The sequence below is a fragment of the Dermacentor variabilis genome, chromosome 1 (genome assembly GCF_050947875.1).
Source record: "Dermacentor variabilis isolate Ectoservices chromosome 1, ASM5094787v1, whole genome shotgun sequence".
Lineage (NCBI taxonomy): Eukaryota > Metazoa > Arthropoda > Arachnida > Ixodida > Ixodidae > Dermacentor > Dermacentor variabilis.
In genome coordinates this window covers 180,750,762-181,620,761 of record NC_134568.1, presented here as the reverse complement: position 1 = coordinate 181,620,761, position 870,000 = coordinate 180,750,762, and the positions used below count along the sequence as shown (strand labels likewise).

Sequence of the window (870,000 nt, the reverse complement as noted above, 5' to 3'; positions counted from 1 at the left end):
ATTTTATTTTCGATGATGACGTTTCCGCATCAGTTAGTTTATAGTTGTTACGCTGGAAATAGCCGCGAAATGGCGTGAAGTAACGGCACACCATTTCGTCTTCTTTTTTACTATAACAACAATATTCAGGATATAGAGTATGCATATGCAGTATCCTGTCGTGTTCTTAGTATACAGTGAGGGTTCTTTTTTTAGTTTGCAGCAGATGTTGACTATATTCAGTTATCTCTATCTAAATCTTTATCTTTTTTAGCGCTTTTTTGTAGCTACAATTTTGGTATAACGAATTCTTCAGTATCCAAACAATCACTTCGTCGCAATCAACAAAAAATGCGGGCGACGCTTAGCTTTATTACATTAAAGGGTTTATACCAGTCATACGGGAGGCTGGCTTCAATTAGGCCTTGTAAACACCTTTTGTGTTAGAGCGTTTGTGTTAGTGAATGCGTTAGTGTGAATCATGTGCTTCGTTTTTGTTCTTATCGTACCAGCTTTCTTTCATCCCTCAGCACCTCATCTGGAGTAGTATGCCAGGTCTGACACTTGGCTAACCTCTCCAGATATATCATTTAACTTTCCCTTCCTCTCTCTTTGTACGTTGTTCCCAAACTACAGTTTTGAAAGTGTTCTCTGCCTTTGCCGGAGGCGTCATAACTGGGAGCGTCATAACGGTTGTTGAGCCCCGCCTCTTCGGTTCGTTTGTGTTGACCATTAGGCCCCGAGGTGGTCCCAGGGCTCCTTCTCCTCCGTCGCCAGCACCTGTATTGAGAGCACACTAACAAGGTTGCAGCACTCACGTTGTTTCGATGTGGTCTGTAGAAGCTCATTGCTGTAGGGGTTGGCGAATTTTCGCAGTTTCTAATATGAATCGAATATTAGATACTAACTAGTCGTATTCTTATTCGAAAAAAGAACTATTAGTTATTTTTGAATAATTAAAACTAACCAAATACTTGGTGACAAATGACTATTAAAGTCTGGCAGAAGGAGTACAGTCCGAAAGACTAGGGCACACACAAAAAAAATTTGCAACCATTCCACTCTGTGAAGATGGAATGGCAGCGAAAGCTGACGACAGTCAAAGCTCTCAAACAAAAAAGCAAAGTGCTTTCACTGCTATTCCACCTTCACAGGGTGGAATGGTTGCCCGGGCTCGCGCTTGTCATTTTCGTTCAGCATCGGGACAATGTTCTTCGTCGGTGGTCGTTACGCGCCGGTACCGTTTACATTCTCGTTGCTGTTTCCTCCGGCGCTCCTCGTACGCATGTTGTTCTTCGGGTGTACGAACTATACGTGTAGGCCCCGTCGATAACACAGCTGTTTTTACGCCGATGCCTCTCCTACTTATATATTGCGATAACCTTGACGTAAAGCTATTGTTCACGGCGAGCGTTCTGATCTGTTCCGCATTTTGACATCTGCGCCGCCGCACTGCACCCGTATGGGTTTGTTAGAAATCGCTAAGTCCGTTTCTGACGCCGGACGGCGGTCGACAGCGCCACAAGAAGTACTGGCCCGCCAAAAAGATTCGTCCCGACCTTATATGGTTCGGTCAGGGCCAGGCACCCTTCCCAGGACCTTCGCCCATACTGGGTGCAGCCCAACATGTCGACCTACCGAGCCACCCAGGGCCGGGTCGCTAGCCAGAGCTGTACGCACTGTTCCCATTTACGTTGGGTCATCGCCGGACCGAAGTCCTACCACTGAGCGTGACGGCTCACCCTACTACAGTCACCTCACTGGTCGTGTTGTGGGCAACCCATGTATTCGAGTTGGCGGGGGCGATAACTTCCGTAATGCCCCGCGTGAAAGGCACCTCTGCCGGGCGCCGTAGCGTCCTCGAGCTTGGTGATGCCCTTGTACACCAGACCTCTTGCTGGGCAGAAATCTCTCCCCTTATATTTATAATGGGTGGGTTGACCGCCGACCCTTTCCTCTGAGGACCTACCGAATCAATGACAGGAGGCCAGAGTCCTGACAATAAGAAGCTCCCGATAGTCACCTTACGGTATTACTACCAATCACAAAGGCTTGGTTTCACTTTCTCGCCCTCCTAGGCACTTTACAGTCTTGCCCGTGGCGGCCACGGAAAGTGAAGGGGGGGGGGCTCCGAGGTTCGACACAGGCAGCGCTTCCTTGATCCTAATCACCGGCTTGGATTAAACGAGAGCGCCCGTTCTCGCAGCGAAGTCACCTGTCACTTGTGTGAATCTCCTGCCCCTCGGTGAGGCACACACATGCAACCCTTCTCGATTTCACTCACGCAACTTCGAATATGCTGGATTACAGGGACTCGCAAGGTCCCCCAGCTTTAGATGGCAAGCTTGTCATGACACCTGGGATCTAGACGTACCTCGCCTCTCATCCCTAACCTACCTTTCGGATGGTTGTGTCGGCCTCTATGGTTGGATTACAAGGAGGCGCAACCATCCCCGGCCTTAGGCACCAGCTCTAGCATTGTGCTACTATCTGCCATTGAACGACGTGCACGGCCTCCTATAAGCTGGATTACAGAGGGTCGCCACACCCTCCGGCTTCAGCTGCCAAGACGCAAGTGTTCCTCCAGACTAGGCCACATGGTTTATGCACACACCGTGATGCCCCATCCATTTGGACGGGGGGAAATCCACCTGTGACTGGACCAACCACCCGAGCTGCGCTTGGATTACAGGACGACGCTGGACGTCCCACCCGTAGCATGGAACTACCAGCCACAGCGCCACCTGAAGAGTTGAATTAATGTTGATAGTTTTAATCCCCACTTAGACAACGGTGCTGGCAATCATCCAGGTGGTATTAGTATCGAAGAGAGTTGAACTGCACAATAGTAATGCGATAGCGTTAAAGTATAAACACCATGGAAGCGACCTTGAGCGCGACAGCGACAAGCGACGAAATGGAGATGGCTGTCGCGTTCGATCGTCCCCAGAAGTCAAACTCCAAGCGAGCGACCGCTTCGCGCGACGGCTCTCCAGTGTTGCCGGTATTAGGGATCGAGTTAGCGCCAAACCTGGCGAGGCACTTGCTATAATTATTTAAGTTGATTTGTTTGGCTGTACAAAGCAACATAAAGTATTTCTGAAGGGTCTTGCAGTAAGTTTCTTTTCGTTTACATATCAAAATTCGATAGTTCGCTCGTTCCGCTCGTTCCGTTTGTGTACTGAGAAGCGCGCACGTGAGGAACCCGGTAGTACGTCACTAATGTACATCCCGTTCCGGCTGCCTACTATTGGCTAGTCGCTCATAGCACTTCCGGGCGACGAGCGACGAATTCTAGATTTGCAGAACCGAGCGATCGCGCGACAAGACCGAGCGACCTGTTCGCGAGATGGCCCAATCCGTCGCTCGGAGCCGTTGCTCGTCGCTGTCGCGCACGAAATTGCGCTCATGGGGTTCTGTCTTAAGGGAGCCCTGTCACAGAAACTCCGGCGTCGATTTCCGGCGCACGGCGTCCAGCGTCGGACGTCGCTTCGGCAAAAAGAATCTCGGACCATGCATACCCAACCACGCAGGTCCTCCACGTGGCGCAAGGAAGTTACCGAATTATTTGAATTTCTCAAGGTAAAATACGCAGACAAGTCGTAAAGTACGACTTACACACAACCTACAGATATGAGAGCATCGGACTGTAATTTGAATATACGAGAAAACATAATTCTGTTACGCGGAAACGAGATAGCGTTTTCCAGCTGCCGCTCGAGGTCTGTCAGTAGGAATCGCACGGACCCCTCGGTTCCTTGCACACCATCAAAAAAGAACGACAAAGCTCGCCTTCGTGCATAGCGTTCGCCGCCGGTGCTTCCCGGTAAAGATTACGGTTACATAAGCTGCAGTTACCGGGAAGTGTGTGAAGCATTCGGGAATCATTGAATGCTATCGCGTACCATTCTTAATGGTGAAGCTTACGCGCCTTCCAACTTTTTTAAGCAGAGATTCGCTGGCAAGATTCGCGCAATGTGAAAACGTGTACATAAGTCTCTGTGAATGCAGGTACGAAGGTGTGTGTTGACAAATTTCTGAGGGGGCTGTATACCTTTACTTTCAGTGCGGCTTGAAAAAAAAAAGAATGTAATGCCACTAGGGAACACACAAAATCGATTTTCTATCTCGCGCCCGGCTGTCATGAAGTACAAAGTAAACCCCTGTGTCTAACAAATTCAAGCATTATACATCAGAATAGGAAGTCAGGAGAACACTATACGATAGACATTCCGAAAGTAAGCTTTATCATTTATTTTCACACGGAAACTTCATTGCCAATGAGATACACCATGGCATCATGGCAGTGTTTTTTCCACGTAGTCGCCACTGAAACATTTGTCGTAGCCTGCAATCAGTTTGAAGAAACCACTCAGGTAAAACCCGGTGCCCTGCGATGCAAGGAATTGTCGCACAGCCTGCTCCACATCAGCTTTGTTTTGGAAGTGACGTTCCGAGAGTGCGGCTTTCAATGCAGGGAACAGGTGCGCATTCATACCGGATAACAGCACGCACTTCCACTCGAGACTACGCGGTCAGCACAAGTCTGTCTGCCATTGTGATTTGTACTCGAATAACCTCGGGCACCGCCGGTCTGCTGCTACTCTCTCTACTTCGGCGCTCTGCGCATGCGTCGTTCGACCTCCGCTGGCGGTCTTTCCGAGTTAAACCAGCAACTGGCGTGGACTCTTGTGGCGACAATTTCACCTGCTGTACCATCTTCTCTTCAAAAAAATGACGAAACTTACTTTTGGAACGTCCCTCGTATATATACCATTACAACTGGCTCGCACTCTTTCCCAACCATCACTGTGATCTGTTAAAAAAAAACAAATTATGGACGTAGCACTAGCACAAACACCGATTATGCATATCGAATCCCGTTTTTTTATTCACTACAGCTGGAAAATACGCAAAAAAAAGAGAGATTGGCGCTGGAATGACGTATGGCAGCCATGACAACACCATGCTCCAGGAACCGACACTGCCTAAAAACACAGCCTTCGAGTTTGCCTAGATATCTTTGTTGTAGCAGTAATGATCTTTGGGTTTTCTAAAACCAGAGTTCTCTAATTTTGTGTCTTGACATGCTCCTCAGGACTCGGAAGTCCTAAAGACAAAAATAGCGCAAATATAGCCATGTGGCCAAATCGAAATTTTCTACGCCAACCCGCATAAATAGTAGCCCGATTTGGCTAATAATAGCCCCATCTGGCAACCCTGGTTCTCACAAACTTTTGATGTGAAAGGTGCATTGACATTTCTAAAGTCGTGCTTTAGGTTTTCGATTCCGGAACCTTGTGGATTTAATGTTCTTATAAACATTTGACATCAAAGTTGCATTGACATTTCTAAAGTAGTAAATCGGACCATACAACGAGATAGGCGAAATCAACACACTATCAGACAAGTTGACAAAGCACGAAACAAGGACCGATGGAACGAAGAGTTGTGGTGGGTGATTTGTGGCGTCATGTCACAGAAAAGAATATCAACATTTTTTTTTCACTTGCGCCAAAGCATCCATATCGAGAAAATGAAGCGAGCAAAGTTAACTATGTGCTTATGTATTTTTTCCTACTTTGACATTTATTCGCGAGGACTCATTCAGCCTCTCCAATTTTCTTGTGTTCGCTACCCGCGGGCTGCCAAAGCCAGCCAGAGCGCATGCGTTTTTCTCCTGTTGGCCCGACCGCCGCGTGGCGCGCTTTGGCCCTGGCCGAGTGGATTTTGGCCTCAGAGTTTTGGACGCTCTCTGGCCAGCAGACGAGAAAAAGAAGCGATGATCGCTCGCGGCCATCACTGTGGGTACTCGACGAATTGCAACGCCTTCGCTTGAGGGTATCACCGTCACTTCGATGTTATTGCAACTGCTCCGGAAAGTCTTCTGCCTCGCGGGTGTAGGATACCGAGTAGTATTAGTATGGTTATCTGTGGCCCAAGCGTCTCACCTTTTCGTCGATATTGATTAGATAGCCACATTAAGTGCCCAAAGTTGGCATTCAATTCTGGCCAAGGTGCTTTCCTTTGCGTTCTTTCATTTCGGTGCCTCCGCCCCACAAAAGAAAAGAAAAGACGTTGTGGCGCAGCAAATTGTTGATTGGTGAAAGTTCGTTTTAACACTGCATGTTTTTGTAACATGTACGTAACAAAATCGACCACTAAAGTATTGGTGTAAATGTGCTTGTGAGCCGATGCCTTTGTTCGCGCACTGACGGAAAGGTTTAGACAGCCGGAGATGAATTCTGTTAAGGTAAACGTGAGTTCGTCGTTTTCACTCCAGCGTGCATGGGATATCGTTTTTTTTTTTCGTTGTGACATTTCTCAGGTCACAAATTTGTCGCGCACACCACTGTATGCGTTATCGCGGAAACTTCGGACCATGTGCTCGTGGCGTACTATGTGATAATGGAGGTAGAGTATACTCCACTTTAAAATAATTAATTCCTGAGCGATATGAGCTACAACTTCACATAATAGGCACGACTAGTGCTGCAATCGTTTCTTGCACATTGCGGCTTATTTTGTTGCTATTTATGATTAAATTATGTTATCTGCTAGTCTCGTAGCGCTAAGTGTTAGACGTTCCGTATTAATTTATTTCATTGCGTAATTTCCGGCAGAGCAGTCAACGGCAAAAGTTTCGATTGTGCATATCGCCAAATCTGGATCAAGTTGAATGACACTCGTTATGCGTTAGATCTTTTTGAGATATCCTGATCACTCACTTTTGTTCGTGTTGTTCTAAAGAGAAATCGAGTTACCGATGTTAGAGGATAAATTAGACTAAATATCGCCATAACGTGAATTTCTATTGAACAATTAGCTTTAAGGAGGCTAATGTATGAATCCACAAGGTCATTTGAAAGCGTGAGAACGATGTTTGGGCAAATCATTGCATTGTTTGCCATTCCAATACTGGATGAACAGCCACATACTGGTGGCACGTGCAGACACTATAGTGCCAGATTTTCCCCTCGTATTTTCAGTACAACACTCTAGGAGTGGCCGGTCATTAGAAAATTATGAATAACGAGCCCAATCTAATTTTATTCGATTCGGTGCTGGAATCCAAGAGTTAATATTCAACGCATCAAATATTTATCGAATAGTTTTCAAATAATTGGGAAAAACTAAAACATAAGTGGCTCGTTTTTGTCGTTTACAGCCTTGGCGAACAGTGGTCTAACGCATAAGCCGAGCTTTAATAACACTTCCTGTACAGTGCTGATGTCGGTGCAATATTCCTGCTTATTGCTCTTGCGATATCGATGCTCACCTGCCACCAAACAGACATTATTATAAGAACGTTAGGAAATTGGTTTATGTGTCGTATTCTGTCAGCGGAGCTTTCTGTTGACCACACTCTCCGCAGTACAGTACTCTCGTTCTGCTCGTAAAGCTGAGATTTTGTTAAACATTCGAATTTTTCCCGCATTCAAAAGATAGTGACAAAACAGCACTTTGAATACTGTTGTCACTTTTATATAGGATCTCATTTTAGGGCATAGCGTTCTAACATTCCTTTTTTGTTGATTGAAATTTCACAGCGTTTCAAGTAAAACGTTGCGCAACTCGAGTAATAGTGCAATGAAAGAAGTTGTCTCACTATTCGAAGACTATTTCAATTCGCATTCGTATTCCCGATTCGGTATCATCATTATTCTATTCGTATTCGATTTGTTTTCACAAGTTATAATTCATACACCACAACGTTAAGCACATCTTGTACGGTGGAAAGAGCTAGTATGAACTATTTTCCACGGGTTACATTCGTGACAGTCGCGTTGAATTAAAATGGGCGCGTTGATTGAGACGCCAACACCATCTGGAAAGCCTTCCGCTTATTTATTACGGAAGCTCTTGTCTGAAATAATGAATCATGGTGTGTGCATCAAAGCAAGTAGTTTGCCTAATGAACGTGTCGATCATTGGTGCATGTCACATGATCCTTATAATGTTTCATAATTAGGCCGTGTCTTTGCAGAGGGATCGACGTTTGACTTCCGAATGAATGCAGACAGAGTCGGTATTCGCGTGGCTGATTTTCAAGGCAAGAATAAACGTTTACGCTGTGCGCCACTTGTGACAAAAAAAATGTTCAGTTTAGCACTCTGGCTGTGAGCTTAAGACCATCTCTCAATAAATGATGTGTCACTTATTTGCTTCTTTTATTCCAGAACTGCATTTCTAGAGAACATTTTTGAAGGCAAGTTTTCTGCCTTAGTCGTCATTGCGAATACGACTCCAGGTACATTGTCTTACGTGTTCCATAAAAATGTGCAAAAGTGTTTAATTTCAAGCTGGATGCTTTGAGATAATTCAATTTTACCGGTAGACTGTAATCATGAGATTCTACTATAATTGAAAACAACTAATCGAATTCTTCAATAATTATTTGTGGCAGATTGTAATCGGTGCATTTTAGCAGTACTGACATGGGGGTAGAAATATTTTAACAAAGAAACTACAGAAGAAGCTAAGGGCCATGCAAGAGCAACGGAACGAAGAGTGATAGCCGTAGCTTTAATAGACGGGAACAGAGCAGTGTGGATGAGAGAGCATACGGGGATAGCCGATATTCTAGTTGAAATTAAGACAAAAAATGGAGCTGGAGCCCTATAACGTAAAACTATTCCAATATGTTTTTATTCCAATCTCCTGACGTGAAATTTGCGTAACCGCTGACGCAAGCATCGGGCAGTCACCCGCAGGGTTGTTTGAACAGACGAATCAAACGCTCTCCTCGTTCATAGGAGGTCATTCTTGTTTTCTTCAAAATCGAATAACATAACCTACACTGAGCGGCTTGTCTTATCTAATTGGCTGACAAGGGGCGAGGAGCCCGCTCAAGTGGAGAGGGATTCAATGGGGCCGAGCCAATGCACTGAAAATTGATAACCTGATGAAGAGGGTGGTGCCGACGTCGGCGATTGGTCCGCCTTCCCTGACCTTAGCTTGCGGTTGCTCGTCGACAATCGCGGCGGCATGCAGCGGAAGCTTAAGAATGATGCTAAAACGGATCCTCAGCAAAGAAAAGTTGGCCGAACGAGGTCGCAAACGGGCCGAAAGTGCCCGAAAACGTTACACGGACATGCAAAAAGTTTTATTACACGCAAATAAACCCATGGTCTCTGGCAGGTGCGAGCAGCGAGTGCCTGAGCTATCGACGGTAGCCATCTTTTGTTCCTTTTGGAACGGGGCAGCTTGCGGCTATTAAGAAGAAAATTCAGTTTTGTTCGGCATATTAATGCATCTTTAATGCGGGCACGTCACTTTGACGCAGGGAGTTTTTGCGGTTTTATGACGTCGCGTGAGAGACAGGTTAAGTGAGTGCAGCCCAAAAACTTTTAACCAATAACCGAGGGCTAATGGCAAAAAGGCGTCAAAACCGAAATAACTATTTTCTCTTTTGTTCGGTAAAATCATGCATAATCAGTTTGTACACGTCATATCAGATGGGGACCTATCGCGGTTTCTTGACGTCGCGTGACAGACAGAGGAACTGGAGATGGTCCAAAAATGTTTTTGACCAATCGCGGAGGGCTGATTGCAGAATTGGAATAGAAAAGTTTGGAATAGTCTTACGTTATAGCGCGCCTGCGCAGGCTGCGTAATACGTGAAGAACATAACTGGTGGCCTGTTACTAAATGAATGGCAAGGGAATGAATTTAAGAAATTGACAGGCATAGGATGGCATTAGATGACGCCGCAAGACAGGAGTCATTCTAGATCATTGTGATAAGCATTCACGCGGCAGTGTGCATTTAATATGCTGCTGTCGATAATGATAATACTGATGACGACGATGATGATGAACCTCTACAACATCCGAGAATGTCTTGCTGTTTACGCAGTCAGCCCCTGCACAACCGTGTGATATGAATAGTCATCAATTAGTTGCACCTGAAAATTTGATTCGATGCAAAAGAACGGTAACTTTGCCGAATGCCAAATCAGTGCGAAGGACTTCACGTAATAGCAAGATTTGCTAACATGTAGAAACATGTAAACATTTCTTTCCTGTAAGTCACGTACTTAATTCAGAGAACACGTTATTCATTGTTTCAGTGACGACACAGAATAAATATTTGAGTAAAAGCTTGTGCTAGATCTACCTTGCGTCTTTCCCCAACTGTCGTAGTGGCTCAGAAACGAGTGCGATTCCAGTTCAGGCATTTCTTCAGCTGTGACACTTTTGCTTAGCCGTGCTTTCGACTACGCAGTGTAGGACTAAATGTCGCAGGGAAAGGGCCTCATTTCAACACTCCGTTGCTCGCTTTTAGCTCATCCTTATGTTGTTTGCTCTGTTATCTGACCATCAGAGCTTTACGCCACTTGTAATAGTGCCTGTTTTGCCTATACCGTCCATTATTTTTCGGGCGTATATTCTGGCGAAAAATTTCGAAGGAAGGCACATTTGTTTGATAGTTCTATGTTTCGTTGTAAAATAGTGTCGCGGTGGCTAACCGACGATTCAGTACTAGACTGAAGAAGGGTTATTGACTATGGAATCCGGATATCATCGCGAGAAAGCATACATTTCATACATATTCAAACTTCAGCATTCAGGTACTCTGTCGCAGCATACTCATCAAGTAGTGCGAATGTGACTTCTTTCATTTGCAAAGTGCATACTTCCTAACTGCTTGGAAGGCATAGCTGATATGTCATATGGGCCTCTATTTCATGTCAGCTGGTTTTTGTGAAATGTGCACTCCCAATTCCACGTCGGGAAACATTATTCGACGTAGTACAGACGAAGCGGCAATGTCGCGCCAGTGTCGCGATCGATGGCGTTCGAGACGGAGTTGACGTCACATTCAATACCAAGTCCATGCTGTTATCGCAACTGCCACTTCGCTAATGTCGGTTTCGAATATGAACTGGTGCGCTTGGAAATGCTCGAACTATGCTCTTGCAGGGCTGGTGCCATCGTGTGCCGGTACCAAAGGCGCTGCCGCGAACTTGGCGAAGAGCTTGCTTGGAGCAGCTCCCAGTGCTCACTCTGAGGAGCCGTCGCATGTCACCTGCTAGTAGCTTCACTTGCCCAAAATTAGGATGGTGTTAGGAAATACAGGGCACTTGCAATATCGGGATTGTTCATGACAATAAAATCAAATTGGCGCTGACTGGTCGCCGAGCCTCTTGATGAAAGTGGGCTCTGCGTCCGGTCTCCATCTCCTTCTCACGTGTAGCCACTACATGGCACACGCCACTGGACTCAGTTCTTTGCTTGAACTATGGCTTATTATATGGAGAGCGTCGCATGGTGGTGCTGACTCAAGCAAAGTGTTGGAAATTCCTACACATCCTTTGTGACCATACCTTTGGACTATCCAGTGTGCTCCTAATTCTTTCCTTAAAAGTCATTAGAATTCCATGCGAAAATCAATATCTGTTCCAGCATTGGGATCTGTTGCAGCATTGGCTTCACAGCAGGCGCTTATTTGGGAATATACGCAACGTTTTTCTTGTGCAATGCAAAGCAGATTTTTTTTGTGTGTGGCCTCACGGGTCAAGTTCGTGTGTTTCAGCATTATTTCCACAACAGGCACTCAACGCGCGAATACACATAAGGTTAGCGTGGTGAAACTGTACGAATGTTATTCCAGTGCCTTACGACTGCCATGAAGCGTCGTTGCATAATTAGACTTTACTAAATTGACCAAGCTTAGCATAGCATGGTTTGTATAGGTAACTAATGTAAGGGCTTTTAAATTATTTGTAGTTACAATATGGCGACGATATAATCATTACAACGGACGTTCGACCTCTGGCCGCTCCGTGCAAGAAATTTCCCCGCCATCAACCGAGCTGTGACAATGCTTACGCTCCTGTTTGTTTGATTTGGGCTCAAAATGAACATCAAAGCATTTCCGAAGTTCAAATGGTCTAACGAACCTTAGCCGGCCACCAGTCTAACTTAGAGCCAAAAATGTTTCGTTCGGCCGTAGATTAGACCTATCAAAACAGTTGAGTTCGTGAACGGCGCACTAGGGCTCAAGAATAAATTCCTACGAAAAAAAATTACCCTAAATTTAAGTTATGACCAAGGTGGCTTCAAGTAAAACGTTTCCTTCGTACGGTGTCTGTTCAATGCTCAAGAAGGAGCGAGTGTCGACAGCACTTTTCTCCGCTGTAAAGACGTATTATTGTACTTTTTAGTTGAGTATGAAGATTCACCTGCCTCTTGTCAATGAGCGGGATGCAAATACCAGCGTAGGCAGTGGTGGTTACTTTTCACAAGGTAAAATATCCAGCAACTGACGTGTTCAGGCGTGCTGTTGTGGTAAGGTACTCAGTTTGTGATTTAGTGCTCAGACTTTCATGTCTTAGTAGTGGTATGTCTCCAACCATTTTTGGTCTAATTCTTCTAAGTGCCTTTCTGCATATCTTTCATTTAAAATTTCTTTACAGAATTTTGGTGAATTCTCTTTTAAAACACATTATCCGCACAAAAGAAAATTCATCAACCATACTAAAAAGAAACATTTGTTTACAAATTGCAAACATGTTCGAAACACAATAGCAACTTGCACATCACATGCCATCAACAACAACAAAAAGAGAAACTGACAAATTTCCTTCGGAAAAACATAACTTACTCAGAAACCAGGCATTAAACACTCCAAAAATATTTCAGGACTAATGTGAAAGAGTGCTTACAAGTCATCAGGCGCACGGAATACATTTTCATAACGGACGGAAGCACAAAAGTGTCGTCACTGTCGATGTGATGCTGAGCATGCATCTGTGCAAAGAGAGGAAGCAGTAATCGTACAATGATGCTGAAATGTGCTAGCTTTAACGGTAAACGAATTTCACCCAAGCTTTTTATTTTCTCAACGTGGCCACTGAGAAGTTGCATGTGGTGAGCAAGACACACGTGTAAATTTGTAATACACCTGCAAAAATGTGATGGGTGGTAATTGAGCTACTGCTCGGCTGTAGATATCTCTTCGAAACTTGTTCTTATGGGTGTGATTGCAATCGGCCCAATTCCATTGATAATTTAATTTCGCTCCTGCAATAGTGTATCTCATACGACATTTTATTTCTCATTTATGCCAGTTGTGTTGCGTTCATATTTTTTGAAGCTGCCATCTTATATGATGTTCATTATTCTCCATAGGATTATTCAATGACGTCCTTAAAGTAATAGAGATTAGGGAAACTCAGCCACCAGTACTTTAGGGAATTCCTTCTATTCGAATTTATCAACGATTCAGAAATATAACGCCCTGAAATGGAGCAAGATCTGTCCGTGTGGCGGATGGTCAGCGCAGTGGATTTTGTTTTAAATTGGTTGTCTTAGCAGCTTTGGCAGCAGGCGCATTATGCTGTAAAAAGAAACCATGATGATTATGCTTCACGCAAGCTTTCCCCCTCAAGCATCGACACTAATTCACAGACGGGTACTGCAGTTATGTCTACACTGCGTCATATTAAAAAATTTTGATCATTATTTGTATGCCTTCCTCAACAAAAAAAAAGAGGTTTGGTGGGGGGGGGCGGAGGCTGAGGGGAGCCCCTTCTTTTTAAAGTTGCAGTCCTTTATCGTCCTCATCCAGACTCATGGGTGGCACATGTGCTCGCTGCCATATTCGCCTTAATGCTTAAGAGCAAGGTAACTCCGCACGTGCCTGCGCTATTGGTCTGAGTGCGGTTATCGTGTATCTTTTCGCGGAATTGAGCCCGAAAGTGGCGCAAGGCCCCCACATACTTGCTATAAATCAAGATAGATGCAAGCAGTGCAAAACAACTGAAAGTGGGAAGTGAACAGGGGGAAGAAACCGAGAGCCTCAGAAGACCTTATAATATTTCTTTCAAGCCTAGTTCATATGTTCAATTTAGATCTGTTAATCCGACTTACATTGTGGGTGTAAATGTGCTTTCGATGAAACGTTCATTTAAACGTATGGATTCTTGTCAATCTGCTTTGCCAGAGTACCGAAATATATGGCGATTAGCGCTTGTGTAGCCCTTATGAGACGTTTCGCCTCATGGTTTCTTCCATTAAAAGAAATCTTCCCTTCCTAAAGGGACACTAAAGGTTACCAGAAAGTCAAGTTAAAGCGATAAAGCAATGCTCTAGAATGTCTAAGGCGTCAATATAATTGCGAACAGAGCTTTAGTAACCGAGAAATTGAGGTAAATGCATGACATGATTTGAGACCCCCCCCGCGACATTCCGGTACTAGCCCGATGGCGAAAGCACTCCTCATCATAATTTGTCACTAGTACTCAACTACTCGTATTAAAAAGATAATTCTTTAGATTATAAGACGGAAGAAAATGCCACTTGTCTACTTCTATTCGATTCTCAGAAAAAAAAATAACATTTTGACGTTACCCTTGAGTAGTATGGATGATCGAAAGGTTTCGTTTTCGCTCGACTCTGCGCGCTCGACTTTGCGCCGCGCCCGCTTTGGAGTTTCAGTTGTTTATTTATCGCGTCGTGCTGCGGTGGTCCGGCTGGCTCGTGAAACTTGCATTTGGAACAAGCAGCGAGAATGCCGCGTCCATGTGATGTCGTGGGATGCGCGAACGGTCCGCGGAACTTGGCCAAGGGCAGTTTCAGCGGCGAATCCAACGTTACTTATCACTGTGTGCCAACGAGTGAACCTCTCCCTCCGAAGTGGTTAAGTGCCGTACCTCTGTCACAGCGCGCTGGCAAAGAGCCGAAAAATCACGTAGTGTGCTCGCTGCACTTTCGTCCAGAAGATTACGAGTTCAATGCCGACTTACTGAAGTCGCGTGAAGTGCCTTTCAAAACAGGCCATCTTCGTAGTAGTACGCAACGACGCCGGCAGCGCGAGCCCTCAACACCAGGTCACGTTCATCAGTGCTTAAATCGCTGAACTCGAGCCCAGCATCGCGAGCTAATGTGTCGTTGTCAGGGCCATCCATTGCAACGAGCGTCGAAGTTGGCGTCATAAAATAAAGAACCAGCTTATCGTGGTGCGCTTTCCTTTCCGCGAGCCACCATAGTTTTGCTTTCGCGCTGCTGTCGGCTCTGTCTTGGCTCTCTCTCTGGCCGCGCGTTTGCGTTTTGTGCAGAAAGCCGTAGCGCCGTCTGCGGGGGCCGTTTTACTCAGAGTAGAGGCACTCAAATCCCTACCTTGAATGGCAATCAGTATACGCAGTGATGCTACTCATTAGAATTGAATAAGTTTATGTTGATATTTCCTACTAAAAGGATGTTTTTTTCGCTAGAGATGAACTGTTCAGGACGGTCTCAACAGCTGATAAGAATTTGGCAAGTAATGACGAAGGAGTGCGACGAGATGCTAGCAAGAATTATATTCTTTCGGTTATGTGTGAAGTAAAGCTGCTCGATTTCGGCTTAAACCAATTCGAAATATGAAATGTGAATGGAAAGATCTAGTCTACGAGTGTAATTGATGTCAGGAGATATCAATATGGCTGAGCTTTCGTGAGCATCAGGTGCACGGTGACAGTACTCAGACTTGTATAACGGTAAACCGTATAGATAAGCACCGCCAAAAGAAAGTCAAGTTTCAGATACACATATGAATGATACAGAATGATTCGCTAAGCCAATAAATTCACTAATGCTATCAATATTCCATAGCAGGCTACGGGAATTGAAAGTATGTCGTGAAACAAAGACATGAACTCGACAGCAGAAAAACGCATCAGATCGAAGGTGCTCAGAAAACAAGAACCGGGGGGAAAAAGGCTGTTGGATGAGTGGCACGCGAATTTGTTTAAAACACATATGTCGTTTTCGGACTTCGTAAGAAACACTCTACTGTTGCTGAGCGAAACGAGAACAAGGTAAAAGCGGGAGCCAACGTTTCGACAAGGGGTCTTGTCGTTTCCAATTTGCTGCTAGTCTGACGAGCCTCAATCCGGCAATCGTACGTCCAGGGAAGCTACGAGCACTTACCTTTATAAAGAGCTAGTGCTCTTGAAAACGAACGTTCGTTATCAACAATCAGGTGGGCGTTGACGTACATTTCAGACCCAGAGTTACCGGAAAACCCAATTTGGCCAGTGCGTAGGAGGGTCTTGCGGGCTTTACGAACAAAGTCGCTCTTCTCGCGGCAGCAAAAGCTAGAGATAATATTCTTTTCTTTGGACTTCGTGGCTACTCGATGGACCACTTCCAAGTCAGAGGGAGAAACAGGGCAATCGATGGCATGGCTAATGGTCTTCAAAATTGCAAAGCAATCTTCATTTTGCGTGACAGGAACGCGTTTGATCTGAACATTATTCAGTCGAGAATAATGTCCCGTATCGGCGACTTTCTTTTCCAACGCCTCATGTATTGCGGTGAGGGCGCAGTTAATAGCCATCAACTCATCCTGCTTTGCCCTCATGTCATCAAAAATTCAGAGCCATTCCACTCTATGAAGGTGGATGACCATCGGATCTGTATATATGGCGATAAATATGTTGATAAAAATTATCTTGACTTCATGAAAATAAAAGACACATACCACAATCTATTTTCTTATTTTACGATTTTTATGTTGATTTATAATATTGCATAGTGAATCATTTTTTTTTAATTTTTAACAATATTTTGTGTGCTTCTTTATATTTATTATTTGGTCACCAAGGTGACTATCGCTTTATGGCAGCTTTTATATACGGCCAGTGGCTCCCTGGCGACCCTGGAAAGGTTCTTGGCCAATGTGAGGTCTATACACGAATATGCTTCTTCTACGAAAATGTAGACGAAGCACTTGTGCTGTTCTACAGCGAAGATTTAATAGCTACTCTCCGTCGGTGGTCGATGTACTACGTCCCTCTACGCGTCACGTCGACACGGAAACGTTATCGTCTCCAGTTTCTCGCGAATGCTCTGTAGCTCTCAACCCAATGTAGATCGTGGGAAAAAAATTATACTGAAATTGGCCGCTAAGACGACTCTATCATCATGCGGAGTTTCATTTGCTTGTCGTAATTATTTCACAGTGAAGTTGCAAACGTTCCAAAATTCCCATCTGCTGTCAACACATGGCCGTCTACGGAGGGAGTATGGATAAAGAAAACGGCTGTAACGCTTGTTTTCTCAAAACTATCCCGAAACGAATGAAACTGAAATTGGCCTCTAAGAGGACTGTATTGACACAGTACTTGTTTGTCTTTATCGGGCGACACGTTTCACAGCCTAACAATTGTTATCGCATAGCGCAGAACGCGCCTGCATGCATGTATCGGAAGTTTCTGGAATGTTATCGATGCTTCCATCCGCTGTCTGTGACCGAACCTTGTGTATTCTGATTGCATGTGTGCGCGATGCGAATAATGTAGAACTTTGTGGAAGGCCCGCGGGTCCCAGCAATTACTCTGGAACATTCGACGACTGATGTATAAAAGCCGACGCGCTTGACCCGCTGATCAGATTTTCGACGATCGCCGACCGCGTTCGCCGCTATCGTTGTGCCATAAGTGTAGCCTGTTTCTGTGGGCACCGGTTCGCCCAATAAAAGTTGGTTTTCTCTTTCACATTATTGCTACTGTGTTCTTCAACGTTACCACCACGTGACAGTATCATTACGTCGAGTTTCATTTACTTATCACATTTAGTTAGTTCTCAGTGAAGCTGTAAATATTGTCGAGTTCCCGTCCGCCATGCGGTGGTTCTTGCACACGTCACTGCTTCATAAACGAATAAGAATACCCGTGTCACACGCTCACCCACGAACTCCTTTAGAATTCCTAAGGGGAGTTCGACCTCAAGGAAGTTGCGGTCGTGCCACACGGCCAATAACCAGGTTTTAAAAGTAGTCGCCAGAGGCGCATTCAGCGGTGTTTGTTTTTTGTGCAAGTACAAGAATGTAACCTTTAATTACGCTCGTAGCTATTATAATTATCCTTCCATAGGAATATTATTCAATGTATTGGACGCGAAAGACATACACCTCATTAAGAATCAAAGTGCGCTCGCTAAACATAAGATTGCTGACAGCGACATTAGCCACCCTGTGCTTATGTGTGGTTTCCTTTGCGGCGCGGCTAGCCACCATAGCGTGACGAGCAGGCTCTGCGTTCTGCTACCCGAACTGCTGCAAACTATACTCAAAACACAACTTTTCGTACACGGTGATCTCGTGGGCTTTCCTTTCATTTTGTCTACTGTGCCGCGGTGTCAGTCATGAGTGACCACACCGACCACTGCCCGGCTATAGCACGACAAAGGTCACGTTTACACGAACCCGACGCGAGCGGGACGAGACGGTAATCGAGGTGACGGAGCCCGAAGTGACTGCGTCTACATGTACTCGCTTCTGACGAGTCCGGACAACGACGGCTCACAGCGTCGAGCCGAGACATCAACGCATTCGAACTGGGCTTGCGGTGCCCCGCTGCCATCTGCAACAGCTCTATTTCGTGGGTCCTGTCGCTACGATGAGGTTGCCCTGCACAGTGCCTTGTCTTGGCCGGACACGTGCGCGTTTACATGCATGCTGCAAACGGGTCGGGCTGGTTCAACCTACCCCGTGCAGTCGGGCTGACTCAGCTGGACTCGACGCTTGTTCAGTCCGACCGACTAGCGTTTGCGTTTACTCGTCAGGAATATTCCAGCTCGACAAGCCGACTCGACCCAATTCTGTAGGGTTCGTGTAAACGGCCTGAGAAACGACAAAAACATTACACGAAGCGGCCTAGGTAGAAGTATTGTGCAGCAGCAAGCATAACTGTCGCTGAATTATGCTTGAACTTTTATTTAATTCAAGAGAAACGTTCTAAACTCACGCAACATTAATTTAAAAGCAAACAATAATTAAATTATCAGCTTTACAGCAACAAGTATGGGCACGAGAGTACTCCCTTCAGCCGCCGAGGGAGATCGCCGACCTCCTTGGACTCCTCTCAACTCCCTCGGCGGAAGGGCGACCGCGAGACACCGAGTGCGTCTCCCTCGAGATAGAGACGACGGAGTTAAAAGGAGTTTGCGGGTGCCCCTGTGACAGGGGTATAAATCACTCCACAGTCGAAACATGCATTCGTTTTCTCTGTCCTTCAATAATAATAATAATAATAATAATAATAATAATAATAATAATAATAATAATAATAATAATAATAATAATAATAATAATAATAATACCTAAATATACATAGATGCGTCGATTGTCTAGAAGGATGAGCAGTGAAGCTGTGGTGTGTCTTACCTCAGACTGGAAGAAAAGACGGGGAATGCGGGAGATGGAAATTCAAGACGATGAGCAAAACGTGAACAAGGTGAATGCAGAAGCCATCGTTTCGACGAGTGTACTTGTCTTCTTCAAGGCTATGTCAAGACTTCAAGACTTCAAGACTTGTCTTCTTCAAGGCTGAAGAAGACAAGTCCACTTGCCGAAACATTGGCTCCTGCATTCACCTTGTTCGCGTTTTGCTCATCGTCTCAGACTGGAAGGTCTGATGAATTTTTTTAGTATGCTTGTGTGGACGGCACCATATATATATATGGGGAGATAATTTTTATGACTTACGGAATTTTTACAAATCGCCTATGGCAGATAACATAATTCTTGTTCTTGAGCTCGATTACTCGAAGAAGTGGACATTACCAGTACGAGAAATCGAAATGCATATATTATTTCCCAAAGTGTGAAGCCAAAATACATGGGCGTTCCAGTTATTCTTGTGGCTGCTCGGTTATGCCAGGTCCCACGAGAGTACGCTGAATGGCGTCAGACCCCGTCGATAAATTAATTAAAATTAAATTATGGGGTTTTATATGCCAAAACCACTTTCTGATTATGAGGCACGCCGTAGTGGAGGACTCCGGAAATTTTGACCACCTGGGGTTCTTTAACGTGCACCCAAATCTAAGTACACGGGTGTTTTCGCATTTCGCCCCCATCGAATGCAGCCGCCGTGGCCGGGATTCGATCCCGCGACCTTGTCGATAAAGCCAAGCAAATATTCAGACCGTCGTCGCCTAGATGAGCGGAATGCGCATACGCACCGGATTCCGTAAGACCACGCTGGAACGGAAGCACAGGCCACGCCAAGGCAAACGACGAAAATTCGCAGAAAATCTGCGCAAATAATGGGTAGCATTTAGAAGGACGTCGATCAGCCGCAACTGCTCCTTGCCATCTCTCCGCTTCGAAGATATGAGCCATCAAACTCGCCCTAGGAGCACTGTTGCCGCACTAAAAAATTTAACGAAACGCTCTTTTTGCAATGAAGCACAAGAATAACTGGAACACCCATGTATTTTGGCTTCACACTTTGGGAAATAATATATGCATTTCGATTTCTCGTACTGGTAATGTCCACTTCTTCGAGTAATCGAGCTCAAGAACAAGAATTATGTTATCTGCCATAGGCGATTTGTAAAAATTCCGTAAGTCATAAAAATTATCTCCCCATATATATATATATATATATATATATATATATATATATATATATATATATATATATATATATATATATATATATATATATATATATATATATATATATATATATATATAACAAACGTGTAGCTCTCACCAGGTGTTTTGGTAGATATCTATCAACTTAGTGTAACACCATTCTGAAGAACCATCATTACGCTTTTACTAAACGGATATCAGCTGTCCCAGTGTTCTTCTATATACCAAATTCATCAAAGTATCAGCGCCCGTATTCCCCTCAAAAGTCACAGTCCTGCTCGGCACACGCAGCAGGGTCACAGTGCAAGCTGTAGGAGCGCCTCCATAGAAGCTCCATTTTCGGCAGCACGTACTAGAGGGTCGAGTTACTGTCATGGCTTGTCACCCGTTCGCCGACGGCGCGAAGTCGTCGACGGGGTATACAAGCCGGTTGGTCGTCCTGTACTCAAGTGAACACAGCGAAGGAGTCGGAGTCAGGAGAAAGAAAGAAAAAATGCATTTATTGACTGACAATGACACAAAGATTAAAAGGAACACAAAAACTCAAGAACACTAACACACATGCACTTAATCTAGATCAATGATGAATGCGAAAGAAATACAACGAACAGTCAACTGTAAATATAGAAATTAACACTACCCAAAACACACTTAACGGTGGTCAACTGGACAGAATTCAATAGAAAGTAAATGATGGCATACGCATGACCGGGCAGCTGCAGCAAGTCCATAAAGCGTGGTGTCAACGGCAGAGCTTTCCCGAAGAACGCTGGCAAGCCGATCTCGTTGCGGTGGATGCGATTGCTGGGCTGTCTTTCCCGGGAGTCTAGGTCTGACGTCTTCCCTCGAGCAGGTTGAGCTAACTTCAGGGGAACTACTGCGAGCTTCGTTGCAGACGTTGGTTTGTCTCTCTTACGCCAACTAGTAACTCGGAGTTCAGACGCGGCTGGGCGGCCCAGGCGATACTGAGCGGCACTAGGTCCTTGACGCTTTTCAGCAGATTGTAGGCTCAGCTTCTACACTGCTTAGCTCGATCTAAAACCTGCGTTTAAATTACTTCTCCTACCCTAGTTCTCTGCGTTGGGGAACGGCAGATATTGGTGACGATCCAATCAATTTCATCCAATTGTACTCCGCTCCTCACGAGGTCTTGGCCGCGCCCACTTTAATTAGGGGCGAGGGAACGGGTGATCATCCCCTCCATTTAGAGGTCGCGCACTCGTATTGCACCACACACGCACACCCTTGAGTCCGTGGCGGGCCTCTATTGTTTGTTCACAAACACAGGAGAAACGACGGCGGCATGTCATACGGTGCTGTCGGCACACATACACTGTCCGCAATTCGTGGACACGGGATTGCACAGAGGCACCACATACACTGTCAGCACTTCGTTGACACAGGATTGCACAGACACACCACATATTTCAGAGTATTCGCACCCCCACCTTTTTAGCTGGCTTCTCAATGCACTTATAGTTAACAGGGAGAGGCGCGCTAGTTGGTGGTCGATATTGGAATGAATCATGTAGCCGCGCAAACGACAACAAACGAAGAAGGAAGCACACAGGACACAGGTCCGCGCCTGTCCTGTGTGTTTCCTTCTTCGTCCGTAGTCGTTTGCGCGGTTACATGATGATTCTCAATGCACGCGCGGGGCAGAGAATACGCAGGGGTTCCTACAAAAAGCTGTCCGGGCGTCATGGTTGCGTCGACGACAAAAAGTCAATAATCTCTAAACCTGCCTTCGACTTCTTTCAGCCGCTTGCCCGAGTGGCCGGCAATAACCGTCTTGCTCGCCGGCCCATATTTCCACGACATTTTGGCGCCCGTTGATCGGTGCTTCACCGAATCGAATAATGCCGCACCGTGACAGTTACCTGGACTAAGTGATTCCTCTAGACGGATCGTACTTTGCGAAGAGGCGCCATAACGTGTACCAAAGAGTAAACACAGGCATCGAGACTGCGCGGTGCACACGTCACATCCCTTGACCCGTGGTACGATACGATGCTGCTGCGATGATCATTAAGTCGATAGCCTTAAGTGGCTCATACCCCGATGGCCTTGAAAAAAAGAAATACAACGCGTCGTACGGTCCAATGGTACCAAAAACTATCAGCAGCAATGGCGCATTCCCAATCCAGAGGCCACAAGCAGTCAGCAAAGCGAAGCGTACAGTGCATATATTGATTGAAATCACGCATACAACGTAGAGAAACGCGGCGTCGAATGGTAAAAACACACAGGCACACAGACACGACTTTCTTAATGGCTCACACCCCCGTAAGCAAACAAAAAATGCAATGGCTCATACCCCTGGTAGGCTGAGCCTACAAGGGCTCAGCAAAGTGAAGCGAACAGCGCATACATTCATTGAAATCACCCATACAACACACAGAGCAGCATACGTTACAATCCCCTGCTGAGTGGATGCAACGTAAAGTCGCAGAAAAACGTCGTTGGCGCGAGTCTGACCCTGCTATACGAGTGGGCGAAGCCCAGCTGAGCGTCGAAAACAAGCTGAAAAGCCTAACTGCGAAAGCAGCAACGTGACTATGCGAGACGGCGCATTGCCAAGTGTGCAGCAGGCTTTTGCCTTCACATGTTACAGGAGTGTAACATGCTGCCGAATTTTTTCGCATCCCCTTTGAAAGGAGGCGAAGACACAGAGTCACCTATCCTGCTTGCGTTGACCAGGTTCAGCTACATGCAACATGCAACTGCTGCATGTCGGCACACTTGGTGGTATACAACGCAACCACACTGCAAAATTTGCACGTGCCAACGCTGCGTGTGGCGCATTTCAAGTTGAGACAAGTGGCACCGTATGGTTGTTATGCTACTACTACTGCTGCGCGGCTGCTACTCCTGCTGCTGCTGCTGATTTATTGGCTTCCCCTTTGAAACAGGACGGTGACAAACAGACGTCTAGGCTGTTTGATTTATTCAGGTAGGCTACACATATTTTTCATTCCAGCATTTATGTATACATCTCCTTAATCTTCTTTTTCTTCCTCAAAACATCTCTGTCTCCCTTGTACCCCTACCTATGCAACTGCTGCATGGCGTGCCACCTAGTGTAATCAACTGCATGCAACTGCAACGCGAAGTGTGCACGTATCGACGCTACGCGGCGCGCATCTTACATCTCATGTCTCCTGGCGCGCACTAGAACGCGTGCATATGGAATTCTTCCGCCACGAGCTCGCAAGCCCTGGCGTGGCTCAGCGGTAGCGCAGCTGACTCCCGCGCAGCAGGCCCGCGTTCGACCCCGGCAAGAAACTTTTTTTTTTTCTTTTTTGCCAGCGGCGGCGGCGGCAGCACACACCATCGCCAACCGAGACGGCCATTAGAATAAGCCCATGACAGCGCACGCTGTAAAAGCTCATTCGATGGAGTTGTTCGCAACAGAAAATTTAAGCCAGTCCTGATGCTGGACATATTATTAGCGAAGGCGGCTAGCCAATGGAAGAGAGCACCCACGAAAGAAAGTCTTTGTGAATTCAACTCCAGGGGCCGTATTCACAAAATATGTTACATAGAATTGCTCGTAAAAGCGAATTCCAGCCAATCTTGACATTGGACATATTATAAGCGAAGGAAGCTAACCAATGGCAAATAGCACTTACGAAGGAAAAGCTTTGTGAATTCGGCACTTGGGCCTGAATTCACAATTTTTTTTTGTTCATAAACGCTCTTTGTCATTTGGCTAGCATAAACAATGACTAAGGTTTCCTCTTATGAAGGATTATAGCATGCGAGAAAATTTCAAAGGAATTCATAGACCCGTACAGGGCGTACTTGCCCTCGCCCGGCTGTTTCGCACTTTAATTCTCGGATGGGTATCACGCGCTACAGATACGGCAATCATTCATCGTTAAAGTACTTTAGTTTGGCAGCTGAGCCTAACTTGTTAGCCTCCGCTTTAACCTTCTCCCAAAATAATCACTCATTTTCAAGCCAAGTAGAAATAGTACCGATTTGAGATCCGCCAGCACTATACTAGGCAGATTTTCCGCCTCGTCTAGGTTTTATACTGGCGTGCATTAACCTCTGATTTAGTCTGGTCTCGTTGTTCTTTTTATTCGTAAGAAAATTACATAAAAATTTAACTTTGTTCATTTGCGCCTGATCTGTAACGAAATAAAACAACGAAACGAACTGCGTCACGTAATGCCGCCGCAACTGTTGTCTTTCTCCGAACAACCGCTGTGCTGTAATACACTTCCATCGCCGTGTATTGAACCGAGCACTCATGTGTTTTGCGATCTGCGCACTCGCAATTAAAGCGTTTGCACGACCGCATTCTCATTGGGCTTGAATTTGCTTTAAAATACATTAGCTTATCTCGACGCGCAGGGAGCCTGCTCGGCGTTTCCTCGGTCGGTGGCATTTGCACTTAGCAGCTTGTTTGCGATTCGCTTCCTCGTTTTTCGTGCATACATTATCCCCGCATTAGCTTGGGCAGAAATAAAAGCCATTAGCGCAATCAGATTGCAGACAGTGCCTGCGTAGCCTCGAGCCACTTCCTGCTCCAACCATCCGGCTGCGAGCCCTTTTGTGAATCTCGAGCGAAAATTGGCTGACCTGCCATTCCAGGCGTCCATACAACGACTACTGCGTAACGCTCGAGGGTAATTTAATTTGGATGCTTGTCTAAGCCGCCACCAGGGAACAATGTCTGATGGTGCGCGCATTGCTGCGAAGCTTGGTGCCTCCATAATTTACATGGGGTCGCAGATACAAGAGGCGCAGAGAAACGAGCGTACGCTTGTCGTTCAAGGCGACTCAGCTTCAAGGACGCAAGTGAGACACCAGAAATAATCCGCAATACTTGCGTTATCCACGATCATCAAGTAGGAAACAGTTAAAGTGGTGTGTTTAAGTGAGTGAGAGAAGCCAGTCGGTCATGACTGCTTTGTCTTGTAATGGTATGAAAAACCCACACTACTCGCATTCCTTAACTTTCAGGTTGAGAAATACGTACTAAGATGTTTTTTTTTCTTATCCGGTTGTGTTAAACTGTGCTTCTTAACGATAATTTTGTCTTGGTGTCCACCATGCGTGCAGTGAGTGACATAAAGGCTACTTCGGGTGCCCATGTTCTCGGTGAGGTTCAAGACAGGGCGTTACAATATCCGGAATGCGCTGTTGAACATGTCTTTTATGGTTATTAAGTAAGCTTTAGTTTTCCGAGAGCAGGAAAAAGGACTGATAAAGAAAACCATGTGCGATAACGGAAGCCTGGTATGGCATTCTTGCGTGATAAGGCGTTGTTGAATGACAGCAAGTAAGCTAAGCACTTAAGATTATCAAATATATCGTAGCGCTGTCTTCGAGCCACCTCTTCTGTAAAAATACAGTCCCATGGTAGACATTCTTATTCCCAAAACCGCGTTATTTTATATTCAGGGTAAAAATTAGGGGGTTTACGTGCCAAAACCAACTTCTGATTATGAGGCACGCCGTAGTGGAGGACTCCGGAAATTTGGACCACCTGGGGTTCTTTAACGTGCACCTAAATCTAAGCACGCGGGTGTTTTCGCATTTCGCCTCCATCGAAATGCGGCCGCCGTGGCCGGGATTCGATCCCGCGACTTCGTGCTCAGCAGCCCAACACCGTAGCCACTGAACAACCACGGTGGGTAATATTCAGGGTAGACAGCACCCACCAGGTTTTCTTAAAAGTGACAAAAGTTCGAGATTACCACTGCAATTTGGGAGCTTACGGTCATAAAATTAAATCTACAGGACTCTGACATATCGCCAAGGCTTTTCTTAATTTTCTTTTTTCCATTGAAGTTTATTCTCTGTCTCTTCGAGGAGTTACTCAGTGCAGTACCGTTGGGTAATTTAATTGTCTCTACATTCGCTAGACGTGCCGTCATTGTCGGCCACAGCATAGCCCTCATCCTTGCCTCTAAATTTGCTTTCGACACGCAATAAACAACTTCGGTGCATCGCCTACTTCTGATGCGTCCGTAAAATAATGATCAGCGGACGAACAAGAGAAGGCTCAGGCCGCACTCTCAGCTTCCGGACTGGGGCTTCATTTGTTGGTCGACAGTTGACCATCAATGTCTGTGCTTGAGATCCGCGCTAACACGAGATTTAATTAAAGTATAACTTCTATATTTGACCTCCAAAATGTAGTCGGACGTGGATGTGAAAAATCTTCGTATCTGTAATTGTCGCAGAATGTTACATATGCTGACGGGATCCCCGAGATGCCGCCGATTGCTAATTTGAATGATGAATCAGCAGTAGCCCCGACGTGACCATGCTGCGTTGATGGCGGGCGCCGATAGGTCACATGACGTTCAGCGCATCTTGGGGCAAAGATGCTCAAGGTTTCATAGTCTGCCACTAAGAAGGTTTAGGGAGGAGACTGTTTCAGACCATCGCGGCAAGCGCGCGTGCGTGAGGCCATGCGTCCCACCGGTGCAAAGGCCAGTCAGGCAATGGTCTGTGACAACTATAGGGAGACTGGACAACTTTGTTTATTAGTCTTGAATTCGTTCGTTGTTCGCGCAGTCCCTTCCAGTTTGTTAAGTTTGTTTATTAAGTAGCTTTTGTTAACCTAGACCACGGGTTGTCGCTTCTTTGTGAGGGCTAACCCGGACACTGCAAAGAAGCCAAGTCGCTTCAATACCAACACGCAAGGTCTCTGACGACTTGTTTTGCCTCCCTCGAAACTGTGGCACATGTACTCACCTTGGGAAATTACCCAAGCAGCACGTAGTAGATACGGAGTAGCTACGCGTTATTGAGTTCCATTCCTTGGTCAGATTCATCGAACCAGCGAAGAGTAAGTGGTCATGATTATTCAAGGCTATGGCGATTAACTGATGTTATTGCATTTCATTCAAGGAATGTTTTTCTGTGATCGAAGCAAAGTATCTCTTACTGTGACTCCAGTCCTACGCGCAGCATTACTTTTTATTTTGCGAACTACAACACGACGACTTGAGCTTGTTTTTAACTTCGTAATTCTATCAACCAGAGAGACAAGGGCCACGAGGAGACTAAAGCTTATTAGCACGAAGCCCATATATTCTGGGGGCAATTGGTAAGTAGTATTGGGTGCGCTGAATTATTAGCTATCATGTTGCACATCGGCATAAGTTTCGTTTCCGCAACTGGAGATAATGTATGCTGCCATTCTTATCTAAAGTGCGCCGAAAATTATCTAGAAATTCTTATTCATTGCGTGGCGCCACGAAAACAACGAAAGGTGCTATTTTCTAATCAGCGCATGGAGATACAGCGGATACAGCGCATGGATACAGGTTGCAGCGGTGGCGTAGAGGTACAACACCCGCCTCGCGTGCAAGAGGACCGTGGTTCGAATCCCGGTGCCGCGCAATTTTCCACCGGATTACAAAAAATCCACTTGTTGATAAAATTGCATAAACAGGCCTGGAGTGTGGCCTGATCCCGGTGACCAGAACCGGTAAAGCACTCCCTCACCAGAGAAGGATTGGCCACCCTGGTGCAGTACTTGGCCACAACCTCCTATGTGAACACAACAATCAAACCCCGACCCTCAGTCCCCAGCAGCTGCGAAGCAACTGACCACGGCGGCGGTCAGATCTGTAACGCTGCAGAGGGTGCTAAGAATCCCTGGCTCCGGACAGGCCGCCATTCGAATATGAACCTGGCAAAGTTTAACGCTAAAACGTTATCTAGTGAGGCGAGTCTAGCAGTGCTATTGGAGGAATTAGAGGGCAGTAAATGGGATATAATAGGGCTCAGTGAAGTTAGGAGGCCAAAAGAAGCATATACAGTGCTAAAAAGCGGGCACGTCCTGTGCTACCGGGGCTTAGCGGAGAGACGAGAACTAGGAGTCGGATTCCTGATTAATAAGAACATAGCTGGTAACATACAGGAATTCTATAGCATTAACGCGAGGGTGGCAGGTCTTGTTGTGAAACTTAATAAGAGGTACCAAATTAAGGTTGGACAGGTCTACGCCCCTACATCCTGTCATGATGACCAGGAAGTCGAAAGCTTCTATGAAAACGTGGAATCGGCGATGGGTAAAGTCAAAACAATATACAGTACACTGATGGGCGACTTCAATGCCAAGGTAGGCAAGAAGCAGGCTGGAGACAAGGCACTGGGGGAACATGATATAGGCACTAGGAATAGCAGGGGAGAGTTATTAGTAGAGTTTGCGGAACAGAATAATATGCGGATAATGAATACCTTCTTCCGCAAGCGGGATAGCCGAAAGTGGACGTGGAGGAGCCCGAACGGCGAGACTAGAAATGAACTAGACTTCATACTCTGCGCTAACCCTGGCATCATACAAGATGTGGACGTGCTCATCAAAGTGCGCTGCAGTGACCATAGGATGGTAAGAACTCGGATTAGCCTAGACCTGAGGAGGGAACGGAAGAAACTGGTACATAAGAAGCCGATCAAGGAGTTAGCGGTAAGGGGGAAAATAGAGGAATTCCAGATCAAGCTACAGAACAGCTATTCGGCTTTAACTGAGGAAAAGTACCTTAGTGTTGAAGCAATTAACGACAGTCTTGTGGGCATCATTGAGGAGCGTGCAATAGAAGTCGGTGGTAACTCCGTTAGACAGGATACCAGTAAGCTATCGCAGGAGAGGAAAGATCTGATCAAGAAACTCCAATGTATGAAAGCCTCTAACCCTACAGCTAGAATAGAACTGGCAGAACTTTCCAAATTAATCAACAAGCGTCAGACAGCTGACATAAGGAAGTACAATATGGATAGAATTGAACATGCTCTCAGGAACGTAGGAAGCCTAAAAGCAGTGAAGAAGAAACTAGGAATTGGCAAGAATCAGATGTATGCGTTAAGAGACAAAGCCGGCAATATCATTACTAATATGGATGAGATAGTTCAAGTGCCTGAGGAGTTCTATAGAGATTTATAAAGTACCAGTGGCACCCACGACGATAATGGAAGAGAGAATAGTCTAGAAGAATTCGAAATCCCACAGGTAACGCCGGAAGAAGGAAAGAAAGCCTTGGGAGCTATGCAAAGGGGGAAGGCAGCTGGGGAGGATCAGGTAACAGCCGATTTGTTGAAGGACGGTGGGCAGATTGTTCTAGAGAAACTGGCCACCCTGTATACGCAATGCCTCATGACTTCGAGCATACCGGAATCTTGGGAAAACGCTAACATAATCCTAATTCATAAGAAAGGGGACGCCAAAGACTTGAAAAATTAAAGACCGATGAGTTTACTGTCCGTTGCCTACAAAGTAGTTACTAAGGTAATTGCAAATAGAATCAGGAACACCTTAGAATTCCGTCAACCAAAGGACCAGGCAGGATTCCGTAAAGGCTACTCAACAATAGACCATATTCACACTATCAATCAGGTGATAGAAAAATGTGCGGAATATAACCAACCTTTATATATAGCTTTCATTGATTATGAGAAAGCGTTTGATTCAGTCGAAACCTCAGCAGTCATGGAGGCATTGCGCAATCAGGGTGTAGACGAGCCGTATGTAAAGATACTGAAAGATATCTATAGTGGCTCCACAGCCACCGCAGTCCTCCATAAAGAAAGCAACAAAATCAGAAAGGTGTCAGGCAACAAATAAAGAAAGGCGTCAGGCAGGGGATACGATCTCTCCGATGCTATTCACAGCGTGTTTACAGGAGGTATTCAGAGACCTGGATTGGGAAGAATTGGGGATAAGAGTTAATGGAGAATACCTTCGTAACTTGCGATTCGCTGATGATATTGCCTTCCTTAGTAACTCAGGGGACGAACTGCAACGCATGCTCACTTACCTGGAGAGGCAAAGCCGAAGGGTGGATCTAAAAATTAATCTGCAGAAAGCTAAAGTAATGTTTAACAGTCTCGGAAGGGAACAGCAATTTACAATAGGTAGTGAGGCACTGGAAGTGGTAAGGGAATACATCTACTTAGGGCAGGTAGTGACTGCGGATCCGGATCATGAGACTGAAATAAGCAGAAGAATAAGAATGGACTGGGGTGCGTTTGGCAGGCATTCTCAGATCATGAACATCAGGTTGCCATTATCCCTCAAGAAAAAAGTTTATAACAGCTGTGTGTTACCAGTACTCACGTACGGGGCAGAAACCTGGAGGCTTACGAAAAGGGTTCTACTTAAATTGAGGACGACGCAACGAGCTATGGAAAGAAGAATGACAGGTGTAACGTTAAGGGATAAGAAAAGAGCATATTGGGTGAGGGAACAAACGCGAGTTAATGATATCTTAGTTGAAATCAAGAAAAAGAAATGGGGGGGCATGGGCAGGACACGTAATGAGGAGGGAAGACAACCGATCGTCATTAAGAGTTACGGAATGGATTCCAAGGGAAGGAAAGCGTAGCAGAGGGCGCAGGAAGTTAGGTGGGCGGATGAGATCAAGAAGTTTGCAGGGACAACATGGCCACAATTAGTACATGACCGGGGTTGTTGGAGAAGTATGGGAGAGGCCTTTGCCCCGCAGGGGGCATAACCAGGCTGATGATGATGATGATGATGATGATGATGATGATGATGATGATGATGATGATGATGATGATGATGATGCATGGGATACGTCTGGCTACAGGCATGTGTTTGCCTTGATGATCCGTGGTTCCCGATTGTATGCATCTCCCGGTACCAGTCATTGCCTTCACCAGATGAACAACCCTGGCGTAGTTCTGTAAAAGCACGTGTGCATGCACGCGCGGCAATGCATGACGGTTCCCCCATGCAGTCGTGCGGTGTTGGTTAGCCGTTACCCTTGCATCACGTCAATGGATGAGGAGAAGACGAAGTGCTTCTCTTGCGGAACACATCTCGCCCGTCTCTGTGCTTTTCTGAACTTCTCACTGCACCTGTGGGGTCTACCGCCCCCTCCATCGCGGTGATGGATATACAACACCCCGAGGATCCTCCCGGTTCCCGTTCACCCGCGGACTTCGGTTCGAGGAAGCGAGTAAATACGTGGAGTGGTAGTGAGGACACAAAGTTGTACACCGCATCAGGTGACGAGTCCTCGGAAAACAGCTTTCGACTTGTCTAGTACCGCAAGGCCAAACGAAGATTTATCAACTCATCTTCGGCGTCCAGGTCGAACACTGTGAAAACAGCTCCTCAACGATGGCCTCACTCCATCCTGTTTGTGCCACAGAACGCTACCGACAACCTGCGCGTCCTCAACAGACAAGCACTCTCCGTGTATCTAGAAAACACCGTGCAAAACGAAATCAAGGATGTTAGGATAAACACTAGGCGAAACATCCTGGCAATCGATGTGATGAACCCGAGCGCGCTGACCATACTACAACCTGTAATGCAGCTGGGAAACATCAAGGTCCTATCCATCGTGCCAACGAATGGTGCCACAATAACAGGAGTCATCTATGACATTGACAATGAAATATCTAATGCAGACCTCCCAATTCTCATAAAACCAGCAAGCGAACACAACGTCATTCTGCATGTTGGTCGCCTCGGCAACACACGTTGTGTGAGGATAACGTTCAAAGGCGACTGCCTTCCACCCTACCTGAAGGTCGGCCACTTTCGCCACCAGGTTCGACCATTTATTCCAAGACCAATGCAATGCTTCAATTGTCAGAAGATTGGACATGTGAAGGGTGTTTGCAGAAATTCGGCCGTGTGCCCTCGATGTGCCGAACCCCACTCAGAAGACAACTGCAGCGCAACCACGTTGAAGTGTCCTAATATTCAAGGTGATCACTGCGCCTCTTCCAAAGACTGTCCCCAGATCAAGAAAGAGATCACCATTCTTAAACAAATGGGGAGAGACAACTCTACCCACAAAGAGGCCGCTGTGAAAGTACGGCGAAGACGACGTCACCGACGAAGGTCTTCACGACGGAAAACATCAATCTTTCACGAAAAGTCAACTCGTCAAGCATCATCATCAGCGGAAGTTTCCAGCACCCCGAAAACCGATGTTGGAAGGGAGAAAAGTGCCAGATCCCTCCCCACAAAGGCTGCCTTCTGTGTGTCGCTAGATCCACGCGAGCCTTTATCTCAACTGTGGAGAACAGTGCGTGGTCTTCGGACACTTCCCGTACAGCGATTTCCATTCAAGGCGCTTGCCCTCTGTCAAAAGAGATCGGAGATTGACGTGGCAGAGGATTTCTGCGCCAGATTGTCCGGCCAACTCACAGCTACCAACATTCTATCACCTTCGAGCCACCACGTGATCACCGGTTGGATCTACCATTCTCAATCCACGAACTTAAGGCAGCATTAGCTTTGTGCAGCCGCACATCAGCGCCACGACCTGACTGAATTTCCTACCGAGCTCTGTGTCACCTGGGGGAGCGAGCGACAGGAGTTCTGCTTGAGGTGTACAGTGAATCTTGGAGAAATGGCACGCTACCAACAACCTGGAAGACAAGTCGCCTTGTTCCACTGCTGAAGCCTGGCAAATCGCCGTTGGAACTCTCATCATATCGCCCGATCGCTTTGGCGAGCTGTGTGGGCAAAGTAATGGAGAGGATGGTCCTAGGACGTCTGGAGTGGTACTTGGAGTGCCACAACACCTACCCAGATGCCATGGCGGGCTTCCGACGCGGTCGATCATCGATCGATAACGTCGTCGACCTGGTCACCTACAATAACATGAGAAATGCCGTAAGCGTCTCTGTGCTTCTTTATTCCTCGACGTTAAAGGGGCGTATGACAATGTTACGCATGAAGCCATCCTCTCAGCTTTCGCAGAGGTCGGAGTGGGTGGTCGGATGTTTCAATGGACACGGAGCTATCTATTCATGCGATCCTTCTTTGTAAGCACCGAGGAAGGCCATACTTCTCTACATTATAGCTACCGCGGCGTCCCCCAGGGCGGTGTACTTCGCCCTGTGTTATTTAATCTAACACTAATTGCTCTCCTTGAGCACGTGCCAGCCACAGTCAGGCTATCAATGTACGCGGATGACATCTGCCAGTGGCGTAGCAACAGGGGGGGGGGCCGGGTGCAAGGGGTCAGTGAGGGGGGGTGTCATATACGTCGGAAGACACCACTCTTTCCGCCGGCTACACCCGGGCGGGGGGTGTAGTAACGCGCCTACAGTTGCGAGCGAGAATTCAGAGAGCTGCCACACAAACTGCTATCTATCGTCCTAATCGAGGCCTGAAAATTTCCTCCGAGAAATGCGCACTGGTGCCATTTACGCGCAAACCCATGGAAAACTACAGCGTAATGATAAATGGTCAAATAATACAACGGGTCCGATCGTACAAGTTTCTAGGTGTCATAATCGACAGGGACTTGTCATGGAGCCCACACATATACGTGAAAAAACGGTTGACAGGCATCTGCCACCTGTTCAAGTTTTTCGCTGGCAAGACCTGGGGAATGTCGCCAAGTGCCATGTTACAACTGTACAGGGTGCTTTTTCTAGGATTTCTGCGATACAGCTTGCCAACAATAAACAACACAGGCAAAACGAATCTACGCACAATACAAAGTCTTCAGGGTCAAGTGCTCCGGATCTGTCTAGGCCTGCCTCAGAGTGCTTCAACAGTGGCTACGATAGCAATCGCTAGAGACGACCTTGTCAAGACCCACATTGAAATTGAAGTACTCAGGACCCATATAAGGCATCTAGCCAGGACTCCTCGTCACCATTTAGCCTCTCTATCAGCGGACATACCACACACGTCTTTCAGCCAAACGATAACTGCTTATGATGAATCATTGCCAGCTCGTTTCAATCCGGCTGCGAGACCTTCGATCCCTCCATGGTGCCTCGCTCAGCCAAAAATCAATCTTGCAATACCTGGTATCTCGAAAAAAGCTGATCTGTCATCACCAGCCCTTAGACAGCTCACGCTACTATATTTGTACGAAAACTACCGTGACTCTACGCATACTTACACTGATGGGTCCGTCCTTCCGAGCAGCTCCGCGGCGGCAATCGTCATACCAGGGAAACCTACAACAATCAAATATAAGACGACCCACGCGACAACATCGACGGCAGCAGAGCTCGCAGCGCTCTTTACTGGCCTTCATCACATTGGTGATGAACCGCCACACAAGTGGACAATATTCTGCGATTCGAAGGCGGCACTGCAGTCTCTACTGTCACCTTTACGACGCGGACCGCACGAACAAATAATATTCCATATTACAGAGACATTACACCGTATAAGTGATGCAGGCCATGAAATAACCTTCCAATGGCTTCCAAGTCACTGCGGGATTATCGGCAATGAACGGGCTGATCACGCTGCCCGCTCAGCCCATATACCGAGGAGCACCACGTCCCAATTCCTCTTTCTAGAACTGACGCGGCACAGAAGCTCCGCCTACTTGCTCGGCAGTGCACCGCGTCGCAATGGAATGAGCCACATTTAAGAAATACGCGACTGTACTCACTTGATCCCACACTAAGTCTTCGAGTGCCATCACAGCTTCGCCGTAGAGACGCCACGCTTTTATATCGACTTTGGTTGGGCATTGCCTTTACCAAAGCCTATGCATTCCGCATAGGGATGACCGACACCCCAACCTGTGACCACTGCGGCCATGAAGAATCAATTGGCCATATTTTGTGCGCCTGCCCGCAGTACAGTCCACAGAGAGCATGCCTTCGCCACGAACTTGACCTACTGGACGACCAACCGCTATCCTAAAAAAGAATTCTACACCATCGAAAGGACCTACCGTCACAGAAGACCGTGCAAGCGCTATTGCGCTTCTTGCGATCAACCGGCCTGTGTGAACGACTTTAACTGGAACGGCTTTTGTGTGTGTGTCTCCGTGTGTGCGCCTTCCTTTTTTTTCCTTTTTTTAGTGTTTTCCTCTCTGTCATCTTTCTAACCCCTATCCCCCATCCCCAGTGTAGGGTAGCAAACCGGAGACTCATATCTGGTTAACCTCCCTGCCTTTCCTCTTCATTCTCTCTCTCTCTCTAATGGCTGAGGGTACTTGAACAGTGAAATTTCCGAATCGAATCGAATGTGAAAATTTTAGAAGAAGGACCACCGAATATTGAATCAAATATTGATTATTTTCTCATTTGGAAAGCACCAAGAAATATGAAGTACATGCGGAGTCCGCTCAGTAAAAAGTAAAATCAGGCTTTTTTACTTGTACATTGACACATGCATGCAATACTGCTCACAGTTAGACGTCCGGAGAGCTGGGAAACTTGTAAATTATGAACAACTGCTTTCAATTATTTGGACAAACATGAAAATGACAGTAATGAAACAAGGGATAAATAATGCACCTGCCCCATAAGCGCCACTATCCTGCTGCAGTATCATTTAGAGCAGTCTTCAGGTGACTAAAAGGATTTTATCACTTATTCGGAAGGAAGGAATACTTGACAACTTCGAATAGTGAATCCTTGAATCAAATGCGAATCGAATAGCAGGGAATATTGGACTCGTATTCGAAATTTGGAATACCTTACATAGTTTTCGTCTTAAGAGGTCGCACAGTCGTCTACTGCTACAGTGAACGCATTCCATACAGAATTACAGTTGCATTGTCTCACCAATACTGCAGAAATCTCACCAAAATATGTCTGCCATACCTGGCGGGATTGTTCGCGCGGGTCCGAAAATATAATACAGCTGTCATATTGTTAAGTGATACATAGCGATAATTTAGATTCTTTATTCTACTATTTATTTTGTGAAACTGAACGAGTCGCCAGCTTTGAAGTCTGGCAGTACAGAGCCCCATCAGAAGCTATAATGCCCTATGTTTCTCCTGACGCGCCGGCAAAGTCAAGTATTCTCTAAACACAACACAGAGTGAAATCGCCCCCCCCCCAGAAAAAAATAATATAACAAAAATGCCTGACACACTGCTATCACATTTTGTAATTACGTTAGCTTTGTTTGAAACTGATAATCTACAAAAATATAAAAATATAAATTATGGGATTTTTTAAGACCTCATTATCTTAGAAGTGAGCTTGGGCCAGTAGGTATACGTGCTCCTGGTCGTGATGCCGTCGTGGTCGTTCCATAATAACAATTCTAGATTTGGGATCTGACTCTTGTGATCTCATCGAGCCTTCTACGCCGACCAAGTGGTCCAAATGATGTGACTGCAATAGGTCACTAGACATACTATGGCGGTCATGATGCCGTTGGGTTTGCTGCATTGTCGTAATTCTAGGTCTGTAATTCGACTCTCGTGGTGCCATCGTCGTCATGCCATCTACGCCGACACAGTGTCCCAAGTTGCTTATAATAGCTTGGCCCTTTAGCGATGTGATCGTGACGCCATCGTCGCCGTTGCATTGTCATCATTGCAGTTTTGTCATTCTACTCCCGTCATGCCGTCGCCGTCACGCCATCATCATCACCAGTCGCCGTGCATTCGTTTTCACACTGTTGTTGTGATGAAGTCGTGGTCACTTTTTCGTCGTCACTCCAGTTTCGTCATACGAGCCTCGTCATGCCGTTGTCGCCATGCCATCGTCATCACGCAGTCTTCGTGATACAGTCGTCCGCACTCTATTGTCGTCATACACCCGTCGTTGTCCCAACGTTCTCATAGCGTCGTGGTGCACACGTTGTCATACCATCGTCGTGTGCACACATTGCGGTCATTACATCATCGTCAGTCTAAATTCGTCGCTCTTGTCATGCCGTCGTCGTCGCACAGTAGATGTCGTACGACTGTCGTGAGGCATTAAAACTTCTTTCTGGGCGAGTTGGTGCATACTTGACATAAAAATTGTAACAGCGCAAACACATGCAACCATAAAGTATCAAGGACGAGGCACAAGCGCCGACTGTCAACTAAATTTTGTTGACGGAAGACGGATACCTTATGTAAGGGGAAAGGCAGAAGTGAAGGGGGAAGGGAGTGATATAATCGGGGGAAAAGACATTGCGCATTGCGAACGTGCCAGCAGTCAACGGAATCAGGCGCAGAAAAACAAGAAAACGAGAAAAAAACTAGAAAAAAACTAGAAAAAGGCGTGGGATATTGCTGTGTATGAGACCCTCCTTCAGAAGCTAAAACTGGCAACGCGAAGAAAAAATGACCGTCGGAAGACCGACAAGCCTTTGGTTGTGCCGTACCTGCACAAGACTTCGCACAGCCTCAAGAAGGTAGCCAACAGGTATGGAGTGTCCGTTGTTTTTCCGGCACCCAACAACCTGGCACAGTTATGCCAAGCATCTGCAACTCTAAAAAAAGTGGTTGTCAGCTAAAACATAAGAAGCCGTTCATCAGGTGTTCCACAGGAGTGGTCTATACGCCATTCCCTTGAAGTGTGGAAAGGCTTACGTCGGCCAAACCGGCCGCTGCATTAATGAACGCTTGGGGGAATATGCCCGAAATTTAAGTAACTTAAAGGACAAGTACGCGCACATAATTGAATGCACAGGATGTGAGGCTCAATAGGGAGAGACGAAGATTCTTGACAAGAGTGCCGACGCGAGGGCGCGCGTCAGTTTGGAAGCGTTTCACATAAAGAAGTATGGCAGCAAGTGCGTAAGCACCCCTTCTGTATCACTTTTTGCTGCAGAGCTTCAATTTTTGCAAGCGACTGCTTACTGATTTGATTGTACGTTAGTATCGCACGCCATTTTTCTAGTTTTTTCTAGTTTTTTTCTCGTTTTCTTGTTTTTCTGCGCCTGATTCCGTTGACTGCTGACAAGTTCGTTCATCGATGCGCAATGTCTTTTCCCCCGATTGCATCACTCCCTTCCCCCTTCACTTCTGCCTTTCCCCTTGTATAAGGTATCCGTCTTCCGTCAATAAAATTTAGTTGACAGTCAGCGCTTGTGTCTCGTCCTTCATACTTTGTGGTTGCATGTGTTTGCGCTGTTACAATGTTTATGTCATGTCGTGAGGCAGTTGTCCTCACGTAGTCGTTATCCCTTTGTCGTCATCTTCGTCAATCCTCCTTCGTCATTGTGTCGCAATCATGCTGTCGTCATTCAGTCGTGATTATGCTACCGTCGTCATGCTGTCATCGTCAGGTAATCGCTTTCATGCATGCGTTGTCAGACCGTCTTCGTCATGCCACCGTGGTCGTGCTATCGTCATCGCTCCACCTTCCTCATGCGACCCTCCTCGTGCAATCATTGTCACTCATTCGCCGTCACATCATCGTCGTCATGCCGGCTTCATTGTGCAGGCGTTGTCGCACCATTATCGTCATACCCTCGTTGCCAACCCATTGTCCTCATCTGTTGTGATGCCTTCGTCGTTATTGCGTCCTGGTCATGCAGGTGTAGTATACCGTGGTCGTGATGTCGTCGCGTTCGTTCCATCGTCGTCATTCTAACTTCGACTGTTGTCCTCTTCACGCCGTCGTCGTCATTCCTTGGTCCTCGTGCTCTTGTCGCCATACGACCTTCGTAGATCCATCGACGTCATTTGTTCTTCGCCATTCTATCGTAATCATGCTGTCATCATTCAATAGTGATTTGCGGCTTTTGTCATGCCGCTGTCGAAGTTTCGTCGTCGTCAGACAATCGCTGTCACGCATACGTTGTGATACCGCGGTTGTTACGCCGTCGTGATCACGCCATCCTGATCATTCCTGCTTCGTCATCCGGTTGTAGTCATGCCGCCGTCCTCACACCATCGTCGTCATGCGCTTGTCGTAATCCCAAGTGTCATCGTCATGCGCTCGTCGTTACACGATCGTCCTCGTTTCAGAATCGTCGTCTCATTGTCATCATGCCGTCGTCGTCGTACCATATTTGTTGTTCCCATCGACGTCACTATTCCTTCTTTCTAATTCTGTCGTCGTCACTGTGTCGGCGCTACACGGTCATTTTCATGTTGCCATGTTTTAAAACTAAATTATGGGGATTTACGTGCCGAAACCACTTTCTGATTATGAGGCACGCCGTAGTGGGGACTCCGGAAATTTCGACGACCTGGGGCTTTTTGACGTGCACCTAAATCTAAGTACACGGGTGTTTTCGCATTTAGCCCCAATCGAAATGCGGCCGCCGTGGCCGGGATTCGATCCCGTGACCTCGTGCTCAGTAGTCGAACACCATAGCCACTGAGCAACCATGGCGGGTATGTCGCCATGCTTATGGGCGACCTTGGTGAGCGAGTGCCATAGCAAAGTGGGAAACTACCTGAGTATTTCGCATGTTTACACGTGTGCTTGTTTATCTTTCTCCTGTGGCCGCTGTTCGCAGGCTAACAAATGTTAAACGTTATCGGTCAGCTGAAGACGCGCTTTCATGATGTGGAACTTACGCGAATGCTATCGTTCATTATATCTGTTCTGTATGTAGTCGCCAAACCTTGTATTATCAGGTTGCATGCGGAACACGAATTCAGTAGTAGTTTGTGGAAACCACCCGGACGCCAGTGATTACAGTAGAACCTTCGACGAGTGATGTATAAAAGCCGACGAACTTGACCCGCTGAACAGGTTTCGACGATCACCGACCGTGTTCGCCGCTATCGTTGTGGTTTGAGCGTAACTTTCTTTCATGGGCCAAAGTTCGCCCAATAAAAAGTTAGTTTCGTCATTTGCCGTTTTGCTGCTGTATTATTTGTTCTCCGTTACTACTACGAGACAACGGAATTAACAGAATTACCACTACAGATGGTAAATAAACGTGACGCCATAAACACAATGTGTCGCTGCATTGCTTAAATGCGAATCCCATCATCGTCGATCGTCATCGTCAAATAAGTTCTGCCGTAATTTTTTTTGTTCCAGAAAAAATTTCAGTGGCATACGCATTTCAGATTTCGCCCGTGTCTCTCTGCGCCTGAGCTATTGGAGCTGCGAGCAATAACAAGGTAAAAAGACATTAGACATATCATTTCATAACGAAGCGTTTATGGTCGTTGTTACAGTTGAGTGCACAGAGTGTGCTATATTGCCTTTTTATACTTCAGAGGTTACTTGAATGCCTTGGAAAGCCCACGGTTATAGACCCTTTTCATGCTTACAAACAGAGTTCCCAAAAGACTTCCGGTTAAGCCCTCAGTAGTGGTATATGTTACACTAGCCTATAAACTTATAGGACCCTCCAGCTGGCACCAGTTTTGCTGCAGAGTTGGAACGTTTGACAGGTGAATTGTAGTGTTAAGTGCAACAAAAAACGCCCCTACATGAGCTCGATGTTCAGCGCACGTTCCTTATCTGAAAACACCAAGAATATGTGCCTGGAGTATACTATGCGACAAAATACTTCTTTTTTCTTGGCTAACTGTACTGTCGAAAATGGTTGACCGGAAGTTCCCTGGGGTCATGAACGCACTGCTGCCACATCGCGGATGCAAAAGGTCTATATGCGATCTGCTTACATAATTCGAAAAAGAGTGGCCTGGACATCTTTCAGGCTGTAGGAGCATGAGCTCAAACAGAAAGCTGAAATGCCCAATGCCGAGAACACGGATAAAACTGACGCCTTCGCCGCTATTGCTTCTTATACACATTAATCATTAATAGCTTCCCCAAGCGCGTCAGTATTGAGCGTTTCATATTCGGTTAAGGTGTACCTTCTCAAGGAGAGCGATGTTTCAAACGGCACCATAGAGGTTTTGCTTAAGTGGTGGTTTTGGTTTTGCAAAGCCGCAAATGCGATTCTAATATAACAGTGAAAAATAGAAACCGTGTAAGAAGGGAAGTTAGCCAGATCAGAATATGTTGTTTGCTGCTGAGCGCTGGGGAAGCAGGGAACAGAGCAGGATTAAATGCAGAGAGAGATAGAAAGTGTAACGCCATAAAAAGAATACTGCACAGTCCACGAAATCAAAAGCGCACCGAAGAGTGTAGTCGTTCCTACAGGCCAGCTGTTCCAAGGAAGGGCACCCTCTCGTGTACTTAGCAATCAACGCGGCCGCTTTTGTTCTATCCATATTCTAGGCACAAGAAAGTGTTAGGTTGGGAAGCATCATCTATTCAAGAGACGCCAGCACTGCACTCAGTCTAACGAGTACATGCATAACACTTTCAGTCGACGGAGTGTGTTTGTTGTTTACGGGCAGATGGATAACGTCCATTAATGACCGTAGTACGAATATAACTTGCAGATTTGCAACGGTCACCTCATCAGCAGGGATGCTGCGTCGGAGTATAGGGGAGCACGCTTTGACTCCTTGCCAATTGATGTCTGTCCATGTCATTCCTTCGAAAAGTCATCGTTACGGCTTCTGTCCCCGACGGGCCCTCGACGTTGTCTGCTCACAGCACTAGTAATGTTGGCAACGCAATGGAAAGTGGCCTTCATAGCAGTCATAGTCTGTATGCAAGACCATCGGCGGCAGCATCGTCGACGCCGGCAAAATTAGTGGCTTCTGTGTGGAGTGCATTTGCTCGGACTAATTTATTTGAGCCTCGCTAGTACGAGAAATGCTTTTGCGGCAAATACTAGCGAACAGATATAAAATACTCTGCGTCCGGAATAGCCCTTAGTCTATGTCCGAATTTCCCCAAGAAAAAAGAGTCCACTTCGTTCGCGTAAGAGCAAGGGAGCCACCGACAAATGTATTTAAATGTCAAGAAATGCAAAGGCATTACACCCGCGGATTGGTGCTAACCCAGTCCCTTGATTTCCATCCTTATTGAGCTCCACGTGAGACGTAAATAAAGTTTACTTTCAAGATATGATAATTCTGTCTCAGTTACGAACTTTGTGGCACAGTCCCGCATCTTTACCTTACACCATCGCCATTTCTAGAGGACTCACCAAAAATCCTAGGGTGCCGACTATACTTTGGCCTCGATGCAGATGAACTTTGCTCAAGTGTAAAAGCTTTCCGAAGATGACACCCAAATCGATCCAAATCGAGCCATCGACGTAAATCGCTGGCTCGTCCACAGGTGCCTCGTCAATATCGGCGTTCATAGTCCCGAATTTTCAGAGTAACGCTTATTTTTTATACTTTGTCTTTAAATTGAATGTCATTGAAAAATAAATATGCCGAATTTGTAGCACGTGTGTCTTCCGTCACCTTTAGAGCAAAATCAGCTGCTTTTTAGTGGATTTAGGGACACGTCAGAATCCTGGGCGATTTGGGCGCTATGACTTAATGCGATTCCAAATGTTTCTATTCCAAGTTTGTAATCAGCCCTCGACGATTCGTGAAAAAATCTTCGCGCCACCTCCACTGCGCCTGTCTCTAACGCGACGTCACGAAATCCGCGAAAACGTCCATCTGATTTGATATGTGCTCACTGATTATGCATGATTAGACCGAACTAAAGAAAAATAATAATTTCTGATTCGACGCTTTTTTCGCTATCACAAAAAGAACGTCATTTGACCAATTGCTATCGGTCAAACGTTTTCGGGCTGTCCTCGCTTCACGTGTCTGTCCCGCGACGTCACAAAACCGTGAAAACTTACCGCGTGAAAGTGATGTATACGCGTTAAAGAAGCATTAGTGTCACAAATAAAAACGATTTCTTTTATTTTTTTTCGATTTCGATTTCTTTTATTTGTATCTAAAAACGATAGCCGGAGGCTGCCCCGTTCTGATAGGAATAGAAGATTGCTGCCGTCGATCACTCAGGCACTCGCTACTCGCACCTGCCGGAGAGTGTGGATTTATTTGCGTACAGTAAACTACAAAGCCATTGATAATGATGCCTTTTAAGAAGAGGTATCAAAATCAGCCTCCAAGCCCTTCCCACGACATCTTCGTGGTGTCTGTGGTCCATAAGGAGGCTCTGGGTTCGGATTCCACCGGTGGTATATAGTCTCTTGCAGTACTTTCATTTTGGTTTCGTTTTCTAGAGAATATAACGAAAGAATTATGTTCAGATCGAACTCAACGTTTGCTCAATTAACGTAAACTTCACCCCTCCCCCTACAATTTACTTGGTTAACGTGTTTGTCGCCGGTCAACTGCCAATATTTCAAGCTATGCGGACTCGGCTATGGCTGAAGGTTGTGACCCTTGTCTGCGTGCAAAATAGCCGCGACATGCGTCAACTTTGTTCACCCGCGATTACGATACATCCAATCCGAGGAGGGACTTTTCTCTTCGCAGCGCGTATAGGAAGTCCAGTGGCAGCGCATTCATATTTTCTTTTCCTTCTCGTTCGCGATAATCAATGTTTGGACAGATGAGTGACAGTGGTACTCAAGGGCCCGCTCCACAAGAATATCGGCGAGCGTGGTTTCGACGGGCGTGGCCGTCAGACCTAGCTGTCGTCTTTCTTACGAGGAGGGCGCCTTCGCCGTTCATCGTCGAACGTCATTCAGCCCCTGGCGTCTTTTCTTCGTTTTGTTTAACTCACTCGGCGCAACTACAGCTCTTGCGAGGTTTCGTCCCGAATGTGCGCGCTAGGCTTTTCTTTAACCTTCGAAAGAAAAAGGCAAAATGGGAGCAGCTCCCTTCCTGAGCTCAAGAAAAACTAGGCGGAAAAATATTGCAATGGATAAGGAAAACAAAAAACCTCAAATTCAAATTTTTGAAAGAAGCCTAACCTTACTGTATTTTTTTCTTGAAAGTTAGAGAAGAGCTAACAAGAACTACGCAGTCTTCACCAATAACTCGATATGTGACATATTGTATAGTCGTTCTTTTATTCTTATGTTGTTTTTAATTTCTAATTGATATATTAGTTTCCGAAGTGGATATTAATTGTCGAAAGGGAGTTTTCGTGCCAGAAAATAGAACAAGTGCTTGTATTCTAAAGTGCCAAATATTGTATTTGGGTGCGCATTTTTCGGGTACCGGTGATCAATGGGCATACCTTACGCGTATCTTCGAATGCTATTAGAAGCTCTGACTTCTGTGATAGTAGGTAATTCTTCATCCAAAGAAAACGTAAAAAAAATCAAGCCTGTCACATTGGAAATGTCTTCTCTGACGAGGGAGACATCGCCACTTTGATCGGCGTTTGTTTCGCGTTCGCCGAGTGCGACGCTTATTTCGGCAGACAAAGGCGAGCAATTAACCTTGCTTGTGCTATCAATCGTTCGTTTCTTTCTTTCTATCTTCCTTTTGAATTGCGCAAAACTGGAGCATTCCTAATCTCTGATTTTCTTATTAATTTTCAATCCAGCTAGTCTCTTTATCAAGACCACAGAAGGTGGGCATAGTGTACAACGTGAATATACAACTTGATGCAGCCCATTTTAAAATGAATAACGTAGATACTTTGAAATGCGAAATTCAGACACCTGTATCAAACAAAAAAAAATGTCAAATGCTAATTACGCATAGTTGAAAAGTACGGGCACTAAGAAAGAAATAATATTGCATTCACCTACAAAATATGGTGATAGGTGCTTTACAGTACAGCCTATACAGCATAATACAACTGAAGAAAATAATTACACATTTTATTAAGTATACTAAGGAAAACAATTGTACAAGTGAACAAAACATTGTAAATGCGGATTGTACTTGTCTTTTTTTTACTAACACCCGCCGTGGTGGCATACGGACTTCAGAGTTACGCTACTAAGCCCTATAGGACGCGGGTTTGAATCCCGGCAAAGGCAGCCGAATTTCGGTGGAGAGGGAACTTAAGAACGCCCGTGGGCCGTGCATTTGGTGCACGTTAAGGAAACCTAGGGGGTCAAAATTAATCCGAAGTCCCTCATTAGGTCGTGCCTCATAATCATGTCGTAGTTTTGGCATGTAAAACCCGAGAATTCTTTTTTTTCTATTATGGTACTAAACGTTGACCGTGAGATGTTGGGTATTGATGAATCAAGACCATTTCACTCCCTAATCTCCACCGGAAAAATAAGTATTTGAATAGATCAGTCATGCGAAACTATCTTATTGATGTTTTATTATGCTTATGACGGATAACCAGCACGCAGACTAGTTGATGTACTTTGAGGAGTCTACAGGGTGATAATTTTTAAGATTTCCAGAACTTTTAAAGATCGCCTGTGGCAGATTACATAATTGTAGTCCTTGAGCTTGAATATTCAGAGCGGCGGACATTACTTACGCGAGCAATCGATGCATATGCTCAACTAAGTGAAAAAATTAGTCTTTTCATAAATTACTTTATGCCACATATTGCAACTTGGGAAATGTAGCCCGTGAGTTGGCGAGTTGTAACACTTGCGATGAACTTCCAGATTGGCTCCAGTTTGGAGATACGCGCCATCAAACTCACCGTAAATATGCACTGTTGTTCTACTTAGTTTTTTTAACAAGCGGCTCCTTTATGCATTGATGCCCGAAAGGAACTGGAGTACCCGTGTATTTCGTCACACATTTTAGGAAATAATATCTCGAAGTTGGTGTCATCCTGGAGATTCATTTCACGAGGAGACGTCTTCTAACTGACTAGATAGAATTCTTAAATTGCAATATGTGCCATAAAGTACTGAATCAAGAAGTTAATTCGTGAATCTCGGGTAATTAGTTGGATGTGTGTTTGGATTTCTCGTGCCAACAATGTCTGTCTTTTCAAATAATTCAGCTCAAGGACAACAATTATGCTATCTGTCACAGATGATTTTTATATATTGCGGAAACTTAAAAATGATCACTTCGTACATCACCCCGTTGCGCAGAAATTTTAATCAAGTTTGATTTCCTCTGACAGATAGTGTAGCCCATATGATGCTTAGAGCGATCCGCACGCTTGTACTTATTATGAATAAACCGTCTATATTTTCTTTGAATTCCTCCCAGTTCTGTTGTGGGGAAACTTAACTTTGTGAGCGTATTCTATTACCTGTCTCAGAAACGTTTTATAACGCAGAAGTTTAATATGACTGGGAGAAGGCCTCGGGGACCGTTTAAGGAAGTGCAGCTTATACGTGGCGGTGCATGTGATGCTGGTATTATGTTTGCTCCACCTCAGGTCAGATATCAAGGTTATTCCAAGGTACTTATGCTGCCGGAGTTCAATGAGTTCATTGTCGTTAAGAAAATAAGCACAATCTGAGGTATTCTTCTTTGTTGTGACCAGCATGGGGGAGGGATAACGATTTGTTAGTGTTCAGGGACATTTGCCATTTGTTGCGCCAGCTTGCAATCAGGCTAAGGAATTTATTTAAGGGGAGGTGGGTCTCCGCAACCAATTATTTCTGTAAAAACTATGAAAACGGTTTTAGGTTGCATTGTACGTTGCTGGTGATGTAATTAATATAAATCAAATATAGCAGGGGCCCTAAGAACAAACCTTCAGGGACTCTAGAAGTGATGGAAATGGTTTTGTGGCGATGTGGGATCGTGGAAGACAAACTGAGATTGCTGAAATAAAAAAAAAATCTAATCCTACCTATAATGCTACCGCTTCTAATCAGGAAATATGATTTCGCGATCAATTTTTCGTGACAAACGCAATCGAACGCTTGCTGAAATGGCGCGGCATACTCTCATCACAAGACGAGGAGATTTGATGAAATCGGCGCAGAGATATGTCATGCAACTTCACTTCGAAAGGCTTTCTAGTGTAAAAAGAAGGAACGGCATGACTGAATCCTGTCATGTAAACGAGGGCAACTGCAATATGCCTTCGAACAGTAATGGTTTGACATAGCTCGCTCTAACACAAATATAGTATTCAGGTAAGCCTTACAGAATGACAACTACGGCTACTCGAAGTCTTAAACCCAAATAAGTCTAACAGTAAGTTTGCCCCGTTAGGTGTAAGATGTAAGGCGTAAAAATATGCGTTAATTTTAGTTTTTTCTTGTCACGCACCCCCTTCTTCAATTTAAAAGCCACGATTAAATTGCGACTCTCTTAATGATGTTGTCACTTGGTTACATACCACCTTTTACGGGACTCATATGAACGCTCCTTGGCCGGGGTAGTAGCACGGATAGCACCGCTTGTTGATGCGGCGTTGATGCCGGCCACAATGCAAAGGAATGGCGAGAAAATAAAGAAGCGAATAAGAAGCGAGAAACAACCTTTAAGCGACTATCCGCCGCTGCGCCGGTGGCTCATTATTCACGAACAAAACTAGCCTGCTGTTTTCCCTGCGACTGCTTTTGTGTCATTGAACTGAGGCGTGCGAAACGGCTGGTTCCTCGCGCCTCGACCCTGGGGGCTTAAAATTGTCGTGAACACATTGTAGTCGCAAGGGCTTCCACACTATAAAATGCTCGTTAACTTCCAGACTTGTGACATCCTTGTTTTTGTCGCCAGGAGCAGTGACACAATCCCATTTTGGAGATCCGATGCACGAGGATCGTCAAAACATCTAGTAGGAAGCCTTCAGTTAAACTGTCTGAAATTTGATCATTGTTTCTAGGTCGGATCGTTATAATTTATTGCTCAGTGCCTCTAGTAGTAATGCTAGGGAAGTTATGTTAACATCCACTACAGCAGCAGCAGCAGCAACAACAACAACACAATTTTCCCTTGGATAAGTTTGTTACTGCGGATTTACCACGCTCGTGCAGACGGCATCACTGCGAGCAAGCGAAGCCTCATGACGAATATTGGTGACGAAAGAACGATCCATGCGCGGACGCGCGGTGCTTGGGAGTTCAACACACGGTGTCATGGCCAGGTAAAAGAAAAAGATACCAAGTTTTCATTAGGGCGTAAGCAGGTACGCCTCCCTTTTGCCATGTTCACGACTAATCCCATAATGGAGCTCTCTATATCAACGACCAGAGGTCTGGAGGAAGAACTCTGCGCCGTAGTCTCTAATCCCTAAAGCGATCTAAGTTTCCCCGATGACGCCCTCGTAAGGAAAGTGCTTGCTATTACTGGACGCAAGTGCGCCGGGCGGGGGTGGCAGCAGACGTTCGCCTACGACTGCGTATAATAAGAGCATGCAGAGGCACGGCGGGTAGGGCACTTAGAGCGAGCCAAATGTGAGCCGAGTTCAGTGAGCTAGGGCACCCTTATTACAGGGCTCACAAGTGTGGGAAAAGAAATAGAAGGGATGGCAAGAAGCAGAACCATCTGAAGCCTATTGTGTATATACTTCGAGCACTACTTCTCCTAGTTCTATTGCGGCAGCTACATATAGAAAGCTGCTGAACGCAAAAAAAAGGAAAAAGAGCTTCGTACCACGACTATTTCCGGATTCGTAGTAAGAATGATTTTGAATAAGTAGCCTGCGACTATTGTTTATGCCGCAAAGAAAAAGAAAACAATAAATGCGAGCATAAATGCTCGTAAATATTGCACGTTCCAATGTGAAGTAGATCTTCGGTTGGTTGCCAATCCAGCAAGCAGATTGCGCAATGGCCATCTAACAACATCGTGAAAAAGTGCTACTCTCGCGCGAGCTCATTGAACTAGGTCAGATTTTGTTCCACACGATTTAATTTATTTTAAAGGAACTATCTGTTTAGTCCCATTTCATCACCGTCATCATCATCATCAGCAGCAGCAGCAGCAACAGCAGCAGCAGCAACAGCAGCAGCAGCAGCAGCAGGCTATATAATGTACACTACAAAACGAAGGCCTCTCCCTGCGATCTCCAACTACCCCAGTCTGGCGCCAACTGATTCCAACCTTGCGCCTGCGAATTTCCTAATTTCATCACCCCACCTAGTCTTCTGCCGACCTCGACTGCACTTCCTTTCTCTTGGCACCCATAATGTAACTCTAACGGTCCACCAGTTAGCTATCCTACGCTTTATATGGCCTGCCCAGCTCCATTTTTTTCTCTTAATGTCAATTTGAATATCGGCTATTCCCGTTTTCTTTCTGATCCACACGCTCTCTTCCTGTCTCTTAACTTTAGGCCCAACATTCTTTGTTCCATCGCTCTTTGCACGGTCCTTAAATTGTTCTCAAGCTCCTTTGTCAACCTCCAACTTTCTGCCCTATATGTTAGCACGGACAGAATGCACTATTTGCGCACCTTTCTTTTCATTGATAGTAGTAAGCTTCCTGTCAGGATCTGGTGAAGTCTGCCGTATGCACACCAACCCATTTTTATTCATCTGTAAATTTCGTTGTCATAATCAGGGTCCCCTGTGAATAATTGACCTAGGTAAGAGCACGCCTTCACAGACTCTAAATGGTGATCGGCGATCCTGAACTCTTGTTCCCTTGCCAGACTATTGAGTATTATCTTTGTCTCCTGCATATTAATCTTCAACCCCAATCTTACACCTTCTCTGTTAAGCTCATCAATGATTTGTTGCAATTTGTACCCAGTGCTGCTCAAAAAGACAATGTTTGAAAACCGAAGGTTGCTGACATATTCGCCGCTGATCCTCACCCCTAAGCCTTCCCAGTTTAACAGATGGAGCACTTCTTGCAAGCATGCAGTGAGTAACATTGGAGAGATTGCCTCCTTGCCTCGTCCCTTTTTTTATAAGTATCTTTCTACATTTCTTCTGTAGATTCAAGGTAGCTGTGAAATCTCAGCAGATATTTTCCAGGATATTCACATAAGCCTCTTGTACTCCTTGATTACGTATTCTCTCGATGACTGCTGGTGTTTCTATTGAATCAAATGCCTTTTCGTAATCTATGAAAGCCGTATACAGAGGTTGATTGTACTGTGCAGATTTCTCGATTACTTTATGATATGGATGTGATCCATTGTAGAATATCCCTTCCTGAAGCCTCTTTGTTGACTGAAGTCAAGTGTTGCTCTTATTCTATCTGAAATTATCTTCGTGAATATTTTATATAATACTAGAAGTAAGCTGAAGGACATATATTTTTTTTTATTCTTTAACGTGTCTCTTTTTGTGGATTAGTATAGTTTTGGCATTCTTACAGTTTTCTAGAACCCTTAAAGTCGTGAGACATTTTCTATAAAGCGCGCAAGCTGTACATATCTCCTCCATCTTTGATTAAATCGACTGTTATTCCATCTTCTCCTGCCGATTTTCTTTGTTTAATGTATTGCAAGGTCCTTCTAACTCCATCGCTAGTTATAGAAGGGACCTTTGCATCCTGTTCATTACTACTTCGAATGGAGATAGCGCGGCGGCTCTGGGTACTGCACAGGTCAGTATTAGCGGCGAGAATTCTTAGTGGCGCCCTCTCGCGAGTGACGTCACGGGCAGGACGCCACTCACTGCGGCTCGCTCGGCTGCCACGCGCGCTCATTTTCTTGGTGCGTGCTTGGGGTATTGGCGGCTTGAGCCGTACTTACAGAAGGTTATTTCGTATTATTTATGTTGCCATGCGTGGACCGCAGTTTCTTCTTTGAAACCAGGTGAGTCATGAATATTTGCGACTTGGACATCGCAAGCTATGTAGCGCTGGAGTGGTCTACTGGTCTTGCAGTGCATATATGCACCCTGTCTGTTCACGAGTTTTGCTTAGAAAGAACCTCTGCAAGTTCAGCTCGCGAAGTTATTTATGATGCTCCTCTTAACACTTAACATTTATGAGAGACGTAGCATTTTACATGGAAGAAATACCTTGATATTTGGTGTCAACATTATAAATCCGTGTGAGAAGGACACTATCCAGTGAAGCTTTCATCATAATTCTTATCACTCTGGTGAGTTGTTTTAGTCAAATGTGGCAACTGTATTAAGGCCTAAATGGAAGAGATAGGCGCGCATTTTGTGTGAAAACGTTTGGTACTACTATATATATATATGAAGTACATATATACTTCACGAACACCATAACAGCAATCACATGAAAGAAAATTTCGTGGTTAAGATCGAGAACCATGCAATCACCTGCAAGCGATGAAATGTGTCATAGTGGCCCTCACTAGCTTTTATCGACAATATGGCACACCCCTCCCGCAACGGAAGCAACCGACTGTCGTTATGGAGAGGCGCGCTTTGTTCGCGAAACCCACCATTTCACTACAACTTCGAATTGAAACCATGAAGTAGCTCGTTACAGCTCCAATTACAATGCCTATAGCATACTCGAGCCACTAGAGCGCAGCTTCATCATCATCATCATCAGCCTAGTTACGCCCACTGCAGGGCAAAGGCCTCTCCCATACTTCTCCAACTACCCCGGTCATGTACTAATTGTGGCCATGTTGTCCCTGCAAACGTCTTAATTTCATCCGCCCACCTAACTTTCTGCCGCCCCCTGCTACGCTTCCCTTCCCTTGGAATCCAGTCCGTAACCCTTAATGACCATCGGTTATCTTCCCTCCTCATTACATGTCCTGCCCATGCCCATTTCTTTTTCTTGATTTCAACTAAGATGTCGTTTACCCGCGTTTGTTGCCTCACCCAATCTGCTCTTTTCTTATCCCTTAACGTTACACCCATCATTCTTCTTTCCATAGCTCCTTGCGTCGTCCTCAATTTAAGGAAAACACTTTTCCTATGCCTCCAGGTTTCGGCCCCATACGTTAGTACTCGTAAGACACAGCTGTTATACACTTTTCCCTTGAGGGATAGTGGCAACCTGCTGTTCATGATCCGAGAATGCCTGCCAAACGCACACCAGCCCAGGCTTATTCTTCTGATTATTTCAGTCTCATGATCCGGATCTGTGGTCACTACCTGCCCTAAGTAGATGTATTCCCTTACCACTTCCAGTGCCTCGCTACCTATTGTAAACTGCTGTTCTCTTCCGAGACTGTTAAACATTACTTTAGTTTTCTGCAGATTAATTTTTAGACCCACCCTTCAACTTTGCCTCTCCAGGTCAGTGAGTATGCATTGCAATTGGTTTCCTGAGTTACTAAGCAAGGCAATATCATCAGCCAATCGCAAGTTACTAAGGTATTCTCCATCAACTTTTATCCCCAATTCTTCCAACTCCAGGTCTCTGAACACCTCCTGTAAACATGCTGTGAATAGCATTGGAGAGATCGTATCTCCCTGTCTGACGCCTTTCTTTATAGGGATTTTGTTGCTTTCTTTATGGAGGACTACGGTGATTGTGGAGCCGCTATAGATATCTTCCAGTATTTTTACATACGGCTCGTCTACACCCTGATTCCGTAATGCCTCCATGACTGCTGAGGTTTCGACTGAATCAAACGCTTTCTCGTAATCAATGAAAGCTATATATAAGGGTTGGTTATATTCTGCACATTTCTCTATCACTTGATTGACAGTGTGAATATGGTCTATTGTTGAGTAGCCTTTACGGAATCCTGCCTGGTCCTTTGGTTGACAGAAGTCTAAGGTGTTCCTGATTCTATTTGCGATTACTTTAGTAAATACTTTGTAGGCAACGGACAGTAAGCTGATCGGTCTATAATTTTTCAAGTCTTTGGCGTCCCCTTTCTTATGGATTAGGATTATGTTAGCGTTCTTCTAAGATTCCGGTACGCTCGAGGTTATGAGGCATTGCGTATACAGGGTGGCCAGTTTCTCTAGAACAATCTGACCACCATCCTTCAACAAATCTGCTGTTACCTGATCCTCCCCAGCTGCCTTCCCCCTTTGCATAGCTCCTAAGGCTTTCTTTACTTCTTCTGGCGTTACCTGTGGGATTTCGAATTCCTCTAGGCTATTCTCTCTTCCACTATCGTCGTGGGTGCTACTGGTACTGTATAAATCTCTATAGAACTCCTCAGCCACTTGAACTATCTCATCCATATTAGTAACGATATTGCCGGCTTTGTCTCTTAACGCACACATCTGATTCTTGCCTATTCCTAGTTTCTTCTTCACTCTTTTTAGGCTTCCTCCGTTCCTGAGAGCCTGTTCAATTCTATCCATATTATAGTTTCTGATGTCCGCTGTCTGACGCTTGTTGATTAACTTAGAAAGTTCTGCCAGTTCTATTCTAGCTGTAGGGTTAGAGGCTTTCATACATTGGCGTTTCTTGATCTGATATTTCGTCTCCTGCGATAGCTTACTGGTTTCCTGTATAACGGCGTTACCACCGACTTCTATTGCGCACTCCTTAATGATGCCCATGAGATTGTCGTTCATTGCTGCATCACTAAGGTCCTCTTCCTGAGTTAAAGCCGAGTACCTGTTCTGTAGCTTGATCCGCAATTCCTCTAGTTTCCCTCTTACCGCTAACTCATTGATTGGCTTCTTGTGTACCAGTTTCTTCCGTTCCCTCCTCAAGTCAAGGCTAATTCGAATTCTTACCATCCTATGGTCACTGCAGCGTACCTTGCCGAGCACGTCTACATCTTGTATGATGCCAGGGTTCGCGCAGAGTATGAAGTCGATTTCATTTCTAGTCTCACCATTCGGGCTCCTCCACGTCCACTTTCGACTAACCCGCTTGCGGAAAAAGGTGTTCATTATCCGCATATTATTCTGTTCTGCAAACTCTACTAATAATTCTCCTCTGCTATTCCTAGAGCCTATGCCATATTCCCCCACTGACTTGTCTCCAGCCTGCTTCTTGCCTACCCTGGCATTGAAGTCGCCCATCAGTATAGTGTATTTTGTTTTGACTTTACCCATCGCCGATTCCACGTCTTCATAAAAGCTTTCGACTTCCTGGTCATCATGACTGCATGTAGAGGCATAGACTTGTACCACCTTCAATTTGTACCTCTTATTAAGTTTCACAACAAGACCTGCCACCCTCTCGTTAATGCTATAGAATTCCTGTATGTTACCAGCTATTTCATTATTAATCAGGAATCCGACTCCTAGTTGTCGTCTCTCTGCTAAGCCCCGGTAACACAGTACATGCCCGCTTTTTAGCACTGTATATGTTTCTTTTGTCCTCCTAACCTCACTGAGCCCTATTATATCCCATTTACTACCCTCTAATTCCTCCAATAACACTGCTGGACTCGCCTCACTAGATAGCGTTCTAACCTTAAACGTTGCCAGGTTCAGATTCCAATGGCGGCCTGTCCGGAGCCAGGTATTCTTAGCACCCTCTGCAGCGTCACAGATCTGACCGCCGCCGTGGTCAGTTGCTTCGCAGCTGCTGGGGACTGAGGGCCGGGGTTTGATTGTTGTATTCATATAGGAGGTTGTGGTCAAGTACTGCACCAGGGTAGCCAATCCTGCTCTGGTGAGAGAGTGCGTTACCGGTTCTGGTCACCGGGATCAGGCCGCACTCTAGGCCTGTTTGTGCAATTTTCTCAACACACGTTTTTTTTGTATTTTCCGGTGGAGAATTGCGCGGCACCGGGATTTGAATCACGGTCCTCTTGCACTGGAGGCGGATACTCTACCGTCCCCGCAGGAGTTAAATTAAAAATTGGATTATGGGGTTTTGCGTGACAAAACCACTTTCTGATTATGCACGCCGTAGTGGAGGACTCCGAAAGTTTCGACCACCTGGGGTTCTTTAACGTGCACCAAATTCTAAGTACACGGGTGTTTTCGCATTTCGCCCCCATCGAAATGCGGCCGCCGTGGCCGGGGTCCGATCCCGCGACCTCGTGCTCAGCAGTCTAACACCATAACCACTGAGCAACCACGGCGGGTCCCGCAGGAGTTGTACGCCTCATTTAACCTACAGTGGTGCCCTATTTGATCAGTCAAGGTGGGCCAATCTAAGCTCGGTTATACCGCATGGATGGCACTCGGCTAGAGAACCTGGTATTTATGACCTGCACATGTGTGGCCACACATAATTGAGGATAAATATTTTTTTTAGGAGGGTTTCCGTACAGTGATAAAATGAAGGAAAAGACATTAAAAAGAAAGAAAAAAAGGGGGAAAAAAAGGAACATAACTTGTGATTTGAACTCGTGATCCTTCAATGTTGCCCGGAAAGGTAGCTCAGTCGGTTGGTTCGTCAAGCCAGCGGTTACTTTCAAGCGCCATAGCTCCTGCTCCGAGCATCATACTTATGTGGAAAGGGACTGGTGTTGTCCGCGACAGTCGATCTTTGGAGTCGGAAGGCATACTTTCTTGGAAAAATGGCCGCCAGAGGAGCAGCGTGAACTCGAGCGGCTTTAGAGACTAGGAAAACTGACTTAAAATATTTAGACTTGAGGGGAAGCTTCGTTAACAAACTATAACACGGCAATCAGCACTCGAATACGACGAGAGAAATTATTGAGAAGTGGAAAATTCCTTTGAAATAAATCAGGTTTGCGACACAAATGCTTGTATGTATTGAATCTCTTAAAAGATGAGGGGGGAAATATGCGCTCACCGAGAGGGCATCGTCAGCACGAGACCACCACGAGGCACCTTACTGAGATGTGGAGAGCTTCGCGGCCGGTACGAAGCCTCCCCTCTCCGCCGGCCAAGCGTGGAAAACGCGCTTTCCGATCGCTCAAGGTTGCGCAGGCATAGTGTAGCTCTAGCGTCTAGGAAAAGCTTAAACAGGTGCGAGGGCGGCACGCATAGCGTGGGAAGCTAGCCGCCGGAATAGCTATCTCAAGTACTGCCGCTGGCGAGGGCGAAATACCTTCGTGTAATTATAATAACCGTAATAGGACTTCTTTCAAAGAAAAAAAAAGAAAAAAAAGGAAACGGCTCAGAAGGCTATACTTCGAGAGCAATGACTGATGGTTTTCTTTATATATGTATTCATCTCATCTATGGGATCGCATGCGCGCGCTGTTACTTTGTCTCTGCGTGTAGTAGTTAAGAGAGCCAGTTTAAGGGCGGAGAAGAAGGAAGGAGAGGAAAGCAATATTGCAGCGCCGTGGTTTTAAAGCGCAACCGTGGTAGAGAAACGGAAAGGCGATATAAGCATGCGTGGCCATGATACGCACACGACAAACTGCCTTACAATATTTAGACTTGAGGGGTAGTTTCGTTAACGAACTATAACACGGCAATCAGCACTCGAATATAATTATAACCCTAATAATAATTGTAAATAGTCATCTCATGTATAGTATCTAAAGCGCGCGCTGTTTCTTTGTCTCTGCGTGTAGTAGTTAAGAGAGCGAGTTTAAGGGCGGAGAAGAGGGAAGGAAAGGAAAGTCTCTGAAGGTCGTTCTCGCGGCTAATAGAGCTCCTCTGCTGCTTTTACTATATCATCGAAATTGCTGATATTATATTACCCTGCTTGTCTTTCAATGCATACGTCTTGGCTTCTCCTATGGAAGTTTCCTGCTCACTGTTCTCACATTGCGTCCCATTGAGCTGCTGTTAAATATCAATATGTGATGATGAATCTCATGATGGCATTGTGCATTTCGGTCCTTCAATAAAAAAAAGAGCACCCAATACGGCTTTGGCGGATTCGACAGGTCTCGTGAGTACCAGCAGAAATTGTTCACCTGCACTTTACCATACTATATTGCGCACGTCAACTGCAGTAGGCTATGGAGTCCGAAAATTTTATGTAGAGACGGACGGGTAAAAAATTGTGTTCCTGGGCATAGAACTGCAAAGTATGTCGGTACTGTTTAAAAATAGTGCCCACGTTATGTCCTCTCACTATCTCCATTTGGGATGGCTGCCGCAAGAAAGCCTAATAGTGTCATCATTAACCTTTAAAACTTTCCCAACAAACGATTCATTAATATAAGTTGTGGCGAAATGCGGCGCACAACGATACTTTCTTACCGCCTACATTGTGCTCTACGACAGTCAAAACCTGTGTGAGCAGTAAGCAACGAATGTTGATATGACACTTGTGCGGATTTCACGATGTGGATGCCACATGTTGCATTAAGCAGGCTTATTTCAACGCTGCGAATTATGATACCCCATTCTTGAATAACGAAACGTGGCGCATCGTGCCAAGAGGAAGTGTCTGTAGCTAAATAGTTTGCAATAACCTAGTCGATATATGGATAAAATAGACGTCGAGGCCGACTGATGTGCTTGTCAGTATTGCAAAAATGTAAGTAGTTTAGCGAAATATTCTGAAATCGAACGTTTCCTGCTTACGGCTCCGCTCGTATCCTATCCCCCAACGATAAAAAAAAGCGATCAGATTTATCGTTCTTACAACAAAAGGACACAAAACGGCCGCTATAAGCCAGGGAAAAGTACTCTCGAACATTTTAAAAAACCGCAAGTAAAAAATTAGGCAAGTCAGTCATCGTCGTCATCATCATCATCAGTATTACTTGTTAACCCGTAAAAAATCCTGTTTGGTTATTACATAAACAGCGAGGATACATGAGAAAAATTTAACATGGAGACATAGTCATGTCATGTGAAGCAATCATGAAAAATACAACATCACACTAAATACAACAGAGTTTCAGTTTGAGTTTTTATTTTGTTATTTCTTAAATACAGTGAATGGGTTAGAGATAATATACGCAAGAGAGTCCCAAAGTAAGACTGCAACGGGACCCTCGTTTGATGATAAGAATCTAGAGACGCATCAAAGATGAGCAAGCTAGGTAAAACAAACAAACAATCGCGTAAAATACAGCATAGAACAATTAACAAATGAAATACAATTGTCAGTCTACAATCCTATAGCGCATAAAAATACTTTCAATGCATATAATGGCAATGCTAGTAACATTGTACGCAGGTGTAATACAGTGACATATAACTACAAAGAACAGTTTATGCTTCAACAGACAGACAGAGAGAGAGAGAGAGAAATGACGCATAGAAAGACAGCAAGGTAAAAAAGTCTTAGTTTCGCCCGAAAGGAGAAGCGCCGATTACAATAGCAACTTATTAGATAGCTATACGAAGTAAGGATAGTATTTTCACCGGCCATAGAAACTTGTAACCATTCGCTTACTAACTAAATTAACAATGATATAATATGTAAGCGGCACTGAACGAGGACGTAGAGAGAAAAGGACACCAAGAGAAAGAGACACACAGAGACAGCGCTGTCTCTGCGTGTCTGTTTCTTTCTACGTCCTCGTTCAGTCGCGCTTACATATTCTGTCATAGATTCAAACCGACTAGCCCGCCAACGTGTTTTAACGGAGTTTCCAAGCACGGTGTATCGCGCGCACAGGTAAACACGGATACATCTCACTCGATGAGGGCGCAAACTCGCTGTCAAAATGCTGGAGCGAGAAATCGAGGCAGCAGCATCGATCGAATTCATAGTCGTGCATTTCTCTCTTCAACGCGAACGAAAGGTGGAGCGCACTGCGCATACGAAGCTACCGGCACTACGCGCACTCTGCAAATATCGCAGATCGCTTTGAAGATGAGGCCCGCGCGGGCAAGCACTTTGGCCACGTTGCAGATCGCTTTCGAAACACGACCGCGTCGTAAGCAGCAGCCGCCGGAGAAGAACGCCCTCCTCCCCTCCCCCCGCCCCCTTCTTCGCCTCACTCCCGTGCCTCGGGCGCTACAGGCGAGGGCTTCCGGCCCGCCTTCCTCGCTTGCACGCCAGCTCACCCTCGCAAGCTTTCACTCGCACGCACAGCATACGGCGCGCGGCGACGATTTTAAAGGGAAGCTGAAACAATTTTCAATTTCCATGAATTACTGGGATTGGGAAGAACAGACCTAATAATTTACGGTTCCGAAATTTTTTTCTTCGTTTTTTTTAATATAAGGGGCGGAAATCGCTTTCTAAATCACCCCCGCGGACACGCCCCCATCGCTTCCCTGAGCGCCGGGTGAGGTGGTTGCCAGAGGAGAGAACCGGCGAGAGTGACGTCATTCGCGGGGACCGAGCTGCGGGACCGGCGTGCTGGCATGCGCATGGCATGCCTACTTCCGTCCTGCGCTTTACTGAACGACGCTACGAGAGATCTGCCGCCGCCGCCGCTCACGTTTGTTTTCTTTTGCGATTTTCGTAAAGTGTTCTTTCCTTCTATGCTGCGTGAGTGCCTACAGCCAAGGGCGCCCAACATGCCCTCGTTCTGTGCAGCATTCGGCTGCGCGAACACATGCGGGCGAGACGATGTGGTGTTTCACAGATTCCCGAAGGACAAGAAGCTTGCAGCGCAGTGGGTCCGTGCGGTGAGGAGAGATAAGTTCGTGCCGACGAAATCAACTGTGCTGCGCTCGGACCATTTCCGCGATAGCCGGCTTGCCTTACGACAAATGCGGAAACGCGTTGTTGCTAGCGTTGCTACACTCCGTTTCATACATCAGGTGCAACGCTGTGGAGGCTTGAGATACTTCTTGCAGTGGCTGAGTTCGCACTTCGAAAAAGTTCGGTGTTTCTTGACCCGATTTTTGAGAACATTTTCCATACATAAGCTCAGTTCTGAATGAAAAAAAAGAATTTACCCATAGAAACAATCCGTGTACTTATACGGCTGCTAACACGTTCTTTTAAATCTATTTTCTTTTCGGCATTTTTTAATTGCAGCCCGTAGCGGCAGCTTCACGTGCATGCTCGCGCGAGCAACCGCCGCTGGCACGCTGCGAAGCATAGACGGAAACGCGCGCAGTAATAAATTTTGGTGACCGGACCTCGTCCGTCGCTTCCACAGCGTTGCACCTGAGGTATGAAATGGAGTATAGGCTTGCCTAGTGACATTCGACGTACGGTTGCAGTTATCGTGTTTACCACACGGCGGTGCTAAAACTGCCTAATATCTTTATGTCAACACTAGCATGGAGCACGCATACCGATTCTTGATCGAGCCACAATCGCAAAGTCGTCGAACCATAGTGTGAATATTGCACATATAATACCTCTGGCCATCTCTGGATGTGTATGATAAGCAACTTCCATGACTGTACCTCGCAGCACTGCATGTGCGCGCTTTGAAACGCGGCACTTATGTTCGCGATCGTGTATCAACACTAAAAAAACCACGGGACTTTAGACAAGCAGCGGCAAGGTGCTTGACGTCGCGGAATTGCACCCGTGTTTACAATCTAATGAGAAGTTAGTGCTTCGGCATTCTTCCAGCAGCAAGTTCCCAGTGACACTTTAGCGTATTTTTCTCCCGTCATTGGAACGTGCAGCTACATGAAAAAAAAAATATACGTACCAGCTAAGATTTCCAACGCGCGAGAAGGTGCACACATCGCTGTCGCTGTTGGCACACTCTACGTCGTCGTTGCCGCCATCGTTTTCCGTATCGACTGTCGGTTCGAACATGTACGGCGAAAATACAAGCTGCTCGAGACAGCGAGAACGTTCCATAATGCTTACAACTCAGCTATGAAGCCAGAGCAGAACAGCGTGCTACGCTCTGAAACGGCGGCGCCGACCAGCGACTGCCGCGAATGACGTCACAGTGGCCCCGACCAATCACGGGCAACAGCGGCGTTCGCGCGATGCCCTGAGGCGCTGGTGCGCGTTTTCATAAAAAAAAAACAGCCGCTTGCGTTTGTTTCTGCGCTTTTTGAACCAGATATTCGTGTTCAGGGGACTCAAAACTGTAGAATGCCGCAGAGAACTCATTTTTTCGAAAAGTGTTTCAGCTTCCCTTTAACGCCCTTGAACTATATTGGCCTCGAGCTCCACCACTGGAAAAGCTGGCGCCACCGTCGGCGTGACGTGCTAGGAGGGATCATGTGGACATAGCGGCCGCGTCGGCTGCTTCGGGAGCGCCGCAGCTTGCTGAAAAAGAGTTTAAATTCCCCCGTACGCTGCGGTCCTCATTTAGTGGCGAGATTTTCCCGCTTCGAGTGTCTCCTTTACAACGCTTGAAAGCACTACATATAGGTAGTGGCTGCCTTTGAAGGCGCGCAACATGGTAGGCTACTGCTCGGTGCCGCAGGGCCGGACGCACGTAACGGAGGCCCGTGTCAGCCTTATTCACGCGTAGCCGCAGGACAAGAAGCTGCGTGAAGCTTGGCTCGCGAAAAATAAAACCGGCAAACAGTCATCGGCTACAACTCGGGTATGCAGCAAGCACAGACGCGAGGAAGATTTCTCCTACGGCGCCCGGTCTGCGATGTTCTGAAAACGCGCACTGAAACGCTCGCCCGAGTCCGCTGCCCGACTAATGTCATGACGGTTTGTTCTATGAACTTGTCGATGCTATAGATACTGGCAAGTTCAGTGGAGTGGAAAGGCAGCGGTAAGAAGCATATTTAAAAAAAAGCATGACATATGGTCATGTTTGTGTTATGAATTAATGCACTGGATTACAAAAAAGGAGCAGCGGGAAATTGTACGCTGGGAACACCGATAAACATACAGTGCGACGCAACTCGAGAAATAATATTGAAAGATCAAAGAACTTAGAAGAAAAAAAAGATTGAATCGTCGCGACGGCACATCACAGTCCCCGTAGGCGTCGAAGTCTCTACAATGAAATTATTTTTGAACAGCTCTGATAGCGCCCACGCAACAATGGTTGCTCGTATGCTGTCAAATGCTCATATTCTGCGGCCTAAAGCTCATGGCACGATGCGAGAACGCGCACGCGGCGAAAGCGAAAGAGTGCGCGGACAAGCATGCAGACGCGCAGTCGGTCGCTGCGAATCTGCACGATCGCTGCGTTGAGGCTTCGTTCTATTACGCTCCATTTAGTTATACAAACACTATAAGAACATATTTAACATAGTTCGCTCTCAGCGTTTACCTACCTTTCACGCAAGAAGCCGGTTCGGGAGACTCCATCACGGCGACTGCGCGCAGTGGCGTTCACTATACGTATTCGGTAAAGAGATAGCGTCTGTAAACGATTGTGTGCTTTCACTTTGTCCAAGATTATTATTTAGACAGTACAAAACTTCTCTCATTTCGAAAGTACTTACAAAAATGTCCGCGAGAGCTCACGCGTGGTGTTTTCAGTGAGCGCTGACATCAAAACCTATGAGGAGCGCGCCGCGTGATCCCTCATACTACACCAGCGAGGCGCTTCCGATGGATGGCGACTCCGTAACTCCTCGCCGCCAATAGAACCTTACGGCGACGCGGATGGCAGAAAGGTACCTGGAGTGTCCATACAATTGCTATCGCAATAAAATGGACACAGGCTGGTAGGGGAGAGAGAAAAAAAGGGAGTCGAGCATATAAATAGTAACGGCGTACACTATATACCGGCAGGAGGCGGTGCTCTTAAAGTCTGCAATGAAGGCCCGCAGACCACTAGAATCAGGGGCGCTAGAAGGTAAAGCTATTCCAAACTTACCATTCCTATTCTGCAATCAGCCCTACAAGGCTGGCCAAGAAATTTCCTGGCCACCCCCACTTCGCCTGTCTGTCATGCAACGTCATGAAAACCGCGATAGCTTCATTTCTGATATGACGGGTACACACTGATTATGCATGAATATACCGAGCAACAGAAAAATAATGATTTATGATTCGACGCCACTACGCCATTAGCCCTTTGCTATTGGTGAAACGTTCTTGGGCTGCGCCCACATCGCCTGTCTCACGGGACATCACAAAACCGCGAAAACTCACCGCGTCAAAATGAGGTGTACGCGTTAAAGATGCTTTATTATGCCGAACAAAATTGTATTTTTCTCTGAATAGCTGGAGACTTCTCCATTCCAAAAGGAATATAAGATGGCTGCCCGCCGATCGCTGAGGCACTGGCTACGCGCACCTGCCGGAGAGCATGGACTTATTTGCGTATAATAAAGCTTTTTATATTGCGTCGCAGTATTACATTATTGAGCCATTTCGGCACGTATACGACATCGCCCTGCCAGCTCTTCATGGCCGAGAATCCACTTTAGCAACACTCTGACCCTCCCGTTGCACACCGCCACGATTTTCGATCAGCCTGACCGCAATCTAGTAAGGCGAAGCGGACCAATCACACACGCCGGCACCACCCTCCTCATCCGAATATTGAGTTTCACTGCGCTGGCTCGGCCCCATCGCATTGCTTTCCGCTTGAGCGTGCTCGTCGCCTCTTGTCAGCCAATTTGGAAAGAAAAAGCGCTCAATGTAGGCAATGTTATTCATTTTGAAAGCAAACAAAAGGGACCTCCTATAAACGAGAAGAACGTTTGATTCGCCTGTTCAGACAACGCTGCGGGTTTCCGCCTGACGTTTGCGTCGGCGCTTATGTGAATTTGACGTCAGACGAGTGGAGTAAAAACGGATTGTAATATATTTTTGCGTTATAGGGCCCCCGAGTAGCGTGAATATGCCTTCCGCGCGGAGTTTCTTTAGTACCACTGGCCTAGAACTTTTTTTGTGCTACCAGATTGCAATCACAGCTTACGATGTGCGTTACCTGGCGAAGTTGTGTGCCAGGGACCCGTTCACTGCTGCACCATTGCTCAAGCCCTCACGCGCTTTCAGTGCTAGGTGTACAATGTTTTCGCTGAGCGCTCATTTTGCCGTAGCCATACGAGTACGAGGATGCCTTATTTTAGCTACTTTTTCTGCTTCCTATGGACTCTGTTGCGTCGTGCTTTATCTTCACATTTAACTACTTTCTTCCGTTCGAGTAAGCGCTTGCAAAAATGGGCCTGCGCAGCATATGACAAATGACGAACCAACTCGGATTACAAGCTTTGTTCAGAGGCGACTATGTTTGCTTGTTTTGTCGACGAGCGCGAAATTAATCAGCCTGTCACTGATCGGTGAACTAGCGCTCGTGATTTGAAAGACAACTTCTTGCGCCCAACAATGCACGCTTGCCGTCCTTTCATATTTTACGCGAGCGTAGCCGAGCGACCTGGTTTGTGTAATTGTTTCACGCTGTGAGTTGTGCGCTGAGCTGCTTGTTGTGTGGGAGGTGCCTGTTCATAGACACTACCTGTGGAGAGCGAGACGAGTGCTTCTGTTTGTCCTCAGGAACACTAGAACAGTCGCTAGAACACTTTGCGTTCGTGTGCGTTTCAGACGTGTCTGTTACATGTGTTCACGTGCCACTTCATACTTTATGCTTACGCGGATTATATTCAGTATGCGACAAGGTAAACATAACAATGCTCCGCTGAAGGCTCAGCTAATGATGTTGATGCATGGGGTTCCACTGTTTGAAAACTGCAAAGAGGTGCCTTTTGGTACGAATAAATTAAGGGTTGGCTACAAGACGATTTGAAAGCCTTGCGATGAAGCAACCTTCAGAGACTTGCACCAGCTGTCTGTCACGCCACTGGTTGCCACAAGGGCCGAGTGGAGCTTCTTGTTTGTTAAGAAAAGGATATTATCATGCAGGTTGTCCAGCAACGGGGAAAACCGGGAATTCTCGAGGATCTTGAAGAGTCTGGAAAAAATTAGGGAAAACTCAGGGAATTTGTGCTTCAATCAGGGAAAATTAGCTTTCATTTTATTGAAAGGGAACGAAAGTCGCCCTACTGCTGGCTCGAGTAAAATAGTGGAATCGTAACGAATTGTCTTCAATGCCATGTCGTCGGCTGGAGGAGTTGCCAGTGTACATACAGTCAACGACCGATAGTGCGGACGACCGATTTTGCGAAATGCCCGATAATGCGGACGATCTCGCGGGATCACCACGTGCCCCATAGAGTCAATATATAAGAACGTCTGTAATTTCAGATGCAAGAACCCTTCGCTATGCGATTTTCCGGAATTTTTGCCACGACCGCACGTCCGAAACGGCATTAATCAAACCCAACACCGCCGTTTTTATTATCTCGCCGTCTCGAGCCAACGCTCTTGCACGCAAATCCGCTGGCAACCGTAGCCACCACCGCGGCAAAGCTTGGCTTAGCTGCTTCGACGTTCGCTATTAAGGTTCTTGCCGTTCGGTGTCGTGTTTTTCATTTAAATAATCCGCCGCTGTCAGTAATGGCATCGACTCTGCCTCTGTAATCCTCGCGATTGGCTTCGAAGCTTAGAAAGCATGACGCGTTGCATAATGCCGGTTCCCGAAAGAAAGCTTCGCCTCAGCACAGAAATGTTACGCAATGAAGCGTATGCGAAGTATTGCGGTGAAGCTTAATCAGCATGGGAAGGGGCAATTGTCAAGGGACACAGTACGTATTCCATAATTATACATGCGTGCACCCGCCATTTCCTATCACAGTAGGATCCCAAGCCACTGTGGCATAATGGGCAATGAACATGCCGACGCATCAGCACGATCTGCACACGAGGAGGGCTTGCAAGACTCCATCCCATTCTCAAGAACAGACGCTGCAACGAAAATTCATGTGCTTGCAAATGAAGCCATCAAAACTTTATGGAACACACAAAGCTTAAAGCATACACGTCTACACCGACTGGACCCATCCCTTCGACTTCGACCCCCCTCTGGACTCTCTCGACTCGAAACAGCAGTACTTTGCCAACTGTGGCTTGGTGTCGCCTACACAAGATCCTTCGCCTTCCGAGTCGGTATGGACGACAGCGCGGCTTGCAGACACTGCGGCGGCGAGGAGGCTATCGAACGCGTGCTTTGCCACTATCCTCGATACAGCGCGCACCGGCTGTCAGTAGCGACCGCGTCGGCACGCCTTGACGACAGGCCACTTTCGGAACAGTAAGTTTTGGGATGCCGACGTGAACTGTCGTCGCAGCAAAAGTCGGTCAAGGCTTTGTTGAATTTTCTACGTGACAGCGGCCTATTAGAAAGACTATAATGACTCCATTTCGTCCCTTTTCATATTTTTTTTCTCACGCTTTTATTTTTGTCGCGCTCTTCTTTCCGTCTTTACTTGCCCTTTCCCTTCCCCTAGTGCAAGGTAGCAAACCGGACGTTTAAAGTCTAGTTAACCTCCGTGCCTTTCTCTCATTTGCATCTCTCTCTCGATATGCCTAATAAGTGTACTGGCGGGCCTTCAAAGTTTTTTCAGACGTGCCTGTGATGATTTGAGCCCTTAAGGTCAGTAAAAGACACGCATTCATTTTTTCTGACTGTCCGATTTTATTTTTCGGACGTTTTCGTGGCCCCTGGGAGTACGTAAAATCGGACGTTGACTGTACAACTGACCAAGAGGATGCTTCAAATGGTCCGTGGGGTAAACGCGCGGAGGAACGAGGACAAGAACACAAATGACCGTCGCATTGAGGAATGATCGGGAAAGGAATTGTGCCGCCTCTTCTTTTAAGGAGCTTGAGCTCAAAAAGCAAAGTGTTGGCTGAGGCAAAGATGCAGGTGACCCTCATCCAAACCAAAATGAACACTTGAAAGGAGTGAAACACAAAACAGAAGCATTATGTGTGGGCTAAGAGTATGTGAGGACAGTGGAGGCTGCCTTTCCAACTGCTGAGAAAATCTAACTTGTGGCACAGTTCGGGCCTAATACCCATCATCTTGCTATCACTTGATACAAATAGTTCATTTTCGAAAATATGTGGTTCCGTATACATCTCTTGTTATTCGTATTTGAAAATGTTCGACTCGATTTACAATGGACTTTATCATTTTTCTTTTTCGAACCTATTTTATTTGCTGTGCATTCTACTATCCCCTCCCTTCACTTTTCTATTTTGAATAAAATAACACTACTTCTTACTATTCAAATTGTATTAGGTTGTTTTGTTTTTATTTTTTATGTACTTACTTGAGAGTGACAGCATCGGGCGACATGGTGTCCCCCCCCCCCTCCCCAGTCTTTCTTGACATAAAATATAGTTCAGTGTCGCTCAGGAAAACCTGAAAAGCTCCGGGAAATTGAAAATGTCAACTTGGTAGACACCCTCTTATGGTACGATAATAACAAAAGACCGCAAAGTATGCATCTTATTGCTTGCACGTTGTAAAATCTGCAGCATTTTGTAAAATAAAAATAAACGCGATAGAAATACAGGAGGTGTGCAGAAGCTTCTTGTTTACGGTCGTCTTTTGTTTTCTGCGGCGCTGTGTGTACAGCAGAGATTACATCGCAATCCTTTTGACTCTAATAATTGAAGTGTAACCTTGTCTGTATAGAGGTGGGCGTATGAAAAAGGTAGGAAAAAAAAAGACCTGTTGCGACGCGCACTGTGCCACGGGGTCACTGTGTCTCATTTCTTCTTCTATTTTCCTATATCCATCGATAAGAAACACGGACAAACAACAACAACCTACGTGCACCATGTCAGTGTGCGCACGCGAGCTATTTATCAGCTTTTCTGGCGGCTACTAGATGGATTGCGTAGTGGAACAACTCTTAAGCTCAAATAAATGCTGCAACGCTTTCCAGCCAGTGCCGATGTTGGACATGTTATTAGCGAAGGCCGCCGACCAATAGCAAAGAGCACGTATCAATGAAAAGCTTTGTGTATTCGGCTCCATGTACGTTTGTCACCAGGGCAACGTCCCTACATATCATAGTCGATTATAGACTAATTTAAGTTAACATTCACCTCAATTCAGGCCCTCAGGTAGAGTGAAACATCGCTGGTACAGTATCCCTAAAGTTAAGAAAAACGTCGATATAAATAAATCTGCTGAAGACGACAGCCACTTACACCGAACAATGCCCTTACAGTTCGTGAAATAAACACGCACAAGCGCGCGCACATACGCACACACACACTTCCAACCTGGACACTATAATGGTAACCGTTGTATTAGTCCAAATTATTTCGCTATGTTTATCCGGTCAACCGTTGTTTTAGATTGAGAAAAAAATATCGGAGCGTGGAAGAGTAATGTTTAATGAGTTGTTCAGGGTTACACTAGTGGGCGGAAACTCCCTATCCTTCCTTTGGGACACTCGGTTCCATGTCGATACGCGGTTCCGGTTCCGGTTCCAATGGCGGTTCCGGATATCGAACTGGAAATAATTCACAAACAAAACAATGCCTCCATCAGGTGCCTGATGAGGTGAGAGAGTAGAGGGGTGCGCCGCCGAAAGGAGGAGGCTTGCTGCGAAGGCCTCCTTTCCCACTTCGCATGCAAACGGGCTCCGTTCGTGCTCTCTTGCATGTCCGCTGGCCGCGCGGAGCAGAACCCGCTGAAGTGTGCGGTGTTTATGAAGCGCTTTTTTTCTGCCGCATTTACATTGGAAGCTTCTATTCATTCTTTAAAGCACTGGGACAGCGCTCGTATACACCAGTGCCAAGCAATTATAATGAAAAGTATTTATATAGCGAACCGTCGTTCACTACCAATATTCGCAGGTAATATATTACATTTCGTCATTTCGTGAAAGTCCTCGCTTTGAAATTCCTAACTTGTGCTTAAGTTTAGGGCTGCAGTTCAACTAGTCCACACATATAGTGGGGGGGGGGGGGATAGTATGAAGAAAATAACTTCCTGGCACCATCAATCGTTAATTTTGTTAGCGAGCTGTGATGTGCGTCATCTAAATATAGCCGATTTCTCAGCCAGCCAAAACTATACACAAGCAAGAGTTGAACGTTTTTGTTTTTATTCACACATTCTGTACTGGAAAAAGACTGACCTCCACGCAGTGCGAAAGCGTAAATCTGCAGAAACAATTTTCATTCACAACTGAAATTTTTACATAATGAGCGAACACATATTCCAGAAGATTCAAACCAATATGACCCGCCATGGTTGCTTAGTGGCTATGGTGTTGGGCTATTAAACACGAGGTCGTGGGATCGAATCCCGGCCACGGCGGCCGCATTTCGATGGGGGCGAAATGCGAAAACACCCGTGTACTTAGATTTAAGTGCACGTTAGAGAACTCCAGGTGGTCTAAATTTCCGAAGTCCCCACTACGGCGTGCCTCATCATCAGGAAGTGGTTTGGGCACCTAAAACTCCATAATTTAATTTTAAACCAATGCGAAAATTGACCATCACGGCCTGCTGACACGGAACTTGACTATCACGTATACATGGTATAACGGCGACACATTTGGTGGCTTACTCAAAGAAGGTAGAGTACAATACGTGTACAGGTATTTCATTGACAGTATGAGAAGAAAGGACTAACAAAATTTTAAACTGGCTGCCTGCATCTGTATAAACAGGAAGTGGCCTATAGTTCCTCTAATTATTTGAACTACACACCGAATGAGGGAGCATATTTCTATAGCGTTTACAAGCACCTACAATCTGCCTGTCGTCATGGCAGATGCATACTTTACATCATATTCACATATACAGAAAAGCACGGCGAGTATTAGGACACAGTTCTGACACAACAGCAACGCAAGGAACCGACAATTCGCAAAAAGAAAACTACTAAATATTACTCTTCATCGCGAGGGAGATTACCAGTTCGCACTTAATTAGCATTAAATTCTCTATACTTGTATTACTTGTATTATTAAATGCATTTTCGGCGCAAAACCTTTGGCAAGGACCGACATTGCCACGGAGCTTCGTCTGCTTGCACGCAAAATGTCAAAAGCTTTCTGGAGTTCAAGTGCCGTCAATTACCGATAAGCTTGACCCCTTGCTACGGCTACAACTTCCGTCTAGCCTTTCCCGCGACAAAACAACCTTGCTGTGCCACTTGTGGCTGACAGTGGTGTTCACGGACGCTTACTCCTATCGTATGGGAATACCGAGAGCCCGATGCGCGACTCCTGTAGTTGAGAGGAAAACATCGAGCACCTATTGTATATGTCCTCACTACCACGTAGAACGCCCCTCTCTCAGGACAACTTAAAACAGACTGGAATCGGCACCGCTCTCTGAGTCAAAGATACTCGGACCGTGGCCACCCCCGTCACTGGCACAAAATGCGATTTGTACATTATTACACTACTCGAAGTGCGCCGATTTAAGAGACCGCTTATAGTGTCCGTGTGCATCCTCCCACGTACTCTCAGTGCTCACTCTCTCCCTCTTTCTATTCCCCTTCCTCTTACCCCTAGTGTGAAGTGGCAAATCGGACGCTCGTCCGGTTGGCCTCCCTATCTTAGCACTCCTTGCTCTCTCTGTCTCTTTTCATTTCTTTTGCGTATCTGTTCTTCCCGCTTCCCCTTTTCTAGTGTAGTCTAGCAAACCAGCTGCAGGCTGGTTAACCTCCCTGCCCTTTATTTCTCTTTATATCCCTCTCTCTACTTGTAACGTCTCAGAGCGTTATTATGACAATCTTTTTGGTTTGACACACGCACATCAACAGAGTGAAATGCATAGCTTCCTGGAAGCCTGTTTTATTTGCAAAAAACGCGTGTACGTGGAGAAGCTCGCTTTCTTGTTATATGTTTGGGCAAGTGCGCAAGCGTGGGCAGCTTTCAAAGCGCGTCGCTAGTGTCGCATTAGGGATGTTGGAATAGTTTTGTGAGTAGCAGACACTGAGATTGTCTCGAAGGCCGTACCAATATACTAACCAATATTCCGGTGCTGGGACGCAATCGGTTGCGCATTGTCCGACTCCTGCTACCCGTACAGAGAACGCTGCAAACAAACTGCGGGTATACATAAGGAACAGAGCGAGATACAGTAACAACTTGACTGAAGATAATATTGTTCTGTAAACATTGTCATTTGACTAAAATTCACAGAAACACTTCTGAAAACTATCTTTGAGCAAAAAAAGCAAGAATAATGAGCTTCTGAATATAGACAAGTACCAACAAAAAGAAGCGTTTCTTTGTTTTCTGTTTTTATTTTTGAAAAGAGAGGGTAATAGGTAGAGCATGCAAGGGTAGCGCCAACATCTAACTGGTGTATGACGTCGTTACACTTGCCCGCTATTGACCCAGACGCGCGAAATTGGTTTTCTGGATTGCGGTGAACTTTCCGCGTACGCGGTTCTCCCCCTTCTGGGTATGGCGCGCACTCCCATTCCGCTTTTCGTCATGCAGTAGTGGAATATTTCTTTTTTTGGAGGGAAGGGGGGTAGATCCATCGGGGAAAGGCCAAGGTAGTACGCGATTCGCGGACAGTGTCATGCTCGTGTCTGATTTACAAGCTATTGTCTGGAGAAGGCAGACGTTGGATTAAGAAAAAGACGGCCACATGGAGCGGAATAAATAGTTATATGAGAAAAATCTACATGAGCACGAGCAGTAGAGCCGCGTTTGTATTATGTTCTACATCATTAAGAACTCCGGGAATTTATTATTATTATTATTATTATTATTATTATTATTATTATTATTATTATTATTATTATTATTATTATTATTATTATTATTATTATTATTATTGTTGTTGTTGTTGTTGTTGTTGTTGTTGTTGTTAGTTGTTAGTTGTAGTAGTTGATTTTAAAACCTATATAGACATGGCACAAAGGGGAAAGAAAGAGCAAGATGGCGAATGTCAAAGAATTAGGCAGGACACACACGGCACAGGTCGCCCACAGTAGGGCCGGTCCACTGTAGGTCACGCCACTACAGAATGTTAAATTAGAATAGTGCCTGAGGTGTTGCTATTTGAAAAATAGAAATAGGCTACAAACGCGAACCTAAGTTCATTTCTTCTAGGAGAGTAAGAAGAGCGCGATGCGCCTGATCGCGTCGACAGGCAAAACCGCTGGGGTACAAACATTCGTCGAGTGTTGTGCACCGCACGCAGGCCAAGGAGGTGACCGTCCCACACTAGCGACGTGCGCGGCGCACTGAAAGCGGGACACTCCAATATAAGGTGCTGAAGTGTCTCGCAGCCACCGCAAGACGTACACGATGGTCTGTCCACACGTCCTTGTAGGTGTAAACGTTCGCACACGCTCACAGAGCCAACCCTTACGTTGAGTTCTATATTACCAATACACGCACACTAGAGTGGGCTTGTTCTCTCTTTCTGTGTTGCAATAAATACTTAATGAACGCGACTATGTGGACTAAGAACATCTAAGATGCAGGAGTAACAAAATATAAGATGCAGTTTGCTAAGTTTTACTTACAGAAAAGAAGAAACATGAAACGGAAGATAAAAGCTGCTAGCGTTTCATTTGAACATAGCGCAAGCAAAGTAACGAGAAACACTGAGGCGCGCTCGCACAGGGAAGGAAATGCACCTCCTCGCTCGACCAATGTGATTCAATTCCAAATGCTTACAGATTAATATAACTCCTAAACTAATTCAGTGCACTGGTGGGATTTACCGTCCCAAAACTACACAAGTGCGTTCAGAGAGCGTATGGCGGGGAACGCAAGGATAATTTAACCACGGGGGTTTCCTTAACGTGCGGCTGAATTTCAGTACAAGAGCGTTTTTGCATTCCTTGCGCATTGGAGGATTGGTGCTGTTGACACTTCGTGATTAGCTAGAGGGCCGCGTAGCCTGCTTCATCGCCCAGTGTCGGTCAACGAGCGTTCATTGTTCCTACTTTGGCATTTAAAAAGGTAGCACTTCGCTTATGTTAATTTATTGCTAAACGACAGATTGCATACAGTGTTTTCTTTTTCTTTCAAATACTTTCCAAAGGAAAGAAAAAGAACGCCTGCAAAATGCATTCCCAAAACGTCACTGCACGCGAATTATTTGTCCATGCAGACAGCTTTTGCAACAACTCAAGCAATTCATTTATTAATATAAACTAATTGTATCAATTACCTTGTCAATTACAACACTAGGGTACACCTTTACATTGTAAAGCTTAACGAAATCGGTAAAAAAATCTAGCTCCGAGTTTTTACATTTCACAACGCCTTTGTTGATAGAAATAATTGCCATCAAATTATTCGTTCCCTTCAGCTCAATATCCAGGAGGTACCGCTAAAAAATACGACTCGCTGTCCAACCTCTGGGTGGCGTAAAAGAAAGCTGTCTTTGCCCTTTCCGCGAGCTGATGTCGATTGTCCATTTTGCCGAGCTCCCGACTGACAACATGCATAGTCACTTCAGCAGCAGGGACGAGTCAGGCCTCATCTTTATTGATATTTATTTAACGCCAGTCTACCTCACACGTGTGTTGGACTGTGAGCAGCGCTTCACGGTCGCGCTTGCCTAATGGGTGAATTGAAAAAATAGATGCAAAGCTCCTAACTTTCCTCCTCTTTACCTGTGCATGTCATCAACATTGGGTGAGCCGGCGTCCTCCTTTTGGAAGGTTCTATAATAAAAGGCTGCCTCTCAAATTGTGGATGTGAGGGGTATTGTTTGTGGCCAAACCAGCCCGAGGTCCCAGAGTTTGAGGTGTGTTTCTCGGGAAAGTAGTGAAGTAGTTGTATCTGGTAGTTGTACTGCTCCTGCGAGCGTAGTCCACCGTAGACAACGCAGTCTTCGTAAACTCTCGCTCTGTCGTCGACCAGAACCTTACTTTCTTCCAGCAACTCCATTTTCAGGTTGAGGGGCAGAGTTTGCAGGACCTTCGGCAAAAAAGCTTAGGGTCCCTTGACTATTATGCACCGTTAACGGCACACTGCTTCAACAGACATGCAAGGTGTGCTTCTGTTGTTGGGGAAGTTTTTGATGACGCACACGGATATCGACTTCTCGGGCAGATTTTTGGATGACGAGCAGAAACTTGGTCTTATGCGGCACCATCACCTGGAGGTTTCCTTTGGAGCCCATGGTTTCGCACTCGAGTAACGCCTTGTCGCAGTACGCGCAGTTCCTGTCCAAGTATTAATGGGCGTCGACGTTGTACAGCGCGTTGGCGAGACCATTCAGATAATTGAAGAACTTGTCGTCGTTGCATACGGGCTCTGTTACCCACTACCCACTCTGTCCTCGTGGAATGCGATTTCACGTCGGGGTTAATTTGAATAACAGCTTCCACGGTCCTGGTCGACTGCACACTGCCAACGCCTTCGGGTCGAAACTGGAACTGCCGAATGAGATTTTACCACTCGATTACATATATGTCTGTCACGTGTACCAGGTTGCTGCTCCCCCCAATGCCTATCCTGGCGAAGGTATTGAGAAGGTCGCAGCAACGCCAACCACAATGTAGTTCTGAGCCATCAGCCAGTCCTGCGCATCAGTCTCGAAAACATGGCTGGTCGCAGTGTAGCGCATGTGCTTAATTGTGTTGCCGCCGGCTTCCGTCTACAATTTGCGGGAAGCTCTCCAAAGCGTCGAAACAGCACTACTGCCGGATTGGTCCAAACATCCCCCCGCACACTTTCGTCACTTCCTGTGCTACGATGTTTCATATCACCGCCTGCACGGAGCACATGGAGCCTCGCGATACGCAGGACTGCGTCGTTATCAGCTTCTCGTCTGCAAAAATTCCGATGGTGCGGCTAGCGTCACGTTTTTTGCATTGGCCAGTTGGACAACCTCCACCGTATCGCATCTGTTCCAAGGCCGGGAAAGACGTGAGTGCGGCTGCTCAAGCACATGAAGAACTCAGGTGAAGCAGCGCAGGACGCTCCATTTTAGCCAAGTCTGGCACGACGAAGTCTGGCGCAGCCATTAGCTCTTGGAAAGATTTGAACTTTTTTTTATTATTATGTCGTGCTTAAGAGATGCTGTCGCCTTTAATTGGTGCCGGTTACTCATATTTACATAGAGATGCGCAAATAATGGTGTTCCCACATATAAAGAATAAATCACTTAAAAGCCGCAAAACTGATAGTCAACTCTGATCCACAGTAACACAATGTCCAGTCATATAAGTACACTAAATCCACACGTGATAGTCTCAACAGCAACACAAAGTCGAGTGGCACATATACACTGAAGTCTACGCGATGACCGGTCACTTAACTACAGTAAGGTCAGGGCACATAATAAAACATGAAATAGATTTACACGAAGGGATATGAATCCAGGCATTGAATGAACCAAAGTCTGGTCAAATTAAACAGTGAGCTTATGACCTATAAATACTCTACTCAATAGTTCCTGAGAATATCACACGCTTCTAGAAATCTTTGGAGGGCCAGTAACGCTCACCTTTGCAATTAGATTTAATTTTATGACCTTTGACATTTTGATTTGCGCTGCAATGCTTCCTATATTGTGATTACCTAACTGCATTGCGTCGCTCACGGAGAATGTGCACGGACAGAGCTCCTTGAATTTCATTGGCGGGCATTTGTTTATCTCGGTCATGCCCTCGACTTCGGAAAATGGGGCGTAGTCTCTATTGTCGAAACCGTGTGGCACCTCGTCCAGGCGAATAACCGCGCCTTGCTTGCCCTTGGTGATAGAAGCGATCAATACCGATAGAGGCTGCTCGCCGTTTGGGTACTCGAATGTCATGACCGAAGTCGCAAAATATCTGCCCAGCAAGGCCCCGGGTATTAACCATGATGAGGGAAACGTTCTGGTTGGCAGAGGCCGCGATGGACTCTTGCTCTTGCAGCGGAGTACTTGGGAACAACACCCCGCTGCACCGCGTCAGAATCTTCGTGGTCACTGGCTCCGTATGGGCCTTCACGCGCACGTATTTCTCCAGACGTGCCAGCGATGCCTTGGAAGCCGAGGCTTGGTTCTCGCCCAGGTTGTCATCGCTCAGGAAATATTCTGATGAAAGATCGAGTCTGGTTCACACTGCCTCGTCGTGAATACTGACCGACTTGACGCCACCCAGAATTATATTTTCGACAATCTCCACGGGCAGACTCCGCACTTCAGATATCGGCACATCCACTTTCGCCATGCGTAACATGGCCCTCTCACTTCGAACAGAAACCGTTGGATTGTAACAGCCGTCGACCAGCTGAGGGGTTATGCGGAAGACCGCTCCTATGCAATCCGGCAGTCCATCGAAAGTTGCCGATTCCTTTCTGAGCAATACTTTGTTATGCCATGACGCTCTCCACGTCCTCTTTAGTGACCGCGGCAAAACCTTTCTTTCAAACACACTTATTGAAGTTCTTCATGCCTCTATCAGAGTTGACGAAATGGCTTCCACCTGCTCTCAGACCAACCGCTTCACAGAGCGATTTCACCTCACACTAACCGATAAGACTTCCAGCTACATCAAACCTGATTAGACGAACTGGGATGTCATAATTCCGTTTGTCACGTTTGCTTACAGCACCGTCATACATTGTACCACCGGTCCTCTGTTTTTTTTTTTGTATACAGAAGTCCCTTTTCCGCCCTCGATGGCAGTTAATACTACGTAGCGACATAATTAATGTGTAGTGATGTAATCTGACTAAAGTTGGTATAGGCTTTTAAAAAGAGCGTTCGAAGTAAAAAAATTACAGAAAAGAAACAAATGTGTATGTGGTCACACCAGCTATTTATTTTCGATAGTTTCGTATAAACGTGTGCACTGTAGCGAATGATATGGTAATGATTTCTTATCCAGCGAATCTCGGCGGCCTTGCACTGCTGCTTGCAAGGTACAAAGCGCATTATGGGAGTCACAGACAGTATACAGGGTGTTTCACGTAACTTGTGCCAAGGATATAAAAAAAAATGGTTAGCCGCAGCTGAATGAAACTAACGGCCTATGGTTTGCCGTCATATGGCGCTCCTTAGAGTATGTTCTTATATTCCGCTTGATTAGTTCATTAACTAAGATTAATTAAGCAAAACTTTTAATATTCACTTTAGGGCCAAGTGCGTTTCATTGCGTTGTAGAGGGGTTCAGAAACTACCGATCCAATTTTTGTGGCAACGTGCATGCTACGTGGGAATTTTTTCCGGCGTTTAAAGAAAGCCCGCGAAATATGAAATAAAACCACGTGACTGAGCTCGTCCGTTATCGCATTGCAGCCCTCTCAATCGCGGTTCGTGCGAAAGAACCGTGCGCGAGGACCATGGCGAAATCAGCGGCCGCGGCTCTAGGCATCGGCTTCACAGTGCGTCAGCATTTTGGCGGTCGTACACGGAAAGTAAGGGCCGTTGTCCCTGATAAGTGACAGGCTCGACGCATGGTTGAGCGCGCTGCAATACGATAGCGCACGAGCGCAGTCCCGTGGTTTTTGTTTGATATTTTGTGGGCTTTCCTTAAACTCCGAATAAGAACGTGCGCAGCTTCCACTAGTGGTGCAAGGCTGGAGTCAAAAGCGGAACTTGTCATCACCTAGCTTTTACGTGCTTTGCCTAAGTTATTTGTAGGTTTTGCAAGGTTTTGCTAGGTTTTGCCAAGTTGTTGGTAGGTTTGGCTAAGTCGTTTCTAGGTTTTGCGAGGTTATGGTAGGCTTGGGGGCTTTCTTTCTAGGTTTTGCGAGGTTATGCTAGGTTTTGTTAAGTTGTTGTCTTGGTGGGCTTGAGGCTGGACGTTTTCGAGCAGTCGCAGGCTGGGCTCGCTTTCTCAGCGACGTCGAGCGTTCAGGCGGCGACTCTCGCGTTCCCTGGACTGAAACTCGGAATCCTCGACTCAGCGTTGCCTCTTCTCAGCCGCAACTTCGGCACGGTGTTCCGGATCAGCTCGGCGGCGACGTATCGCTTCTCGCTTGGCAGCACGGCGCACTTCCGGGTAAGCCGCTCCTTCTTCGGGCGTCAGGACTTTCTTCGGTCTTCCCATGGCAGCAGCACGTACGCACGGAGTAGAGGAGGCGAGAGGTATGTCGCCGCGCCGGCTGTTCCGAGCTTTTACTCGCCTGTGACGTCACGACTCCACCCTCTACGCGTAACGTGCGAGGAGGTTACGTGGCTCGCTGCTCTCGCAGGTGTTTGCTAGGCAACGCGAGGCGGCGCACAGCTGGGCTAAGTTTTCTGGTAACGCTCCACGGCGGAACTAAAGCTTAAAGAGCTCCGCTCTTAAAACGCCACGCCGCATGTACGTTGCGTCAAAAAATTGGATCGGTTGTTTTTGAATCCCCTCTGCAACACAACGAAACGCAATTGACCCTAAAGCAAATATTAAAAATTTTGCATATTTCAACTTAGTTTTAGCTAATTAGGCGCAATATAAAAAATAATGCAAGGAGCACCATATGGCGGCAAACCATATGCCGTTTGGTTTCATGCAGCTGCGGCAAACCACTTTCTTTAAATCCTTGGCACAAGTTACGTGAAATACCCTGTATATGACGGATGGACCTGAAAGACACTTCTTTATTTATTGTGTCCTTCCTTCTTCTTTATTTTATTACGTTCTCTTTAATTAGCTGGGCATATGTGTAAGTTAATGTTGCCGAAATCAAAAGGTTCCAACTGCACCTAACAAGTAATATAACTGAAAATGAAGTAGAAAAGTAGGACGTTCGGTGTTGTGATGACAGCAATATTAAAATATCATTGGGAAAGCTAAAGGTAACGGCGGTTGCGAGAGAGCCGACGAAAACCGTGTGTCAGCTAAGCTGTGCGTTTCTGCCCATGAGACTTGGTAAACACGCATCGCGGCGCTTAAGTATTTATCCGTTTTTGTTATTAATTTAGAAAACCAAAATGTTCCACAGCTATGACCGGTCGAATAACGAAACTTTCATAACCTGTCTCGAGCAACGAGAACAGCGGTTGCAGAAGTTGCGAGATCGCTTCTTCACAAAGCAGCGTCTCCGTCGCGACGTGCCGCGGTACACTGGGGAATTAAAGGGGATAAGAGCGCGGGCGGACTTCAAAGGTGTCAGACTTGGTGACATAGGAAGCTGGCAAATATTATTGCTGTCAGAAGAAGAAAGTTGGGATGGCCCTACGCTGTAACAAACAAAAATGCGATCCAAGCGTGATCCAAAGCACACTAGCAAATTCCAAGCACTAAAGAAGCAGGCCGTCAAGAGGGCCTGCGCACACGCGCTCGCTCGCGCACACGTGGCCAAAACACTGTTTTACTCACTGCTCAGACCTTTGCTATTGCCACGAAGGGGAGTAACGTTTCGTTGGAAATGCGTCCTAAGAGCCGTGTGTCTGTCGTCCGCCACCAAAACCGGTATCTCGGCAGACGGTGCGCAGAGCCGCTGCTCAGGGACGAGCTCTTACGACACGTAGCGTGGCTGAGCGCGAGAACTCCGGCTTACGTTCCCCGCCGGGTGGGTTTCCCGTGGGATGCGGCAAAGGAATCGCTGGAAAACCAAAGTTACCGCGAAGTGGCAGGAGTGTTATTTAAGTGGATTTTTGTCCCAGCATGCTGTTCATCTTTCGTTGCAGCTCCGCTGCGAAGGGGTTTCCAGCTAAAATATGTAGATACCACAGGAAAGGAACGCAATCCGGACAAGGAGCGCGAAGGAGCGCACTCAGCTCAGAATAACTAGCGGCACTTACGTGATCTATCGTGCGAGAGAGAGAACCTGAAAGATTGCTAGTTCAACTCGTCCGGCACAGGTATGACTATTGCTGTCGGTTAGATTGCAACTGCCCAGTTTTCGCGAACCTGAACATTGGTTTTAGAAATGAATCAAAGAAAATAATTACTTATTTGGGCCAGTGCCACAAGGGTCCCTGCTAGTGGTCGTTTGCTATGTTGCTGCGTGGCAGCAACGTACCTTTAACAAACCATCATAACCACGATTTATTATCTCTTTTTTTCTTTTTTGGGGTGCGTGCTTTTCTGTGATGCTTTCTCGAATTGCGGACGATTGTGAAGTAGAAATCACCATCCCTTCGACTCCGTGAATTTGGTCGAACAGCGAAGCTGTGTTAGTTACACCGAGTGTTACAGCATGCAAGTAAAACTACCCAAGCAATCTATATAGTAAATCTTTTATTTCACAATCTTTTCACTTCCCGGCGCTGCCAATGTGCTTCCGCGTCTCGGGCACGCGCTTCGGTATCGTCCTCCCGACGCTGCCGTTTAAACTCGGCATCTCTGGCACGCATCTCGGGGTCGGCCCTACGAGGACGAGCCCGCTCACGAGCCAACTCTCGCTGACGCTCTCGTTAGGCAGCTTCTTCCTCAGGAGTACGCACTACTCATGGTCTGCCCATAGTTGTAGCTGGAATGGAATGTGCTGAACCACTAAGCCAAAGCTCCCTATATTGGGCGCAAGGCCCACCACTGGAGGTGCGGGCGCTGCAATCATTTTGACGATTGGTTGGATTGGTTTGGCGATTGACTTGGCTGCCGGCACTTCTTGCTGGCGCAAGAACTGCCGGCGCTACAACTGCCGGCAGCCACGCGCTTCTAGTATCGCGCTTGAATCGCTGGGCGCTGTTCGTTGGCCGCAAACCGCCAGCATAACATTTGTCTCTTTCGTGGCAGGGTGGAATTAATCGTCGATTAATTCTTACCGACGTATAATTTGCCAGATCGACTGAATCGTCAATCTGGCTTGATCGCCTAAAAATGCACCGTGTGACAACCGTATACGGTTATATAAGATTTGCGTATAAGACAGTGTTCTTACAGGTAGAAAGAATTTACTCCAACCCCTTTCCCCCTGTTGAGCTCTTCCTCTCCCGCAAGGCGCCTTGCGACACGTCGCGAATAAAAAAAACGAAAAAAAAATAAAGATCAAAATTATCTATAACAGCGCATTAGCAGCTGTATGCCACAACCTGTTCGTTTCTGACGATTAAAACTTGTTTCATTCAATGCTAAGCTTATATATAAAGAAACAATATTTGCGAACAATTGCGGTGAAAAAAATCGAACTGTATTCAAGTGCGAACGAAGCCACTGCAAGAAGTCTGTCTAGCCTCCACAGCATTGACTGCTATGTAGGAACGCAGTACACGCTTTTCTTCCCACGGCTCCGCTGCACCCTCCTCCTTCGCTTTCCCCCTCGCGCTCTCTCGGCTATCCCCGCCTTTTATTCCTCGCTGTTCACTCTTTCGTCCTTCGCTGTTGTGCTCGTTCGCTCGGTAACGCCGACGCTCGCCGCAGCAACGGGCGCCTAAGAGCTGTGCTCTAAAACTATGAACAGCAGTAACCATTGTGTCAACGATTTCGTGGGTTCAAGCATGATAAGCCATGTTGTAATCTCAACAGGCACGAATAATGTCACAAAACTAAAGCACTTTGAACTGTTCAGAAAACGTAGCTATTTATCCCTCAAATATAATATAATATATGGGGTTTTACGTGCCAAAACCACTTTCTGATTATGAGGCACGCCGTAGTGGGGGACTCCGGAAATTTTGACCACCTGGGGTTCTTTAACGTGCACCTAAATCTAAGTACACGGGTGTTTTCGCATTTCGCCCCCATCGAAATGCGGCCGCCGTGGCCGGGATTCGATCCCGCGACCTCGTGCTCAGCAGCCTAACACTCTCAAATGCACTAAGGCACACCGACGCAAGTCAGAAAATTTAGCAAATCCTGGAAGCTGGTCAGATTACCAACTAGCCCAACAGTGAACCGTGCTAAGCTATATTTAGGTAACGGCTGATTTCAAAATTTAAATCTAGCTCTCAACTGAGGCGTGTTACATACATGTTTGACTTTCGGACGTTAAAAATCACTCGATTTAAAGAGCTATTCCACAAACCCGCATGTGCTTTTGCCAGCGTGAGAAAAGCCAGGATCTCAGCGAAAAATACAGTACTGATTAACAAACTAAATACTAAAACTTCTAAACATTGGTGCATGTTCCACATGGCCTTTCACTTTTCCCTAGCTTTATTCTTGTTGACATTCAGCTTTACCTCTTGTACCATTTTAATTGTCATTTGTGACGAATCGTGGTGCGCGATTGCAAGTATGTTTTGTACGCATACAATAGTCCGGCTGGTGTTGTCCCTTTCATAATGTACTATAGTACATTATAGTACATTAGTACTATAATGTACGTTAGTACTATAGCAATAGCACAATAATTAAGCTACAGCTCACTCATCACTTAAATGAAGAAAACAATGAACAAAGCTCTTGTTGCACTTTTCTATTCTCAGTTAACTCCAAAGCTTCATTATCTGTAGTCGTACCAGGTATTAGCTTTCCTTTGTCTGCGGACCTCTTGTATACCCGTATACATAATAGAATATGCTCTAGCAGCTTTAAAGATTTACAGAACATTTGGAAAGGAGCGCTCACCTTACTGAATTGAATTATGGGGTTTTACGTGCTAAAACCACTTCCTGATTATGAGGCACGCCGTAGTGGGGGACTACGGAAATTTCGACCACCTGGGGTTCTTTAACGTGCACCTAAATCTAAGTACACTGGTGTTATCGCATTTCGCCCCTATCAAAATGCGGCCGCCGTGGCCGGGATTCGATCCCGCGACCTCGTGCTTAGCAGCCTAACACCATAGCCACTACGCAACCAGGGCGGGTCTCGCCTTACTCAAAGCGACGATAGTAGAATGTGGCTTGGCTGCTTCGCGACTTCTTCAATTAGCCGATTTTTACGCCGGCCACTTCAAACAGCACGCGAACACTTTAAAGCGTAACAATGCGCGCATCTCAGCTCTCCAAATCACCGAAGCGCCAGACAAGCATTCGTCCAGCGAAGCGCAGGTGCATTGTTTGGAAACTTCCGAATCCTTTGATGCTTGAGATTGCAGTGGAGATCCGCTCTTCCCCAGGCTCGGTGATCGCGCATCGCACAACGTGCGCGGCCAACTAATTAGTGTCCTTGCTCTCCTCCTCACCAGTGGACGGAGATGCAGGCGAAGAAGAGCCACAGCTGACCCTGGAGCTGCGGCGCCCTCTGTCGGGAACGGCAGGAGGCGCTAACACGAGCCGCGCCAGCAGCAGCGCCGCCTGGAGCAGAACCCAGTCGGGTCGGCGCTCCCTCTGGCTGCGCGGCCTGGCACCTGACTCGCCGCTCGAGCTGCTCGTGTTTGCCGACAGCCCCAGAGGGCGCAGTCAGCTCGCCGCACTCAGGGCTCAAACTTTGCCGGAGGCTTCGGCGGCTCCTGGAAGTAGTGGAAGAGGTAAAGGTGATTAGTGAGAATGCGAGGGCGTTAACGTGCGCCCAGTGATTTCCCTACACGTCCCTTTGTGTATCTGAAGGCGTCCCCTTAATTCGTAACGATTTTTTAGACACGACGGAGAATTTCATTTAATAGTGCTCGAAGAAGAGCATGTACGCAAGGGACACATCGTCCGTAGGTGGCTTGAGTTGGAAGAAACCATGACATGCACACGATTAGTAGAAAGTACATAGATGCTGACATCTTAGTTTATACTTCTTTTACTAGTTTAGTTATTGAGTGAATGTTCGGGATGTGCAAAGTGCCTGTGCTTGTACAAATTCAATTGTGTGTAGCAGCCGTAAATTCATATCTAGACATGTCAACTGCATGCAAGTCGGGGTGGCTGATATAAAAGTTCCGATATACACCTTCGGCGTGAGTGTACAGTTTCGAACATGCATTCAACTTCTTCGTGTTTATGTCGCAGACACATTTTACGTTGTACTTGTTCTTTAGTTTTCTCTGTTCATAAGTACGACGTTAGTACTTGTGTAAGTTGAGTAAATATTTCGGAATCTAAACTTTGGTAGCCCTACGGGACGCATCAATGGCACAAAAATATAAAAACTTCTCCACAGCTTCTCCTCAACCCTGCCGCCCTCCACCCAATAGAAATTTAGAAAAACCCCTAATCTAAATTTCGGGGGAAACCCGAGCTTGTGCAGTGTCTCGCAACGCAGCTTGTTACCTTTTCCGGCATACTGGGTTCCGTAGAGCTTTATGTAGAGTGTACTAGATATGATCAAGTAGGGGCCGAGCTGCTTTCTTCTTCTGATGCAACGGGCGTAACGAAAAGTAAGCCACGGGTGCTGTGTGCGAACACATGCAGAGGCACAACACGTGGCCGGTTGGCTTCTGCGGGCTTTTGTTTTTCTTTTATTGCGGTTGGTCTCCCGGGAAATAACAAAAAATATTGCCTGTGTGCGTGCTGCCGCATGCATTATCACACCTTACGTTTTTCCCGGATCGAGCTCACGCACATACACAGACACATACCGGGTGTTTCAGCTAACACTTTCAACACGTTGTTTAAGAATGCCTGTGGGAGATAGCATAATTCCAGTCCTTGAGCTGGTCTACTCGAAGAGCTGGACATTGATTGCGCAAAAAATTGAAACGCATAATCGCAAAATTAGCAAAAAATGACTAATTAGGTTTTAACTAATTACCGTATGGCACATATCGCAATTTAGGAATTCTAGGCGGGGAGTTCGCAAGACGGAAGTTCGAACTTGGAACGAATTTTCAGGATGACGCCAGTTTCGAGATATTAATTCCCCAAGATTGCGGAGAAATGCTTTGGCATTTCATTTACATTCGTGGTTCAATGCATAAAACGACATTTTGTTAAGAAAGTAAGCGGAACGACAGTACATTTTTGCCAGAAGTTTGACGGCCCGTATCTCGTAAATGGGATCATCCACAGAATTCTCTTCAAGTGCATATGCCTTGTAGTCTCACCCGCTAGAATTAGTAAGTTGCAATATGTGCCAAAAGGTAATTAGCTAAAAACTTAAATGATACATTTTTGTGAATTAGTCGATTACACATTTAATCTTTTGCGCAAGTAAAGTCCGTCTCGTCTAATAGACCAGCTCATGGACTAGAATTGCGCTATCTGGGCACAGGTAATGCTCAAAAAATTTTTAAAAGTGTTCGCTGAAACACCCTGCGATTGTAGACTTGAAGGAAACGAATCTGCTTGCTACAGGATGAAGAAAATGCAAGCAACTACACCAGCTTCGACGATGACGTGGAATAAGTTTGACCATATAAGCAATAGTTGAGCAAGTCCTTCAGGTTCATCTAGAGTTTTGGTATTTATTGTGAGAACACTGCCCATATAGCCGCAAGAACTAGTGTGGTTCCCGCATGATGCAGCTGCTTATTTTTTTTATATAAATCAAATGTTCAGAAAGTACAATACAGGGAGTGTTAGCCAACAATATGGCGGCGCGTGCGGAACATCCTTTCCGCCTCATATGTCACGTTGTACGTGAATTTAGGTGTAGACAACTCCTTTGTGCTCACAATAAGGATGACTTGGTGGGATAGTTGATAAAGCATCTTAAAGAGTTAAGAGCGCAAACGGACGGCGACAGAGAGAAGAACAACAGGACGCAGCGCTGAACTTACAACTGGTACTTTATTGGAAGAAGGAACACATATATAGGCAGAAACAGGCAATGGGGAAGGCCAACAAAGACAAACACCAAAAAATAAAAAGAAGAAATCGGACTCTCATTATATCGCCCTCTGCCCTTTACAAAGCGTCATTCAGATATTCGATTTCCCTTCTTGAGAGCGTCACTGATGGCATGCTTACGCAATTATGTTCATCACAATGGATTTCATATGCTTCGATCACTTCACGTGTCAGCTTGTCCTTCTCTTTCTTAATCAATGTGCACCAGCCATCTGTGATTACACTGTAGAAATTGTACTTCTAAACCGGTCTACGACGAGTGAGGGAGGCTTCGACACGATGAAGCGCATTTGATGCCGTAACACTCCGGTATTAGCGATTGGCCCATATCTAGGCCAACCCTCACCATCAATCCGCGTTGAACGCTCAGTAGTTTCTATAATGCTGACACTGAGAAGCTGCTCAAGGCGTGATGGCAGGAAAGAAGTAAAGCATACAGGTGCGAGGCATAGACAGGAAGAGGGGACTTCCATGTCTAGGCCCCTTCAATTGCAAGCTGCAAGAACATCGAATTTCGGGGATGTGCACGGATTCTGTTGCCATTTCCTACGAGCCCGTAGAGTAGCGGAAGTTTAGATTCAAGTGTTCAAGCTTGTTTCATTTGTCATACAACACCACCAGAATCTGAGCACGATTGGCTTGTATATCTTGATGTTTGTCGCCTCCTTTTGTAACACACCGGAAGTGGTCATTAAGGGAAAATAAATTATAATGATGAACAGTTGCTGGCAACATAGGTGGAAACTTGTTATTTTACTGCGGGTGGCCCGACGAGCCTTTCTGTCCCAATCTTTTTTCCGCCTACAAAATAATTGTTACGCTACAGCAACACCTTTCTTTGCGTTAGGTGACGGTTCGACATTTTGCAGCGAAGCTGTTAGCCTCTGAGTGGTAGGTATTTTTTGTGTCCGTCCGTGAACAAAAATGATCATCACCATCAATGGCTCGTTCCCCCCTAAGCACGCAAGAATGCAATGAGTCATCCCCCGTATTGCAGAGGGATGAGTCATGCGCTCAGCAAAGCGAAGCTAACAGTGCGCGCATTCATTGATATCACCCGCGCAGAACAGCCTACGTTTCAATAAAGAACAAGCTCAAAACGAGCATTTCAACCATCAGTAAAACATTGCATACCCCTTCAGAAGTTGTAGTGATGGGTTGTCTCAGCAACTTCGCTGGACATCCACTTTTACAGGGCCGGGAAGGCGAGTGACTGTGCAAAGAAACAAGGACGAAGGGAACCTGAGAAGACAGTAAGGATACAGTAAATCAGAGCTAGCAGAACGCCATCAACGAGTGGTACATATTTTTTTGATGCTTCTTCATTCTTAACACGAAGCACTGCGAGCGTATAAATGTTTAGTACAACGATTTTAGTAAACAACGAATTCAAATTTCCAATAGAAATAGGAAGCAGGTTTACTCAAGTGTGTGCGCCAACAGCAATAAATAAAATAACTGCCCAAGCACTCGGTACAGATGGTTTACCACCGAAGCTGAAGCGTGCGGCCCCGGTGTTTATCACTGGGTTAATCCCAACGGTTCATTAAACGACGGCTTGGTAGGCTGCCGGATCCTCGGTAGGCAGCTGCTTCTTGCGCTCGGCTGCACGAGCCTGTTCTTGTGCCTGGGCTGCAGCATCGGCACGGCGTAGACGAACTCATTCCCGGTTCTGCTTGCGGCTTTGCTGATCGAAAGCTGTCTGCTCTTGAGGAGTACGTATGACACGTGGCCTGCCCATTTCGGAGCCGGAGACAAACTGGTGCGCGCGCGCTCGGCTGCGGCGGAGAGCAACATCATTACTGGCGCAGCCAGTCGCGCGCCTCTCTTTCTTTTTTTTTCACGCTTGCGCATGGGGTTGCGCTTAAGTAGTTTTCGGCGAAGAGGCGACCGACGGACGAATTGGCTAGCCATATACAGCTTCGCTGTAGAAACAATAAAGGGTTTTCTTGCTCTGTCGAACCACACATTTAGCTGATTAAAAAATGTGACGTTTAGCGTCTTCAAAGTGCACAGTGGGTTACGCGGCACGTGGTAGTGCAGGGGCTGCGGATTAATTTTGACCTTGTAACCGAGAGAACGAGCACAGCGAAAGGTGAAAGAGCGAACGCGTAGCGCAGCGGAACATAAAGGCGACAATAGCGAAGAGAGCGCGAGGAGGAAAGCAAAGGAGGATGCTACAGCAAAGGCATGAGCCGGAAACGGAGGAAGAGAGTATGGCGAAAGACTGCGTAGTATGGCGTAGAGAGACTATGAGATGGCGCCCTAGTGTTTGTGATCTGGCTGTATGCGCGAGACGAATTGTGTAGTACTTTCTGGAAGCTACGTGGGCACCATCAATTACACCGGAACCTTCGACGAGTGATGTGTAAAAGCCGATGCGCTTGATCCGCAGATCAGATTTTCGACGATCCCCGACTATGCTCGCCGCTACCGTTGTGCTTGAGTGTTACTTGTTTTGCGAGGCACAAGTTCGCCCAATACAGAGCAAAACTTCTAAATCGCAGTTTTGACACTTTTTTGTTCTTCAATGTCACTACCACGTGACAATATAATCATAATACAGAATAGTATCAGCGAGTTATTTCTGAACAATGAGCGATGCAACAGGTGGAAATGCTTTGTCTGCCGCAGCTGCTAAACGAGCTGTCCGAGCAATGACTTATAACCGCCGCCGAGACGACCGTGTCGTTCACAAACGACTTCTTTGGCACAATATTTCGCGAATTCAAAACACTTAAACAGCTGCGCTCAAAATTCGCATTTGGGAGTATCGTAATCGTCGGTGAATTTTTTCCTCATATTATCGGCATTCACAGAAATTAAGCGACAGCCTGAGCACTATAAAGCGGAGCACGCCCACACCGACCATACTGTAACAAGCTTTTTGTCAATTGAAGGATTGACTGAGTACAAAGTTAAGGACATGTTAAAATAGACCTCGGATGTTGGTGGAAGAAGAGAGAGAGAGAAAACAAGGATAGGAAAGGCAGGGAGGTCAACCAGAACAGCATCCGGTTTGCTACCCTACACTGGGGGTGGGGGAAAGGGGAATAGAAAGAGGATGAAAGGGAGAGAGTAAGCACTGAGTAAGTATGGGAGGGACACCATACACAAGGACACAATAAACGGTCTCTTAAGCCGGTGCACTTCAAGTACTGCACTAGTGCACGAATCGCTTTTCGAGCCAGTGACGGGTGTGGCAACGGTCGGAGTATCTTTGACTCGGTGAACGGTCTCGAGTCCAGTCGGCGTAAAGTTGCCCGCAGAGAGAGGCGTTGGACATCGTAGTGAGTGCAGGTACACAACAGGTGCTCGATGGCCTTCTCGCACCCACAGGAGTCGCACATCGGGCTCTCGGCCATTCCCATACGGTAGGAGTATGCGTTCGTGAACGCCACTCCCAACCACATGCGACACAACAAGGTTGTTTCGCCGCGAGAAAGGCTAGATGGCAGTTGTAGCCGTAGCGTGGGGTCCAGTTTACGTAATCTGCAATTGAAGGCACTTGAAAACCAGAGATCTTGTGACTTCTTGCGTGAAAGTAGGCGAAGTTCTCTGGCAGCGTCCGACCTCGCCAAAGGTGTTGGACGCGTCTTGGTATCTTCGTGGGCACACCGGGCAGCCTTGTCAGCTAGGTTGTTGGCGACGATGCCACAGTGAGCAGGAATCCATTGAAATATAATGTGGTGTCCTCTTTCCAGAGCATGGTGGTGCACTTCCCTGATGTCAGATATCATCTGCTCGTAAGTTTTGTGACGTAATGCAGACTTGATGCTGTGAAGGGCTGCCTTAGAGTCACAAAATACCACCCATTTCTCTGTTGGCTCTTTGGTGAAGTACATCATAGCGGCATGAAGAGCTGCAAGTTCTCCCGATGTAGATGTAGTCGACTGCGACAATTTGAATTTAACAGAAACGTTCTTGTCTGTACATGACAAATTAGGCCACGGCGATAGGCCGGGGGGGGGGGGGGTGGCTGGGGGGTATGCTTCAGCATCACCGGGTGTTGCCTGAGCGAGCTCCGGGAAAGTTCGGGTGCATGGCGGGGAGTAGGCAGTTCGAGCCTCCGAACCTCTCTCGTAGTCGGCGCCTATGGCTGGATAGATAGCGCCGCGAGATCAGCACCACGCCTAACTATAAACTCTGGGTCGCATTAAGTAGCACGGGTTCTGCCCTGATGCTCGGTGTTGCAAAGCTATAGTCGCTTTCGTTTTCTTCCCCAGAAAGAAGGCGTAAGGAATAGGCAAGTGAAGCTTTGCGGAGAGTCTCGGCGCAGAGCGCACCCATGCAATTATTAATGCGAAAGCATTGTATGTTGCATGAGGCAGAAGCTCGGGCGTGATCAAGCGATGGTACTAAAAATGACCGACGGCGCAGAATAACACGTCAAGAAATGCTCGGATTGGCGTCAAGTTTCTCAGGGAGGTTCCTGTAAACAAAGTAAATTAATAGCTTGTAAAAGAAAATTTGGCACATTTGGGTCTTGTTGGGAATCAAGCCCGGGCAGTCCAGATGAGCACGCTTCCCCAATGCCACGCCGGCTCCACAGTTGTGCTCGACTAAAGCTGTGTCTAGTGCATGCGTCAGTGCACACGTCACGTCGCGGTCACGTTAGAGTAAGGTGACTTAAGGTGGAGCAAAATGAACTAAGGTGAAGTGAATGAAGGTGAATTAAAAGGGATCAGGATTACATAAAGTTGGTTAAGATTCATTAAGGTGTATTATTGTTCGTACAAATTAGAGCAAGGTGGAATAAGTTGGATTAAATTGGATTCAGGCTGGTACAAAGTAGAAAAAGATAAATTAGGGTGGATTGAGGTAGACTGAGGTTAGTACAAGTTTGTTGGGAATTGGGATTTTGTTGCTTTCTTTATGGAGGACTACGGTGGCTGTGGAGCCGCTATAGATGTCTTTCAGTATTTTTACATACGGCTCGTCTACACCCTGATTCCGTAATGCCTCCATGACTGCTGAGGTTTCGACTGAATCAAACGCTTTCTCGCAATCAATGAAAGCTATATATAAGGGTTGGTTGTATTCCGCACGTTTCTCTATCACCTGATTGATAGCGTGAATATGGTCTATTGTTGAGTAGCCTTTACGGAATCTTGCTTGGTCCTTTGGTTGACAGAAGTCTTAGGTGTTCCTGATTCTATTTGCGATTACCTTAGTAAATACTTTGTAGGCAACGGACCGTAAGCTGATCGGTCTATAATTTTTCAAGTCTTTGGCGTCCCCTTTCTTATGGATTAGGATTATGTTAGCGCTCTTCCATGATTCCGGTACGCTCGAAGTCATGAGGCATTGCATATAGAGGGTGGCGATTTTTTCTAGAGCAATCTGCCCACCATCCTTCAACAAATCTGCTGTTACCTGATCCTCCCCAGCTGCCTTCCCCCTTTGCATAGCTCCCAAGGCTTTCTTTACTTCTTCCGGCGTTACTTGTGGGATTTCAAATTCCTCTAGACTATTCTCTCTTCCATTATCGTCGTGGGTGCGACTGCTACTGAACAAATCTCTATAGAACTCCTCAGCCAATTAAAGGATCTCATCCATATTGTAATGATATTGCCGGCTTTGTCTCTTAACGCATACATCTGATTCTTGCCCATTCCTAGTTTCTTCTTCACTGTCTTTAGGCTTCCTCCGTTCCTGAGAGCATGTTCAATTTTATCCATATTATACTTCCTTATGTCAGCTGTCTTACGGTTGTTGATTAACTTCGAAAGTTCTGCCAGTTCTATTCTAGCTGTAGGGTTAGAGGCTTTCATACATTGGTGTTTCTTGATCAGATCTTTCGTCTCCTGCGATAGCTTACTGGCATCCTGTCTAACAGAGTTACCACCGACTTCTATTGCAGACTCCTTAATGATGCCCATAAAATTGTCGTTCATATCTTCAACATGAAGGTCATCTTCCTGAGTTGAAGCCGAATACCTGTTCTGTAGCTTGATTCGGAATTCCTCTATTTTCCCTCTTACCGCTAACTCGTTGATCGGCTTCTTATGCACCAGTTTCTTCCGTTCCCTCCTCCGGTTTAGGCTAATTCGAGTTCTTACCATCCCATGGTCACTGCAGCGCACCTTGCTGAGCACGTCCACATCTTGTATGATGCCAGGGTTAGCGCAGAGTATGAAGTCTAGTTCATTTCTAGTCTCGCCGTTCGGGCTCCTCCACGTCCACTTTCGGCTATCCCGCTTGCGGAAGAAGGTATTCATTATCCGCATATTATTCTGTTCCGCAAACTCTACTAATAACTCTCCCCTGCTATTCCTAGTGCCTATGCCATATTCCCCCACTGCCTTGTCTCCAGCCTGCTTCTTGCCTACCCTGGAATTGAAGTCACCCATCAGTATTGTGTATTTTGTTTTGACTTTACCCATTGCCGATTCCACGTCTTCATAGAAGCTTTTGACTTCCTGGTCATTATGACTGGATGTAGGGGCGTAGACCTGTGCAACGTTCATTTTGTACCTCTTATTAAGTTGCACAACAAGACCTGCCACCCTCCCGTTAATGCTTAGAGTTCCTGTATGTTACCAGCTATATCCTTATATTAATCAGGAATCCGGCTCCTAGTTCTCGTCTCTCAGCTAAGCCCCGGTACCACGGGACGTGCCCGCTTTTTAGCACTCTGCATGCTTCTTTTGGCCTCCTAACTTCACTGAGCCCTATTATATCCCATTTACTGCCCTCTAATTCCTCCAATAGCACTGCTAGACTCGCCTCACTAGATAACGTTCTAGCGTTAAACGCTGTCAGGTTCAGATTCCAATGGCACCCTGTCCGGAGCCAGTGATTCTTAGCACCCTCTGCTGCGTCGCAGGTCTGACCGCCGCCGTAGTCAGTTGCTTCGCAGCTGCTGGGGACGGAGGGCCGGGGTTTGATTGTTGTATTCATATAGGAGGTTGTGGCCAAGTACTGCACCAGGGTGGCCTACCTTGCTCTGGTGAGGGAGTGCGTTACCGGCTCTGGTCACCGGGATCAGGCCGCACTCCAGGCATGTTTATGAAATTTTATTAACACGCGATTTTTTTCTTTGTTTTTAATCCGGAGGAAAATTGCGTGGCGCCGGGATTCGAACCACGGTCCTCTTGCACGCGAGGCGGGCGCTCTACCTCTACGCCACCGCTACACCATCTCCCATTATAATTGAAGAATGATGTTGCTGCGCTCTGGAAAATCCTATAGTAATTTTTGCCAAATCCTCAGTGTGTTTGCCTTTACATATCAGTCTGACTGTGCTGACCTGTACGTCTTCTTTTGTAGTGCACGCAGAGGTCCAAACACTTAGGAGTAGGACGCTGTGTGAAGTATCGACCGGTTTATGCGGACACTTCCCTTTCTGACTTGTTTCAGCTCAAGAGAGGCGAACAAAGCAGCGTCCCTTGCTGCCCGACGATAACCAGAAGGAGGAACAGCTTCCGGATGACGACGACGCCAGCGAGGAGCAAAGGGGCTGCTGTCCACTGCTCGTGACCTTGGCGTGTGCTCTTTCTGCAGGCCTGCTAGTGATACTTCCTGCCGCTGTATTAATCGGTCTTCGACTAAGGAAGAAATATTACCGTACGTATACACTTATACCGCGTGTATTTCTTAACGCTGTTTTCGAAGTGCTTCTGTCATATTTTTGAAAATTTTTTGTAGTTTTTTGTTGATGTGGAGAAGCATGGAAATTAGCATAATGCTTATAGAGTTTGCAGACTTCACTTACAGCAGGGAACGCGTGCGCATTGAAATGACCGGTTGGTACGTTTCTGCTCATGTTTCGCGCAAACACTGGGGCCTGGCTTTTATTTCACGCATAATCGGAATAATGAGTTTGTTTCGTTCTTCAAGCGAAACAACGCTACCAGAGAGGAATGGGATCCATGTGAAATTACGAAAAAGTTGTTCAAGGTATTTCATCTCACACGAAGGAGTAATATGCTCTAAACATGCAGGCGAGACAAAGCAGCCTGTAGCGGTAAGCAGCAGGGTAAGCAGGCCAGGAGAAGCAGGCGGCACTGCCCTCGCCTGCTGCTGTTTACTTCGTCAAGGTAATTCGAGAACAGTGATGTCGTGTTCCCCTTTCTCGAGCAAGAATGCGGACAGCCTTCGCATGCACTTTCATTACTCACTAGCCATACAATGTGTTCGTCGAGTTGAGCACACAACGCACAATACAACACGAAGAATGAGTGTGGACAAGACGGCTGTTTGTTTTATCCCCAGTCGTTCTTCTTACGTCTTCTGCGCTGTATACACCAGACTAGGAGTCGCTTTGTGATTCCTCGTCCGGTGGCCAGCATCTTCTGACGCAGAAATATCGCGTCGTTTGCTGCATTTTCTGTCTGTGAAGTACCCAACTCACTGTTTAGGTGGCAGGAAGGTAGTGGTGCCCTCTTCGAGAGAAACCTGCTGGAAGCAGAGTTCACAGTAGGCAAATCTGTGTCGGCTATAGAATTAACATAACGTTTCCGTCTTCCATGCCGATCTTGTTTAATTGCAGCGATCACAACTTCCTATTCAAAAGCATCAACTTGTCATCCACTAAGCTTTGACATGTTTATTTCGAATGTTCCTTTACTTCTATCTGACTTATCTAGAACAACGGCGGGAAAGAATTCGGATGAGAATTCAAAGTGCAATGCCCTTCAGAGAAGGTCAATCGATCAATGTCCTTTATTTTATGAGTAGAAAAATATATCACTAAATTCACAAATGGAGCACCCAGAGCGCAAGGCTGTATGGGGTCTTCATGTCAGGAAGTTATAATAAATGCGGTCTACAACAATGACACCTTTAGAAAAGCAGAAGCTCAAGAAACACGAAATAAAAAAACAGTCAAGTCAGAATAATGTTTACAGTACAGAACAACAAATGTCTGGTAAGAATTCAAGGTATTAGGTATGGATGAGAAGTGATAGCAACTTGTTTTTGAAGATTACTGATGAGGAGGAATGCTTAATGTGTGTTGGCAGGCGATCTCATTATGAAAATGCAGTAAAGTAAGCGGTATGCATTTCATAGTTTAAGTGTACTATAGGCGACCAAAAATTCCTTTGAAAGACAAACGTGGTTGGGTTAGTACGTACGAGATCATCACCATAAATTTGTGATGAAATTAACTGATTTATGAAATTGAAGAGAATTGCGAGATTAAACTGAACTAATTATTGTACAGAGAGAATGCTGAAGCTTTGGAGTATACAGATATGAAACATTACAATGGCGTGCACGGAATGTTAGTGTTCGGATATGTTGGTTCTGCATGTACTGTATTGCCGTTAGGTGAGATTGATAGGTTGTTCGCCATGATTAGATATCATAATTAAGATGGCCAGTGAAGGTGAAGTATAAGGGATGTTAGACAATTCAGGATTACTACGAGCCGCTACACATAGAGTAGTTTCAATATGTTAAATAAAGTATGATGATGATGATGATGATCATTATGATGTGTTTCAACCCCTTCGAAACGGGGCGACTGAACAGGGTGGACCTCCTACTTTGCTTCACCCAATGGTTCTGTTGCACCCTTGATGTACAAAATCTTTAATAACAGGTGGCTGTTAAAAACCTTGTAGATTAGTTTCTGTCAAGATGTACATGTTATAGCATCATCATTCAGCTGCGTTTGAATTTTCAGCCACTCATCCTGCCATCGAGCACCCTGCATGTTTATGTGACAGATGGTACAGTCTCGACACTTATTCTTTCTGCGTCATTTTTTTACTTACTCCTAGCATTTTAATCGTGCTTCGTGGCTGTGTGTCACAACATTCAATACTCAGTTTACCTTCCTATTCGATCGGGGTCGCCTAAAAAAGCTACTGCCCATTACATGAATCAACGTCCAATCGGTGAAGTTACACGCTTGCTAAAATGTATCCCGTCACGCACAAAAGCATCGTCGTGATCTGCTCGGTGCACTTCCTAATTGATGCCACTGACAGTAAAATTGATTACTTGAGCTAGCGTCCAAATCTCCCTGCTTACTCCAAGTACCGACTTTCCATTTCACACCCCTACCTTTAAGCCTCTGGTGCCATGCGCATTTCGATCTGCACTTTGTCGGAAACGCTCCTGAGTTCGATAAGCCATTCAGCTACTTGCTTCACGATGCCTGCACCCCCCCCCCCCTAAAGTACGTAAATTACTTTCATCATTAGGGGCACCACTATACTCTGTTCCTTCATTGTTTCCCCCAAGTGTTCCTAGGACTTCGCTATCACTGACCTTATCGGTTTTTCGCAAGCGCGCTAATCTGCACTCGCTCGTCTGCGCCTACACTCTCTTATGACCGATTCTACCTGGGCTTGTTCGAATCTACACCAAAGACAACTCCGTACCCATTCTCGTCCTCGCTTTTGGAAGCTGTACCCGAAGCTGCTGATGACCTCCCTTCTATGCTATCATCACCCTCCCTCTGTTACCGACTTCATTTCCCACCCCTCCAATGGTAGTCCGTCCTTTCGTGAACATCACTAACGTGCCCGTCACTGCTTTCTGGCGTGGTTATTTTGGCGTTCTGCCCTTTTTCCGCTTTGGAGCCAGCCTTCTTCGCGGTGCCCGCATCGAAGCGTCCACCATTGCTTGGCGGAATGGCGGCCCACAACTTCTTTTTACCATTGCTACCATTTCTTCTACTACCTTTCGCTGCTTCTGCTCGTACTTGAATTCGTTTTCTAGCTTCCCGACCTGCTTCATAAGCTCATCCTAATCCTCGAGACGGTCTCGTTGCGACCCTAGTACACGCATCCTACAGACGAAATCCGCCCAATCTACCTCGCCTATCTACTCAAGCCGCGTTTCTTCTAACGGGTAGGGACGCTTGCACTCCGTAAAATACACACGCAGGGCTCCCCTTCTCACCCATTACGTTGTACTAACACCTTTGTATAATAATAACTAGTCGTGGAATAAACATCATTTACCAAGCGCTACCTAACAAAAAAAAAAGAACCTTAAAGTGCTAAAAAAACTAAAGAAAACTAGTCTAATCGCGTAGTCTAACCCCTCTAAAAACCAAGGGCGCTATAACTTAAAACTATTCCAAACTTTTCTATTTCAATTCTGCAACCAGCCCATTGCGATTGGTCAAAAACTTTTTTGGACCACCACCACTTCACCTGTCCGTCACGCGACGTCACGAAAACCGCGATAGCTCCTCATCTGATATGACGTGTACACACTGGTTATGCATAATTTGACTGAAAAAAACAAAAATAGTCATTTCTGATTCGACGCCTTCTTGCCATTATTTTATTTATTTATTTATTTATTTATTTATTTATTTATTTATACGATACTGCAGGCCCAAATGAGGGCCCAAGCAGGAGGGGCAGAAAATATATGTATTTACATATGTACGTATATATACACACGCACACATGAAAAAGAAATACAAAAGCAATGCAACATATGTAAATATCAGAAGAAAACTAAAATGAAAGCGACGACTAATAAGATTAAGAGAAGGTACACTGAAGGAAGACAACCCGACAGACATTAGAACAGTATCACACGCATCTATGAGCACTTGCAACCACTATCGAGAGAGGAAGAAAAAAAAACAAAAAACATCAGGAGTTGAGCGACCGACCATTGCAAAATACTGAAAATAATAGAACAAGGCAGATCAGGAAAGTATCAAACAAAATTCACGTGTAAAAAAAATGAAGAAGGAAGCAGTAACAAGGCTTGCCGACATGGCAATACCCATAGTATTAAAGACAAATGCGTTCAATAGAATCGGTGTTTATCAATTGTGATAATGGCAGGCTGTTCCAACCTGTTATAGTGCGTGGGAAGAAGGAAAACTTAAAGAGGTTAGTTCGGGTGTTAGAAGGTGTTAAAGAATCAGCGTGACGATGCCGTGTTCGGCGCGCTGTAAGTGGTTTAACATAAGCCTGTGGGTCGAGAGACAAATAGTTGTTTTTAAGCAAGAAAAGAAACTTCAGTCGTTGTATTTTCCTGCGTAGTTGTAGCGTTTGAATATTATGTTGATTCATTAGGCTAGTAGGAGAGTCACTCAGTCGATATTTAGAAAAAAATAAACCTGACAGCTTTACGTTGGACCATCTCTAAAGCGTTAATGTTAATTTTCTTATAGGGATCCCACACAATGCATGCATATTCTAGTTTCGGTCGGATGAGTGAAGGGTAAGCCAGTAATCTAGTACCAGAGGGAGCGTGCTTTAGTTTGTGCCTGAGGAGACAAAGCTTCCTGAAAGACGAGTTACATATACGTTAGAAATGTGGCTATTCCAGCTGAGGTCACTAGTTATTGTGATTCCAAGATATTTATACTGGCTGATTTTGGTCAGCGGTTCAGAGTCGAGGTTATAGACAAACGACATTTCATTTTTTTTTGTTACGGACATTTAAACAGTCTTTTCTCTGTTCAATTCCATGCCCCACCGACTGCACCAGGAAAGAATGTTTTGAAGGTCAGTTAAGCATTAATTGATCTTCGTGGCAAGTAACCTCGTTAAACAACACACAATCATCAGCAAATAGTCTAACTTGAACAGGATGAGAAATTTCGTTAGTGATGTCGTTTATGTATATTAGACATAGTAAGGGTCCTAGCACGCTACCTTGAGGTACTCCAGAGGTTACTGAAAGTTCGTTAGAAGAGTAATTATCAATTGAAACAAACTGGGCTTGTGATTAGAACGATAAGCCGCCACCCAGCTAATAATATAGGCTGGAAGGTCTATCGACTGTAGTTTTTCTATAAGTTTATTGTGAGGAGCAAGGTCAAACGCTTTCTTAAAGTCTAAAAATATTACGTCAATTTGGCTTGGCTTGTCAAGAGCACTTGCAAAGTTGTGAATAATTGTGGTTAATTGTGTTACAGTAGAGAAAACCTTGCGGAAACCATGCTGATGAAGGGACAGTAAGTTGTTGTCACTTAGGAATTTTATTATTTTATTGGCTATAATATATTCGATTAACTTGCAACATGATGAAGTTAATGATATCGGACGATAACTAGTTACTAGGGTTTTGTCGCCTTTTTTCGGTAGGGGAACGACACGTGCAGTTAGCCAGTCTGTAGGAAGATTAGCCATAGATAACGAGGAACGGAAGATAACAACAAGAAAAGGGGCGAACGCTTCAGCGTATCTGCGCAGAAAAGCGTTCGGTATGTTGTGTGGTCCTGGAAATGATTTAGCTTTGAGGTTCAGCAACATCGACACTACACCCGGTTGCGAAACAATATCAGAGGTCGAGTTACATGACATGCGGTTAAGGTTTATACCATCATCGAAATTTGAAAAAAGCAATCTGAAAATAATTATTGAAGTGCTCAGCGATAGGTTGTTTTTCGACAATGACATGGCCCTCGTGAACAATTTGGTCAATTGATTTGGTTTTTGCGCTTAGAAAAGCCCAAAATTTTTGGGGTGCCGTTTGAATAAAATTTGTCAATGTATGGTGAAAATACCAGCGCTTAGCTTGCCGTACTTCTTGGTTGAGTTTATTTTGGATTTCGTGAATTGAAACACGTGAGGCACATCGTCGTCTCAGGCGCTTAACTTTTCTATTAAGGTGCAAGATGCTTCTCGTTATCCAGGGAGTAGACTTGGAAGTTTTTTTAGTTTTATTAGAATAAAGTTGCTAAGGCAGTGAGTGAGAATTTCTTTAAATTTATGCCAAAGCACAGTAGCATTGTTACTGTGAAAGTTATCAAGGCATTGTTCAAGATAATCCAAGACACCTTCGTCTCTGGCACGAGAAAAATCTTTAACAGTGGTTGTTTTAATTTTTTTGGTGTGAAGCACATACAAAGAACAACAAAAATATACCAGACTATGATCAGAAATTCCAGGCTCAACTGAAACAATATAGTTTTCTAATGAACGACTTACAAAAACGAGGTCAAGTATGGTTGCTGATGTACCATAGGTGTGCGTTGACTGTCTCACAACCTGTTGTAGACTGTGAGACAGAATGATGTCATGCAAGTAACCTAAGTGTGAATTTATCCCGGTGCAGAGAAACCCGTTCTCGCAATCAATATCTGGTAGGTTAAAGTCGCCTATAAGTACTGTTTTATCGCTTGTGAATGAAACCATGTGTTCAAAAAGATCACGAAAAAATTCTGGCGGCGAGTCAGGTGCTCGATAAACTGCAAATAGCAAGAAAGATTTATCCCAGCAAGTAAGCTTTATTGTAACAGATTCCAAGTTACCGGCCCGACATAACAGAGTAGCGGATATCGTTTCTTTTACCAAAACCGCCACCCCGCCCCCTCTAGTACACCTTTCACGGCGATATGCTCGATAAGATGGAGGAAACACAACAGCATCTTAAATATTGTCATACAACCATGTTTCTGTTATAACAACCACATGGGGATTGTAACCCATGACAGTTGTCCCAAGGCTTTCCGATTTATTAGCGGCACTGTGGCCATTGATGTTTAAAATTCTCAGTTCTTTAGCGCCAGGGGAAGTGTAAGCGGAGGCAAGTCAGTCATTTTTCGAAGTATTTACATGGCCGTCAATTTTGATCCTGAAGTTCTTACTGGTACTAGGTTATTGGTCAAAAGTTTTCGGGCTGCACACACTTCACCTGCCTCTCACGCGACGTCACAATACCGCAAAAGCTTACCGCGTCAAAGTGACACGTACGTGTTAAAGATGCAATAATATGCCGAACAAAACTGAATTTTCTTCTGAATAGCCGCAGGCTGCCCCGTTCCGAAAGGAATAAATAATGGCTGCCGCCGATCGCTCCGGCACTGGATACTCGCCCCTGCCGGCGAGCATGTGCTTATTTGCGTGTAATAAAACTTTTTGCGTGGCCGTGTAACGTTTTCAAGAATTTTCGGCACATTTGCGACCTCCTTCTGCCAACTCTTCTTTGCTGAGGATCCGTTTTAGGGTCATTCTTAAGCTTACGTTGCATGCCGCCGCGATTGTCAACGAGCCACCGAAAGCTAAGTAAAAGAAAGCAGTCCCATCGCAGACGCCGCCACCACCCTCTTCATCCGGTTATCGATATTCAGTGCAGTGGCTCGGCCCCATCGAATCCCTCTCCACTTGAGCATGCTCCTCGCCTCTTGTGAGACAATTAGATAAGACAAGCCGCTCAGTGCAGGCAATGTTATTCGTTTTTCAAACCTGACTCGTATGAATGAGGGGAGCATTTGATTGGTTTGATAAGAGAACCCTGCGGGTGACTGCACGATGCTTGCGTCGGCGGGTACGCATATTTGACGTCAGGAGATTGGAATAAAAACATATTGAAACAGTTTTACGTTATACGGCCCCAAATGTGCAACAAAGTGTGTGACAAACTTATCGCTTTGGCGCGCTAGTCCTAAAAAATAAATAAATTATGGGGTTTTACGTGCCAAAACCACGATCTGATTCTGAGGCACGTCGTAGTGGGAGACTCCGGAAATTTGGGTCCCCTGGAGTTCTTTAACGCGCACCTGAATCCAAGTACAAGGGTGTTTTCGCATTCCGCCACCATCGAAATGCGGCCGCCGTGGCCGGGATTCGATCTCACGACTTCGTGCATAGCAGGACAACCGCGCTATTCCTGGTGCGCTCAGAAGGTATCGCTCGTTTTCCGAAGAAAGCATGTCGGATTTTTTCGACCTCACTCGAGAGAGTGGACATAAGCAAGCAGTGCCTCCGACTGCAGTGAGGGAGAGACGGGTGTGATTTGTGCGAAAGAAGCCATTCATTTCCAGAATATCAAACAACACGAGTAACGGACTAATAATTACTCATCGCAATAATTCGTGCACGCATCGCTACTCTTTGTTTTGCAGCCGGAACTTATTTCATCAAGAGCAGACTAACTTGAAACAATGGTAGTCACTCGGAAATCTCAAATTTTAGAGCACTGTTTTGTTATAAAAGGACCGTTAGCGAAGGAAAATGCTCCATATATCAGAAATCAGGGGTGGTTTCATACAGCTATAGAACAGGCCTTCGTGTCATACGGAAAAAGTGCCTCTAAAATGACTACCCTCCAAATGAAACACAAGCAGTGGCGGATCGCGCACACCCGTATGTCGTTGTCATCTGACCTTTTATGTGCACGTGTATGCGTGTCCTTTCATGGGCAAATTGGACACCGAACGGTAACTTTGATGCATCAAGCCATATAGTCAAGGATATATTCAAGGATCAAATTACAAACAATATATTTTTCCCGGACGTCTCACCTCCACCCTCGCACACGCACGCACGCGCTTCTTTGTTTTCGCTTTTATACTTCGGTTTTATTGGAGTCATCATCAGCGATCAAGACACAGTGCGCAGTGAATTTTCTGCCTCACTTTCTGTTTTGAGTATTTGGTGTTCTAGAGAGAGGGTGTGCGCATGGCGCGGCGTCGACTACGGGAAGCCTTCAAATGTCATCTGAACGAGGCTAAGGAATCCATAATATCTGTCACTCTAGAGGAATGTTCGTGGCTGTGCTTTCAGCCAGCTGCACACTGCTTCACTTGTGACCGTTTCACTTGTTTCCTGAAAAAACGTTTGTCAGCGCTTCATACGCACAGGGATCACAATGAAAAAGAAAAGCCGTTATTATCATACAGCGACAAGGACTCCTGCTTTGTCTTTTATTTCAGTAATAATAGAAACAGCTAGAACACTTAGAGCAGGTGTAAAGGATGTTGAAAGATCTTGGATATTGCATATGTAGTGTTGTTTCAAGTCCGTACGTTCGCCACACTAAATATGCTTAGACGTGTGCGCCCAGATCGCCAGCTGCACGTTAGTGCACCAACAGTGAGCATTTCTTGTAATTACTGATTACGGGGAAACGAAACGCGTCGAAGACATACTTACGTAAAAGTTTGCGTCACAGTCTACAAAAGTAGTGTGTTTGCTATGATTAATGATTGGGCCAGCGTGCCTCTTTCTCACAAGTACTTAGGGGGTTGGAAGCGCCGAACGTCAAAGAAGATGACTATGTACGACCATTTTTAAACGCGTCTAGGCACTTCTAGATGTAAGTCTTGACAACAAAACCACCTCCGCACGTACACATAATCCTTGCCTGAACTTCACGAGGTTTCATTTCCACCAGTTAAAGGAATCTGCTGGCTATTACATTAAAAAAAGTAGAAGAAAAAAGGTATCCACATGTTTCTTTCATTCATAGCTGCTCATTGCGTAATTGCAGCAAATATTTTGCGCGCTATTATAGGGTGCTTTAAGTACTTGAGCAAGTGGTCTTGCATATGTGAGACCTGGGTACTTGACTATATCTTTTTTCTGATGTTTTCCAGGGCGCAGACGGCGACCACCAGAAATATAGTAAGTGACGCTTTTGTTTCTTTTTGGTTCGTCACTTTCTGGTTTACGCAGCCAGCAAGAATTTGAAAGTACAGTTGTGCAATTCATTCACAAGGACACTCTAAAAACGATGAGGATTCACCAGAGCATGGCAGATCGCCAGACTAAAAGGGGGACTAAAAGTTTGATTTGGGGCTTGTTGTTTTATTCTTACACTGTAGACATGGCTACACTCTAAAAGGCTGACGACTAAGAACCAACCATGTCTACAAAGGACTAGTCAGTCATTGTGCATTGTGGTGCGTGTTCCGTTCTTCATCGTCCTTGTATAGTGCAGCCCTGTATGTATAGAAAGAGGGATGCGGCCGACGGGCGGATGGATTTCTCTCGCTCCATTCTCTCACATGTTGTTGTTGTTGTTGTTGTTTTATTTCTATTCTTGCCATACAAATTATCAGACACTGACTGAACCCATAGCCAGAGGCTAGTGTGGGGTTCAGATACAAAAATGCACGATGGCAATGACACAACACTTGTGTAAAATAGAAAGCCCAAAGTCACGGCGAAAGACCAGAGTACACTATACAATGAGGAGAAAATAATACAATATGCATTTTACAGGAGAATGAATAAAGATCTGTAATGAACAACACTGTACAACAAACGCAAACCGCGAACGACTGTCACATAGATCAAATAAGGCTCAAAAAGTATGTTCTTAATGCTTTATTAGTTTCGTGGGACTGTTTTATTTCTGGGGGTAAAGCATTCCAAACCTTGGCTCCTGAAAACTGCACCAATCTTTCACTGTAGATGTTATTATTCGGTGGCAGATTAAAGTTACTATGTGTGAGGTTTCTCGTGAGTCGAGAAGGAGAGCGAAACAGGGAGGCATTGAAAGGTTGGTTATATTTTACTATGTTGTTTACACACAGCGCTATCTTTAAAGACCGCAAAAGATCGAAAGGAAGGATATTTAATAACTGGAAAATTGGTTTACTTGGTTCAGTATACTTGCTTTGTGTTATAATTCGGACAGCCCGTTTTTGTAATCGCCGGATAGGATCAAGGTAAGTGTTGTATGTTAAACCCCATGATTCTACACAGTATGTTAGATGACTGTTAATAAGGGTAAAATAAAGGGTACGCAGTGTATGTGTGTTAAAATAATCACGGGCCTGTAATAAGGCATAACAGCCAGAAGCCAACTTTGAACAGACTGCGCTAATCTGTCCGCCTACTGATGTCTACAGTCCGCCTACTGATCTGCCTTTTCTACCACTGGACGAAGAAAAAAAATTAGTCACGATTGCCTCCCCACTGGCTGAACAGAAACCTTTATCTGTTTCACTCTCGAATGTGGACCGATTGCAACTCTAATCATACAAGCGCTTTCAATTTCGCCCCTTCTCTGGTGTCCTGTCCACGCAGCTCTGTCTTTCTATACATTATGTTACTCATTGACAAGAATTCCGACAGAAAACGTACGTGGTGACGGAAGTGAAGTGTGCCCGTATTCACACAAAAGACTTGCAGCGTATGTCTTCCTAAAAGCTGATGCCAGCTGATCTGGATCTTCGGCACATTAGCGAAGGCGGCCGACCAATCATAAAACGGCACTTACGAACAAGAATCTTAGTGAAATTGGTGCCAGATGTCCCCAGAAGTAGATATAACTATAGAATCATGCACCCTTTGGGGAAACACGTTTTATAATTATTCGCTCTAACGGTTACGGGTCCCAATGAAGCACTACAGATTAATTTTGCTATTAATCTGTAGTTAGACCTCTTAAAGGGAACAATTTTCCCATAAGGCAAAAGAAATGTTCTCATAATATAGTACGGAATGTAAATAATTTGTTTTCTTCAAAGGGCAGACGACCTTGTGTATTTTCGAGCCACCGGCAAACGTTGCGCCTGAAAGGTCATGCTTTGGTCGCATCCTGGTCTTATTATTACCACGTGACAGTGGATCCAGCAACAACAAATTTGTTGTGCTAAATAAGGGACACATACCTACTTGATTTTGTTCACTAGGAAAGAGAGGCGCGCAATAAAATGCTTGCAGCGTCACCTGCTATACAGGCATGGGGTATTAGGTTATGTTTTCGCTGATGCTAAGGCATTTTCAAGAATATGAGCTGTCACATGTAAATGTCGGTCGCTACTCACCTGACAACGTAAATAAACAAATCGAAAATGTTCCCTAAAACCAAAAATACAGTCTAGGGAGTTTCGTACTTTATATATACTTGTAGGACTGTGTTGTAGATGTAAGCATCGGTTTTATGTACAGACGTTTCTTTCCAGTATACATATCTAACGCCACTGAGAGTATTTCTGCCCATGAGCACCCGCCGGGGTTGCTTAGTGGCTATGGTGTTGGCCTGCTAAGCGCGTCGTCGCGGGATCGAATTCAAGCCACGGGGGCCGCATTTCGATGGGGGCGAAATGCGGAAACACCTGTGTACTTAGATTTATGGGCACGTTAAAGAACCCCAGGTCGTCGAAATCGCCGGAGTCCCCCACTACGGCATGCCTCATAATCAGAAAGTGGTTTTAGCACGTAAAACCCCATAATTTGATCTTTTTTTGCCCATGAGCGCAACAGAGTACGTACACTATGGGGAACCAGCGCTGTAGTTTCGAGCTTACACACAGCGCCCGCTTGCGCATGTGGCGCGCATGGTTTAGTCATGCAAACGGAAGTGAACAGACAGCGGCGGTACGGTGGGGGACGCTCAAAACGTGTGAAAGAAAGGGAGAAAAAAGAAAGCTCGGAAGCCGTCGTTATTCCTGCGTGGTTAATTGTCACAACTAGAAAGCCGTAATATTTCCCTCTCATTCTATTATTTTTTGTTAGAAATACTAGTAGAGAGGCCCCGACGTTGGAGTCTGGCACGCTCGGTCGCACACAGTTTTAACTATTTCTTCAACAGCTTCTCCGGCAAAATATCCGTGCGCGTTTGATTTTATTGAAAGCGAAAATGACAATGCTTCTATACTGAAAAAATATATACGTGTTTTTAGTACAAAAATATGTAGAACTGGCATTGTTTCGTGGGTGCTAAGAGTAATGTTAGTGCCAGGTGGCGTATAAATAGCCACTCGGTTTATAGCGGTGCGTGGTGTCTTTTACAGTGCCTGGTGACAAAATGAAAAGGAAGAAAATGAGAATGCTAGTCATGCAACCTCACAGCGGACACAGTGCGCCCAACGCATGAATATCCCATCGACGCTGCACCGGCGCATCGCCGTGACCGGTGACACGAACATTGGTTATGCAGCTTCTATTCCAGGCATAATGATGTCCGCTAGAGTAAAGTTTCGCATTATGTTTATTTTATATGAAAACCGCGTCCACGGTCGAATGTTTACAGCCCAACGAGAGTTCAGTTCAGCTGCAGTGCACGGCTACTGAAGGTGCTCAGCTAACCGGCTTGGCCGTGCTCGCATCGCAGCTGGCAGCACTGCAAATACTGGCATGTTTTCTTCTTTCGTGTGAAATTATTGCGAGGAGAGGGTGAAGCAGCAACAACGGTAACAAAACATTGCTGCTTGGGAGCCCGCCGTTGGCTACACATTCGAAGTGAACCGGAAAAGGCCGTGGTGGCGGTGAGGCTGTCGGCGACGCCAGAGCATAGCGGCGACCTCTCCTCTGTCGCTGAACGGCCACGTCGCTGGGCCGCTGGGAGACCTCGCAGGGAGATCCTCTGTGTGACAGGCGTACTGCAAACAGCGTGCAGCAGGCTGCCATAACGGGGCCACGGCTTCGATTCCGGCGCCGCACATCATAAGTGGCTCCAACAAAATCAACGCCACTCTGCTTACGAAGCGACTGTCACTATTTGCGCCTGGAATATGCAGAAATTGAACAAGTGGCCGGTTATTTGAAATGCGACGGCGGTTATAGCTTCTTTTCACTTGTAAATTGTATTTCGCTGAAACCCTGAACCACCGTTGTCAGGTATGGCTTTCTGAACCTAGAAATCAATTTACAGCATGTAATGCTGGCAGTTATTCTGCATCAAGGGGCTGTGGCAGTGAGTCGATCCTTTTGAAATCGTACCGCAGCAGGATCGACGATATACGCTTACAGCTGCTGGTGCGTGGCTCTCATGCAATTATCTGCGCAAGGCTCTTATAAGGGGTTTTTCACAACTAAATTCGTCCACTATGATCGTAGCCTCTTCTGTGTTTTCAATATTCACGTTGAAAGAAACGAAAAACAAAAACAGGCCAAACTCTCTAAAGTAACAGTTTCGTAAAACGTAAAAACAACGTGCCCCCTGGGGCCCCACGTTCGTTTGGGAGACAAAGTTGCCGCGCTTTCCCACTTACGGCGCTGAGGGCCGTTTTTCACGAGTGCTCCCCATGGGCATCGCTGGCGCCGCATAAGGCGCAGAATAAACGCAACGCTGTCGAGTAAAGTGCAGTCAGTGTAGAAAGTGTAGGGCGACTAGTCACTTCCTGGAAAAAAAAACAACGATTAGCACTTCCTTTCTTCTCAGAGTGCATATTTCTGAAAACCGGCTTGCCGAGTGTAGCGAGACCTACCACACTATAATACTTATTGTCATTTATGGGAAATGATGTTGAAATCTGATGTTATTTTATCGCTGCTGTCATTGCAACAAAAGAGACTATTATAATCGACTGAGCTCAGATGAAGCGTTTGGATCTGTTTCAGAAGCTACTGCTTACTCTCATATGAAGAGCAGCGGAAAACATGTACAGGAATGAAAGAAAACAGTAAAATATGCCAATTATAATTATTCGATACCTAGGTGCTTTACCTGGATATTGCTTGATCAATAACCGCAATCATCTCGGCGTCTTCGTCGGGATTCGCTAAGTCTGCCATGGTGTTTTATGACAATTTATTAGATTCATAACCAGCTCTATCCTAACCCCAATGTTGTATGAATAACCATCACTTCATTGCTTGTGTCAGCGTAACCTAAAATATTCGGACGATTGCCCTCAAGCTTTAACATAATGAATATGATGAGTCTGATGAAAAAAATAGAAGCTTTGAAGTTATACGCTATCCTAATTTTCTTTTCTTTAAAAGGAAGCTTTAGATCGGGCCCAACTCCGACGCGGCCTATTCAAATACATGTAAAACCCAAAAACGCTTTTCTGAGATAACCCCTAAACAGATTTTAATGAAAGTTAGTGCATTTGAGAGAGAAAGTTAAATTCTAATGACTTTTGGAAGCGGAATTGCAATTTAGGGCCTGAATTTTGTTAACGGAATATTAAAGAATTCGCAAGTATGAAAAACATAGAGGCACGAAGCTAATAAACTAATGGCTCTGCATGAAAAACAGATATCGCGGTTCTCTAAACGACACCACTACATCACTGAAAGCGGACAAATTCGACATATAAATTTATATCTTAATGAATTTGTTACGTTGTCTACAAGGGTTCTGCAAAAGCTGCATTTCCGGATTACATAATATTTTAGATTCATGTGTGACATATAAGTTTTGTATTCGTTAGATATACTCTCACATGCAATTACAGAATTATGATATCATTTTTCCTTGCCAAGTTATAGAGTTGTAAACTTGACAGTTCCGTTTTCTGAAAATTTTCAATCTTTGCCAATTTTTAATAAAAGATTAACCACCTGAGTCTAAAATTCGAAACAAACAATCACTAGGTTTAAGCTTTTCTTTTAAATGCAGCAAACCTTGTCAAATTTGGTCCAGTGGTTGCCGAGAAAATGAATTCTCCTTTTACAAGTATTTAGATAGGAGCACCACAGATAAAGCGTCCTCTTAATTCTTTGACTTTCTACATAGCTATTGTTAAGACAGAACATTCTTTTTTACATGTAGCAGAGCGGTGAGCGCAAGGTCATTTTGGTTTATCAAATGTGATTAAGTACAAATAGCACCAACATTTCTGCTATGAAAGAAGGGTTACTGTCGGCTAACATTTACTGGGTGCTAAAGTCATTTTACACTTGAATGCTCATTGCTTAACACCCGTGTAGCTTGCCTTACACGGTAAATCCTGGCTCCAAACCCATGCGTAACTGTGCCTTACTTTTTTCATCCCTCTCTTCTTTTCACTCGCCCGTGGTTCCCAGCAGCCTTCAAGAAATCAAGTGACAAACAGCCGACGAGGGTGAAACTGTGGAGCCAACTCCTGGCGTCGAGCGTCATTAATGTGTGTCTGCTAACTGAGCGACGCCTAAGACCAACTATCTGTGATGTAACAGTGATGTGACTGTGGACATTCTTCAAAATGAAGCGCGTGTGTGTGACTTCAGCAGTGCAGAAAGTGGGTGCAGCCGTCTGCTACAGGTCAAGCGATTGCCGCTTCTTTCCACAGCACTTCTTCAGACGTCGCGCTTGAACTGTCCCTGCAGCTAATGCAAAACCATTACAAGCCATTACGCACCATGGACTGTTGGGCACAACGCCTTTTTATTCTAAAAACCCTTCTGGGAAAACAGCCTCCCATTCGGCATGTCTGAACTTGCTTCGAAAGAGTAGTGTTCGGAGTACTTGGGAGCTGTTAATACGTCGCTCTAGAACAAAGTTTGTTTAGTGAGCCTTCAAGAGACCGCAATGGTGCCTGTTTGCCACAGTGGTCTGGGGTGCGGTCCCGGTCGGCTTGATTTTGACTTTCCTTCCACTATGACATTGCTCATGTCGCTTATACAGACAATGCTGGTGCCGTGTGTGTGAGCTCGAGGCTAAGACGCGGCGACCTGTAAATCGGGTGCCCAGTTTCTGAGCCTGTGCTGTGTTCACTAATATGAATCTGAGAGGCCGAATGTGAGAGAGGCCTGTTATATTTTCGTTGACATATTCAGACCTTCAACGTTGTTAAGCGCGTTGTCACGCGGACAACGCTCAAGTGGATCCATTTTGGGAGTGCGCTAGACGTCACAGTGAGCGAGCGAGTGAGTGAACGAATTATTATTTTAGCGTTGTAAATAATTATGTCACAGTGATCTCATTGACATACCAGCTTTTTGAAACATGTACGAAGTGTGCAGAATTAGCCGAGTGTGAAATGAATTTTGTACATAGGTGTTGATTTATTTAAGCGATAGCTAGACCGAGTTTGCTTCATGGTGTATGTATGCGACAAAAGCCTGACGTAAGCGGTCTCATGAGCTTGCGTTATTTGTTTTCTGTTGTTGGGCAGTGCTACATACGCTGTATTGAAGTGCGACTCGAAATGACTCATTGCCGGCTGCGCCGCTTAACTATCGAGTTGAAATAAATTAGGTCACGGCAGTTTTAGACAACTGTTCTGATTGGTTGAATATCCGAATCATTTATCTAAGTCTAAATAAACCCATCTGTAAATAAATACCTAAATACATAAACAATTGAAAACACATACAATAAGTATTGGAAGGCGTCTCTGCGTTTCTCCCAATTAGGATTATGGTGGCTGGCTAGGTGAGGGGGCGAGGGGGCGAGGAGGGCGAGGTACTCATGGTGTAGCGCAGTTTTAAGAATTATCCTGAAGGGCACCAAGTTCTTCATGTCTGCGAGAAAGTACCGAATAAAAGTTCGAAACAGGTTTATTGCCCTTTTAACATTAGCTGATCGCGTGGCTCGAGCGTACTTTCTGACAGAATGGTTCAGTCTAGTCCGTTATGTCGGTTGCTGTTCGTGTCACACGAAATGTGATTTTCAAACAAATGCGAAACTTTTCCTCAAGTATGTAGGTGACAATCTGCGGCGTTTCCTTTTTGTGGGCACTGTCTCGTCGGCGGCGGTAACAGTGTATTCCTCGCGTCACCTTTTCATTCGCAAAAAGCGCGCCATGCAGTATCCGCAGGCTGCAGGCTCTTGCAGTGCCTGCCTTCGGGCACTACAGCGTGAACCAAAACAGGTGCTCCGTGAGGCATTGCTCTTTTTAGGGAACGTGTTTTGTCGCTGTGGCAGTCGGGCACTTGACTAGCTTTTTGTGACTTTTGCTAGGTGAAAGTTTAACGCTCGATACCGGTTTTGGTGCCTTATTTACTTCAGATTTTCATGTTTATTTTATCGTCGTCATGACAACATCGGTGACAGCATAAAAAAATTGTTCTGGTGGGCAGGATATGGCTGGAGAGTTTGGGCTCATTGTGCTGCAATAACGGCTGTTCATAAATGAGTTTTTTTTTTTCACGAAGATTCGCTATTTTAGCATACATATACCATTGGATGCCAAAATTACTTCGTCAACGGAGAGCACTAGCGTCGCTCCTTCACATGACGGTTGCCGGCGGTCTTACTGGAATAAGTCCCGAATGTAAACCCCACCATTGTGACGTGATGCACCTCTCCTGGTGGATTTCGCGCAGCACAGAAGTCAGTGACCACGTCTATTCTTCCTTTTCGCTATGGCATGGCCGTGGCGCTGATTCCACTGCATGCAATTTGTTTCCGCAGTCTTGCTTTGGAGTTTGTTCACATTTTTGGGGCACTTAGACGACAGGCCTTTCACAGATTAGAGCTTGGGCCCGTGGCCTCGTGCGTCTGCTATTTGCGAGGCCACAAAGACGCTGGTGCGTTTCTTGAAATGCACCGGCCTGCATGACCGCCTGTGACTGCCTCAGTGATGAACGCTTGTGTGTGTAACAGTGCAAAGTGTGAACTTCTCTCTTCCTTCTCCTCTTTCAATCCCCTTTCCCATCCCCTAGTGCCAAGTAGCCTGCCGGACTCAGCCTAGGTAACCTCCTTGCCTTTCCCTTATGACTTTTCTCTCACTCTCCGTGCACATTTTACCCGTCTTGCTTAAAAAGGATTCAAATTAGGTTCTGGTAAAGTGACCCGCTTGCATCTAAAATAGATTGTGTTTACATAACGGGTGATCGCAAAAATCAAACTTACTTATTAGGTTGCTTGGGTCATGAGTAGGTCCTTGTGTTCTAATTTATTCAGTTTGTATTATTTGGTTGAATTGGTTGTTTGATATGTGTTTAATTGCAAAAAGTGGAGAATGTGCCTTCTTGTTGCTGTTTTTCGCTTGTTAACTGTTTAGGCACGTTCCCTAAATGTGCTTTATTGCCGTAACTTTATTTCATATCGCCCTCATGATATAACTATATTGATACAAGGCAAACACATATTTAAACAACGTGCGCAGGTTCATACGCCCCCTCAAGAGGCCAACGGCGTATTGGAGGAAAAGACGACGAAATAATGGCACGTGTTTTCGTCGCACGCACTCTCATCTTTGGTGGCCGTTGTCAGCGTCTACAAGAAGAAGAAGAGGTGAAGCGACGCTTGAGGGAGAAGAAGGCATTCCTGATCTCCTGTTTTGAACGTGGCAGTGCTTTTTATTTACCCCCAGGGCACAAGTTAGCTCACAATAAATAGTTGTGTCTGGACTCCCTTAACTGTTCATTACAATTCTGAAGTCGCCATCGTAGCTCACTGAATGCATCTTCTTGTCCACTTTGCCAGACGATAGGCATATCTTCCTTCGTTAATCGCGTTAACGGCTCGGCAATCTTCGAAAAAGTTTTGACGAAACGCCTGTAGTAGGCACAAAGTCCTAGGAATCGCCTGACGGCCTTTTTATCGGTTGGTCTAGGAAACTTTTCTACTGCTGCGCTCTTCTCAGGGTTAGGACGGATGCCTTCGGAGCTAATCACATGGCCGAGGGAAAGGTGCTCATGGAAGCCGAGGTGACATTTTTGGGACTTTATCGTCAGCCCTGCTGCACTAGTAGCTTTGAGCACAGTCTTTAGTCGTTGCACATGCTGAGCAAAGTTGGTAGAAAAAATCATGACATCATCAAGATAAACCAGATGGACTGCCACTTTCACCCGGAGAGCACAGTGTCCATCATCCGCTGAAAGGTAGTAGGTGCGGTACAGCGGCCGAAAGGAAGTACCTTGAATTCGTATAGTCCGTCTGGTGTGACAAATGCTGTCTTCTCACGATCGCGTTCGTCCACTTCTATTTGCCAGTATGCGCTTTTGAGGTCGAGAGAGGAAAAGAATTTCGCATCCCGTAGTCTATCGAGGGTGTCATCGATCCTCGGAAGTGGACAGACATCCCGCTTTGTGATGACGTTTAGCTTCCGATAAGCAACGCAGAAGCGCAAGGTCTGATCCTTTTTCTTTACCAGCACCACAGGTGAAGCCCACGGGCTGGTCGATGGTTGAATTACATCGTCTCTAAGCATTTCTTCGACTTGTTTGCTGATGATCTCTCTCTCCTTCGGTGACACTCGGTAGGGATGCTGGCAGATAGGCCTCACAGCTTCGTCGGCAATGATACGGTTTTTGTCGATGGATGTTCTCTGGACTTTCAATGTCGTTGAGAACCACGAGGCGAATTCTCGTACAAGGTCCGCTATTTGCTGCTTCTGGCTCGGTGATAGTGCTGCTCCTATGTTGACGGACGCGAGTATGGAGTCTACGTTGTCAGAATCCAGAAGTGCAGCGTCGAAAGGGCTCAAATCCGTAATCTGTTCATAGTCGTTAAGGCGGGCAATGACGGTTCCCTTCGCAACATGCTGGACTTCATTCCCAAAATTAGTCAGCAAGACATTTGAACGCCCGTCACGCAGCCGAACAACACCCCTTGCCATACAAATCCCTTTTTCGAGTAAGAGCCCAGTGTTACTGTCTGCTATTCCTTCATAGTCGCTGAACACGGTGCTTCTTAGGGCGACAGCTATGTTGGATCTTGGGGGTACCGTGACGTCGTCGTCTATAATCTGAAGCGCATCAAATTGTTCTTCACACTGGAACGTCGCGATGGCGTGCTTCGTTGAGAACGACACACAGGATTCCTGCAAGTTGATAACTGCACCGTTCGCCTGCAAAAAGTCCATTCCAATAATAAAATCCCTTGAGCACTCAGACAGGACAATGAAACTGGTGACGTATGTAAAGCCGCGTATTCCGATTGTAGAAGTGCACCTGCCCACCGGGTTGATAAGGTGTCCTCCGGCGGATCGAATTTGCGGTCCTCTCCAAGGAGTCAGCACTTTTTTTCATTCTTCTGGCAAGTACTTTACTCATAACGGAATGGTCTGCGCCTGTGTCTACTAAAGCAGTAATTTCGCAGCCGTGTATAAACAAACATAAATCGGAAGCAACGTCACTCTGTTCGCAACTGCTCTCGCGTCCGTCGTTATATTTCAGAATCAGCGCTGGAGGCTCTGTTCTTGCGTCGACAGCGGCCTCACCTCCACAGGTCGCCGGTATTAGTTTTCCCGACGTGGGCTTCGGAGGCGGCGCCTTGGGGAGCTTGACGATGGACGCGGGCTCGGTGATCGATACCTCAGCGGCACTGTTGACCGAGGTTGATGTTGCTGTGTAGTCTGCTGGCTTTGGCGCGTTGACAAATACTCCTGGATCTCGAAAGGGCGTTCACCGTTTCTTGGGCAAGGCGCGTTTACGGAAAGCCCCCGAAGTCCCGCTATGCGGTATTCGCACATCCTGTAGAGATGACCAGCTTCGCCGCAGTGGTAGCACAGTGGTATTCTGTCAGGAGTGCGCCATATGTCAGCTTCCCGGAATCTCGTGTCCCGCGGAGACGGCAACAAGCCAGTTTCGGGTACATGCGTAGTTGCCGCAACGGAAGTACGTCCTGGAGATCCTCTGAGTACCTCGGCGTACGACACCGTCAGCCGTACCGGTGACGACGCTTGTGGCTGTGTTGGTGGGTGCTGTTCACGGACTGCTTGTCTCACTCCTTCGCGAACCACTTCTGCTAACGAAGAGACCGCTGTGGGGCCGTTGTTCAGCTGTTGCCTCTGGAGCTCTTCTCGAACCACAGACCTTACGAGTTCTCGTAAGACCTCGACGCTGTTCCCGAACATTGCCGACATCGCATCCATAGAGGAGACGTTCATATCGCGGTTGTAGAGTCTCGCACGCTGTTGAAGAGTCCTTTCCATAATTGTCGCCTCGGAGCGGAATTCGGTGACGGTGCGTGCAGGGCTGCGAACCAAACAGGCAAAAAGCTCCTGCTTTACACCGCGCATCAGGTGCCGAAGCTTATTGTCCTCGCTCATGCTCGGACCGGCCCGGCGGAAGAAGCGGGACATATCTTCGAGATACATTGCCACGCTTTCGTTGTTTCGCTGACTTCTTGCTTGCAAAGCGGCTTCAGCTTTTTCCCGGCGGTCTGTGCTCGGATACGTGGCCAACAGCTCCCGTCGGAAGTCATCCCACGACCGGAGGACAGCTTCATGGTTTTCAAACCACGTTCACGCACAGTCTTGCAACGCGAAGTAAGCGTTGCGGAGCTTCCGGTTTTCGTCCCATCCATTGTAGTCAGTGACGCACTCGAAGCCTTCCAACCAGTCCTCGGCGTCTTCGAAAGTGTCGCCGTGAAAAGGCTCGGGCGTCCGCGGCTGATCAACAACGATACGGGTCGAGCCTGTCTGAGGTGTCATTTCAGTATTGTATGCTGCTGCTATTATAGTTTGCTCCGGCAAAAGAGGAAACTCAGGCGGCTCACCACGCAGGCGTTCGTGCGCTGGTGGGCAGGCGTGAGCTCGTTGGGTCCGAGATGGCGTGGTTCCAGGCTGCTTTTTCCAACTCCAGTTGGGCTGGAAATCACTACCTAGCAGCTCCACCAGAATTGTAATGAACAGTTAAGGGAGTCCAGACACTGCTATTTATTGTGGGATAACTTGTGCCCTGGGGGGGTAAATAAAAGGCACTGCTGCGTTCTAAACAGGAGATCAGGAATGCCTTCTTCTTCTTCTCCCTCGAGCGTCGCTTCACCTCTTCTTTTTTTTTGTAGAGGCCGACAACGGCCACCTACGATGCGAATGCGAGCGGCGAAAACAAGTGGCATTATTTCGTCGTCTTTACTTCCAAAACGCCGTTGTCCTCTTGAGGGGGCGGACGAACCTGCGCGCGTTGTTTAAATATGTTTTTGCCTTGTATCAATATGATCATGAAACAGGGGCGGTATAACGTAAAACTGTTCCAAACTTTTCTATTCCAATTCTGCTATCAGCCCACCACGATTGGTCAGAAACTTTTTTGGACCACCCCCACTTCACCTGTCTGTCACGCCATGTCGCGAGAACCGCGATAGCTCCCCTCCTGATATGATGTTACACACTGATTATGCATGATTGGACCGAACAAAAGAAAAATAGTTATTTCTGACTCGACGCCGTTTTGCCATTAGCCCTCGGCTATTGGTCAAAAGTTTTTGGGCTGTACCCACTTCACCTGCCTCTCACGCGACGTCACAATACCGCGAAAACTCACCGCGTCAAAATGACGTATACGCGTCAAAGATGCATCAATATGCCGAACAAAACTGAATTTTCTTCTGAATAGTCGCAGGCTGCCTCGTTCCGAAAGTAATAAAAGATGTCTGCCACCGATCGCTTCGGCACTGGCTACTCGCCCCTGCCGGAGAGCATGGGTTTATTTGCGTGTAATAAAGCTTTTTGCGTGGCCCTGTAACGTTTTTGAGAATTTTCGGCACCTTTGCGACCTCGTTCTGCCAACTCTTCTTTGCTGAGGATCCGTTTTAGCGTCATTCTTAAGCTTCCGTTGCATGCCGCCGCGATTGTCAACGAGCCACCGCAAGCTAAGTAAGTTAAAGCGGACCAATCGCATACGCCGGCACCAGCCTCTTCATCCGGTTATCGATATTCAGTGCAGTGGCTCGGCCCCATCGAATCCCTCTCCACTTGAGCATGGTCCTCACCTCTTGTTAACCAATCAGATAAGACAAGCCACTCAGCGCAGGCAATGTTATTCGTTCTTTGAGGGAACAAAAGTGGCCTCCTATGAAAGAGGGGAGCATTTGATTGGTTTGTTGAGACAACCCTGTGGGTGACCGCCCGATGCTTGCGTCGGTGGTTACGCAAATTTGACGCCAGGAGATTGGAATAAAAACATATTGGAATAGTTTTACGTTATACGGCCCCAGCTGTATTTGTGTAGAAGCTGGTGACACAACAGTTGCCACAATTTCCGGTTTATTTCAAGGTATTTGGCGCCACCGGCCTTTTCTGTTTGCCGCCAGGCCTTTTATGTTTGATTACTCTGATCAAGCAACGTATTCAGAAAAAAAAACAAATTTTTACAAAAAACAATAAAGTTTGACAATGGTATCAAAGTTTTCGTCTTGCGCCAAAAGCGAATGCAGTTTACCGCACAAGGTGCCAGGAGTCCGTGTTGACGGACACCGCGACAATTTGCGGCATGCGGACACAGGCTATGTTTCAGGGCCACGATTAAGATATCGGGTGGCGCCAGCGCAACTAAGCGAGCTCCGTGTATCGTGGGCAGTCCAGAAGCTTGCTACATTGGCACACGCCCCTCCCATAAGGCGAAGTTAAGCGAACAACAATTCTAAGCATCTCAAATCCCCCGTTGTGTATTCGACGACTCTATTCCAGGAAGCAATGAATATACAAGACGCCTACCCACGTTTGAGTGCCTCACACTATATATAGCAGTAAGACCGCTTAAATGCCAATTAGTGTGGTACAACTGTAAGTGCATCGCACAATCCCACAAGGTTTCGCGCGCCAAAGCACTGTGTTAATGCGCAGCTCCAGAAAGCGATCAGGTGCGCAGTGTCACACCATTCGATGAAACAAATCGCTCGCGTTAGTCTCCTTCTTTATATATATATATATATATATATATATATATAATTATAATTATAATCTGTTTAATTATAATCGCGTAAGCATGCTATTGTTTGTACACCACCAAGCGTAAATAACGCAAAAAGATGCAGAACAAATCTGCATTTATTTCAGCTCACGCGTCAATACGTCAATAAAAGCCGCGAGGAGGAACAGATTGAGCGAAACCGGGTGAAGTCACTTCGTCTTTTAGGAGACCAGTAATGTTTGAAGAGCGTGCTTACTAGCGCAATACAAGTACCCGATATAGCAGGCAAAAGGTGCAAAAGCTTTTTTTTTTTACCTGTCTTGAATTGAGAATGAAAGGTTTTGGCAGAGATATTCATTGAAGAGCTAATCTGCTGTGGCTCATGCCGTGTCCTCGTCTGCTGCGATGTTTCAAATAGTAACCACCACCCATTTTCTTTCCTTTCTTTGCCTCCCAACCCGCACTTCGAGACTGCCAGTTGCCACTATAGGAGCGTGACAGTTGCAAATACCCAACGTTGAGTTTTTTTTTTCCCGGAAGGTCATCGTCGTCGTAACAGCATGATGACCATTATTTCTTCATGTGGACATGTGGCTGTGGACGAGGATAATATGCGACAAATTTGGGGCGGAGGGCGCCATTAACGGCGATTCGCTATGAGAAGCATAAATGCTGTGTGACATTAAATTGATGGTGACAAGGTGCTTGCCCAACGCGAGTTTACTTCGAGAGATTGTTATCGGTATGAAGACAGCAACTATAGTGTCGCACAGATGAGCCGTGCCTCCCATAGAAGTTTATTTCGGCAGCAAAGGTTGCCCCAAAATACCTGAATTTCTATGAAAGTTTAGGCAGCTACTATTAGCTTATTTGCTTCACAACACGGAATATGTTCCCTTGGTATAACTTTTCAAGAAATTGGAAGCGAGGCGACGCTTCGGTGACTGCAGATGGCTAAAAATATTTTTTTTCATGATAACGCTGCCGTGAAAACAATCAAACGCAGAAGCATGAGTGCATAAAGCAGTTTTATATATCGCGAATGACAGCAAATATTTCAGAGACCCCCCCGCTTGCCCCCCACCCCCAAAAATGGAGGAAACGGACCTTGTAAACGTTATACACGAATGTAATTTTTGTGCTCATTGTTTTAGTAATCTTTCTATACAAAAGCGGTTTATTTCTTTTTGTTTCCATTTGACTGATATTTCGTCGTTTTCTGCGAAAGCAAAGGTGGCTTTAATTTAGAAAAGCTTGGCTTCGGATTCTTCCAAGCGCACCATCTATGTGCACTTTGTGATGAAAATTGAAAGCGCGAAGGGGTAGAATGCATGCACCTTCAAAGAAAAGTATGTCTAGAAATAGTTGAATACAAGCTTACATTTTTGGTGTTTTAGGAATATTTGTAGGTTGCAAGGAACGCATCTGCATGTTTTCTTTATTATTTGATATGAATGATTAAAATTACGATTGGAATGCATAGAGAGAGAGACAGAGAGAAATGTTTAATGAGCCGAAAGGTGGAGAGGCTGGCCGGAGGAGCGTGTCTCTTGTTTGCAACTCCATGTTGCATACATAGGGATGCAGGTATCTTTCAAACCTGTTAGCGCTTGAATATGTCTGGGCACGCTGCTTACTTTCACTGGAACAAAAAATCTGGAAATATATTTTTTTCATGTAGAGTCGAGTTAGCGCGCAATAAAACAAGGCGTTAAATACTTCACGGAAAAGAAAAAGGTTCCCTGCAGTTTGCGTCTGCGTTCGAGCAACTGAACAACAGCCTGTCAGTTTCTATCTCTGTCGGTTCCAGATACTGCAAGATATTTTTGTTCTGCGACACAGAAGTATGATGCCTTCTCCATGCCCCTTCCGTTCACCCGTTATAACATGTAACCACTGCTGGTGAATGAAAACTCAATTTGATCAAATGAACAAATCGTGTATTTTACGTGCTGCGTGGAGCTGCAATAAAGCAGCGCTTATTTTATTACATTGATGCGACTATATACTATAGTCCCCACTGAAGCTTTAATGTTAGTGATTTCACGGTTTCCGTGTTTTTTTTTGTTTTCTTGGTGTAATAAAACTATTCGAAGCCAATAAAGTCGAGGTGCCTGTTTGTTGAAGACTCATGTGAGATTATTAAGGCCTGTTTCTCACGTTGCTGTAATCTTGCTTCTTGGCTAATTTGACTCCAGTTTTCACTCACAAACCGAAGTGTGCTTTTGCTTGGTTTAAATGTATATTGTCCAACCTTGATACGTTTTGGTATGGCTGCCGAATAATGGGCGTTGCATTTACGTTATTTGGCTGTCTATGTGTGATCCCGTTCAAATGAAGATATCATGATGTAAGATGTAAAATGCTTTATCTCGGCTATTAGCATGCCTTTTAATTATGCTTTCATGGCACAGAATGATAGCAGCGACCGTGTTGAGTGCACTTGATTGCAGGGCAAAAATATTAAAGAAGAGGTGAGCTCAAGCGGCTGTGTATAAGGGCGACAAAGCGTGCAGTCTGTACACTACCCCTGGGTGTAGTTCGTTCTACTTCAGTGAATTTGTTGTACTTCAACTGCTTAACTGATCTCAATATTAAAGTTAAGTAAGATATTTATTAACATTGATAGGAGCAGCCACGTGCGGTAAATCTATTGGAACAGGCAGCCGTGCAGCCTTTGTTATGAGCTTGGATCGCTGACGATACGAACTTGTATTCTATATTATAGAACGTATGTATACCTGCGCCAAGAACCGTTGTCAAGGTCAGATACCGCTAGAGAACTTCGAGTGCCTGCACAATATATCATATTCTCCATGTCGAACACCCCGTGTTTTTGAAAACAGCTGGATCCACCATCTGCCTGGCCTGCTCGCTATGCCTTCGCATCCCAAATGGACTCTGCCGACGCCAGGTAAGCCTATTTTTTCGGCTATAGCTAAGAGTGGCTTTTACGAAGTCTTTTGCTTATTGCATCTAAATGGCCAACAACGTTATATGTGTTGATTTGAACACATTTCTGTGTGACTGTCCTCGGAACAACGTAGACGACCGCTCGCAACTGCGCTGGATCGCTTTGGTCAAATACCATCATCAGAGCAAAACATTTTGGGTTGTCGGCTTCACAGGCCATCACAGTGGAGGGCCATGAGAGCACTGCTGCACTTTTTATGGACATCAGAGCTTCGCGAGCGGTTGTAGCTTGAACTATAGGGTTCGTTGTGCTGTGCGCGACCCTGCGCTGCGATAGTATGCGGCCATCGTGACCAGTGGTGATCCTGTGTCTATGCTCCATATCTCTCTCGTCCTACTTTCTTATCTTTTTACCTCCCCCTTCCAAGTTCCCTAGCCTAGGGCAACAGACAGGATTTCGCGTTCTGGTTAACATCCCTGCCTTCCTCCTTTCTTGTGTGTCTCTCTCTACGAGAAGCACTGGGAGCCGCCAAAAACTTATTAAACCTGGACATAAATTTAAGCGTATTTCGGTCCGCGGCTCTGTCATTACTCCACGACCTTTCCTGTACCCAGCTGTTGTCTTTGCAAGAGATCTCAAATGTCGAGGCTCTTTTTGGCACATTGATTGTACGTAGCACGCAGGCGCACAACAGTTTAATAGCATTGTATACTCTCACGATGCGCCGACTAAAACAACATTAAAGGAACGATGAAAAAGCTCGATGCGTTTTGAGTTCTGTACACTTGCGCCATTGCAGCAGGAGGACTGCAACTACCAGAGTTCACCATGGCAGTGGCGGCGTGGCGCAACCTGCAGTGAGATCGCTCTTTTCGTGCTAGCGGAGGCACGTGAAAGTTATTCCACCGCAATCCACATAACTCCCCAAATCGGCATCGGAATGAGCAGAGGCTCTGCATCCGTTTCGTAAAAATCAATTCCAGGGTGAATATTGATGGGCTCGAAAGCTTGCGCCATGAAGAATTCACGTATTCTAGGCGAAGTCAGTGCAGCTTCTGAAAGTGTTATATTTGTTTTTGTTTCGAAAGTACGTCATTTATCAGCTCATTCAATACGAAGGAAAGAGACTCAGAAGTTATTATGAAGCGTGCACTTGCTCATCGCTTGCTTTTCCTTTGCTTATGTGGCCGTCCATTTGTAACGGCATCTAAAGAAATTTGATTAATGCCATCGTTTTAACTAATTGTCATTGCATTCTGACCGACCTCAAATCTGCCGCACAAATATATTTATCCCCTTTCGTGAGTAGCACTATGTTCCCGCTGTGGTCGGTATTATGTAGCTTAAAAACAGCTTGATTGTCCCCGTCTCTGACAGTGACCGTTTAGTCCTATGAATATGCGAGCTGACCTATATCTCTGCGCTGGACATACCGAGTAGTCAGAATCGAATTGTATTACTATATATAAAGTTTTTACGAAATGCAATACATACGAGGAGGCCCCGCAGTCGGAGAATAAATTCAGACCTCTTGGTCATGGTATTCACGAAAAGTGAATTGATTTATAGCAGCGACAGTAAAAAAAATTTGTGAAAAACAAATTAGGAGGGCAGCAATTATTAAAAAAAACATACTAGAACACGAAAAAAGAAAAGAATTATGCAACAAGCTTAATCAGCAACATATAGAAATATAAACAAATTAAAGAGAAAAGCGGTATGTTCTATTGATTTCACATATGATTAATAAACGAAATATAACATACTATAACATTTACCAATGACAACGCAACTGCATATAATATGGAGTATATGAAAAAAAATGTTATCTAGCTTCAAAATGAACTTTCTGGCTTCAAAATGAACTTTATAAATGCGCTAATCAAAGAATATAGTGTAATTCATTTTAAAACAAATAGCACTAAGCTCCATAACAAGAAAAATCGCTTAAATGAACAGTTTATTTGCCGTAGTTCGGACGTTGAGCCCTAGGAGGCTCTGGTTAGGGGCAAAGCTTGTGCTGCTGATGTTGTGTAGTGAAGAAGACGGAATGAAATAAAAAGGGGACCGATTGTTGATATGCTTAAATAAACAGATACCTGGATAATATTTAATTATGTCGGACACGGTAAGAATAACATTCACTTGTAATAATTGTTTGGCGTTATTGTAGTGATCGAGAGCTAAAAGTTATTATTTTTGATTGCTCTGTTCTGGACGATTTGTAGTGGCGCAAAATGAGTACTGTGTATTACCCCATGCATTTATACAACTGTTTATATGTTCTGTAAGGAATATGTATAAGGAAGAAGGTTGTAAGGAAATGGGGGCAAGACAGATGACGATTATCGTTGTTTGGCAAATATACACCCCAAAGGGTGTAACTGTTTTTAGAGTTAGGTGAAAGCTGTCAAGCGCTATAATCGGGCTCCCACTGCGTGTTTTCCATCATCTCATTTACTTAACTTTGTATGATATTTCCCGTTAATACATACATTTCGCTGAAAACGTTCCTGTATTGTAATTTGTAAACGTTCCTGTATGTAATTTTGTAATTCTTCATTTGGTAATATACAGGGTGATAATTTTTAAGGCTAATGGAATTTTTTAAAAATCGCTTCTTGCAGATAACATAATTCTAGTCCTTGAGCTGGATTATTCAGAGAAGCGGACATAACTTGCACGGGAAATCAAAACACATATCAAAATAATTAACAAAAATCCACTAATTACGTTGTCAATTAATTCATTTATGGCACATATTGCAATTTGCGAATTGTAGCAGGTGAGTTTGCAAGGTGTATCCACTTGGAATGAATTTACAGAATGACGCCAATATGGAGATAGGCGGCAGCAAACTCACCGTAAAAATGCACCGTTCTTCCACTTACATTTTAAACAAAATGCTCCTTTATGCATTGAAGCCCAAAAGTAACTCGAACGCCCATGTATTTCGTTCCACATACACTTTGGGAAATAACATGTTCAATCTGGTGTCATTGAGGAAATTAATTTCAAGTGAATACGTCATGCAAGCTGACCGACTGCAATTCGGAAATTGCAATGTCTGCCTGAAGCTTTAGCTCGGGTGCTCCCATGTAAATGAATGTGAGAGGAGAATTCGTCTTCCTGCGCAACCACTGCAACAAATTTGACGAGGTTTGTTGCATTTAAAAGAAAAACTTAAAATCTAGTCACCGTTGGGTTCGAATTTTTGACTTGTACGTCGTTAAACTTTGTATTAAAAATTGGCAAACATCGAAAATTTTCACTATACAGAACTATCACGTTTAGAACTCTATAACTCAGCAAGGAAAAATGATATCACAATTCTGTGAATTGCATCTAAGAGGACATCTAAAGGGGACAAAATTGGTATGTTACACATGAGTCTAAAAAAATTCAGTAATACGGAAATACAGCTTTTGCAGAACCCCTGTAAACAACATAGCGAGTTCACGTAAGATATAAATTGACATATCGAATTGAGTTATCTAATGGATGCCGTTTACAAAACCGCGGTATCTGTTCTCGATGCAGAGCTATTAAATTATGAACTTCGTGCGTCTATTCTTTCTTTAATTTGCGAATTCTTTCAAATCCTTTTAACAAAATTCAGGCCATAAATCTCCATTCCGCTTCCAGCAGCCACTAAAATTTTACTTTCGCTCTCAAATGCAAAAAAAAAAATCATGAAAATTGGTCCAGGGGTTACCTCAGAAAAACGTTTCTGCGTTTTACATGTATTTGAATAGCCTGTGTCGCAGTTGGGGCCGAACTAAAATTTCTTCTTAAGTAAACTAATAAGGAAGATAAACAGTGAGTTTTTAAAGTACTTCAATAGGTGTTTCCCTTTCTCGTGCTAGTAATGTCCGTCTCCTCGAATAATAAGGAGGGATGCTTAGAGCGGTTTTAGTTGTGTGCATTGCGATTACATCTCGTCGTCTTTCAACCTGTTTTGATATGTATAGTTACGTTCAAAAACAGGACTCGCAAATAAATGCCTTCTTGAGGCACCGAAATCATCATCATTCCTTTCTAGAGAGCGCCACACAATGTGTTCATATGCATCTGAAGTCGTCGATCCCCCCAACCGTGGCCCGTTGCCTGAGGCTCCTGCTTGAAAGCGGCTTTTTACAGCCCTCATTTCCGGACAAGTGCCATGATCCATCCGCTCGGATAGGTGCGCGCAGCTATATAACGAGGCAGCCATTCTCAGTTCGCCCTATAATAAGCCATCAGCGTTTGCCGTAACGGCTCTGCCGCAGCCCTTCGTTTGCCCATTCTATGGAGAATTACACTGATGGATCGGGAACGTAGTTTAGGCCATTGTCTATAGACAATGGCGTAGTTCACTAGGGTGAAAACATCATTCAATATAGCCGACGACGGGTGGTTTTTTGTCGTTTTCTGTCTTGCAGCCTTCTCGACATGATTTGGTATACGTAGGTCGTACACAAGGAAGATTGCAGTTTATATCGCCGGTTGTCAAACTTGAGGGAGGTGTTCCACCTGTAAGGCAGCGGGCAAATGTAAAGTAGGGTATAGATGCAGGCTACAGGCGCTACACATTTATTGCTTCGTTTTGTCTCCACCGTGCAAACCAAAAAGTTTACACTGTGCTCAAGGAATATCATAAGTGCTTCTATATATGGCCGGGTGATGCTGAGGCAGCGATTACCACTCAATGACATTTACTACATAAAGCTTCCGTTGACGATGTTCTACCCTTCAGTCTACCGGTGTTGCGGTGAATACCGTGAATACCAGCAAAAATAAACTTGAGGCAGCACGTAACAATTATCTACGCATATTACTTGGCCTACCAAAAAGACCTTCCTGCGTCGGAACGGTGGTGGGAGCAAAATGTCTACCTATGAACGCCTTATGCGCGCAAGAAATATTACGCATTCACCTTCGACATGTCCCTCAAATCGGTAAAACATTTTCTTGGCACATAGCTAAAACCTGCGCCAACTACAGCTTCAGGTAGGTCGTCCGAGGGATTTCTGACCCAATCCCTGCACAGACGAAGCAGCTCACGTCTTTATATTTTCAGCTTTGGAGTCTTCCTTCTATGCGAGTCGTATTGCACATTACTGGTTTGAGCACGAATAAAACCATGCGTCTTATCATGCTAAACCATACCTCAACATGCTAAACGGCGCGCAAATCGGCTTCGTAAGGCAAACAAGAATAATCCGAAACCATCTACAACCTTGAAGTTAAAATCTGCAGTTAAGCATTTTAAGCAGAAACTAAAAGATTCGGAACAATACTACTACAGTGTCACTCTTCCTAGCTTCCTAAAAAATAACCCACAAAGATTCTGGAAACATCTGCGCAGTACCTAGCAGATAACAACCAAACTAACAGACGAAGAAGAAAGTGCAACGGCAAATAAATATAACGATTTCTTCAAGTCAGTCTTCACGGAAGACAATGGCACACTGCCTCCTCTTCGTCCATCCTGTACCTCAGTGCTTGATCCCTTAATAATAACGGACGCCGGAATCCACAATCTTCTCCTCAACGTTGACCCTAAAAAAGCAAACGGCCCTGACTAAATTCCAAACGAATTCCTAAAAAATATGCTGAGTGGTGCAGTAGATATCTCGGACAGATTTTTCGTGAGTCACTAGCAACTACTAATCTACCACACGACTGGAAAAAGGCTAAATAATACCGATCCACAAGAACGGAGACAAAAATAATGTTGCCAATTTCAGACACATATCTCTCACCAGCACTCCATGCAAAATACTAGAACACATCACTCTAAAACACATGAGAGTGTTTCTAGAACGCGAAGACATCCTATCGCCTCACCAGCACGGTTTTCGGTCTGGCTTATCAACCATCACTCAACAAAAAGAGGTAGTTGTTACCTTGCTCTTAGTATTAATAATCATTCTCAAATGGACATGATTTTACTTGACTTGTCTAAAGCTTTTGACTGCATGAGTCACACTAAGCTAATTGCAAAAGAGGAGCAAGCCATCGGGAAGGGAGAAGTTTCTGCTTGGATAACAGCTTTTCTAACACACCGCACAGAATTTGTTATGTTTGACCATATGCCATCTGATGTCGTTCCTGTCACATCTGGAGTACCACAAGGCTTGGTACGCAGGCCGCTGTTATTTCTGATCTTTATTGACGATATAACCAATAATATAGCGTGCAAAATCAAAGTCTTCGCGGATGATTGCGTAATATATAAAGAAATTAACAGCCATAGCGACCATCTCGAGCTTTCTGATTCCCTTAACACGCTAGCCGAGTGGTGCTCCCAGTGGCAAATGTCTATTAACGTCAATAAATCAGTGGCAATGACAGTAACAAGAAAAAAGCAACCCTCTCATTTCACATATATCGTTAATGGCAAGCCTCAGTCGATTGTTGAGCAACAGAAATATTTAGGGATAACACTGACATCAAACCTCAATTGGGAAACACACATAACTAATATTACAACTACTGCACTGCGAAAGCTATTTTATCTAAAAAGACGCCTAAAGATCGCTGCAATGAACGTTAAGCTTCTGGCGTACAAAGCATTTGTGCGACCTATTTTAGAATACGCTTACACAATTTGATTTCCTTACACAGCTACTAACATAGCTAAACTTGAAGCCGTACAAAGAGAAGCCGCAATGATCATTCATAGCAAATATCGTTCTACGGACTCACCTTCACGTCTCTTAGCTTCCTCAGGCCTCAACACATTATCGACGAGAGCAAAACAAGGTCGACTAAAATTCCTGTTTCAAATTCTACACCGTCAGTATAAAATTGATATCACCCAGTACATTTCATATTCGCAATCAAGAATAACACGGCATCAACACGAGCATGCGCTAACCGAGTATTCCTTTTCTAATGGCGCATTCAGGTACTCCTTCTTTCCTCGGGTAATCAGAGAATGGAATGAACTGAACCTGTCATTAACCGCGACAAACTCTTTATCCCTGTTCGTTTTGCAGCTGGAGCTCATCACAAGAGATTATTAACGACTTCTAATGCTTGTTCCCTGTTCTCTTTATCTTAAACTGACAGTACTTAGAAAAAGAAATTGTATGCACTTGTTTGTTCCCAAATATTTCACGTTTTTGCTTTGTCCACGATATGCCCCGGTTGTTCACTTTATTCTGCGCTATTTAATGTTCAGTTGTATTCCTTATCTACCTTATCTTTTGTATTTTGTTGTTGCTTTTTCATTATTTGTGTAGCTCGCACGTGTATTTATGTACGGAAAGGAAATTGTTCATGCCTGTCTGCTAGGCTCTCGGCTGAGAGCGGCAGTATTGTAAAATAATAAATAATAATAATAGTAACAATGCCTCGAGCTGGAATTCTACCAACAGCCCGACACCACATCCCCGAATAATACTCGGTTTCGACCCATATCTTCACTAATGGGTCTTGCTTTTAAGAGAATTCATCGTGTGGTTTCTTTGTATCGGCTCCTTCTCAGCACATTTTTTACCGTAGTGAACGGTTAACATTGAGCGCGCTTACTGAACTTTATGGTATAAAATAAAGCGTTCATCATAGCCTTCGCCAACCACCAGGATGATTGGTTATCTTCATGGGCTCAAAAGCGGCCCTACAGCGCGTAACACTGTAATACTCCAGTGGAGTCCTGGACCCTGCAACATAGGCGGAAATAAAAAAAAACGTATCTAGCTGCCTGCAGAGGCCTACATTTAAGAAATTTCAGACAAATATACTTTAAAAGAGACGATACTTCACCAATGGCAAAGAAATACCGTCACGCGGAAAGAAATCGTCTGTGGAGTTTGTCGCTTAATCAAAATCACTTTATTCACTCATTTGAACCTGTCTTAATATCACGACTTCCGCATGAGCTTCCTCGTTACCCCGAAACAATGTATCATCAGCTTCATCTGGACGACACGTTTACCATTGCCTGTGCCTTCTTTGACTGACTACCAACCCTTCTTGTGAAACTGTGATACGTTAGAAACCGTGCTACGCATTTCTTGGGGATGTACAGGTGACAGACGCATACTAACACTTTTATTTGAGTAGAACGGGGTCTGCTTCCCAAAATTCGTTAGTTCTAGGAAGCGTACTAGGTCCTATTTCTTATCCTTCAGAACAGTTTTTTTTTCAAGCTTTATAGTACACATTTCTTTTTCTTTTATTCAAAGGATTGGCTCAACTGCACGCTCAAACCTGTTGCATCAACATCATCGCCATGACCACGATCACACGTGTACATACCGTGATAATATATTTTCTTCCATTTTTCCCCATCCTTCTCTCCCTAGAGCCTTTCTGTCCCCGACCTCCTTCCCTATGCTTTATAGCATGTAGGTGCTTACACATACGCCGGCAGCCTTTCCCGTATTTTATTAAACAGTTTTATCTTTTTCTTCTTCAGGGAACGTTAGATACGTGGAACTGCACAAATACATTAGAATCTGCAGAGTGCGGACTAAGTTTATGGAAGCCAATGCTTTGCTTATAAGGGGATGTTGAATGTTTCTTTTTAAAATTTGTTCGTTCAGCATTCACCTTTACAACGTCTACCGATGTATTGACTACATTACACCTTAGAACTGATTCCAAAGGTCCGCGTACTCCACACACGTAAGGAAAACACAAAAAACGCACTTCTACGACCGCTGGACCTTGTGTTTCTGCACTGACGTCGTATTTACACACTTTGCACAGGCTACGAGCTTCTTCACATTTACCCCGCAGGGAGAAGTCATGCAGGAAGAAGTTTAGGAGGTCGTACACATGTCCGAGACACTCAACGTTTCTTTTTTTCGTAAAACGTTACTCCTTGCCTCATGCAGCCCGTATCTGCGCCGAAAGATTGCTAGAGGACTGACTTCCATGTTCGGACGGCGGTGCTCCGTAAGTTTTTCATATGCCTAAGGTGGACCACCGAGAGAGCGAAACGGAGCATGTTGCGCAAATCTTTTTAGCAGAAAGGGCGCCACTTGCTATAGAGGAAGGCCATCTTTTCCCTTTTAAGCCTTTGGGCACTTTAGTGAAGATGCATCAGCAAGGCGCAGCTTCGCTCGTATATAAAAAAACTTTCTCAAGACTATGAGAACTTTGGAATAGCATCTGCTGCACCATCTGTTTTGCCTGTTTTTATTTCCAAGCACAGTAGTTAGGAGAACAGATATCCTAAGTAGGCAATCTACAGCTTTCACATCTTAATTTAATAGCGCGCAAGCTACCACAATTATAGTGGTGCAATGGACAAATATAATAAATTTCAGGAATTAATCCCTCTGACTTTGTATTTAGCTATCTTAAAGCTCATGACGGCAGTAAAGTGTTGAATCCCTCGCGTTTCCATGACTGTGCGATACTATGTCAATTTTAAGTAATCCAGGAAAGTTTATCATACAACCCAATGTGGAACCAATAGCTTTAGGGATGCCAGACTGTACACAAGCCACTCTCAGAATTCTATCGACCCTCTCGTGGCCGTCTGTCCTCGCTAGGACGACTAGCGTATCCTACACCACACCAATTTATATCGTCAGGAACCAAGGCCATTCTAGGCGGCAAAAATAATTGCTGCGGGATCACATGCGTCGCAACCCATGGAGAAAGTGATACGTGCATTACTGCGACTTCTGGTGCAGCGAACATCAGTGAAGGTCTCTAGCTTTATGTGTATCTGGGGATGAAGCGACACCCTCAATGATTTTTCTCCTTTCTTTCTTTCTTTCTTTCTTTCTTTCTTTCTTTCTTTCTTTCTTTCTTTCTTTCTTCCTTTCTTTCTTTCTTTCTTTCTTTCCTTCTTTCTTTCTTTCTTTCTTTCCTATTCATGCCTTAACCCGTGCCCCCCTGCGTATGATAGGAAATCAGGCTTGCATTGTCTGTTTGACGTACCTGCCCTTTTTCTACCTTTTTTCTTCTTTTATGTCTCTCTCTAAACGATTGCTTCAAAACTACTAGCTTAAAGTTTGCGTTCTCGCGATTTGGTTCGTCCTAAACAAAGCTCCCTAAAAGTGGCCGGCACAGTTTCATTTTGATAAGCTACAGTCTTGTAAAATTATTGCCATCAACAACGGCACGACTATGCCGTACTACGTTGCGACAGCTGTATAGCGCTTAAATACGTCACGACTGTGAAGAGGCACCTGGTGCCCTGTTCGCAAATGAAATCGCCCTTGTGATAAATTTCTACCACGCCACACGCACGTGCGACAAAAAATATGTGATAGCAGCTCGTTTTCTAGGACAAAGTCAGTAGGAAAAAAGAAAAAGCCAAATATGGTCATGCGTTCAAGTTACCTGTCTCTTTATTTCAGTTCCGGGAAATTTCAGTACAAAAGGGGTGTCGTTACCTGTTACACACTGTTCGCGAAATATATTGCCAGCATTAAAAATATAGTTCCAATAATCTCACGTCCGTAGGCTCTTAACGGGCATAGCGTGCGTTGCATTTGGTGCGCTTATAGTGCGCACACTCTACAAGCGGCGCAAACGCATGCACGCATAATGTCCATGTTGGAGCTGCGTTGTGGACATTGTTTGATACTGTATAAATTACGCTGAATACTGCGGGAATAATTGTTCCGAACACTGGTTTCCTACACGCTCATATGCGGTTAAGAATTCAGTAGTTCACAGTTTTTAAATTTTGATCGAGTAGCGAATGCTTCCCTTATGCAAAAAAACTGCAATTTCCATTGTAATTTTATAGCATAGCATGGCCTACTGTATATTTAGCACGCGAGTTTGTAGAGTGTAAAGGCGAATATTAACTCACAATGTACAAAAGCTTCTCTCACATTCGGCCCATTCACTCTACGGCAATCACGTTGGGAAAGGCGTAGGTACAGGTTTTACTTTGAGTGAGGCTAAACTTTCGCGGATTGTCGTGAAAAAAAGAAGAACCCCTCCATTGTTAGATTTCGAATTTTTCATAGAGATTCGTATTCCTTCAAGCTTCTCAACAGGAGCTAAAGTTGCATTCGCAATCGCTCTGAAAGGGCGTGGGCTCGCAAAGCCGCGAGCGTGCTTTGAAACACATTGGTCACCTCTGCCTTTCCTATACAACGAGAAAAGAGCCCTGAAAATGTGAAAATTGACACGGGCGACAATTCTTAGTTCTTCACGCTCATTCCAGTTACACACAAAGAACCTTCCCTCGCAAGCACCAATGTCGCGATGATTCGCCCACCAGCTATGCACCTTGACGCTTACGTTACGCTCGGACTGGAAAAAAAAGTTAAAACATATGCATTGATAAATCTTCGCAACGGTATGCTAAGTATCTCAAGTTCATCCCTCGACAATGCGCTCTGTGGTGCGGACAAAAATACTAAGATTTCATGCAATATGAGCTATGATTGTCCAAAATCCATTTAATTTTTTATAGGTAGAAAACTTTTATCCTACAAAAATAATGTGAGCGAAGAATTGTATTGCCCGCTTTGTTGTCTGATTTGGTGCGATCGAAAAAGCTGTTGAAACCTGTTGAAAAGCTGGTCTCTCCCATTAGTTCTTTTTCATACACTACCTAGAGACCGAATCGACTGAGACAAATGCTGTCAAAAATACGTTAAATTTGCATTTGCTATGCAATATATAATATCTTTCTGTTAACTTTGGCCAAACTTTAGAAATACGCAAAGGCTACGTAGCTGCACAGACCCAAGGTAATGTAGTTTGCCACCGCTTGGAAATATATTGTTTTTGCATTACGCGTAATTAGATGATATGTCCTAATTGATTAATCAACTTCCCAAGTATTATCGTAAGATGAAAAGCGTCAGCGAGAATATTGTACGGAAACATGATAAACTCCAGATACAGCTTTCTGTTGCTTAATACGTGCTACATAAAAGTATTTTTCCGAGCGTGAAAGAAGACCGCGAATGCAAGCAAAGTACCTCGAGTAGCAGCTCGCGGCAGACAACCTCCGCGAACGTCTGTGGATGCAATGGACCTCCCCTTCACCATGGAAGAACTTTCAGCCGCTATAGCTGATACCAAGAAAAAGCATTCTCCCGGCCTCGACGAAGTCAGCTAGCAAGCTATAGCGCACCTTTCCCGCGACAGCCGCCTCCGACTGCTGGAAATGTACAATACTTCGTGTAGAAGTGGTAAAGTGCCTTCCCAATGGAAATTCGCTAAAATTGTACCTGTTATCAAGCCTGGGAAACAGCGGACCAGCTACGCATCTTCCGGACCTATCGCCCTGCTCATCTATGTTGGGAAACTAATGGACAAAATTATTCATAGGCGAATGACATGGTTCCTTGAAACGCGAGGCATCTATCGCAAAAAATAAAGGTCTTTTTGCAGAATAGATCAGCACTGGACAATGTAATATCCATGATTTCCTCCGTAGAAGAGCATCTAACTAATGGACATATTCCGACCGTGATCTTCCTTGACATCAAAGCCGCCTTCGACTCCATTTTACATCACTCGGTTCTTGAGGCCCTTGAAGCTGTAGGCCTTGGAGGACGCCTTTATACATGGTAATCCAACTATCTCGTAGACGGCAGGTTTGTATGGTAACTTCAGGTCTGACATCTCGCTATGCTGTTGAAAAAGGAGTGCCACAAGAGGCAGTCCTTAGCCTTTACTATTCAACATCACTCTCGTTCACTTGAAAAAGAGTCTATCAGCTGGGATACAGATCACGCTGTACGCTGATGACATCTGTATCTGAAGTGTGTCACGATCTCGTCGGTTAACTCAGCAGCGACTACAGTGAGCGCTTTTCAACATGTCATCATATCTTACATTGCGGGGGTTACATCAATCACCAGACAAGAGCGTTGCTGTGGCTGTTACTCGCAAGCGCATGGATGGCTACTCACTATTACTTGGTGGCCGAGCCCTTCCCTACGTAGGGACACATCGCTTGTCTTGATCGATCGTAACCATTCCTGGACGTGCAAAGTGAAAATGTTACGGGGGAGAATCTCCGGCGTATCCCAAATTATTAGTTTTCTTGCGGGACCCCGGTGGGGTAGCGACTGCAGGTCAATGGTTATGCTTCATAATGCTTATGTTGATGGTCGGCTGCGCTATAGCCTTCCTATGCCGCAGCGACTGTCCCCAACTAATAAGAAAAGCTTGGAAGCGGCACGTAACAGCAGCCTCGGTGTTTGTCTCGGTCTTCCGAAGCGGTCTTGTACAGGGACAACAGCCGAGGTCCACTGTTTAAGTCTTGACCTGCTGGTAATTCAGGAAACTACCCGCATACACATGAGGTACGTGGTCCAAAACAAGAATCATTTCTTGAGCAATAAGACAATGGAAAATACTTCCGGATTCGGGCAAGCTGTTGGCGAAATTCGACTCACTATCCCCAAACAGGCACCACAGATCATGCTACTTCAGTTCCCTCAGTGGGTGCTGTCTACTCTACAAATTCGAAAGCACATCCCTGAAATAGAGGCCATTTCTTCTACATGAAAAAAAGAAGCATAGAGATGCCACAATAACGAATGAATGTTTTGGAAAGTGCAAACTCGTTATTTATAGTCCTAACCGCACTAATTATAAGAAAATTGGGCTTGGGCTTAGGAGACGCACATTTCCTGAACATAACGTTAAAGGTGCGTAGACAGAGAAATGAGCATTTTTCGTTTTGATTGAGAGTGCCTGCTCAACATTCAATGATCTTTGCGGTCTATTCCCTCTTTCTGAGTCCATAACTGGGCAGTTCTCTGGCTTGATAGAGGGTAGTTTGCAGTTTTGTTTTCCCACACACTTGTGAACGGGCCAGGGGGATGATAGGAAACAACTTCACGGAAAACGCCGGTTGACAGGCGGTAATGCTTGGCTACCTCCACCATGTGCACTGACGCATTGGCTAACACTTCTTCGAATGTCACCGGAACATCTGCGTTCTGTGTCCTGCCGCTCTGTGTATGTATTGGGTGATCCATTTTTAATTTATACGGCATTTCTAAAATTTTGTTACCGATAACAAAATTATACTCCTGGAGCTGGAATATTCAGAGACGGACATTGCTTGTAAGAGAAAGCAAAACCCATATTCAGCTAATTAACAAAAAATCTATAATAAACTTTTTCACGAATTACTTGATGGCACATATTGCAATTTACGAATTGTAGCCGGTGAGATTGCAAGGCGTATTCACTGAAATGAACTGCCAGAATGACACCAGTTTGGAGATATATGCGCCTTCGGACTCGCCGTAAAAATGCACTGTTATTCAACTTATTTTTTTTTAACCAAACACTGCTTTATGCATTGAAGCACAAGAGTAACTGAAACGCCCGCTATTTCGTCCCGCACTTTAGGAAATAATAGGTATATCGAGTCTGGTGTCCTCCTAGACATTCATTTCAAGCCAATACTGCACTCTTAAAATTTTAACACCCTTATGGGTGTAATGCGGGTCTATTCATCTTGTCACCCTTGTAAACACCCTTGAAACACCCTTTTTTAACGGGAAAGGGTGTTCAACAAGAAAACACCCTTGGAACACCCCAGTTTTTCTAATTTACACCCTAAGTATAAGGGAGTAAGTGAACAAGCTTACAGTATATGATATATGAACATTGCCAGTTAAGGCGTTGATATTGGCTATATATGAAACGCGCGCTACCTGCGCTTGAATTAGGTAGCTGGAATGATTAGATCGGGGCATCTAGGCAGCATCGCACTGGCTCCGAACAGTGGTCAAAAATGAAGTTTCTCACGAATGTTGATATCGAACGGATGACACTAACGCGCAGACTTTGCATAGCCAGATATCTGCAAAAGGCTTCATATGATCAATGGCAAAATATTTACAATGCTATCACTGAATACTTAAAGGTGTGCAACCAGCTAGACTGGGAATGGTTAGGAGTCAGGGCTAACGGTAAATAGCTCACCAACTTACGGTTTGTAGATGACATTGGCATACTCAGCAACGCTGCAGACTATTTGCAAGAAACGTTTGAGGACCTTGTCGAAGAAAGTGTAAGAGTCTGATTGAGAGTTAGTATGCAGAAGAGAAAAGTAATGTTCCGCAGACTGGCGAGAGAACGAATGTCATGGTCGGCAGTCAGCCTCTAAAACCTGCGCAGACATACGTTTATTGAGGTTAATTACTCGCAGGGGCCTCTGATCAAGGAAATTAAGAAAAATAAAAAATTAGCTGGAGAGCTTACGGCAGGCATTACTAAATCATGACCAGGGAGCTTACTGCTAACCATTGCTTTCTACCGTTACTAACGTATGGGGCCGAAACTTGGAAGTTACCAAAGAAGCTTGGGAAGACGTTGAGGACCGCGCAACGAGCGATGGAATGAAAATTATTAGGCATGACGATAATAGACTGGAAGACAGCGATGTGGATTAGAGAGCGAACGGGGATAGCTGATATTCTGGTTGACATTAAGAGGAAGAAGTCGTGCTGAGCAGACATTGCAATGCGTAAGGGAGAGAACTGCTGGTCTATTGGAGTTGCAGAATGGGTGCTAAGGGAAGGGAAGCACAGTCAAGGACGGCAGAGAATAATGTAGACGTAATGGAATTGAGAAACTTGAAGACACGTGGAATCAGTTAGCACAAGACAGGTGTATTGGAGATCGCTGGAGAAGCTTTCGTCCTGCGATGGACGTCAAAATAAGCTGATGATGATAATGATGATGATGTGACGACATCCATGCTAGCTTCGCGGCATGTCATTCATGTTATGTCATGCATGCGTGTCATGCACGTTCTGATAGGTCGATTTGCATCGATTGCGGAGGGGGGGGGGAGAGGGCTAGTAGCGGCGTGCCAAGTGGGGCACGCCGGGCACTTGTAACGCTCACTAACAGTAAAATTTTTGCTGCTTTGGCAATGGCCCCGCTCGTTCCCCCTCCACGGTCAATTGGGACCCGCCCCCCTCACACGAAAAAATTTTCTGGCTACGCCACTATGGGGAAGGGGGTGTAAGATTGCTCTAGACCCCTCCCCCTAACTTGTCAACGGAAACGGGGGAGGGGAGGGCAGCTTCCGCCGGGCCGCAAACCTCAGGCAGCCAAATTACCGGCTGCATTTCCCTTTGGACGTGAATACTGCTCTAATGTCATTACACTGTAGAATTCGTGGCGGTTCAAAGACATGCGACAATAAAAAAAGACACATACAGCCATCAGTAAGTCTTAGCTTGAGCAGATCTTTGGGAGCTGGGCAAGATTCTCACAGAAAAAAAAAAGCTTGGCACCCCTCTTACAGGCATTGTCAACTCTGGGTCCCACCGCTGACTGCACATTTTCGGTAAAAAAAATCACACAGGAACTCCTCTAGGATTTGTCTAAGTGTGCGTAAGCATTGTGACTCTTCCTCATCTACATGCAGTCCATGTCGTTATCAATGTTATGAGACTTGATCCGACAAGTATAAGCGACAGCGCTGCGGCGACACGAGCTGCTCTGGTCGGCGGCGCAAGCAAAGTACTGCAGGTGGCGGGGCCAGACGCGCTGGTGACGTTCCGCTCGTTTTGAGCCGTTATCGCTCTTTAGCCCTTCTCATCCGCGTCGAACCATTATCAACCGTTCTCCGGCGGCGGCTGCTTGTGGCACGGCCGCGCGAACCGTATCTTGAAAGCGAACTGCATTGTGGACAGAGTGTGCCCACTGCTGAAAACTTCACGCGCTGTGTTCTCACCGTTTACTTCGCTTTGAAAACAGACGCGCGTACACCTATCTTGAAAGTGATCTGCGAAAAGCGCATAGTGCGGCATAAGCTAAAAGCTTCGTGAGCGCAGTGTCCTCGCCGCTTCGGTCGCGTTGAAGCGAGAGCTAGCACGAAGGTGAATTCACTCGCTGCTGCGGGTTCTATTTTGAAAGATATCGTGCGGTACGGACTGACGGACGGATGGTTTTTCTTGTTGGGTAAGTATAGAAATGCTTACGTTATAAAAAAAAATCGCAGGGTTCGCGAATTTCGCGATAAGAACCAACACCAACCTACACCCCCGCCCCCCGCTGAGCGATGCCGTCTTGATCGCCCCCTCCCAACCCCGGGAAAAGGGACACTACCTCTCTATCTCAGTTGAAGAAACGATGATGAAACGTTAACAACGACAAGAACGGCATTTCCTAACGAGTTGTTTTATGGCCTCTGAGATTTGCGCGCGAAGCTGGCGCGCGCGAACCTGGGAGGCCATAATTGGCCGCTTAATAGCATAAAAAGACAAAGATAATGCCAAACGACACAGTTAAAAATTCAAACAATGAACTGATTTAGCTATACTGTTTGGGGAAAAGAAATAAAAAAATTAGACAGCCGCAACACACGCCACTAAAGCCACCACCGCCGGCACAACGCGGAACCAACAGTTGGCAACATTCATTCGCGCGTCATTGCTTCGTCCGCTTCGTCTCCGCAACGAGAGCCGCCATCTTCTCGCGCCTAACGTTTTGTATGGCTTTGTTCTCTGCAATCCGCGCACACAGCTCATCGGTGGATGCACGTATGCTCGGCGTGGCAATGCGGCCTGCGTCATTTTCTGGTGTTCGCGCAAGCGGTGTGAAACATGTCACATGTGAAATGTTTGATGGAAGTGCCTCTCGTCCGAGTCAAGCCGCCGTACGGGTGTATGGCTGTGCGCCCCGTTCTCGGAAGCGTCGACGGGTTTCCGGCATGCGGATTTCAGGTACGTGCAAATGCGTTTCGCCCTCCTATTGAGCTCCGGAGCAAAGCGTGCAATATTTCATGTGAAAGATGCAGTGCCTGTCATCATGGTGTGAATTTCGAGCGGCAAACGAGAACTTTAGCACTTAGAGCACACCGCGGCTGCTAAGTCAGCGTGGAAATTGTTTTACGTTACCGTAATATGTTGCTGTCAGTCTAATCTGCGGCTTGTGGACAGCTAGCCCATTGGCTTTTGCTGGTGGCAGCGATAGGTATATAAATGGAAGCGGTAATAATTTTCGAGAGCAGACAGTTGTTTCGCTCGATGTTTGGTCGTGTTCATGGCGTTATAAAAGCTAGAAAACTAACTGGCTTGGTCGTGCTTAGTTCCAACTCCAAGGGGCGTAACGTTGGCGCTGCATATGTTTGTTTTCGGTGTCACGAGTACCACTTTCATGCTTTTGTTGCATGAGAGTGGTAGCTGCTGCATGCCGTCTGGGCAGAATACAATAAAAGCAATTTCCTCACTTTCATACGTATGCAATGTGACGTAACAAAATTTCTAGCGTTTTATTCGGAGCGTAAATATCCAGTATAGTTTAGTAAGAAACTCAAATTCTGTCTTAGCTTAGTAGGCGTGAAACAAGTGAAACTCTCATTCCTTTTTGAATTGTTCGCCCAAACCGCACCGCCCGCAGATGCGTCATCGGGTAATTGACAGTAGCTTCGCTACGTGAGTTGTTTTATGCGCCAATATTGCCCGGTTAAGTATCCTGTTAATTTATGCCGACGCTCGTTTATCTTGATTTTAAGCGGTTACTGTCCCCGAGTACCGGACGATGCCAAACCTGTGAGGTGTAGCAAACGCGGGAAATTCAGTGGCGTGGCTGCAAGTTCCTGTTTTTACGTTTCTTGCATTCAAAGCCAACAGACACAGTATCACTGATTTATTTTCCATTTCTGCTGTACTTGATCAATCTAATGTGACAACTGCATTCGCTCTTTAATGTTCTCCATTTACCATGTATTCAGCTTGGCTGCCGTCATCTGTTCAGAGGATGCCGCTATGATAGCTCTTTCGTATAGCACATGCCTCTAGGCCCTTGTGTTTCAAGGGCTCTGGCGAGGCAGCAGTGCTCCAAGTAATTTTACCATCCTATATATTTTCTATTTTGCATCATTCTTCCACGATGGATTTTAATGTTCATAGTATTCGTCATTAGTCATCGCCATAATTTTATAGCACGTAGATTTTACGCACTTTACAGCGACAATTTTAGGCCAGTTTACAGCCAAGTCACATCTTCCATAATACGTCAACATTACCACTTGTCATGGCGCTCTTTGGCCAAACCTGGCCCTTGCGCCATAAAACACCACACATCATCATCATCAGCTTGGCTGCCAGAAAATGCTTGAATTTCTTTCAGTATCCAAGTGACGAAATATTTCACTGACGGCCGTGTGTGAAACGCACAAGATGTCAAAACTGATAGCAAAATGATGAGATATTTCTTTTATAGCGTTTGGACTCGACTTTTGGTGAGGATGTCGATCGACCTTGGACCTGGTGACAGCACACCCGACATCTCCAAAGTGCAGCCTATCAGTTGAGTGCCCCCGAATGGGCCATCAACATCGGAAAATGAAGCAGAGCCAGGTAGGGGCAATTTTTACTTTGGAACAGAATACTGACAGCTACCTCTTTCTTTAAGAACTAAATAACATATTTACAAACCAGTCCTTTCTCTTTGTGCAGCCTACATAGAATTGTTTTTTTGCTTGTTATACAGACCTTCAGAAAGCAGTTCTTCTGAACCCTTTTTGCATGCACAAATAAATAAAGAGGAGTGCACTTTCTGAAGAAATTGATGCACTGAAATGTGCGTTCGACACACAATGCGATGCAAAATAACCAACAACTTTAAAGCGGTTAAAAAATAACAAGTTTGAAACATGTTCTAACATCATAACCCGCCTTGGCATACGGATCTAAATATAACAGCAACAGAGGTGCATGCAGAGAAGTGTTTGTAAATGTTTGCAAGATATGTGCATTGACTCAGAATTTGTTTTTATTTACTTGGAGCTTCTTGGTGCCATGGCAGTGCAGTAAAAGCTCGAGGGTATGCCCCTGCTCCTAATAAAGCACCTTAAGATTTTACAATTAAATTATGGGCTTTGACATTCCAAAGTCACAACCTGAAGTTTTGGGAACCTGGCCTTCTTTAATGTACACCTGAATCTAAGTGCATAAGCGTTATTGCATTTTACCCTCATTGGAGGGCAGCTGCCATGGCCTAGATTGAAGCTGGGACCAGCATGACTGAGCAGCATGGCATCATAGTAAGTGGGCTATAACACCAGGTCAAAATGAGAAATACTGCTTAGAGCTACCAACTTCTTGGCTCACAAGCACTTTGCACTACCGTTTATGTACCAATTTCTTTTTAGGCTGACTCCATTATTAGGGTGCGAAGCTTCAATTAGTTAAAACCAGCCTAAATTACAGAACCAGCTCAAAACACGCACCATGTATAGCTGGATTTGGACATGAAAATGGAGTCAGTTCATGTCGCCGAAAATGGAGGTGGCAGTCACACTATTTCATGCATTTTGCCTAAAACATAGTCAATAATAATTTATTTCTAAAATATTCTTTTCATAAACTTTTTTCAAGCATGAAAGGAGGAGCCAAATGGTGTTCAGGTGCATGAGCGGTTAGTTGCACGGCACTACTTGCATGTGTTCACTGGCTTCTTTCAAGCTTGAAAAAAAATTTGTTGCACCTATTGAGCAGTAAAAAGCTGGATTGGGAATTTTTCAGGATGCTTTACAATTTTCGCACTGACACTTTTGCTTTGAATATAATATTTGAGCAGCTAAATAATCGTTAATGACTAATTACCTAATTAGGAAAAATGCAAGAATTGGTTTCACTTCCTCAAAAATGATGGCAAACGACATTACCTTGGTGCTGTCAAGCTACGTGGCACTTGTACATATTTAAAGCTTGCACATGTCATACAGACCACCTGGTAATTACAAGGCATATATAGAAGTGGCTAAATTGTGTGAGCCAGCCATGTGTAGCGAATCATGAGAAACAGCCATGTTCCTTTGACTTAAGGGCATGCTACGTAAACAATATTTCTCCACGTGTAAGCTCATATGCATCTTTCAAGTATATTGCCTCGTGTGTTCAAAATAAACCATCCTCGCGCTTCCTTCATTATGTCTTCATCTGTTGCTATGCTAAATTTTTAACATCATCATCATCATCATCATCATCATCATCATCAGCCTGGTTACGCCCACTGCAGGACAAAGGCCTCTCCCATACTTCTCCAACAACCCCGGTCATGTACTAATTGTGGCCATGCCGTCCCTGCAAACTTCTTAATCTCATCCGCCCACCTAACTTTCTGCCGCCCCCTGCTACGCTTCCCTTCCCTTGGGATCCAGTCCGTAACCCTTAATGACCATCGGTTATCTTCCCTCCTCATTACATGTCCTGCCCATGCCCATTTCTTTTTCTTGATTTCAACTAAGATGTCATTAACTCGCGTTTGTTCTCTCGCCCAATCTGCTCTTTTCTTATCCCTTAACGTTTTTTAACATGCAACTGCACAAATTTTCATCTAGTTTTCATATTTCCTCGTTGTTTGGTGGCTTTATTTCTGAACAAGTTGTTTTTGTTAAACCCTGTTGCACACAGCAGTACACAGCATTTCTGCCTAGAGTGGGAATTGTTTTTTTTTTCAGATTGACATTAATACACCTTGCCTGGGCAATGTAAGGCATTCTACATAACACGGCCCTGCAATAATGTTTTATATTGCATTCCAGCATCATGCAAAACTGTTTACTTATTCGATTAGAATATGTGTAAGTGTTGGAAGTAATAGAACTGAAAGAAGCCAGCAGATAATGAGGCCAAGGAAAGCACACAGGAACATGTTTTAAGTTTTTTATATGAAGTATAGAAATGATAAATTCTAGGTAAGTGAAAGTGGATTAAAAGATATCCACCTGTGGGTGGGGAATTGACCCATAACCTTCACATTACGCATGTGATATACTAACCACTGTGGTACTACGGCCGTGTTCGAGCGTCGACAATCTGAGGGGCCATTGTGGATGGTTGAATGCTGCCTCGGCGGCACAGTGGTTAGCGCATCGCATGCCTAATGCAAAGGCTGCAGGTTCGTTCTCCCCCCATGCCTAGTTGTTTTTTTTTACCATTTTCATTTCCCTTTATCATTTCTACATTTAAATAGAAAATTACAAATAAGTTTCCACGTGCCTTCCCTGGCATCTTGCAGCTGTGATTCAGAAAAATTTTGACACTCAGTATCCTTTCTTCTCGTTTGGAAGAACAGGAGCTTCACTTTAAAAATAATGAGTTCACCTTGTTCAGCATCTCAATGTGGTCTCAAATCTTATCACAGCATGTGTATTACTAAGTGAAGTTTTTGTTAAGATGATGATATAGCATGGGACGCATTAGTAGCCTTTGTGTACAGATATATGACTAGTCTAATAAACAGGAGGATCTTAAGAAGCACTTCTAACATGGTCTGAGCATGTGCTTAAAAACACTAATCTAGCATGATTTCAGGCATAACTGTTGCCCATGAAAAATATTTAGATCGTCTGCATTGGCATTGTTTTTAGAGAGCACCAATACTGCTTTGATAGAAGTAGCCTCGTGGAACATGAAGCATCGCTTCTTGCTGAGTCAAGGAAATATTATCTGCATATCTGAGGCGCATGCGTCATATGCTCGAATGCTGTTTAAAGGCTGCCAATAAGAAAATTACTTCACTTGCCTTCCAGAGATTGTTTCAGTAGTCTATGCTACTCGATCATAAACAGTTTACCAGAGTGAACATTCAACACAGTTGGCTTGGCAATGTTTATGCAAAATACCTTAATTGCCTACTAGACATGTGACTGCACTAAAACTTGGAATTAATGACCAGTAAGATTTATGGGACCAGCAAAACTTAGTTTTTACTCCATAACAAAACGCGAGGCACTTCGGTTATTTCTGCCATAGAGTTTCTTACAGTAATTACTAGAGGGAACTCTGGCGCTGCAGTCGTACCACCATGGGAATGATGGGAAGCACATGGATTTCTGATATTCGTGCTTGTGAATTCAGACGTTCTTGTGGCTTCGTGTATTATAGGCTATATAAATCTTATTGTCGTAAATTTGAGCGCAGTCTATACTCTTCTAAGTGCAGAAGACAGCGCCAACACGCACAATTTCTATTAATTGCAACGATTGAGCTTGTCCAGGTGGCCATGTTGGAAGGCGCCAAGCGTCTCAAGGCACTGGTATGCCCCCGATAAATTCATCAGGGCGTTGCGCTCGCTTGTCGTTACATGCCTCCGTGGCTTGATGGTTTCAATATCAGACTTCTGTTTTAGAGTTCCTGTGTTTGAATCCTGTCGTCGGACGATTTTAATGCTTATTTATTTATTACGCAGTATATTGTTGAAAATGACTAGTTTACAAAGTCACAAAGCCATTTGAAGCCAAACAGACGAAGTTTAGGCAAATCCATGTACTTCCTATAATTTCCATGCTGGTACAGCCGTTCTTGTTTGATCTCCTGTGGACACTAACGTCAGTGTTCCCTCTAGTAATTATTGCATGAAACTGATTTCTGCACCTCGCTCGTGCAGAAGCGGCACCACACCTGCTGCGTAAACATGCACTACCTTTCGGCCAAGTGCAGGGAATGCTGTGAACTCGCCCTGTACAAAGCCTGCACTAAGTAAAACAAATCACAACGTGCAGTTGCTGCCGCGTTGAACTGGTGGAATGAGTAGTGAAATGCAGCACGTCCTGAACTAGTTGAGAAAGTGCAGGTTAATCAAGTGTAGATTATATAATAACAGAAGTTGAGTGATTCTGCATTACATTCACGAAATATACTGCATGATAATTTTCCATTTATTTCCTCAGTTATTAAGAATCTCTTTTGCATTGTTGGACAAAACTATAGAATGCCAACATATTTTCTAGCATTCACTGGTAGCAAACATGTCAAAACTTGTAGTTTCTGGATCGCCGCTTTAGCCGTTAACCCCCAAGTTAATTCCGGAAAAATGTACCAAATTTTCCAAATTTTTTACGTACTCAAGTTTTCGGTGTCATTCTCATTCTAAAAATATATTTCATTGGTCTCTGGTTAGAAATAACACAAAAATAAGAGCTGCTCTTGAGGGCAGCTTTCCCTCAATGCCGACTGTAACTCATCTTTGACAATAAGAGCAGCATAACATCGGGCAGAAAGAGTGCGACTCGTCATTGGCGATATTGGTACTACCTCCAGTCACTAGTACAGCTTGGGATCAATGGTTAAAGGTTGCGACTTTGTTGCTGCCCAATTTTAATTCTGCAGCTGTTACACTTGGGTGTAGCGTGTGTATGTACGTGTGCATGCATTAAAATGACTTCACGCTAGAGCAAAGCAACTGTAGTGCAGAGAGGCGTTAGTCATCTTTATATATTTGCTTTGTAAAGATGCACTAAGTTTATCTTTTGCAGTATAGACTTGGCGATCATTGGCCAAAGATGCCATTGTGCTACTAAAACCTATCAATTAATTCGCTTTTTGCAGTAGCAGGTGCTTATTCCTTTCTCAGGATCGGTCTGTGAGTTTTAATTTGCTTTTCTTGAACTGTGCAATTCCCACTCACAGGACTGCATGTCATCTGAGGTGTTCCTTTTTCAATCATGAATGTTGGGGTTGTGTTTGTGAAACTCGATTTCTTGCCTCAAACGAGCTTGTACAAACTGACCAAGCTGATAATTCTACCTGCTTATATATTAAATATGTTGCGGTTATGAACCCTCATAATGAATGACACATAGTGTAAAAATTTTATCTAATGCAACAATTTAATGAAATTTTTCATGTTTTTCGCGTTCGTGTTCACTTCTCTACTTTCGTGTCCTGTCTGCATGCCTCACCTCTTTTTTGCATATTAAATATCGTATAAACTTAACCATGCTTTTTTACCACAATACAGGGGGAAAAGGTTCCGGTAACACCATGCATTCAATATGGTGGCCCAGAGGTGTATGCAAGCAACCTCCTTCATGTGGACCAAGAACTACTCTGCAGTGTCTCGCAGACTTGCATGCGAAGCCCTCAACGTTCTCGTCTCAGTGGAATGGCTGCTCATCTATCTGCGTGTCCATCACCAAGACGGCCAGTTGTAAAGCTCCTGTACCCGTTTAAGAAAGCTTAATGATTTTTTTTATTTAGTTTTCACGGTTGGCCGTAGAATCTTAACATTTTTGATGTTTCTAACATTTTTACCTGGCACAAAGTGGTGCAATAACTTTAAACCAGTGTAATGTATTTAAGTGATGCTCACTCTAATGCCTATCTGGTTTTGTTTGTGTTTAAGAAATTTGAATGTCTGATGAGGTAACAGCATTTGAATTTGTTATCGTGGCTCGTTTCAATGAGCTGCAAGGAAATAAGACGCAAAACTTGTCACACGCCAGTTGTAGCATTTTTGTTTTCATGACTAAAGTATACACGTTTCAAGAGATGGAAAGTGGGGAAAAAAGCCTCAAGAACATAATCGTCCTAGGATTGTCATGTCCGTACAACTCTGCAATAACTAATGCCTCATACATCTTGGGAGCACATTGGTCGCAATGCCTAGAGGTATACTTGATAACAGAATAGCTTGCACTCAGATTTGCCACGCAGTTGATGGCTGATGGCTTTTGTTTGTCGTCTTCATGTTACTACTATGTATTCAATATTCATTTAGATGCGCTGCGGTTTTTTGCAGTCACCTATATATATATATATATATATATATATATATATATATATATATATATATATATATATATATATATATATATATATAAATTTAGGTGAGAGTTAGTGCTCATCCTTTCTGCTTCTAGTCTGTGTCCGTGTCACTTCGCGCTACAATCCAAGATCATGTTACTGTACCAACTCGCCCAACTTTATATCCTTGTGTTAAAGACACACTCAGACTTGTTCTTACTTATGTGACCGGTTATTTTTGTGCTTTATAAGATGCAGTGCTTTTCGAATGAAAACATGTGATAGTTCATAGTGAGGTTATCTAAAAAAACTGTTCTGCTTAAAATTTAATTGAGCAAGCCTGTGCCATTATTCGGTGCTTATGTCATTGTATTGGTATGGTTTTACTCCTTATCTTCCTTTTTACTTTTAAAATGTGCAAACATTATTATGTAACCATTTCTCTTTAATGAAATAAATACTTTTCTTCTGATATTTCGTCACAAATTTTACAATAATTTTGTTCAATTAGGTAACCTTAGACGAGCTGATTGTTATTCTGGTAGCTTAACTTACAATACCTGTGGAATATTAAATGCAAGCACATGGTGAAAAATAAACTAAATTATTGGGTATAAGCAGGTCACTGGCAGTATATGGAGCATACATATATTTCAGGAAATAGTGCATGCTTATATATTGAACAGCATGCACACCTACGCATGCTGTTTTGTTCGTAAATGCTGAAACATTATTCGACGTGGAAGCACTTTGTTCTTTGGATTTCAGTGCTACCTTTAAGTCATGTGTGAAATTACTAGTAGAAGCATCCCGTGGGGATAATTGACAACTTTTATGAATAGAGGTATAAAATGTGTGCTTAAAACGGCAAAAAACTGCTTGGACAGGCAAACGTATGCTTCTGTAGTACTGCACTTGTTACCGTCGCCAATCCATGCATTGCTTGCGCTCTACTGCATTCAATATGAGCTACAACAACGAGCTGTGGTGTTTTTCCCTTCTGGTCGAGCTGGTGTTGCGAAAATTTTTGACCAAGGAAAGTGGAGGTTTTTAATTATTTCTGAAATGCATGTAACCATGCTTTTGGCTGTGTGCTGTTTCCATGGGGTTATAAGTACTGGTGCACCAAGGTGCGGGAGATCCTGTGTCCTTAGTGCAGCGCGCATTGTTATTGCGCTCTGCATCCTGCCGGCAGTGTACTATCACTGCAGAGGAAGATTACGAAAAGCATGGCGTGTGTACCTTGCTGCAATGGCGAAACCTTAAATTGTTTGCCTGAAAGGGTCGCACGTTATGCTACCACATGACGGACCAGAAGCGCAATATGACGACGCCTCACAGATTCTGGCTCATGCTGAACAAGGTAGTACCATAGCTAAGGCTAGGCAGCATTCACAACAGCTAGTTTGCCCATTAACTACATGGCTGTAGTGAACGCAAAAATACTTGCAGGGATAACACCCTTTTGGAAGGTTGCTGTCCATGCTACACCCATATTGAAAGGGTGGTGTCTGTATTACACCCCATATAAAGGGTGTTTGTTTTACACCCATAGATGAGGTGACGTCATATTAACACCCCTTCTTTTGTGGTGTGTTAATTTGCATCCCTTTGCTTGGGGTGTAGCAATACACCCAAAAGGGTGTCACCCATGGGACAAGTCATTTACACTCTTAAGGGTGTTAAAATTTTTAGAGTGTGCTTGCAAACTCGCCGGCTACAATTCGTAAATTGCAACATGTGCCCCAAAGTAATTAAGTAAGAAGTTTATTAGTGAAATTCTGTCCATTAAATAAATATGTGCTTCGATTCCTCGTGTTCATAATGCCCGCCGCTTCGGATAATCCAGCTCAAGCACAGCTGGACATCGAAAGCGAAAATGTTACGGCGGAGAATCTCCGGCGCATCCTAAATTATCAGTTTTCTTGCTGGACCCCGGTGGGGTAGCGACTGCCGGTCGATGGCGATGCTACATAATGCTCATGTTGATGGTCTCCTGCGCAATGTCCTTCCTATATCCTGCGGCGACTGTCTCCTACTAATAAGAAAAGCACTTATGCTATCTGCAACAAATAATTTTCTTTTTCAAATTCCATAAAACTTTAAAAAAATAAGGAAATCCTGTACATTGATCTTTAGAATGGACTTCTGGGAACAATTTATTTCTCTGTTGGCTTGGCCGCTTTCTGTTTAGACCCACCGTTTCACCGTGCGAAACGTTGGTTGAACTCCGCTTCTCAATCTGATACTGCTGCCGCTAAGACACCTGAATTTCCACAGCCACTGAATTTTCTACTGTCTGACCTTAGCAGGTAATTTGACAATACTTCATGCTTAAATTTCACAGCTATTAGTGGTGCTGCCTGTATCGTGTTTCTAGGTATTCACTGTGATTGTGTGATACGGAACCGTTTTTCTAATTTACTTAGATAGAGCTTAATTTTTTCTTAGCGCACCCTTACATTTCTGACTCTTACAAATCACCAGGTAATCGGAGCTATAAGTGGTGGTAGAATGGATAGCGGCGGTATCCTGAGACGCTTTGGGCCGTTACAGTACGTATGAAGCGTTTTTGGGCTGCACAAGGCTGCACAAAATCGTAAAAAATTACACGTCCAAGAATATGCCGCTAACGAACGCTGTACGCGAGCAGATAAATAAAAAAAGGAAAGGTTATTGCAGCTTTGTCTTCTCTCTGTACGCAGGTTGCGTCGAAAAAGAAAGTCGCTACCAGCGTTGTTGGTGCTGTGCACGTGTCGGGTGATCCGGCATTGTGCAAACGTTACTACGTTTACGGACAAGATGAAATTTTGCAGCGGTATTTACGGCATCGTGCAGAGGCTTCTTATTGACGCTCTTCTAATTAGCGACCCGCTTGCTGGTCGGCAAGCGGAGCAGCGACTCCCATGAATTATAAAAGTGACAAGCAAAAACCGCTGACAGCCCAGCGTATATGGAGCTTTCATGTTAAGCAGGTAAAGAAACCCCAATAAAGTGTTTGGGAATTAAAATATGATACTTTTAGAACGAAGGGCCAACATATTGTGATACTAACGCAGATTTCATTAAAATGAAACAAAGTTGGCCGGAGTCAACCAATTCCCAAGCAACAAATATTGTGCATACGCGTTTGCTGCTACGTTATATAGATCTATAATAAGAAATTTGCCATTGTATCGATTTATCTTTAGATACAAATGGAAAGTATCGTATCAGATAAAACAATTGCGGTAGAATCTTGTATCGGTATCTCAAATACGTGCTGCCCGAGTAACTTGTGACATGATACAACCGCAACGTGTCTTTGCCCAGCCCCGATAGTGTCAGCGGATACTTTAAACCCCCGCCCCCACCCCCGTCCCCAATGCGTGCATGAGCCAAACACTTTGCTAAAAAGAAAAGGAAATAAGAAATAAAAACGCATTTCAAGGGTGCGAAGAACTTGTGAGCAGGACGCCACTACGTGCTCCCTCTCAAGAGGGTCAAGAATATAGAAACAACCTTCACGGCATAGTGGCGCCATCTAGTGGCCCCGTGCACAAACTACGCACCTTTCAGGCGTTTGCTTGTCGCGCCAATGGGGCAGTTTTTATGTGCGGGAAGAATTGAATTCCCACCATCTCCACCATGAATCAAAAGCGCCACAACGGCATCCCCCCCCTTACCCTATTGATGCGCATGCATGATAGGTGGCAGAGCTAGGTTGCTCCTTTGGGCCTAAAAGCTTCAGTGAATACAAGGAAGCCACCCATTTAATAACCCGCGCACAAATTTTTTCTCTTCGGGTATTACGACTCAAAAGCGTATTTAATTAAATTCAGGGGCTGCATCTGCCAAAAGCACGACCTGATTATGAGCCAATTCGTAGCGAACTCCGAATTTATTTATGACCATCTGGGGTTCCTTAACGTGCACTTAAATGCAATTACACATGCGTTTCTTGCATTTCGGCGCTGAAATGCGGCCGCCACGGTCGGGATCAAACCCGCGAGCTCGAGCTCAGCTACCCAATGCCACAGGCAATACATTTATACGACGAGCAATATAATGGCGTGCTCAAAAGTATTTCGTGCGATATACTATGCTGATGGCAAGTGAACTCCCGCACGATAGGAACGCGCAACACGATAATTTCTTGTGTTGCAGCTTACTGCCCACCTCCCTCTCCGCCCCCTTTCTTTTTTACCCTGGAACTGTTTTGGCATTAACGCACGGAAGGAGAGTATCCCATGAGCAAGTGCTCGTTACCTAAGGGAGACATATCTTGCAAGGAATGATGCCTTCGAAATGATCAGTGGATCACCAACAATATTTTGCATGCCGGCGAATCCTTCGTAACGGGAGTGCATGAGACAGCGTTTATTCAAGGCGCTTTGAGAATCCCTAGAGAATGAACTGTTCGGACCAAAAAAAAAAGTGCAATCCTCTGCAAGCGAACACACCTGTATCGCAGTTCGACATGAGCGAAAAAGAACGCTGATCGTTCATTATTAATATTCATGTTAATTTTTATACTCATATAAGCACCACTGTTTAAGCTTTTCCTAGACGCTAGAGCTATACTATGCCCGCGCAACCTTGAGCGACCGGAAAGCGCGTTTTCCTCTCTTGGCCGGCGGAGAGGGGAGGCTTCGTTCCGGCCGCGAAGCTCTCCACATCTCAGTAAGGTGCCTGGTGGTGGTCTCGTGCTGACGATGCCCTCTCAGTGAGCGCATATTTCCCCCCTCATCTTTTAAGAGATTCAATACATACACGCATTTGTCTCGCAAACCAGATTTATCTCAAGGGAATTTTCCACGTCTCAATAATTTCTCTCGTCGTATTCGAGTGCTGATTGCCGTGTTATAATTTGTTAACGAAGCTTCCCCTAAAGTCTAAATATTTTAAGGCAGTTTTCCTAGTCTCTAAAGCCGCTCGAGTTCACGCTGCTCCTCTGGCGGCCATTTTTCCAAGAATTATGCCTTCCAACCACTCGCGGACAACATCAGTCCCTTTCCACATAAGTATGAGGCTCGGAGCAGGAGCTATGGCGCTTGATAGTAACCGTTGGCTTGACGAACCAACCGACTGAGCTACCTTTCCGGGCAACATTGAAGGATCACAAGTTCAAATCACATGTTATGTTCCTTTTTTTTCTTTCTTTTTAATGTCTTTTCCTTCATTTTATCACTGTACGGAAACCCTTTTAAAAAAATTATATATCCTCAATTATGTGTGGCCACACATGTGCAGGTCATAAATACCAGGTTATCTAGCCGAGTGCCATCCATGCGGTATAACCGAGCTCAGATTGGTCCACCTTGACTGATCAAATAGGGCACCACTGTAGGCTAAATGAGGCGTACAACTCCTGCGGGACCCGCCGTGGTTGCTCAGTGGTTATGGTGTTAGACTGCTGAGCACGAGGTCGCGGGATCGGACCCCGGCCACGGCGGCCGCATTTCGATGGGGGCGAAATGCGAAAACACCCGTGTACTTAGAATTAGGTGCACGTTAAAGAACCCCAGGTGGTCGAAATTTTCGGAGTCCTCCACTACGGCGTGCATAATCAGAAAGTGGTTTTGTCACGCAAAACCCCATAAATTAATTTTTAATTTAACTGCTGCGGGGACGGTAGAGTATCCGTCTCCAGTGCAAGAGGACCGTGATTCAAATCCCGGTGCCGCGCAATTCTGCACCGGAAAATACAAAAAAAACGTGTGTTGAGAAAATTGCACAAACAGGCCTGGAGTGCGGCCTGATCCCGGTGACCAGAACCGGTAACGCACTCTCTCACCAGAGCAGGATTGGCCACCCTGGTGCAGTACTTGGCCACAACCTCCTATATGAATACAACAATCAAACCCCGGCCCTCAGTCCCCAGCAGCCGCGAAGCAACTGACCACGGCGGCGGTCAGGTCTGTGACGCTGCAGAGGGTGCTAAGAATACCTGGCTCCGGACAGGCCGCCATTGGAATCTGAACCTGGCAACGTTTAACGTTAGAACGCTATCTAGTGACGCGAGTCTAGCAGTGTTATTGGAGGAATTAGAGGGTAGTAAATGGGATATAATAGGGCTCAGTGAGGTTAGGAGGACAAAAGAAGCATATACAGTGCTAAAAAGCGGGAATGTACTGTGTTACCGGGGCTTAGCGGAGAGACGAGAACTAGGAGTCGGATTCCTGATTAATAAGGAAATAGCTGGTAACATACAGGAATTCTATAGCATTAACGAGAGGGTGGCAGGTCTTGTTGTGAAACTTAATAAGAGGTACAAATTGAAGGTGGTACAAGTCTATGCCCCTACATGCAGTCATGATGACCAGGAAGTCGAAAGCTTTTATGCAGCCTTCCACAACTGGATGCAATGTGAAAGGAATAAAATCGACGCCCTGATACGCCGAGCTTACAAGGGGGCGCTCGGACTACTCGAGTGTACGAGCACCAACAAGCTCCTGAGCCTGGGGGTACACAATACCCTCGACGAAATTGCGGAAGCGCAACGGACCGCCCAGCTGGAGCGGCTCTCTGTGAGCGAAGCCGGCAGGCGCATACTTCAATACTTGGGCTTCACGCCCGGAGCGAAAGCGGCGAGTAGCGACGTTTCTGTCCCGGACGGAACCCGGCGCCGGATTCGGGTGGACCTCATCCCGAGAAACATGAACCCGGAGTACAACAAGGAGAGAAGAGCGGCGAGGGCCAAGGCCCTCATCGACTTTCACGCCAAGGACGAGCACGCAAGGTTCGTGGATGCGGCAGAATACCAGGGAGACTGCGCGGCGTTCGTAGCTACCGTCATCGAGGCGTCGTCCGGCGCGACGAGGGCAGCGGCGAGCTTACGTGTCCGCGAGGCGTGTCAGGCGGAGGAGGTGGCCATTGCCCTGGCCATTGCCGACCCCGGGTGCCAGACGGTGTTGTGCGATTCCCGAAGTGCAGTGCGGAATTATGCAAAGGGCAAAGTGTGTGGTGAGGCTGTGCGCGTTCTGTGCTCGGCTGACCTGCAACGACAGAATCGGTGTGTTAGAATCAAGTGGTTCCCGGCGCACGCGGGGAACGATGCGTCCGAGAAGCACGATAACCACAACGAGACGGCACACGCAGTGGCGCGAGCGCTAACCAACCGCGCCGCTGCAACCGACCGTCCAACGTGGTGTAGTGCCAAGGACCGCATTACGACGTTCAACGAACTTACCCAGTTCCACCGCCTGGCTCGAAGGACTTTCCCACCCCCGCACCCGGGGCTGAGCCGAGCGGAGGCGGTGCTGTTCAGACAATTGCAAACTGGTTCTTTACCCACCCCAGTATTAATGACTCATCTATACCCTAAATTATATGTGAGTGATGTGTGCCGCGTGTGCCAGCGGGAGAGGGCCACCCTGACGCACATCCTATGGGATTCCACCAAGTTCCCCAATGAGGCTTCGACAAGTACAACGATTCCTCCGCGACTCACGGCTGCGGCGGAATGCTACGACCACGAAAGCCAAACCTGGGCCGTCCAGCAGTTCTCGGCGGCTCTTGAAAGACAAAGGCCGAGCGAAACCGACGGAACGTTGCCCCACAGGGCGACCAACCGCGGGAGTAACACGCGCTGGAGTTGAGTAGAGACCAGCCGCTGAGAAGACGTCAGGGCCCGCGTCACGGCGCCATTTAGTCATGGTGTCGTTCTGCAGGCGACTACATGAAGTTCTCTCTCTCTCTCTCTCTCTCTCTCTCTCTCTCTCTCTCTCTCTCTCTATGAAGACGTGGAATCGGCGATGGGTAAAGTCAAAACAAAATACACTATACCGATGGGCGACTTCAATGCCAGGGTAGGCAAGAAGCAGGCTGGAGACAAGTCAGTGGGGGAATATGGCATAGGCTCTAGGAATAGCAGAGGAGAATTATTAGTAGAGTTTGCAGAACAGAATAATATGCGGATAATGAACACCTTTTTCCGCAAGCGGGTTAGTCGAAAGTGGACGTGGAGGAGCCCGAATGGTGAGACTAGAAATGAAATCGACTTCATACTCTGCGCGAACCCTGGCATCATACAAGATGTAGACGTGCTCGGCAAGGTACGCGGCAGTGACCATAGGATGGTAAGAACTCGAATTAGCCTAGACTTGAGGAGGGAACGGAAGAAACTGGTACACAAGAAGCCAATCAATGAGTTAGCGGTAAGAGGGAAACTAGAGGAATTTCGGATCAAGCTACAGAACAAGTATTCGGCTTTAACTCAGGAAGAGGACCTTAGTGTTGAAGCAATGAACGACTATCTCATGGGCATCATTAAGGAGTGCGCAATAGAAGTCGGTGGTAACGCCGTTAGAGAGGAAACCAGTAAGCTATCACAGGAGACGAAAGATCTGATCAAGAAACGCCAATGTATGAAAGCCTCTAACCCTACAGCTAGAATAGAACTGGCAGAACTTTCTAAGTTAATCAACAAGCGTAAGACAGCGGATATCAGGAACTATAATATGGATAGAATTGCACAGGCTCTCAGGAACGGAGGAAGCCTACAAACAGTGAAGAAGAAACTAGGAATAGGCAAGAATCAGATGTGTGCGTTAAGAGACAAAGCCGGCAATATCGTTACTAATATGGATGAGATAGTTCAAGTGGCTAAGGAGTTCTATAGAGATTTATACAGTACCAGTAGCACCCACGACGATAGTGGAAGAGAGAATAGCCTAGAGGAATTCGAAATCCCACAGGTAACGCCAGAAGAAGTAAAGAAAGCCTTCGGAGCTATGCAAAGGGGGAAGGCAGCTGGGGAGGATCAGGTAACAGCAGATTTGTTGAAGGATGGTGGTCAGATCTTTCCAGAGAAACTGGCCACCGTGTATACGCAATGCCTCATAACCTCGAGCGTACCGGAATCTTGGAAGAACGCTAACATAATCCTAATCCATAAGAAAGGGGACGCCAAAGACTTGAAAAATTATAGACCGATCAGCTTACCTACAAAGTATATACTAAGGTAATCGCAAATAGAATCAGGAACACCTTAGACTTCTGTCAACCAAAGGACCAGGCAGGATTCTGTAAAGGCTACTCAACAATAGACCATATTCACACTATCAATCAAGTGATAGAGAAATGTGCAGAATATAACCAACCCTTATATATAGCTTTCATTGATTACGAGAAAGCGTTTGATTCAGTCGAAACCTCAGCAGTCATGGAGGCATTACGGAATCAGGGTGTAGATGAGCCATATGTAAAGATACTGGAAGATATCTATAGCGGCTCGACAGCCACCGTAGTCCTCCACAAAGAAAGCAACAAAATCCCTATAAAGAAAGGTGTCAGACATGGAGATACGATATCTCCAATGCTATTCACAGCATGTTTACAGGAGGTATTCAGAGGCCTGGAGTGGGAAGAATTGGGGATAAAAGTTGATGGAGAATACCTTAGCAACTTGCGATTCGCTGATGATATTGCCTTGCTTAGTAACTCAGGAGACCAATTGCAATGCATGCTCACTGACCTGGAGAGGCAAAGCAGAAGGGTGGGTCTGAAAATTAATCTGCAGAAAACTAAAGTGTTGTTTAACAGTCTCGGAAGAGAACAGCAGTTTACGATAGGTAGCGAAGCACTGGAAGTGGTAAGGGAATACATCTACTTAGGGCAGGTAGTGACCACGGATCCGGATCCTGAGACTGAAATAACCAGAAGAATAAGAATGGGCTGGGGTGCGTTTGGCAGGCATTCTCATATCATGAACAGCAGGTTGCCACAATCCCTCAAAAGGAAAGTGTATAACAGCTGTGTGTTACCAGTACTCACATATGGGGCAGAAACCTGGAGGCTTACGAAAAGGGTTCTGCTGAAATTGAGGACGACGCAACGAGCTATGGAAAGAAGAATGATGGGTGTAACGTTAAGGAATAAGAAAAGAGCAGATTGGGTGAGGCAACAAACGCGAGTTAATGACATCTTAGTTGAAATCAAGAAAAAGAAATGGGGGCATGGGCCGGACATGTAATGAGCAGGAAAGATAACCGATGGTCACTAAGGGTTACGGACTGGATTCCAAGGGAAGGGATGCGTAGCAGGGGGCGGCAGAAAGTTAGGTGGGCGGATGACATTAAGACGTTTGCAGGGACAACATGGCCACAATTAGTACATGACCGGGGTAGGTGGAGAAGTATGGGAGAGGCCTTTGCCCTGCAGTGGGCGTAACTAGGCTGATGATGATGATGATGATAAGCACCACTAAGAGATAAACAAAAGCTGGCTATGAATTTTCTTCTGAAAGAGGCACCACGCTTACCCACTTGAAGAGTGGGCAATAAAGTCGCAGTTTCGCCCAAAACCCGAAGAATTGATAGCAATATCAATGTCTTAGAGAACCACACGAAGTAACGTTCGTAGTTTTATCGGCCGTAGAAATCGCAGTTAACATTCGCCTACTAACTAAATTAACAAGTGTGCTGTCACGCGGGCGCAGGCTAACAGAAACAGACCTCACTCGATCACTTCGAGCCCCCGCTGTCATAATTCTGGCGTTATGTATAGTGGCTGAAACGGGGATAGAACAATTCCTGCTCTCTCTCGCTCCACCGCGTCTTCGAAACTTCAGATTAAGCGATCTTTCACACTGGGCGCACGGGAAGACAGCGCACATGAAGCCTGCCGAAATTTAGCTCCAAAACGTGCGCTCTCCTCCCATAGCGCGCTTAATAGACCTCTCCTGGGGTACGTCACACCATACCGGTGACATCACAACGTGACGTCACCGACGCACGTGCAGTGACCCTGGTTGGCAAAACAGCGGCCGCGAGCTTTTTGCGTGCCGCAGTCGCGCAGTGCTTAGTGTAGGTGCGCGTTACGTGGACGCGTGTTTTTCTCTTTTTAGGTGAATCTCCACAATTCTCTTGCCAGCTAGATAAGCAGTATCGTGTCTCGGAGGATATCGGTGTTTGGCAAATTGCGTGATGAAAATCTGGCGACAGTGGCCCTTTTTTTACTTGCGAACGTGAACCACGTGATGGATTGCGCGATGAAAACTATCGTCTTTTCCCTGGAATCGGGCTACGTGCCTTGTGGTAAGGTGTTCGGCGAAAAACAGCGACGATAGCGGCTTACATTGCATGCGTGCGTGCGTGTGTGTGTGTCTGTGCGCGCGCGCGTGTGTGTGCGTGCGTGCGTGCGTGCGCGTGCGTGCGTGTGTGTGTGTTTGTGTGTGTTTGTGTGTGTGTGTTTGTGTTACTACGCGATTAGCAATACATCTCCTTTGCGAGACTGTGGGAACATGTTGCGTGGGATAAGGCGTCTTAGTGATCAGGCGCCGATAGAACTTCAGGAGCTGTAATTATTGGGCAGGGGAGAATTAATGAGACGCGATGATTAGTGAGCGCATGTACTTCGGTGCCATCTGCGCTGTGTGCAGAAAAGAGAAAAAAACTTGCATTTGAGTATAATCTATAGACTGAAAACTATGACTATAAATTAGCTCCTTGCATGTTTTGACCGCTGCTGAAACTGCGTCTGTACATTTCACCATGGGGAAGGCCCTGACGGAAACCACTTAAATTATCGTGCTTTAACGCAGACCTCACGAATCATAAGTAAAACTGAACTTCCTTTTTTTCTTTATTGTTATACTCACATTTATGTCACGGACTTGAAGCTGTGATGATGCACATCAATATGCAAAAGATGGACCTTGTAAAGTTAAGAACTGCAAAGGGAGGCAGCAGACACGGCGAAGTTTCAGTGCAACGGATTACGTACTTATGTAAGCTTTTGCTTTGTACATTCACATGGCTATGACTAATAACCAAAATTAAATAATGGTGTTTAAATACCTAAGCTGCACACCGGCTTATGGGGGGCGCTATAAGGAAAGGCTCCGGATTCATTTTGACCACCTGGGCTATCTTCCAGTGCTCCAAAGCACGGTAACAAATGTTTCTGCATTCCTCCTTCATCCGAATTTAGGCGGTATTACTTGGTGCGGCTCTAGTTGATAGTTGATCGTTGATAGTTGTAGCCGAAGTGGACCTCGTGTACCTTTTAACGCTATGCAGTGTAAATGGGCCTCAAATGAATACCTTCGCGACAATGCAGTACAAATTTTTGTCCAAAGACCTGCCATTTAGGCGAAGTATCATTTCGGCACCGTGGAAATGTGCATCATATGTGGCAAAATGTTCGCTTTCGAAGAGTAATACATTTTTGTGGCTGTTTGATATGCAGGGTGTCCCACATAACATGAGCCAAAGTTTTAAAAAAGACTGGCCCGCGACAGGGCGTTATGTCTGGTGTATAGTATCCGGGCGTGCGACTTTTATCGTATGACGCCGCAAATGCGTGCTGCTGGCCGAGCGAAGCCGAAGCGATAAAGCGTCTATGGAGACGAAAGGGAGCAAGAACATATAGCTTTAATTTTTGATGCTTGAAATGGGCAAGAACTGGCAGCCTGCCGGCGCAGTGTAATGTGGTTGGGTGGGGAAGCGGCGATAGGGCCGGAATGATTTTCCAGTGACCTTAGGTCCAAAAAAGCGCCCATTGAATGTAACGTGTGTTCTAAGAGGTCACCAACTGCTGCAATGCACAGTTGGCCTCTCATAGGCACATTTACCGAGGCGTTCTCGATCATAGTGTCAGGGATGTAGTTGCAGGCTTGTCTTATTTTTTCTTTTAGGTTCTCTGATGTTGTGGTTGGTGTCTGGTATACTTGATCCTTGAGCTAGCCCCAGAGAAAAAACATCGAGGGGAGTTAAATCTGGTGACGGTGCCGTCCAAGCAGCGGGCCCATGCCGTCCAATCTACTGCTGCGGGAATACTTCATGCAGCAATGCGCAAGCTTTGCTGCTGCCGTGCGCGGGAGCACCATCATGCTTATACCAAATATCCTTGACCGTAGCCAATGGCACTTCGCACAGAAAATTCTCAAGCGCCCCATCAAGGATGTCGTTGACGTATCTTTCGCCTATAAGCTTGTTATAAAAAAAATACGGGGCCAATGATAGTGCCACGGTAAATTTCACACCACACATTAACCGACCAATTATATTGGTGATGTGTCTTCAAAACCCAGAGACGGTTGTCGTCGCTCCAATAGTGAGCGTTGTGGATGTTGACTTGGGCATTACGTGAAAAGGCAGCTTCATCGGTCCACAGTATTTTGTTGACAAAGCCTGGGTCCTCTTCCGTCTTGATTATAATCTAATTTGCAAAGTCCTTTCTATTTTGGTAATCACGGGGCTCCAACATCTGGTGCAGCTGCATGTGGTACGGAAGAAGTTGGCTCTTCATAAGCACTCCCCACACTGAAGATTTTGACACTTCAGCATAAACCCCCACACTTCGAACACTTGAATGTGGGTCTGAAGAAAACTTTGACAGGACATCTGTCTCCACGTCCTCTACCAGGATTGAAGATTTATGTCGTTTCTTCGTAAAAGTCCCAGTCTGTCTCAGCGTTTCATATGCACGCACAATCGTCATTGAACTCGAACGCGTACCTGGATGCCAGCGCTGAAATAGCTCAACTGCGCGCCTTCTATGTCCACTTGACGTACCTAGATCCAAAAAACTGGAGGACGCTTAAGCTTCGCCTTCAAGAGTGGAACGCGACAGCGTTCCCATCGACCCGCCAAGGGGTGTAAGACAATGCGCTACGGCGCAGGGATCACTTACGAGGCGCCCCGCATCGGACTTTGCGCCCACCTATCACACGGAGAGCGTCGAGCAACGCAGCGTTCGGCGCGGCAACGAAACGTGCGCCTGAGCAAACGGAACGAACCAAAGAACTCGGTGTCTCGGAGGGGGAAACGATCTATGCCAGCCAAACGTCGTGATCGGCACGGGTAGAGAGATAGATAGATAGTAATCTAAAGAAAGGAACGGCGCTTGATTCTGCAACCCGCGTGGGAGCACGGCGAAGCGTCGTCAGGGGAGAGGGAGTCGGGGCCGCGACGCGCCTGGCACCGGTCCGCGCACAGCCCCAATGCGCGCATGGCGCGCCACCTGTCGGGGCAGCGCAGTACATTTAGAGGAGGGGGTCTTCTGTGTTTGCCGCAAGATGGCTCTGCGTGTGCGGTAAGCGCAGAAGAAATGTAGCGGAAACGTACTTCGCTACTCGTGTAAATGCGACTTCTGTAAGTTACATGCTCATAATTACCGATATACACCGCAGTATAACTTTCTACGGCACGTTTTGAAGGGAACACCGCGTTCACTAGAAGCGTGTTTGTACCTCTTTCAAGCACCGAACTCGTGGCTCAGTGGTAGCGTCTACGTCTCACACTCCGGAGACCCTGGTTCGGTTCCCACCCAGCCCATCTTGGAAGTTGCTTTTTATTTATGAAGTGCCTGCCGTGATTTATCGCTCACGGCCAACGCCGCGGACACCGACACCGACGCCGACGACACCGGCTTTTCTGCGACACGAGCTCCTTAACGCTATCGCGTTAAAACCATATCCGCTCTTTCCTCATTGTTGTAAACCATATCTGCTGCTCAACGTTGGTCACAGCCAAATAGCGTTGCTGTGGAGAACACGCAGGGATACGGGCGCCTGAGGAGCACTGGGTATATTGCAATTCACTGGGATTGGTTCAAACGAGGTACGTAAGGTATGATCTACATCAGGTATATTGGAACGGCCTGCGGGCACACTGTCTCAGGGGCGGAGGCGCCGGTCACGGTGCACATATGAAGCCAGACGCGGCCACCCGATAGTGCGACCACGAAGCGATGCGCACGTGCGGGGTTAGAGATCAAAAAGGAACATATGGTAGACAGTGTGAGAAGGCTAGCAGACGAGGCCAGTGCAAAAAGAGTCATCGTCTGAAGAAGACATGCGTAACCTTCCTTGAATACAGCCAATGTTTTTTTTTTTACCATTCGTTAGTTTTGGCCCCGTGTAATTTATCCGCTATTATTCGAGCCCTAAGGTTTAAAGTTGTAGGATCATCGTTCAATTAGAAAACTACTGCAAGGCAATTTGTGTACAAAGGCAAAATTGTAGCATCATCTTCCATCGTTCCCACGCGCTTGGCTCTTTCCTTCTTTCAAGCACAATCAACATGCTTTTGTCTTTTTTGTGGCTTTACACGCTTTATCGCTTCGGCAACGCTCGGCCAGCAGCAAACATTTGCACCGTCATGCGATAATAGCCGCATGCCCAGATACCTACACCAGGCATAACGCCCTGTCGCAGGCCAGCCTCGCTGCAGGAGACCTTGTTCATCCATCGCACGCTTGAGAGCAGCGCAAAAACAGTGCGCAAGCGCCCCGTCGCATGATATATTTTTTTATATCTCGCGGGCTTTCTTTGGAACGCTGAAAAGAGGACCACGTGAGATATATCGCGTTGGAAACAATTTATTGAGAGGTTTCTCGAGTTGCTCTACAACTTTGCATATCACACTTGGGGTCTGCAGCGAATACTTGAAAAGTTGATTAATTAAACACAACTAATCCGTTAGTTAAGGGGGAAATAATATATAGCCTGAGTAGCTCTAGGCCAGTGCCAACATTATGCCTTCGTTTCAACTCGCTTCCGGAGTGTCATTTGGCTTTGGCTTTGTGTGGCTTTGGCTCAAATTGTGTGGGACATCATGTCTATACGGAAGAGGCACACGCTTACGAAATCACTACAAACTGACTTAAAGGAACCATGCAGTCGGCAACAATCCTACTTTGTTGTGCCGGTAAAACGGCGACGATTACACTTTCTAAACACAGTTCGTAGATGCTAACACTTAAAAAATAGCAATACGCCGGAATTACGATCGCGGGAGCTGATGTACAAGCTGTGCCCTTATGCCTGAGATAATAGGTCGCATGAACGTTTTTTTCCAACCAACGCCCACTTCGAAGTTGCGGCAGATGCGAGTGGCACTCGCAGTGGTGTCACGCTGTCTGCAAACAGATATCTATGACGTCATCTCCCATTGAGCGCCCAGGAAGATGGCGCGCATCTATGCATCATCCTTCTGGGCTCACCCTCGTCGGCTTCCCCTTGCACGCACAACATACAGTGCGTTTCTACGAAGCCTTTATGTAATATTGAATAGTAATAATAATAATAATAATAATAATAATAATAATAATAATAATAATAATAATAATAATAATAATAATAATAATCTGTAACACCCGGTATATACCGTGCACGGCGTGATGTCCTGTCGCACTTGGACTTTATACGGAACAACATGGCAACGGCGACGGCGAAAATTTGCCTGCGGTGTCCATATAAATCCCATGGCGCACACACGCACGCACACACACAGACAGACAAAAAATCAGTGCCATTCCACTCTGTGAAGGTGGATGACCAGCGAAGCTCTCTGTGTGGGCCCCTTAGTGGCGAACTGTCCATTGTCGTGCGTCAAACGCCGTACGCACACAAATGGAAGGCGAGGTGCGACTAGTCGCTCCTCCACGACGTTGAGCCTCGGAAGGTGATGGGGCACCGGGGGGTATGCGTACCCATGTATTGTTTGAAAACGTGTCGCGACGCCTTTTATTAACGTATCCCTGCACGTAGAACAGACACGCACCTCACCGCACTCCGAGGGCACACGCTGCTTCACCGTAGCCAAGGCGATCGTGCGTTGGTCGACGTCACTCGACAAGCACAAGCGGTCACACACAACACAGGTCACACTGAATTTGTTCCCTACCAACTCCCTCATTGGGTTATATATATATATATATATATATATATATATATATATATATATATATATATATATATATATATATATATATTCGCGTGAACGACGGGACCGCCGCCCCGAGAGGAAACTATCCACGAGTGACGTTTCGATGGGACGGCCACCACGGGAGAGCGGAAGCGAAGGAAAGGCGATACGCAAGCGCTTGGAACGCAAAGAGAGGGCGGTGTGAACGTAGGCATGGCCGACGCGGGTCGAAATGTAGTATCTGTTTTTATCAGCCTAATATCTGGTACAGGTTGTATTTAGACCTAAGATATTAAACTTATTTTTGCAAGCTGGCGGAGTGCTTGAAGCCTGCTTCACCTCCGCCACCAGTCGGCCCGCTATAGCACTATCATTGGAATCGGTCCACGTTTTTGGGCTACGGTCATCGATCCACTTGGAATGTGGCCATACACAGCTTCTCTGTAAAAAGAAGGTTGCCCACGTCTCTACGTGCTTCGCTGCAGATGATGTCTAACCGCGTAAGCGTAGTTGTGGTACATCAGTGTATGGCATACACTCTTAGGCAAAGTTACACCCTTTGGCATGCCCCTTCTGCCACACAACAATAATCGTTATCTGCCTTGATGCGTTTCCTTTCTTTAACGCTGCGAGCCCGGTACTTTCCAGTAACGAACGGCACGCGCGTTATCAGCGTAGAACAGTTTACACCCTTTGGAGTGCCCCTTCTGATAACTTTGCCTAAGAGTGTAGACGTTACTGTCGGCCTCATAGCAATGGCCAGTTAGCTAAGCGCCGCTTACGGCCACAGTGTTTTCTACAAAAATTACTAGAGAGAACTTGGGCGCTATTGTGTACGGGAGCTGCAGGTAAGGCGCTTCAGCCAACGTGGGAATGATGGGTACTATACATGAATTTCTCTAAGATTCGTGCTTACAGTTTGAAACGGCTTTTTTTACTTTACAAATTAACAGATTATTTCCAACAAGATAGTGGGTTATAAATGGCGCAGTTTGCACGATTATGTATGTATTAAAGGCGTATAAAGTGTATTGCAAGCATATACACAAGAACGCCTGAAGGTACAGAAGCCCGAAGATCAGAGAAGTCCATCATTTCCATTGTAGTCAGACGATCGCCACACCTGAGTTCCTTCTCGTAATTTTAATATGAATCTCTAGGCTCACGGCTCATCCCGCTCTCTTTTCACGCGCTCCAACAAAACTGAGTACTGCGTTGGTGTCGCATCTTCAAAGGTCCGACTTGCAAATACGGAAGTGACGCGCAGAGAGTTCACCCACAAAATGACGATGACACCAAGTCGACGCGCACCGCCAGGCTCCGCTCAGTCGACTTGGTCGCGGAACCAGGGCTGCGCTCGGCGTCAATCCGCTGCCACGCTGAGCTGAGCGGCCGTGCAAGCGCTACTACGCTTCTCGAGATCGACCGGCCTGTGTGAACGCCTGTGATTGGAACGCCTTTTATGTTACCCGTTTCGCTATTTTCTTTTATTTTCTTTTTGCTTTTCCCCTTTCTTTTTCTTCTCGCTCTTTGTCCTCTTTACAACCCCTAGATCCCTCACCTTAGTAAAGGCTAGCAAACCGGAAACTCGCCTCTGGTTGACGTCTCTGCCTTTCCCCCCTCCCTCTCTCTCTGAGCTTAACGGTACTGTGCAATTTCTTAATATACATCTCAAATTGTCACCTAGAACTGTCTAATGCAATAGCAGTGTGGTTTTCATTAGACATTGCCGACGACAAAATTCACCGACACCGCGTAACCAGTATATGTTCCTTAACGCAGAACGGCAATTCTGAAGGAAGATAAATTTATACCAACTGTTTTAGACGGGTGTTGTGAAGTCTCACAGTCTTTTATTGTACAGACATATCTCGTCGACAACAATAAGATAATCTGAAATTTATATAGAATTACTGTTTGCAGTTCTCTGCTATGTGGAGTTTCTACACAAATAGTGAAGAAAGAAGGTAATATGGGTTGTCTTTTTACTACAGGAGCAATAGAAAGTCGCAATTAGGTTTATCTCGTGGTTTCTGAAAACTCGTTCTCCTGGCCAGCAAAACTTCGGCGGGCAGCCAAAGAAGCACTTACAAAATTAGTTCATTACAACAGTCGCCCGACTCTAATGTCACCATGAATAAGTCATTGCATCTGAGGCTGTCTAAGCAAGACAGCTAAAGAAATTACATTATTCAGCCTTTTTCACGAAGGCACACTATCGCTCTGGCAGACCACAATGATGTTGCGTGAACTCGTCAGAATGCTATTGCAGAATCGGAGGTCTTTTCCTCCCTTCCCCCCCTCATGACGCCCAAAGAAGTGTGATCGCATTTGCTAGATGTCTGTAAATGGTGTTGCGTGCGTACGACGGAAAACAATGGAAATTGAAGGACGTGTGTTTCGGTTTCCACCACGTCGATGACGTGCATAGCCTTGTCGCCGGTTTCGGCGGATTCCTGGCTTCAATGGGTGTTCAAATGCGCGCTTATTGGGACACAAGATATAAGGTGGGTCAGCGCCTCTTTGTTTTTCGTAACAAAACAATAAATCTCTTTATGACACCTGTAATAATATAGTCGACCCTTACGCACCTCAAAAGCACACAGACCTCTTAACGCATGACCGCATTATTTATTCAATGGTTTCACAAAAGACACGTAACGTTTGAGTTGTAAAAATAATAGGGGTTTCATAGAAAGTCGCTAAACTCGCTATACGATGTCCAAAAAAAAAACCGCATACGCGCTTGAAGAAAGAAAGAAAGACAGAAATGAAAAAGAGCACACCTTCCTGTGATACGACGTACGTGTAAGTAATTTATCGGGCAAACCTTATCTAATCGCTACCTTCTTAACCCGGTACTAGCTCCGAGCCTCTTAACTCACGGGAAAATGAAACTCCTTGCAATATTACGCATGATACGCTTCATTTGCTCGCTAGGAACCCGGGAAGCCTTTCCTCTTCATTTATCGTTACGCTCAGCGCGAGCACCCCACAGCGCTTCGAGCTCCTCTCTTGAGTTGCTGTTTTCTTTTTCCTTCATCATCGAGACGTGCGTGTACTACCGCACAGGGAACAGACGCGATCATTCCCCTGTATCAGCGTTTTAGTAAATGCGAAAGAGTCGGAAGAAGGCGAGAACACACAACAGTGGCTTAAAGCGCCATGCGCAGACATTGATGCTCATATAAATATGCTTATTTCTTAAAGTACTATAGGAAAGGAAATGACTGTTGCCTATGTATTGTGTGCAGGGTGATCTAAATTCGTGATAACGCTGGTGCTGATCCTTTAGAGCTACATTTAGTGCTACATTGTTGCACATGACGTCATTTGAAGAAGGGATGACGATTACACGGAGTGTGCAGAATTTCAGGCTTCCTTTCTTCTTGTAATTCTTCTCCAATGAACGGCTCATCAGAAAAAAAGAAAAATTACATTACCGGCAACTTTTATTTTTGTAGGTTCATAATTACAAATATTCGGTACTATTTGTTATGTCAATTAAAACTGTGCCACGAAATTGACGATTTTTTTTCATAAGTGAAGAACTAATCTTCAGAAAGCTTCATTGAGTTATGTTGGCTCATATCTGTTACAGGTGAAAAAGCTCTGCTCTTTGCGAACGATATATTAAATAAATTATAAGCACCCGCATACACTTCCGTGCGTCCAAGACAGAAACACTCGTGCTCTTAAATAGTAAAGTGAAATGCTAAGATCAAGTCCTTAGCACATTTAGCGAGCTCATCTTACGCACATCGGAAGCGATGAGCACTGTGTGGGGCCATGGTGCAGCAAAGTGTTCTCGGTCTCGCCGGCTAGATTGCCCTTTCGTCGCTGCCATCAACTTCCATTAGTAGATGGAGTATTGATCAAGAGCGAAACGAAATGGCCGAAGCATCCGCGTGCGATGCTTGATGGAATTTTAATGGACTGTTGTGCGAGTTTTCCGCGCGAGTGAAACAAACAGATGATGGCTACGAGTAGGCTCCTCAACCTGCTCTTAGTGACTTCAAGGTCGGGAGGAAAGTATGACGTGTGCTGAGAAAAATACCGCATGGTAAAATTTTAGCCCAATGACCCCGAATAATAAGACACAATTTTGCATAGCATCAACGGCGAAGCTACCTTGGAGGAAGCACACCTCATCAAGCAAAATTTCCCCCGTATCCCAGTCTTCCTTTCACTACATTCCGAAAAGTGTTCAGCTAGAGCCTTTCTACTCGTTTAGCGGCACCAGCGGCGCAGATAGCCAAATTACTCGCACCTCGTTTGTCATATACGAATTCATTAGTACGACAAGGATGGGTGCTTCCGCTACTCTCTCATCAGATAATGGCTATCATAACAGTGCATAACAATGAAGAAATGTAGGTTTAAGATAATTATGATTTACGACTAATCTCTTAAATTAAGCGCCCATCGGCACTAGTGTGACTGGTGCATCACGGTCAGTTTGATGGACGCATTTGCCGTGGTATCAACTTGCACGCCTGTACGTTGGGGAAGAAACATCGTGATTGATAGCGTCACATTGTCCCTAGGCGCCCGTTTGCAGACCCAGTCGGCCAGGCGCGTCGCTCGGTGTCTCGCTCAGGCTACCGCCATACAGTCAAGCGCCCCATACAGCTAATCCTTATAATTCGTTCAAAGTGAACATAGATAATAAAATATTGATAATAAGAGAAATTTTGTGTCAAGCGCCCCATACAGCTAATCCTTATAATTCGTTCATAGTGAACATAGATAATAAAATATCGATAATAAGAGAAATTTTGTTGATACGTGGATTACGAGTTTTACCTTCTTGTGCAAGTAATGTACGCCTTTTCGAGCAATCCAGTTCAAGGACTAGAGTTACGCTATTTCGCCCAGGCAACATTTAAACATCTTGTGTGGTCTAAAAGAAAAACGCCTTCTATAATCACTGAAATGAGGAAGTGCCCACAAGTTAGGCGTTTGCATTTCATCTCACTAGTACGTAAAGTGAAGTTGGTGTGATAGAAATGCGAAATTAATGTGAAGTGTGCTTCCACAGTGCGATCTTTATTGTAACAACACTTGCCCCATAAAGAACACCGAGCGTACTACATTTTTTTAGCCTCCCCATGCTTCTCAGGAGCAATTTGGCAGCAGTGCTCGCAGGATTCACGTCAGTAACAAGCATTCTCTCTCATCACATTGCTGGGATCTTTATCGCCGCGCGCTGCAACGGGTACCACCGACCGGAGCACTGAACGGACAGCCTAAGCGATACAGATCGTGTCGACACGCGGCGCAGTCCTACCCAATCGACACGTGGCTTGGTGCTGCGGAACGGGAGCGCCTGCGCAGATGACGGCGTTCTAGGCCACGGACAATATATAAGCCGGGATCATTCTGCTCTGACCACAGTTTGGCAGCAGTGCTCGCAGGATTCACGTCAGTAACAAGCATTCTCTGTACGCAGGTGAGGATTCATTCCTTCATCTTAATTATACCGTTGCTAGCACTGCTGCCAAACCGCTTTTTTTGTCTCGTTATTACTGTTTTGTTGAAAGATGACTAAGGAGCTAGAAGTCTTTCAGCGACAAATACGGAAGGAACTTCGCGACTTTAAGAAAAGTGTGGACTATTGCAGTTCAGTCAGTGAGGACATTAAGCCGCTTACGGATGAGATAAAGTCCTTGCGAAAAGAACTCGCAGAAGCACGGAAAGCTAACGATATTCTCGCGATGGAAACAAAGACATTACGCATGAAAGTTGAAGACTTGGAGGCGTATACCAGAGCAAACAACCTTGAAATCAAGGGTGTGCCTAATCAAGGTGATCCTTCTGAAGTAGTCCAGAAAATTTGCGCAGCAGTTGGGGAACCCATAACTTCCACAGATATTGATATTTGTCACAGAATAGGAACTAAGCACCCCGAGGTGAAGAATATCATTGTACGCTTTGTTCGCCGAGAAAAGCCAAATGCTATTTTCACCAAAGCCAAGAGAGCGCGTCTTTCTGCTAACCAAATTGGCTTCCAGTCCGCCGATCCTATATTTGTTAATGAAAACCTAACTCGGCTTGGGAAACAACTTCTGGGTACTGCGATAGCTAAGAAGCGTGATGTTGGATAGAAGTACGTATGGACAAATAATGGCAAAGTTCTTGCCAGGAAAACAGAATCATCGGAGGTGCTGCGAATCGCTGAACGCAACGATCTGGACCAAATGTGTCACTAAGTACCGAACTGACACTTTTAAATGGCTCAATCTGCTACGAAATGGCTCTATTTGACAGTTTTCATTACTATGATGCGGACAGTTTTAATAAAGCAGCCGAACATATTGGAAAGCATTTCAGTGCTTTTCATCTAAATGTGCGCAGTATTAAAAACAAAATTTCTGATCTCAGCACGTTCCTTGATTCCTTAGCTATAAAATTTGATGTTATACTGCTTTCCGAAACATGGCTCACTCCGAATGACACTCGTTCACAATTAGACTAATACACATACAATGGTGTTACCAGGACTACCAATCGTGGGGGAGGATTAGCCTTGTATGTGAAAGATTGTCTTACGCATGATGTCATTGATGAGCTAACGTTCGTGACCACTAGCCTCGAATGTATTACAATATGATTACCAAATATTGCAGTTATTGCAGTGTATCGGCCACCCGCGAGCAGAAAGTCTGAATTTCTTGATACCTTTGAAAGCCTTATATGTAAGTTAAACTTATTGCACGTGCCTTTTTTTCTGATGGGTGACACAAATGTCAACATGTTAGGCGATGACGCAGCCACCGTGCCGTTTGAAACTATTCTGTCCACATATCATTGTTCGAACACCATTAGGCTGCCCAGCCGAATCACTGATCATAGCGCCACACTGCTGGACGTTGGCATAAGAAACGCGCCAACAAATAAGATTGCTTCAGGCCTATTTTCACTCGACCTCAGTGACCACTTACCAGTCTTCGCTCTTTTCTCTACTGCACCTAACAAACCTAACTACACCGACAAAACAACGTATCGAGTCATAAACCAGCTAACACGTGATAAATTTCGCTCGGAACTAGCGCTTACGAACTGGACTTTCGTATACGCAGAGCAGGATTCTGATAGCGCATATAGCGTTTTTTTTCGCTATCTCAAAGCATATTACAATAGCAATTTTCCCATCTTATCGCACACATTAAACAAAAAGAAAATTCGAAAGCCATGGATCAGCACGAGCCTTCACAAAAGAATCAAAATAAAAAACAAAATGTATCATAAGTGTGTTCGAACACGTGACCTAGCCGCTCTAAAAGAATTCAAAACGTATCGCAATAAAGTAAATGCCGACATAGAAAAGCTAAGAAGATATACTATGAATGCCTATTCGCCAAGATTTATAATGATCCTCGCAAACTATGGAATGCAGTTAATAATCTGGGACAATTTGTGGAAAACAAAACGCGCTTCAACGTCAAAGCCCTCTCCCAAGACATGAGCGATGATGCGGCTATTATGGCTTTGAATGAATATTTTGCCCACTCCGGCGACTATTTGCCGCCTTCTGAACAGAGTACGCGGGAAAGAATCTGCCGTAGAGTAAGACAGCCTAACACAATTAGTTTAGCCTCAGTGACACCGTTTGATGTATTAAGCTCGATAAGTATACTACGTAACAATGTCGCAACAGGTTCTGATGAATTAAGTGCGGCGCCTATGAAGTATGTTGCGGATCTCATCTCGGAGCCCCTGCCTCATATCATTAATTGTATGTTCGTTTCTGGACTTTTCCCTTCCGATCTGAAGCTTGCGCGTGTATGCCTTGTGCATAAAGGCGGTGCTCTAAATGACATTTCGGATTACAGGCCAATCTCTGTTTTGCCCGTTCCTTCAAAAGTGTTTGAATCTGCCATAAATTGCAGACTGAGGAACTTTCTTAGTAAGCATAACATAATAAACAATGCTCAGCACGGATTCCAGAAAGGCAAGTCCACTGAATTAGCCCTGTTAAACGTAAAAGAACAGATACTAAACAATTTCGAAAAAAGGCTGTATACAGTTGGATTGTTTCTTGATCTGAAAAAGGCTTTTGATAGTATAAAACATGATATCCTAGAACAAAAATTATTCGACTGCGGAAAACGCGGTGTTGCTCTTCAACTTATTAAAAACTACTTATTTGCCAGAAAACAATATGTTAAAGTCGGAAGCTTAACGTCAGCAGAAATTGAACTTAAGCAAGGCGTCCCACAAGGTTCGATCTTAGGACCCTTATTATTCATAGTTTATATTAATGATATATGTAAGATCCCTTACACAGAAAAACTAGTTATGTATGCTGATGATACGAATGTCTTTTTTAGTGCTGATTCAATGAACAGTCTCCAAGTTACTGTAACAAATTATTTAAGGGATCTGGAAGTGTGGCTAAATGAAAACAAACTTGCATTAAACGCACGTAAAACAAAATGCGTTATTTTTAGGCCTACGAACAAACCATGTATTAATCTGAAATTCTCATTTCAAGGCACAACGTTAGAGTGCGTTCGCAAGCAAAAATTTCTGGGTGTTTGGTTCGAGGAAAACATGTCGTGGAATACCCATGTGTCCAGGCTTGCTTCTGAATTGGGCAAAACTGTAGGCTGTCTGTACAGGTTATCAAACCTAGTTCCATTATGGCTAAAGAAAGCTATATATTACGGGCACTTCTACTCTCGCTTGTCTTACTGCGCGCTAGTATGGGCAAGAACGACTGTTCAGAACCTAAACAGGCTCGAAGTGTTGCAGAAGAAGGTTCTCAGAATATTTGAAAATTTTTATGGGCACCCTCGCGAACTGCGTACTCATCAGCTGTTCATAAAGCACGATATTACTAGAGCAAGTGATCTTTATACATATAAACTACTACTTTATACAAAAAAGACAAGCTTTATGAGCATTCATTTGATAGCTCCCCCCGATACTCTCTCCGTAATCAATCCATACCAGTTCCTTTTTCCCGTACAAGCTACGGAGAATGTCTTCTTCAATACCAGATACCAGCAATACTGAACAAATTCTTAACTTGTACCAAATTCGAACTACCAGAATATCAATTCAAGAAACATGTGCGAAATATGCTTTTAAACATGTAAGAGCCATTCGAACAAGATCGTTATTTTGCTATCTTGATATATATTTCATTTTGATGTATAAAATTATTTTTTGCCTTTGCATAAGTGCTTATAAAGATTTTGCGACATCTGTATTATATGCAATTATGTTGTGCACTAAGAGTGTTGCGTTGCGTGTATTATATTTCATGCCTATATTTTTGTACAGCGCTTCAGATGATTATTTTTGCAATCTGTCTGCTGCTGTTTAATGGTTTCTTGGGCACTCTCAAGATGTCTGCGACATCTTTTCGCCCAAGAACCTCCGACTCGGTGTTGGAAATAAACTTCACTTCACTAATTCCACTGGTGAAGGCGAAAAAAAAATCGAGTATTGCAATAAATAAATTTATGCTGCTTTAACGGGTAACTGTTCTTAAGGTATTCAAATGAACATATACCGGTTGAAACGGGTTTGAATTAAGCCTCATTTTCTCGCACCGGAGTTGAACCGGAAGGGAAACAGGTACAAAAAAAATGTTTCGCTTCGACACTCTGATACCAATACGACTGGATAGGACGTTTGCTAACACGCTCCACCACTTCTTTATGAAAGATTTTCTCTAAATTGGAAAAGTGCGAAGTTCAGTAATGCTGCTTGATCAAATTGTGCAACTCCACAAAATGCACTAAACTGTGATTTGCGTCACAGAGTGCCCAAGAATGTGCTTTAAGTTGCGTCCGCATATAGCGCACTCAGATAGCTTCAAAATATCGCTAACGTCAGCTGGGACACCCTGTATATACGGTGCAGCAATTCTGCTTTATAAGTACGTGGGTTCCGGTCATAAGGAAGACGTGACGCAAAACATTCGTTAGGGTCAAATGGTCAAATAGCATTATGAATCAAACAGTTAACGTTCACCCGAAAGATATAAAAGGCATGACCACAGCACCATCGCTGTTAAGAACCAACCGCCCAGCCTTTCCCTAGAAAACTGCTGCAACTACTTCCTTTGTGCCACCTCGGTCCCGCAGCCCCCTGTCTCCCGAGTTCGCTCAGCGTTCGCTCCTTTAAAATGTCATTATTAATAAAGTGTCATATGTTAACATAGCAGAAAATCAATACTTCGTACAACAAAAGATAGCGTTTCGTGCAAGCAATCCCTACAACGGGTACAAGTACAATGCCGGCCTGCAGGCGCCGAATTCAGAAAGCTCTTCGTTCATAAGTACTATTTGCGATAGGCCGGCTTTTTGCACTAATATTATGTCCAGCATCAGGAATAGCTAGAATTTGTCGACAATTTTGCCGCAAGATATTTTGTAAATACAGGAGTAGAGGCCAAATTCATTATTTTCAAGACCGGATCAATAGTTCTTATATCAAACTTTGCATGTTTTAAGCTATTTTAGCTTTAACTGTCTAAGGGTGCTATGCAGGATGCGCCGAGTTTCTCGTTCACCCGAGTTTTACCCGAGTTTGCTCGACGGCAGTCAGTGAACGGAGATAGCGTGAAACGCGCCGAAGCTGCAGGCAAAAAAATATGTAGACAAAAAGCCGCGTATGACAACATGAGCGCACCCTGCGCGGCACACTGCTTCCAAGTTTCAAGCGCAGAAGGCTGCACAACGAAACGCGCCAGCGCCGCGTATTGTTATCAACGGATTATCGCAACTTAGCAATAGTGTGACTGTCCCGCTGTCTGTCTGCACACTTGCCGTGAGCCGCTTGCCACGCCTTTCCCGGGCGCGTCAAGGGCGTGCCTCCTCTTTCTGGTGCTATCTTTCTTTCCTCGGTCGAATGCGAACAGGGTACATGCGGTGCATTTTTGCACCTACACTTCCACTCAAACGAATACGTTAAAATACAACAAATAAAATAACGAACATTTCTATTTCTTTAGGTATCTGTTTTTCGTTTTCAATGCTAGAAATTTGTGATGACAAACGGAGATCGAGCTAATTATTAAATTTTGCACTTCTTGCCGCGAATGGCGACAGTGAGGCGAAAGCTTAGAAGCGGTACATTGAAGCGGGTCGCACGCACGAGGGCGTTCATACGGGGATAAGTCGCCTAGGGGCGCTGCAGTGCTATTCTCAATAAAGTCGGTCATGATCCATGGAGGGTCATGGTCACTCTTTCTCTATTAGGGGAATAGACACGCAGCGCCGCGGTGCGGCTGTTCATCGCAGGCGCTTCACTACGCTATTAAGGCCCTCGCTTTACCCACTAAAAACGACACAACGGCTGTCGCTGCAAAATGGCGGCATGTTATTTTAGAGTGCGTAGTGACGCAGTTCAGTGAAAATGTACCAGTTTATCTTTATGCGCGAAGCCTCTGCGATACTTTGCAAAAAGTGCGTGCTTCCCAGCGACACAATTCATCGCTTGTCATCGCTTGCCCAGTGAAGGTGCCTCTGAGCGCATGTACGCAGTATATGAGTGTGTTGTGCAGTCGAAGGTGCTTGCGGATTACCTCTGCTGGAGCCAGCAGCGATCGCAGATGGATATCGTAACGACACCGCAGCAGTCGCATTTTGGCAGGTGAGGGCTCTTGTGTGCAGTTATGAAATCAGACTTCGAACGGAGAAAGGTGTTGGAACTGTTGTGTGCGCAGTGCTTGTGATGAAGAAATGCCATTGCACTGGGTCTAGGGGAGCGAGTGATTCTCGGACGCTGATCGTGTTTACGACGCTGTGGCTCCGTTTCATCACCGATGACAGAGCAGCCATCTCAAACGACTGCTGCAATACGCACTCCTCAGCATCGTCGTCCCCCTCGGCGCATCGACGCCTTGCAAGCAGCTACAGTGACGTGCCGATAATTATTTAGTGTGTGCTACGCGCCACAATGCAGGCAATGAAACCGTGTTGTGGGGCCATCTCAGCCCGAGAAGATGTATGCATAAGCCAGCGACAGTCAACGCTTTGTTTTTGATAATGGTGCTCAGTACATCACCGATGACAATGCGTTGTGCGTGTTTTATGTCGGCGGTCAAGATTGTTGATGCCTCTCAGCTCGACACCGCGTCGCTGTTGCCGGAAGATAAGTTGGGCGTGGCCTAACTGTAGTGGGTGCGCGCACAAGAGTTACACGCCTCGCGCGGGGCGTGACCTCTGGTTTTGATTGACAGGCGAACTCGTGCTAAACTCATACATCGTGAAACCCCCACCGAGTTCAACTCGGGAACATGGCGGCGGCAGCAGCAGCCTGTTTCATTGCATCCAGCGGCAGCAAGCGGCAGTATGACCGTCCGGACCCGTTCACCTACATGACCGACGGGGAGTTTCAGCGTCATTTTCGCCTGTCGAAGACATCAGTGCGCTGGCTGTGTGACGAGCAAGGCGAAGACTCTCGTCTGCGGAGACAGCGTGGCGGGCTTCATTCGCTCACCGTCGTAGAGCAAGTCATCTGTGCCCTCCGTTTCTACGGGACTGGGAGTTATCAGGGAAGCGTCGGCGCCGAGCGTTGCATTGGACACCATCAAACTACTGTTAGCCACTGTGTCAGAGATGTGTCTGACGCGCTTATCGATGCGGCAGTGCGTAAGCGGTGGCTAGCTTTCCAGAATACTGCGGCTGAGCGGGCATATATAAAAGAATGCTCCCTACTTCGCGGGAACATTACGAACGTAGTCGGGTGTGTCGACGGAACGTACGTAGGAATTAAGGCGCCTTCAGTGTCAGCGTTACTGTGATTAACATGCAAGCAATGTTTAGACACGCCATATTGCCAAATTTGTCAGTTCTGTGTAGCCGACTTAAATTTTGTGTTAGCGACATCTCACATGCGGCTGCTTATGATATTAACTTTTTCGCTGGTGACATTTTGCCGATTGTACTACTTGTCTGTCAGGGTGCCTTCCAAATGGCTCATTTTCTTGGGAAAGAGGTTAATTAAGTACAAATAGATAAATGGATATCACAAATTGTGTGAAGTAACCTATGAATCCTAATTTCATAAAGAACTTGGGGTTCTTCATTGGTGAAATTACTTAGTATGCACAATGCTGAATTTTGGTTATGCGTAATCTATGAGCCGCACTATGAAACAACGAGGCATTGCACAATTTGTTGCAGCGCGAGAACAGGATGTTGCACCAAGCCGGTTGTGCCTATGCATGTGTGGCAAAATGAAAATGCATTGAGAATCTTAGTGTGTTGGCTTGCATGAAGAGAATACTTCAGATTGTTTGCTCTGTTCACTGTCGATGCATGTGCCAGAGGTTCAGTGTATCTTCTTTTTTTTGGGGGGGGCGGCGTTATTCTGGATGGACAAATTGTATATTTTCGTCTCATAATGGGGCTCTAATTCTTAAGCAGTAGAGCAACGCACATCCAATGCTCTGCAGAACTCTCGGTACGTGAAGATGTCATGAACCATCAAGGCAAAATTACATATCGGGAGAAATGTGGTGCAGATGCCAATGAAAAGTGGGTCTTTAACCCACCATGATAAAAATAAAAATTGCAGAGCAAATAGGCCATTTGTACAGCTTTAGAGCAATGATTACACAAAACGTGATATGCTCAAACGAGTAAATGCTCGCCGCAGTGCCACACTAGGATGAGCGACATGCAGCATATATTGGCATTGAACATGTCTCGTAACCGTTATTTTTGTTGTAAGCCCTCGCTGTCACACCTTTCCCTCCGACACTCCCTTTACTGAAACGTGGCACTGTCTTTCCATTGGTGTCATGATGATAATGGTAACGGCAGCAGCAAGGCTGGTTAATGCTTGCCCCTTTGATTCCTGTGAGTTTAGTGGTAAAGAATATGGCACGTGCGTACATACACCTGTGCTGCAAAATTTAACACTTGTGATTTTTTGGAGAGCTAATTTGTGTTAGGAAATTTCAAAGATGTGCACCATTGTGGCCTAATAACTAGAGCATTGGTGAGGTTGAAGACTGGGTGTATTGGTATGGAAGCTTGAAGTTTAATTGCACAACAATTCGATGGGACACAAAGAAGAAAAGTGCACAGCAGAATGCTCTGCTGTGTGTGTTACTCTTCTTTGTGTGCCGTTGAATTATTGTGCGATCGAACTTCAAATATAGCATTCGGCTTCTTTGGTGCAGGACCGAGGGAGTGCGAGCTATTCGACAACATGCCAGTGCCTTGCCACACAATTATGGAAGTCGGAAGGTTTGCAAACAAAGCTTTGCTTTCAAATCCACCTGCTCATGTAATACAAGCACTGATTGAAAGAACCATCATACAAAAATAATGGTGAAATCAATGGCCTGTGAAAAGTGTAATTTGTATATTGACGCTGTTGACATAATAGGTGCCATACCAGCCTCAAAACTGTACTGGACAGAGCAGTTTGTATCCTATGTGAAGCACAACCTCCCATTACATGCTGTGCAGATAACCAAGCTCAGTTTGTTTTGACGTGCTACACAACATTCACTGTAATCTGTTTTTGATTCTAAAGAAGTGCCAAACACCACCTCTTTTTCAATGACGTCATGGGAATATTTGGCGAGACCTTTTTACAGCCCCTCATAATGAAAGTGTGGCCAGCCAGCTTTGCTGGGATGCCTTTATAGATTTCTGCTCCTGATCATTGTGTGCTATCAAGTTGCAGAAGTCTATGCAACTGGTGCAAGGCATTACGTGTTTCTATAGTCGGATACAACTTTAGGAGGCTGCGGAATCTGCACTTTAAGGCAGGTGAACACAAGCTTGCACCAATGGGCACGCACTCTAGACTGACATCGTGCTGCCGGACAGACTAATACCTGCTCGTTGGAGAGGGACTATTTCTTTAGATATGGAGGCAATCAGCTGCTGCGCTTTGGTCATCTGGGCGGGGCCTCTCTTGTCTTCTGAAGTTTTATCTGACTGTAAAGGATGCTGCTTTTCATACAACACAAAAGGACAAAGTGTACAATTATTTGGCCTATGAAATGGATACATCAGAAGTGTGCTATGGAAGGGCTTAAGATGTGTGAAATATAGTACATGCAATTATAAGACAATGTTAAAGAATATGTGGTATCGAACATGCATGTAATGGCACATTTGAATCGGGGAGTGTTGCAGTCATATGCACAGTCTATAGGTGATAGCATTATTAAGCTCCTGCCGTTTCCTGGCTTCATTGTGAATTACACACACCGTTCATCTTGTGGCTAATCAACACACACTGTATTCTTGCACATAGAAAGAACAAACAGCACAATGTGTATGCTGCATTAGTGTATTTTTTATTTACATGGTCCAAGAGTGGCACAGGTTGTCTTACGTTTTTGCCTATTTTGAAGCGACACCAAGTGCATGTTACAAGTCTCCTAATATGCACAGCACAATGTTTACTGCAATAATTTTATTCTTGTTCTTGAATAATAAGCAAAATATTAAACTGAAAGCTCCTTTATAAGGTGCCTTTTGTGGTTTCAACAAGAGAGCAGTGAGGGCACCGATACTACTGTTGCAGAGCAGCCCTTTGGACCTCTGCCACACTCTCAAGAGCACGTGCCTGGCGCTCGCCTACTGCCACCAGGCAGTTGAGTGCCTCCAGCAGCAGAATGTTTTGCTGCAAAAAAAGTGTATTGGAATGAATCAGCCGCATACAAACCATTATTTACAAAGAAAAGTGCTCGTTGCACTATTAGTACTAAGTGCCCTTAACTGTGGAAACCTTTATGTAGTATTTATAATAAAACAATGTGTCGGGACAACGTTGCTTTATTTTTCATCACTGGGGTTTTCTTTTTCAGAGCCAATTGTCATGTTGATTAGTGTGCCAGCAGCTGAGGTGGCCCCGCACCTTCACGAGTCTCTGCTGTCGGCACCACAAACCTATTTTTGTTCGCTGCAGAACAAATGCCTCACCCTACAATCCCGTCTTATACGAGCTGATTGCATCCTATGCCTACAAACATCATATTTTTGTCCCAGTACGCAATTTTCTGCCATCCTCGGCTGTAGTTCTCTCTCCTTGACATCCATTCTGTCATGCTTATGTAATCATCTGTTATGAATTGGCAACAAGTGATCGAATACGTGCATGGCCTGCCTGCCGATTCCTTTTTTTTCTCCTTATCTCAGCTAGCATATCAGTTGCCACGGTTTAGTACACCACTGTCTTCCTGCCTTAATGCTATCTCCAACAATTTTTGTTACTTCGCTTTCTGCAGAGTCCTTGACATCTCAAGTTTCTTTGTTAACCTCCGGGTTTATGTCCCATATTGCATAACCGGTAGAATGCAATGATTCTAAACTTTTTTCAAGGATATCGGTAACGTGGCAATCACGATTTGTTTAAGTTTCCTGCTTTATATCATATTTCACCTGGATAAAGATGCTCTTCCATAAATTTTGCGGGCTTAATGTCACTCATGAATTTGTTTTCTCACCAAGTTAGTGAAGGTTACCTTCATCTTTTCCATATTTTCGCGGGCCCACCTGCATGTAAAAGCACGAACACTCAATGGTTCTCACTGCCTTCTTTAAACTGCTGGACATTCAGTTCGTTACTACGAAAGTGACTTAATCCGTGCACTCTTATTATGCTAAATATGAAACAGTAGAAATATACTTATCTGCAGTTTGTCGATGTCTCCTTCACTGTGTTGGTAGCGAGATCTATCGTCGCTACCACCTCCTTGTCGCATCGTAGCTATATAGGCTGTCTGCCTTTTGCCCACACTATGTAATGTTCGTGACGCTCGCAGTCACGCAGATTGGAGGAACTCGGCGCACTCGCAGAAGCAACACCGGACAAGTTGTTTCTTCAGCACTGCGTCGTGAACAGTAGGTGCGCGTTGCGATCTGTAAAATCGCCGAAGCTATTGGGAGTCTTACGGGGTGCACGGAAAGATTGCTGACGGAGGAACAGAACTATACAAGAAATAGTGGTCATCGTCGAGCCTGATCACTAAGTCGCGCACTGCAAGCTCGCTGTACGAGTTTGTTTACACTGGGCGTCTTCGATGTTTAGCCGCCATGCTCGCCCGGTGCATGGATGTGATGACGCCATCACAGCGTTCCCTCGCGGTATAATGCGAAGCGTACTAAATTACAAATTAGTCTAATGCACATTCAGTGTACATGTTGTAAGCTTTAAAATGCTTCTAAACCACGTTAAACTAACTAATAATATTGTACTAAATGCGTTTGTTTTATAACTCGCTTGTGCATGTAATGCACTCGGTGGAAGGACAAACAAGTGAAGGAAGGCAAGACCATGCACCGACGGTATGATCACGTGAGCCCCAGTTTGTCGACCGCCCAGAAGGCAACGCCCAAGGAATGATAGCCAGCCAGAGTGAATCTAGATAAACCAATGAAACTGGAGGCCTGTCGAAAGATAAAATGTGTCTCGGTACCATTCGTGCTTTCATCTTGGGGTGTCGCCAGAGCTCGTGAAGATCCCGAGTTTCGCCAAACTCGGCGCATCCTGCATAGCACCCTAAATGTTGAATCAAAAGTCGCATGACTACTACTGTGGGCCATTGGGCACAATATTAGGTCTGTATTTAGCAATTATTTGTCCCATCTTTGAAAATATTTTTACCATACAGGTAATTTTTATTCACTAATGGAATGCAAAAAAGGAAAAATACGTGAAGCGATATTCTTAAAAACCACAAGCATTTTATTATCCTGTACTAGTTTTGGTAGTGCAGCATTATCACTCTTCCGTCAATCATCTTGCATCACTCAATTCGTTCTTGAAAAGCGAAACCTAGCAGGAAGATGCTGCTCTCGCAAAATCTAGTCATCAAGTAGCGGCTACTAACATTTGTACTGAAACATTTGCTAAGATTGCTGTACAAAATTCGGGCATCTGAACGAAAATACGCATATATGTAAGTCCTATGGTAAACGAAACCGTTAATGTGAGCTGCTTTCCTGTCAATTTCTCGATTGATTACGAGAAGGTTGGCTTCAAGCTTCACTGCTTTTATTGATAGGCATACTACAACTTTTTCTTAGCACTTAGAAAACCGCAGCGTCCCCATTCCTCTCCCACGGAGAGAGACTGTGGGACAGCTTCGCATTCTAGCACTAAAACTCTCGTATCACTCACTCTCACCTTCTCGCCGCGCATACAAGGTGCACCAGACTGCACAGACTAAACCCTTCGCTGCAACACGGACATCCGGCCGGACTGCACCGACGTGAAGCGACTCTTCTGTGACGGCTGTGGTTGGGAGTTGCCTTCACGAAAGCTTCACGAAACTTGGCCTAGGACAAGCCAAGAAGATATATGCACTGAAAGATAAGCAGGGTAATATCATCCGCAATTTCGAAGATATAGTAATAGCAGCGGAAGAATTATGTACTCACCTGTACAGTACCGAGATCAGCAACGATATCGCTATTTGAAGAAGTAATGAACAGGTTACAGAGTCTCCTTCTGTAACTGGCGATGAAGTTAGAAGGGTGTTGCAAGAGATGGAAAGGGGAAAACCAGCAGGACAAGATGGAATAATTGTCGGTTTAATCAATCATGGAGGCGACATCATGCTTGAAAAGCTGGCGGCCCTCTATACGCATACTGTCTGTCGACTTCAGGGGTCCGAGAGAACTGGACGAATGCCAACATTATATTTATCCAGAAAAAGGGAGACGTTAAAGAATTGAACACTTATAGACCCATTAGCTTACTTCCAGTATTGTATAAAATATTTACCAAAATAATTTGCACTACAATAAGGGCAACTCTGGAATTCAGTCAAGCAAGTCTGTGAAGTCAGCAAAGAGTCTGTAAAACAGTCCGTTTATAAGATCAATTACTCACAGGGGAACCTGATCATGAGAAGGAAAATTATAGAGGAATAAGAACAGGTTGCAGCGCATGCGGCAGGCACTGTCAGCTCCGCACTGGAAGCTTACAATTTTCATTGAAAAGAAAGGTGTACAATCAGTGCATTCTACCGATGCTGATATATGGGGCAGAAATTTGGAGACTGAAAGAGAAGCTCGAGAACAAGTTAAGGACCGCGCAAAGAGCGATGGAGCGAAGAATGTTAGGCTTAACGTTAAGAAACAGGAAGAGTGCCTTGTGGATCAGAGAGCAAACGGGGATAGCCGACATTTTAATTGACATTAAAAGAAAGAAATGGAGCGGGGCAGGTCAAGTAAGGCTAGGCTAGATAACCGGTGGGCCATTAGGGTTACGGAATGGGTTCCAAGAGAAGGGAAGCGTAGTCGAGGACGGCAGAAGACTAGGTGGGTTGATGAAATTAAGAAATTCACAGGCGCTACTTCGAATCGGTTGGCACAGGACAGGGGTAATTGGAGATCGCAGGGAGAGGCCTTCATCCTGCAGTGGACGTAAAATAGGCTGATGATGATGATGATTCAACAGTAATTGGAATGGCTTACAGTCCTGCATGTGATGTCTGCGGCTGCGAGGAGAACATTGACCACCTATAGTGTCACCGTCTTCAGTTTGAAGCGTGAAGGCAATGTATGTCCAACGAATTCAGCAAACTAGGTGATCGACCTCTGAGCGAATAGACAATACTAGAACACCGTCCCCACAAATCATCGGCCGAGAAGGCAATGCAGGCACTTCTGTGCTCTCTGATAATGTCTGGCTTGTGCGAGCGACTTCGACTCTGTACTGCTGTCCGTGCACGACTCTCTACCCCCTTCTTTCTCTTCTCTTTCTCCTTTCCCAAAGCGCAGAGCAGCCAACCCCACTCTTGACTGATTAATATCCCTGCCTTCCTTTTATCGCTCACTTTCGCTCTTAGCACATTTCGCATTGTTGAAATATGAGTTTTACATTTTGGAGCTTAACAACTCATACAGCTTTACTTCTAAGGCAAACACTCAGTACTTATGAAACATTGTGAAAACCCAGCCCAATATCACCACCAAGTTGCATTATTATTATTATTATTATTATTATTATTATTATTATTATTATTGTTATTATTGTTATTATTATTGTTATTATTATTAAAATGGCCACAAAGAGGAGAGAGCTAATTGAAAACTGCCATGAGTGGGGACACACCTGCCATATATGTATATAGACTTGTAAAGGTACATAGAAATAGGGTAGTCAATTTGTACACAAAAAAGGAAACACTCCATCACTGCTGACGATCCCCACTTCTTTCCGGTTACACACAATCAAAATTTGCCATATGCGCTTCCTAAGAAGAAGCTTGGCACATCGCAACGCGTAACGTACAACGCAACGCAATGGCTGCCACGAGCTCTAAAGTCGGCGTGCTCGCCGAGAGCCCTGGGTGAAGATACAGCCGAGGAGCCGACAAACATGTCTTTTTTTTTCAGTAACACGAATTGACAGAGCATCGTGATATGGTGATGCGAACTCAGTGCTAAGGGTCAAGGTTAGTTGTTGGCTGTAAGGTAGCAAAGCAAATCTGGGGGAATTTTTTTACCTTATCATGACAACAGACTCCAGGTGCTGCCTACAGAAGTTACACCACTGCCAAAGATATTCTCCAAATAGTTTACGAAAAGCACTCGCGCACGCGGGTGAAATATATGCGACGTCTTTTGCGGCTTCAGCCAAAATAGTTATTCAGTGAGCTGTTCTTCATGTGAAAAAAAAAAACGACTAGGGGGCTTTTGTGGCCCACAATAAATGGTTTTACGTGGCAACGGAATAAAATGAATGTAGGATAAGTTTCGTAGAATTGAATTGTTCCAAGGATTGCCTTGGGTGCCAATATTTAAGCCTGCGCTCTATAGACATAAATATTTGGGAAAAAGAGAAAGGCCTAATTTAAAAATGGGGCAGCCTGAGCCTTTTGAAATCATAATGGTAAAGGCTCCCAAGTGCGCGTTGCCCCTTTGCTGGCTTTTCACACTCTTGTTTTGGAACATGCGCAGTTTTTGTCTGTTCCACGGCATCTGCAATCCTAGAATCTCGGTTTCTTCTGTATCAGCTTTAATGGCCTTCTGCTCGGGAATGGTCGTGTTGCAATCAGACGCGTAGTTCTGGCTAAATATTGATTGTAATATCCCTAAAATTCAAGAACCATTTGTGTGCGTTTTGAAAGAAACGTTCGCCTATTCGAATCATAAACCTGCTCTGCGCAACTTTTCTTTAATTCTCATAAGTGCAACCCTTGTTGTGCTTGATATACGTACATTCATTGCGCGCAGTTTCGTAATAAGTTCATCCATTGAAAGCCTAAAGGTTTCTCTGTGCATATTTGTTTTGCTGCAGGGTTTGTGGTGATGCATGTTTATATCGTAACGTGAAAATATCTGGTAGCGAACTACCCGTAATGTTTAACGTTGATATTCCACGTGCACACTAGTAGCCGCAACTGATGAGGATATTTAAACATATGTGTTTTATTGCTGTGAGAAATTTTAGGCGTGCTGGCACACTTGAAAACGCAATAGCAGTTAAGAAATTGTCCAGTTTATTCGTTAGAGGACTTCTGCCCTCTCCTTTCTATATTTGTAAATTTGCAGTGGTCTCCTCGCGTCCGCATGAACGCGTGGAAGGATAGAGATAAAAGGAGGGAAACAGTGATGTGAACCATTCGCGCGTCCGATTTGCCACATATCCTACACATGTGAAAGAGGATTAAGGATGAAACGAGAGAAAGAAAGTATATCCAAGACTAGCCATGCGCCCATACGGAGCTGCACGTCATGTCTATAGGGGGTACAACTATCTTTGTGTGCAACAGTGTTCTCCACTCCAACTGATCTAACTTGCTTCGCAGCAGAAGGCGCTGGTCGTCATATCGGAGCCATATGAAAAGACTTTGACAGACGGTAGTTACAGACACTACAGACATATGTAGTTATTACTAGAAGGTTTGTCGCCTATTCGAATGCGAAATGTGCAAGCTTTTGGGAAGGGAACTGTCACCCACAAATGACCCTAAAATGTTGCATAGTGGCGGGAGATGCCTTGCGGTATAACTGCAGCTTCAGGGAAGGATTGCGAATGCTCAAGTGAGATTTCAAGAGGTATGGGGGCCTGAGTTGATGTCGAAATGTACAAGACACAACCGGAACCCACATGTGGCTGGCGGGATGGTGCATGTTTCCTGGGGCCCTATAGCGTAAAACTATTCCAATCTGTTTTTATTCCAATTTCCTGACGTCACATTTGCGTAACCAACGACGCAAGCATCGGGAGTGCCCGCAGTGTTGTCTGAACAGTCCAATAAAACGCTCTCTTCGCTTATAGGAAATATTTTTTATTTGCTTTCAAGACGAATAACATTGCCTACATGGAACGGTTGTTCTTATCTAATTAGCTGGCATGAGGCGACGAGCACGCTCAAGTGAAGAGAGTTTCGATGGAGTCGAGCCAGCGCAGTGAAAATTGATGATCGGATGAGGAGGGTGGTGCTGACGTCTGCGACTGGTCCGTTTCCCCTTAGCTTGCGGTGGCTGGTCGAAAATAGCGGCGGCGTGCCACGTAATGTTAAAAATGCCGCTAAAACAGATCATAAGCAAAGAAGAGTTGGCAGACCGATGTCGTATATGTAGCGAAAGGGCTCGTCAGTGCTACACTGCCAAGGAAGAAGATTTATTATGCGCAGCAAATACATACTCTCCGGCAGGTGCGAGTAGCCAGTATCTGAGAGATCGACGAGCAGTCAGCTTCTATTCCTTTCAGAGTGGCGTAGACTCCAGGTATTCAGAAAAGAATTCAGTTTTCTTCGACATATTAATGCATTTATAACACGAACACGTCACTTTGCTGTGGTGAGTTTTTGTGGTTTTGTGACGTCGCGTGACAGAGACAGGCGAAGTGGGCACAGCCCCAAAACTTTTGACCAATAGCAGAGGGCTAATGGCGAAAAGGCATCGAATCAGAAACAATTATTTTTGTTTTGTTTGGTCTAATCATGCATATTCAGTGTGTGCACGTCATATCAGATGGGGAGCTATCGCGGTTTTCATGACGTTGCGTGACAGACAGGAAAAGTGAAGGTGGCCCGAAATTTTTTGAGCAATCGCGGAAGGCTGATTGTCGAATTGGAATAGAAAAGTGTTGTGTACGGCAGTACCACTGGATGGCAGCACAGCATCCACGACTCTATAAGGACAGAATAGACCCTGTTGGGCACTTGCCCGCCCGGAGAGTCGGCTGCTCTGTAATTCGCTCGCTCGACATGGTGTCTGGAGGGGGCGGGATCTGTCACCGCTGATCCCATGCTTGCGGCTTCGACAGACGGCCTGGCCCCGGCACCGCCGCTCTCCTTCGAAGAAGTCGCCTTCCCTCCGTCATGACCACCGGGGAATGCTCCGCTGGGATGTCTGCTGCTTCGTCGGCCGCTCTTTTCCTCCAAGGCATGGCCCAGCTCCGCCAACGCCAGCGTTTGACTTTGACAACCCCAGCTCCTGGCCCTCGTAGCTGCTGCAGTACGCGGACTACTATAGTTCGCCACCGAACCCTACGCCGCTCCGACGGAGCTCCAAGTGCGCTCCATGCTCTACTACATGGGCCCGCAAGCGAGGGTTGTCCTCGCGTCCACTGCGCTGCGAGAGGCGAACCTGAATGACGTCGCCGCTGTGAAGAAGGCATTCACTGACAACTTCGTCCACCCGCCTAATGCGCTGTATGAGTCAACGCGCTTTTACCGGCGCACGCAGCAACCGGGTTAGATGGCGGACGCGTTATTCGCTGAGCTCCGTATGATGGTCAAGCGCTGCAACTACTCCTCACGCGCCATCAAAGAGCGGCTCTTCCAAGACCGTTTTCTCATCGGCTTGCTTGACCATAAGCTCTCGGATAAGTTTTGTCGAAACCGGAGAATGATGCTGCACAAAGCGCTCACACACTTTCGCCGACACGAAGACGCTGATAACGAGCTGATTTATCATCGCTCTCCGTCGACGCCGCTCGCATCGCAAGGCAAAGCCAGCGCCAGCTGATAAGACAACCCACCAGGGGTGCGATCGGAGATGGTTGTCCGGCGCGTTCGTTCGGTTACCGGCGCGCGCGATTGGCCTACTCCGCGCCGACGTCGCCAGCCGCGGGGCGCGGCCACGTTTTTGGTGACGTCAAAATTACGACACGCTCCTGTCAATCATCCTCCCACCGAGCATTTCGTCTGCTAGGCGCCGAACCCGACGGGAGCTGAGAAGTTTGGAGCGATCATACGGCTTCGCATGGCGCGTCTGGTGGATTGGATTAGATCCAACAGGCGGCCTTTTCGGCTGCCGAATGGCACGTTTGAATCCAATCCATAGTTTAATTCGAGAAAATGGCGCTTCCTTTGGGAACTTAGGTTGTTGCGCTCGCGTTTCTAGAGGAAGGAGGAGAGCGGGTGGCGGTGCGAAACGCGTTTGAAGAAATGGCAGAAAGTGAATTCCGGCGTCGTTTTTGTTTCTCGAAACAAATAATTCGTTTGTTGTACAGAGAAATCGACCCCATCTTCGGTGCCAGCGAGCCACTGGAATGTTGTCTCTGCCTCTTGAAAAGTGCGCCACTCTTCCCGTCGTTTTCTTTTTCTTTTTTCTTCTCGCTCTGCGTGACAGCACCTACGGACGACGCAAAGAAACTAATAGTTATAAATTGCAGTATTCACACGTACTACTATTTGAAAACGTGCTTGGGCTTGAGAAGAAAAAATACATTTTTTAGATAAAGATTTCATCCATTTGGAAGACTAGAAACATTTCGTTTTGTTGTATACTGTCTGCAAGCAGACGACACACGACGGAAGTAAACTTCCGGGGAGGTCACCGCTTCCTGATTGGCTGCTCTCTCCGCCCCGCTGTCACAAATTTTGCATACTGCAACTATGTGACGTTGCAGCAACTGAACAGAACGCGTATCGAACAAAATATCTCCGATCGCGCCCCAGGGGTGCGATCGGAGATGGTTGTTCGGCGCTTTTGTTCGGTTACCGGCGCGCGATTGGCCTACTCCACGCCGACGTCGCCAGCCGCTAGGCGCGGCCACGTTTTTGGTGACGTCAAAATGACGACACGCTCCTGTCAATCATCCTCCCACCAAGCATTTCGTTTCCTAGGCACCGAACCCGGCGGGAGTTGGGGAGTTTGCAGCGATCATCGCTCGTTACGAGACCGGCTTCGCATGGCGCGTCTGGTGGATTGGATTGGATCCAAACGGTGGCTTCGGCAATTGATTAGCACGTTCGGATCCATTCTATAGTTTAATTAGAGAAAAATGGCGCTTGCGTTGGGAACTTCGGTGTTTGCGCTGGCGTTACTCGAGGTGGAAGGAGAGCGGGTGGCATTGCGAAACGAGTTTGCAGAAATGGCAAAAAGCGAATTCCGGCGTCGCTTTCGTTTCTCGAAACAAATAGTGCGTTCGTTGTACGGCGAAGTCGACCCCATCATCGGTGCCAGCGAGCCACTGAAATGTTGTTGCTGCCTGTTGAAAAGTGCGCCACTGCTCCCGTCGTTTCTTTTTCTTTCTTTGTTCTCGCTGTGCGCGACACCACCTAGGGACGACGCAGAGAAACTAATTGTTATAAATTGTAGTATTCACACTTACTACTATTTGAAAATGTGTTTAAGCTTGGGAAGACAGAATTGAGATAAAGATTTCATTCATTGGAAGACGAGAAACATTTCGTTTCGTAGTATACTGTCTGCAAGCAGGCGACAAACAAGGGAAGTAAACTTCCGGGGAGTTCACCGCTTGCCGATTGGCTGCTCTCTCCACCCCGTTCTGAGAAATTTTGCATACTGCCACTTTGTGACGTTTCAGCAACCGAACAGAACGCTTATCGAACAAAGATCTCCGATCGTGCCCCAGCTGTGCCTATTCTGCGGGCGCGCATCACACCCTCGCGCCGACTGTCCGGCTCGCAGAGCGTCCTGCGGCTTTTGCCGAAAGAGTGGCCACTTCGAGAACGTGTGCCTCAAGAAGAAGCCTTCCACCAGCTCCATCGAGCTACAAGCAGTTGAAGGAGAGTGCCCGAACGCGAAGTTCGTCGAGGCCCTCGCCAATGGTTGGCCCACTTTCCTTCAAGCGGGACTCTGGCGCCGAAATTACTGTCATAGCCAGTACGTTTCCTGGCGTCCCATTCAAGCTTCAAGACCCCAAGAGCGAGTTGAAAGACCCTGGCAACAACATCCTCCCGGTCATAGGCACTTACGTCACTACCCTGTCGTGGCATGGCATGTGCACCAAGCAGCTCTCTACGTCCTGGCAACGAAGACGGTCCTTCTGCTGGGCTTCATGGCAATCCAAGCTTTGGGCATCTGCACGTTTGTCGACCAAGTCTCAGGTACTCCACAGCCCACAGGCGACTTGTATCTCGATCTTAGCCTCTTCCGAAGATTTGGGACACTCCCCGGAGCGTACGCTATCACGCTCCAACCCAATGCTACGCCTTTCTCCTTGAACGTACCCCGGCGCCTTCCACTCCCTTTCCGCGATATCGTCAAGAGTGAGCTAGCGAAACTAAAAGCAGAGGGCGTGATTCGTCGGGTGGACACACCCACTGACTGGAGACGACAACCAGTCCAGCACACCAAAGTCTCGGGCGGCTATCGGCTCTGCATGCGTGGACCTGACTCGACTCAACAAGGTGATTCTTGGAGAACGTCACGTGCTTCCTACGGTGGAACAATGCCTCGGGTTGCTCGGAGAAGCCACAGTTTTTCTCCAAGTTATGCGGCACGCCGAGCTTCCACCAGGTGAAGCTGTCCTCCGAGTCCCAAAGAATACACCACTTTCCTAACCCCCTTTGGCCGCTGCTGATCCCTCCGGCTGTCGTTTGGGATCACGTCTGCACCGGAATACTTCCAGCGGCAGATGTCGCGGATCCTCGACGGCCAAGTGGGTGTTGTGAACATGATCGACGACACCCTCGTCTTTGGGAAGACAGGCTCCGAGCACTACTGCTGTCTCCGAGCCATGCATCGGCTAGCGAAGGCAGGAGTCACGCTCAACCGGGGGAATTGCTCGTTCGTCACTTCCAGCGTCCAGTTCCTTGGCGTCATGGTCAGTGCTCAAGGCATCTCTCCAGGCCCAGACAAGCTTGCGGCGATCCGAGCCATGCATGCACCCGAAGATGTCGGAGGGGTCCGTCGTCTGCTGGACCTCGTGATCACATCGGGCGCTTCTTACTCCACGTTTCGGAGGTGACTGAGCCGATCCGAGCCTTGCTGCTCCAGAACTCTGCCTGGACGTGGGACCCACACGCATCAATCTGCCTTCTCCCAATTCAAGAAACTGTTGTGCTCTGACCTCTCTATGGCTCTCTACAACACCCAAATACCGGACCACGGTCTCGGCAGACGCCAGCTCCTATGGCCTCGGAGCAGTACTTCTTCAGGAACAGCCGTCCGGTGAACGTCGGGCCGTTGCTATCGCATCGCAGTCCCTCCCACCCATGGAACACCAGTACAGCAAAACGGAGAAAGAAGCTTAGGCGGCCAGCTAGGAGGTGCAAAGGTTCGAGGAATAGCGTCTATGTACGTCGACCTGCTGCCACCACGATTCAGCGGTTTCGCTTGAAGCTGATGCGTTTCCAGTACCACGTACTTGGCGTAGCGGGAGGCTGTTGGCAACTGCCGATACGCTTTCGCGCGCACCGCTAGATTCCCCTGCATCCAACCGCGCGAATCAAGTCGAGATTTGTGCGCAACAGGTTGTCCGCTCCTTCCCATACATCGTCTCGTCGCAGCTCGAGCACCCGCCCAGGCCCAAGCCAACGACGGCGAGTGCAGTCTGCTGCTTCAGTACTACGAAAACAGCGGCCCCCGGCAGTCCCACTTGCCTCTACATGGGAAAAGTAGAAGCAGTACTAAGAGGACCTCAGCGTCTGTGAAGGACTGCTTCTGAAGGTGTCGTGCATCGTTGTGCCGTCCGCCCTCAGCGCATCATGCTCGAGCGCTTCCAGATGTCGGGCATCAAGGCATCCACCAGTGCAAAGCTCTGGCTCGGGAATCAGTCTGGTGGTCGGGTATCAACAATAAGATATACAAACAAGGTAGCTAACTGCCTCATGGGCGCCGAAACCAGGGTGAAGCACTTGGCGTCCATGCTGCCGCCAAACACTCCAACTTGGTCCTGGGAAGAGGTGGGTATCGATATTTTTCATCTGAAAGGCCAGGACTGCGTCCTTATGGTGGATTACCGGTCATGCTTCCCGGAAGCGATCAGCGTACGCTCGACGACAGCGTCTGCTGTCATCAACGCCATCAAGAGCGTCTTCGCGCACGACGGGATCCCGAGACTGGTGCACAACGATAACGATCCTCAGTTTGCTGCAAGAGTTGTCCACCTTCGCCGAGTTCTACGGCTTCCGCCACGTCACACGCAGCCCCCCTTTTCCACATATGAACGGGGAGGCGGAATGGATGACGAGGACGGTCAAGGACCTGCTGCGGAAGGCGGATGATCTCTACCTGGTGCTTCTGGCATACGGGGACACCCCTAGGTTAAACGGAGTGAGCCCTGCTCAGCTGCTCATGGGCAGGCGCTTACAGACCCGGGTACCGAAGACGTCGCACCAGCTGAAGCCAGCCTGGCCACCGTCGCCCCCATACCCTTGGCGTGACCAGGACAACCGGAGGTGCCAAACGGCAAACTTCAACCGAAGACACGCGGCACACACACTGCGGCCTCTTCATGCCGTCGAGCGGGTCTGGGTACTGGACGTCAACTCCTCTGCGACCGTCATGGGACCAGCTCAACGCTACATGGTATAGACTGCGATGGTGTACTCCAGTACAACCGCCTCTGCAACGCGAATTACAACTTGATCATACATTAATATTCTATCTCCAGTCCCTATCAGTCAGATCTATTAGGAATGATCAAACCGACAAGGTAACCCCGATTTCTGCGCACACCAATTGTTTAAGTTTTATTTTTTAAAAGAAAATCAATTAATGGAAACCCGCCGCGGTGGCTTAACGGCTATGGTGCTGCGCTTCTAAGCATGAGGTCGCGGGATTAAGGGTCCTATAACGTAAAGCTATTCCAGTATGATTTCATTCCGATCTCCTGACGTCAAATTTACGTAACCGCCGACGCAAGCATCTGGCGGTTCACCCGCAGGGTTGTCAGAACAGACCAATCAAACGCTCTCCTCGTTCGTAGGAGGTCACTTTTGCTTGCTTGAAAAACGAATAACATTGCCTACACTGAGCGGCTTGTTTATCTAATTGGCTGGAAAGAGGCGAGGAGCACGCTCAAGTGGAGAGAGACTCGGTAGCGCCGAGCCACTGCACTGAAAGTTGATAACCGCATGAAGGGGTGGTGCCGGCATCTGCGACTGGTCCGCTTTCCCTTATTTAGATGGCGGTGGCTGGACTAAAATCACGGCGGCATGCTACGGAAGCTTAAGAATGACGCTAAAACGGATCATCAGCAAAGAAGAGTTGGCAGAACGACGTCGTAAACGTGCCGAAAGTGCTCGGAAACGTTACACGGCAACGCAAGAAGTTTTCTTATACGCAAATAAACCCATGCTTTCCGGCAGGTACGAGTAGCCAGTGCCTGGGTAATAGGAGGCAGCCATATTTTATTCCTTTTGGAACGGGGCAGCCTGCGGCTATTCAGAAAAAAATATCAGTTTTGTTCGGCATATTAACGCATCTTTAAAGTGTACACGTCACTTTGACGCGGTGAGTTTTTGCGGTTTTGTGACGTCGCGTGATCGACAGGTGAAGTGGGTGCAGCCTGAAAGATTTTGACCAATAGCCGAGGGCTTATGGCGAAAAGGCGTCGAATCAGAAATAACTATTTTTCTTTTGTTCAGTCAAATCATGGATAATCATTGTGCATACATCATATTAGATGGGGAGCTATTGCGGATTTCGTGACGTCGCGTGACAGACAGGTAAAGTGGGGGTGTTCCAAAAAGTTTTTGACCAATCGCGGAGGGCTGATTGCAGAATTGGAATACAACAGTTTGGAATAGGTTTACATTATAGCGCCCCAAATGCCGGCCGCGGCGGCCGCATTTCGATGGAGACTAAACGCAAAAAGTCCGTGTCACGTGCTTTAGGGGCACGTTAAAGGGACAATAAAGCAAAGAAATAAATCAGTTTAGACTGATAAAGCGTTGTTTGAAAACTCTGCCGGTGGTCATTTCAAAATAATAGTTTGAATATTAGATGAAGAAATGAAGGTGAAAGTATCAGCATTTGAATTCCGCGCCGAAACCCCGACGCTGGTACGTCAGTGTGACGTCAGGGATTCCAAAGTATGTTTTTGTATTTGAGCCGCCTCGGCTCAGTAAAGGTTCCTTAAACTTGCCATTTTTAATGTTTGGTTCCTTTGGAACACAACGCAGTGAATCTGTACCGCTAAATAAGTAAATAGGCCCTAGAAGATGCTATCAAAATGCATGACCTCACAGCGACCTGGTGCGGGAACTTCAAGGAGTCGTCGCCACCTGTGTTTCGCTTTTTCTTGCTTACTAAACGTCTTATCCTGGTATGATTGGTGTTTTTGGTGTTCTAGAAGGGTAATTTAATGATGGAGAAGAAATAATTTTTCTCTTTAGTGTCCCTTTAAAGATCATCTGGTAGTCAGAATTAACCCAGAGTCCCGCACTACAACGTGCTTCATAATCAAATCGCTGTTTCGGCATGTCATCATCATCATCATCATCATCAGCCTGGTTAAGCCCACTGCAGGGCAAAGGCCTCTCCCATACTTCTCCAACTACCCCAGTCATGTACTAATTGTGGCCATGTCGTCCCTGCAAACTTCTTAATCTTATCCGCCCACCTAACTTTCTGCCGCCCCGTGCTACGCTTCCCTTCCCTTGGAATCCAGACCGTAATCCTTAATGACCATCGGTTATCTTCCCTCCTCATTACATGTCCTGCCCATGCCTATTTATTTTTGTTGATTTCAACTAAGATGTCATTAACTCGCGTTTGTTCCCTCACCCAATCTGTTCTTTTCTTATCCCTCAACGTTACACCCATCATTCTTCTTTCCATAGCTCGTTGCGTCGTCCTCAATTTAAGTAGAACCCTTTTCGTAAGCCTCCAGGTTTCTACTCCATACGTGAGTACTGGGGCATGTGCAACCCCAGAATTCTATGAATGGAACTCCCTGCCAGCCGATCTGTTCCTGTACAACAATGTAACATATGGTATGGTATGGTATAGTATGAAAAACTATTCAGGTCTCTCAGGTCGCGCTAGTTTCCTAGCCCGAAGCGGGCAGCTCCCATGTAGGGACAGAAAGGCCTAGCCTCTCGGCCGCATCGCGGGCTCGATGGACTGCCCATGTCTGTTCTTCTAGTTCGGGGCTACGGAGGGCCACTCCCAGCACTCTTTGGTAATAGACAGTTATAGTACTGCGCCATGATGATACGTACGCAGCACGCAAGCGCTTTGCGGAATGTAGGAGCGCGTGTCAGGTCAGGGCTTTTAGTACTGCGTAATTACTACGTACGTAAGCGGGCGAGCGTTGTTAGACGCTGGACGCGTCGGACTGCGTTCGCCGCGTCCGCCAGTACGTCGAACCATCGGTCGAACTATAGACGCTGTTGATCTCTGCAACGTTGTGTTACGTGTGGGCTCCTTCACGTAATGTTCAACTATATTTAGGCCTTTAAGAGACTCTGTCTTTAATACCGATCCAATACACGAATCATATCGAGAAAAATAAAAACCCAGTACTCACTTTCGGAGGCTTGCACGGTCATTTGCAATGAACTGCGCCAACAGATGGTCGAGAGTCTTTCGCGCGAACAGCGTACACTGAACACTTTCTCAAAAACAAAGTGCCTACTTTTTGCTATGGATTCGCCCCGTGCAGGATCCGGGAATGGCTTCGGTGCGCTCACTTCTCGCAGCAAAGCCAAATCGTAGGCCATTCAAAAGTACAGCCTTCCGTTGGTCGCCTTCACCACCGACATATTGCGAAACTTGTCGTGCTTGACGGAAGGACAGCGCAACGGTGGAGCGAAGACAATAAGGCTTTATTTAGCCGTCAACACAACAGCAGTCGTCGAGCTGCTCGGTTCTATGTTACAGGAATTAAAGCGCGCGCCAGCTTGAATGCCAGCGCTTTTAAGCACAACCAAAGAGTGATAACGCTTGCGCTGCTACCACGGCGCATGCCTAGCAGTGACGCCTTCTCGCCTAGGCGCGCGACATATCAAACTCTTTTGTCTCGTGTACTCCTGAACAAACGAGAACCATGAGAGCAGCACGCAAGGCTCCCCACGTACGCACGCAAGAATCGGATGCGTGTGTACGCAGCGACCACGTACGCATCACTCACCGTTCGTGTTGCGTTCTGCACATGCGCACTTTGCAGGACGTAGCGATCTTGCGTACGCAACGCCGTTACGTACGCATTGTTCGCAGTATTAAAACTGTCTATTCTCATTGTCGCTGCGTAAAGTGGAGCACCGCCAGAGCATACGTTCTAAGTCTGCCATGCTACCGCATCGGAGGAAAGTGTATGAAGCCAAGGCTTCGGGTAATAGTTTGCTTATTAATAGGGGATTGGGATAGGTCCCCTTGTGCAAGAGCCTCAGGGCGGGACCTTGAGGTCTGTTTAGCTTTCTGTGCGGAAGCGGATATGATCTGCACGCCAAGCAAAGTGTTTAGTGAGTTCGTTGCACGAGACAAGATGGTACCTGCAGCACGTAACATCCAAGCCTGGCTGCCCTGGCGCAACGTGGTGTGTAAGCCATCGCGAAGCATCGTGAGCCGACTTGTTGAGATTAGTCGGGGCTCAATGTGTGGGGGAAACCAGATGATCGGGTTCAGGCCAATTCCTTGCCACGGAGGATCGCCAGGGCCTGTCTGGAAACGATGCCCTTGGCAAAGGCTCTCATGGCCGCGCTCGAGTCACTGTGTATTCTGGTTTTCATGCCATCCACGAGTGCCAGGGCGATGGCTACCCGTCCGGCCGTCTCCGGATATGTTGTATATACACACGCGGAATTCGCGACGTTTCCTTTACCATCGAGGAAGACCGCAGTGAACGCTCGCCTGCTGGGTTCGAACGCCGCTCTACGAAAGTGCTTTCTTCTACTCGTTCCCTATCTTTCGCGAGCAGGGCTTTATCTGTAGCTCGCCTTCTGCCCACTTTGTATAATGGGTGTATGTTAAACGGAACGGGCATGACCGTGATGCAGTCACACAGCTTTCTCTGCATCGCACAGTGCTTATCTTCAACCGTGGTGGGCGAAATTGGTCTTCCGGACTGCGTGGTGGAGTGTGATGAATTGATCTCTCTCCTGCGCCTCGGTAATCTCTTCTAGAGTGTTGCGCATGCCCTACTGCATGAGCCTCTCGGTCTTCGTATATATGGGTAATCGCAGGGCTCTCTTAATCACCTTTCTCACGAGCGTGTTCAGTTTGTCCTTCTTCGTCTTCTGCCATACGTGCATTGCAGCGACGTAGGCAAAGTGACAGAGAACGAAGGCGTGCACCAACCGGACGTCGTTTTCTTCGCCGAGGCCTTGCTCTCGGTTGGTGACCCTCTAGATGAGTTTAAAGGCGTTGTCCGCCTACTTGGTGTAACGGACGATCATTTGGTTGTTGGAACCGTTGGCTTCGATCGTCATCCCGAGGACCCGGATAGAATCCACCCTGGGATGGTTTTGTCGTCCCTCATACGCAGGGTGATATCATTTTCCTCCAGAGGTTTCCAGCTCTTGGGTTTGGGTCCCCTTCTCTTTGGTCTGTACAGTAAGAGTTCCAATTTCTTCGGTGAGCACCTGAGCTTCATAGGGACAACATACTCCTCCGTGACGTTGATCGCCTCCTGCAGTCCGTGCTCTATGTCCCCATCGCTGCCGCCTGTGCATCAGATCGTTACATAGTCCGCGTAAATCGTGTGCCCGACGCCGTCAATCTCGGCGAGTCTCTTGGACAGCCCAATCATCGAGAGGTTGAAGAGGGTTAGGCGAGATAACCGTTCCCTGCGGCATGCCCCTGTTTTCTGAGCTTTGTCGTTTCTGCCGTCAGACTACCGGCGTTAAGCGTGGCTGTACTACCAGTCAGGAAATACTTGACGTAGCCTTAGATATGCTTTCCCAGATTGAGACCCGATATTGTTTTCAGCACGAAAGAGTGAATGATATTGTCGAGGGCCATTTCCATTTTTAAGTCCAGGACGGTCCTAGCGCCTCTCGTCTTGCAGTCGATTATCTGGTGCTTTAGGAGAATCATGGCGTCTAGTGTAGATAAGCCTGGCCTAAATCCGATCATCACCTCAGTGTAGATTGCGCGCTCTTCCAGGTAGCGGGAGAGGTGATTCAATATGGCATCCTCTGCGACCTTTCCCACGCACGAGAGAGATAGAGATAAGTCATAAGGGAAATGTAGGGATGTTAACCAGGCTGAGCCCGGTAGGCTACCTTGCACTGTTGAAAGGTGATTGAAAGAGCAGAAAAAGAAAGAAGTTCGCAGTTTCCACTGTTAAGCACACAAACGTTCATCACTGAGTCAGTCACAGGCCGGTGCATTTCAAGAAAACTAGCGTATTTGTGGCCTTGCACATAGCAGACGCATGAGGCCACTGACCCAAGATCTTGTCTTCCGTGAAAGAACGGTCGTTTAATTGCTCCAAAGCTGTACGAAGGACACTCTTCTCGTCTCCGTATGTCGGGCAGCAACACAGGAGATGTTTGGTAGTTTCTTCGACACCACATCTGCTGCAATCGGGACTGTCTGCCAGCCATTCCAATTAAGAATGAGTAGGTGCTTGTGAAAGAAACTCCTACTCGCAAACGGCACAGTAGTGTTTCTTCCCGTTGGTTATAACCAGGTGAAAATTGCAAAGCCATATGCGGGTCCATGGAATATAGGCGCCGCTTGGTGAACTCCGGTGTGCTCCATTTTCTTACAGTAATCATATGGGGAAGACCGCTGAGGTGCAGCCCACGCACGAGGTAAGCGAAATTGGGCCTAAATTTTCGAGGGTGGGTGTCTTGCCCGGCTTTGGGAAGAGTATGATGTTGGCCGCCTTGGACCGGTCTGGGACGTTGCCGCTTCTCCACGTCTCGTTTACAACTTAAGTCAAGTGCTCGTTCTAGTCGTCGCCCAGGTTTCGGAGTGTCCTGTTAGTGATCTTGCCTGGCCGGGGGGCCGAACTGCCGTTGAGGTTGTGCAGCAGAATTCTAATCCCCCCCCTTCCCAAAGTCGGCATCCAGGGTGAGATTCTCCGTTCCGCCGTACTCGGGTGGAGAGGCGGGGGGTGGCACTCGCTGTCCGCTCTCTACCGTCAGCTACTTCTCGACCAGTCTAGCCATCACCTCCTTTTCGGAGGACTCTATTTGGGCAGTGTGTAAAATTTTCTCCAGCGTGTGTCGCTGATTCGCGTTTTTGTTTATTTCATCTAACAGGTGCTTCAGGAGGTTCCAGGTGCCCCCTCTATGCATACGGCTATCTATCGAGTTGCAGACCTCGTCCCACTGTTGTTTGGCGAGTGTCGTGCTGTCCTTATAGATGGCACGGTTGACTTCCGCGATCTTACTTCTCAGTTGGCGGTTCAATCTTTGGCCCTTCCACATCTCTAGGAGGAATTGTTTCTCTTCTATGAGATGCGCCACGCGGCTGTCCATCTTCTCGACGGGAAAGTCCGTTAGCACCTCTTTGGTAACGGCGCTGACATCCTCTCACCTGCGCGATCCATTTTTCCAGACTCGGTTTGTTTTCTTCGTTAACCATTTCTTTTCTGATCATTCGGAAAGCGTCCGATTTGACAAAGTGGAACTTGCGCAGCTTGTTTTGTCTGACCTGCAGGCTCGTGGCTAATATGCAGCGATCACTTCCCAGGTATTGGGTAAGCTTGGACCAGTGCGGTTCGACCACGTTCTGCACGAAGGTCAAGTCCGGAGTCGTGTCTCGACTCCTCGACGTGCCGCACCTCGTGGGGAACGCCGGGTCAGGGATCAGCACCAGGTCCAAGTCAGCCGCCTCATGCCAGAGACTTTCCCTTTGTTTGTGTCATAGGGATAGCCACAGACATGTTGGTAGGCATTAAAGTATCTGGCTATCCCCAGGGGCGAGTCGCTGGCCAGCCGTACCGCCTTGGTTTTTTCCGAGCTATTTCCGAGCCCCCTTTCTTGAACTCTGCCACTTCTGCCATGATATTGTCTATTGTTAGCTTTTCGTTTTTCTGCTCTAGCTGATTTAGCCTGTCGTTGTTTACCTTATTGCGTATTTGCTCTGGTGGTTGCTCGCGTGTTACCGGATTAGATCGACCCAGGATCTCGAGGGCCTTGTAGAGGAGTCGAAGCGCACCTGCGGGCCCATTGACTCGGATCGCCCTCTGGACCGAGAGCATCCCCTGAAAAGGGAGCGGGCCCTAAAAGGGCTCCTGGTTCGGGAGCGCCCCCTGGAGCGGGAGCGCCCTCTTTCGCTGCGCACCGGCTCCTCTGCCTCGTTGATACATGGTGGTTGCCGAGCCGCCTCCTTGGCTCATTCCCTCCTCCTTCGTCTGAGGACGTACGGTTTCTTGCACTTCTGCTTATACGCCCTGTTCGCCGTCGTGTGTAGGCCGCCGCATAGCCCGCACTTTGGCGAACACTGATATGATACGTCACAAGCTCTGGGCTGTTGGCAAACCAAGAAAACGTAATGGTAAAGACAAGGTGTCCCTGGTTTAAGACAAACTAATTATAAATGGAGAGGCGTTCGTGTGGGATGAGGACACCCAATCAGTAAAAAAACTGAATAAGGAGTGACCAGTCTTAAGCAATAGGAAGCCCCAAAATTTGGAATGCTTTGTTCTCTTAGTTAACTGCCAAAGCATTAGAAACAAAGTTGATGAGTTTTATGCCCTACTCCAGATGACGAACCCAGATAGCGTTTTTGCTACTGAATCGTGGCTAGATGACTCAATAAGAGACAGTGAAGTGCTTCCTTCAACATATCAAGTCTTTAGAAAACACAGGAACTCTAGGGGCGGCGGAGTATTTATCTTAGCTAAGAAATTCTTGCAGTGTACCGCAATAGACGTGGAAACCAGCGATCATGAATCAGCTTGGTGTAGGCTCCTCACTCCTGTTAAAGGAACGATAGCGTTGGGCGTAGTTTATCGTCCACCCAGCGCACGACCGCAAGTTATCACATCACTGGATGACACACTGGCCTCACTTCCCGATAATTAAATTGTGCTAGCAGGTTACTTCAATTTTCCCAACTTAATCTGGGATAAGAGCATGCGTATAGACGAAACCTGTTCAGCATTTTTTTATATGGTTTGCAAATATGGGTTTGATCAATACGTGATGAACGGTACACATGGAAATAACATCCTTGACCTACTATTCTGCAATGATCCGAGCGTTGTTCATGATGTTTGTGTTTCACCTGGTATTAGTGACCACAAAATTGTCACTGCGATGCTTACTTTACCACAAATAATTCCTGCTACCCATGAAACTCGCAAAGTGTACGACTACTCTAGGGCAAATTTCAATGAAATCAGTCTTGGTTTGGAAGCAGCGTTTCAGGCTTTTACACAACATGCATCCGAAGGTGTGAACGTTCTGTGGAATTCTTTTAAAAGCGTGCTGTCATCATTGATTGAAAAGCATGTACCTTTCAAATACGTCTCAGACAAAGTAAAGGTAGACAAACCCTGGATGACTTATGAGGTTAAAAATCCAGAGAAAAGACGGGGAATGCGGGAGATGGAGATTCAAGACGATGAGCAAAACGTGAACAAGGTGAAGGCAGGAGCCAACGTTTCGACAAGTGGACTTGTCTTCTTCAAGGTGACGTATGCATTCACCTTGTTGACGTTTTGCTCATCGTTATGAGGTTAAAAGGAAATAAAGCGAAGGACTCATGCTTGTCAAAATATAAAAAGAACCCATCAAACGAACATGAGCGCCGTCTTTAAGAGTTACACATATAATATATCGAGGCTATCAATACCGCCAAGGACATGTACTTCTCCGGACTAGCTGATTCTATCAAAACAAATCCAAAAGCATTTTGGAGCTATCTAAGAAAGACGCGGAAGGAGAGTACAGGTATTCCAAGTATTCTTCATAACAGAAGCCAGATATGTGAAAGCAACGCTAAAGCGGACTGTTTTAACAACTACTTTAAATCGGCATTTCTAAAAACGAAACATAGAAATACTTTTCCCAACACTACATACAGTGTGCCAAACGTAACGCCTCCAATTACTATTACATTGGGGGTATCAGGACCTGTCTCAACTCCATTAATGAAGCCAAAGCAATTGGACCAGACGGAATCTCTCCGAGGATACTCAAAGCCTGTTCTTTCATTATATCTCAATACTTAAAAATAATATTCTGCAAAACCCCCGAAAGTGGCGCGCTCCCTAAAGATTGGAAAAAAAACCCATAAAGTTCCAGTGTTTAAAAGTGGTTTCAAGTCCTCCGTATCTAACTATAGGCCAATTTCACTTTGTTCCATATGTTATAAAGTCTTTGAGCACATTCTTTATAGCAATATAATAAGACACATAGAAGGAAACAATGCTTTCTTTCCAAATCAGCACGGTTTTCGCAAAGGCGTGAGCTGTACCACTCAGCTGATAGAGCTATTTCATGAGCTTGAAGATACTGCTGAAAAAAGAATGCGGACAGATGCAGCCTTTCTCGATTATCGCAAAGCCTTTGACTCCGTATCACATGACCTGTTAATACATAAAGTGAGCACTCTTAATTTGGATGCGAAAGTAATGAAGATTATTGAAGATTACGTGAACGACAGAATACAATGTGTTGTTATAGGAGGCAAGAATTCTAGTTTGGTCCAAGTCGCTTCTCGAGTGCCGCAAGGCTCGGTTCTGGGGCCGCTCCTGTTTTTAATTTACATCAATGACATCACTTCAAACATTTCCTCCCAAATTAGTCTTTTCGCAGATGACTGCGTTGTCTACATATCAATTCGCAATCAAGATGACATAGACGTACTCCAGCAGGACCTGAACAGCATAACCTCCTGGTGTCAAAGCTGGGAAGTTAGCCTGAATACTGATAAATGTTACCAGGTAACATTCACTAAATCTAAAATCACTAATGAACCTACATACAAGCTGGGAGATTCCATACTCAGGAAGGTTAACGAAATTAAATACTTAGGTGTTCATCTAACTGCTGATCTGTCCTTTTCCAGCCATATTGATATGACGGTCAGGAAAGCCGGAAAAATGTTCAGCCTACTTATACGAAACCTGAGAACACCCCCTCAAATTCTTAAAACCATAGCATATAAGTCGCTGGTAAGGCCGCAATTAGAATATGCCACCGCCTTGTGGGATCCCCAGGAGGGGTACCTGATTGCTAAGTTAGAAGGCATACAAAACTGCGCTGCCAGGTTTATATCAAGGCAATATTCCACACACACAAGCATAACAGCAATAAAGAAACACATCGGAGTAGAGCCGCTACAGATAACACGCCAGATGCACCGACTGAAACTTCTGCACACAATATACCCTGACGAGACAGGCATTGACAAGCTAAAATACCTTAAAGCACCCCACTATATCTCAAACAGAAGAGACCACAGTTTCAAAATACGTGAAATTTCCTGCAAAACGAACTATATGAAGTTTTCTTTTCTTCCCCGCAGTATTTCTGAATGGAATAAGTTGCCAGTTGAAGTTGTGAGTGCTCGTCGGGATGCATTTTTAAGACTAATCAATGATTTGTAATTGCCATTTTCTTCCAAACCAATGACTGCACGCTGAATGAACTTTTTTTCTTGTACTGTTACTCATGTACTTTTTTATCTTGATGCGTTGCTCCTTTGTCATCCCTCCCTTTTGTGTGATTATATTCTCGTGCTAGTCGCTTCATGTTGTACCCACTCCCCTGCTATAGTGCTTCGGCGCTGCGGGGTGTACTGTAAATAAAAATAAAATGATTCTTCTGGGTCGGAAGGAGGACGATGGAACTTTATTACTGCAGAAATCGTTGCGCGGTTTATTCCTGGGTGGTTTCCTCTGCAGGGCTCCACTGGCGATCGCGGCTCGCCGGGCCTCGTCGAGGGTCACCACTTGGCTTCCCAGGTCAAGTTCGGAGAGTCTCGCCTCCCAAGACCCCATAGTGAGTATGTGTGCTGTGACTCGTGGCAGAATTGCGTGGCCAGTACGGTCAGTGCATTCGTGTGTTATGTGCGCGAGTGTCGCTGTGTGGTTGATACACAAGGGACATGTCCGCGATGTATATCTGTCTAAGGAGATTGCGTGTAGACGAGACAAGTGTGGGTATGTGTTCGTTTGCAGGCGGCGCCAGTCCCTGGCCTGGAGTTTATTGAGAGCTTTGTGTGGGGAGCGTATTGTGTCCTTTCGAGACGTTTGTCCTTTAGTATTTGTTGACTTGTGGTTACTAACTCGGGGGTCACTCGTCAGCCTGTTGGGGGCTGAAGAACGGTGTGGTCTGCCGCTCGGCTAGTGAGACCTCGCGCTGCGCAGTCCGCCTCTTCGTTGCCCTGCAGGTCTTCGTGCCCGGGGCACCAGACGATACCGTGGCACACGTCGGCATGATGCCCTAGCCTAACGTAAGCGTAACAGACATCAACCTGCTTGCGGTAGAAAACACACTTCACTAGGGTCGGGCCGTATCTCACAAAGTTCGGCACATTGAGGGCGTCAAAGGCAATGATCACAGTTCCCGTGTCCTTGATTCTCTTCGCCGCTAAAGCCAGCGGGTTTCTGTCGTTAGCGATGTTTCTCTCCAGGTCCGCGAGACTGTCGTTGATGTCGATGTTCCTGATGACCCCATTACACGTTGTGTGCAGGGCGGGTTCGTACGCGCTGACCTTAAAGGGACACTAAAGGTTACTATTAAGTCAACGTGGACTGTTGAAATACCATCCCAGAAACCTCGAAACGCTTGTTTCGTGCCAAGGAGAGACTTATTTTAAGAGAAAATGCGTTCTGAAGCGTCCGCATTCCTCTAGCGCAGTTCAAATCGCCCGCCCTCCGATCGAGGAGTACTGACATCATGGTCTCATAGTGACGTTGCGCCATCGGTGAGTAGAACGGCGTCCGCAGACGGCGCTACGGCTTTTCTGCGCAAAACGCAAACGCGCGGCCAGAAACAGAGCCAAGAGAGAGCCGACAGCAGAGCGAAAGCGGGAGTATGGTGGCTAGCGGAAGGAGAAACGCGCGACCATAAGCTGGTACTTCATTCTTTGACGCAAACTTCGACGCTCATCGCAATGGACCCTGACAACGACAGATTGGCTCGCGATGGTGGGCTCAACTTCAGCGATTTGAGCACTGGCGAGCGCGACCTGCTGCTGAGGGCTCGCGCTGCCGGCGTCGTTGCGTACTACGACGGAGGCCTCGACATCGGCTCTCCGGAGCGGGAAAGCAACGAGGGCTTCCCGCGACATCACATGGACATGGCATTCTCGCTGCTTCTTCCAAATGAAAGTTTCGCGAGCCAGCAGAACCCACACAGCACGACGCGATAGCGAAACTACTGAAACTCCAAAGCGTGAGCGGCGCAGAGTCGAGCGCGCAGAGTCGAGCGAAAACGAAACCTTTCGACTACCCATATTACTGAAGGGTAACGTCAAAATGTTATTTTTTCTTAGAATCGAATAGACGTAGACAAGTAGGATTTTTTCCGTCTTATAATCGAATGAACTGATATTTTTAATACGAGTAGTTGAGTATTAGTAACACAAATTATGAGGAGTGCTTTCGTCATAGGGCTAGTACTGGAATGTCGCTGGGGGGTCTCAAATCGTGTCATGCATTTACCTCAATTTCTCGGTTACTAAAGCTCTGTTCTCAATTATATTGACGCCTTAGACGTTCTAGAACATTGCTCTACCACTTTAACTTGAGTTTCTGGTAACCTTTAGTGTCCCTTTGAAGTCTTTGCAGCAGGCTCGGATCAGCCGGATTCTCGAGTATCTATTTGCATTGCCATTTTCTGGCGTGCTGGCCACCACTATGTTTTGGTGAAAGTTGGCACAGATAACGTCCTTGTTCGTTTGCGGCGGACTGAGTCCTGCCGCTTCAACAATGGTCCTGCCGATTGTGATAGGACCGGTCTTGGCAATGTTGAGCCTTCCTCTGGGACAAATCACGATTTTGATGTGCTCCTTCGGCATCGGTGGCATGCGGGATGCCTTTGCTATGCAGTTCTTTATATTTTTGCCACTCACTCACCCTTCCTTTGAGCGGGCCGCCGTCGCTAGGGCCAGCCACCATTGTGTTGCCAACGTGGCGCTGGTTCATTGGTTCACTTTGGCACTCGCTCTCTCAGTAGTTGCCGTTTTCCAGCCAAAATCCTGAGAAAACTTCTCATCGAGTAAATATTCCCGTCTACGGTCATTTCCGCCTTCACTGACTTCACGGGAGTCGGCGCACGCACGTCCCACGGCGCCGCCGTGAGGCGCACCGCTTGACTAGGCCTGGCTTGCGTTGGACTGAGCGGTGTGGCGGCGTGGTCCGGTCGCCAAACTGTCCTAAAATGATAAAGTGTCCACCCGCCGTGATAATCCTGATATCGGAGTGATCCTCTGCACTTTATGCGTCGATTGGCACACTTTTATAAAGATTGGAGGTGAACTTCCGACCGAAAGCAAATCCCAGAATTCAGTCATTGGAGCTCCCTGCCAGCCGATTTATTCCTGTGCAACAATGTACCATGGCAAAATTAAATTTGTAATAAAAGTTCATGCGTGTGCGTGTTTTAATACGTGTAAGCCTGCCTGCAAGACGGATCATTTCTATCTTCGCTGCTTTAGGCTTCACAAGACTGGATTACTTGTATCGAAAATCTCTCCTCACACTTCTTTCTGCCGGAAAAAAATTCTTATTAATATTATTGAATCTTACGCAATACCTTCCATTGAACATCATTCTGTTTATTGTGAAGACGTTTTGTTTTCTTCTTCTTATATTGCTTCTATTTCTTATCAACACTGCATAAAAATGCACTCTTGTCTGGGCCTCCATGTTAGCCTCCACTATTCTGTAAATAAATAATAAATAGAAAGAGTTTACGATTGCAAAATAGACTCTCAGCCACAAGCTATACAATCGAGATACACCAGGCGGCAGTCGAAAGTGCAACGAAAGGTCAAGAGATCTTCTTCCATTACTGTTCTTTTATGAGGAACGATAGCCTTTATGTGCGTCCTTGCGTTCACAAAGGATTTTACGACTAAGGACTCGACTGCCATTCGCTCAGAAATCTACGAGAGCTCTGCTGCACCTTTTGGAACAGACTGAGCTCTGTGACCCCATTAGAATGCACAGTGAATGCTAATCTCTATTCACTCGCGCCCTTTCTTATCCCTCTCCCTCTTCTACGCACTTTCATCTCCCCCAGTGTAGGGTGTAATCCAGGCGCAACTTACTTATCCTCTCCACTTTCTCTCATTCTTGTTCCTCTCTCTCTCTCTCTCTCTTATTGCTGTATTTCTGTCCAAGAATAGTAGAAGGCTTACATAACTTAGCAATGATTGCCGGGAGTGCCTGGCCTTCCTTCTTTGCTGCGGCTGCACGCTTCCACAAATATCACTCGGAATTTCCACTTATCCGCACCCCTATTCATTTTTTTCTTTTTCTTTCAAAAAGGACGGTAAATGAGAAACTTTAGTTGCGGTTTGAGGGATCTTTCATCTTCTAAGGGAACAATGAAGTTCTCACGACTAAAGACTTCCTAAAACATGCTCGTTTCAGGCACTGGTGTTCACCCTATTATCTACCAAATTTTCTCAAGATAGCTGTAGTCCTTTGCGAAAAACAATAAAGAAATCGGCAATGAAGAAATTTGGTTTACGAGCAAAAGTCGTATTTTATTCTGCCTCTACACAACTGCAATATCTGAGTGACAAAGGAGACGAGACATCGCACTTAAACTGCCGCCCGACACTGCAAAAGTATTCAGAGTATGTGCTGCCTCTCGTCTTATTAGCCCATGTTTGTATGTCTCGGTGGTCGAGTTCGCTTTTTTCATAAAAGACTGCGGTAACGCAATGAAATTCCTGACGTGTTTCAACAAGAATTCTCGGAAAAAGGCTGTTTTCACGGAAGTATATTACTCTTCCGATGACACCAAAAGAGGCACGTCAGTTATATAGCAAAGCGTATTTTTGCAAAGGATAATATGAACGAGAGGGCCAGAAAGTTGCGTGTACATCCCGATTGTCGAGACCGAGGCACATGTCTTCAGGGTGTTTGCAATAACTTTTTGCGCCAAGAATTGTGCTTTGTGGGCCTTGTTAGGCTACTTTTCTTGAGTCAAGGAGGGAGTTTTTAGATGTTCTTCTCATGAGCATTACGTGTTCCTAAAAACAGTGACATTAAAACAGCAATGTGAAGGCGTTTAAGACAGGAAAGATTTAAGTTGTATAGAAGTTGCCTTAATAATGACGTGTACATATGTGTCGAAAAATTGATAATTTTTCAAGTTTACGACTCTCACGTTATCACGGGAACCTCACAAATATATCACATTTCGGGCTCCAGTTTCCGGGGGAGTACATTCGAAATCAGGGTTCCTTTGTAAGGGTAGAACGAAAATACCGCTGCCATTGGTGACTTCGGCGCTCGGTTTAAGCAGTTTAGCATGCTTAGTGGACTGGCTCTACCAACTGTCTAGTCGATCGTTCTTTCCATTACATTGCCAAGTTGTACTGACGGTTTCTCGCTTACCTTGTGGAAAAGAAGCATTACGAAGGGCAGAGCCACAGCAGCTCTGCAGAAAGGTGTCAAATCCAATTCACTCGGAATGCTGAACTCACTTGCCTAAGCACCAGGATCGCCGACAATGGTGCTTGCACTTCTGCCGTACTAACTTTCATTATTGACGCCATGTGTTCAGTTATGACAGATACAGTGGGACATGCGATATTGCGGGTTCGGGCATTAAAAAATTATGTAATTAAAATAATTTCAATTTATATCACAGGAGGGGAGCACAGCGTGAACACAGGCATGAAGAAACGCGCATGCGAGCTTATTTTACCCCTGTATGTCAGTGTTGGAGGAGCGCCACCAGCTGTCATTAACGTCAACTAACTGGTTTTAAAGCTGAGATATATACCATGCCACTTCATGGGTACGCGCTATTTCCATGAGATATTCACGTTTTCTTTTTTTTTTGGCGAAAGGAAACTGGTGGTGCAAAAGATCCTCATTAGAATATGTGCATGATATTTAAAGTACCTAGGGTAATGCGCTTACATCAGGTCGATTTCAATGACCCGCCTGACACAGACGGGACGTCTGTTTTGCGGAAATCATAAATAGGTGCACCTGCGTACGCATTAGGTGAAACATCTACATTTCGCCCGCTGGCAGCCAGACCGGGCCATTACGGCTGCCCGAACTACATAAAACCAGTCTATATGCTTACTCCAGCATAACTTTTTGTTGGGCTAGTTGGTGCATGTTACTAAAGTACTAATGATCCAAACAGACGACACGAGAAGAGGCACGGACGAGCGCTCGTCCGTGTCTCTTCTTGTGTGGTCTGTTTGGCGCTTTAGTACTTCAGTAACTATATACTTATACCGACATAACCATCACGTAATCCTATATACTTGACGTGAAAGAGGAATTTTGTAGAGTGGATTCCCGACAGCACCGGGAGCATTCCAAAGGGCTGAATGCAACAAACTGTCCCATACTTATAATTTAGGTTCTCGTCAAAGAGCCCTAGGTAGACAAAAATAACACGGAGCCCTTTACTATGGCGCGGTGGTGGGCTGTACCAACAGGCGGGTTTTGCCTCGCCACCAAGGCCGGCAATTGCTCCGCCTGAGCGTCTCTTCCAATGTTACTGCTGTATGTCACCACAAGTCCATGAAACCAGTCTCTCTTAGGAAAGCAAGAAGATGTTAAGCTTTTTTGAGTGCTTTCACCGACCTTTCTGGGAACACAGGGTGTTGCTGGAACACATGTGGAAGGTCCTTATTTTGCAGGTGCTCAAGAAGAGCGTCCCTTCCATCTCGCTATTTCGGGCCAGACCACGGAAATTGTTCATTGTATCCTGTCTCATCGCATGCAGGAAATTTAGGAGAATCGATGCGTCCCGTCCTAGATAACCTTGGTGGTGTGAACTGATCCAGTCATTATTCGACATAGATGTGGTGCTTCTTCTCGACGAACTAGTTTGGTTACGCAGGGCACATGTGGTGGAAACTAAAGCTACCAAAAGTGAGTACGGATGTAAGGTATTGTAACTTACTTACTTATAGGGACATGTAGAATGGACGCCGAACACAAAACATAAATAACCGCAAGAGGTTCGGCACCCGTACGGGACCCTTGTTCACAATCTGAATCTGGAGATTGTGAACAAAGCATTCCTATGGGTGCCAAAAGGTCTTGTGATTATTTATGTTTTTGGTCAGCATCTATTTTATCTTTGGCTATGAGTTATCCTCACGAGATGAGTTTTCGTGAAGCACTTGCCTTCAACTTGATTACTCTGTGGGGTCTTGAGTTTCAGAGTACGAAAGACTGCTGTGCATGCAAGAGGCATCAGATTTTTCAGTGCAGACGCATAATTTTGCTGTTCTGCTTGCCCAGGTCTCGTAAACGAGACCTCGGTGGTTTGACCATGATTTTACTGCTTTTGCCGGTCCACTGTGCGGTGGCACCACTGTCTCATGGATTGCTGAAGCATAGCTTTAGTCGTGGGAAATCAGTGTTCGTGTGGTCAAGACGAGGAGGATGTACTTTCCCTACTACTCGACTATACCAAGCACATCACACATAGACAGCTCCTTGAAGAAGAATTGCGTAAAATTGACTCCCATCGGCCTTTCTGACTTGCCAAGGTGTTAAGCCCATGGACTTAAAAAGAGCATCACAAAACTACGGAAGTACTTGAGCGCTTCTTTGAAGACTTCCGCATTAGTTACAATTATTGACTCTACTGTGCCCTGAGTTATTGTCTAATTCATGCATTTCAAAGATGTGTACACCAGACATCCGCGGACTTCATTGTGAATGATAACTTCTCGAAAGACGCTTGCACTCATAGTGTGCGCAAGCATTAATATTTACCTTAATATTCTGTCCTATCTATTTTTATCTCTAAAAGAAAGGAGGTGTCACGCTTTGAGGTTCCTGTGATGCCCTCTGACCCTTTGCAACTCTCCGTCTTTTCCTTAGCCATACTTGTCCATTTCAATGGGGCCTTTGGTGCCAAGATAAACGTCTTCTTTTGCTTCATTTCCACTGCGCATGTAGGACGCGTGTTGTAACTAGCTGGGAGGTCACCACCGAAATACGGAAAAAGGAAGCGCTCGTTGCGCGCTCACGTTATGAAATCGTATGGTGCTCCGCATTGCTTACACAGTTGCTGATCACTATGGTGTCTTTGATAGCGCCCCTTGCAGCTTCGGGATGTGAAACCTCACCATTTAATTTCATGGTTAAGACATCCGCCCACGTGCCATTGCGCTGACGTGCATGCGACTCGTGCGTATTTGACTAGTGTAACCATTTGTGGCTCTGGGCGCGTACTCACGAAAAATTTCTTACGTTACAATTGTTCGTAAGAGCTCGTAATTGTTCGTAAGAACCAATACCAGCCAGTCCTGATGCTGGACATATTATTAGCAAATGTGGCAAGCCAATGACACAGATCACTTACGAATGAAAAGCTTTGCGAATTTGGCCCCTGGTTATTTCGACATTCTGCCATACGCCGCATAGGCTGTCACTTATTTGCTCGTAATCTTCCAGTAATATCTGAACGTTCTAACGCATTTTTTTCTTTCCTTTATTGATTTTCCCCCTTTACTTTTGTCCGCTTGTATTTGCGTACGCGTAGCAGAGCAAAGGGTGCTACTGCGGTGGCTGTTAATGGTACGACGCTCCCTCTTAGTTTCACCATCACCATTACTATCACAACCGTTAATATTAGTACTACTACTACGACTTCTTAATGTACTACTACTTTGATATTTTAATGGTAATATAGTTAAACTTGAAAAGGAGTTTCAGACGTCATAGAAGACAATTGTGGTGATCGAAAAATTTTACAGGAGGTATAGGCTGGCACTTTAGTGTGGTGATAATTTGGAAGAGAGTGAACCTTCGCGCTTCCCCTACTGCTTGCATTTGGGTCCTGGCATTCCCTCACGAGAGAGACAGGTCGGGTCGAAACGGCGGAGCCGCTTCTTGGTAAGTCAGCCATGTGCCCCTAAAAAATGCAAAGCGAGCAAATGGACTCCTTCTCATTAGCGCTGATGGCTTTCTCGCATTCGAGCCTCGTTCTCGCATTTTCTTGTTGTTGCTGTATTTTCCACGACGCGCGTACGTCTACATTTCCAGGGCTGCTGATTGCAATATTCGTGCTAGTGCTAAAGGCGGAACTTGCGAGCCACAAGACTGAAGGCCTATTTATTTAATTTTTATTTTTGTTTTGGTTTTCAACAGAATTGCAGGCATTCACCAATGCGAGCGGCAATGTTACATGACACTTTTCTTTTCACAAGCGTTATCTTGTACGATTAAGTGCACCGCTAAATTAAAGAAAAAAAAAGCTTGTGTAGAGTATGGACAAAAGCAAAATGCAGTGCTTGGCTCTCACGTAAAATGAGCTCACCGGCCTTCCCCATTAAGTCGTCACCTGGCACGTTAAGTTGGAAATAGACTGGATGGCGAAAGAGCCTGGAAACATAAACACGACGACGTCCATGTTGCGTCTTCTATCGCCATAGTGCACGCTAAATATAATTGTTATATGCGTTTGGCGTGTGTCCCTTCTGGACAGAAGCCTAATGTTCTACGACTACGAGGGAATTTTGCCGTCTGACACTTGTGCAAATGACAGGCCAATCGGCATGAAAGGTTCTCTTTCTACTCTTCCTCAACTGCCGGGTTGACAGTTTCATAGTAGGAAGCAATTGTGCGCTATATAATGTTTTAGCTTAGGTCGAGCACCACTCAGGGTTCTACGGAATACATTTTCCTCTCTCACTCTCCTAGAGAATGAATTGCGCAAGACCCAAGGGACTTGTTTCTCGTTTTCTGCTTGTTTTCACTTCACACTTTTCTATTCTTATGCATTGATCTGCACCACCGAGCAGTGTTCTTTACGGGTTCGAAAAAACATGTTATTATACATGGCTATACCCTCCACAAGATTGCGGTAATATTACTGGCTACGACATGTCTCGATTGAGATGGACGGGAAGAAAAGTTGGCTCGCCATCCCGGCCCTACAAAAGTGGTTGTCCTGCGAAGCTCTTGAAAACCGCTACTGCAACTGCTGAGCGTGGTATGCAATGTTTGATTGCTTTAGAGTAATGGTAATTTAGAGTAATAGTGGTAGTGGGAGTAATGCTAATTTTGACAGCACACCGCCGCTGGTCGCATAGCCGTTTCTTTTCGCCTTTGTTGCTTCTCGTATTGACGCTGCTCCTCCAGAGTCCTAAGCATGCATCGCCTGGCATGGCCAGGCGACATAGCGATGCTGCAACAACAATGAAATCAGTTGCTAGGCTTGTTCTCATATATACTAAAGGCAAGTGACGTCACTGATCACGTCACAAGCTGCCGTCGCAGCCGACAGCTTGCGCGCAGTAATCTTTAGCGAGAAACGTATGCGAGCAGCACTACGTGCTTCGCATTGTTATCAGGAACGCCTTATCATCAATTATCGAGACGAAAGGGGGTTAACCGAGGGGCCCTACTTTTTTTAGTCATATTGTAAGAAGCCAACAAACACGTACACCGAGGACAACATAGGGGAAATTACTTGTGCTTAAGAAATGAAATAAAGAAACGATAAATTACTGGAAATTAAAGTGGATGAAGAAACAACTTGCCGCAGGTGGGGAACGAACCCACAACCTTCGCATTTCGCGTGCGATGCTCTACCAATTGAGCTACCGTGGCGGCGTTTCCCCGTCCATTTTCTTGGGTATTTATGTTTCCTAGTAGAACCCTGGGAGTGTTAGCCAGCGCCACCACTCACAGGTTGCCTTCATGCGAAAAAAAAGATCACGTTCTCGTGATGCCTGCGGCAGAAAGGATGTTCTACGTCCGCCGCCAAGGTCTGTGAGTGGTGGTGGCAAGAGCGTCGAGAATGGCCTCATGTAATACGTTATCGTATGCCCCTTTCACATCTAAGAATAAAGCGGGACGTTTCGTGCTGGACATATGAAACGAGATCAAGTATATTGTCGATGGAAGAGCGGTCACGTCGGAAACCAGCCATGGAATCCGGATAAATGCTGTAGTGTTCGAGGTACCATTCCAGGCGGCCAAGGATCATCCATTCCATTATCTTTCCTACACAGCTGGCCAGTGCTATCGGGCGGTGAGAGGTGAGCTCTAGTGGTGATTTGCGCTGCTTCAAGAGTGGCACCAGGCGGCTTACTTTCCGTTCGTCAGGAACATTTCCCTCTTGCCATGAGGAGTTGTAAAGACTCAACAATTCCATCCGTGCGGATTCTCCTAGATAGCACAAGGCTCGATATGATATATCATCTGAACCCGGAGATGATGAGCGCCTGCAGAGAGCTAGTGCCGCCTCGAGCTCCTCCATTTTTCAGACAACCCTGCGGGTTACCGCCCGAAGTTGACGTCAGGAGATTGGAATACAAACATATTGGAATAGTTTCACGTTATACGGCCCAAGGCGTTGCATTAGGGCGTCGTAAGGATGTGCAGCTTAGCGAAGAAGCTCAAAGGATCTATTTCATTACGTAATGATGGAGAGGAGAGGGCGCGCTTGCATTGCATGGTAGTCGCATTGGAGGTTCATACTTGTGAAGAACAGAGAAAGAGCCAATGATTTCCGACTAGCTGCACCATCATAATTGGTTTTTTTTATTGCCGTGTCATAAAGTGCTAACGTATATATGTTCTAGTTTGGAAACTGTTACTCTGAACATACAGCAATAAGTTTACCGGGTGTGCGGGTTATATCATGCTAATGGTTATCTATTTTGCGGGTGGAAATGTACACCGGCATATTGTGTCCAACATGTAATGTTCCGACTTACTTGTATTGCAGCTAATCGCAAGAATATGCCTAAAAGACGTCCGCCAACAATATGAGTATCTCCATCTATTTACATTTTAGCCAAAAGTGTCCAGTGATTTTTTTCCCATAAGCACAGTAAGAGCGACTGAATCTGTGCTCTTTCATGCCTGCAGCAGCGCTGCACACCTTTTGGCTGCACTACGAATCTGGTCGATCCTACGAACGTGTGTCATGTGAGAAATGTGTTTACAGATTCAGCTTGCTAAATAGACATTATTGCCCGCTGCAACACAGTTTCACGAGACCAGGGGATTCAAACATTAGTAAGCCAATACAGTGAACTCTCACTTCAGTGAACTTCAAGGGACTGAATGAAATAGTTCACATAACTTAAAGTTCACTAAACTGAATATTCACTAGACCAGCATAAGACATGGCATACAGAGTCAAAAGTTTGAAGTGCTATTCATGGAGCAAAAGACATGGCATCCATAGTGTTAGAAATGGTTGAAATGGAACTTGTACATATCAATGAAAAACACCCCACGTGGGTCGTTTGTGTGCACACGCGGAACCGACGAGACTGGAAAGAAAGAGACGACGACCATGCCATGACTAGCCGGTGGGGAAAAAACGCGCACCACGTGGTTTGGGTGTGACAGATCGCCGCTTTGCTCTGGCGGCGTTGTAAGTGCCAGCGATGTTACTTTGTTCATGACCACTGAGATTACATGCTCGCGCGTTTTGCGCGGGCGATCTCGTAGGCCACGCCTCGTTGCCTTTCGTTTTCCGCACCGCCGTTTTGCCCCAGGGGCGCTGTAGCGCCAGCGACGTTACATTGACGCTGGAGCGGTGGTTTGATGAGGGCGGGCATCGGTTGCGCCTGTAGTGCAGTGCAGAGCAAGCCTTGGTCCTCTGAGCGAGTTCGTTCAACTGAAATATTGACTGTTCCGAAATCCGTTTAGGTGAAACATTTTTGCATGAAATCTATAAGAAAGCTGCCGGGGATTTTAAAAAAGTTCATTATTATGAAATATTCGATAAACCGACATTCGTACAACTGAGAGTTTAGTGTATAACATTTGCTAGCTATTTCGGAAGTAGTTTTGCCAACCCTTACGGGCAAAGTAGATATTTAAGTATACGTTGCGACCTTGTTATCTTTATTAGTTGCATTTTACTCTTTGTTTCTTTCTTTATTTTATTATTATTATTTATTATTATTTTAATGTTTATTATTATTATTATTATTTATTATTATTTATTTATTTACTTTATCTTCCTGCATAACTATAGAAATGTAGTAGCCGAGGTACTCTATACCTCAGTCCATACACAGCAACTCTTGCATAGCAGAACAAAACCAGAAGTGCGATGTGCTACGTGATACTTTATTGAATAGCCATCTAAAAACAAGCGCCTCATTCCATATCGTAAGCTTTTTTTGCTTTGGCTTTTGTAAATTTCGCAAATCTTTCAATTCCAAGATCATAGGATCATTATCTGGCACAACACAAGTAACCAGTGAAGTTTACCGGATCCCGTATCCTGTAGTATCAGACATATGCTTCTTTCCGCCCCCCACCCCATTAACACGTGTTCATCATTTACATCGTTAACGTCGCAGAGTTTAAGAAGCCTTGTACGTGCTTCTTACGCCCACCATCATCTAGCTATCCATTCCGTGCATCCTGATGAAAGTTACTTAGAAGAAGCATGATAAACAACCCTATTGCTTTCAAGACCTGCAGCCATGTTGCTTTACTTCGCGCGTGAATTATTGTAATCTGCCAGGGAATAAGTTTCCGGACGCCGTGCAAACGACGCTTTGACTGAAACCAACGAATGAAATGCAGAGATAATCCAAATGCAGAGCACTTCCAAAGCATCGCGGTTGTGCGTATGAGCAGAGAGCTCCGCGTGTTTGTACTTCAAATCAAGACGATCGAACGCTTCAAGTTCATTCACCTTGCCTTGCGTAGCAGGTTCTTTCTTTGCGCCCCCTCGAGCAACGCCAGTTCCCTTTCTTCTTTAGATATTTTTGAAAAGTTGAGGGCTGCTTTATAGAACAACGTCCTGCGAACCATTGCTGCTAATCAGTCATGTAGACGGTACGACCGTAACGCTACAAATCCTACCGACAGACGACAATGCGAGATCTTTCGGAAAGTTCAGACTAGCAGAGTTCATACTTTGTCCTTACAATCATACACGGACGGTTTTTGGAAGTGTTTCTTGCAGTTAGCAGAAAAAGCTTCTGAAGTTTTTTTTTTTTTTTTGCACGCGTCATTCCTATATGTGAGGGTGCCCACTTCAAAGCCAATTATCACTCTTTGACGTAAGAACTAGTGGAGTTTGCAGAACAGAATAATATGCGCATAATGAATACCCTCTTCCGCAAGCGGCATAGCCGAAACTGGACGTGGAGGAGCCCGAATAGAGAGACTAGAAATGAAATAACTTTATACTCTGCGCTAACCCTGGCATCATACAAGATGTGGACGTGCTCGGTAATGTGCGCTGTGGTGACCATATGACGGTAAGAACTCTCATTAACCTAGACTTGAGGAGGGAACGGAAGAAACTGGTACGTAACAAGCTGACCAATGAGTTAGTGGTAAGAGCGAAAATAGAGGAATTCCGGGTCAAGCTACAGAACAGGTATTCGGCTTTAACTCAGGAAGAGGACCTTAGCGTTGAAGATATGAACGACACTATTAGGGGCATCATTAAGGAGTGTGCAATAAAAGTCGGTGGTAACTCCGTTAGACAGGATGCCAGTAAGCTATCGCAGGAGACGAAAGATCTGATCAAGAAACGCCAATGTATGAAAGCCTCTAACCCTGCAGCCAGGATAGAACTGGCAGAACTTTCGAAGTTAATCAACAAGCCTACGACAGCCGACATAAGGAAGTATAATATCGATAGAATTGAACATGCTCTCAGGAACGGAGGAGGCCTAAAAGCAGTAAAGAAGAAACTAGGAATAGGCAAGAATCAGATGTATGCGTTAGGAGACAAAGCCGGCAATATCATTACAATATGGATGAGATCCTTTAATTGGCTGAAGAGTTCTATAGAGATTTGTACAGTAGCAGTCGCACCCACGACGATAATGGAAGAGAGAATAGCCTAGAGGAATTCGAAATTCCACAGGTAACGCCAGAAGTAAAGAAAGCCTTAGGAGCTATGCAAAGGGGGAAGGCAGCTGGGGAGGATCAGGTAAAAGCAGATTTGTTGAAGGATGGTGGGCAGATTGCTCTAGAAAAAATCGCCACCCTCTATATGCAATGCCTCATGACTTCGAGCGTACCGGAATCATCGAAGAGCGCTAACATAATCCTAATCCATAAGAAAGGGGGTGCCAAAGACTTGAAAAATTATAGACCGATCAGCTTACGGTCCGTTGCCTACAAAGTATTTACTAAGGTAATCGCAAATAGAATCAGGAACACCTTAGACTTCTATCAACCAAAGGACCAGACAGGATTCCGTAAAGGCTGCTCAACAATAGACCATATTCACACTATCAATGAGGTGATAGAGAAATGTGCGAAATATAACCAACCCTTATATATAGCTCCCATTGATTACGAGAAAGCGTTTGATTCAGTCGAAACCTCAGCAGTCATGGAGGCATTACGGAATCAGAGTGTAGACAAGGCGTATGTAAAAATACTAAAAGACACCTATAGCGGCTCCGCCAGACACCGTAGTCCTCGATAAAGAAACAAAATCCCAATAAAGAAAGGCGTCAGGCTATTCACAGTGTGCTTACAGGAGGTATTCGGAGACCTGGATTGGAAAGAATTCGGGATAAGAGTTAATGGAGAATACCTTAGTAATTTGTGGTTCGCTGATGATATTGCCTTGCTTAGTAACTCAGGGTACCAATTGCAATGCATGCTCATTGACCTGGAGAGGCAAAGCAGAAGGGTGGGTTTGAAAGTTAATCTGCAGAAAACTAAAGTAATGTTTAACAGTCTCGGAAGAGAGCAGCAGTTTACGATAGGTAGCGAGGCACTGGAAGTGGTAAGTGAATACATCTACTTAGGGCAGGTAGTGACCGCGGATGCGGATCACGAGACTAATATAATCAGAAGAATAAGAATGCGCTGGGGTGCGTTTGGCAGGTATTCTCAGATCATGAACAGTAGGTTGTCATTATCCAACAAGAGAAAAGTGTATAACAGCTGTGTTTTACCAGTACTCACGTACGGAGCAGAAAGCTGGAGGCTTAAGAATAGGGTTCTACTTAAATTGAGGACGACGTAACGAGCTATGGAAAGAAGAATGAGGGATGTAAAGTTATGGGGGGTGGGATAAGAAGAGAGCATATTGGGTGAGGGAGGAAACGCGAGGTAATGCCATCTTAGTTGAAAGCAAGAAAACGAAAGGGGGGGGGGCATGGGCAGGGCATGTAATGAGGGAAGATAACCGATGGACATTAACGGTTACGGACTGGATTCCAAGGGAAGGGTAGCAGGGGACGGCAGAAAGTTAGGTGGGCGGATGAGATTAAGAAGTTTGCTGGGACAACATGGCCACAATTAGTAGAAGACCGGGGTATTTGGAGAAGTATGGGAGAGGCCTTTGCCCTGCTGTGGGCGTAACCAGGCTGATGATGATGATGATGACGATGACGTAAGAACAAATATAACCGAACTTTGGTGTGAACTCACTTAACTTCAGGACCACCTAAATATAGTTCTGGGCTTTACGTGCGAAAACTGCGTTCTGATAATTGGGTACGTCGTAATGCAGGGCTCCGGATTAGTTTTGACCATCTTGGGTTCTTTAACGTGCATGCAATGTACGGTACACGAGAGTCTTTGTATTTCGTCCCCCTCACACTGCGGCCGCCGCGGCTGACATCGAATCCGCAACCTCTTGCTAAGCCGCATAATGCGATAGCCACTGAGCTACCGCGGCGAGGTGTTATTGCGGCTGTTATGGGATAACTTCGTCGTGTGCGCATAAACTGCTTTACGGTTCGTTCTTCTAGGGAAACTATGCGCAGATAAGTACACATATAAGTGTCACTGTGCCACATATTCATTTAAGAGACAAGGAGTAGGCTGAGGTGTATTTCCCATAAACCTCTTTTTATGATGTCAATATATGTCGCAGTTTCACTCGAAAGGCGAAGCATCGATTGCGATAGCAAATGAGTAGACAGCTGTACGAAGTAAGGATAGTAGTTTTATTGGGTGTATATACTTGTAAACGTTCCCTTAGTAAATTAAGAAGCATGGAGTCACGCGGGCACAAGCAAACATGAACGAATTTCACTCGATGACTGCGGAAACGCACTTTCAAAACGTTGGAGTGAGGAAGCGCGGCAGCAGCAGCGAGTGAATTGACCTTAGTGCTGCCTCTTGCTTCAACGCAAATTAAAGGGCGAAAATACGGCGCACATCGCAGATGCCTTTCAAGATGGGCCAGTGCAGTCCCGCCATGCACTGCAGCTACCGGAGAAGAACGCCCCCCTCCTTCCCCTCACCTCGGTGCCTTGCGCGCGATAGAATCGACGGAAGACGTTATTGAGCCGTCATCGTCGGCTCACCCTCGCAAGCTATCACTGGCACATACAGCATACGACGTGCGGCTACGATATTATTTCCCACGGATTTATGCGAAGCGTCAAGGTGACGGTGATGGCAGAAATGCACCTGGAGTGTGGATTGAATTGCTATCTGAAAAAAAGAGTGTTGAATCGTAAGTGATATGATAGTTCAGAAGTCAACAGACGCGAATGAAGCAGCTAGTTTACTGTAGTTATTGCGCGTTCTTGTACAAGAAAATACATTGCCAATACAGGCAAGTCCACGTTAATAATAATAATAATAATAATAATAATAATAATAATAATATTATTATTATTATTATTATTATTATTATTATTATTATTATTATTATTATTATTATTATTATTATTATTATTATTATTATTATTATTATTATTATTATTATTATTATTATTATTATTATTATTACTAATAATAATAATAATAAATCATTGCTTTTAATCATTCTTGTTATTATTACTTTTACCATGTTTCTACGCAAGATGTCGCCTAGTACGGACGTTTGTATTCTGCAGTGCTCCAAGCCTTTTTACGGCAAACAGCAGTTTCAGTCCTGCATTTTCAGCGAAAAACGTGCACACATGAAGTGCATTGCATGACCGGTGAACACCTCGAGCTTCTGAATTCTGGTGAAAGTGCTTGCACGTGTAACTTGTGCCTGAACGACAACATTAAGCCGTCAGGCTTAGTGATGCCCCCACGCACACAACTTCCCCATCGGCGAGCCCTCCACGGGGCGTTCCTCTCGTTCGGAATGGTTTTCAGACGGTCGGTGTCAAGGCTTCCCTCCGTGGCCTTCTCCTTCAGGCGCTCGAGGGAATATTCTTCATAGTGATGAAGTGGCGCGGCTGCGGAGTGACAACGAGCGTCTGCGCAGGGAAAACGCTCTTGCATCCGCACATCAAGCGTAGGCCATAGGTGTGCTACGGGTCGAGGCACGTTCCGCGCGTGATGGGCTTGGCACTGAGCGAAAGACGCGCTTTCGCCAATTTCCCCTGCGTCGCTGCCACTCCACCTGTCCAAGACAGCGTGTGCTGCTTCCGTCCGGACTGCTTCGCCGAGAGCTGCCCTCGTTGGACGACACGGCCTGTCGACCTTGGAGTTGGGGACAGCAAGGAAACATCAGTGGTTAAATTTAAAAGCGCCCCACGACTGAAAGCCATTTTTGTCTCCAGGCACTCTCTTGAAGCCTCGTCTACCCCTCAAGCGTCGGAGCACCACCCATTGCCGGCAAAGGCCTCAGTACGAAGCGTGATTCGTATGCCTCGTTCCACGTCTGCACCGATGATAACCGACGATGATGAAGCTCTTAAACGCCTGAACGACCCGTCAATCTGGCCAATGGGATGCCTGTTGAAGCCGTACTTTGGGATACTTCATGCTTCCGACAGAACCCCCAAGATCGAAGGGTTGTTTAATTTCAACATCTTTTACCAAAACGCTCGTGGACCTAGCACCAAAGCACGCGAATTTTTCTCCCGTGTCATTTCGGCTTCTTTTCCTATTTTTTTTTAAATAATGAAACTTGGCTCTGCAGTGAAATTGTCCATGCCGACTTTTTTCCGCCCCACTCCAACTTTTCTACAGTGACCGGGACTTCAGTGTATCTAATCATAAAGGTAGCGGCGTACTTATCGCTGTATACAGTTCACTGAAATGTGTTTTGCGGAACGAAGAAGTGTACAGAAGTCGATTTTGCTATAAGTCAGCCTAGCGCGCTGTGGAAAATTGTTAACTGGATCTTTCTGTGCAACCCCTAATATTTCTCCTGTCTTATTTTATGAGGCTATCTCTTCTGTTGAAAGAGCAATATTTTCCACTACCAAGCACAAAGTAATTTGAAAGAGCGTAGGTTAGGGCGCGTTGGTTCATAACTGAGGTTTTTTTAGCGCACGAAAAGGGACGAAGGACAGTGGCAAGACGCGGACACAGCGGACATAGCGCTATGTCCGCGTCTTACCACTGTCCTTCGTCCCTTTTCGTGCGCTAAAGAACCTCACAAAGTAGTTGTTCTTGGCGATTTTTATATACCGGGAATTAATTGGAACATGCTTTGATATTCAATCATTACATAGAGAACACAGCTCCTGTTACTCTAGCATCATAAATTGATCGTCAATTCTGGTGCCAACGTTTATATCTTTGCATCTCGAATGCTCAAGTTTTAGATGCCTGAGGCAGAGCTCCTCAAGTGGCATAAATTGATCCTCTCGGTTTGTTGTCAAGCGTGATGATTATATTGGTTTATATGACCGCTTGTGCACCACCGATTGGTCACTGATTACAGGCAAAACTAATGCTGATGACAAACTAGATCAGTTTACGAAACTTGTTTTATACGTTTTCGGCTACAGACCCAAACGCTATTAGTATCCCCCATTGGTTCTCACCTGAATTATAACTGCCTCAAAGCATAATGATCGCGCGCACCGAAAATCCAGAAGTCCTGTGCCTAATGGACGAAGAGAAGCATTCCGCTTTATTTTTTTTAGGACTGTCTGCAAACACCTCGATAAGAGGGATCAAGACTCATATAACTGCATTCTTAGAAAAGGGCGCCGCTAACCGGCTGGCGGAATTTTCGAAGTATATCCTCAAGCGCTCTAGTAATTGTGGAGTGTTTTCGCCTGCTCGACTCCAGCGCAGCAGGATGCCAAGCAGTCGCGGAATGTTTTGCTGCCCATTTCTCATCCTTATATAAAGCCTCAGGTTTCCACGCCGGTAACAGTCAACAGCCCACGACGCTTACTACATCGCGCGTGTGCTGCGTTGTTTGATGAAAAGCTCATCAGCGAATGCTCTAAGCGCTTGAAGCCTTCCGTATTCTGCGGTCCTGATGGCACTTCTTCAGCAATTTTAAGAGCTTACGGAAGTATATTTGCCCCAGTATTGACATCTATATTTTGTAACTCTTTGAATACTTCCACCTTCCCTGACATGTGGAAAACTGCTCGTGTTTTTGCTGTATTTAGTTCTCGCTCTGTGACCGATGTCTCGAATTACCGCCCGAGTTTTCTTCTGTGTGCCACGTCTAAGGTGCTCGAGCTTGCTCTTCAGAACGGATTATTGTCTACTGTGAAGAACTGATTGATTCCGGATCAATATGTATCTCTCACCGGCCGCTCCACTATCTCAAATTTTGCGAGTTTCATGACCGCGATCTCCGCGTGGTTACTTCTAGTGAAGCAAGTTGACAACATTTACTCTGACCTCCAAACTTTTGATGTTGTCAGCCGCTCACGGCTCCTGATCAAGCGTGCGCACTTTGGCCTTGACTTGTCAATTCTCAGTCTCTTGCGCAGTTATCTCCTTGATAGATCAAGTTATGTTAACGTCAATGGCTAAACGTCTTCTTTTTACATGGCCACTAGCGGTGTCCCTCAAGCATCAGTATTAGGACCCTTCCTTTTACTAATCTTTAATAATGTCATTCTTCGCGTTATTTAGAATTCTTCTTTCCTTCTACATGCCGGTGACATCAAGATTTTAAAGGAACTTCATAAAGTGATGACTGTCGCATCCTGCAGTCGGATCTCTTTTCGTTTTCTGAATGTTGCAAAAATAACCTGCTAAGAGCAAAGTCATGTCTCTCGCAGGCAAAACAGCAAGCATTTCTTTTTCCTATTCTGAGGATTCTGTATCATTGGGTAAGGTCTGCGAGATAAACGATCTTGGTGCACTTTATGATGCGACTTTACGCTTTTCTGCTCACACTAAACGTGTTGAAATGCACACGGTCGGCTCTGTTTCAAGCCTATCGAGAGAATTGAATTCTCCTACATCATTCCCCAGTTCTACACAACAATTTGTCTTACTCAACTTGAATACGCACCGTTTGCGGGCAATGACATTTCTCAATCCAGCATTGACTTATAGATCGGGTCCAGAAAAAAGTTTCTAAGCATATATCATCACCGCTCTGCTGACCCGGACAGGGGACTTTGCTCTAGCACTGTTGGATTGTCATTGCCCGTATTTGGCTGGCGACGTAATCGCGCTGAGCTTCTGTTTCTTTTCGACCTCCTTCACGGTATCCTCGCCTGCCCCGAACTCATGAGTTGTATAATGCTTCGTATGCCACTAAAGATTACCAGAAAACATAGATGTTTCCATGTTTCTGCCTGTCAGGAACACTGAACCGTCCACAGAATGCAGAGTGTTCATAACGCATATGTTCGTGATCTCGATATTTTTATTTACTGGCTGTCATTGTTCTTTTTCGAGCTTTTGGCGTTGTTGTGTCATAGATTCACAAATTGTTCCACTGCCCTCCTCCTTCTTTCGCTTTTATATTCACCTTGCGCTTTATTACATGCCCACTCTTCTTTACAAAACTGCTTCTCATTGATTGCCTTTTTTTTTACTTACATTCTCCTGGAGTTTGTAAGTAAAAAAAAGCAATCAATGAAAAGCAAGGAGAAGCCCTTGTTCTTAATCAACTACAGCTGCCTTGATTTCGTATGTGTTCAATTAGTGACAAATCAGAAGGATAGGTACTGCCCCGAGATGATAGGTAATAGTGTATTTTAGAGAGCAAGTAGCATCCTCATATCAATCTCACTCTCGCCTCCCCCCCCCCCCATTTTTTCGAGGTACGAAGAAAAAATAATTATCTACAAGTCGCACCAGTCTATAAGACAGACCTAGTTTAACTCGGTCGACATGATGAAAAGCGATTGTGTACGCTTGTACACTCATAGCAAAATGCCATAATTACCCATTCCAGAACACTAAATTTCCGCCTACAATTTTTTATGAGCCGGAAATTCTTGCAGAAAAGAACTTCAACCAGCACTCCTCTTCGGCGCAGAAAACCATCATTTATTGCACTTACCTCGAACCCATCAAAAGGCTCCCTCCTCCGACGCAGTCAAAACGTTCAGCCACTTCGGCCGGCAGCATCGATGAGTCAGCATCATCGGTCTCTGAACATTTAGGAGACGTCGCTAGCATTACCTCTACGGCCTGGCGTGCTCGGGACGAACACGCCAACGGTCACAACATGCCTGCCTTAACCTCAACACACGCTTCGAAATGCTAAATGGCGACTGGAAACCGGAAGCACTGCAAATTTTCGTCCGGGCAACTGATGATGATGACAATCAAGTGTTTCTTTTCGTAACGGGTCAATCTCTGGCGCCTCAACGTTCAATAAAAAGTTGTCACACTTTTCGTATTTATTGCATAAGTTCCGCGGGTTTACCCTATTATTTAGGAGAAACTAAACTCTAACAACCAACTAGTACGTGTGACCTTCAATCACGCAGGGACCCATATATCAGGTAGGTCTGATTGGCTCTCACCGCGCTTCTTGCATGTTGAGTCCTAGTAGCTAGCATCCGTCGCCACGTTTGCTATACTCTTAATACAACATTTGATTTCTTTCACAATATTGCCGCTATTGGTTTCTTCTACTCGTGAAAAAAAAGACGCTTATATTGGTCGCGCCAGCGTGCATGGTTTTATGTACCATGTGTCCCAGCCAAAGTTAACCCAACTGTTCAAAAAAAAAAAAGGTAAAGAAAACACGGTGCAAGATAACATTAACACCAACGGTGTTCGTTCATCAAGGTCTGACGACCGAAAACTGTAGGGTTCTAAATCATATCCTGCAGCGTTATTTTATTATCTCCTTTTTTAACAGCTTGGCCAACGTACGTTAGTTGCGGCGCCCTGTATATGCATACATACAGGGTGTTTCACGTAACTTGAACCAAGGATTTAAAAAAAAGTGGTTGACCGCAACTGAATGAAACCAAGGACCTATGGTTTGCCGTCATGTGGCGCTCCTTAAGGTATTTTTATATTGCGCTTAATTAGTTAATCAACTAAGATCAATTATGCAATTTTTTTAATATTCCATTCAAGGCCAAGCGCGTTTCCTTACGTTCTACAGGGTATTCGAAAACGACTGATCCAATTTTTTTGTGGCAACGTTCATGCTGCGCGGAGATTTTTTCTGCCGTTTAGCAAAAGCCCGCGAAATATGAAATAAAACCACGTGACTGCGCTCACGCGCTACCGTATTGCAGCGCTCTCAATCGCGCTTCTTGCGAAAGAACCGTGCGCGCGACCGTGGCGAAGTGATCGGCCGCGGCTCTAGGCATCGGCCTCACGGTGCGTCAGCATCTTTGACGATGGCGTACGGAAAGGAAGCGCCGTCGTCTCTGATAAGCGGTGGGCTCGATGCATCGTTGAGAGGGCTGCAATGCGATAGCGCACGAGCGCAGTTACACTCTACGAAAAGTTTACACCATTTGAGTGGTATGTTGCCACGCAACGATAAACGTCATCTGCCTTGTCTGCATTTCCCTTCTTTAACGCTGCGAGCCTTGTACTTCCCAGTAACGAACGGCATGCGCGTTATCAGCATGACATAGCATTGCCGACAGGGAAGTAGCCGGCGCGGCGTTTTCAAGAAAGGAAACGCAAGCAAGGCAAATGACAATTATTGTTGTGTGGAAGATATACACCCCAAAGGGCGTAATTCTTTAAAGTGTACATGGTGTTAGTTCATATTTCGCGGACTTTCTTTAGACGTCCCCCCCTCAAAAAAAAAAAATCACGAAGCATGTCATCATCAGCAGCATCATCGTCAGCCTGGCTACACCCACTTCAGGGCAAAAGCCTCTCCAATACTTCTAAAACTACCCCAGTCATGTGCTAATTGTGGACATGTTGTCCCTGCAAACTTCTTCACCTCATCCGCCCGCCTAACTTTCTGCCGCCCCCTGCTACGCTTCCCTTCTCCTGGAATCCACTCCGTAACCCTTAATGACCATCGGTTATCTTCCCTCCTCATTACATGCCCTGCCCATGCCCCCCCCCCCCATTTCTATTTCTTGATTTCAACTAAGAGGGCATTACCTCGCGTTTCTTCCCTCACTCAACATGCTCTCTTTTATCCCCCCCCCCCTATAAAGTTACATCCCTCATTGTTCTTTCCATAGCTCGTTGCGTCGTCCTCAATTTAAATAGAACCTTATTCGTAAGCCTCCAGGTTTCTGCTCCGTACGTGAGTACTGGTAAGACACAGCTGTTATACACTTTACTCTTGGTGGATAATGACAACCTACTGTTCATGATCTGAGAATGCCTGCCAAACGCACCCCAGCCCATCCTCATTCTTCTGATTATTTTAGTCTCATGATCCGGATCCGCGGTCAATACCTGCCCTAAGTAGATGTATTCCCTTACCATTTCCAGTGCCTCGCTACCTATCGTAAACTGCTGCTCTCTTCCGAGACTGTTAAATATTACTTTAGTTTTCTACAGATTAATTTTTAGACCCTCCCTTCTGGGGGCTTTCCCTGTCCAGGTCAGTGAGGATGCATTGCAATTGGTCCCTTGAGTTACTAAGCAAGGCAATATCATGAGCGAATCACACGTTACTAAGGTAGTCTCCATAAACTCTTATTGCCGATTCTTTCCAATCCAAGTCTCTGAATACCTCCTGTAAACACGCTGCGAATAGAATTGGAGAGATCGTGTTTCCCTGCCTGACGCCCTCCTTTATAGGGATTTAAGGCAGAAAGCTGGGCTAGTGGTGGATATTCGTATAGGAGACATTGCACTAGCGCATAAAAAAAGACTCGGAAAGGAACATGAAAAAAGACTAGCGTTCGGTGTGTCTTTTTTCATGTTCCTGTCCCTGTCTTTTTTTTTTTTTACGCGCTAGTACAATGTCGCCTTATATATTTATTGGGATTTTGTTGTTTTCTTTATGGAGGACTACGGTGGCTGTGGAGCCGCTATATATATTTTTCAGTATTTTTACATATGGCTCGTCTACACCCTGATTCCATGATGCCTGCATGTTTGCTGAGTTTTCGACTGAATCAAACGCTTTTTCGTAATCAATGAAAGCTATATATAAGGGTTGGTTATATTCCGCACATTTCTCTATCACCTCATTGATAGTGTGAATATGGTATATTGTTGAGTAGCCTTTACGAAATCCTGCCTGGTTTTTTGGTTGACAGAAGTCTAATGTATTTCTGACTCTATTTGCGATTACCTTAATAAATACTTTGCAGGCAACGAACAGAAAGCTGATCGATCTATAACATTTCAAGTGAATTTTTTTCCCGAAGCATGTATACGTTCCCACAAAAAAATTAGATCGGTCGTTTTGAAATGGCCCTCTGCAACGTAACGAAACGCACGTGTCCCTAATTGGAATATTATTAAAATTGCCTAATTAATCTTGGTTAATTAGCTAATTAAGCGCAATGTTAAAAAATATCCTAAGGATGCCGTATCCTGTTAGTATGCAGTATGATATAACTGCGTGCTACTTGGTTACTATTCTAACGCTAAACGCTGCTTTTTACTTAAGGAGTGAAATATGCCCAGTGTATTTTAGGTTGAAATCAAGAATGACACCTAGAAAAGGGTAGTTTGAGTAACTTCCGAAACACAGCGACAGTTAAGGTTGATTGATGCGTTACAGAGTGCAAGGTTATATCACGAGTAAATTTTCTTTGCATTGGTTCCTACCACAAACTATTGTTCTAGCGCCACTGTACAATATCTGTAAGTTCCCGGCTAAGTTTTGAGTTACATAACCACTAGACTAGGTTTCTTCCAATCTGCGTATCGGCTATCTACGCGTTCACATTTGTGGCTCATTTGTGATTTGAAGCGAAAAGACCTCAGACACTATTTATTCTATTTTAACATTGCTTAATAGCGTGACCTGGAGTGACCGGCCCTATACTGCGTGAGCTCTGCTTTATTCTTTGAGATTTGTCATCTTTCCCTTTCCTTCTTCCTTCCTCGCCTCCTTCCTATCTTCCATTTCTATGTGTCTGTATGGTGGCTAGAAGGGGTCAGTGTGACGGGCGGCGCATCTGCGCCGGGCGAGGGAGACGCCTGATGAACGATGAAATTTCCCGGCGCCGCCAGGGGCGCTGAAGCTTTCTGGTGTGCAAAGACAAGCCGCAGCGCGGCCCTTGCCAGTGTAGCACCAGCGAGGTCTGCCGGGCAAACGTAGGCGCGTAGGCTGCGCTTGTTCTGACGTCGATAGTGATCAATTGGAAGCTGGGAACCGTTGCACATGTGCCACTGTGATTTTAAGGACCTAGTAACGCGTTGTGCTGTTCCTGTGTTATGTATTAGATAACGCGACGGGCACTTATGGTGTGGGAAGCGCGAATATATTTTGCACAGTTTAGTTCAGTGGCAAAATTTCTCACCAACGTTGTGCTTCTGGCCTCACAGTCACCAGAAAAGCAGCTGAATGCAATGCAGACAGCGTGTTCACGCAAGAAATTTGACGGGGAGGCCTGTTGTACCATGGACATGAGTTAGACATGCTCAATAAAGTGCTAGAGGATGCATTCACATTATTTTTTTAAACAGAGAAGATTTATGCTTTCAGTGTGCATGATTTTATGCAGTTCTTGAGCAGTTTAACACTCCGCCTAGTCGGATGCGAGCTCCATCGCAAAAAGCTCACTGCAAGAATGATCCAGTTTGTGGTGTTAACTAGGCTCCTATCTTTCACAGTACTCTTGAACAAGGACAAGGCTCTCCAAAAGGAGCGCCAGAAACATTTGCAGTTAGGGAAAAGGAAGTAGAGTCTACTGCTAAGCTCGGTCTGATGTGTGCATGTGGATTACTGTTCTATGTAATAAATTGTTTCCTCTCGTCTTGTGGGCGTGTAAAACAAAAGCAGTGATGGAAAATATTTAGTGCATGTTGAGGTTCGCCAAAGGGCCGACATACGTACGTAATTTTTTTTTACAAAGCTAAAGCTTTTTAAAGGGCATGTCGCTGGCGTATGCGGACGCGGAGAGCGATCTGAACGACGTGGTGATGTTATTCCCCGGTTTATTTCGCGCAGCCCCAGCGCTGTTTTTGTCGGTTTGCGTGTACAATTTTCTCTGCGCCCACTGGCGATATTTGCGGCAGATAACCGAATGACAAAAGTTGAAAGTCGGCGTTTCCGGTTTGTGTCCACGGTCCACGTTCGCTTGCGCTAACACTAACCGAACTCGTAAAAACCAACTCGTCCAGTGTGACCTTGAAATGCGATCTTCCTACTTTTTTAAAATCGGATGGTTAAACATTTGCTGCGCGTTACCGCGCTGCAGATAACGCATCTTTTCCTTCTCTGCTCTCCGAAGAAGTGCCACCCTTCTTAATAATGCATGCAAAAGGATAGAAAGTTGGGCGAGTTGGTACGGTAACATCATCTTGGGTTGTAGCGCGAAGTGACACAGACAGAGACTAGAAGCGCTCGTCCTGTCTGCTTCTAGCTTGCGTCTGTGTCACTTCGCGCTACAATCCAAGATCATGTTAACAATGCATCTCTGAGCTGCTAAAACTTCGTGACGTTTGCACCGCGCAATACATTCAAACGCGACGCAACGTGAACGCGACGCGCGTGCTAGCTGCCATGCGCCGTCCCCTTCAAAAGTCGCGAAAGCGGCATACCAGCTGCAAGCAGTGCCATCTACAATTTCATTGCTCCTCTGGACGCCCCACCGGCTCCCGCCCGTTACACTGCACCTTTCTATCCACCATACTTTCTGCCTCCTCCTCTATTCTGAAGAGTAGGCAGGCTTTGTGCTCCCTCCTGTGGCAGTTGTCAGCCTGCTCCTCGCTTTCCTTTTTCTGCCATGTCTATATATGTTTTCAAATATAATGATAATAATAATAATAATAATAATAATAATAATAATAATAATAATAATAATAATAATAATAATACGAGATCTGATCACAGCAATACCATATGCCGTACAGTGTAGAAAAAAATTGCGCAAGAAATGACGAAGCACTGCTGAGGCCTGGGCGAGACGTGAAAATAATATCTTGCATTTTAGAACTCAAGCAACCGAGCTTATTGCATTCATGATAGCCACAGGTAGCGAATTGTTAACTTGGTAATGAAAACAAAGTAGAATGTTCACCAGAAAGGCTGCGCAAATGCTGAGGTGCGCCGGTAACTCACGTGCTAAATAAGTAAATTTTTATTTTTTTTCGTGGCTGAGGTCATATTTCAGCCGTCTTGCCACTACACTCTTACATAAAATTAAACCCTTTTGGTCGTATCTTGCCACACAATAATACACTCTGAAAAAGTTTACACCCTTTGGGGTGTATATTTGCCACACAACGATAATCGTCGTCTGTCTTGACCGCATTTCCTTTCTTGAAAACGCTGCACTCGTTCGTTTCCTGTCGAGAACGCCCTGTAATACCGATAACGCGCATGCCATTCGTGACTTGGAAGTACCGTGCTCGCAGCGTTAAAGAAAGGAAATGCGGGCAAGACAGATGACGATTATTGTTGTGTGGCAAATATACACCCCAAAGGGTGTAACTGTTTTTAGAGTATAATCCTTATCTGTCTCGTCCGGATTTCGTTTCTTTAACGCTGCGAGCCCGGTACTTCCAAGTCACGAATGGCATGTACGTTATCAGCATGACAGCGCAGTCTCGACAGGAAAGTAGCGAGCGCAGTGTTTTGAAGAAAGGAAACGCAACCTAGACAGATGACCCTTATTGTTGTGTGGCAAGACACGACCCAAAGGGCGTACATTTAACAATGTAGATTCTAAACTACGAGCACACCGATATATTGCATTTGAGGTGTCAAGTATCGTGACTCTGAACTTTCTCAGCCACAGTAACTCCCGCAGTCTAGAATTTGATGACATTAATTAACATAATAGTAGCGAACGCCAGCTGCCTCAGTTGGAGCTCTGCATACATGCTTACATTGATGAATTGTGAGATAACCTCATGCCTCATAAATACACAGAGAGGTGTACAAAAATGGCCCTTTATTTGGCATTCTGCTATCTTTGTACATTTTCCTGCAAGCTGCGCTGAGAACATTAATAGTAGAAGGAGACAGAGTTTGAATAAGAAAAAGAACTCGGATATGTCCAATTTCATATACACGAATGTCGAAACAATCATGCAACGTCGCCGTAAGCGGTCATTTAGCGGTATTTTTGCATAACAGTTATGTGAACATGCGCGGTGGATATTTAGTTCTGTGGTATCCATGCGGAAAACTTGATAAACCTTTTTTTTTACCAAGTAGCTTTCTACTTTCTGGTCGTTGTTCAAGCTTCAGCACTGAACCATTTGCTGAGCTGCCTTTCCCAGTGAGCGGATGGACCTCCCAGTATATTGTCCGGATGTTCTAATTTTTTTTCGACTCAGATTCACACTTCTCTCTCATAATTATATCCCGAATTCTGCCTGATCACCATTCGAGGTAATTGGACAAAGAAATTTCGACACCGGCAATTTCATAACGCACTCTTGCTTCAAGCGCAAGTTTTTTTGGGAGCAGATAATAAGCTCGTTCTGGGAATCGAGATGGAGGGCCTTGAATAGATGGAAAGACTTAAAGCCTAAGAAACACAGAACATTCTGAAATCTTCAGAAGAAGAAAAAAAAAACCCCGCGATGCTGACAGAGCTCGCTGCCAGTATTGCTTGATGACTTTCGGTATTCACACGTGATGTTGGAAAAGTGTATAATGGACAGAAAAATTTGAAACACCATGCGTTCTCAGAGCATGGGACAGGCGAATAACGCCAGGATGATTACCAACTATAATTGCCTTCCTCATGCGTCGTATCATCACCAAATTCTTTGCTGGCTCTTTCTTCCTTGGCTTTCAAAGAAAACAGTCCAATTCGAGAACAGCCAGAACAAAGCATTCTCAGTAGTGAGGTTCACGGCCTTACTTTAATCTTTTCCTTAAACGTGCGTGTAGACTTTGCAGGGCGTAGTTAGAAATTCAAAGTGCTCAATCTTGTCAGGTTTAAAATATGCATGAACGCAATTAGTGAAAGAACCGTACTCCCGTCGTTCTATTGCAAAATCCTCTCGCGTGCTTTCTTCATTTCTGGCCTGCCTAATTTTGTGCGCTCACAATTTTTCTCCTGTAAAGTAATTCAAAAAGTTCCTGAAGACTGTGCAGAACTTTTTGTATTCTTACCAACGTGGCATTTTCTTTAGTTCACAAAGTGCGGCCTACTAGGTGCAGAACATTTTGTATTCGTACCAACGTGGCATTTTCTTTTGTTCAGGAAGGGCGGCCTTCTAGGTGCAGAACCTTTTGTATTCGCACCAACGTGGCATTTTCTTTTGTTCAGGAAGTGCGGCCTACTAGATGTATGAGAAGACGTAATGTTCACATTCACAACTTGCATTCAAGCAATATTTAGGAATCTTTGATATATGGAGCCTAACGTGCGCATTTTCTAGAACTCAGTGGTTATACTATAAAATCCTGTAAGGGCCTGTAAATCCTGTATCTTAACCTCACGCGAATAACGGCTGGGTGGACACAGTATGTCTTTTTATACATCCAAGTAAAATATTTTTACGCTAATCTCCACGACACACTTCGCTCCACCAAGGGCATACACGTAGACACTTTTACAAATTAGTACACACGAAATATCATTTTTAATAAGCTTTTCAGTGGTAACCTGACGTCCATTGTATCCATTATAGAAGCAGGAGAGCAAAAGCATCCTCTAAGTTTTGGGACGACTGAGAGAGAGAGAGAGAAAATGATAAATGAAAGGTAGGGAGGTTAACCAGGACTGAGCCCGGTTGGCTACCCTACACTGGGGAAAGGGAAAGGGGGACGGAAAGATTAAAAGAAGAGAAAGTCCACTGGAGATATCAGTCGGTCACTCAGTCCGGATCACCGACGCTGACTCAATCCGGTCGCTTTCAAATATCGCAGCAGCGCTTTTGTGGCCTTTTGTAGCTGCAATATGCGAGGCCATGGTCCCAAGATCTTGTTCAAGGTGAACGGCCTTCCATCTAGCTGATTGAGAGCTGTGCAGAGGTCTTGCCTTTTATTTTCAAAAGGTGGGCAGTAGCACAGTAGGTGTTCTATGGTTTCCTCGACACCGCAGGCATTGCACTCGGCGCTATCAGCCATTACAATCAGAAATGCATAAGCATTGGTGAATGCGACGCCCAAACGTAAGCGGCACAGCACTGTTTCCTCATTTCGCGGAAGACCTGGTAACAGCCGCAGTTGCATAGAGGGATCGAGGGAATGCAAGCGATGTTGAGTGAATTGAGGTGTGTGCCACTTCTCCAATGTCAAAGAGTGCGCTAGCTTGCCTAAGTGTTGGGCTGCGTCGGTCCGCGATAAAGGTATTGAAACAAGGGTTGCTCCTTCGTGTGCTTTTCTAGCAGCTTCGTCAGCGAGGTCGTTGCCGGAGATACCGCAATGACCAGGCAGCCACTGAAACACGACGTCGTGTCCTTTCGAGATCATGTGATGGTGCATTTCTCGTATCTCCGACACGAGTTGTTCACATGACCCGCGACGAATAGATGCCAGAAGACATTGTAAGGCCGCCTTCGAATCGCAGAATATAGCCTACCGATTAGCCGGTTGGTTATTAATATAATCAACGGCACCTCGGAGGGCTACAAGCTCCGAACCGGTCGATGTTGTCAAGTGAGAAATCTTGTATTGGATGCTTAGTGATCGTGATGGTATAACCACTGCGCTGGTGGAGCTGGTCTGAGTGGAAGTGCCATCCGTATATATGTGGACTCGATCAAACTAGAGAGTGTGCGAACAATCCAGAGCTGCTTGCTTCAAGGCCAAGGTAGGCAGGTCGGTCTTCTTTCTTATCCCTGGAACCGTAAGACGCACGACGACCACAGGCGTCCTTCTCCAACAAGGTCAGCATCCATCGTGCCTCCTTACCATCGGGTTTCACACCTTCGGCACGTTCAACCTCAGCTTTGTGGTGTTTGGAACGACTGAAAACCAAACAAGATGGCAAGGGTAGTTGCTGTTTGTACCTCTTTTTTCTTCCTCTTCTGCTCGTAGTTTCTGCGACTGCATTTTCCAACCATAAAGTATTTGTTAAACCTGAAAAATAAAGAAGCTATGGTCAAACATTTTCACCAACACTTCATTATCTTTCCGTTTCGTTCCGTTTCGTTCAAGCACCGTCCTTGGGTAGGATGCTCAACCTCCACATAATTATGGTTGCGCCGTTGAACAGCTCCGTTCTTCGAGTGTTCTTGAGATTTTGAGGCTCGGTTTTTAACTTCTATACTTTGGTGCGTACTTCCGCAGCTGCCATTTCCATAAAACCCTAGTTGTAATAATCGCTTCCTCGCTTTAGAGGCAATTTAGAGACGTTAGCGTGTATGTGCTTCCTAACGGCTCTGGCCAAATATGACGATGTGTTTTAAGTCAATAATGAAGATGCAGGGTTTCACAGGTTGCACAGTTCGATATGTCTGCGTCCACGCTGCTTAAAAAGCGTTCGAGGCGGTTTGTTTCTCCTTTTGATTATTATTATGTACCCATTGTCGTAGAGAAGAACCACGAACGGAATCACAGGTTAAACCACTTTCAGGCCATGTTGTCGGCATGCAACGATGTAGCCAAAAAGTCATTAATCGGAATGATACATGTTTGTGAGGAAAGAAAGAAAACATACTGGCAACGTACTTACGAATAGCGTTCCCCCAACATGCCTTAGCTAAAAGAGCCATGGATCTCTTGAATAGCTGCTGGGTGAGCATCTTCCGTCCAGTCGCATTCCTCCTGTCCAGATTCGCACCTGGATGGGGACAGGACTTGAAATTCCCCCTGAAGGGGTAATAACGGTCTTATGATTGTTAACTACCTATTATTAACCGCCTTATTAGTGAAATTTAAACACGAACGAAATCGTGTGAATGCCACGATTCTTCGTGATAAGCGCAACCGTTTTTCTTCTGAATTTAATGATGCACGTTTTAACATCAAGAAAACATGGTCGTTGTTAACTAATGTGAAACAAATGAATGCTGCCATTTATAATAATACCTATTTTATATCATATTTTCGTAAAGATTGACAGAGCATTGCAAAGGATTTTAACAACCTGTTTTCTCTTGTGTCTAGTGCACCTCGAACTCCGCCTTCCGGCTGTCCTATGCCCCACAGTTTGGTAGAATCTTTTTTCCTCTCTAATGTAACCGAAAATGTTCTAAAGTTTATTGTTTTTGGTATACGTAGTAAATCTTCCGGTGATTATAGCATCATGGTTTCAGACTTGTGCGGAAATATTGAATGGATTGAAGGTGTCCTGCTAGCTATTTCGAACAGTATAATCTTTACGGGCATAATACCGACTTCAATGAAAGCTGCTAAAGTTATACCATTGTATAAGGGAGGCTCCAGAAACGTTATCACTAATTATAGACCAATCTCAATCCTGCCATGCGTTGCAGAAATTTTCGAAAAGCATTTACTGCTTACTATGATATTTTTTTTTATGTTCGCAGTCTACTATCACCATGTCCGTACGGCATCATAACAAGAAAAGGAACAACAGTCATTCTTGAAGAATTCCCCCGTATGCTAAATTCAGCTTTTGAGGACAACCAAGTCGTGTGCACCCTTTTTCTTGACGTAAGCGAGGCCTTCGATAGCAAATGCAATTATACTTTTGCTTGACGAACTTGCAACAATGGGATCTCGTGCTTCATTTTTGCAAATGCTGAGTAACCATTTGTCTGACAAGCGTCAGTGTACGTCGATTTCCGTACTTCACAGCGATTTCACGGTAATTAAATCTGGTGTCCCACAAGGTCCTATATTGAGTCCTTTGTTATTTAACTTGTATGTTAATCACGCGCAACAAAAATAGATGTACTTACAGCATTACAAAAGGCAACTATTAAAGCTATGGGCTGGTTTAATTTTAACGTTACAAATGTTAATAAGCCTAAAACGCTGCTTATATCCTTTCATAACCCATTAAAACAAGTTGAATTGAGTTCTCCTCCTTATTTGCATACTTCCACGTGTTTTCAGTGCAACTGTGAACCAGTAAATTATGAGCAATCGAGTTAATATCTTGGCCTCATCTTTGATTGTGGGCTTCCTTGGAACTCTCACCTTTCTTTTGTATACCAGAGACTTCGTGCCGTATCGTGTGTGCTATATAAGATCAGACATTTTATGCTTTTTTCCGTCCGCAGTTGTTTCATACATGCTGTGGCGTATGGTGTGCTTAGGTATGGTATCACTGCTTATTGTCACTGTACGGTTCGTTGGCAACAAAGGGTGAATTTTCTTTTGCATGCCATTCTCAAGCATATTGCATACGATCTGTCAATTGCCAATTACACTGACATTTTTAAAAGGCTAATGTTTCCAAACTTTAATGCTCTGTTAATAGAAACAGTTGCATTAAAGCAATTTTGGTACAGTCAGTTCACTATTCCATATGTTCCTGCACGTGATTGGATGCCAAAATATCCCTGTAGCATTTCTCGATTTGTCAACACGGTATGGAAAACGAGCGCGTTAATACTGTGTACCTGTTTATTTGAAAAGCCCAGCACCTAATGTGGTCTGAAAAAAACTTTGCGATCCATTTCTACGCAGCTTCCTGCCCCATAACTGTTTTCATTTGCTGTTATTGCCTTCATTTCCAAAATGTTGTCATTCCTTTTGATTGAGTAGCTGTTTCGTCTCTGTGCATTTTTTTTTGTTGGGGGGTACAGGTTCTCTACAACATCTTTATTTTTTTCGTTTTTGTGTATTTCTGTCATTGATCGCTGTCGCCAGGCGCTGCCACTCAAGCCCTTTGAAGCTTTGGTAGGCATGATTATTATTCTATTCAAACTGACATGAATAAACGTGGTATCTATCTATCTGTCTGTCTGTCTGCCTGTCTGTCTGTCTGTCTGTCTGTCTGTCTGTCTGTCTGTCTGTCTGTCTGTCTGTCTGTCTGTCTGTCTGTCTGTGTCTGTCTGTCTGTCTGTCTGTCTGTCTGTCTGTCTGTCTGTCTGTCTGTCTGTCTGTCTGTCTGTCTGTCTGTCTGTCTGTCTGTCTGTCTGTCTGTCTGTCTGTCTGTCTAAAAGATACTGTAGTCTGATGTAGGTAATGCACGCGTTTTCTTCGCCGAATTATCTTCACGATTTACCTTTACAGGTATATACAGCGCTACACGGGTGACGGACATGTTCATAGATTAGTCTCGAGCGCTATGGCGTTACACACGCGCATTTAGCGGTAGAAACACAAAGGCGACTACTTTTCAAATTGCGCTTGAAGGCATGTTTGAAAGTAGTATGCCAGAGGGTTATGCAACACGAAATTATCTAAAGAGCTCGGCATAGCGATGAAAAGAGCATTTACAAGTGCGAATGTGCGAAGAATTTTAACCGTGGTATTGAAATTATTTGTCACTAAAAAAGGTGCCAGACCCCGTTGCACTCGATGACGCTTTATTGTAAAAACGCCAGAAGCGCCGTGCTGTTGCGTGGCGGGTAGTGTGAATGTGAGCAGTAATAGGTTGTTACTCGGGATTGCGACTGACAACTTTCAGTCCGTAACAGCACGTGAGGGAACTTTAGCTACCACCAGAAAGCAGGGGCGTAGCCGAGGGGGGGGGGGTGCTCATGGGACTTCTGCCCCTCCCCCAAATTTTTTCGTGCTGTCATGCACCGCCGACCAAAACAACCCCCGACGCCGGAAACCGTTCTGTATTTTGTCTAGAACGTCTATTTCACGCTCGAAAAGACATTTCAGCGCGAACATTGTGAACTCGGGCCGGATTACGCGGCAACGCCAATGCACCGGGAGTCACATGACGCAAGGAGCCCCATCCGAGCACAAAGTTTCAAGGGCGTTTCGAAGGCGAAACGGCTTGTCGCGGCATATCGCGGAGGCCGCGGAATATGCGGAGCGCATGAATTTCGTTTCCGAAACTTTGTGGGTATAAAGTTCTCATAAACTTCTGATGCGAAAGGTGCAGTGACATTTCCACAGTCGTTTCCATTTCCATTTCCATTTCGGGAACTTTGTGGGTTTAATGTTTATATAAACATTTGACGCCAAAGGTGCATTGACTTCTCTAAAGTCGTACATCGGACCATACAGCGAGACAAGCCAAATCAACAGACTATCAGACAAGTTGACAAAGCACGCAGCGAGGTCCGATGAGACGAAGCGTTGCGAGGGTTCATTTGTACCGTCATATCACATAAAAGAATATCAACATGTTTTTAACCTGTGCCAAAGCATCTGTGTCAAGACACTAAAGCCAGCAAAGGTAACTACGTTCTTATTTATTTTTCTAGTTTGACTTTTATTCGCGAGGACACATTGAGCCTGTTCAATTTTCTTGTTCTTGCCACCCACGGGCTGTCAGAGCCAGCCAAAGCGAATGCGTTTTTCTTGTGTTGGCCCGACCACCGCGCGGCGCAGTTCAGTGCGCGTTCGTTTTCCTCTGGCCGAGTGAATTTTCGGCTGACACAGTTTTGGACGCTTTCCGGCTAGCAGACGAGAGAAAGAAACAATGGTCGCTCGCCGGCATCACTGTGGGGACTCGACGGATTGCAATGAGTTCACTTGAGCGCGGAGCACTCCGGAAACTCTTGTCTCGCCGGTGTAGGATACCGAGCAGTATGCGTATGCTTCTCTGTAGGCCAAACGTCTCACGTTTTCTTCAATATTCCTTCGGTACGACCATTAGAGGTGCCCAAGGTAGGCGTTCGATTGTGGCCAACAATCTTTCCTTTGCGCTTTTTTTTTCATTTCGGTGCCCCCACCCCACAAAAGAAAGAAGAAAAAGACATTGTTGCGGCGAAGCGAATTGTCGTATGGTGAAACTTCTATTTTGTTACTTCTTCTTTTGGGGAAAGTAATTAATGGCCCACGGGGCGCTTCAGTTGCCGTATACTCTTACTATACCATTGCGATAGCAATTATATGGACACTGCAGGCGCATTCCTGCCATCGCCGTCGCCCTCATGTTCTGTATAAAGTCCTATGCGACAACATCGTGACGGCGCGCCGTATGCTATATGTGCGAGTGAAAGCGTAGGGGAGTGGTGGTGGCATAGGTGAGCTTACGATGGTGGCTCAGTGTTGTGTGCGCAAGCAGAAAAGGGGGCAGGAAGCACGCCGCCTTCCGTCGCGCGCGATACATCACGGCGAGTGGAGGGAGGGAGGGAGGGAGGGAGGGAGGGCTTAGTATTCTGTGATCTGTGATTGCGCAACATGTTTATTCGCCTTGCTTGACGCATTATATGCAGTGACTTTTTCTTATATACATAGATTTTTGGAGACTTATACGTATATTTAAATATTTTGTTGCGAGGTTTTCTGTATACGTGCAGTGAACTTTGTTTCCAGTGGTACTTTTTTGCCCTTTATCAAGCTGTATCTTCGCATTGGCATATTCCATTGTATCTTCGCATTTCTAATGCAGGGGGGCGAGTCAAAAGAAACTGCGCCAACCCATTCGTGAAATAATGGTTTGGTTGAATATCTGTGAGGCATGCGCATAGCACACAGGCATCTCTCATTTACAAAAGTGACACGCAGGTGTGAGGATAAATATTCTTTAATGCTCTCATACAATGGGTTGAACATGGTTGTAAGACATAATGAATGCTCCAAAAGTTGAACAGCGGGGTGCTGTGAGTTTTCTGATAGCTGAAGGTGCTTCCCAACAAGAAATTAGACGCCGTATGGCTGCCCTGTACGTTGAACATTGCATTTCATTGGCTACCGTGAACCGTTGGAGCAAACTGCTCAGAGAAGGACGTGAAAGTTGCAAAGCCAATCCAAGACCGGGCCGAAGCCACCGTGCAATCACCCCCAACACAATTGCAATGGTTAATGACCTGATTATACAAGAACGGGGGAAAAGTATCGATAAACGGCCAAGGCGTGTGAACATTAGTCACGGTTCAGTTCACACCATTATCCATGAACATTTCAGTTGTCGGTTCTTGTGTGCGCTATGGATGCCCAAGATTTTGAACCACCGCCAGAAGACGGAGAGGTTCGGTGTTGCCTTGACTCACCTGATCCGGCATCACAATGAGGGTGACAATCTCTTGTTTGCAATTGTGACCGCATCATAGTGCCACTACTACGAGCCGAAAATACGACGGCAAGGCTTACAGTGGAAACATTCGAATTAACCACCCCTAAAAAAAGCAAAGGCCGTCATTTCTGCCGGAAAGGTGATGTTGACTTTTCTTTCTATCTTCAGCGGCCATTACTGATCGAATTTACTAAACCTGGACATACTATCAGTCGTTTCCGGTGTTGTGAAACGCCGGATCAAGAACAAAGGACGTGCAAAATAGACGAATGGGGTCAACTGGCTCCACGACAATGCCCGTCCCCACGCCGCTGATGTGGTTGCATAAAACTGAAAAAGTTCAAGTGGGAAACACTGAAAAATCCGCCATACATCCCAAACCAAAATGTGGAAGCCTTGCAACTTCCACATTTTGGCGCAACTCAAAAAACAGCTCAAGGGAACCAGATTCACGTCGGACCATGATTTCAAAAAGTCAGTTACAGACTTTTTGAAGCAGAGACCCAAGGAGGTTTATGAAACGGGAATCACGCGACTCGTTAGTCAGTGGGACAAATGTCTAAATGCTAATGAAGACAACATTTAAATAAAGTACCCCGTTTGTCATATATTCGCATTTGCTCATTTTCATTTGTCTCGCCGTCGTATATTTTACTGAACTCCTGCTTTTTATATGTGCTCTCTGTTGCGACTATAACTTCAGTGCAATTACTCACACTACACTACCGGTGACAGCTGCTCCTGCGCAATGCATAGGAACAAATGACAGCGTCATTGAGATTTTTCTGTGACAGTTGCATCTGTACAAAAATGTGAACAAGGTTCCTGAATGGCAAAGCTTAAATAAAATATTTGTCTTGAACTTGTTAATTTCATGGCCTTTACATTTTTCATATCAGCGGCGTGCACTGCTTTGCTGGTTTCGAACTGATAGAGTTCTAACATTCGTGTGATATTTTCTTTATTTATTAAATAGACAAAAACATGGAAGCATTGATATCAGTTATTTCGGGCACAATTTTTGGGACATACGAGTATATTCTTGTATGAAAAAATACATATTTTACTTTTCTTGACAGTGCGTAGCGTTGAAGAATTCGTTTGCAGTATCTTTGGCAATGACAATACAGTTATTATTCATGTAGTTGATACCTTGACAAATTTCGGGAGGAGTAAGCCGAACTGCAACGTGAGCCCCCCCCTCCCCGCCCCCCGACACGAACTTTCTGGCTACGCTACTGCCAGAAAGCGACTAGGAAGAATGCGGCATCTTAAAGGTATATCATGTCCTTCGGCACAAGTTTATCCTTGAATAACCTTTAACCTTGAGGAGCCATCGTAAAAGTGACTTCTAGTGTCGCTCGGCACTATACGTCCCGATTTGGCAGGGATACAGCAGCAGTTATTCACGCGCTGTATATATATAAAGCGAACTCTCACTTGAGTGAACTTCAAGGGACCGAAGGAAATAGTTCACTTAACTGAAAGTTCACTAAACTGAATATTCACTAGACCAACATAAGACATGGCATACAGAGTCAAAAGATTGAAGTGCAATTCACGGAGCGAAAAACATGGCATATCCATTGTGTAAGAAATATGTGAAATGGAATTTCTACATATCAACAAGTACATGGTTCATAACAGTTATAATGCTGCCTTTCTCACTTAGAAAAAAATCTGTAATCTTCTTCTCCACTTGTACTTTTAAAGCACAGAAAGTAACAAAACTGTCCAAAGAGTCAATGTTTTTGTACACTTCTTCAGGCACAGCTTCCTGTTGAGACACAAAGTCTCCAAACTTTCCAATGTACCCTACAACCTCAGCTACAGCCTCATCCCTCCAGGTTCTCGCTGCCTCTTCGTCGGCATCCTTGCTTTCGCCGCAAATCGTTTTCCACGCGATCCCATGTCTATCCCGATATTGTGTAAGCCATCCACTGCTTGCTTCGAAGCCACGAACATCCAGAAGAAGAGCAAATTCCTTCGCTTTGCCCTGTATCATCGGGCCAGACACTGGAATGTTTTGAGATCGTAGGTCGCGAGGCCATACTGCAACAGCATCGTCCACTTCTTTGAAGTACCCCGTGCAGAGTCGTTTCCTGGCGGGATTCATCGAAGTTTCTCCTTCAAGCTTCTATTTTTGTTTCACAATCGTTGACAACGTCGACGGTGCAATTCCATAGTTCTTTGCAACGTCCACTTGCTTTTGACCGTTGTCCAGGCGCTGAAAGGTTTCCAGCTTGTCTGAGAGAGACAACCGCTTCCGTTTCGTCGCACTCATCTCGAAAGTGGGAACGCGAATTGCCGTTGTTACTTAAAACTGGAAAGCTGAACTGAGCCGATGTGAGACACGACGTGAGTCGTGAAAATAAGCCTTGGTCCTTTGAGCGAGTTCGTTAAACTGAAATATTGACTGTTCCGAACTTCGTTTATGTGAAACATTTTTGCATAGAATCTATAAGAAAACTGCCGGGTATTTTTAAGAAGGTCGTTATTCTGAAATATTCCATAAACCGACATTCATACAACTGCGAGTTTACTGTATATATATATATATATATATATATATATATATATATATATATATATATATATATATATATATATATATATATATATATATATATATATATATATATATATATATATATATATATATATATATATATATATATATACATATACATATATATATATAATGAAGCAGCGAGAGGTAGTGTAGCCGATCGAGCACCGAAAACACGGTTTTTACCTGTCGTCGTCGTTGTCACTCTCGTAGCCACAGCCCCAAAGCTCCCTATTTTACAGTACAGTTATCTCCCCGGCTAAAGAGGAAACCGTCCCGGCGACCTACGGGTAGGACAACACAGGCGGATCATAATAGGGCTTGAGACGCTGGACATGCACAATTTCGCGTCCTCGACGACGATGATCCAAAGGTAGCTCGAGGGGTTCCACCATATAGTTGACTGGAGACGTTTGGTTGATCACGCGATATGGGCCCTGGTACTTCGACGCGAGTTTCAGTGGCAGTACAGGGGTAGAGGCTGGAACCCAAAGCCACACTAGCAAGGCAGGGACATAGGATACAGGAACATCGGAAATTTCTCGATGGTGCGTCTGGCGTTGCTGGTCTTCTGACGTAAATATACGGGAAAGCTTGCGACACTCTTCTGGCTATGCAGCAGCTTCGGATAGGGTAGTTATTTCCGTGGTGTCACGGCGGTATGGAAGGATAGTATCCATTGTGGAAAAAGGTTCGCGTCCGTACAGGAGAAAGAAGGGCGAAAATCCCGTGGTAGTCTGCGTAGCGGTGTTGTAAGCGTAGGTCAGAAAAGGTAGAACATGGTCTCATTTGGGTTGGTCGGATGCAACGTACATGGCCATCATGTCACCAAGAGTGCGATTAAAGCGCTAGGTCATGCCATTAGTCTGCGGATGATACGCAGTAGTGGTGCGATGAAGGTGCAGCGGTGGCGTAGAGAAAGAACACCTGCCTCGCGCGCAAGAGGTCCATCGTTCAAATCCCGGTGCCGCGCAATTTTCCACCGGATAAAAAAAAATCCGCGTGTTCATAAAATTGCGTAAACAGGCCTGGAGTGTGGCCTGATCCCGGTGACCAGAACCGGTAACGCACTCCCTCACCAGAGTAGGATTGGCCACCCTGGTTAAGTACTTGGCCACAACCTCCTATATGAACACAACAATCAAACCCCGGCCCTCAGTCCCCAGAAGCTGCGAAGCAACTGACCCCGGCAGCGCTCAGACCTGCGACGCTGCAGAGGGTGCTAAGAATCCCTGGCTACGGACAGGCCGCCATTGGAACATGAACCTGGCAACGTTTACAGCTAGAACGTTATCTAGTGAGGCGAGTCTAGCAGTGCTATTGGAGGAATTAGAGGGCAGTAAATGGGATATAGTAGGGCTCAGTGAAGTCAGGAGGCCAAAAGAAGCATATACAGTGCTAAAAACGGGCACGTCCTGTGCTACCGGGGCTTAGTTGAGAGGCGAGAACTAGGAGTCGGATTGCTGATTAATAAGAATATAGCTGGTAACATACAGGAATTCTATAGCATTAACGGGAGGGTGGCAGGTCTTGTTGTGAAACTTAATAAGAGGTACAAAATGAAAGTTGCACAGGTCTACGCCCCTACATCCAGTCATGATGACCAGGAAGTCGAAAGCTTCTATGAAGACGTGGAATCGGCGATAGGTAAAGTCAAAACAAAATACACTATACTGATGGGCGACTTCCAAGCCAAGGTAGGCAAGAAGCAGGCTGGAGACAAGGCAGTGGGGGAATATGGCATAAACACTAGGAATAGCAGGGGAGAATTATTAGTAGAGTTTGCGGAACAGAATAATATGCGGATAATGAATACGTTCTTCCGCAAGCGGGAAAGCCGAAAGTGGACGTGGAGGAGCGCGAACGGCGAGACTAGAAATGAAATAGACTTCATACTCTGCGCTAACCCTCGCATCATACAAGATGTGGACGTGCTGAGCAAGGTGCGCTGCAGTGACCATAGGATGGTAAGAACTCGAATTAGCCAAGACCTGAGGAGGGAACGGAAGAAACTGGTACATAAGAAGCCGATCAATGAGTTAGCGGTAAGAGGGAAAATAGAGGAATTTCAGATCAAGCTACAGAACAGGTATTCCGGTTTAACTCAGGAGGAGGACTTTAGCGTTAAAGCAATGAACGAGAATCTTGTGGGCATCATTAAGGAGTGTGCAATAGAAGTCGGTGGTAACTCCGTTAGACAGGATACCAGTAAGCTATCGCAGGAGACGAAAGATATGATCAAGAAACGCCAATGTATGAAAGCCTCTAACCCTACAGCTAGAATAGAACTGGCAGAACTTTCGAAGTTAATCAACAAGCGTAAGACAGCTTACATAAGGAAGTATAATATGGATATAATTGAACATGCTCTCAGCAACGGAGTAAGCCTAAAAGCAGTGACGAAGAAACTACGATTTGGCAAGAATCAGATGTATGCGTTAAGAGACAAAGCCGGCAATATCATTACTAATATGGATGAGATAGTTCAAGTGGCTGAGGAGTTCTATAGAGATTTATACAACACCAGTAGCACCCACGACGATAATGGAAGAGAGAATAGTCTAGAGGAATTCGAAATCCCACAGGCAACGCCGGAAGAAGTAAAGAAAGCCTTGGGAGCTATGCAAACGGGGAAGGCAGCTGGGGAGGATCAGGTAACCGCAGATTTGTTGAAGGATGGTGGGCAGATCGCTCTAGAAAAAATCGCCACCCTCTATATGCAATGCCTCATGACTTCGAGCGTACCGGAATCATGGAAGAGCGCTAACATAATCCTAATCCATAAGAAAGGTGACGCCAAAGACTTGAAAAATTATAGACCGGTCAGCTTACGGTCCGTTGCCTACAAAGTATTTACTAAGGTAATCGCAAATAGAATCAGGAGCACCTTAGACTTCTATCAACCAAAGGACCAGACAGGATTCCGTAAAGGCTGCTCAACAATAGACCATATTCACACTATCAATCAGGTGATAGAGAAATGTGCGAAATATAACCAACCCTTATATTTAGCTCCCATTGATTACGAGAAAGCGTTTGATTCAGTCGAAACCTCAGCAGTCATGGAGGCATTACGGAATCAGAGTGTAGACAAGGCGTATGTAAAAATACTAAAAGATACCGATAGCGGCTCCGCCATACACCGAAGTCCTCGATAAAGAAAGAAAATTCCAATAAAGAAAGGCGTCAGGCTATTCACAGTGTGTTTACAGGAGGTATTCGGAGACCTGGATTGGAAAGAATTCGGGATAAGATTTAATGGAGAATACCTTAGTAACTTGCGATTCGCTGATGATATTGCCTTTCTTAGTAACTCAGCGGACCAACTGCTATGCATGCTCTCTGACCTGGAGAGGCAAAGCAGAAGGGTGGGTCTAAAAATTAACTTGCAGAAAACTAAAGTAATGTTTAACAGTCTCGGAAGAGAACAGCAGTTTACGATAGGTAGTGAGGCAGTGGAAGTGGTAAGGGAATAGATCTACTTAGGACAGGTAGTGACTGCGGATCCGGATCATGTGACTGAAATAATCAGAAGAATAAGAATGGGCTGGGGTGCGTTTGGCAGGCATTCTCAGATCATGAACAGCAGGTTGCCATTATCGCTCAAGAGAAAAGTTTATAACAGCTGTGTCTTACCAATACTCACGTACGGAGCAGAAACCTGGAGGCTTACGAAAAGGGTTCTACTTAAATTGAGGACGACGCAACGAGCTATGGAAAGAAGAATGATAGGTGTAACGTTAAGGGATAAGAAAAGAGCTGATTGGGTGAGGTAACAAACGTGAGTTAATGATATCTTAGTTGAAATCAAGAAAAAATTACCGACGATTACGTTACTTCCTAATGCGAAATTTGAGCGCAGCAAATAAGCTGTTTCACCTTTTCGATAGATTGAGGCAAAGAAATCGAGCAACACATGTATGCGCTATCACAGAATTTTTTTTTATTTTTCACACGTATTCCTTTAACAAAGGCTCCACTAGGTAAGCTTCTGCTTCGGCGGCACGCACTTCTGGATTCTGACGGCGACGGCGCTGGGCCTCTGGTCTGGCAGCTCGTTTAGCAGCAGCAGCAGCAGCAGCAGCAGACGGAGGACTTCCATCGGTCGTCTCGCTCATGGCTCAGAAAGAACTGGCAGATAATTTCGCAGTGGCGAACGGCAGCGGCAATTTCGGCTCGGGCGGTGCACATATACAGATCCGCCGCCACCGATCTGGCTCTCTGATTGCCACCGCACAGGGCGAACGGCAGCGGCAATTTCGGCTCGGGCGGTGCACATATACAGATCCGCCGCCACCGATCTGGCTCTCTGATTGCCACCGCACAGGGGTTGCATTGGAGGAGGAGCGAAGAAAGGAATTAAGTTCGAGCCGGCGCTTTGACAACCGGAGACTCGCAGGAAGAGGGGCGAGGGGGGCGGCGTGTACACCCAGCGGCAAACGAGGGGGGCAGAAGCGCGCGCAGCAAGCGGACAACACGATAAAGGGAGGAGGGAAGAGATAGCAGCGACTGACTGATGCCGCTGACGCCGATAGTGAGTCAACCCCAGCTGCGGAGTTGGTTTCAGGGACAACGCCGCCGATGCCGACACAAACAATATGATACCCTCGCTTCCGCAGCGCTAAGAACCAGGTCTAGCCGTGGGAAAGTGGTCACGTATTCGTCGACGTGCCGGGGCCTACGTGAAATCACCGGCGCGTCGGCAACTGAAGAGCACCCTATCCGCCACACAAGAACAGGGGGGGGGGGACCCTTTCCTCCTCTTTCTGCATGGCGGCGACGGTGTTCTATGCAGTCACGTTATCTTGACTCTCTAGCGGCGTCAGCGGCATACAGCGGTATCAGTCGGTCGCTGCTAGCGCTGGGGGGATGAAAGGGGGGCGGAGCTGGTTACGAGGCCGACGACAACGCCGACGACGACGCGAAACCCAGGAACGGACGCCAAAGAGCTGCGCTCTAAAAGAAATAGTCATGGGCAGGACACGTAATGAGAAGGGAAGATAACCGATGGTCATTAAGAGTTAAGGAATGGATTCCAAGGGAAGGGAAGCGCAGCAGAGGGCGGCAGAAAGTTGGGTGGGCGGATGAGATTAAGAAGTTTGCAGGGACAACATGGCCACAATTAGTACATGACCGGGGTAGTTGGAGAAGTATGGGAGAGGCCTTTGCCCTGCAGTGGGCGTAACCAGGCTAATGATGATGATGATGGTGAATGATGCGGCATTATTTGAGGAGAGCCTCGATGACGTCGGAGAGGAAGACGCGGCCTCTGTCACTGAGTCATTCCCGGGGAGCTCCGTGGCGAAGGATGATGTGGCCCAGCAGAGACCAGGCGACGTCACGTACAGAAGCGCTGGGCAAAGGGAAAGTTTCCGCATAGCGCGTAATATGGTCGATGACCACGATTACCCAGCGATTGCCTTCTGATGAGGTTGGCAGAGTTCCATAAATGTCGATGCCTACTCGATCAAAAACACGTGCTGGGCAAGGCAAAGGCTGCGATGGGGCGGTTGAACGACGAGGGGATCTTTACGGCGTTGGCAAACGAGACAGGAGTGGATATAATGATGGATGAATCGATACATCACCCGCCAGTAGTAACGAAGGCGTAGACGCGCGTATGTCTTCAGTACATCTGCATGCGCGCACTGGGGATTGTCGTGGAACGCTGCACAAATATTCGAACGCAAGTGCCGAGGGATGACAAGCAACCATTTGCGGCCGTCCGGGAGGTAGTTAGGACGGTACAAGAGCTCGTCGCGAATGGAGAAGTGATGTGCTTGGCGACGTAATGCGCGATTGGTAGTGGGTGTCGATGGGCTGGAGAAGAAGCGCAGCATGGACACAATCCATGGGTCTTTCTTCTGCTCGAGAGGAATGTTCGTGGCAGCAAGGGACGACTCGGACAATGAGGCCTTCGGGGAGCTAACCTCGTCTGTTAGTGGCGAAAGAGACAAGGCATCCGCATCCGAGTGTTTTTGGCCAGAACGGTACAGCACGCGAATGTCGTACTCCAGCAGTCGAAGGGCCCATCGAGCAAGACGACCGGATGGTTCTTTTAAGGACGACAACCAGCACAGCGAGTGGTGATCAGTTATGACGTCAAATGGGCGGCCATGAAGACATGGACGGAATATGGTTATGGCCGAAATTATAGCCAGGCATTCCTTTTCTGTTACAGAATAGTTCGATTCAATTTTAGTGAGTGCACGACTGGCGCAGGTAACGAAGGCAAGTCAGCGAACGCAAGCCAGCCATTCTCTGAGCGAGAACGGCACCAAGGCCAACGCCACTGGCATTCGTGTGTATTTCAGTTGGAGCACTTGCGTCGAAATTGCGCAGGATTGGTGGTGACGTCAAGAGACGACGCAGCTTTGTGAAGGCGGCATCGCAATCCGGTGACCAGGTTGAAAGGTTGTGGCCACCACGAAGAAGCTGTGTTGAAGGTGCTATTATGGTGGCAAAATTGCGGATGCAACGGTGAAAGTATGACACTAATCCATGAAGCTGCGCAGTTCTTTCAAGGTTGTTGGTCGCGGAAACTGGGCAACAGCTTGTAGTTTCGCTGGATCAGGGAGTACACCTTCTTTCGACACGACATGGCCGAGGATGACCAGCTGCCGGGCAGAGAAGCGACTCTTCTTCAAGTTAAGCTGAGAGGCCAGCATCGGCGATGCACTTTAGGACGCGTTCAAGTCGAAGTAAGTAGAAAGGAAAGTCCGGTGAAAAGATAACGATGTCGTCCTGTTAACACAGGCTGCCATTTGAGGCCGCGCAAGATGTTGTCCATCATTCTTTGAAATGTGGCAGGCGCGTTATACACAGGCCAAATGACATCACGGTGAATTCAAATAAACCATCAGGTTGGATGAAGGCCTTCTTTGGACGGTCTGACTCAGCCACTGGCACTTGCCAGTACCCGGATCGTAAGCCTAAGGTGAGTAGAATTCGGCGCCTTGGAGGCAGTCTAGCATGTCGTCAATACCGGGTAGAGGATAAACGTCCTTGCGGGTGTTCTTATTGAGTCGCCGGTAGTCCACGCAAAGGGGAATGTGCCATCTTTCTTTTTACCAGCACTACAGGAGAAGACCAGGGACTGTGCGAAGATTGCATGACGCCGCGTTGGAGCTTGTCTCCAACTTGCTCAGCGATGAAGCTACGCTCCGTGGCGAATACACGATACGGCCTGTGGCGTAAAGGCGCATGGCTGCCGGTGTCGATGTGATGGACAACAGTGGAAATACGACATAAGCGAGATTGTTGTAGGTCGAATGACGTGCGAAGGCGATCTAGAAGATGGATGATCTGGGCGTGCTGCGCTGGAATGAGGTTGGGATCATTGCACTGGTAAAATGTGGGCTCACACGGTGGCGTGGGAGGAGAAACTTGAAGGGCCAGAGCATCAACCGGAGGAGAAGCCGGATTCTCAGGCACATATTAAAGGAAGCTTGGTTCGATTTCATCGGCATAACCAAGACACTCATTGTGGAGCAGGCTAGCAAGGCAAGGAAACAGGTTCGATAGATAATGTGCGCTGGAACCTTGTCGAATGGCAAGAAGGGCAAAAGGAAGCAAGAAAGGATGACGGCGAGAAACAAGCTTAGACGGCGTGAAAAGAACTGTGGAGTCGGAAAACCCAACGCAGGAAACGGGTACAAGTGCAGCAGAGTATGGAGAGAGAGAGAGAAATAACGTTTATTTGCATCCGCAAAAACAGCCCCGATGAGTCAAGAGTCTTCCTGTTTTTTCGGCTTGCTCCTCCCCTTTCAGCTGGCTGATGCTCCTTGGAGCTCAGCGGTGTCGAGGGCCATGCGGATGACTTCTCTTTGATTTTGATCATCTTCCTTCGAGCTGGCCATTAAAGTGTCCCAGGATTGTCTATCCCTATCTGGTTTATTGTATCTAGGACATGTCCATATTATGTGGATCATGTCCGCCTTTGCCCCGCAGTGTTTGCAATTCGTGTTCTCAATGCTAGAGTGCCATCTCTTCAGAATGTAAGGGTTGCAGACAGGATACGCATACCACCACTCCCGGAGAATATGCATCCCAATCACCACCAGGACAGGAGGAAAGACAGGGTTAAAGCATCACAAAAATGACTAGATAAAAAGCAAGGAGTGTTCTACACGGATGCAACAGAATATGAAAGCAGACCAGGTTTTGTCTCAGTGACGACACAGGCTAACGGTGAGAACTCAAATAGCTGCAGTACTCCACTAAAACAGAGTGGAGGTTGCAGAGGAGGTGGCCACAGCCCTAGCTTTGACTCAGAAAGGGGTCGAAATCATAGTGTCAGATTCCAACACAGCTATCAGGAATTATACCGCAGGGAGAATCTCCAAAGAGGCGCTCAACATATTGGAGAAAGGTCCAATTCCAGAAGAATTAGTAAATCTTATATGGACTCCTGCCCACGAAGGCTTGCCCGGCAACGAGAAAGCGCACGCATTGGCCCGAGAGCTTATTTACCGGTACACCAATGCAGCCTCTACAGCCAGGGAACCCCTACAAAAAGCAGAGTATGGAGGAATCTCGGTGTCGGCGGTGACGAACACAAGACCGGAAGCGTCATCAGTATCTTCAAAAACGTCGGTGTCGAATGGCTACAGCGCGAGTTCAGCATGAGCACAATCTATAACGGCAAAATGAGAGGACAGAAAGACCCATCCTAAAATCATGGCATGGGAGTAGCGAGGCAGAACAACGAACTCAACATGGTATAAAGAGCCGCTTATAACAACACGGATGGTACAATTCCCTAAGTGTTCAATCGGCGCATCGCTTGCTGTACGTAATGAAATGGCTGAATATGTCGTCGCGACTTCTCTATGGGTAAGACGAAGCTGGTTCGAAATCACTGATATTGCTGCTCCCGTGTCTACAAGCGCATGAACGGCGATGTCTGCTGCATAAATTTCAAGGACGTTCGCAGAAAATAAATGAGGTCTTGAGGAGTTCATTGAGATCGCAGTTCTTGCCTACGGAACTGCGGTCCTTAGTTTTCCTCTTGGATAGCTTCAGGGCGACGGATAAGCGGCGACAGAGGACGCCGACGGGGAGGCGGAGGCCGACGGGTATTGAAAGGTCGGGAAGCAGGAGGCGAGGCTTCGAAGGGCTCAGCGGCAGTAGCCGAACGGGACGGAGAGTCGAAACCGTTGCTTTGGGGCCTCGGAGAATCCGAAAGATACCGTCCACGCCGGCGGCATAGCCGTGCTACATGCCCAGGTAGGCCGCACGAATAACAAATAAGCCGGTTGTCATGGGTGCGCCATGGATTGAGAACAGCGGGCGGAGACTCATGGAAATATTGGCGAGCTGGGCGCACGGGCTACTGGGGCGGCCAGTAGCTGCTTGTGGGGGTAGGTGCATATGTTGCAGCTGCTTGCGGAGATGAGGGAAAGGCGCTGGTTAGTCTGGATTGGGTACCTACAGACGGAGGCCTTGGATTCGCGACAACGGCAGCGTACGTAAGTGGTACAGGCGTAGGAGGTGGTTGATGAGCAAGTGCTACTGCGTTAGCGACTTGTTCTTGTATCACCTGAAGGAGATGGGGAGAAAAGCGCGACGCTGAGGGTGGACAGACTGGCAGAAGAGATAGTTGGCGTGCCACTTCTTCTCGTACAAATTGCTTGATTTGGTCAAAAATTGCTGAACTGCAAGCAGTAGAACTAACACCATCACTCAGAACTGAAAGCGCGACGTCCGGACCGAGAGCTCGGCGCGTAGAAAGCCGTTGTTTGAGCAGCTCCTCATAGATCTGGCAAAGCGTTATGAGGTCGTTGACTGTCTGAGGATTCTTTGCCAAGAGCATTTGGAAGGCGTCATTTTCTATGCCTTTCAAGATGTTCTTGACGTTGTGATCTTCGGACATATCTGGGTTGATACGCCGGCAAATGTCAACTACATATTCAAAGTAGCTCGTAAAAGTTTCGCCCTTTTGTTGGGCATGACAGAGAAGCTGTTGTTCAACCCGAAGTTTGCGCAGAGCAGGGCGACCAAAGACTTCTTGAAGTGCCGTTCGGAATGCTGTTCAGGTGGAAAAGTCAGCCTCATGGTTGCGGAACCAAAGATGGGCGACCCCGGAAAGGTAGAATTGTACGTAACCAAGCTTGTCAGCTTCAGACCATTTGTTGTGGGCACTCACTCGGTTGTACAATGACAGCCAGTCCTCTACGTCATGATCGTCAGTGCCATTGAATATGGGAGGCTCCTATTGGCGTGGCGCACCAGGACAGACGACCGGAGGCGCTGCCATGGGCGGCACGGTAGGACTAGTCTCCTCAGGCATGGGAGATGTGACAGGGATCGTCCGGCTTCGGAGTTGCAGGATTGCAAAAGGTCCAGCACCTTCCACCAAATGTCGCGAAGCACTTTGAGCAGTAAGCGTTCACGACTAGAACGATGGAGCAGCGAGAGGTAGTGTAGCCGATCGAGCACCGTAAACAAGGTTTTTCCCTCTCGTCGTCATTGTCTCTCTCATAACCACCAATATATATATATATATATATATATATATATATATATATATATATATATATATATAACATCGCAGTTCGCAACCCAAACCCTAGTGAAGCAGAGTTTTCCCGGTTCAAGGGGGCCGTGCCCGCTCCTTGTTATTTACTCGGAAAGTTTTACATGTAAAGGTGGCCTACCAGTCTTTGTGGATACTTTCCTCAAAACTTTTACTACACCCTCTCCACCACCATTTCCGGCCACGTCGAGCATCGAATGTAGCGGCGACGGTCTTGAAGGGGCGACCGCTTCAATTTATCGCTTTATAGCTAACATTTGTTCACGCAGAAACATACTTTCAACAGAAGTATACTGCTAAGCAGGTTTAGACATATGGTAAAAGTTTAACACAAATACTTGGCCTTTTACTTAACATAATCATACCTGAATTTCAATTACTGCTTCGAAGAAACGTTTTAAAGAATGTGGTGGAACTTTGGAAATTTTCCACTCTGCTGAAATGTACACGCAGCTCAATGTTACCAACACTATGAGAATTTCCCTAGATATATGAATTTTAGGCCTTGTTTCTAGAACAAGGTAAATTTATCCAAATGTTGGGAAATGTTACAGCAGCCGGCCTGCGACAGGTGTCCCATACTTTTCACCCTTAATTTGAGAACACAAATAAATTATAACGATGCCCTAATTTCCCCACACATATTCTAACTTGGAATACACGTTACCCTTGACGTGCCCTTCTCTTGTGAATTTGTTGCATTATTTCTATTTCTCAATGAACTTCCGTCTACATTTCGCGCAAGTGTTCTGCGTCGACGACCTTCAACAAACCTCTGGGGGGGAAGTGGAAGAGTGGACCCATCTTAGCGTCATTCTTAAGATTGCCTTGCATGCCGTCGTGATTTTTGACCAGCCACCGCGAGTTAAATAAGGGGAAGCGGACCAATCCCAGACGCCTGCTCCACCCTCTACGTCCGGTTATCGATTTTCAGTGCGGTGGCTCGGCCCCGTCGAATCCCTCTCCACTTGAGCGTGCTCCTCGCCTTTTGTCAGCCAATTAGATAAGACAAGCCGCTCACGTAGGCAATGTTATTCGTTTTTGAAGCAAACAAAAGTGACCTCCTATGAACGAGGAGAGCGTTTGATTGGTCCGTTCAGACAACCCTGCGGGTGACCGCCCGATGCTTGCGTCGGCGGTTACGCAAATTTGACGTCAGGAGATTGGAATAAAAACATTTTGGAATAATTTTACGTTATAGGGTCCCTGGTCTCCATAGACGCGCAGTGTGTTCGATGGCAAAAAAAAAGCGACACAACCAACTAAGCGCACCATCGCGCCCCTCTCAGTCGGCTCGGCCAGAGCAAGGTGAGCGTTCTGGGTTCCGCTGCTGGTATGAGTATTTGGTGCGCGCAGTTTAGCGTTCGTGCCGAGCATCGGTGCGCATACCACACTATGGTGCACACACCGGTGCGAACAGAACTAGCAGTACACGTCAAGCTAAACCCATCAGTCAGTCAGTCAAGAACGTTATTGAGGTCCTGAGGAGTTTTAAGCCGTTGGAGATCCCATGAGGGGAGCTCCTCGTGCCGAAACCGTAGGCGACGCCCAAGTCGGGACGGGAACGTGGTGACGCTCCGCCAGTTCTTAGGCCCTCTGGATGGCCTTGAGTTGGAGTTTGAGGTATGGGCTTTTGAGGGCTTCTTCCCATTCGGGCTTGCCGGAGAGATGGCCCTTTGGTAACGCGGTACATTGCCATAGCATGTGCGAGAGTGAGAAATAAAGTTCTGAGAAGTCTGGGTAATTTGCTGGGATGTCTGAGTTATAGTGACTTAGTAGGCCTCGTGACTGATATCAGTCCGTTTGTAGCATTCGAAACGCGGCCGCCCGCGCGCGTTCGAGTTTGGCGTGCGGGAACGGGTATTCTGCCTTTTCGATAGTGTGAGTTGATTTCTTGGTAAGGGAGTAGCGGGTCATTAAACTGAATGTCCAGTCCCTCGGAGGCCGTGGGACCGTCGCGGCGGGCAAGTTCTCGCGCATGGTTGTGGGCCGTATCCTTGAAGTTTGGTTTTTGCGGGTGAATGTCTTTCCCCATTTGAGCGAGGAACCCGGAGAGGCATGGTCTGGTCTCTTTTGAGCTCGCTAGTAGTATACGCTACCTCTTTAGACACGTTGCTGCTTTGGTAGGCCCGAATTGCGGCACGCGAGTCCGTGAGGACATTGGTAAATGTGGTTTCTGCCATGGCGATGGCTATGGCTATCTGTTCTGCTTTAGCACTGGTAGTCGTTTTAGTCGATGCAGATGATCGTAACCTTCTTTTGCCGTCCACGACTGCTATCACGAAAATGGATGTGTTGTCGTACTGGGCCGCGTCCACAAATGGGGTGGGTTCACGATCTGGGTCGGTGCGGTCGAGAATCGCGCGAGCGTGAGCCCGGCGCCTACCCACGTTGTGTTGTGGGTGGACCTTTCTGGGAAACGGTGAGACTTTGTAGTTCGTCTCTAATTTCGCTCGGTAGGGTAACCGCGTGCTCGAGATAGGAAGATGGGAGACATTAGCTTCGTTTAGGATTAGTCTACCGGCTTCGAAAGAGGATATGCGGAGTATTTGCGCCTGAGCCTCGATCACTTCATCAATGTTGTTGTGCATGCCTAGCTGATCAACCTTTGCTGTACGTGCGCTTTGTGGAATGCCCAAGACCTGTTTGTTGCTCTTGCACATGAGTGTGTTTAGTCTCGTCTTTTCTATTTTCGTCCAGTTGTGGGCAGAGGCGAGTTAACTAATGTGGCTCATAAGGAACGCGTGGTATACGCGAAGAAGGTTATCTTTGCAGAGTCTCTTCCTGCGCCCCGAGACTCTGTGGATGAGTCTGATTATGTTTTCGGTTTTGGCGGTTAAGTATTTTATCGTGTGTCCGTGGCATCCGGTGGTTTCGATCATCAGCCTAAGAATGCGTATACGTGGTTGACTAGCGGAAATTGTTGTCCGTGTCTTGTGTGTAGTGCGATCGGAAGTTCGTCTAGAGGACTTAGGTAGCAGACTCCTTGGCATGACTAGCGAAATAGTAAGAGTTCTGATTTCTTGGAGGGTGGTTTAATTCCTGTGTCTAGTAGGTACTCTTCTGTGGCATCTAGGGCAGACTTAATGCCTGCTCCATGTCTGCCAGGGAGCCTCCCGGGATCCAGATGATGTCATCTGCGTATAGAGCGCAGTTTACGTTCGGGATGTCTCGTAGTTTGTCTGCGAGTACCTTCATCACTATGTTAAATAGTAATGGAGAGATGACTGAGCCTTGCGGTGTTGCGACGGAGCCCAGCATGTAGGGGTCCGACTGAAGTTGCGAGACTCGCAGTCGGGCTTCTCTGTCTTTTAGGAAGGAGCGTACGTACTCCTTAAATCTCTGGCCGAGGCCGAGGCCTGCCACACACTCCAGTACGAAGCGGTGCGAGACGGTGCCGAATGCTTTCGTGAGATCTAGGCCGAGGATGCCTCGAACGTCTCTTGTTTTAACGTCGAAGATCTTTCTCTTTAGGAGTAACACGACATCTTGGGTGGATAGGTGGCGTCGAAACCTCACCATGTTGTGTGGTAGGATTTGATGTTCCTCAATATAGCGTGTCGCTCGGTTTTGAATGATGTTCTCGGCTATTTTACCCACGCAGGAAGTAAGGGAGATGGGGCGTAAATTGTCCAGGGTAAGTGGTTTGCCATGATTTGGGATGAGGACCACCGTGGCAGTGCGTCATTGCGTTGGTACCTTTCCTGTTTTCCACACGTGGTTGATATCTGTCGTGACTAATGTAATAGCTTGGTCGTCTAAGTTACGTAACATTCTGTTGGTTGCCCAGTCGGGTCCTGAGGCCGACCTGCTGTTTAGGTTGTGCAGCGCCTCTCGGACTTCTGCTTCCGTGAAGGCAGCGTCTAGTTGCGGAGTGGTTTTGCACTTTATGCTTGGGTAATCGTTGGGGTGAGCGTCGCCTAGCTGAAGGTATTGTTTGACAGTTTCTTCCAGAAAGGACTCTTCGGTTCCCCCCTTTTTTCATGAGAGTGTAGAAGTCGGTCTAGCGCGTGGCTTTGATTATCTAAACCCATGTGAACTTTTTTTTTTGTGTGGGGGGCGGGTGCCGACAAACGCCACCATCGAGGTGTGACGCCTCGATGGGGGCGTTTCTCATCCCGCCAGTGTCCCGAGGCGCATTCAGCTCAACGCTAAGCCATTCTATGCTTCGCCTTCGGACGAAACTGCCATTTTTGTATAGGCTTCGGCATACACGCCGAACATTATTGCCTACACAAGAGCAATGCTTATAGTGTGCTGTCACACTTACTGCGGAACTGCATTGCAATTTCATCATTAGAGGATGTGTGCACGATCAACGTGTACACCTGCTCGTGGCTTCCCCTCACATTTCCCCCCCAAAAAAGGAGGGAGGGCGTTTTGAGAATGCTCAAGTGTTTTGATTGCGCCAAGTATTCTTTAGCGGTGAGCACTAACATTCAATGTTGCCAGCAGGGAAAACGAAGCACATCGGTGTTTGCATGAGTAAAAACGTTGGTACGCTAGAAATGTTCAGCAGAGCCAATACCAACCACTCGTGATGTTAGACGTAATATTAGCAAAACAGGCTGGTCATTGGCAAACGGCACTTGCGAACCAAAAGTTTTTCGAATTCAGCCTCTGAGCGGTTAGAGTATTAGCAGCCGACTAAGATATTTCGAAGAATGTCAGCACAGCTAATAATGAATAAGTGTAAGATGAGTAAGTTGAATTCATCAACAAGGGAAAAGAACATAATGCAAGGCAGCGCCAACAAGCCTTTGTATTCTGAACGAGGCGGTCTGAATTTGAAGACAGTGAATATTCCTGAACGAGACAGTCTAACTGACGCAGTCTATTAAGCTGACAGAGAGTCGGTTCTGTTTTTCCGAAAGTCATACGATCGGCCATTTGTTTCTTGATCCCATTATATTTTTAAGGAAGTTTGGATGCATTTTATTTGGAGACAGTGCTGTTGTGATGGTGCTCAAGATATCACGCACAACTTTGCAGACCACACACTTTATTGACACTTAGCATGCGCAGATAACACAGTAAACAGTAAATGGCAACAGTTAGATGACAAAGGATCGCGTGACGTGGATTAAAGTTACGTTACGAAGTAGGTATATCTCTTCTCACTTTGCAGCCAAAACATTGCAACAACCCCCGCCCTCCCCGATTTTTAAAAGAATGATGTTAACCCTTTATCGACGAATGTTTCCTACAGGTGAACTTGTTTTCTTGCTGAATTTAGGAATTGAGTACAAAGTTTCTGGCTAAACTTCGACCAGAACTGAATGACAGGCAGCAATAATAATTTGTGGCTTTAAATCAGGAACACAGAACAAGGTAGAAGTTCGTCACGCCAACACGCCCTCTTTTGAAAGCATGGTCAGAGGAGACAGACCGCTGCAATATCTTCGCGTGTAGTGGTGTCACAAGCGTGTTGTAAAGCAAATGAAATGTAAACCTATTCTTCACATATGATGAGAGCTGTTAGTGCAATATCCAAACGAAGCGAGAAGTAGCTCGGGTAAAGCCGAATTCTGATTTTCTGCCTGGGTTTCTTTTTGTCCTATTGCTAAAAACGTTTCCGCAAGATATTTTTCTTCTTGCTTATTATGCTTTTTTTTAAAGTGGTTTGCACATTTAGATACAAAACAAACATCTTCTTGCGTATATATATGTGCCGTCATTAAAGGGTTAACGTTTTACACATTACATTACACACACTTTTCCCGCCTTCTTGACTAGAACGATTTGACGTGTCATTTCACTACAAAGGCTGTAAGTAATGACTTAAAACTCGAGTTATCTGCATGACCCGGATAAAAGAAACACAAATCACCTTCACTCCCGTATTCAACAACTAAGTGTCCTTATAATGATCATACATGATCCTTTTTACTTTCTTAAAGAACCTTCTTAAAAATTCTATATTATAGATGCTATTGGATACATGAGTTGCAGCACATAATGACATCTAGATTTGGTCTTTTTTCAGCAAAGAAATACTGCACGAACAAGCATCCCACTACACGATCACAGGTCCTTTTTATTGTGCATTTATGTCGAAATAACCTTAACACATGCCACTCACTGGCCTTTTATGGCACTAGAATAAAGACTTGGAATTAATCTGAAGCATTTTGCGCCCATATTACACTCTGAAAACAGGTGCACCCTTTGGGGTGTATATTTCCCACACAATAATCATCTGTCTTGCTTTCATTTCCTGTTTTGAAAATGCAGTGCTCGTTACTTTCCTGTCGAGAATGTGTCTGTCATGCTGATAGCGCGCATGCCGTTCGTGACTTGGAAGTACCGGGCCCGCAGCGTTAAAGAAAGGAAATGCGGGCAAGATAGATGACAATTACAGTTGTTTGGCAAATATACGCCCCAAAGGGTTCAACTGTTTATAGAGAGTACTCTTCAAATCGGCACGCTTTTCAGTTCCCTTCGTCTTTTAGAGCTGCGCACGAAACCAGTTTTGCGAACAGCAACGAGCACTGTTTGTTGCTCTTAACAATAACGAAGATAACGAACTTCTTATTGAAACGTTTGCCTAAACGTAAAATGTTCTAGAATAAGAAAAACAGCAGCTTTTGTTTTATGATTCTCGTAATGGGCTAAGCTCATATCGAACTAACGTACTGTCACAGAAAGAACTACAACTTCAACATTTTATCTCAGATCTCACTGTCAAGAACAGTGACAACTACAAGAAATTTTTTTATTAACAGGAAATCTACTTTGAAAATTTTCTAACGCCCCATATATGTGCGACGTTTACCAATATTACTCTTAACCACAAGCATTGCGGACCCTGACGGCAGAAACGAATGTTCTGAAACTTCATAGGAGCTCTACTGTGGCGCATTTCCGTCGCAGCCACAAGCATATTTTACACTTTAGGAAGCCGCCAGTTATTCAAGAATTATTGAATAAAGTTTTGCTCTCCTCAGGTGCTACATTTATACCATAAGCTGCACTGGAAACTCGCAGACAACAATTTGAAGGAAAAGCCATTTTGCAAATACAGTGGACAGATATGACAAATCGGTTCTTTCAGGGAAACACATTTCACTAAAACACGACATGCGGTACACGACAAGTAATAACAAGTCCTGTTATGTCTTACATGGTGATTTGCGACATTTAGCAAAACAGTCAACGAAGATAGCCGGGCACACCTGTGTCAGATTGCTTTGATTGCGCTCTACTGCAAGCTCCGCCGGTCAATTTCATACTTACGAAGTTAATGTTGTTGGAACATTTTTTGTCGGTGCCTGCTAGCCATATAAATATTCAGAATTACAAAATATATCAGTGACTAAGTTTGATAAGTAGTTGCATTTGAAGGTGTACTTCCACGCTTTTGGAGGATAACAGGTACGTTTGTGTTCTTGAAACAATACAATCTTGAAAACATCCGGTGCGTAGACAATTACGTTGTCAGTTATTAGGTTCAATGCTTTTTTTCTCTGGAAAAAATGTCGGATGTGTTGAAAGGTAGTCATTAGAAAAGACTGCGTCCAGCCTACGTGAGGTTCTTTATACGGGAATAGATATGTAGGGAAACAACTTTCCTAACGTTAAAAAAAACCGTGCTTTTTAAATTTACTGGTATAATCAAATACTGCCATACTGCTCGACTGCTCGACATAGATCAACAAGGTTATATCTAGAGACAGAACGTTACCCTGCACACAAATTTTGCTTTGTGTCGTTAAACACTTTCTAAAACAAACGCATGTACTTATGTAGCTATATAGAATAATTGTCTTTGCTAAAGTTGCAGAGTTGTTGAATGTTCTTTTTATATTTATCTCGGAGAGAAAATCGAACGGCTGTCTAAAGCTTGCGTATTCTATTTTTGCACCATAAAATGTGCGTATGTGTAAGTGTTCGATATATACATGGGGTACAACAGCAGGTTATATTATGTATATATATATATATATATATATATATATATATATATATATATATATATATATATATATATATATATATGTATATATATATATATGTGTGTATGTGTGGTGTGTTTGTGTATACACCTATATACTTAACTCTCACACAGGAAGAGATTACGAAGCACCTACATGCAATACGCAAATACATGGCAAAAACTATTAGTGAGCGCTGTCACGAGCTCTTCTTCTTCTTCATGGCAAGAATATGTCTCAGAAACGTGTGTTAGTGTCAGTGTGTCAGTGAAGGTATCCTCTACATCATCAATTCATCGTCGCCACAACACCAAGAATATGTTCAAAAGCACATAACAAGTTGACAGAGTGGTTCAACAATGCCACTGATATCTTTCACAGAGCACTGACCTTTGGAAACACGTAGCAGTTCACAAACACTACGGGATACATGTACAAAATATCTTCGCACTCCAGCAAGTTATTTCATGCACTCATGTGAAGCATCCTATCTACACGAAAAGAGAAACTTTTAAAATAAAAGAAATAGATTAATAGATTTGGGAGCACTGCAATTAAACTCAAGATTGCACATTCTAATTTACCCTGTCATTCAAGATTAATGAGCACTTTGTCATGTGGGGTGCCCACTATTATGTTGCCATAGGAGCATTCTGCATTCAAAAGCGCGCATAACATTTATGGCGTGAATACCAGACACAATTTTTTTTTGCCTTTTGGCATATCCTTTAGCAGGATTCGGGTTGCTGTCCCTGGTAAAACACAGATAGTCACACAGAAGCATGTGACTGAAATTATAACGCAAGTGGACCTTGCATTTTTTTTTGCTTCAAAATGACAAGTTATTGTAACAGCCACAGTAATGTGAAGCTTTAGGAAATCCACGTAAATCACTGCGTTAAACATGTTTTTAATATGGTTAATGATACACACACATCTTACAGTGAATAGACAACTATCTAAGAAACATCCAGTGCGTGATACCTGGGAGAATAAAATGACGGGAAGCGATTAACAAGCAGTTCTCTTAGTGATTTCCTGCATCTTGAGCAGCGTGCGCACAAGTAGCTGTCGTACACTGCACACAAGCGGCGTTATACTTCAACGCACAAAAGTAAAATGAGGATGAGCAGGAGTGGCTACTCGTGACAAATATGCACCCACAATTTGACGCATCCGACAGACAAGTCTGTGGACGACACACAGTTCTTGAGGCAACTTCTGAGCAATGTCATCGCTTGCAGAGCTGAAGCATTGGTGGCGTCCACATTGGGGGTCTGCAACTCGGAAGGATGACTTGGGAAGGGTGTTTCGAAGACACGGAAACTCAAGCAGATATTGCTGTGCCTGTCGGCCATTCTACCCGGTGACAGCTACAGATATCACGTCGCTGGCCCATCTACGATCATGTGCCAGTGCAACTATCTGGTGATTGTATAGAATGGTATATAAAAAAAAATTTTGCAGACTCCAGCTGCATGACATATACGGGGCTAAGCGTACCATATTCTATCAGCCTACATGCCCCTTATTCCTCTCTCTCTCTCTGTCTGTCTGCCTCTTCGCAGTAACTTCATTTCTGTACATGTGCCTGAGCGTTTTCTTTAAAATTGGGGTTTGAATGAGGGTGTGGGGGATCAGTGCGACGTGGTGCAGCAGGTGACACTCACGACACAATGCTTGTCGGTCGTACTTGGCGCCCACGGTGGGTGTTGGGTACACGAAGCGTTTGATGTCGCAGGAGAAGCAAACAATGAAGATAAATACATAGCTAAAAGTTCACTTACATGATTCTGCTCTCGTTAGGTGCGCTTTGCACCGTTTAGCTTATAATCACATTCCCTGTTTCATGAATGCTCTCCATACGGTTTCCAAGAAACAATGCGCAGCAAAGTAAATGACCTTCCTGATCCCTGCGCATTAACAAGAGCAACGTACGGATGTTAGGTCCTGTGTGAACACAGTCCTTAAAGCTCAAACTACCTGTGGTTCTGGAGCTGGGTCGGTAGCCAGACACTCGCGCGCACTCAAACACACGTTACACTTGTGTTGGAGAAACACGGAGCCTTGATTCCCGGTTCCTTGCGTCGCCCCAACTATTTCGTGTGGAAATGACTGAGTAGTTAATCCATTCTCGGTCGCTGTCCTGACTCTATTCAGTGGTGTATGCTGGAATGGCTTTTGTGGTGCCTGCAATTAACCTGCAGCCAACACAATCGGGCAAGAGCTCAAAATGAAACACAGGCCAACGGCCGCTGCTGTGCGTCTCTGAGAAGCTGGCGCAGCGGCTATTGTCAGACCACGCCCACGCCTTTTACACCAGCTGGTGACTGGTGTCGACCAGCGCGTTCTTGCTTGTGCTGCCCTTGCCAGCTGGCGCGACGAAAGTGCTGCGGTTGAGGCGCACGGAGCCACCTCCCACGACGCTCGAGTAGGTTCCTGCCACGGTGCGTTCGGTGCCGCCGCGGCTGTCTCGAGAGCCGCGGGCGGCGCCACAGCTGAGCATGCGCTTGAAGGCGCGCCGAAACTTGATGGACATGGCGTTGTACAGGATTGGGTTGATGGCGCTGTTGATGAATATCATGGTCTTGCAGAACATGAGGTACCACAGCTCCATGTAGCGTTTCTCGGCGAACGAGTTGTAAACCAAGAGCACCCGGTATGGCAGCCAGAGAGTCGCAAACACGGCCACCACCACGAACAGCATCTTTACCACCTGCGCGGTAGAGGAAAGAAAACACACGCAAATACGTCATCCGGGCGCTACAAAAAAAGAAGAAAGAATGTCATCAGGTTTAGAAAAGGGGCAAGACAGCACAGTGTCAGACTAAGGTTATTCACTAAGGTTATCGTCAGTTCAGTTGCTTTCCTGCACCAATTCAAGCTTAATATCTCATAACAATCGGGGATGCTACAATGATTTTCTTGCAATTATGCATTGATACCATGATATTCACACCTCTAATTTCTTGCGCCTGCACCATCAAATAAGGATAAGGAACACAGTAAGAAATTCAGTGTTCACAGCCCAAAGAAACGGCGTCAATGCAAAAGTTGTAGCTTTGGCTATCTATAAGTGAATTGTATATGAAGTCTGATACTCTTTGATCTTTACTGTATAAACTTGTCTACATGTACTTAGGGGAGCCCACGTCACATGCTCCCACATGTGCTACTGAACGGTACTCAATGAAGCGGAATGTTTATGGTCCGGCATAACAGCGTTTAGCGCGATATGCTACTGCTGCTGCGTAGAAACGACATGTGCTCGCCAACGGAAGGAAGCATAGACTATCGCCCTAAAGACCCCTAATGCGGCTTTAAAAAATTTCACCAGTCCTTCAGTAAGACCATTTGTGTCGCAACGGGGACGGAAATGCTCCCATTGCGACATTGGCCTTCTACCTGCAAGTATTATTTATTTATGAAAACTCTTCAAAGCTCAATAAAAAGACGGAAGGCAGAGGTACGACAGGTATTGTCAAGGTGAATGTGAATCCACTAGCCCACTTACCTACATTGCCGGAGTGTCATTTCGCTGAGAAGCTTACAAAATTAATGACCTACGTCTAGCATTGTTTGTGATTGACGTAGGACAATCTCAGACAACGTTATATGTGTTTCTTATAGCCAGCTGAATGAGGTATTAACCCATGTACTTCTTCTTCTTCTCCACGAGAGGTACGCGGACAGTGAACACATTTATACTGATGGTTCCACAAACATCCAGTGTTCGTGCGGTGCTGTGGTTGTCCCAGCAAAAGCTATTACCATCAGCTTTAGGACTGACCACCCTACAACATCGACATCTGCTGAACTAGCTGCTCTTCGCGCTGCACTTTGTTTCGTCAATCGGGAGCCACCTCGACAATAGCCAATCTTCAGCGACTCAAAGGCAGCCCTACAATCTGTACTATCAGCTCTGCTTCGCGGGCCATTCGAACAGCTCGTATTCGATATTAGATGCATACTCGATACATCACAGGAGAAAGGACACCACGTGACGTTTCAGTGGCTGCCAAGTCACTGCGGCGTCACTGGAAACGAAGACGCCGATAATGCCGCTCGGGCAGCTCTTGAAGACGCACAAGAAGAGGCCATACCGCTTTCACGATCCGACGCAGCTAGCAGACTTCGAGTGCTTACACAGGAGATCACGCTCTCTCTATGGTGCATACCAAACAGTCAGACCAACCAGAGCAACCGTCAATACTACCTGCCCTCTTTCATGCACCTCTATATGCCAACTGGACTCCGCCGAAGAGAGTCGACTCTGCTTTATCGCTTATGGCTAGGGGTGGCTTTCACGAAATCGTACTCATTTCGCATTGGAATGGCCGACAACGCTCTCTGCAATGCCTGTCTGCGAGGAGACGCTGGAACACATTCTGTGCGACTGTCCTGAATATAATGTTCAGCGACAGTCCCTGGCATCCGTTCTAGCGCACTTTGACACTCGACCATTGTCCCTCGATACGATTTTCACATGCCGCCGACAGAAGACATCGCAGGTGAAGGCGACGAAGGGACTACTTCGGTTTTTGAAAGAGACGGGATTGGACAAGCGGCTGTGTCAGTGATGTCACGTACCATGCCAGATTGATGGACTCTAACGGACGGTGTGTGTGTGCTGTGCTATGTGCTCTCTCTCTCTCTCTCTCTCTCGTTTCCCATCTTTCATCGCCCCCATCCCACTCCCCATGTGTAGGGTAGCAAACCGGTTAAGCTAAACTGGTTAACCTCCCTGTCTTTCCTACTCCACTTTTTCCTTCCTTCCTTCCTTGTATTTCTTGGTCAACATTGAAAATGGGTAACTAAAGGTTTTCAAGGAGAAAGAGCTCCTAAAGCACTTTTCAAGGAATACTTGCAGGTTGGCAGCTTCATTAAGTGGGACGCTTCCTTCCCCTTGTAATCGCCTCCACTGTTTTTTTTTATTGATATTTGCGAATGATGGGTCACGATCATGGACCCGTATTCACAAAAAACCGTCTTATGCTTAAACTGTTCGTAAGAGCATATTTTGACCAATTGTCACGTCGGACATATCATTAGCGAATGCGACCACCATGGCTTATGAACATAAAGCATTGTGAATTCGTCCCATAATTGCCAAGTTGACCTAGTTTGTCTCCGCTTTCTCAAAGCGCCTTCGTTATGATGCGCCCGCTTCGCTTCGAGAGAAGACTTGCAAGAGCAGGAAACAACTCTTTTATTAATATTAGTGTTTGGATTGAATCAAAGTCACAAGTTTCAATCCAGAACCTCACCCAAGACGTACAATTAAACGCTGTAACTTGAGCCAAACGTGCTTCCCAGTTGTTTCATGTTTTCCGCTGCGGGGAAGGTGCGGCCGCATTGTGTAGCTAGTGATTAGATGTTCGAGGAAGAGCTCGCGTACGGCTGACACAGGCTTAGTACTTCAGAAAAACAGAAATACAGTTTGATACATCTGAATTTGCTCCGTGTTTGTATTCTTGAATAGCGCGGCTTGAGTGTGTTCCAACGAATGCGGAACTGATACAGTGTTCATAGTACACCAATTGTAGCCCGGCAAGAAAGTGCAGCGATCAGCCGACCATTGGCGTTTAATCACAGTTGTCTCCAGTGACGGAAGAGAGAAATGCATAACACGATAATGCGCAGAAGCAACACATTGTCCTAAATGATAAAAGCAGGGTATCTTACATTATTTCTGAGCTGTGTTACAGGGTGCCACAAGTACTCCAGTATATTTTGTACGCCGAATGCAAGGTTTTATATGCCTTTATTTTAGCCTTTAAGCATTTGTGTACGTAAAACTGTGACTGGTTGAACAAGAACAAGATCAGACATCTGTTCTAAATAAAAAAAATCATTTTTTCAATTTTAAGCTAATTATTCAGTAAAACGTATCACATTAGGTCATCGGTTTGTGAACCACTCAGAACAGAAGTGATTTACGCACTTTCCACAGATTTAACCGCGTCAAGCAGAGGGAAACCATGTGGTATCGATAATAATCTCAAATAGAGCATCATCTATTCACAAGCCGCAAAGAAAGAAAAAAGGAGGAAAGAAAATAAATTTATCGACGACCTATTTCATATATTTGAGGTCCCTAGAGTCGCATCATATTGCGCCGAAAGCACAGTCTCTGAAGACATTCTGTGTCGTATATTGAAAACACAATATTACAGAATGTAAAAGAAGGTCCCAGGACACTTAAGCACTTCCTATGAGGTGTGAATGCGAAAGCATTAAAACTCACAAGAACGGCCCCAAATTATCGCGAAAAGGCTACCGTGCTATATTCATTACAAATGTCCTTTTAAAAAAAAATGGGCCACATAATTTAATCACAAATTATGAAATTTCTATTATCTGTAAATTTTTTTCACCCCTGCCACTAGGGCTCCCAAAAGATCGTTCGTGCTCTACCCAACTAGTCCTATTCATTCACGATATCAACACGAGCTTAGCCGTTAATGTACCTGTCGACGCACTCTTCTTAGATTTTGAAAAAGTTTTGGACAAAGTTGCTTACCAACACTTTCTACTGAAGCTCTCACATGTAAACCTTAACCCCCTTGCACTAAATTGGGTGCGTAACTTCCTGAATATTCGTCAACAGTTTGTCGGGGCTAATAACCATGCATCTCGTACACCGGCTGTCTCAGGCGTGCCCCAGGGCAAAGCTGGAAATTTCGGTGCAGATAGCATGATGGTCATAACACAGAGTGCACAGCTCTACTAGCTGGGAGACGCTGGTTTAGCACACTGGGTGAGACACTCGGCTTCTGAGCGCGGGATCGTAGCTTCGTAACTTCCTACCGCCAAATGTTTTTTCCTTTCGCATTTATTCTGTTTTTTAATACATTAATTTCTTGATAGCGATTGCCGAGGTGAAGTTGGAACATAGGCGAGAGCTCGCGCGGTCAAGGAACGCGCGAACAGGAGGCTTCAGAGAGCGACGGTGACGTGGCTTCGCGGCGATGCCCGCTCCCCTCACTCTGGCGCGCCAGCCCGGCACCAGGTCCGCTCTGCTTCGTCGAGGCGAGCACGTGACGTGGCGTTGCACCAAACGGGAGTTTAGGTGCCGTTCCGCAGCTACAGACGCCGGCTTTTTCGCTCAACGGGACATTTGATGCTTTCGCACCGAAACGTTGGCGGTAGTGAGTTTTGAACCTACGACCCTACGCTCAGAGGCCGTGTGTCTTACCCACTGGGCTAAACAAGCGCCTCCCAGATAGCGGGCCTGTGCACGCTACTTTATGACCTCGCGCTACTTGGACCAAGGTTTCTATTGCCAAGCCCGGCGTCACAAAAACACTGTCATTCTACCTTGCCCGACTGTCAGAGAAGCTGTGGCAGCCGGGCAAGTTAGCATGACGCCACGGATCGAAGCGCACCGGCCTTGTGATATCTAGTCAGCGTTGGCCAAGTGTCTCAACGCACTCGCTTGCCCTCTAGGAGTTCATAACTCGAAGGCCCACTCAGCGACGTTCAAATAGATATTAATACTTTTGCATTCGCAACTCATAAGAAGTGCTTACGTGTCCTCGGTTGTTTCTTTCTTTGTCACCTTCTTACAGAAAATCGACACTATGTATTGGGGTAAGAAAAGTTTGCTGTAAAGTATTGCTCTTGGGCATTCACATCAAATTATAATGAACAAATCTTAGTAATTTTTTAAATAATTGTTGGTCGCTTTGCCAAATGTTTGTGAAAATTTTTGAGGGTCTTAAAAGACCTTATGCCACTGAAGTTACCATTAAACAGCAGTATATATTAATAACAAACCTTTGTAGCTGCAACAGGTTAACTTGTGCAGCGTTACACACCAAACCAAATTTTAATAATTTTCTTGCAGAACTGTTTCCCGTAATTGACCAAACGTTAAAGACACTTCAGGTGCCCAGAAAAAATATACTGCGAAATGACTGTGAGCAAGGCAGTGAATTGCCATGATTGCTTTAAAAGAAAATCTGAGATGGTCGAGTCACACGGCTGCTACACATGGCGTGGAATGAACCATTTAAGAACCAAAACCTTTGCAAATGCTACCCCAAATGAAGTAGAGAAATGCGAGAATAGTGCCACTAAAGCATCGTAAGTCTTTTGCAAGCAGTAACATTGAAGAAAGTAAAAAGGTGCCACATGAAAATAGAATTGAACTGTTCCTCCAAATATTGGAAAATAAGAATTCAATAGAACATGTTTTTGTTGTTTTTTAGCGAGTGCGAGGGAGAGTTTGGTTAGTTTGAGTGCGAGACACACCAGAAACGCAGCTTTAATAGCCTTCATTCCCTGTTGTTGTGACGAAAGAGCAAAAGTTGGGTCAAAGAATGAATTGCAACTGTATACTGAAGTTGTTAACGCTACTCAGCTCGCGTAAGTTATACGTGACACCCTAATCTTGTAATCTGTCAAGAAAACTAAACGTCTTAAGCTCAACTCTATAGAGCGTCTGTTCTGTCCACATCATTTCCTCCCGCCCTTCTTCCGTGCATCGACACGACGTAAGCGCCACAATGTTGATTAGGTTTACGTATGTATGTATGTATGTATGTAATAATAATAATATTTGGGGTTTTACGTGCCAAAACCGCTTTCTGATTATGAGGCACGCCGTAGTGGAGGACTCCGCAAATTTTGACCACCTGGGGTTCTTTAACGTGCACCTAAATCTAAGCACACGGGTGTTTTCGCATTTCGCCCCCATCGAAATGCGGCCGCCGTGGCCGGGATTCGATCCCGCGACCTCGTGCTCAGCAGCCCAACACCATAGCCACTGAGCAACCACGGCGGGTCGTATGTATGTATGTATGTATGTATGTATGTATGTATGTATGTATGTATGTATGTATGTATGTATGTATGTATGTATGTATGTATGTATGTATGTATGTATGTATGTATGTATGTATGTATGTATGTATGTATGTATGTATGTATGTATGTATGTATGTATGTATGTATGTATGTATGTATGTATGTATGTATGTATGTATGTATGTATGTATGTATGTATGTATGTATGTATGTATGTATGTATGTATGTATGTATGTATGTATGTATGTATGTATGTATGTATGTATGTATGTATGTATGTATGTATGTATGTATGTATGTATGTATGTAGTATGTATGTATGTATGTATGTATGTATGTATGTATGTATGTATGTATGTATGTGGGATCGAATCCCGCCCACGGCGGCCGCATTTCGATGGGGGCGAAATGCGAAAACACCCTTGTGCTTAGATTTAGGTGCACGTTAAAGAACCCTAGGTGGTCGAAATTTTCGGAGTCCTCCACTACGCCGTGCCTCATAATCAGAAAGTGGTTTTGGCTCGTAAAACCCCATAATTTTTTATGTATGTATGTATGTATGTATGTATGTATGTATGTATGTATGTATGTATGTATGTATGTATGTATGTATGTATGTATGTATGTATGTATGTATGTATGTATGTATGTATGTATTTTGCACACATTGTCGCGGTGCGTGTCTTCTACCTAGAGTGTCTCCTCGAAGGAGAGTGGGTGCGATTGGATGCTAATATTGTTTCGGTGGGGTCTGAGTGTCTCTGCTAGAAAGCCAGAGATGGTCAAAGCAATTGCCGACCGTGGTGGCCGCATTTCCGGGGTGGCTACCGTGTAGCCACCGTGGTTGCTTAGTGGCTATGGTGTTGAGCTGCTTAGCACGAGGACGCGGGAAAAAATCCCGGCCATGGCATCCGCATTTCAATGGGGGCGAAACGCGAGAACAAACATGTACTTAGATTTAGGTGCACGTTAAAGAACCCCAGGCGGTCCAAAATATCCCGGAGTCCCTCACTACGGCGTGCTTCACAATCAGAACGTGGTTTTGGCATCTAAAACCCCATAATTAAGTTATTAGGCTACCGTGTGAGACATATACGCAGCGATGTTACAACGACCAAGACGATGCTTGACGCTTGTCGTGGGGAAAAATGGTCATCAAAGGCAAATGCGCACAGAAGTACAAAACATATAAACAAATAATAAACATTACCGTAAATCTGGGGCCGTACAACGCAAAACTATTCCAATATGTTTTTATTCCAATCTCCTGACGTAAAACTTGCGTAACCGTCGACGCAGGCATCGGGCGGTCACCCGCAGGGTTGTCTGAACAAACCAATTGGATTGGATTGGATTGGAGAAACATTATTTATGCCTGTAGTTGGGCGCTCCCGCGCCCCGACGAGAGCCTACGTCATCCTCGAAGGTGCCGTTACTCGGCGCGGGTCTCCGCTCGCCGTTGCCGGCTCGCTGGGTCCGTGCCTTTCGAGCGCCTCGAGGACCTGCTGGACGGCCCAGAGCTGATCGTCTAGGTCGTAGCTCTTCGCGGCTGCCTCGAGCCGCGGTGGGAGTGTTCTTGAGTTAGCGTCTTCTGGATATTTAATGCAGTCCCACAAGATGTGCGTGTAGTCTGCGGTCTCCCTCCGGCAGACTCTGCACATATCTGTCGGATATGTCTCGGGGTACATGCGATTCAACAGTTTCGGGCTCGGTAGCGATCCGGTCTGGAGCTGTCTCAGTACTACCGCCTCCGCTCGACTCAGTCTCGGGTGCGGGGGTGGAAGAGTCCTGCGAGCCAAGCGGTAGGCCTTCGTGATTTCATTGTAATCAAATGCTCCCCTCGTTCATAGGAGGCCACTTTTGTTTGCTTGAAAAAAGCGAATAACATTACCTGCACTGGGCGGCTTGTCTTATCTAATTGGCTCACAAGAGGCGAGGAGCATGCTGAAGTGGAGAGGGATTCGATGGGGCCGAGCCACTGCGCTGAATATCGATAACCGGATGAAGAGGGTGGTGCCGGAGTCTGTGATTGGTCCGCTTTCTCTTACTTAGCTTGCGGTGGCTCGTCGACAATCGCGGCGGCATGCAACGAAAGCTTAAGAATGACGATAAAACGGATCCTTAGCAAAGAAGACTTGGCAGAAGGAGGTCGCAAATGTGCCGAAAGTTCTTGAAAACGTTACACGGCCACGCAAAAAGTTTTATTACACTGAAATAAGCACATGCTCGCCGGCAGGGGCGAGTATCCATGCCGGAGCGATCGGCGGCAGCCATCATTTATTCCTTTCGGAACGGGGCAGCCTGCGGCTATTCGGAAGAAAATTCAGTTTTGTTCGGCATATTAATGCATCTTTAACGCGTACGTGTCACTTTGACGCGGTAAGCTTTTGCGGTTTTGTGACGTCGCGTGAGAGGCAGGTGAAGTGGGTGCAGCCCGAAAACTTTTGACCAATCAATAGCCGAGAGCTAATGGCAAAAGGGCGTCGAATCAGAAATAACTATTTTTGTTTTGTTCCGTCAAATTATGCATAATCAGTGTGTACACGTCATATCAGATGGGGAGTTATCGCGGTTTTCGTGACGTCGCGTGACAGAAAGGTGAAGTGGGGGTGGTCCAAAAATGTTTTTGACCAATCGCAGTGGGCTGTTTGCAGAATTGGAATAGAAAATTTTGGAATAGTTTTACGTTATAGCGCCCCTGGTGTTACAGTGGCACATACCAATTCTGGAGGATCTGCCTAGAACAGACACACAACAATTGTGGTACATATGAAAAGGCTAACTCAAAGAAAATCAAGTAAACAAAAATCCGAGGACACCTAAGCACTTAGAGTTGTGAATGCGAAAGCATTGATGTCCAATTGAACACCGCTGAACGGTCCTGCGAGTTATGAACTCCTCGCGGGCAAGCTAGCGCGTCGAGACGCTTGGCCAACGCCTCCTATAGATAGCACAAGGCCGCTGTACTTCGATCCGTGACGTCATACTACCTTGCCTGAGTGCCATAGCATCTAATGGGGACGCTCCAGAGAAAGCCCAGGGGATTTGGCGTCAGCGCATTCATCACGCCGGGCTTTGCAATGGAAATTTCGGTCCCAGTAGCATGATATCATAAAGCACAGTGCGCAAGATTGCTTTCCAGGAGGCGCTGGTTTAGGTCAGTTGGTAAGACGCTTGGCTTCTGAGCGTTGGGTCTTAGGTTCAAAACAAACTACCCTCAACATTTTTCCTTCCGAATTTATTCTGATGTTATTATACATTAATTTCTGTACAGCGATTGCCGAGCGAAGTTCGAACGCAGGTGAGAGATTGCGCGGTCAAGGAACGCGCGGATAGCAGAGGGTTGAGAGAGCGAGAGTGACGCGGGATCGCGGTGACGCCCTCTCTCCTCACCCAACACCTACCGCGCCAGAGCCGCACAGGTGTCCCCTTTCGCCCGCTCTACTCTGTCGAGGTGCACACGTGACCTGGCATCTCAGCCGAAGGGAACTTAGGTGACGTTTCTCTGCTAGAGACGCCGGCCTTTTCGTTGTATGGGCCATTTGATGTTTTCGCATAAAGAAAGAAGTATCGAATGTACTCGGCATTCCTTGAAATGATGAGTCTGCTTTGGAGATGCCTATGAGGCAAGAGTATATATACAGGTTTATTGTGGGATATTTCTTTAACGCAAAGGTGCTTTTAATGGCACTACAATGTCTGTCAGCATGCAAGGACTATAGCATACCTGCTCACTTCCTCGAATTTGTTGTAAAGTTTACAAATTTGGGTTGGTTCTACGGTTTTACGGATGTTGCGTCAAGCTTTACAAAAAGTAACGTGTTGAAAGACAAACTGATGTAAGATAGAAAAATAAAGCGTATTAAAAATTGTGATTGCTCGTGTGTCCGTTGTGCAAAAGATTGCTGCTTCTTGCGTGCTGTGTCATCGTTAATAAAGTGCATATGCATCAGGCGTACAGGGCAAACTTATCAAAAAGAATGCTTTCTATCTTCCCTCCCCCTCAGCCCCCCTCTCCTTGCGTGTCGTGCCTGTGAGGATTTTACGAATTTCAAGGTTCACTGGCAAGTATGCTTATAAAAGCCCATTTTCTGGTACTTACAGTCAGCGCTCAAGTAACCTTCGTAAATATATATCCACAATTATATTGAGGTACCGACCGAATAGGCATCCCACAGCAGCAGCCATGCCATAGCAAGCAGAGAACACCTCCCCCGCCCTCCTTCTACAAAGAGCGCTTCGCTTTTACAAACTCTTTCCTAAAACTTGAACATATAATATCGGCTCATAGGTGCATCGAAAGCACGCCGACCCCTTAATGCAATTGTGCATTATATTCAAGTGATTGTTTTGGCACTAAAACCCAATAATTTAATTTAATTTTATATTAATTCTACAGATTCGAAGATTTCCTCGATTTCCATTGTTTTAACTATTCCATATGTGCCACTGGATATGCGTCCATTCTTGGCTAATGCTCGAGAATCGCTATGTACCACTGTGATACAAGAAGTTAGAATCCTTAAATGTAGCTAGACAGGAGTCGTCGTATCTCTCTGTGCCCATACTTGCCATCACGAGTCATCACTGAACAAGTAGTGCTCATTGCATCCGTCCCCGTTGCTGGCTGCATTGACCTCTGACACTGTGTATCAGCCTGATTTGGTGTTTGTACTTCGGCATAGCTTGTGATTGTAGTTGTGAATAAGCATAAAAAAAGCATTAGATTAATGTTGTATCCATTTTGTGGATAAACATTAACATTTCATGATACTACACGCTGCGTAGGATGAAAGTAAACGTATCTGTAGGAATCACCATCAGTTTTATCGGATTTTATACTCCCCCCATACGCGTAGTACATTGTTTATCCACTCTTGAACTTTCTACGTGATACTGGTTTAGACGATCGCCTATAGAACCTGTGAGACGTGCCGACAGTGCGAAATGTGTTTGCGCGATAACTTTTTGCGTGGACAAGATTACTCTTGCGTGTATTGTGCCTGCAGCGCGCATCCGCCTATTGGACAACGTGTGTATAGCAGGTCATTGTACCATAACATAATCACCTGCCACCTGCCTTTACCTGTATTTCCCACTTCCCCTTAACCCAGTGAGAAGTAGCAGGCTAGAGACACGCTCTGCAGGCCGACCTCTCCAGCTTTCTATATATTAAAATCTACTCCTCCTTTTCCGGGGACCGTTTCTGAAAGGCTAAAAACAGGTAAGGTTATCACTCGCTGCATAACGCACCTTAATGTATCGGAACTTTCTCGAATGTTGTCGCCAATTCTACAGCATGATTATTTTTCTTTTATGTATTTTTAAAGACAGCCTGCTGCAGATGACATAATCCTAGTCCTTCAGCTTGATTATTCAGAGAGGCGGACATTACTCGCACGAGAAATTGAAACACATATTCAACTAATTAACAAAAATTCACCAATTATCTTTGGAATTATTTTACGGCACATAATGCAATTGATGAATTGCAGCCGGTGAGTTTGCAAGGCGTATCTACTTGGAATGAATTTCCAGAATGACGCCAGGTGGGAGATATGCACCTTCAAACTCGCTGTAAAAATGCACTGTTGTTGTTAACCTTACTTTTTTAACCAAACGCTCTTTTATTCATTGAAGCATAAAAGTAACTGGAACGCCCATGTATTTCGTTCCACACTTAGGGAAATAATATCTCGAAACGGGTGTCACCTTCACGTACAACGTAGGGTCCTTTATATGAAAACTTACGTAGTGGTCATTACATTATGGCTATGGCCCTACCACTCCGTAACTCACGCTGACTAGGGCGGAAGGTCCTCATGACACATCGGACGAAGTTCAGGAAAAAACGGTTAGAGCCAATCGAAGGCAAAGGATATGAGCAGAGGTTAGCCTCGCTAACATATGACCTAGAAGCGACCAGTCGAGAGATCACAGCCACCGTATCCAACTTCTATGTTGACCCGTATCTGTTACACTTATGCCACACTCGCTGAGGACTTAAGAAGCGTTGGAAGCACCAGCGTTTCAATCGTAAGTTCCGACGCCGCATGAAACAAATCACGCAAGAGGCGTAGAATTACGCTGAAGCATTAACTGGTTGCAACTGGCGCGGTTTTTGCGACCGCCTGTCAGGCACCCGAGTGCCGCTAATACGTGGTTTATTCTCAGGGCTTTCGTTGATCCTCCGGCGAGTAAGACGCATGCACATCATAGCTTGCGCATTGTCACCCACGCTTACCGCGAAGACCTCAATCATCTCTTCGGAGAGCTCGAGGCGAGACAGGTCCTAATACCGACGGATGTGCGGATCCTCATACCGATGATCCGCGCAACCCGCTTCGAATCGAATATCACGGTAGACGAGGTTAGGGTGGTCCTACAGGACCTCCACCGCAATACGGTCCCGGGAGCAGAGAGCGCGATTCGCCACCCTGCGCAACTTCAGCGATTCAGACATCGTTTACTTGACTAATATATTGAACGAACATTGACGTCAGGGGACGCTACCACAAGCGTGGCGCCATGCCGACATTTCCCTAATTCCGAAGCCAGGGGAAAATATCTCAATAAAGAACCTACGCCCAATATTTTTAACATCGTGCATCGCAAAACTGATAGAGTCTGTCCTCCTCCACCACCTGCAACCGTTCCTCCAACGTAAGTCGTTCTTTGCGGTCACGGAATTCGGCTTTGGCGCTCATTTATCGACGTAGGACCTGCAACTTCAGCTAAAGGAGGAGGTTCTTCGCCCTCCATCTCAGAGCCGAACGAGTCCAGTCCTCGCCCTAGGCCTGAAAAGCACGTTCGACAACGCCGAGCATAACTTCATCCTTATAGCAATATTGCCTCGTCGCGTTGCGCGCCATGGGTTTAAAACTGCGTCCGTACCCGCCGTGGTTCTTTAGTGGCTATGGTGTTGGGCTGCTGAACACGAGGTCGCGGATCGAATCCCGGCCACGGCACCCGCTTTTCGATAGGGGCGAAATGCGAAAGCACCCGTGTACTTAGATTTAGGTGCACGTTAAAGAGCCTCAGGTGGCCTAAATTTCCGGAGATCCCCACTACGGCGTGGCTCATAAGCAGAAAGATGTTTTCGCATGTGCAACCCCATAATATATATATATATATATATATATATATATATATATATATATATAACTCCGTCCATGCCTTTCTACGCGACCGCCCACCTCCATTGGGGTGACCCCCCACCACACGTATATTATCCGCTTAATGGGTCGCGCTACCCCTGATGGTTCGGTACTCTAGCTCCCCAACCCTTTTTAACATCGCTCTATCAGGAATACCGCGAGAACTAAAGATATACCTGGTCTTCGTCATACTCTGGTTCGTATGCTTTCTCAATGCTCTCTAGGTTGAGAGATACTCTGATGGTTGCTGGGGTTGCGGTGCTCGAGCCACGGCGTGTCACGTTAAAGCAGAGAGCACAACGGCCCCTATCCCACCCTTTCCCTCCTTCCTATGACCAATCCGACACCGAGAGCGATGGGATGACGTCCTTTATGATGGACCCCCGAGGTTCGCCGGCCCATGATTCGGAAAGCCCTTGAAATCATCGAAGTCGTCATTGGGGTCCTGGACTATCGGCACCACCCGGAATATTCTTTTGTAATAATAACCGTATTGCAAAAACCAGCGTCTCCCAGTGCCTTCCAGTGTGAAGCCAGTGCGTTTTTTCACACTAGATCGCACTGGGGACGCTGGTGCTCGCTGGCGCTCGCTGGGACTCACTAGGACACCAGTGAAAACGCCGGTTAAGAGCTGGGTCAGAATAGATGAGACACTGGTTCCACTGCCGTAACGCTGGGCCGCATTGGTTTGTGCTGTACAGGCGCTGATTCTCGCTGCAGTTCGCTGGTTCGCACTGGAAACTGCGCTGGTTCCAGTACGCGAGGGCGAGCGCTGCATAATATTAAATGCTTTATACAATTTCATCGCTTGATACTAGCCTCTTGTTCTAATTAACGCTATATCCTGGGGTCATAAAACTATTTCGTGTCGCAGCTTGGAATAAAGCGCACCTTTATTCTGCCCTGTTAATGCATGCACATTTGGCACTGAAGATCACTTTCGTTTTTTGCATTTTCCCTTTTGACTCGGCAGATAGCTAAATTCTTGAACGAAACCATGAAAACGCAGAGGGCGCCGCGTTTTTTGTAGTTTGCACGCAACATATGACTGAGAGTTGTCGCCGTTATCGCAGTGTTGTGGAGTGGACATGAAATCCAGAAGTCGTACAGACGCGCTCGAAAGGACCCCGAGTTCGAAGCCTACCGCTGATTGATATTACCGCACTGATAACAAAGCTGAGGCGATTCGTGCACTTCCACTCTCCCTATTGTACTAAAAAAAGGTTCTGAGGCTTAAATACACACATTTTAGCTTTCGCCAACTACCCGCGACGAGATCGGTCCCCACCGAAAGTTATAGGCCTAGCGTATCCGCCGAGTCCTTCTGTACGCTATCGGCGCGTCTGGGCTCAGGAATGAACAAGTCTAACAAGGATAAATCACTCTATATTTCAACTTTAGCATCCATGTTCTTAAATAAACCGTTTTGCCTTGTCTACAGTGCCAGCACAAGAAGCAATGAGCGCCGATGTGACACGTCATGAACACAGGTATATATGCTGTTGTCGAAGGCTGCCAGCACTAGCCTGCGCTTCCCTGACGAAGATATATGACTAGACAGACGTGTCGATTGAAACGCACATCTGAACTAAGAAAGCGTTGCATATACCTTGCGTGAAGAACAAAAAACGGCTATCTAAATCGGCAGTGACAACCCATACAGCGTCCCGGGTCGGCGGTTCATTTAGGACTTTTTTCGAAGTTCAAATACCTGTACCGCAAGTGAAAATCGATTTTCTGGCACTTCGAAGCTTACTACTGAATAAGGACAGTTACTTTTTTTTTCGTGGTACAGGCGTGAGCTTTAGTTGCTGGGCGATAGCGCATGTACCATGCTTGTCCGAGACATATCTCTGTGAAACTAAAACTGCTTCTCGATCTTGAGACAGCAAATTATCCATCCATGTCCATCTCCTGGCTTTGCGTAGCGATAAAGTACCGGGCTCGGGATCTGTAGGTCCGACCATCAAATCCTGGTCGAAGCATTTTTATTTGTACTTTCTTTATTTATATTGCACTGAAACGCTCTCTGTTGCTTTCTGTATTCAAAAAAATAGATACGGCGGCCAGGCACCGCGTATTTAACGCGCTAGAGCTGTTTTTCGCACCAGTACCCAACGCCTCTCAGTACGTCGCGCCTGCCCAGCGCAAGAGCATCAAGCGCGCGACACTGGGCCAATAATCCGGCGTGGCACTGGACACTGGGTACTGGGTACTGCGTTTTGCAATAGGGGGGAAATATGTTCCTATGAACATCGAGTCGGCCTCGGCGGGACAAGCGAGTTCTTGGCGACGCTTTCGATGTTCTCTCATCCGTTCACTCGCAGTAGCACCAAGCACTTCGGTCTTCGTAACACCAGCAAGCCGATATCAGGTACTTCACTCGGGGAGTTTATCGGGGCCTCACCTTTTTCGGCCTATTAAATAGATGTCGACGCTGTATCAGCTACGCTTAAATAGGAGCACAGCAGTTGGAAAAGGCGGACGTGAGTTGGACGACGCACTAGGAAGGAGATGCACGGTGAGATAAGACTTCCGATCCGGCCTACAATTGGTCGCATACAAACAGCCGCATCCGTCAAGTTTCCCACAGATACAAGTAGGTTTCAGCAAAGTCCACAACTCTGTGCAGCCATCTTCGATACGTGTCGCAAGTCGTATCGGATACCGCTTTAGATGATGTCACTCTTACTCTATTTGTCGTTGACGTCATCACCGCCAAGTGCGAACATCACCGCGTAGCCTTCCCCAACAGCCTAGCTTATTCACTGTCGTATTGTGTGCGATATCATCGTCACCACGCGCAAACACTACCGAGCGCAACGGACTTACCGCATCACGCAGACGGCGACCCGGTTTCTTACACCATATCTGAGGATAGCTTTTGATGAAAAGCAAGGGAATTTGCGTAGTTCACTACCGCGCGATTCACCTTTGATATTTGACTTGTACAGGCGATCGCCATAAAGGAACTTTTAAGATTAAAATGCGCTTCTAAGGGTCAATTTAGCCCCTCCACAGCACCCGTGATCGGCGCACTTGATCTCGCCGAAGTTCGCGCTTTGGGTCTCCTCTAAGGGTTCCTATACTCCATCTCACAAGCTGGTTGCAGCACTGTGGAAGCTACACGAATTCAAAGCCAATAGGAAGGCCGAATGCCCCTCGAGATATGATCATCCGCGCCGCGTCGTCGGCCCTGTGTCTCCTGTTGCGTGATCCTTGGTAAGTGGATTGACGCAAAAAATGTTTTGGCGCGGTTACCAGAAGCTGTGTTTACATGCATGCAACAGCAGGGCTTCCCTTTGCCTGTACGTTTTGCCTGCAGTTACCTTGCAGCTTACTTAGCAACTGGTACTGTCGAATGGCCTTACAAATATTCACCTGTGCCACAGCGTCTGCTTCGCGTCTACTTGGCGTTTGCTCGCTACGGTCATTACGTAGAATGCTAGAGTGGGGTAGTAAATTAATTATTCAGTGCACAATTAGGATTTTACAGCATTCCACATCGTCCATGCACCGATGCTAATGCTGTGGCGACATCTGCTAACTAGAAATCAAATCAGTTATACAGCGCGGATTCGTGTCTGTAGTCCTAGGAGCATGAAAACAAACAGCCGATCTCAATAATTACGATAAAACATACCTCATGATTTGACCTCAGCTGGAGATGAGACTTGCCGATGACGGATTTTGCCGGTTGTTGTTTGCTGACAAGGCGCAGAGCCAGTAACAAGCGCCCCCTCAAATCTAAGCGGGTGGTCGGCGCTGTATGGGCGCATTCATGTTGCAACGGATATGGTGGCTATTACGGTTACCGGTGGTAACTGCCGCAGTAATTCTCAGTATACGACGTGCATGCGCAAAGGTCCTAACACTGCCACGTATTGCTGTACTGTATCATTTAGCGAGCAAAAATAAAACTCTCTAATGCAGCAAATAATCTGCCAGTTACGCCCGGACCTATATATCGCTGCGCAAGGATATAGCCTGTGTACGCTTCGTACCTTCGGCAGTTCTGCAACCATCTTGTGAGATGTGCGGCAGAACGCTATAACTACTGAGTGTACTTTGCACTTTGGACACAACGGTGAATTTACTTGTCTGATCTTATCTGTAAAGTGTCAGATGTAAACCACCCGAGCTGCCCACTATGTCAGCAATAACGGTGTTGACAACCGATGCAGCTACAGCTATAGCGCCCGAACTTACACTGAAACAGTGGAGTTCGGCAGGATTTAGCGATATTCGTCCCCATAACTCGGATACGCGTATACGTACAGCGCCGTCTTCGTCGTAGGATGTCGCGAGCTGATGAAATACTCCTTTATCGCCTGTTGCTCGGTGTGGTATTCGCCCTTTCCTATTCATTAATCGGCACTATGACCCACGTCCTTCTATGCGGCCACTGCGGCTTCAAAGCGCTATTCAGTATCTCTTTTCGAGTGCCCTCGCTACTCGTGAGCCTAGAAAAGAACTCTCGAGCGTGATACACAGACTGCACAATCAATCATCCCTTGACGGAGGAGGTAATCCTCGGACACGAGCCATCAGCACAGAATGCCTTGAATGCGTTGTTCCACTTCTTGTCGACTTGCGGACTGAGTGACAGGCTTCACTAGTTGCGTGCTACACCGCGCTGTTGTGAGGTCCTACCCCCTTAGTTTATTTGTTTTATCTCCCTTCTTCTTCTATCACCTATATTGTCCGATATCCCTCTACTGCAGCAAAGGATTCACTCTAATCTTGGTAAACTATATAAGATAACCTCTAAACATCAGTAACGAATAAAATAACAGCTACATCGTGTGTCCTTTTAATGTTTTCATTACAATGATCATGCTAAGGGCTATAATGACAAAACTGAGTGCGACAGCAGCTGTTTATTGGTTACTTTGATCTGCTGCTGGCATGTATCCTCTATACTGTAACCTATAGAATTTTAGGTAACCTTTAACCAAGACTCCATGGAGACCTCAAAGAGGAAGTGGAAATTTGCAATTTACACACTAGCAAAGCGCAAAATAAGTTGCCTGCGTGCGCACATGATTGAGCCGCATGATAAGCACGTGTACGGCTGCTCAGTCACAAATTTTTCCTGAAGTCAAATTATTCATTGATCCTGCAGAGTCGCATATCGCAAGTAGCCCGCGAGAAAATAATATCCTGCAAGAATAATTACGATTCTTGCCTGAAGTACAATCATCGACTGAATGAATATTATACAATTAGTGCTCTTCACAGTCCCTACAAGTGTCGTGCAGAAAGCTACCTCGTTGTTCTACCGCATCATATTCGATTGCATGCGATTTGTTTACATCTAACATTTTAATTTATTAGATAAACCGACATATGCCACCACAAGCATGTTGTTGATGTTTGTTTTCATTCACACATTCACGGTTTAGGGACCGCTTTTGACTTATATACGTCTAGTTTATTTCGTGACAAAATAATGCTCCACTGGTACTTCTGGCTTGTTCATGAGGCGAGAAACAAAAGCACCATTACTATATTGGTTTATATGGTAGGAACCTGGAAGGCCCCGTTCCCATGTTTACTAAGTTCCAATTTGGTTGGGTGTATTCGTGGAACAAGCTAAGATCGCACACTGATGTGCCAACGTTTTCCTCATATTAAAACAAGTCGGCGCAATGCGTTGTTCCCTAAAAGGCGCACAAAGAACTTAATCATTGTTGCCCAAACGGAGCATGCACTGATTGAGCATTTTTAGCAAACAATCTCTGCAGCCGACGTGTGAAATCGGAGCAAGCAAAATGCAATCATTAACCAGTTTGGCACGTTTATCCCATTATTATTTGAGTACTCCCCAACGGTACAAGTAAACGTCTGCAACATGCCTTTTTTCGCTATATCGCACAACACGGTTGGTCCAACGCCCCAGTCCATGCCAGCGCGGAAACCCAGCACGGGAAAGCTGCACAGATCCGTTCCACTGCCGCGGAGCCATGTAGGCAGGTAAATATTGCAATTTTCTGAAGTTCTACCAACGTGATGGCAATAAAGAATGACTGTTTGAGGTGGCAACATTGCTTCCAAGAGCACACTCTGTCCACAAATTTGTGTTTTTGTTTTACTCTCGACGAACCTGTTTCTGTTTGAATATGTGCTACATGTCCTAATCGCACTTCAGTGCGGAAGCAGCGGCCATGTTTTTATGTCAGCTCTCCGCGTCTCTTTATATAGTTGCAGCTTTACATGATGGGATGGAGTTGCAAAGAGGGCATCATGAGAGGTGCCAAGGCGGTTAAGGAAAAACTGCTGGAGCGGAAGTCGCCTATACCGGCCTATGGGCTCGGGTGAAGCCGGCGGCGGCCATCTTGCGGCGGTCAAGAATCAGCCTGCCAAGAGCTTCGCAGCGCTGTTCGCAGACTTTTGCCGCGATTTTTAATTGCTTAACGGATTTTGAAGTTCTCATGCAACACTGTGTGCTATGAGGCGAGCCATATTGGAGGTCTCCGGATCGCAGATATGTGAGTACTGGGGCATTTTTTCCCATTTTATTGGTATGAATATGCAGCTGTCGCAAAGTAGAAAAACTCGCACAATGATTAGCGTTTGTGCACCTTCTTTAACGCAGTGTACAAATTGACCAATCATGAAAGCTGTCAGAACAAAAAGCAATTAAGAACTGAAACTGTAGCATCAGAAATAACAGTACATGCAACAAACATAAATATTCGTTATTATCTTCATGATCATCATGTGTTGCCGGTGCTTTAGCATCCTCATTGCATGGAGGGTCGGAACTTTGGTGGCAGCCATTTCCTTTTAGCCTGAAAAAATATAAAATGTCCTTTATTTTAGAGCAAGGCCCATTCCAATTTGCAACCTTACTTAAATAAGATAACGCTAACATATCAACTTCGTGGACACCTGAGCACCTGAGCGCGCTGGCACATTTTGGGATCCGTACGGCACCGCGCACGGCAAGATACGACGACCCGAACACAAACCGCGGCGACTGGCGTGCTTTTGCCCTCGCAAAATGGCGACGTGGCGGCTTCACTTGACGGGCGCTCCCTCCACTCCGGCGGTTTACTTTAACCTGCTTGAGCGGTGCATGTGTGTATCTGTTTTCTGGCTGGTTTCGCACCAATTTTGTGCCATTCGTATTACCCGTCGCGTCCGATCATGGCAGTGACGAACCGGGACTTGGTTGGAATACCGTGAGGCCGCTGCGAGGATTCATTTTGCGACTGTGAGCGCTACACAGTCATTAGTGCGGCAAACATTTGATGCGATTACTGCAACCATTTCCCCAGATCGCATACAAGAATAGACGAAATTTTTAAGTGTTTCTGCATTGTGCTGGTTTGTCTGTCTTGAGTATATATGGGCTTTTGTTTTTTGTTTGTTCTTTCTGCGATGCTCCCCATCGCTTGACTGTGCAAACGCTTCTCAGCTCGTATTCGTGCGTGAGTGCAATATACTATGTGCGCTTTAATGAGAAAATGGTCAATGTCCTGCAAGGACGGCTTACTCGGGCTTCTTTGCAGGCAGGGGAGGTTGAGAATCACTCTTCTTATAAGTCTTTGTAGCAACGAGATCTTTATATTACCCTAACACACACTGAAAATAGATTCGACTATACCGCTACTGCTTTCGCTAAGCGATGTTAGCTACGCTGCAGTTTGTATTTACTAGGGAAGAGGGAAGTGTAAAAAAAGAAGAGAAAGCAAAGGGGTGAGAAGCGATTCGCGCAGAAACGCGTCGGTGTTCCTGCCACGCTTAAAAAAGGTGAACTACTTGCTTCTACTCTCGCGCGGCGTGCACGCGGTGCTGCCGATAGCTGCCTGTGGCGTTCGCTTGTATTGCTCAAACATACTTCGGCTACTTCCCCAGCATATCTGTCCGTAACTTAACGCCTTTCCCATACAAATACATAAGGCTCCATAGCAAATACAAAGGACACAAATAGTGGTATATGGTTAATAACGACTCCAGCTTCGTGCAATTCGTCACCTTGCTGAGCTAAGATACAGGCGTACAAAGTCTGTACATGACTTGATGTTGGCCAGAAGAACTCAAAAGAAAATACAGCGTCGCATGGACAAACTTGCATCGCAACGATGGATATCACCCCGCGAGTCTTTGGATCCACGAAAACCTTTGCCTCACATATAGGACTTGAAATTTCATGCGGAAAGTGCGCAATGGTGGCATTCACGAGGAAGCCAATGTCTGGTTACGGCGTATCTATTAACTGACAACTTATACCATACAGCAGAAGTCACAGATTCTTGGGAGTCGTAATTGACAGAGACCTGTCTTGGACTCCGCACGTCAATTACGTGAAAAAGCGGCTGACTGCTATCTGTCACCTGTTCAGGTTCCTTGCAGGAAAAAGTTGGGGAGTATCTGTACACGCTATGTTACAGCTGTACATGGCGTTATTCGTTGGATTCCTGCGATACAGCCTGCCTGCAATATCCAACACCTGCAAGTCTAACCTGCGTACGATACAGAGTATTCAAGCCCAAGCCCTTAAGATATGTCTTGGCTTACCACGCAGTGCATCAACGGCTGAAACCATTGCCCTTGCGCAGGATTACCCAATCACGACGCACATTACCGTTGAGACAATGCGTATGCATCTCAGGCATTATGCTAGGAGCCCTTCCCACCACTTGGCGAGCCTCACTGCTGCAAGGCCCTGGTCGACATTTAGCGGCATTGTCAGTGCACATCGCGCATCGTTTACTTCAGGGTACGCACCTGCGGCCAAGCCAGCGTTTCCTCCGTGGTGTTTGAGCCGTCCACAAGTACATCTAATGATTCCAGGACTACAGAAGAAGACAGATCTACCGGCCTCTGCTCTAAAACAGTTGACCTTAGTTTTTTTGCATGAAAAGTACAGCAACCACGTGCACATCTATACCGATGGATCAACTACGTCGTGCAGTTCCGGTGGTGCCGTGGTGGTACCAACGCGAGGAATGACACTGCGCTTCAAGACATCGCATGTCACGACCTCAACGGCGGCAGAACTAACGGCCCTGCGTCGAGCACTGGAATTCATTGAATCTGAAAGAGCTAGAAAATGGGCTCTGTTCTGTGATTCAAAACCGGCATTACAGTGCACGCAGTCAGTTCTCCGACACGGATGCCATGACCAACTGACATACGAAATCGCGAAACTTTACCATCATGTCCAACAAAAAGGTCACGAGGTCGTTTTTCAATGGGTACCTGGCCATTGTGGAATCAGTGGCAATGATTCCGCCGATAACGCTGCTCGTACAGCACATCATGAAGAGCAGAGCATTCCAATTCCGCTTTCGAGGACAGACGCCGCTAGGCAGCTTCGACACCTGGCACGCAGTCTCACACTGACCGAGTGGAACTCGCCAAACTTACGACTTACACGACTGCATCGACTAAACCCCTCCCTACAACTCCGGCCCCCACTCGGACTTCCTCGACGTGAAGCTACGCTTCTCTGTCGCCTTTGGTTAGGAGTTGCCTTCACAAAGGCATACTCTACATTAATTGGAGTGACTGACAGTGGAGCATGCGAGGTCTGTGGCACGGAAGAAAACAACGACCACCTGCTGTGCCACTGTCCACGATACACCCCTGAGAGACAAGAACTTGCCAAAGCTTTTCAAAAACTGGACAATCGGCCACTTTCTGCGCAGGTGCTGCGGAACACCGCCGCCATCGCCCATCGGCCCATTAAGCGGTGAAGGCACTTTTGTGCTTCTTAAGGACGACGGGCTTGTGCGACCATTTGTGACTATTAATGCAATTTCTGTAAGGACACACACGTCAGCGAACTCACTGCAATTTCCTTCTTTCCTTCCCTCCTCTCTCTCCCTGTTATCTTTGTTTTCCCCTTTCCCATTCCCCCGGTGTAGGGTAGCCAACCGGACGTGACTCTGGTTAACCTCCCTGCCTTCTTCTTATCTCTTTCCCTCCTCCTACTTTGTCTCACATAGGTAGAACTGTTCGTGGTCTCCGTGGAAACCCTCAACAGCGCCACCCTTTCAAGTCTTTGGCCCTTCACCAACCATGCAGAGAGACTGACGTTGCTGACGATTTCTGCAGGACGATTGCTGGAGAAAATAGATCCGCTGGAATATCGACGCTCGACCACTCACCGATCTCACGCGACCCCCCGCATAGACAATCCTTTCACCGTGGACGTACTCGAAGATGCACTTGCCTTGTGCAAGCGTTCATTATCACCAGGACCCGACGATATAACCTAATGTGCCCTATGTAATCTTGGCGAAGAGGCTCGGAGAGTGCTGCTGCTCTTGTTCAACATCTCATGGCAGACAGGTATGGTTCCCCAGGAATTGAAGACCAGACGCCTAATTCCACTGCTCAAGCCTGGCAAGTCGCCTCTAGACATTGCATCATACCGACTATTTGCGCTAGCCACTTGCATCGGAAAACTAATGGAGAGGATGGTCCTAGCACGGCCAGAATGGTACCTCGAACATTACCAGGTATATCCACATGCAATGGCCGGTTTCAGGCGTGGTCGTTCCTCCTATTTGGATCGGACTGCTGGTACGATCTGTTGGGAACTCGGCGCTGACGCCCGTGGTTGTACCTGGGTCGCAAGCCCCAAGGGTAGCGTTGGCCTGGCGGCCTGGGGTACAACTGCAAGCATCCGAAGGTCCCGGCAAAGCATGAGTCGACAGGTAACAACGAAACAACTTGTTTATTTTAACATCGCAAAGAGTTGGCGGTCAGGTTTGACCGAAGTAGAGAGACGGGAGAGCACTTCACTCAACGGAAGAAATCGGAGCTCTCCTCTGGCGTCCGGGGGCAGCTGTTTTTATACTCTCGCAGTTGAGGGCAAGAAGGAACCCCTCAAAAGACGAGCACGTGAATGTACAATGGGCTAATGGTGACGCACACTGTCGTAGCGACGCCGTAGCACCATGTCGTGGCGCTGCGCACGATCTCGTAGCACCTGGTCGTGGCGCTGCGCAGCACACTGTCGTGGCGCTGCCGGTCGGACACAATGACTGTAACGAGAAGATGGTCCCTGCTTTGGCATCGCCTGTTTCGGGCACAATGACTGGAACGAGATCCCTGCTTTGGCATCGCCTGTTTCGGGCCCAATAACTGGAATGAGATCCCTGCTTTGGCATCGCCTGTTTCGGGCACAATGACTGGAACGAAATCCCTAGGCGGTCGCATCGCCGCAGACGCGCCTGGAAACACCTGGCGATGAGTGTTGCGGTGACGACGATCGGGCCAAAATGTCCGCCGCCCCGCCGCCGTCGCGCCGGCAAAACCACGTGTCGCAGGCGAAACGCAACAGACCGCCCCGCCGGGGAAAGGAGATCCCGATGGACAGGGGACTGCATCCGCTGTCCGGAGGGATGTCGCTCGATGATGCTCATAACCGAAGTCGGGCGTCCCTTGACGTTTCTTGAGCGCAGCGCACAGAGAAGGCCTCGTTCTCTCGTTCAGGTTCGCACTGGACACTGCAAAGTGACTTCGGGAGAGTTCACATTTTTGTTCTCGTTCCCGGCAAGCGTTAGAACTACGCTGAAAACTCAACCGCTCAGTCAGCAAGCACGGCACAACCCTCACTAAGCCCTGCCAGGCTCTTTCCCCTTTTTATACCACTGCCTAGTTCCTTACAGTAGTCTAGCATCACTCAGAACGCGTCCACAAATTGAAAAATTGCACTAGAAAGCATATCATCACTTTGAAACACTAAACAAAAGCAATATGTTAAAAAAAATCCTGCCTCAGGAAGAAAAACATCAGTAACAAACAATTTTGAGGCTGATTCCTACGTTAGGGGCTTCGACTTAAGCCATCGGCGTTACCGTTGAGACTCCCCTTTTTGTAACGCACCTCAAAGGAATATTGTTGTAAAGCGAGGCTCCAGCGCAGGAGGCGGCCATTTTTGGGAGAGATGGTCTGCAGCCATTGGAGAGGGCAGTGATCTGTCTCAATGATAAACCTCGAGCCGGCTAGATAGCATGACAATTTCTGAACGGCCCACACGAGACATGCACACTCTTTCTCGGTGGCGCTATACGCCTGCTCACGACTGGTCAGCTTACGACTAGCATACAGGACGGGGTGTTCTACTTCTCCATTTTCCCGTTGGCACAGTACAACGCCCATGCCTCGCTCACTAGCATCGCACTGAACAATGAACCCTTTTGTATAGTCTGGCGATCGTAGCACAGGCTGGCTTGTTAGGGCACTCTTTAGGGCGCTAAAAGCTCTTTCCTTTGTCTCGTCCCAGACGACTGTTTGAGGCTCTGTCTTTCTTAGAGCATCCGTCAGGGGAGCCGCGATATCAGAGTACCTAGGGATGTACCTCTGATAGTAGCCGGCGACACCTAAGAACGACCGAATATCGGTCTTTGTGCGCGGTTGCGGAAAGTCTCGCACAGCGGCCACTTTTATTTCAGAGGGGCGGCGACGACCCTGACCAATCACGTGACCGAGGTAGACAACCTCGGCCTGTGCTAACTGGCACTTAGGAGCCTTTACTGTCAAGCCTGCTTCGCGCAGGCGGGTTAGCACTGCCCGCAAGTGTGTCATATGCTCAGACCAGGATGCGGAGAATATCGCTACGTCGTCTAGATACGGTAAAGCGAATTCTTGCTGGCCCCGCAACACTTTATCCATGAGGCTTGAAAAACAGTATGGCGCGTTCTTCAAACCAAAACTCAACACTTTAGGACGGAATGTTCCCATTGGTGAAATGAACGCCGCATACCTACTAGCCTCTTCTGTAAGTGGAACCTGCCAATAACCCCTGACAAGATCTAGGGTGGAAATAAACTGAGCGCTACTAACTTTCTCAAGGCGCTCCTCGATGTTAGGGATCGGATAAATTTGATCCTTAGTGATGGAATTAAGCCTGCGGTAGTCGACGCAAGGACGAGGTTCCTTGCCCGGTACCTCAACTAAAATCAAAGGGGAGGTATAATCACTCTCACCTGCCTCAATAACACCGAGCTGTAGCATTTTCTTTACCTCAGCCTCCATAATATCGCTCTGGCGGGGTGACACCCGATACGCCTTGGATCGTACTGGCTCTGTGGAGGTAAGTTCTATATCATGAGTAAGTACAGAAGTCCTACCAGGCCTCTCAGAGAACAGACCTTGAAACTCTTGTAATAGCTGGTGTAGTTCGGTTTTCTGCTCAGGCGACAGCGGTGCTTTACTGATAAGGTCACTAATGACTTGACCGGTGTCTTCCCTGTTCGTCACTGAGCCTAGTCCCGGAAGCTCGACGGGAAGCTCTTCAGGAACGTTTACCATCATGCACACCACTGCTTCCCTTTGTCTATAAGGTTTGAGCAGATTACAGTGGTAAACTTGCTGTGCTTTCCGCTTTCCTGGCAGACTTACCACGTAGTTAACGTCCGACAGTTTCTGAACAATTCGTGCTGGGCCCTCCCACTGCACGTCTAGTTTGTTGTTTAGCGATGTGCGCAATATCATGACCTCATCGCCAACCTCAAAACGACGGGCCCTGGCTGTCCGATCATAATAAACCTTGGCCCTCTGCTGGGCCTTTGCCATTGCTTCACCTGACAACTCCTGTGCCCTTCTTAAGCGTTCGAGGAGCTTAAGCACGTACTCCACCACGACTGGGTCGTCGCCCCTACCTTCCCACGATTCTCGAAGCATGCGAAGCGGAGATCGAAGCGAGCGACCGTACACCAGTTCAGCTGGCGAAAACCCCGTAGCCGCATGCGGCGCGGTCCTTAAAGCAAACATCGCCCCAGGCAGACACAGCTCCCAGTCAGTTTGATGTTCAAAACACAAGGCTCTCAACACGCGCTTCATGACGGAGTGGAGCTTCTCAACGGAATTCGACTGTGGGTGGTACACTGAGCTGTGTAACAGCTTTACCCCACACCTTTCGAGAAAAGTTGTCGTCAAAGCGCTAGTAAACACTGTGCCCTGATCTGATTGAATTTCTGCAGGAAAACCAACTCGCGCAAATATGGACAGTAGTGCATTGACTATCTCAACTGAGCTGAGTTCTTTAAGCGGCACTGCTTCAGGGAACTTTGTCGCTGGGCAGATCACAGTCAAAATGTGTCTGTACCCCGTGGCTGTTACCGGCAGAGGTCCCACTGTATCAATAACGAGCCGTCTAAAAGGCTCCGTAATGATAGGTACCAATTTCAACGGCGCCCTCGATTTGTCCCCTGGTTTGCCCACCCGCTGACAAGTGTCACATGTCCTCACGAAATGGTCTGCGTCCCGAAAACACCCTGGCCAATAGTACTCTTGCAAGAGACGGTCCTTAGTTTTCTTAACTCCTAGGTGTCCGGACCACGAACCCCCATGTGACAAGCGCAACAGATCCTGACGATAGCATTGAGTCACGACCAGCTGATCGAACTCCACTCCTCGGCGGTCTAGATATTTCCGGTACAGGACTCCACCTCTTTCCACAAAACGCGCAGTTTTCCTGGCGATACCTTCTTTGACATTGCAGCGCACGTTTTCCAGGCTGCCATCCTTTTTTTGCTCGGCTATCAAAGCCGTCCGGCTGACTTTTAGCAACCTATCAAGTCCGTCTGACGTAGGCGCGATGAGCAAATCAGTAGATAGCTCTTCTAACTTTCCCGCGTCGGGATTTTCCTCTCCAGTATCTGGCGCCTTCAACGCTACAGACTCAATTTTATTCTGTTCGGGCGTGCTCTGAATATCAGCTTGCTGCGCCTCTGACCCTTTTTCGTTGTTTGATAACGTCGGCCCCGCAACTACCGCCTTTGCAGCGAGCTCCCGAACCTTCGATCTGGTTAAGGCCTGAACACTAGCTTCACCAAACAAAAGCCCCTTCTCGCGCAGGAGGTGATCGGACCTGTTTGAAAATAGGTACGGGTACTGGGTTGGCAGCATAGATGACACTGCCGCCTCCGTCTCAAGCGCTCCGAAAGGTCCTTCAATAAGCACTTTTGCTACCGGCAGACACACGCTATGAGCTTCCACGGCTTGCTTGATCCACGCGCACTCGCCCGTGAACATATGGGGTTCTACGTAAGACGGGTGAACTACATCCATCGTAGCTGCGGAATCGCGAAGCACTCGGCACTCTTTCCCGTTTACGAGGAGGTCTCGCATGTAAGGCTCGAGAAGCTTCATGTTCTCGTCAGTGCTGCCTATTGAAAAAAACACAACTTTTGGTGTTGTTTCCGGACACTGCGCCGAAAAGTGACCCGGCTTCTGGCACGTATAACAAACGCCCGCTCGCCTCATCTCGAACCGCTTTCTGCGTTCGGCTTCGGCTGCCGCCGTCTCCTTAGGTTCGGTCGCACTGCTTCCACTCGCATCCGCACTACGCGTGTTCCCCTTTGCTCTCATGGGTGTGAACTTCGGCCTCTCAAACTTCGAGCCAAATTCACCCTTTTGACCGTCCTTAGCTCCGCGAGCTCGACGCGTCACAAACTCCTCGGCTAGCTCAGCGGCTCTAGCCACCGTACTCACGTCTGGCCTATCCAAGACCCAGTATCGCACGTTCTCCGGTAACCGACTATAAAACTGTTCTAGCCCGAAACGCTGCAGAACTTTATCGTGGTCACCAAACGCTTTCTCTTCTTTGAGCCACTCCTGCATGTTCGACATAAGCCTATACGCAAACTCTGTATAAGACTCACTTTTGCCTTTCTCATTTTCCCGAAACTTCCGACGGAACGCCTCCGCAGACAGCCGGTACTTTTTTAGCAGACTCGATTTTACTTTGTCGAAATCCTCTGCCTCCTCTCTATCCAAGCGAGCGACTACGTCGGCCGCCTCGCCGGGTAACAAAGTGAGCAAGCGCTGTGGCCACGTTTCCCGAGAGAACCCCTGCTTCTCGCACGTTCGCTCAAAGTTAACCAGGAACAAACCAATGTCCTCTCCAAGCTTAAACGGCCGCATCAGGTCAGTCATTTTGAACAATACGCGTTCTCCTGCACCGTGTGCCTGACTTCCATTACGAGCGCGTTCCATCTCTACCTCAAGACGCTTCATTTCCAAAGCGTGTTGACGGTCACGCTCTTGTTTTTCTTTCTGTTCTTTAAGTTCGCGCTCTTCTTTTTCTTTTTGCTCTTTAAGTTCGCGCTCCTGTCTTTTTGCAGTCTCCCTCTCCTCCATGGTCTCAAGGCATTCCGACAGCTCGTCAACCTCAGCCTCTAACTCAAGAATAGCCTTTATCAGTTCTGGTTTTCTGAGTTTGTCCGAGACATCCAGACCCAACTCTCTTGCAAGCTCCAACAATTTCGGTTTGCGCAACGACTTCAAATCCATGGCTGCTCTGAATGCTGCTTTCTCTACTGCTTACTATTGTCTTGCCGCAACTAACCCGGCAGCAACGACAACCACAATTACCAGCTCTGTTTCTAACACTAACAAAAGCCTGGCAAAGCTCAGAAGAAGAAAGTCCCGCACTCACCAAACCTCGCAGGCAGGAATTCCGCGCAGTCGTTCCGCTGCAGGCAACCAGTCGACACACAGGGCTCGTTGCACTGCTCCCGGATCGTCGTTGAGCTGCTCAGCATACAGTCAACTGCATCCCTTTGCTGCTGGCCTCCGTTGTCGCGATCTCGCCGCTGGCAGACCGTTGTTTGAAGTCGTAGGCGATCCCACCGCTGCCACCAGATATTTGGATCGGACTGCTGGTACGATCTGTTGGGAACTCGGCGCTGACGCCCGTGGTTGTACCTGGGTCGCAAGCCCCAAGGGTAGCGTTGGCCTGGCGGCCTGGGGTACAACTGCAAGCATCCGAAGGTCCCGGCAAAGCATGAGTCGACAGGTAACAACGAAACAACTTGTTTATTTTAACATCGCAAAGAGTTGGCGGTCAGGTTTGACCGAAGTAGAGAGACGGGAGAGCACTTCACTCAACGGAAGAAATCGGAGCTCTCCTCTGGCGTCCGGGGGCAGCTGTTTTTATACTCTCGCAGTTGAGGGCAAGAAGGAACCCCTCAAAAGACGAGCACGTGAATGTACAATGGGCTAATGGTGACGCACACTGTCGTAGCGACGCCGTAGCACCATGTCGTGGCGCTGCGCACGATCTCGTAGCACCTGGTCGTGGCGCTGCGCAGCACACTGTCGTGGCGCTGCCGGTCGGACACAATGACTGTAACGAGAAGATGGTCCCTGCTTTGGCATCGCCTGTTTCGGGCACAATGACTGGAACGAGATCCCTGCTTTGGCATCGCCTGTTTCGGGCCCAATAACTGGAATGAGATCCCTGCTTTGGCATCGCCTGTTTCGGGCACAATGACTGGAACGAAATCCCTAGGCGGTCGCATCGCCGCAGACGCGCCTGGAAACACCTGGCGATGAGTGTTGCGGTGACGACGATCGGGCCAAAATGTCCGCCGCCCCGCCGCCGTCGCGCCGGCAAAACCACGTGTCGCAGGCGAAACGCAACACTCCATAGACAAAGTTATCGACTTGGTGACGTATGCCGAACAGCAGAAGTCCTGCAAAAGATTATCAGCTGCCTTGTTTCTTGATGTTAAAGGAGCATACGACAACGTAACGCACGAAGCAATTTTCAGCGCGTTAGATGCAGTAGGACTTTGCGGCAAAGTCTATTTCTGGATTACTAGCTATCTACATAAGAGATCCTTTTTCATGTTTACCGAGGAGGGCCCAACCTCCCAGCTTACAGTAACCGTAGGGTGTCTCAGGACGGAGTACTGGGCATAACGGTCTTTAATCTAACACTGATTGGACTCGCCAACATCCTTCCATGCACCGTTAGGCTGTCCAGCTATGCTGAAGACATTTGTATTTGGACGTCGGGTGTGACGCAATTGCAGCTTCGCGCGCTGCTTCAGAAGGTCGCCACTTCATCATCCTACCTACGAGAACAAGGACTTCATATATCATGTGAAAAGTGTGCAGTGGTCTCGTACAGCACAAGTCACAAATTTTTGGGTGTGGTCATTGACAGAAATCCTTAATAATATTTGGGGTTTTACGTGCCAAAACCACTTTCTGATTATGAGGCACGCCGTAGTGGAGGACTCCGGAAATTTCGACCACCTGGGGTTCTTTAACGTGCACCTAAATCTAAGCACACGTGTGTTTTCGCATTTCGCCCCCATCGAAATGCGGCCGCCGTGGCCGGGATTCGATCCCGCGACCTCGTGCTCAGCAGCCCAACACCATAGCCACTGAGCAACCGCGGCGGGTACAGAAATCCTTCCTGGAGCCCTCATGTGAATTATGCGAGAAAACGCCTGACAGTAATTTCTCATGTGTTTAAGTTCCTAGCAGGAAAGACCTGGGGAGTGCAAATACAATCTATGCTACAACTGTACAAGGTCCTCTTTACTGGATTCCTGCGGTACAGCCTACCGCTCATCTCCAACACCTGCAGAACTAACCTGAATATAATCCAAAGCATCCAAGCCCAAGCCCTCAAGATATGCCTTGGTCTACTGCAGAGTGCGTCAACGAGTGATGTTATTGCAGTCGCTCAAGATTAGACCATTAGAACGCACATTACCATTGAAACAATTTGTGTGCACATAAGACACTCAGCTCGGGCCCCTACCCACCACCTCGCACGGCTTCCAGTAGAAAAGCCGCACACGACATTCAGTACAACCGTCTTCGCGCACCGTGCCTCTCTCAGGTCAGCTTACGCACTTGCGGCAAGACCGTCAATTCATGCACGGTGTGTGAGCCGTACTCATGTAAACCTTACAATCCCAGAACTTCAGAAAAAAAAAAATCAGACTTGCCGTGATCAGCACTCAAGCAACTTACTTTGCTTCTGTTGTACGAGAAATACAGCGACTGCACACACGTCTATACTGATGGATGAACTACATCAAGCAGTTCCGGTGGCGCTGTAGTTCTACAAACAATGGCAATATCCCAGCGGTTCAAGACTTGCCCTATTACTACGTCTACAGCTGCAGAGCTCGCGGCTCTCCGCGACGCGCTTCATGTGATAAATGCTAAAAGTCCTCAAAAATGAGCAGTCTTCTGCGATTCAAGGCCGGCCTTGCAATGTGTGCAGTCGTTTCTCCGACATGGAACTCACGATCAGCTCACATGCGAAATCATGGAACCTGTCCATCACTTGAGAGAAAAAGGCCAAGATACCTCCTTTCAATGGATACCAGGTCATTGCGGTATCATTAGAAATGATGACGCAGAAAAGGTAGTTCGGCCGTCAAAGAAAGAAGACCGCACCGACGGTGTGAGACAACTTCGCATTCTAGCACGCACAATCTACTTAGCAGAGTGGAATACCACACCTACAAGGTGCACACGACTGCACAGACTAAACCCTTCACAGCAACTCAGACCTCCGGCTGGACTGCACCGACGCGAAGCCTCTCTACTGTCTCGGTTGTGGCTAGGAGTTGCCTTCACAAAAGCTTCTTCAGCACTACTTAGAATGGCTGACAGTCCTGCATGTGATGTCTGCGGATGTGAGGAGAACATTGATCACATATCTCGTCACTGTCGTCAATTTCAAGCACAAAGAGAATCCTTGTCGAACACAATGAGGAAACTAGATGATCGCCCTCTTAGGGAACAGACAGTACTAGAGCACCGTCCCCACTGATCACCGGCTCAGAAGGCAGTGAAGGCACTTTTGTGCTTTCTCAGAACGTCTGGTTTGCACGAGCGGCGTTGACGCAATGACTGTCTGTGCATGTCTCTGTGCCCTCTCTCTCTTCCCTCCCTCTTCCCTACGAATTATACAGGGACTAGAAACCAGAACTTCCCCAGCATGCTGGTTATCGAACCCTCGACCTCCGAAGTATACCGGGACTCGAACCCCGAACCCTCCAAGCATATACGGTGTCGAACGCTTGACCTCCGAACTATATAGGGACCCCGAACCTTCCAAGCATGTAGAGTATTGAACTCTCGACCTCCGAAGCATATAGCGATCCAACCCCGAACTTTCCAAGTGTGTATTATATTGAACCGATGTGTATTGTAGTGTGCGGGTTAAGATAAGCTCAAGTGATGGTCAGCACTACACAATGGAGATGAGGAAGTGGCACAATGCTTCCGAATATTTAAACAACTACAGTGAAGTTTCTGAGGAAATTGTTTTAGTTGAGTTATTCCGGTGCGCGTCGTTTTGCCAAACCACAATACGTCGCCTTTGTATTATCGTCGTTTATTTTTATTGCAAAAGAATAACTTTGTTTGCAGATGGTAGGTGTATACAAGATCAAAATGTCACATATTACAACGGGCATGCTACCGTACCTAAAAGGATTTGTTCAATTTAGGGGCTACTTCAGCTATTTATACAGATATTTTTATTTTGATTGCGCTATATTTTTATAGCTAACCTAGAGCATCCATCACAACGTCATGCTTGAAAATGTTCTGCATCTCGAACTGGGCCAATATCGTGATGCCTGGCAGTTGCCCCTGATTTCTCCTCACCACAGATTCTTATGTATAAGTTTGAATTATGGAACTGAAAGAAAAACACGTCTGGGTACAATACCAATTCGAGCAAATTACATGCTCCCTTGACATGTAATTTACATGTAATTTGACATGTAATTGACATGTAATTGACAAGGGAAGTCTCTTCTTTAGTCCCACAATTTAAACATCTGTATAACTATCTAAGGTGAGAACAAATCAGTCAACTGGTGGGCATGACAATATCAGCCCAATTTGAGATGCAAAATATCTTGAAGTGGGACATTCTAAGTTTCCTAGGTTGGCAATAAAAATAGAGTGCAATAAAAAAATAACGGCTACATTGAACACTTCATTTAGAGGTTACATTTGCTTTCAGAAAATAGGTTACTGCGTAATCTCTAGATTTTCAACTTTTGCAAGGGTAACAATGTACTTTATATTTTGTATTAGTTACAATGTACCATACAAATGCGAATTTGTGCACCTATACTAAGGGAGTAACCAGCAGGTTTACACGCTGTGTAGCTTCCCTGTCTTTTCCTGCATCTTTCCTTCTTCTTTTTCCTCTTTAGGGTGTACACTACGAGAAGTTGTAGGTATAAATAATCCTTTCAATTCACCTGTGTAATTCAATCAATCAATCAATCAATAAACAAATCGGCTTTATTAGCAGAGCACAGAAAAACGTGCTCATAATTGAACCGATAGCCGTCAGACTAGTTTCCGTCCATAGCAAACTTCGTCTGTAGTTAGGTTACAGGAACAAACTTAGAGACAGAAAAAAAACATGACATATATAAAAAGTGAATCATTCAGGATGCACTTGTAATTGGTCATTAACATTGAGTATACAACTACATATAAGCATACCGGCAGGTTACTCGGGAATATCTTGTTGATTTATGTAAAAAAGCTTATGTGATAGCTTGAAGTTCTTGGCCGTTTTATTGCAAATGGCAATCTATTCCAAACATTTGCATCATGAAACTGAACAAGTCTCTAGGCGTATACATTGTGGCATATGGGTAAAGTGCAGTTACTATTTTATGCTCGTCTCGTATTGCGAAGTGGCACTATGACAATGATAGAAGAAAAGGATTCTACTATAGGTGATGTCTTGCATTCGAACAAAACAGTGCACGGTGGACATGTCTCTGTTCTTATGCTCTGGTATATTTGACGCTGGAGGATGAGATGTGGTAGAGACAGGGGAAGTACGTAAAGCTGGTTGTAACAGTGAAAGTTACGGTGAACGAGAGTGAGCTCTGCAAACGCTGTACGCGGCCCCAAAGAAGGTCACGTTTCCTTGACTGATGTGCTGCAGTGTCATCAACGAAGTGTTACTGAACGGCAGCCTCAAGCCTTTTCAAAACGCAGTGGTGGAACAGTTGCTCCAATGGCGCCAAAGTGCGCCGAGGGCGCCCTTGCGCGATCCTGCGCCAAAACGGCATTTTAGCGCGAAATTGCCCCGAGCCTGCGCTAAAGCATGTATAGGAGCGAAGCTCTCCTTCCTAGCGATGCTTGGCAGCTAAGAAAACTTGAAATCAAAATCAACAGCACGCTATTACCATCGTAGAAGGAAGCACAACCCCACGTCCACTGAGTTTCTCACTATATTGAGAAAATTTATGGGCCGAAGTCGTCAGGTTTGTCTGTCGGGCATTTTTCTCTGATGGAAGTACAATGCACTGCCGCTGTACCGTCTTGCTGGCGCTTTATTTAGTTGTTCATCGAACCCGTCTGGGTGGTAGCGCGGAGTTTGCCGAAGGAGAAGGTCACATTTTAGGATTAAAAAGAAAGCTTTTTTGATGTTTGTGGGTGAGAGCGGAGCTTTGCAGAGCCGCTGCGATAAGAATAGCACGTGGTGCCTAGTTAAGAATAGTATCAGCAAATGAGGTCGAATGTAGTACACCGCGAGAAGCGGCACTTCGATGCGTGCCGCCATATTCGTTGACGCAAAACCCTATTTGAGTCTCGCGCATGTGCAGTGGCGCTGACGTTTTTTCTTGCAGCCCCTATTCGAAAACTCCCTAATGTGCATGACATGACATGAGTACATTGAATGAGGTCATGTTCAGTGCAGGCGTGCGTACTTGATCGGTCTTGGGGTGAGCCTTTTGCCCACAAGCTGTGACTGTTCCACTGTGTTGCATCCTGGCTTAATAAAGACGCGTTTCTTGAACTGTTTGTGACGCCTTCTCTGCGCAGTGTAGATGAACCCGGCTGTAACGTCCTTTGTGCGTCGCGGTGCGGAAGAGCATCGCGTCCTTTCCTGACCGCGTTTGCAGAGTAAGCCTCGCGCCAACCTGTCTCCACAACATATCGATTATATCAGCTAAAATTTGCATGGTATATGGTAAGCGCATGTGCGTTGGAACCTGCGCGATATTGCTTGCTGCTGCGCCAAATCGGCTTTTTGCCTGCGCCAGGACCTGCGCCGAAAAGTGAAATGGCTGTTCGATCAGTGTAAATGCTTTCATGGGTCGTTGCCACTGGGAGCATATGAGTCCGACTTGAAATCATTAGCATTTTTGCAAATCATTGAATAAATATAGATAATATGCATTTTTGCAAATGCAAATATTTTAGGTTTCTTGTTCGTAGAAAAAAAACGCTAAAAAATTTATTTTTGTGTTGAATATTGTACATAGCGCAATTTTTGAAAAAGGAAAGATATTTGCAAGGAAAAAGAAAGGAGGAAATATGTGGATCGGTTACAATGTTAGGTAGAATTGGTAACGTTACCAGAACAAAAAGGAATAAGTAAAAAAATTCAATGGTGATTTAGCGGTAAGTGCGGGAGAAATACGCTAGCATTACGTCGCACCTCTCTCAAGTCCCTTAAATTGATGGTGATGCGGAGCAGACCACCGTCACATATATGCACCATACACATACAGACATCATCATCTAAGCTCTCTCATGCGCTCTCTATCTTTTACCACGTGAACGGCTTCCCACACTTCACACAAGTACACTTCTTTTCCATTCAGACTCCACTCTTTCCACTCCACTAAAAAAAGGCGTAGACAATAAGCGCAAAATTCCGAAGAAAGAATTGTGGTCATTATGCCCGGTACATATACCTCGGAGTGAAAGAAATGAAGATCTCAGCCCCATAATGAAACTGAAAAGGCTTGCTCTTTTTCCTTAGCAGCGCTGAACATTATTTGAAATACATTTGTCGCAAATAGGACACACACGAAATGGAAGGCACATTTCCGATGACACGGTGGGCGGCCATTGTACGGTGGACGGCCGAGGACATTTGTCTATCATGCGAATGGTATAAAGTAAACGCTGCTGTCTCAAATGCCGAAGTAACACACTGCCTATTATTTCCTCGCGCATCTGCTTCCTCTGAAAGCACAGCATTTCCCAAAAACCGCTTTCACCTCTGCGAATGCCTACAAGATCGCAATATGCCTTTGAAACACTTAGCTTTTTCTTTTCTGCAACCTACTTTATCCAAACTGTCTCGCCATGCTATCCCACTTCCTCTTATTTCTTTCATTTCCCCATATGCCAGTGCACTGCAAGAAAGTGGGTACCTACTTCGAAAGGGGAAGGGGTGGGGTAACCTTACAGCGCTTAAGTTCTTTAACTCGCCTTTCGATGAGAAAACTGTGTCGAAGATATTGCCGCCACTCGTCCTTATGTGATGTTTATCGACTTTGTCATCAAGCACGCAATGTGTGGAGTTCCTTTGCAAGTGTTCTGCCCAGAAATGCAGTACGAAACACCAACTACAAAAACAAGAGCATTTCACCACGCTAAACAAGGAATTGTTGGGAAAATACTAACATAGAAAGCTGTCCGTCTTCTGTTGCAAATTGAGAGCTGCATTAAAAAAAATCGAAGATGAAAGGAAAGAAAATACTGGAACACGCAAACATACAAAACGCGCCTTCCGCGAAAAAAGCCCAACTATTGACCGCACGAGAGTCGTGGTTGAATGCGCCCACTGCAGCGCCGACTCAGCGAGCCTGCATTCGCGGCTCGCGAGCTTTCTGCGCGCTCTTCCTTTCTCAAGACGCTGCTGTGATTCCGGCTGTTCAGCTTTCTTAACTTTCCGTCAATTCGTATTCTTTCGCGAGACTGCTTCCTTCATTCTGCTGCGCGCGGAAGCTGTACGAGTGCGGATACATGGAGGCGCGTTCTCACTGCGGCAATGTAAATGGGATCGCGCCAAGCTGCTATCTGCCATGCGCCGATCACTTGGCACCACGAAGGAGCAATTTGCATTTTGGTTAACGGATCTCCGGAGTGCGGGCTCGGAGCCGAAAGGAGGGTGACGCTCGAACTGGTTGCTGCGCTTGGCAATTCTCAAAAGAAGAGAAAGCAGTTAAAATGAAGCCACCCATTTTGCATCAGAGAACTCCATTTGGATTGAGCATCCTCTCAGAAGTGGCCAGGGTAATGCTCGCGCAGCGATATTTTCCCCAGGCGGACTTCGCACTCCTGCACGAATCTCAAATTAATCTCAGGAGCGGTGGCTGACAAATGCGAAGGGAGATACGGAGCGCAAAGAAAACGTCGGCGCAATCGGCAACTCAAGCAGGGGTGGTTAATATGTGCATATAACGCGCATGGGTATCGTGCAAGTCTGAAATTTAATGGAATCTCAGACATGCGCGGATGGAGTTGCTTGTTGTATTTAAGGGACCGCCTAAATATTTATAACTGAAATCGACAAGGGGCAGCGCAGGCTCGTGAAGGCTTTGTTCTGGCAACTTGGGAAACGCGTTACCGAACGCCTCGAGCAAACATATTGACGGCAGCGGCGGTTCGCGAAAGGAGGCTTTGTCTCGCGGTGATGTGCGCTGCATTGATACGTACCCGGAACAAATGCTCTGATGGCATAAAATTTATCCACATGCACTTATGAAGACTGCTTTTGAATGATACCATCATTTATAGCATGAGCAGTTTCCTAGACGATGCGCCTGTGTGCGCGCACTGTTTTTCCCATGATTTTGCAAATAATCTCGCAGCGAAACGAATACGAAGCTTGGCAGAATTGCATGTCAACGAAGAGGTTAACAAACTGAAATTTTAATTTCAATCGAATTCACAGTGTTTTTCAGCGTAATTGGTCATTGCACTTGGCCGGCCGCATTCGCTAAGAATTTGTCCAGCATCAGGATTGGCTGAAATTTTCTCATACAAATTAGGGACACTTCTAGAGTAACAGTTTTTTCTAATACGGGCCCAGTTCTTTAGGTGCCATACGCTGATAAACGTAAAAGTCGTTGTTAATAGGTGAGGAACGTAGTTAAAAAGCGTTTAGGAAAGCATATTGAACACGCCCAACGACATCCATGCAGCATTAGCATTAGAGGTACAGATAGTAGGAACGTCTCTACTGGCTTTATGTAACGTTTTTTAGCAAGAAGGTGGATGGTGAGCATTCTCAGCGAAACAATTGTTCCATTGCTTGCAAACTATGAGGTAGATTTGTAAAATCATGCTTTATCACTTCGAAATCGCACCAACTGCAGCTGTAGCGTTTGATGTCCAGAAAGAATAAAGCAAACGTATGTTCACGCCCGAGTGGACGAATTCATGGGCGAATTCACAGACCTTTCTTTTTGTTGTTGTTTATGGCAAGTGAGATTTGATAGCAGTCAGCTGTCTTCGCTAATGATATGTCGGGCATCCCGATTGGCTGCGCCTGCTGTTACAAATAGTTTAAGAGTCGTAACACTGTGTAAATCGGGCCCGGCGTGGGCTCGAAGATTCTTCAAAATAATGCAGGAGTCACCGGATGCCCATGCTGCAATAAACGCCCACACGCCCACACACACACGCACACACACGCACACACACATACACCGGCTCACACATAGGCACACACACACGCATGCGCACACACGCACGCACAAGCACAGGCGTGTACATACACATATACACGAGCGCGCGCAGACACACATACACGCGCACGCGCACGCATACACGCACGCACACGCATACACATACATACACCCGCGCACACACACTACCACACGCCCGCACGCACACGCACGCACACACATACACACATACATGCACGCGCGCCCACACACGCACACACGCATATAGACGCGTACACACACGCGCACGCACACCCACACGCACACATACAGGCGCACACACAGGCACACGCACACACAGGCACACGCACACACACGAACGTGCACGCCTTTTTTAAAATGAGAGCCAACGTTGGCGCCAGATTCAGCCTTATAAGCCTAGTGCCAAGTAGTAAGCTTGTTTTATCCTGGTAATCAAACTACCCTGCGCGAAGGAAAAGAAAGAACGCTCAGATTTTGTAAATTCCGAACGTAAGACGATAACACGAAATGCTGAGCAACTAGACTAACACGTGTCGAGTTCCAATGACGCTTCTTTGCAGCGCCTTCCCTGAATGTCATTTTCCCCTTTTATTCTCGCCAGTTTCTTTTCTTGTGTTTCTATTGCATGTGTCCCACTTTCTCCGAGTCAACGGACGGCGTTGCTCCGAGGAGCTCAAGGCGAATGTAGGCGCATGCTGCGTGACTAATCTGCGTCCTTCCAATGCAGGGCGTAGCTGCAGAAGCAAGGGAAGAGCAGCGAATGAAGGAAGCAGAAGCAGGAACGCGTGGCCCAGCGACAGCTCCTACCGATCGCAAGAAGACTGGTGGCGAAAGGACGAGGAAAAGGGGCGAAAATAAGCTGACCCTATTTATACGCACATCGCCCGCAGGCTGCCTCGATATGAGATTAAAACCACCCAAGCGCGGCGCATCTCCAGCGCAGCGCTCCCACCCGCCTTTTATTGTATTTTGTCTTATGTACAATGTCCAGCGATGGTACCCAAGCTTCTCGCGCCCACATCCACTGCGCAAAGAGGAACTTCGCTCGGAAGACATGACTTTCAGGCTAGGTCACAATTGCGGTCGCATTTTTTTTCAACTTGCATAGTTGTGGTCGACCACGATGCTAGATAAGTTCACAGTGCTGAAATGTATGACAAAATGAGAGTGTCCCGGTGGACATCGTGTAAGTATATAAAATAACGAGCTTATAATTCCGTAAGCATTGCTATTTTTTGTTGTTATTTTTTAATCGTAGCCGTCAACGTGTTCGTTAAGCGAAGCAATAGCGCAGATGGACAGGTACATTCCGTTGAAGCATTAGTTCGTGAACGCAGAGGCGAAGGGAAAGTGCATTCCCTGATTAAGTGGAGGGTGGCCGTTTAGTGCGTACTACAGTAATCCAACCTGCAACTCTGAACAGTGACAAGTAGTGAAATGCCCCATATAAAAACATACGAAATTTTGAATGATAATGGTTCCTATCAGCAAGCAACAAGCATCTTCTATCGTTGACAATGCATGCGGGTGCTCCTAGAAATAAAGAGGCGACATGCGCATGTGCTCGAGTTTGCTTTGTGATCTCTGGCATTTGCGTCGGTGTTACCCACTGATAACGACCTAATAACATTCTTTTGCCGCTGTGATGACTTTGTCCTAAGCGAACGGCATGGACTGTGCCCATAAACCGCCATATCTTCCCTTCCATTCTGTTGGATCTGTGTCAGCCGATCTCGCACAGGCACGGTCGCTATGGTTGCGTTCGTGCCGACTTGTGCGAAGGGTGCTCTAGAACGCTTGAACTTTTAGCCGTTGATACAGCTAGTACCGCCATTTTCTTGGCCCGAGTCCGAAAATGGTATCAAATTAACTATAATTTCCCTATACTACAGCAAATTAAGAGTTTTTGCACTCTCTGAGAAAGCTGGTACACTTGGTAAAGGAAAAAAAAGAGAACACACACACACACTGCGCATAGGGGTTCGAAGCCTTTCTGTGAACTCTGCGTTAGCCATGGTGCCTACTGTACACTTTTTCTGCCCTAAGGATTGTAAAGGCTGTTTCACATGCTGCGATCATTGCAGGTGTTGCCGGCTCGTCATTTCAATTAGTGATATATTTACCACTACACGCTGCCCCATTCCAAACACCCGTGGTTGCCAGCAGCCAGGGAACACGCTCAGCAAACTTTCTAGATTAAGACGCCTAGAAGTCTATGTGGGTGGCAATAGCAATAAACAAGCGTTATGTGAGGTACGCCCGCCCCTAAGTAATGCCGTCGGTGCCCACTGCGTTGATGTACGCCTCGTCGGTTGATTGCTCAACGCAACGGTTCCCTTATTCACGCCACTTCTGCCGAGAATAAGAACAGGCTTATAAAAATCCTGTTGGGCTTTTACTTCAGAAAGTTTGCACCAACTTCTTTTAGCCTCACGAAGTCCGCAACTTTTAAGGTGATTTCGCAAGTTTCCGATAACGCCATTCTTTCTGGTACTTGAGATGAATATTTCGTAATAATTCCAGAGATTTCAGTGGTGTGGGCTTCGTGAAAGCCGACAACCTCTGCACAAGATGTGTAGTTTCGCTGTGGCTTACGGTCACTTCTTGTTTTTATATATTTTCTTATTGTGCCGCTATACTAGTGCATCAAATAAAAGAAAAGAATTGTGTAATACCAAGAAAGACCCGGGCCGTTGGCGACTTTACGTAACCGCGGTATGGCGTAAAAGTTACGATTTCATTAAGTTTCTCAAAGATATAGTGGCCAATTTTGTTTTTTTTTCCGCGTGATAGCCTGATACAGCTGCTCCCTCCGCCTGTGCAGAGTAGCCAACTGGACAAATAATCTGGTTAACCTCTTTGGCTTCCCCTTCAATTTTTCTCCCTCTCTCTCAGTGCTTTTCTTTGTACTAGTTCGCCTACATGCATTTTAACGTCACTAGACAGATTCCGAGAACACTCACAATTGATCCCACATACCAAGGCATGCATAAGACCGCCATGAGACCAGCCGAGACATTACAAAAAAGGCATATAGGGGAAAAACAATTAGGGCTGCTCAGTGACCCGCAGCTATGTTGCTAGGCGGTGCGCTGATTAGTACCAGGTCTCAGTTTCGATCCCAGCCGCGGCGGCAGCATTTTGATGAAGGCAGAATACAAAAAACGCTTGTGCGACATGTATTTAGCGCACGTTAATGAACTCCAGGTGGTTAAAATTATTCCGTAGTCAGCGCCCCGCTCTACTATAAATGATTATGTGTCGTGGTTTTAATTTACACATAAAATTCTGAAATGAAATTAAATTGGTGCTGCAAAACGAGCCTACTTTAAAGAGACGGCGAAATGTCATTACCAATGCGGTGGGAGATTCTTTTTTTCCTTCCTTTTTTAATTCTCGCATCAAAAGAAAAAGAGGCTCACACGACTATTATTACATGCTGTTTGAGGGTCCGAAGGATCCGAAGCTACACCAGGAATCCGTGCTCACCGGGATTGCACCATTATACAATACCAGTAACATGCGGTGGTCTTAAAGCTCAATTTCCTGGACTTGTATATGCCGCGAAATCTCATTTGCCTGATCTGAAGAACTAAGTGCAGATCACATAAAGCTGCTCTGATAGTTTCTCGGAAGAGAGCCGCGGCCTTCTGTGGGGAATCATCTTCCTCTGCTTTTATTCAGCATCACAGGAAAGTCGAACAAGGATGGGCCATTTAGACACTAATTAAGTAAGACAAAATGTTCTGTTCGTAAACACGACCCGATGGCGTTCACTTACCTTTCATGTACACCAGTCGCAAATTTGTGAAAATAACACAAAAAAGCAATAACATTACATATAATAGCATAAACGCACACATCTTAAGTGCACCGATCGGCGATGTTTTGGGGCCTGTCCGGCGGCCCTGTGTGAACAAATAAGCCGCTGCAGAAGGACTCGATCAGGCAGACAGGGAGGAGAAAGAGCGTGTCTGGGGCGGCAGTGCTAAGCTCGTCTTGTATAGGAGCGAAATTCCTGTGGGCCCACTCTCCGAAGCATCCTCGTCGCAGCTCGTTAGCAGTGCTCAGACGAGGAAACAATTATCCCCGGCTGAGAGGCGCCGGTGGCTGTGGATCGTTTATCGACGAGGTCCAACAAGCGGACTCCGCAACGGTGCTTTACGCCCCCCCCCCCCCTCTTCTTTTCCCATTTGCTCTGACTAAACTCCAAATAGAAAAGGGTCTCCTTTTCGCTGTGTTTTTTATGTTCGTGAATGAACCCGTGTCGTGTTGCGGTTGAAATTAATCCGCAGTCCTTGTTTTTCAGCAGCAAGCCTCACCACCTCGCTATTCCTAAAGGTGGAAAAAAGTCCTAAAGCACTGTTTCTCTTTTGGGATCCTTAGTTCTACAATTTGGGAGGCTGTTTGCTTCTTGACGCGAATGGCGAACTAAGCAGGAGGCTATGTATAGTGTGCCACGGTTCCTCCTTACCGGCACGGATTTAACCCTTATCCTTCTTGTGCCGAGGGTTAACCTAGGATGATTAGCCATCGGCTGACGTATACCGGCACTGCAATCGCGGATATTGCCATGCCGAAATAATTCTCCAGTAGCCTAAGCTCAATACGGCTCAACGTGAAGCGTGCAACGCTTCACGAAATATTAAGTGATAGCGCATGTACAAATAATGGCAAGTCAGACTTCGAATTATCTTAATTTAATGTAGAGCTGTACCTGGCGAACAAAACACACACACACACACACACACACACACATATATATATATATATATATATATATATATAATATGAGCATATGAGCCCATGCAAAAAAAAAAAGATGCCGGTGTGGAACCTATTAGTTTTTTGAAGGCCGGAAGCATTTACGAGGGATAAAACCCACATGTGTGAAGTCGTAGCTACAGTCTTTCTGAGGCAGTACAAGTTGCATAACGGCACAAAGTGTGAATACGTGGCAGGAGGAGTGTGCATGAAATAACTTTGTTTTGAGAGTCCTAAGTAGCTTTTGGATTGGCTTTTTCAATGGACGCGCGAGCAGGAAAGCCTAGGCGTGTTCACGCATCATATTAAAAGATACCTAACTTCAGAAAGTAATAGTTAACTATAGTGTTACCGAAAACATTTGTAGTTTTGCTCGAGCTAAGTTTTTCATTATGCCACATTATAGTGCCTCGCCCCTTCGGCAGCGCTTATTAAAATCTTGGTGGCCAATTCTGGCTGTACTTCTGCACAATTCTTTCTAAGCTCTTTCGTCATGACTATTGACGCTGTGCCAGCATTTCCCTCTATTAAGCTTCGTTACAACTGTTTGTCTTTGTAAAAACACGATGACGATGTTCAACGGGGAACGAAGTCATGCTCACAGAAGCAGCACTAAAGAAAACTCAGCTTAATCAAGTGCCAACTGTGCTGCTTGCTGACTGAGGGCTAGCACTGAACGCTTTGTTGCTCGTTTATTTTTCACAAAATTTGTCAATGAGAGAGAGAGAGAGAGAGAGAGGAAAGGCGAAAGGCAGGGAGGTTAACCAGAGAAAAAGATCCGGTTGGCTACCCTACACTGGGGAGAGAGGGGAGGGGGAGGTAAAGTGGTAACAAAGAAGAGATAAGGAAAGGAAGGAGCCTAGACACACAGTCACCATCGGTCACTGGCACCGAATACTGTCATCGCACAGCACAGTGACACTTGCCACACAATCAACATTTGTTCAGGCTACAGCCGCCTGTCCAATCCTGTCGCCCTCAAAAACCGCAACAGTGCCTTCGTCGCCCTCTGCTGCGATGGCTTGTGATGGCGGTATTGTAAAATAAGTTCCTCTGTGAGAGGTCTTTGGTCAAAGCGCGCTATCGCGGTTGCGAGTGATTGTCTCTGTAAATTATATTGAGGACAGTCACAAAGAAGGTGTTGAAAAGTCTCCTCGTTACCACAGTCCTCACACGTGGCGTCGTCGGCCCATCCAATTCGGTAAGCGAAAGACTTGGTGAAAGCCACCCCTAGCCATAGTCGACAAAGCAGGGTAGCTTCGCGACGGCAGAGTCCAGCTGGAATACAAAGGCGTAGAGAGTAGTCAAGATTGTGGAGTCGGTAGTCGTGAAAACTTCCAGCGTTCCACAAGGAGAACGTGATGTCACGGCTGATCATTCGAAGTTTTCGAGCGGCATCTGTCCTTGATAACGGTATCGGCTCCTCTTCGTCTCCTTGAAGAGCCGACCGAGCAGCGTTGTCAGCGTGTTCATTCCCTATGACTCCGCAGTGACTTGGAAGCCACTGAAATGTCACGTGGTGTCCTTTCTCAGTTAAGGTATGAATGAGTTCTCTAATCTCAAATACCAGTTGTTCGTGTGGTCCGCGCCGCAGGGCCGATAGCAAAGATTGCAGTGCAGCCTTCGAGTCACTGAATATTGACCACCTTCGAGGTTGCTCTTGGCTGACGAGACGAAGTGCAGCCAATGAGCATTGCACATATTGTAGTAGAAGCGAAAGTGATGCTTGATTGATTCGTTTAAGTGGACTTCCTCACATGTGCATGTGCTGGGAAACGAGGATGTTGACAGTATAGTAGGTTCAATATGCACATAGTTTCCAGCCACTCTTCCATAAGCTCTATTTGAACCACTTTGTGTTTTTCGTCGACCATACCTGCGTGCCCATTGACCTCTGTGAGCGGGATGCTGCCTTGTTGGAGGAATTCATACAGGATCACCATGAATTCCATCGTGAAAGTACAGGACTCCGTTTACCGTGCCAAGGTTGTGCCTGCCATTTCAGAGGAGTCAAATTTTCTTCGATTTGCTGAAGAGAACACATGTCTGTTGAACTAAATGAAGAATTAAACGGCAGCACAGTCCGTCAGCTTAGCGAACATGGCACTCACGCAAATGCGTAATATCCGTTCCAGGATTGCACTATGCCGGTTCCCTCAGAAATTTTAGTGACGCTCAGTTCAAGAGCCAATGGGGATTATCCATCTTGGTATGGACTAATTGGCCACTGCAGGTGCAATGGACTCTCCAGAGCAGTGAAAATGAATCTCTGGACGGCTTGTTGTAAGTTCTTTATTTGATGAAACGGTATTGCATGAGAATATCTGCCCTTATCCAGAGTACCACACTCGGACGTTGAGCCCGTGTGGGAGACAGAAGCTAGAAAGCGTGACTATACCAAAGAATGACTTGCAATTCTGTGTACACTGACTTCCCAAGAGTCGCAGCATGCTGCCCTTGCCTTGGCACACTAATTCGGCTGATGATGTGCATGTAACAAAAGGATCCGGCTGATCATGTGCATGTAACAAAAGGATCCCTGTGCGCTACGGCGCACAAGGATCATTTTGTTGCATGCACTCGCAATGTGGTGTATAAGATTCCACTTTCGTGTGGGAAGTACTACGTGGGCCAGACGGGCAGATGTTTCAACGTGCGTCTGGCGGAGCTTAGTAATAAAGTGGAGAGCATCGCAATAGATGGGCTTCTGGCTGCCCATTGTAGAAAATGTGACGCGAAGGCACCATGCTTCCCTCTCTTAAAACAAACTGTTGTTGTCTATCGCCACAGGAACAAGATAACGAGAAAAATTGTCGAAGCAGCTGAGAGAGCTAGAGCAGGTGACGATTGTGTTAGCACGCCGTCTATTCTTTTATCAAAGAAAGAGCTTGAATTTTTGGGCATAGTAGTCACATGATTGCTTTTCCCCCTTCCCTTCAGTGTGTCTGTTGCAGTGGCGTCCCAGTGAGTATATATATGCTCACCAGCTGCAATAAATCAATTGTTGAAAGTTAGCGCTCGTCCCGTGTTCCTGCTTCGTCTTTGTGTCATTGTTGCGGTATGTATCCAAGTTTGAATAGTAGCTCCCGCACTGCTAACCCTGATTGCTTTGTTTGGCACGGGGTTCCATATAGCATTCTACAGCTTTTTATAATCTATCTATCTATCTATCTATCTATCTATCTATCTATCTATCTATCTATCTATCTATCTATCTATCTATCTATCTATCTATCTATCTATCTATCTATCTATCTATCTATCTATCTATCTATCTATCTATCTATCTATCTATCTATCTATCTATCTATCTATCTATCTATCTATCTATCTCCGTGGCGGGCAACCAATCCAACTTCAGTCTCGTTAGCCTCTCTTCATTTCCCTTCCTTGCGTTTTCTTTTTTTCTCTTCGGCATTATCTGACTCACTGACTTGTAACATATGGCTGCCTTGGGCAGTGCGAAACCTCTGCGCAGTTTAACAGGGGTCGTCTTTTGATAGTTAAAAGCATTATCTAAAGCGTTTGTCTCCGAATGCTGGTGGATCACGCTCTGTCGCTAATCGTACTCAGGGAAAGCAGAAGCATTGTGAGGTTGTTGCTTGCTTTGAAAAGGCGTCCCTTCCCGGCCACGGAATGTGCGCACTCTTGTGAGGTTTTTTTCTTTTCAACCTCGCTGCATTTTTTCTCATATGTGGTATGAAGAGAGACATTCATGAGGAAGTATTATTTCCTCCCTGTTGTTCGCACTTTACGCTTCTCTCTTCTGCAAGAAAAGAGCAGCGTACGCCACGAACTTGCTTTTGCCGTTGTATCTGCCGAAAACGCTGCGCCCCATATTTCCATCTTTCTTTTGTTTTATACTGCGCAACCTAAGACGACTCATTCTAGCGTCCGGACGGATGCGTATTTGCGGTGAATGTGTGGCACTCTTTTTTTTTCTTCTTCTTCCCGCCTGTCTCCATTCGCGAAGAACTAAGATGGCCGCCCTTAATGTGGCCATAGTACGTGCTCCGTACGACAAACTTGCCTTAAACGGAACGCCTCGAAATGAGGCTGCGGGACGCGGCTGCTATTTTTCCTGTTATTTCTTTGTTTCTGAAAGAGTTGGCACGCCTTATAGCTTTCGAGATGGGCTCGGACAATGCTGGTTCTGTGTCCATAAAAGGCTCCTCTCTTTTTTGCGCGCGATCGGACGGCAGCAACAAAAGTTCGGACATTTCTATGCGTGTTTCCATTTTTTTTTCTTATCTTATTGCTGATAAAATACTAGGGTCTCTAGCGCACCTTTCGGCTCCCTCTTTCTAATGTTCATATCCAGGAGTAACGCTACGGAATACAAGCAAGCAAATTATTAAATCTCAGAAAGTTGTATGCGAAATTGCTGAGTGTTCCACATTGATGCTTTAGCGAGGACGTTGTAGCCTGTATGGCATGAAGCCATAAGCTTGCCTTTCGGAAAGCTTTAGAGCACTTATGTGGCCGCTCTTTTACCGAAGTTCTTGGCCTCGTGGCCTCGTGCGTCTGCGATGTGCAAAGCGACAAAAGCACTGGTGTGCTTCTTGATATGCATCAGCCCATTCGAGTGTTTTTCATAAACTGAACGATAAACGCTCGATTTCGTGTGTTTTGCTGCATACTGCGAACTTCTGTCCTACTTCCAAACTTTCAGTACCCTTTCTCCCTTCCACACTGCAGGATAGTCAACCGGACTCAGCATCATCAACTTCCCTGCATTTCTTGTATAAAGTTTCTCTCTTTCTCTTGTATAGTACGAATGGGCAATTATACCTGTTTATTCTTGTGTTAAAATACTTAATACAGGTGGGCGCAGTGCAGCGAGTGACTTCATAATGTCAAAAACAAATGAATAAAATTCTGGAGTTTTGCGTGCCAGAACCCCAACCTGATTAAGTGGTACGCCGTAGTGGGGGACTTCGGATTAATTTGTACCACCTGGGGTTCATTCACGTGCACATAAATCTATTTACGTGGATGTTTTATCATTTCGCCCTTATCAAAATGCGACCGCTGGGATAAAACCCGCGACTTCTAGCTCAGCTGTGCAGCGCCATCATGGCCGTTGTGATACTGCGGCGGGCTGCATAAGTTACTGTAACCACGACGTTGTGGGGTGTTTTCTGTAACGAAACAGGCTTGAAAAGCTGAGGAATACCGTGATTGGACGTAAGGTACTCTTTTTTAATAATGCAACTAACTTAATATATGCAACATGATAGAACTCATCACGATCTAACCGTATGCAAACAACCACAAGCAGAAGGCTGAGCTAGAATTTCTTGAAAAATCACGCGGGCGTTTCGTCATAAACATTCCAGTGCTCTTCTTGACAAGCTTGATACTGTGGTTTCTGAGAATGTACTCAAGCGAAATCAGACATTGTTCTCTGTAACCTTTTTCAGAAGAAAAAAAACGTTTTCGAGATTTTCTATCGTGCTGGGACTGTATGAATTACTTATTTCAGCTTTACGCCGTCATAGACTTTTGGCGCCTTACTGAAAATTGCGATTGAATAATCGCTTAAGAACGATGTATACACACAGCGGCCTCTTTACTGAGCAGTTTGTTTATTCTGCAGCTGTGAAGACCAGAATGGAGATCGTACCGCCAAAATAAAGCAGTCAAACGTGTCTCTAACGTTTTGTTAGCCGCACAATTATATTATAAATTTTCGTCATGCGGTGTCACCGCGCCGACTTCAACGACCGCAAGCGCTCTGCCAACGTCTCGGTGAAAGACGTATGGCCCACGCGTTCCGGAATAAAGTGCGTTTCTTCATTGGCTCCAGTGTGCGTCTGCCTTGATATATCACCTGGCGACGAGGATGGGACCGCGTCTGCGAGCAGCGCCTGTCTGGCTGCCATCGGCACCGAGCGAAACGGGGCCGGCGGCGTGGCTGAACATATCGAATTTTTGGGAATCCAATTCCTACGTTGAAAGCGGTAACGAATACTTCAGCTGGTATGTAGAGTGTTCTGACCACTACTGGAAAGTAATTCAAACTTAAGACGGCAACTTGAAGAAATCCGCTTTCACCACTGACCTTGGGAAACGTCCGTACAAAACCCTCAAGAACCTGCTGTCGCCTGCTACTCTGGAGGACAATTTCTTCGATGACGTGGTCAACGCTTTGAAGGAATACTAAGCACCGGGTAGCCAAGTGATAGCTGAGAGGTTCAAGTTCAATCACAGGCACCAGCTCGAAATGGAGTCCGTCTCAGCGTTTTTCATTGAACTAAGACACATGGCTTCCAAGTGTGCGCTCGGAACTTTTCTAGACGATGCGCTACGTGACAGTTTTGTTGTGAGGCTCCGAAACCTAGCCATTCAAGCGGCGTTGCTCAAGAGGAAAGAGCTCAACTTAGAAACAGCCCGCGACTGGGCGAAAGCAACGGAACTCGCCGAAAGAGAGTCGAAGAGCTTCCGACCGTCCAACCGAAATCCGCGAATGGACGAAGCCATCCACGCTGTCGGCAAGAAAGCCCACATACTAAAAAAACCTAGGTTAAGCACACCAACGGTTTCTCTCTTAGCGGAAATTGCTACAGATGCGGCGACAAGCGCGACGCAAGTGATTGCAAATATCTTAAGGCACGGTGTCTCTGGTTTGCATGAAGGAAAATGGTAAAGCGGTTTATGCGCTCGAAGTACAGACCGAGCCGGACCACTTGCACCTTTTCCAAGTTAAATTAAACAAGCAATTTAAGAAGCCCTATCTGTTAGCAGTAAAAATCGCGGGTCAACCTGTGAGCATGCATATAGTACTGGTGCAGCCGTATCTATTATCAAAGAATGGATCTATGCTTGACTGCCACGGAAACCAGGTCTGACAAAGTGCCTTCTCGGACGGAAAGGTTACAGCGGCACGCCGCTCGATACGGCAGGGCAGACACATGTAAGCGTGGAGTACGAATGTCAAAAGAAAACTTCGCCGATTCTTGTGATTCGCAGAAATCAACCATGCCTACTAGGGCGCGACGGGCTTGCGCAGCACAAACTGAGCTGAAATCACGTTTTCAACGGGGAAGCAGAGGAAAAAGTAAAACTCTTGCAGCAGAAGTATCCTGAAGGGTTCAGTCCGCAAGTTGGTTTGATAAAAGACTATGAAGCGCAAACTGTCTCGAAAGAAGAGGCTCGTCCGGTCTTCTGCAAAGCTCGTCCTGTTCCCTATGCAGTGAAATATGTCGTTGAACAGGAACCACTCGCACTCAAGGAACGAGGGATCTTGCAGCCAGTTAGGCAGAGGGACTGGGCAATACCACTTGTAGTCGTCCCCAAGCCTGATCACACGGTGAGACTATGCGGCGATTATAAAGTCGCGTGAAACCCTTTCATAAAGACCGTACACAACCCATTGCCACTCATCGATAATATTTTTGCAGTACTGGTTGGTGGGAAAAACTTTACTGTGCTTGATTTAACCACAGCACATCAGCAGCTTCCAGTGCATGAAGATTCATGGAAGTTGCTTACTATTAGCACCTTAGCTTGTTCAAGTGTCTGCGCATGGCATACGGTATTTCAAGCGCCCCGGCTATTTTTCACTCTGTTATGGACGAGATGCTGAAGGGACTGAAAGGAGTTGTGTGCTACCTGGATGACGGCCTCATAGCATCTATTGAGGAATGCCAGAATCGAGTGGAGGCTGCCCTCGCAATGTTTCTGTTCCACGGAGTTAGCATGAAGCAAGACAAATGTAAGTTTTGCCAAGCCTCTGTGAAGAATTTAGGCCGCGTTATTGAAGTTCAGGCGTGGGTCCTTGCATAGAGAAGGTTAATACTGTCAAAAGCACTCCAGCACCCACAGACCAGACAGAACTAAGAGCTAAAAATAAAAAGTAAGCATGCAGTCTTAGATTGCATGCTTACTTTTTATGCCAAATTCATTCCGAACTTTCTGCTAAGCTGAACCCATTGTATATATAACTGAAGAAGGATTAAAGCTGGCATTGGTCAGATAAGGAAGAATGCTGCTTCCAAGAAAGCAAGCGATGACTAACAAGGGACAATATTTTGACATTGTACGATCCCTCCAAACCACTATGATAGTGGCAGACGCGTCTACCTACGGAGTAGGAGCGGTTCTGCTTCATGTTGTGAACGGCCGCGAAAAGCCGATAGCATACGCTTCGCACACCGTGAGCGAAACAGAAAGAGGTTGTTTACACCGAGAAAAAGAGACATTAGCTGTTGTTTTGGGGATAAAACGCTTCCACAAGTGCATTTTCGGCCACAAATTTATAATCTTCTCGGAACATCTTCCTCTGAAAGCGTTGCTCGGGCATGATGAAGCAATATCTACCTCAGCTGCAGCCCGCTTACAAAGATCGATGCTTTTTCTCGCAGCCTATCGCAACACGTGGCAATACCGCAAAGGCGATGCAGTGGCGAACGCAGACGCATCGTCGCGCATGCCACTGAAAAATGATGAAGGACGTCATTGGCTACGTGCCACAAAGTTTGAAACTACTATAACTAGGGAGAAATCTGGCACTGCGATCGTTCAACTCTCATGCGAATGATGGGAAGCACAGGCTGCGAATTCGTATTCTGTTGACTGGCCAATCAGTCGACAGGTACTTTTTTGGCAGTTTCGGTTTCACTACAAGTGCGTTTGCTATAAACCAGAATGGGGCATTGCGGTGCGAAGCTCTCTTCCTTTGTTCCGGTGGTCGAAGTGTGGATAGCGCGCTGGGCCGCTGGTTGCGTCGCGGCGTGGTGACGAAGCCCTGGCAAGAAAGCAACGCCGTCGTAAACGGAGAGAGAACGCGTTTTGCCTGTTGCGCTAGGTTTGTGCCATCGCGTTAACGGCTTTATCAAACTTCAGAAGAGCAAAAAGAAGCTACGACTGATACAAGCGCGATACCTCGCACACGTTCTATGCTGAGAACCTTTAAAGAAAGCAGAGAGGGTGGCGTTCCTACTAATAAGCTTAAGTGGGGCGATGATTAAAATGCATCGCCGATTCTGCATTTACTGATTATTTCTTGTGAGAGGACTAACGGTCCACCGGTTATATGGCCTACGCACTGCATGGCTTGCCTAGCTCGAATATTTTGTCTTAATTTCAAATAAATATCGGCTTTCACCGTTTGCTCTCAGATCTACACTACTCTCTTCCTGTTTCTTACCGTTGCACTAACATCTTTCGTTCAGTCACTCTTTGCGTGGTCAGTATGTCAATTCAACTTGCTACTTTGCTGAGTTCTTGGGCTTCTTGTACATGCCTACATTTGCGATACGAGCCTTAAGCTGCAAAGTTGAGCTGCACACATGTGCTGGGTGTTTTAATAACCTGCCAGTAGCTTTTTTCCACTTGTGATTCAGAGCGCAATGGAAGACGGCTGACTGCTTGCATAACGCATTTTGTTTACTACATAGGCAGTTCTACTTCTAGTGGCTCGACAATAGGATTTGATTCAGGGCTTCATTACACATTGTTTGTTTAAGTGCTCATTCAATTGTGTGTTTCAGGACTTTTGAGAACACAAACTTACTTGTGGTAGGAATTGTTGCTGTTTTCTGGCTGTACTCGGCTGTCGCAAAATGGGTAAGCGCAAAGCCACCACATAACAGCTGCGGGCGTGCGCTTCAGAAGAAGCGCTACGTCAACATAAAATATTATGAAGCATACTCGTAAGAGGCCACAAGTGTCCCAGCTAACACTGCAGCAGATGTGCTTAAAAGGGCTTGAAGACGTTCAGCAATCCTGATCGCCGATGCAGTCTTTTGAAAGAGCGAGAAAGTTCGCAAGTGCCTGCGTTCTGCAAGAAAAGTTATTTTCTCGCGTTCAAAGCGAGCAGGCGACGTAGCAGACGACACTTCTAGCATTTCTCTCAGAGGTGCAACACATTACTCAGAATGCAAAATTTTTATTTACATAAATATTTGATAATTAGTTTGTTTTAATTTTTGTAATAATAATAATAATAATAATAATAATAATAATAATAATAATAATAATAATAATAATAATAATAATAATAATAATAATAATAATAATAATAACAGTAATAATAATATAACAATTATAATAAGTTTTATTGCTGTGAAAAAGTAAATAAATAATTATTCACTGGTGCTAAATGGGGAACGTAATTGCAGATCAATGCATACTCTGGTGTACCCTGGTAGCAAATCGTACTTCGATCTCAAAGTCAAAGAAACTTTATGCAGTGTGTTCTGTATTATAGAACATACTGCAGAAATAAAATTAGAATTTGCGCGAAAACATTTTCATACAGCTTCGTTTACTGCGTTGCAAGCAAACGCCACTAGTCTAAAGGTCAAAGTCAATCCGAAGCTTGTACTTCCCATCATTTCCATATAGGTTGAAACAACGCTCAGGAGAGCCTCCGTAGACACCAGCGCCACATTTCCCTCTAGCGTATTCATTTGGAAACTCTATGCTACGTCAAGTTCTTTTCGGTGACAAATGAGTTGCTGGTATCGGCTGATAAGATTCGCAAGGAAACCAGCCGGGACCTTGTCTTTTCGTAAGTATTGCTGTACACGCGGCACGGGTGGCCTTCAATATTAACTGAAGAAGCGTTCATGCCTTGCTTTGCAAAATGTTATATGAGTTGTCTATGGACAATGACTATCAGATGGCGCAACCAGGTGCTCATACCAAATTATTTGAAATGCTTGGTACTGAAATAATTGCACGAGGGGCACCTAGGAGAGACTTGCAGGAAAATGCTTGCCTTAAGTCACGTCCGGTGGCCAAAGAAAACTGAGGTCATTGAAACAACAGTAGGGGAATGTACAAGTTGCCAATTACTCAAAATGCCGCGCCACGCCTACCTATCACTTCGTGGCATTGGCCGACACGATGGTGGCATAGAGTTAATCTTGATGTTGCATACTGCAAACCTAATTGGTTGCTTGTTCTTGTTGGCACTTACTCGAGATGGGTAGAGGTAATCTGCATGTCTGTCACAACTGCAGCTAAAACGGAGAAAGAAACTACGAACTATTTTCTTGCTTAACGCAAGAGGTTGTCACCGACAACGGCACACAGTTCGTGTTGTCGGAGTTAGCAGCTTTCCTTTCATCAAACGGAATCCGCCGCAACAGGACACCACCTTACCATCCGGTGTATAATGGAGCCGATGAACGCCTTGTTCAGATCGTGAAAACGAACATGGAAAAACTGTTAACGAATAAAGAGCGAGAGGGAGTTTCCAACACTGTGTCGACCAGTTTCTTTTCCACTACAGGAATACCCCATGTGCAGCAACCGGACAAACCCTTGCCAAATTGTACCTATCATGAAGTGTACGGACACGGCTAACCATGCTGCACCCTGAGCTTCAAATCCGCCTGGAGAAAGACGAGAGATGGCACGTTCAGCAGCCTGTTACTCACTGGCGCGAGTTCAAAGAAGGTGACAAGGTGCGGGGGAAGGGAACTAGACAAGGTGAATCGGCACGAATTATTGCTATCATCGTCAGACGAATGAGTGCAGTGACTTCCGTTGTGAACGTACAAAACCAAGAGCGATTCGTTCACTCGTTCACGCAGATCATCTAGTAGAGGCAGCGTTACCTGTTCCTGTGTAGCCGGCGATCCCCCATCCCGCGCCATTACCCAGAACTCAGCAGATACGTTCTCCATCGTTATCTTACTCGCCCGCATGGGCTCCAGTCGAAGACAGACATTAGGAGCCAGCCACGCCACACACTCAAAAAAAGCCCTACTTTCCATACACCTGAAGCGACTCCATCTTAGTTCCCCGACCTCGGCCAACCAGGCGTGGACAACGCAGAATCACCCAGGCCCTTCCCTCACCAGAGAAGTACAAGAGAGCATCGGCAGCCAGATCGTTGGGTTTGTAATTCAAGAAAGAGGGGGAAAGAGTGCAGTGCCATCGCGCCCGACATCAACGACCACAGAAGCGCCGCCAGCGTCTCGGCGAAAGCTGTATAAGCGCGCGCGTTCTGGAATGACGAGCATTCCTTCGTTGGCTCCAGTGAGCGTCTGCCTAGCTGTATCCACGTTGCAGCTGTGGTAAAGGCAAGAAACAGAAACAGGTCACCTGTCGATATACATAAATTATTTAGGGGCTAAAAGAAAAATATTATAGGCCGAGAGAATACAAGATTTGGAGCTTTTATCGGCGTGCAATTTCTGTATATTATAACGTTTGTTGAACGCTACTTACAGATTATTCGTAAATGGATCATTAAAACCTCCGCTTTCGATAGGTTAGCTTTTAATTTTTTCTCACAACGTAAAAAAAGAAAAGAAGAAAAAAAAACGGCACCCTCATTACTCACTAAGAGCAACGCATGCTCCAGTCTCCCTTTCTTCAGTTTTGTCAGATGTTGTCGCACCCAGCCCAGCCATTCCCCTGCCAGGCGAAGAGCAATCGCAAAAGTTGCATATCTGCGAGCGTGGGCGTGTGGCACGAAAAAAAGCATCACGTGATACGACGTCCTTTCTGACTTTCTCAATGGTTTTCTTTTTTTATTATTTTGTTTAGTAAGAAAGAAAACGAGGTATTTTTAAAATTTTCTTGTTTCACTCATTGAACTATTTCGGAGGACTGTGTGCGCTTTGTCTGCGCTCGCTTGGATTCGTCACGAATGCGGCTCGCAGCCCCACTGTGTAGGCTTCAAACTGTTCGGCAGAGAAAAAAATAAAGAAAAGGAACGACTGGGCCATTGGCGCGAAACCTCCATTTGTGGGGTTATGTGCTTGCTTCTTTCTCCTCGTTTATTCTTTTTTTGAGGTAAGGGAGGGGGTGAGCGATGGGAGGCGGAATAATATATATATATATATATATATATATATATATATATATATATATATATCTGTGAGCGCTGCTCCTTCTTTTGTGTTCGGGTACAGTGACAGAACAAGACGGACGGCTTGGGTGGGGACTGCGCATAGCGGGCTTTGACATCTCCGTCGCTCGACAAGCGAAGGAAGCAAATGTCTGGCACTAATGTCAATGGCAGTGGTGCTTAGAGCTACTTAATTCGGGACCTGACAGTCGGCTATTGTAGCTGCGTGCCGTTTCGCGCCCTTCATTCAGCCGTTGCACAAAAGGAAAGGAAAATTCGCTGTCTTCTTTGTCCCATAAGCTAACTTTTACTCTGACTCTAATTGTTCTCATATAGGCAACCGAGGAATTAGACTGTCGGCGCAAGGAAACGCCTCAAGCAAAAGGCGCATCATTGTGCTTCGGGCGCTTTCTTTTCAAGGGTGCGCGATTTTGACTTAGGCGACTTGCGGTCATTGTATTCTCACGACGAGTCGCAAGGAAGGATGAAACTTTTGTTTGCAATAGGACACTAAAATTACATGGTTACAGTGTCCGGTTATATTGCTGGCACAATAATGTGAAGGCATATTTAACGCAGTTCCAGCCTTCTCCGTCATACCTAGCGGTGGGCATCACAGTAAAAACATTCTCAAGCATAAGGATGCTGGTTTGGTCCCGCGGCTAATACCCTCATCTTAATTCCGGAAACAAGGATATTGAACACGGCAGTGAGCTGAAACTATACTTCGATGAGAGAAGCCGTAGTTGAAAGCTCTGTGTTAATTCTGACCATGTGGCGCGCAACAAAATATCTTCCACCTGTCCTTTTCCTTCAAGCTCAAACCGAGTTGCGCTAAAGCAAGATAATAATCTGACACTCGAAATTTGCAGTGATTGGTATTAAAGCTTATTTCTTGCATTTTTCATCTCAAATGTCATACCTATCGTCATCTTTACTTGCCGCAAAAAGTCGAAAAAAGAAAAGCCACTTGTCCTTATCAACGATTCAATCTCAGCTCTTAAGTGGTAAGATCGAAGAGTAACATGTTAGCAATGCGGTGAAAACTATGTATCCGACTGTGTAAGCTTACATTTCACCCACCTGGATGACTTAAATAAACTGCGGTTTTATGCTACTGAACACAACATTGGGAGTTGATTTTCAGCTGCAGTGGTCGGCAGCTCACATGGCCCATTAGCTCCATATAACGATGGTCATTCGGAATACTGACGCAGCATGGAAGCACCGCCTGCTTGCTCGCCAGTGCACCACGTCAGAATGGAATGAGCCACATTTAAGAAATTCCTGACTATAGGCCCTTGATCCCACATTAAGCCTTCAAGTCCCACCAAACCTTCGCCGTGGAGACGCCACGCTTTTGTATTGACTGTGGTTGGGCGTTGCTTTTACCAAAGCCTAAGCGTTCCGCATAGGGATGGCCGACACCGCAACCTGTGACCACTGCACCCATGAAGAATCGATTGGCCATATTTTGCGTGACTGCCTGCAGTACAGTCCACAGATGGAATCCCTTCGCCACGAACTTAACCAGTTGGACGCCCGACCACTATCGGTAGAAGAAATTCTGTACCATCGACAAGACCTAACGTCACAGAAGAAGGCTGTGTTACTGCGCTTCTTGCGATCTACCGGCCTTTGTGAACGTCTCTAACTGGAACACCTTTCGTGTGTGTGTCTTTGTGTGTGCATTATTTTTCTTTTTTTAACCCTTTCCTCTTTGTCCTCTTCCTAACCCCTACTCCCAACCACAGTGTAGGGTAGCAAACCAGAGACTAATACCTGGTTAACCTCCCTGCCTTTCCTCTTCATCTCTCTCTCTCTCTCTCTCTCTCTCTCTCTTAGTTTGGAATCCTATATGTAAAGCTCCATGTTGCGTCACGTGACCCCATATCTTTATTGGTTCAAAGTATAAAGGTTAAGGCGTCGTGCTTACTAATTCAGGATGAGAAATTGTATACTGCAACTTCGGCGCAAATTGTGTAACTGCGGCTGGTCAGGATGAGGCCGAATCTTTCCAGTATAGAGCGTCGTTCATAAACACGGTGTATCGGTGAAACGTAGAAAGAATGAATCACCATAGATGTGGCTTGAAAAAAAGCAGAAAGAAAGGTGAAAAATCACAACTCTACGAGTATCGGTAGGTTTTACTACGATTACAGGAGCGACGGATTTAGCGAGTACATCTGCCTTAACATAGTGCACTTGGCTCACTAACACGTCAAGCAAGGCCGCATGTCTTCTATCACCATCACGACATGGTATAGGGAGCCTCATGTTCCCCTCTTATTCTTGAGAACTCTTCCAACCACATAGTCGCACTTATTGCTGCAGTAACTGATTTAACGTCTGTCATCATTTCAATTTTTCTTTTTTTCCTACAATGGGTCATCTTTGATCTTATTCGTCCGTCACAAGTTCATGCTACACTACTGACACTGTTACACATTGGGTGTCATCATCATCATCATCATCATCATCATCATCATCATCATCATCATCATCATCATCATCATCATCATCATCATCATCCTATTTTATATCCGTTGCAGGACGAAGGCCTCTCCCTGCGATCTTCAAGTACCCCTATCCTGCGCCAATCAATTCGACTAGCGCTTGCGAATTCCTTAGTTTCATCACCTCACCTAGTCTTCTGCCGTCCTCGACTGTGCTGCCCTTCTCTTGGCAATCATTCTGTAACCTTAATGGTCCACTGGTTATCTAACATGACCTGCCCAGCTCCATTTTTTCCTCGATATTCTAATTGTCAATTAGAATATCGGCTATCCCCGTTTGCTCTCTGATCCACACCGCTCTCTTCCTGTCTCTTAACGTTACGCCTAACATTCTTCGTTCGATCGCTCTTTGCGTGGTCCTTAACTTGTTATCTGGCTTCTTTGTTAGGCTGCAAGTTTCTGCTCCATATGTTAGCACCGGTAAAATGCATTCATTTTACACCTTTCTTTTCAATGATAATGGTAAACTTCACGTCAGAATCTGACAATGTTTGCCGTATGCGCTCCAACCCATTTTTATTCTTCTGTAGATTTCCTTCTCGTGATCAGGATCCCCTGTGAGTAATTGACCTAGGTAAACGTACTGCTTCACAGACTATAGAGACTGATTGGCAATTGGCGATCCTAAACTTTTGTTCCCTCGCCCGGCTAGCGATCATAATCTTTGTCTTCTGCATATTAATCTTCCAAGGCGCTCTTACTCTCTCTCTGCTAAGGTCCTCAATCTTTTGTTGTAACTCGTCCCTAGTGTTACTGAACAGGACAATGCCATCTGCAAATAAAGATTGCTGAGATATTCGCCGTTGATCCTCACTCCTAAGCCTTCCCAGTTTAGTAGCTTGAATACTTCCTCCAAGCACACAGTGAATAGCATTGGAGAGATTGTATCTCCATGTCCGACCCATTTCTTTATAGGGTTCTTCCTACTTTTATTGTGGAGAATTACGTTAGCTGTGCAAGCTCTGTAGATATTTTCCAAAATATTTACGTAAGCGTCCTGTACTCCTTGATTACGTAATGCCTCTGTGACCACTGGTATCTCTACTGAATCAAATGCCTTTTGGTATTCTATAAAAGCCGTATAGAGAGGCTGATTGTATTCTTGCGGATTTGTTGATTACCTGGTTGATGACATTGATGTGATCCACTGTAGACTATGTAACTATCAATCGTTAGTCACCTCCAATTTATCCCACATCTACTTCGCCCATGGAAACTTTGTCCCGCGCAATATGTAGCATCTACGCTTTCTACTGAATTAAATTTTCGCTCTAATAATCTCCACAGGATTGCAGCTATAACCGTCATAATTATTTGACGGCGAAAACAGTGCACCTGCATTGCGGCTCGTAATAGCTGGCTGAAATAAACTCTGGCTGCTTCGATATGCAGTGAGGAAATGGGATCGGACATGTTCATTAGAGACATCCAGCTACTTAGCGATGGCCGTAGTCAGTACCCTAGTCGACATTCACAAGAAAAAATGGAGCTGGGCCGGCCATGTAATGCATAGGGCAGATAACCGGTGGACCAATAGAGTCATAGAATGCGTGCCAAGGGAAGGGAAGTGCAGTCGAGGACGGCAAGAAATTAAGCCGGGCGATGAATTTGGGAATTTGCCGGAGCAAAAATAGGAATCAGCTAGCGCAAGACAGCGGTAATTGGAGAGCGCAGGGAGAGGCTTTCGTCCTGAAGTAGACATAATATAGTCTGATGATGAAGATGATGACTACTTGGCAGACTTCCCCTTTAAGAGGAAGCATTAGCTCAGAGCCAAATCTTATTTCCCTGTTAAAATATGTGTAAAGCGCAGAAATGCTTTTACAACACAACCACTGGACCGACTTGAATGTAGTTTGTTGAATGCAGGAAGGAGCACTTGGATTTAGTGCATGAAATTTCTTAAAACATAATGAACTGGTAAGCTAAAAGAAATCGGAGCATGAATTTTCCAACCCGTAACTCCGCCCCAGAAGCAGGCGTTGTAGTTCTGTACACTGCATTTGTTAAAGCATTTAAAGCGGACAAATTTTCTATGTCAGTTTACCACTTAAGTAAAATTCTTACAAGGTTTAAGAGGGTTTTGCATAAGTCCTAATAACAAATTAGTGTAGAAGGTGTTTTGGTAGTGCTAAAATTTCCCAGTGTGGCTGTGGTTTCTTTGCGAAGACGTATACCACCTTCTTCTAGAATACTTGCCCCATGACACACCAAGATGCCGACTTAGATTGTCATTATTGGCAATAGACTGTATACCTCTCAGTTTGAAGAAATTATTAGAGCGAAGATCAAGAAGAGTAATGCGAAAGTTCCCGTTAATCACATTTAATGAATTTGAGGGAGACAGCGGTGTTATTGGTTGTTACTGACGCACGAAACAAAATATATTCACGAAAGCATCAAAATGACTCTGACTTTTCACATGTTATAATACACACACATGGATGCGGGGGGGGGGTGAAAGGTTACATACCTTACACAGACGATTACGGCAAGAGAAAATGCCCTGTCTGCCGCTGGCACTCGCCTCTCTTTCAGAACAGCAGACCGCTGCACGAACCATACATGCGTGCCTAAGGGCTCGCACTCAAAAAGCAGTGCGCTGAACATACCAGTCCCTGCACTCGCTGTTCAGCGGGCTTCTCTGGCGGGCCCCCATGCTGATATATTCGCCTACTCAAGACGCCGAGCGTTATAGCCATTTGTTGGTCCGTTTTATTTCCCTATACTTACAAACACGGAATTCGGTTTTCGGTAGGGGGCATGTTTGGCGACCCGCTGAAGCCAAATGATCCCGGCAGAGGCGCGGTACGCGCTTGGCTCTAAGGGACGACACAGGCGCAGGAGAAATAAATGAAGACAGCGTGGAGGCAATCCCAGGAAACCAACTCGTCGCCGCCCCCGACCCGGTATTCCATTTGGCTCGGGCGCGACCTCCTCGGCGTCTACGTCGGCTCTGCGCCCTAATTCGTCTTTCTCAGCTTCCAACTTCGCGGCTGGACGAGCTCTCCGGATGCCTCCTAATCTGGACGCGCGCCGCTGGCTGGCACGATGTCGGTCAGGCCCTCGGCAGCGCGAGCCGGTCGCGCCGTCAGGGCTCACACACGAACACACAAGGACTCCATAGCGGGCGAGTGATGGGACTAGTGTTGGCGGTTCTGCAAGAGCCAGGCGACCGCAGCCAACAGAGAGGAAACAGAAAAATGTCGGAGGCCGTCGCTCAAGAAAGCGGACCATCGGGCAACGAAAGAATGGAACTCACGGTTCCGCTCCATCAAGCTTCTTAATGCTGTCGTTTACTGCGCTGAAAGCTGACTACGCTTGGGGATAGCTTTATTTCTGTGTATACCCTCACTTACGATTCGGTTTTATTAAGAGCAACGTTGAGAGCGAAGGGCTCAAGGATGTCGACGTTAGGCTCTGTCAGTGGCGTTAGGTGGGCTGCCGCCGTTTATACCCGCTGTTTATAAGATGTGATTTAGCGTACTTTGTTACTGTTGGCCCTATCTTGACTGTGCACGAAGGAAAAGAAAAAGGGAGGTGTGGCAGTTCTGACGAAGTTCTGAAGGGAACAAAGAAATAATATAAGTAGGCAAATACTCCGAAATCTCTTGCTGGAGCCTCGTCAACAGTTGAAAATATAACAAAAAGTGGTAGGGAAATGCCGAAAGCCAAATCGGAAAGAAAACAGTCAGGCCATTATGCAAGCTCACAAAAGAAAGAACGACAGAAGATAGCTCATTTCAACCAGCTTCCTGATTTCCTGATGCACCAAACAAGTTTGCGCTTCCGTAAACTTTTCACAATTTTCTTTCAAGTGTAGTTGCTTGTTTTATTACCGCTGTGTAAACAACTCGTTCGAGTTATGTAAACAGTGTTCATTTTTTTAAGTAAAAAAAGGGATATCCACTTAAGGGATGTTAAGAACAAAGATAATAACATCTTGGGACCCGAAATTCCTGTTCCTTGTAGTTTTACTAGGTCTTGAGAACATAGACGCTTTTGTGACCGATATTGTTGCCACGTGCACAGCGTAGCTTCTCATTCTTGTGAGCCGAATTCACAGAGCCTTTAGTTTGTATGTGTTTCTACAAACATGAGGCTTTCTTTTTGAGAAACCCGTACAGGTTTCCGGGTGAATCTCCATTTTTCTCTTTCATAGTTTGTATGTGGTGTTTGACATTGGTTCCGCTTTCGCGAACAGACGCTGCGGCTGGGCTGCGATTGATGTACCATGAATGTGCTTCGCCCCTGTGGGAATGGAACGTTTTCACCATGTGTCGTTTGCGTTCGTTGTCTCCGGATATACAGACCATGCTGTACCGTCTGTGGCTAAGCGTTGCATTTATAAACTCATATGATTTCCTTATTGGAATGGCCAACCAGCGCACGTGCGATACATGCAGCAGCGATGAGACGCTCGCACGCATTATCTGTGTGCGCCCGCTATATAGTGCCCAGACAGAACTGATGTGGAGAGTGCTGGACCAATTAGACAATTGTCCACTATCAGAACTAAAAGCTTTGGGTCCAAGTGCTCCCAAAGAATATCCGTGTTCAAGGCCTTACTAGCGTTACTAAGGTTCCTGCGGTCTAATGTGCTAAGAACACCACCCCATACCGCTCTATGGTGTACGCACGTGGTTTGTCTGTGCTAGTTTCTCTCTCTCTCTTTCTCTCTCTCTATGCCGCCCTCTCTCCCCTTCCAGTATGTTTCTCTTTTTATCCCCCTACTCCTTCCCCCCGTGCATTGTAGCCAACTGGAACTACCTCTGGTTAACCTGCCTGCCTTTGTATGCATCATTTCTCTTTGTCTCTCTCTTGACATTGGCCGGCGAGCTTCACTTATACTTGGCGGAATGCAAAAAAAAAAAAAAAAACGCTCATGGGGCGTGTATTGGATGCACATCCAGGAACTCCAGGTGGTCAAAATATCTATCCAGGGTCCTACTATACGGCGTTCCTCATGATCATATTGTGGTTTTGGCACGTAAAACTACGTAAATAAAATTGTTTTGCTAATAAGGTTGACACGTGTACTTGTTTATCCAGTGACCGCGTTTCATAGTGTAAGAAATGTTATCGCTCAGCGCAGGACGCGCCTGCATGTATCGGAAGTTTCTGAAATGTTATCGATGGTTTTACTCACTGTTGTCACCGCACCTTGCGTAGTCTGATTGCATGTATGCGCGACGCGAATCTTGTGGAACTTTATGGAAGACATGCGGGCACCAGCGATTACTCTGGAACATTCGATGGCTCGTGTATAAAAGGCGACGCGCTTGACACGCTGATAAGATTTCGGCGATCGCCGACCGTGTTTGCCGCTATTGCTGCACTATGAGCGTAACTTGCTTTTGTGGACACTAGTTCGCCCAATAAAAAGTTTGGTTCGTCATTTGTATTATTCACTGTCACAACTACGGGACAATATATCCGATGTCCCGATTGGCTGGCATTTGCTCTTATGGAACACTTTTAGGCTAATAACTTTTTCTGCGAATATGGGTTCTGGTACGCTCGACTTCGTGTAAAGCAAGCAGACGTTTACCAGCATAGACTTCAAGCTGCATGAATCGAAGTTCTTAAATGGAGAGGATGTGTCGCCACGTACATTCTATTTATACCAGCACTGTTATTGTCCTATGGATGTCAAGGTGTCTTGTGACAGTCGCACGAGCTAGTGTGGGTGGATCGGCGAGTTTGAATGATCTTATGAATCATGTTCTTATTGAGTCCTACAGGGAATAAACCCTCTCAAACGCGATCTGATCGCGGCACTTGTCCGTAGGTGCTCGTAACAAAGTTTCTCATTGTTTAGGCATGTCAGCCTTCACTGTTCAGAAAGTTTGCGGCGACATCCAGACAAAAACGACGTTGCTGCTATGCGCTTTTGCTTTCTCGTTCGCCTGGGCTACTGAGGTGAAAATCTTTCCCTGAAAATATTCGTCCTCCCTTGCTATGAATGATGATGGATGCATTTGATCGTGTCCAGGCTCTGCATATTTGTGGTTAGTGGCGCTTTTCGACAGCGAGTGGGACGACGAATAAAAAAATGAGACAAAAATGGCGTCACTCTTAGTCAATCGGTTTATCTGTGGCGTACTTATTTGTCTAAGGAGATCTTGCTGACCTCAGCGATCGATTTCGATGAGCTTCTGTGTTAAACTGCACATGTTCGCGCATTTGATGCATGGGTGCATCACCAGTTTGGTACCGCAGCGCGAGTTGTCAAAGCATGATTTGGCTTTTTAAAGTGAACGCCAATTTTGAGCCAGCAATTGGCCTGAACGTGTGAATTTCTCTCCTCGCTCCGCCACCCACCGCTTGGAGGTGAAGGGATGCGCGGAGGGGTGTGTGTATGTGGCTTTGAATGCAGAACATGGTGCAGAATGACGCACGCGGTGGAGAGAGATGGAGAGAGAGAGAGAGAGAGAGAGATGTAAATAAGAGAAAGGCAGGAAGGTTTACCAGATTTGAATCCTCCGGTTTGCTAACCTCCGGTTTGCTAACCGGTTTGCTAAGGGGAAGTAAAGACGGAAAGACGAGCCGGGACAAAAAGAAAGGCGCGTCTTATGCGTTCTGCTGTTAGTAAAATGGTGCGATCTTGTACGCGTTTCAAAAAAAGATTCCACCGAGCCGCACATGATTGGTCAATTTGAACCGTGACGAACGCCATGACGTCAATTGTGTCGTGATACCTGCTGCCAATCATTCCGTGCCGCCTGCTATCGGACGAACGCAACGGAACGGACCGCCTATTTCGTGACCTAAAGAACGGACCGCCTCCGTTCGATTTTGGAACGCGAACATAATCGCACCCCTAATCATGTTTAGCGACTGAAAGCAACTCAAGGGCTACAGGTGACGACCTAGTGGAGGGCTCTCGATTAATTTTGTTCACCTGGGGTTACTTACGGTGCACCCAAATAAAAATACAGCAGTGTTCTTGTATTCGTTATTATCGGAATTGCGATTGAACCCGCTACGTTGTGCTGAGCAGTAGAACGCAATACGCACTGCGCTGCCGTGGAGGGTGTTGCAAACACTAGACAAGGCGTAAAACATCAACAGTGTAGAAGAAATGAACATAAAATATCAGAGAAAGAAAAAAAGACATACAATAGAAAACACGAATACACGAGTGTGCATCATTCTGTCGAGACAAAAACGTTAAATGTATTTACTATTCTAATACTGCTTGACCATAGGGTTTACCTACAAAAAATCAGAAACGCATATGTTGTTCCGAAACCATATGTTGTTGGCCGTGGGCCCCTCTTATTTATTTTCATATGCCTCTGATCTAGCCTCATTTTTTAGACACCAGTAGGCATCTTTCATCATTGCGCTTTCGGCACTCTAAATCATAATTTACATGCTCACCTACATTGCCATGTTTGCATGGACGTATTGCAGCATGACCAGGGTGGTGTAAAATACTTGTTCTCGCGTTATTCTACCATCAGTCTAGGGAAGCAAACCGTATGCTCGTCTGCTTTATATCCGTTCCTTCCCTATCCTTGCTCTCTCTCCTTTTGCCTTGGCAAAACGCTCGACGAAGAGCTCTCGGAGAACACGGCCGACAAGACGGAAATGGTAAACATGCTGATAACTCTCGAAACGAGTTACTTGAAGAGGGACGGACACAGGTTCACAAGCACTCGCATATGTTATGTAAGAGAGAGAAACGCAACCTGACCCAGATTCGGGCGGCATTTCTGGTTCGGAGAAAAAGACCCCGTGTTCACTCGTCTGCCTTCAGTGTGCGATGCCGCCACGGAAGAACACATTTACTGACGTAACCTTCTATACTGAGAGCTGCAGTCGGGGTCTTCGCATCGTCTAATCCAAAGTTTAAACGACGTAAGTAGTCCGCAGCTCATATAGCCCACATACTCTTAGGTACTTTCAGAGTAATGGTCACACTAATTGAGTTAAGGGACTAAAAGAGTCGTGACTTTGTTATTCTCTATGGGTTTGAATTGAACTCAAGTACCTTATGTATGCTTCTTAGGAATTTATGTTCATTGGGAACAACCGAGAAACCGTTAATTCAAGTAGTTGAATGCGAAAACTGTGCGCTGAGAGTGTTGAGATTTTAGCCCCACAAACGAATCAATCAATAAATTTTTTTCACGAATTAATCCATGCTAATCATCAAGTGAAATTTTGACTTCTGCGATGATTACACGAAAAGCAATCATCAGGCGTCTGGCAATTTTCTCGATTTTAATGGATTGCATTGCAACGCTCCTATCTGTTTACTTCTCGTTGTCCGCAAAATGAGATGGATTAGCTTTTCCTCAAATAGATTATTCGCTGAAGCATACATTTAAGCAGCGTACTGACTACACTTCATATCGCATGAACTATAATAAGATGTATGAAGAGCAATAATTCACAGCGCGTTGTCGGCGTGGTCGAATAATAAATTTGCTGACTTCGAAATCAAAAGAAACTGGGTTCGAGGCTCACGGCTGCTGCGAAGCGGTTTCAGCGCTATCTTATAAATTGAATTATATGGGCATGCTTTCGGCTCACAGATTCTGTACAAAAGACTATCTATTCCCTGTAATCTATACGATCTACTTAGGAGACTTCAGCTCGCGCCTTCGTGCTATAACGATCAAGGCTCAGCTGATTGACGTGTTCTTTAGGAGTACATTCTCAAAAGGCTGGGGCCAAAGTTAATCCAATGCACCCAATCAACGCGTTTACATGTAGGTTAGACGGATCCGGAACTCCTTTTATGGAAGGACGTCCGACGTATCTAGTTGGTTCCGGCATGGTTCACGTTTATATGCGTCGGGCGAAAGCAGGTGGAACAGCTTAAAAAGAAAAACCGTTTCCCATGTGTCCACGTTCATACTGTGTGTGCTGCGGTGGAACACGCTTGAGTGACAACTGCAACAACTGTCGGATAACTGGCCGAAAGCGTAACAAATGGATACTACAACTGTCCATCTGCTTCCATAGCGTTAATGTGTACTTTCGGAGAAAGAGAAGTGCATTGCATTCTGTGCCTCGCGACACGATATTATGACAACGTGTGCTTCTCGCAAATGCACCAATGATGAAACTACGCTCCGCTGCCGATCTGCTGGAGTGATTGGTGGAAATGAGTCCGTGTTGAAACAGTTGTTCGTATATTTCACAATCACGAACATGTTGAAATCAAAACTGTGATCCACTAATTTGCAGAAAGGTTAATCAACCAAAAGCGGAGAAGTGCAACTCTTCACCGAACAGTTAGCTCCACTGAGCACTATTCAAGTCGCCTTTAAGTTTCTGTTCGCGAAGAGGCATGAGTGATCCTTGTCGTGCCGTTTAATTTGTCGCTCAGAAGCAAGTCCTTCTTGACACTTCTTTGAGAGAGAGTTCTTAAACCAAACCACTCTGCATGCCCCTAAAAAAAGAAGTTGGAAATAGGTAGCGCGTACTACGGCGTCGTAGGCGACGTCATTCTCTTGCATACGTTTTCAAGTATATACTAGGCCGTGTCGGTGCACACTTATACTTTGACGCTGCTTTGTCTACTTAATGCAGTGAATGATGTAGGGGGAAGGGTTCCAGTAAACCTGAGGGAGGATCTACGTGCGGTAGTTAACTTCGATGACAATCAATGCCAGTGCGGCTGAGGGTTCGCTTTCGTAAAGAAACAGAAGTTTAGAAGTGGCTGTAGGCGATGAATGTGTTAAAGATAAAACGTTATGGTACCATGTAGGTAACGCGCTCAAAAATTGGATTTCCGAAGCGCCGAACTGAAGAAACATTAGGCTGCGGTAACCTAAATAATTTGGCGTCAGTTCTTACTAGTACAAGTACACAAGTAATTGCAAATTTTGCGTTCTTAGCGTTGCGGTAAACGCTCCAATTTTCTACTCTCCATCACTTGTGTTCGACAGGTGGTTATAACAATTTCTAGAATTTTTTTTCGCTGTGACCGTTTGGCACACGTGGCGAAAAAAAAAAGTTGCATAAGACAAATCCAAGATGACAGCAACCAGTGCGTTCTCATACTGTCCGACAGCCACTTCCATCTCACCATCGGGTCATGCGTTAAGTTTATTGCGCTTTTTATACACGTGCTCATGGGCCATCGAGCACATGTAAAGACAAAAGAATAAATGTACCTTAAAAACAGCGCAATAAACGTACTTAGATGCATAAGTCCACGATCTAATACGTGTAGCTGTCGAGTGCTAGTGAGGACGCACTGTTTGCTGCCATCTTGCTATTGTCAGATATGCGTGGTGAAAAAGGACTTTTGCTACGTCAAACAGACTGCCGCAGAACGGAGAAAAAAAACAAGTATGTCATATGGTATGGGCAGCTCTTAACGTATTATAACCACTGTATAAGCTGAAGGTCGGGTAAATCTTCATAGGATGCGCTCTGCGGAAGAGCTTACTTCTTAGCGATCCGCCGTTCTTGAAGTAGATTAACTGAATAAGTCAAGTTGATCTTCAAAAACAAAACAATGTACATTTACGGCAGCTAGTTCCTCGTACCCTTACAAAAATGACTTTAGACTGTCTATAGAAAGTCTATAGACTTTTCATAGACGAAATTTCCTTTCTATAGATTTGGACTTTTGTTGATATAAAGTCTATAGACTGTCTATAGACGAAAGTCGATAAAGTTTCTATTTCTTTTTGTCTATTCGCAGTCTATAGACGGTCTATAGAAAAAAGTCGATAAGGTGTTTGTTTCCTTTTTGTCTGCTTCCCCTCTGTAGAATACCTACAGACGAAAGTCGACACAGTCTCTATCTATTTTTGTCCATACTTTGTCTTTAGACTTTCTATAGACGAAAGTCGATAGGGTTTCTATTTCTTTTTGTCTATTCGCAGTCTATAGACGGTCTATAGAAAAAAGTCGATAAGGTGTTTGTTTCTTTTTTATCTGCTTCCCCTCTATAGAATACCTACAGACGAAAGTGGATACAGTCTCTATCTATTTTTGTCCATACTTTGTCTATAGACTTTCTATAGACGAAAGTCGATAGGGTTTCTATTTCTTTTTGTCTACTCGCAGTCTATAGACGGTCTATAGGAAAAAGTCGATAAGGTGTTTGTTTCTTTTTTGTCTGCTTCCCCTCTATAGAATACCTACAGACGAAAGTCGACACAGTCTCTATCTATTCTTGTTCATACTTTGTCTATAGACTTTCTATAGACGAAAGTCGATAGGGTTTCTATTTATTTTTGTCTATTCGCAGTCTATAGACGGTCTATAGAAAAAAGTCGATAAGGTGTTTGTGTCTTTTTTGCCTACTTCCCCTCTATGGACTACCTATAGACGAAAGTGGATACAGTCTCTATCTATTTTTGTCCATACTTTGTCTATAGACTTTCTATAGACGAAAGCCGATAAGGTTTCTATTTCTTTTTGTCTACTCGCTGTCTATAGACGGTCTATAGAAAAAGTCGATAAGGTGTTTGTTTCTTTTTGTCTATTTCCCCTCTATGGACTACTTTTAGACGAACGTCGATACAGTGTCTATTTTTGTCCATATACTTTGTATATAGACTTTCTGTAGACGAAAGTCGATAAGATTTCTATTTCTTTTTGTCTACTCGCAGTCTATAGACGGTCTATAGAAAAAATTCGATAAGGAGTTTGTTTCTTCTTTGTCTACTTCCCCTCTATATGGACTACCTGTAGACGAAAGCCGATACAGTTTCTATTTATTTTTGTCCATACTTTGTCTGCTGACTCTCTATATTATGGACAATAGTCGACAAGGTTTCTATTTTTTTTTCTACTCCTGGTGTATTGAATGTCTATAGAAGAAAGTCGATAATATGTAATTCCGAGTTCTCATAACCCCCGCCCTCTGCGAACGCGATGATGTGGCACTGGTTCATGCACGACGGCACCGTAACCCCGGCGCGGCGGGCAAACCGTGCAGACTGCTAGTCTGCGTTCGGTGCATCTGCACCGAACGAGGATCGCGGCGGAGCAGACACCGTCCGAGTCACCAAGGTCTTCCAGGCACCCGAAGGCCCTAAACCTGGCTGCTTCCCGGACGTACACTTCGCGAAGACCAGGTGGTGAAGGTCAGATGGTGAAGATGTGGCAAAGGGGGTGAATAAGTGGCGAAAGCCCGCAGACCAGGTGGTGAATTCACCACATCTGAGTTGTCGTGATCTTGCATGTCTATAGATTAACAATAGACAAACATCGTTAATCTGGGCCCAACCCATGTACGCTGTAACCAAGCGCAGGTACCGGTGGATAATACATAGCTGCATTTGATATAAGCCACTAAAGTTGTATACTGCTGAGATTGCTGTAGAGCCTATTTGTAGACTTTAGTATACACATAGTGTATACCTCCGCATTTGTTGACCACATATGATCTACGTAGTCGCTCTCGGCAATCCCAAGACAGTCTTCACAGTTGTCGCATCACTTTTGCGGCAGTAGAATAACGGAAGCATTGTTTAAACGTAGCAGTATCTTTAAGGTTCCTGGCAACCAATCTAAATAATTTTGGGAAGTTACAGCAAGCAAAACACGAGACTTGAAGAAATATCTAGTAGAAATCTCTAGATTCACCCAATCTATATATATGCAACCACAAACGCTTTTGGAGCATGAAACCTGCGATAAGCTCAGTCACTTGCAGCTTCGCAACTTAGCCGAAAAAATTAGAGAACAATAAATTAGTCGCTCCGAGAACACCTTTACACGTTTCAAACTGAAGGCATTGCGTTTGACGGTAGTTGGAAGATTTGTTTTTTGTCTCTTTTTTAAACAATTTAGCAGCAGAAGTTATCTTTCGAGCTATATGAAAAGCGTTAAGCGGCTTCCGATGATTCGGCGTTCTGCAGTTTACGTGCTCTTAATCAGAAGGCAGCTTCGTGCATGGTATGAAGCCATTGTCGTGCGTAATAAGTGTTCCGGTTTTCATTACTGTTGCATGTAGTGCCGTCGTCTTGGACAGACTGCGTACAATATGTGCTGTACAAAAGAAAAAAGAGCCAGATTATCAATTTGGTGGTCTTTTCTAAGTTGATAACGCACAGATTATTCAAATAATTCAGTGGGCATTGCATTTGTTCTACCCTTATCAACACACCTAAGAGATCGTAACATGTTTTAGTTGATAAGTAACCTGATCAGTACGCCCCCATTCATGTGCATTCTACTGAAAGTGTGGCAAATGTATTCATCTCGAAGTATGAGAAAAGAGACATTGCAGACTGTTCTAAGCGGAAATAAATTGCAAATCTTAACGTGATTGTTCAAAACTGCAGTCAGTATGCTGCGCATGTTCGTTCGGCACGGGCATATTGCATTAACACCTGAAAAATGTGCACAGTCCAGCCGGGTATCTTTGTTTCAACAAGTATTATTATAGGAATCGTTTGGGATTCTCGCATTTCTTTTATTTTTATAAATACACTGTGTGTCACATGAACCTGTCTTAAAACGAAACGTACCGTTGCTGGCACCGGCGACCATTACGGTTGTCTAACTGCTTATCATACTGTAGTATAACGAAACATCATAATGGTACTGATTAATATTGCCATGTAGCCTTTAGTCAGAGGTAAACAAAGTTAACTAGAGGCATAAGTGATGAGAGCAAATTATATTGAAAACTACTATTGAACCGTAAAAATAACTAATTGTATAACTCATTGTATAGTTTTTCCTCACATTGTTGCATTTGCTTTACGTGTGTCTCTGTGTCTTCCGTGCTGTACTCGTGTGGCCATCAATTACGAACTTGCTGAAGCCCTTGTCAGCTTTATTAATCAAGGGATTCAAGTCAGTTGAATCTAATACTGCATGTCAAGTGACTGACGTGTTATTCGTTTTGTCTAAATATTATGGACTGGAAGTACTTAGCAAGCATTAAACCACAATATTTTTTTTTATTACACTCAAGCTGCAGGCCTCATAGATTGCCAGAAAATGTTCATGAAAACAGCCAGGGAAGGCTTGGAAAAAGATCGGGAAATTTTAAAATGACCACATAGGTATGCTGTCTTGTTATACGTCATACAAAGTTTCCAGAGAATCTCTGAGTTAAATATATTTTTAAAACGTTTCACCTGATAAAAATTGAAGGAAATTGGTTCCATTTATTGAAAAATAAAAGAAAGTCAAGCTTACTGCCAAGGCATTTCTTACTCAATATGTGTTTTTTTTTGCGTTAACTAAACGTCCTGAACCTCTATAGCCTAGAAAAAATTTTCATCTTTCAAAGCACCTTAAATAATTTACTGTAATAGAATTCATTCGAACTATACTATCAGTTCTGTTTCCTAAGAGGTGCATATCTGTCGTGCCATGACACAAAGTGCTCGTGTGGTGTTTCGGGTGCTCATGTGGTATACCTAACTTGGAAACCTGTTAGCACGCCCAAGAGGCTTCATTACCTGTAACAAATTAAGTGACCGTATCGATACAATCAGTCCATCTGCCTTCCGTTGAAGTTATGGCCAATCACCCATTCATTTAAAAGTATGAGAAAGACATTTAAATGTGTATTAAGCAAAATAAATTACAATCTTAGGCATGATACTGTGAATATTCCAGTCACGTCTTCTGAAAATATCCCTCTGCACGGGCATACTTAACTACCAGCCAAAAAAAATGTACAGACAGCCCAACTGGGTAACGTTTCAGCAATAAATATAGAGACCATTTGGGATAAGTACAATAATGCATCATATATGAACTAGTCATAAAAGGGAACATACTGTTGCTCGCACGAGCAGCAGTTGTGACTGTTTAATTGTTCACCATACCATGCAATAAAACATTGTATAAAGGTGCTGATTTGTATTGACAAGCAGCCATTAGTCATAGTTAAACCGCATTAAGTATTGACTTAGATGGTTTGAGCAAATATATTAAGCTGCTTAATGAACACACAAAGAATACACACTTGTTATTTTTGCCTCATATTGCTGCATCTACTTATTTGCAGCATACACCTGCAGCACCTTTGGGACTAATGACACAAAGGTCAAGGCCAGCCTGGCGACCATGCTTGCCAAGGAGTAGTGTAAATATTTAATCTGTTTCCATAATAGCATACGACATGAATTTAAGGCATTCATCTATTATATCGAGCAATAAAAACGGTGAATGCATTGCTGGTGCATTTGTTTTATTTTTCGCACTGCATGATTCAGCACTATATAAATTCTTTCTGTTTATGCAACATATATGAAAGTACAGCTGGTTCAGAAGCATTATTAATCTACTAACGGTAATGCATAAGTGCAGATGAAAAGGAACAGGTGCACATGCATAAATACATTCAAAACGTTTTGCTACCGCATGTAAACAAAAAAGTAAACTAACTTGTAGATAGCCGCTATGGAGTTATGGCCTTATACACTCTTTGTAGACTTGTCTATGTCTGTGTATATAGAGTGCCTATAGATTAAAAAAATTCATATTTGTTAACAAATGTCTGCAGAATGTCATAGAAAAAAAGTGTATCGGACTATAAAGTTCTGTTTTTGTAGACTGAAGTCTATAGAATGTCTATAGACTATCTATATACATTTGTATATAGACATTCCCTAGACTTCAGTCTACAAAAGTAGAACTGTATATATAGTTCTACTTTTGTAGACTGAAGTGTGTAAAATGTCTACGGACAAATCTCATCTGTAGACATTCTATAGACTTCAGTCTACAAAAGTAGAACTGTAAGCCTATACACTTGTCCATAGACAGTCTATAGACTCAGACTTCTTATAGACTAGTCTATAAAAAGTGTATGACCATAAGTCTCTAGACTGTCTATAGGCAGTGTATAGACAGTCTATAGACTCAGACTTTTTATAGACTAGTCTATAAAAAGTGTATGGCCATAAGTCTATAGACCGTCTATAGACAGTCTATAGACTCAGACTTCTTATAGACTAGTCTATAAAAAGTGTATGGCCATAAGTCTATAGACAGTCTATAGGCAATCTATAGACTCAGACTTTTTATAGACTGGTCTATAAAAAGTATGGCCATAAGTCTATAGACTGTCTATAGACTGTTGATAGACAGTCTATAGACTCAGACTTTTTATAGACTAGTCTATAAAAAGTGTATGGCCATAAGTCTATAGACTGTCTATAGACTAGTCTAAAGAAATGTCTATAGACAGTCTATAGACTTCATAGACAAATGTCTATAGACTGTCTATGGACTTTCTATAAAAATTTTTGTAAGGGGTCACATGACCAATCTTTAAAGCATTCGTCGCCATCCTTTATTTTCGCTTTGATGCTTTGCTACAGAGCAAGCTCAGAAATCATTCAGCGCAAGCCAGACTCTACTCTGCACCCCCAAACAACGTATAACTGTCATTTATACACCGGTGAAGTTTGTCTCAACAAAGCACGTGGAAGAAAACCCAGACCACGCAAGAAACAACGTTTACTACAATTGGCGCTGTCACTAAATAACAGCAAGGCGCTGGGAGACTCTGGTATGGCATTTCACATTATGCTGGTATCTTTCTTGACGGTACACGACTTCGTGGCGAAACGCGACATATTATGAGGCCAAACACAAATGGCACAAATTATGGAAGCTGAATCATAAGTAAAAATAAAGATCTACGCGTAATTTCTTGTGCGCACGTTGTAATATATCTAAAAGAAAATATTTTAATTTCACAGGAAGTTCATGCTCAAGTAGCTGGAAGTTCACTCACCAGCGATGGAGGACGGGACTAGGAGCATTTTTGTAAGTTTAAAATAAGAAAGAAAAGATAAACTCACTTCAGCGCCAATCGAGATAGTGTGTGCTTCTCCGCAAGAAAGGGATGAAGCTCGCCAGCCTCGAGAAAGACTTTTCTCCGACGTTCCCTTGGCTGACTAGTTGTTTTTCTTTATTATATATATCGACAACGCATGCGTTTCTGGGGGTACGCATTTCGCAAGTCACGGTTTTGCAATTAGGTTCTTTTCGGCCGGAAAGTTGGCAGACAGTTTGACCTCCTGGCGATATTTTGCGCGCATAAAGTGCGCGAGCGAAATTGCTCCTTAAAGTCGCCTTTCATTGCCGAGGTCATAAAAGCAAGACTTAAACAGGAAACCAACCCTTACGTGAAGGAGGTGAAGAGAAGGGAGCTCAACCAGATGGGAATTTTCGGCTCGCTACCCTGTGGGAAACGGGGACGATAAAAGACAGTGTGTGTGTGTGTGTGTGTGTGTGTGTGTGTGTGTGTGTGTGTGTGTGTGTGTGTGTGTGTGCGTGCGTGTCTGTGTGTGTTTGTGTGTGGGCCTAAAACGAAATCTAAAACAAGCTGAAATGTGTACTTATTCACACGGCTAGCCGTTTCAAGGAAACAGGCTTCCTTGTGCGCTCCGCAATCGACGACGCCGCTTTTCTGGCCCAACATTCTGTGCACAAAAGAAAGTTAAATGATGGAGAATTCCTTTGCTCGAGAGATTCCAGCACTCCCATCAGTGTATCGAGCACGCGTCTAGCAGTTTGAGCCGACGTTGTGCACTGGTTGGCTAAAAGAAAACCGATAACGTATATCATTGACCGAAGTATGGATATGACTACAGTGCTAATATAACTTGTGGATCTGCAACTGGCACCTCATGAGCAGAACTAGACTTGAGTGTACGGAAGAACGCGACATATTATGAGGCCGAACACAAATGGCACAAATTATGGACGCTGAGTCATAAGTAAAAAAAAAAGATCTACGCGTTATTTCTTGTGCGCACGTTGTAATATATCTAAAAGAAAATATTTTAATTTCAAAGGAAATTCATGCTCAAGTAGCAGGAAGTTTACTCACCAGCGATGGAGGTCGAGACTAGGAGTATTTTTGTAAGTTTAAAATAAGAAAGAATAGATGAACTCACTTCAGCGCCAATCGAGATAGTGTGTGCTTCTCCGCAAGAAAGGGATGAAGCTCGCCAGGAATCGGGATTCATGTCCCCGAAGCGCCCTCAACATCGTACGCGCAAGGCGCTGTTGTGATTGTCAATACGAACAAAGTAGAAGTGTTCATGATAGCATTTGTAGTATGTATAGAAGGACGTCGGCTGCGACGTCGTTGACACCGGCCAACTTTAGCGGCTTCTCGGTGGTTCAAGTTTCTCCTGACTATTTCTGTGAGAATATCGGGTCATATTTCATGTTCAGTCTTTGTTAGTAAATAGGAGGAGAGAAAGTATTAGAACGACAGAAAGCTGAGCTGGTTGTTAAGAATTCATAATGCAAAAAGGGGGGAATGCGTGCAAACACGGACACATGAGAAGAGAAGCGAAGGCAACACGAACGCCAAAGAAAGTATAAAAGAGAAAGTATAATTTGCATTCATTTCCAGCACTTTCACTACAAATTCTCAAAATTTATAGACCGGAACGCCATGTAAGATCTCTATAAACTTAATATTAAGGCACACTAAACGGTTAGAGGCTAGCGTATGTGCATACATATATTTGTGTGCTTATATATGCCTTTGTGTGCCACTGGTAGAAAAACCAAAGGAGTAACAGAGAAAAGCTGCGCACAAGGTGTTTTCAACGGTCATTTGAACTATAGTAGTGTTCGACGTGCAATGGTTGTGACAACGCTAAAGTGTCCCAGCGCATCAGACACGAATGACAAGAAATGGACATTCACAGCGCTGACTAACAAGTCAAACTTTAATTTCCTGAGAGCAGGTACAGATACGCGCCATACGAGGAAAATCAAAAATAAAAATTAGACAACATTGTTCGTGTCTGATGCGCTGGGAAACTTTGGTAATGCAGCGTGAATGAGCCCGAACCGAGGTTTACAGGGCATTCAACACCCTGCCAAACTAGATCACTCCACCATGTGGCATCGCGCGCCTGCTGGTTAGAGCCACGCTGTATGCGCGTTTGTCTGTCATCCTCTGGCGCAGGTTCGCTTGCCTTATTACACTGGGTTGCACACCCACTGCATCTGATAGGTGCGAGGCGCCGCCTCACTTGTAGCCCCGGTGGCGCGGGCATCGATTCTGGGTGTGGCACGAATCATAATACTTTTTTGGTGGGCGATAGGCCGCGTAAATGCATGCACGACGCTGCGGTAATGACGAAGTTACACCTCGCTTGGATTGCGCGTGCAATGGAACGCGTTTGATGTAATCGTGACAACAAGCCTGGTTTCAACGCCAAAGGATCATGGCACTTGGCAGCAGGTGTTCGACGCCAGATGCCGTAGTGAGGGATTCGATAGGAATGCGCCCTATATCTTGATGGCTTTATTCTTGACTCGGCAGTGCTTACGTATGCATGTATGTTTTCCCGCATGCTGACAAAGAATCGTCACCAGTCTACGGAATATGAAGTACGTTGACAGGGATAGTTGCAGCGTTATTGGCCCGAGCATATGCAGTACATACATATGTCGTCTTACTTTGAGCTCATCGTGTTGACTTGCTTGCGATACGGGAAGCGCGTCGTCATTGGACGTTGCCAGAGGCACGTGTATGGTCGAGTACAGACGTGGGTGACACTTATGTAAGCAATAGACGCTATGCGAGACGGAAGCGAAATGCACCAATCAATGACGATGACACCAACAGTGACGACTATGACATCGATGACACGACAGCTCGCTTGTCGCAAAACCAGGACCGATACATTGGTGGGTACTTGAGAAAAATTATTTTCATTTTAGGTCTACTCCTTTTAAGTTCGGCTGGAGGCCCTTTGCAGCTTCATCGACCACTACTATCATATTCGGAACCGAAAAGTGTGCATCATGGTTATGTCTGAAAAATCCGAACCCGGATTGAGAAAGTCATTGTTATACGCATGACCGCAAGCCAATTAGTATGGCGAACAAACTTATAGCGTAAGTGCGGGCCAAACAAACGTTACAGAGGAAAATTTTGATGGATTCTACTCAAGGGTACACCTGATATTATAAAAAAATATAATCGAGTTTTAGCTTGCTCTTAGCACAATGCTTTGCATTGAGCAGGGAAGCATATGAAGGTCAATGTCTAAACACTGTTACGCAGATCAAATCTTCTTTCGCTGGGGTTTGCCCCTTCTTTGTTTTTAGACGTGTGCAAGTGCTGGTGAGCACGTGTGTCCATTTCTTTGTGTTGTGACGTGCTGTGTGTACCGAAAGATCACGTAGCTCGTCCGCAGGGCAAAGCCACTGCAAGAGGTACCAATTAATCGCCGTCAACACTTCTTTACCAATGCCAATATAACCAGTGGAAAGCAGCACATTTTATCCACGTAGCTTAAACTTACATGATCGACATTGCACTAGCCATCACATGCACTTTTTGGCACCGTCTTCTGAAGCAAGCATCCACTCTATGACAAGATTTGTGCGTGGATAGATTAGGTCAGAACAGAACGGGCATTGCGCATAGTAACATTAAATGATTTAGTCAAATCCGTTCTTTTCTTATCTTTCACTTGAGAAGGAAACAAAAAGTGGGGGTACGGGAAGAAAGACGAGGGCATGCGGTGAAACCAAAGTAGGAGTTTGCTGAAGTGGTGCGCAGTGACAAACGTCCCTTGTAAACGTGTTCGTAGCGTAATGTTTGTATTACTACTTGCTTCCGCATGAAAACCTGCAGTACTTGAAGACATTTCTTTTAAGCAGGGTTGCGTCTATTGCAAAGGAATGTTGCACTAATCGCACCTTGAACCAACCGAGTAAAGACCAACACGCGCATACATCAGCTGACAAAAATTGCCACAGAATCCTACTACAGTTATTGTTGAATAAGACAAGATCAAAAGAAGTATCCCCGTCACTGGAGTTCAGGTAAAATGACTATCCCTATTGAAGTAACAACGAATAAAGAATACTACCGCAATCCGCGTTTCAAGGCCACTTTCACTTGGAGTGGTGCAAACGAAGACGATGCATCAGTCTCGAGCGCATGCAACACCTGTATGCGGGTTGGACTTGTCTGTACCGATCTATTAAAATTTCACCAACGGAAATCTGGAGGCGGATTCTCTAAGCTTCGCTCTTCTTGCGAAAATTTTCATTGAAAGGTACTTGCGCTGAGATATGAGTATAACCACAGTGGCGACGAAGGCTGCGGAATGCAAAGCGACCAGAACTGATCTCTGATTCTGTAACTTGATTAATCTTCTGGGCGTTGACTTTGCGAGGATGTAGTAGCACCGCGTTTACAAAAGCACCAGCTCGTTCATTGCCAATAATACCAAGGCCAAAAGGAATCGACTAAACCACCAGCGTGGAACATTTGTTATTGAAGTCTTCGAGGAATGCTAGTGGCCTCCGCGGGAACTTGTTGAACGATATACCGTTACATAGTTGTTGCCCCGCAGGCTTCGAGTACGTATAAGGAGTTTCCCATGCTGGACCGGCCAAGTTTTCATGATGCGTAGGGCAGGAGTTATTGCCGTGCACTCGACAGCCACCGACTAGACCAGATGGTCGAGATGGCCGGACCAAGTAGCTCTCAGACCGCGTGTATAGAACGTAGCTGGTGCAGCGGTATTCACCCGTTGTGACAGACCCAAGTGGGAACACTCGCAGGGGATTCGCGGAAGTCGTGGTCGAATGCTCGAGAACGAGTGACATTGCATTTCTGCTAAGGGCGCTAAAATTTGGCAGCTTCGGCCAATCGCATTGAACGAAGTAATCCAACTGTACACTAGTGGGAGAATTCCAAGCAACAAAAATGCTGCCATCTTGCGGATACGACACCTATTGGCACCGCGCTAGGCAACGTAGATGGTTCGCAACAGTAAGGAAAACTTGAAGCTCGTTGAAACACCGTGGTTATAAGGCTAAAACCTCAACGGCCGACGTTTAACGCCATGTTAAACTGATTACTGCGCAGCAGCTCCGGACCACTGCGCAGATGTCGCCGCTGCATATAGAATAAATTCTTGTAACGTATTCGCAAACACTTTCTTCAACAAGCGGACGCAAATGCGAAAGAGATATCGGACGGACACAATAAAATAAGTGAGTGACGTCAGTATGCTTGTACCTCATGTCAGTCTGGGATTTACAGGAATTATAAGCTAATCAAAGACTATTTTCGCCGTAGTTTGCTCTTCCTGTTTTAACTAGTTTTCTCGTCATGATACACGGCACAAGCTCTCACTAACAAACGCAAATTTATTCACATTGATGGTCACATATAGATAAAAGAAAAGAAGAAAAGAGACATAAAGCGGCATACATGCAAAAATAGAAATACTAAAATAAAAAATATACACGAGGTTTAAAATTACATCGCATTTCATTTTTATTGGAACATTTTGACAAGGCCACGAGAAGAGGCAAAAAGAAGCTATCAGTCGGCTGTCTGGGCCTACTGGGACCACGTATCGACTGTAATCATGCTATTTCTTTTTATGCAGTAGAACAGATAGTTTGCTTATGCAAGCTTCCTTAAGGTTATCAACGAAAGAGGCTTCTGCTGTCAGGCGGGTTGTTTCATCTTCATGCCGGCATAGAACAATGCTATAATTAAAATCTAAGGAGCAACCACCCTTCTCAGAATCTCGCCAGAGTTTCGACGGAGGGCACTCGTCAATAACCAGTCTTTTGATTTACGCATCGGCCAGTCTGGCCAGCGTAAGACTGACCACGTGAATAGTTAACGCAGTAGCTCAAGACCAAAGTGATATTGAATGTCGTTTGTTGTTCGTAGCATCTCCAAGGTTATATTTGTAAAATGTGCATGAGAATACGAGAAAATTTTCTCTTCTTAGCCAGCGACAGTGTCGCGTCTGTTATTCTTGTCTCGTGCAACAATTCTGCGCAGATATTATTTCAACGGCTTTAGCAGAGCAGCTTGCCTAGATTCGAATAGTTGCGTAAAGAAAAAAATCATGACAACGCAAGTGAGACAGAAGCACTGAAGCACACCTACCCAGTTTTATTTTTCCCTTCTTTCCCTGTTATAGTGAGCGTATAACCTGAGGTTTGGTATGTAGCTATTTCCATCATGCACGCAGAAAAAAATGTCCACCCCAAAAAAATCTGAAAAAGGATCTGTATCGTGCTTTTCTCAAGCCCAATCTGCAGAGAGAAAGCGAGGGAGAGAGAGTGTGTGTTCTCATCGCCGCTAACTTATTCCCCACGACCAGCTCTGTTCTCACGCAACAAGCCTGTTTGCCTTGAAGGACTACGCACTTAAAGGTTGGAGATAACACCAAGTGCGGGTTCAGTTTACTAGCAGCGCCGGATCTTGTGTAGCCACTATTACGAGCACATTCCTTATTCGGATGTGGTGCTGTCTGACTGTTTTTGTTGGTTAGTTCGTTGATGCGTGCGTGTGTGCGTGCGAGAGTGCATCCTCTAACCGTGGAATAATGCCCACAGCCACTTTTGGACGAGTGCAGTCGGACGCGACAGCCGATGGCGCGGAATCGAAAAGCGTCGCTCGAGCTAGCAGTGGCCTGAATAACAGTGCGTCCACCACTCCGACTCCATTTTCTTCTGATGGCCAGTCTGCTTCTTTACGTCTGATATTCGCTGGGCTCCTCCTCGTTTCTCCTTGTTTCTCCTTGTTTCTCCGCTGGGCTTCTTGTTTCTCCTCCCTTGTTTATTTATGTATAGCGGCTCCGCGTTTGGTGTCCTCGTTTTGCTTAGCATTTTTGTTTATTTCCTAGCCTTTGCGCGGGACCACGTTTATGGGGAGTGCCTCAGCTTAGCCGTTCCCCACCCTCCATTTTTTTTTTTTCTGCCAGCCTGTCTATCGCCTTCTGAGCGTCTTCTCCCAACAATCTAGGACTTCTTCACGACGCTTTCCTCCGGGAAGAGGGCGATGAGTCCCGTTGATCTGTAGTCAAGTCCGCTCCGTCTGCCAGGCATCCGTACTTTGTTTTTTTTTTCGCTCAAACGATTGCGAGATTAGCAGAAGCATGCGTCTTGATGATGATGAATGATTCCATGCTCATTTCGGCTTTGCCTTCCATGGTTTTCGCTCCTCCCGCGTTGGCGGACCGGGTGGGCGGGGTACCGGACTGAGGCCTAAAGACGGCTTTTGCTTTGTTTCTGTCTCTATATATTCTTTTGTGTGCGTGTCCACTTCGGCTGAGGAGATCGGGGCCGACAGGCCACTCTCATCCATTAAGGGTTCCCCGCGTAGCGTTTACAGTCGCTCGGGGTTGCCGACCTCTGGTGGCCAGCGCGCGGTCACTCTGTATGTGTGTCTTTTTCGGTCTTATATTTATTTATTTATTTATTTATTTATTTATTTATTTATTTTTTTAGGAAGCGTCACGGTTGTAAACAGGATGTGCTTCCACGGCGGCGTAAAATCCCTTTGTGCGTAAGAGAACCCTGGGCGGCGGAAAAAACGCGCGAGGGGGTTCGTCGCCCTTCTGGCTCGGATCCTGTTTTTTTTTTTCATCTTTGTGGCCCTCTTTTTCTATTGAGCAAGTGCGCCCGGTTGCATTAATCAATGAGGAAAATGCATCGACCATTCCAGTGCGCGCACACACGCATTGTTCGGTGCCCACACCTGATCTATCCCGAAATTCAAACGTCAAACACTTGCACCGCTTTCCTCAGACTTTTCCAACTTACATCACACACTCTGGCGGGGCACCGCGTTACGGTGCGACGAAGACGTTACGTCGTCCAAGTGGAAGGCTGCCCTACGCAGTCCCGATGTTGAAGCCCAACTATGTGCGGTCCAACGGGCCCGCGACCTGGCGGAGAGGCTACAGGTATTTCTGTCCCGACGTGGGAGCGGCCCACTACGTGCTAGTGCACGTTCCGATGGCCCTCAAAAAAGGGTTCCGTCCATCCATCCATACGGGAGCGCTCGCTATGCGTAGCAACCCATAACGTTGCTACGCATAGATTCATAGCGTCATGGCATAGCATCATAGATTCATGACGCGAGCCCAACATGCTCGTTTGTAATGGTACCCGCGCAATGACGGCTTCCCGAGCGCCGCGTGAGTTCTCATTCTAAATCTCCTACCCCATGGGCCCAGTGTCCAAGATAATGTTGTACGCCAGTGGGGATGCTAGAATCAGAGTCCTAATGCGTGAATTGACGAAAATTGGTGTCGAACAGAAGTGCACAGTTCTGATAACAGGTAAATTGGCTACGCAGTCGCGGAGCGTCGAATGCTCAGTGTAGTATACCATTTTTTCCTTAGTAGTTAGATATGTTTGACACATCAGCTTTATACACGGTTTATTGCACGGCCATTATAGGCTGTGTCAACTCTCTTTCTTGCAGTTTTGTGGCCAGTAATTGTTCCGATTTGTGAGAAAAGAGCTACCTGAGGGATAATGGGGTAACACTCGCTCGATTTTATTTAAAACCCGTACGACACGAAAGTTTATAGGAAAGTAACTTTCTTATTTAACTGTATAACTACCCCTTATAAGGGTTAAGCTTTCGACAAAGTTCACATTTCTAATAAAGGAAAAAGGTGTTTTAAAGGTGGAAGGTTAGACAACTCGTCACCGGTGGAAGCTGAACCCACAATATCCACATGGCCAAGGCGGTGCTTTCCCCATTGAGCTACAACGGTCCTTCCCTTCACTTGATGACGATTATTAGATATTATTGGCGCAAGGGCCAAGCGCGGACAAAGAACGCCAAGGCAAAGGAGTGCGAAGGAGCGCCTTCGCTTTCTTGGCTACTTGTTTACATATAACCGCATGGCGAACGTATAGACTGGTGAAGTCTTGATTCCTCAAGGTGACATACGAATGCTTATTGGCCAGTTGCATGCTACTAAGATGACCCACTAAGCGACACCTGCTACTTATTAGATGTTCCACAGACGCTGTCATGGCCGCCAGTGGCGCTGGCCATTAAATTATCCAGGGTTAGGTTATGAATACGTCTAGGTAATTGCCAAATTGAGGCAGCAGTCACCTGTTGCCTAATTAGCCGAACATCACAGGCGTCATGCGGAGGCTATGCGTTCGGTTCCCACTGTCAGCAAATTTGCTTTCTTTCTGCCAGTTTACTTTCTATTCTGCTATATTAAGAATGCCAAGCTTACCGGAAATATAATCCTCACGCAAAATTGTGCAGCTTTAGTTCCACGTGCATAGATGTATTTGCGCACGCAAAAAGAAAGGCAGAACTCTACGCGCGTTGCGTGCTGCCCGCCTGAAACGATACAGCTTCGCGTGTGCAATATTTTTGGGTCGAGCTCTCAGAAATGTGCGGCTAATGTCTCCACGTACCCACCCCTCGCTCCGTCGAACGGCTGAGATGAACCTATATACTGCAGCCAACTTTGTCCAATACGGGCCGGAGTCAGAGCCATGTACTCATAAAGCGCGCGAACGCGCATTTGTACTGCCTTGTTTCTCCTGCGAGCTTCCACTTATCTGCGAACTTCCAGTGTAGAGTTTGTCATCTATTCGAACCGGTCGCGTCAGCGCGTACAACTCAAACGCTTAGATTTAACGCACGTCCATGAAATGCACGATGACTTTCTCTACCTTTATCACTTCCGAAATTTATTGGCGCTGAAATAATTACGTGCGCAGAGCTCTTACGCACGTGAGACTACAACAGTATAAAAATTACGGAGTTTGATAAAAAGATAGCTTATTTTCTTTATATTTTCGTTACATTTCCTAGTCATCTACATACTGTTTTTACCTGTCACCGTCTCATAGTCGGTCAACATATTCGCACAGGTACGTTATTTTGCTTTTGCTCGTCACAGTTTTTCACCAGCTCACTCTTACCAAGTGTCGTTGGGCACAAGACATTCCTATTGTATCAGAAAGTGTTTTTGATGTTGTCGTGGATTCTGCAGCGAAGGTGCCTTGTTTAATAAAGTTTTACGCCTGATGTGAAAGCTGTTGCACATTCCCGAATGCAAACGAGCACTAGCGATTATTCTAGAGCGTACCGTTGTGGATAGACAAATAGTGGTCGGAGTTCACAAGAGAATTCAAATTCGAAGACTGTTCTTTTCGCTATCGTTGTTGTTTGAGTGTTGCTTGCTTTTCTGCGCTCGAGTTCGCCCAATAAAATCCTATACTTTTGATGCACAGTTTTGGCACTGTCTGGCTCTTCCATGACACTACAACCTGGTATTATATCTTAATGTTTTGTTAATTATTCACTTCTTTTTTGGTATGTTGTTTGCATCAATACGGAGTCGCTTTTTGGAAGAGCAAATTAGTGGTGCATAATAAAATACATTTCAGCATATCAAAATAAAATGCTTAAGTCCGTTGCTTTCCCCTTTATTTGTGAGTGTATTTTTCTTTGTTATTTTTTTGTACCGTGAACCCTTGAGAAATAAAAGAGAAGGAGCCCATGGTAGAGGCATGCTTTTGACTATACAGTTCATTTTTGGAACAAAATTTACTAAGCAGAACATGGCATATGATGTGTTTGAATGTTATATTATTACGATATCATCGAGCAATGCTCAAGAGGCGAACCGAAGCGAGAACGACGAAGAAGTTGGTCGGTGCCCTTGGCACGAGCGAGTGTCAGCCTGGCTGCCTGGCTCCTGTGTAAATAGCGTGTGAATAGCATCTTTCGTCTGTGTCTTTCCAACGTAACATTTCTGGTGGAGGCCAGCGATCCCCGTCCTCACCACGGAACTCCGAAGTGGTCGGCACACCGAGCTTTTCACCATGTCTCCCGGTGACTAGCCCGCCTCTGCAACGGCTTCGGCTTGTCCGACTGCTCCAATCGTCACGGTTGCCCCACATCGTGACCCAGGTGTGTTCTCTGGCCTTGAGGGACAGGATGTCGACGACTGGATCAAGCTTTATGAACACGCCAGTGCTAATAACAGGTGGGACTCAACGATTATGCTCGCCAATGTCATCTTTTATCTCGGCGACAGCCCACGCGTGTGGCACCAAACGCATGATGACGAAATAACCAGTTGGGACAGTTTCAAAGGAAAGCTACGGGAACTGTTCGGCGACCCCATTGGGCGCAAGGCTGCCGCGAGAAAGGCTCTTGCGTCTCGTGTTCAGTCATCTACAGAGCCATACGTTTTCTACATCCTCGACGTCTTGGCTCTGTGCCGTAAAGCTGACGATAATATGTGCGAAGCGGATAAAGTGGCACATGTGCTAAAAGGCATCGCCGACGACGCTTTCGATTTCCTTGTTTTCGGCAACGTCTCGACTATCGACGCCATTATAAAAGAATGCCGTCACCTTGAACAGGCTAAGAGCCGCCGTATCTCACACCACATTGCGCGGCTACCCAACACTGCTGCTACGTCGACATGTGAGGGTCGACCGCGTCAGACCACCACCTGTGACGACGTCACCCGTATTGTTCGCCGCGAACTCGAGGCCGCCTGTTCGCCAGCCTTCTCCACGACGCCTCCCGATCCGCCAGCAACCACCATTGCGATGATTCAGGCCATCGTCAGACAGGAATTTGAAAACATGGGTCTGAACACCGTGTGTTCCACGTCTCGACCCAGCGTTCCCCAGTTGTCTAGTGGCCCTCCTCGTCCCCAGCAGTCCTTTTCTGCCTCATCGCGGCGCAACCCGTCCGAATGGCGTACCCCTGATGACAGGCCGATCTGCTTCCACTGCTGTCGCATCGCCCACGTCGCCCGTCACTGCCGCAACCGATGGCCACCACCTCCTCGGACTTACGCCGCCACTTATTCCCTCACGTTTGGACCTTCTGTACCCTATGCCACCCGCCATGAACCTACTACCGCTGATGCCCCTGCTCCGACCCTTCGCTACAGCCGCTCGCCCTCACCTCGACGCCACCAGTCTCGTTCGCCCCAACCCCGCCGTTTCTCTTCGCCGCCTATCACCTCCTGGACCCAGCCGGAAAACTAGGCACTGCAGCTTCTGGAGGTGAAGCTGCGTTGTCGACCCTGCCCTCAAATCCTCTGCTCACGTTACCTACTAACCGAAACCTTCTTGACGTTGACGTTGACGGCTATCCTGTCACGGCACTCATCGATAAAGGAGCACATCTTTCTATTATGAGTGCTGCCTTCCGACGACGACTGAACACGCTCCTCACCCCAGCGTCGGCACGCGTCGTCCGCGTTGCGGATGGCGGTATTGTGCCTATCATCGGCATGTGTACAGCACGTGTCAACATCGCCGGCCGCCACACTCCTGTCCTCTTCACCGTAATTGCTCATTGCCCCCACGACCTCATTTTGGGCCTCGATTTTCTCTCCGCCCATTCTGCTCTTATTGACTGCTCTTCCAGTACCCTTCGCCTTGAGTTGCCGATGCTCGCAGAACCCTCTGACGCACCCCACTGCCGCTTACGCCACCGGCTTTCTTCGCCTGCCGCCAAAGTCCATAGCCTACATTGAACTGTTGTCTTTCACACCAGTTCCTGATGGCGAGTACCTCGTCACTCCTCTGCCCGACATCCCAATACAGTATGACGTCACCGTGCCTCACCGTATACTTACTATTACTGCGAACTACACTTGAATGCCTGTCTGTAACTTTGGATTGGCAAAGCAAATTCTACCGCAAGGTATTTGCCTTACCACCATGGATTGTCTCGGCGACCAATACGTGGCAGCGTTATCGACCGATCGTTCTCGCAAGCTTAGCATGCCCCTCGCGCCAGCCTCGGGCGTCGATCCCAACATAAAGAAAATGGTTGCGACGGACCTGTCCTCTACGCAGGCTGAAGACCTTTGCGAAGTATTATCGTCCTACCGCGATATTTTCGACTTCGACGATCGCCCTTTAGGCGAGACGCTCGCGGTCAAGCATCGCATTCTTACTGGCGATGCCACACCTATTCACCGACGACCGTATCGAGTTTCTTCGTCGGAACGCCGAGTAATTCAAGATGAAGTGAACAGAATGCTGGATAAAAACATCATTGAGCCTTCATCGAGTCCGTGGGCGTCACCTGTGGTGTTGGTTAAGAAGAAGGACGGCACGTGGCGCTTCTGTGCAGACTACCGTCATTATGAACAGCATTACAAAGAAGGACGTCTACCCGCTCCCACGTATAGACGACGCCCTTGACTGCCTGCACGGTTCCAGCTATTTCTCGTCTATTGATCTTCGTTCGGCATATTGGCAGATTGCTGTTGACGATATGGACAGAGAAAAAACTGCGTTCATCACACCTAATGTCCTGTACCAATTTAAAGTAATGCCGTTTGGATTATGCAACGCCCCTGCCACATTTGACCGTATGATGAACTCCTTGCTCCAAGGTTTCAAATGGTCCACATGCCTCTGCTACCTCGACGATGTCATCGTCTTCTCGTCAATGTTCGACACTCACCTTGAGCGTCTCACAACTATACTTGATGTATTTCGAAAGGCGAAGCTGCAACGTAACTCGTCCAAATGTCATTTTGGCCACCGACAAATTACTCTTCTGGGCCATCTCGTTGACGCTTCCGGAGTACAGCCTGATACCGACAAAACTCGCGCTGTCCGAGAGTTTCCGGTTCAGAAGACAGCCGCAGACGTTCGAAGTTTTGTAGGGCTGTGCTCGTACTTTCGTCGTTTTGTTCCAGATTTTGTGACAATTGCTAGGCCCCTAACTAATCTTTTGAAGAAAGGCGCACAATTCTCGTGGGGTACTGTAGAAGCCGCTGCCTTCTCTCGTCTCGTCACTCTTCTAACCTCACCACCCATTCTCGCCCACTTCGACCCTGATACCCCTACAGAATTACGTACAGATGCCAGCGGTCATGGCGTAGGTGCCGTCTTAGCCCAGCGTCAACGTGGCAAGGATCCCGTTATTGCTTATGCGAGCCGCCTCCTAGCACCATCGGAGCGCAACTATTCCGTTACGGAACGCGAATGCCTTGCTGTTGTCTGGGCGGTTGCGAAGTTCCGTCCTTACCTTTACGGTCGCCCTTTTTCCGTAGTCACTGACCATCATGCTCTCTGCTAGCTCTCATCGTTAAACGTTCCTACAGTCCGGCTTGGTCGATGGGCTTTGAGGCTACAGGAATTTTCATATTCCGTGGTGTACAAGTCTGGCCGCCTGCACCAAGACGCTGACAGTTTGTCGCGTTACCCTGTTGACTCTGACTCCTCCCATATTGCCAATGCTTCTTGCGCATTCTCTGTATCCCAGCTGCTTCATTTCGCCGACGAGCAACGCCGTGACGCCTACATCAGAGCACTCATCGACCGTTTTGAACACTCTCCGGCCGATGCTGCTCTACGCCTCTTCATCCTCAGCGACGGTACTCCGTACCGTCGCAACCTCCATCCGGACGGCTCTGAGTTCCTGTTTGTAATACCTAAACACCTCCGCTCCACCGTTCTAGAAGAGCTTCACGACGCACCAACGGCAGGACACCTTGGTGTATCTCGAACCTATGAACGTGTACGTCGCCGTTTTTTCTGGCCGGGCCTTGCCCGTTCCGTACGACGTTACGTCGGCGCTTGTGAACTTTGCCAACTACGCAAGAAGCCTTCCCAGCTCCCCGCTGGTTACCTGCAGCCGCTCGACATCCCCGCCGAGCCCTTCCACCGTGTCGGCTTGGACCTTCTCGGCCCATTTCCGGAATCTACATCAGGAAACAAGTGGGTTGCAGTCGCGGCGGACTACGCGACCCGCTACGCCATAACCCGTGCTCTTCCGACCAGTTGCGCAACTGATGTTGCGGACTTCCTCCTATATGATATCATTTTGATGCATCGTGCTCCACGTCAATTGCTTACAGACCGCGGCCGCACCTTTTTGGCCAAAGTCATTGACGACATCTTGCGTGCCTACTCAATACAGCATAAATTTACCACCTCCTACCACCCCCAAACGAACGGCCTCACTGAGCGTTTGAACCGCACCCTTACAGACATGCTATCCAAATACGTTTCAGACGACCACCGTGACTGGGACGTGGCTCTACCTTACATTACCTTTGCGTACAACTCTTCTCGTCTCGAAACTACTGGCTTTTCCCCGTTTTACCTCTTGTATGGCCGCGAACCGACGCTACCACTGGAAACTGTGCTTCCGTCCGCCACAGCTTCAACTAGCGATTATGCCCGTGATGCAATCGCCCATGCTGACCATGCTCGCCAACTTGCGCGCGCTCGTCTACAAGTGTCTCAAGACAAGCAGAAACAACGCTACGACCTCCATCACCGTGATGTCCATTTTGTGCCCGGCGCCCTCGTGTTGCGTTGGTCACCATCGCGTAAAGTCGGCCTTTGTGAAAAACTGTTTTCTTGTCACGCAGGCCCATATCACGTGATACGCATAGTGACCGATGTCACCTAAGAAGTCGATCTAGCCACGCCCACCACGTCCTCCGCTGTGACAACCAGTGACATTGTCCACGTTGCCCGACTCAAGCCTTACAACTCTCCATGCACCTTGGATATTTAACAGCACCGTGACGGTGTTTTTGCCGCCGGGGGGTAATATTACGATATCATCGAGCAATGCTCAAGAGACGAGCCGAAGCGAGAACGACGAAGAAGTTGGTCGGTGCCCTTGGCACGAGCGAGTGTCAGCCTGGCTGCCTGGCTCCAGTGTAAATAGCGTGTAAATAGCATCTTTCGTCTGTGTTTTTCCACACGTAATAATATTTTTTTATGATATGCAGCGGCTTGAACATATTACACTGTGACTCTTGCGTGCTCTTAGCGTTGTCAACGATCTCCAGATTAAATATAACTTTGGTTGAGAGCAGGTTGCAAAAGAACAACGCGGGCTGTTGAGGTGATCCCTCGCTGAAAGTCGTTTTCGTGTTTACACATGTGTCAGCTCTGTTTTGGACAAATTAGTTGTGCACCTAATGAAAACCTCTTTAAGCTAATGAGCTTAGATTAGCTAGCTGACTTATTTATTCTTTTCTTGCGATGAAATCCACTCGCCATTATTTGATAACTGTTTTCAGAAAAGTAATTTAATGATTGCTTAACTCTTGAGCACTACACGAGCCCGGGCCTACTCTAAAGCCCGGGTCGGACTCGGGCCCGCTCATTCAAGGGCCTAAATCGCGCCTTCGAGCACACGCGAAGATTATGCATGGTATGGTCCAACACATTCTTAGTCCTAATTTTTTTTCTTTTACACAAAAAAAACGAACATTGTTTCCACGTAAGGAAACATAAATTGCACAAAAAACCGCTCTTCAAATTATTTCACTGCTGCCGCTTTTGCAATTGCTCTATTACAACTCTCGATACTATTGTAATAGTTTAGAATAGGGGCTTCGAAAGTTTTGGGCTCCTAGCCATATACAGTAACTCTAGGGGCCCCACAGAGCTTTGCGAGTGTTAGCGTTGTGGCGCGCAGGGGTGGAGAGTTTTATAGAATATGGCTTTGCTATGGCTTTGCGTTTGCGAATAGCATCTTGCACTTTCAGCGCCACTACGGCGTCAAAGAAAAGCTGTTAAAAATATCAAAATAGGATAAGTCATTTGATGATAAGAAGAGGAACTTTGACTTTCATATTCTCGCGTTTAATTAAACTTTAAAGGTAATTCTATCAGCAGAAAGCAATTTTTTGTGCTTAGTTTTGAGTAACCAACTTTACGTGCCTTCACCAGCCAAGTTAATGCACAAGTGTTAAACCTACGAGCTATGAAATTGACAATCGAATTCGAAATGGGCGGCAACTAAGGAATCAATCTCTATTACACCTGTTAGTTGAGAGAAAGCGTTAACTGCAGTCACTTCTCCTAGCTTTCGAACTTCATGCGTTGCAACAAATCGAGTCCAGTTTGGTGCTAGGTTAGAGCCGTCGCTTCGGTGGGTGCCGTAATGTTTGTTGACGCAAAGTTTTTGGAGCAGCTTTAGGTGCTCCCGCTAAGTCAGTGAAATAGCTTGCCCGACGCAAAACCCAAACGCAGTTTGTGTCTCACTCATGCTATTTCTTTCGAGCCATTATTCTAAAGCTCTCTCTTATTTTAGCGCTAACGCAAGGGGTCTCTCTTTTTACTTCTGCGTTTATTTTTTACTGTACGATTGTGAATTCACCTGTTTGTATATATGTGTTCGCATGCTAGCTGACCTCATAGGCCGAAACCGTATGATTAAGCTATATATGGATTATTACTATTATTATTATTTGTCTTGGAAACATATATACATTTGACAGGAAAGGGAAAGCGAGGAGCAGACTGGCAACTGCCACCGAAAGGGGCACAACACCTGCCTACTGTGCAGAAAGGAGGAGGCAGAAACATAGAAATGGAAGATACGAAGGAGACGAGGAATGATGACAACGAACAGGGTGACAAATCTCAAAGTATAAAGTAGAACACACAGTACAGGTCACATACAGTAAGGCCGGTCACTGCAGGTCGCCGTACTAAAAAACGATGAATAGAAGAAATATTGTCTGAGCCACAAACATGAACCTAAATTAGTTAATTCTAGAAAAGTAAGTAGAGCGCGATGAGCCTGATCGGGTCTACACGCGCAACCACTCGGGTATAAACATTCCTCGAGTGTCGCACACCGCAGGCCAAGGAGATAGTTTCTCACCAGCGACATGCGCTGGGCACTGAAAGCGGGACACTCAAACATAAGGTGCTGAAGTGTCTCGTAGCAGCCACAAGAAGTACACAATGGACTTGCCACACGCCCTTGTTTGTATAAACGTGCGCACACGTTCACACAGCCAACCCTTAGCTTGAGTAGTTGCGTTCTAGCGCAACGAGGCAAGCCTCAACCGCGATCACGGGTCGGGAACGTTCCAATTGCGACACGCTGGTCTGGAAGTTGCTTGACTAACTGGCGAGCGTCATCAGACGAGCGTCGTCAAGCTTGCACAAAATTGCAGGGCAGACACAGTTGTTATGAACGCAAGCTGAAGCCAGCCGATCAACCTCTGCATTTCCTGCGATCCCTACGTGTGAAGTTATCTATTGAGCAGCGAGAGATACCTCACGTGATGAGATTTTGTTTCCAGAGTCAATAAGGCTGCGCACAATTGGACAAGCAATTTGACTGCATTGTGATCGGCTAAGGGCTGCGCGGGAGTCCGTAAAGACGGCAATCTTCGATGCGGTTAACTCCTCCGCGGCTGTAGACGAACCTGGACGGGGTATATGAAATGTACGTCTTACATGATGCGAAGGGGAAAAAAAGCTACGTAGGCGCCTTGACCATCGCTGTGTACAGACGCATCTGTAAATATATGAAGATAATGTTAAAATATTTAAAACATGTGAGAATGAGCCAAATGGAATATTTCCAAAACAGGCATATCAGACCTTTTGTGCATGTCAGCGATTGTGAGCTAAATGGGGAATATGTGTTTGGTGATATATTTCTGAGGCGGAGGCGTAACTGAAGCAGCGTGTTCAGAAATGTCAGTAATGTTCATAAATAGTGCCGCCATTTCTCCCATGCGAGATAACGGGCGATGAATGAGACGATCAAGGAGCCATTGATCATTCGATGCGTGGTGCAGACGCTCAGTATGATATAGAGTTCTCTGGTATGCTTGCAGCCTCAGGGGTAACTCATGCGCTTCATTGAGTAATGCAACAGATTGCGCCTCACTGGGTAATCCAAGTATTAATCGAAGGGCAACGCTATGATCTCGTTGCAGTTGGACCATCAAAGTAGGTGGTACATTCAGGACTGATAACGCATACATCATGCCTGAGAGTACAGATGGCTGGTACACCTGCAGAGCCGTTGTTTGGTCACAGCCAGCACCTGTAACATTCAAGGATGCCGCATATTTAAAGAGGAATTACGATTTGCGTTGTATAAACTTAACGGTAGGACGCCAAGAGATGGGATAATGCACAATTAAGCCCAAATAACGGTGTTGCCACACGTAGCTTATCGGCGTTTCGTCAATGTACAGTCGGCTCATTGTTCGACGAGCGCGTTGTTTTTGGGATGATATGCTATTGCAGCCGACTTAGCGGGTGATATTTGCAGACCAACTTCACCCAAGTACTCCGAAGTCGCGTTCAGAGCTCTTTGCAAGCTTGCACGAAGCTGTGGACCGAGGTGCGAAGGGCCGCTTATCCACTGCGCAATATAATCTGCACAGCTAGCTATGCCCACAGGGAAATCACTGTCCCGAGGGAAGCGACTTGGAAGCACGGCGAGCATACGGTGTTAAACAGAAGCGGCGATAAAACGCTGCCCTGTGGGACACGGCAGTTCACAGTGCGGGATTCAGTTGTTATTCCTCCGACACGCACTTTCGCCCGGCGCTCCGATAGAAAATTATGCACAAAGTGGAGCGCACGACCCGTAATTCCCACGGTTGCAAAAGCGAAAGTAATCGCTTCAAGTGGAACTGAGTCGAAAGCTGCTGTAAGTCTAGGAAGTGCATGCAGGCGGAATGCTTGTTTCCGCTAGCAAATTCAAGTGTTGAGACAAGATCTAAAATGCTGTCCAGAGCTGAACAGGCCCGACGAAAGCCACTCATGACATGAGAAAAAAATTCAGCTTCTCTAGCCTGACAGCTATGCGAAACAGGACCATTAGCTCCATTAACCTGATGACATTTGAAGTTAGTGATATTGGCAGGTACGACTTGAGTTGTCTTGTAGGGTGCCCGTACTTTAAAATTGGTATTTCCACCGATTACTTCCATTCAGAAGAAATTACACAGGTTCTCTATACTTGAATAAAGTCGTCCAATCTACGGTCACGAAAACTCTTATCAACGTTCCACAATGCTTGATATGTCACACCGTCTTTACCTGGGGCAGTGCGCCGTTTCCAGAGGCTGAGCGCGTGTCGCAACTACTGAAGAGTGAAGTATGACTCGTTCATTTGGCAGGCTGGTCTGTAGGACGCAGTTATGGTACTCTGATTTGTCAAAGAAGGAAGTTCTCCATTTGTCGTGCCACTGGATATAGGAGATACGAGAAGGTCTGCAAATGTCTCCGCTAGAACTTTTCCTAACTGGCCAGTCGATATACACAATTCAGCGCTAGGATTCTTCTAGATTTTGGGAGTGCGGAGGGCCTTCCAGTATGTGCCATACACTTCCAAAACCACAAGCTTCCCGTATGCAGCGACCTACATAAGGCTGCCCAGCTCTTATGACGAAGGTGATTTGTATGCCGCCGCATGGCTGCATCAATGCGCTTATACATATTCCAGTCAGTGCTATGTTCAGACCGCTGTGTCAGCCTATAAGCGCGGCTTCAACATTTGCGGAGCTGCGAAAGGTTAAGATAGGGGTTTGGTTATACATGGTGCTGTAGCTTGTCGTCAACGTTAACTCATAAGTTTGTACAAACTATCTTGAGATGGTGCCTCTGAGATCACCTGACAGAACTTGTGCCATTTTGTCACTGTATAGACGGCAGTCTGGCGGTCCGCAGTATGTGTTGGTGTTAGGAAAATAGGTAGGTGATCTGAGCTCCACGCGTCAGCTTGGAATGACCAGGCTAAGCACACATCTCGCATTGATCGATCTACAAATACTGCATGATGGTTCACCTACATATATAAGTAAATGGAGGTGCACCAGTGGAAAAATAACAGCAGGGGCAATGGGCCAGTTCGCTGATATTCCCATCGGATATACAAATATTACGATCTTTTATTGCTTATACACTGCAGCTGATTACACCCCGAGAAGGTGACACATACGGTATTATTGATAAGTCATCATCATCGTCAGCCTGGTTACGTCCACTGCAGGGCAAAGGCCCCTCCCATACTTCTCCAACTACCCCGGTCATGTACTAATTGTGGCCATGTTGTCCCTGCAAACTTCTTAATCTCATCCGCCCACCTAACTTTCTGCCGCCCCCTGCTACGCTTCCCTTCCCTTGTAATCCAGTCCGTAGCCATTAATGACCATCGGTTATCTTCCCTCCTCATTACATGTCCTGCCCATGCCCCCCATTTCTTTTTCTTGATCTCAACTAAGATGTCATTAACTCGCGTTTGTTCCCTCAACCAATCTGCTCTTTTCTTATCCTTTAATGTTACACCCATCATTCTTCTTTCCATAGCTAGTTGCGTCGTCCTAAATTTAAGTAGAACCCTTGTCGTAAGCCTCCAGGTTTGTGCCCTGTACGTGAGTACTCGTGAGACGCAGCTGTTATACACTTTTCTCTTGAGGGATAATTGCAACCTGCTGTTCATGATCTGAGAATGCCTGCCAAACGCACTCCAGCCCATTCTTCTTCTTCTGATTATTTGAGTCTCATGATCCAGATCCGCGGTCACTACCTGTCCTAAGTAGATGAGTATTGATAAGTAAATAGAGGTATTTCTTTTTACTTGCTGGCCGGGCCTCGTCATGCGCACGCGGGCCCTGGCTAACCTTAGTAATGAAAGTCCAGGCGCAAGGACTTACTTAAGTGCTCTACTTCACACTGCGGTCACAAATAGCACCGAGTGCTCCGATAGCGAGGCATTGCACTTGGTGAAATGATTGAACCCTGCGCGAGGGAATGCGCCCAGAAAGTTGATGACGAAATAGCACGGCCGCTTGACCTTGTGACACTCAGAGAAACTAACAAAGTGCGATGTCGGACGACCTTACCTCACGTCTGCGAAACACCATTGGAGGGCCCAGACAAAGGAGGGCGTCCATGGAGCTGCTTCAATGCCAGTACGTACAGATTAATACTGAGAAGCCCCGAGACGTTGATATATATGTGGCGTCACTGCGGGCACTGTCTGCTTTCTGACCATCTGTCACAACAGTTTTCTTTTTATTTTGTTTTTCTCTTTAAAGGAATGTGCCACCCATGCAGCATAGGTGCATGACCCTCCGCCCCCTCCCCCACGTGGCCTTGAATGAAGCTCCGACAAGCCGCTACACGGAAGGAATCCACCGAACTTCCGGAAGAGTTAATTTAAGTGAATTTCGGTGAATGAACTATACCCTCCAAGAACATATAGTGGCTCTGGGGCTATGACTGTACACGAAACGCGGTCAATGTTATGGATTGAGCTTGTTGGAAAAGCATCCTTATAAATGAATAGCGCAAACTTCAGACGATGTACACAACGGGACGCACAAAGACGATATGTATCGCGCGTTTTGTTTTTCTTCTGATTGTCCGCTGTTCAGTTTTAAAATGCGACGGTCTTACTGACACACAGGGGTCTCATTGTTAGCGACTTTCGTGTGAGCCATTCCACGAAACAACAATACCAAAAAGTCAAAGTTTAGGATTCATACATAACACAGCTCTCCATATATCCTGCTCGCGCAAAAATAGTGATGGGGGCCGCAAGAAAAAAACACTAGTAGACATGAAGTATACATGCTAAAAACTAAAACACTTTACCCACCGTGGTTGCTTAGTTACTGCAGTGTAGCGCTCCTGTCCGTGCTGCTCTGGAGCTTATTGGTCCCAAATTACCACATTCATGGTCCATCTTTTGTGATTCAAAGGCATCTCTCCAGTTTCTGCTGTCCCTCTTCAACCACGGGCCTAATGAGCAATTAGTTGCAGACATTCGACTACTCCATCATCACGCAATCGACAAGGGGCACAACATCATCTACCAGTAGATACGGGGTCACTGTGGAATTTCGGGAAATCATAGTGCGGATGACGCTGCCCGGTCGGCCCACGATGGTGCCCATATTATACCCATACCACTGTCAAGAATAGATGCACCCACAAGTCTTCGCTCCCTCGCACGCGAGCTTACACAAACTCTGTGGAACACCAGTGAAGTCACGAACGCACGTCTTCACAGATTGGATCCAGGTTTGCAACTCCGTCTTCCACCAGGGTTACCACGAGCGAAAGCAACACTTCTGTGCCAACTATGGCTGGGCGTGGCATTCACAAAATCTTATTCCTTCCGCATTGGAATGGCCGAAAGCCCTGCTTGCGACACCTGCGACTGCGAGGAGACGATCGCGCACCTCCTCTGTGACTGTCCACGTTACAATGTGCCAAGAAAAGTGCTCGTGACCACGCTCGAAAAAAACTGGACAATCACCCCTTCACAGAAGATGGGAATGAATGAATTTATTTCCATAAATATGCAAGTTTATGGAGGATATAAGGAAAAAAGTTACAAAAGAGCAACTTGACTAGTCCTTAATCCTTCTCGTGACAGCAGCAGCAATAAACAAACACATGGCAAAAAAAAAACAGTAAGCGTTCTCATACAAGTGTACATACAGCAGATAGCAATAGAAAAAATACATAACTCAATAAAAAGAAGCCTACTTATACAGACATTAAAGGCTAATAGGCACCAAAGTAATTTATTAACTTGTTTTTACTGCAAGAAAAGACATCAATACCATCGTTCATTAACTTATTTAATAAATGCGGTAAAGTATATGAGAGCTTTTGTTTCGCATAGTTGGTACGTGGGTATGGCACAAACCAATATTCCGGAAATCTTGTAGCATAATAGCTTCTATTTCGTGTCAAGTTGGCTATAGACCTGACGTGGTTAATGTTTTTCTGGCATTCCTTACCATATGTTAACGCTAAGCGAAAATTCAAGAGATCAGGAGCTTTAAGTATATTTAAGTCTTTAAATAATGAATTAGTTGGAAAGTCAAATGGCACTTTGCACACAACACGAATGGCTCTTTTTTGTAGACGAAAGATACGATTAATGTTAGTGGCAGATGTTGTGCCCCAAACCAGGCAGCCGTAATTTAGGTGGCAAACAAATAAAGAGTTATAGAGCAGAAGTTTTACCTTCTGTGGAATCTGTTTAATAGTAAAAAGAAGGCCTGAAACTTGAGAAAGCTTGTTTGTTAAAAAATTTGTATGACAGTTCCACGACATGTCATGATCAAAGAAAACACCTAAGGTTTTAATGGAATTCACGAGCATGATTTTTGAAGAGCCAAGTATAATGTCATCCTTCAGGAGGCCATTCTTATTCTTGGCTTGAAATAAAATTGCTTTAGTTTTTTCTGTGTTGATTTTCAACCCATTTTCGAGAGACCAAGTATATAATTTCTTAAGCACACAATTCGCAACTGTAAGCAGTGTTATAGCATTATTTGAGGAAAACAACGCGGTTGCATCATCAGCATATAAAATAAACTTGGTGGCGAAATCTACATTAACAATATCATTAATAAAGATATTAAAAAGAAGAGGGCCTAAAATGCTACCCTTCGGAACGCCAATATAAACTGCTTTAACTTGGGATGAAATGTTATTAATTTGCACAAATTGGCATCTATGACGCAGATATAACCTAATCAGGTCTAAAGCGATGCCACGAAGCTCTAGGACACTGGTCCAGACGGGCTTCGGCACTCAAGGCCTTACGGGCTTTGCTGAAGTTTTTAAGGGCCTGTGAATTGTGCGACCACCTTTCACTATTGTTGCGCGTAGCATCGCGTTACTGTGCGAAATTTTCTCGTTTTTTTCTCTCTTATTTCTCCTTTTATACCCTTTACCCTTTTCCCCAGCACATGGTAGCCAGCCGGTATTTACACTCGCTAACCTCCCTGTCTTTCCTTCCACTTTTGTTTCTCTCTCTGTCCTAAGGACGAGGTCATTGGATCAAACCTTGGCCACGTGGCCACATTTTTATGAGGAGGAAATGCAAAAACGCCCGTTTACTCAGATTTAGGTGCACGTTCAAGAAACCCGGGTCCTGAAAATGCACCCAGAGTCCCCCACTACGGCAGGCATCATAATCAGATCGTGGTTTTGGCCCGTAAAATCCAGGAATTCAATTTTTTTTAACTTCTACACCCTTTGGGGGCTATCTTGTTCCAAAACAATAATCGTCAGCTAACTTAGATGGATTTCCCACCATTAACAGTCTGTGATTGTTACCTTCCTGTCATAAACGCTATATCACGCTGACACGCGCATGCGCTTCCTAACGTGAATGTACCGGGATTGCCGCGTTAAAGAAAAGAAATTCGCACAAGCAAGATAGATGACGATTATTGTTCGGGGACAAGATAAGGCCCAAACTGGGCAAATTATTTAATATATTCTGGGGTAGCACGTGCCAAGACCATGATCTGGGCATGAGGCACCCTGTAGGGGGGGGGGGGGGAGGACTCAGGATTAATTTAAACCACCCGGGTTTCTTTAACACGCACCCAATGCTCATCACACGGGCGTTTCTGAATTTCGCCTCCATCGAAATACTACCGCCGCTGCAGGTACTTGCTCCCGTGATCTCGGGCTCAGCAGCGCGACGCCAAAGCCTCTACGCCACCAAGGCGGGTGCATATTATTTTCAGAGTACATGTTCGCAACCTACGCACCAGTTTTGAGGCGAGCGCTGTAGTATATCGCTACTTCCTTGGGGCTCATTTTATGGAATACAAACTCATCCAGCAAACCATTCTTCTGAAGCAGCATTCTTCTGGGACACATCTAATTTGGGGCGAACGTGGCGTAGCGAAGGCCCTGCTTCTTCAAAATTCGAGGGGATTGAATCACCTTTCACATATGGGCACCCGCCGTGGTTGCTTAGTGGCTATGGTGTTGTTGCACGAGGTAGCGGGATCGAATACCGGCCACGGTGGCCGCATTTAGATGGGGGCGAAATGCGAAAACACCCGTGTACTTAGATTTAGGGGCACGTTAAAGAACCCCAGGTGGTCCAAATTTCCGGAGTCCCCCGCTATAGGGTGCGACATAATCAGGTCGTGGTTTTGTCGCGTAAAACCCCTTCAGAGGAAGCTTTAGCTCGGGCCCAACTCCGACGCGGCCTATTCAAATTTGTTTTCAGAGATAACCCCTTGATCGATGTTAATAAAATTTGCTGCATTTCAGATAGAAAGCTAAGTTCTAGTGACTGTTGGAAGCGGAATTTCGATTTATTGCCTGTGTTTTGTTAAAAAGATTTTCGAAAATTCGATAGTTTGAAAAAAATCGAAGCAAGAAGTTTACAAATTAATAGCTCTGAATCAAGAACAGATATCGCGGTTCTGTAAACGGCACCCATTAAATCATTGAAAGCGGACAAATTCAATAGGTGATGTTATATCTTACGTGAATCTGTTACGTTGTTTAAAAGGTTCTGCAAAAGCTCTATTTCCATATTACTAAGTTGTTGGAGAGTCATGTGTAACAAATCAATTTTGTCAGCTTTGGATGTACTACTATAGGCAATTAAGATCATTGTAATATAGTTTGTAATTGCTGAGTTATGGAGTAGTAACCTTAATAGTTTAGTTTTCTGGAAATTTTCGATTTTTGCCACTTTTTAATAAAAAATTACGACCTAAATAATGAATTCGAAGCCAACAGTCACTATATCTTAAGTTTTTTTTTAATACAACAAACGTTGCCAAATTTGGTGCAGTGGTTGCGGAGAAAAACGAATTCTCCGTTTACATGTATTTAGATAGGAGCACGCGAGCTAAAGCTTACTGTTAATTATTTTTTTAACATATTGATGCGCGACAGTACATCAATCATGTTGGTGATGCGATCCTTAACATATGCCCTATCTGTCGGTAGGGCAGTATTGGCTCCTCAGACAGACAGACAGACAGACAGACAGACAGACAGACAGACAGACAGACAGACAGACAGACAGACAGACAGACAGACAGACAGACAGACAGACAGACAGACAGACAGACAGACAGACAGACAGACAGACAGACAGACAGACAGACAGACAGACAGACAGACAGACAGACAGACAGACAGACAGACAGACAGACAGACAGACAGACAGACAGACAGACAGACAGACAGACAGACAGACAGACAGACAGACAGACAGACAGACAGACAGACAGACAGACAGACAGACAGACAGACAGACAGACAGACAGACAGACAGACAGACAGACAGACAGACAGACAGACAGACAGACAGACAGACAGACAGACAGACAGACAGACAGACAGACAGACAGACAGACAGACAGACAGACAGACAGACAGACAGACAGACAGACAGACAGACAGACAGACAGACAGACAGACAGACAGACAGACAGACAGACAGACAGACAGACAGACAGACAGACAGACAGACAGACAGACAGACAGACAGACAGACAGACAGACAGACAGACAGACAGACAGACAGACAGACAGACAGACAGACAGACAGACAGACAGACAGACAGACAGACAGACAGACAGACAGACAGACAGACAGACAGACAGACAGACAGACAGACAGACAGACAGACAGACAGACAGACAGACAGACAGACAGACAGACAGACAGACAGACAGACAGACAGACAGACAGACAGACAGACAGACAGACAGACAGACAGACAGACAGACAGACAGACAGACAGACAGACAGACAGACAGACAGACAGACAGACAGACAGACAGACAGACAGACAGACAGACAGACAGACAGACAGACAGACAGACAGACAGACAGACAGACAGACAGACAGACAGACAGACAGACAGACAGACAGACAGACAGACAGACAGACAGACAGACAGACAGACAGACAGACAGACAGACAGACAGACAGACAGACAGACAGACAGACAGACAGACAGACAGACAGACAGACAGACAGACAGACAGACAGACAGACAGACAGACAGACAGACAGACAGACAGACAGACAGACAGACAGACAGACAGACAGACAGACAGACAGACAGACAGACAGACAGACAGACAGACAGACAGACAGACAGACAGACAGACAGACAGACAGACAGACAGACAGACAGACAGACAGACAGACAGACAGACAGACAGACAGACAGACAGACAGACAGACAGACAGACAGACAGACAGACAGACAGACAGACAGACAGACAGACAGACAGACAGACAGACAGACAGACAGACAGACAGACAGACAGACAGACAGACAGACAGACAGACAGACAGACAGACAGACAGACAGACAGACAGACAGACAGACAGACACGCACCCACGCACGTACACAAACACGTACATACAGGTTGCACTTTTCCTCTGTCGATAATCGCTATTTATTTTCCATCTACTACATCACACATTGATTGGCATTCTCGCTTATGTCACTCAGACTGGATTGATCGTGGAGATGGTGTAATGCGAACTTGGCCGATCCCGGAGAAGATGTAGTCAGTGCATGGTAGCGTGGATCACGTGGGTCGCGTGGTGGGGGTTTTCCGCGCCTTGCTAATTTACCGAGCCGGCAGGTAATCAATACGCTACAAAGTTGCAGTAGGTGAACAGTTTTATAGCATTTCACTAACTCCTTCCCGAAAGGTTCGCTTCGCAGTTTGAAACGTATGCGTTGGATCTGTGCGTTTTTTTCACTGATTCGTGCGCGCCCAACAGCGACTGATTAAAAGCAGTGGCTGCAGATCGAAATTAGCACCCATCTTTATTGCTGGCACATAGCCTAAGATGCGCCAGACAGCAATGAACACGCTATAGTTTCATTTCCGAGACAAGCCGACCAGAGGAAATTGTTTTGTTGGCTAACAGTGCACTGCGCCTCCAGAGACGTCTTTAAGCTGAACGTTGAATGTGGTGGCTATTGCAGTTTTTTGGACACCTATCTAGTGAAGTGAAAATTTCCAGAGACATTAATGCACAACCGAGCTGCTGTAAGCAATCCACCTATGTCTAATTTACAAAATAGACAGCGCTGCGCTTAGATTGACAAAATGAGCTAAAACAAAAGCTAGGTATTGGGTCAGGAAAAAGAACGTGCATTTTTTGGAGTGACTATCAGTGTCAGGGAAGATGAATGATGGCTTTCTTTTCCTCTTTCTCTAAACAATTGGGACGAGCAGACTAATTGGCATTAAACAATATTTTTAACCCATTCGCGCATTTACCTTAGTGGTATACGTCAACTACATCATTTAATTATAACCAGTTTTACGCAATCCTAAGTAGAATGGTTACATTCAACAGGAGGTATTTTTATAAGGCCTATGTGATGAAAATCAGTTTAGGTATAGGTTATTTACAAAAACATTATGACTGCCGCTAATGACACGATAGAATCATGTTAACCGGAACTTGAAGGGACCGGCGAAATATGTAAGAAATAACAAGAGTTCTCGTTACCGACAGAAATGTACAGATGTGGAGCACTGTATGTCATGTACCCTCTTAACACTGCTCGATATGTTAAGCATAAAGACGTGAATGTAGCAGCTAGTTTGCTGCATTGTTTGGGCGTAGTCGACGGCTGCTTGATTGACTAGGTTTCGCTAGTTTCGTTTCCAGGATGCACCGGCGACCTAGTGAAACAAAGAAATATAGCTCTTACTGCTACAGTGGGTGGCAGAGAGAGAGAGAGAGAAAAGTGTGCATAGAAAGGCAGGGAGGTTAACCAGAGGTAGTTCCGGTTGGCTACACTGCACGGGTGAAGAAGGATAAAAAGAGAAAAAGAGTGGAAGGGGAGACAGAGATAGAGAGAGAGAGAGAGAGAGAGAGAGAGAGAGAGAGAGAGAGAGAGAGAGAGAGAGAGAGACGAGCACAAACCACGTAGACAATAGAGCAGTATGGGGTGGAGTTCTTAAAGTCTATCGTGAAGGCCCGTAGACCGCAGCATAACAGACAGTCGTGCAGGGGGAGTCAAATTTATCGGACGGCTGCTGTAAGCACTGGAAATCATGGTTGTCCTTATTTTAAGTGTCTATTTGGGCGAGTGGCAGTGCCGCAAAGCTGTTTAGGTTTGTACTACTGATGCATTCACAACCTATCAAACGCCTGCCTCCTTGAGTCTTTGCCGCCGCTTTTTAAGGATCATTGTGAATAGAAGACGTCTCTTACAGAATATATATTTCATATTCTTCCCCTTTCTGAAAAAAAAAATCTCTTAAGAGCTTGCTTCTGTGGTTCCGTTTAGAGATTTTCACAAATGTTGGTCCCGATTAAAGAAAGTTTTTTTTTTTCATCGCACAAATACAGACAGAACTTTAATTTGGGCGAGTTGGTTCATGGTCGGATGGTTGGAAAAGCAGCGCTAAAAAACGCAGGGATGGAGACACACGGCACCCGTCATGTGCACTATGTGTTTCTGTCCCTCTGTTTTACACTGCTGCTTTCACAACCGTTCAAAAAATACAGAAAGATCGAATTTAGAGGCAATTGAGCCGTTTCAGCAGCAATTCCATTTCAAGGATTTCTATTTACCGATGTTATACTGTGTAATGCCAATCTTGTAAAGATACATGACAGCAAGAAGAGCGTACTATACCATGGCACAACAGACAGCCCGCTGTCGCTGTCAAAAAGTGTCATCAACATGCCTTCATATGTGCTAGATGAATTGAGCGTACCCATTTTATTAAAATTGTTTTTCCTTTTCATACCTTATTTTTGCTTATGTGTTGCTGAAGCGAATATAAATAAAGAAAGTAACGTAGCAAAGCAATTTCATATTTTTTTTATAAGCTTTCCCTCGTTTTTCCATGAATTGCAGGAGAATTCTGTTGCAGAATTTAAAAAAACGGAAAGATAAAGAGCCCTGCTCTACCAGCATAAAGGCTACCTTAATCGATCGCGTCGACAGAATTCCTTACGGCACCACGAGAAATGCGCGTGTCCCGTAAAGCGTGCATTGCCTGCCTAACAGCTGTGCTTTGTGCCGAAGGCAACCTTCTTTCAGGAATCGGTCGTTCTGGTCTTGTAGTAGTATGGATGTGATTCGCATTCTTTGCACACCGCAAAAAAAAGTCGTTATCAACCAGGAACAGGGCGCATTCAAATAGACGCCCACTATTGACACAGGTGGCCGTTTGGTATTTATCTTCTTCTCTGCGAGGAATAAAGGAAGTAAAAAAATGCAAGCAGTAACGAGAATGGCGAAAAAGCAGCGATACACGCGAAGAGAGTCTTCCATTACCCCTCGTTCTCCACCCAAACAAGATAAAATGCAACTTTCGATTTTTTTTCTATTGCTTCTTATTCTGAATCTCGTTTGGCCCTTCCAGTATGCATTACCTTTCGCCCGTCAACACCAGAGAACTCCTCTGTAGCGTCGAGTCGAAAACCAATCAGCAATGAAAGCGACGTGCGAAGTTTCCGAAATAGGCAACCGGACATAAACTCGTTTACATATGCCAAAGTCCGTATCTGTCCTTTGACACGTCTAATCACCTCCGCTTGTGAGACTGGAAAGCAAAGCGAGCCGGTGCTCTTTGTCCCGCCAGCCTAAAAAGCCGCGAAGAAACGGGCTCAACGTTTCACGTGTCATGCCAACCGAAAGGCTTCCACCAAGCGTGAGTTGCCATTGCCAGGACTTGGAGGTAAAGGCTGCTCTCTCGCTGGTCTGTCAAAGAAGCTTGATGCTCCCGTCGTGCTTCTTTTTTTTTTTTCGTCGTATACGCGAAGTCACTACCAGCCCGCTTTTTTCTTCGCCTGTTTTTTTGCCCTTTGTTTCTCCGCGAGACCAATGGGAGTGACACGGCAGACTTGAAAAAGTGGGGGAGGCGAGGAGTGAGGGAGGGGCTCTTTCATAGTTTGCGCGTAAAACTTCGACATTACGAAGCCAAATATCGATATTCGTAGCATGCGATGTACATGGGCATCCCGACAACATCAATAATTGGATACAGCTGGCAAGTATCGCAACAGAAGTAGCCACGTGTCAAAGGCAGCGCAGGCATATAGAAGTCAAGACCCTGTACGTGCATACAAACAGACGCACTGCTCGGTGTCGTGCGCACGCAAGTGCGCTGCGTCTCTCCTCTTCTTCAATGGTCAGAATCGCATGGAGTCATTTGTATGCAAACTCAATCATAGGCGACCGAAATCTTTATGTACGATAGCCTCATTCTCACTTCGCATTGTTCTGCGTCGCAGAGCATGCTGCGCGTGTCGAAGCTACACGACGCTTGTTTACCTATTGTTTTGTCGATCCGCGCTATCCATGCGTCAGCCGTACCTATGTGAGTACGCGTTCCTTTGCTGAAACGGGAATTGCAATGCAATAACAGGCATGGGGAACGTGTTTTGCCATTTTTAGCAAGACCTCTATGGTTGATTTTGCTTGCGAACTTCCTTCAACAACGTTTACTCGGGTAGAAAATGGCGAGAAAACTCATTAAGCCATCAACGTACGTCACTTGCTTAGATTAATATGACACTAAAGCTAGGAAAAGGGACCATTTTAGCGTCATTTGAACGTCTCTAAGAGTTATCACCTCCATGAGCATGTCATAGCTCATCTAAGCTCAGTGTACCCAACAAGCGGACGCGCTAGCGCGCCCTCCTTCTAGGACAGACTTGCCCCCCCCCCCCCGGTACTTTGAAGGCCACTGGGCTAGATGAACACAGGTGGCTATACGTGAGTAAACATTCATCTTCAGTTGTTCGCACGCTGACTTTCCCTCTTTCTTCTCTCCTTTCTTTTCCCCATCCAAGCGCACGTGACCATGGGCAACCTCCTTGCCTTTTTTCCTCCTATATAGACCCCTCTCTCTATCGTCCAGTCATGCAAAACACCGGCATCTGCATACCTTCAATGTAGGCCACACATTCGTGCTTCCAGTACCAGCACAAAACTGCTTCTCCTGCTCGTGTTTAGAACGTACTTGCCTGCCATCTGCGCACCATAGCTTCGCTATAAAATAAACTACACTGAAATAAAGAAATAAAATGCAGAGAAACTGGCTTCTGCACCACGATCAATCGAGGCTTAAAGGAAAGGGCCAGACTATAGAAAATTACAGGAGGAACAGATTCACGAGCACGTCGGCTAGCATGCGAGGTCCCAGATGATACCTAGCGCAATATACAAAGAAGTCCAAGTACCTTGCCAGCTGGCGCAATACACAGCGTGAAAAAGCGAGTTCAAAAGTGGGTGTCTAATGACTCCGTTTGAATAAAAGTGCGAGAACGCTGTAGTGAACTTGCTTGAAGCAAATCACGCGGATTGCCCAATATTCGCCTAAAAAATTCTGCAGACAGACATTTCAAGGTGATCGTCAGCTCATTTGCACCATTTTTTGTTTCTCACGACAGCGTGTACTGCGACAAGGTGGAGAATACACGAGGCACATCAACCTCACGACTATACCAAGCTAGGGCTTCAAATTCGCGATAATCAGTGCAATAGATCTAGGACTAGGCAGAAATATAAACATTTTTATATCACTTACTGCTTGTGCGCAGGGTTGCAACTAAATTAAATCCCGCTAAATAAAGCAAACAAAGCATGACCGTCATATTTGTCACGACGGCTTGCGTGCGTGTTTTAATTGTTTACTGTACGCCTCATGACTCTTCCTATGTTGTCCCTGAATATGTTCACACACGCAGACGCGCACGTCTCCCTATCCTGCATACACACGCGCACATGCACACACGGGAAATGCAGCAAATCAATGGCGGCAGCCGAGTCGGCAGAGATATGCCGGAAACCTTTCCACACTTTGACGTCAAGCCTCTTCCGGCGCGGTGATCGCAGAGACCGAGCGCTCCTGTTCAGACGGTCTGCTCAGTATGCAGCGCCATGTGCTGCTTCGCTCCGATGGACATTGAGCATAGCATGGTTCGCTAGCACTGCACGTTACCCTAATGGACCAAGGACCCATGCGCAGTGTATCGCGGTTCCGCTGTGGCGATGTGCTTGCTTCCAGGACGGGTCAGACGCGAGAGCAGCACATCGCGTACAGCAGAACCCAGTTTGCACTGCCTAAATCACTTGAATAGCCTGAGCCTCGTTCTGACAAACTTAAGGATATAACGAAAAAGAGAAAAGTTCCCCTTCTAGGTCACACTGAACGAAGTGCACAGACATAAACGACGGTTAACTTCTGCACCAATGGATATAACAAACCATTTCTCCCTGAAACAGGAAGTGCACGGCCATTTCGTGCTACGTATTCACTTCAGAACGGTCTTGGACGCTGCCATGCGTGACATTTTAAAGGTCCCGAATTTTGCGCCATTTGTCAAAGGGTCGAGCGTGATACACCCCGACGCTGCAGGTATAATACTATGCTGCAGTGGACCCTTCGCGCGACGCCTGAGTCAAACGATGCGTAAAGTCCGAAGCCTGTCGTCGGGATGCAGACCGATGCAGAGTCTACCTGTATGATGTGGTAACGAGCAGTGGTAGTGTGCGCTCTGGCTGCGTCACCGCCAATACAGACTCGAGGTTGCCCCATGCGAAGCTTTTTTTCTTCGATCTTAGCGCACAAACTTGTTCAAATTCTTCACTGGCCACGTGTTTTCAGCGGGTTGGCCACAGGCAACCGCATTACTCCGTAGAAACTACCGATCGCGAATCAGCTAAGCCTAATCAATTTGAGGCTCGATGGTACTGCGGTACAGTGATACATGACGCGGTGTAGACGTAGTCAACGTGTGTGTGGTTTGAAAAATATGAACACGTTCGCTTCACTTTCGGGTACCCTTGTTACCGTGAAACAGAGCTAAAGAAATGTGGGCAGTGTGCACTAGTGGTGCAAGGCTGTGTCACAGCGGAGCTAGTTCCGGCTTTTGCCAAGTGTTGCTAGGTTTTGTTAGTTTTGCGAGGTTATACATGGCTTGGCTAGGTTTATACCAAGCGTTGCGAGGTTTTGCTAAGTCTTACGATGTTATGCATGGCTTAACTATGCTCATACTAAGTTTTGCCAAGTTCTTGCGAGGTTATACACGACCAGGCCGGTAAACCACACAAGCGCCAGCAAGACATACATACACAAGCTACAGTACGTGCATAACAATTTATTATGTACGGTGCTTCAGTACCAGTCTTCATCAACGTCGATCCAGTCCTCGTCCTCGACGTCCGACCGTCGTTGTGGTCGGTGGCGTCGGGGAAGGCTACGCGAAGCACTTGCAAGGCAGTGCTCTTCTGTTCAAAGTTCCGCACCAAGCTCACCGTGAAGAGATTCACGTCGAACCAGAGCCGCTCACAGACGCGGTAGGTGTGCCCGAACTCTATGACGAGGAATTTGCGCTGGAAGCGGCCACTCGCACCTCCCATGGACTTGTGGGCTTGGCGTTGGAAGTTCTCGGTGACGCGTAGGCCCCGAACCGATTCCCGGTGGCTCCGAGCATTCAGTTGGCAGCATTCGTTGTCTCTAGCCCGAAAGTCGGGATCCTCGGCTCGGCGACGGCGTTTGTCGGCGGCGACCTCGGCGCGATGGGCCGGATCGGGTCTCCTTCGTCGATCGTAGTCCCGCTGAGCCGCGCGCCGAGCTTCCTTGTATAGGTCACAGACGCGACAGCTGTGCCCAAACTCTAGGCCCAGAAATTCGCGCTGGAATCGTCCGTTCACGCTCCCCGTGTTTCGGCGGGCTTGACGCTGGAAGTTATCGAGCAGTCGCAGGCCGGGACCGCTTTCTCGGCGACGTCGGGCGTTCAGGCGCCGACTCTCGCGTTTCCTGGACTGAAACTCGGGATTCTCGACACGGCGTCTCCTGTTCTCAGCCGCAGCTTCGGCGCGGTGTTCCGGATCAGCTCGCCGGCGACGCATCACTTCTCGCTTGGAAGTGCGGCGCTCTTCCTGGTAAGCTGCTTCTTCTTCGAGTGTCTGGACTTTCTTCGGTCTTCCAATGGCAGCAGCACGTACGTGCGGAGTAGAGGAGGCGAGAGGTGTGTCGCCGCGCCGGCTTCCCGAGCGTTTACTCGCCTGTGACGTCACGACTCCACCCTACGAGCGTAGGGTGCGAGGAGGTTATGTGGCTCGGTGCTCTTACAGGTGGTTGCTAGGCAACACGAGGCGGCGCACAGCTGGGTTGAGTTTTCTGGTAACGCTACACGGCGGAACGAAAGCTTAAACAGCTCCGCTCTTAAAATGCGGATGGGTTCCCTTGGTTTTCAGTAAATACTGTATGTGTAAATACAGTATTCTTTTATTTCAGACTTTTCGATCTTTTTTCTTTCTATCCCCTCACCAATTCACGCCTGGCAGGGCAGCTATCAAGAACTACCTCTTGTTGACCTCCCGGCTGTTCCATTACATCGTTGGGCTCTGCGATCACCTTTGAATGCGCGGCGAACGCTGTTGTGGATGCAAGAGCATCTCTTGTAGGGCCTTCTCTATTTAAGTCTGTGCGAATTTTAAGTAATCACAAATATTCATTGCTTGTTTGGCTTAAAATAAGACTATACTGTAGTCGTGTAAAATCCCGACTTCAGTACTGCCTTCTTTTGTGGTTACCATGTTCAGAAAGAAGTCTTCACGCGTTACACATCCTACAGAATCGGGCTGTTCACACAATATGTTGTTTATGTAGACTTGAACAGACGCTACAATAATTCAATAAAACAGGGATACTTCGTTTAGAAGAGCTAATTTAACCAAAGAGATCTAGTGTGGTCAGTGGCGTACCAACTACCAACTACTTTTCGAGTGCACACACACACACACGCATATATATATATATATATATATATATATATATATATATATATATATATATATATATATATATATATATATATATATATATATATATATATATATATATATATATATATATATATATATATATCGTCGTCTCTCGTCGTCGTACCTGCGGATTTGGACTTGCCCCTGCCAGGGCTCATCCCCATTCATCTTCTGTCTCCCTGGTGAACTGATGCGTTTGATATCTAACGGCTGCGTCACTTCGCTACAATACGGCTTGCCTGAAGAGCTGCTGCTGCCGCGCCACACAGTGCCCTCCACAATATTGCGTCAGCTTGGAAATGTCAACTATGAGATCGCTCCGCTGGACTCGCGTGTCCCTACGGCCGTCGCGCACGTGTCCCGGCTGAAGCCTTACATTACCGCGAGTTCCGTTCCTTTATAGTTAGCGGCGAGACAGTGCCTTTAAAGGCGGGGGTTACACCATGGCGCAACCAAAAGCGGCGCCAGGCAGAAGATGATTTGAAGCGTAGAGGTGGAACGAATCGGTCAGGACAGCCATCTTGTTTAGGCATCATTGTCCTTCTTGTAAATATACATACACCTTTTTATGTGACTTCTGCTATGTAATATATATATATATATATATATGTATATATATATATATATATATATATATATATATATATATATATATATATATATATATATATATATATATATATGTGTGTGTGTGTGTGTGTGTGTGTGTGTGTGTGTGTGTTGTGCGACGTCGACCAATGCGATGCGTTTACTTCAGAGCAGCCGCCCGAGACAGAGCCAAAGCACCACACGAGGAGCTAAGAGGAGCGCCGCGCTCGCCTAGTCCGTGCGAACTTGGCCATGGAGAGGAGCGAGGCCGGGCCGTCTTCTCTGATCGTTGCGCGCGAGCGGGAGGCTTTGAGCCGTCGCCGCCAAGCGGCGTCTGACCTCCCCGCGGATATAGCCCGGCGAACTGCCTTACGAGAGAGGGTCCAGAATGCAACGGACGTCGCACCGTCGAGTTCAATGTAGCGACCGCGTTCACGCCCTGTCGGTTTGCGCTTCCACGCTGCGCCTGTTCCCGGCGTCGTTGCATGTCTAGCATTTGCGCTTTCCCTGTGGCGCAACAGGCGTCGCACCGTCGAACGATTCGTGTCTACCAAAGCCTAATCACAGTCATGTCTAGCCACCGACATAGGCACAGCCGTCATACCTGGCTTAACGATGATTGTGTGCCTAAGTATAATTATTACAGCTAAATCAAAGGTTAACCAAGCGAAACGTACCAAGACAACCAGGCTAAACCGAACTTTCGGTTTGCATATCCAGGGTAAACTGAGCTAAGCCGCAGCCAATTTTTATATTGGACGGCCGCCCTTTATCCCAGACATCGGTGGTCACCTATAGTATTTATACCGGAGAAACCAATCCGATACTCCGCCGGCCGTACCGTGTTTCACATGCTGAACAAGTGCTGAAAACATGCTGAACAAGGACAAACTGATAAGATGTCGACTAGAGGCGTTATCGAGCCGTCTTGCAGTCCTGGGGCGTCCCCTGTTGTTCTTGTCAAGAAGAAGGATGGCAGTTGGCGCTTTTGCGTGGATTACAGACACCTCAACAAAATCACACGCAAGGATTTCTACCCTTTGCCGCGTATTGATGATGCCTTGGACTGCTTGCACGGAGCCAAGTGATTTTCCTCGATAGACCTCCGACCAGGCTATTGGCAAATCTCGGTAGATGACATGGACCGTCAGAAAACAGCCTTCGTAACACCTGACGGCCTCTGCCAATTCAAGGAGGTAATGCCGTTCGGTCTTTGTAATGCCCCGGCATCCTTCGAAAGAATGATGGACTCCTTACTTCGCGGCTATAAGTGGTCCACATGTTTGTGTTATCTGGACGATGTTGTAGTTTTTTCATCAACTTCCACGAGTCATCTAACGCGTATATCGGCTATTCTTGCTGTTTTATGATGGGACGGCCTGTAATTGAACTCATCCATGTGGTCACTTTGGATGACGTCAAATTACCGTTCTTGGCCCTCTCGCCAGTGCCGCAGGCGTTTAACCCGACCCTGAAAACATTCGCGCTGTACAGAACTTTCCTGTTCTGTCTTCCGCCGCAGACGTGAGAAGCTTTTTTGGGCTACGTTCGGATTTCCGTCGTTTTATCAATCATTTCGCCGAAACCGCTCGCACACTCACCGACTTACTTAAGAAGAACGTTGCTTTCACATTGACGTCCGCACGCCAAGTTTCATCCTAGACGAGAGCGCTCGTTTCTCCCCTCGGGGAACGATTTCACCTCCCACGGGTGTACATTTCCGCCGCTTCCCTTCAAGGTTGCGCCCGCGTTCAGTTCGCGCTGCGCGCGATACCTCTCTTGTTTGCGATTGCGCCTCTTCGGATCACTCGAAATTATTATTGTGCTGTTAACTGTCCCGACAGCAACGCAAACACGAAAGCGTTGATGCCACCAAGGAAATTCTGCCGATTCACAAGAAAATGGTGCGAAAAAACCAGACGACAGACGTGGATTACTGCGGTGCGCGGAACGAAATAAACAACTGGCAAACGAAGCGATCTCGTTCATTGATCACTCACGAGTGTATGACGGTTTTTACATGTAATCCACATGAATTTCATGATTACTGGGTATATAATCCTTTTATACAGATAAAAACTGCTAGTTGTTCGACCAGCGCTTGTGCTGTCTTCTTTCTCACGTTTCGGTTGTGTGTGCGCTGCCCAAGAATTGTAACCACTTCTGTTGCATGCCGGAGTTCACGCGTGCCGAGAAATTGAATGTCTGCACGATGCATTGAACATGACTGGAGTTCATTCCTGCATCACCACTGCACCGATCGATCGAGCTACTGAACGACACACGCCCGCGTCTTGGTCGCGCCGCCATTGCTGAACCAGAAATGATTAATAATACTTTCAACTTCCGTCTCTTGAGCACTGTTAAAAAATGGCCAAGCTATTTACATTGCTGCCTCTATTGTATATTGTAGGGGACGTACTAGTTAAAGCTGTGTGCGCACGTCGTATTTGTGCTATACGGAGATATATCTTGTTTATTTCCGCACAGTTTCGGATGAAAGTCCGTTGTCGCCAACAGAGACAACACGAATTGGCTATTACACAGGTTGGCTATTACTCTCACATATCACGTCTACGGTCAAATTGCCTACGTCTGTTGGTACTGCCGCTTCCTATGAAGTGTTTTGAAGTTTTGAGCATGTGGTGGTTAGATCTAAGGTCTTGCTTTCTGGGGACATAGAAACAAATCCTGGCCCAACAGTGGAAGAAATGCTGAAACAAATTTTGGATAAGCACATTCAAATGAACAACAGGCTCGCCAATTTGGAAGAGAGCCTTGTTAAGGTTACGAGTCAATATGCTCGGGTGTAAATTCTAGAAAGAACGGTTGTAGACATTAAGCGAACAGTTCAGCATCTACAGCAGCGACTAATTGATTTGGAAGACCGGGCACGACGGAATAATGTTATTGTATTTGGTGCTCCCGGGACTGAAAACGAAATCCGTGAAGACTTCTAGCACCTAGTTGTAAAAGATACTTTTCTGACAAACTTGGCATCACGGTTTCATCAATTCAAAGAATGCATAAGCTTCGTCAAAAGAAACCATCCCGTGATAAACCTGTTATGCTAAAATTGTACGAATAAACGGAAAAGGTGCCGATCTTTAAGAACTGCAAAAAACTCAAAGGTACAAAAATCAGAGTTTCTGACGACTACTCGCCGGAAACAGTCGCAAAAAGAAGACTACTTTGTAAATTGGCTCAGACTGATAAGCGCGATGGCCCAAAGGTCAGTCTTGTTCACTACAAGCTTTTCGTCGATAGCATTGCTTATACGTGAGACTTCGAGCAGAATGTGCGCGTGAGTCTGTGCAATGAACGACCACTTGCCACCGAAAACACAAGGCAGCCCTAAATAATATTACCTAACATTAATGCCCGAAGCATATAGCGAACAAAGTATATAGAACAGCTTGAATACTTGTGATTGCTTCACGACGCTGCGTTAATTGTCATAACAGAAACGTGGTTGCACAGTGACGTGCAGGAGGATGAGATCTTTCCAAGCACTTACAATATAATCCGCAAAGATAGCGCAACGCGAGGCGGTGGCGTGGCGCTTCTAGTGAACAAATTACTCAGATATGAAACTAAACTAAATTATGGGGTTTTACGTGCCAAACCACTTTCTGATTATGAGGCACGCCGTAGTGGAAAACTCCGGAAAGTGCGACCACCTGGGGTTCTTTAACGTGCACCTAAATCTAAGCACATGGGTGTTTTCGCATTTCGCCCCCATCGAAATGCGACCGCCGTGGGCGGGATTCGATCCCGCGACTTCAGATATGAAACTGTGCCATCCATAAATGGGCAAGAAAGTGTGTGGTGCAAACTATTTCTGGACAATACCATTTTGATAGTGGGCGTCATCTTTAGAGCCCCCAGCAAACCCTGTTGAATTTTTGTATGCGAGTAGCAGGCTAGAGCGCCTTAGCTCAGGCCGACCTCTCTGCCTTCTTTCAATTAAATTATCTTTCTCTCTCTCTCTCTCTCACTTGTATGCGCTTTACCAGCACTTAAATACTATAAGGAATGCCAGAAGTAGAATTGTTTTAGAAGGGGATTTTAATTTACCAAGTGTGTATAGGGATGCGAGAATTAGGGGCCAGTGGAAAAGCCTAGCGCTGATATAATGTTAGAGATCATGTTTAACCACAGCTTTGTTCAGGTAGTCAATGAACCGACCCAGACAGAGGGGCAAGGTCAAACCCCACCAGATTAGTTATTTTTGAATGACGGAACATTTAATTATAATATCAACATAGAGGATGGCATATCAGATCATAAAACAGTTGTAGCAACTTGAAGTATAGGTAACATGCAATAAGAAAAAAAAATACCTCTGTATATGTGTATAAGTTTAATCGGGCTGACGACATGTCAGTTATCAACTACTTAGAATTTTCTCTTGATAATATGCCGGTCGATAATAACATAAATAATGTTTGGAGATACTTTGTATCAGTTGTTCGCGCCTGTTTAGAAAAATATGTGCCCAAGATAATCAAGCACATAGGAAAACCCAGTGCATGGGTATCTAGAAACATTATTCATTTGAAGCGGCGACTGAATCGTGCACGTAGAAGGACGCCAAGGCGATGTGCAGAAATAGCCAGTCTCAGTACGCAAGACAGAAAAGAACTAGAAGATGCGAAGGCGGCATTTTTTTCAACACTGGGGGATTACTCGCAAAACCCGCCTAAAAAATTCTGGACTTACTTATCTGGTTCTACGTGCAACATTAATGAAATTAAGATAGACGGAAATGTCTGTAGTAGGTCAGCTTTGATCGCACAGGCTTTTAACAGTATGTTTAACTCTGTATTACACCTGTCAGTAATAGGCACCTCATAAATGCGAGCGATAGTTTGTTGCCGTGTGAAGATACGAATGATATTGTAATTTCTCGAGAAGGCATTGTAGCGTTGTTGTTAAAACAGTATACTAAAAAATCTTATGGCCCCGATAAAATACCCAATGAGTTTTTGTAGCGTTATTGTGAATGGATATCACATTTTCTGCCTAGAATTCTTGCAATGTCATTACGTATCGGAGGTGAGCTGAAAGATTTTCTCCTTGCACGCATTGTACCTATGTTTAAAGTGGGCAGTAAGTTATGGGCGGAAAACTATCGGCCAATTTCCATTACATGCAACGCATGAAAAATGTTAGAACACATAATATCGAAACATCTGGTGGAATATATAGAAAACAACTTATTCTACAGCAAGCAGAATGGCTTTCACGAAGATTTGACAACAATGACGCAGCTTTATGAAGTGTCTCGTGCTTTCAGTGTGGCAATTAACAACAAGGGCGCAAATTGATGTTACAGCAATTAATTTTTCGGAGGCTTTTGATCGGGTGTGTCACACAAAACTTACTGAGAAATTGTATAAACTTTGAGTTAATACAGAAATTGTGAAATTGATTCATGCGTACCTTACAAATAGAAAGCAATATGTTCAAACAGCAGGCGAACGATCATCCTCCTTACCTGTTTTATCTAGTGTACCACAAGGTTCGGTTTTAGGACCAATTTTGCTTCTAATATATGTAAATGACATTGCTAATGGCTTGCATCCTAACATTAAACTGCGTCTATTTGCGGATGATTGCCTTATTTTTTACTGTCGCGTTAAGAATGTCCAGGTTCAAGTGTTTTTAAAAGAATGCCTGCAAAGAATTTATGACTGGTGTATTACGGGGGACATGAAAATTAATTTTGGTAAATCGCCTTACATCACTGTATCTAACGAGAAAACCCCATTGTTTTTAGTTACAGAATAAATAATAGCCCCCTTTAGCATGTTAGTAAGCTTAAGTATCTCGGGGTCACAATCACGCACCATTTGAATTGGAACGAACACATTGAACATTTTTGTGGATCTGCTCAACACAAACTCGGCCTGTTAAGGCGAAAGTTGAAAGATGCTGCATCCGAGGTAAAGCTCAAGGCGTACAAAATAACTGAACGGCGCACACTGGAATACGCATGTATAGACTGGGATCCGCACCAAGTGGGCTTGATAAATAAACTGGAAAGGATTCAAAGACTAGCAGCACGGTTTATCTTCAATGCTTACAAAAGAAAGCAATCTATAACTGCGTTATTATCTCGCGCCGGTTTGCCGGAACTCGCAACGCGCAGAAAAATAGCCAGGTTGAAATTTTTGTACGAATTGTATAACAACAAGCTCAATTTGGACTGCAGACTGTACTTGCGTCCCCCTGGACTAGCGTCCCCACGTACAGGTCACCCTCCTGCTGTAATACCCTATGTGCCACGCGTTGATGCCTTCAAATTTTCCTTTCTTGTAAAAACTACAGTGAATTGGAACAGCCTTGATGCAGATGTATTTATTGAAACGCACACAACAGAATCATTTAAGCGTAAACTGTCATTACATGTTTGCTGGACGCATTGTTTGTTAATTGCGGAACTGGCGTTACGTGTTTGTTGAAAACTTTTCCCCCACCCCTGTAACAGCCCGCAAGGGCTGGCAGTAGTGGAAATTAATTAATTAATTAAAAAATATTAATACAGGTTAATTTTTGCGTTGACTCACAAATTATCAAGTTACAAAAACAATGATTCAAAAGAACGCAAATAACGTAGTTTTCCTAGCCAAAAAAAAAAAAGAAAGACGCTTAGTGCACATTATTCCCTGATTTGGCTGGTTGTCGACATTCGTTATAGGAAAACTAGATTCTGCGAAATGCGCTTCGCTGCATTTTGTTAATATGGCGACTACAATTATCCGAAATTTATAGAGGTCGAATAATCCACTTCTGCCCTTGGCCTACCTGGAATCCCCCGTGAAGTATTGATTGGAACGAACACCCTGAGAAACGGAAGCAATTTGTTCATATTCGCGTGAACGAACACAGCCGCTCCGATATGTACGCCTTCCAATGCAGTCGGTCAATCTTATTCACCTACTGTGTTTAATGTCTTAACATGTAACTTATTTCGATTGGTTTCAGTGGATTAATTTACTGCTACGCTTATGAACGTCCACAAATCGAACAATTTAGTGATACCGCAGAACCCGCAGTATATAAACACAATAAACTCGCTTTTCATTAGGAATAAAGAAAACGTCGATTTTCTGAGTCCAGTGTGAACACCACTGTACTGCGAAGCCCAATCATAGTGTGAAGACTATCAATGTGAAGCCAATCGTTTCTTCATCGCTGTCACGTCGCCTATGCGTCATGAGTTTCCCGCGCTTACATGTAGCTTTTGAATAATAAACTGCGTTCTAAAAGGCCCTTTCTGAAGCAACTTCCCTGCCTTCGGAGTCGCTACAATTTCGCTAGTTTTTCATTCAAGCCACTAAAGAAGTCCTTGGTCGCTAAATAGAAAACAAATAAATAAACAAAAAAGTCTCTAAATCTAGCGAAAGAACTCCAAAAAGGCTACATTGATTACAAAACTGACCAGTTTTAAAAAGCGAAATCGATTTCGTGTTTTCAACATAGTTAGGTTATACGGCCCCAACACGAAATGACGCAAGCAACGTAAGGTGAAACTTGCTTTGTTCTTTCTGTTGACAGCCTCCCCTGCAATGCAGGCACGCAAGCCGCGTCCCACAGATGACCCGCACCGCAAAGAACCGTATACACTTAACTGCTTCGTGAAGCCAGCCGAGCGTCATCTGCTACAGCGCATGACAGCGAGGACCGAAATGCAGTTCTGTCTGCCAAGGCAACAGATATGTACTAAGACAAGCATACTTACGTGGGCGCTATTATGAAAGAAAAATTGGCATCAAATGTTTTGTTGGATTTGCCACTGTTCAGCCGACAGCGCCGACTTACAAAAGTAGGGAGGCAAATGGCCTACTTTGCCCCCCCCCCCCCTGTCAGAAGGGGGGGGGGGCAAAGTAGGTACGCCCCGGTAGGAACGCATATATGAGTTGGGCACACAAACAAGTTTACTCTGACCTGGGCTCTTTTAATAGACTATTTATGGACCATAGTGCGTTTAACTTCCGACATGTACTATTTATTGCTCCTGGAACTAGAACAAGCTATGGCGTTCTAACTCATGCCTATGTCACAGCAAGCTTGATAAATCGTTTTCCTTTTTTGTATGTTTTATCACCAGGTAAAAAATGAAGCGCATATTTTAAGAAAATGTTCAAATTAGTACCATTTATGTAAGCATTAACGTTAACTTGTCTGTCAGACTATTGCTTCGTGGGTGTTTTACTATGACGATATACTGTCATTTTAATCATTGTCATGTCTCTAGACATTGTAGCTAATGCCCTTTTGATATCTGTAAATCATATAAACTGCTCTTCCCTCTGTTGCGCAATGCTCAGTGCGTCACAGGGTACAAGGACCGCGTCAGGCACTTTGGATTGCCTTTAGCCCTGGAGCTACTGGACAATTGTTATGTCCAAATAAAATTTGAACCTGAACTTCTTAACCCTTTCTTTTTCTTCCCGCTTCCCTCTCATACACTGTAAGGTAGCCAACCAGGTGCAATCTGGTTAACCTGTCTGCCTTTTCTTTCGTTTTTTTCCCTCTCTCTCTCTCTCCTTACTTCGGACAAGTTCTTAGAGCGCAGCTCTTAGGCGCCCATTCCTGGTTTGAGCCTCGACGTCCCTCGGCGTAACCGCGCGAACGCGCTCGTGTCACTGCTCCCGCGTTCGTCATCGTCTTCTTCCACAGCTGCCTCCGATGCCGCTCATCATGCCAGCGTGCCAGGGAAAATGTCGTCAAATGGGTAGGGGCGGCTTAAAATTTAGCCGAGCGATGTGCTGCGATCGGCAGCGATGTACATTTTTAAAACCTTATAATAAATTACACTCTTTACGCGGAGCAGTTAGATGCGTCAATTAATGATCAGAAGGAACTTCTCTAACGACTCGGTACGTTTGTACAAAATCGTCGAAATTGTTTCAGGGTCCCTTTAAGTCTGTACCAAAAACTGCAATCTGGGTAAACTGAAACCATATCAAAGCATTCATGCAACCGGAAATTTCGCGTTAGAGCGCATACGCCACCAATAAAAAAACGAGAAAGAGAGAGAGAAAGAAACAAAGAAAGAAGAAAAGGAGAGATTACAAATTTTGTTGCTGGCGATCCAGGAATGCGCCTTCAGATCCGGACTGCAGGACATTATTCGACAGAGAATTCCACCTTGGGATCGGGCGGGGAATTAACGATTGCATGTGCCAGGCAGTGTGTGCGCAAATATATCGCATCTTTAAAAGGGCCACCGCATCGTGTTTAAGCGTACGTCGGTGACTGAAAGTTCGCATTTTTGCCGAGGACTGTAAGAATAAGAAAGATACTTCTTGAAAATACGGGAAGAAAATGTTCTCTGCGCGTTGTGAGCTCGGTCGGTTTGTGGCGACATGTTATTTCAGTTATGCTGCTTTCCAAACAACGGGAAATGTAAAGGATGCGTGGCGCCCGTTTGGAAGAAGAGGGCGAGTTATTCACGTAATTTAATTGATACATATAATGACGTTAGCAACTGAATTTGAGATCAAATTAGAAGATTGTTAATGAGAAATAATTGCAAGGAGATCTCATCAGGTGCGACATGACAATGACAGTAAGGAAACAAAGGTCCCAACATGCACTTAGTTGAGTGTTGGGTTCGTTGAAGCAGTTAAGTGCAATAGTTCAGCAGCGCACATAGTTGTAAATACAAGAATCCAAAGATAGTGAGAGTGATAAAAATAAATTATTTCGCCTAAATCGAGACAATTGTTCAGGTTCCATAAGCACATGCTTGTTTAACCGATGGACGCTATTGTGCATAGGGGCATCTCCTCCTTGCTCAACAACTAATAGCAACCGCGGCTCCCCTGCAGCATAATCATTCAGAAACATCGCCATGAGTTCACTGGCTAGTGCCCATGGTGCACAAACGCACCCACACCAAAACGCATGACATGGGTGCACCACAAGAGGCCTCCGCATATAGACGGCTCCATATTACACCAACATCCACTAATGAGGAATAGGCAGTGGGAGGCATATGGCTTGCGGACGAGGGCCGGTAGAGCCAATTGGCTCTTCTGGACTAAGCCCAGCGAGCGGCTCGTGCCAGTGGGGCCCTGGAAAGGGGCCCCAACCATCGTGCTTTATTTAATTTATTTTCAATTAAGTTTTTACTCACCCTCCATTTGCATCCATCTTTCTCCCTGCCAACTGCAATAACCTTTGTTATCCCTTATAATATTCTATAGACGCGTATATTCCACAACATGGAATAGTCGTTCTAAACTAAACACAAACCTAATTTCAAGATACTTTGCACACACCGAGGTTAAGTTTATCACGAGGATTGTGTTGCGTAAACGTTTCTTCTAATTTTTAATGAGACTGAAATACCTGTTAGCGAGCACGTTTCTCATAGAAGAACGCCTCCATGCGCCGCAGCAGCATGGGTCACTCATAATTTGCAGCGGTTGAAATATGCCTGAGTGATGACTGTAGAGCGCAACATACAGGTGGAGCTTTGCGACAGTTTTAAACAGCTGATAAGCGCTGAAGTCGTTCGCTCTTTGGCATCCGAAATGTTTGGCCTTTGTACTTTTCATGACTCACGTATCCGCTAAACGTGTCGAAACATCTAGTTGCACTGAACGCGGCGGATAATTTCATGTATGGGTAATGCATATCGGCGCCATATCTCAGATAGTGTTATATTGCGGACGTGTTACCCCACCCAAAGTGAAACAATAAAATTGCGAGAGAAAGGAAGTGTCCCAGTAGCCTTCGCCCCTCAAGTAACCCCGCTTCGATTTTTTACAGAAATTTCTTAACACGCTGTGCCTTCAAAGTTTATTCCGTACCGTATGAGCAATCGAGCTGATTTGTAGAAAGGAGGGTGGAAGGGTGCAATGATCGACGCACCGACATTTCAATGTTTCAACGCTTAAAGTGTGTATTCTTGCAGGCTATGCCATTTTAATGTGACAATTTTAATAGGGGCAGTTATTGTGAGGACTTCTGCCTCGGAAAAACTGCAGAAACAATACGTGAGCCACTGCAGTATATTCTGGAAATAAAAATTTGTTGCAACACTAGCTGATACGCGACTTTGTTGTCATAATTGCGTTACCACTGGCCAAAGAAGTAAGACAGTATATTTGGTACTTCAGTCGCCCTGTCTCACAATAAGCAAGGACCTCATTACGATAGCATTCAATACGCTCCAGTGCTGCCAATTCTTCTTATATTTAATCAGCCCAGTGCTTCTAGGTTAGTTATGCAGTAAGCTTCAAAATAAATGATGCGTGTAAATTCTGCAGACACTATTAGCTTCTAGCTATTGAAAAAGGTTAATATTGGTGCAGACCATCCGATTGTCTCAGCACTCACTGAGACCATACTGTAGTCCCACAATAAATAGAAAGTGCAGTTGCAGGGAATAAAGGCCGCTCTGATATTCTGTCCCTATTCTAGTTCAATATATATATTGTTTTTACTTTTCACGTGTGTGGTGCTCCTATGGCCATCACACGCAAGCAATCAAGCCATGCGCGAGAATAATAAATAACAATAAGAAATAGCACGAAACGCGATGACTTAAAGCTTTTTTTTATTGATATGATGTAAGGAGATGGCGCACAATTTAGGCGCCGGCTACTCCTTATCTCTTGAGTGGTCCCGTCATACATCATACAGGGTTCAATATTGCATATCAAATGCTCTTTTCACACAAGCACCAGTACTTATCACGCAACGTTTCTACAGGAAGACTATGACGTATTGAACACATGGTATATAAAATATACAAAGTAAATGTCTCCACACTTATGTAGATAAAAGTCTCAAAAGCACAAACGTTATCTTACAAAACTGTCGTTTATAGCCCGAAACGATATCACGTAATGCTATCAAAGAACCATTAATTGATCAATCTTTAGATCACCCCTATGGGGTCATAAACAATTTGTTCACCTCCAATTGTTTCTAATATACTTTGCATTTAAAAACATTGTACACAGAAAGTTAACGCGCATTATTTAACGAAAGAATGGGTGGTGGTAGTTTAATACTGCGACGCAGGCGTGCTCTGCACATCCAAGCAGTTGCACTATTTTAAACGAAACTATTACATGAAGCCAGAAAAGAAGGCGTACATGCAGCAAAAAGGGCGCCGTGCAAGGTATGCGAGAAGTGAATGCTGCGGAAGAGAAGCCATGAGTGTCCGTGCTCAAGAAACGTGTAGTGTGTCCCAGCTAAGTTTAGCCAGAGTTTAAAAATATGCAAAAGCCACGTAGCTAGATAGAACCGAGGTAACGTTGTTTGCAATCGCTGGGAGATACTCAGACCATTTTTTCATACACACTAATTTGATAATAAGTCTTAATTAATTAACAAATATCTCAAATATAATAATTATATGAAAAGTGTCAATCAGAAAAGTGTAGAGCAACATTAAAAGCTCGCGATACAGCTTTCTGTTGCTCAATACGTCCTACATAAAACTGTTTTTCCGAGCGTGAAAGGAGCTCACGAATACCCACAAGGTGCCTCGAGCGGCCAGTCGCGCGCCAATTTTGCGTGTATTTGCGGGCTACTTTACGCGTTACGTAACGAGCGTCTGAGAAAAGCGTTCCCGGATGTACCAAGGGTTACCTATCGCCACAACAGCAAATTTAAAGACCTGGGGCCGTATAACGTAAAACTATTCCAATATGTTTTTATTCCAATCTCCTGACGTCAAATTTGCGTAACCGCCGACGCAAGCATCGGGCGGTTACCCGCCGGGTTATCTGAACAAACCAATCAAATGCTACCCTCGTTCATAGGAGGTCACTTTTGTTTGCTTGAAAAACGAATAACATTGCCTGCACTGAGCGGCTTGTCTTATCTAATTGGCTCACAAGAGGTGAGGAGCATGCTCAATCGGAGAAGGATTCGGTGGGGCCGAGCCACTGCACTGAATATCGATAACCGGATGAAGAGGGTGGTGCCGGCGTCTCCGAATGGTCTGCTTCCTCTTACTTAGCTTGCGGTGGCTCGTCGACAATCGCGGTGGCATGTAACGGAAGCTTAAGAATGACGCTTAAACGGATCCTCAGCAAAGAAGATTTGGCAGAACGAGGTCGTAAACGTGCCGAAAGTTCTCGAGAACGTTACACGGCCACGCAAAAAGTTTTATTACGCGCAAATAAACCCATGCTGACCTAACACTGACTGCGTGACCTAATATTAGCTTAGTGGAATTCATCTGAAGGAAGAAGTTTGGTTCAACACAGTCGCACTGCTGTCTCGCTCCCTAGTGTTTTTGATATTTTTCGACATCTTGTCAAATAGATTTGTCGAAGACGTCGGACGACTCGCCAAGGTATCTTCCCTACCGGAGGCCGGTGGGGCCTTCGCCTCCCGTCGCTTCGATAGGAGCCTGCAGAAGAGCCCGATCTGGTAGCGGCGAGAGCTCCGTCATGACTACGCCTGACCTGACACCGGGCCAGAGGCCACCGACTGACCCTGAGAGCAACCGTGACTGTAAGCGATACAAGGCTACAGAGACAGACGACGAGTCTACGCTTCTTGACGATTGTGACATAGCTGACATCACAGATCTGGACGATGAAGGCTTCAGGCTTGTGCGCCACCGCAAGAAGAGGACCGTCGGAATCCCGGTGATTGTTACGACTGCCACAGAAGGCGCCGACCTGAAAAAAGTAAATCCCATTATTCTGTCTACGGAAATTGAAAAAATTCTTGGCGCATCGCCAGTTAGGAGCCGATTTACTGCTCAAGGAGCCCTGCTTCTAGATGTACAGACAGAAGAGCATGTGAATTCCCTTCTCAGCTGCAAGTCAATCTCAGGGACTGCGATCTCAGCACGAGTGCCCAATTCGTACCTGCAAAACACGTGCATTATTAGAGGAGTACCGAAGTGGTACACTGACGAGGAACTGTTGCTATACCTAAAGCCACAAGGGGTTTACCATGCAAGGCGAGTCACGCGACGCGTCCAAATTTCCGGAACCGAGTGGGAGTCCAGGCGAACCAGCTCCGTGGTTCTTACGTTCGCTCCAAATACAGACCGTCCAGACAAGATCAACTTGGGCTTCACAAGACACGAGACCACTGACTACGTTGAGACACCACCTCGGTGCTTCAAGTGTCAGCGCTATGGACATGTGGCCAAGTACTGCCGTGGTGAGCCGCGGTGTAAGAGATGTGGAGGACCGCACGATTTCAAAACATGCGCGTGCAGCGAGAACTTTCTATGTGCAAACTGCAGGGGTTGTCATCCAGCTAGTTATAGCAAGTGTCCTACGCGGGCAGCGGCAATAAAGCGTAAGAAAACGTTTATCATGGGGCCAACAGGAAACGACGAGAAAAATACGACGAAGAAAAAGACAGAAAGTCACAGAGAGTCAGACGAAATCAAATGGAGCTCAAAGAGTGAAACTGATTTTCCAAGCCTGAAGCCTTCTCCAGGAATCCAGGACACAGTGGTGCCATCGCGCAGCGGACCGGCTAAAGCAGTCCAATCAATGAACAGAGGCCCCGTAGAAGCGAAGACTGCTGAACAACCGGAACAGCGAAGTTATGTGTCTCTACTGCAGCGACCCCAACCACGTTGCGATGAAACAACACCACAGGAGGACTGTCAGCAGGTGCTACGTGCTCTCTTCAAGGCCTTGCGATCACACATAGAGAAGATGCCGGCGAGCTCGATGAAGGAAATGCTCGAAGTAGTCCTGGCTCTCGAGTCAGTGATTCTAAGCTCTACCTCTTTTTAAAGCACCCAGCAATATGGATGCGGTCAGGACACAATGTTCACCATCTCGTCCACAGGTGCCACTTATTATGCAATGGAACTGTGCGGGTCTTGCGTGCCATCTACCTGAACTGTCGCTTTTCTTACGCAACATGCCTGTGCCAATATTGGCCCTGTCCGAGGCTGGTCTTCCAAGTTCCAGATCAATTGCTGGTTATGTCGCACATGGAAACCAAAGTATTCCTACATTTCCGAACGGAAGCGCCATGCTGTATGTGAGACGTGAAATACCACATTACGTTCTACCAGTTCAAGACCTGTGCAGCAGTGCTTTGGAAGTCACTGCTGTACAAGTGCGGCTGGGAAACCGAAGCCTCAGCGTGGCCTCCGTGTATGTGAGCTCTCGCCTGAAGGTCTCGATGGGAAAAATTATAAGAGACCTCTGCAGCCGCTGCCCAGCTCCGAGGATTATATGTGGGGACTTCAACGCGCACCATACTCTCTGGGGCGACAAGGCGGCTGATGCACGTGGAAAGCAAATTGTTAGTGCTTTAAACACCGAGGGACTCTGCGTGGCAAATGACAAACAGGCAACGTTTTTTCGCCCACCGGCCTCCTACAGTGTCATTGACTTGACGTTACACTCAACGGACATCCTCGCATCGGCAACGACTAGTAAAGATAGAATGGGCAGCGATCATTTTCCTGTCTTCGTTAACATTGCTGGATATAGAACCAACGGCCGAAGATCCTGTCCTGTGACGCATTGGGATATGTACAGGGACGGCCTAAGCGAATCATCTGGAGACCTGTTCGCGGACATGCTACGTAGCAAGAGATTGGCTACCGCTGAGCTGAAGCTACCCGACCACTTCCCCGCTCCGGATCTAAAGCTCAAAAATCTATGCGCTGCCCGTAGAAGAGCGGAACGGAGGCTGATGAGGACGAAGGGCGACCCACCAATGAAGACTATATATAACAGGATTAACGCAGTGATTCGACGTTATACAAGGAAACTAAGACGAGATCAATGGGAAACATTTTGTGCAAGCCTATCGGTCTTCACGCCAGTTCCAGGGATATGGTGGGTCGTTAATAACCTTGCTGGAAACTTTCGACCAAACAAGCCATTCGAAGCCCTAGCATTGAAGTTAGGCAAGACACTGTCTTGTCTTGCGAATGCCTTCGCTGAAATCTACTCTTCCGGCAGGTCAGCCGGCACAACCAACCCGCCTCCGTCGCTATCGTCGTCTCTAATGGATGCTCCTTTCACACTCAGAGAGCTGGAACTAGCTATGAGCAGCCTCCGACGTCGCTGTGCGGTGGGTCCTGACCTTGTCAGTAATCAGATGCTGACTAACCTACCGGTTGAGAGACGGCGTGATTTGCTGGCATTTTTTAACCAAATCTGGGCCAGTGGGGCTATCCCACATTTATGGAAGGTAGCATGGGTGGTACCGGTTCTGAAGCCTGGAAAGAATCCTGCAGCTCTGGACTCATACAGACCGGTATCGCTGACCTCGTGTGCAGCGAAGCTAATGGAGAAGATGGCGTGCACAAGACTCACTTGGTATGTCGAGCAGGGTCGTAAACTACCATCGTGCATGACTGGGTTTCGGCAGCGTCTAAGCGCTCAAGACAATGTGCTGGACCTGCTAAGCCACATAGAACATTACAGTGCGGATGGTCTATCGACACTTGCTGTTTTCATGGATGTTTCTAAGGCTTACGACTACGTGTCTCAAAGGGCCATCATCAGCCAGCTACAAGTTATAGGCGTCACGGGTCATCTTTTGCAGTTCATACATACGTTCCTTAATGATCGTCGCATCAGAGTTCGTCTTGGCGACACTTTGAGCGATGAAATACGTATATTTCGTGGTGTGCCACAGGGGAGTGTTTTATCTCCCTTACTATTTAACATTGCCATGAGTAGCCTCCCAAGAGTACTAAACTATCGAACACCAGTGAAGATATCTATATATGCCGATGACATCTGCATATGGGTCTCCGGCTACCAGCATCGCCGCCTCGCACGAATAGCCCAGGGAGCAGTAAAAGCCATTCAGGGCCACTTGGCAACTATTGGATTATCACTATCAGCAGAGAAATCATCATTCGTTCTATTTCCTGGAGTGAAAAGAAAATCTACACGCTTGACGCTGAATTTGGACGGATACCAGATTCGACAAGTCACCAACGTCCGATTTCTGGGCGTCACCTTAGACCACAGGCTACTCTGGCGCCGCGGTGTTGACCACGTTGTGGCGTCATCGTCACCCAGGCTACATGTGCTCAAGCGAGTCGCTGGCATGCGCTGGGGCAACCACCCGACGTCGATGCTGCGGCTACATACAGCGTTGGTTACCAGTCGAATCCTGTATCAGCTACCTCTGATGTCACCCTCAGACAGCCAATACGAGCGCTTAGAAGCCATCCACAGAAAAGGTATCCGACTTTGCCTTGGAGTCCCTCAGCCAGCGTCAAACAAGAAAGTGCTCTACGAAGCTGAGTCACGCCCTCTACGACTTCAGGCTTCCCAGGCTCTGATGATCCACCTACTACGATTGAGTGAGTCTACGCCCGGCAGAGCCCTCTTACGACGTATAGGTAACAGGCCGCGCTCACATTTTTATGCAGCATTGAACACGCTTCGCGTATTAGGATTGCGCTGCTCCAGACAGAGGGAGAGGATAGAACCACCCTGGACATTCGAGGACATCACATGCAACTTAAGTGTACCACGATTGCAATCAAAGAGCTGCATCCCATCTGCAGAAGCCAAGTCATTAGTCCTGGAACACCTGAACACGACTTACCCGAATCACCTACAAGTATACACAGATGGCTCTGTCAAGGCAGACGAAGACCGCTGCGCAGCTGCATTCTGTATTCCCTCTCTAAGCTATACGTGGTCTGGCCGTCTGGACTGTATAGCCTCGTCGATAGTTGTTGAAGGCGTCGCAATAGCTTCTGCTCTGCGCAAATTAAAGACTTTGCCTCCGCAGAATGTTGTTGTCCTTACGGACTCAAAGGCTGCATTACAACAAGTATACCGTGGTTTGCCATCCCTCAAGTTCCCACGCAAATCGCTAGCCATCGTGAAAGAACTGAACAACAAAGGCTTCACAGTAAAGTTGCAGTGGATTCCCTCCCACATTGGTATCTCAGGAAACGAAAAAGCTGATGCGCTTGCATACGCAGCGCTCTATCATCCTCCCAAAATCAAGGCCCCGAAGAGTGATCAAGTGCAAAAATCTGACATTCGAAATCACTTTGCGTCGCTTTGCGTTCCACCGCATATGCCCTGCGTAACCAAGAGATTGCACCGAGAGGAAGCGACACTTCTATATCGAATAAGGACAGGATCTGCTAATACACCGGCCTGGTTATTTAAAACGGGGCGAATCAATTCTCCGAACTGTACGGCATGCAATGAGACGGGAGACATTGAGCACTTTTTGTGGTCCTGCCAGCAATTCCAAAATGAAAGAGACACTCTCCTGAAGAATCTGCAAAACAAGGACCTTCCGCATGCGTGCCTGCAACTCCTTATATTTCCAGAGGGATCAGTTATAGCCCGCAAAGAAACTTCACGTCTACTCATCGAATTCTTAAGAGAGACTGGCTTGATAGACCTATGGTGAAACCCTTCAGCGGTATTGTGCGAGACGCTCGGGCGGAGCAATTGCCGGCCTTGTTCGCCAGGCTAAACCCGCCTGTTGCAACAATTCACCACCACCACCACCACCACCACATCTGAGTTTACAAGCGCATACCTTCATAGCCTGGACCCTAATTTACAGCTCCGTATTCCGCACAACCTTCCACAACGTAACCGTACCTTTCTAGTCCGTCTAAGGCTTGGAGTCGCATTTTCAAATGCGTACTTCTTTCTGATCGGAATGACCAACAGCCCCTTTTGTGAATTCTGCGGGTGCAATGAAACAATCGCCCACCTTCGTTGTTAATGCCGTCGTTTCAACTCGCAAAGAGCAGTCCTCTCAGCCACCCTAGAGAAACTGAACAAGCGCCCAATAACAGAAAACAGCATCCTTGGAAACTGGCCTACGCGAACATCAGCACGATCCGCTATCAAGGCGCTCCTGCGGTACTTAAACGAGACGGGACTTTCTGATTAATTGTGACTGTACACTGTGTGACGTAGGATTCGACGGTGACACTGCGTAACACTAGGACCGCCTTCGCGGGCTGCGTGACAGTGCCCACCGAAATAGTTCGTGTGTATCGTGTGCGTGTGTGTATGTTGTTCGGATTCTTTTATTTTTAACTTATTTTGTCTTATTTTATTTTATATCTCTGGTTAACCTCCCTCTCTTTCCTTTGCCTTTATCTCTCTCTTTGGTCGCTTAGCGGTCTTTTTTTTTCTTTTCTTTTCTTCTTTCCTTTCTTTCCGTTTTTTCATCTTTATTCATTTATTTCTTCCATTTCAGTGTTTTCTTTCAGTTTTTTTATCTCCCGAGCACCGGTTTCTGCCGTTCCTTCTATTGTCTCTTTCAGAAACACGATAGCACTCGACGACCAGTTAGACAGGCAGTAGAGGGCTGCTGTGATCGCCGGTGACACGCCGGCTGACACAGGGATGTTGACACGTGATTGACAGATGGTCGTGTCACTGGCCTTGTGCACAGAACTCCTTTATTCTCAATTTACACTCTCGTCGCTAACACACCTTCGCTCGTTGCCGCACCCACCCGCCTTACGCCCTCTCCCCTTTAGAAGAACCCCACCTATATATACTGTGGCGAGGAAAGCATATATCGCCTTGGAGAAGACAAGTCCACTTGTCGAAACGTTGGCTCCTCCTTTTACCTTGTTCTCGTTTTCTCAAAGTCATACAGAAGGAAGTCGACAAGATGCTTGCCAGAGGTATCATTGAGTCTACTTGTAGCTTTTGCTTGTGAGAAAGAAGGATGATAGCTGCTCCTCAGAAAGAAGGATGATAGCTGGCGCTTCTATGTCGACTATCGCCATGTTAACAAAGTAACAAAAAAGACGTATATCCACTTTGGAGAATATATAACGCCCTCAATTGTTTATAAGGTGTAAAATATCTTTCTTCGATAGACCTTCGTTCTGGGTACTGGTATATTGCAGTTGAGGACATGGAGCGCGAAAATACCGCCTGTATTAACACTGATGGCCTCCATCAGTTTAAAGTGATGCCATTCGAGTTATGTAATGCTCCGGCTACATTTGAAAGTATCATGGACGCTCTCCTTCACGGTTTTAAGTGATCAATCTGTCTGTGCTATCTCGAAGATGTTATTGTCTTTTAACGCGACAGCTTTAAGAGGAAGCTTTAGCTCGGGCCCAACTCCGACGCAGCCTATTCAAATACATGCGCATGCCAAATACATGCGCTTCTATGTCGACTATCGTCATCTTAACAAAGTAACAAAAAAGACGTATATCCACTTTCGCGAATACATGACGCCCTCAATTGTTTATATGGTGTAAAATGTCTTCCTTCGATAGATCTTCGTTCTGGGTACTGGTAGATTGCAGTTGAGGACATGGAGCGCGAAAATACCGCCTGTATTAACACTGATGGCCTCTATCAGTTGAAAGTGATGCTATTCGAGTTATGTAATGCTCCGGCTACGTTTGAACGTATGATGGACGCTCTCCTTCACGGTTTTAAGTGATCAATCTGTCTGTGCTATCTCGAAGATGTTATTGTCTTTTAGCGCGTTAAGAGGAAGCTTTAGCTCGGGCCCAACTCCGACGCAGCCTGTTCAAATACATGTAAAACGCAAAAACGTTTTGATGAGATGGCCCCTGGACCGATTTTAATGAAACTTGTTGCATTTGAAAGAGAAAATTAAATTCTAGTGACTGTTGGAAGCGGCATTTTGATTTAGGGCTTGAATTTTCTTAAAACGATTTTCAAATATTTGACCGTTTGAAAAAAATAGAAGCACGAAGTTTACAAATTAATAGCTCTGCATCAAAAACTGATATCGCAGTTCTGTAAACGGTATCAGTTACATCATCCAAAGCGGACAGATTCAATAAGTCATTTCACATTTTACGTGACTTTGTTACGTTGGTTACAAGGCTTTTGCAAAAGTTGTATTTTCCTACTATTACATTTTTTTCATATTCATGTGTAACATATCGATTTTGTCCTCTTTAGATGTACTATTACGTGCAATTCACAGAATTGTATTATCATTTCTCGTTGTTGAGTTACAGAGTTATAAATTTGATCGTTTTGTTTTTGAAAATTTTCAATTTTCGCCAATTTTTAATAAAATATTGACGACCTAACTCAAAAATTCGACACCAACAGTCACTCAATTTTACGTTTTCTTTTAAATGCAACAAATCTTCTCAAATTCGGTGCCGTGGTTGCCGAGAAACACGGATGCTCCTTTTACGTGTATTTAGCTAGCAGCCCCCATAGCTATAGCTTCCTCTTAAGGAGCTCGTGTCGCAGAAAAGCTGGTGTCGTTGGCGGCGTTGGCCGTGAGCGATAAATCCCGCGAGGCACTTTATCAATAAAAACAACTTGCAATATGGGCTGGGTGGGACTCGAACCAGTGTATCCGGTGTGCGAGACGGAGACGCTACCATTCAGCCACGAGTTCGATGCTTCGAAGCGGTACAAAAGCGCCTCTAGTGAATGCGGTGTTTCCTTAGAAACGTGGCGTAGAAAGTTATACTGTGGTGTATATCGGTATTTATGAGCATGTAACTTACAGAAGTCGCAGTTACACGAGTAACGAAGTACGTTTCCGCTAAATTTCTTCTGCGCTCTGCGCACACGCAGAGCCATCTTGCGGCAAACACAGAAGACCCCCTCCTCGCAATGTGCGGCGCTGCCCGACACGTGGCACGCCACTCGCCCGCTTCTCCCCTTCGGGCCGTGGGGGGACCGGTGCGAGAATGCCCCACTACCCTTGCGTTTAATAAGTTTTCTCGCTCTCTCCCCTTCCAACTTCACTCGTCACTCGCACCCTCGCGTTTTGGCGACGTGGCTCCTCTTTCCGCTCAGAGCGGGATTCCTAGGTGCAGCGTCCGATGCGGGACGCCTCTGACCTGATCGCTGCGCCGTAGCGCGTCTGGTGGGAAAGCGTCCCTTGCGATGTGTGCCGAGCTGCTTCCGAGGAGTCATGCGTCTGCGTGGTGCTCACAAGCGGGATAGAAGATGATCCCATCGCGGCGTCAGCCCCATGATTGCGTCGGCCTTCATGGCGGGTCGCGGCCCGGCTTTCCGTGCTGATCACGACGTTTGGCTCTGTTTTGATCGGACTGCTGCTGGTACGATCTGTTGGGAACTCGGCGCTGACGCCCGTGGTTGTACCTGGGTCGCAAGCCCCAAGGGTAGCGTTGGCCTGGCGGCCTGGGGTACAACTGGAAGCATCCGAAGGTCCCGGCAAAGCATGAGTCGACTGGTAACAACGAAACAACTTGTTTATTTTAACATCGCAAAGAGTTGGCGGTCAGGTTGACCGAAGTAGAGAGACGGGAGAGCACTTCACTCAACAGAAGAAATCGGAGCCCTCCTTTTGGCGTCCGGGGGCAGCTGTTTTTATACTCTCGCAGTTGAGGGCAAGAAGGAACCCCTCAAAAGACGAGCACGTGAATGTACAATGGGCTAATGGTGACGCACACTGTCGTAGCGATGCCGTAGCACCATGTCGAGCACGATCTCGTAGCACCCTGTCGTGGCGCTGCCGGTCGGACACAATGACTGTAATGAGAGGATGGTCCCTGCTTTGGCATCGCCTGTTTCGGGCACAATGACTGGAATGAGATCCCTGCTTTGGCATCGCCTGTTTCGGGCACAATGACTGGAATGAGATCCCTGCTTTGGCATCGCCTGTTTCGGGCACAATGACTGGAATGCGAGGATGATCCCTAGGCGGTCGCATCGCCGCAGTCGCGCCTGGAAACACCTGGCGATGAGCGTTGCGGCGACGACGATCGGGCCAAAAATGTCTGCCGCCCCGCCGCAGTCGCGCCGGCAAAACCACGTGTCGCAGGCGAATCGCAACAGACCGCCCCGCCGGGGGAAGGAGATCCCGATGGACAGGGGACTGCATCCGCTGTCCGGAGGGATGTCGCTCGATGATGCACATAACCGAAGTCGGGCGTCCCTCGACGTTTCTTGAGCGCAGCGCACAGAGAAGGCCTCGTTCTCTCGTTCAGGTTCGCACGGGACACTGCAAAGTGACTTCGGGAGAGTTCACATTTTTGTTCTCGTTCCCGGCAAGCGTTAGAACTACGCTGAAACTCAACCGCTCAGTCAGCAAGCACGGCACAACCCTCACTAAGCCCTGCCAGGCTCTTTCCCCTTTTTATACCACTGCCTAGTTCCTTACAGTAGTCTAGCATCACTCAGAACGCGTCCACAAATTGAAAAATTGCACTAGAAAGCATATCATCACTTTGAAACACTAAACAAAAGCAATATGTTAAAAAAAATCCTGCCTCAGGAAGAAAAACATCAGTAACAAACAATTTTGAGGCTGATTCCTACGTTAGGGGCTTCGACTTAAGCCATCGGCGTTACCGTTGAGACTCCCCTTTTTGTAACGCACCTCAAAGGAATATTGTTGTAAAGCGAGGCTCCAGCGCAGGAGGCGGCCATTTTTGGGAGAGATGGTCTGCAGCCATTGGAGAGGGCAGTGATCCGTCTCAATGATAAACCTCGAGCCGGCTAGATAGCATGACAATTTCTGAACGGCCCACACGAGACACGCACACTCTTTCTCGGTGGCGCTATACGCCTGCTCACGACTGGTCAGCTTACGACTAGCATACAGGACGGGGTGTTCTACTTCTCCATTTTCCCGTTGGCACAGTACAACGCCCATGCCTCGCTCACTAGCATCGCACTGAACAATGAACCCTTTTGTATAGTCTGGCGATCGTAGCACAGGCTGGCTTGTTAGGGCACTCTTTAGGGCGCTAAAAGCTCTTTCCTTTGTCTCGTCCCAGACGACTGTTTGAGGCTCTGTCTTTCTTAGAGCATCCGTCAGGGGAGCCGCGATATCAGAGTACCTAGGGATGTACCTCTGATAGTAGCCGGCGACACCTAAGAACGACCGAATATCGGTCTTTGTGCGCGGTTGCGGAAAGTCTCGCACAGCGGCCACTTTTATTTCAGAGGGGCGGCGACGACCCTGACCAATCACGTGACCGAGGTAGACAACCTCGGCCTGTGCTAACTGGCACTTAGGAGCCTTTACTGTCAAGCCCGCTTCGCGCAGGCGGGTTAGCACTGCCCGCAAGTGTGCCATATGCTCAGACCAGGATGCGGAGAATATCGCTACGTCGTCTAGATACGGTAAAGCGAATTCTTGCTGTCCCCGCAACACTTTATCCATGAGACTTGAAAAACAGTATGGCGCGTTCTTCAAACCAAAACTCAACACTTTAGGACGGAATGTTCCCATTGGTGAAATGAACGCCGCATACCTACTAGCCTCTTCTGTAAGTGGAACCTGCCAATAACCCCTGACAAGATCTAGGGTGGAAATAAACTGAGCGCTACTAACTTTCTCAAGGCGCTCCTCGATGTTAGGGATCGGATAAATTTGATCCTTAGTGATGGAATTAAGCCTGCGGTAGTCGACGCAAGGACGAGGTTCCTTGCCCGGTACCTCAACTAAAATCAAAGGGGAGGTATAATCACTCTCACCTGCCTCAATAACACCGAGCTGTAGCATTTTCTTTACCTCAGCCTCCATAATATCGCTCTGGCGGGGTGACACCCGATACGCCTTGGATCGTACTGGCTCTGGGGAGGTAAGTTCTATATCATGAGTAAGTACCGAAGTCCTACCAGGCCTCTCAGAGAACAGACCTTGAAACTCTTGTAATAGCTGGTGTAGTTCGGTTTTCTGCTCAGGCGACAGCGGTGCTTTACTGATAAGGTCACTAATGACTTGACCGGTGTCTTCCCTGTTCGTCACTGAGCCTAGTCCCGGAAGCTCAACCGGAAGCTCTTCAGGAACGTTTACCATCATGCACACCACTGCTTCCCTTTGTCTATAAGGTTTGAGCAGATTACAGTGGTAAACTTGCTGTGCTTTCCGCTTTCCTGGCAGACTTACCACGTAGTTAACGTCCGACAGTTTCTGAACAATTCGCGCTGGGCCCTCCCACTGCACGTCTAGTTTGTTGTTTAGCGATGTGCGCAATATCATGACCTCATCGCCAACCTCAAAACGACGGGCCCTGGCTGTCCGATCATAATAAACCTTGGCCCTCTGCTGGGCCTTTGTCATTGCTTCACCTGACAACTCCTGTGCCCTTCTTAAGCGTTCGAGGAGCTTAAGCACGTACTCCACCACGACTGGGTCGTCGCCCCTACCTTTCCACGATTCTCGAAGCATGCGAAGCGGAGATCGAAGCGAGCGACCGTACACCAGTTCAGCTGGCGAAAACCCCGTAGCCGCATGCGGCGCGGTCCTTAAAGCAAACATCACCCCAGGCAGACACAGCTCCCAGTCAGTTCGATGTTCAAAACACAACGCTCTCAACACGCGCTTCATGACGGAGTGGAGCTTCTCAACGGAATTCGACTGTGGGTGGTACACTGAGCTGTGTAACAGCTTTACCCCACACCTTTCGAGAAAAGTTGTCGTCAAAGCGCTAGTAAACACTGCGCCCTGATCTGATTGGATTTCCGCAGGAAAACCAACTCGCGCAAATATGGACAGTAGTGCATTAACTATCTCAACTGAGCTGAGTTCTTTAAGCGGCACTGCTTCAGGGAACTTTGTCGCTGGGCAGATCACAGTCAAAATGTGTCTGTACCCCGTGGCTGTTACCGGCAGAGGTCCCACAGTATCAATAACGAGCCGTCTAAAAGGCTCCGTAATGATAGGTACCAATTTCAACGGCGCCCTCGATTTGTCCCCTGGTTTGCCCACCCGCTGACAAGTGTCACATGTCCTCACGAAATGGTCTGCGTCCCGAAAACACCCTGGCCAATAGTACTCTTGCAAGAGACGGTCCTTAGTTTTCTTAACTCCTAGGTGTCCGGACCACGAACCCCCATGCGACAAGCGCAACAGATCCTGACGATAGCATTGAGGCACGATCAGTTGATCGAACTCCACTCCTCTTCGGTCTAGATACTTCCGGTACAGGACTCCACCTCTTTCCACAAAACGCGCAGTTTTCCTGGCGATACCTTCTTTGACATTGCAGCGCACGTTTTCCAGGCTGCCATCCTTTTTTTGCTCGGCTATCAAAGCCGACCGGCTGACTTTTAGCAACCTATCAAGTCCGTCTGACGTAGGCGCGATGAGCAAATCAGTAGATAGCTCTTCTAACTTTCCCGAATCGGGATTTTCCTCTCCAGTATCTGGCGCCTTCAACGCTACAGACTCAATTTTATTCAGGTCGGGCGTGCTCTGAATATCAGCTTGCTGCGCCTCTGACCCTTTTTCATTGTTCGATAACGTCGGCCCCGCAACTACCGCCTTTGCAGCGAGCTCCCGAACCTTCGATCTGGTTAAGGCCTGAACACTAGCTTCACCAAACAAAAGCCCCTTCTCGCGCAGGAGGTGATCGGACCTGTTTGAAAATAGGTACGGGTACTGGGGGGGCAGCATAGATGACACTGCCGCCTCCGTCTCAAGCGCTCCAAAAGGTCCTTCAATAAGCACTTTTGCTACCGGCAGACACACGCTATGAGCTTCCACGGCTTGCTTGATCCATGCGCACTCGCCCGTGAACATATGGGGTTCTACGTAAGACGGGTGAACTACATCCATCGTTGCTGCGGAATCGCGAAGCACTCGGCACTCTTTCCCGTTCACGAGGAGGTCTCGCATGTAAGGCTCGAGAAGCTTCATGTTCTCGTCAGTGCTGCCTATTGAAAAAAAAACAACTTTTGGTGTTGTTTCCGGACACTGCGCCGAAAAGTGACCCGGCTTCTGGCACGTATAACACAAGCGCGCTCGCCTCATCTCGAACCGCTTTCTGCGTTTGGCTGCCGCCGTCTCTTTACGTTTGGTCGGACTGCTTTCGCTCGCATCCGCACTACGCGTGTCCCCCTTTAATCTCATGGGTGTGAACTTTGGCCTCTCAAACTTCGAGCCAAATTCACCCTTTTGACCGTCCTTAGCTCCGCGAGCTCGACGCGTCACAAACTCCTCGGCTAGCTCAGCGGCTCTAGCCACCGTACAAACGTCTGGCCTATCCAAGACCCAGTATCGCACGTTCTCCGGTAACCGACTATAAAACTGTTCTAGCCCGAAACACTGCAGAACTTTATCGTGGTCACCAAACGCTTTCTCTTCTTTGAGCCACTCCTGCATGTTCGACATAAGCCTATACGCAAACTCTGTATATGACTCACTTCTGTCTTTCTCATTTTCCCGAAACTTCCGACGGAACGCCTCCGCAGACAGCCGGTACTTTTTTAGCAGACTCGATTTTACTTTGTCGAAATCCTCTGCTTCCTCTCTATCCAAGCGAGCGACTACGTCGGCCGCCTCGCCGGGTAACAAAGTGAGCAAGCGCTGTGGCCACGTTTCCCGAGAGAACCCCTGCTTCTCGCACGTTCGCTCAAAGTTAACCAGGAACAAACCAATGTCCTCTCCAAGCTTAAACGGCCGCATCAGGTCAGTCATTTTGAACAATACTCGTTCTCCTGCACCGTGTGCCTGACTTCCATTACGAGCGCGTTCCATCTCTACCTCAAGACGCTTCATTTCCAAAGCGTGTTGACGGTCACGCTCTTCTTTTTCTTTCTGCTCTTTAAGTTCGCGCTCCTGTTTCTCTTTTTGCTCTTTAAGTTCGCGCTCCTGTTTCTCTTTTTGCTCTTTAAGTTCGCGCTCCTGTCTTTTTGACCTCTCCTCAATAGTCTCAAGGCATTCCGACAGCTCGTCATCCTCAGCCTCTAACTCAAGAATAGTCCTTAGCAGTTCAGGTTTTCTGAGTTTGTCTGAGACATCGAGACCCAACTCTCTTGCAAGCTCCAACAATTTCGGTTTGCGCAACGACTTCAAATCCATGGCTGCTCTGAATGCTGCTTTCTCTACTGCTTACTATTGTCTTGCCGCAAACTAACCCGGCAGCAACGACAACCACAATTACCAGCTCTGTTTCTGACACTAACAAAAAGCCTGGCAAAGCTCAGAAGAAGAAAGTCCCGCACTCACCAAACCTCGCAGGCAGGAATTCCGCGCAGTCGTTCCGCTGCAGGCAACCAGTCATCACACAGGGCTCGTTGCACTCCTCCCGGATCGTCGTTGAGCTGCTCAGCATACCGTCAACTGCATCTCTTCGCTGCTGGCCTCCGTTGTCGCGATCTCACCGCTGGCAGACAGTTGTTTGAAGTCGTAGGCGATCTCACCGCTGCCAACCAGATGTTTGGATCCGACCCGCTGCTGGTACGATCTGTTGGGAACTCGGCGCTGACGCCCGTGGTTGTACCTGGGTCGCAAGCCCCAAGGGTAGCGTTGGCCTGGCGGCCTGGGGTACAACTGGAAGCATCCGAAGGTCCCGGCAAAGCATGAGTCGACTGGTAACAACGAAACAACTTGTTTATTTTAACATCGCAAAGAGTTGGCGGTCAGGTTGACCGAAGTAGAGAGACGGGAGAGCACTTCACTCAACAGAAGAAATCGGAGCCCTCCTTTTGGCGTCCGGGGGCAGCTGTTTTTATACTCTCGCAGTTGAGGGCAAGAAGGAACCCCTCAAAAGACGAGCACGTGAATGTACAATGGGCTAATGGTGACGCACACTGTCGTAGCGATGCCGTAGCACCATGTCGAGCACGATCTCGTAGCACCCTGTCGTGGCGCTGCCGGTCGGACACAATGACTGTAATGAGAGGATGGTCCCTGCTTTGGCATCGCCTGTTTCGGGCACAATGACTGGAATGAGATCCCTGCTTTGGCATCGCCTGTTTCGGGCACAATGACTGGAATGAGATCCCTGCTTTGGCATCGCCTGTTTCGGGCACAATGACTGGAATGCGAGGATGATCCCTAGGCGGTCGCATCGCCGCAGTCGCGCCTGGAAACACCTGGCGATGAGCGTTGCGGCGACGACGATCGGGCCAAAAATGTCTGCCGCCCCGCCGCAGTCGCGCCGGCAAAACCACGTGTCGCAGGCGAATCGCAACAGCTCGCGTAGATAACTTCTCCCTCCGAGACACCGAGTTCTTTGGTTCGTTCCGCTTGCTCAGGCGCACATTTCGTTGCCGCGCCGAACGCTGCGTTGCTCAGCGCTCACCGCGTGATTGGTGGGTGCAAAGTCCGATGCAGGGCGCCTCATAAGTGATCGCTGCGTCGTAGCGCAATGTCTTACACCCCTTGGCGGGTCGACGGGAACGCTATCGCTTTCCACTCTTGAAGGCGAAGCTTAAGCGTCCTTCAATTTTTAACCAACTTTTGCCACGCACCTCGAGCGTCTTTCGACAATTCTTCGTTTTCCGCAAGGCTGGGTTTCAGCTCAATTAATCCAAACGTCACTTCGGCTGCCGGCAACTTACTGAGCTTGGACAGCTCGTAGATTCTTCCGGCGTCCCCCTCGATCCGGAGAAAATTTGTGCCGTCATGAATTTTCCCGTTCCAACTAGTACAAACGGCGTTCGAAGCTTTGTGGACATCTGCTCATACTTTCGCCGGGTCGTACGCAAGTTCGCCAACGTTTCACGTCCTCTCACAGAACTTCTCCATTCTCTCCGAAACAAGCTACTGCGCTGGCTGAGCTGACCGTGCGGCTCCCTGACCGTGCTGACCGTGCAGTTCTCGGTCAGTTTGACGTGACCGCTCCAACGGAAGTGCGCACCGATGCAAGCGGTCATGGAATCGGCGCTGTTTTGGCTCAGCGCCAGCAAGGATGCCACTGAGTTACTGCGTATGCTAGCCGTCTTGTTCCCCGAGCGAGTGCAATTACTCCGTTACTGACAGCGAGTGTCTTGGTCTCGTTTGGGCAGAGGGTAAATTTCTCTTCTACTTGTACGGCCGGCCATTCCCCGTTATCACCGACGATCATGCCTTATGCTGGCTTTCATCCCTAAAGGATACTATTGGAGGTCACGGTCGGTGGGCCCTACTACTCCAGGACTACTCATACACAGCTGTGCATAAGAGGGGCCGATTGCATGAAGACACTGATGGCTTGTCGCACCATACAGTAGACCCACCGAAGCTTCCAGACAGCTGCGAGTATACCTGCATGTTGTTGCTTACTGCGTTTCAGAACCCCGGATATGAGCAACACCGTGACCCCTTCTTGCAAGACGTCATTCTCCGGCTAACCCCTGAGAAAACTTCTCCTTCTTTGCGTATGTTTCTTCTCCAGGATGGCTTCTTGCACCGCTACAACATGTACCTGGACGGTCCTGAAATGCTCTTCATTATTCCCACATATATGCGTCAAATTGTCCTCGCACAGCTACACGATGTTCTTGGGGTGTCTTGGACGTATAACCATGTTCAGCGTCTCTTCTTTTGGCCCGGTATTTACCGTTCCATCTGGAGTTATGTCGCTTCCTATGAGCAATACCAGCGCCACAAGAAACCAGCAGTATTACCAGCTGGCCGCCTTCAAGCCCTTCGCCTGAATCGGAGCCATTTTTTAAGGTACATCTTTACCTTCTTGGCCCTTTCCCGCTATCTGTCTGCGGAAATAAGTGGAATGCAGTCGCTACCGACTCCATGACCCGGTACGCGATCACTCGGGCTCTGTCAACTAGCTGCGCAACCAACATCACCGACTTCCACCTCGAAGACGTTATACTTCACCATGGCGCTCCTCGACAGCTCCTCACAGACCGGGGCCGATATTTTATAGGAAAGGTCGTCCAGGACCTCTTGTACTCCTGCGCTATAAAGCACAATTTGACAACGGCGTACCACCCCTAGACCAACGGCCTCACAAAGTGTCTTAATACAACTATCAAAGACTTGCTTGGAATGTATGTTTCTGCCTACCATCATGGCGGGACGCGGGTCAGCCCTTCGTAACATTTGCCTATAATTCCTCCCGACATGACTCTGCGGGTTTTTTTTTTCATTTTTTCTCTTGTAGGGAAGAAATCCCACGCTGCCATTTGACACACGCCTTCCGGCCGTTCTTGACACGTCGTCAGAATACGACCGTGAAGCCATCTTCAGAGATTTAGAGGCGCGCCAGATTGCACGCCGCGCCTTACCTCTTTGCAGGAAAAGCAACGACGCTTCTATGATTCCCGCCACCGCGATGCCCACTTGAACCCTGGTGATATGGCCCTCCACTGGACACCGCCACGGTGAGTGGGCCTTTGCTCAGGCCCCTACAGTGTCTCGCGCCAAGTGATCGACGACACAAATGAAATCATGCCTCTCGATTCCACCATGTCTCGACCTTCCACTGATATATATATATATATATATATATATATATATATATATATTGTTCTACGACTGACTCACAGACTAGGGACTTTCATCTGAAAAGAACGACTTTACTGCATTAGATATGTCGCAGCTTACATCCGGCTAAAAGGATTCACGCTGAGCTGTTGTAAGACCACTTACTTTCAGTGGAGTGCTGTAAGCTTGTCAAACTGGCAAAGCTACAAAAAGGAAGAAAGAAAAGCTCTTGCATGGTAGTGTGCCTTTAGCAAGGACTAAAACTTGGTTTCAACGCGCACACATAAAAAATTTACGGTTGACGCTACCTGGTGGCGTGTTGACGTGGGTAAGTAGTTACTTTATTTTTCTTTGTGCTGTCAACAAAATCGCTTTAAATATCATCAAACCCAGAGAGCACTTCATTCAACCGGGGATTTCTCATAACCACCGCAGCCTTCTGAAGTGCGAAACTTTTGGGAAGTTGTAGAACCGCCTTAACCTTGCCCAATAACTTTTTTTCTGCAGTAGGTTGTTCACTGTTTTGCTTACTGTACGAACGCACTCTAAAGCAGTGGTCCCGCTTCGATGTTGAACGAATTCAATGTGACAATATTTGGCAATGATTTTTATCGAATCAGTTCCACTTACTATGGCAAGCGAGAAAAAAAGAAAGGAATGTTAGAATAATAATGCCACACGATTACTGCCATGAGTCACGATAAGCCAGTATTTTCAAAATTTCCCGCTTCTGCGCATACTCTGCGCAAATGCAACCTTTATTTGATCCATTATACTTTCGCTTCGTAATGCATTTTGAGCTACGCCATACTAAAGCTGAACCCGCATCCAGCGAGCGCTGCACTGCTCTCGGCGTGCAAATAGAACGTAATAAGGTGCTTTTGTTAGACCAATCTTTAGAACCACCAACGAAGCACGGCAAAGAAGTGTGGCAATGACGCTCGCAGGAATGGACCACTATACGCCTTAAACCCAAAGTGTATTGAAGAACACACGAGGTTGCACGCTAAAACGTAGCTCGCAAAGTAGGGGCTACACTAATGCCTGCCGCGTTTGTGCGAGAACGTATCAAGCGAGACAACCGATGCAAATCTACCGACGGTAAAACGAAGCATGAGGTTGAAAAACAGAGAGGGAAACAGGAAGAAAGCAGAAATAAAAAAAAAGGAAGGCCGAGAGCACTGAGAACTCACTGCGTCTATTTTTTGAGCTACCGTTGTCTTATCAGCATTCTCCCCTTTCGCGGTGATAAAACGCAGGCGCCCTCTTCACGGGACGAAAATTTACGCCTCGTCAATTTTCGCTGCTCGTTATCATTGCGCCCAGGCCCCTCTGGCGCGCCGTTGCGCTCACCGCCTCTTCGCCTCCGAACTTTCACTCTCTTTTTTCTCTCGCTTTCTTTCCTCGTGTCGCCGTTCCTAGCTACAGCGTTTTCCTTGCGGTGGCTGCACGCACGGTGCGCCTGGCAGTAGAAGCGCACCCTCGCCCACACGTACCGCCACTGCGGGCCGAGGTCCGGTTGGCTATCGCCCGGGGCCATGTTCCATGCACTCGTTGCGCGCGAGGCGCCACACAGCAGACCACCCGCCTGACCTGACTGTTATAGTATGCGTACCGCTGTCGCAGTCTCTTTCTTTTTTTCACTCTCGTGTCGCGGCCCTGTTGCTGTGGTTCTCTACTCATGGTCCTCGACGTGCTCTTTTGAGATGCACCACTGAAGCAGAAGGTGAAGACATCCACACGGTGCGCATCGAGTGGATGGAGGACATGAGTTCAAAGATGGCGGTACAGCGTCGTCGCTGCTCGAGCACCCCTTAATAATAGGGGCCCCTGAATTTTTTTTATCCACGTGACGAAGGAATTGCAAGGCCGAAGGTCAGCCCTTACGGGAAATGCGAAGCCAGCCATGCGTCTCCAAACAACCCAGCCGTCTTCTCCTGGTGCCCTTTATGTGTTTCTTTCTCCTCTTTTACACCGCCTCACGTTACGGTTCTCGTTATTATTACCCTTTCGTGTTTTTATCCTTCAATCTTCACGTCGGCCTTGCATGCAACCATTACGCAGTTGTGACGTTCTTTTCCCAATTGTTGTTCAGGTTTTATTTTCGTTCCTTGTCTTTCTGTGATTTTTCCCCCAGAGAATCAGTGTCAGCTTTTATGCCGCCGTAAATCTAAAGATAAATGGTTCATGATTTGTTGTTCCTTGCAGGCCACCATTTTTATTCATCTTTGCTTGCGTAGCAGCAGCTGCTTAGTACCAGTGCTTAATTTCTCGCTGTCGTGCATATATAGATGTCTTCCGAAATTTCTTCAAGCATGCTTTGCGCAGCCAAACGGCACTTTAAAAGTCACTTTCAGATGCTGTTAAAATTTATATTCCGACGTATATTTGCAGCTGTCAAAGTTACATCGCTTCGAATTACAGTGAACTTGGGTGGATAGGTAGAAATGTGGAGTGGAAGCTGTATTTTTTCTTTGCAATACTTAGGCAATCATGGTTTAATATGTTCCTCTGAAATTTGAGGCATGTCAGTGAGCTGAACGTCATACATTCAAATATTTCTGCAATTGTGCGACACTTCATAAAATAGGTGTTGCATTGTATCACAAAGAAATCTCGTATTTTTATCTTGCAGTTGGCGTCAAATTAAATGAGATCACACGAGAGGAGAATGCAAAATTTGCAATTCCTGAAAAGGATGTGCCTTTGTTTCTTGACAGGATAAAAGGTTGAATTTATCAACATATTCTCTCAGTGAACAATTTGCATAGAACATCGTGTTTTATACATTGCACACATCCTGTAGATACCTATATTTCGCGAAACAGCACTAAAGTACGTACTATGGATAATATAAGTCCTATCCAGATCACATTGCTGTAACGCTGAAAGGATTTCGCTGCTGGACATAAGTGACCTCTAATAGGTGTTCCTTTTAGGGATACAGGAGGTCCATAGAACACGTAATGAATCTTTCCTGTTCACCCTATAATGAGCTGCATACCTGCAAGTGCCACAGCAGATGTACTATCGAATACAAATTAAATGCAAACAGCAGAGCGCGTGGCCGAAGCAAAACTGAACACTAAGTGTGCGGCATTGGCCAGGCATCATTGTACACATGCACGCGTATATGGTTTCGACGCGGAATTGCAGGGCTGTTTATCCTAGTGCGATTACGTAACCTGTATTTTATTTGAAGCTTGTATACTGTCGTTGTTCCTCCAGTGCAATATATTTTTGGTGCTATTCAAATTACGATTAGACACTGGCAGCTTTGACGGTGGTAACAAAGTAAAAGCAACGGACGTCAGGAAACTGGGTGCATGCCAGCTATATCATGCTACAGATGCGGCGATGGCGCTAGCCACCCTAACAGTGTACTGCGAGGTGGGAATTGCACTGCTGCGGAGAGATGAGAAAACAACTCTCCGACAAAATATGGGTGACGTTCATCATAGTAGGGCGAGCAGCGCTGCACTTTGCGCAAGAACCAGGCCCCGTGCATGTGCACAATGACTGGCAGACGACATGCAGTCTACATTTACTTATGCTTCGGCCACACGCTCCGCTGTTCGCATTTCATTGGTCCTCGATGGTACAGCTGCTGAATCAGACTAATGCCTCACTTACCCCCATTGTCGGCAAATAGATGGTGACCTTATTTGCAATGTTTTGTTAACATGCAAACGCGTAAATGTCAATATATAAATTGCAACACTCGTGAGGTATCTTATTAGGGTGAAATCCTTAAATGGCTCGTGAATGGATAAATCCGGTGTCCGACGTTATCACACCAAAATTCAAAGGCATCAAAATTGGGGCTCGAACACTCGATCTTTGGTGTTAAATAAGGCGAAGCGAATCAAGCATAGTTCCTTTAGATAGAGTTAATTAGGAAACTCTAACGCATGACCTTTGGTGGGAGTCGAACCCACTCGGAGATATGGACGAAGCAGCCATACCTCTAAGTTGCATTCCGATTGACATGGTGAAGCTCGAGAGTCGAATCCATGACATTTGGTGTAAATATGGCGAAGTTAATTAAGACACAGTTAAGGTAGAGTTAAGACCCAAAACATTTGCTTTTAATTAGGGCAATGTTAAGGCACTGCTAATTAAGGTATGGTTAATTACAGCACTCGAACCTTCGACCTTTGGTGATGTCGCACCCACGACCGTTGATGTTAATTAGGGAAAAGTTAATTAATCTAGAGTTAATTAAGACACTCGAGCCCTCGAACTTTGGTGGGAGTCGCACCCACATTTGGTTTAATTAGGCCAAGTTAATTAAAACTGCTAATTAAGATTTAGTTCATTATTGCACTCGAACCCTCAACCTTTGGTGGAAGTCGAACCCACGACCGCTGGTGTTCATTAGGGCAAAGTTAATTAAGGTACACTTGAAGTTATTTAGGCACTTGAACCCCCGACCTTCGGTGGGAGAAAACAAGTAAAAGAAAAGGCATTCGAATAAGAAGTAATTTAATGAATGTCTTGTGAGCGCCGAGGCTTTCGCCTTCATCCTCTTATCGTATGCTAAAGTGACTGTCAACTTTTATATATAGTCCTAGTGCTCATCAAAATGTGAAAACTGGGCTCACAAAAGGGTAGATCTGTATTTTGATCCTAGTGAATTATTACAAATCCTGCAATGGCTGAATGAAAAAAATGAGCTCAGTCATATCAACAACAATGTCATATCAACCTTACTTTCTATTTATACAATTAAGAAAGCTTTATTGCAAACATGATTAAATTATGGGGTTTTACGTGCGAACAGTACTGGACACACTATTATTGTGTTTTCATGGAAAAATAAAGAATTTGAATTTGAATTTGAAACCGCTTTCTGATTATGAGAAGGGTTGAAATCCGGGCCAGTTCGTACATCGTTGAAGGATTATGAGGCACGCCGCAGTGAAGGACTGCGGAAATTTTGACCACCTGGGGTTCTTTAACGTTCATTGCAAAGATGATCAGCACCCAGCCAGGCACATGTATGAAAATATTGATTGCAAATTCTGGCTGTATACAAACAGCTTAAACGTGGATATAAATAAACAATGACCTTCAATAACAAATTCTTGAAAATTCAACTTGACTAAAACAAAATTAATGAGAAAAAAGGGTGTTAAAACTCCGAAAATGACTAGCAGCCACACTGCCACAGTTATATTTAAAGGATTAAAACTGATTAGTAGGAGGCAATAATATCACACACTAATGAATGACCAAAAGGGTTTGGCCTACATGCTAGCACCTGTTTTTGGGGCCATGAGATTCAAGATAGAAAGCCAGTACTCTCTAGCTATCTTTAAAAATATATACTGAAGGTATCCACTCAAGCAGAATACCGAGACGGTATATTCTTCTTGATAAGCATCTTGCTCAGGCAGCTTCTCATACTAAAGAGCTAAAAACATAATACTGCTAGAGACTTAGAGATAAGCATTGCAAATGATAAATATCTCAGAGGTGCGCCAGGAACCAAACAATACAAATATGTCTGAAAATTATTTACCAAAATGTTGCCCTCGAGACATTTCTGTAAGCGCTCCGCAAGGCGAAAAAACGTACCACAAATAGTAGTCAGCGCCACAGCTCTATGTTTCAGTACGCAACTGTACAGTTCTCGCTAGTATATACGTACTTGGGCAATGGTCAACCGAACGACAGTCGCAAAGACACATCAATGAAGCACACTTTATGCTACTCGCGCGCGGTAAATTAGCCTGCACTTGCGTCGAGGCGCGTGTTGATTTGATATCCGTGACGATGTGAAGTCAAATATACTGTGAGTTCAAGCTTGTTTTTTCTTTATAAGCTGTCCAAATATATCAGAAAGTTAAAAATTACATATCTTTAACAGTATACTAATAAATATAACTGAAGAAGAAACCGTTTATATATGAGAAAAAAGATGACGTAACCGAAACAGAAAGTTTTCGCTTTGGACGCGCGGTGCTCAGCAGTGCGTCAGACGTCGTGCAATATTGCTACTGATAACCACGTTAGAGAAAATGTGGTCATAGCTGAAATTCTGAGCTTTAGTACTTTACCTGGAATCTTTTCAAAGCGAACAGATGGATATTTCGCAACTCAGCAACACATTCTCCCTCTCGTAGAATCTCGAACATGCGCATGATGGGGGAAAAGCAAGGTAAATGCCCGGCCACAGTGCCGGAACAGACAACCGCGCGACTTTTCCTTTCCCAGGATCTCATTGTTATGCATTATAGACAATTTGCTTGTATTTCTGGGCCACGGTGCATTTATTTAGTCACAACGCACCATGTACGATCAATGCGCGGAACCTTTGGATTAGCAAGAGATGTCCAAATCACAAAGACATTTGACGCCCTTTGGATGACCCTTGACTGCCATGTACTAGTGGAACATATAGATGTTAACTAGACGTCGTTAAATGTATTGGACATTTGGTCTTTTGCGGTGCGTCCAATGGATATTTGTGGTTTTCTGGGCTGTTGACGAACGTATCGACAAGTACTTGAGCGAGGATTCCATAGAAAAATAATTCGTCTTACATTTCTCGCAGGACTGTGCTTTAGAAGGGGCCGAAGTTTTGGTGCTATCAGTACTTACATCTTGGAGCACCACAGTGTGGCAATTATGACGGCTTTTTTCTACAGGCTTCAGCAGTTTGCATATGGCATTTCGTTATGAACAGCAAGTGATTGCGTCGTATCGACTCAGTGTATCCCTGCGCTGACAAGGTTTTGGATCGCCAAGAATGTAGGGAAGCTCAAATTTTTCGTAGGCACTTTTGTAGACTCCATATTACACTGCAGTGCACGTGCTGTGTATCTAGCTGAAATGTACATGCTTGGAGCACGAAGCACTACATCTTTTTCGTTCTACCGCATTGCGAAGACGTTTATCGCATCGTGGACGCGCAACTTGCTCTTCGCACATTTCTGTTTTGCCCTGTGTGTGAATGTTTATTCATGTGCGCCCCTAAAGGTGAAGTACAAGCTCTTGGGCCGCCTCGTTCTACTAATGCATCTTCATTATCGCTGCATTATGCATTATTAATGCATTGCTCATCGCTTCAGCCCCTTGACACATTTCCCGTTCAGCTGCGCGTGTGCTATAAGGCGTGGTATGTACCGTTTGAGAGAGAAACCGTTTAACAACACGACTACTGCCGCGGAGTGGCGTCGCACGGTCCGGGCACTTTTTCCGTGCAGTCCACTGACATTAAAGCGGGAGTGTTTGGTATGTAACGGTGCTGCCGCCACGCTACGCTGCGGGCGCGCATACGTTCGTCGACTCTACTGTAGCACCGATAGCCTGACCGAGCTTTGTGGATGCGTTCTTAAGTAAGCGCCGGAAACGTGCGTGAAGGCAAACAAGCAAATCAATTGCCTTCTCTTTCTGGGTACGCGTGCGATAAGTCTAATGCGATCGTACCCCCGAAAACATGGCTGCGGCAGTACACCGACGAATTTGAAACCCTGGCAGCTATTCCTCGTCCATTCTCTCGCACGTTAGTTCGAAGAAGTCGAAGAATTCTTTCCTTGCTTTCTTCTTTTTTCAGGCTTGAAATCGTTCGCAGAACCAGTAGCAACTTTCCATTTCTGTTGGAAGGTCTACAAGCTTCGCATAGAAGTGTATTGTGTAGCTCGCCAGGTATCATGTTTATAAAAGCGCCACGACAGTTAGCTTATGTATGCTCTAGTTTAAGATTGTTTTCCTGCAGCTTCAGCGCGCTTCCACTGGGAAAAAGAATACGACAGGCAAAATAAACTTTCATAAAATCCTGCCTTGTCTTTCTTTTTTTTTTTTGCCTGTCCTATTAGGTGCGGGAAAGTATGCTGACTTTTTCTTAGCGGATTTCGGGAAATCGACCGACTGATTCCAGTGTATGATTGTGGCCATACCCCGAAGCTACCTCTTTTGTCGCGCATACGAGGCACGAAAGAATATTGGACGACACACAGGATCGCGATGTGTGCCCATGTTGTTTTTCTAGCTATGTGCTAAAAAGAAAGCTTTAGCAGCGTATTGATGTCAGTGAAAATAAGGTATTTGTGTTAGCGTCGCGTGCTCCGTATTGCGAAAGCGCTGCACTGAAGCTTCACTGGGGCTCTTGTGTGTTCATTGTTTCCCGTAGAGTGTGCTATAGAATGTGGCGGTTTCAAGCTAACGCTCGCCGGAGGAGCCCTGTCTATAAGGGTACATGGCGGCACCCTCCGAATGGATGGCTGCCCGCTTTGGAATTACCAAGTCGTTACTTTGCACCGTTCGGCTCTTTTGTTGCAAACTGGTTCATGTATTCGCTTTAAGATGTTAGCGTTGCTTCGCACCCAAACGCTAATGCGAGCCTGCTGCGCTATTCTAAACCTACGTATTACCCCTTATCACCTTTTCTTTTTCTATGGTTTATGTTGCCACATGATTGCATTCTCTGCCTTGACTTTCTATTTAGTAAAATGTGATATGTTCCACTCAGCCGTTCTGTACCGCACTTGCAATCTGGAAGAGACCTCGCAGCAGTTCGATTATGGGCTTCCATCCTGACTGTTTCATTCTATATTCGATTTCAGTCGGACATTTTGATAGTGCTGCCACCTTATTTTCCTTTATTAGGAATATTTTATAATTCTTTCCAGACGTGCTTTTATTCTTGCGTCTCCTGCTAGTTCAATTTGAATGCAGATCTGTCTGCCTTTTTTGTTTTCGTACAGCAGGAGCCGCTTTCATCAACTCATTGTTATGGTAGATCTCTCACGGCTACCGCAGTGACGGAAGTGTTAACGTAGTGGAGCAAAATACGAAATCGGTGGGTGAACTTGTTTGCATAGTATGCAATTGCTATATAATTCATTCGTCTGAGCTTGGAAAGTGGCGAACATCCTTCGGATGTTGTAAACATGACAGGTTTTCTGCAACCTCGTTTATATGTACACTCTTCATAGCCCACGATTTTAATGAAAGGTTTTGACTTGCGTATACGAAACTTATGTTTGTCTGAAAATATTGCCGGAGTCACCTAGGAAGAGTGAGCGATCGTAAGAATTTACAAGCCCAAACTTTCCCTCGTAATGTTTGTGAGTTGTAGCTGACGTCATCTAGAGGACTATACAGTCTAACCACAGCAATAACATGCGCACTGCAGGTTATGTACCTCGGTGAGCACGTCATTTTTATTAGAAGAAAATCACCGTTAGTGATATTAAGACACTATGCGTTTCATGGCTATAGATATTTGGCTATTGCATACCTTAAAAAAAGGCTTTCTGCGAAGTTGGTTAGAAACAGCAATTTAGAAAAAAGGCGTTATTTTTGCTATAATTCATAATTTCGAAGCAGCTTATAACATTGTACGACATAGTAACACCGCTCTTGATGCCGTGTGGCGTTATTAGGCGTGTCAATATATGTCTGATGTGTGATGCAGGTGATTGGTTAGCATTTTCATCTGCTTCACTAACCTTGTTTCTGCGTATTGTGGATTAACTTACGTCATACATGTTTCTAATTACTCTTGTTTCGTTGCCTTACACTTTTTTTCATTCAGAGCTCGTTACACTGGTTGTGTGTTAGCCTTGGAAAGTCGCTCACATCTATAATGCTTGGGCGCTTGAGGGAACGTGAAACAAATTCAACGATTACTATATCCCTAATACGAAATTTTAGCGCAGCTCTATACGTGTTTTCATTTCGCAATATATTGGCCGGCGCGGACAATCTGTCTCGTGCGGCACATTGCAAGTGGAGCAAGGTGTGGCGCGATTGCCTTGTTAATCTGGAGATCGCGATAGCCAGCGAGTGGGTGACGCGTGGGCGCGATTCGCAGCAGCCGCCGCAGACAGACCTCCGCACGCACGTTACTCCGGCGCCATCTCGTAGCCATCGTCACCGCACTACGCTTTCCTCCACATGTTTTCGCCATACCCTCTGTGCTTTCCTTCTCGCGTCTATCATACCCCGCTGCGTTCCGCGTTCGCTTTTATCTTTCGCTCGGAACGTTCGCTCGGTCACGCCACCGCCAATGTTCGCCGCAGCAACTGGCGCCTAAGAGCTGCTCTCTAAAAATAAATAAATCGTTGGGAATGAATAAACTTTCCTGCGGCGTTGCAGGCATGGAACTGGAGGCAATATGCTATAATGTATTTACGTATTGTCAGCGTAGATATCGAGCTATATATATAGAACACAACAGTTGGACCGTATTCGTCACAAAACATTTCTCAACTGCCAACATACAGAGGCGTTTCCCGGTCGTAGTTTTTATAAACTAACGCGTAGAATTTCTCCGGTCTCCAAAATGCTGATGTTTAATTTTGAATAAATAATCGTGTTTTGCGTGCCAGAACAAGGGCCTGATTATGAGGCACACCGTAGTGAGGGCTCCGGAATAATTTTCACCAACTGTGATTCTGTAACCTGCACCCAATGCACGATGCACGAGCGCTTTTGCCTTCCGCTCCCATAGGAATGCGGCTTCCGCGGCCGGGATTGAACCCGCGACCTCGACCTGCGCTGCGTCACGCCATAGCCACTGGGATACAGCGGCGAGTAATGCTGATGTTTGTTATGTTTTCTAATGATGAAGAATATGGGCCTGCTTGCTGAGATATTTGCCGTGGATCGTAGCACCAAATCCGCCCCAACCTAGCATCTTTAACGCTAGTTAAAAAATATAATGAATAATGCAGAGGTCATGTTTTCTTGACCGACACCCTTCTTAACCTGTTTTTGCTTCCCGTGTTAAACACTATGGTAGCTGTGGGATATCCGTTGATATATAGAAAATTGTTCACGCACGCTTACTCTACTTCTCACCTGCGTAATTTCCTTAGCATTGCTGCAACCTCTACTCAGTCAAACGCCTTTCCCTAAGCTCGCCTTTTCGAACGCCTTTTCCTAACAATTTAGTTACCGTATGTGCTGTTAAGTGTTTATCACTGTATACATCATATCACCCAGCACATGGGTGGTGAACATGTCAGGCGAACAGCCGGCATGAATCTCCAACATATCATTAAAGCTGGTATCTCTCTCTCTCTAAGAAGTTAGTTATATGCCGTTGGCTTCTCAATTGCTTGATTGGTGGCATGTATTTTATGCATCATTGGATACGGTCTTTCAAAATCAGCTCATTATCTAAGCTTGTCGTAGTGAAGTGTCGGCGGGCACATGTTCAAAAATAGCTTTGTTAAGATTGTGTACACTTCTGAAAGTAAGATAATGGCTTATAATGCTTCAATTTTTGAACGTCATGTTTCTTGTGAACTCATAACACGTTAACTTTCTTCCGATTATCTGGTGCATTTTAAGTCATCGGGCGTTGTGCATAAAGGGTCGCAAGCTTATAATATCCCAGCCATCCGCTTTTCTCTCCTGTCGTGTTCAGCGACGTTGGAGATTACAATAATTGATTCAGGGACTGGATCGGAGAAGCCTGAGTAGGCTGGAGCATTAATTTGCTACATATTATGATATGTCCCGCCCTATACATGATAATTACAAGCCCCATACGCCCTAAGCCATTCTCATTTGTCTATATAAGCCGCTTACCGATACCTCTAAAAGGAGAGCTAGAGAATGCATGCATTCTACCGCAAGTAGACCATGCGGCTGAAGATTGGCGGATAACACAGATACCTAACTAACAACTAAGCACGGCGCAACGAGTCCCGGAGCAAAGAAAACAAAAATAATAAGCCTAACGTAAATTAAGAGATAGGAGGGATTTATGGCGTTGAGCTACGCAGTAACGGGACTGCAAATGACGCAGTGGAGAGCACCGGATTAACTCCGAGCGCGTGGGGTTCTTTAAGTGCATCCAATGCGCGGTACACGAGCGTTTCCTTTTTGCATGCCGGCCCCAGTGGAATGGTGACGCTGCAGCCGAAAGCCTAACATGCTATCTCGCGCTGAATAGTAGAAAGCCACGTAAACTATAGCACCGCGGTGGGGACGCAGCAGGAAGACGGTAACACTGTTAAGACAGCAAACACTGGTAGCTGGTATTCCATTTGAGATTATGAAGAAGCGCAGTTGATAAGGTCATGTAACGCGTAGAGCAAATTACCGATAGTCTGCTAGAGCGACAGGATGGATGGTAAGGGAAGTTCATTTAAAATTTAATTATAGGATTTTACGTGCCAGAACCACTTTCTGAGTATGAGGCACGCCGTAGTGGAGGACTCGGGAAATTTCGACCACCTGGAGTTCTTAAACGTGCACCTAAATTTAAGTGCACGGGTGTTTTCACATCTGCCTCCATTGAAATGCGGCCGCCGTGGCCGCGATTCGATCCCGCGACCTCGTGCTCAGCAGCCCAACACCATAGCCACTGAGATCGTAAGGAAAGTGAGACGCACTCGATGACGGCAAAGAATTAGGCGGTGCGATGTGATTAGAGAACTTGCAGGCATGGAATGGAGTCGGGTGACGTAAAACAGGGGTAAAGGGAGATCGATGGGAGAGGTCCTCGTCCGGCAGTGGACGTAAAGAGCAAGCTGGGGATAACGATGAAAGGCCGCACGTGCCGCGCAGTGGGCTCGAGAAAAACGAGGGAGCTATTTCACGACAGTGCAGTTGATGCAAAAACACGATACGCCAAATCGAAGGCGCCGGAGAACAAATCTTATTGTTTCATTCGAAAGGCATAGTATTGATAGCGATTGCAAATTCTTGCATGGAGTACGGCTCGCGTATTCATTGCCAGTATACTGCATATTGTAGCAGTGATTATCTTAGTGACTAAGCAATCATCGTGTCATGCGTCCAAAGACACACATGAAGCGAGCGCTCGTGGTCACAACGTTGGAGCGCCGGCGGCGGGTAATGCGCGTTGTTGCCTCAAAGCGAACGTGCCGCGTTGCCGCTCGTATCCCCATTTCAACTGTGCCGCACCTCCAAAATTCCAAAACCTCCAGCACGGCGAGCGGTAAGAATAGCGCAGCGCGCCACAAGCTGCCAGCCTTCGCCCTGCAAACCGCAGCAGACCACGTACTTACATGACCTCCACAACATGACGCGGGCATGGCGGAAAGCACGCAGGCCGCGCATGCGCGTTCGCTGCCGCGACAGGAAAGCAGCGGCCGATGGCGTGAACGCGACTCGAGTGTCTGTATAATTATCGCAATAAAAAGTTGTAACAGTGCAATGAAAACTGGGAGCAGAGTTGAGAGCTGTGCTTTCGGCACGTTCAGAGAGAGACGAACTCCTTTAAAAAAAAATAAACGTTAGCGCTCCTTCCTTGACACTGGTTGTACGTTGTTGGGCGCAAACTGTCTCTGCAAGAGCCTAATAAAAATTCTGGTCTGAGTATTCGTGCACGGGAGCGTTACTTTTAGTTTGGAGCTTATTAACCACTTAGCCAGACCATGTCTAGGACTTGAGAACTCGTGTGAAAAAAAGAAATTGAAAGAGAAATAGTCATACGGAAATATTAATTGTTCCTGCAGAACAATGCATAACGCGGTGTTTCACATTCTGCTTTTCGTAAATTCATTTTCAATACAAAACATTTATTGTGTTTAGGTTAGATAACTCCTTCCCTACTATTTTTCAAGATATTAGAGGCACAAAAAACACGCAATACGGTTCTTTAATGTTGGCAAAGAAAGCGCAAATCTCCATGACCACGGCATCGTTAAGTTAAACGGTAACTGGGAAGCATCAGGGAACGTGAAATGAAAAATCACCCTGGCATATTAAAGAATGTACGCTCTTATACTGTGACCCATTCACAGGTCCGAAATTATTCCTCAATGCAGAACCATATCGTCCAGGCGTCCACAATATCGGGTGCTCACTGTAACATATCCACTTGATTGCGGCTTAATCTCAACGTCACATTTTTTTTTATTTTGTCCTAATCTGCACAGCGTTGCTGTCATATCGTGGAGTAAGCTAACAGTCAATCCAGAGCCCTGAGCAGTTTCCAACTTCTCTCGAAATTTTGAAGAAAGAAAAACATATCGTCGTGAAGGCTGTATCGCATCACGATTATCATGTGAGGAAATGGTGTAAGTTGTGCGAAAACTAAAGATTTCTTTTATTGTTGTTACGCAAATCGCAGACCAAGTCCCATGAAGTACTCTTATGTAGACTAGTATGCATGCAGTTACGACAACCTTGGTACTGTAACCTTCGGCTCCAGCTGCATATGCGGGACTTTGAAGCAGGAGCCCGAGTACCATAGAGAAAAAAGCAACCTACGCACCCCTTACGCTCAGGTTGGCCGCCTCTACAGCGGTCCTTTTTTATCATAACCATGACAAACTAATCTCTTTGATCTGGCAGATGATGCTGGAATGCGAAGGAAATAAAGGAGATCATTTCCGCACTTCCGTGAAGTAGAAGTCCTGCGTTCCAGAAAACCTAGAGAGAAGACCCGTTGGCAAGTTGATTAGATTCGCATCAGATCGCAACAAGGGAGAGAACATTTTATCGAACAGCACGAGTAACACGCAACCTTGACGCCTGCAAGATATATTGCAGCAGATAACATACCTCGCTTCGCTGCTCATTCTTTCAGTGACGGTGACTGCGGACGGAACGAAAAACTGCAGTACTTTTCACGCTTGGACCAAAACGAGAGATATGCACGCTTTCGCCGCAGAATATAACTAGAATAGTGCTTAATCGCGTCGATATATGACCGTTACTAAGGCGGTTGCAGTAAAGTGTTGAAGCGCAACTACGAATTGAGAAGGCGTCCAAATATGTCATTTTTTGGCAATAGTCTAGAAGGTATATGAGTGATTTAAATATGTTTTAAAGACTTATTAAAGTGTTTTCAAAAACTTCATGATGCATTTCAGAGCTTTACTGAGTGATTCGACGCGTTTAAAGTGATCGTACCTACCGGGCCCTCATTCCCTCACGATAGTCAATGTCGCGGGCAGCCTGTTTTCACTGAACGGAACACATCACCGCGATGTCATTGCCTCACTGGGAACATGTGCGATCAGGTCCAGTCGGGGTGTTTCGTCGTGTCTTAATTTTGCGAAAGGAACCCTAAGAATTACTGTTGCATTGAAAGCCAAGCTGTGAGCTAATGCAGCGTCGTGAGTGGTTTTGGCACGTAAAACCCCAAATATTATTATTTATGCAGCGTCGTGCACGTGTGATGCTGCGGAAAAGCACTGCACTCTGTCGCCTGTAATACACGTCTGTATACGCACGAGTTGATTCGTCCTGGCTTTTCGGAGACGTCATTTGGGACATGCGCATTTTTCTGCTAAACCTCAAGTGCTCTGTCTCCTCTGCAGAGATCCTGTTTTTGATCTTGTAGAGCACTTGGACGCGACTTGTCCAAGTTAGCTAAAATTCCACAGAGACGGTTCACTCGTTAGCGTTATGTTATTTTGTTAAGACAACGTCGTTTTACGCATTCAAGCACACGAGTCACTGGAACGCCAATGGATTTCTCCGCATAGGTTGGGAATTAATATGTCCAACCTGGTGTCGTCCTGAGAATTCGTGCCAAGTGGAATCCGCCTTGCGAACTCCACGGCTTGAATTTGTAAATTGCAAAATGGGTCATAAGGTAATTAGTTACAAAGTTATTTAGTGAATTTTTGTTAATTAGTCGATTTGGCGTTTCAATTGTTTTTGCAAGTAGTCTCTGCCGCTTCGAGTAGACCACTTCATGAACTAGAATTGAGCTATCTTCCACAGTCAACCTTTAAAATTTTTTGAAAGTTCGCTGAAACACCCTGTATATAAACACTGAACCAATTGGTGAGCGATGCTGTTCTAAAATTTAAAATTTCTTTACCCGCCGTGGTTGCGCAGTGGCTATGGTGTTAGGGCGCTGAGCACGAGGTCGCGGGATCGAATGCCGGCCACGGCGGCCGCATTTCGATGGTGGCGAAATGCGAAAACACTCATGTATTTAGGTGCAGGTTAAAGAACTCCAGGTGGTTGAAATTTTCGGAGTGCTCCACTACGGCGTGCCTCATAATCAGAAAGTAGTTTTGGCATGTAAAACCCGATAATTTTTAATGAAATGTCTTTAAAAATGGGAAAACACTGCGTCACTAACGGTAATAACGCAGGCTTCCTGCCAGCATCTGAAATAACCGACTTCCCTGTCTGTCGGCGCGTCATCTTATTCTTCCGTTAAAATATTACACTGATTCTTTGACATCGGCGGCCTCCTGGAAGCCTTGCGTCGCTTTAGCATTTCTGTTATTAGGCAGTTTTAGCTAAGCGCTTACGATCCGCTCCGCTCAGACCATTGCGTCCTAAAAATTTGAACAGAGCTGTCCAGCAGGTCCGGGAGCGCGCGTTCGCACCGGTAGTGGAACGTAGAGCGCTGCCTACGCTCCGCTACGAGACCGATTGAGCGGAGCGTTGGGGTGCGTCTATACTGGTTACTGCGTCATTTTGCAGCCACGCTGAAAGCGCGTGGCTGGCGTCTCTGGAAGACGCGCTTGCAAAAATGGGACATAAACGAAGTTCACGCAGCCAGCGGTGCGCGTGAAACGTTAGCGGAGCGGAATGTAAGCAATGCTCTTCCAAAAATGTCTGTCGCGATATCAACTACCCTCGAGGCGCGTTCACCGGCCCTGAGCTGTCCCGGGCGCTACCGCGCATGGGCGGCCCGCGCGCCATGTGTTGGAGATCGTGCGATCTGCTGCGGGTGCCAAGGCTAAGTGCGAGTCGAGAAGCCTACTTATTGACCTGGTGTGCGCTGTGTTCTTGTGCACCCAACCTTGGAGTTAACGTGGTTGGCTCAGTTTAGGCTGAGCACAGTTGAAGAGAGCGGCAGCATGGAGCGTTCATTTTGGGACAACCGCCAAGGTAAATATACCTGGTAGCGAAGCTTCCATAGAAGCCCGTACGTTCAAAACATGACGGTTCACCAGCGGTCCATGGGGCTTAGCGCCATCTGTGTGACGAGGGAACATTTCGGGCGGAAGGAACACTAATGTGACGCCATATTCGTTAAAAAACACAAGTGAAGTCATATTTGTTCTCAAAGGCGAGAAATTTGTTTTGGTAGCCAGTCATTAGAGCTGTATAGTCATTAGAGCTTTCAGCGCGGACAGGGATGCAGGAAAAGGTCAGCCGTACAGGTGTCGAAATCGCACCCCTGCACAGAATATCCTTTCTTTGTTGGAGGCCGACGACAGCTTTAGGTTTAGAGTGCTGGTCCTATATCGTCGGACGCCAAGCACGTCCGCCTGCGCAGCCGCGTGGAAACAACTAAAGTAAACAATTATCTGACGGAGTCGTAATTCACTAGTTTTGAATGAACAGGTTGAGAAACGAAGCTACTCGCGTCACCAAATTCAGGCAAATGTCGACAAGCAGAACAGCACAACATGTGAGGGGGCGTATTGTAGCAGGTCAACTTTACGAGCGGCCCTTTCTGTACACTTCAAGAGCTGCCTTGCATTGCAAGTCATAGCGGCGTCTCTTACAGTGGTCGCTGAAAAAAGGTATTTATGATAATGATAAAATAAAATAGGGTTGTCTTTTCTTTACTCGTCACGCATATATAAAATGGATTAGGAATTTTAGTTTCGCAGAATGAATCTGTGTCTCACCTTAATTTAAAAAAGAACACTTTATTTCTTTCCCAGTGTTTGTTCCCTGCAAACATAGTCGCGTTTCAATCGCTTCTCCCATAACCACCCTTGCTGATGTCGGCGACAATTTGTTCTGAAAAGCTTTTCCCCCGTAGCTTCGCGCGCTATCTGGATATTGCAACCACGCGCTATCGGGATATATTGCACTCCCCTATGCCGGCGCTGCTTGCCGCACCAGCTTTGTGACCGCTAGAGCTTCGCGGTCATCGAGGCTCGTCTGCACCCTTCAACACGTGACACCCCGCTTGTTTAAGTAGTAAGCAATTGTTTACTGCAATTTATACTGCCCATAAGCCCGCGAGCTTTGCTTCCTGTAATAGTTTAATACTTTGCTCTCGCTGTCAATATTTTACTTTGCAGGCAAAACTGCAACTTTCTGTTTCTGCAGTTGAGTTGTCGCGATGTGCGTGTCCTGATTTAAGCCAGTACTGCCGGGATGCATACGCTGCTAAATTTTGAGGTCATGCATGTATTTCTCGGCAACGAGAGAGCTCGGTCATACGCGTTCTTGTTTTGAGAATCAACGCATGGGCAGAAACGCTTTTTTAATATCAGTAGTTACCGTTTAGCTGTCGATTATATGCGGAGGGGAGATTTAAGGACAGACGCGATAAAAATATAAATATCTGGCTGGAGTAATGAAGGCAAACGCCAGACATCCTTGTGCTTTTGCTAACTGAGTGAACTTTGTCTGCAAGTTACCTTTCGTCTCTTTTCGCTTCCCTCACTTCTATTTTTTTAAGCGCAGGGGAGGGAGGGGTTCCTACTAATATTTTGTACAAATATGAATTTTATTATTTCAGATGCCATTCTTTACTACTGCCAAATAAAATATGGTGCGATACCACGCGCATAATGTGACGTTATGTTGCGTGGTTCGTCCGAGTCGAATAAGTATGCCGATCTGTTAGTACCTCTCCAATATTTTTTTCGCCGCCAACATTCGCTAGAAATACGCTTCCTGCCTATTCACAACTTCCTTCAAATTTTTACGCGGGAACGGCATTCAGTGATAGTTCGCTCGCTGTGCGTTGCCATTCTCTCCATGAGCTTCGCGAACACCGCTTCGAAGAGACTACGTTTGCTTTCTTTAGCACTGGCGGGTCGCTTTCATAGCCTCATGCTTTCTTATTAGCATTGTGCTTGTGCTTGCTGGCTCAGCCAGCACGATCTTTTTGATGACCGGTCGTATGACGGCTTATTGGATTAAGCACACGATCAGCGGCACTGCGCCAGTTTTGCGGCGAATCTGCGACGCATCAACCGGTGAGGCGGCATAAACCGTCCATATCAGCAGCTGCCGATCGACGTGTATACTGCGGCCGCGGGAAAGTTTGGAGGCCGTATTCTGGGCCTTACGGTCGCTGTCGGCTTGTAGCTGTTCTTTTGCCGCTTCTGTGCCGCGCGATCCGACGATTCTATTCTTATGGCCATAGTTTGCCCCACCTATGATATTCTTGAAGGAAGGATATCGCTACCGCCAGAGTCTGCAGGAGTCCATCTCAATTATGTTCACTACTGGACACGTCCTCGTTGTTCAGCGCCGCGCACAGCAGCTCGTTCTTCAGCGCGCCCAGGGATGGGCGCCGATAACTGACGTCCTTCTCGCGTACGCCGTCGCCGCACCCAAGTTCGACTCGTTGTCCGGATGTGCATGCTTCCGGAGGGAACGCAACCGGCAGTGCCGACCAAGGTGCACATATAGCTTTCAGGAAGGAAGCGCCGTAACGCTCCCATAACCCTGCCGGCTATGGTTCCACCAGTGTGCGGATGCTGTTCCGCACGATGGAAGTATGTAGGAACGTTGGAACACCGCCAGTGTGTGCCCGCAAAGGTAAGGACAAATTGGTTGCACGCTGATCATTATGCGACGCCTAACGTCGTGGAGCTTCCACAGGAAAATAAAACAACGTAAACTCGCTGAGTTGGATAAAAGATTTATAGATTCGGCCACAAAATGGGGCCATATAATGAGTTCGTCGCAACTTAAAACAACACAGAAAACAATTAATTCCTAATTGACTGGTTGATTCATTCATTTAATTCCGTCCCCGCGTTCACTCTAGTAATCTAATTGGTGCAAAAGTAAGAAAGCATAATATCGCGTGTGTCTCTGGAATTTATCAGATTTTTACAGCGAAGCTGTTAAGGGCTACTTTTCCCACTATTGTGCTGGCGTGTAAAAAAAAAATCCCGAAGATAGTACAATGCCGGGTCGACCCGCAGCGGAGGTGACGGAGGCGTTAATTAAACATTCCCCATACGTGGGCCGATCCCGAAGATAGTGAAATGTCGGGCCGACCCACGGCGGAGGTGCAGTTCGCCATTAAAGGGTCCACATACACAGCTTCGCTGGTCATCCTTCTTCACATAGCGGAAGGGCACTGAGTTTTTAAGGTATAGTTTATATACTGTGATGTGTGCTAGTTTACTAAGAATTGTCGTCACAATACTTAGAAGGAGATGCACCATTGTTCGACCGCTTTCAATAAACTTCAGATTGTCTGAATGCTGAACCACATTGAGACTTTGATACGGTGCCTTTCGTTTACTAGTTGGTGTGCGAAATATGTAGTGCACTTAACAAAATATATATAACCTTTTGGAGTGCGCTTTAGTCCAAATGTGATAGCATTTATGAGCCTTAATGTCACCTAAACCGACGAATATTCGACTTGGGAGTCAGCTTTCGCAATCTACAACAGGCTGCTGAATGAATTTTGTCGTTGTTGTAGTGGTTATTGTTTTCCAAATGTTTATCGCCGATTTTTGCCTTATTGATCTGCATAGGAAAGTTCGACCCGTTGGTGCATATATCACACACACACACACACACACACACACACACACACACACACACACACACACACACACACACACACACACACGCACACACGCACACGCGCACACACGCACACACGCACACACACACAAACAGCGGGAGAAACAATGACACAAGAGAGCGAGGGATATAAGGAAGGCAGGGATGCTAACCAGTCAATAGTCTGGTTGGCTACCCTACGCTGGGGGAAGGGAGAAGGGGAAGAGAGAGAAGGGAGAGAGAGGGTATAGAGATGTGCACGGACAGTAGTTGAGTCAAAACTCCTCGTGCAAGCCAGACGTTCTCAGAAAGCACAAAAGTGCCTTCACTGCCTTCCGAGCGGGGACGGTGCTCTATAGTACTGTCTGTTTACTCAGAGGACGATCATCTAGTTTCCTCAATGTGTTGGACAAAGATTGTCTTTGTGCTTGAAATTGAGGCCAATGGCACAATAAGTGGTGTGTTCTCCTCGCATCCGCAACCATCACATGCAGGACTGTCAGCCATCCCAGTTAGTGCTGAGTAAGCTTTCGTGAAGGTAACTCACAGCCACAACCGACACAGAAGAGACGCTTCGCGTCGGTGCAGCCCGGCCGCAGGTCTGAGTTACAGTGAAGGGTTTGGTCTGTGCAGTGTTGTGCGCCTTGTATGTGCGGTATTTCACTCTGCTAAGGCGAGCGTGTGTGCTAGAATGCGAAGTTGTCTCGCAGCGTCGGTCTTTGAGAGAGCAATGGGGACGCAGCGGTCTTCTTTGTTTCACATTCAAGCTGGCTTATCTGCGTCATCATTTCTAATGATACCGCAATGACCTGGTATTCATTGAAATAATATATCATGACCTTTTTCTCTCAAGTGGTTGACAACTTCCATGATTTCACACGTGAGCTGATCGTAAGTTCCATATCGGAGAAACGACTGCACACAATGCAATGCCGGCCTTCAATTGCAGAAGACTGCCCATTTTCGAGCACTTTCAGCATTTATCACATGAAGCGATGACACACAAAAGAAAGCAAAAAAGAACAAGGCAACTCTGGACTTTCAACCAACGACCTATTTTTGAAGCGATAAAATATACCTTGACGATATGAAAAACGGAATATTGGCGAGCCAGTACGAGACGGCTGGGTGCACTCAGGCGAGGGACATGGTTACTGAGCGCACTGAACGTACTATATATACGTCTATGATTGAAACCTCAAAGAGGGAAACTTTTAATGGCCAAGCAAGCAAAAACATTCAAAAGCAACTCCGATATCATTACTACACTCTTAGCACGGTAACGTTTATTAAAGGGGTATATTCTCACAGATTTGTGCACCTTTATTATATAAGTTAAACATTAACCTTTACAAATTTAACTTGTGTTAAAGGTAAATAGGCGTGCACCTAAACTAGAGGTTACAGCACTTCAACCTCTAGTATAGGCATAGAGTATTGAGCGGCTTTGCCTAAATATACAGGTTACTTGCCACAGTATACCGATTGAACTATTAAAATGTTTACACAAAGCGGCTTGCTGGAGATGCCAGATGGCCACCGCGCTGCGCATGCTCCGTATAGCCGGTGTCGCCTAGCAACGGGGACGCCGCTCTTCTTTCTTTCGAGCTTCTTTCTGCTTGCGCCTCTTCTTTCTTACGCGCTTCTTTCTGCGGCCGTATTAGGCAGCCTACAACCATGCGCGGAGAAATGTGCGCTCTCGCGGAGGACGCCCCTCGGTCAGTCCTTTGCGGAGGCCGCCTTTACACGCGCTTGCGCTTCGAAATAGTTCACGTGTTCCCCTCGTGCGCTTCCCATGGGCAAAGTGTGTCGCTGTGTCACTCTCAGCCTAAGAAAAAAAAAACATTGCGTTCTGCAGGCAACTTAGACCTTACGCGTACCGCAGCATCTCCTGTTCGACCACCTGGATATGAAGACAAAATAATGCCACCTACTCCCCAAAAAGGCGCAACAAAGGTGAGCGTGGGAGCCACAGAAATTTCTTTACTTTCGAATAGTATATTGTAAGTGACAGACTCATATTCTTTTGGGTTACAATTGTGCAGCTGCTAGCCAATAAATGAGGCGAATTTTCGCTTTGCCAACGTCAAGTGTTCCGACCTTTGGCTCGCGCTGTCGCTGTGTTTTCTTTTCCTGCACATGCATGTGTGTTTACTCGGTGGATTGCTCCTAAGGTGTCATTTAGCATGCGAAAGGAATGAATTTCAGCTGACAAATTTTTTTTAATTTTTGCATGCTGAATGATACCTTTGGAACAATCTACACAGTAAACGTAAATGCATACGCAAGAGGAGAAAAACAGCAACAGCACAGGTCAGGGGTCTGAACGCTTAACGTTGTTCACGGCCAAAGCAAAAATTTCCTTTAATAATTGCTTAACAGCTACCCAATTGTACCCAAAAAGAGTATGCGTCTGTCACTTACTATGAGCAAAACGTGAACAAGGTGAATGAAGGAGCCAACGTTTCGACAAGTAGACTTGCCTTCTTCAATGCACTTACTATGTCATTCGTAAGTAAGGATCTGTTCTCCCGCGCTCACCTCTGTTGTGCTTTTTGAGGGGTAGAGAGCATTTTTTTCACAACATATCCTTGCGGTCGAAGAGGAGATGCTAGGGCTTGTGTAAATTCTAAGTTGCCAGGAAAACGTAGTTTTTTTTTTTTGTTCTTTAGGTTGGGAGACACAGGGACACCTTTTGCTTTGGAAACCACACGAGGTGGACAGGTGAACTATTCCGAAGCGCAAGTGCGTGAACAGACAGTGCCCAAAAAGGACTGGCCGAGTGGCGTCCTCCGCGAGGGCTGACATTTCTCCGCGTATGGTCGTAGTCTGCTTAATCCTGCCGCGGAAAGAAGCGCGCAAGAAAGAAGAGGCACAAGCAAAGAGAAGCGCGAAAGAAGGAAATGACGCACCTATATGTTGTTTGGCGACAGCTGGCTGGGTGTACCATGCGCGGATTTGGCCTTTCTGGTACAAAACCCAAGAGGTGGCGCATTCCCGTAGATAAGCCGCACCCGGCTCGGCGGACCATATTAAGAGAGGGGGCCCATATAAAATTCTCTGCAAAAAACCCCATAGCTGAATGGGGTAACAAAAGGTTACTTCAATTTAAATCACTTAAATCGTTGTATATCAGCCAGCAAAGGGCTACTGCTAGCATCCTTTCGGATTTCTGACGAAATGAAACTCTCCGTGAGATAGTCTATAGCTCAAAATTTGAGCAAATATGTAACGGTAATGTTCCCAACAATACAGTTCAAAACACAATATGAAGGCCTGAGGAGAAGGCACAATTAGCTTGTATAAATATTTCGAGTATAAACTGACAGTTCCACAAATATAGTTTAGGGTTGTTTAGAATGCAATATTTTTATTTGAAAATGTAACATATGATACACCGCAAATACAGCAGGCCTTGCTGGCACATGATTAGATTTGAAACTTAAAAAGAATAGTATCACTTGCATAATATCACAGGAAATCATTTTTATCATATCACGGTGTTTGAGCCATGCATGTCATCATTAAATCCGTGTTAACTGTCTGTGTAAAAGTTTGAACTGCAGTCAGGAAGCAAGAAAACAAGGCAAAGGTTAAGTACATGAGATTGCAGGCACTAAAGCATGAACTGGATACTTGTGCTCAGGTCCACCTTAGACACTACCGAAAAAAAAGCTTTACACATCCTGCGCAGCTTTAGAGAAGGACAATAAGGACGCTCCCAATGCAATGTAGCAAATGCAAAAAATATACAGAGTTTCGGCTACGGTGACACCTAAAGAAGAAGATGGAGCCATAAGGCCAAGCATGCTTCCAAGCCAATATAAATGTAAATTGGCATCAAGACCAAAAACTAGTCTTTCAGCCTACGTCTCAACAAAGATAACATTAAAAACAAATTTTGAAATTAAAGCTCTATACATATCCATGTAAGCACTGGAGGAAGCATTTTCTATGTGCATGCGAGCACTAAGTATCTCTCCAAAGTAGTAAAATTTGCATCATAATACACTATGAGCTATACATGACATCAGTGAAATGCTGTTAACTGTCTGTATAGGTTTGCACTGCGGTTAGCAAACAAGAAAACCAGGAAAAATTTAACTGCACCATGATGTTACAGGGCCCACAACAGGAATGGGACAATTTTTATTACACCACCTTTGAAGCTAGACCACACAAGAATTGTTGCACACCCTGGTGTACATTAAGAATATGGTTCCAAAGACGCTCCAAATGCAATATAGCGAATGCAAAAATGCAAGACTATAAATGTTTGATTATGAGTAACATAAACACTACCATAGAGCCATGTACAGCGCTTCCAAGTCAATATTATAGCGAAAGCGGGAGGGAGACAAAAAAGCAGCGTTTCAAGTTGTAATTGAGCAAGAATAAAATTAAGAACGGATGTTTAAATTGCACGTCTATACATGTTTATGCAAGTAGTACAAGCAATGCTTGGATACATGCGAGCTAATACTAAAATCTTAGCAAATATACCAGGCGAATATTTCAAACATGCTGACTAATGTGTAGCAATGTAAATTAGTAAGATCACCACACTTCAATTGTGGCACTTGTATGATACAACGCACACGCCACCACAAATATCAAGCATCACCTTAAATAAAGTATAGCTCACTAGTTAACATTTATAGGTATTTAAAGTAAATGCTCATATTGCAAATAGAAAATCAAGGCTACTGAGTTAGATCACGTTGTTATATACATTTCTAGTGCTGGCGCCACAAGTATTCACTCTCAAAGTCTACTTTAAAGCACGCTGATCTTGTTAAACAGGCTATCGTCTAAGCATGATAGAAGCTTTTCGCTGTTTTACTGCGATAATGTATCGGGATCACAGAAGGCCATGTGACACTAACAGGACACCTATGGCATCTATAGATGCTATGTTCGTTTGTACAGGGACAGTTTGGGAGCTCAAGGTTGCTCTTTTTTTCTTCTCGGCCATGAAGCAATAATGAAAAAAGAACCTTCGAGCACAGCGCTGCGTGGCACAACACATTTATTGCTACAGCAGCACCACGAATGATGCAAACTGATATAAATGTTGAAGGTTCGTGTACAATATGTCTAAATATAAATACATATAAGTTCTATACTATAATAAGGAAGACGATCTCAGCCCTGTTGAGAGCACAATCATGTCTGTTTGCAGCCAGTATGTCAGTTGTTAATTCCCCGATCTCCAGTGGAGCCTACAAGAACATAATAGTAATCTTAAACTCTTATACTGACTTGTTTAAGTCGCACTGCAAACAGCTATCAGCATGTAATGAAAGAGGCATAAATTAACCAGAAATAGACGAAATATTGCCACAGAACATATAATTAAACACGCAAAATTTAAGTATGTTCTGTCAACGACATTTTGGTAACAATAAATATTCAAGGTTGCATATTAAAAAAATATAAATCAATTCAAACTAATCATGCAAATTAATTTCCAAGTCAGTTCGTACTCCTCTTCAGTACAAAAACAACACCGGAAGAATGTGACAGTTTAACAGTAAAAACGCGATATCAAGTAATTACGAAATGAACTACTGCAATTATTATTCTTTAATTAAGTATAGTTTGCAATTCATTTGCCAACATATGGCCATATCAGCACTAAACACCAGTTCCGTGCATGAAATCTAATGCTGTGCGTTCGCACAAAAGTGCAACTTGTACTCCAGCTTTAAGAATAACCAACACGGTGACTCATAGAGATAAAAAAAAAACGTGTTTATGAAGCGAGAGAGTAGAGCGCTTCAATAAAACTCAGTAGCGTAAGCATGAGCACGAATTGACGGTGAAATATACGACACGCACACAAACATCAGCAAATAAATAATTGAACAAGAAGTGCTTACCTGGCTCACATTTATTGCTGTCTTCAGTATTCGTTACAGCAGTCACAACATAAGCGATGCTCACCACTCTCGCGTAAGCGAAGAACTTTTATCATATTCCATCGGCAATGCGGCTCCTTGCAGCGGCCGGTGCCACGCAGCGCGCCAGTATGTCGCTGCTCCACGGCGGCAGTGCTTCTTTTCAGCGGCTCGCGCACCTTTAGGAGTCTTTTTGGTAACTGTACCACGCGTCACGAGCGACTCAGACACACAACACGCTTGGTAAGCACACCACGAAATCGGACAGCGTTTGAACGTGGTTAAAGCGATGAAACAAAGCGCAACACGACCGTTACAAAAACACCGCATCGGCGATGCTCTTCCCGGCATGCTTCTTGAGAGCTGCACAACGCAGAGGAGATATGACTGCGCTCGCAGTTTGGGTGAAGCTGAAGCGCGTTTTATTATGGCGTCCATCTACAGAGCGCAAATAAAAACAATAATCAAGCTATTGTTCCACCAAAGTGTCACATAACAATATATCAAGATTCTAATATTCTATAGTTTAAATATTGTCACAGCCTAATAGGAGACGGGAAAGCCGGTGTCGAGGACGTGTAAAAGCACTATCAGCGCAGTCAACGCGACGTCGTTGTCGTCTCTGTTTTTCTACTCGCGCGCTACTTCAGCGTCGTTTTCATCGCCTGGCACATACCCGCGGCGACCATAGAGGATGTGGCATTTGCCCCTCCTTTGAAAAGGAGACATCGTCCCGATGCACCAACGTCCGAAGGCTGTGCACAGATGGCGCAAAGTTGAGGTCATGAGGAAAACTATGGCTTCATACGAAGCACGTGCATAACCTCGGGGAGATGCCGCCAGCGTTTGGAGCAGTTATGGCTGTGGGGGACCACTTCATAATTCACATCGCTGATGCGGCGCAGAACTGTATACGGGCCAAAGTAACTTCGCAGGAGCTTCTCAGACAGCCCCCGCCGAAGAATCGGAGTCCAGACCCACACCTGGTCACCGACGTTGTATGTGACGGGTCTGTGCCGAAGATTGTAGTGTCGGGCATCGTATTCCTGTTGTTCTTGGATTCGGTAACGCGCAAGCTGCCTGGCTTCCTCTGCGCGTTGCGTAAACTCCTCGGCACCAGTCTCGTCGTCATCGCACTCGTGTGGCAGCATTGCGTCCAACATTGTTTTCACTTCCCCGCCGTAAACGAGGTTGAAAGGTGCCACGCGTGTTGTCTCTTGGCGCGCCGTATTATACGCAAATCTAACGTATGGTAAAATCTCGTCCCAGTTCTTGTGGTCGACTTCGATGTACATACTCATCATGTCTGACAGAGTCTTATTCAAACGTTCTGTCAGCCTGTTGGTTTGGGGATGATAAGCCGTGGCCTTTCGGTGAGTGGTACCACTTAATCGCAAAACGGTGTCCAGAAGCGCAGCCGTGAACGCAGATCCTCTGTGTGTTATGACCACTACGGGAGCGCCATGCCTTAGGACGACGGCTTCGATGAAAAATCGCGCTGCTTTGGCTGCTGTTCCACGTTGGATAGCACCTGTTTCAGCGTATCGAGTAAGGTAATCTGTGACGACGATTATCCATCTATTTCCGGCAGTAGACAGTGGAAACGGACCTAAAAGGTCCATACCAATTTGTTCGAACGGCGCTTGCGGTATCTGGACAGGATGCAGCAGTTCAGCTGGCTTTCAGGGTAGGGCTTTGCGGCGCTGGCAATCCAGGCATGTCTGTATGTAACGTTTCACGTTCGACGCAAGTCTTGGCCAATAGTACTTTAGCCTAATTCTTGCCAATGTGCGGGTGTAACCCAAGTGACCAGCAGTCGGCTCGTTGTGACAGGCATGTAGAACTTCGTCGCGAAGAGATGCGGGAATGACGAGTAAGTAGCTGCTGCCACTAGTTGAAAAGTTCTTTTTATAGAGAACGTCGTGGCGCAAGCAAAAAGAAGACAGCCCTCTCGCGAATAACCTCGGCACGCAGCTTGTTTTTCCCTCAAAGTAATCGAAAAGAGGAACCAGTTCTGCGTCCTCGCGTTGGTGGCGTGAAAGGGCGACAGTATCTACCACGCCTAGAAAAGCCGCGTCATCATCGTCGTGCACTGCAGTCTCAACAGCAGACCCAGAAAGGCAGTCGAAGTCGGTGTGTCGTTTCCCTGATTTGTAGACAAGCGTGAAGTCGAACTCTTGGAGCCGAAGACTCCAGCGCGCAAGCCGACCAGCTGGATCTTTTAAATTAGCCAGCCAGCAAAGTGCATGATAATCACTGACAACGGTGAAACACCGACCATACAAATATGGCCGAAATTTCAGGACGGCCCACACCAGTGCAAGGCATTCTTTTTCTGTAGTGGAATAGTTAGCCTCCGTCCTTGATAGCGTCCTACTGGTGTAAGCAATCGCTCTTTCGGTGCCGTCCTGCCGCTGTACAAGCACTGCGCCAAGGCCGACATCACTAGCGTCGGTATGAAGAATTGTAGGAGCGTCGTCATCAAAGTGTGCGAGCACGGGAGGCGTCTGCAGCCGTTACCGTAAGTCGTGAAATGCCCGTTGCTGGTATTCGCCCCACACGAAGGGGACATCTTTTCTGGTGAGATGTGTTAATGGCCATGCGATGCGCGAAAGTTCCACAATAAAGCGTCAGTAGTAGGCGCAAAGGCCTAGAAAACGTCGCAAGGCCTTTTTATCTGATGGCGTTGGGAAATTAGCAACGGCAGAGATTTTATCAGGGTCAGGTCAGACACCTTCACGACTTACAACGTGGCCGAGAAATTCAAGTTCTTAAAAGCCAAAATGGCACTTTTCAGGTTTTAAACTTAGACCAGCTGAGCGTATTGCTTCAAAGACCGTCTTTAGTCTCCGTAAGTGTTCCTCGAATGCGACGGAGAAAACAATCACGTCGTCGAGGTACACCAGACAGGTTTGCCATTTGAGGCCTGAGAGTACCGGGTCCATCAGTCGTTGAAACGTTGCTGGCGCAGAACACAAACCGAAGGGGAGAACCTGCAATTCATAAAGTCAGTCGAGCGTCACAAAAGCGGTCTTCTCACGGTCTCTCTCATCAACTTCTATTCCCCAGTAGCCGCTTTTCAAGTTCATCGACGAAAAGTAACGTGCGTTTCGTTGCCTGTCCAGTGAATCGTCGATACGCGGCAGCGGATAAACGTCTTTCTTTGTGATGTGGTCGAGTTTTCGATAGTCGACGCAGAAGCGCAGGTTACTGTCCTTCTTTTTCACCAATACAACAGGCGATGCCCAAGGACTCTTAGATGGCCGAATAACCCCGTCCTCAAGCATCTTCACTTGGGTTTGTATTGCCTCGCGCTCTTTCGGTGCTACACGATAAGGATTCTGCCGAATTGGTCTGGCGTCGGCTTCGGTGATAATACGGTGCTTAGTGAGCGGCGTCTGGCTGACTCGTGACGTTGATGAGAAGCAGCTCTTAAACTTATCGATGAGCTCAAGAAGGCTGTTGCGTTCGACGGGCGACAAGGTGGGACTGATATCAACCACAGGGGTTGGCATAGCCATGGTGGACGTCGCGTGCTCCACTGAGAGGCAGCCTTCTACTGAGGTAAATTCGTCGAAGTAAGCAACAGCCGTGCCTTTAACAATGTGTCGACGTTCCCTGGTAAAATTCGTCAGCAGGAGTTCGGCACGTCCATCGTGTACGTTAATTACGGCCCTGGCGATGGAAACGCCTAGACTCAATACCAGTGCGTCGATGTGTTCGGCGACGCCAGTCCCGGTGTTCAAGTTTTCGCAGATAACAGGTACGAGGGAACAGCTTCGTGGCGGAAGCGTGACATCGTCGTCGGCGATACATAAGCGGGGTCGCTGGTGTTCCGCGGCGTCGACGTCATCTGAGCTCGTAGCAAATGTGACGACGAGGTCACGGACATTAATCACTGTACCGTACTCTCTCAAGAAATCCATCCCCAATATAAGTTCCTTGCAGCACTCAAAGAGAATGACGAGGGTGGCGACGAAGGTTGCACCGGCGATTACTATCCTGACTGTATATTTTCCAATAGGCGCCATCAACTGGCCGCCGGCAGTTCTGATGTTTGGCCCAGTCCACGGCGTCTTCACTTTTCTCAACCTGTTGGCCAGCTTTTGACTTATGGAAAAATGGGAACCAGTATCGATGAGAGCGGCCACTTGGTGGCCGTCAATGCAAACGACAAGATCGGCGCTGACGGCGTCGGTCACAGGGGGTGTGGTTGGAGTCGTCGCAGCTTTAGTCGTTGCTCGTCGCTGATGGGGGCTGTTGCAAAATTAGACGGTTTGCAACCTCACTCCCGGAGGTCGCTGCCTCTAGTTTCCCCGGCGCGGGCTAGGAGACCTGCCTCTAGAGGCGTCAGGAAAATCGCGACGGGTCGGTGGGGTGTAACGAGCCGGAGAAGGTGAACGCGTTCGAGGCGTCGCTGAACCTTCCGGCCAAAAGTTTGTAGTGTTTTCGTCGCAGGTACGTTCAGCATCAAACACAGGGTAATTGCAGTTCGGAAAACTTGTATACCCAGTTGCGCGGTAGTGGCACACGCGGTAAACATGCCCTGCTTCGCCGCAATGAAAGCATAGCGGCCGGCGGTCAGCGGTGCGCCACAAATCGGTCTTTCGAAGCGGGTAGCCGGCAGGGGGTTCGCCGTAAGATCGAGGCGCAGCGATCGGCTAGCGGCGATACGACATAGCTGGCGGCGGCTGTGACTGTTTAAAATAGGGCTTCGGGGGTGGCGGCGATTGTTGCGTCGGAGTAGTTGACGGTGTCAGCAGCATTGAAGTAGCGGGAGCTGGACGACAGACAGCTTCCGCGTAGGTTAATCGTGGCGGCACCGCCTGCTGGTCCGGGGACGAAAAGGCCTGTCGAACTTCCTCCCGAACGATGTCAGCGACAGAAGCCACCGCTGGTGCCATAGGAGAAATCCCGAGCTGCCGGATCTCCTCTCGCACAATCTCTCGGATGACTTCACGCAGAGACGTGCCGCAGCTCTCAGATAGAATTGAAGCATTCACCGGCGAGTTCGTGCGATCATATTGGCGGTACCGTTTCTGTAGTGCCCGTTCTATAGCGGTAGCCTCCTTGGTGAATTCGGCCACTGTCGTCGGTGGGTTCCTCACGAGTCCGGCAAACAGTTGCTCCTTCACTCCGCGCAAGAGATAGCGTAACTTCTTTTCTTCAGCCATCTCAGGGTCTGCTCTGCGGAAAAGGCGGGTCATATCTTCTGCAAACATGGCAACGCTCTCATTTGGTTGTTGAATACGGGATTCGAGCAGGCGCTGCGCGTTGTCTCTTCTGTCGCTACTAGTGAATGAGTCTAGCAGCTGGGTGCGGAAGGCATCCCATGGGGTCAAACTTCTCTCCCGGTTCACAAACCACGTCTGCGCACTGTCTTGAAGCTCAAAATAGACATTAGCCAGCTTTTGCTGGGAGCCCCAGTCATTGTAACTGGCGACACGCTCAAATTGCTCCAGCCAATCTTGGGCATCTTCAAAAGCGTCACCATGGAAACTTTCTGGGATCTTAGGATTCTGTAGCGTCACCTGCGATGGAGTTGCAGTGGCCATGGCTGAAGTAGGTAGACGCGTTTCTGCAGGGTCCTGCAAAGGGTTGAACTAGGGCGTCAGGCCTAGCAGGCGGCGACTGTACCGGTGAACAGGAGTTTCGACGAACGCAGGTGATTCTGTGTTCGATGTATGGCTCCGCGAAGGGGTTCCGATCATGAGGCAATCCTACCCAGCACCTCCACCAGTGTCACAGCCTAGCAGGAGACGTGAAAGCCGGTGTCGAGGACGTGTAAAAGCACTTTATCAGCGCAGTCAACGCGACGTCGTTGTCATCTCTGTTTTTCTACTCGCGCGCTACTTCAGCGTCGTTTTCATCGCCTGGCACATACCTGCGGCGACCATAGAGGATGTGGCAATATGTTGATGTTCGGTTGTATTTGTATATTTTCTCACTGTTCCTTTGGCCGGCCGCCATTGTGGCCTCATACCATGAGTGCACGTTCATCTCTCTACGAGACCTTACTGGAGCGACTGTCGCCCGCTGTCATGTGAATGTAGCGGCGTCATTATCGCGTGTTAGCGAGCGAGCAAAAGCGGTGCGTGTCCGGCGTTCTCTATAAGAAACCCGACATTTGCTGCAGTTTAGGAACCACCTCCTATTATGCGTTAGAAAGGAAAAAAAAAAGAAACACAGCGGCATATTACATTCTGTTGCAGTGTGCAAACATTTTTCTCCCCTACAGAATAGTTATTGGGCCTGCTCGGCGCTTTCATACTGTCGGTCGTCGAGATTTTACAGTATTCCTGCGTGCGCCCGCTTGCACCCTTCAATGTGCGTCCTGCTGTCAAAGGGTGTCGTGTTTCAGGAGAAGATTACAAGCGCGACTAAAGGAAGCGTTGATGCTCAAATAAAAAAAAAACATTATTGGGTACAAATGTATATTACATCACCATAATGCATCTGCGTTTAGTTTTCTTTCCACCGCACTGAACCGTAGTTAAAATTTATGCCACAGCATCATTCGCCACAATATTCTCCGATGCATGCTTAATGTTTCTGTGGCTTGCTTTTAGATTTTAATGGCACCTATGCAGTATATAAAATTGGTCACTGAATTGCTGCTGGTTGACTTGAGCATGCGTTCGTGCAAGATTTAAGCTTTTTTTATATTGCGAAAACAAACATTCCGACTGGCAAAATATCCTAATTTCCCCCAACCTGCCTCCGTCCCACAGCCGCACACCATTCAGCCGCACACCATTCACGTTAGTCCTGGCTGAAAATATCATATCAGGATCGTCAATGCGACAGAATAATCAGCAAACTTTCAATGTATACAATAGGTCTCCTGAGCCCCGAATTACAACTTTCTTTATATAAGTTACGATCTAAAGGTTACAAGACATTTGGCGTTGAAGTAACATCTAAAATAGCATACAACGACACATGTAACTTCTAGCCACGACTGAAATTGAGAAAAACACAAATATCAAGTTGGTTTAGTAACCTCGTAACCTTTGTGTGATACGTTACTTGCAAATAAAGGTAAACTTAAACTTTACCGAGCTAAGAGTGTAGAAGCCGCCTGCTCATTTTCCCTGGAATATTCCTTATATTTTATCACATCACCTAGTTTTATATTTTGATAGGCTTGCAATATTTCTCGCTACGTCCCAGTGGTTTATAGTACTACTTGTGCAATCTCAGCAAGTGTGGGCCGTTTGTAGTGGATAAACAGAGGTGTCAGGTACTTTTCTTTTACCCCATCACTAGCATATTAGCCGATGTACTTCTTGTAGGGATTGAGGAAAAGCAGCGTCCTAAGCAAGTTGAGTAAGAAGTGTCGCTCATGGAGACAAAACGGAAACACGTGCAAGGCTCTCTGTGATTCCAAGTTTGTTCAGTGCATGAAGTCAGGTGTCCATTTATTCTGTACTAAGGAACCGAAGGTACCATTACCACGCCGACGACACACACTCGCTGACCTTCTGCGAGCACCCTTGCACTTCAGCGAGGCCATCAAGGTAAATTCCGAAAAACTCACGTAGGGAAGAAAGGGGTACCCGTATTTTCGTCATATAAATTCCCTTAATTGTCTTTTGCGTCTGGTTAAGAGAGTACATTGAAGGTTCTATGGCGTAAGGAGGCTTCAGACTTGTCTGTGGTGAGGCTGCGTTATTAAAACACGAATTGATTTGCTTTTCTCGTAGTTTCCCGTCTTTATAAAAGTATTACATGTGCGCGTTCGGTGCAATCGCATGGGCCAATAAGAAAAAGTGTGGCCGAGCGCGGGTTTGTAGGGAAAAGCGCCGAGAAAATACCAATGTTTTAGGTTTATAATCAATATTGGTTTTGCTTATAGAGAAGTTTTAATGCTATACGGATGATATATCTGTCATGCAAGGTTAAGTTTGGTGTACGTAGTTATGGTGATCTGTTACGTAATGATGTGTATAGTTGCATTGGTCTCCTCATTTGCAAAACTGTGAGCTTCTGTGTGTGTTGTCTGAGTATTTTAAGCACTTTTATTTATTTATGCCGCTATAGCATGTTTGGACATGTTTGTGAAGAGTTATGTGTGTTCTTGTACTATTTTCTCTGATTTCCTGGACTAGTGTGCAGAAGTTTGTACGTGCTTGTGTTATTTGACTGTATTCAGTGTTTTTTGGCGCTTTTCATGATACTATTTTGTTTGCCAAGCGACGAGGAAAAGCTGGTGCCACCTCAAGGTGCCAAGCTGTCCTTTAAAACCATTTAATTAAATATGTAAAAATTACTGCAGAACTCATCTCATGATGGACTGTCGATGATAATGCGAAGAACGTTCGAGCAATTTAACGACACACCGCATTTCTGATGTCGCGTTTATTTAATATCTTTAGTGGTCGGATAACGACCGTGGTCACGCAGTGCCGATGGGGTGACCTACGCTGCCTTAGGGCACCTAGATTCAAAAACTCAACGTTGTTTTCTGGATATATTCAATCAATCTTGGCCTAACGGCATAGTCCCCAACGGTTGGAAGTTTAGCCAACTGGTGCCTCTCCTGAAGCCTGGGAAGTATCCGCAGGACCTAACAAGTGCCCGATTGCACTTGCGAGTTGCATTGGTAAGGTCATGGAGAGAATGTTGCTGACACGTATGGAAACGTACATCGCATACCATAACATTTAGTCTGAGGCTGTGGCTGGTTTTCGACGTGGACAGTCTTCAATAGACAGCGTCACTGATCTCGAGACGTCCGTGCAGAAACAAACAACTATGAAGCGCCTCTCTGTGGCACTGTTCTTAGATGTAAAAGGTGCCTACGACAACGTAATCCATGAAGCCATTCTCCAAGCTCTTGAGGCTGCAGAACTTGGAGGTAATGCCCTTAGGTGGATTCGGAGCTATCTCTCACGGAGATCTTTGTTTTTCCTAACAGAGGACGGCCGGACAAGTAGATATATCTCCAGTCGTGTTGCCCGCGAGGCAGAGTGTTAAGCCCCACTCTTTTCAATATCGTTCTAATGGGGCTTGCCGAAACGCTACGACAGCCTGCTAATGTCTCGCTCTACGCTGACGATATTTGCATCTGGCCGTCCGGCCTGACAAGGCCACAAGTGCGCGCCAGAATACAGAAAGCGGCAACTCTGTCAGCGGCATACCTTCGTCGACAAGGTCTGACAATTTCTACAGAAAAATGTGCACTAGGGCATATCTAATTGAAAAGCGATGTCTTTCCACCCGGTGGGTATCGAGGTCCAGTCCATCCCGTACAAGAAAACTCACAGTTTTTAGGCGTTATTGTGGATCGTGACGTCTGGAGTCCACATGTCTCATACATGAAGAAAAAGCTCATTTGTTTTGCGAATATGTTCAGATTCGTAGCAAAAAAAAATCGTGGGGACCGTCCTTGCGCTCCATGTTGCTGCTATACACGGCACGGCACTTTTTCTCAAATTTTTGCGATACACTATTCCTGTTTTGTCCAACACATGCAAGACTAATCTCTTTGCACTACAGAGCGTACAAGATGAAGCACTTTGGATATGTATTGGCCTCCCGAGGTGTTCTTTGACAGCTGCAACGATTGCCATTGCACATTAGCACCCGATCACCACTCATATCGTCGGTGAAACGCTGACAGCAGATTCGACACCATTCTCGGCTAACATCCCACCATTTAGCAGATTTGCCTGTGCGAAGACCACAGGCTACATTCTGCGGTATTGTGACGAGACACCATGACTCGATACCATCTGGCTTCAAGCCTGCGAAACGCCCAACGTCGGCATTGTGGTTTCTCCGGCAAATTCACGTGTGCCACTCAATTCCTGGAATTGCTAAAAAGGCAGACTTGTTACCGCTATCCTTGAAGCAGTGGTCTCAGCTTCTCCTCAACGAGTTTCATTTTGACCACATACACATTTACAAGGACGGCTCCACCAATTCAAACAGCTCTACCGGAGCAGTAGTTTTTCCACCAGACGCAGTCCCTTCGTAGTTTAAGTATTCACAAAACACAACGTCGACAGCAGCAGAACTTGCGGCTCTTCAAGTTTCACTCAAGTACGTGCACCAGCAGCCACCAAATGGTTGGGCCATTTTCTGCGATTCCAAAGCAGCCCTACAAACTCTGCAGTTTGCCCTACATCATGGGTTACACGAGCAGCTAGTGTACGAAATAAGGTACGCTCATAATCACACGCTTGAGAAAGGCCACGACATTGTATTTCAATGGTTTACAAGCCACTCCGGAAATGTCGGCAACGACAGCGCAGATGAAGCTGAACGTTCACCAAATGCATCAGCGGGTTCCTATACCACTTTCAATAACTGATGCTGCGTGACAACTTCAATCATAAGCTTGCTCGCCACATCACACTTCTACGATGGAATTAATCGGGTTTCACCAACTCACTCTTGCACTCTCTCGACCCTAAGTTGCGACCTTGCCTGCCACCTGGACTCTCAAGTCGCGAAACAACTTTACTGTGTCGCATGTGGTTGGGCGTCGTATTTACAAATTCCTATTAATTCCTAATAAATGGCCAACATTGCGGCGTGCAATTTGTGCAGGTGCGATGAGACTCTAGACCCCCTTCTGTGTCACTGCTCATCCTTTGACACTTCACGACGTACTTTACAAGCGAAACTCAACGTGCTAGACGATAGAGCGCTCTCTAAAGAAAAGATCCTTGCACCATGGCCCATGCGTTCTTGCATGCAAAAGGCCGGAAAAGCCCTTATGCATTTCCTGAAGGACACTGCATTGTATGAACTTCTGTGGCAGTGGAGATTCCACTGCGACTGACTGTGAATGACTCATTATTATTTTTCTTTTGTCCTTATCTATTCTTCCCTTTTCCCCACCCCCAAGTGTACGTAGCCAACCGGGCACGTCCTTGGTTAACCTCCCTGGCTTTCCCTCTTCATTTCTCTCTCTCTCTAATGGTCGGATGGAACGAGCCTGACGGAATCGCGATGACAGTATGATAACGAATGCATGATGACGATTGCATGACGACGACGCAATGACGACGAAGGCGTGACAACTGCATGTGGACAATGGGAGAGTATGGTGAAAATGGCGTGACGACGACGGTACCATGAAGCCTGTATGAAGACGATGGAGTGGTGACGACAGCAGGACGAGAGTCGGATGACGAAGCTGGAGGGCGACGAATGGAACGAGCACGACGGCATCACGATTGTGGTGTGACAATGAATGCGTAACTGTACGACAGTGATGGCTTGACGACAACGGCGTGGCGAGAGTCTGATGACAAAGTTGAAATGACGACCATGCAACGACCACGAGCACATGCCTAGTTGCCCAAGCTGTTGGACAACTTGGGTCACTGGAACAGCGTAGAAGTGCGTGATGACGACATGACGAGAGTCAGGTCAGTAAGCTAGAATGATGTTGATTATCGATTGAACGACCTCGACGGAATTGAATTCCGGGCTTTTGCTTGCCGACACCACCATTTGATCAGGAGGCGTGCCGCAGTGGGGACTCCGGATTAATTATGACCACCAGGGGATCCTTCACATACCCCCAATGCACGGGACATGGACGTTTTTGCATTTCGTCCCCATCGGAATGTGATCGCCGCGGCTGGGATTTGATCCTGCCACCTCGTGCTTAGCAGCGGAACACCATAGCCGCTAAGCCACCGCGGCGGATCCGACCTCGATGGCATCAAGACCACGAGCGTATAACTAGTGCCCCAGTAGACAACTTGGGCCACTGGGTTAGAGTAAGCAGATAGATAGATAGATAGATAGATAGATAGATAGATAGATAGACAGATAGACAGATAGATAGATAGATAGATAGATAGATAGATAGATAGATAGATAGATAGATAGATAGATAGATAGATAGATAGATAGATAGATAGATAGATTTAAGGGCGCAGAAGTTCCCAAAGAATGCGGACCGCAATAAAAGTGTGCATACGAAGGATGATATTAGAGACGACCCTATGATGCAGAGAGAGAGCGAGAGAAATAGAACAGAGGAAAGGCAAGGAGGTTAACCCGACGCACGTCCGGTCTGCTACCCTGCATGGGAGGAAGGGGTATGGGAAGGAAGAGAGAGAGGAGATAGGGAAAGCACAGTTTCGCGCACATTTGAAGGTTCGCACCGAGTCTACCGAAAAAAGTACCTACACCTACAAGCATGCATACTTATGAACTGGAATTCCTCGCTTCAACTTGTGCTCACAACGGGAGTGACCACCCAGAAATTTCAGAAATGATTGACAATGCCCGTGTGTTAATCCGCGGATACCTCCTAAAGCAGCACCCTGACTACCGTGTTGCCAACGGCTCGTTCCCTCCCCGTGTTCGTTGTCGTGGCTTGCTTCGTAGTGCTAGAGCACTGTTTTAAGAGTTGGCTCTGTGTTGGTGCGCGAACGCTTCTATCATAAAGGAAGTGTGTACACTCCCTCGCGTACGTCCTCTGGCTCCTGTGAGACACTTGTAAACCATATATTGGAGTGTCCCGCATTCGTCACACAACGTGCACTGCTAATTAAGGAATATAGACTGATTGGACTCAAGTGTACGACCCTTAATGATTGCCTCTTTTCGAAAGGGAGTGCTGCTCAACGCGGCCAGGCCCTAAGAGCCTTGCTAACTTTCATGCAGAAAACTGATTTGGTCGCACGTTTATAGAAATTTTTTCCGTGTTTCTACTTTCTTTTGTCCGTGTGTCTGTCATTTGTTTATTTCATATTCTCTTTCTTATTTCTTTGTTTCCTATCTTCTTCTACTCTTGTCCTCTTTTCCTTCCCTCCTCCCGAAAGAGTATACGCAGGCTTTGTGCCCCTCTCGGTGGCAGTTGTCAGCTTGCTCCCTCCCTGCTTCCTTTGTAGGCTTGTATGTTTGCATATTTAATAATAATAATAATAATAATAATAATAATAATAATAATTCGTCTTTGGTTCTCAAGTGCCTGTGAAAGTATAACTGCACTTATCCTTTAGCCACGCTGCTAGCCTTTCAAGCTTGATTTGAAGTCGGCAATACGGCAGCATCGGAGGAAGTGCTTAAACGCTATGACGTAATCCCCCACGTTTCAACATCTTTCGTGAGGGGTGTGCTCTGTAAGCCTTTGACAAGTGAAGCAAGCAACACATTGCTGAATCCCCATGGACTTGCTTCCTTTTTCAGTCTTGTATTCTTGCAATATTTCGAGGCAAATTGGTCGAATACTAGTTCGTGCTCATCTTTTTGGCCTCGAAGGGTTCACGTGATTGAAAACACCATTGCGGTCGCTTTATATGAATGACAGGAAGAATACGAGCCCCACATCATTGAGAGAGAGAGCGTAAACTTTATTTTCAAATCAGTAAGATTTCAGTCCGGCGCCTTTTTAGTGGGTCTGGGCACCCGCCGCGGACGCCACACGATATGTACCTGTGTGTAGTGTACATGTCTGGACACATGGCGTGCATGAGTCTGGGGTTTCTGTAAGAATCCGTTTGTAATTGTCTGAAGTGTACTTCTTGCGTCCTGTCTAACCTAGCGTGAGGTAATGGGTATACTCGTCTTTGTAACTTATAGTGTGCCGTGATGTCGTGGAACCTGGTCATACGGTCCTCCCACGCCCAGACGTTTGCAGTACCCCGCTGGGGCTCTTCCTCCGATGATACTCGGTGAGGCCTCGAGTGAGGCCTCGAGCAACGCGGTGAACCGCTTCGTTGGGGTGCTCAATCCAGTGTGTGCCGGGATCCATAGCAAATGCCTTCGGTTATCGAAGTCAGCCTCTACCTGGTGTATGGAATGTCGCTGGAGTATGTGATACGCCTTTTGCTAGATGTGCCCATTTGCAAAATTGCGAATTGCCGTTTGCGAATCGCAGATCACGTATATCGCTTTGGTTTGTGTGAGGGCCAGTGCTATGGGCACTTGCTCTGCCGCTTCGGCATGTGCCGTGTTCACGGTGACGCTCGTGAGGTGGTTACCTCGGTGGCTAGTAACTACCGCCACGAAACTCTTCCTGTCTCGATAACGGGCTGCGTCGGTGAAGATCGCCTCCTTTTTGTTAGAGTAACTTCGAAGAACACGCATTAATACTGCAGCAGCTTCACGTTAGTTATTTGCACGGCACATTGTTGAAACTTTGGCACAAGCCAACAAATCAGTTTCATTTACGGTGATAATTGGGTAAGAAACCCATGAGTGCTTTTATCGATTGTTGTGCCGCTCACCCACCTCGAATTGTTCTTTAATTTACTGTCACGTCTCCTCGCATGGGAACGTGGGCAAGCAATTGTTAAATCTGCCTGCGAAGACATCCTGCATGGGCTTTGCCTTCATATGACTCAATTAACTGTGATAGGGTGTGGAACAGTAATGAGGCTTTGTTTCGGTGGTCGGTCACACTTTCCAATGGAAAGAATTGCTGTCGATATCGTTATTGTGTTGCTTCTCTGTTACATGACTTGTAGAATTGGCTGAGCTGTTCAGTCACATATGGGATACCTTCAAGCTTTCAAACAAACCCCTTCTCTCTATTATGCTTTACTTGAAGTGCACGACACTCAATGAATGTCGGTACCCGACTCCCTGGGCGTCTTGACGCGATCAGGCTTACCGCGCCCTGCTTAGTTTTCTAGAACAAACTCACTCTGACTTCTAGCTTTTTTTTTTTCGAGTGACACAGATGAGTTCGGCAGATATCTCGAGAAGCAGAGGGCTACTCTGGAGACCTTAAAATCGTATACCTATAGTCGCACTCGTCGTGCGTGTATGCACCGTAATAGGCCCACTTTTTCACGCTTTCAACTGTAAACGTTCGAAAAAATAAGTCACCATTCCTTCAGCGAATGAAGCGTGGATCTAGCTCAGCATGACCGTTTAGGTAATTTGACTCCCTTTGTGCTGCTCTTGCTTTCGCCGCTTTCACTGCAGTTCTTAAGCTGGTAAGACACCGCCATGTACTCTTAGCTTGAGTTTACTTACGAGCTCGCCCTACTTGGATAATCCTTCATGGCTCTGAGGGTAAGTTGACTCAAGCACTCCAAAGGACGGCGTCACGCATGGTTAACCTTATCGGCTCTTGCCGCGCCTCACCAACTACACATATATATATATATGTGCAGTTCACTGTTACGGAAAAGGGCTTGCATCGTTTAGCCCATACCCGTGCCTGCCTTAATCCTTCTTTGTCCGCTCCTCTGAGACGGCTGATGGCTTCGCGTTTCACGCCTTTGTTGCGCGATTGACGTCACCCAGTTCCGAAGAGTTGCTAACGGGAGGCCTCCTTTGAAATCTTCCGCGAGAGTTCAATCACGCTCTTTTGTGCGGCTGGTCTTGCGCGGTGAAGGCGGCCGAACGAGGAGGCGAGCAGTGACCACGCGCTTCTTCTCCCGCGCTTAATTAGGCTTGGACATCGATGGGCTAAACGCTCCCATTTTTTTTGCAATACCGCGACCATTTAAAACAAGACATAAAAACAACGCCCTGTTCTCTGGTATCTGCTCAAAAGAAGGGCGCGCTGTTCGTATTCGTGAAAGACGTAATGTAACTTAGTCATTCCACGTTATGAGGTCGGCTAGAGAAGTGGCGCCGAAATGAGACGCCACGATAATGAAAGCTTACTTCCTGTCGGCGTAATTTACCTCCTGAGAACAAGGAGTGACACTTGAAGACTCAGGTTACTAAAGTGGGTTTATACTAACCATTTTCAACTTCCACCATGGTGGCGTAGTGGCTTCGGCGCTACGCTGCCCTCTTCCCACCGCAAGCTGTCAAAGCTTTGCAGGTTGACCGACCCGGCGGCAACCGAGCAGCTTGAGCGTGACTGCGGCACAAAGCACAGGCGGTCCTTCTTGAATGCGCAGAAGGCGTGGTCTATCAAATTCATTTAAGGTGCGGAAAAGTGTATACTTTGGCCAAACTGTGAGATGTGTTAACGATAGGTTAAAGGAGCACGCAAACAACGTAAAACATGCTCGTGAAGGAAAATATTTTGAAGGCGTTTCTGGCAAGTCATTGTCTGACTTGCAAGGACTGTTGGCCCGATCTTGGAAACACTTCCGCTGTCAAGAGGAGTAAAATGCGTATGACACGGGAAATCACAGAATCTGAACACAATTGTAGACTTGAGGAGGGCTGCGTGAGCGTGGCATCCATAAAGCTTGCTGACAAAGAGCTGGCATATTTACGCATGCGTAGATGATAACCCCTGGTTCGGACAGCACATATATATTCATGAACCCTTCACAATCATGTTGATGGAATTTTAACGTTCGTCCTTGTCATGTCGTCTCCGTCCGTGCTTTCTTTTACTGCGCTGCCGCCTTTTCAGATCTGTACCAACACGTCCAATTCCCCACATTAGATCATATGTCGTTGGTTTCATTCAGTTGCGGTTAACCACTTTCTTTGATTGTTGTGTTCATATAGGAGGTTCATATAGGAGTAATGTTTAACAGTCTCGGAAGAGAACAGCAATTTACAATAGGCAGCGAGGCACTGGCAGTCGTAAGGGAATACATCTACTTAGAGCAGGTAGTGACTGCGGATCCGGATCATGAGACGGAAATAATCAGAAGAATAAGAATGGGCTGGGGTGCGTTTGGCAGGCATTCTCAGATCATGAACAGCAGGTTGCAATTATCCCTCAAGAGAAAAGTGTATAATAGCTGTGTCTTACCAGTACTCACCTACGGGGCAGAAACCTGGAGGCTTACGAAAAGGGTTCTCCTCAAATTGAGGACGACGCAACGAGCTATGGAAAGAAGAATGATAGGTGTAACGTTAAGGGATAAGAAAAGAGCAGATTGGGTGAGGGAACAAACGCGTGTTAATGACATCTTAGTTGAAATCAAGAAAAAGAAATGGGCATGGGCAGGACATGTAATGAGGAGGGAAGATAACCGACGGTCATTAAGGGTTACGGACTGGATCCCAAGGGAAGGGAAGCGTAGCAGCGGGCGGCAGAAAGTTAGGTGGGCGGATGAGATTAAGAAGTTTGCAGGGACGGCATGGCCACAATTAGTGCATGACCGGGTTGTTGGAGAAGTACGGGAGAGGCCTTTGCCCTGCAGTGGGCGTAACCAGGCTGATGATGATGATGATGATGATGATGATGATGGTGACTTTCTTTTTAAATCCTTGGTTCAAGTTACGTGAAACAAACTGTGTAAGAAACCGGTTGTCAGAATAAATCGGTAGCTGATGATTGTCCACTTGTGTAGCTCGCATTTGTCCTCTAACATATGTGTACTTTTTAATGTGGCCGGTCAGGGGCACTTACATTTAATTTTATTGCTGGCCTTGTGAGACTTTTTGTCATGTGAAGATGATTTAATGAATTACGTATGCATGAGCTAGCACCGGCTCCTTTTGTGGTCTCGAGCCTTGTCGCGGATATGAAGAGGTATCTTTCCGATGAGAAGGTGAGTAAGCTTGTGAATTAGTTTACTCTTCGTCTCAAGGCCGAAAGCACCGTGCTTTGATCCTAATTACTACGCTGACTTTACTTGCGATGTAAGAATGTGTTTGCGTGTGTATGTGTGTTTGCATATATGTGTATTTGGTTGCGTGTGCTTCCGTTCAAATGTGGCGCGTACGTGCCTCTGTGTTGTTACGGTTGGCGTCTCGCACCTCGTGTAAAAAGGACTCTCGCCCACCATGCCTCATCGAAACGAAGTGTGACTTCCTAATTCGCCATGGTTGTCTCGAGTGCATGCCGGTCTGACGCAAGCCCCGCAGTGTTTACAGGCCCCTTTTGTGTGTGTGCGACTTTAGAGGGACCCTTTCCTCGAACTGTCAAGCTCTGCAGGAGAACTTCCGCGAACCAGCAACGCGCGAAGTAGAAGGGTTCAGCTGTGTACTATTCCCAGGACCGCGGACTGGCGCCTGCAGAGGCGCGCTCGCGAATACGTCAACTGGGAGGATGGATCAGTCGCCCTTCCGCAACTAGACGCCCTTTCCGCAAAGCAACGTCGCCTAGAAGAAAGAAAAAAGCGTCTAGATTCCCAGACGTGCGGCTTGGTATATCCGGAGGCGGGACGCTCATTCCTTGCTGCAGGCTTGGTATCTACGGAGGCGGGACGCCCTTTCCGCGAGCCAACGTCGCCTAGAAGAAAGGAAAAACGTCTACGGACCTGCGGCTTGGTATATACGGAGGCGGGACGCCCATTCACATACCAGACCCTGTGCCTGTCACGTGACGTCGACGGGAGCAAGATCCGTCCCACGATTTTAGAGAGCCTATTTAACGGGCTCCGGAATGTACTTTTAGATCACTTTCACGAACCTTTGAATAAACCGTGCAAGTTTCGCACTAGAAATCGTCTCGTCCTTGCCTGGTCGCCATGGTCTACCGGATGCCTGCAGCCCGCCGACAACGGCACGCTACTCATAGTAACGTCGGTCGAGCTTCGATAAACAGGCGCCGCTACAGCTCGGCAGCAGTACGATACGCTACCATGGAGTACGCAACAGTGTGTAGATGGAAAGGTATACCTGATTATTAGCATCGCTATATAGTGCGAAGTAGCGCGTAAGCGTGGTGTCGTCTTTGTTTTTCTTCAGCATGTGACTTCATATCAAGTTTCATTTCACGATCTCCCCTCATGACACAGGCGGTGCCACTTTCCATGAACAGTCATGCTTTGAACGTGTGTAACCTTAGTTACTATATGCGCACAAATGCCTTGGCAAGGATGCTATCACGCAATAAATAATATACCTAAAAGAAGAGAACACGCCATAGTGCTTGCATGTGTCGACTTGCTTTTTCGGCGTCTTTTATTGCGCCTGTCAGCGTGATTCGTTGAATATTTGCACAATTTTAGCGGTTTAAGCGCCTGACGTGTTGAAGGTTCCAACGTAAGCGACAGCCACGTCAGTGGAGCCAACCTTTCCAGAGTAGCCCGAAGATTTTAGCGCAGTTTTGATTCGATTGCAACATAGAAATTATTAAAATTAAAGCTAGCCTTAGTATGAGTTATCCAGACATATAATCGAGAGCAAAGTAATTTTGCTTCGGCCGCCGCCATATAATCACTATGTGGGATGCCGCGGTGTCACTGGCTTTTTATTGGCGGCACGGAAGGTGCTAAAGCGGACATGTGGGGCCCGTTGAGCTGTATCATTTTACCGTGTTAACTTCTTCGTAAAGCTTTGTTCCATGAAATTAAAAAAAATTTAATTATTGGGTTTTACGCGCCAGAACCACTTTCTGATTATGGGGCACGCCGTAGTGGACGACTCCGGCAATTTTGACCACCTGGGGTTCTTCAACGTGCACCTAAATCTATGTACACGGGTGTTTTCGCATTTCGCCCCCATCAAAATGCGGCCGCCGTGGCCGGGATTTGATCTCGCGACCTTGTGCTCAGCAGCCCAACACCATAGCCACTGAGCAACCACGGCGGGTTCCATGAAATTCGACAGGCAGTACTCCCTATTATCCTGAAGTTCAGAATGCCGACAGTGCCACAGGATCCGGCTGCAGAGGTCAGTGAAGCTGCTTTTGCTACGACAGTAAACTTTTGAAGAACACAGGGCATCTGTTTTGGGAAAGTATAGCATCCTAAGGCTCGTAGGCAAATAGGAGTTCAAGGCAGGCAAAATAAGTGGTATGAAATACTTGAAAGGAAATGGGCGAAACGTTGAGCTGAATGAGATATCACAGAGCCGATTATCTCCACGCCTACATTACTAGTATTACGGCATATTTTCGCCATTTTAACCAAAGGCAAGCTTTTCTATGAAATGTGCCCTTAGAAGCCGGCGTTTGTAACAATTGACACTACTCCGTCATGAGTGATCGTCTCATTCTTGCATTTAAAACCTGTGCATTTAAAACCGATGCTCTTCAGATGGTTGGCCTAGGTGGTCGAGTTTTTCAATGGATTTCTCATTACCTTTTTATGAGATCGTTCTTTGCGAGTACCGGCGATGGTCAAACCACATGACACTACCCCTACCGAGGTGTTCCTCAATGCAGTGTACTAAACCCCACCCTATTCAAAATCACACTCATTGGTCTCGTTGAAGATCTGCAAGCAGCGATCAAGATATCAATGTACGCAGACGACATATGTATATAGACTTCACGTGTGACACGTCCTCAGATACGTGCACGACTTCAAAAAGCTGCTACTCTGACAGCTATATACCTCCGCGACCAAGGTCTTGTTATCTGGTCAGACAAATGTGCACTGATGGCATTCACTCGCAAACCAATCCCACCCGACGCCATCTCAATAAATGGCCAGATAATTTCTTATGAGAAGATTCACAGATTTCTTGGCATAATCATTGATAGAGATCTCTCATGGAGCCCGCACGTGACCTACTTAAAACAGCGTCTGACACCAATCTCCCAGCTTTTTAAGTTTCTGGGTGGAATGACATGGGGAATGTCCGTGCATGCAATGTTGGAATTGTACAGGGCTCTTTTTCTGGGCTTCTTGAGATACAGTTTGCCCGTACTGACCAACGCTTGCCAGACAAATCTTAGTGCTCTCAGGGTTTGTGTTGGTTTACCAAATGCACATCGACAGTGGCGGCTATTGCAATCGCCCGGGACCAACCCACACAAACACACATTGCGGTGGAAGTGTTGATAATGCACTTTAGGCACGTTGCCCGTGCCCGTTCGCACCATCTGGCAACACTACCGTAAGAAAGGCCGCAGGGATCATATTATACTACGATTTCGGATTATTACACCCGCCTTCCATTAGGCTTCACCCCCGCAACTAAGCCGTCGATTGCGCCGTGGTGTTTGGCTGGACCTTCAGTGAACCTCACCATACCAGGAATCAGGAAAAAATCTGAGCTGTCATCACCTGCTCTTCAATAACTAACTCTGCTCCTTTTGCACGAGAGGTACGCCGACAACGCACATAATTATGCTGATGGATCGGCAACTTTCCAGTGTTCCTCTAGAGCCGTGGTTTTCACAGCGAAGGCCACCACCATCAGTTTCAAGACGTGTCACCCAACGACACCAACGGCTGCGGAACTTGCAGCTCTTCGCGCTGCACTTCGTCTACTCGGCCAAGAACAACCTCGAAGATGGTGAATATTCAGTGACTCGAAGACAGCACTGCTATCTTTGCTATCAGACCTGCGGCGTGGACCACACGAACAGCTGGTATTCGAGATCAGAGAACTAATCCGTACCTTGACTGAGAAAATACACCACGTGACATTTCAGTGACTTCCAAGTGACTGCGACGTCATAGGGAACGAACACGCCGATAACGCTGCTCGGTCGGCTCTTCAAGGCAACGAAGAGGAGCCTATACCGTTATCAAGGACAGCTGCCGCTAGAAAACTCCTAATGCTCACCCCTGATATCACGTTCTTCTTGTGGAACGCAGGAAGTTTTCAAAACAACCGGCTGCACAACCTAAACTCCTCTCTACGCCTATGCATTGCAGCTGGACTCTGCCGTCTGGACACTACTCTGCTTTGCCCAATATGGCTAGGGCTGGCCTTCGCTAAGGCTTTTGCATTCCGAATCAGATGGGCTGACGCCTCGTGTGATGACTGTGGTAGTGAAGAGACTCTTCAACACCTTCTCTGTGACTGTCCTCGCTACAATTTACAGAGACGAGCGCTCGCAATCGCGATAGCTCGGATTGACCAAAGACCTCTAACAGAGGAACTTATTTTAAAATGCCGACATCACAAGCCATCACAGTGGAGGGTGACGAGGGCACTGTTGCTGTTCTTAAGGGCAACAGAATTGGACAAGCGGCTGTAGCCTGAACAGATGTTTATAGTTCTGCAAGTGCCACTGGGCTGTGCGGTGACGGTATGTGGTGACAGTGACCGACTGTGATTGTATGTCTGTGCTCCTTTCTTTTGTTATCTCTACTTTGCTATCACCTTACCTCCCCGTCCCCTCTCACCCCAGCGCAGGGTATCAAACCGGATCTTCTCATCTGGTTAACCTCCCTGCCTCTCCGCTTTCTTTTGTCTCTCTCTCTCGCTTTGTATACAAGACATCCGCAGACTTGATATCGGATGAGAACTTCTCGAAATTGTCTTTCACTCTTAGTGTCTTGGTTGTCTTTAAGCATTACTTAATGCAAGCATTTATATTTCCTTTATTTTTAACCCTATATACAAGCGAAAAGGGGCAGCTGTCACCAGCAAACGGCGACATGTCCTCTTTATCTTTATGTCAATAAATAAAATAAAAGAAGCGTACTAAAGGCCTCTAATCAAAAACGCTCACAAAGGTCACTATTTTCTAAATTAAATTTTTTTGTAAAGGCTTACCCCAATAAGCTGCTGCCCTCAACATGCAATCATCTATTGTAAAGTCCTAAAATGTGCTCAGCAAAATAATACAAATAGGCTTGTAATAACGGGTACTGTCCACTCTGCCATGAGCAGATTTTTACGAGCTTACTTTTACCGATTAGGTGTGTCCCCTGCTTGTTTGTTTGCTTGGTAGACTGGACGTTTTATAGTTACCTTGTATACGAAAATATAACATATTCTTGACATGACGTGTCAATTGTGCTTCTATAGGATTAACACAGGAAAAAAATGTTGCCGAGATAAAGCATAGGATTAAAATTTAAATCGTGATACTGGGCATGTGCCGCTGTGTAAAATGTACTTGACTAAAGTAGCGATTTGAGCGTGTTGGTGCTCGATTACGAGCAGTAGACGTAGCGCCTTGCGGACGAAGACAGAAGTGAGAGGTACACTTCTGGCGTAATGTATCCTATCATTTCTTTTGTCTTCGTCCGCAACACGCTACGTCTACTCCCGTCAAAGTTGTTTTATCTCTGTTTCGTCAGATATGTCCACTAAACCATCCATACCGTAATTCGGATGGTTACTCTGTACTTTTCTCTCACTTTCCTTAATATTCATTTATGCGACTTGTATAAGGTCTGGTAGAACACGTCCCCTCCCAGCATTACGCCACGTTTCTGCGTGCTCTTCTCGAGGCTCTTATTTATTTCCACGCTTTTCAAATTCTTCTTTCGTTCTAGGAGAAGTAAACAGAAACATAAAATGATACATTTTTCTTGGCTATATGAAGAAAATTGGTATTGCTGCAAATATATCCACCATATTTAAGTCGTGGCCTTCTGAGACATTCCTACTTTTCCCTAAGGGTCCCCACTGCATACGTGACATATTAAATTTTGGCCTCGTCCGAGGGGGCCGCTTTTCGGTTCTACTGAGCGAACCCGATGCGACGCATATTTTCTAGTGGATGCGGAGAAGAATGCTACATCGGCCCTGAATATGTTTGTGGGCAAAGTGTAATCGAAATACGCTACAAAATGGGAATGTCCAGGAAAAAATTCATCTTGGTCGAGTGCCGTCTCCCTGATGAGTCGTGTTGTGCTGGCAGCTATTTTTCAGGTAGCTGGTGTTTACGAAATAGGGCGCTGCTCGAGTAAGCAATTCGTCCATTGTTTCTTCCAGCACGCGCGATGCCGACTCTCTGCTCGCGAATCGACGATTCCGTTGACGCACGAGTCGTGTTGCGCAAGTCGTGTAGCGTCAACTTACATTATACAAGACACGATCCATCATATATAGTTCGCTCGTCTGTTGCGTAAGTGGAAGCGGCCCCAAGATAGGGCCGAGTGCTCTTTGGGCGTCACAGTCCTACGATTTCGTCCACCGATAGCTGGACTAATTGAAACAGCAGTCTGCTTCAAGGACTGCCGCTTGAAAAGACACTGGGCCTTGAGAGTCAACTGGATCGAATTTACGAATATACAGGTACCTGAAAAAAATACGTAAAATAGTTTCTCTGAGCTACAGCTCACTTGTTCTTGTCCGAGAAGTGTGAGACTTACGGACGGACACAGCTATCATAAATAAGAAGTGAATTGATAACGTTCCACTATACGTCCTCAAACTGACTCATGAACCAACACACTCGCTAGGACTCCAAAAGCCACCTGTTCAGTGGGTCTACTCACTCGAAATAACTCTGGCTAAGAGTCGCCAATTAGCCTGAGTTGAGTAAGTGAAAGCTCGAGTGGATGCGAGCCTGACTCTGAGTGAGTCCAGGTGAGTCTGCGTAGGTGCGCAAGGATTGACAAGTGGTATAGTTGATACACTTGAATTATTCACCACTTTGTTTTACGGCATTCACGCTGATATTGTGACATGTAGGTGTGAGTCTGAGTGAGTCAAATTAAGTCGGTACTAGTGCGCGTGAGTCTACGCCTGAGTTAGGGTGACTCCTCTGACATTCAATGTGCCGAAGGCAGCCGGAATGAGCGTGAGTCTAAGTGAGTGCCATTGAATCGGAGCTCGTGTGAGCCACAATTTCAAATAATCCTGAACCATGAAATTCTATTCGATTTTGATCAGCCACTACTCATGCGCGGCTGAGTGCACATGATTCAGAGCGAATAGGACTCTTTATCTACGACCAGCGTTTGTTGGAATAAGTAAGCATCAGGGAGCTAGGAAATCTAAAGAAAGGACTTGTCAGTCAAAGAAAGTCAACTTTTACAATAAGCATGCGTTTCTATAGGCTTCTGGGCTAGTTGCTGCATTGTTGACGCATTGAATATCTCGTCAATTAATGATTCTGTGTTTCCAATGGGTACAAACACGGAATTTCTATTGGAATGGGCGGGGAAAACGACCACACGCTGGCACTTCGGTGTACGTTAATGGACCCCAGCAACAGTTGACATTTATCTGCAAACCCGCAGCATACCCTGCGTCATAGTATGTGATGTAGGCTCGTGGTCTAGAGCCCTACAACAAATGTTCTTCCTTCTAATCACCGACAACACGTCACTCCAAAAATACTGAAAAATGATGCTGTAAACGTGCCAAGTTTATTAAATGATATTGCTCAAATAACTGCTCAGAATTTCAGCACCATTGATCAGGGATTATTGTGATCTCGTGCAGGAATACTCCACTTGCAGGCATGACTTGAAAACGCCTTTTATAAGGGCCCGTATAAATTCAGTTAAGGTACTTAGTAAAATTCTGCAGGGTGCCATAGCTGACGTAAACGAGAGACCGAATTCCTTAATCTTTTCGTTCGTGAGTTTTCTTTGCTATTGACTAGCCACATTCGCTAAATATATGTCCTGTATCAGGATTGGCTAGAATTTCATATTACGAACGATGGTAGAATAAGAGCTTTTTGTGAATGCGGGCCTAGGCTTTGAAGAAATACAGATATAAGCTACACTGTTAAACTGGGGCCGAATTCGTGAAGCTTTTCGTTCGTAAGTGCTCGTTGCCACTCGCCGGCTGTTTTTGCTAATTATATTTTCAGCGTCAGGATTGGCTGAAATTTTCTCCCACTAACAATTATAGCATAAGAGAATTTTGTGAATACAGGCCCTGATGCTTGCAGCGTTGTTTGCACGCACCATGCTTCATAAGAACTCATGGAGTTCTTATACCCTACGTTATGAGATATTTTGCTAAAAATAATAAGTATTGTCTTCAAATTTAACTTACGGATCCTTCATGCGTCATAAAACTTTCCGTGGTCGTGTTAGAGGCGCAATAAAATTGGTTCCACACGTCAGCCTTTCACGTAGTTCCTTTTCTTTTTTTTTGTGCTGTGTAGAAAACGGCACGAAAGTGAGGAATCATACAGCGGAACATGGCTGGCGTGTGTTTCCGTGCTTGTGTGCAATTCTGTCTTACCCTGTAGCGCTATCAATATTGCAGGGCATCGATTATGCTGGCGACCACCGCATTCCTGTCAGCCATTCTTCTAGCAGGACACTGAAGCCACAACGGCTCGCTCTCTTTCACTATACCGATAAGCGACCTAAGCGATCTATCACACACACTGAGGTCGCTAACGATCCGAGCCATGTTCAATATTCGAAGGGAACCACCATGCAGAGAGTATTTCCTGCCTCTCATGTCATATCTGTCTCTGGATATAGCATGACAGCCAAATGTGAAAAAGCCTGCGAGGATGTTTTCCGCGATCTTTAATAACTCGAGTTGATAACTATCAACTGGAGCCCCTACAAAATAACCAAAATTGGCTTCGATAATGAGTAAAATCAATTGAAGAAGAAATGCGTACAGCATGTGGCCGTATAGTAGGGAGAACAGTGTACTTTACTAAAACATTAAAGAAACTTCTTGCAAATAATGATACAAAGTGAAAGTAAATGTTTAATGGTAAGATACACTACTTCCGAAGTAATGTTATCTAAGAGTCTCGTTCAATCTATTAACCACGCTCCTGCTCTTAAGAGGAAGCTTTAGCTCGGGCCCAACTCCAACGCGGCCTATTCAAATACATGTAAAACGCAAAAACGCTTTTCTGGGGTAACCCCTGGACTGATTTTAATGAAATTTTGTTGCAGTTGAGAGACAACGGTAAATTCTAGTGACTGTTGGAAGCGGGATTTCGATTAGGGCGTGAATTTTGTAAAAAAGAATTTTCAAAAATTTAATAGTTCTAAAGAAATAGAAACACAAAGTTTACAAATTCGTAGCTCTGCATCAAGAACAGATATTCCGGTTCTGTAAACGGCATCCATTAGATCATTCAAAGCGGACAAATTTGATGCGCGAATTTATTTCTTATGCGAATTTCTTACGTTGTGTACACTGGTTCTGCAAAAGCTGTATTTACATATTACTAAATTTTCTAGGATTTCTGTGTAACAAATCAATTTTGCCCGCTTTAGATTTACTATTAGATGCAATTCACAGAATTGTGATATCCTTTTTCATTGCAGAGTTACGGAGTTGCAAACTTGATAGTTTCGTTTTCTTAAAATTTTTTATTTTTGTCAATTTGTTCTAAATAATTGACAACCTAAATCAAATATCCGAAACAAAAAGTCACCAGACTTTAGCGTTTTCTTTTAAATGCAACAAACCTCGCCAAATTTGGTGCAGTGGTTGCCGAGAAAACGAATTCTCGTTTTACGTGTATTTAGATAGGGGCACCCGAGCTAAAGCTGCCTCCTAAGTTCACGTGTTACGAGGCGTCATCACGCATAACAGGATGTTCCGCATTCACCCGCCATGGTCCTGTGTAGTGCTGGCTAACACTCCCGGTACACCTAAATATCCAAGATGGGGGCGGAATTGATGGCCCTCGCCGTAGTACCAATGGTAGCACGACGCGCGAATATTGCGGAGGTTGTGGGTTAGGCTCCCACCGGCGACAAGTTATCGTTTTATCGACTTTTTTTTCATTTTTCTTATTATTTTCTACAGTTCAAATTCAACCACAGCTAATTTCCTCTGTGCTTTCATTGGCTTCATTACTTACATGTTGGCTCTATATGATCATGATTATATTTATTTATATGAATAACACAAGAGCATAAAAGGTAGAAGCACAGCTGCACCTCTTCGGAATGCCATCATTGGGTTTCATATCCATTAAGCTTCCATGACCATTTTCAACTTGCCTTCTTTGCTATGCACTCTTCAACTACAGAAGTAGTAAAAAATGGCCATGATATCCAGCAAAATTGACGAACTTTCTTCACTAAATGTAGACGAATATTTGGTGTATGCAATCTTAACTATTGAATTGATTAGAGTACAAAAACAATCTCGTTTGTGCAATCTTTCTCCTGACAACATTGCAGTGGATTGTATCGCTATTTGTTTTTAGCGCAGCCGCTCACTTTTGATGCTCAATCAGGCAAACACTGTAAAAGCAGATAGCACATTTATATACGCATATGGAATGACATATTCGGATTGTACACTTATAGTCGTAAAGGACCTTAGGGCCATCGCTTGCGATTTTTTATGCTAGAAATTACTAGAATGTTGGAAACCTGCTTCCTGAAGAGCGAATCATCAATCTGCGAAAATGCGCGTAGCGCAAGGAAATTACTATGAGGAAGCGTAGACTTATTAGCTACTATGCACATGGGTGGGTGCATTATCAATGAACATTTTTTGAAGAAAGGTGAAAAATTCACGCCGAAACTTCTCTGCGAGTTCTCTAAGGATGTGTAAGCATTGTGCCACTTGCTCATCTCCACGCAGCCTAGTTTGGTCATCGAGATTATGAAACTTGATTCGACCAGGATAAAGCGTTATCAACACGGCGGCCGCATTTAGATGGGATCAAAATACAAAAACACCCATGCATGTAGATTTAGGTGCTTGTCAAAGAACCACAGGTGGTCCAAATTAATCCGCAGTCCCCTACTACGGCGTGCCTCATAATCAGAATCATGGCTTTTGCAGGTAAAACCCCATAGCATATATATACACCAGTATCAACCCTTACAGTTCATTGTAAACCTTCCGGAACGTAACCCGACCCTTATCAGCTCTTATCGGTCCTTACCAACCTCGATGTCCAGCGAAGCTGTTGCAAAACCACCACTACAATTGCTGAGGGAGGTATTGATGCTTTATTGATGGTTCGAATGCCTGTTTTGAGGTTATATTTTATTGTAAGATATGCTGTTCTGTGTGTTGTATTGGTGATTTCAATGAATGTATGCACCGTTCGCTTCACTGTGCTGAGTTCTTTTAGCCTCTGCCTTACGTGGGTATAAGCCATTGCATTTTTCGCTTGCTTACGGGGGTATGAGTCATTTTTTAGGGAGGTGTGAGCCATTGCATTCGTCTTACGTGACGAACGGACAAATTTCTCGTTGGATAGTCATAGAAATGCTTGCGCATTTAATAAAATCAGCAATATGTGACATATAGGTTCCCAGTGCGTGCCATCAGCCGACAATCGGCAATTCTGTTTTGCACGTAGGTGTATCCAGATTGAAAGCATGCTGCACTGCGACGACTTAAGCGTTCGTGTTAGCTTCGCTTCGGCCTATTTGCCAAGCCAGCATGCCACCACCATTGGTCTGCAGAGCTTTGGTGAGTTTTGTGCTTTAATTTCCGTGATGTGTTGGCGTAGCGTGGTCAGAGCCTTATAGAAGTGATACCCAGCTGTGTCAGCGTTATAGCAACGGCGTAGAAACATTTAAATCGGGAAGACAAAAGTGCACGGGAAGTAGTGGTACGGCGCAAGTACTAGGTCATCATCAGCAAAAAAAAAGGGGTGGGGAGGAGCATTAACTTTATTTTTCGTCTATTACTCCTCCTCGACTTGCCTCTACGCAGAACGCTTCCAGACATGGACTTCAATCCACAATTTCGAATTTATTACCATTTTTCTAACGCCATGATATTTTTGCACACAGTGTATATGTATATTTAGTTCAGTCAGACTTATCGCAAAATGGTACCAGCTAGCTGCAGTAGCTTGACCAGCGTACTACGGCAGCGCAGTTGAGAAGAAATTCATTTTTGTCTTGCTTATATCTTTCGTGTTTGCACTTGACAGTTCATTCCGAAGCAGAAACTCAAATAATAGAGTAAACTCATGGAAGAACGTAAGCAAGAAAAAAAGCTGATGTCAATTCGGGCACAAAAGTTAGCTGGATGTGCTCCTGTCGGCTATGTCCCAGGTGACAGCTTTGACAGCTGGTTCTCAGAAAACGGGTGCAAACATTCACGGTCTCCTTTGTTATTTACTTTTCTTCTTCACGTTGGGCTATGTTATAACTCTTTTTAAATATACTTATTTTCTTTTGGAAAAGTCGCACAAACGCTTTTTTTCGTCTCTATGACTCCGAGATTTTCTCTCATCATTTTTTCTTATGGTATAGCGCCTTCCTGTGAGCACTCGCAATCTGAACGAACTCGTATCTTTGTGTTTCTTAATAAGGCGGGTGTGCTCCTGTAATATAAGTAATGATTGCGACACCGTTATGTATTGACAACCAAAGCTTTGTTCAACGTTTCTTTCATAAGGTTTTTTAAATTGCAATGGTTTGGACATGCAAGAATGATTCGCAAAATATATATAGAGGAAAATGATACGAGATAGAATAACCAGGCTGAACCTGATTTGCTACCCTGCACTAGGCGTGGGAATATGTGGCTAAAAAGACGAAAAGAAAGATACAAGAGTAGTTTACAGCACGTATAGATATGTTTAATTGTCCGTCCTCCAGTCAATCACAGTCATATAGGCTGGTATGATATGCCTCTCATTTATTATCCCTATAACGGTGCCACGGGCAACCCTGTGGTCATCGTATGAAGGGCATTCACTCAAAATGTGCTTTAAGGTTTCGTCTGCAGCACATGTTTTACAGTCTCTACAGTTGGCCTCTCTAGAGCTGGCGAATAACCGTAGTGAATATGGTGCCAGTGAATGTACCAGCCTGCAATCTATAACAATTAGAATAAGCTTGTAGGCCTTTTTGACATCTGTCGCCGACATATATGCGCTAACTGCGGATAAAGTCAGCTGAAGTTTCATCGTTTTCTGTTCCAGAAAAGAAATTCAAATCATTTTCCCGAATGTTTCTACAGTAACTCATTACTACGTAAGCACCGCGCACTGTGAATATTACGAGTCAGGTCATTATGAACATTCCGAACGCCTGCAGTTTTCTCAACTGCAGCCACTTTGCTTTAAGTAACTGCGCAATGCATTTCTTGAAGTCTTGCCATGTAGGTTGATGGGGGGAGCGAAATGAAAGCTTTTGAGCTAAGGCGAGAAGAGAAGCCAATATGGAGTAAGCTATCAAACAAGAATTTGGAGACGGAGGAATCATGGAGAAAAAGAGAGAGAGAGAGAGAGAGAGTTAGAGATGGAGATGAGGCAAATTCCAATCTTTTGTATATTCAACAAACAGCCGTATCATTCCGGAGTTTATTCCCGTGGTGTCGATGGCAAAGTCGATGAAAGAATTTGAGGCCGCAATCGAGCCAGAGCTTTCCTTCCTGGTATCGATCTCTTCGAGCGCACACCGACTGGCTCCAGCGCTACGTTTTATTTGCTTCAACTACTCTTGAACTTTCAAAATCAACAAAGACGAGATCGCCATGACTGAGCAGAAATTGACGTGGAAGCATTTACGCTGCAGAATTACGCGGTGCGTACAGCGGCTCTAGACTACCATGCGTAACAGTGTGGGTGACCAGGTAATGTATAGCCCAGTGTAGAGAATGCACGGGAACAACAGAATGTCCCTTTTTTCCTGAAATGTCTAAGCAACTACCAAACGGGACACTAGTACTTGTGAGGAGGCTGCAACCACAAACACAATAATGCCGCAACTCAAGATATATGTATCCTTCGAGCCAAACGTAACAAATGAAAAGTGAATCTAACAAAGTGAGCAAACAAATTGTAGGTAATTCTGGTTCAATAACTAATTGTCGGTAATAAAAATTGTAAGTTATAACTAATAGCAGCTAATCCTCAGTTATATCTACGCGATCTAGCACCAAAGAGCTTGCTTTTTTGTGTACAGCCTGAAGCATAGCGCAAGATTGCTGAGATGACAATGTCCTCTAGCAATCAAGGACGACCTGTCCATTGGTTCTGTTTCTAATGGTTGAAGACGAATGTGTATAAGGTATCTAGTGCCGCATAATAAGTGATAACGAAGACTAGCGCTGATTCTACAAACTGTATGGCCGGGGAGGGACTTGCTGAGCCGAAAGAGCTGGGTCAACAGCGCTTAACATGCCAAAATGCGATGTGGAAAAGACTAGGCGCCATGTATAACTTTGTTGTTGTGCTTCATGATCGCACAACCATTATAAAAGACTTGAGATCATCCTCAGGATTGGTCTACGCTTGTCTTTGGGCGTTGCTCAGTCAGTGTTACCACACTAATAAAAACATTGTTCTCAGGACCTCAATAAAGTTCTTGACTCCAATTTCGGTTTCCAGGGCACACACTGCCAGTCAACTTCGCTTTCTTGCGCGCTTTCTTCACAGCACTGTACCGATGTCGGTCCGAACAGCTCTGACGCAAGGCAACACTCCTACAAATTGAATTAAAAATGGGGTTTTACGTGCCAAAACCACGATCTGATCATGACGCATGCCATAGTGGGGGACTCCGGATTAATTTCGACCACCTGGGGTTCCTTAACGTGCACCTAAATCTAAATACAGGGCTATTTTTGTATTTCGCCTGCATCAATAAGCGGCCGTCGTGGTGCAACACTCCTATATCAGCTATAGCTATAGAAGTTGTCTTCACCAAGGAATACACACTGCTAATAGGAATAGCTTGGCTGTGTTGCAGGCTCTGCGAAGAGAACGTCGACCACCTATTCTCTACTGTCGCGGATTTGACTTGGACAGTACCCATCTTTAAGGCATTGCGTAGACTGGGCGACCTGCTACTGTTTTTAGAGCATACTCGTGACCAGAGATTTGCTTCAGTTTTTCGAGCGCACTCCCGTTGGTAACATCGATTGCGAGGACATTTTTGCGTGCATTTATCCGAATATCCTTAATTTCATTCGGCACGACCCCTTCCAAGAAAACAGATAGTTCTTGCCTGTTTAGCAGTCGGAGGTTGTTTGAGGGCTCTTCGGGTACGAACACGATGGCGTGAGGCCAGCGTTCAGGCCTTGACTTCAACGTCGCCGTGCTCGCTTGCGTTGATGGGTTCGCGTTGACAGTCCTCCTTTTGGCCCTCTTTCTGCGGACAGTGATGAAGCTATCATCCGATGAGTCTTCATCCGACATCGAGTATAGCTCAGTGTCTTCGGTGTCACTGAGCACGCTTCCTCTCTTCCTCGTGAGGCTAGGGCGCATCAAAGTGCGTTCATATATCCCGATGGATGACGCATCCACAGCAGGTGTCATTTATGACATCGATGTCGCCATTCCCCACGCGGACTTGCCTATCCTCGTCAAACCAGCAAGTGAGGGTGTTGTCATCACGCGTGTGAGCCGCCTTGGAACATCGCGCTGCGTCAAACTGATCTTCAAAGGAGATTGCTTACCAACACACGTCAAAGTCGGTCACTTCCGACACCCTGTTCGGCCCTTCATACCAAAGCCTCTTCAATGCCATCAGTGCTTCAGGCTTGGACATGTCAAGGGTGTCTGCCCAAACTCGATACTATGTCCCCGTTGTGCTGAACTTCATGCGGAGGAGACGTGCCGGGCTACTGTCCTAAAGTGCGGCAACTGTAATGGTTCCCATGCTGCCTCGTCTAGGGACTGCCCTCGCATCAAGAAAGAGGTCGCTGTTCTCAAGCAAATGGTTCGGGACAATTCGACACACAAGGAGGCTGCTGCAACGATCCGGCGTCGGCGTCGGCGTCACCGAACCGCCTCAAAAAAGGCAGAGCCGCGAAAGGAGAGGGCCGCTTCCATTGTAGCACCCACTTTCTCCAATCAGGCCAAAAAGGGGCTGAACAGCACAAGGAAGTCGCCTGAAAGGAATTTGTCTCAAGAAGAATGGCCTGCGCTTCCAAGCCAGCAATCTCCTACAGAACTACAGATTGTCAAGCCCGCTCGGGAGCGTGCTCCTGCTGCTGATGCCACGCCTAAAGCAGATCGTCAAGTCCTTTCAATGCTGCGTCCCCTCATAGATGCCATTCGAGTGATTCTGTCGAACCTTGGAACTACGTCTGCTCAAAATGCACTGAAAGTACTGGACGCCTTAAACCCAGTGCTTGAGTGCCTCGAATAGAGACATGGCCAGCCATCGCCCATCGTTTCGAGAGGAATTCAAGGCAGCGTCAATCTTACAATGGAACGCAAGAGGACTAAAATCACGCCTTTCGGATTTTCGTCAGTATATATATACTCATTTGTTCCCAGTCATTGTCATATGTGAGCCTAATGTGTCAAAACCAGTCAGATTATCGGGATACGAAGCTGTTATATCCGCAACAACTAATGCATGCAGCAAAGTCATCGTTTTTCTTCGTCAAGAACTGACATATGTTCGCCAGCCGATTCCGCCTCATGATAAAAATCAATACGTTTGCCTAACAATTAAAAAGGGCAAACTCATGTTTACACTTGTTGGCGTTTATGTATCGCCTTCAAGTGTTTTTGATCCCAAACGATTAACGAACATCTTGTCTGTGTGCCCTGCCCCATATGTCATCATCGGAGATTTTAATGCGCACCATATAGTATGGGGAAGCGCAAGAACAAATGCAAGAGGGCAAAGACTTGCAAACTTCGCCTGTAACCACGGCCTGTCACTCCTGAATGACGGCAGCCCAACGTTTATACGAGGCGTGAATTATGGCAGCTGTCTTGACCTAGCTTTCGTCTCCAGCAGTTTCACAAGATATGTTAAATGGTTTTCGGATATCGAGACACACGGGAGTGATCATATTCCCACATACCTTGTCATCAAAGGAATGTCCAGTCCCACCCCACGGAACACCATTCGATTAATTGACTGGACCACTTTTACTTCCACCATGGAGGATGCTTGTCGAGAGGGCTTGTCCTCTGGATTAGAGGAAGCAATCAAGTATGCAATGCTACACGCCGCGCGCACGGTCACGGTTTCGTCGAAGCACACGGAATTGGATATAGAGTTGGAACGACTTCGTGCACTCCGTCGTCGTGCGGAGCGGCGTTACCGGCGTACAAAATCCATCGAAGACCTTAGGACAGCCAGACGACTACAAAAGAAACTTCAACGTCGCATGGATAGATTGGCATCTCGACGTTGGGCAAGATTTTGCCAGTCACTAGACCCCCGAAAGCCACTTTCCCACATCTGGAGAACCATACGTGGTCTACGCTCCTTCCCTGAACAACGCTTCCCATTCAAAGCGCTGGCGCTCTTCCAGGGGCGGCCAGAGGCTGATGTTGCAGAAGACTTTTGTGCAAGGATCGCTGGCCAAGCAACCGGTCCAGGCTTTCGAGCCCCCAGTCGCATCCCTGTTTCACGTGACGGCCGCATGGATCTTCCTTTCATAATGGAGGAACTAGAAGCGGCTGTTGCTCTATGCAGGCGTTCTTCATCCGCGGGACCAGATGGAATATCCTACCACGCCTTGAACAACCTGAGTGATGGCGCACGGAGAGAACTGTTACATCTCTACAACTTATCTTGGCAGGATGGCATGGTTCCCGAAGAATGGAAGATAAGCCGCTTGGTCCCTCTCCTGAAGCAAGGCAAGTCCCCACTTGAACCCACCTCATACCGCCCAATAGCGCTGGCCAGCTGTGTGGGAAAGATAATGGAAAAGATGATCCTTGCCCGCTTGGAGTGGTACCTGGAGCACTACAACATGTTACCGAATTGCATGGCTGGTTTTCGTCGAGATCGCTCTTCAGTAGACAGTGTTGTTGATCTCGCTACGTACGTCCAGCTTCAAAAGTCACGCAAAAGATTATGTGCAGCTTTGTTCTTGGATGTCAAGGGGGCATACAATAACGTATCTCACGAGGCTATCCTCGATGCTCTTGAGATGGTTGGTCTAGGTGGTCTGGTTTTCCAATGGATCTCTCATTACCTTTTTATGAGATCTTTCTTTGTCTGTACCGGTGATGGTAAAACCGCACTACACTACACGTACCGAGGTGTTCCTCAAGGCGGTGTACTAAGCCGTACCCTATTCAACCTCACACTCATTGGTCTCGTTGATCATCTGCCAGCAGCGATCAAGATATCAATGTACGCCGACGACATATGTATATGGACCTCAGGTGTGACACGTCCTCAGATACGTGCAAGACTTCAAAAAGCTGCTACTCTAATAGCTATATACCTCCGCAACCAAGGTCTTGAAATCTCGTCAGACAAATGTGCACTGATGGCGTTCACTCGCAAACCAATGACACCCTACGCCATATCAATAAATGGCCAGTTAATTTCTTATGAGAAGACTCACAAATTTCTTGGCATAATCATTGATAGAGATCTCTCATGGAGCCCCCACGTGACCTACTTGAAGAAGCGTCTGACAGCAATCTCCCAACTTTTCAAGTTTCTGGGAGGAAAGACTTGGGGAATGTCAGTGCATGCAATGTTGGAATTGTACAGGGCTCTTTTTCTGGGCTTCTTGAGATACAGTTTGCCCGTACGGACCAACACCTGCCAGACAAATCTCCGTGCTCTACAGGCTATTCAAGCTCGGGCTCTCAGGGTTTGTCTTGGTTTGCCAAAATGCACATCGATAGCAGCGACTATTGCGATTGCTCGGGACCAACCTATACAAACACACATTGCGGTAGAAGTGTTGAGAGTGCACATTAGGCACGTTGCCCGTGCCTGTTCCCACCATCTGGCAACACTACCGTCAGAAAGGCCGCAGGCAGCATTTTGTACTACGATTTCGGAGTATTCCACCTGCCTCCCGTCAGGCTTCACCCCCGCAACTAAGCCATCGATTCCTCCATGGTGTTTGGCTCGACCTGCAGTGCACCTCACCGTACCAGGAATCAGGAAAAAATCTGAGCTGTCATCACCTGCTCTTAAACAACTAACTCTGCTCCTTTTGCACGAGAAGTACGCCGAACACGTACATATTTATACTGATGGATCGACAACTCTCCAGTGTTCCTCTGGAGCCGTGGTCTTCCCAGCGAAAGCCACCACCATCAGTTTCAAGACATGTCACCCAACGACACCGATGGCCGCGGAACTTGCAGCCCTTCGCGCTGCACTTCGTCTCGTCAGCCAAGAGCAACCTCGAAGGTGGTCAATATTCAGTGACTCGAAGGCTGCACTGCAATCTTTGCTATCGGCCCTGCGGCGCGGACCACACGAACAACTGGTATTTGAGATTAGAGAACTGATTCATACCTTAACTGAGAGAGGACACCACGTGACATTTCAGTGGCTTCCAAGTCACTGCGGAGTCATAGGGAATGAACACGCTGACAACGCTGCTCGGTCGGCTCTTCAAGGGGACGAAGAGGAGCCGATACCGTTATCAAGGACAGATGCCGCTCGAAAACTTCGAATGATCAGCCGTGGCATCACGTTCTCCTTGTGGAACGCTGGAAGTTTTCACGACTACCGACTCCACAATCTTGACTACTCTCTACGCCTTTGTATTCCAGCTGGACTCTGCCGTCGCGAAGCTACCCTGCTTTGTCGACTATGGCTAGGGGTGGCTTTCACCAAGTCTTTCGCTTACCGAATTGGATGGGCCGACGACGCCACGTGCGAGGACTGTGGTAACGAGGAGACTTTTCAACACCTTCTTTGTGACTGTCCTCGATATAATTTACAGAGACAATCACTCGCAACCGCGATAGCGCGCTTTGACCAAAGACCTCTCACACAGGAACTTATTTTACAATACTGCCATCACAAGCCATCGCAGCAGAGGGCGACGAGGGCACTGTTGCGGTTTTTGAGGGCGACAGGATTGGACAGGCGGCTGTAGCCTGAACAAATGTTGATAGTGTGGCAAGTGTCACTGTGCTGTGCGATGACAGTATTCGGTGCCAGTGACCGATGGTGACTGTGTGTCTAGGCTCCTTCCTTTCCTTATCTCTACTTTGTTACCACTTTACCTCCCCCTCCCCTCTCTCCCCAGTGTAGGGTAGCCAACCGGATCTTTTTCTCTGGTTAACCTCCCTGCCTTTCCCCTTTCCTCTCTCTCTCTACTCGTGACCAGAGATTCAGACCACTTGTCGGCCCATAAGAACTGAATGCGCTTCTGTGTTTTTTGGGACTGGCCTGTGCGAATGCCTTTGAATCTGTAATAAAAAAATGTGTAATGCTTTTCTTGCGTATGCACGTGTTCACCACGCCTCTCGTCCTCTACAATAATATAACTCAGCCAGACAGGTGCTCTTATTGTTAACTTTGTTGGCCTCTGCGTTTTATTCGCTCTCTCCTTTGTATATAAGGTGCGACCACTGTCGATTACTCAGACACCGTGCAAACATGTAGAAGAGAGAGTCGATGACTTCCTTATCACTCGACCAATTGGTGTAACACCTCTTCACTGAATCGACTGAGGTAATAATAATGTTGACTCGTGGAAGACTTGTCTGCCTGGCCATATCCCTTCTCCATGCCTTTCAAACATGGATTTTGGTGTCGCTAATATTCGAGACGTACCATATCCAGTTCCGCCAATGTAATATAAAGCTGCACATTGAAGAGAAAGACATGCCAGTTTCACGGTTAGTTAATGGGGGTTCTACGAACGCATCTAATAAAATTTAATCATAATAGCAGGTCAGAGGGCCACGGCGTGTGACATAGAGCCAGCGAGTAGGTAGCAGAGGCGTTGCATAATATTGCAATAGTACGCGTATTACCAGAGTGAAATTCAATGTAATATGGCAGTACTTGTAGCGCTTCAAGCCTCGGATTCTGTTGCAGCCATTCCCGACAGGAGCTATGCACATGGACGCATCGCATTCACGCACAGCCCAATAGTGTGAACATCTGGTAGTTTACCACATAGTTACATCGCACGGAGTGAGAAGGCAAAGACAGAGCCTATGGCCATCGTAGTGGCGATTTTATTTACGAAAGCTAGAGCAGTTGCTGAACTTTGCCGCATGAGTTATTCGCCCATGTAGAGTGCTTGTAGCACGGCAGAAAAGTTATCGCTGTACGCAGCCTCTTGCATGATATAAAATATAAGGCTCTCCGGTGCCATTACGGTGTGTCTTTGAGGTCATTTTTTCTTATAAATGGTGCCAATTTACCGCTTATATGGCCTCTCCCTAGATATTTTAAAGAGGCGAAGACTATATTAGGAGAGCATGGATGTTCGGGATGTAGAGAGCATCATATCGAAAGAGTTATGTGCAAATCTTGGGCGTCTGAAGAGAGCTTTCTCCATTTACGGCAACGCATTTTTAACTGTGGTATCTGGTTTAATGCTTTCGGGACCCACAGTGAAGTGCATGCGTGGCAGGAAAACAGAGGCGCTCGCGTATGCAGGAAGAACCTTCCGCCCTAAATGCACCATGATCACTAACCTTCTCCGAGCTACGATATTACCGAAAGCGTGTTCTTTCTTTTTTTCTTCTTTTTTTTTGTTTTGTTTGGGAGTGGGGGAATTTCCTAAAGAGCAAGACGAAGAAATTCAGTTAGTTTAGAAGCAAAATCAAAAGCAAAGTAAGAAAAGCAGGAACAGTTAACCAAGCGGATTGCAGGGCCGTAAGTAGTCTCACACCTTTTCGGGCAGCTAAACGGCTAGAGCTGCCACTTTTTGAGGCTTTTCTGAGCCCCTGAAATTAGGAAACCAGAACTCTGTTCGAAGTCAAAGGTGTTAAGTACAGACCATGCCATGTACTGCCGCTCAATCTCATGTTGGATGAAGTCCCGTATACTGACGGCGCGCGCAGACACGACGACTGCCAGATGACCCTCTAGTATTACTCGCATGAAACGTTTGAGCACGAGCACAAGCAACACACGCGTCGAGTAGAACAGGTTTTCGCTGAAGAAATAAAAACAATAGAAGAGAGCGGATCGAGCTATTATCACAACTGTGAAGTCTGAAATTCTTAACAATAACAATATTTTGTTACACGGTGCACAGCATGCTTCAAAATGATGGCACTTCAGCCCGGCATGCGCGGCCTACAGAACCATCACGCTGTGGTTCAAACGTGGCCCTTTCTACTGCACGGTCCGGTAAGCGTGGCCGTAGAAAGCGTCCCGTACTATAGAAACGCAGCAGGGCCTACGTGAAAAGGATGCAAAGCTGAATTCTCCGATGTGCACACTGATTATGCGAGTGGCATCGTGAAACACCATCACTTGGCTAGCGCCACTAATTAGCTTTTCGTTATACGTGCTCCAGAAGCGCAAAGGTTGTGGTTGTGCTCTCAACGGCACCCTTGTAACTGAATTTGTCCGCCTCTTCGTTTACAGAATGCACAGCTCGTGGTCGCGGATTTTCTACGCGAATCCGAGAATGTATATGTGCGATTTCGCGTGTCCGACAAAACATTTATCTGAAGTGCATCACTCAGTCTGGCGAAAGGGAAGAACTATGCTTGCTTCCGCTCAAGTACAAACCGAGTGCTACCGCGATAGTTGTTTGTTCTTTCGTCCGGCGCTCAAGAAAACAGCGCACAACCGAAAACTGGAAGCATGGCTTTGCAGCAATAAGAAGATTAGCGTGTCAGACGTAATCGGCGAGAGCTTCGGTTTGCCCGCTTGCCAGATTACCTTAAATTCGTTGTTATAATCCATTTTACAGTTTCGCATTTCGATTAACTATGTTATCACCAACGATACGCATTTGGAGTCTAAAGCATGCCATCGGATTCTTGAAGACGTTTACTTTTAGAATTTATTGAGAGCAAAGGCATCTACGTTGATTTCAGTTATGAAAATTGTGGCAGCGCTATTTCTTATTTTATAGCCCTATGTAATTATCGTAGAAAACAAAACTTTATAACAGTAATTTGAATGTATTAAGCGAGATGTTGATGTGAGGTCATTCTGCATGCATGAACTAGCCTTCCACTCGTCCTTTTAAACAAACTATGAGAATACGAGGGCTCAGCACCGTATGTGGGCACCAGCATTTTCTTCTTCCATCACATAAACAAGAGAAGCCAGCTATGTTGTCGTGCACTCCGGCATACTCCGGATCGGAGGCTTATTTGTATGCTCTGCTTCTTCAAGTATGTTATTGATATGTCGCGCGCCTAGGCGACAAGGAGTCACAGCTAGGCATGCGCCGTGGTAGCGGCGCAAACGTTATCACTCTGTGGTTGTGCTTAAAAGCGCTGGCATTCAAGCTGGTGCGGGCTTTTATTCTTGTAACATAGAACCGAGCAGTTCGCCAGCCGTTGTTAAGTAGATGGCTAAATAAAGCCATATTGTTTCGCTCAACCGTTGCGCTGTCCTTCCGTCAGACACGACAGTTATGTTCCAATCCTCAAACATTTACATTGTGTCCAAATGCGAAGAATCCCACTAATCAACCTGAATGTCACTTGGCTGTAGTGTATGACAAAGGTAACCTTATGTCCAGAATTTTTTACCACACCCATTACACTGTGGCTCTAAAATTATTATTGTTATTATTATTATTATTATTATTATTATTATTATTATTATTATTATTATTATTATTATTATTATTATTATTAGTTCCGAAAACATATACATTTGACAGGAAAGGGAAAGCGAGGAGCAGGCTGGCAACTGCCACTGGAAGGGGCACAACCCCTGTCTACTCTTCAGAAAGGAGGTGACACAGAAATGGAAGATAAGGAGGGGAAGACAGGAAAGAAAGAGCAACAGGACAAACCTAAAATAATAAAGTAGAACACAGTACAGGTCACATGCAGGAGGGCCCGTAACTGAAGGTCACGCTACTACACAACGTTAAATAGAAGAAATGGTATCAACGCTACAAAAGTGAACGTAAGTTAGTTCTAGAAAAGTAAATATAGAGCGCGACGCAGCCTGATCGGATCGAGAGGTACAACTCGGATACAGACATTCGTCGAGCGTCGTACACCCCAGGCGAACGAGATGATAGTCCCTCACCAGTGACATGCGCTGGGCACTGAAAGTGGGGCACGCCAATATCAGATGCTGAAGTGCCTCGCAGTGACCGCAAGGCGTACACGATGGACTGGCCACACGTCCTTGTCTGTATAAACGTTGGCACGCGTTCACACCGCCTATCCTTAGCTTGAGTAGTTGCATTCCAGCGCGATGAGGCAAGCCTCGACCGCAAACACAAGGCGGGAACGTTCCAATTCCGCCGCGCTGTTCTTGATATTGCTTGAGTAGGTGGCGAGGAATCAGCAGACGAGCGTCATCAAGCTTGCGCATAATTTCGGGGCAGACACAGTTGTTATGAGCGCAAGTTGAAGACAGCCAATCAGCCTCTTCATTTCGAGCGATTCCTACGTGTGAAAGTATTCATTGAGCAGCGAGAGATAAGTCCCCACGTGATGAAATTTTGTTCGCACAGTCAGTAGTCCTGCGCACAACTGGGTATTTAATCTGACTGCGTTGTGACCAGCTAAGGGCAGCGCGTGAGTCCGTAAAGATGGCAATCTTCGATGCGGTGGTTAACTTCTCGCAGGTATTTCAGTGAGGCATGAATTGCTGCTAGCTCCGCAGTTGTTGACGAGGCTGGATGGGGTATTCGATAGATATGTCGTACTTGAGTCGAAGGGCAGAAAAAAAGCTGCAGAGACGCCTTCAGCTTTGCTGTGTACAGATACATCTGTGATTACTTGAAGATAATCTGGAAATCTTTCGAACCGGTGAGACTTAGCCAATTGGAACATTGCCTAAACAGGCATATCTGACTTTTTGTCTGTCAGGGACTGTGCAGTAAATGGGGAACACGTGTTTGGTGATATCTTCTGGAGGCGGATGCGTAACTGAAGCAGCACTTTCAGAAATGTGAGCGGTGTTCATAAATAATGCCGCCATTTTCCCCACGCAAGATAATCGGCCGGGAAATTCATGCGCTTGTTTAGTTGCCATGTTACTATTCTTATCTCTACCTGTAGCGTTATTGAAAAACGAGCACATTATATTATGTACCGCTATATGGAGGAAACTTCAGAATCCGTAGATCAATTCAAGCACTCTTTGTACGTGTTAGTGTTCTCCTAGACACCTTTAGCTATGTAAATCATGTGGAACCCTGCTTTCACCTTTACTGGTTATTTTTTAAATATTTCTATGGGACCTGTTAAAGTAAACGAACTGCCCAGGAACGTAAAACTTAATTAACACAGAACTCAAACTTTCCGACGATGTTCCTAAATGGGTCATTTTCATATACCAATGAAATGCTAATTGATAACTGTGTTCCTTAGATAGATTTAATTATTTTGTCGAGGTGCCCCTTCAACTGCGCAGCGTCTAGTGGACGTCCATTGAGAGAGGGTGTGCATAGCGGAGCATGTTGCGCATTTTCGACCACGTTAACCAAGTGTGCACAACTATGTTAACCATTTATGCGCAAAACCACAAAATTATACAGGTTCTCCCAGCATGAGGACGATTCCCGCAACCGCAGAAAATAGCGGCGATCTGGCGTACTTGCCGAGTGGCCACAGAACTTGAAGATTGACAACAAATCTGGCGTCAACGACGACTCGTCGGCAACTGAAATATTGTCGAATCTGTGCATCAAAACCTCTCTGGCTCACACCGATAAGAAAGCGTGATAGAGCAAGCGCCGTCGTAAATATGTCGAGTGGGCGCAAGGAGAAGTGTGCAGGGACCTGCAGTTGGCGTGGTCATGTGAGTTGGTCAGATCGAACGCCGTTTGAATGAGTTTCCTCGAGTACGGATACAAAGTGGGCAAACGTGTTATGGGACACTTGGTGGTACACACATGCATGATGCCGTCAGCCGTATTTTGATAACTGCGTTATCATATACCCTGATACTTCGCAGTATAGTCACCAGGTTGTATAGAGGCTACGAAAATGACAGCTTCACGACGTAGTGTATCTAATGCGCCTTTGACATCGCTCGCGGAAAAAGTCATATCTTGAGGGTACGTACTCGATTACTGTATAACGTTGCTTAGCGCTTTTGCACGTGGCTTTCGACTTTTTCAGGTGATGTTCTCTTTTTGCGCTATGCATACAGTCAGTGTTATTCACGTTAACGTCAATTAGAACGTAGCAAAGTGAGTAGAAATCTTTAACGAGTGTTGCATAATATGGCGAGCAGTATAATACACGAGGTTAGTGTGTCGGTTGGTCCCATTTGGAGCGGATTTACATGAACCCGTGAAATGGCGGTTGAATGACTTGGCAAGGCCAGACGGACTACCCGTCATAACCCCCTCTACTTCCCTCCCGCCCCTCGAGCCGCTGTAGCGCTTAGATCCTTTTGTTTGTGTGCGCTGTTTTATGCGCCGTTAGAGCACATTGCTATAAAAATAGAACAAAAATTAAAGCTTACCGAGTAGCCGAGGGCAATGCTGACGTGATATTAACGGAGATGAGGGCTATAAATATTTCTAGAGTCGGCGGACTGCATCTGCCACATGCTGCTGTGCTTAGGCTTTTTTTTTTCTTAACAGACACTGGAGGCAGTTTGGTGAAATGAGCGCTCTTGAATTGCCGTGGCATATGAAGGCAGGTTTCTAATGAGGTTGTCGCGAAAGCCTTACAGACAAGACTAAAGACTTCTCAGGACACATGCAGCCCAATCTGGATGAATTGAGCAAGCAGGCAAGAAGTATAGTCAGCATTTGTAGTTGTATTTGCTTCAACAGGTCATCAATCGACGCCCAAGTACTTGATGGCGTCATTTATTCTTCACATGGAGAGGAACGAACCATAACGACCCTGTGGAAGGAGCCGTTGCAAACAGCTAAGTATAGCAGCATTAGAAGCTAAGGAACCGCTTTATTATTGCTGTCCTAAATACGTGAGTCTGCGTTCGTCAAATAATGTATGTGTTAAAGGGAAGCTGAAAGGTTTTCCAGAAAAAAATGAGTGAACATGTGTACATAATGGTTTTCTACCCTCAGAATTCGAATATCGTATCGAAATTGAGCGAAAAAAAGCGCAAATATATTTTATTTCGACGAAAAGTGCAGCAGCGGACACGCCCAGCTCGCGCGTTTTGTTTCCGCCTGTGATTGGTCGGGCGCCTCGTGACGTCAACTCTAGTGACCGACCGCTGCCGCTACACATGAAGCGCGGTGCCAGGTAGTTTGGTGCTGTAATGGAAAATTAAGAGGTAATGGAAAATTTAGAGAGACTGCGTTTTTCTGAGGAGTTCGGCGTTACTCCCTACATGTACGAGCCGGTTGCGAAGAGCCGGCCTCTCGAAGAAGCAAACGATGCTGGTGCGAGCAGTGCTTTCGACGCGAACGAAAGCGAAGTCTTGGGATCTCCTCGTGTTGGAAATGCTCTTTGATGAGTATGATTTCTGCAAAGCGATCTAGTGGTCTGGCCGATCTTTCGCCGATCTAGTGAGCTCGTTTCCGGACAAACAACTGCAGTGTTGTGTTCCTGCATGCCTCCTCGTGGAACGTAAGCGGGGATGCGATCGTCGGCATTTGTGCGCTGTCCAAAGCTGTCGGCAATCTACAAAGACGGTTTAAACGCGTGAAAAGCTTCCCGGTTCATGCAGTACGTGTAGTGACCTTCATCTGTGCGCCATCCGCACACTACTCGTAACCGAAGTCGTAAAGGCGGCGAATTCCGTCGGCTACGTGAGACCACTCTACATACACGCAGACGCACCAACAAAGGAATGCAGGGTCGATCGAAGCAGATTACGATGGCACGCACGCAGAAACAAGCACGGTCAGGCACGGTCGCGCAGGCTGCGAAGGAACAAAACACTAGAGTTGACGTCACAACACCGCGGTTTCCGGTCTCCGCTCGCATCGTCAGCGTCAGCAGCAGCGCGCGGCATTCGACGGGGGGTGGAGCTACAGCGCAATTTGAACCGACGGTTACGTCGCTCCTAATTGAAAAAAAACCCAAAATTTTACCTACATGGTTTATAAGGTTCCCGCATCCGTATATGAGCGTCTTATTGAATTAGACAGACTCTTCAGCTTCCCTTTAAACTGCATGTGTGAATCATCGCAGCAGGACGCTCGTTGACTGTGCCACAGCCATGCTCTAGCATACCAAAATACAGTTTAAAATGAAACATGGTTATATCGTTAGCGACAGATTAAGAATGCAGCAACCAGTGTTCTTCGAAGGGAATATGTTTACATGCGCTATAGTAAGCGACCGCGTCTGACTCTCTCTCGCCCTCCTTTCATCTTTGCAATCCTCATGCCCCAAAGCTTGCCTTGTTGATGATGATGATGATGAAAAACGTTTATTTGCTCTATTTTGCAGTGATTTTTGCCGCTTCAGATGGAGTCTTCCATCTTCTCTCCAGGGTCGGTTCCCCTAGTCCAGGGCTCCGCTGAGGGTAGCTGCCCTGCGTGCACGCCTTACTAGTCCTTGTTGGACTTTCAGGATGTCGCTGGATAGCATCCTCTCCCACTGTTCCGCACTCGGGTTTTTTATTATGGCTAGCCCTTCTGTTGACACTCCGTTGTAGGGAGCTCTTTGCTTGCGAAGCGTGACTGGCAGCTGTTTCTTGACCTGACGGAATGAAAAGGGCCGCTGGACCTTCTATTGCACGTACTCTTCTTGGCCTCTGGGCGCAGCTGCACTAGGGCTCGGGTATCCTATAAAGTTCTTTGCACAGGCGGTCACAGTAATCACTCCTCTATTCCACGTCTTCTTCATGCTGGTGTGATCTCTACGCTGTTTCTTGAACTGTGTAAGAACGAACTGGACGCACATCACGATTTTCTTTGTTTTCTTTTTATTTCTTTTTGAAGGAACAGCTCCTGCATTCTTAAGTGACCTGTATGTGTAGTATGCACAAGTACGCAGAGAAGCTTGTAACTCAAGGAATCAAGGCCCCAATTAACAAAGTGCTCCTTACGCTAGGGCGGTTTATGAAAACAGACGGTGGCCCACACTCACAAAGAGGTATATGAACAGTCTGTGCAATGTTCATAGAGGTTCTTGCATAGACTTTATAGAATCACTGATACAGAGGACTTATGGTCTCGCAGCGCGTCTCGATTCAGAGCTGCTGGTAGTATCCTATCAGCCCCTTGTGCGCAAGCTAGCTCCTTGAGTAAGAAATTATAGATATATATATATATATATATATATATATATATATATATATATATATATATATATATATATATATATATATATATATATATATGACTGTCGATAAATGCATCAAATTTACATAATTCTATTCCAACGTGTTGCAGACTGCATTGCTAGAAAGTTAGACTGAAGGAAGACTTATTGCGAATTTACAGCGTGTTGTCACAATTACAGAGTAAATAATATATTTATTGCGCAGTCAGTTGTGCACGTTTCTTCATAAAAAGAATAGAACGCTTGGTTCAAACGCATGCGCATGTGGAAGTTCATTATTGACTAGAAACATTACGAGACAAGAAAATTGTTCACGATACGCTGCACGTTAAAAATCCTGTCCCACATGACAGCGCTGTCGACAAAGTGGTCCTCTGTGGCGATACACCCGATTACTCTGCAGTGATTTGGAGCCACATTAGTGGAAGCTGAGTGTTCCGTTTACCCGAAACTCCCCGGTTTCTTTGCTTGCCACCACTGGACAGATGTGGCAAAGCAAGTCACTTACACAAATGTGCACACCGTGGTTGAACGGGTTAATCTTTCTCGAGTCCGCAAAGGAAAACATGCACGTTAAACGTATGTAGGCACCTGAGTGAAGAGCGGCGGTCTTGCAGAAGTGGTGCTGTTTACCTAGGGAACTGAAGTGGCTCCTGCACGACAGAGAGACGTGGCTTTTGCAAATACGCGCGCGCGGCATCTTTTTCGGTTTGTTGGGCAGCCTTTGCCGGTATTTAGCGAATTCTCTGATTTAGCGCTCCTTTGATAGCAGCGCTGCTATAGGCGCGTTTTCGACTTCACGGGGCGCTGCTGCTCACGCGTAATCTTTCATGAGCTCATTTCAATAGTCTTTACGGCGGGCGATGTTGTCCGCCGCCGCCGGTGTCCGCCGCAGCTATCGCCACCCACTACGGGGGATTGGCCAAGAAATGGTTAGATTGTCTTGAGGAAGAAAGAGATTAATTAAGGACATGTATAAAAAATGCTATAAGGAAAAACATGTATGGCATACATGTTTGAATCACGCCGGCTAGGTGACTGTTTGTCACCGCGCTCCGTTTCAATGGGTGCCAATAAATCATCATCATCTACAGCAGCAGCAGCAGCAGCAGGATCAACAACATTGAATCGTGCCACTTGTCACGCGATGTGCCATGCGCACCGCGTAGCGTCGATGCGTGCAAATATTACATCGCAGTTGCGTTGTATTGCACCAGGTGTCCCGACATGTAGCAGATGTATGTAGCAGTTGCATGTTGCATGTAGCTAGACCGGGTTAATTCAAGCAGGCTAGGTGAATATTTGCACCCCCCCCCCCGTATCAAATGGGATGCCAAACATTATCATCAACATAATCAACAGGATCGTATCGTGCCATAAGTGACGGAATGTGACATGTGCACCGCGTAGTCTCTATAACTGTGTTCACTCATCGGTATACATTATAGCGCCTCCTCGCAAGGTACGAACCGCTGCTGAAGAAGCAAATTGAGAGCTGCGCACGCGGCTGCAACTAGGCAACGTCGGGCTCAGCAGACCGCTGTGCAGAGAGCAGCAGAAGCCGTAGCTCGCCGTCGACGCCGGGCGGACAGTTCAGATCGTTCTCGTGAAAGCAACGCAAAGAGACTTCGCCGCAAACCCTCCGATGCTTGCTACCGAAAATGGAGCGCCTATTTAGCCGCTCCTCCAGTTTACGCTGTGACTGTGCTGGGTGTGCCGCGCAGGCCTGCGACTTTTTTTATATTAGTATTATTGTTACGATTAACCGCATTGTGCGACTGGACCGCCAGCGCGTAAGCATCTAGCCCTCACTTTCAATGTATTTTGCGCTTCCCTCGTGCGTACCTTTCGCTTCGAGAAAGAGACACTGGACTTGCATGTGCAGCTTTCTCAATGCAACGTCAAGTATTGGCACGCACTGTCTGGAAGGAAGCGTCAGTAACCTATACCTTTTTCCTAAAGAGTATTCTGTTGCGACAGCGGTTCATTCAACGTCTACGCACGCGAAGGTCCATCGCCTCCTTGCTCAACCTACTGATTTTGTGCAACTTTCATGAATAGGCCTTTTTTTTGTCTAGCTGCTGCCAATAAAATAGTAATAAATGAAAGGGGAGGAGGGGCATAGAACGTTTCGGTTGTATCACGGTGCGCCAGCAGTTGCATCTTGGTTTTCACGCGCGTTAACAATGACTTCTGTGGCAAGCGTAAGTTTTCGTAGCGATTAATATAGCGACACAGCTCGCTTCATCATCTATTTAGAATCTCAGCAGAGGCCTCGTGCGCTGAACAATACTAAAGCGCGCGTCCAAGCAGTTTGCAACGATCAGGTTTCGAATGATGACTCCGCATCCAAGCAACGCGATTTTATTTTTGCGCACTTGAGGTATGGGTGGATATAAATGCATTCTTTCGCAACTGAGATTACTAAAGGAGCTGGTTGAGTCAGAACAGTGGCACTTTATGTGTGCGTGTGTCTGTTTATTAATTAATCCATTAATTCCTTTGTTTATTTAATTCAATGCCCTAAATGCCTGCATGAAATTACATAAGGGGGATTATTGTATAAAAAAGGTTACAGGTAGCAAGCAAATCGATAAAGTAAGGTAATTAGAATATAAATTGAGCGTTTACAAATCAAGCAAGCTGACTACTACAAATATTCTGATCTCTTAATCAAAAGAGGGAGATATACTACCTGAAATACCAATTTCCTGCCCACAAGCGAGGCTAACGTCGCTGAAATGCTACTAAATGCAAAAGCATGACAATTTCCCGCCATACTAACAAGCCTTTACCCTTTTGCTACAGAATTAACTCGATACCCCTTGAAAATGTCACTTCCTATAAATATCTCGGTGTTTACTTAACAAATAACTTTTCATTGCAAGTTCATCTAGAACCTATCACCAACGATGCTGATCGCACTTTGGGTTACCTGCGCAGAAGCTTTTCCCAAGCGCCAAAGCATCTCAAGCTCACTTTGTATCTAACCCTAGTTCGACTTAAACTCGAATATGCCTCCGCGATAAGGCATCCAGCTGTTTGTACTTTAATTGACGATATCGAAGCAGTTCAAAATTGCGCAGCACGTTTCATTCTAACTATGCGCGTACTGCAAGTGTTTCCTCAATGAAATCGCAACTAGGTCTACCTAACTTGCATGTTCGATGGAAGCTCTCCCGTCTATGTTTACTTCACAAATTTATTTCACTAACCAATTTTTAGAAAGTGAGCTCTTTTCCGAACCAGCTTACTTATCAACACGTGTCGACCACGCACATAAAGTTCACGCCCCATTCTGCCGTACAAATCTGTTTCTGCACTCTTTCTTGCGAAAACTACAACAGATTGGAACCACCTGCCCCAATCCATAGCCTGCATAGAAGATCCTGTGGCCTTCAAAGGCGCGATGAAAAATTTTCTGCATTTGTAGCTCAAACACGTTCGCTTATCTTTGTACTTTGAATGTTTTTTTACGCCCTGCACTATGTGCTTTCTGTATGTGTGTGCTTTGTTTTTCTGTTTTTTTTTCTTGATTTCATCAGCAACTTAAGATTCTGTTCTTGTTCAACCATGTACGCACCCCCTCTGTAACGTCCCAAAGGCCCTGAGGGTAAATAAATAAATAAATAAACATACAAATTCGAGCCTCTCGAATAGGAGTGTAAAAAAAGGAAGGAGGGACGAACTGAAAATAATCAGGAAATGGAACAGGAACGCCTACAACAACATAAAAGATCACAAGCAGAGAACAAACACTACAGACGAAAGTCAAGTCCCGTGGTTAAAAATAATTTTAGTACGCTTTTGTGAGCCTAAATTTTAGTAAAAAGCACGCCCTTTCGGAAACAAATCATTGAGCGCAGTTCAAGCAAGATTAATTTGCTGGAACTTGATCAGCTGTACACAGCGTCAACATTTGAAAGTTGGGCTTTCTAACAGTAGCTGCTCAAGCTTTTCGCTGCATTGTCCACAAGCCGAGCACGAAGAGCTCGGTGCACAGCAATAAGCTACATAACTTCACCCGATGTATCGGTACATATAGGCACAACTTCGACTCCGTGCTGAGCAGTAAATGTTAAGCTGGTCCGCGCCTGAGCGTCATCTTGGTGCGTACATCGAGTCGGTACGCTCATTTCCTCGTAGACCCACGATGTTTAAAGCAATCCACTGAAATGTTAGAGTACAGCCAGAAGCCTCTGCTTGGCGATGAATTTCTGCGATGTTTTGTAGAAATCAATGACACCCTGAATGAACCAGTGACGCAAGGCTCCACCATCCCTCCTCGAAAGTGTAGAATTGTGTCACTAACACAGGCACCTTTACTTCACCGTTTAAAAGGGGCCCTGAAACACTTTCCTAACTGATCATATAATGGCATCACTATTAAATCTCACGAACCTCCTGCCGTCGAAATTTTTCGCATGCTTCATGCACATGCCAAGTTAGACACAGTTATCAGACCGATCAGCGGCTGTCTCCTTTCACTTGCCCTAGCGCGCTGGTAGCTACACAGGGGAGACGGCATGGGAACACTGCTCCACTGGTCACGCTACGATTATCATTAGCGGGCAGCCAACGTGCTGGGGCTCCGGACTCTTCGCTGTCGCAGCGCGCTGGCTGCCCGCTACTGGGAAGCGGAACGACGCCTCGAGGAGGGCGGCGGCTTCGCGCTCGCTGCCGACTCCCAGTCTCGGATTCGCACGCTCCGATAGCCGAAATTTGTCGTGCCACAGTTCCGCACGTAATTTCATTTTATCACATCCAAAAGTTGATATCCGTTATACGGAGGGCTCGCTTCAATTTCCCGATTACGATGAGCCCAGTGATATCTAATGTTTAAAAGGTAATAATGGAATTTTGATAATTAGTAACGAATGACCCCGTATCACCTGTCACCCCTTGGTCGCCACTAGCGACGGCAAGTCTCCGAAGGAACCGTCCTTTATTTTAAAACGTCTAGTTTTAAATCTTACTTAACGCCTTTGTACAAACGCAAAGTGCATATGTTTTTATTTATTTAAGTCAAATGAGCAATAATTGTATAACTGAGAATGTTATCGAGATCATGAAATTAGCCACCGGCTGTTGTGAGTCCAGCTGCTTGCGATAACGCTGCTTGACGATGGCGACATTGTGGAAAAGAGAGCATGTTTGACTGCTTTTGACACGAGACTAAATTCTTTGCTGCAAGCAGTGGAATAATTGGCGCACGTGTTCACAGGAGCCTCGTTAACAGATCGGCAACGTTTTCTAACTATGTCCAGAAGGTGTTTCAGGGCACCTTTAAGACTTGGCTGTGTGTACTTGGCTCTGCAGGCTGTGTAGACTTTGCTCACGAAAGTCGTAATAATACTAGAAGCCTGTAGCTTTAGCGATATGCTTCGACAGATATATATATATATATATATATATATATATATATATATATATATATATATATATATTTAAGTCACGAACGGCCTGCGCGTTATCAGCATGGCCGAGCATTGTCGACAGGAAAGTAGCGAGCGCAACTTTTTCCAGAAAACGCGCAAGCAAGGCAGATGACGATTATTGTGGCAAAGCAAATATACACCCTAAAGGGCGTACCTTTCTTTAGAAGCGTACACTCTAAAAACAGTTGCACCCTTTGGGGTGTATATTTGCCACACAACAATAATCGTAATCGGTTTTGCCCGCATTTCCATTCTTTAACGCTGCGAGCCCGGTACTTCCAAGTCCCGAACGGCATGCGCGTTATCAGCATGACAGAGCATTGTTGACAGGAAATCAACGAGCGCAACTTTTTCAAGAATGGAAATGCGGGCAAGAGAGATGACGATTATTGTTTTGTAGCAAATATACACCTCAAAGGGTGTAAACTTTTTTAGAGTGTGCACTCTTAAACAAATGCACACCCTTTGAGTCGTATCTTCCCACACAACAATAATCGCCATCTGTCTTGCTTGCGTTTCCTTTCTTGGAAATGCTGCGCCCGCTGATTTCCTGTCGACAATGCTCTGTCGTGCTGATAACGCGCATGCCGTTCTCGACTAGGAAGTACCGGGCTCGCAGTGTTAATGGATGGAAATGCGAACAAGACAGATGACGGTTATTGTTGTATGACAAGATACAACCCAAAGGGTGTAGTTTTGCTTAAGAGTGCACATCGGTCAACAGCTTAAGCTACGACGATGTTGTTAATTATTCGCAAGATCAGTACAACCCGCAGACTAATGAAACTGCAGCCAGTTACGCGTTTTTTTTATGTGGAAGCAAAAGGGAGGGGAGAGTGTCCGAGACTTCATCGCCGAACTCGGGATTCTTGCCTAAAGCTGCAACTTCGGTGGCATGATGAACCGCATGTTACGAGACCACATCGTTTGCGGTATCCGGGACGACGACGCACAGCGTTCCTTGTTGATGCTTCATAAGTTGACATTGGAAGAAGCTGAAGAGTTCGCCAGGGCTTCTGAGAAGGCGCGAGAAGACGTCTGAGACACGCAGGAGAATAGCATTGGGAACGGAAGCAGCCCCGTTAATGTCCTGCATCCACAGCGGAGCTGGAAGCTACGAACACCAATTGGCAACTTGGAAAGCTATCACCCTCTGTGCGAACGTTGTCACGGGCCGCACGATACCAACGGGTGTCGACATCGAAGCACCAAATGCCGGCCGTGTGGCCGGAAAGGACACCTGTATAGGGTGTGTCACAGGGGCCGTTTTCGGACGTCAGGTACATACGCCGTGGATAAAGGTGGAAGCTAGAGCGAAGAAGAATTTATGCTTTCCCTGGTTAAGCACGGCACGGCTGACAGCCATGTCGCCCCTCGAACAAGATTTGACGTGGGGAGGGCGGAAGCTGCGCATCATCATTGACACTGGATCACCGGTGAGGGTGGTACCCAAGAGTGTAAACAAGAAACACCGCAGTTAGTGGCCAGCTCTGGAAAAAACTTCCCTGCGGCTATCATGTTTCCTTGGTTCCCTGCCCGTCATTGGCAAATTAACTATAAACGTGAAGTCCGGGGTGACAACCGTGAGCAGCACATTAGTGGTAATGGACTGTCGAGGACCACTTCTTTGTGGTCGGCGTATAATAGAGGAATTTTGCAAGGCCAGTGTGTCTCTCTTGGATGTCAAAAGTGCTACGAGTGTAAATTTTGCCAAAGCGTACATGCAGGTGAGAACGCTACTTGACCAATTTTCGGCAGCTGTTTGACAACAAGCTGGGCTGCTGTAAAGGTCCGCCTGTGAAGCTGTACATGGAGGAAGGTGCTCGACCTCCTTTCTGCAAAGCCCGAACCGTACCCTACGCAATGCGTACACAATTTTCAGCAGAGATTGATGGCTTGGCGGTAGAAGGATTGCCCAGATCAGTGCCTCTGAATGGGAAACACCGGTAGTGCCCGTGGCGAAAAAGAACGGCGACATAAGGCTCTGCGGGGACTTCAAGTTAACGGTGAATCCAGCGACCTGCTTATCCGGCAAAGGAACAGTTTCCTTTGCCGAAAGTCGATGATATCTTTGCAGCTCTAGCAGGAGGTGAAGTGTTTAGTACACTGGATCTACGCAACGCATACAACCACCTTTCTCTAGAGACAGAAGCTAAAAAGATAGTGCTGAACACGCATAAGGGCCTGTACTGCTATAATCGCCTACCCGCCGTGGTTGCTTAGTGGCGATCGTGTTGAGGGTGTGCTAAGCACGAGGTCGCTGGATCGAATCCCGGCCACGGCGACCGCATTTCGATGGGGGCGAAATGCGACAACGCATGTGTACTTAGATTTAGGTGCACGTTAAAGAACCCCAGGTGGTCCAAATTTCCGGAGTCCCCCACTCCGGCGTGCCTCATAATCAGAAAGTGGTTTTGGCACGTAAAATTCCATAGTTTAATTTTTTTTTGCTATAATCGCCTCGCCTTTGGAATCGCTTCAGCACCAGCTCTATTCCAAAGGCGTATGGAATCTGTTCTGCAGGGCCTTCCAAGGGTGAAAGTCCACCTAGATGATATTATCGTCGCGGAAAAGAAGCATGATATGACTCTACTGCGACAAGTGTTCCAGCGACTGCATGACAATGGCCTGGAGCTGAAGAAAGCCAAATGCAGGTTCCGGGAAAAGCAAGTGACATTTCTGGGGCACCAACTCGACTAAAAAGTCTGCGTGCTTTGCAAGACAACCGCTGCGCCCTACTAGGCGCAGCGGCACTAACGTCGGTGAGCCAGCTGAAATCTTTTCTGGGTTTGATTATGTATAGCTCTAAATTCTTGCCCAACCTTTCAACTGTGGTAGCACCAGTGTATGCCCCGTTGACGAAGGGAGTTGGAAATAGGAACGGGCGCAAGGAAGTGCATTTCAAGAAGATAAGAATGCTATGACAAAGGCGAACTTTCTCTTTCATTTTGACCCGCGTAAGCCACTTAGGCTTAAGTGGCTGATGCGATGAGTGCTCTGTCATCGCATCAACGATAAAGATTACCCGATAGGCTTCCGTTCGAGAACATTGACGGCAGCCGAGAGAAACTACTCGCAGTTGGAAAAGGGAGGACTTAGTTTTTGGTGTGACCAAGTTTCGGGATTATCTTTTCGGCAACCGTTTCACACTGGTAACCGATCACAAGGCTTTCACCGGGCTTTTCCACCAGGATAAGCCTATTCCGCAAATGGTCGCAGCCAGGATTCAACGCTGGACGTTACTATTGTCCGCGTATCAATATGAATTGGAGTATCCGAAGGGACAGCTAAACACTAATGTCGATGCTTTGAACCGCTTACTTTTGCCGAGAATAGAAAATGCAGGAGAAAATACGTCCGTGGAATATGTGCTGCATGCACAAGCATTTAACGAGTTTTCGTTGTGTCTTCGGAGCTATCGTTTAACACTGCCGAAGACAGACTGCTCCGTCAGGTAAACACGTGGATCCTGCATGGCTGGCCAAGAGAATTGAGTGCAGAACAAGTGTTTTGAACCTTTTTTCACTGGTAGATACGAACTGACAGTGAGTGACGGATTAGTTCATTGGGGGCACCGCGTTACTTTCCCCAAGACGACGCGTTCCTTCAGGCTGTAAGAGTTGCACGAAACCCATGCGGGCATGATAGCAATGAAGAGTCTCGCTCGTACGGTCTTTTGATATCCGGGGCTGGACCACGATATAGAGAGACTGGTACAAGTTTGTCCGCAATATGTGCAGTGTTTGCCACTACCTGCTGCTCAGGTTCCTCCCAGTTGGCCGGAAGCCAACAAGCGCTGGCCAAGGCTGCACGTCGATTTTGCTGGTCCAGTGGAAGGGCATATGGTCGTTGTCTTGGTGGACGCAGGGACGAAATGGATAGAGGCGGTGCCGCTTAAAACTGCGACGGCTGATACCACAGTAGAAGTGCTTCGGAGCATTTTCGCTCGTTTCGGCCTGCCTCACACAGTAGTGTACGATAACGGACCCCAATTTACCAGTGCAGTGACAAAGATATTCTTCTGACATAACCATGTGCGTCACGTAACAACTGCTCCTTATACCCAGTGGAACGGGGCCGTAGAGAGCGTGGTGCGCACAGTCAAAGAAGTACTAAAGAAAAATAAACAGGGTCGCTGCAATGTCGACTCACTAAATTCATGCTTCGCTACAGGATAACGCTAAGGACAGCAAATTGACTGCAGAGATATTGCTGGGCACACCCAAGGAGCAGTCTAAGTGCTCACTTTCCAGATCAAGAGGGCCCGAGTGTTCTAGTCAGGAGTCAGGTCTCGGCACCACCTACCCCGTTGTTTCCTCCAGGAACACGTGTCTGGTCGCGACAGTTATAACGCCACTGGACAGAGGTGGCTGCCTGGCACAGTGACTGCCGCCGGTGGTGGACGCTTGATCGCGGTCAACACGGAAGGCGGAGTTCAGCGGCAAGGCATGTGGACCAAGTGCGACTTCGGGAAGTTCAGCAGGAAACCGCCGTAACCCAACAAAGGGAGAGTGAAATGGAGAACAGCGGCGGAGGTTCGCAACCTGATCAGCTATCGATAGATGACGTCTGCGAGCAAACCGACATAGGGTCGAGTACAGGTCAAGCTGCAAGTACTGAGGAAGACCTGAGCCTGCCCAGACGGTCAACTCGGAAAAGAAAACCCTAGGACAGATTTTAGGAGAAGGAAATGTCCTGCAGCGCCCACTGCAGAACTGTGCATACATGCATCGGCACGGCGCGTGCATCCATGAACTCTCTGACCGAAGAAGACGACGACCAGATGTATCTGGAATAAAGCCTGTTTTGACTTGTAGTCCTGGCGTGAGTTGGGGCCCCGAGGACATTTCACCAGCGAGTGGGGACTCCTATCACTTCAGTAGTGCACGTTGTCAAGATTAATTTGTGCGCTTCTGGAGAAATTAGCCTCATCCGCCCAAAGTACGCGAGTGAAAAAGTCCGGTTCTCCTTTACATTTCGTGAAATTCTAATTGGCAAAGTCAAGGCTGTTTTAAAAATCTTGGCCTTCAAGTTTTTGATGAAGATGTACATGGTACGGGTGCATATGACCTTCTGTTCTTTTTTTAAATTCTTCGCACTGATGACCTTGAGGTTCCGGCCTCCGCACTGGCGTCGCGCACACCATGAGGGTTAGCAGCAAATACTGGCAAAACATCCGTTTCCGCTTCTTAAACTACCGTTGCAGTCCTGTGTCGCTTTCTTGTGAAGGTATACCCATCTCGTAATGGACTTAGTACGTTCTAACTATTGTTGACGGACTAGGGTGTCCTACGGAGAAGCTTGGTTGCCTTCCTCTTGTTGCCGCGCGCCGCCCCCAGAGCTAGGATTATTTTAGCCTTCTGATCATTCGTGAAGGGCCTGACTGTCTTGAAGAGCAGGTCACTGGAGTGGTACCGTTGTGATCTCCCGTTATTAGTTTTAGTTTAGCGTTTGCAACCAAACGTAAAAGCATTAAGTACGTCAATAAATAGCGTCGTCCTCTCTGCGCATGACCGGAACGTTATTGGGTTTCTGCGGTTTAGGTGTGCTATGATAACGTACGTTATTTGACGAGTTTAACGTCCGTAATGTTTGCGGACGCTAAGAAATAGCGTTGTCGAACAAGGCGGCGCCCATGCTTCAGCGTGAATTCTCGTGATGGCTACGCTCTCACTAGCGTTGATCGCCAGTAACTATTATAATGAGCTTTCGCTTTCTCTAAACTCACCTGAAAGATTAGTTATGAGCACATAGCCCGTCCATTTTCTGAGACCGTTCGCCAATTCTGGCGCCCGTACGCCTAACGAGACGCGTTCTGATAGCAGCAGCAGGATGGTTGCTAATGGATCGTTTTAGCTTGGATACGTTTGGCACGAGGCACCAGACGGCGCCCTGTTTTATAACGTTTTCTTTATGTTCGCGTTTCCTTAAGGTAAACTAAAAGACTTGAAAGGACACGCACGGTAACGTCCCGCAAAGGTGCTTACGTTTAACGTACATAAGGCGACAAACGCTATTCTAAAACTGTCTATTATCTACGCACTGACACGTCAAGCAAAAAAGTGATTTATGTAATCGACAGCAGCGTATGCTGGCCGTACAGATCCGCCAAAGCGCATTAGCTGGACATGGCCTGCGCAAGGTTTGTTTATATCGCTAAAGGGAACAAAAGGAACATATCTTCCGGGTGCGCCTATCTATACAGAACAAGATGAGTGCGCAAAATTACGGTCCCAAGTGCGCAGTCATGGTTTCCCGGCTCCTAAATCCGCCCCTCCCCCCCTGCGGCTCCCCTACGCTCATCAATGCGTCAGCGGCGTGTTCTCATGATGTCGCGACCATCACATAGTGTGAAGCCCTGTATCGAGCTGCCGCCGCTAGTAAAGCCATGTATCCGTGGCCATTCGCTTGGGAGCGTTTGAGTAGCGGCGCGCGAGCACGTATCTAATCCGTATTTTGGATGTTTCGAGCATTTTTGTTTTTTCTCGGAAAAACGAATGAGCCGAAACTGAGCACGAAACAAAAGCTTGATTCGTAAATTATCTAAGGTGCCCTACAACTTTTTAATTGATATATTTGCGATTCAAGCAATGATTAAGAAGTTTATAAATAAAATCAATCAATTAATTATTACTTCCTCACGAAAAAAATACTGGCTGTAAGTACACACGACTAAGGCTACTATGCAGTCGGTACGATTTCTCTAGAGCTCTCTGGTTGTTTTTTTTTTTTAATATTGTTCCAAGTTAACTGGGACACGCGGCATACAAGCTGTCCAATACGCGGATGCGCGCTTTTTACTGAGTTCTCACTATAGTATTAAGGTACGGATGCACTAACGGAAAAATGCGCGCAATGTGTAGCACGCGGCAGGAAACGCTCCGCGACAGGATGTGAGAGGCGAGATATTGCTGGCAGTGGAGCGAATTAGTCCCGGAACCGTTTCTTTGGCGTGCCGTTCGCCGCCAATCGGGAACACCAATGAGAAGCGACCATTTAGTTAACGTGGTCAATATATGTATATATAAACTTCAGCCTGGTGCATTTCAGGCCTGCAAGAAGCTTTCGGATGAATACCTGTTGGGATAACCATATTTGTCGGAGTCGGAGTATTCCGAAAAAGATTGCTGCCGGTTCCATTCCGGCAATATCCCACCATGAGGGTGTATTTCCCACGCTCCTGCATTCGCTGAGCCGAGGATCGGGAGCGTGCTTGAACCTATTTTGCCCCTAGGTAAGATGGGAACCATGACAGTGCAGCGGCCCATGCAGACTCCTTTTTCTCAATGGATGCTATACAACGGTCTGGCTTGCCGACGCAACATTGAAGATCAAATAGAGGGGAAGAAAAAAAAACTACTGTCGACGAAGATGGCAATCTTGTGGCATATTTTTTTCAGTATACCATGTAGAATGTAAAAGAATAATCGTGAAGCACAACATGGTGGTACAAGTGCAATCATCCGTATTCTTTGGTAAGGTTATGAAACGCTCCACTGAATTCAAATGCATTCCGGGGTTTTACGCGCCGAAACCACGATCTGATTATGAGGTACGCCGTAGTGGGAAATCCGGATTAATTTTCACCACCAGGGAATCCTTAACGTACCCACAATGCATGATACACCAGCCTTTTTGCATTTCGACCCCATCAAAATGTGACCGCCGCAGCCGCAATTTGATCCCGCGACCTCATGACCAGCGCAACACCATAGCCGCTAAGCTACCGCGACACGTCAAACGAATTCCACTGTAAAGACCACAGACACAATGAAGCTCATTGGTGAAATCTAAAAAAAAAATGTCCTTTCTGATCGAGAAACAGCTCACAGTGGTGTAATCGACCCAAACAGGACTGTGTTTCGGAACTCCATACCCGTTGGTATTCCCAGCTGACTGAAACTGGCAAATGGACGCTCACGCCCCAATGCTACACCGACGATACCCACCCACGGCGGTCACGACAGCTGCCATAGCATGCACACACACATACATACATACATACATATATATATATATATATATATATATATATATATATATATATATATATATATATATATATATATAGGGGGATGGGGATATATAGGGGCGAAAAGAAAGAGAGGAAAGGAAAAGAGCACTAAATGCACGCACGCTGGAAGATGAGGACCAAGTCTATAAACGGTCGCATAGGCTCACAACTTTAGGTACTGCGGAAGCGCTATCCTTCGTTTCTGCGCCAGCGACCCGCAAGGCCATTGCCAAAAATCTTTGTTTCCATAAATGGTTTGAGTCCAGCCAGTTTAGTGCTCTCCCAAGAAGTTCACGCTCAACGCCGTGCCGGGGACGAACACACAAAAGGTGTGAATAGGTTCTTTGCTTCAGCAAGAGTCACAAACAGTTGCACCGCCTTTTGCAATGCGAAACGAGCATGTCTTTGTAAATGCCACCCCGAGACAGACGGCACAACAATGTCGCTTCAGAGCGGGAAACATATGATGGCACTTGTAGCTCTATAGGTGGATTAGGTGTATGTAGAAGTCAGTTGGAGAAGTCAGGTGAGAACAAATGCCTGTGTATCACAGCTCTAGCCACAAAATAAGGTTTCTTTGCAGCGTCGGTGCTGGAACCATTCAGCCTCCTTCGCGGGTGGACCGGGCAGCCTCTTCAGCGACGCAGACAAAAATTGCAAAAAATTACCGCACTTTCTCAACATCGCTGATCACAGCTGCCCTGATTCCAGCTGGGAGCGAACTTATCACGTGATATGTGGCGTCAAGTACGCGAGCAAATGCGGCCACGCCAATGCTGGCGCGTTTTGCAGGGAGCGGCTTTACGGGGGCGCTTGTCCACTATTCTGGGCGTACCTTTAGTTACGCGCTTTAAGAGGAAGCTTTAGCTCGGGTTCTCCTGTCTGAATACATGTACAAGGAGAATTCGTTTGTCTCAGGTACCACTGCACCAAATTTGACGAGGTTTTATGCATTTAAAAGAAAACTTAAAATCTAGTGACTGTTGGTTTCGAATTGTTCAGTTAGGTTGTCAATTTTTTATTTGAAATTGGCACAAATGGAAAATTTTCCAAAAAAAACGATACTATCAAGTTTACAACTCTGTAATCAGCAACGAAAAATGGTAATACAATTCTGTCAATTGAATCTGATAGTAAAACAAAAGCGGAGAAAATTGATATGTCACACAAAAATCTCAATGACATTTGTAATATGTCAATGCAGCTTTTGCAGAACCCTTGTAAACAACGTAACAACTTCACTAAAGTGGAAAGTTGGGCTAGTTGGTGAGTGATCATCATACCTTGCTGGTGAAGCAGCGCACTGACACGGACACAGTGAAGACAAACAGGAAAGGACGACACTCGCTGCTGAGCGAGTGTCGTATTTTCCTGTTTGTCTTCACTGTGTCCGTGTCAGTGCGCTGCTTCACCAGCAAGGTATGATAACTTCACGTAAGATATAAAATGACATATCGAATTTCTCCGCTTTCAATGATTTAATGGATGCTGTTTACAGAACCGCGATACCTGTTTTTGATTCAGAGCTATTATTTGTAAACTTCGTGCTTCTATTTTTTTCATACTTTCGAATTTTTTAAAATGTTTTTAACAAAATTCAGGACCTAAATCGAAATTCCGCTTCCAACAGTCACCATAATTTAACGATTTCTCTCCAATGCAACAAACTTTATTAAAATCGGCCCTGGGGTTATCTCAGAAAAATGTTTTTGCGTTTTACATGTATTTGAATAGGCTGCGTCGGTGTTGGGCCCGAGCTAAAGCTTCCTCTTAAGCTGTGACGATGTTTTGGAAACCATAGTGGAATCTGCTGGGATATTTAATCTGCAATAAAGCTCAGCGATGTCCCTGAGACACGAAAGGTTAACAATATATTATTCATTGACGCAACGAGCTCGTAATATCAAACGACCCCTGAGAAGGTCTGAATAGCCGCCCTTTTCAACAAACAGAGCGGAGGGTTCCTTGATGGCTGACGCTTCATGTAACGCCATTCCTCTCGTGGTGCTCATAAGCGACTAATTTGATATCGGTAATGTCATCTATATAATTCGCGTAATCAACAAGCGAATCGTGAACGACGATGCCTCCTGAGCTATTTAACACCTGCTAATAAGTTTCTTCACATAGCCGCGAACGGCAGCCTAGCACACAGAGAACGAGACAGCGGTGACTTCGTGTTGAACCCAACAAACCAGCTGTCACGCAGCCGACGAGCGCGACCATCGTTCTCTGATAGTGCAAATGACTTTTTCTCGTACTGCTCCTCTGGGAGGGAATTTTCAAAATGCACTTTTGCTATGCAGGATAATGCGCCTGGGCACAGAAGCGAAAACGGGTTTCTCCTGACAAATGCCGGGCAGGTAACGGGAAGCACCGTCGTGGTCGGTTGCTGAGACTTATAAGTATTGCGATAATCGCCGCAGTGATTCTCCTTAGGCGCAATCTGGAAGAACAACAAAATAGATCCTCCTGCGTAGTTGCGAGAACAGAATCGGAAGTGAAGCAGTCCATGTTGAGTTTGAAGAGCAATAACAAACATGAAAGGTAGTGACCAAACTAATGCGCAAAACAGGCCCTCCTATCAAAGCGGTTTCTTTCGCCTGGCAGGTGTAAGTTAAATGAAGTCTAAAAAATATATAATAAAAACGAAAAAACAAAGCAGAACAAGAACAAAGGGGGTGGGGGCAGCAATATCACATAGTTCGTGTCCTCTCGCTTCACCGCATGCTTATCTTGACAAAATTTTCAGGCTGAATTAAAGGCGCCGGAAACAAGAGTTGAACAAATCAAGTAAAATTAAATATAATAATAAAAAAAGCACAATGACAGGAGTTTTTTTTCACATTTCAGAACATTCTCTGTAAGTTTCCCTATCTTTCTGGTCATGGGTATATATGAATTAACCTGCGCAGCGTGCATCATCGGCATATTTAGAGGAACGCTGAAAAATTGGCGGTCCTTTATACGAACTGTCTATTGACTTCAATGGTGTCAGAGAATTGGAAGAATGCCAACATTTTACTAATCCACAAAAAGGGAGCCCTTAAAAATTGAAAAAAAAATTATAGGCCTATTTGCTTACTTCCAGTATTACATAAAATATTCACCAAGATTACCTCCAATAATATAAGGGCAACACTGGAGTTCAGTCAACCAAGGGAACAGGCTGGTTTCAAGAAGGGATACTCTACAAAGAATCACATCCACGTCATCAATCAGGTAATCGAGAAATCTGCACTGTACAATCAGCCTCTCTATATGGCTTTCATAGATAACGAAAAGGCATTTGATTCAGTAGGGATAACAGCAGTCATAGAGGCATTACGTAATCAAGGAGTGCAGGACCCTTACGTACATATCTTGGAATATGTCTACAGAAGTTCCACAGCTACCTTAATTCTCCACAAGTAGGAAGATACCTATAAAGAAACACGTCAGACAAGGAGACACAATCTCTCCAATGCTATTCACCGCGTGCTTGGACGAAGTATTCAAGCTATTAAACTGGGAAGGTTTAGGAGTGAGGATCAACGGCGAATATCTCAGCAACCTTCGATTTGAAGATGACATTGTCCTGTTCAGCAACACTCGGGACGAGTTCCAACAAATGACTGAGCACCTTAACAGAGGGAGTGTAAGAGTAGGGTTGAAGATTAATATGCAGAAGACAAATATAATGGTTAATAGCCGGGCAAGGTAAGAGGAGTTCAGGAACGCCCGTCAGTATCTAGAGTCTGTGAAGGAGTAGCTTTACCTAGGTCAATTACTCACAGGGGACCCTGATCATGCGAAGAAAATTTACAGAAGAATAAAAGCGGCTTGGAACGCATTCGGTAGACATTGTCGGATCCTGACTGGAAGCTTACCATTATCAATGTAAAGAAAGGTGTACAATCGATGCATTCTACCGGTGCTAACATATGGGGGGGGGGACTTGGAGACTTAGAAAGAAGCTCGAAAACAAGTTAAGAACCGCAGAAAAAGCGATGGAACGAAGAACTTTAGGCGTAACGTTAAGAGACAGGAAGAGAGCGGTGGTGGGCCAGACAGCAAACAGGGATAGCCGATATTCTTTTTTTTTTTGTTATTGTTGAAATAATATAAGGAGATGTTAACGCACAATTTAGGGCACCCACTACTCCTTAGCTCTTGAATGGGTGTAGCTTACAGCCTGCAGGGTTCAAGGTTACATATCACATAACCTTTTCATACAAGCACCAGAACTTGTCAAAGTTTTCACAGAAACAATATGACGTTATAAATTCATGGTACATACAATATACAAGTGACTCCCCAGTTCTGTAGAAGAATGTCTCAAAAATACAAATGATAGTGTCGCCTAATAATACACTCTCTATTCAGCGGGTGGAACATACATCGTGTAAATGTATTATCACATATAGCCACAACATAGCAGTCAACATAACGTAATCCACAAACACATGCATATATACAGCGACATTGAAATGAAAGGAACAATAAAAGCGTTAATAACGGCCAACAATGCCGCTGTCTTCGAGAAAAGTTTGTAATGCTTTAAAGCGCTCTTCTGCAAGCCCATTGTTGGCGAAGGGCTCCAAAGTTTCTTTAAACTGAAAGGTCTGCGGTAGGTAATTAGGGTTGATTTAAGTTGGCGTCTTGGTGTGTCGTGATGTGGGCAATCTAGAAGGAAGTGATGTATATCTTCTTCTAGAAATCCCAATTCACATTGGGGGGTTTCTCCACGGCCAATTCTATGTAAGAAATGGTTTGTGTACGCAGCGCCTAGCCTTAATCGATGAATAAGGGTTTCCATATTTTTGCCTAATGACAATAAAAATTTGAATTCTATAAACGGATCAATATGATACGAATCCTAGCTCTTAGAATTCTGGTTAAACCACGTATTTCTACACATTTTGAAAGACGTTGTCCTTATAATGCAGGGTAATTTATTCTTTGATGTTGGAGGGGAACCACATCATCTTTGAGGTGTGCTTGTCGTGCTGCTCCATCGGCTGCAGTGTTGCCAGGAATGTTACAATTCCCTGGTATCCACGGGAATGCTATTTCATTGTTCGCTTGGCTTTGTGAAGTCTTTAAGTGTTTCGTATATTATACTATCACTCATTGTTTTTCCTTTTGTGCTGCAGAGTGGTGTCAGAGCCGCCTGTGAATTGCTGCAAATGACACATTTTTGCGAATCTCTTACTGACGTTATAAATTTTGTCGCACAAAGGATTGCGAATAGTTCAGCCGTTGTGGACGAAGTCGCACGAGGTAATTTAAATAATTCTTGTTCATTGAGGCGAGGTATAATGAATACTGAAGTTGGAGAATTTTTTTACTGGAGCCATCTGTATAGATGTGTCTGTATCCTGAATACCACATACTTATCTCGTAAAGTGCTAGTTGTTGAGCAGCTTGAATGAACATGTCTCTTTTTCTGAATATCCTGTCTACTGAAAATCTGATTTTCGGAATTGTAAGCAGCCATGGAGGATATTCGACGTCTAAGTTCCAAAATTTATTTCTTGGCAATATATGAAGATTTTCTGGAATTTTTTTATGAGCATAACTTCTATCTCGGTTTCAATATGTCTATAACCAATGGGTGGCTTTTGTGCTGTGTTTGAAGACGGAAGTAAAGTCGGCATGTTTCTTTAGTTCTCATAACTGGAAACGGTGGTTGGCGAGCCTCAGCTATTACAAGTCAGCTAGAAGTCGCTTGTGTAGCTCCTAGAAATATGCATAGTCCTCTAGTTAAAGGACTTTGAAGTCGCTCTTCTGACGTGTGGGAAAATCCGTGTAAGATTTTTTTACGCAATTGCGCAATTTTTCGTCGTATTAATGCATTGTAAACAGTCAGCATGGACAATACTGATCCGCCCCATGATGTGCCTGCAAGTCTGCGAAGTACAGTCACTATCCATTGACCTCGTTGTTGAGTTTTTTTTTTTTAATGTGGGGTGCCCAAGATAGCTGCCTATCAAGTATTATGCCAAGAAATGGATGCTGTGTGACAATCATTAGATGGTGTCCTTTCAGATTAAGTGACATTTCTTAACTGCCTCGGAGTGAAGGAATGAAGCCGATATTCGAATTGAGATTAAGAGAAAGAAATGGAGCTGGGCAAGACTTGTAATGAGTAGGTTAGATAACCGGTAGACCATTAAGGTTAGAGAATGCGTGCCAAGAGAAGGGAAGCGCAGTCGAGGACGGCAGAAGACGAGGTGGGGTGATGAAATTAAGAAATTCGCAGGCGCTAGTTGGAATCAGTTGGCGCAGGACATAGGTATTGGAGATCGCGTGCAGAGGCCTTCTTCCTGCAGTGGACATAAATGGTGGTGATGATTATTATTATTATTATTATTATTATTATTATTATTATTATTATTATTATTATTATTATTATTATTATTATTATTATTATTAATGAAGGACACTAGCGTGTGCGATATTGCGGGCGTGAAGATCCATTGTCCCCAGTTAGTGTATGCACACGATTTCTATACATTTCACTATCGCTTATTAACGGCGTGTGTGTATCTCTGTGTGGGCGCGTGCGTGCGCATGTGTGCATGTCTGTACAACCCACCGCGAATGGCTTGCGCAAATCGCAGAAAAGCGCAAGCGAGATGTGAGCCGTTTGCAATGTGTATGTTGTCTTGATAGCCGGACAATTCGGTCTCCAGAAGCATTATGACCGCTCTTAATTCACCAGGCTCGAACGGTCGCCTGCAAGTTCACATTGAACTGTTACAACATCCCCGGTATCCGAGCCCGCAAACAATTACGTCGCTGTAGAATACTCCTACACACGACAATAAAGACTTCGCATATGGGCAATATACAGTTATTGGGCGCCAGCACCAGCCTCTTTCTTTGAATACCTTAGAGAAAAGCCTACAAAAGTTGCTCTATTTTCGTGACTACAGCTGAAATACACGCTCAGGAGGACATTATTAGCTATAAAAACCAACAGAATTAATTCAGTAAAATACTAATTACATAATTAACTTCATATTCCAAGCTTTACGGCACATATTTATATTGCAATGTTGAAAGGAATCGTCATAAACATCTAGTCCGTGTTTCCATACACTTCCAAATGCCTATCTCGACTGAAATAAATGGGATAGAATTATGCGGTTAATTTACTTGGCAACCGACGCGACACCGCAAAGCGCTGCTTATGATGCAACCTGCTACCCCCCCCCCCCCGCCCGCTCCTTCTCATGTGACGTAGTAGGACGCAGTAAAATAGAGATTCGCCACGCCGCACGAAATAGCGGCAGTTCTCACCCCTGCTGATGAAGTGATTATGAGTGCAATCGTGATTGGCGCAAAGCTCCAATTGGAATATGATCATGGGAGAAGAGGCTGTCTACGGCAGCTCCATTTTACGCCACACTTGCACGCCACTGCAGAGAGGTTGCAGGCTAAGCCCCATTTCGTGGTGCCGCGTGCATAGAAAGTATAAAAATGTGCTATGCGCCGTAGTTCAAATAAACATATTAACAAAGCTTTTCATTCGTAAAAAGTCTTTGCCCCATTTACCGGCCACCGGCGCTATTAATATGTGCAGCATCAGATTGCCTTAAATGTTCTCTTAAGAACACTTTTGGAGTGTTTTCTGTGAATACTGGTCCTGATCTCAGATATTCTACAAACGTATCCCTCCAGCCACAGCATCGGTCATGGCGTATTTTTTTCGATAGCTTCCCGGACATTGCGGTGTCAGTGGGAATGACGGTGGTAATGATGGAGTCCTCACAATCTGCCCACGAGAGTGATCGATGCGTCTTGATTCCACTTTCCCCAACTGATGCTGCAGCTTGGTTGCAGCTTGACTTCAGCGTCAGCAAAGAAAGCGTTGCTTGGGCCCTCGAAGTGCAATCGTTATTTAGGCAGGCTCGATTTGAGAAACATTTGCACTTGTCGCCGCATCTCTCACGATGCGTATAGCAGAACTATTACACATGCTGGTTTGGCGAAGCCTTCCTTAATTCCCCACTGTTATCGCACTGGTATGGCAGACTCTCTCATGTGTGCCTAGTCAAAATCTGAGGAGTATACTATAGAGTCGTTCCTCCGTCACTGTTCTCGTTGCAATGGCAATGCCAAACTGACCGACAAGCTTCGAGCTGAGTGCACAAGAAGTCTTTTATGGAAGCTGATATCCTTGGAGCGCCTTTTTCCTCATCAGCCCAGAAAGCCGCACGAACGCTGACTCAGCGCTTAATGGCAGCGGAATGGAGTACCCGTGACAGGCTACTCCCTGTCGAGTTCACGTAATCAGCCCCGAAATTTTGTCTCATTAGTTCCTTTTTTCTATATCGCTCAGCATTCTCTTCCCTGCCTGTGTGGACAAAGTAACGTTAACTTCCCCGCGCTTTATTTCTTCCTTCCTTCCACTTGGTTCTGATACTTGCCCTTGCTTTTCTATGCTATAAGAGTGTGATAATGCTGTATGCTTTCTGATTCCACTAGCTTCTTTTTCTTTTTTTCTATTCGCTCAGTTCATGCTCGCAAAGAAACAAAGCGCCCGTTTCTGTTGACAAAACAGTTAACAAAGGCACGAAATGAAGAGCTAAAGCTAGCGGCAAAGCGTACTGATATTACCCCGTGCTGCATGATGAAATTAGTGACGCGTTCTGCATAGCTAATCCACCCGTTTCTTGTGACCATGAGCAGCGGAATGGCGTTTGCTTCTCTGAGTGCTAATTTCCCAGTCGCCTCGTTTTAATGGCTAGTGTTAACATAATTGCTCTTCTGGGAGTGGCGTACAGAGCACTGATGCGTCTTTTATTCTCGTAGTTCGAGGAGCGGTCGCAGTGCTTAGCGGTGGCTTCCACTGCCTGATGTTTTAGGCGCACGCGGATTTCATCTCTCTTTCGAAGACATCACCGCAATTAGTCACATGTTTATTTTTTCTGCTTTGCCTATGCCTCACAAACAAAATTAGCCACTGTGAACACAGAGTAAGCGGAACACTTTCCCAAGAGATCGTTAACAGCACGTTCACCACGCCACTGGATACATTCCATGTAAACAATTAAGTGCTAGGCTAGCGGGTTGCTATCAGCGTATTGTGGGTAAATACCTTCTATTCATTCGGAACGTTTGTCTCTAACATGTTCTCCAGAGGTCCAGAGGTCCAGAGCTCCATAAGTACACGAAGCTTCAGTTTCATTTTAGTTTCGATGGCAACTCAACTGCCGCTGGTGAGGGCTGCGTCATTGGTTTTTCTGTAACGCTGCGGTCGCCGCGCAATTGTAGCAGTCGAATATTCATCCCGATTCCTACATAGAGGGCGAGATGATGATGATGATGATGATGATGATGATGATGATGATTGTGGTTCATAGGCGTAAGGGCCATATGAGAGGACGAGGTGCGGTAGACAATAGTAACATTCTGTTAGGCGAAAAAATCATTGCAGCAGCAGTGCTCTATAGACTGGCAAGATCGCGCACCAGCTCACAACTAAGATGCTCAAGTGCTATATAGATTTGAAGAAAAACACCCCTGGTCAAAGAACACTCGCGTGTATCAAAGCACTGGAACTAACTCATGCTAACGATTGTCCCTCCCAACAGAAGAATTTATAGCTTCACCAGCTGTTGTCATATTCGTTTCATTCTCCAGCATGCTAATTTGATCTAATATGCAAAATATGCCGTTTAACTAGAGAAGTAATTACAAAGCAAGGTCACCTCACCGTCCAGATTGATAGCCTGGATTCTTTAGCATTGTGCTGTAGCCTTTGCAGAATCAACGAGATTTCTCATATGCTTCTCGTATGCAAAGATGTTTCGCTAAAACAAAAAAAAAAAACATGCGCTCCACGAGTGACAGAGCATTACTGCAGGCTTTCTCTGTAGTGGCCTGTAACCACATGGTATCCATCACAATACAGTGGTAGGCTTGTCACTATTATGTTGTTCTTGCGCTCGTGGAAACGCGCTATCGTTTCAGTCATCACCCCTACCCAGGGTTTTCCCGGCTTTTAGTCGAACTGGTCAGCTTTCGCCCATTGAAAGCACTCTATATTTAGAGATTAGAGATTACATTAGAGCACTCTATTTCAGTCCCTTCGCGCGAGGTGCAAACATGGTTTAATGTCGGCAGAAGTATGAGTGTATTCGACTAATTCAGAATGGTTTACGCGTCTTACTTAAATGTATGACATAAAGAAGATATGACGAAGGTAATAATTTAAATAAACAATCTTTTTAATAGGTATATTTCTCTGTCAGCGACCTTATTTGTACATCTTTACGAACGAACCACCATGCTAAGCTGAGTATGTTAGACTAAGATACACTTCGTCGCTTTCTTGGTTTCCTGCAATCAGAATAATTGAAACTCCTCAAAGTACCGAGACTGATTTTGCCGCAGCTCGGTTACAGTGTCAGAGTCATCAGAGTTGTCTTGTAAATCGTAAAAGAAATGTCAGTCACATTCTAAAGGCACTTTACTTTTACCAACCTTTTACTTTCATTCATCGATCTGGGCACACACATTTCCACCTACGCGCATGTCTTTGGCGGCACGCTATCGGACTCAGGAAAAGAAAACGAACGAGTGTAAGCACTGGAAATAGCAGCACAAAGACAGCTATCGATAAACGAATGCACAGAGTATGTTTTTTCTGGCTGCAATTATTAGCTTTTCTCACGCCTGAACAAAATCATGATGGTGTGCTGGTAACAGAATTCTATACACGCCAGTCTCGTATTTCCTCCCTCCTGTGGCTTGTTTTCTAATTTATTATTTATTTAGTAAAATTGTTTTGCATGTGACCGGGCCGACGTCACTGAAATATCAAATTGTAGATGCAATGCGAGTCCTAGATTAAATTAAAACAACTTGAGCTGTCTAAGCATGTGCCTTTCCTTTGTCGCCAAGATTACGTAAAACGCACCTCACTGGGACCAACGTGCCTCAGCCAGAAGTGTCCTGGTTAGCTTGCTACTTTTTTTTTATTTTCATTGGTTTAATAGTGGTGGGGTGAAGCAGATGAAACTTTACCAAAGTGAGACGAAAATATCGTAGTTGGCTCCTAAGAAAGGTCTTTAGTGCCTCTTGAAACAACAGTACATATATTGCGGTGTCAACAACTTGACGGCGCCACGACAGCTCACACGTTAGGTAACTGGGACGCAATGATATTAGGGGACGAACGGCGCCTTTTTTTTTTTTTCTGGTAACTTGTCTTACCCCGACATCGTGATGATATTTTGGGCACGTTAGGAAGAGATATGTTGACTGCGGAAGGAGCTCGTAACAGCATTTCTAAACATCCTTACATCGACAGTACATTTATGTTTTGTTTTCGCAAAGGAAACATAGGTGTAGCTCTTAAGAGCTTAGAGGTGCAATGGGTGCGCTTGCGGTCTGTGCTGCTGCTAAATATACAACTGAGCGGACAAACACACACGAATATAGGGCTTCCTTTCTAACGTGAGTGCTTGTTGCTGCTTCCAAATGAATAATTGTATGTTGATAAAGAACAATTTACCAAAAATGAAAGCATGATCGGCGCCGCGCACAGATTGACTATAAACTACTATAAAGCTGGTCCCTTCTAGCGTGCCAAGGAGTGACCATTGTGCTTTGCAGTTGGTTGTCTTCATGCCACCTCTTATATTTTCCACGTATAATGCGTTTAATATCTGGCGACCATGATCTGGTTCTTGCAGCAGCAGTCAGTTTCCAAAAAAGTGACATTCTGGCAGATCTCGGCCACGTTTTAAACTTGGCTCAGACAACAAACTTTAACATAGCGGGCACCGTTGCGCTTACATTAATGCTTCCATTCATGTACTTCTAGCCATGCAAACCATTTTTTCTTATGTTGCATTATTATAAAGATTTAATGAAACAATTTCAACTAAATTTGTTTTAGAATGCTCTATGTCCAAGAGAGCCCGCAATCCATAGCAAGCTGATGTTGCTTGTAGAACCTTGAGAAAAGGTGTAGACACTTATAGAAGCTCTTTCCTTTCGCCAAACTCAAGGTGTCATAGTACGGGCCGCAACCCTTTCTATACGTAGTTTCTTTTCTTTTTTTTTTAACCGACCGTTTCTTGCTTTATCTTAGGCACGATTGCGACTTATAGACTACTGAGAGTACCTTCAATGGCATAACTTGCATTACAGTTTGCGGTGAGTATATCTAGAATTTCTCCCAGCTAGATTTGAGGCGCCTTCAAGCATTATTTCTGGCATATTTGATAGCTTCAGTCGTTCATAACCTCTCAGCTCTTCCATTACCCGAGAAAGAGGAGCATTGTCTGCTTTCTTTCAACATGAAATAATAAAGCACGTTCACAAGGGCGACGGTGACGAAGCAGATGTAAAAGAAAAAGGTAAGCGAGCCTAGACAAGCCTTTGCCTGGTCACACTCTAGCTTTTACAAACGAGATCGTTCAGAAGTAACTTTTTAATAACGTATAATACGATAACCTGAGGCCCGTTCCGACATTTCCCTTTTCTCGCGAGGAACAAACTCGGTACAAATATGCCGTGAGTCTAAACTAAACTTTCTCATCTGAGTGCTAGCATAAGCGAGCGTGAATACTAGGAAAAGGAGAAACATTTTTTTTTCTCAAGCACGTTTATGAGCGCTCTGCTCTACGCTTCGCGCTCGCGTCATATAAGGGGCAGCCGCACACTGCCCATGGCTCAAGAGACCATCTGTCTCGGATGGAACACATCGTTTCCATCACAGGTGGAGCCGACGCACTCGCTGGATGAAGTGAGTGATTTCGCGGAGCGATAGAGTGGTTAGAAGCGATTCCAAGTGGATTGCTGCCTGCCCGCGCCGTCAGACGGTAATGACGGAAACGCTAATTACAAAATCAATGGTCCCCACCCTTCAGCGCGCGGTGCCTTGTGCACCCTGGCTGGCATGAAGAAGCCGGCACGTATAGGGCGTCACAGAGCGGCCGGCCGACGCGAAACGTGCAATTGCTCCTACGCGCTCCGGAACGCGCCGGGTGGCACGACGAGAAAAGGGCTCTCGGGGAGGGGTAGGCTGCGAGAGCCTGATGGATCTGGGAATGTCTCGGTTCGGTTCGCCACCAGTGAGTAGCTGGAGGGCAAAGCCGCCGCGGAAGGAAGAGCGACAATCGATTCTAATTCTTGCGCGGCGGGCTGCAGTTTCCCTCCCCAGCTTCTTTTCGTTCTCTTGTGCGTTACTGCTTCCAACCAAGCATGCTGTTCCCAAGGAGGAAATTGAGAAATAAATCGAGGGGCGAATACAGCAGCGAGGGCAACTTAAAAGGAAAAAAAAAAGAAGAAGAGAGATGAGCGACGTTTCAATGAACAGAGGTTCCGAGAAGATAGCGAGGGATAGATTTCATCATGAGCAATGATATTAACCAAGCGCCTCTCCGTGGTCTAGGCGCGTAGTATATCACGAACTCCGGTAGAAATTGCCCGCCAAGTACGGCCTTATAGGTTGGGAATGAAAAGACAGCCACGGAAGTGTTTACACAGAGCGGTATGCTCTTGTTGACTTTTCCCGCGGCAGTGTCAATATGAAGTGCTGTTGTTCTCACGCCCGAACAAAGGAAGGAAGCTATTAATGTCGGCTAGCGCGTCAATTGTCATCCTAGTGTGGTTCACCGCAATTACCTGTGCATTATGGTGTTTGCTAAGAGCAGCACGAGCGGCATCGAGTACGAGCCATATCATGCAGCACTCGCGATGGGCAGAGTGCGCGTCGTCTGTGCAAACCTGCGCTGCCGTGTGCACAGCCCGTGTCAGCCTTCTTTCGCGTAATCGTGTAGATTGTCCAGGTCACAAAGCGCCTTAGAGGCTATACTCTACCATCGAACGTCCAGTCAAAGGGCATATTTTGTCGATAATCGCTGATTAAAAAAATAAAGAACAAGAATAAATGCCCCTCAACCTAGATTAACAAAATAATTCACAGTTTTGACGGCGCAAAGGAGGTTGCGTTGAATAAACATTCGTATGTGTGAGCAAAAACAACAGTAGTAATAACCTTATTTTGTTGATCGTCGGAAGACCAGAAACATCAAAACGGAAAAAGTGACGGCTTTTGCAGCTGGAGTTTTGGGTGCAATACCAACATTCCGAGAACGCGAAACGAGAAAAAGCTGTTTCCAATGAATAACTTTGGTATGCTAGCTACTCTTGCCTTTCTCTTGCACGTACAAGGGAAAGATTGGAACGTCTGCTGGAGCACCCTGCGAAAGATCCCAATTTACCGCCTTTGTTGTGCTTGCCAAAGAAATTTGTTTTGGATAGCTTAGCATTTAGTTCAGTTCGAGTAGACATGGAGTTCGACGAATGATTCAACTTCTTTCTTAAACAAACTGCGACAAAACTGAAAGGAAGCCCCTCATGAAAGAAGGATGAACGTTTTAATAGGTAAACCACATGAAACTGGGGTAAATATTGTATTTGCCAAAGCATCGACTCGGTGCCCTGAAGAATGCCTCCCGTACTGCATCCCTTATAACCTGAGTGGAATTCTTCACTTATTCTGCTCTTTCACGGCCCCTGTAAGCGAGAGAAAAAATAAACGTCGCAGAGAATGGTGCCTTTCGAAGGTTTATAATACGAGAAATGGTCTTATTAACGTATGAATGAAATCGCACACATAATATGTTCTATAAGAACTTAAAAAAAAATAAAGTTACACATTGGCTAGACTCAGTGTTCGAATTCCTTCTACTCCGATATTCATATGATAGCCCCCCGAAATTTAATGTTTCGTGATTATTTCTAAAGTTGAAAGGGAACTGTACGCGCATTACATTACGCAACAGATGAACTGCACCGGCCGAAGACTTTCGTATCATCGAAGCAATATTGTTTGTCGTTTAACCAGAACAAATATCAAGCGCAGCCGCTACGAAACAATGAACTGCATTTCCTGTACGACGCTGAACAGTGCGCAGCTCGTGCATTCTTTTTATATAATAAAAGCAAAAAAAGAGAAGAAAACAATTTAATTGTTTGGTTTAGCGCCATAAACTGCGTTATGACTCATGAGGGATGCCGTAGCGGGGAGCTCCTCGTTACTCCATCACCTGCGGTTATTGAACGTGCCCCCAAAGCACGGTAACCCCCCCCCCCCCCCCCCCCCCCCCCAGGAGAGTTTCTGCATTTCGCCGCCATCGGATTGCGGCCCCCTTGGCTGATAACGAACCCGCGACGTCGTGCTCCGCGGCAGAATGCCATTGCCACTGGTTTTGAAAGCAGATTAGTTGATGTTTATTTGCAGGTATGGGGAAATAAATGAGCATACCTGCCAGCACGCCCAATTTCTTTTTCGTAAAGTTTATGAATTTGGACCCGTTCTATGATTTGAAGAACGTTGCATGAAATTTCATAAAAAAAATATAGCTCCTCTTCATGAAAAAAGTTCACCGATACTTCCTAATTCGAAATTTGAGCGCAGCTCCATGCGTGTTTTTATTTCGTGATATATTGGCTGGCGCGGATAACCTGTCTCCTGCGGCACGTTGCAAATGGAATGAAGCGTGGCGCGACTGCATCGCTAATGGGGCGGTCGCGAGAGGCAGCGCGTGGGTGACGCGTGGGCGCGATTCACAGCAGCCGCCGCACACAGACCGATCAGACGAGGCACGTTACTCTGGCGCCATCTCGTAGCCATCGTCGCCACAGTACGCTTTTCTTTCAATGTTTTTTTTTCGCCACACCCTCCTCCTCCGCTTTCCGCCTACTGTCTTGCATCCCCCGCTGCGCTCCGCGTACGCTCTTTCATCGATCCCTGTTCTCGTTCGCTCGGTTACGCCGATGCCGACGCTCGTCGTAGGAACATGCGTCTGAGAACTTCGCTCTAAAAATTTTAAAGGTGTTCAAGGATACGGAGGCGCAAGATTGCAAGGAAATACACGCAGGAACGAAATTGTGACGCAAACTAAGCCGGCCCTGTTGTGGTAGCGCAAGAGACCGCATAGGAGAGGGCTACCTACGTCAAGAAAGTTGTTTCATATAGGTTCCAGAAGCCGGTGAAATTGGCGTCTCAACATATATAACGCCTGGCGTGTCCGTCCAAGCTCTGTCTGCGGTTGTACGTGTTCTCAGGATGCGTGCACTCCTCTGTTCTAGCACACCGGTGCCCACTCAGGTCAGACGCTGGACACACGTGCCTCAAGATGAGCGGCGAACTTGTTTATACGCGAACTTGAAGCATGTCCTGCTAAAAACAGTTGTCTCCGCCCGCTAGTCTGTGTGTTACGGCGTTGCTGTTGGCACGCGCAATTTGAGCGCTCGTTACTCATTGTCATTACTCGTCGATGTAAGTGTTTTTCTTTCGAGTTTAAGTTATAGATGAGAGAATAAAGAGCCGAACAGCTGCTGCCAAGAAAAAAAAAAAACAGAGGATATCAGCAGACTTGAGCGATATCTCTGGCTGTAAAGTATAACTCACTGCGATGGCAACAGGTTCTCGTAGTGCAAAATTCCGTCTTACTTGTCTGCTTGCTCCTCAAGTGTAATGGCGCTACCTTCTCAAGAACGTCTTTGCGATATGCTGCAGTATCGCCTTCTGTGGCCTCAGAAATACGCTCATTACACACCTCCACTGTTAGTCGCCTACCCGTAGCGCTCAAAACTTCAGACATATTTTCAAGCATGAATTTTTCGCTTAATATTCAGTGGTTAGCCTGTTCGGCTTCAAGTTGCGCATTTCTAGGCCACGAGCTCAATTGGGGTGCGGAACAAGTTATTTTTTTTTGTTTCGTAGTATGGTAAAGCAGTGCATGAGGAGGTGACCTGGATGACGACGACTTTACGTAAAGTACGGGCGGGCCCAGAAATCCCAGGTTTCCAGCTTTTAACTGCCGTCACAATGAAAACAACTAGGGTAAGTTAAGAATATTTCCCTGCATACGCGCGCATAAATAATCTGACGAATCTCGTAACATGATCTGGCTGATTCAGGCAGAGCACAAGTGTCGCTATAAAGCAAAATTTATTTCATAACTATAGTTAATCGGCCCAGTAGAAATATATTAAATTTTCTTTAGTAAAATTTCAGAAATAAGGAATGCATGAAAGGTTCATCTCATGAAATTTCTGTTTCATATCTTAAGCATCAACCAAATATTTTCACGTGAAGACGAGGTTACGCCTTCCATCGGACATGCTCACTGATCGCGAGGTATAGCTTTGCACCCAAGCGTAGTCATGAGGCGTGGCGCGCCGTCTCAAAAACTACTGCTACGGTGCCTTCAAACACTCACTCTCGTGAGCACAGGTCACACGCACAAATTCTAGCTACCATGCCTATAGGCCGCACGAAAATCCAGTTTCCCTTTCTTTAGCTGTGCCCTCTCGACACATGGCTCACTTTGGCAGACTGAACGTCTCTTCTCTCCCCATGCAGGACATGAGCATGGTCGATATACCAGCCAATGAAGATAGAGAGTCGAAAGACAGGGAAGTAAACCCGAACATAAATTCCGGCTTGCAACCCTAAACGGGAAAACGGGAGGTAGAACGATAAGAAGTACATGCAGAGAGACCCACACAGAGCATACACGCCATTGCAGGCAGTCACAATTTACGCACGGGATTATAGCAGAGGATAACTATTAACACCTACAAGACTAAAACCGCTTGTTGTCATTAACATTATAGGAATGCATGGGGTCCGCAATGCTATAATAGTTTATAAGGTCAGAATTTCGAAATGGTTTGTTCTAACAATGGTCTGTGATCAACGCTTGCTAGCGCAATTGTGAGCGATTGCATCTGTACGCTCATCGAGGACAGTCGCGCAGCACTTTCATGGTCTCCACGCGACTAGACTCATCCTACGTATCGTTCGGGCAAATTTAATGGAGAATGCAATTAAGACTTCGTAACGGCCGCTTCTAGACGTAGCCGAAAAAGCAAGGTAGCGCCATGTTGCCCGAGTCCAGATGGAATGCGAAAGTGGAAAAAAATGTCTAAGGGGTGCCATCGGTTGTTTGAGGTCTACGGGGCTTCACGATAGACCTTTAGGACGCCACCCCCTACCGCTGTGTAGTGTACGCGGTTTGTTCGTGCTCGTCTCTATCTCTCTCTTTCTCTCCCTTCCGCTCTCTTTCTCTTTTTATCTCGCTTCACCCATCCCCCAGTGCAGCGTAGCCAACAGGAACTGCCTCTGGTTAACCTCCCGCCTTTCTATACATTATCTTATCTCTCTCTCTCTCTGTGAAAACTTTGGGTGATCCACACGGAGACCGTGATTTCTCACACGAGCACGCAATATTTTCATATTTTCTTGCGGCATCTGACCTTGTCATCGGTATCGCTTTGTGTTGTGTGCGTGTGTTTGCGTGTAAGCGCGCGCCCGCACGCGCGAGTGCATGCGTGCGTGCGAAAGCAGCGAGGTCAACGGGAAGAGCTTTTGGTTTACTATTCTGGGGCAAGGGTACAAGGGGACAAGAAAGGCTGTACAGTCTTCAAAAGCTATCCGAGCTGTTTCATAGGCGTGCTCATTGCCTATGATGCCACAGTCACTTGGAAGCCACTGAAATGTAAATAAACATGGTGTCCATTTTCGGTCAAAGTACGGATGAGCTCTCTATTCCCAAACACCAGTTGCTTCCGTGGTGCGCGCTGCATTCGTAATGGTGAAGCGACAGTGCTGCCTTTCAGTCAATGAATACGGTCCACCTTCGAGGTTGTTCATGACTGTCGAAACTAAGTTAAGCGCAAGGGGCTGCAAGTTCCGGAGCCATCGATGTCCAGTCCTTATAAGACCAGCACTTATACCATGAATGTTCCCTCGTGCAATTTGTTCATGACGTGCGAAGGCGAACCTTTCATTTGTAATAGTAACAAACTATATTCCTCGTATTCAATGTGACAGTCGCAACATGAACATTCAACGTGACAAAACTACTTCGGATGCGGAGACGATTAATAAAGCACGTAGGAGGCATCCATGTATGTAACCCCATGTTTATAAAGCAGTTTTTATGGGGCGAAAAAAACAACAGGATAGAACACAGCAACTGGGCAATAAACATTCCCAATTTAACCATTCAGGTTAAAACGCGTGTCTTGCTGTTCTAACCTCAGTCATTAAAATTAATATGAATGAACTACTGGACCTGTACATGGCAGAACGCCGATATGATAATGTGGCGCTGAAGTGGCGGACTTCAGATTAATTTTGACCACCTAGGCTTCTTTATTGTGAACCTAATGTACGGTAAACGAGCGTTATTGCATTTCCTCCCCATGGAATTGCTGCAATCACGGCCGGGAAACGATACCGCGACCTCGTGCTTAGCTGCACAACTAGCCACTCAGCCATTGTGGCGGGTAACCTCAATGGTTCCGTCCTGGCGCGTATAGGTACAATTTCTACAGCGTTGACACTTACGGCAACGCATGACCATAGATAGCGGCAGCGACACTGTGTGTGAGCGCCTTCTTTTGTTCGAGCTCGTCCCCGTTGTCCTTAATACAACGTCTCACCTCAAGTTTTCAGTGCCAATGAGAGCGAAGGCACCTTCACGTGGGCGCACCTTCATGAGCGTGCCTTCACATTAATGTGAAAGCTATCAGCATCATGAAGATAAGTTTCCCATTTATGCGCACTTTCGCACGCACTCGTGCTTAGCTCCTCTGTGTGTTTGTCTGATCGCGATGTCAGTACTGAGTGCAGACAAATGCTCTATGCCACAGTTGAAGAAGAGTTATCTTACACTCTCTATACTTGTACGTTCTAGGTGGGATGTACAAAAAGAAAGAGCGTTTTTCAGAGAGGCTCATATTAACTGCCTTTTATTACCAGTACAATGTTTGTATCCAGCACGTTTATACTTGTCAGGCGTAGATTATTTAGTCGCAGGGATTGTTTTGTATTGTTATGTTCCTGCTACTTGCACTAGGAAGAAACGAAAGGCGAAGTTATGCGCAATACCCTCACAACACCGATAATAGAATGGTCATATAGGTCTCATTTAGGTTCAGTTAAGCACCCGATGTTGTACCTTATTTAGTTTACTTTTGTATTCAGCTGTTTTAAGTATTCGCGATAAAATATGTCACCTGTCTTTGTCTATACTGTTGCGCGTGTGGTGATAGGATTCGCCGCATAATAACAGACAGGGGAGGGACGTGACACATGCAGCAGTGCGCCAGTGCATGAAGGTGAAGAAAGCTGCGTCCTGCACCCTTTAGATGAATGACACGGGGCTCGCACACACTTAAGCGGACTTCGGGACACTTTTTGCGAGTTTGAAATGGATCCAAGGGTTGATTCGGCAGCACAGAGGTGTGAATTGTGTGTATATATAGAGAGTGCAGTGCAGTGTAATTGGACAATAGGCCAATACGACACGCAAGCACTCGCATAAGCTACCAAAGAATACTCGGAGAGGCATGCGTCCGTAAGCCTGGAAAAAAAAGAGGCAGCTCTTACAAAACTTCCAACGAAGAGCACTGTGTGGGCGGTTACCAAGCTGACGTAATAACGCAGAATGACCCATTGTTTGGCCGGCGATACCGCGGACGCTGTGCATTCCTAGTTATAGGAGGGCCCATTGCGAGACCTGTGGCGAGCTGCATCTCCGGTGGGGTTCAAAACGCGGGCTTTGTGGTTCGTGGTACGTTGTGCGAAAATCAATTAATAATGTCTATGTTGCACTCAGAACGCCTCTGCTCGGGCTGAGTCGACCGTACAACAATGCGCTTCGTTATTAAGTGCATTAGTAGAGCAAAGGATGGAAACGGGAACCATTTTTGTTTATTTTTTTGCGTAAGTGCAATAATTCAAGCGTAGGATTTCATGAAGCGATTGATTTGTTACCACAAAGTACTTGCGGTTCAGGAAAACTAAGCTTATAGTAAGAGTAATGACGATATTTCATGAGAAATGGACTAGCCCATGTTCTAGACTTCATTCATCGGGGAGCCCAATGAAAGCAGTAACACCAAGCACAAGCAACTGAATGGAGAGTAATTGATCAATAAAACCCAAAGCCGGCTTGGGTTTTGCTGGGACCCAAGCGGCTTCTGTATGCCAGCGGGACACAAGCATCTCGCGCCCCCTGATCGAAAACTCCCTGCTGGCTGCGCGCAGTGATTCCTCCCTGATGGCTAACTTATAGCACATTTTGCTGTAAAGCTGGCTCAAGAAAATCCATAAAATTGCTGGGAATAGGTAGATACTACTGTCTCTTTTTCTTAAGCAATTACTGAGGCAGAAGACTTTATAGTACATACCTGGTCCATGCAGCGTTGTGAGAGGGGGAAAAAACACACTTTAGTTAGGGCGTAATCAATCCCGCACAGTGCAAGTACAGAAATAAAACATGCACATTTAGCAAAAACAACAGCGACAACAACAGCAACAACATAGTTAGGAAATTTCGTTGCCAAGCTGTTACTGGAAGATCAAATTCCTGAAGCGTAAAGCACAAAAACAGGCAGCACACGGCGGCGAAGCGTCGCTCTCATTTCTTTACTTTTGTGGGAGGATCATCCCAAAACTAAAGGAAGCGACGGGATTTCTGCCTGGTGATGCCCGCATTTGCATATAGCCAGTCAGTGGTGCTCGTTATTTGCGGATATCTAGTAAGCGCACGCGCAAAGCTGCCGTGGGAGTCGTGAGATGCCAATGACCAGGCCTTCAGCTTTAACCCCCGATGGATGGGACGCGCTCGTGCCATAAAGTATTCAACCTTGTATATTATTCGCTCCAGCGAGCTCACGCACGTGCACTGTTTCGTGTATATTTTAGGCGGTCTTTTGACGATGTTCCGCCAACGCAGCAGCTCTCTCTAAGTGCACCTCTCTCATCGGCAGGAGCGGCAAGCGCGCTCCACAGGGACGCTACGCTGAAACGCGATGTGACGAGCAGGCACCGAATTTTGCCTCTGTAAGAGTTGAATGACCCAGGTTAGAATGTCTGGTGGGCGTAACGAAGTTAGCCTGCAGTAATTGACTTAGACTTTCGAATAAAGGGGTTGGCAGAAAAATTATAGACTCCATTAGAGCTTTTAGGATTGTAGTTCATGAGCATGAATGACTTTGGAATCCCGCAAGGACATTATATATTTTGTTTCGTATTTACGACAGGTCTAAATAGCTTTCTTCAAGAGCAAAAGATTAAAGTGTGTTGTTTGGCTCCCGTATCAGATAAAAAAAGAAAAACTGGAATGACGCCATAGAAAACAGGAATGCAAAACGTGCCCCGAGACATCCTTTAACATATTTATTTTATTTATAAATGTATGAATGCGGCGGACTGGCGTGAAAACGGCGCAGTAGCCTTTTCCATACTGTAGAGCAGAGTGGCATGCATCAGGTGCAATTTTGCTCGTGCGAGAAGAACTTGTGACTGCAGCAGTGCTAGTACTGGCGTATTAACTTTTACTGAAGCAGAGGCTGTACAGGGTGTCCCAACTATCATGCACAAAGATTAAGGCACTTTGCGTTTATTCGGTATTGGGGCAACAAACGGCTAATAGGCGCTGCTGTGTGCTTGTTGTCGCGGTACTGCATTTGCTCCAAGAAAAAGAGGAAGTGCAACTGCCGATGAAAACCATAAACGATATGTGCGCCGTGTGAAACAAAAAAGTGTTAAGTATGGTGTGTTATTAGCCACTCGTAGCGAGCCTGCGTCTGGACAGTTTCGGCCACGTGCTTCGAAAAGAGGTACGGTCGCCGTCTATACCCTTTGCGGATCTGACGCTGCGGCCACGGTCGCACATACCAAACAGGACACAACACTGTAATCCCAAATATCTTATTCGACTGCGTTAAGTCAGTTGCTGGCGTCTGCAGCCCGTTAGTCATGATAGCGATCGGCATAATGCCAATAATAATAATAATAATAATAATAATAATAATAATAATAATAATAATAATAATAATAATAATAATAATAAATCAGCCTCAGTGATTCCTCTAGCTTTGAATTCATATACTGCAAGAGCAGCCAAGTTATTATGCCACACAGCGTCATTTTTGTTGATGTTGAGTGCTCGGAAAGTATTTCTTTCAATGCACCGCGCTTCGTCTTCGCCCGCTATAGCACCGCCTACTGTGGCTTTCGAAATGCATGTCTTCTTGGGACATAAAACCCGTTCAAATTTCCATACGCCTCAAGATGACGGTAACGATGAGAGAATAACAACGGCGTCCATCGTTGTCGGCGTAATGGAAAAGGCGGATCGACAGACATTCAAACCATGTGTTGAGCTCTTGAGCGATGTCGCAGTAAGAGACGATTACAGTTGAGATTCGCTTTCCTAATGGAAGTTCCATAAAAGTGGTAACTGGGGCCGAATTGACACGTAAAGAAAAAATCATTCGTAACAGCGGTTTCAAGTTGGATAGCTGACTTCGCTAATACGTCTGGTACCACGATTGGTGATCCCAGAAAACACCTCTTACATAAATGCTCTCCGCGGGTGGCTTTTGCCGCAGCGATAATTTTTTATCATGCCGATGAGTACTATAAGCAGCCGGAGCCAGAACTTCAGCTGAAATCGAAACGCTGTTACGTGAGAAAAGTTTTCAGTGTACTTGCTCAGATGCTAAGGGCCTATATTCCCACGGCCGATTTGGAATGTGGCGTCTCCACTCACGTAATTCGCTGCCGAAGGACTTGGACTGTTCTCGCGACGCCGCCGCCTCTCTGGATGCATTGGTGGAGGTGGAGTTGCTTTTACTTGATTGCGAAATATACAAGCGAAACGGACGCCGTACACGCGAAGAAGGACAAATTTGATTGCGTTTACTGCCGTGCCCGCAGGAAGTTGCGCTCAGTTGTTGTCGTGATCTTAGGGCATACCGTAAGACAATTTACACTTTAAGGTTAGGATGTCGTGCAAGATGCTCTTGACATACCCTAATTTCTGGCTTTTATTCATTCATATGGCGTAGCTTTTGCAAAAACAGCCCCGCTGAATGTTTAGGGTATTGAAAGTGTACTACGTTGGAAAATTTGACGAAACCAATAATGTAGTGCTATTTCCACCTGCTTGTCCATGCCAAGCACCCATTTCGACAGGTGTAAGGACGTGAGTTATAGACACATCAAGACACCCTTATCAGTGTAAGTTGCTCTACAGCCAGCCGTCGGCATGTTTGCAGCTGTCAGTGGGAATAAGCCCTTGGAGTGCTGCAACGAGACGCAAGAGTGAAACATCTTCCTAGGGGTAAAACAATATTTACGGCAGCAACAAATTGATTTAGACGAGTTTGTTCATTTTGAGTGTAACTTCAAGCAGCGCGAAGAAGACGAGGGCAGGAACCGAAAACAAACAAACACAGCAGGACGAGCCCTGTCCTGTTGTGTTTGTTTTCGATTCCTGTCCTCGTCTTCTTCGCGCTGCTTGAAGTTATACGCAATATTTACTCAGTATCTACCGCCATCTATACCACTACAGCGTCCCGCTCCCGACTTAGATGCAGGCGTAACGCTAGGCTTTTGGCTCATTCGCGCTTCTCTCTAGATTTCTAATTTCCTCCACTCTGACAAACTCTGTGCGCGGCCCCTGTTCAACTGAGCACGAACCGTTAGTTATTAGACGCAATCAATGCTACTCGCACACACATTTCCACAGATTGAAACTCTTCAGAAAACTTCTCTCTCTCCTTCCGTTTCTATTTTCTTAAGTTAGACTTACCAACTCATCGCAGATGCAGTCATGACATGATACGTTAGTTCAGTACTCCTTTGAGTTAATTATTTCTCATTGATTTTGACGGCCACTGAATAGCGTATAAGTGTCACGCAACTCATGCCAGTGACGAGGAAGCGAAGTAGTCCTTTAGCAGTTCAATCGGAAGAGAATCGGCAATATGCAACTTAGGACCTTATAAATAATAGATTCTACTTTCAAAGCAGCTGTCTATAGGCAGGTGCTTGGAGGCGCCATAAGTGTTGGTAACGTGAAGGTCATATTAGCTTAAGATTCTTGGAAGTATTTATGTTGGTCACTGCTAAACTACACTCGTAATTTCAATTAAAACCACTTACGTTAAGACCGGCCATAAGCGCCAAGCCTGTCATTAATTTCATCTAAACATAACGTCGCATATTTTAGCAGCTTGTCCCCATACATCTTGCTGTTTTACGGAAGCAATACTTTATACTATACATTTGAAAGAGGAAGAAAGTGTTCTGTGCTGTAGCCGTATATACGTTTGAGCCCTTGCGTGATATAGCTAAAATTACAACTGCAGTAACTGCTTCGAGGCTTAAGCTACTGGCGTTGAATGATTGGCGAAATAAGACGCGAGGACGCAAGGAAAGGATACAGACGACTCCGAACAAGCGCGTTCCTGTTAGGCTACTTGGTACAAGGTCACAAGGCCTTTTTTGATGCCTAGCAATCTTTGACTAGTGGCCCTGGGTCATTTTTTCCCCGTTTCTTTCATCATTTCGTCTCCCAAAGATCCCATACCGCCAGCTAGGCTTGAACAGATGAATTTCACTGAATAAGCAAACTTCCGCACGCTTACCGCCGCCTACTTTTGGGCACATGAGCCTCCGACGTAATATTTTATCAGCCAGCATGGGAGTTATGGTTCATGCATATATTTCCTTAAGTTCGTCCATCTGGTTTCAAACAACATCGTGACTTTGCAAACTCAACATTTTAAACCAAGTGCTCCCTTATAAGTAATTAAATAAACACCGTTAAACTTGTCCGACGGGAGGATTCGTACACACGACGCGTAGCACACAATCCCAATGTCAAAACCATTACGCCACGTGCGCAAGCATCGGCAAGCGGCATATAAGCACCCTTACGAATTGCTCGCGGACAAGTGAGCGCGTTCAGACGCTTCGCGCGTTTCGATTTCGCCTCACCGGGACGAATGCAGGCGAGAGCTTGTTAGGACAAGGAACGCACGGATAACGCAAGCAGCCAGACAATTGCGTTTGCAACAACATGCAGAAGCTTCTGAAAAGGACGCGTTGGAACGAAGACGAGGGGGTGTCGGCGGGAAAATTATGCGAGGAAAAAGAAGCACTAGAGGGGCCCTATAACGTAAAACTATTCCAGCCTGTTTTATTCCAATCTCCTGACGTCAAATTTACGTAACTGCTGACACAAGTATTGGGCGGTGATCCGCAGCGTTGTCTGAACAGGCCCGAATGAAATGTTCCACGTTTATAGGAGGGCACGTTTGTTTGCTTTCAAAGCTAACAGAATTGCCTACCTTGACATCTTTGCTCATAACAGGAGATTAGCACGCAGAAGTGGAGAGGTTTTCGGTGAGGCCGGGCTAGCGCGGGGAAACGTAGGCAATTGAATGAGGAAGGTGGTGGCAGCGTCGACGATGGGCCTGCTTCTCCTTGCTTAGCTTTCAGTGGTTAATTCGTAAAATCGCGGCGGCGTGCAAAGGAAGGGTGAAAAAGGCGCTAAGACGAATCCTCAGCGAAGTAAAGTTGGCAAAGTGATCTCGTGTACGTGCTGAACGAGTTCGACAACGTTAAGCTGCCACGCAATATCTTTTATTATAGGCAAATCAATCCATTCTCTCCGGCAGTTCCTAGTATAGCTAGTGTCAGAGCAACTGGCAAGCAGCCATCTTATACAGATTTGGAAAAGGGGAAGTCTCTGGCTATTACGAAAAAAAATCTGTTTTGGTCGGCATTTCATGCATCTTTAATGCGTACACGGCACTTTGACGTGGTGAGCCTTCATGCTTTTGTGACGTCGCGTGAAAGACAGGCGAAGTCGGCGCAGCCCGAAAATGTTTGACCAAATGCGGAGGGCTAATGGCGAAAAAAGGCGCAAAATTGGAAATAATTATTTTTCTTTTGTTGTTCTAAGCATGCATAATCAATTTGTACACGCTATATCAGGCGAGGAGTTTTCGCGGTTTTCCTGACGTAGCGTGACAGTCACGCGAAGTGGGGGTAGCCCGAAAAAAATTTTGAGGAATTGTGGTGGGGTAGTTGCGTAAATAAAGTACAGAGGATTGGAATAGGTTTACGTTATAGCTCTCCAGCAGCATTTCTTTCATGTACCAAACACAAGGTTGGTAGTGAAAATGAGATTACTGGGGAGATCGTCATAGCGTGCGTGGTATTCTTTGCATTTGCTTATCTCTTTAAATACGACGTTCTTGCTTTCAGGGTACTGTAAAGGCGCGCTATAACATAAAGCTATTCCAAACTTTTCTATTCCAAGGGCGCTATAACGTAAAACTATTCCAAACTTTTCTATTCCAATTCTGCAATCAGCCCTCCACGATTGGTCAAAAACTTTTTTGGACCACCCCCACTTAACCTGTCTCTCACGCGACGTCACGAAAACCATGATAGCTCCCCATCTGATATGACGTTTACACACTGATTATGCATAATTTGACCGAACAAAACAAAAATAGTTATTTCTGATTCGACGCCTTTTCGCCATAGCCCTCGGCTATTGGTCAAAAGTTTTCGGGCTGCATCCACTTCACCTGCCTCTCACGTGACGTCACAAAACAGCAAAAAGTTACCGCGTCGAAGTGACGTGTACGCATTAAAGATACATTAATATGCCGAACAAAAGTGAATTTTCTTCTGAATAGCCGCAGACTGCCCCGTCCCGAAAGGAATAAAAGATGGCTGCCACCGATCGCTCCGGCACTGGCTACTCGCCCCTGCCGAAGAGCATGAACTTATTTGCGTCTAATAAAACCTTTTGCGTGGCCGTATAACGTTTTCGAGCACTTTCGGCACGTTTACGACCTCGTTCTGCTAACTCTTCTTTGCTGAGGATCCGTTTCAGCGTCATTCTTAGGCTTCCGTTGCATGCCGCTGCAATTTTCGATGAGCCACCGCAAGCTAGTAAGAAAAAGCGGACCAACCGCAGACGCCGGCACCACCCTCTTGATCCGGTTATCGATATTCAGTGCAGTGGCTCGGCCCCATCGAATCTCTCTCCACTTGAGCGTGCTCCTCGCCTCTTGTCAGCCAATTAGATGAGACAAGCCACTCAGTGTAGGCAATGTTATTCGTTTTTCAAGCAAACAAAAGGGACCTCCTCTGAACGAGGAGAGCGTTTTATTGGTCTATTCAGACAACCCTGCGGGTGACCGCCCGATCCTTACGTCGGTGGTTACGCAAATTTGACGTCAGGAGATTGGAATAAAAACATATTGGAATAGTTTTACGTTATAGGGCCCCAATTCTGCAATAAGCCCTCCACGATTGGTCAAAAAATTTTCGAGTCACCACCCACTGCGCCTGTCTGTCACGCGATGTCACGAAAACCGCAAAAACGCCCCATCTGATATGATATGTGCACACTGATCATGCATGATTAAACCGTACGAAAGAAAAACAATAATTTCTGATTCGACGCCTTTTTCGCCATTAGCAAAAAGGCGTCGCTTGACCAACTGCTACTGGCCAAACGTTTTCAGGCTGCGTCCACTTTACCTGTCTGTCATGAGACGTCACAAAAACAGGAAAGCTCACCATGTCAAAGTGACGTATATGCCTTAAAGACGAATTAATATGCCGCACACAACTGAAAGTTTTTCTGAATAGCCAGAGACTGCCCCATTCCGAAAGGAATAGAAGATGGCTGCCCGCCGATCGCTGTGGCGATGGTTACTCGGAGCTACCGTTGGCATGGATTTACTTGCGTATAAGATTTTGCGTGACAGTGTAACGTTATAGAGACCTTGTGGCACGTATGCGGCATCGATCTGTCAACTCTACTTTGCTGAGGATGTGTTTTAGCAGCATTCTTAACCTTCCGTTGCACGCCGCCACGATTTTCGAGCAGCCACCGCAAGATAAGTAATGGGAAGCATACCAATCGTAAACGCCGGCATCACCCTGCTCATCTGGCTATTTACTTTCACTAAGCTGGCTCGGCCCCATCGGAACTCTCAAAAACTGCCCAGTGTAGGCAATGTATTCATTTCGAAAGCACAGGAAAGTGACATCCTACAAACGAGAAGCGTGTTTGATTGGACTTTTTCAACAACGCTTCGGTTATTCGCCCGATGCTTGCGTCAGTGGTTACGTAAATTTGACGTCAGGGAGATTGGGATAAAAACAGATTCGAATAGTTTTACGTTATAGGGCCCTAGGCTTCATAAGTAATGAGTACAAATAATGTAACGCACTGTATGACAATCCACCAGTTTTTGAGTTCCTGCCCAAATTTTTTTTTCGCAAATGTTTGCCATTGGCCGGCCTCTTTCGCTAATAATATGTCCAAGAGCGTTTGTCTCGAATCTGCTCTTAACAACAATTCTAGGGTAAAAAAAGTGCTTGCGAATTCATGGATCAACTTTTTTCCCATTGGCGTGAAAACAGAAAAAGGGTCAAGCCAACATTGGCGTCCTAGCTATACTGTTGTGTTCGTTTACTAAGTTCGATTGTTCCCGTGGTCTTTGCAACCCGGCTATAAGCTGTAACACTTTGCTCCATTTTTTGTTCCTTTAACGTGCCTCAAGAATAAGCCTGGACATCGATCGGCGCACTTCCTGGATCAACGTTGCCCGACCATTTTCTGCATGCCTTATATATATATATTCATCTTCCTTACTACCGAGAAGATGTAACATCAGAGCCGGAAGTGTGCGTCAGAGGACAATCTATTTGCGCTGGCGTCGGCAAACACACGTTGATCACTGATCTTTTGGCATAGAGCAAACAGTTAATCGAAGTTCACACGCGGCTTCCACCAAGAGGTGTCGGCACTAAATGATGCATTAGGTCATGCTAATGAGCAAACGTAAAGATACTGACGCGCTGCGTGTATCGATCCCCTCTTCAAACCTGTGCATTTAGGCAGGAGCGTTCTCGCATTACTTTCGTGCGGCAGCAAGCTTTACAGAACTTCACGCCGTTCAGTCTTCGTAATGTATGGAGGGGATCGTTTTCTTTCTTTTTTAAAGTGGGTGTTAGATCGGATGCATCGAGTTTAAACTGCACTATCGCCACGGGTGCTGACGATAACAAGCACAGCTAATGCGTTGAGACAGTATACTGACAAGGTAAAGACACCACGATGTTTGCTTTATTACGTGCACTACAGACAGGAAAAGTGGCAGAAAATGTTGCACAATTGTCTTTACTTTCCAGTTACGTTAGACAGCTTTTTTTTTCTTAATAGTGAGACATACATTGGAGCCTGGACACATTCACCTATAATGGTGTGGGCATATTTCGTCACAATGTACCATTATGGAAAACTGGTCTCTGGCTCACGATGCTGCTTGGAATCGCTGCACATTAGAATGGTAGCGACAGAATCATCTCATCGAGAGTGGCACTTGCTGATTGTCAAGCAGTTCTTAAGAGGGGTGATTTTTATTTATTCACCTTCTGACTTTGTACTATAATCTACCAGGCCAGGAAACTCACAAAGACCGTTTTCCGCAACAACTGTTCGTAAATGTTCTCGGCACCCTGATTATGCGAATATCCTTCGCATTCGTCATGAAGTGAGAGTTCAAATTAGAGAAGGAGTGATATATTGCACTGTGCATGATCTGGTTTTGAAAAAAATCTGATGAAAAATGCACAGAGTCTGGCCTTGATCGTCGAAACAGTTCCAGAGGAGGGTCCCTATGGTCTCACAACTGCATTGAGCGCAGATATGTTAGTGTGTCATTACAGTGAGACAGCAGTATGGATTAGCCAAGACTTTCGGCATTTGTGGTGCAAAAGTTTAGCAAAGGAAAGAAGAAACGGACAGAAAGAGCGCCACTAATCTGACCCGCAGCCGACACAGCAGTATTTCGTCGCATCGGGAAAAACTTCATGGTAACTGCAATTGTTATCTCAGTCTTCAGCCTTGGCCACCCTTCACAGACGCAGTGCGCACACTCAATTGTGCTCGAAACTGTGCCCCCTCTCTTTCTCCTCTATTCTCTCTTTCTTTTAATCCCGATATCCCCTGCCCGAAGTGCAGGATAGCAAACCTGCCATGCGTCTCGTTAACCTCCGTGCCTTTTTTCTCTTCTGTTTCTCTCTCTCTGCAATTGTGATGACGCGTTGAGGCCATGCATAAGCGCCAGCTGATGTTCTGTGTAGAACTCCAGGGAGCCAATGTGACAATACGTGGAAGACCGCGAAGCTATCTTGCAGCGTCCAATCTTGACAATGGTATGAAGATTCAGCGCTCCCGTTTTGGGGCTCATCGCGCAGTGCCACGGTCTAGCTAGTTACAGATATGTCGCCATAATCTCGCATCCACTCAAAGATTAGGTCATATTCGCTTTTGGCTGTGTGAGTTTTTTTATTTTGATTCCTAGTTGTAACTTCTACGCTGAAAACTTCGCACACTTTGAAGGGCGGTCAAAGAATTATAGGATATTACCCCTTTAGAATGCGGTTATTGTTCGAAATACTCCGCAGCGGTGCACTGGCAAGTTCGGATAGGGTTTATGTCATGACATTTGAAGCTTTGAATTTGTTGTCGACCAATCGAACTTGGGCAACAACAGCTCCCGCAGAACTTCCCGAGGCCAAAATGTCCCTGCGCACATGGATCGATCCAGTCAGCGTATAAAGCATGTGAGAGTGCCAGTGGGATTTGCTCGAGAACCGCTAAGGACAAAGTAGCTTTCTTCTCAATTCCTGGAATTATAAGCTACACAGGAATTTTTTTCAGGTGCTGCAAGAGAGACCGCGCTCTTGTTTTGGGCCAGTAACCTATTTACAAGAATACTCGTACATAAATACACTCTTGCACAGCTTCAAGACGCTGCCAGCCAAAAACCTATGTTCTTTTTCCAGGGTGCTAAAGATATGTTTTTTGGACATTAATCACAAGTCTAGCTTAACACATTGCTTCTTGAGGTCTTGGACAAATTGGTGTAAGTAATGTAGAGCGTTGGTGAAAAGGACAGTGTCCTCTGCAAAGCACTGGTTGCTGAGATGTTGCTCATTGATCCTCACGCATAAACTTCCCGAATCTACCATTTTTTAATACCTTTTTCAAGCTTCCAGTAAATAACACTGAACACATTGCCAAACACACTTCTTCGATATTTTTCTCCCTTTCTTCTGAAGAATTATTGTAGTTTTGGGTTCTGGCTTTCCACCAGATTTGAAATCAGTGTTTCGAAAATTCTGTTCCATACTTTTTTTGGTATTCTGTATATCTGGATATGGTAGACGCGAAGTATAATATAAATAACAATGCATTTAACAGGCACGAGAGCTTGAAGTTGCTCGGCCGTGCTGATAGCAAGGCAGCTGTCCATGTCATAGCGGCGTCCAGCTTTCGACGCTCGGGTAGCCATCTCGAATCGGACATTGCTATTGCAGACTGTTTCAGCAAGTCCATGTTTTATTTACTCTGCGGTGAAGTATTGTATGAAATTATGGTAAATCTGAAAGCTCTTCCTGGCTGCATCGCCTTTATATTAGAGCATGGTCTCCCTTATACAGGAAGGCACGATTATAGCGAACGCCACCCCATCCTGTGCAGGAAGCAATGACGAACTAGGAGCTATCGAAACACGCTTCGCGAGGCGGAAGCTTGGTTCGAACGTTCGGTCCCAGCAGACCAACCTTCATGGCGGAACCGATTTGCCGTCGATTTCCGAAGCATGACCATCAGCTGTGCGCCTAAAATAAAGGCAGGCCCGAAATGCTTCTTTATTACAACATTACAACTGAACTATAACATTTCTTTCTATTTTATTTACATAATTATGTTATAAGAAGGCGCTGGCACTAGAGAAAAGCGACTGCTACCTCTTGTCACGCTGGAAAACTAGAAGTATATCCTGCTCGTTCTTCTACAGAAAGGCAAAGGTAGTTACACGAATAAAAATGTTATAACTACCGTCATGACGCAGAACGAGGAAGTAAGAAGCTGAGCGGAGCTAGCAAGGATTCGTGATTTGAAAAGAGTGATCTAAACATGCACAGAAGGGGAACGATGAGAAAAACCCAAGTGGAAAAAGATGTTCGCTTATTATTGCTCTTGTAAATAAGGGTCATCAGTGTTTAAATGAGAGTTCTCAACAAGAGCCTCAGTACCGCGATTCCCTTCCGCGTTCCCTGCATTTTTGGCGACCAAATTAGCTTTTACGCTTCAAGTTGCAATGAAACATTGGTTCCCTGAATTTTCAGGTGCGTCAGAAAACCTCTGTCGCAGTCAATTATTGCGTTATCGGTGCTGCATAATGTCCCCGACATAGCGCTCCCTCTTTCTTCTTGAATGGCCAGAATGCCTTTCCAACTATACTACTGAATGCAGCAATTACCACGTTCCTCTCTGTCATTGGCACAAGCATGCCGCAGCTCAAGATGATTCTTAGTCTGGTGCTGCGCATTTCATCGCTCAAGCAGCCTCACATGGAGCGCCGCTCTGCATGCGGAGCACCAAGCTCATAATCGAGATGGTGAGTACTCCACTCCCGGTTTAAGGTCTCTTCTTTTATTGTGGCAACAATTATACGGACCCTCCTGGCTAATTCTCGCCGTCACCATGACGTTCCGTGTAAAGTTCAAGTGCGACAAGAATGTGCGGCCCACGCATCGTATGTTGCTGGTGTGTGGGAAAGCGTGCGTGAAGAGACTGAGCTAAGAAGGACGCTGGCTCGATGCGCGCCGTCTGCTCGCGCGCTCGATGTCGGAGGTCACGTGATCAAGCGTCCGCTGCCGGTGATCTACATCAGAGCGGCGTTGTGACTGCGAGTGCTCGCGATCAATAAATGAAATCTGGGTCCCGATTTCTTAGCGATGCTTTTTCCGATGCTATTCTTTCTCGCGCTTTTCGAGCTTCGTCAGTGGTCAGGGTGGCGGTTCGCCTCCGTAATCAACGGAATCAGCAGGCCGTGAGCGGTGTATGATAATAGCGGCGCAGGATCGAGGGGTAGGCATAGCTACAATAGCGACATCCTGTTCGAATTTGTCCATGCGCGCGCGACGCCATGCTTATTGGTTTAATTGGTAAGCGAGCATTTACCGCAATTTATACGACCAATAAACCCACGATCGTTACTCCATGCGATTGTCTAATACTTTGCTATCGCTATCAATGTTTCATCTTTCAGACAAAACTGAACTTTTTTAACAGCGATCAGCTTACTGTGCCACCGTATCAACGGCCTTTCTGTCCGGTACCGAAAACCGGTCATGCCTTACTATACCCTCCTTCCTTGCGACACGCGAAAGGGAATGGCCTTGCCTTTTTATTGAAGTTAAAGAATGAAATTCCATATATCCGTACATCCGATGTCTGGTAGCTCACAGTGCATAACGAAACGGTGAGAAGTTCAAACCTGACTGCCAACGCGCATGTGCATGTAATACTTTCACGCGTAAAAGGAACGTCCACTGTACAAAAAACGTCTCTTACCAAGCTACGGGCCTCCACAACGATTCGTAATGTGCCTGAGCACACTGCAATGTGCAGGATGATCGAGGTGAAATTGGAAGCTTTTTATACTGCTCAAGCAGCCATGCAGCTATGTTAAATAGTCGCATGCCGCTTGTGTAGCAGCATTATTTACCAAAGAGCGAGCTAGCGATCAGCAAGTACTTTTTTTTAACAGTCCGTTGAAGATGCGAGAGGGGAACGCGAAATAAGACAAAAGTACGCAGTATTGCGAAGCTGCTCAGCGAATCTGTAGTCCCTTGTCACCCACTAATATACGCGCACTATAAGCAGAGGGTGCTTGCGCCGCGCCTAGCCAAGCCTAGTATAGTGTGCCTGTATTGGGAGGATATTAAGGAGACACTAACCTAGTCACATGTTGCCTCAGAACCCGTCGCGTAGCCTGGGCGGCGGTTTCATTCCTGACCGTGGCGGGCACTTTCCGAGAGCGATGGATTGCAAAATTGATCCGGTACTTAGCTTTAACTGCACATTAAAGAACACCATATGGCCGAAATGAATCCTGAGCCCAAGCAATGCTTTGCCGCTTATAATTCACTGGGCAGTTTTGAGGACGTTAAACCCCATTTTTTTAAAAAAAGGCTGCTAAATAAGCTGTACATGTACATACTTGAGTAATGCTGCTTCCTTATTAGTGAACTGACAAGTGTATCATTCTCACATGGATCTTTGTAATAAAAGCTGATCAACTCGCTGTTTTTGAGTTCGCAATGAAGAAGCATTGAAAAGGTATTTACGTGTCATTAGTGAGCGTTATGGTCTCTCTTTATTGTAGCTACGGCCGTTTCAGGTTTCCTTCATCTTTGTTTCTTTGCACCTTAATCCCGTCATAAAATGTCGACCCGTAATGTAACTCAAGCTAAGGTTTAGCTGGTACAAACCGATTTTGAGATTATTTTTTATCAAATTCAATGTTCCCACAAAAATATGATGGCCCAGAAAGCAGCACAGATTTAGTAGACAGTCGCTCACGCTTGTAAGTATTATTTTTCTGGTCTCCACTAACGCATTCACGTGTGATTATTTAGCAAATAAATAATGTAATGACGTCGCACCAGAAAATGCTACTGAACCTAAAACATGACAACTTGTGGCTTCCAAGCGATTGGCTATAAAAAGAACGATCGCCCTATGATAGTAATCATGATTTAATACAGCAGCTGAAAGCACGTATCGCTCTGTCTTGTATAACAATTTCTAGCCCCACACCGTATGTACGGCAATACCCGCTCCATTTGGACAAAGCTTGATGAACTTGGAAGGATGGATATGCGACGTTTGCATGTCTTCTGACGCTTTGGACAAATTTCGTGCCACTCACGCTGTCACTGTCGGTGAAAAACGCCGAAACAGTGTCTTGCTACAACGCACCGGCGTCGTGCGCTGCCGTAGTAAACAGAGGCAGTGGAGGCCGGCTGAGGCAAGCAACGAACGCGTCACCATATGATCAAACATTTGTGGCGCACACTCGGATAGCGGCGAAAAGGGTCAATAGGAACCCGTGAGATATTACTGCTTACAGGATAAAGTGCAAGAATAGACCTAAGCATGAAACAACAGAAGACTCGGACTGCGGTTTGAAGCAGAGAGACAGTAGAATGAAAGTGAATGCAAAGATGTGTATCAACGTCTCGGGTACTGCTCACCAGTACTAAATGGACGAGGTGGCTTCTGGAAATGAATTGGCTCAGAAGACGAGGAAGACCGAAGCCTGGTGTTGTGAGAACGTGCCTTGACACTGGTCTCCGTATTTAAGGCCATCATCGAGAAGCGACGGCAAATCCCCTCGTCTAGCACGTATGGAGCACAGTCGAGGCTAATGTAAACGAAAAATGAAGGCTACCACCAAGTGCGCCCCCGGCACACCCATCAAGCACATTATCATCGGCATGAAGAGATATGAGATGAGCTTGACATGCGGGGTAGTTGGAGTTCACTTGCAGGATACAAAATACGAGACATGAGGAAAAATGCTTGAACTGATGTATGCCAACCGCTTAGCAGACGTAGTTCAAGAATATCTCCAACTGAAAGCTAGCGCCCAAAGTCCAGCACGAATTTTTTAATGTAGCGTTTACCTGTGGCTGAATTCATCGCTGAGTTCTGCAGTCAAATTGGTTAAGGTTCGCCTGAAGACAGAAGTACTGAAGAGGCACTTCACTAGTCTCCGCGGCGTTCTTCCGCGCTAGCTAGGTCTTTGAAAATTTAGTAAACCAACGTGGGCTTCGGGAGTTTACCACAGTCTTAGGGATTTAACCAGTGTCTACGCAAGGTGGATTTGGTACAAGTGTGTGTGTGTGTGTGTGTGTGTGTGTGTGTGTGCGTGTGCGTGTGTGTGTGTGTGTGTGTGCGTGCGTGCGTGCGTGCGTGCGTGCGTGCGTGCGTGCGTGCGTGCGTACGGGTGTTTGCGGGACATTCACTCGATTCTTATAATATTTCCGCTTTTCGTGTCTCCTCGCTCGCCTGTGGTAAATGATGGAAATCAACTTTACACGAAATGTGATAAACCTGGGAGCCGGAGGACTCCAATAAGCGCGGGTCAGTACTCACCAGCTCGAGTGGCCGAGCACAATGTGATAGAACACCACGTGGACATCAGACTGAAGCAGTTGACTCGGACAGGTCTGGCGCGAAAAACCCGCTCTTTTATTACTTTCATTTATTTCTTCTCTGAAATTAATCTCTAAAGCTATGTAATATAAATAACAGTTACCTTATACTCAGCAACCGAATGACCAGGGGCAGAGTTCACAAAACTTTACGTTCGTAAGGGCTTTTTGCCATTGACTGGCCGCCTGTCCTGGTGTTCTTCGTCTATTCTAAAGCTCACCAGAACACCCTGTGGCATTCGTATGTCCAACATGAGGACTGGCTTTTGCCAGTCCTCATTTGGACTGGCAAAATTTGCTTTTCTGTATACAATTGTTGCGCAAGACGTCTTCTTTTTTTAATATCGGCCCACATTGCTAGCCTATAGGTAAGCCGCGATTCATCGCAGTTATGTACTACAGCGTCAGTACATACTCACGGACGCCTTTCTGTAGCAATTAAAGGAAGGCTGCAGGGGTGGAGCTTGTGCACGTGAGTTACGGTGCCAACTTTTCTGGCACCATTTGAAAGCGCTTTTGATTTCTTGAAGCAGGCACTGGGGTGAAGCGGACACTCCCACTGGGGGAAGGGGGCGGGGGTGGAATCACAGTAGCTTCTACGACATGCGACGGTACTGCGTTTGCCCAATCGTGAAACAGGAAAGCCGCAAATTTGTCCAATTTAACGTTCAATGGTGTACTTTGTCTTATTTTGCTGTCGTAAATAACATCTTAGTGTTTTATGTTCCCCAGCTTAAACTAACGGGGATGACAATGCAGGACTTTCTTCAAGAGCGCACTTACTTTCCAGCGCTTTGCCTTGATAACTAGTGTCATATTGTCACAGAAAGCTGTCCGCGAGCATAGTACAAGCTCTGACGCGCGAGCTATGGCCAGACCGCTCTTCCGGTGGAGCTGGTGGCGCTAACTTGCGATACCGTCGAGAAAAAAAGGGAAGATGGGTTAGCAATTCCAGCATTGCACATACCCGCATGCTTTTCTGTCATCTGCTTTTTTCGTTACCCATTGCTATATCACAAAAAAGAAAAGAAAACGTGCGCAGCTTGCACTAGTAGTGAAAGGCTGGAGTCACCAGCCGATTTTGTGATCACGTAGCTTTTACGTGGCTTTCCTAAGTTATTTGTAGGTTTTGCGAGGTTGTGCTAGGTTTCTCTAAGTCGTTGGTAGGCTTGGCTAAGTCGTCTCTAGGTTTTGCGAGCTTATGCTAGGTTTTGCTAAGTCGTTGTCAAGGCGGGCTTGACGCTGGAAGTTTTCGAGCAGTCGCAGGCCGGGATCGCTTTGTTGGCGACGTCGAGCGTTCACGCGCCGACTCTCACGTTCCCTGGACTCAAACTCGAGATCCTCGATTCGGCGTCGCTTCTTGTTGGCCGCACCTTCGGCGCGGTGTTCCGGATCGGCTCGGCGGCGACGCATCGCTTCTCGCTTGGCAGTACGTAGCTCTTCCTGGTAAGCCGCTTCTTCGGGCGTTCGGACTTTCTTCGGTCTTCCCATAGCAGCAGCACGTACACACGGAGTAGAGCAGACGAGAGGTGTGTCGCCGCGCCAGCTGTTCCGAGCTTTTACTCGCCTGTGACGTCACGACTCCGCATTACGCACACGGGGTGCGAGGACGTGGCTCGGTGCTCTCGCAGGTGGTTGCAAAGCAACGCGAGGCGGCGCACAGCTGGGCTCAGTTTTCTGGTAACACTCCACGGCGAAACTAAAAGCTAAAACAGCTCCACTGTTAAAAAACGAAAGATAAGAGGCTAAATAACTAAGAAGCTGTATACCCTAACGAAGCACGCAGCGCTAAGGGCTATGGACGTCTGCAGTGCTCGGAAGGCCAGTGTATTAGAGCGTTTTGGTTTGGTGTTTTTACGTTCCTCTCAGCAGCCGAGTGCAGCAGAAGAGCCAATGCGCATGCTCCGTCCGCTTAGCCGCAAGCGGACTAGTGGAGCGAGAAACACGGTCCGCTTACAAGTTGCCTAAGCGGAGCGCGGACGGTCGCTGCCGTCCTTCGCCAGCGGTCGATGCGTGCGCTCTCTCTCGCGCGTGCATCGAGGCACAAGCCTTTATGTTCGTCTGCGCAGCGCAAGCCACGACAGCGATTTCGTAAGCACGAAGATTTATGTTTGGTGAAAGAAGTCCTGACCCATTTAAAAATCCTACAGGTCGCAGGATGTGCTGCGAAATCTGGTGCGCTCTGTGCAGCGCGTCGGTACAGTGTACTGTAGCGTTAGCGTCAGAAAGGATTGGATTTGATGGGCAATGCAAGGTCGCTGTCTATCACGCGGCGATCCCCAAGTGGACACTTTATTTTCCACTCGATAATATGGACCGGTAGCGCATTCCAAGCGCACGTCTAGCTACTTTATGCACAAATATGCTATATATATTTCTTTTTCTTTATCAAAGTGACTAATGGGTTTCTAATTTTGTTTAACTACCCCGAATTTGGTCAGAGGGCGCTGCAACTACGAAAGGCTCGCTCCTGTACGCTAAACGCAAACGTGAAAATCGCCCGCCGCTCCGTTGTGGCTCAGCGGGTCAACTCGGAACGGAGCGGCCCGTAGAGACGCTCAAGTAAAACGCTGTGTTATCGCTTCGCGAAGAAAGCAAACAACGTAAAGCGTGAGAGTATGCGCATTGCTGGAATGGCTAAACTCTCTCCACATTTTCTCGAGAGAGTCGCAAGTTAGCGCCACCGGCTCTACCGAGAGAGCGGTCCGGCCACAGCTCCGTATATGTGCAGTCGCTTAGAAATTAAGAAAGGAACACTTTTAATAAAAAAAAAGCCTACGCTATACCTACCCCAACATTGATTGCAGAGGGAGTTTATTCGATTCGGTGGATACAATTTTTGAAAACAAGTCACTTCAACAAATACATAATTAACAAACAGTTGTTTATAAGTTTTACGCATTTTTGCAGTTAATCCAACGCATAGAACTACCTGCCCGCATCTATCGCCCAACTGCCCGGTGTAGTCTCATTTGATGCTGCATTTAAACGTTATTTATATTCTTAGAGGCCCCATTGTTGTATCCCTGTTTCATATAGCTAGGTCACCCACTTCCTTCTACAACGCCCGTGGTCCTTACAGGCTTTCAAATGAATAAGTAGCCTTGTTGCTAACGGGACACGGCGAGCGTAATAGCATAAAAGAAAAAAAAACCTGTGCTGTGTGCCAGTGTCACTTGTGAAAGCTTCTTCCGTCCCTCGTGTAAAATGTGGCAAAACTAAATATTTAGTTCCGTATAATAGTTAGTTCACGACAAAAGTATCTAATGCGGTGAATCCTTCAACCAAGGATAACAACAGCATGCCGCATACGAACAAACACATTTGTGACACTTTAACCCTTTAATTCGAACAGCGAATTTAGTAGAAAAGGGGACTCTTTTTGAACCAGCTCCCTGTCTGACACGGCAGGATAATACGCGTACTCATTTGTCGATAAAAGAGTAAACATATAAAAGTAAGCTAGGCCCTTTTTCTCCCGCTTCATATGTGAAACCAATGATGAAATCGGTTCTTCAGAACAGGTTTCGGTCTAGCAAGAGTCCACTTAGTTTAAAAATCAGCGCCAACCCCAGACAACCTAACTGCATAATTAGCGCGTGACACAGATGAGCAAAAATTCACGCAGTCTATCAGCGTGCAGCCACAAAGGGAAAAATACGTTTGCAAAGAAGGAGGGTAAAGCGCCCGCCCATGCAGTGACAGCATTTTTCAGGCCCTCTCTTCGTTGCACTCAGCAAGCTGCAATTGATTGTACGTGGCCGTCGTCACTCACCGCCTTTGCAAGTCGAAATGAGGAGGGGCAGGCTGCTTCATGGAAAAGGGGGCGGGGGGGGGGGGGTGCAGGGAGCACTGATTCCCTCATTTGAAATTCAAATACATGCGTTGCTAAACGTGTATAAGTGCGTGCATGTCTGTGTCTCTTTTGGAAGACCAACGACTATTGTGAATAAATTTGTCCTTTCCTCGCTACAAAACCCGTAAAACAGCGGCCATATATCATTTGAAGCTCACCAAACGGACAGCGCAAGCAAAAGCGGGTCGCCCGCATCAATAGTTTCTCATTACCGTATAAGGAACCACTTCAGTGGCCACAAAAAGTAGTAGTAGTAGTAGTAGTAGTAGTAGTAGTAGTAGTAGCAATAATAATAATAATAATAATAATAATAATAATAATAATAATAATAATAATAATAGAATACTTTCCCGAAATGGAGGTCGAACAAAGAGAGAGCAAAAATCGAGGCTTCCACTTCCTAAAGCAGGAATCGTAAGCCAAACCGTGTCCTCGCGTGACAAAATCATTACGCGTTATGGCGTGGCGCAGTTCGAAAAGATTACTCCGTAGATTTGTAGGAGAGTTTTCATTCGTGTACCAGAGGGAATGACGGTTAGCTGCTCGGCACCCTCGGTGTTTCGTGGCATTCTTGTAGTGCCGTAATACACTGCGCAGCCAAATCCCATCTGTCATGACATTCAATAATATCACTCCCCGCTTGCTCTGTTTTCTTTAGTTTCTTTTCTTGCAGATTTCAGTGATGTGCTTGTTTTTTTTTTCTTTATGTTGCGATGTAAGTGTTTTGTATTTGATGTTTGCTGTAAGCATACCTCAGGCAAGTAGACAAATCAACGTTCGTTTCTTTCTTTTTTTTAATTAAAAGAGGGAAGGCAATGTACTCCGAAAGCAAATGTCATCGCACATAGGATAAAATGCAGGCGCTTCCTCCTTCCCTGTCAGGTGTCTTTTTTTAAGGTATAAAAAAATTTCGCAATCTCAATTCTTTGCTCTCACCGACAGTCAAGGCTTACCGGTATTAACCTAATACTCAGCGTCGGACGTGTGCATCCCCATAACTTATTCTGTGAGAGTAAAGTACGAAATACCTTGAATAGTTCATGTCATGGTATTTTACAGCAATTTCTTGAAAATTGTAGCAAGGATAAGGCTGCCGCAGCGCAGAGTTCAATGAACATTGAGTTCTTATTAGCGCACCCACTCTTGGCAATATTGCGCATTATTGCATCCTTGAAGGCAAGATATTAAAGGTTTCAATACAAAGCTCTTGTTTTTTTTTTCTAAGTAATTGAAAGGTTTTACATAACACCAGTAAATTTCATCTATGTTTCGCTCTACATTTTATTGAAATGGAACGCAATATTTGAGCGAAGTTTGACGTAGCCCCTAATACTATAAATAGGTTATAACGCGAAGATTTCCTTTTTTTTTTTTTTTTTGCCCCAACGCAGAAGTTGCGCGTTCATACTTTTGATAGTTGCGTGGTTTTTCATGGGGGCATGATTTATGTTCTGGCACACAGGGGCACGTCTAATGCAGAATCAGCTATTTTCTCATGTAGACAGCGATACCAAAAAAAACAGACTCGACTAATAGCACGAAGTGTTCGCATTTCCACCGCGCCAGATGGTCGTGTAGTGGCACCAATGACTACTTTTCCTCTTTTACAGCTACAAATACTGCATTTCTCATTGGCTGTGGCAAAATTTCTTTACATAGGGAAAGAAAATCTGGCAGGACAGTAAGGAATTGGCTATACGCGTATACCGAGCGTTCAAAATTAAGCTTTATGGGTTTCTTAAAGTTAGGCACTGGGAGGCACGCAAGTACCACCTTGGCAAATAAGTAATGTGGCCAGCGGCACACAAAGTGAAATGATAATTATTGCTGTCAGCAGTTTAATTAACTAAAATTCAATATTGAACTTTTTGTTGACGGCAGTAAGTGGGCATGTTTGTAATGAAAAGTTAGAGGCAGTCGTGTTTCTACACAGTATCAGTAGGACGAATTCTTCTAGCGTATCTGTGATCCGATATATCCAACTCTAAATTTTAATTGTCGTTCGTATGACTACGCATGCAAGAGAGTGAGGATCGGTGCAAAGCTCCTCCCACATGTGACGCGTCTGTTGCGGGCGGCATTCAGTCAGACAACAGGGCGGAGGCATAGGCAAAGATGATAACTGTTCCCCTTCCCCTCACGGCTGGCGAAATCAAGATATGACCGCACGGTATGCCGTGCAGTTGTTGCTCTTAATTTCAATAAAACTTACAATACTTGGAAATCAGCAGTCACATTATTTGCGCAGCCCAGGCAAGGAACATGCCCGCTCGTATAGTCACCATTACGCACGCGCATTGGCCTCCGGCTTCTCCACTCGTGCCATTGTCAAGGCATGGCAGCTGCCGCCATCGTTACACGCTGCGCGGTCGCGTGTTACGACAGCTGTTCCGGGTTCTTCGATTTTTTTATTTCGCCAACCGACAGGGGAAGCGGCCCAGTTATCATAATTGGCAATGCCTCCTCCCCGTTGTCAGACTAAACGCTGCACGCAACAACCGCGTCACAACTCTCTTGCATGTGTAATCATTAAATTAAATTATGAGGTTTTACGTGCCAAAACTACTTTCTGATTATGAGGCCCGCCGTAGTGGAGGACTCCGGAAATTTTGACCACCTGGGGTTCCTTAACGTGCACCTAACTCTAAGTACACGGGTGTTTCGCATTTCGCCCCCATCGAAAATGCGGCCTCCGTGGCCGGGATTCGTTCCCGCGACCTTGTGCTCAGCAGCCTAACACCATAGCCACTGAGCAACCACGGCGGGTCATGTGTAATCATGCGAACGACAATTAAAATTTGGAGTCGGATTTCTCGGAGCCCAGACACGCTAGAAGAATTCTCCCAACTGATACTGTGTAGAAAAACTACTGTCTCTAACTTTTCAGTACAAACATACCCACTTAACAAAAATTTACAAAATTAACCAAAAATTAATTAACAAAAAGTTAATTATTCAGTGTTAATTCGGCTGCTGACAGCGATAATTATCATCTCACTTTGTGTCTCCCTGGGCACATAACTTATCTGCACAGGTGGTCTTCGCGTGCCTCCCAGTGTCTAACTTTAAGAAAACCATAAAGCTTAATTTAGAACACCCTGTAGATGTGCACAGAAAAAAAAGGTCAGCCTTTTTGATGGCGAAGTGGAGCTTGCGCAAGGGCACAAAGGACGTAGTTCCGTTAAAGCCTTAAAGCGCGCCGTGAATGCCGCTGCATGGTACAGTATCTACACCCCATGTTGCTCCGCCGCGCTTCCATTATAGGCGCAACCACGATAGCGTCGAGCACGACTGCGTCGGTTGGTCGGTGCGTTTGCCACACATGATTCACTGCAGTGATAGTAATCTATTGGTACGCTGAACATGGTCCCGCGAATGTTAAACGCCGCAGATGCAGTCAGCTTATGTGTCCGACCTCAAGATATATAGGGGAGACGGTGCGCAGCGGTAATTAGCGCGAGCACATCATGTTGCACTTCAGCCGTGAGTTAAGGAGCAAGGGCCGAATTCACAAAGCTTTTCCTTCGTAAGTGCAGTTTATCTTTGGCTGATCGCCTTCGCTAATAATATTTCCCACATCACTATTGGCTGGCACGAACGCTTTTAGCGTAAGAACGTTTTTTGTGAATACGGGCCCTGATGCTTGAACAGTTCCGCTATTGCTGTATTTGCAGGGCCAGCAAATAGATGAAAAGATGCGACAGCAGGGCATGGTACAATGGAATGCATCACTTTATATGATGTGCTTATTCTTGCCTTGGTACAATAACCTCGCTTGGGGAGTACATGACGCATGATATGTCTAGGATTACTTGCTGCAAGCTTCGACAACCTAGACCATGAACCCTGTCTGCCCTAAGTGTGTGTGTGTGTGTGTGTGTGTTTGTGTGTGTGTGTGTGTGTGCTTTTTAATACTATTGTTATTCTTTTATACGGTGAATGAAGGTATTTGCGACGGAAAAGTAAAACATTTTCCGCTGACCATGTGGTTGGAATATGCGCCAGAGGGTCGGTCCATTGGCGCCCCTCGCTGACGGAGCAGTGACCTGAAGCTGACATCATGGCAGACAGGATAGTCAAGCGCAATATTTTGTCCACCGGTAATCGAACTCACGCTGCTGCGGTAGTGTGTGCTGCAAACCACCCAGTCACTGCGGGGCTTCTTTATGGGCTAGGTTTGTAGAATGCAGGACGCGGAACGCGGATAGGGAGAGCGGTGGTGTGTGGCCAAATATTTCGCAGGCAACCGTAGAAAATACGTTTGGCAGTACAACCCGCGTTGTAAAACTAGAAATGCTCTTATAAAACATATAAATCCAGACTCGCTGACCACTCACCTAGCGCGCAACTGGCGCGCTGGGCAGTGTGCGTAGGAGTTGTAACGCGCGCGACGGGAACGTGGAAGGGGGCTATAGCTATGGCTCGCAGCCAGTGCGGCCAGCCATAGGTAAATTTCGCTAAATCTGGGGATTTTAAGGCAACTATACTGCTACGACGCTGCGTTGACCAATACTTCTGATTTGAGTCACCACCAATTCCCAGTGCATTAGCACGCGAAATAAGACTCATAATCGTACTGCGGCGCAGTGAGCGGATCCCGCCAAGTAAACACCCAGGTATGGATGTCCTGGAGTGCATCTTCTAATGGGGCCCGGCTACGGCACTAGTACCGTTTTGTCGTCTACCATGCTGTCTATTTATGTGCCCTCTGAACAAAATATTTAGCTGTAACCCGCAAAACAAAAGTTTACTGCACCACCAAAGAAAGAAGCACGGACAAATCTCGGCATAAGGCCGACACGTATGCCTACAGCTGTGCACGACAAGGCAGCCCTGGCACTGCGCAACAAGGCAATTAATTACGCGCGCACATTTACCCGGAACCGCCCAAAAGGCACATTCACCTTGGACAGAGTCCTATTATAAAGTCCTAGTGGTCACTCGTTTGGGTGAGTTTTGGCATGGCAGAAATAAGAATTACTGCAGAAACTCCCTAGTGGCACTTGACAGGGAATGCGTAAGAGTTATTTCCAGTTGCTCACCTTGCACTCATGCAACGAATGGTTGAATGAGTGGCCGAGTTACGCGCCCCGGGGCTCACTGTTTCGAAGAGGACCCAATGTGCTACAAACATTGCAGTGATCTGCTGCAATTCCCGAATCGGCGAACCTAATTAGTCGGTGTTAATGAAATCTTAATCTGAATTAGGTTGAGTAATGTAATTTGATCGAAATTAATTTCCACTACCCATATTGTTATTGATTAGGATTAATCACTTTATTGTTAACGATTACAAATTTGGCATAGTATCTTAGTTAATCTTGAATAGACAATTATTTATACATAATTATTTATTGTTTATTTGCTAAATAAATAAATGATTTAAGGGTTTCTTGTACTTCATTAGTGTTAATGAGTCTTATTTAGGCTTAAGTAGTTCCATCGTAATTAAGCTTATTGGCCTTTCATTACCCTAACTTACTCCTAATAGCTCTTCGGTACTTACTATATCTAGTCATAATCATAAATCGCAGAAGTCATACCAAATCATAAGGCAATCTCACCTACACCCCATAGTACCCCATGTATATTAAAGGTATGGAGCGCATCGTGTCAGGCGTTACAGACGAACAGACAGATTTCCGACAGAAATAGCCCTAGAATGCTTACGCAATAAAAAAATTATCCGCTTATCTGCGTATACGAATAAGTGCGTAATCGTGGTGGCGCTAAACCAGTACATCACGGTAAGCGAAAAAAAAAATGTGCATAACGTACTTTATACTGATGCCATGAAGTGGCACACTGTTTTGACAAGGCTACATTCTGTAAAGACGGTCCGGCGCCCGCCTTCCTTGCAATTCGAATAAGGCTATGTCTCAATCTGGCACTCTGTTGTCAGAACTTGTTTTGCATGTAGAGAAAAATCAAAACGTTTCTGAAGTCTCCTTCTGTGAATACGAGCTTTGCGCAGCAAGCTATGGTATTAGCACAACTTGCTCTGCGGCATCATTTCAGCTTGAGTGCAGCGACCTTATTATTTAAATATTGTAAAACGGGCTTAGACATAAATTTAAGCAATAATTTTGCAGTCTGTTTGCGTAACACTAAAATAATCTTCACCGAAACCATTTTGACAAAGCTAACAACCGTATCTTACAAAATTCTAGGGAAATCCAGATAATTTCTTTATCCGAGATAGGGGAAAGCTGAATTTGGAGGTCGACACCAGTGCTCGCAGCACATAGCTTGATCGCGTATACTTTACGGCTTGAAAAATCGGAGTTGTTAAGAGCTCAGTGCAGCAGACAATAGCGTAAGAGGTATACAGCAGTGCGAAGGAAGAAGAGCTAAGTGGAACGGCCACAGAGGGCAAATGTGAGAGAAGAAATTCAACTGGCTGCCAATCAGATATTACGGCGAATAAAAGTCTTAGAGATAAATGAGCAGATATCAGCTGGCAAAGATTGTTCTTCGCTGTTGCCGTTTTCAGTCATCGCGAAATGAGGCAATGATCTTCCCACTTACCTTTATGCATCAGTTGCTTGCGTTTCATTCATGCGCAAAATTATTAAAGGCTTAATAAAACTAACCCGCCGTGGTTGCTCAGTGGCTATGGTGTTGGGCTGCTGAGCACGAGGTCGCGGGATCGAATCCCGGCCACGGCGGCCGCATTTCGATGGGGGCGAAATGCGAAAACACCCGTGTGCTTAGATTTAGGTGCACGTTAAAGAACCCCAGGTGGTCAAAATTTCCAGAGTCCTCAACTACGGCGTGCCTCATAATCAGAAAGTGGTTTTGGCACGTAAAACCCCAAATATTATTATTATTAATAAAACTACTCTCACAGACAGCTCTCCAGCAAAAATTTACCAGTAGAACCAATTCCTTCTTAAGTAACACCTTCATTGATCCAGCTGAGTGCTAGCGGGCTTTATGCGTACAGTTTTCGCTACGCGCGAAGTTCAGACGCACCTTACCACTGTCGAGGGCGACAAAAAGGACACCCGTATTGCACTTGAAAATGCAGGAGCTGCACTCTTTAGCGCCGTACCGGTACCGCGGTAGTGCGGCGACAGACAGTCAAGCGACTTGTGCCATGGTTCGGCGAAAGGAAAGTGAAACACGGTGAACGAGCTACAAGCGAGGTTGCAGTCACCGGAATTGCCGTTAAAAATGAGCGCCGCCATCCGGCACGCTACAAGTGTTGTAGGCGTCACCGCAGCGTGAAACAAATGTGGCGTGAACGCGTCGGCAGATAAGGCTGCGCGTGCAGTGCGGTCGTCTGCGGGAGCCTTTGTTGACGCAAGCTCATTTGGTGGAGTGGTTCCCCTTAGCGGCCCTCCTGTTTTGACTGATTGCGGGAGTTTGTATTTTTGCTCAAGGTGAGTGTGCCTGCAGAGCGCTGTTACGAAGGCAATTACCAGAACTGAACGCGACAACGCCACAACCCTTGAAGTGCTTTTATGTGTACGGACACAGCGTATAAGAGCCGATGTCATACGAACAGCTCCAACTTCGGCGCTACTCTGGGACAAACAAACTTAGCGTAGTATAACCGAGAAGTTGTCGGGAAAGGGCCCGTAAAAGTCCTCCGATCAAAAACTAGGAGACACGATGTAGGAGCATAAGTAGAAACAATCAAGAAAGCTTAGGTTAGGCTAATAGGAAATATATGTATATTTTTTACTCTAATGTATCATAATTTTTTAAGAGGCATACAGTTGATCATGGATCCATCTAGACAGCCGACATCACGATTCAGTTCCCCCCAGTTCTTAGTGACTCAACCTGTGACCCATCTTCCATGCAGTCCTCCCTAGGTGTCATGGGATTATCTTTTTGTTGATTTCAGTGAAAAATCACCTCCCTACGCGAAAGAAGACTCTACACCCCTGACGGAACTGCTGGTGCCTAAGAAAGTGGACATGCATCGTTTGAAGAAAACTAATGGAAATAGCAGTCAAAGTGAACAGTTCAAAAGTGCAAAAGTGCATTGAATGTCGCGGAGACTATTCCTAAAGATACATTGGCCAGAATGATTTCATGTTTCTTCTTGACCATCTCAATCTGTTGCTTCAACTGTATTCGCAGACCAAAACATCTAAGGGAAGGGTGGGCGGGGGGGGGCGAAGAAAAGTAGAGAAATAATTCAATGCGGTCATATAACTAAAATAACAAAAAACACAGACAAAGTTTGCTCGATTTCAACGGGCGAGATTAATGGTTACTGCACTGAGAAACGGGTCGAATTGCATGCAACAGAGGTCGGCATTTATGTAGTGCTTCCTTGGTGATGCAGTGAAAACTGCAAGGCGCCCGGATGGCGATGACGTATGCTGCAGCAGCACCTTACACGAAGGGATGGAGAAGTCAGTCTTCTTTGCCAGGTTTCCATGGCTGTAATATGCCAACCTTGAGCCACAGCGACGCTCTTTAGACGATTCCTTCGCCAGTGGCTTGACTAGCTGCTATTTATATTCCTTGATCATCTTCCTGCAGCTCGCGTTAAGAAACACGTGCCTCATGCAATGCTGTAGCCGAAGGTCGGTCATTGTGGCAGCTTTTGTTACTGGGCTTCTGGTGGTGCGTCCTATGGTGTGGAACCGCAGTCGTTGATGTTGATTTCTTGAGGACTCGTGAAATAGTAGTGGGCGTTCGCGGACCTTGCTCTTTTCCGAGCAGATATTTATTTGCCCCTTGTAGCACCTCACAGAGCCTCTTCGTCGTCATCCATCACCTTTAAAATGAACCTTTTTTTGTGGAGTCTGTCTCATTTTGATGCTCTGCTCGGTGGTGAGAGGTACTAACGCGCGCCCATTGTTGACGACAGCGACAGCGTCACATGCTGAGGGCTGGGCTTGGTGCCGATTCCTTGGCGCAAGCGATGACATCATCAGACCGCGGTAACGCAGTGGAAGCAGTTGGGAGCCACTTGGTGCTGCGGCGTTCGGTTGGCCGGGGCAGCGGAGTGGAAGCGAAAGCTTCGCTTACGGCGATTCCCACAGTAGGTAGGATCTACATTATTTTATTTTTCTACCATTAAAATACGCGCATTTTCAAAGTAAAGCCATATCATAGAACGACAGAAAGCTGAGCTAGTTGGTAAGGATTCATTATGCAAAAAAGGCGTGGCATGCGGACAGGACACAAGAGAAGAGAAATGGACAACACGAACGCCGGCGTTCGTGTCGTCCACTTCTCTTTTGTCCTGTCTGCACGCCTCGCCTTTTTTGCATTATGAAAGCCATATCACCCTTTTATATGCTGACTGTAATGCCCACTGCATGCTTCTCGGCGAATCATGAGAGTCCAGTGTTCCAGATGTTTACGAATTGGGAACTATTTAGTCAAAAGCCAACTCGAGCACCTTAAGTGTGCAATTTTTTTTTCCTGTAAAGAATGTGGGGAGGGGTGGGGGGTTTACATATGACAACCTTAATAACAGTTTCTGTGCATCTTAAGGGGTCAGTGACTCCGGTTAATTGTATCCCATTTTTCGGGCTTCAGCCCTTGGCAACTTATGATGGTGTTTTTCGTTTTTTTTTTCTTTTCTGTTGCCTTACGACGCGCACAAGCACTTCAATGAAAATAAAAACGACCATAAATGAGATTTGAACGCGAAAACAGAGCGCTTTCATGGCTGAGTTGGTGAAAGGAAGGTTACAAACAAGAAAAGAAAGAGCATCGCGATTGCGCATGAATGGCCGAGCTTCGCGGACCCATCTTGGACATACTCTACTGCAACACGTAACCGGTCCCGATCCAACGCAGTTGCTTCGTTTGCGACGACAAAAGCAGGGGTAAACCTGAAAGAAAGCAGAAAAAGGCAGCTGCGCTGACGAGATGCGTCGCAGGACCTCTTTGAAGCTACCGCTGATTTCCATGCGGAAGTAGTAGTGAAAAGCCTATTGCCCACATGTGGGCGTAGCAGCAAGCACGAAACGCGAAAATCTTAGTATAGCGTCCTCTGAGTTAGAGGACCCCTTACCATGCCCCGTCGGAAATGTCGGTTTATACTAGATGCTGTAGAGCCCTGTCCTGGGAGCGCTTTATCCGAAACCTTTTAGGAAGGGTTTAGTAATGGCGGAGATAAAAGCAAATAAAATGTTGCATTTCGATGGAGCAAGTGCGCGAGCTTCCCTGCCCGCAGGTATATAGAGCCCACCCCCATTGCTTCGACCCGCGCCCGTAAGTCACACTCCTGTCTTGCCTTCTCCCACTTCGGGGCCGGTGGCCCACGCGACCGTTACCTATTTATTTATGCCCACGACCTTGCCATGACCCCTGCGGCGTTTCTTTTTGTCACTTCCTATCTACTACGCGTGCATTTCCGGAGGCTGTATTGCGTGTTCTTTGCTTTGCAGCAATTGTCGAATTCACGTTGCTGCTTGCTGCCCGTGCTCTGCAGGAGGTGCGCTTGGACGCCGAGGCGACAGCGTTCATTTCTTCACTTGCTAGCGGGAACAGCGGCTCTTCAGAGAAGGAAGGAGCATGCGCATTCTTTTGAATTTAGTTTTGTTTTCTTTGTTTCTTTGTTTTTTCGGCGTACCTAGCTTCTGTACTTCGCAAACACTGTGTCGTCGTTGCATGATCCACGCAGCGCGCTTACCTGTCCGTAATGCCCAAAACTGGCGCGGGGCCCTACAGCGTGGCTGCGCACTGTATAACGACTTCTGAGCGCTTCGAAACACCGGGAACACTCGACCTCAGCAAAGACGTCGGGATCGCCGTACACTGCGGCCCAGTTTAAATGTGAGGGACGCCTCCACTGAAGCTCTCAATAGGCATGTTCGGAAACTCTCGCCCCCGCAACTTCACAGGGGTGACAGAAGTTTCCCTGAAGAGGACTCTGGCTAGGGCAGACCTCAGCCACGCTGTCATCTGCAAGTATCGAAGGGCTTCTCCAAGATCTGCACCACGTACACAAACTGTGCGGCCTTTGTGCAAGACGCAATGGGTATAAACTGCTGCGAACTTTCACAGGTGTACTAGAGATGACCAGGAGATTTTTCTCGGGGGCTGTCACTCCTCAGTGACCGTCATGCTTACTCCAGCTCGTGGGTTCGGAGAAATCTCGCTTAAATGCTCACTGAAATTCCTGCACAATGTGCAGTTGTAACAATTCATAATTTTTTTGCCTAATACAGCCTGAGGATGCTTTTCAAGAATATTAACTTAAAGAAAAAAATCGGTACCTGTCTTATGAGTGATTTTTAGTTCGTAAGTTGGCCATTTTCGCAGAGTTTTTCCCTAGCCCACCTTCTCTAAAGCTTATATTACAGGGGTTCATTTCAATCTACTTATCTTTAAATATCCCATGACAAACGGAAACAAACTGAAGGTAGCTAACCAAGCGAAGCGCGCACAGTCGCAATTAAAGCCGCACAGTTGCACGAATTTAAGTTTTCATCGGAATATTTTTAAAGCGGAAAGAAGAGCTAGTCTAAAGATGATGCACCGCAAACAATTGAAAATTGTTCGCTCAGATGGGCGCAGAAACCTTCCCAGAAGACGCGAGCGCTTTCGCCAGAACTTTCAAATTTTCATAACCTAACGGCCGTAAAAGCAATTTAAGAACTCATATTAGTTAATAAGTGCCAACTAATCAGTTAAGGTGAATAAAAAGAAACACTGTAACCTTAAGGCGGCTGCTAACGACATGTCTGTATTTTTTCTTTCCGGTATCATCATCCATGGCCACGTTCCCTTCAATTCGTCGTTCCTACGGCGCCCTGGGAACGCCACCGTCATCGATTGACAGCACCGGCCATGATGTTGGCCATCTCAATCGGGGCGACTTAGGTATGAGGGAAAGCCTTCTTGCGGAATTTCGCGTATGTGTAACGATTGCTTAGTACAGCATTCGGTGAACCGAGGTCGCGGACGCGATTACTCGTCGAGGCGGCCGCATTCCGATGGGGACCAGGATACAAAAACGCTCGTGTATACCGTGCTTTCGGTGCACATGAAATAACACCAAGGGGTCCAAATTAATCTAGAGCCTTCCATTATACGGCGTCCCTCTTAATCCACTGTGTTACTTTCCGGATACGTTTAAACCTTACATGTTTTTGTAATACAGGACTCCATTCTTTGCAGCGTATGCCCATATAAGATGCGAATAACAAGTAAGAATGTTTCCGATTGAGGATGTATATCTGTACTGATATCTTCATGCACCCCGAAAGCTTATTCTGCACTAATTGGGATGGCTGACAGTCCTGCATGTGATGTCTGCGGATGCGAGGAGAACATTGACCACTTATTTTGCTGATGTCCTCAATTTCAAGCACAATTACAACTTATGTCCAACGCACTCAGGAAACTAGGTGATCGTCCTCTGAGTGAAGTGACAATACTAGAACATCGCCCCCGCCGATCATCGGCTCAGAAGGCAGCGAAGGCACTTTTGTGCTTTCTGAGAACGACGTCTGGTTTGTACGAGCGCCTTTGACACTTTATTACTGTCCGCTCACGTCTCTATACACTCCTCTCTCTATATTGATTCTTTCTCTTCCCCTTTTACCGTCCCCCAGCGTAGGGAAGCTAACCGGACGCCTGACTGGTTAACATCCCTGCCTTCCTTATATCCCTCCCCCCCCCTCTCTCTCTCTTCATACACACTAGACGTCATGCCAGATATCTTGACTACTTTGGACAGTTCTTGCCTTAAGCACTCTGCCTATACCCAATTTACTGGCTCCTTCTCATTCGGCATCAAAGTTTGACTGCAACTATTTTGCCTTTCTTTTCTTTGTCTATTTATGTTTCCTGCCCACACCGTGTGCCGTACTGTATGCAACTTTTTTCGCTTTTTTTCTGATATTGCTTTCCTACAGCGTTCCAATAACATAAAGACAGAAAAAAAAAAGCGATCAAGTCACAGAGTCACAGGGTTTCCACACGGTTCACATAAATCAGCGTGCGAGCTCACAGAGGCAGTCATTTCTATCACGCCGTTCTGTGCTTGATCGGGACCGAAACGAGAACAGAGTATTACCGCGAGGTCTCTTTCTTCCGCTTGATTTCCGTCCAACTTCAAACGCAAATATCCTCCAGCTGGCCCATTGGACCCCGTATTTGAAGCTTGCGTTCAAATACCTCGAGGTTGCGCAAGAGGTTACGAAACTATGCGGTAGACGAAAGGAATTGGAAAAAGAATAAACGTTCAAGTAAGTCCAGTTGGGGTCATATATAACAATAACGACGGGCTGATCCGCGTACCTCTCTGAGTCCTTCTAGCATCGGGAAAAAAAAAAGTTTTGCAACTCAGGAAACCAAATTGGCGCTAAAAATGAGGCAGGCTACAAATGCATTAAGATATAGTAAATGCCCACTGGAAGAAAACAAAATGATACCGCCGCAACCAATACTATGCTGCCACTGCAGAAAAAACTAATTAAGAGAAGAAAGCGAGACTTCAGTAAGGAAGAAATAACTGAACGATTGGCGCGGAACTGCCACTATTATACAGGAAGGCAGCGTACGCTGGAGACATCAAAAAGAAGAAATGCTGATGGTAAAGTGCTAACAAAAGCTAAAGGGCACGTAGGCGTTCAGCTGAAGTTCAGCACATCTGTAGGCGTGGAAATCTGTACGTTGGCCTTGCCCGACGACCCATCGAAATAAAAGGGCGGAGCATTCGAAATGATCGAAAAAGAGCCCGCGAAATGAAGTGAAACAGCGAGCAACGCATTCGCGCTGCTGAAAAGACGTCTCGCCGAGAGCCGTTAGAATTCTAACAATCCGGCTGGCACCTTTCACTTTCCATCGCTCTTTTTTCATCCTTGCTTTCGAATTGGATACTGCCCCTAAGAATGAGGGAAAAGAGACGAGTGCTTTTGTCGTGGCCTTCTTCAATCAGATGTTTTCACAAAGCGCGCCCCAACTTTTTCCAATCGTTACGTGGTTCTTTGTGTGTCTAGCTATTCGCATTGTACGCGCCACCGCTTAATATAGACACACGCCGCCCCATAAAACGTCAGCGCGTGGATGCGACTCGTGTGCGGGCACCCCCATTTTCGCCATTGCGTCGCCCAGCGCAGCAGCCATTTTGCTTTTGACGTTCGTCACATTTAGACCCTCTTTTCATCCGATGTCGAGTTCAACTTACACCACGGACGCGCTATAAAAGAAGAAAAAAAAGGAGAATCTGCCCAATCGAGCAACAGAGGCCTTTTCAGAAGAAGAAAGAAAATTGATACTTGACAGGGCTAGTCGTCAGCTGCGTTGTTGATCCGTCACAAATAAAAAACAGCAGGAGATAAACGGAGAGCGGCTGCAGCTACTAGCGGGCTGCATGAAGTTCTGCGAAGAGGGTCCAGCCACCAGGGTGTGCTCCCCTCCCTTCTCTTCTATTTCCCTCAAAAGAAACAGGCGCCGCCCAACTTTCTTTTTTTGCTTCTGCTCTTGCGTTGTTCAGCCACGTGCTATGGACGTCTTCGAAAGCTGAGGGTGTCTTTTTTTAATATTATGGTGGCTAGAAAATAAGCTGACGTCATAATGGTTACCTAACTCAGCACATCAGTGTCTTTAGTGCTGTCACTGAACTGGAACTCGACTGCGCATAACGAACATCCCAATCCGCAAAACTTCTGCTTCACTAATACTCTTAAAGATTTCGTCGCTGCTGTTGCGCATCTCGCTGCGAAATTACAAGGCGCACATTTCATAACGCCTTTAAACACAGTGCCCGCTATACGATATGAAAAAAAAAAAAGGTGAGTGGGCTAAACGACGCCGTTTACTTTTTCCTTAGCGAATTTCCTATTTTTCTCGCATTTCGCAGAGCGCCTCCTTATTCTCACTTCTCTCGGCGGAACGCCTTGTTGATCGGTGACGCTTCTACTCCTACACGTGTTTGCGGGCGAAACCGTGTCGTTGCTTTCCCGTCACTCGCGGAATTCAAAATCAGTTTAGCATTTTTTTGCTCCTCGTTCTCGAACCGCGTTTGCGCCAATCACCCAATTTCGCGCTTGCGCACGGCTGCCTGTTCTCATCCGGTGCATCATTTCACGCTCCAGTTGCCGCTCGAAGCGCACTTCGGCAGGCGCTCGGTTTTGAGCCGGCTTGACACTCGTCGCTCGCTGTCCTTTTTTGTCCCTCGCGCCGCTGCTCGCAGGAGCTGCTGTATGGCCCAGATGGTGCGACGATCTCGAGAGAAACCCAGGGCCCCATCGAAGCACGCAACCCGTCATCTTCTGTGGGTATACACAGAGTGCGCGCGGCGCACGCCCGATTCTTGAGCTCCAATACCGGACTCGTGCTACACGGTTGCTTTCGACGCTTGGCAGCACTTCGGGATTTAGTGCAGGAAACGACATTCGAAAGGACGCGGAATCTGTTATCTCCTCTTATACGCTTCCAAACAAGCGATACGATTATGCCCCCCCCCCGCACATTTTCTTTTTCTCTCTTTCTTGCTAAGTTGTTCTTCACCTCTCTATTTTTTTTTTTTGCTCATTCTCCGAGTGTCACTTTTGCCTGTGTCTTCATGCGTGGATCTTACGCTTCTCCTTTAAAATCTATTTAGGTGACACGAAAAGTGCATTGGCGGGCTTTTCAGCCTTTTAAACCAATATCAGAGTATATAAATAAAAATCTAGTCTCACTGAATGCACATAATTCTAAATATACTGAACATGTTATTATCGAGAAAGAAAAACACGGGAACAAGACACTTGGCTCAATTTACGGCTAGTAATAGTCAAGCAACCTTCATTTTGGTTATTACCATGGGCACCCAGCTTCTAGGCTTAGACAGCACAGAGAAGTGGCAACGCCACACATGGCTGTCGTGTTTCCACTTGTTTTTCCCTGCTTGCAAATTTAGTCTATATGCCTACATTAATTGTGAACAAACTAGCTCAGATGAAACCGCTGGTTGAATTGCTGAATGTGTTATTTTTGTGATTTATTCTTTTTTTCTTTACACACGCACACACCCACACACGCAGTGGCGGATTGCGAAAACCACCTACGAGTTTTTTCTGCGTCTGTCCACAACACTTTTCTTTTTCGTATGCGCATCACAAAAGATCCTACCAGCAGAATGGTACGGAAAGACGTAGTTTTTCTAAACATTTACGTAACTGGAATTTGTGTCTTCGTTTCGACTTAATACGTCCAGCACAATATGAGATATCATGTGAGCAACTATGCAGTGCGGGAGGTGAAGTTTCAGGGGAAGACGGGGTGGGCAACATCGAGACCGGCGGTCTTCAACTGTGTCCTGTCCTCCAAGAAGACAATTAGGTGACTGAAATTTAGTCGCATGCAATTGATACGGTTCATGCAAAAATTTCACAACTACATTTTCTTGGTAATGTTCCTATACCGCGGCAAACAGAAGACAGTTTACACGTACCTTGTCAACGCGGGGCTGAATTCCCTATTACATAATATATCTAATTTCTTTTCATTCAACTTTACTGTTATGACTCGCCTCACTTATTCGAAGGTAGTGATTACGTATCGCGGAGGCGGCACTCAACCTTGTGGCAAAAGTAAAACAGTATGAGTTTTGGATGTAAATGAAATAGATTAGACAATCTATTCCAATTTGATATTCGAATTTGCAGCCCAGCCGCGCTAATACAGACCTACTAGTGCGGCTATCTTGCATATTCGAATATAGGCTATACTTGTACTTGGGCGTTCAGGCGAACTGGTAGCTGGTAGAAAATGCATAATTTAACTGCATTAATTTATTAGAGACCGTAGTAGTAATAAGTCATTGAACCGTAGTAAAATAATTACGCATAGTAACTCGCTCGGACACTAAAAGTTCCACTCTCGAAATTATTGAGGTAATGAATTCTTGCAACACTCTATGGGCGTCCCGTTTAGGAAGCGGAGTGGAGAAGGAATTTTTGTCGACAAATGTCTCAACGAATGACGCTTTCCAAGCCGCGTTAAAGCTGTAGCCTCTCGCAGTGCCCCCATATAATTGCCATTCTAAACGTGGGCCTTACAACCAGTCAATAAAACTAAATTAACCATTATGTTAATTGACCTGACTGCGACTGCTACTGGCTTGTTTTCACAAACTTATTTTCAAGAATGTGATAGGTTTTATTTTCATTGCTTTTCACGTTTTCTTTTTCTTTCTTGCATCCTGCAGTCTCGCCAGTTCGCGTAACGTAGCGTCGGCGATACTCGCTTGAGTGATATTGTGAACAAATATTAGGAAGAACTCGGAAGCAATATGTTTTGCAACTTATTTTGGTAGTAACTATTGCATGTAATGTGGCCCTGTACAAAGGGTTGGGGGCCAGAGACCGCATTCTCTTATTGTTTGAGTGGTTGCCCAGATGATTTCGTTTTGTTCTCGCAACTTGCCCGAATAACGGCTCTGGCATTTGGTTCAAGGTCACTTGAAGGTCGCCGACAACCGGAGCTAAATGTATTTCATGCTTAATATACGTACTGCTCTATACGTACTCTTAATATACGTACTGTTCTCATAGTCCCCACACAGATTCAGACATTTCTCCCATCGCAGCACTAAACTTGAGATTCCCCTGGGGTAGAATTCGTCCGGCTGACAGTGGAACCACCGTCGGACTGATGTCTTGGCTTCATGGTAGCAGGTGAATCACTGTCCTGTCAGGAACTTTTTCAGCGGACCGAAGACGAGGAAATTACTAGAAGCGAGGTACGCGTGCATTTTCTTGGGGATTTCGATGGGCGATCGTTCCTTGCTCCATAGAAAACGAATCACACTTCGTTGCTCGTATAGACCATGGACGTGTGAAGCACATCCGCCATCTTCAACAACTGACAGTGGCGCCGTGCCACGCAGCTACCGGCAGATAAGGCGAGGCCTGTCCAAGAAAGGTCCTCCTCTGGGAATGGATATGTTGACATCGTCTATACAGCCGTAATTTGGCTAAAGAAAAATAGAAACCCATACTTTCCGATTCGCCCTCGTATATCCAGTCTGCCTCTACAATTTCTCTTTCAGTCGGTAGTAAGCGCTCGTCCTGTCGTGGTTGTTTTCATGTTCATGTCTGCGTTCCTTCGCACTGCTTCAAGCTCTATTCAGAACCTTTCCCGTCTAAGTGGTTGTTTTAATGTTCATGTCTGCGTTCCTTCGCACTACTTCAAGCTATATTCGGAACCTTTCCCGTCTAAGACGTATTAAAGTTTCATGGTCCACCCACCGTCTTACAAGGAGTCCTTTCTGAGCCCTCGTTGTGACCGTGATGTCGGGGAACTGGGGGCCGAGACGACGCGTAGGAAGATTTTTCAAAGTCAAGCTAGGACGAGCGAGCAAGGAGGGGTGGCATGTTCGCCAATTTACTGGACGATATACAACAGCTTATTGATATGGTGATATGAAATCGACTAAGAAGAGGAAATCCATATAAATATTATTTAAGAAAGCAAAGAATAAAAGAAAGATGAAGGGGCCTGAACTTAAAGGTGTAGGGCAGCGGAAAAAGAAATATATATAAGGTGCATTTCTTTTGTTCTTCGGGCTTCGAGCACCTTTTTCGAAGCCTACAATAATTACGTCACTACAGATGAATAATCTTTTCAGTCGGACATCACTTGGACAAAAAAATCCAAGGCATTTCATTTAATAAAATTAGTTAATTACATTAATTACCTTCATGCTTACAAACATTCCGGTAGATGTTTATAATGCAAGATTGAAGGCAATTGTAAAAGTCTATTTATGGTTTTCTTTACAATTTAGGGCATATGTTTAAAATAAAACATTGAAGGGAATCGGCATAAAAGTCCTGGTTTGGACGTTTCAAAGTAGCCACGTAGAATGAAATAATTAGCGTCAAATATTTCGTTCAACTTACCTGACTACGGACGCGGCTATGACAAGGGTGGCTCCTCGGAGGAGCTACCCACGCTCGTGAAAGTTTATTCTCTTCCTCTCGTCCAACCTCTGTGTGACGTAAAAGTTTGGCATAAAATAAACGTGCGGACGCACTTCCCTTTTCCCCGAGTTGATTACGATGGACGCCTTGCGCAACTCTATATTGGACGCATAGTTACTTGGGCAGCACGAACGACACAGACCACTTTAACGTATGTGGCCCTATATTTGTGTCCGGGCGTCTGCTGATCTCCTTTCGCCATGGGTAAGGAGACCGCCTCCCTACTGCACGAGCGACTGGCAGGACGACTACTCGTCTACACCGATGGCTCGGTGACGCCGGACGGGTCCGGTGCTGCGGCTTGCACGCCACCGGACATCTCGGAAACGCGCTAGTGCCGGCTGCGCTTTGCCGCGTCGTCAACAGTGGCCGAACTCGCCGCCACCGATTTCGCTGCTGACCTCCGTTTGGAACATCCGGACATTATGTCAGCGGCTATACTCACTGACTCTCGTGCGGCGCTTTGCATGCTGGCCAGGGACTACGCCGGAGTGCCCCTTGTTGTTCGAGTTGGCTGCGAGCTGGGACACATCGTACCCGCATACATACCGCACACATCGGATTGCCAGGCAATGAGGAGGCTGACTCCCTCGCCAAGGCGGCGCGCGCTTCCCTCTCACCCACTTGGTGACGAGCTTCGACGCGGCCAAGAAAGCGGTTGTTGGGGTGTTGGGGCGATGCAACACCCCGATCGGCGCGTCGCGGCGGGAACGCCCCCGCGCCTGCTCTCGCGTGCGGGCCTCTCTCGGGCTGACTGCGCCTTCCTTCTCCGCCTGCGCATCGGCTGCTACAAAACAGCGGCGCGCACACACAGGCTCACGGGATCCGGCATCCCCGCGTGTGGTAGCTGCGACGGCGTTAAGACACTGGAGCAATTTCTGCTTCACTGCCCGGCCTTCGGGACGGAGAGGGAAGCTCTGTACGCCTCCTACCGCCGATGTAGCCTGCCATCCACCACCCTGCAGTGCCTACTCTTGCCCAATGCTCACAGCTCCATCACCAAGCGTGCATTTTCGGCATTGATGGAATTCTGTGAAGCAACAAACCTCAGAGCACGGCTGTAGGCCCCGCAAACGCTTAGCTACATTATGTCTTTTTTTTTACTATTCCGGTCTCTCTCTCCTTTTTACTTCCGGTCTCTATCTCCTTCATCTTTTTCTCCCGATACCCCTTTCCCCGTGCAGTGCCGTTGAGGTGTCCTCCTGTGAGAGAAAGTTACGGCACTGCACTTATCTCTACCATTTCTCTTTAAAAATCACTTCACGCACATGGTCTCTTCCTACGTCCCGTCTAGAAGTTCATTGGACGTCGTCTCAACCACTTCCTGCTGAACCGTCGTGAGTGCAGGCAGGGGGCCCTGGTTGTCTCTGGGCTCCGAATATCATCGAGAAGAACGAGAGTGCAGCGAGAAGTCTCCATCGAACTTGGTAATGAAAGCTATGCTGCGACAAATTGACGCCCTGCAGCAGATGCCACCTAAATCAGATACGTCTGTGGCGAGGACACCTGTGCTATAGGCGGTCTCCTGGCTACACTCAAGTAACTTGGAGCCCTCTCTGCCAACGTGGACGTGCCATGAAGCATGCACGCGCGGGTTGCACAGGAACAGTAGACTGTGCAGCCGCTATCATCATAATCTTCGCCATAACATTTTAACGCGATAGCGTTAAGGAGCTCGTGTCGCAGAAAAGCCGGTGTCGTCGGCGTCGGCGTCCGCGGCGTTGGCCGTGAGCGATAAATCACGGCAGGCACTTCATAAATAAAAAGCAACTTCCAAGATGGGCTGGGTGGGAATCGAACCAGGGTATCCGGAGTGTGAGACGGAGACGTTACCACTGAGCCACGAGTTCGATGCTTCAAAGCGGTACAAAAGCACCTCTAGTGAACGCGGTGTTGCCTTAGAAACGAGCTGTTTCTAAGGCTCAGGCGTGCGTCGCTTGCTCAGGCGCACATTTCGTTGTCGCGCCGAACGCTGCGTTGCTCGACGCTCACCGCGTCCGATGCGGGGCGCGTAGTCGCTGCGCCGTAGCCCGTTGTCTTACACCCCTTGGCGGGTCGACGGGAACGCTGTCGCGTTCCACTCTTGAAGGCGAAGCTTAAGCGTCCTCCAATTTTCATCATCCTATACCCTATCTATGTCATTATCCCATTCCCCAGCATGGATTAACAGGCTACAGTCAAGTCACACAGGCCCACCTCTCCACCTTTCTCTCAGAAAATCTCCTCTCTTCGACTCGCGCGGTGTGATGCAACCTTACACCGCCGTGATATGTCTCATGGGGGCTTGCGCCACGAGCCGCGCTTCGCGGTGACCCGAGCGTGATCAGGTCAATTGTACCAATAATTTGACGCCAAGCATTTTGGTTTACATGGTCAGTTTGAATTGTAGGAGCACGGAAGTAGACGTGTATGATAATTCTCTTCAACTCAGAAGTATATAAGCATATGCCGTAAATTCGATGCAGAAAAAGTCAATTATTGTAATAAATGTAATTAGCGAATAGATAGAAAGACGACTTCTTGTGTGGAAAACTATGTCCGCCTGGGCAGATTATTCACTCGTGGTGACGTAATTCTGGTAAACATATTTAAAAAAATTTCAGAGTAAAAAAATACAGAAAAAAGAAAACACGCACGCTATATACAATGCGGAAAGAGAAATTGACTCTGCATTGGATGTCATTTAGCTGGATCAATCACGCAGACGGTGATGCTGGGAGTAGCCAGTTGTAATGGCCACGTCACCAACAAAGATAGCCTGCGTTAGTATTTCCTAAGAAGACAGAAGTTCAGAAGAACATTGATCGAACAGTGGATGCCTCAGGCTGAAGCGGACGTTTCGACAAGGACACTTCCCTTCATTAGGTCAGCTTCTCGAAAGATTGGCTCACGCGGCATTCCTTGTTCCCCTACTCATTCCTGTACGGGATGGGCCCAAAAGCTATTATTCACGTTCTACCGCTTAATGATGCCGCTCAATGTGCTCAAAAAAAGACACACATGTTACACGGCTCATCACAATGCTCGCGCGAATGCAGAAGAGCCTCGTTAACGGTAGTGGGATGATACTTTGACGAAGTTTTACAAGGGACCCGTTAACGAGCATTAGACAGTGCGGCAGCAACTGACCCGGCACAGATACCAAATAGGTAACCGAGTTCATTAATCACAGAATGACGTGTAAGTTCTGTGTTTCCTGCTACAAACGCTTCTGGACACTACGAAGTTTCTCTGTTGCGCAGTTCCTGCGTTGAATCTGCTCCTAGTACTAACATTTAATAGCAATCTTGCTTACTACGCTTATTGCATCGGCTCCTTCTTGTTCTCGATTTATATACAGTATACTAAATGCCGTCAGAGTGCACAGAGGTACCCGACATGTTTGATTAGTTTCTTTGGTGTTGCGCTGCTACGCATGAGGTCGCGGGATCAAATCCGGGCCAGGGAGGCCGCATTTTGATGTGGGCGAAATGAAAAAAAAAACATGAAAAAACCGACGTACTTAGATTTAGGTGCATGTTAAAGAACGCCAGGTTGTCGAAATTAATCTGGAATGCCCCACTATGGCGTGCCTCATAATCAGATCGTGCTGTGAGCACGTCAAAACCCGTAATTAAAGTGCACAGAGGTAGAGAGAATGACAAGGAAGGTTTATGTAACGGGATAACCAGATCGGATGGCGACCCCCGTTGATAAGTGATTGCGAGCACAACCTAAGAAATCAGGTAATGTCGCCGAAGTTTTGCTGTCGCGTCGTTTTCATGCAGTGACGTTTCGTCGACCATCAGCTTTCACAATTGCGAAGTGTGGCGGAGGGGATAGACGTACGCCGTTGTATGAGAAGCTCCAGAGGCCTTCTTTCTGAAGATATCTATTATTTGACCACAATACCTTTTTTAAAAGTTGATAAGTTGATTTTAATAATTAATAAGTTATGCTTGTTGGAATCATTATCTAATGCTGTGACTTTACTTGTAATGACGAATTTTTCATTTAGACACTGTTCTGGGCACAAAATTGAGCTTCATAATATATGAAGTTACGCGCAGTGCAACGCACTGTAGTGAGATAGCAAGGTTAATTGTTAAAAATTTCTCTGTCCCCAAACTTCACACAAGCTAGACGTATGGCGTTAAAAACCGCGAAATTTAACAAGAACAAAGTCTGTGTGCAAAATACTAATTATAACAAATAAAATTCGTAGAAACTCAAAAAGCAGCCATGCTTCTTTTTGTAACATAGTTTACTTAGTGTTCTTGATAACTTACTCAGAACTTGGCCGTGAAAGCTTGTTAGGAAGAGCTACATGATTGGACCTATCAGAAATCGTGCGTTTCTGGCATTCTTGAACACTCCTTTTACGCTTGGGCCGCTATTGAACTTAATTCTGACGTATTTCTTTTAGTTCCAATGGATTATTTAACAGGTACGAATAACACTCGCATAGTGCAATTATTACGATCGTATTATGCTAGCTAACCGTTAAGAGAAAGGCGTGCTGTTGGCCGACTGCTTTATGTGGAAGTACAGCCTGCTTGTTCTGCGTTTATCTTCTCTTCCCAAAGTTCTCGTGCTCCATGATAGAGTATGCGCTTACCCTACTTGGAGCCGTTCAGTGTCAAGGCACCCGCTGGTAGAGGATAACTCTCGGGAGCGGTTGTTAAAGAACTACTTTCGCAAAAGAAGTCTCCATCATTTTCTTCGTTCTGACAACACGCTATTTAACGCCGATATTTCGCGTTTTTCAATTTTTGAAGCGTTTTTATTGCGCTAAACTTACGTATTTCCTATTCTCACTGAGCGACATCCGATCAACGCCCACGACAAGCAGTAACAAGTCCAAGTGGAAGACTGATGTTGTTTGCAGAGGCGGAGAGAGCCCAGCTGCTGCAGATCAAGTGCGAATCGCGAACCCAAACTTATAGAAACAAGGACTGAAGCGTGAAAAAAAATATGTATGCCGACGGAAATGTTTTTGTTAACAACGCTTTGGATACAAGCACTGGTACACACCTATAGTAGTACCTGTGAGCGCATCACAGGGCAATTGGTCAAAGTTTATCGGCCGAAATTTACGTACCTTCGCGTCGGGTCAGCAGAATGAATGCATTTTTGGCGACCCGAGCACTTTTTGCCTTCGTATATCATAACAAACAGGCAGAATTGATACATAAGAAACCTGGAACCTCTGACGGCAACGCAGCATTTTGCCTGCGCCTTCTGTTTTTACATTACGCCGCCCGGCGACACTACTGCATGACATGTAGTGACTTGGTGCCTCATAACTTCACGTGGTGAAGGAAATTACATAGAAAGTAACTTCAGTTCATTTTGACGTTCATGAGAAGCTCCTGCAGTTGACGTGCGCACGTCTGACCGATGCACGAATTATTTCTACATCAATTGACTGCTATTGACTACGTTTCAGTGTTCGCGTTTAGCCTGGGCAAGAAGCCTACAGTGTAACTAGCTTAAAAATGTTACATTGTTATAGTGCATAAATTGCATTGCTTATTTTGTTAATACTATCAATTCCGTGTTTCCCTATACCAGGATAAAAAAGAAGCATTAAAAATGTACTTGTAAAAGGTATATTCACTGGTAAGGAAGTTTTGCTTCTCAGTGCCCTGGGGGAAATCGCCGATCCGTTTACAGAATTCCGCCGCGCAAGTTTAGCAAAATATTGCATCAAGATGCCACGTTCCGCGCTAAAGTTTTTCAACCGTGGTTTTATTACCGAACTGTTGGCTAACTGCAATTTTTTTGGGAGCGACTGACATGTTATCAGAATCATAAATGAAAACTGCGCCCTGTGATCAGCTTTGTGCCAGCTAACATGTTGCTCAGTTTGCGTCATCACCATTCGGACTGCCCAACGGAGAGGTCACAGAACCTGGACATCTGCCAAGGCCGGCGCAAACGTTTTGCACACGGCCACAAAGGAGGCCACGCGTGGCACGAGCCGATGAGTATAGCGCAATCTTCGCTGTTTAGGACGGCGTGGTTACGGCGCTTTCCTCGTAAAGTCAGACAAACATTGCTTTCGGTATAGGCATACGTGGTATTTTACCAGTAACAACAAGTCCCACTGCTATACTGGTTGCTGCGATGGTTCCGACAAACTTTTCTTTTTTTCTTTTTAGTCATCATGGTACTTCACTTATGGAAGCACTTGCTCTGTTCGCTTGTAGTGCTGGGAAAGCACAAATAAAAAAAATAGTTTAAGAATACGTGAAGCTACCACCATTCCCGTTCGCTTTTTCCATTCTTTCATCGAGCCGGGGTGTTCTCCTGCATTTTCTCTGCGACAGCCATTTACGGGCAGTCTCAAGCCGCGAAGCGTTCCAACGCTGTTCGCCCGCAAGTGGAACAGACTGGAATGCCGAAAAAGAGAAAAGTCAAAGGAAGATGTGTTTTTGGAAATGGAAGGGCGCTCTCGCAAGACTTTGCGCGAGGGTCAGCTTACTTGCTGACTGCGTCGACCAGCAGGAGAAGCCATCTGCGAACAAGCGCATCAGCGTCAAAAATCATCGACATTGTTGCTATGGGAGAAAAAAAAATTTCCCATTCTCACTAAAAATTAAAACTAAAAGTGATAGCGAACCCGTATGGTGGCAGAAACCATACTGGTGTAATCAACGAGTCCTTTTTTACTTTTCTTGTTTCTTCGGCTCAAATCCCAGCGCTAAAATATTGCGAAAATGCTCCTCAGATGTGTGGAATAGAGCTCGTGAAAACACATTTTCATTGACATTCATTTTCGTTGTAGCATTTTTTTTTCTTTCTCTCAATTGAGCCCTTAACTTTTTTGTAAGTATACGACAAGACGCGACAATAGTGCGCTGTGTTACTCTTGTCCCTTAGATCTTTTTTCTATGTTGATGTGTTTTATTTTTAAAAAGCCACAATATTTGCGAGGACAATAAGCCTGCGAATACTTTGTCTGATGTGGCTATATGTTTAGTGTGAAGCAATAATCTTTTTTTGTTTTTGTTTTTCGTGAGAAATATGCTTAGAGTAGTAGTTTCAAAGGGGGGTGGCATAGGCGAACATCTATTGGCAATACGTGTGCTTGTGCAAATGAAGGACGTATTATTTGCACTCATCAGCAGTTTCTTCATGAAGTACAGGCACGCATGTACATGCAAATGCACACACACATTCCCTCACACTAACGCACTCACACTCACTCGCCCGCACACTCTTTTGTTAGATGTTAGCGTACCTAAATACCAGAAAGCCATCATCAAGTACACCGTCTGACAAGGACCGTGTGGTCTGTTTGCGACATGAATAAAAAAAGTAACAGGACTGTGTTCTTTTTGTGCAGGACTGTTCGTAACTTGAGGTCCACCGAAACTGGAAGGGTTTCCCCCTAACGAGGAAATATGTGGTCTTAAATGTAAGGCAGATAACCAGGCAGGCAGATGACTGGCGAATGAAGAGACTGTATGTAGAAATTCTATTTGACCGGAAGATATGTTAAGGAGGGGTGGTCGGAGCCCCGCAGTCCAGTGCTCCACTGGGCTCTGCCGCCTGCCTGATCTGGCTAATTACGGACTTTTGCCCTGCCAAGTCGGAACGGGCGAGCTGTGTCTCCCACTGTGGCACGGGCACTGTGGAACTGTGCCTCCCATTGTGTCATTGCTACTTGGCCTATGAGGGCGCTTAGTGCACTCCCAGGTTACATGCAGTAGGGTGGGTATGCCACCGCACCAAGGGCTGTTGGCCCTATAGCGAGTGGGATACAAGGCGTTTAGCAATCTTAGATGGGGGAACACCCCAGTCTGTATTTTGCGCGGCCTCTTCCCTGCTAAGTTGTGGGTGAGGCGGCGGGTGTTTTCTGCGGAGTCCGCGCTGGTGGCGAATGGAGAAGTTCTTGATTTGCCGCTGAGTTTTCGCATGCTACGGCATACTAAATTTAAAAAGTGGGAGTGACTACAGCATATAGAGCACATCTCTAGCTTAATTCCCATCAAAATAGGCTCATTCAAACCTCCCTGGAGGAGGTGGTGCCCAAATCTCTTGGGGTGCAACAGCAATCTACGCATTCACATACCCACGCCTGTGTGTCAAAAGAAAAAAAAGAAAGTAAGTCACGTAATTCATATCGTAAATGTGAACTTGCCACTTAATTCATCTTCACTAAGCTAGCAAAAATATTTCGCGCATTGACGACTGCCGTGCGAAATGGCTTCCATGGTGTCGTCTGTCTAAAGATTTATGAAACCGGTAGCGCGCGCGCACGCACGCACGCACGCACGCACGCACGCACGCACGCACGCACGCACACACAAACACGCACACGCACGCACGCACATACATACATACATACATACATACATACATACATATAATGAACGAGAAGAGAAGTTAACCAAGGTGCTTTTCTTTATTATTCTTGTCATGAAAGCCAACAAAGGCACCAAGCACAGCATAGGGGAAATTACTTGTATTTATTGATTTAATTAAAGAGATGATAAATTAATAAAAACGAAAGTGTGTAAAAAACCATCTTGCCAGAGGTGGGGAACGATTCCACGCGGAATCATTTTTCATCCATTTTCATTGGCATTAATTTATCATTTATTTAATTCCATTAGTAAGTACAAGTAATTTCCCGTATGGTCTCCTTGGTGTCTTTGTTGGCTTCTTATGATATATATATATATATATATATATATACAGTGAACTCTCACTTGAATGAACTTCACGGGACCGAAGGAAATAGTTTACTTAACTGAAAGTTCACTAAACTGAATATTCACTAGACCAACATAAGACATGGCATACAGAGTCAAAAGTTTGAAGTGCAATCCATGGAGCAAAAGACATGGCATCCGTAGTGTTAGAAATGTGTGAAATGGAATTTGTACATATCAACCAGTACAAAGTTCATAACAGTTGTAATGCTGCCTTTCTCATTTAGAAAAAAATGTAATCTTCTTCTGCACTTGTACTTCTAAAGCACAGGAAGTAACAAAACTCTCCAAAGAGTCAATGTTTTTGTACACGTCTTCTGGCACAGCTTGCTATTGAGACACAGTCTCTCAACTTTCCAATGTACCCTACAACCTCAGCTAGAGTTATAGGGCTTGAAACTGGCTCGGCAGTTGCCTCTTCTTCGTCTTCGCCTATTCTTCGAAAGAAAGAGACGAAGACCATGCCGCGACTAGCCAGTCGGAAAAAAACACACACCACGTGGTTTGTGGTGTGACAAACCACCGCTTTGCTCTGGCGGCGTTGTAAGCGCCAGCGATGTTATTTTGTTCATGGCCTCCGAGATCGCATGCTTGCTCATTTTGTTCTGGCGATCTCGGAGGTCATGCCTCGTTGCCGTTCGTTTTCCGCGTCCCCGCTTTGCCCCAGGGGCGCTGCAGTGCCAGCGACGTTACATTGCCACTGGAGCGGCGATTTGATGAGGGCGGGCATCGGTTCTGATCATAAAAATAAGCCTTGGTCCTCTGAGCGAGTTCGTTAAACTGAAATATTGACTGTTCCGAAATTCGTTTAAGTGAAACATTTTTGCATAGAATCTATAAGAAAACTGCCGGGGATATTTAATAAGTTCGTTATTCTGAAATATTCGATAAACCGACGTTCGTACAACTCAGGGTTTACTGTATATATATATATACTGTATATATATATACATAAGAACTACACAAGCACATTGTGTCACTTGTATAATAATAGCGCAATGTATTGCTTGTGCCATAATATAATAATATAGCGGGCATATGTTCTATCTGAAAGGTTATGACATTATGCCAGAGTTGTTTCTTGCTCATCATTCTAAAGTCGGATTGAAACACAGGAACACAAAGAGAGAGGGGACAAACTTGTGCTATCTGTCTCAATTTTCTGTCCCGTTGTCTTTCTAGTTGAATTTGAGCAGATTTTTTTCTTTCCTCATGGTTACATGAACTAAGGTTGACAGGTACTACTTTCCGTTTTCGCATTGCGTCACGAAGCTTCTATTTAACATGCATTTCGAAAATTCTTCCCATATCTGTTCTTTCAGTGATCTCCACAAAGTCACGCATAACTTGAGTAGGTAACGATGGTCAATTCCCGCCGGTGGTGATCACATAAGGAAGGTAACGGTTAGACAAAAATACCCGAATGCTTATTTCGAAAGAAAATTTCCCAAAAAGGAAAAAAAAACATCATTTTCTGAAACCGCAGCTCTCCACTTGGCCTCCGATCAGAGCTCTTATTCATCTTCTGAACACCCATTCAATAACAGAGGCATGTATACCTATAATCAGATGACCGTATGGTATAATATGTTCCTACCTGCGTAAGATACTTATGGCTCGCATGACAAAGAAAACATAATATTGCCCTATCGATGCTGACTTCTGGGGATTAGGCGAGTCAAACACTGATGCAGGACTGATGTAGTAATGCATCAGGACGACGTGACACCTTGGCGCCCTTGGTGTCGTCCTTTTCCGTACCGCAACGTTGTTGCTATGAGGACAACGTGTTCTCTGACATAAGAAATGTAACCCTTCAAGTCAAACGACGTCCAAATAGAGCCTTAACCTGCGCAGAATTTCATCAAGCGTGAAAAGGCAGAGCCGGATTTTACCCTCGCCAGATAATTACGTGTGAAACCCAGTAGTGATTTTTTAAAGCGAATATTTTTTAAACTACCTTCCCTTATTTGGTGTGTCTTATTCTGTCGGCTGTTGGGCTTGTTGGCATTTCGGCAGATATATATATTGATTTGTATTCCAAGTTTACATGTGTAGCGGGTGCCAGTAACAGCAAACGGACTAAGATAACTTTTGTATGCTGACCGACAAAGTATTGCGAGTATGCGAACCCCTGTTTGGCGTAATAAAAAACTAATTGCTTCATAAAACCTGCACGTATATTGTGGGCTCGTAGGTATCTCAAAAGTACATCGACCTCTTAACCGAATACCACATTTATACTCAACACATTCTTTGATTTACTTGCATACTCTTTGATTTAGTCATTTGGTATGCACACACTGGGAACGGGCACACTGGGTGTGTACCCGTTCTTAACAAATCTCTGCAGAATGGGTATGTGTCACTGTGGCACGAGAGGTACATAATCATTCTATGTAGAATATTATGTCGTGCTTATCTGTGCACACACCTGCCGTCACCATTCTTACACGACAAGCATCATATATCCGCCTCGTTCTGTGACATTACTGCGTAGACGTTTCACACTGTGCATTCACCAGCTTTCCTTCATTTATTTCGCTATATCTGGTGAATGGTATTGCACATAAACGTAAACATTGCATGTAAAAAAAAAAGGTTGTGAGCATTGCGAGGAATAAACAAAGATTTCACGAGGTAGCCCGCTGCATAAGGGGAAAGTAAATGCAGCTGTATAGCATTGAATAGACGCCGCTTGACTGGGACTTCGCTTCACACGGATTTCAACATGTGCGTTGGATCTGTAGACTTAGTAGGTTTGTCTGTTTGTCGTATGTGTATGGTGTACTACATTCGATACAGGGCATACAGCCAAGGTTTCTGAACTGTGTCTTGAGATAGCAAGGGTCTGATGTAGCCTACCTTCCCGTTGGTGTTGTTGCGTCTGCACGAGCCTATGGATGGCAACTCGGGGAGGCTTTTACACAAGCTTTATTTCACAATTCTTCTGAGGCCAGAGTACGAGGGATGCTCGCTAACTGTCGCCTCAAAAGTGTGTAGTAAAGCTTGTGTAAAATCCTCTCCGAGTTGGCCTCTCCCAGCCCTGGAGCAACCCTTACGCTCGGCCAAAGGCAATAGTATGCGGTTATTAAAAACAACAAAGCAGAAATACTCCTCTGACGCAGCCGATAAACCATTCTGAACCCTATTTGTTGCATTTGAAAGCAGAGGCTGATTTTTTCTTTCTACTGAATTCTGGTGACTGCTGGGAGGAGATTTAAATTTTGGCGTAAAAATATTTCTCAGAAAGCAATTAATCAACAAATAAAACGCCACATTTCACAAAAATGAAAGCATCATGATTACAGACGTGTAACCGCGCAACCAAACAGATCAGTCCTTCATGTAACCAGAAACTGATAGCGCATTTCAAGTGGACAAGCTTGCTAAAGGGAAAATGAGACATCCATACGTCAATGAACAAGCTTGCGTTGATATGTCGCACTTTTGCATAAAATACTCCCTGTATTTGCGTGAGTATTAAAGATGTTCTTTTAGAAATACTGGTGCCTTCTGGAGTCGTGTCCAACAAATAGCTTTCCACGTTCGACGCTCTATAAGCCGCTGCTTACCAAAGTGCGATATCACTTATTACGGAATTTCATACCTGCGCTTGATTCTTTTTTGGCAAATATTCTTAATTATGTTAACTCCTGCAAAATTCGTGGGCGCGAACAAGGATACGACAGAAACAAGGCTCATGAGGAAATCAAGCTACACACCAAGAACGGGTGGAATATCCCAATAGTCAACCAGCTCAACGTGCTGGGTCTGGTAATCGAGAACAAAGGCACAAATAGGGAAACCATAATGAAGTTATACACGAAGGTAACAAACACCATGAGATTAATCAAACGAATTACTAACAAGCACCAAGGTATGAAGGAAGAAAGTATCATACGGCTGATACAATCATTCGTAATCAGTCAGATCACATACATAGCAGCCTTCCACAATTGGTTTGCAGCTTAAAAGCGTAAAATTAACAACCTGATAAAAAAAGCATATAAACTAGCACTAGGGATTCCCATCAGTGCGAGCACTGATCTCTTGCTAAAGTTAGGACTCCAGAACACACTGGACGAACTCATAGAAGCACAACAAACATCTCAAGCAGAGCGACTAACCAAAACCAAAACGGGACGGCATATACTAAGCAAACTAGGAATGAATTACCACAATCTATACGGGGAAAAGAGGACAATAACGAGAGAAATTCGTGACAAACTCCTAGTACCATATATACCCAAGAACATGCATCCAGGTTACAACGACGGCAGACGCAAGAGTAGAGCAGAGAAAATTATCCGAAGCTTTGGGTCACACGACAGAGCAACCTTCGTAGACGCGGCTGAATACCCAGACAGAAATAGCTATGTAGCAGTAATCGTAGATCACACTCAAAAACCCTTTACAAGTGTATCGGTTAATACCAAACGTTCCGAGACAGCAGAGAACGTAGCCATTGCACTAGCATTGGTCTCCACGAATGCTCAGTACGTCATTAGCGATTGTCAAGCGGCCATTAGAAATTATGCGAAAGGTAGGATCTCTCCTGAGGCATGGCACATCATCAGAGTCAATGAAGCAAAATTCTCCAATGCAGAGAAGAACGGCAGGCAATTGCTCTGGTTCCCAGCATATACGACTCCAGACATTCCCGCAGTCAACCTCAACGAGGTAGCACACCGCGAAGCTCGAGGTCTTACTCGCCGAGCTGAGCAAAGAGTGACTTCCATTGGTCAGGAGAACGCGGAGGAGGAAATCTGGAGAGAAAAAGATATATCAACAAGATTTAGCGATATTACCAAATTCTATCAAAATTGGAGGTGAGTATTACCACCGCCTCACACTAAACTGAACAGAGCTGAGTCCGTTACTTGAAGGCGACTACAAACAGAAACTTATACGAGTCCCGTGCAACTAAAAACTTTCTACCCCGATATATACGAGAGCGATATGTGCAAGCTATGCAAGTCTGTTAGAGCCACCCTTTAACACATGTTGTGGGGATGTGAAATATACCAAAATAAAATGGCAGTCTCCCCAGAAAATCTACGGGCGCAGTGGTCGGCCGTGCTGCTCAGCTCAGAACTGCAAGACCAACTTTGGGCCATCCAGCGAGCCAAGGAAGCCGCACGGGAGCAGGAGCTCCCAGTGGCCACCTAGGCGGCCCGAGGCCCGGGCCTCCCAATTGCCGGATTCCAAATAAAGTTATCACATCGCATCACAGACAAGTCTGCTCCCCAACAGATGCTATCATTTCACTTCTTAACTGCAACAAATGTCTTTAAAATTTGCTCTTCGGCTGGCAGATTAAAGCACTTGACTACAGCACGCATTTAATAATGCCAGAAGGACAGTCAAACTTTCCAGCATTCATCCTCAGCAGTGGGCCCACCGATAACATATCGAAAGACAGGGCCACCTTTACTAATATGATGATGATGATGATGATGATGATGACGACGACGACGACGACGACGATAGTCATGATTTTAATGCACTTCCGGATATCTCGCAAATCGGAGCGCAATACTGGTAATCGCAATGCGCATGCAGTCAGAAAATAACATGCTTCACATCGTCTAAGCAAGTTTGATAAAACTATGATGTTCTTTTACTTTATCTCATATTGGTTTGTCTGTACAAAAGAAAGAGAGGTCATCTGCATATGCCAGCACTTTTGCCTCTGTTGCGTAAACATGGAAACTATGACTATTAATAGAGTGCATTACGTTTAAACACAGTTGTTCTAGGTGAAGGGTGAAAAGTAATAGCGACAAGGGACAACCTTGCTTCACAGAGGAACGAATGGACACAGGCTTGGACAGGTGACCATTAACAATCAAACGAGTTGAACAATCGTTATAGCACAGTTTCGCACCTTTAAATACAACGGAGCTGACATTAGCATGCTCGAGAGGACAAAACAGAAGAGCATAACGGACCCTATCAAATGCTTTAGCTAAGTATACTTGGAGCGTTACTAGAGAACAGGAAGAGTGTTCGAATACTGTATGGGCGATGTGCATGTTTGTTCGTATTGATCGGCCTTTCAGAACGCAGGCCTGGTGAGAACCAATAAGAATCGGCATTGCAAATTGTAATCTGTTTCATAATACCTTTGCAAAAATGTTATAGTCTAGACTAGACAGTGTAATAGGTCCGCAGGCTCCAACAGATCACAGTTTCTCTCTACCGGTGTATTTTGGAATGAACACTGTGTGGATTCTAGTGAATGATTGAGGAAGAGTATCTAGACGGACACCAAGTCTCCTAGCTTCCTACTTTCTCCCACGTTACTCATAATTTTAGGCCACAATCGCTCGTATAGTATGCTTCTTAGCATGCTCGCCACGTGGCGATTATGTTGATGATTTCTATACTATGGTACATACCCACAGCAAGGGATTGGCCAAGAAGCAGGCGGTGCCTACCGTGCCAACGCCAACCAACTCTTTGAGGCAATATCTGGGTGTTGATGATGATTATGCTTTCCGTACAATGCGACATTGCCAAAATGGGGGATCGACAAAGTATAGCAGGCGGTACATATCGTGCCAATACCAAATAAATCCTTAGGACGATCGCCACGCGCTGATGATGTTTATGAATGCCATACTATGGCACACACTCACGACAAGGGATCGGCCAAGAAGCGTGTCCCCGTGTTCATTATAATGACGGTGATTTCCATGCAATGGCACATAGCCACAGCGGAGATTGCCCAATAAGCGAGCGGCACATATCGTTCCACCAAATAGTGCTTTGAGAAGATTGCCACGCGTTGACGATGATTATCTTGGTAATGATTATGATTTCGATGCTATGGGACAACAGAATATCGGTCATAAAGCCTGTCCGCCACCGATCTGTAGTATGTTAGAGGTGTTCACGTGTTAATTATAACGAATCTGCCTAGTCAGGCAAATGTTTGGCTTTAGCTATGTCCCTTAAGACAATTTGAATATTGTCTGAAAAAAATCGATAAAGAAAGAAGCATGATTTGCATGCAGTGATACACATCCACAACAGGGAGGAAGAGTTGGCCATGAATCCGGAGGCACTGTGGCACATTCAGACCACGATAAATTTACCGAAAAGCGGGCGGTACATATCCTGCCATCAGCAACTAACTATTTGAGATTATCGGCGCGTGTTGATGATGAGCATAATTTCCATACTATGGCAACACAACCACAGCGGGGTATCGGCCAAAAAGCGCCCCCCCTCCCCTCCCGTGGTACACTTAAAATAAATGAGACTTAAGGAAGAAATAAATGCCAGCCAATATACAGTTGGTCAAATTTCATACCACGGGTGCGCAAGAGCACGTGCGCGCTTCAGTTCCCTTTCCACCAATGACAATGGAATGAAATGGGCAAACTGGTAGCACTTCATTAGGCAATTCACGAAAGTTTCGCTTCACATAGATTCTGAGATGTGCGCTGGATGTGCACATTTATTTTTTAAAGTTACATTTCGTTTTGCAGATCTGCTTATCATGCGTCTCACTGAGTGGCCGATTCCAATAGTAACGATTGCGTGGCGGCTTCCGAGGCATGTACGAGCCAGTGACGAAGGGCGAAAAAAAAAAGTAAAATGAAATGGAACATCACAAAGTACGGGCCATAATTCCCTAATTGCTTCCCACATGTGTTCAGCTCTGGAGCCATATTCCGCATCTATTGCGTCGGAAGACAGCGCTTTCAGTCGATGCAGGCGTCGCGCCCGGCGCCGGGCGCCAAGTCACGCAAATATTAATGTATCTCCGAAATAAATCATTCGACGGCACGGCCTTTGTAGTTCCAACTGACTCCTGTCATTATTTGTTTTATTATCGGCCTGTCTGTGGTTGTGGGAGAACCGCAAATCAACAGAGGCGCATTTTTATCTCTTGGGCCGATCTGTACTCTATGCCTGTGTATGTGTATGCTTTCTTTTGTAGGTCTATTTCATACGTTCGGTTTGAAATATATCGAGATAGAAATGTTGCAGCTGCGCGGTAGGGAATTTTTTCGCGGGTAGACGCAGCAGGGGCGACAAGAGCAGGCGCTGTAATGCAAAGGCATAGCGCCTTTAACGGAACAAGAAACGGTTGGCGGTGTCCGAAACAAATAAACTCGTGTTAAACCAGAAGGCACGTTAAACATTGTTTTTCATCAGGCTGGCGACCTAGCTCTTGATATTTTTTTTACTCATCTCTACACCTCCTGCGCGAGAACTCAAACCGTCAGCTCAGAAGACGTAATAATTCATTTCCGATCACAAAAAACCAGGTAACTTTGCAGGTAACCAGGTAAATGCTGTTTTAGTTTCGTTTTGCATTTGTTTTCAGTTAAATAAAAGATGAAAGAAGGCACTCTGTCTGTGTAGGCGGTCAGCAACGAGCCTTTCCCGTAGGAAGCTTCATATCGATAATGTTTGGTAGTGCAAAAATGTGTTAGTCTTGGTGCCATTATGTCGTTGTTGTTTTCTCCAAATGCGAACTGTCCATGAAAGACGATGCTGATAATAATTAAAGTTGCAATGTTTTTTTTAATCCCCAACAAACGGGTCAAGAAACAAAAATACGCGGGACAGATTCTTCTTTCCTTTTCTGTTAGCGCTAGAACCCCTTCCAACACGTGTAACTAATCCCAGTTGAAAAACACAAAAGGAAATTTCAGTCTGTCGTATTTTGGGACGTTGTTTCTGTAGTTCTGTTGTCTGTAGTGTGGCGTCCTGTAGTAAAGAGTTCTGTAGTTCTTGATCAATATTTAATTAAAAATTGACAGAGACATCCTTAAGGCTATGTAAATTTGTTAGTGCAAAAAATAAAAATGTAAAAAAATAAAAAGACATCCCCGCCGAGGAATCGAACTTGCACCCTCACGATCCCGAGCCCGGCATCTTACCAGTGCACCACTGCGAACTTTTTTTTTCTTTATTGCATGGAATTATCGGTACTGTGAAACCAACGCGGTTGCATTACATATGAACATACAAGAGAAACAAATTCACAGATAGTATACAGTCCAATGACAGTTCAAACTTCTGGCAAACAAACACAAGCGTCCAGACGCGAAATCCATTCAGGGACGGGATCATATGTAGCCACCACACTACGGACTTGAGCAGCCTCTTCTCGGAAGATAGACCTTGTCGAGCGAGGTGGCTTGACATGTCTGTCGATCATTCGACTTCTCCATAATGAATAAAGTCCTAATAACATAAACAAATCATATGGTGTATTACTGGCTGTCTTTTTGAAAGGAAGGAACCGGATACCATAACATGTGAGAGGAAAGTCTTTTTTGATAGTTCTTTGTAAAATGTCCCAAAAAAGAAATGCGTCACGACAAAGTATAAAGCAATGTTCTATTGTCTCGGGTTGATTGCAAAGCCTACAATTTGTATTCCAGGGTACATACAGTCCTTTTTCCTGAAGCCACATTTTAACTGGCAGTGTGGAGGTGTGCAGCTTAAAGAAAAACGTTTTCGCTGCTGGCGCAATGCGCATTCTACGGACACGGCAAAGAACATCTAGACCAAATAGAGACAGATACGGCTTTGGCTACAGAGGTTCAGGGAAAAGGTTATCTATAAGTGCTACATTTAGCGACGTGCGATTAACGGTAAACAAATATTCAAGGTTGAATCTGGCTTTTAAGAATGAAATAGTGTCGACAAGTTCCTTTAAGAAGCCCCATAACGGTAGTTCTTGAGCAAAGTTTGTCGTGACAAAAAGAAAAGGGAGGTGTGACGCAAGACGTGCTCGATTAACTGCGAGAAGGAATGGATGACGGACATTTTTAAGGTAAAATAAGCGCAACTGTCGCACAAACAAATGCACAAGACCCAGGCCTCCCTTTTCAAGCGGGAGAAAAAGGTTGTCCCTACTCATGGCTTCCCATGATGAATGCCAAATAAAACATGCAAATATTCTATGAGATGCTTGGACATGGACACGTCAGCAGTGCAAGACCTGCAGACAATAAAGAAGCTTAGAAGCGAGAAATGTATTGCATGCCTTAGCTCTCGCAAAAATGGAGAGATCGCGTCCTTGCCAGGTTGTCACCTTTCGACGGATAGTGGTTATCGTGGACGTCCAATGAGGTCCACTATTACGGAAGTTATCGAGAGGTACTCCAAGATATCGCAACGGAGACTGATTCCAATGAATATTCGCGAATACAGAGGGAGTGAGCGCCCACATGCCTAGCCAAAAGCCTCTACTTTTGTCAAAATTTACAGCAGTTCCTGCAGTCTCACAGAAACGCAGGGTAGCGTTTATTGCCTTGGCAATGCTTGGCTTATCGACGCAAAAGAAGGCAATGTCATCTGCATAAGCTAGCACTTTAATTTCCTCATCGGCATACATGTATCCTTTAATGCTCGAGTCGCAAAACACGCTTAAGCAAAGTGGTTCTAAGTATATGGCGAAGAGTAAAGGCGAGAGCGGACAACCTTGACGAACGGATGACTGTACTTGTATTATATCTGAGAGGGTTCGGTTCACAATTAACTTTGTAGTGCAATGTTTATAACAAAGTGTTATACCATTGTATAATACATCCCCTAACTGAAGATGTCGCAGTAGTTGAAACAAAAATTCGTGTTGAACCTTATCAAAGGCTTTGGCGAGGTCAATCTGGAGAAGAGCTACTTGATCCGTACTACCCTCTATGCACTCAAGGACTGAACGTGCGATATGAACATTTGTCTGTATAGAGCGGCCTCGAATTCCGCATGTTTGATTATCATTTACTAATTTAGTAATGACTGTCTGCAATCTATTTGTCAGTATTCTTGCAAATATTTTGTAATCCACGTTACATAACGATATCGGCCTATATCCGTTTACTCTCTTTATTGTTTCATCATCAGTGCTTTTTGGTATTAAGGTTGTGTGCCCTGATAGGAAGATGGAGGAAGCTCACCATATTGATAGGCTTCCTCGAAAAGCTGCTCCAGAAAAGGACACAGGAATTCCTGAAATTTTATATAAAATTCAGCACTAAGGCCATCAGGACCAGGCGTCTTGTTCTTCTGCAGCGTTTCGACGGCAAAATTATTTCTTCTCGAGTTATCGGCCCATCAACGCTGAGTCGATCATCTTCTTCTAAGTGTGGCATAAACGAAATAAACTGATCAGCGTTTTCTTCGTATCCATTCTGAGGCTTAACTGCAGCGAAAAGATCTTTAGAGTGAGCTTCAAATAGGCTTATTATTTGGGACGTGTCTGTGTATATAGACCCACCAGACTCAATTTCTAATATTTGCTTGGAAAGCGCGTATCGCTTCTCATCACCGAGAGCCCTTCTTGTGGGCTGTTCCTCTGTGAAGCGAGTTGTGCGTGAACGCACCATTGCTCCTTTGTACACTTCCGTCTCATATTTCTGTATTTGTGCGCGAACTGTGTTTATTTCATCGCTATACAACCCTGGTTCCTGGCTTTCGAAAGCGTGCAGCTTGTGAAGTAGATCATGAAGGTAATGCTTTTCAGCTTTTTTCTTTGAGACAGCTCACATGAAATGGCAATCGCCTCATTTTTTACTCTATTTTTGAACATTTCCCATTGAGCAAACAAAGGAAGCTGTTGACATTATGTTATTTCTAGCCATAATTCTTTCACTTTGTTTACAAAACTTTCCTCTCGCAAAAGTTGTGTCTTAAGTTTCCACAGTTCCCAGTTTGGAGCAAACCTGCGGAATTTTCGGCGACCCCATGACACAGCTACTAAACAGTGGTCTGTGAAAAATACAGGCTTCACGACGTAGTTGTGAATGTTAGACCAGATATTCGTCGAAACATACGATCAAGTCGAGCATGGGAGACGCCTTGAAAGTGCGTGAACCGCACCCAAGATGTTGTGTAGGCGCCCACGTCTATTAGATTGTGATCTTCCGTTAACTGATGCAGCAAAGTAGCACTTGCATCATAACGATTAGTTAGGTATGAGTGGTCTCTGGAACGACAAACACAGTTGAAGTCTACCAACAGTACCAAGTCTCTGTCAGTATCTAGGAGCGGAGCAAGTGAGAGGAAGAAAGCCTTCCTGTCATTCACTTTTGAGGGAGCATAAACGCAAATAAATCGCCAATTACGGGAATGAAAAGAGAGGTCACAGCATATAAGGTGGCCTTCCCCATCAACACGCAGCGACAATGAAGAATGATTTAACTGCTTTCTGACTAACCAAAAGCATCCAGCGGAAGCACCACATGCTTGGCTAATACACAGCTCGTAATCAGGTTGAAAAGTTTGCAGCGCAAGGTTGACATCACCAGCAGACGATATCTTTGTCTCTTGCACTGCACCAACATCAACTTCATGCTGCCTAAGCACGTGTAGTAACTGCTGCTGACGCCTTATATTCCTCAGCCTACGTACGTTGAGTGTCGCTACACATAAGGGGAGGGTGAAGGCGGTAGCCATTTTGCTCACCTTAAGCTTTTGTGTTTCATCGCCCTTGGCCACAGGTAAATCTGTGGTCTTGCTCCCTTTGGACTTCTTTGTGGCACTCTGCTGACTACACTGATAGAACCGGCGCGGCACATTATCACCAGGAGAGGGAGTTCGCTGAGCACTAGGAGGCACTTTCTCGGGTGCCTGTAGTGCACTTTCTGTTGCTTCGTCGTTGCATGGTGCCGGACGTTTCCTCGCCTCACTTAAGTCCATCGCCTCTTCCTCTTCTTCCTTGTCATCAGGGGGCTTTTCTTTAAGGCTTGCTGGGCCAGGTGGGCAAACTGAGTCATCCTCGCTGGTAGCTTCGCTAGTATTACTTGAGCTGTTGTGACTAGTTGGCATTGGCTTCAAGGACTCCTGGTCCTCGTCCCTAATGCCACCTGTAGTCTCTCCGGTGGCATCTACTACCTCTGTAGAATCCATGAGATGGTCCAGTTGTGGCTCGTCTGCGCTATATTGCCCAGAACGAAGCTTATTGGCGTAGGTGGAAATGCACGCGTCCGCTGAGTAACCAAATCGGTGGCACTGTAAGCATCTCGGTGTTCGGCATTGTCGTCGAACGTGTCCCACGCGCTTGCAACGAAAGCACAGCGGAGGCCTACCGGGGATAAGTACGAGGCACTGGTGTCCATAAATGGACATAATGTGCGGTATTGAGGTTAGGGTGATAGTGTCCTTGAGCACCAAGGAAACCTCCCGATTTGTTGTCACCCACTGTTCTATGCCAGTGCATCTCCATACTTCTCTCTCCACCGACTTTTATTTATTTATTTATTTCTTCATACTGTCAACCTTCTGCTGGGGGTTCTTACAGGGAGGGTTTAAATACAGGCAGACCATATATACAGGTGCATCAAGTGGCAGCGGAATCACAAAAATACATGTTTAACAATTTTTCAAATTCACAAACATCACTGGCTTCTGCCACAAAGCTTGGTATTGCGTTCCAGAGTTCAATCACGGCAGGGAAAAAAGAAAAGCGGAACACATCACTATGAGCAAAGTATGGACGTAAAACATATTGATGGTTAACACGACTGCTTCGTTTTCCTGGAAGATGCACATACTCATCTTTGTTGATTTTTAAATGTCCATGTAGTATTCTGTAAAACACTTTCAGACGATTTTTTAGCCTTCGTACTTCTAGTGTTTCCAGTTCACAAGACTGCAACATCAGTGTAACGGATTCTAAACGGCGGTACTTTGAGCATATGAAGCGCGCGGCACGACGTTGAACTTTTTCTAACTTTGAAGTCATTTCTTTCTGATGAGGGCTCCAGATGACTGAGGCGTATTCAAGTAAAGGTCTAACAAAAGTTTTATAAGCCATCAGCTTTACATCTCGCGAAGCTTGACCTAGTTTTTGCCTTAAGAAACCTAATCTCTGATTCGCCTTCGAGCACACATTTTCTATGTGCGTATGCCATGTCAGATTATGCGTAACTGTAACACCTAGATACTTAAACTGGTTAGCACGAACAAATTACCATCGATGTAATAGTTAAAAGGCAGAACGTTTACTTTCTTAGTCATATGTGTGTATGTTGATTTATTGTAGTTTATATTCATACATTCATGGTTATATTGCGCTCAGTTTTACAAACACGATACTAAGGAAGGACAGGACGTGGACGGACGAAGCGCAAACTACCAACTGTTTGATACTGTTAAAGAACGCGCTTATATACAGGGAGATATGGTGCGGGGGGGGGGGCTACATATAAAAAGATATGACAAGGTGACGACATGTGATTATAGTTTGGGTCAGGCATACATCCTTCACATGCACCCGTTCGCCCTGGCGAACTCGACCTCAGCTTTGATAAGCGCGATGGACGGAGTGCTTACGCACGTCTCTTTTTCTTTAGCTATCGCAAGCGCCTCCCATATTTCTCGCTCCGTTTTTGTTTTTGATGTTCCGATGACTGTGGTGCTTTCTATTAGCGGAGAGCATTTGCACTGTTTGCAATGTGCGGCCAAGTTGCTAGGTGCTGTCAGAAGCTGGCACGTGTATTTGTGCTCCCGTAACCTATCGTTTAGACAACGTCCAGTTTGCCCAATGTATACTTTCCCGCAGTCTAGTGGGATTTGGTAAACAACTGAAGTAGCGCATTCCACGTACTTTTTTGCGTGCTTAGTCTGACAGACCGTACCACTAGGGTTGGCCTCTTTGGATCCTGCGTTCACCTTCTTGCACATGCCTTTTAGTTTTTGCGGGGCGGAGAACAGAACTTGAACGTCATGGCGTTGGGCTGTCTTTTTTATCCGATGTGACAAGCCATGGATGTAAGGCAACACCACGCGTTTTTTCAATTTTTTCTGTGTTTTCTGCCTTTTCCTGTTGGCTCTGATTTCGGGCAACAAGTTTTCAGAGATTTGCACCACCATGCTGTTCGGGTACCCACTGTTTCTCAAGCGGCTTACTTGCAGATCGATGCTCTCCCTCACCGCATGGTGGCATGATTTTTCAATTGCTTGACTGATGCAAGCCTTGGCGATGCCTCTTTTAATGATTTTAGAATGGCAAGAGTCGTACCTCAGGATTTCTTTTTCTCCTCTAGTTTTGTAGCACCAGCACATGTGGGAGCCTCTGATCCTAATGTTTATATCAAGGTACTGCAATCGACCTTCGGTAGGAGTCTCGTACGTGAACTCTAAACCTTCATGTGCTTTTTTGAACATGCTGATGACAGTTTCTACGCTACATGGATCGGTTTGGTTTTCTTTCATGCACACCAAATAATCGTCAACATATCTGAAACAGGTAGTTATGTTCGTGTCTCCAAACAAGGCGGCAAGTTTCCTGTCTCCCACACTCAAAAATAAGTCGGAAAGCACGGGAGCTATACAAGAACCAATAGCGATTCCATCCTTCTGCTCATACACACTGTCACCATATTCGATAAACGCACCATGTAGATACAGTTACCTTCAGGCCTGCTTGAACTCTTTACCTTTCGATGACCCGTTCTTGATCCGCAACTCTGACGAAGTTATTGCAACACTAAAGAGTAGCCCGCCGACATCTTGTTTTTTCAATCGACGTGAAGGACCTGTTCTACAGTGTCTCGAGGCAAGCGGTGGTACTAGCAGTAGAAGAAGCCATCGACACGTTGGGCTACACCAAATTTCAGGACGTGTGCAAGTGCAGTATTTCTAGTTTTGTGAACTTGTTAAAACTGTATCTACATGGTGCGTTTATCGAATATGGTGACAGTGTGTATGAGCAGAAGGATGGAATCGCTATTGGTTCTTGTATAGCTCCCGTGCTTTCCGACTTATTTTTGAGTGTGGGAGACAGGAAACTTGCCGCCTTGTTTGGAGACACGAACATAACTACCTGTTTCAGATATGTTGACGATTATTTGGTGTGCATGAAAGAAAACCAAACCGATCCATGTAGCGTAGAAACTGTCATCAGCATGTTCAAAAAAGCACATGAAGGTTTAGAGTTCACGTACGAGACTCCTACCGAAGGTCGATTGCAGTACCTTGATATAAACATTAGGATCAGAGGCTCCCACATGTGCTGGTGCTACAAAACTAGAGGAGAAAAAGAAATCCTGAGGTACGACTCTTGCCATTCTAAAATCATTAAAAGAGGCATCGCCAAGGCTTGCATCAGTCAAGCAATTGAAAAATCATGCCACCATGCGGTGAGGGAGAGCATCGATCTGCAAGTAAGCCGCTTGAGAAACAGTGGGTACCCGAACAGCATGGTGGTGCAAATCTGTGAAAACTTGTTGCCCGAAATCAGAGCCAACAGGAAAAGGCAGAAAACACAGAAAAAATTGAAAAAACGCGTGGTGTTGCCTTACATCCATGGCTTGTCACATCGGATAAAAAAGACAGCCCAACGCCATGACGTTCAAGTTCTGTTCTCCGCCCCGCAAAAACTAAAAGGCATGTGCAAGAAGGTGAACGCAGGATCCAAAGAGGCCAACCCTAGTGGTACGGTCTGTCAGACTAAGCACGCAAAAAAGTACGTGGAATGCGCTACTTCAGTTGTTTACCAAATCCCACTAGACTGCGGGAAAGTATACATTGGGCAAACTGGACGTTGTCTAAACGATAGGTTACGGGAGCACAAATACACGTGCCAGCTTCTGACAGCACCTAGCAACTTGGCCGCACATTGCAAACAGTGCAAATGCTCTCCGCTAATAGAAAGCACCACAGTCATCGGAACATCAAAAACAAAAACGGAGCGAGAAATATGGGAGGCGCTTGCGATAGCTAAAGAAAAAGAGACGTGCGTAAGCACTCCGTCCATCGCGCTTATCAAAGCTGAGGTCGAGTTCGCCAGGGCGAACGGGTGCATGTGAAGGATGTATGCCTGACCCAAACTATAATCACATGTCGTCACCTTGTCATATCTTTTTATATGTAGCCCCCCCCCCCCCGCACCATATCTCCCTGTATATAAGCGCGTTCTTTAACAGTATCAAACAGTTGGTAGTTTGCGCTTCGTCCGTCCACGTCCTGTCCTTCCTTAGTATCGTGTTTGTAAAACTGAGCGCAATATAACCATGAACGTTCACCAACTAGCCCCCTTCATTGCTTTACTTTATATTCATACCCCATAATTTACACCATCGGCTGAAATTTTCTAAACAACGACTAATTCTGAGTTGATAATGAACATTGGTTACGGTAGAATAAATTAGGCAATCATCTGCAAAAAGCTTCATTTTTACCGGTTCTGCAATAACAGAAGAGATATCGTTTATATATATAAGAAATAACAGTGGGCCCAAGACTGACCCCTGAGGAACACCTGAAAGCACTTGGAGTGGACTCGACAGGCTGCCATCTAAACTTACAGTCTGTTTACGATCACTTAAATATTCTTTTATCCATACCACTAATCTTTCATCGATACCTATTTCTCTCAGTTTAAAGATCAGCTTATTATGCGGAACCTTATCGAAGGCTTTTGCAAAATCTATACAAATGACGTCAATCTGATGCTTCTCATCTAAGGCGGCAGCGAGATCATGAACTACTTCAATTAATTGTGTAATGGTAGATAGTCCAGTACGGAAGCCATGCTGGTTTGAGTAAAGTAAACTATTCACTTCTAGAAATCGTAAAATATGTTTTGCGATGATGTGCTCCAGAATTTTACAACTGATACATGTGAGTGAAATAGGACGGTAATTATTTACAAGTGTGCGATCACCGCCTTTGTGCACTGGTATAACTACGGCCCTGCGCCAGTCTGTGGGTAGAGAATGCGTATGTAATGATTTCGCGAAAATTATCGTTAAGTAGTATGACATCCATTCAGCATAGCGTTTCAGAAATTCAGGACAAATTCTGTCAGGTCCACTAGATTTTTTTCCATCTAAACTCAGCAGCAATTGGAACACCCCTTCTTGTTTGATTTCTAGATTTCCCATTGGGTAACGTGTTATATATGGTAAATGCTCGTCTGTATTCATGTTTGTATTATTAGTAAACACAGATTGAAAGAAGTAATTAAAATGTTCGGCAATGTCCGCAGACTTTGTTAACTTTATGTTGTCCTTTACAATTTCTTCAATTTTATCCTTCCTACTGCTAAGATATCTCCAGAATTTTTGTGGGGAACTTTTTAGGAACCCTGTCAGTGTTTGTTCAAAGAATTGCTTTTTGGATAGTGTCAGAGCATGCCTCAACTCTGCGCGAAGTCTCGGTATTTCGTCCGAACCTTTTTTTCTTTTTACGCAGTCGCTTTAATTTTCTTTTCATGTGAATGATGCCGCGGTTAATCCAAGGTCGGCGTTGTTTAGTCTTTTTTTTTCGAGTTGGCACAAATCGGTCCACACAATGCTCTACTATATCCTTAAATTCATTCCAAAGCTCATCTACAGTTTTTTCCTTTGCATGGTGCTCAAATTGGCCAAACGAGAATTCCAAAAAATCTAAGATTGAATTGTCTAAGATTGACTTCACCTGACTATAGGCTGTTGTAATCGCACCCGCTGGTACGATTTGTTGTGAACTCGGCGCTGACGCCCGTGGTTGCACCTGGGTCGCAAGCCCCAAGGGTAGCGTTGGCCTGGCGGCCTGGGGTACAACTGGAAGCATCCGAAGGTCCCGGCAAAGCATGAGTCGACTGGTAACAACAAAACAACTTGTTTATTCTAACATCGCAAAGAGTTGGCGGTCAGGTTGACCGAAGTAGAGAGACGGGAGTGCACTTTACTCAACAGAAGAAATCGGAGCCCTCCTTTGGCGTCCGGGGGCAGCTGCTTTTATACTCTCGCAGTTGAGGGCAAGAAGGAACCCCTCAATAGACGAGCACGTGACTGTGCCGCTCGGGAACAATGGGATAAGGTGACGCATACTGTCGTGTCGCCGCTGGTCGGGCACAATGGTATAAGGTGACGCATACTGTCGTGTCGCCGCCGGTCGGGCACAATGGGATAAGGTGACGCATACTGTCGTGTCGCCGCCGGTCGGGCACAAAGGGAAAAGGTGACGCATACTGTCGTGTCGCCGCCGGTCGGGCACAAAGGGAAAAGGTGACGCATACTGTCGTGTCGCCGCCTGTCAGACCCCCTCGCTTCACAGATGTTGGGAGCTCCTCTCCCCGGCTGCCACGCTTCGAACAGCGTGGGCACCAATATGCACATACACTCACACACGCACATGAAGACACGTGGCATCGGAACATGCCTGGACGCGCTTGGCGGGGAGGCGTAGCGGCGACGCCGAACGGGCCAAAATGTCTGCCGCTTTGTTGCAGCCGCGCCGGCTAAACTGCGCGTCGTAGGCGAAACGTAACAGACCGCCCCGCCGGGGGAAGGAGATCCCGATGGACAGGGGACTGCATCCGCTGTCCGGAGGGATGTCGCTCGATGATGCTCATAACCGAAGTCGGGCGTCCCTCGACGTTTCTTGAGCGCAGCGCACAGAGAAGGCCTCGTTCTCTCGTTCAGGTTCGCACAGGACACTGCAAAGTGACTTCGGGAGAGTTCACATTTTTGTTCTCGTTCCCGGCAAGCGTTAGAACTACGCTGAAACTCAACCGCTCAGTCAGCAAGCACGGCACAACCCTCACTAAGCCCTGCCAGGCTCTTTCCCCTTCTATACCACTGCCTAGTTCCTTACAGTAGTCTAGCAGCACTTAGAACGCGTCCACAAATTGGAAAATTGCACTAGAAAGCATATCATCACTTTGAAACACTAAACAAAAGCAATATGTTAAAAAATCCTGCCTCAGGAAGAAAAACATCAGTAACAAACAATTTTGAGGCTGATTCCTACGTTAGGGGCTTCGACTCAAGCCATCGGCGTTACCGTTGAGACTCCCCTTTTTGTAACGCACCTCAAAGGAATATTGTTGCAAAGCGAGGCTCCAGCGCAGGAGGCGGCCATTTTTGGGAGAGATGGTCTGCAGCCATTGGAGAGGGCAGTGATCCGTCTCAATGATAAACCTCGAGCCGGCTAGATAGCATGACAATTTCTGAACGGCCCACACGAGACATGCACACTCTTTCTCGGTGGCGCTATACGCCTGCTCACGACTGGTCAGCTTACGACTAGCATACAGGACGGGGTGTTCTACTTCTCCATTTTCCCGTTTGCACAGTACAACGCCCATGCCTCGCTCACTAGCATCGCACTGAACAACGAACCCTTTTGTATAGTCTGGCGATCGTAGCACAGGCTGGCTTGTTAGGGCACTCTTTAGGGCGCTAAAAGCTCTTTCCTTTGTCTCGTCCCAGACGACTGTTTGAGGCTCTGTTTTTCTTAGAGCATCCGTCAGGGGAGCCGCGATATCAGAGTACCTGGGGATGTACCTCTGATAGTAGCCGGCGACACCTAAGAACGACCGAATATCGGTCTTCGTGCGCGGTTGCGGGAAGTCTCGCACAGCGGCCACCTTTATTTCAGAGGGGCGGCGACGACCCTGACCAATCACGTGACCGAGGTAGACAACCTCGGCCTGAGCTAACTGGCACTTAGGAGCCTTTACTGTCAAGCCCGCTTCGCGCAGGCGGGTTAGCACTGCCCGCAAGTGTGCCATATGCTCAGACCAGGATGCGGAGAATATCGCTACGTCGTCTAGATACGGTAAAGCGAATTCTTGCTGTCCCCGCAACACTTTATCCATGAGGCTTGAAAAACAGTATGGCGCGTTCTTCAAACCAAAACTCAACACTTTAGGACGGAAGGTTCCCATTGGTGAAATGAACGCTGCATACCTACTAGCCTCTTCTGTAAGTGGAACCTGCCAATAACCCCTGACAAGATCTAGGGTGGAAATAAACTGAGCGCTACTAACTTTCTCAAGGCGCTCCTCGATGTTAGGGATCGGATAAATTTGATCCTTAGTGATGGAATTAAGCCTGCGGTAGTCGACGCAAGGACGAGGTTCCTTGCCCGGTACCTCAACTAAAATCAAAGGGGAGGTATAATCACTCTCACCTGCCTCAATAACACCGAGCTGTAGCATTTTCTTCACCTCAGCCTCCATAATATCGTTCTGGCGGGGTGACACCCGATACGCCTTGGATCGTACTGGCTCTGGGGAGGTAAGTTCTATATCATGAGTAAGTACAGAAGTCCTACCAGGCCTCTCAGAGAACAGACCTTGAAACTCTTGTAAGAGCTGGTGTAGTTCGGTTTTCTGCTCAGGCGACAGCGGTGCTTTACTGATAAGGTCACTAATGACTTGACCGGTGTCTTCCCTGTTCGTCACTGAGCCTAGTCCCGGAAGCTCCACCGGAAGCTCTTCAGGAACGTTTACCATCATGCACACCACTGCTTCCCGTTGTTTATAGGGTTTGAGCAGATTACAGTGGTAAACTTGCTGTGCTTTCCGCTTTCCTGGCAGACTCACCACGTAGTTAACGTCTGACAGTTTCTGAGCAATTCGTGCTGGGCCCTCCCACTGCACGTCTAGTTTGTTGTTTAGCGATGTGCGCAATATCATGACCTCATGGCCCACCTCAAAACGACGGGCCCTGGCGGTCCGATCATAATAAACCTTGGCCCTCTGCTGGGCCTTTGTCATTGCTTCACCTGACAACTCCTGTGCCCTTCTTAAGCGTTCGAGGAGCTTAAGCACGTACTCCACCACGACTGGGTCGTCGCCCCTGCCTTCCCACGATTCTCGAAGCATGCGAAGCGGAGACCGAAGCGAGCGACCGTACACCAGCTCAGCTGGCGAAAACCCCGTAGCTGCATGTGGCGCGGTCCTTAATGCAAACATCACCCCAGGCAGACACAGCTCCCAGTCAGTTCGATGTTCAAAACACAATGCTCTCAACACGCGCTTCATGACGGAGTGGAGCTTCTCAACGGAATTCGACTGTGGGTGGTACACTGAGCTGTGTAACAGCTTTACCCCACACCTTTCGAGAAAAGTTGTCGTCAAAGCGCTAGTAAATACTGTGCCCTGATCTGATTGGATTTCCGCAGGGAAACCAACTCGCGCAAATATGGACAGTAGTGCATTAACTATCTCAACTGAGCTGAGTTCTTTAAGCGGCACTGCTTCAGGGAACTTTGTCGCTGGGCAGATCACAGTCAAAATGTGTCTGTACCCCGTGGCTGTTACCGGCAGAGGTCCCACTGTATCAATAACGAGCCGTCTAAAAGGCTCCGTAATGATAGGTACCAACTTCAACGGCGCCCTCGATTTGTCCCCTGGTTTGCCCACCCGCTGACAGGTGTCACATGTCCTCACGAAATGGTCTGCGTCCCGAAAACACCCTGGCCAATAGTACTCTTGCAAGAGACGGTCCTTAGTTTTCTTAACTCCAAGGTGTCCGGACCACGAACCCCCATGCGTCAAGCGCAACAGATCCTGACGATAGCATTGAGGAACGATCAGCTGATCGAACTCCACTCCTCTGCGGTCTAGATACTTCCGGTACAGGACTCCACCTCTTTCCACAAAACGCCCATTTTTCCTGGCGATACCTTCCTTGACATTGCAGCGTATGTTTTCTAGGCTACCATCCTTCTTTTGCTCGGCTATCAAAGTCGACCGGCTGACTTTTAGCAACCTATCAAGTCCGTCTGACGTAGGCGCGATGAGCAAATCTGCAGATAGCTTTTCTAACTTTCCCGCATCGGGATTTTCCTCTCCGGTATCTGGTGCCTTTAACGTTACAGACTCAAGTTTATTCAGTTCGGGCGTGCTCTGAATATCGGCTTGCTGCGCCTCTGACCCTTTCTCATTGTTTGATAACGTCGGCCCCGCAACTACCGCCTTTGCAGCGAGCTCCCGAACCTTCGACCTGGTTAAGGCCTGAACGCTAGCCTCACCAAACAAAAGCCCCTTCTCGCGCAGGAGGTGATCGGACCTGTTCGGAAATAGGTACGGGTACTGGGGGGGCAGCATAGATGACACTGCCGCCTCCGTCTCAAGCGCTCCGAAAGGTCCTTCAATAAGCACTTTTGCTACCGGCAGACACACGCTATGAGCTTCCACGGCTTGCTTGATCCATGCGCACTCGCCCGTGAACACATGGGGTTCTACGTAAGACGGGTGAACTACATCCATTGTAGCTGCGGAATCGCGAAGCACTCGGCACTCTTTCCCGTTCACGAGGAGGTCTCGCATGTAAGGCTCGAGAAGCTTCATGTTCTCGTCAGTGCTGCATATTGACAAAAACACAACTTTTGGTTTTGTTTCCGGACACTGCGCCGAAAAGTGACCCGGCTTCTGGCACGTATAACACACGCGCGCTCGCCTCATCTCGAACCGCTTTCTGCGTTTGGCTGCCGCCGTCTCCTTACGTTCTGTCGGACTGCTTTCACTCGCATCCGGACTACGTGTGTCCCCCTTTAATCTCATGGGCGTGAACTTCGGCCTCTCAAACTTCGAGCCAAATTCACCCTTTTGACCGTCCTTAGCTCCGCGAGCCCGACGCGTCACAAACTCCTCGGCTAGCTCAGCGGCTTTAGCCACCGTACAAACGTCTGGCCTATCCAAGACCCAGTACCGCACGTTCTCAGGTAACCGACTATAAAACTGTTCTAGCCCGAAACACTGCAGAACTTTATCGTGGTCACCGAACGCTTTCTCTTCTTTGAGCCACTCCTGCATGTTTGACATAAGCCTGTACGCAAACTCCGTATATGACTCACTTCTGCCTTTCTCATTTTCCCGAAACTTCCGACGGAACGCCTCCGCTGACAGCCTGTACTTTTTTAGCAGACTCGATTTCACTTTGTCGAAATCCTCTGCCTTTTCTCTATCCAAGCGAGCGACTACGTCGGCCGCCTCGCCGGGTAACAAAGTGAGCAAGCGCTGTGGCCACGTTTCCCGAGAGAACCCCTGCTTCTCGTACGTTCGCTCAAAGTTAACCAGGAACAAACCAATGTCCTCTCCAAGCTTAAACGGCCGCATCAGGTCAGTCATTTTGAACAATACGCGTTCTCCTGCACCGTGTGCCTGACTTCCATTACGAGCGCGTTCCATCTCTACCTCAAGACGCTTCATTTCCAAAGCGTGTTGACGGTCGCGCTCTTGTTGCTCTCGCTCTTTCTGTTCTTTACGTTCACGCTCTTCTTTTTCTTTCTGTTCTTTAAGTTCGCACTCCTGTCTTTTTGCAGTCTCCCTCTCCTCAATGGTCTCAAGGCATTCCGACAGCTCGTCATCTTCAGCTTCTAACTCCAGAATAGCCTTTAGCAGTTCAGGTTTTCTGAGTTTGTCTGAGACATCCAGACCCAACTCTCTTGCAAGCTCCAGCAATTTCGGTTTGCGCAACGACTTCAAATCCATGGCTGCTCTGAATGCTGCTTTCTCTACTGCTTACTATTGTCTTGCCGCAAACTAACCCGGCAGCAACGACAACCACAATTACCAGCTCTGTTTCTGACACTAACAAAAGCCTGGCAAAGCTCAGAAGAAGAAAGTCCCGCACTCACCAAACCTCGCAGCCAAGAGTTCAGCGCAGTCGTTCCGCTGCAGGCAACCAGTCATCACACAGGGCTCGTTGCACTGCTCCCGGATCGTTGTTGAGCTGCTCAGCATACAGTCAACTGCATCTCTTCGCTGCTGGCCTCCGTTGTCGCGATCTCACCGCTGGCAGACAGTTGTTGTAATCGCACCCGCTGGTACGATTTGTTGTGAACTCGGCGCTGACGCCCGTGGTTGCACCTGGGTCGCAAGCCCCAAGGGTAGCGTTGGCCTGGCGGCCTGGGGTACAACTGGAAGCATCCGAAGGTCCCGGCAAAGCATGAGTCGACTGGTAACAACAAAACAACTTGTTTATTCTAACATCGCAAAGAGTTGGCGGTCAGGTTGACCGAAGTAGAGAGACGGGAGTGCACTTTACTCAACAGAAGAAATCGGAGCCCTCCTTTGGCGTCCGGGGGCAGCTGCTTTTATACTCTCGCAGTTGAGGGCAAGAAGGAACCCCTCAATAGACGAGCACGTGACTGTGCCGCTCGGGAACAATGGGATAAGGTGACGCATACTGTCGTGTCGCCGCTGGTCGGGCACAATGGGATAAGGTGACGCATACTGTCGTGTCGCCGCCGGTCGGGCACAATGGGATAAGGTGACGCATACTGTCGTGTCGCCGCCGGTCGGGCACAAAGGGAAAAGGTGACGCATACTGTCGTGTCGCCGCCGGTCGGGCACAAAGGGAAAAGGTGACGCATACTGTCGTGTCGCCGCCTGTCAGACCCCCTCGCTTCACAGATGTTGGGAGCTCCTCTCCCCGGCTGCCACGCTTCGAACAGCGTGGGCACCAATATGCACATACACTCACACACGCACATGAAGACACGTGGCATCGGAACATGCCTGGACGCGCTTGGCGGGGAGGCGTAGCGGCGACGCCGAACGGGCCAAAATGTCTGCCGCTTTGTTGCAGCCGCGCCGGCTAAACTGCGCGTCGTAGGCGAAACGTAACAAGGCCTGGAACGCCTCTTCAACGCGTCGTGGTTCAAGGTGAGGTGGAAGCCATAGTAATTTAAGCTTGATGTTTTTAGTCTCCGGATCTATCACCATGCACTTCAGCGCTTTGACACGGAGCTCACCGCAGGCGACGAGAGTCTGTTTTGTCGCACTACTAGCGCAAGTAACCATCCATACATGGCTCATTTGATACTGTCCGACACCTACAATATCTGAAGTATTCACTACCTCAAGCAGAGCGTCTCGGAAGTCGGGAGCACGGTATGGTCTGCCACTCAAGTCCGCATGAAGGAAAATAGAATTCAAAACATCGTTACCGGTTGATAGACGCGGGAGGACAACTTTGTAGCTTGCATCTTCGTTCAAAAACGGGGTCGACGATCCTCGGCCTGGGGCCGATACGCTGTTTCCAGCAGAGAGCATTTTGCAACACAGCCTTTCCACACGGCTTCTTCTTCTTCTTCCTCTTCCACTGCTAACATGTCTTTCGAGTGTACATTTTGGCCATGTCACTAGTACGATGCGCTGATGTTTACATTTGCATTTTAAGAGCCAAGATCCGCTACCACTCCACCGCGGCAACTGCCGCATCTCTAGAAGAGCAAAAGAGTTGTTGCCATCGACAGGTAGATGGTGGAGTGATAGAACATCAATTTTGATGTACGATATCCATATTAAATAAGAAATTCAGAAATATACAACGGTGACTGTTAGGGTTGTTACTGCTAATTTCGACAGTTGTCTCTCGTTCTTTACACTTTTGAGCGCGCATCTAATTCGTGTGTTCAATGCAAAATAGCTACATAAACATTCGTGGATGAGTGTTCTTTCTGACAGTATACTGGCTTCTCAAAGCAGCGCTGTACCAGAATAATGAGACCAGAGCGAGACAGCTTTTCACGCAACTTTAAGAAATAACACAATACTTCATTTTCGCTTCGCAAAAGCTTATGCAATATTTCTGGGAAATTAACAAATGTGTCAGTGTAACGGAACATGTAAGTCTACAGACCTCTGTGCCACGTCTTACCAAATAAAGTAAAACGGATACGCAGCGATTCCCGCAGATGGTATGATTTTTATGAGGCCGGCATGGCGTTTCTAGTGCCTCGTCGTAAGGCACAATTATAACAATTGGCCACGTCAACTTTAATACCGGTGTCGATGCTATCAGCATTGCCGGCTTCAGAGAAGCACGATTGAATACACCACCAATGCGAAACTGACACACAATTTTAAAGCGCGGCGACGGAAAGCGCTTCTGTCGAGGCGTCAGAACTTATGCCGCTGCGACAGAAAGTAGCACATTTCTGTGTAGTCCCGACAGAGAGTTCCTGTTGCAACGTCATAATCGCTGTTGCGATAAGAAGTTCTTGTTGCGACTTCATTCACTCTTGTGGTCGCGACAGAACGTTTCCGTTGCGACTACAGAACTCTTGGCCGTCGCGACCGAGTGTCCCTGTTGCGACGTCGGAATTGCTGTCGTAACGTCAAAGTCGCTGTCACGATAGAAAGCTGTTGTGACTACAGAATTCTTGTCACGACAGAACGTTTCTGTTGCGAATTCAGAACTCTTCGTCGTCGCGACAGAATCTTTCTGTTGCGGCGACTGAATTTCTGTCGTAACGTCCCAATCGCTGTCATGATAGAAAGCTGTTGTGACTACAGAACTCTTGTTGTCCTGACCGAAAGTTTCTGTTGCGACTTCAGAACTCTTCGTCGTCGCGACAGAATCTTTCTATTGCGACGAAAGAATTTCTGTCGTAACGTCAGAATCGCTGTCAAGATAGAAAGCTGTTGTAACGACTTCAGAACTCTTGTTGACGCGACAGAACATTTCTGTTGCGACTTCAGAACTCTTGGTCTTCGCGACAGAATGTTTCTGTTGCGACATCCGAATTTCTGTCGTAACGTCAGAAATGTCTGTCGCAACTACAGAAACATCAGGAACTTCTGTCGTACAACAGAAATTTCTGTAGTCGCGACAGAAATTTCTGTAGTTGCGACAAGAATTCCTGTTGTCTTTTTCAACTGGGATGGCTTTAACCTTAAACCTGATCGTTATAACATGCTCATGTGGGTTTAAAAGCGCACTCGGTGACCTCGGGTGGTCTCCATCTAAATCGCTGAATGACCTTAAATACTGATTCGCTTCAGTGTCCTGACAAGAAGTGGCGTATGCAGCACAATAGTGGTTGCTGCAACCATTAGTTATAGCTTAAGGTCCTCAGAATTCCGTCATGTATATTATTTACTTGAAATAAAGAAACAAAATTTAAAAGAAATTATATTTATGTTCATTTCTCTCGCTACCTCATGGTCAGTGCTATGTGAACCAATAACTGTAGTCTGTTGCAATAAGGTTGGGTTGTCAGTATCAATTAGCGTTAACGTTGGCTTTTTGGCTCGGTTGCCTTAGCGTCTATAGGAACTGATCGCTCAAGAAAGTAGTATTACTTCTTCGGTTCACTGGGACCTCCGCATCCCTTAGGTTTTATTGTCAAATCCAATCACTGAGTAAGTTGCTTTCGCTGATAGCAGTCTCTTATTTCGAATTTCCGCCACTGGCCCATTGTGGAAGAAGAACTCTAGAGGCCTTAGCTCACGTTCTCCGTGTTCAAGTACACATGACGAACAGAAAACCTCTCATTAGGCAACTGATGAAAACATGCAAACGACATTTCCTTAACAAAAACAAGTTCGACGGACCGCTTGGAGCCGGTCTTAAGTCTACGCTCCTCAAATCGTTTAGAGAAATAGATGAAGATCGCAGTTAAAGCAAAAATACGAAAAAAAGGTCGTTCACTTTGCAACTTGATAACAAAACACGTATTGCGATTCTTTAACCTGCAACCAGATAAAGCACCCTAAGCAAAGAACAAACATACACGCACACACGAACGAAAAAAACAAACATTTTGTAGGTTACGCGAAAGAGTTAAATTATTATTGTGGATTTAAAATAGTACGTCCTTACAAAGCAGAGTTGTTTCCCAAGGTAAAGTGAAACCATTTTGTCCATTTTAGAAGCTCTAACGGGTTTAGTGAGTGGTTTCTTATGCCTACATTCCTGCTTCAAAGTTAGGTAGTTGTAGGCTTGAGTGAGCTGATTTCCTCTCTTTTTCACCTCATTTCATGAAATACAGTAAAAAAAGCACGTACTTCAGTTAAAACTATGTTCCAATCAATGGGAAATAACTCCTTTCTTTTAAATGCACCGAAATGTAATAATCATAAAGGTTCTAAAGTACCCAACATGAAATTTTCTGTGGGCCGCATGCCCTGGAAAACAGGAATTTTACTGCATAGGGGCGGGCTGCGCTTATCCCTGTTTGCTTATGGACATATTAGTTCATTATGGTTAATCAGATTGCCGTTTTTGATGAGTTTTATCCCAACGTCGCGGGATTTTGTACCGTTGTTGTGTAAGATAAATAATAAAAAAGAACTATCTGAGATTTTGCGTACCGGAACCACGACCTGATTATAAGGCATGCCGTAGTCTGGGACTGCGGATTAATTTGGACCACATGGGATTCTTTCGCGTGCACCCCGTGCACTGTAGACGAGTGTTCTTGCATTCTGCCCTCTAAGAATGCGGTCACCGCGGTCGGGATTGTACTCGCGACCTCGAACTGAGCAGCGCAAAGCCATAGCAGCTAAGCTACCAGAGCGCGTCTCAATAAATGGATAAATTCGTGTGGTGTGAAGACGCAAATATGAAGAAAGCGTACATAGACGCAGGTCGTAGGCTTTATTGGGAGCTATTCTATTTCAGAGGCAGCAAGACGGCTTGTAGCCATTACGTAAATGCAAAAACTGGTGTACAGTGGGGGATCATTTGGACCGCAGTGGCGAGTGTGTGAAAAGGCCTGCCGTAATTTGCGTTGCTTTCAGTTTGTGCGCGCGTGTCGCGTACGTATCCACAGCCTGGAAATTCTCCCGGGAGCATTTAACAAAACAAAACATTTAAACGCGTCTGTTATTGTAACATAATTTTGTTTTCGTGTTTATTACATTGAGTTTCTCACTTTTGTGAACTCGACGCTTCTATGATTCCGTGCACGATAATCGGTTTTGACTGAGCGTCAGAAAAGCAAGCAAGCAAGCAAGCAAGCAAGCAAGCAAGAAAGAAAGAAAGAAAGAAAGAAAGAAGGAAAGAAAGAAAAGAAAGAAAGAAAGAAGAAAAGAAAGAAAGAAAGAAAGAAGCCCGACCAAGACGGTACTCCGTGGCAGAACATAGCGAACAGCATTGCCTATAGAAGGCGCGTTACTCGTGTGCTTGTGCTCATACATGTAGCCTACTGCATATAGTTTTTACGCGTCCCAAATGATGCGTGGCGTAGGCTCTGAACGCAGGAAGGCTATTTTATTTCTTGCAAGCCCTTAAATAAGCATGCCAGCCACGACGAAATAAATTATGCTATGTAAAACTTCATCTGAGCTGCTGAGGAAGCTGCAGTGCGAGCCTTTCAGTCAACTTCGACTGTTTTTTTAACGACTACGTAAAATGCCTAGTGCACAAGCGTTTGAGCAGTGTATGTCTGTGGGTTACACGCCGCCGCAAGCATAATGCGGGCGTTAAGTGACTGCATCATAGGTCAGCCTGCATCTATAACACCAAATTTTCATGTTGAGAAGGCAGATGGCAGGATGTACGTTGCCTCTGTGCAATCAAAACTCATGCTCCATGTTACTTTAGTGCCATAAATGCAGCATGACTCCTACACTACAGATGCCGTATGCCGTAATTATAGCAAAGACTGCATAGGTAATTGGCAGGGTGATTTCAGCGAAAGTGACGCATCGAAGACAATCGAGATCTGAGATATTTAAAAGCATTTCATGCTGTCATTTACCGTCTTGAGGCATGAACGACCAGAACTCGTCTTGTATGTTACGTGAAGCTAAGTTTTGCCGCAGTATGTGCTGTGATTGCTGTAGTGCTAATGAACCAAATAATAATGTTGGTATAATTCAGCGTACTGTACAAGTTTACAAGACACATCGTACTATTTCCCTACCGTTCCCGATTTGTAGCAATCCGTGGTCATAAAAAATCATGGTACTTACATCTAGAACCGACAGGATTTAGAGCAGCTTTACAACAGTCGTTGGTTGATGTAGAAGGAAGAGCTTGAAGTTGCTTAGGTTTGCTGCTTTTTGCAGCAATAGTGAGAATAGTCAGCGCTCACCAATAAAGCATCAGCCGGTTGACCCGCTCTAAAGGCATGTGCCCTTGTTCCTAAACGTTGAATAGAAGATGCGAATGTTTGCATACTTCGCGCTGTATATTGAGCTCCACGACGTGGTGCCTTTTTCGTAGATATTAAGTACGATGGTCTCTTGAAAAGTAATTGTGTGTAGTGATGGAATTTCGACGAGGCCGCAAAGAGATACAGCGGAAGATCTCGCAGAACTAATTACGCGCATGGGGCCTAAGTCAACAGAGCGAAAATTGTTCGTTTGGTTACCCACGGGGCATTTTGAACGCTTATGGAAACACTGGACAGACAGAAGACTCGCTGGCGCTGCTCGGATAAGAGAAATGAGAAAAAGACAATGCCATTTGCTACTTCGTTCTTGCAGTCCGCTTTCTAGGCACATAGCCTCGAATATCTCTGCCCGTGGAAACAAGTTAGAACAACGCCATAAGCATGTACATGATATGATGAAATAAGATTCGCAAGCCAACGTCGAAGAAAACATACGAAGAAATATACGTATATACGTGGGTGGGTGATTGGACGCAGGAATTTGCTTCCCCTATCTCACAGCCGGCAAACATCTCGGATGCGGTTCGGTGCCGTTGGGTTCGTCTGGAAACGAAACAAAGCGGAAGCCACCGGAGTCCCAGTCGTTGTTCTTAAAGCGAGCTCTCCAGCGCGGGCGAGCACAAAAGAAGGGCTTCTTTCCGCCGGCAATGTCCAGCTCGCGAGTCGACCACCGCCCCCGCCGCCGGCCCTGTTCCTTATCAGCGACGGTCTGTTTGCGAGCATGCTGGCGCCCGTTGATCTCGTTACTTTATTTGCACCTCGCACGGGGCGCCCTCGGCGATGCTGCCAGTAAAAAGGGACGTCCGCGCGTAAACCAATGCGAACGCAGCATCAAGATCGCAAGGTCGTTGGCTCGCAGAGTCATTTTGCAAGCGCGGGGATATAAGGGTACGTGAATGTGCCTCGGCTGCGTTAAAGACGCCACGAAATCAGACTTTCCAGAGAACTCCCTGGCGAAACAACAGTGCGAAATGCGTGAGACAAACCAGACATTAAGCAGTGCTGGTTTACATATTATATGCGGCCATGCAGCCAGGGGATTCTTGCCGCTACAGCAAGTATATGTATATAGAGTCGATGCTCTATCTCTTCGCGCGTCGCGGCGGTGTGGATCAGTGATCGTTTCAACCAAACGAGCCCTCACGCATTGATTCTTTTTAAGAAACGTGGAGCATTGTACTGCGTAGGCATCTAGGTCGAAATACCGTGTTGGAAAAATTTGAGTGCCATTAAGAAACGAATTTTCAAATATTATTGTATACTGTTGCTCTCTCAGCAGAATGCAATGTTCGAATAGTTGGTTCATGCTTGGAATGTGGTTCCGGCGTAAGGAAAACTAAGCAAAAAGAAGAAGGGACGGAAAGAGCGCCAACTTTCAACTTAATTTATTACATAGGAATGCCTATATTTTATACAAGCAGAATTGACACGCGCAAACACATCAAGTGCATTACACGTGTAAAAAGAAAACGATGTTATCTCCGTACGGACCGACAAGACATGCCATCAAGACCAAAAATCAACATCAAGAATCTAAAAATTGTTACTCCTTATTATTCAATGAGACCAAGGGGGCACTGATACAAGAATCACCCTTTTTATTTATTTAATACCCTTCCAGCAATTCACGTCCCAAACCGCGGCACGCAGCCACACGAAGGACAATGAAAGGGAAAGTTCCAACTTGTTCTATTTTACGTCGATAACTTATAGAAACTTATAGAAACTTATGCAACCTAGACTTATCATCACACGCGCTGTTGAGATTCGAGCTAGACGCTTCGATGTGCATAGACGTTTTAAGCTGGCGAGTTCTTTAGACTTGAATGTTTCATACATAGCGCTAATTTTTCACAACCAAACGCGGAGTCGTTAGCAGAGTGCGCGATCATGACGTACGTGCTGTGTAGAAACTGTACGAGTCCAGTCTGTTTGCTTTCCGCTAAAGTAGACGGCTCTGGCGACGTGCACACTTCCGGCCAATCTCGGCGCATGAGATGTACTTGCGAAATTGGTCAATTCCCAGCCGACGGTGGCTGCATTCTCATTGGGGAGAATACAGAAGCGCTCGTGCATGGAGTTTTGGGTGCGCTTTGGAAAAGTCCACGTGGCCAAAAGTAATCCGGAGCTTTCCACAAGGCTATTTTTTATCACCTCCGTTTTGCTTCGCACCAATAAGTCTTCTCAATTCATCAATGATAAAATGAAACGCAAACACAGAAGCAAGCTCGCACAAACGCTAAAATAGCCGCGCCGATGCAGGCGCACAAACACGCACACAGGGAGAGGCACCACGCATAGAGTTGACCATCTCAACAGCGCCGCCGGGAGTCGTTCTTTATGACCTCTCGGTCCGACCCAATTTTTCATTTTCACACTGTCTCTCGAATAAAGGACACAAACAGTGAACGCGTGTCCGTGACTGTGTGTTTTGCTGTCTGAATTTTCTTTCATCGGTTTCGTCTGAGTATGGGAGTGGCAGAATCAAGCCACAGACGTCACGGTGCTGGCTCGTCGCGAAAGAGAAAATGCCTTCTGACGGCACTGCTCAGCGAACTGTGTCGAAAGATGGGGATGGTGGTTGTAGGGAGAAGGTGGGAGGCAGCGAGTCTCTCCCTAGGGCGGTCTTGTGGGAATGGCTCGCAGTTGCACTTGTCCGTAGCATCCATGGAATGTGCGCGACCCTAAGCGACGGCGACGCTAGGGTTTTCCGCCACGGGGACTGCCAGATCAACCAAGACGGTTGCGCAAGCACTCTGTTGGCCGTGTAGTAACCCCTGCCAACTAGCCAATGTGATGCTGAGGAGCTCGAGCTCGTGATCTATACGGCATCGTCGCGCGCACAGCCGCATCTATAGTGCCCGATCTGCCTGCACCCTGCTGCCATTCCCGCTGCTTCCGTCGGTCGGGTTGGCTAGGCTCCCCTGGGCATGAAAGGCTGCCTGTCTAATTAAAGGCTGCCTATTATGTCCACTCCGTCGCACGGCCGGGTGTCGCGCATGCGTACCTCCCAAACGGCGGCTCCGCGTTCTAGGCAAGGTCGACTTTCAGCGGGCCCTCGCGGATCAGTGCCTTCCGACGCCCATTAAAACAGAGCAACCGTTAACGAGTTTTCCAAGGCAGTCTTCCTCCCTCGAGTGCGCATGCGCGACAACCGGGGACGTTTTCAGACACAATACCGATGCCGTGCGGTAATTTGGAGAAGCAATTCTCGCTATGTACCGGGCCGTCCGCTGGGCTTTCTGTGTTACGCCCACTCGCTTTTCTCCAACCCGGAGTCCGAAAAACATATTGGCCATAAAAAAGGACCACGCTGATGTTAATAACTCCAAACTTGCCGTGCCAGCCTCTTTTACTCTTGGCTTTATTGATTGCCGTTAATTACGGAGGCCATTATTTCCATGCGATGAAGCCCCACCACCCGTTACATGTCGTACTAACCTCTTCATCCATTTTGCAAGTGATTTTTAGTGTTTTACGGCCTAGATTACCATCGACTAGCATTCCAGATGTTATGCTACGTGCTTGTGAAATCTTGCGCACTAAATGCAGCTCCTGGTTATTGCGACTGTGCTGCTTCTTTGTTTTACATGCATTGCGAAAATTGAGGTGAACTGCACCGCCAATCATTTAGCAGAAAGACAAAGTTAACCTCACGCTCTCGCCCTCCCCCCCCCCTCCCACCTCCCCTAAGACATACCTATAACAGCCGATCGGCCAAGAAACATGTCCGCGTGTTGATTATAATCAGGATTTTCGTACTGTGGCACATACCAACAACGGCAGCTGGTCAAGAAGCGGGTGGCAGATGTCATGCCAACGCCAACTAGCTTTTAGATCATGCATTCTGGCGTTTTGATCATTATGCCTTCCGTACTACGGCACATACCCAAAAGAAAAGATCGGCTAAGAAGCTTGTCTGCGTACTGATTGTAATCACGATGATTTCCATACAATGGAACATACCCACAACGGGTGCTTGGCCAAGAAGCGGGAGGTACATATCAAGCCAAAACCAACTAGCTCTATTAGGGTATCGCCACGTATTGAAGATAATTATGATTTCCATACTATGACACACATCCGCAATGCACAACTGGCCGAAGAGTGGCCCCAGTACATATTAAATAGACAAGAAGAAATCAAGAAATACAAGCCTGTGTTATGTTTGATCTGCTGCACAACACGGTATACGCGAGACCACATGCGCGTGCCAGTTCCCTTCAGGCTAAAACGCATGATTGAAATGGCGAAATTTACAGCATTTCATTAACTGCTTCACAAAAGCTTCGCTTGCCATAGGTTCCAACATGTTCGTTGGATCTGTATAATTTCTGTTTCTTTTTCTTTTTTTGCCCGCCACCTTTAAACAGAACTTAAGCCGACGATACGTGTACCTGGTGATGTCGCTGACATAAGATCCCACATGCCGCGTCCGAAATATTACAGGACGCCGCGGGCAGCGGCGGGCGCCAGGGACTCCAACTGGCTCGCGTTGCCACGCCTGAAGAACTGCAGCAGCCAATGAGAACGAGCGGTTGTCCAATTATCTCGATATCGAGAGGGCTCGTGGCGGCACATCGCCGCTTCCGCGGTATCTACTCTACGCAGTAGCGTGGCTTCAAATATTGCACGGGTGTGCCGTTGCAATCTCGGAGGTCATGCCGAGGAGCCGTGCGTTAGGTCATGCGTCACTTCCGGCAAGATGTAATGGCTGTTCTGTTTTTCAGTTTTAGTATAAAAAGATGTCTCAGTTTCGCCCGGAAGGCGAAGCATTGATTGCGATAGCAAATTAGTGGACAGCTAGCTATATGAAGTAATGATAGTAGTTTTATTGCCGTATAAACTTGTAAACTTATGCATACTAACTAAATTAACAAGCATGGTGTCACGTGCCCACAAGCAAACATGAACACATTTCACTCGATGACCGCGGAAACTCGCTGTCAAGACGCTAGAGTGAGGAGAGCAGCAGCAGAGAGCGAATCGACCTTCATGCTGTGTCTCGCATCAACGCGAACAAAGCCGCGAAAACACAGCGCGTGGTGGACTCTGTCCCCGTCACAGATGACTTTCAAAATACAGTGGCCCGGGCAGCCGCGAGCGCTCGCCTAGGCCGTCCGGAGTAGAACGCCCCCCCCCCCACCCCCCCGCTCCCTACCCTCCTCCCGTATCTTTGCGCTCGACGGAAGACGGCGTGCTTCCTCCCTGCTTTCGTCGCTTGCGTGAGCGAGATCGAGCTGCGATCGCCGGCTCACCCTAGTACGCTTTTACTCGTACACGATTCGCGGCGACGATTTTATCGCCCTTGGACTTCATACGGAACCTCACGGCGACGCAGACGCCGACGGAGACGGCGGAAATGCGCCTGGGGTATCCATATAATTGAGCGCAATAAAACAGCTATTTGTGGCGAGCCTTTCGCGACGCTCTCGGTCGTATTTCCAACATAATTTTTGCAAGGAATTACCTCTTTATCTTCAATATATTAAAGGGGCCCTGAATCACTTTTTATCGAAGTGGAGGAAGGCATTTGAAGTGAAAATGGGCTATGTCAGAAATACTTTGCCGCAAAAAGGGCTTCAGTGCGTTCAGCTGAAGCGGAGTTATTGGCAATCAAACACGGCATCCGCTGTGCTTCTGTACTTTCTTCAATGCCTTGCACTGGCGAAACTACGGCAGAGTGGGCCGTTCCCAGAACGCCCCGCTTCTAGATGTCACCGTGGCGCGCAGCTTAAATTTCAAGCGCAGGCGCCACGACTTCTGATTTGGGTGCCTACGACGCGCTGAACGTAAGCCAAAAGCGGTTGTCTTCAGCGAGATGCAGTGAGCTTAACCAGTTGACTTGTGGCTGCACCCTGCGGCGGCCGCGTTATCTACTCTACGTAACATACCGCAGCTATCAATCAACAGACCGACAGCATTGGTGAGCTTAAATCGGATATCAAGGCCTTTAGCTTGGAAGTAAATCAAGTAAAAACGCTTACCCAGGACCTTCCAGATCAAAACCAGAAACTGAACAAAGAAGGAAGTTAATAAGTGATCAATAAAACTAAAGCAGTACGAAAGAAAGAATGATATTGAATTGAAAGGTTTACCTGAAGCAGAGAAAGAGGACCTTCGTAAAACAATCCAAACATTAGCTACGTGCTTACAGGTATGAGGCACGTAGGGATATTGATGTTGTCCATCGGGTACCGAGGAAAGGAAGTGGACCCGCTAATAGTGCAGTAAAGTTTGTGTCCATATCCTCACGTGACATGTTTTTGCAGGCAGCGAAAAAAGATCGACATGCTTCCATGCTTGGTTTTGTGGAAAACTCCACCGTTTTTATAAACGAGCCCATCTGCAGAGAAGATAAGATACTACTTGGGAAAGCTATATATATACAAGCCAAGACGGAAAACAAATGGAAGTTTGCCTGGGATGCAGACAGCAAAATACTCATGCGGAAGAGCGAAAACGCGAGGATAGTGCATATAATATGTGAAGAAGATCTAACCAAAATAGTACGATGAAATGTTTCTGGTATATACCTGACGTATGTCTTATGTCATCATGGCTAACGATAGTACATCGAAAATTGTGCACGATTTAGCTCTACCTTACAGCAACGTACGCAATATAAATAAAAACCAGAACTTACTTCTGTCTCTTATCGCACAAAAGGAACAGACGAACGATATTATTGTTACTACAGAAACATGGTTTAAAAACAATAAAGACGTGTGTATTCCTGGGTACAAAACAGTATCTCGTGGCGGTGGAGGTGCTTTTTTTTGTACGGTGTGGACTGAAATTTTCTGTCATATCGTCCCTCGCATGCAGCCTGCCACACATTGAAGCACTGTTTCTTCGATTGGGAAGCACACTTGCAGTAGGAGTGGCTTACAGACCACCAAAATCAAACATACCTGACTTTTTAGATAAACTAGAGGAAATTTTCTTATCATTGATAAAAACTTCACTCCTGTAGTAATAAACGGTGACATTAATTTCGACAGTATTAATGCAAACAACACTGAGTATCCTAATGTCCTGTAGTCATAAAATTACCGTAATTTATTTACTACACCAACACGCGTAACTTCTTCGGCAACCGTAATTAATCACGTCTTGAGGAGCGCACCAATGAATGTACATATCCACGTCCTTCAACAACCTATTTCAGATCATTTGCCAATTGTCGTTAAAATAGGGATCCCTTTGATAAAAAATCTAACAGTAAGAAGAGATTCATAAAGATTGATTACAGTTATGCACGAAACCTTCTGTTGGCATGCAGAAGAGGCACTATTTATCATAATGATGCCAGTAGTCAATTCTCGAACTTAATTCAGATGTTAAAAAACATTTGAAAGAATAGCAAACGTGAATTTCTGAAGCATTCCTCTGATAAACCCGTCTGCCCATGGATGACAAATCACATACTCGGCCTGCTAAAGGCGAAAGACTACTGGCACTACAAATGGACTCACAACACAACAAAAATTATAGTCACTATTAAGTGAGAATAACAAAGTCCGTAATATAACAGTATCGGTGCTGCGTTAGCAAAAAAAAACTATTACTCAAGGCTGATTGAGGAAGCTGCAGGCAACTTCAAGAGGATGCGGCAGATTGTTAACAAGTTATTTTCCCGTCTGTCAAGTAGAGCACTATTGAGGAATTTAATTACATATTTCACAAACATAGGCCCTAGTCTAGCAGAAATGGTTACCGATCATAACTTGCCCCCATTTTTTATCACTGCTGTTGTTATTTCTTTTATTATGCGTGCCATTGATCTGGCTGAAATACCGAGTACTGCAAAAATCTAAACATTGGGAAACCAGCAGGGCCGTGATGGTGTAACTGTAAAGTGAATCAAAGGAAACATTGATATATTGGGTTTAATATTACTCCACTTATTCAATCAATCATTGCACACAGGAATCTATCCTTCATACTTAAAGACGGCAAAGGTCACCCCGATCTTTAAAGAGGGAATCAAATCTGACCCAACATGTTATCGCCTATATCTGTACTTCTTCGAAAAACATCTTGCTAAGCGTATCCCTTCTTTTTTCAAAAAGTATAACGTAATTAGCCTTCAACAACACGGTTTTCGACCTTTTCACTCTACCTCAACAGCAGTACATTCATTAACACAGGCAATAAACAACGCTTTTCATGATAACGAACTAGTAACAGTTGTTTTTCACGATTTCAAAAACGCCTTTGACAATATTGATCATAATATCCTGCTTTAAGCACTTATGGGTTTCGCAACAATGTACTTGAATTCTTTCATAGTTAGTTTCAAAATCGAAAACAAATTGTTGATATAAACAAGATAACCTCATCCACTGAGCACCTGAGAACAGGAGTGCCACAGGGATCAGTGTTTGGTGCCTTGTTTTTTTTAATCTATATCAATCTGTAAAAGAAAACATATCGAAAGGAAAAACGTTGGCAGTGGTGAACTTCGAAGCTACGCCCCCCGCTCAGGAGCTGAGTGTGTTACCTACTGCGCTAAACACCCTTTTTCTTTCTTTATTGTCTTTACTGAATTCACACAGAACTACATTGTACAATCACATCAGCCCAGCGAGGGCTGAGGAGAGAAACAATCAATATTCTGGGATGTGCATCAGGTCTTCTAACCAAGGAAGCCAGCCTGGTTCTGGTTCTAGCAGTTTATACACTTGAACCATTATGCTTACAAATTTGCGAAAGTAGCTCCTTATTGGCCTCGCGTCCAGATCTGCAACACGATCGGCCATTCTTGACAACCAAATACCGTGTAGGCCTAGGAGCATTACCGAACCTCTGCAAGCGTGGGTGTTTATCGCATTATCATTTGACATGATAATGCGCTAAACACCCCGTTTGCAGAAGTTCAATATATCTGAATCATATGAATGTGTCGTACCGGCGCTACAAAACAAATGTCAAAAGAGAACAGTTTCTATGAAGGCTTTGTTGAAAGATTTGGTGACAGTCGTCGCGCAACACACACAGATAAGCAGTCAATGACTTAATAATGATGATAAGGAGTGATGAGGGGTTATGTGGGTCTCATTAGAGTTGATAATGGTTCGAAGCGGATGGATAGGGTACTGAAGAGTGATAAGGGCTTATAATGGTCGGAACAGTTCTGATAAGGTTAATATGCATGAATAAGGGACGGACGAAGCCTGATAAGATCGACAAGGACAGATAAGGGTTGATAAGGCTAGGATCGAGTTCGATGAGGTTGATAACCGGTAATAGTTGATAAGGGTCGGATCTAGTCCGATAAGGTCGCTAAGGACCAAAAGGTTAGGTAATGGTTGATACTGGTTGGATCAAGTTTCATAACATTGACAATCAGACAAGGCTGTGAGGAGATGAGCAAGTGGCACAATGTTTACGCATACTTATATAACTCCCAGTGGAGTTTCTACGGGAATTATTTTTATTGCCGGCGAACTGAATTGGTAACATATTCGTGGTTAGTAGCGCGAGCGGACACAGACGAAGACTAGAAGAAAACAGGACGCCCTGTCTTATAGTCTTCGTATATGTCCCTTCGCGCTTCTAACCAAGAACATGTTACCGTACCAACTCGCCCAACTGTCAATCCTTTTGAATTGAAAGGGCCCCGCTGTTCCAATCTCGGCTGCGCCAAGACATTCAAATTGCGTCCACTTTATACCCGAGGTCCTGGTGGTAAAGAAGGGAAATCATAACGCGTGGTGACTCAACCTCCGGACTTGCCAAACTTCCTTAGTAACATTCCATGCCTAATTGCAGCGCCTTCTTTCAATTGGTTTATCCATATAAGCGACACCGCACCGCGGCTACATAATCGTTTCAATGCTATCGGATGCGGTTGTCGCTCTACAGGGTTTTTTAGCCGAACCAAATTTTTTAAAGATTGCCTATGGCACATACCACCATTTCTAACCCTTCATCTATATTACTCAATAAGGCGTTCACTACTTCTACGGATATCAAAACGTTCAATTGCATAAATAACATGATTACGTTAATTAAGTTTCTTAATTATTTGCCTTGCGCCACGTATTTCAATGTAGGAATTATAGCCGTTGAGTTCGCGCGGCGTATCCACTGGGAGCTAATATTCTGGACAGGACCAGTTTCGAGATGTTCATTTTCATAGTGTCCGAAGAAATGTATTGACGGACAGTTAATTAGCATGGTTACGTTAATTGTTTAATTGAACATTTTGATTTCTTGTAGAAGTAATGGCCGCCTCATCGAGTAATTTAGATCAAGGGTTATAATTGTGCTATCTGCCATAATTAATATTTAAAAAATTTGGCGCAGCTAAAGAATAACATCGTGTTTACACAATATATAGAATAATCATTGCGATTACAAACGGAAGAGCACCTGTTGTTACTTCTGAATCGCGAATTCACAATTATAACTTTTAATGAACTCATTCGTTCTTTGTTAGAATGAACTATTTTGTAAAACGCTGTTCTTAGCATTCCGGTTGCCATTTTTCCGTTGTTATTTACAACGTGTAGCCGAGTGCAAAAGTTTAAGGACCAGAGTGGCAGCTAAATTTCTTTTTTCTTCTCAGGCTAGGCATAATGGCTAACGTCAAGTGTACTGCCCACGTGTGCCTGCTTGACCAGCGCCATGCTTTTATACAGTTTCACGTTGCACTGCTGTGCTAGAAGAAATTATTATTATTATTATTTTGCATATGCCGTGGTTTCTAGACTTTTACACTCGACTGTACACACCGTGCCGACTCAAGCTAAGCCGTTTATCGTGCGAACGCCCTCTTCTTGCACGAGTCGGGTTTCTTTCTCGCTCAAGACAAGCCGGCTCTTTTGCTCCAGCCACTTTCGGCGGAAGGAAGCACGCGTCGCTGGGACACTGCAACTCGAACGGCTCATGGAGTGGCTTGACTGTTCGAGCGGCTCCGCCGACAATGTGAGAGGAAGCCGCTGCCGCATTGACACGCGTCGCTGCTAACCGCTTATTATAGCATCACTGGGCAAGTTGCGCGCATACGTACTCCGTGAGCACGCGGGCAACTATGAGAATTGCATGCTTCTATACCAAAGAAAACGTGGCGTCAAATTTGAATTGATGCCCCACTGACTTTCCTTTTTCACACGAACTCTTGGCCGAGTGAGGCCTGCCTTCACGCGCATTTCCGCTCGTTCTGCGTCATGGAATTCAAGCCGCTGCAGGGTGCGTCCCTAACCCCCGCCCACCGACGCCTGCAGGAAGGGCAGTTTGCCTTTGACTACAAGTCCAAATAATTCGGGTTGTCAGCTTCATGGGCAGTAGGTGATAGAGAAAGGGCAGCCTCCTAAATTCGGATGCAACACGACAACCTCAAGGCATGGGAAAACGGCACAGTTACCTGGGTAGCTTGTTTGGGGACTCAGCGCTATGAACAGCGGAAGCCAGATTTTTCGAAGTCTTCATTTTTAGGCACAAATTTCCATTATAGTGGCACACGCATGTACTGGAGATGTCATATCGTGCGTAAATGAATTACAAAAGCGACTCTACTTATATGAAAACTGGAAGCCGGAGATTATAGAGAGGCATCCCGCTCGGTCACTCAATCCACTCTGACAAAATACACGGGTCTGACCTTACTGTGGTCGACGCCAACGAAGAGATAGTATACGAAGCGGCGGGCAACAATGTCTTATCAGCGGCTTGTTCGGATTCGCATGTAGCGCAAGGCGAGCTTTCGCGTCCGGCAAAAACTTGACAATGCCCGATAAATAGAATAGGCTACTGGTTCACAGAAGCGGAATGTAGGAAACTGGCAGGGTAAATGATGTTTCAAAACTTGGAAAAATTTCAACACACGCGAAAATACCACGAAGCTAAAAGAAAAAAAAAGAGAAACAAGCAAATGAAAATAAAAAAGAAAAGAACGTACAGGCTTCTCAGAAAGACAACTTCGCAGTTCGTATAGAGACGGTCTGCAGAAAGGTGCGGTTCCGGGTTAGGCCCCCGGATCAGGGCAGATTTTTTTCGGCTGCGAAGCTTTCTTTCTGTGGCACCCATATTGGTTCTCCTTATAGATTCAGGTGGATCACTTTAGATGGATGGCAATTCTTTTTCTATATCACAACGCACGGGGTCACGTCTTTTCTTTGTAGTATGTTCTTTATCAACAACCACTCCTCAATAGGTAGGAGAATAGTTTATGTAGGAGCATCAAACATCAAAAATGAGCACAATTACGCAATCGTCGTCGTTACGTGCGACACGAGTGAAAAAAGCGACGAGAGTAATGAAAGTGATTGTACGCTGGTGCTGTTTGTACAAAGACCTGCTGAAAGCTCTGTAAAGGTTACGGCTGGTTATCGCGTTAGGGTGCGTAACAGAGTGTCTACTGAAGAAAGCGTCAGCGCTGGCGCTCCTAACACGCGCGTTAAAGCGACAACGAATAACTGCGCGCTTAACCGGGTCGTTTAGATGTAGCGGCAGTTATGAGCTGGGAGGCGAGCAATGTCGAGCCTATGGTCCTTGCCCGCACATAAGCGCTCGCCTTTTCTGGAGCTTTGTGCAAACAAGCATCGCGTGTTCCGTACTGCGCACTAACATCGATGGCTTATTTATCGAAGTTTACCGTCCATCGTCGTGTCTTATGTCAAATATTTGGCAGGATGCGTCTCGATCAGCATTACCAGCGAGTCTAGGCTATGGTTGTTCAGTTTATTCTGCCGCCTATTTCATTGTACAGTTGATTCCATCACGTGCGCCTTCACAAAGACGCTCACCATTGCTGACTAAAGCGAAACTGTGCAAGACGTACAATAAACTGAAACCACGCGTATATAGCGCTATCTGTTTGCACATCATGTGCCACTTGATTTTCACCGGTCGTTTAAAACTTTGCGAAGTGTGACAAAAACGTGTTCAGTTTGGCGCTGCTGGAATGATCAGCAATGTAAAATTTTCCACAGGTGCCAGTAAAATGCCTACGGCCCACTTTTTCTCCCAATCCATGCGGAACTAAGTTAACCTATACAGCTTCTCCTAAACGTAGAATGCATTCTTCGATGACTACCGCCGGAGTTGCTTACCATGGACCTTTCTGTATTTTTGTGCGCTTTCGATGGGCATGATTCTATAACTATACTAAGTGGTAATCCTGCTTCATTGCAACTACCATTATTTCATGCACTTAAGGACCACTGTAGGCCCGTGTTGCCAAGTGAACATTACAAAACTCGAAGCCCTCGAAAAATCGCTACAACATTGCTCCACCTAAAAACCACTAAAACACACCATACATTCATGCCACGATCAAAACTAAAACCAGTTTGCAAATTTTCTTTCATCTATCGAAAATGTAATAGTGAAGTAGTAAAGGGGAAAAACAAACTCATCATATTTGAGGGACTCGAGGGGAATGAAGCGGCACACACCGCGGCGCGCCCAAGCGTCAACCTGGCCTCCCCGCACGAGATTCTAGACATGTCCCACCCAACACAAATCAGCGGAGGAAACGGGAACAATACCACTAACTTACCAAGCACTACTGCAGCACTATCGGCTTGGACGCAGAGTATACCCTCCACCACATCCAAAACTAACGAGAACCGAAGGCACCGACTACAGGCGACTCCGGAGCAATACCTTTACCCACGGAAGCCTACTGCATCATTTCCACCCGACGCTATACAGCTACACCTGTCCACACTGCAACGTGCCAGACAACCTGGCGCACCTCCTACTGCAATGCAAGAACACCCGAGCAAGCATCACAGCTACACTAGTAGCAGCAGACGCAGACCCAAACCTCCTCGCTGAAACGTGGGAGGATGCGATCTCCAAGCCGGACCTGGTCAACGAGCGCGAACTCGTCGCCCGGCCCCGGAGGGCGATCCAAGCCAGAGGGTTCCTGGAATAAGGGACCCTCCCACCTCGACTGACAAGTCATTGCTTCAAATAAAGGTTTCATTCTCTCTCTTCATATTCGCACAGATAAAAACATCCAGTGAAAACCAGCAGTGGTGCTTCTTTCTATTCTTTTTTGCGACTATAAATGACAGAAATGTACTACCCGTATTATTTTATACCGAAAATTCTGCTTTGCAACAAAAAAACCGTGCATGTCTAAAGGGACTCGAGAAACCTCAGCTACCTTTCTCTGAGCCCGCACTCGCTTCAGAGTCATTGTTTTCTTTATCTTGCGCGTATTTATCTGGGATCATTCCAGAAGGCGAAGTTTCCTTAAAGCTCGCCAACAAGAATGGCGACCAACAATGGTGATGGTGTCGAAATGGTAACCTTCCAAGCTCCCGAAACCGTTCGCGGTCTTGTTGAAGGAAGTCACGGACATGGTGGGATATGAAGCATTGCATCGTTTATATGAGAGTGAAATGCAAAAACGCTCGTGCGCTTATATTCAGGTGCACGTGAAAGAACTAACGGTGGTCGACAATAATCCGGAACCTTCCGCTACCGGCGTCCCTCATAACCAACGCCCCCTGATTTACAGCGTAAAATTGCGTGGACGATGTCTGTTTCATTGATGCGGCAGAAATTGCGCGGTTAAGTTTTCTCAACTTCCTCGTGGCCATCCCTCCGCTTGCGTCAGCATTCTGAAACACACTTGCTAATGGATTGCGGCGACGTTGCTACCAAAAGAAGCTTCCGTGATCATTCTAAGCCACAGACGTGTAACACTGTCCCGTGATACGGCCGATAATGAGCTCTTAGAGCCAGTGTATGAAATTGAATGAAAACGAGTTCGCTGTGGCTGAGGAGCCACAGCGAAATCGTTTTGGTCGTTTTGGAATCTTTTGCAGACTCCGTCGGATGTTCAGGCGCTATCGGCGGAGGGAGTTGAAGTGACCGAAATGCACGTTGTCACTCTGGGGAAAAAGGAATCAATAACATCAGATAACCAGTCGTCATTTCTATCTCGCTTCCCGAACCGCAGATTGTTTCGTGGCGTGGGCCGTCAGAACGAAACACTCGAAGCTTTTTGCCGCGATACATACACCATCGCCGGAATTGGATATACAAGCGCAAAAGGCGCATCGCACACTGCATGCTCGCAGAGGCGCTGTCCTTGGAGCACGTCTGAGTGCGTCAAGACGTGACCGTAGGGCGCAATGGCGCAGCAGGTTAGCGCTTATAAATGGCAAGAGCCGCTTCTCGTACCTCGGTGCGTTCTGGCGCACAGATGCCGTACGTGGTGCGTTCGAGGGAAACGTTGTGGTCTCGGAGGCTTGAGCTGCAGCGGCAGAAATCAGTCATCCATCTTCTTACTCATACACACAAAAAAAGGGTGCAGTGTTGCGGGCGATAGCGCTGGTGCCTGCTGATCTCGTGCCTAATGCGCGAAGCCTTTGACTCCCAAAAGCGCCTTCGGTGGCCGTGCAGCGATCACGCGCGCTGGTAAATATTGTTACTTAATTAGGCAATAGCCAAGCCACCATGCAACTACGTGCAGTTATTACTTGGGAATCACAGGTTGGCGCAGTCACTTCTGGCGCACTTAGCTTGTACTCGCATTGATTTCATGGGTATACAATTAAGTTTGAGTGAGTTCTCATCGCTGTAAATGTATAACAGCCCACAGGTATATGAAAAACTCGCAAAACGAAAACGAGTTTCTATGCGCTTGGAACACTGAGCCTGTAATTGAAGAGGCAAAGCATAAGTCGCACGCACGCCTTCAGAATGCAGAGGATTCACTGATGTCACCATATCGACGAGGAGCGTGATAGGATCGACTTCTACAACTTTCATGCTCGTATTTGAAAAACGTAGTTCTAGACCTACCGTCAACCATCTCCGTGTGACTTATAAATATTGTTTGAACAATGTTATAAATTTTTGAGGAAGTATCACACCATATTTCCGGAAAGAATAAAAAAAAGCACTTTCTATGTTCAGAGTGTTACTAACCCGAACAATTCTCACGCCGGTTACAAACCTATAGCACTGGCTTTGGCATTTAAGTTTAACAATATGAAAGGCTTCGCTTTGTAGCTTCTTGCAAGCATTAAAGGAATATTTCATACAAGTTGGCGATCGCTTTAACATTTCTAAGGACTTTTCACAGAACATGCTCGACGAACAGATCCATATACAGTCCATCTTGAATCCTCCAATCCTCAGAGGTTCATAAGATTGCACAGACGCTGCCTTGTCAACACAATATTTCATTGCAACCCTGTCGAACTAAATTCCTGAAAGCAAGCGCAATGATTTTATTGAATTTGTGCTCAACAACCAATGTTTTGAAATTAGGGCTTACAAAGCTATTTCGTAGCACGACCGCAGAAAAGCCTTTCATGGCACTCACCTGACTATTCTTGATCAAGAATAGTTAGGTCCTTGATCAATAACCTGCCGCTTAAATTTTACGCAGGCAGGTTTCAGCACTCACAGAACGCAGGATTGACAAGAACAACTCACCGATGCTGCCTATATATATGTATATACTGTGCAACTGATAGTGGTCTGCTCCCGACTACCGCCTGTTGCCCTTCGCTCCTAGAAGAGGCAGGACGTGTGTCTGGTGAGCTCCTAAACGACAGTTCGCAATGTAGTGAGCGCGGTTTCAATCATGGATCCGGTACCTTAAAGAGGTACGATGTATTGCTAACACATTTCTCTCGCCTTTACCGCTAAATTGCCGCTGAATTTTTTTTTGTCGTTCTATCTACCACAGTCGGGAATAGCAAGTGACGCCCGGCACCCTCGGGACGTGACGGCGAGGTAGGTGAGTGGGAGTGGGAGGACAGAATGACCAGATATTATGACATCACAAAATACCATAGGTTACGGAGGGGTATATTCCCGCAACCTCAGCCAAAATTGACAAAAAAAGCTGTCTGTCACATTACGGCGGTTACAAACTAGGACGCATCCGAATCCTGAGGCGCTATAGCGTAAAACTATTCCAAACATTTCTATTCCACTTCTGCAATCAGCGCTCCACGATTGGTCAATAACTTTTTTGGACCACCCCGACCTAACCTGTCTGTGACGCGACGTCACGGAAACCGTGATAGCACCCCATATGATATGACGTGTACATACTTATTATGCATGATTTGATCGAACAAAAGAAAAATTGTTATTTCTGATTCGATCCCTTTTCGCCATTAGCTCTCGGCTATTGGCCAAAGTTTTGGCGGTGCACCCACTTAACCAGCCTGCCATGCGACGTCACGAAACCGCAAAAACTCACCGCGTCAATGTGATGTGTACGCCATAAAGATGCATTAATATGCCAACAGAACTGAATTTTCTTCTGAATATCCACAGGCTGCCCTGTTCCGAAAGGAGTAAAAGATGGCTGCCGCCGATCGCTCAGGCACTGGCGACTTTCACCTGTCGTAGAGCATGGGTTTAATTGCGTATAATGAAGCTTTTTTCGTGGCCGCGTAACATTTTCGAGCACTTTCGGCACGTTTACGAACTCGCTCTGCCAACTCTTCTTTGCTGAGGATCCGTTTCACCATCATTCTTAAGCTTCTGTTGCATGCCGCCATGATTTTCGACGAGCCACCGCAAGCTAAGTAAGGGAAAGCGGACGAATCGCAGACACTGGCACCACCCTCTTGATTCAGTTATCGAGTTTCAGTGCAGTGGTTCAGCCCTATCGAATCCATCTCCATTTGAGCGTGCTCCTCGCCTCTTGTCAGCGAATAAGATGTGATGAGCTGCTCAGAGTAGGCAATGTTATTCGTTTTTCAAGCTAATAAAATTGCCCTCCTATGAACGAGGAGAGAGCGTTTGATTGGTCTGTTCAGACAACCCTGCGGGTGACCGCCCGATCCTTGCGTCGGCGGTTACGCATATTTGACGTCAGCAGATTGGAATAAAACATATTGGAATAGTTTTGCGTCATAGGGCCCCTGCACTCTCACACATCGTATATGCGGGTATATGTATATCAAATGGACAAATGGAACAAATGCGAATCCAGAGCCACTCTGGAGCATATATTTTGGGAATGCCGAGGGATAAGTAACAATAACAAGAATGCGGCCTCCAGCAACATCATTCGCTTGCGCGAGGAGGCCGCGCTGGGAGACCCCGCCCTCGAGGATCAACTATGCGCCGTCCAACGGGGCGACGATGCCGCCAGTAGCCACGAACGCCTGGTCGTCACCTAGGCGGGGCCTTTGGCTCTCCCCACCAACTTGCAGGGCACACAATAATGTGTTTCGCATTCCTCCTCCTCCTGATGATTTATGAAACCAGCACTACGGACAACAGCGCTGCGCTGTGTAAGCACGCTGACTACTCGATCATGTTTTCGCCGGACAGAGCCCGAGCGGTCGCTACCTCTGTGCAGGCTGTCTAACAACCAGTTTCCTGCACTTCCTCGCTGTAACACTTAACCTTCAGTAACTTTCAGCGTTTTATTCCACTTAGGACATCTGGGATTGTTGCCTGACGCGTCTCCGATGCACGAAACCACAAAAGCACTGTTGGGTTTCTTGAGATCCACCAGTGTATATGACCTTTTGTGACTAAATGCACCATGAACGCTTCGGCGGTAGTACGCTTGCGTGTTCTAAATTTTTATTCCAGCATTTTTCTGATTTGTTGTGTCGTTTTCTCTTTCTCCCCTTCCCCCTTCCCGATGCGGACTGGCCAACGGGCTCAGCCTTGCTAACCTCGTTGCCTTTTCCTTATTTCTTCTCTCTCTCGTGTGGCCGTGACTTATTTCTGAAAGTACTCATCTTCTGTAAGCTGCAAAGCTCCTGATACCACGGAAGAGGGACTGACTGCAAAAAAATTGTTCTACATCCTTGATAGGAGATTCCGCTGTCTTCAAAAAAACAAGTGACCGCGTACTATTGAAGCTAAAGTTCGTGAGGCGCAGGATCTCACACAAAATTTTATATTTCCATAACCTGCGCACGGACCGTGGTAACCGGATTTCATGTTTCCATTTGCATATGCATTCAACATACTGTTGCGCAGTTTTACTTGCTGTTGGCATAAACCATTTGGAATTTTAACTTTTAATACGATTAACATTCTTTGGGAGCGTCACCCACTTCGGTATGTCTGCTTGTATCGAACATTTTCCGCATCAATTTGGGTTACTGGGTATGTGCCTCTGAGCACGTGCCGCTTTTCAGTGAGCCTTTTCACGTCAATTCAGTCACTGGGTATGTGCTGTTTTTCAAAGGCAAACAAAAAAAACATCCTTTAAAATTTCTATGGTGCCGGGTGGAATCGAACCCGCGTGACATATATTTAATACGCGCCACAAGCGAATTTCGCGGTGGTGGCCCTAGATGGCGCAGCGTGTCCAGAGGAAAGCGCGACACAGGAGCCCAGCTGCAGTGCACGCCTCTCGCATGACGCGTTTTAGCGGTGGCAATACGCTGTGTCGTTACATTGCTTTATTGCTCATCGCATTAACGTCGGCAGATATCCTGAAATGGTTTTTGCCAAAGTTTTCTTTTTTTTCTAACAACCTAGTCCCCGAAAACTTTTGACACCGATTTTACATGCTCACAAGTGCGGAACATTAAAATGAAGTGGCTATGACGCCGGTTATAGAGAAGGCAAGGGTAGCGCGATATTGTAATAAGGACAGATGAGTTAAAGTAAAGTACGGTTGTTTTAATATGGTTCTCAAGAATTTCTGTACGGCCCACAATAAATATACGTGGCTGCAAAATAAAGGAAGGAAGCTGATTGTACTTCATGGCAACGAATATATTTCTGTACTGGAAAAACGGAGATATTTTACTATTGCGTCGAGTCGACACGTTTGGTGTCTTCGAAAATGGTTAATAACGGCGGGGGAACGACAGTCACCAACACCGCACGTGATCGCAAAACTGGTCGCTGCGCTACTACGTTTATCTGCGGTAAAAAGAGAGCTTAAAAGCACAGGCACGTTCTCCATCCTTCTGTTGGGCTGTTCGGCAGAAGAACGTGTAGCGATAGGCACCGGTGCATGGTTTGCCGATCATAAATAGGGGTCGGACGATCCAGCCTTCGTTGAGAACGCTGTATTTTTTTCGCCATTGTGGGTTTCCGCGAATAAACGTTGAAATACTATCGCCTTTACCAGCCGGGCTTTCAAATTCTTTATTCAATGCCTTCAGCGTATCTGCTGAAGATTTTAAAAAATGAGCTGGAATCTGTCCCAAATTCGCGCCCAGACGAGCACAAACGAGGTAAGTCACGGCGCCAAGTGACATCCAAACTTTCTACACGCTAACCCAGAAAGAAAAGCAATAGCATTTTTCAACATCAAGACACAAAGATGTGATATGTAGTCAAAGAAACTTTCGCTCCCACCCTTTTACAGATTCAGACACCTGTGCGTTAGTGCGATGAGGCAGTCATCTATGGCTGTCAAAGTTGAAATTACGAAATGCATGTCCCAACCAAATTCATGGTAAACACTCACAAGTTTCTTGTAGTTTCAATAAACGAAAGAAAGCCACCGGCATCAATTCTCAGCACCCAAACTCCCACAAGTGAAGATATGTTTGCATCTCTTACGTTTTGATTTGGTCACTGTTTCTAGCCCCCAACAGCGGGCTTGCATAAAGTAAATTTTGGTCCTAGTAAAGGCCGAAGAATAGAGAAAGATGCTGCGTCAGAGATCGCTAGAGACTTCGCTGCGGAATGCACTGGATAAGTCGGGCCTTTCTTTTCAATTGTTCTTTGATGTATTAAGTTTACCATTGAGAATACAGGAAACGCAAAAAGTTTCATTGTAGACAGAGGTAAAGAGTATAAAACTGAAAGAAAAAAGAGAGGTAAACACGTACTATGATGCATAATAAATTATCAAGACACGCTCCCCCTATGACAATATTAGACAAGAAACAATCACTTCACAGATGTGTTGAGCTGGTGAAGATGCAGCCCGCTTCTCTGAGCTGTAACCAAAAGAAAGCTCACAAACGGAACTAAATATGCAAGAAAACTGAAAAGTTTCAAGTCTGGTATTGTTCATAATTGCGTACAATTAAGATGAAAGCACTAGTACGTACCTACTATAGCAAACGTATTCAGTTTATTTGCATTCGCGACATCAAGGCTGTCTTCTGTAAAGGAACATCTGATAGGATATTCAGCGGTACGAAATTAGTGGGATGCTCTCTGAATGGGATGATGAAGGCTGTTTGCAGCGCGCTGACTACAAAAACGAATACCGCTTCTATCAACGCTTACAGATGGCTGCCATAAACTACTGAATCAATTACATCGGGTTTCGGCAAGAGAAGCGTTGTTTGCCCAGCAACACTCTCCCCACCACAATGAAAGGAGAACATGTACGCGGGATTCCGCGCGAGAATCGGCCAAACTGATGCGCCTTTGGAAAACCGAGCCCTGGCCTAAACCAAACGTTGCATTCCTGCGTCAACAAAGATGCCAGCAGCGAAGACGGACATAGTCATGAGAGCGCACACACAAGTGCTGCCGGCTTAACATGGGGCCGTATAGGTTAGCCCCGTCAGCGCTACAATACGGTACAGACTTTCACCGCTTGACAGAGAAAGAAAAATAATAGTAAGGGTCCTTCCAGAATCCCCGACACTACTGCCAAGTAAGAGCCGCAGGTAAACTGCTTGCTTTTTCATTTTTGGTAATGCTCTTATGGAGCTCTTATGCTCACTGGCATCAATTGCATAAAAACGTGGCGCTGGAGGAAATACAGAAAAAGGTCTCTAACAGCAGAGCGCGCAGCTCTTCTTTGCGCTCGTGGAAACAGCTGTGCGACGATAACGGCTGTGCACGTCGCAACTTGTTGGGGTTCTCGAAATCGAATTTCAGAAGATAGTCACTCGCACACGAAACGGAGGAAGGGGGCAGGCAGAGCTTTTTGTACACGCTTTCGAAACGGAGCAGTGTTTGGTACGCTTTTGCTAGTAGTATATAGCTGGTAAGTCGTCTTTGGAGAATGCGTCTTCTTTTTTTCTTTTTTGAACGAGGCTGCATTTCGGCGTATCAGACGTCTAAAAGTTAGCTCACGAATAGCGAAACGTGATAACCGGTTGCAGCTGCTCACCAGCTGTGCATCGTGGACTGACGTTTAGCACGCTTACGTCAGTGCTCCGGAGTTCATTCTCGCGCGGCGGCCAGCGTATAGTGTGCTTGACCACCAGCTCTCGACGCAACGTGAATTCGTTCGCTGCTGTGGTACCACTCTAGCGATTCGCTCAGACAGCAGTCCGGCGCTTTCCAAGTCTGCTCTGAAGTGGAAACCGAAAGGAGTTTTGCTTAGTTTATTTTTAACCAAAAAGTTTCAAGTTTATCTAAAAACACTTTTGTTTTGCAGGAATGGAAAACACAGATTTATTTTCGGCTCTCTGTCATCTTGCCTTTCCCAGCTCTAAACTTAATATCTCAATAAGTGCTTGAAAGGCCTTTGTGAAGTGGTTACTTAAATGCTATACAACTGTTCACCTTCCGCGACGCGTTTTGCAGTGTAGCGATTACGCGCCTTCCCGGCAAGCCAGCAACACGTGGAGGCTCCCACCACGCGACCCACGTGATTCACGCGACTGTAGATTGTAATGTCTCCATGGGATCGGCCCTCGGTTTATCACGCCATCCCAGTGACCAGCTCAGTTTACTACTACACTATCTCTAAGACCCGCCCACTTTATACTCACCATGACCCCGACCGAGAACACGCACTGAAGCCGAGAAAAGAAGGAAAAGAAAGCTTCCTTTAATAAATGGATTATGCGTTTATCGGAGCATTTTTGTTGCCCTCGGGTAATTTAGGTACCATTGGTTGTTTCACTTCGAAATTCCATACAGAACAGCGGACGAATTTAGAAACTTTTTCGTTCGTAAGTGATGTTTGCCAATGATCAACCTACTTCTTTAATTACTTGGCCGACGTCAGGATTGGTTGGAATTTACTTTTACGAAAAATTCTAGGGTAAGACCTTTTTCTGAATAGGTGCCCCTGCAGAGACGGCCCCCGACACCTTTTAGGCATAGTACAGATGTGACTACTGGGAATAGTTCTGCGGAAACCTGCAAGGCGGAGAGATGTAATTGTCCTGGACCAGGTCGAATTTTTCTTCAACTGCGAGGCTTTTCTTTCGAGGAACCCGTATGAGTTCCCTTCGTAGCAATTGCTACGAATGGGTAAATGTTAGGTTTTCGCAGGGACTACTTAGCAAATTCGTTATGAGTGCTGTCCTGTTAAGAGATACTCGGCAAGGTGGTGGCGGCGGCGACAGAAAGCAGCGAAAAATTCGCTTTAAAATTGACGCAGGGACAGCAATAAGTTGCAAAGAAATGTGCGAGGACATGTCGCTGAGATGGCTGTTCAGGCTGTTGGAAACTGTCGGAAACATGTTGGTCGCATTGTTGGTACGGCTAGTTGTACTACGAAACTTGGGCGGAAATCACTGTTTTTTGTTCGTAGCGCGCTTTGTCATAAGTCGGCCGTCTTGGTTATAGGATAGCAATAAACTTTATTTTTCCAACGGTTATTGCTCTTGGAGCCCAGGGGTTATCTGCCGAGATCCTCGGCAATGGCCCTGGCCTGCTGGACGGCCCACTCCTGCTCTTCGGGTGCCTCGCTGAGGAGGGTGGCTTGCCATCTCTCAGCGAGGCGCCCCTCTCGAGAGGGTCCTGCTGTTGTCTGCCCCCTTCCCCTTGGTCCTTCTTACTCATGGTGGTGCCACTCCCAAAGCACATGGGCCATGTCGTCCCGTTCATGCTCGCACCACGGGCAGCCGGGCGACGGGTGCAGCGCGAACCACAGGCGGTGCAGGCGGTAGGGGTTGCTGAAAGTGCTCGTCTGCAACCGCCTCAAGTCGACTGCCTGGGACCTGTCTAGCCACCTGTGGGGTTGTGAATATTTCCTTCGTTCCTTCCTGTAGTGACCAAGCACCTCTCGGTACGTGGCCTAAAACTCCTCGACATCGCGGTCGGCGTCCCCGTGATCCCCAGTTCCGCCCGCCGCGATTTGGGTTGTGTTGGTAACGACAGCGGCGGTGCCGGACGGTGTGGCCGCCGCCGTCGCCGTCACTCCTCCGCTGGGGTCCCGCACATCAACGGCAGCGGCTACCCTCTGGGTGTCCACGTCGCGGCGGGTAAGCTGCCTCGCGACGAGAGGGGCGCGCTGGTTGTGGTTGGGCGGGGTGTCGGCGTGTCTTCGGCCGTTAGCAGTGTTGTCGTTGTTGTCACGGCTGTTGTTGTTGTCGTTAGTGCCAAGCTCCCCGACGTGCGCGGGGAACCACTTGAGGGACTTGTTTGTAATCATGTCAGATCCGAAGTCCCCAGCCTTGGCGTTGAGCATGCGTGCCACATCCGCGGACACCCAAACTTTGGTGTAGTTCCAAATCGCTGATTTGGAGCCGCTAATGATCAGGCTATGCTCCGCACCTCCATGGAGTACCGCGAGGGCTATGGCCATCTCCTCCGCTGCTTCGGCCGACGGCAGCCTCCCTGATGCCGTGACTCGGATCCTTCCCTTCGTATCTACGACTGCAATGCAGAAAGCGGGCGCCACCGCCGTCGGTCGGCCGTGACGATGTTGCCGCTGTTGCTGCTGCCGTTTTTGTCGTAGTAGTAGTAGTGATGGTGGTGTTGGTAACTCCGGTTCATCTCGCACATTTCACAGTAGCGGCGGTGATGGTCGTCGTCCCTCGTCGCCATCAGAGTCACCAGCTGGCCACGGGTACCTGGCTGCATCGACGAAGAGGACGCCTTCTCGTCTTCCATGCTCCTCGAGGATTGCTACCGCCCTGCGTTTACATCTTTGCACGTCATGCACCGGGTGCATGTTATTCGGCATGTTTTCCGCCTGTATGGCGTCCCTGACTTCCGGTAGCAGTGTTTCCTTCAGTCCCCGCGCCTCGTGATATCGAATCCCGAGCAAGTCTAGCATTCGTCTTCCCGTTCTGGTGCTCGACAGCCTCTCCAGGTGCACGATTCTCTGCGCCTCGGCGACCTCCTCGAGCGTGTTTTGTACGCCTAGCTCGAGGAGCCTTTGGGTTGGCGTGTACTGGGGCACTCCCAGGGCGGTCTTGAATGCCCTGCGAATCGCCACGTTCAGCTTGTTGGTTTCGCTCCTATTCCAGGGAGCGTACGTTATTAATATGCGCAATATTATGATTCACTTGCATCGGCTCTTACGAACATTTCTTGCATAAAAGCGTGTTTGCGAAAGCGGACCTTGCGTCCGTATTGACAAAAAGCTCTTACGATGGAATTGTACGAAGGAGCAGATTCCGGCCACTGCTGATGCTGGATATACTATTATTAGCAAAGGCGGCGAGGCATTTACAGTGACAACTGAGTGACAAAGTTCGTATACTTAGGTGAATGTAGTTTCACTCGCGATTTCTTTCGAGGATTCTTTCGAGCTCATCTGGAAACGGGGCAACTCGATGTATGTGCACACAAGATACATTGAGCACTGTAGTCCGCCATGTATATTTAATCTTCTTTTACTACACTGCCCAATGCATACTCGCACCACTTGCACCAATATTTTCTCGTGTTTGTGTCAAGTGATGATGCGTTAGTTGGGCCAAGAAACTGTAGTTATGTTATCTTATTCTGCGCTGTATACGAGGTTCAGCTTTGTTATTTTTTGTTTGTTTGCTGGCATAGAGTGTATATATGCGCTTGTGATATGCACTGGCTATAAAGTTGGACCTTCATGTGTGGCTGATGCATCGTGACCGCTGACTATGCGTGGGGTATGTGGCCCGCGTTTAGTATTGCAATGAAAAACTACGATTGATTCCGTCAGGCGTTATTCCGCCGGTTATGCTTCTTTATTTTGCGTTTTCCGCTTTCGTATTTTTTTCTCGCGTTTTATGCACTGTGACTTATGTTTGTATGAGCTATATGCCACACTTCAGTGGCCTATTTTCTCAAGCTCAGCATCATTTAATAAACAAAAACAGCAAGAGTATGTTGCCAGAAAATTCATTTGTTCCCAGCCAAGCCGGAGAATACACCAAGATGGCGAATGTGACGATTGCAGCACATGAGCCGCAGCAGTTCTTGGTGACGACCCTTGGCCGGGAGGCATGTTCGGCGTAGCTCCGTGGTGAAGACGGAGATCGCGCATCTACACTGAAATGTTATGCGCTCAGAAACACAGATAAAGATACTGTCTAGAGAGTATTTATGTATTTATTTATTTATTTATTTATTTGTTTATTCATTGTGAACAATTTCAGGGCCCAAAGGCGCTACAGAAAGGAGTGGTATGGATAAAACGTGTGCATTGAAATGAGAGAAATAAAAAACAATGTACAAGAGCAGGCCCACCAGACCAAAGTGAAACATCATCATCATCATCATCATCATCATCATCATCATCATCATCATCATCATCATCATCATCAGCCTGGTTACGCCCAATGCAGGGCAAAGGCTTCTCCCATACTTCTCCAACTACCCCGGTCATGTACTAATTGTGGCCATGTTGCCACTGCTAACTTCTTAATCTCATCCGCCCACCAAACTTTCTGCCGTCCCCTGCTACGCTTCCCTTCCCTTGGAATCCAGTCCGTAACCCTTAATGACTATTGGTTATCTTCCCTCCTCATTACATGTCCTGCCCATGCCCCCCCCCCCATTTCTTTTTCTTGATTTCAACTAAGATGTCATTAACTCGCGTTTGTTCCCTCACCCAATCTGCTCTTTTCTTATCCCTTAACGTTACACCTATCATTCTTCTTTCCATAGCTCGTTACATCGTCGTGAATTTAAGTAGAACCCTTTTCGTAAGCGTTCCGGTTTCTGCCCCGTACGTGAGTACTGGTAAGACACAGCTGTTATACACTTTTCTCTTGAGGGATAATGGCAACCTGCTGTTCATGATCTGAGAATGCCTGCCAAACGCACCCCAGCCCATTCTTATTCTTCTGATTATTTCAGTCTCATGATCCGGATCTGCAGTCACTACCTGTCCTAAGTAGATGTATTCCCTTACCACTTCCAGTGCCTCGCTACCTATCGTAAACTGCTGTTCTTTTCCGAGACTGTTAAACATTACTTTAGTTTTCTGCAGATTAATTTTTAGACCCACCCTTCCGCTTTGCATCTCCAGGTCAGTGAGCATGCATTTCAATTGGTCCCCTGTGTTGCTAAGCAAGGCAATATCATCGGCGAGTCGCAAGTTACTAAGGCATTCTCCATTAACTTTTATCCCCAATTCTTCCCAATCCAGGTCTCTGAATACCTCCTGTAAACACGCTGTGATTAGCATTGCAGAGATCGTATCTCCGTGCCTGACGCCTTTCTTTATTGGGATTTTGTTGCTTTCTCTATGGAGGACTACGGAAGGTGTAGAGCCGCTATAGATACCTTTCAGCATTTTTACATACGGCTCGTCTACACCGTGATTGCGTAATGCCTCCATGACTGCTGAGGTTTCGACTCAATCAAACCCTTTCTCATAATCAATGAAAGCTACATATAAGGTTTGGTTATATTCCGCACATTTCTCTATCACCTGATTCATAGTGTGAATCCTTTACGGAATCCTGCCTGGTCCTTTGGTTGACAGAAGTCTAAGGTGTTCCTGATTCCATTTGCGATTTCCTTAGTAAATACTTTGTAGGCAACGGACAGTAAGCTGAGCAGTCTATAATTTTTCTAGTCTTTGGCGTCCCCTTTCTTATGCATTAGGATTATGTTAGCGTTCTTCCAAGATTCCGGTACGCTCGAAGTCATGAGGCATTGCATATATAGGGTGGCGATTTTTTCTAGAACAACCTGCCCAACATCCTTCAACAAATCTGCTGTTACCTGATCCTTCCCCGCTGCCTTCCCCCTTTGCATAGCTCCCAAGAATTTCTTTACTTCTTACGGCGTTACTTCTCGGATTACAAATTCCTCGACTATTCTCTCTTCCATTACTGTTGTGGGTGCCACTGGTACTCTACAAATCTCTATAGAACTCCTCAGCCACTTGATCTATCTGATCCATATTAGTAATGATATGGCCGGCTTTGTCTCTTAACGCATACATCTGATTCTTGCCTATTCCTAGTTTCTTCTTCAAGGTGAAAAATAGCTCACGCCAAAAAGCACGAGGCACCTCGTCGTCTTCCTCGCCGCGGCTGGTCTCTTCAGCAGCTGTCGTATCACAATAATCTATTAGACTGCTTTGAACTTTGCTGTAGATGTCTAGAATACGCATTGCTTTTGTGTCTATTGCTGTTCCTAATTCCTATTTCTTGCTGCTTTGAGCATGTGTGGATTACGTTTCAAGTTGTAATTATGGGCCCCGGTGGCACACAACTCTCATTTATGCATTTAACATAAATAACAGAAATAAATAAAACAAATTTCTGTTCTCACGTTCTTCTGACTACGCGAAGTTTCTTTCGTAAAAAAATAATCACTTGCATAATTTATATTCTTAAGAAGATGTTAGCTTCAATCGAGGCTTTGAACTTTGATCTCTTTCCCAAACAGTGCGGAGCGCTCAGAGACAACCATATAAAAGTGAAAAAAAAGACACCTAAGCCCTGCGAAGCGACTAAGGAAAGGAGAGGACGCACTCTCTTGACGCTCTCATTTCACTGATTTGGGCGCCAAAAATAGGGAATATAACAGACGGAAATAAGGAAGGCATGGCGGGAGCTAACGTTGGCTTTCCCTTATGATACGAAGAAAAACTCACTTCCTGGAAATCTGCGGCGCCGGAAAATGTCACGGCAGATGCGGCCATCATGAAAACTCCAGATTTTATTTTTTCAAGTGATCACGGGCGGCCCATTGCGAAAGCTGTAAAGGCTTCATTCTCGCGTCCGGGCACTTCGGCTCTGTGCTCAGCAACAAGAAAGCAAGGACAGCGGCTCAAAGTGCGCCGTTCCCTCCACGAGTGCCGCCTCTCTGGCTGCCTTTATGCCTCAAATTTCGATCTGTGCATGTCGTTTGCTTTCCAATCACAGCGTATGCGAACTGCTACTATACTGGCAGTATAGGGCCGAATGTTCGACTGCCCTTCTCCGCAGATAAGATGCAATAGCGCTGGAATGGTGAAATACGAAAGTGTGAATCGCTTGACTGAGCTTCGTGGTGTTTGTGCGACGTGTTCTAACTTTCCAACGTGTCTTCATCCTTCAACTTCCGCGGGCGGTATTTTGCATCTCGACTTGTTTATCCTGTATATAACACACAGCTGTGACAATCGAGACACTAACGCATGATATCTGTGTCTGTCCGAGCTATAGCGCTGAGAGGTGAGTGATGTGCGCAGAGCTGTATACAGACAGAACCGTCCTCTGTCAGAACGAAAAATTCTAGGCTAATGCTACGAAAGGAATTCTGTGCAGAAGGCATCAGTCGCGCCGCTCAAGCTCCTGGGGTATACTGGTCTATACCATGTGCCCCTGCTATCGTTAGCCAAGCTATTAAGAAAAGAAGAAGAGAGAGAGAGCGAGAGAAAAGAAAGAAATAGAAAAAAATTAGGCAACACGCTCAAAGATGCAGTTAAAAAGCCTACAGTGTTCGGTCATAAGAGGTCTCGCAACCAAACACCGTAGGTATTAAGGTCGTATATTGGACCGCGTTTTTTAGCCTTCTTTTTTTCGTTGAAGAACTTGGCTAACGCTAGCTTGGGCACCCTATATGTGAAATACTTGAAATACACCACCTGCTACCACTACGCGCTGTACTGTAGTTATGCTGCGCTCTCTTTCTCTTCTCCCCATTACGCCTTACTTTTCTTTTTATCCCTGAATGCCCTTCCCCTTGTGTAGGGTAGTCAAACAAAACTACCTCTCTTCGACCTCCCTGCGTTTCATACATCCTTTCTCTCTATAAAGTTGCACTATGCGATGAAGAGTAATAGGCAGGAAGTTCTCTTTGCAGTTATTACAACAAAAACTAAACTGAGCTCTGAGACGGATTACTCACATGAGACAACAGGCAAAAAGAAAAAGCGCGAGGTGCGTCAATTGAAAGACAGTGCGCGTCCAGTGGATTCGAATGATTTGGCGCCCGTCTTGTTGTGATTTATGCTTCGTTATGGAAAATCGAACTCGTCTTCAATCTTCTTGCGCCTTTCACGAAGACACCGTGCGCACTACGGATGCGATAACGCGCTCACCGGAAAAGAACGCACAAAGTTTATTTGGTGCCATTCCTTACAGTGAACCAACCAAAGCGCTAATGACGCGTAGCGTAAGTCGCAGAGCCCGTATCGTTGGGATTTTTTCGATGAGACATTGGCAGTCGTTTGTAGGTCCCCTACTTTACCGTTACCATTTGGTCATTTTCGTTTTTTTTTTTTCCTTTAATCCGATGCATATTGATTTATTCATACGTTTGCCAGTGCTGTCCCCTGCATTTTATCTTAATTTGGAGGCACCGTTATGGTAGGGCTGGAACGGTGTTCGGCGCAGGCTAAAGCAGTCACTTTATTTGGAAAGGGACTGGCTCATCAAGTTCTCACTTCGTGTGCACGAACTGAAATATTTCCAGTCAGGTCACATAAATGCTGTGAAAACGGACGATAAACGTGATGGGAACTCACACGTTGAATGTCAGGACTCGGTATCGTGCACGCTGCAGTATACAAGTTCATTGCTCAGATAAGCTCCAGCTGGAAAGATAACGCAATAATATGAGCAACCCTGTTAGCTCGGGGCTGTGCGGCCGCTAGCGCGGCGCGGCCTCGTATACCTGAGCCGAAAACCAAGAAACCTAAGGCGATTAAATTCCAAACGACAGTACGGAAAACGAACACACGCGATTCAACAGCAACCTGCATGGTGAAGCATCGTAAGTGTAGACGCCAAGTGTTGGAGTGCAACAGTTCCGGGACAGAGCGCGCGGGCTTTGTATTTCTCTTGCCATTGGTGCCCTGCTTTGAACGTGTGCAGTAGCAATGTGCACCGATATCCTACCCTTCTTCGATTTCTTTTGTACCACTTGTTCACAACTGCTCCGATGAACTTTTCGCAGTCCTTTACTTTGTCGGTGAATAAAGGGAAAGAATAAATGTTCCATCTGCAAGCTTATACTAACGTGTGAAAGCGCACTTGCATTTTTTCACTACGAAATAAATTATAATTTCTTTGAACATCGCGCTATTTTCTCGGAAATTTTCAATCTTTACTTTATTTGGGAAAAAAATTGCGCAAATTATGAGCCGCAACAACCCGCGAAATGTTTCTTTGTTTTATTTGCAAAATATGTTTTAGGGTTACTAAAATGCACAAAATGCTTTAAAATTTCAAAGTGTGCTCTTATAAAGGAGAAGCGCCCCTTAACATAAAAAGAAATAGTCATAGGCTGAACAGGCATTTTTCTAGTAATTTTTCGTACGAAGCTAGCGTTGCCCTTGAGCACAAATTCGAACGACGTTAACGCGGAGAACAGTAATACAGGTCTTTATTTTGGGGGGGGGGGGGAGGGGGGAGGCGGGGGAGGGGCTTGCATGGAGCAGGGAGAAATTAGGGGCCTAGTGTACTACTCTTATAGCAGAGCCATGGGGGAAAGAGATGTGAGTTAAATGCTTCTTTTATAGACCGCAGCACCGAGTCCACAACGTCGGCTGTGGTGGCCGCTGTTTAGCGTGAAGATTTGATTTTAACCACTCATTTCGTTGCGAACACTGCTAAAACACCAGCCCTAGGTTGTTACTGGCGTTGTCACGAATTTCTTGCTTTGCTAATAGCAGCGAGCAGCAGTTGGAAGACACGGCAAAACGGTGGTGAAAGCAGCAGCTATGCCTGTAATTATGTTATCGAGCAAGCAGTTTCGCATTGCCATGCCTTTACCAAGGTGGCGAATGGCCTTTTGCGGCAAGTCGATAGATGGCGCTTGATATTTTGAATATTATCTATTGCGTTGCAGCAACTGCCACTTTGCTGTTAATGCGGTTGAATTTACGGTTGTTTGGCTGCCTTTTCCACCGAATCCAGATGACAACCTTGATTTTACCTGTGTCACCGAGTGCTTTCAGGGTCAAGTACAACCCACATACGCCAATTAATCCCACGTGTCCAGTTTGACATCCTGCTCACAATTTTTGCGCAATACACAGGATGCGCGTATCGTGTTCGCCAGATCCCATCTCCCTAAGCAGCTAGCATAGCAGCGCTGTGCACTGAGACACGATCGCTGCCGGAAACCGGGCGTACGACGGCTGCCGGAGCACACCGGAAGGCAGCCGTCGTTTCCCCTCCTGACGGAAGCACAACTGATCCCTTTGATGTCGGTTGCTGCGCTTCATTGCGCTTCATTATCTTTTTACCTCCGCCCTCACCTCTTTCGACGCGTACCGTTACTTATATCGCACTGTACATTCTTTTTCCCTCGCACTGCTCAGCTTTATAGCATTAGTAGTTGTGAAGGTCGACCTAAAGCTTATTCCAGTTAATGGTTGCTCGGCGGGCTTTTAGATCCTTTTATTGGCGCTTTATCAAAGAAATGTTCTACCTTTTTTTCGCTCTGTCCGTACTTTTGGGTGATTGAAACAACCCATTTGTATTCACTTTTCTACACTGATGACGTGTCACCTATAGAAGTGTCTGTTGTATACATATTCTGGCGCCATTTCCATTACGGCGTATACTCTTATTCGTTGCTTCAATATACCGTGTCTCGCGACTCCATTTGGAATATATAGACCCAGCCATATATACTTTTTTTCTCTCTTTAAATAAAATGAGCAATTTGGAGTTGCAACCCTGGAAAATTCTTGAAGTGACTTTAGCAGAGCTGCCAGATATTCGGACACATTCCCATATACGCCAAGTTACGTCTGTGCACCTTTTTAAATTGAAGGGAACGTTTTCTTCACTTGTTAGCGCTATTAAAGATATGTCTAAGTGTTCATTTAAAGTGCATTATATAACTTGATTTCAAATAACAAATTCAGTAAAAAAAATGCTTGTCATTTACATTAGTGCCATAGAATCGTTTCACCCCTTCACAAGGATGTGATGAGTCAGATAAAATATTACGCCAGCAGGTGAAAGAGTTTCTGTACAAGTCACTATACAAGTCAGTGGACAGCTCGGGAAGGGAGCTTCCTCACGAAGTGGACGTAATTGAGCTATGATTAAGGCGACATATGCTGTCGCGTTCTTTATAAGCCTGCATTCTACAACATGAGATAAAAGACTTGAACCTGCATCAGGGGCCCTATAACGTAAAACTATTCCAATGTGTTTTTATTCCAATCTCCTGACGTCAAATTTGCGTAACCACCGCACCAAGCATCGCGCGGTCACCCGTAGGTTTGTCTGAACAGACCAATCAAACGCCTTCTTAGTTTATAGGAGGTCACTTTTGTTTGCTTGAAAAACGAATAGCATTGCCTACACTGATCGGCTTGTCTTATCTAATTGGCTGACAAGAGCCGAGGAGCACGCTCAAGCGGAGAGGGATTCAATGGGGCCGAGCCACTGTACTGAAAATCGATAACCGTATGAAGAGGGTGGTGCCGCCGTCTGCGATTGGTCCGCTTTCCCTTACTTAGCTTGCGGTGGCTGGTCGAAAATCGCGGCGGCATGCAACGGAAGCTTAAGAATGACGCTAAATCGGATCCTCAGGAAAGAAGAGTTGGCCGAAAGAGGTCGTAAATGTGTCGAAAGTGCTCGAAAACTTTACACGGCCGCGCAATAAGCCTTATTATACGCTAATAAACCCATGATCTCCGGCAGGTGCGAGTAGCCAGTGCCTGAGCGATCGGCAGAAGCCATCTTTTATTCCTTTCGGAACGGGGCAGCCTGCGGCTATGCAGAAGATTCAGTTTTGTTCTGCATATTAATGCATCTTTATCGTGTACACATCACTTTGACGCAGTGGGCTTTTGCAGTTTTGTGACGACGCGTGACACGCAGGTGAAGTGGAAGCAGCCCGAAAACTTTTGTCCAATAGCCGAAGGCTAATGGCGAAAAAGCGTCGAATAAGAAATAAATATTTTTCGTTTATTCGGTCAAATCATGCATAATCAGTGTGTACACGTCATATCAGATGGGGAGCTATCGCGGTTTTCGTGACGTCACGTGACAGACAGGTGAAGTCGGTGTGGTCGAAAATAGTTTTTGATCAATCGCGGAGGGGGGGGGGTTGCTTGCAGAATTGAAATAGAAAAGTTTGGAATAGTTTTATGTTATAGCGCCCAGTATGCAAATAATTATGCGCTGTGCAAGCTTTTTCTTACATTATATCTTTTTGAGACGCGTCTAAATTTGACCTTTGTGTGTGTGTGTGTGTGTGTGTGTAGCTCTTCTTTTTTCTTGCTTTGGCCTTGCATTTTAGTATGACACGGCATCCTCACCTATTTGTTTCCTTTACATTTTTTTCATGTCCATTAGTATTGTTCAGTTTCATTTTATTTTATATTGGTTAAATAACTTTCATCACACCTAGTCAATATAAAAAAGGCAAAATGACACAGAAGGAATGCTTCCAATCCATGAACTTAATCCACCAGTTAACCGAACCTAAACAGCTAATGCGAAACGTCGATACAAAACGGTATTTCTATCTCTCTTCCTCCTTCTTTTTGTGCATGTATTGCACGTTAAGAAAAAGCAGTTTTTTTAATTTACACTGTAATGGATGCTGATGTAAGGGATTTTGTATTAAGTTCAACAACCAGGCATTTTGCAACGTCTGCTGAAAATGCAACGGAGATGATGTTATCGTATAATGTCCCAATAAATATCACATCATTAATATCATGAACACCGCCGACAATAACGAAGCCTGACGATGACCGGCCGAGAACTGCAGTGGCATTGCGAGCCAATGTGATCATGCGGGCTCGGTAAAGTTTGATCAACACTCCAAGGACGACACGATGGCAAAACATCTGACGTACAGGGATGTACGTACCAATTGTACGTACCACTAGTGCCAGCGGTCCCGATGACTTGCCGAACTATCTGCTTTCCGCTTGTGCAGGCCCGTTGTCTAAATACCTTTATGTGCTCTTTGCCAAGTCCTTGACATGCGGAATGTTGCCTACAGACTGGAAAATTACCAATGTTGTTCCTATTCCGAAGTCAGGACCTCGAAAATCTGTGTTTAATTATCGACCGGTGACCTTGACTAGCGTACCTTGCAAGATCTTTGAGCATGTACTTTTTAGCAATATCATGACTCACTTAAATTTGTTTTCCTTGTTGATCTCTCAGCAACACGCATTTCGAAGTGGTCTTTCTTGTATTACTCAGCTTACAGAATTAACGCACGACCTAGCATCCACTCTTGACAAAGGCGGCTATGTAAATTGCATCCTTTTAGATTTCAGGAAGGCTTTTGACTTAGTGCCCCATTCTTTGCTTCTTGAAAAATTGCCGTGGTACAACATAAATAAAACGGTTGTTGAATGGATAAAAGAATACTTAAATTGTAGGACACAACGCGTAGTCGTTGGAGGTAGGCTGCCGCATGGTGTTGATGTGTCATCGGGGGTGCCTCAAGGTTCAGTTTTGGGTCCGCTATTGTTTTTGTTATACATGAATGACATTACCGTTGGCATATCATCTTTCATCCGAGTGTTTGCGGACGACTGCGTTTTGTATCGCGTTATGAAAGGTCGCGATGATTATAATGAACTACAGAAGGATTTAGACAAGGTTGCAGAGTGGTGTGATAAATGGGGCATGAGTATAAATCTTGATAAAACTGTGCAGATGTGCTTTACGAGACATAGGTCACCAAATGTATATACATATGGCATTAACGGGACAAATCTTGCATCCGTGTGTGAATATATATACCTTGGAGTGTACTTGACCCCTCCACTATGCTGGTACCGTCATGTTAACTATATAATTGCTAAGGCGTGTAGAGTTCTTGCTATGCTACGTAGAAATGCGAAATGCTTTCCTTTAGAAACAAGGAACCTTCTTTACAAGACTAACATAAGACCAATACTGGAATATGCTTGTACTATCTGGGACCCGTGGACTGCGACACACAAAGAAACTAGAAAGAGTACAAAGCTTAGCAGCCCGTTTCGTGGTTCAAAATTATACTCGGTATTTTAGCTCATCCCAAACAAAGGAAACATTAGGCTGGAATACACTTCAAAATCGTAGAAAAACATTCAGATTAAAATTTTTGCACAATATATATCATTCTAAAACCGGATTCAATCGTGATAGCTACATAAGGCCACCGGAGTACACTTCTGGCAGGCGCGATCACCCACTTAAGATTAAAGAGTATAGATGTAGAACGGAGCTTTTTAAGATGTCATTTTTTCCTAAGACGGTCAGTGAGTGGAACAGGTTGTCAAGCGATGTTGTATCGCTATCTTCAAGTGATGCCTTTGCTTCAGTTGTATGACTTGCAATTTTTTTTTTCTCTGTACTTTGTGCTTGCGTCAACAGAACCACTTTGTTTCACTTCGCGCATGTACGGTTATGCTCTGCTTAGTTCTTTTCTTCTTTTTGTTGTGTCGGCGATTTGCCCTGATATTTAACTTTTTTTTCATGTATTCTATATTAACTGCTTTTTGTCAATGATATATGCACTTCTCCCCCCCCCCCAAATTAATGCCAAACTGGCGCTGTAGGTACTGTGATAAGTAAATAAATAAATAAATAAAAAAATAAATAAATAAATAAAATTTACTTTATTTGTGTGCGGGAGCATTTGTTATTCATAATATCTTTTTTTTATTTTGTTGAACGTGCTCTCGTCCGTGTCACCACAAATGGCAAAGGAAGAATAAGCTTCGTTTGGTTCGATTTTCGCTAAAAAGCGATTCGCTGTCAACAACTGCACGCCATGCAAAACTTAATGCCCATGCAAATCATTAAAATTTAAATAAAGAGTACGCTTGAGGTCACATTACCAAGGTTACCACGCATTGCGAAAGGAAGACAGGCGCGCCAACTAGCTCCTGTTGTTATATTCAGACCCCCGTTAGGGAAGGAGTTCTTAAAGTTTGAGCCATCGCCAAAGGCAGGCGCGCTGCCAGTTTTGCTTCTTTTGAGGTGGTTAAACGAAAACGTTGTAATGGTTATTTAGGTGTACGAGACATAGTAACTGTCTCAATAGCGGCAGTAACAACGTCTCACGTCCCTTTTTAAATTCCCGACCATAATGAACCGCTTGTTAAAGGCACGCAGGAGGCTGAAAGTACAAGACGAGCGAATAGAACCGAAAGAGCTAGCGAATACGGCGAAACAAAACAAAACAAAAGCATCGCTAACAAGGCGCTTGGCGCTGAAGGTATCGCCCAGAAACGCGCACATACGCACATAAAATAAAGGCGCGCGTTTTTTGGCTCGCTTAAGCAGCGCCACTCCTCCGCATGATTGCGTACACCTCTGCCCTCGGGCCTCCCTGCCGCGACCAATATAGCAGGTCGTTCCCGACAGTGCCTTGGCCGGCCGCGAAATACGGAGGCATGTCGGAGACATCAAGCTTCCGTGAGCATGAATTTTGCTCAAGGCGAGTGCGTCGTGTGTCTTCCGCTCAGATCGCTAGCGCTTGCGGCTGGTCACGCTGGTAAAATGACATTATAGGACGAAAAATTCGACAAGACAAATCTCAGGTAGCACGCACCGCGCTACGATAGCGCGGTGCGTGCTATCGACCAAATTCACGACCATCTAGTCGCTTCTACTCAATTTCTCGATTCAGTTTTAGACACACAAAACGTGCCTGGAGCAATTTTGAATAAATATTGTGTTATGTAAGTGGCTATAAGTCATATTCTACTGACTTAATAAATTAATCCATTTAGATGCGAAAATATATTCTAAAAAAATTATATGACTTCTCAATTTAATTTCGTAAGTCTATGGTGGTTACTCATATAATGTCTTCTATAGCCAAATGATGTGTTCGTTTTCATGAAAGTATGGGTAAAAATGCCGTAGAAGTCAACTTTTTAATTTACCTAGCATCGTTATACGGAATGCCTAAGGCAAGTTCAAGGAAAACTCGATACCCGATACGCAAGGAAAAATGGAAATGTACGATATCCCAAATGACATGAGCATACAATGAACCGACTGAGAAGACAACCAGCGTATGAAACGAGTTTCGATGAAAAAATTGCCTTGACACAAGCTAGTACAAATAAGGTCGAGTAAGGTCCACGACAGAGCACGCAGTCTGGTAGCTCAGATAGCGCATCAGACACTCACTAATGCTGCAGGACAGCTTTAATTTCTACATCAGGAAAGACCTACTGGAAGAAATTTCAGTGGTATACGACTTTGGTATAGAATAAGTGTTATGTAACCAGTTATACAACTTCGCAGAACACGCTTCATGCTGAAGTGGCACGCAGACAGTAAAAACTTCCTCAGTATAGGATTCACGCCGCATGTGCTTCGCAGATTATACATAATTTTTGGCCTTTCTTTTTTAGATTTTAGTGTCTGGGCGTGGAGTGTATTGTTCATAGAACGATGAGTGGGATATTTTTGTTTGTATTGATTTGTCAAGAGATTCCACTCAGAACTGTTCCTACCGCTCATGTCTCGTTCAATTTGTTTTAGCAAAGTCATTTGCTTCGATTTGGCGTGGGCTAGTGAGAAGCAGTAAATAGTCTTAGTGTGCTAGCAAGATCTTGAAAGCTCGTGTACAAAGTATCCGACTATGCACCCGAAAAAAGAAAGCGTCGCTTGATGTTTTCCTCGTCGTTGTCCCCTCCAGTTTAGTTTCCTCCTGGTTCCACACATCGAGTCCCACAGTCCTTCCACTTATTTAAACAATCCTAGAACTTCCCCTCGGAAAGTGCTGCTATGGAAACCGTCGCATCGTCGTTGATATCCTTTCGGGAACAGCCAAAAATCGCATGGGACCATGTTCAGAGAGTGAGGAGCTTGACGGACCACGTAAACACTGTGCTTTGCAAAAAATACGGAATTGCATGATCCGCATGTGCAGGAGCCTTGTCATGGTGCACTCGTCAAGTCTTGGAATTCTTCCTGGGCACAAACTTTGCAGGCCCCTGCTTTGCATCCAACTTATGCTTAAAATGGCATTTACGCATATTTATTGTATTGCTATCCGCAACCGAGCAATATACTTGGTAGTTTGGCGCTGGTCTCCCATTACAAAGGTTGGCACTCCATAAACAATCACATTATTATGGCTTATTGATAACATCTCAAAGCATGTCTCACCATCCACAGATGTTTTGCCTTTCTTGAGACGGTTGCACTACAATTTCATCAGCTTTATTTTCATAGCGTCAACACCAACCGCTGTTTGAAACTTTCGAATTGATTTTACTTGGGTATCACCAAGATTTGCACAAGAAGAAAGGAAACCGAGGGCCCAATTTTTATTAGTCATATCATAAGAAGTCAACAAGCAAAAAACACCAAGGACTGCATAGGGGAAATTGTATGTGCTGATTAATTGAAAATAAATTATTAATTAAGGAAAATGAAAGTGGATAAAAAAACAACTGGCCTCACAGCTGGGGCACGAACCCACGCCTAGACATTACGCGTGTGATGCTCTTACTAATGGAGCTACCGCGCGCCGTTTTCCCATTCAGTTCCTGGGGTATTTATGTTTATTTACTAGAACTAAACCTGCGTCTCAGTACATGTAATTTATCCTATTCTGTCCATGGTGTCTTTGTTTGTTCGCTTCTTATGACAAGATCTGCGCAAAAATGTATGCGGTATTTTTGTCTGATTCGTTCCGTCATTCTCGATCCTTAACATCGCACCGAGTCGAGACCACGGTATTCAACACAACTGCTTCTGCTCAACAGCATGCGTAAGTGAGTGTATCACCACCTGCAGGGTAAACGGTTTACACCATGAACACTCCTCCCATGTTGCACACTGTTGCCAACATGTACTTTGTAGCTTTCTCTAAAATAAGTAAGGTCGTGCACTTTTCAGACAGGCCTTGTATTTGCTTCGTACTACCATAAAGGTGTAAAGCCACAGCTGTCGTCGGCGTAGCGCACCATCCTACTGTTTGTTGCTGTTTCGTAGTGAGCGTTCGCCTGCAGCAACACGATCTTCCTGCCAATGAAGACTGACGATATTTTCCCCAAAACATACGTGTTGCAACGCTGATGTGAAGAGATTAGCGGCGTTTATTTAGACCGCTCTGTAGAACAGTGGTACTGCTTCTAGTTACGTGGAACTCGCAGAGTACTCTATCGCACGACGAGTGTATGCACTATGCTGTGCTCACGCGCTGCTGATTGTGAATGGTGGCACCCAACTGAACCGCCATGCCCAGCTACGTGTTCAGATTTACAATCCTATAAAGCAACAGCGAGAGCCAATTCGTCGAAAGGCTCGTGGGCACACGGAAGTCTTGAACTTGCCTATCATGCATGCCACTCCGCTTGTACCCATTGTCCATCCTTTGAATGGCCATCAAGCGCAAATTGCAATCGCTTGGGAAAAATCTGTAATCGCCGGGAACATAATATCAAATGCTTATTTTCTAATGTACAGAGGAACTCTTAAATGCTTACAGATTATGTATGATTATGATGTGGCCTTTTGTGACGCAGAAGGAGGACAAAAAAAAGAGAGAAAAGGGAAAAGGCAGGGTTGTTAACAATTAAAGCGTCTTGTTGGCTACCATATACGCTGGGGTAAGGGGAAAAGGGTCAAATGTTGCCTGCTGAGAATTCTTAATCTTGTGTTCACGCGCGTAAATATTTCTAGTGAGCTTGTTCATTAGCAGCGCGGTCACGGAGTGTTATGCTCCTTTTCTTTTTTCTTTCTTTATTCACATGATGTAATAGTAGGCTTTTTTAGGCGGCACAGGCTACTCGTCATCGCTTGGCAAAGAAAAATATTGCCATAAAGCTCGTAGCCACATGTGACACAAAAGTTTCGCAAAAAGCAGTCAGTCAGCTATATCACAAAGTTCCGTGCATGAGTCCAAGGACCCACAGAAAGTGAAAATGTATGCACTTGCATATGCAAACACATGTACTGGGTATTGTCAGAGCACAGATAAAGAACTTCAGTTTCACAGACAAGTGCAGAGATAGTAAGTATACCAATACATAACATACTGCATAGACACAAGTGCCCACAGCGGCAAAAAGGCATTACATTAAGGTGGAGGGGTAGGGGGTTGCAAAGTGTACGAAACATGCATGAAAAATTTCTTCACATCAATATATAACGCTCAAGACAGAAAAAGTAATAGCTATAGTTATAGCAGTTTCGGAACATAAGATTTCTCCACAGGCATTGCAACAATAAAAAATAAATGGGAATTTCGATTCGCTTCAACAGGGCAACAAATAAGCCTTTTTACACAGCACTGAAAACACTAGCAGGCAAACTATTCCATTTTTGAATAGTTTTCGGAAAAAATGACCTTTAGAAAGCTTTGTCTTGTAGGGAATTTCGCGTACTTTCAGTCTATGAGCTTTTAGTCTATGAGTTGTGACCGCTAATGAGGCTGTGGTGCATACTTGTCCCTTGGTATACCAATCGTACCGTGGTATACGGAATGACGGAGCTGTAAAAGTAACGTTCTTCGTCGCCCTTTCAATATATCTCCCATTTTATGCTTTCCTTTGCCTAGGTAGCACTGAAATTCACACCGCATCTATTTGAGACATACCATGTGCCTAAATTTTGTACCATCTCAAGTTGATCGGTATCACGCGCCGTCTGAGGGTCCCACACTGCACTGGCTTACTCAAGGATGGACAGCACATACATTTTACACAATAGTTCTAATCTGGACTGATTAAATGATTTACAGTTCCCATGTAGAAAACATAGCATTTTCCTGTCTTTGCAATTACATAGTTCACCTGTCGCTGTCATCATAATTCTGGAGTGTACGAAACGCACCCAACCAATACCAAACATAGCAAGTATTTATAAACTCTGTAAATTTGTTTATTATCTCATTATTCATAGTGTAAAAAAATTAGGCTGTTCTTCTTTTTCTTGAGTAAATATCATGTTGACTGTTTTCGTTAGATTTATCTGCATGTGCCAATAAGTCCCCCATGCATTAATTAGATCAAAATTGCTCTCAATTAAACTGCATCCTCCATACTAGTAATTACTTTATATAGCACGCAATCGTCCGCAAAGAACTGTGATGTCAGACTTTTATTAATATATTTTCTGTGCCACAAAAACAATAATGGCACCAGGCGGAGCCCTAAGCTATACCTGATGGGACTTCCTGTGGGCGCGAACGAACGCTATTTACAACAACCAATTGGCGGCGCAGCGTGAGATATTTACCCAAGGAAACAACCTGTGTGTCACTGTCATATTTACCAATTTTTTAAATGAGTACTAAGTAGGGTACAGTATCGAGCGCATTTTTAAAGTCCAGAAAAACTCATTCAATCAAAAGCTATTTTGTAGAGCAGACACATTGTCGTGTGCAAATTCCACTAGCTGTGTAATGCAAGAAAACGTTTACGGAATTCATGCTGGCAGGATGCAATTAAATAATCTGAATTCAAATGTGCTACAATGCTGGCGAATAAAATATGCTCAAGGATTTTGCGTGCAGCATATATCAACGATATGGTTCAATAGTTTGATACGTCGCTTCACGCATCAGACTTATGAATGAGGACGACAATACCTGTTTTCCAATAATCAAGAAGAGAAGCCGTGAGTAGCAACTTATCAAAAAATAATTTCAAGTGCTTGGATAGTAATTCAGCGCATAACTTGAGCCGGAAGGTGGGTGAGTCATCTGGGCCGCAATATTTAGAAGGATCAAGCCCTCGAAGCAACCACTCAGTGCCACGTGCGCTGATTACAATGTGATTCATAGACTTATATCATACATGTATTGTTCAGCCGGCACTAAAATTTAATATAGACCGAAGATACTGAGGTCGAATTCACAATGTTTTTTTGTTCGTAAGTGCTGTTCGCCATTGGCTTGCCGCATTCGTTAATAATATGTCCAGCAACAGGAATGGCTAGCATCTGCTTTTATGAAAAACTTTCGTGTAAGAACTTTTTGGTAAGGGCCGTGGTGTGTTCCGAGAAGGCATTGAAAGCGACAAGCACTCTACTCTGAAGTCCGGTTGTTGGCCATGACCCAAATATATATATTTTTAGAATGAATGATGATCGATCTAATCACATTAAATTAGCCCTCAAATTTCGGCTTCCACTTTCGTGCCTTGGAGGCCCTCGGAGGAAGTGGTGCATATCCTTGTATAGGTGGCCACAAGAGCACTGCGGACTGGGCGCACATTAAATCCTGCGTTAAGAGTGCCGCGTGTATGTTGTACCAAGTGGCAGGCCAGCGCAGGAATGTCTCATATTCTCTGTTATCTCTCTGTTTCGGCACAATTTACAATTTTATACCTGGGTCTATAGAGAATAACTCTGTGCTCTAAGACTCTTGATCAAACCAGGTGTTTCTGCTGAGACAACCGAGTGTAACTGTCTCAGGAGCAAGCGGACTTCACACTACTTGAAAGATGAAGAATCTTTCTTCATTACTGTGCGCCCAATTCGATGCTGCATCCGCTGCATTGTTTCGAGGAATTTTGTACTGACCTGGAATCCACTGAAATGCTATACCATGACAATTCGCCGTTGTTTTCGCGAGTTCTTTCAGCATTTCGTACAATAAATATGTATTCAACATTGTTTTGTCTCTGCTACTTAGACAAGCGAGTTCAGCTTGAGAATCACTGAAAGTAAAAAAAAATTTCGCGCATTCTCTACTGGTGCTATGAAGCGCTACGCCATAGTATGGCAAAAAGTTAGCGATGGTGGAAGATGTAACTTCGCATAATTTAAATGTTTAATGTAATGCCAAATCTGGTATGGCGAATGCTGATGCAGAGGAATTATTGTGGCACGAGCCTCAGTATATCCACGATACACGTAGATATGCTCAGGTAATCGATAGTTCAATTTCGGGTGTTTACACAACCCAAGCTGTTTGCCTAGTCACTATCCTGCACCAACGTCTCGCCGTGCGTCACTGCGGCTGACAGCATGGAAAAGAATACGCATAATACGATTTGAATACAATACAAAGTTGTAAAATACTTACGCATCCTTACAGATACGGACAGATCGGCAATTTCTTTGCGTGTGCCTAGAACTGTTGATGTGCTAATTATCTCCGTGCAACGTGACCTTGAAGAGGTATATGAAGGCATAGTTAAAAGAATTAGATAATTAGAGCAGTCCGTGAAAAATTCAAAAAGACGTGGTAATTTTTCTGTATAGACCTTTCCTCTGTACGCAAAATTGTGTGCTGGGGTGCTATGACGCATATTCCATTCCGACTTTATTCCAGCCTCCTAACGAAAAATGTACGCAACCGGTGACGCATTCACAGTCACTGATCCGCAAGGCTGTTTCAAGAGCCCAATCAAACGCCCTCCTGGTTTAGAGGCGATGATTCGTTCTGTTTTAGAAAGAATAGCATTGACTATAGGAACAGTTCTTTTATTAATTGGCTGACGAGAGGCGAGGATTGCGCAGAAGAGGAGGGGGTTTCGGTGAAGCCAAATTATGCCAGTGAAAGATAACTGGGTGCGCAATGTGTTGTAAGCGTATCCGATTGGTTCGTGTTTTCTTGTTTAGCTCGCACTGGCTCGTCGACAATCGCTGCGGCACGCAACGGGGAGTTAAAAATGCTGCCAAACGAATGCTCACTGAAGAATATTTGGCAACGCGATCTCGTTTACGTACTATTGCACTTACACATGAACTACAGGCAATAAATATTGGCTGGTACAGGGGCCAAACGATCTCGTTTTATTTTTAGCACAACCCTTACTTGAAGCACTGCAATGCGTTCTTTTTCCCACTTTTGTTTTGTTTGCTCTTGAGTGAAAAATGAAAGATCATCACTACAGCCATGAATTAGCATGTTCCTTTCTCTCGTTTTCCATTGCGCTCTCTTCATGCATTTCGCAAATCTATTAGACAAACAGTCAGCGTCTGATACACCAGCGCACACCGAGTGCAGTAAACGTTCAAAAGCCTGCAATCACATTCTGTTTTAAACTCAATGGATAATAGCAATCTGTAATATCCCTCGAAACACTGCAGGCGATGCAGCTGCAAAACAGGTGCAATAAAATGATGAAACGTTAAACATCCCTCTTTCGCGTAATCAAGTCTACTGCTGCTGTGGCAGATATCCTGCCCATTGGTTCGCTTGGCTGTAGAAATGCTTCAATGTGGTATTTATTGAATGTTACACTTAATTGTCGAATCCGTGAAACCTGAGCCACACGAACAAATTTTGTTACGAGGGACGTTCCGAAAGTAAGTTTCGTCATTTATATTCACACGGAAACATTATTACCAAAAAAGCAAAAAAAATACACCATGGAATCATGAACTATACACCTTGCACTACTTCTTCACATAGTCGCCACCGACATTGTCGGACCGCGCAATCAGTTTGAAGACACCACTCTGATAAAACTCGGTTTCCTGCGATGCAAGGAATCCTCGCATAGCCTGCTCCACCTGAGCATTGTTTTGGAAGTGACGTCCATAGAGTGCGGCTTTCAATGTAGGGAACAGGTGTCCATTGATACCGGCTAAGATTACGCACTTCCATTGGCGACCACATTGTCAGCACAGGTCTCTCTGCCATCGTGACTTCTACTCGAATAACCTCGGGCACGCCGGTCTGTTGCTACTCTCTGTTCTTCGGAGCTCTGCGCATGCGTTATTCCTCCTCCGCTCACGCTCCGTACGTCGTTGAACCAGAAAAGGGCGTGGTTTCTTATGGCGATTGTACGTTTCACCTGGTGTACCATCTTCTCTTTAAAAAAAAGTGACGACACTTACTTTCAGAACGTCCTTCGTACTTTATGACATCGTTTGCGGCTTCTTACCGCTTATACACGGCGCTTTTTGTAGATAATAGAATGTATTACGAGAATTTTGCGCAATGCGTGCTACTACGCTACAATGCAATACTGTGCCTCACAGCAACGGGAACGAGGAGGTTCACCAATTTCTTATTCAGTGCGTACGACATGATACTACGAGGCATAAAGTGAGGGCTGACTCAATGTTGCTAGGCTATCTGTAATTCAACGTGGAAATACTTGATTCATGGCCAACTGCGGCATTAGAAAGAAGAGCGCTTGTCGCGGTGAAAACCTTGGTAAAAAGCAAAAGATGTTGGCATTACATTTTCTAGTGTCAGCTCATTGCTACAACCACCTGTATGCATCGATGCCTTTGTCTGAACACCTTGACATGTGTACCTTAAGGCAGCTTGCGAGAGTTTATTGGCCAACTGCTTGCTCCTAAGATTAAGCACTAAGATGCGACTGCGATAGAAAACATGGTCCGCATTCCCACTATGGTGGCGTGTGGCACTGGCTAACAGTCCCAAGGCCCAGTCTCAGAACACGTACACGTGAAAAAATTACCATCCAAGACAGGATGAACATCGGCCACCGTTTCTCAGTAAGTGCCCCCTACAATGTTGCCCCAGAGGGCGCTGTAGGTATTGTATATGAATTCTATATATACTATAAAGCATCACATACGTCAGTGGGAGGTTTGGGATTCGGCTTCCACCGGCAGCAAGTTTCAGTCTACCCAATGTCCTTTTCATTTTTCCTTATTACGAATATAAAACTTGGAGAAAATTTAATGGCCTTCTTAATTATGTGTACAGATTATTCTCTTTTAGTTTCATATAGTCGTTACTAAAGATAGAGCCCTGCGGTACCCCTCCGTCTATGTTTGCTGCATTGACAGGCGTACTTGCACTCCGTCACTACAACGATACAATATGTAGTTACCTCGTTTGCGTCTAGTTCGGTCTAGTTGCATTGATCCACGCGTCAGCGAAACTGTCAACTGGGGCGCTATGCTGAGAGGCCCGAGTTTGGCGAAACACGGGATCTTCTACTGCTTTAAAGGAACTAGCACACGTCCTGCTGGTTTTGAATGCTTCCAGCTGTAAGATGTTACAGATTGGACGAGCAGCAGCATATAGTCGGCTCGTCTGTTACCGAAGCAAGCTGGGAGCGTGTCATTCGCGCCTTATAGACAACCACGACAAATCCTGGTGTTGACTTTTTAAGAAAGCAGCACATTCATCCGACACCGAACTTGTGCTTGAGCACATCGGTAATCTTGTGCTGCCCAGAATACGACTGCACATCGCATCGTTCCGCGTAGAGATTATTCGTCCTTTCTCTCTGACAACTACCTGTATATGAGTGGCGAAAAGTAGGAAAGACACGGTAAATGCATAGCAAGATTTTGCTAGAAATGACATCAGCAGTGCAAAAAACGGAGCTAGTTGGCGCAGGTATATTGATGAAGAGGGGTGTGCGTGTCGCTGAAAAAAAGAAATGGAAGGAAAGAGTGGAGATGGGAGACAGAAAGTGCGAAAGAAAACTACGAATAGATATTAGGATATACCAGGTTCCAAAAAGAAAAAAAAATGGAAAAAAGAAAGCGTTCAGCGCGCCGTTCGCAATATGCAAGTCAAAACTCGTTACAGTGGAAGCAGTTCTCTGCAACTTTACGTTCACCTTGAGCTCCATTGTGAGCAACCAACGTGTACTTTTTCTAACGAAACGATCTGTCTGCTGCAGAAAACACGTGTCCGAGCCTTATTTTGTATTGAGGCGTACGCTTTTTCTTTGTTTTTGAAGTAGATTACTAACTGAACGTGAACTAGATTACCAACATTTCTCTATGAACGGCAGTCTTGGGGCCTAGCGTAGATGGAAGAACTCTTTTGTTTTAAATAGTTTAATGAGTGATATACTTTGCAGCGAGTAGTTCCACCTGTAAGTTTTGGTCGTATGTTCCAACCGGAAAGCCAAGCCCATTAGGGAGACTGTGATCAAAAGCAGCTTAAGGGACGCATCGGGTACAAAGTGCAATTTGCACAACATTCACCGGTGATAGCGGCCTGCATGCACGAAGCTCCGCGAAGTTCGACGGCGGTGTTTCACAATATTAACCGTAATTATCACAAACAGCTTGAACCAATTTGCATGAGCCTTGTGCGCAGAAGCACTGCCATATTCTTCGCATATTCCAGTTGGAGCGCTAGAAAGTATCTGCATGCACGCTTTGCGTAAACGCTTTAGCATTTACGCTGCCGTCTCGCTGCTTATTCTCGGCATGGTTACAATATTGGCAGACTGCGAGAATAGTTTACGGCATATATATTACAGGACGTTTTCCCGCTCAAGTTCATAAATGGTGGAAACTAAGTTGTAAGACATTAGAGACGGCGCACAAAGCTCCCTTCGCTTTATTGCTGACAATAATATTCTCGACTGCACGTTTTACAGCGATATAGCCACTAGTCACCCCACCAGTGGCAACGAAGATTCCATGTTCTTTCGGTGGTTTGGATCACAGAAATAGGGCACCACTTATGGAGAGCAGTCAACTAGTTCGGACAAGCGCAGCCATCGTCTAGCTTCCTAACTAATCGACGGGAGAGCGACTACACATGAGCCGGTCTCGTGTTCAATCACGACACCAAGACAAATTAGTTTCCTAACTGGTAAGCTTCCTTTCTCAGAAACCTGTAAAGGATTTCCTTTTTACCTTGGTCCTACTTGCACTTCGGTGACGACATATAGTTTTATGAAAATCCCCTTATGCATTTGCGTATTTGCGCAAGACTGATTTGTTTTTAAGCTGGATTCATACGACCGCAAGGATCGCTTAATCAGTCCGCAGACACGTGTGACAAGTGTGATTCAGCGGCAGTGTGCGACGTCATCATCGTTCGTAAGCGGAACCGGCGGACCATGCCGTCGTATGAATCCCACATTATGAAAGGTAATGGCACTGGACTCGCTTTTCTGCCATCGTCTCGACATTCGGGCTGTCATTGACAGCGGGCTGTCATTGCGTGTCGCATCAACTTCATCACTAAACCATGCACGGAGTGTCGAGGGGTTTCATTGCGGGCATAATTTCGCGTCCCTATGCACCGACAAGGCAATAAAACTTTTTCCGAGCCGCAATGTCTTTGGAATGACTTCGCTTCTTGTAATTCGCTCTCTTTCAGTAAGTCATTGTTTGCGTACAACGTCGGTCAATTTGTGGAGCGCATTTGAAGATTTCTCTTAGACATGTGCGAGACTATTTATTACATGGTTGTGTAAGCTAAAAGTGGAGCCACTTTTGTCTAAGCAAGGCTCTGGAAGCGCTTGCCCACAGAGTTGAGTTCTTGTAGGCTACTGGTAGGATTAGCCTTGCAGTTGCTGCCGGCAATTGCTCCACCGTAGCGACACTTAAGATAAATAAATCCCATAATCAGACACAGACCTCACAATTACAAATGGTCACTCCTCAGTTCACCATGTGGAGGCCAAATCCGTGTCCTGTAGGTAACCTAAAAGAAGGCGAGAGACCTCCTTCCTACGCCACCGGTTCCCGCGCGGGAAAACAATGTCCTGAAGAGAACTGTCAGAAACTCCTGTCTTCTTGAGGGACCCGAATAACACCCTCCTTTCCGCGTTATACACAGTACAGCACATTAGGTAATGTTCTATGTCACCGCACACACCACACGTTGAACATAATGGTGATAACGTCAGGCCAGTCTTATACATCCACGCAGGGGTACGAGCAGAGCCCGTGCGAATGCGGAACAGTAAGGCGGCTTGGTTTCTTTTGAGACCCTTGATCACACATGGCTTGTGAGGTGAGCTCCACAAAGAACTGAAGTGGCACAACACCGCTTCTCTGAAGAGTCTGTTGTCCTCTTGAGGCACTCTTCTCGATGAATTGCCGGACAGCGCTCTATGGGCGAGGCTGTCCGCCATCTCGTTGCCTATGATACCTATGTGCAAGGCCGCCCATTGGAAACGTATGGAGAAGCCTTTGATATGGAGATTGTGCACCGAGCATAGGGAGGTAAGACATAAGGCATCAGTAGGGAACCCGTGCTCTAACTTTTGAAGGGCAGATTTTGAATCTGTAAGAATGACAACAGGTTGAGGCGTACAACACCGTAGTTTCTTTAGAGCTGCCTCAATGGCAACGCTTTCGGCCGTTGTGGAGGACACGACTGCAGTGAAGCGAACAGACCAATCATACTTCAAAGAGGGAATGTGAAAAGCAGCTGCACTGGATCCTTTGACCTTGTCCACAGAGCCATCAGTAAATATTTGAAGATGACGTGCATGTTCAGTCTCGAGATGTTCCAGTACCAGCGAACGCGTTGCCACCAGAGGAGAACTCCGCTTAGCGCGTACGTGAGGAATTGTCAACGAACAATTGAGGCTCGCGAATGACCAAGGTGGTTTCAACCTCTCAGTTCGACCTCTAGCGTCAAGACCCAGGTAACCAAGAGTACTTAGTGCCAAGTACGCTCGGGACTCAGATCTCTTTCTAAGGCGCTGTAGAAAGGCTCGGCCGGCTGCCGTCTGTTTGAGGCGGCCAATTTGCATCAATAACCTTTGTGAAGCGACTAGGCTAAGAGCTCTCGATAGAGATTCATAAAGTACTGCATTGTTAGGAGCAGTCTGCGGAACGCCAAGAGCCCTTCTTAGGCCCTTTCTGTGCAGAACCTCAAGTCGTTCCAGCTGTGATATCGAGGGGGAAATTAAAGGGAGCTGATACATTATTCGACTCGTCACTAGTGCATCGTGCAGCCTGATCATTGAAGAAGGGTGATTTCCCCATTGCTCACTTGCAACTCTACGGATCACATTGAGACACGAAGATATCGATGCTACAACCGAGTCCACAGCTCGTCGCCACTGTAGGCGGTAGTCAATAATGATGCCCAAAAAGCGCTTGTGTTTCAATTGTCGAAGGCAAGATTGATCAAGGTCTATCTTCAGCCGCGCATACCTTCTTCCTCTACCTGGAAACATGATGAAGCCAGATTTTTCCACCGAGAGAGTCAACCCAACACCTTGAAGGTAATTTTGAACTGAAAGTAATGCCTGTCGAGCTATCAGAGCTAAACGCTTGTGTTGATATCCGGTTAACCAAAGACAAATGTCGTCCGCGTATATCGACATATGGACATGCCTGCAATGTTTTTGCACTTCAGCGGGAAGACCAATCATTACAACATTAAACAGCATCGGGGAAAGAACACTTCCCTGAGGTACACCTCGCGATACCGCCCTTTCGGTGCTGATGGTACTTCCTAACCGCACTTGAATTTTACGATCACTGATAAGTGAGTGAATGAATCGCAGAAGATAGCCCTGTACGCCCATGGCCTGCAAACTATTTAGTATTGAGCTCTGAAGGACGCTATCATAAGCCTTTGATACGTCGAGGAAAATAACTAGTGTTGAAAAGCCGAAAGCTCTATGAGGTTCAATATGGCTTATCAAGTCCAAGACGCTATCTTGCGCGCTTAAAACTGTTCGGAATCCAGTCATGCATGTTGGTAGAGCCCTTCTATCCTCGAGCCACCAAGATAAACGCTTACTTGCCAGCTTCTCCATGAGCTTAGCCACGCGCGACGTCAGTGATACAGGACGATACGAGGCTAAGTCTGTCATTTATTTGCCGGGCTTCAGCACTGGGACAACACAAGCCACCTACCAAGAAGGAGTAACGTCGCCAGTCTCCCACACTCGATTGACATAGCTTAGGAGCATCTTCCGGTGTTCCAGAGGTAGGTTCTGCATCATATGGTTGGTGATGCCGTCAGGACCTGGTGCACATCGACGCCGCAGGCTGCTGAGTGCTGTCTGTAGCTATCGAAGTGTAAACGGGGCGTCCATCACAGACGTAGATGTTGCAGGCAGAGCGCAGGGATGAACTCCTAAACTTGCACTTACAAATGCATCTGCAAATTCCTCTGCCAAGCACACGAGAGGTTTCTGCTTGCGCAGTGCAAGCGCTTCGAAAGGTTTACTAGGACGAGAATCACCTGCAAGACTGCCAATGACTCGCCAAATTCTCGTCATCGGTGAGAAAACCGTCAAGCTAGCGCAGAAGTACGCCCACTGCGACTTACAGAGCTTGTTCGTATGGCGTCGAATGGCAGAGTTGAGTCTATTGAAGGTCGTTTTCAAGGATCTGTCGTCCTTCTTCCGCATCAGTTGTCGCTCCGCCCTTCTGCGATTTCTTCTGAGCCAACCAAAATGGCGGATCTTGAGCTCCAAGATGAAACAAGGCGATAGCGGAGGACCGAATGCTGACACAATTCCCGCCACACTCACTTCCTCGCTCTTGGCGCGCCGCCCTCAGTTTCGATGGCGATACGAACATGAGGCCACCCATCGTACTTCAAGGCACTTTTTATGAGCGCGAAAGTCCTCTTACGGAATTTTACAAAGGCCATGTGCGTGACTTAGCCCGCGGGTTTGAAAAAACTATAGCGTCTTTCCACGCTGACCGACTGCGACAGCCGAGAGCCCGGCCAATCTCGACACGTCCGTGCATGCGGTCAGCTTCCCGAACTTGGACACCGGTTAGCTGGCGCTATCCCGTTGTCCTCTTGCGCCCGCAAAAGTGCGCTGCTTTAGCGAGAGCTATACATACGAGTTTACCACCCTTTCCAATGTTTCCCTTCTATCGCATTTTTCCAAAGAGTGCACCGCCCCCTCCTGTTCGCTGTTCGCGGTTCCATTTTCAGCGCTACTTGGATTCCTAGCATTTGCTTCAGTCATTCCAAAAGCCAAACGAACGAGAGCGTGAAGCTATATGCTCGGAGGACAGTGGAATAAACGCATCTCCACCCGTCTCTCTTTCATGCGCCTATGAAGCGCTAACTTCATGCATAATTCTTTTCGGTCGCTGCACGCGCTCGCAGAAGTGTTCCCTGTGCAGGGTGCGGGGGGTCGCATACTCGAGGACCCAATGCGGCAGTCCGGTCACGTTCGGAGGCCGCCCGTACGCTCGCGAGCCGGCTACGCTGCAGACAAAGCGTCTTGGTGGGAGATGCGTCGTATAGCGACGTTAGCCTATGCGCGCGTGCATGTTATAGGCCTACACGTCTCATTCGCTCGGCAAGACGGCGTCGTCAGCCGTGGTGACACGTATTAAAGCAAAGAATTCTTTGGCGACAGGTTGACCTCTTAGGCACATTCATCATCGGCGTCCCTAAAAGGCAGCGCCACGCACGCCTCGCGGGACCGCTTTGGCGACGTCGGCGTTCTCATTGTTTACATGACCGCTCTGCGGCCCGTTGAAGAAAGGAAAGAAATGTTTCTCGCCGGGCTGTCAAAACAACTTTGACTCCCCTACGATTTCTCGCCAAGATTGGGAAGCGAGATCACTCAGGTATAAATCGTACGTTTGGCTATATTTATTTGTTTTATGGAATCACGTGTAATACTTCTTTCCTTGCTCTGTTGTTTGCTTTGTATTTTTGTTTGCGAGCGGTCGAGACGTAAAATGGGACCTCATTTCGCAAACACCAGCCGTAGTGACGATAAGGAAGTCTTGCACTGAAATCGGGACAGAAGTCACTTTGCGAAACACGTTGGGAGTAAACAATACTCAGCCACCGCTGTAAACACCTGAAATGCGGCGTATTTCGGCACCTGCAAACAGGCAACGCGGTATGTTGCGACAGAACCACCAATTAGAATGCACGAAATACCAATAGTTCTTCTCATAATAGGCGAATAAAAGCTCTGTAGTGCGGCAGCTAGCTGGGCGAGTCGGCACGTCTGCATTATTATTACTTACAGCGCGCACTCAAAACACAGAAGAGAGACGAACCACGAGCGCTGTCTTTTTTTTTTTGTTCGTGAGGTAAATAAGCTGCGCTCGTATTATTTACCCCTCCTATCTGTAACGCCTTAACGGCGCTCATAGTAACCAAATAAATAAATAGGTGTGCTAGTTTTCTATCGTAGTTAGTCCTGCTAAATGGAGCTCTAAAATAGTCATGCCTGAAATTGTATTGGTGTTACTTGAGAGGTGCTCTCATAAAAAAACTGAGTGTGTTTTTCTCTAGTAGGCCTCGTATGTGTATCGCGAGCTTAAATTCATATGTTGATTAATTTTTAAAAGGGCATGTTTAAAGAAGAAAATGCCGGGTGATCGCGAGGTGCAAGAGGTAAGAGAGAATGAAGAGGAAGGGCAGGGAGGTTAACCAGATATGAGTCTCCAGTTTGCTACCCTACACTGGGGATGGGGGATAGTGGTTAGAAAGATGACAGAGTGAAAAACTCAAAAAAAACAAAAAAAAAAACACGCGCACATGGAGACACACACACAAAAGGCGTTCCAGTTAAAGTCGTTCACACAGACCGGTAGATCGCAAAAAGCGCAATAGCGCTTGCACGGCCTTCTTCTGTGACGGTAGGTCCTTTCTGTGACGGTAGGTCCGATAGCAGTTGGTCGTCCAGTTGGTCAAGTTCGTGGCGAAGGCATGCCTTCTGTGGACTGTACTGTGGGCAGGCGTACAAAATATGGCCAATTGATTCTTCATGGCCGCAGTGGTCACAGTTTGGGGTGTCGGCCATCCCTATGCGGAATGCATAGGCTTTGGTAAAGGCGACACCCAACCAAAGTCGATATAAAAGGGTGGCGTCTCTATGGCGAAGCTGTGATGGCGCTCGAAGACTTAGTGTGGGATCAAGTGAGTACAGTCGCGTATTTCTTAAATGTGACTCGTTCCACTGCGACGCGGTGCACTGCCGAGCAAGTAGGCGGAGCTTCTGTGCTACGTCAGTTCTAGAAAGAGGAATTAGGACGTGGCGCTCTTTAGTATGGGCTGAGCGGGCAGCGTGATCCGCCCGTTCATTGCCGATAATCCCGCAGTGACTTGGAAGCCATCAGAAGGTTATTTCATGGCCTGCATCACTTATATGGTGTAACGTCTCTGTAATATGAAATATTAGTTGTTCGTGCGGTCCGCGTCGTAAAGGTGACAGTAGAGACTGCAGTGCCGCCTTCGAATCTCAGAATATTGTCCACTTGAGTGGCGGTTCATCACCAATGTGATGAAGGGCAGTAAAGAGCGCTGCGAGCTCTGCTGCCGTCGATGTTGTCGCGTGCGTCGCCTTAAAGTTAATTGCTGTAGCTTTCTCTGGTATGACGATTGCCGCCGCGGAGCTGCTTGGAAGGACAGATCCATCAGTGTAAATATGTGTAGAGTCACGGTAGTTCTCGTACAAATGTAGTAGCGTGAGCTGTCTAAGGACTGGTGATGATAGATCAGCTTTTTTCGAGATACCAGGTATTGCAAGGTTGATTTTTCGCTGAGCGAGGCACCATGGAGGGATCGAAGGTCTCGCAGCCGCAGTGAAACAAGCTGGCAATGATTCATCATATGCGGTTATCGTTTGGCTGAAAGACGTGTTTGGTCTGTCCGCTGGTAGAGAGGCTAAATGGTGACGAGGAGGCCTGGCTAGATGGCTTATATGGGTCCTGAGTACTTCAATTTCAATGTGGGTCTTGGCAAGGTGGTCTCTAGCAATTGCTATGGTAGCCACTGTTGAAGCTCTTTGAGGCAGGCCTAGACAGATCCGGAGCACTTGACCCTGAAGACTTTGTATTGTGCGTAGATTCGTTTTACCTGCGTTGTTTATTGCTGGCAAGGCGTATCGCAGAAATCCCAGAAAAAGCACCCTGTACAGTTGCAACATGGCACTTGGCGACATTCTCCAGGTCTTGCCAGCGAAAAACTTGAACAGGTGGCAGATACCTGTCAACCGTTTTTCCACGTATGATACGTGTGGGCTCCATGACAAGTCCCTGTCGATTATGACACCTAGAAACTTGTACGATCGGACCCTTCGTATTATTTTGCCATTTATCATTACACTGTAGTTTGCCATGGGTTTGCGCGTAAATGGCAATAGTGCGCATTTCTCGGAGGAAATTTCCAGGCCTCGATTACGGAGGTAGATAGCAATTTGTGTGGCGGCTCTCTGAATTCTCGCTCGGAACTGTAGGCGTCTTACTGCAGACGTCCATATGCAGATGTCATCCGCGTACATTGATAGCCTGACAGTGGTTGGCACGTGCTGAAGGAGAGCAATTAGTGTTAGATTAAACAAAAAAAGGCTAAGTACACCGCCCTGGGGGACGCCGCGGTAGCTATAATGTAGACAAGTATGGCCTTCGCCGGTGCTCACAAAAAAGGATCGCATGGATAGATAGCTCCATATCCATTGAAACATCCGACTACCCACTCCTACCTCTGCGAGTGCAGAGAGGATTGCTTCATGCGTAACGTTGTCATACGCCCCTTTAACGTCGAGGAATAAAGAAGCGCAGAGACGTTTACGGCATTTCTCATGTTGAATGTAGGTGACCAGGTCGAAGACGTTATCGATCGATGATCGACCGCGTCGGAAGCCCGCCATGGCTTCTGGGTAGGTGTTGTTGTACTCCAAGTACCACTCCAGGCGTCCTAGGACCATCCTCTCCATTACTTTGCCCACACAGCTCGGCAAAGCGATCGGGCGATATGATGAGAGTTCCAACGGCGACTTGCCAGGCTTCAGCAGTGGAACAAGGCAACTTGTCTTCCAGGTTGTTGGTAGCGTGCCATCTCTCCAAGATTCATTGTACACCTCAAGCAGAACTCCTCTCGCTCGCTCCCCCAGGTGACACAGAGCTCGGTAGGAAATTCCGCTAGGTCCTGGCACTGATGCACGCCACACAAAGCTAATGCTGTCTTAAGTTCGTGGATTGAGAATGGTAGATCCATCCGGTGATCACGTGGTGGCGGACAGCTGCTCGAAGGCGATGGAAGGTTCTTAGCTGTGAGTTGGCCGGATAATCTGGCGCAGAAATCCTCTGCCACGTCAATCTCAGATCTCTTTTGAGAGAGTGCAAGCGCCTTGAATGGGAATCGCTGTACGGGGAGCGTCCGGAGACCACGCACCGTTCTCCATAGTTGCGATAAAGGCTTGCGTGGATCTAGCGACTCAGCGAAGGCAGTCCAACGTCGCGATTCGAGCTTTTCTAACCGGCGCTGTATCTTCTTTTGCGTGCGCCTGGCGGTTCGTAAGTCGTCCATTGTCTTCGTACGTCGGTATCTTCGTTCAGCACGTCGTCGGATTGCTCGAAGTCGTTCTAGTTCCACATCAAATTCATTCAGTTTCGAATAGCATGTGAGAGTATGCATCGTGTCTTGCACCGCGCTCTTGATTACCTCTTCCAAGTCGAAAGATGGATTGGCGTCGCAGTGTTCTTCCATAATAGACTGAAATTTAGGCCAGTCCACTCTTTGGATCGTATCCCGTATTTTGGAAGGGTACAATCCTCTGATCTTGATGTACGTTGGGATATGGTCGCTTCCGTGCATCTCTATGTCCGCAAACCACCCTGAACGTCTGACAAGGCTTCGTGAGACGAAAGCCAAGTCAAGACAGCTGCTGTACGTGGAGCCACGTAAGAACGTAGGACTTCCATCATTCAGCAGCCAAAGTCCTTTACTGGAGGTGAAAGATACCAGAGCTCTGCCTCTTGCGTTGATCATCGGACTTCCCCAGAGTGTATGATGGGCGTTGAAATCTCCAATGATGACCCGGGGATTGGAAGTTGAGGAAAGGATGTCTCGTAGTCTTTTGTAATCAAATCGACTTGACGGAGATAGGTAGGCGCCCGCAAAAGTAAAGGCCAAATTCTTTTTCCTTACGTTTAGGCATATATATTGATTATTGTCATTAGGTGGTACAGGCTGATGAGTGTAGGTGAGGTCACGGCGAATAAACACCAAAACCTTACTGTTTTCATAAGCAGTTGACGACATAAATGATTCATATCCAGAAAGCTGATTTTGCTGGATAAGCTCGGCTCGCAAATCACGATAATGGGAAACATATTGGCGCACACGAAGCGACGGAAATCCAAAAGGCGCGCTCTGAGTCCGCGGGCATTCCACTGAAAAATAGCTGCTTGTCGAACCTCTTCCCTAAAAGACCATGCCTGTGGAGCCATGATCTACTCAAGGGTTGCAAGCACCGGACTAAGAGCGTCCAGTACCTGAAGCGCACTTCTGGCAGACGGTGTGTGCATGTTGCTTAGCAACACGCGAATGGCATTCATTAAAGGCCTAATAAGTGCTATAACTTGCTCATCTGTTTTCCGCGACTCCTCGGATACAGCAACTTGTACTGGGGGCGGCTTCTTCTGCGGCTCTTCTGGCGGTCGTGTACGCGGAAGTGGCGGCCATTCCTTTGTGTAGAGAGATCTGGTAGTTTTCTCCTTTCCAACTTAGGTGTTCGGAGTGCTGGAAACGTCCGCTCATGATGCTGCTTGACGAGTTGACTTTTCGTGAAAGCTTGATGTTATCCGTCGTGAAGACCTTCGACGGTGACGTTGTCTTCGCCGTACTTTCACAGCAGCCTCTTTGTGGGCAGAGTTGTCTCTCACCATTTGTTTGAGAATCGTGATCTCTTTCTTAATCTGGGGACAGTCTTTGGAAGAGGCGCAGTGATCACCCTGACAGTTAGGACATTTCAATGTGGTTGCACTGCAGTTGTCTTCTGAGAGGGGTTCGGCACATCGAGGGCACACGGCCGAATTTCTGCAAACACCCTTCACATGTCCGATCTTATGACAATTGAAGCATTGCATTGGTCTTGGAATAAATGGTCGTACCTGGTGGCGAAAGTGGCCGACCTTCACGTAGGGCGGAAGGCAGTCGCCTTTGAACGTTATCCTCACACAACGTGTGTTGCCGAGGCGACGAACATGCACAATGACGTCGTGTTCACTTGCTGGTTTTATGAGAATTGAGAGGTCTGCGTTTGGTATTTCATTGTCAATGTCATAGATGACTCCTGTTACTGTGGCACCATTCGTTGGCACGATGGATCGGACCTTGATGTTTCCCAGCTGCGTTACATGTTGTAGTATGGTCAGCGCGCTCGGGTTCATCACATCGATTGCCAGGATGTTTCACCTAGTGTTTATCCTAACATCCTTGATCTCGTTTGGCATGGTGTTTTCTAGATACACGGAGAGTGCTTGCCTGTTGAGGACGCGCAGGTTGTCGGTAGCGTTCTGTGGCACAAACAGGATGGAGTAAGGCTATCGTTGAGGCGCTGTTTTCACAGTGTTCGAGTTGGACGCCGAAGATGAGTTGATAATTCTTCGTTTGGCCTTGCGGTACTAGACAAGTCGAAAGCTGTCTTCCGAGGACTCGTCACCTGATGCGGAGTACAGCTCTGTGTCCTCGCTACCACTCCACGTATTTCCTCGTTTCCTCGAACCGACGTCCGCGGGTGAACGGGAACCGGGAGGATCCTCGGGGTGTTGTACATCCATCACCGCGATGGAGGGGGCGGTAGACCCCACAGGTGCAGCGAGAAGTCCAGAAAAGCACAGAGACGGGCGAAATGTGTTCCGCAAGAGAAGCACTTCGTCTTCCTCCTCTGCGAGGTGCAAGATTTTCAATACAGCGAACTGCTTGTTTTTCGAGGCATGTCAGTCGATATGTCTCAATATACAGCGCATGTGACAGCTTCGGCGTTCCCCTAGCATGCATGCCTGCTATGGAAAGACTTAAGTTTTGCAGCCTCCCGCTCTTCTCACCGTAAGGCATCGCGAGGCGTCGACCATATCGTTTTTTCGAACGTCGCCAGCCTTAAGTGCCAACAGCGAAGACTGAATGACTGCAAAATTGGCACTTGAAAAATAAAATGTGGGAATACCGCTGTGAAAAATCTACCCAACATTTTACCGGCATTTAATAAAGCTAAAATAAAATGGCATGCTCTCAATGTCAGTACATACACGGCGTTCGAAGTTGAACTATCAGTAATTTCAATAAAAAATACTATGCTATCCGCGCGAATATTGCTTGCGGAAGTGATTTATGCGCTTCGGTGGACACAATTTCCGCTGAAGGTGCCGTCAATAACCGATGATGTAAAAAAAATTGCTAATCACGTTGATAAGTTTCGCTATTGTTGTGTACACTGATTATTGAAATGGAAAGGCAATCCTCCTCAACGACAACTCGATTATATTTGATACCTGCAGAGCGCTTCTGGTCCGAGATAGTTAGTCAAGATTGATATCAGTTCGCTAATTTTGAATTCAAAGGCGGAAGCCTCCACACAAAGGCAAGAACTCCCCCCCCCCCCCCCATCAACACACCTCTCGTACCCCACGTGACGCAACATACTGCGTGAGAAACGAGGAAGCAAGTCTTGTTTTGGCACACCGCGATCAGCCTAGTGAAATGCATATGCTATACGGAATCAGCTGTTTGCCACCTAAGAAGGAGGGAAATGAGTTAGTTTGTCTTACGAGACACCCGCGTCGGAATTCTAAAGTAGCACACTGAATGCCAAATTTAATTATGAATATTTTGGAACAAAAGCGCTCTGCAAGTATCAAACAAAAGGGACTTGCCTTTGAATACGATTGCCTTCAAGATTTAAAGCAAAGCTGTACTTGCCAGCGCACCATGTTTTCACCTCTGGCATTATGCGCAAGGTAACTAGCCGAAGTCAGATCTAAATCTAAGCCCGTTTACTTGTAGGCAGTGTACGCCTAACTAGCCTAACTCAGTTCGTTTCAGATCGAGACATGCGTTGATGAGTGCGCGTGAGGCAAAGGTGTTATATGCGTTGCACAATGGCCAGTTCGCTAAGTCAGCTTTACTGCTCGACGCAGTGTCATGCGAGGGAGCACAGTAACACTAAAAAGGGGCCACTGTCGCAGGAAGTACGTGTCCTTAATTATACACACGAACACACGCGCTGTCTCCAGTCACAGTACGACCACAGAGACACCTAATGACTGTACTAGCAACTATTCAGAGCTGTTTCTGACTTTTGTTTTGGCCAGCAAAAAAAAAAAAAAAGAAATGCCATATTTATTTTGTTTTTTATTCCCCATGCACGGTGACATAAATTACGTATGTGTCGTAATTTTCTTTGCATACAGCTCTCCACAGCTTGTGAACTGTGTAGAGCATAAATAGGAACACTACACTACGTTAAAGTTGCGACTTGTGCGTTACATAAAGACACATGACATGACACATTGCATCAAAATAAAGATAAATACAATTCTACGCATCCACATTTAGATGTGTATATCATTTAATTAGCCGCTCCAAGATACCTTCGATTCCAACATGGTCCAACATGGTCGGTGGATATGCAGAGTATTTAAATATGTTATAATATTTAAATTGTTACTATATTTAAATTTAAATATGTTATTAATATGTTATAATTCCGAAACTTAAAAAAACGCTGACAAATATTCGTTAAGCATTTGCTCACGGCACTTGTTTAAAAAAGTTATTTCCGCCAAAGTGTAAAAATCACATTTGCATCTTATTGCATAGTATCTTTTATTAAAATTACAGAGAGTTTATTTCGTGGCTTCCGCGCCGCCAACACAGGGAGTTTGTATGCGAGAAAACTTACATCACGACCCACATGCGCCCAAATGCAGTGGCGACGTTTCGTAACATCATTTTTTTTTCTTTTTTAGCACTTGCTTATGAAAGTTTCGATGAGTAAGAATGACTAAGGCTGCTGCAGTCACGCGGGAACAGTACAGAGCTCCGGGAAGAAAAAAAGGAGAGGAAAAATGCGCATTGTTCTTCACTCTATGCGTCCTGCATATGTTCCATTGTCCCGCGTGCTGTTTTTCTTGTATTCCCGCGCGCATTGCATGTGAAAGGGATGGCGGATGGATCCGGCGAAGAAATACATAAATTAAAGTCGTGGCGACGCTAACCGTACCCTCACCACGAATAAGTGGGCGTGGCGTCCGAGAGCGGGATTGCTCCGGCCATGCCGCAATCACGCAGGCACGCCAGCTTCCAGCGATCGCTCAATACGAGAGTCGGCCGTAACTCTGCATGCGAAGGGCGCGAAAGGAGCTCGTCTACGAGAGCAGCAGACAGGCTCGAGGCCAGGCAAATGCCATGTCGTTAAGGGCAAAGAGGCGCGGCGTGCAGCTGACAGCGCCAGCTGTGACAGTCTGCTATGGCAGCGCCGTGCCGGTGTCATCCGCTCTATGTACTGCTCTGTGTCGTCAACCAAATCAGCGCTCCTCTGATTTGTGGGTCTTCTGTGCTACAGTCGCGTTGTTTCTATGTTTGCAGGCTTTCTGCATTCCCTCATCCCTGTGGGTATATATAGAAGCGATGTTCCTAGCGGAACAAAGCGTACTGAATATGGCATCCTGGGAATACTACTACTACCACTCCTCCTCCTCCTCCTCCTCCTCCTACTCCTACTACTACTACTACTACTACTACTACTACTACTACTACTACTACTATTAATAATAATAATAATAACAATAATAGCAATACTACTACTACTAATACTAAATGTTAGAGAGAGAGAGAGAGAGGCGAAAGAAAGGAGAAAGGCCGGGAGGATAACCAGGAGGGATAAGCTGGTTTTCTACCCTACACTGGGGAACGGGTGACTAGAAGGATATAAAAAACGAATAGAGAGAGAGAAAGAGAGAGAAAGAGAGAGAGAGAGAGGTGGAGGACAGACACTATTACCACCGGCAATCACCGCGAAAGATTTACAAAAGCGCAATATATGCTCATTTCGCGCTATTGAAGCAGTACAGCCAGTTCGTTATATAGGGTCGTTCTTAGCGAAATATTGGCTCGTTTAAATTGATCGCTACTGAGCGCGTTGAAGCATTCTAAACACAAAGGAATAGTCTTATAAACAAAAACAATTTAATGTGGTTGTAGCAAAGGCGAGTTTAGCCTCGATATATGGTCGCTTGTGATGTCATTGAGGAATTGAATAATGTGGCTAATTCATATTTTATTTTATTGTCACGATGTTAGAAACTGAGAAGCGAGAACTACTGATCAATATGAACAAGACAGCCTTTTTAATCCCGCGTGCTATCGACATCTTATGATTATTTGTTCTTAAAACGTGGTCTTATCATCAGCTGCACCCCAGACGCCTGCGGAAATATCTAAAAAAAGCAGACACGAGAGGAAATATGGCGTCTTAATAGTAGGTGTACATAGTATATACCCACTGATAGCTGTAAGGATGTAATGCAATGATCAGTCTACTAGATATTGTAATGACTCCCGCAGTTCTCGTTAATTTTAAGCAGGAAGAAAACCCGTTCTTTGCTAGAATAAATGTCGACCGATGGCTTCGCATTTGCGTGTTCAGACTTTTCAATTGTTAGCTCGCTTAACACATCTACCTGATGTTTCGTGCTTTTGTTCGTAGCATTTGTTTCTTCGCGTGGAGGCCTGTATCTCTGTACGGTGCCACGTAGAGACCGGCTGTTAGCCTCTCTGGTCGCATGGTATGCTTCGACGCTACCAGTAGCCAAGAGGCTTTCGCGCTGACGGCGAACCAGACAGCATGTTTGGGTGCGAGACGTGCATTGGCATGGCCCAGTTTCTCGCAGATCGTGCGGCGTGGCGTAAACTCCGGCTTAATAAGGGCATTCATGCGCGCGTGTGTTACCGGCACGAAATTCAAGTTAGCAATGGTCAAATGCTGCGTCTTCGGTCTCATTCTTGAGTGAACCCCTCCCTGTCGGTGGCTGTAAACGCTTGCGAGAAATAAACCAAAAGAAGGATCAAATGTTATTTCATTTTCGATGTACCCACGTGACACTATTATTATTATTATTACACGCAATTCAAAATACTTCTGGAGCTACATGCGCTCTGACTCAGTCAGAAAAGAGCGCCGAAGATGTGTGTCTCACTAATGAAAATGGCGATGTTGTCTCGAGCACTACTGATGCCTTTGCAGAACATTGCGGTTCTGTATTTGGTGTGAAAAATGCTTCTACACCAAGTAACCTTCCTTCTAAGTCTGGTACGGCATGTACGCTACTATTCAACGAAGACCTTGTTTTCAAGTGTATGGAGCGCTTCAACCCTTCTCTTACCGCACTGCTTAAGTTTTGTGGAAAAATACTTGTTCCTGCTCGCACACGCATATTCAACAGTTCCCTATAGTCCGATACGTTTCTCGGTGCTTGAAAGATACCACGGGTAGTGCGCGTCCACAAACAGGGTGCTAGAGGTGCACTTACTAACTACCGGCCTATATCTATCCTTTGTGATGCGTCAAAAGTGTTTTAATCTGTAGTGCGCTGCCTGCTTTCTGTTAGTGCTAAGAACATTTTAATAGATGAACAGCATGGTTTTGTATCAGGGCGCTCCGCAACAATGAACTTGGTCATATTTATGACCCATGCTTCAAGTGTGGTACATAATACGCGCCAACTAGACGGTCTTTATTTTGACTTCAGTAAAGCGTTTGATGTAGTTCCTCTTACAAACCTCAGGCAAAGGGACGTACCTTCTTCCATCACCGCTCTGGTATCTCATGAAGTACCGCTTCGTTTGCATTAATGGTGAGAGTTTCCTTACTGTTAATAAACGGCAATTCGCCAGCTATTCGACACACTTCATTCCTTCTCTATGCTGACGACTTTAAACTATTTAAGACTGTCAACAGTGTTCACGACTGCCATGACATCGAAGAACACATTGTTTCCCTCTCAAACTGGTGCAGAGACAATAAGGTACTCTTAAAGGCATCCAAACCAATGACATTAAGTTATACACGGAAAACACACCATGCATGTGTCATTTTGATACACCCTTCGGGATGCCCAGCGTCGATGAAATGAAAGGTCTTGCTGTGTACTTCGACAAAACGCTAAGCTTTTCTTCGCACGCTAAATATGCGAAACAACGTGCCTTTCGTGTTCTTGGAATTTTGTTGTATATCGCATGACTTTCGTTTCCCTGTTGACTTTCTGAAGTTGTATTATGCTGTGTGTATCCCCCTACTAGAGTATGCCTCTGTAGTTTGAAACAGAACGTGTAAATGTAATTCTGACCTTATTGAACGCGTCCAGAATAAATTTATATCTATTTTCAAGAACCACTTTTGCCGTTAAAGCGACCATACTCCAGTCCTTTCAAATATACCTCAATTGAGACTTCTAAGATCAAGGCGAAATAAGTCAAACCTTTTTTTCCTCTATAAGGCCATCCATGGCCTTATACATTGTCCAAAGCGTCTTGAAGATGTGCGACTTTTCGTGCCGCAAAAGTACACCAGGTAGCATTCCGCCATTTCTGCGCGGCCTTCTTCTACTGGAGACTGTGCTATCGCTCTACTTCAAAAAGCGTGTAATGAGCATTCTGCATGTATTGACATATTTCAGAGTTCATTTTCTATGTTTTGTATATGTGTATATTAGCATGTTGCATGATTAGTTCCCTTTTACGCCTGCCTCCTCGTTTTCTGTTGCCTTGCGTATTACTTTTTTATGCATGCGCACCAGTACGAAGGCTCCGTAGCGGGTCCTGGTCACTGTATTAAACAGTTAATTGATTGATTGATTGATTGATTGATTGATTGATTGATTGATTGATAATTGTTTATGGTTGTAGTTTTCTTCTCTTTCCTTATGTGTCGCCTAACGAAATGTGCAATCCTGGCCATCAACTGGTGTTCAAGCTCCGTTATTCATTGTACCGCCGATTGTGTATTTCTCTCGCCTGTCTCTCAGTTTTCTGTTATTACTGGTATGTGGCTCAATATATTCCTGTTTATACTTTTCTTTATTTTTTCATTATATTCTTTCGTGTCATAGCTTTTGGCTGTATTTGTTTTACATTTTCACCATATCTTTGCCTCTGTGCGCCAGTATTTACGTCATCCGGTTGTTCCTGGGCATCTAAAATAAAGATTCACTGACTGTGTAACTGACTTATTGATTAATTGAATTGTTTATTGATTGATTATTGACGTGGAATGGAATATTGACCTGGAATCAACAGCAGCATTGATTTTTGTTTCAACACTGTTACTTTTATCATTCCTACCATCACATCCGTTGTTACCGTAATTCGCGCTGACCCTCTCATCATCATCATCATCAGCTTGGTTACGCCCACTGCAGGGCAAAGGCCTCTCCCATACGTCTCCAACAACCCCGGTCATGTACTAATTGTGGCCATGTCGTCCCTGCAAACTTCTTAATCTCATCCGTCCACCTAACTTTCTGCCGCCCCCTGCTACGCTTCCCTTCCCTCGGAATCCAGTCCGTAACCCTTAATGACCATCGGTTATCTTCCCCCCTCATTACATGTCCTGCCCATGCCACATTTATTTTTCTTGATTTCAACTAAGATGTCATTAACTCGCGTTTGTTCTCTCACCCAATCTGCTCTTTTCTTATCCCTTAACGTTACACCCATCATTCTTCTTTCCATAGCTCGCTGCGTCGTCCTCAATTTAAGTAGAACCCTTTTCGTAAGCCTCCAGGTTTCTGCCCCGTAGGTGAGTACTGGTAAGACACAGCTATTATAAACTTTTATATTGAGGGATAATGGCAACCTACTGTTCATGATCTGAGAATGCCTGCCAAACGCACCCCAGCCCATTCTTATTCTTCTGATTATTTCAGTCTCATGATCCGGATCTGCAATCAGTACCTGTCCTAAGTAGATGTATTCCCTTACCACTTCCAGTGCCTCGCTACCTATCGTAAACTGCTGTTCTCTTCCGAGACAGTTAAACATTACTTTAGTTTTCTGCAGATTAATTTTTAGACCCACCCTTCCGCTTTGCATCTCCAGGTCAGTGAGCATGCATTGCAATTGGTCCCCTGAGTTGCTAAGCAAGGCAATATCATCGGCGAGTCGCAAGTTAATAAGGCATTCTCCATTAACTTTTATCCCCAATTCTTCCCAATCCAGGTCTCTGAATACCTCCTGTAAACACGCTGTGATTAGCATTGGAGAGATCGTATCTCCGTTCCTGACGCCTTTCTTTATTGGGATTTTGTTGCTTTCTCTATGGAGGACTACGGCAGCTGTAGAGCCGCTATAGATACCTTTCAGCATTTTTACATACGGCTCGTCTACACCGTGATTGCGTAATGCCTCCATGACTGCTGAGGTTTCGACAGAATCAAACGATTTCTCGTAATCAATGAAAGCTATATATAAGGGTTGGTTATATTCCGCACATTTCTCTATCACCTGATTGATACTGTGAATATGGTCTATTGTTGAGTAGCCTGTACGGAATCCTGCCTGGACCTTTGCTTGACAGAAGTCTAAGGTGTTCTTGATTCTATTTGCGATTACCTTAGTAAATGGTTTGTAGGCAACTGACTGTAAGCTGATCGGTCTATTATTCTTCAAGTCTTTGGCGTCCCCTTTTTTATGGATTAGGATTATGTGAGCATTCTTCCAAGATTCCGGTACGCTCGAGGTCATGAGGCATTGCATATACAGGGCGGACAGTTTCTCTAGAACAATCTGCCCACCATCCTTCAACAAATCTGCTGTTACCTGATCCTCCTCATTTACCCTCTGTTTCCATTTAAACTCCTTCATGGTATCCGCGCGTGCCCGGAGGGACTTAGTTTTGCACCGCCTTTCAACTTCCGCGTAATATCACCAGGGGCGGCATGGATAATTCCACGTTCGTATCTTGCACAGCCAACACGCGCCTCTGCACATACAGGGTGTTTCACGTAACTTCTTCCATGGAATTAAAAGATGTGATTAGCCGCAGCTGAATGAAATCAACGGCATATGGTTTGACGTATGTTGTGCTCCTTAGAGTATTTTTTTACATTCCGATTGATTAGTTAATTAATTCTGATAAATCATGCAAAATTTTTAATATTCACTTTAGAGCCAAGTGCGTTTGGTCGCGTTGTAGAGGGGACTCAGAAACGACCGATCCAATTTTTTTGTGGCAACGTACATGCTGCGGGATGATTTTTTTTTCAGCTTTTAAAGAAAGCCCGCGAAATATGAAAATTAAAAAAAATCGTGCGCGACTGCGCTCATGTGACTGCGCTCATGCTTTAGGCCGCCGTTGTTTGTACCCCTCGTGCTGTTTTCAGATGTTGAACAAAAAGCCACGCGCACACATTCTGAGCGGCGCGCCCGGCTCGTAATAGCATCGAGCGGCGCACAGAATGCTCGAGATCGCGGCAATCAGTTCTTGCCAAATGCGTAATGTTAATCCCACGAATACACCTCACGCACGCACGGACTTGTCAATACAGCTAGACCGCACGCATAAATACTTTCTTTATTTTGCTTTGCATAATAGTTAGCACATTGTCCGCCTCGCGCTTTTGCAAACACACGTTCGCGCCGTGCGGCCTGAAGAGAGACAAGGGAAAGAAACGGGCAGGGAGGACAAGATGCGCGCCATATGCTTGCGGCCCAACTTATATGAAGAAGAGAGACAGCGGTGGTTGGGCAGAATAAGGAAATAGAAAGAGAAATGGCGCCCAAAAGGCCCGCCGCTCTAACACAGGATTCTAGGCTTAGCTAGCAACTTCGAGTAAACGGTGCCACTCTGTCCAAATGTGTGTCATCTCCCCATCTCTCTCGTGGCGCGTATTGAGCCACCGCCGCGTCTCGATGTGGCCGGTCCGTCGGGGCATGGCCACGGGGCCAGTGAAGGGCTGCTATAGAGGCACTCCGGCCGGTGCGCTTATAGGCAGGGCCTCCCACCCCACCTCTTCCGCGTGCTTAGCGGCCCCAATCACTGGGAGCAAACGCTCGGCGAACGCAATAACTTGGTTGCATTAATGCTGGATGAAAGGATGTTGCGCGTCGTCAACATGACGGCTCCAGCACAATTGGCTTCGGCACCCGCAAAGTGTGTTAGCCTCTCGAGCCCGCTTGCAGAACAGCGGTTATCGCCAGCAAGAATGACGTAACCGGGCACCTCGCGCAATTGAAGAATGCAACTGAACGTGGCGTATGTCCGAGGAAACTGAGAAGGAAGCGGTTAACAAAGAGTCCCGGCGCGGCCGACGATAAACGCTGGGTGCGCGGGCTGCAACAATTCTGCGTCCTTATCCGTGCAGCTATAGCGCGCGCTGTGCTCCGGCAGGTGGGGCGCCTTGCGACGGCATGCGTGTTGTTCGTATACACACGCAGCTGCGTCGCAGTCTGACGTGTTCTTCTGCAATTCTAATTGGCGGCATGCGTCAAACAGTGTTGACCATGCCAGGCCCTCTCATCTGGCGTTTTCGAGAACATCCTGTGTCGTTTTAGTTCTCAGAAGTCGGTCTTGTTGCACACCGGATCTATGCTATAGCCTAAAATTATTCTTATCTACTTATCCAACTGGCATAAAGTAACACTCACAGACAACGTTGATGCGAAAGATAAATATAAATAACAATTGCCATTTTCGCAAAGCTTTTCGTTCGTAAATGCATACTCTTTGCCATTGAACGGCCGCCTCCACTAACTGTATGTCCAGCATCACGATTGCCTAGGAATGGCTAGGAGCTTTTCGTAAATACAGGCACAAGTATATTCCTTAGTTCCACAGGTGTTTTATTGATTACTTTGAGCGGAGGAATTTAAAGAAATTATGTGCAAAGTTAAATGCCAACGACAGCCAACGACAAGAGCATTTGTTCTGTTGCTGATTGCGAAATGCGAGAAAGGAAATAAAACAACGTAGAATGGCACCCAACGTCTTGTGTTTTATTTCTATAAATGGTTGGGAGCACCTTCTCAATGCTGAAGTGTCAGTGTGCAAAGCGCCACTTAGTTGTAACAGTATGTTTTCTTTTTCTGCATGTTACAGTATCCTGCGCTTTGGAAAGAGTGGTGGCTACATTCTTTTTTTGTTGTTGTTGTCGTTATTGCTATTGTTGTCGATAGATACCTGTGATACAGGTTCAAAAATTTCTCAGCAACAATCTGTGCCCTATATACTGAATTGTCAAATCAAGATCAAGCGCTGTGCATACCACGTCGAAAAAAGTCCCCGACGCCGGGAGCTCTCACAGATACTCACCATACTGTGAGCTGGCATTTCTCGCCATCGCTGGAAACAAGTGCATAGAAATGATTCGCACGGAGGGGCAACTAAAACTTGGAGAACGCATTCTCGGAAAATGAGAGTACGTTTCGAAGCTTGTATATTGTGGAATAAGTATACGACGGTGAAGCCACAGCGTCTCAACTAAACCAGGCGGAGCTCGCGAAGCACTCTTCATCAAGCTCAATTCAATAATAGTGGACTGCCGAGCGGCGTGTCGCAACCTGTTATTTCTTTGCGCAAGCTCCACGCCGTTTCTCTTCTGCGCCAGTGGCCTTCTCGGTTCGAGCTCGCTGGTCAAAGATGAGAGCGTCTCGAACGGGCACCAATCATTCCCGCCTTTCGTTGCTCTTTTCTCGCTCCTTCATTGCCGCGAAACACACGCGTAATCGGAAGGCGCCTGCGGTGCAATCCTGGCTCATCTGTCGGAAGAGGAATGCTCTGAGCATGGCTGGAGACGCCCCAAAGCGCGCTCTACTTGTCATTCGCCGCCGCCTTCGACGATGATTGTTACGCTTTCCTTCTTCTGGTATGCGCTCACCACGCTCTCTTCCTCTGCGCGATTCCGAAGTGCCGCTTCCTTGAAGACAGCGACTCTTCTGGCGGCGCGTATGTTTTCTCTCACTTGCGGGCGCGCGCCGAACAACATATTCCGCAAGAACGGGCAAAACCCGAGCGGCTCCCACGACTTACCAGAATACTCGGGGCGTAATCTAATTTTTGGCAACGACTTCGCCACAGCAGTCACTGATTGCGGCCCACGCCGCGTTTCGGCCTCGTGCCTTGAGACGACAAGCGCGCCCAGCTCGGAAGAACTTCGGAGAGGAAGGAGCTTTGCAATATACACTGTACGGCCAACCACAGTGTGTTGGTTTAGGAAGAGGCCGCTGCAGTTTATTACGATTGCGAAGGAACGAAGCCGAGGCTGAACGTCATCGATGAACTTTGGCAGGGCGAAAGCTGCGTCGGCGAACGAATCGAGAGAGGGGAGAGGTGATGTCTGCAAAACTCCATGTTCAGCCTCGGGCCCCCGAATAGAATATTTTGCGCCTGTTGTAGGCGGGTATGGGTAAATGAGCTCGAAGGTGCAATAAAAGATCGAGGAGGAAAGCTTTAGAATATTGACGAAGAAAGAAGAACTTATAATACTCCCACAGACATGCTATAAAACACACAGAGAGAGAAAGAGAAGCAGGCAAGCAGTTAGCACCTGAAAGGGACAGCCCGCCCATCCACTTTTCGAGGAGAAGAGAAAAACGGGAAAAAGTAGGAGAAGGGCACACTATCTCACGTCACACACAGAGTACCAGCACTATGCAGACGAGACTCGCGTTCCGTATGCTTGACAAGAATTGTGGTACAACTTTGTCAGCCTCGTATCGACTTGAAGCACTACCTTTTGAAAGTAAGAAAAATATTTGAGCACAGTTTGAGCAAGGTCAGGCTGGTGGAATTCGCTCAGCAGTTCAGAGCGACACACTCTTGAAAGGTAGGCATTTTAAAAGTTGGGGCTCGAGCGTTTCGCTACAGTGGCCACAATCTCGGCACGAATGGTTTGGCGCAGGTCCCTGTCGTTGAAAGTGGTGTGCTACACTAACGCACCGGGGCTCGTATTCACAAAAAGTCCTTACGCTGGAATCGTTCCCGAGGGCAAATTGCTCTCAATTCTCGTGTGGGACATATTATTAGCGAAACGCGACCGACCAAAGGTAAATAGCAGTTGCAAAGAAAAGGCTTTGTGAATATTGGCCCGGATGCGTAGCTTGGGAACATGAGTCACCTTGCGCGTGTGATTAAATCCCAATTAAAATTGGTATGGGGTATGATCCCCAAGCAACACGTTGATCTGGGTGTTAGCGTTGTTGGTCGCGGTGTGTAAGGTGAAGAAACAAATAGAGGAAGCAAATAAGCGGAAAAAATCACCGCTCCTTCCAGTCCGTGAAGATGGTCGAACAGCGAAGCTGTGTTAGTTACGCCGAGTGTTACACCATGCAAGTCAAACTTCGCAAGCAATCTATATTGTAAATCTTTTGTTTCACCGTTCTTTCACCCCATTTTCGCTTTTAAGTGCTTCGCGTGGTGAGCATGCTTTAGGAGCGCTGCCATTTAAGCACGGCATCTCTGGCGCGCAGCTCGGGGTCGTCCCTACGACGACGAGCCCATTCACGAGCCAACTCTCGCTGACGCTCGCCGTAAGCAGCTTCTTCCTCAGGAGCACGCACTACTCGTGGTTTTCCCATAGTGGTTGCTTGGATGGAATGTGCGGAACCACTAATCCAAAGCTCCGTATATTAGGCGCAAGGCCCACCACTGAAGATGCGGGCTCTGCAGTCGTTTTGATGGTTGGTTGGATTGGTTTGACGATTGACGTGGCTGCCGGCACTTCTTGCGCCGGCACTTGTTGCGCCTTTCAATCACGGGGGACTGTTCGTTGGCCGCAAATCACCAGCATAACATTTGTTTCTTTCGTGCCAGGGTGGAATGAATCGTCGATAAATCGTCACAATCTTCACGAACGTAGTCGACAATCACGGGACCGAAATAAATGCGTCGTCAGTTTGCAGAGCGAGCGCTGCAGAGGCAGAGGAAGTTGCGATAGCGTTAGCCATCACGACAAGCTCACTGGGACCGCGTCGTAGTTCTGACAGACTCTGAGACGGCATGCAGAAATTTCTCTAGGGCCAAGATTTCTATGGCCGCACATCGCATCCTGATTGGGGCGAACCAGCTCCCGCCATACATACAAATCATGGGGACTCCAGGGCATGGGTCCTTACGCGGCAATCAGCAGGCACACGCCTACGCTCGAGCGCATGCACACCGGGAGCTGCGAGAGGGTCGCGCGGAGCAGTTCCACCCGGAGCCCATACCATTAACGTACACGCACATCCTATAACACCACCACCTTTTACAAAGAACACTACCGCCGCCTCAGAATACTCTTACGCGAGAGGAAGCCGTAATATGGCGAAAACTCCAAACAAACACATATCTACATTTGACTATCTACCACGCCGTACACCCTGCATTCCTACAAATGCCCACACTGCGATCAATGCGCATTGCTTTGTCAAATTGTATGGGCTTGCGCAAGCACACCAAAGCTCGCACCCATAATAAACCCCACCACACAGCAATGGGACACATCCAGCTCCGACTCAACGGACCAGCTCAACCTGGTCAACCAAGCAAAAAGGGCAGCTAAGGCCGCTGGACTCCTAGACTGAGGGGACCGCGCACTGCGCAGCGCAAAAGCTACCTACGCTCGTGCGTTCTTTTCTATAAAGTCTACTCGCTCTCTCTCTGTCGATAAATTTAATGTCCATCTGGCTCGATCGCCAAAAATGCACCGTGCGACAACCGTATAGCTTTCGCGTATGAGATAGCATTGCCACATTCCCCCTGTTGAGCTCTTCTTTTTCTCTCCCGCTAGGTCACGTGGCCCCTTTTTAGCAAAGTCCGACAACGACGGCACAGGGTCCGTATAAACAGCTTCACTGCAAAAACAAAAGAAATAATAAAAAACAAGCATTACCTGAAAGGTACAGTTGAACTTTTGTGAGACTGTGTCCCGTGGGAGAACTTCTACATTCTATACAACCGAAAATGACCGGGCGAAGAGCACGCATATGTTCTCTTGAGAAGTACAGGGGGAGTGTTTCCTGCCCCCTGCATCTTGGCGTAAGTCAACGATTGGACGACGAAACCGCCGTGCCATTGCGCATGCAACTTGGAACAATTATTATCCTTCTTTCTTTCCAATTCACACTGTTTCTAATAGCATAAGCTTGACTTCCGTCATGATATCTTGGGCGGCTAATCGGGGGCAGACGATACAACGTAGCGTAAAGCTCGAAGACGCATTTATGCAATGAGCTGGCAAGGTCCTGTATTGTATCGCCCTATCCTGCCACAAACAATACATTGGTCAGACTGAACGCTGCATCAACGAAAGTCTCCGCGAACACGTATATGCATATGATGCATGCCAGCAGTTACAGGGCCATCTTGCTGTGCACTGCAATCGATGCTAATGCGCACCGGTTTCCAGTGAAACCGAGTTTTTTGCACGCGGTGATGACAAGGATATCAGGGAGATTAAAGAAGCACTCTTCGTGATCGCGGGAAAAGAAGAATGTATCAGCCAGCTCAAACAAGCAGAAATTGCATTCCTACAGGACGATCCACACTAATCTGTATTAAGTATAACTGGCTCACAAAGACATAGGCGGTTGTGGTTTATCTTGGTTCTCGTGGGTGTTTCTATTGCTTTTTTCCTTCTTCTTTCGGCCCTTTCTCATTCTCTCCTACTATTTGGTTCTTAACCATTATAGGAAATGTCACAAGATACGAATAAACAAGCTGTGAGTTTGCGCACCATCCTATGTCGTCGTGTTTGTTCCCGTCCTCCTCATTAGGTACACAGCGCGGGAAGAAACTATGGTCACTATATCATTGAAAGTAAGTAAAGAAAACGTCATTATTTGGCACTGTTTATATACCTCCTTAAAGGTGATAGAGACGAAAATAGCGACCTTCAGGTGAACAGAGGTTACGTCACTGCTTTTAGAAGTTGCTTTGCTCTTTCTCTCCACCGTTCTTTTCAGCTTTCATTCCCCTTACCCTTCCCCTAGTACAGGGTAGCAAAGCAGAATCTTATCCGGTTAATCTCCCTGCCTTTCCCATCCCGTTTGTGTGTGTGTGTATATATATATATATATATATATATATATATATTGTGAGCATTATTCATACGCTTCATATTCTCCCCTGTACCTATTCATCATCACAGTTTTGGGCCCTGGTGGTGGGGCGCTCACTCGAGCAAATAAAGAAGAGACTGACTGCCTAAACCTCGTCTCACAAGTAGCGTGTACTGTCCGGTTTCTTCGCCCTCTCGCTTCCGGTCTCTCTCCAGCTTCACCTACGCTACATCGCTGGAGCTCCGCTCGGGTCGCCGATTCTACCAACTGTACATGCTCAAAAGAGACATCATTCGGCCACCGTCCAGTTCTTGGTCGTCTCTTGTTGTGCTGGCTCGCAAGAAAGACGGCTCTGTACGATTTTGCGTCGAATATCGAGCCCTGAATAAGATCACGCGCAAAGACGTATATCCGATGTCAAGAATCGACGATGCCATTGACTCTCTCCAGGGTGCAGAATATTTCTCTTGTCTAGACTTCCGATCCGGATACTGGCAAATCCCCATGCACGATGCGGACAAGGACAAGACAGCCTTTGCAACACCAGACTGACTTTACGAGATTAACGTCACGCCCTTCGCTTTATGCAATGCTCCTGCAACATTTGAACGTATGATCGACACAGTTTTACGTGGCCTTAAGAGGAAGCTTTAGCTCGGGCCCAACTCCGACGCGGCCTATTCAAATACATGTAAAACGCAAAAACGTTTTGATGAGATAACCCCTGGACCGATTTTGATGAAATTTGTTGCATTTGAAAGAGAAAGTTAAATTCTAGTGACTGTTGGAAGCGGAATTTCGATTTAGGGCTTCAATTTTCTTAAAACGATTTTCAAATATTTGACCGTTCGAAAAAAATAGAAGAACGAAGTTTATAAATTCATAGCTCTGCATCAAGAACCGATATCGCGGTTATGTAAACGGCATCCATTAGATCATTCAAAGCGGACAAATTCAATATGTCATTTTACATCTTACGTGAATTTGTTACGTTGGTTACAACGGTTTTGCAAAAGTTGTATTTCTCTATTATTAATTTTTTTTATATTCATGTGTAACATATCAATTTTGTCCGCTTTAGATTTACTATTAGGTGCAATTCATAAAATTGTATTATCGTTTTTAGTAGTTAAGTTACAGAGTTGTAAACTTGATAGTTTCGTTTTTTGAAAATTTTCGATTTTTGCCAATTTTTAACAAAACATTGACGACCTAACTCAAAAATTCGAAACCAACAGTCACTAGATTTTAAGTTTTTCTTTTAAATGCAACAAACCTCGTCAAATTTGGTGCAGTGGTTGCCGAGAAAAACGAATTCTCCTTTTACATGTATTTAGATAGGAGCACTCGAGCTAAAGCTTCCTCTTAAGCGGAAGACCTGTCTGTGCTATTTAGATGACATCGTTATTTTTTCTACAACTTTTCGTCAGCACCTTGAGCGTTTGGACGACATTTTCACATGCATTTCCAACGCTGGACTCCAACTCAACACAAAGAAATGCCATATTGCCAGAAAGAAATTCAAAAAATGTCGCAGCACTGCGCGGCTGCGGCAGAGAAAGACGAAGTAGAGTGTGCGCGCGTGACCTGGCGGTACTCTGCGCCGGCTGGGCCTGGCCTGTAGCTTCCCTCTCGGACCTCGTTTCACCGTTTCACCCTGTAAATAAACATCATTCGTAACAATATATACATATATATATATATATATATATATATATATATATATATATTGTTACGAATGATGTTTATTTACAGGGTGAAACGTTCACTGTCCACAAACGAGTACAACCATCAGTGGTAACCACGAGGGAGCGAGGGACTATCGCATTTTTCTTGAGCGCGTTGTTATAATCGGGCTCGGCTAAACCACAACAAGAACCTGTACGAGGGCGAGAAGTAGTGACAGGTACAAACATTGCAGTCTTAGGGGGCAAACGCACATCTTGTGACACGGTGAGAACATCGGCGGCATCACTGGTGCTATCTGTCATTGAAGTTCGCGCGTCGCGGCGAAGAGAAATCGCGCCACTTCCACAATCCAAAGTTGCCCCCCACTCACGCAAGAAATCAATTCCTAAAATAATGTCATGCGTTGTAAGTGCAAGCACAGTAAATTCACTTCTAAATGTCTGCTCCCCTATCATAACTGAAACAGAACAGACCCCAAGTGGGCGTAACATTTCCCCGCCAACTCCACGAAAGGTAGCGTTCCGATCCCAAGAAAACATAACTTTTTGTCCAAGACGATTTTTGAAGGACAGGCTCATAACAGAAACTGCCGCCCCAGTGTCAACTAAAGCAAAAGCACTCACATTGTCAACTAAAACGCACACTTTGTTTTTAAACAATTTTACACAAGGGGGTCTTGATGAAGATGAACATATTGCGGCCTCACCCCCGTCGGTCGCACCAGCTAGTTTCCCAGCGGCGGCGGTGATAACGAGCGACGACGAGGTGATGGAGAGCGTCGTTGTCGTGTCGGTGGTGGTGTCAGGCTGCGATCGGAAACGGGGGAGTCACTGCGGTTTGCGCGTCCTTGCTGCAGCCGCTGGAAGGAAGTGGGATATGGCCAGGGCTCATCAGCGGGCACGCGGGGCGTGTAGGAATTAAACCGTGGAGCACGTTGCTGGCGGCGGTGGCAATACCTAGCAATGTGTCCAGCCACACCGCAGCTGTAGCAAGTGCGGGAGTCGCGGCTTGTCGCGGGTGACACCGGTGACATGGGTGTCATGGGTAGAAACGCACTCTCAGGCTGGTTATCGGAGGGAATAGCCCGCGGAACAAATCGGTGTGGTGCATCTTGTCGGCGTCCCAGACTTGTCGGTTGCGGTGGCAAGTTGCTGCTCTCCGTACGATCAGCATAGGTCCTGCGAGGTTCTCGGAAACTCTGAGGTGCCCAGGTGGACGGTGGCACACGAGAACGATGATCAAATGCACACTGATGGCACACATGAGCGTCGTCAACAACTTTAAGGCGTTGAAGCTCTTCTTTAACTACTTGCCGAATCACTGAGGAGAGGTCGTCGTGGGTTGGGACGGACACACTGGCAATAGTAGTAACATTGTCCAATCGTCCAAACTTTGGCCCAATCCTTCTCATTTTCAGCGCTTCAAACGCCCGGCAGTGTTTCTTCAGATCAGACGGAGTACTAAGATCGTCCTTCGTTATAAGAAAATTATAAACATCTTCAGCGATTCCTTTCAGCAGATGTCCTACTTTGTCTTCGTCTGTCATGGTAGCGCTGACGATTCCGCATAATTTCAGAACAGCCTCTATGTACGTTGTACACGTTTCGCCAGGTAATTGAGCTCGTCGGGAAAGCGTCTGCTCAGCCTTCTTTTTCTTAGAGATTGGGTCCCCGAAGCAATTATGGTGATAATTCAACACCTTGGTGATAAGGTGTTGGGCCACCTTATCAGCAAAGAAGGCGTTCGACCTGATTCCGAAAAGGTCGCTGCCGTGCTTCGCTTCCTTCGCCCTGAAAATTAAAAAGAATTAAGAAGTTTCTTGGGCCTAGCATCCTACTTCCGCCGCTTCATCAGTCATTTTGCTGCCGTGGCGTCGCCGCTGCACAAGTTGCTCATGTCGGGCACTGCTTTCCCTTGGACAGACGACTGTGAACTTTCTTTTCAAGCCCCCAAGCAAGCATTAACCACCGACCCTGATCTCTGTCACTTCGATAAGAACGCAAAAACTTGTTTGCACACCGACGCTAGTGGCCATGGGATTGGTGCTGTCCTCCTACAGCGTGATACCACCTCACGAGAGAGAGAGTTGCTGCCGATGCTAGTCGCGCACTAACAGCTGCCGAAAATGAACTACTCGATCACAGAACAGGAATATTTCACAGTAGTTTGGGCGATCCAAAAATTTCGGCCATTTCTTTACGGACGCCACTTCATGGTCATAACAGACCACCCCACCTTATGCTGGTTGTCTTCAATCAAAACTTTGTCTGGACGCCTTGGTCGCTGGGTGGCCCGCTTACAAGTGTACGATTTTGACGTTGTCTACAAGTCTGGGAAAAGCATCAAGATGCCGACGCTCTATGTCGCTGCCCACTGCCACTATTATCTTCGAGTACATCTCTCCAGTGTTCGCCACTTGATGATGAGACTAAGTCGCCACTCCCATTATTACCTCTAGCGGTTACTGACACGTTATCTTCCAATCGCGTCACTCAGCTCACCTCGTGTCAACATTCTGACCCCTACTGCAACAGCATTATCCAACGCCCGTGCGGAACTACTTCGGCACCAAATGCCAGACTACGCCGAAAAATGCGACTATTTAAGCTTGACAACAATGTGCTGCACCGCTTCGTCAACACCCTCCGACGGACACCACTGGGTACCTATTCTTCCACGTTCGATGCGCCCACAAGTTCTTGAAGCCTTTCACGACGACCCACCTCTTGGCCATTTGGGTTTCCGCAAAACATATCACCGCGTTAGGAGTTGTTTCTCTTGACCAGGCATGTCTACCTTTGTGGCCAAGTACGTCGCTTCTTGCGTCCAGTGTCAACGGCGGAAACGACCGACTTCGCTTCCTACTGGGCTTTTACAGCCCATCCCATGTCGCGAGACACCGTTTGCCATCGTTGGGATAGACCTAGTCGGCCCTCTGCCCATAACGCCAGCAGGTCATCGATGGATGGTGACAGCTGTTGACCAGCTCACACGTTACGCAGAGACAGCTCCTCTACGCTCTAGTTCGGCCTCCGACGTTGCCACCTTCTTTCTGGATGCCATTGTACTGCGTCATGGTGCACCTCGTGTACTGTTAAGCGACCGCGGCAAGACTTTCATGTCAACAATGATTGCAGAAGTACTCGGAGCTTGTGGCACAGTTCATAAGACGGCATCCGCATATTACCCATAAACAAATGGCTTAACCGAGCGATTTCATCGCACACTAATAGATGTGATATCACTGTATATCGGGCCAAACCACGACAACTGGGACAAACTTTTACCTTTTGCGAATTTTGCTCACAACACCGCTGTCCAACAAACTACGGGGTACTCACCTTTCTACCTAGTTTACGGCTGTTCGCCGACATTCACCATCGACGCCGCTTTCTTCAATGCCCCAACTAACAATTCGGCCAACATATCCGAACAGTTTGTCTCGAGACTTGAGGAAAGCCGTCATCGTGCTCGCTTCAACACTGAAGTCAGTCAACAAGATCGCAAGCAACGTTACGACATCTCTCGTCGCGACGTTTCGTTTCGTCCTGGAGAGGAAGTGCTCCTTTGGACGCCCATTCGTACACCCGGTTTGTGTGGGAAGTTTGAATCCCGCTTCCTTAGACCCTACATTATTAATGAACAAACATCCCCAGTGAACTGTCGCGTTACTCCCGTAGACGTTTCTTCGGACCAACATTTGTTGTGGTTCAGAGATCGTTCATGTTTCGCGCCTAAAACGATTCGTTCGGCGTTTCCCTCCTGACTAAGTCGCGGCCTGGCTGAACGTTTGCGCGCGCGGGGAAATTAGTGTGAGAATTATTCACACACTTTATATTCTCCCCTCTCCATGCTCATCATAAGCGTTTTGGGGCCTGGTAGTGGGTCTGTCACTCGAGAGAATAAAGAGCCTGGCTGTCTAAACCTCGTCTCACAATATATCTATATATCTATATATGTATATATATATATATATATATATATATATATATATATATATATATATATATATATATATATATATATATATATATATATATATATATATATATATATATATATATATATATATATTTCTGTATGTTGTATGTGAATTTATAGCATAACATTTTCGGTTCTTTCAAATACGAGACCGACGAAATAGCACGTTTTTATGCCAGATCCCATTATATTCATAATTTTGACGTTTGAATGGTGAGTCGCGAGAGTGACCGACAGCATGCGCAATTTAGCTGGAACTTTGAAGCTCTACCGGCGTGAGCAGTTCTTTATTGATACTCCAATGAGCCATTTCTGATTCTACGTGAAAAGTTGGCGACATGGGTGTAAATGGTCTTCGCAAAATCTTATCAGCGAGTCATATAGTAGAGTGCCCATAAACAGAGAACACTTTGCTAATGTTATACGGTGTTATAGGGTAAATTAAAAGCAATACAATATCAAGCATTTTAATCGCAGCAATGAAGAATCGACATATTTGTAGAAATGACTTGAGTGCCAACAGGAATATACCCATACATTCCCACGTAAACGAGCAGCACTGCCACATACAAATTACAACATAAAAAATAGCAAAATGATAGGTCAGTAATTTAACAACAAATTCGCTATCGCTAGATGAAAGAGTTATGAAAACATTCAGAACCTTACTCTTTGAACCAATTATTAATTTTACAGCACAGGAACCTTTTCTCTGGCATATGTATCACAAGTGAGGGTCGTGCGACAAAGGGGACGCAAAAGGAGTAGGCTTCGTTTTGGCTTGTGCTTGTGCCCTAGCTAGCATTCCTACACATTTGCTCTTCGCGCTACCCTAACCATGAAACCGCGCAGCTTTCATGTTTGTGAGCGTGCGCGTATTGTTGTGTTGTAATGCTTTTTCCACACATCACGTCACAGGTCACGACGTCTACGGCTGCAGAACTCACATCTCTGCGCAGTGCGCTTTAATTTATTTACACAGAAAGTCCTGGTACATAAGCCGTGTTTTCCAACTCGAGACCAGCTTTACACAGCTTGCAGTCAATTCTCAGACGTGGAGCTCACGAACAGCTAACATACGAAATCGTGAAACTTCATCACGACGTCAAACAGAAAGGGCATGAAATTATTTTCCAATGGCTACCTGGCCATTGCGGGATCAGTGGAAATGGTCAAGTAGACAAATCTAACCGAGAATCACATCAAGGACAGCACATCGTTCCCATTCCTCTTTCCGGAACAGACATTGCAAGGTAGCTTCATCACCTGGCACGCAAGCCCTCTTTAAAAGAGTGAAACAACCCAAATATAAGGCACACCAGGTTGTAGGAACTTAACCCTTCGCTACAACTCTGACCTTCACCCGGGCTTCCCCAACGTGAGGCATCGCTTCTATACCGGCTTCGGTTGGGAGTGGCTTTCACGAAGGCGTACACCACTTTGATTGGAATGAACGACAGTGCTGCATGCGAAGTGTGCGGTGTGGAAGAGAACATCAAACATTTATTGTGCCACTGTCATCAATTTCAGTGGGAAAGACAAACATTATCTATCGCAATGCGACGACTGACCGATCGGCCGTTGTCTGTGCAGGTGCTACTTGAAGACCATCCCCATCGCTCATTGGCCCACAAAGCTATGAAGGCACTTTTGACTTTCTTGAGGGCGACTGGCCTATGTTAACGTCGTTGACTCGCTCAGGCCCTCCGCGTGCTTGCGCGAGCTCACCGCGGCTTTCCTCCCCCTCCCCTGCCTCCCTCTGTCTTATCTTTCTATTCCCTCTTTCTCGTCCACTAGAGTGGGGTAGCCAACCAAACGCATTTCTGGTTAACATCCCTGCCTTCTCTCTTTATTTCCTCCCCCTCCCCCTCCTCCACTGTGGAGGCGCCTCTCACATCTACTCACAATTATCATATAAAGGGAAGAACCACGTGACACTCACTGGAACGCACAAGGCTGTAAACATGAAGCGATGAATCTGATCAGGAGTAAACTACAGAAATAACTGGAGGCAACCACGGAAGCCCCTTGTCAGTTGGGATGAAACCACGCGACCCGAGTGGCTCACGGTTCACTCCTCTGAACTAGGCGGAGCGGTTGTCGTGGCATCCGGGAGCAGACCGGAAGTACTTAATTGAGGGTTGCGCAATGCTTGGGGTGCATACAATAGCTGGCAAGTAGAGCAGAGACCTTTAAATGGCACAAGGGGGAGGTGCGCTAGGACGTTCGCAATATACCACTAATCCTGCGCGACCCTATCCTCAGGCCGAGAGCTTCGTCGCACGCAACGGATCAGGACGAAGGGATTTACGAAGAGATTGCGTGCCGCGACAGCCGAGGTGGCACAGATGCGAACGCATTGGCGTCGACCACTATAGAGTGTACAGCGTCATTCAGGAGCGGTGAAACTCAGTAACTAGACCAAATTCTCGGGAGCAAAGTACTTCTGTCAGCCTCTCAAAGTTGGTTCATCCGGCTCAGTGCATGGTGTATCGCTGGCTAGTAGGTTGCTATGGCAGCATTCCGCTATTCCCACGTGTGCGCTGACGAACTAGTGGTTATTTAGGCTCCGTTGCGTAACGCTCCATAATAAGAAGCGATGATGGGGTGGTCTAATAATGTTTTGCACTTTAAATCATGCATATCCGTGTTCTCTTCGCGTTTCGTCGTCGCGAAGCTCTAGTTCTCCAATCACGAACGAAGTATCAGCTAGTTAATCCGAGTGTGGTGCAGAATGCCAAGTGGGGTGTTTGCATCACATCACTCTCTCTGGCTATATAAAAGCATAATAAGCAAAAGTTAGAATGAAGACGCAGAGTTTACGACTGCAGAAAATAAAACCACTCACGAGGCCCGTGAGGCTTGCCTCGTAAGCAGCCAAACGCGTCGCTGCATATGCCATCTTCGGCTGTGGATTTGAAAGTCGAAGGGGCTGGTTGTAAAGGAATGAGCAGAGCACGACGCGCACACCGTCCGCGTGTGGCGGTCGGCGCCTTCATTTCCGTCCTCTTCGAACGAGTGAGTTCTCCGGCAGACTTGATTTACATCGCAGTCGCGCCATTTGCTTCTTGCGGCGCCTCGCAGAACGCGCGCCTCGCAGAACGCGCATATGAGCCCGTTCGCAGAACACGAACGGGCTCATATGCGGGAAGGAAACAAGCGCTTGCTGCGGCCCCATTGTCGTGATGCGAAGCTATGAAAGCCCGGATTGCGCAAGATGAATGCTGTAGCGTCTGCAGCAGAGCTCCCCCAGGATAGCTATACATTTGGGCTCTTTTTGTTTCCCCCTCTCGCCCTTTCTTTTTCTTTTTTTTTCGTCCTAGCTCCACGCACAAACCAGCATTCTCGTAAGAGTCAAAATAAAGAGACACATTCCAAGCAGACCCCACCGCGGCGGTGCAGGTTTTATTATATACCGCTCCAACTTACTTGTCTTGTTGCTTTCAGCTTTTCCAACTGGCCGTCACCTTCGTTGCGCTTCGTTAGCGGTCTACTGCACCTATTGCAGTGACACCGGTTTTGTTTAGGTAACTATATAACGTAATGGGGGGGGGGGGGGGAGTACGTAACACCATCATCAAAGCAACAACACTCATCTCTCTGGCAGCGTTGTCCTTTGGATTTGAAAGAAACAATAAAAGTGTTCTGGTCAATCTAACCTGTCGATACGTGGCATTGATGTACGCTCGCTTTGATAGTAATGACCAGCTGCAAGTTCTCGGACAAGAAGTCTTGATCAATGACAGCGTTCTCTTAACGGAGGTTTCGAGGAGAGTGCCCCAAAGTAACCTGCCTTCTGTTTTCCATTTCAGTACCTAGAGGAACCTGTGTTTTACAGATAATTTCCCCACGGCAAACTTCGCAAGCTAGAACAAAAAACTTCCGACTGCTTCGTCCGGCGCTTGTGAAAATTACTCTCTGAGCGTGTGATAATCGCGGCCTCGTCTGGTTGCGAATAGCTTTACTACCTGCCGACGGCAACCGGAATCCAACATCTTATCAAGGTAACGATGCATATTATAGCTTTACGCATGATTGATTTCATTAAAAACACATATACTATAGGGCGCCGCGAGCGTACATTTGTCGTGTGTGTCGAAGTGTTTACCTTGTGTGGGTATACGTCCATGTGAATTGTTAATTTTGGTATAATGAGGTTTCTTATTCCGGACTAATAATTCCACGAAATGACAATACGGGCTTCGGGGCCGGTTTCACAAGCGCGTCCTTTGCCAAAGCTTTTCGTACGAAGTGATGACAGTCAATCGTGATGTTGGACTTATTAGCAAAGAGGGTCGGCCGATGGCAAACGGCATTTATCAGAACGAAAGGCATTGTGAATTAGGCGCTAGGCCATTTCTGCCATTCAAGAACAAACTGCTCCTAAGCAGTTTAGCACTATCGCTCGATTTTCAGCCTGCAGGCGCTTACTTACGCGCATTATTGGGTTCTGGTGCATCGTTCATATTTTCCAGATTTTGCTGCAGTCGCTTCGCCTTTTTATGAAAGCTGAATCTTCTATTTTCGCTTTCTACCTATGACACAAAAAAAGAGTATCCGTCGGACTAATGCACGAAATAGCAGAAATTGGAAAAAAAAAGCGCTGTATAACAATGAGTTGGAGCAAAACTTTTCAACATGACGCAACCGGTGCTGGCAGCCAGATTGGTCATGCGCAGGTCTAGGAGCACGGGAACGGGTTTTCTCTATATACTGTCGCTGCTACATGTAGGACTGCCTGTGACCACGACGGCTGTTGAGCCTCGGTGCCACTTTACGGCGCTGAAAGGCGAGCGCCGGTATAATGCGTCTCGACTGATGGCATGTCCCTATTTCCTGTTTGCCGTGACAGAGCCCTGGCCAACGTTCCGGCCGGTGCCATTAGACCTCCCTATGAAACATGCGTTTGATCTTTTATCCTTCATTTGTACTACGCTAAGAACTACTCCTCGCTTTATTTTTTCCATATGTAGTTTTCTTTATTTGCTTCTACTTCTGTGATCTATTGAAGGTCGGTGAAGGGGGCCATCAGAACGCAGGCAGGCGGTGTCATTGCGCGAGTTCGCTTCTTGTGAGGATGGTGCTCGAAGGTTTAGAGTGCTGCAGTCATGTACGGCGAGTTTTTAAGTAGGCGTATAAGATCACGTCTGTAGAGCAACAAGCCCTGCAGGGTCAGAACAACTCACAAAAATTGCGTTAGCCATTTCGTGAAAAAAAGAACAAAGGGAGTCTGGTTTGCACCGCCAAGTCACCTAGATCGAGGAGCACTTTCCAAACGAAAAAGCTAATTTAATTAAGAAAGAGACATAAAATTACGAACGCAGCAATTGCAGTAAACCATAAGCAATCAAGCGTGATACGGCTCGCGAAATTGTTAAGCAGAGCTGCCATGACCGTATTGTGGGCCGGTCGTCCTTGATACTCGCCGATGCCTAAGTGAGTCTCCTAAATTAGTTCTTACGTGCTACCTTCTTCAATGTGAGAGGTTGGTCATAAACTACAAAAGAAAAGCACCCTGCCACTGTCACCCTTCCTCACCACCGTGCCCTTTGTTTGCATATAGATGGCGGTGTCATGCTCACTGAATAAAGCGCATTTCTCCTCTGATTATCCTCCCTGACTTTCTATGCGTCCATTCTCTCTCTTTCTCTCTCTCTCTCTCTCTCTCTCTCTCTCTCTCTCTCGCATAGCGTTAATCCCAGTCGAGCTGCCACAGTTATAGATAGGCAGCGGCTCGATAACGCATATCTATGAAACGAAGAAGCAGTGTTCGTCGTTTTGAAGTGCAGTCGCGACTACCCTTTCGCACGCATTCTGGCACGGCTCATTCATCTCGCGATAAAAGGCAAATTCGGAACGCGAGCTGTTGGTTAGTTGTCGTGGGCAGCTCCTCAGCGCTATACACCCTTGGACCTTTCTCCTGGTCCCGTGTTCTCAAAAGGGCGCAAGGCGGCAGAGCGGCAACTGCCGCCACTACGGCGGCGTATTGCGGGAAATATGCTCGTTTGTGTGCTGATAAAATGCGCGGGGAGCCTGATTTGACATGCGCTCGTGCTTTTCGCAGTCAACTTGTGTAACGCACCGAAAACGAGTCGTAAAGGACGCCATAAAAAGTTGAATGGAAGCCAAGTTAACAGCGCTTGGTAGAAATGAATGAAAGTACGCCGTGGCGCTGTCAATATCGCGAAAAGGGGTGCGCAGTGCTTGCTGTGGCGGGCGTTCGAGGACATGGCACTGTCACTGCAGTTATAGTGCCGAAGAGTTACTGGCTTTGAACGCACGCTCGTGGCAGCCGTTACGCGAAGTACCCTGCGCGTACACTAGCCTATGCATGCACATAAGCCGCCCTAGTGCAGAGACCCTTGTTAAGCGGGGGTTTTCAAAACAACCGGAAGGTTGCGAAAACCCGGGGTGGTGTTAAAACTCGTATGCTTAAAATGTTTGGCAAAGTTCGGGCCTTTTACGTAAGAGAAAGTTGGTGTGGTTCCAGATTTTGTCAAAAGCGTCCGTCACAGTTCGTAGTTCGTGACGCTGTCCGCCAGTGAAAAACTGTAGCTTGAAGGCTTCGTGCCACCATAATTCACCTAAACCGACGTTACGAAACCGAGCCATGTTTGTTTGTTATGCGTTCGCGCGTGTATCTCGACGATGCACTTTTGTTTTGGCTCCGCTCTGGTAGCAATAGTTGTGTCTGCGTTTGATTCATTTTGGGTATAGAGTGGTACGCGCTTCTCGCCGGTCCACGAGAACTGTGCCTGGCGAACAGGAACACGCCGTGCTCAACGACATGCGCTGAGCAGTGGAATGCGCCGCCGGTTCTGGCGATGAGGGGACTCGAATTCACCGAGTCGTGCAATGATGTCCGTATATGTCTCCCTCTCTGTTTTAATTCGTGCTGAAGTTTAACGCGTCGTAAATGCTTTCGCGAGCAGTCTAATAGATGTGAAAAGAAAACTACGATGAGTATGAGTAAAGCACACAGCTATCGCGAGCGGTGAACGAAACGCTCAAAATAAGCTGTCCGAAACGAACAAGGGCGAAATAGAGAATGCGGGAAGCAAAAGATGGTTGCGTCGAGTGGAGACGAACGAAAAAAAGAGAGAAAAGAAAACACGCTACAGAAATTGTAGCGAATGACGCGCTCAACGCGACAGCGTCCAATGGTGCGGCCGCCCGAGCAGTTGAGCGGCACCCCTTCCCTACGGAGCGGAGCGCGCACACCCGAGTGGCGATAGTTGTGAAAGTACGAACTTTAATCCATGCCCCGTGTTTACGAGGGTGGAACGGTTGCCGAACTATAAATAAGAACAAAACAGGAAAGAACAACGGGCGCAGGATGTTTAAGGGCGCTTTCGGCAACGAGTTTGGCGGCGCCCGCCCTCGCGCGGGCGCGTTTACGGGCGTTGCAGCTGCCACCGCCACGCCGGATCGGGCGCCGACGGGGCGCCGCCTCCCCTCATTTTTTTTTTTTGTGCCCCCACCAGTTCCTGCGTCTGTATGTTAGCCCAGAATGAATGTCGGGGAAGCTCACGTAGAGGATTTTAGGAAACTATCAATTTCGTTTCTTCCTGATTGCACTTCGCGCCGGTTTTACGAAACAAATTACAGTGGAGAGGACGGACCGACCGCAAACTGAAGCCTCGCTTTGGTCGATCCATGGCACGGAATATTTCTGTTAGCCCAGCCAAAAATAGTGCTGGAGAGGGCAGAAAATAGGTGTTGGTACGCGGCTGCGTATACTGCTCGGTGAAGAGCGCTCGCCGTCTCCAAAACGTAGACGCCTCGTTTCTGTCTGCGCGCGTAAAACGAAAGGCATTGTCATTTTTCACCAGGGAAAAAAAAAGCTAGAAAACAACTAGCAAGGACTCTTCAAGCTGTCTTCATACTAGAGAAACGATTGGGAAACAGCAGCAGCTGTCTGACAGGCCATTTAGTCCTAAATTTATCTTTTTACTTGTGAAACATATTGATAGAAAATGCAAGTTGATGGATTCGTCGCTTTGGTTCTCATTATCTGCAAAAGAAAGCGGCGCCTTGATCCTCTGCCGTCTTCAACTTCTCTGCCACACGCGACATGTAAAAGATAGGAAAACGCTCTACTAGGGAAGTTCGTGGCACTAATGGGGGTGATAAAATAATGCAATGGCTCAAAAGGTAAATGCTCTCTATACTCGTATACCCATTCGGAACTACACTACCAATATATGTCCCACCAATAGAAATAACAACTGAAGGTGCTCCATGCCTGATAAATAACCTCCAGCTAACCACATCATGTGGCGTTGACAATATTAATTCTAAAATTCAGAAAAACACCTTCATAGCATCTAGTCAAATTCTAGTCAAATCTAGACATATTCAGGCAATGTATAGAGACTGACGTGCTGCCCTCAGACTGGAAGATAGCAAAGGTCATGTCCATATTTAAGTCAGTTAAAAAATACGCACCGCAAAACTACCGTCCGATATCATTAACATCTATGTGCTGCAATATGCTAGACCATGTAAGTGCATCAAATGTCTACAGCCCCCTGGAAGCCAACAAATTCTTCTTTTCTAATCAACACGGATTTCAAAATATTTTCAAAAGCGTTTGACCTTGTAGCACATTGCCGTTTGATTTTGAAACTTTCTGCTCTTAAATTATTTTCTCATACACTAACCTGGATTCGCAATTTCCTTTCGAAACGTCAGCAACTCAAAGCAGTTAATTTTCCTCTCCTCTTTCGAACGTTACTTCAGGTGTACCTCAAGGCAGCGTTCTTGGGCCGTTGCTATTTATAATACACATTAATGACTTACCGAATAACATTTTCTCACACGTGCGCATTTTGTGGACGACTGCATCCTTTATTGTTCAATTAAGTGCGCCGACGATCATAGAATCCTCCAAAAAGATGTAAAACTTATTTCTCTTTGGTGTAACACTTGGCTAATGAAGCCTAACGTTTCTAAATATAAAATTATCTCTTTTAGCGCATTAATTCTGCGTTTCTTTATCACATAAATAACATCACTATTTTGCTTGATACTCATTATAAATCAGTTGGTGTTAACCTGACTTCTACTCTTTCGTGGTCAACGCACATTACATACATATGCACCAATGCTTCGAGATCATTAGGGTACATAAGAGGAAAGTTACATAATTCTACTAAAGACATTAGTAAACTAGCTTAGCTAACATTTGTTCGACCTCAGCTTGAATACGCCGCATCCGTCAGGTTTCCCCATCAGAAGTACTTAATCGGAAAACTCGAATCTATTTAGAATAAGGCTGGGCATTTTATTTCACGTTGTTATGACTATAACAAAAGCATAATACAAATTAAAGTCAACCTCGCACTACAGCCTTTTCATGATCGTCGTGATACAGCCCTGCTATCATTAATTCATAAATACGTCCAAAATACAGCACCATCACTTCTGCTTCTTGAAACTGCTCATTACAGGTCACAACGGGTGTACATGTACAATCGGTTCAATTTCATGCGCATCTACGAAAAGACTAATTCATTTAACTACTCCGCTCTTCCAAGAGCCATTCGCCTTTGGAACGACCTTCCTAACGCCATTCCTTATGTGAGTATCGAAGAAATGTCCGGCTTCTTCTAAGAAATAATTTTTTTAAACTCTACATAACCTAACTTGTTATTTTTTCTTGCGTTTCCCTTTATTAATGTGCATATATCCGTTAAATACTGTTTCGTTATAGCCTAATTATGTCCAGCTCGCTCTTTAATTCTATTGATTATATTTTACTGTGTGAAAATTTATTGTTCAATGACCTGTCGCGTTCAAAAGCATTCAGTTTATCCATTGTACAATTGTAACACCACATTAGTGTATGTTAGCGCTTTTCCTACACTGCACCTGTTGTATATGTATTCGCATAAGTATTCTAATTATGGCATGTTTTAATCTTCGAGGTTATTCTGCCCCCCTACGCAATGCCCCTAGGGGCCTGTAAGGTACCTTTATATAAATAAATAAATAAATAAATAAATAAATAAATAAATGAAGGAAGCTTTCAGATTAGTGATCAGGCGGATGATCGACGCATGACATCGCAGTTGAGCTGGTCCTTGTTTTACCGACTGGCAATCCTTATCCGCTTTCGAAGCAAAATTAAACGTTATGTTGTCAAGAGAGAGACAATACCATATTACACTTGCTGATGGACAAGAGCAGTGCTATCCAACGCGGCAGTGTCGACGAGACTGCTAGGTATGTAAGCAATGTAACTTTCAATAGAACAATGCAGTGAAGGCAAATTTTTTATGGAATTGTCGCCTGTAGCTGCGCTGTAACTTCCTCACTTTCCCGTCCCTTCCGGGTATTTTGTGACAGAGGAGTTCACAGGTCCTTACGAACATTCTATTGGACCCTACCACACAACCTGTGAAAGCTGCTTCCCAGCTTTGCCCGCTTTACTGAGAGTCGTCAATGGGTGCACATTCTGTTCCCCAACTACATTCCTTCTGGAAATGCAGCGGAGAACACTACTGTGGAAATGAGTCGCGACAAAAACACCCTGCGCAACTTTCGTAGTGACGACCATAAACTTTTGCAGGTGGTTTCAGTGACACTGTTGTCAGAAATCAGACGTTATCTTTTGAAGATTACTTCATAAGGGAACGCAAGAAAATAAAGTCTGCACGCTTAAGCTGCTGGACATAATCTAAGCCGCTTGGCGACATTTTAGAAGCACAGTTACTTATCTAGAAGCCAGAGTGAATAAGTACTTTCGATACATTGAATTTGCGGTAAATTTACAGAATCGTGGCTTCTGCGAAAGTTCATTTGGATATAAGCTAACAATTGGGATGCCAGTCAAATCCAGAGAAATCCTAAAAAAAGGAAAGAAAAAGAAAACAAAAACCTCTTACGCTCGAATTGTTCGTAAGATAAACTCGTAGCCAATCCTGATGACGGACATACTAGCGAAGGCATTATTTATGCAGACGCGAGGAAATGGCAAAAGGTTGGCGTAATTAGTAGCGCGAAAGCGGTGGACATGAGGTGTCATTGTTCCGTTCTTTCAATGTTTTTTCGGTGCGAAAAATTCAGGCCTAGCATTCACAATGAGTTCTTACGCTGAAATTATTCGTAAGCGTAAATTTCAGCCAAACCTCATGCCTGTCATGTTATTGACAAAGGCGGCTCGCCAATTGCAAATATCACTCATAGAACGAAAAGCTTTGCGAATTCGGCATCAGAACGCCGGCAACGTCAACCTCAAACGGTATCTAGCTTTTTAAGTGTTTCGGGATTTCGGAGGGAAGCTGTTCCTATGTATTCTTAAACACGTTATTAAGGGAAACAGACGAGAAGGACGGTTTGTGCAAGGAAGCAATATACAAGTGCCAACCTTAGGACATGATGAAGCAAGCAGCATTCCTGTCAAATTATTGCTCTGGACGCACATCCATGGAAGTCCAGAGAAGCAAGGGTGGAGCGGAAGGTATATCGCTCTTGAGTGTCTTGTCTCCAAATACTGGCCCATACCCACTACGGGAGATTGATCAAGAGGCAAGCGGTTTCAAGTATGTTTGTTAGGATTAGAACAAGAAGCATATTTGGTTAGCTCAACGTGGGTTTAAGAAATATAATTTAGAGATTAGAAAAATACTGTTACGAATTTTGGGATAAAATAATTTAACATACAGAAGTGAAATAATGGAAATAACTGATAATGTCAGGAATTTAGCAACGTATACTCTTTCTGTGTCTCATAAAACTGGAAACTCCGAGAAAAGCGTCCCTGTGGCTCGATCCCACTGAAGGCGCCCCAACATAAAGAATGGATGGCGAGGTTAGCGATAGCCCTTGTTGTCGAAATGAAATTTCTAAGAATTTTCTTTACCTTAAAAATAGGCGGCACGAGAGAAAGGAAAAATACTCAATAGATCCACGTGCATAGAAAAAAAAAAAGAAAACATCGAGGGGACAGTCAGACGAGGCCTGCCTAAGTAAAAATTTAGAGACGGTATGCGGCATCTGAATTTGCTAAAGGAAACTTCCATTGCCTTGAAGGACGCCAATTATTATTCCAAGGGAAACAAATATGGTGGAATTTAGAAGGCGATGGTTAGCATATATATTGCAGAATTTTGCGATATAGAGAAATTTTCTGTACCTAGCTGCGGTCACATAAGCTATAAAACAGATATGGCATGGCCATTGAGGAATGCTCGTGCACGTGAATCAGCCACTTCATTCAAGTGCAACCCACGGTGCCTCGATACCCAACGCAAGTAGACTTATCGTAAGTACGAAGGAACCATCGAACAAAATGTTCGCGGAATCCTTTAATTTGAAGACGCAGTAAGTGCTGTGCATACAGACAGCGAGACAGACACAATAACAGTTCATTTATCAGCCCCGGCACCATCTACGGTTTTTCTTCGGGCAAATCAGCGGCATCGACAACGACAGCACCTTTACCACCCTACTTAAGCGACTGGCATTCCCACGATGCCTTCAGTGGGCACGGGAGAGCGGCAGACATGCGCTGGCCGCTCATTCCTCCGTGCAAGTTCCTTGTGCAGGTTGGTGAAGCACCATCCCTTTATGCTAAGCGTTCTAGTAATCCATGCTTGCTGCTCCTCCCGTGCCCAAACCTTCTTTATGCCACATTACATCAATGCGTTTTTGGGTTTAAACAGTTACTGATGTGTGGTGACGTTGAGTGAAACCCTGGGCCTGATGAAAAAGTGCGTGCTGCCATAGCCGCGCTTTCATCAGAATTTGAATCCCGTCATGCTGAAGTAATGCAGGCATTTGGTGACCTTAAACGAAGTCAAGACACACTTGCTCAAAAGATTTCAGACCTATCAACCAGACTACAAACTCTTGAGACAATTGTTGGATCTCTTGAGGGTGCACAGCCCTCGGGAGATATTAGTAGCATGGTTTCTGCGGCTGTTAAATACGAGAACGCGGAGCCCAAATCAAGGTTAGATAATCTTGAAGATCAGTCACGGAGGGTTATCCTGACGTTTTATGGAATCCCCGACAAGCCGTCCGAGACCTGGGAGGAGTCAGAAGCTCAGATTTGTGACCTTGTTTCACGCCATATTCAATTAAACATTTCTGGCCATAACATTTCTAGAGCACACTGACTTGGACAGTTTGTGGCTTCCAGGCCTCGTCCTGTAATTGTCACGTTCGCTTCATATAAAACACGAGGGTGCATTTCATCACAGAGAAAAAGGTAAAAAATCAAAGTGTTTCTATAAGTGAAGACTTTTGCCGAGAAACGCGGCAATCACGGAAAAAGTTAATTGAGTTTGGAAAGGCTGCAGACCAATCTTTTTCTTCACGCTCGACTAAGCTTTTAATGAATAAAAAGGCGTACATCTATTGTGCAGCCACTGATACGGTGTGCGAACTTGAGACAGTTCGAGAGCCGCGTGCGCCCCAAGGAACTGTAGGCCCAAACCCACGAACACCGCCTCTGTAGCTATCTTCGGCTCGACCTCTTTGCAACAATCTATCAGTACTTTTTATAAACACACGTAGTATCTTCAACTAGCGTGCTCAGCTTTCTTCTATCATTGATTCTTTCGGGGCAGATATTATCATTCTTACTGAAACGTGGTTGTCAGCAAAAGGAAATAAGAAGGAAATATTCGATTGTGAAAAATCATACAACATTTATCGGTATGATCGCGACGTTCGCTCGGGCGGAAGCGTTTTAATTGGCATCCCCGATGCGCTCAACACTTCAGTTATTAGTGTTGTCCCTTCTTTGGAACTGATTTGTGTATGCGTAAGTTTTTCCTCTCGTGACTTCATTTTTTGCGCGTGCTATAAGTCGCCTACTGCCTCACCCTCTTTTTGTTCCGATCTTCACGATATCCTTAATGTATTATTTGTAAAATATCCGAATTCACCTTTTTTCCTTCTGGCCGATTTTAACTTCCCGATCATAAAATGGCAATCCCAACTTGTTTCTTTAGAGTACAATTCGTCTGAGTGTACTCAATTCATAAACCTATCTTCTGATTTCAACCTCACTCAGCTCGTCCACCAATCAACACGCATTACTCCTAATTGCTCTAACACCCTATAGATTTGATCCTCACTGCCTCACCTGACCTTGTTTCTGTAATGATTTATCAGCCAGGAATAAGTGATCATTTCGTCTTGCACTTTGATATCCAAGCTCGTGTTTGTATAGAAAAATAGTGTAAAGCATATCCGGGATTTTTCTAGAGCCGATGTTCAGGCTATGACGGTAGAAATGGAAAGCATTGTTGATGAAGTTATTGCTCAATTTGATCAGCGCTCGGTAAACTAAAACTGGTTTATGTATAGAAGCAAATTACTGTGCCTTATTGATCGTTATGTACCAAAAAGAATTGTTCAATGTAAGCAACGTTCCCCGTGGTTCAATACATTACGCTGCTTACGCAACAAAAAGAAGCGCTTGTTTCGATGCGCGAAACATTCGAACCTTGCTATACGTTGGTCAGATTATCAAGCCGCTAACGCTGCTTATGTTCTGGCGGTTGCTGAAGCAAAACAATTTTCTTTATTGTTACGCTTCCTTCGTACTTGCGCAGTAACCCTAGTAAATTTTGGAACGTTGTTGGCGGCAAAACTAACAGGCAAATACATTTAGAATATTCAACCATCGCTGTTCCTGCCGATGAATGCTGCATTGTGCTGAATAATGCTTTCAGATCCGCTTTTCATAAAGTGTCTCCTGTTTGCAACCTGTTGATTGCGGTTCCGAATTTCCCGCCCATGGACCCCATTGTAATAGATTGGGACCGTGTAACAAATCTAATTAGTCTCCTAAAATATCTTTATCTGCAGGACCCGAGGAAATAAGGTCGAAAATTCTAAAATGTATTGTCGTATATTCAGCTGTTATTCTCGTTAAAAATTTTTAACAGTCTTTACAGTGCTCAATTTTACCCGGCGATTGGAAAGATGGGAAGGTGGTTCCTGTTCACAAGTCAGGTGCTACACATTCACCCAAGAACAATCGCCCTATCTCATTAACCAGTATTCCTTGCAAAATTCTAGAACATATCATTTATTCACAACTAGTTAAGTTCCTAGAAACCAATTAATTTTTAACCTTTGTCAGCACGACTTTAGGAAGCACTTTTTATGTGAAACTCAGCTATTACCATTTACCAATAACCTGTTCTTTAATGCTGACCTAGCTTTTGATACTTACTGCATTTTGCTGGATTTTTACAAAGCATTTGATACGGTCCCACATAATTTACTAACCCTTAAAAGCTCAGCACACTTAACATTCATCCTAACGTCTTATCTTGGATTAGAGACTTCCTGACCAACAGATCGCAGTATGTAACAGCTAATGATTACTCTTCTCCTTCCCTGCTGTAACATCGGGAGTGCCGCAAGAATCGGTGCTGGGTCCATTGCTTTTCCTCGTCTATATTAACGACCTCCCTGACTGCATTACTTTTTCCTCTATTAGGCTCTTTGCTGACGACTGCGTACTTTACTATAAAATTACTAATCCATCTGATGCATGTAAACTGCAAAACGATCTGAATAATGTGTCACTCTGGTGCAGTACATGGCTAGTGCAACTTAAGTAATCAAATGTAGAGCTATGCAAATTTCCCGCCGTTCAAAATGCAGTAGCACGCGCCTATACTTTCTTAACAGTAATCAGCTAACGCTTGTTGACTCATACAAGTACCTCGACCTTCATATCACAAATAACCTCTCATGGCACAGCCATATTGAGTATGTCCGTAATAATGCTAACCGCAGGCTTGGATACCTGCGTCGTAATTTTGCATCTGCGCCTTCATCCCTTAAAGTAATTCTTTAACGAACATTGGAACGATCAAAGCTCGAATACGCTGTGCCATATGGCATCCCGCTCAAACCACTTTAACTCTTGCCCACGAATCAATCCAAAACAGTGCAGGTAGATACATTTTATCAAATTACTCGCGTCATTCCAGCGTTACAGCAACGCAAAATACCCTAAACTTACCCGATCTTTCATCCCGTAGAAAATGCGTCCCCCCCCCCCTCCTTTCGCTATTTCATAAAATTTTCCACTTCAACCCTGTATTAAAAGAGCAGCTTCTCACACAGCTGTTTTATGTTTCATCTCGTTCAGATCATTGCTTTAATGTAGGCGTGCCGTCATGTAAGACAAACCTTTGCAGTGATTTCTTCATTACTCGAACGAAATGGAATTATCTTCCCACTGCCATCGCCGCCATCACGGACACTACTAACTTCAAGAACGCCATTCAACATGCCTTTGCTTAAATCCAATGTTATTTGCACAAATTGTTTGTTATGTTTCCACTACTCCTTTTTGTAGTGCCTCCGTGCCCTGAAAGAAAGTAAATAAATAAATAAATAAATTTTGCGGAAGCTTTCGTCAAGCTAATACAATTGCTAATATTTCTGCCTAAAATATGGACATGAAGTCGGGAAAGCGAAGAAAGTAAGGCCACTGAAGTGATTCATAGAAGATGCTCACTCCTGCCTTCACATTGCACATAGAAGCGTCAGTAGCTATTATGTTGTCAGTAGCTAACTGGCTTAGGTGGTCTTGCAATATATTAGATGTCTGCTAGGCAATATATCTTAGCCTGATTTGGAAATATGTCCCAGAACTCAATTCTGAGGTCTGGTAAGGCATCATTCGAATGGCAAATTTGACGTATGGACGCATTCAATTGCTGTAATTGCGCTGGCAGAAATATTGGAGCTCCGTAATCTGGGCCGCGATACGTCAAAAAGCTCAAACGGTCCAGTGAGACATATATACTGTGTACGTCTCTTCGCAAATTCAGAAATTTTTAAGAATGTCTGAAGCGTAAGCATGCGTAATCTGCAATTCAGGGTGGGTATATGAGCTTCCTGATATAAAATATAAAATGGATATAAAATCTAGGTAACCCGAGGCATAAGCGCAGAGCATCGCTTTCTAAAAGCATGAGAGGTTTAATTTTATAGAAGGGACCACCGCAAAATAATACGCAGTCGAATCCTAATATGGGCCGAACGTACATCTGATATGTCATCAGTAAGGTATCCGTGCGTAGTCCAGAGCGACGGTGAGTGAGCCAGAGGGGCATAGCTACGGCACGTTCTCCCTTTAAGGCAGAAAGCTGGGCTAGTTGATGTGTCATTATTATTCAAAATACTAACGCAAAATAGCAGGGACAAAGACAGATAAGACGACAGGACGAGCTCGTCCTGTCGTCTTCTCTTTCTTTGTCCCTGCTATTTTGCGCTAGTCTTTTGAATAAGTTTCTCCATTTGTTGGAATATGTTGAATGTGACAGTGCCAGGCGAGCTTGCCACCGTACATCCAACCAAGGTAGTTGACTAAGTCAACTTTAGGAATGATATTCTGGCGGTATTGTATAGATATATGCCACTGTGCAGTTAACGGAAAGAATAATACCGCACTTTTGCTAACATCGGCATGCATAACCCCTATAGCCATGTCGACAGCATTCCTAAGTAATTCTGCAACGACTCCTGTAGCGAGTGTATGTTAGTTGCGGATGTAAAAAATGCGATATCGTCCGCATAACCTTAAACATGCACTTCCGGTGACAAAGGAATTGTACTTAGCAAAACTTTAAATAAGATAAGCGAAATAACGGCACCCTGAGGTACACCTCTTGTCTGCTTGTGTTTGAACGTCAAAATGCCGCGTTGATAACAATAAAACTCTCTATCTCTCATAAATTCATAGATCCAAGCGGTAATATATTTCGGGAAATTCCTGGACTGAAACTTATCGAATAGAATACGATATTCTACATTGTCGTATGCTTTTGGTACAGCTAGCGTCACCAAAGCTGCGTGCTCTCGTTTGTCGCAAGCAAGTTTAATGCGGCTCGGCAGATCTACATGTGCGCACCATATGGAGTGACCGGGACGATATACAACCTGACAAGAACTGCGAAGTGTATCATCCTGCATTCAATTTGTTATAGGGTCGCGAACAACCCATTCCATTAATTTGACGACATTGGCAGTAAGAGAAATTGGCCTTATGTTGTCTACGTCACGTCCAGCTGCTTTTTTCTTCAACAGTTGAATAATTTTAGCTACTCTCCACTCTCTCGAAACCCGGAAAATTTTTAGGCTAAAATTTACTATATTTAGTAGGTCCTGAGGCGCATAATCAAACAACACTTTCAGCATTCCTGTTGTAATACCATCTGGACCTGGGGTTGACATCTGGATGCCATCTGGACCTGGGGCAGCCTAGGGCTGACATCGGTAGTGATCTAATAACGCCCGCAAGCTCTGTCGTTGTTACTTCTACAAAGTCTTCTCCCGAAGGAGTCGACCTTGTAGGAGACGCGCTAGACATTGAGCAATCTTCTCAAGTGAGGCAGATAATTATTTTGTTGGCAGAACGACAGACTCGATATTCACTGGCACCGGTATAACTTTACGGGATCGAATAAATTTATACAGTGCTTTTTCTATTACTAGACTATGGAAGATATGTGTAGTGCATGCACTGAAGCATAATCGCCCTTATCTTTTCAGACTGCTCGTATTAATGCAGCAGCTATATATCTACAATCAGCTTAATGAATAGGTATCGGTTATATAAACATTTATTCTATGCAGCTTTTCAACGTCTAAAATCTCGCTCGCAGTCACAATTCCATCAGGGACAATATGGTCCACGCTTACAAGATGGCACCACCAATTGATACGTTTCTTATGGTTGTTTTAAAATTGGCCAAAGGCTAATTATTATAATATTTCTCTCCATGCCTTCCTGAGCGCTTAATGCCAATTTTAACGGATTTGATATTCCCAATAATTAACGAAAGTACGCATATAACTATCTAAAGAAGTTAACGGGGTAATCAGTTAAAAATTATAGGGAGATGATCGCAGTTATTACCTGTAATCAGTTAAAAATTATACGGAGATGATCGCAGTTATTACCTAAGTCAACAGTGTTCCAGGATGCGACAGAAATGCTGGAGCTAGTAAACGTAAGATCTAGGGCAGAGCGTGACTGAACCTGAATGAAAGTATGTACTCTCCAACTTAAGCAGGAAAATGATTTCATAAAACCCAATCCCCCCTGCGTTTTACGATCCCACGATCTCTCGAATGCTATTCACAGCGTGTTTACAAGAGGTACTCAGAGACGTAGATTGGGAAGAATTGGGGATAAGAGTTAATAGAGAATACCTTAATAATTTGCGATTCACTGATGATATTGCCTTACTTAGTAACTGAGGGGACCAATTGCAATGCATGCTCACTGACCTGGAGAGGCAAAGCAGAAGCGTGGGTCTAAAAATTAATCTGCAGAAAACTAAAGTAATGTTTAACAGTATTGGACGAGAACAGCAGTTTACGATAGGTTGCGAGGCACTGCAAGTGGTAAGGGAATACATCTACTTAGGGCAGGTAGTGACCGCTGATTCGGATCATGAGACTGAAATAATCAGAAGAATAAGAATGGGCTGGCGTGCGTTTGGCAAGGATTATCAGATCATGAAAAGCAGGTTGCCATTATCCCTCCAGAGAAAAGTGTATAATAGCTGTGTCTTACCAGGACTCACCTACGGGGCAGAAACCTGGAGGCTTACGAACAGGGTTCTACTTAAATTGAGGACGACGCAACGAGCTATGGAAAGAAGAATGATTGGTGTAACGTTAAGGGATAAGAAAAGAGCACGTTGGGTGAGGAAAAAAACACGAGTTAATGACATCTTAGTTGAAATCAAGAAAAAGAAATGGGGGCATGGGTAGGACATGTAATGAGGAGGGAAGATAATCGATAGTTCGATAGTCATTAAGGGTTACGGACTGGATTCCAAGAGAAGGGAAGCGTAGCAGGGGGCGGTAGAAAGTTAGGTGGGCGGATGAGATTAAGAAGTTTGCAGGGACAACATGGCCACAATTAGCACATAACCGGGGTAGTTGGAGAAGTATGGGAGAGGCCTTTGCCCTGCAGTGGGCGTAGCCAGGCTGCTGCTGATGATGATGACATGCGTTTTGCCACAAGTATCCGTTCGGAAACCCCATGATACGTGATGATAACTTGATAACTAAAAATGTCTAATTGTACGACGCTCTTCTAACTGCAAGCAATACAGTTATCGAGATAAAGGGTATCTTGCACTCCAGTGGGGAATAACGTGTTAATTATAAAAAATGGCGTGCTTCCAGGAAGTGTTATATCTAATACTAACATTTCACATTCCGGTGACATTGTCTGAGGTGCTACCGTAGCTTTATGTCACATCGTTTCTGATGCAAAGGAGGCTAAACCCCTACCTCGGCAAAGGCGATCCAATCGGAAACATCGGACATATTTAGAAAAAAAGTCTGGCCAGCAGCAATCCAAACTTCCTGTAAAATATCAATATCTGGAGAATATTTAGAAGCAAGATATAATAAATATGTTGCAGAGGAAAGCATGTAACGACAGTGCACTAAATTGCCGTTCCTATGGTGAAAAACTCCGAGTAGCAGAGACCTCTTGGTCAAAAACGCTCTCTTTCAAGAAGTCGTTCTGAGTAGGAGTCTCTCTCACATACTTTTTACCATTGGAGTTGGTGGGACAGTCAGACTTTCTGTTGACGTAGTGCTGTTAGGAAATCACGGGTTCATTTCTACAGCTTAATTATCCATCCAATCTGTATCGGAGAGGCCATATGTGGTGAACTTTCTCAGAAGTTGATGTTGTCGATAAATCGTTATTAGTCGATGGCTGCGCTGTCGACACTTCACTATGTTGATTCCATGATAGAATAAGCGCCTGGCCCGCAATGTTGGTTGTATTAGTGATTTGAAACCATTGAGCTACTTGCGAGGACGTAGCTTGAATATGGGAGTCGGTGAAATTTACCATAATGCGTTCCATTGCGTTTTCCAACGCCTTTTCTGCAGAAGCTGCATCAGCTTGAGAGATTGAGTTTTCCATGCCGACTGTTCGAGCCGTTATACCAGCGTACCCTTGAATCCCGCTCTGAATTTTTCAGTGGCCTCGCGAAGAGAGTATAGATGTCTATCAATTATTTCAAGGATTTGCAGTTCTTTTGACATTGCAGGGTGGCTAGGCCCATCCGCACGATTTGTATCGCTGCAAAGCAAGCAGGACTCATTACAGCAAGAACAATCCTTAGAACTATATGGCCTTCTCCACAGACCCTGTACCATGTGTTTGATCTCCAACGTATTCTGGAGTGCACAAACTGCCAGCATTTTAGACACTGAAGGGCACGGTGTGATAATAGTTCATCTCAAGATATCAGCGGTCATGCCTTGATTTCCCATGGGCGGTTTATGCCAGGAAACGTAGCACTGACTGCTTCTGTAGGCATGTACTTATTATAAACTACACGGCTGCAATGATACACAGAAATCACGCCTGCCACTGAAAGCGTTTCCAAAATTTCTGCTCGATTTAGACCTATGCCGACACCACAGACAAAGGCTTTGGTACACGCAAGGTGAAGAGGAACGAAACAGCTCACCGCGGTGTCGTAAAAACACTCCACTTCAGTAAATCTTGTACACAAGCATTGTCTGATGAATAGCAAAGAATGGCACCTCGGCCAAATTGTCGAACCTCGGTGATATGCCGAAAATTGAGTGTCACAGGCTGTCCTTGTTGTCGTTCCATCCTCGTCTTTGCGTGCGTTGTTGTAAGCCTCAAATGGCAACCTTCCTTAGAAGGGTCTAGTTGGTACGGGTCATTCCTTTTAAACGGCGCCAAAAAACACAAGTATAAGGAAGAGCACAGGGCTAGTGCTGACTTCCAAGATAATTTTTATTGAAGTCCGCAAAAATATATACTATTGGCAACGGGCTGAAAGAGCGAAAGGAAGAAAGGGAAGGGGATCGATTCATCGGCAGTCAACTCCTTCTGCGCATGCGTCACAAACGTGAAACTATACAACTGTAAAATACACGATAAGGACACAATCGAAACTGATTAACTTCTAAGGGACTTAAGTTCCTTATCACAAAGAACTATAAAAGGGGCAAATTGAAAAGGCCTCAAAGATTTCTCTGGCCATGTGATCGCTGTACCTTTTCAGCACACGTGTACCCTGAGAAGATGTTGGCAGTCAGCGCTGGTCCTGTGCCCTTCGTTGTCCCTGTGTTTTTTGCCGCTGTTTAAAATGAATGGCAACCATTCATTTCACGTAAAGTAAAGGGCACTTAGGTATCCCTGCGTGGATGAATGCGAAAGCATTGCGACGTCTTCCGGATGACAAGTCGTTTCACGAAACATAATGGTATTGTTTTCACGTTGCTCTGCATCATTTCTCGCATCAAACGTCTCGGCCTCTTTCGCGTACTCGTCTAGGTGCCCAAAGGAGCCTGGCGCAGCTACTGACTGAGAAGTCGAATTCGAAGGTTCGTCCGTCGGAGCGCACGACACAACTCACGGAAATCACCGCACCTACTGGCAGTGGGCAAGTGCGGTCAGCGCCTTCGAAGAGGGAGGGGCAGTAAGGGAACGCTGGCATGATGGGCGTTATCGGAGCCAGCTGTGGAAGAAGACGACGAACGCGCGAGCAGTCGTACAAGCGCGTCTCTGTGACCACGTTACTTTTTGTACAATCTCCGGCCATGCCTGTACCAGGAATCTGTAAAAAGTCAGAACTGTCGTCGCCTGTGCTGAAACAACTGTCTCTGCTTCTTCTGCACGAGAGGTACGCGGACAGTGAACACATTTCAACTGATGGTTCCACAAACATCCAGTGTTCGTCCGGTGCTGTGGTTGTCCCAGAAAAAGCTATTACCATCAGCTTTAGGACTGACCACCCGACAACATCGACATCTGCTGAACTAGCTGCTCTTCGCGCTGCACTTCGCTTGGTCAATCGGGAGCCACCTCGACAATGGTCAATCTTCAGCGACTCAAAGGCAGCCCTACAATCTGTACTATCAGCTCTGCGTCGCGGGCCATTCGAACAGCTCGTATTCGATATTAGATGCCTACTCCATACATCACAGGAGAAAGGACACCACGTGACATTTCAGTGGCTTCCAAGTCACTGCGGCGTCACTGGAAACGAAGACGCCGATAATGCCACTCGGGCAGCTTTTGAAGACGCACAAGAAGAGGCCATACCGCTTTCACGATCCCACGCAGCTAGCAGACTTCGAGTGCTTGCACAGGAGATCACGCTCTCTATATCGTGCACACCAAACAGCCAGACCAACCTGAGCAACCGTCAATACCACCTGCCCTCTTTGATGCATCTCTATATACCAACTGGACTCCGCCGAAGAGAGGCGACTCTGCTTTATCGCTTATGGCTAGGGGTGGCTTTCACGAAATCTTACTCATTCCACATTGGAATGGCCGACAACGCTCTCTGCAATGCCTGTCTTTGCGAGGAGACGCTGGAACACATTCTGTGCGACTGTCCTGAATATAATGTTCAGCGACAGTCCCTGGCACCCGTTCTAGCGCACCTTGACACTAGACCATTGTCCCTCGACACGATTTTCACATGCCGCCGACAGAAGAGATCGCAGGTGAAGGCGACGAAAGAACTACTTCGGTTTTTGAAAGAGACGGGATTGGACAAGCGGCTGTGACAGTGATATCACGTACCATGCCAGATTGATGGACTCTAACGGACGATGTGTGTGTGTTGTGCTATGTGCTCTCTCTCTCTCTCCCCCCCTTCCCCATCTTTCATCGCCCCCATCCCTCTCCCATGTGTAGGGTAGCAAACCGGTTAAGCTAAACTGGTTAACCTCCCTGCCTTTCCTTCTGCACTTTTTCCTTCCTTCCTTCCTTCCTTCCTTCCTTCCTTCCTTCCTTCCTTCCTTCCTTCCTTCCTTCCTTCCTTCCTTCCTTCCTTCCTTACTTCCTTCCTTCCTTCCTTCCGGCCATGCCGCTGGATTTTTCGCTTCATGAGCCATATAACGCTTTCATATTAAAACAGAATAAAACACTCCGCTTTTTCTTTGTTCAGTACATAAATGAAGTACAGCAAAACGAAGCGGTTAGAGTTATGTGACTGGCGCTTGCAGCAGAATCGCTAATCACCAAGTTCAATTGTTGCACGTTGTCCCATTTTTCCTCAAGCTCATACAAACTGCTCTTTGTCTCTTCAATGTCGCTTTATTATAAGCAGTCACGGCGGTTAATTTATCCATTATTCTAATCTCTATTTGCATGTGTATATCAGCTCTCAACCTTTTTTGATTCAGCAAAACGCGAATATTTTCCTCAATGTATTGTAATTTTTCTTACGGCTGTCACAACCGTTCGGCGCAATCTTCAGAAAATCGGTTAATGCATTACCGTTTCCTTTTTTCACCTCTCTGTTATAGCGAGATTAATTATTTAGTGGGTTTTCCTTTTTTTTTAATCGGCTGCCTTGCTTTCCGTGGAGCCTGCTAGTTCGTCTAATGTCATTAAAGATACTTGTAATTCTACGTGGAATAATGGTATTTGAAGTGGCCTGATAAAACCACGTAAGAAGAGTGAAATGGCCAGCCAGTGCAAATAAAAGAAGAACAACGCTGTTCTTCATGCAGTAGAGAGAGGGCAGTGACTATACGGTCTAACATTAGCAAACTTTTTAGCTTCAAGCAGGCTGCCAGTAGTCTCGTTCGAAGGAAAACGAAGTGCAATAATGTAATCATTTTTTCCCAATTAGGTTCACAAGCGCTTGAAGTATATCAGTTTCTGTGCGGCGAGAGAAAGCAAAAGGCATTTTTACGAAAATGGCATCAGGTTCAGAAAAAGCAGCAGCGCGGAGCCAGCGTAGAGCCCCGGGTGCTTTCTGCCGCTGACGTTGCTTGAAGCGAGGAGCGCTTCAGCGCCCGCGAATGTAACACTAAAGCTTTCTCTTGTATATAAAGTGTAGACCGTGGCAAAACAGTGGGCTGAAGATGCATGCAATAAAGTGAGTGCGCGGACAAACGAGCTTTCCAGTCACAGCCGCATCACAAATACGGGAAGCCTGACAATAAATAGACGCTTTCAATGTATATTACTCTCGTCGCGCCAGGCATGCAAAAGTTGGCGCACTGCATGTGATCTTGCCGCTCCGAGGGGTCCAGCGTTGCTCAGAGTGAAAGACAGGAAGAGAGAAAAGGAAAGGCGAGGAGATTGACCAGACTCACGCCTCGTTTGCTACCCTGCACTGTAGTACAGAGGTGAAAAGAGATATAAATATGGGGCGAGAAAGAGTAGTAGTTGCACGATCATGTGAATGTGCTATAGACAGACATTTTCCATAGACATTTTCTATAGACATTTTCTATAGACATTTTCATTGGGCGAGCAGGAATGGTCTGGCAGCAACCTGCGCCCGGCGAGTCTTTCCTGCTTTATGGCTTGTGCGTGCCGATGCGGGGCTGCTTGAACGTTTTGCCGTCCCGTGATGTGGAACCAGTTGGAGGCACTTCAGCTCGTTCTGTGAATTAGTTTTGTGATGCCAGCTCACACAGTTGCCTCGGGGAAGCACGCTGCCGTCTTTGGCTGCGGAAATAACCGCAAGAAGGCGGAAATCACGGCTGCGCGAACACGCGATGTGCATCAACAACAGAGCTGTGTGTTTTTTCACTATTTTGACTATCGCTTCCGAGTAGAAGAAAGGAAATGCATCTGCGAACTACCAGCATGACTTGAAAAAAAAAGAAAAGAAACTCACCATATGGTCGCTTGGCGCGGGAACTGAAACAGAGGAACGCTCTGTGATAATATATGGTACCCGGGAGTGCGAAGCCTAAACATATGAAGACAGTGCGCCGTGCGGTGGCGAAGAGGACCATCATCATCAACACGGATTTGGGAGCGTCGGCAGTGGCGCCTCAAAAAGCGTGGCGCGAGGGAGTGTGGCCCGTGGCCCCGTGGCGTGAGCAGTGCTCGAGGTTCGGCGTTCGACGGAGAACAGCCTCCTCGCTGCGCGTCTGGCCCATAGGAGCTATCGCCGCCCGCGCCAATACGCCACACCCGAGTCAACGCTGTCGCCCGCTGGGAGGTTACCTCGCCCCGCTCTTCCGCTGGGCAACTGGTCGAGGAGGGCTGGCGGTCCTGAACCGGGGCGATCGAGCGTTCGGGTGAGCGGCCACAGGGCTACCCCACCAGCTGTGGACGCGACCTGGTGACTGCGGCCGTGGGCTCCCGAGCGCATACCCCGCCGGAGGGAAACCGGGCACGCGGAGGCTCCCGTCTATCTACTGTTGCGGAGGGCCACCTGAGCCCCGCGAGGCGGTCCGACCGGGCCGTCTGACCCGGCTGTCCAACACGGCCGTTCAACACGGCCGGCCGACACTGCTGTCCGACCCCGCTGGCCGACATCGTTTCCACGAGGTCTCCGACACGGCGACACGCGCTTCCGCCTGAACTGTAGGCCGGTTATAATTGACTGATACAAGTATATAGCTGCATGTCATCTGAGGTATATTGGGGAACTGTCGCGTGTGTGTGTCGTTTATATATGTTGTGTGCGTCAATACGTCTGATGTGTGTTTGTGCTTCTGCCTTTTGCTGGAGTGATCCTGCACCCAATAACATCACAAACTGGCGAGCCTGCCAGGATTCACTCGTAAATACAGTGAAAGGGGGCAGTTTCGCTTGAGCGCAGACACACATTAGTAGACGGCACCATGGATTTAGAGAAAATCACGGCTATAGGACTCCAAATAGGATTGTCAGGCGCAGAACTTCGCAGATGGATTGAAGCCGAACAGGCAAAACAAAGGGACGAGAGAGCTGTGGAGCGAGAGGCAATCAAGGAAGCTGACGAGAGGCAGCGCAAGATCCTCCAATTAAAGCTTCAGCTTCAGGATGGAGCTCGGAATGTGCCGGCAGCAGCTTCTGAAATTTTGACCGCGCCAAGCACCTCCTCGTCATCCCTCAATTCACAGAAGTTACTTCCTTTGTTCGACGACAAACGTGATGACTTACACGCGTATTTACAGCGATTTGAGCGCGTAGCAACAGGGCAGGACTGGCCACAAGAAAAATAAGCTCTTGCTGTGAGCATGTGTCTAACTGGTGAAGCGTTAACTGTGATCGGTCGGATGACTGCCGCCGATTCATTAGATTACCCGAAAGTAAAGAAAGCTTTGCTACAGAGGTTTCAATTCACGGCTCAAGGCTACCAAGAGAAGTTTCGGAAAGCACGAGCAGTAGATGGCGAAACAGGAAGACAGTTAGCAGCAAGAATTTCAGCCTATTTTGACCATTGGATTGAGATGGCTAATGTGCCTAAAACAATGAAGGTCTACGAGATCACATGATCTCTGAACAGTTTCTGCGTTGTTGTGAGCCAAAGCTAGTCATTTTCTTGAAGGAGCGAGAGTACAGATCCCTTGACGAACTTGCCAGCTTGACGAATCGCTTTCTTTAAGCGCAGAACTGGACAAACCTAGGAAAGGGTCCCGATAACATAAAGGATTCTGGTGGGAAAAACATTGAAGCTCCCAGGAAGCCGCAGCTGATGTGCACCCTCTGTCACCGGTTTGGACATTTGGCTCCTGACTGCCGTGCCCCACCCAAGCGTATGCTGAAGTGTGAGTTGTGCGACAGAACGGGACATACAGCTGAAAATTGCCGAACTCGGTACGGGGACAACAAACCAAGTTCTGCGTGTGCACTCACCGAATCTCAACCAGTCCGGACTCGTCCAGTGAAAGAATCAAAGCGTCCAGGAAAGAAGACTCGCCGATCAAGTGACAGCGATGACAAGAACCCTGGCACTGCTGTAACTTTCCTCATCGACGGGATGCCAGTGGTTGAAGGCCGGCTGCTAGGAAGAAGTGTTCGTGTATTACGAGACACCGGTTGTAATACCGCAATTGTCAGACGAGAACTCGTTCCGGAGGTGTATATGACGGGAAGAACGAGCAACGTTGTTCTTCTGGACGGCTCGACAAGCTACCTACCTGAAGCTGTCGTACAAATGAACACGCCGTACTTTACAGGAGAATTAACCGTGGCATGTATGGACGAGCCCCTCTACGACGTAATTCTGGGAAACCTTCGAGGCGTCAAAGGACCATACGATCCGGACTCTGACTGGAAGCACCCCGCTGCTCCCAACGTGGAGTCGTCGTCAATAGAAAGGAAGCTGACTAAGGCGCCTAGGAAGCCTCAGCATGTATCGAGCGTGGCTGATGCAAAACTGAAGAACAAGAACAAGGCAAGATTCATCCCTTGTGTGTTCCGACAATTGTCTTGCGTGACGTAACCAAAGGGCAACTCATTAAAGAACAGCGGAAAAACCCCACGCTGAAACATAGTTTTGCCAAAGTGAGCAAGTCGTTTAACTCGGGAAAGGGTCACAGTTACGAATTTGTCGAAGAAAAAGGATTGTTGTATCGCCTTTACCACCGGGCTAGTGGCAGAACTTTTAAGCAGGTGGTCATACCAAAAATATTTAGACATGGCATATTAGAAGTGGCACATGAAAAAATCATAGAAGGGCATAAAGGTATCAGGAAAACAAGCAATCGTATCCTACAAGAATATTATTGGCCAGATGTACACAGAGACGTAAAACGCTTTGTCAAGTCGTGCGACAAGTGCCAAAAGACAACCGCTAAAGGGAAAGTACAGGCCGCTCCACTTCCTCGTCAGTGTGTGCTTGTGTGTGCGTGCAAGAATGCGACAAGTTTGTTCGGTCCTGAAGTTTCAAAAACACCGACACAAAGCCCGCCGAAGTTGAAAAAGCACAGCAGACCAGGCCAGCGAAACCAAGCCCACAGAGGAGCACGCCAAGAACTTCAGCAACAGAGTGTTGCGTTGGACTCTCCTTTCGCAGGAGTATTCCTTTACTGTTCACTACATAAAAGGTTGTGACAATGTCGGAGCTGACTACTCGAGTCGCGCGTAATCACATGTTATATAACAAAATGCAATCGGACAATACAGCCACTCAAGTGCTTAGTATTTAGTTGAAAGCGAACAGACTTGTGTGTTCGTTCTTTAACAGAGTGCAATGCCCTGTGAACAAAATGTGTCGTGTGCTCATAGGAACAATCGGACAAACATACAGGAAAATTTTTCTTTTTCTCTTTCTCATCCCGCGTCCTTGTGTTAGAATAGTTGCGAGCAACTTTCTTGAAAAGGGGGGTATTGTGATATTATATGGTACGCGGGAGTGCGGAGCCTAAACATATGAAGACAGTGCGCCGTGCGGTGGCGAAGAGGACCATCATCATCAACACCGATTTGGGAGCGTCGGCAGTGGCGCCTCAAAAAGCGTGGTGCGAGGGAGTGTGGCCCGTGGCCCCGTGGCGTGAGCAGTGCTCGAGGTTCGGCGTTCGACGGAGAACAGCTTCCTCGCTGGGCGTCTGGCCCATAGGAGCTATCGCCGCCCGCGCCAATACGCCACACCCGAGTCAACGCTGTCGCCCGCTGGGAGGTTACCTCGCCCCGCTCTTCCGCTGGGCAACTGGTCCAGGAGGGCTGGCGGTCCTGAACCGGGGAGATCGAGCGTTCGGGTGAGCGGCCACAGGGCTACCCCGCCAGCTGTGGACGCGACCCGGTGACTGCGGCCTGTGGGCTCCCGAGCGCATACCCCGCCGGAGGTGGTGCCTTAGAGGCGGTGCCTTAGCACCGCCTCTTTGAGCTGCACAACAGTAATAACGAGTAAGCACCGCATTTAAAACATAAGAAAAGTGTTACGGTTCTTTGTGAGGACAGAATTTCCGTAGAAGAAGTCGTTGCGTCGGAGAGGATGGACTGAACAAGACTGAAAAGAAAAATCGGCTTGTACGCCACCAACCTTTTATTACTAACCAAAACTACTTTATTTCATATACAAACTGCATCTAACAGATGAAATAGTCGTAGTATTTATCTACAGATGACAGTTCCAGCACTTCTCGATCTTACCAGCAGAACGGCACACGCACTGTTATAGTCGTCTCGTATGTTTCTTTAACTATGCACTGCTGTTTAACCATGGCCTATAGGCGATTACAGTGTAAATGTTGATATAAGGGTACGTTCGTGAAACGAACGTTTATAAATAGACCACTGCTCTGCAGCGGTTCAAACAATGTAGGTTCAAACGCGCACGCACGGCTCGCACTGACTGCTCTGTTCACTCAGACATCAGCAACGGAAATTCAGGCCATGTCGAGCTAAATCACTACTGTACGTCTCAGATAATCTTTTCCAACGTAGACGACATCACGTAACGCTAAGTACACTGTGTCAGCCGGAAAACAATCTCCTAACAGCCGCCGTCGAGACTATACCCGGCATACAATACGGAGCATTTGCCGAAACCAGTATGAGAGTGAAAGCTCATAGGTGGCGCCACTGCGTAAGCAACATGGCGGCGCACTGGTGAAAACGGTCTATAGGGAGTAGACGGTTGTACACTGCCGGTTGCATTTGTGCTGTCTACCGGAGGCCGCTCCTGTGAGATAGCTTGATCGGCCGGCGACATGAATCCGCCCCTGTTTGTCTACGTCTATGGTGTTCTGCTGTTGACGTCACGGGCTCATTCCCCGCTTACAGCGGCCGAATACCAATGAGGGCTGAATACTAAACTGACCATGTAGCCTACACAATGTTAGGTGACGTTATAAACCTTCAGGAGGCCAAACGTTTTCCGTATTCCTACGTTGCAGTCTCTCGAAGCCCACCTGCAGTTTAGCGCCCCAAGACGTCATTTCTCCTTGTTCTTGTTTGGTTTGGCTTGTTTTTACTTTACTGATGACGCATAACCACTGTGGAGAAGTGACTAAGAGTCGGGTGGCTTGCATAATGCATTGGAGGGGCAAATATAAAAATATATGTTATGATAATAAGAAACGCTTGAAAGGCAAATACAGCAGATAGATCTTACTTTTAAACATAGAGTCTAAACGAACTATAATAAAAATATCTATAGAGAAAGAAGCAGCTAAGAAAAAAATAACCAAAGACATTAACAATGAAATAGGTAGTATTCGAAAAGAAATTGCTTTTTGCGATGCGTATATTCCTGTTGGAGGGTCCTAGCACAGAAGTCCCGAAAGTTAGCAGAACAGGAAAGCCGAATGGCAGACCAAGCTCGCGCAGTAGAATTTTCGAAGCCATTTTCCTTAAGGAGAAAAATGAAAACGTAATAAATATAATAATCTATTGATTATAATTCGTTGGAAAAGTGGCGCAATAGTAATCTTCTCTCTGTTAATGTCCTCCGTTTCTACTCCTTCTTGATATTATTATTATTATTATTATTATTATTATTATTATTATTATTATTATTATTATTATTATTATTATTATTATTGCCCTATAAAGTTTTGTATTCTGTGTATTAGCGTTTGTGTATATTCTTGTGGCTGCGGAACGCCATCGTCGTCCTGTGCAGATTGCTCTCATATTCCTGATGACGGCCGTTTCATGTGTTGCAAAGAATGTAAAAATACCCTTCCATTTGAGCTCATCGTGTTCTGGAATTTCAGAATGAAGGTTTAACTAGATGGGTCCCACTAACCGTTACGGATGAAAGTGTCGCCATTGTCGACAAGGAAAAAACCGGTCCGCGGCTCCAGACTCATCTGCTACAGATGAACTTGAAGCTCTGCAAAGCCATATGGGAGCTACGAATAAAAAGTGGATGGTCTTTCTTCCCTTAGATTTGATATAAATTCTGTGCTACCGCTTCCTGCCAAAATCGGTCAACTTTTGGGTTTGACGGCAACTGCCGACAAGCTTCAGTCTTCCGTGTGCGAGATACACAATTTTATTACATTCATGTCATCTAAATATGACGAAGTTCTCGTTAGGATAGAAGCAAGTGGAAAAGAAATCAAACGAGCCAGCTCGGAGGTCTCGTCTTTCACGCTCAAAGCTTTGAGGGCTGAAATGAACAAACAGGAGCAGTAAAGTCACCGTACAAACCTAGAAATTCACGGCCTTCTGCTTCACGTGATGAGAACTTGCGCGCAGTTGCGGTGAATCTTGCCAAAGGCTTGAGCATCAAAGATTTAGACAGATCAGGCATTCTTGCTATCCATCGATTACCAAGCAAAAGAGACAAAACTCCAGTCATTCTGGTTAAGTTTGCCTCGGTATAATGTCACAAATAATAGGAGAATTTCTCTTAGAAACCATGAATATATTCCTAGAACAATTTTCTGTCATATCAAGCCGTTAGTTTGGTTTTGCAGATGGACGGGGAATTTCGAGGAATTTTCCCACAACTTAAATACAACTTTAGAACGAAACATGTTTGCACGTGCATTGTTTCTAGACATTTCTAAAGCATTTGTCATTGTGAACCGCGAACTCCTGCTTGAGAAACTATGCTTACTCGGTTTCAGAGGGCCATTTTTACCAGTTCCTAAAAAAGTATTTGTGCGGCCGCTCGCAGGTGATAGCGTTAGACAACCAGTTACTCATCACAAACAAAAAATTACCTTTGACCGCTGGATTGCAAGCTGTATTTTGTCCCCTCTTCTTGTTAACATATCTATAAATGATTTTTCGTCAGCTCTATCGAAGCGTTTCATATTAGTAGTATGCAGACGACATTGTCCTTTTAACAAACACGTCTGTTACTCAAAAGCAGTTGCGTTACTTCAGAGAGTGTGTACGATGGAATAACCTGGTTTGCTAACAACTGTTTGTCAATAAACAAGTAAAAAAATTTGTGTTTTAGAAATCCACTTAAAACAACTCTTACAAATTCAGCACGTTTTTGCGCTGTCCTAATTGCCAATCGTGTCAGTGTGTAAACTCTATTAAATACCTTGGTGTTTTCTTTGACAGTGGCCTCTCATGGAATAATCACGACATGTATTTGCGGCAGGCTTAGAAGCGTTTCATCGCGACTTTTAAAAATTAAATCCATTGTTCCGATGCCTGTAAAGATCACTGTCATGCACGCATTAGCATACACTTACGTTATGGCATTACATTGTTAGGATTTCGCTATCCTAGGTGGCAGTGTCGAATTGAGAGAATTCTATAAAGTATGTTGAAGTCCATTGCGTATATCTCTTCCTCAGCTGACAATGTGAACTTGTTTATATGTCTGGCTCTTGTGTCATTTAAAGCATTCTTCACTCAAAGGGTTGTGGTAAGGTATTTTTAGGACCCCGATTTCAAGCACGAATATATTGCTGCCCGTGCCCTACGAAAAATATTGCGCTTTATAGTACCCATACTGCGACAATATATTTGGTAAATATAGTAAGTATGCTCATGTGCCAAGAATATTCAATCACTTACCTGATCATATTTTTACTGCAACCACGAAAGCATTTATCATCACCACTTTGCTAAAACGGACACTAACCCTTGTACTAGCACTGTTGGATTACTATCATTGCCCTTACTTCGATGCCGACGTAATCGCGTTGAACTTCTGTTTCTTTTCAAACTCGTTCATGGTATCCTCACCTGTCCTTAACTCACCAGTTGTATAATGTCTCGTATTCCGCGCAGTATGACCAAAGGACATAGACCTTTCCATGTTCCTTCCTGCCTGTCATCACCAACAGTCAACCGTCAGCAGAATGCAGTCCTTATAACGCTTTTGATTTTCATGATCTTCATATTTTTCATAACTCGCTGTCATTGTTCTCTATAGAAGCGTTGCGTTGTTGTGTCATAGTCTCATAAATGTTGGTGAACTGCCCTTCTCCTCCTTTTTCACGTATATTCTCCTACCGTATGTTTAAATCCTTGCGTGCGCCAGCACTTAGGCGTCATGCATCGTTGTTCCTGGTGACGTTAAATACATTATTATTATTATTATTATTATTATTATTATTATTATTATTATTATTATTATTATTATTATTATTATTATTATTATTATTATTATTATTATTATTTATATATATATTACTATATATTACTAAAAAAATACAAAAATTATACGCTTCAAAAATCCCCTAAAGATTGGAACCACGGTCATTCCAGTGTATCTTCATACCCAAGACTGCTTATCCTGTAAGTTTATTCCTGTCGAAAATACAAACTCAATTAAATATCTCGGCATTCATTTCGATAGTAGCTTGTCATGGCATAATCACGCAGCACATGTATGCTCCAAACTAAGATCTGTTGCATGTTTACACTTTAAGAATAAAAGTTTGGTGCCGTTTCAGACTAAAAAAATGATAGTACATTCCCTTGCATACAGCACCTTAAGGTATGGTATAACGATTTTCGCTTTCTGCTCCCAACGTTGGCGGGACACATGTGATAACCTCTTTAAAAAATACATTAAAAAGTGTGGCGTATGATCGCGTGACACGGGATATACACGCGTGATATTTTTAATGATCTCGGTTTCCCGTCCTTTCAATCGCTATTCATTTCTACGGTTGTGCAGCGCTATTTCTGGACAGATGAATTTAAGCAACCACACGCCTCCCCGCGACCGCTGCGCAAAGTAAAGCGTTTCGTCGTACCGCGCGTATCTTCTAGATACGGAGCAGCGAGATGCTGCGTGTATGTCCCCAAGATATTTAATAATTTGTCAGACGACTATTTTTCTGTGGACTGTCGGTCTAAATTGAAGTGTCTATTACACATGTTGTAATACAGATGTATGTACTTATTTTCCTTTTGTTTGTCGCAGTTGTGGTTACTCTATGCTTTTGCTTCGATGCCTTGGAAACCTGATCTACGTTTATCACGCTCATTTGTTTCCCTTTTTCTTTGTTGGTTTTAAATTTGTACATGTATACTGCAACCACATCGCTTACCTGACGATGCCCGGCGACGTCACACAAGTCACCATTGGCTTAGACGGGCCCGTTTTGCTGTACTGATTTTCTTGGGTGCTTAATAAAGATTATTATTATTATTATTATTATTATTATTATTATTATTATTATTATTATTATTATTATTATTATTATTATTATTATTATTATTATTATTATTATTATTATTATTATTATTATTATTACATTTCGTCGAAGTATGTCTCTTGCAGAGGGAAAGAAATTCCTCCCTCAAGAGCCACCACTGATAACTGTTCCTTTAGTTTGAGAGAAAAGCACAGCCGCAGTCGCATCGAGTCAAACATACTTAATTTAAGTAAATGGTGTCTTTATTGAAACCCCATCCACAGGTGATGCAATGCTCAAGTGATTGCCGTCCCTTGGACTTGTGTCGCGCACAGGACAACATGACAATATCTCCGTCCGTCCTGCCACGAGCTTTTCTCATACTGTGCATAATCGGCGCCAAATGGTCAGAACGGTGCGGGACGCCACGCATGCGACCCTTCCATGAGACGCACCTGATTCGCTTTCGATCAGGCTGCCACCCAGGCGTGCTATTCTCTCGGTGCATTTAACCAACGTCGCCCGCCATTGCACTCCGCAGCCACATCTGCCAAGAGGCCAAGAGCAAATAAATAAGCCGCATGAGCTGCTCCGCGGTGTCACACAGTGCCTTTTGACGCCAAGGTGTATGCGTACGCAGGCTGGCATGGCTTGCCCGACATTCGTGAGTAGTCCGCGCATTACCTCTTGCCCCACGCAATGTACTTGTTATGACGAGAGGAGAGGCGCAGCCGAGATAGAACTGTGCCGGGGGAAGCCTGTTGCGGGCCCCTTCACTGAAGAGGGAGGCGACTCAGTCGCGAAGTACACGTTGCGCAGCGAGCAGGTCGAATGGCGGTTGCTTGTTCCTTTTGTAGTTCACGCTTGTGGAGACGAAACCTGCCTCTAACTTGTACGTGCAACCTCTGGTAGATAAGTTGAAACGTGGACTAAGCGGCACGCCGCTTGCGCCATTAATTTAAACGATGGATGGATGGATGGATGGATGGATGGATGGATGGATGGATGGATGGATGGATGGATGGATGGATGGATGGATGGATGGATGGATGGATGGATGGATGTATAGATGGATGGATGGATGGATGGATGGATGGATGGATGGACGGACGGACGGACGGACGGATGGATAGATGGATGGACGGACGGACGGACGGACGGACGGATGGATGGATGGACGGACGGACGGACGGACGGACGAACGGACAGATGGATGGATGGATGGATGGATGGTGGATGGATGGATGGATGGGTGCATCTTTCTTGTACGTCCAGCAAGGTTTAACGCGACGGCTCAGGGGAGGTATTCTGTAAGAGTCCACCTAGTGGACTGTCCATTTCGGCCCTGCTCATTGGATGCAGTGGTACGAGAGAGGGGGACACGAGCGGCCCTAGCCAATCAGCAGCGACCGAAGTGGACAGTCCACTAGGTGGGCAGTTACAGAATACCCCGCCAGGTCTCCCACGGGGAACGACGTGGTAATTTTTTCTTCTTGCGCTTTGCGAATAGTCAGTTCTTCAAGGCTAAGCAAACGTATTCCTCATTTCGCGCGCTGAATATTTATTTTAGTTGACCTGCAACGTAATCAAGAAAAGGTAACTGCATCATTATACTCTTTTGAGCATACGCTTACACGCCTAGAATTCATCAACGGAAGATCATAGGGGGTGAGCTCATGTGACTGGTGCACTTGTTCTAGCTGGATCACCTGTGCAGCCTCCGCAAAAAAAAAGATAGAAAATAATCAGACAAAACGGAAAAAAATTGAAAATTTGCATAGTTCCTTCATTAGGGTGCTTTCCTATGGAGCTTCCCGCTTTGGCGCCGTTATGAACGATATTTTGTATAGACGTTAAGCCATATGCACCTTAAGGTAGCAAGCAACAGAGTTCATTGCCGGTGCTGTGGTGCTCGTTAACTTATGCGCTGAACGAGGCAAGACGTTACAGCTATAAGTTCCTTTTAAAGGTCAATTCTAGGAATGATTGTTGCTATAAATAAACCAAAAGTCATTTTGAACTAATATCGTTTTCGTTGTCTGACGGAATACCGACCAACAAATCATTCCTACCGCGTAGATCATTCCTTCGCAGATGGCATTTCCAGAGATATATTCGCTCGCCTTTCAGGGCATACGCACCGCACGTGCCAGCGGAGTACGAGAGTAACAGCAAGCGAACAACATCGTCGAAGAAGTAGCTGCGTGGCATTGGTTGATCGTCGCTATAGAAAAAGCAGAATGCAGAAAGGGACACCTCGGAATCCAGAATCTACTTCTCTCTTGCTTATCCTGCTCGAGCACTGGCGTCATTAAAACGTCGTTAAATTAGTTCATCGTTACAACGTCGTTACCTTTCGGTGAGTCCGAGTATATAGGAGCACGACTTAGGAATAACGCGCACCTACAATCCTTGTGGAAACGTCAGAGTAAGACTGAGGGGTTTCTTTTTTATTTCCCCTTTTCAGGCGCAGTTACTCTGCAGCGCGCGCAGGCACGCTAGGAGTTATGGATGTTGCACATGTTATGTTATACTTAAATGTTATGTTTTATCTTGCTCGAGAAGAAAAGTTCACTATTTCTTGTTTTACGCAATCGTCTCAAGATGCTTACTTGTCGGTTAGTTGCTCCGTGTTGAAAGAAACAAGAAGACAGAAAAGGATACGAGCGTTCTCGCTGTTGATCTGTGCTTCGTACGAAAAGACAACGTAGACATAGCAGATACCACAATATTTTCTCATCAGGGAAGACAGAAAGCGGTTATTATTATTTTTTCAAAACATATATACATTTACCAGGAAAAGGAAAGCGAGGAGCAGGCTGGCAACTGCCACCGGAAGGGGCAAAGCGCCTGCCAACTCTTCAGAAGGGAGGTGACAGCAACACAGAAATGGAAGATAGGAACGAGGGGAGGAAATATATCTCCCCTTTCAAGAATAAAATCAACATGCAGCCGGAGCCGCTGAGTTCCTTTTTAAAACGATTTCTTATTCAAAGCGAACTTCTCATGTTGTGCTTTGTTTGAGCGAACAGCGTTTTTGTCTCTCGCCCGTAAGCATTATATTCACATCCGTTTGAAATCCTCGAGCAAAATTTCGGTTACCACAGTCATTCAGGCTTTTGCAGTGCGCGCATCATTATCTATCTTATTTGAACAGGGTGCCCTAAATGCGTTTCCCGGAAACATTTGTCTTGCGGATCGAACAAATGTTACTTTAGTTGGTTGTGTTCTTTGTATATCACCAAATTTATTGGCAATAAGAAGAAAAACCAAACAAACAAAGAGGCAGGGAAAGAATCGCCTTCTTAACATGTCCTGTCATATCATAAAATACACGCACACATACATTCTCTGCCTGGTCCTGTACTTGCAATGTTTATTTTATTGATATTTTTGACCCACATATATGCAGTCAGATCAGTTATATTTCGCGAAGCTGCCGCCCCTTACGTTCTTTATGTTATTTTTATTTTGTTGTGAACATAGGCCTGAGCAACGGAGCAATGCATAAGAAAATAGCCTGCATCCGAGGGACAGCTGTGCGTCTGCATGTAGCGCGTCCCTCAATCGGACTGGGGAGTGCAGAAGCTGAGCCAGATTCACATCACCGCCCCAACAAGAAAACTGCGAAGGACGCCTCCCAACGGGCCGCCACTTGGTTGGGAGCGTGCGGGTCCCAGCACCGGCTCGGTGGTTTCGTATTCACGCGCGAAACCATGAAACAATTACTGTGGGCACAGCGGCACATATGCCACAAGCAGCCCCATTCTGAGTGAATACATGACGCGCGGACTCTAAAGGAAACTTGGCAGCTTGTACTGAAAGCCCATCACCGCGGGATGCTGCTCGGAAAGAAAAAAATATGTACACATATGAAGGAGTTAGAAGATGCCGCATTCAGAGGGAAGCTCTGCAACGCATTTTCTATGCTCAACTCAGAATGACAAAAACATGTACATTGCGTGGCACGAGGAGATGTTTGTATACTACGCTGGCACGCGTCTATGCAAAGTAAACAGGGAGCGTGATATAGACGGGATTCCCGAGCTGCACTCCCAAGGATGAAGAATTCAGTGCGGCCTTGACTGACCGACACAGAGAAGCTTTTCTTTTGTCTTGAGTTTGATATTGACGTCGCACGAGAAGTAAGGGAGGAAAAAACAAGACGCCTTCGCACATTTCGCATAACAAGTTCTGCTGCTTCAAACTGTGGAGAAAGAGTGCAAGGCAATGTTTTCTGATTATGGATTGCTGCTATTAGCGCAATATAATATGATGAAAACCTTGAAAAGCGTGGTTGGATGTAAAAAATGGTTTAACTCAATCCTTACACCCTCATAGGGTGTAAAGATGTGAGTAGTAGACATATTTACACCCCTTCTCATTTTTAAGGGTGTAAATTGATTAACAGCGCACAAATACAGATATGACACGTAGACAAAACTCTTGGTAAAATTGTTAGGAAGCACAGAATTTTTCCGCTTGCAGAATATCCGTCAGATAAATTAAGGCCGGAAATTGAGCGCATGGATTGAAAGCAGCTTTTTTTGAAAGCATTTCTTTTCTGTGCATTCCCTAAAACATATATAATTAGAAATTGCACACAAATTCGTTATCCGTAGCGGCAATTCTTTTTCTGTGGTCTATAAGTCTATAATCTATATAAATTATAGACAACCATAAGTCTATAGACTACCGTTGCGTTACAAATTTCAGGATTTGCTTCTGGAACAACTGTCCATCCTCCGCACCAAGTATCTGAGAATGTTTCATCAGATGGCTGAAGCACCAGTACTGCCAGCATGTTTCAACGTTTTTCTTTTTTTAATTACAGGACTCTTTCTTAGAGACCCGATAGATCTATATAAAAACGCATGCAATACAACGCGAATTCTTGTAAAGTAGTAGTTCTTACTGTTTTATTTATGTGTGCAACAGACTGATGACAAAGGGATGGGCAATCATTAAACTCAATGAACACTATATACGAGTCGACAATGACTGATTTTCAATGCGTTCAAGCTATTTCAGATTTCATGATGATTTAACTGTTTCATTGCTTGTGTGTGGGTATTCTTGGGAACATTTCACCATATAAGTGCTCCAGTAGTTTTACTGTTAGATAGGCCATTGCATAGTAGCTAATAAATTTTGCTTGATGTGTCCTTGCTGCGAAGGACAATGTTCTAATTCATTATTCGCTTGCAGTTTCTACTGGCACTATCTGTTCTTCACATGCAAATCAGGGGCGTCTATTGTAGACGTGTGGGTGCGAAAGAGGAACGCCGGACTTTACCCGTCGTGGTGGCATAGTGGCTTTGCCATTGCACTGCTAAGCCCGAGCGCGCGGGATCAAATCCCGGCCGCAGCGGCCGCATTTAGATGGGGGCGAAATGCAAGAACAACCGTGAATTAGATGTACGTCATATAACCTCAGGTAGTCAAAATCAATCTGGAGTAGACATGGAAATATATATATATTTTTTGAGCGAACAGCGGCCGAGTGCCGTCCCCCTTTTCTGAAAGATAGGCTTAGGCATTCATTTATTCTCAGCAGCAGACCTTTAAAGTATTTCGGCAGCGCGTTGTAGCGAGTAGCAGGTAATGTCAGCGAAGTCTGTAGGTTCAGGTCTTAGGCGACAATGACAGAAGCGATGTCAGTCGAGGTATTGAAGAGGTTATATTGATGATACTTGAGGTTATGCGCAGTAAGCAACGTTTTATTCTCAGAACGCTTCTCCCTTGAACTCAATGTAAGAAGCAACTAAATGCATGAGCAAGTTGTTGCGTATATTTATGATGAAATCTTATGCTGCTTGAAGTATTGTTGTCCACGGCAGGGGCCTTCTTATTGTTAGTGTTTTGAGTTAACGAGCTTATTTAGAACGCTTTTCAGATCAAAGAAAAGCTGAGTGACTATGACTATATATCGATTATATATAGACCCGGAGGTCGAAATACAGTCTTTGACTATGGGACCTCCTTTTGTATTTCATATCTATCGAAGCAATAACCACTTTGAAGCACGTTTAAACCACTTTGAAATATGTAGACAACATTTTTATATTTGAAGGATAAAAGGAATATTTAGCTCCCGAATACGTCGTCGGTTACTCCTTGTCTTGTGTAGATGGGAAGAAGGAAAGGTAGGAAGGTTAATCAGACTGAGTCCAGTTTGCTACCCTACACGTGGGGAGGGGAAGGGGGAGTAGAGAGAGAGAGAGCGAGAAAGAGAGAACATTAGTCTATACCACACTTTCACTTGCACTAAGTTAGGTGCAGGATATCTATAGTCGGGCACTCAAGTTTGTTGCCTTCAGGTAGTGAACAACCACTCGAACTGCTTTCTGCGCTAAGGAACTCGGAGGCCAGGCTCCCAAGATCTTTTCTTCTGTAAATGGCCTGTCGCCCCGTCTATTCAAGGCACACCGAAGAGTATGACGTTGGTTATCAAAGCGAGAACAGTGCCATGGAAGATGACTGATGGTCTCTTCACACTTGCAGTTAGCGCACATTGGTGAGCCCGCCATTCCAATACGATAGCTGTAGGAGCTAGTGAATGCTACTCCTACCCACAGCCGACACAGCAGTGTTGCGTCACGTCGTGAAAAGTTTGCTGGTAATTTAAGTTTCAGTCATGAGTCGAGGCTGTATAAACGACACTTAGTTCTGTGGTGTATGCCAGTAACCTAATGTGATGGTACCAGCGAGACTTCGAAGCTCTCTCGCAGCGTCTACTCTCGATAAAGGCATAAGGAGTTTCGGTGAGTGAGTGAGTGAGTGAGTGAGTGAGTGAGTGAGTGAGTGAGTGAGTGAGTGAGTGAGTGAGTGAGTGAGTGAGTGAGTGAGTGAGTGAGTGAAAACTTTTATTGAGTCTTTCAAAAGTTTCGCGGTTACGAGGTCTCCGTCGTCTTCATCTTCTTGGCGCTGGCGACTTGAGACTTCTCTTCAGCAAGGGTGGGCCCCTATTCCAAGGCTCCACTGAGTATTGCTGCATCGCTCGCGTGCTGCACTAGGGCCCTTTAGGCCGTGAGCTCGCTGCTGGGACTTCGTGAGCAACAGAACGGCGACGGTGGGGCTGGGCGAGCTGAGAAGCAACGTCTTCCCCACGCCGTGCAAGGACACACCCCAAGGATCCGTCATATCGCCTGTCCTCTTCTACGTGGCAATGATTGGCCTGGCAAGAAAACTTAAGGAGATCCGAGGCATCCAGCACGCGATTTACGCCGACTACGTCACGATCTGGGTCACCCAAGGATCGCTTGGAGAGAAGCAAGAAAAACTGCAGGAAGCGGCGACCTGCTTGGAAAACTACACCAGAGAAAGGGGACTGCGATGCACCACGGAGAAGTTGGAGCTCCTCAGGGTCGGCAAGCACCCAACGCAAGCGACACTGGAGGTAACCCTCGAGGGACACAACATCCCGGAGAAGAACATGATTAGGATCCTGGGCATGTGACTACAAGGAGTGTCGGTGCGCCAGCCTGGGCACGTCGGGCAGGGTCATCGGCGAGGTGATTACCAACGATGCCACAATATCCCGGCAGCCACTGAAAGATGATATCATGTCCTCGTTCAGAAGCGCAATGGCAAAGTTTCGTTGATTTTAGACACCAACCGTTCATAATTGCTACGTCGTAAACTTCGCAAGCTCTGGAGGGCTGCTTTCGTATCATAAAATATTGCCCATTTGTTAGGCGCTTCTTTTTCAATGTATTCGACAGCAGCGCGAAGAACGGCCAGTTCGGAACATGTAGATGTCGTTACGTGTGAACTCTTATTAAACTTGATGGCGACCGATTGAGATGGTATAACAATGGCGCCCGTCGAATTTTCCGAAACGGAAGCGTCCCTGTAAACATGGATTCTGTTATCGTACGAACAATGCAAAAGTTCCAACGTGATCTGCTTGAGGGCCGCGGTGGTCAGGCTAGGTTTCTTCACTATTCTTGGAACAGCAAAGTACAAAGGGGGCTTTTTCAAGCACCACAGAGGGGATGGCGTTCTTGTTGCGGGTGAGTGCCTCAATGAAAAATAGTGCTGGTTAGCCGCAACTGATCTTGAGAACGCTGCCTTGGGTCTTTTCTCAGGCAAGCGAGCCAGATGGTGGTCAGGGACTCTAGATATATGGCGAACATATGCCCGGAGTGCGTCGATAGCTATATAGGTCGTTATTGGGTGGTCTCTCGCGGTGGCAATTGTTGCTACGGTTGAAGCACTTCGAGGTAGCCCCAGACATGTTCGAAGGGCTTGGCCTTGAATGCTCTGTAGGACATGGATGTTAGTTTTGTTATCATTGGACAGCACTGGTGTGCTATATCGCAAATATCCTAGGAAGCGTCCTGTATAGTTGAAGCATATATGCCACGGATGTGCCCCACGTTTTACCGGCAAGAAACTTTAGTAAATAGGCGATAGAGGTAAGCCTCTTCTTCAAGTATGAGACGTGGGGGCTTTATCAAAGGTCTCTGTCTATAATAACGCCTAGGAATCAGTGAGAATTTGCGTATGAAATTGTTTGGTGGTCAATAGAAATGTGGACCAAGTCCTGGGTTTGTGGGTAAAAGCGACTAAGGCGCACTTCTCGGTCGAAATTCTGAGGCCTTGAGCACGCAGGTACGACGATGTTAGGGTCACTGCTTTTTGGAGCCATGCACGCACCTGGAGACGTGTAACTGCCAGAGCCCATATGAATATATCGTCAGCATATTAGAAAGGTTCACTGTATGTGGTAGAACGTCGGCAAGTACAAGGATTGCAAGGTTTAACAAAGTGGGGCTAAGAACCCCACCCTGCGAGACTCCACGGCAAGTGTAATGGTCAGCGGTTCGGCCATCTGCACTGTGCACAATGAAGGATCTTTTTGTATAGATAGTTGCGAATCCACCAAAACATGCGTTCACCAATTCCATTATTTTCCCGGGTATCAAGGATGGCTTCATGCGTTACAGTATCACAAGCGCATTTCACATCGAGGAAAAATGTAACCGATATATGTTTTCTATGTTTTCCTTGTTGCACAGACGTCACGAGGTTGATGACATTGTCAGGAGAGGAATGACCTCTTCTAAACCCAGCCATGGCCACGGGTATACGTTGTGGCGCTCAAGACACCACTCTAGGCGTGTAAGAATCATTCTTTCCATTACCTTCCCAACACAGCTGGACAGCGCAATGAGTGGGTAGGACGCTAGGTCAAGTGGCGACTTTCCAGTCTTCAGGAGTGGTATCAAGCGGCTTGAGTTCCACCACTCAGGAACGACGCCATCATTCCATGACTGGTTGTAACATTCTTGAAGTCGACCACGGCCATCTTCACTTAGGTGGCATAAAGCAGCGTAGGTGATGCCGTCTGGTCCTGGCGACGATGAGCGCCTGCATGTGGCTAGAGCAGCGTCCAATTCCTCAAGTGGGAAGGCCACATTCAATTCTAGGAAGCGTGCCGCAGGAACCTCACGCAGAATTTCGCTATTGATGGTGAGCACACTGCACGCAATCTTTACACAGAAATATTCGGCTATATCAACCTTCGAGTGGCCTTGACGGAGGGCTAGGGCACAGAATGGGTGTCGTTGCTGTGGAGACGAGCCAAGGCCGCGTACCTTTCTGCATGTGATAGACAGTGGCTTGAGGGGGTCAAGTGATTCGCAGAACGTCTTCCACCGTTGTTCCTCAAAGTCTTGTGTAGAAAAACAATTTTGTGGCAGCGATGCACACACAACAGCATTACAATATACTTCTTCTGTCTCCTTAATATTACTCTAATCATTTTCCGTTCTTTTACTCGTTGCGCGATCCAAACCTTATCCCCAAGTTTTTGTCTTGGTCCTTGTTTCAACCTCAAAGGTTGGAGTTGGCCAAATGCTTTGATCATATGCTTTTCTTTTATTGCGATAGCAATTGCATGGAAACCCTAGGCGAACTTTCGCCATCGCCGTTGCTGTGACGTTCCGTATAAGAATGACTGCAGTAAGAGTACAATAAGAATGAGCGGCCTGCGCATTGTATGCTGCGGATGCGTCGGAAAGCGTGCGAGGGTGAGCCGAGTATGGTGGCTTGATGCAGGTCGTCTCACATGCCCGCATGCCCTACGTTGAAAGTCACGTGTTCAAATCTGCGTTAGAGGAGGAGAGCGAGTATCTCCTCTATAGCCTGGCCATGGCTGCGCACGGCTGTCTGCGCGGCTGAGTGCATACGCGGCTCCGAGCACCGTATCTGGGAGGTAATCTGCAGCAGCTGCAAAGTTTAAGGGCAAGCCAAGATAGCTGATGGCGTCGTGCGTGCGTTGTTCCCGTGTGCCTAGTGTTGGAGGTCGCGTAATCTAAGTTTGGGAGACATTGTGAAGTGAGCGGCAGCACGAAGAATTCGTTCCCCGCTGCCAGTGCTCTTCATGACGCCAGCATTGTGATAGCTAGTGTTCGCGGTCATCGAGTGAAATGTGGGTGGTATTCTTGGACGATCGATTTCAGCGATAACTTACACGTAGCATATTCCAAGGCGCATTGGCTAATTCGAGTGGTTTTGCTCAACCACCCAATCAGCACGCCCTGAAACTGATATCTCCGAAAGTTACTGTCCGAGTTACGCCCCTTGGGTGCGATTTTGTAGCGATGCCTTTTTAAATGCCATTCTTTTTCGGGCTTTTCGCGCTTGGTCAGTGGCGAGAGCGATGCTCCGTCATAGTTATTCCCGTGAACAGTAGATGTTAAAGTAGCACAGAATGGAGCAGAAGGCATCGCTACAAAATCGAGGCCCTATTCATATTTGTGCACGCGTCACACCATGCTTGTTAATTTAATTACTGAGCGAATATTTACAGGAATCTATCCAGCCGATACAACGACGATCCTTAATTCATGAAACTGTGTAATCCTTTCGTAACACTATCAATGCTTCGGCTTTCGGGCGAAACCGACTTTTTTTTAATGATATTAGTAAGCTTCTATTCATGACTTGATAATGCCTACTTTGTAATTGATCCTACCCAGTCTTAGTCTGCTTTACATTTTGATCTCGTGATACGTGTTCCCTGTTACATTTGGGCTAGATGAATGTGCTGCTTCACAGGGTAAGGAGGCTTTCTACCAATCACTCTCGATCACACTTGTACAAACATGTTCAGTTTCCACGCTACAGAACATTACCTTGGTTTTCGGAGCATTGATGTCCAAATATAATTATAATTTCTGGGTTTTTACGTGCCAAAAACCACGATATCATTATGAGACACGTCACATAGTGGAATACTCCGGATTAATTTTGATCACCTGTGGTTTTTAACGTGCATCCAATGCACCGTACGCGAGCGTTCTTGCATTTTGTCGCCATCAAAATTCGGTAGCATGCAGTGGCCAGGATTTGACCTCGCGACCTCGTGCTTAGCATCGGAACGCCGAAGCCACTTTGCAACCTCGTCGGGCCAACTTGAAGACTCTGCCGGTCCGAGTTCTCAATTCTTTGCTACAAGTTATCTCTGCGATATCTGAGCAATACAGTGTTATCTGCAAGCCGGAAGGTAGGCTTGGCCTATATAGTCTATACTAATATCACTGCGATATCTTCGATGATTTGATTTTTCGCAGCTGGTGGTTTTAGCACCACGGAAGGAAGGAAGGAAAAAGTGGAGAAGGAAGGCAGGGAGGTTAACCAGTTTAGATTAACCGGTTTGCTACCCTACACATTGAAGCGGGATGGCGGGGATCAAAGATGGGGAGAAGAGATAGAGAGCACATAACATGGCAAACACATCTTTAGTTACTGTCTGTCACTCTTGCTCGGTACGTGACATCACTGTCACAACCGCTTGTCCAAGCCCGTCTCCTTGATAGACCGAAGTAGTCCCTTCGTCGCCTTCAGCTGCGATGTATTCTGTCGGCGATATGTGAAAATAGTTGCAACTGACAATGGTCTATTGTCAAGGTGCGCTAGAACGGACGCCAGGGACTGTCTCTGAATATTATATTCAGGACAGTTTTAGCACCACAACTTCCAACGGAAAAGTGGGGTTCAGCAATAATAGAACTCGGAAAAATTTGTTGCATTCGAGTTGCATTCTGCGCAGTGGTTGTCAGCTCCCGTTCACGTGTAAAGCATAGACATTGCTAGCCTTCTTGTGGGTCTCATTAAGCGAGAGATATGCAAGAGGAGACAGGCATCTTAACCAGATGTTATTTCAAGGTGACTATTATAATTATTAATATTATTACCAATCACCTAAGCACATATAAACACCACATAACACAGAGATAAAGAGAGACAAGTAGAAATCTTCTTATGGAAGCAACACCACGCTCACCCACTTGAAAAGGAGAGAGAAAATAGAAAAACAGGTAGAAGCACCACAGAAAAGTTTTAGGTTGCGCTCGAGCTCCTTGGACATTGTTCTAAGAAAACGCAGGGCCAAAATGTGGGTGCTGCGCAGCACGCCAGGAAACTACTGCTGGGCCACGGAAACAGCACCCTGGCAGCTACCAGGCATCTCACAACGCAGACGGAATGAGGAGCGCGGACATCGGCGTTGCCGGCGTCGAACCTCTAGTGTGCGCGTGATGAGAATGACGGAAAACCGTTGGTGTCTGTCAGCGCCCAGTTAAAGGATTGTGTGGGCTTAGTTTAACGTTCGCTGTTCGTTCCGCGTCCGGCCAGTGCAGGCGCACATCTGCTCAATAGGAGCACTAGTGTTCGCGCACCATCAGCAGCGAGCCGATTGAGTGCAGCGTGACGGTACGTCTACTTGGTAGCCCAATGGATGGCACGCCCCGGGGGTCCTTGTAGACATTGTAATAGCGCGCTTATCGAACAAGGCGAGAGACATTAGCTAGGCGAGGACACTATTTGTGCTTCCTATCAGAAAGCATGGCTCAAAGCGCGGGCCTATCGCACAAGACAACAGCTTTCTTCCCCCAATCTGGCTCTCTTCCCCCAATCTGGCTCTCTTCCTCGCACCCCCAGCCCATCGAATGAGTCCAACACTCCCGCGTGGCCGCGCATGCGCCGTTGATATCAGGACAGTATGGCAGCACCGGCAGGTACGGCGTGACCGCACCTCAAATGTCCATATATTCATTATAGAAATAGAATGGATACAGGAGACAAAGGCACAGCGTCACAACCATGGGGACCTTTGTTTACAAAAAAAGCTTCGTGTGGTAAATTGTTCGCAAGAGTAGAGGACAGCCGATCATGTTGTTGGACATAGCTATAGCGGCCGTTCATACATAAACTGCACTTACGAATGAAAAGCTTTGTGATATCCGCCACAGACCACACTCATAGTATCAGTACTGGAGACCAAAGTCGAGTCCTCTAATTGGGGAGAATTACAGTACAGCTTTATTGTGAGCTTCGTATAGAGTTGAAGCTCGGACTTTCGGAAAGAAAAATTTATTGATAGCAGTTACAAACAAAGTCAAGCTGCGGAAACTTCCTCAGTAGTACAGAGCGACAGCATATTCAAAGTATGGCATGCTAAAAGCAAGCGTTCAAGTGTTTCGCTGTAGTTTCCACAAGCGGCGCACACGTTCTTGTCGGCGAAGGCGATGTGCTGTACTTATATGCTGCAATACCTACCCGATGCGTAACTTCAGCAAAAGGGACCGTGAGCAGCGGGTGAAAACACTGCCGCTCAAGGTAAACACGGCAAGATACGATCCCTTGGAGACACGTTGATCTGGGTTTGAGCATTGTAGGCGGAAGTTGTACACAAGTGGGCGACATAGAACTTGTATAAGTTATCGTTAGTGAAATCATAGCTGTATGTTGAAGTCGCAATATCGTGAGTTGTCTCGTCTCCTCAGATAGCAATGTGTGACGATATCCATTGAAGCATTAGTGCTTTTCCCAGAGATGTCATCTTACGGGCCATCTTGAAAAACTTCACGAGACATGGTGAGATAGCGCTTCTGTAGCGTGCATCAAAGTTTACAAAGAGGACATGAGGGAGGATGTAAGCGACAGCAATTATGAATCAATTGCCTCAGACGAAGCTTTTGTGTAGTCTTCGTTGGCACTAGACAGCCGCCTGAAAGTCCCACGGGAGTCGAGGAAGACAACAGCCTTTGACGATTTCAGATTTTGGCTAATTTATTCCAGCACCATATTGATGCTCAACAGATCCGCGAACATCCATGATACCGTACATTCTATTCGAATGTATTGGTGCTGTTGTGAAGGCTTTGCACACAGAACGTAACAGTTGCACTGCCTTTGTCAGTCAAAGCAGCTATATAAAACTTTGCAAAATTTTAGTTGAATATTCTCAAAAGAGAACTCTGGGAGGTGGCGGCAGACCTGGGCATCTGTTGTTTTATTTAGAACTCCTGGAATCTTTAGCGCGACAAGTGCTCGAGGGCGGTATGTTTTCTCGCTCAACTGCAACGTCTTCTCGACATTTACAATATCAATGAAGGTAAATGCATATTTTCCTATGCGCAACGCTGATCTGTTCATCACTCACTCAAGAAGCTTCCCCCCATCGATGGTCGGAGATACGCAATCTGTGTGGTGTAAGATCCTTTGATGAGCTTGTAGCCTCAGAGGTAATTTTCCAGTGTCAGCAAGTAAGGCACTTGATTGTGCGGATTCTGGAAGACCTAGTAGTCCTCGGAGAGCCACATGATGAGCTTTCTCCAGATGAGTCAATGTGGAACAGTCACCGCAGGCAAAGCAAACAGTATTCTTGACAGTACTGATAGACACGCAAACAGTTAATTGATCGTAGCCATTGCCGCGAGCTGTCTGTGCTATTACATATTTTAGGAGAGAGCTCCAATAGCTCCAATAGCAGGCCTCCAGACGATGCAGCGATCAACAGATTACAGATCAACAGTTATCAATGTTGTTTTGGCCATACAATAGATGACTCGTTCAGGGGCGGTGATGCTCGCTGTCGAGGATGACAAGCAATACCTGATAAGCAATAGTCGGCAAAGAGACCCCAGTTTTTCTTTTGCAGGCGTGTCTGACTTTCTGCACAATGCTACTGATTAGTGCAGAAGAAACAGGAAGAGGAAGAAATAGATCGCGCAAGTATAAGAATCATACTTGGGGCGCAATAACGTAAATCTATTCCACACTTTTCTATTCCAATTCTACAATCAGCCTTCCGCGATTGGTCAAAAACTTTTTGGACCACCCCCAGTTCACCTGTCTGTCACGCGATGTCACGAAAACCGTGATCGCTCCCCATCTGACAAGACGTGTACACAGCGATTATGCCTGAACGAAAGAAAAATAGTTATTTCTGATTCGACGCCTTTTCGCCATTAGCACACGCCTATTGTTCAAAAGTTTTCGGGCTGCACCCACTTCACCTGCCTGTGACGCGACGTCACAAAACCGCAAGAACTCACCGCGTCAAAGTGACGTGTACGCGTTAAGGATGCATTAATATGCCGAACAAAACTGAATTTTCGTCTGAATATCCGCAGGCTGCCCCGTTCCGAAAGGAATAAAAGATGGCTGCCACCGATCGCTCCAGCACTGGCTACTCGCCCCTGCCGGAGAGCATGGGTTTATTTGCATGGCCGTGTAATGTTTTCGAGAACTTTCGGCACGTTTACGACCTCATTCTGCCAACTCTTCTTTGCTGAGAATTTGTTTTAACGTCATTCTTAAGCTTCCGTTGCATGCCGCCGTGATTTTCGACCAGCCACCTCAAGCTAAGTAAGGGAAAGCGGACCAATCGCAGACGCCCGCACCACCCTCTTCATGCGGTTATCGATTTCCAGTGCAGTGGCTCGGCCCCATCGAATTCCTCTCCACTTGAGCGTGCTCCTCACCTCTTGTCAATCAATTAGATAAGACAAGCCGTTCAGTGTAGACGTTGTTATTCGTTATTGAAGCAAACAAAAGTGACCTCCTATCAACGAGGTGAGCGTTTGATTGGTGTGTTCAGACAACCCTGCGGGTTACCGCCCGATGCTTGTGTCGGCGTTTACATAAGTTTGACGTCAATAGTTTGGAATAAAACCTATTGTAATAGTTTTACGTTATTGGGCCCCTGCATGCCGTAAAAATATTAAGTGCTTCACACGGACCACTTCATCTAAAGAAACGAAAACTGATTTAAGTGATCCTTTTGTATTATTACTGCACAGACTCTACTGAATGTTTTCTTCCATTGTTTGTCCAAATAACTTAGCGGGATGGTGAACTGTTGCTAATACTAATAATAATAATAATAATAATAATAATAATAATAATAATAATACTAATAATAATAATAATAATAATAATAATAATAATAAAGTCAAAGCAAATCAGACTTTTGTTGTAGCGCCTAGGAGCAGCTACGGAGCCTTCGTACTGGTGCACTTAAAAAGTAAGGCGCGAGATCTAATGTACAGAGAAGAAAAATGTGCTAGAGAAAACAATGTGGGATAAAAAAAAATAGAGAAACAGAAAATGAGGAGGCAAACGTAAAAGGGAGTTCATCATACAACGTGATTATTTACATATAGACAAAACAGAGGGAAATGAACTCTGAAATATATCGATATGGGCGGAATGCTTATCACATGTTTTTGGAGTAGAAAATGTGGAATGTTGCCTGATATACTTTTGATGCACTCAACATTGCGCATGATTAAGAAGCTTTAGGCAATGTATAATGCCATTGACTCTCTTATAAAGGAACAAAAGGTCTGATTTTTTTTATTGATATGTGATAAGGGGATGTTGATGCACAATTTACGCGCCAACTACTCCTTACCTCTTGAATGGTTCTATCTTACAACATACAGTGTTCAATATTACATAGCAAATAACCTTTTCACACAAGCACCAGGGCGTGTCACGCAATGTTTTCACAGTAACACTACGACTTATAAAACCCATGGTACATACAATATACAATTTAAAGGTCTCCACAGTTATGTAGAAGAAAGTCTCAAAAATACAAATGATACTGCTGCCTAATAACACAGTCTCAACTCAGCGGGTGGTACATACATCGTGTAAATGCATTATCACATATAGTCACAACAGAACAGTCAACATAACATAATTCACAAACGCATACATATATGCAGCGGCATTGAATTGAAAGGAACAATAAAAGCGTTAATAACGGCCAACAATACGCTGTCTTCAAGAAAAGTCTTTAGTGCTTTCAAAGCGCTCTTCTGCAACGACGTTGTTGGCCAAGGACCCAAAAGTTTCTTTAACCTGAAAGGTCTGCGGTCTAATGTAATTAGGGTTGATTTAAGTCGTCCTCTTGGTGTGTCGTGATGGGGATAATGTAGAAATAGATGATATATATGTTCGTCTACAAATCCACAATCACATTCGGGCGTTTCCGCACGGCTAATTCAGTGTAAGAAATGTTTTGTGTAGGCAGTGCCTAGCCTTAATCGATGAATAAGGGTTTGCATATTTATAATTCTGCCTAATGACAACGAAAATTTTAATTCAATAAAGGGATCAATAATATATATAAATCTGAGCTCTTAAAAGAGAATTCTGGTCAAACCACGAATTTCTACACATTTTGAACGACGTTGTCCTTATAATGCACCGTAATTCATTCTTTGAGATTGGGAGCGGAACTGATATAATAGGTCTTGATTTAGAGGTGTGAGGTGAGGTATATTTGAGAGGGCCTGACTATGGTCGCCAGAAGGACGAAAGCGATGCTTGAAAATAGATATCAATTTATTTCAGAGGCGTTCAATGAGGTCAGAATCATATTTCACAGGCATACTCTAGTAGTGCAATGCACACAGTAGAATACAATTTCAGAAAGGTAACAGGAGAGCGAAGTCATGCGATCTACGAAATACAATTCCAAGAGCGTGCAGGGCACGTTGTTTCCCATGTTTAGCATGTTAAGAGAAGCTTAGCGTTTTGTCGAAATACACACCAAGATATTTCATTTCATCGACCCTTGATTGTGGAGCATCCCGAAGGGTGTATGGAAATTAGACATGGTGTGTTTTCCGGATGTAACTCAATACCATAGCTCCCGTTGTGGTTGTCGTACACTGTTTGACAGACGCAAAATACTAAGTCGCTATGGCGACCAGCGTTCACGTGAGTATGTTAGGCCTTTTGCATCGACAAGAAAGGCGATATGTGCGTGAGTGTACCTTCGATATCGCCCCTCACCAAGGAACTCGCGTATCTTGCACGTGCGTGATAGCGGCCATTTAGTTGTGTTGTTTTTACATTCTCCAACGTGGCTAACTTCCTGACGTTGTATTTCTACTATGATATGTTCTCCTCTCTCTTCTGCCTATTCATGCCTCTGTACGTTTTGCTGTGAGCGCAATAATATATTGGTTGAAAGACAGCGCTTCGTCTGTCTCAGTCACGTCCCGCTGTTCAGCGCTGTTTCTGGTTTCCTTCAGCCGTAGTTGGGGACTCCGCATTAATTTTTATCACCAGGGGACCTCTAACGTGCCCTCAGTGCACAGGACACAAGCATTTTTGCATTTCGCCCCCATCTAAATACAGCCGCCACGGCTGGGTTACGATCCCGCGACCGTGTGCTTAGCCGCGCCACACCATAGCCGCTAAGCCACCACGGCGGCTCAACATCATGCTGTCATGGAGCCTACTACAAACGGCTCGGAGAAGCAAGGCCTTGGCCACAGAGTAGCATCGCTGAGACGGTTAAAGGCGTCGAGACCACAGCAGCTAGATTATGATGATGATGATGATGATGATGATCATAATAATAATAATAATAATAATAACGATAACAGCAATAATAATCTTTATTACAAATAAGCAATTCGCACAAATATCTTTGATGGGTCTGCGGAAGCCATCCAGGGGCTTGTATGGCAGAAACGTGGCAGTCAGAGCAATGCCTTCTGTAACCCTACTGCAGACAAATTAAATGTACTTAAACCGAAAAGAAGCAAAAACGAAAACCGCATCACAGGTTCCTCATGCGATCATAGGAAGTAAAGGACACCTAATGTTCAAATGAAAACACGCAGCACCCAACAATCATCAAAATCGAGTAAAAATGTAAGAAGATATTTATTTGCGATACTGCCAGTCTCAGTGAGACCAAAGCAGGGGGCGCAGTTTTACAAAAAGAAAGAAACAGGTCAGGCTACATGGTACAGATATAAACAAAGTTACAATCTATTGAGACAAAAAAAAAAAGAAAAACCGTGAGAACAGTGCCGATAACACAGTCTTGCAGCAATTTTAGCAGAGATCACACTGCAGCAAAAGAGAATATATGCACGTGAAAAATCCTATTCTATCAGTGCTTTCAGTGCCTCCTTTATTCCCGACAAATTTTACTGATCCAGTACTGAATTGGTAAGGTTATTAAACAGGCGGGGAATGTAATACCTTCTTTGTCCTTTTCCATAGCCAGTTTTGGCCGAGGAACTACATATCTGGGATCTTTACGCAAAGCAACACTTTTACGGACAGGTTCACGGAAATCATTGCTCCAGAAGTAGGGCATAAAAATTGTCGAATGAAATTAAGGTAATAATAATAATAATAATAATAATAATAATAATAATAATAATAATAATAATAATAATAATAATAATAATAATAATAATAATAATAATAATAATAATAATAATAATAATAATAATAATCTTTATTGTCCTAGTTCATATCACAGTTATATATCCAGGCCGCATAAGCAAAATTACTTCTGTGTGAGCCTGGTCTGTTGGCAGGTGGCATGAATATGCACACACACGGGGTTAACGACTACATTGCTAAAAAGTAGCGGCTATAGTTATTTTGCCCATCCATGCACGCATACGCACAAGGTATACTGTAAGCGTAGAAAGACACAGCATTTCGATGCCACTGTGCAGGCTCTATGCCAATGGTTCCGGCGAACCATGAATCAACTCAAAAGCATGATGAATGGCTTACCCGCCGCTGGCGTTGTATGAATACATTTTCCTGTTTACATGTACTTTTTCCTGTTTGCGTTATCTATGGACGTGTCTACAGGGTCACTTCTGGTGAATTTCGCAGGGATGAGCGCAGTAACGTCAGAACCGGTCAGCGGAGCCGAGAAGGCGACGGAAATGTACGTGGCCTCTGTTCCTCTCGTGAAGAAGTGAGGTAAGCTGATTGAGAGTCCAAGCTTAGGCGTCAGCTCTTTCCTGAATGTCAAGTAGAGTAAGTATGACTCGCGGCTGAGTCAGCAAACCAGCCGAAACCGAAGGTCCCGCCGCGGGCATAAGGAAGGGTGGTAGCGAGTCGTGTTGATGAAAAATAATTCGAAACGATGGTGCGCCCGGCCCTATTGGCCGTGCGGCAGCACTGTGATGGCGCACAGGGCTTGGACATGTAAGGCGTCTCAGATGAAGCGGAGCCACTTCCCCGGCCATTTGACGAATGGGAGGACTGACCTAAGGAGTGACGCATTTGCCCTTGATCACAGAGGAGAGGCCGCAGCACGGTGCATACGGGCTTGTTGTATATCTAAGAAACTATAACTGCAGCATCAAAGTGACGCAGGCATCCCCAAGTTTGCAGCAAAACACTTCAATAATAACAAAACCGCAGTCGGCCACTGACATCCGGTACAACGGAGATTCGGTTAAGACGTCAGTCTGCTACGTCTAAGATGTATTTTACGAAAAGGCTGTGCCAAGAAATATTTCAGTAAAATATCAAAGACTGCATTCTCTATAAGCACTACATTCATCACCATGGCGACTTACCTCCGGGGAATGGTATGGAGCAAGGCGCGACTAGAGAAGAGCTTAGCGACTGCCTCAACGGTGTTCTCCGTTTTCTAGCCTGGCACCCGCGCCCCGTAATATCAGGCCACTGGCTTGCGGCGCCGCTGCAGGTTGAGCAAAATCTGGAGTGTACTTCAGAGTGACTGCTCGGAAGGGCGGCCGTGCCAGGCGTTTTGACACGTCCGCGTCATTAGGCGACGCGCTCCGATTCTTCCTATTTCCTCACTTTTACCCCTGCGAAATACCCCAAGGAAAAGCCGCTTGTTGACCTCTCACGCTGTCCCGATTTTTGTTTTTGTTTTTGTCAGAAGCAGGAACTCGCGGGGCTTTCGTGCACCCTTGGCGAAGCATGAATGGCTGTTCGCTTCTGTAGTACAGACGACGACGGATATAGCAGAGGCAAATGGTGATCGCCGGGCGTCCAAGCCCAACAAGTGCAACTAGAGCGATGACGGGGGTTGCGTGTATTTTTTTACGTGATGCTATAGTATATGGGTATAAATATACGCTCAACTATATATCGCGAAACCCGATACGAAGCTGTACATGGTGCGCCCCCCCCCCCCCCCCCCCCAATGCGGTATAACTCAAAATAAGTTACTGCTGAGCGAGTTGGTTGATACTTAAGGAAGCCACTGTGGTCCAATAAAACGGACGCAAAGAACAGAAGACCGAACACTAAAGGTGCTAGACTCACAACTGGTGTATTACAGCCTCCAGAATACATGGAAAAGAAACATACAAAATAATGCGCATGCGTACAAGTTCATCAGCAGCGCCCGTAATATCCTGTCTTCCGTTCTTTGTGTATGTTTTATTTGCGATACACTGGCTTCCGCACGTATCAAAATTGTTTATGTAGTTAGGAACAGGCTCGCGAAAGTAATTATTATACATTCTCTTTAGCATGATAAGCAAGTGGTCCCAGGACTTGTAACAAACGCATCTTTTTTTTTCGAAGATAAATTTTCTTCGGTATTTTTCTTCCAGGAGGCTGGTGTTGTATAGAACAGCGACAACTTATTAAATGTGCTGACGCCTTTCAATATCAGTATGCATTGTTGTGCCTGGCGGTCCCTCAGAGAGGTGGGATTGACCTCACGGAACTTGGAACAAGCCGACTTCACAACAGCACGTGTAATTTCTTACACTTTGAGCGTGTCGCTAGCAATCGACAGCTTCGACGAGTCATTGTTATCGCTGTGCCGAGCAGGTCCATTGTTGATTATTAACAAACAACTACCTTTCATTCATGACATAATTAACTAGCGCTAACAACAATCGCAGCACGAAAGAAGAGGCGGTGGACACGGGAGCAAGAGCTGCTCTCAAATGTTTATTAATATCTATCTATCTATCTATCTATCTATCTATCTATCTATCTATCTATCTATCTATCTATCTATCTATCTATCTATCTATCTATCTATCTATCTATCTATCTATCTATCTATCTATCTATCTATCTATCTATCTATCTATCTATCTATCTATCTATCTATCTATCTATCTATCTATCTATCTATCTATCTATCTATCTATCTATCTATCTATCTATCTATCTATCTATCTATCTATCTATCTATCTATCTATCAATACGCCTCGAGAAATCAAATATTTTTCACGCATGGTGAAACAGAAGGCTCACTGAAGCAGCCCTCTCTCCTCTTTTTTATGTGAAATCGTACGAGCAATAAAAATGACGTTGTGGAATAAATAGTTGAGAGTATAGCGCGTGTCCCGTGTCCAACACCTCTTTTTGGGGGCTGTTGTCGTTAGCGCTGATAAACAATGTCATATATGAAAGGAATAGGTCCTCAAGTGATTTTGTACATTCTATTCAAAATTAGAAGAAAAAATAGATTATTCTGGTAACATCTACCGACTAGCTTTTTTTTTCCTGAGACGAACCTAACCTGCAACTATCATTATCACAACTTGAAATCGAGTGAACTTTAATGAAGAAGCGAATTGCTTCCTTCGAGTCTGAAATTCTCTTCAATGAAGTATTCAGGCTCCGAACAAACCTTGATAGAATTTGAACACGCTTACCTAAAGAAGATACAGCCTGATTAAATTGTTTCTATTTAGCGTAGTTTCCAGCGTGGCTCACATAGAGATGTTAACGAGGTTCGTATATCTTAAAAGAGCGCAGGTGCATTTTTCCTAACGCAGGTTCGAAGTCCAGAAACAGTGTATTTGTATTCAGTGCCGCAACTTCTGAATGCAGCAAAGAAGGAGCAGGGCTCTCGTAATACGCATGGCGAATTCGGCAAATCGCTCCGGTGCGCCCCGATGCGCCCTTTTATCCAGTCACGGTCACACCAGGGCGCGTCTGTGTGTGTCGGTGCGATTTGCCCCATTCCTCATTAAATAGTGGCTGTCACGCTCCAGACGCACGTTTTTATTTAGGTCATACTCGCATTTGTGCCATCCAAGTTTTGTATGTGTGTTAAAACTGCGTTACTTGTTGCGCTGCAGTTGAATATGAATCCTCCAGATCTTGCTATAAGAAAAGCTAGCCCTATTTTACCTTTATACGCATTCGTCTCCCACCGTGATGCGCTAACATTTTTATAAAGAAAGGAAGAAATAAACAAATAAATATCTATGACATCTAAAAAAAAATAAAGGCACTCCTATTCATTGTCGTGCGGAGCTCAGTGGCAGTCGGATGCAAGGAACTGCCTTGCATCACACAGACGTGAGGGAAGAAGACTAGTTGATGCTGCCGCCGGGTGGCAACATCTCCTTAAACAAAGCTAACCGTAAAAAAGAAAGAAAGCTGAAACTTGCGCTAGTCTAGATTGACCAGCAGAAAAGATATTGCTGCCGTGTAACTTGAGTTTGGATGAGTAAGACATAAAGAGTGCTCGAGCGCAAGACGAGAACCCTTTCCTTTTTTGGCATTCGACAAGTGCCATGCCCTGATCGTACGTTCAACCGAATATCATGCGGACGGGCGCATGCGCGGAAACTTGGCCGACAAGCGGACAGGCCCTTGCCATTAGGAGCCGAAGAAAGTATTGTCTTCAAGATAGTTCGCAAAAAAAAATATTTTTTTGTCTGTACTAGTTATATATGCAAAATCAATTTTCCTTTTCATGCTCCTAACTGGAAGCGCCTTGTTGAACAACATTTTTGATCATTTCTATTTTTTTCTCTTGTCCATTAACGATCACATGTGTCGCCTATCTGTTTCGCTTATAAACTGGAAAGTTACGCATTAGACTCTAATCGTGAAGTTGAGTGTTTAATTCATGGAAATAGGATTAAAACCCTGAATCAACACACAGGGTAGGAAAGACGCCGCATTGGAAAGCTGCTGCCCATTAATTTTGAGAGCCTCGGGTTCTTCAACGCGCACATAAACTGATTGTTTTTGTACTCGGCACCTTTCGGAAAGCGGCCGTCAAAGCACCTCATGGCTATTGAGTCACCGCGCCAGTTATGTGATGCCGGACACAAATTAGTAAGTACCGTGTCTGTTCCGAGTCATAAAATACAGATATTTTATCGGTGTAATATCACAACTTCTTTTCGCATGCTGGCCCTTATCGCGCGTCTTCAGCGGTCTTTGTCGTGCTACGTCCACGTTATCTTAGAGATCCGCCGGTCGTGAATGGCGCAAGATAATAGAGATATAGAATTCAGCGAAATCAATCCTGGCATTATACCGGCCTCTATTTCGGGTCCATCTTCCAGTCAGATAGAAATAATGGACTGCCGGGTTTCTTCTCGTTTGCTGCCCTACACTGAGGAGGGCGAACAGAAGGTAAAGATGTCATGCGCGCATATACGACAACACTCGCACTGCACTTTCATGGGCGGTCGCACAGCCCAATAAACTTAATTAAAAAACACGTGCACGGCTCTAGAAAGTGACTTTATCACGTCGTCTTGCATCTTTAAGAGATTCTGGTCTGCTGGACAGGTAGTAACGTACCCCAATGAGAGTGCAAGGGGCGCTCAGCCGGAGCTACGGCCTGCCTCGATCGTCAAGTTAAATCCGCCTGTTGATACAAGCCGCCACTATCACCACAATAGCTTTCTGCGAGGATCACTATAGAGCCAAGGTGACCAAGATCTTCCTAGTCTTCTTTAAACGGTTTGTCATCCGAACGGATTATGATGGCACGCCCAGAATGTCCTTGGTCGTCAAAAGAAAGGAGGCCACAAGAAATGTTTCAGCTGGTTTTGTCGAAATCGCTAATGCTTCGCAAGAGATTGCCCATCATGCCGACCAAAAAAAAAAAAAAAAACGCGGGTGTTTGTAAACGCGACACCAAACCACAAACGACCATCAGGTTACCTAGTAACGAGCTAGATGAAGCGGTAGTCAAAGCGGCAGCGACCGCCGAGTGAGTTTAGATGGAAGTTAGCAAATTCCGCTGCGTTTTATCAGTGTTATGCGCAGCGTCAAATAAGCAGCTGAACTTGCCGCTTTGCATTAAGACCCATATTCAGAGAAAAGCTATTACGCAAGAGTGGTCCTTAATAGCAGCTGTGATGCAAATGTGTTTTTGGGCATAATATTAAGGAAGATAGCCACCAAATGACGAGAAAAGCACTTAGGGACGAACAACTTCGTACATTTGGCTCAAGACGCTGAATTCGTTGATGGGTGCAGCTTGCTTGATCATTTGCACTGCCGTTGCCGATTATTCACCAAAGACCATGGTAACTGCTAAAATTGAGTTGCCCATCCATTTTCCTCACGCAGGTGGTAGGTATCAGTTATTTCAAAAACCAGCCGATATTGAGGAATTTGATGCATGGCACATTGTTAGATACAAGCACACGAACGAAGCAGATAAACTAGCCAGAGAAAGCATAGGAGAAATAATTGTTATTGTTTATTGCAAGTCTGAGAGCAATAAGGGAAATGGAAGTAAAAGCAGCGCTAAGTAGCTTGCCACAGGTGGGAGCCGAACCCGCATCCTCCGCACTGTATGCACATGATGTTTGGCCAATTAAGCTACCGTTGTGACCGCCTTCTTGTCTACTTTCTGCGGTAATTGTGTATGTGTACAAGATGTAGATTGTAGACCTTTATTCTAGACTTTTAAGGACTGTCTCAAAATCTCACAATATAGCACTCAAATTTGGTTACTTTTGCGCATGTACCCAACAGCGCATCTCAGAACCGTTTCCCCATCCGATAACCTATGTCCCTGTTATTGCATTACCGAGGTGGTGGTGATGTTGCTGCTGTGAACAGCTCGTTTGGCCTCGTAGTCATCCCATCAAGAACGGCGTCTGTCAGTCTCAATCTCTCTTTTACTGCGACACCAGTGAAAAGCTCAAAACTGGGTTTGCCTTGTCGGTCCGCCCGTTCTCTCCGTTATGCCGTCGTCATGTCATCGCCGAGCCACCGCCTCGTTCACAACGTAACCCTCACCACATAGGGTGAATAAACAGAAAATTTCCTTTTCCACTGCCATTGAATTGCTCGCGCTGGCTAAAATCCAGCCTGGATTCTGTGTTTTACGAAATGAAGCCGAAAACGTTCCCTGAGGCCGATACTTGATTTAAGGTGTTTACACCACCACTACCTGCTTCTTTAATGCCCAGTTTTCCGTCATTACCGTCATTAGTGCATTGCCTGCTTCTTGCCCAGAGCCCCGTCTGTTCATCTGGCCTATTTCCTTATAGCGTTCCTTAGCGTGTCCTAGGTCCAATCCCGGACGTCGCCTAAGAGAGTGCCCTTTTCCCTCCTATCTTAGCCTTTTATTGGCATCGTGCTCATCGTCAAAGTCAATCCTTACCATACGCGGGATTGCTAGCCTCCTGGCGCCCTTCTGTACCGTCCCTTCTTCGCATGCATCGTGTCGGTGCTCCCCACGCCGGGTGGTGTTGTTACGTGGTAGTTGTAGCGGCGGCGGCGAAGAAGCAGCGAGACATTACAAAGGACGACAAAGAACCTGCTCAGTGGCTGATGGGATCGGTTCACCGTATTGGCAGCTGTACAGCCGTCGCTTCCTTGCAAGCACTCCTTTGTAAGTAAATTCTTACCACCCGCATTTCTCGTCACATCACTACGCAAATATACAGAATGCGTATAACTAGGGCTGCGTACTTTCGCTAAATCCTTGGCATTTCGCCACGTGGGCGGAGCGTCAATAAAGTCGGCTCTGAACGACTACGCAGAAAGAGCCGCTTTAAGGTCCGCATACAGACGAGGCTTGTTCGCATTCATTGTTCTTGAGCTCTCTTCCTGCTAATGCCAAGAAGCTTGTGCGGAAGTTGGGGACGAAGGGGCACTCGGCACAAATGGGAGCAACTTCAAGGAGCTGCGCCGTCTCTTATCGAGTTAGCGAGAGAACGCGAGGGACAAGGAGGCGACAGCCACTCTGTTTCCGCACAGGCTTACGCCGCCCACAAGCAGTGAGGTGTGTGCTACAGGCGGCAAAGTTTACAAATACATGAATTTTTTCTGGTTCTGAAAAGTTGATTTCCTCATTTGTATGCACAAAAGAAACGCAATTCCTCGACATAAAATGCAAATATTGCGTTTCGCTAACATCTCATTCTGCAAGTGCTGCAAGGCTGGAAGTAAAAAATGAAATGAAAAAAAATACATTGGTCACAATGCACACCGTCATCTAGGATGCTCACGGCACACAAGTGGTTATCCTCTGTAATGTTGATGAAATTACAAGATGGCAGCTTTACATAGCTTAAGATGTAAATCTCAGCAATTAAGTGTTTCTCACCAGAGAGGCAGCGTACAGTTGCGCGGCACTTTTATTCACTGTAGTCATCGCCTCAGATGTTTATTGTCGCGGGTGTTCCCTGCGCAGCGCGCCTGTTTTCTCAGTGGGAGCTAAGCAAAAACATTAAGACACGCTCGAGTGGTAGATTCGAGTATGAGAAAGTTCTGAGCCCGTGAAAACAGACCACAAGCGGGTGGGCTCTCCCACAAGAATTAAAACATAAAACCGAGTGACTGAGGGCTGTGAAGAAACAGAAGTAGCAAAAAGTAAAAGGAAACAAGACTGGAAAGTTCACAATAGTTAAGCGTGAATTTTTTGAAGTCGTGCAGGGAATTAAGTGTGAGAGAAACTAACAAAGAAAAAGTCCGCTCTTATTTAGTACCTTTTGTCAGAAACTTCAATGGAAATGTCATATCTCATAATTTTAATAAAAATTTCCACACTTATTGCTTGGTTTATTCTCGCCAGACAAACATTAGCATTATTATGCAATAATTGTGTGCTTCTATATACTGGAGATGGGTAATATTCTTAGGTAAAACAGAAATCAGTTAGACGCATATCCGGAAGAAAAGGAACAGCGCTGAAGCCACAGCGGTGCCCCGATACCCAGCTAGCCTAAGTTTCCTCCCTGGTTAAGTAGCAAAGACCGACGTTGATGCAGTCGTACCCGTACCAACCCTTCTAAGGCAATCATCAGGAGCAACCTACTTTATAAGCACTAGAAGCATATAATGCTTAACCTGTCTTCTATATGTGACGTTGTTCTGAAGAAGCTTTTGCAAGGGCTCAAAAAACAAAAACAAAAAACCATGGGTTGACAGACATACGTTGTATATTTTATCGACCTTAAATTGTAGTATTTGAGGTTAATCTCTGAGAACTTAAAACGTTGGTTACTTTCGTAACAGCGCGAGCTATACCGTATATTTTTTTCCAATAAGTACACCTCCTGATATGCGATGCAGAATTTATTAATCCCTTGAAGGTTTGATCAGTAAGGTTTCTGCGTGCGCGCGCAACTCGATTTCCCTTTGGACAGGTTTGCCCAGAGCAGGCTATAGGTGATGAAGCGGGGGAGGCGGGTTCACTGGAGAGCCCATACTTTTTGTCACTGTAAATACGAAGGCGATTATGAACGCCGTTTCGCTCTAGAATTTACTTTAGACAACATCCAAGTAGCGACTTGAACTTGCTGTCCGAGAATTTCCACACATTATATACTTTTGTAAGCAAGCAGTGCAGGGCCGTATCAGTTCACGTGCAGACTGTCAATTTCGTCTCGTGCTGTGCCCCATAGACAGGCGACCAGCTTCTTCTTAATGTCGTCGATCCTTAAAGGTCCCCTTACGCACTTTGGGCATTGCAAAGAGACAAGAGTGCTGCATAGGATCATGCGGTGAAGATCGCGTCTCCAAAGTACTATACCGACGTACGCCGCGGAAAATTCAGGAGCTTGACATTAAAGCATCCACCTTTTTCGGGGGATCCACTCTCGCTACTACCACAGACGACCTCACATCTCTTGAAACTACGTCGCACGTGCCACCTGCCGCGCACAAATAAAGGTGGTGCAAATAATTCTTGTAAGTCCCGTGAAACGCAAAGCTCGCCAAGCCACTACTTGAAATGTTCCGCATAGCAAGCAAAGAGAGATTAAAAAAGCAGGCGGTTGTCGTTACATAAATGTTGCCCTCAGCTCGGATATGGGCGAAGGTAAGGGAGGAACCTAAAGATTGCCCAATAATATGGTCCACAAGCAGGAGACCCGCGTGAGCACTCGTGTGTGTCACCTACTTCAGTTCCGCCTTCTTGCGCTACACTTAAATATATTTAGCCTTTACCAACTGGCTCACTTTTAAATTTTGCTGAGGGGAATGTCGCTTGTAAAGGCTCGTCGAGGCGATGGGACCTGCCTATACGGCGGACATGGTAGCACGCCTCCTCAAGCGATCACCTCACAACACTTACTCTGCTTCAATCTCCACTATTGCTCAACCATTTTTAACAACCTTACGCCGTAGAACGTTTCCTAGAGGGCGCTTTAGAAATTTCAGTGTATAAACGTAATTTTCAACGTCGTCTGGTAAGGACCCTTTAAAGATATTCGCGAATAAAACTTTTGCTATTCTGTGAACGAATTTTTTTTATAAATGTTGGACCGAAACATGCGTTTGCGGCAAAACAACGAGTGACTACAGGCAGCTTTTTTTCTTCGGATATTCGCTAGCCACCGTTTACCTAGCCCGCCGACCCACCTAAACTGCCACAGCATGTTTTAATCTTCACTCCCTGCTTAGCCGTGACTGAAGTGTACGCACTGATTATGCATGATATGACCATAAAAAGAAAGATAGTTATTTCTGATCCGACGCCTTTTCGCCATTAGCCCCCGGATATTGGTCAAAAGTTTTCGGGCTGCATCCACTTCACCTGCCTGTCATGCGACGTCACAAAATCTCAAAAACTCACCGCGTCAAAGTGACGTGTACGCATTAAAGATGTATTAATATGCGGAACAAAACTTAATTTCCTTCTGAATAGCCGCAGGCTGCCCCGTTCCGAAAGGGATAAAAGATGTCTGCCGCCGATCGCTCAGGCGCTGGCTACTCGCACCTGCCGGAGAGCATTGATTTATTTGCGTACAATAAAACTTTTTGCGTGGCCGTGTAACATTTTCGAGAACTTTCAGCACGTTTACGACCTTATTCTGCCAACTCTTCTTTGTTGATAATCCGTTTTAGCGGCATTCTTAACCTTGCGTTGCATGCCGCCATGATTTTCGGCCAGCCACCGCAAGCTAAGTAAGGGTAAGCGGACCAATCGCAGACGCCGGCACCACCCTCTTCATCTGGTTATCGACTTTCAGCGCAGTGGCTCGGCACTATCGAATCCATCTCCACTTGAGCGAGTTGCTCGCCTCTTGTCAGCCAATTAGATAAGACCAGCCGCTCAGTATAGGCAAAGCTATTCGTTTTTCAAGCAAACAAAAGTGACCTGCTCTGAACGAGGAGAGCGTTTGATTGCTCTGGTACAGACAACCCTGCGGGTGACCGCGCGGTGCTTGCGTCGGCGGTTACGCAAATTTGACGTCAGGAGATTGGAATAAAAATATATTGGAATAGTTTTACGTTATAGCGCCCCTGATTTCGCACGAAGTTTCAGCGCTGGTTGTTCATATAATCACATGGTAAAGTGTTTCCAGGCCTGAAAAAACCATTGATATTTATGAAAGCTTCCGAATTTTATCTTTCGAGAGTCAGTTTTTGACGCCTTAACATTACACCACGATACTGAGGTTATTTTTACTTCTGACGAGAGCTTTGTAATGTGACTCGAATGGCGCCACTTTCACGTTAACGCCTTGCCTGAGTATCGAAAGCCTGTTTTTGTCGACGAATTTGTCAAGAAAGTAGACGTATACTCTGATATATAAACTGCATACACCCGAGGAAATTCGTTGCATAACTAATCCTGATCGGGCTCCCTCACAATAGAATACTCACAGAGAATACAGGACAACGAAAGACATTGCAATCATGCAGTGCAGAACCTTCGGGAGACCCAAGAAAGCTTTCTGGGTGGCATAATGTAAAAATTTTGTTACATTTATTTTGCTTTTCAAATTCAGCTATTGGTTCCTGCGGCGCTGCCCCCACGTCATCGCCAAGATTGTCCGCTTGTGTGCGCTGGGTGATAAGAAAGAAATGAAATGGAGAGAGAAGATTACTTACATTATACCCGCCTCTATTGCTTCCAGAACGAATTTGCAAGCAGTCATGTAGAAACATCACGTTCGAAGCGCCCAGCATGCTTATTGATGGGGCTACCATTTACGATATGCTTACTGTGAGCAAACTTGATGGTAAACTCCGGTTAGGAGTAGATGTACCTGCACCCTCTTGATCACTATACTTGTTTAAAGCGAATATTTTTTTGCCTCTTCATTCTACTTTTCTACTGCTGCTGCTGCTGCTGCTGCTGCAGATACTACTGTCTTGCACGCCAAGTCGGGGGCGAACGGGGGTCAGAGCTTGTATATACATGGTATATACACGTGGAATAAATGTAAGACGACGCGAGAAATTCGCTTGAACCTCTCCATCGTGTCGAATTTGCACAATGCCCCTCTGGAGATACTTGGGCGTCGTCATGTTAGCCTCTTGACAGGTGTATCCCTGACCCCCCACAAAAGCATTGCCAGAAACCGCAGTGCTTACCCTTCTACTAACGCGCAAGTCCTGAGGAGTGGTAGATATAGTAGTAGAGAGGAGGCAGGGGGAAGAGACAGATAATGGGTAGAACCGGCGCAGTCGCGAAACGAGTGAATAGCAGCCGTGACACTCTTCGTTCGCAGTTCCCATACAGGGGGGAAGGGCGGGGCAGGGAAAAGGCGATACGAGAAGGCAAGGAAACGTTACTGCTAGACACACGACGGTGGTTGCAGGTAAACTGAAGGTTGGGCACTGTACTTTTCTAGTGTTTCTGAAAAATAAACACCGCAGAAGTTTGTCAAGCGGACCTCTGATGCAGGACGTGTAGACGCAAAGCCGCATTAAATCACCGCATGGTTAAGGCGACACTATGGAAGCGGACACACGTCAAACCAACACATCTGTGCACTACGCGGTAGCTATGCGGCTATAGCATTGCTCGATGTTGCGGGTTTGATCGCGACTGCGGCACCAGGATTTCGAAGAGAACGAAAAACAAAAACGCTCGCGCGCTGAGGTTTTGGTGGGCGTTAAAGAACGCCAGGGTGCCAAAATTCATCCGTAGTCCTCCACTACGGCGTACCTTGTAATCCAATTGTGGTTTTGGCACGTGCAGCCCCATATTGTGCCACCACTCCTGCAGCGATGTGATGTGTCAGGTGAGGCAATTACAATGCTCAACCATTTCATAGGTTATGAACAACAGCGCACAATAACGGCTCAAGCAAACACGTCTCCCTGTGTGTTCTGTGTACTACGCAAAGAGGAGTGGTGCACGCAAGGTAACGTTTAACATCAATTCACCACTCTCTTGTTGGAATAAACGTTAAAGAAATTAAACATTCGCCGTTAACATCACCGCGAATTCACGTCAGTCAAAGAAAACAACATAGGAAGCTTCGCTTACATCGATACCCACAGGACGTGGGATCCGCTTCTTTTTCTTTTTTGCACTCGTAAGAACAGTTTTCTGTGCTTTGTATATGAGCTATTAGATTGCCTTAAAAATGGGCGTTGACTAAGTACGCAAAGATGCCTAGCTGTGTTTGTACTTCAAAGGGGCATATACATCTACACGGACGGTTCCACCAATTCAAAGAGCTCTACCGGAGCAGTAGTTATTCCATCAGATGCCATATCTTTGCAGTTTAAATAGTCACACAATATAACGTCGACAGGAGCAAAACTTGCGGCTCTTCAAGGTGCACTAAAGCACGTGCTTTAACAGGCACCAAATCGCTGGGCCAGTTCCTGCGATACCAAAGCAGCCTTAAAAACTCTGCAGTTTGCCCTACATAATGGGTCACACGAGCAGCTAGTCTACAAAGTAAAGCACGTTCATAATCATGCGATCAAGAAAGGCCACGACATTGTATTTCATCGGTTAGCAATCCATTGCGGAATTGTCGGCACCGACAGCGCAGATGAAGCTGCGCGTTCGGCTCACCAAAAACATCAGAGGGTTTCTATACCACTTTCAAGAACTGATGCTGCGCGACAACTTCAATCACTTGCTCGCCACATCACGCTTTTACGATGGAATTCACTGGGTTTCGCAAACTCACGTTTGCACTCTCTCGAGCCTAACTTGCGACTTTATCTGCCACCTGGACTCTCCCGTAGCGAAACAACTTTACTGTGTCGCAAGTGGTTGGGCGTCGCATTTACAAATTCCTATTCGTTCCTGATAGGAATGGCCAACACTGCGGCGTGCAATTTCCGCGGGTGCGATGAGACTAGAGCACCTTCTGTGTCACTGCCCATCTTTTGACACTAAACGACGTACTTTACAAGCGAAACTCAACCTGCTAGGTAACAGAGCCCTCTGTTATGATTGACCTATTGGGCGTGAGAAACATTCAAGCGGGCGTCCCCATGTCAACATAACTGCCCTCTTCTCCGAAATGGCGTCAACCCTTTTATTCCCCGAGTTGACACCAAGGGTTGGACGAAGACAAGGCAAATCGAAGGGCGGGAGGCTGTCGACGACAGAGCCTGACGAATGCACTAATGCTTCTACAGGGTCCCCGAGAAGTCGTCGACAACCACGAGACCGAAAGGGGTAATTAAGGCCGTCTCAGCCTCTGTATGATTGACAGGTCAAGCTTAAGAAGCGCTCAAGCGGGCGTCCCCATTTCGATATAACTGTCCTCTTATCCGAAACAGCATCAACCTCTTTTTCCCCGATCTGACACAAAGGGACGGACGAAGGAACGAAAACCTGAAGGTCAGGCTCGACGGCAGAACCTACTTCCACAGGCTCCTCACGAAGGCGTCGACAACTAAAAGAGCACCAGGGGTTATTTAAGGCCATCCCGGTCCCCGTGTTAATTAGAATCGCTCGAGACTCAGATGAGAGTCACATCCATGTACCAGAAATGGAATACCATCTTTTCTACTTTTTCTAATCATCGCGATGCCTGGCTTCGTCGTCGTTTCTCATTCTTGCGGTGAAGACCCACTTCACCTGATCGAGATCGGAACAGCTCTCAGAACATCCTTTGGCCATGGCCTACGCGTTCTAGCATGCAAAAGGCCACAAAGCCCTTCTGCGTTTCTTTACGGGCACTGGACTATACGAACACTTGCGACAGGGCAGATAATATTCCTCTGCGACTGACTGGGAATGACTGACTGTTATTTTCTTTTCTCTCCTTATCTGTTCTTCCCTTTTCCCCCTCCCCATGTGTAGTGTAGCCAACCGGGCACGTCCTTGGTTAACCTCCCTAGCTTTCCTTCTTCCCTCTCTCTCTCTCTAAAAGGGGCGAGCAATTCTCTTCGGGGTATTTTCAAAGACCTTCATTTGCGTGATCATTGCAACTCAACTACATACATTTTTTGTCATTGAAATGGATATTAGGAGAGGTTGGCGCCTTTATGGGGGCACCGGATACTCCTTGTCACTTGGCAAAGCGAACAAATTTGCGTAAAAAGGGAGAATAGTGACACAAAATATGACACTCAGTAGAATACTGGATGAATAAAAAATATACAGTCCAACAGTACATGAATCGCAAAGTTTTGAGCATGAGTTCAGTACACGTAAGCGTATATAAAGTCAGATATTTTGAACAGCCAGAACACACAACACATGTAATACACTGCAAGTACAGAACAGACTTGTACATATTACTCAAAAGTTACGATCACCACATAAATCAATTTTGAACCACGAACAACATTTATGCATTTAGCGTGTTAAGATCATCTGAAACTTAATATTTTCCCAAAATGTTGGTCTCCTCTAAAAAATTTTTCAGAGCAAGAAGTGCGTTCTGTGCCATCTTGCAGTCATCCAGTTTTCCATTAATAATAATCAAATTGCCTCGACACGAATGTAAAACACTTTGATAGGCACACCTCTATTGTTTAGGCATAGCTGTTATCCTAGGCATGCTAACTATGAGGGACGCTGATGATGATTTTAAGACGACAAGGTCACCAGCAAGAGCTGAGTGCACAAGTCAAGAAGTTCGAATTTGGGATGATTGTTTTAGGCTTATAGCGCAGCTCAGGAAGAGCAGAAAAGGAAGGAGGTAGGGGTAATCAAAGGGAACGGAAAACAAAGTGAGTCCCTTTGATTACCTCTACCTCCTACCTTTTTTTGCTGTTTCTGAGCTGCGCTATAAGCCTAAAACAGTCATGACATACCAACTCGCCCAAACTGCCACGATTTTGATTCGAATTTGGGACAATATTCCTAAGTCGCGCGGTTGCAATTCTACAAAACGACTTCCGCCGTTTAGAACCTATTGCAACTCTTGAAAAACATCTGGTAAAAAAGTGTCACGGGAGCAGAGAGAGAGAGAAGAAAAAGGAAGAGAGGGCAGGGAAGTCAAGCAGATACGCACGTGGTTTGCTACCCCCGACGCAGAAGGAAAGAGGCTAAAAAATTAAAAGCAAAAGGGAAGTAGAGAAGCACGGTGGCATGGTGTCTGGCCAAGAAAGCAAGGGCAAGGGCCAAACGCACTCCATAGCATCTGAGTTTCATGTTTGTTTTCGCCGTGTTGTTTTGTGCCAAGATTAGTAGACGGAAATCTATCACTAGCAATCGTTCTGCCACCCAGAAAGTTATGGTTAGCACATGAATTTAACAGCAATTTGGAATGGATTCATCAAGAAAGCAAATGCTTGTTTCTTTTTAAAAGTGTGAAGAGAAATAGGTCACTCACACCGCAGTACGCATAGGGTGCATACAAGCTACTTTTCAGGTGTGTTCATATCCCTCGTCCCCTCTGCCCCGTGTAGGGTAGCAAACCGGACATCCGTCTGGTTAACCTGCCTGCTTTTCCCTGTTTCTCTCTCTCCGTATAAAGGCGTGAATTGTTTTCGATCACAACTACTTCATTTTCTTATGAAAGTTGCAACGTGCATATATAAGCTATGTCACTTGTGCTTGCACTTGGCTTTAAATCTAGATTCTATTTGGTAAGAAACACCCGTCGTGTATAATTATTTTCTTTGACTGCGGGCGCTGCTGCTCCATATCCATTTTTGCCATATTATGTAACTTATGTAACCGGTGGTACATATGATCACACAAAAAAATCTCCACTGCTCCGGAAGTCGGCTACATATATTCGCAAGATGTATTTTTATCAGATGTGCTCTGGAAACAATTGAATAACAAGAAATGTAGCCGAAGTGAGAGAAATAATTGGCGTAGGACTTACTTAAGATGAAAATGAATCTCATGTTGGTTTAAATGCGAAACCACGAATTGGTTCGAACTCCAAAAGGTGCGGTTTACGCACATCTAACCGATACAGTTAGACAAGCCTTTTGGATGCTTGTTTCGTTATACATGTTACCAAGGGCCAAATATAGCTTTTAAAGAAGAGCGTTTGTGGCGTTTTTGTCTCTTTGTGTCCCGTCTGAATTTGCACTAGTAACATGAATCACCAATTACGCTACCAACGCACTACTCTTTATTCCCTGGCAAGACAAGCGGTTCTGGTAACGTTAGAATTAGCTGCGTTAGAATACTGGTCGCGCACGCAGATGCTAGCGCCAGATTTTGCTCTAGTATTCACTGTGAAATTATATGGCTTTTTCTGTGCAAATCTTAACTGTAGAATAGAGATAAATATAGGCTGCCAAGCATTTTCGGCTTGAGCCTCTCCGGACAAAAGCACTATAATAACAACAAAACAGAATTGATATTGACATGGCAATAAAACTACGATGTATTTACAAGAGATACGCAACCAGCAGCTGAGAATACCGAGAGGCTGTTGCCACTTCGTCGCCTTCACTGTCGTCGAAATTGTCCCCTTTTCCCAACATAACATGACCCCTGGAGGAAAAAGCACCGTCCCGGTGCTTCAGAAGGGGCCATCGGTAAGGGCATAGTACGGCTTAAGCCAAGAGTCGTGTATTGCGTCAGGTGATATGGAACCAGGTAGCATGACGGAGGTCGCAGGGATTATCTCGTAAGTGACATTGGTCACTTCACGTAGAACGTGGTAAGGGCCTTTGTAGCACGGAAAAAGTTTCTTGGAGAGTCCCGCTCGGCGGCAAGGGGACCAAAGTCGTACGAGAGAGCTTGGTGAAAAGTATGTGTCACGAGGGCGGCGATTGGGGGTAAGCGTGCGGTTGAGTTTTCTACGATGCCAACAAACGAGTACGGGCAAGCTGGCACGTATGGTCAGCGTGGGCGATGGCGTCGCGGGCATACTCGGTCCTCAAATACCGTTCCATGGGGAGTGAAGCGTCCCATGGTAATACAAGGTCACGACCGAAGATCAAGTAAAAGGGAGAATACCCAGCAGTATCGTGGCATGATGAATTATAGGTGAACGTGGTCGGATGAAAGGTATTTCGGTAGCATGTCAGTAATGGTCCGATTAAGTCGCTCAGTATAAGGATGTTGGTTTGGGGATGATAGGAAGTAGCCAGTTTGTGCTTGGTAGAACATGAGCGTAGGATATCGGCGATGACTTGCGAGAGAAAAGTGCGGTCGCGGTCGGTAGGAAGCTGTCACGGGGCGTCATGTACTAAAATGACATCCCGGAGTAGAAAATCTGCGACGTCGGTTGCGCAGCTCGTGGGAAGTGCCCGCGTGATGGCGTAGCGCATCGCCTAATCAGTAGCAACAGCGATCCACCTGTTGACTCGGGGAAAGGGCCAAGGAGATCCAAAGCCACGCGAAAGAATGGCTCAGGGGGAAGGTCGTTCGGCTGTAAGTACCCGGCAGGAAGCATTGCTGGCTTTTTCCGATGTTGACAGGGCCCGCAAGCAGCTACATAACGCCGTACGGAGCGTGCGAGGCCGGGTCAGTAGAAGCGGCGGCGCACGCGGTCGTATGTGCGAGCAACCCTAAGGTGTACAGCAGTTGGGGCGTCATGAAGCACGGTTTAACGGAGGTGTTGAGGAATGACAAAGAGAAGGGAAGTACCGTCAGGATGAAAATTGCGTCGGTACAATATCCCGCCGTTGAGGACCAACCACCGTAACGATGGATCAGTAGGAGCAGATTCCATTGGATCAATAAGAGTCCTCAAAGTGGCGTCATAGCGTTGCTCGTTGGCCTTGTCCAAAAGCGGGGAAATTGAAAAAACACTTGCGGAACCGTCCGTGTCGGCGTTGACGAGCGTCGGTACAGGGTAACGAGACAAGCAGTCGGCGTCCTTGTGTAGGCGACCAGACCTATACACGACAGAGTAGAAGTAGCCGCTAAGCCCATAGTCCAAGCCTCCCTGTAGGATATTTTAAGGACGATAGCCAACAGAGGGCGTGGTGGTCCGTTACAATAGAAAAGCGCCTGCCGTTTACACACGGGTGGAATTTCGTTACTGCCCACACAAGCACCAAACATTCACGCTCGCTAATAGAGTAATTCAGCTCCGCAGGTGACAAAACACGGCTAGCGTACGCGATGAGACGTTCATGGCCGTGTTGAACTTGGGCCAAGACGGCACCGAGTCCGTGGCCACTGGCATCGGTGCGCACCTCTGTAGGGGCTGAAGGAGTGAAGTGTCCTAGAATCCGTGGGGTGGTGAGCATGGTGGTAAGGCGAAAAAAGGCGGCGGCCTGAGAGGCTCCCCTTGAAAATGGCACACTTTTCTTCATATCAGTTAGAGGGCGTGCTATGATGACAAAATCTTTAGAAAAGCGGCGGAAGTAAGAGAAAAGGGCCACGAAACTTCGGACATCTATTGCGGACTGTGGAACAGGAAACTCTATCACGGCGCGAATTTTCTCCGGGTCCGGTCGGATGCCAGTCGCATCAACGACATACCCAGCGACAGTAATCTCACGGTGGCCGAAGTTACATTTCTTGGAGCTGAGCTGTAGACCGGCCTTGCGAAAAACAGCAAGTACAGCTGAAAGGCGCTCAATGTGCGTGCTGAATGTGGGCGAGAACACAATAAGATCATCTTGGTAGCAGAGACTGGCCAGCTTTATGGTCGGGTCCCACCTGCTCACCTTGCTGACGCACTCATACATCTTCAACCATTCTTCTACGTCAACAACATCGAGGCCAGTGAACTTGCCGGGCTCTTGCGGCTGAGGTACAGCAACGTACTGGGTCTGCGTGGTCGGCAATGCAGCTGCAGACGCGGTGCCTTCCGCTTCAAGCATGTTCCCAGGCTGGGTAAGACATCCGCTGCGGAGCACCGTGGCGAAGACGCGTACCCAGCACCCGCACCAAAATTTCACGGGTATAAAACTATTTACACGCTGTATTTACAACAGATACATAAACAGCAGCTGAGAATCCCGAGAGGCTGTCGCCACTTCGTCGTCTTCACCGTCTTCGACATTGTCCTCTCTTCCCACCATAACAATATGCCGAAGGTGTCAAGCGTCATACCTACGCGCCTGTCACGCCGTACAATTAATTAGAAGGGTGGCAATGGCGCTTTCGGAAAAATAAAAAATAAAAAAGCGAACGCTTTCGCAGGATTTTGTGTAAGAAGCTTTCGGCCGCTAAACACAAGGAGTCACTCAGTCGCAGAGGCACCATTTGACGGTCTTGGACTGTGTGTTTGTGACACAGTTGGACGTGCTGTCGATAAAAGGTGGTCAAAAATTTTCTTTGTACCGAAAAAGCAAAGTGCCCTTCCCCTAACGGAATTGGTCAGAATACTGCGCATATCTGAACGCTGATTGGGCACCACAAAGAGTTGAATACTTTCCGCATTCATTTCATAAAAGATTTTATTTCCCATGTGCCCTCGCTTCCTGTAACTCTTTAATCCATGTCAGCATGTTTCAGTGTAAACGCACGCTCACGCAGCATCTGATAGGTTAGTTAGCTGAATTCATGGATATTCGTGTCGCCTCTACCCCTTACGGAACGTCTTCCTAGCAGATTAGAAGGAAAACGGTTTGTATGCTTCATTACCGTTATTTGTGCTAGCTTGATAGCTTTCCAGTGATTTATTCTTGATATCGAAAAGGGTAAGATATATATATATATATATATATATATATATATATATATATATATATATATGTATGTATATAACAGTGTTATAACAGCGCCGAAGGTCACTTAAGCTTAATATTTCGAGGCACACTTCATTCTTACAAATGTAAGGTACGGCGGCAGCTTCTCGGTAAGGCGAGTGGACCCTCACCTTACGCTTGGTAGAAAACTATGTTGGCGACGCTCCCATCGCCAACATTCATGAAAGATCTCCACAGCTACTATTATGCCAACTGAACGTCCGTTGTCGTCACCTCCTTCGCCACCAAGGCCAAGTACATTTTATTCCAAGAGTACGGCTGCCAAGGACAATGATTCCACAGGCAATGACGCCAAGGACAAGGAAGAGGAAGCTGCGGAGAACGCAGCTTCCTGTTCTGCCTGTCTCTCTGCTTTTCTGGGCTTTCAACTGCTGTTGTGCAGTCTGCCACCCCACATCTCGCAGTGATGGGTACGCAACTTCTCGAGGCCGCGTCCGGTTTCGGTTCATCAGTGGGAATTGCTTCTAGGAAGTGAGGAAATACGTCTGGTGACAGCGAGGACCCTGAGCTGACTCGCAACAAAATTTTATTCTGAAGACTTCTACTTAAGTACGCAGCAGACCAGGATCGCGCAAGCGCACTACCCATCAAGCCAACCAATGCATCATATCAAGAAGCGTATAGATTACAGCATCCTTTCTAAAAACTGCTTTTCTTTGCTACAAAACACAACCGACGTATCGCTAATACGGGCACTTTCTTTTCTTTCTAATATGGTATGCCTCCCTGATTTCTCTAACCAAAGTATTGCCACTCCTGCCTATAATACGAATACCGGAAAGTATTGACTCACAGGGACAGGACTTACGATACATAGGCAAATGAAAAGAAGCTTTGTTAGCTACAGAGCACTCATGTTCCCGCGCCCGATCGTTGACGCATCGGCCAGTTTGTCCGATATAAACAAATTCTTACGCGATTCTGATCTACTGTGTACTTAAGTAGGCGAAGTCTTCAGAATAAAATTTAGTTGCGAGTTAGCCCTTGTCTTGTGTGCTTGACCTAGCGCTTGTCTTAGCGCTTGTCGTAGAATTGCGCTTACCAGTATTCACTTGATAAGCATGATTCAACTAGCCCAGCAAGAAATTTTGTCAATGGGAGGTGTATCTCAAGGAAATTTACTGCATAATTTGGAAGACACAATCAGGAGCACAGTGCAAGATAAGATGCGCACTCTGATGTGCTCTTAGAAGTTCTCGGAATTCGATATAGAATTAGAGCGTCTTCGAGGAATCCGGTGACGTGTTGAATGTAGATACCGACGCACAGACTCAATGGATAATCTAAGGACTGCCAGATGGATGGATGGACGGATGGATGCAACTTTATTGAACGTCCGGCAGGGTTTAACGCGATGCGGGTTTAAGTCTCCCACGCGGGAACGCGAAGCCCCTGCCTCAACGTCGCCTCACGGGCTGCTGGACTGCCCAGGTCTTGATATCGAGGTCTGAGGTGCGCAGACCGGCGGCCCACCTCGACGACAGGGCCTCCGGAGAAACTGCCATCCTTCCTATAACTACACTGCAGTCCCACAGCATGCGTTTTAGTTTTGCCGGTCCTTTCTGGCACAATTTGCACGTGTCGTCCTGACTGCTAGATGCACACAAAAGAAGATTTAGCACCGGTTAGATAGACTGGAGTCACAACGTTGGACTGCTTTCTGTAAATCACTAGACACTCGTAAGACCTTATCGCACTTATAGAAGGTGGTGCGAGGGCTCAGGACAATACCCACCTCCCGTACCACGTGACCCCCGCATGGATCTGCCATTTTCCATCCATGAACTCAAGGCGGCGCTAACTTTGTGCAGCCATACGACTTCACCAGGACCTGACGGAGTTTCTTACAGAGCTCTGTCGTCTGGGTGAGTGGGCGAGGAGTGTTCTGTTTGAAATGTATAATGAATCCTGGCTAACTGGCACACTTCCTCCAAGCTGGAAGACTAGTCGCTTAGTTCCGCTACTGAAGCCTGGCAAGTCTTCGTTGGTGCTTTCGCTTTCATTGTATCGCCCGATTTCATTTGCGAGCTGTGTGGGCAAAGTCATCGAGAGGATGAGCCTTGGACGCCTGGAGTGGTACTTGGAATACCACAATGTCCACCGAGATGCCACAGCAGGCTTCCGACGTGGCCGCTCATCGAGTGATAACGTCGTCGACCTGGTTACCCTCGTTCAGCACCAAAGAGGATGTAAACGTCTCTGCGCTTCTTTGTTCATCGGCGTCAAAGGGGCGTACGATAACGCTACACATGAAGCCCTCCTCGCTGCTCTCGAAGAGATAGGGCTCGGTGGTCAGATCTTTAGATGAATACATAGCTATCTATCTATGCGATCTTTGTTTGTGAGCGCCGAAGACAGCCAGGATTTTTTACATTACACATATGTGGAGGCCAGTGGCGTAGCCAGAAATTTCGTTCGGGAGGGGGCTCACGTTGCAGTTCGGCCTCCTCCTTAACGAGGAAGCTTTAGCTCAGGTGCTCCTATCTAAATACATGTAGAACGAGAATTGTTGTTTCTCGGCAACCACTGCATCAAATTTGACGAGGTTTGTTGCATTTAAATGAAAAACTTAAATACTAGTGACTGTTCGTTTCGAATTTTTTTTTTAGTTAGGCTGTCAATTTTTTATTAAAAATCGGCAAAAATTTCACATTTCCAGAAAGCGAAACTATCAAGTTTAAAACACTGGCTCAACAATAAAAAATGACATCACAATTCTGTGAAGTGCACCTAATAGTGCATCTACAGCGGACAAAATTGACGTGTTACAAATGAATCTCAAGAAAATTTAGTACTATGGAAATACGGCTTTTGCAGAACCCTTGTACACAACGTAACCAATTCCGGTAAGATATAAACTGACATAACAAATTTGCTCGCTTTAACTGTTGTAGCAGATGCCGTTTACATAACGGCGATGTCTGTTCTTCATGCAAACCTATTAGTTTGTCAAAATCGTGCTTCTATTTATTTTTTTCGAACTTCCGAATTTTTAAAAATATTTTGAACAAAATTCAGGCGCTAAATCGAAATTCCGCTTCCAACAGGCACTAGAATTCAACTTTCTCTCTCAAATGCAACAAATTATATTAAAAGCGATCCAGGGGTTATCTCAGAAAAGCGTTTCTGCGTTTTACGCGTATCTGAATAGATCGCGTCGAAGTTGGGCCCGAGCTAAAGCTTCCTCTTAAACAATTTGGCGAGGGATCAAATACATCAATAATAACTTCATTGCCATTGCCAAAGATGCTGCTAATGAATTCTTGAACGCTACGCGCTGTCATAACAAGTAAAATATTTAGTTTTTTTATAAGAAAATATGCTCTGATGTGCCGCAAATTGTGTCCAAACGAATATCAATGCTTCCATGTTTTTGTCTATTCAATAAGTAAAGAAAATATCACACCAACTTTAGAACTACATCAGTTCGAAACCAGCAAAGCATTGCATACCGCTGATATGAAGAATGTAAAGGTCATGAAATGAACAAGTTGAGGACAAATATGTTAATGAAACTTTGTCATTCAAGAACCTTGTTTACATTCTTGCACACATGCAACGGCCAGTGAAAAATCTCAATGACGCTGTCATTTGCTCCAATGTATTACGCAGGAGCAGCTGTCACCGGTCCTGTATCATGAGTAATTGCGCCGAAATTATAGTCGCAACAGACAGCACGCATAAAAATCAGGATTTCTGCAAAATATACGAGGGCGAGTTAAATGAAAGTGAACCAGTGCGAATATATGACAAACGGGGTACTTTATTTAAATGTAGTCTCCATGAGCATTTAGACATTTGTCCCATTAACTAAGAAGTCGCGTGATTCCGGTCTGATAAAATTCCTTGGGTTGCTGCTTCAAAAAGTCTGCAACTGACTCTTTCACGTCATCGTCCGACAAGAATCTGGTTGCCTCGTGCTGTTTTTTTTTTGAGTTGGCCCAAAATGTGGAAGTCGCAAGGCGACAGATCTGAGCTGTATGGCGGATATTGCAGCGTCTCCCACTTTAACTTCGCCAGTTTTATATTAACCACATCAGCGACGTGGGGGGGGGGCATTGCCGTGGAACAAGATGACCCCGTTCGTCAATTTTCCACGTCGTTTGTTCTTGATTGCGACACAGCCGGTCCCGCATTTGACAATATCGGAAAAATTGATAGTATCTCAAGATTTGTCAAATTTTTCGGCGAAAATGATGGCCTTTGCTTTCTTGTGGGTGGTGAATGCGAATGTTTCCACTGTAAGCTTTGCCGTCGTGTTTCAGGCTCGTAGTAGTGGCACTAGTGCCACCATGGTTCGTCCCAGATCACGATTGTACACAAGAAGTCGTCACCCTCATTGTGACACCGGATCAGATGTGTCAAAGCAGCGCCGAACTTCTCCGTCTTCTGGCGGTGCTTCACAATCTTGGGCATCCATTGCGCGCACAAGAGCCGATAACCGAGATGTTCATGAATTATGGCATGAACTTAACCCTGACTAATGTTCACACGCTCGGCCGGTTCATCGATGCTTATCCTCCGTTCCTGTCTCACCAGCTCATCAACCTTTGCAATCTTGTTGGGGGTGATTGAATGGTGGCTTTGGCCCGGTCTTGGATCGTCTTTGCAACTTTCACGTCCTTCTTTCAACAGTTTGCTCCAACGCTTCACAGTAGCCAATGAAATGCAATGTTCAACGTACACGGCAGCCATACGGCGACTAATTTTTTGGAGGGAAGCCACCTTCAGCTGCCAGAAAACTCACGACACCACGCTGTTCAACTTCTGGAGCGTTCATTACGTCACGCAATTATGTTCAACCCAGTGTATGAGCACATTAATGAACATTTATGCTCATACCTACTTGTCACTTTTGTAAATGACAGATGCCTGTGTGCTACGCGCATGCCTCGCAGATAATGAACCTAACCATTATTGCGTGGGGTGGGTAGACACACTTCCATTAGACTTGCCTTCGTAAATTAGAAATGCGAAGATACGATGGAATATACAAATGCGAAGATACAGATTGATATAGGGCAAAAAAATGGCACTGGAAACAAAGTTTGCTGCACGTATACACAAAACCTCGCGACAAGATATTTAAATATACGTATAAGTTTCCAATAAACCTACGTTTCTAAGAAAAAGTCGCTGTATATAATGCATCAAATAAGGCAAATAAGCATGTTGCGAAATCACAGATTCACGGAATACTAAATCCCGCCCCCATTCCATCCACTCCCCCCGATGTATCGCGCGCGACGGAAGGTGGCGCGCTTCCTCCCCGCGTTTCTCCTTTGCGCACAAGACTGAGCCACCATCGTCGGCCCACCCATGCCACCACCCCCCTACGCTTTCACTCGCACATAGAGTATGCGTCGCGCGCGCTCCCGATGTTGCCGCCTTTGGACTTCATACGGAACGTGAGGGTGACGGCGACGGCAGGAATGCGCCCGTAGAGTCCGCATAATTGAATAATATAATAATAGTATCCGGCAAGTGAAGCGTTCCGTGGCCCATTGCTTTCCTTTCCGCAAAAGTAACGAAATCGAACTTTCACCATGCGACAATTCGCTGCGCCGCAACAATGTCTTTTTTTTTCTTGTCCTTCTGTGGGGTGGGGCACCGAAATGAAAAAAAAAAAAAAACGCAAAGTATCTCCACAATCGAATGCCTACTTTGGGCCCCTAATGTGGCTACCGAAGGAATATGGAAGAAAACGTGAGACGTTTGGTCCACCGAGAATACTGCGCACACTGCTCGGTGTCCTACACCGGCTGGACAAGACTTTCCGGAGATATTGCTCTCAAGCGAACGCGGTGCAATCCGTCGAGTCCCCGCAGTGATGGCAGCGAATGATCATTGTTCCCTTTTCTCGTCTGCTAGCCAGAAAGCGTACAAAACCCTGCTAAGCGAAAATCCACTCAGCCAGAGAAAACCGAACGCGCACCGAACTGCGCCGCGCGGTGGTCGGGGCAGCATGAGAAAAACGCATGCGCTCTGGCTGGCGCTGGCAGCCCGCAGGTAGGGTAGCGAGAACGAAAAAATTGAAGAGGCTCAATGTGTCCTCGTGAATAAAAGTCAAAGTAGAAAGAATAAATAAAAACGCAGCTAAATTTGCTGGCTTTAGTGTCTTGACATGGATGCTTTGGAGTAGGTGAAAAAAATTGATATCCTTTGTGTGAGATGGCGGCACAAATGAACGACCTCAACGCTTCGTTTCATCGGACCTCGCTGCGTGCTTTGCCAACTTTTCTGATAGTGTGTTGATTTGGCTTGCCTTGTTGTATGTTCCGATGTACGACATTAAGGAAGTCAATACACCTTGGGCGTCAAATGTTTATAACAGCACTAAATCAACAAAGTTCCGCAACTGAAAATCGAAAGCACAACGTTGGAAATGCCACGCACGTTTAAAATCAAAAGTTTACGAGAACTTTATACCCATAAATATTCGGAATTGACATCCATGCGCTCCGTCGATTCCGCGGCCTCCGCGAGATGCCGCGGCGAGCCCGTTCGCCATCAAAACGCCCTTGAAACTTTGTGCTCGGATGGGGCTGCTTGCGTTTTGTAACTGCTGGTGCATGGACGTTGTCGGAAGATCACGCGCGAGTTCGCAATGTTCGCGGTGAAATGTTTTTTCCAGCGTGAAAAAGACATTCTAGACAAAATCCAGAATGATTTCCGGCGCCGGGGGTTGCTTTGGTCGGCGTTGCATGGACAGCACGAAAAAATTCCGGTGGGGGCTGAAGCCCCATAAGCTGCCCCCCCCCCGGCTACGCCTCTGGTGGAGAACCCCAGGGCGGCGTACTGAGCCCTGCGTTGTTTAAGCTTATGCTCACCGGTTTCCTTGATCCCCTTCCAAGCACAGTTAAATTATCAGTGTACATGGACGGGACATGAATTTGGGAGTCTAGAGTGACAGACCTACAGCCGTGTGTAAGGCTCCAACAAGTTGCCACTCAGTCTACATTTTACCTCATCAACCAAGGTCTGGAGATTTCATCTGAGAAATGTGCGCTTCTGGTGATTACGCGTAAGCGCATGACGCACTACAGTATGTTAATCAATGGACAGAGGATACCGTATGTTTGGTCATACAACTTCTTGGCTGTTATGATTGACAGAGACATCTCATCGAGTCCCATGTATTGTACATGAAAAAAGGGTTGACAAGCATCTGCCACCTTTTTAAATCCTTTGCTGGAAAAACCCCGGTTATATCCACAGGCGCTATGCTGGAACTATATAGGGGACCTTTTTTTCCTATTCTTGCCAACTTGTCAGCATTAACTAACGCAAGTAAAACAAGCCTTCGTACTATACAAAATGTTCAGGCCAAGGCGCTCCGGATTTGTCTAAGTCTTCCTCGAAGTGCGTCAACGGCGGGTACTATTGCAAACTATATAAGCAAAGTGCCTCGATCAGCCATTCGCGCGGCAATTTTTGCTGTATTCACAGGCTTTTTTCATGCTGGCAAAAAAACTTTTATGTAGCATGTTTTGAGCAGCAGAAAGCTGTATCGGGAGTTATTTATGTTGCTCTACAATTTTCTCATTGACACTCTTTATAATGTAACAAAATTATAATGTTTGAGAAGTTGATGAACTAATTCAGACTAAATATGCAATGGGTCGGAATGAAAAAATAGCGATCTGAGTATCTCCAAGCGACTGCAAACAACACTACATTGGTTCAGACTAGCTACGTTGCATTTGACTCGCCGTGGTTGCTCAGTGGCTATGGTGTTGGGCTGCTGAGCACGAGGTCGCGAAAACACCCGTGTACTTAGATTTAGGTGCACGTTAAAGAACCCCAGGTGGTCGAAATTTCCGGAGTCCTCCACTACGGCGTGCCTCATAATCAGAAAGTGGTTTTGGCACGTAAAACCCCATAACTGAACTGACTACGTTGCATTTGCACATATCTAAAGTTTGGCTCAAGTTACATGGTCGGATAAAATAGCGTCAAAAGAACTCATTCAATTTGTTACGTAATTCTGGCAAATTAAGTAGACATCCCTACTGAGTATGCCGCGTTAAGCTATAAAGTAACGAGAAAAGTAATTTGAGAACTGCGCAAGGGCTATATATAAAAAAGAAAAAAATTCCCTAGAAGTGTTCGCAAGAGCAGATACTAGCCAATCGTGATATTTGACATGTACTATTAGCGAAGCTGACCGGCCAATGGCACGCAGCCCTTACGAGCAAAGAGCTTTGTGAATTCGGCCTCGAAGCTGCTAGAAATGCGTCCTTTTTTTCGCTTTACCCGTTGCACAAGCAAGCTGCTGTGCTCTCAGCAGTCTTCTTTCGTGACATTATTGTGCGTAAAACGTTTTTATGACGAACGGACAAAAAGCGTTGGAACGACATTGTCCCTTCATGACGCCGGAATGAAGCCCTCGGGCAGGATGGCCGATGTGATTGTTCACTATAGCGTGCCCCGCAGCCATAGCTTATACAGGCGTGCCACGAAAGAGACCCGTTCGTCTGTAGCACACACTTCGCCCGAAAGTCCGCACCAAGTAGGGCCGGGGGAACATAAGCTTCATGACGGACTTTATTCTGTCTTCGCATTTTACCAGGAGTGCGCGCTGATGTCGTACTTATATATGCCGCTGCGTCATATTGTCTTTCCCGTAGAACGCCGCGTATAGTCGCGTGTGCGTGGGCTGCGGGTGTTCATCGCTTTCAGTCGTTCTGCCGTTTACGGCCGCTGTTACAGTTCTCGCCCCAAGAAATCACGTCGGTCACTGCGCAATGCTGCATCACCAACAACCATGGGGAAACTGGTTGAAGCGGACACCGCACATAATGTCACGAGCGTATATGTGCCACTTCTGCGAGTGGAGCTGGTGAGCAGTATGCAAAGCAGGGCTCTCGGGAATTTAAATATAGCTCTTACTTGGTTTATTGGTGGGTGGCGCTTGCAATAGGAAATTAAAATTTGTGACGTGCTGCTCGCGTATGCATCGAAACTGAAGAATGAACGGTCGATTCCGATGTCTGTTCGTTACCTACCTGTTTGTGACAGTCAGCCATTGTTTATATAGCAGTATGTGACCACAGGCACTTAGACGAACTGTGCGCAACAGTAACAACCCACAAATGAGGCACGGGGAACAAAAACTTATAACATTGTTTCAACAGAAGCGAAATTGCAAAAGACATAGCTTGACTTTCTTGGTTATTGAGTCTGTTTAGTGGCCTAATCAAACGCATCATGTGCTTGAACATACAGGAAAGTATTGTCTAAAGTGGTACTAGACCACACTCGGCTGCTTTCGCTAGACTCAACGCACTGATTCGTAAGTTCTATTACGAAAACATTTTTACGAAATCGAAAACCAAACGCTCACCAACGTCTCGAATAATATGGACCGAATGCAAAATTGGGGGATTCAAGCTTACTTAAATCGAGCGGAGACACGTTTTGTCTGGAGACAAAACAAATCGAGCGGAGACACGTTTTGTGGAGACACGCACGCGCAATTAGACTGTATTTAGCGCTATTTCATGTTACTTGAACCTGATTAACTTGAGATTTATTATTAAAAAGGAAAAAAAAGAGGCTTGTGGAAAAACATCAACGCGGGTAAAAGGCAACCTTACAAGCGTGCTAAATGGCTTTTTTTTTTAAATCATGGCTGACTTTGCGGTCAGTGTACGGAAATTGCCGGCTCAGTTTGCAACGGTAAGCAATGATGGATGTCAAACGAAAGACCAGATGGTGACTTCGTCGCCATGTCGTCTTTGGTTTCACAAAGTAAGTCAAGCCATATCCGCTTAAAAGTTTTCACCGAACGATACACGTTACTTAAGCTTATACGAAACATAATTATGTTTTTGAAACACACCGACAAATTTTCAACTTAAAGCGTAAGTTTTGCATTACAAACACGTAATAGTTCTCGAAAGGGTGCAATATTTTTATCTGCATTTGGTATCATTTCCACTCACCGACAGCAATAAACTATGCTGCTGGTCAGTAAAAAAACTTATTCAATTCTGTAAGGCTCGCTACAAGGAGGACTAATAGAAAAATGAAGTTTTTGGCAGTCCTGTATCAGAAACATTCATGTTTGAATGATAGTCGGCTACGATCGACAGTGCGTGATCGATTACGCTTCATGTGCGGTAGTTCTTAGAACCGCATATTTGAAGGAATGTAAGGCTATTAAAATGGGACAGTTTTCATTCATCTTGGTTTCCTTTATTGTAAAGGAAAAGAAGACAATGAAGCCTACGAGGTGACGTGCACAACACTAGCTGAAAAGCATCTGAAGTGAGTCCATCACTCAGAAAAAAATTGAGCACGCGTTCTCCATCGAGTCATGTTTCATGACCATTTAATTAATTAATGCTGAAATGCAGTGAGTCGTCTCTGAGAACGTACACATGCGAAAAATATTACTGAAATTTCGGTTGTTTGAACACTATGCAATCGGTGAATAAAACTGTGAGAAATGTGATGGGCGATGCTCACCTGGACCCTAGAGCTACTGTTACTCGAGCTCTTCTTGGAGTCGGTGGTGCCGTTCGCCTTCGAATTGAAGTTGGACTGGAAAAGGACGCGGGCCATGAGTCCGTAGAGGACGCACGAGAGAAGTAGCGGCACGACGTAGAACAGTATGATGTCAGCGAAGAAGTAGCTGCGATAGTGGTGTCTGGACAGCGCGAACGTGCAAGTCTCTATGTTGTCGTGTCCCTTGTAATATACGGCTGTGGTTGTGGTCAAGGCCAGCCAAGGGGAGCAGTAGGAGCAGGCAAACAGCCACACGCCCAGTATTATCTTTTTGGCCCGTTTGACCGTGCACATGGTTTGTGCCTTCATGGGTAAGCAGATGGCGATGTAACGTTCCACGGTGAAGGCCGTAATGGACAGCGAGGACGCATTGATGCCCAGGTACTGGAGAAAGATGAAGAGCGCGCACCCGGCGCGGCCCCAGATCCACTCGTCGCCTAGCACGTAGTAGGAGATGATCTCGTTCGGCACCGATGCTACCAGGACCATGAAGTCGGCCACGGACAGGCTGACCAAATAGCAGTTCGTGGGCGTGTGCATGCTCCGCGTGCGCATCACCACGATGACCACCATGATGTTGCCCAAGACGCCCACGCCGAATATGATGCCTTGGAAGATGGTGCCGATGATGCGGTAGTTGACTGAGTAATATGTCGGGTCCTGGTACGTGTGGTTCGGCCCCGGTGGTGGTGCCACAGCCGTCGTCGTGTTGTTCCAAACGCCGTCCCACGATGGTGCGTTGGTCGCCAGTTCGCTCATTACCAGCGTCGGTAGCAAGGTAGCTGTCAGCATGAGCGCCACGGCAACGGCCATGCCGCGTCTCTTCTCGGAAAAGTTTTCTTAAACTCCGTCAAACTTTAATTAGTTAACAATAATTGAGTGCGTGGGCAACAACACTAAGACGTGACATGCACCTTTTCACGGAGCAGCAGCTGTCTGGAAAAATCAGAGGGTGGTCGCTGTCGCACTCCGGAACTTGGAAACGAAGTTAGAGGCGAACTTCGAAGTTGCACCGCCGTGTCCAACGCTCCGGGGCTGAATGAGCGCTGCCGTTGGGGAGGACCCGGGCCCTTTCCCCTCCAAGGCCGCCAGAGAGCGTCGCGGCCTGTTGCTATGCCAACGGGGGAGCGGAGAGGTGGCGCCATCTCTGCTACGCGCCGCCCACGGCTGTCAGCTTCTATTCCCGCTCCCAAAACTTGTGGCGTCTGCGATCGTTTGACGCCCCTTGCGCACCGAAGGAGCGCGCGTAGTTCGCGTGCTCATGTTACTCCGCCCGAAAGAGTTGGGACGGCGAAAGTTTGCTCGCTTTCTTTTCTCCTCGGCACCATGTCTTCGCGCGTCCTCTATTAAAGTGACATTCCGCCAGTATGCGCACATTTCAAGCAAGAAGACAAGCAATTGGACGAAACAACGCATTAGCGGCTCTTCGTCTGCCGCGTGCGACATCGTGTTACTTGGTAATTTGTTCTTTGAGTAAACAAAACGCTGAAAATTTTGCAGGCGCATTTTTCTGTTCCCATTGTTTTTCGTCAGCGTGTTCCTTTACGTCAGATTCTAGTGACAAACTTGAACTGTTTGGATGATGGTATTCATAATCAGTAAAAATAGTTCGAAACTATGAGGCACAAACTTGGAGGCTAACAAAGATTTGTGAAGATGTGTGAACGTAACTGGGATATATGTAACTTTAAAAAAGTACAACGATGAAAGCATGTATCACAAATAAAATTCGAACAGAGGATATAGAGATGTGGAACAGAGATGTGAAGCGAAGTCATGTAGTGCGTTGAACCACTAATTGGGGGTCCATTAGAGCAACAGAATTGATTCCAAGGGGAAGGAACCGCTATCAAGGGCAGGCAGAAAATGACGTGGAGGGATGAGATAAAGACATTTGCGGATAGAGAGGTTGGTTATCGTATGTGCATCGTAATAATGGAGACCTCTGTAAGTCGCGTTGTACCTGCAGTCGATTAATTTTGCTATTGTTATTGATTATTCTGCGATGAAACATAATCGTTTTCTGCTGTTTTTTTTTTCTTTTTAAACTCGAGTTACCACCTCGTTGTACTACGCTGAACAAACTGAATTCAGAACGCCTTTTCCGGCGCATCTGCTTCCTGTACTCGGTACACTTTTCAGAGACGCACAATACGGCTAGAGATTATTGTTACGCGGCTTCTGCGCATCAACGCGACAGCGGTGACATGAGCGCTAAGAAGACGAGGTGGTGACGAATCGCTTCATGAGCTGGCAGTCGGCTTGGCTGCCTTTATTCCACTAAACGCACACACATTTGCTTTGGCTTGACGCACGCGTAATCGCCGCACCAGTTTGGTGGAGGTTAATACTGCATATTGTTAATGCTACGACTGAACAGCATTATTACGTTGCCGAATTCTATGCCATTCGGCCGCTCCGCTGTCAGCAGCCAAATTTAATATATGGCCATTGACGTGTGATTTATTTTTGTCTACAAGATCCCGTATCTGTGACCGGAAGGAATTCTTGCTATTCAGCTGGATAGGATTGTAGCAGAATTCTACTAAGGAAGCCTATATGTGGGTTACCTTAAAAGCTTACAATGCATTAAAAAAATGATTCCTTCGAAAAAATTCAATCCTTGACGAATTCTTATTCATCTCCGCAGTTACTTGCGGAGAAATCATACACAAGCTCTCTTTGTATAGTATTCTGCTGAAGTTTAATCGGCGTCCAATTCTTTTTTTTCACAAAACTTTTTCCTCGAAGATAATCGCAGATCTTTTTTAATTAATACAACTGGGATTCATTTATAGCATAAAATAAAAAAAACTGCTCAAATGCAGGCTTCAATTCTAATTCCACGCTTTAGGCTAAAATCCCTTACACTTTCTAACTTATTTAATTGCTCATGCATGAATGCTTGAAAACAAAAGCACATCAAACGAAAGTTCCGTGTACGCAAACGAGAAACGCTATCGTGGAGACGAAGACACCCGCTGTGTGCGCTGTGCGGTGATGTGTGTCGTTCATTGTAAGAGTGAGACCTCCTTTATGCACGAGACCTGTGAAGCTATATGGTAATACCGCACGAAAACAGACATATATATCCGTAATAACAATAAAGGTGAGCGGAGAGCGGGGAAGGCGTTTCTGCGAGCGAAGCATTTCTTGAAGCAAACATGGCTGTCCCTATAGCTGGGGGATGTAGGCTGGCATGCAATGCACAGAGAAATCGAACGCACGCCTTTTTCTTGTTCTGCCAGCTCGGATCCCATATGCGCCGAGATTGTTCGGTGCTGGTCGCGTATCCCTAGTGCACACTGTCAGCGCTAAGCTCGCGTATTCTTCTAAGGCATCGCACAAGGGGCGTCCCGTCCCCACTCGTCTAGCATGGGAGAGTTGCTTCATGGGCGACGCAAGAGGAACCGCGAAAGCAAACTAAAACCATAATGCATCACCAGCACGCGCGTGCACCGGCTATCGTACGTTCTTTCCTCCCCTGTTTTAGTGTCACTGTATTTCTCTCTCTCACTATCCCTTTGTTTCAGCCAACTGTACAGCTGCTTCCTATCTTTCTGTATGACCCCGGCCGCAGAGGCTGTGTTGTACGGTGATGGGCAATCTACCGGTCTCGTAAATGCTGTGGCCTGTCGAGTAGACCTGAACAGCTGCATCTTGCGAACATGTAGTCGTACGAATGCTGCACGCAGCCAGAAGAGCTCAACTCACCGCACCAGGCCTCGCCTGCTCGCGTTTGGTCTCGGAGCAAAAAAGAAAGAGAAAAGAAAGCAGGCCAGCTCCTTACGTGTCGGCGTAAAAATGCCATCGGTCAATTCCTGAGTTTCCTGAAATCTTCAGCACGGCTTACTCCTAATTATGCCGTTGTGTATCATCTCGGTAGCGTGCCCCTGCATAAGGACGAAGCTATCTTTAGGCCAAACTTTTGCTACATTTCTACGAATTCTGCAGTCAATGTATCTCAAAGTAGGACGCTCTACTGGAGGGTGAAGGCTTCTCCCAGCAAACTATAGTTGTTCCTGTGATGCGTCAACCGACTTTATCCTGTGCGAGCAAACTTTATATGCTAACCACACCACCTGACCCTCTGGCGTCCTCAACCGACGCTTCACTTTCCTCAGCACGTACTTGCTTACTCTAAACGACCATCTTTTACCGGCTCTACGCCATTAAATCACCTACAATACTGCCATACGTGCGTTATTTTACTTTTACCTGGTGATCGGATTACCTTTTTCTGTAGAATTCAAGGAAGGAAAAACGAAAATAAACGTAAGAAAAAGCTGGACTAGATAATGTGCGTTCATACGAAGTATCTAAGCGCCTAAAGTGGCTCCGCCTTCGTCTTTGACGCTTTGATCGCATAGGTGAAAATATTTTTCTTGCTTGTGTCCTATAGGAATTATCTATTATGTCTGTAGGCTGTCTATTCCAATTACTACAGGCACTCTAAACGCCCGAACTGCAGCGAATGACCCATATTTTGGAACCCTTTAGCATGTTAACGACCTATTGTTTGTGGAATGCGTGCAGGTTATGAACCCTGTAGCAAACTAAAACATCTATAAGGATATATCAAAGCAGCCGTTTCAGCGTATCTGCATACTGCTTCTTTTTAAAGGCAGTTGAACATTTTTTTGAAGTTTCAGAACAGCTTGAAACATCTAGGCCTGAGAAATTTTCCTTGTCCTTTTTTGTTTAGTTTTTTTTTTGCGCTGATACCTGGTATAGGGGGTGTTTCAGTGTACACTTTCAAAAAACTAAAAGAAATGTCTTTGGCAGATAACAGAATTTTCGAACATGAGCTGCTCTACTCGAACAGGCGGGCATTACTTGCACAAAGCATCGACATAAATAATCGACTAATTAAAAAAATCACTAATTACGCGTTTAACCAATTACCTTATGGCACATATTGCGATTTACAGTTTCTAGCGGGTAGATTGCAACGCATATCCACTTGAAAAATATTGTGTGGATGACACCATTTACGAGATATGCGCCGTCAAACTTGCGGTAAAAATGTGCTGTCGTTCCACTTACTTTCTTAACAGAACGTCGTTTTATGCATTGAAGCATAAAAGTAACTGGAACGCCAATGCATTTTACCACAGAGTTCGGGAAATAATAATAATATCTATAAACTGGTGTCGTCCTGAAAATCCATTCCAAGTGGATTCGCCTTAACTGCGAAATCCCGGTACTCTATACAATATGAATCGCAGTAGTAATAGCAGTGCTGCCAAGCCTAGGAAAATTTATCTCGGTCTAAGGATTTTAGGCTTCGTCCAAGGAAAAAGGAAGGCTTATCTAAAGCTAGGTAAATTTTACACTAAGTTATGGGGGAACTAGAAACTCGAAGATGTACGTGAGAAACCACTGCTGGAACGCAGCAGTGACCGATACGTGGAAATGCCGACGTGATGGACTGTTTTGATTTGAGTCACAGCAAATTACCTTCGAATTAGCCTGCGAAGTATGACTTCTGATCGTACTGCAGCGCAGTGAGCGCATCTCGTCAAGTAAACGACAGGGTGCGCATGCCTTTGGCTCGTTAACGAAGCACTGCTACTGAGCTGTTGCGGTGCGTGCTTCAATATCTTCTGTCGATTTCTGTGCACATTGAATGAAATGTTTACGCGTAACTGGCGAAACAAGCGTGTGCTACAACACTAAACAAAGCAGAGCAGGTAAATGTCGGCCTAAACGGACACGTATACATAGCACCAAGTATGACTAGGTGGTCGTGGGGCTGCGCAGCAGACTATATTAATGTCACCTAGACTAAATGGCGTTGGTTCTAAGTGGTGTTGACTATGCCCGCATGTACAAAAATTTACCACCGCAAGTCTGAAGTTTCAGTGGTCAAGTGTTCGGGCGAGTTTTGGCACGGAGGGAAGAAAAAGGAAACGGCCACGTATCTGCAGGCGTAGCTGCGAATGACGTGTAAACGTCTAATCGTGGTGGTGCTACGTCAGTATGTAGCATGCAAAAATATTCTTTCGCGCGTTTTTTTTTTTTACATTGGTGTCCTGAAGTGGCACCACTGTTCTTACACTATTGCATTCTGTATGCTAAGTTCGGTGCCACATCCCATAGAATTCGAATAAGTTTGCATGTCAATCTTGGCAATTGCTCGTTGTCCAAACTTGTTTTGCATGTACAGCAAAGTTGAAAGGTGCTCACGTCTTCTGTGAACGGGGCAGGGTTTCAAGCAGGCGGCTGTGTTGCTACCATAACAACTTGCACTGCAACATTATTTCAGCTTAAGTGAAGTGACTTTACTGTTTAAGTATTTTAAAGAGAGCTTAGAAATAAACCTAAGCTGTAAAACTTGCAGTCTATTTGCATAACACAAACAAGTAATTAACTTTACAGAAAATATATTGAGAAACGGAACTACCCCAATTTGCAAAAATCTAGGGAAATCAAGGAAAGTACTGGCTTCGGGGGTTGGCAGCACTGAATGAAAGTGTAGACTTCACTGAATTAGCTGCAACGTCTAAGAAAAAATCGGGGAGAGGCTGCTAGCGGTCTTTCCAAAGACGGCCGTGTTGTATTTCCGGTCATGCCCTTCAGGAATTACGCCTTGTTTCAAGATTATGTCATTGATCAATGCATGATGTGTCCTTTGCATGTGCATGCATAAGCGTCGGGCAGTTCGCAACCAGGACGACCCCACTGGGAGCCACAGGCAGACCCGCAGACAAATGGGCCTGTTATTTATGATTTCACCATTGCAGCTCATTGTAACCCATGTTCCCATTACCTCATATATTATTAAACAATGAAAGTTATTGTGGGCTACCGCCAATTCACTTTTGCTAGTAAAGACGTCGACAGGGGACTGGTAGAGATGGACTCAGTGTATCATCAGCCTAAGAATTATGTGGAAAAGCCATTAGGCTGCAGTTACTGTCCGGCTGTATTTAGACGAAGTATTGAAAAAATTCTCAAACTAGGACCGAATTGAGAAATCTTTTCGTCAGCGAGTGCTGCCTACCATTGCCCTTTCACCTTCACTAATGATGTGCACAGCGTATGCTTTGCTGGCATCTTCTCTTAAGAGCTCTAACATAAGAACTTTTTGCTTATAGCTGATTCTTTACTCGCACTGAGCAGGACCGTGCCTATCAGTAGCGTGCGAAAATTCTTGCTTGACACGTTGACGCGGCGACCAAACACCATTCGTCGACAATCCATGAAGCTCCTGGTAAGAGCCCCGGCGGTATTTTTAGTGCGATTAGCATTCCTAAGATGCTGTACGCACATTCTGGGATGTTTCTCTGTGTGCCCCTTTACCCGTTTTACCGCCAGCTTTGGCCATCGGGTATGTGATACTGGGTATGTATGTGCCGCCCTTAAATGACAAAAACAAACTGAAAAACTTATCTGGTGCTCGGCGGAATCAGATCCGTGTCGTTTATATATATATATATATATATATATATATATATATATATATATATATATATATATATATACAGGAAAGATGTAGCCAAGGTTTGGATGAAACTTCGTCTGGTCGGGCATTGAAGTGAAAAAAAGGTTTGCAGTCAGTGACTGCACAAAATTTTTCATTCAGGAAAGATATTCACAAACGTAGATGGAGAGGAGTCCGGCTGCATACCCGCCTCATATAAGATGTGTTTCAGCGGAGGCTATTTGAACGGTGTGTCGCTACATTGCTTTAATGCTAATCACATTAACGTCGACTTTTGTCGTGAGAGGGGCTCTGCCAGACCATGTTTACTTTATATTTGGACTTTAATAAAATCTGCTAAGGCAGGTTATTCCGTTTTATTGTTGGATAGATGTCGACCCAGTTAATAATGGCCTGAAATTTCGATTTTTCTGACAGCACAGAATAGTAATTTACGTCACGTTTGAATGCGACCAGTGAAGAGTGAAAATGCTGATTTGACAGCGCGCCGCTAGCTTTCGCGAGTAGCAGACGCGTGAGTAGTTAGTCACGCCATGTGAGGATCGCTTCCAATTTTCAGGATGTAAACAGCCTCCTGCTTCACGCCCGATGCCGCGCTGCAATGGGCCCGCGCTTTAAAGGAGCATTATTAAAAGATGCTCTAATTAAGGTATCCTTGCGTACTAGACAAAAAGAGGCTTTTAGTACCTTGATTGTGCAGCTTACAGCTACCTGATAATGGAAAACAGAAAATTGAGACGCAAGCACTTTTTTTCTTCAATACATCTTCAACTCAAGACTTCCTTGCACCACGCAGGCAGACGCATCAAACTTATTTTCTGTCGCCGCTTCACTTTACTCCAGTTCTACTACGAGTTCAACATAAACATATTCAGAGAGTGAGATCAGGTGTATCATCATCATCATCATCATCATCATCATCATCATCATCATCATCAACAACAACAACAACCCGCTGCGTTGCTCAGTGGCTATGGTGTTAGGCTGCTGAGCACGAGGGCGCGGGATCGAATCCCGGCCACAGAAGCCGCATTTCGATGGGGGCGAAATGCGAAAACACCCGTGGTACTTAGGTTTAGGTGCACGTTAAAGAACCCCAGGTGGTCGAAATTTCCGGAGTCCTCCACTACGGCGTGCCTCATAATCAGAAAGTGGTTCTGGCACGTAAAACCCCATAATTTCATCATCATCATCATCATCGTCGTCGTCGTCATCATCATCATCATCATCATCAGCCTGGCTACGCCCACTGCAGGGCAAAGGCCTCTCCCATACTTCTTCAACTACCCCAGTGATATGCTAATTGTGGTCATGTTGTGCCTGCAAACTTCATCTCATCCGCCCTCCTAACTTTCTGCCGCCCCGTGCTACGCTTCACTTCTCTTGGAATCCAGTCGGTAACCCTTAATGACCATCGGTTATCTTCCCTCCTCATTACATGTCCTGCCCATGCCCCCCCCCCATTTGATTTTCTTGATTTCAACTAAGATGTCATTAACTCGCCTTTGTTCCCTCACCCAATCTGCTCTCTTCTTATCCCTTAACGTTACGCCCAACATTCTTCTTTCCATAGCTCGTTGCGTCGTCCTAAGTTTAAGTAGAACCCTTTTCGTAAGCCTCCAGGTTTCTGCCTCGTAAGTGAGTACTGGTAAGACACAGCTGGTTATACACTTTTCTCTTGAAGGATAATGGCGACCTGCTGGTCATGATCTGAGAATGCCTGCCAAACGCACCCCAGCCCATTCTTATGCTTCTGATTATTTCAGTCTCATGATCCGGTTCCGCGGTCACTATCTGCCCTAACTACATGTATTCCCTTACCACTTCCAGTGCCTCGCTACCTATCGTAAACTGCTGTTTTCTTCCGTGACTTTTAAACATTACTTTGGTTTTCTGCAGATTACTTTTTACACCCACCCTTCTGCTTTGCCTGTCCAGGTCAGTGAGCACGCATTGAAATTGGTCCCTTGAGTTACTAAGCAAGGCAATATCATCAGCGAATCGCAAGTTACTAAGGTATTCTCCATTAACTCTTATCCACAATTCTTGCCAATCCAGGTCTCTGAATACCTCCTGCAAACACGCTGTGAATAGCATTGGAGAGATCGTATCTCCCAGCCTGACGCCCTTCTTTGTTGGGATTTTGTGTCTTTCTTTATGGAGGACTACAGTAGCTGTGGAGCCGCTATAGATATCTTTCAGTATTTTTACATACGGCTCGTCTACACCCTGATTCCATAATGCCTGCATGACTGCTGAGGTTTCGACAGAATCAAACGCTTTCTTGTAATCAATTAAAGCCACATATAAGGGTTGGTTATATATAGATCAGGTGTAAGCAGTGAGTTAAACATGTATCTCAATTGCGCTTCCTACAGCTTCTTTAACAGGTAGATGACTGCGGGCACACTTTGTAGTTGCCTTGATATCACTTTAAAGACTACGCCGAAGTTCAGGTATTTTATCGCTGTTGACTTTTTTGTTTGAGTACTATAAAGGCCAGTTCGGGGATTACAAGACAATTAGAAGCAGTACACGTGATTAAACATAGCCTATCATGTTACGCCAATTAGTCATTATGTTCTTTTATTGCTTGCGCTTTCTTCTGCTTGTTCGATATTTCCTTTGCCTCTGTAATCTCTGGTTTTTATCTGTACGTTGGGTTTATATGTCCACTGTAGACATTTTACAAAATGCCGGCAACCATGTGCGCACATTTGTTACCCCGTCGCACCTAAACCCCCCTCCCCCCTCCATCGGGAAGGATGGACATGTGGGTGCACGACACACGCATAATGTTTCTGGGTTGTGCGCGCTCTGCTTCAAGTCTCATTGAGTTTGCTCTGATTTTCTAACATGTATATAGCGTGTTTGGCACGAAATGTGGCCCTGCCAACGCAAGTTTCATTCCCCACAACAGGCTAGGTAGAATATCGTGGAATGCACCCGCGTTGTCCACCTAGCCATCGTTGACTGCTACAAAGCGAAAGCGGTGAGGTTGACTGCATGAGGTACAATTTTTACCAGCGCTTGTCCTGCCGAGCGTCTCATCTTCGTGTTCGTCTTTTCTCGCTGGTCGCTTCTGCCCACCAACATGAACGAACTCGGCCACCAAAAAACGCGTTAGTGATGCTTTTCTTTTTGTCGAGTCTTACATCGTTCCGGATTCCATCAGAACAGCAAACTGCCCGAAAAATAGCGAAGCATATTAGGAAGAGGGCTTGCGGCGATATTTTTGTACTGGTGTAGCAATCCGGTGCGACCATTTTCCGAGTCGAACACGGTCGAGGTGACCTCGAAAACGCTTCAGTATTCGGCCACATGAACGGGTCATTTTGTTACGGCCACCGTTTCTCGGTACATCATTGGCTAGAGAAAAGTGACTGCTCTCGCCTGCATGGTTTTAGGCGAGGGACGCTGTTCATTACGACCGTGGTGCTGGGCTATAACTCATCGGTGTGAAAAACGCTGGGACGATTCTCTTAAATATACTCTGACTGAGGAATAATGTCTGGTGCCCTTATCTGTTACAATTATTGGGAAATACGGACGAACGGTTGGCGCGGCCACGAAGCAGCCGAGTTCATCGGACTAATCGGTGCGTTGAACGCCGTGCAGAATTGTGCGCACTAGTTGTATACCTTACGGTCGAAACTGTGTAGTTAGGCAGTAGACAAAGTGCCTGCAAAGCTGCACGCAGCTGTAGGCCGGCATGCCAAATTTCAGTAAAGGAACGCTCGAGAAACAGCACAATACATACGAGTAAACGATGAAGCAGCTAACAGTCTGTTATAGATTACTGGCTATCCCTCAGAATGACAGTCGAAAACCAGTGCCGCCTGACTGCAGTACAGGTAGTCAGCATTACGCAAGTCGTGCTCTATAGTTGTTTGTCTCCGCATTCCTCCTTCCGTTGATTCTCATCTACTACCTCTCCATCTCTCTCGCTCTGTCCGACTGCATCGTTACACTATATTATAAAGCAGTCTGTATATGGGCGAAGGCTGTTATCAAGGCTCTATAAACTCGCGTAAATAGATTATAAAACGTGGAACTAAACACAAGGTTTGCGTAGTGGCATATATGTACATCAAATAGACCCACTCGCGACAGCTCATAGGAGGAGGAATCATTTTAGGATGTCTCTAAAAATGGCTGAAAAAGAGCTGACATAAAAGGAAGGTGTTGGTTTGCTTTCTGAAGAGAGAATCGGTACAAAATAGCAGAGCGATTCGGATAAGCTTATTGATCTGCTTATATTCGTGCTAACGTTAATCAATTTACTCATGTTCGTCCTTGGAGGCGTCTTCAAGTTCACGGGCCTCACTGCCACGTGTATTGAGTTTTTCTTGATCCTAGTCTCCTCACTTTAAAGTGCCACACGTAAATAAACGTCCCACTAATAATGAACGAGGAGCTTCTCAGCAAACAAAGCGCATTCATCTCGCCGTGAAGTCAGCCAGTGTTCGATAAAGAAACGGAGGTGTCCCTCTTCATGTTGAAGAGTTCTTTCTTTCTGTTGCCTTTCTTTTCGTCGTGCTGCACGTCTTAATTGGGTTCCTAGTGAAAAGTACAAAGCTGATCTTTTTAATTAACTGTCTGCTGTCCGCAAGAAAGGAAATGTCCTCAAAAAGTTGCCTCACCCATTACCTCCACACAGCGTGAACTTCACGCACAGTAAACCTTACCATTAGTTGTCTCAATGAACCCACGACATCTTTCGCTTTGTGGTTTCATACATTGCACGTGCCAGCGTTTTACTTATGGGTCATTTTGTTCTCGTCGTATTTTAGAAATATCCCTTTTTTATATTTTCAGAAGAAAAATAGCGAAAGTTTCTCAAGAAGTTTCAACATGGCGTCCGCAGCTCATATTGCTTTTGGTAATGCTTTTAGCCAGCAGGGTGATTTTCTTTGTTGTGATACAGACATGTGTGCAAGTATATCGAGTCTGCAGTTTGTTTCAGTTTCTTTCCGTAGATAGAATATAGAAACAACGGGAATAGAAGGAAACTTAAGAATGTTCTCCAATGTAGCACCCAGCTTGCTTGCATGCCGTGAAAGAATGGACAGCCATGGAAGATAACAGGGAAAGACAGGGAGGGTTTCATGGGCCGATGCACGCTCAAGGTTACGCCCTGGAATTCACGCTTAAATGAACGCAGAAGCTCGCCTTCTGAGGCTTCCGAAAGGGGTTGGGTTGGAGTTTAATTGCGTGTGGAAATGTGATGCGCCTCAGCGCACACATAAAGAAGTGCTCGGGTACAAGAAAAAAAATTCAGGTGTAAGTCAGCGCTCGTCCAGTGTGCTGTGTCCCGTTTGTCCGTGTCTTTCAGCGCTGTGTTGTCCCCGCTTGAAGTTTAAACATTTTCTAGGCATTTGTCGGTTGTAGAGAGTTTAATCTCATCTACCATGGCGTAGTTTTATGTAGGAGTTAAGACTCGTCAGTGCTCAGAACATTGCCGTTTAGTAGACTAGCACATTTCGATCTATCCATCCGCCAGCTAGCTGCTGAATATATTTACTTTTCAGTCAATGTTTTCCCACAAACGATTCCTGGAGTACAGAGACAAAAGGTTACTTAAAACGCCTGCGCTTTTCAACACAAGTCTACTGACGCATATACACGAGCTTGTCGGCGCAAACCATCATAAATTGTAAGATGCCGAACATAAGCTTCCTAAATAGTATTCAAGTTCGTTCTTTATGCGTTTTATGTCATAGCCATATATGTAGCAGACTAATAAGTAAATATGCAGATCCCACAGGCTGTCGGAATTGGTGAAAGCGAAGCTTTTATGAGCAAGCGAGGAAAAATGGCTCATTAGGACAAGAGACTCGCTGCAGATTTCAGTGACGAAAGCGTTCCTCAATCGCTATGATAGACCGTGCAAGAGCAAGGGCAAGTTTTATGCCGCATTAAAACGTTTTCATCATTTAAAACAGCATTACTCTATAAAAACAGCATTCAAACAGCATTAACGACGTGCTCGACTTAGTATAAGTGAGCCACAGCGCTACGGCACGATAGGAGACAGGCAGGGAATTTCTGCGACGAATGCGCGTCCCGTAACGTCATGATCAGCTAGAAGATGCTCGAAGAAGCTATAGTCGGGTACAACTTTAGAAAAAAGTGGCGTTTACACCTCCAAGGTGGATGCACACGAGCCTCCACCAATGGGCGCGCATTCTAGACTGACGTCACGAGCCGCATGGCCGGTGACTTCGCCGATGGAGAAAATTGCCGCCTGCGCTTTGAACTGGGCCAAATCGCGTCAACTGTGTGCGTCTGCCCCTCGTCAGAGTGAATTGCCAGATTGTTTGTGGTGTTCTATCATGCCGGAAATGTTATTGCGAGCTTGCGATGTAGCATTTGTGCCGCGTGCGCTTATTCTGAGCCGTGATCGGGTGACGAAATATTGCAGCGAGCATCCCTACAATACGCCAACTGGCGAGACGAAAAATCAGCAGCGCTTTCTTTTAGCGCCCAACGAGCAGGTGGTGATTCCCAACGGTCTGAGAATGTCCTGCAGATATAAGTTCTAAAGGATGCTGTTTCATTCTGTGTGCCGTGTGAATGATTAGTTCACAGCAAACGGGATACAACGGCGTGCGAGCAAGGGAAGCCTCAGGAACTCCACAATCAGTATTTCTTTGTTCGGCTATCGTTGATGACGTCTTAGTAAAAGGATTTCTATGGAAATGTTGGTGCTTCACAAGCATCTACGCGGATCCGACGACGTGCCTGCTATAGGGACCATGAGACTTGTCGCTTGCTCACCCTTCTGAACAAGAATTCAACCAAAGGATGCTATGAGAAACGCGTGCTTCAAAGCGTAGTATCTAGATAGCCATATTGCGATTGCTGCCTGGGCTATAAAACAGATGCATGACTTGCATGACGTGACTACTGTTCGCCAGCGTACTTCACATTTGCTGGTCCTACCATCCAAGTAATGCTTCTGGCACGTGTTTAAAAGGGCGCCAAGCATTCGCCTTTATTTTGTTGCTGCACATAAAGACTTTCATCAATGGCACGAAAAGAGACTAAATAAAGTTGGTCCTCGATGCTAAAGAATGCGCGTAGTAGCATTTGTGGGTGCATGACGCGATTTCGCGCTGAAATGCGCCGAAAGACGGAGGGTACCAACAGATGCTTACGATCCGTTAAGCACCTAAATCGTTTGTCCTGTGTTCCTTGCGTCAAGTGTTATGATGCAACCATGTCAACTCGCTCACCGGTTGATTCGCCGCTTACAATATGATCAGGAAGGCGAGCTGGCCGTTGGGCCTGCAAATAGTATCCACCCCTTTGTCAATAAACTGAGTTTGCGTGATGGGTACCCGAATACCAAACTGCTTCGTGTTGATCTACTACACGTAGTTAACTAGAGGAACTGTGATAATATTTCTGAGTTCAGTTAGTTGTGCATGACGCCATGTTATCTCCCGTGGTTGTATCATTGGCTTCAATTATGCGCCAGGAGTTCGCACGTTTTTACAGAGGCATCAAAATTGCGCAGCAACATTCAGTGGGTCACCTTGTCTCCGTATACATATACGCCCTCGGACGATAGAGCGTTCTTAAGTTAACTCAACATCTAAGGCCCTCGGCGTTCTGAGGTGTTTTCCATTTTAAGGACTAACCAGTCGAGTCTAGTAATGTTTATTTGGTGGTCTGATCATAAATGTACTCAACATGACATGGCGGATGGCCTGTCGTTGGCACATTTATTAACAGTATAGCCCCAGGTCCCATCACTCCACTCAGTAAGGAACATGACGTTATGCAGCGGTCGCGCTGAAATTATTTTTTTTGTAAAGTTTCCTAACATTTGGATTTCACCATCCCGTCGTTTTGCGAGCTACGTTGCATGTTTAATCTCTTGCGCGAGACATGGTGGAAGTACTACCAATCTGCATTCCTTGGAGTCAAGTGATTGAGTGCGAGACAAAGCGTTTGAGCAAAAATACACAAACCATAAGAAATGGATCACGTAAATGTCGTGAAATGTCAAGATCTGTTAGTAATCTCTGATACCATCCAAGCAGTTTTTCTAATGAACTGTATTACTGCAGTGAGTAGCTGTGCGAAAGTAGCTAAATGTAGCGAGTTTTCGTCCCCTTATCGACAACTGCATTTTTTTTAGATTTAGCAACATTTTCAGTGCTTTTGGTGGCTGAATAAGGTTTGCTGCCACGTGGTCAGAGTGCCTGCTCATCAAACTAGTCAACAATATACACAGCTGAATGATAAGAAAAATGTTCGGTGCCGTTTCCAAGATATTGCCTTTTCACATCCCGCCCGTGGCTCGTCAGCACAGGAAGTAATTTAAAGCCATGGTTTAAAAATGATAAGGAGGGCGTTTCGGAACAAAAAAAACAACATAAAGAATGAGGAAAATACAAAATTCTGAGCAACTCATAATTATTACCCCTTGGCGACTTTTTTTAAATTGTGGGGTTTTACAAGCCAAAACCACGATCTATTTATGAGGCGCGCCGTAATGGGGGACTCTGGGATTTTGGACCACCTGGGGTTCTTTAACTTTCACCTACATCTAAGTACACAGGCATTCAGGCATTTCGCCCCCGTCGAAATGAGGCCGCCGTGGCCGGGATTCGATCCCGCGACCTCGTGCTTAGCAGCCCAACGCCACTGCCACTAAACAACCACGGCGGGTATTTAGCGAGTTTTTGTTAAAGCACGCTTTTTGCGCTGCGATCTGGTGATTTCGTTCACGAAAAACATAGATACACAGAGGTCTACTACTGTTTATATATTGATTCCTATGGAGGCGCAGCAGGCTGATATGTTGTGGCACTTATTACTCGTCTATCCTGCACGAAACATAGCAGAAAGGCTTTCTGTACAATAATCTTGTAACAAAAGATTCTGTAATTAACTTACTTTTACCCTCGTACCGTGTGTACCTTATAAACTTCATTTCACCGTGTGCCTCTGATCGAAATCATGTCGATGTTATCAACGTTCATGTTGAATAAAATTGTACAGTGCGTATTCTTAAACTCGCGGTGTCATATTTTGCTTCCAAAAGCGACTGTACGCGTCCACAGCAGAATTATCACACCACTTATAGGTATATAGCTTTTATTTACATTTCATCGAAGCCGACTTTAGAAGTTGCTTATTCGTTTGACATATATATATATATATATATATATATATATATATATATATATATATATATATATATATATATAATCTAGTTTTGCTATCGTCTCTATCGTGGGGCAGCACTATCATATCAGCAGGCATTGTTCATTTGTCGGCGTCACCTTCCGTTCTTTCGTCGGCCACTTCAATTTCACAATGGGCGATCTATTCATTCCGAAGATGCCTGCAACCGCATTAAACCTTCACTGTGCACTTGCTGTCAAATACTGCAATTTATTCTTTTCTCTCCTCATGGACTTCGCGATAAACATTACTTGGGCAATAGCAAGAAAGCTTAAGCCGGTGGAGCAGCGCCACTTGGTGAATTTGGTGCTCATAAACAGGAGCGGAAAGAACAGGTGCGTAGAAAGTCAGCATTAAACAAAACGAAATGCTTAGAAAAGTTATTTGTCACATCGCGCAAGAATCACAGCATGTCATCAACGCGAGCCCATGGCGGTGGGCACCCGCAATACAGCCCCGAATTAATCATCGAAGCAGTGGTGCAAGCACACGAATTAGTGTATGCGAGGCAGTTATTATTATTTTTTTTGGAGGGGAAGGGGGGGGGGTCAGCAGCGTCGGTTGTTGTGCACGCTAGGAAGCATGGCAAAACAAAGGGAAGTTGCACGCCGGAGGCGGCAGTTCATGTTTGCTTTGGCACTGCCGCAATGGCTCAGATAACAACAGAGTACATCTGAAGGGTCAGACAGAGGGTGCACCAACGGGAGCAGGGGAACGTGCTGAAGCAGCGGAGAAAGAGGATGTAGCGAGACGAGGAGAGAATGCCGGTATGTGCTTCGAGGTAATACTTCCCGGCACCACGCATGCGCTGCACTTCGCCCAGACTTAATGACCGCGCCCTCCTGCGTGCCTAATGAGCCGCATCGGCATCCCATAAACGGTCGCACGCGGTGGCGGCGCCTCAGCCGGTGCTGGCGTCCTGCTAGGCTGCCTGAGATAAAAATTCTCGGTGCCAGCAGCCTCCCTAGTTACTATCCGGAGCGGCCAACGGAACGCCGAAAACTTTGCTGTTGCGCACGCGACTATGACCACTGGCCGGAGCACTGCTGGATGAGCTTGGCGCCGGCTGATGCAGCGCGTGTCGCAGAATTTCAACCACGCTTCCGAGTTGGTAGAACTGGACGGAGGGGCATGCTAAAAGAGAAATTGGCTGACTTTTCCCAATATCAATTTCTGCCGAGCCTCTCTAACAGCCAGCAATCGTTTCGAATCCCAGTTATGCTTCTTTCTTTTGTTCACCTAGGGCATGCTATCTCTTAAACTGTCTCTCTTCTTCTTACTTTATTTCAAGATCCCATCTGATTTTATGTGAGTCAATGCATTCCTACCGAGTGACACATATATCGAGGGGACATGTCATCTTTTTTAACAAAATAAGTGGCGCAGGCTGTTAACTCATAGCACAATAGCACTGACTGCAAAATAATAGCAATACAAAGATAAGTAAAGTAACTTCTCCAGTGGTGCACTGTATCCAACCATAGTACTACTACCTTAAAGTAGGGTATTTTCGCATTTTCGCTGCTTGGTAGGACCTTAAGGCCGTCTGATAATTTTGCGATGAAATGTATGGTGCTTTGATCTGCTTTGCCCTGTTCAATGAACTCAGAAGCAAACCCTCGTAATATTAGAAAGCGTACCCACTCAAACTAGAAATACGACATTCAACCAATTCGAATCTAGTAAACATGTTTTCGTTAGACCTACTGAAGAGTTAGCAGGATAATAGAGTAGGATAATCCTAGTGTATATCTTTTTCCAACCATGAGTCGCGCTTATCCTACAGACACAAGTATTGAGGATATGTTGGAAGATGTTAATTTTTGGCCGAGGACCTCAAGTGCTGCTCAAACGGGTGCGTTAAGAGAAAGCTCTAGCTCGAAGCCAACTCCAGTTCCCGCATGAGAATACATGAAGAATGCTGAAATTGTCCATTGGACAACCGTTGGACCGATACGAATGAACCCGATTGCGCTTATGCGGAAGCTTTAGCTCGGGGCCTCTTGTCCGAATACATGGCATTAGAGAAATTGTTTTTCTTGGCAAACACCGCATCGAACATAATGACGTTTGTTGCGTTTAAAGAAAAAAGTTGAAATTAAATGGCGCTAACTACTCTAATGGTAAACTCTAATGAACAAGCAAATTTTAGTTTCATGGCGACCATTATTTTATAATAATTGTTGAAACTCGCAAAATTGAAAAAAAGAAATGCTCAACTGTAAAGCTTACAGCTGTGTTATAATTAAATTCGGTTCTTTATGTGCCAAAACCACATTCTGATTATGAGGCACGCCGTAGTGGGGAATTCCGGATTAATTTCGACCACCTGGGGTTCTTATACGTGCACCCAATGCACGGTGCACGGGTGTTTTTTCATTTCGCCCCAATCGAAATGCGGCCACCGCGACCGCGGTTTGATCCTCCGACCTCGCGCAGCAGCGCAACTCCAACAGTCAACTCTATAACTCAGCAATATAAAGCGATATCAACATTTTAAGAACTCCACCTAATAATACATTTAAGTGAAGAAAATTGATATATAATTGGACCTATCTGAAATATACCCCTAGCTTGTGAGTAAGACCTTTGCAAAACCCTTGAACACAGTGCAACCATTTCACTTCAGGTGTAATTTAATGCAAGGGATTTGCCCACTTTAGATTCTCTAATAGATGCAACTTACGGAACAGTTATATCTATTTCTGGTGCAGCGTTAGGTTATTTGAAAATTTCGCATTTTAATTTTTCTGAACCTTGCCGGTTTTCAGCAATTTTCTGTGAAAACTTGCAATCAAAAAATCAAAGCTATGCTTCTTACACTCTTAAAACAGTTTACACCTTGTTAGGCTTATCTTGTCCCACTACAATAATCTTTATCAATCTTGCCCGCATTTCCTTTCGTTAAAGGGTCCCTGAAACTGTTAGGACCAATTTTGTAGACTCGTATGGCAAAGTAAAACATTCACACCACAATTTGTGTGAAGCGTGTGATATTAAGAGAGCTACGGGCGATTACATGTTACCCTCCTCCATAACCATGCTTTTTCTCCTCAACTCGTTCGCCAAGTGATCGGGGCTAAGCTCCGCCTTCACTGGTTCTGCGTCACGATGGGACATCGTGTCGTCTACTTCTGGTTGTGTTGGAGCGCGAAGCCTTTCCAACCTCTCAGCCAACCGCCTGGCAGTCGATCCCGAGCGAGAAGTATCGAAGCAGCATGCATTGCGAGCATTCGGCCGCATCGCCGAGCGTGTCCGGTATTCTGGTAACCACAGGTGAGCTCTGTATTTTGACGCATGGGTGCAGGCGTAAATTGAAGCCCCTCCACATTACTGTTCCCGTGATGAAGGAGCTTTAGTGTAGACGTACGTGAGCGGCCTGATGGGTCTAAGGTCTCTCGATAATTCGAAAGTACCACCACTCTTTGAACTGTGCCGCCGCCGCACGACCTCTTGATAATTTGAAAGCAGCGACACTCTTCGCGGCGCTTTCCTCCTCGATTACCACGCGCGTAAGCTGCGCACGCTGTGCACGGCACGCTCTTTCTCCTTGGCTCCCGCGTACGGGCCCCAGTATTCGATAGAGGCGCATGACTTTGGGCCAGTTGCGCTCCCCAGTGATGTAGAAAATTTTGAAAAAGGGTGATAACAGCATCGAGAATGCTGAAGGTAACGTTTATGACGAGGTTGTTTTCTTTTTAAAGCCGTATGAATGGGGCATACTGTTGCAAAAGGAGCTTTGAGGCGAGTTCTATACTCCATACGTTTTTTTTCTGCCACATGATAAGATGCTTTACTTTGTGCATCTGATCTAGTATTGCAGGTGCCACATCCCTCAGCGCATGGCTTGTAGCAGCATCGACGTCGAGAAAGATGAGGAGAACGGTCGCTGGCTAGGGACTTGTATGTCTATATGTGGCAAGTAAACCTATTTCTTAATTACCGCGAACGTTGTACATCCCCCTAATTGAATTTTCCGTTTAGTTTCTTTTTTTCTCGACCCTTCTCCTAAACCTTTAACCATTAGCCACCGGCTTCTTGGCCAGGTCCCCGTAGTGGGTAAGCGCCACAAGTGAGGAGCAAGCAAGCAAGCAAGCAAACCATTGCCTAGGAATTGAAGGGGGCGCGAGGGCCAGGTGATAGATCTGCCTAAGAAGGACCGTCAGCTAGGGTCTTCTTCTCAGTAAAAATACGCTCCTGTTTATTGCGGCTCATTTCTCATTTCTTTAACTCAATAAGTGCAAGTGATTTCTCCTGTGTTCACCCTGGTGTCCTTGTTTGTGGGCCTCTTATGAAAACAAAAGTCGGGCCCCTCGGTTCTCTTCTGCCTCGTTCATTAAATTACGAGGGTCCCGAATCCGGCAACATTGATGCCTTTAGGTAGTATGTGTGGGTTTGTTGACCAGTTGCCGTCACCTAAATAGACCACACATTCGTGACGCCTGCGGCAGAAAGGATGTTCCACATCCCCCGCCAAGGTTTCTAAGTGGCGGCACTGGCTAACATTCCGAGGGTTAGTTCTAATAGCAAAACACGAATACTTGGATGGGAAAACGGCGCCGCAGTAGGTCAATTGGTAAGAGCATCGCACATGCGTAATGCGAAGACGTGGGTTCGTATCCCACCTGCGGCCAGTTGTTTTTTCATCCACTTTCATCTTCATTAATGTATCATTTCTTTAACTCAATTAGTAACTGCAAGTAATTTCCCCTGTGTTGTTATTGGTGTCTTCGTTGGCTTCTGATGCTACACACACACGCACGCACACACACACACACACACACACACACACACACACACACACACATATATATATATATATATATATATATATATATATATATATTTATATTTATATATATATATATATATATATATGCAATTATCAGAACTATTAATTAATACTGCCTTTTTACGTGATGTGAACCGATTGTTCATACGTCTACTAGAGTTACTGCGACATCAAGCCACATTCTCCACTTATTTTTAAACTCTAAAATAGAGTGTTCCGAGGTCACTGCTACGGACGGAATCTCTGACCGTAAACTCGTGTTTGCAACCACTCAATTAAAAAAAATCGCGGAAGCAAAAAAGGACTCTATTTTTGTGAAAGACTTCAACCGAGCAGATGATACGACTACCTTGGACTATTTAGAAATTAATTTCGACAATTTAGGTGCTGATGATAATGTAAATGTATTGTGGTACAGGTTCAAGTCTACATGTTTGCACAGTTTAGGTCGGTTTGTGCGGCACAAGGTTAAGAGGAAAAAGAATAACCCTTGGATCACACGAGATATCATTCGTGTTAAAAGAAAACTAAAGGGATTAAGGCTGATGTCCCAGCGGCCGGTTTCGGGCATATCTGTCCTACGTGCGGAATTGAAAAACAAAATGAAGCTAGCGAAGGACTCTTTTTTTTGTTGTTGAAATAACGAATTATTTAAAGGAAGCGCCTAGTAAATTCTGGAGATTTCTAAATGGTGGCCAGCCCAATTGCATATCACTGATTGTTAACGGCTCCTATGTTACGGATGCAAAAAAGGTGGCTGATGAATTTAGTAGGTATTTTCAATCAGTTTTTTGCGTAGAATGTTACGATTGTGCCCCTGAACCAGAGAGGGCTAACAACGTCATAAATGATGATCTCTCAGGAAGGAGTATTAGTCTTATTACTGAACCTTAATCCCAAAAAAGCAAGCGGCCCTGATAACATACTCGCAGCGTTTCTTCTATGTTATGCGGAATGGGTATCCCAATACATGTGTGTGATTTTTAAAGCCTCACTTCTGATTGCAAAATCGCACGCGTTAAACCTGTATTTAAGTCAAATGATCGTTCAAATCCGTCAAACTACCGTCCTATATCCGTCCTTTCAACATGTTGTAAACTTTTAGAGCATCTGATTTGCAAACAGATTAGCCAGTTTCTCGACGATAACAAGCTTTTATCAGATGCGCAGCGTGCATTTCGGCGCAGACTATCTACAGTCACACAGCTAATAACGACTTGCTCCGATTTTTTTTCTTGCAATCAACAATAAGGACCAGGTGGACGCAATCTTCCTGGATTTAACCAAGGCGTTCGATAAAGTACCCCACAATAAACTTCTTCAAAAACTTAATAACATTGGAATCAATAGCCAACTTGTTAATTTTATTAAGTCTTATCTTGACAATCGTTTTCAGTATGTCCAAGCTGGTAACGGCATTTCAGAACTTCTTCCAGTCACATCAGGCGTGCCCCAGGCCTCCGTTCTTAGACCTATTCTATTTCTTATTTATGTTAATGATATTAATGATATTGCAAACGTTGTCGACCAGCATATAAAAATCAAACTCTTCGCAGATGACTGTGCCTTGTACACATTGGTTCTATCACTGGCCGACCAAACTCGACTTAATGACAATTTAAATAGTGTTGCTAATTGGTGTAATGAGTGGAGCATGGTTTTAAGTAATAATAAATGCGGTGTACTGCGTATTTCTAACAAGAGTACTTCCATGACGCACCGTTTTTATATAGGAAACACACCAATAAGGGAAGTACCAGCAGTCAAGTACTTGCGAGTAACAATCACGCGAACGCTAAGTTGGAACGGCCACATAGATAGCATATATAGTAATCGCACTCCGAGTCTTACGAGCCATCCGACGCAATCTTTGCAACGTGCCGCTCTAAGTTAGCTGACGGCTTATAAAACCGTTGTTAGGGCCAGTTTAGAGTATGCATCGACCTTGTGGGACCCGCATACGAAACAACATATTGCCAAGCTAGAGAAAATACAGAGGATGGCTGCAAAATTCTTTTATAATAGGTACAGCAGAACTGACAGTGGTACAGAAATGATTAGTTTTCTTGGCTTCGAGTCCCAGCAGTCTAGGTGGGCCGAATCAAAGTTGAAGCTGTTGTATCTCATGTATCATGATTTCTTACCAATTGATATGTCTCCCTACATCGGCGTAACTGACTGATTCGGAAAATTTTTCGCTCTCGTTCTAATGTGTGTGTGCGTGGAGGGGTGGGGGGCACCTTCATGAACGCGGCGTGGCGATAAGTATTAATAGAAGATACAATTTCGGAGCTATCGCATACCTCTCCCCCGTTCTGTACCAGGGCGCAAGTTTTACAGAGTGCTCCTTCTACAGTAAAGCATACATGAGGTATTCAGTGGGCAAAAGTTATCAGGTGGTGCTAATACAAGGCGAGGAGGAAGTGTGGGAAACTTCAGGGTAGTGAAGCAAGCTTCAAACAAACCACTTGGCTTTTAAACTAACGCAAAAAGTTATACAAAGGAACGAAAATGGGCACACAACAGCGCAAGCAGGCTGCCGCCTTTTGTTTACGCAAATACGTTCGGTTGCGCTATTTTATAAAACTCCCTGTAGTCAATGCTGTGCATTTTCCTTGTTGATTTTGTTTCTTGATATGCTTTACCAGCTGATGAATAACTCAATCCACGCTGTTTCAACTTGCTCTCGTGTCCTTTCGCGCTTTTGAGATATCGCTGTGTCTTATTATTTATTGATTTATTCGTTAATATGCTTGCTTATTTGTGCGCTTGATGATTTATTGCTCTATGATCCGGGAAATAAATAAAACGGATGTCATAATAAAGAACCACGTCCAGCGCGAAGGACAAGGACTGCGAGAGCCGACATACACGGCATAAAGCATGCTTTGACAAGTAATTAAACTATTGCGTTAAGCAGCCGCATTGCTTTATGCTAATAATTCTAGTCGGTTGTTGTGTTCAGAATTGTATTATTGGGTAATATTTATATACGTTTTGTCTTATCTTCTCAAATGACTTTTCATTAGGAAAGGATTTCTTGATTCGGTCTATGAGTATTAAAACTTTCAGAAGGCGTTACATGACTTTTATCATTGATGTACACTTGCGCTACCTATAATACGGATAAAGCGCATATATCTTTCTAACGTGTTTCCCTGAATACGCTTGCCGAATGGCCCATCCGAAAGACGCCAGTCTCTTGGTGGTGCGAGGGGATTTAGGCTGTGGAATTGAAATGTCTCCTACTGTCAGGTTTTGTGTAACTAGTCATATAGGCCGTCATATTAGTGAACAATCCTTCGAGGTCATACGAAGTTTCTTCAAGTGCAGGTGTAACTAAAGGTAATATATATTTATTTATTTACTGGTGGGTTTCGGAAAGTTGCCCCCCCCCCCGCCCAAGAAGAATGAAAACTTTCCGCCTATGTGGCGACGCCCTACGTTTGGCGTGCCAGGGCGTTAAATACTAAATGCCCTTGACCCAGGAGATATATGTCGGACAGACGAGGGTGCTGCGTAAACGACGGTACAAGGGAACACACACTGAACGTTAAGAATGAAGACGGTGCGCATTTAATTACGCACGTGTCGGCATGCCAATCCAAACCCCGGTTTGGTAAGCTGCGAATTTTGAGAAATAGCAGGGACGCTCGAGTGCGGGAGGTACTAGAGGCATTTTGATACAGCAACTAATGAGACAAACATGTAACGCATCGATATCTCTGTATTCGTCTGTCTCTCTCGATTGCTTCCAATGTGCGATCGTGATGGGAAGGTTGAGCACTGGCATACCGCGCTTGCGCTGCAGGAAGCATATACCTATGTCTTGCAGTGCCTTTAGATAATAACGTTCTTAGTGTCACCTTTCCTGTTGCCCGGCCTTGTATGTCGTCTTTTTTGTGTGTGTGCGTCATTCCTCCCATGATGAACCCGCAGAAATTAAGACAAGTCTATACTCATGCCAATGCCAGACAGGAAGACCATAAGCTTCTCCTTGTTTTGTTTCCGAAGCCTTGCTAGAGTATAGCCAAATGATGACTAAAAACTTTAGGGTAGAAAGCTACACTAGTTGGAATGGAAATCAGTCGGAGAAATGACGGCAACATAAAAAGAAAGACACCGGTAGAGCGACGCGGGTGTGAACAGGGCGGACAGTGCCCGTTCTGTGTCTTTCTTTCTGCGTATAGCCGTTGTTTTCCGCGATAATTTCAAGTATGAGGGGGAGTTGCTTGTCACGTTAACACAACTTTAAGAGATAGGAATGCACGAGGACGGCATAAGTGCAGCACCACAGTGAGTGAAGAGTCCGCACTTAATAACGCAGGCACAACGACCGAGGTAGAACCAGGATTGGCATGTTCCGTTCATTTTAAATGTACAATTCGACTAGAAGAGCTTCGCAATGAATCGGAGGTGGGCAAATGAATTTGAGAAAGTCTAATTCTGCATTTCACGCACTTTATTTGCATTGATGCTTTTTACCCTTCGACCTTATTTCTCTTGAGGAAAGCCGTGCTTCTGAAATCGTAGTGAAGGGCGAGAGAGGGGAATCGGTTCAACGGCAGGGATTTTTTTTTCTGTGATAACAGCGTTCATTTGAGGAAATCCCTACACTGCATGTTGCTATACAAAGCTCTCATATGGTTCGCTTATCAGATTGAAAGAGACAGAGGCTCTTTATGAATTCTGGTAAGGTTTGTCTTGTGGTACGCCTAGCATGCTATTCCAGATGGGTATTATAAAGAAATGAAATGATATGCACAGTGCACGACACAGATAAAGAACATTCGCTAAACGCCCCGCAGCACTCAACAAAGTTTGTCATTGATACCAGCGTGGACGTGCTTCTGCGTACCAACATAAATTACAGTGACTGCGCATTTAGATTGAGAACTTAGTCCCGTGAGGTTTGCTTGTGGAAATCATCGTGTTTTGCGACCGCATCCTAAAGATCCTACTATGTGGAAATAAAGCAGTTCACACGCATAACTCGACAACATGGCATTCTGTTTCTTTCGCACGGCGCTTGTGAAACGAGAACATTCTGCGGCGCATCCTGCCTGGCGTGGGGCTGTCCTTCAGTCGGCTATCTCAGTCGCTGCACAAATAGCAATTCTATTGGCTGGGATGACGTAACGACTCTTTTCGTTCAAATCTCTCCCTTTCTTATCGTTTACTATTCACGAGAGGTCGATCCTTCTGATGACGTAGGCAGAACTAGTGCGTCTCGGATCACTGATAAAGTGGAACAAGGAATAGAATTGGAATAGAAAAGTTTGGCTATCCCGACCCTGGATTTGCTGTAATGTTTGCACCCATGGCACTGGGAACCTTGAACATTTCCGTTTGTCTATATTATTTTGCTCAGAATGGTTTCTTCTACAAGCTTTTTTTTAATTTTCAGTAGCACTGTACCTCTGGGCAGATGCGGTATCTAGCCTAGCCATGCGTAGTTACTATTTGAAAGTGCAGCTTTTAGGCGCCCGTTCTTGTTGCGAGCGGGGCGTAACCGAGCGAACGAGCACAACGAAAGATTAAAGCGAACGTTGTAGAGCAGCGCGGGAAGAAAGACGCAAGTAGGAAAGCGGAGGAGGACGGTGTAGTGGAACCATGAGGCGGAAAGTGTAGGACGAGAGTATGGGGAAAGTATTACAAGAAAGCCTAATACAATGACAATGACGACGAGATGGCGCCAGAGTAGCACGCGTTGTCTAGGAGGTCTGTCAGCGGCGGCTGCTGTGAATCGCGCCCACGCGTCGCCCACGCCCTGGCTCTCGCGACCTACCGATTAGCGAAGCCCTCGCTTAACACTTTGCTCCGTTTGCAACGCACCGCACGGGATAGACTGTCCGCGCTATTCAATATGTCGCGAAATGAAAGGACATACAGAGCTGCGCTCAAATTTTGCATTAGGCAATATTGTAATTGTAGGTGAATTTCTCAAGCGAAGCTTGTATTGGCTCACAAGTTTCGCTGGCGTTGTCATGTAAAAAAACCCAGTTGCTCCCAGAGTAGTTGTGCGTTCCCCCAAGGAACAGGCAGCCTTCGACGAGCGGTGACGAGAACTTGCCCGTAAAAGGGCTCGCCGTCGGCGCGCCGATCCAGCCGTTAGAGCCGCCCGAGCCCAGGCAATTCAATAGCAACAAAAAGAAGATACCGAGCTGAGGTAACGGGAGGCTGAAGCAATCCCGCATCTTTACCTGTGGGTTACTTAACCGTGACGAAAGGCAGGCGCACGCAGGACAAGCTTCCCTTACCCCCATTTTCCCGTAGAGGAAGGGTTGGTCATTTTTTATAGCAACCTCGAAATAGATCCCCGACGTTAGCGATGAACGAACTGCCCAGCATGTGTTAAGTATGCGTAACTAGCAACTGGGTTACCCGGTTATTCCACAGGGAGTAAAATACCGGACAAGGGATATGTCCATATTTTTTATGAACATGTGATTTTCTGAATTAAATTCTGGGATTCTACATGCCAAAACCACGACATAATTATGACACACCGTAGTAGGGCAGGGGGGGGGGGTGGTTGTTGGGACTCAGGATTAATTTTGGGCACCTGGAAGTCTTCAATGTGCACCCAATGCAAGGTACACGAGCGCCTTTGAATTCCGCCCCTCTCGGAATGCCCCAGGGCCGGGATCGAACCCAGACCTCGAGCTCAGCAACCCAACATCATAGCCACGGGGCTATCCTGGGGCGCTCTAACGTAAGAATATTGCAAACTTTTTTATTCCATTTCTTCAATCAACCCTCCGCTATTGGTCAAGAACTTTTTAGAGCACCCCTACTTCACCTGTCTGTCACGCGACGTCACGAAAACCGCGATAGCTCCCCATCTCATATGACGTGTACACACTGATTATGCATGATTTGACCGAACAAAAGAAAAATAGCTATTTCTGATTCGACGCCTTGTCGCTGTTAGCCCTCTGTAATTGGTCAAAATTCTCGGGTTGCACCCACTTCACCTGTCTGTTGCGCGACGTCACAAAACCGCAATAGCTCGACCCGTCAAAGTGACGTGTACGCGTGAAAGATGCATTAATATGCCGAACAAAACTGAATTTTCTTCTGAATAGCCGCAGGCTGCCCCGTTCCGAAAGGAATAAAAGATGGCTGCCGCCGATCACTGAGGCACCGGCTATCTGGCACCTGCCGGAGAGCATGGGTTTAATTGCATACTATAAAACTTTTTGCGTGGCCCTGTAACGTTTTCAAGCACTTTAGCCACGTTTACGACCTCGCTCTGCCAACTCTTCTTTGACGAGGGTCTGTATTAGCTGTAATCTTAACCTTCCGTTGCGTGCCGCCGCGATTTGCGACGAGCCACCGCAAGCTAGTAAGTGAAAGTGGACCAATCGCAGACGCCGGTACCACCCTCTTCATCGCGTTATCGATTTTCAGTGCAGTGGCTCGGCCCCATCGAATCCCTCTACACTTGAGCGTGCTCTTCGCCTCTTGTCAGCCAATTAGATAAGACAAGCCGCTCAGTGGAGGCCATGTAATTCGTTTGCAAAGCAAACAAAAGTGACCTCCTGTAAACGTAGAGACCATTTGATTGGTCTTTTCAGACAACGCTGCGGGCAACAGCCTGGTGCTTGCGTCGTGCTTACGCAAATTTGACGTCACAAGATTGGAATAAAAACATATTGGAATAGTTTTATGTTATACGGCCCCTGGGGTGCGCGATTTGGTTCTCGCATGCTGGAGTATAATGTGATGCTGCCATGACACAAGTTTAAACCTTCTCATTCTGTGTTATCCATTCTCGACCTTGTTTTATTCACCTTATTTTTACCACTGTCGTAGGTTCTATAGTGGCCGCGGGTTCAATCCCGGTTGCATTGCGATAGGGTCGAAATGGAAAAAAAAAGAAATAAAAAAAATAGCACCTGTCTACTTAGATTTACATGCACGTTAAAGAACCCAAACCTTGAATATAATGGGGAAGGGGGGGGTCCCATATGGAGTGCTTCATAATCAAATCGTGGTTTGACCTCATAAAACACCAGTAATTTTATTTTTTCTGTGTATTACTTTATCGCCTTGCTGCTGTTGTTTTTTGCTCGTTCACTCTCATAAATAACTGTGTTGTACAGGAGGTCCCGATACTGTCTTAGACTACGGGATCTCCTTCTGTATACGAAACACCTACAGCTTTACTAGAACCCATAAAAAATTTTAATCTGACCGGTGAACTTACTATGCTCACGCTTCAAATGCTTCACTATTTACTCTTCGCCTTCTCCCACGCATCTGCTCGGCCATGGACACCTTTGCAAAAGATTCATGTGCGGTTACCTGCTTCCTGCAAAACGTGCAGTATCCAAAGTGCCAATATACTTTCTTAAAACGAAATCCACAAAACTATCCTTGCTGGACTAGACAGAATATATTCTGCGAAATTTTGAAGAAATATGTTATTCGTATTTCGATCAATTTCTCCAATCAGTCATTTTATTGTTGTTTTATATATGCCACTGCAGACTAGTTAAAAAATCAAATCGCCAATGAATTCATACTTCCTCTTTACTAAAAAATTTCCTTCGCAGTATATGTGTCGCTCAGAGCGACTGATAACATCAAACACAGCGATGCTGTGTAAGCAAGTTTTCACACCCTTCGGAGTTACGTTTCGGGGGTCTCTTTGCTAGCTGTTCAAAGGGGAAGTTTATTGAATCTTACATTATGCTTATACCATATATGTTCTTAATTCTTTCCGGCGTTTGATCGATAAAGTATAACACAAGTAGTGTAACACAATCGCATAACATAGTATAACACAATCGCATACAATACGTATGTGCGTACTGACTGTGCCGTTATGTGCACTGTATATTCATACGTACATATACAGTATGTATCTGATGTACATACAATCACATAAGTTGCACGTAGCAGACAGTTTACAAGTTAGTTCTTTTTTGTCAACACATTTCTGTCATATGCAGTCATATGCAACATTTTACAGTTACCCAATATGTGTAGCGCACTCTTTGCAGATAAAATTATTTTTCTTCTGGTATGCTTTTTTTTCGTGTATGTGTTTCTTAGATCCGGCTCCAACGGAAGTTGCGGTGCAGCATCGCGATGTTAGGCGTCACCGCCGCAACCGTACAAACTTCTAGCTGACATCCAACGATGGAGCCAGCAAAACGTACGTTGAATGAAACAGGAAATGAATGAATGAAAAAAAAAACGTTTATTTCCGAAAGTGTTCCCGAGCGTTTGAGCTCGGGGTCACCCTAGGTGAGAGGGTACCTCATTCCAGGAATCCTCTGGCCGCAATTGCCTCCTGGGTTCTGGCGATAAGTCGTCCTTAGTCGTCCAAGTCCGGGAGGGAGGCCTCCCACGTCGTCTCGGCGATGAGATTCACGTCTTCGGTCATTTCAGACTTGGTACCGGCGTCTTCGTGGTGTCACGGGCATTCGAGTAGTAGAAGCGCCAATGTGTGTGGCACGTCGTAGATCGGCCAGTTCTAGGTGTGAAGCGTCGGGTGGATCCGATGCATGAGGTTGCCATGGGTGTAGGTGTCACTGTGGAGTCGACGCAGTTCGATACTTTCCACTTTGGTCAGCTTGGGATGAGGTGGCGCGTTCGTGAGAAAGAATAAATTACTGATTGCTGGCTAAAACTGTGCAATTAAGTTCTTGTCTATCATGCAGAAGGCAGCATTGATTACAGCGAAAGCAGTATATGGCTAACCTTCGGTAGTTTTTTCGGGGTCCGGCGACAGAAACGGATTTAGCGATTCCTAACAAACTCATACGGGTGCAGTGCGTTGGTGCAGATGTCAAAATGCGGAACAGATTAGAACGCTCGCCGTGAACAATAGCGTGACGTCGAGGTTATCGTAGTATATAACCAGGAGAGGTGTCGGCGCTGAAAACAGCTGCGTTATTGATGGGGCGGACACGTATAGGTCGTATACCCGAATAATAATATGCGTACGAGGAGCGCCGGAGGGAACTGCAACAAGAACGTAAACGGCGCTGGTGCGAAACGACCACCGACAAAGAACGTTACCGCGATGCTGAGCGAAAACGACAATCGCGAGCCCGGGCACTCCCGAACGAGCCACGACGCCAGACTCGCAGCGCAAAAATTGACAACCATTCTACTCTGTGAATCATTGATAATTACGTTTCAAAACAAAAATTTTAGACTCTGGCTCTTTCTTTAAAAAAGATTAGATACCTTGCTTGCACGCCGTTACACGCCAGCCTTGTACCACAGCACGAAAATTAATGCGGAACTCCCCCCAACCGCTTCGCTGTAAAATAACTTCACACAGATGCCAATTACTTTTAGTTAGTGATGCAGTTTCAAGCAGTAAACTAATAGCTTCAAGTGTCCCACAGGGCGAAATTCTTGGCCCACTGCTTTTTATATTATATGACAGTGGCCTCGTTTACTTTCTTCTTTCTTTTTCTTTTAAAAACACGGTGATTCAAAAGCACTACAGGAAGAAACAAGACGGAAACACAAATTGACCGAACAAAGGGCGACTGACAACTGAAAACGGAATCAAAAATGTACCAACTAACCTCAACTAACCTTATTTATTTCTCTGTTGACATTGACCCAAGCTAGTTAAATATATTTTGCGTGCTTACAACACCAATATATTTGTGCTGTTTACAAAGTGCATTGAAGTGTTACCTAAGATAAATAAAGTGTTATGCGCGAATTAGGCTTATGTACAAGAAGAGATTGTGAAAACGTAATGTTCATAAAACAAAGGACCTAATCTTTCATGCAAAGTGCGCACAAGCTACTGTATACCTTCGGGTAGTCTCACTGGCATTTAAAAATTGAGGTAGTCCAAAGCGTTAAAGTACTCTGTCGATGTTTTTCAGAAGAGGAGCTCTGGAGCGGCCGTGTAAATTCCGCAATAGAACAGCTCGGCTACATAACAAATATCTCAAGTCAAAATGGCGTTGGGCTTCCGAAAACAGTGAAGATTTTGACCTACAATTTATCTTTCGCATCTGTATTACTTATTTGGCATGGGAAACGACCACTGAAGCTAATTCGAGTAGGTTATAAACACCGAAATAAAAACGATATGAATCCTTGCTAATCTGTTCAACACAGAGTAATGGTATTTACCTCTTGATGTTTTTTGTTCTAAATGCATATAAAATTCTGGAGTTAATTGAATGTACAAATTTAAGTTATCAATAAAATACTCTTCATGCATACGCAGGTATGGTACGTTACCTAAAATGGGGAAATTATATCGAAATGAATTGGCGTTAGCAACAAGAAAAACAGCGTGTTTGAAAATACCTATCTTATTTTACAAACTGCGGTCAGCAAATGATCCAGTGCACATTACCTTGACTAATAAATGAACTTTACTTGCCTAACAAACATATGACTGACTTAAATGCATCTGACGCGATGCCAACATTTGCATCGTAGCCTTTCCGTCTGTATTCGCGTTTTGGTTTGTAATTCAACTTTTTTGTTACACTGATTGTATGCCTTAAGTATTTTTGGAAGCAAGACTATGCATAATTGCATATTTTTTATCTATATTGTACGTGTGTAACTTAACAGCCTTGCAAGTGATACTACCTAACTTGTGGCAGCTGTTGCTGGTGATATGGGCAAAAGACTCTTCAAGCTGTCCTACACGCATCTTCCCTGGCTCCTATTTCACGGTACAGCGAAAAAAAATACAGAAGTGAACTGAGCGAGGCAACACTTATGGCAATGCCCTGAATAAAATAATTTACTGTGCAAAACTGTACAATTTCCTGGTTTACAATGCTCGAACCTCATGTTATACGAGTAGGGCTGAGTACGTCGTGGGAAATTTTTATAATTTTTATCTCTCTTTCGCTTGATTAAGCTGTGAATCTCATACAGACCATAGTTTCAGTGCTAAAGAAACGTCCTAAACCTTCATCTACTGTTCTTACCAGTACGAGAGAACGCAGTAAGTTAAGCCATCAAAACTTCAATAGCTAAAATTAGCAGCGGCTACTTTCTGTAGAAAGAAAGAAATCAGCTTTGCTATGTAGCAACTGCTTGATATTCGCCATACCGCATGTCCCAATTAGAAAAAGAAAGGCTTGGTCTTCCTATACCGGCGGAATCACAACGTCTACAAATTGCTGGGCGCAAGCGCGCTATGACCAGAACCATTTATTTGCTCAGCAGTCGTACGTGCTATTCAAACTGTGTTGCGTTATCCGCGCCTTCCGAGAGCCCAAAATTTCCCCTTTGCGTACACACGGCTCGCTCGCGTGAACCTGTCAACCCGGTTATTAACTATGCGTGCCAATGTCTGCATTCAGAGTACCATAGGGATGCCTGTTTTTGCAGCTGCTAATCAAAGCACGCACGGGGAGACATCCCTTTTATGATGCCGTGATCGCGAATAAATTTACTGGCGAAATTGTTTGCGTTCTCTGCCCCTGCATGCAAAGTAGGCCGCCGGAGAGATCCGCTCACGCTCTCAAACTGCGCTGAGTAAGCAACAGGCCGGAATACGCTGTGTGCCATCCTTTGCATCCGCCGCCACCATATTTCCGAGCACAAGTTCCTCGTCTGTCCGGTTTCTCTTACCAACATGGTGCTCTGATTCACTGCGAGTTCCATGCCAGACCGGCGACGCGCGCCAGAGAGCGATTCGTCGCTCAGGAGAATTTCAGTTTAGGAAAACACCAGCGCAGATTTGCGCTTAGCGCACATGTACGACATAATGCTCGGGACCAAGGCTAAGAAGATTATGTGGGCTTCCATTCACAAAGCCTCTGCTGCACAGAGACAATGCGCGCGCACGTACGTATTGGTATGAAGGAATCTTGATATGATGCGCATAGATTACGTACTAGCCACAGGCCAATGAAAAGATGTTCGTGTTCTGCTGGGCTCGCACTCGCCGTGATTCGTGCTCAAAAGTTATCGCAAAGGATGGCTGGTGTTCTGGCTTGCACACCCTACAAGCGGTTAGCGTAGGTGCAGAGCCAATTAGAAGTGATTCTCACAGAAAAAAAAAAGTCCAACCCCACTGCCCTGAGTCAGAAACAATCCTGCTACGTCAGGCCCGTGTCAAAGTATAGTGAATTCGTTATTATTCGGCTCCTTTGCCATTGACCAGTGAAATTGCCATTAAATTGCGAATGGGTGCGTAGTGTTAACTGCACGTCCACAGTTTATGTGCATATTAAGTAGGAGAAAGAGAGAGAGAGAGAACAAAAATTTATTTTTGTGGCACGTGTACGGGTATGAGCTCTATTGTGGTGGTTGAAAGCCTGCCCCATAATAGTGTTGCAGTAGCTGAAGGATAGTGGGCTATGAAGCTCTCGTCTTGTCCAGGTTGCAACCGTGGCTCTACATAGAAATATATTAGGAAAAAGAGCGACTTTTCTGTGTGTTGGGCTCTGGGACCGATTCAGTAGGTGTAGTATAGCGCGCGTTAGGATCCGCAGACATTGCAATTAGAAAAGAAGGGGAATCGAGGGGCTCGCTTTTTTAATCATGATCATATAAAGCCAAGAGTCAAATAAGCCAAGGAGAGCATCGGTGAAATTAGCTGTGGCTGAAATTGAAATGTAGAAAATAATGAAGCGGGAGGGACAGAAATGGAAATGAAAGTGGACGAAACCATAAATTGTTGCCGGTGGGGACCGAACCCACAACCTCCGCATAACGCGTGCATTGCACTGCCCATTGTGCTACTGCGATGGCTATGAATCCGTCCACTAAATTGGATATGTATGTTTACTAGATCTAGCCCTGAGATTGTGTGCAATTAGGCATATACGGGGTGTTTCACGCAACTTGAACCAAGGTTTTAAAACAAGTGGTTAGCCGCAACTGAATGAAACCAATGGCATATGGTTTGCCGTCATGTCGCGCTCCTTAGAGAATTTTTTTACATTCAGCCTAATTAGTTAAGTAAGATGAATTATGCAATATTCTTAATATTCACTTCAGGGCCAAGGGCGTTTGGTTGCGTTGTAGAGGTGGTTTAGAAACGACCGATCCAATTTTTGGGGGCAACTTACATGCTGCGGGGTGTTTTTTTTCTGCGTTTAAATAATGCCCGCGAAATATGAAATTAAACACGTCACTGTGCTCATGCGGTATCCTATTGCAGCGCTGTGCATAACTTTGCGTAATTGATCTTAGTTCATTAACTAATTTAGCGGAATGTAAAGATACCTTAAGGAGCGCCACATGATGGCAAGACGTATGTCGTCGGTCTCATTCGGATGCGGTTAACCACTTGTTTGAAATCCTTGGTTCAAGTTACGTGAAACGCCCTGTATATGTAATGTATGCATATGCAATCATATTCAATCTTTAGCCACGATAAAAGCGTCTTTTCAGAAGAGATTATTCATCTGTAGTGACGTCAGCACATAACGCAATGCTTGGCCCGTTGCTTTCAGCTTTCGAAGTAATTTTCGAAAACCTTGGAATTTTTCTTTTATTTACTGAAAGAAACACCGTCTTACAAAATGTTTTTTTGTAGGTTCTAATTGGCTATGAGCTGCATAACCATCTTTCAGGGAAAAGAAATGTCTCCACAATAGCTTATTCCAGTGCAAGTGATGCCTGGTTATTAAGCCAGCTATCGTTGGGCTTGGACAGTGGCTTTCGCTCCTTTGGATATATCCGGGATACAGAATGATCATCTCCGGCATCACTGGCTAGCCAGTGGCGCATCAAAGCACAATTTACAGCTCTGAAACTGACAATACGTGCTATACGGCATCGCGCTCCACTCCCGCCGAGAACAAGCGAATACTGAACGCATCGTTGCCATGACGACAAGTGGCTGTCTGAAACCGGACCACCCTCAAAGCATCAATCTTTTGTCGCCTGCCTGGCGTATATCATATTTTCTCTTTTGGCCTCGTGTTTGCCTCGACACCCTCCACTTTGGTCCCTTGCGTCTCGCTCGGTTGCCTCCCGCCGTCTGGAGCTTGTGATGGTCGTATTTCTTGCGCGCGTGTGTGCTCACATTCCGCGAAGGCCGCAGAGAAACCACGGCAGGCCCAGTTAACGCACCCGTGGCAGCCACTCCACCACTTACTCTTTTTACTTTCACCTTCGATAAAGATTACAGAATCAGGAGGTGACAGTGGCAGCTAAAGTTGCATCCCCGCTGTCCGGGCGTGACCTTCCCGTAGCTCAGTCGGCCCAGAGCCTTCGCCTCTCGCTGTACATAGTAACAGGGGGGGGGGGGGGGGGGGGTGGCTTTGCTACTCCTGCAACTTATTATGCCGTCTTAGCCCAGATGCATGTGCTCGAGCTTGTGCGTATTGCTAGCGCTTTTGATTTTCGCCTATTGTTCCCTTAAAGCAGTGACAAAAATAGATTCAGGTTTACTTAAAAACTGGCTTTAGCGCTAATGGGAGGCACGGAAAAAAACGCAGAGCACGAAGTTCAACAGAATGATTTTTTTTGTGACTCATCTACGCCACGAATATGTCCCAATTAGGCCTGCAATGAGTGTTTGATTGACTTTGCTCTTTGAGATACCCTAGCTATGTGCGTCCCATAGTGTCAGTACGCACACTATTGGTATGCTATCCTCTGTTTTCTGCTCTAGTCAAGTCGACTTTCAGTCCAGAGAAGAGCCCTAAATACATTCGTCATGGTGCACATGCCACAGTACTTTCACACCTCCTATCGTGAGACAAACAGGATGCGAAAGGCCGCAATAATTAACCATGGCTGAAGTGTACACGTTGATGAATCCGAACTAATCCTAATTTTGCTAATGAACAAGGCAGGTGCACTCTCACCAAAAGTAGAAGAAGAAGAAATGGCGGTGCTAACCTGCGCCAAATACGGGTAGATATCTCATATTTGCATTTTTTTTCACTTGCCCTTGAGCAAAGTAGAGCGTGTTCTGTGTATTCAGGAACAAAGAAGCTTGTCTCGAGTCACGGAACTCTGTGCTTCGGTGTGCATTTGCGCCATTTACAGGGTATGGTGGGACTGCTTAACTGGTTGGAGGCCGCTAACTTTAGAGTATGGTCTGCGAGATTAGCTTGTCATACTTCCCACCCTGATTTTCGCTTTAAAGTGAAATCTGTAGTTCGTTTAATTAGTGGCACAATCCCTGCGCTACTGAAGGGCCTACGGCCACATTTCTCCACATGAATGTTTGTTTTAACGTCATTCACGGTATATCACAACCGCCTCGTGGGCACTACACGGAAACACTTGAGCATTTGATTTTACAGTGCCCAACTTTCGACAGACATGGCTCTGCGCTGTTGAGCAACTTTCGACAGCTTAATCCTGCACAGACTACGTTCACTTATTTCGTATCTTCAATAGGTCTAGATTCAGTTCAATGCTAGACCCCCTACGACGCTGTCCTAGAATTATTTTAAAGGCGGGGCTAAACTCTTGACGGTATAGTCCTCATAAACCCTGTGTGTAATGTGACGTGCCTTCCTCTTCTACTTAAATTTCTTCTCTACTTTTTAAGCGAGTGCTCGTGACGTCTACTTCAAGAGACAGTTGCTATAGCCTGCCGCTCCTTCTCTTTACGCGTTGTATACTTTTCCACTGTTTTATTGCTAAGCACCAGTAGTTACGGCCACGACGATGACGACTGGAGGCTGGCGCGGCCTCTTGCCGTTTGGCCAAGTGCGGCGTATTCACTTGAAGATATACTCCTATATAGCTTCTAGTCTGCGTCTTCCCGCGTAACATATTTGGTGGAGCTGGTCGTTCCCTGTCCTCGTCATAGAGCTTCGCAACGGACGGTACGTCGAGCCTTCCATCATGGCTGCGGGTGACGACAGCTCGACTCATCCTGCTCTAATTACGGCTGCCGCTCCGACAGTCTACATAGCACTTTCCGCTTCGCGTGATCCTGTCGCATTCTCGGGGAAAGGTGGAAAAGACGTCGAGGAATGAATCAGCCTGTACGAACGCGTCAGCAACATTAACCGGTGGTACCCTACTGTCATGCTCGCCATCGTAGTATTTTACCTCGATGGCACACCTCGAGTATGGTTTACGACACAGGAAGACGAGCTCACCTGTTGGGATGCGCAATCAAACAAAAGCTGCGAGACTTTTTCGGCAACGCTAACGGTCACCAATCTGCCATGAAGAAAGCATTATCCAGCCGAGCGCAGACGTCAACAGAGCCTTACTTCACGTACATTCAAGACGTCTTGGATCTGTGCCGCAAAGTTGATCCACACATGACTGAACAAGACAAGGTTTCTCACATTCTCAAAGGTATCGTCGATGACGCCTTCCACTTGCTCGTCTTCAACAAGCTGACGACGGTGGACAGAGTTATCAATGAGTGCCACCGCCTGGAACTCGCAAGAAGCAGACAAATCGACCACCAGTTTGCCCGTCTACCGAACACCGCGGCAATATCTTCCCATGCTGACGCTCCCCGTCCCAACAACACTGAATATGTTACCCGGATCGTCCGGCAAGAGATTGAGGCTGCCTATTTGGCTGCCTTCGAATCTGACTCCTCCAACACACCTGCTGTAATGGTTTGCCTGATTCAAGCAGTTGTCCGCCAAGAGTTCACCAACATGGATCTTTAGTACGTCTACTCGGCCCGTCGCCCTCACACCCACCCGGATTCTTCCTCCCTTCCTATGTTTTATTACCCACCACGTTTACGCAACCCCCTCTCAATTGCGCACTGCTGAAGATAAGGCCATTTGTTTTCACTGCCGTCGAATCGGGCACATTTCTCGTCACTGTCGCAGTCGCTGGAGTACCCCGGCCCAGACCACCTTACTGGCTACTTTCGCCTGAGCAGCCCTTCTCGTCCCTATGCTGCGCCATCCGATAATGCCGCCACTGGATCTCCTGCACCCAAGCACCCCTATTCATGGTCGTCTTCGCCCCAACGCCGCCAATCTCGCTCGCCCCAGCCCAGTCACTCATATTCCCCCGACTCCCTACGGACGCTCCCAGCCGGAAAACTAGACGAAGCGGCGCCGCGAGGTGGCTCTGCATTGCTCCCTACGCCTCCAAATCCTCTACTAACGCTACCCACTCATATGAACCTTTTTGAAGTGCAAGTGGACGGCGTTTCTGTGCCTGCTGTTATTGACACTGGGGCGCATTTATCTGTCATGGGTTCTGACCTTCGTAACAGCCTGAAGAAAATAATAACGCCCGCCACGACGCCTCTTGTCCGTGTAGCCGACGGCGGAACAGCTCCCGTAATTGGTATGTGTGCTGCCCAAGTTTCCTTCGCCGGTTTCTCCACTATCGTTCTCTTCCCCTTCATCGCCCACTGTCCCCACGTCATCATTCTTGGCCTGGTCTTCCTCTCCGTGCATTCTGCTCTCATAGACAACGTTCAGCGAGTACTTTCCGCCTTGGCCTGCCTCTTCTCGATCCCGCTGCCCCACCCCCCAGATGCCTCAGTTCCATAGACATCGTTCGCCTGCCGCCTTCGGCTCTGACTTACGTTGACTTTGTGTCATCCCCACCAGTGCCCGATGGTCACTACATGGCGACTCTCATGCAAGACGTCCTCCTTGCCCACGGTATCATAGTACTTTATAGTTTTATCTATTACGGCGAATTGCGTCTGCCTGCCAGTGGTCAATTTTGGCTTTATGACACAAGTGGTGCCACGCGGGATGCTTCTGACTCAGCTTTGCTCCTTGGAGGATTGCTCAGTAGGCTCTATTGTAGCAGGTGACAGTTCAACCGACCCTACTCTACCGTCGCAGTCTGCAAATTGTACCATCGCCGACTTACAGAAAACAATTCCGCTCGATTGCCATCAGAGCATGCTCATGAGCTCTTTCGCGTTCTGTTTTTATACCGCGATATTTTTTTGCTTTTACGATCGCCATTTGGCCCAAACTACAGCTATTAGGCATCGAATAAATACAGGCGATGCCCCTCCTATTCATCGCGGCCCGTATTGAGTGTCCTCGGTTGAGCGTCAAGTTATTCAAGCAGAAGTTCGCAAAATACTTGCCAATAAGTTTATTGAACCGTTGTGTAGTCTATGGGCATCATCTGTTGTTTCGGTGAAAAGGAAAGATGGCTCATGGCAATTTTGTGCGGATTATCGGCACCTCAACAGAGGTACAAAAAAAAGGACGTCAAACCCCTACCTCGCATTGATGACGCGCTTGACTGCCTCCACGGTGTTCGCTATTTCTCTAATATTGACCTTCGCTCCGGTTACTGGCAGATTGCCATGGACGATCTAGACCGCGAGAAGACCGCCTTTGAAGCACCCAACGGTCTTTATCAATTCAAAGTGATGCCATTCAGTCTATGTAATGTTCTGGCCATATTTTAGCGCTTGATGGACTCCCTTCTTCACGGCTTCAAATGGCCCACATGCCTGTGCTACTTGGACGACGTTATAATATTCTCCCCAACATTCGCGACACACCTCGAGCGCCTCTCAGCAGTTCTGGACATTTTTCGTCGAGCCACTCTGAAACTCAGCGCATCAAAGTGTCACTTTGGCCGTGGCCAGACTACGGTGCTTGGGTGTCTTCTTGATGCAAACGGAGCGCAACTGGACCCAAGGATAATCCATGCTGCTACTCCCCTTTTCCAAAGTGTGTCAAGGATGTGCTCAGCTTCATCGGTATTTGCTCGCACTTTAGACGCTTCGTAAAAATTTCGAGTTTATAGCACGACCACTAACCGACCTTTTGAAGAAAGACGACCCTTTCAAGTCGGACGATAACGAGGCCTCTACGTTCTCGCATCTCATCGTCCTTCTTACAACGCCGCCCGTTATAGTCCATTTTGATCCTTCTTCACCTACCGAAGCCGGTACCGATGCCAGCGGCCACGGAATCGGCGCAGTACTAAAACAAGATCAGCGCGGCAACGACCGTGTTGTCGCTTACAGCAGTAGGCTCTTCCCAACCTCTTAGCGCAACTATTCCATCACTGAGCTTGAGTGTCTGGCCTTCGTTTGGGCAGTTGCGAAGTTCCGTTCATACTTATATGCCCAACCCTTTTCAAGCGTCAATGACCATCACGCGCTTTGCTGGTTGCTCTCCCTGAAAGACTCTACAGGACAACTTGGTCGCTGGCCGGCACGCCTACAAGAATATTTGAATTCTGTCAATTTCAAATCTGGCCGTCTCCGCAAGGACGCTGATTGCCTGTCTCGCTGCCCTGTCGACGAGCTGGACGAGCCCGACCGTTAGCCCCGCCGATGACATTTTTTTCTGTGTCTGCCTTCACTAGCTTTGCAGATAAGCAGGAGCAGGGCCTATCGCTGCGAGCACTCAACCAACGTCCGCACTCTTCTCCTACTGACGCCTGTGTTCGCCGATATGTCCTGCAGGGCGGAATTCGCTACCGAATGAACTTTCTCCTCAGCGAGTCTGATCTTCTTGTCGTGCCCAAATATCTACGAAGGACTGTGCTCTTTGAGTTCCATGATGCACCCACTGCAGGGCACCTTGGGGTATCTCGCACGTACGACCGCGTACGCTGGCGCCTGTATTGACTCGATCTCACTCGCTCCGTTCGACGCTATGTTGTTGCCTGTGATTTCTGCCAGCGTCAGAAAACGTCTCAGGTGCTACTTGCCGGTCATCTCCACCCGATCACCGTCCCTGTGGAACTACATTCTTCCGTGTTGGATATTTACCCCGTCATCCACTGGGAAGAAATGGGTAGTTTTTGCAACTGATTACGTCACCCGCTACACGATTACACAGGCCCTTCCCCCAACCATTTGCACCACTGACGTCGCAGACTTTCTCTTTTATGACAGCATCTTGCTCCGCGACAGCTGCTTACTGATCGTGGTCGTAACTTTTTTGTCGAAAATTATCTGCGGCATTGGGCGTTCCTGCTCCACTCAACCCAAGCTGACCACCTCATACCATTCTTCTACCAATCGACTGACGGAGCGATTGAATCGCACCCTCACACATATGTTATTGATGTACGTGTCGAAGGACCGTGACTGGGACGTTATCCTTCCTTGCGTTAAGTTTTCCTATAATTCTTCTCGACATGACACCGCCGCATTTTCTCCATTTTATCAATGGTACGCTCCCGAACCGATCTTGCCCCTTGATGCTGCACTTCCTCCTGCCACCTCAACAAGCGAGTATGCGCGCGACGCCATCGCCCTGACCGACCATGCACACTGGCTGGCCCGTACTCGACTGATGGCATCGCAAATCACTCAGCAGCATCTGTACAACGCCCGCCACCGTGAGCCACATATTTCGCCTGGTGCGCTCCTGGTCCTGTGGTCCCCCTCTCGTCATGTCGGACTTTCAGTGAAGCTCCTTTCCCGATACACGGGGCCCTGCCGTGTGCACCGGCAGGTGACGCTAGCGACCTACGAAATCGCTCCTATCACTTCCACCTCACCCTCTATACTCGGTCATCCAGTGATGCCGTGCACGTCAGTACGCTGAAGGCCTAATACACTGCTTCCGAGCCCGGCCTTTAGTTGTACCGGGACGGCGATTTTACCGCCGGGGGTAGTGCTACAGACCAGTAGTTGCGATGAAGGAGAGGTGAGCGTTGGGAAGGCGAGAACGGCGCTTAGAGGCTAGCGCGGGCTGTTGCCTATTGGCCAAGTGCAGCGTATTCACTTGCAAATATGCTTGTATATAGCTTTTCGTCAGCGTCTTCCCAGCTAACAATATTAGTATTTTTGAAGAGAAGCACACGAGACCATTTAACATCATTGGTTATTCGTTTTCAAGTTATCTTGATAAAAGCCGCATATAGGAAACTGGCAACAAACAACAAAACTAGGGCGAAGTGAAGTAATTTTCTATCTACTTAGGAAAGGCCATACGTATGGCACACAGTCTTACCTTTTAACCGGTCGTGAACTTCCTATGTGAAGTAAATGTAGCGAGACAATCACTGTACTCCACGTTTCGCTGGAGTGTGTCGGAAAGCAGAAGCAGAAAAGAAAAAGCACTGTTCTCTAGCTTACGAGAGCATATTTCTCTCCATCCGACAATGTTCCTTGGCACAGACACGGTGTTTGTCACTAAATAAGCTTTAACCTTTTTTGCATGATGTTGTTTCATTGCACGTTATAAATCCAAGAGATTTGCAGCACATTCTGTCACCTGACGCGTCTGCGGCGATAGTAGCGTTTTGTGGAGCCTGTGCTTGCAGGCCCTTGCCTTCAAGGGTCCTGATGAAGCAGTAGTGCTACTAGCACTGAGATGTTTTACTATACCATATCTGAATAAAGGGAAAATCAGACATCCACCTGTTCGTAGCAATTGCTACAAAGGTGGATGTCTACAATTTCCCTTTATTCATTACTTTTCTCCACCTTGCGGGTTTCCGCAGAATTACTACGTCATACCATATCTCCGTAGCAAATATATTATGTTCATGGCACAACTCATGAGTCAGAATTTTATTACATATATATTTTAGGCACCTTACAGTGAATATTTCTGAGGCATCAATACAGCCATATTACATCTACCCTTCGCAATTTATTGCTTCACTGAAAACTCGTGATCACTCGCTTACTTGGCGCTTGTGGAAAACTGCAGAAATTTATTCTTTCTCTATCCGAGAGGCGAGCCTATAACTCTCTCCCGACTCCATCTCTACCGTCGTGAGTTCTCGGTGAGAGGAGGTCCCGAGTGGCACCACCCGCGCTCGAAGAAGATGCCGGGGGGAGACGACAGCGTGAGAACGACCGGAGCCTAAGCAGCTGTGGAATCGGTATCTTCCGATAAGCACGGCCGAGGAAACTTAGCGACGGCGGGTGATGGAGGTCACAGCACTACGCACAGCACTACGTTGGTTGCTAGAGCCTGCCATCTGCCTGATCATCAAGCGTGTTGGAAGCCAGCGCCTTTTGTTGGGAAGACCCAATAAAGCGTTTGTCTCTGCTTTTTTTTTGTTAGCGCTGTCTGTGTGTCGTCTTTCGTAGTGCCAGCCGGTGGGGCTCCGAAGTCAGCAGCACTGAAGTGCGCGTACGCGCTGGGAAGCTAGACAGTGCCCGTAGTATAGTACGAGCTAGGCCGGGTGTAAACCGCTTACAAGCTTTGTTGCCAAACCTGAGCCTTGCGCCTACGAACTATATGCATCATCATTACCATCCCTTTTAATAAATATCAACGGAGAGCATTGCGTTTGCTCATTTGCTACCTAAAAAATAAATGTTTGAATTTCTGAAGTTTCGTGAGCTCAAACACTTCAGTAGTACACCTTCATCTGGCTCCGTTCCTACCGAAATGGTTTGAAATTTAAGAGCTCTCTATCTTTTTCCTTTCCTTATAGAAAATCACCGAAATCGTAATTTAGTCTATATCATTGCTTTTCAAGTACGCTTTAGGTTAGAATGCGCGTGAGGCGTCGAATAATGCCCGAAAAGGCGACTTCCATGCGGTCACTTTATGGACATAAACGTATATCTGCATTAGATTTCCAGGAATCTTTGTTTTGTGGCAATTTCATTAGATCTGGATAAAAAGACGAAAGCGAGAAGGAAAAGCTGGGTGGTTAGCCAATATAAAGACCGTCTGGCGGCCTTGTGATGGGGTAAGGAGGCAAATGGAATTCAAGATAATAGTTGAAAAAATGATTTCACGTAAAATAAAAGAGAAGGAAGAACCAGAAGCAGTGGCAGAACGCCGCATCAAATTCGTCTTCCACAAAGTGCTTTTGAAGCTGCGCCTCTGCGTCCCGCAAGTGGCGGTCCTCCAATGGGGTCCACTTGGTCTCGGCGGCCATTCGAGCGGCTGCTCGCTTGGCGTGCCGCAGTTCTTCGGCCGCGTGTCACTACTCTTCTTTCTCGCGCTCCACGGCGCGCGTATCTCGTCGGCCCGTTGCTTCGCCTCCTGCCTCGCCGCTTCGATACGCATCACATACCTCTGCAGCGTCTGCAGAGCAAATGCACTCTTACGCTCCTTTTCCACCTTATACTTTCGATGCCCCATTGCTGTATGTAAAAGTAGAGGCCTACGCGCAACGTAGAGTAGCTAGCGCAACCGAGACAGGCCTATTTGTGGCGCACACGCCCGTACCAGCGATTGAAGCCAGGAGAGGAGGCGTCAAGCCAGTATCGGCTCGGCGCCCTCTCTGCAGCGCACGCCTGCGCGTGGAGTAATGAGGGCCCGAACCAATAATGGCCGGCGAGCGGGCGCGTGGAGGTTCGAGCACATCGGCGACAAACGGTGACCTGCGACTGCCTTGGCTCTGACTAAGCAAAGAAGTGCTTCGCATTTAAAAGAAGTGCACATGCCTGCAATGTCGCGCACAACTATTCTTAAAGGCGAGCTGCAAGGCAATTTCACTTTGGTTAAATATGTTACAAATGAGAAGTATATTGGATTCCCCAGTTATCGTTAGTCCCCCCCCCAGGCTGTTAAACTAAAAAAAATAAAAGAAAGAGAGACTACGCGAGCACGGTGCAATGTACAAATTTAATACATAGGATGTTCGATCGTCAGACCTCTGACTACCGAGCACTGTAGATCTTATAATGGTATCTTGCATCGTATTTTATTCAATATTCTTTTTTAGTTCTATAGCTTGGCAAACGTTAGCTGGGAAACACGGTATACTACTTAACCAATCTTTGCAAACCCGAACGGCTTCCAGTTCTGTAGTTTTCTTGTTAGTAGCTTTTTCAGTAGAGGTACCAGCAGTCATAGAGGCATTACGTAATCAAGGAGTACAGGCCGCTTACGTAAATATCTTGGCAAATATCTGCAGAGATTCCACAGCTACCTTAATTCTACACAAGGAAAGTAGGAAGATATCTTAAAGAGAGAGGTCAGACAAGGAGACAGAATCTCTCCAATGCTATTCACTGCGTGCCTGGAAGAAGTATCCAAGCTATTAAAGTGGAAAGGCTTAGGAGTAAGGATCCACAGCGAATTTCTCAGCAACCTTCGGTTTGCAGATGACATTGTTCTGTTCAGGTATACACTGGAGCCGAGTTACGACAAATAATTGAGGACCTTAACAGAGAGAGTCTAAGAATGGGGTTGAACATTAATATCCAGAAGACAGAGATAATCATTAATAGCATTAATAGTAGAGTCTGTAAAGGCGTAAGTTTACCTAGGTCAATTACTCACAGGAAACCCTGATCATGACAACGAAATTCACAGAAGAATAAGAATGGCTTCGAGCGCATGCGGCAGACATTGTCAGCTCCTCACTGGAAGCTTGCGATTATTATTGAAAAGGAAGGTGTACAATCAGTGCATTTTACCGGTGCTGACATATGGGGCAGGAAATTGGAGACCGACACAGAAGCTTGAGTACCGCGCAAAGGACCGCGCAAAGAGCGATGGAACGAAGAATGCTAGGCATAACGTTATGAAACAGAAAGAGAGCGGATTGGATCGGAGAGCAAATGGGTAATAGTCGATATTCCGATTGACATTAAGAGAAAAGAAAATGCAGCTGGGCAGGTCACGTAATGAGTAAATTAGATAGCCGGTGCACAATTATATAGGTTAAAGAAGCCGCGGTACCGGGCGCTCGGGCTGGCGTCGCCAAGCGCCTGGAGCACGTCACCTACAGAGGCTAATCGGAGTACGCGGTTGTCCAAGCGTCTCGATGGCGAGCGGGCTCGTCACAGCACCACGCAGCAGCTGCGGTATCCACGCTAGGCAGTAGAGGTTGCTACGCGCAACTGCTATCGCAACTGCCGGTTCGTGTGCTCCATTGTGGTGATACGCAGGGCTGATTGGCTTTGTCCTGCACCAGCTTGACCGACAGATAGTAGCCAAATCCACATTGCACATTTTGAAACGATATAAATAACAAGCCTACGTGTGCTCTGGGCTTACCTCGGAGGTCGCGCCGAGAGGCTGTGCGTTAGTTAAGTCGTGGTCACTTTCGGCGAGCGGTAATAGCGGCGCTTTCTTTCGCTTTTCTTTCCGTTGTCGCATCGAAACCGGCTATTTCTGTGAGCTTATTCTGAGGTTTCCACTGGTTTTTCAAACGTCAAATTTTGCGCCAAGGCTCCTCTATATCTAGACTAATTTAAAGTAAATCCTTTACAGCGTCGAAAATTGTTCCAGTTGGCCTTTAAGGTCTGCCCTCAGTGTGAATGTCCTCAGGGAGCGAGGCAACGCATTTAGGGCCGTATGGGCTGACAATGGCCTGGACCTGTGTTCTGGCATTCTCGTCTCCGACACGAGTGATTGTCTAGTTGATCTAGCACAATCGAGAGCTCTTTATGGGTGCACAATAGCGACGGCAGTGATAAATTATCCATTTTATCATTTTCTCGCAGCCACAGTCATTGCATGCAGGTCTGTTGGCCATTCCAATTATCGATGATATGGGCATTCGTGAGCGCCGCGCCGTGCCATAGACAGCGCATGGGTACTGTTTCGGCTAGTGGTACCACACGTGCAAGACGGAGCTGCATGTGGGAATCCGAGCTACATAAACGAGTGTTGGCACATTCTTTCGAGCTACACTGGGCCAAAACCAAATGTAAGCTCGCGTGACAACGAGCAAAGCTCTGTGGCTGCATCGACTCTCGAGAACGATATTTCTATGCAATGGACACCATCGTGGACATATTGTGTGGCCTTATCCGCACAGTCGTTACTAGAGATACCGGAATGGTCCGGTATCCAATGATAGACGATATTGCGTCCCTTGTCGATTGTGTAGTGCAGTACTGTGGTGTTAACTACTACTCTCCTGAATTACGATTTTATGAATTTTGTATGAAAAAAGGAAGCACATAAAGAGCTCGAAAAATGATAATTGATTGAGGTATGTTTATTATATCGACGAAGAACCATCTACAAAATAGTCACAGAAGCTGAACAACGATAACGATTTTTCAATAACGTAATCGCGAGCAGCATGGAAAGCTGTGAGCTCTGCAGCTGTCGATGACGTCAAATAACATTTATCTATTAAAAAAAGCCGCACACTCGTTTATACATCAACTAACCATAAATCACACAAACACGAATGCTATCAGCACTAGTGTTAGTGTGATTTAGTATTAGTTCATGTATTAACAAGTTCGCTGCTTTGTTAAACGATAATGGCCGACAAACTGCCCTCCAATATCACCTGAAAGATACATTCAATTTGATGATGATGTTTTCCGTGGTAACGACTACCACATCTGCTGAGCTTGCAAAGGAATTCAACCCGTTCGCATAAACGAGAAGGCTTCCATTTTTGCGCAGGAATGTTATCGCGGACTGTTGGATGGCTAAAGAGCAGACCTCAGCTTTTACACGCCAGGAATGCGGAGAAAGTCTTGGAGTAGCTGCAGGTACCTCACCAGTAAAGCTCGACGATAAAGTTGCACCACGAAACGTTAAGCATGGTGTAGTCGCAGGAATTCAGGCGATATGAAGCCGGGCGGCGTCTGATATGTATCAATTAAGAGTCGACACAATTGTAGGTAGAGATGGATTCTTCGTATGCGATGGCTGCACAGCTGCCGTTGTAGTAGATGAGGGGGCACATGCCTGAAAAACCAGAACGTGTCCACAGGGATTAGACTGTCGCCATATATTCAGCTGAATGCACAAAGCCGGACTGCTGTGTCGCCATGGCTATGGCCATAAAATTTTGAAGCTAATCCCTAAACATAAAGCGTCAATAAGCATGCTCCTATATCTTTAGTTTTTGCATTTAGGTGTGCTGTAACGCAAGATCTTTTTTTTAAGACTCGTGATGAGAACGATAGCAAATAGATGAAATTTTCCCATAAATAGAAAAAGAGAGGCGAAAAGGATAAATGAAAAGCAGTGAAGTTAACCAGGACTGAGCCCGCTTGGCTACCCCTCACTGGGGAAGGGAAATGGCTCTAAAAAATGTGGAAACTTTGTGCTCTCAAGCTTTGAGCCGGAAACTTTATCGTCATTGTGTCGTCATGCTAGAAGCAGTGAAAAGTAATAGCCGTACCAGAGTATACTCTAGAATTTGGAATAGCTTCGCCATGGCCTGAAGTTGTCTTCCATTGCACGGTTGAGGCACTTTGGAGAAAGTTAAGTAAGCCTGATCCGAAGTGGCCTTGACATGCGCAGCGCAGCGAAGGAGTGCGTGGCTGCGATTGTGCTCCAGAGCGAGTCGAGCAACGATAGAGCAGCGACAAACTCCATGCCCGTGAAGCACAAGCGAAGCGTGCAAAAGGATACGCCGATGTTCACGAGGGTGAAAGCGAAATCGTGCCGGCAGTTCAGGGATGATCAGTTCCGTTGCAAGTGCGACGTGTGCAACAGCCTATGGTTTTAGTCGGGCATAGTGCGGGCTCCGAAAGACTCTCCGTCACTTCTCACTGCTGCGTTTCCTTATTACCATAATAGCAAAGTAATCATAGCAAAAAGGTTCTGATATCTGTGTTTATAACGAAAAGTTGGAAGATTAAATGGTAACGAAAGACCAGGTTCAAAGGATGAGCTACTGCTGTCAAGGAAGGCACCCCGGTTTCCTTTTCACCTCTGTGGCCCTTCGCCTTCTTATACTGAAAAGAAAGCTTGAAAAATGTCGAGTTTTCCTTCAAAATGAAAATCTGATAGTACCCTATGATTTCGCCCTTAAAGTAACTACTTAATCAAGCATGCCGATTCACGTGTCATGTGCACAATCTCTGGGCCGTTCTGCCCGCAGTGTAATTATACAGTGTAATTATTCTCAAAAATGGCAACTGAAAGTGTGCATGCTTGCTAGGAAGCAAAGTGTTCATGTCTTTCATTGGTAACTGGGAACTGATTTGTAAGTAGTGTCGAAACGGGAAGATACTGAGATACAACGGGAGATACTTTCATTCATTTGAACAATTATACAGCTTGCATGACACCAGAAATGCGAGAGCTACTACGATCACAAAAGGCACAAGGGCTAACAAGCCTAAAGAAAGACAGTTTATCAGGGTTTACAAAATTTTTTTGTAAACCTTGAAGACCGGTGCACCGGTCGAAACTGTCGAAATAAATACTTGTTCTGTTTACCTTGTAACATCAACCAAGTCCTGCATATCTATATTTATGTGCTTTTTCATCCACTTTCATTTGCATGTATCTATGATTACTTTAGTTAAGAACTGCAGATAATTTCCCCTATGCTGTCCGTGTCATTGTTTGTTGGTTTCTAATGATTTATATTTCTATATTATTTAATATGTCCTTACAGACCTCCTATGTCGCATTGGGTAAGGGGGACGTTACAGAATGATCAAAAGAATATATAGGGCATATAACAAAACATCATAGACATACCTTGTTAAAAGACAATGGAAAAATGTATACATATCTTATGCAAGCATTAAACCATTGTACAAAAATAACAGGGTCGGTAATGTACACATTAGAAAAAAGACAAACGATACAGTTCCTTCGAAAAACAATGTAAATAAAATGACGTAGCCACTCCAGTAGAAATACTAAAAAGGACTTAAACAATACAAGAATAATAAGCGAGATAATGAGCTCATAAACAAGAGAGCACATAACTGGAAAACAGAAGAAAATGCATCATGCACTTTATTGAAGTTAGGCGGTGGAATATGAACTGATGAGCTAGCGGAATTTATCGGGATTAGATTCGGAGACGATCAAATCAGGAAGAGCGTTCCACAATCGAATGGCACGAGGAAGCGCCGACCAATTGAATGAATGAGTGTTCCTGTAGATGCGCGTGAAGCTGAGGTGATTATACAATCTGCGAGATGTGCAAGGTGCGACTTGAAGCCGTAAAGAAGATTTCCTAGCCGCATGAACGTACCTGTGAAATAATATGAGCACAAAATCACGTAGAGTACTTAGTGGCTGAAGTGAAATATCAAGTTTTATTTCTGAGATGCTTGAATTGTAGGTGTAGTTACGTGAGATAAACCTGGCGGCCCTATATTGAACTGGTTCTAATAAGCTGATTAGGTTGTTATGATGGCGTGACCATATTGAAGAGGCAAATTCGAGCTGGGGCGAACTTCTGATAAGCTAGCTTGCGGATGTTGGAGGGCGAATTACGTAGGTTTCGGTGTAAGTACCCCAGTGATTTTGAAGCATTAGCACATATAGTAGTAGTGACGGGATGTGTCCAGGAAAGGCTTGGTGCAAGATTAATGCCAAAGTATTTGTATGAAGTAGATGTAGAAATTGTCTTAATATTTGCGTTATATATATATATATATATATATATATATATATATATATATATATATATATATATATATATATATATATATATATATATATATATATATATATATATATATATATCGGAGGGCCTGCGTGCAGGTTGTGGTTCGGAATGATGTTTCTGCAAGCGACGTCCGAAGCCGACATCACATATTTTGCGACATGGGGCCTTTAACGCTGTCGCGTTAATAATCGTCAATGAAAAACCGAGGGGACATAAATAAGTAAATTAATTTAGCATCTTGACCATTACTATAGGAATTATATGGGCTATATATATATATATATATATATATATATATATATATATATATATATGGCTTATCAAGGCAACAGTAGAAAATTGCCCGTATAATTCCTATGGGAATAGTAAAGATGCTAAATTAATTTACTTATTTATTTATTTTGCCCTCTCTTATTCATTCTCGATTATTAACGTGACAGCGGGAAAGTCCCCGTATCGCAAAAACATCTGATGTCATCGTCGGACGTCGCTTGACGAGAAATTATTCCGAACGACAACCACGCAGGCCCTTCGCGTGGCGCAGATGCGTTACTGAACTAATTGAATTCCTGAATGTAAAATACGTAAAAAAATCGAAAAGTGCTACTTACACACAACCTACAGACATGATAGCGTCGGAGTTTAATTGAATATACCAGGAAATGTAATTTTGTTACGCGGAAACTTAAGAAAAAGCACCTTTTCCGATCGGCGCAGCCCACTCGGTTCCTTGCAACAACACCATCGCATTAGGCTCCGTGGATTCGCAAGAAAGGGGCGGTCGTTTGGAAGCGTGACAAGCAGTCGGGGATCTTTGAAATCTATCGCGCTCCACTCTTAAAGGCGAAGCTTAACCGTCCTCCAATCTTTTTCTTTATTGTTTATTTTTCTACTTTATACAAAAGCGGGCTTTCCAAAGCCAAACAAGGGCTTGAGGGGCAGTGCCCGGAAGCTGAAGACATAAAGCACAATCTACAAAATTTTGTATATAGCACGTGCAACTCCAAAAAAATATATACGTATATACAGTATAAAAATAAATAAAGAAACTTCAATACCTTCTCCTTTCTGCACAGATTTCTGGCCACTTAGAGAGAACATATACTCAGGTACATTATTAAGTTAGAATGGAATAAAATGTTCGCGAATACGTATCCCATACCTGGAGTGCACGCGAGGGACAACAAAACGTTGGTGTGTACGGAGCTCTTGGTCAGGCCTATCAGAAAAGCAAAACTGCTTTGTCTATATGTACTTTCATACAAAAGCTTCTTTAAGATAAATCAAAATTAGGCATCATCTGGTGTGCAATTACACCTTTCTCATGGTTATTATGTAAGCCGTACACAACAGGTTTTAACAGAATTTGGAGAAAAGAATTCACTTTATTTCGCCAAGTATTGGAACAAATATAAAGCAAGAAATGCCAAGCCGTAGAACATAGCACCCTAGTAGAGTACGCTATCTGCCCTAATATTTCAGTAATGATGCCGGTTCGTTCTGTAGACAGGCACAACTGGTACAATTAGGCACGTGTAGAATAAATGAAACATTGGTATGAATCTGTTTAAAGGGGTTACGAAAACATGCCACCTTTGTCATACTGTGGTTTATATTGACCAAGTTATTGTGAAACCCATTTAAAACTTGCTTTGACATTCTATTGCTCGAACACAAGCTGCATCATCATATTCACGACACATTTAGCACTAAGAGAAGACTGTATCAAAGAAGTTTCGCTGACACAAACTCTCATCTCATTGTGTGTGGGACGGCATAATTTCTTTACTCGCAACTTGTGTGGCAGTTTTTACATGCTGCCGCCTGGAGCCAACTATCTTATTAGCGCGAACACGAACGTTGCCACATTTTTCCAGAGTACTTCCAGAAACTGGTAAAATGGGTTCAATGTCAGTCTTTCGCGGGAAGTAACGTCAAACACGCCGAGAGAAATCTCGAATGTTCTCTCTTCATTGATCTCTGATTTTTTGACGGACATGTAATAAACCTCCACATCGCAGTTTTTTCACCTGCCGCACTATTGCTACTCCGCCTTCGCTTCTTTCTTTACCCCACACTCCTTTCTTTTTTTTTTGTAGCCTGTCCACGAGTTAAAGTAAATAATTTTGCGACTATTCCTGTCTGTCGTGCATATAAATTGGTTCATTACCTGCACCCCTTCCCAGTATGCAAATTGTTAAGTTTTGATCAGATGAAGAAAAATCAAACGTCACCTTAATAGAGTGCTGTCACGTTGAATACATTTTCTTGCGTGCCTGCGCAAGAGTTGGCGCTAATGCGACGGCGTACAGCGGTCATACCCCATATCGCTACAGACATTATATGCATGCTTTAACAAAACCTGGACACATTTGGAGTTGACTGAATGGACGGTAGCGAATTTACAAGCACGCTCGTCCATTCAGTTGTGACAACTCGGTGAGTAGGGGTTAGTGGGACCTCCTGTTTACGAATAAATATCAAATTTTTATCTCTGAGTTGTGGCATATATATACGTTTTCCTCTGAATGAAAGCGTCAAATTTAGAATGTATGTCCACATTTAAGGGAACTTGAAGTGCCCATCAAAAAAAAAATCCATTGACATGGGATGTGTTCAAATAGGTCTTTAAGTTTTATCTAATTCAATGTAGATTAAGCTTCCTTGAGATTGGCTACTCCACTGCAGTGCAAACGAATATGATACAAATGACGCAGGTCTCATCTACGTGTACTTTCATCGTTTTGGTAGGGCAGTGAGGCAAGGATTTTCTTTTTGTCTCTGCATCCCTTTAATCGGAACCAATTCTGCCTTTTTCAAGCTCATTTCTGGACGTCATTGCGCCCCAGTTGCTAGTAAAACTTGTAGACACTTGCCAAGGTTCCTTACGGGCATCCTGCACTTTCATACCTTTCGCTCCTGTAATGGTAATCAGGGCTACATTGTGAAGGGTAGTACTACATACGCGTTAAAAGAATGCAAAAGTACAATTACAAACGGTTACATAAACTTAGGTAAGGCCCTATGGCTTCGCAGCTATTCGTGAAGCGTTCCCTAAAACCTTCGTGTTGCAGTGCAATAATCCGCTCTTGTCGCATTTATCGAGAGCAATTCGTAACATCGCCCTCCGGTTAACTCAGTGCCGTCACAACAGAGAATTTATTTGAAGGAAGGCAGAGACCTTGAGTTGAGCTAATGTGCCTGCAACTCGACTCGTATTAAAACTATGGGGAGCTGGTCGAGTGATAGGGTTTTAGCTGGGACCCTTGCGACCACGTCACTCGAAAGCGAGGCAGGAGACGAGGTACAATGGTAGAGTGAGACGATCTGCAAGCACAGGTCACTGACTTTGCGGAGAGCCTGGTAAGGCACCGAGCGGTGTTACAGACGCTACTCGCACAAGAAATGGCAGCGAGGTGATGATCCCAGCAGCAGACAAACATTTCAGAATAGCCAGTCGACATCGTGGCGATGGCTATCGTAGCACTCTTTCTGGGGGGTCGTCAACGCACAAAGCTTATTGTGAGCAATATTGACAATCCATTTGGTCGCGAGAAGCGACGTCTCGCGCATATAAGGTCTTACACGGAGAGCAAAAGAAAGTAGTGTCTGGGATGGCAAAGCGGGATGGCAGCCATCAAAAGACAGACACACGCGAACAGTATAACCGTCAGCGTTCCCTTGAGCCGCTTTGTCAGAACACTTATTTGAGGATGGTAAGCAGTGGTCAGCTCATACTCTGTAAAATAAATTGAAAAGCATTTCATCGACGAGTGTTTACAGGACAAAGCTACTGCCATTCGTAAGCAACTGGCGTGAAGTGCGTGATGAAAATTAACGTTGCTAAGCAAGAAGTTGGCAACGTCTGTAGAGAGAGAGAGAGGAAAGGGGAAAGGCAGGGAGGTTAACCAGAGAAAAAGATCCGGTTTGCTACCCTACGCTGGGGAGAGAGGGCAGGGGGAGGTAAAGTGGTAACAAAGTAGAGATAAGGAAAGAAAGGAGCATAGACACACAATCACAATCGGTCACTGTCACCGCATGCAGTCATCGCACAGCACAGTGACACTTGCAGCACTATCAACATCTGTTCGGGCTACAGCAGCTTGTCCAATTCTGTCACCCTCGAAAACCGCAACAGTACCCTCGTCGCCCTCTGCTGCGATGGCTTGTGATGGCGGCATTTTAAAATAAGTTCCTCTGTGAGAGGTCTTCGGTCAAAGCGCGCTATCGCGATTGCGAGTGATTGTCTCTGTAAATTATAGCGAGGACAGTCACAAAGAAGGTGTTGAAAAGTCTCCTCGTTACCACAGTCCTCACACGAGGCGTCGTCGGCCCATCCAATTCGGTAAGCAAAAGACTTGGTGAAAGCCATCCCTAGCCATATTCGACAAAGCAGGTGTTGCGTTTCGCCTGCGACACGTGGTTTTGCCGGCGCGACTGCGGCGGGGCGGCAGACATTTTGGCCCGATCGTCGTCGCCGCAACACTCATCGCCAGGTGTTTCCAGGCGCGACTGCGGCGATGCGACCGCCTAGGGATCATCCTCGCATTCCAGTTATTGTGCCAGAACCAGGCGATGCGAAAGCAGGGATTATCCTCGCATTCCAGTCATTGTGCCCGAAACAGGCGATGCCAAAGCAGGGATCTCATTCCAGTCATTGTGCCCGAAACAGGCGATGCCAAAGCAGGGATCTCGTTCCAGTCATTATGCCCGAAACAGGCGATGCCAAAGCAGGGACCATCCTCTCATTTCAGTCATTGTGTCCGACCGGCAGCGCCACGACAGGGTGCTACGAGATCGTGCTCGACATGGTGCTACGGCATCGCTACGACAGTGTGCGTCACCATTAGCCCATTGTACATTCACGTGCTCGTCTTTTGAGGGGTTCCTTCTTGCCCTCAACTGCGAGAGTATAAAAACAGCTGCCCCCGGACGCCAAAAGGAGGGCTCCGATTTCTTCTGTTGAGTGAAGTGCTCTCCCGTCTCTCTACTACGGTCAAACCTGACCGCCAACTCTTTGCGATGTTAAAATAAACAAGTTGTTTCGTTGTTACCAGTCGACTCTTGCTTTGCCGGGACCTTCGGATGCTTCCAGTTGTACCCCAGGCCGCCAGGCCAACGCTACCCTTGGGGCTTGCGACCCAGGTACAACCACGGGCGTCAGCGCCGAGTTCCCAACAGATCGTACCAGCAGTCCGATCCAAACATCTGGTTGGCAGCGGTGAGATCGCCTCCGACTTCAGACAACTGTCTGCCAGCGGTGAGATCGCGACAACGGAGGCCAGCAGCGAAGAGATGCAGTTGACTGTATGCTGAGCAGCTCAACGACGATCCGGGAGCAGTGCAACGAGCCCTGTGTGACGACTGGTTGCCTGCAGCGGAACGACTGCGCGGAATTCCTGCCTGCGAGGTTTGGTGAGTGCGGGACTTTCTTCTTCTGAGCTTTGCCAGGCTTTTTGTTAGTGTCAGAAACAGAGCTGGTAATTGTGGTTGTCGTTGCTGCCGGGTTAGTTTGCGGCAAGACAATAATAAGCAGTAGAGAAAGCAGCATTCAGAGCAGCCATGGATTTGAAGTCGTTGCGCAAACCGAAATTGTTGGAGCTTGCAAGAGAGTTGGGTCTGGATGTCTCAGACAAACTAAGAAAACCTGAACTGCTAAAGGCTATTCTTGAGTTAGAGGCTGAGGATGACGAGCTGTCGGAATGCCTTGAGACTATTGAGGAGAGGTCAAAAAGACAGGAGCGCGAACTTAAAGAGCAAAAAGAGAAACAGGAGCGCGAACTTAAAGAACAGAAAGAAAAAGAAGAGCGTGAACGTAAAGAACAGAAAGAGCGAGAGCAACAAGAGAAAAAAGAAGAGCGCGAACACGCTTTGGAAATGAAGCGTCTCGAGGTAGAGATGGAACGCGCTCATAATGGAAGTCAGGCACACGGTGCAGGAGAACGCGTATTGTTCAAAATGACGGACCTGATGCGGCCGTTTAAGCTTGGAGAGGACATTGGTTTGTTCCTGGTTAACTTTGAGCGAACGTGCGAGAAGCAGGGGTTCTCTCGGGAAACGTGGCCACAGCGCTTGCTCACTTTGTTACCCGGCGAGGCGGCCGACGTAGTCGCTCGCTTGGATAGAGAGGAGGCAGAGGATTTCGACACAGTGAAATCGAGTCTTCTAAAAAAGTACCGGCTGTCTGCGGAGGCGTTCCGTCGGAAGTTTCGGGAAAATGAGAAAGGCAGAAGTGAGTCATATACAGAGTTTGCGTATAGGCTTATGTCGAACATGCAGGAGTGGCTCAAAGAAGAGAAAGCGTTTGGTGACCACGATAAAGTTCTGCAGTGTTTCGGGCTAGAACAGTTTTATAGTCGGTTACCGGAGAACGTGCGATACTGGGTCTTGGATAGGCCAGACGTTTGTACGGTGGCTAAAGCCGCTGAGCTAGCCGAGGAGTTTGTGACGCGTCGGGCTCGCGGAGCTAAGGACGGTCAAAAGGGTGAATTTGGCTCGAAGTTCGAGAGGCCGAAGTTCACACCCATGAGAGCAAAGGGGGACACGCGTAGTGCGGATGCGAGTGAAAGCAGTCCGACCAGACGTAAAGAGACGGCGGCAGCCAAACGCAGAAAGCGGTTCGAGATGAGGCGAGCGGGCGTTTGTTATACGTGCCAGAAGCCGGGTCACTTTTCGGCGCAGTGTCCGGAAACAACACCAAAAGTTGTGTTTTTTTCAATAGGCAGCACGGACGAGAACATGAAGCTTCTCGAGCCTTACATGCGAGACCTCCTCGTAAACGGGAAAGAGTGCCGAGTGCTTCGCGATTCCGCAGCTACGATGGATGTAGTTCACCCATCTTACGTAGAACCCCATATGTTCACGGGCGAGTGCGCGTGGATCAAGCAAGCCGTGGAAGCTCATAGCGTGTGTCTGCCAGTAGCAAAGGTGCTTATTGAAGGACCTTTCGGAGCGCTTGAGACAGAGGCGGCAGTGTCATCTATGCTGCCACCCCAGTACCCGTACCTATTTTCAAACAGGTCCGATCACCTCCTGCGCGAGAAGGGGCTTTTGTTTGGTGAAGCTAGTGTTCAGGCCTTAACCAGATCGAAGGTTCGGGAGCTCGCTGCAAAGGCGGTAGTTGCGGGGCCGACGTTATCAAACAACGAAAAAGGGTCAGAGGCGCAGCAAGCTGATATTCCGAGCACGCCCGAACTGAATAAACTTGAGTCTGTAACGTTAAAGGCACCAGATACCGGAGAGGAAAATCCCGATGCGGGAAAGTTAGAAGAGCTATCTACTGATTTGCTCATCGCGCCTACGTCGGACGGACTTGATAGGTTGCTAAAAGTCAGCCGGTCGGCTTTGATAGCCGAGCAAAAAAAGGATGGCAGCCTGGAAAACGTGCGCTGCAATGTCAAAGAAGGTATCGCCAGGAAAACTGCGCGTTTTGTGGAAAGAGGTGGAGTCCTGTACCGGAAGTATCTAGACCGCCGAGGAGTGGAGTTCGATCAGCTGGTCGTGCCTCAATGCTATCGTCAGGATCTGTTGCGCTTGTCACATGGGGGTTCGTGGTCCGGACACCTAGGAGTTAAGAAAACTAAGGACCGTCTCTTGCAAGAGTACTATTGGCCAGGGTGTTTTCGGGACGCAGACCATTTCGTGAGGACATGTGACACTTGTCAGCGGGTGGGCAAACCAGGGGACAAATCGAGGGCGCCGTTGAAATTGGTACCTATCATTACGGAGCCTTTTAGACGGCTCGTTATTGATACTGTGGGACCTCTGCCGGTAACAGCCACGGGGTACAGACACATTTTGACTGTGATCTGCCCAGCGACAAAGTTCCCTGAAGCAGTGCCGCTTAAAGAACTCAGCTCAGTTGAGATAGTTAATGCACTACTGTCCATATTTGCGCGAGTTGGTTTCCCTGCGGAAATCCAATCAGATCAGGGCACAGTGTTTACTAGCGCTTTGACGACAACTTTTCTCGAAAGGTGTGGGGTAAAGCTGCTACACAGCTCAGTGTACCACCCACAGTCGAATTCCGTTGAGAAGCTCCACTCCGTCATGAAGCGCGTGTTGAGAGCCTTGTGTTTTGAACATCAAACTGACTGGGAGCTGTGTCTGCCTGGGGTGATGTTTGCTTTAAGGACCGCGCCGCATGCGGCTACGGGGTTTTCGCCAGCTGAACTGGTGTACGGTCGCTCGCTTCGATCTCCGCTTCGCATGCTTCGAGAATCATGGGAAGGTAGGGGCGACGACCCAGTCGTGGTGGAGTACGTGCTTAAGCTCCTCGAACGCTTAAGAAGGGCACAGGAGTTGTCAGGTGAAGCAATGACAAAGGCCCAGCAGAGGGCCAAGGTTTATTATGATCGGACAGCCAGGGCCCGTCGTTTTGAGGTGGGCGATGAGGTCATGATATTGCGCACGTCGCTAAACAACAAACTAGACGTGCAGTGGGAGGGCCCAGCACGAATTGTTCAGAAACTGTCGGACGTTAACTACGTGGTAAGTCTGCCAGGAAAGCGGAAAGCACAGCAAGTTTACCACTGTAATCTGCTCAAACCTTATAGACAACGGGAAGCAGTGGTGTGCATGATGATAAACGTTCCTGAAGAGCTTCCAGTCGAGCTTCCGGGACTAGGCTCAGTGACGAACAGGGAAGACACCGGTCAAGTCATTAGTGACCTTATCAGTAAAGCACCGCTGTCGCCCGAGCAGAAAACCGAACTACACCAGCTATTACAAGAGTTTCAAGGTCTGTTCTCTGAGAGGCCTGGTAGGACTTCTGTACTTACTCATGATATTGAACTTACCTCCCCAGAGCCAGTACGATCCAAGGCGTATCGGGTGTCACCCCGCCAGAGCAATATTATGGAGGCTGAGGTAAAGAAAATGCTACAGCTCGGTGTTATTGAGGCAGGTGAGAGTGATTATACCTCCCCTTTGATTTTAGTTGAGGTACCGGGCAAGGAACCTCGTCCTTGCGTCGACTACCGCAGGCTTAATTCCATCACTAAGGATCAAATTTATCCGATCCCTAACATCGAGGAGCGCCTTGAGAAAGTTAGTAGCGCTCAGTTTATTTCCACCCTAGATCTTGTCAGGGGTTATTGGCAGGTTCCACTTACAGAAGAGGCTAGTAGGTATGCGGCGTTCATTTCACCAATGGGAACATTCCGTCCTAAAGTGTTGAGTTTTGGTTTGAAGAACGCGCCATACTGTTTTTCAAGCCTCATGGATAAAGTGTTACGGGGACAGCAAGAATTCGCTTTACCGTATCTAGACGACGTAGCGATATTCTCCGCATCCTGGTCTGAGCATATGGCACACTTGCGGGCAGTGCTAACCCGCCTGCGCGAAGCGGGCTTGACAGTAAAGGCTCCTAAGTGCCAGTTAGCACAGGCCGAGGTTGTCTACCTCGGTCACGTGATTGGTCAGGGTCGTCGCCGCCCCTCTGAAATAAAAGTGGCCGCTGTGCGAGACTTTCCGCAACCGCGCACCAAGACCGATATTCGGTCGTTCTTGGGTGTCGCCGGCTACTATCAGAGGTACATCCCTAGGTACTCTGATATCGCGGCTCCCCTGACGGATGCTCTAAGAAAAACAGAGCCTCAAACAGTCTTCTGGGACGAGACAAAGGAAAGAGCTTTTAGCGCCCTAAAGAGTGCCCTAACAAGCCAGCCTGTGCTACGATCGCCAGACTATACAAAAGGGTTCGTTGTTCAATGCGATGCTAGTGAGCGAGGCATGGGCGTTGTACTGTGCCAACGGGAAAATGGAGAAGTAGAACACCCCGTCCTGTATGCTAGTCGTAAGCTGACCAGTCATGAGCAGGCGTATCGCGCCACCGAGAAAGAGTGTGCGTGTCTCGTGTGGGCCGTTCAGAAATTGTCATGCTATCTAGCCGGCTCGAGGTTTATCATTGAGACGGATCACTGCCCTCTCCAATGGCTGCAGACCATCTCTCCCAAAAATGGCCGCCTCCTGCGCTGGAGCCTCGCTTTACAACAATATTCCTTTGAGGTGCGTTACAAAAAGGGGAGTCTCAACGGTAACGCCGATGGCTTAAGTCGAAGCCCCTAACGTAGGAATCAGCCTCAAAATTGTTTGTTACTGATGTTTTTCTTCCTGAGGCAGGATTTTTTTTTAACATATTGCTTTTGTTTAGTGTTTCAAAGTGATGATATGCTTTCTAGTGCAATTTTTCAATTTGTGGACGCGTTCTGAGTGATGCTAGACTACTGTAAGGAACTAGGCAGTGGTATAAAAAGGGGAAAGAGCCTGGCAGGGCTTAGTGAGGGTTGTGCCGTGCTTGCTGACTGAGCGGTTGAGTTTCAGCGTAGTTCTAACGCTTGCCGGGAACGAGAACAAAAATGTGAACTCTCCCGAAGTCACTTTGCAGTGTCCCGTGCGAACCTGAACGAGAGAACGAGGCCTTCTCTGTGCGCTGCGCTCAAGAAACGTCGAGGGACGCCCGACTTCGGTTATGAGCATCATCGAGCGACATCCCTCCGGACAGCGGATGCAGTCCCCTGTCCATCGGGATCTCCTTCCCCCGGCGGGGCGGTCTGTTGCGTTTCGCCTGCGACACGTGGTTTTGCCGGCGCGACTGCGGCGGGGCGGCAGACATTTTGGCCCGATCGTCGTCGCCGCAACACTCATCGCCAGGTGTTTCCAGGCGCGACTGCGGCGATGCGACCGCCTAGGGATCATCCTCGCATTCCAGTTATTGTGCCAGAACCAGGCGATGCGAAAGCAGGGATTATCCTCGCATTCCAGTCATTGTGCCCGAAACAGGCGATGCCAAAGCAGGGATCTCATTCCAGTCATTGTGCCCGAAACAGGCGATGCCAAAGCAGGGATCTCGTTCCAGTCATTATGCCCGAAACAGGCGATGCCAAAGCAGGGACCATCCTCTCATTTCAGTCATTGTGTCCGACCGGCAGCGCCACGACAGGGTGCTACGAGATCGTGCTCGACATGGTGCTACGGCATCGCTACGACAGTGTGCGTCACCATTAGCCCATTGTACATTCACGTGCTCGTCTTTTGAGGGGTTCCTTCTTGCCCTCAACTGCGAGAGTATAAAAACAGCTGCCCCCGGACGCCAAAAGGAGGGCTCCGATTTCTTCTGTTGAGTGAAGTGCTCTCCCGTCTCTCTACTACGGTCAAACCTGACCGCCAACTCTTTGCGATGTTAAAATAAACAAGTTGTTTCGTTGTTACCAGTCGACTCTTGCTTTGCCGGGACCTTCGGATGCTTCCAGTTGTACCCCAGGCCGCCAGGCCAACGCTACCCTTGGGGCTTGCGACCCAGGTACAACCACGGGCGTCAGCGCCGAGTTCCCAACAGATCGTACCAGCAGTCCGATCCAAACACAGGGTAGCTTCGCGACGGCAGAGTCCAGCTGGAATGCAAAGGCGTAGACAGGAGTCAAGATTGTGGAATCATTCCTGCAATCATTCTTCCAGTTTCATTCCTTCTCTTTTCGTCAGCAGAGACCACATTCCTGCTTTAGCCATCATCATTACCATCTTCCTCGCTTCTATAGAATTTATTCGTGCGTATTTCAACATACTCAGTTGGTTTGCAACAAAGAGTGAGTCATTCTGGCCGATCCCTGCACTGATGAGCTTGTGGGTTGGGAGAAGAGAACAAACATATTCAAATGTAGATTTTAGATTATCTTTTCTTAGTATTCTTTGGTGATAGTGTAATAGATATCTGTAAATTTTTTTTCAATAACGTTGCTGCGATCAAGATCAGTTTATGTTGTTGGAAACTTGCCAATATTAAGTGTTTCTAAAATGAATAGCCTTCCCTTTTGATACTGTACCATTCCTTGCTTGCGTTGTTCATGCCAGACGAAGTAGATGTGCTCTTCAATGAGCACCAGTAAATGTCTGTTTCAGGATTAAGGGCTTGGATAGCCGGCTGCAACAGTTGTGAATGGAGGTTTCTTTTTCCTTCTTTTAATTGGTTGCGACTAAAGGTACAAACGTGAGGAAAAATATGCGAACCGCGGGGTCTCCAAAAAACGAAATTTCTTCGTAATTAACATGCATAAACTGAAGTTTACGAGTGTACTGGAAAGTTCGCAATGAGAAGTATGGACTTCAGTCCTCAATCTCAAATTATATTCGCAGGCAGAGTAGAGAATCAGCTTTATCGTGTAATCCCTTTTCCGTATAATTTTGCTCACGGTTCTACGTTGGACGATCCCTTTAACTTTATTAATGTACGTGAGACGGATCCGGAAGAGTCTTTATGAAAGCGCACCTGACGTATCTCGTTCGTTTTGGCATGTTTGTGACGTATCATTTTTGGTACGCTGCATTTGATACCTAAAAACTCTGATTTAAGCTCTGGAAAACCAATGTAGAGTCCTTACTAGCGGTTTTGATATGCTGAAGGAAGCTTTCAGTTGTGTATAGTACAGCAAATTATTTTCTAACAATTAATTACCGTACTACAATATTAATTCAGTCATTATTTCACAGTTTTATTTGCACCAATAGAATACTCTTCACAGAGGTACATATATCTGAACAACTTGCATCCTTCACCTTAAGCCCAGAAAGCCCGAATACTATATTTAAATATAGTGTTCAGGACTTCGTGTCTCGGCCGCGACGTCGGGCGAAGGGTGGGAGTAAAATGACCGCCTCACGAGTTACAGAGAAATCACACAACGCTACGGAGTGGCGAGGTGCAAATTTCCGCGACCACACAAGAAAATGATCGAGAGACAGGCGGTCGCCTGGCGACAGCTCCAGACGAGAGCGTTTCTAAACCTGGTGATCTTGAATCTTTGTTACCCAGAGCTTTATTTATCAAATCAATGTAAGTTTTGATGGGCCAGGGTAACGCTGGAACACATGCTATGGGAATGCAAACAGTGAAAGGGGGGCGTTGTTCTAGACGGGGATACAGCCTCGACCAGAACGCGCTTGGAGCCTACGCTGCTCAATTCTGCCCTCGGAAACGAACTGAGGGCCGTCCAGCGGGCCGAGAAAGCCGCCAGAGCTCAAGGGCTCGTGGCCGACGCCTATAAGGGGATATTCGCCCAATCCCCGAATTACTCATCGCGCCTTTCAATAAACCTATTTTCTTCTTCTTCTTCGGGCCTTCGTGGAGTTAAAATATTCCGGACAAAGCACGCTGCACAGCAAAATACATGCTTCCCTTGAGTCAACGCTCATTCTGGAATGCGGTCCGGTGCAGTGTGCCTAAGTGGATACCGCCGGAGCAGATCAACGTGCTCATTACTGTCGCAATAACTGCCACATCTGTTTCCATAGCGTTGATGCGCGCTTTCACAGTAAGAGAAGCACATTCTATTCGCCGCCCCTGGACGCGATACTGTGACAACGTGGGCTTCTGACAACTAGACCAATGATGCAATTACACTCCGCTAGTGACCCACTGAAGTTATTGGTGGAAATGCGTCCAGGTTGGAACACTTCGCAATTGCGAAGGTGTTGAAAGTCGAAACTGTGATGCACAAGTTCACAGAAACGCTAACAAACCGAAGCACAGAGGCACAACTTTTGCCCGAAGCGTTAGCTGCGCTGACCGCTCTTGAAGTCGGCTTCCGTTTTCGTTCGCGAGCAGGCGGGAGCGACCCATTTGCTTTGTGGCCTACACGCAGTTCTTTCTTGACTAATTGGTAGGGCGAGTTACGGTATCGCATGAGACGTCGCGGTTCTGCTTAGTTTTAAAAGCATGTTGGGCCGTGTCGGTACGCACTTATAATTTCACGCTCTTTCGTCTACTTAAATCACCGAATTCTCTGGAGGTGGCGTTGTGAGCAAACATGATCAAGAATGGACGTACTACATATACGCTTCGAATGTAATAAGCGTTCGCTACCCTACCAGCGCAGCTGTGGGCTCGCTTTTGTAGCGAAACAGATGTTTGGAAGTGGCTGACTGGGTTCGATACGTTATAGATAAAACGCAAGAGTATAACGTACATAAAGTGCACAATAATTAGCCTTGAAAATGCCGAAATAAACAAAAATCATGCGGTAGTAAGCTACATAGTTTTCAGTTGCTATTAATATATTATAAGCACAGTACCAATTGCAAGTCGGCCGTTTTCTTTTCTTTTATTTAATTGCGATGAAACCTCCGATTGCTACACTCCGTGGGTCCCTGGGTTCGATGTCAGTTCTCAAAGGTTGTTTTTCATCTTTCGTTTTATTTTCTGCGGCAGTTTGCCGGACGTGGCTAATAACACCTGACAAGGAAATGTGACGACAAGCAGTGCGTCCACACGGCTGCCGCCCAGCTTAAGTGGTGAAGTTCTTTTTTTTTTTTTTGCCACGTAAAAAAAATGGTGCGAGAAACTAAAGCAGAAAGAAAAGCTGAGAGGCTGCATTGAACCCGGAATCGCAACGTGGCAAAGGCGCTATAGTGCAATGCCACGGGTGTTATATAGATGTTATATTAAGCAATGCCTGACAACTGTTCGTGCTTCTGGCGCATTATTTTTGGTGATTCCGGAGTTCTGAAGGCTCTTGCGCACTTTACGTATACATTCTGCTCTAAAATTGTACGTATTACTTATTTAACGCCTGAAGCCACATCTAAGCGCCCCTTTTCTTGAATAGTGACCCCCTTGGCTACGCAAGCACCGGTTGCCGTTGAAGCGCGCGGCGTCACGTTGATTCTCCCATCTGTTTGCGCAAGATCCCACCTAGCACATTTTGTGAGCGGAATGTATGCGTGTGTGATAAACAGCTTTGTACATATAATAACAGCTTCACTTTGAAGGTAGAGCAAAGCTTTGCAGAATCCGGTTGCGAAAGAGCTTTCTCCACATGAATCCACCGCATCTTTAAGAAGACAAACTGGATTGCTCGCGCGTTTGTCGGACGCGCCTTTTAACTCGGTGAGCGTTGAAGAACAGGATTCCGTGAAATCGTGCGCGACGGATGGCCTCGAGCAATCACTTAAACGTATTATTCGCTTTCCCTCGGCTAATCTCGGGTTTAGGAGAGCTGAAGGACACTGCTAGCGCTCTGTGTGTGTCTCGTTCTTCTTCTGCGTCGATGTACTCAGAGGCGTAGCGTTCCCATTTTCTCGGATTGGAGGGAGGAGATGTACGAAAATGAATACCACGGCCCATTACATTGAATTTCTACGAGGTGGGATGCGGGGGCGGTGTGACAAACGCAATGACATCCGCAGCAAATAATGTAAAAGGGTGCTGAAACTATTTTAACCATTATCTTGTAAAGCTTACAAAGAGTTGCTGAAGCTATTACTTGGGGATCGATACGGGCAGGTTATTTAATAATCGCACACCCGGGAACCACCGTTAATCCAGCTATGTCAAGTCATGCTTATTTTCCTTCATCAAAAGGAAAGAATATAGCTGCATAAAAGCTGCTACATACAGCAGCTTGACGGTGTGGCAACCCCTGAGATTTCACAGCAGTGTACAGTAGTAAGCACTAGAATACTAGCTACTACTACAACAACAGCATACTGTCGAATGGGCACAGAGCAAGAAAAAGGAAACGCAGATATAAGCAGCGGTAACACGTGGTAGATCTGGCTAAAATTTTAATCCACATACGGTGAAAAAATGACAAATACCTTATAGGCTCTTGTAAGGGCTGCACCCGTGGAAGGGTCGTGCCCCCAACTTGGTGGCCCAAAATGTGGGAAAAAAATTTCCTGCGGAGAAGCAATCGCGTTCGATGCCCCAATGCCGCGCGCTGCGTACTTCCGCGTGGCACTACTAGATGGCGAGAGCCGTCTAAAAGTGGCTTACATGGGACTAGTAGTGGCTTACACGGGAACAAACCAAATGGTCTGGTTCCATGTAAGGGACGCACTTTGTAAAAATTTTGGAAAAAAAGTGTGTCCCTTACACGAGTCTATACAGTAAACAAAACCAAAATGTCAAACAGAACGGGCTGAAGATGAATGTACAAGCTTCTCCAAAGGAGAATTGCCGGTGCAATAACGTGGACATGTGTATGTGTGTAATTCACGAAGAGAATTGAAAGAAATGAATCAGTATTTTATTGCATATTTTTTTTGATAGCTCATTCAGATGTGTGAGCCACCTGAACTAAAGCATGTGTGCACCACATTTTTTTGCGGCGAGTACTAACATGCCAGTGCTCATGTGACGTGTTTTACATTTTGGTACTTTCTCTGTGAACTTCGCGATGACAGTCAAGAGTTCGAACTTTCTTGCTTAGTCTTGAATTGTAAAGGTGGGAGAGTAGAAGGATATTGTGGTTTCACATTCACAATACGAAACTTTTTGAACAACGCTTGTGTGTGGGAATGGTAAGGAAGTTTAGAAATTAGTCGAATTACCTGCTTCTGTAACGTGGCAACTTGTTGATATTTTCTGCCCTGGTTGTTGCCCATAAAAGCAGACCATAATTTGATATGAAAGAAAATATAGAATTATATAACATAAAACTTGTTGATGTAGGAAACATTGCCCAGTACCGTCGCATAAAACTGTGCGTGATAATTTCTTGGTTAAATATTCAGTATACACATCACATGTCATACGTCTTGAAGCGCAAACGCCTAAAATCTTGAAATACTCAACAATTTGCATTTCTTTACTATTAACTAATATTCGGGGCTGCTCAATATTTTTTTTTCGTGGGTGGAACGATAACGTTTTACTTTTATTAGCATTATGTTTCAAATTGTTCTTCTAGGACAAGTTTTCAATTAGTGCTGAGTTATATTAGCATTATTGGAAAGTTGTAAGCCTGAATGACCAGTAAAAATAAATAGTGTCATAAATAGTGTAAACAATGTATTTTGCTGGATCGTCTACATTCACTATTTCATTTACGTAAAGAATAGGAAGGGAAGTACCCAGAAAGCTGCCTTGTGGGACGCCAGGAAGGACCTATCTTACACTGGAGCAGTAACTTTCAATCTGAACCAACTGCGATCAGTTTTGCAGGTATGACGAGAGCATTGAGGAAGCTACAACTCGGATGCCATAACGGTCGAGCTCATTAAGTGAAAGCTGGCGATTTGTACAATTGAACTATTTCGTAAAATGCAGTATGACCAAGACCTAAACTTCTCGTTTTCTAGATTTTCCACTATATATTCTTTTGGGTAAGTAGTGCTAGCTCACTTGATATATTCTTCCGGAACCTGTATTGTGCTGGAGATTAAAAGATTATATCGTTAAATAAAAAATGAAAGACTCTTTAATGTGACTGTCTAGAGCCCTTTAGAAAATGCAGCGAGGATTGATATATCAGTCTGTAGTTAGATAATTTCTGTTGCCCTCTTCAAATAAAATAGGAACTTCCGCGGTGTGTATACTGGTCGGAAATAGTCCTGCCGAAATAGATATGTTGAATATATGCAGAAAACGTTGTGATATTTTGTCATTTGCATATTTTAGAGGTTTAATCGCTAAATCCCTAATATATTCAGATTTACAGTTTTTTTGAAGCTTGGGAAAGAGGCAACTACTTCACTTCTGAATAATGGATGTAAAAAAATGGTGTGGTCATTTGAATGTCTTTTGTACGGTAAATCAGCGTAGTTCATCACTTATAAATAATTAAGTTCATCGGCTAGTTAGGTCTCTCTAATATTATTCCATCTATAGTAATTTTTGTCACAGATTCCTGCACACTTCCAAAAATATAATTTTAACATTTTCATGTGCGCTATGAGCTGTTGCTAAATAGATTAAACAGACTGTGGTAATAAAGTTTTCTTTTTGGCAGCGCGAATATTTTTAGTAAGGCTGTTTCTAAACGTTTCAACGACTTTTAGATCATTGGGGCGTTTCGTAACCTAAAATTGCGATATAGTCTGTCGCATTCTGTTACTCGGTTTAACAACCGGCGGATCATCCATCGCTTGCGTGCTATCTTTGGTCGCTTGTAGGTTTTACGTAGAAAAGAGTCATTAAATATGTCCATGAAGTTTTCAACGGGCTTATATGCTGAATTGGGGTTCATCTTTGTGAAATATTCTCTCCAGTCTATGTTGTCTAGGCGATCTTGAAAATTAGATATGGTCGCGTTACTAAAAGTTTGGTAAGTGGGCTGTATTTTTGTCTTCTTCGCGTGGGAATTGTGTTCGACAGATATAAAAGTTTAGTGATAAGATTACAGCGTGATAACATTACAGCAGCATGTACAGCACGTGCACGGAAAAAAATACAGCCAGTAATTGAGGTTGCCTAAGGTTCGGGCCCGGAGGGAGGGCGAGAGCACCCTTGCCTCCCGTAATTGACGCTTATACATTTGCTGTACAAGCTACGCTGAGAAACCTTCATGATGTCGTATCAAAAAACCCAAACATCAACACTCAGAGAGCAACGAGTCACTATGGTAAGTTTGCTAAAATCTCTTTGACGTTTCTTAATGCATGTCATGCTTACGGAAAGTTTGCTTGGTACATCGTATTACAAGATCGTAAACTTCACTTCAAAAGGTGAAGCAACAAAAGACAATAAGGCCAAAGAAGCAAGATCTCACTGCAAAGCTACAAGGGTTGAACTATTGGCACAAAAAGAAAACGAATAGCTTTTGTAGAAGAGACATTTGACGACAAGAAGGCCGGATACGAGTCGGGGGGAGGTCGGGACAATGAATGGAGTGAAGAATATAGAATACATCAAATGGATGTGCATGGACAAAGGCATTCGTAGCAATAAAGACTAACGAATTGCGAGCGCAGTAGCTCTTAAGTCATGCGTCTCTTCATTGCAGTGCTCGGTCATTTCTGCGAGGGTGAATAGGATAACTGCTGCTTGAAAAATAGGAGCCGTTGCAGGGGCAGCAAAATGTCGTCTATACGCGAGCAGTTTCGCTGCCGTCGTAAATCACCCTGCAAAAAAGAACCAAAAGACGTATCGCCTGCCCAGCCGCGACGCATGTCTTCGAAGGCCTCAGAGAGAGCTATCACGGGTAGGTGATTATATTCGTCTCAAGACTCCGTAAAAAAATGGTTTTAGTTTCGTTCTACCACGCCGCATTCAAGACGTCTACTATCACATTCCTGTACAAGCCCTACATTGTTCCATTTATCGTTATTTGTGGGCCGACGGCGCAGCTGAAAGCTAAAGGGTTGCAACGTCGCGTTAAACTCTCAACGAGTGTACGAAACCGACGACTGTAAGCTCCTGATTGAGGATGCTCAATACAAAGCCTTGTATTCTCAATATAACAGCGTAGCGAATCAGAGTACGTAAAGAACGCGCAGTGCTATTTCTATTCATTGAGTATTGTTTTTATGTTGAAACTCAATACTACTGGATACATCGCAACAACTGCATTCAATTTGCAATAATTCTGTTCCACGGCTGTCAACGTTTATGGCTAAACTTCTGTGCTTTTGTACCCTTTCATAATTCTGCAGAACAAATCTAGTAGGCGCGAATAATGTACTGACACCATACCAATTCTTTTGCAGCGCTTTGCCTATGTTACTACAAGGACCCGCCAACCATGAGCGGTGGATAATAAGGGAATAGAATCGAATGGAATGAATCGTCTCGTTATAGCCGCACTAATTAGCGCAATATTGACGTTACCCACAAGTTAGCGTTGTTTAGTGCTTTCTATTTTTGTTGCCACTTATTATTACGCTACAGAACCATTTTAGTGTTAATCCTTCACTGTGCCTTTGTGGCAATCTACAACAAAACGCGTACCGTACTTCCGACACCCCGAGGAACTTCGAGAGGAAGGTCTCTCCAAGGCGAATTCCCGTCAGCGTGCAAGTTTGTGAACCAGCGCCGCGGCGCAAGCAAACGAAATTCCTCAAACCTTACTGCGTTATGTTAAAGCCACTAAGCAACCACGGCGGGCTTTAAATTATTTATTTAGATTAAACATAGAGTACGTTCCAAAGCAGGCCCTTGAGGCACACCGGATTTAACAGGCTCAAAGGATGAATGGACATTATTAATTACAACGGCTTGTCGCCTATTGCTTAAGTATTCTTTGACATCATTTATTACTTTTTGTCAACGTTGATCTGTTTCATTTTGTATATTAAGCAATTATAAGGTACACGATCAAAAGCTTTGTAAAATCTATAAATATAGCGTCGCTCTGTAAGATCGTGAAGGTGGAGTTTAATGCCTGTAGTTAGCTCCAAAAGCTGAGATTCACATGACCAGACTCTGTGAAAGCTGTGCTGGTTGGCAAATAAGATGTTGTCACTAGTAATATACTGCATGATTTGAGAAGATGAGACCTGTTCAAATATAGTTTCGATACAACGGACTCTAGCGATATAGGTCTGGAGTTTGTCAGTTAATTTTTGTCGACGGTTTCATCTACTGACATCACATTCGATAATTTCCAGTTGTCTGTAATTTCACCCCTGTCGAGCGATTCTTGAACCGAACGTGTTAAGCTGAAAGCTGTATTGTGCTTTGTAAACTTCAACGGCCCTGTAATGCTAACATCAGGAACTGCACAAAAGAACGATGGTAGATGCTCAGTATATAGCTTTCGCTATGCAGTCACAGGTCATAGTAATACAAGGGATAAGTAGTGAGCTATCAGAAAATCCTCATGGCATACTTAAGAGTACTCCGTCATAAAATACACTTGAAGAGAATACATTGAACCGATCAGCAACGTGAATATTAAGTGTAGCACCAGACTCAGAGCTAAACAAAGGTAACTCTTTTGTAGGTGTGGGAGAAATGACCTTCTGCATTTATAAAGTGCGAGATGCCCGAATTGAAAAACTTTAATTTGACAGCCTCAATTTGTAATGTACGTTCTTAGAGAAAGATGAACATTGTTACCAAGCTTGAGCGAATTTCGTGCCCGTTCGATACAAACGATAGAACGATACAAGCGTTTCTTTTTATTTCAATATTGCTTAATCTCACGGATAAAGCATGGCTTGTATCCTGTTTCACAGATCATAGATGCAGAGAAAAATCCTTCGGTAATTCTAAAAAAATGTCGCAGTTTCGCCCGAAAGGCAAAGCATCGAATACAATAGCAAATAAGTAGACAGCTATACAAAGCAAGGACAGTAGTTTTATGTGCCGTATAAACTTGGTTACTTTCGATTACTGACTGAAATAAGAAGCATGGCGTGGGCGCGCACAAACAAACATGAAAACATGCCACTCGATAAGCGCGGGGCCGCTCACTGTCAAAACGCTGCCTGAGCAAGTGCGGCAGCAGCCGCGAGCGAAGTGACCTTCGTGTAGTCTATCGCTTCAACGCAAGGATGGTTAGAACACAGTGCTCACAAAGGTATGAGCCGTCTGCAGATCCCTTTCAAGAATTGGAGGACGCTTAAGCTTCGCCTTCAAGAGTGGAACGCGATAGCGTTATTGCACCCCATTCGCACCGCCCACTCATCCGCTCGGCATGCTCTTAAAGTGACGAAGGGGAGAAGCGGGCGAGTGGCGCGCCACCTGTCGGGGCAGCGTCGTACATTGCGAGGAGGGGTCTTCTGTGCTTGCCGCAAGATGGCTCTGCGTGTGCGCCAAGCGCAGAAGAAATGCAGCGGAAACGTACTTCGCTACTCGTTTAACTGCGACTTCGGTAATTTACATGCTCATAATTACCGATATACACCGCAGTATAACTTTCCACGGCACGTTTCTAAGGCAACAGCGCATTCACTAGAGGCGCTTTTGTCCCGACTTGAACCATCGAACTCATGGCTGAGTGGTAGCGTCTCCGTCTCACACTTCGGAGACCCTGGTTCGATTCCCACCCAGCCCATCTTACAAGTTTTTCTTTATGAATTGCCTTCCGAGATTTTTCGCTCACGGCCAACGCCAATGACACCGGCTTTTCTGCGACACGAGCTCCTTAACGCTGTCGCGTTAATAAACGGTGCAGGAGACTGCGCGCCCGTGCAATGTACGCACTTTGCGAAGCTGAAGCCGCCCCCTCTCCCTCCCGCGCTGCCTCCCCGCTTTCCTCCATATATGGCACGCAAGATTCAGCCGCGGTCGTCGGTTAACCTTGCGCCTGGTCGCGAAATGCGCAGTTGCTGCCTGAGTACAAGACCGCCCCCCCTTCCTCCCATCTCCTCACGGCCTTTCGCGCGACGGAAGACGGCGCGCTTGCTCTCCGATTTCTACTTCGCGCGCGCCAGTTTCAGGCGCCATCGTCGGCCTCCCTTGCGTGCTTTCACTCGCACATACAGCATACGACGCGCGGCGACGATGTTATCGCCATTGGACTTTATACGGAACATCACGGTGACCGCAAAAATGCGCCTCGAGAGTCCATATAATTGCCATCGCAATAAAAGTAAACACACTAAACATTTAACCTCCTAACAGGTACTGAATGGGTGTATATCGTGTTCACAAGGTCCATTGTGCCTAATTTGCCCACAGTTTCTTTACAACATTCCATGATGAGACAGTCACACCGGCAATTACTTGATGGTCCCGTGGGTGTTCACCATATTTCACGAACACTTCCATTGTTTTGGCGCACATAAATCATCGCACCTCTGAAATTCCAGAAGTTTCCCATATATTGAAAAGCATACGCAGTCTTGCGTGAGCCAGCAGCCTAAAGCTCTTACTAAAGATGAGTTTGGCTTTCTAGATTACACATAACTGCCCTTCGCTCTCGTGAGTGCTGATTTCGACGCGACATTCAGTGTATCGCCTTTTTTATGACCTTGTACATTTCTCATCAGATGCATTTAATAAACCTTCTGTTCAAAGACAGCATCATGTCTTCTTTATCTTTTACATGTGCACATTTTCCCTCTATAAATCATGAATGTGTTCCAACTCACCCAGTACCCGCCATTCTTATTCGTTTATGTCTACTGTGGCGTCTGTTATGACTAATTATCGCCATTCTGGTCACGCGCTTCGAAGTGTTTGGATTATCTTAAAGCTGCCGTTTCTATGTATTTGTTTCGGAAGTGGCTGCGAAAACCTAGCTGCTCTTGAGGTCTGCAGAAAGTGCCTCAATGGCGGGCCCAGAACCCAAACGCATCTTCCAGCTACTACACTTTGTCTACCTGACAAAACTCACATTTGTTTTAGCATCCACTGTGAAAACTGTTGTGTTCGACGAAATTACTGATCCTAATGACGATAAAAATGCTCAAAAGAAAATTTTGGAGGCTTTCGGTGTGATACTATAGGGGTGCTCGGTATTCTTGACACCGTCAAATTCGACCCTGTGGCCGAATTTCGTCATGTTGGTGTTTTGAGCAGGAGAGGTAGTAACCACCCTGTCGGCTAATCAGAGCTAACAAGATGGCAGACTCAACAATGAGACGGAATTGTATATCACTCCGGGAGTGTTTTATTACACGGTGCTGAGCCCGACGGAGAACGACATAATTGTCAAGGCATACTTGCGGAACTGCTTCGAGAGGCAATCAGAAGAAGAAAAAAGCGAATGCTGGAGTTCTCCACAATTAAATCTCAAAAATCATGTTTTTATGAAAACCTCATTTTTGTGGGCGTGAGAAGCCTTTTCTTAGCTACCGCTAAGCAATCGAGAAATATTTTTCGGTCAGTTTTAATATTTTAATGACTTTCGGTATTTCTATGTAATAGTTATCACTATGTAATAGTTATCATTATCAGCTAAAAGTAAATAAATATAGGCCCTTAAGATTTGAGCTTGTTTGTCTATATAACAGCGTAGTTACAGGCAACCGTAGTTCAGCACGTTAGTCGACTGCTGATTCTGCGTTAAAGCTAGCATTTCTTGGCAGGATCGGACGAATATAGAGTGACGTAGTGACAAGAAGGTTAGGCCAGTTTAGGCTTCAAATCGCAGAGTCATTGGTTCGATCTAAGCTTGTCTTGTGCCACGTCGTGCCGTGATTGAACCAAAGCGCTAAGAACGACCGAACAACTACCATTAGCTGCTTTGCTCGCTCATAACTGCTGCGCGCGCTAAAATAAGAGCCACAGAACGATACCATCAGCGGTGGCTTCACTTCCAGTTGCACTCCTAGGCACGGTGGACGCCTTTAGTGCTGACCTATGTATACTTATATGTAAGGCGAACGAACAGGACGGAGCAAATCGGATGAGCTACATGTGAACTAAAATTCTGCTTGAGTAATCCGATCAAGTGTAAATAGTCACACTATCACACACAGCTATATAGAAACAAAAGACACATTTTTGACAGAAAAATTTCGTAATGCGCCATGTCTTTCTCCATTCTTGATCTTTTCTTTTTTTCTTTTTATCACGCGCTGCGCGGAGTGGCCAATTTCAGTGACAACGGCGGCACAGTAGAGTGCATGACGAAGGGTGAAATGAAAGGAACATGAAATGTATCGTAGGAAATATCGGCCCCAGATTGTTGTTCGGAAACCGCGATGAACAGTACTATTTCGTGTGCTATTCGATGACCAAGTAGCAACTAGGACAGCCAGTTCTACTGTCGTTTTCGCAGTCATATGGACACTTGGTTCGCGGTAGCTATCTAATCAATCCTGTTTATGTGCATAAGGTTACTTATACAGTAGACTCCCTTTATGACGAATCTGGCTAAGCCGAATTTTTTGCATGTGAGAAACAATGTGTGAACATTTAGATGGTTTCCCATGGCCCCGATGAAGAACGAAAGAAGGAAGGAAAGAAAGAAAGAGAAAAGAAAGAAAGGATGGAAGGAAGGATGAAAGAAAAGAAGAAAGAAGGAAGGCAACGCCTTGCACAAATCGTTAATCCAGTTAAGTCGAACTTCCACAGACTCCACTCGTGCCTGCTACTACAATTAGCCAGATCTCCAGATTCTCAGACTTGGAGGAGATGGCTCTGCTTGGTACGCAACAGCAAATGGTGTTTCTGTGGCAGTAAACAGCAATGTTTCGACAACGTGAGTGAACTGCAGACATTTAGAGCAAGCTAGCTGTAACGTCGGCTTTTGTGACAGCACACATTTGCACAAAGCCAGCAAGTGTGTTTACATTTCGTACTTATAAACTTGATAGAAAAGTGCAATACAGTGAAGCACCTACTGATATTTTCCTCTGTTGCAGGGAAAAAAAATGGCTGTGGCTTAGCTAAGGTTAAGCCCAGGATGCGAAGCATACTAGCCTTTGTTTTAGTTGTTGAACCACTGTTTAGCCTGGTGAACTGCTGTTGCTTGGCTATATTTGGTTCGGCTAGACGAAGAAACAACTCATGCGTTACTCTGCTTCGCCTTCAAGAGTGGAACGCGACAGCGTTCCCGTCGACCCGCCAAGGGGTGTAAGACAATGGGCTACGGCGCAGCGACTACGCGCCCCGCATTGGACGCGGTGAGCGTCGAGCAACGCAGCGTTCGGCGCGGCAACGAAATGTGCGCCTGAGCAAGCGACGCGCGCCTGAGCCTTAGAAACAGCTCGTTTCTAAGGCAACACCGCATTCACTAGAGGCGCTTTTGTACCGCTTTGAAGCATCGTACTCGTGGCTCAGTGGTAGCGTCTCCGTCTCACATTCCGGAGACCCTGGTTCGATTCCCACCCAGCCCATCTTGCAAGAGTTGAGCCAAAGCCACCTAGAAACAAGCGCAGCTGCTTATATACCGCCGCGACGCCGCGAGCGACGGCGCGAGTTGGAGCCCCGTTTCTCCTCTGTCGTGACGTCACGGTGTCACGTGGTATTGAAGGCGACACCGCCGCGCCTGAGGAGCTGGGTTGAGCTCTAGTAATATGCTTCGCATAAGATTACATGTGCTACTGGCTACAAAGCAAGTAATTGGATTCCGTGAAAGAATTGGGGAATACTAGTATTCAAGGTGACTCAGTGTGCTGTATTACCGATAGCCGCATCCAACACGTTCCCGACAGGATGCTGCAATGCATGACGCGGCGGGCGGCATGAATGTAATGAAACGTAGGTGAATGGGAATAATGAATGAAGGCATGAAATTCGCCAGGTATCTTTGTACGGTGAGCGGGAGCAATTTGATTGTCTTGACCAACGATAGCGCAATTGGTAATGACGTCATGGCGACGTCGCACCCATGTACTGCTTGACATCTGTTGCTGGCTGAGCGGCTGAGCCTGTTCCTGGCTGTTTATTTATTTATTGAATACCTTCAGGGCACATAGGGCGTTACAGAAGGGAGCGGTAACAATGAATACCAAAACGAACACAACGCAAATATCAGGTAACCTATTCAAGCATATTTTTAAAGTCACTGTTGTTTTCCTTTCTGGGTTCTCCGAATTACTTGCTTACTTGGAGTCACCCCTCGACCATCTGTTACAGCAACTATGCTCTTAAATGAAGACAGGAACTGTTAGAAAACAAAATTGTGTTACGTCAATACTGCGTCGTAGGCGAGAAAGAATGGCGACTAGTGGAAAATCATGGGAGTGAATGAATGCTACTAAGCGAAGACATTGAACTTAAGTGATTCAGCACACAGGGCTTCGGTGCAGCCAGCTTTTGCCTGGCGTGCTCGCTTCATAGTGGCTGCAGTGGTCGAGAAAAGTCAACTCTTATCTATTTAGCTCGATATAATGGCGCGAAAATTAAATTTAACTCGAACAAACGAGAACCCTTATATGCGAATATGTAGCGGGATTTAAGACCTTGTCGGTCGCAATTTCGACATGCTGCCGGGCACACGCCTAGAGGCCCACAGAGATCGTTGGCTGCCAGAGGAGTCGATTGTGAGAGGGGTAAGTGATTTCGGTCAATTTGATACTCACGTGGACGAGCCTTTATTGACACCGCTCGTGCGCAACAAGCCAGTGTTTACAAATATGCTGCCTCAGTATTTCTCGGTGAGAACCCTAAGTCTATCGAGGACCTTCCGAGAACGCCGAGACAGCATTGCTTTATAATGGTGGAGCCTGCTTGCAGGGCAATTGAATGAGCACGCAGGCTAAGCGCTGGTCACCCGTTCGCAGCATGCGCCTCTCTCGACATGTCGTACGTGACGAGTCGGTAAAGTCGTGTTATCGACACGCAGCAAGTCACATCTGAAACTACATCGTACCATGTGTCCGTTGTGCACGCGTTCTGGAACATTCTCACTGCCGCCCAAAGTAGCCGCACACATTGGCCTCTAGTTCTACCTCGGCAGCTGCAGAAACAGATTCACGAATTCCTGTAATTTTTCTCAGTGCTCTTGCGTATGACAAACGACAGCGTGTAAACAACACGTCACGCACATGTTAACTTTCAGTAGAAACCCGAGCTTGATACTTGTACTGTTCGTTTAAATAGTGAACATTTTTGTTTCAAACTCATGGAACATGTGGTTCTCACACGCCTCACGAGATACATGGATGATGGAGGACTTTACCCACATACCATGGTTGGATTTCGACCCAAGTTATCGACGCAGGATATTATGCCCAAACTAAAACATCAGATCATAGATGCGGGTGAGAAAACTCTAGACACCGAGGCAATACTAGGTCTCGAACTAACTAAGGCCTTTGACACCGTCACGCACAAGACAATACTACAGAATCCCCAAAAGCAGGATGTAGGACGTAAAACATACGCGTGCATCAAAGACTTCTTGACGGATCGTACCGCAAAGATTTCAATTAGAGAATCCAAATTGGAGGCGCTCAAACTAGGAATAGGGGTACCCCTGCAGGGTTCAGTCCTATCTCCCTTTCTATTCAATGTGGCAATGATCGGCTTCCTGCGAGACTCGAAAAGATAGAAGGGCTCGGCCACAGCCTATACGCGGACGACATCACCCTTTGGGTGGCGAGTGGAAGCGATGGGCATGTGGAAGAGATCCTTGAAACAGTAGTAAACACGGTCGAAGACTACGTCAGAGACAAGGGACTGAGATGCTCCTTGCAAAAATAAGAACTTCTCTACAGACCCACATGCCGGGCTCGAAACAGCATTAGGGAAATACCGGCATTGTGGTCACTGTAGAAGGCACCACGATACCGATAGTGGAGAGCCTGAGAATACTGAGACTCTGCATATCCAAAATGGCCATAACGGAGAAACCATTAGACTACTTGACAATAGTGTTCAATAAAATGTCAGACGAATAAAGCGGATACCCAACAGACACTATGGCTTGAAAGAGCACAATCTCATACGATTAATAGAAACACTCGTAATCAGTCGTATTGTATATGTGGTCCCTTACCTTAAGTTCTACGCTGCGGAGAAAGCCAAGATAGAATCCATTATTAGAAGGGCGTATAAGAAAGCTTTGGGACTTCATGCAAATATGTCAAACGAAAAATTCTTGGCGCTCGGCGTGCATAACACACTAGACGAACTTATTGAGGCCCAGAGAGTAGTGCAGTATGAAAGGCTTACACAGAGTTTGACGGGGAGACACATCTTAGATGATCTCGGAATAACCTACGAAGCACAGCACGGAGTGCGGAGAGACATCCCAAGGAAAATATGGGAAAATCTATCAATACCCCCAATCCCCAGAAACATGCACCCGGAGTTTCACCAAGATCTAAGAAACGCAAGAACGAGAGCTCTGCACAGAAGATTCCGTAGTGCCAGGGACGTGGCCTATGTGGACGCGGCGGCGTACGCAAATAGGCTGAGTATGTCAATAGTTGGTACGAGTCTAGAGGGTGACTGCAGAGTTAGTGGCATGGTAATAACAGGGAAGGCGGAGGTGGCGGAGGAGGCTGCCTTAGCACTGGTAATAGCCACCACGGAAGCTAACATTGTAGTAAGCGACTCCAAGACAGCCGTCAAGAACTATGCAAAAGGAAGAATCTCGCCGGAAGCGCTGAGAATATTAAACAACTTTCGTGAAGATCGCGACATTCACATTATATGGGCACCTGCACACTCCTTCTCTCCCGGGAACGAAATAGCGCACAACCTGGCTCGAGAACTGACGGGCCGAGCAGTTGACACGCAACAAATACTGGGAACGGAGAGAGACCGAATGACCAGCTTTAACGAGATCACCAAACACTATAACAAACACTGTAAATTCCGAAGGGCCCATTTCCCCCCGGCACACTCCTCGCTCAGTAGACGGCAAGCGACGGCATGGCGCCTCTTACAAACAGATGCATATCAGAACCCGGTGGCCTACCACCGCTACTACCCGGACCTTTACACAGAGAGATGTAGATTCGGTCAAGAAAGGGCGGACCTACAACATATGGTTTGGCTTGTACTAGGACGCCCACACAGAATAAAATGAACAAGACCAGAGAGCAGTGGGATACCGCGTTGCTCAGCTGTGCACCAGAAGACCAACTCAAGCCAATCCAGCAGGCCAAAGATGCCGCCAGGGCCCAAGCACTCGAGGTCGTCATCTAGGTAGAGAGGCCTAGGTCTCAATTCTGCTGTCCACTAATAAAGTTTATTCCTCCTCCTCCTCAAACCAATCAGCCGAGAGCGTATGGCTGCGCCCGGCCAATGTGCTCCGAACCTTCTATGAAAATATTTATTGGTACGATCGGCATTCAAAGATTGCCGGTCGCGGGATTCGAGAGCGAGATGTACATATACAAGCCTGGGCTCGCAGCCTTTTGTATGGATTTCCAGTCTGTATGTAATTTTATTGGCTGCAGGTACAAACTGTTCGGAAATTAAACCTTGTCGCATAACCCGAATCCTGCAAATATTTGTCACCATCTGTACGTGCCAACAACTAACAATGGTTCAAATCGGCGGCCAGCAACTGTAGCAAAGAGGAGGATGGGAATAAACTACATAGGGAGGAGGTTGAACACATAAAGAAAGAAAACAAACTTCCGTCACTTTGGCTGCCTTAACGCAATCACTTCAAACAACAGTTATGAGGTGCTTTCTCACAGCTATTTTTCCTCGCGGCCCGCTTCTTTTCGGGATGCTGCACTGTCAAGGGTGTTTTCGAAGAGCGCGCATTCGCTCCCTGGCTGCTTCTTTTTGGGCTCCTGCTTTTCGGCCACGGTCAAGCGATGCGGAGGCCCCGGCTGCGGCTCTCCTTTCTCTGGTATGATGGCGAGCGCCTTCTTTATTCGGTGGTGGCAGACTTCCTCTGATGACCGTGAGAGCCAGCGCGAATCTCCATCTCGCCCTCACTTTTTCTTTAACACTCGTAACTTGTCCCATAGCCGCTGAGCCGAAGCCCTTCCTTCCCTGCGGCCCATCGTTCTGTGCAGCCTGGGTAATCTGCTCCTCCGGGGACGGACCCGTTCAGCCCCTTTTCAGCTTATAACGCCTGATCGTAGTCGAAGGCGGACGAGGAGTAGCAGTCAGAATTCTCGATTTGAAGAGTGCACCAAAACTGCTTTGATTCCCCCTCTCCATAGCGCGCAATTTGAAGAAAAAAATCGTGTAGGCTGCATGAGGGACGCAGCCTCAGTGGGGTATGTGAAACGTCATCAGCGTGCCGCAGAGGGTGTTTGAACACTAGGGTACAGAAATGACATTACGAAATACACAAGTGACATTTATTCACGCAATGGAAAGCTTAGATGCCTTACTTGTGTTACAGCTAGTGGGCATCTTATGTATAATTTTGCAATCATGCACGCTCCCTGTTCGTAGCGGGCGTGCATGTTTGGCAGAGGGTGTTTGCACATTAGTGTAAAGAAAAATGACCCCTTCCCCACTTCCCCCCCTCCCCCACATATGGAGGCGTCCGAGAATGCCCTTTGCCGCTCGAGCCCACCACACTCGTAGATGGATGGGGCTCCTCCGCTTGTTTCAATATTCTGTGCTTGCGCCGGAGACAAACATGTTCCGCCTGGTCGAGTGTGTTGGATATTCTTTTGTCTTGCTGCCGGCGCCTCTTCACGGTACTTCTATACCGTTCGTGTGCGACGCAGGGTGGCCATGGCCGAGCAAGCGTGAAATTTATGCAGCATATTACGCTTTTTGAGGTCTTATAACTTCTGATGAGTACTGGTGAGCTCTCTGAAATGCAACCACTTCCGCTCAAATTGACAAATGTACTACCGCGCTGACTCTCTTAAAGCTGAGCGATAGGCTAAGTTTAACCCCTATTTCGTAACGCGTGGCGCAACAACGGCGTCATCTATGCACGCCACACATGCGTTTTCGCTGTATGGTTTCTTTCGTCTACATAACGGTACCAAAGTAAGTCGCGTGGGTGGTACAGTATCAAAGATATAAACGATAATGCTACAACATGTTTTCGTTACATGCAGCTTTAGCAAGTGACGTCCTCTGACTCTTTATAAAGACGTATCGCGTCAAAAATTATGTTGTGGGAGAATCCTTCGAAATTCTAGGCAATCGACGAGCACTCTTTGCCCATTCCCTAGCTAATTCCGTTCACAGTAAAAAACAAATCCTGTGCCGACATTCTTCTCAGAATCTGAAGACCTCTGCATAGAAGGTGCGAAACATAATGCGCATGTTCAGGGTGTAATACGGAGTACTTCATACTTACTCCTGATAAAAACTACAGGGTCGGAGGTTTTCTCTTCATCCCTGCCTTTCTCTTTCTCTCTGTTTCTTTCATGGTGATGTCAAAACAGGAAAAAGAAAAATTTCTTCATTGCGATCCAGCGCGTTCACTCGAACCACTTTGGGTCCGTTTGAGATCAAAGAGATGTGCATTGAACCATCGAATATAGTCACATCGGTAGGACGTGCGGTGCAGGCTGCCGCTCCTTACTCACTTGAACAAAGCTCTTCTGCTGGCACGGATCACATTATGCTTGAAATATGATAGTGGAGCGGCCGTGTACAGATAGCGGTACCATAGACGAGAAAGCGTAAAATTTCTACAACAAATTGCACACTTGAAATCCTATAACTCCTGATGAGCACGCCATCAGCTGTCATCGGGCATCAATGCAAATCAAGCCGCGGCTGTTAGATCATAGCACTAAGTTCGCAGTTACCACCTCGAATGCCACCTACGGATATACGTTGTCTGTCTTGCAGCCGGAAGAGGGTATTCATATACTGCTCATAAGCTGGTGCCGTTCGTTCATTTCTCATTTTTATGCTGGTTTGTTTGTACTGAGTGATGAGACAAAAAAGAAAACAAAATTACCGCTTTGTGACAATATATCACGCAGAAACAAGCATTATTACGTGAAAACAGCGCTAATTGTTTCTTTATTGCATCACAAAGTACAATCCTCGTTGCTTATTCGCTTGCCTTCACGAAAGCTTCCAATTTTATACAGCCTCTGCAGCCTCTAGACACACCTTTGGGTGCTGGCTGTAAATTGCTCTAGTGTTCATCCAGCCGTAAAATAACCTCTCAGAGCACTTGCTGTTGTTGCAGCACTCCACAAGGGCGGGGGGGAGGGGACTGAATGATTGCGCTTTAGTCCGCTGAAAGCTTTAGGTTCATAGCTTAATTTGTCGCGGCGTTAGAGAGCAGACGCAAACAATGAAATCCACAACCTATTGCCCCCTAGCTGTTAAGTACAGCGGCTAGTTTGTCAATAACCTCGAGTCCCTTTTTATTATATACGTATACAGAATCCTACAAGATGAATACCGCAAGTAACCTCGAAGATCTGCAATCTACCTCTCATGTGCTTAGCTTTGTTTTGTACTCTTTGCCTGTAGAAAGCAAAATAATTAATTTGCCACGGCCACGAGTGGAGCTTTCATAAACTCCCAAGCCTAATCTTTGACAAATACACAAATACCCAAGAAAGTGGGCTTGAGGATTGACGCCGCGACAGCACAGCTGGTCAAGCACAGCGCGCGTTACACGGAAGAAGCGTGTTCGGCTCTTGCCTGCGCCAAGCTGTCTTTTCGTCCACATTCTGTTTCCCTTTTTTTTTCTTATTATTGCGATTGAAATTACATGGACACTCAAAACACGCCGTTGAAGCCGCCATGCTGTCGCTGTATGAACGGTGCATGTGCGGCCCACGCCTCGAGGACCAGAAGCATTCCACAGACGCGAGAGGACACGCCGGACGTTTGAATGCCAAAGTGACGAGGCCGAGTGGGCACACTCGCACTCTCCGCTCAGTTGGTTCTGCAGCGGAGCCAGGATAGCGTTCTCCATGCCTTCTGGTGTTTGCATGAAAGTTGCCAGCACGAACACTAGCGTTCCTGCTGAGTAGCTACGTGCGTTGCCACACCATGGTGCAATACAGTGGTCTAGGCGGAACGAACAGTAGTACACTCCCTAGCTACGAATCCTTCGGCCTCATCTCGCGCGCCATTGAGCTGCGACGCCTGCAACGCGCGTTGCGGCGCTCCTCATCAAGTCAGCGTTGCGAGACGTCTGATAGCTCGCAGGGCGTTGTTCCTCTTGTGCCATAGCTGTAGTCTCGCCTGCTGTGTCGCGCCACCATCACTACCGCGTATTATTAGAATGCTGTCTGAGCAGCTCAGCTTAACGCTAAACCTTGGTGTCGCTTCAGTTTTGCTTTCTACATTTGAATTAAACATAACAATAGTTTTTCCTGTTATTTTATGTGGCTTCGCTGTATGTTTTCTTCTGTATGTTTGTCCCTAACAAAAAGTCGATCCCCTCGGATCCCCTTATTTTTCTTGTTGATTTGATAAAGAGACTACATATGAACTAGAAAAGTAAGCCATTATATAAACATACGTCCTTCGCCATCAAGGTGCCGCACTCTAGCTTATTCAATTCAATTCAATTCCGTTTACTCAACAGATAGTACTGGACGGCTACCTGGGATAAAAGCTGTGTAGACAGCTTGACAGAGGCCCAAGTAGCCGTTACAAGGTAGATACAGCGAAACGGCAAAACGAGATAGTTAACAATACATGAACTGAAAATTTAAGCATATATGCGGATAAACAAAAGCAACTAATAAAAATAATATAGAATCAAAATAAAAAGAGTGCATCATCAATACACAAGAACCAGAAATACGAGGATTATATATATATATATATATATATATATATATATATATATATATATATATATATATATATATATGTATATATATATATATACACGCACACATATGTATAATTAAGTGATACAACATTTATTACAATGCTCTTATTAAATTCTCGCAGCTGAGATTTCGACATGTATTGCATTTCTTTGTATTTGTTCAGAAGAAAAGGAAGATTCTGTTGCAGCAGTTGTGGTTTGTAATCTGTGTGATAACTTGAGAGAAACCAGATGTCTGTGCAGCGTGTATTTAACACAGGCCTGTGCACGCCGTTGCTTCTAAGAACTGCATAAATATTTTATTTGAATGATAAAAGACACCAGAACACTATGTGATACATGGTTTTTACGCGAATTATGCTGAAGTTTTGAAAAGCGCTCACACTAGATTCACAATATTCAATGTTTGCAATCAGTCGTATAACTTTTTTTTGCCATATTTGAACTTTCTTTATGTTCGTTTTAGTCGTTATCCGGACCAAACTACAGTAATTCATTAGAGAAGCAAGCCGCGCGTAATATATTTTGATTTTAATGTTTAAAGGAAGCGCACGACAACGCGACATTGCAGCACTGACGGACGCAAGGATGTTTAGATAGGTTTAAAATGAGTGAATCCCACGTAAGATTTGAGGATAGTGTTGCGCCGAGTAAAGTGTGTTCCTCAACTATTTCAATGTCATCATTTCCGCATCTAATGACGTGTGTAACCTGATAGCCTTGTTTCTGGCTCGAAAGAACATAACCTTTAAGTTTTTAAATTTTAACGTTGATTTTAAGCGAGTTTGATGAAGACCAGCTGACTAGCTTTTCAAGTATATGATTGCAGTCAACTGCCAGTTTGGTAGCGTCAGGACCAGAAAGAAGCACGGTGCAATCATCTGCATATATAATGAACTTTACTGCCGAAACAATGTTAGTTATGCTATTTATGTAAACATTAAACAGAAGCGGTCCCAATACGCTTCCTTGCAGTATGCCGGTCGTTATTGTTAGTAACGATGACTTGTGCGTGTTGATACATACATACTGGCTCTTTTCGAAAGGTAAGATCTAATTAAAGATAAAGGTTTACAACTTACTCAACATATCGATAACTTATGTGTTAAAATTTTATGGTCAAGTGAATCAAACGCCTTGCTAAAGTCTGTGAATAAGGCTATAGTTATCAGTTTCTTTTGGATGTTTATTAGTACGTGTTCTCTCAGTTCTGATAATGCATGATTCCGTTGATCGACCCTTACGAAAACCATGCTGTGATTCTGAAAAAAACTGTATCTTCTGAAAGAAGTTGTTGTGCCGATAATGCAAAATTTTTTCGAAGGCTTTAGCAAAGATAGGTATAATCGATATCGGTCGGTAATGTTTAGGCATGTTTTTGTCTCCGCCCTTATATACAACAGACACTCTTGATCTTTTCATTGCACCTGGGAATTCATCTAATTCTATCGACAAATTATATATGTATTTAAGTACGGGTACTATGTATTCAAGTATTGTTTTGATTGGCCTAATTTGGAGGGTGTCGATATCTAGTGCTCTTTTATTCTTGAGAGACATGAAAGCCCTATAAATTTCATTTTTTTATTGATTACAGTGAAGCTTTTCACACAGTGTGTCATAAAAAGCTTCTCATTAAACTCAAGGCAATAATTCATGATTATAAACTACTAGGTTGGATGCAGGACTATACTTAAGTACAAGAACCCAGTTTGTTACTTTTAACCATGTTCACTGATCTCGTGTCAATGTTTCATCCGGTGTGCCGCAGGGGTCTGTCTTGGGTCCTTTGCTGTTCGTTGCCTATGTAAATGATGTCGTTGAAGTAATTGTGGGCACTTCTGTCAAAATAAGACTTGTATATGCTGATGACTGGGTCCTTTATTCTACCATAAGTAGTAATCATGATCAGTGGGAGCTGAATGAAGTCTTCGCCCGTTTTAGCGAATGGAGCAGAGCACGGCAAATGTCACTTAATGTTAAGAAAACCGTATCAATGACCTTTTCGAATAAAAAACAACCATTACAATTTACATATTTTAATGAAGCGCACAAGCTTGCAAGCGTCCACACGTTCAGATACCTTGGTGTTACTTTCTCCCCTGATCTGAAATGGCATGCTCACATTGACTGTATAACAAACAAGGCGTTAAGAAAATTGGGTTTTCTTAAAAGAAACTTACGAGATGCAACTGAAGTATGTAAATTAACGGCATACAGATCACTAATAAGGCCTCTACTTGAATATGCGTTGGTAGTGTGGTCGCCACATCATTCCAAAGACATAGACATGCTTGAGTCTATTCAGGAAAAGGCCATAAGGTTTATATAGAATCGTCATGACCGTCATTTCTCACCGACACCACATGCTAGTAAGTTGCTACTAGAGCCTCTGGCCCATAGACGTACTTGTGACCGTGTTGTTCTGCTACATAAAATTGCGCCATGGGAAAAATTCTGTCAATGCACCTATTGTTTTCACTAACCCTTCTTCTCGGCCAATAAGAAGAAGTCATCGTCTCAGCATTGTTCCTTTGAATGCAACGATTGATTGATTTAGGTTTTCCGTTTTTTCGCATGCAATTGCGATTTGGAATCGCCTTGAGGGGTCCTTGCGCGAGTTATCAAGTGATGTATTTGCCAACCTATTACCTAATTATGTTCATAATCAACTAGCTCTTCCTGATATTGTTTTTTCTATTGTTTGTTTTCTTTTTGCCACTCAAATGTATTCTTCAATTGATTGACATATGTATGCACTCACTGCTGCAATATCTTGCTATGCAAGATGGCAGTATAAGTAAATAAACATAAAATAAAAAACTTCGTCTGTGGGATGAAGGAACATACTTTCGGTGCAGATAGTTGCCAAGTCATCGCCGAGATGGGCGTTTGTAGCAGGAGTGTTATTGCCAATGAAATGCTTATTGAAAAATTCCGCCAGAGCATCACCAGTATATACTCTGTTTTCGTGCGTTATCCTTCTGGAGACGCATTTTTTCATGGCTTAAAATTTTATTTACTGAATTCCATGCCGCGGATGAGCCTTTGTTCGATATGTTACCAAAAATATTTTCGTGATAAGTTGCCCTAGCTCGCCGTAGTTCCGAATTGAGCTCATTTCTAACTTCTTTGAACTTTTTCCGCGCAGTAGGACATCTTGTTTTTAAGAAAGTGTGAAAAACCTTACTTTTGTTATTTATTTCCCTTTCGTGTGGTAATGTCACCCACGGTTTCCTTAATTTTCTGAGTGGTTTAAAGTTCGTAAATGTCTCCAGAAATTTCAAATATGCGTCACTCACATTTCATTTTTTATATATGCAAGACCAATCTTGCAAGGAGATATTAAACTTGAAAGCCTCTAAGGTATCATTGGAGATACACTAAACAGTAACTGAGTTGCACTGACGTTTTCCAGTTTTACCCGGAGCATCATAACAGATAAAAATTGGACAATGGTCGCTAATTTCCCATGATAATGTACAAGTGTCACGAATTGTAGTTTCACAGTTTGTAATGAGAAAGTCTAGAGCAGACGAAGTGGACACCGTTACTCGAGTAGGTATTCTGATTATATTAACAAAGCCTGATGAAAGTAGCCGCGTCGTAAGGACACGTACAATAGGTGTGTCATCAATAACATTTATGTTGTATTCACCACCACAAACTATTGTAAAGTTATTCGAGCGAGCATATTCCAAAAATGCTTCAAAATATTTCATAAACGACATTAGGTTGTTGTTTAGAGGGCGATACAGCACAGTAACTAGCTCGAAGCTATTTTTTATACATAAAAATTCGTAGTCATCGGCAATTACCAAATATTCTGATACGAGTTCATAGATTTTAGAAATGTCAATGTAAAGAGCGACAGCACCTCCACGCCGGTTTGTGCGGTTTATAAAGAAGTTTTTGTAGCCTTCAAGACACAAAGTATCGCATTCTTAGTTATACCATGACTCTGTCATCATAACTATGTAAAATTTAAAAGAGAATTCACTTAGTAAGGATGTAATATTGTCGTGTTTCCCTTTGGCAGATCGTAAATTCAAATGTAGCACAGAGCTTAAAGACTTAGGGCAAAAGGCTATCAGATTAGGTGAAACAAACTCTTGGTAATTCACCGCCATTACAGTCAGCCAATACTGCTTAAATTATCTTTTCAAGGTCGTCCTCGTAAGCAATCTACGCAATCTTTAAGATACCAGAAGTCTCCGACTGCCTGGCGAAGATTTTTCCATTGAAGGTCCAAACCGACTTCCAGTGGCTGTGATGTTTTGGCTTCACAGCCATGCCAATCAACTTTTTTAGAGCCGGGCAGAGGATTTCATTTACGTATATCGATACTGTGTTATCTAGCCCAACGTCAGAGTTAGTAATCCTAGCCTTCCTTGCCTTCTTTAGTAACGCTTTACGTTTTGCACGGGACTTGAGTTGAACAATTATGTTCGTTTCGTGAGTGTTGCGTGTCGGGACGCGATGACAGCACTCAATATCAGTTTCAGCTATTGGTTCACTGACAGCGTTGTCTATTTGCCTATAGGCAAATAGGCAACGCTGTCAGTGAACATTGAATTAACAATGTCCCTAACGTTCTACCGGTCTTGTTTCAAGACACTCTTTATTTCTAGATTAGAGTTCCTGGACTATTGCTCCATTTGTACTACATGTCTATCAAGTTGTTTATTGCGGGTTTCCAACAATGTACCGCTTCCTTCAGCCCTATATTTTCTTTGTGTAACGCGGCATTTTTAGAAATTCTGGCCTCAAGTTTCTTTCGCAGGTCATCTATAGACTCATGTGCAAAATCAAGACTTTTTGTGTTGCTTTCGTGCTCATTTTTCAGATCATGGATTTCAGCTCTCAGCTACGATAGCAGTTATATGCACTCTAAAAACAGCTGCACCCTTTGGGGTGTATATTTGCCACACAACGATAATTCTCATCTGTCTTGCTTGCGTTTCCTTTCTTGAAAACGCTGCGCTCGTTACTTTCCTGTCGAGAATTCTCTGTCACACTGATAACGCGCATGTCGTCCGTGACTTGGAAGTACCGGGCTCGCAGCGTTAAAGTGAAGGAATGCCGGCAAGACAGATGACGATTATAGTTGTGTGGCAAATATGCACCCCAAAGGATGCAACTGTTTTTAGAGTGGGGACTTATCGAAGTCGTCGCCATCGCCGTCATGTCCCGTACACAGTAAAATAATTTACACCCTTGATGGTGAGAATTGCGAGTCATAACACCCTTGAAGGGTGTTTTCATTCTAGAAATATCCCATCATCATGACTTCTTGCGAAGCGTAGGGAAGTTCTAGATGTCATAACACCCTTTTACCCACCAAAAGGGTGCACTGACTAAGGATATTGGGGGTGGGTGCAAGGGTGTTTTTTGTTTATTTTTATTACATTCACAAACATACAGTAGTACAAAGAGACAGCGTGTCCCACGGCACTACAAACCAGTGGCGGATCCAGTAGCGGGCCCTCCCCTCCCCTCCCCTACCCCAACCCCTTCCCCCCGAGATATGTCGGACTTTCAATGCCGACAAAACTCCTGAAGAGGGTTCTCCACCGTTTCACTGTCTCTTTTGATGAGCCATTTTAAGTATGTCCCGCGAAAAACCTGTTGCTGAAGCACTACTATTATGTCATAGTCGGCTAAGTGGCACACAGTTCTCAAATGTCATCACGCACAAATTCCGCGGGATCCAAAAGCACGCACATAATTTTTCTAGTATTGAATATTTAACCGAAAAGAAAAATGTTCAAAACGTTTTCAGCAAGGCAGAACAAGTGCAGCTCTTGCTTGTGGGACGCCAGCAATCCAGTGAAATAAATAGGCCACGTGACAGCATGCACCTGGATCCAAAGCAATGCGGTCGTCTAGGTTTCTTTCAAGCACAACGAAACAGGCAGAAAAGGGGGCGACGAACCCTACTCGGACAAAAGATATGCCGATTCCGGAAGATTTGACCCCACCTGAGATTCTTTCGCGGAATCAATAACCCCAATTCGTTCTGCTTCTCTGACGTTTAAAGACAAGGTAGCTTCGTAGGCAAACTTGAGCCTTCTCACCCACCACAATGCTTTGATCAAGCAGCCTCTACAGAAAGAGCCGTGCAAAACGCTCATGGCTTCGCGTCTGCGTCAATTTACGAAGCTGGCTGTACAAGAAGAAACTATTAAGTTTGTAGTTGTATAGGAAAGGAAAGTTCTACTGGCTTACAAACAGCTGCCAGAACGGAGTGCTCAAAAAGAAAGGGAGGGAAATGTGAGAAAGTATAGAGAACCAACGTACAATTTGCGATGCATACAGTATTTGCCACACCGACTAACAGCGCTATTTACTCAAATATTTCCCCTCCCAAATCGGAGACAGTATTATTGCCTGCATGGATAGGACATTGAGACAATCATTATAGATAGAATGAGATTCCAGAAATTGGCGGGGCATTTGCAGACCCATCTTTGTTCACGGAACAGTGGCGAGGCATTTTTCAAGTCTGCGCGCGATTGTCCACCTGCAAAGTACGTTCGAGATGTCTTGGCATATGCAGACCTGCGCGAGACTCGCCCGTCTCCCCTCGCGAGACGGGTAGGACAGGTGCACATGCTGAATACGGGAAATACTTTGTAGAATGAAATTGAACTCTGTCAAAACACCAGAGCTCTGGATGACAGGTTACGGTGTGCACAGAGGCGTTCTGCTAGATTTTAAAGCGAAACTTTCTATGCCTCCTCCCTTATAATTTCCAATTCTGCTGCTCCTGCTGTCACTGCCTTGCCAGCCGCTGCGGTGGGTGGTTTGAGAGCGTGCATAATGTACATGAGAGGGACTCAGGGAAGGCGTGTGCGAGCCCTTTTAGCGAGAACTTCGTGGGCATCGCTACAATACTCTCCGAACCCCTTTGGCCGTCATAATGCCCACTACTACACATGGCAACAGTTGCGGGCAAACAATAATAATTTCACTTCAAGGTATGAAAGGGCACGTTTCTGCTATTTCTAAAAAGTAAGCACCGCGCAGTTTTGTGCACGTGGATCACTGACTCAGGGCATGCAGAGACGCAAAGCCGCACTAAAGCACCGCAGCGTCAAGACGACAACACGCAAACGGCTGTTCGGGAAATCAACGCTTCAGCCCCGATGCGATGCGCTCGTGTAAGGGAATTAGAGCGTTAACTTTCACGTAAGCTACGAAAAATGGCGCGCAACAGCGCCTCGAGCAAGCACGTCTTTCTGTATTATAACATTCAACATCACATCACGACTGTGGTAGGCCGTCAACATCATCGCCAAATATCGTCAGTGAACGCAAATAGAACAGCAAGCTGCGCTTATGTCGATTCCCACAGTGCGTGGGATCTGCCTCTGTTGTTTATAATAATAATAATAATAATAATAATAATAATAATAATAATAATAATAATAATAATAATAATAATAATAATAATAATAATTGCTTAGAGGTAGCGTAAAATAAATAGCCTCGAAAGTAATATACACACGTAGTTTAAAAGAATATATGTATTTATGCCTTGAAAACGAAACCGAAATTGCAATAACTTCGACCGACGGGTGTCGCCGCGATCGCTGCTGAGTCTCGCGGCGGGCCGCCGGGTGCACATGTGTGTGTTCTCCGTGACAGTCTTGAAGTTGTGAGTAATTAGATTGTTTTTCGCTACGTTTAGGTTGCACCACCTCGTTGTTTTCGTGTACTTTTGTGCTCATCGACGCGAAGGGAGCATCTGGACTGAAGGCGACGCGATTATGCGTGAGAAAGAAAGGCAGTAGCGGCCTACATCGGTGTTTCTTTGTGACAGTGTGTTTACTATGCCTACGACGGCCGTCATTCGTGGTCAACGAGAAAACATCTTCCATTCAGCCTGGACAGTAATGAAGTGGACTTTTTTTTTCGGCGGAATCCATCGTCATCATCGTCCATCCACTACGTAAACGAAATGGCGTGCCCAGAGTACACATCGTGACAGCGCTCCGCCTTCAAACCGAGGGCCTTTTGCAAGGCGCATGGACGGCTCATATGAAAGGTACGTACGTGGTCACATTCAGCGTCGCGTTTTTATGGTGCGTCACTGTGGTAGTAATTTTCGCGTAATTTCTGTAAAGGACAGCACAAGGTGTGTTGGATGCGAGTGTAGTATGTGTACTTCAGGCGGAGCCTACGGGCACCGAACGTGAAAAAGAAATGAAAATATATCGGATGTTTCATTGTTCGTGTGTCCTCAACTAATTGTGACAGCACATAGAGTTCTGGAGAATTAAGTACTGTTACGCGTCAGTATACGGCGCAGGCAGGTAAATAATACTTTGGTTTGGCTAATTCATTCTGTTGCCTAAGATGGGCGCATACTTATACCGGTGTCACACGGCCACTTTCGATCACGATTGAGCCTGTTCTGGATTGAAATTTTCGACCGCGATTGGCTCCCGTCCGCAGATTCAGCAAGGAAGCCGAACGTGACCAGAAATTCGATCCCAGTCAGGATCGATCGCGGCCAAAAGTGTGCAGTGTGACAACCGTATTAAATGTCGCTTGTGTACTTGCACTCGTTTTGTTCTTATTTTTAATTTTTTGTCCCAGGTCACGTGGTAGGTAATGACGCAGGCAGCTTGCAATGCTTGTGCTTTCATCGCTAGAACTAATACAAAAGAACCACAACCATCCCAGCTATGTGGTTATCCTTCGTTTTCAGTTGTACTCGTTTGTTCTAGAAGCTTTCGTGCCGTTGCGGATGAACGCGTGGTTGCGCTATTTGTTTATTAATTTATCTTTTCGTATAAATAAGTACACCGAGCCTGATCATATTTTTCTCGACCTTGAACTCGTTTTTTTGGTTTCACGCACGCATGCTTATTACTACTACTATTTGTTTTCTTGTTGTACGACTGAACCTTGCCTAAGGCGTCCTGTCAGTGGTCGACAGTATTTCTGAAATGAACTGCACTGAACATCCTACGGCTATTCTATGTTTCACTACCTTATTCTAATGTCTAGTTATAAAGCGTATGGTTATGTAACTATTCTTGGCTTGTATATATGTATGTATTAGGCTGGTAAATGCATAATTGTGTTTGCAGTTTTTAGAGGTTCTTTTATTAAGTGGTCAATCTCGAGTGGTATTAATGGTGAGTTGTTTTCTTGTGCCCATGCAGTTAGTCAGCATGAAGCAATTGCATGGGAACCGGCTGATTGTCTTGGGCCTACACATTGCTCAAAAGGCAGTGAAGATGTCTGAGCCGACAGGTATACTTTTTTCATCACAATTGGCCTACATATTTTTTCCACAGGAGGATGAAGACCTCTCCCAGTGAGCTCCAATTACCTCTGTCTTGCGCTAGCTGATTCGAAGTGAAGCCTGCAAATTTCCTGACTTCATCATACAGTCTAATTCTCTACCGTCCTTGACTACCCTTGTCCTCGCTTGGCATCCGTTCTGTAACTCGAATGTGCCACCGGTTATCTGCCGTATGCATTACATGGTTGAAGAAGGCACTTGGGCTAGTTGGTGCTCATCGCAGACTCCAGACATCAATAACTAGCGTGAAAAAGACGACAACATAAAGAAGCACATAAGACAAAACTCTTGACTTCAACTGAAATTTTTGCTGCACAGAAACATGGGATGCACAGAATGTCGACCGACGGAAACAACACAGGAGCTATCGGAACAAATTGATGAACAGGTTAATTTCACATACGCACGCTCTTGGTAAGAGCCAGGGACGGTTGCTCATACACCTGTTCCCCACTTTCTTTATGCAAAGTGGTTCATATATTTCCCTATGAACCTGCTTCTGGAGCTGCCTGAGCGCACGATTGCTTTGAAACTGCTTGGTGCATGAGCACGTATGGCGATAATTGGCCAGGTAGCCACTAAGGCACTGAAAGCAGCCCTATGTTTTCTCAAGTCAAACAGGTCGGTGTTTAAAAGACTGCTTCGGGGAACCAAGATAGGGCAGCTGCCAGTGGCTGGTGGCCATCTGGCCAATCATTGCTGTAGGTGCTCATGCACTGAGCAGTTTCAAAGCGCTCATCTGCCCATGCGGCTCTAGAGGCAGGTCGACATGAAAATATTCGAAGCACTTTGCATCAAAAAGTGGGTGATAGGTGTGTAAGCACCCCTTACTTGGCTCTCACCAAAGAGAGTGTTCGTATCTCGAAATGAACCTATCCATCAATTTGCTCCGATACCTCCTTTGTCAGACAGGGAAAGGGAAAGGTGAATGTTGCTTCCATCCGTCGAGGTCGCATCCCCTGAATCCTATGTTTCTGTGTAGCCAAAATTTCAGTTGAAGCCTAGAGCTCTGTCGTGTGTGCTTCTAGCTGTCGTCCGCTGTTTTTTTCGGGCTAGTTAATGATGTCTCAAGTCTGCACTACATAGCCTGACCAGCTCCCTTCTTTACTCATTATGTCAGCTAGGATATCAGCTCCTTCGTCTGCTTTCTGAACCACGCTGCTCTCTTCCTGTTTCTGCTGCCATCAGGATGGGAGTGGACATGACAAATGAAACTGAGTGTCATTTAGACAGAGGAGCAGTGAGACTTCCTGTGCTTTACCTTTTGTTGTTGTGCATAAATGTTGAAATTGCACCAACACATCTTTTTCCACCTTGTGATTTTCCCATAGCTGTGACAAATGAATATATAGGCTTTAAGAAACTAAAAATGCAGTTTGCCTAAGAAAAAGAATACTTTTGCACTTAAAGGTAATGTGTATGATGCTCTAACTCCTTTGATGCATGTGCCTTGAGAGGTGTTGATGTTGTTTTCATTTCTTTCGGTAAGCTTTACTTGATGGGCATGACTTTATATAAAGAAATAAGTTCAGAAGAAACCATAATACCTGACAGGCAGAATTGTCGAGGTTGAGAGCCAAGTTTTCTTTCATGACATTTTTTTCAGGCTGTACTAGTTGACCCATGATGTTCAACAGTGCGGACTTGTACAAAGGACGTCGAAAGTGGCGAGAAATGGAGAAAAATGCTATCACCTCTTTCTCCATCCTTTGTCGAGTTCACATTGTCGAACGTCATCGACCAATATCAACTAGCCTGTTTGCGTACCTGTACTAGTTGAGCCATTTCTACTATGGTACTGTAAACCGAATGTGATAAACTCAAAATTGGTGCCTTTTCTATCTTTGTACAAGTAAGTGTTTCATATAATAGTTTAAGGCATTATGGTTGATGTCATGTTTTGACACCACCATAACCTCATAAAATATCTTCATGCATGCGAAAGGTGCCTCTTGTACAAGTTGCGTGCTGGCCTGATATGGAGAACAAACCTGGCAGGAGGTAGAGCACATGCTGTATTGTAAACAAGACGCACGATTGCATTTACTTGGCAGTTATCGCAATGTTTTCTGATATTTACCTGCAGGAACATTAGTTATCTCAGCTGCTAAGGACACTGGTAAAGATACATCACTAGACACTGGGAGCAGAAAGAAAATCTGATTTTGCAGTACTATTGAAGTCATGCAACATTATGTCTAACCAAACTGGCAGGGATGCTAGCTGTTGAAAACAAAGGGCTGATTTCAAGAAAATTTCGCATTCCTAAATGTGTAAGTGAAATGCTCTATGCTTATAAGCTACAAAAGATTTCCAGGATAATCATGCTAGTTACACTGGCCATTTGCTAATTCAGTAAGCTTCACTGAAGCTTGTTTTAAAATTCACAGTGTCTTTATACAGGGTGATAGTAAGTTTTGTGGAATTTTTAAATATAACCTGTTGCATATAGCATAATTCTAGTCCTTGAGCAGGAATATCCAAACAGGCAGACATATCTTGCACGAGAAATCGAAACACATGTTCAACTAATTAACGAAAATCTATTAATTAGCTTTTTAATTACTTCATGGCACATATAAACAAAAAGAGAGTGGCTTAACCGAGGGGCCGATGTTTATTAATCTTATCCTAAGACGCTAGCAAACGCTAACATCAAGGACAACTTAGGGTAAATTACTTGTGATTAGTAAATGAAATAAAGAAATTATAAATTACTGAAAATGAAAGTGGATGAAAAAACAACTTGCCACAGGTGGGGAACAAACCCACGTCTTCGCATTACGCGGGCGATGGTTTACCAATTGAACTACAACAGGTGCCTTTTCCCCATCCACTTTATTCGGTATTTCAGTTTCCTAGTAGAACTCTAGGAGTGTTTGCCAGCGCCACCACATATATGAAGCACATATTGCAATTTACGAATCATAGCCAGTGAGATTACAAGATGCATCAACTTTGGAATTGATTTCCAGAATGACCATCAAACTTGCCGTAAAAATGCACTGTTGTTCCACTTACTTTTTTAACAAAATGTGCTTTCTGCACTGATGCACAAAAGTAAGTGGAACACCATTGTGTAGTGTTCTTTATCAGGGAATTATTCCTAAACTGGTGTCATCCTGGAAGTTCAAGCGCACAAGTCTTCCAAGCTCACTGGCTACAATTCGTAAATTGCAATATGCGCAGTGAAATAATTAGTTACGAAGTGAATAGTGAATTTTTTTAATTAGTCGAACATCTGTTTAGATTTCTCATGCTAGTGATGTCCACCTCTTCAAATAATCTAGCTCAAGGACAAGAATTATGCCATCTGCCACAGGAAATTTTTTAAAATTCCATAAAACTTAAAGATGATCACCCTGTACAATGCTACTATAGTGCTGAACAGCCAGCAGCCTAATCATCACATTTAAGAATGCTGTAACAACACTGACAAGTGCACTAAAGTTTTCTGCACTTCACAGATGAAAGATGTTGGCCATTAGAATGTTTGATCTTAGTGTAACATACAATCAGATAACCAGCAAGATCAAGTGAAAGCAGATGACAAACTTCATACATGAAAGGCTTTAACTGTGCTTTGATTAAAATAGCTAAACTTCTGTAAAGCATGATGCATTCACTGTGTTGTTCCAGTTCAAAGCATCTAAATGATCAGATGCTAAAGAGTTCTTGCTTGGAAGATCTTTAGTGAAAACCTCTGTAATAAAAATACCAGCAGGATTATGTGCTTGCTTAGTGGAGATGTCTTAAGATGATGTAAAGAGGTGTAGGTAGGGCTTCTAGTAGAGATGCCAAATAGTTCTGAGAGAGGGGTTGTTACCAGCCACTGTGTAGGTCATAGATAAAGAAAAAAATAAAGGTCAGCTTAGTGATGCTTAGTATAGTGATGCATGCATTGTTTGTGTTAGTGAGTATAGTGATGCTTGCATTGTTTGCCTGGGAAATCTGAAGAACAGCATCGTTTGTGCCTCTTGTTAAAAGAGCAAGCTTCTGTAAAAATGCTTATTTCTACTCCTATGAATGATGTATATTCCTGAGGAGGCAGGCAGAACAACAATGCCATGTGTTATATTAACCGATGAATGTAAGGTCATTGTTTAGGCACGTAAACCCTGCGAATTTGTTTTTGCCTTGTGGCCACCACCTCCTGTGAAATAATGGTTGGCATTTACACTATTGGTTTTGGGAACAAGGCATTAATGTCAAAGTACCTCTTGATGGTTACCCTGCAATGCATAGCGAAGCATATGTCTGCACCTTATTTTCAATATAACTTGCTTGTAGGGAAAAGTTGCAGTGAGATGATGTGGCTTCTCATTGTAAACTTATCGCATAAGACAGGATTGATATATTTCTAAGCAATTTATTGGACTCAACACGAGCATCTTTATTTCTGCACATTCCAAATTGTAGTTTTGGGTCAGATGTCACGCACGAAAACAAACTAACCAGCGTTATTGCTGTAATATGATGGCGGTTAAGGAAGTAATGCCTCCAAACACACTACTTTGCCAGTAGTACTGCAAACATTTTGGCTCTTTGTCATTAATGCACTGATGTTTAAGCTATAGAATGTCACTTGCCCCATCTTCCTATCTCTTCGCGTTCCAAAGTAATCGATCAATGCATGTCATCCAGTGGTGATGTCAGCTTGAAACAGCGGGCTGTAATTCAATTTCTCACTGCAGAAGGTTCTACGCCCTTCAACATTCATTGCCGTCTGAAAGCAGTTTACGGGGATGCCTGTGTTGAAGTCAGCATTGTGCGGAGGTGGGCAAGGACTGTGAAACATCAAAATCCAGCCGCATCAAACGTCCAGGATCAGCCCCGAACTGGACGGCCCACAATGCCTTCTGATGAGGGTCATGAACATCAGGCAGATAAGTTGACTCAGGGCAATCGCAGGATCAAGCAACACCAGATTGCAAAAACACTCACCATTTCCATTGGTTCAGTGAACCAGATAATTAAGAAACTCCTGGGTTACAAGAAGATTTGAAGTTGTTGGCTATGTTTCAACTTTTTCATGTCAGTCTTCAGTTGCCGTGGCACCCAACAAGCGCAAGTCTTCTTGTAACGCAGGTCTTTAATGATGTGGCTCACTGAGCCAATGGAAATGGCGAGTGTTGTTGCAATCTGGTGTTGCTTGATCCTGCGATTGCCCTGAGTCAACTTATCTGCCTGATGTTCATGACCCTCATCAGAAGGCATTGTGGGCCGTCCATTTCGGTGCTGATCCTGGAGATTTGATGCGGCAGGATTTTGGTCTTTCACAGTCCTTGTCCACCTCTGCACAATGCTGATGTCAACACAGGCATCCCCGTAAACTGCAGTCAGATGGCGATGAATGTTGATATGTGCACAACCTTCCGCAGTCAGAAATTCAATTACAGCCTGCTGTTTCAACTGGACGTCACCACTGGACGCCATGAATTGCTCGATTACTCTGGAACGGGAAGAGATAGGAAGGTGAGGCGACATTCGATAGCATAAACATAAGTGCATCAATGATAAAGCGTTCAAAATCTTTGCAGTAATATTGGCAAAGTAGTGGGCTTGGAGGCAATAATTTCTGAATTGCCCTCATTTAATTGTGTAGCCTCTCTCTCCTACATTCATGATGTGGCAGAATAAATGCCTTATTTTTTCGAAATAACGATTTCTTGGAAGTTAGTACCATCTGTGCTTGTTTTCTTTATCGTGGTCTTCATGTGATCTTGAAATATTAAAATGAATGATGCAGGGAAGCGCTGCTTGTCATGTTTCGTGTACTTTTCCTGACATTGAATTACAACAAATCATTTTGCAGGTAGAAAACAAGCAGATGGCTACAGTGATCAATGAAGAAATGGCTTCATCTATGATGGCTCGCCTTAGGACATTGGAATGGAGCTACACAAAGGCATCACCAGCCTCGCCTGTGCCCTGGAACTTTGGTTTGAATGAGACTGTTCTTCAATGTAGAACGGCCACAAGACTTGTCACCACATACAAGGCGTAGTGCAAGCTCTAAATATTGTACAGGAGGCTACAATAAATGACCCTCCATGCAGTCACTCTTCCTGTATCTGTGGTAAATGGACCATTTCACGCAGAACACTCACACATTCTTATGTGTTTTCTCTCAAAGTTGCTATGCCATGCGTTTGGAAACACATTCCTATTGTATGCACTCCGTACATAACATTTCTATGTGCTAGCCTGACTGTAGACTTACAAAACATACAATGAAGTGCATGTGTACCCGCTTCAATATGCCGTACTTCAACACCCTTATAGCAAGGGCTATTATATTGCTCATTACACCTGATAGGTGAAGGGGTAATATATTCCTGATCACACCCTTACACCCCATGGGTCGAAGGGTAATATATTGTTCAAAACACCCTCAAGGGATAGGGTGTTATTGGAATATAGAATAACCATCATAAGGGTGTAATTGCCTATAAAACCCAGCTTTTTCTAGGGTGCTAGGGGGTTAGTTATAGACACTCAAAAAAACCCTTAGGGGTGTAAATTATTTTACAGTGTATGAAGCCGAAGTGCGCATGAAATAGCGTCGCGCGCGTCGTGTGCGAGGGAAAGAGGGCGAGCGTGAACCGAGTAGAGTGGTCGCTCGAAGCGTTCCGTATTCCCGGTCGCTCAATGTCGGAGGTCACGTGATCAAACGACCGCTTGGGCAGACGGCCTTGGCTGTGCAGGGGGTCCGCGCGGCTGAGCGCACACGAGGCCCGACCGCCGTATCTTGGGCGTCATCTGCGTCGGGTGAACAGCCCAGTGCGCGTCGAGAGGACTAATGGCTTCAGGTGCGTTGCCTTTCCGCCCGCCTAGCGTTGGAGGTCACGTAAAGTGAAGCTTCTGAGACGTCGTGAGGCGAGAGGCAGCACGAAGCCCCACTGCCCGCTGCAAACGCTCTTCATCACACCGGCGCTGTGACAGCGAGTGCTTGCGGTTGTCGAGTGAGATCAGTTGATGTTTGCCTGTACGCGCGCGACACCATGCTTGTTAAAAGGTTTAGTAAGCGAATATTTACTGAAATGTATACGGCCGATAACAACATCAACGTTACTTCGCTTAGTTGTCTAGTACTTTGCTATCGCTATGAATGCTTCGCCTTTCGGGCGAAACTGCGTCCTTTTTTTTAGATGATATCAAACTACACGATATTTAAGGAAACTCATTAGGACTCATATATAACGGGATTCATAGCGAGAAAAGTTGGCAAGAGTAGGCATTACGCCAGGATTTTTTTTAGTGTAAATAGAAGTCTAAAATTAAACCTCCATCTCACCGCCAGAGCTGCTTCCAGTAATGCTGAGCTTGTTTTTTCCGGCTAAATACATTTTAGTCTGATACAACTCAAGTCTGCAGTCAAGCCTCGCCCACGCCCTCATAGTCGTCAGCCACTTTTCCTATGCGAGGCTGCAAATAGTGCTTGCTTCAAACTTTACGTTGCCTAAATAAGGTGGCAACCACAAAAATAATACTTTAAGCGCGTAATTTTGTACGTTTTCACTCGTCTATTGTAATGGAACGGTGAAAGGCTAATTCTTTATTGAACTGAAATAAAACGCTTGCTTCGCTGCAACTATTTATTGTCCACTTCAGTTGGCAGTGAAGTTCCATGAATAAAACGGGCTCAGCCGTAAAATGAACTGTACCGCGGACTTTTGAAGAGTGAAATGCTCAGGCTCCATACACTTTGTGCATGTCCGTTGCACACCTCACCGCTTCCGCCGATGAAAAGACTCTTCAAGAACAACAGACGCTCCGGAGGTATCAAGTAAGACGCCATTTTCAAATGGTCGCATGACGACGATTTTGTTTGCTTCTGTGATTGGCTGGCGGAGTAACAACCCCGCGCGATCTGTGTAGCTTGGTTGCCAACTGCTGCTTTTTTTTAAGTTGTATCCTACTAGAGTATTTGAATTAACAGTTTCGGAACGTGCTTCCTCTAACCGCTAGGGGTAATTTTAACTGGAATGCCAAGGCATTTCGTAGCTGATTTTGGTATTGTCTGACTATCTTTTCGGCCTCAATTTCACAGTCGTGAACACGTATCCTAAGGTGAATTATTAGGCAACAATTAGAAAATCATTTTAATTAAATACTTGGATATAGTGATTTCTGGTGCAGGTTATTGCATACTCCTCCAGGAATTCAGTTCGAGAGGAAGAAAAGCGGTTTCTGTCACTGGAAATATAAACAAACCTCTCCGAACTAAAACTGAGAGGCGCTTATATATATATATATATATATATATATATATATATATATATATATATATATATATATATATGTGTGTGTGTGTGTGTGTGTGTGTGTGTGTGTGTGTGTGTGTGTGTGTGTGTGTGTGTGTGTGTGTGTGTGTGTGTGTGTGTGTGTGTGTGTTTGGAGAGAGATATCGATAGCTCTAGGAAATCTATTGGGAAAATGATGGGCTCGATAATCCATCTTGCGTGCTGGCATTTACTCGACCTGAGCCCAGTTCGGAAACGTTGGGGCACCAGGTTAAAATACTTTTTCGAAAGCCAGTAACTATCGGCGGCGGAGGTTATGATTTTGAGTGGTCGTTTGCTCGTGCCTTCATAATCGGACTCCTGAGCCCGCTGAGTCCAAAGCGATTCTTTAAGTGAATATAAGTTAAAGGGACACGAACACTGTTTTAGCCGCGTGCAATGCTTCGCGCTTACGCTGCACACTCCGGTTTTGGTTTCATACTCTTGCGATTAATACTACGAATACGCACGCCTTAATCGTGAATCTGGACGCTGACTTCGACAATGTGAAATAATTGAATTTTGTCGTTAGCTATTGAACCATGTCTGCCGTTAACAACAGCGTGCTAATATTACATAACTGGTGACAACCAATGAAGCAAGCAAAATGAGTTCCCGTGGCATCTACGAGACTTCAAGATTCATTGAACATATCGCAGAAATACAGAGGATTACACTTTGGGAAGTCCTCATTCTTCTGTGGCGAACAGAGCCTCACGTCCGGTGGCGTAGCAACCCGCAGCTCATGAGAGAACGTTTGATGGTAGCAATAACAACGACGACTCTGTGGGCATCACGGATGCCCCGCATCAGTTGTTGCGTCTTTGACATAACAAACTTCTCTATATGGGGTAGTAGTGAGGGGCAGTCTGTCACAGCTTCTATGCCCACCGGGGTCCAACAGACGTAATTAACATCACCGCCAGTCGTAATCCGGGATATGCATCCCCAAGAGAATTCCGCCGGAATTACTGGCACGTATTATAACGACGTCAAAGACTCACTCTTCATATGAGAAGGTTGTTCCTTACACATGCATAGACAATGCCAGAGAGTTCCACAGAGCAGTTTCCTCTCTTGCGGGGATTGCGAACCGACGGTGGAAGAACTGTGAATCGGGCTTCCGGACATAAACAGCCTTCAACATTCCCTACGCGTACGTGTTTGGTCGTACCACTGTCCGCAAGGTACGCGCCGATCAACATCTGCATGAACGGGCACAGCAATGGGGCGAGAACCTCGCCAGTTACATACAAGGCTTCACAGGCCTATCTGCAAGCGTTTCAACGAGTCTGTGCAAGAATCTGAAAAGGTAAAGCAAATGATAAAGATTGTCGACGACGACATTTTTCCATATACTCCCTGCCACGAGCTCTGAAATGTATATGAAGTTATAGAGGTGTGCCAACTTATACGAGCTGCGCGAGCACCGTGTTTGGCCAGGTGCGCCTCTTCTTTTGTGTAGTGAGCTGCTTTCTAGATTCGCTGTCATCCCAAATCTCTAGTTGCTAGCTGCCACGCACTGAGATCAAAGCGTTCTTCCGCGAGGAGGTCGCTCGTCGCATTTTCTTGCTCCTGTTATCACAAGTAACAAAAGTACCAGCCCTGCCAACAGCCGCTCACGCCCTCTCGATCCTGTCTGGCTCCCACGCCGCAACGTGTGGTCAAAGAACAGGCCGCCGAAACTCTGCCAGTGCCCCGCCGAATAACCACTTTGACTTAACATTTTACTGATCCCTAAGCAATCACATCATATCGACAGGAAACGTTTCGTCGTTTTTCCATCCGCCGTACATACCAGTTACCCCTGCTGCATATCCGACAGTCCCCCTATGTATATTCGCGTGTGGATGCTCTGGACAAGTCGCACGTTATTATTGACGTCGCTTGCTGTCGTCGGCAGTAGCTTCCAGAACGACTCGCTCACTCTTCTGGTGTTCCGCTTTCTTTGACGGTCACACTTAGCTCTCCTATCCTACAACTTCCCGCTTCTTGGTCGCAAATGGCAGCTAGTAATGCGAAGAAACCTGCGGTAATGCGCTCCGATATTAGCTCCTGTATAGGCGCAACTATACGCCCGGTGGTCGTAAATGCCTGCCTCTAATACTAAGAGCTTCGTGATCCGGCATCATATTGGTCTATTTCCGCATCGATTCGCAGTATGCGCGCGCTATCGTATCTAAAATTCACGAGCGTCCCTGGCTGGGGCATTACTGGCGAGGCGCATAAAACGTATTTCGAGAATTGGTTCGCTTGTGTCCCCCATACTATCAGCACCTCAAACTATACCGCAAGGCCATCCAGCGGGCGCCTTGCAACTGCTGCCTGGCCTGCTCGGCCCTTTGGTCGTGGCGGTGTGGACTTCTATGGTCCTTTAGCACTTACTGCGGTTGGCAGCCATTAATTTATGACCGGAGGGCGCCATTCAACGTGATATGCTAAACTGCAGCTATACCAGCCACCACTGAGCCCATTGTTGAGCGCTTTCTTCGTCATACAGTGTCATGCTGCCCTAGGTAAAGTACTCGGTGATCGAGACTACGCCTTCTTGTCTGACGTTGTTCATGCCCTTCTTGCTCAATATGAAATGGCTCATCTAATCAGTGCAGCGACGACTAACGGACTTACTGAACATTTCAGTCGCACTCTAGGCGACTTGATCACCAGATCAGCCCCCTGCCCCTCCCGCCTCCCCGATTATGACAATCGCGATCAGCTTCTTCTACTAGGCCTCGTACATTTAACACTGCAACACAGCATACGATATTTACTTTTTTCGTTTTTATTCTTCAGTTGGCCTTAACGTCCAGGTGCCTCGAGTGCGTCTGAATCTCCGGAACCACAAGGTGGACTGAACAATATGGTCATCATGCACTCGCCTTCACACCTTGTGAGCAGCATTGCCGGAAAGACGTTCATGAAGACAACAACAGCTTTCTTAGTGAACCATCCCGTACTTTCTGTACGATGGGTGTTGCTGTCTTACAGGTGATTACAAATATACGCACTATTCTACGTACTTTACACTATTTTTCCACATAGTCCCCCCACCCGCTCAGACATTTGTCCCATCGCAGAACTAAGTCCCATCGCAGCAGTTCTGCCAGGCCGCGTGAGTGGCCTCCCCGAACGCTCATTGTCATGCAAGTTTTAAAGGCCTTTTGTGAATTCACACCATTACCACTTCCCACTTCTTAAAGCGAGACACCTTTCCCCATACGTGGGCTGCATTTCCCTGTGGATTCCGATGGGCGTCCGTCCCTTGCTCCATAAAAAACGAATCGCACTTCGTTGCTCGTACACCGTGGACGTGAGAAACACAAGCGCCACTTTCAACAACTGACAGCAGCGCCGTGCCACGGAGCAACTGGCAGATAAGGCCGGGCCGGTCCAAGAAAAGTCCACCGCTGATAATGGATTCGCATTTACAGCCGTAATATCGCTAAAGAATAGGTTCAAAGGTTATCTGATGCTCCCTCATTGACCCGTGTAGTTAGTCATCCCCTTTTCGGGCACCGCATTTTACCTGTTAACACCTTAAAATTGTCGCACAGCGCAAGATGCGCTTGCATGATATGGTACTTAAATGTTACAGTTGATCTTATCTGTTGTCTATGTTCTCGGCGAACCTTTCGTAAACGATTGTATGCGTGACGCGAATAGTGGTGTACTTTCTGGAAGGTATGCGAGCTCCAGCGGTTACGCTGGAACCTTCGACGAGTCATACATAAAAGCCAACGCACCTAACCTGCAGATCAGATTTCTACGATAGACTAGAGTGCTTGCCGCTATCATTGTGCTGCTTATATTTCTGAGCACCGGTTCGCCGAATTAAAAGTTGGTTTCGTGACTTGCGTTGTGTTACGACGGTTGAACGGCACTACATGACAATATGCCTCTCATTTGATTTTATAGCATTTTAGTGAACGCTTCACGAACACTGCCATACAGAGGCATTCCAGAATGTTCGTTGTATCTGCGTAATTGTCTATCCTGACTCCCGTGTGCAGCTGGTGGTACACTCCCGCACTCCTGGCCCCTCTCCCAAACTGATCTTCAATTACGGCGGCCCGTGTCGTGTGCTGAAGCACACGTCGCCTGTGAACTGTTGACATCCACTTGCGATCAGCGCTACCGTGAACGTGTCGCTGTCGATGTCGGGCTACTAAAGGACTAGGAATCGCTCGTTCGAGGTGAATTGTTAACTGGCAAGAATGGCTGCTTATCTTTTCTATTTAATATTCTTTTAATTTTTACTGGGCTAGGTTGATGGTAGAGTCCAGTAGAATCCAGCGGCATAGCCTATACACGAACTTTATGACAGAAACGTTGGGTAACGGACTCTGTGTGCAGCTACTGTAGGCCTCGCACCAGTCATTGCCATTTACGATTTAATAAACCTATCTATATTGATTTATGGCCGTGAAAACACCACAAGACCAAATGGTGGCGTGAGGCTGGGTGTTTTTGTTTGCGAAGCTTAAACTTCGCAACGAGAAGCATCCAGCTTCTTTCTGGTTTGTAATTTCGGTTTAATTAAACTGAAACCACAAGCTGCAAAGAGAATTGCCATAATAATTACAAAATAAAACGACGGTCGTTGACCGAACCTGAACGTAACCACTTGTACATTGAAGTTCATGCAACAGCGAAAATGGCCGACATCACTAAACAGAGCTTGTGGTGTACCAGCGCCTTCAAGCGGAGCGTAGAGAAGACCTCCAAGTCCACGGCTTCCGAAATTTACGATGATGATTGATGCTTTCTAATGGAATCGCCTTTAAATTCTGCCGGTGACGAATATTGAACTAGCCTTTCTAAGCTGCTTACGTCCTACCCCCTATCGTAATCAAGCATTATGCCTATGTGCTTTATCTCGTAAACTTAACAAAGCGGGTGACTATCCCGGCCCCATCTCTTTCCTACTTTTCACACCAGACACTCCGAATGTTTTCTGCCTATCTCGACCGCTGAGCAGTTATCCCTCCTATCAGCTTTGAACTCCAGCTCTCCGGGAAAGTGGGCGTTCCCTACGGTTCTGTCTAGGAAAATATCCTGGCATTCAATAAAAATGTGTGCAGTCGTATCCGTTCTTTCTTTCTTTCTTTCTTTCCTTCTTTCTTTCTTTCTTTCTTTCTTTCTTTCTTTCTTTCTTTCTTTCTTTCTTTCTACAGCAGACACGCGCCTTAAATTGTTGCTAATATTTGTTCCTGCATGTTTTTGTTCTTGGGCAGCCAGCTCGGCCTTCAGAGAGTAAGACACTGCCTTTCGTATTATCGCGCAATTTTTTTTACCGATTTCTTGCTTGCCGTCTTTGTAAAGCTTAATGGACGGCTTTTGTTTCCTTCCTTTGCATCAACTTTACCATGAATGTTTCTCTCACTTTCTTCTGGATGAGTCTGCTTTGTCATATTCTACTCTCAATTACCCTGTACTTAGTTTCCTACCACTTTGACTTCTTTCTGTGTTCCGTGTACATGCTTTGGAGGTAGAGATAACTTTACACTGTAGCTGCCCATTTCGTTCCACCCATGTTCTTGAGCTCTTCTTAAAAACTACTTTTGCTCTATGCTTCTCTGATTCCAAAGCAGGCCCAACCCATTATCACCCTGCACTGCCTCATTTCTCTTTGCCGCGAGCCCCCAATGCTAATCGGTCCAAAGCCTTTGGTTAATTTTCAACCCCGACAAGCTCTCTGACTTTAAGCACAGAATGGCATTTGCTAACGTTAGCGCTGGAACCGTTACTGCTTTCTAAATTTCTTCCGCCACCTAATATTTACTGTTTCCCCAAAGTGATCCATGTTTATTATAGCCGTGTGGCGCTGACCCTTTATTCTCAGCTTTTCTTCGTTGCTGTTTGAGTAGGAATTTCCCTCGTTTATGTATGCACCAAAAATTTATATTGCTTAACTATCGGCATGACGTCTCGCTGTTTAATTGAGATAATGTCGTCATTCGTCTCTTCATTAAAGCCCATAACTACAGCCTTATCTGTAGTAAAATGAAGACTGAGATATGTCGCTTCATTGCTACAGCTATTCGCAGTTCCCTGCATTCTCCGCCAGCAGCACTATATTGTCTGCATGCGTTAGCCCAGGGACTATCCGTTACGACTTAGGGGTGCGTGCAGTACTGTACCAACCAATTCCATGGCCTTCGAGACATTCGACGCTGTGCTCTAGGGTGCGTAGCAAACGTAGAGTTTCGTACAATTACGAGATGGAACTGTGGCGTCGCGACTATTCAGCCACCATGGGAACGTTGGGTAGTACATTGATTTGTCTGATCTTCGTTCTTGGGGCTTCAGACGTTCTTCCCTTTGAAAGACACGTGCGGCCGCATTTTTTACCTGTCACTGAGCGTAGCGCTGCATAGCGCGAGAACTAGAACATTACCTGTAATCATCAGTTTTCCCGCGCACACTTTCAATCCGGTTATTGGTAAGTATGAAATGTTTTGCTTTGTAACGTCGAAAGTACTTTGCAGTTCATATATCCCAGATGTCAGGCGAAAAACTATTCTTCAAATCCTCACGTGCAGGGACTAAAAAAATGAATTCCTTTTACATCTCTCTCTCTCTTTCTTTCTTTCTTTCTTTTCTTGCTTTAAAGCGAAGAGTCATCTCTGCGGGGCACCGTCAGTATTTTAACATCTTCTTTCAATAGACACCGTCTCCGCAGCCTTCTGCCAAAGCTTCTTCGCCACAACAAGTGTTTGTGTACTCTACACTGCTCCTCCTGGCTACACAAGGCTGTGGTTAGACGGAGAGTCCCTATTGGTTTCACTGTATGTTCACGTGGAGCCTAATTAAGATCCGGCCTGCGTGGTCGCCGCAGCGCGTCGGCACCGCTGTGGGCTCTTTCTTCGTAAGCGCTCTTCTTCACTGGCCGTCGCTTTCGCTAAGAATATGCCCACTATCGCGATTGGCTGGCATGTGCTCTTGCAAAAAGTTTTAACGCAATAACCTTTTTGCGAATACGGGTTTCAACATTTGCCGATAGTGTCAAAGAGCGGGCTGCAAAATGATACAGAAATCGCAGTAGTACTAAGATAAAAAAATCTACAGGCAAAAGAAATAGGACTAGAGTACCATCTGTGACATTATCAGCAGCCGCACTCAGTAATACGGTTACTCGATATGTTGGACACTGGTCATCACCAGCCTGCAAGGATCTCCTAGAATTTCTTTTTTTTTTCTTGTGTTCTTTCCTTGTTCTAGTCTTTCTTATTTCAGTTTATTTAAAAGAAAGAACCTTAAAAAGGCAGAATAAAGGCAGTGTACACAGCTCTTTTCACCAGTTTACAGTATTGTGGCAGTAAAACTTGTATCTAACCATTTACATGCAATTATTTACTGGCAATCAGCTACGTTTTTTGGTAATTTTGTAATATAATGATTACTTTTCTTGCTCAGTAACGCTCTCTGTAATTCAGTTACTTTTTGCACTAACCTAATGCATTTAACCAAACACAGTTTTTGACGAAACAAGATATAAGAACAGACGCAGCTTTGAACGTTTAAATTTGGTGGGAACTACAAGGTCCAGAGGAATGAGAACATGTGCATGGGGTTACCTCCTACCGAAAATCAGTGTACTGTAGCTACGCTTTGTTCATGATAGTCTTGCTGATTTGCAAATCCTTCCTGGAAGTCCGACCTCTCAGCCTTTCTCTTGTAGAAATATTTTTTTCGCTGTATCTCTTCTTGAAGCGCGTCTAAGCGTCCTTCATATGAGATAAGACACGCTGCTTTTCTCAGATTAGTGCAGTTTATGACGTCTCTATATAGACACAAGTTTTCGGCTGTTAAGCATATGCTTATTTCAGTCTCATACACACGTCGCTCACATACACCTATTTTTGCGATTGTAACACGCGAACAGTGGTCTGAAGGCTGAATAATATGCTGCTTTATGTTAGACTAGATTACATATTTGGCTACCTTTTCATGTATAAATGGCAGACGTGTGAACGTTGTCGTAAGTTCGCCAGATGTTGGCCGAAAAATTCAAACACCGGTTCTATGCACGACAGCGAGGCACACCGATGCCAGGGATCTGTGGACGATTCGGAAAGACTATTTGAGATAGCTCACTCTGCCATAGTAGGTATGGTCCATAAAACTCAAACCTGTGTTCATCAGGAATCATAAGACTTAAAAGTGTGCGATTCGTTGTAGAAATTTGCCGCTCGCTCGGCTATAGGAGCTCCCGCGTTGGACAGGTAGAGAGACTCGGACAGACTCGGAGAATGCCGTAGAGAGACTCGGACAGCATCATAGATTGATGCCCAGTTATCGCCCACGCCTTTCAACACTGCAGGGATTGTAAGCTTAGACCATAGGACCCCCACAAGCTGTATCAAAAATTATGCATGTCAACTTTGCAATTTTTGAATAAATGTCGATTCTTTATTGGCTAACGTAATTTCTGTATCCTAATGGCCCATTTACCCTCAGCAGCGCGCACAAGGCGTTTCACGTACCCCACTGCGGCTACGTCTCAGATTCAGCCTGCCTAACTTCTTATTTATACTAGTAGGAGTGGGAGAATATTCGAAAATTTGAATGCGAACTGAACATTAAGCACAACTATCCCTATTCGTGCTCAAAAATGAACTATTCGGCGCTTTCGAATATCAAAATTTACCAAATATTTCGCAACAACCGATTGTTAAAATCAGGTTACTGTTCTCTGGCTGCTTAAAAAAATATCTGAAATTATCAGAAGTGAAACAAGGACAGAAGTTTTTACAACAATGCATAAAGAAAATGGGTAATGCAAGCTGTGCTTCAGGTTTCACGGTGGTAGCGTACATGAATGCCTGGGATGTTTGCCTGTAATTTAGTGTTTCTTGCAGCCTAGTCTGTAGCAGGATTATCTTTTACGCTACAGCCAGTGATGTTTTTCTTGAGACCGGTGATTCTACATGTGTCTACAGCGCAAAAGTCATTCAGCAGTCATTTTTCCCCAACTTTTTATCTATCTTTTAACAGCCACTCATTTCACGTTTTTGGAAGTGTTCTTTTATTCCCTACACCTTGCGGCAAATCATCCCGAAAAGAAAAAGCTAGTCATACAGCAGCCAGTCATTCTCGAAAAGCTTGTTTGTTACCAGGCTCTAAAGATGGTGGAGTCTATTTGTGGTGTTATTTTATTGACAATTAGCGATCTTGTGTTTAAAACTAGTGCTAACTGCCCCGTGATATTAGATTGCGATATTTTTCACTAATCAATACAAGCGTGGCACTTAATTATACCGAAATAAATATTGCTGCTGTAATAATTTGTTTCCGCGCTTGAATATTCGATACTTATAATTGGTATTCGATTCGTATTCGAAATAATTTATATTGGCCCACCTCTATTTTAAACTGACAATATTGCGTTCCTATTTCCTGAAGACCCAACCGGATTCGATTTCAGCCACGGCGGGCGCACGCAAAGTGAAATGTCTGCTTCTCTGTGTTCTGTAGATAGTGTCCTGTGTATACGACGAGCATAGAGCAACGACAAAACAGACGGCAAAAAATGACAACGACGATGACGGCAAGAGGTTCACGACAACGGCGCGGCATGACGGCAATGCGAACAGCGGCGGAGGCAGCAACAATCACACGACTTCAATGGAATGACGAAGACGCTAGAACGAAGACAACAGCACGGCAACGAAGCACCCGACTGTGCCCTCCATGGCATCCCAGAAAGGGTGGATCAAACCATTCTTCGAATTGCTATGAGGAGTTGCTGTAAAATATGTATCCAATCCCATGCTAATTAATCAATGCACGAATAAAGGCGCATATACGCAGGCCTCGGCATAACGGAACGGAACGGGCGGTTGGAGAGAGCAAATCCTGTTCTGAGTTCGTAATTGAAGTGACGGAAAAATCACATCTGTATAAAAGGCCGTTACTGATTATGAAACAACGAAGTTTTTTATCGTATTTCTCTTCCCGTCCGCAGCTTCCTTCAGGGAGCGTTATA

General features: G+C 45.8%; 2 protein-coding genes, 1 long non-coding RNA gene and 1 pseudogene across 3 annotated transcripts in view; 3 read left to right on the top strand and 1 right to left on the bottom strand.

Annotated features, from left to right (window-relative positions):
• Positions 1 to 109,037, top strand: part of LOC142590426 (hemicentin-1-like) — a 158,799-nt gene extending 49,762 nt beyond the window's left edge. The window contains exons 5-9 of the mRNA XM_075702554.1: positions 81,899 to 82,180; positions 91,791 to 91,997; positions 92,375 to 92,470; positions 101,683 to 101,710; positions 107,798 to 109,037. Of these exons, the coding sequence (XP_075558669.1) occupies positions 81,899 to 82,180; positions 91,791 to 91,997; positions 92,375 to 92,470; positions 101,683 to 101,710; positions 107,798 to 107,816 (632 nt within the window). The 3' untranslated portion in view covers positions 107,817 to 109,037. The remainder of the gene's footprint in view (positions 1 to 81,898; positions 82,181 to 91,790; positions 91,998 to 92,374; positions 92,471 to 101,682; positions 101,711 to 107,797) is intronic.
• Positions 109,038 to 161,472: 52,435 nt separating this feature from the next.
• Positions 161,473 to 161,652, top strand: LOC142567662 (U2 spliceosomal RNA; annotated as a pseudogene).
• Positions 161,653 to 259,711: 98,059 nt separating this feature from the next.
• Positions 259,712 to 758,123, bottom strand: LOC142588601 (thyrotropin-releasing hormone receptor-like). The gene is made up of 2 exons (XM_075700438.1): positions 757,064 to 758,123; positions 259,712 to 262,339 (listed from the first exon to the last, which is right to left on the bottom strand). The coding sequence occupies exons 1-2, from the start codon at positions 757,913 to 757,915 to the stop codon at positions 261,938 to 261,940; spliced, it is 1,254 nt and encodes a 417-aa protein (XP_075556553.1). The 5' UTR covers positions 757,916 to 758,123; the 3' UTR covers positions 259,712 to 261,937.
• Positions 758,124 to 849,997: 91,874 nt separating this feature from the next.
• On the top strand, positions 849,998 to 857,776 carry LOC142588593 (uncharacterized). Its single transcript, XR_012829737.1, has 3 exons — positions 849,998 to 850,458; positions 851,585 to 851,675; positions 857,543 to 857,776. It is a non-coding gene; the product is annotated as an uncharacterized LOC142588593 (long non-coding RNA).
• The last annotated feature ends 12,224 nt before the right edge of the window (positions 857,777 to 870,000 follow it).

Excerpts from the sequence above, each read along its gene's own strand:
- LOC142588601 (XM_075700438.1), bottom strand. The coding sequence starts at position 757,915 with ATGGCCGTTGCCGTGGCGCTCATGCTGACAGCTACCTTGCTACCGACG. Across the intron at positions 262,340-757,063 it reads ACAGTAGCTCTAGGGTCCAG|GTGGTAAAGATGCTGTTCGT; the intron begins GTGAGCATCGCC and ends TCTACCGCGCAG.